This window comes from Triturus cristatus, chromosome 6 (assembly GCF_964204655.1).
Source record: "Triturus cristatus chromosome 6, aTriCri1.1, whole genome shotgun sequence".
NCBI classification, from domain to species: Eukaryota; Metazoa; Chordata; class Amphibia; order Caudata; family Salamandridae; genus Triturus; species Triturus cristatus.
In genome coordinates this window covers 1,846,470,524-1,847,623,956 of record NC_140589.1, presented here as the reverse complement: position 1 = coordinate 1,847,623,956, position 1,153,433 = coordinate 1,846,470,524, and the positions used below count along the sequence as shown (strand labels likewise).

The window sequence follows — 1,153,433 nt, the reverse complement described above, 5'->3', positions numbered from 1 at the left end:
GATTCTTAGATTAGGGTGTTTATGTTGTAGATATAGGAGGAATAAAAAGAAAATAATAAAAGAAAATGTTGAAAAGAGACAAAAGAGGTCAAAAAGAGACCCACAAGAAATAGAATTGGAAGAATTTAGGGAGAGCATGTACTTAGAAACAAAAAGAGATAATGAAAGAGAAACTGGAGTTTAATGAAAGAACAAAAAGACATTTGAATTCTTCCTAAAAAAGGGGAACTAAATTTTTTGGGTTGGATTTTTGTGGTGATGATATATCACCAAAGGGGGGATTGCTGGAGCAGGGTTTTCTACTTAAACCCAAACATCAGTTTATATTTTTGTATGTCATAATTAAAATTACTAATGATTAATTATTAAATACTAAGTTTTGTTGAGTTTTTTATTAACTAACCTTATTAATGAAAGAACTATACGTGGGAATGCAATTGCATGGCTAAATTAATAAGTGAACTAAGTTGGTGAGCAAATTAATTAAATAAGTGTGGCTTATGTGGTATTTGTTATGTGATTGCGCTTTAAAATAATATGCATTAATGCCTTTTTATGTTGCAAATGGCTAGATAAATACATACACATAAGGGTATTAGTGGGAATTAACACTGTATAATCAATACAATGTAGTAACGTTGTTTTGTGTTTCTTTTTAATTAAGTTGTCCATTGTGGCCTGCTAAGAAAATGGCCGACATCTACAGCCTGCATTTGAGTAGATGAAATATGAAGAGAGGCCTCGCTGATTGTGACCTTGGCCTCTGCCTGAACTAAAAAGCTATGAAAAAAGATGACAACTCTGGGATGACCGCCAGTTATCCTTGGTAGAGAACATTTGTCACAAATGAACATTTTTGATAAACTTGTGGTGGCTTCACTGCGAGTGATACAATTCCAGAGAAAGGCATCCGTGGATGTTACGAATTAGTTTTGGACTTCCTATTTCCTTGTTTTGAATTTCGAGATATCTAAGAGCGGAGATTCTTCTAATGTTGCAAGATGACATCCTTTCATGCTTAACGGATGTTTTAGAGCTTTGTTTGTAACTTTTAGTATGTAAATATTAGTATAAATATTACTAGACTAGAGAGGGTCTGGGGCCACTTCTTCCTGAACTTATGATCAGAGGACCGATGCTGACTGAGAGGACGGTGACTCTACATGAGAATAATGATCTTGCAATTGAATGGCTTTTCATATGAATTAATTTAGATAAACAATTCTTGTTTGAATTACAGTGTCGGTGGTTATTTCTTTGTCATGTTATTGAGATCTCAGATGTGTTTAATTGTTTTTATCAGGACTCAAGATAATTCAATTTGGTTGCATTGACCTCAAATTAGGTGCAGATTGATTAAAGAGTTCTCTCTTATATTCAGTGTGGATAGAGTAATAGAATGAATGATGGTGTAATGGGCCCCACCAGCGAATGATGAGTGTATGTGCGCATGACTGTGAAATTACTTTGTCCGTGGAAGTAGGGAGAATTTATAAGCTTTGATCTGCAGCAGCAGCATGGGAGGCCCCGCACTTGCTGCAATTGTGAGTGAACCGGCACGCTTTGCCCCACGAGCAGGACCCTGCGTTAAAGAGCCTGCATATGCCGGAGGACCGTGCCCTAAAGCCCGGCTTGCGGCCCCCCCCACGACCGCCCCGAAAGGGCTTCCTATTCTGCACTTTCCCCTCCTGTTTGTCTTCCTTGCTCTTATCGCTACTCGATGCGCCTGATTTTGCTGCTGCCTCAACTGTGTGCTTGCCCATGTGCTTCACCCATAACCTGACTTCCAACTGATCCCAATCAAGATCTGGACAAATAGCCCTCTGCTTCCGGAAGTCACAATCATAATGGTACCACCCCATGCCCCCGCATTTGACAGCCTCCTCTGTGATTACGCTCGCGTAGTGGAAGAGACCTGGCCCTTCATCCGGGAATTTCTCAACTATTACGGCTGCCATGATGGCGAAAGCCTGACCCCAGGTCACAATGTTTTTCTCAGGCCATGCATGGTAACGCACCTTCCTGTCCTCCTCCTTGGTGCCCATCCTTCTAGTATCTACCCCCTCTGCCCCATGCATGAGAAGGGTGAAAATGTCTATGAATTCCTTACGCCAAATCCCTTCCTTGGCCACTAATGGAACCATCCAAGCTAGGGAGCAGCGGCCGGATACTAGTGGGGCAGTGGTAACCAACGGCTTGGGTACTACCGCCAGAGTCTGGGCTGGCGGGGGCCCCACCGGTTGGTAGGTTGAGGGTGCTCGCCGCGGCACCAGCCACTACATCCGCTGCGGGGGGGGACAGCGGTGGGGGTGCCACCGCAGCAGCAGGCTGGCCCCTCAAGGGAGCCACGTCGGCAGCCTGCAGACTCCCCTCCACCCCTGAGGGACATGGCTGGCTGCCCCTCTCGCCCCAGACTTGTGTGAAGGCCCCCGGCCCCGGAGTCACGCTTGGTGGGGCCAAGGCAGGCGGCCCGACCCCAGCAGGCGACCTGACTAGCAACAGGCCATATCTGACCTCCTCCATAAAGTTTTTTAAAGTATCTGAGAGCTTACCCAGGTCGTTCGATGTCGCAAATGACACCTGGGGTGGGCCCGGGGGTGTAGGGGGTGGCTCCGTGCACAAGCTAGCAATTGTCTGGGAGGCCATAGCGGCCCTTTGTGGGGCAGCGGTTCTGATCCTTGCCGGCGGTTGTTCGGAAGGAAAGTCCTTAATAGTGGGGCGGCGAATCTTTTTCGACCACGAGGGGCCTGCGTCGTCTCCCAAATCCCTGTCGACGGACGGAGCGTCACTGGTTATACCAGAGTCTGAGGGGTTATTGGCTTTCAAAAGTTCCGTTGCCCAAGCTAAGCCCTTGGTCTTTGCCAACTCCAAGAAGGCGGCAATCCGGGCGTCTTCCGATGCGCCTGCCTGGGTTTCCTCAACCTGTGGCCCTGGCGTAAACAGCGGGGGGAAGATCCTTGACTGTCCATCGTATTGCGGCGCCGCTCTCTAAGCCTGCAGGGGGGAAAGAGATAATTAACTTCATGCTCGACCCCTGAGGTGCGTGCCGCCCTGCCCCTTGGACTAAGGATGCTACTCCTGGCCCTCCCTTCCCCCACCTACCCGTACTTACTCCCGTAAACGGTGCTGAGTACGAGGCGCATCCGGCTTGCTTTTGTTCGCTGTCCCGCCAATTGAGCTGCAACTGATCGTGATCGCAAACATGCCAGACCGTAACTGTAAAACAAACCATTGTAAACACGTGCGCACGATCTGAAGGTAAGAAAAGGGGAAGGAAGGTGTGGGGGGATTGGAGGGGGAGGTTAGAGACGGGTGGAAAAGAGCGCAGCCATAAACAAAATGTTACAATTCATTCAGCCGCCCCGTGCGCTTCCTTACCCTTCTATCCTCCCCACCCTTCACCCTGCAATAGCACTTCCTCAAGCATGCCCACGTATATAGCGCCGTCTAAGTGCACCGTGCCAACGGTCCCGAGGCGGAAGGGAGGTGACGTAATGTCATAGGAACCTAATACGCCTAGCGCGACAATGTCTACATTAGAGAGGAGTTTGAAATTTGTCGACGTGTGACATATGACGCTTTGGCAGCATACAAGTTTCGAGCCAAGCATCCACCCGAAACCCCCAACTTGCAGGAAGTGGCGGCAATTCCATGGGCCCATACGATTTATGCAACGCGCATTTGTCAGCCCCGTTGTTTCCTTAACACATCGCGCAAATGACTGGAGGAATTAGAGCGCTTTACATAGCCCGTATTTACATTACACATTCAGGCCCGGTGAGGTTAAGTGATTTGCCCAGAATTACAGGAAGTGGACGCGACCACGAGCCTCGAACCCTGGTTTCCTGCACCAGAGGTGGCAGCGCAGCCGACGGACCACGTCCTCTCCCGACATTGCAGGCGGTGCAACGCGTCCGTAATGGAAAGTGTTTTTTGACCCGATGGGACGCTTCGTCAGCGTCAAAGCCACGATGGCTGTTCGAGTCTCGGCATTTCGATACATATCCATTAACGCCAGAGGAAATGTGCTGCGCACAGAGCGTACTGGTCCAAAGCGCGCGCGCAAAGCCAGGTTGTCAATAGTTCCGCATTCGCCGGAAGAAACCTGTGAGAAAAGTCTCGTCTAGGTTGTCTCCCCTAACCCTGGGTGTTACAATTTTAATTTCGAAGGCATATTGGAAAGCCACAGCATGCGGCGCGTGCCGCATTCTTACGAAGCGTCTTAAAAGGGTTTGTAAAGGCTGAACACGATCTAAAAAGGAGGCGGTTGTAATGTCCGACAATATATACACTTCAATGTGACCTGAGATGAGTTTCTCCTCATGTGCCTTAAGACCTTTGGGCTTAGAAGTGCGAGGCTGAAAATTAAAATCTCAATAAACTAACAGCCCTAGGACATGAATGGCAGTCTGTCTCATTTCGGGTTTGCACACATGTTGGAATCATTAAAGCAAATATAGAATATCTCGTCTGTACACAGAGTGCGGACGCCGACCGATTTCCACGACCCGCAACCGTTCGCAGCCCACATGGCCCACAACGAGGCCCCACACACCCCAGCACACCCAGGGCCACGCACTTTCTACACATGTGCCGCCGCCTGAAACCCGTCTCTCCCAACCCCCTCAGCCACCGGAGGGGGTGGGGGGCGACTGACTAATAGAGCGCCACCAGGCAGCTCGCAACCACGTAGCTCTGGCGGGGGGGGGGTTGCGACGCGCGAGACATGAATCGATACTGCCGTTGCCGGGGTGATGCCCCCACGCTAGGCGAACGTCCCCATCCCCTCATTCTCAAAGGCCCTGCGGCCTAGTAGCGCCAATCGGGCCTTGCCCGCACACCCCCGGGGCTCTTCATTCCCGCCACGAAACTGCCTATTCAATAGTCGCAGCGCCCTTTCGAGGCGCAGGACCCCACTTGCGCCCCCCCACCCGTGGCCATCCGAGCCACAGGGCCCCGTCAACCTGGGACTGCCCAGGGACAGGGGCGGGGGGGGTGTTGCAAGACTCACCATTGCTCGTTGCTCTTGTAAATCGCACGACGACGGAGAGGCCGGGATCACAGCGCGGGGCGAGGACGACAACCGTTGGTGTACGAGGCTGCGACCGGTCAAATGGCGAGGTGGGCGACAAAGAGGTCGCCAGGAGGGTGGGGGAAGGCTAAATAGCCTCCCCCTCACACCAGGGCCAGGAAGTGACACGCATTGCGCGTCACTTCTGGCCGGCCCGAGGAGGGGGGCTCCGGTTGCGTCCCCGCCCCCCCCAGTGGGAGGGGGTGGGGAGGGGTGACCGGTGCCCCGGGGGCACTAAGGCGCTGACCGCCGATTGGCCCCCTGCGGGGGCCGCGGTCAGCGGCATATACATTCAGTCAGGTTAGGGGTTCAGTTCGGAGGGTGCAGAGCTGCAAGAGGCCTCAGGACAAGTGAATTCTCTCCAAGTGACGAAAAGTCAGTTTCTGGGAGCACAGGCTTCTCGCCCAAGGCCATCTTTCTTCCGGTGCCGTTCATCTAGAAACAGGATTGAAATCGGAGTTCTCTTTCCTCCAAATGGTTCCCCTGGGGTACTTCTTAAAGCTGTCACCGGCCCAGGCTGCTCTTCCCCGACTGGTCCCGTCAGAGCTCTCTATTGGGGAGGTGGCGAAAAGATCCCGTTGGCTATCTGCAGTCAGGCTTGCTTCGCCTCTGCACCGACTGTTAGAAATGGGATTTCTGGTTGGCTAGGGCTTGCGCCAAAGCCAGGCAGAAACCACCACTCTAGTCAGGGCTGGGGAGTTACACGCCAAAGATAACCCCTGCTCACCCCCTTGGTAGCTTGGCACGAGCAGTCAGGCTTATCTCTGAGGCGATGTGTAAAGCGTTTGCGCGCGCACCCAGCAACAACACCCAAGGCCCACCACAAAGGAAACTCCACACAAGGTATTATAAAACAATAACCTTTGTATTATACCACAACACATTAGATAAAAACACACACTCTACAATGTGCCAACAGGCACGGGCAGAATTTACAAGGGATTATATGTACAGGGGACAGGGCCACATGGACCACTGTCATGAATTAGCACTTGTGGAAATTAGCACTTAGAACATAGGAATAATACTTTAGCACATCGCACATTCAATCACTGTAGCGCTAAAATAGAACATGTAGCACACAACCAGTAACTACTGGTATCAGGTAAGTACCACCTACGCAACCCTAACCACCTTAGGAAAATATTGCGCAGGGAATCAGGACCCCACTAGCACCACCTGTACTAGGGAGAAAACAACCACCTAAGTATCACAATACCTATAGGGGTAAACACACATTACACATGATGCATCACATTCAGAGGTGTAGGGAAGGAAAAATAGCGCCAAAGTCACATTAGCCACAACCTGTGGCAGTCCCTAGGCCAACTGGCCTGGAAGGGGCAAGGACGCCCTGTGTCCAGCAGAGTCAGGGCGCGCCTGCGCAGGCTGCGCAAACCAGGGCGCACAAAGCACAACCTACACGTGGCAGTTGCCCACTAAGTGCTGGGCAACTTGGGAGATGCTGGGGCACCACTGTGCCTTCCTAAACAAATATGGCGGGGGTTGGAGCCTCTCCTGGACTCTAAATATGTCACACTTGTGGCCCCCTGAGCCTCGCAGGCTCTAAACAACTCTGTGGGGCAAGATGGGAGTGGCCCGCTGCCATCTGGGGCCACTCAATCACAGGAGAAATGCCCCCGTATGCGTGGGAGCGGCCCGCTGTCTTCCGGGGCCGCTCCGAGTGCAAAAGAAATGCCCCCGACGTTGGGAGCGTGCCACGCTCTAAACTATACAATGGGGGCCAACGTTGGAGCCTCGTGGGCTCTGAAGCAAATTGCCTCCGTTCGTTGGAGCCTTCACGGCACTGAACAAAATGCCTCCCCGAGTACGTGGGAGCCTCACTGGGCTCAACAAAACAGTCACCACGTGGGAGCGCCTCGCGCTCAGAAACCAAGGAAACTGCCCCCGTTCGTTGGAGTCCCTCTGGAATCTATACCAGCAATGGCTCCCAACCGTTGGAGCTACACAGAGCTCGAGACCCCACCAATGCGGGCCTTCGTTGGAGCGCCCCAGCGCTCAGCTAGCACGCACACGGAGTCCCCCCCAGCCCTTCCGCACTCACCGGGCTGTTGGACTGGGGACTCCCGCGTCGCCTTCTCTCTCTCTCTCCGGGGCCGGCAATCTTCCAGGGAGGCGGGACCTACGGGCCCCGTACACGATGGCAGCTCGTCCCAGTGCGGGGTGGGCTCCCGCCTGGGTGAGACGTTTCTCCTCTGTGTGAGGGCACCGGGGCGCAGGGTAGGCTCCTGCCTGCTCCGGGGCCCCCAGAACCAGCAGCGAGTCCTCGGTGGGAGGCGGGGTAGGCTCCCGCCCTCCTACTTCCTGTTCCGGTTGTCCCGGCGGCCCGCCTGACTTCCTGGATGTCCCGGCCCGGGCTGCAGCGGTGATTTTCTCGGCAATGAGAGGGGTGCGCTCCCTCGGGAACAAGCACAACGGCGGGGTGGGCACCCGCCGAACTTGGCCTAGACCGGCAGAATCGCGGGGTGGGCACCCGCTGTCAGAAGCAAAGCGCTCCTAGCGCTATAAAGCCAAAAAGCGCTCCCAGGCGCTTAGGGAGTACAACAAGGTCCAGCACCAAAGTGTTAGAAAAGGTAGACGGACCGGGAGGGTCGGCCGGGGTCAGGAGGAGAGGCCTCCGGGGAGAGCCGTCTCCCGCGATCGTACAGACCAGTAACTTCCCCCCCACAGACAGATATCACACACGGATAAGGTTCAGTGTTCTTTATAAGCACTTATTTAAGGTACGGTTAAATGGTACAAGGAGGTCTGGACTCAGGGGTCCCCTCGATTAGAGTCTCGTAAGGTAGGGAAGGGGGTAGCGGGACAGTCTATTTACCAATCAGGTAGTTCGGATGAGATGATGATGATGAGCTCACAATCCTCGAGCTGGGGGGTTAGGTGGTACGGTCCGCGGCAGCGCCAGCAGGTCCCGGTGAGGATGGTCGATACCACGGGCCGCGGCAGCGCCAGCAGGTCTCCGGAAGATGGTCGTTACAACGGGCCGCGGCAGCGCCAGCAGGTCCCCGGAAGATGGTCGTTACAACGGGCCGCGGCAGCGCCAGCAGGTCCCCGGAAGATGGTCGTTACAACGGGCCGCGGCAGCGCCAGCAGGTCCCCGGAAGATGGTCGTTACAACGGGCCGCGGCAGCGCCAGCAGGTCCCCGGAAGATGGTCGTTACAACGGGCCGCGGCAGCGCCAGCAGGTCCCCGGAAGAGGAAGGTTGCAGAGGGCCGCGGCAGCGCCAGCAGGCAGGACGATGGTTCACAAGAGCGGGCTACGGCAGCGCCAGTAGACCGTCAAGGTTGAGTTCACTCGGTGTCTCTCGACTCCAGGATACAACTGCCTTCCTGCTCCGGAGCTGCCTCAGTTATAGGGCTGGTGCCCTTTGATGTCCGGACCCTCGCACTTGGAGATCGGAGGGTCCGGGATGAAGGTGTCCAGACACCCAGCAGGGGGTGGAGCCAGTGCCTGGGGGAGCTGGGGGCGATCGGCCCCTGGCGGGGGAGAGCCCTTGACACCTCGTTCTCCCATTGACCTGCCAAGTGGTCCGGTCACCTCCTGGGTGGATGGTGGTGCCGGGATGTCGGGGCCGGCCAGGCCCGGGGTTAGGGTCGAGGTGAGGCCACGCGGCCGCATGGTGCAGGGCCCAAGATGGCGGCCTAACCCGGCCGGGGAAGCCGGTGGGGCTGGACCCCGTGATGAGGAGGGGTCCGAGGGCAGAAGATCCGTCGGGAGACGGGGTACAGGTGCTTTTCGCGGGGATATACCAGGTGGGCCGGAGCTCGGGCCCTGTCGGGCGGGGAGGGAGCAAGCCGTCTGTGAGGCCTGTCCAACATGCGTCCCCCCCAGCTGAAGGCGGGGAGAGTCACCCATCTCCTTGGGGACTCTCTTCGTCGAGGCGGAAAAAGCGGGACAGGCCATCCGCGTTGGCGTGGTCTTGGCCTGGTCGGTGCTCCACGGTGAAGTCCATTCCCTGCAGGGAAATGGACCAGCGCAAGAGTTTTGGGTTCTCCCCCCGCATCTGCATCAGCCATTGCAGGGGTCGATGGTCGGTTTGTACCCGGAAGTGGGTGCCGAAGAGATAGGGTCGGAGCTTTTTGAGGGCCCACACTACTGCAAAGGCCTCCCTCTCGATGGTGCTCCAACACTGTTCTCGGGCCAGGAGACGTCGACTGATGAAGGCCACCGGCTGGTCATGACCTTCGGGGTTCAACTGAGAGAGAACGGCTCCGATGCCGTGGTCGGAGGCGTCGGTCTGCACCACAAATTCCCGACTGTAATCGGGGGCCTGGAGCACCGGGGCGGTGCACAGGGCGGCCTTCAGCTTCTCGAAGGCCGCTTGACAATCAGGAGTCCAATTGACCCGCTTCGGTTGGTTCTTGGATGTGAGACCCGTGAGGGGCCCCACGATGCTGCCGTAGTCCTTCACGAACCGCCGGTAGTAGCCGGTGAGCCCCAAGAAGGCTCGGACCTCGGTCTGGGTGACGGGGGGCTGCCAGGACTGGATGGCAGCGATCTTAAGTTGCAGCGGGGCCACCAGCCCGCTTCCCACTTGGTGTCCAAGGTAGGTCACAGACCCTTGGCCAATTTGGCACTTGCCGGCCTTAATGGTGAGGCCGGCCCGCTGGAGGGCTTGTAGGACCTCTTGGAGGTGACGGAGGTGGTCGGACCAGTGGCGGCTGTATACAGCGATATCGTCCAGGTAGGCAGCGCTGAACTCTTCGAGCCCCGCCAAGACCTGGTTCACAAGGCGTTGGAACGTGGCGGGGGCATTCTTCATGCCAAAGGGCATGACCTTGAATTGATAGTGGCCATCGGGGGTAGAGAAGGCTGACCGCTCCTGAGCCCTGGGGGTGGGGCCGATCTGCCAGTAGCCCGCCGTTAGGTCGAAGATGCTAAGGTAGCGGGCGGCCCCCAGCCGGTCGATCAGTTCGTCTGCTCGGGGGATGGGATGAGCGTCGGTCCGGGTGACAGCGTTCAAGCCCCGGTAGTCGACGCAGAATCTCAGTTCAGGTGCGGTGCCGGGGGCAGCGGCCTTGGGAACTAATACAACCGGACTGGCCCAGGGACTGTCCGAGGGCTCGATGACCCCGATCGTGAGCATCTTGGCCACTTCCTCCTGTATGCAGGCCCGTACCCGATCTGGCACGCGGTAGGCCCGGTGCCGGACAGGGGGACTGTCCCCGGTGTCTACGTCGTGCAAACACCAAGGGGTGACCCCGGGGGTGAGGGAGAACAGGGCAGCGAACTGCAGCAGGAGGTCCCGGCAGTCCTGGCGTTGCTCCGAAGTGAGGGCGTCAGAGAGCCGGACCCCATCCACGGAGCCGTCCTTCTCCTGAGTCTTCAGGAGATCCGGGAGGGGTTCGGAGTCTTCTTCTGCACCACTGTCGGTAGCCATCAAGAGGCTTAGTTCTGAGCGCACAAAGTGTGGTTTGAGCCGGTTGGTGTGGAGGACCCGAAGGGGATTCCGGGGGGACCCAGGTCGATAAGGTAAGTGACGGGGCTTTTGCGCTCGACCACCTTGAAGGGCCCCGTCCACTTATCTTGCAGGGCACATGGTTCGGTGGGGGACATCACCCATACTTGCTGCCCAGGCTCGAATTCAACGGAGGAGGCATTGTGATCATACCACCTCTTCATGTCCTCCTGGCTGGCCTCGAGGTTCGCCTTGGCCATCTCCCTGAAGCGCCGGGTCTGGTTTCGTAGGGCCAGGATGTATTTGAAGACGTCTGGAGGGGTCGTTAGGGGGGCCATCTCCCAACCTTCCTTGACTAGGCTGAGGGGCCCTCGCACAGGGTGCCCGTACAGGAGTTCGAAGGGGCTAAATCCGAGGGACTTTTGGGGAACTTCCCGGTAGGCGAAGAGGAGGCACGGGAGCAGTACATCCCACTGGCGACGGAGGGGCTCTTCCAATCCCCCAATCATCCCCTTGAGAGTGCGGTTAAACCGCTCCACTAGCCCGTTCCCTTGGGGGTGATAGGGGGTCGTGAATCTGTAGGTGACCCCGCATTGTTGCCAGAGGGACTTCATGTATTTGGATATGAAATTCGTACCTCGGTCGCTGACGACTTCTCGGGGGAAGCCTACCCGGGAGAAGATCCCCATCAGGGCCCGGCCAACCACCGGAGCTGTCACTGTCCGTAGGGGCACCGCCTCGGGGTAGCGGGTGGCATGGTCCACTAGTACCAAGATGAACCTGTGTCCTTGGGCCGTGCGGGGGTCCAGAGGCCCCACAATGTCTATCCCCACCCTCTCGAACGGGGTGGTGACCACAGGGAAGGGTTGCAGAGGGGCCTTCAGCTTCCGACCACTCTTCCCGCTGGCTTGGCATGTGGGGCAAGATCGGCAGTGGTTCTGGACGTCATTCCTCATTTTCGGCCAGAAAAAGTGGGTCACCAGGCGACTGTACGTTTTGTCCTGGCCCAGGTGTCCAGCCAGGGGGACATCGTGTGCCAGGTTGAGCAGAAAGTCTCGGAAGCGGAGCGGTACCACCAGAACTCGACCGGCCCCTAGCTCGGCGATTCTTTGCTCGCTGTAGAGCAGGTCGTTATCCCAGTAGACCCAGTGGGTTCCGGTGGTGTCCCCGGTGTTTTGGGTGCTGGCTTGTTGGCGGAGTCCCTCGAGGGAGGGACAGGTCCTTTGTCCCTGGCGGAACTGTTCTTGGGTGGGCCCCCCTTCTTGACGCCACTGAGCCAGATCCGGAAGGTCCTGGTGTTGTGCGTCCTCTTCGGTAGTCGGGTCCGGGAGGTTGGACTCGCCGTTGTCCTCGACGGGGGCAACCGGGGGCGGAGGTGCTGGCCATCCGGTTTCGTCTGATCGGGGGGCGGCACGGGCGGCCATGGATCGGGTGGTTATGCAGGCCCAGTCCGGGAGGCCCAGCATCCCCAGGTGCTCTCTTCTCTCGACGGTGGCCCACGGGGAACTCTCGAGATCATTCCCCAGGAGGCAGTCCACGGGGGCATCGTCCCGGACCGTCACCTTCAGTAGGCCGGAGACCCCTCCCCATTCAAACGGGACGCAGGCCATCTTGCACATACTCTCAGAGTTATCTGCCGAGCGGACGGGGCAGAGAATGTTTGGCAGGATCTGCTCGGGCTTCACCAGGTGACAGCGGACGGCCGTCACGCTGGCGCCGGTGTCACGCAAGGCCTCGGCTCTCTGTCCATTAATGGTCACCCACTGACCGTATTTTCTGGTGTTGGCGGGTAGGGGAGCCCGCGGGACCATGTCTCTTCCCCCTAAGCATGCCAGGACCATGGCGGCCGGTTCCCACCCTTGCTGGGCCGGCTCATACTCTTCGGGTCCCTCCGATGATTGCTCTTCTCCTAGGGCAGCGGCAGCTACCTGGCGGGGCTTGGGCGTTTGGTTTAGCGGGCAGCTCGGGTCATTGGCGTAGTGGCCTAGTCGCTGGCACCGGTGGCACGTGACGTTGGCTCGGTACCCGGGCCGCAACGGGGGGTTGCCCCGGCCGGCCGGGGGCGGGGTGCTGGCCACGGGTGTTGCTGGTAAGGCATCTCTCCCTCGCCCCTGGCCCCCTCCTCCTCCTCGAGGACGGTGCTGGCCTTGGTTGCTTCTGTTTTGGTCGTGTGGCCCTCTCCGGCCCACTCGGGTGCTTTCCCACCGGTCAGCTTCGGCGGCGAGCTGCCGGGGGTCAGACAGCTTACTGTCGAGTAGGTGCTGCCTGAGCTCGACGAAACAGTTGTTTGACAGGTGCTCCCATACCATAAGGTTGAAGAGTTGTTCGTAGGTGGTGACCTGACTCCCCTTGATCCAACCCTCGAAGGCCCGGCTGAAATAGTTCACGTATTCTACCCAAGTTGTACCTGGGATCCGGGTGCAATCTCTGAACCTCTGGCGGTACATCTCGGGCGTGAGGCCGTAGCGGGTGAGGAGGGCAGCCTTCATGTGGTCGTAGGACGACATTTGGTGATCGGGGAGCTGCAGCAGGGCATCGCGACCCTCGTTGATAAATCTCCCCCAAAGTCCGGCTCCCCAATCACTCCGGTCGATCCGATGGGAGGTCATTGCGATCTCATAGGCTTTAAACCACTGTTGTATGTCGTCTTCTCGGACGTACTCGCGGACAACATCCTTGGGGATATGAACTTTTTTCTCAATTGGCCCCGGGGTGTGTGGTCGCTCAGGCACCCACAGTTCCTTATTCTGTTTGCGCAGTTCTATTTCCGCTAGTTGGCGCTCGTGCTCGAGCGTTATTTTTTTCTCTTCCAGCTCTCTCTGTCTCTGCTTCTCTTCTCGTTCCTCTCGAAGCCGCATGTGCTCGAGGTTGAGTTTCTGTTCAGCTAACTTGAGTTCCCCATCCATCTTGAGTCGTGCCATTTCCAACTCGTGTAATCTGACTCTGTCTCTTTCTCGGATCTCCTCCTGCGAGAGGCCCGTTCCCCGCTCCTCGGGAGCCGTGGCGTTCCCCTCTGGTGTGATGCTATTTTGGTCGGAGGGTCCAGCGACCCCAGTTTCTGTCCATGACTCAAGAGCGCGCTTTAGGTCATCCTTGGTACTCAGGCCGGTGGTAGCAATGCCAAGTTCTATGCAAAATTGTCTCAGTTCGCGGTGGTTGTATTCTTCTAATTTCTCCATTTGGAATTTCTCGGTGGAGCTGTTATCTTTGGTCGACATCGTGCTTATGTCGTGGGGTGAGCTACTCTCTGTACGATTACGCGTTGATTCGGATCGCGCCGCTGGCCACCAATGTTAGAAAAGGTAGACGGACCGGGAGGGTCGGCCGGGGTCAGGAGGAGAGGCCTCCGGGGAGAGCCGTCTCCCGCGATCGTACAGACCAGTAACTTCCCCCCCACAGACAGATATCACACACGGATAAGGTTCAGTGTTCTTTATAAGCACTTATTTAAGGTACGGTTGAATGGTACAAGGAGGTCTGGACTCAGGGGTCCCCTCGATTAGAGTCTCGTAAGGTAGGGAAGGGGGTAGCGGGACAGTCTATTTACCAATCAGGTAGTTCGGATGAGATGATGATGATGAGCTCACAATCCTCGAGCTGGGGGGTTAGGTGGTACGGTCCGCGGCAGCGCCAGCAGGTCCCGGTGAGGATGGTCGATACCACGGGCCGCGGCAGCGCCAGCAGGTCTCCGGAAGATGGTCGTTACAACGGGCCGCGGCAGCGCCAGCAGGTCCCCGGAAGATGGTCGTTACAACGGGCCGCGGCAGCGCCAGCAGGTCCCCGGAAGATGGTCGTTACAACGGGCCGCGGCAGCGCCAGCAGGTCCCCGGAAGATGGTCATTACAACGGGCCGCGGCAGCGCCAGCAGGTCCCCGGAAGATGGTCGTTACAACGGGCCGCGGCAGCGCCAGCAGGTCCCCGGAAGAGGAAGGTTGCAGAGGGCCGCGGCAGCGCCAGCAGGCAGGACGATGGTTCACAAGAGCGGGCTACGGCAGCGCCAGTAGACCGTCAAGGTTGAGTTCACTCGGTGTCTCTCGACTCCAGGATACAACTGCCTTCCTGCTCCGGAGCTGCCTCAGTTATAGGGCTGGTGCCCTTTGATGTCCGGACCCTCGCACTTGGAGATCGGAGGGTCCGGGATGAAGGTGTCCAGACACCCAGCAGGGGGTGGAGCCAGTGCCTGGGGGAGCTGGGGGCGATCGGCCCCTGGCGGGGGAGAGCCCTTGACACCTCGTTCTCCCATTGACCTGCCAAGTGGTCCGGTCACCTCCTGGGTGGATGGTGGTGCCGGGATGTCGGGGCCGGCCAGGCCCGGGGTTAGGGTCGAGGTGAGGCCACGCGGCCGCGTGGTGCAGGGCCCAAGATGGCGGCCTAACCCGGCCGGGGAAGCCGGTGGGGCTGGACCCCGTGATGAGGAGGGGTCCGAGGGCAGAAGATCCGTCGGGAGACGGGGTACAGGTGCTTTTCGCGGGGATATACCAGGTGGGCCGGAGCTCGGGCCCTGTCGGGCGGGGAGGGAGCAAGCCGTCTGTGAGGCCTGTCCAACACAAAGTCTTGAGGAAGGTAGGCAGGGGGCAAGGCTGGGCCAGGGGCCAGCTCACTGGGCACTCCAGGGCAGGGAGGCAATCCCAAGTGGCGGTTCCTCCTGGCCTCCGGCGGCAGCAGCCCCCTCCTGTCAGGATCCAAAAGCAGAACAGTTTCTGTGGGGACACAGCCCCATTTTTATACAGTACAAACCCTTTGTTCTGGGTTCAGGGTGAGGGGGGAAACCAGTCGCAGCTGGTTGGGGAGCACCCTTCATGTGCTCAGCCCCTCACTCTATTCACTGGCAGGGCTAGGGTCGTCAGTCGCACCACAGGGGGCGGAGCCAGCATTGTGTGGGGAAAGTCCTGCCCTATTCAGGTCTAAGGTGCACTCCTCCCCAGCCATCAGCATGCTAATCTCACACTCACCACTGGGGCAGACCCAACCAGACTCCTGGAGCCAGGCTCACCAGCCAGCTCCAACCAATCACACGCCAGACACACTGCACACAGAAGTGCCCACTTCTAGAAGTGGCACTTCCACACTAGGTACATGCACGCCGCACACATCATCGCGCAGCGTTCAATCACACGAGTCCGCACATACCAAACTCGAGCCTGCACACCCCACGCATCAGGAACTACCAGGACACATACATTCCCCCATGCATTCCTATGGGAGGGCAGGCCAACCTCACTACACGCACGCACTTTACCCTGGGACACAGCGGTAAAGTGCGCAGAAACCAAAAATCACTACACCAGGTCACCAATAAAAAGCAAAAAGTTCAGGGGTGAACCTGCCAGAAGGACCAAGTCCAACACCGACCCTTCAGAGAAGGTTAGTAGCGACTCACATCCGCAGTGCTGGCGTGTGTCAGCTGTGTATACTAGAATGACCAGTCGATGCAGTATTAGTGGTACACAAGTATTGTAGACACCAAAACCAGTCACGAGGCCTCACCTGGAGGCTCTCTGGACCTCCCGGGGGTGAAGGAAGCTGGAGGCCTCACCCAGAGGCTCTCTGGACCTCCAGGGGGTGAAGGAAGCTGGAGGCCTCACCCAGAGGCTCTCTGGACCTCCTGGGGGTGAAGGAAGCTGGAGGCCTCACCTGGAGGCTCTCTGGACCTCCTCGGGTGAAGGAATTTGGAGGCCTCACCTGGAGGCTCTCTGGACCTCCAGGGGGTGAAGGAAACTGGAGGCCTCACCTGTTGGCTCTCTGGACCTTCTGGGGGTGAAGGAAGCTGGAGGCCTCACCTGGAGGCTCTCTGGACCTCCAGGGGGTGAAGGAAGCTGAAGGCCTCACCCAGAATCTCTCTGGACCTCCTGGGGTTGAAGGAAGCTGGAGGCCTCACCTGGAGGCTCTCTGGACCTCCAGGGGGTGAAGGAAGCTGGAGGCCTCACCCGGAGGCTCTCTGGACCTTCTGGGGGTCAAGGAAGCTGGAGGCCTCACCTGGAGGCTCTCTGGACCTCCAGGGGGTGAAGGAAGCTGGAGGCCTCACCCGGAGGCTCACTGGACCTTCTGGGGGTGAAGGAAGCTGGAGGCCTCACCCGGAGGCTCTCTGGACCTCCTGGGGGTGAAGGAAGCTGGAGGCCTCACCTGGAGGCTCTCTGGACCTCCTGGGGGTGAAGGAAGCTGGAGGCCTCACCTGGAGGCTCTCTGGACCTCCTGGGGGTGAAGGAAGCTGGAGGACTCACCTGGAGGCTTACTGGACCTTCTGGGGGTGAAGGAAGCTGGAGGCCTCACCCGGAGGCTCACTGGACCTTCTGGGGTGAAGGAAGCTGGAGGCCTCACCCGGAGGCTCTCTGGACCTCCTGGGGGTGAGGGAAGCTGGAGGCCTCACCCGGAGGCTCTCTGGACCTCCTGGGGGTGAAGGAAGCTGGAGGCCTCACCTGGAGGCTCTCTGGAACTTCTTGGGGTGAAGGAAGCTGGAGGCCTCACCTGGAGGCTCTCTGGACCTCCTGGGGGTGAAGGAAGCTGGAGGCCTCACCTGGAGGCTCTCTGGACCTCCTGGGGGTGAAGGAAGCTGGAGGACTCACCTGGAGGCTTACTGGACCTTCTGGGGGTGAAGGAAGCTGGAGGCCTCACCCGGAGGCTCACTGGACCTTCTGGGGTGAAGGAAGCTGGAGGCCTCACCCGGAGGCTCTCTGGACCTCCTGGGGGTGAGGGAAGCTGGAGGCCTCACCCGGAGGCTCTCTGGACCTCCTGGGGGTGAAGGAAGCTGGAGGCCTCACCTGGAGGCTCTCTGGAACTTCTTGGGGTGAAGGAAGCTGGAGGCCTCACCTGGAGGCTCTCTGGACCTCCTGGGGTGAAGGAAGCTGGAGGCCTCACCTGGAGGCTCTCTGGACTTCCAGGGGGTGAAGGAAGCTGGAGGCCTCACCTGGAGGCTCTCTGGACTTCCAGGGGGTGAAGGAAGCTGGCGGCCTCACCTGGAGGCTCTCTGGACCTCCAGGGGGTGAAGGAAGCTGGAGGCCTCACCTGGAGGCTCTCTGGACCTCCTGGGGGTGAAGGAAGCTGTGAAGGCAAGTGCTGATGGACACTTCATGGATACAGATAAACTTGGGTCACCTGATGAAATGAAAATGCACTTAATTGAAGAATTCTAGAGTTGTTGTGTACTGCCAGCCTGCCAGTGCTTCATTTGAGCCAGTGGGACCTTCCGGCACTCATTTTTGGGGACCGGTACCTCCTTTTCTCGTTTGAATTTTACCCAGAGGACAAAATACAAGCACAGGTGAAAGCAGGAGAAAGAGAAAGACGGAAAACTGTCCCAAAGGAGAAAGGTGGAATCTGAAAGAGTGAGAAAACGGGGCAGGGAGTGCCGGTGGTGGATTAAAGAGGCACAAGATGGAATCAAGGCTACAGAGACCTGCGGGCTCTGGTCAGAGGGAGGGGGCAATTCAATCCCCTTATGATTTGGAGAGAGGTATTTGCAGGGATTGCCCCTCGCTCCTCTATTATTTGCTATCGCGATTGAACCCCTCACATGCATGATAAGAACTTCAGAAGTCGCAGATTCCTGCAGATAAAATATTGCTATACCCGGATGGCGTCCTTATATCCACTGACACCCCCAAGACCACTGGAGCAGCAGTGATGGAACTCATACAGACATTAGGTCGTTAACTGGAATAAGTCACAGCTCTACACTTTCTGCCCAATAGACACCCTGGGAGGCTGGGTACAAGGACAAGAGACTCGAGCCTCCACACCTAGTAGCAGATGCCTGGGTATAACCCACGCACCAGGAGGAGACTGCTCGTGCCAATAGTCACACCCATGATGGACCGTGTACAAAGAGATGCACAGATGGAGGACTCTTCCCCTGTCCATACTCGGGCAAATAGCACTACTTAAGATGATTACGCCCCCTAAAATCATCTATAGATGACAAAATTATGGGCTTTCCCTTCCCCTTATGCGCATACACACCCTGGCGACGTTGATGGGGTCCTTCATATGGAACAAGGTTCCCCCAGAGTCGCTTACACTACCTGATGCAACTGTACTTATTGGAGGACTAGCGATGATTGATTGACTGTCCTACTACAGAGCAGCATATCTACTTGTGGCAACCAATTGGATTCACTACCCTTGAGTGGGATGATGGCGGACGCCCATGTGCATCTCTGAAGTCTGGACCACAGGCGATACATCCGGAATCCATTACCTGCATGGAGGGAAGCTCCCATGTGAGTCTACCCGAGCAACAAAAACTGTTTTATTGGCCTGGAAAGATTCTAATATCCAACAACTTGTATGGTCAAACTCCCCTATAGGAAGGGGCCACACTCCCGGAGGTGAACACCCTCAAAGGTGTGGGGATGGGACTGCATAGGAATCTCCACAGTGGGAGACATGACCCTTACAAGGAGACTAAAACCTTTCACAGATCTGATTTGATTTAAACATTTATATAGCGCACAAATGCCAGACGGCGTCTAGGCGCTTGAGCCAGATGGAAAAAGAAGGTTACCACGCAATCCAGACTGAACTTAATTTACAAACAGTCGGGTTTTTAAAGCTTTTCTGAAGGCCAGGATAGTTGGACAATTCTTTACCTCACCAGGAAGCACGTTCCAGGTTTTAACGGTACCCCGAAAAAAAACTTCTTCCGCCCCAACAAACTCTTTTAATCCTGGGCATTTGAAGGAGTTTGCAGTGAGCCGACCGCAAATTTCTGGTTGGTGTATACCATTTCAATTGCTTTTTCAAGAAGTAAGGGCCTAACCCAAGGAGTGCCTTAAAAGCTAGACAATATGCTTTGAATATAATTCTCTTCTCCACAGGAAGCCAATGTCGGCTCTTCAAATTCTGTGAGACCGACTGGAATTTTGGGATATCCAGCAGCAATCTGGCTGCTGCCTTCTGAAGAAGCTGCTTTTGGAGCCCTACAAACAGCGCGTTTCCATAGTCCAGTTTCGACAATGCCAGTGCTGTCACCCGGATCTTTACTGACTCCGATGGAATGAAGGGGCGGATTTTTCCAATCATCTTCAGGATGAAAAAGATTGTAGAAGACAGGGAGGTGATCTGATGTTTGAAGGTCAGTTTGTCATCGAAGACGATGCCTAGTTTACAGGCGTGGGGGTGTCACCTAGGCACGTCGGCCACCATCTGGGTGCCCAGAAAGAGGTATCAGAGCCCAATAAGAGGACCTCGGTCTTTCCACCATTCAGTTTCAGGCAGTTCAGACTCATCCATTGATGTACCCGAGACATACAGAGATTAAAACGATCTGCTGTCTCTTCCATATTGCTGGAAACTGACACCACCAATTGGGTATCATCAGCGTACGAGACCACTGAGAGCCCACACTGCCTGATGATTTTGGCCAGAGGGGAGACATAAAGATTGAACAACGTAGGGCTGAGGGCCGAGCCCTGAGGCACCCCACACAGGAGCAGACACAGAGGAGGAGTCTGGGGTGCTTCATACCCAGTTTTACGGGTATATCTTCAACGTGGGCATCTGATTGGGCAACACCTATATGACTCTGTAGCCACAGAGGAGGTTAGTCCCCTGGGGGCCAACCTGACCATGTCTCCCGCTCCACATATGGGACAATATTAAGCCTTTTCTAGACACTGAATGTCAATTCACAGGATACAAATGCTAGACTATGAGAAAAAGGTGAGGTTGACCCTGGTCATATTAAGGATGAAGAGTAAATGTTCGCACTCCAGGACTGCAGAGAATCAACAATTATAACAGGTTACATTTGATTCAATTTACAAAATATTTTTTTTGCAGTTTTATATAAGCGCAAACTCGACCTGAAGGTATCATAGCGCTTCACATGAGCACCAGTTGCATTACAGACGGACACATTCATTTCTAGGCACGGGGAGATTAAGTGATTTTCCCAGAATCACAGGATGTTTGAGCTGGTTCCCCGGTCCCAAAGTCGGCCACTCTAGCCGTTAAGCCACATTCTGGAAATGTTGTTGGGGTGCTGGACTACAATGCTAGGGATGTCAAGATGCAACTGGTGATTTTTTTTCATGCACTGTGGTTTTCCCCGAAGGTTACGGTCCTTTCTGGAAGGAATTTTTCAAACATTCAGCACCATGGATAAAAGCCCCACTGTCCCAAATCCAAATATAACGCTCTGAAATATATTGTATTATGATGGCTTCACGGGAATGGACGAGGCCCTGGTACGAGTAGGGTTCATTCACACTGGAGACCAGGGATATTCCCCAAAATCAGAGAAAGCAAGAAGGCCTCAGTTTCGTGCCTCTACTTGGTCATGGAACTCCTCGGTGATTTGCAATATCCGCCTAATGCACAGCAGGGGGTTCTTTATCCCATATTTAGCATGCAGCTCTGCCCTCCTCTCCACAGTCACACGCCGCCGTGTGAATGGGGAGAGATGGTTCCCACGGAGGGCAGAGAGCGGCTCCTGGCTCCCTACCAGCCTTGGCCTTCCCTCCAGTCCCCGGTAAATGCCTGCCTGGCTCCTCTTCGGGGCTCCCGCCCTCCCAGGATGCAGCGCGGCCTCGGCTCCCGCGGCTCCTCTGAAAGCGCTTTTCTCCTGGAGCAGAGCTCCCGTGAAGCTCCGCCTTTCAACGCAGCGCGGGTGAGATGCGGGGAGGAGGCCTGCGCCGCTCTCGGATGTGCTGCTTCCGCCCACACACTCTTTCCCTCCCTGCGGGTGAGGCGCGGGCCTTTGTGCCTCTCCAGGTGAGGGCACTTCTGTGCAGTAAGCACTCGGCAATGAAAGGGAGCCTCAGACTGCCGCGGCGCCCGGGGCGCGGGCTTTCATTAGTGTTCAGAGCATTAAACCCACAGAGGCGGTGCTAGCGCAGCCTCACCTGTGATCTGAGTAAACTCCGGCAGGAGCGGCAGTAAGTGAAACACGGAGCCGGGGTGAAAAGAGAACTGTGCAGCGAAGGGCACAGGCGCAGAGGGAAGGCCACCTTTACTCGGGCCTTGAAGTCTGCACTTACGTGTGCTCGTGTTCACTACTTTACCCTATCACTCTCAAGGCCGCTCCCTACCACATACCGCCCTACCACATACCGCCCTACTATGTACTACACAAGCCGGTCCACCCCTCTGCTGCTCCACTCTACCTTACATTATCACTCACAAGGCTACTCCCTACCACACACCACCCTACTATACACTACTATACCACTCCTCTGCTGCACTACCCTACCACCATCCGTCTATTCCACTCTACGCCACCCTACTATATACTACACAACCCGGTCCACCCCTCTGCTGCTCCACTCTACCTTACCCTATCACTCACAAGGCTACTACCTACCACACACCACCCTACTATACACTACAACTATACCACTCCTCTGCTGCACTACCCTACCACCATACAACCATTCCACTCTACAATACACTGTACCACCCTACTATAAACTATATCATCCTGTCCACTCCTCTGGCGCTCCACTCTACCGCCATACACCTGTCTATTCCACTCTATGCAACTCTATGCCACCCTACTATACACTACACCGTCCTATCCGTTCCTCTGCTGTATTGCTCTACCACCATACAGTATGTACACTACACTGTACCACCTTTCTGTATACTACACCATCCTGTCCACTCCTCTGCTGCGCTACTCTACTTTACCCTATCACTCGCAAGGCTACTCCCTACCACACACCACCCTACTATATACTACACTATCCTGTCCACTCCGCTGCTCCTCTGACCTACCAACATACAGCATTCCACTCTACACTACTCTACACCACCCTACTATATGCTGCGCCATCCTGTCCACCCCTCTGCTGCTCCACTCTACCTTACCCTATCACTCACAAGGCTACTACGTACCACACACAACCCTACTATACACTACACCATCCTCTCCTCTGCTGTTCTACCCTGCCACCATACAGTATTCTACTCCACACTACCCTATAGCACCCTACATATACTACACCATCCTATCCACTCCTCTACTTCTCTACCCTGCCACCATACAGTATTCTATTCCACACTACTCTGTACCACCCTACAATGTACTACACCATCCTGTCCACCCCTCTGCTGCTCCTCTCTATCTTACCCTATCACTCACAAGGCTACTCCTAACTAAACACCACCCTACTATATTCTACACCTTCCTGCCCACTCCTCTGCTGCTCCACTCTATCACCATACAGTATTCTACTCTACAATGCTCTTGGCAATCTGATGTTCCACCATAAAATCCCACACTACACTACCCTACACCAGACTACTATATACTACTACTACATCATCCTATCCCCTCTTCTGCTGCTCCACTCTACCACCATACAGTATTCCACTCTACACTACTCTGTACCACCCTACTATATACTATACCAGCCTACACTGTCTGTCGTCAGCTTCTCCACCCTACTGTCACATACTCCCCTACCCTACACCACCCTACTATATACTAGACAATCCTATCCGCTCCTCTGCTGCTCTACCCTACACCGTACAGTATTCCACTCTACACTACTCTATACCAACCTCCTAAATACTGTACCAGCCTATGCTGCGCTACCCTACAGCCACACACTGCACTACCCTATACTGCCCTACAATATACAAACCGTCCTATCGACTCCTCTGCTGCTCTACCCTACCACTACACTATATTCCGCACTGTTACCACAAAGACACCAGAGCACACCAAAGAAACAGTTACTCTGCTCCTTGAAGCATTACACACCATCCACAAAGACATCCAAGGTCATGATGCTAATCCCATATATGCTTGTTCAATACACATAGTCCACAGTAAATGATCCACAGCAGAGGTGATATCCAAAATCACTTTTTATTTCTTGCCACAACGGCAGCCGACGCGTGTTTCGCCCCACCAGGGCTTCCTCAAGGCTTTCTTCACTTGTATAAATGTATTTGGACTTCAGGCTAAAACCGTCACAGCCAAAAACACTGTTGAGCTACTGGAATCTTTTATATGTTTAATCTAAACAATGTCCTGTGTACTTTTAATGACGTCAGTCTCAATCGCAAAATATCAGCCCCAATATTGTGGAAGATTTCACGCGGTAATAGTTCATGTATCACATGACCATGATAAATCCAATCGCATATCTTTCTCCCGAGTCCCGGCACGTCTGTCCGTGGTTTACTTCCTGTTTGTTAAATTTCACACTACACTACTCTTATATCACCCTACTATATCAGCCTATGATGTTATCTGCTGCTGCAACCCACACTCACACACTACACTACCCTATATCACCCTACTATATACTACACCATCCTGTCCACTCCTCTGCTGCTCTACCCTACACCGTACAGTATTCCACTCCGCACTACTCTATACTATATCAGTCTATGCTGTGGCCTGCTTCTCCACCCTACAGTCACACACTACAATACCCTAAACCAACATACTATACACTACATCATCCTATGCCCTCCTCTGCTTCTCTACCTCATCCTATTGTTCACAGTGCTACTCACCCCTACCATACACCACCCTATTATATACTACACACACCATGTAATCCTCTAATCTGTTGCTCCACCCTACCACTATACACTATTCCACTCTACATTACTCTATACCACCCTACTCTACACCATGCCAGCCAACCCCATTCTCTGCTGTACCTCCCTACAACCACACACTGCACTACCCTATCCCTCCCAACGATACACTTCACCATCCTATACTCTCCTCTGCTACTCTGCTCTACCACATCCTATCATTCACAATGCTTCGCTCCCCTACTATACACTACATTAATATGCAACACACCATCCTATCCTCTCCACTGCTACTCAACCCTACAACTGTGCACTGTTTTAGGCTTCACTACTCCATACCACCTTACTACATACAATACCAGCCTATTTATTTATTTTTGAGGTTTTTATATAACGCAGATTGGTCCAAAGGCATTAGCATGCTTTACAAGAGAGCAGGAGATAATTTCTGGTAACAAACATCATAAAACAACCAATTAGCACCAGACCGACGATTAGTAAACAGCTTGTACCAACAAGGATGTTACAGGATAAGAAGTAGTTAGCTAACCTTGATACCAACCAGCAGCAACTAATCAGGAGAGTAGAAAGAACAAACATTTCATAAAAGTAAAGAGAGGTCAATTTAGTAGAAGCAACAATACCCTCTTTAACGATAGTGTATTTCAACTAGGAGGATTTTGAGTTCCCGTTTGAATGCGAATGACAAGAGCGGCTTCAAAGACCTCCCCGTGGACATCCTCCAAGCCGACAACTACCATCAGTCCACAGGAGATGTCGGCACTCTCCTGCCCAAACTCAGCACCATCTTTAAAATCCTACTAGGTCTCAATGCACCACTGAAAGTCCCCTGTTGCTCATCCCACAAGAGGGCAGAATTCAAACTCATCCCACACGCTGAACTCACTGACATACTTAAGTCTCTCAGAGTCACCTCCTGTGAAGACAACATCCTACATCTGTCAGTTTATCAGTCACTCAGAGGATAAGCCACCTCTCATCCTCCACATTGGCCCCTCCTCCCTCAGCCAAGGAACCTTCCCCGATGACCTCAGATGAGGACAGCTCCGCCCCCTTGTGGAAGCAAACCTGTGCCCAGATTATCAGCCATCCCCAGCCTATCCTCCATCAGAAACATCACTGAGGAAGCAGCCATCACCCAACCACATAAGCGCTCCACCAGGATATCCTTCTTCAGGTCTATCATAGAGGCAGACCACGCTGCGGAACAGAGGGGCGCTCTTCAAGTCGCCGACGATGCCCTCCTCATGAGCAACAAAACAACGTCTTGATGCCCTCGACGCGGTCTCACATGAAGCTCTGTTTCACACCCTGGAGCTATGAATTGGTTTCCCTGACGCAGTCCTTCAAAGGTTCATCACCAGGTTGTACGGAGGGAAGACTAAAGATCACAGAAGCCCCGTATCCTGCAGAGTCCGCTCAAGATCCTTTGTCCACCGGACCATCTTCATCTTCTGCATGACACCTCTCAGTGCCGTACTAACCGTCACCAGCATCAGGAACTCCCACCATGCTGAGGACACTCAACTCTTCCTCAAAGTCTCCTCAACGGATGACCTCCAGTCGCTTACATCCTTCCAGGGTGTGACACAGAACAGAGCGTCGAACAGCTCCCTGAAGCTCAACCCAACCAAGGCTGTATTCCTTCTGGTCACCAAAGGCACTAGACAATCACAAATCCAAGCACGGCCGTCCTAAAGAAACCTACATGGATTCAGCGCCCACCTGCCAACCAACGCAGAAGCAACAGGTTTCACCCTCGATGGGGACCTTACCTTCAAAGACAGTGTGGTACCAACTCTCTTTCTTGGAAACAACTCAACCCCTTCTTTCAAAAAAGATCTTCAGAAAAGCAATATAAGCCCTGGTCCCCGTGCACCTCAGCAGTGGTAACCTTCTGCCCAGTGGCCTATCTGATGCTTCCTTATCAGCACTGAAAGGCAGCGGGCAGAGGTGCTATAGGCCGGTCCTCCAGGAGCCCGATGCTCTTATAATATGGATGGGAAAGGATGTGTGGAGTAAAATCTACCTCCCCTGGGTTACATATATGAAGGTTCTTCAGGAGACCTGGGACGAAGAGATTCTATCCTGTTATTGGGTGAATCCTGGCTCCCCCACACACTTTCCAGTCCAGCATTCCATGATGACATCACAGACTGCACATCGCCATTCCACACTCACTCATACAGAAACACAACATGCCCCCTCAGCCAGCGGCACTCATAACAAATCCAGGCAGACATCAGCTCTGAAATATACACAGCGCCAGGAAAGACCCATAATTGTGTGCAGTGGCCATGCTTCACCTCTGCCAAGCAGCTGCCAAAACCCAGCATCATAACTGTAAACCTCACAGGGGTGACTCGTTGACTTCCTCACTTTTCCTACCCAAACACCCCCTCGAGTCTCGCAAGGGCTTGCAATTGACTACACAAACCTCATTCTCTCAGATCGGTGTGCTGGGCCCTTGGAACCCCTCAAACCTCACTTTGAAATAGGTGTGTGCCAGAGATCTAACAATATTTGGGGCGGGTCTGCTGGAAAGATACAGCAGTCTACCCTCTATCCCCCTCTGGAGGGGCTGCATTATGTAAAGAACACGCACCAAGAGGGCTGGGTTCTTAAAAACATTCGGTAAAGCCGCACCACAGGTTTACTGCCTCCTTAAAGGAGAGATTTATATATATTTTATATTCACAAACGTCACCAAGGCTACTCCTAGAAACATGCAGAAGTTGTCCGTTTTCAGGAGCGCTCCCGGAAACGTTTGTGAATTCTCAAATACGTCCATGCATAGACATTTCTGCATGAGTAAACAAAGTGCACAACTGTTTACGTGACAATCATTCGGCTGGAGTGCAACAATACTTTTTTAGGTCTCGACTAGTGACGCAGCGCATGCATTGCTCGCCTTGGCGAGACCTATTGTTGTCGGCTTGGTGGGGGACAGGACATGTGCACGCGTACAGACAGAAGATGTGCACTCCGTACGCGTACATCTCCTGTCCCCGCGTTGGTGGCGTTTCAACACAGCGTGCACATGGAACGCTTTCACTTTCCCTCCCTCTCCCCGTCGGCTCCAGCTCCCGGGGACCCTGCACGGCATCAGCAGTAACGTGCGCCATGGATGTGCACGCGTACGGACAGGAGATGTGCATGCGTACGGGTCATGTGTATGCGTGCACATCTCCTGTTCCGTAGCTTGATACTAACCCTTTTGATTGCGGAAGTGTGATATCATCGCAGTAGTCATGCACTGTGCTTTGCTAGGGCAGCTGTAGGCATTTCAGGGAGTGCGGAGTCGCCATGCCCGGCGTGAACTCACCTTAAGGTAGTCATTCTCAGACCGTAGCTCCTACACTTCCCGCTGCAGCTCCCCGTCCTCCTGGTGCAGCTCCTGCTGTGGTTCCTCCGACTCAGAACCCTCCGTGGTCCCTTCAGCTAGTGCCCCCGTTGCTATGTGCCAGGTCGGGGCAGGGTACTGCGGCTGCTCGCGATCGCTAGACCCAGACTCGCTTCTCCTTGCCCGGGCAGCCACCGGCCGGGTCTTGTCAGACAGGGGCTCCGAGAGGCAGTTGGACAGGTCCGAACTACTGTCCGTGTGGCTCAGGCGGGTCCCGGTGGTCGGTGGGGGCTGCGAGGCGGTTGCAAGGCTCTCCTTGCAGCGGGCATCGTCTCCGTGGCGGCTGCAGCAGCGGGTTCTGCTCCTGGCCTAGCTTCACCTGCTCCCCTCGGGCCGCCGCCCCGGTGGGAGGCTTGCCCGCAGCTGCAGTTCTCTTGGCCACGGGTGGGAGCATTGGCCGGGCTCCCCCCACCGGCCTGGCCGCTCCTGGTGTTCCGGACTTGCAGCCTACAGTCCTGCGGGAGGGTCGGCTCTGGGTGGCCAGCTGGCCCGGGCTCGGCGGAGGCTGTTGCGGGCGACACGCGGGGGGCTTCACGGGCAATGTCAGCGGCTAACCCTTGCAGTGCTGCGGCTCCCCCCGCAGGCAGGGCTGGGCCGAAGAGGGCGCTCGGGGCAGCAGCAGAAGCCGCCGTCGATCAGGGCCCCCACACTGCGGGCTCTGCAACACACACTCGCCCATTTGGCCAGATGGATAGTACATAATGTAAATAATAGCCATAATTAAGGTACTGTTGGCCCCTTTAATTTGTCGCCACTACACCTGCTGCACTACTGCTAGCGTGGCTGTAGTCTTTTAATAAAAATTTTCAGATCTGGTCATGCATGTTTGGAAATCCCCCCCCCCCCCAAAAAAAATACATACACACATAATTTTTTGGGGGTCAACCCTCTTCATCAATTGTTATATCCAAGTGCCATCCATACACCCTTCCACCCCACAGCATGCAGCATGGGGGGATGTGTCAACCCACCTGTCCGTTGTCTATCTTGGACTGAGTGATAGCAGACATCTAAAAAGCAGTGCCCTTCGGTGCAAGACCTGGTGTACCCGGGCTGCTTCTTTATTTTTATATTTTTTCTATGTTGGCCATTTGTTTGCATCTTGCACACAATTGCAAAATAAATAAAACAAGGCCACGCCAGACCTACTGGGTTTACTCATGCACTACCCCATGAGGCTGCAGAGACAACTCTGGAGTCAGCATCAAAGCACATTGCGCATCTCCCCTGAAACTGGAAGGATCCGCGTGAGAGTGGGTGCTGAAGTACACCTAGAGTGCCCACTACAGATTGAATCACAAAGGGTTGTTGATCACTTTTAGGGCATCCATCTAGATAGGGTATAAGGATGCCCCTGCTCCCATTAGTTTAATCTGTTTTACGTTGCCTGATAGCAGGGAGAGGAGTCTTTTGTTTTGTATTTGCAAAATATGTTCTTTTTTTCTTTCACAGAATATTAAAATCATATTTTAGTTGTACGAGCAGAGTTCTCGCACCTCCACACCTCGTAAGTACTCACCTCTTCAACCAATAAATAGACCGATTCAGGGAATTCTTTGTTTGCTTGATTGCCTAGTATGGAGAGAAACATACAATAAAGTGAACGTCACTGTGAGACGTTTTCTATGGATTGGATGGCTGGTGGTGCAGGCTTATTAGTAATAATGAAAGATATACTTTTATGCGGGGGTTAGGTGAACGATTGAATGTAGAAACACGTCTCCCTTCTGCTGCTATACCCATGCATTTTATCACAGAAAGAGCATTATAACAATAAGCAATCATTTGCAAAGCAAACAGGTCTTGCCTTTGGGACCTGTCAGTGCTTTTTGACGATCCTGTAAAGTATCAGTAAACAAACAAAGAATAAAAAACAAGAATTTGCAATGCAATCGGACTCGCATTTACGCAAGTTTAAGCTATTGCCATTGTAAATGCCAATGCCTTTTATTTATGTTTTAAAAAATGAAAACAAAAATAAAAGGCATTGTTATTTGCAATGTCAATAGCTCAAACTTGCGTAAATGCAAGACCTATTGCATTGCAAATGCTTTTTATTCCCCTCAGGGGGAATAGTTTTTCCCAGTGGACTAACCCCCTCCCCTACACTCTCGCCAAAGTTGGTCTTTCTTGTCCATCCTCACCCGACAAACGGATTTCCTACTTCCGTTCACAGGAGTAAATCTCTGAGGGCCCGGATCAGAAACAGGCCTCATTTACACGTGCAAATGTCGGGATTGGCCACAGCTAAGATCTTGCGCGTGACCGGGTGACGTTGAAGTCATACATGACTTTATTCGTGTGCAATATCACCCAGGACCGCACAAGGACGGAGAGGGGGCGAAGGGTTTGCAACACCCACTCTGTCGGATTTCACAGCTCCTCTCTGACCTCTCCCCAGCCCTGAAATGGTTGGATATTTACTCCTCTCAAGCTTAGAAGAGGATCGGCGCACCCCAAGACTTCTCGGGGTGTCAGGTTAGAGGTTTCTCCAATCGGGAAATATTATCCGAATGGAGAGAAAACAAGCATTGGCATAGCCAATAGGTCTCGCTTTTGGGACCTCATAAGTATTTAGTTATGCAGCACAATATCCATCAACTGTTGCGTGGCTAAACACTTATAAGGTCCCAAAGGCGAGACCTATTGGCTCTTTACCCGAACCGGTGCACCTAAGGCAAAGGACAGAGTCAGTTAGGGACAGACATGCTTCCAAAGTACTGGAGCAGTGACTATGGTCAGAGACAGAATGGCGCCTCGAAACCCTAGTTCAGCTGACTAGTAGCAGTAATCTCCAATTATGCGTTGTGAGGCGCGCGTGAATCCCCTCTCCAACACAGGTTTAATCTGTGCATTTCCTACTCAAAACCCTACTTTTACAGAAGGAGAAGCAAAACGTTACGTTCCTCAGTGCCAGAGACGCTACTCACACATAAAATGGGGCCAACAGGATAGTCTGGTAATGTATAGACCGAGGAGCGCATTTCTGCGATGTATCTTTTATAATGAATCCGGTCTGCATCAACGACGTGGACAAAATAGCGCCTCATTAAAAATATCCCAGTCACGCTATAGCGTATCACAAATTAGTTAACAATGTAGTGACACACAAAATCGTGTCGCTCTTAATGTTTCACAGAAAGCTCTCCAAAGCCTCCAAAAAGCCCTGACACTATAGCCCAGACAAAAGTAACTTTTGACGGTATCCACTTACATAGGTGTGGTTACTTTGCCGTCTGGTAGAAGCGAGTGGCCACTACAGTGTCTAACAAATAGTGTTGACAGCATAGAGACTCTTATAGGAAGCTGTGATTCCTATAGCATATCACAGAAGTGCGTGAAAGCTCTAGCGCCTCACAAAAAAGTGCTGACAGTTTAGAGTATCATAAAAAGAAGTGCTCACTACAATGAGCGCGAGGTCAATACAGAGCCTCACTAAAAAGTGTTGATAGCACAGAGTCGCATAATACGTCGTGATCACAATAACATCTAACATAAGTATGTGAGAACTATAGTTTAAAAAACGTGTTGACCCTAGCGTCTGAAAAGCGTGCTCACTGTAATGTGTCACAAAATAACCTTTTACACAATCACATCTCACAAAAACACGTGATTGCCACTGCTTAAGAGCAAACGCAGGTAATAAAAGGATGGATGTTATTGCGTCTTACAAAAAAAACGTTGCCATATTAGTTTATCCAAAAAGCATGGTTGCTATAGTGTCTCACCAAAAAGCGAAGACATTATAGTATGTCACAGCAAAGTGGGCGTTATAGCGCCTAAGAAGATAGAGCTATATTTGAATGTGTAAAGAAATTCGCAAAGAATTTAATTTAGAAGACACAAATACAAGGCAAAAATAGCACAATTGGCGTCGTATCTTGTAATAACGCATAACAAGCGAGGCGTGACGTCACAATGCCTCTGTCCTGGGTGAAGGCACAGGACCATCGCTGGTTTCGCTTAGAAGCTGTGAGGGAAGAGAGCAAGCAGCAGTCGGAATACGGCGCCTGTGCGCCCCAAGCAGAACCTGTCAGAGATAAAAAAAAACAAGCATGGAAAGTGTGCGTCATCGCGATCGCTCTGAAAGCGAAAGTGATCGCGATGACACACGAGTTTTCAAAGTGCTGCTGAAGGCTAGCGGTTCGCGCGTGCACGGTCGCATAAACGCAAGTGCTAGGCCGGCCAGCAGCACTTTGAAAACTCACATACAAAATGACTCTCCGAGCCAGCGCATGCGCTGGGCTCAGCGAGACCTAAAAAGGGGCTGACATTTCACAAAGTGTAATTGTACCAGGAGCACATTGGCACGCTGGGTAGAGTGCATTCTCCAACGAGAAAAAGGGAATTCCAAAACCTTTCCAGGATTATGCCTGGAAACCTGCAATTAGCAGAAGTTTGCAGGAGTAACCTGCAAGAGCTTTGGGTATAAGTGCCAGGCCCTCATAGGAGGCCACTGCAGCCTGTGCCACCCCTGCCAGCGCTGCCAATGACAGCACCAACACAACTATTTACCATCACACTCCAAAGAGTGTGACAACTCAGGCTATTACAGGCCCCCCCAAAGCTATAAGAGAGGCGGGAGCTGGAGGTAATAGTCATTTTTAATGTACATTGAATGAATAATTAACTGTTGTGGTCTTATCTAAATTAGCTAGACAGCGCCACCTTGTGGCAGTCTGCCACAGGCACCGTGGTTCAAATGTAATAAGTGCCGGTGCCGAGCTCGGGGAAACCACCGACTCAAATTAAGCACTAAATCAGGGTCGGATTGGTAATGCGGGCACTCCCGAGGGACCGGTATCCGAATTCCAGCTGTGAGCTGCTTTTTTGAGGGGGGGGGGGGTTCTGCGTTGTTCGATGCCGCCAGCGGCCCTGTGGGTGCCCGAGTGGCCTTTCTGGAGGCAGATGGGCCTCCATTACCGCCCTCTTATCAACGGCAGACGTGTCACTCCCTTTCTCTCGCTTGGCCGGCCCATTAATGTATGCATAAGGAGCGGGGCAGGGGTCCTGAGCAAAAGTGGCCTCACTTGTTTTCAGGTGTGGTTCACCAGTGTGAACTAATCCGTGCATTTTTTTACCTCCCACCCCGCCCCCCCTTTTTCTAAATAAAATTTTACCGAAGCAGAGGTTTCTGGAAAGGCAATATGCAAATGTGGGACACTATTTTTTTAGGGTGCCCAGGCCGATTTTTAATCCCTATCCAGCCCTGAGCACTATACATGGATACATTGTATTTGTTCCGCAATTGTTTCGAGAGCGGGGCTGGGCCTGGAGACCTTTGTGAATAGCCTCAAAACCAATGAATGTGTGATTGTGCTGAAAATTGCCAAGCTTTGATCCCTGCCCCGAGACGGCCACTCCCCATCAATGGAAGACAATTTACTCCGTACGTAATATTTCACTTTGTGGGGGTAATAGTATGCGTGAGTAAATTACTCGCTCGAACTCACGTTTTGTGGATTTCAAATTTGAATTTGCACTCGTGAGCCATGTGTAATCTAAATTTACACTCTCCGGCGGCGGCTCTGTGAATGGGGCGATGATGTACGCCTGGAGTGGGGGTGTCCTCCCCCCTCCCGGGGGTGCCCCTGTCAGACTTGGTCAGCGTTGCTGGGTCTTTAGAGGGACCTCGGCTCACACTGCTGCATCCATCCTGAGGACGAAAGGACACCCCATGCGTTTCCGGAGCCAAGCGTCCCTGTGTTTCCTGAGCCAAGCGTCCCTGCGTTTCCTAAGCCAAGCTCCCTGCGTTTCTGGAGCCGAGCTCCCTGCGTTTCTGGAGCCAAGCTCCCTCCGTTTCTGGAGCCAAGCGTCCCTGCGTTTCTGGAGCCGAGCATCCATGCGTTTCCGAAGCCAAGCGTCCCTGTGTTTCTGGAGCCGAGCATCCATGCGTTTCCGAAGCAGAGCGTCCCTGCGTTTCCGGAGCCGAGCGTCCCTGCGTTTCCGGAGCCAAGCATCCCTGCGTTTCCAGAGCCGAACGTCCCTGCGTTTCCTGAGCCAAGCGTCCCTGCGTTTCTTGAGCCAAGCGTCCCTGCGTTTCCTAAGCCAAGCTCCCTGCGTTTCTGGAGCGGAGCTCCCTGCGTTTCCGGAGCCGAGCGTCCCTGCGTTTCCTGAGCCAAGCGTCCCTGCGTTTCCTGAGCCAAGCGTCCCTGCATTTCCTGAGCCAAGCTCCCTGCGTTTCTGGAGCCGAGGTCCCTGCATTTCCGGAGCCAAGCGTCCCTGCATTTTCGGAGCCAAGCTCCCTGTGTTTCCGGAGCCAAGCGTCCCTGCGTTTCTGGAGCCGAGCGTCCCTGCGTTTCTGGAGCCGAGCGTCCCTGCGTTTCTAGAGCCAAGTGTCCCTGCGTTTCTGGAGCCGAGCATCCCTGCGTTTCCGGAGCCGAGCGTCCCTGCGTTTCCTGAGCCAAGCATCCCTGCGTTTCCTAAGCCAAGCTCCCTGCGTTTCTGGAGCGGAGCTCCCTGCGTTTCCGGAGCCAAGCGTCCCTGCGTTTCTGGAGCCGAGCATCCATGCGTTTCCGGAGCCAAGCGTCCCTGCGTTTCTGGAGCCGAGCATCCATGCGTTTCCGGAACCGAGCGTCCCTGCGTTTCCGGAGCCAAGCGTCCCTGCGTTTCCGGAGCTGAGCGTCCCTACGTTTCCGGAGCCAAGCATCCCTGCGTTTCCGGAGCCTAGCGTCCCTGCGTTTCTGGAGCCAAGCGTCCCTGCGTTTCGGGAGCCAAGCGTCCCTGCGTTTCGGGAGCCAAGCGTCCTTGCGTTTCGGGAGCCAAGCGTCCCTGCGTTTCTGGAGCCAAGCGTCCCTGCGTTTCCAGAGCCAAGCGTCCCTGCGTTTCTGGAGCTGAGCATCCCTGCGTTTCCTAAGCCAAGCTCCCTGCATTTCTGGAGCGGAGCTCCCTCCGTTTCCGGAGCCGAGCGTCCCTGCGTTTCCTGAGCCAAGTGTGCCTGCGTTTCCTAAGCCAAGCTCCCTGCGTTTCTGGAGCCGAGCTCCCTGCGTTTCCGGAGCAAAGTGTCCCTGCGTTTCTGGAGCCGAGCGTCCCTGCGTTTCCTAAGCCAAGCTCCCTGCGTTTCTGGAGCGGAGCTCCCTGCGTTTCCGGAGCGGAGCTCCCTGCGTTTCCGGAGCCGAGCGTCCCTGCGTTTCCTGAGCCAAGCGTCCCTGCGTTTCCTGAGCCAAGCGTCCCTGCGTTTCCTAAGCCAAGCTCCCTGCGTGTCTGGAGCCAAGGTCCCTGCGTTTCCGGAGCCAAGCGTCCCTGCGTTTCCGGAGCCAAGCTCCTTGCGTTTCCGGAGCCAAGCGTCCCTGCGTTTCTGGAGCCGAGCGTCACTGTGTTTCTGGAGCCGAGCGTCCCTGCGTTTCTAGAGCCAAGCGTCCCTGCGTTTCTGGAGCCGAGCGTCCCTGCGTTTCCGGAGCCAAGCGTCCCTGCGTTTCCGGAGCCGAGCATCCCTGCGTTTCCGGAGCCGAGCGTCCCTGCGTTTCCTGAGCCAAGCATCCCTGCGTTTCCTAAGCCAAGCTCCCTGCGTTTCTGGAGCGGAGCTCCCTGCGTTTCCGGAGCTAAGCGTCCCTGCGTTTCTGGAGCCGAGCATCCATGCGTTTCCGGAGCCAAGCGTCCCTGCGTTTCTGGAGCCGAGCATCCATGCGTTTCCGGAACCGAGCGTCCCTGCGTTTCTGGAGCCAAGCGTCCCTGCGTTTCCGGAGCTGAGCGTCCCTGCGTTTCCGGAGCCAAGCATCCCTGCGTTTCCGGAGCCGAGCGTCCCTGCGTTTTTGGAGCCAAGCGTCCCTGCGTTTCGGGAGCCAAGCGTCCCTGCGTTTCGGGAGCCAAGCGTCCCTGCGTTTCTGGAGCCAAGCGTCCCTGCGTTTCTGGAGCCAAGCGTCCCTGCGTTTCCAGAGCCAAGCGTCCCTGCGTTTCCGGAGCCGAGCATCCCTGCGTTTCCTAAGCCAAGCTCCCTGCGTTTCTGGAGCGGAGCTCCCTGCGTTTCCGGAGCCGAGCGTCCCTGCGTTTCCTGAGCCAAGTGTGCCTGCGTTTCCTAAGCCAAGCTCCCTGCGTTTCTGGAGCCGAGCTCCCTGCGTTTCCGGAGCGAAGTGTCCCTGCGTTTCTGGAGCCAAGCGTCCCTGCGTTTCTAGAGCCAAGTGTCCCTGCGTTTCTGGAGCGGAGCTCCCTGCGTTTCCGGAGCCGAGCGTCCCTGCGTTTCCTGAGCCAAGTGTGCCTGCGTTTCCTAAGCCAAGCTCCTTGCGTTTCTGGAGCGGAGCTCCCTGCGTTTCCGGAGCCGAGCGTCCCTGCGTTTCCTGAGCCAAGTGTGCCTGCGTTTCCTAAGCCAAGCTCCCTGCGTTTCTGGAGCCGAGGTCCCTGCGTTTCCGGAGCCAAGCTTCCCTGCGTTTCTGGAGCCAAGCTCCCTGCGTTTCCGGAGCCAAGCGTCCCTGCGTTTCTGGAGCCGAGCGTCACTGCGTTTCTGGAGCCGAGCGTCCCTGCGTTTCTAGAGCCAAGCGTCCCTGCGTTTCTGGAGCCAAGCGTCCCTGCGTTTCCGGAGCCAAGCATCCCTGCGTTTCTGGAGCCGAGTGTGCCTGTGTTTCTGGAGCCGAGCGTCCCTGCGTTTCTAGAGCCAAGCGCCCCTGCGTTTCCGGAGCCAAGCGTCCCTGCGTTTCTGGAGCCGAGCATCCCTGCGTTTCCTAAGCCAAGCTCACTGCGTTTCTGGAGCGGAGCTCCCTGCGTTTCCGGAGCCGAGCGTCCCTGCATTTCCTGAGCCAAGTGTGCCTGCGTTTCCTAAGCCAAGCTCCCTGCGTTTCTGGAGCCGAGCTCCCTGCGTTTCCGGAGCGAAGTGTCCCTGCGTTTCTGGAGCCGAGCGTCCCTGCGTTTCTGGAGCCGAGCGTCCCTGCGTTTCCGGAGCCAAGCATCCCTGCGTTTCTGGAGCCGAGTGTGCCTGTGTTTCTGGAGCCGAGCGTCCCTGCATTTCCTGAGCCAAGCGTCCCTACGTTTCCTAAGCCAAGCTCCCTGCGTTTCTGGAGCGGAGCTCCCTGCGTTTCCGGAGCCGAGCGTCCCTGCGTTTCCTGAGCCAAGCGTCCCTGTGTTTCCTAAGCCAAGCGTCCCTGCGTTTCCTAAGCCAAGCTCCCTGCGTGTCTGGAGCCGAGGTCCCTGCGTTTCCGGAGCCAAGCTCCCTGCGTTTCCGGAGCCAAGCGTCCCTGCGTTTCTGGAGCCGAGCGTCACTGCGTTTCTGGAGCCGAGCGTCCCTGCGTTTCTAGCGCCAAGCGTCCCTGCGTTTCTGGAGCCGAGCGTCCCTGCGTTTCCAGAGCCAAGCGTCCCTGCGTTTCCGGAGCCGAGCATCCCTGCATTTCCGGAGCCGAGCGTCCCTGCGTTTCCTGAGCCAAGCATCCCTGCGTTTCCGAAGCCAAGCTCCCTGCGTTTCTGGAGCGGAGCTCCCTGCGTTTCCGGAGCCAAGCGTCCCTTGCGTTTCTGGAGCCGAGCATCCATGCGTTTCCGGAGCCAAGCGTCCCTGCGTTTCTGGAGCCGAGCATCCATGCGTTTCCGGAACCGAGCGTCCCTGCGTTTCCGGAGCCAAGCGTCCCTGCGTTTCCGGAGCTGAGCGTCCCTGCGTTTCCGGAGCCAAGCATCCCTGCGTTTCCGGAGCCGAGCGTCCCTGCGTTTCTGGAGCCAAGCGTCCCTGCGTTTCGGGAGCCAAGCGTCCCTTCGTTTCGGGAGCCAAGCGTCCCTGCGTTTCGGGAGCCAAGCGTCCCTGCGTTTCTGGAGCCAAGCGTCCCTGCGTTTCCAGAGCCAAGCATCCCTGCGTTTCCGGAGCCGAGCATCCCTGCGTTTCCTAAGCCAAGCTCCCTGCGTTTCTGGAGCGGAGCTCCCTGCGTTTCCGGAGCCGAGTGTGCCTGCGTTTCCTAAGCCAAGCTCCCTGCGTTTCTGGAGCCGAGCTCCCTGCAGTTCCGGAGCGAAGTGTCCCTGCGTTTCTGGAGCCGAGCGTCCCTGCGTTTCCAGAGCCAAGCATCCCTGCGTTTCTGGAGCCGAGTGTGCCTGTGTTTCTGGAGCCGAGCGTCCCTGCGTTTCCTGAGCCAAGCGTCCCTACGTTTCCTAAGCCAAGCTCCCTGCGTTTCTGGAGCGGAGCTCCCTGCGTTTCCGGAGCCGAGCGTCCCTGCGTTTCCTGAGCCAAGCGTCCCTGCGTTTCCTGAGCCAAGCTCCCTGCGTGTCTGGAGCCGAGGTCCCTGCGTTTCCGGAGCCAAGCGTCCTTGCGTTTCCGGAGCCAAGCGTCCTTGCGTTTCCGGAGCCAAGCTCCCTGCGTTTCCGGAGCCAAGCGTCCCTGCGTTTCTGGAGCCGAGCGTCACTGTGTTTCTGGAGCCGAGCGTCCCTGCGTTTCTAGAGCCAAGCGTCCCTGCGTTTCTGGAGCCAAGCGTCCCTGCGTTTCCGGAGCCGAGCATCCCTGCGTTTCCGGAGCCGAGCGTCCCTGCGTATCCTGAGCTAAGCATCCCTGCGTTTCCTAAGCCAAGCTCCCTGCGTTTCTGGAGCGGAGCTACCTGCGTTTCCGGAGCCAAGCGTCCCTGCGTTTCTGGAGCCGAGCATCCATGCGTTTCCGGAGCCAAGCATCCATGCGTTTCCGGAGCCGAGCGTCCCTGCGTTTCCGGAGCCAAGCATCCCTGCGTTTCCGGAGCCGAGCGTCCCTGCGTTTCTGGAGCCAAGCGTCCCTGCGTTTTGGGAGCCAAGCGTCCCTGCGTTTCTGGAGCCAAGCGTCCCTGCGTTTCCGGAGCCAAGCGTCCCTGCGTTTCCGGAGCCAAGCGTCCCTGCGTTTCCGGAGCCGAGCGTCCCTGCGTTTCCTAAGCCAAGCTCCCTGCGTTTCTGGAGCGGAGCTCCCTGCGTTTCCGGAGCCGAGCGTCCCTGCATTTCCTGAGCCAAGCATCCCTGCGTTTCCTAAGCCAATCTCCCTGCGTTTCTGGAGCCGAGCTCCCTGCGTTTCCGGAGCCAAGCGTCCCTGCGTTTCTGGAGCCGAGCGTCCCTGCGTTTCCGGAGCCAAGCGTCCCTGCGTTTCTGGAGCCGAGTGTCCCTGCGTTTCCTGAGCCAAGCGTCCCTACATTTCCTAAGCCAAGCTCTCTGCGTTTCTGGAGCGGAGCTCCCTTCGTTTCCGGAGGCGAGCGTCCCTGCGTTTCCTGAGCCAAGCGTCCCTGCGTTTCCTGAGCCAAGCGTCCCTGCGTTTCCTAAGCCAAGCTCCCTGCGTTTCTGGAGCAGAGCTCCCTGCGTTTCCGGAGCCGAGCGTCCCTGCGTTTCCTGAGCCAAACGTCCCTGCGTTTCCTAAGCCAAGCGTCCCTGCGTTTCTGGAGCGGAGCTCCCTGCGTTTCCGTAGCCGAGCGTCCCTGCGTTTCGGTAGCCGAGCGTCCCTGCGTTTCTTGAGCCAAACGTCCCTGCGTTTCCTAAACCAAGCGTCCCTGCGTTTCTGGAGCGGAGCTCCCTGCGTTTCCGGAGCCAAGCGTCCCTGCGTTTCCGGAGCCGAGCGCAGAATCCTTCCAGAAACAGACGGTTCAGGGTCCAGAAAAAATTTATTTATACATTTCACAGAGCGAGTGGCTGTTAGACTGATTCAACTGCGCAATTGCGCTCGGGGGGTTCCTGTGAATGCCAAGCCCTCCACACACGGAGATTGATGGGGGCCTCGTGACTAGCTAATTAAGCTAAAAGCCATTAGTCATGCCATATTTGACTCATTAAATGTTGGTTTCTGCAATATTAATTTTGTCAATCGGAAGGGAATGTGTTCCTAGGGCGGCCTTTGAGGGATGCAACCGCGGCTGAGCTGCCGGAGGCAGACAGGAAGAGGGATGGCGCCTGTCCGGGAGGGACCGTGGTGGAGGTGGACGGAAGGGGTGCGGGACTGGAGGGGTCTGGTGCGGAGTGGGCCCGCTCCCTGAGGTAGGGTGACCAACTGGCATGGGTGCAAATTCAGGACGGTAAGTGTAAAAATTCAGGACAAAGGGTCAAAATTCAGGACAAAAATTCAGGACATAAGATCAAAATTCAGGACAAAACTTCGGGATAAAAGGTACGTTTTACAGACACATCAGAGGAAGTTGCGCAATAGTATAAACGTAAGTAAATAGACAACCACTTAAGTATAAGTCAAAATAAGTTCATATTAGGTTGAGATAATCGTGCGCTTCATGGTTTTTCGGTATGCGCGCAGCTTTGAGCAACTGTGCAGGTATTTTGTTGTATTTCACATGATAATAATCTATTTATATGGTTACTGCACTGGGTTGTCCAGTCCGATATTTTGCTTACAACTCATGGTCCTGAGCAGGCATGTTTGGTGAGACGAAGATCTGCTCGGATAGTCTTTGTTACTAGCATCTCATATCTGAGTGCCATTGTGAGATGTAAAGCGGCACGCATAGGCGAACTAAAGGGAGGATCGCTGTGATGAACCCACTACAGGGAACGCATCATGGGTGTTAAAGCGAGTGGAACTTAAAATATGGAATTAGACTTTGCTTATGGGGGCTTCGCAGAGAGTTGCAGTAGCTGATGAAGTCACAAAGGTGCTTTTCCCTGCAGCTTTCTTAAAGAAGGCGCTGTCGATACACTATCACATGGTTTATTTTTTACGCCTTGCCTTTTGCTACAAACACAATATACATCTCAAGCACATCTCATGGCACTATGAGGCTCTCCCTAAAACCTTACACCTGAAACAAAACATGCAAACATTTACAATTATTAGTGTAACATTCAAGTAGTAGTCGTGTGTCACTCAAAATGTCATATGCATGATGTATGAATCCCACACATAAGCACACAGCAAATACAGAATAGTAACACATAGGCATGGGAGTAGCCAGAAAATGTAAATACCTCGCACTTTGAACTAAAGCTCTTATGGCACCAAGAAAGCAAAGTAAGTCATGACAACCCTCCCCAGAAGAGCTCTCTTGTCCAAGGATCCAGCCATCCATCCTTCCATCAAACTCCTGATATCCACCATTTCAAATTTTCATTCTGTCATCTATTTATTCTTTCATCCATCATTCGGTCTTTCACCATTCATTCTGTCCTTCCATCTGTGTGCCCATCCATATCGAAACCTTTTCAACCATTTGCAAACCTATCCATCATCTATCCTTCTATCCATCATTTCACTCATCTATCTCTCTATCCATCATCCATCCACCCTTTCACCCAATCCATCCTTTCACATATCCATCCACTTTTCCACCTATCCATCCATTCACTCATATATACAGCCATTTACCCTTTCACCCAAGCCATCCTTTCACTCATCCATCCACTCTTCCATCCATCCACTCACTCATCCATCCATCCAACCATTTACCCTTTCACCCATCCAGCCATCCTTTCACTTACTCATCCATCCACCCAGTCACTCATCCGTCCATCCATTCAACTTTTCACTCATCCATCCATCCTTCCTTCCAGCTCTCCACCCTCCCTTTCACTCATGTATGCATTATTTCAATCATACATCTTTACATTCTTCTTTTCACTCATCCAGGCATCCATTCGCCCATCCATTCTGCCAATCATTTATCCATGCTTTAACTCATCCATCCATCTAACCTCCCTTTCTCTCTCCCTTCCCCTTTCACTTAGCCAGTCATCCTTCCATCCTCCCTTCAGCCATCCACCCTCTCATCCACCTACTCATCCACTCATAAATCAATCCATTGACCCTATCACTCATTCACCCTTTCACTCATCCATCCTTTCTCTCATCCATCCACCCTTTCACTCATCTATCGATCCTTTTGTCCATCTACCCTCCCTTTCACTCACTCATGCATCCAACCATTTACCCTTTCACCCACCCAGCCATCCTTCCACTTACTCATCCATCCACCCAGTCACTCATCCATCCACCCATTCAACTTTTCACTCATCCATCCATCCATCCATCCTTCCAGCTCTCCACCCTCCTTTTCACTCGTGAATGCTCCACATTCCAATGTTCTAATGTTATTTATTTCTTCTGCAAGCATAAGCAATGTGGAAAAAATAGCAAACATATTAAAAATTCAAATAAAGGTGTTGCCCAGCAGCCCAGGCACAAAGCCCAGGCCCTGAAGGGCACCCCTTTTTGGGCTGCTGTGCACATGTGATTTGTCACTTGCTGTGAAGAGAGCCAATGTGGGTTCACTCACTATGTATAAATTCATGTTTATTATAAACTTTTGAGACAGCATGAGTAGGGCCAGACCTAAAAGTAACGCATCATTTAACGCGCAAGAGACAGCCAAGGCCAACAAAGATGTTTACCAACCACAGCGTCCCGCAGAAGCATACATTTCTCCCCAAATCTTCCTATTGGCCTTAATGCCAATACACTTCAAGAAAGTTAGGAAGCCTCCTTCATCAGCGTTTATTAACCACGAGCCAGTGACAGAATCATTCTAAAGCGTCTGTGTATTAAAACAGGTGAGCACAGGGTCTACTGCTCACAGACCGAAAGTGCGGAACCGTTTGGAGGGGCAGGGAAGTATGAATGAATATCTCTTAGAATATAACCGTCAGGTCACAGATCAGGTCAGGCTTAAGGCGGTTTGAGTTGATTATAAAGTTATTAAGGCTAAATACATGAGCGCAGAATCTTCAAAGGAAAGAACTGGCGATTTGAGGTGGAGGAGGCGTGTTGGCGGCAAATCTGGAGGTGGGTGACTGGGTGAATCTGCGGCAGGCACCAAATGTGCGGGAGAAGGGTTTGTCAAATCATTTGATCAGCGCTGCCCCAGCCGCCCTGGCAAGCCAGAGTCTCCTTGTGTGAAACACTGAGCATTAAACGGATTGCTCCAGGGCATGTGCATAGTAAGCGTAATCATGACACTCACAAGAAGGAGGCCAGGGCAGACCAATGGGGGCAAAAGGACAGCTAAACAGAGAGCAGGGTGTAACAGCTCAAACTGGCCCATTGTCATTCTGTATGTGGCAATCAGCCGCAGACAGACTGACAATGGACCGGTGGGGCTGCTCTTGCGCTCGAGGAGGAGTGCGAGGCGGCCCCATCAGGGGGCTGAGGCTTCTCACAGGGAGCAGCGCTACTCCCTGCAATTGCCATAATTACGGACAAAAGGCCATAAAAGGGACCTTCACGGACAACGGACGTGAGGTCCAAATTATGGACTGTCCGTGAAATTTACGGACGGTTGGTCACCCTACCCTGAGGAGCTGAGGCTGGACGGGGAGGAGTGCAGGGCTGAAGGAGTCTGGCAAGGAGTGGGGCCTGTCTGTGAGGGACTCAGGCTGGACAAGGAGGGGAGTGGTGCTGGAGGGGTCTGGCGAGGAGTGGGCCTGTCCGTGAGGGACTCAGGCTGGACAAGGAGGGGAGCGGGGCTGAAGGAGTCTGGCGAGGAGTGGGGCCTGTCTGTGAGGGACTCAGGCTGGACGAGGAGGGGAGTGGTGCTGGAGGGGTCTGGCGAGGAGTAGGCCTGTCCATGAGGGACTCAGGCTGGACAAGGAGGGGAGCAGGGCTGAAGGAGTCTGGCGAGGAATGGGGCCTGTCTGTGAGGGACTCAGGCTGGACGAGGAGGGGAGTGGTGCTGGAGGGGTCTGGCGAGGAGTAGGCCAGTCCGTGTGGGACTCAGGCTGGACAAGGAGGGGAGCTGGGCTGGAGGGTGTGGTATCTTGGGCCCTAGGCCCACGTGCCCAATAATCAAGGGGACAGACTCCATAGAAGGGTACTGGAACTTGAGGAAATTCGATTTTCGATCACGATCGCATTGAGCCGCCATTTTGTGTTCCGCCACCATTTTGTGTTGCCCTCACTCAGGCAGCACGACGAACGAAGTCTTTTCTGCTTTTCCTGCAATATTGTGTCAAAATAGCCTTGTCCCTCTGTTTACAAAGCTGGTGTTAGAGACTGGCCGAGTACACTAATCCCTGTCTGGTTTTCCTAATCCCTGTCTTAACTATCTGTTGGTTCACACTATTCTCTTCTGACTTTATCTCATCTTCTGGCCTTCGCTGTCCTCTGCTCGTATTCTCTCGTTTCACAACTGTCCTCCAAAACACACGAACGTATCTCGCCACCTGCAAGCCAGTTACAGACATGTTAATACCTTAACCTGTGGGAGGAGTGGTAAACACAGTTGGAGGAGAGGCTTCTTCGAGTTACTCAATACTTTTGTTTTCCGACTTTTCCTATTGGCTCTGACTTTCTTTCAGACTATTCCTACTGGTTTTTCATGTATGTTTTAGGTGTGTCATTCGTTAATGTATACGTCACCTATGTACTATAAAAGATTGTGCGCCACAGAGTGAAGTGGCAGTCTCCTGAGAACATACCGTGAGTACTTCTAGGACAACTGTACTAGCTGCAGCTAATAAAATCTGATCTTTTACGCCGACAGAGTGTCCCTGTGTCTCTGTTAGCTGAAGCAGGAGAACCCAGGAGATCAAGGCGTACCCTGCGCCGCCAGGCCCAATTGGTTCTGGTTCTTCAACTGGCGCCCTATGTGGGGCGGCTTCAGAGGTAGTGGTTCTGCCTGAAGGTTGTGAGGAACCCCGCAAGAAAATTCTGGAGGAATCGCGAGCCACATCAAGCGACCCCTGTATGTCAAAAGTGGTCCGAAGGTCTTTTGCAGCGTGGTTACTCCTCCCTGACAGTTACTGACAACTGCTGCCCTGACTGCCGCCCTGCCTTGGCCCTCTTTTGGTGATGTATGGTAAAGCGAGACGATAGACGGGCCTCTGTTGGTGTAAGAAGACATCTTAGTTAAGTATTGGTGGGTCGCTCCCACATTTGGTTCTTTGGTCCTTAGGTTCTTTGGTTCTTAGGTTCTTAGGTTCTTTGGGTCTTTGATTCGGGTATTGCAATAACCGAAGCCGAGGGGTTTGTACATTTGTGCTGTGTTAAGTATTTAACCCCCTTGATGTTTGTGAACAGTCCAGTGAAATAACGATGCCTGGTCTGACTAAGTTTAAGAAACTTTGTTGTTTTGGTTGTAATAGGGATTCCCGGCTGGAGGACTCTTGTCCGATTCCTTCGGTTGGAACTCCCACTTATGAGCTCTATTCTAAACATGGTGTTGGCCCCATTGCCTTTAACGAGGCATGGATCCGATACACGAAGAATGATGGTGTTTTAAAATGGCCAGAAAATGGTAGCTTTGAGCCCGACATACTAGATAATTTGGAAACTATTTTATTTAAAAGAAAAGCCCGGCCGGCAATGTTTGACTCTTTCCGCCTTTGGCGTAAGGAAGCCAAACAGAGAAAAATTAAGCAAGAAAAATGAGATAGGAAAGCACAGGGTATGACAATTATACAGGCTGCTCAGCAATTTAAAGATGATGAAGTTGATAATGCGATGGAAATTTCAGAGAGACAGCATCGTATGGCAATAGATAAATGCTATCCGATGTTGCCAGCTTCCCCTTCTGATAAAAGAAAGGATTTAGAGGAAGATCCCTTGATGTCTCACCTACTGAGATTGCCTCCGCCCTATGTACAAGGTGCTAATGCACCCCCGTTGTTACAGCCTGTTCAGCCGCCAGTTGCGCCTCCGCTTGCTCCGGCTCTTCCACATTTGCCTCAAGTATTGCCGCCTCTGCCAGCTTTGCCTTCGACTCCTTTACCTTCATCTTCTTCACCCTCTGCTCCCCCGGTAATTACTGATTTCTCTTCAGCTAGTTCGCCTAATACCTTGTTCCCTATCCTTATGTCCAATTCTCCGTCTATGCGTAAACGACTCACAGAAACGGTCTCTGGTCTTTTATCCCCTTTCTTTGAAGCGTTAAATGTGTCTCCGGCATTTTCTCGAAGACAGTCTCGTAGTCAGTTCCCAGCTTCCGAAGAACGAGAAAGGTTGGACTCTCTCGCTCGAAAATGGATTGAGAAGGGTCCTCGATATAGTGTACCCGACATTATGCCTACCTTCTCACCGTGGAATACGCCTACGCAGAGATATGTTTTCAATGCTATGTGTGATACTCTTGTTAAAGGATGGGAGGATATGGACTTGGGTTCGGTTCCTCAGGGTCTGTTAGATATTCAGGTTAATTTTGATAAAGGACTCATTGTGGGTTCTAAGGTTGAGGACGCTGTAAAGACACTTGTTTCCTTTAGAACCTTATTTACCTCACAGACTTTTCTTGATTCCGATCCCTCAGTTAGGTTGACACTGAAAAATTACCCAATGAGAGAGGTTCCTCCAGTATGGAGAGAAGCGGTTCCAGCAGCAGGTGCTAATCAAGCTGTTCCTGCTCACTTCCAGCGAATATGGGTACATGTCCCCTGGAAAAGATCTAAAGTTTTGGCCCTTAAACAGTCTCTACCGGATCCTCGTAAAAACCCTGCAGGTTATTATAAAGAATTGTCACAGACTGTTGATGCTTGCATCATGAATTTAGCAGATATCGATATGTTAATGGGGAATGTAGTTCCACAAGCGTTATGGGCTAGGATTCGTAAAGAGAATCACGCCCAAGAATTAGGTGGAGACTGGGATGCTATAATTGGCGCAGATAGAGACCAAGTGGGTGGTGCGAATAGATAGCAATTGTGAAGTGTAGTGCACATAAAAAGATTACTGACGATGTTGGTCGTGGGAATGCATTTGCGGATGAGGTAGCGAAAAAGACAGCTAGAGATGCTACAAGTCGCATGTATGTTGCGGGCCCTGCAAATTGGGTCAGAGAAAGAGGAATATATGAGGATACAGTAGAAAGTGTGAAATCAACTCAAGAAGAGGCTACAGAGAAATAATTAAGTAGGTGGAAAGAAAGTACAGGAATGTTAGATGAGATGGGATGTTGGGTGGAATTGTCCGAGCACCAACGTTGGCTGTTACCAGATGCCTATGTACTACCTGTAGTTACTATGGTGCATGGTCCAGCCCACCTAAGTGTGAAAGGAATATGCAAGCTTCTGGCTCCAGTATGGCAAAACGAAGGAATACCAAAGTGTGCAGACAATGTAGTGAAACATTGTATTATTTGCTTAATGTACAGTCCGGGAAAGGGAACCCCAACTCCAGCAGGTCACTTTGCTCCTCCGACCTATCCATTTGAAGTGTTGCAAATTGATTACATTCACATGGAACGATGTAACAATCTCAAATATGTTCTAGTGGTGGTATGTGCCTTTTCCAGATGGATAGAGGCTTACCCCCTGAAAGACAATACTGATTTATCTACAGCCAATGTACTTCTAAAGGAGTTTTTCCCTAGATTTAGTTTGCCGCACATTGTCTGGAGTGTGTCAAGAATTCCTGTCATACGAGGGGAGGAAAACGGTAACCAGCGAAAACGGACTACATCTCCCAGGATGCTTAGCGGTTGAGAGGTTATGTAAACAGGAGAGCTGTTACATAACTCAAGGGAAACACGCCCTTATGTAAACAGGAGAGCTGTTACATAACTCAAGGGAAACACGCCCTTATGTAAACAGGAGAGCTGTTACATAACTCAAGGGAAACACGCCCTTATATAAACAGGAGAGCTGTTACATAACTCAAGGGAAACACGCCCTTATGTAAACAGGAGAGCTGTTACATAACTCAAGGAAAACACGCCCTATAAAGGGAGGAACCGGGAGGTACAAGGCTGTCGGATATTGTGTTTACACCGACGTACCTGCTTCGTGAAGAGCAGTGTTCCGGAGTGGTGCTCCAGTAAGGCAAGAACGGAGGTAGGTCGAGTCGTTACTCCCTGGGCCGTGTCTTGCCCCATCGTCACCTGTGAAGGACCCGGAAGCTCTACCGGTCAACCATTGAGCTTCGCTTTTTGACTCGGCTGAGTCCAAGCGCAGTGGCGCTTTTGCTGGTTGGAGTCGTAACTCCCAGCCCGACCAGAGACACAGGGACTGCCAGCTGTAACGCACACCAGGATGTGTTTGCCGCGTTACAGACTCGGAAGTCCACAGGATCGATCGAGCGGCTGCTCTCGGTTCAGTCGTCTTGCTTGTGATTGGGGTATCGGTGACGCATCACCAGGAGGTGACTCCGCGTCCCGGTGCAGTCTGAGGAAGAGGTTGAGCGGCTGCTCCCTTCAGGTAGAGACCCCGGCTGGGTGTTTCCCTGACTCCTCGATTCTCCCCAACACTCTTCGTGCCCCTCACAGCCTACTGATTGGCATTGTCGGCCATTTCATTTCTGCCCTCTGTTGGCATACGCCGGGATCGGCGTATATGCAGAGGACGGTTAGGACCATCCGTGCTGTGGGCTGGTAACGTACTTAGCCTGGAGGATTCCAGTGACTATAACTTTTGTTTGTTCTTTGTATGTTATTTGCCTTCATTAAAAGAACTAACCCTTCACAAGTGGTTGCGTCCTCATTGTCGTGTCTGTTAAACGATCCTGAGACGTTCAGGGCGTTACAGAGTGACAATGGGAGCAAATTTGTGGGCCAAGTCATGCAAAAAGTTTGTGCAGGTCTTGGTATAAAACAGAAGTTCCATGCGGCAAACCATCCACAGTCAGCGGGTCTAGTGGAGTGCTATAATGGCACTCTAAAACTCAAGCTTGCGAAAGTACAGGCCAGTACAGGCCTTAGTTGGCCCGATGCACTACCTTTGGCTCTTCTATCCACCAGAACGGCTGTGCATTCTTGTTTGGGACTTAGCCCTTATGAGATAGTTTTCGGATGCCCAGCTAATATATGGGGAGTCCCTCGCCCTAAAAAGTATTCAGATTTGCCATACCCAATGTTGATTGATTATTTGCACGACCTCACAACTAAATTGCGTGTTCTCCATCAACAGGTTCAGAGCGCTTTGCCAGAGGCCTCCACAGACTCAGGTCATTCCATCCAACCAGGTGACTGAGTTTGTGTGAAGAATTTCCAAAGGACAAAGAATTTGGAGCCTCGCTGGAGAGAACCCCGTCAGGTTCTCCTAACTACTCGTACAGCAGTGAAGGTTGAAGGAAAGAAGAACTGGATTCACGGCGTGCACTGCAAGAAGGTTCCTTTGCCTTTGCTCTTTGATCAGTGGGTCCGCAAGGGTATAAGTGACTCTGAAAGCGAGAAGGTTCCACGATTTATACCTTTTAGTGATGCACGCTTGAATGGAACATTGTCGGAAAAAGAAAACGACGACGTTCTCCAAGAAGCTGTACCACCACACTTTCGTCTGAATACCACAAATCCACGAACATTGTTTCAGGATCAGACTGTACCTGATAAGGCTGATTACGATTTAAGACCCAGACTGAAGAAGAAAACTTGAGATTCTCTCTTCTATGTAGTTTCTATCCCGGTTGCAGGGTCACGGTAGGAGTCTTGGTTGTGACCTGAGTAGTGGCAATAGGCCTGCAGGACTTGCAGTGTCATAGGACGGCAGACAATCGTGACCAAGTGATTAAGGAAGATTGCCGTGAGCATCCATTTAGAAGATGGAAACTATATTAGGCGAAAGAGAGAGAAGGAACAAAATGAAAGACAATCATTGTAAAATAATATACAGTCGTTGTGGTATAACTTTATGTATTTTCATATTATTGTGTATTCTATTGGCGTGTATAGGTTGGATTGTTTACGCAATGCAGCAAAAAGTTGTCCCTTCTTCTATCTCTGTGCCTTCTTATTCTACTATCTCTCCGCATCTGTTTCATACACTTCCTCAACATGAATCGAATATTACAATAATTCGTTTATTCAGTTATTACACCAACACCAATTAGTAATTAATACAACCGATTGTTGGGTGTGTGGACTAATGCCTCATACCACAGAAAAAGGAATGCCATATTTAGTCCTTCCGTTCTCTTATGAAGGTTCTGCTTGGGCTTATTTTGTAATTTTCTCTTACGCCTATCAAAGCCGATTTAAACGACTTGTCAGTTCTTATATTGGTGGACCAGATTTCAGTCATAGTTCATTGATAAAGGGAATGGTAGCGATGGCTAAAATCATGGAAAATAGTAAAATTTCTGCTGATGAGAGGAAAGCATATGCTAATTGGAACGTCACTCATTATATCACTAGCCTTAGTGATAAGGTTAAACAAGGAAAGTCTCCACCAATTTGGACTGTACCTCATCAAGGCAATTTCTGTTTGCAAATAAATGGCCACACTACTGACCTCGAACAGAGAAAAAGCTTTTGTTCTCATACTTACATCCACTCCTCTCAGAATTCGCCGCCGTTAGTGCTATCTCAGGGCACGTATTTCATCTGTCACGATAGAGCCCACGGAGTAAAGTGGCAGTCTCCTGAGAACATACCCCGTGTACTTCTAGGGCAACTGTACTAGCTGCAGCTAATAAAATCTGATCTTTTACGCCGACAGAGTGTCCCCGTGTCTCTGTTAGCTGAAGCAGGAGAACCCAGGAGATTAAGGCGTACCCTGCGCCGCCAGGCCCAATTGGTTCTGGTTCTTCAACCTGGCCCAGGGCACGTGCGCCCGGCCCCCTTTATTTTCAGGGTCATCTGAATGGTGACGCCTGTGATGGGTGGGTGTTCTGAGAGGGTACTGCAGGAAGCTGAACACTAGAACGTGTCCAGCAGGACACCACATCCCTCCCAAACGTTAATGTAAAAGAAACAAACGAAAAGTCCAACCTATGAAGAAAAAGAAACAACACACAGCACCAATGAGTCTCTTCAGGCCTTCTGCTGGGCAGTGCAGGAGCTCTGGACCACACAGTCAGGAAGCTTTGGTCCACCACGACGATGAAGTCCAGACTGACCTGGTCTCGTGGTGTTGCAGTCTATTTACATAGTTCCAATGGCGGTGCATCAGGAACGCTGGTGGAGTCCACTTTGGAGATCTTCTTGCAGGCGCTCAGGCTCCGGTGGACAGCCAGCCTGCAAATGCAGAGGATGACCTTGATGTATGAGGGCTTTCCTCTCAGGCAATGATGCTTTACATTTCCTGATAGCTGAGAACCTTCAGACGTGCCTCTCCTGCCTGGACTCCCCTCTCACAGGAGTCTCCTGGAGGGCCTTCCCGTTGAGCTGCGACCGTGTGGACTGTGCGGGCCTGGTGTAGGCCACGCAAAGACGTCGCTGAGGAACTGCCAACAGGACCACAGCCAAATCCCTCATGTAGCCGTAGAAGGTGGTGTCTCGGTATGTGTGCTTGCTGGCTTACTATTAGGGCTTGGCTGTTTGTGGTTTCACTACCTTGGGTTTAGCTGGAATCCTGGCAGCTTCTATGGTTGGTGGCAGCTGTGAAATTGTTGGGTTTCTTTATTATGAGTAAACGAGAACTGACTTCCAATGAAACTGCAATTTTGAATCGTGGCCTTGGTTTTGTACCAACTAATATCCGTGACCCATTCAAAATTCAACAAGAAGTACATCAGTTCTTTAGAAAGGTCAGGCTACATTTTTTCTTTACAGATAAAGAAACACTGACCAGCGACAATGAGAACAAGAATACCAACTTACGCCCAAAGTCAACCTTCAACCCACCCATTGGTGCACTTCCAGCTGAGGTAGCAACCTTTGAAAAAGCAGTCCTTAAAGACCTGACTGTCATGCCCCGCGGTCCTGCCCCAAGACGGTTCTAGTATTTAAGGAACATAGGTGCCCTCGAACGCCGCTTAGCGTTCTTGCACCTAGCCCCATTTCCGTCCTTGTTGCTATTGCCTGACTTCTGCTTCAGAAGTTCCTGTTTCCGCTGACGTCTGTTCCGTGGTTGACGTGTGCAGTTAGCTGTGATATTCCCTGTTTGACACATCGGCGTCTCGGTTAAAACAGTTGGTTAAAGCGGTTACCTTTTTTCCCTGTATACTTTATCCCGTAGTGTACTGTTCCTAGAGCAAGTTGAGATCTGATTTGAGTTTCCCTGCAGTATTCCCTGACCGGGTGCTCCGCCCCGCGGCCAGTCTAGTTCCCGTTGTTTGGCCGGGCGCTGAATTCCCCTGCTGTACTCCCAGACCGGTTACTCAGTTTCGCAGCAAGTCTCGTTCCCGTTGCTCATTCCGGGCAATGCTAATTATTCCTTGCCTTCAGAGGTTCTCTCGTCTTCCCTGTAAAGACCCTGTTCCCTTCTTTCATTTGGGGTACTAGCGTGGACCACTGTGCAGCGTTCATGTGACGGCGCATCTCACCAGAATCACGGTAACAGCGCATAGCGCTGCCATATTTTACATATTGTTGTTTAAATTTAATTCGGAGATAAGTAATCTGATTGACTTCCTTGGCAGATGAGCACCATACCCTCTAGAAGAACAAGCACGCTCCTCTCTTTTTAAAGAAACATAGGGAGGATTACGATCCGGTATAACTCATAGTCCTATTGGAAGACTACGGGGTGAGCCTTGTGTATTCTTAGCGTATGTTGTACTAATGGTTGAGTTACTTACCTAACCTCTGTTCTTATGTTGTAGGGGATTAGAGAGACTGAGATACATATCTGCCACCCTCCTAGACTACTAATCGTGACCAATAGACGTGCTGGGTACTCCGATACATATCCGCCACCCTCCTAGACTACTTGTCGTGACCAATAGAGGGGCGTAGTTCCTACTCTGGGGTTGTAGGGTGAAGACAGAGTATAATACCTTCTTTTGTTTTACAGCTGGGTACTCCTACAACTTTCCCTGTCGTGGTTCATCAACACATCCTGCTTTTCTCCCCGCCTATCCTTGTTTTGTTTTCCCTGTTTTCCCCTGACGAGTCATCTGCTACTCTAGAGTCTGATAGAGTCGGAAGGCCGTAGGGGAAGACTGAGGACTCTTCTTCAGGTTCCTGACGCTCCTGTGGAACGGAACTGGCAATCATTACAGAACGCTAAGCCCAAGCGGTGTGTTCCGCCCGAGCGTCATTGAACTGGGTCCAGTTTCGCTTGCAGACGTTGCCGGTATGATAGGCAACTTGCAGGCCGAGACTCAGGCCTTAGCAGCTAGAGTGGACAATCTCCAGCGCCAACAAAGCATAGCAGCAGCTGGAGGGAGAACTGATGTTGTACCACCAGTGATACAGGTCACTACGCCTTCCATTCCTCTAGCCCCTCCTGAGAGTTTTGCTGGGGATGCGGCTAGGTGTGCAGCATTCCTTAGTCACTGTCAACTGCATTTTTCCTGTAAGGCTACCAGCTTTCCGTCTGATCAGTCCCGGGTGGCCTTTATGATTTCATACCTTAGTGGTTCCGCGGCGATTGGGCCATTCCTTTGGTGGATAGAGACGACCCTCTGTTGTACAATTACTCAGCCTTCAAGAGGGAGTTCCGTAAGCTGTTTGATAGGCATATGTACACTCATTCTGCTGATACCGAGTTGTTGGCTCTGAGACAGGGCAACCAAGACCTTGTTCCATACATTACATCGTTCCGTAGATTAGTGGTAGAGTCCAATTGGCCTGAGGAAAAGCGTAGTACCCTGTTTTAGAGGGGACTGCGTGATGATTTGAAGGACGCCCTATCTCGGATAGTAGACTTGCCCGAGTCATGTACGGATCTCATAGACTTGGTGGTTAAAATAGAACACCGGTTACAAGAGAGGAAGCAAGAGAAGGGGAAAGTTGAACCTCGTTATGTAGCTGTCAGAGACAATAAGGGAGACTCCGCTAAGAGTTCCGAAGAGAGTGAGCCCATGCAGATAGGCATAGTAAGGGGTCCGTTGACACCTGAAGAAAGACAAAGAAGACAAACCAGCCGACTATGCCTATACTGTGGAAAGGCTGGTCACTTCCTACGGTCCTGCCCGATTAAACCGACTCAGACAAAGAGTTCGGGAAACTAGAGAGCCCAGGGTCCTGTGAGACAAGAATCTCGGGTAGTTCTGGACTGACAGTCTCCTCCTTTGAGTACGACAGAAACCCCACTAATCGTCTTTATGTGTCAGCCTATATCTCGCTGGAACAACACGGTCTTCATGTGGCTGTTATGATAGATTCCGGTGCCTCCGGGAACTTCATGGATGCTGATTGGGCAAGAGAAAACCTGATACCGTGCACAAAGAAAGAGGTAGCAAACAAGGTCACCACTATAGACGGCAGTTCTCTAATTTCAGGGCCTGTAACCCACAGAACCGTTCTGCTTCACATGAAAATAGAACCTAACCATCACGAAGACATAGTATTCGATTTGATCTGTTCTCCACAAATTCCAGTGCTTTTAGGCATCCCATGGTTGCAGACCTATAACCCTATTATAGACTGGGAGAGGTCTACTCTAACGTTTCGTCCTGCTACTAGGCAGCAGTCCATGATAGCGATCGCACAGGTGATACCCGATCCAGATAAGAAAGAATCTGTTCCTGAGTTACCTTCCTGCTACCAGGATTTAAAATCAGTTTTTGATCCCAGAGAGGCTGAGGTCCTTTCCCCGCACAGGGTATACGACTGTCGGATCGACCTTGAGACAGGAGCCAGAGTCCCCTGTAGCAGGGTTTATGCACTCACAGAAAAGGAGAATCTATACCTAAGAGAATACTTAGACACCATGTTAGAGAAAGGTTTCATCCGTCCCTCACGATCTCCTGCCTCTTCGTCTTTATTTTTTATTCCTAAGCGAGAAAGTGGTCTTCAATGTTGTATCGATTACAGGAGATTAAACAACGTCACTAACAAGAACCGGTATCCTTTGCCTCTTATCGCCTCCCTCTTTGACAGAGTGCGCAGGGCCCAGTTTTTCATCAAGCTGGACCTGCGTGGTGCCTACCATCTAGTACGTGTCAAGGAGGGCGACGAGTGGAAAACAGCCTTCTGCACTAAATACGGGTTGTTTGAATATCTAGTGATGCCCTTTGGGCTTTGTAATGCCCCTGCTGCGTTTCAGTTTTTTATAAACGAAGTGCTCTGGGACATGCTTGATTTGTACGTTATCGCCTATATCGACGATCTACTGATCTTCTCTCCCTCCATGTCAGATCATGTACTCCATGTGCGAAAGGTGTTGGAGCGCTTACGCGACAACCACCTCTATTGCAAATTGGAGAAGTGTAACTTCCATACACATGAAGTGCCTTTTTTGGGTTATGTTGTTTCTCCTCGTGGTCTTAGTATGGATCCTGTCAAGGTGGAGGCCGTTCTTTCATGGCCAGCGCCCCGTACTGTCAAGGAACTTCAGAGCTTTCTGGGCTTTGCCAATTTCTAAAGGCGGTTTATTCGTAATTTTTCAGAATTGGCACATCCCATCACTGCCCTATTGAGAGAGGGAGTTCCGTTTATATGGTCGAGGGAGGCGGAGAGTTCCTTTCAGCGGTTGAAATTGGCCTTCACACGAGCTCCTGTCTTACGCCATCCGAATCCCGCCTTGGCCTTTGTGGTGGAAGCGGACACCTCTCAAGTGGCAGTGGGAGGTGTCCTAAGTCAAGTGGATCCTGACTTAGGGGAATGTCACCCAGTAGCCTATTTCTCCCACAAATTTACTCCCGCCGAATATAACTATGCAGTGGGGGACAAGGAGCTCTTGGCTATAAAGAAGGCCTTTGAGGAGTGGAGGCAATATCTCTTAGGCGCCCGTTATTCAGCTGTAGTATGCACGGACCATCGCAACCTTCAATACCTTAAATCAGCCAAAGCCCTGTTCCATGAGACAATTACGCTGGTCCCAATTCTTCTGTGAATATGATTTCACCATACAGTATCGGCCAGGGAAAAGAAATGGCAAGGCGGATGCCTTGTCCCGATTGGGTTTCGAACAACCGGAAAACACGTTACATTCACCCAACATTATTCCCAGAGAAACCATCATAGGTGGGGTACTCACTGAAGAAGGATTCAGGAACCAGATCAGACAGAGCCAATCCTCAATGAATATGCAAGAATTAGTGGGTTCTCATGAAACCACTATTAAAGAGGACTACGTTTGCGTCCATGGGGGAGTGGTGTTGCCTACTCAAGAATTACAAGCACAGGTCTTGGAGTGGTATCATTCGCATCCCATGGCCGGCCATTCAGGGATCAAGAAGACTACCAAGGCAGTGCGTGAACGCTTTTGGTGGCCTACTATGCTGAAAGACATAGCAGATTATGTGAAAACTTGTCATGTATGTGCTCAAACCAAGGTTTCCCATCTCAATCCTGTAGGCCTACTCCTCCCATTGGCCTCCCCACCGGGCCCCTGGCATACGGTATCACTTGATTTTATAGTAGAGTTACCTGTTACCAAGAAAATGAACAATACATTGCTTGTGGATCTTTTCACGAAGACTGCACATTTTGTCCCGTTGGGTGGTTTACCCACTGCTGCTGAATTGGCCTCTATATTCCTACATCAGGTGGTCTGCCACCATGGCTTCCCTTCTGTCTTGGTTTCGGACAGGGGGGCCCAATTTGTATCTCGTTTTTGGAAGTGTTTATGCTCCTTGCTCCAGATAGATGTTAGGCTGTCCTCTAGCCATCCTCCTCAGTCGGATGGACAGACCGAGAGGGTCAATCAGTGTTTTGAGCAGTACGTAAGGACTCAAGCCCTGTATTCCCTCACAGAATGGGATGAGTTGGTATGTGTGGCAGAGATTTCGTACAACAACAGCCCACATTCCTCCATCAACCACACTCCTTTATTTTGTTCTTACGGTTTTCACCCCAAGTTGTTACCTTTAGGGGTCACCCCAGACAGCCCGACCCCGGCAGCAAATGACTTGGTTCAGAAGTTCAGAAGCTGCAGGAAATACACAGGGAAACGGTGGAGAACTTGGACTTGGCCAAAGTGAGATACAAGGAGGGGGCGGACTTACACAGGAGATTAGAACCTATCTGTACACCCGGGGATAAGGTGTGGCTTTGCAATAAACACATGTCACTCAGTGGTCCTCGCAAGTTCAACCCCAAGTTCATAGGCCCTTACAAGGTGCTAAAGGTGGTCAATCCGGTGGCAGTGAAGCTAGAATTGCCGGCTTCCTTCAAGATCCACCCGGTATTCCACGTCTCGTTGGTTAAACCAGTTGAGCCAGGTACTAAGTTCCCTAAAAGACCCGCTCCTGTCACTATCCAAGACAGCGAGGAGTATGAAGTCGGGGCCATAGTGGACTCACGTAAAGTTGGGAGATTTCTCCAGTATCTTCTTCATTGGAAAGGGTATGGAGTGGAGGAACGCACTTGGGAATCAGCTTGTAACGTGCATGCTCCTCGGTTGGTTCGACTTTTTCATCAGAGACACCCTGACAAACCCAAGCAGATGGGGGGACGGTGTGGGGGGAGTGTGCTGTCATGCCCCGCGGTCCTGCCCCAAGACGGTTCTAGTATTTAAGGAACATAGGTGCACTCGAACGCCGCTTAGCGTTCTTGCACCTAGCCCCATTTCCGTCCTTGTTGCTATTGCCTGACTTCCGCTTCAGAAGTTCCTGTTTCCGCTGACGTCTGTTCCGTGGTTGACGGGTGCAGTTAGCTGTGATATTCCCTGTTTGACACATCGGCGTCTCGGTTAAAACAGTTGGTTAAAGCGGTTACCTTTTTTCCCTGTATACTTTATCCCGTAGTGTACTGTTCCTAGAGCAAGTTGAGATCTGATTTGAGTTTCCCTGCAGTTTTCCCTGACCGGGTGCTCCGCCCCGCGGCCAGTCTAGTTCCCGTTGTTTGGCCGGGCGCTGAATTCCCCTGCTGTACTCCCAGACCGGTTTCGCGGCAAGTCTCGTTCCCGGTGCTCATTCCGGGCAATGCTAATTATTCCTTGCCTTCAGACGGGAGAGGTTCTCTCGTCTTCCCTGTAAAGACCCTGTTCTCTTCTTTCATTTGGGATACTAGCGTGGACCACTGTGCAGCGTTCATGTGACGGCGCATCTCACCAGAATCACGGTAACAGCGCATAGCGCTGCCTTATTTTACATATTGTTGTTTAAATTTAATTCGGAGATAAGTAATCTGATTGACTTCCATGGCAGATGAGCACCATACCATCTAGAAGAACAAGCACGCTCCTCTCTTTTTTAAAAAACATAGGGAGGATTACGATCCGGTATAACTCATATTCCTATTGGAAGACTACGGGGTGAGCCTTGTGTATTCTTAGCGTATGTTGTACTAATGGTTGAGTTACTTACCTAACCTCTGTTCTTATGTTGTAGGGGATTAGAGAGACTGAGATACATATCTGCCACCCTCCTAGACTACTAATCGTGACCAATAGACGTGCTGGGTACTCCGATACATATCCGCCACCCTCCTAGACTACTAGTCGTGACCAATAGACGTGGTAGGTGCCATAGAGGGGCGTAGTTCCTACACTCGGGTTGTAGGGTGAAGACAGAGTATAATACCTTCTTTTGTTTTACAGCTGGGTACTCCTACAACTTTCCCTGTCGTGGTTCATCAACACATCCTGCTTTTCTCCCCGCCTATCCTTGTTTTGTTTTCCCTGTTTTCCCCTGACGAGTCATCTGCTGCTCTAGAGTCTGATAGAGTCGGAAGGCCATAAGGGAAGACTGAGGACTCTTCTTCAGGTTCCTGACGCTCCTGTGGAACGGAACTGGCAATCATTACACTGACTTCTGGACTGTCATCGTTGACAAGAACCTATAACAACATCCCACGAAGAGAACAGGAAGCTCTTCGGTCCCTGACCATGGACAAAGCCATTACCATCAAAAGCGCCGATAAAGGCGGGGCAATGGTAATACTTGATACAGACACCTATAGGACAGAGTGCATACGACAACTCAACAAACAAGACCGCATACCGCTGCTAGGACAGAGATACGACAGAGCGGATCATGGAAACCATCTTTAGTATGAGCAAGGAAGTACGTGAAAGTGACTGGATCACCGCACAAGAAGCTGATTTTCTCTGTACTAAATCTCCAATGATACCCTACTTCTATGTACTACCTAAAATTCACAAACCACAGAGACCTCCCCCGGGCAGACCGATCATTTCCGGCATCGGCTCTGCTTTGGAACCATTGTCACAATTTATAGACTTTTTTCTCAGACCACTGGTGTGCAACATGGCCACATACCTGAAAGACACCACGGATGTGTTACGCCTCTTGGGCGATATACATTTTGATCCACTCACAGACTATCTCGTTACATTTGATGTGGACTCATTGTACATCTGTATACCTCAGGACCAGACTCTGGACACGGTTGAACAACTACTGACACAACATCCACCAGAGATCATCACACCCATCTCCTTCATCATGAAGTGCGCCAAACTGGCAATAAAACAGAATTTTTTTCAATTTGAGACACAGCTGTACCTCCAAATCTCAGGAACTTCCATGGGCAGCACCTTTGCACCCAGTCTAGCGAACCTCTACATGCATGTGTTCGAAGAAGGTGTTTTCCTTGGGAGGGACAATCCATTTCTAACACAGATAATCCTATGGAAGAGGTACATAGACAATATCCTTGTCATCTGGCGAGGATATGACGCTACCATCAAACTCTTCCATGACTGGCTGAACAACAGGAATGACCACTTACGGTTCACATGCGATTACAGTAAGGAGGGACTGGCCTTCCTGATCTGTGGATCTATCCATAGGGAGGAACCCTTGAAACCAAACTCTACCAGGAACCTATGGTCCACAACGCTTTACTCCAATATGAGAGCTATCACCCGAAAGAGTTGCGGGACAACCTGCCCTACGGGCAGTTTCTGAGACTCCGCCGGAACTGTTCCAGCATTGAGAAGTATAACACACATGCCTCACGGTTACGAAATAACCTACTGGATAGACACTACCCAGCTAACCTGATTAAGAGGACCTCCAAACGTGCCCTGAATAACAATAGGGAAGCCCTACTAGAACAGCCAAGTGACAAAGAGAGCTCATCCAAATTAGTATGTGTCAACACCTACAGCACTCTCTTGAACATAGTCAAGAAATCCATACTACACAATTGGAACATTCTTAATAAAGGACAACTGACTCTTGAGAAACCCTTCTTAGCATACAAAAGGGGCCATAATCGGAAGGATACCTTGATCCACACCAGACCCGCACCCACAAATATACCAAAACTCAATACTTTATGGAACCTACCCTACGTCCAAGGCCACTATCCGTGTGGGTCATGTGCTGTATGCACTCAAACAAAAGTGACTAAAAGCATAGAAATAGGAACATCTAGACCGTGGTTACTGCAACAACACACTAATTGTAACAGCGAATGGGTCATTTACCTGATCACCTGCCCCTGTGGTTTGAGTTCCGTGGGTATGACCACCAGAAAGGTACGCACCAGAATCCTTGAACACAAAAGCATGATTAGGCGTGCAAAACATAACAAAACTAACTAAACATTTCTTTGACTTGCAGCATGGAGCAGACACACTTAGCTGGACTATCCTTGACAAACCAAATTTGCACACAACCACACCTGGTTTGGCAACCAAACTCCTCAGGTTAGAGCAGAGGTGGGTGTACAGGCTGGGCACCGCGAATATGGGACTCAATGATGACATTCCCTGGCTGACACTGGCATAAGCACCTTGATTCCTTTCTGTCTTTCTCACAGTGAGAGGCTAGTCCTCTCCTCCGCCTCACCCTTAGTCTCCCTACAGCGAGAGCGCAGCCGCCTAGTAGCCTAATACTCATCATCCATATGAGCCCTACACACTTGCTACAATAGCGCATAGCGATGTTACTGTGCCATGACACATGCCCCCGGCATTGGCCCGCCCACTACCTACATCAGTCCATCACACCGGCTGCATCAGCGTGCAGCTAGGACATTGTGCCATGCGTCACGTAACATGCCTTTGGCTCTGGCATGCTCACTCCCTACATCAGTCCACCTCAGCGGGCAGCTAGGACTCTGTGCCATGCCCCTTTAACCACAGCGTGAGCCTAGGAGCCTCATCCACTTGATTTCTACAGAATGCAGCGTTGTCAATGTGCCATGACACATGCCTCTGGCACGTTCACTCCCTATGAGTCTTTTACACCTGCTGCAGTAAGACACCTTTGGAACTAGCGTTCCCAATTGACACTAGTAACATCGACCCTTGCCTCACAGGTACCACTGTGTGAGCGCTGCTTTTTGAGTAGCCTTTCCATTCCGTGTTAGCACTTCGAGACCGGCAGTACCCTGCCCGGTTCTCTTTCACACCCACTGCTTTTTGCACCAAGCCTGCATAGGTTGCCTAGACAACCACCCGAGACTACATTTCCCAGTATTCAACTGCTTGCGGCGGATATCTGGCCAGGAACGCAGCTGGCAGGTGGTTTCAATTATCTCGTTGTTGCGGTCGGAAATAAGGGGTCGAAAACTATGTTGTGATAAAGAAGGTTTTATTGTTCCCAAAACACGTCTCCTATGGGAAACCAGTCTATCAGCCTAAAAGGAAGGTGTGTCAGTCTTAAATCCGGCATCCAAAGCTCGTCTCCCTCCAGTGGATCTTCTACTTGTCACAGTGTTAAGGTAACAAGTCGCTCTTTCTCTTTAAGAGCGACTTGTTATTCACGTGCTGATACTTCGGTTTCTCGAGCGTCTTCCCCACGCTCTGTATATGTTTAATATGTCCCGTTCATTCCATGGTTCTCGTTGCGGCTGCCTGTAACTGTTCATTCAGGCAGTTGCTTCGAGAGCTGTTGGATGACCGGTTGTGGGCTGTTTTCTTCTATGCTACGCTACTTCAAATAAACACTTTGGGCCATATGTAGATAATTTCTATTTACCGATTCATAAATACCGAATTTTACCGATTCGGTATTTATGAATCGGTAAATAGAATGTAGGTAAACATTCGGTAATTATTACCGAATCGGTAATATTCGGTATTACTGATTCGGTATTTACCGAATCAGTAATAATGCATCCCTTCCAATTCATTCCTATGGGCCTGGAGGCCCATAGGAATGAATGGGAAGCCATTCACTATTACCGATTCGGTAAATACCGAATCGGTAATAGGGGGAGCATATTCATGGGTGGCAGGTTGTCACATTGACACCCTGTTGCACCCCTGATCGTGCATGTGTGCACATGTGGCGCACATACATGCCCTAAGGGCATGTATGTCTGCCACATGGCACTTTTCAAAAAGCACAAAATTGCTTTTTAAAAGTTATTCGGTATTTACCACCAACTTGTAGTTGGTGGTAAATAACGAATCCAGAAACCAAAAATGCACTCACTTGAGTGCCCCCTACATAGGATTTCAGGATTCGGTAATTTACCGAATCGTTTTTTTACCGATTTCTTAAAATTACGATTCAGTAAATTACTGAATCCTGAAATCCAGCCACCTACATCTCAATTGCCTGAATACCGGTCGGTAACGGGATATTTACCGATTTTCGGCCGTTACCGACCGGTATTTAGGTACCTACATATGGCCCTTAATCACTTAAGTGCATCTATTAAGAGTATTTCTTCGAACTTTACACACAGACCAGGTAGGCTTCCTGGATTCAGGGGAAAAAAAGAAAGAAGAATGGGGAAAGGGTGCTGCACTGACGGTGTTGATGGGAGGGGAGTGAAGGAACACTGCAAAACCATGACGCACGTCTAGGAAAAAACGTGAAGGTGCTCAGGGCAGGGTGCAAGCAGGGATACAACGAGGGACCCGGTTTACTCCACAGGGTTCTCCCTCCTCCCGACCCAACCCGAAAACCGTTCCCGTACCTGGGATATCCACGCTCCTCTGGGAGCGTGGCTGGGCGAAGCGCGGTGCTGTTGGCCTCCTGGCTTTTCCGAGGCTCCTGATGATTCCTCCGCTGGGCTCTCCTCTCTTTCCAGCGACTTTCTTCCTCCTCCGTTCGTGGTGTTTTCCGATCCTCCTCCTTCCTCCTCACGGGTGATTCCACACACCGACATCAGGGATTCCCTCCTCCTTATTGGGCCTGGTGCGAAAAATTCCCTGGTTCAGTATTTTCCCATTTATTTATCACGTTTTTTGTGTGTTTCTGTACACACTATTCACTTATGTATTGCAGTAGCTACAGTACCGACCCTGAAGAAAGCCGTGACACTATTCAAGGTCTGTTAGGCGGAACCATGTTGGTCTCTCTCAATATACTTTTGTTTTCATTGCTCACCAGATTGTTGTCTAAGAGAGTTTAAACTCACGCTTATTCTATTCTACTTTTGTAAATGTTACAATTGTTTCTTACATTTTCTCAGCTGTGCACTCAGTACACTGGTGTCTGTTCACCAGCAGTTTATATGTAATGTTGCGAGGTGGGCTTCCTCGTCTCTGAGTTGCACGCTTCATGTGCTTAATTGTATGAATTGTTTTGGTTCATTTATAATAGTTGGTGTGCGCTAACTTACACATACTAGTTTATTATGCTTGCCAGCCCGGCTTTAGCTAGCTGCACCCCTCACACTTGACCCTAAAATGTCTTTTGAGAGCATTGCCAATCTCACTGACAACAGAGCTGACACCCTCACGTACTCATCATCACAGGTTAACGACATTTATTTACTCATACAAGATGCACCGTCCTTCAACGCTCAAAGTGGCTCCGTGTCACAACAGATTCGTCAACTCGAATTTGTTACCCGTATGGCTTTAAGCCAAAGACTCCACGCATCCACACTCATCCAGTATCACAAAGTTCAGCGCATTCCACGTGGACTGCGGTTGCCTATCAAACCATTGTTATATAAGTTTCAATTCAATAAAGCTTTTATGGAGAAGTGGCAAGCTGTGCTGAATAAATGCTCACTCGACCTCATCTTGTTACTTATTGAAGAACTTGCTCGAACAATCCGAGAACTTGACGAAGAAATAGTCTCCTTAAAATCTGACCTCTCAACTCGTTGTGAGGCTGACTACTGGAAATTGACCCTTGATGACATCAACAACAAACTTGAGATGTATGGTAAAGAATTGCAAGAGCGCAAACTACGCAAGTTTCGTAGAGACACAATAGATTACAAGCTTAACGAGGTTTACACCTGGGCGGAGGTATACGCCCGCAGAAGACCATTCCAGAAACCCAACACCTTATCTCAAGAATCGGTTGTCTCAGACCGTGATATTGATGACACACGCACACCAGTCTCGCTTTCAGATGAAACACCAACTACAAGTTCTATACCCACGGATAAGGATACAAATGTCCAATCAACTTCTTCTTCTTTTTTAGCCAGCGGCCCATCCTCCAGTCGACCACCGGATCCAAAAAAATCAGGAGGAGCAAAAGAAAAGGAATTAGAAGCTCGGAATCTAAGGAGCAAAGGCAAACCCTTACCATAAACATCTCGTCTGTTCCTTTATCTCCAGCTCAAGAAAAAGTTCTCAACAAAGGCTTGTCCTTTGTCCCAGTCTATCACACCAACCCCTTAGAGGTAGAAGTATCCTTTTTCAAATTCATGAGAAATCTCAGATTGAAACATTTCTTTTCCAACATTGTACCCTCTCAAGAGTCTATTGATGGACAAACTGAGGACCTGAGTTTAGAAATGCAACGATTCAAACCCAAATCCACCTTCATGCCACCAGTCTCCCATAAAATCCTCGACTCATTTGAAACGCTTATCCGCAGTGACCTTTCTAAATTAAAATTTCGTCCACCGTTTCCCACTAATTTGAAAAAACATGAAGTTGCCATCATTAACAAATTAGCTAAGGACAATAGACTTACATTGCAACCTGCAGATAAAGGCGGCGCCTTGGTTATTATGGATCGCACATTCTATGAACAGAAAGTCCACCTTCATTTGCAAGATACCACCACCTACATAAAACTTGACCAAGATCCCACCACTTCACTCCAAAACAATGTGGCTCACATTCTTGATCACACGGAAGAAATGGCCTGGATCACCCAAAAAATCCGAAGTTTTTTGACAGTATCTCATCCCAGACGACCAAAACTATACATGTTGCCGAAGATACATAAAAACCTGCAAGATCCGCCATTCAGACCCATCGTTTCTGGGTGTGATTCCATTTTCATGCCAGCGGGCCAATTTGTTGATTACTTTCTCTAAAAGTTTGTACAGACGTGGAGAAGTTTCATTAAGGACACCACTCACTTTTTATCCCTTCTAAGTCAAGTCTACAACAATTTCTCAGAATCATAGTTGCTCTGCTCGATCGATGTTACATCTTTATACACATCGATCCCACTGTCTGAAGGCCTGGAAGCCAGTGAATGGGCTCTACTTCAATTACCAGAAATTGCCACAGATAAAGTTTTTGTCCTTGAGCTCCTCACTTTTTGTCTTCAACATAGTTATCTACAATGGAAAGACGAGTTTTACCTGCAGATAAGCGGTACATCTATGGGTTTTTCTGGTGCACCTGCCTATGCAAACACGTTCATGGCCAAGTTTGAACACGATCACATCTTTTCCAACACCATATGGAGTGATAACCTTGCATTCTATGTAAGATTCATCGATTACATCTTTTTGATTTGGAAGAACTCTGAAGCTTTATTGGTCAAACAAATTGGTGAACTAAACCTCAAAAACCCACGCATCCAGTTCACACATAACATCAGCACTGAACAGTTGTCGTTCCTGGATGTATTGATTACAAAAAAATTCAACACTTTGGCTACGTCAGCCCACTCCAAACCCACCGACAGAAACAACCTTCTGCTGCATTCCAGCTTTCGTCCTCCGTCTCTCATTCGTAATCTTCCGTATTCCCAGCTCATCAGGATTAAGAGAATTGTTTCTGAGAGTCAACATCTGGACCCTGCGCTCCAAAGACAAGTCACCAAATTCAAAGAGTGGGGTTATCCTGAGACTGTTCTTGAGTCTGCCATATCCAGAACTTCCACCAAAACATGTACAGAACTTCTTACTCCCTCAGTGAAAAATGCCCACAACCGTCATGTCTTTGTATCTACATTCTCTACCAGTTCCCGTCGCATTCGTCAGATTATCAAAAACAGATGGGACGTTCTCAAACATGAACCAGATTTCAACGGGTTGTTCTCTTCCGACCCCATTTTTGCATACACTCGTAGTAAAAACATTAAAGACATATTGTCAGTCACATCTACAGTTAATCTTGACGAGTTCAAAGGTATGCAGAAATGCCACAATTGTGTCAATTGTCACAATGCCATCACTGGCAATTTCATTCACCATCCACGTTCAGGTAAAATTATCAATCTCAGATACACTGGCACCTGTGATAGTACCAATGTCATTTACACCATCAAATGCCCTTGCGGTTTATTGTATGTCGGTAAAACTTCACGCAAAGTGAAAGTCAGGATTTCAGAACACAAAAGTTCAATCCGCACTAAAAGCCTCAAATCTCCCTTGACTACACATTGGTTAGAACACCATCACACCATTGCACAATTGAGATTCACCATTCTTGAAATGATGCCTCGCAACACGCAAATTAATAATGAATGAATGAATGAATATATTTATTGCTGGTTACTTAAAACCATAACATAAAACTTTAGCATAGAACACAAAATATCAGCTCTTAAAAGAAGACAATAATTAAAAGTCCATGGGCATCAAGCAGACTTGCAGTTGACTGAGGCTCCAAGTGGTGGAGTCATCAGCAGTGTTCGAGTCTGTTGGATGAATTTGCCAAACGAGGCCATATGTTTTACTGTGTTCAATGTGTACAATTTATGAATCGCCTCCTTGGCTGTGCGGGTGCCCAATTGTAATAAAATTGGCCGTAGATAGAAACTGCGGGCTGCACGCAAGGCAGGGCAGCAAAGTAGAAGGTGGGCCAGAGACTCGTGTTTGTAATCGCAGAGCCGGCAGCCCTTGCTCACCGATGTTCTCAGTTTAGTATTGTATATTTCTTGAAGTGGCAGAGGGTGTAATCTGGATGCTAAGATCCTGAGTAAGGCTGCTCTGCCCACGGCCTGCGTAAGGTGAAGTTTAGAGTTGAACCCTTTTTGTGGCAGGGTTTGGCTTTCGTGCAGGCCTTTTTTGTCCAATAGTTCCAGATCTAGGGCGCGAGAGTGAATACGAACTTGTTTTTTAAGTGTGCAGTTGATGGCGGAGTACTTAATGATCTTGGGGTTCCAGTTCTCCAGGGCTAGTTTAAGCTGGTCTGCTCCGGGTGCGAGTGCAGTTGACCATGGATTCCCAGGTTCGCAGAAAATGTGTTTTAAAACGGCCTTCATAGATTTCTCTTGGGCCGCTGTTGTGAGAAAATAATATTTACACCGAAAGGCCATCTCTTCCAGCATTTGGTGGTTCAAGGAGAATTCTAAGCGCACTAATGTGTTGCGGGTGCACGCAGGTAGATGAAACAGCCTTTTGTGGGCACTGCAATGTATTTTTTCCAGTTCTTTCGATAATTTTCCGGGGAATGCTAATTGGGCGTAAGTAAGGGCGGGCATTAGTTTTGCACTTAAAACTCTTCGAATGGCCGTCGTGGTTGGGCTGTGCAGGGTAGCTTGTAATTTGCAAAGAGCATAAGTAATGCAATTCCCTTTCGTTTGGATTTTGTGCAATTGAGCACCCAAACACCCTGATTCTGTGAGCCAGACGCCCAGGTAGTTATATTTTTGTGCACTTTCCAGTATCAGCTGGCCGAGGCTCCATCTTGCTAATTTCTTTTTTGGGTGATGGCCGAAGATGACAACTTTGGATTTAGGTTGGTTGGCCACCAGCTTGTGGGCCACGTTGTAAATTGCCAGAGCCGACAGAGCTTTTTGTAGACCTATTTTGGTATGGTCTAGAAGTGCCAAGTCGTCAGAGTATTGAATAAGCTGTATCTTTGTGTCCCCGATCCTTGGCGTAGCCAATGCTGCTCCTGTCAAGGCTTGGCCCATGTCAGCGGTATACAGATTGAACAAGAGCGGTGCGAGCACGCACCCTTGCTTTAGACCCCGATCTGTGTTTATTTTCTCTGTTGCTGCGGTGTTGGAGAGTTTGATTCTGACCCAAGATTTATGGTATAATGATTGTATTGCTTTCAACAACCCGGGGTTGATGTTCTAAAGTGCCAGCTTCTTCCATAGGATTGATCGGTCTACACCATCAAACGCAGCTGAATAATCAATAAAGCAGGCGAAGAGAGGGAGACTTTTGCGGTTAACTGCTTGGTGGACCAGATAAGAAAGGGCTATTATATTATCAATCGTCGATGCCCCTGATCTGAACCCGGTTTGAAAGAATGGTAAAAGACCTTCGGAACTTGCCCAGTGGGTTAACTCTACTATGATGAAGCTGGCGTAGGCCTTGCCCTCGATGTCCAGGAGAGCAATCATGCGATAGTTGTTCGGGTTAGATTTTGGGCCTTTCTTATGAATCGGAAGAAGAAGCGACCCTCTCCAGGAGTCTGGCACATCTCCCAGGAGCCGGCATTCTGCATAGAGGAGCCTCAGAGTCTCGGACCAGAATTCTATATTTGCCCTGAACAGGGATCTGGGCAGGCCGTTAGGACCCGGAGCTCCGTTGTGTCTGATTTTTTTTAGAATTCTGGTAACTAAAGCTGTCTCAAGGTCAACTTTAAATTTGGCAGAGGAGTCTAATTCGCCAGTCCCAGTGTGGTCGTGATTTGGGTGGGGACTATGTTGGTCGTCTTGATATAATGTCTCTACGTGGCTGACCCAGGAACCTGCATCAAGTGAGATATCTCTATGGTTATGACCTTGGGCGAGGGTGTTTAAATAGCTCCAGAACTCTTGGGTTTTACAAGGTCTTAACAGTTCAAAAATCCGCAGCCATTGGGCATCTGAGTGATCGCGCTTTGCCACCCACACCGTTTTTGAATGATTTTTGACGGCTGTTTTTAATCGCATTTTATCTTGATCAGAGCCGGTTTTTCTGTATGTTCTGCGTAGGGCATTTAATAATCGGGCGCTTTCTTTAATAGCCGTATTGGTTCCTAGTTTGTGGGGTACATGCGATCGGGCACGACCTGCTGGGTTGTCGCGGAGCACAAGGGCTAGGTCCGGAGCAAATCTGTCCCATTCTTTTATAACGCCCCCAGGGTTGGGACTTAATGGCCAACCTTCCCATGCTTGTTTCCAGACCTCGACGCAAATTAATACTGAGAGGCTTCTAGCGCAGAGAGAAGTTTGGTGGACCAAGTTCTTACAAACCCTGTTACCCCTCGGGCTCAATGACAAATTAGAAATGCAATGTTTTCTGTGATATCCATGCGAGTCATTTTGTCCTAATTCCCCCCCCCTCCCTTTTCCTTAGATTGTACGTCTGTTTCAGTCCGAGCAATTCAACAATGTCTCTCCTTTGACCAGCTTTGATTTTCAGTCTTTTCTACTAGTCACAACATTTAGACCATTACACCATTTTTCCTCCCTATAGTCGTCCTTGGCCGACTCACGGTTCTGTCGTTTGTCAGTTTCTTTTATTTTGTTCACGTTACTTTATTTTTCATTTTAGCTTCTGTCATCCTGGTTTCCTAATTAGCTTCACCTTTTTTCTATCTTGTTTTTGTCAGCATTTTCTAGTATCTTCATCCCTCTCATCCACACACGCTCTTGACATTACTTCTATGTCTCTGTCTCTCTCCGTCACCGGTTGTTCTACTTGCTTTCATATTTTTGTTTATGTTTCTCCCTGTCCTTATTCCATTCACATTTTCGTTATTGTTTTCACTCATGTTGTCCTTTTCATTTTTCATCTTATGAGCACACGGATCACTTTGACTCCACCAGTGTTCTGTTTTCACCACACCTCATTTTTTATGCGCGTACATTGTGTCCTTATCACTATTTGGGCTTTATTGTATTTTTGCCATCTGGTAACACAGTCTTCTTTTTCACGTTCTTTTTCACGTTCATGGTGTCCCCGAGATACTCATTTCACACCTTTTAGTTTTACAGTTGTATATTGCGGTCTTAACTTCTTCCACTTCACCGCATAACCATTGTTTACATTTCTGTTTATTATGCATGTGCTTTTTTCACCACGATGTGGGCGTTCTGTGGTTGTTCACTACACCCTTTGTTCACGCAGTCCTCTTTCTATCCCTATTACGTTTCGTCCGGTATCACGTAATCACGCGTTTGCTTATTCATTTCCTGGTTGCACACGTTCGTGTTGCTGCCTTTCTCGGAGGTCCACAGTAGAACAAACCATTTCGTCTTTTTACTCCACGTCTTGATGGTAAGTCTTTGTCTGTTGTTTTAAGTCACTTCCGTTCGTGATTCTATTCGAACTTGCTGGCCTTAATTTTTGAGTTTTTTCCTCTTTCTTTCTTGCATTAGTGCCTGCCTTACTCTCAGTACGCGGCGAACCCCTGCTCAGATCAGTGTTAATTTTTGCCATGCTCTTCTGAAGCATTTCACCATCTCATTAACCAGCCTTTTGTGGATGTGCTTTCAGTAAGTTTCAGCTTTTACTCCGCTCTCTGTTACGCAATTGTTCTCTTCTGGCTTTGGTTTACAGTGCATTACCTGTGTTTCAGCGTACTTCTGTTGAAGTTCCCTATCCATTGACAGACACTGTGAACTCCGTACTTCGTGTACATCGTTGCTCGTCTCTTCTTATCTAGTAAGAGTCTGTAGTTTTCTTCGTCTTTCACAGTGGGCAGTATCACGGTTTACCACTTTAGCATTCTGTTCACTTGAACATCTTTTTTTTTTTTGAAATATTTTTATTAAATTTGCAAACACAAAAGAAAATAAACACCACTCATCGATCTTCAGGCGTACCATGAGGTTACTCCAAACGGAATTCAACAGTGCAGTATAGTTACAAGTGAGACATAAAGACATTTCATACGTAGCATATCGTCGTTCCCAGCCCGAACCCGTGCATCCGACAAGCACACTACTCTTGGTCACTAAGTTCAGCATCTGACGCGTCTGGTGGGGGCTCACATATATTCCCTCTGTATACATTCCAACCACTCCACACCTGGGACCATTTCCGGGGGCACCCCCTATGTATATATACCGATTTTTCAACCATCATTACTTGGTCCATGTCACGTATCCATTGCGCCAGGGTAGGCGCCTGCCCCGAACCCCATCGCTGGGCTATATTGCGTTTTGCCAGCATAAGCCCTAACGTCACCCATAGCTGCGTCATTCTCTTATGATCAGTTTGTTCCCATATGTTAAGGAGACATCGCCGAGGCTCAGGGGGTGTCACGATTCTGGTCACCTGGGAGAGCGTATGCATCACCACCCTCCAGTAGACCGTGATGGCAGGGCATTCCCATATGGTGTGGAAGAAAGATCCCTCGTGGCCACAGTTCCTGAGACATTGCGGGGACTCCGCACGCTGTAGTTTAAATAGGAGTGTACGGGTGTAGTAGGTGCGGTGCAAAATTTTAAGTTGGACTAGTCTGAACTTGGACGATATGCCCACCTCCCTGGGGGACGACAGCGCGGACTGCCACTCCGTCTCATCCAAGTCCCCAAGTTCTGCCTCCCATTTACTCTTAAGGGTCAGGAAAGGATCAGGGCGATTATTTATTATTTTCCTGTATGTGAGGGACGTCGCTCTTTGAATAAGATGTTCTGTCAGGAGCCGGTCCTCTAGGGGCGATGACTCCGGGAGCCGTGTCCCCGGTGGAATCGCCACCCGGAGAGCGTGGTGGATTTGTAAGTATCGGAATGATTCAGATTCAGCCAAGTCGTACTCCGTCTGCAACTGGGGAAAAGTGACCACCTCTCCCCGTTTCCAGAGGTCCCCGACCCTGGAGATACCGATCAGGTCCCATTGATGGAATCCCTTGGTGGTGCGGAGCACCCCGAGCCGTTTCGTGTCCCAGAGAGGCGTAGCCTGGGTAATCCTTCCGGCCCAGCCCATTGCGCGCTGTGCCGTGAACCATATCCGGAGGGTGTGTGACGCGGGCCCCTCCGGAGGGTGACCTTTTTTGGGGTTGTATAGGGCTCCCAACACCCCCTCCCCCCCCCAGCAGCTGCCTATCCATGCGGTAAGCAGGGTCATCTTGAGGCGCATGGAGCCATTGGTTTATGATCATAAGTTGCGACGCCCAGTAATAGGTCTTGATATCAGGGAGGGCTATACCGCCATCGTACCAGCCACTGGTGAGCTTGTGTAGAGCTATCCGTGGTGCCTTGTCCTCCCATAGGAGGCTGGTAACCTCTGCGTTGATAGCCGTGAAATAGGAGGGTGCCACCGGGAAAGGGGTATTTTGTAGCATGTATAGGAATATAGGGAGGGCCAGCATTTTGAAAAGCGAAGCCCTTCCCAGCAATGTCAGGGGCAAGGAGCGCCAGTGTTTGACGTCGGCACGTAGCCTTTGCAGGGGCTTCATTAGATTTTCAGCCATAAATTTGTCGCGATCCGCCATCACATAAATGCCAAGATATTTGAAGCCATCAGAGGCCACTCGGATATTACAACTCCTCGGAAGGCGAGGCGGGGAGCCCTGGAGCATGTAAAGGATGGATTTCTCCCAGTTGATCTCATAGCCTGACCTCCTCCCATACGATGCACATATGTCGAGGAGACAGGTAATGGAGCGTGCCGGCGAGGCAAGGTACAGGAGGACATCATCGGCGTATAGGGAGATACGGTCCTCCCATCCCATCGTCCATTTGAGGCCCCGTATCACAGGGTCCTGTCGTACCCATGCCGCCAAAGGCTCTAGCGCCAGCGCAAAAAGGAGCGGAGAAAGGGGGCACCCCTGTCTCGTCCCCCGGCCCAAAGGGAAGGCGTCCGAGACGTGGACGTTGACTACTACCTGCGCAAGTGGCTGGGTGTAGAGAAGCTGGATCCACGCGCAAATCTTGGGGCCCAGTCCCATGTGACGAAGAACAGCAAACAGGAAAGGCCATTCTACCCTGTCGAACGCCATCCGCGCATCTAGTGACAGGATGGCTGCGTCCTCCTCTATCGAGGAGCGGCACGCAACAATTCCATGTAGACGTCGTATGTTTAGGGCCGTGTTTCGGTGGGGCATAAATCCCGACTGGTCCGGGTGTATTAGGGTAGAGAGGTAAGGCTGTAGTCGTGTCGCCAGCACCTTGGCTAGGATCTTCGCCTCCGCATTCAGTAATGAGATCGGGCGGTAAGATGAACATTCGTGCGTCGGTTTGTTAGGTTTCGGGATCGCCACTATCGTGGCCATCCTCTGATCGCGGGGGAGGATCCCGGTCGATAGACCGTCCCTATACATGGCTAGCAGGTGCGGGACCACTAGGGAGGATTTTTGTTTATAGTATTCAATCGGGATTCCATTAGGCCCCATCGCCTTCCCGGTGCGGAGGGCCAGAATCGCAAGTGTGAGCTCCTCAGCCGTCAGGTCCGCATCCAGGGCCGCTACGCCCGAAGGGGGCAGTCGAGGCATTGTGATGTCCCGAAGGAAGAGCTCATTGTCTGCGACGGTAATGGAGGCCTCCGGAGTGTATATCGTTTTGTAGTGGGCCGCGAAAGCCCCAGCTATTTGCCTGGGCTCCGAGGTAAATTCCCCGGTTCCGAGCTGAATCCGGGCCACCCACCGCGCCGCACGTTCCCCTCTTTCCAGCCAAGCCAGGAGTTTGCCGGCTTTACTTGAACATCTTTTTGAGATATTTTGTGACACCTTGTGTACATTTTCAATCCCCTTCACCCTTTTAAACACAATGGGTTCGGTTTCGTTCTATACACACGTTCACTGTTTGTTCCATTCTCCTCACACCGCTGCATGTTGAATTGCTTCGGCTTGACTCAGACCAGCAGCCCACCTCCCTGGTTCCAGTCACGATGCATCTTGTAATTGTTTCAGTGTTTCATACTATGTGTTTTCGCAGTGCATAAAATTTCAATGTAATTACCTTTTTTCCTACAGCTTCCCCTGAAGAAGGGATGCTTCTCATCCCGAAATGCATTGGGCATTTTCCCATGAACTGACGATCAAGTCTACTGCCACTGCGCAGTTTTTATATTGATTGTATTCAAGTATTTTTGTTTTTCATGTTGCTTCAACATTGATGCCATGTGCAATTCTTATGTTGCTTTCTGATTGACTTATAAAAAGAGTCTCTCTCAATATACTTTTGTTTTCATTGCTCACCAGATTGTTGTCTAAGAGAGTTTAAACTCACGCTTATTCTATTCTACTTTTGTAAATGTTAAAATTGTTTCTTACATTTTCTCAGCTGTGCACTCAGTACACTGGTGTCTGTTCACCAGCAGTTTATATGTAATGTTGCGAGGTGGGCTTCCTCGTCTCTGAGTTGCACGCATTGTATGAATTGTTTTGGTTCATTTATAATAGTTGGTGTGCGCTAACTTACACATACTAACTCAGTAGAAGACACCTGGACAGAATTTGGAGGGCAAGGAATGCTCTTAGGAGTGAAGCCCCCCATGCTGAGGAGTGAGTCACCTCATAACAGAGGCTGACAGAAGATGGAGGGTAGAGAAGGCTCTGGAGAGGAGTGAAGCCTCCACCATGCTGAGGAGTGAGTCACATCATAACGGTGCCGGACAGAAGATGGAGTGCAGAGAAGAATCTGAGGAGGAGTGAAGCTCATGTTGAGGAGTGAAGCACCTCATGAAAACAGAGCTGGAAGATGGAGTGCAGAGAAGGATCTGAGGAGGAGTGAAGCCTCCCCATGCTGAGGAGTGGGACACCTCGTGGCAGAGTCTGATAGAAGACGGAGGGCAGAGAAGGCTCTGGGGAGGAGCAGGGTTACCTGCATCCTGAGGAATGAGACCCTCGATAGAAGACAGCTGGATGGAGACAGAGGGGGTGGCAGTGCTGGGCAAGAAGGATCGAGTGGAAGCAAATCAACCGATCCATGGGAGCTCTGCACGGAGCAGCTAGCAGCAGTCCGTGCCACTCAGTGCCTGGCTGCAGGCTCTTTTGTTCACCTCGTGCATGAAGTCACTGCTTGGTACAGAATTCATTCATCCCTGGATCCATGTGAGTGGAATTGTTAAGGCTCTCTGCTGCTCTTGCCATTCACCAGTGCTAAGAAGCCCTTGGCATGAACAACAGCTCTATAAACAGGAGATAAGTGAACAAAAGAGACTCAGAAAACATGCAAGAAAATGGACAGCTTTGAGATAGGAATCAGATTGGTCGTCTCTGTTGGAAATGGCCCTTTCTGCAAGGTAACTCCAAACATTTTAATTTCCTTCTCCTCTTTTTCTGACCTTGTTTTTGCTGACAGAACTCTGGACACTTTACCATTGCTAACCAGTGTTAAAGTGCATGTGCACTCTCCTCTAAACATGTTAACATTGGCTCATAGCCAATTGGCATATTTAATTTATATATAAGTCCCTAGGAAACTGCACTATATGTTCCCATGGCCTGTAAATGAAATGCTACTATGGGGCCTCGAGCACTGCTTGCGCCACCCACTATCTATTATCCCTCTAACAATGCCTCAGGTTTTCCATTGCAGAGTCTGTGTGTACATTTAAACTGCCTTGTCAACCTGGCAAGTGAAACCTCTTGCCAGGCCTAAACTTTCCTTTTTAATATATATCAGTCACCTTTAGGGTAGGCCCTGTACAGCCTAGAGGACAGGGTGCAATGGATTTAAAAAGTAGGACATGCACTTTTAAGTTTTACCTGTCCCGGAGGTAAATAAAACTCTCCATTTCTTTTTTCAGTACTGCAAGGCCTGTCTCTCCCTTAGGGTAACATTGGGATTGCCTTATTACATCTTATAAGTGTCATTCCCAATTATGAAGAGCTAGACTTTCTAAGTTTGGTATCATCGAACTCACAATTTTAAATCACAACTTGTGGTGAAGTTGGATTTTAAATTCCAGTTTAGCAAATGTCACTTTTAGAAAGGCGCCATTTACTTACTTTAGCTTTCTGGTGCCTTCTGTCTTTCTCTGGAACACACGGCTGGGGTGGGTGACAGCTGGCTTTCTGCATTCCCTCTGGACAGTCACACAAAAAGGAAGGACAGGTGTGCCTGAGCAGGATGGGAGGGAGGAGCTGACACTTACACCTGAAAGGGCTGTGTCCTGTCCCAACACAAAGGAGTGATTACCCCCCGTAGTGAGTCTGGAGTCAGGGCAGGAAGTGAGAACCTCTGTGCACATTAAAGCTTTTTTTAAAGTCTCCTCCACCTCAAAGGCACCACTGGGTCTAAATACTGGACCTCTGATACTACCAAATCAGTGCAATACTGAACCTGTGACTACTATGCCAGGAAGAAGAACTGCTGTGCTGCTGAGAGGACTGCCTCTGTGCTGTACTGCTGCTTTGCTGGACTCTGCCTTGCTATGCTCATGCCTTGCTGAACTGCCCTGCTTCCTGCTGTTTCCCTGCCTGGGTGTGAAGGACTGGATCTGCATCACTTGAACCCAGAGTGACTGCAAGGGTTGCTGGCGTGCTTCCTGTTACCTAAGTCTCAGGGACACAAACGACTTAGACCCCTCTTACTCCATCCCTTGGGCTCATCTGCTTGTGAGTCTGTCCTGTCAAGTGTGGCGACCCCAGTCCTGGACCCTTGGAAGTGGACCTAGGGGTTTGCTCCAGTGGAACTGAAACATCCTCTGCTGCGAGAGCTGAATCGACGCATAGCAGCTGTTGTGGAAACAGAACTGGCGCATCGCACTTGGAACCGCCACATCGCGCTCCGAAGCACCACTTCAGAACCAACACATCGCCACTGCACCCGTTGCATCGCATTCGAAACTGCTGCACTCCGGAACTGGTACTTCGCTCACAGAAGGCGACGCATTGTTGCAGTTGCATGGATAAACTGGCCGGAACACCTCAACTGCGTAGAAATCACCGACACATCTCACTGTTGCGATCAGGGTCAAGGTACTTTTGCTCAGCAAGCTCTATGTAGGTCCTGTATCACGGCCAGCCTGAACTCTTGAACTTGTCCTGAACCAACGCTAACACTTAACTCTTTAGGCGCTACTTGCTTCTAAGCGTTATTTTTGCATTTAATCTTTAAAAATTCATGTCTTGACTTCTACTTTATGGATTTTTGTAATGTTATTCTCGTTTTAGCTATAAAATCCTAATCTCACATTCAGAATGTCCTTGTGCTGTCTGGCAATCCCGCCGCAGGACTCAAAAGATTGGTGTTGCTGTTGCTTACTGTTAGAAAGGGGGGTCTCTTGATGGCAGTGGCTTGCACCCTGTCCAAGTAGGGACCCTCCCTTTTAGTCAGGGTAAGGGGACTACACACCCAAGATAACCACTGCTCACCCTCTTGGTAGCTTGGCATGGGCAGTCTGGCCTATCTTAGAGGCAATGTGTAAAGTATTTGTACTTAACACACACAGTAACACAGTGAAAACACTGAAATGGATACCACACCAGTGTAAAAATATAAACTATCTTATCTAATACTTATGGCCCATATCATGGACTATCAGAAAAGAAGAGGGGCCCCTTCAGAACCAGAGGAATAGGGCACTATTCAGCGAAAAAACAATCCTCTGGCCAAAGATAGGTCAGTCTGTGTGCTTAACCAACTGCTGCACTTGAGACCTAACCCTTGTCACTTTCTTTTAGTATGTACTGTTTATGTTCTTGTGAGTCTATTGTAATTATGTATTGTTCATGTGATTATTGTCAGATATAATGTTAATTATTATTTTGTTATTATATGTGAGATTTTGTGAATAAATTTAATTTTGTATATTTTGGTCTTTTGATAACTTCAGTGTTTTCTATTCACCTGTTGATTATACATGGTCCAATCGTCTCCAGCTTAAGTGAGTGACAAGGGTTAGGTCTCAAGTGCAGCAGTTGGTTAAGCGCACAGACTGACGTAGCTTTGGCCAGAGGATTGTTTTCTTTTCACTGAATAGAATTTCATGGACCCCCTCTTGAGGTTTTGCATAGCTATCAAGGCCCCTAGTGTGTCTTCACATTTATATATTGTAGACACCCTGCGTGATTTCCATTTCTGTGCTATTAGCTGTTTCGCTGTAAGAAGCATGTTGAAAATGTATCTCTCTTGTCCCTTTGACATGCGTCATAGCCTGTAGGTCGCAAGCCCTGGATTCTAGTTGCTGGATCTTGTAACAACAGATAGCCAACCGCTCGCCTAATATGGCTAAGGACCTCCTTCCAGAAGAGGGTTAACTTGGGACATGACCACCACACATGTATCACATCTCCCTCTTGACCACTCACTCTCCAGTCCCTACATGTGTTATAAATGTCTCAATGTGGTGTGCCACAGCATCATTATCTTGTTTTGTGATTCCCTAAGCTGTACACCTTTACACAAGGATGGTATGTGTACCCCAGGTTTTTTCCATTGTTTCAGCAGAAGAGGGTGGTCCAAGTATTGAGACCAATGCTTCGTGTAGGGCTATTCCGGGTCCTCTGCCTCCTCCATCAGGAGGTCGTAGACATCAGAGCTGAGACTCATGGGGCTGGCACAAGTGGTGAACTATCTTTCCCAATTTTTCAGAAACCAATTGTTTCCCAATTTGTTTGTCGGGGAGAGGACCTAGTGATGCAACTGGAAGTATTGCTTCCATTCAATCTACTCTACCCCAAAGTCTTTGCTGCATTGTAGAAAATCCTTAACCATTCCCACTTGGAATAAGTTGCACCTCATTCTGCAGCCTCAGTAAGATCAACGCATGTAATCATTCTTTTTTCCCTAGGGTGAGGTCTACATTTCCATGCTGAGGTGTGAAGGGAGATGAAACGAGATTATTTTGAGGGCTTTAGTAAGGGAGTCCCTGATCTCAAACAAGGTTTTGAGTATTTCAGAGGCATCGCAGATTGCAGGCTTCACGTTTTTTGGGAACCATGGTATGGCCCATGGTGCCCATCCCAATACTGCTTCATCCAAGGGTGCTCGGTTTCGTAAAAGGACCATTAAAAAATATTTACAGTTGGGCAGTTTGGTAATATTTTCGAACATCAGGGAGTGGTAGCCCTCCTGTATGTTTAGTGGTCCACAGCCCGGCTCTTGATACACGTCCTTGCTTTCCTCCCCAAACAGATTGGTCGATGGACTTCTGCAGGAGTTTTATCTCCTGGATCTTGACGTGCAGGAGATATTTAAGGATTTCCATTGTGACAAGTCAGCTTTAATGGTGTTGAGAAGACGTGGTAGTTTGCTGCATGCAATATATGATGGTGTGGGGTAATGTATACTCCCAAATATTGAAATTTCTTGCCCGCAGCCCAATGGAGCTGGAGCATTGATGTCAGCTTAGTTTGGGTTTCTAGAGACAACCCCAAACTTAAGCTTTCAGATTTCTCTAGATTCATTTTAAACCCGTATCTCCTGCTGTCTGTATCCAGGAGATCTGTCACTTTGGGAATTGGGTTTGTGAGATTCGTCATGAGGCAGAGCTTGTTGTCAGCTAACAAGTGTATAGTGCACTGCTCCCCACTAAAGGGCATCCCCTCTATCTCCTTTCATCACCTAATGGTTGCAGCTAGAGGTTTAACCACAAGTACAAATAGTAGCAGCGACAGTGGGCATTCCTGTCACGTTCCTCTGTGTAGAGTGGTACCTCTCGATCTCTCACCGTTGACAGGACCCGGGCACTTGGAGACGTGTAGCTGTCTGCTATCCAGGTGAGCACATGGGGTCCAAGCCCCATCCAGGACCTTGAAGAGAAACGTCCAATTAACTGTCAAATGCTTTTCCAGTATCCGAAGAGAGCATCGCCGCTGAAATTGATCCTTAGTGGGACTTCTCTACCTGATGCTGCACCCTTCTGATATTGTCCGCTGCTTGTTATTGAGGAACAAACCCTGATTGGACTAAATCTATTGTTCTACCGTTAATAGGAATTGAATAGGACTGTGTATCTGGACAACATATTTTTCCGAATATAGGAACTCAGTTCACACATAACATCAGTAAATGTTGGCCTGTTTCCTAGCTAGCTCACAGTGCCCCATCTGAAAACCTTACCGTACCAGGGTACGAGATGGTGTCAGCAACCTCGAACATGTCCACTCTTTATTCCCCAAGGAAATCGTGGAATCAGATCTACTCTTTTATCGTTTACCTTTGCATGCCCAAGCTGAACACAAGAAAGATACGAATTAGCTTACAAACATCTATTGAAACAATCGTACTCTTGTATAGAAAAAGAGCAGTGCAATTCTTAGGCAGAAGAAAGAAAGCATTGTTCAACCGTTATAACATAACTGCATGATTATACTCCTATCTAACACCGACTATACTAGCGAGAGCACAGTGGAGGTGCCCTCTGCCAGTCCATTGGGATAGCCTAACCCCCCATACCTGAGTATGATGTGTCAGGAAGCCATTTATATAAAAAAAAGCTCTCTTCCAGCTGTACTGTGTCAAAGGTGCAGAGCTGACGCAAAGGATTGTCTGGAGCCTTACAGCTGTCTCCATCCGGATAACTGGATACAAGGGTACAGCGTTCTATGTGCCTAACCTTTGACAGAGTGTATGAATTACATGATAATAATGCTTGCTAAGAATTGAACTGCATGTATAATAGTTTCTCAGTATGTAATTGTGTACGTTTTTAAAAAGTCACCTGAAACATGAAATGAAAATGGAGACTCCGAGGGGCCTCTGTTGCACATCACAACAGAATCAAGTATGGCATGTGGGGTATGGGTCTATTCACTAGGATGTTTGTAAAGAACTTTGCATCTGGGTTTAGTAGGGCAATAGGTCGATATGAGGCGCATTTGTTAGTCGGTTTACCCGGTTTAGGCACCAGGGTTATGTGGGCCTGTGTCATTGACGGTGTCATTGAGTGAGATGTGAGGAAGGAGTTAAAGAGGGCCATTAGATGCGGAAGCAAGGTCACCTTGAAGTGTTTTTAGAACCAATTTGTGAGGACATCTGGGCCAGGGGTCTTGACTGGGTGCAGGGCAAGGATTGCAGCAGAGACCTCCTCATCCGTTATTACTTCTTCAAGTGATGAAGAACGTATCGCTGTTGCTTTTGTTGAGGGGCAAGAGCCAGGCCTCTTCAAGAAAGGTTGGCTCTTCAGTTGGATCAATGCATTCCTCCCGATATAACACTGCATAAAAGTGCCCAGAAACGTTGAGTTTGTCCTGAGTGCTGTTTAATGTTGTGTTCCCCACTCCCCGAAGGGTGGGGATCTGCTTAAAGAGAGTTTGTCCTCTGACTCTACATGCTAACATTGCACCTAGTTTATTACCTTGTTCATAAAATTTCTGTTGAAGGCAGAGCAATGCCTTTCCTGACCTCTCTTAGGTTAGTGTCAAGTTTCCCCTTTGTGGCGATGGTCTCCCTCATGTTTATATACATTTTAAATTAATATTGTTTAACTGTTCTTCTCAGAGACTGATTTGTGCATACTATTGTTGGCATCTGTAATCCTTTGCTGGATTCTTGTCCCTGCCCAACTGATGGGCATAGAATATTATGCACAGGCAACAGTGTGCTCCAGTGCGCCCCTGTTATGCCCCTGGCTCCATCTTATTACCAATGTATTTGAAGACCTCAGCGCCATTTTACTGTCGCAGCTCGTCACTTGGCAGCGGTCCTCAACAAATTGATGGCCTTTCGTGTCTGCGCCTCTTCAACCTGCCCCCCAGAGAGAAGGTCAAACCCCTTTTGCTTCGTCTCCTCCGATCTCATCATCTCCTCCAGTCTCTATACATCAAGGCAATTTTATCTCCCCAAACATAACAAAGGCCAGCCCTAAGATGCTGTGGCGGGCAGCGCTCTTCAGGATTTATTTTACTTCACCCACCTATTCCCCAGCAGAAAACTGGCCCCCGCCCCCAAGAGAGAGAGGCTTGCAACAACGATAGGTTGAGTTTTTGTATCAGGGGATTTCTGGTACTGTTCATTGGCTGAGTCTGTGTCACACTCTCAGAGGGTATACCTCCTCCTTCCAAATGGCTGTTAGTGGGCAGACACTAATAGCCTGTACACCGTTAGCACTTAGGGCCACATGTAGGTGGCATACAATTTACCGATTCTTAAATACCGAATTTTACCGATTCGGTATTTAAGAATTGGTAAATTGTATGTAGGTAATAATTCGGTAAATGTTACCGAATCGGAGAAATTCGGTAATTACCGAATCGGTATTTACCGATTCGGTAATGAGGCATACCTTCCCATTGATTCCTATGGGCCTGGAGGCCCATAGGAATCAATGGGTAGGTATGCCTCATTACCGAATCGGTAAATACCGATTCGGTAATGGGGGAGCACATTCAAGGGTGGCAGGGTGTCACATTGACACCCTGATGCACCCCTGATTCCTGCATGTGTGCACATGTGGCAGACATACATGCCCTAAGGGCATGTATGTCTGCCACATGGCACTCTTATTTCAGCAAAATATTGCTTTTTGCAATGTATTCGGTATTTATCACCAACCTATATTTGGTGGTAAATACCGAATTCTCATTCCTACACAAAACTCATTAGAGTGTTTCCTACATCTCATTTCAGGATTCGGTATTTACCGAATCAGTAATTTTACCGATTCGGTAATTTTACCGATTCGGTAAATTACCGAATCCTGAAATATGCCTCCTACATAGCAAATGCCTAAATACCGGTCGGTAACGGGATATTTACCGAAAATCGGCCGTTACCGACCGGTATTTGGCTTCCTACATATGGCCCTAAGAGCTTTGTGCCAGGGACTCAAATACATAATGCAAGAAAGAATGTCGGGAGGCAGGCACAGCTCTGCTACAATTTTCCTCACTCCCAAAGAAGCAGAGCAGTTTTTTTCAACCGGGTTGGTCTGTTTTGGACCAATCCATTCAGAACAATCTGTGTCTTTTCCACTTGGCCCTCTGGCTCGACTATTAGAAGCCTTTGCCTCACTGCCATCAGTGCCGTAAACCCCCGCCCTGCCAGCAACTGTTGCCCCTCCATTGGGTAGAGACGGCTCAAATGGACAAAAAAGAGAATCTTAGGTAAACACGTTAGACAGACCCTTCAGAGGTGATAGAGGGAATTCAACTTCTTTCTCACTGATAATTCAATTTTCTTCCTCTCTAGAACTAGGGGGCATGATTCATCTCTTCTTTCACATCAGGAAACAGATTTCTCAATATCCTTGGATCCTCTAGATGGTGAGAGGTGTGTAGCCAAAGTTTTTTGCTGCCCCACAACAAACTTCTCTCTCAAATGTAATTCATTTCTCCTTAGAAAACCAGGTGTTCATAGACTAAGATAATGTTTCCCTTCTTGAAAAGAAAGCCATGCATTAAACTACGCCTCGTCCCTAATGCTTTCTAAGCAATATCTTTCTTTTAAACAACGTAGAAGGAGGTTAAAGGTTTGTCTTCAGCCTCAAGGACTTCAATCCAATTTTATAAAGACACTTCAAAATGGGGGAGATCCCCCTCCTATGAGACATTTTGGAAAGGGGCTATCATGCTGTATCTAGACGCATACCTCTCAGCGCCCATTTTTCATCCGCAATGACACTTCTTCCTATGGGAAACCTCGACTTATAAATTATTGGCACTTCTCCCTAGCTTATCATAAGCCCCTGGGTGTTTCACCAAACTCAAGAACCAACATGTGCAATGTTCTCCTCACAGACTGACAGATAGGGTCCATATCAGATAGATCACTTTGCCTTCAGATTGACTTTTCAAATCTCATTGTTATACACCTGGAGACCAGACCATTCAGCCCTAGCAATAGATGCCTTTCTCCCGCATTGGTTGAGGAGAAACTATGCCTTCCTCCCCTTCGCAATGATTCCCAGAGTAACCTGTCAAATCGGGAGACAAGCAGCTGAGGTCTTCTTGATAACCTCATTGTGGAGGACACATTCTTGGTTCCCTTTTCTTTTTGTGTTGGCCTACAGTCCTCCCCTTCATCTTCCTTCCATTCTGTACTTGCTGTTGGACCTTCTATGCCAACCTGACCCCTTGGTGCTACAGAACAAGCTACATCTAATAGCATGTTATGTTATGTTATGTTATGTTATATGGCACTTATAGAGCGCTTATCACCACTGGTCTCTAAGCGCTAAACAGGCGACCCACAAACATCATGCCCCTCCCAACCATCCGCCAATACCCAATTAGGCCGAAGATGTTACCGTGCCAAACAAAAACGTCTTCAATTTTTTCCTGAAGGAGAGAAGGTTGAATTCTTCCTTCAGGCTCGGAGGAAGGTCATTCCATAGTTGAGGAATGAGCACTGAGAAAGCCCTACCTCCTTTAGTTTTTAAATTGAATCTAGGTTGAGCCAAATTTGGGACAGAGCCAGAACGCAGTGACCTACCGGGAACATACTTCCTTAATCGCTGTTTAATATATTCCGGGGCATTACCAAATAGTGCTTTATGAGCCATACAGAGGCCTTTGAAATGGACCCTAAGCTTCACAGGAAGCCAATGCAGTTTGCAAAGGAGAGTGGATGCATGTGCACTTCTAGGAAGAGAAAAGACCAGTCTGGCAGTGTCGTTTTGCACGACTTGCAATTTCCTCATCAGCTTCTGTGACAGGCCCAGATACAGAATGTTGCCATAATCTAGCCTCGAGATGACGGTAGCGGAGACAACAGTCTGCAGCGTGGAGGCAGAGAGAATGGCAGTAAGTTTACGCAGCTGCCGCATCACGGCAGTACAGGAGCCTACCACTGCCGACACTTGGGGGGCCATAGAGAGAGCCGCATCGATCTTTAGGCCAAGACTCTTCACTACCGTCCCCGGGCTTGGAGTTTTGCCGAGTTCTGGGGCCAATACAGATCATCCCAGGGATTGGCCATGTTGGTCACCACCAGAACCTCCGTTTTGTCTGCATTGACTTTAAGGAAGTTGTTAGTCATCCAGTTGACCGTGAATCTCAGAAGATCTCTGACTGCTTCCTGGGCCTCTGATGTGTCACCCAGCTGGACCAGTAACTGTGTGTCGTCTGCGTAGTTAAAGACCTCACAGTTCTTACTCGTGAGTTGCTCAATCAGGGGCTGCAGATAGATATTAAACAGTAGGGGGGAGAGTGCGGATCCTTGAGGCACCCCCCAGGTCACATCACTACTCCCTGATAGCTGGTCCCCCATCTGAACCCTCTGAGTACGACCCGACAGAAAGGACTCCAGCCACTTGTATGCCTGGCCGGCAATCCCCAACTTCGCGATACGGCTCAGCAAGATGGAATGGCTGACCGTATCGAAAGCTGCCGAGAGATCTAACAGAATCAGAGCGCAAGGTTGTTTATTGTCGGCTCTTACTCTTAGCTCGTCGGTGACCGTGGCCATCACCAGTTCCGTGCTATGTTGTGGTCGGAATCCCGCCTGCCTGACATGTAGGAGATGGTGTTCCTCAAGGTAGTGGGTGACTACATTCAAGACATGTTTTTCCAAGATCTTGCTTAGAAACGGCAGCTGAGAGATAGGCCTGTAGTTTTTTAGTACTAAAGGGTCGGTACCTGCTTTCTTCAGAAGTGGGGAAACCCTGGCCTCCTTCAGGGATGCTGGGAGGTAGCCCGCATCCAATGAGGCATTGATTAGCTGCAAAAGCTGGGATTGGATACCTGGCAAGGCTAGTTTGAAAATTTTCGGAGGGCAGGGATCACTGGAAGATCCTGATTTTATACGGCTAACCAGTTCTATCAGGTGCTCTCCATTGATGGCGGGAAACCTGACCAAAGATCCTACGGCCTGCAAGCTGTCCATACCAAGTTGTGTTGGTAAACTGTCCGAGAGCCTCGAGATATCCGAGAGGATATCCTGCACCTTTTGGAGGAAGAAACCTTGGAAGGCGTCGCAGTCAGGCTGGGCCAGACTGCTGTTTTTCTCACTCAACTGGGTGAGTTCCCTTAGAATAATAAAGGTTTCCCTTTGCTTATTCGTTTCCTCCCTGATCCGTCCTTCATAGAAGGCGGCTTTCCTAGCCAGGATGGCCCGTTTATAGCTAACCAGCATAGTTTTGTAGGTAAGTGCCTCTGTAGGCCCGTAATCCCGTCTCCAGCTTCGCTCCACCCTCCTGAGAGCCTGCTTCCTTTCCCTAAGGGATGCATCAAACCAAGGAGCTCCTTTCCCTTTTTTCCGGGTGAGCTCTAGTCGTTCTGGGGCTAGTTTATCTAAGGCAGAGCGAATCCAGGTCGTGAAGGTCGAGGTCTCTGCATCCAGGTTTCCTAGCATCCTGTTCGGCGGGAGGGAGGAGAGAAGAGTCGTGACTAAGGAGTCGGCCTCGACCTTTTTCCATGGACGGACCTTCCTCCTAATTTGTGGAGGGGCCGCAGTTAAAGGCTCCCCTGGGACCCAGCCCTTGATCAGATAATGATCCGACCAGATGCAGGGGCTGACCGCAAGGATCTCCATTCGAGGCATGGTGGACCAGACAAGATCTAGGGTATGTCCCTTTACATGGGTGGGCCCGCTAACCAGCTGGTTTAGAGACAAGGTCGCAAGATTGGATCCAAACTCAGCTGCCGAGGGCCCCCTGGGGATCTCGTCCCAATGATAATTGAAGTCTCCCACTACCACTAGGGACTTATATCTGGATGCCAGATCGGTCAACAGCTCAAAAATGGCGTCATTGAATTCCGGCGCACACTGCGGCGGACGATATACTACAATGAGCAGTATACATGAGGTTTTTAGTGAGATTTTAATCCCTAGAACTTCTGCCCCAGCACAGCTTTCTGCGGTGATTTGTGTTACCTTAAGATTCCTTCTGAACAAGATGGCCACCCCGCCCCCTCTGCTGTCATTAGGGCGGTTATACCACCGAGCATCGAAGTTGGGCGGTAAGGCCGCTATGATGTCAGGTGTTGAGGAGCTCCCTAGCCAAGTTTCTGAGAGCGCTAAGATGTCTATCTCACCCTCCTCCAGCAGTGTTGCCACCTCTAGATGGTGTTTCTGTAAAGATCGTGTATTGAGTGAGGCAATTATCAGGCCCTGTGACTTGATGATGGCTGGTTTGGCCTCTACCTGTAATAGGTCTTCCGACCGAAGACTGGCAAGTGTTCTCTCATCTGGCGTAGTTCTCCCTTGATGAAGAGCTCTAAGGGTTGCAGGGGTGTAAACCCTCGGCCGACCAGGGGGGGAGGCCCTACGGCCCGTCCTGGCCCGGACGGGCACAGACGGGCTTTCCTCTGGCGCTCCTCCGGCGCGACGCTGCGCGCGTACGCTGCGCGCGACCATAATGGCCTTTAAATATCGTGTGGCATGGCATCTTTCAGGGTGTGTTGGCAAGTGTCAGGACTTTCGAGCCAAGCTCCCTTCTTCATGAACAAGGTCTGGTCAGATTCCAGCCAATGACACTATAATTCAGCGTGGTATAGGCACGCTGGTCTTCTGAACAAGATCTTGATCCTGTGGGGAAAAATGTAACTTGCTCGGGTAAATTTGCTGATGATCTTAGCATCTGAGGGCCTCTCTTACAGAACTATCAATTCATATTGATCAGCCATCTCAGCAGGGCATATTCCAGTGGTGAACCAACCAGGTTTTCAGCTCTTTGGTACCTTTCATTCATTCTTAGATTTCTTTAAGATTGCCCCACTGATAACGGTCTGTCTAGGAAACAATTGTCTGCAAGCTTAAGATGCGCTTCTGTGTGGCTTCAATCCGCAGACCTCAAAGCATTTGACCTGAAGGACAGGTATTTTACAGCAGAGGATGTTACATTTACCTTGACTAAAAGAACAAAAACAGGTTCAACGCAAAAGTAATAGCTGATGCTCCCTGAAAATGCTCATCTTTGTGTTGTGAGCTGTTCCTGAGCTTATGAAGATGTCACAATGGATCTCAGAACTTCTCTGTTTCAAAAGCTCCTCATTTTTATGCTCCCACCTTTTAAACCAAGAACCGCATCCTCTCCAGCTAGATGGGTTTATGGGATCCTTTCAGAGGTAGAGATTGATGCTTCTGTTTTTGGGGTACATCTGGTCAGAGGTGCCATGGCCTCTAAATCATTCTTCTTGGGAACAAGTTTGCAGGATATGATGCATATATCAGCTGGTCTTCAGAGTCTGTGTTTAAACTATGTTTCTCTAAGCTAGTACATTAAAATAATCCTCCCACCATGCCATAAAATCAAAATGTTTCTAGAATTCGTTAACAAGAATTTTCAATTCTATAAAGGAGGAGGCGAGGGTTATCCCAAGATGTATGCTTATATGCTTAGTGATGATATCAATGTATAGCTACACATATTTTGTATTGACTTTCTTTCTACCTCCTGCTAATTATAGTGTTTCAAACAGAGCAGCCAAATACTTTAGTTTGTTTAGTCTCTGATCTAAACCAGGAGTAGATGGGTTATGTCTTTGGCGATGAAGTCCATGCAGCAAGAAGAGGAGATCCTATATTTGTCTCACATGTTTTTGTTGTTTTATGGGAGTTGTAATTTCTCTAAGAATTATGGGCATTGTAGTACTTCATATTTCTCATAGTGTTTGTCAGCACTCATGTTGGCGTTTGGTATAATAAAGCAAGAAGGAGAAGGCATAATCTTCACCTCCGTGTCTTCAACAGAGTTGAATATTCTTGTTCAGGAATGCTAGAGAATGTTCGATGATGTTTCTCCGCTGTTGCCAGAGTGGCAGCTTGGAAGCGCCACACCCTACTGTCAGCCATGCTCCATCACCTTTCCTTTCCGCGGGAAGTTCCACTCTGGTATGCCAAGAATTGTGGAAAGCTGCAGCAGCGGCTCCGCCGCAATGGTGGAGGAGCGTCACCCCCCAAAAACGTCAGGAAAGGAAAAATAAAACAGCACTCGTTAACAATGATCACTTCCCTGGCGAGTCTTGGGGGCGGGGCCTGGTAGAGGCATGCACTGATGGGAGAGGGAGGGCACTCCCATCACTGCGCATGATGGGTTGGGCAGAGCAAGCACAGACTCAGTCTGTCCTGGAGCTTGAATTGACGGTGCTCAGGCCAATCCCGATGCTGCTCTCTGCGCAAGAGAAGCTTCAGGATTGGCCGCAGAGCATTCTGGGAGACTGTGCCTTTCTGAAGAGGTGAAGAAGAGCACGATGGGGACGGTTGCAAGTACGTTTTTTATAATTAGTTTTTTATTTTGCCCCCTGCGACCTCTAGTGCCACTGACCCCGCTCCGGCCCGCCTGCCTCTCCATCATACCGGCCGCTCCTGGAAAGCTGAGAGGTGTGCACTTGGACCTCTGCAGCATTGGGATTTTTTTTACCTAAACTGCTTTTTGAATTATGTTTCAACTTCACCAGGTTTTTGGTTTGCAATGCTGGTGTAGATTTAAACAACAGTTTTCATTAGTGATTGTTAGACCAGGCATCTTTTGGCATGTTTCACCTGTCTTTTTGCTTTCAGACCTTTTGGTTTTGACTATGTTTTTGCTAGTTTAGTGTCTTTGCGCACTTTCTCACTGCTGTTCAGTGTTAAAGCGCAAATGCACCTATCGTAAATCGGATTATGGATTGGTGTTTCCATGATTGGCATATTTAATTTACTGGTAAGTCCCTAGGAATGTGCACTGAGAGTGCCAGCACCTGTGAATCAAATGCTGCTAGTTAGCCTGGAGCACTGATTGTGCCACCCACACAAGCAGCCTTTCAAAGGGTTCTCAGACCTGCTACTGCAGTGTCTGCACACAGTTTTTACTACCATGTTGACTTGGCAAGTGCAACCACTTGCCAAGCCTTAACCTTCCCTTTTATTACATATAAGTCACCTCTAAGGTAGGCCCAAGGTACCCATATGGGCACTGTGAGGTGTATTTGCAAGGTAGAACATCTACTGGTGTGTGTGACATGTCCTGATTGTGAAACACAGTGTAATTCTTTTTTTTCACTGTTGAAAGCCTATGTGTCCCATAGGATAGAATGGGGAATACTCTGTAACATGTTATGGGTATATCTTCCCATTGGGACAATATAGAGAAATGGAGGTTAGTTTGCATGCACCCAGAATGTGGAAATGCATCTTTTAGGGAAGATGATTTTTATGTTCTGTGTTCGAAAATACAACTTTTAGAAAGTAGGTATTTTCTTGCTTAGCCATCCTGTGTGCCTCTGCTGGGTTGGGAATTGATTGTCTGGCTTTGGAGTGACAGGGGCTGGTGATGCACATTCTCTTCAGACTGCTACTAGGGGGGTCAAGGTGTTTCCTGCCTTTCCTGGATGAGTCAGGGCTGGGCTGAATTGACCTAGGCCGCATTTAGAGTAGTGGGAGATTTCCTTGCACCTGAATGGGCCTAGTCAGCCTTGGACAATGCAGTCTCCTCTTCCTGCTGGGTAGCTGGGCCAGAGAGCTTGGACTACGCACAGACACTCGCTGCCCAAGAAAAAAACGAGAAATGCAGTATACATATTGGGACCCAGATTCCAGAACTTTAGAACTCGCTTGGGTCAAAGAACCTGCCAAGAAGAAGAGCTGCAAGAGCTGGAAGAAATGCTAGGAGGAGTACTGTCCCGTTGCTGTGTTGTTGTTTTGTTGTGTTGTTGTTTTGTTAGGTTGGCCTGCAGTTGCTGCTTCTACCTTGGGCAGTAAAAAGACTGGACTGAACTTTCTTTACTTGTTGCTGATTATCTCCAAGGGCCTGAAATAGAGCTTGCCCCCTGTTCACGAAGTCTCAGGGACAGCAAAGACTTCTCCTACCTCTGGGTACCACCTCTGGATCCAAAGTTTCAGTTGCCACATAGGGAGAAAGCAGCCAACTCCATCGCCAACACCTCTGAGGACTCCGTGTCCCGAAGGCACTGCAGAGGGTACCGCTGCACTTTGCACCGCAACCCTGGTCTCACCAACGATGACAACCGCTGCCACTGAGCCGCTGCTTGCACCTTGACCTGTGGGCACCGCACTCCGCCCAGCCTCGCTTCACTCTGCCGCCCTTATCTCACCAATGATGATGCTGCCTGCGACACCCGTGACCGCACCATGGTTTGGGGGCACTGCTCATAAGTTAAACGACGGACCTCCGTGTCTCACACCGCAGTCTGGGCAGACTGACCCCAGCTCCCATCAACCGGCACTGTTGTTTGCACCGTGACTTTTCATTACTACCATGAGCACTACCTCACTCCACACCACAGCCCTGGTCTCTCCGATGCCGCTGGACGACCGTCACTGAGCCGTTGCCTGCATCGTGACTTAAGGGCACCGCACACCTCACCACACTGCTTCACACCGAAGCCGCGATGGTTGCCACGACCAGCCCGCATCGGCGCTGTCAGCCAGAACCTAAGGTACTGTTTATGAGTCTGCTGACACTAACGCCAGTCCGCATCGACACGGAGCTACAGACTTCGAGGAACTGCATTTGTAAATAATTCTTGCTAGGTGCATATTTTTCATTACTGTATGTTGGTCTTTTATTGTTTTGGTCTTGTTGCACAGATAAATATTCGTTATTTTTCTATAGCTGGTGTGGTGTCCTTTTGTAGTATATTCACTGTATTACTGTTGGTTATGTGCAAATGCTTTACACACTGCCTCTGAAATAAGCTTGATTGCTAGTGCCAAGCTAACAAGGGGGTGAGCAGGGGTTATTTTAAGAGTGTATCCCCCTTATCCTTACTAGAAGGAAGGGCCCCGATTTGGACAAAGGTGCAAACTATTGCCAACTAGAGACCCCCATGTCTATCAGTGATACATTGGATTAAAAGGTAAAACGAAGCACAATGGCTAGATACAAATGAACTTTTCTCAAATAAAAAGAAGAGAACAGAGTAGTCAAAAGAATATATGAAAAATACTTTTTCTTATATATATTAAGTGCAGAGTATTCCATGTGAAAAAGGAAAATGGAACTAAACATAACACTATACAATATATGCAAATAATAATAAAAATAACATAACGTTTTGTGTTCCTGGAAGCAACAACCAACCATACAGATATCCATAAATTACAGGAATAAATCCAGACCCTTATAACAATCAAGATGTTTGTAATCTTACCACTGTGCTTCGTTTTACCATTTAATCCAGTTTATCACTAATGAGAATTGTGTAATACTTTATGCCCTCGTTCTTGTCTAGTGAGAGCTTCCCTTGTGTTTTGTAAGAAAAGATGCACATTTAAAATAGCTTTAAAAGCATTATGAAGATGTAAAGTTCATGAGTCAGCACCTTCTAGCTTGGGGCCCAGACAGTGCCAGGAGGAGGCAGGACATGGCCAGGCTGGATGCCGTGGCCCCCCTGACCTGCAGTGACGTCCTGGCCCCCCTGACCTGCAGTGACATCCTGCCCCCCCCCTGTCCTGCAGTGATGTCCTGGCCCCCCTGACCTGCAGTGAATTTCTGGCCTTTCTGACCTGCAGTGACGTCCTGGCCACCCTGACCTACAGTGACATCCTGCCCTCCCCGACCTGCAGTGACATCCTGGTCCCCCTGACTAGCAGTGATGTCCTGGCCCCCCTGAGCTGCAGTGATGTCCTGGCCCCCCTGAGCTGCAGTGACGTCCTGGCCCCACTGAGCTGCATTGACGTCCTGATATCCCTGACCTGTAGTGATGTCCTGGCCCCCCTGACCTGCAGTGACTTTGCATGGTCCCCCTGACCTGCAGTGACGTTGCTTGGCAACCCCTGACCTGCAGTGACGTTGTATGGCCCTACACCGAGAGTAAAGAGAGGCTGCAACAGAGCGATGAATTTATGTCAAAGAAATGAAACGCACATTCAGCGAGTCAATCACGTACAGAATGCGTCATTGGGCTAAATATGTGAATATAACGATAACAATCATTTGAGAAGGCAATCTGCACCAGCTGGGAAAATGATAGCTTGGCTTGAATTGCTTGCCCAGCAGGGAGCTGCGAGTGCAGATCCCGCCGAAGAGAAGATGTGCTGTCTGTGCCTACCGTGCCCACGCAGGCAGCATTACTGCAAAGCGCTGCTCAGCACAAGGCGAGGCTGAGAGCTGCTCTGGAAAGTGTTGGCGCTATATGGAGAAACAGCGCAGCACCTATGGCCTTGAGACCGCCCTCAGAATATGCTAAACTGTTGGTTGAGCCAGTGCTTATTTGTTGGGGGAAAGAACGAGAAAGTAGATATGCGTGTTGCTTCTGTGCCTTAACACCATTAAATGTATTGAGAACATGCTAATGCTCATGCATGCCCTAAACATATACTGTTACATCTTAGTACTGAATTGTAAAGTCATTGTTGCACCCGCCGGCAGAGTCCTAAAGCCCTGGAACGCCTGCACCGCAGCCGTTTTATTTGGTGTTGCACAAACACAAATTTTGTGCCCTGTGTGGTTCCCGTAGCCTGCTCAGTTCTGCTCTGTGCCTTCAGTATCAGGTCACTGACTGCTGCCGCTCCTGCTGCCGCTCCTGCCTGCCTTTGCCGCCTCCTGCCTGCAGATTCCTTCGCTCGCTGCCTGCTGCTCCTGGGAATTTCCCGCTGCTCCTGGGAATTTCCCGCTGCCCGCTGCTTCTTGGAATTTCCCGCCGCTGCCTCCCTGCGGCCCCACCCCCCTGTGATTCCATTCGCCGCCCCGCTCCCACCACCCAGCTGCTCCTCCCTCCCGGCTCCTTACTTATGATGCCCCCAGAGCGACCGCGCAGCGGACGCGTGCAGCGGGAACGCCGATTGAGCGCCGAAGGTGCACCAAAGGTAAGCCCGTCTGCGCCCGTCCGCGCCTGGACCGCGCCCAGCGCCAGACCCCCTGGTCCTCGCCCTCACCAGCACACCCTGCACGTCTACGACGCCAAAACCCTCCACGCACTCAACGCCGGCCGAAACACCGCCTGCTACCGAGCCACCCCGAGACGCCCCCACGGACCCTTCACCTGCCTGACCTGCCGCTTCACCGGCCTCCGACCCAACACCGCACCTGCTAAACCGAGCCCCAGCAACAAACACCTGATGTGCATCCTGCTCAACACCCGCTCCGTTCACAGGCATGCCGTCGAACTCTGGAACCTCCTCGACTCGACAGCACCAGACATCGCCTTGAGGTGTTCAGGTCGATATGGTATGATTAGCGCAGTATATCTAATGATAGTATGATTAGTTATAGTGTATTCAAGGGTTCGAAATACCCGTTATGCTTAGTACGACAGAAAGGGCTGAGAACCGAACAGCCTCCATCTTGGATTGTGGCTCTCTCGTCTAGGAATCACGTGGTCTCTTCCGCCCACCATCTGCTCCCCCTTTTTCATACATTTGTTAGGAGACAGGCTGAATTGCTGAGAAGCAAGGTCACATCTGCTAAAAGGGAGTATCAAGCAAATTCCTCTAGGCCTGGGACGAGAAGGGAGTCACCCCGTCGACCTTCTCTGTAAAGATAGTAACCCTTTGTATGTGTAACCGAAACTGGATATAGGCATGAGCTCATTAGGAGCGCCAGGACTAACTGGTACTTTTCCACATATAAGGTTTTGTATGCTGAACTGATAATGTATAAAAGTGTGTTACTGTCTAGGAGCCAGCAATCTTCCTCGGCGCACCTGATGGGTGAGGATCGACGAGGCTCCTCTATATAGAGTTTTGTGGTGGCCAATAAACGCTTGAACCTTCCACGTTGCCAACTGCTCCTTATTTGACTTAATATTGCGGGCCAGTGGTAAGTGTGGCCCTTGGGATAATTATTTGGACACAACAGTTGGCGACCACGAAGGGACCCTGTGACAGGGTCTCCCCCCCCCGTATTCGGGTGGTGGGATTGGGGGCGTCCTGACCGGTTGGCAGGAGAGGAGCTGGAGGATTTCTTCCATTCTGCGCGGCTTTTTGGGACGTCCCCTGCTGCTAGTCACCCTTCACCGTGGTCCTACGGGCTTAACCCAGGAATGGACTGATTTGGTCGGGAGAAGTTGGCAGCGGAGAATGAACATTCGTATCTGGGTGCACCCGGTGAGTATAGATTGATTTGATTTGAAGCACGCGTTGTAAACGGTGCATTATTTTGTTGAAGCACGCGTTGGAGACGGTGCGCTATTTGATTTGAGAGCATTCGTTGAGAACGATGCATTTTTGATTTGAACACTGGCTGCATTTGTTTGAAGCTCGCGCTGGACAGCGGTGCATTGACTTGAAGGCGCGCACCGGGGAGTGGTGCCTTGCTTGATCGGTTTGGCATTATAGTGTTTTTGATTCGAAGTACGTACCTTTTGATTGATTTGATTAAAACGGCGCGCCGGAGGAATATAGACGGATTGCACGTGGGAAGACCTGCGACCTAGACTGGGTAGCCACAAGGCATACTCCTGACGGGGCTAGTCCTCGTTGGGGGCTGGTCTTAGCGGTGAGCCAGAAGGGTGGCGGGAATCCCGCGTGCAGTTTGGTGTCTGAACTGTGAACCAGAGTCGACGGGCTTGGTTCTCCGATACAGATTGTATGTTGTGTATGATTCATGTTGATTGTTGTTTGCGTATACGTGTCTAAAACTAACCAAAATGTCTTGTTTTAGCAAACTGAATTGTTTTGGCTGCTGCTGCCGAACAAGTGACTCCAGATTAGCTGAGAGCCAACCCGCCCCGCCGGAGGGCAGTCCTAGCCATTTTATGTATGTCAAACATGGGATCTCTCCCATTATTGTTCTGCACTCTGTGGCATAAGTACACCAAGGGTAATGAAGAGTTACGATGGCCCAAGACGGGTTCATTCGATGAGAAGAAAATTGCGTTCCTACAGGAACAACTGTTTTCGAGGCGAAGTAGGCAGGCCATGTTCGACGCTCTAATTGCATGGCAGAAGGAGGCCAAACAACGGCGAATGAGGGAAGAAAAGGTAGCTAGAGCCAAGGCGGGACAGAATATAACTCAGAAGGCTATGGCCTATGATCGAGACAGAGTAGAAAAGGGAGTGGACTGCATGAATCGCGAATTTAGATTGAAGGTTAATAAGAGCTATGTGACCCGCCCGAATGCGGAAGATGAAATAGAGGACTTATTAGACACCAGGCCACCGCTCCCTTATGTACCGCAGAAAATATATCCGGAGGTGACAGGGGCCTCGGCCTCGGTCCCGAATATGTCCCTGGGGGCCTCGGCTTCGGCTCCTCCGGCCACTCCTATTCCCCCATCCCTGCCGGACCTCTCCCGATTGTCGACATCTGTGTCTGAAGTTATGGCCATGCTACCTAATTTATTGACGGCAGCTGCAGCTGGGACCCCTCAGCTGTCGCCAGGGTCAATGTCTTCCCCTTCTGTTCTGCCCTCCTCCTCCGCCAGTACGACGCCGGTAACAGCTGTAACTACTCCAATACATCCGGCCAGTCTAACGGAGGGTAGGAGGTTGTTCACTCGTTCTGCCTTGGGGACGGAAGAAAGGGAAACTATTGCCACACAAGCGTCCCAATGGATGTGGCATCCTATTTATACTCTTTCTGATATCTGGAGTACTATGAGAGACTATGAACCTGTGATGCAGCAGCATGCCCTGGAACATATGGCCAACCGTCTTATTTCTTTATGGGAACAGGTACACCAAGGAGGGAGAGCTCCGGCTATATTGTATGATATCCATGATCAGATTCACAAATCTCAATTGAAGCTGGAAGAAGTGTATGGGAAGGTGCAGACTTTGGTTTCTTATAGAACTCGTTTGCAGCCTGCCATTCCCGCCGGATTCTCCCAGTTCCCTATGCGGGAAGTACACCCTATCCACCATCCTGAGGTTACCGAAGTGGTGGATGCCCATGGTGTCGTCACCCGTCCGAGAGTGGACGCCCGGTTTCAGGAACAATGGGTCTATACCCCCTGGAAACGTAGTGAGGTATTGTCCCTAAAAAGCCAGTTGCCAGATCCTAGAAAAAACCCCACTGCGTATTACAAAGAACTGACCGAGGCCGCCTCGTCAGCAGTGATGACGCTGGCAGATATTGAATTATTCTTTGCCTTATTGGTACCGGTGGATATCTGGCGCCAGGTACATGACCAGGACCATGTTACGGAATTTGGTGGGACATGTAACCAACTGAGAGACTGGGATAGAGATCGTAAGCCGGGGAACAAACCTCGATCTGAAATACTGACCTTACCTGAAAAAATAATAACCTATATGCATTCATTGATCCCACCCCGGAAAGTAGATTGGGATAAACTGACGGCTTGTAGGCAAAAGAAGGATGAAAGTGTATCCGATTTTTTCACGAGGTTTGAGGGAGTATTCATTGATTTCAGCGGACAGGACCTGGCCACGGAAGGGGGTGTGCGTTTATTTGTTAATAGATTCGTAACAAATCTGCTACCCGAGGTATCGGCCCGGTTACAGGCCGCTGAGAGCACCTGGACGACCATCACGCCTTCCACGATATTAAGCATGGCCCAGTATTATGAGCATCGGGAAAATGAGAGCAAGGATAAGACAGAAAAGAAGTCGAAGGACTTGAAAACACGAGTGTTACTGCAGCAAGTAGAGAGGGGTAGAGGAAGAGGAAGAGGGTTGCAGAATTTCGTCCCAAGAGGGGCGGGACCCACGCAAACGGTTGGACGAACAGATTTAGGCATCAATCAATGTGCCTTCTGCAAGGAGGAGGGGCATTGGCGAGCCCAGTGCCCGTTGTTGTATGAGCAGAATAATGCTTCAAGGGGGCGTGGACGGGGAAGGACGAGTGGGCACCGAGGTGGATATACGAGACAGGAACAGTCAGCCCGAGGTGAGAATAGTCAGAATTATTTTGATCAAAGCCAAGGTAAACAATACTATAATGAAGGATGTGTGACGGACGAAGGCTCCGGATATTCTCAAGCATAGGACAGCCAAAGACAGAGTAAGGGGCATGTGTCAATCCCAATAGATCAAGCTGGACCTTATGTCCATGCACAATTACTGGATGCATCAGGTAAGTTTTTAGTTGACACAGGGGCTATGAACAGTTCTGTTTCACGCGCCCTGGTCCCGGGGGCCGCTCTGTCTGGCCAGAATAATGTGTCCGTAGGGTTCTCTGGAACTCCGGTGGTAAGCCCCATTTCTAAGCCACTTTCCCTTACTGTGGGACCAGTAACGATAGATTCACCTTTTCTCCTCACCTCCCAGTGTGGGGAAAATCTCCTAGGTATGGATATATTAAAAAGACTGCATGCCCGTATCTATTGCTCCCCCGATGGAGTTTACCTGACCATTAGAAATACCTCTATCCCCTCCATTCAATGTTTTTCAAAAACAGACTCCCTTCCCCTCTGAGCTTGCAAAACTCCAGAGGGATCTTTGGGCCCTGGGGGACACTGACGTAGGGTTCCTGCAAATTCCCCCGGTGTCTATCACTTTGAAACAGAATGCCAAATTGCCGAGGATCCCACAGTACAAAATAGCCCCCGAGGGAGAACGCGCTTTACTGGCCATTATTTCTGATTTGATTAAAACGGGGGTTGTGGAGGAAACGGCTTCCAATATCTGCAACAGCCCTATTCTTCCGATTCTTAAACGAGCTCCCACACCTCAGTCCCCTGATTATGCTGATACCTATCGATTTGTGATTGATTTGCGAGAGATTAACAAAATTGTGGTGCCCCAATATCCTGTAGTACCCGATATGAATTCCATTTTAACCATGATTCCTCCTACAGCAACTTTTTTTTTCGGTGATTGATTTGAAGAATGCTTTCTTTAGTATTCCCATTCATCCAGATAGTAGACATTTTTTTGGTTTCTCATTGGGAGGCCGCAGCTTTAGGTTTTGTCGCGCCCCCCAGGGGTATACCGAAAGTCCTAGTATCTACAGTCAAGCACTAAAACGAGTATTGGATACTTTACAATTGCCGTCAGGTAATGTACTACTGCAGTATGTCGATGACCTCCTTGTGGCCTCTGATACAGAACATGGTTGCCGCGATGCCACGGTTGCCCTGCTACAGCATTTGGCTACCCATGGTAACAAGGTGTCGCTTTCTAAATTTCAATATTGTCGACCGGAGGTGACCTCTCTCGGTCATCCCCTGTCGAAGGAGGGAAGACGGTTGACTTCTGAACGCATTGCAACCATAACTAACATGCCTGTTCCTCGCACGCAACGTGATGTCCGCGCTTTGCTTGGTATAACTTACTACTGTCGCCAATGGATTGCTAACTATTCCCTCTTGACTAAACCTTTCCTATATCTAACTACGAAGGATGTGCATGAACCTTTACCTTGGACTGTTGAATGCCAGACTGCCTTTTCTACTCTGAAAACTGCTCTTTGCTCCGCTCCTGTGCTTGGCACCCCTGACTACCGGAAGCCTTTTGTGCTCTACGTGCATGAGGTGGACGGTTGTTCTCTTTCAGTGTTGACACAAGACTTTGGTGGTAAGCAAAGGCCTTGTGCATATTTCTCGGCAGTTTTGGATAATGTCGCCAGAGCACTTCCCAGTTGTCTGAGGGCTACAGCGGCAGTGGCAATAGCAATCAGACAATCGGAAGGGCTAGTCCTGAATACGGATCTGACAGTGATGGTGCCTCATGCTGTGGACGTATTATTGAACAGGACACAGACGCAGCACTTAACTAGTGCGCGTCTCACAGGGTACGAATTGACCCTGTTTGCACCTCATATAACGATCAAAAGATGTGTTAATTTGAACCCCGCCACGTTGTTACCCCTCCCTTTGGGAGACGGTGGGCAAGACATACATGACTGTCTCTTTCGAACTGAGGAAGAGACAAAGGGCCGGATAGATCTAACTGACACCCCACTATCTGATGCCCAAGGAGAATTGTACGTTGATGGGTCATGTTTCAAATTACCTAATGGTACGACAGCTGCGGCTTATGCGATCACTACCCTGCAAACGGTAGTTGAGGCAGCAAAGATACCATACCGGTCGGCCCAGGCGGCCGAATTGGTTGCAATATTCAGGGCCTGTGAGTTGGGGAAAGGCTTGAGGCTAAATGTCTACACCGACAGCCAGTACGCGTTCGGTGTAGCACATAGCTTCGGGAGGTTATGGGCGGAAAGAGGATTCTTGACATCGCATGGCGAGAAAATAAAGAATGGACCATTGGTCGAACGATTACTAGCCGCATTAACATTGCCTAAGACCTTGGCCATAGTCAAATGCAGTGCACACAAGGTTGTAGTTGATGATGTGGGGAGAGGAAATTTCTTTGCGGATAGAATCGCCAAGGAAACAGCCCAGTCCGACACCACTTCCATGTTTGTAGTAACAAGAATGATAGAAGCAGGGGTTTTTAACAACACCATAGATAGTGTGAAAGAGCTACAAAAGGAAGTGACCCCGGAAGAGCTGACATATTGGCAGGAACAGGTGGGGAGGCTTGATGAGAATGGGTGTTGGACTGACTTATCAGAAAAGTGTAGATGGTTGCTGCCAAACGCATTTGTAAATGCGGTAGTATCCATGGCACACGGACCTTCGCATGTAGGAGTTCAGGGCATCTGTGCAACATTGGATCCTGTCTGGTATAATGTTAATATTCAAAAGACCGCTAGGAGCTTGGTCCAGCATTGCATAATTTGTCTCCAGCATAATCCCGGGGTTAGTATTCCCGTTTTAACGGGTAATTTTGCACCACCCACTCTGCCTTTTGAAGTACTCCAAATGGATTACATACAGCTAGAGCGAGTTATTAATCTGAAATACGTGCTAGTGGTGATTTGTACTTTCAGTAAATGGGTGGAGGCATATCCCACAAAAGAAAATACTGCCCTGGCAACTGCGAAAGCTCTGGTAAAAGAGTTTTTCCCTCGATATGGGTTGCCACGGGTGATTTGGAGTGACAATGGGACACACTTTAATGCTAACTTAGTTAAGTATGTATGCAAAGGCCTGTCCATCCAGCAGAAGTTTCACGCAGCCCGACATCCTCAGTCAGCGGGCCTGGTTGAGAAATATAATGGGATTCTGAAGTTGAAACTGGCTAAACTTCAGGACACGACCGGATTAATCTGGCCTGATCTCCTGCCCCTGGCCCTGTTGTCTGTGAGAACTACTCCCCATTCACGGAGCGGTATCTCCCCTTATGAAGTAATTTTTGGCAGACCTGCCAACGTGTGGGGAGTGCCCCGGCCCAAATCTTTCAGGGACATTGACTATCCTATGTTGACTGACTATTTATATGCTTTGGCTAAAGATCTTCGTTCCATTCATCAACAGATATCTGCCGTACTGCAGCCCCTGCCGGAGGGTCCTTGACACAGCGTAGAACCTGGACAGTGGGTCTTGGTCCGGAACTACCAACGGAAGTCGAGTTTGGATCCGCGCTGGTCCCAGCCATACCAGGTGCTCCTGGCCACGCGAACGGCGGTGAAAGTCGAAGGGAAGCAGCACTGGATCCATATCTCCCATCTTAAGCGAGTTCCCCTCCCATTGCCAAGGGAACAGCTCGACCAGGAGGAAGGCCTGCCGTCTCAAGACGAGCCCAGTACTGAAGGGTCACTTTCCCTGGACACCCGCAAAGAGGTTGACGGGCGAGGGGAGAGTGCTGTGAGTTTGGAATCCCCTCTTTGTAGCCACTCAATTGCCCAAAGCAAAGTATCTGGTCGGGAGCCCAGCTCCTTGTCTGACCCCACTGTACCTACTTTGTTTGTTAATCCTGAAACCCCTGGTCGAGACCGATATCACCTGCGGCCCCGGAAATAGAGAATCCCAGGTCTAGCCTCGGTGAGTGAAGTTGGAGGCTCCAGCAAAGGACCTGAGGATTGTTGGGACACTGGACTGAACCCGTTGAGAGCATGGAACTTTAAGTGAAGCTCTGTTCAGAACGAAGATAGAGACATAGATCAGTTGGTGGGGCCCAGGTGGAGTTCCTTTTCGACACGGGTCGCGTCAAGTGTGACCCCAACGCGAGAAGTTTTTATCTTTTTACCTTTTGTTTTTCTGAACAATAGGAGTCTGCCTGTGAGGCTCTATACGGACACAGGAAAGAAGCACCCTCCGGCAGGTCGGACTGCTTATAGACCCTTTTTCCCGAGATTATTTTGGACTTTTAGTGAGAAATGTACCCTTTTGCTCGTTTTGTCCCTGAAGAAGGGCGTCCCATAGTACCCCGTATCATTCCCCCGCATTTGCCAATGTTCTCCTCATGGAGTTTGCGTGTTAAAATTGTTTTCATTTCTATATTGATTGTATCATTTATATTGTGCTTAGGATTGTTTATATATCTAGAGTTCCGCCATCCTGTACACACCTTGATAGTGTCTACTCCTGCTCCTAAGGAGCATCATTTCCAGACCTTCGCCCCTCATAAGGAAAGGCACCGACAGACGTATGTACATAATGCCTTCATTGAGATGCTGCACCAGACTCATAGTTCCACAAATGTTACTGATTGTTGGGTCTGTGGTCTCCTCCCGTCAGTGATGCATAAGCAAGATTTGTTTATATCAATGCCCTTATCTTATTTAGGTAGTTGCGAAGCCTGGTTCAAAATGTTATCCATGTTGTATGAACACTACGCTATAGATGAACGTCGGTTTTCAGAGAAGGATTATGCCTTAATTCTAGCCTATATAGAGAAACACCAGGGTTTTACTCCTAATGCTGAGGGAACTGATGGTACCCTTGATCCTACTGCCTGCATGAACGTGTACACTGATCATGAAAATGATACCTGGTTGAGGGATGAAGTATTGGATTTCGTGACTTTTAACTTTACTGAGTATTTCAGATATTTTCAGGAGCGAAATGTCTCAGATGACAAAATCATTCCGGTCCCGGTGCTGAATACATCCTCCTCTTTCTGCGTGCAGGGTACTGGACATTTATTTGTAGGTTATAGCAGATGCAATTACACTTATAGACTACAGACGTTCAGCAGCCCCCCAACACTCACCCCTCCCAATGTTTATTTTGTGTGCGGTGAAAATGCATACACTTGGCTACCCAGAGGATGGGCAGGTAGATGTTACTTATCCTTCCTTTACCCACCGGTTTACATAGCCCCTTCTGATTATCATAGGTCGCATTCCTTAAGTCGGCGGAGTCTGGGAGCTCGAGCCACTAGCAATGATGCCACTGACCAGACTGACACTCCGGCTCAGCACTTTGTTGATATTATGAAAGGGATATTGCCCATATGGGGGCCCATCCTCACTAGTAAAGAAATTCGGAGGCTATCCAGAGTAGTGGAAGGGGTGGTTAATACTACTGCAGGGATATTAACTAATATCACGGTGGAGCTCCCGGCGACCCGGCTTGTGACCCTTCAAAATCGTCTTGTTTTAGATGTCATCCTGGCCGATCGTGGAGGAGCTTGTAGAGTCATCGGCAGTTCCTGTTGTGTGTATATACCTGACTCCGCCCCTTCCGTCCATTTAGCCATCCAGAAACTGCATCGGCTAGCTTCTGAAATTCACACTGAGACTGGTACTTGGTCCCTGTCCGCGTGGTTCTGGGATCTGGTGACTACCTGGGGATGGAAATTATTCATGATTCTTTTGGGAGTAGTAGGGTTCATTTTCACCTGCTGCCTTTGTCTCCAGTGTGGGCCCGCTTGCTGTGCATATTGTGCCACTCAGGTTCGCCGATCTATCCCTAGGCACAAGCCCAACCAAACCAGGATAGATACCCAGCGGGCTCAGAAGGAGATGCATGAATTAATGCAGATCGATGAGGGTATTTTTGAAGATTGACTCCGTCATTAGCTATGCTGCGCTAAAAGGGCCGTTCTGAGGTGTTCAGGTCGATTTGGAATGATTAGCGCAGTATATCTAATGATAGTATGATTAGTTATAGTGTATTCAAGGGTTCGAAATACCCGTTATGCTTAGTACGACAGAAAGGGCCGAGAACCGAACAGCCTCCATCTTGGATTGTGGCTCTCTCGTCTAGGAATCACGTGGTCTCTTCCGCCCACCATCTGCTCCCCCTTTTTCATACATTTGTTAGGAGACAGGCTGAATTGCTGAGAAGCAAGGTCACATCTGCTAAAAGGGAGTATCAAGCAAATTCCTCTAGGCCTGGGACGAGAAGGGAGTCACCCCGTCGACCTTCTCTGTAAAGATAGTAACCCTTTGTATGTGTAACCGAAACTGGATATAGGCATGAGCTCATTAGCAGCGCCAGGACTAACTGGTACTTTTCCACATATAAGGTTTTGTATGCTGAACTGATAATGTATAAAAGTGTACTACTGTCTAGGAGCCAGCAGTCTTCCTCGGCGCACCTGATGGGTGAGGATCGACGAGGCTCCTCTATATAGAGTTTTGTGGTGGCCAATAAACGCTTGAACCTTCCACGTTGCCAACTGCTTCTTATTTGACTTAATATTGCGGGCCAGTGGTAAGTGTGGCCCTTGGGATAATTATTTGGACACAACAGCCTTCCTGACGGAAACCTGGATGAACGCCTCCTCAGCGCCTGACGTCGCCATCGCCGTCCCAGAAGGCTACAAAATCACCAGGAAGGACCGCGTCAACCAGACAGGAGGAGGCATCGCCATCATCCACAAGAACACCATCCGCATCACGACCAACTCCGATGACACCTTCACCTCCGCCGAACACCTCCACTTCCAGATACACACCGGCCCCAAGACCACGCTCAGAGGCACCCTCGTCTACAAACCACCAGGACCACGCACACAGTTCAGCGAAGACATCACAGACTTCGTCAGCCCGCACGCCATCAGTTCCACCGACTACATCCTCCTGGGGGACCTCAACTTCCACCTGGAGGACAACAAGGACCGCAACACCACTGCTCTGCTGGACAACCTGGCCAACCTCGGACTCAAGCAACTGGTAACCACCCCCACCCACTACGCCGGCCACACGCTTGACCCAGTCCTCTCATCCAGCAAATACGTCACCTTCAGCCACTCCACCAATCTCCAGTGGACTGACCACAGCTGCGTCCACTTCAGCTTCAGTAAAACGACGACCCACCACCACCCTCAACAAGCCCCCCGCAGGAGCTGGAACAAGATCACCGGTGACCAGCTCAGCACCTTCCTCAGCCAGAACCCCCCCACCAGCTCAACGGACCCCAACGAAGCCGCCAACAACCTCACACAGTGGATCACCAACTGCGTAGACGCCCTCGCACCACTGAAGAAGAACCCCCCCAGCAAAATACCTGGTCTTAAAAATGGTGCAAACACTTGGGGCCTCATTTCAGAAGGGTTTGGTGCAGGACAGCACTGGAAGGAATGTTGCTGCGCTGCCCTGCGACAAAACTACAGGGCAGGAATGCGCACCATCAATAAGATGGTGTGCATTCCTGGGCCTCATTCATGAAAAGTGTAGCATCGCTGCGACAAAACAGCGTTGCAACACTTTTCACTACGCCCTTCTTGTGACACCATGGGTGCGCTGTATTCACTGTACGGTGCTCCATGTCGCAATTAATGACAGATACATCTGGAATCCTGACGTATCTGTCAGCGCTAAAGTCACGCAATGCTGTAGTTGTGTCACAAGCATGACGCAACTCCAGCAATGCATGGGGCCAGCCTAGCTCTATGGCACTGCGTCACCCTTACACCTGCCATGAGGCAGGCATAAGGTACTGACGCAGTGGCGTCCTACAACTGTTGCAGTGAAATCTGATGGATTTCACTGCGCTTCTCCTACGAGGCTTTATTGAGTGGCAGCGCCCACCCTGCATACATCATATCTGATGCAAGTATAATGTGGCACAGGGCTTCACAAGGTCACGCATATGCCTAGATGCGTCACTTTGCAAATACAGTGCAACATGGTGCAAGAATCACGCTGCAAGTACGTCAAGAAAATGACACACTGGCAGGGTGAAACTATCAGAAGGGGCTCATGAATAAGCCCCCCCCCCTGTCTTTTTCCCCTACGATGGCGAGCAATGTCTGCCATGCGCCAACGCAGGCACCCTTGCGCCATAGTACAAGGGTGACTGCCAGGGGCGTAACACAGGCCCCCGCATCCCCCAGGGTGCGGGAGGGCCCGAACTGCAGGGGGTCCTCTCAGCACTGTACTCCCGCCAGAGAGCCAGCCTCTTTTCCCCACCCTTGGTCAATCGCAAACACCAGCCAGTGTACCACATTCTCAGCGAATTGTTGCTCATGCTGAATTGGGGGGCAGGACATTTTTATTAACAAAATAAATGCTCTTCAAATCACAGAGCTGGGCGGTAAGGGATCCGTTAGCACCCTGTGTGCATAAAAGGTAAAGCACGCTAGCGCAGAAGGCAGATTTATACGTTTCCTTTTGCACGGCTTCCAAGGAGATCACGTGACATAATATAAACAAAAGAGCTGTGTAGGTGCAGAGAATGACATTGAAAAAGTGACCTTCAAACCGGTAGAAAAATGTAAACCTTCAGACCTGAGCAAACTATTCGAACATTTTGCGTCTACAATGGCAGGCGTGAGTGTGAGACTTTACATGTCAGAGAAGGGCATGACCTGGCAGCATTGGCTGGCACTCAGCAACATGAGGGCGGCATCTTTTACAGTTCCGCCTAGGCATGGGTGCTCAAACATTCCCCTGAGGGCCACAAAGTACTGTTGTGGCATGCCCGAGGGCCGCACTTATGCCAGTGGGGTGAGACTTGGGATAATGAAAGGTGGGCGTGGGGGGATGTGAAGCAGATGCAGGGTGTGGGTAACAAACGGAGTCACGTGACTTTTGTCTGCCACCAACGCTCCATTCTCATGCACCAAGTGCGCTAAGGCAATATTGGTAAGTCCACAATCAGGATGGTGGTCAGCAAGGGTCAGCAGACCTCCATTCTTGCGTTCACATATCCATATGTAAAAAAAATTTAAAGCACCCCTTTAAAGGGGCAAGTCCTGCTTTATAAAAAGAAAATCTCCCATTTGAGAAGATATTGTAGAGGGGGGACGTCCCCTGAGGCCATCTGACATGATTCTCGCAGGGAAATCTGTCCCTAAGATACAGCATCCTATTTGCGAATCCGAAGCCACCATACCCTCGGTGTCACTTTGCGATCAATGGCTGCGGTCGCAAATCATTGATGCGGGTCATTACGAACCACAACTTGGAGGGTCTCAAGGACTCTCTTAAATGCTATTGAGAGTGGGGTTCATAACCCATTTATGAGTCAGAATGGTATTTCCTATTTGCAGGTTAGTAACTAGAAAAAAAAGAAAAAAAACTTTAGGGTTGAAAACCCTGCGGTTTTGAAAAATGCAGGGTTTGTGATCACAAAGGAACTTTTTACATCAGTTCCTGCGCGCCCTACATTTGTTAAGAATGAAAGAGTAAAACCGGATGGCTTCCTTGTCTGTCTCACTTCCCTGACTCGTAATCTGTGTATTTTCACCCAGGTCTTTCATTTGTCCCTTCCCTGGATCATTTCATCTTTACTGTGTTTCTTGCTGATTGAATGAGTTCTTTCTTTCCACCGCTTCCATTTTCATTTGTGTTTCAGCACTCCATGGAGGTGTCTGTCTTTCTTTGCTCTCAATCTCCCATCCGCTCCTTTTCCTCACATCCTTGCGCCCTCACTCTCTTTAGGGACTTCCCATTCCCCCAACTCCTGTTACCCCACCTCGCCCCTTCCCATGCACTGTCACTGGGAGGCTTGCTTTTTTCTCTTTATGCAGCATTGTATGGATACCTTTTTTTATTTTCCATTTTAAATGGAAGTCAGCTGCCATGGAATAGAAAATTAAAGTTTTTAAAATGGCAAAATACCTGCCAGTGCATCTCAATGCTTGTGCGTGTTGTGCATGCCTCGACATCCATCATGGAAACATTCCAAGCTAGCCAGCCGTGCATCTGCATGCTTCTAAGCAGAGTGTTGGATATGTACTGTGATGCATGTGCTGCTGGGTGCTCTATAATGGGTAGCACAATGCATTGCATGGCAAAGGTGTGGAACATCTGCCCCGAGCTTTCAGATCTAAGAACATTTGCAAACGTAATGACTTCTACCTGCGACGTTTCCCAAAACCAAGTGATCTGCAATTGTTTATGTTTTCTGCCTAACTTCTCCAGTAGTCATTCAACTGAGATGTTTTTATTTAAAACAATGAATACAACTGAAGTGAGGAAGAGATGCTGGAAAAGCATCAGCGAGGTAACACAAGGCAGAGGGTTCATGATTTACTTCTAGTTGACTTATATCAGAGAGGTGATAGATTTGTAGGATTTCACAATACACGCCACCTCACTTCCTCATCAATTCCCTGAACCACTCCCTGCCTCGCTCACTCACTCACTCCACATCCAGGCTTCCTGCCTCTCTTACTCACTTACTCACTCACTCACTCACTCACTCACTCACTCACTCACTCACTCACTCACTCACTCACTCACTCACTCACTCACTCACTCACTCACTCACTCACTCCACATCCAGACTCCCTGCCTCACAGGGGCTTAACAAAGGCCCCCACAGCCCCACAGTGCGGGGGGCTGCCAAACTGCATGGGGCCCCCTCAGCACAGTACTCAGGCCTGAATGCTCCGGATTAAATCTGGAGTGGGGGCCCCTCCGTGTACCTTGCAGGGGGCCCCCTCAACTTTAGTTACACCACTGGTGACTGCGTTGCATAGTTGATTGACATTGTGGCTCTATCTCTTCTTGAGATGTCTGCAGGTGGGGCTGGACTAGTGGAGGGCAGGAGTGAACCCGTTGCCCTTATTGGAGTGTTTGCCTGGTCTTTTCTTGAGGAGTGCCAGGGTGTTGGTGCAGTTAGAGATCCATCAGTGGAGGTTGCGTGCTGCGGTGTTGGCGTCTGTAAGCGTTGGCGCAGTGGTGGTGCTGAGGGAGTTGACAGGAAGTTCTTCGGTGGCCTTGATCCAGCTGCGATGAGGGGGAAATGATGACGATGGTGTACGGTGGGCGTGGTGACGGTGTGATGTAAACAATGATGGTCGGTACAGGAGAGTCCTGTGGTGTGGCTGTTGTTGAAGTTCCCGCTGGTGGGGAAGATGGGCTCGAGCATGTGTCAGGCCAGGTGGGTTGATGCGGTGACTAGCTGCTTGAGTCCGATATTGGCGAGGTTTCCCAGGAAGGGGGTGGTGTTCTGGTCACTGGGGTTGACCAGGTGGAACTATAGGTCTCCGAGAAGGATGTAGTCGGTGGATGGGAGAGCCTGGGGTGTGATGAGGTCTGCAATGGCATCGGTGAATGGGGGTTTGTGGCCTAGGGGCCTGTAAAAGAAGGCGCCAAGGAGGGTGGTGTTGGGGTTGGTCCGGATCGGGAAGTGGAGGTGTTCCATGGTCACTGTCGGGTCTTTTTTTCTTTTTTGCAGAGTTTTATATAGCGCGAACTTGACCCGTATCCAATCAGAGCGTTTTACATAGCACCAGTTACGTTACATTAGGACACACATTCATTCTTTGTTAGGCACGGGGAGGTTAGGTGATTTGCCCAGAATCACAGGATGTTCAGCATCATTACCGAGACTCAAACCCAGTTCCCCAGGTCCAAGGTCGAGCGCCTTAGCCGTTTGGCCAACTCCTCTCGGGTCACTAGAGTGCGTGGTCAGTCAGAGTGTGCCTTTTTTAGACATGGCAATGCCTCCTCCTAGCCACTCGGGGTGGTCTGTGCAGGTGAATTTGTAGGTGTCGTGGATGGTGATGGCGATGCCCCGTCCGGAGCAGAGGTTGGTCCAGATTTCTGTGAAGAAGGCGATGTCTGAAGAGGTGGCGTTGAGGAGGTCCGAGATTTCTGTTGCGTGTTTGTGGAGGGACCACACGTTGAGGAGGAAACAATTGAGCCGGTCGGCTACGTTGTCGGTCAGATGGGCGGCATGAGGCACTGGTGTGCTGATGTGGCAGAAGGTGTGTTTGCAGTTGCGTCAGGAGCAGGGTGCAAGATAATTCTATAGTGTTGCTAGATGGCAGGCAGTGTGGAGTCCAGGGTTGATGGTGTCGTAGCAGTGGAGTGTCCGAGAGGAAGGGTCCTTGGTGCTGGGTGAAAGTCTACGAGCAGACGGACGCAGACGAGCTTGCCTTCGGCCTACCAGTGGTACGCCCGCTCCGCATAGTCGCACAGCACATCTAGTGCTGTGGGGGGGACTGGGCAGCTGGGAGACTGGAAACACGGGAAAGGACACTGGAGGGGGCGTGGGGACGCAGAGGGGAGTGGGGCTTGCAAATATATATTTTTTAATTCTTACCTCGAGGCCGGGTTCTACTGAGTCTGCTTCCAGATACAAGAAGCAGGCAGCCAGGCTCCCTCCCCTAAGCCAATCACAACGCTGCAATGTGGCATTGTGATTGTTTTGAGTGCCGTGATAAGGCATTCAGCCACGGGCTGGAGGGGTGGGTATGTTCTCCATGCAGGCTGTAATGCAGCCTGCATTGGGAAAAGGGATGTGTGCATGACTGTTGTGGGCGGCCTGACAGTCTTTGCGCACTCGAGTAGGCATACCACTCTGCCCCTGCCCTGCTCCGTGAGTAGAGTGTTCCCAGCAAAGGAAGCAGACCATGAATACATCAGAAAGTTATCATCATGTTATGTTTCCTCTTCTTGAACTGCTTGAAAGCAGTGGGGCGACGCTCTTCCGCTATAGCGAATGAGCCGCCACTGGGGGTGCGTCACCCACAGGTGCTAGACCTGGCCCCAACTCGTCACCCGGGCCTCCTCCACTATGCTTCCCACCTTCTCCTCACCTGGACATTGATACAGCGGCACAATCAGCTGCACTCTCTTCAAATCTGTGACTCAACCAGCACAAGCCTCAACCAGGTGGGATTTCACAAGCTTGGGTACAGCAGTTGCCGCCAAGTCCGCTGGAGAACCTCCCGATGCAGGTGATGCAACAGGGCCCCCTTATATGTGAAGTTGCAGCGCTCCCACCACACAAGTTTGGCTCAGCTCAGGGACCTCACCCTCCACAGCATCCGGCCAGAGCAACATTCTCTGGCCTGTGATGCATGAAGCACGGCCCACCATTGGTAATCTTCTCCGTGAACCCCGGCGTAGTGGTGGCACGTGGTATGTGATGCAGACCTCCCTACATTGGTGTGTAGGAGCGCCTCTACCGTTCACAGCTCCAAGGGGCACCAGGTGGTCTTCTCATACAGGTCAGCAATGTGTCTCCATGCGACCTCCCAGACTTCACCACCAGGTAATGGCGATCGCCAACGCCTCAAAATCTACCGCCACAGTCCAGCAACTCCACAGCACCTCTGCCTCCCACTCCGGGTTAAAGACACAGGCCCAGCGAGGCCTCCGGGCCCCAGGGACTGTCTGCGCTTTCAAGGTTTTGGATGTCATGGTGTTGCAAGGAGTGTGCAATGATAAGTGATGCATCACTGGTTTTGCCCAGCGATGCGCCTCTTTCTTGATTGTAGCCCTGAGTTCCTCTTCCCCTGGGACTCTGACTAGTCATCCTGGCTGTTGGGGGTCTTGGGGGGCTTGTTGATCTGTGCTGCTCTTGGCCCTGGCTGCTCTATTCTGCATTCCATTGGTTGGTTTTGTTTCCTATTTTTCATTGGAGGTGGAATTATAGGCTATTTTTTCCTTTAGAAGCAAAAAAAAGTCAAGTTGGGCTGACTAACGTGAGTTTTTTTGCCGCTAATGGGCCTTTTGTCCGTTTTCGCCCGCTAACACCAACATTTGCATTGCCTTCACGCTAGTGTTAGCGGCAGATGATTTGGTGATAGGCAGCGTTAAGAAAACTGCAGCTAACTAACGCTAGTTAGCAGTAGTTCTTGTACATATACCCCTCAGTTACAGTCTTGTTCACGTGCCCCAGCGTCTATTTCCTTGTATTGAGAATAACTGTATACAAATGTTCAATGAATGTATGGATTTTAGAATGATATACTCCAACTGATTAAGGAGGGACGTTCTGGCTCGTTGACAAGGAGCTGCCGGCATTATTTCGCTTGAATATTGCCCTTTTGTGTGAAAAGCATGTTAGACTTTGTGGGGTATCTCGAGTGTGGTGTTTTTCTGTCACAGCCTGGTGGATTTCATCCCAGGGACCATCTACATTCAGTAAGTAGGGTAGCTCTGAGCGAGGCGCGGCACGACCACCCCAGCACCAGAGGTACAGAAGAAGGTGTGCCAGCACAACTGTGGTGTATCATGGGACTGGACGTGGTGATGCAGCCGGGCGGTACATGCTTGGTTTATTTAGGTGAAGGATAACAACGCTGTCCATACTGTGCTTGCTTGGGCTGAATAGGTTTGTGATTGTCGAACACTGGTTAAAAGTACACAAAAAGGTGTTGTCTGGGCAGGAGACAAGGGCATATTAGACTGGTTGGGTAGGTAGGAATGAGAGGCGCCCAGAGACGGAAAGGGTGCATGTGAATCAATAATTTATAGTGTGAAAATTGCAAACACAGGCAGGAGCGCCTGGACCCGAAGCACAGAGAAGGATGAATGTGTGAGAGAAGGAGACACTGATCCAGCTGTCCGGTCCCTTTGTTAGCCCCTTCGGGTGCCTGGTTGAATGCCTGCAGAACGCGAGGGAATCTTGGAGCGTGTGTATGTGACACTCTCTTCTCCTCACGTGATCATCTAGAGAAAATAACTGGGGGACCCCTATCCTGTCTTTCTGTTTCCCCTGCCACCCTCCAAGGGATGAGCTGTGGGTGCAAGGCGGACAGACCCTCCTACTTGTTACCTGTGTGTGTGAGCGACAAAAAGTCACGATGAAGGATGGAAAACGAAACCCAGGGAGCCCTTCCCGAGAGGAATCTTGCCCACCGTTGTACCCCCGGTGTACAGTAAAGCCACATGCAGCTGTTTCAAAGAGTGGGCGGGGCTCACTAACGAAGATGGGACTGTCCAGAACACGGTATCTTTGACACGGAGAGATCAGGGGACTTACAGAAGAACCTGAAGGGCCCTCAAACAAGGTGGCAGGATAGCTCCTCAGTGGAAGATCTGTCCTCCTTTCACAGACGCTGGACAGTGGACATTCCTTGCGCGATGGCATTGTGAGGCCCATAAACGAAACACAAATCCCAAGTCCATGGTATGGAAAATACCCAGGAGCGGAGGGTGGAATACTCAATAAGTCACGGATGGGACACCTGGATCGCGCTCCAGCTGCTCCGCCTTTTCCTATCACTTCCTCAGATCAGTAAACTACAAGAGAAGGAGAGCGAGAGCGAAGACACAGAGAATAGGATTTGGTGGACCTGTTCCTGATGCTATCCGAAGAGGCTGAGGGCAGGCGGAGAAGCACCTGCAGTACTGCAGGCGAAGAGAGCACAGGGAGGAAAACTGCTCAGATGCGAGTGACAGTGAAGTGCCCGATAAAAGGGTGTCGGTGACAAAAGTGCATGCGAGTGCTAAGATGCGACTGACAGTGAAGCGCCCGATGAAAGGGTGTCGGTGACAAAAGTGCATGCGAGTGCTAAGATGACACTGACAGTGAAGTGCCCAATAAAAGGGTATCCGTGACAATAGTGCATGCGAGTGCTAAGATGCGAGTGACAGTGAAGCGCTCGATAAAAGGGTGTCGGTGAGAAAAGTGCATGCGAGTGCTAAGATGCGAGTGACAGTGAAGTGCCCGATGAAAGGGTGTCGGTGACAAAAGTGCATGCGAGTGCTAAGATGCGACTGACAGTGAAGCGCCCGATGAAAGGGTGTCGGTGACAAAAGTGCATGCGAGTGCTAAGATGACACTGACAGTGAAGTGCCCAATAAAAGGGTATCCGTGACAATAGTGCATGCGAGTGCTAAGATGCGACTGACAGTGAAGCGCCCGATGAAAGGGTGTCGGTGACAAAAGTGCATGCGAATGCTAAGATGCGACTGACAGTGAAGTGCCCGATGAAAGGGTGTCGGTGACAAAAGTGCATGCTAGTGCTAAGATGCGAGTGACATTGAAGCACCCGATGAAAGGGTGTTGGTCCCAAAAGTGCATGCGAGTGCTAAGATGCGACTGACAGTGAAGCGCCCGATGAAAGGGTGTCGGTGACAAAAGTGCATGCGAATGCTAAGATGCGACTGACAGTGAAGTGCCCGATGAAAGGGTGTCGGTGCCAAAGTGCATGCGAGTGCTAAGATGCGACTGACAGTGAAGTGCCCGATGAAAGGGTGTCGGTGACAAAAGTGCATGCGAGTGCTAAGATGCGACTGACAGTGAAGTGCCCGATGAAAGGGTGTCGGTGACAAAAGTGCATGCGAGTGCTAAGATGCGACTGACAGTGAAGCACCCGATGAAAGGGTGTCGGTCACAAAAGTGCATGCGAGTGCTAAGATGCGACTGACAGTGAAGCGCCCGATGAAAGGGTGTCGGTGACAAAAGTGCATGCGAGTGCTAAGATGCGACTGACAGTGAAGCGCCCGATGAAAGGGTGTCGGTGACAAAAGTGCATGCGAGTGCTAAGATGCAACTGACAGTGAAGCGCCCGATGAAAGGGTGTCGGTGACAAAAGTGCATGCGAGTGCTAAGATGCGACTGACAGTGAAGCACCCGATGAAAGGGTGGCGGTGACAAAAGTGCTTGCGAGTGCTAAGATGTGACTGACAGTGAAGCGCCCGATGAAAGGGCGTCGGTGACAAAAGTGCATGCGAATGCTAAGATGCGACTGACAGTGAAGTGCCCGATGAAAGGGTGTCGGTGACAAAAGTGCATGCGAGTGCTAACATGCGACTGACAGTGAAGTGCCCGATGAAAGGGTGTCGGTGACAAAAGTGCATGCGAGTGCTAAGATGCGACTGACAGTGAAGCGCCCGATGAAAGGGTGTCGGTCACAAAAGTGCATGCGAGTGCTAAGATGTGACTGACAGTGAAGCGCCCGATGAAAGGGTGGCGGTGACAAAAGTGCAAGCGAGTGCTAACATGCGACTGACAGTGAAGCGCCGGATGAAAGGGTGTCGGTGACAAAAGTGCATGCGAGTGCTAAGATGCGACTGACAGTGAAGCGCCCGATGAAAGGGTGTCGGTGACAAAAGTGCATGCGAGTGCTAAGATGCGACTGACAGTGAAGCGCCCGATGAAAGGGTGTCGGTGACAAAAGTGCATGCGAGTGCTAAGATGCAACTGACAGTGAAGCGCCCGATGAAAGGGTGTCGGTGACAAAAGTGCATGCGAGTGCTAAGATGCGACTGACAGTGAAGCACCCGATGAAAGGGTGGCGGTGACAAAAGTGCTTGCGAGTGCTAAGATGCGACTGACAGTGAAGCGCCCGATGAAAGGGTGTCGGTCACAAAAGTGCATGCGAGTGCTAAGATGTGACTGACAGTGAAGCGCCCGATGAAAGGGTGGCGGTGACAAAAGTGCATGCGAGTGCTAACATGCGACTGACAGTGAAGCGCCGGATGAAAGGGTGTCGGTGACAAAAGTGCATGCGAGTGCTAAGATGCGACTGACAGTGAAGCGCCCGATGAAAGGGTGTCGGTGACAAAAGTGCATGCGAATGCTAAGATGCGACTGACAGTGAAGTGCCCGATGAAAGGGTGTCGGTGACAAAAGTGCATGCGAGTGCTAAGATGCGACTGACAGTGAAGTGCCCGATGAAAGGGTGTCGGTGACAAAAGTGCATGCGAGTGCTAAGATGACACTGACAGTGAAGTGCCCAATAAAAGGGTATCCGTGACAATAGTGCATGCGAGTGCTAAGATGCGAGTGACAGTGAAGCGCTCGATAAAAGGGTGTCGGTGAGAAAAGTGCATGCGAGTGCTAAAATGCGAGTGACAGTGAAGTGCCCGATGAAAGGGTGTCGGTGACAAAAGTGCATGCGAGTGCTAAGATGCGACTGACAGTGAAGCGCCCGATGAAAGGGTGTCGGTCACAAAAGTGCCTGCGAGTGCTAAGATGCGACTGACAGTGAAGCGCCCGATGAAAGGGTGGCGGTGACAAAAGTGCATGCGAGTGCTAAGATGCGACTGACAGTGAAGCGCCGGATGAAAGGGTGGCGGTGACAAAAGTGCATGCGAGTGCTAAGATGCGACTGACAGTGAAGCGCCCGATGAAAGGGTGTCGGTGACAAAAGTGCATGCGAATGCTAAGATGCGACTGACAGTGAAGTGCCCGATGAAAGGGTGTCGGTGACAAAAGTGCATGCGAGTGCTAACATGCGACTGACAGTGAAGCGCCGGATGAAAGGGTGTCGGTGACAAAAGTGCATGCGAGTGCTAAGATGCGACTGACAGTGAAGCGCCCGATGAAAGGGTGTCGGTGACAAAAGTGCATGCGAGTGCTAAGATGCGACTGACAGTGAAGCGCCCGATGAAAGGGTGTCGGTGACAAAAGTGCATGCGAGTGCTAAGATGCAACTGACAGTGAAGCGCCCGATGAAAGGGTGTCGGTGACAAAAGTGCATGCGAGTGCTAAGATGCAACTGACAGTGAAGCGCCCGATGAAAGGGTGTCGGTGACAAAAGTGCATGCGAGTGCTAAGATGCGACTGACAGTGAAGCACCCGATGAAAGGGTGGCGGTGACAAAAGTGCTTGCGAGTGCTAAGATGTGACTGACAGTGAAGCGCCCGATGAAAGGGCGTCGGTGACAAAAGTGCATGCGAATGCTAAGATGCGACTGACAGTGAAGTGCCCGATGAAAGGGTGTCGGTGACAAAAGTGCATGCGAGTGCTAACATGCGACTGACAGTGAAGTGCCCGATGAAAGGGTGTCGGTGACAAAAGTGCATGCGAGTGCTAAGATGCGACTGACAGTGAAGCGCCCGATGAAAGGGTGTCGGTCACAAAAGTGCATGCGAGTGCTAAGATGTGACTGACAGTGAAGCGCCCGATGAAAGGGTGGCGGTGACAAAAGTGCATGCGAGTGCTAACATGCGACTGACAGTGAAGCGCCGGATGAAAGGGTGTCGGTGACAAAAGTGCATGCGAGTGCTAAGATGCGACTGACAGTGAAGCGCCCGATGAAAGGGTGTCGGTGACAAAAGTGCATGCGAGTGCTAAGATGCGACTGACAGTGAAGCACCCGATGAAAGGGTGGCGGTGACAAAAGTGCTTGCGAGTGCTAAGATGTGACTGACAGTGAAGCGCCCGATGAAAGGGCGTCGGTGACAAAAGTGCATGCGAATGCTAAGATGCGACTGACAGTGAAGTGCCCGATGAAAGGGTGTCGGTGACAAAAGTGCATGCGAGTGCTAACATGCGACTGACAGTGAAGTGCCCGATGAAAGGGTGTCGGTGACAAAAGTGCATGCGAGTGCTAAGATGCGACTGACAGTGAAGCGCCCGATGAAAGGGTGTCGGTCACAAAAGTGCATGCGAGTGCTAAGATGTGACTGACAGTGAAGCGCCCGATGAAAGGGTGGCGGTGACAAAAGTGCATGCGAGTGCTAACATGCGACTGACAGTGAAGCGCCGGATGAAAGGGTGTCGGTGACAAAAGTGCATGCGAGTGCTAAGATGCGACTGACAGTGAAGCGCCCGATGAAAGGGTGTCGGTGACAAAAGTGCATGCGAGTGCTAAGATGCGACTGACAGTGAAGCGCCCGATGAAAGGGTGTCGGTGACAAAAGTGCATGCGAGTGCTAAGATGCAACTGACAGTGAAGCGCCCGATGAAAGGGTGTCGGTGACAAAAGTGCATGCGAGTGCTAAGATGCGACTGACAGTGAAGCACCCGATGAAAGGGTGGCGGTGACAAAAGTGCTTGCGAGTGCTAAGATGTGACTGACAGTGAAGCGCCCGATGAAAGGGCGTCGGTGACAAAAGTGCATGCGAATGCTAAGATGCGACTGACAGTGAAGTGCCCGATGAAAGGGTGTCGGTGACAAAAGTGCATGCGAGTGCTAAGATGCGACTGACAGTGAAGCGCCCGATGAAAGGGTGTCGGTCACAAAAGTGCATGCGAGTGCTAAGATGTGACTGACAGTGAAGCGCCCGATGAAAGGGTGGCGGTGACAAAAGTGCATGCGAGTGCTAACATGCGACTGACAGTGAAGCGCCGGATGAAAGGGTGTCGGTGACAAAAGTGCATGCGAGTGCTAAGATGCGACTGACAGTGAAGCGCCCGATGAAAGGGTGTCGGTGACAAAAGTGCATGCGAATGCTAAGATGCGACTGACAGTGAAGTGCCCGATGAAAGGGTGTCGGTGACAAAAGTGCATGCGAGTGCTAAGATGCGACTGACAGTGAAGTGCCCGATGAAAGGGTGTCGGTGACAAAAGTGCATGCGAGTGCTAAGATGACACTGACAGTGAAGTGCCCAATAAAAGGGTATCCGTGACAATAGTGCATGCGAGTGCTAAGATGCGAGTGACAGTGAAGCGCTCGATAAAAGGGTGTCGGTGAGAAAAGTGCATGCGAGTGCTAAAATGCGAGTGACAGTGAAGTGCCCGATGAAAGGGTGTCGGTGACAAAAGTGCATGCGAGTGCTAAGATGCGACTGACAGTGAAGCGCCCGATGAAAGGGTGTCGGTCACAAAAGTGCCTGCGAGTGCTAAGATGCGACTGACAGTGAAGCGCCCGATGAAAGGGTGGCGGTGACAAAAGTGCATGCGAGTGCTAAGATGCGACTGACAGTGAAGCGCCGGATGAAAGGGTGGCGGTGACAAAAGTGCATGCGAGTGCTAAGATGCGACTGACAGTGAAGTGCCCGATGAAAGGGTGTCGGTGACAAAAGTGCATGCGAATGCTAAGATGCGACTGACAGTGAAGTGCCCGATGAAAGGGTGTCGGTGACAAAAGTGCATGCGAGTGCTAAGATGCGACTGACAGTGAAGTGCCCGATGAAAGGGTGTCGGTGACAAAAGTGCATGCGAGTGATTAGATGCAACTGAAGGTGAAACACCCAGTAAAAGACTGCAAGTGACAAATGTGCATATGAGTGCTAAGATATGACTGACTGTGAAACGTGTGGTAAAAGGGTGGAAGTGACAAAAGTGCATGCAAGTGATAAGATACGACTGACAGTGAAACACCCTGCAAAAGGGTGCAAGTGACAAGACTTGATGTCGATTCCACTACTGAGGATTAGTCTATAGTGCGGGGGAGATCAATCCCCTCGGGGAGGAGGGACTACAAATAATGAAGCCCCACAATTACCAGAGAAGGCTTGAGACAGACAGCAGACTGATTGGCGAGCAGATGCGTTCCTTCTCTCCATACTAGTGACGCCGATGGTCAGCAGGGGCACTACAAGCAGGATTTTTCATTTATGATGTCTAATGTACCGCATCATGCCGATCCAACCAAATTGCACCATTTTCTCAAAACTCCTAGCCTGAATTTTAGGATCAAGATGTTCTCGTTGTGGCATGAATGACCTAATAGATATACCACAAACACGAAGCCCGTGGGTCTACAGAACAAAAATCTGTTGTAGTCAAAAACTTAGTGAAAGAATTGGGAATCTCCTTGTACTGTGATGCCTTCTCATGGCACATCTACAATACCCTCACTGAGAGGGAGGGGCTCAGGGATGTTTTTGTGTAAGTATGCTGCATACCACCATTTTCAGCTCAAGGTAGTGGAGGAAGCAAAGCAGGTGAAAATGATGATAAAACTAGCTCCAGGGTAAGAAATAACCCTTTATTGGTGCGCCCCTAGGCCAGGATTAAAAACAGGGCACTGGCGGTAAAACACATATACCCGCAGTTCATGTCAGTATGCGGTCAACGTGGTTCAGTCTAACAACACGGCTCAATAGATGACTGACTCTCCGCGAAGCAGGACGGTGAGTTTCCCTGAGCCACATGCCAGGGTGAGTTGAGGTGTGTTCCCCGACATCAGCGGGTACCACCAGTTAATCCACCACTTCATGACAAATGAACATGATCATTGGATGGCTTTGTATCCTTGATATCCTTACACACTTTTTCTCACAATTGTTTGATTACACACATGTTGAGCAGCTGCACTTACAGTAAGTCGTGAAGAAAGCCGTACACCTCTGAGTGAGGGTGATTAGGCTGAAACATGTTGACCACGTACTGAAACGAAGTCCCTTATTATGTCGAGCCCCACCAATTACGATGCGTCCACTGTTTGGTCGGAGTCCCATTGTTCCTTATTGGAAACCGACATGAATACTCCGAGAGCAAGTCGGAACTGATTCCGAATGACCGTGCAGTTTACTTTCCAACCATGAACATCGTAATTGGTCGGGCGGATTGTAAACCGACCAAGTCAGTCGGAAGGGTTCTGATGCGTTCTAGGAGATTTTGACTGTCAGGCCAAGGCTTTCCACCTGTCATCGTAATGAGGCCCTAAGTGGAGGTATGTGTGTTTTCCCGTCAGCTGTAATAGTGCCTGGAGTATGAAGTCAATGGCACGTGAGGGGTTCGTCTGTAGCACATGAGGGGCTGGCACTGTAGCCCTCAGATGGAAGGAGCCAACTAGGCCAGAAGTCTCCTCAGTTGGTGGTGAAGTAGTTTGAAGGAACTAGTCAGTGAAGTGCTCTGCCACCTCGTAGCTCCACGAGCAAGTGAAGCCCTTCTGTTCCTCTGAACTCTGACCTCTGTCAAGAGTTCGAGGCCCTCCTCCACCCACAGACTTCTGCCTGCGCCTCATCCCTGGTGCCTAGTGGGAGAGCTCTGCCCCCTGCCTCTTTTCTCTTTTTTCCTCTCTTGCCTCCTTTCACTCTTTGTGTGCTTTTCTTTTCATGTTCTGTTCCTTTTGTGTACCTTTTGAGTCTTTTGCTCTCTGCGTTTTACTCTCTCCTCCTTGTTTTTCTCCCCTCATTTTGCTCTCTATCTCTCACTCTTGCTCTCCCCTCACTCTCACTCCCCCGCTGCTGCTGCCCCCGCGGCCCGCCCCCTTTTTTTGTGCCGTTTTTCCGCTCCCACCTCCTAGCTGTCCTCTCCCCCCCTATCTACTTAATGGCGGCTGCTGTGCGGCCGCGCCACTGGCGCGCCGAGGGCATGCCTAAGGCAAGCCCGTCTGCGCCCGTCCGTGACATGACCGCGACCAGTGCCAGGACCCCTGGTCCTGCCACCCGCTGCCTCTACACAGCAGCAAAACTCATCACTCAACCCAGGATGCAACAACAACTGCAAGCAAGCATCTCCAGGCAACACACACGGTCCCTTCAGCTGCCTCCGCTGCCGGCAAATCTGCACCACCACCAAGACCCAGGACCCAGCACAACCTACCCACAACAACTCTCTGGACCCGAAAGCCCTGAAGTGCATCCTCCTCAATGTCCGCTCCCTCAACAAACATGCCACAGAAATCTGGGACCTCCTCGAAGAGCACCACACCAGACATCACATTCCTCACCGAGACCTGGACCAACAACACCTCAGGCCCAGACATCGCCATCGCCATCCCCCAGGGAAACAAGATCGCCCAAAAAGACCGCCCAGCCGCCCTGGGGGGGGGGGGGAATCACCATGGTCCACAGGTCCAACCTCTGCCTGAACACTCACTCCAAAGACTCCAAAGAAGCTTCTGACCTGATGGAACACCTCCACTTCAAGTTACACAGCAGCCCGACATCCACCATCAGGGGAACCATCATCTACCGCCCCCGCCCCGGACCGTGCACACCTTTCGCCGACTCCATCACAGACTGCATCTCTGCACAAGCCATCGCAGCCACCAACTACACTCTGCTGGGAGACATCAACTTCCACCTTAAGAATCTACAAGACCCCAACACTGCATCCCTCCTAGACAACCTCCACAACATAGGACTCCGACAGATCGTGACAGAGCCAACACACGCCGCAGGACACACCCTCGAAGCCATCTTCACTACAGGAACCTCCGCTACCTTCAGCCACACCACGGAACTCCCATGGACAGATCACCGATGCATCTACTTCACCTTCAACACACCCACCATCACCAGACCCCAACTCCAGCCATCGCATAGAAACTGGACAAGAATAACCGACGATCAGCTCACCACCACCCTCGTCATCGCCGCCCCCACCAACGCACGCAACGATGACCCAAACACCGCAGCACGCACCTTCTACAACTGGATCACCAACTGCGCCGACACCATAGCACCCCTCAAAAAGAACAACACCCACACAAAGGAAGCCAGCTGGTTCACCCCAAACTCCGGGAATCAAGATGCACCTGTCGCCTCCTCGAGAGAATCTGGAGTAACACCAAATCCCCAGAAGCCCACTGCAACTTCAGAACCGCCACTGATGCAGATCAGAGCATATAAATTCTCCCTACTTCCATAGATAGAGTAATTTCACAGATACACGCACATACACTCATCATTCACTAGGGCCCATCACACCAACATACACTCTATTACTCTATCCGCACTAAACCTGAGAGGAGACTCCTAAATCACTCTGCATCTACACTTAGGCCAATGCAACCAAATTGATATTACCCTGAGTCATGATTTAAACAATAATAATCACAATAAGGAATTCAATAACTGACAAAGAAATAACCACCCGACACTGTAATTCAAACATAAGGTAATTTTATCTAAAATTAGTTCAAGTGAAAGTCAATCAATAGCAAAATCGTTATTCTCATATTTACCTATTCTAGCTAAATGTCATAAATGGGTCAGGACAGGTCTCTCAGTAAAGTCTCTCGAGTCGCCGTCCTCACAGCATCGATCATCACCAGCATGGGTTCAGAAAGAAGTGGCCTCAAAATCCCGAATGCAAAGGAGAACAGACCCTCTCTAGTCTAGTATATTTATAATAAAACTAACAAAATATTTGTAACAAACGTATTCTGAATGTCCGTTGAGCCACCGAGCAGAGCGAGCAGGAAAGGATGTAGCATCGCTACATTTGAGAAACCTCCGCTCAGAAAAAATCACAAAAATAAAAAGACGGAAGAAGGAAACCCAATCTTGAAAATGTTGCATTAATAGAAGCTCTTCCTCGGAATCTTTAGCAAAGTCATAATAGTTCATTGTGGCTTCATCCTCAACCAAGGACAACTCAGCAGATTGGCAGCATGCCTTGAATCGCTGTCATCATAGAAGTTTTCAAATTTGTGCAGAGGCTGCGATCTGGTGACTTTCAACCATGTTCAGCAAGGCCTTCCGACACATCACATTCACTCGAACGTAGGCTGTAAATGGCAGCCATTTTCTTTTAGGCCAAAACGGACCATCTTAATTGAAAGAAACACAAACAACGTTACTACATCATCGCAATAATTAAACAGTGTTAATTCCCACTAAAACCCTTATGTGTATGTAATTATCTAGCCATCTGCGACATATTTAAGCATTAGTACACGTTATTAAAAAAACATGAATATAAAACAAACAGCACTCTCGTCGTTTATTTAAACGCACATTATTATTGAGCAACATATATGCATTCCCACGTGTGGTTTCTCTTATTAGTATGTCGATTAGTCAAAATCTATCACGAAAAACAATAATTAGTAATTACAGATTAATAATTTTAACTAGGACACATAGACAAAACTGGAGCTTAAAACCCAATAAATTTTCAACAGAAAACCCTGCTCCAGCAATCCCCCCTTTGGTGATATTATCACCAAATAAAACCCCCCCCCAAAAAAATTTTTGTCCCAATTTAGGAGAAATCGAAATGTCTCTTTCTTTCTTCCCAACTTACACACCAGATTCCCTTTCATCATCCCTTTTTGTCTCCATCCATCCTCTGCTACCAGGAAATTGATGCAGATCAGAGCATATAAATTCTCCCTACTTCCATAGATAGAGTAATTTCACAGATACACGCACATACACTCATCATTCACTAGGGCCCATCACACCAACATACACTCTATTACTCTATCCGCACTAAACCTGAGAGGAGACTCCTAAATCACTCTCTATTCCTCTTAACCTATCATGTGTACTTTTAGCCCTTCAGGTGATACTCTTGCACATATATAACAATTCACCATCATGATGATCTCTCAGAATTTCCATAGAAACCGTTCCTGCAATAAGCTCTTCCAATTCTATGCGCAACCTGGCCACATCAATTGCTTGAGATTTTTTCTCTTTCTTTTGAAGAACTTTCAACCAATCATTCAAATCCTCAGCTGTTATTTCAGTAGACTTTTTCACTGTGCTCACTGGTTCTGCCATCCTCTGTGGTTCCAATATCGGCATTCCTTCACAACTGGTATTCAATCCTGAATTAGACTGTACATTTAACTCATCATCACCAATGGTATGCCTCAACTGATTTTCTCTCACCCTCATTCCTGACTCTCCCAAAGAACCAGCCAATCCATTCCCTATATATGGAACCGTTAAACCACTTTCACCCGTCCTCTGCTTATCAAAAACAGGCATAACCGGACCTATGGTTACAGGTACCGTAACAGCTTCTAGATTCTTTGTCAGTTCTCTGATCTTTTCAGTCAGCTCAGGTGTTGTTCTGGCTAATTCTCTTGTTTTCTCATCACTAATTCGATCCTCTTTCTCTCGCTCTTTCTCTCTTTCCCTTTCCGCGAAAGAGCTACCACCTTTCAAATCAGGAGACACAACTTCTGTCTCAATAATGCGCAAAGTATTTCTTATTGGCGTAGCCACTGGCGTGTTCTCTTCTGGTTCTGGTCTATATGGAGGTGGTCTCTTGTAAATCATGTCATCTAGAACCTCATCCTCATAATCATTAGCTCCAAACCTTTTCACTTCTGCATCAGGTAACCTCCCTGCTTCTTTCCTGTCCTCCTTTTCTTCAACTGTCCTCATAGGATATAATCCCTCTGTCATACTCGCATCTCACCATCTCTTCATTCGATCATGATGTGTTTCACGATCATATTTCCTCCCAAACATATACCTATACTGGCTCCCACTTCTCTGTTTCTCTCGTTCATTCACCTCATCTTCCCATTCCACCAATGCCTCGAACTGTGTCGGCCTTGGTCTCGGCTCAAGACATAACATCTTCTCCCGTAAATTTCTCAACACAGCCAAATTAAATGAACCATGTTCCGGGAAAGCTAAAACACCATCTTCTCTTGTATACCTAACCCAGTTGTCCAACCATACACAAGTATGATACCCATATTTCGCAACCATGAAGGATGCAGGTGTTTTCGTCGGAGGTAGCAATTCACCCTCTCTTGTTTTAATGTCCTTATCTTTGTCAAACCATTTCTTTATTTTACCGAACAATGATTTCTTCTTTTTTCCCTCTTGGTAATACATTTCAGCGTTTACCAAAACTCTCTAGTCCCTTCCGTACAGTTACGAATCTTTTGTTCAATAACAGCGCGACTCACACCAACGCACCAATCATGGAGCGTCTACGTCACTCTGTATTTCTTCCAATCCCTGCGCGGCTCACACTAACGCACCAATCCTAGCGCGAGCACTGTTCTGATTCACTATCCAATCAGAGCGCGGTCTTTCTGACGTCAGTAGTCGCTGCAGCCGCTTTGACTCCTGTCTCCTGACACTCGACTACCCCTCCTTTACAAAACCGTTTCCGTTGAGCTTGTCTCACAATTCTACAAAATCTATTAGTTACAACATATAAACATCTCCATTGTCTGCTTCGCTAACCACAGAATAGTAAAGAAATCTTTCTCACAAGAATCCCGCTTTACCCTGAAACAGTGCTTACTTCTGCTCCACCACGGAATTCATACTCTCGTTGACACAGTAGCACATCCCTCTACTCTGCCCTTCTAACACACATCCAGTAACTGCTTCCTCCTGGACTGTTCCTAGGAGCTTTCACAATTAACTAAATGCTCATACATTCACGCACTTTCACACTAGAAAATGTAGCACATGCACACAGAATCCTGCCTTTCCCGAGAACAGCGAACAGTCTGTCCCGCTACAGAATTATAACACACGTTAACCAAGCAGCATTTACTTCTGCCCAGTCCTTCAAGCAAGCTCAGAGTATACCTATTACTTCTCCAGCGGTAAGCTTTAACGGCAAACCTTACGGATCCCTGGGACTTAAGACCAGAGTTTCACAGATAACCTTTGCTACCATACATACTCCTCTTATACACAGAAATATCTCTAGTAGTAACACACAACGATGTCACTAATTCCGAACCCAGACAATGTGACGCGCAACTTCAATTGTCACACGTTTTTCCTGCATACGTACAGGTAATTCCAACAATCCCGTTTTTCCCGAGAGCAGCACACACTTCCCTCTGCCCTACTACGGAACCGTCACCAGCTCCCAAGTTCCAGAAGCACTACATAAAACTCAACATAACGATTTCAACATATAGTATTAGTACATATACCAATATCAATAAATCAATAAATCAAAGCCAATATACAAGCAATCTAATCAGATCAAGATAATAATCAAAACCATCCTCTGCTACCAGGAAATTGATGCAGATCAGAGCATATAAATTCTCCCTACTTCCATAGATAGAGTAATTTCACAGATACACGCACATACACTCATCATTCACTAGGGCCCATCACACCAACATACACTCTATTACTCTATCCGCACTAAACCTGAGAGGAGACTCCTAAATCACTCTGCATCTACACTTAGGCCAATGCAACCAAATTGATATTACCCTGAGTCATGATTTAAACAATAATAATCACAATAAGGAATTCAATAACTGACAAAGAAATAACCACCCGACACTGTAATTCAAACATAAGGTAATTTTATCTAAAATTAGTTCAAGTGAAAGTCAATCAATAGCAAAATCGTTATTCTCATATTTACCTATTCTAGCTAAATGTCATAAATGGGTCAGGACAGGTCTCTCAGTAAAGGCTCTCGAGTCGCCGTCCTCACAGCATCGATCATCACCAGCATGGGTTCAGAAAGAAGTGGCCTCAAAATCCCGAATGCAAAGAAGAACAGACCCTCTCTAGTCTAGTATATTTATAATAAAACTAACAAAATATTTGTAACAAACGTATTCTGAATGTCCGTTGAGCCACCGAGCAGAGCGAGCAGGAAAGGATGTAGCATCGCTACATTTGAGAAACCTCCGCTCAGAAAAAATCACAAAAATAAAAAGACGGAAGAAGGAAACCCAATCTTGAAAATGTTGCATTAATAGAAGCTCTTCCTCGGAATCTTTAGCAAAGTCATAATAGTTCATTGTGGCTTCATCCTCAACCAAGGACAACTCAGCAGATTGGCAGCATGCCTTGAATCGCTGTCATCATAGAAGTTTTCAAATTTGTGCAGAGGCTGCGATCTGGTGACTTTCAACCATGTTCAGCAAGGCCTTCCGACACATCACATTCACTCGAACGTAGGCTGTAAATGGCAGCCATTTTCTTTTAGGCCAAAACGGACCATCTTAATTGAAAGAAACACAAACAACGTTACTACATCATCGCAATGATTAAACAGTGTTAATTCCCACTAATACCCTTATGTGTATGTAATTATCTAGCCATCTGCGACATATTTAAGCATTAGTACACGTTATTAAAAAAACATGAATATAAAACAAACAGCACTCTCGTCGTTTATTTAAACGCACATTATTATTGAGCAACATATATGCATTCCCACGTGTGGTTTCTCTTATTAGTATGTCGATTAGTCAAAATCTATCACGAAAAACAATAATTAGTAATTACAGACTAATAATTTTAACTAGGACACATAGACAAAACTGGAGCTTAAAACCCAATACATTTTCAACAGAAAACCCTGCTCCAGCACCACCACCGCACACCACCATCTCATCAGAAACACCAGAAAGAAGTCTCTCCAAGACAGGATCTCCTCACAAGCCCACAACAGCAAGAAACTCTTCAGCATTATCAAGGAGTTCACCCAACCCAACTGTGAAATTACGGACATCCCACCCTCACAGGACCTATGCGACAGACTCAACACCTACTTCCACCACAAAATCAAGACCATCTACGACAGTTTCAACAAGGACAACCCACATGCAGAACCCCCCCTTCCAAACCCCGACACCAACAAACTTACAACCTCCTCCTGGACACCCCTCTCCACCGAAGCTACCCTGGAAACCGATGAAGTCCATACACTCCGGGGCCCCCGCGTACCTTACCCCCATCACATCTTCAACAGAGCTGCAGACACCATCGCCCCTAAGCTCCGCCTCACCATCAATTGCTCACTAGCTGCAGCCACCTTCCCCGACGCCTGGAAACACGCCCAGATTAGCCCCCTCCTCAAGAAACCCTTGGCAGACCCCACCAACCTCAAAAACTCCAGGCCCATCTCCCTGCTTCCATTTCCTGCGAAAGTCATTGAAAAAGCAGTCAACAGACAACTCACCACGTTTTTAGAAGACCACAACATCCTCGACATCTCCCAGTTCGGTTTCAGGTCTAACCACAGCACTGAAACAGCCCTCCTGGCCGCAACCGATGACTTCTGCTCCCTACTGGACAAGGGAGAGAAGGCGGCACTCATCCTACTTGACCTCTCGGCAGCTTTTGACACAGTCTCCCATCACACCCTGATAAGAAGACTCCATGAAGCCGGCATCAGAGACAAGGCCCTCGACTGGATCCAATCCTTCCTCTCGGGCAGAACGCAACCAGTGAGACCCGCCCCCTTCCTCGCAGATTCCACACCCACCACCAGTAGAGTGCCCCAGGGATGCTCCCTCAGCCCCACGCTGTTCAACGTCTACATGGCCCTGCTAGCCACCATCGTCAGAAGCTACGGAATAAACATCATCTCCTAAGCCGACGACACACAACTCATCCTCTCCCTCTCCAACGAACCCGACAAGGCCAGACACAACCACCACAAAGGCATGAAAGCATTCTCCGACTGGATGAGACAGCTGCTTTCAACTCAACACAGACAAGACAGAAGTACTCATCATGGGCCCTCAACCCAACGCATGGAGCAACTCCTGGTGGCCTCCCACCCTCCAAAACCCGCCCACCCCCGCCAACCAAGGTCGCAACCTCGGAATCATCCTGGACCCCGACCTCAGCATGAACCATCAGATCAACTCAGTCACCTCCACCTGCTTCTGCACCCTCAGCCTCCTACGCAAGACCTTCAAATGGATCCCCCTCGAACATAGAAAGACAGTCATACACCCTCATCACCAGCAGACTGGACTACGGCAATGCACTCTACACCGGAATCAACAAAAAACTCACCCGAAATTGCAAAACATCCAGAACGCCGCCGCCCGACTGATCCTCGACCGACCCCGACACTGCCACATTTTGCAACAACTACTTCCACTGCACTGGCTCCCCATAGAGAAAAGAATCACTTTCAGGATCCTCACCCACGCACACAAAGCCCTGCACAACACCGGACCAGCCTACCTGAACCAGCCACTAAACCTCCACGTACCCCACAGAGCGCTACACTCTGCCCAGCTCTCTCTCTCGCAGAAGTACCCCGCATCAGGAAAACCAGAACAGGAGGACGTACCTTCTCCTACCTCGCAGCCACCGCCTGGAACGTCCTACCCATCCACATCAGACACACCACCTTCTTCTCCAGCTTCACAAAGGAACTGAAGACTTGGCTTTTTTAATCCACCTCACCGGCACACGCTACACTTCCCCTCCCCCCCCCCCCCCCCCCCCCACCCCCAGCGCCTGGAGACCCTAACGGGTGAGTAGCTGCGCTTTATAAACCCTGATTGACAGATGGATTGATTGATTGAAGGAATTTGCATCCATTATGATGGTGAGGATCCCTGACGCAGCAGAGGCTCTGGGGCAGGAAATACCACGCCCAACTTTACCAGTGTGAGGATATCTGTGAAAAAGAGAAATCACAGCAGGAACCCTGTAGCTCCCTAAATTCTTCAAAGGGAAGGTGCACCAGGATATAAAAAGTCTTTCAATTTCACAGGATTGAGTCCATCATCTTTCTTTATTTATCCAAAAATATTGCACAAGAAATTTCTTTTAAAAACCAACCAACGCTCCAGCAACCCATATATTGGGAGTCAACGTGTGACAGGAGAAAGGGAGTGGAGTTACCAGGGGCAGAGTCATAAAACGTATAAACTGACAGACAGCTTATACATTTATTTTTAAACACGTTGCAGGAAAGAAATTGGCAACAAGGACGAATATGACAGTAAAGCTTTTCTGAATTATGCTGGCACAAGAGACTGTATTTTAACATATCTCACAGGGTTAAGGCACCTGTTGCGCATATCTTTGTGTGCCCAGCAGTTTTCATTTTATAACATTAATGGTAACATAACTCTGGTGGAATATCACACACGTGCTGGAGAGTTCTGCGTTTTGTCTCGCACCAGTTTTGACTCGTAAATTAGCACAGAGGGTAAATGTGCCTGCTGCAATCACAGCTAGCCAAAGCAGATCACATATTTGAATATTATGCAGACAGGTCAGTGGGTTACTGCTTTTGCGAGAGATCTCCTGTGTTATTTGCACTGCTCTCTCTGCTCGCCAACAAGCTCGCCTCTTTTCTGGCAGTGAGCAAGTCAGTCTTGGATAGCCAGCATGGTGGTGTTGATAGCCTACCGCGCTGTAACTGGTCGCCACAAGGCCATTTGCAATAGCCATCAGTGCCATCTCTTCACTAGTCAACTGGTCCATCTCTGAAAGTCAGTGCGGTGCCCCTGATAGCTTGGGAGGCTGTTTCGACTTTGATGGCCACAGAGGCAGTCCCGAGGCCCAGCACGGTGACCGCACTTGGTCAACAAGGCTGTTTTTGCTAGCCAACACGTCCATCTTTGATAGGCAACAGGGTATCTTGTAATGGCTAACAAGAGATATATGTCTCGTTGAAGGGACTCTTGCTGCCCAGGTCAGTTGGCTGTAAGATGTGTCTCTTACGCAGTAGTTGGTTGCTGTACATTTCAAAGCGCTTTCCACAAATGTTCGCGTTACCACTGCTTTTTTGTGTGGCCAGGACAGGGGGTGCAACGCTGCAGCATCTCAGGCAAAAAGTGTAGCGAAATCAGAAGCAGGCAAAATTGTTAGCTCATGTTGGCTTTTTATAAATCCTTAATGCCATAAGCTCTGAGGCAGCTGTGCCGAGACGGGAGTCCCTTCTGATTGGATAACACCTGGGAGGCACAGCCCTGGGCGGTGGAGGCCTGGTGGTGACCCCGAGGGAGGGCTATTGATACTCCGTCGCTCTCACTAAGTGATGCACCTCCAGGGACAGTCAGTTACTTCTCATCATCCCCGGCCTTCAGCGCGGCTCTTAATTGAGAGCGAGCAGCCGAGCAGGGGGTTATTAGACCCGACAGAATGGCTCGCGGGCTCCCTGGCCGGCGCGCGCACCGCCGCAGGCGCGTGCGAGGCTAGGGCGCGTGCGCAGGAGCTCCGCAAGGCTGCAGTCCACTCACTCACCGTGAATGCGGCTTGGAAGTGTGTGGGCACCAGGCCAGCATGAGCAGCCAGCGCTCACACGACAACTGTATAACAGATTTCAAATTGTTTTTTTCAATACGTTTCCTGTTTAAAGTATGTACTACTGGTAAGGGGAAGAAAGCACGTTTTGGGGCGGTTTTACTAATGTGTGTACCAGCAGGGACTTTAAATACCAGTCATGCCAGGATAAAACCGAGCAGGTGGCGAATGTAGTCTCATGCCACTGACATGCGACCAATTATTATTATTTTTTTTTGCCTTTATATACAGTGTTTTTTGTTTTGCGTGTTGCATGCGCTGCAACCAAAATGGTGGCTGGGGGCACTGGGGGACTAAATGCAGGGTCAGGTAAGGGGGTATGAGTGACAAGTTGCATCCCCAAAGTCTTGTAATCCTGCCTTCGCCATAAGATAGATCCCCGTGTTGTCATTTATAAAAAGAGCTGGCCACCTTTCCTGAAAAAAATACTAGTCATGCTGATTGTAAGTTGGTAGCAGACCTGTGGTGTCAGTTTTAATGGCCCCTCAGGGGTAGCATAATACATGCTGCAGCCCCTGGGAGGCCCCTGGGGTACCTATGCCCTGGGTACATAGTATACCATATACTAGGGTCTGATAAAGTGTACCCCAGTATCCAATCTGGAGTGTACCTAAAGTACATGCAATCAATTTAGAGGAGAAGAAATAAGGAGGGGCGTGCCTTGGGAGCCGAACATGGCAGACGCGTCTCTGTAGAGCTCCGCTGTTCGCTCCCTTCCAGTACATGCACAACCAATTTAGGGAGAAAGCGGATAAACTGGGGTCTTGATTAGCAGGACCCCAGTCAAACTAAGTCGAAAACCAGCAAAACACCAGGCAAAAAGTGGGGGTAACCATGCAGTCAGATTCCACCTTCCTACACCACTAGGTTCCCACTTTAATTAGTGGACAGCATATACCAGACCAACTTCTCACACTGACGACAAAGCACAAACTTTGCACTACACCAGTGGTTCCCAAACTTTTGACTCCTGAGGACCCCCATTGAGTCACCACTGGAAGCTGGGGACCCCCAAGCAATTTGTAGGATTTAAATTTCAAACATTAAAACAGTAATTCGAAAAAAAGAAACACACGTGTGCACACAAAACAAATACTCAAATTACTAGGGATTTTAGGGGCATATTTACAAGTCCCTATCGCCATGGGAACATCACTTTTTGTGATGTTCCTGTTGCAGTAGGGGCTTCGCCTTATTTACAAGGCAGCGTTAAGCCACTTATTGTGGCTTAACGCGGCCTTGTATATAAGGCCCCCTTTCACACAATGCTTAGTGGGAAAAAGGTGAGCAGTGGGAGTTGCAGTGGGCGTTTCACTCCAACACCCATTGATTTTGACGCTGCCCTCTATTTACAAGGTCAGCTGAAATAGGAGACAGCACCGAAATTAAGACCATGGAAAACTTGGTCTTAACTTGGCGAAATGAGGAGGAATGCCTTATTTCTCCTCGTTTTTGCTTTTTCCAACGGAAAAAGCAAAACGCCTTTGATTGTTTATGTTCAGGAAGGTGACCCTTTCTGCACATGAACAATCTTTAATAAAAATGACGTTTTGTAACCTCCATGTGCGCTGCATTAGGCAAAAAGGCATTACAAAATAGTTCATGTGCAGGAAGTGGGCGACTTTGGTGATATTTCAACCATTAAAAATGCGAGATTTGCTCCATTGTTTAACCGACTCTGATGTAGAAATACTGATGTGACCGGTAACATCCTGGCCGGGTGGTAGAGACACCATTGGCCCCTTCCATATAAGCTTGTGAGCAGACATTTTGATATTTGAGCAGGTTTGCTTTTATTGCCTTGTCTATGTGAGCACAGTGGAGTATATCGGTGTGCCTGTATATAAGCACTGCCCTCTGGAATGCACAGTGGGTATTTCAATGTGTTCATTGTAAGCGCCCTGCTGTTAGCGTAGAGTACATTGGTGATATTTCGTGTGTTAGGCTTTCTGCTCTTTATGGGAGTAAGCAAGAGTTTTATCAGCAGTTTTCCTTATTTAACTTTATAAATTGTGTACTGCGGCTCTCTGTTCAGGGATGTGGTCTTTTTAAACCATCCTGCTTACGTGTTGTAAGGATATAAGCACTGGACATTGAAACGGATCCCTTCCAGCCCTGTACTCGTGCCCTTAACTTTTCACACTCGATGATTTCTGAATAATGATTGTAAAAGCGTTAGTGTAGCCATGTTGTTTGCTTACATTTCACATGCCTTACTCAATCTTCCATACCTGAGTGTTTGCTAGTTCCAGGATGTTGTTACTCTTTTTTTTCCAGCCAGCATATTTGTCTTGTCTCCTCTCCCTCATAATCTATTTCCCATTTTGTGTGGTTCTCCATCGCCTCAATATGCAGATATCATCACTCCACTACATACAAAAAACAAACAAAAAAAAAAATCCTTTTCAACACCAGTAGCTCTAGGTTTCACAAATGCGAGACCTATTGCGTTGCAAATGCTTGTTGTGCAGTGCATCCGGGCCCTCTTCATTCCAGCACAGACGGGAGACACAGATGGCAGCCCCTGACTCCCACGGTGCTCTTGTTAACATTTGCTTTTTACCATCTAGACGCAGCATTTTTCGCCCAAAAGCCCCGAGGGATTTTTCTTTCTAAATTTGTTTCTAACACCACCGGCTCTGGCGCGGATCCTTGCGGGGTTTTGTTCTGTGTTGTGATTATCAGGGGATTTCGCTCGTAATTGGGGCACCCGGCAGGCGCTGGTGGAACGGATGAAGGGGGCCAGGAGGGCACCTGCAGCAATGCCTAGAGGCGGGCAGGCTGCCCAGCCTCTCCGGTGTTAGCCGCGCGCGCCACCTGCTTCATCCTGCAGTACACGCGCACTTTGTGGGCCTCCCAGGAAGAGCTGGCTGCCACCTCGTGTGGACCTAGTGTATGGTGTAGTGCACACACCTCCCAGGAAAGCTTCCCCCCACCTTGTGTGGACCTAGTGTATGGTGTAGTGCACACACCTTCCAGGAAGAGCTACCCTCCACCTTACATGGACCTAGTGTATGGTGTAGTGCACGCACCTCATAGGTGAGCTTCCTTGTGTGGGCCTAGTGTATGGTGTAGTGCACGCACCTCATAGAAAGAGCTTCCCTCCACCTTACATGGACCAAGTGTATGGTGTAGTGCACACACCTCCCAGGAAGAGCTTCCCTTCACCTTGTTTGGACCTAGTGTATGGTGTAGTGCACACACCTCATAGGAAGAGATTCCCTCCATCTCGTGTGGACCTAGTGTATAGTGTAGTGCACACACCTCCCAGGAAGAGCTTCCCTCCACCTTACATGGACCTAGTGTATGGTGTAGTGTACGCACCTCATAGGAAGAGCTTCCTTCCACCTTGTGTGGACCTAGTGTATGGTGTAGTGCATGCACCTCATAGGAAGAGCTTCCCTCCACCTTACATGAACCTAGTGTATGGTGTAGTGCAAACACCTCCCAGGAAGAGCTTCCCTCCACCTTGTGTGGACCTAGTGTATGGTGTAGTGCACGCACCTCATAGGAAGAGCTTCCTTCCACCTTGTGTGGACCTAGTGTATGGTGTAGTGCATGCACCTCATAGGAAGAGCTTCCCTCCACCTTACATGAACCTAGTGTATGGTGTAGTGCAAACACCTCCCAGGAAGAGCTTCCCTCCACCTTGTGTGGACCTAGTGTATGGTGTAGTGCACGCACCTCATAGGAAGAGCTTCCTTCCACCTTGTGTGGGCCTAGTGTATGGTGTAGTGCACGCACCTCATAGGAAGAGCTTCCCTCCACCTTACATGGACCTAGTGTATGGTGTAGTGCACACACCTCCCAGGAAGAGCTTCCCTCCACCTAGTGTGAACCTAATGTATGGTGTAGTGCACACACCTCCCAGAAAGAGCTTCAATCCACCTTGTGTGGACTTAGTGTATGGTGTAGTGCACACACCTCCCAGGAAGAGCACCCCTCCACCTTACATGGACCTAGTGTATGGTGTAGTGCACACACCTCCCAGGAAGAGCTTCCCTCCACCTTGTGTGGACCTAGTGTATGGTGTAGTGCACGCACTTCATTGGAAGAGCTTCCCACCACCTTGTGTGGACCTAGTGTATGGTGTAGTGTACACACCTCCCAGGAAGAGCTTCTCTCCACCTTGTGTGGACCTAATGTATGGTGTAGTGCACGCACTTCATTGGAAGAGGTTCCCTCCAACTTACATGGACCTAGTGTATGGCGTAGTGCACACACCTGCCAGGAAGAGCTTCCCTCCACCTTGTGTGGACCTAGTATAAGGTGTAGTGCACACACCTCCCAGGAACAGCTTCCCTCCACCTTGTGTGGACCTAGTGTATGGTGTAGTGCACGCACTTCATAGGAAGAGCTTCTCTCCACCTTACATGGACCTAGTGTATGGTGTAGTGCACACACCTCATAGAAAGAGCTTCCTTCCACCTTGTGTGGATCTAGTGTATGGTGTAGTGCACGCACCTCATAGGAAGAGCTTCCCTCCACCTTACATGGACCTAGTGTATGGTGTAGTGCACACACCTCCCAGGAAGAGCTTCCCTCCACCTCATGTGGACCTAATGTATGGTGTAGTGCACACACCTCCCTGGAAGAGCTTCCCTCCACCTTACATGGACCTAGTTTATGGTGTAGTGCACACACCTCCCAGGAAGAGCTTCCCTCCACCTTGTGTGGACCTAGTGTATGGTGTAGTGCACGCACTTCATTGGAAGATCTTCCCTCCACCTTGTGTTGACCTAGTGTATGGTGAAGTGCACGCAATTCATTGGAAGAGCTTCCCTCCACCTTGTGTGGACCTAGTGCATTGTGTATTGGACACTACTCCCAGGAATAGCTGTCTGCCACCTCGTGTGGACATAGTGTATGGTGTGGTGCACACACCTCCCAGGAAAAGCTGTCTGCAACCTCGTGTGGACATAGTGTATGGTGTAGTGCACGCACCTCCCAGCAAGAGCTGTCTGCGACCTCATGTGGACACAGTGTATGGTGTAGTGCACGTAGCTCCCAGAAAGAGCTGTCTGGCACCTCGTGTGGACCTAGTTTATGGTGTAGTGCACATGCCTCATAGGAAGAGCTTCCCTCCACCTTACATGGACCTAGTGTATGGTGTAGTGCACACACCTCCCAGGAAGAGCTTCCCTCCACCTTACATGGACCAGTGTATGGTGTAGTGCACGCACCTCATAGGAAGAACTTCCATCCACCTTATGTGGACCTAGTGTATGGTGTAGTGAACACACCTCATAGGAAGAGCTTCCTTCCACCTTGTGTGGACCTAGTGCATGGTATAGTGCACGCACCTCATATGTAAGAGCTTCCCTCCACCTTACATGGACTAGTGTATGGTGTAGTGCACGCACCTCATAGGAAGAGCTTCCCTCCACCTTGTGTGGACCTAGTGTATGGTGTAGTTCAAACACCTCCCAGGAAGAGCGGTCTGCCACCTTGTGTCGACCTAGTGTATGGTGTAGTGCACACACCTCCCAGGAAGAGCTGTCTGCCACCTCGTGTGGTCCTGGTGTATGGTATAGTGCACACATCTCCCAGGAAGAGCTGCTGGCCACCTTGTGTGGTCCTAGTGTATGGTGTAGCGCACACACCTCCCAGGAAGAGCTTCCCTCCATCTTACATGGACCTAGAGTATGGTGTAGTGCATGCACCTCATAGGCAGACCTTAATGCGACCTAATGTGGACCTAGTGCACAGTGCAGTGCACGCGCCTCACAGCAAGAACTTCCAACGACCTTGCGTGGACCTAGTGTATGGTCCAGTGTACGCGCCTCATAGGAAGATCTTCCTGCAATCTTATGTGGACTTAATGTACAGTGCAGTGCTGTTGCCTTACAGGAAGAGCTTCCCAATACATCTCGTGGACCTGGTGTACGGTGGAGTGCCCACGCCTCAACAGAAGAGCTGCCTGCCTCATTGCATGGACCTAGTGTACGGTGTAGTCCACACGCTTCACAGTGACGCATTGCTGGAATTGGTCGTAAGATCGTCGCAACTCCAGCAATGCGTCAGAGCACAGAGGCGAGGCCCGTGTTAAAAGCCCCACGTCAATCCTTACGCCTGGTTTGAGAAGGAGTAGGGATTTTGACGCAGTCAAGTCATAGAGTGACGCAGTGAAAAGTTGTACATTTCAGTGTGTCAGTTCTACGTGGCTTTTAAGGTGCAAACACCTACCCTGCATACATTATACCTGGTGCAGCTATAATGTGACACAGGGCTCTACAAACAGACTCATTTGGCCTAATGCGTCAGTTTATAAATATGGAGCACTGTGGTGCACTGATTGCACAGCCGCTGCGTCAAACAAAATGATGCTGCGGCGGCGGCACTAGCTCCTTGTGATCTGTATACTGAGGGTGACCTTCCACAAGGTCTCAAAGGTGAATTTGGGCATTCAAAAATACCCTGCTTCCAGTAAACAGTCCGGCGCTGCAAAGGGCAGCAATCTGCTGGGCATACATAAATGCACTTCTGAATCCACCTTAAAACTTCAAATGCAAAATCAGGGAAGAACATTTAGTGGAATTCAGCCTTGTTCGTGAAGAGATACAACACCTCAGCGCTATCCGTTCAGCTTAAGGGAGTTATCATTCATCCGAGAAGATACTGGTGTGAGGCCGCTTTTCAGAGCCTCTGCGCTGTGGTTCTCCTGAGGTGACAAGGAGACAATGATCTGAGTATCATCAGCGTATGAAAGGAGAGCAGGACCACAGTTCTCCACACTAACCCCAAGCGGCCTTACGTTCAAGTTAAGCAGGGTTGGACCTAGAATGGATCCCTGAGGGACCACAGAAGGTAAGCAGGGCCGTGTCCTGCACACCCATGACCTTGAAGTAAAGTGCTGTGGTTCACTGTCTTGAAAGCAGTGCTGAGGTCTAAAAGACCTAATTGCTGCGCTGGATATTCTGTCATGGCGAGAATAGTTGACTCTGTGCTATAACCTGCTCTGAAGCCTAATTGGGAACGGTAGAGCGGAGCATTAAGTACCGTATACATGGTGAGCTGTTTATTCACGTGCTTTTCCAAAACTTTGGATAGAGTAGGCAAGAGAGAGACATCGGCCTGTATTCTGACCAGACGTTGACCTAGTGTATGGTGCATTGACCTCGTGTGGACCCAGTGCATGGTGCATTGACCACGTGTGGACCTAGTGTATGGTGCATTGATCGCGTGTGGACCTAGTGTATGGTGGATTGACATCGTGTGGACCTAGTGTATGGTGGATTGACCGCGTGTGGACCTAGTGCATGGTGCATTGACCACGTGTGGACCTAGTGTATGGTGCATTGATCGCGTGTGGACCTAGTGCATGGTGCATTGACTGCATGTGGACCTAGTATATGGTGCATTGACCTCATGTGGACCTAGTGCATGGTGCATTGACCGCGTGTGGACCTAGTGTATGGTGCATTGACCTTGTGTGGACATAGTGTATAGTGCAGAGCACAAGCCTCACAGAAGGTGCTTCCCACTAATGTGAGTGGGTCTTGTTTATGATACAGTGCCTGCGCTCCACAGGAAGAGCTTCCCGCCACCTCGGGTTGACCTAGTATATAGTGCAGTGCACGTGCCTCGCAGGAGGAGCTTCCCTCCACCTAGCATGGACCTTTCGTATGTTACAGTGCGCGCGCTTCATAGAAAGAGCTTCCCGCCACTTTGTGTGTACCTTGTGTATGTTGCAGCACACAAACATCACAGGAAGTGCTTCCCGCCAGGTCTAGCTTATGTTACAGTGCGCTTGCCTCCCAGGAAGGCTTCTGGCCATCTCATGGGCCTAATTGATATCTTTTTGATGCTGATGCAAGCGGGGCGTATCTTGGGCGGTGAGATTTAAGAGGGATGGAAGGGCAGAGATTTTGTGACAATCAATGCGATGTACCCAACATAAAGAGATGGTTCAACGAACGCTGCTAGGGAGTTACTTTGGTGGCATAAATGGTTTTCAGGAGGGTTGATGGTTTGGTAAATCTTAGCGGTGTTTGTGGAAGGGTGACTAAATTGTAAAAAGTTAATAATCTTAAAACGTTCAAAGATACCCTAACATTGAATCTTTGTGGGTTGTGTAAAAAAAAAAGCTTGAGAAAGCTTTAGGTAAATAGTTTTCTGAGAATAGAACATACCACAGAAACTGTGACACGTAATGGTTACTAACTCCTGAAAGGGATAACTCAGATAGTTGGGTGCCTGCTGCTGTGCTCAGTGTATAATCCAGAGGTTCCAACGCTACACCTAGTATGATCTCTGTGTCATATGATATTGTGCGTTTCCACGGTGGCCACTTGCAGCCTCTTGCCCTCGAGCCCATGGGAAGAGGCAAGGAGACAAAAAGGTGAATAAGCCCTGGGGAGGGGGGGAAACTTTGCTTCATATAGGTAAGCAGATCAAGCGTTGCTAGTTTGATAATGTAAAGGACAAGTCAAAGGAGGTCATTCCATTAGGGAAACCAGCAGTGACTGGTTCCAATATGGAGGTCTTTCACTGCGGCTGTGGATAGACACCTAGGTTATTATTACAAATGGGGCACAGAACCCTGGTGTGCCCAGAGACACAGGTTTAACTGGATGCTCCCAGCACAGACCAGGTCACCCTATCACAATCAACGTGCTGTTCCCAATGCAGGTGCAAACTCGCTTCTGCACTAGGAACAGCACATTAGTGAAAGGCGGACTGGCTGTGTGAAGGTGCGGTCCACCTCTCACTGTACTCGAAACAAACCGACCTGCAGTTAAGGGGATGTCTTAGGGTCCCTGGTACTCTTTTTCACCTTCCATAGACTACCCTGATCTCGGACCCCTCAATACTGGTCCAACTGATTCCTGGCATTGAATGCTCCTCCTTGCCAGAGAAAAAAGTTTCAGTGGAGCGGGGCTTGTGGCTTGACTATTGTATCGGCCAAAGCCTTGTGTGATTTTATTGGCCAGAATAACTGACCAACAATTATGGATCCAGTTTTCCTGACAGTACTAACACCTGGGGCTGTATTATGGAAAGTGCCCCGGGGGTGCAACGGGCATGTTCACTTTGGTATTATAGTAAGGGCTGCAGATGCTTGTGTGGCCTTTCCGTAATACAAATGGCACTGGTGTGCATATAGCGGCAGGTCAATCACCAGAGAGTGTTCCCTCTCTTGTATGGAACGTGGCTCCATGCAAATGAGGGAACCCCTTTGCCTCTGTGCCCGTGCAGTATTATAGGTGCAGGCATAGAGGCAAAGAAGCTGCCAGGAGGCGCACTGATGGCAGCCCTCTAGAGAGGAGAAAGGGGGTCCTATGGACTCCTCAGACATCACCTTGCAGGCGGGTGCAGTTGATGGAGCGGGTAGTACAAAAGTTTGTATACCCCCCCATTCAGCATGTTTATATTAATCTGAATAATCAACTAATAGTAATCTTATTAATTTGTTTGCAGTGAAAGACTTACCAATTATATTAACAAAAGAATTACATGTGGGAATTGCACTTTCCATGGCTAAACTAATTGTAAACTAACGTATGTACGCATACTAATAGTAGAAAATTAGAATGTTGCATGATATATGTTGCTTTTGTGATGTAATTGTAAGTTGCGCATCATTGAGTGAGTATAAACGCTTTGGATGTTGCTATTCTGCTAGATAATTACTTACACATAAGGGAATTAGGGCCTCATGTAGGTAAATAAATTTTACCGGTTCTTAAATACCGAGCCGTACCGAATCGGTAAATTAGAATCGGTAAGTTATATGTAGGTAAAAATTCGGTAAAAGTTACCGATTCGGTAACATTCGGTAATCACGAATCGGAATTCACCGAATCGGTAAATACCGAGGTGGTATTTACCGAATCGGAAAATACCGAGGTGGTATTTACCGAATCGGAAAATACCGAGGTGGTATGTACCGAATCGGAAAATACCGAATCGGTATGTACGGATTCGGTAAATAAAATCACATGACTTGACGAAACAGCTAATCCTGTGCAACGACAGCCCACCCAACCAGGAAGTGGCCACACCCAGGCAGGTGTACATAATTAGCCGACCCTGGAGAGGCTTTGAGTGCAGAGGAGAGGCAGGGAGCCGTTGCCTGTGCGAGCGGGAAAACGAACAGCATGTCCAGCCAGAGAACACAGAGAGACGGAGGGGAAAGGAGGAGGAAGCTGAAATTTAGCCCCAAGGAACTCCAGGTGCTGGTGGAGGAGGTGGTGAAGCAGCACCAGAAGCTGTTTGGAAGGCAATCCCTGCAAGTGCCTGAGGCTGAAAAGCGCAACATATGGCTGGCCATCCAGGCGCAGGTCAATGCTGTGGGAGTGACCCACAGGGACATTGAGGTCCTCAAAAAGCGCTGGTATGACCTGAGGATTGTAACCAAGAGGAAGATGGGCGACATCCAGAAGGAGGCCAGCCAGACCGGAGGTGGAACCAACAGGGCACCTGCCCTCACCGAACTGGAGGAGCTGGTGGCGGCCACAATCGAGCAAGAGAGCGTCGTGGGTCTTGGGGACGCCGACAGCTCTGCCAGAGCCGCAACACACCAAGGTAAGACGAAAGCACATCAATGTAGCCCCCCCTACCCCTATCCCACATCCCCCATTGTGAAACGAGAATCACACTGCAGTCCACACGTGTCAGTGCAGACAGGCAATGCATTCCGGGAGATGTAGTCAGGGTAACACTAACCATGACGTAAATGTCACAGGGCAACAAGGCATGTCACGCACTCGAGGCACAAGGAGACAGAGGACATTTTGGAATGTGAAATGATTTATTGTGACGCTTGCAATGCAGCCCTTCGGGGACACTGAGCCAATGTTGTATTTCTGTCCACAGATGTGACATCATGCAGGACAGGGCATGCTGCAGGAGAGACGGCACACCGGCCACAAATATCACCTCTAGCCAGCACAAGTTCAGACCAGGGAGCAGGCCCACTGGCAGCCGCACCACCAACACAGCCAGCCTCGCCGCACCCAGAGCCAGCATCACCTCACCGAGAGCCAGCATCACCTCACCGAGAGCCAGCATCACCTCAACCAGAGCCAGCATCGCCACTCATGTTCGAATCACCGGCCACATCTCCGCTTGCAGGTGTGAGAATGAGGAGGCGTCCAGCAGCCAGGCTACGAGCCTTAGACACCTCGTCAGACGACAGCATGGGCCCAGAAGACCGCACCAGGCCCCAGGAAGGGAGCCATGCCACTGTGCCCCACACCTCACAGGCAGCACAGACGGGAGCAAGAGGGCGCCGCAGGTCGCGTGTCCAGAGTCCACCAGCACCCATTGACGGCCATGGTGTCTTCTTGGGTCTCGAGGGCCAAATGTTGAAACAACAGCGCCTGCAATCAAAGGCAGTCATGTCAGTCCAGAGGCACATGCGGGTGATGAAAACAACATTAGTCAACATGGACAATAACATTAGCGGCATGGCTGCGGGCATTCGGGACATGTCCCAGTCAATCCAGCAGTTGTGCAGCAAATTAGATGCTGACATCGAAGCACGGCGCCGGGAACGCCAGAGAAGGGACACTACCAGCAGGGCACTCAACCGTCTGGCAACTGCGACTTCTCTACTGTGCCGGCGCTCTGTGACGATGCAGGAGGGCCTAACACAGTGCTGCAGCGACCTGTCTCGGGGGATGGTGCAGGTGACAAGTGCACTAGGGGTGCTATTGACTAGTCAGGCGTCGACAACTGCTGCAGGGGATGCTGCGGAGAGCATCGACACCAGCAGCAGGAGCAGCATCACACCCCCCGTCCCAGAAGCACGCAGGAGCAGCAGGCGGCTTGGGGTTGGCTCTAGTGAGGATGCACAGGCCGTGCAATCCACCACTGCAGCGCGTATGCGCAAACATTGATGTAGCCCTGCTTAGCCACTTCCCATTGGGTGACGTAACCCTGGACTTACTCCTTGTAGAGATGGGACATTGCCAGATTGGCTTGTTCATGTGTTCATGGCGTGGTGCCACATTAAAACTACGTCATGACTTCTCACAACTCGCTGTGTCCCCTCACTTACTCAGAAATAGTTGCATGTGATCTCTGCCCGTCTCTCTCTCCCATCGATTGCAGTTGGCACTCTAGCTGCGTTGCCCTCTGGCTGGCCTGACTCATCCTCGTTGTCCTCAAAATATGTTAGTTCCACATCTGTACCTTTTTTCGTGGCAAGGTTGTGCAGCATTGCACAAGTGGCAATAATCTTGCAGCAGGTGATGGGTTTGTACTGGCGTGCGCCTCCGCTCTTGTGCAGGCAGTGGAACCTGCTCTTCAGTAGTCCAAACGTGCGCTCCACCACATTGCGTGTTGTTTTGTGTGCCACGTTGTATCGTCTCTCACTCTGGGTTGCTGGGTGTAGGTAGGGAGTGAGGATGAATGACCGGCATGCATATGCACTGTCGCCTAGATGAGTGAAAGGGAACCATCAGTAACATGCCTCTATACACTATGATTTGCAGGTTTCAAGGGGCGTCACTGTTACTTACCTAGCAGGTATCCCTCTCCGAATTCTCCGGCACTCAGTCGTGTGTAGATCCCACTATTCTGGAAGATGTAAGAGTCGTGGGTGCTCCCAGGAAACTTTGCAACAATATCTGTGATGATGTTCCCTGCATCACAGATCACCTGCACATTGATGGAGTGGGTGGACTTCCTGTTCCTGTAGATGTGCTCTGTGTCAGCTGGTGGACAGATTGGGATGTGTGTACCATCAATACAGCCGATGACATGGGGGAACTGTGCCATGTGATAAAAGTCTGTTTTTGTTTTCTGCAGTGCAGCCTGTGTGTTTGGGAAGCTTATGTAGTGGTGCATTCTCTGCATCATGGCATCCAGGAACTTCCTGAAGAAACGTGACAGGCAACTCTGGGTTACCCCGACCACAGCAGCTATCACCACCTGATAACTGCCGGATGCCAGCAGATGTAGGCTGCAGAGCACCTGCACATGTGGGGGTATGGCGTGCGCCCTTCTTATTGGCTGGTCCAGGAGTGGGTGAAGGTCCCTGATTAAGTCCATGATGGTTTCGGGGTGTAGCCTGTACCTCTCATGTATCTCTGCATCAGTCAGCTGGAATAGTTTGATGCGCTGTCTGTAGATGCGTTCCTCCCGTCGCCAAACCCTCAGTCCTGCTGCCTGTAGACGTAGGCGCCTTGCAATGACGTACATAGCGGCCATGTTGTCCACGCTGTTGCATTTTGGGATTGCTTATCTGCACCGTTGATGGTTACCACCTGCTTTCAATCCGTGTTAATTACCGACTCTTATTTACCGATTTTCTTGGATTTCTTAATTACCGAGTGCTCCTACATGTCATTTTAATTTTTACCACTTCATATTTACCACTTCATATTTACCGATTCGTTAATTATGTATTCGGTAAATCTGATTCGGTATTTTGGAATTCGGTAAATATGAATCGGTATTTACCGCCTCATATTTACCGAAAAGTGGTTTTTGGACTCCTACATCTCACTTGTCTGAATACCGGTCGGTAACGGCATATTTACCGAAAATCGGCCGTTACCGACCGGTATTTGGCTACCTACATGAGGCCCCAAGTGAGGGTTTAACATTTTATTAGCCATTTCCATGTTTTAATTACGTTTTTGTGTTTGTTTTGCTTAAGTTGACCATTTCGGCCTAATCCAAAATGGCTGAACGAGACGTTTAACGTGACTGCCGTTGAGACTCGAGCTTCACCGGCAGCAACAATGGCCTAGTCCTGACCCCAGGAGCTGATGTTCCCTACCAAGGACACTCTGGGAGCTTCGCCAAAGGAAATACAATAGACTGTCTTTAAAATCGGAACCAGCAAGTGCGATAACTAAATTTTGCGGACTATGTGAGAACTTCACTGTTTGACCCCCTGTCCACCAATGGGGATTGTCAAAACCCTAAATCTTGATACTTTTTGACATTATTTTCATTATAAAAGTAGGTAGGGAATTGAACTTAAAAAACTCTCTCTTCTTTGACGAACTTGATTTCCTGACGTTATGCTGATGGAGAGGACGGTGACACTGCTGGACAGCTGTTATCCTGAATCTTTGAGAGACTGAATTGCGGCCTGACTTTGATGAATTTTAAAGGTTTTTCCACGACTTGACTGACTTAGAGGGCGACTATTAGCCAGATTAGGTAAATATGATGTTCTGAAGTTTTAATGATGATTTCTAACAATTTGCAATTTTATTAGATAAACAATATTTGATTAATTGATAAATGTGTTGTGTCGATTATTTGAAGAAGAAAACTAGGATAAAGTGTAGTGTATAGATAAATGAATGGTTTCGCTAAACTACAAAACAACTAAATGATTCATCTCCTAATGAGGGGAATTTCACAAGGTTGGAGATAATAAAGTATTTAATGCATTTAAGGTTTAGGTAAAGATATTCCTTTCATGTCAGCGTTTGGAAACCTATTCCTCTAGGGAAGCAGATCAATGAAGTATGTGTGTTGGTGTTATGGGCCCCACCAATGAATGTAATTGGGTGAATTTGCTATTGTGGTATTTGGTCTGTGACGAAGGGGGAATTTTATGTTCCACGCTGCAACACAGTCACTCACCACACCTGCCTTCAAGGGAAAACCCCTCCCCCCTCTTAAAAGTGCAGATGGGCTGCCGCCTGCACAGGGAAACCATAGAGCGGCTTCTAAGCAGCCGCTCCCTTTTTAACTTGAATGCTCTGCCCATGGGGCAGTAGGAGTTCGCAGCTGGTCCGGGGCAGCACATTCGATGTAACAGGGTGCACTGTTTTAAGGTAAGTGTGCCCTGTATATAATAGAGCCCCTGATTGTAGCATAGCCACATTCAAGCCCTTACAATCTGAGAAGCGGGGAGATAAAGCAAATCGTCGTTTTAATCGGGTCAAGTCCTGAAGATGGCAAAATAGCCCAGTTAAGCCCACACCTCCGTGCCCAGGTGGCCAAGGGCACCCCGACTGCAGATTTTTCAAAGCCCGTCTTAAATCAATGTCATAGGACAGAGCTGTTCAAGGTCCTGCTCAGACTTCTGTTCACTGCTTTATTCCTGCATAAGGCCACTTATGGTAATACTCTCCAGCGAGGCACTCAGTCACTGGGGCGGCCTTGAGCTGCTCCTGTAACGAGGCGTCTGCATGAATGGTGCTCAAGGGAGCAGAGGGACGGGTATGTGATGGGGAGCAGGAGGCTCCAGGGAAGGGCCAGGTCTGGTGAACTGAGGAGTATTGTGCTTAGTATTCAAGAAGGTCAGTGACGTCAGGGCTCATGTTCACTAATCACTGTGCAGCTGGAATTCACCGCTTTAGGGGAGCTGAGGGTGTCTGCATAGGCAGGGTTGGGTTTCGTTTGTCGTTCTTGGAGGCTCCTTATCCAAGCATCCCCTTCCTGTCCTTCCTCACTCTTGTAACCCTGTGTCCCAGCCTTGCTGTGCTGGTGCTGACACAGACACACATAAATATGAGCACATGTAAGGGTGTAAGACAAGGACATAGGGATTGATGTAGAGTTGGGTGGACAGGATACTGTGTTACAAACACGACAGACTACCCGGCTTGTCAAGTCCTCAGTCTGCCCACCTCATTTAGAGACAGGTAGAACTTAAGTGTGCCTCCGACGGGGTCCCCGTCGGCTCCATCAATGGAGTACCTCCTCCAATGGCCCAGATGGAGTACGGCCAATCAGAGAAATGGTATTACACTGTTCATCTTATTTAGGATGGATGGGGTAAGGCCTTTTTTCCTGTCATCACTGCCACGAAACGCTCAGTGGTGAATAATTGAAAAAAGCATCAAGAAGCCTCACAACCTTGGAGAAAACTCCACGGTGTGCAGGTCATTAGTTTTTTGTTTTTCAGAAACAAGCTTTGGGAGTTTGATAACAAGAAGGTTTGAATGACTTCCTTTATGTTTTTTATCGTGAGACTTTTTCAAAGTTCTCGATCTACCACATGGTCCACATTTCGCAGCACTGAATAGCGCTTTACATAAGTATCGTCCAGTTATTTCATCCAGGTCCCTTCGTGGACCATGCCTTTGTGTTGCTTATTATCCCATTCCTAGTCCTACCAATTTCCAAAATTACCTTTCATCTTTTGCTGTAATGACTTCCAGTATTTCTTTCCAGCAGGCATTGAAGAAGGCCACACATGGTCGGAACATACATACTTTACCTTCAATATTCCCATCCTGAACTTTCTTCCAAGACTGTTCCATCTTCCTTAGGTTGGCTCTTCAGTATTTGACATTTCGGGTCAAACCACCTCTTCTGATTAACCCCCTACTTCGCCTCCTGTGATTCTCCTCTTCCTACTCTTATTTTGTTCTACTTTTATACAATTAATGACTTTATTCACTATCTCAGAATTCTAGTTAATTACCTCCCCAGTTTTAGGCTTTTGTAAAACATCTGTAGAAACTAATTGAATTTTTGCCAGCATTTCCAACTCTCTCCCCTCAAATCTGTTTTTTAGCCTTCTTGGGAGTGTAATATCTGTAATCACAACCTTCTCTCCCTTTCTCACAAAATTCAGGGGACATTGGGCTTGCAGTGGAAGATGGTCACTGTCATCTACCCGCAACACCCTGAAATCTGTGATTACATACAAATACCACACTGGAACAGATGCATGATCGATTGGACATTTCTGAGATTGGTCGAGCTGCTGATCCCTCTGCTGTTGGCAAGAGCATGGTGTGCCTTCACAAACACCAGGGTACAAGTGCTTGGAAAAAGGTTGGGGGCGATTCACAGAACTAATCTGAGACAAAATCCTAAACTTACTACTTTTGGTATTAACAGAAGGCATTTAGTAGTAGTAAAGTTAGGATTTTGTCTTAAGTTTGACTTAAGACAGACTTAAGACAGACTTAAGACAGACTTAAGACAAACTTAAGACAAACTTAAGACAAACTTAGGACAGACTTAAGACAGACGTAAGACAGACTTAAGACAGACAAGACAAAATCATAACTTTACTACTACTAAATGCCTTCTGTGAATACCAAAAGTAGTAAGTTTAGGATTTTGTCTCAGATTACTTCTGTGAATCGGACCCCCAGTATGGCTGCTGAGGTCTTACAGGCTGCTGAGCCCTTACAGGAAACTGCAGAGAGACCAATGTCTGTATCAGATGATGGTGTGGAAAGTGCCAAAGCTCACCATCGGTACTCAGTACTCCGTACCTGGACTTGTCACCATCACCACAAATATGCGGCTCATGGTGCTCTCTTCTACATATGTCCAAAGAGCTGGTACAGGCAGAAAAAGATATGCTCTTATTATTTTAGTTTATCAAGACATACTTTTAGTATTTCAACACCATAAAAGAGTCGGTGTAAGGAATGTAGCAAAACACTGAGGGGTCTCACCAAACCCACTATATGAAATATTGGAATTAGCTGTGACTGTGGGACCAATGAAAATATTAGACGAAATAAATTATCTCTCACAGATCCTTATTGTGTTATAGATATTGATTGTTTTTATGCTGTGTTGAAAGAATATGTGAGAACAATATGTAGATTTTACATGACTTTACGTGACCTGAGGATAGAACATGAGATCGAATGATAAACTGATTGGAATTCAGTGCAATTAATTAACTGGAAATACTGAAGTCATCGAATCTATTTAGTGATGAATTGAAATAGTTAGAAAATTCACTGGCAAATTGGGATGTTTACAAAAAAATATGTATCAAACTTCACCCTTTTTTCCTTTGCCGCATAAACCCATACAGGATACTCCGGGCAGTAAAAGAATTAGCGGCGCGTCAGCCACGTGCAAAAACCTGGAGTCCATGAGCCGAAACAATGTGAAGCCAGTCTAGATCAGCAGAGAAAGCAACGGGCCTTCTGCAGGGCAGACTAGAGGTTACAGTGAATCTACTTTCCTCATGTCTGTGAAGATTTGAGCTGTTTTTCTATTTTTTGTTGGATCCCGTTTTGATAACTATATTTTATACTAGTTACAAACTTTTTTTGTTCTCACCATTGACTAATGTTTTTCATTATGTAAATTAATTCCACATGCTGGTTTTGTTTTACAGTTTCTTTCGGGGTTAACCATTAAATTAAATTAATTCAATTCAATGCATTCAGCAAAATGTTCAAAACAATACATTTAAGATAATACATGCAATACAATACAAGTACTAACACCACACATTCGATGCACCGCATTCGTTCAGTATCATCTAGTACATTTAATACATGAACTACTATAGAATACATTGGGACATTGATTACAGTATATTCGGAACATGTAATACACTACATTTAATACAATAAAATAGATTTACTACAGTACATTGAATACATTTAATACATCAGAATACATTTAATACATTCAGTACAACACACATAATACATTACATTAAACACAATCCATACAATACATTCACTACAACACAATGTCCTCAATGCACTAAATCCAATGCGCCAAATACAGTAAAAGTATCACATTCAGCAAAAACATTTCATCCAATCTTCACCATTCAGTACATTCACAAAATGTGTCCATTCTCACTTAAATACTCCCAGTTTCTCAAGGGTTTCCTATTTTCTCATCTATATAGTTCCCACCTTTGCCATTTGCATCAACAATAATCATTATCAGAATGTTTCAAATGTAAACTCATTCCTGTACTATGCAAAACATGCTAATGTCTTTTAACAGCGGTAGAGCTATAAAAATGTAAAATAAAAATAAAAAATGCATCTCCAGTAAAATGTTAGGTTAACCTTTTTTTCAACTGAATCTAACCCCAGTGTGCTCTTATCACCAAACAAGTGACTGTCTCTCGGTGTTTATGACTCCAAGTTATCATGCTAGAAAGCAAGACCCATATCTCTAGACTTTGTGTTGTACATCTAAACTGTGAGATATGATGACACTGAAACAGATCTTATACCAGAAGAACTTCGATTGAGGAAAGACTGTTTGAAGAACTGACAACACATCTACCCGTGGAGTGGGGAAGAGAGTTAGAGAAGAAGTCACAGCACAATGACCTTCAGAGAAGAGAAGAGGGTTTGGACAAGGACATTCAGAGGGGAAGAGGATGAAGAAAATGCACGCCTGTAGTAAGCTGGCTCTGTATATACTATACCAAAGTAAGGTATAGTGTGCATAGAGTCCAGTGGGACCCCAAAGGTAGTCCAAGGTAAAGTTAGATAGCACCTCACTCTCTATTTGTGGTAGTGTGGGCGAGCAATAATGCTTTATCAGAGGACAGTGTTAAGCATTTGTTTTACAGACTCACGGGGTGATTAGGATGGTGGGCGGACTTTAGTCCGGCCACCATCCTCGCGGTGCTGGGACCGGCCGCCAGACGTGCAGCGGTCCCGCACTGCTAATTAGGATGCGACTGCCACCTTGGCGGTCGCATTCCGCATGTTTGACATTACAGCGGGTGCTGCTTACAGCAGCACCCGCCGCAATGCCAAAGTGCCATGGTGTGCATTTCCATGCACAACGTGGCAGGCACCGTGCGGTGCCTGCCACCTTGTGCATGGGAATGGAGGGGGGTACCATGGATACCCCCCAAGTGCACCCCCCAGCTCCCCCCACCTCCCCGGGGGAACGCAACGGGCCCCATTGCAAATCCCTGCCAGCCTTTCCATGGTGGCGAAGCAGCAATGGAAAGGCCTTTTATACCCAACATTCTAATATATCCCCCGCAGGGAATTACAACGCGGTCGTTACAATGACCGCGTTGTAACCACGCTTACCCTTACCCCGCAAGTCGTAACAACGACTTGCGGAGGGGGGGGCGCTGGATGTTGGAATAGTATAATTTACTATTCCAACTCCAGTCTGTGTGGACAGTAGGGAAGGTGAGGTTGTTGTTCCAACTTGCGGAGTAATGGTATGCGTGGTTACAACACGGTCGTTGTAACGACCGTGTTGTAATTTCCTGCGGGGAAAACTTTTCATGGTAAACGTTGTTTACCCTTAGTAAATGCAGTACATAGACTTGAATAGGCTTTTTTAGTAAAATAGCAGGTAAGTAACCTTTGCGATTACTAGGCTTACACAGAGTAGTATACCTAGATACTACTCTGGGACATTTCCTGAAAACAGGTAAGTAAAATAGTGTTTGTTAGATAATGCAATTTTAAAGAATTTCTTTAGTTTCTCAAACTCCACACGTAGAAACTTTTCACTGACAAACAGTCAATGTTATCCTATGGAGGAAAATAGTGTTATCGGTTTTGAGGTAAGTATTTGGTAGTGGGAGTTGAGGTTCTGGGGGTAGACTCAGGGGTCCCCCAGAGTCAAGGATGCACTCTAGTTACACCCTCAGCGTCACTAGGGCAGCCGGGTGCAGAGTGCTGAGGCCCAATGTTATCCAATGGGGAATAGGGGGCCTCTGGTTGGTGGCTGTTGACTAGCAGTCCACTAGGTTGTGGGAGCAAAGCTCCTGGACTTTAGCTCTGGGCAAATGGGGAAACAAAGTAGCACCAAATGTGCACCCTCAGCAGCACTTGGGCGACCAGGTGCAGGGTGCTGTTTCAACGTTGGGCGCCCTGTTTTCAATAGAGAACCTCCAGTTTGCAAAGGCACTGCAGGCTTGGGGACAAAGGTCTTCTGGGTGCGGCCACAACTTCGAGAGGTTATTTGGGAAGTTAGGGGTTGGTTAGGCACCGTCAGTTTGGTCAAACAAGGCTGTGGGGCGTCGGGTTCAGGGGTGCCTTTTGGGGTCGGATCGTCTTACCAGCTCCTGGTCGCCGTTGTGGAGACCTTCTGGATTTAGGCTGCAGGCATCAGGTGGAGGCTTGAGGCAGGTCAAGGGTTGCCGGATCTCGGGTCAGGATCGCCGGGGTGACCTCCCCGTGGTGTTTGCCCACTCAAGCTCGGGCTGTGGACAGCGGATGCTGAGTGGTGCGGATTTGCGGACTCCGGCCAAGGCCAGAGGTTGCAGATGAAGAAATCCGGTGTTTACGGGAGACAAAGCCTTTGTGGTTGAAGGCAGGCAGGTCCTCCAGGGTTTTTGAGGTTACTGGCTGCAGGAGCACAGTCGAGGGGGAGACAGGCCGGTAGGGCTTGGGCCAAGTCAGTGGGCGTCTTCCTCTTGTTAGCTGCTACACGGCTGTTCGGTCCTTCTTCTTCTTCTTCTTGTAGTTTCTTCTTGTATGAGGAAGCAAGGTTCAGGGGTGCCCCTAAATACTAGATTTAGGGGCGTTACAGGTAGGGAACAATTGGTCCCTTCCTTGGGGTGGGTACACCCCCTATTATGCCACACTCCAGTGGGAGAGGGGCATGAGCCTGTCCCTGGTTGGCTGAGTGCCTCCATCTGCAAGATGGCGTGGACTGAGAGTTGTGCTTCACCTCGCCTCCCCCACCCGAGGGGTAGAGTTGGCAGAGGTGGGCACACCTCTCTTCCTCACTTGTTTTTCCAGCCAGTTCTCCCGCCCAAAGTGGGGGTCAGAACCAGTGGGGACCAGTTGCTGAGAGCAGCAAATGGCCTGGGGAAGCTCACAAAGGTGGCAAGCCTTTGAAGCTTCCCCTTCGTGAACTCTGCTCATCCTGGGGGAGGAGGATTGGCACCTCGTCCCAGGATGTGCATTGTTTCAGGCCCCCGTGAGCAGCAGGCTCTCGACCCAGGGGTCTAGAAACATGTCTGGTGGTGGCAGCTGAAAGCAGCCACTCAGCCTGGACACTAGTGGTAGGTTAGTTTTCAGAGAGCATCTCTAAGATACCCTCTGTGTGCAATTTTCATTAAATCCCACATTGGCATCAGTGTGGGTTTATTGTGCTGAGAAGTTTGATACCAAACTTCTCAGTTTTCAGTGTAGCCATTATGGTGCTGTGGAGTTTGTAATGACAAGCTCCCAGCACCATATACTCTTAATGGCAGCACTGCACTTACAATGTCTAAGAATGGACTTAGACACTGTAGGGGTACAGGGCTCATGCACCTGTACCCTCACCACTGGTATAGTGCACCCAGCTAGAGGGGTGACTAATCTATGCCAGGGCAGTGGGTTGTAGGCATGGCACACAGAGATGTGTGCCATGTCGACTCTTCACTTTGTTCTGCACCAAAACGCGCAGCCTGCAAAGGCAGTGTGCGAGTGTAAGGGTACAGGACCTCTAAGGGTGGCACAATAAGTGCTGCAGCCCTTGGAGGCCTTCTCTGGTCACAGTGCCCTGCGTACCTGTGGTACCATTTACCAGGGGTTGACCTGTGGCCAGAGATGCCAATTGGGTTTAGGCTTCAATGCAGTTTTAGGGAAAGAACATAGGCCCTGGGTACCTGATTAGCAGGAGCCCAGGGCACACTCCGTCAAAGCACATCAGAAATTCAGCAAAAAGTGGGGGCAACCATGCAGAAAGAGGGGATTTCTCACAACGCCAGAGGAACCATCAGAAAAGAGAAGAAGGTTACCAAAAGAACTCAAAGGCCAAGAACACTCAGGGAAGAGAAGAGGGTAAGGAGAGATGCACAGCAAATGAATCTCTGCAGAGGGGAAGAGGGTTGAGAGAAGAGTTCATAGAGTAATAGCCTCCACAAAAACTAATAGCACAAGAAAGCCCAGAAAGTATAAAAGGGATATGAGAAGAATTCAAAGAACAAGAATCAACAGAGGGGGGAGACAGCTAGGAGAAGAAGACACAATACACGATCCTTCACAGACGGAAAGAAGAAGAAAAGAACAACTTATAGAAAAAGAACACCCAGAGGGGGTAAGAAGGCTAGGAGAAGAAGTCACAGCACAAGAACACCGAGAGACAGGAACAGGGATAGCAGAATGCACAGCAAGAGAACTATGAGAGAAGAGAAGAGGGAGAGAAAAAGAACTCCCAGACCAAGAAAATCTAGAGAGGGGAAGAGGTTTAGGAGAGATTCACAGTAAAAGTACCTCTGGAAATGGGAAGAGGTGTAGGAAAAGAACTCAAAACACAATAGCCTCCACACAAACTCACAGCACAAAAAGTCCAGAGAGGTGAAGAAGGTTAGAAGCAGACCTTCCAAAACAAAAAACTGCAGAAACAAGAGGAAGTTTAGGAGAACTCGCAGCACAAGAACCTACAGATAGGGGAACAAAACAAGAACCCATGAGAGGGGAAGAGGTTTAGAAGAAGAGCTCCCATCTAAGAACCACTTCCAGAAAACTCACAGCACAAAAACCCCCAGAGAAGGGAAGAAGATGAGGAGAAGAACCCACAGTGTAATCACCTCCCGAAAAGAAAATAAGGCTAGGAGACAAACTCACAGAACAAGAACACCAAGAGATTGGAAGAAGGTTCAGACAACTCCCCAAAAAAACCTTGAGAGATATTAGAGGGTTTGGTGAAGAACTCGCAGAACAATAACTCACAGAGAGGTGTAGAGGATAGGAGAAGACCTCATAGAACAAGAACCCACCAAGAGGGAAAGACAGCTAGGAGAAGAAATTGCAGCACATGAACATGTAAAAATAGGAACAGGGGTGGCAGAATGCAGGCCACAAGAGGGTTAAGAAAAGAACTCACAGAACAAGAACACTTAAAGAGGGGAAGATTGGTTATAAGAGGCTCACAGCAGAAGAACCTCCAGAGAGGAGAAGAGGGTTAGGAGAAGAACTCATAGCACAATAGCTTCCACAAAATCTCACATCAGAAGAAAGCTTAGAGAAGGGAAGAAGGATAGGAAAATAAATCACAGAACAAGACACGATGGAGAGGGGGAGAAAGTTAGGAGAAGAACTCGCAGAACGAGAGCACTCAGATGTAGGATGAGGATTAGAAGAACTCACATGACAAGAGCTTCCAGATCGGGTGAACAGAACAGCAACTCATGCAGAGGGCAAGGTGGCTAGGAAAAGAATTTGCAGAACAAGAACACACAGTGATTGATGAAGGGTTAGGAAATCTCACAGCACAAGAACCTCCAGGTAGGGGAAAAGAACGGGAACCCACAAGTGGGGAAGAGGGTTCGGAGAAGAACTCAGTGTGAGAACCTTCAGAAAACCTCACAGGTCAAGAGCCCCCAGAGAGGGCAAGGTGGCTAGGAAAAGAACTTGCAGGACAAGAACACACACTGATGGATGGAGGGTTAGGAAATCTTACAGCACAAGAACCTCCAGGTAGGGGAAAAGAACAGGAACCTAGAAGAGGGGAAGAGGGTTAGGAGGAGAACTAACAGCACAATAGCTTCCACAAAATCTCACATCAGAAGAAAGCCCTCAGGTATAGGATGAGGATTAGAAGAACTCACTCGACAAGAGCTTCCAGATAGGGTGAACAGAACAGCAATACATGGAGAGGGCAATGTCACTAGGAAAAGAACTTGCAGAACAAGAACACCAAGAGATGGATAGAGGGTTAGGAAATCTCACAGCACAAGAACCTCCAGGTAGGGGAAATGAGCAAGAAACCACAAGAGGGGAAGAAGGATTAGGAGAAGAACTTACAGTGTGAGAACCTCTAGAAACCTTGCAGCACTAAAACCCTCAAAGAGGGGAAGAAGGTTAAGAGAAGAAATCACAGAACAAGAACCCATAGAGAGCACTACATGGTTAGGAGACAAACTCACATGTGAGAACCTTCAGAAAACCTCACAGGTCAAGCCCCCAGAGAGGGGAAGAGAGTTTTGAAAAAACTCACAGGACAACAACCCACATAGAGAGAAAGAGGGAAGAACCGTCAGGGTTGAATGAGGATTTGGAGAACTTACAGCACAAGAACCTCCAGAAAGCGAAAGAGGCTTAGGAATAGAACTTACAGAACAAGAACACCCAGAAATGGGAAGATGGTTAGGAAAGCTCACAGCACAAGAACCTAAAAAGAATAGGAGAGGGTTTGGAGAAGACCTCACAGAACAAGAACTCTCAAAGTTGGAGGAAGGTCGAAGAACTCACAGCACAAGAAGCTCCAGATAGGGAAAGACGGTTAGCTGAAAAGCGCACAGAGCAAGAATTAATGGAGATCGGAAGAGGGTTGAAAAAAAACTTCCATAACAAAAACATCCAGAGAGGTCAAAAGGCTTTGCAGAACTCCCATCACAAACAACCCCAGAGAAAAGAAGATTGCTGCAAGAAATTCACAGCACAAGAACCCTTGGCTGAGGGAAGAGAGCTATGAGAAGTACTCATAGCTAAACACCCAGACTGGGGAAGAAGGTTAGGAAAAGAGGCATCTTCTAAAGCAGTAATGTGGATTTGGAAAAGAACCCATCACAATAATCTAGGGAGGTGAAGAGGGTTAGGGAAACTCACAACAGATGTAACTCCAAAGAAGGGTAGAGTGTTAGGAGTACAACTCACAGAACAAGAACACCCAGAGAGGGTTATCAGAACTCCCAGCACAAGAACCTCGTAAAATGTGAAGAGGGTCAGAAGAAGAACTTACAGCACAAGAACCCACAGAGAGGGGAAAATAGTTAAAAGTAGAATTCAGAGCACAAGAACCTCTGGTGGGGAAAAGAGGGTTAGGAGGGGAAACCACAGAACAAGAACCCCCAGAGAGGGGAAGAGAGCAAGGAGAAAAACTCATTACAAGAACCACAAGAGATGAGAAAGGGTTAGAGATGAACTCATGACACAAAAATACCCAGTGAGGTGAAGAGGATTGGGAGAACTCACAGTGCAAAAAGCCACAAAGAAGGGAAGAGGATTAGAAGAAGAACGCAGAGCACAAGAACACCTCAAGGGGAAAGAGGGTTAAACAAAGAAACCACAGAACAAGAACTCCCTGAGAAGGAAAGAGGATTAAGAACTGAACTCATGGAACACGGGTTAGGAGAATCTTACAGAACAAGAACATCTGTAATGGGGGGCTATGAGAAGAACTCAGAACTAAACCCCCAGTGAGAATAATCCATAGAATTAAAGCCTCCAAAGGGGGAATGTGGCTTTTGAGAAGATCTCACAGCTTTCTGTTCTTCTCTTGGCAACGGTCCTCTTGGATCTGTCCACCTGGGTCTCTTACATCTGACCCTGGTCCTCCTCGTCCCCCTGGTCCTGGTCTGTGCTATTGGACCCTCCAATCTTTCCTTAACTTCCTCTAACTTCCTCAAGGTCCAGGGCCTTCTGTTCCTCCTATCCTTGGTCCTTCTATTCCTTCATGCCCTGGTCCACTATATTCTGATCCCCTGTTCCACATCATCCTCGTCTTCCTGATTCTTTTGTCACTGGTCCCCAAGCCCTTAGTCACATTTCTCCTGGTCCTGTTCCTCATCATCTATTTGATCTTGGTCACCTCAATTTGGCCACTCTGGTGCTTATGGATTATGTCTCCCGGCCACTGTTCCTTTATGTACTGGTCTGCATAGCTCTGGTCATCCTAGTCCTCGTGGTGGTCCACCTCCTGGTCTTTATCTTCTTTCTGGTCTTCATCCCCATCCTGCCTATCCTCTTCCTCCTTCCCCAGATTCCCTCCACAATGACTTCAGTCAGGTACAGCCTCTAAGCCGGTCACTCAGATGTGTACTTGTTTTTTTTTTTTTGCTCCCATATGTTTTTGCTAAGAGAAAGATGTCGAGGACAGAAATGGGGGCCTTGTAAAGACAGAAACCAACCCACTAAACTACCGTCTAGCATGTTGAAAAGGAACCTAAAATTCCTAAGATATAGTGGGTAGAGGACTAAAATGCCATTGTGGCTGAAGGGGCCACTCATGACATGCGACTACAACTATCCATACTTGAAACCCAAGGTGCTTGGTGAATAGTGTGAAAACGTGTTTATTCAGATGAAAGCTGAATGAATAGCCAGTTTCCTTCTGAATTACTCAGAAGCTTTACTTACCCACCCTTGCTTTCACATCCCATGTTCCAGAAAAGCCCCATCACTGTGTCTCCACCCAGTTTACCTCCTGCACTGGGCTCCCTAGCACCGGTTACCGTGTGTACGTGCCCGTCCATCTGTGGTACAGATACCACCAGTGTCTCTGTATTCCCTCTTTGCTACTACTTGCCAACTGCTACAATGCTGCAAGGTCTGAAACAATAAGCAAGAACAATCCCCCTTGAAAAGAAGCCCAAAACAAGCAAAAGGCCTCCCATAAGAAGCCCAAATATAAGAACTTCCTTGAAAATCTTCCAAAGCATGATCATGAATATTAAACAATAACTCATTCTCTCGATTGAAGAAAACATGTAAAACATTAACACATACTATTCTTTGCAGATAAAACATGTTACAGAGTAATATGCAGGCAATCAAATACTCCCAGTATTCAGCACAAAACACCTGTGTGGCGTAACCTGAAGCTCCCGAAGCAGAGGTTGGATTTCTATGTGTGTTATTTTAATTGTATACCATAGTTAGTTTCATGCAATTCATACAATTATTCATGCAATTATTCTTGTACGCAGTATTGTACACGTGCATATGCACTTACTTTCAAATGCTTTGCGCACTTACTTGCACTTGCGTATGCACTTACTTTCAAATGCTTTGCGCACTTACTTGCACTTACTTATTTATGTACTTTCGAATGCTTCACACGCTTTTATACACCTCTATTGCAAGATGGTCACGACACTGCCATTTTTTATTGTCACTTTTTTCTACATGTCTGGCACTTTTACATTATCTATCCTGTTGAAGGAAGTGACCTGATTAGAGTCACCTGGGTCCATCGCGACCACCTCTCAGCCTTCCATACAAATGAACACAGTAGAGAATACAAACCAAAGTTATTTATTAGTCACACAGTAGAGTCCAGTCTGACCAGCCTCCTTAGAATCCTGTAGAGGGACTGACCCCCGTCAACATGGTAATACAAGATATACATTTCCAACACTCCTAAAGACCCACCCAGACTGGAAAATTCCAGTCCGGGAGCTGATGAACAAAGGAGATACAGAAGGACGAGCTACCATCCTGAGACCGGGTACACTCTATCTTAGTTTCAAGGTTACTCGGCCCGTGCCCGTCTCTCAGAGAGTGGGAGTAGGGCTACCTACAGGGAAAGGCATGCAAAGACAGAACAATCTATTCATTAGTGCAGTGAAGCTCAACCTTGAATAATAAAGAGAAACAATCGAGGCAGCTTTCTGCTGAGGCAGACAGTATGTGACAGAAGCTTAATTTCGTTCATAGTACAAAATGGCGGCTGAATACAAAATGGTGCCGCAAATGCTAACGTAACTCGCACAATGCTAGAAGGAGTTGGCTAGACGCATTCTCAGTCCAACACTGTCGCCAATGGTGATGTTTTGATTATTAAAATATTTAGCATTACAACAACATAGACGCTCTACTGTTATAAACTATGTTCATTCATGTTTAGATTTACCAGTAGTTAATGTAGGACTGCACTTTAAAATGGCTAATGTTGGTTGCCATCTTGCTTTATAACACGTGAACATTTTATTTCTAGGTGAAGTTGGAGTCCTAATTATCCAATGCAATGTTCTTTTGATTTCTTTCACATGTGACATTTTTTCTTTTCTTGTGGTACTCATGGAATATTTTAGTGAGTAGCACATTCCCAAAGACTCCTGCAGGGTACAGGGTGGTCCTTATATCTCATCTTGCTACAGATAGTGTACGTTTGAATGGTGCAGAGGGAAGTTGTATTTCGAAGAGTCCTGAGTTGCTAACGAGTGTATAATTGCATCACTCTGCATTAACCTGATTGGACCGTCTCATGTGAGCTGTGTGTAGGTGAAGCAAATGCTGGCATGTGCGAGTTAAGTTAGTGCAGGGTAGATTAGAAGTCAGTTTGTTTCTTGGCGTAGAGCAGAGTAGAAGATGTAGAGCCCTCTCCCAAGGGAGAGAATTGATTTTCTTTGTCCCCTCCTCTTTTTTTTTTTTTTTTTTGAAAGCTTTATTTAAGTTAACACAGCTTTACAAACTGTAACCAACAACATATGCCAGCAATATGATATCCTCATTACATTTGTGATGCATGCCAATGCAGTCGCGTATATACATCAATATCTTAGAGTGTTCATGTCAACTCATACTACCCTCACTGAAGGGACCCAACAGCGTAGGGTCAGACCAGATCTGCCAACTCGTTTATCCAGTAACGTGTGTAAGCGTGCTCGGGCCTCTCGATTTCCACTTGGGTGACGGCTAATCAAAGAAAAAAAACCAAAAAAAAACAACCACGCTCACTCATCCAATGCAGCCCTCTCTTCCTCTATCTCTTGTCGCTCCTGAGCCCACCGTACAAAGGGTTCCCAGATATCCCGCGGTCGTGAGGCTGACGGCATCAAGTCCCAAAAGACACTCAGCTGCACATGGCCATAAGTCACGTCCGCCAGCCATCCCTTCACCGAGGGCACCCGGCTCCTACCCCAGTGTATCGCTACCTGCCGCTTCGCAAACAGAAGGAGCATGGCATGTAGTTTACGTTCTTTAGGAGGTGTGTTTTTAACATAGCCTAATATCCCCAACTCAGGGGATGGGGCATCAGTACGGCCCAGCATCTGATTGACCAAAGTGAATACCTGAGACCAATAATCCGCAAGCTTGGGGCAGGACCATGCCATATGCAAAAAAGAGGCAGGTACACCCCCGCATCTCCAACAACCAACCTCCTCCCTCAAGCCCATTCTATGTAACGCGTTCGGTGTTCTATAGAATCTGTGCAGATACTTAAAATGTATAAGCCTCAGTTTATAATTCGGGGAGAGCTCAGCTAGCTGCCCACAACAGAAGGTCTACTGCTCCTCCGATAGGGGAGAGCCAAGCTCCTCATTCCAGTGTTGAAGGGACTGAGGTCGAACCACCGGCGCCACACTCTGCATGGATTTATACAGCCTAGTGACTAATCTCCGAGGTGATGGGGAACCCACCACCCCTGCCAACGCCTGGAATATTGGGGGGGCCGCCGGGAAGTCCGCACTCAGCGCCCTGCAGGTCTCCCGCAGTTTATGGTATAAAAATAGGTCCGAAAAGGGCACCGCTTGTCCCTCCGCTGCCACCGGTGGTTGCATGAAATTATCATCTGGAAAGAGATCTGCAAACGTGTGCAGGTGCATCTTCCGCAGCATGGGTGGGCTAATTCTGTCTCCGATACAAGGCAGTAGCGGGTAGCGCTCCAGGGATAGGGACGGGGCATACAGGAGCGGCACTCCCGCCCTTCGCCTAAGTTCCACCCAGACCCAACGCAGCATCTCCGCAGTATCCACATCCCCCCTGGGGCGACGCGCCTTCGCACAAACGGCCACTTTAAGCGGTACCGGCGCTACAGTGTCCTGCTCTACAGCCACGTGCGGTTGGAAAGGTGTCGGATGCACCCAATAGTGCAAAAATTGGGCCTGTGCGCACAGGGCATACAAGCGCATGTCCGGCGCCCCCAGCCCACCCTGACTTAACGGCAAAGTCAGCACATCCCAGGACGCACGCGCCTGGCCGCCAGCCCACACCAGCTCAAGGATATGCGATCGCAGAGTTGCGAAAAAATGTGCCGTCAGGGGGAGCGGTATATTCGCAAATAAATATAGAAATTTCGGTAGGACCACCATCTTGACCAGAGCTATCCTGCCCGTTAGTGACAGAGGTAGCCTCATCCATATCTTTACCTTTTCCTCCAGCCACGTGACAGCTCTCCCAAAATTTAGCGTCCAAATGTCCTGAGACACGCGACTCACCCAAATGCCGAGATATTTAACAGCGTCTGCTTCCCACCGGAAGGGGTATTCTGATAACATCCTCGGAGTATTCTCCGTCAATGGGAAGACCACCGATTTGGACCAATTTACCGCTATACCGGCCAGCCCCTCAAAGCGGATGAACTCACGCAAGACTATATCCAAGTTCTCTTCGGGCTTCGTGAGATAGAGTGTTACATCGTCGGCATAGAGCGATATCAGCAGACTTCGTGAGCTAAGGCCTATTCCACGCGCCGTGTGGTGCTGTCGGATTCGAACCACTAGCGGCTCCATCGCGATAGCGAAGAGTAACGGGGACAGCGGGCATCCCTGTCGCGTACCCCGCAAAATCGGGAAGGCGTCCAAGATCATACCGTTCACTCTAACTCTGGCGCAGGGCATGGTATAGAGCAGCCGGATTTTGTTGATTAGGAGCTGGCTAAAACCTATACGATTCAATATTGCAAATAGATATGGCCATTCCAGAGTATCAAACGCTTTGGTGGCATCCAAGAAGACCACCGCAGCTCGCACGTCCGGATGTAAGTAATGCAGGATAGAGAAGATCGTGCGGAGATTATGAGACGTGGACCGCCCCGGGATAAACCCAGACTGGTCCGGTAGGGCTATCAGGGGCAACATTGGTTGTATTCTAGTAGCGAGCAGTTTGGCCAGTATTTTCACATCTACATTTATTAGGGAGAGAGGCCTGTAGGAGTCCAACTCTTCCTTCGGTTTATCCGGTTTAAGCAGGGTAATAATCGATGCTTCACGCATTGATTTGGGAAGTATTCCAACCTGCAGAGCCTCCTCGTACACCTCCAACAGCCGGGGAGCCAGTTCCTCAACGTACGTCTTGTAGAAGGCCGTGGTCAGGCCGTCTGGGCCAGGGGCCTTGTCAAGGGGCAAACTTTTGATCACCTGGGCCACGTCGTCAGCCGTTATCGGGAGGTCCATGTATTCCCGATGCTTGTTGTTGAACCAGACCAGCGCTATGGATTCTAGAAAGGAGTCTAGCCCATCAGGGCATTCCCCCTGGGTGGCCGTGTACAAGTCGGAGTAAAAGCCCGAGAAGGCATCTAGGATGCCCTCCTGCCCCCTGACCATGGCCCCGGTTTTGGAGCGTAGCTCATGGACAAATGTCGCAGATCTGGGCGGCCTCACCAGATTCGCCAGCGTGCGCCCCGGCCTATCTCCCTCACCGTACCTCCTGGCCTCCGCGTGCTTGCCCAGAAACTTAACCTCCCGCTGCGCCTCCGCATCATACTCTAAAAGCTTAGTCTTCAGCAGACCCAGGACGTCAGTAGTGCTAGCGGCATAAAAGCGCTTTTCCAGATCTCTTACGTCCGATTCCAGTGAAGCGAGCGTACCTCTTATAGCTTTCAGCACCACGGCCTGCCGCGCAATACACTTTCCTCGGATGACCACTTTGAACGCCTCCCACAGGGATGATACAGAGTTCACCGATCCAGTATTCAGCTCAAAGTAGTCAATAATGTCCCCCCGGATCTCTTCCTTAAATACCTCATCCATCAGCGCATGTCTCGGCAAGCGCCAGGAGAAGCCACGTGGAGGTAGATCAGGTAACAACAATCGCAACAGGCATGGCGCATGGTCCGAAAGCGAGCGCGGCATGTGTTTAGCTTCCACCGTCCACAGAGCTGCATCTCTAGAGAGCAGCCAGTAGTCCAATCGGGACCAAGCACATCGGTGATCAGTTATACATGTACCCTCCCGCAACCCACCATGCCTATCCCTCCACACATCAACCAGGCCCTCCTCCTCAACAATCGCCCCCAGAGCAGCACCCGCCGCAGGATGTAGGCTACGGGCGGCACCCTGTCTGTCCAGAGCGTCATCTAACACCACATTAAAATCCCCGCCCCAGATAATGGTATCGCATCCAGCCGCCCGCACCCTCGCCCAGACATCCTGAAAGAAACCAGGGGAGTCCACATTCGGTCCATAAATAGCCACAATCGTCAACAGTGTGCCACCTAAAAGTCCCCGGACTAATACGTATCTGCCCTCGGGGTCACAGTGTGTCAGTTCTTCCCGCCAATCCAACCCACGCCTAATTAAAATCGCCACTCCCCGGGCGTAAGTCGAGAACGTGGCAGAGTACACATGTCCCCAGCGGGCGTGACGAAGCCGGGGCGACGAGGGGGCGCTCAGATGCGTCTCCTGGAGGAGGCATATGTCCACATTGTGACGTACTAGATATGCATGCACTAGTCTGGCCTTTCGACAGTCATTCAGACCCCGCACATTCCATGTTACACAGTTTAAGACGTTAGTTAACTTTTGGGTCATGTCTACTTTAAAACGATACACCCATTATCATCCACAAATCTTATGCACGATAGCGACCACATAGCAGATTACCTGTAAGCTGGAACCAGTTATCAAAGCAAAACACCCCACCGTCAACCCCCCACCCACTCCAACCCCCCAATCAGGTTGTGTAGTGCCCATCCTAAATCCAAAAACATTCAACATAGTTGGGAACCTTCCCATGGGGACGTGACTAAGCCAGCAACTAACCCCGGTTAGAACAGGGTGGCCAGAAATTTTGCAGGCAGCTTGGACCGCCAAGGACACATTTACAAGAAAAGGGTATGCGGCAGCGTGGCAAGAGATTATCAGAGAGTAAGCAGGTGTCCACTAATGTTCGGCACAAGTGTTAGCAAGCGGCAGGGGCAGTCAGTATATGTTCCATGAATACGATACCCATATCAGTCATTGTCACTCAGGTTCCCGGCCGCCACCTCCGCTCCCCCAGTCTGGCGTTTGGGCTTCTTTCCGCCTACATGCTTGGCAAATTTCATCGCCGCCTTGGCATCCGTGAAGAAGTGTGTGGTGCCTTCGAATGCCCCCTTGAGTTTCGCCGGGCACAGCAATGAGTATGGGATCTGCACCTGAAGGAGTAGTCTCTTGGCCGGTGCGAACTCCCTCCTCGCCGCCTGCACAGCCGGAGTAAAGTCTGGATAGAACGATATAGCATTTCACTGGTGTGTGATCTGCCCTCTCTCTCTCGAAAGCCTCAATATAGTATCTCTGTCCTGGTAATTGAGGAGCTTAGCAATAATGGGCCGCGGAGGCGCCCCAACTGGTGGCTTCTGGCCCAGAGATCTATGTGCCCTCTCCACCACAAAGACCGAGGAAAGGTTCGGGTCAAACAGCTCATGCAGCAGCTCCGTGATGTATGTCTCCATTTTGGATATAGCGGTCGTCTCCGGAATACCCGTGACCCGGAGGTTGCTCCGCCTCGACCGAGCCTCTAAATCATCGTTCTTTGCTCTAATGATGCCCAGCAGCTTGTCCATGTGTAAGAGCTGTTCTTTAGTCTCAACCTGAAACTCATGAGAGTCCGCCGCTCGTCCGTCCAGCGAGTCCAGACGTGTTTCGTGTGTGGTAACCTGCGCCTTGACCGATTCGAGCTGCGACGTGAGGGCATCTAGCTTATTATCAATGTTACGGAGGCTGGATCGCATCTCAAGCATAAGAGTCCTCAAATCCTCACCTTGGTCCTCCACCCCCTGTTCATGCCTGCTCTTTGTCTGCGCCTCAGCTCCGGTGTCCACCTGTCTCGTCGCCCGCTTACTGTCGAAGGTAATCTTCGATTGCTTGGCGTCGTGTTTCCCCATTGCAGCCACCGCAGGATCCACTCGCAAACCCCCAGACGTATGGCAGCCCTCCCAGCCAAAGCGCGAGGTCTCTCTCTCTCCACTGAGAACTCGTAGGTTCGAGCCGGGCAGTCCTATGTCCAGAGGGGGTGGGATGGACCTCCAGGCGCGCCTCTAGGCCAAAGCAACAGCTCCCTGGCAGCCTCAGGCAACCTCCGGACAGTGCACCGCGTCAGTTTCCCTCTGCCAGTGGGGCAGCTCCAACACCAATCACCCCGTATAATCGCCAGATGCCAGCCACCTCCTCAACGACATCCCCGGTCACGCTGCACTCCTCGGATCAGTGTGCCACTCCTCACCCCCACGGATTGCAACGGGCGCGCCTCCACGGGCCCACGGCCCAGCGACACAGTCCCACGATGTCACCTCACCACAGCAGGATCCTTATCTCCTCTACTGGCAGTCGTTTCCCCCAGGCAGCACTCCTCAATCGCAGCGGCCAGTCATCACGCCACCTGGTCCCATTTAGGATCTCACTACTTTGTACGGGCAGACGGCAGCGTCTCCTCAAGGCTCACCAGAGCACCAGGGCAGCAGCTCACTCGATCAGCTTCCCCTCGGGGCCTCTTCCCATTACAGGGCCTCACGCAGCCGCAGCACACGAGCCACTCACCCCACCTGGCACCGATCAGCCGTCTCCGTTCTGCCTTCCGTCGGCACCACGGTCCGGTCGGGCACCAGCGGCGTCCTCAGCTTCTTGCTCCGTGCTGCAACGTGTTCAGCGGCCAGTCCCCCAGCGAGCTTCCAGCCATGAAGGCCGCCTCCGGCAGCTGGGCCCTCAACCACGTGGGCGCCCCGGCCTCGATTTCACGCAGCGCCGCCTCCAGGTTCCGACAGCGGCAGCTCCTCACGCCGCCGCAGCAGGACTCGGGCCGTAGCTCGTCCGCCAGAGTCTCCCGGGCTTCAGAAATAAACCTGCGCATTCCGCGCCACATGCGCTATCGTTGCAGCAGGTCCCGGTGATCTCAGCACGCCCAATTGTGCAGGATTACTTAGAGGATTGGATTCCAGCCGGCGGAGCTCGCTTAGATGGTTCCATTCCGCGGCTCGGCAAGCCACGCCCCCCTCGTCCCCTCGTCTTGAGACAACACTGGACTGGGTCATCCTCTTTCTTATATGATTTTGGCTTTATTTGGACTTCCTGTTATTGACGCTTTCATAGTTAGAGTTGAAACTTAATTATTCTGTCCAACTTGTGAAGCCTAAAGTGCTTCATATTTATCGAATGTATAGCTTTGCTGACCAGCCTCAGTGGTTAGTTTCAATTAATCAGAAAGCGCTTCACAGGCCACATATGACATGCAAGGTGATCCTCCTCACACTGCCCTCCCAGGACTCCACTCATCCACACATCACCTTCCACTGAGGCACCTGAAGGTGGCGCTTCACTCTCCACAAATCGCCTTCCACTGAGGCACCTGAAGGTGGCACTTCACTCTCCACACATCGCCCTCCACTGAGGCACATGAAGGTGGCGCTTCACTCTCCACACATCGCCCTCCACTGAGGCACATGAAGGTGGTGCTTCACTCTCCACTGAGGCACCTGAAGGTGGTGCTTCACTATCCACACATCGCCCTCCACTGAGTCACCTGAAGGTGGCGCTTCACTCTCCGCACATTGCCCTCCACTGAGGCACCTGAAGGTGGCGCTTCACTGTCCACACATCACCCTCCACTGAGGCACCTGAAGGTGGCACTTCACTCTCCACACATCGCCCTCCACTGAGGCACCTGAATGTGGTGCTTCCCTCTCCACACATCACCTTCCACTGAGGCACCTGAAGGTGGCACTTCACTCTCCACTGAGGCACCTGAAGATGGCGCTTCACTCTCCACACATCGCCTTCCACTGAGGCACCTGAAGGTGGCACTTCACTCTCCTTCCACTGAGGTACCTGAAGGTGGCGCTTCACTCTCCACTGAGGCACCTGAAGGTGGCACTTCACTCTCTACACATCGCCCTCCACTGACGCACCTGAAGGTGGCGCATCCCTCTCCGCACATCGCCTTCCACTGAGGCACCTGAAGGTGGCACTTCACTCTCCACTGAGGCACCTGAAGGTGGCGCTTCTCTCTCCCCACATCGACGCACATCGCCCTCCACTGAGGCACCTGAAAGTGGCACTTCACTCTCCACTGAGGCACCTGAAGGTGGCACTTCACTCTCCACACATCGCCTTCCGCCGAGGCACCTCATGGTGGCACTTAACTCTCCACTGAGGCACCTGAAGGTGGGGCTTCACTCTCCACACATCACCCTCCACTGAGGCACCTAAAGGTGGTGCTCCACTCTCCGCACATCGCCTCCCGCTGGGGCACCTGAAGGTGGTGCTTCACTCTCGCACATCGCCTTCCACTGAGGCACCTGAAGGTGGCGCTTCACTCTCCACGGAGGCCCCTGAAGGTGGCGCTTCAATCTCCACTGAGGCACCTGTAGGTGGAGCTTCATTCTCCGCACATTGCTCTCCACTGAGGCACCTGAAGGTGGCGATTCCCTCTCCACTGAGACACCTGAAGGTGGTGCTTCCCTCTCCACTGAGGCACCTGAATGTGGCGCTTCACTCTCCACTGAGGCACCTGAAGGTGACGCTTCGCTCTCCACACATCGCATTCCACTGAGGCACCTGAAGGTGGCGCTTCACTCTCCACTGAGGCACCTGAAGGTTGCGCTTCACTCTCCACACATCATCTTCCACTGAGGCACCTTGAAGATGGCGCTTCACTCTCCACACATCAGCCTCCACTGAGGCATCCGAAGGTGGCACTTCACTCTCCACCGAGGCACCTGAAGGTGGCGCTTCACTCTCCGCACATCGCCTTCCACTGAGGTGGTCATCGAGAAGATCGTCAACGGACAACTGACCCGCTACCTCGATGAGAACAACATCCTGGACCCGTCCCAGTCCTGGTTCCGCAGCAACCACAGTTCCGAAACTGCCCTCATCGCCGCCACCGACGACATCAGGGCCCTGCTGGACAACGGCGAAATCACGGCCCTCGTCCTCCTGGACCTCTCAGCCACCTTCGATACAGTCAGCCACCGCATGCTACGCACATGCCTGCACAACACAGAGATCCGAGACAAGGCTCCGGAATGGACCACTTCCTTCCTCTCCGGCAGAACCCAGAGTGACCACCTCCTCCCATTCCGATCCGAAGCCTCCGAGATCATCTGCAGCGTACCCCAAAGATCATCCCTCCGTCCGACACTGTTCAACGTCTACATGGCACCGCTCGCCCACATAGCCCGATTGCACGACCTCAACATCATCTCCTACACCAACGACACTCAGCTAATCATCTCCCTCACCAAGGACCCCCTCACTGCCAAAACCAACCTCCACAAAGGAATGAAGGCCATCGCCGAGTGGATGAAGAACAGCCGACTGAAACTGAACTCGGACAAAACGGAGGTCCTCATCCTCGGCTCCACCCCCTCACCCTGGGACGACTCCTGGTGGCCGACCACACTGGGATCAGCACCGACACCCACCAACCACGCACGCAACCTGGGGTTCATCCTCAACTCAACACTCTCCATGACCAAGCAAGTCAACGCCGTCTCATACTCCTGCTTCAACACCCTACACATGCTCCGCAAGATCTACAAATGGATCCCCACCGAAGCAAGAACAGTTACCCAGGCCCTCGTCAGCAGCAGACTGGACTACGGAAACGCCCTCTATGCAGGAGCCTCGGCCAAAACTCCTGAAACGACTACAACGTATACAGTACGCTTCTGCATGCCTGATCCTCGACATCCCTCGCCTCATCCACATCACACCCCATCTGAGAGACCTGCAGTGGCTCCCCGTCAACAAGAGGATCACCTTCAAACTCCTCACCCACGCACACAAGGCACTCCACAACACCGGACCAGCATACCGCAACAGACGACTCACCTCCTACACCCTGAACCTCCAGCTCCGTTCCACCGCCCTCACCACCGTCCCCTGCATCTGAACAGCGTCCACCGGCGGCAGATCGTTCTCCCACCTCGCCGCCAAGACCTGGAACACCCTCCTCATTCACCTGCGGCAGACCCAGGACCTTCTAGCCTTCAGGAGGCTGCTCAAGACCTGGCTGTTCGAGCAGTAGCAGCACCCCTCCCCCCAGCGCCGTGAGACCCTCACGGGTGAGTAGTGCGCTCTACAAATGTCTGATTGATTGATTGATTGATTGATTGATTGAAGGTGGCGCTTCACTCTCCACACATCGCTTTCCACTGAGGCACCTGAAGGTGGCGCTTCACTCTCCGCACATCATATTCCACGGAGGCACTTGAAGGTGGCGCTTCACTCTCCATTGAGGCACCTGAAGGTGGCGCTTCACTCTCCACACATCGCCTTCCACTGAGGCACCTGAAGATGGCGCTTCTCTCTGAAGGACGCATTTTACCAGGTACCGTCCTCTTAAGTGTTATTGATGGTGGACAGGGGCGCCATCTGCAGTGTGCTCCTCTGCAGTGTGTTCCATCTAATGATGTAGTCTGTGCAGTGACAGTGATTGAAGACCAGGTTTTGGCTAACAGGCCCCCAGGCTTTGCTGACTTTGGGATATCGTACAGGATGTTGGCGTGAGCAGGAGTGAGCTGAGAATACGTCGGACCACCTGGGCGACAGGTGGGCTCATAAAAGACAGTAGAGTTCCCTTGGTAAGAGTATTTTATCTGCTCAAAAGGCCGTCTTGCCTCACGTGGTACAATGTCTTTATTATTGAGTGTTTTATAGGGCTGTTCACCTTTCTGTTGCTTCAGAGCTCTATGGGTGAGCAGAAACATGCGCACCTTGTGGTGTCAGGTAAGTGAGGCTCTGGTCGGTGCGGGTAGATGCGCCTTCACGACCACCCGATTACATGTGCGCCAGTTGTAGGCGGCCCAGGACTGCTCGGCATTCAGGACTTTTGTGAAGCATATGTAATTTGACAGTGCTCCAAGGCATGGCTTCAGTGCGCTCCAGCATTAGGAAACAAGCATTTGCAATGCAAAAGGTCTCGCCTTTGGGACCTTACATGTATGTAGCTATGCAGCACATTAGCCTGGGTGCTGAAGCATCCACTGTTCTTTAACATGGAGGGAAAGTAAGCACCAAACTGCATGACACGCCAGGTATGGGAACACATGGAAAGAAATATTGCCTTTCAGCAGAAAATGGTATAGTCCAAAGCTCTGTTTTTAATATAAAATCAGGGCCTTCGGTGGTAATATCACTGAAAATACAAGATTTGAAAAAAATGTTATTGTCTACGGGTGCTTGTGAAAGACAATTTCTATGGACTGGAATCTAGAGAATGATAAAGTGATTCTGGTATTATACTGACCTCTGCTGGTCGTTTTCCATCAAGAAAGTTAAATAGAGGCAATTGAACAAATAAAAGTCCCTAAGTGGAAGCAGACAAGTCCTAATGCTGATCTCCAGAGCCCACAAAGTACATGCACGTATAAGTATATACTAAAGTATATACAAGAGGTCTCGAATACTCGACCTAAAAAACCTTCCTAATTGAATCTACTGAAGCTGCAGGGAGGGGTCATGTGACCAAGAATGGAGGCCATTCCGAACAGTGCTTGGCATACTCTGCCGAGGACACATTGTGGGTGAGAGTGTCTGCCTGGAGACTACTACCCCCTGGGTGATGTACCACCGAGGGAGCAAACAGTAGGGTCCAAGCCAGGAACCGATCTGCCAGGGCACATAGTGCTTCTGCTCAGGTGGCACAGTTCCTGGGCACAGTGCTGTCCGCGTGGACCAACACCCTTGAGGCCTTGCCTCTGTCCAGTTGAAAGAATAAGCTCTTCTAGCGGTGACCCCTGGACCCGGAGGGGTCCTCCCTGCTGGTCCAGCTCCTCGCCCTAGGAAGGGGGGGCAGGGTGATAATACCTAAAGTGACTGGAAGCATGCGCAGGCGTAGTCCGTTGAGAAGGATGTCTATGTGCCAAGCCAGGTCACTGCTGGACCCCCATGACTGGCACTCGGCATTGGTAATCTCTGCGGACTGGAGCGAGAGTTGCATGAGATGGTTGACCCCTCCCTGGTGGTACATTCCTACAAGCTGACATGCCCCCTGTATCTAGGGTAAAGCAAGCTGGGGGCTGATGGCTGATGCAGAACCATTATGAGACACTGTGAGAAAATAACCCGTTTTGTTTGGTCACCCCATTTTTTTAGATCGAGCCTGGGCAGCGCATGCGCTGCTCTGCGAGGCATGCTGTATTCAGGCAGGGACTTGAAGCTCTGCCTACTTGCCGCCCATATTTGTTATTTACTTGTGTCATTGTCCACTGTAAACTGTGGCTGTTCATTGGTCAATAGGCTTAGTAGTCCCTCCTTACTACTGATGGAGCGCAGGTCACCAGTTCGGTTCACACATACACCCAATCATCACCTGGGCCCAAACCATATTCATACAGTAAGCTAGTAAAACCCCGCTGGCATCAGTTTCGTGCAAATTACCTGTAACTTTGTTATTCACCTTTACCAAGTCTTACCAACGCGATAAATATAGTTTCCTTCCTCAATGAATCAGGTTACTGAGTTAGTTTAAGGTAGAATGGCATTTACCTCTTTGCTCTGAATAACCACAGACTCCAAATGTTTTGAAAACCTTTATCTAAATTAATTTGTGAGTCAAAATTCAATTACAGTAACCACCATCATATCACGAGGCAAAATACACCAAATAATTCTTAGCAAAACTAAAATGATCAATGATGACGGTACCTGAAAAAAGGTAGAGGGGGAAGAAAAGAGAATAGGCATAAAGGACAGATTTACTGATTATATTTACCTTTGGTCTAAGATGAACTCAACTCCGTAATGGGGGCCAGATAGAATCTCCAAGACAGGTTACAGGTAGAAGAACGAGCAGAATCAGATCTGGAAGGGTAACTTCTTCTAAAGTACAACGCCAGCGTTGCACCCCTCTCTGGCACTACTCTCCTCGGGTGTCCCTTTTCCGCAATCCCTCTAGATTAATAGATTTATCGATCAGTATCTCGAACTCTCGGACAGAGTTTCTGGCAGCAGCAGGGTCTGAGATAGTGTCTCGGACAAGAACTGGAGCAGCATATGTGTTGGGTTAGTGACGAGTCGGAATGACAGATCTGACAAGTCGGACGAGGTCTCTAGCTATCTTACCTCAATTATACTGTTCTTGATTCGTGTACCACCCCCTCATGTATCAATTCTTATGGTTTCCCTTATTCTGATTGGTCAGGATGAGGAGGTGAGTTCATCACACCACTTAAAATGTAAGTTTTTCTCTATGAGCCATTGTTTATGTGCCCGCCCCTTAATTTTCTTTTCCCATAGCTTTATTCCCACACGCATTTCACATTAATCAGTCAATTAAACATTTTATTCAACATTGTTGCTCTCGCAGGGGTCATCAGTTGAGCTTCTCCGGCTTCTTCATTCAAGGTGGCCTTGGCTGAGTGACACGGGAGCCATCATTGTTTCCGGCCAGTCTCCATGCGCATGCGCGCAGTTCATTTGAGGTAGGGATTCCAGTCACCCTCTGAGGCCCAAATGAGAACTAATAATAAAGTCAGAAAAAGACATGTTAGAACACAGAAAAGATAATTTCACTGTATACCACTTAACTCTACTCTAGCCTTTTAGAAATGGGGTCTCTGGTTGGCTAAGGCTTGCGCCAAAGCCAGGCAGAGACCACCACTCTAGTCAGGGCAAGGGAGTTACACGCCAAAGATAACCCCTGCTCACCCCCTTGGTAGCTTGGCACGAGCAGTCAGGCTTATCCTGGTGGCGATGTGTAAAGCATTTGCGCAACACACAGCAACAACATACTAGGCACACCACAAAAGGAACTCCACACAAGGTTATATATAAAAATAGCCTTTGTATTATCATAATACACATTAGATGGTAATCGCACAATATACACTGTGCCAACTGGCACTGGGCAATATTTACAGGGGATTATTTACACATGGGCCACGCAAACACTATACTCAGCATCATCCTGTAACATAAATCATATCATGTACGGTATCACATCAGGCGAGAAATATATTCTGCGCCAACCACATAAGCCTAAACATGGTAGACCATAATCTCCTAAACATAACTCGTATTAGGAAATAAACTTACTAACATGAACCGCAGTAGGGAATAACTCATACCTAAACCACAGTAGAGAATAAAGCTAAAACATAACATAGTAGGAAAAACCTCATAATCATAAAATCACATCTAGAGGCATAAAAACAGGGTGCGTAAAACATACTATATAAATTAAATTTCCTAGCACCACATAAACCACACTAGGGCCTGACGCCCTACAAACCTAATAGTCCCCCTGGCCAACTGGCCATCTCTAAGGGGCTCAAATGCCCTAGGTCCAAAAGTCAGGGTGGCTGCCTGTGCAGCAAAAGTCATGGGTGCGCATTTTGCGCAGGCCTAAACGTAGCAGCTGGCACTAAGTGCTGCGCAACTGTGAAGAAAAGTGCATTTCACTCCCAACTTAAACATGTCCCCTAAAGCAAAGCAAGACCTAAACGGTGTAGCTGCCCACTACTTGCTGGGCAGCTGGGAATATTAAAATGAGGCATGGGCTCTCAATGGCCCTTAAAACAAATGTGCCCCCTTTGTTGGAGCCACACGGTGCTCTGAAAGTAATGATATCAAACGTTGGAGCCACACGGGGCTCTGAAAGTAATTATATCAAACGTTGGAGCCACACGGGGCTCTGAAAGTAATTATCCGAAACGTTGGAGCCACACAGGGCTCTGTAAACAAATAATGCTCTAAGAACTGTGGCCCTCAGGGGCCCCTAAACTATTGGCCCTCGTTGGAGCACACTGGCTCCTAAAACAAACTAGGACCCACAAGTGTTGGAGCGACCCGCTGCCAGACGGGGCCGCTCAGACTCCTCACACGAAGAGCGGTCACTTAGCCGCTCTCCGGCTCTTCTTCTCTCCCGGCGCCCACCTCCTCTGGGCCTCCTCATGGGCCCCAGGGCCAGCACTCTGCTCTTCGCCCGGTCCCTCTCCTGGGACCGGGGCTTTAGCATGGAGCCTGCGGGGATCCCGACGTCTCCTCAGGCTGCCGGGGCGTGCGTGGGACTTCCTCCGCAAAACTGGAAGTCCCGCCCGCCACCAGGCACATTGTTGCCTGACTTCCCTTTTTGCCGCGACTCGGGCCGCAGCGGTGATCCTTTCTTTACTCCGGGCAAAATGAGGGGTAGGCTCCCTCTTCACAAAAAATATAAAGCGGGGTGGGCACCTGCTATTCTGCTATAAATAAATAAAGCGGCCATGTGGGGTGGGCACCCACGAAGCAGCAGATGAATGTGGGGTAGGCACACGCTCAATGCCGGCAATTTCGGGAGAATCCCTATGCTGGGGATTCCCTCATGGCGATAGGCAGCTCGGCGCTGCGAAGCCCACGCTTTCTATCAGCTGGGCAAATTAAAAGCGCTCCCAGGCGCTAGATGAAGCATAAGTCCAGGAGCAAAGAGAATAGTCCTTGGGCATGAAGGGGCAATGCAGGGCCCAGGAAGGCCAGGCCTCCCCTGGGCCCCGGCAGCAACACGCCCCCAGCAGGACCAGCACATTGAAAAACGGAACCTTTTTCATGGAGTCACAGCCCCTATATTTATACTACATTTCCCATTTTGTCACTGCACAGGGCTTGGGGATACCAGTCAGAAATGGTTCAGGGGAGCTTTGGAGCACTTTGTTTTACTCAGCCCCTCTCTTGTTTGTCAGGTGGGGGCTCAGGGATCAGACGCACCACAGGGGGCGGAGTGGGCATTGTGGAGGGAAGGCACAGGCCTATTCAGGTCCCAGGGCAACTCCTCCCTCCTATCTGCATGCAGATCTCTCTATTCACCACTGAGCAGACTCACCCTGGCTCCTGGAATTCCCCAGCCCTCTCAGCTCCTGTCAATCACAAGCCAGACATGCACTCCACATCAGGCAGGCAGACACATAGCACACAGAAATGCCAACTTCTAAAAGTGGCACTTCTCCACCAGTCACCATAAATCTGCCACACCATTGCGCAGCATTTATTCTCACGAGTCCGCACATACTAAACTCGACCCTGCACTCCTCTCATACCAGGAATTACACATATCCCCCATGTATTCCTATGGGAGGGCAGGCCAATCTCACCACACGCACCTTACACTGGGCCACAGTGCTAAAGTGCCCAGAGGCCTAAAATCACTACCACCATGTCAGAGCTTAAGGCAAAAAGTTCAGGGGTGAACCTGCCAAGTAGGGCCAAGTCCAACATATCCCCATTTACTTATTTCAATCTTTTGCATTAGTGTTTAATAAAACTTACGAGTTTTAGTTTAGCAGTAGCAGATGCATTAGCATGTGAGTTCGAAATGGCCATTTTTAGAGCCATTGTGCAGCTGCAAAATTTTCCCACCAAAAGCGACAGTCATACTACTTAGATGCAGTAGACGCATGCACAATAGAAATCCCGCGTTTTGTTGGCCATTTTAGAACATTCATGTTACGGGTTAGTAATGCACATAGAAAAGCTTCCCCTAGATAAAAATGTTCGTGGTGTATTGCGGTTTTAGTATTCACAAAACAAATTGGTTACATTATTACACGTTATTTGAGAGGATTGTATCCAAGCAAGTTTCTTTCACGAATCCTTGCTCCATCACTACCGCCTTGTCTCATTTGTAATCTCTCATGGCGACACCCCCTGTTACGTGTGTTGTTACTTGGTAAGCTTTAATTACAGCCTCCGAGCACTTTTTTCTCAAATATCTTTGTCCTGCCTACACTCTCTCCTTATGCTTCATTTTTTTAATAGCATGAACGCATTCCCAATGCAATAAGTCTCGCATTTGCGAGAGGTTAAGATATTGGCATTGAAAATGACCATGCCTTTTATTTATCTGTTTTAAAAACAACACATGAATAAAATCCAATGGCAATAGCTCAAACTCTCAGAAATGTGAGACCTATTGCATTGCTAATACTTGTGGATGAGTTGCTGCTGCTCTCTTTAGAAGGCAGACATATCAAACCCCAGCCTGGAATAAACTGCCTTCCATTATAACATTAAAGTATTACTGTGGGGCAGAGAAAGGCTGCTGGGAACTTACTTCAGGTCATGGGGCTAAGATACAGCAATGAAACCCTCAACCAGCTTCAGCAGCTACTGGGAGATGCCCTTCTGTTTACTGCCACCAGAACCAACAGGAATAACACCAGTGACAAGCTTCAATAACCAGTAAAATCTGCTGAAGAAGAGCCCTTACTCCATCGACCAGCGGTCACCTCACTCCCAACATGCACAACGAGGTGGACCATCCCAAAGGGAGCAGCACACAGGTCTTTGTGTGATCTTCGCACAACAAAACATTGTTCTTGTTCGGTCCCATGTCTGGAGGGTGAGGGCACACGTTGGTCACTCTTAGTGGATTGGTGAGCCCAGCTTTGAGTTTGAGCGAGATGGCTGTGACAGACTAGAGGGTCAGGATTCATGCTGCTCATGCTTGGTGCATTGGTGAGCAGACTTTGAGTGCAATGGCTATGAGTATCTGGAGGACGTGGCTGCACGTTGCTCACACTCAGTTAAATTGGAGCGCATTGCTTTGAGTTTGAGTGGGATGGCTATCAGTGGACTGAGGGGGGGTGTGTGTCATATATTTTGCCCCCTCTGAGGCCAAAGGAAGTAACAGGAGTAGCAGGGATCAAGCTAGAGGTTACAGCTGCGACCCCTGACTACCTCCAAATGACGTCCATAGAGACCGGAGTGTGAGGGTGCATGTTACTCATTCTTTGGTGAGCACAGATTTGAGTTTGAGTGGGATGGCAATGAGTGACTGGAAGGTGAGGACGTGTGTGGTTCATGTTCGGTGCATTTGTGAGTACAGCTTTGAGTTTGAGTGGGATGGCTGTGAGGGACCGGAGGGTGAGGACATGTGTTGCTCACTCTTGGTGAATTTGTGGGTATGGCTTTGAGTTTGGGTGGGATGGCTATGAGTGACCGGAGGATGAGGGTTTGAGTTATTCACACTCAGTGTATTGGCGAGATCGGCTTAGAGTTTGAGTGTGATGGCTATGAGTATCTGGAGTATGAAGCTGCACATTGCTCATACTCATGTACATTGGTGAGCATGGCTTTGAGTGGGATAGCTATGTGTGACCAGAGATTGAGGGTGCGTGTTTCTCACACACGGTGTATTGGTGATTGTGGCTTTGAGTTTGAGTGGGATGGCTATGGGTGACCAGAGGGTGAGGGCACATGTTACTCACTTTCAGTGTATTGGCGAGCACTGCTTTTAGTTTAAGTGCGATGGCTTCGAGTATCTGGGAGACGAGGCTGTACCTTGCTCTCGCTCAGGTACATTGGTGAGCGTGGCTTTGAGTTTGACTGGAATGACTATGATACATGGCAAAAGAGGAGAGACAGAGGTCAGGGAACAGAGGACTCAGCCTTCTATATCTACTTATATCAAACAAAAAGAGTAGAACTGTATAGATTGGATTATCTTTCCACCCTTACGAGTGGAAAACAGAAAGTTTTCTTTAAATGATCCTCACCCCCCCAAGATTTCCCTTGGTGGCATGCTTCATCATTGGGTTTTTCTCATCCAGCTGCGGAACAGGGCGTGCTGCAACCAAACGGAGACACAGGAGCACTTTTTTTAATACTATGTAGAGATGGTAAGTATAAGAGTGGGAGGGTCTTATCTGAAGTGAAAAAAATACCTTGCTAAGTAGGAACACAAGATTTTATTCTGACATCTTGCTGGAATTGTTGAAAAGGGGAAAATGGAGAGGCATACGGTAATGTGTATGTATCTCACGGTCTACATGTTTGAAGCGTTTGCCCCGCTGCTTTTCGTCAGGACCACCAAGATGATCCCTCTCACCACTCCTAATAGTGAGCGACTTGGAATCTGGTCACTTTAATAGATATCAAAACCAATAATGTATAATACAATACCCAATCTGCAGTGTTTTTTCTTTTAGATATGTTTTTATGCCATAATCTGGTCTAATGAGCTGGACGGGGGAAGGGACGCTTGTAGTCAAACCATCCATCATCAAAGCTACTCCCTTTCACTGAAAAGTAGCCTGCCAGTGCTGAGTGTGGCTTTGAGTTCGAGTGGCATGGCTATGAGTGACCAGAGGGAGAGGGCACGTGTTACTCACACTCGGTGTACTGGCAAGCACTACTTTGAGTTCGAGCGTGATGGCTATGAGTATCTGGAGGACGAGGCTGCACGTTGCTTATGCTCAGGTACATTGGTGAGAGTGGCTTTGAGTTTGACTGGGATGGCTGTGAGACCGGAGGGTGTGAGTCACCAACTCTCTGTGCGTTGGTGAGCACGGCTTTGAGTTTGAGTGGGATGGCTGTGAGTGACCGGAGAGTGAGGATGCGTGTTACTCACTCTTGAAGGAAGTGACCCGATTCGGGCCACCCGGGTCACCACTGACCACCTCTTAGCCTTCCAAGCTAAATGAAGAGTCAGAGAAACAGTGGAGAATGTACACCATAATCATTTATTTTATACACTCAGAGCGGGACCCCTCTGGCACAGTCTCGATTCAGAAAAGGAATTTAGTAGTAATAAAGTTAGGATTCCTAACTTTACTACTACCAAATGCCTTTTGTGAATACTGAAATGAGTAAAGTTAAGATTTTGTCTCAGTTTAGTAGGTGTAAAGTTAGGAGTCCTAACTTTACTACTGCTTAATGCCTTCTGTGAATACCAAAAGTAGTAAGTTTAGGATTTTATCTCAGATTAGTTTCTGTGAATCGGCCCCAGGGAGATTGAGTTTTATAATATTCACGACAAGTGTTGTTTACAGTTCGGCATGAATTCAACTTGTATTATTATATGTGCTGGGTCATCACTATGTTTCACTTTCATACTGACATTTCGCGAAGAATGATGCTCCCCGCTTGCAACACAATTTTGGTTGCTTAATTCAAGTGAGTTTTCTTATGAGTTCTCCAAGCATAATGAGTTTTCTAAGCAATGGGCAATGCTTAGAATTGTCCTTTTGATTGATTTTTTTGCAGATTACCACCATGTGGAAAGTTTCTCTATATAACATGAAAGTTCTTTTTGGATTTTGTTTTACAACCATTAAGGTAATTTCGAAGAGGGAGCATTTTAGAGTAGTATTCTAATCATACTACACCCTTTGGAGTTACGTGTCACAAATAGTTTATTTGCTTTGTACTGTTTCACAGTTCTGAGCCAAGGGAGAACCCCTTGAAGTGGTGTGGGGTTCAAAACGCGTTGGCTTTGAACCATAACCAAGGGGTGCTTTGGAGAGACGATTTTGATGCACAGGGAAGAAGTCAAAACAATATTTTCATAGCTTGATCCCTGGTCATCGTAATTTGGATGAAAAGAGATCTTTTTGCACTGAATGCTTATTTCCCAGTAGGAAGGAGCTTTTGAATTACAAAAAGACATTACAGCTCTTGTTGGGAGTAATATCCCAGTTCTGAAAGTGTTGTGTGTTGTTTGTATTGATGTTTTTTTTTAAAGTTTGTAATTATAATTTGCGAATTTTTATATTGTTGTATCAATATTTATTTTGGGTTGTTGTTATTTGAAATGTTGTCAGTTTATGTCTGTGATGCAAATTTATGTTTATATGTGGGGTCAGTATTTGTAATTGTTCTTTAACGTTTGCAATATGTTTGTGATTTGATGTTGAATAATACAATGATCGCAACAATTAATATGGGCAACCACAGAGCTAAACATTTGGGTTGTAAAAAAGTCGTCAGTATTGGCATTTTGTGCTCTTCTTGAACTGCATAGTGGCCTAGACTTGCTGGTGTGTATATAGACCCAACCCCTGCTTGATTTTTTGTACTTTCAGAAAGTTGGCATTTTCTTGTTCTAACCATTTGGTGCCTGCATCCTGGGTCAAATGACTTTGTGTAGCTGGCAGTGTTTCTTTGTGTATTGCTCCCACACAGGGAGAAACACAGGGAAGATAGGCAGGATGGGCCATCTCTGACTTGATGGGGGGAGCTGTCACCTAGCACACTTGCACATCACAAAGGCTCTGCATGTGCACGCTCACAAAGGTTTGTTTAGAAATGGGGTTTCTGGTTGGCAAGGGTATGCACCTAAGCCAGGCAGAACTCACAACTCTTCACACACCAAAGATAACCTGTGCTCACCCTCTGGTAGCATGGCGCAGAGCATGCAGGCTTATCATCAGAGGCAATGTGTTAAGTGTTTGTGCAACACACTCACACAGCAACACAATGAACACACCACAGAAGAGACTCCACACAGGATTTATATGGAAATAAATGGTATATTGTATATAAAACAAGACCAAAAATGACACAATCATAAATATCTTGCAAATTATGCATACTTAGTGGAAGGCTCAAAGGTTGTAAAACAACATGAATCATATGCGTACTCTTAGAACTATCCTAATATCACCCATAAGTACTTTTACGGGCATGTAATTATAGCGCATTTCATTAAATGCAGTCAGTAAATATTGCATATTACACAAGACAAAGCGACATCATACTCCTCACAAGTTAGGCACCTGTCAAGGATCATAGCGAATGCTTTCTTTAAATATATCACTTTTAATCCATAGGAGTGTTACAGGAGTATGGGGAGAGCAAGCACGTCTCTGGCTAGGATTGGTCTTTCGACCGAGGTGACTTATGGTGGGAGCCCGGCTGGTACAACCCTTGCCCCATGCAGGTGCCGGCTCCCCTAATCACAGTGATATAATGAGCCCCTTGGTGCAGAGGTGCCACAGAGCCCCCAAACCAGTGTACATCTCCGAGGGATGACGAGGCCCATTTAAGAGGCATGCTATCTTTTCTCTTCCCAGAACTCAATGGTAGAGCCGCCTGCGAAGGAGTGCATACGGTGAGGTTTCCTCGGCAATCCCTACAGTACACCTTTGTGCCCAGCACCGCGGGGAGAGCCCCCGATATGTCCCTCCTGAGGGGATTCCACTCCTCAGTATAGTGTCATACAAGCCCTGCTCTCCGCACACGTCCCTCATGGCAGAGAGGAATCATTAGGGGTGCTCTTAACAGCTGCCAATGTCACTTCCTGGCAGGAAAGGGGTGCCATGGGACGACACTTCTCTACCCCAACATTGTACGTTGTGGTCCCTCGCTGGGGGGGGCTCTACTGGGAAACTACACACCGCTCTCCTTAGGACACAGGGAGCACCTCCCACACGCTCTCTGAATCCAGGTAAAGCGCTCTTCACGCAATGACTGTGACTCAAGCGCCCCTTCCTCAGCTGGTAAAAATGGGCAGGTAAATTAAAATCAGGCACCTCCCTCGTTCCCCAACAGCACTCGCTGGACACCTCGAATGCTCCCACTAAGTGGAGAATTGGCACTTGGAAAAAAGCGCAATGAGCAGGATTCAGGCAGGTCACAAGGTCTTTGATGTCCATGAGACCTCAGGCAGGACAGGGGGGCAAGCCAATATGCCCTGGGAGAAGGCTGGGGCACAAAGTAAGGATCAGGCAGGCAGGCCAGCACAAGAATTTAATTGCAGGGTGGCAGTCTCTCCTGCAGCCCAACAGGCATCAGGCCAGCACAACAAAGCAAAGAGTCCAATTGGCGATACATCCTGGCAACACAGCAGTTCTCTGGCAATGTGCAGTTTGTAGAGCAAACACTGTCTGGTTACAAGTCCACGCAGTGACTAAAAACGTGGGGTCAGTGCCCCAGCACTTGGACCCAAAATTGTCTTTGCTCAAGGGATGACTTCAAAAGAACCCTTTAGAAGTGTGCAACAATCCCTTTCAACCCAGCCCTGGCTCCAGGCGATCAGTAGGGGGTACATCAACCCTTTGTGTGAAGGAAGGACACACCCTATACAAATGTAAAGTGTGAACCGTCTCTTCCAGCCCAGGAAGACTATTAGCTTGCAGATGAATGCCGTGTCACCCTTCTTGTGTTGTGGCTGTCTGGAAAGTATGCACCAAGTATAGCTGTAACCTAGCTCAGCCATGCATTGGAGTCGGGCTGCAAAGCACAAGAGTCATAAGCACAGAGAAAGGCCCCTTTCTAAAAGTGTTGAGAACATATGCACCCCCTATACCATAAATCCTGGTCTAATTTTTAACCAGATACGTCAATTGTTTGTATCTGTGGCTTTCATTTAGGACTTCTTCTACTTTAAAAAAAAAATTCTTAACCAACCTTCTGGAGACTGATAAAAGGCAGCTTTATGTGAGAACTCACTTGAATTCACGGATATGATCTTCATGCAAGAAAACAGGTTCTAGTCAGGACAAGAAAAACCCCTTTGAAAACTAGCAGTCATTGAACGCTTCAGGCATATAAGCGCATGAGGATTGGCACCAGACTCAAATCAGGTGGAGCCCCTCGATGCGAAACGTTTTTTGAATTTAGTACCTCTTGGACCACATTTCTGAGGGTCACAAAATGTCCCCAGCTTATGGAAACATGTAACCTTGATTGGTTTACATTGCTGGGCACTTTTTCACAACAAACACTATCTGTGAATATATGTGCTGTACACTTATAAATGTAATGTTACTATGTAAAAATGTTGGATGTTGTGTATATATTTTGTCTACTGTGATGTTTATGTACCAATCTCTATAAATGTGTATTATTTGTTTATTTCACAACAGTGTCTGCATTACAGGCGGTGTCTGAAGTAAAAACTCTAATGAGTGAAAAACATCTTTTATACATGCCAGGTCTTTGCTGTATCTCACGTAATGTGATAGGTCCATAGATCCACATTAAAAGCAGATGTGTGGGAGCCGAGTAGTTAGAGAAAAAGTTCAGAAAAGAACAAGCAGTCATAATTGAAAATCACCGATGCAAACAATTGTCGTTTCTGGCTATAAATTAGACCAGGATTTATGGTATAGAGGGTACATATATTCTCATCACGTTATTTGAGCTCAGCCACCTACCACCACAACAGGATCACTCCCTGTCGTGACAGACGCTTTCTAAAAGTGACATTTATAAAATAGTATTCTAAAATCCAACTACACCAGTAAGTATGATTTATCACCACTATTCTAAACATACCAAAAATGACAACGCCACTCGTTTCCGAACAGGAATTACCACTTAAAAGTATATAACGAAATTCCCAACCGGCTCCTGTAAGAAGACTCCAGCATCTAAAGGCACCCCTGCACCAAAGCCCATGGGCCTTGGTGAGCCAAATCGATGGTGCCCCTACAACACCCTACATCTCTAATTACCTCTGCTGTTGTTAGTCTCCCTCCTGCACCTTCCAGTGCTACACCTGCAGCCTGTTTGTCTAAACCAAAGCCTCCATTGAAGAGCATTGGGCACCTGATGTCATTTGCACCCTGTGCTGCTGGTGGTGTTTGTTTTGTGCTGCTTTGTGGCCCCCTGTCTTTGTTCTAACCCCCAAAGCTTGGCCTCTGCAACCGATTTACCTACCTGCAAGCAGTGTGGCTTTGAACCCCCCAGTCTCCAATGAAACGCACTGGGCTGAACTCAGTTTTGTCCTCTGCACCCGTCCGCCCCTGTGCTGCTAGTGCTACAGTTTTGGTACTCACCTGACTCTTGCTCCTTGCTGACCTTCGGTCCCAAAGACTGGAACTGTAAGTTGCAAACTTACTTGTTGACTGCATTATTGTTTTCCTCCATAAAATAACATTGAACTGTTCAGAAAGTGCACTAAATGTCGACTTTTGAAAGTGAAAAGTATTTTTTTTAAACATAATTTCCTCATTACAAAGATCTTGGGCTTGAAATAAAGTACAAACAAACCTTATTTTTAAAAAATGAAGTGGATTTCCTTCTTGAGTCGCGTGTCTATAATTAGTCGATGTTGTGCAACAAGTGTCTTACACTCCTCTGTGTTTGGCCTAGGCTGCTCGCCGACACTTCCACGAATAGAACGCATTGGGGTTTGCATTGAGCCCTGAACACCTTTTGGGGAACCCCTGGACTCTGTGCAAGGTCTAACCACCTAGTGGCAATATCATATACAGAGCCAGCTTCCTACAAGCAATGAAACAGACTGAGGTTTTAAGAAGCTCAGAAGTGAGTATGTGTCCTTCCTCAGAGTTTGCCTCCAGCTATGTGCATATTACAGCATATTTCTTCTGTCTATTTTTATTGCTTTGTTTCCCCCACAGAAACATTTGTCACTCCGTTTTACAGCGTTGCCAGTCACTGGTGCAGGGAAGTTTCAGAAACAGATGCTGAGAGGAGAGAATGGTTAATTCCGACAGCGCCTCGGGGTTTTCACACATTGGAAAGATCTTCCGGGTGATGCAGTTACAGCTGGGGGGCCTTTGAGCATGTCCAACACCCAGAAACACATAGCATCTATAATTACGGATATCAGTGAAATCCCCCTTCTTGGAAAGCCGTCACTGCTTCCTGCAAAATCAAAACACAGAGTCTGCATCAGAATGTATCATCATGAAATCCAGGAGTGCCCCATTTAAAGAAAATTCAAATTGAACAAGCTCTGACAAAGCCAGAAGGTCTAACTTTTTGTATGTGTTAGTACTTCATCACTGATTGGTGAACTTGGGCAACGATACCTGTAGGAAATGAGCAGGATAGGAAACACTAGTCACCAGCACTAGTGAGTAGGACCTCTGGGTAGCGATACATGTAGGAAATAAATAAGCAGGATAGTGAACACTAGTCACCAGCACTAGTGAGGAAGACTTCTGGGTAATGATAACTGTATGAAATAAGCAGGATAGGAAACACTAGTCACCAGTACTAGTGAAGCATACCTCTGGGAATGATAAATGAAGATAATGAGCAGGATACGAAACACGAGTCACCAGTACTAGTGAAGAGGACCTATGGGGAGCGATACCTGTAGGAAATTAACAGAGTAGGAAACACTAGTCACCAGTACTAGTGAAGAGGACCTCTGGGTAACGACATCTGTAGGAAATGAGCGGGATAGGAAACACTAGTCACCAGCACTAGTGAAGAGGCCCACTGGGTAATGATACCTGTAGGAAATGAGCAGGATAGGAAACATTAGTCACCAGCACTAGTGAAGAGGACCTCTGGGGACAGAAAACAGTTGGAAATGAACTGGATGGAAGATACCAGTCACCAGTACTAGTGAAGAGGACCTATGGGGAGCGATACATGTAGGAAATGAACTGGATGGAAGACACGAGTCACTAGTACTAGTAAAGAGGACATATGGGGAGCAATACCTGTAGGAAATGAGCAGGATAGGAAACACGAGTCACCAGTACTAGTGAAGTGGACCTATGGGGAGTGATACCTGTAGGAAATGAGCAGGATAGGCCACAGGAGTCACCAGTACTAGTGAATAGGACCTCTGGGGAATGATAACTGTAGGAAATGAACAGATATGTGCCAGTACTAGTGAAAAGGCCCTATGGGGAATGATACCTGTAGGAAATGAACAGGATAGGAGAAACAAGTCACCAGTACTAGTGTAGGCACGAGTCACCAGTACTAGTGTAGAAGCCCTCTAGGGAACGATACCTATAAGAAATGAGCAGAATAGGAAACACGAGTCACCAGTGCTAGTGAAGCGGACCTCTGGAGAATGATACCTGTAGGAAATGAACAGGATAGGAGACATGAGTCATCAGTACTAGGGTAGAAGCTCTCTAGGGAACGATACATGTAGGAAATGAGCAGAATAGGAAACACGAGTCACCAGTACTAGTGAAGAGGAGCTATGGGGAGCAATACCTGTAGGAAATTAGCAGGATAGGAAACACGAGTCACCATTACTAGTGAAGAGGACCTATGGGGAACAATACCTGTAGGAAATGAACAGATATGTGCCAGTACTAGTGAAAAAGCCCTATGGGGAATGATACCTGTAGGAAATGAACAGGATAGGAGACATGAGTCACCAGTACTAGTGTAGACACGAGTCACCAGTACTAGTGTACTAGCCCTCTAGGGAACGATACCTGTAGGAAATGAGCAGAATAGGAAACAAGAGTCATCAGTACTAGTGAAGCGGACCTCTGGGGAATGATAAATGTAGGAAATGAGCAGGACAGGAAACACGAGTCACCAGTACTAGTGAAGAGGAGCTATGGGGAGCAATACCTGTAGGAAATGAGTAGGAAAGGAAACACTAGTCACCAGTACTAGTGAAGAGGACCTCTGGATAACGACACCTGTAGGAAATGAGCAGGATAGGAAACACTAGTCACCAGCACTAGTGAAGAGGACCTCTGGGGAAAGAAAACTGTAGGAAATGAACTGAATGGAAGACACGAGTCACCAGTACTAGTGAAGAGGACCACTGGTTAATGATACCTGTAGGAAATGAGCAGGATAGGAAACATTAGTCACCAGCACTAGAGAAGAGGACCTCTGGGGACAGAAAACTGTTGGAAATGAACTGGATGGAAGACACCAGTCACCAGTTCTAGTGAAGAGGACCTATGGGGAGCGATACATGTAGGAAATGAACTGGATGGAAGACACCAGTCACTAGTACTAGTGAAGAGGACCTATGGGGAGCGATACCTGTAGGAAATAAACAGAATAGGAAACAAGAGTCACCAGTACTAGTGAAGAGGACCTATGGGGAGCAATACCTGTAGGAAATAAGCAGGATAGGAAACACGAGTCACCAGTACTAGTGAAGTGGACCTATAGGGAGTGATACCTGTAGGAAATGAACAGGATGGAAACACGAGTCACCAGTACTAGTGAAGAGGACCTCTGGGAAATGATAACTGTAGGAAATGAACAGATATGTGCCAGTACTAGTGAAAATGCCCTATGGGGAGCAATGCCTGTAGGAAATGAGCAGGATAGGCCACATGAGTCACCAGTACTAGTGAATAGGACCTCTGGGGAATGATAACTGTAGGAAATGAACAGGATGGAAACACGAGTCACCAGTACTAGTGAAGAGGACCTCTGGGGAATGATAACTGTAGGAAACGAACAGATATGTGCCAGTACTAGTGAAAAGGCCCTATGGGGAATAATACCTGTAGGACATGAACAGGATAGGAGAAACAAGTCACCAGTACTAGTGTAGGTATGAGTCACCAGTACTAGTGTAGAAGCCCTCTAGGGAAGGATACCTATAAGAAATTAGCAGAATAGGAAACACGAGTCACCAGTACTAGTGAAGCATACCTCTGGGAATGATAAATATAGGAAATGAGCAGGATACGGAAACACGAGTCACCAGTACTAGTGAAGTGGACCTATGGGGAGTGATACCTGTAGGAAATGAGCAGGATAGGAAACACTAGTCACCAGTACTAGTGAAGAGGACCTCTGGGTAACGACACCTGAACCTAGTTGAACCAGCTGAACATGCAAATTAGACCCCTTTTGGTTTATTTTACACTTGCATATGAGCAAAAAAGTGGCACTTATGTGTTTGTTTATGACATTATTGACATGTACTGTTTTGTTTATACAATTATATTTTCACCTACAGGTACTTCTGCTGTGTGATTACACAACTAGAGACCAAACAGGGTCAAACCTCGAACTACTGAAATAAGGTAGGAAAGGAAGGTAACATAGAGGGGATCTGGTCCTGACAAATGCCAAAAAAGACACGATAACCAGCAGAAACATGTTGACATACAAGCAGAGAGGAGGGGTGAAGGGTTACTAATCAGCCCGATCACCATCATCCTTCATTCTATTTTAATCCTGACCATGGAATAAAGTAGGAAAGTGGATATTCCTGAGTCAGTTTTAGATTCTATAAATCTAAACTTATAATTTCTTTATTGATCCCTACTTTTCATTGTTTGTTTTTTCTTCCCCCTCCCTTTTGCTCCACCCCGGGCGTTGGTCTGCAGAGGGGTGTTGTTTAGCAAGCCCTATGATGAAGCATGCCACAACTTTGTTGGTGAGGGCAGTTTTTCAAACAAACCATTTGTGCCACTGGACTGGATAGCGTAAGTCTGTTTACTCCTACTTCTCTTGTTTGATGTTGGTTACTTATAGTGGAGGTTGAAGTAGAAGTTCTTCCTCTTCCCCCTCAGGCAAGTGTGTTTCAGTGTGTGCACAGCCGTCAAACCGTAAGAAATACATACAATAGTAAACTGTTTGGGACTCAGTTAGAACTTCTAACTGAATCTCCTTAAAGCATGGCAGAGGAACAGGGCCTAGCATATGGGGAGGACGCAGTAACACAGATTCTCTCTGGTTCCACAATTACACAAGTCCTTACCAAGGGAGAGGGGTGGTACACACTATTGGAACTGAAAAAAAACATGTGAAGACCATTTTGTATGGTGCAATTCTAACAGAGTATTTGAGAGCAAATGCGTTCCCTTGCGGTCTATTAATGAACAATGAGCCATTGATCTTTCTAGAAGATGTGACATTTAGGAAGAATTAGGCACTCGTAGCCTGGAAATGTACACAGGACTAGTTAATCAGGATTACTAATACAGCAAAAAGGATAGCTGACACCCTGCTTATACAAATCCAGGCTAATGAAAAGTGACTAAAAGCCAATGTCATCCTAGCGACATACAAGAGAAGATTGGAGGAGACAAATAGTGATCTAGAAGACTATAAGGATTACCTGATGCAGTCCAAGATAAACAAACTGCAAAAGGACCTTAAAAAATTCTTAATGGACAAAGTATATCCATACTAAGGGTGGACGTAGTGCTCCGCTCTGCCCGCGGAGTGTACGTAGTGCTGCCTGCCTCGTGGTCCACGAAGTAGGTGTAGCAGGCAGCGCTACGCACACGCCACGGCGGAGCAGAGCTACCCGCCACCCGCCTCCCGCCCGCCCTCATTTTAAAATAACTTAAAGTATTTAAAAGTGAGAAAATGCCTTACCTGAGGTGCGGCGTCCCGGGGCTCCCTCTTCCTGGTTCAGCGGCAACTTCTTCCTCACAAATGCGCATGCGCAGTAGACATTGCGCTCACACGACGGTAGCCACTTCCAAACTTCATTTTGGATATTGCGGCCTAGTAGGCCCGAATGCCAACTTAAGCGAAACAAGCATAAAGAATAATTAATATACAGAAATGAAGGTTCTACTGTTTAAACCCACACTAATCCCTTTATATATCAGTATTTTCCTAGCTTATAGCAACATTTAAAGCAATATTACTCACCATTTCGTCCCAGCAGGAATGCAAAACATCACAAAAGCAATATAACCATGCAAATTTCTATATAAACACAATCTTTCGTTAATATGCGTACCATAGTTATTTATTAAGGTTACTTGCCATGCAATTTGCATTTAGTCCCGTGTGAAATTTGTGTTTATTAAAGTGTGAAATTGGTTAATTAGACCACGGCAAACAATTAGTACATGTACATAATTAGAAAGGTTACAGAATTAGTATTTTCATGCAAAATAGAGAAGGTATACAAAATTTTGTTTTACCTGCTCCACCAATCCCCCCCTTGGTGATTTTTAATATCACCACAAATCCCCTAAATTTCAATTGAAATTTTTATGGAAATGATGTCTCGGTTCCCTTACAACACGTTACATTACATCACTGTTTCCCCCATCTCATCCTCCTTTGCCTTCTTATACATACTTTCTTTCCATTCTTCCAGTTCTATATCTCCCCTTTCTCTTTCCTTTCATTCTTTCTCTCTTTTTCTGGTTACTTCTATTTTTATTTTATTTTGTAATTTTCTTCTTTTTATACATACACAACCTAATCTCAATATTAATACTAATATTACCACACAAGTCACTGGAATTAGAATCTTGCCTATAAATGTACTGCATAATTTAACTAAGATGTTTTTAATAGTTGAAAACCCTTTACCAATTTTCTCCCAAACACTTTCAACCTCCAATGGAACAATCTCCTCATGCAAGTCTGTTATATTCTTAATATATGTCTTTAAATCTTGACTTTCGTCAGGAATATAAGTACAACAATGTTGCACTTTCAGCATTCCACAAACTCCTCCCTCTTTGGCCAAAATAATATCAAGGGCAAGTTGATTTTGCATTACCATGGCTCTCATGGCAACCATTTTGGTATTTACCAGTAAAAACCCTCCAGCGGTGCTTGTCGATAAACGATCCACTGATCGTTTATCTGATTTTCTGATTTTATGTGCATTCAGAGATATTCCAACGGCTGGTATCAGTGCTCCAAAAATATCCCCTACAATTTCTTACCAACTTTCCAACGTTCTAAGTATTAGTTGTCTACCTATCTCATTTGCACCATCCTTTCCCCTTCCCATATGAAATATCTTTGGGATTACCAGGCCTAGGTAACATGTGCCATACCAATGGTCCAGTAACCGATAATAAGCTTTGTTCCCATAGATAAAATATAACCCAGGGAATACCAGATCGTTTCCTCATTAAATCCCCATCCTCCCATGATTCTATATCTATCATGGCATTCACTCGCACCTATAAAATAGTTATCATACACAGTTTCATTTCTTCTGATGCACAATTTCCCTTTCTGAGGCCAATCTAAAGCCATAGCTGGACTGGTTTCTCCCTTCAAATGTTTTTCTCTTTCTACATCCCAAACCGTCTTCTCTCCTTTTCCCTCAGGTATCTTTCTTTGCATCTTAATTCTCCTCTCTTCCACCATGTCCAAAAAGGTCTTTACTTCCTTCCTCAAACTGCAAGTAAGATTATTCTTAAACACTGCCTCTAAAAGTAAATTCTCTAGTTTCTAAGAAATATTCACCTAAAACTTTACCAGGTTTTATCTTATTCAATTCAGGAACTACAGGTACTTGTGAAAATGTTTTATCTACATCGGAGAAATAGTACTCCAGTTTCCCTGTTTTATAAAACAAACTTGCTAACACGCTACATGTTATTCCATAAGTCACAGGAAGGTGGTGATATGTAACACCTTCTGACACTGATGCAGGTAATTGCATACAGACATAACAGTCTCTAACGTCCATAGTTTTTACATATTCATACAATAACTTAGAGAAAACATTGTTAGTAAAATCAGTTATGGACCTATCCTTATGTAAGTCAGTTCTGTCTATCAACATAGTTGTATGAGTATCATGAATCCTTTCTACATACGTCTTATTCTCAATATGACCCTCTATCGTTTCAAATGTTACTTTGAATGAAACTATTAAAGATAATACACTCCATAGAAGCATTAGTAATCCTGTACAACAACAACAACACACCTTGCACCATCTTCGAAGGAAGACACATGTAGATTTTCTACCTTCTGTGTTTGCCATTTCGGAAATGATTAGTGTCTTTTGACTTGGCCTCGTCCACTCACAACTAGCTTTGTCTAAACCCAAGGCTCTGACCGCCTACTTGGTTCTTTCCGGTGAGTGACTTATCCAATAACTAAATCTCTCTTCAAATTCCCCTTGTCACTTCAGTCTGGCATTTGATCGTCTTTCGCTTTGTTTTCGCAATCTTGGTTCAAAATTTCCTGAACATCCGTCTCTTCTCCGATATCGGACAAAATAACTCTCAGGATTTCCGAATCTTCTTCCTCCTCAACCACTTCCGGTACAGTCAACCCTAGACTTTCCTGGCTGTCTGCTTCCTCTTGTACTTCAGGGAGTGCCACATACGTCCATTCCAGCGACTTATACCTCTGGTTGGGTTTCTTAATTTGTTTTCCCTTCTCCAAGTGTGTCTGATCAGCGTCTTTTGAGTTTTCTTGGCTAGACACCTCATTCACTTGTTCTGCTTTAGATGACTTCACTCGTGTCAATCGATAACTCAGTCTTTTTACTTTATTTGGCCAAATTTCCTCCTTTGCTGGCCTTTTCAACTTATTTCCCTTTTCACCTCTTTCGGTTTTCCAGGCTCTCTTTCTCAGGACTCGTCCTTCTTGTACTTCTCCCTCACTATCCTCAGATTCGGTCTCAACTTGACTTTTACCTTCTGTAGATTCTCCTTCCACAACTTCCTGCTTTCTATCTAATTTTGTCCCTCCTCGTGTTTCTTCCACTCAATATTATTGCTGACTAACTGTCCCTTCTTCTACCTGGATGTGTGGTTTCCCTACACCTCCTCGGGGTTCTTCCACAACAATCTTACCCTCACTCTCTGTATCTATTTCCTCACCTTCTACTTCTACGATTTCAGGTGGAAATTCTCTTGTACTTGCACCCGGAGCTTCCTTCTCAAGAATTTCCTTAACAGTCTCTTCAATATTCTCCTTTACGATTTTTGGTATTTTCTCTTGTTCAGGATCTGACTCTGAACTAGTATCAGAAATCTCCAATCGCTTTCTTAATGGCAAATTCTCTGGTTCTGTAACTTGACTTGGTTCCAACTCTTCCCTTCTAGGGCTTGGTCTTGCTCTGGTTTCTTCTGAGTCCGACTCGGAACTGGTATCGAATTCTCCAAAATATTCTTCTTTGGGTCTTTTCACTGGACTAGGAATTCACAGAGTTTGACTTGCATGAATCCAATTCTTTACTCTGGTACATTTCACAGCTGTTGTCGTGGTCAAAATTACTTGACGCGGTTTTCCCCAACGTGGGACCAGACAATTTCTTCTTCTATATACTTTAATCCTTACCCAGTTTCCTGGACTTAAATCATGAGCTGGCTTCTTTTCAAGGGTGGTGGCATCCGATCCAACTTGATGAAACACAGAATGAACGGAATCAGCCAACCCCTTGCAATAATCCAACACGAAGTCATCAGTTATAGGCAGTAGTTTGTTGACAGGAATTTAAACATGTCTCATCGCCCTACCCATAATAATCTCATGAGGACTCAGTCCAGTATTCCTATCAGGGATTGATCTAATGGTCATGAGCACTGGAGGCAAGACATCAGGCCATTTCAACCCTGTGGCCAAACACATTTTTCCCAATCTGGTATTTTAATTGTGCCATTCACTTGTTCCACCACTCAAGAAGCCTCTGGACGGTAGGCACAATGCGGTTTCTGTTGTACATTCAATGCTTCACAAATCAATTTTATCTGTCTGTTTGAGACTCCGACTACTTAGATTGTGTCATCCGAGAGAGGAAGATTTTTAACATCAGCTGAGCTAACAGTTGAACGAGTAGCACCAGTATCTACCAGGAAAGTAATATTTTCATCATTTATCTTTCCATCTACAAAAGGGCCTGTCTAGTCTACTTCTAGAGTTACGCCAAGTACGCACTCTTCTTCCTTTCCTCGCCACCGTCAATAACTCTCTTATGACTCACTCTCATCGCGTTGCAGCCAATACTGCGAAACAGCACTAGCGCACGGTAGCTTTATTACCTGTTCCTCAGTGTAGAATCCTGTCTCGTTACTGTATCTCTGAGGGTTTACGCTCTGTGGAAAAGGTGGCTTTGGCACCTGACACTGTTGGGCAACAACCTGCTGCTGTCGCTGTGGTTGACAACTCACCTCATTCTGCACCTGGGGATTCAATGATGCATTATCACTTGGGGGCAATTTACACTCGGATTTCCAATGCCCTACCTTTCCGCAATTATGACATGGCCACTTCTTTTTGGATTCTTCTAAACTAATCTGTCCCTTTCCTTTTCCAATATTAGGTTTTAATTTTACATGGCCCATGCCATTTGCTTGTTCAATTAGTTGGGCTTCCTGTCTTTCCGCTACCTTAACCTGAGCCCACATGGCCTTCTCTTTTAACTTGCGTTGCTTGGCTCCAATTTCGTCACTAAAATATTTTGCATGTCTCAGTACTTCATCTATCTTTTTATTTTGCCAATCCACTGTATGTTGCTTAATCATTTCGCTTACCTCATGTCTTAACCCATACACAAATCGATATACAAAATGACTTAAATCCTTCTCACTCAGTTTTTCATCACCACTGTATTGCTTAAATGCCATAAGTAATCTCTCATAATAGGCATGTACAGATTCTTTTACTTCCTGATGAGTTCTATCAATCTTTACCCAATCCGTTTCTCTCGGAGGCACTTTATTCTTCAGAAAGGTGATTACCTGCTCATACTTTCTCATTACTTCTGGGTCAGGGGCACCTGTTTTAGGGTCCCTAGGATACTCTTGAGTGGGCCAACCAATTGTAATTTTACATTCTGCCCATAGATCTGCCGGTACAATTATATCGAACAGACCATTCAAATCTATCCACAGTACCTTTGATAATTTGACAAATCTTTGTACTTGTCGGTACCACTCCACGGGTTTCTCGCGTAGTCGGGGGAAATCATTTGTATATGACAAAATGTCCTGTCTAGTCCAAGGAACATGCACAATCCCTCCTCCTGGAATCTCCCTCATGGGGCATTCTTTTACCACCGTTTCCTTTTCTCTTACCGGAAACGCTGAAAAGGTCTTATTTGTGGTCTCATCTCTTTTCCGAAACCACCTACTTTTCCACCAATCTACATCACCCCATTTCCTTAGTAAGGCAATCAGTTCTTTATTTGAGTTAGTCTTCCTGCAGTATTTACATTTTCAATATCTTTTTCAGAGAAATCTACTCTATATGGTTTCTGTAAGGTTCTTATTTTTTCAAAATCAATACCCATTTCACTTGCTGTCTCTTCTAGTTTCTCATGCAAACTTCTAGCTCTCCAAGTTATACTTTTACCTAGAAACATTAACTCTTCGTCCTGATATGCTTTTAATTGTTCAGTTGGAATCGTCCCTACTATTAATTATTCCAGTGTTATTTTTAGTTTCGCCACATCTAAAGGTTGAGGTTCTGTATCTTTTTGCTGTAAACTTCTTAACCAGTCACTCAATTCATCAGAAGTGGGACCTACAGGAATTGTTTCATTCCTTATTCGCTCTACGCCTCTCCCGGGGGTCTCTGGGGCTGATTCTGTAGTCATTAGCATTTTACTTGCTGGGCTTTGATTCAGTGTCAGATTTTTAGGTGTACTTAATCCTGAGTTTCCTACTAATTTACCCCATGGATTTTCTCCTGAACTTCTTGCTTCTGTCTCAATTGGTTTATAACTATGGTATGGAACGGTCAAACAATGCTCGCTATCTTTCTGTTTATCAAAGACAGGCATCACTGGTCCTATAGTTACAGGCACAGTTACAGCTTCCATATTTTTAATAAATTCCCTAATTTTCTCAGTTAGTTTCAAAGTAGTCCTAGCCAATTCTGCTGAATTTTCATTTACCATCCTAACGGGTTGGGATATTTCAGACTCTCTAAAGGGATTATTTTTCCCTATATCAGGGGGTGTTTGTTCAAAGGTTTTACCTCGTGGAACTTCTTTTACTGGCGCACTCGGCATCAGCAACGTGGAGTTTGGTTGGTACGCGGGAGGATTTTTATAAAACATGTCTTCAAGCACATCATCCTCCGACTCATTCACACCATATTTGTAGCCTTCTGACCCTGTATTGTTTCTCTTTTCTGTACATTTTCTACCACTGGTCTCCTCAGCACGGTCTACCAAACATGTAACTATACCTTCCGCCACTCCGCTGTCGTTCTCTTTTGTACATCTCGTCTTCCCATTCTGTTAAAGCTTCAAACTGAGTAGGTCTAGGTCTCGGTTCTAATTTCATCATCTTTTCTCTTAAGTTCCTTAATACAGCTAAATTAAATGAACCATTTTCTGGAAAGGCTAAAACTCCATCATCTTTTGTATACTTTGCCCAATTATCTAGCCAGATACATGTATGGTACCCATATTTTGCGACCATGAAGGATGCGGATGATATCGGTGGAGGAAGCAACTGTCCCTCACTAGTCACAATTGGCTTATCCTTTTATAATAAATTCTTGATCTTCCCAAACCATGACTTTTTCTCTCTCTCGGGTGGATCATAGTACATCATTTTCTCTTAAATCTGCAGTCTCGACTTACTAGACTTCTTGAATCGGTCTATTACAACTATTCTGTTTGCTGTCCAATCGCAGCGTGACTCACACTAACGCACCAATCAGGAGCGTTCACGTCACACTGGAAATTCTCCACTCCTAGTGCGGCAGACACCAGCGCACCGATCCTGTGCGTCTACGTCACTCCACAGCTGGCCAATCCCAGCGCGGTCTTACTGACGTCAGCTTTTCCTCGCTACTCTGGTTTCTGCTGACCCCTCCTTTACAAAATTTATCGGCAAAATGTTCTCTTACGTTCTCTTCCCTCAAACATCTGTTAGTAACGACATAAAAACACCACCATTGCCTGTTTCGCTAAACCAAAGGGATAGTTTTGTCCAATTACACAAGAATTCCGTATTTCTCGAGAGCAGCGCTTACCTCTGCCCTTCCACGGAATTATTCTGTTTCGACGATAAAGTAGCACTCCCCTCTACCTTACCCTTCTAACAAGCAAAAAGACTAACCGTTTCTCTGGGGATAAAACACATGTGGAGACCACACTGCTCCTGAGAATTAAGGCCAGAGTTTCACGAGAGAACCTGATGCTATTTCACCCATGCACTTACACACAGAAATGATAACACGATGATGTTACCAATTCGAACCCAGACAATGCGTCGTGCGACTCCAATCGCCACACGTTTTCCCCGTATACCTACAGGGCAACACGATAATACACTGTGCGCCTTCACTTGCCACACGTTTTCCCCGTGTACCTACAGGGCATCCAACTTCCTACATCCCGGAAGTCTTCAAAAACAACATAGAACGTGACACGCTTCAACATAGAATGTTAGTACATAAATCAATAATCAATCAAACATCCACGATCAATAATCAATAATCACCAAACCAATACAATAAAACCATAACTCTGCTACCAGGAAAACTGCTCCAGAGGGAAAGGGCAAATATACATATCCTCCCTGCGTCACAGATTCGTCACCACACTAGCTCATTCACGCACGCATTCATTGGTGGGGCCCATAACACCAACACTCATACAACTTCACTTTGAATCTGCACACAGGAGGAAAGAAGCGCTGGACATGTGGGGGGATACCTTATTATCTATAGGAAGAAATATTTACATTATTTACATATTATACATCTGCACTTGTAGAATCCTAACTTTATCATCAAGGTACTCCAACACTTGGTCGATGAACCAATTAGTTGGACTGGTTGATGGTGATTTAGAACCAGCTAAAACACATTTAAAGTCTCAGAATCTTTGAAGAATCACAAACTCGCTCTTTGATAATAATTGTTTAGTTTATCTAATTAAATTCACCTTCGTTGGCATAATCATCATTATTATCAATCAGAATTGTGATCACATTAGTATAACTCAGTATGACATTTATATTTACCTAATCTCGGATTTTAGCGACCCTTATCCCGCAACTTATTAGCCCTGCATAAATCAAAACTCTTCCGACATAACCCTCCAATCGAATGCAGGCTATGACCAAATCAGTCCGGAGAAAAGTTATTTCGCCCCGCACGACACAGTCCCAAAGATCTCCGGGGACCTGACACTCGTGCAAGCAAATCGGTCAACGGGATTCGGATCACACTCCTGGAACGCAACAACCCAACACTCTTCTTCTAAACCCCCTTTTATAATAAATGTTGGGTAACATGCTACATTTGGCTGCATTGGAAATGGCTCTGATTGGTCAAACCATCAAATTTGCAAATTCTGATGGCTTTCACAAAGTTCCTTGTTTCTCATGCTCTACTGAAGATGTAATTCCATGGTTTGGACAGTTCTCATGCGAAAGGGTCCGAAGTATCCATATTACGGCTGCTGGGAATAGGTGTCCTTTGTTTTCTCTGTCAGTCACACTAGTTGAACTTTGGCAGTCCTCCACGTTCCTATCCTTGACGAGGAACACTGTGACTCGGTCTTCAGTGCCATCCGAGTCTGCGCAGTAGACATCGTGCTCACACGACGGTGGCCACTTCCGGACTCCATTTTGGATATTGCGGCCTATTAGGCCCGAATGCCAACTTAAGCGAAACAAACATAAAGAATAATTAATATACGGAAATGAAGATTCTAATGTTTAAACCCACACTAATCCCTTTATATATTAGTATTTTCCTAGCTTATAGCAACATTTAAAGCAATATTACTCACCATTTCGTCCCAGCAGGAACGCAAAACATCACAAAAGCAATATAACCATGCAATTTTCTATTTCAACACAATCTATCGTTAATATGCGTACCATAGTTATTTATTAAGGTTACTTGCCATGCAATTTGCATTTAGTCCCGCGTGAAATTTGTGTTTATTAAAGTGTGAAATAGGTTAATTAGACCACGGCAGACAATTAATACACGTAAATAATTAGAAAAGTTACGAAATTAGTATTTTCATGCAAAATAGAGAAGGTATACAAAATTTCGTTTTACCTGCACCAACAGAGGCATATGTGCAGGACACTAGAGACATACTGAATCTTGTCAAAGAGATTCCTAGTAGGGCTTGACATCGAATCACTCTACACAAACATCCCCCAAAGAGAAACATTAAGAGTGATAGAAGAACTACTGTATGCACAGGATTGGCCATACTGTTCTCCGAGAGCATTCATACTGTATCTGGCCGAAACTGCACTAACAAAGAATTTTTTTGAGTTCTAGAGAACAATCTGTTTGCAAACTCATGGCACTTACATGGGCAACGCCTTTGCCGCGAGCTTGGCAGGGCTATGTGTGGCATCATTTGAACAAGAATACATCTTCAATCAAGAAAGTCCCTGGATGAACAACATTAAATTATGGCGTTGTTTTATTGATGATGTGCTTCTGATCTGGAGAGGAGACGTATCTTCAATATTTAGACCTGGTGATCGTACCAGGAGAAGGCAAACTCGCGACTCAGGTTTTCTACAAATCCACAGACAGGAATGGTCTTTTATTGTTCAATAGCTCTCACCCCAAATTACTGAGGGAAAACCTTGAGTGGGTCAGTTTCTCCGTCTTCGGAGGAACTGTTCAGATACAGGGGATTTAAAAAGGAATCAACGGAACTGGCGAACAAACTTAAGAACAGAAACTACCCGGTTAAGATCATAAAGAAAGCACAGAAAAGAGCATCCAACTGCAACATAGATGCCCTTTTGGAAAGTACAGATAAACCGCAAATAATTAATCCAATTTGCGTAACAACTTTTAGCACTGCTTCAAACAACATGAAACATTTTGTACTCAGGAATTGTCGCATTCCGAACTCTAATGCGCTTAATCTTGAGAAACCTCTTTTCTCCTTCAAGAGGAGTGCCAATACGAGGGATTTACTTGTGCATACTAGGCCACGCCATGAAGGACAAGGTAGATAATGGAGACTCTGTGACCTACCCCCAGTAGCAGGCCACACCAGGTGTGGTGCATGCGATGTCTGTAACCTCACGTAAGATACCAAAAGCATCGACGTAGGTTTGAATTACCCTTGGGAGCAGAAACAGGGGTGTTGTTTAGCAAGCCCTATGATGAAGCATGCCACAACTTTGTGGGTGAGGGCAGTTTTTCAAACAAACGTTTTGCGCCACTGGACTCCATAGCGTAAGCCTATCTACTCCTACTTCTCTTTTTTGTTGTTGGCTGTTCCTACTGCAGCCAGACCAAGGCTGATTTGCATTAACTAGGTCTGTATCTGGAGGGATGTAGTGAGAAAAAAAACCAATGGAATACAATGCAACCAAAACAATCACCAGTGGCTGTGATTAATTCCAGAAGTCCATCAATCACTCAAGGAGCCACATACCTGCCACACTTGGACCGATTTGATACAGTTTGCATCGCAATAACCTACCCAACAGGGGAGTGTCTAGCCACAGACCACATAGCGACAGTTTACCCAACAGGAGTGTGTCTAGCCACAGACCATATAATGAAATGTTACTCAACAGGAGTATCTCTGGGCATAACATAACATAACATGTGTATTTGTAAAGCGCACGTTCACCCCTGACAGGGTATCTTGGCGCTGAATAACAGATGTTCATTGATACCCAGCTCAATGGTTGCATAGAACGCATCGGAACAGTTTTGCCCACTACACCACCTCAATTTGCACCCAGCCATAAGCAAATCAATCTTGACTCTGTTCCAATCGGAACAATCCACTCTGAACTGCCAGGCCAGGTCCTTCCTGAACCAGAACACAGACAAGACCTAATTGGGGTCTTCAGTCAGATGTAGCTTGGTATGCTAGACGTGGGTCCCTTGCTCACTGTGCCACTGGACCCAAGCTGCAACTGACTGACGAGCCCCTATCAGGGTGAAAATGGTCCTGGTTTGCTTCTGTTCTGGCTCAGGGTGGACCGTTGTGCGGGACTGTTCCAACTGGAGCAGAGTCTGGACTGGCTTGCATGTGGCTGGGTACAAACTGAGGTGACATGGTGGGCAAAAGAAGGATGGATTGGAATGCTACCCCAAGTGACTGACAGACTTATTTCAATGATTACTCCTACCACATTTTGGGTGCTTTACTTAGTAAGTGCACCTGTGGGCACATACCTCATAGTGACAGTTTACCCAGCCGTGGCATCTCTAGGCACAGGCCACGTAGTGAGAGTATACCCAACCATGGCATCTCTAGGCACAGGGCGTGTAGTGAGAGTTTACCCAACCATGGCATCTCTAGGCACAGGGCGTGTAGTGAGAGGTTACCCAACCATGGCATCTCTAGGCACTGGGCATGTAGTGAACGTTTACCCAATTGGGGCACCTCTTGGCACAGACCGTATAGTGAGAGTTTACCCAGCCGTGGCATCTCTAGGCACAGGCTGCGAAGTGAGAGTTTACCCAGCCTTGGCATCTCTAGGCACAGCCGCGTAGTGAGACTTTACTCAACCATGGCATCTCTAGGCACAGGGCATGTAGTGAGAATTTAACCAATTGGGGCACCTCTTGGCACAGACCGTGTAGTGAGAGTTTACCCAGCCTTTGCATCTCTAAGTCACAGCCACATAGTGAGAGTTGGCCCACCCGGGACAACTCTGGGCGGCACAGGCTGCACAGTGAGAGTTTACCCAATTAGGGCACCTCTTGCATTTGGCGATGCTGCGCGCGCAACGAAATTATTATTTTTATTTTTTTTCGTAACTTACCTGCAATCTGCCGTATGCCGCATTTTTCAACCCCTCACCCTGCCCCTCCTCTGCCCACGTCACCGCCCCGGTAACACGCCGTATACGGGCCGTCGCTGTCATTTTATCTCTTTGTGCGTCATTTTCCTTAACTATCACAAATGGAGCAGCAGTGATTCACTGCATGGCATGTTCTGTACAAACACAATCCTGACTCAAATTTGATTGATGGAATACAACACAGCAGAGGAGTTGGCCTAACGACTACGGCGCTCGACCTCGGACCTGGGGAACTGGGTTTGAGTCGCGGTAATGACGCTGAACATCCTGTGATTCTGGGAAAATCACTTAATCTCCCCGTGGCTAACAAAAAATGAATGTGTGTCCTCATGTAAAGTAACTGGTGCTGTGTAAAGCGCTGATTGGATTCGGGTCAAGTTCGCGCTATATAAACACTCTGGAAAAAAAAAGTATATAATATTAATATAGAGTCACAGGAGTATATTGACAGAGCCCAGACTTTAATGCTATGTTATTATAATCACTAATTTGAGATTTGATATGTATTATATTTTTATCAACAGCACAAAATAAGAACATGTAATTAATCAATCTTACCTGAAGGTATTCTAGACTGCATTATTTAAAATAGAGTTTGGGGAAAGTGAGGGTGCAGTGGCCAAAATACACCTTCTGTGTGACATCAGAATAACTCAAGACTGTCCTGACACCAGACCTCCATCTCAAACTCAGCCAGCCCAATCATTTCTTGATGGATTTGAAAAAACAATCACACGCTCACATCCTTTCTTTTAATGTCTTTTAAAAATTATTTTACATCACATGCATTCATTTGGCCTCAAAAGGTTTAAAAAATATTTTTGTAATTTTGACAAAAATGCAACATTATTCTACTGGTTATCCCACCTGGGGACATCTTTCAAGGGCTTCATCTAGGAAAATGTCCAAAAGAGCTGCTCTTTCCTTACCGAACTAGTCTTTCTTGATTTGTTTTGTTGATCTAAATACTATAACTGTTTTTTAGGCCGAGCCTAGCAGCACGCATGCGCTGCTCTGCGGGGCTTCTTGTGTCTACTCTGTGTGTGTCTGACTCCTCCCACACATTGGATTGGCTTTTGCGTGTGTCTTTCTATAATGAAAGCACGCAAATGGCTAAAGGCGGGTGCATGTCCCACCTCTTTTGAAAATGTTCACTCCCACGGCGTTTTGCCTCGGGAGCGCGCAGCGGCGCGCAAGGCGGCAGCTGCAGTGCCTTTTGTTGCTATTGATATCATCCTTGTAACTGCGTTACAATCATCAAACAATGTCATAAAAGATGCCCCCTCTTGCCTCTCCCTTCCGTATGTATTTGCTGCCTCCTCCTCAGCCCCAGTCTGCTTAGAAGCATCATTGAAGCACCGTAAGTGCTAAACACAGAACCACCGTGACAACACAATAAAAGCCGGACATAGGCCTGCATCAAGAAAAAGGTTGAGGTAGAACGTTTTACAACTTTGAAGTGAAAACCCCGGCACCTAAAGTAACCCCGATGGTCAGTCCCAACCAGGGCCGGACTTGGATTCAAAACCGGCCCTGGCAAAGTGCTCGGCCGCCCCCCCTGCCCCCGCGGGGGGTTGGGTTGTGCCGCCGAGTTCTTTGCCAGGGCCGGTTTTTGGCCGATTTTGTTACACGGCCAATTTTGCAGCAATGTAACAAAAACGGCCCCCAGGGGCCCAAAACCGGCCCCCACCCTTGCGGCGCACCGGGGGATTGCCCGGTTTCCGCTACGGCCAGTCCGGCCCTGGTCCCAACAAGAAATATTCACAAGTCACTGAAGCAGCAGTCACGCCTTGTGTGTAAACAGACAATCAGCTGACACGAGTTCTCGCTGCCTGCTACACTCCGATTAGGGTGGCCGGAGGGGACACTCGGAGGAGGTGGGCTTGGGGGCTTGTGGAGGGACAGGTAACAACCGGTCAGCACCATCTAAACTGAGCGTAATGCTGCCATATTCTGATTTTTGCTTCTCAAACACGAGATGCGATGCATATTTAGTAATATTTCAACTGTCTGCGCTCGGCTCGGAGTTAGACGTGATGATACAGAATCATAGGATTATTTTGACGGCTCTCCAAGGAACTACCATTCCAAAACTAACGACTTCACACAGTATTTTCATCTACTAATAAACTCTAATCTTTGGTTCCAGGGTAGCGTATTACTCGCCACAAAGCTCTTCAACGCCTGTCAGGTGTCGCAAGCACTATTTAAATACAATTTACAATTACAATTCAATTACAGCTGTGCTCTCCTGTCATTTTACAAGGTGTTATCCGTTTGCTCTCTTCCCATGGCCTCAGTGTCTTCCAGATTGCTGGAGGCGCTTCAAGCGTTTCCAGCTCTGGCTTGACTCCTCAGCTGTCTAGAGTAGGCATTTTTTATTAATTCTTCAAACAAGCACTGGCAATGCCAATAGGTTTGGCGTAAAGCGTAAAAAAAAAAATGTCTGGTAATGTATTTAATTAATTTGCAGCACGGGCCACTTTCACTTTTACGGCCGCGCTTGTTTATTTAGTTATTTTGCAGCACGGTCCGCTCATTTTAGCGGCCGTGCTTGGTTATTTAATTAATTTGCTGTTTTCTTCTGCGTGAGGGGCACAGGCGGGGCGAGAGCCAGGCACGTCACGCGAGGCCTGGTTCTGTTGTGGTGAAAGGCAGGCACTTTTGCCTAAACAAGCATTTGCAATGCATTAGGTCTTGCATTTACGCGAGTTTGAGCTATTGACATTGCAAATGGCAATGCCTTTTATTTTTTAGTCTTTAAAACATAAATAAAAGGCAATGACATATACAATGCCAATAGCTCAAACTCGCGTAAATGCGAGACCGATTGCATTGCAAGTGCTTGTAATCTTAAGCTGGATACAGCTCTCAGGAATCTGAGGTTCATTGCTGGTGAGATATTGAACCAGGTGGTTGTATACATCTAGTATAACGGGGTGACCCAGTGCTCTTCGGAACCTCGGTGTACAAGAATGTGGAAAATGTTGGGTCTGTCGGATACAGAATTGATTCTTGGTTTACTGAATAATAACCACAAAAAAAAACAACAGTACTCAAACCTTTCAGTAACAATCAATGAAAAGGAAGAGAAGAAAAGACAAACACCATGAATCAAAAAAACAAACCAAAATTATGTCAAAGTCTGTATTTAAGGATAAATCCATATATTCTTTTACATTTTATGGTGTCGCAATGACATTAGAAGGCTGTAAAAGTTCACGAACATACAATTTGTTCCAACGGGCAAGTGATATGGTGAAAAAAGTGCTAAATGTGAACAAGATATATACAGTGCTGTACGAATTGTTGAAACTGGTCATTCAAAGGACCTCCATTCCTTGATACATAAAGCTCCGCACCATTCGGAATTTACATTGCCATTTCACGTGGGGCGGAGAGAGTATGGTCAGGATTATCTCAAACACGTCGATGTTTCGACCCAATGAGGTGCATGATTGACTAATAGGCACGGCGGGTCTTCCTCAGGACAAGGCGATACAAGGGACAGCCAGAATTAATGAAAGAAAGGTCTTCAGGGAATGGTCCACCGTTGGTTGAACTCACAAAGCAATGACTGAAGACCTTTCTTTTCCCGAGCAGCACCGGAGAGCTACAGAACTATGCTGCCCCATTGATGCAATTTATCACCATCTACTTCAGTCATTGCTTTGTGAGTCCAACCAATGGTGGACCATTCCCTGAAGCAGTGAAAACTTAAACTGGTGATCACAGACATTAGTGATTTAATTTGCATTCTTTGAGGCATGTCCAGAGTTGAAAACCCTATGAAATTAAGGCCAGAGATCAGATCAACTGGCTTGGATAGATAGCGATCCATCTATTCTGTGTGGTCTGAGGAGTCGGGGAGGGTTTAGCACATCAATGGCTTACCCTAATCCTACACATAGTGCACAGATAATACAAAACTCAGTGGCCAGACTCATCTTCGACCTCCCAAGACATATCCACATCACACCCCACCTCAAGAAGCTACTCAGGCTCCAGATCCAGAAGAGATACCAGTTCAGCATTGTGAGAAGCCGGGTCAGTATATGGTGCTCACTTATGTAACTGTAACACCTTGCACTAACCCGGGCAACCCTAATGGTGATTTTAGGGGTTTATATTACCATAGAAAGCTCTCCAAGAGGTCGCTGTGGAGAGCAGCCATCAGGCTTAATCTAGGAGGACTGCAAAGCAGCTCGGTGTACCACTATCTAATCCTTTAGTACATGCTAAATGAAAAAAACAACACAGCGTACTTATAAAAATAGATATTTATTACAATTACTCACTAACATGTTACAATATCTCCTACCCGGAGATATACCTACAATGCACACAATATTTTTAACATAGAACAGCAAGTACCACCAATACACAGTGGTCCCCATGAGGAGACCAGGCCATATATCAAAATAGTGGAATATGAACCACAATCTAAGTCAAGACTGGACCCAGGACGCGTAGAGGAGTCGGGGACCCAAGAAACCGCCCCAGGTGAGAGTCTAGGAACCCCACAACAGCCGCATGCAATACTACTCAATAGGTACGTTGCGGTTGCAGTCTTATCACCGGAGGATGAAAACAAAGAGTCGGTTGGAGCCCACACATGAGTTTCAGTCGAAGATTACCTGAAGCAGAGGGACAGATACTATGCCCGAGAGGTGACCAGGAGGCACGGAAGACGAAGGCCACTCGAATTCAAGGATGCTGGTAAAAAAAAGATGGGGAGCTTCAAGCACTGTTGCACCTAGTCGTTAGCTCTGCCCGAGCTATGGTGATGTTGAAGACGACAGAGTCTGTCCGTTCCAGCCAACCGCGTTGGCTCGATCAGTTATAGCGAGGACAGACTCATTGGCAGAACCTTTTGATGTGTGCGACTCTGTTGGCACGAATTCGTTTGGGACAACCGATGCGGTTGCTGTGCGATGAAACAATGCAGCGACGCGGTGCACAGGGGTTCGGTTGTAGAGACCCTGATGAGGGATACTGGCCTCAACTTGATGAAGACCACTCATGCCTCGAGGAAGAGCGTGACTACCACCTGTGTTGCAGAGCCTTGTGGAGTCCGTGGGAGCCCAGGATCAGCAAACCGGTCAGCTGTGTTTTGGCGCCTTCTAATGCAGGGGAGTGACTTCTTCACTCCAAGGGAGATTCCTTCTGTTGTCTTTGATGTCCACAGGCCTTGGGTGGACCTGGACAGAGCATGGACACAGATGTTGCAGGGAGCTTACAGGACGAGGAGGCCAGGAGCAGCAAGGATCTTCTCAGGTGCCATCTCGGAGTGAAGTTCAGCAGAGTGCAGAGTACCCAGACGGTCGAAGTAGAAGTGGAGTGGGATCTGAATCGAATCCCACAACGAATCTAGGGACCCACCCACAGGTATGGCCTTAAGTACCCTAGGGTGAGGGTTGGGATGATTCAGGGGTCCCTCCCAGAGGAGGGTCAGACAGTAGGGAGGATACTCCCATGACTTTTGTCCAGTTTCGTGCCAGAGTAGGGAGCCAACGGCTCTCTGATCTGGTTTGAATTGGAGTATGCAAGGAGGGCACCAAATGTGCCCTTCCAGCAGACTATGTGGTGCTGGCAAGTGCCCCCACCCTGGCCTAATACACAAAGTCCTGTCTGGGAGGTGGTCACACCTCCCTGTGACAGGAATCCTATTGTCCTACCTTCCCCTGCAAGGGCTTGGCTGTGGATGGAATCATGCCTCCAACACGGATACGGTGTTGGAGTATGATTCAACATGTTTGATAACAAACATGCCCAGGTTCATTCCAGCCAGTTTAGAGATGGTCATCGCGTAATGACACATGGCCCCTCTATTGTAATGACTGATTCGCTTACAAAGCCTGGAGAATGGACTCAGGGGTTTGTAGGGGTGGTCTGTTCATGCAGGGCCGCCCTCACATTCAGAACTGAGCACCCTGCCTTTAGGACTGAAAGGCCTGCTAGAGGGGTTGCTTATAAGTTTCAAGTGCAGTGATGGTAGATATAAGGACACATATCTTTCGTGAGAGGTGCATACACCAACTCACACAGGCTGCCTTGGCAGGCCTGTCGTCAGAGTTTGGAGGGTCCCTTATGGGTGTCATAGCACATGCTGCAGCCCAGGGGGGACCACTGGTGTACCTAGGCCCTAGGTACCTTAATGCCATATACTTGGGACTTACTAGGGTACAGCAAAACAACGAATAGCGAGATGCACACCTGTTTTATGCCCTTGAAAATTAATCTGAAACTTGACAATTTTATTCATTGTAAGTGTGCATGCCAGGTAAGCGCTCCGTCCAACTGCGCCGCAATATGAACAAAACCTGTGGACCCTATTACAGCTCCAATACCGGCAGCACAGCTGTGCTGCCGGTATTGGAGCTGTAATAGGGTCCACAGGTTTTGTTTGACTTACTAGGGTACACCAGCAGCCAATTAGGAATGTACCTAGATACTCACCATAGCCAATTTAGAGAGGAAGCACAGTGACTGGGGTCTTGATTAGCAGAATCCCAGTCAGACTAGTCAGAAAAACAGTATGACACCCAGGGCCGGACTGGGTACCAAAACCGGCCCTGGCAGAGTGCTCGGCCAGCCCCCTTGGGGGTTGGGGGTGCAGCCGAACTGTTTGCCAGGGCCGGTTTCAGCTGAGTTTGTTACAGGGGCCGAAATTGCAGCTATGCTGCACAAACGGCCCTGTAACTAAAACGGCCCCCCAGGACCCCAAAACCCGTACCGACTATGCGGCCTACTGGTGAAATGCCTGGTGCCCGCTATGGCCAGTCCGGCCCTAATGACACCAGCAAAAAGTGGGGGTCACCATGAAAGCAGATCCTACTTTCCTACAAATATGTTGACCCACGCATATAAAGCCCTACACAGCAAAGAACCAGAATACAGCAACAAACCTATGACCTTCTACCAACCGACCTGACACCTACAATCCGCCACCCTCTCCCTCGCAGACATCACCCCCCCCCCAGGTCCATCAAAGCAACAGCAGAGGACGCTCCTTCTGAGACATCGCAGACAAAACTTGGAATGACCTAGGCTACACCTCTGGACTGCCTCATCGCTCCATTAATTCATGAAAGGACTCAAGACCTGGCAGTTCGAATGTGCCCATCACCACAAAGCAGCTAGCAACTCCAGTGCCTGAAGACCCTCACGGGCAGAGGCAGCTCCTCCGTAGGAGTGGAGGAGCATCGCCCCACTTAAAATCCCACCCAGAAAACTTCATGAAAAATAAAATGTAATTTATTGTCATTTTATTTTCCATCCCCTATACCGAGCCAAGCATCAGGACGGGAGTGGGGGTGCTGCGGAGTGACAGCAGTAGGAGGAGGCTGTATATGCACTTATGTTTAAAGTGCGCATGTCCTTTTAGCCGGCTGTCTTGCGACAGCCAGCCACACATGCTCGTGGTTGATTTGCGGCGCTGTATAAATCCTTGATTGATTGATTGAATCATGGCAGCAGAAAGCGGTTTCCAACATGGTGACAGGTCGAGGAGAATGGGCATGGCCAAACACTCTACGTGAAAAGATGCGCTGAAGGTATCAGACCACATCCTCTCGGCACCTTCGGTACCACGCTAGCATGGAATTTGGACTCCAGATTCATGGCAATTTAATATGTTGTTTGCAACTGTATCCTTTTTCAAGTTGTCTCTCTGCATTTGTTTCTTAGTCTTTACTCATGACTGGAAGTCACTTAAGCCCTCAATATTTGGTGGGATCCCTGGCCGGGGTTGAGGCCTGGGTTTTGAGCAATGAATAATATTGGTTCAGAAGGGATCCAACATTAATGATGAGCAAACGATGCCTCAAAAAAAGATGCAAATTACTGACTAAATGTGTACATCCGGATCTCAACTCTACCTGCAATTACGTCTTTCATGAGATAAATGCCCCACTTATTAAGTCTCTTGGATTTATCTAAAGTGCTATGGTGCATTTTCTTGTTTTAGAAGCTGTATAAGACGTACATATTATATATACACCATACAATATGCACATAGAATGATTTTGGAAGAAGAGCTATCTACACCAATTTTCCCTGAAATCGTTGCTCGAGGCGTTCTTCGGGAACTTTCACATGCTCGGTTTAGCGCTGCGAAGGACGCCACCTGCCAGGTGTCCTCCGCACCCTCATTACTCTGGATCCATGCGGGGGTGTTTGTTCAACTGAGCCGTTTGTGGAATGGACTCAGTGCAGTGGTCTTACATATCCTGTGATTGGACTCTCTCGCATGACTGAATCCAGCCCGCAGCTTTGCGCCGACCGCGAGCCTACCGCGAGCCACCGCTGACTGCGTGCGCGAGGAGTGCGAGGAGCGCGAGGAGGACGCCGAGTTCGGCGCTTCCTGTTACCCGTTGCCGCGTGGAGCACAGGATACCAGCGGACGCTCACTGCTTCTCTTCACGGCAAAGAGGCTACCCGGGAGCAGCCCGGTGCTACAGCGGCGGCAAGAAGCTGCAGGCAGCCACGGGAGCAACCCGGCAGCTGCAGGAGCCGTGACGGACTCCCGCAGATTCCCCGGGCGCACTCACGAAAAGCCTCCCCGCAAGCATCAGGAGCCGCCATTTCCACCTTGCAGCGGTGAGAGGCAGCAGCAGTGGTGAGGGTCGTTTCCTTCTCCGCAGCAGACGCAAGCCTCAGCATGGGGGTGACAGAGATTGGGTGAGGCTGTGAGAGGCTATCTGAGGGCCTCTGCATAGCAGCTTGTAAGGTCCATCCAACAGGAGTCAAAACAGTTACCCCAGTAGCAGCTAGAGCTGCGGGAGCAGCCCGATAGCGGCAGGAGCCGTGATTATCAACCCCCTTGAAAGAGCGACACTGACAGCAATTACTCCTGATGGCCCCTAGACCCAGATCCAGTACGCCAGGTCTGTTTGGGGGTCCCGGGACCTGTTCAAATTTAGAAACGCAGGAGCTGCTCCATTGGGCGTGAACAAGCACCTCTGCATCATCGCATTCATTGCAACCATTTGCAACCCTCCCAGACAGGGGGAGCTCAGGTGAGCTTTGTAAAGACAGACGGCAAGTGACATATTGCAAGCAGCAAAAGTAGTGACTGTGGTGAAAGTGATTCTGCGTATGCTGAGTGCCTTGTGAGCTCCGCTCACCTTTTCTTATTTGCACCCCAGTTTCATGTTACTTGGCTGGAAACAACCCTATTATCGGTGCACACGGTTAACTAACTAAACTCACCTTGAGTAAAGCACGGAGCAAAGCATGGTGAATTTGGCTTGATCTCTGGCCCAGGTTTTTATGGTGACACGGTATAGCAGCAGCAAAGGCGTGGGAGCACCACAGCAGGGGCCCTTCGCGAAACGTAGACTGAGGCATTTTTTGGGAAGGCCGCACTGGTATAATATTCCCTGAGAGCCCTGTCAACCTCCCTCCGTCCGTGCACAAAGGCCCGCTGGGAAAGGTGAGCGCGGCTGCCACTAGAGGCTGCTGCTTAGTGCGTGCCCAGTGAGCCCGTGGAAGCGGCCCAACTAGGTTGGGTGCGGCCAACGGGTCAGCAGTGTGCCCTGCTCACAGCCTACATACGTCTGTCTATGCTTACCTAGCAATTATTTGAACCTTCCAGTCTACTATCCTATTTCGTCCCAGGATTAATCAACATATCACGCTGTACATTTATTTTGTCCTAAGATGTCAAAAAGGATTCCAGTTACCAGGTCAATGTCAGCAGTTGACGGCAATGGAGGTGCAGCCCTAGCAGGGCCACTGACTAACGATTCTAGCATAATATGCATAAATGCACAGAACCCTGGGGCCCCCAAGATACAGAATAGCCAAAAAACCACCAATACTGGTTTGATATCTAAATATTTGCTTTCAAAGCCCTCAAATGGAGTTTCACCTAATGACAGGACAGACCATCTAAGAAACAACTCAAGCGTTAAGGAAGATTTCTTTCACTCTGCAACAAACTCCCAGGGCCCCTGCCCTATGAAAACAAAGCGCCGCTCTCGTTCTTGCTCAAACATGGATACTGTCAATAGTCTCACCGAATTGTCCATGGGGCCAGACTCCGTCCCCAATGCTAACACAAGCCCCGCTTCAATGGACCTTCACTCATTGTCTCCCATTGGCAGTTCTAAATTAGCCTCACGCATGCCAAGAAGACCCATAACAACTGAGGCACAAATACATCAATCTCACTCACCCATTAGGCAAGATCCTCCTTTGATCACTGCCTCAGGCTCCCCCGTTGTCTTAAAAAAACAAGACCTAGGAGAACTTTCAGCATTATTTTTACAGCAACTTGAAACCAAAATCGAGCAAACCCTGGAGTCTACTCCACAGTTGCGTAGACTATCTAGTGGAACAAATCATCACCACTGTACCTCTCAAAACATAGAAAACCCAAGCTTCATGGTTGCTTCCGAATCGCCAAAACTCACTAATCCACAATACATAACGGCCAAAGCCCTACTTTGGCAATCTTCCAAGATGGATTTGCAAATGGATCTCTTGCAGACAATAGCTACGTGTCTGGCAGACTTGAAAGGAAGACTGGACCAAATTACAAACTTGATACCCACCTCACAAACAACCTGCTCATGTTCATGTGCGGCCATTGTGGACTAGTGGGCAAATCTTCCTGCAGTTTTGACCACCTTTGCAGACTCAGTTCGGGTTTCAAGAGCCCCTTTCGGTGCATCCTTACAACTGACTCCAACTAAACTAAATACAGAACCATTCAATATTCCAGCCAACTCACTTAAAGACCCGCTTGCAAGTTCAATTAAAACATCACACTTGCTATCACCCACTGCCTTAGGCTTAACTCCCTCAATGAGGCCTACAACCGTTGCGCCCCGCCTTTCAACTAGCTACCAAACAATTGAAGAACTCGATGGCGCCCCAGAGATCAAACAGAAGGAAGGTTTGCTTTCTAGAAAAGAAAAGGAAAAACTGAGGAAAGCCCAAAAAAGGGAAAAAACTAAAAATCGAGCAGCGTCCCTTCTTACTCGCACACATACAATCAAGCCAGATATTGTCCCTGTTAGGCCCTATCCAATTTTTTCAGTAAAGTTATCAGGAAAGAAATAAAAAGAAGCGCTACCAAATCACCTACAATCCATCAATCAACCACCAAGAGTTTAGTTGACGATTCCGCTCGAGGGGCAATTTTTTCCAACGTCCCCTCCACTTCTTTTCCTGATAATATGAAAGGGAAGGCTCATATAACATCAACTCAGCCTAAGTCCACGGAAGGCCCAGATGCGAAGATTAGCCTCGCCCCCGGACCGACACTTTCACCAACAACTTCAGGGCCACAGGCGGAGGCTTGCACGCAACCACTGTCCAGTGCTGTATACAGCACTAACATGCTGCATCAACAGGTGGTAAAATCCTCTCCAGCACCAATGGTATAAAGCACCCCCCCAATACATCAACCAACACTTGCACTTCACAATCAAGTTATTCCGGGAACCTCAATGAGCAGGAGTCATTTAAAATCAGGAGTGGTGGAGGTCGTACTTACACCAAGATACCATGCCAAAGGCAATTATGATGTTTTGAACAGAGGCAACATCCTGCGCTTATTCACTCATATATCATCATTGGAGCATATAGGCTCGGCAGATGTTGCCTGGGTTAAATTCCGAAGCCTGTCAGGCGACTCCCACGATGAATCCACAGTGATCGGGCTATACCAACAGTCACACCTAACGGCAATGCTGTGTGAAGCCAATCAATTGGCAGACTGGGGTATTGAGATTAGGCATTTACCTCAAGACAGATACCCTCACGTTTTAGCTAATAGATCTTTAAATACTTATTCTATCTTAAAATGTGCTGGCAATATCCATCCCGGTAACAATCCTACCAGCATCTTCTCCCAACATGAACCACTGAGGATTACCTGCTCCACTAATCAGAGAAGAGTCTTTACTAGCAAACAGGACACAAACAACCAATTTGGACATCGTGCCGAATGTGGTCCTCACTCGGCCCGACGGCACCTTTAAGTCCCATAAAGTCAAAACAGATAATACATTGAAAGAGCAAAATAACTACTTAACAATCATTTCTTGGAATGTGGCTGGCCTTCAGAAATTGCTAAAAAATGATTCTGTCCTAGACTACTTTCAAAGCAGTGATATAATTTGTCTCCAGGAGACATGGGCAACATCCACTACAGCTCTTTCCGGGTATTTTGAAATCCATGTCCCGGCTTAAAGACGCAATATTTTTGGGCGGCCAATGGGTGGTCTCTCTGTTTACATCAAGCATTCCCGAAGGCTGGATGTAATTTCACTTGCACCTCCCTCACCTGGAATCCAAGTATTACTTATCAATGGAGTAAAAAATCATTACAGTCCGCTTAGATTGCTACTATTCAACTGTTATGTTAATCCAGCTTTGCATCAGAGAAATCAAGCACTCGATGACAGGCAGCCATCATTGGAGATTTTCTCATCCAATATCCCCATCATAATCCACTTATAGTCGGGGGCTTTAACAACAGATCTCTCGACAAAACAGGAAATGGAAATAAACACCCTAAAGAGGTTGCGACACTTCAAGCCTTATTTGATGCCTGTTCTATATTATTCGCTCACAACCTCAAGAAAGCAAAGAATCAAACATGGGCCCCGCTTCCAACATACAGAAATATCTCTACAATTGATTATCTATTCATTGGTAGCACATTAGCTTCGCACCTGAATGATTTGACCACAGGCCCCTTAGAGCATCTTTCAGTCTTTCCACTGCTGTATCTTGCAAATTTACGTCTGCAGGCGAATCTACGGGTGAAGAACGAGATAAAATCCCACGTAGGATAAAGTGGACCACCAATCTCGGTACAAAACTGTCCGCATGGATAATTAAAAATGAACAATTAAATACTGCTCTCGGCTCGCAAGCTCTCTTAGACTACTGGCCTATTCTCCTGGCAGACCTGCATCGGGCGCTGGGGGGAACATTGGACACTCAACAAAAACAGGCGCCAAATGATCTAAACCAGCACCCAAATAAGGAAATGCCGAAAAGCCGAAAAGCAAATGGAATCCCCCAAATGCAGGACAAAAAGGGGACAAAGCACTGCAGTGTGCCATAAATGGATCACTTCGAGCTGCCCAAAAGAAACGCCCAGGGAAGCCTGGCTTAAAATCTTCTCTCTTCTTAAAGAAAAAAATCCAGCCCCATTTTGGAGATCTATCAATCAAGTCAGTAACAGCGGCCAGTCTAAAGAGAACGGGGTACCTGAGAATGTCTGGGTGAACCATATCAATCAGCTCTACGGCAGTGGGATAGGGGAGCCGTCATTTCTCTCCCCGGCTCAAGCACCAAATAAGGAAAACACCCAGGGCTTAGGCATCTCGGAAGCCGAAGTAACAAAGATCATTAGTCGTATGAGGAATGATGGAGCGCCAGGCCCAAATGGAATACCCGCTACAGTTTTTAAATCAAATCGTTCATTCTGGGCAGACCTCTTTACACCTCTCTTTAAACAAGCTTTTCTCACAGCTACAATTCCATCCACCTGGCAGGGCTCAATATTACATCTACTTCATAAAAAGGGTAACTGCTCAAATCCGGCAAATTATAGGCTAATAGCTTTATTGGATATCGAAGCTAAGGCCTATGCTCGGGTCCTGCTGGTAGAACTTGAGAACTGGGTCACAGAAAACAGAAGTCTTCCTCATACTCAGTCCGGCTTTAGATCAGGCTGCTCCACGACAGATAATATAATAGTGCTGTCCTATTTATCGTGGAGAACCACTCTGGCCAGTCATCTACCATTATTTTTCTGTTTTGTGGACTTCAGTGAAGCTTTCGACAGAGTCAACCGAGGGACGCTATGGAACAAACTAAACTCCTGGGGGATACCATCTGCGCTTCTCTCTGCACTGATGTCTCTGCACCAGAAAACCTGGGTGAGGATTAAAACAAGCGCCACAACAGTATCTGCAAAAATCGCAACTAAAAACGGTCTAAAGCAAGGCTGCGTATTAGCCCCATTACCATTTAATCTTTACACTGCTGATCTGCCTAAAGAACTGGCAATGGCAACTTTGGTCGCCCCAAAATTGGGTGGCACACGACTACAGATTATGCAATACGCTGATGACATTATTATCATGGACCATACAAAAATAGGTCTACAAAGAGCGCTCACTGCCCTTAATACATATAATATAAAAAACAATCTTCTGATGAACGAATCAAAAACCAAAGTCATGATTTTTGGGTAATACAAAAAAAAGAAAAATCTGTCCTGGCGAGCAGGTGGTCTACATATAGCAACCTGTACCAGCTATAATTACCTACGAGTCTGGTTCAACAAAAAGGCGAATCAAGTATCCCATCTTAAACATCTTTGGCCTAAGGGAGCAGGGGTTATATACAGTTTGAGGCGCTTGATCCGGCATTTGCACAGCCCCACAGCCGAGTCAATCTTAAGGGTTCTACGCGCCAAACTGCTCCCGGCAGTGTCTTATGGTCACCTGGCTTTCCCTGGCAAAATGGATACATTTTTAGCGAAATATCAAATAATAGCTTACAAGAAAATATTTTCGGCTCCCCAGCATGCAAGGAGGGGGAAAGGGCGTGGCACTGAAGGGGTTAATCACAAAATGTTATCTTGACATTGTTATTGCCGGTCGGAGCTGTTGACCTACAGGAATTTTCAGCAAGCACATTGTTGAAGCCAAAGCAATATTACATTTTGTGGTTTGTGTGCTCCCATCCCCACTAAGAAACAAGGCTTCTTTTAGGGTCCTTTGTTGCAATCTGGTGCCCTCTTGTGGCCATCGCTGGCTCCAGGGGATTTACTGTGGCGTCGACACTGTCCAGGGATGGCTTACACCGGGGCCAGGGGTGTAGGGGTCACTGCTGGCTGTTGCAAAGCATAATCCCCCTTGTACACAACAATTATAACAAACTATTATCTTCTCGCAACTTTAAGGAAATTCGGCTTCACGTTTCTTCAATTGAGTCTGAAATGTATTAATTGTAAAAAAATATTAGTTTGTGAGTCACAGGGCGAGTGGCGGCTGGTGACCTTAAAAAGGGGAGGGGGCAGGGGGGTAAACCTTGCCTCAAATTCCAGGAGCGAGCCTGACCTCTTCTCGGAAGGATCTGGTGGTTTTTCCCCCACACCTACTTGCACTCAGGATTACTCTCTTGCGCATTACCCTCAGTCTCACTCACTCACATCCACTCACTGTCATTCTTACGTGCCCTTTTACTCTGTCTCACTTACTCAGTCTTACTCATTCTCGCTCAGTCCCACTCATTCTTACTCGTTCAATCTCACTCACTTAGTCTCATTATGTCTCACTCACTCTGACTCACTCACTCTCACTTTAACTCTCTCAGTTTCACACTGATTCACACAGTCTCACTCAGTCCCGCTCATTCTGACTCACTCAATCTCACTCTGGCTCACTCAGTCTCATTATGTCTCACTCACTCTGACTCACTCACTCTGGCTTTAACTCTCTTAGTTTCACACTGATTCACGCAGTCTCACTCAGTCCCACTCATTCTGACTCACTCAATCTCACTCTGGCTCACTCAGTCTCATTATGTCTCACTCACTCTGACTCACTCACTCTGGCTTTAACTCTCTTAGTTTCACACTGATTCACACAGTCTCACTCAATGCCACTCATTCTGACTCACTCATTCTGACTCACTCAATCTCGCTCTGGCTCACTCAGTCTCATTATGTCTCACTCACTCTGACTCACTCACTCTGGCTTTAACTCTCTTAGTTTCACACTGATTCACACAGTCTCACTCAGTCCCGCTCATTCCGACTCACTCAATCTCACTCTGGCTCACTCAGTCTCATTATGTCTCACTCACTCTGACTCACTCACTCTGGCTTTAACTCTCTTAGATTCACACTGATTCACACAGTCTCACTCAGTCCCGCTCATTCTGACTCACTCAATCTCACTCTGGCTCACTCAGTCTCATCATGACTCACTCACTCTGACTCACTCACTCTGGCTTTAACTCTCTTAGTTTCACACTGATTCACACAGTCTCACTCAATGCCACTCATTCTGACTCACTCAATCTCACTCTGGCGCACTCAGTCTCATTATGTCTCACTCACTCTGACTCACTCACTCTCACTTTAACTCTCTTAGTTTCACACTGATTCACGCAGTCTCACTTAGTGCCACTCATTATGACTCACTCAATCTCACTCTGGCTCACTCAGTCTCATTATGTCCCACTCACTCTGACTCACTCACTCTGGCTTTTTAACTCTCTTAGTTTCACACTGATTCACACAGTCTCACTCAATGCCACTCATTCTGACTCACTCATTCTGACTCACTCAATCTCGCTCTGGCTCACTCAGTCTCATTATGTCTCACTCACTCTCACTTTAACTCTCTTAGTTTCACACTGATTCACACAGTCTCACTCTGTCCCACTCATTCTGTCTCACTCTGGCTCACTCAGTCTCATTATGTCTCACTCACTCTGACTCACTCACTCTGGCTTTAACTCTCTTAGTTTCACACTGATTCATGCAGTCTCACTCAGCGCCACTCATTCTGACTCACTCAATCTCACTCTGGCTCACTCAGTCTCATGATGTCTCACTCACTCTGACTCACTCACTCTGGCTTTAACTCTCTTAGTTTCACACTGATTCACGCAGTCTCACTCAGTCCCACTCATTCTGACTCACTCAATCTCACTCTGGCTCACTCAGTCTCATTATGTCTCACTCACTCTGACTCACTCACTCTGGCTTTAACTCTCTTAGTTTCACACTGATTCACACAGTCTCACTCAGTCCCACTCAATCTCACTCCGGCTCACTCAGTCTCATTATGTCTCACTCACTCTGACTCACTCACTCTGGCTTTAACTCTCTTAGTTTCACACTGATTCACACAGTCTCACTCAGTCCCTCTCATTCTGACTCACTCAATCTCACTCTGGCTCACTCAGTCTCATTATGTCTCACTCACTCTGACTCACTCACTCTGGCTTTAACTCTCTTAGTTTCACACTGATTCACACAGTCTCACTCAGTCCCGCTCATTCTGACTCACTCAATCTCACTCTGGCTCACTCAGTCTCATCATGACTCACTCACTCTGACTCACTCACTCTGGCTTTAACTCTCTTAGTTTCACACTGATTCACACAGTCTCACTCAATGCCACTCATTCTGACTCACACATTCTGACTCACTCAATTTCGCTCTGGCTCACTCAGTCTCATTATGTCTCACTCACTCTGACTCACTCAATCTCACTTTAACTCTCTTAGTTTCACACTGATTCACGCAGTCTCACTCAGTCCCACTCATTCTGTCTCACTCTGGCTCACTCAGTCTCATTATGTCTCACTCACTCTGACTCACTCACTCTGGCTTTAACTCTCTTAGTTTCACACTGATTCACACAGTCTCACTCAGTCCCGCTCATTCTGACTCACTCAATCTCACTCTGGCTCACTCATTCTCATCATGACTCACTCACTCTGACTCACTCACTCTGGCTTTAACTCTCTTAGTTTCACACTGATTCACACAGTCTCACTCAATGCCACTCATTCTGACTCACACATTCTGACTCACTCAATCTCACTCTGGCTCACTTAGTCTCATTATGTCTCACTCACTCTGACTCACTCACTCTGGCTTTAACTCTCTTAGTTTCACACTGATTCACACAGTCTCACTCAGTCCCGCTCATTCTGACTCACTCAATCTCACTCTGGCTCACTCAGTCTCATTATGTCTCACTCACTCTGACTCACTCACTCTGGCTTTAACTCTCTTAGTTTCACACTGATTCACACAGTCTCACTCAGTCCCGCTCATTCTGACTCACTCAATCTCACTCTGGCTCACTCAGTCTTATCATAACTCACTCACTCTGACTCACTCACTCTGGCTTTAACTCTCTTAGTTTCACACTGATTCACACAGTCTCACTCAATGCCACTCATTCTGACTCACACATTCTGACTCACTCAATTTCGCTCTGGCTCACTCAGTCTCATTATGTCTCACTCACTCTGACTCACTCACTCTCACTTTAACTCTCTTAGTTTCACACTGATTCACGCAGTCTCACTCAGTCCCGCTCATTCTGTCTCACTCTGTCTCACTCAGTCTCATTATGTCTCACTCACTCTGACTCACTTACTCTGGCTTTAACTCTCTTAGTTTCACACTGATTCACGCAGTCTCACTCAGTGCCACTCATTCTGACTCACTCAATCTCACTCTGGCTCACTCAGTCTCATTATGTCTCACTCACTCTGACTCACTCACTCTGGCTTTAACTCTCTTAGTTTCACACTGATTCACGCAGTCTCATTCATTCATATTCACTTGTTCTTCTTCTTAATCATTCTCTCTCAGCCCCTCTCATTCTGACTCACTCAATGTCACTCAGTCTCCCTGAGTCTCATTCTCACTCAATCTCCTTTTATCTCACTGATCAGACCCCCGGGATATTGTGGCACAGATTAGCAAATTTTGCGGCACAAATATGGAAATTTAGCGGCATTTCTGCGGCACTTTATTTTACTCATAATCATTCATTTTCAGCCTGAAATCAATGGAAACTGTTTTAGCAGAGTGTTCTACTTTGCAATAGGCATGTTTAAAGTATCTGCAGCTCTACGGAAGCACAGCTCCAGTCCTGACCTCGTGGGAGGGAGCTGTATTTCTCCCTGGGATGTTCTAGTGCCCACGTATGCACCGCTGCCGGGGCACCGCTGCCTCCCTGTTGGAGCCGGCCTCGTGGCGTGGTCCTGTTCCCCCTCGCTAAGCCGCACGAGGTCCCATGCACCTCGGGGCTCCTCCAATTTGGACTGTACGTGACTCTACGTAACCACCTACGTGACCCCGCTCCACCCGGCCTCGGTCCCAGCGAGGCCCGACATCAGGGCACCAACCCCTGGCCAGGGGGATACCACGTGAACACCTCCCCACTCCCGGCGGAGGGCAGTATCGATGGGACCCCCAACCGTCCTTCCACACCTAGGTGCGATCGCCCCACAGCTCTCTTGGGCCTGGCGCCTCTCCTGCTGGGCGTCTGGCCGCTCCCGATCTGGCCTCTCCGCCCCCCCGGGTGCAAGGGTCCGGACATCAAAGGGCTCCAGACCTATATCTGGGGTGACCCGGCAACAAGACAGTAGTTGTATCCCGGAGTCCAGAGCCCTGCTGATCGGATCGCGGCTGACCCTACGGAGAAAGACTCATCCTGAAACTACACTCTGAGCCCTGCTGACGACGTCGCGGCTCCATCGTGCTTAAAAGACCTTCACGAACCTTTGGGGCCCTGCTGACGCTGTCGCGGCCCGACCTTGTTGAACTTACCATCAGAGCCCAGCTGACCTCGTCGCGGCTCGACCGAAGCGGACCTACCACCGGAGCCCTGCTGACTGTGTCGCGGCTCGACCCAAGCGGAACTACCACCCGAGCCCTGCAGACGCCGTCGCGGCTCCCCACGTCCGAGCTACTTTGAGACCAGCACGCAAGGTCTGGCGCAGAGCCTCCCCGTACAAGGCTGGTACTAAGACTGTCCCGCTACCCTACCCCCACAAAGACATTGAGACTCTTCTGGATCACTCGATCCCCCTGTAAATATATTGAATGTGCTACCATTGATAAAGTACCAAGATAAGCAACCGATACGGAGTCCTGTGTAGTGGTGTTACTGGGCCTAGTACGATCACAGGAGAAGGACCTCTCCTAGGAGGCTTCTCGGCGGCGCTCGGCTATAACTTTGCGGTAGGAAGGTGCCCCGGAGTAGTCCCCCCGACTCCCCGGTGGTCCTCCCTCCAACATTTGGTGGCCAGCGACGGGATCCGAGCCAGACGCAATCGTACAGGCAAGTAACGCACCCACTACCTAACCAGACGGAAAGAAGGGAACCATGAACGGCCAAGAAGCAACCGTGGCCACAACCTTCCAACCGGAAAGGCTGGAAGAATACACCCACAAAGAACTGAAACAATTCTGCAAGGACAAAGGGATCCCAACCACAGGATTGGGCACCAAGGAAGAAATGCAGAAAGCCCTGAAAGCCTGGGCAGAATACGAGACCACTCCACCCCGAGCCGAAGGGAAATCGGCCCGGGACGGAAACCGGCCACCGACCATGACCCCGACAGATGGGGGGCGAAGCATCCCGGAAGCCGGCCTATCCCACGAAGAAATGCAAGAACGGGAGAGGGTCCGGACACACGAAATGGACCTCGCACGACTCCGGCTGGACGGTGAACTCCTGCTGGCGGAGAAGAAACTAGCCTTGGAGCAGCTACGGCTGCAGGAGGAAATCGAAGAAAAGAAACGGCATCGAGAACTAGAAGAGAAACGGCTATCCCTCGAGCACGAGAGGGGCCTCAAGGAACTCGAACTAAAATCCAAAACGGGGGAGACCAGCACCCCCAGGGCACGGGACGCTCTGCCACTCACCGAACCAAAGGTTCATATCCCCAAGGATGTCGTCAAGGAATACTACAAAAACGACGACATCCAGCAGTGGTTCCGAGCCTACGAGGTAGCCATGACCTCCCATCGGGTACCCCGGAAGGATTGGGGTGCCGGCCTATGGGGGAGGTTCCTCAGCGAGGGCCGGGATACCCTGCTGCAACTCCCCGACGCGGTGATGACATCATACGACCACATGAAAGAAGCCCTACTCACACGCTACGGACTATCAGCCGAGATGTACCGACAGCGCTTCCGGGACTGCAAGAAGCTCCCCGGTACCACATGGGTCGAATACGTGGACTTCTTCAGCCGGGCCTTTGAAGGGTGGATAAAAGGGAGCAAGGTCACCTCGTACAACGAACTGTTCGACCTCATTGTCTGGGAGCACCTCGCCAACAACTGCTTTGTGGAACTAAGGCAACACCTCCTGGACAGTAAGCTGACCGAGCCCCGGAAGCTCGCCGCCGAAGCCGACCGATGGGTCAACACCCGGGTCCCCCGGAACCCCGTGGGGGACTACCAACGGAGTACCACGGGACCTCCTCGCCAGCGGGGCGGAGGAGGGGGGTCCCACCGCAGTCGAGAATTCCAGGCCGGGCCGCCCAGAAGCCCGCCACGAGGCCAAGCCGCCAACCACACGTCCCCGACCCTGGTCCGAAGAGGGACCCCCATCGCCAGGCCTGGACCCCGACCAACAGTGACCTGCTTCGGCTGCCAACAGACAGGCCACTATGCGAGCGACCCGGCCTGCCCCGTGAACCGACGGAACGGGACCGCTGGGCCCCCTCCCCGACAAATAGCCGCCGCAGCCCTGGGGGAAGGAGAGGAAGAGGAGGAAAACCGCGCGGGCGGGTCCCCCGAGTAGGAACCAGCTGCCATGTCCCTCGTATGCCTGGGCCCCCGAGAAATGGTGCCCCGAGCTGCCATCCCAAGCAACACCCAGAAGTACCAGCAGTGGGTCACCATCAATGGGCAACGGGCCGAAGCCCTCCGGGACACTGGGGCCAGTGTGACCGCTGTCCGCTGCCACCTGGTGACCCCCGAACAAATCCTGCCGCATGTCCTATGCCCTGTCTGGACCGCGGACAACACCGAAAGCATGTGCCGGATGGCCAGGATCCCCTTCGAGTGGGGAGGAGTGTCAGGCACTCTAAAAGTAACTGTCCGCGACGACGCCCCGGTGGACTGCCTCCTGGGGAACGACCTGGAGAGCTCCCCCTGGGCCCAGGTGGAGCGCCGAGAGCATCTGGGGATGCTAGGGCTGCCCGAGTGGGCCTGCGCCACCACCCGGTCCATGACCGCCCAACCAGCCGCTGACGCGGCCCCCGACGAGCCTACGGGTCAAGAACTGCCACCCTCATCCGGCACGGAGGAACCTGACGATGAGGCCGGACCCTCCGAACTTTCCCCCGACAAGGCCGCCTCCCTCAGCGAGATCCCCGAGCTGGCCCAGTGGCGCCACGACGGGGGCCCCACCCGCGAACAATTCCAGCAAGAGCAGAAGGCCTGCCCGTCCCTCGAGGGGGCCCGACAGCAAGCGGCCGCCCAGGCCTCGGGGGACCCCACGGGAACCCACTGGATCTATTGGGACAATGACGTATTGTATAGCGAGCAAAAAGTCGCCGAACTAGGAGCCGGCCGGGTGTTGGTGGTCCCCCTCCGATTCCGAGAGTTCCTCCTGAACCTGGCGCATGACGTGCACCTCGCCGGACACCTCGGGCGAGACAAAACTTGCAGCCGCCTAGTGACCCATTTCTACTGGCCCCGAATACGGAGAGACGTGGACCACCACTGCCGGTCCTGCCCGACCTGCCAAGCTAGCGGAAAGACTGGGGGATGAGTCAAGGCCCCCCTCCAACCGTTTCCAGCCGTCCACACCCCGTTCGAACGAGTAGGGATCGACATCGTGGGGCCCCTCGACCCCCGAACCGCCCTGGGACACCGCTTCATCCTGGTACTGGTCGACCACGCCACCCGATACCCTGAGGCCATCCCACTCCGCACTGTGACAGCTCCAGTGGTGGGCCGGGCCCTGATGGGCATCTTCTCCAGGGTGGGGTTCCCCCGAGAAGTGGTGAGCGACAGGGGTACGAACTTTATTTCGAGGTACATGAGATCCCTCTGGCAACAATGTGGGGTCACCTACAAATTCACCACCCCTTACCACCCCCAGGGGAACGGACTGGTCGAGCGGTTCAACAGAACCTTGAAGGGGATGATCAAGGGCCTGGACGAGCCCCTGAGGAGGAGATGGGACGTCCTGCTGCCCTGCCTCCTGTTCGCCTATCGAGAGGTACCACAGAAATCCCTGGGCTTCAGCCCCTTCGAACTATTGTATGGGCACCCCGTCCGAGGGCCCCTCAGCCTGGTCAAAGAGGGCTGGGAGGCGAACGTCCAAGATGCCCCCCCCGACGTCTACCGGTACCTCCTGACCCTGCGGAACCAGACTCGGAAGTTCCGGGCCCTGGCAGAAGCCAACCTCGAAGCCAGCCAAGAAGACATGAAACGCTGGTATGACGAAAATGCCTCGACCATCGAGTTCGAGCCGGGCCAGCAAGTCTGGGTCATGTCGCCCGTGGACCCCTGCGCCCTGCAGGACAAGTGGACCGGGCCCTTCAAGGTGGTCGAGAGGAAGTGCCCCGTCACCTACCTGGTCGACATGGAGTCCCCGAGGAACCCCCTCCGGGTCCTACACGCCAACCGGCTCAAGCCCCACTTTGCCCGAACTGAACTAAGCCTGCTGCTGGCTACCGACGATGGGGGTGAAAGCGACTCCGAGCCCCTACCAGACCTCCTGGGGTCCTCGGGCCAAGACGGCTCCTTGGAGGGCGTCCACCTCTCCGCCACCCTGACACCAGAATAGCGCCATGACTGCCGGAAGCTGCTGCAACCCTTCGCTGCCCTCTTCTCTCTCACGCCCCGGGTGGCCCACTGGTGCGTCCACGACGTGGACACCGGGGACAGCCCCCCTGTGCGACACCGCGCCTACAGAGTACCCGACCGAGTCCGAGCCTGCATACAGACCGAGGTCTCCAAGATACTCGCCCTCGGAGTCATCGAGCCATCCGACAGCCCGTGGGCCAGCCCTGTGGTCTTGGTGCCGAAGGCCGCCGCCCCCGGCACCCCCCCGGAACTCAGATTTTGTGTAGACTACTGGGGCCTGAACGCAGTCACCAAGACCGACGCCCACCCCCTGCCACGGGCAGACGAGCTGATCGATCGCTTAGGGGCCGCACGCTACCTAAGCACCTTTGATCTCACCGCTGGGTACTGGCAGATCAAGCTCACCCCCGGCGCCCAGGAACGATCCGCTTTTTCCACCCCCGATGGGCACTACCACTTTCGGGTGATGCCCTTCGGTATGAAGAACGCCCCAGCGACCTTCCAGAGGCTGGTGAACAAGGTCCTGGCCGGGCTAGAAGCTTTCAGCGCGGCCTACCTCGACGACATTGCCGTCTTCAGCAACCACTGGGCCGCGCACCTAGGACACCTCGGAGAAGTCCTGGCCGCTCTCCAAAGGGCCGGGCTCACGATTAAGGCCAGCAAGTGCCAGATCGGTCAAGGATCTGTGACCTATCTGGGCCACCAGGTGGGGAGTGGCCAGGTGGCGCCCCTCCAGTTAAAGGTCGATGCCATCCAGGCGTGGGAGCCCCCCGCAACCCAAACCGCTGTCCGGGCCTTCTTACGCCTCACCGGCTACTACCGGCGATTTATTAAGGATTATGGCAGTATTGTGGGGCCCCTCACAGAGCTCACTTCCAAGAAACAGCCCAAGGCGGTGCACTGGACGCCCCGCTGTCAGACCGCTTTTGAAGCCCTCAAGGCGGCCATGTGTACTGCCCCTGTGCTACAGGCCCCTGACTACAGTAAGGAATTTGTGGTTCAGACCGATGCCTCGGAGTACGGGGTCGGGGCGGTCCTCTCCCAGATGGACACCGAGGGCCACGACCGACCTGTGGCCTTCATCAGCCGCCGACTGCTGCCACGAGAACAGAGGTGGAGCACCATCGAGCGGGAAGCCTTCGCCGTGGTATGGGCTCTCAAGAAGCTCCGGCCCTACCTTTTCGGCACCCACTTCAGAGTCCAAACTGACCACCGGCCCTTGCAGTGGCTAATGCAAATGCGGGGCGAGAACCCCAAGTTGTTGCGATGGTCCCTCTCGCTGCAAGGGATGGACTTCACCGTGGAGCACCGGCCCGGCAACGACCACGCCAATGCCGACGGCCTGTCCAGATTCTTCCGCCTCGGCGAGGAGAACCCCCAAGGAGATGGGTGACTCTCCCTGCCTTCAGCTGGGGGGGGACGCGTGTTGGAGCCGGCCTCGTGGCGTGGTCCTATTCCCCCTCGCTAAGCCGCACGAGGTCCCATGCACCTCGGGGCTCCTCCATTTTGGACTGTACGTGACTCTACATAACCACCTACGTGACCCCGCTCCACCCGGCCTTGGTCCCAGCGAGGCCCGACATCAGGGCGCCAACCCCTGGCCAGGGGGATACCACGTGAACACCTCCCCACTCCCGGCGGAGGGCAGTATCGATGGGACCCCCAACCGTCCTTCCACACCTAGGTGCGATCGCCCCACAGCTCTCTTGGGCCTGGCGCCTCTCCTGCTGGGCGTCTGGCCGCTCCCGATCCGGCCTCTCCGCCCCCCCCGGGCGCAAGGGTCCGGACATCAAAGGGCTCCAGACCTATATCTGGGGTGACCCGGCAACAAGACAGTAGTTGTATCCCGGAGTCCAGAGCCCTGCTGATCGGATCGCGGCTGACCCTACGGAGAAAGACTCATCCTGAAACTACACTCTGAGCCCTGCTGACGACGTCGCGGCTCCATCGTGCTTAAAAGACCTTCACGAACCTTTGGGGCCCTGCTGACGCTGTCGCGGCCCGACCTTGTTGAACTTACCATCAGAGCCCAGCTGACCTCGTCGCGGCTCGACCGAAGCGGACCTACCACCGGAGCCCTGCTGACTGTGTCGCGGCTCGACCCAAGCGGAACTACCACACGAGCCCTGCAGACGCCGTCGCGGCTCCCCACGTCCGAGCTACTTTGAGACCAGCACGCAAGGTCTGGCGCAGAGCCTCCCCGTACCAGGCTGGTACTAAGACTGTCCCGCTACCCTACCCCCACAAAGACATTGAGACTCTTCTGGATCACTCGATCCCCCTGTAAATATATTGAATGTGCTACCATTGATAAAGTACCAAGATAAGCAACCGATACGGAGTCCTGTGTAGTGGTGTTACTGGGCCTAGTACGATCACAGGAGAAGGACCTCTCCTAGGAGGCTTCTCGGCGGCGCTCGGCTATAACTTTGCGGTAGGAAGGTGCCCCGGAGTAGTCCCCCCGACTCCCTGGTGGTCCTCCCTCCAACACTCCCGGATCCGTGACGCAGGACACCTCTTCTGCAGGCACCCTAGGGCGCAGGATGGTAGTGGCTGATCCAAATAGGTGAGACAGATGCATACGGAGGTCCCCTCCTGCTTACCTGGTCCAGTCCTCAGAGGTCGACTTCAGCATACATGTTTAAAAGGATAGTTTAAACATGAACTGACAAAGACAATAGTTTTGGCATGCAATTAATATATAGAGACACGGCTGTTAATGTACTAAAAGATAGAGAGAACATATATGGAGTAGTGAATATTGACATTGGTATGCTTTTTTTCATATCATGTGTTGATACATATTTTTTCATAGAAACATAGGAAGAGTGGTATGGCTGTGACTTGAAAAAAAGTGAATTCAAATTCAAAAATACTTTTATTTAGACAATGAAGTCTGTGAAAGTGCCAGTGAGGAATACTGTGGATTAATTATGACTTGCTTGTTGAATTATGGAAATTTAGGAAAAATTTGTGATAGTTATTATTTCGATTTTATTTGTAGTTTTAGGCACTTTGACAGACTTCATTGTCTAAATAAAGTATTTTTGAATTTGAATATGAAAAAAAGTGTGTATTAACATATTTGTAAGCTAGTTTTACCCAGCTACTTTAGAGAGATCAATGAGGAAGTTGTATTAGTTAAACTGTAATTATGTATGTTGAGGTAAACATTTAAATGGGGTTTGCAAGAATGCAATAAGGTCAGAGCTTAGTTAACAAAGGAGTAACCGTAGGCGATGCCAAGTTCCCAGACACTCAGATATGTTGCATCTTTTCTGTGAGAACATATGTACTGCTGTCACTCATTTATAAATCATTGCTGGATTGTTGTCTTAGAGATGTCTTCTCTGATTCTTTCCATGGCATACCTGTGTTGCATATACGTCTGGAGCCATTGTATATACTAGTATGTCTAAGTATCGTCTATGTATCCTACGAGTGATCATGATGTGAAGCGCTCCGATACATTCGGGTCTGGCCAGCGCTATATAAAACTCCTAAATAAATAAATAAGTATATTAGTGAACCTTGGTGAACACCTTATGACTATAGGAAAGCAAAACAAATTAACACTACGAAGGGGCGAGCACATGGTGCAAATCGGTGGGGGCACAAGATGCAATGGAGGAATGTGGTGTGCAGGGGCATGTCATCTTTCTTTCCAAGTACAGAACAAGTAAAGTGCAGCCAGTAAAAGTGAATACCTTCCCCACTGAGGAGCATCAGAAGTGACGCTTCCTGCACACAAGCCCTGCTGCCTTGTTTTTTCCACTTCATAGTGTGCAGTCTGCCGGTGCCCTGCTGCGGGTGCCAAGAACCACCAGCGATGGTGAGCTTGTCTGAAGGAGAAGCACGGTGCAGGTTGTGGTGGCTTTATACATTATTTTTGTTGCAACAATCCCAAAGAGTTTCTGCAATGAATCGTGATTCACAAATAAAATGTTTTTTTATTTCTTAATACAGACTTGCATATGCTTTACTGAAACACTTATGATTATTTGATTATTGAACAGTGGTATCTTCAGAACATGCAGCTAATCATCTTGGTCAACTCCTCACCTAGATGACAAAGTGACAGATCCATACTTCCAAGGTACACTTTCATTGCTGTTCTTTGATGAGACAGTACCTGCACTTCTCAGCAGAGCACTTCAATGAGACAGTACCTGTACGTCTCAGCAGAGCACTTTAATGAGACAATACCTGCACTTCTCAGCAGAGCACTTTAATGAGACGGTACCTGCACTTCCTCAGCAGAGCACTTTAATGAGACAGTACCTGTACTTCTCAGCAGAGCACTTTAATGAGACGGTACCTGCACTTCCTCAGCAGAGCACTTTAATGAGACAGTACCTGTACTTCTCAGCAGAGCACTTTAATGAGGCAGTACCTGCACTTCTCAGCAGAGCACTTTAATGAGACAGTACCTGTCCGTCTCAGCAGAGCACTTTAAAGAGACAGTACCTGTACGTCTCAGCAGAGCACTTTAATGAGACAGTACCTGCACTTCTCAGCAGAGCACTTTAATGAGATGGTACGTGTACTTCTCAGCAGAGCACTTTAATGAGACAGTACCTGCACTTCTCAGCAGAGCACTTTAATGAGATGGTACGTGTACTTCTCAGCAGAGCACTTTAATGAGACAGTAACTGTACGTCTCAGCAGAGCACTTTAATGAGACAGCACCTGCACTTCTCAGCAGAGCACCTTAATGAGACAGAACCTGCACTTCTCAGCAGAGCACTTTAATGAGAAAGAACCTGCAATTATCAGCAGAGCACTTTGAGACAGTACCTGCACTTCTCAGCAGAGCACTTTAATGAGACGGTACCTGCACTTCCTCAGCAGAGCACTTTAATGAGACAGTACCTGTACTTCTCAGCAGAGCACTTTAATGAGGCAGTACCTGCACTTCTCAGCAGAGCACTTTAATGAGACAGTACCTGTCCGTCTCAGCAGAGCACTTTAAAGAGACAGTACCTGTACGTCTCAGCAGAGCACTTTAATGAGACAGTACCTGCACTTCTCAGCAGAGCACTTTAATGAGATGGTACGTGTACTTCTCAGCAGAGCACTTTAATGAGACAGTACCTGCACTTCTCAGCAGAGCACTTTAATGAGATGGTACGTGTACTTCTCAGCAGAGCACTTTAATGAGACAGTAACTGTACGTCTCAGCAGAGCACTTTAATGAGACAGCACCTGCACTTCTCAGCAGAGCACCTTAATGAGACAGAACCTGCACTTCTCAGCAGAGCACTTTAATGAGAAAGAACCTGCAATTATCAGCAGAGCACTTTGAGACAGTACCTGCACTTCTCAGCAGAGCACTTTAATGAGACGGTACCTGCACTTCCTCAGCAGAGCACTTTAATGAGACAGTACCTGTACTTCTCAGCAGAGCACTTTAATGAGGCAGTACCTGCACTTCTCAGCAGAGCACTTTAATGAGACAGTACCTGTCCGTCTCAGCAGAGCACTTTAAAGAGACAGTACCTGTACGTCTCAGCAGAGCACTTTAATGAGACAGTACCTGCACTTCTCAGCAGAGCACTTTAATGAGATGGTACGTGTACTTCTCAGCAGAGCACTTTAATGAGACAGTACCTGCACTTCTCAGCAGAGCACTTTAATGAGATGGTACGTGTACTTCTCAGCAGAGCACTTTAATGAGACAGTAACTGTACGTCTCAGCAGAGCACTTTAATGAGACAGCACCGGCACTTCTCAGCAGAGCACCTTAATGAGACAGAACCTGCACTTCTCAGCAGAGCACTTTAATGAGAAAGAACCTGCAATTATCAGCAGAGCACTTTGAGACAGTACCTGCACTTCTCAGCATTACTACCATGTTTTGAAAGGGACAGAACACTACTCTGCGGGGCAGTTGGGCTTTTAATACAATAGTGCAAGTACTTTTCTGCAGGCGTCTGTTCTACTTTTAAAGGGACAGTAACAGCACTGCTGTACAGGACAAGTAATTGCAAATATACCAATTGTATTTCCACACCCCCTGTCTCTGTCCTGGGAAGTATTCCCTGCAGTGCAGGCTCTGAGAGGGTCACTTAGTGTGTCCCGAGCGAAGCTCCGGTGGCAGTGGAGAGAACTGGTGTTCTTATTAAAGCGCTGTGCACTGCGCATTCCTAGTCCGCTTGTAGTGCAATGAAGAGACACTTCTGCTGCTGAGGGAGCTTTATACGTCTCCAGGCGGCGCTACCTGCCTGTATTCATTCCATGTCATCGTGCCCCGCAGCTCTGTGAAAGAGGCAATGCATAACTGACGGGACACTCCCGGGTGCGCTGAACACGACCGTGGAACGCCGTTCCAAGCGGGGGATTGGTGTCGGAACGCTATTGGCTGGTGTGTCCCGTCCCCTGCTGGCAATGGATGCAGCGCACGCTGCTCGCTGGCCATTGGACAGCCACCTAGGGTTCCATTGGCGGCTTCTGTCAGTCCAGTTAGGCCCAGATTCCAGCTCTGTCAAAGGCCTGCCCAATGAGCAGAGCGTGCAGCGCACCAGGCTAGCAAACTGGCAGCAGAAGTTGAGCAAGAGGTCGCTAAGCACCACCGGGAGCACCCACCAGAAACCGAAGCTGCAAACATTGAGGAATGCTCCACAGGCGAGTTATCGGCCCTGGTAAAGACACTAAAAAACGGCAAGGCACCTGGAAAGGACAGAATAGTCAACCAAGCCATCAAGATGCTCCCAGACGCGGCAGTGGATCACCCTGCTGAGATATTCAACGCCTGCATGCAGCACCAGTATTTCCCTAATGCCTGGAAAGAAGCAAGAGTCATCGTATTCCCCAAGGCTGGGAAACCATTACGAGATCCTGCAAATTACCGCCCTATAAGTCTGCTATCTGGCCTATCAAAGCTCTTCGAAAAAGTTATCCTTGCCCGCCTTGTGGACTTTGTGACAAGCGAAAACCTCCTCGCCAAAGAACAGTTTGGGTTCCGGAAAGACCACTCGACAAATCACCAACTCCTCAGAGTTGTGGACATCATCAGCCATGGATTCAACATCAACAAGTCCACTGGAATAGTCTTTCTGGATGTAGCCAAAGCATTCGACCGAGTATGGCATGAGGGACTGCTTTGCAAACTTATCAAGCTCAAGTTTCCAAGCTACCTGATTAAACTGCTGTCTAGCTACCTGTCAAAACGGACCTTCCACGTGGCGGTACGAGACGAATGCTCAACGCCACGCCCAATCCTCGCTGGAGTGCCCCAGGGATCAATCCTAGGACCATTCCTCTTTAACATATTCACAAACGACATCCCCACGGACCTAAAGAAGACAGATCTGGCTCTCTACGCCGATGATGCAGCAGTCATCTCCCAATCCTTCAGCGAACAGGAAGTGGCTAAGAACCTTGAGGCATCGCTCAGCAGACTCTCCGAATGGTACAGCGACTGGCAGATCACCCTGAACACTAGCAAAACCACAGCAACACTATTCACCAGGAAGCTGAACAGAAAACACCCAGCGATCCTCCTCAATGGGGATGAGATCAAATGGGAAAACAGCAGCTCCTACCTGGGGGTGACTCTGGACTCTAAACTCACATGGAGAAACCACATAGAGAAGACCTGCCAGAAAGCAGCAACAAAACTGTCTGCACTATACCCACTCCTGAAGACCAAGTCGATGCCCTTGCAGAGCAAGGTGCGAGTAATCACCGCAATAATCCGGCCAACAATGACGTACGCTGCACCAGTTTGGAGTGGCTGCCGCCCGCAGCTTCGGAAAGACCTGCAGAGACTACAGAGCAGGGCCTTACGGATTGCAGCAGGTGCTCCACTCTTCACAAGAACAGCAGACCTCCACAGAGACCTAGGCGTTGAGATGTTGGACGACCATCTCCGCAAACTCAACATGACATTCTAGAAAGGACTGGATCAAAAAGATAACCCACTGATCAGGAAACTTGCAGACATTTCTACAAACCCATTTGACCGCTACCCGAGGCCCATCGAAGCGCTAAACTTGTGAAACTGAAACGGCAACACAGCATCCAAAAACCCATCACTGCCTGAGGGCAAATCGCCCCGGCAGGTACCCAAAACTCAACACTGTCAGAAGGCAACCGCCGCGGCAGCCATCAAAAGCTCATCACCGCCAGAAGACATTTGGCAGACGAATACAAGACTCTGCGACTAAACTTGCTGACACTTCCGCAAACCATATTGACCGCAACCTGCGGCCTTTCACAGCGCTGACCTTGTGATCCAACCTCAACTGTGACAAAGCGTCACATCAATAAGACAACCGAAACAGCGACTAAAAAACTCAAAAATGAACGTGGAGTAATGAGGCTATCGCCTCGGTATCCAAAAACTCACCGCTGTCAGATGGAATCTGACAGGCGAAAACAAGACACACTGACGCGTGCAGCGCCTTCCTGAAAAGGTCATTTCAATGCATTCCCACTCTTTTCCTTTCAAGGCCAACACCTGTGACATTGACCTGTGTGACACAACGTGCCTCGCGTAACTTTTTTTGACAATACTTTAAATGAGGGCATGTGCAACGGTCAACAAGGTGCTGTGTTTCTAGTTCAGGCTGCTAATTTTACAAATGGGCTGATCTTTATGTATGTGAGGTCAACTGTCTCAAAATAATTAAAGGAAACTACGTTTCCCAGAGTACATTAGCTCATTAAATAAAATCTAAAGACTGTGATAAAATCTAAAGACTGTGATTGCGATTTTGTACCGAGTGATATGGTGACCCTAAAAGTGAAATCTCAAGACACAGGAAAAAAAGTGTTACTGGCTAAAAACAAGAGGACCGATTCACAAAAGTAATCTTAGACAAAATCCTAACTTTACGACTTTCGGTATTGACATTAAGTTCTGGTCTTAAGTTAAACGTAAGTCAAACTTAAGTTTAACTGAGACAAAATCCTAGTAGTAAAGTTAGGACCTTCATTCCCAGGCTGAGCGTCGGACCACGATGCTCAGACCAATCACAACGCTGCATTGCAGCGTTGTGTTTGGTCAGGAGAGGCTGGGTGCTTACCAATCACAATGCTGCATGGCAGTGTTATGATTAGTCAATGGGGCCTGGCTGTGCTTCCTGTGCCTCAAGTTCGATGAGGAGAGCAGGAGCAGAGACGTGGGACCCGGCGGCAAGGTAAGTCATTTTCTTAATGTATTTTTATATTGCGCACACCCCCATGACTCCACCCCCGTGACACCCTCCCCTGCGACCCCCCCCCCCTCGTGCCTCCCCTCCACCCATGAGCCATGCTGGCTGCCACTGCTGTGCTGGAGTCGGACCTCTCTATTGGGTCTCCGTGTCTTGTACTGTTGTAATCTATGCTCTTCCCTATGTCTCCAGAATTGTATTGGTATCGGTTGAAGGCCCGACCCTACCTCATCCAACCTTTGACTAATTTGTTATACTGATTTATTTGTGGAAAACTCTGATGACACTCCTTAGGGGTTCAGCCAAGTCCTCCTTATATATGCATATTCGTGGTGCTGAGTGTCTATTCTTCACAAGATAGTATGAGGTGTTCTTGTAAAATATAAAATCAAGATGACTTTGTCGTGTGTTTTTGAGACTTTTTTACTATAAATTTTCGTTTTATAGCTGTGATGCCTCCCCCGAAGCCGATCGAGAATGTGGTGGGGGCGGAGCAGGACAGATATAAAGCCGGCCCGCACGGGCGGAAGGGCGTTTTGCGATCTAGTTGACACGTGCGGGTCTTTTGCCCTGTCCTTCACGTACCTTTCGCTTCCTGGGTCACCACATGTCGTGGTCGGCGTCTTCGTCGGGCTGCAGTGCCTACGTGAATCCTGGCCCCAATCTCCGCTCTGTTTCTTCTACGCTAATCTAGTTCCTGGAATCCTTGAATCGATAAGGAAAAAAGAATACAAAGGAACATTAAAGAATCAACATCAACCTTTAAGGCGGTAACGCGCTCTGCACACGCAAAACCATATCTTGCTACTTATCTGATTATTTGGACCCATGATGTTTGGAGATCCCATTACCTGATGTGCATTTCTGTTAAAACTGTAAAGATACACAAAGAAGATTAGTTACCTCCTGATGATTAAGGAGATGTGTAATATATATATATATATTCACTGAAAAAACCATAGGTTTCAGGCACGTTATAGTTAGGAATTAGCAATTAAAAAACCTTAGATATTCACTGAAGAAACCATAGGTTTCAGGGGCGTTATAGTTAGCTGGACTTTTCACTCTTACAAAACCATTAAAATTCCCACGTTATAGTTACTTCAGCTAACTATAACTCGCGCGCCCGCAATGCACTGCTGAAGACGTCACATATTACATCACTCATGACATGGTCAGTGACATCACTCATGACATCACTCATGACATCTCAAATGACATCACTGATGACTTCACTGATGACATCATCCTTGTGATAGAGTGGCAGACCTCCTCTCCCCCTAATATAACCTTTGATACACACATTCAAAAATAGAAACTAAAATTTTCAAAACAATGGACATACCTATACCAGTTACAACAACCTATTCAGTAATTCTAAGATCCACATACACATCCACTCATTCACCAACAGTCCTATACAGTCACTCATACATGTACTAACTCTGTCATGATTCGGGCGAAGCGCCTACCCAGCCTACAATCCCCAGATTACCCGGGAATGGCGGGGGCGGTGCCGCGATTAGAAAAGGGACGAGACGCACGCAGGACGCTGTGCGTAATTCCAAGATGGCGGGTTCATCGTTTGTTTGTTCCGCGAGTTCCAGAGACTTGGAGAATTCATAGACCGGAGACCCGCTATTCCTGAGTCCGATTCCGGGGTCTATGATAGCGAGGACTAGCGCCGACCGTGTGTCCTTCTAAGGTGCTGTAACCTAACAGGGGGACTTGTGCAGAGGCTGATGAACAGAATCCACGCTCCGGGTTCGGAGCAAGACTCTCAGGTATTTCTCGGCCCCCAGTCCCGCAAAAGGACCGGAGGGGCCTGCCGATCCCGCAACCAGCCACGAACATTGGTGGTGTCAGGTCACGGGAGTGCGGGTGCTTCACAAGATACCCAAGGGGTATTCCGCTCTCCTTTTCAACCTTCAAGGGGGGGAGCTATCCACCGATCTTACCCACGAGGGGTGAGACTCGAAGAATTAGTTGCTCAGGAGGACCGTAAGGCCTGGCAGATGAGGCAAGGTAGCAGAAAGCACCTTCCAGCTTCTAGACAATCGAGCACAAGAGCGTTCAGGCTCTCTTCTCATGACTACATTAACGAGGGTCCTGAGAGATCTTCCAGGTGGCAAGATCGGAACTGGTAGAGTTCTCCGCCAAGGGCTCCGAGAGGGGTCATAGATTGGCGTGTGGTTGCGATACAAGGGGCATTCAAAGATATCGCATATGTGTCTGAAGCCAGTGGCCACTTGGTACTGTGTAGGGGTATTGGATGAGGTTGAGCGTTTGTATGTGTATGATGTAATAATGCTAACGACACAAAGGCCTTACAAATATCCGCCGAACTTTTTCTCATAGAATGTGGTTGCACTAGTGAGAATTCATGAGAGTAGCCATTGTGTTATAACCTGTTTGTATGTTTATTTCCTTTACAGGTTCTACTCCCCACTGTTCCCATCCTTCCCTTCCCTCGCTTGATTGCTCCAACCTTCCGTGCCTTTAGTGCAGGAGTTGGGGACGTCGAGAGGTGGACCCCCTATAGCTTCGCCTGAATCCTGAGGAGAGTCAAGTCTGAGACGGATCGTCACAAACTCATCATATGTACTCATACACCTATACATACTGTTACACAATGCCACTCATCCATAGAGTTACTCACACACATAGTCACTCATGCTAATAAAGAATCAAAAATCCATTTACTTGCATATACAGTTATACACACACCACCACACTTACTTCTACAGAAACTTACACATACTTAGTCTTTTAAACAATCACTTATAGAAACACATACTTATTCATACAGGAACTCTTCCAATCTCTCACTCTCACATATACTCACTTATATACACCAATAGTCACATATACTAATTTAAAACATATGTAGTTACTCATAAAGACACTATTGAGACAGTCATTCACTCACTAACACACCCATGCACACACTCATCCACCCATATAGTCCTGCACACATGCTGTCTTCAACACATACAAACAGTGAGTCACTCATTCATGCACCTATGCACTACGTAATACCCCCCACCGAACCATACAGACACTCAGACACTCATACTGATACTCAAAAAACCAACTAATAACCTATATAGACACTCATGTAGTTACTTACCAACCCATGCAGCCACTTATACACAAAGTGAGAGACTGATACAGATATTTACATATTTAAACATTACTCACTAAGCCATGTATTCACTAAGATACACTTAATCAGTCAGTAATATAATCAATTTTTCAAAAACAAATCATCCATTTAGACACTTATATACCCATTTATTCTTCCATCGACCTTGAGATATACATATATAAAACATATGTAATTTTCAGAAAAACACACATTCACTGGATGATGTCATCAGTGATGTCATCAGTGATGTCATCAGTGATGTCATCTGAGATGTCATCAGTGATGTCACTGACCATGTCATGAGTGATGTAATATGTGACGTCATCAGCAGTGCGGGCTCGCGAGTTATAGTTAGCTGAACTAACTATAACGGGGGAATTTCAATGGTTTTGTACGAGTGAAAAGTCCAGCTAAATATAACGCCCCTGAAACCTATGATTTCTTCAGTGAATTTCTAAGGTTTTTTAAATGCTAATTCCTAACTATAACGTGCCTGAAACCTATGGTTTTTTCAGTGAATTTCAAAGGTTTTTTAAATGCTAATTTCTAACTATGCCTACAGAGATAGGACATGTGAAGAAAGGAGAAAAAACGCACAGAAAGAAAAAAAGAAATGCAGAAAGAAGCAACAGAAGTCCTCAAAGACGAAGAAAAGTGCAGGAAGAAGGATAACGTGCCGAAAGAACAAACAGAAGAGCAGAAAGAAGCCTTGTTGCAAAATCATCCTGTACCCTCAACTTTTTCAGACGGATACTGGGGGTAACTGAGTCTGACTAACCAGTCCTAGAGCCAGTGCTATGTTAAAAGACGCTCAGAATACAGTGAAAACACCAACACACTAGGGAACACTATGCGTTGGGGCCCCCCTGTGATTAGCATGACCTCCTCTGTAAGCCCCTAGTATATAATAGGGCAGGGGAGTAAAACTACCTCTTAAAACGCGCCACAGGGCGTGTTTGCACACGTCACCTCAGGCCCCGTCCCCTCCCTTCCCCACTGTGTAAACACGCCCTGTGGCCGTTTTAAGTTGGGAGATTAAGTCCCCTTGAATCCTGAGGGTCCCTAGGGGCAAAATAGCCCACTAGGTACGTCCAATAAGCGCCATTGCAGAGAGGTGTAAAAAGGAGCACGGCCTGCACCACCTCTCTGCAACGCAGAGCAGTGGTGCTTACTGGAAGCACCTGGTGGGCTAGTTGGCCCCCCAGGAGCCCTCAGGATTGAAGGGCAATTATTTCCCCAACTTATAACACGCCACAGGGTGTGTTTGCACACGTCACCTCAGGCCCCGTCCCCTCCCTTCACCACTGTGTAAACGCGCCCTGTGGCCGTTCTAAGTTGAGAGATTAAGTCCCCTTGAATCCTAAGGGTCCCTAGGGTCAAACTAGCCCACAAGGTACCTCCAGTAAGCGCCACAGAGCTGCGTTGCATAGAGGTGTAAAAAGGGGCGTGGCCTCAGAATACCTGTCTGCAACGCAGCTCCCTGGCGCATACTGGATATACCTGTTGGGCTAGTTGGCCCTCAGGGTCCCTCAGTATTGAAGAGGAATTAATTCCCCAACTTACAACTGGCCAGGGGGCGCATTTGCAGAGTGCTGCAAGGAGGGGGCGTGGCCTCCGGCGTGATGCCGGTCTTTTATTTATTTTATTTTTTTAAGAAGGAGGGCTGTGTGGCCCCCCTACTTTTTCTAATTTATTGGCCCTGGGAACCCCATCCCCCAGGGCCTGCATCCTCATTTTTTTTGTTGATAAAAATTAATTTGGAAGGGGGCCGTGTTGCCCCCTCCCAAGGCCTTAATCGGCCCCGGGGACCCCAACCCCCGTTTCATGGCCATTTAAAAAAAAATCTTTAGGAGGGGGGCTGCGTTGCCCCCCTCCTCAGGCCACTTATGGCCCCGGAGACCCCATCCACCGGGGCCGGCCTTTGTTTTTTAATATTTTAAAAAAATATATATTTATAGAAACACCTAGGACATGCTGGACAAACCGTGTGTACCTATCACCATGACGATTTGCGTGATATTCATTAAAAGGTGACTATGCATACAATGAATTCACGTGGAATGTATTTACACTGCTAGTGAAGCTCTGACGTGCCTGATGCCCTACCGTGCCTAATCCCTGGCGCCCCCGCTGGCGGGTACTCTCCAAGTAGACACCCTTGTCGTTTATTTATACAAACATGGGTAGCTATTGACGGGAACATTTAATGCACACGCACACCAAGTCATTCAAAGAGGATTCGACAAAAATTCGACCAAACTATGCAAGAAACCCCCCTCACGGTTAATAAAACACACATCCACCGCCGGATGTGTAATACTTTTTATTTTACTCTCTGGAAAGGTGACGAACCTCACTTGGCAGTCACAGCGTGCTCCTGGCTGAGCCCAATGCTGTGTTACACCCACCAGTGCCCGCCGAGTGCCACACACCTCTGTGTTGTATTCCACCAGCTAGTGCGTATGCTATGACACTCTCTAGCCCGTGTGCACTGTAACACCACCCCGTGAATATGTCATGCCACACTTGCCTTCGCACGGGTTATATTGCCCCATCTAACGTGCCTTCCTCGATGCCTATGTTATTACGCACAGCGCTATGCCATACATATTACAATCTGGGATCCATATCTTTGTCACAGTGCATATGCAACGTTACACTCCCCAGCACATATTTTATATTACAACTTTAGAGACTAGTTAGGTTACACAACACTGCCCTGTGCATATTACACTCCAAGGCGCATATCGCATAGCACGCGCTAGTGCCTGTGCTATCTCGCGCTCGCCAATGAATCTGTCATTGCGCACAATGTATTGCATATTATATTTGACGCCCTGGTTCATCTTATATCACACTTTTTGGTGCATAGTTTATACTATATACTATATCTAGTTTTCATTTTCAATCGTGCTCTCAGGACTATGTTCTATATAACACTGCATCCACCTACCCTTTTCACGGGCATTACATTTTGCGATGGGGGGTGGAGGGTCAGGGGGTGTTTCTGCCAAGTGAGCCCGGAGTCACAGTCACAAACGTCCTCTTCTTCCTGAATAAAAGTGAGATTATGCTGCATACTTGTTCATATTTTAAGTAGTTAGCACAGACACACATTTTAAAAACAATAAAGTTCCTAATACCCACCTTCTCTGAACAGTTAGCTTGATGCCCCATCCATCTCCTCCCTATCCTCTGTTCTCTGAATCCATGGACTAGCCTCCTCCCTCCTGCCATGCATGGTCTGATGTGCTGCCACTGCCCTCCATTTAGCATGATGTACCAGTCCACTCCTCCTGCCCTCCATTGCCCAATTCTATGGCCCATCATTGACCTCCTGCTTAGCCTCTGTGCTTAGCTTGCTGCCCCTATTCTCCTTCCCCCCTGCCCTCCGATGTCTTTGTGCATGCCCCTGCTCCATCCTTTTTGCCCACCATGTTCCATGGACTTGCCAATCCTATCTACTCTGAGTGTTCTGTTCAGCTGCCACTCCCCTCCCACCTGCCTAGCATTGTCATATGACTGAACCTGTCCCTGCTACCTCCACCTTGCCTGACCACATGCCATGCCCCTATCCCCTTCCTCCTGTCCTCCATGGTCCATTTTACTACCACACCCTTCTGCCTTCCCTGGTCTTTTGTGCTGCAACTGCTCCTCCTGCCTGCCCAGCGTGGTCTGTTGTGAGGCCCCTTCCACTGAACTCTCTTGTCTGTGCCCAGGTCCTGACCCTCCCTTCTATCCTCCATGGTCCTGTGTGCATGCCCCTGCATCCTCCTTCTTGCCCATCATAGCCATTGTGCTGCCACTAACCCTCCCGCTTGCCATGCATGGTCTTCTGTGCTGCCACGGCCCCTCTCACCTTCCCTGTGTGGTCAGCTAGCTGCCCCTGACCCCCTCCCACCTTACCTCCATGGTCTGTGTGTATGCCATCATAGTCTCACTGTTGCTCTCCATGGTGTGTCTTGCTTCTAGTGCCCATCCTGCCTGACCTCCATGGTCATCTTGCTGCTCCTGCCCTCCCCCTTGCCCCCAGCCCTCTGTTTCCATGTGCAGACCCCTATTCCCTCCCTCCTGGCTTTTCTGTTCCATTGTAATGCCCCTGATCCGTCCCTCCTGCCCTTTATGGTCTGTTATGCTGCAGCTTTCTCTCCTGTCTGTCCATTATAGTCAGCTAGCTACCATTGCCTCTTTCCCCTCTTTTCTCTGTTGTCTATGTGCATGGTCCTGTCCCCTCCCTATTGCTTTCTATGGATTGTTGTGCTGCACTCCCGTCCCGCATGCCCTGTGTGGTGTATTGTGCTGCTGCAAACCCTGATGCCTGCCCTGCAGGGTCAGTTTGGTGCACCTCTCCATGTCCCTCCTGTCCTCTGTTATCCAAGTCCATGTCCCTACCCCATTTCCTCCTGCCTTCCATGATCCAATGTACCATACTTGCGAACATTTTGAACTTGGTAAGAGGGAGATTTTGAAAAAAACTGGGGTATTGATTTTCCCCTTTGAGTTACATTGAAAAAGAGGAGATTGTAGACAGGAGACAGATCAAATAAAGCCCATTTGAGCTTAAAAACATTGGACGTTTCCTGGCTGAATTGGGTCTGTTGGCATGCATGGTTGTACTACCACTGCCTCTTCCTTCTACCCACAATGGTCTATTATATTGCCACAGCCTCTCTTGCCAGTCCTGTATTGTTGGTTTGTTGCCCCTGCCCCACTTTCCACTGCCCTCCATAGTCTGTTGTGCTGCCACAGCCCTTCCTTCCTGCCCATTGTGGTCAAATTGTGACTCTGCACCCTCCTACCTGCCTTAAATTTTCAGAGTCCGTGCCCCTGGCCTCTGCCTCTCAAAAGTATCCTAATGAACAACTAGATTGCTAACATTCTATATTTATTACAAAAGTGTGGAATGCCTGACGTCATCTTGATGTAATCAAAACTGTAATACCTAGAGCATTTCCGTTAGAAATTACATATATGAGAGGGTCTTATTTGCATCAAAATTATGGTTAGTGCTCTAACAAAAAAAAATGAGGACATATTTTCTCAGTTTTCAAATAGCGACAAAGCACTTTTAATGTATTTGTTATCTTTGTTTTTTTATCCAGTTGACCACTTGATTAAATGTTGCACTTAGGGGAGAGGATGTGGTGTTACTTCCAGAGCTGCAGACTTTGCAACTGGGGAACCAGGTTGAAGTTTCTGCTTCAGCTCGACATTCTGTGATTCTGGTCAAATCACTTAATCTCCCCATGTCTACAACCAAAATGAATTTGTTCTTGTGTGATGTAACCAATGCTCATGTAAAGCACTCCAATACCTGACAAGTCTGCACTATATTACACTGCAAAAACACAAAAAATAAGTGTGTTGCACACTTCTGTCATTGGGCTATACTTGGGCTACATCTGGGTGATATTTGGGCTACATTTGGGCTCTTTTGTCTCTGGTGGCCATCTTGGGAGATTTATTTGTTCTGAAGTTTCCTAATTTCCTCATTTACTGCAGTCTCCTCAGTAGGAAATGCTTTCAGTTTTTTACTTTGATTCCATCAAGAAGGTATTCAGATATGTCACACATTTGCCATAAATTCTGAATGTTCGCACTCTAGTTGCTCATTACATCACTGTAGTAAAGCTACTGCTCACCACGGAAGTCTGCTGCTGGTATTAAAAGTGCATGTTTTAGTCTGCATATCAGAATTTCTTAATGAAATAGAAGAGGATTTGAGAAGTCACTCAAAATGTGCCCTAATTTTTCTTTCTTCAGCACTAATCATAATTTCTATGGCAAAACGAACCCCCTCATTGTGTTCCTTTTTAAATTAAATTTTTTAAGTGTTACCAGTTTATTCCAATCAAGATGGCTTCAGATGTGCCATACTTTTTTCATAAGTAAGACAGTAATCGCTCTCGTTGTTCTTAAGAACACTCTGGGACATTCTGTCATTGGGCTATACTTGGGCTACATCTGGGTGATATTTGGGCTACATTTGGGCTCTTTTGTCTCTGGTGGCCATCTTGGGAGATTTATTTGTTATGAAGTTTCCTAATTTCCTCATTTACTACAGTCTCCTCAGTAGCAAATACTTTCAGTTTTTTACTTTGATTCCATCAAGAAGACATTCAGATGTGTCACACATTTGCCATAAATGTAGAATGTTAGCACTCTAGTTGCTCATTAGATCACTGTAGTAAAGCTACTGCTCACCAGGGAAGTCTGCTGCTGGTATTGAAAGTGCATGTTTCAGTCTGCATGTCAGAATTTTTTAATGAAATAGAAGAGGATTTGAGAAGTCTCTCAAAATGTGCCCTAATTTTTCTTTCAGCAGCACTAATCATACTTTCTATGGCAAAATGAACCCCCTCATTTTGTTCCTTTTTAAATTAAATGTTTTAAGAGTTACCACTTTATTCCAATCAAGATGGCTTCAGGTGTGCAATACGTTTGTCATAAGTAGAACTGTTAGCGCTCTAGTTGTTCTTTAGAACACTCTGGGAAGCTGCAGTAGAACACACTTTAATGTGAAAGCGCGATGCAAAAATAAACCAGCGGATGCCTGACGAGCGCTTGTTATTTTCACTGGATGGTCCCTTCAAAGCAAACTCCTTCTTTGAACAGTCCCTTAGGGGTAAAATGAACAGGGCAGCTGGATTGACTTGAGGGAGTATCCCGATTCCCAACCCGTCTTTCTGAAAGGCGCTCAACCTCCCGCGCTATCGGCATTCCCAACCCCCTCAGTTTCCTCCTTTGGAAGTAACGTCCCAATACCATGTGTGACGCAGCGCCAGCCTCACATCCCGGAAGCGCGGGTCGAACTCCCATTCACACCGCTCGTTTTACAGAGCAAGTTTGTTGTCTCACGCAGAGCTGTAATGTGAGTACCACTGTGATCAATATTTGATGTGCTCTCTATGCACGTAGGCGTTGGAAGGGTTAGCCTCTGCTTGAATGAATCTTTCCTTTCAGATCCAGAAACCGGGGCAAGGTTGTTTCTTTTTATATATAAAACGCTTGGCTTGCCCGTTTAAACTTTTATGAGCAGCCTGGGTTTGAGGCGTGCTCTCTCCACGCGAACTAAAAAAAATATCTACGTGTTGGACTTGGGCCTTTTTGCAGGGTCATCCCTGAACTTTTTGCCTTCCTCCTGTATTTTTTCTGACCTGTTGTTGGCTGTTTTATGACTCTGGGCACTTTACCACTGCTGATCAGTGCTAAAGTGCATATGCTCTCTCTATTGTAAATTGATGTATGAATTGGTGATTCCATAATTGACTGATTTGGTTTACTTGTCAGACCCTAGTACAGTGCACTGAGTGTGCCCAGGGTGTGTAAATCCAAATGCTGCTGGTGGGCTTGAAGCACTGATTGTGCCACCCACAGAAGCAGCCTTGTAAAATATGTCTAAGGTCTGCCATTGCAGAGCCTGTGTGCAGTCTGGTGCTGTCATGCTGACTGGCAAGTGCACCCACTTGCCAGTCCCAAAACCTTCCCTTTTCTTCATATCAGACACCCCTATGGTAGGCCCAAGGGCAGGGTGCATTGTAAGTATAAGGTAGGACATGCCCTGATGTGTGTGGCATGTCCTAATAGTGAATTACCGCCATTTTAGTTTTTTACTATTGCAAGGCTACCTGTTCTCCATAGGCCAGAGTGGGCTGTTAGATTATTACATGCTTATAATCGTAACTGACCCAGAGAACATGGTAGAAATTCGAATTTAGTGTGCCTGAACTCAGAATGATAAAATACATCTTTTAGTGAAGTTGGTTTTAACATTCTGTGTTTGAAAATACCACTTTTAGAAAGTAGGTATTTTCTTGTCTAACCATTCAAACCTGCCTCTGCTAGGTTGTGTATTCCTTGTCTGGAGTTTGAGTGACAGGGCTGGGGAATTCCCGGAGACAGGGTGAGTCCACCCAGTGGTGAATAGAGAGATCTGCATCTAGATGGGAGGGAGGAGTTGCAGCTGGGACCTGAATAGAACAGTGCCTGCCCCCCACAGTGCTGGCTCCACCCCCTGTGGTGCGTCTGATGTCTCTGCCCTGCACTGTGAAAGGAGAGAAGGAATCATGTCAACAAAGTGCTCCAGGGCTGTGCTTTCCCTCCACAATGCTGGCTCCACCTCCTGTGGGGTGTCTGATGTTTCTGCCCTGCACTGTGAAAGGAAAGAAGGAGTCATGTAAACAGAGTGCTCCAGAACTGGTTTGGACTGGGCAAAGGCCCTCTGCCCTCAGAGGACAAAGGATTTTGGGGTATAAATATTGGGACCCTGATCCCAAGAGATTAGATCACTATTGGAACAAGCAGAAACCTTTACTGAGGAGCGGAACCTGAAGAAACTGAGGAGAGACTATCCCTAAGCTGAAGTGCTGCTTGGGGGATTGGCCTGCAGTGGTTTGCCTGACTGCCAAAGGAAGGAGAAGAGACTTGGTGTGCTTATTACAACTTGTAAGGATCTCCAAGGGCTTGAAACAGAACTTGCCTCCTGCTGAAGTCTCAGGGACAACAGACTTCAACCCCCAGCTCCCCAGAGTTCTTTGGAAGTGCCTGCTGCTGTTTTGGGCCTTCTGAGGGACTGCGTGTTGCAAGGGGCTGGAAGCGCAACTCAACGAAGCCAAAGCATGTCGCCGTCGCTGCTGCTGCCGTCACACTTCTGAACAAGGATGTCGCCGCTGGAGTTGTCGCACTGCACCGCATCGAGAGAAGCGTCTTGCAACGAAGAGGAGGCGTGTCGCCGTCGCTGCTGCCTGCCGTCGCACTTCTGAACGAGGGTGTCGCCGCTGGAGTTGTCGCACTGCACCGCATCGAGAGAAGAGTCTTGCAATAAGGAAGAAGCGTGTCGCCATCGCTGTTGCTACCGTCGCACTTCTGAACAAGGGTGTCGCCGCTGGAACTGTCGCATTGCACCGCATCGGAGAAAGCGCCTCGCATCCCCGAGAAGCGTGCCGCCGTCGGAGCTGCTGCCGTCGCATTTCTGAACAAGGATGTCGCGGCTGTAGTTGTCACATCGTGCGGAAGCTTCACGCATCGTGAGAGACGAGTGTCGCAGTTGGAGCTGTTGCCGTCGCACTTCGAAACAAAGGTGTCGCTGCTGTAGTCCACGCATCGAACTGAGAACTTCTCGCATCCCCGGAGATACGTGCCGCATCTGGAAGATCTTCACGTCTTTATTTCTTTGCACCAGAACTTTGCCGCATTTCCATCGCTGCGACATTGCTTGTCGTGGAAGCGCAACGCATCGTAAGGTACATTGACGCAAAGTGTCGCATCTTAAGAACTGAACTAAGCTAAAAACTACCATCTTAAAGTAATAGTATTGTGTATTTTTGTCGTTTATGGTCTTGTGGTAAATCTATATAAAGTATACTTATTTTTTATATAAAACCTGTGTGGTGTCCATTTGTAGTGTTGTCACTGGATTACTGTATGTGGTCACAAATGCTTTATACACTGGCTCTGAGATAAGCCTGTCTGCTCATGCCAAGCTACCAAGGGGGTGAGCAGGGGTTATTTTAGGAGTGTACCCCCTTACCCTGACTAGAGGCAAGGGTCCCTATTTGTCACAAGTACCTACCTGTGCCAACTAGAGACCCCCAAATCTAACACTACGGATAACAGGATGGGAGATGGAATCAAGATGAACAATACAGTAAACTTGAGTGACATTTCATGGCAGGAGACGCCAGTTGGCATGGTGAGTGTTAGTGGTGGTTAGAAAGTGGTGGTGGTTAGTGGTGGTTAGAAAGTTTTCCGTGAGGACAGTAGCTTTGGGAACGTTTCCAGCTGCCCTTGGACAAGGATAAAGCCACAATGAACAATAACTAGCCTGCGGTGGCTCTGCTAAGATATCAAGGAAGAACATTTACGAAAGATACATTTGCAAACTCGAGTTTCCTTCTTCCGTCTTTTTATTTTTGTGATTTTTCCTGAGCGGAGGTTTCCTAAATGTAACTGAATGGCATCCTTTCCTGTCCGCTCTGCTCAGCGGCTCAATGGATATCTAACATTTGTTTGTAACTTTTATTTGTAACTTTTCCTATAAATATGTTAGACTAGAGAGGGTCCGTGTTCATTGCTGTTCATCGTGTTCATTGCTGTTCATCGTATTCATTGCGTTCTTTGGTTCCATCGCGTTCAGTGCGTTCATCGCGTTTTGGACTTCTTCCTGAACCTATGCTGAGGACGGCATCTCGAGAGACTTTACTGAGAGACCTGTCCTGACTCTTTTAGCTAGAATAGGTAACTATGAGAATAATGATTTTGCTAATGATTGATTTTCATTTTTGAACTAATTTAGATAAATAAGTATTTGTTTGAATTACAGTGTTGGGTGTTCATTTCTTGTCATTTATTGGGTTTCAAATGTATTTCCTATGTTTTAAAATCATGACTCAAGGCAATATCATTCAGGTCGCATTGACCTCATTGTAGATGCAGATTGGTTCTCCTATATTCAGTGTGGATAGAGTAATAGTGTGAATTTAGTGTGTTGGGCCCTAGCGTATGATGTGTGTTTGTGCGTGTGACTGTAGGTTTACTCTGTCCGTGGAAGCAGGGAGAATTTATATGCGCCGATCTGCAGCAGTTTCCTGGTAGCAGTATGATGGTTAGATTATTGTCTTGATCAGATTAGATTGCTTGTACATTGGCTTTTGATTCATTGATTATTGATTGATGTTGGTATATGTACTAATACTATATGTTGAAGTCATTGTATTGAGTTTTATGTAGTGCTTCTGGAACTTGGGAGCTGGTGACGGTTCCGTAGTAGGGCAGAGGGAAGTGTGTGCTGCTCTCGGGAAAAACAGGATTGTTGGAATTACCTGTATGTATGCAGGAAAAACGTGTGACAATTGAAGTTGCGCGTCACATTGTCTGGGTTCGGAATCAGTGACATCGTCGTGTGTTACTATTAGAGATATATTTCCGGTATAAAAGGAGTGCGTATGGTAGCGAAAGGTTATTTGTGAAACTCTGGTCATAAGTCCCAGGGATCCGTAAGGTTCGCCGTTAAAGCTTATCGCGGGAGGAGTAATAGGTATTCTCTGAGCTTGTCTGAAGGACTGGGCAGAGGTAAGCGCTGCTTGGTTAACGTGTGATATAATTCTGTAGTGGGACAGACTGTTCGCTGTTCTCGGGAAAGGCAGGATTCTGTGTGCATGTGCTACATTTTCTGGTGTGAAAGTGCGTGAATGTATGAGCATTTAATTGATTGTAAGACTCTTTGGAGCAGTCCTAGAGGAAACAGTTGATGGATGCATGTTAGAAGGGCAGAGTAGAGGGATGTGCTACTGTGTCAACGAGAGTAATTATTCCGTAGTGGAGCAGAGGTAAGCGCTGCTCTAGAGAAAAGCGGGATTCTTGTGAAAAAGATTTTCTTTACTATTCTGTGGTTAGCGAAACAGACAATGGAGATGTTTATATGTTGTAACTAATAGATTTTGTGGAATTTGAAACGAAGTCTACCAAGAAGGCTTTGTAAAGGAGGGGTAGACGAGTGACAGGAGACAAGAGCAGAAGCGACTGCAGCGACTGCTGACGTCATACAGACCGCGCACTGATTGGGTAGTGAATCAGAACAGTGCTCGCGCTAGGATTGGTGCGTTAGTGTGAGCCGCGCAGGGATTGGAAGGAGTACAGAGTGACGTAGACGCTCCAGGATTGGTGCGTTGGTGTGAGTCGCGCTGTTATTGGACAAAAGATCGTTCAGTTGCGGAAGGGACTAGAGAATATTGGTAAACATTAAAATGTATTACCAACCGGAGGAAAAGAAGAAGAAATCCTTGTTCGGTAAAATAAAGAAGTGGTTCGACAAGGATAAGAACATAATAACCAGAGAGGGTGAATTGCTACCTCCAACGAGAACTCCTGCATCCTTCATGGTTGCGAAGTATGTGTATTATACCTGTATTTGGTTAGATAACTGGGCTAAGTATACTAAGGACGATGGTGTCTTAGCGTTCCCGGAACATGACATGGTTCATTTAATTTGGCCGTGTTGAGAAATTTACGGGAAAAGATGATGTGTCCAGAGCCTAGACCAAGGCCGACACAGTTCGAGGCATTGGTGGAATGGGAAGATGAGGTGCATGAGCGAGAAAAGCAGAGGAGTGGAAGCAATTATAGGTACTTTTTTGGGAGGAAATATGATCGTGAAACTCATCATGATCGAATGAGGAGATGGCGAGATGCTAGTATGTCAGAGGGATTATATCCTATGAGGACAGTTGAAGAAGCAGAAGGGAGGAAAGGTGCAGCGAAGGTGCCTGATGCAGAGGTGAGAAAGTATGGAGTTAATGATTATGAGGATGAGGTCTTGGATGACATGATTTACAAGAGACCACCTCCGTATAGACCAGAACCAGAAGAGAGCACGCCAGTTGCTACTCCAATAAGAGATACTTTGCGAATTATTAAAACTGAAGTTGTGACACCAGATCTGAAAAGTGAAAGCTCTTTCACGGAAAGGGAAAGAGAGAGAGAGCGAGAGAGAGAGAATCGGGTCAGTGACGAGAAAACAAGAGAATTAGCCAGAATGACATCTGAACTGACTGAGAAAATTAGAGAGTTAACGAAAAATCTTGAAGCTGTTACAGTGCCTGTAACTATTGGTCCGGTTGTGCCTATTTTTGATAAGCAAAGAATGAGTGAAAATGGTTTGACAGTTCCCTATGTTGGAAATGGTTTGGTTGGTACTTGTTCTTTGGAGGAATCAGGAATGAGAACGGGAGGAAATAATTTGAGACAGTTGAAACATGACACTTGTAGTGGAGGATTAGATGTACAGCCTAATTCAGGATTGAATACTGGTTGTTTGGGAGGAACAATTCTGGAACCACAGAGGGTGACAGAACAAGTGGGTGCAGTGAACAAGTCTACTGAAATAACAGCTGAGGATTTGAATGATTGGTTGAAAGTTCTTCAAAAGAAGGATAAAGATTCACAGGCAATTGATGTAGCCAGGTTGCGCATAGAACTGGAGGAGCTTATTGCAGGGACAATTCCTACGGATATACTCAAAAACCATCATGATGGAGAGTTATTATTCATGTGTAAAAGCATCACCTGGAGGGCTAAGAGTACACATGACAGGTTAAGAACAATAGCGAGTGAACAAGGAGTTGACATGGATAAGGTAAAAGCTTTGCAGAAGTCTTACAGGATGGATTTCACTGACAAAGATATTGAAAATCTAAATGGTGCTGGTAGAACAGGACAGATTAAGGAAATGATTGCCTTATTGCGAAAATGGGGTGATGTAGAAAAGTGGAAGGATAGATGGTACAAGAAGAGGGAAGATTCAGTGGATAGGACTTATTCAGCTTTCCCTGTGAGAGAAAAAGAGAAAACAGTGGATGCTTATCCTATGAGAGAGATTCCTGGAGGAGGATATGTACATGTCCCATGGACTAGACAGGATATTCTATCATTTACGAATGATTTCCCTCGACTGAGAGAAAAGCCCGTCGAGTGGTATAGGCAGGTAGACAGGTTTGTGAAATTGTCAAAAGTGCTGTGGATTGACCTGAATAGTCTGTTTGATATAATTGTTCCAGCAGACTTGTGGGCTGAGTGGAAGATAGTAATAGATTGGCCTGCAAAGGAGTATCCAAGAGATCAGAAAACAGGAGCACCAGATCCAGAGGTTATGAAGAAGTATGATCAGGTTATTGTGTTCCTGAAAAATAAAGTACCCCCGAAAGAGACAGATTGGGTTAAGATAGATCGAACACATCAAGAAGCAAAAGCATCAGTTCATGCTTTTTACGAAAGGCTGATACTGGCTTTGAAACAGTTCAGTGGAGATAAACATCTGGGTGACAAGGATTTGAGTAATTTTGTATACAGATTTGTATATGGCCTGAGACCTGAAATCAGTGAAAGGATTCGTGAGCACACAGTTGATTGGCAGAGTAAAAAGATTGATGAGATCTTGAGACATGCAAAATACTTCAGTGATGAGATTGAAGCAAAACAGAGAAAGTTGAAAGAAAAAGCAATGTGGGCACAGGTGAAAGTTGCTGAGAGACAAGAAGCACAGTTGATGGAACAGGCAAATAATCCAGGAAATAGACCCATATATGCGGGAAAAGGAAAGGGGAATTTAGAGGAGGCCAAAAAGAAGTTCCCTTGTCACAACTGTGGACAATTGGGGCATTGGAGATCCGAGTGTACCAATCCACCATTAGTGAGTAATGAAAATAAACCCTTAAATCAACAGGTGCAGAACGAGGGGTGTAATCAACAGCAGCAACAACAGAAGGTTGTCAGACAGCAGAGTCAAGAGCCAAAACCGCCCTTGCCGCAGAATAGAGGGTCCCAAAAGTATAACCAGGACTCAGGATTCTACAATGATGAGCAGGTAAACAAACCGAGACGTTCTAATCTGGTACAACAGTACTGGTTAAAGAATGAGGGGAGTGAGTCTGAAGGGGACTATTGACGGTGCCGAAGAGAGGAGGTGGAGTGCATACTTGGTACACCTCTAGAAATAGACCAGGCAGGACCATTTGTAGATGGGAAAATAAATGGGGAGAGTGTTACTTTTTTGGTAGACACAGGAGCGACGAGATCAACTGTCAGGTCAGCAGATATTAGAAATCTTCCTCTCTCGGACGAAGCAATCCAAGTGGTTGGTGTAGCCAATACACAGATTAAGACTCGTCTTACTGAACCAGTAAGGGTGAGTATAGGGAAATTTTCAGACATGCACAGATTTGTTGTCTGTGACACTAGTCCAGTGAATTTATTAGGTAGGGACCTATTGTGCAAGATGAATTGTACAATTTTCTGTACTCCGGATGGAATAGCTTTTGAGACACCAGATGAGGATGTTTTGTACCGGATGACTCTAGATAATAGAGAGAGTGAGATTGTTGGTACATATGCAGTGTTTAATCCAGATGATTTGCCTCAGGAGTTGAGACACACAGTGAAAACAGCAGTTTGGGATTTTACTGGAGAAGATGTGGGATTGATGAATAATGTAGATCCAGTGAAGATTTCAGTGAAAGAGGGGATTGTTTATCCTAATATTCCTCAGTACAGATTGACACCAGAAATAATTGAGGGAATTACTCCTATAATTGACAAGATGATTCAACAGGGTGTTTTGAGAGAAATACTGAGTAGCCCGTGTAATTCACCGATAATGGGGCTGAAGAAACCTAATGGAAAGTTCAGGATTGTACAGGATTTGAGAAAAGTGAACAAAATTGTGGTGGCATGTTGTCCCATTGTGCCAAATCCTTCAGTGATTTTGTATCAGATTCCTCATGATGCTGAGTGGTACACAGTGATTGATTTGTGTCATGCTTTCTTTTCAATTCCATTGCATCGTGACAGCCAGCCGATTTTTGCATTCCGCTTTGGCCAGCGTATTTTAGCATGGTGTCGTATCCCACAGGGGTATACAGAGAGTCCTTCAATATTCAATCAGTTATTGAAGAAATCATTGGAGAGTTTGATCATGCCTGAAAGCTCAGTACTAGTGCAGTATATCGATGACTTACTTGTGGCATCGAAGACACGTGAGGCTTGTGAAGTAGATACCATAGCTTTACTGAATCATCTGGCAGATGGAGGGTTAAAGGTATCTCCAGCCAAATTGCAGTTTTGCAAGAAAGAGGTGCATTATCTTGGACACAATATTGAAAAGGGTCTGAGAAAGGTGACTGATGACAGGATCAAAATTATCAGAGGAATGAGAGCCCCGATGACCCAGAGAGAAGTTAGGATGTTTCTGGGGATGGTGGGTTATTGTCGTCAGTGGATAAGTAATTTCTCCCTGATAGCAAAGCCACTGATTAAGCTAACAAAAAGTGAAGCGAAAGACCCATTGGAACTGGATGGAGAACAAATGGCAGCATTTGAAGAGTTGAAGAGCAGAATGTGTGAAGCCCCTGCTTTGGGAATGCCAGACTATGAGAAAGAGTTTGAGTTGTACTGCAGTGAGAGAAATGGGTGTGCACTTTCAGTGTTAATTCAGAAGCATGGACAATTGAGAAGGCCGATTGCGTACTTTTCTTCGACACTTGACCCCGTAGCTGTGGGTTTGCCAGGTTGTCTGAAAGCAGTAGCTGCTACATGCAGAAGCTTGGAACAGAGTGAGGGTATAATAATGGGATATCCTGTAAGGGTATTCGTACCTCATGATGTGGCTATTCTTTTGACAAGAAGCAGAACACAGTACATGTCACATAGTCGGTTGACTAAATATGAGAAAATCATTCTGGGAGCATCAAATGTGACTCTTGAGAGATGTGTGAATGTGAATCCAGCGACACTTCTACCAGATGCTGAAAATATGAATGTTGGAGATGATGTTGATCATGATTGTTTGGATGTGCTCGACTACTGCACAAAACCCAGACCAGACATAAGAGATTTACCATTGCCTGAGAGTGATCATGTGTTGTTTGTGGATGGATCATGTCTGAGGACTGATGATGGTGTGCTGAGTGCAGCATATGCAGTGTGCAAGGTTTCAGAAGTTATGGAAGCTTCGCCTTTGAAAGGAGTGAGATCTGCTCAAGTGGCTGAATTGGTGGCATTGACAAAAGCTTGCAAGATTGGGAAGAATCTGAGAGTGACTGTGATGACTGATAGTCAGTACGGATTTGGAGTCGTTCATGATTTTGGCCAGCTTTGGCTACAGAGAGGTTTCTTGACGTCGAGTGGGACTCCAATAAAGAATGCTGAAGTGATTGGAAAATTGCTTGAGGCGATACAGCTGCCTAAAGAATTAGCAGTTGTGAAGTGTGCTGCTCATGGACAAGGAGATGATTTTGTTACTCTTGGTAATAGATTTGCCAATGACATAGCGCAGTATTGTGCGAAAAATAATCATTCGATTAATAGGGCACAAGAAAAGGAAATGTCTTTTTGTTCTGTGATGTTTACTAATGTCCTAGAAACATGGGATGAGGTGAAACAGTTGCAGGATGAGGCAGGAGATGAGGAAATGAGAGATTGGATCAAGGCAGGTTGTGCCCCAAGAGAGACAGATCATGTTTGGATCTATAGAGATGGTAGACCAGTCATGCCAAATAGCATGTTGTCGACAATGGCAAGAATGTATCATGGCCAGGGACATCTGGGAAGGGACGCGATGATTAGGTCATTCAAGCAGACCTGGTAAAATGCAAAGTTCAGGTTGATTGCAGAGAGCATCTGTCAGAGATGTTTAATTTGTCAACAGTTCAATACTGGGAAAAAGACAGTGGTGAGTCTAGGAACAATAGGCAGAGAAGGAGGTCCTTTTACCAGAATGCAAATAGATTTCATTGAAATGCCCCAAGTGAACAAATTGAGGTATATTCTAGTGGTAGTCTGTTTGTTTTCAAGATGGGTGGAGGCCTATCCGACTAGGAGAAATGATGGAATAACAGTTGCAAAATTACTGTTGAGAGAGTTGATTCCTAGGTACGGGTTCCCAGTGACAATTGAGTCTGATAGAGGTGGACACTTCTACAATGAGCTCATGGGTTTAATTTGTGAAGCATTGAGCATACAGCAGAAGCTACATTGTGCATACAGGCCAGAGGCTTCTGGCGTTGTAGAGCAGATGAATGGCACAATAAAAAACCGAATTGGTAAGATGTGTTTAGCCACTGGAATGAAATGGCCTGATGTCTTGCCTCTAGTGCTGATGACCATTAGGTCTACTCCAGATAGAACCACAGGTTTAAGTCCGCACGAAATTTTAATGGGACGTGCGATGAGGCATGCATTTGTGCCTGTCAACAAGTTGATGACAATAACTGATGACATGATTTTGGATTACTGTAAAGGCCTGGCTGACGCAGTTCATTCTGTGTTTCACCAGGTTGGAGGAGACGCTACCACACTTGAGAAGAAGTAAGCCCATGATCTGAGTCCAGGGGACTGAGTGAGGATTAAGGTACACAGAAGAAGAAATTGCTTGGTTCCAAGGTGGGGAAGGCCAAGACAAGTCATTCTGACTACGACAACTGCAGTGAAGTGTGCCGGTGTGAAAAACTGGGTGCATGCGAGTCATACTCTGAGAGTTCCAAATCCAAAGGATGGGACTGGTAAAGAGTATTTTGAAGAGTCAGATTCGAGTGATGATGAAGAAACTGAGCCAGTGAGAAGGAGGAAGAATCCTGAAAGAGCTGAAGGAGAAAGAGAGTCAGGTGATTCTTTCTTCCCAAGAGAGGCTTCAAGAGAAACCTTGAGAGTTTCAGGGGGAAGATCAGATTCTGTAAGAGTGCCTGAAGTTCCAACAAGCAGTGGAGAAAACAGAAGAGAAAGGAGCAATTCCACAGAGACTACTCCTGAATCAGATGAGGAGGTTGAAATTCCACTTGAGATTACACCTGAAGAAGTAGGGTCAGTAGAAGATAGAGAGGGACAGATTGCGGAAGACCCCCGAGGAGGTGTAGGGAACATTCCTGATAAGCTAGGTGAAGGGACAAGTAGACAGCAAGAAGATTGCGTGCCGGAGATCCGAGGAGGGAAAGAAATAGGGAAGTCTCAATCAGTAGTGAAAAACACTGTGGAGCAAAAGAAAACTGCTGAAGAACAAGAGGCAAATGAGACAGAATCAGATGAAAGTGAAAATGAGAAATCAGAGGGTCGAGTTCTGAGAAAGAGAACTTGGATTGGAGAGAGAAATAATAAAGAAGTGAGACCAAAGAGGGTTGTAAGAGGAGATCTTTGGCCTAACAGGATAAAGAGGCTGAGGTATAGACTGACACGAGTAAATTCATCGAAAGGTGAACGAGGTGTCGAGTCAGAATCAAGCAAAAGGTGAAAAACAAAAGATCACAAAGGAACCGGAGGAGATCAAGAGAATCAGAAAACCTAACCAGAAGTATAGGTCACCGGAATGGACGTATGTGGCACTGTCTGAAGGTGAAGAGGCAGAGAGTCAAGGAAATCCAGAGGGGACCGTACGAGAAGTGGTTGAGGAGAAAACTGTTGGAATCCTGAAAGTAATCTTGACTGACATTGGAGAAGAGTCAGATGCACAGGATGTTGTTGATGATCTGATACAGTTTGATGTTGCTGAAGAAGAAGTGAAAAGTGATGAGAATCCAAACTGAGTAAACCAAAGGAGTCACTTGGAGAAGTGAAAAGAGAAATTCTAAAATTAGCTGTTTGAAATAATCAAGTGTTCTAAGTCTCAGTAGTGGAGTAGAAGAGGCTAAGTCAAAAGACACTGCCAAAGTAGTAAAATGGCTAACACAGAGAATAATCAAAGTAGATGTGCCTTCTTGAAAAGATGGTGTAGAATGTGCTGCTGCTGTACTGGATTATTAATGCTATTATGGGGTGTACTAGCTTTATTAGTTACTTTTAGAGTTACAATAGATCATTTTGGAATACATACTGAGAATGTGACTAATGTAGAGAAAAGTTCACAAAAAATAGTTCCAACTAGAATTAGTAACATTTATATACATAAAGATAGGTCAATTAATGATTTTTCTAGCAATGTTTTTTCAAAGTTGTTGTATGAATACGTAAAGACAATGGAAGTTAGGGATTGCTACGTCTGTATGCAGTTACCTGCATCCGTTTCAGAAGGTGTTACTTATCACCATTTACCAGCTACGTATGGAATTTCATGTAGTGTGTTAAGTAGTGTTTTTTATTTGTTAGGGAAAATAGATTATGAGATGTCTAACAAAGATAACATTTTTGGGCAGTTGCCTATGAACCAAAAGCTGAATCCAGCTAAAGAAGCTAACATTTTTGGTGAGATTTTTATTGAGAAAGAAGAATTAACATTAGATTATATTTTTAGAAACAATTTAACTTGCAGTTTGAAAGAAGAGGAGAAGGCTTTCCTAAATATGGTAGAGGAAAGGAGAATGAGCGTGCATGAGAAGGCAGGGAAATATAAAGTGAGTGAGACAATTTGGGATATTGAAATGGGAAAGGAGTTGAAGAATGGAGCTAGTCCAACTTTAGCTTTAGATGCACCACAGAAGGATAAACTATGTATTACTAGAAAGAAGTCTCAATATGATACATATTTTGTTGGGACTAGTGAGTGTCATGATACATACTTCATTGCAACAGGATGGGGTTTTAAAGGTGGAGAAGATCCAGTTTTCCCAGGAGTGTATTATGTTTGTGGGAACAAGGCTTATTACAAGTTGCCTGACCATTGGTATGGCACGTGTTATGTGGGCCTGGTCTTTCCAAAGATTTTTCATATAGATAGGATAGAAGATGTAGAACACATTAATTTACTAACACGTTTTAAGAGAGAAACTTGGTCAGAGATAGTGGGTGATATTTTTGGTGCTTTAATTCCAGCAGTGGGAATTTCTTTGAATGCATATGGAATTCGGAAACTGTCAACAGTGGTGGATCGTTTATCGACAAGTACCGCTGGAGGGTTTCTTCTGGTAAATACGGAGATGATTGCCGTACGTGCCATGTCTATGCAAAATCGACTTGCCCTTGATATTTTATTGGCCAAGGAGGGTGGAGTTTGCGGAATGCTGAAAGTTCAACATTGTTGCACTTACATTCCTGACGAAAGCAAAGACCTAAAGGTCTATATCAAAAATATTACTGATTTGCATGAAGAATTAGTACCCCTGGAAGCTGAAAGTGTCTGGACTAAAATAGCTAATAAGATAGTTGCTGTTAAGAGTTTTATTGCTAAGAAAGGTAGTACCTTTATTGGTAAAATATTATTTCCTTTGACATGTGTAATTGTTGCTTTACTGATTATAAGATTGGGGTGTTTGTGTTGTAAAAACAGGGGAGGGAAAAAGAGAATAATTAGAGGAAATATTGACAAGAAACAAAAGAGATCAAGGAGAGATCAGCAAGAAATAGAATTAGAAGAATTGAGGGAGAGTGATAATAATAATAATCTTTATTTAGATATAACACATATCTTTAAAAGAGTTTACAAGATTCACAGTTAAAAAGAAACCAACTGTTTTAAAATACAATACACTGTTATATGTTACACTGGCTATAAAAATACAACATAAGTATTAAAACAAGGCAGTGTTCTGTGGAATAGGATTAGATGTATTGATCTATCACTTTGCAGAGCATGATAAACGTTTCATTTCTTCTTCTCTAAAATTTTTGTTAACAAATCCTGTTTTGCGTAAAGTTACGATATACTTGTTGAATAAAAGTTATTAAACCCAGGTTTAAGTCTTTGTTTTCAGGGTTCAGAGCCACAATAATGGCTTGCCTGCATGTCCGAACACCCATCCTATTCCACTCTACTTTAAGTTTACACCTGCGTTGCGAGTTAAAAGCTGGGCAGAGACAAACTACATGTAGCAGGGTTTCGGCTGTCTTGCCGCACCCTCTGCAGATAACGTTTTCCGCCATACGTTGCCAGGGGGGCAGATCTTGCAAAAAGCGCCAGTCACCCATCCTGATTGCCATAAAGCTGCGTTTTAAGTACAGTGAATATGTGCAAGACAGATAAGATGCAGGGGCTAGCCGTCTGTAAGAATTTACAAGAGCCCAAGCATGACTACGTTTGGTGAAGAGGGCCTTATCCATTATGAGAGAACTCATTCTCACACATTTTTTGATGGCAGTTTTGAATGCTGCCCGGCTGGGGTTGAGGACCCATAGCTCGCTCGCCGACATTTGACAAATGTAATCCTTGAAAAGACAACCAAACGTACCGCCAGGGTTTTTCTGGGTAATTTCCAACCAGACCAAAGATTCTAGTGTGCCTAAGTCTGCTTGTCGCAGTTTGTGGCAGAGATTCAGATATGTACCAATGTTAGAAGCATCATAATTCAATATCCCCAGCTCAAGTCTTACCTGAGCTGGAGATGCGGAGTTTGGCAAGTGGAGTACCTTTTTATAGATTTTGCTTGTATGTTGGTTTAAGGCAGTATTCAGCTTGCCCCTGAATATCTCTATACCATATGATAGAGAAGGGCCGATTTTTGCTCTCAGAACTTCTAAGAGTGGTAAAAGAGTTGGGCCAGAGATATTTTTCGAGACTTTAGCTAGTGATACAGCAAGGGTTATGGCTTTGACTGTGAGCTCGTTACGATGTTTAGTAAGGTTACCTCTAGAGTCCAAATGGACACCTAGGTACTTGTACGAGTGACCTACAACGAGGCTTGTGTTATTATATGACCAACCTCCAACAATGCGCCGTTTCCGACCAAATGGGACTACTTGTGTTTTCTTTAAATTAACCTCTAGTTGGTTCATGGACGTGTAGGTGTACAGTTTATCAAGAAGCCTTTGCAGCCCGACCCTAGTGAGGCTAAAAAGAACCAGGTCGTCGGCATATAAGAGGTTGCTTAAAGCCATTCCTCCTACCTTTGGGGCGTGACTATTAGTATCGTCCAATGAGGTTGACAAATCCGCTATAAACAGATTGAAAAGCATGGGGACCAGCACGCATCCCTGCTTCACACCTCTTGATGTCGAAATTTTCCAGGAGAGATGCGTGCCGGACCCCAACTTCACCCTAACCCAAGTTCTGGAGTAGAGTTGTACAATTGCCTCCAAAAGTTTGTCAGGGATCCCCCATTTCATCAGCTTTTCCCATAGAGCGGCCCTCGGAACCCTATCAAACGCTGCTTTGAAGTCAACAAAGCAACAAAACACCGATCTGCATGTAGAGAGTGCTTTATTGACGATAGTTGACAATGCTAATAGATTGGTCATTGTCCCGGAATTTGCAATGAAACCTGTTTGGTTAATTGGAATCAATTTGTGTGCCTTTGCCCATGCCCTCAACTCCTCCAGCAGGAGACCCGCATAATGTTTCGCCTCAATGTCCAGGAGTGCAATAAGTCTATAATTTTTGGGGGAGGCACGGGAACCAGATTTATAGATAGGTTGAATTATTGCACCCCGCCATGAGTCTGGGATTGTTGCAGTTCTCAGAGCAAAGTTAAAGAGATTTGACAATGGGCCTGACCAGAGGGCCACGACAGATTTAAACAAGTTCTGTGGGAGGCCATTTGGACCCGGAGCTCCATCTGATCTAGCTTTTGACACAGCCGTGGCGACCCTTTCTTGTGACATCTGGAGATCGTCGTTATCGGTGTATGAGCACTCTATAAGATTGTTCTGCTTGTTGTTATGATCTGATACTTTCTCACTTACGGGATTCTCTCCTGTTGCTCCCAAGCATTCCGAGTGACTAAAATGGTCAGTAAGGAAGGTGACCCAGTCTGTTTCTTGGATGTTAGCAGATCCAAGGCTCAGTGTGCTTGAATTTGACTGATTGATTAGGGCCCAGAATTTTCGTGAGTTTCGGCTCTTACTCTCACACACTAACTTACACCAAAATTGGTTATCATGTGTCCGTTTATCTTTAGTGGTTGCCAACCTGAATGACTTTTGGGCTACTTGGTACCGTTTTAAGCATTCGCTGTTCCCTGGAGTTTTTACCAGCAGTCGTAAGGCATTGTTTCTAGCTTTCTTAAGTTGCTTCGACTGGTGTGAAAGCGTGAAAAAGCGCGGGAGAGATCTACTTGAGGGTTGGTGTTTTTTTGGAAAAAGGTTAATCAGGTGAGCGCAGAGCATCGTCCATGTCACTATCGGGGAAGCTTCCTGGTCAAATCCACCTCTTATCAGCTCCATGCTTACTTGAAGGATCTGCGGACTAATGTCATCGCTCCATCTGAGGCGTTTGAGGTTTTCGGAGTATATTCCCATACTGGTTGAAGGTGCAGGTTTATGCTTCACCGGGTTTGTTTTGAAAGCTATGACCTGAGGCCGATGATCACTTTCTGTTCGTGGGTGAATGCAAAAGCTGACCAAGCATTGGAGCAGAGCTGAATTACAGATGGAATAGTCCAGATAGGAACGTTTGTTTCCATTTGTCCAAGTCCAATTGGGGGGCGTATCACTCTCCGATCTTCCATTTATGACCAAGTAGCCTGCGCTATAAAAACGCATCGCACAGAGGTGTCCCAGAGCACTGTAGGCTTGATTCGCCGGTTTAGTTTGTGCCTCTGCCTCATTCAAGGAGAATAGAAAGGCCCCTCAATTTCTGTTAGTTGCCCCTGAAATAGATTGGTATTGAAATCCCCAGTAACAATACAGTCCGAGTGTGGGTGCTCCACGGCTAAGTCGCTCATAATTTCCGTTAGTCGTACCAGATGTGATTTTTGTGTGCGTGTATTTGGGTTGATATACACGTTTAGAAGAATGAGTGAGCGTTGTTCCCGCCAAGAATTGATTTTAACCCCAAGCAGCCAGTCTTCATCCAATTTTAATTGTGTTATTGGGCCTTTTAGGTTAATTGATATATATATTGACATGCCACCTTTTGAGTGACCATACCTGCTGTCCCTCAGTGCTGGTTTCCATAGATCGATATAACCAGTGACGGGGTGGCCTTGTGAAGCCCAAGTTTCCTAATTGAGGGAGAGTGTTTATTTGGAGTCAAAAAGAGATGATGTGAGGGAGTCTGGTGTTTAATGTTGTGTTATAAAAGACATTTTCGATTTCTCCTAAAAATTGGGACTAAAGTTTTTTTTTTTTTGGGTTGGTTTTTGTGGTGATAAGATATCACCAAAGGGGGGATTGCTGGAGCAGAGTTTTCTGTTGAAAATTTAACGAGTTTTAAGCTCCAGTTTTGTTACTATGTTATGATTAAAAATATTAATTTGAAAATACTAATTAATAGTTTGTTTTGTTAAAGCCTGAATTAACCAACATTACTAATGAGAAGAAACGATTACACGTGGGACGCATATATGTTGCTTAATAATAATGTGCGGTTTAATTGAATGAGTGTTGTAAAAGTGCCATTTGTTTCATGTTTATGCTTTTAAAATAACGTGTACTAATGCTTTATTGCGTTGCAGAAGGCTAGATAATTACATACACATATGGGTATTAGTGGGAATTAACACTGTTTAATTATTATGCTGTGGTAACGTTGTTTTGTGTTTCTTTTAATTAAGATGGTCCGTTTTGGCCTAAAACAAGATGGCTGCCTTTTACAGCCTGCATTCGAGTGATTGAATTTTGATGAGAGGCCTTGCTGAACATGGTCGAGAGTCACCTGACCGCAGCCTTTGCCTGGTTAGAAAGTTTTCCGTGAGGACAGTAGCTCTGGGAACGTTTCCAGCTGCCCTTGGACAAGGATAAAGCCACAATGAACAATAACTAGCCTGCGGTGGCTCTGCTAAGATATCAAGGAAGAACATTTACGAAAGATACATTTGCAAACTCGAGTTTCCTTCTTCCGTCTTTTTATTTTTGTGATTTTTCCTGAGCGGAGGTTTCCTAAATGTAACTGAATGGCATCCTTTCCTGTCCGCTCTGCTCAGCGGCTCAATGGATATCTAACATTTGTTTGTAACTTTTATTTGTAACTTTTCCTATAAATATGTTAGACTAGAGAGGGTCCGTGTTCATTGCTGTTCATCGTGTTCATTGCTGTTCATCGTATTCATTGCGTTCTTTGGTTCCATCGCGTTCAGTGCGTTCATCGCGTTTTGGACTTCTTCCTGAACCTATGCTGAGGACGGCATCTCGAGAGACTTTACTGAGAGACCTGTCCTGACTCTTTTAGCTAGAATAGGTAACTATGAGAATAATGATTTTGCTAATGATTGATTTTCATTTTTGAACTAATTTAGATAAATAAGCATTTGTTTGAATTACAGTGTTGGGTGTTCATTTCTTGTCATTTATTGGGTTTCAAATGTATTTCCTATGTTTTAAAATCATGACTCAAGGCAATATCATTCAGGTCGCATTGACCTCATTGTAGATGCAGATTGGTTCTCCTATATTCAGTGTGGATAGAGTAATAGTGTGAATTTAGTGTGTTGGGCCCTAGCGTATGATGTGTGTTTGTGCGTGTGACTGTAGGTTTACTCTGTCCATGGAAGCAGGGAGAATTTATATGCGCCGATCTGCAGCATAAGCTCTGCTCTAACCTGTGCCACTGCACGCTCTGCTCTCACCTGCACTGCTTTGAGCTATACTCGTCCATGTTCTTCTGTAAGCTCTCTTCTTCATTGTATATCTAGAGTCTATCTGTCAGTCTTGTACAGCTGTGAGCTCTGCTCCCACCTCCACTGCTGTCAGCTCTGCTCTCACCTGCGCTACTTTAAGCTCTGCTCTCACCTGCACTGCAGTAATCTCTGTTCTCACCTGCACTGCTGTAAGCTCCGCTCTCACCTGCACTACGGTAAGCTCTGCTCTCACCTGCACTGCTGTGAGCTCTGCTCTCACCTACACTGCTGTGAGCACTGCTCTCACCTGTACAGCTGTAGGCTCAGCTCTCACCTGTGCTGCTTTGAGCTCTGCTTTCACCTGCACTTCTGTGAGCTCAGCTCTCACCTGCGCTGCTGTAATATCTGATCTCACCTGTACTGCTGTGAGCTCTGCTCTCACCTGCACTGCTTTGAGCTATACTCGTCCATGTTCTTCTGTAAGCTCTCTTCTTCATTGTATATCTAGAGTCTATCTGTCAGTCTTGTACAGCTGTGAGCTCTGCTCCCACCTCCACTGCTGTCAGCTCTGCTCTCACCTGCGCTACTTTAAGCTCTGCTCTCACCTGCACTGCAGTAATCTCTGTTCTCACCTGCACTGCTGTAAGCTCCGCTCTCACCTGCACTACGGTAAGCTCTGCTCTCACCTGCACTGCTGTGAGCTCTGCTCTCACCTACACTGCTGTGAGCACTGCTCTCACCTTTACAGCTGTAGGCTCAGCTCTCACCTGTGCTGCTTTGAGCTCTGCTTTCACCTGCACTTCTGTGAGCTCAGCTCTCACCTGCGCTGCTGTAATATCTGATCTCACCTGTACTGCTGTGAGCTCTGCTCTCACCTGCACTGCTTTGAGCTATACTCGTCCATGTTCTTCTGTAAGCTCTCTTCTTCATTGTATATCTAGAGTCTATCTGTCAGTCTTGTACAGCTGTGAGCTCTGCTCCCACCTCCACTGCTGTCAGCTCTGCTCTCACCTGCGCTACTTTAAGCTCTGCTCTCACCTGCACTGCAGTAATCTCTGTTCTCACCTGCACTGCTGTAAGCTCCGCTCTCACCTGCACTACGGTAAGCTCTGCTCTCACCTGCACTGCTGTGAGCTCTGCTCTCACCTACACTGCTGTGAGCACTGCTCTCACCTGTACAGCTGTAGGCTCAGCTCTCACCTGTGCTGCTTTGAGCTCTGCTTTCACCTGCACTTCTGTGAGCTCAGCTCTCACCTGCGCTGCTGTAATATCTGATCTCACCTGTACTGCTGTGAGCTCTGCTCTCACCTGCACTGCTGTGACCTCTGCTCTCACCTGTACTGCTGTAAGTTCTGCTCTCACCTACTCCACTGTAAGTTGTGCTCTTACCTGTATGGCTGTAAGTTCTGCTCTTACCTGTGCGGCTGTAAGTTCTGCTCTTACCTGTGCGGCTGTAAGTTCTGCTCTTCCCTGTTCTGCGTTAAGCTCTGCTCTCACCTGCACTGCTGGAAACTCTGCTCTCACCTCCACTTCTCTGATCTCAGCTCTCACCAGCACTGCTGTAAGCTCTGCTCTCACCAGCACTGCTGTAAGCTCTGCTCTCATCTGTACTGCTGTAAGCTCTGCTCTCATCTGTACTGCTGTAAGCTCTGCTCTTAATTGTACTGCTGTAAGCTCTACTTTCACCCCCACTGCTCTGATCTCACCAACATTTCTGTGAGCTCTGCTCTCACCTGTACTGCTGTAAGCTCTGCTTTCACCTGTACAGCTGTGAGCTCTGTTCTCATTTGCACTGCTGTAACTTCTGCTCTTATCTCCACTGATGTAAACTCTGCTCTCACCTGTGTCTCTCCCTCTCCGCTCTGTTCTTCTGCCAGTCTTTTACTGCTGTGAGCTAAGCTCTCACCCGCACTGCTGTGTGCTCTGCTCTTACCTGCGTAGCCAGGGTCTGTATCTGTCTGTCCTGTGCTGCTGTAAGCTCTGTCCTCCCCTGTGTGTCTCCCTCCCAACCCTGTCCTGCAGACAGAGTGTAAACTCCCTGGTCTGCCAGTCCTGTACTGCTGTGAGCTCTGTCCTCTTCTGTGTGTCTAGAGTCTTTGTCTGTCTGTCTGTCCTGCTATAAGCTCTGCTCTCTCCTGTATAGCCAGGTTATGTGTCTGTCTGCCCTGCGTTGCTATAAGCTCTGCTCTCTCCTGGGAGCCAGGGTATGTGTCTGTCTGTCTGTCCTGTGCTGCTGTGAGCTCTGTCCTTCCCTGTGTGTCTAGAGTCTGTGTCTGTCTGTCTGTCCTGATGTGAGCTCTATCCTCCCCTGTGTATCTAGAGTCTGTGTTTGTCTGTCTGTCCTGTGCTGCTGTGACCTCTGTCCTCCCCTGTGTCTCTAGAGTCTGTGTCTGTCTGTCTGTCTGTCTTGTGCTGCTGTAAGCTCTGCCCTCCCCAGCGTGTCTAGAGTCTGTGTCTGTCTGTCTGTCTTGTGCTGCAATAAGCTCTGCTCTCTCCTGTGTATCCAGGGTATGTGTCTGTCTGTCCTGTGCTGCTATATGCTCTGTCCTCCCCTGTGTGTCTAGTCTGTGTCTGTCTGTCCTGTGCTGCTGTAAGATCTGTCCTCCCCCGTGTCTCCCTCCCAGTCCTCTTCTGCAGACAGAGTGTAAGCTCCCCTGTGTCTGCCAGTCTTGCTCTGTTGAAAGCTTTGCAGAGCTCGAAGCCCCACCGGCCGTGTCAGCAAGTCTTGTGTTATTAATTTCATGCTCCTGGCTGTGACCTTCCTTGAGTGATTGCCAACAGCGCTGCATCTACTGTCAGTAAAACACACAGGGTGAAACCTGACCTAAGTGCTGTCTCGTCTGCCTGCCAGGGTAGGCTTCCCTCAGCATCTGCCTGGAGGTCTGTGTGGGATTAAAGGACTGGAACCAAAGCAGATCAAACCACAGAACATCAGAAAAGGAAGAAGAACCTCTTACATCCTGGTCACCATGGACCTGAGCCTGAGGCGGGCACATGGAGCGCGCCCTTGCCACCCTTGGGATCACCTGGGCAGCATGGACCTGAGCCTGAGGCGGGCAGTGGGAGTGCGCCCTCGCCACACTTGGGGACACCTGGGCAGCATGGACCTGAGCCTGAGGCGGGCAGTGGGAGTGCGCCCTCACCACCCTTTGGGATCACCTGGGCAGCATGGACCTGAGCCTGAGGTGGGCACATGGAGCGCGCCCTCGCCACCCTTGGGATCACCTGGGCAGAATGGACCTGAGCCTGAGGCAGGCAGTGGGAGTGCGCCCTCGCCACCCTTGGGATCATCTGGGAAGCATGGACCTGAGTCTGAGGCAGGCACATGGAGCGCGCCCTTGCCACCCTTGGGATCACCTGGGCAGCATGGACCTGAGCCTGGGACGGGCACAGGGAGTGCGCCCTCGACACCCGTGGGGTCACCTGGGCAGCATGGACCTGAGCCTGAGGCGGGCAGTGGGAGTGCGCCCTCGCCACCCTTGGGGACACCTGGGCAGCATGGACCTGAGCCTGAGGCGGGCAGTGGGAGTGCGCCCTCACCACCCTTTGGGATCACCTGGGCAGCATGGACCTGAGCCTGAGGTGGGCACATGGAGCGCGCCCTCGCCACCCTTGGGATCACCTGGGCAGCATGGACCTGAGCCTGAGGCAGGCAGTGGGAGTGCGCCCTCGCCACCCTTGGGATCATCTGGGAAGCATGGACCTGAGCCTGAGGCAGGCACATGGAGCGCGCCCTTGCCACCCTTGGGATCACCTGGGCAGCATGGACCTGAGCCTGGGACGGGCACAGGGAGTGCGCCCTCAACACCCGTGGGGTCACCTGGGCAGCATGGACCTGAGCCTGAGGCGGGCAGTGGGAGTGCGCCCTCGCCACCCTTGGGGTCACCTGGGCAGCATGGGCCTGAGGCAGGCAGTGGGAGTGCACCCTTGCCACCCTAGGGATCACCTGGGCAGCATGGACCTGAGCCTGGGACGGGCACTGGGAGTGTGCCCTCGCCACCCTTGGAGTCACCTGGATAGCATGGACCTCAGGAGGCCAGGGGGAGTGCGCCCTTGCCACCCTTGGGATCACCTGGGCAGCATGGACCTGAGCCTGGGGTGGGCACTGGGAGTGCATCCTCGCCACTCTTGGGGTTACCTGGGCAGTATGGACTTGAGGCGGGCAGTGGGAATGTGCCCTTGCCACCATTGAGATCAACTGGGCAGCATGGACCTGAGCCTGGGGTGGGCAGTGGGAGTGCGCCCTTGCCACCCTTCGGATCACCTGGACAGCATGGACCTGAGCCTGAGGAGAGCAGTGGGAGTACGCCCTTGCCACCCTTGGGGGTCATCTGGCCAGCACGGACCTGAGCCTGGGGCGGGCAGTGGGAGTGAGCCCTACCACCCTTGGGATGACCTGGGCAGCCTGGGCCTGAGCCTGGGGCGGGCAGTGGGAGTGTGCCCTACCACCTTTGGGATGACCTGGGCAGCATGGGCCTGAGCCTGGGGCAGGCAGTGGCAGTGCGTACTCACCACCCGTGGGATCACCAGGGCAGCACGGGCCTGAGGCGGGCACTGGGAGTGCGCCCTCGCCACCCTTGGGATCACCTGGGCAGCATGGACCTGAGCCTGAGGCAGGCACTGGGGGTGCGTCCTTGCCCCCCTTGGGGATCACCTGGGCAGCATGGACCTGAGCCTGAGGTGGGCAGTGGGAGTGCGCCCTTGCCACCCTTGGGATCACCAGGGCAGCATGGACCTGAGCCTGGGGCGGGCAGTGGGAGTGGGCCCTCACCACCCTTGGGATCCCCTGGGCAGCAGAGACCCGAGCCTGAGGCGGCCACAGGGAGTGCTCCCTTGCCACCCTTGGGGGTCATCTTTACAGTATGGACCTGAGCCTGAGGCGGGCACTGGGGGTGCACCCTTGCCACATTTGGGATCACCAGGCCAGCACGGACCTGAGCCTGAGGAGGGCAGTGGGAGTGCGCCTCACCACCCTTGGGGGTCACCTGGGTAGCATAGACCTGAGGCGGGCAGTGGGATTGTGCCCTCGCCACCCTTGGGATCACCTGGGCAGCATGGATCTGAGCCTGAGGCAGGCAGTGGGAGTGCTCCCTTGCCACCCTTGGGATCAACTGGGCAGCATGGACCTGAGCCTGGGATGGGCAGTGGGAGTGCACCCTTGGGATCAATTGGGCAGCATGGCCCTGAGCCTGGGACGGGCAGTGGGAGTGTGCCCTTGCCACCCTTGGGGATCACCTGGGCATGCGCCTTCCCCTCCTGTGGAGATCGGTGCTTCAAACATGTAGCGAAGCAACCACTGATCATGAGTGTGTCGTGGGGCAGGCCAAGGAATACACGTTGCATTACATGTGGGCATCAATGGGTCGTGCGTCTGGTGATACCCATCCCCTTGGCACAATGGGCACAGAGAGGGCTATGCATCCTGAATTCAATGGCAGGGGCAAAGGGGTGGAGAATGGTACTCCTAGGAGTGTATCTGGAAAAGGGTGCCCACTCCAATATGCTTTTGTGATGAAGAGGGCGCCACAGCTGTCCTGCAGGATGGGCCAAGAGAAAGGTGGCAAGTGGTAATGAAGGGGAAACACACGCAAGGTGTGTAGGAGAGTAGGATCTGCTTCACATGGGTACCCCCACTTTTTGCTGGTGTTTCAATGTTTTTCGACCTTAGTCTGGCTGTGGCCCTATTAATCAGGACCCCAACCTAGCTGCTTCCTCTCTAAAATGGTTTCCATGTACATTAGGTACCTCTTCCCTATGCTGCTGCCGAACAGGGTCAGATACTTGGTAAGCACTATCTTTACAATGATGTCATGGAAATACAATAGGCCATACGTTTTTGGGCTGGAGCTATCAGCGGTAGCCGTTGTTTGATGACCCTCTTAATTGGGCTCTTAGTTGAATATGGAGGAGGAGCCAGGATCCAACATGGCCACTCGGAGCTTCTGCTCCATTGAAGCCCCGCTTTTAACAACCAAGCGAGGCGCCTAATCCCCACTTTAACAACTTTTTGAACCATCTCCCGACACTGAATGGTCTGGAGTGTCTGCCGCTGTTACCGTCGTTCCAACCGGACAATACAACGCCAGGATATCGGCTAAAATCTTGCCCAGCATTTTAGCCTCAAGATGGCGCCTGGGAAGGAACGGGCCCGCTTTGAGAATGAAGCCTCTTTGGATGATGATCCACTGCATGTGATCATCATCTCTCGGCTGAAGTGGACGCGCCGGATATTTTCCCCGGAGTGGCTCCGACTGCTAAGATTGAGGTTTGGGGTGAGGTTCCCATGTATTTCTGATGCCTATGACAAAGACCTCCACAGCATGGCCATGCAGTGTGCTGACGATCTGTGATACCAAGACTTTATCCGTGAAGGCGTTTACTGCATGATGGGCGGACCCTCGTATGAGACCATCGCTATATGCTGCATGTTAAAGGCACTAGGAGCTGATGCTGTGGTTTTCACAAGTTGCATCAGTGAGCTAGGACTCTCCTGCGGTTCAGAAGGTCTCACTGGAGGTCACCAGAATACTACCTGATCGGGACCTGAGTGAAAAGCCACCGCTGCGAAAAGATGACATACGCCTGCCTCGATCTGACTGGAAAGGCAAGATTTGAGCCCTACGGTCTGGACCAAAGGACGTACCCCCTCAGCTCCAATGAACGACTCTCAGTCTGCAGAACACCGGAATCGCAACCTACCGGAATTAAGGTGAGCGGTGCAACGGCAGGCGGTGGGGAGCAGAGGGATGCGGAGCTGCGGCTGCGAGACGCTAATCCAGAACAGCGGGCTACAGAGACTGGTGCTGGGGGAAAGGCTGTGGCTCGATAGCAGAGGTGAAGCGGCAGAAACGAAGGCCATACACTGGAAGTGCACCATAAGTAGAGACAGGGGGAAATGCAATAAGGCTGGCAAGCGAGGATGCCTGTCCCTAAAATGGCGGCCGCAACACCACCAAAATAGGAGACATTGGACACTGTGTGGGGGCATGACATATCAAGACATAGCACAGGCTACCCTCCAGCGATGCCAGCAACTTAGGACTCTGACCGAAAAACTAAAAGTGGAATACATTAGGTATAGATCGACATACCCTTTTCGTTCTCACGTTTGAGTTCAGTAACAAAACTCGACACGCCACTGACCTGAAGGAAGCGATGGAACTCCTGGGACTACCACTGCCAGACCCAGCACCCAGCTGCGATCAAGTGGTGGGGTCTGGAGTAGACACAAGACAAAAGAATCAATGGCTAACCCAACGGAGGGAGCGAAACCTGAAGAACTAGCAGAGATAAGGAAGACCCCCCTCTTTCATGCTCTGTCTCTCACCCTCCCCCACCGCTTTCCCTATTTCATTCTTTGTCTACTTCCCCTGCTCTTATGCCCTCTCCCCTGAATCTCTCCCCTCGCCTGTCCCCATGTGCCCTTTAACTAAGCACTCCTTCTCCCCTTGTTTGGGAAAGATCCAATTATTCTACTCTGGAGTCTCAGTGATCCCTCTGAGAGAGTCCACAGTGCCAAGGGAGCCACTCACAGTTGAGGTATGGTATGGTGCCCCTTGCCAAAGCACTCCCTCTCCCCTTTTTGGGGAAGGATCCAGTAGGTAGGCATTGGAGTCTCAACGACCCCTCTGAGAGAGTCCACTGCGGAAAGGGAACCTCGCGCAACGGAGCTGGTGGAATGATACCACTTACCCTGGGATCACAGTTTACTGGACTTTGGACGCAACTTTGACTCGTCTACCGGTTTGTGTCCCCATCACCCTCCCCTCTTCTTTCTTGCTGTGTCTCTCCCCCTCCCCCCCTTTCCCTCCTTTATTCGCTGTCTACTTCCCCTGCTCATACCCCCTCTCCCCTTAATCCCTCCCCTTACCTGCTTTTTCCCTTACGCTTATGTCCTTATTGTTTATCTCGACCTAACATGTAACTATTTAGCTATGTTCTAATAACTGTGTAACCTTTGTAACGATGTAACCTGCAACTTTGGTCTGATACTCATGTAAAGCGCTCTGATACCTCCGGGTCTAGCCAGCGCTATATAAAACCTTTCAAATAAATAAATAAATAAATTATGTACATCTCTAATTGGATTCTGGAGTGCCTTATAAGTCCCTAGTATATGGTATACTATGTACCCAGGGGATAGGTACCTCAGAGGCCTACCAGGGGCTGAAGCATGAATTATGCCACCCCAGGGAAGAACTCCAAAATGACACTACAGGTCTGCTACGGCAGCCTGGGTAAGGTCGTGCATGCACCCCTTACTGTGGTATAGGCTACCTATATCACTACCATTGCACACTCATATAAAACCTATAAGTCACTCCTATGGCAGGCCTTAACAATCCTGAAGGCAGAGTGCTTGGTTTTTATGTGAGAGGGTGCCCCTGCATGAGCAGAGCCCCTCTGCAGCTTTCGGAGTACCTCCTCTGATGCTGTTTGTGGTGCAGCCTGACCATATACTCTTAAGTGCATTATAACCTCGCCGTAAATGCTAACTTTGGACTGGCTGCACGGAAACATGTTGTGTTTGGTGTCAAACACTTTGGAATACTAACCCCCCCCCCGCCAGTTCTGACGGCAGGGGTAGCATTCCACCCTTCTAGAGGGAGAGACATGTTCACACTCGTCTACCCGAAAAAGACTTTCTAAAGCCCTGGCATCACAAAATGGATGCCACTGCCACAGACATGGGTCTGGTCTCCTGCTGCTGACCGAAACTCCAGCATGGGAGCCCTGGATAATAGGTTTCCTGTCACAGGGAGGTGTAACCACCTTCCCAGACAGGCAGATGTGTATTGGGGCTGGGCGGGAGCACTCTCTGGTGCTTTGAAGTGCTGCACTGGGGGCACACTTGGTGTCCCTGTGCATAGTCCAGTTCAAACCGGTTGCAGGGGCTACCTGCCCCTGCTCTGGTGCAAAACTGGACAAAGGAAATGGGTGTAACCACCCCTCTTTCCAAACTCTCCCATAGGTGGGTCCCCAGAGTATGTCCAACCCCCTATCTTAGTATAAGTATAGTAACCCAGTCCTTGAGACTTTAGATTACCCTGAACGAAACTCTGCAACATATATCCTCGACCTTCAACTTTCTATTTCAACTAGAAGACTGAAGAAATCTTCCTTGGGGTCAAGGAGTGACTCCCCTGCTTGGCAGGCACCAAAGAAGCAACTGTCCGGTCTGCAACTCTGAGGCTCCCGCCGGATGCCGAAGTCTTTGCATCACCAGAGGCAGATTTCCAGACTTCCCTGAGGCTACCCTGAGTCCACAGCAAAGCTGAGGCCCGTGGCTATCGTGGGTGACGTGGAACCCTAACCCCTGGACACCGTGAACTTTTGCAGGTACATCATCTTCCTGGTATTCCTCGAAGTTGTGCTTTGGGTTCCGAGTAGCCCCAGCCTTGGGCACCTACTGCACTGAAGATCTCTGGCCTCCACTCCACGAGTGACCCGTGGGCCAGTTTCCAGTGCGACTGCTTGAGGCTCCTTCGCGATCGCTAGCTCGTTGGCTAGTGAGTCCCCACAAAGGCAACTCCTTTTCTGCTTGGGCTTTTCTGGTTGCTCCAGACGTGCCCTGACTTACCTTCGCTGGGTAAGTCTCCCAGACCTTGCTGGTCTGCACCGACGTCTTTCTTCTATTTCCACTTAACTGGCCGTTGCCAAGGCTTGTTAGGTCCATTCTGGTCGCCGACACCGCAGCAGTCGACAGACTTCATGGGACAGCTCGAATCCAGCTCCTGGTCATCGTCGACGCCTCCTGGACCTCGTGGCTGAAGAGTCAAGACACCCGTCAACTCACATGAAGCATCCAACATCTGTGGGCATTGGACTATCGTGTCCCTGGTCACTGGTAAGTGACCCAGACTCTGTCCCCTCTGCTTTCAGGTTCCTTCCATCCTCGATCCAGGCTTGGATCTCTTCGGACACTTCTCCTCTTCACGGCAGCAGCAGTTCTTTGCAGGCTTCCATTGAAATCGACAACGCGACCCGACACCAAAAGACACCTGTGCACCCGGCTTCCCTGGGTGAGGTAACTCGAGTACTCCGGTGCTCCCGTGGGTGTTGGCCCTAGACACCTCTAGGTCCAAAAGGGTTTGCTTGTAGTCATCCTCTAAGTTTTCTTAACTTGTAACTTTCCAACCGCGACTTGCCCCATAGAAGTCAACGGTGATTCGCGCCTGTGTTCTAACACTGCACACGTCCCCCGTGGGTCCCCTAAGTTACTACCTTGGGTGGTTCTTTGGGGCCCAAATGCTTCTAAAGGCTCTAGGCCTTGTGCCTAGTTCAGTCGTGGTTCTTATACCACTTTATTGGTATATGGTTTGGTACGCCCCTTGGGCCCAAACGTGTATTTGTGCTTTTACTGTTGAATACTGACTTGTAACTTAAGTACTTCGAACTCCAGCCTCATAAAAAGACTAGAGGGGTGTGTTTTTTCTTAAATACATATATTTTGAATATATACCTGGTGTGGTTGTCCTTTCATTTGGTCATTCAAGAGATTATAGACTGGTAAAACAAGCTGCTTTACATTCCTTCAAGACTTAGCCTGAAGGCTGCTCTCCATAGCTACCACTAGGATAGCTTTCAATAAAGGTTGTCTTTAACCTATCACCATAAGGGGTTGTTTTGACTGATACAGGGTGCCCACTATATCTAGTGGACAGCATATATCAGGCCAACTTCTCACAAGGTGCCTGATGACAACACACACACACCCAGTAACTGAGAGATGTAAGACACTACAATCATGCCAGCACAATGAAACAAGACAATGCACACATAGGAATTGAATAAAACAAGTCAGTCCACACACATAACTGTATGAAACAGCATAAAACACATATGTTGGTTGAATTAAAAAAAGGAAATAACTACAAATTAACTGAAAGAAACATGACAACCCACACAGGGTGTAAGTAATGTGGTTGTTGGTTTAGTGGGGTGTGAGCCCTGGTCAAAAAGCAACCACAGTCCTTGTCAAGGGGAGGCACAAACCAACCCTAAATCATCCTGCGCTCATCCCTCTGGTAGCTTGGCACAAAGCAGTCAGACTTAACTTTGAGGCAATGTGTAAACTATTTGTGCAAAAAACAGTAATAAAGTGAAAAACACCAGATTAAAAGGATGCCACAACAAGTTAAGAAAAATAAAGTTATTTTTAATAAATAAATCAGAACAAAAAGGAGAAGAATCCAATTGGTGGAACTGGATATAAGCAGTTTCAAAGATTTCAGTAAACACATTGCCACAAAGCCCCAACCATGAATATCTGGTGGTGCTGGACCGGGCCAAAGTCACAAGTTCAGGCCGACTGTGATAGTGCGCAGGCCAGCTACAGGGACCCAGTTATGCCACCTGAACGAAATCTTAAATCCTGGTTTGCGGAGCGTTGCTGGGATCTGCATCGAAAATGCGCTGCCCAGCCGAAGTGATGTGTCGGTTCTGAGATACGGCGAGGCTGTGATGCAAGGTCTTGCGTCATCTTTGAGGATCCCATTGACAAGGGTTTGCGATGTGAAGTCCGGCATTGAGGCTGCGCCACACACTCTGGGTGATGCATCAGTTCTGAGGAGCTGCAAAGCTGCGATGCGGAGTCCGATGTCATTGTCGAGGCTGCCCTAGATGAGAGATGCGAGGGTCTGCATCATGGATTCATTCTGCAGCGGCGGTTTCATTGATATGTCGGACTGCCATGTGATGCAGGTCTTTGTGACTGAAGAGATCCACACAGCGGTGGCGGTGCAGTGATTCTGCTTGGGGTTACGTCGCGCAGCAGAAGTGATGGTCAGTTCTGCTGAATCCACCTAGGCTGACAGAGCACGTAAGGCCCACTTCCAAAGGTTCAGGTCTGTGGTGGCACCACTTCGTAGGGGAGACTCTCAGATGGCAGAGTTCAAGTGCTGGGGTTGAGGTATTTGTAGCCTTGTGTCCCTGAAGGACAAGTTAGGAGGCCAGCGAAATAGCCCTTGGAGTCACGCTGGTAGTCCTGGGTTCAACAGATGCAGGTCTAGTCAGCCTCACCCAGAAAGGAGGGCAGCAGGTCAGCACAGCAGGGCAGCAGTCCTTCAGAGCAGCACTTCAACAAAGTATCAGTCCTTTCAGCTGCACAGGAGTCCTCCTTCCTGGCAGAGTATCCACAGGTTCAGAAGTGTACTGAAGAATTGGTGTCTGGGGTCCAATATTTTTACCCAGTTATGCCTTTAAAAGTGGGAGGAGCTTCTAGATGAAGGCTTTGAAGTGCACAGGTGCCCTGTCTTCCTTTTCCTGGCTCCAGACTAAGTACAGGGGTTATGCAGCTCTTTGTGTGGAGGCAGGACACAGGCTTTTCATGTGTAAGTGGGGCTGTGCCCAGCTCTGCCCTCCCATTCTGCCAGTGATGACCTATCCAGGCACACCTAAGCTTCTATTGTGTGTAGCTGTCTTGAAGGAATGCACAAAGCCCATCTGTCAGCTCCACCCAGAACCTTTTCCTACATCGTGGCCAAGACCTGGACCAAGCTCCCGATCGACATCAGATGCGTCCCCACGATGCACATCTTCAGGAAGACCCTCAAGACCTGGCTCTTTGACTGACCGGAGCTACCCATCCCCCCCCCCCCCCCAGCACCTTGAGACCCTCACAGGTGTGTAGAGTGCTTTAAAATTCCCTGATTGATTGATTGATGTGACCCAAACACAATCTGCAGGCACCAAATGGCTAAGGCAGGAAAATGTCACCTTTCTAAAAGTATAAATTAACAACAGGAGAGAGAGGGAGTTTTTTGGAGCCACTCTTAGTCCCCCAGGGCTAGTATAGATCAACAACAGAAGAGTGTGTCCATCAGGTATGAACAAGTGCAAAAGGATGTAAAAACGTGAATCACTATGTTTTTAAAAGAACCCTCACTCACCAACCTAGTTGGTGACATGCTTCATCATTGGGTTCCCACCGGAGAGACCGAATGTCTCCCCGGTGTGCTGCGACGCCTGAATTACAGCGGAGCTGGTTTTTTGTGTGTGGATGCAGTGCAAAGGGTGATAGTGTAAGTTAAAATATGTCACAGTTTCAACCAATAAGGAATTTTAATAGTGGTAAACTGGACACAATTAAAAACAATGTGGTGGACGTTAAATAACTGGTGATAATTGGGCCAGCTACGTCCTAAATCTGGTGCAAAGTGATTAAAGTGGTTGACATGTTTCTGCTTCTGGCGTTAATACATGAAGCATTCTTCAGGACCTAGTGTGAGACCACCAGGGCGGTATACGCGCGCTAAGGCGTACCCTAACCTGTGGGGTCTAGTACCGCTTTAGACTTACGGTCAAAATAACCCTTCAGGAACTTCTGAGAGCTTCAGTTCTGTTGAGGCAAAATAGAAAAACGACACAGAACAAACAAACAGTGATTCACACAATACATATATAATTTCACAGGAAACAGGCTATTGGCTAATAACACAAATATTGTGAATGTATTTCATGCACACACATGGTGGAAATTTCCCATTACTCTGAACCTACGGGAAAAATCACTCGTATCAACCTGTGTTCATAAAGGAAAAATCATGTGGTGCTCGTTAGCGCTATAACTAATCGTGCCGGAAAAGTGCTACCCCCTGGTTGGGGGTGATACGGCAAAGCAGCCTGAGTATATCGCCTTCACACTGATGGTCAGCATTACACTCTGGCTGACTAATGGGAGGCGGAAAAAGATAAAATAATGCTTGGTTTGTGATGGAGATTCGAGGGATTATCGTATGGGTGGTGAACACCAAGTAGGTTTGCAGAGGGCTGGTGACTTTGGAGTAGTAAGTAAAGGTTCTGCCGTACGGATTTCCATACCTTTACTCCAACCATGTAAGTTTTTGATCTCTTTTTATTCTCTTCACTCCCTGTCCAGAGTGTGACTATAAGTCCCGCCTCCCACCCGGACTCATGTAGTGAAACTGATTTGAACATCACGTAAGCACCGTTTACGGTTTTCTTGATGTTCACCACCCATACGATAATCCCTCGAATCTCCATCACAAACCAAGCATTATTTTATCTTTTTCCGCCTCCCATTAGTCAGCCAGAGTGTAGTGCTGACCATCAGTGTGAAGGCGATATACTCAGGCTGCTTTGCCGTATCACCCCCAACCAGGGGGTAGCACTTTTCCGGCACGATTAGTTATAGCGCTAACGAGCACCACATGATTTTTCCTTTATGAACACGGGTTGATACGAGTGATTTTTCCCGTAGGTTCAGAGTAATGGGAAATTTCCACCATGTGTGTGCATGAAATACATTCACAATATTTGTGTTATTAGCCAATAGCCTGTTTCCTGTGAAATTATATATGTATTGTGTGAATCACTGTTTGTTTGTTCTGTGTCGTTTTTCTATTTTGCCTCAACAGAACTGAAGCTCTCAGAAATTCCTGAAGGGTTATTTTGACCGTAAGTCTAAAGCGGTACTAGACCCCACAGGTTAGGGTACGCCTTAGCGCGCGTATACCGCCGTGGTGGTCTCACACTAGGTCCTGAAGAATGCTTCATGTATTAACGCCAGAAGCAGAAACATGTTGACCACTTTAATCACTTTGCACCAGATTTAGGACGTAGCTGGCCCAATTATCACCAGTTTTTTAACGTCCACCACATTGTTTTTAATTGTGTCCAGTTTACCACTATTAAAATTCCTTATTGGTTGAAACTGTGACATATTTTAACTTACACTATCACCCTTTGCACTGCATCCACACACAAAAAACCAGCTCCGCTGTAATTCAGGCGTCGCAGCACACCGGGGAGACATTCGGTCTCTCCGGTGGGAACCCAATGATGAAGCATGTCACCAACTAGGTTGGTGAGTGAGGGTTCTTTTAAAAAAATAGTGATTCACGTTTTTACATCCTTTTGCACTTGTTCATACCTGATGGACACACTCTTCTGTTGTTGATCTATACTAGCCCTGGGGGACTAAGAGTGGCTCCAAAAAACTCCCTCTCTCTCCTGTTGTTAATTTATATTTCGGCAGCGCACAGCTGCGAGAGTTTTTCTTTGAATATTTCTCTCTTGGAGAAAAAAATTTTTTACCCATAGTTTGGTGTTTAAAATTAAACATTTTCTGTCCTTACGCTTGGTTTTCAACATGGAGAATCCTGGTTTATCTTACACTGATGAGGAGGTCGACGCCCTACTGGCTGACCCTTCCCTTTTCTCAGACCCTTCCATTGCCCAGACTATCTCACAAACCACCGAATGGGATAAGTTATCTGAGCAAAAACGTGACCGCATTCGTACCATCTTACACGGCACTATTCTGACTGAATACTTACGTAACAACATAGCTCCTAGAGGTTTATTGGTGACCAATGCCCCGCGCATCTTTCTGGAAGACTCTGTCTTCAGGAAGGAGTGGGCACAAATAGCATGGCACTGTACCCGCGATTGGTTGGTCCTGATCATTAAGACGGCCCTCAGGCTGTCCGAAGCATTAATGGTCGAGATCCAACTTACTGAAACCCATTTCAGAACGACCCTGACAGGGTATAAGAAAAAGCTTGAGGAACTAAATAAAGAAATCAATGAGTATAAGGATAACCTGACACAATCCAAGGCACAAAAATTCCAGAAAGACCTTAAACGCTTTGCATTCACCAAGGTATACCCTTATGCTGAACCGAACTATACACCACCCCAACGGAATCCCAACTACTCAGACAATACATCTGAGGATGACACATCCACCACCAGTGGTTCAAGTAGTGGTAGTATCAAGAGCAGACAGAGGGGTCGGGGTAAGGGTAGGTACCAACATTATCAACAACATTGGCCTGTTTTTCCGAATCAAGGCACCAACCTCCCCAACCAATACCATCAACCCCCACAATTCCCTATGATGGGTTGGAACCCAGCTTTCATGCCGATTCCCCCTTACCCACCCAATATGTACCGCCCCCCTTTTTTAGAGAGAGGCCGAAGAGGCAGGGGAAGGAGAAGAAATCAGGTACACTGGGGACCAGACGAAGAGACAGGGATCAACACGAGGAGCAAGTCGGGGGCTCAACAAGCAGGACCGAGCAACCAGAGACCCTAGTGACCAACCTGTCTTCCCTTGTACTCACAGACACTGAAAAACGAGTCTTAGAGAAGGGGTTAGGTTTTGTTCCAACTGCTCGCTTTGACCGTTTTCGCCTACACTGTGAACTGGCTGACTTCTTTAGAAAGCTTAAACTCAAACATTTTTTCGAAAAACACCAAGCTAGCAGTCCCTCCTCCCCAGAGAGTGACACAGGATTACGGCTAAAATCCACCTTCACACCACCGCCTCATACTGTCCCGGCAGAACTTATTGCTTTTGAGCAGGCAGTATTCAATGACATTGAGGCATATGAAGACACCGGCACCTTCAAGAACATGAATGCCGCCGAGTTCCTGGCATTGAAAACCCTCCAGTCAAATTCTTCCATTGTCATCAAACCAGCTGACAAGGGTGGGGGTCTTGTAATCCAAGACTCAACAGCCTATGACACTGAATGCAGACGCCTTCTTGCGGATAGGGTCAGTTACACCCCACTAACCATTAACCCTTCCCCTGAGCTGAAAACAATGATTATCAACCTAGTGGAAGAGGCTGAGTCCAATGGACATATAAGCAGACATGAGGCTGATTTCTTAACTAAAAGTGAGGGGATTATTCCCTACTTTTATACGTTACCAAAAACTCATAAGAATAAGTCTCCACCACCTGGCCGTCCCATTGTTTCCGGCATTGGTTCTCTCCTGGAGCCTCTTTCCATATACTGCGACTTTTTCTTAAAACCTTTGATCCAGAGCACATCAACCTACTTGAAAGACAGCAAGAGCCTGCTGGCTCTTTTACAAGATGTAACCTTGACAGATGATCCAACCTTCCTGGTATCTCTAGACATAGAAAGTCTATATACCAGCATACCTCAGGAAGATACCATCAGGGTCATCAGTGAGACTTTGGAGGTGAACCCCTGGGACTTCCAGACCTCGAAACAGTTCATTGTTGATTGCGCCACTCTAGCCCTAGAAAAGAATTTCTTTGAATATAAAGGGACCCTCTTTCTCCAATCCACCGGTACTTCCATGGGGAGTACCTTTGCTCCCAGTGTGGCAGGCCTTTACGTGTATGATTTCGAGCGAAAGTACATATTGACCCCCAACAATCCTTTCTCACCCTATATATCTTTTTGGAAAAGATATATAGACGACATCTTGGTGATCTGGAAAGGACCTGAAATCCAACTTGTAAAGTTTTTTGAATGGATTAACACCTGCGACCCCAGCCTGAAATTCACCAACACGTATGACCAGAATGAAATAATCTTTCTGGATCTGACTATTACCAAACGGGAAGGCAAGCTACTTACTAAAACCTACTACAAACCGACCTCAAAAAATAATCTCTTAGCCTTCTCTAGCTTCCATCCACGACCGCTTAGAGAAAACCTCCCTTTTGGTCAATTTCTGCGCATCAGACGCAACTGTAGTCGCATGGAAGACTATCGCATTCAATCCGATAACCTATCCACCAAACTGAAAAGAAGGGGTTACCCAGAGAAAATTCTAAAACGCAGCTACAAGAGGGCTAAAAATCAACACAGAGAAGCTTTACTGGAGGATTCAGTAAAAGCAGTGGAAGATATCCCTCTGACATGTGTGACGACTTACAGCACGGCTTTTAATGCTGTTACTAAATCTATTCGGAAACATTGGGGCATCCTTGTGAGTAACAACTTAAAATGGAACAAACCCCTGTTTTCTTTCAGGAAGGCTAGAAGCATAAAAGATGCCCTTGTACACACGAGACCACGAACATCATCACCTGACAATATCTCGTCTGTTCTACAATCCTGGGGACTTCCCAAAGTGATAGGGCATTTTCCATGTGGGCAGTGCAGTGTGTGCCACCTCACGAAAGCCAGCAAGACTCTGAATCTCGAACAAGACAAAGTGTGGAGTCAACGTACACACACGAACTGTAACTCATCCAACGTCATCTATCTACTGACATGCCCGTGTGGGATCAGATACGTTGGAATGACCACACGTAAAATCAAACAACGTATTGTCGAACATAGAAGCACAATCCGTTGTGGGAGAAGTATCACCAAAATGACAGAACACTATGTAGCCCTTAAACACACCCCTGACGATCTGACCTGGACTATAATTGAACAAATCAGTCCAGGGATTAGGTCAACCAACATTCTGTTCGAAAAAGAACAGCGTTGGATCTATCGCCTGTCTAGTCATACTACGGGTTTCAACGATAATATCCCATGGGGCACAGTGTTAAAAAGATAAATTCTGAAAAGGAAAACATCTAATCAGTCACTCTGTGGTATACTACCTACTTTTTAAGACATCACTACACTGCTGTTTAAGTGAGTTTGCTGCAGATGCCTTTCAATGTTAACAACAGGTCTTTAATTTTTTCCATCTGTCCTGAACACCCATTAGGCAGTGGCATTCACTTTTACCAATGCCTCGTTCAAAAACATTTGTAGCGTTGTAAATACCATCCAATACCCTAAACACATCCTAATAAAACCCATCAGGAAGGGGCTTTTTCCGCTAAAACAATCTCGCGCACCTGCTTATAATTCTATGCGTCCTCTCAAGCACGCATAACCAGCATTATGTGCAAAGCCGTTTTTCCTCCGTGACATGGAGATTCCTTTGGCACCAATCCAAACCTCTCGGAGTCTGACGTTTCTCCCGGAAGCCTTGGAAAGTTTATCCAGGCCTCTAACAGTCAGCAGTCTAGTTGTTCCCTTCCGCGTTAGCGTCTCACGTGACAGACGTGATGACGTTACGCCTCCCAATTGGGAGACGCATACTACTTTTACTTCTCGGCTGGCCCGGACGTTAACATCCGAGTCCGCAGGAGGGCCAAGTAGGTTTGCAGAGGGCTGGTGACTTTGGAGTAGTAAGTAAAGGTTCTGCCGTACGGATTTCCATACCTTTACTCCAACCATGTAAGTTTTTTTTTTTTTTTTTTTTTTTTTTTTTTTTAAACCTTTATTTTCAAAAGTCAGGACACAGCTATTCAGCCGACAACCCGGAGGTTCGGCAGCATCGATATATAGAAACAGAGATCCGTCCCCAGTACCATGAAGGAGAAGTGCAAAGGTTCAATTTTAATTAAACACAAAAACACACAACAAACCCCAGCAAGGCAAGAACACTGAAAGCCCATGATGAGCCCCCCAGGGGAGGCCGGACCCCACTCATCTAACAGTTACAGTACAGAGTAAAGAGGAAGAAGAGGGACAGCAGAGGCCAAAAAGTCCATAAACCATACTGAGCTGGAAAGAAGGTTAGGAGGAAAGCTGTTCCTCGGGAGGATCCAGATCCGGGGCAAGACATATTCCCCCCCTGTATTGATTCCACCGCCCCCAGATGGCGTGCCACTTCCGGGGGCGGCCTCTAGCGCAATAGACCGTCTTCTCCCTTAACATACTCCAGTCCATATTTTCTTTCCACGCGGTCAATGTGGGGGGCCCCGCGGAGCCCCACAATCGCGCGATATCTCTCTTAGCGACCATGTTGCCCAGAGTCACCCATTGGGTCTGCGCCGCATTATGATCAGTGGGCCCCCAGACATTCAGGAGACAACACCGCGCTTCCGGCTGCATAGCAATGCCCGTCACCTCCCCCATCACTGCATGGACTCTCCTCCAAAATTCCGTGATGACACCACATTCCCAAATGATATGCAGGAAAGTACCCACCATACCACATCCCCTCCTGCATAGGCCATCCTCCGAGAATCCCATGTGAACCAGCCTTGGCCCCGTCACATACACTCGATGCAGTATTTTAAGCTGCACCAGCCTCAGACGCGACGGGATCGCAACCTCCTTAGGAGAGGAAACAGCAGACTGCCAATCCTCGTCATCCAACTCGAGGCCATCCCTAGCCCACTGGTCCCTCAACCCCAGAAGCATATCCGCCCGGACGTTGATCAGTTTCTTATAGATGAGCGAAATCGTGCTCTCGGGCATATGGCCATCAAGGACCCGGTCCTCCAAAGGAGAGGACTCAGGCACCTTCTCACCCTCTATGAGGACTGATCGGAGGGCGTGACGCACCTGGATATAGCGGAAAAACTCAGATGGCCCCAGCTCATACTCCTTCTGCAACTCTTCAAAGGACTTCACCCTCCCCTTAATCAGGACATCTCCGACCCTGGAGATGCCGATCAAGTCCCATTTGTCAAAGCCTTTTGTGTGCCAAAGCCTACCCAGTCTCTCAGATTCAAACAGCGGGGTAGCGAGGGTGAGCCTATCCTTCCAGCCCAGCGAGTCAGTTGCCATCTTCCACACTCGCACCGCCACACCAGTGGGCCCCGTGAGGGACGAGTCCAGAGACCGCGAATACAACGCCCTGTAATAGTTACCACCACGCAGCAACCACCTGTCCATGGCATACCCAGGGCTGAGGGCAGGGCCATAAAACCCATGATTAATCGCACTCAGCTGGGTGGCCCAATAGTACCGTCGGATGTCTGGGAGCGCAATGCCCCCGTCGTACCATGGAAGCGTCAACTTTGCAATAGCTATTCGAACCATGTAAGTTTTTGATCTCTTTTTATTCTCTTCACTCCCTGTCCAGAGTGTGACTATAAGTCCCGCCTCCCACCCGGACTCATGTAGTGAAACTGATTTGAACATCACGTAAGCACCGTTTACGGTTTTCTTGATGTTCACCACCCATACGATAATCCCTCGAATCTCCATCACAAACCAAGCATTATTTTATCTTTTTCCGCCTCCCATTAGTCAGCCAGAGTGTAGTGCTGACCATCAGTGTGAAGGCGATATACTCAGGCTGCTTTGCCGTATCACCCCCAACCAGGGGGTAGCACTTTTCCGGCACGATTAGTTATAGCGCTAACGAGCACCACATGATTTTTCCTTTATGAACACGGGTTGATACGAGTGATTTTTCCCGTAGGTTCAGAGTAATGGGAAATTTCCACCATGTGTGTGCATGAAATACATTCACAATATTTGTGTTATTAGCCAATAGCCTGTTTCCTGTGAAATTATATATGTATTGTGTGAATCACTGTTTGTTTGTTCTGTGTCGTTTTTCTATTTTGCCTCAACAGAACTGAAGCTCTCAGAAATTCCTGAAGGGTTATTTTGACCGTAAGTCTAAAGCGGTACTAGACCCCACAGGTTAGGGTACGCCTTAGCGCGCGTATACCGCCGTGGTGGTCTCACACTAGGTCCTGAAGAATGCTTCATGTATTAACGCCAGAAGCAGAAACATGTTGACCACTTTAATCACTTTGCACCAGATTTAGGACGTAGCTGGCCCAATTATCACCAGTTTTTTAACGTCCACCACATTGTTTTTAATTGTGTCCAGTTTACCACTATTAAAATTCCTTATTGGTTGAAACTGTGACATATTTTAACTTACACTATCACCCTTTGCACTGCATCCACACACAAAAAACCAGCTCCGCTGTAATTCAGGCGTCGCAGCACACCGGGGAGACATTCGGTCTCTCCGGTGGGAACCCAATGATGAAGCATGTCACCAACTAGGTTGGTGAGTGAGGGTTCTTTTAAAAACATACACCCTTATGCATCAAGCCAAAATCCAGTCGGTAAAATACCGAATCCTTATTAGCTCCCGGTATTAAGTAAAAAATACCCAATCCCAATGCATCAACCCAAAAGCAGAAATCGGTATTTAAGGAATCCTTAAATAGCGATTCTTTAAATAGGGATTCCTTAAATACCGATTCCTTAAATAGCGATTGCATTTAAGGAATCCCAAAGTGAGATTCCTTAAATGCAATGCATCAAAGTTAAAAAATTAGCGATTTCGCTAATAAGGGGAGCAAATTACCATGAAGATGAACTGCATGGTAATTTGCAAAAACTTTGAAAAATGCACTTTTGTGCATTTTTCAAAGTTTCATGTTGCGCACACACATGCCCTTAGAGCATGTGTGTGTGCAACATATGTGCACATATCATTTTCAGGGGTGCAACAGGGTGTCCTTTTGACACCCTGGCACCCTTGAAAGTGCTCCCGCTATTAGCGATTCGGTAATACCGAATCGCTAATACAGAATGGCTTTACATTCATTCCTATGGGCCTCCAAGCCCATAGGAATGAATGGGTAGGTATTCCTTATTACCGATTCGGTATTACCGATTCGGTAATAAGGAATGTTAAGGAATCGCTATTTGAATAGCGATTCCTACATGCATAGCCTTTTGCTATTCCTTATTAGCGATTCCTTATTTTTCGCTAATAAGGAATCGCAAATGCTAATGTTGATGCATATGCCCCATAGTGATTCACGTTTTTACATCCTTTTGCACTTGTTCATACCTGATGGACACCTTTCTAAAAGTGCCATTTTCAAAATTGTAATTTAAAATCTGACTTCACCATACATTAGTCTTTTTCATTACAATTCCAAAGAAACTAAACATGATCGAGGTACCTTTTCTCATTTGGAAGTTACAGCTTATTAAATATAATAGGGTAACTCCAGTGTTATCCTATGAGAGAGGTAGGCCTTGCAGTAGTGAAAAATGAATTTGAGCTTTTTACTACCAGGACTTGTAAAACTTAAAAGTACATGCCCAAGTCTTCAAATACACTGTACCCTGCCCTCTGGGCTGTCCAGGGCCTACCCGAGAAGTGACATATGTTTTAAAAAAAGGAAGGTTTGTGCCTGGCAAAAGTTTTTTTTTTGCCAGGCCGAAATGTCAGTTTAAAACTGCACACACAGGCCGCAATGGCAGACTTGAGGCATGTTTAAAAGTGCACTTAAGTGGGTAGCACAATCAGTGCTGCAGGCCCACTAGTAGTTTTTAATTTACAGGCCCTGGGCACAGGTAGTGCCACAGTACTAGGGATTTGCGAGTAAACTAAAAATGCCAATTTGGTATGAGCCAATCTTACAATGTTTTAAGGAGTGAGTACAAACACTTTAGCACTGGTTAGCAGTGGTAAAGTGCTGAGAGTCTTAAGGCCAGCAAAATGAAGTAAGCAAAAGATGATGTCTGAAGGCAAAAGGTGAGGGGGAAACTGTCAGGTTCTAATGATGGAGGCCAGTAGTATGTGCGAAAGAGGAGACAACACCAAAGGGGCACATAACTAAACAATCCTCACAGTAAAACAAGTCTAGGGAGATGCTTGGTGGGATTACATTTCCGCTGGTAGAGCTGCTGACGAGTCTCATGTGGGACGAGCCTAGAAGACATGTTGTGGCCTGACAGATGATGAATAAGTGGGTTGGAGGGAAAACGGTTCTATCAGACACCACAGCCTTTGTGGTCCCAACTGAAGCGGTGTGGCCTTATTTACAGCCAGTGGATCAGTTTTTCACACACCTCTAAATGATGTATCTCATTCTTTACCAAATAGCATAGGGGTCACTCTCAGAACCAATGAGACAGTGCACTGGGTCTAAGAGATGTGGTCCTGGCCTTTGAGCTGTCATGACTCATGATGTGCAGGCGCGTGGCAGTACTGTGTCAGTCTGTCCTGCCCAGTGTCGTTCTCCAGCCTAACCTTAGAATAGCGGGCACACGCCTGTCCCGCCAGGCATAGGATTTACTAATCCACATGGTGGTTCCAGCACAATGTCCACTTTCTGCTCACACTCCAGATTCTGTTTGCTCTGCAGCAGCCACCAAGGACCTCCATGAAAGTGATGACGTCAGACTTGAGCCTGGGGCCTAACTACCACCAGTGTCTCATGTCAGGGTGGTTCCTCACCTTTCTAAGTCTTGGATGTCCCAGGTGGACCTCCACACCCTAAGAAGGTATGCCTGCTCAGCCTGGGAGTGTTGTGACTGCTGTTTGCACTACCTGCATTTATCTAAGTCGAGCTCATCCTCCTGGCCAATCTGGATCCCTGCAACACATTTCAACACACAGATAGGCCATCTAACTGTCAACTCAATGCCAAGACCCCTTTTTGCAATTAATCCGTTTTTCCCATGCATAAAAAGTATTTTTAAATATGTTTTTTATTCGTTTTCATAACCCAGTTCACATCAATGCACAGAACAAGACAGACAACATACATGTGTCATCAATAAACAGGCAACAACTGCTGGCACATATCATAATAGCAATGTAGTGTTGCAGTAAGGATGCAAGAAATTAGGATAATACACTCTAGAACTACAATAGTACAGTCTGCAGGATCCACTAGCCTGAGTGCAAACCATTACCATGTGTAATATCCGCCATAATCTTTTTAAATCAATACTCATAGAGCTTATTATTTACTATCATTTGTTGTCCGCACAATCGCCGTGTTTTGCCACAAATATTGCGCATATAGACCCCAGGAAACCTTTTGGACGACTTTTGGGGGGCATCAGCTCATTATAAACATCTGACTGGGTATTACAGTGTAGCATATCCTGCTCCCATTCTGTCACAGTGGGTATGGGACCGCGCATCCACCGCATCGCAATCCTGCGCTTAGCTAATAGCAGACCCATAGAGACTAATTTCCTGACTTTATTATTCAGAGGCTTCGTGTACCCCAAGAGCGCCAGCAGGGGATCAGGAGAGAGGGATTGATCTGCAATAGCATTTAGTGTATGAAAAATTTGCTTCCAAAATTCCGCCACTGGTGGGCACAACCATGCCACATGCAAAAAGTCTGCCTCCGCCTCCCCACAGCGTTCACGGCAGTCTGTGTCCCTAAATCCAAATCGAAATAATCTCTTCGGTGTATAGTGTACCTTATTGAGATACTTGAAATGGGCCAGTCGGTGCCTTCCATTAGGTGAGATCTTTTGCGTAGCTTCACAGCAGTAATGCCAGATGTCATCAGTAAGGGCTACCCCAATATCATTTTGCCACTCCAACTTAGCTTTGGTGCACTGTGTATGCTTAAATGCTTGTGAAGTGGCATAGACTTTCGAGACCAGCTTGATGCGGGAATCTGAACCTAACACCAGCGAAAGAGCAGGTAACTCCGGAGGTTCTTGTAGCTCGTCTCCAAGTAACGCCCTCAGTGCATGGCGAGCTCTAAAAAATTGAAACTGTGTAAGAGGGGTGAGGTTGTGTATGCCCGTCGGTACCTCCTCCCAGGTGCGCATTCTTCCTCCCTCAAACAAACCGCCAATCACTTGTATCCGCAGGGCTCTTAGCGAGCGGCGTGCATCTCTTTCAGTACTAATACTAAGCCAATGGCACCATTCCACAGGCATAAGCAGGGAGTACAATAAGGCACCTGCCTGTTTTCTTAGAAAGACATGCCAGGCGTGTACGGTAGAGTTAACTGCATCCAGCACACTGCAGCGTCTAATAAGTGCTTGAAATAGACTACGAGGGTGGGGGTCAGGGCTTATAGCTACCTTCTCTATTTGGAGATGGGGCAGATTGTGTGGGCGGTGAATCCACTTGTGAGCGTGCGAGATTTGCGCCACCCTGTAATATAGCTCCAGATCCAGTGCCCCCAAACCCCCACCGAATAGGGCAAAGGTAGGACGTCTAGTTTCACACGCAGAGTTTTACCAGCCTAGGCCAATTAACCCATCAGCGTCCGTATCGTTTTAAAAATGTGTTGGGGTACGACCACCGGGATATTAACGAAGAGAAAAAGGAATCTGGGAAGTATTATCATTTTCATCAAGGGCACACGCCCCACTAGTGAGAGAGGAAGGCGAATCCACCTTTCTATGTCTTCCTCCAATTTAGTGATGGCTCTGCCATAATTTGCCCTGAGTACTTGTTCCACATCAGAGTGAACCTGTATGCCCAGATATCTAACCGGATCCGATGTCTATTGAAGGGGATAGTCTAAGGCCGTCTGCATTGTGATCGGGGTTAATGGGGGTCCTTACAAGTGAAGCTGTGACTGCGGACCTAGCGCTGCACTACCTGGCGTTTGGAGGCTCCTGTCAGCTGCTCCTTCATCTCTGTGGCTGCTTGTTTCCCCAGCCGCCGCCTACCAACCTACGGCGAACTACAGGCCCCAGCACCCTCCTCAGCCCCGCCCACCTCCGCCGGACAACGCGCCCGGAGGCGCTACATAAACCGAGGCTCCCTCCGCGTCGCGGGACGCGCGCGGGCGTCGCCGGGCTGAGCCCGGGCGTCGCCGGGCTGAGCCCGGGCAGAGGGCGGGCCGTCTGTGGCCGTCAGGGGCTGCAGGTGGCTGGACTGGGCCACCCTATTAACCAATCGTTTTGGACCTCTACATGTGAGTAACACCACTTGAGACATTGTGGAAATTGAGACTATAGCCTAATTTTCTTTCCCGTGACTTCTCATCGGACTTGATGTGGATATTGGGTTTATTAACTCTTTGTGAGACATAGTGTCTGTGTTGCTGAAGGCGGGTGATTCAAACCATCCACGATAGTTGTATAGATGCTGACCTGCAGCTGGGGGAAATATGGCTGTCAAAACACAGACATGCTCGTTAAGAGCTAAGCGAGGTATTGCCGAGGTTTCCCAGGCACAGAAAGAGGATATCAGCTCGGTTATTCCAGTTATAATGCAGCCCACAGCCATTGACCGCATGTTAAAAAGAGCGCTAGGGGTTGTATCCAGTGAAATTGAGCGCACAGAGAGGCGCCTCTCCTTAACCCCTGACCCTGACCCCGTCGCAAGTACACGGGACCAGGAGCAGGAGATTTTGTTCATCTCACCCCCTAGCTCCCCGGAAACTAGTGAGAGGGACATCCCATGCGCCCAACCCATGTTAATTAGTCACGCGAAGGATCCAGGCCCCACCAAACGTGCCATCACACGCATAAGAAAGAAATGTGCTCCTAAAAAGCGTAGGATTATTAATAGCTCAGCCACCTTTACTAACCTAACTAATAGAAACCCCAGTGGGATTGAGCGAGCTACACAGACAAATTCTCAAACAGAGGCCCCAAGCTGGTTAAATAAGATCATGTTAGATCTTCAGGCCCAGGTAGAATTATTAATCATAAATCAATTAAAGCCGGTGACAAGCAGACTGGATAAAATTCTAAGTGAGTTAAAAAATAGAGCGTCAAAAGACAGCCCATTAGGTGCTTCAAGCACCAGTATTAGTCACTCAGAGACCCATCCAGTAAATCAAAGGGCGAACAATTTTAATGATAGTAGGAACACACACACAATTTTAGCACAAATACATGACCCCCCGATCCCTGATGGACAAGTGGTGAGTAAAAACACCTCTAGTGAGAGTAAACGGTGCCCGGACAATGGACCAGGCAAACAGAAGTTAGATGCACAGTCTCGACCCCCGGCTGGCCCTTTAAATGAGGAAGCTGCCCATGAAGACAGGCCCCTCCTCACACATAAGCAATTCCCCACGATAAACCTTCCCCCTGAGGCGTGCCCGTTGGTTGTTGTGTTTGCAGGGGTTCCAGAACTAAAAGAGGCTCAGAAAGAATCCCATGAGGAGTTAAAAAATAAACTCATCTTCTGGCTTCACCAGAATAGACCAATTTCTAACAACCAGGATGGGGAAATTCTTTTGGTCAGACGTGTGAACTGGATAGGGAGGAGTCCGAAAAATATCGAGGGAAACTGTATCATTGCAAATTTCAGGGACAGCAGGGTGGTCGAGCATATTTTGAGACCGGGACCCCCGGGACGCATGACAAGTATAAGGCCCCTGTCACTTAGTTATTTTTATTCAAGGCAACAGGTACTAAAAGAGGGACAGCAAAGCGTTTGGAGACGTGTGGAGGGGCGACAATCTGGCTCAAATAGAGGCCCAAATCTCTTGCAACAAGCAACTGGGTTATGGGATGGGGGACACTCGTGTTGGGTAAATAGGTTCACCCCATTAAGGTCACTAGAGGAGATTGATTGACTATTTGACTCTCCCTCTTCTCTAGTACAGGCTGATATGGACCTTACAACAATTGATCTGGTAGACCCGTTAGAGGAAGTCTCTCTGGGACATGGTTTTCCCACTGAAGATAGGTATCCAGCACCAGGGGGAGACAGGCCCATGGCCTTAGTTAAAACTCGAGGAGTCCCAGATACTCTTGGTGTGGGTTGCGTACAAACACCCCCCGAGCTAGTTACTATAGCCACTAAACGAAGAAAACAGGTTTGTGACACACAGATACAATCCCTAGGAAAGGAAACAGGGGGACGAATTAACAGCAGTCAAGAATTGGAAGTGGTAGGGCCCGTTACTATGGAGAAAGAGGGCTTGAGAATTATCTCGTGGAATATAGCAGGTATTGCAGGGAAATTTAACAACAAGGAATGGCGACAGTTCATGGACTCTTTTAATATAATCTGCCTGCAAGAGACTTGGGCCACAGATAACACCCACTTCCAAATAGCCGGTATAAATGTTTCTTCACACCTGCACAGAAAACCTCCTCGGGCAGGGCTAAGGGTGGCCTGCTAACATATATTGATTTAAACATAGAAGGCAAGTGGTCTAAGGTGGATTGGTTCACATGGAACATACAGGCCCTGAGGTTTAGAAATAAAGGGTTCGGTCTTGTTTTGTTCAATGTGTACAATGCCATTGCCTCGGAAAATGATTTCACTATTTTGAAGGAACTGGATGTCAGGCTGAAACAAGAACTTGTCCCAGCCCAGGGTGTTTCGGCCCCTTTGTTAGTAGTTATGGGTGACTTGAACTGTCATTTATGCCCGGGGCAGTTCCCAATCAGTGCCAATTGGTCTAAATGTCCCATAGAAAAGGGTCCCCATTTTAGCCACTCTTTTAGAGGCATGGAATGGGGCAAGCTGACTCACTCCTACGACCTGGAGCACACAATTGATATGATTACTCTGGGACCGGACGGCACTCTCCCTCCCACTTTCAAGGGGAGAGGGTGCTCGTCATACATAGATTATATACTTGTCTCAAGAGGTTTAAAAAATCGCATTTCCAAGGCAGATATTGAGTGGAGCCCATTTAGTGACCATAATCCTTTGGTCATGGAGCTCCTGTATCAAGGAAGGCAAAAAATTAAGCCAGTGGATGGCACAATCAGGGAATGTGTGATGGACCAGGGTAGGAGGCTCAAGTGGGCAAAAATAGACGGGCCCAGATTTTATAAAGCCCTGATGGAAAAAGGCAAGTCCCTCATTGATGAGTGCTTAGACCCGTCGGTGGTAGGGGCTCGCCTTATAAAAGTGTTTGACCAAATAACGTGTTTGGTGGACGGACTATTGTTGGCCAAGGCCCCTAAGAAAACTCCATCAAACTCACCAAAATGGTTTGACAGGGGTTGTACTCGAGCACTGAAGAATCTAAAATTGGCCCTGAGTGGCAACCCGAGGGAACAGGCTGTAGTAAAAATATGTAGATCAGCATACAGAAAGGAGTTAAAAAGACGGAAAGTCACGCTGCAGGTAGAAGTATGGGCGTCCCTGAGGGAGGCATCTGAAAACAGGGATATCACTGAATTTTGGAGATTAATAAACTCCCCTTGCTTTCAAGACAATAATGCCCCGGAGATCGCCTCAAATATCCTACCCGAACAGTGGATCACTCACTTTGAGGGTCTATATAATCATGGGAAGGAGATTTTATCAAAGGAGAAGGGGACGAACTCGGCGAGCAACCAAGTGGCATTCTCCCTGGAAGAGATCAGATTGGGTATCGACGGACATACTAAAAACAAAGCCCCAGGCCCAGATGGGATCCCCCCAGACCTATTTCTGAGCCAAGTGGATCTTTGGGCTCCTATTGTAACCAGAGTGCTAAACGCAGCTATAATGGCCGGTTTGCCACGATCATGGTCTACGGCCATTATAGTCCCTATTTTCAAAAAAGGCAATAAAGATGACCCTCAATGTTATCGGCCCATCTCTTTGATAGATGTCACTGCCAAAATCTTGGGTAGGGTAATTTTGAACCGCCTGAGTGAGTGGGCCGAGGACAATAATATCATCTCAGATGTCCAGTATGGCTTCCGGACTGGCAGGTCTACCAGTGACCAATGCCTGAACCTATACATGCTGGTAGCAAAGTACACCAAAACCAGCAACGAAGCTATGTATTTGGGGTTCATGGACTTGGCCGCTGCATTCGATCATGTCAACAGGAACAAGTTATGGGCACTGATGAACCAGCTCGGAATTGACCCCGGGTTAATTCTTATACTGAGGGAATTACATAGCGAAACCTCGGCTAGGGTACGGTATAATAAAGAAGGGGGACTGACAGAGTCTTTTAGTTGCACAAGTGGAGTGAGGCAGGGATGTATCTTAGCCCCTTTTTTGTTCTCGTTGTATATTAATAATTTGGAACAATGCCTCAATAACCTAAAAGCAGATTGCCCAAGGGTTGGGACCCGTAACATTCCAGTGCTGCTGTACGCAGACGATGCGGTCCTGCTGGCACGGACTCCTAATAGTCTGCAGATTCTTATTGATGGGTTCGTTAAATTTATGAAGACAATTGACCTGTCTGTCAACTTAAAAAAATCATATGTAATGACAGCAGGCCATAGGCCATCGACCGGTTTCACCTATAGAATTGGCACCCATACTCTTGAAAGGGTGCAATCATTTTCATATCTAGGGGTGTTATTTAACGAATCTTTAAAATTTACACCCCTTGTGCAAGAAAGAGGTGGAAAACTGGTGGCATCTTTTGGTGCAATTTCCGGCTATGGGAGGAAAGTTGGCCGTTGGTGCCCAGAACAAACTATAAATTTGTATGGCTCGATGTGTTGCCCAAAAACTATGTATGGATCAGAAGTATGGGGATTCATAAATCTGGATGGACTGCAAAGGGAAGAAAACAAAATATTTCGCTCAATATTGAACGTTCCCAATTGCACGGCAGCTATTATTGCCCACAAAGAACTTGGAAGACCCTACATAGAGGATTTGATTAAGTTTAGACCAATTTTGGCCTGGCTTAAATTATGGACGAACCCTGAAGCTGCACTGAGTAGGTTGATCATACAAGATTGTTTGGGAAGAGACAAACATCTGAAAATCCCATAGATCAACTATATTAAGATCACTTTAGAAAATATGGGCCACCTAGAGATGTTTCTCAACCCTCTATCGATCACAGCACAGGATAAGCTAAAACTAAAGAGAAGCTTCCTGGAATCAAGAGTAGCGGCTAGGAGTACACTAGAAGGGAGCAAACCCTCGGTGAGCACTCACAGTAGGCTTGAAACGAATGGTGGGATGGAACCGTACCTCTGTGTTCTTTATAATGCCCAAGAGAGGTTTTTAATGGCACGTTTTAGGCTCAATTTTTTACCTTATTTATTAGCTGATCCAGCTGGTTTTAGTATGTCAATTGAGCAGAAGGGTGCCTGCGGCTGCGACAATAGGTCTCCGCAGGGCACCCTTCATTTTGTATTATTATGTCCCATGTATAGTCTCCCCAGACGCAGATTTTTAAAAGGCATTCTTAAAAAGGAAAGATTTACTAGAGCCAAGGAGGCACTGATTTTTTTACAAAGGTCCAGTGACCCGTTAACTTTATGTGCAGTGATAAGTTTCTTAAAATGCGCATTGAGACTTAGAGTCTCCAGAGGGCAGCACTAATCTTGATGAGGGTAGATTGTTAATTGGTTAGATCCAGGAACCCCACCCATGAGGATTGTACGTGAGCAATGAATTATTTGTTCATATATAGCGTCATTCAATGTTCTGTATATTGATTTAATTCTGTTTTAATTGTGTAAATGTGTACTCTTTTATGATGATTTTTAACCATCGAATAAAGAACTATTGAATTGAATTGATAATGGAAAGATTATAGATTTATCCCAGTTAATTTTAAGACCCAAAATGCCGGCAAATCGCAACACCTTTCGTATTACAGGTGAAAGATTAGTGTCCGGATCCCTTATATACAATAGCATATCGTCCGCATAAGCAGAGACAATGAGGTTGTAGCTGGGGAAACGTATGCCTCTGTTGGCATGATACTCACGGAGAGCGCTGAGTAAGGGCGCTGCAGCCACGGCATATAGTAATGGTGATAAGGGGCACCCTTGTCTGGTGCCTCTAGAAATCTGAATGGGGGAGGAGACAGTATCCCCCAAGCGCACATGAGCTGTGGGAGAGTTATAAATAGGGATCCCGGTTTTATGGTATTTAGTTTTTTTGCCATTTCCGTCTGTATTTAGCCATATTTATTTTTGGGGCATTTTTTCTGTGTTTATCCACATTTATTTTTGCCAGAAGTAAAAGACGATGCTACAGCTAGAATTTTTCAACATTTATTTAAATTGACAATACACACATGCGCTCACTTAAACTAGCGATTTGTTGTGGCTTTAGCAGTGCTTTAAATGGTACGGTACTGAGTAATTTGAAAAGGAGAGTACCTGTGCTTCTCAGTTCTGCTATAAAAACACTTTAGGATAGCGTACAAGCACTTATCAGGAGCAAACATGTGCCAGCGCTTCTGTATTTCCATCTAAAGCCAGCTAGAAATTTGCATTCAAATGTCTATGGTTTTAACACAGAAAGTACGTAAGGTTACCTATATTGGTGGTGGTGTGTTTATATGTAGATAGACAGACAGATAGATAGATCCCAAGCTACACGCCACGTGCCCTGAAAGTTACGATCTCAGTCTAAGGTTCACCGACTGAAAATAGATGTTAAACCACTCTAGGGTGATCCCAGAGAGCAGATTAAATTGTCTCTTATTCCCCCCCATCCATGTTTTCTAACACCCACAGCAAAGTTCAAAGGGCATGAACATGTGAAGCTGTGCCAAAAAATGATCATTCTCAACCACAGACAGAATGCTGTGTGAAATTGGTATTCCACAGCAGATGGCCATTTTTTGACAAATTGAACCAGTCATGTTTTGTAGATGGCAGAAGAACTGCATTTGATCTGCCTCATGAAATGCTTCTTCACATCAAGCTTTCCTTTCAAAATTAAAATATAGACAGAACTCCTTGGGTGAAAAATTACCTGATGCTGGTTAACAGAACAGATGCTGTCCTTACAAAAATGCAATATTTTTCTATTATTCCATGCATTTCACATTTTACCTTTCCCTCATTGCCTCTGTCTTGGGCAGTCTGACATTCCTTCGACCTCCCCTCGTTCACCTCCCTGCCACCAGTAATCTGCCCCTCATTCTCCCTCCTTTCCCTCATAGGCACGTCCGTGAACCGGAAGAACACAGAACAGAGCCAGACAGGGCAAGGAAACCTTCAAGGTCACGGGGAGGTCTTTGTTTCTCTCCTCTTCAGTCACCAATCCTGCTGGGACACAGAAGGTTCACCATCTTTATGTTCCGGCGCCTTGATGTCCTTTCTCGGATTGACATGAGCTGCAGGCCCTTCTAGCAGTATAAAGTGAAACAGCAGAAGGTAGGCTCAGTCTGGTGGTAAAACTGTGTCAGCTTTCCATCGTCCCTTCTAGCACACTGAAAAGTTATGCCCATGTATTCAGCTGTATGGGTGCACTTTCATAAATAGCTGGGCAAAATCTTGTGCAATTCTATTTTGTTTTATGTATATTTCGAATACTTTTTCACCAAATTCACTGTCACGATTTTTCATGAAAATCTCACTGGCTTAAGACTGGCTCGATTGATTGATTGATTGATTGATAAGAAAGTAGATGACCTGCACACCTGAGGTTTACCTGTGCGAGACAATACTCCCGAGCCCCTGACATCTCGCCTTACTTCTGTACGCCCTTGAGTACAATTTTCTTGTAGTTTTAAAAAAGCCGAGTGCCAGGATGCGCTGCTGCAGCACTGTGAATTTAAGTGCTAACGTGCACTGTATGGGCCTGGGACAGGAGGAGTCAGGGGCGTTGGGGGAGGCTACGGCATGGGGTGAAAGAACAATAAAGCCTCATTAACAAGTAAATGGTCTTTCAAAAGACCTGTGAATTACTCTGGTGCGGCTGTGTGTGTGCCCGGGACGGAATTTCCAGCAGCAGGAAGGAGGCCTGGAGAGAACTCTGGATTCGAGCATGGCAGTGCGGCAAAGTTTTCAAGTATTTTGCCGTTTCTAAATATAAATACAGACAAAGGAAATATAGATTTCCGTCTGTATTTATATGTAAAAACCCGTAAAAACAGAAAACCGGGAGCCCTAGTTATAAAGCACCAAGATTAGTTTTAAAAAGATATCTCCGACTCCCAAGCGCCTTAGCACCACCAGCATGTATTGCCACTCGACCAAATAAAAGGCTTTTTCAGCGCCTAAAAACACTGCTGCCGCCTTGACGTCTGGTTTAACGTGTTGTAAAGCCCCCAAAACAGTTCTCAGATTATAGGAGAGCGTTCGGCCGGGCATAAAGCCCACTTGTTCTAGGCCTACCAAAATATGCAAGAGCGGGGTCAGTCTGTTGGCCAATATTTTAGCAAAAATTTTAGTGTCAACATTTATCAGCGATAGTGGTCTATAAGACGAGCACTCTTGGGGAGCCATGCCAGGTTTCAATATCGTTACAATCAGTGCCTCGCACATAGAGGGGGGCATTATGCCAGTCTCTCCCATTTCCTGGAACAGAGTGCTCAAGTATGGAACTAGTAAATCTCTATAGGCCTTGTAAAGGACACAGTGAGCCCATCTTGGCCTGGGGTGCTTCCATCCTGCATGGAGTTAAGTGCCATGCGGATCTCAACAGCGTCAAGGGGCCTCATGAAGTACTCTCTGTGGCTATCCGTCAACCAGGGTAGTTGTATATATTCCAAATAGTTCACTATATTCTCTTCGTCTGGGGTAACTTTGGAGCTATCCAGGTCCTGATAGTATCTGCCAAATCTGTTCACCATGTCCGCCTGCTCTTTTAGGACTGTGCCCTTCTCGTTTAGTACCTCTTGGATGACTCCAGGCTCATGCCGATGATGAGCGATCGCCGCCAATACTGAGCCCGGCCTGTCTCCCTCTCCATAGGATCTGGCCAATGCGTATTTCCCCATGTGCTTGATTTCACTATCGGCTACCTTATGATACTCCTCTAGTGCTGTTTTCAGTTGTTCTAAAATCTGGGGATCGTTCCTATTCAGTGCTTCTCTTTCCAGTTCACTCAATTGATCCTCTAATAAGGCGAGTCTACCTCTAATGGAGCGAAGTACCCCGAATGTTTATTCAAGGCAACACCCCGTATGAATACCTTAAATGTCTCTCATACCGTGGCAAAACAGTCAACTGAACCAACGTTAGTTTCAAAGAATTCAGTAATGGCAGCAGCTAATTCAGCTTTGAATACCGTATCTAGTAGGGAGTATGGAGGGAACCTCCACAGAAAAGGAGGAGGGCCCCGGGGAGGAATTTCGACCACTAACAATATGGGAGAGTGGTCGGAAAAGGAGCGAGCTAACCCTGTGCAGTCCTGTACCCTGGATATCAGTGCCTCTGATATTAACCAGTAGTCTCTTCTTGTGTGTGTGTCATGGTACACCGAGTAGTGCGTGTACCCGCCTCTCCCAGGGGATCTGGTTCTCCACACGTCTACTAGTTGCAATTGTAGCGCTATGTCAGCAATGGCTTTAGCAGCTGCAGATGGGCGCCTAAAAGGTCCCTTCGAACGGTCAAGGGTAGGATCTAATATGCAATTAAAATCCCCACCCCAGATTAGTGGTAGTGAAGGGCAGCCCTTAATGAGCGTCAATAGTGAATTGTAGAGCTGAGGATCATCATAGTTAGGCCCGTAAGTATTGATCATTTGGAAGTCAGCACCCCTGCCATGACATCTTGAGATTACATATCTACCGGCAGGATCAGCCTGCATTCTTCAAGTTGAATACCTGATCTGGGATTAACCCAGGTAAGTACACCCATGGAGTGCGAGGAGAAGCCAGCTGCTTGGAACGGACCTGCTAGATCTACGTCTCGTGAGCATAGCACTATTGGGGCGAGGGGCTTCTCTTGGAGCAGAACAATGACTACTTCCTTTCTTTTCAAGTACGCCAGGACTTTACGCAACTTTCTATGGTCATTCAGGCCCCTCACATTTCAGGTCATGAGCTGCAGGCTTCTTCTATATCCCTGCCCTGTTCCACAGTGCGTCATTCACAACTTTCATATGATCTGACCATCCTAGCTGCTATTTCAAATGTGTTACCGTTATCACTCATGCCCAGCATATCCATGTGAACTGCAACAAAAGTACCAAAAACCCACCCCCTACATACGCCATGCCGACTCCAACTAGGCATAGGCAGCCTACTCCCTCCCACTAGTAATTACTAGCACACATATCAAGAAAACAACACATGTGCAACAATAAGCATTATTTAACTCGTGGTGATTGAACGTGGAACGCATTGGGGCAGATGTTGCCGGCCAGCGCTCCTGTGAGGTCCAGGTGCCGCACCACTGCTACCCATAGGGTAAGAGACTGAGGGCCCGATTCACAGAACTAACTTAAGACAAAATCCTAAACTTACTACCATTTTGGTATTCACAGAAGGCACTTACTCATTTTGGTATTCACAGAAGGCACTTACTCATTTTGGTATTCACAGAAGTTAGGACTCCTAACTTTAGGACTCCTAAATGCCTTCTGTGAATACCGAAAGTCTTAAAATTAGGATTTTTCTCAGTTTAGTAGTAGTATAGTTAGGACTCCTAACTTTAGGACTCCTAAATGCCTTCTGTGAATACAGAAAGTCTTAAAACTAGGATTTTTCTCAATTTAGTAGTAGTAAAGTTAGGACTCCTAACTTTAGGACTCCTAAATGCCCTCTGTGAATACCGAAAGTCTTAAAATTAGGATTTTTCTCAGTTTAGTAGTAGTATAGTTAGGAGTTCTAACTTTAGGACTCCTAAACTGAGAAAAATACTCATTTTAAGACTTTCAGTATTCACAGAAGGCATTTAGGAGTCCTAAAGTTAGGACTCCTAACTTCTGTGAATACCGAAGTGAGTAAGTGCCTTCTGTGAATACGAAAATGGTAGTAAGTTTAGGATTTTGTCTTAAGTTAGTTCTGTGAATCGGGCCCTTTGACTGGAGGAACTTATTCTCCCGAGGAGCCTCATAAACAGCTATTAATGGATAGTGTCTCTCACTCAAGGAGTCACCAATTGTCCTTAACAATGACCCTGGCTTGTGCAAATAAGAGCCAGCAGGTTTGTTCATTTCCTCATAGGTTAGCAGAAGATGCATAAAGTTATAATCCTTATTAATGAGGCGATCCTTGAAGATTTAAGTTCCAAACACCTCAGTCCTGCTCAGATTGTCTTTGCAAGGGGGTGATTTGTCACTAGAGTCTGGTGACCAGTTTTCGCATCAGTCGTTTTCATCGAGTCCTCCACCCGCTCCATCCGCACGATCGTCCGCCATCTGGTCTTTCCTACGCTTGCCGGTTATGTCCCAGTCTTTGAGGGCTTTTCGCACGGAGTGAGTGTCAGAGAATATCTTCGCCTTCCCGCTCAGCATAACTCGCAGCCGCGCCAGACACAGCATTGCGTATTCCACTTTCTGCTCCCTCCGCTTACATTTCAGAGGCGCAAATTGCTCCCTGGCCTCCTGGACTTTGAGAGTGAAGTGCGGGAATAAGGAGAGAGAAGAGCCCTCGTACTGCAGGTCACCCAGTTCTCTTGCCCTCTGCAGCGCCGCATCACTGTCTCTATAGTTCAGCAGCTTCGCTATGACAGGCCTCGGAGGGTCTCCTCTGGGAGGCTGAGGCCCCAACGAATGGTGCGCGTGCTCCACAAAGAACATGGGGGAAAAGTGGCAGCGCCAAACAGAGTAGTAAGCAGTTTTTCTGTAAAGACCTCCATTTATAGCCTGTCGCAGTGGACTCGGGTAGGCCTATAATGTACAGGTTGCTACGCCGTGATCTGGCCTCCAAATCCTCAGCTCTGTCCTGTAAAATGACCAGAGTCCTCCCCATCTGTTTCTGTGCGCTATTAGAGTCGGTTTGAGCCTCCTCAGTTTCGGTGATTCTGCGTTCTGCCATATCGAGACGTTCCCCATGTTTGTCAACTCTCTCGGACATGCGGTCCATCCTATAGGACAAGGTGTCTATTTACGCATCGATCGCCGACAAGCCTTTCTGCATAGACACAAGGATTGTTTTAATGTCTCCAATGGGGTCTTCAAACAACGTGTCCGGTTCCAAGGCGGCTGACTCCGCAGCGTCCTCTCTATGCCTGGATTTGCGCTGCTTGAAGCTCAGCTTAGGCTGTGTCTTGTCAGGTTTTCCCATCCTGGCACCGATCAGTATCTACACAATGAGCAAGGGGTCAGCGTTTTCTGCAGCGTCAGCTACTGCGCCAGTGAGTGTGATCGTCCGCCTATGCTGAATGCAGGCCTCACAAAAGGAGTCAAAGTGGGCCTCACCTTATGCAGTGTAGCAGCTCACTCAGGAGGCAGGCAACATACTTCACTGCCCCCTCTCTGAATATGGTCCCCACGTTTCTGCAATACAATGAGGCAGTACTTGCCTGTGCACAGCCCCCAAGCGTTAAGGGCCCAATGCAGAAGCAGCACAGCGCCGAGAGATGGGGCCGCACACACCAGGTAATTTGGCAAATGGCGTCATGCTCACAGTAGATCCTGAGAATGCGGACTTCGGAGAACCACGCCTCCGAGTAGCCGCAGGTGTTCAACACCCCACCCCCAGTAATGGTGGATCGTTTCTGGCGTGCAGCAGGCTGGCATTTTCATGAGTCTTGAGTCTGCTGAGTAAGTGCGGCTTTCCTGTTAAAATCTGCCTCGGACCAGCTGCAGAGCATTTCTCGCTTCTCAAGTTCTTTTTCCCCTGTTGATCCGTTTGTGACGGCAAGGCCCCCAGGGCGGGTATGGACGGTGCCCTAAGCAGGTGAGGAGAGGGAGGATGCTTCGAGCGGCGGTGGCGCTGGTGGCGGTGGCCGCCGCTCTGATCTGCAAGCACAGAATGCCGAGTGCTGGGCATAAAGTCGTGAGCTCCAGCTGACGGTGAAAATCTCCCTGGAGGTTGTGTGGAGATAGGGGAAGCAGGACTCAAGTAACTGATAAAAAAATCGCTGGTCTGTACGATTTGCAAGCTAAATAGGGTGCCACCTTTCAGCGCTTTTGTAACGAGCATTGGCAATTTCACCAACTAAAATTAACATTTAAAAAGAACGCGGTGCCCCTTAATTCCAAGGCTGCCCTTACGACAGACTTCAAAGAGTCATCAGGTTTTTTTGGATTGTACAGGTAATTTTTTGGATCAATTCGCCTGACAGTGGCCACAGTCAAGTTGTTTAGATGTCCGTTCATTCTTCCAGCTTTGGCATTTCTGCAAACATAAATACCGCCCGTTGACATTTGTTCTGGCCTCATTTCTTAGAAGGGATAGATACATCTCGGGCCCTTCTTCACAAGGTGTCTCCTCTCTGTTTCCTCGGTGTCTGAATATCAACTCCACGCTTTTTTCTTTTTTTTTTGCTGTAAGGAGTTGTAAGGAGGTGCAGAGGCCAAAAATGGGAAAACTGCTTAATGCTCGCCTCAAAGTTAAAACTCGCTGAGCTCAGGCGAAGGAGGCAAAAGAGGCAGCCCGATTGGCTAGTAAGGAGAATGCCCCCAATTTGCTCGGTTTGGATTCTATTCTAGAGAGCTCAGAAGAGGAGGAGTTATCCTTTGTCGCATCTTCAGAGCAGGCGGGCACGGTGGGCTTGGCAGATAAGAATGTAGCTACAGCTACGCTAGTTACATCTCTACAGGATAATTCAGGGACCGAAGGACCCAAAAAGGTGAAGGAGACAAAAGAAGCAAAACAATTTGCATTATTTTTTAAAAAAGCAACGCTGCAATCTCCCTTTCTAGGCTCTAGTTTAGCCATGAAATTTTCTAAGGAACCTTCGGGAGTCATAGTACCATCTGCTCCAGTACCAGCAGTAGACTTGGCCCCTATCAGTCAGGAAAAATTGCAAGGTAACCTGAAAACCAACTTTCTTACAAGCATGGAGACATCCCTGGGGCAAAATCCAAGTCAGGTTAAACTGCCTTCTTTAACTTTGCTGGCTGCTCAAAATGGGAGGCAAGTGGGGCAATCAGAACCATCAGAAGCACCTGGTCAAGCTGTTGTCGTCTCCAGTGCCCCCGGTTCACCGATGACCCACCAACACAGCTTCAGGTTCTTTCACAAGAACTGGTACCTCCTATTGGCTTGATGTCTCCCAAGGCGATAGTGGTAGGGAGATCTTCTTCTTCCGATGTTGACCCCCTCAATGTTATCTCTAGTCCAAATATGGAACCGCTGGCAAAGTCCAGATTAGTGTCCAAGACATGCTGAATTTAATTCTGGAAGAAGTCCGTGAGTTGAACTTGCCTCACTTCATCAACGATTAGGGAAAATCGAGGAGACAATGTCAAGTTTTCCAATTAAACTCCAGGAGGCAGAAGCCAGGATCTCAGTTCTAGAGGACCAGATGGCTATTATTTTGGGAGAAGCCAAAGTTGTAGCTAAAAGCAAGAAACTTCTTGAGAACAAACTGGAGCAGCTAGAAAACCATTCCCGGAGGTGCAATCTCCGGATAGTTGGAATTCCGGAAGGAATTGAAGGCTCCCAAACCCTGCAGTGGATCAACTCATTCATTAAACAAAGGGTTATTCCAGAGTTCGAAGGAGATCTGACCATCACCAGGGCTCATCGTGTTCCTGCCCGTCCGTTTCCCAGCTCTACGATGCCACGGACAATATTGTTAAACTTTGCAGACTATCATGTAAAAGAGAGAATACTGACTAAAGCAATCCAACAGAGACAGTTTGCAGTGAATGAAACTGTGAAATGCTGTATCTTTTCCGATATGATAAGCAGAAGAAAGGAATTCGTGAAGATTCTCCATTTGTTCAAAGCTAATGGGGTGCAAGCATCTATCGTCCAACTGTCCAAACTGAGAGTTTTGGTTAAGGGCAAATTTTTTATGTTTTCCGACCTGGATGAAGCCCAGAATTTATTAAAAGAGATCTTGCAGGGCTCCGGGGCTTGGAAGGAAATGCTCGATTTATTATAATTGCCATTGTTATCAATTAGGGGTCAGTTGGGTATGGCCCCCCTTGCCTCTCTTGCTTCTTGCCTTTGTTATTGGAGCATCAAGTTGTTTGCTAAGCTGCTATTTTTTGACCATAGTGGTGGTTTCATCCTTATTGCGCACGCTTTGTTTGCATGTTTAATTAATAGTTGACAAGTTTAACCATTGCTGGGGGGTCAGGGGTAGGATCACTCGGGTGTAATTACATGACACCCAGGTTAGATGGGGGGGGTGAAATGTGGTTAGTGCGGTCGCTGGGGGGTTTTCCACATTTTGGGGGGAGGGGTCATGAGGGGTGGGATGGGAGCATAATGGAAAAAATGAAGTCCTTTTTGTTGCAAATTTATTTAGGCTTTATACATCCATTTCTTAGTTTGACTTTAGGTAGGGTGTTTAGGGGGTCTTTATTTTGGTCGGTTTTTAAGTATGGCTAGCAAGGATTTGCTGAAAGTGGTCTCTTTTAATGTTAATGGCCCTAATAATAAAAAGAACATGCGGGCAATTGAGTTATGGATTAAAACAGAAAACCCGGCTGTGATTGTTTTTACAAGAGACCCATATACCAGCTGCAAAGCTGTCAGATTTTTCTATGTTTAGGTCCTGGGCAGCTTATAGGGGATTCTCTTCGTCCTCAGCTTCCCACAGAGGGACAGCAATATTTTTAAGTAAAAAATTTCACGCCAAGGTTGTCAATTTCGATAAAGATCACTATGGTCGTTGGTGCTGGGTTACATGCATTCTCAGACAGAGACAGAGACCGATAACTATTGTTAGTATATACGCCCCAGTTGAGGATAATCCCAAGGTTCTTGAGGATCTGTTTCAATCTCTGATTCAGGTACCGGGTGAGCTGATTCTGGGGGGCGATTTTAATGTTCTAATGAATCCTAAAATCAACTCCTCAGCGCGGGCTAAAAAACAGTTGAAACCTAAAGTTCCAAGAACTATGCAACTTTGGACCTACAGGATCCATGGCGTGCGACTCATCCAACTCAAATAGCTTATACTTGTTGTTCAGGCAGATTTCATACCTCGTCACGCATTGACTTTTTTTTGGTCTCTCGGAGATTGCGTTTTAGCCAGCAGAGATTTTTACATAATGGATTCTCGGATCATGCTATGTTGGTGCTTGAGGTATATTTAGGAGATTGCGCTAGGTCCCCTAAAAGATGGACGTTGAATAGACAATATCTTAATGAAGAGGATTGGGTGGGTTTTATTGGGATAGAGATTAAGGAATTTTTATCACAAAATTGTGAGTCTGCTCCACTAAGTGTGATTTGGGACACACTCAAGGCCTTCATTCGGGGTTTAATCATTGGAAAAGATGCAGAAAACATAAAAAGGGCCAGGGAAGTTAAGAGAAACTTGGAGCAGAAAGTCCAAAGGTCTTATTCTGTATTTCTTAACATTCTCTCTGTGTTTAACCAGCGCCAGTTAGATCAGGCTAAGCGGGAACGCAGTGCCAATTATTACACTCAGAGTGAAACCTCCTTTCAACAATTCCGTCAAAAAACATATGAGGAAAGTAATTTTACAGGTAGATTTTTGGCCTGACAGGCTAGGGAGCAAGCTGCTTCTAATCAGATTAATGCATTAAAATGCCCCTTGACCGCCTCTCGTGTAGATGACCCAGTTAAAATCGGTGAAATAATGTTACATCATTATGGGTCCATTTATGGTCAACAACAGACTGTGGAAAGGACCTCCCTAAAAAGATTCTTGCAGAATAATGGATTACCGATACTCTCGGAAATGGAAAAACTATCTATGGCACGCCCCTTTACTATGGAAGAACTGGAGGGGGTCATTAAGAATCTGCCCAATGGGAAGGCCTGCGGCCCGGATGGGTTTCGGCCTGAATTTTTAAAAGTTTTTTTTAGTTCAGTTGCGGAATTTTTCTTTTGTTTAGTTAACTCTATGTTGGAGGGGGGGGGGCAATACCAGAGTCTTTTAGACAAGGTAACATAGTTAGTTTCGTGAAAAAAGGTAAGAACAGCGAGGACCCGAACTCTTATCGCCCGATAACGTTGCTAAATTCAGACTACAAGATCGTCACTAAATTGTTATCAATTTGGTTTAATCAATACGCCGCGCAATTGATCCATTCGGACCAGAATGGTTTTATTGCTGGGAGGCAGCTAGCCACTAATACACATTATTTAACTGAGGCGTTGGATTATTTTGACACTCAGAGGATACCGCATTAGTCCTTCTATTAGATGCCGAGAAGGCTTTTGACCTTGTTGTGTGGGAGACTTTGTTTATGATTTTAGGTCATTTTGGCATCTCCTCAAAGATCACGGCCCTGGTCCATAATCTATATCTTAAAGCTGAAGCCAATGTAATTATTAATACTTCGGTGGCCGGGCAGGTTAAAGTTAACCGAGGCCCAAGGCAGGGGTGCCCTTTATCGCCAGGCTTATTTGCTTTTTTTATCGAACCGTTGGCGATAGCATTTAGGAATTGTGCTGATATTCGTCCCCCAATTCCATCCATGGCGAAATTGAAATTATACGCCGACTACATCATGCTTGTTATCAAACCTGAGATAGAGGTTCAGGCCAAAGTGTTTCAGGTCTTTGAGGATTTTGAGGTTTTAGGTGGGTATCATATTAATAAAAAGAAAACTGAAATCTTACAACTTGGATCTGCACCCCGATATTCTTTCTTGTGTCAACACTAAACCTAAGAGATATTTGGGGGGGGGGTTTCCGGAAAGGTTAGCTATCTATATTATCTGAATTTTGCACCGCTCCTCCGAAAAACCCAGGCCCTGTTTTTACGTTGGAATTCTCTTCCTTTATCCATCTTGGGCCGGGTGGCCTTGATTAAAATGTCTGTCCTTCCTTTGTTTAATTTTTTGTTTTCAACCATTCCTTGTATTTAATCAGGCTCCTTTTTCACCCAAGTAGAGTCGATGTTTACAGCCTTTCTTTGGGCAAAAATATCATCACGTATTGCACTTAGCACTTTATATGAAGAATCGGAACAGGGAGGCTTAGCTCTTCCAAATCTCAGGGATTATTACTATGCCTACTTTGCACAATATTTCTCTAGATTCAAACCGCAACCACAATCAACCTTTTTATTAATGGCTTTATGATGCTAATGTGTAAGGAAAGTCAGATCCACTCCCCTTTGTCAATCTTCAAATCCCCTAAACTGGTTCGTTATAAGTGCCTTCAATGGCTTCTTAAAAAACAACAGGCTCTTTATAAAAGATATTACCCTGTAATTAATTCAGCAACTTTACTATCTGGCACTTTACCATTAACAGGGATCACACATTCCTCAGAACTCTCATTAGAGTGACTCTGACTGAAATGTCGCAATTGATTGTTAATGATTTTATTCTTTTGGGGTCATATAACATCTTCCATAAATTCCTTGATGAACTAGATGTATCCCAAATGGGCGAACAACATCAGCTAGTTAAAGAACTTTTAGAGGATGCACCCAGCAGAAAACCTGGGGCATGGAAAAAGCGTTTAGCCTTAGTTAGGGGTTTGGATCTTGGACAGAAGGCAATTAAAAAATGGATGGATCATGAAGACATAGAAATCTTTCCTAATATGTGGTCAGTTATTAATAAACTTAATTTCAGTGCGCTAAGAGGTGTAAATTGGTGAAGGATGCTGTTTTTTAGTAAATGGTTACTTTACCAAACTCCTCTTTCCCTCTCGAAAATGTATGCTATTCAATCAGCGCACTGTTTCTGCTGTATTAACCATTCTACAGCCAATTGGTCGCATATTATGCTACATTGTCCTAGGATCTGAGGTTCTTTGAGGATATTTTCTGTCATTTGGAAACTGAATGTTGCTTACAATTAGCAGTGAATGATTTGTTAATTATTTTTGGTTTTGATCCTGACCTTTTCCTTCCTGACCAATTGGTCAAATTTTTATACATTGCAATGGCAGTAGCTAGATCACTTTTGTTGCAAAGGTGGCGTACTGTTTTGATTCCTTCTGTTCTAGAATGGGTCCATAGGATGAAATTGGTTAAAAGAAGTGAACGCACTTATGCATTACGTGTGGGGGGTCTTAGGAGGTTCGAAAAAATTTGGGCCACATATTATGATTAAGATTGAGATCAGGAGGGGTCACTGCCTTTTGTATGTTTTCAAAAAACTAATAGTATTTTTATCTCTTTTTTGTATCTGTTCCTGACTTCTTAGTGCTTTATGTACTATTTATTAATTATCTTATGACCAAAGGAAAATTCGTTTTATGGATGTACTGTTTTAATATTTTGTAAAATTGGGACTTCAATAAAAAAAAAATTAAAAAATGCTCACAGTAGATCTGGGCCTTCCTACATGCGCCTAGTGACTTTAACAAAGATTCAGCGCAAAAGGCGCTCCAGCAGCAGGTCCCCGCGTCAAGTTGTGGCCGATCAGGCCACACTCAAGGATCCTCACCTCGCTTTGGCCCCGGCCCCGCTGCGTCTCACCCACCACAGAGCACAGCGGTATCAGAGGGTCTTCAGCTGCTGGCCGAGGCACCATTCGCCCCTCAGAAGGATAGCCGCCGAGCAAAGGGGTCCAGCCTCCAATGACCAGGGGGTCTCCGCAATCCAATGTTCACAAGGGCAGTGTGATCTCGCAAACTTGTCCCAGCAGGAGTCGCTGCCCCTCCCCCCCGGCTGCCACATCGCACAGCATAGGGGGATGCAGCATCTGGTCCGCTAACTGTGGTTTGGCTGGGCCGATCAACTCCGTTTCTCCAGCCCTCAGGGCACCATCGATAGGGCTCAGCGTGCTTGGTACCTCGAGCGGGAAGCAAGGATAACAACAGCCAATACTTGCCGGATTGATGTGGCAGCTAGCGGAGCTCACTTAGTGAGCGGCCATCTTTTGGCCAGGCAAGCTACGCCCCCACCATGCATAAACAGTTGTATGCATCAGTCAACTGCTGGTAAAAATGTATAAGACCATTGGCCCGTCCCAGACTTGTGTTGACGAACTGTGGGGCTTGTCTCCAATGGAGGGCCCTTTTCCTTTTCAGAACTGCCCCTATGGCCTTGCAACCCTGTGGCACAACATGGGACATTGTTTACCATTCAACTGTGTTGTGGGACTTTGTTCTTCAATTGTCTGTCCATGCAATCTATGCCCATGGGTAGGACTACTGAAACTGTCAGTGTGAGCATTACCAAGCACAGATGGAGCATTAGGCAAGTGACACAACTAAAGGTGCAACACTGTTTGTAAAGACCAGTCATTCCTCCGATGATATGATGTGGTTTGGAATTATCAGCTTAAACCAAACAAAGGGTGGCAGTCAGGAAATGAAACTGCTACTCTGTGCACGATGGTACATCCTCAATGTGAAGACAGCCTAGCAGGGGCCTGAGAGGAACTTTCTTATCTACATATGTTAAGTGGTAGACAACGCACATATTGTGTGGTATACAAACAGTAATGTTACAATTGTGCCTGGTGTTGTGCAATGCAGGACAGCTGAGTTTAAACCGGACTAGTATTGGCATTATTACCCGCTCAATGCCACTGCTACATACTGAATGTTTTCAGTGCATTAATGTTCAATATTGGCCCCGTCATGGGCAGTATTTCCTCCTTATCAGTAAAAGTAGCAAATATTTACCAATCTACATGTTTAGTCACCTCCTTAAAAATACAGATGTGCTTTATTTGTAAAGTTTTTTTATTAAACATTTGCACAGTATGGTACATTACGGGCTGTCGCATATGATAACTGTACAAAATAAAGGAACATGTACCATGCTACAGGTAGTAATACACTATATCTAGGCCTTATATTGAACCTGTGCAATATGCCAGTGGTCCCGCTCAGTAGCATCATGGCGGTATGTAAACTTCCACATCAAAGTACGCATAGAGTGCATTACACCTGGGAATTAACCACCCAAAGAAAAACATAGGGGGTCATTACGATAGCGGTGAATCTGCCAACTACAGCCTACCGGTGGCAGATTTACTGCCATTGTGAGTCCATTATCTGCCCACCAGATAAGGATGTTGGCTGGATTGCTGGCGTACGAGAAGTCCGTCCGCCACGGGTCCGACACAGGCAAATGTTAAGATTGCCTGTCGGACCCACCCTGCATCCACAAAATGGTGGCAGTGCCTAGCAGGCACCGTCTGCCAGATTAGGATGCTGCATCCCCGCCAGCCTGTGTATGGGGGGGTCAAATGCCATTCACCGGCTAGCGGGGATATACTTTGGGGCCCATAGCAGGCCCCCCTTCATGCGGGGTTACCAAGTTTTGTACTGCCACCCAACATTTCTCCGCACCATGTGGTGCAGTGGAATGCAAAACTTGCATTTTTACCATTGCGGCGAGTGCTGCAGCCAGCAGCCGGCGCAATGGTAAACATGCACAATGCGACTGCCACAGTGGCGGTCGCATTGTAATTGCACTTACGGGACCACCGCCATGTAGATGGCCGGTCCCAATCCCTGTGACAATGGCGGACCCCCATAGTAACCATCAACTATGACAGCAGCAGAGCAGTGAAGGCTGTGGTCGCCCGCGGCAGTCGGGTAAAAATAAAGAAGGACCAGGAACTGGGTCCCCGGGTCTTCAAGTGAGGCCAGATGCGTCCCCCAGACCTGGGGGCAATAGGAGGAGGATGAACAGAGGGATTGGTGATAGAGCCCCGCCCATCTGTAGATGGCTGCCGCTCATCCAGAGACTAGCCGTCTCAGCAGCCACAGGTAGCCATCCCTCTCAAAGGGGGCCCTCCGTACATGCACGGGGACCGCAGCCGTTCCCACCTGTATTATCTTCGTGGGTGGCCCTTCTCCCCACGTACATCCTACACTTGCAAACTGTGCCATTAAACATTCAGGCATTGGGGGAATCGAAATGGCAAAACCCCTGGCCCTTCATCTGTCATCAGTCTTTCCAACATATCTCCCCAGATCTCTAAGTCACGTTCCGCATTCCCATCAGTGCGACCAGTTTTATATGGCCTGGTACTACCTATACCCCCTCCTCCCTTGTCAAGACCCACACAATATCAAGAACAAGAGTTTAGTTGGAAAAGGGGGTCGTAGATAATCCCCGGCCGTATTTATTAAAAAAAATAATCAAACAATGAATAATAACAATATTTACAAAATTACGCAGACAATCATATAACTAACATTTGATTATTACATTTGATATGTACAGATATCAGATCCTTAACATAACTCTAATACAAGTTATTCCTATCCGAATCTAAGCATAACATCATCCATAATCATAATGGCAATCATTTTCTGCGTATCCATGTTTGAGCCTACGGCAAGGTCAATAACTGATGTCAGATCCTTATCAATAACGCCCCGCCCTCCCGCCGGAGTGCGCATGCGCAGAGGGCCCGTTCACCGTGAGGGTACTTCCCCCCCCAGTTACCCCCGTACGCTCTGTATACTATCTCCATCAGGGGCCCTTGCAGTTCTGCGCCCTTTACTGGCGCCATTGTGCATGTGCGGGGTGGCCAACCAGCCTAGGAAAAGCGTAACTGCCACCTCCCCCGCACTCATACAGCCAAAAAGGCTGTAACTGCCCCTGGAGTTCTAGGAGGGACGACTTGTCCCTCCCCCTTGGGTGACCCCATTCAAGAATGGCGCCGCCTCCTAAGGACCTTAAATTTACTGCTCACCAATCATGACCTTACCGCCTGACCATGGAATCGCACTAAAATATGACAATTTTTACCTTAAAAAGGGGAAAAACAAGTTATTTACACATCACAACCTAAAACGAAAAAAGAAAACAATCATACACTACACAACCTCTGGTTTAGGGGATGGTGGGTGGGCAAATATTAAATTGAAGCCTCCTAGCGAGGTTGCACTACAGGCTGGGGAGCGCGGAAGGCAAAGAGGAAGATTCCTCTGCTCAACAGCCTTTTATGGCTACTACTAGCCCCAGACCGGTTCTGGCCGGCCTGGGGGGCTGGCAACTTGCGTGACCCGGAAGTGATTCCTTTCACTTCCGGGTCACGACCCAGCTTGGCCAATGAGAGAGGAGACGTGCCTGTCACGTCACTGCTGTGCGCGACAGGCCCGCCTCCCCGGTCGTCGGGGGCCGGCAGGACCGCCATACTATCGGCGTGTCCGATGCCGGCCCCGTCTCCTCTAGTCGTCGCTCCTCGGCGACTCCCCATCCACTCAAATCAGCCCTCCATGTATCCAGTCGGGGAGGAGGGTGCCCAATGAATTGCAACGCGAGGATGTGTTTTCTGAACTCCCTCTTCTTTGAGCATTGCGATCTTAAGTGCAAAGTGACCTTTTCTAAACTCATGTATTAAAAACAATGGATTAGTTTGACAGTTAAGTGTTTAAAACCCACTCGGATCCGATTGAATGTTTTTGCTTTCTCATATTTTTTCCGATGCGTTTTGCTTTTTGACCTGTGCCATAGATTAGGCATCCATTTGCTCATAGCTGCTTGACTTTGTGATATGTTCTTTATTTCATGGTCACTGTCTTTGTTTCTGGATCGTGAAGCCTGTGGGAACGCTTTTCCATGTCTAGTGACTGTAGCATACCGGACTTCCCTACCAGCTTCCACGATTACGTGAATCGAAAGCTTGACGGCTCGAAACCTGCTTGGCTACGGCGTATTCTGGCGGTTTAAAATATTTTAAAACTTTTTTTCTTGTTATGCATTCCATGGTTCTGTATTTCAAAGGTGGCAGTGGCGGCTCCTCTGCTATGGCGGAGGTGCGCCGCCTCACTGCTCTACGAGCAGTTGTTAAAACAAAACTAAAATGATAATAACCAGTGTTATCATCATTTTAGTTTTGCGTTTCCTGGTGCGTGGTGGGGCTAGACTGGCAGAACAGGGGACAGTAGGAGGACTTTTGCTCCACTCTAAAGTGTGCATAACTGTTTGGCCGGCCCTCTCGGGCTAACCATAACAGTCATGCGCACTTTGCATGTTCTGCACCCAGACTGCATTACAGCCTAGGTGCAGAACATGCCCAGGCCCCTTTCCCTGACTGAGCGCTGACCCACGGCGCTCAGACCAATCACAACGTTGCATTGCAGCATTGTGATTGGCTAGGGGAGTCAGGAGCCTGGGTGCTTCCTGCTTCAGATTAGCAAGAGGCGGCAGGAGCAGACCCAGACGCTGTGGGCGGCCGGGTGGCCGTCCTGAAGGTAAGGTTTTTTTTATTTACAACCCCCTTTAATTCCCCCACCCCACCTCACCACCTCTGGTAAATAGCGGCCGCCACTGGTTTAGAGTACCACACAATACGTTTTATTTCCGCTATAACCATCTTGCTGTATATAAGTGTTATATGTACGTCATTCCTTACATATCCTGGAATTTCCAGGCTTTCTTGACTAGATTTTTCTATTTGTTCTTCTGCCTCCAGGACAATTTTACCTTTTGCTTGAGGATTTGCGATAATATACACGTTCAAAACTTCTTTTTCTCTCTCAGACATGTCCCCAAGAGCTGGGCAGTTGATGTTAATTAAGTAGTCATTGGTGCAGTGACGTATATAAGATCCACACAGACTTTAATCGGCGAGGAGGGTTGATGCAGGAACGCTGTCAGAAAATTGAGAGTAGCTTTTATTCTTTCCGTTGTCCCGGCTTTTCCTTGTTTCTTCGTTGTTAAAAATTGGGTGATATGTTGTCTCTTTATTCCTTTTCAGCACTGCTGGACTTATGTGGAATATAAATTGTGTGTTGGCGAGTAGTGTCTCTGTGTGCCTATTCTGCTGTAGTTCTGTTATGATCACCTCCTTCTACTGACATTTATCACAGAATCACTTCAATGTAAATGGCATATCGGGGCTTAAAGTGGGCCGGGTCCTGACGGTGCTCAGCGTGGCATGTAAAAAAACAATGGATTAAACACATGATCTGTGACTGAGGGTGAATGTTCGATTTGTTCAGCATTCCGTCCATCAACTGTTCTTTTGATTTTGTCACCCTAAGTGGGAGGGGTATGCCCAGACGTGGGTCCCGGGCTCACTGTGCCACTGGATTCAAGCTCGCATGGCTGATGAGGGGGGATGCCCCGAAACTGGTCCCAGGATGTTTGTTTCCGGTTCAGGGAGGACTTGGCTTGGCAGTTCAGGCTGGACTGTTCCCGTGAGGCACAGGGTCAAGACTGATTTGTATATGGCTGGGTTCAAACTGGGGTGACGTGGAGAGCAAAAAAACAAAGGACTAAACCCAGATCTGTGAGTGGGGTGAACGTTTCATTTGTTCAGCATCCTGTCCATCATCTGTTCTTTTTGGTGCTCAGCCCTGGCAGGTCTAAAAAGCAGGTGCTGAGACGGGTCCCTATCGGACTCTCCATTTTTCCCTTCACCCTCCAAGTGGAAAAAAAAAGTCTTTCAACTTGTCAGATTACGACCCTTCACCGGCCTTTTGATGTAACTTAAAAGAGACTTGTTATAGTTATTTCAAAGTCTTATAATTTCAGAACTCGACATTTTTCAATATTATATACAGCAAACCCATAGTTGTTTAACATATGCAGCTAACATCAAAACTGGCGACGAAGAGTGGTGGGACATCGAAGCGCCACCAAACGCGTGCACCACGGTCCCTCGCAACCACCAAGGAACGGAACAAGGAGCCCACCTTGTTCTGCCGTCTGCAGGAAAGTACCGAAGGCGATCAGCTGCGACGTCCGGAGCCCACCCGGTCGCAGGAAACAACGGAGCCAGGAGCCCACCCTGGTCCGAGCGCGGAAGTCAGAGAAATCGCCCAGCCGCAGAAGAGACGTGGTAAGAGGCCCCCCCCCCACCTGCCTGAGGCAAGCGGTGAACCGAGGGAAAGTGAGGACATCACGGTGCACCCGACCGCGTCCTTGCTGCCGCTGCATTGTGAAGAGCCCCGCTTTGTGCGTAGATTTAAAGACAAATCTCGCGCGAACGCGGTGGCCATCTTGGGGTTAGGCGAGAGCAGCCAATCAGCGCGTAGGAAGTCCCAGCGGCCATTTTGGAAGGTCAGGCACAGGAAATCTCAGTCTCGCAAGATCTGGCGGCCATTTTAAAGACAGGCAAATAAACCAAAAGAGAAAGAGGAAGGCCGGGAGGCCATTTTGAAGTCAGGCAAAAGCAAAATGAGTGAAGACAAGTGAAAAAAAAGAACAATAAACAAAAATAAAGAGAAACGCAAAGGTGTATAAAAGGAAACAGAACACAAAGGTGTATTAAAGAAGAGAAAACAGAACAAAATAAAGAAAGTGAATGTAAGGTGACAATAAAAGTGACAATACAGAGAATAGAAGTACCGCTGTCGCCATAAAACAGAAAGGGATTACAGAAAAGGCCTGCACAGGAGCAGCACATCAATAAAGAAATGGTTGACACAGAAAGCGAAAAGCAGAGTCCACAAGCAATATTTAGAAGACCGCTGCCATTCAGCTTATCGGAACCACAAGCTGGCAGCAGGTGGGAAAGGTGGATTAGGCAGTTCGAGCATTACATGCGCGCCACGGATGTGGTAGAAAGCAAACACCTGGACCTCCTTCTGAATCTCGCAGGGAATTAAGTGGAGGATTTGCTCATAACATTTCCCAGCGAGCAAACAGCGACATACAAAGGGGTAATACAGTGTCTCACAGAGAAATGTGACCCGCAATGGAACATTGACTTTGAGAGATACACTTTCAACACAGCGTGTCAGAGAACAGAGGAGTCCCATGATGACTTCGCAACACGACTGCGGAAACTGGTCACATACTGCGAATTTGACAAGTTCGACAATGAGCAGGTGATACGACTGCGCATCATTGAAGGCTGTGAGTCTGTAGAGTTCCATGCACGTGTCCTGAAAGAACCGACAACGCTGGAAAAGATACTGACCATGGCTCACGCGGAAGCGAGAGCAACAGCACATGCCAAGGAGATGCAGCTGGGGAAGGAGAAAAGAGTGGAACAGGCGAATCGCGTCACGGGAAATGTCAAGAAGAAAGAATACCCGGTGGCCTCGCCCGCAAAGAGAAATGAACAAACATCATGTCATAGGTGCGGACTCGACTTTCCGCATGTTGGTGCGTGCCCGGCGATGGGCCAGAGATGCAGGAAATGCAACAGGGACAATCATTTTGCAAGCGCCTGCAAGAGCAGGCAGTTCAGAAGCGAGCGGGGCAGAGCGGCGAGACCACGGAGGACCGACAGCCAGTATGCCCGGCACATGGAAACGGCAAATCGCAGTTCCTCTGATGAGTCGGAAGAAAAAGCAGCACCTGTGAGTGTGACACGACTATATCTCATGTGCAATGCCCCCAAGGAAGACCAAGAACCAGAGCACATTCATCTCATACGGAAAGATAAAATAAAGAAAACGGCAACCGTGGACATTGAAGTTGGACGGCATAGTACTCAGTTTGTGCTTGACAGCGGGGCCACGTGCAACATCATGTGCATGTCAGAGTATGTGAAAATGAAAGTGAGGCCGCTGCTATCACCGTCCACAGTTGATGTGTTCACGTGGGGCTCCAAGAAGCCGGTAGAGAACATGGGGAAGTTCACAGAGACGCTAACATACAAGGAAAGGTCCTGCCAAGAAGAGGTACATGTGCGGAGAGGTGACGTCCCAGCACCGTGCCTACTAAACAATGTCACGGTGCAGGTGATGGGTCTACTGGCGATGACATACCACATGTCGGAAAAAGGGAACATTCTGCAGGAACATCCGGCCCTCCTGAAGGGCCTAGGAAAATTGAAAGGGAAACAGATAACATTGCACATCAACGAGGCCATCAAACCGGTAGCACAACATCATCGGCAAGTACCGATACACCTACAACCGCAAGTAAAAGATGAAATTCAAAGCTTACTGGCCCAGGACATCATTGAGCCTGCGGAAGGACTGACGCCATGGGTGTCTCCAATAGTGGCAGTCCTGAAAAAAAACACCTCCAAGATTCGCATATGTGTGGACATGAGGGTACCGAATACAGCAATCGAGAGAGAACGTCACCCGGGGCCCCATCTAAACGAAATGATCAGCTGTCTCACGGGAGCCTGTAAATTTTCAAAGTTAGATTTGTGCAAAGGATACCACCAACTAGAGATGGACCAACAGTCAAGATACATTACCACATTCTTGACGCACATGGGCCTATTTCGCTACAAGAGACTGAGCTTTGGCATTTCGTCGGCTGCAGAAATATTTCAAGAAACCATAAGGCAGGTGATAAGGCCGGTGAAGAACAGCTTAAACTATAGTGATGACATTCTAGTATTCGGGCGGTCAGATGAGGAACATGATAGAGCACTGCATCAAGTATGCTTACTGCTGGAACAAGCGGCACTAACATTGAACGCAAACAAGTGTGAACTGGGGAGAGGTGAATTGGTGTTTATTTGTTTATCACCTTGCCTATTTTGACCCATTGCTATGCACAGAGCTGACGGTAGATGCCAGCCCAGTGGGGCTAGGAGCAACACTAGCGCAGCACCTGCCAGGGAGAGATTCACCGAGAAGGACTGTTGCATATGCAAGCAAAAGTTTGTCTGACATTGAAAAGGCATACTCTCAACAAGAAAAAGAAAGCCTCGCAGTGGTATGGGCGTGTGAACACTATCACATGTTCATCTACGGGAAGTCGTTCACCATCATCACAGATCATCAGGCTCTGGTGACAATTTATGGCAATCCAGCAGCAAAGAAGCCGCCACGCATTGAGCGCTGGGGCATAAGGTTGATGGATTATGACTTCAAAACTGTGCACAAGCCGGGAAAAGAACATAACCCGGCTGACTACATGTCGAGACACCCTCTACCACGGTCACCAGAGACTGCATCAATGGCTGAGGAATATCTCAATTTCGTACTGAAGCAAAACACTCTGGCGCCAATAACACTAGCCGAACTAGAGCAAGAAACAGCAAAAGATGCCACCTAGTGGCTGGCCAAAGAAACGACAAGGATGCAGAGATGGAGACACATCACAAACAACTGCACCTGGGGAGAACAAGTAAACGTGGAGGAAATGCTGGCACTAAAGAAAATACATGAAGAACTATCGGAGACAGAAACAGGAATAATGATGCGAGGAACAAGGATAGTGATACCAAGTTCACTAAGAAGACAGACTGTCAACGTGGCATACGAGTCACACCGCGGAATGGTGGCAATGAAAAAGATGCTAAGAGAAAAGGTATGGTTTCCTGGTCTAGACAAAATGGTGGAAGACACCATCGCGACATGTCACATCTGTCAAGTAACAGGACAGCCAGCCAACCCGGAACCGTTACAAATGTCAGAACCTCCGAGGGCAATGTGGACAACGTTGGCGGCTGACTTCTTTGGGCCACTAGACACGGGCAACTACCTGCTCGTGATCATCAATGAGTACTCACGATTCCCCATAGTGCGACATGTGTCATCAACGTCAGCAACAGTGACGCTACCAATCATGGATGACATATTTGCGGCCTGGGGCTCCCCAGAAATACTAAAAACAGACAATGGTCCGCCATTTTCAGGAGAAGAGTTCAGAAAGTTTATGTCCTACCTGGGCATTCAACACCGGAAGGTAACACCGCTGTGGCCACAGGCAAACGGTATGGTGAAGCGGTTCATGGGGAACATCAAGAAAGCTGTCCAACGAGCCAAGCTGGCACAGATCTCCATCGGACAAGCGCTATGTCAGGTTCTACGAGATTACAGAAACACACTACACAGCTCCACGGGAAAATGTCCAGCTGAGTTGGTACTGGGGAGGACCAGCAGAACAAGGCTACCACAGATAGAAGCAGAAGGGTCACCAGAGCATAGCAACATCGCAGCCAAAGACAAGGAAGCAAAAGGAAAGATGAAAGCATATGCAGATGCAAGGCGTCATGCCACCCCGTCACACCTCAAAGAAGGAGACGCAGTCGTAGTGCGTCAGCGACAGTAAAGGAAGTCTGACAGCGTGCTCTGAAAGGAACCTCTCACGATCATAAAGGTGAACGGCCCAATGATCATGGCTGTGTCAGAACATCACCAAATAACACGGAACAGTTCTCATTTCAAAGGACTGAAGACCTTGAATGAAGGTGGACAAGATACTGCGACCGGAGGAGACGAAGCGATGGATCACAACGGGAAAGGAAAGGACAAGGGCGAAGGGCGAGCAGGAGAACTACAGGAAGAGACTTGTCCGAAGAGAGCGTGCAGAAGGCCAAAGAGACTTATTGAAGAAATGCAGTGAGGAATGCATATGTGTCGTTTCCTCACTGTGAGCTATCTCCCCTGTTTTTATTTTCTCACTATCTTTGCAGTTTTCTTTCTCTCTTTTTCTTTTTCTCTCTCCTCATTTCTGTGTGACAAAAGAGTGAGATGTAGTGGACTGGGTGAATGGCACTAGGACCCTGCACTGGACAGAAGGGCAGGAAGGCAACTGGACACCACCTCTGGTCAGGGAGTGGACGGGCAGTCTGGGATGAGCAAGGCATGAAACAAGACGTGCATGTGGGCAGGGAACAAGAATAACAAATAAACACCAATTAAGACTACCTGGTCTCCTGCGTGGTTCCTAAACAACAACACGACACCGTCCATCAACTGTTCTTTTGCTTTTGTCACCCTAAGTGGGAGGGGTGTGCCCAGACGTAGGTCCCGAGCTCACTGCGCCACTGGATTCAAGTTCACCTGGCTGATGAGGGGGGATGCCCCGAAACTGGTCCCAGGATGTTTGTTTCCGGTTCAGGGAGGACCTGGCCTGGCAGTTTAGGCTGGACTGTTCCCGTGAGGCACAGGGTCAAGACTGATTTGTATATGGCTGGGCTCAAACTGGGGTGGCGTAGAGAGCAAAAAAACAACGGATTAGGACCCAGGCCGGGGAAGGCAAAGCCGGACCCAATAGAGGCCTGGGATAGAACGCCAGCCGGCGCCAGGACCCCTCCACGCCACGCCCCCCGCAATTAGGAAACCCGGCTAGGCCGGGGAGGGCACGGATAGGCCCACAAATAAAGGAAGCTCCCCCCCCCAATCAGGGGGCGAGAAAGGTAGGCAAGGGGGAGGCTAAAAGGGGCCAACAGGCCCAGGAAATCCAATTTCAAGTCTCCCCCTCGCGTAAGAAGAAGAGAAGGAATGAAGACGTGGGCAGACCGGGAGGCGACCATCGCATCCCCCTTTTTGGCGCCAAGAAACCAGCGCTTCAAAGACTCGGAGGGCTTCAGCGACGTCCCATCCCACGCTTCAGGAGCGACGGGGGAGATCGTGAGCGGCGGAAGGCCGGGGGAGCGGGCGCAAACGTGGTGGCCTACAAGTGGCGACGGGCGCTGCCTGTTTTCAGAGAAGTACCCGGTTACTCGCACACCCCTAAGGCAGGAAGTACGAAGGGAACAACGGCAGCGGGGGGTTTTCGCGCCTGAACAGAGAAGACGGGAAGGAAGGCCACGCCATCGCACAGAGGGCAGAGAAAGAAAGGACTGTGGGGAAGCTGACCGGAGAAGAGGACGACGCAAGGACGCTATGGGGCCTTTGGGCGGCCGACAAAATGCGGCTTTCACCCCGCCCCATCTGCTGTCGAGGATACGGGCAGGGTCCGCCACAGATTCGGGACTCGCGGGCACCTGGAGCCAATACGGCGGTGCCCGGATCAACAGCCGGTGGTTTGCGAAGAACGGACCCAGGGGCGGTTTGCAGACTTTAGACAAGCCGATGGTGTACAATCACGGCAGTAAACGAACCACGCGGGGGTCGGTGTGGGCGGCGGTGCCCCCGAACGGAGGAAGACTGGTGCGGGCGGCAGTGCCCCCATAGCGAGCCCGGAAGCTAAAGTTAAAAGAAGAAAAGGTAAGGAGCGGGGCTGAGCGAAGCAGGGGGACGGCTTGGGTCCAATCTCGGGACTGCGCTGGGAAGTAGACAGGGCCGGTTTTGGTGCGGGTGGCGCCCCGTGCAACAATGTTGCCCCCCCCCCCCCCCACACCGGATTCTCTCACTAGACCCGGAAACAATAGGTGTGTACATCCGTATATAGAAAATGAGCCAGGAGCCAAAGGTCTGTGAGCGTAGGAGTCACATGGCACCCGTACGGGTAGGCAGTATAATTAAGAGTGTTTGGCGTGGAGAAGCACGAACGCAGAGTCGGCGAAGAAACAACATAGTGGGGAGTTTCCCTTTAACAATGGGGATCGATTCATAGCTCAAGTAACCCTCGTTTGTGACATTAGCGAATGTCCTAATGTATATCTGGCGTGTATATGCAGTTCTGGGATGAAAATCGATAGCCCACTATTCAATAATGGAACTTTAAGTTATAAATCGCAAGTAACAGAAAGATGTCTGGAAGCAGTAAATCCGCTGAGCTGGTTATATCATATGCGGTTGGTACTAAGGCAAAGACCCCAACCTTACAAGACTCCAGAGGGGCAACTAGAGCCAAAGTTCGGGGGGGGGCTAAGAAAAATTTTCGGGGGGGGGCTGAATGGCTTAAGCCATAGTCAGAGTGGAGCTGCAGGGGCTCTTAAAAGGGGTGAAACAACAGCGGGGCCTCATTAGCATGCAAATGGTCTTCTAGAGGACCTGGGAAGCGCTCGGGTGCGGCTGTGGGCGCACCGGGAAGCTGTCTCATCCCGGGCGGCCACACAGGAGGGGGAGGGGGCTGAAGCCCTGTGAGTCCAATGGGCGTTGCGCGCCTGCAAGACACCCACCGATCCCCCTCCGGTAAGATAATTACGGGGTAGCAAGACGAGAGAAAAGATGCTTTGTTTCCTCACTGGGCCGTGTTTTACCCCTTTATTTTGCGCATCAGGCGAGCCTTCGTTAGCTCAGTTGGTAGAGCGGAGGACTGTAGTGGAGTGACGGACATCCACATCCTTAGGTCACTGGTTCAAAACCGGCTCGAAGAACTTGCACACTTTGGGAGATGATAGAGTTGTTTCTTTATTAAATATAACGACACACACACACACGTCTATTTGACAAGTACATCCGTTTTTTGTGTAAAAAAGTTTGTATTCCATGCCCAATGTTCAGGTTATTTTTCGAACTGGTTTGTAGGAGGAGGGAAAGCAGGTGTAGCTGTGCCAACAGTCTCACCCATTTCTACGAGGGTCACAGAGAACATGTCCAACGTGATGTGTTATCAGGAAGTAACCACGACTACCAGAATGCAGAGTTAAAACTTAAATTGGGAATTCCTAACACATGAAATTGGGAAGCGTGAGATTGTGGGTGTGACAGTTTGTTAGGTTAAAATCAAACCTCGAGATATCGCGTAAAAGGGCGCAGTGAGAACTTCGATTGAAATAAGGTGCCCGGCGTGTACAAACAACGCTCGATACTTGTCTTTCCACATTAATTACAGGCGATATCATTTATATGTATGGAAAACTGTGCATTTAGGTTTTGTATACCTCGCCAGTTTTTTACGTGCTGTTCAGCCAGGACAGCACTTTTGTAACCAGAAATAATGAAAAGGAGGCCCAAACGCTGCCAATAGAAGCGGGCGGCTATTTCTGGATCATGCAGCTCTCACATATCCATTTACAAGGGGCAGGCTCCCGAAGCGACACAGAAAGAACATACGCATAACAATAGAGCCCATTATCAACACCCACCCGGCACACATTCATGTGAGGCCGGGCGAACGGGAACGGGAATCGTATAATTTGCGGCCTATATGCAGTCTGGGAGGAAAGTGAATAGCTCACCATTCTATAATAGGACTTAAGTTATAAATTGCAAGTAGCAAAAGATGTCTCTTTTGGATGCAGCAATCTGCTGATCTGTCTTCATCAATTGAAGCGGTGCGATGACAAGGATTTATTCGTCGGGTGGGAGCGGTATCGTGGTAGATTGGCAAACATGCACTAGCAGAGGCGAGCCTAGAGGCACCAGGAATGCGATCGTAAACTAAAACTGGGTCTCGCTTGCGACATGCTGGCTCCCGGAATCAAGAGTCTTTATGTCGGCATTATGCCGCAGGGTGCCCACTCTGCTGTGCCCCACCAGAGGGCAAGGCCTAACCACCCCAGCCACCTCCAGTAGATAAATAACAGGTTTCAAAAGGTGGCCCGCTTAACATGGTCAGCTTCTAGCACCTGCGATGGGAAGGTTGACAACAAATCCCATGCTGGGTTTTTGCACAGCCATGACAAATGTCCCAAATACCCCACAAGTCCCAGTACCTTACAAAATACCGTTCAGAAAAATCAACCCGTACCGCCATATCAGGTTGCCAAACTAGCAGCGTTAAACGCAATTACATGGAGTACGCAGGGAGATTTGGCTCTTCCTTCCTTAGCGGGAACAAACCAGAGGTATAGTGTCCAGCGGTTGTGTAACTAGCCGATCGTTGCCAGAATAGCATCGCACACAAATTGGGTGTGCGAAATATTGTTAATAAATATATATGGCCCTATTGGAGTTAATGGAAATGCTACACCTAATGAGACGATATGGCAGGTAGCAATATTTGGAAGATGTTTTCCCAGACGTTGTTTCGGGGATATGGTATTCTGTTATACGGCTAAGACATTTTGAGTTTTCTTTCTTTATTAAACAAGGACAAGGGAGTTGCAGGTCACTGCAGTTAAAAGACAAGTTGGGAAAAAAAAAAAATATATATATATATATATACATATATATATATACGTTTAGCGGGGGGTAACATTAATAGTGGGGCATACATGAAATAGGCGGGCGATGTGTCCCTGAGGGGTATAGGACAACCCAATTCGTGTTGTCATACCAAATAGTATAATTTTCGAAAAGAGCAAAACCCGGACAGGGCAGTGAAAAAGCTACCCATGGTCAGGGCAATGGTCAAGTCAAGTCCCTGGGGATTCCGCTTTTCGGCTAGGGGAGGGCCCCCGTAAGAAAAAATACAACAACCTGGTCTAAAGGGCTAACAAACAGCAGAAAGGGACCAAGACCGCCTGGCGCTATAACAATCCAGACTGCGGTGGGAACAGATACACAACTGAGGCCAGAGGCCAGCAAACAGGCCTGGCGATGGGGGGGCAGCATCCTGCATGGCCTCGCAGGGGCATCACACCGCTCGCGGCACCCAGAAGCATATTGGCCAACCTCAGGACCGCATAAAGCTTCAAGCACAGAGTAAACGAACGCGAGGGGGGGGCCACGTCCTGCCTAGCGGCTGAAGGGTAGTAAAGACGTGCTGAGACAGATACAAGGCGTCTCCATAAAAAAAAAAAAAAAAAACACATTTTCTTTTCCGGCAGAACGAGGGATTTCTGCAAATTGAGGCGGGGGATCTCTGCCCATGAGAGGCATGACTACCCGCTTACAGTTAAGGTCGGAACGACATATTCCTACGATCCGCGCTGAGGCATACGCCACCAAGCAACCAGCCTGGCTGCAAAAATGGCCAAAACACTGTCCCCAATGTCAATTACGAAAAGCTAGTCCAGTATACCGGCGCCACGCAGCAAGCATAGTTAGAGAGAAATCCTGAAGAGAGCTGAACACCACCAGGGACAAAGCTTACAGTGCCCAGGGGTGGATGTCAAGCAGCACGGGTTCATAAACTGGTAGTAGGCGGGGTAACACCTTGAGGAGGGGGGTATACCAAACGGGGATAGGAATAGACAAGTTCACGCGGTACATCGTGGGCATATTCGAGCTAGGAGGTGGCGAGTAGGTAGCGAGGTCAGGCCGAGCAAAGGGGGGAGCTCCCTCCGATCGAAAAACCGTAGAGAGCGTGGCGGAGCTGACACGAGGAACCTAGTAGAGAACGAAATTACTAGGAGATAGATGAAAGGCTCACACAGTGTCCTTGGATGCCTCACGCCAGGGGCACCAGGGGAGCCATTGGGCGGCGTGCCGCCAGAGAAAGAACAGAGATGACACTCCCGCAGGACCCCGGGGATGCCTTACGGCAGGGGTACAGACGGAGAAGATGACAAGGACCCAGTCACAAGAAAATAGAGTAGATGCTCAAGTAAGGTCCTTGGGATGCCAAACGGCAGAGACCCCTGGGAGAAGGGAGGGCCCCGAAAGGATACAGGACGAGCGGGACGGCACTTGCAGCCCGGGCATGCCCAGAAAGGGACGCCCTCCAAATCGGTAGCAAGTTGAAGCCTAGACCCGTGAATCGAAACACAGGGATTGGGGCCCCTCCATCCTCTCCCAGGCAGATGAGGCGGCTGGGTCCAGAATGCGAATAGAGGAAATAATGAACAATAGATAAAAGTGAAACATGGTCATTGAAGGACTCTAGTAAGACCATGAATGTTTGAAATTAAAATATGAAGATTTCATGTTACCAAATGTTTGTTGTGAAAATAAACAACTGCGACCTTTTCAGGCACCAAGAAGTGGTCAAGTGCTAATTAAGGGAAAAGCGCGCAGCGATGGCAACAACCATGGGGGAGCGGGGAGGGAGTACTCGCCGCCTGGACGGGGTTAGGACCCAGGCCGGGGAAGGCAAAGCCGGACCCAATAGAGGCCTGGGATAGATCGCCGGCCGGCGCCGGGACCCCTCCATGCCACGCCCCCCGCAATTAGGAAACCCGGCTAGGCCGGGGAGGGCACGGATAGGCCCACAAATAAAGGAAGCTCCCCCCCCCAATCAGGGGGCGAGAAAGGTAGGCAAGGGGGAGGCTAAAAGGGGCCAACAGGCCCAGGAAATCCAATTTCAAGTCTCCCCCTCGCGTAAGAAGAAGAGAAGCCCACCCACCCACACCTATGGATACGGGCGTCGCAGCCGTAAGGGGAAAGGGTAGCGGAGCTGACACGAGGAACCTAGTAGAGAACGAAATTACTAGGTGATAGATGAAAGGCTCACACAGTGTCCTTGGATGCCTCACGCCAGGGGCACCAGGGGAGCCATTGGGCGGCGTGCCGCCAGAGAAAGAACAGAGATGACACTCCCGCAGGACCCCGGGGATGCCTTACGGCAGGGGTACAGACGGAGAAGATGACAAGGACCCAGTCGCAAGAAAATAGAGTAGATGCTCAAGTAAGGTCCTTGGGATGCCAAACGGCAGAGACCCCTGGGAGAAGGGAGGGCCCCGAAAGGATACAGGACGAGCGGGACGGCACTTGCAGCCCGGGCATGCCCAGAAAGGGACGCCCTCCAAATCGGTAGCAAGTTGAAGCCTAGACCCGTGAATCGAAACACAGGGATTGGGGCCCCTCCATCCTCTCCCAGGCAGATGAGGCGGCTGGGTCCAGAATGCGAATAGAGGAAATAATGAACAATAGATAAAAGTGAAACATGGTCATTGAAGGACTCTAGTAAGACCATGAATGTTTGAAATTAAAATATGAAGATTTCATGTTACCAAATGTTTGTTGTGAAAATAAACAACTGCGACCTTTTCAGGCACCAAGAAGTGGTCAAGTGCTAATTAAGGGAAAAGCGCGCAGCGATGGCAACAACCATGGGGGAGCGGGGAGGGAGTACTCGCCGCCTGGACGGGGTTAAGCCCAGATCTGTGAGTGGGGGGAACGCTTGATTTGTTCAGCATCCTGTCCATCATCTGTTCGTTTTGGTGCTCAGCCCTGACAGGTCTGAAAAGAAGGTGCTGAGACGGGTCCCTATCGGACTCTCCATTTTTCCCTTCACCCACCAAGTGGAAAAAAGATGTCTTTCAGCTTGTCAGATTACGACCCTTCACCAGCCTTTTGATGTAACTTCAAAGAGACTCGTTATAGTTATTTCAAAGTCTCATCATTTCAGAACTCGACTTTTTTCAATATTATATACAACAAACCCATAGTTGTTTAACATATGCAGCTAACAACCATTGACAAAGCCATTAGTCCTAGCTTGTTTTGGGTATATGTCAATCAACAATACTTTATTTTGCCATTTTCCCAGAAACGTTAGCCTATGTTAGTGGTTGTATTGTGTCTGGATCTCTGGAACAGATAAGGGCAGCAAAGCTGATCGGGCTGCAAACCATGCTGTGCACAGATTTTTAGTTTAGGTGTGTAAATCACGCCCTTAATTACTCAGGCCACGCCCCTTTGGGAGAGCCCCCTGTTTTCTCATCCCACTTTAATCCTGGTGAACGAACATTGTTAACTCTTCCTGCAAATTTACAGATACAATCTGACTGACGCACTTATAAAATCATTCCTGTGTGTGCTTTAAACGGCTGCGCGAGTCTAGCGACGGACTCTGAATATTGCGTGCTCGTGTGCGTCGCACGGCCGTGCACGTACGTGAATATTTACATTTTAATGACCCTGTCTTCTGGCTTCCGTCTGCTTGACGGGTGTATATCATGTACGGCTGTCGCTTTATTGTTCGCCCAGATTGAGTCTTCGGATTGCTTTCAAGGTCCCCAGGGGGTTGTTCGGTGTTTCTGAAGATTGTATATATGCCTTTCTCGATGTTTGCTATGCAGCAGGAATGTATTTTACAAGTTATCCGCGGCGTCGAATCTTGTGCACGAGCCTTCAGCGCGTCTTTTTATTGGAAGGTTAGATATGGATTGTTGCTGTAGGAATATGGCTACTTGTGTTTTTATTTCTGTGCTCTAGACACGTGACTGCCTTTGGTGTTATCACTTTCCAGGGTCTCGAGAGATTATAGTTCCATGAGTGTTTCCTCATTTTTCTTCTTGTGGTGTTTAGCATTCCATTTCGTTTTGATCTTTGCTTGTATTTGTTTTTCGCTTGTCTTTTTTTTCTTTCGTCAATATCTCATGCCCCTCCAGGGTGTTCCTTTCCTACTGTATGTACATGATTATTCATATTTCCAGTGACAGTCTGATTATCTTGTTTACAGAGATCATGACCACTTTACAGCGGGTAATCTTGTATTTTGACTGTGTTCCTTGTTGCATGTCTTCTGTGTGGTTTTGTAATGGTTCTAAGCTAGCGGAGCAAGCAGGCCTGCTGGCAGCCCTTCGGACCCCTGTCCACCACACACTTTCAAGACCATTCTTCTAACAAGCTCTGCTGCCACTCCAGTAAGAAGAATCATCTACGATTCCTTAACTACCGGAATATTTCCAGAAGAACTCAAAAAATCACACATCCGCCCTTTACTGAAGAAAACAAACTTGGACCCGCTGAACCCTGAAAACTACAGACCCATTACAAATGGACCTTTCCTGGGCAAACTGATAGAAAGAGCAGCGTTCGCCCAGATGTCACAATTCATTGGAGAGAATGACATACTCTCAGACTTCCAAACAGGATTCATTCCATCCGGGAAGAGGCACTGAATCTGCCCTCCTTGCCACCTGGGATGACCTGAAGAATACAGTTGACCGCAGCGGGGTTGCTGCGCTACTCCTTTTGGACCTCTCGGCTGCCTTTCACACGGTTGATCATGACACTCTGAAACAAAGACTCTACGAAGCCGGCATAGAGGGAATTGCTCTAGACTAGATTGCGTCCCACCTTCGAAACAGAACTAATGTCATCCATACCCCACCTTTCTCGTCCAAATCATACTCCACAAAAGCAGGGGTCCCTCAAGATTCTATCATCTCGCCCATGCTTTTCAACATCTACGTGAAGTCATTCCCGGTACTGATCAATCAGTTTCACCTCACATGCTATAACTATGCAGATGACACGTAAATACTCCTTCAGCTGGAATGCCCCAAAGACATTGAAAAATGCCCAATTTTCAGTTGTCTCAGAGCCGTGGATTAGTTGATGACCTGGAGCCATCTCAAATTGAATGCTTCAAAAACGGAAATACTCAAGTGTTGCGATTGGAAACATTACGATCCGCTTGCTGCCTGGCCTGATGTACTGGGATCACCACCTAAATTATCGAAGGAAGTAAGAAACCTCGGAATAATTATGGACTCCAAGCTGTCGATGAATGCCCAAGTGGACAAACTAGCAAAATCAAGCTTTGTCACTATAAAAACGCTTCGACGTATTTTCCCTCATTTGGGATTTCCACACAAGGTCCAAGCTACCATCTCCCTTGTTCTGTCCAAACTCGATTACGCCAATAGCCTCTACCACGGATCACCTTTAACGACCATGAAAAGACTACAATGGATTCAGAACTCGGCTGCCAGACTACTATTGCATATCAAACCACGAGACCACATCTCACCTGCCTTGAAAGCCCTGCATTGGTTACCAGTTGCCAGAAGATCCACGTTCAAGCTACTTTGTATCACCCACAAAGTAATACATGGAATGGGATCGCTCTTCATCAGGAATAAAATCACCAAACACATTCAAGGAAGGAACATACGCTCTAAAGGGGCATCTCGCCTCAAAATCCCAAGATACAAGAAAAAAAACATGGATTGCACATCCTTCTCTGTTCAAGCAGCCAAACTATGGAACTCTTTACCCCCCAACATAAGATCCACCGACAACCACCTTATCTTCAGAAAACTACTCAAGAATTGGCTCTTCCCCACATAAGCACCATACGCAAACAGAAATTTACAGCATACTCCTCTGTATGTAAGCATTTATTTTCACTATAGAGATGTACCTATCTTTATGTATTGCTTTGTATAAACATGTAGAATAATTATGTTGTTGTAAATAAATGAATAAATAAATATATAAAAAAAAAATCATCTTTGGTCTACAAGTACTTACTTCCATTGTGCATCTATGTACCTTCCATGTACTTGGATCTGTGTGTCTGTTACCTTTCTCCTGAAAAAGCATATCCAATGCACAACCCTATTTCTCATCCTTTACATCTATCAATATCTTTAATCTATATATACTAACCTCCTTTATGCATCTATATACTTTCAATGTACTTATGGATCTATATAGTTATCACTTTCTTCTAATTTAGCATTTCAAATGCACTACCCTATTTCTAAGCCTATACTTCTCTCAATTTATCCTCTGGCCCAACCTTCTGAATCATCTCAAACTTCTTTCTACTAGTCTTTCCAATGCACTACCCTATATCTCACCCTATACATCTATCAATATATCCTCTACATCCACTCTTTCAAACCTCTTACCACTACTATGATCTCAAAATAACCCTTTCTAGACTCTCTCCTACTCTACACCTCCTTGCATCATCTGACACCTATTTTACTATATCGATCCCCCAAAACAAACCTTTATCAACTCTCCCCTCTGACTCTTCCCCTCAAAAACCCTGTTTACTCATCTAAAAGCCTCCTCCTACTGCAATGACCTAAAAAAAAAAAGATCTCACTCGTCTGTCCCTCCACTATCCTTTTCAATCAAAATAACAGATTAACATGTTCACTTCTCAATTTCCATATTCCACTATACTAATTCACCACTAATCCTTTATGGGTTCCAGAGTAGCATGCTACTCGCCAATGAAGCGTGTCAACACCCCATCAGGGTTACCTGCCCTATATGAACACAAACCTATTTCCCTTTTCAACCCCTCCACAACCCTTCTCAATCTAAATAACTGACTAACATATCCACCACTCAAATTACTTTCATGTTTTGCCATACTAATTCAACAGTAATCCTTATGGGCTCCAGAGTAGCGTGCTACTCACCAATAAAGCGCTTCAAAACCCCATTAAGGGGTAGCAAACGCTATATAAATACAAACCTCTTTCCCTCTTCTATCACGCCACCTACCCTTCTCTATCCAAATAACTGAATAACATATCCACCACTCAAATTACTTCATACTTCACTATACTAATTTTTAACACTAATCCTTTATGGGTTCCGGAGTAGCGTCCTACTCGCAAGAAAAGCGCTTCAACACCCATCAAGGGTAACAGGTGCTACATGAATGCAAACCTTTCTTCCCTTTTATCCCTCCGCTACCCTTCTCACTCGAAATAACTGACTAATATTCACCACTCAAATTACTTTCATATTTCACCATACTAATTCAGCAATAATCCTTTATGGGTTTCGTGAGTAGCGTGCTTCAACACCCCATCAGGAGTAACAAGTGCTATATACAAACAAACCTTTTCTTTCCCCTCTTCTAGCCTTCTGTTATCCTTCCGAATCCAAATAACTGACTAACCTATCCACCACTTAAAATTCGCTTGCATGTTTCACTATACTAATTCAACACTAATCCTCTATGGGTCCCGGAATAGCGTGCTACTCGTTGAAAAAGTGCTTCGACGCCTCGTCAGGGGTAGTAAGCGCTATATAAATGCAATTACAATACAATACAATACGCTATGTTTCATTCTTTGCATTAGGACTTGAGTCTTCTAGATTTATTATTTTCGCGTAGATGTGAAAGTATTAATGTAACGTTTTTTCATACATATATATTTTTTTTACTCCTCTTTTTATCTCCAGCCCTGAAGAAGCAGATTTGTAGTATGCAAAACATGTGTTGGCAACTAAAGTGTTTATTTTGTTAAGTCTACATCGACACAATATTGTAATGATTGTAACCATACTGAACCTATGTTTGAATTTTCCTACTACAAGGATGTTATATTAATAACATTTATGTTGTACTGTGTATTTGTACTGAATTATTGACTCCCCGTTGCTCCTGTTGTTTTGGGGTTCAATGTATATGTTAGTAGGATAACTGACATTAGTGGGTGGGAGCGCAGCACCTCGCCCTTGGTTTTTCCAGTTTATTTTCCTAGTACTTTTTGATGTTATTGAATTGTTCTGGGAGCTTTGCTGTGTGATTTCTTGATTCAAGTATTGTGTTGGTGCTGCTGACCGTGAGCGCACATTCTCTGAAGTTGTATTCCATCTAGCGCCCTGCTACACTGGGGTAGGAAGTGTTTTCTTAGAGAAACCGTATTTGCCTAATTAGGAGCTAGCAGAAGAATTTGCCCCAGGGATCAGCCGGCTTTGTACGTTACCCCACTAGCACTGGACAAAAGGCTGGATTGATCCTCCGTCCCCAACCATCTCTGCACTACTTGGTTGTTTCAGTGCCTACTGGGCGCGTGTCCTGGAATAAAGCTGTAGCCGGGCAGTCTGCTTCTAATAGTAGCTACACTAAAGGTTTGGCTCTCCAGGTACTAGGTTTTATCATGAAAGGTACATTTTACACCAGGCAAGACACGCACCCTACCCAAGAACGCTGAGCCTGCAGACGGCTCATTATAGACACAACCACTCCACGTGCAGACGGCGCCTAATAGAAACATCCACTCCACCTCTGCAGACGGCTCCTTGTAGACACATCCACTCCACATGCAGACGGCTCCTAATAGAAACATCCACTCCACCCTGCAGACGGTTCTTAATAGAAACATCCACTCCACCTCTGCAGACGGCTCCTAATAGAAACATCCACTCCCCCCTGCAGACGGCTCCTAATAGAAACATCCACTCCCCCCTGCAGACGGCTCCTAATAGAAACATCCACTCCAACCCTGCAGACGGCTCTTTATAGACACATCCACTCCACGTGCAGACGACTCCTAATAGAAACATCCACTCAACCCTGTAGACGGCTCCTAATAGAAACATCCACTCCACCCCTGCAGACGGCCCATAATAGAAACATCCAGTCCATGTGAAGACGGCTCCTAATAGAAACATCCACTCCATGTGCAGATGGCTCCAAATAGAAACATCCACTCCACCCCTGCAGACGGCTCATAATAGAAACATCCACTCCATCCCTGCAGACGGCTCCTTATAGAAACATCCACTCAACGTGCAGACAGCTCCTCAGAGAAACATCCACTCCACGTGCAGATGGCTCCTAATAGAAACATCCACTCCACCCCTGCAGATGGCTCCAAATAGTAACATCCCCTCCACCCCTGCAGACGGCTCCTAATAGAAAGATCCACTCCACCCCTGCAGACGGCTCCTCATAGAAACATCCACTCCACATGCAGACGGCTCCTTATAGAAACATCCACTCCACGTGCAGATGGCTCCTAATAGAAACATCCACTCCACCCCTGCAGACGGCTCCTAATAGAAACATCAACTCCACCCCTGCAGACGGCTCCTAATAGAAACATCCACTCAACCCTGCAGACGGCTCCTAATAGAAACATCCGCTCCACCCCTGCAGAGGGCTCCTAATAGAAACATCCCCTCCACCCCTGCAGACGGCTCCTAATACGAACATCCCCTCCACCTCTGCAGAGGGCTCCTAATATAAACATCCATTCCACCCCTGCAGACGGCTCCTAATACGAACATCCCCTCCACCTCTGCAGAGGGCTCCTAATATAAACATCCACTCCACCCCTGCAGACGGCTCCTTATAGAAACATCCTCTCCTGCAGAGGTCTCCTTATAGAAACATCCCCTCCACCCCTGCAGACGGCTCCTAATAGGAACATCCCCTCCACCCCTACAGACTGCTCCTAATAGAAACATCCCCTCCACCCCTGCAGACGGCTCCTAATAGAAACATTCCCTCCACCCCTGCAGACGGCTCCAAATAGTAACATCCCCTTCACCCCTGCAGACTGCTCCTAATAGAAACATCCACTCCACCCTGCAGACGGCTCCTAATAGAAACATTCACTCCACCCTTGCAGACGGCTCCTTATAGAAACATCCACTCCACATGCAGACGGCTCCTAATAGAAACATCCACTCCACCCTGCAGACGGTTCCTAATAGAAACATCCACTCCACCTCTGCAGACGGCTCCTAATAGAAACATCCACTCCAACCCTGCAGACAGCTCTTTATAGACACATCCACTCCACCCTTGCAGACGGCTCCTTATAGAAACATCCACTCCACGTGCAGACGACTCCTAATAGAAACATCCACTCAACCCTGTAAACGGCTCCTAATAGAAACATCCACTCCACCCCTGCAGACAGCTCCTTATAGAAACATCCAGTCCATGTGAAGAAGGCTCCTAATAGAAACATCCACTCCATGTGCAGATGGCTCCAAATAGAAACATCCACTCCACCCCTGCAGATGGCTCCTAATAGAAACATCCACTCCACCCCTGCAGACGGCTCCTTATAGAAACATCCACTCCACGTGCAGACAGCTCCTAATAGAAACATCCACTCCACATGCAGATGGCTCCTAATAGAAACATCCACTCCACCCCTGCAGATGGCTCCAAATAGTAACATCCCCTCCACCCCTGCAGACGGCTCCTAATAGAAAGATCCACTCCACCCCTGCAGACGGCTCCTCATAGAAACATCCACTCCACATGCAGACGGCTCCTTATAGAAACATCCACTCCACGGGCAGATGGCTCCTAATAGAAACATCCCCTCCACCCCTGCAGATGGCTCCTAATAGAAACATCCACTCCACCCCTGCAGACGGCTCCTAATAGAAACATCCACTCCACCCCTGCAGACGGCTCCTAATAGAAACATCCACTCAACCCTGCAGACGGCTCCTAATAGAAACATCCGCTCCACCCCTGCAGAGGGCTCCTAATAGAAACATCCCCTCCACCCCTGCAGACGGCTCCTAATAGGAACATCCCCTCCACCTCTGCAGAGGGCTCCTAATATAAACATCCACTCCACCCCTGCAGACGGCTCCTTATAGAAACATCCTCTCCACCCCTGCAGAGGTCTCCTTATAGAAACATCCGCTCCACCCCTGCAGACGGCTCCTAATAGAAACATCCCCTCCACCCCTGCAGACGGCTCCTAATAGAAACATCCCCTCCACCCCTGCAGACGGCTCCTAATAGAAACATTCCCTCCACCCCTGCAGACGGCTCCTAATAGAAACATTCACTCCACCCCTGCAGACGGCTCCTTATAGAAACATCCTCTCCACCCCTGCAGACGGCTCCTTATAGAAACATCCTCTCCACCGCTGCAGACGGCTCCTAATATAAACATGCACTCCACCCCTGCAGACGGCTCCTTATAGAAACATCCTCTCCACCCCTGCAGAGGTCTCCTTATAGAAACATCCGCTCCACCCCTGCAGAGGGCTCCTAATAGAAACATCCCCTCCACCCCTGCAAACGGCTACTAATCGAAAGATCCACTCCACCCCTGCAGACGGCTCCTAATAGAAATATCCACTCCACCAATGCAGACAGCTCCTTATAGAAACATCCACTCCACGTGCCGACGCTCCTAATAGCATCATCCACTCCACCCCTGCAGAGGGCTCCTAATGAAAACATCAACTCCACCCCTGCAGACGGCTCCTAATAGAAACATCCCCTCCACCCCTGCAGACGGCTCCTAATAGTAACATCCCCTCCACCCCTGCAGACGGCTCCTAATAGAAACATCCACTCCACCCTGCAGACGGCTCCTAATAGAAACATTCACTCCACCCCTGCAAACGGCTCCTAATATAAACATCCACTCCACCCCTGCAGACGGCTCCTTATAGAAACATCCTCTCCACCCCTGCAGAGGTCTCCTTATAGAAACATCCGTTCCACCCCTGCAGAGGGATCCTAATAGAAACATCCCCTCCATCCCTGCAGACGGCTCCTAATAGGAACATCCCCTCCACCTCTGAAGAGGGCTCCTAATAGAAACATCCTCTCCGCCCCTGCAGAAGGCTCCTAATAAAAACATCCCCATCAACCCTGCAGACGGCTCCTAACTGAAACATCCCCTCCACCCCTGCAGACGGCTCCTAATAGAAACATCCCCTCCACCCCTGCAGACTGCTCCTAATAGAAACATCCCCTCCACCCCTGCAGACGGCTCCTAATAGAAACATCCCCTCCACCCCTGCAGACTGCTCCTAATAGAAACATCCCATCCACCCCTGCAGACGGCTCCAAATAGTAACATCCCCTCCACCCCTGCAGACGGCTCCTAATATAAACATCCACTTCACCCCTGCAGACGGCTCCTAATATAAACATCCCCTCCACCCCTGCAGATGGCTCCAAATGTGGAAATGTGCCTTTTAATGAGCACACCGGTGCAGGGGTCACCCTTCTCTGTCCACGGGTCCGTAGACCAACAAAATAGAGATTGGCACTGAAGCTGGAATTCAAATAACAAGGTTATTAATCACTTATGAGTGGGACCACGTCCACACAGCACTCTTAAATGCTGCCTGAGGTAGTACATGGAATACACAGACCATGGTGTTTAAACAGAGTTTGTTGCAGAGTAAGCATGTAGATACAAATAGAAGGTACAGGCCTACACAGGAATAGTTACGGCCAGACACGGGCAGATGGGTAATCACATAGGGGCATATCAGCAACAACCGGCGATAATTATCGCTAAGCACACTTAGCGCTAGGATAATTAGTGCCAGCTAGCGTGGATTTTTATCGCTGAGATAGCGTGCAATTCGCAACGCTTATCTCAAAAGCGATAAAAATCCTAGCGCTAACTGCCAAACGTGAGATTATCGCTGGAAACCAAGCGATAATCCCACGATGTTTGGTGATAGCTTGCTGATAGGGCCTCACATACTTAGCCATGATATCCACCTTACATCGGATATCATGGCTAAGTCAGTTTCAAAGCAGGCATAAGGAAAGTAGCGATAACAGAGGTTATCGCTACTTTTCTTGTCGCTATGCTGCTTTGCGTGAGGCTTGATAATAGGAGAAATGTCGCTTAGCGACATTTCTCCCGTTATCCTGGGGAGGAACGCCCACTTTGCATCTCATTAGAGATGCAAAATGGGCGTTAGGAATTCAGGCGCTAAGGCAAGGATTCACGCGATAGCGTGACCTTGCTAATATAGCGATAAAATTATCAACGCTTTTCGGCCGAAAACGGCCGCAAAAGCGGCGATAATTTTATATCGCCGCCTTGTAGATATGCCCCTTAGTCAGCAAAGCGGGAGAGAGAACAGAACTGTTTCAACATCACAAATGATTGACAGTTACATCTTTAGCTAGGGGCATTCTAGCAGCTACAGGCCTTTGTCAGCACCAATACATTGCTTTGACTCAGTACAGAAGGAGTTAACTAAAGCTGATGACACAAGCAGAATAGAAGAGCAAGCAACAGTGAAGACGGAAGAATTACATGGCTAACAAAATGGATGCCACAACCAGGATGGCTTCAGCTTATGCTAACGGAAATTATTTCAGATTTCCACAGACGACCCTTTTAGCATATGCTGAAGACATCTTCCTATGCTTTTGAAGGAGTATGAAAAATATCATTAAGGTCAATCTGCATCATTCTCCACCTTGCAGATGGCTCGTTATAGAAACATCCCCTCCACCCCTGCAGAATGCTCCTAATAGAAACATCCCCTCCACCCATGCAGACGGCTCCTAATAGAAACATCCCCTCCACCCCTGCAGAATGCTCCTAATAGAAACATCCCCTCCACCCCTGCAGACGCCGCAGATGTACCTCCATGTGATATATCCTAGCAATGCTGAGGGAGACTGCAGGTAAGTATGTCAGCAAGAGACCCTGATCGCCTTCTATGGACAACATAAAACATTACTCCTCTCTGAAAGTCACATTTGGAATGATCTGCTATTAACAAGTGTGGCGGAGTCTCTCTGTTTGCTCCATTCGCCTGGTTTGCTTCTATCCTCTCGCTGCCTTCTGCAGGATCGTTTAATCACAGATTGGGAACCCATCACGCCCTATGATCTTATCACTGTGCCAAGGAGTGATACGGCAGCATGGCTTGATCATGAGGCATATGTTCGTCATTAAAGGTCCCGTACCTGAGTTATGGCCCCAAGCTTTTGACTAAGCCTCACGAAGAGGGAGAGGGCCTTTAACAAGCAATAAAGCCTGGGGCAGAAGGGCTATAATACTGTTAGAACATTCCACCTACTGAGGGTCAAATGTTGTGACGTAACCAGGGCAAATCAGAATAAAAGCCCTGGATGAGGTGCAGAGTGCCCACACCATTGATTTTCCCGTCACTCCATTGGCTTCGTTTAGGCTCCAAATGTAAAATGTTCTGATAATTCCTCCTTGAAATTGTTTGCTGACTGAGAGTGAGACTTGGAGACAGTTGTAGAGCTCAGAACATTATGCTGGACTCAGATGAAGAGCTTGGGCGTGACCTGCAAGTTTTATTAATCCTACAAAATCTACTCCTGGGGCCTTACGAGGACACCATTAAGGTTGTGTGAGCTGCACCTTGCAGCAGTCTGCATGTCGGAGGCGTGTCCTGCAGGAGCAGCTACAGGCACGTGCGCCCCGCTCTCACCTGTGATTGGTGGGAAGGAATCACACCAGGGGATGAACCTGATCCTGAGTGTGGAGACCCTACAACACCAGCTCTTCTACGGCTGACTGACAGGTCACGAGTCAAGACCTCAGACGAGCGCTGCACGCTGTGCGCTGTCAGAAGCCGGATATGTGGGAAAACAGACATCTTTAAGATTTGGGAATCTACCCGTAGAATAACAATGGAAAACTGGGTTAACAGCCTGTCACTCAAGTAAGTATCCCTGAATAAAGAGACATACTGGTGACACTCTCTCCCTATTTTAAGCGTTATATAATATTCGTGCTGATCTGTACTAAACCTATATGTATCTATATAGTGTGCTTTTCACATTCGAGTTTGCATAGTTAATGAAGGTATCATTTTGAATGATTTAAACTAACATGAACTGTCTTTTGGCTGCTGTGTATTTTAATTCCTTTCTCGTGTTTCAGGATCCAAGCTGAACTGTCAACTTTCAATTAAAATGTATTCTTTTGTTTAAAATGTCTGTGCTGGTAATGAATCCCGGCGCCTGCACCAAGGACGGGCCGACCCCGTGCATCACCCGGCCCAGTGAGATCTCCTGTTGGCCCTCCAGGAAAGACTTCTGTTGTGTCATGGCTGGAAAGAGGGTTGACCCCGTGATATTGTAAAACGTTCAATCCTGACTAGGTTTCCCTCCATGGGAATCGCAGGGAGTGTTGATTACCGTTGAAAATGTGTTTTAATTGTGCATTGCTGAGCTGGTTACATTCAAATGCCCCGTTCCACTCTCATGGGGGTTCATTATTGGTCCGCCCGCCACCATATCGTTGTTTGGGACCGCCCGCCAGACATGCGGTGGTCTCACCACTGCTATTAGGATGCACCCGCCATACTGGCGGGCGCATCCTGGGCCTTTATCATTGCGGGCGGCGCTGCTAGCTGCAGCACCGTCAGCAATGTTAAAGGTGCACCACATTTCCCTTCACCACGTGGCAGGCACCACGCGGTGCCTGCCACTTGGTGCATAGAACTGCAGGGGGGTACCATGGGTACCCCCCAGTGCACCCCCCCACAGAGGGGGCCCGCAACCGGCCCCCAAAGCCAGTCTCCGCTTGTCTGTTTGTCTTTTTGCGGCGGGATATCCACCGCAAAAAAACAGGCAGAAATGGATACTGTAATCCCTATGGCGGTGCCTGCACTGCACCGCCGCAATGTTGGCCTGGGACCGGGTTCCGCAAGGCGGACGGAAAATGACCGCCTTGCGGAACCATCTTTTGAAAAATGGGGTTTTCCCTAATACTCCGCCTGCATCTGGGCATGAAAGACCAAGGACAAGCAAAAACAATGCAGAGGAATAGATACAACAATAATTATTTCTATAGATAATGGAAACCTAAATTATTCCATCAAAAAGAAATTATTCTCTAAGAGACCAATTATGGGGCATATCAACAACAACCGGCGATAATTATCGCTAAGCGCACTTAGCGCTAGGATGATTATCGCCGGCTAGCGTGGATTTTTATCGCTGAGATAGCGTGCTATTAGCAACACTTATCTCAATAGCGATAAAAATCTTCACGCTAACAGGCTAACGTGAGATTATCGCTGGAAACCCAGTGATAATCTCACGTTACCTTGTTGATAGGGACAGGCAAACTTAGACATGATATCCTTCTTCCATAGGATATCATGGCTAAGTCAGAAAAATACCAGACGTAAAAAAGCAGCGTTAACCGCGGTTAGCGCTGCTTTTTTTGTCTCTAACAGGGTTAGCGACATTCTTGATAATAGCAGAAATGTCGCTTAGCGACATTTCTCCTATTATTTTACTCTGGAACGCCCCCTTTGCATCTCATTAGAGATGCAAGGGGAAGCGTAGAGTAAAAGGGTGCTAACATGCAAATTTGCGTGTTAGCACCCTGTTGTTGATAGGGCGCTAGTTTTATCTCTGCTTTTTTGGCTTTTAAAGCCAAAAAAGCAGAGATAAATCCCTTGTTGATATGCCCCTTAATTATTTTGAAAAAAATACACTCACGTTCGGTTGTAGGTCCAATGTATGTCATTATACATCCAATTTTTATATATATAAATTTTTATATATAAACATTTTGATAGATTTCTTTATCATACGAACAATACACATCTATTTACACAACGTCAAAAAATTATATATTTACACAACATCAAAGAAATATATATATACATACAAAAAATTACATACAAGCAATACATTTATGTGCATAGAAACAGAAAACAGAATCCCTGGAGCCCTAGCATTAAATGTGCTGTGAAAAGAGATTACAAGCACCAAAGTTATAGTTCCAGGTCACATAAATTAAGATCGCCCTTATATCAACACCTTTTAGGGTATTTGTCATTAAACCCTACTATTTACTGGTGTTGCAATGTATTCTCTATACATAGATTCAATTTAGACAGGGCTTCTTTCTGTAGCAGGTCGACGCGTTTCAGCCAATCTAATTAGGGCCTCATCAGGATTGGGGGCCAAAGGAGACCTAAGACACAAGTAAATACGCATTCACATCTACACAATTGTATATATATTTAAAATATTTACAATTTATGCCATGGCGGATGGACATTCTGTCTGCCACGGAACTATTGTGATTCCCACCGCATCCTAATTTGGCAGTGGGAATTTTCTGTATGATGGCTGAAGGACCGCCGGCGGCCCTTCTACCATCATAATGAGCCCCTAAATACGTCTCTGCTCCAGATTTTGCACTCTAGGGCAAATCAACTGTCACTTACCTGACTGAATCTTCATTCGATTCTGTCCTTTATGTTTTACTTGCTGACACCGAATGCTTGACTTCTCTCACAAATTCTCCAGATTTTCTTTAGCTTAGCATAACAGGGAATCTTACCCCTGAATTTTCTCTCTTCTGCCCTATGACAGCTCTTAGCATTTTGCTTTGTATTTGCAAAATTTTAATTGATTTGAATTATACAACGGAGATATCCATGTAAGTGACCCTTTATCTTTGATAACCTCAAATGATCTGAGTTTGTAAGTTTGCTAAACTTCTCATAAACATTCCTGGTTTGCAAATGTACTATTCTGTCATCCTCGAGGGGCCTCATGTGCTTCACTGTTATTGATGTTTTGTGGATTTGTTGATGTCACGCCTCAGTCCGCACTAAAGGGCCATCCCCTCGAATGCAGCTTGTACTTGAGTTTGCACCAACGATCTGCACAGTGCAAATCTCGTCCCGCTGCAAGGATACCATGTGAGGGACTGGACTCCAGGTTCAAGGCCGTCTCAAGCAAACACCTCAAGCCTTCAGACTCCTCTCTCATTGTTTTTCTCTTTTCTTTTGATTGTCAAAGCACGTGATCTTTGATCTTTCTTATGTGTTATGCTTTGTGTTCAAACCTGGTACCCTTTTGTTGGGGAGGGGTTTCTGACTTGTCAAGGTTTGTGTTTTGTACCCTCTTCTGCTGTTAAAATAAAATCAGATTGCTGCAGCTTTGACTGCTGTGTAGTGCCGCTTGGAAGATTTCATAAGGCACCCCAGGCGTTCACCATATCACCCGTTGATTAGTGCTTCTCATCTGGGCTTCCATACCAGTGATGGACAGCAACAGCACTTCTCGTCGAGGCTGCTATACCAGTGACAGACAGCAACAGCACCTCTTATCAAGGCTTCTACACCAGTGATGGACAACAGCAGCGCTTCTCATCGAGGCTTCTATACCAATGATGGACGGTAGCAGCACTTCTCATCAGGGCTTCTATACCAATGACAGACTGCAGCAGCACTTCTCATCGAGGCTTCTATACCAGTGACAGACAGCAACAGCACCTCTCATCAGGGGTTCTATACCAGTGACGGACAGCAGCAGCACTTCTCATCGTGGCTTCTATATCAGTGATGGATGAATGACGGTTCGTATTTATGTTGCCTCTGGTAAGTCACTCACGTCAACCAGCAATGGAAAACAAGCATTTGAAATGCAATAGGTCTCGCATTTACGCAAGTGTAACCTATTGCCATTGTAAATGACAATGTCTTTTTATTTATGTTTTAAAATCCAAAATTAAAGGCTTAGCCATTTACAATGCCAATAGCTCACACCTGCATAACTGCGAGACCTATTGCATTGCATGCAATGCACAGACACACAACCTCTATACAGTGCAGCACGCATGCAGAGATGTGTAACCCAGTCAACAAACACTCTAAGGCACACACAGTAAGGCATGCAAAATAAGGCACACACAGACTCACAGTATCTTAACAGACAGCATACACGCCCATTCACACAACTCACGCTCTCAGACTCATACTCAATAGCACCGGTAGGAGAGCAGATGGAAGTAAGCCATTCCTTTTACTCACGCCTGCACAACATATATATAGACACATGTAAACAGAGCGAACATAAAGAAATACCGATACACAGTGAGAGAGTGGGTCTGAGTGCGTACTGCGCGTGCGCGTTGGTGTTAGCGCACGTGTGGGCGCGGGTATATGTTTGTGTGTTTACCAGACACCACAGTAACGAGGAGAAATAGGAATATGGCTGAAATCAATAGAGGCCTCGGTTCCCAGCAATTACTCATTCCTCCGCATGGACGGAGTGGAGACCGCAGCATTCCAGGAAATGCAACCGGAGATCAGCACAGAGAGGGATACTAACGGGTTGTGCTGGTAGCACTAGACAGAACACGGGTTATACAGAAAGACATGCTTAATTTCAGCCGGTGGGGCCCACTACCACTAGCAAGCATTTTTAGGGGTCAGTATGTATTTTTCCTTAACAGACTTCGATCTAGAAACAAGTGACAAAAAACTCCAAATTGGGGGGATGGCGGAGGTCGGGAGAGGCTTAAGACGGAGAAATACTGTCAAAAGGAGGAAGCAGGAATAAAAGAGGACCTGCCGAGTGAGATAAAGATATAAAGAAAACAAGCAGCATGCGATGCCCACCCCTCGCGCACACCGGCTCCTTGCGCATGCGCCGCTGCCATGTTTAGGTCAGGCAGAGATGCGCAAGACAAACAAAAAGTCAGAACAGTGCGGACGAAGACTATAGTTGGTGGCCGCTGCTTCAGGACTACACGGAAGTCAGTTGGACTTCAACAGCCACTAAAAAACAAAGGTACCAAAAGCGATAACAACATTTAGCAAATGGCAAGCGGTAGGAAAAACTACCGGCTGCTTGCCAACATATAGAGATTACTTTAGGTCTCGCTGCGAGAGCGCATGCAGCGCATGCGCTGCCAAGGCGAGACCTAAAAACGATATTGTCATTTTTTTGCATTGCTAGTGGATGAGAGATACTGATCCTGGTTATCATAAATAATGAGCATTTGGAGCATCTTGAGACTTTACTACAAAGTGGATTATATTGTATACAACATCATCCTTACACACTAGGCCAAACACAAGAGCTCACTAACAAAATGGATATATTGGAAGATTCTTTTTTTTTAGCACGTCATTGTATCCTATGACCATTGAAGCTAAATATAATATGATAGACGGGACTTGAAAAAGCAGGATTATATCTGTGAAACATGTGTCGGCTGTGGCTTTATATGCAGTAGGACTATTAAATGTTCTGCTCATACACATCAAAATTGTTCTATGACTAATTAAACAATTAATTTGTAACTTTAAATACCAGTGGGTATCTGTGCGCACATGGGCTGGGCAATATAACCTTTTTACTCATATTATATTGCAATGACATAGGGCCTGATTTAGATTTTGGTAGGACTACAGTCGTCCAGCCGAAGCAGTGGTTCCAAGAACTCCATCGAGCTGATGGCGTTCCGTACGCTGTATTTAGATGTGGCATCAACAGCCTGTTTCTCACCGCATCGGTGGTCTTCTCTACTGGTTAACAGAAGTCTGTCGCCGTCAGGCCAGTGGGTTTGTGCCAAGCCAATTTAGATGTCCCAATTGTGCTGGCGGCAGTTGCTGACGGAGTGAGTCCCTGGTGGTGTAAAGACAGGTAAGTCCTACTCATTATTGCCTGACTACACATATATGTTGTGAATGGGTCAAAATGTATCATGTAGGGTATGTTTAATGGCCTTTTTTCTCCCTTCGCAAATAGCATGGTACAACAGCCACACACTATTGCATGTACACCCATGGGCACCACAAGCACAACACCCACAACCACCACCACCATATAAATATTTTTAGGTGTCAATACAGGTGTGTGCATTTAACCACAATAAGTTGTAAGATGAACACTCATGCATGACACATAATTAAATTGCATGTAAGAGCAATTAAAAAAAATATACGAGGCTAAAGCAAATGTCAACACACAATTTCTAGTATGAAAAGTTTCACAGAAACTTACCTTAGATTCCGGCGTAAACAGGGTGTAGGAAGGTAGGATCCTTCTGCATGGTTACCCCCACTTTTTGCCTGGTGCTATGCTGGTTTATGACTAGTCAGACTGGGATCCTGCTAATCTATCTGCTTTCTCCCTAAATTGTTGTATTCAGTACTTAGGTACATCCCAGATTTGGTACTGGGGAACCCTTACCAGTCCCTAGTATATGGTACTAAGGTACCTAGGGATAGGTACCCCAGAGGTCCCCCATGGGCTGAAGCATGTATTATGCCACCCATGAGAGACCATGCAAAATGGAACTACATGCCTGCCATTGCAGCCTGTGTAAGTTGGTGCATGCACCACTTACTGATGATATAGGTTTACTATATCTAAGAGTCACTGCACTTAAAACCTATGTCACCCCTATAGCAGGCCTTTGCAATCCTGAAGGCAGGGTGCTTGGTTCTAAGTGATGAGAGGATGCTCCTGCATGAGCAGGACACCCCTGCAGCCTACGGAGTCCATTCTCCCGGGTTGTCAGTGAAGCAGCCATATACTATATAGAGGGGCACCACGTAATTACGCGATGACCATCTCGAAAATGGCTGTAACGAATCCTATCATGTTTAACCTCAAACGTGTTTAAATCATACCTCCACACTGTAAACGGTGTGGAAGGTATGATTTCAAGCACTGGGAGAGCCCTCCGTTAGGCTCTCAGTGTTCCCGGTACCAGCCTTCTAGACCCGGACAGCACAAAATGGTTGCTGCCGACCAGAAGACACATTTCTGCCCTCCTGCTACTGAGTCAAGCTTGTGCGGAGGAAGTTAGAACAATAGGCATCCTGTCACAGGGAGGTGTGACCATCTCCCAGACAGCATTTAGTGTATTAGGGCCGGGTGGGTGTGCTTGACAGCGCCCGAAAGTCTGCATTAGGGGCACATTTCAGTTTAAACCAGTCCTGGGAGCCGTTGTTCTGGTGTGAAACTGGACAAAGGACATGGGAGTAAACTCGCCCTTGTCCAGACCCTCCCCTGGGAGGGTCCCATGAATCGTCCCAACCCTTTCCCTAGGGTACTGTTATGTTATGTTAAAAAATATTTATCAAGCGCACGTTCACCGGACGGTTTCTTGGCACTGGAGTGGAAGAAAGGCAGCAGCAGCCTAGTTGTCATATGCCTGGGAAAACAACCATGTCTTCAGCTGTTTTCTGAATAGTGCACTGGAGGTGACCGACCTCAGCTCCACAGGGAGCGAATTCCAAAACTGAGGGGCTAAGACTGCAAATCGGGAGCCACCATGTTTCTTGCGTTTAAAAGTGGGAGGGACTAACAGATTCAGATAGGAGGATCGTAGGTTACGAGTGGGGGCATAGCGTAGAATATTGGAAGAAATGAAGGCTGGACTGTTGCCGTGAAGAGCTTTTGAAATAGTGCATCCCAATTTAAATAAACAATGCATAGCCACTGGGAGCCAATGGAGGCTTTTCATCAATGGTCTGCCATGATGCCTTTTAGGTTGGTGAAAGATCAGTCTAGCAGCCTGATTCTGGACTAGCTGGAGGCGTCTGAGTTGGTAAGTGGGGATGCCTACATAGAGTGAGTTGGCATAGTCCAGTCGGGAGATGACCAAGGCCAAAATCACTAAGGTCAGGGCTTCCCAAGACAGAAATCTGCTGATCTTCTTAATTCTACGCAGTTGAAAAAACCCAGCAGAGACCACTGAGCTGATCTGAGCCTTCAAAGACAGGTCGTTGCTTATCACTATACCCAAGCTTTTGGCTGAGCTAACTGGAAGGGGAGGATTGCCCAGGGTAGAAGGCCAAAAGTTGGAGTTCCATGGATTAGCAAGCCCACCAGTGAGGATCAGCTCAGTTTTATCAGGGTTGAGCTTCAATTGATTTTCGTTCATCCATTCACTTATGAAAATCATAGTGTCTTAAAAATGAGACACAGAGGATGGAGAGAGATTGATGTTGAAGACCAGTTGAAGATCATCAGCGTAATTATATGTCTCAACTTTTCTTTCTCGCAAGGAGGAGATTAGAGGAAGGAGGTACAAATTGAAAAGAAGCGGGGAAAGGGAGGATCCCTGGGGAACCCCACAGGTCAATTCCATTTTCTTAGAAGAGAAGTTGGCAAAACGTACTGATTGAGACCGGTTACTTAAGGGCTTACTTGGGTGTCGGTCCCTAGATTCGTTGTGGGATAAGATTCAGATCAGACACAACTTCTACTTCTACTGTATGGGCACTCTGGACTTTGCTGAACTTCGTTTGGGCCTGAATTTGTCTCCCTTCCAGTCTGCTGCATTGTCTGTGCCTGTGCATCATACAGGACCCTTCCAAGGCCTGTGAAGCATCAAAGGCACCTGAAGAAATCTCCCTTGGAGTGAAGGAGTCACTCCCCAGCATTTGCAGGCCCCGCAACTAAGTCGACCAGTCTGCACCTCCTGAGCTCATCCGGACTCCGTGGGGTCTGCAACACAAATGGTGGTTTTCCACAGCTCCCTAGGCCTGCCCTGCCCTCTTGCCAAGTTTGAGGCCAATATCTCTCTTGGGGGTTGCAATAACCGAACCCCTGTGCATCGTATCCAACTTGCAGTTGCAAAGGCTTGTTGGCTTCATTCCAAGAAGATCTTTGGGCTCCACGTAGCCCCAACCTTGAGCAACTCATGTGACCAGAAACTTCAGCCACACCGCACTGTGTGCATCGCGGCCTGCATCTTTATGTGAGCTGCTTGGGGTGCTCTCGCGACTCCAGTGCCTTCGGCCTGTGGGTTCTTTTGTGGGTCATACGTATTACTTTTAGTCTCCCCTGATTGCTCAGGACCTGCCCTGACTTCCCTGCTTGCGGTGTGTCCCCTTGACCTTGCTGGTCACAACTTTGCACCTGCATGGGTTGCATTTGCCAAGGCTTGTTAGTGCTCCCGCCAGACACCGACCCCTCAGCACTCGACATCCTTCATGGGACAGCTCGTACTAGGGTCCAGGTCTTCCTCAGCTTTGCCTGGTCCTCATAGCTGCAGAGTCAAGGTCGTCACCCATCCTGCAACACCTGACATCGGAGGGCATTCGTCTTCCAAGTCTCCTGGTCACTCCTGAGTGACACAGACTCTGTCCCCTCTGCTTTCAGGTATGCCTCTTCAAGAATCCATGTTTTAATTCTCACGGACACTTTCTCCTCTTCCAGCAGCGGCACTGTCCTGAAGTCCTCCATTGGGTTCGACTGCGGTCTGGACACCACTTCACACGTATGCACCCGGCTTCCCTTGTGTAGGTAACGTGGGTACTAGGGTATCCACTGGTGGGGTGGCTCTCCAACCTTCTGTCTTCCAAGGGGTTACTCCAGGGTCCACTGGGAAGGGTCCTTAATCCTTAAAAATCCGTCTGCGACTTGCACATAGACTTGTACGGAGCACGTAGTTGTGTTCACACACTGCACACGCTCTCCGTGGGGTCCCTAACTACTTACCTTGGGTGGTTCGGTGGGCCCTCGGCAATTCTACGTCCTCTCGACATCGTCTTATACCACTTTCTTAATATATGGTTTGGTTCCCCCCACCCCGGGGCCCTCTGTGTATTATGTGCTACTTACTGTATTTCTTGCTAAAGTATTGCTTGCATTGTGTTAATCTCCGTGTGGGAGATACTTGAATGTATGAGAGAGTATTATATGATAAATACATATTTTCATAAATACTTGGTGTGGTTCTTTTCACTTAATCTATACAATAAGATTGCATACTAGTAAAACAAGCTGCTTTACACTCCTTCTGGACTAAGCCTGAAGGCTCATATCAGCTACAACTTAGAGAGCTTTCTAAGGTTGTCTAAGACCTCTTAAATCACCATAAGGATTGTATGGACTGGTGTTGGGTGCCCACTTACATAAGTGGACATCATATGCCAGGCCAGCTTCTCAAACAAGGTCACTTAGCATTGCGGTTACGGAGCAGCAGCACAGGAATAACCCAAAGAATAGGGTACAAAGTGGAAATGGCAGTGGGAAACTGAAAAAAGGTAAGTTTGCACCTCTTTTTCTTTCATTCTGAAAACTCGAGTTTGGAGGTTTCCCCACCATAGTTGCCTCAACAGAAAGGCACATTCTAGTCAACATAGCAGTAATGTTGACAGGACTCCCTCCAACGGCCGCTTTTGCCTATGACGCCATCGATGCAGGAGGAAGATTCTGGCAGAGACGGTGGGACCCCAATGGTCTCCCCTCTATAAACCAGCCATGCTGATTGCTAAGCGGGCGGGCAGGAAGACCATCGGAAACCCAACAGCTGGACCAGTCCCGCCAATATCTAAATCTGGGCTATACAATAATGTGTGGATGTGCAGGATTCACACATGACAAAACCTGCTGCATATGTGGACCATCAATTATTTGTCTGTCACTAACAAACTCCTGTTTTGGGGGTTTGTACTGAATAAACAGAAATGCCAAGAGTTACCAAAGAACATGGATCCCACATAGAAGAGCTGGGACTCCAACAGCAGTGTGGCAGCTGCACTGAAGGCACAGAGATCCACTTCACCAGTGCAGCGGCTCCACTGAAGGCACAGAGATCCACTTCACCAATGCGGCGGCTCCACTGAAGGCACAGAGATCCACTTCACCAATGCGGCGGCTCCACTGAAGGCACAGATGCACGTCACCAGTGCGGTGGCTCCACTGAAGGCACAGAGATCCACGTCACCAGTGCGGCGGCCCACTAAAGGCACAGATCCACGTCACCAGTGCGGCGGCTCCACTGAAGGTACAGATGCACGTCACCAGTGCGGTGGCTCCACTGAAGGCACAGAGATCCACTTCACCATTGTGGTGGCTCCACTGAAGGCACAGAGATCCACGTCACCAGTGTGGTGGCTCCACTGAAGGCACAGAGATCCCGGTCACCAGTGTGGTGTCTCCACTGAAGGCACAGAGATCCACGTCACCAGTGTGGCGGCTCCACTGAAGGCACAGATGCATGTCACCAGTGCGGCGGCTCCACTGAAGGCACAGAGATCCACTTCACCAGTGTGGTGGCTCCACTGAAGGCACAGAGATCCACGTCACCAGTGTGGTGGCTCCACTGAAGGCACAGAGATCCATGTTAGGCAGAGATATCTCATAGGGTGAGTGTTCCCTTGCAAGAGAAGCAGAGGCCAATGCTCCTACTGACCTGACAGCTTCGAGGGCCACCTGCCCTATTTTCCTAATACAAGTATACAATCTGTAGAGCCTTACAATGGAGTAACATGTAAACTCAGCTCTCTGAGTCGCATCGCCCCTCAGTCACCTCTTCTCTGCAGCATATTGGTATTCAGCAGTTGGAACTCGCTCCACCTACTCACATATTCTTGGCTTTCCTCAAAGGCATCCACCACCTCCTCTGCCATCTGTGCTTGGTTCACTTCAGTAACACACGGACCATCTGCGGAAGAGGCTGAGCCGGCAGCGATTAGGATTCTGAGCCCTTCTTCAGGAGTCTTTGCCTGCTGAAGCTGTGACCTCATGAGGAGCGTCCTGTGGCCTCAGGGTGAGTCTTATGACCACGCTGCTGGCTCAAAGGCTGGATAGTCACCAGGAGCCTTGTAGTCCAGGTTAAGGTCAGTTCCTGGTTTCCATATCCCCACAGCAGGTATGAATCCACAGACGAGGATGTGTGATCTCTGGAAGGGTGACCATCAGTTCCATGAGATTCCGCTTGAGATCAGCTCCTCATACGTTTTTACATCCTGCAGCTATAAATCCACTGTAAAGGACGTGTGACCTCTGAAAGGACGACCAGAAGTTCCATCCCTTTCAGGTTAAGGTCAGTTCCTTGTATCCTTATCTATTCTTCAGCTGTGTCTCTATGGTCAAGAGTGTGCGACCTCTGGAAGGGTGACCAGAAGCTCCATCAGATTCAGTCTAAGGTCAGTTCCTTGCATTCTTGTCCTCGATGTAGCTTGGTCTCCACGGTAGAGGACGTGGGGCCTGTAGAAGGGTGACCTTCAAGCTCCACCTCTTTGGGTCTAAGGTCAGTTACTGGTGCTTTCCTGCTTGGCTCCAGCAGTGACCCCAAGGGCCAGGCTCGTGGCCTCTGATAGGCTGACTGTGTGGCTCGTGCCACCCTAGCACCGTGGTGCAGCCACAGACTCTCACTGGGCTCTGGGTTGCAGTGGATGCCCGGTGATGGAACCGGGCCCAGAGATGGCAGAGAGCAGAGGAGGAGGCTGGCACCAGTAGAGCAGATTGTGAAAAACATCCCATTGGTCAGCATCGGCAGCAGCTGCTTAATTTACATTTCCAGTGCTCACAAAAGAGAACTAACTTGTTTTTCTACATTTCCTAAGAGACTGTTTAACCCCCTCTTTGCCTGGCTCCAGATGCGCGCCCCCTCAGCGGATGGGCATGTTTAGATGGCAGTTAGAGGCAGGATTCTAGTTTGGTGACAGTTGCTTTACAAATACTATGAATAAATAAATAAAAATGCGTTAGTGGCCTCAGCTCTTCTCAAGGCATGTCCACGGGGCGTCCGTATTAGTCATATGTGTCACTCCCCCCACCCCTCCCTCCCTGCGGCTCTTTTACCATCCACCCCTTTCCTATAGGAACCCTTCAGGTGGACATGCTGCCACCCGTGCCCAACCTGTCCTCTTGTGATCACGGAGGGCTTTACTCTGACTCGTCCACATGTAATCACAGAGTTTCTATACAGACTCGTTGAGTCATGATCTTACACCTCACTATTCTAACTTGTCCACTGGTGATCAATCACAGAAGGCACTAAGTTGACTCATCCACTCGTGATTGCATAGATCCCTACTCTGACACATCCACTCATGATTATAGAACTCACTATACAGGCTCGTCCATGCATGATTGATGAAATCACTATACTGACTCCTCCACTTGTGATCACAGAACTCACTACACTAACTCGTCCACTCATGATAACAGAGATCACTTTACTGACTCTCTCATGCATGATTTCAGACCTCACTATACCGACTCATCCACTCGAGGTCACTATACTGACTTGTCGACTCATCATCACTGAGGGCGCTACACTGACTTATCCACTCGAGGTCACTATACTGACTTGTCTACTCATCATCACTAAGGGCGCTACACTGACTCATCCACTCATGATAGTAGAGATCACTTTACTGACTCTTTCACGCATGATTTCAGACCTCACTATACCGACTCATCCACTCAAGGTCACTATACTGACTTGTCGACTCATCATCACTAAGGGCGCTACACTGACTCATCCACACGAGGTCACTATACTGACTTGTCTACTCATCATCACTAAGGGCGCTACACTGACTCATCCACTCATGATAGTAGAGATCACTTTACTGACTCTTTCACGCATGATTTCAGACCTCACTATACCGACTCATCCACTCAAGGTCACTATACTGACTTGTCGACTCATCATCACTAAGGGCGCTACACTGACTCATCCACACGAGGTCACTATACTGACTTGTCTACTCATCATCACTAAGGGCGCTACACTGACTCATCCACTCGAGGTCACTACACTGACTTGTCTACTCATCATCACTAAGGGCGCTACACTGACTCATCCACTCGAGGTCACTATACTGACTTGTCTACTCATCATCACTAAGGGCGCTACACTGACTCATCCACTCGAGATCACTATACTGACTTGTCTACTCATCATCACTAAGGGCGCTACACTGACTCATCCACTCGAGGTCACTATACTGACTTGTCTACTCATCATCACTAAGGGCGCTACACTGACTCATCCACACGAGGTCACTATACTGACTTTTCTATTCATCATCACTAAGGGCACTACACTGACTCATCCACTCGAGGTCACTATACTGACTTGTCTACTCATCATCACTAAGGGTGCTACACTGACTCATCCACTCGAGGTCACTATACTGACTTGTCTACTCATCATCACTAAGGGTGCTACACTGACTCATCCACTCGAGTCACTATACTGACTTGTCTACTCATCATCACTAAGGGCACTACACTGACTCATCCACTCGAGGTCACTATACTGACTTGTCTACTCATCATCACTAAGGGCACTACACTGACTCATCCACTCGAGGTCACTATACTGACTTTTCTATTCATCATCACTAAGGGCACTACATACCTCATCCACTCGAGATCACTATACTGACTTGTCTACTCATCATCACTAAGGGTGCTACACTGACTCATCCACTCGAGGTCACTATACTGACTTGTCTACTCATCATCACTAAGGGTGCTACACTGACTCACTCACATGTGATCTCAGAAATCACTATACTGACTCATCCACTCGTGATCACAGGTTTCGCTATCCTGACTCCTCGACTCTTGATTGCAGAGCTCCTTACACTGACTTATCCATTCTTGATCAAAGAGTTCACTATAGTGACTTGTCCCAACTTAATCACATAATTCATTATAGTGACTTGCCCGCTATTTATAACAGAGTTCACTGTACTGACTTGTCCTCTCTTGATCACATAGTTCACTATAGTGATTTGTCCACTCTTGATCACATAGTTCACTATAGTGATTTGTCCACTCTTGATCACATAGTTCACTATAGTGAGTTGTCCACTCTTGATCACAGAGTTCACTATAGTGACTTGTCCACTCTTGATCACAGAGTTCACTGTACTGACTTGTCCTCTCTTGATCACAGAGTTCACTATCGTGATTTGTCCACTCTTGATCACAGAGTTCCCTGTACTGACTTGTCCTCTCTTGATCACATTGTTCACTATACTGACATCCACTCTTGATCACATAGTTCACTATACTGACATCCACTCTTGATCACATAGTTCACTATGCTGACTTGTCCATTCCTGATCACATAGTTCACTATACTGACTTGTCCACTCTCAATCACATAGTTCACTATACTGACTTGCCCACTCTCGATCACAGAGTTAACTATGCTGACTTGACCACTCTTGATCACATTGTTCACTATACTGACATGTCATAGTGACTTGTCCACTCTTGATCACATAGTTCACTATAGTGACTTGTTCACTCTTGATCATAGAGGGCCCTCAGCCTGCTCCTTCTCTTTCCGATCTCTGCTTTCTTTAATCACGAGCAAAGCGTAGAATAGTGAAAATTAAGATAAGCTCACATAAAAACCATCTCCTGCGGCAGAGGCATGGCCCGAGCAGTGCTCCCTTGCTCCCATGGTGAGGTGTGGAAGTAACACGAGAGACCATGTGTTCTGCGATGGACTGATGGTGACTCCTTGACTATCTTTGGAAACCTGGGGCCTGGGTTCTCTTTTGATAGCTTTATTTATGAGCCCAGGTGATGTGAAGAGGGCAGCGGTGCACCATGTGCCCTAGAACAAGCGGAGTTAATGGACCCCGGTGGTGCAATGTGCACCAAACCTGTAATAGTGTGTTCAAAATTCCTAGAAGAACCAACCTTGTAAAAGGCAACTGACCTTGGGAAGACAAACACTAGTGTCATACTTGAGCAATCAGTATGAGGCGGACCTCAGAGGGCATCAAGGAGCTATGAGTGTGTCCATCAGAAGAGAAACCAATGCCCTGTGGACATCAGACACCAAAGTCTCGAACACAGAATTGACACTGCCTCACGGAGCTATGAGTGAGTCCATCAAAAGAGAAACCGATGCCTTGTGGACATCAGACACCAAGGTCTGCAACACAAACATGGCACTGCCTCAAAGAGCTATGAGTGTGCCCATGAAAAGTGAAATCAATGCCCGGTGGACACCAGACACCAAGGTCTGGAACACAGACTTGAGACTACCTCAAGGAGCTATGAGTGTGTCCATCAAAAGTGAAATCAATGCCCTGTGGACATCAGACACCAAGGTCTCGAACACAGAATTGACACTGCCTCAAGGAGCTATGAGTGAGTCCATCAAAAGTGAAACCGATGCCTTGTGGACATCAGACACCAAGGTCTGCAACACAAACATGACACTGCCTCAAAGAGCTATGAGTGTGTCCATCAAAAGTGAAATCAATGCCCGGTGGACACCAGACACCAAGGTCTGGAACACAGACTTGAGACTACCTCAAGGAGCTATGAGTGTGTCCATCAAAAGTGAAATCAATGCCCTGTGGACATCAGACACCAAGGTCTCGAACACAGAATTGACACTGCCTCAAGGAGCTATGAGTGAGTCCATCAAAAGTGAAACCGATGCCTTGTGGACATCAGACACCAAGGTCTGCAACACAAACATGACACTGCCTCAAAGAGCTATGAGTGTGTCCATCAAAAGTGAAATCAATGCCCGGTGGACACCAAACACCAAGGTCTGGAACACAGACTTGAGACTGCCTCAAGGAGCTATGAGTGTGTCCATCAAAAGTGAAATCAATGCCCTGTAGACATTAGACACCAAGGTCTCGAACACAGAATTGACACTGCCTCAAGGAGCTATGAGTGTGTCCATCAAAAGTGAAATCAATGCCTTTTTGGACACCAGAGGCCAAGGTCTGGAGCACAAACCTCAGACTGCCTCAAGGAGCTATGACTGTGTCCATCAAAAGTGAAACCAATGCCCTGTGGACATCAGACACCAAGGTCTGGAGCACAGACTTGACACTGCCTCAAGGAGCTACAAGTGTGTCCATCAAAAGTGAAACCAATGCCCGGTGGACACCAGACACCAAGGTCTTGGACACAGACTTGAGACTGCCTCATGGAGCTATGAGTGTGTCCATCAAAAGTGAAACCAATGCCTTTTGGACACCAGAGGCCAAGGTCTGGAGCACAAACCTCAGACTGCCTCAAGGAGCTATGACTGTGTCCATCAAAAGTGAAACCAACGCCCTGTGGACATCAGACACCAAGGTCTGGAGCACAGACTTGACACTGCCTCAAGGAGCTACGAGTGTGTCCATCAAAAGTGAAACCAATGCTCTGTGGACATCAGACACCAAGGTCTGGAACACTGATACGGAATTCTGATTCTGCGACTTGACTGACCCCCTTGGTGGGGTATGATTTGCAAGGGCACCGGGCTGGCGGGAGCGGGGACTGACCTGCTGGTGGTCCAAGACTCCCCTGGCCTACCCGGCAATGCCTGGACTTGAACTTTGTGGATTTACGGCTGTGTTTAGGTACCCCAGTGGACCGGTGTGCTATGTGGTGCCCTTGATTTGAGTTGTGGCACTCCTCTGGGATGGAGGGGTTGTGGCAAAGTTGTAACAATGATTTTCCTTTTGGTAATTGTGCATGGATGCCCTGGGTGGAAACAGGGAGCTGTTGCAAGTTGGAGCCTTCTGTCACAAGATGCACAGCGGATCGCATGACCATGTTCTTGATGGTCTTGGAACGTGAAATTTGATATTTGACTTGGGTATCTCATCTTCATGCTTGATTTTGTGTAAATACTAAATAAATGTTTCCAAAAGGCCACCTGACCCATGACCGCCTTTGCTTATGAGCAATCTTAAGTATTGATGTGAATAAAAAGGCTACGCTGTGGGTAAAACCTCACTTTGTTCTGATATCTTTTCTTGAGCATTGCAATGAGAGAATGTGGAAATGGAGTTGGGGCGAATTGCAGGTTGTGCGCGTACTATATTTGGTGCTACTTGTCGAAGTACGCGCAGGCCAAAGCACAAGATGACAGGCACAACATTGTTACTGGGCAGGAGCATTCGCTCCTGGAGTGTCACACTCTAAAGAGTGACAGGAGTGAGACTGTGGGCAGATGCTCCGACAGAGTGAAGATTCCCGCCGCCCGCTGCCTCCGGGTGTCTCATACGGCTCCTGCTGGTTGCCCCGCCGACCTGCGCTCCCTGAGTGTCGCACTCTAAAGAGTGACAGGAGTGGGGCTGTGGGCAGATGCTCCGACAGAGTGAAGATTCCCGCTGCCCGCTGCCTCCGGATCTCCCATACGGCTCCTGCTGGTTGCCCCGCCGACATGCGCTCCCTGAGTGACGCACTCTAAAGAGTGACAGGAGTGAGGCTGTGGGCAGATGCTCCGACAGAGTGAAGATTCCCGCCGCCCGCTGCCTCCGGGTGTCTCATACGGCTCCTGCTGGTTTCCCCGCCGACCTGCGATCCCTCCTGTAGTCAGGGCCAGACTGGCCATAGCGGGCATCGGGCGTTTCCCCGGTAGGCCGCTAGGTTGGGGGCCGGTTTTAGGCCCCTGGGGGGCCGTTTTTGTTACCGGGGGTCGGCAGTCGCGGCCCCCGGTAACAAAATCGCCCGAAACCGGCCCTCGCAAACTGCTCGGCTGCACTCCCCAGTTTGCCAGGGCCGGCTTCTGTTACCAGTCCGGCCCTGCCTGTAGTCAGAGCACAGTGTCGGCACAGCTACAGAGCTGGAGCGGACCCGCTCCACCCTTGTGGGGAGGGCCAAAAGGCTTTTGTGGTAGACGTATCAAGTAAGGCAATAATTATAATGCATTATATAAATGCAAACACGATAATTACAGTCTTATCACATGAATGTCAATGAGTAAGAGAAGAAGGTCGCTCATTCGTTTGCTGCCGTAAGCAGCAAAGAAAGAGGACGGGACATTGAATCAATGCTGTTATAAACTGTTATGGATGCTGTCATTGGTTGTTGGTGTCATGTGTTACTGTGACATGCTTATTGGAATTATGGGATGCGTAGTTTTGTTTCTTGGCTGTTAGTAAAGAAAGTTAAAGTATAATCTGAGCATCCAGTTCTGACATAGAATTTATAAAACATGAATTGATACCAGCATATGGTGTAGCTTACACACAAGACAGGAATTGAACATTTTTGGATTACAGTTTGGGGGAAAGGAGTCTGCAGTGTAAAATGCTGAACCTGGGCCCTGAGAGACTGAGGAAGACTGGAATAAAACTTGGCAGCAAAATAGCAAAGAGCAAGCCCACGTAGAGACTATTACTAGGGGGGTGGAGGTAAACACAAGGAACAGGAACAGACATGCCATTGGAGACACACCAGTCCCATTCCCAGGACAGTTCAACAAGCTTTTAAAGATGGGACGTTTAGCCATAGGGCTCCAGTGGAGAGAGAAGTGAAAGTGGGAGATGTGGCCTAAGGGCCAGCGATGCCGACCTTGGAGCCAGAGAACAAGGCTTGAGTCCCGGCATCAGCTTAACCTCCTGTGATTCTCGGCAAATCTCTTAATCTCCCTGTGCCTAAAAAAAAAAACGGCCCCATACATGCCAACCCTCCCGATTCAGGCTAGTCTCCCCCTCCCGATTCCTTCATGCAAAAACCCGATTCCTCGGCAGGCTTCAGCCGACAGGGACTGGTCTTGTGTGACTCGGAGTATGCACTGCCGGTAACCAGCTCCTGTAGGCCAAAGCACAACATGTTTGTCAAGCTCTCTCTGCCTGTCATAGCATTTTTTCCGTGCTACTGACAGAATAAATATATATTTGTATTTCTGCTATCCGATCCCACTGAGGCACACGTGCAAGTCTCATACATGCCAATAGACCCGATTCAGGTCTCAAAAGAAGTCAACGGGAGAAGAAGAAATACATTCTCCCGATTTGTTTGCGGAAATCTCCCACTTTCCTCTTCTAAAATGTTGGCATGAATGCCGACTTTATATAGTGTCATCAGGTGGTCGTGTAAATGCTGTGGTATCCTTGTGCCATACGCCTGCTATATAAAAACCGCATAGGAAGGGAGGGTTGCTGCGTGACGGCTTGTAGGGTGAGCTTGTCCTTATGCCAGCCTAACACCGGGGTGTTCACGTGACTGGGAGGTATGCGGTCACCTGACCGCCCTCACAGTCAGCAGAGGCAGGTAGCTGGGCTCACAAGAGCACCCTGTGACAGACACCGTATTAGCTACCAGCAGCAGCTGCTCCACTGCATTGTCAGTCTTTGGCACCAAGATACATGGTGTTTTTATACATCTTCTACCAGGAGCTCCTTTAGCCCGTTCCTTGCCATGCATAAGGCACCGGCACCTTCAGCGGTCTTGCTCCTTGGGGCAGTGATGGCTGGTGACATGTAGGGACATAACAGGGCACAAGTCGGGGGTACACGACGGTAGACGGCATCCACCCACTATTTTCACAGGGCAGACTCTTTCCATCCTGTCAATAAGTTGGTTCCCACTGAAATATACTGTACTTGTCTCAGTGTAATTTTCAGACATCGGGACACACTCAGCAGTACCGTTGTCTCTTCATGTATCTTAGTTGGGCCTTGGGAGAGACCCTGCCATTTTCAACATGTACACGTTTCCTAAGTTGCCTTCCTTTTCACACGATGACTTTTAACACACATTTGCGCTTGTGACAATGTAGGATTAGTTCTCTAACACTACATTAGTTACAAATTCCACTTATTTAGAACATTATCACAATATAGTGAACGTCCTGTACCAGGTCTGAACAAACATTGTGCAAATGCGGCCGTTTGTTGTTTGTTCATGCAGCGACACAGCTATCTCTAGAACATAAAACATTGTGGCTTGACTGGAGGTCTCGGCTCAGGGCACAGATGCCTTTTGTTATAAATGAACAAGCATTTCCAGTTTTTAGGCAGAGGAGTACCTGCTGTCATTTGCCAGGTCACTACACGCTGAAAGCTCAGCCCCGCTGCTTGCCGATCCCTCTGCGAGGAGGGATGTCCAGCTGTGACCAAGACGAGGACCTACATACTTTCCCTTCAGGTAACGGGGGTGGATCATCCAATAAGGGGTTCTTAGTAGACCCTAGACACTTAAGTTAGGGAACGCATAGTAGGAATACTATATATAGTACATACATATATGTATATATAGTTTTATGTGCTTGCATATATACATTGTTTAGAAAGATGGTGGAGCTGTTCATCCCGTTCACTGTCTTTATATTGCTAATTACTCTTATCTGTTTCTATATATTGATCATTGCAGCACATATATTCTATTCAAGAATTATGAAGGTTCAATAAATATTGAAAATGCCCTCCTGTGTATTCCTGGCATATTTCTCTGAGAGAGAGCGCGAGCGACTGAGAGAAAGGGTTCTAGATCTGTTACCACGATTCCTGGGAGGGATCAGGGTTGTCATGTTCTGTGGTTGCCAAAACCGCCGATAGTGGTACTGTGAGCTAGCTGCCCTTAAGGACAACATATCTTGAGGGGTTGGTCGGAATCAGTCTGGCTCCATCCCAAAGTTTACGTTGCCCAACAAACGTACAGTTCCTAGTGGAAAGTGGAAACTATAAGACAGCCGCTCTCCATTCCCAGAAGCAACCGGCAGGCAGGGAGGGGGCGTTTTCATTTTCACCTCCAGCTGCGCCAAAGCTAAAGGCAGAAGTTAAGGGGCATCAGGCTTCTCTTTGTTGAGATATGACCCTGCTTGGCGCAGTCTGGAGCCTCACTCTTAGATGCATGTGCAACTGAGGTGAAACTAAGGCACAGAGCTTGTTATTATCCACAAGCACGTAAGAGAGTAATGCTTTTGACTATGTTCAGTCCCCGTATATATGAGATATGCATGCACTACAAGAACGTCCGATCTGTTGGTCTGTCCCAGTTTTACAAAATACCACTTTAAATACCACTATTTTATTTCTTTTTCTTTTACAGCACTACTCATCCCAATGCAGGGTGTCAGCACTTTACGTACCATATACATTGACAATAAATCATGTCAGTGTGTCAATCAATGTACAGGATGTGTTACGTAAGGCAGTGAGGGTTGCAGGGTGTAGGAGTCACATGTCCTTCATAGCTCACTGTGCTATATTAGAGGGTTTACAATTTATGGACTGCAAGTAGCAAAAGGAGCACTTTGTTAAAAGCAGTAATGCACTTACCGATCTACATAAAATACAAATCTGTAATCTGCATGTTACATGATGTGCTTTGCAGGAGACACATTAACTTTCTGTACTACTTTGATTCAAATCTGAGACGAGAAAAAACACAGATCTCTCCAGCAAGGCGTTAACCTCCAGAGTTATCTTACCGTTACTGTTATCCCCTGAGATTTGCTGTGCACAAAGATCTCTGCAGCAGATGCCTTAACCGCACAAGATATTTTAAAATGAAGACAACAACCAATTAACCAGAACAGTTTTACTGCCATGTTTTTCCTTGTAGCCAATTTCTTTGTGGCAGAGCTCAATAAAAGATAAATATTATTTGATGCCCAGATTTTGTGCGGGTTGCACCACTTTTTTGGCACAACCCAAATGTAAAATTGAATTTGTTAAATCTCATAATGTTCTTAATAAATGTAGTCATGATAGACCTGGTAAACTTAAGTGTGAGGTCTTAATATCTGTTGTCACTTCTTGTGATGTCACTTTCCTGAGGCCACCCGTGATGTCATGCGCTGTGACACGCGTCATGATGTCACTTGCATACTGCCTAACTTGTTAGTGCCCCCACTTTAGGAATTGTGCCCTGTGGTGTACAATTTGGGGATGAGTGTTACTTTGTGAACAGGCAATGTGAGACAACCCAAGCAACATAAGGAAGGTTGGAGGGGATGAGGGGGTTTCCCCACTGAGAACAGTTTGAAAAAAAGAATGGCTAATGGTGTATTTTAAAGCAAATGTGAGAAAGCAAGAAGGTGTGCAAAGGAATTGTGAACATGTAGTCTTGAAATCTTTAAACACATTAAAACCTGCACCATTGCAGCGGTGAGAGTTTTTGCATCGGTAACAAGGCTTTAGACCCAGTAGTAATTAAAAATGGATATTCATGTCCTGAACTTTACTGGCAAAAAATCTGAGTGAATTCTGAATAATGAATGTGAAAAACATTAAGATAATCCATATCAGCGATTTAATTCCTGTTAAGGTTTCACATATTTTACTTAATCTTAACCCAGCATTCCCTAAGAGTCTTTGCTATTCCAAGGATGATGTGTTTCTGTATTTTTCCATGTAGCCTATTACTCTTGTGCCGTGCACACACAGAACCGATTTGCCTTCAGGTGATGACAGCGAGACACGACTGAGAGTTCTGGAGTTCAGGCTGAAGACAGTGCAAGTTCTCTCAGTGTCTGTCAGTGGGTCAGAAAGGTATTCAGAAGAGATGGTCATCCAATAGTGGCCTCTCTGCAGGACACACAGAGCAATGATCACGTATTTTAGTTGCATTTGTGATTCTGTGCAAATGTGTGTGAAGGGAGTACACAGTTGTCAAAATATTGAAAGTGTGAAAGTAAAAGAAAATTCAGTGGGTATGTTGTGTATTTGGGGTGGTGAAGTGAGGAGATGCGAGTACATGCATTCAGGAGAGAGTGAAAAAAGGGTGCTGAAGAGTAAAGCGATGAAGTGTAACATGTGGATGGGTGAGATGTGGAGAGAAAAAGGGTTCCCATATCTATCAAATGAGTGAACATAATGGAAGTGATTGAGATTCTCTGTAGACCTCATCCACAGGCCTCGGTAATGTTTATTTCACAGACTCCAAATGAAAACATGTTCAATATGAATTATTTACAACAAAATCATGCCCGTGTTAGGTGTACATCAGTTGTTGTGTTATATATCTGGGTGCAATAACAGAAAGCTCAGAGACTCGCATCTCATGACCATGGTTATGTCCATCCCTGGATTCGGGTCAACAGGCATTCTTCGTCTTCTACCCAGTGGGATGCCACCCCCATTCTGCATCATCTGACCACCACCCTGAGAGCCGACTCCCTGCATTCAACACCAACACCAGGACCATAATGTGAATTTTCCATATGCGGGCCATTATGAAATCCTTTATCAGCTAACTTCATTTGACCCAATCTGAATTCTCTTTGATCTTCCTCTGTCTCCCTTCTAAATCATCACTGCAATACTTTGGGTACCTCGGATCTCATCCGGGGCTTTGACTGCCAACAATCACATTCTGCTGAATATGCGAGCTAATCTCTGGGTGCAACCCGAGAACAAACTGAGACACAAAATGCACTGAGGTTTCTCCTCTCTGGGTTTTTGACTCCACCATACTGCTGAAGCACTTTCATCAGTCGTTCATCATAAGCATGAACAGACTCCTGAGAGTAGTTCTTGATATTTTCAACCAATTAATCTCCTTCTGATGAACTTTAGTTTTCAAAAAGGCAATCACCTGGTTATACATTTCCATGACAACAGCAGATGAGGCATTCCTTTGGGCTCCCCTCTGCATTTCATCGGCCGGCCACTGCACTGATACCTTGCACTCTGCCCATAAATAACTAGGAACAACTGTTAGACCTGGCACCATTGGCGTTAGTCTCCCTTCCATTTTTCGCTGTGTCTCCTCTGTTTTTGCTGGTTATAGATGCTCTGGGCGCTGTGCCACTGCCATTCAGTGCCACAGTGCGAATGCTCCCTTTGTAAAGATGACATGTGAATTCGTACATCCATGATTGGCTTATTTGGTTTACCTGTTAGTCCCTAGGCCTGTGTGTGCCCAGGGCTGGTAAACCGAATGCTGCTGGTGGGCCTGCAGCACTGGTCAGAAGCAGCTTGTAAAGTGTGTTTTAGACCTGCCACTGCAGTGTCTGTGTGCAGTCCAGAACTGCCATCTTGGCTGTGAAGTGCACCCACTTCCCAGCCCCTGAACCTTCCCTTGGCATCCTGTAAGCCCCCCTTATGATAGGGCGCATTGTATGTGTAAGGTAGAACATGCTCTAATGTGTGTAGCATGTCCTAGTAGTGAATTACACCCAATTTCGTTTTTCACTACTGTAAGGCTACCTGTTCTCCATAGGCCAGAATGGGAGGTTTTGGCTATTACATTCTATAGTCCTAACTGACCCACAGAACATGGTAGAAAAACGAATTTAGTATGTCTGAGCTCAGAATATTAAAATACATCTTTTTGTGAAGGTTATTTTTATATTTTGTTTTTGAAACTACCACTTTTAGAGTATAGGTACTTTCTTGCCTAAGCCTTCCAGTGTGCTCTGCTATTATGTGTATTGGCTGTCTGGTTTTGGAGGGACAGGGCAGGCTGAGTCAGACCTGCGTTAAATAGAGAGATCTGCCTTGGAGTGAGGGGAGGGGTAGCTCCTGCACTTGAATAGGTCTGTGCCTGGCAAGGTGAATGCTGGCTCCACCTCCCCTGTGCATCTGAAGGAAGGCCCCCTCTTTCTGAAGGGATGGATGCAGCCTGGTAAACAAAGTGCTCCAGGGCTGGGCAGAACTGGTTCTGGCTGGGTTCAGAGACTTGTGACTCCTAAGAACAAAGACTTTGGGGGTATAAATATTTGTGCCCAAACCCCTACAATTTGTATTGCTCCTGGACAACAAGAAGAACCTCTGTCCGTGTAACTACAGGAATCTGCAGGAGAAGGACTGTCCTTGTGCTTGTGTGCTGTTTCTTGGATTGGCCTGCAGTAGTTACTACTGGACTTGGAAGAAGAGGAAAAGGACTTTGAAGGAACTTTTATTTTTGGCTACAGCAATCACCCAAGGGCTAGAAGGGAGCTAGCCTCCTGCAGGAGTCTCAGGCATATCAGACTCCACCACCAGCCTCCTGTTCCCTCCCAGCGAGGATTTCTGTCTGCAGGTGAGGCTCCTGTGAGTTCCAGGGCCTCTAGTTCTACTGTTGAGAAAAGAGTGCTGAAAATCGTTGCTAACCCCCGTTAGCGAGCCGCTGCAGCTGGAAAGCGTGAGGAAAATCGTCGCTCTGCTGCCGCTGAGCGCTCGCTACCGGAGATCGTCGCATCACCTGTTGGCGGGCCTGAAAACGCTCGCTAATCCCGAAGATTACCGCATTGCCTGTCAGCGGGCCTCAAAACGCCCGCTAACCCAAGTTATTGTATCACCTGACTGCGTGCCTGAAAACGCTCGCTAACCCGAAGATTGTCGCATTGTTTGTTAGCGTGCCCCAAAACGCTCGCTAACCAAAAGTCATCACACCAAGTTCATCGCAGCGCGGACGCTGTGCGTTCGCCATTTTCCCCGCATCGCATCAGGATCGTCGCTCCCTCGCGGAGCGCCATTTTCTTTTATCGCAGCAAGATCGCACACGCAACAGGCTCGGCGCATCATCCTCCATTAGCGGCAAGGATTTTATCGCATCGCCGGATTAGCGTGCAGGAATTTGTCGCATTGTCCTGCCCGCAACCCAGCGCATCATCCTCCCTTGCGGTAAGGATTCAACGCATCGCTGGTTAGAGTGAGGAAATGTATCCCTACAACTCCTTAGCGACATTTTTGTTGCTTTACTACAGAATCCAAATACCTTGTGAGTAAAAGGGTCGCAGAGACCTCTGCATTGAACTGAACATCATTTTGTGCACCTTGAACTATTTTTGCAGCATTTTTAAAGTAACCCTATTTTCTTAGTTTTGTGGATTTTTACTGTTATTGGTCTTGTGTTAAGTCTATATAAATATACTGGGCCCGATTCACAGAACAAACTTAAGACAAAATCCTAAACTTAGTACCATTTTGGTATTCACAGAATGCACTTACTACTTCTGGTATTCACAGAATGAACTTACTACTTTTGCGATTCACAGAATAAACTTACTACTTTTGCTATTCACAGAATGGATTTAAGACTACTAACTTTACGTCCGCACTGGGGCCGGAAATTCCGGCCCAGAGGCGGAGCTTCCGGCCCGGAGGTGTGGCTTCTGGGCCGGAGGCGGGGCTTCCGGGCTGGAGGCGGAGCTTCCGGTCCAGAGGTGGAGATTTTAAATCTCCGCCAGTGGCCGGAATCCCCACCTCTGGGCCGGAAGCTCCGCCTCCGGCCCGGAAGCCCCACCTCCGGCCCGGAAGCTCCGCCTCCGGCCGGAATTTCCGGCTCGAGTGCGGACGTAAAGTTAGTAGTCTTAAATCCATTCTGTGAATAGCAAAAGTAGTAAGTTTATTCTGTGAATCGCAAAAGTAGTAAGTTCATTCTGTGAATACCAGAAGTAGTAAATGCATTCTGGGAATACCAAAATGGTACTAAGTTTAGGATTTTCTCTTAAGTTTGTTCTGTGAATCGGGCCCACTTATTTTTTATAACTACTTGAGTGGTGTCCATTTGTAGTGTTCCTCATTGTGTTACTGTGTATGGTCATAAATGCTTCACACACTGCCTCTGAGATAAGCCTAGCTGCTCGTGCTACGTTACCACAGGGTTGAGCAGGGGTTATCAAAGGGTGTAGGCTGCTTACTCTGAGTTAGGAAGGAGGGTCCCTACTTGGACAGAGGCCAGCCATTGCCAACTAGAGACCCCCATTTCTAACAACAACAATATCAAAAAGATATTTAAATACTCTCAAAGCACCTTTGAAATGTTCACAAGCTGCTCAGCCTGAGTGTGCCAAGGGTCAGTGGTGGCCAGAGGCAAATTGAACTGGTGGGGCGAATATTTGATCCACTGACAGACTGATAAAAAACATACTATTGTACCCTTAGGCTCAATGCAAAAGCTCTCAATCATGGGCCATTTTAAACAGTGTTTCTAATGGGCCACATTTGAGAGCTCTGGAGTTGAGGCTGAAGGCACTGACAGTTTCTCAGAGTGTCTGTCAGTGAGTTAAATCAACTTAAAATAAAAAAAAATAAAAGATTTACTTACACACTGCCTCATGCTCGGTGCTCCTCTTCATCTTGGCAGTTGGTGGCTCGAGAACAGGCTCCGAGAGCCTCATCCAACTACCCTCTACCAATCTAGGCACTGCTCTCATGCTGTTCAGGCAGCATGAGAGAAGCACCAGGGTTGGTTGGAGCACGCTGGTTCGATGCTCCTTCAAGAACGGGAGGCCTGTGCTTGCTCCCCACCCTGCTGTCTAAGACAGCTCAGTTTGGAGTGTTTAAAGTGCGCATGTCAGGTTGGCTATCACAATATCACAAGAAAGCTGGGCAAAGTACATGCACACTTTAAACTGAAGTGCACACTGTTCCTCCCTGCTGCTGACCCCTCCCTCAGACTTGACTGCTTCCACCATGGAAAATAAAATGGAAGTAAAGGAGTTTTATTACCATTTTTAGGTCTTGCGCCTAGCGATGCAGTGCGCAGCCCTACTCACGCAGCAAGAGTCCTTTTGTCCAGGGTTCCGAAATGGACCCTGGAATTGTACATTGTGCGTGTGTTTTTACTTTTGTGGCCTGCTATTGGCCTTTGCTTGCGTGTTTTTTTAAACATAGCACACAATAGGCCAAAGGCGGGCGCATTGCTCCGCCCTTGGCCTGTTGGTGTCTATTACGCGCATTCCTGCCATATGGTTTCAATTATCGTGCCCAGACACGGGCGCGATAATTGAAACAATATGGCTCGCTGTGGCGCGTGCATGTGCACCACTCGCGGGCTTCTTTGTTTTTGAAGTGATCGTGAAAGTGAAAGCGATCGCTTTCCCTGCCGCTTGCTTCTGCCTTCTCGTTTTTTTTCTCTTGTTATTTATTGAGTTTTCCCTACGTTACGCACCACAACGTGCTTTGCTTACATTCAGTGGGCCATGCCCACTTTCACTTTCAAAGCCACAGCACCATGAGAAATGTCCGTACTATACGAAAGTGTAAAAATAAATGAATACATCTTGAAAGAGTTACTAGCGTGTAACCGAAGAAGAGGCACCAAAAGGTACTTTGCTACGCACAGAAGACTTAATCCTACACACGCCGTATATGCTAGCAAAACAAAGTACGGACGTTGTATACAATTTAACAATGTATGCTAATTCAGCCAGGCTAATAAAGATTGCCGCTCAATAATTGTTCTGTCGCAACAGAAACTTGGAAAACCTTTTTCAAAGATGGACGCCAATTTAGCAAAGAGCTTGTTCTATGCTCCTAGGCTTGTCTGTCCTTGATGTCTATGCTGCCATACACGCCACGGTTCTCCGTGCTAACACCGGCGGCCCGGTGCATGGCTGCCGATCCACTGTACTGTTCTGACAGCAGCCACGCCTCTGCCGGGACCATGCCCTGCCAGAACCAACAGCCAGCCTTGGGTCCCGCAGAACCCGCTGCCTACAAGCAGCTGCAGTTTGCGGAGCCAGTAGAGAATGACATCCAGGGTGCAGGCAGCAGCAGCGGGTCGTGCCCCGCCAGCGGGAGCGAGGACAAATGGGAGCAGCGCCGCCCAGGAGGAGCTGCTCCTGGCACAACAGATCGGACCCCAGCTCAAGGTGCTGCCCATCAACGACCAGATCTGGGAGCTGCAGACCATCATTCGGGACAAGTGAGCGGCGGAAGGGGGGTTGTCATACTTGAGGAGGGAGCTGGCTGCCACAAAAGAAGTGGCTCCTTCAACGTCAGCAGCATTGTAGCACCTATTTTATAGCAGTGCAGCGCTTTATAACTTATGACCATCTCCATCTTTGTTGTGTCGCTGAGACCCATTTATGCTGTACCTATGCCACTTAAAAAAAAAAACCGGGTTTCCCTTTTGGCATCATCTTTACCATTTGAGGGGTCTGGGATCTGTGTTGCTTTCAAAGTTCTATCTGTGCTGTACTTGAGCTGGGTTTCACTTCCGGCATCCTTCTGAACCAAGGCATAGTTGTAGGCGCTAGTTGACCTCTAACTGGGTTCATCTTGAAGCAAGGCATCTTCCACCACAGTGAGCAGCAACATTTGTTGCACAGGGATCCTCTTCTGCCACTACAGCTGCTGTGCAGGCTGTGAGCACAGGTGCTGAAATTCCCTGTTGCTGGTGTACACCACACATTTGCTGGCTCTTGGCCCAGAAGTGCTTTTCCGTGTGAATTCATTATTTGCACATTTTGCAAAACTAAATCACGCTTTTTCTTTAGTGATGATACACTAATGTATGGTGAAAACGAACACGGATGGGATTGTTTCTGCATGTTTGCCTTCTTTCAGCCATGAAAACAAAGCCAGCAAGTAGCCCAGAGCTATTGACTCTGCCAGAGCTTGCATTGATTGGTGCAAGTTTGATAGGCTGATAGAATAAAGTGAGTGAGATCGGTGTTAGCAGAAAGTTAATTTTCAAAGATGGACACAAAATAAGTGGGAAAACGATCTGGTATTAGAGCAGTGAGGGGCGGTCAGCATTGTTGATATAGGGGCGGTCAGCATTGTTGATATAGGGGCGGTCAGCATTGTTGATATAGGGGCGGTCAGCATTGTTGATATAGGGGCGGTCAGCATTGTTGTTATAGGGGCGGTCAGCATTGCTGATATTTTCGAATTTTTAAATTCAGACCAAACAGTCCAGTCCACTTTTGTTTACTCAACGGGAACGAGCAGTAAGAGCAGGGGCTCTCTTTCCCTTGTTTTCCAAATGCAGTTTATACTATGAAAATGCCAGGAGACAGATATTCATTTTTTGATAAACAGAGATTTATGCACGGGACAATAAGCATTTAGTGGATATAAGGTTGTTTCTGGAAGAGGAAGATCCTGTATCCAGTGATATACACTTAAGACAGTTTTGCCTTAAACTTGCAGTTCCATTTATAATAGAATGTTGCTCGCTTTATTTATGTGTTAATTTATCCAAATAAATAAAAGGCAATGCCAGTAGCTTAAACTCTCACAAATGCGAGACCTATTGCATTGCAAATGCTTGTATTTTTCATGTTTCCTTCACTTGTGGTGGGGAGGTGAGGCTCTTCTGCCGGCGGAGGGGTGAGGCTCTTCTGTCGGCGGGGGGTGAGGCTCTTCTGTCTGTAGAGGGGTGAGGTTCTTCTGTCGGCGGAGGGGTGAGGCTCTTCTGTTGGCAGAGGGGTGAGGCTCTTCTGTCGGCAGAGGGGTGAGGCTCTTCTGTCGGTGGAGGGGTGATGCTCTTCTGTCGGCGGGGGGGTGAGGCTCTTCTGTCGGTGGGGGGTGAGGCTCTTCTGTCGGCGGAGGGGTGAGGCTCTTCTGCCGGCGGAGGGGTGAGGCTCTTCTGTCGGTGGAGGGGTGAGGCTCTTCTGTCGGCGGAGGGGTGAGGCTCTTCTGTCGGCGGAAGGGTGAGGCTCTTCTGCCGGCGGAGGGGTGAGGCTCTTCTGTCGGTGGAGGGGTGAGGCTCTTCTGTCGGCGGAAGGGTGAGGCTCTTCTGTCGGTGAAGGGGTGAGGCTCTTCTGTCGGTGGACGGGTGAGGTTCTTCTGTTGGTGGAGGGGTGAGGTTCTTCTGTCGGTGGACGGGTGAGGTTCTTCTGTCGGTGGAGGGGTGAGGCTCTTCTGTCGGTGGAGGGGTGAGGCTCTTCTGTCGGCGGAGGGGTGAGGCTCTTCTGTCGGCGGAGGGGTGAGGCTCTTCTGTCGGTGGAGGGGTGAGGGGTGAGGCTCTTCTGTCGGCGGAGGGGTGAGGCTCTTCTGTCGGCAGAGGGGTGAGGCTCTTCTGTCGGTGGAGGGGTGAGGCTCTTCTGTCGGCGGAGGGGTGAGGCTCTTTTGTCGGCAGAGGGGTGATGCTCTTCTGTCGGCGGGGGGGTGAGGCTCTTCTGTCGGTGGGGGTGGGGGTGAAGCTCTTCTGTTGTCAGGGGGGTGAGGCTCTTCTGCCGGCGGAGGGGTGAGCCTCTTCTGGTGGTGTGGGTGAGGCTCTTCTGTCGGTGGGGAGTGAGGCTCTTCTGTCGGTGGGGGGGTGAGGCTCTTCTGCCGGCGGAGGGGTGAGGCTCTTCTGTCGGCGGAGGGGTGAGGCTCTTCTGTCGGCAGAGGGGTGAGGCTCTTCTGTCGGCGGGGGGGTGAGGCTCTTCTGTCGGCAGAGGGGTGAGGCTCTTCTGTCGGTGGAGGGGTGATGCTCTTCTGTCGGAGGAGGGGTGATGCTCTTCTGTCGGCGGGGGGGTGAGGCTCTTCTGTCGGTGTGGGTGAGGCTCTTCTGTCGGTGGGGGGTGAGGCTCTTCTGTCGGTGGGGGGGTGAGGCTCTTCTGCCGGCGGAGGGGTGAGGCTCTTCTGTCGGCGGAGGGGTGAGGCTCTTCTGTCGGCAGAGGGGTGAGGCTCTTCTGTCGGCGGGGGGGTGAGGCTCTTCTGTCGGTGGAGGGGTGAGGCTCTTCTGTCGGTGGGGGGTGAAGCTCTTCTGTCGTCAGGGGGGTGAGGCTCTTCTGCCGGCGGAGGGGTGAGGCTCTTCTGTCGGTGGGGGGTGAGGCTCTTCTGTCGGTGGGGGGGTGAGGCTCTTCTGTCGGCAGAGGGGTGATGCTCTTCTGTCGGCGGGGGGGTGAGGCTCTTCTGTCGGTGGGGGGTGAAGCTCTTCTGTCGTCAGGGGGGTTAGGCTCTTCTGTCGGCGGAGGGGTGAGGCTCTTCTGTCGGTGGGGGGGTGAGGCTCTTCTGTCGGCGGGGGGGTGAGGCTCTTCTGTCGGTGGGGGGGTGAGGCTCTTCTGTCGGCGGAGGGGTGAGGCTCTTCTGTCGGTGGAGGGCTGATGCTCTTCTGTCGGTGGGGGGGTGAGGCTCTTCTGTCGGTGGAGGGGTGATGCTCTTCTGTCGGCGGGGGGGTGAGGCTCTTCTGTCAGCGGAGGTGTGAGGTTCTTCTGTCGGCGGAGGGGTGAGGCTCTTCTGTCGGCGGAGGGGTGAGGCTCTTCCGTCCTCATAGATGCTCCGCCTCTGCCAAGGGTCAGCTTTTTCTCTCAGTTTTGAAATTGATTTGTAAATGTTAAAGGTCACCATGGCTCCAAACTACATGCACATATTCACCCCCATGGACATCTCTCATTGGTAAGCTTTGACTTCTGCATCGCTATGGTTACCCTCCCCCCCAGTTCCCCAGAACCATCTAGATTTTCCTTTCTCTTCGCCTTCTGTGCCCACTGATATTTAATCTTTTGAACATCACTTAATTTTTAAATGTTTCCAACTAACTCCCCTAGGTGTCATTTTAGTTCTGGGTTTGGCATGTTCTTGAGATTTCCCTCAGTCATGAACATCCTGAAATTCTTCTTTAGATTCTGACTTTTAGACAAATGAACCCCAAATTCAGTGTCTGCGCCCTCTAGAGTGTCATGAGTTGGACAAGCACACCCACCAGTTTATTTGCACAGAAGAAAATGTTCTTTCTTGTCGTACCATTTATGAATCCTAGCTCAAGATTTCCCTTAATACTTTCCTCAACTCTGCACTTAGTGTCAAACCTGGAGCGCTCAGTGCAATCACACTCTCTGGGGCTTGTGATTTGGGACTAACCCCCGGCTCTACAATGGCCCACTCACACTGGGAGCTCCTCCCACTCGGGGTCATGCTACAATGGCCCACTCACACTGGGAGCTCCTCCCATTCGGGGTCATGCTACAATGGCCCACTCATACTGGGAGCTCCTCCCATTCGGGGTCATGCTACAATGGCCCACTCACACTGGGAGCTCCTCCCATTCGGGGTCATGCTACAATGGCCTACTCACACTGGGAGCTCCTCCCATTCGGGGTCATGCTCCTGCATCTAAGGTAGTCCCAGCCCTTGACACACCGGGGACTGTTGGAACTGAGAATGTACCCGGAGCTGTGATACCAGCAGCAATACCTGGAGCTCCCAGGGGCAGACCCGGTGCATCACGGGATATCCCTCCCTCTGGGGGACCCTGGTCAACAGGCGCACCTGCACCAACATCCACGAGTGGGGGGGCCCCTTCAGGCTGTTGCTCCCCTCCAGCCTCATGAACGATGTACCATGGAGGTGGCCATGAAGACCAGTCATGCAAAGCGTCATCACTGAGTCACTGTCACTAGTTTCATCTTTCTTTGCTTCATTCTCACCATGCTCTTGTAGTTTCTTTCTGTTCTTCTTTTTATTTCAGGAAACAGCCTAATGCCCCCAATGCATTCTCCCTCCTTTCTTGCTGTTCTGCATCTCACCTCTCTTCCATCCGAGCCTGATATCTTGCCTTCTCTTTCACATGTGGGGCACTCTCCCATGTGTTCAACGCCTCACATTGAGCAGGCCTGGCTATGGGTTTGATCTCAGACAACACTCGCCTCGAATTCTCAGTTATTCTCAGATTAAAGACACCATGTGGGGGAAAACGCAGGGGACATTCGTTCGCAGTCATCTTATTCCATTGTTTAGTCCAGATACACATGTGTAAACAGACATATCATATGTGTGGGCATGCCCTCTGGAGGAGCCTGCTCACCCTCACGGGCAGGTATCCTGACCTCACGGACAGGTATCCTGACCTCATGGACAGGTATCCTGACCTCACGGACAGGTATCCTGACCTCAAGGACAGGTAGCCTGACCTCACTGACAGGTATCCTGACCTCACGGACAGGTATCCTGACCTTAAGGACAGGTATCCTGAAGACCTCACTGACAGGTATCCTGACCTCACTGACAGGTATCCTGACCTCACAAACAGGTATCCTGACCTCATGGACAGGTATCCTGACCACTAGGACAGGTATCCTGACCTTATGGACAGGTATCCTGACCTCACGGACAGGTATCCTGACCTCAAGGACAGGTAGCCTGACCTCACTGACAGGTATCCTGACCTCACGGACAGGTATCCTGACCTCAAGGACAGGTATCCTGACCTTATGGACAGGTATCCTGACCTCACGGACAGGTATCCTGACCTCAAGGACAGGTAGCCTGACCTCACTGACAGGTATCCTGACCTCACGGACAGGTATCCTGACCTCAAGGACAGGTATCCTGAAGACCTCACTGACAGGTATCCTGACCTCACGGACAGGTATCCTGACCACAAGGACAGGTATCCTGACCTCATGGACAGGTATCCTGACCTCACGGACAGGTATCCTGACCTCAAGGACAGGTAGCCTGACCTCACTGACAGGTATCCTGACCTCACGGACAGGTATCCTGACCTCAAGGACAGGTAGCCTGACCTCACTGACAGGTATCCTGACTTCACAAACAGGTATCCTGACCTCACGGACAGGTATCCTGATCTCAAGGACAGGTATCCTGAAGACCTCACTGACAGGTATCCTGACCTCACGGACAGGTATCCTGATCTCAAGGACAGGTATCCTGAAGACCTCACTGACAGGTATCCTGACCTCACGGACAGGTATCCTGACCACAAGGACAGGTATCCTGACCTCACGGACAGGTATCCTGACCTCACGGACAGGTATCCTGACCTCAAGGACAGGTAGCCTGACCTCACTGACAGGTATCCTGACCTCACGGACAGGTATCCTGACCTCAAGGCGGGGTAGCCTGACCTCACTGACAGGTATCCTGACCTCACAAACAGGTATCCTGACCTCACGGACAGGTATCCTGATCTCAAGGACAGGTATCCTGAAGACCTCACTGACAGGTATCCTGACCTCACGGACAGGTATCCTGATCTCAAGGACAGGTATCCTGAAGACCTCACTGACAGGTATCCTGACCTCACGGACAGGTATCCTGGCCTCATGGACAGGTATCCTGAAGACCTCACTGACAGGTATCCTGACCTCACAGACAGGTATCCTGGCCTCATGGACAGGTATCCTGAAGACATCACTGACAGGTATCCTGACCTCACGGACAGGTATCCTGGCCTCATGGACAAGTATCCTGAAGACCTCACTGACAGGTATCCTGACCTCACGGACAGGTATCCTGACCTCACTGACAGGTATCCTGACCTCACGGACAGGTATCCTGACCTCACGGACAGGTATCCTGACATCACGGACAGGTATCCTGACCTCAAGGGCAGGTATCCTGACCTCACGGACAGGTATCCTGACCTCACGGACAGGTATCCTGACATCATCACTAAACAAACCTCTTAATTTCTGAAATACACAGCAGACAAAAGACAGATCATGTTAGCGTGAATCATTCAAAGTGAGCTCTACATTCACTCTGGCCAACTTTAATGCGAAAACACACTATATAGATAAACGTAGCTCTAGTACACATTAGCACAGATATTCTATAAAGCTTAAAATAGTGACAGAGTGTCACCAGTATGTCTCTTTATTCAGAATGCGTGAGTGACAGGCTGTTAACCCAGTTTTCCATTGGTATTTAAGGGGTAGATTTCCAAATCTTAAAGATGTCTGTTTTCACAATTATCCGGCTTCTGACAGCGCACAGCGTGCAGCGCTAGTCTGAGGTCTTGACTCGTGACCTGTCAGTCAGCCGTAGTAGAGCTGGTGTAGGGTCTCCACACTCAGGATCAGGTTCATACCCTGGTGCGATTCCTTCCCACCAGTCACAGGTGAGAGCGGGGCTCACGTGCCTGTAGCTGCTCCTGCAGGACACGCCTCCGACCTGCAGACTCTGCTGCAAGGTGCAGCTCACACAACCTTAATGGTGTCCTTATAAGGCCCCAGGAGTAGATTTTGTAGGATTAATAAAACGTGCTGGTCACTTCCTAGCTCTTCATCTGAGTCCAGCATAATGTTGTGAGCTCTACACTGTCTCCAAGTCTCACTCTCAGTCAGCAAACAATTTCAAGGAGGAATAATTAAAAAACGATTACATTTCGAGCCTTAACTGAGATGATGGAGTGACGGAAACTCAATGAGGGCTGGTGTGGGCACTCTGCCCCCGCATTCAGGGCTTTTATTTCTGTTACTCCCTGGTTAATTTAGAATATTTGACTCTCAGTAGGTGGAATGTTCTAATAGCATTGGAGCCCTTATGCCCCAGGCTTTATTGGTTGTTAAAGGCCCTCTCCCTCTTCATGAGGCTTAACCAATGGCTTGGGTCCATAACTCAGGTACGGGACCTTTAATGATGAACATATCTCCCATCATCAAGCCATGCTGCTGTATAACTTCTTGGCACAGGGCGGTGATAAAATCATAGGGCGTGATGTGTTTCCAATTATTTTGAGCAGTTCAGCTCGCTGTTACAATGCATATTCACCTCACGCACAGGCCGCAAAGCCGTGATTCACTACCAGCATGATTTTCTGGTCTTGGTGCCACTGGATTCTGGGGTGTGCTCATGGGCTCTGACTGCATTGACTTACCTCTTCGAGGAGCTGGGTCTGCCCATAGAGCCAGTAAAGACTGTAGGTCCCTTCACGTGTCTTACCTTAGTGGGAATTGACCAGATTACCTCATTTATTGCCAAAAAGTTAACAGGAACTCTACGAGACAAGGCTAATCAAAAAACTATCGGGTGGTTCAACTCGGATTGTTCCAAAGCACACTCTAACTTAAAGCAGATCTTAAAGAAAAAACCTAGGAACAGGCTGGAAGTTGGAGCTGCCAGGGCAGCTTATAAAATATCGTTAAAAAAACGGAAGCAAGAGCTCAAGGAGAATGCGTGGAATGCATTGGTAAAGGCAAGCTCCTTGAGAGATAACACTGCATTCTGGAAAGCAGTAAACGCCCCCTTCTTCGCAGAAAGAAATTCTGATAAGCTGGAACCTGCGATAGAAGAATCAATCTGGGTGGATCACTTTACCGAGCTTTACAAAAAAGATACTTCGCTCGTTACAGCCTCTAAACCCCTAATTCAGCAGGCTGATATTGAACCTACTGTTCCTGTTTCATTTCCCTTGGGGATTGTCTTTTCTGTCTCAGAAGTAGAATTGGCCCTACAGGAAAGTGCCAGAAACAAAGCCCCTGGGCCTGACGGGGTCCCTACAGACATATACAAAGATACTCTCCCTTTATGGGCCCCTTTGTTGACTAATGTGTTAAACAGTTTTAATATTAAGGGGTTCCCATTGACCTGGCAGGAAGCCATTGTGGTGCCCATTTTTAAAAAGGGAGATCGAACCGATCCCAAATGTTATAGGCCAATCTCCCTACTCGATTCATTGATGAAAGTGGCAGGCAGAATTATTTTAAACAGATTGCACATCTGGGCAGAGGAACACGATGTTATTTCTAAGTTCCAGTACGGCTTTTAGGCTGGCCTAGGTACTATTGAACAAGGGCTCAACCTGGCCTTAATAACCGGCAAATACACGTTGGTAAAAAAGGGTAACCTTTTCATGACCTTTGTTGACCTTAGCTCAGCATTTGATTGCCTGGACCACGATGTACTTTGAGATACTTTAATAGGTTTGGGCATAGATCTAAATATTATTAATTTTATCAAAGCACTGTATAGAGAGGCAGGGGCCAAGGTGCGTTTTGGCAACAAAGGGGAGTGTTCTGCCAAGTTTCCAATTATGAAAGGTGTCAGACAGGGTTGTATTTTGGCACCTTTTCTTTTTAATCTGTATATAAATGAAGTGGCAGAATTTTTAATTAAACAAGAGTTAGATTATCCTCAAATTGACGGCACCCCAGTTCCCATTTTATTATATGCTGACGATGCAGTTATCATGGCTAGAACTCAGCTGGGTCTTCAAAAGGCTTTAACCAGCTTTTCTTTTTTTATGAGTTCCAGGGGTTTAAAAATAAACATAGGGAAAACCTTTACCATGTGCTGCTCGTCAAAAAATAAACTCTCTTGTAAGACTTTTATTGACAAGTCTAAGATAGAACTTACTAGCTTTTTTTCATATCTGGGGATTGTTTTTAATCAAAAAGGTACTTGGAAAGCAGCAATTAGGGCTAGGAATCTCGCTTTTGCCCGTTCGTTAGGAGCAATCAGACAGTTTGCCAATAAATTAGGAGGCAGACCTGTACGTATTCTATTAGACATCTATAAGGCTAAATGCACATCAACTGCTTTATACGGATCTGGCATATGGGGTATCGCAGACTCACAGGAAATCCAAGTAAAAGAAAACACTTTCCTACGCTATCTGTTAGCGGTCCCTAAATCGACCTCCACATATATATGTCACAGGGAATTGGATTTGGTCTATATTTCGGATCTCATTAAAATCAATCCATTACTCCTATGGCACAAGATATGGACCTCAGAAGCAACCGTTTTTAATAGAACTATTCTGAGTGACTGCCTTAAATTAGAGAGATGGAAAGATATTCATTGGATCTCCTATGTAAAGGAGTTCATGACTAACATGGGGCATGAACCTTTTTTTTGATAATCCCTCCTCGCTATCTCTGATCTCTAGAAAGGCTTTTAAGATAAGTTGCCTTGCTTTCCTCGAGAACAAAAGATGCCTTGAGGAGAGGACTAAGACATCAGTATCCCAATACAATGCACTTGTTCAGAGCCCCGGTTTGCAGCTTTACCTGTCCCCTGATTACCCTGCTTATGACAGAATGCTGCTATCGCGATTGAGAACTGGTACTTATCATAGGTTGATAACATTTCCAGCCAGAAATGATTGGTCTTCAAAATTAATTAATTGTCCCTGCGATGATATTGCTCTGCAATCTTCGATACATTGTGTTCTCTTTTGCAAGTATTATGCCTGGGGAAGAAAGAAATACCTGATTCCCCTTCTTAAGTTCTGGGGCCTAAGACGCTGCAGACCTGCGTATTTAAATTTACTCCTATTAGATGACGAACTAACAATTAGTGCTGTATCCAAGTTTCTAAAATTCATAATTCGATGCAGATCAACCCTGGATTAACTTTTAATGTTAGTTTTTATCTCTGCCATTTCTTTTTTTCATGATGAATATAACCTGTATGTAATTTGACTTTGTTTTTAATCATGTTTTATTGATTGTGCTTTTATGATTTTAATTTTAAAATCGAATAAAGCTATCTTTGACTTGACTAGTGGGAATTGAATCTCGAATCCTAAACTCACCCCTAATCACCAGAGGGGTCCTCCGATACAGACTCCCCAGAACAGCACCAAGGGTGGGGTCCAGCAGTCCTGAGCCAACCAGAGGATGTACACCAGGTTGGGCGCTAGGGCGCACAGATCACCGGGGTGGGCACGGGGATGCAGCTCCTAGCGGCCTCATCGCAGCCCCTCAGGCAGCTGGGTGTTTGGGGGGCGGAGGCCTGGTATGAGGACAAGGATACAGTGCGCTGGACCGCCCCTCACAGATGCAGGCATTGACACCTGTGTGGTCCAATTGCGTCTCGGATTGCGGAAGGGCTCTGGTGTTGTTGGTGTTCATGAGTTCATATACTGCGCTGCTTATTGTGCGATGTGTTCTTTATCACGAGTGCCTAATGCTTCATGATGTGTTGCTAGTATATGACCGAAGTATGTTTCCTATATGAATCTGTGTTCCACACTAGCATGTTTTGACATGACTGTAATAAAACTGTTCCACGAAGTTCACGATCTCTGTAAATTCTGTCGGTGCCTCGTTTGGGTTGTGTTATGGGCCAAGCTGGGGGCGTCCGGGTCCTATAAACATTGCTATGAATGCAGCCTGCAGGATGACACTGGTCTTTTTAGTTGTGGTGATAGAAATCTATTTTCTGCCGCTGGTAACATGGGCACAGGGGTGAACATTGGCTTGTGTGGTATTAGATTAAAAACTGGGCTGTGAGCAGAGCCCCCATGAGTAGCACACTACACGGCGTAGGTGTGTGCTTACACGTGTGTTCTCTTTGCTTTGAGCCTATGTGGGAAGTATTTCCATGTCGTGCGTCATGCCCACCGAGGTACGGTTATCGTGTTATAGGATGCAGTGCTTGGCAGAGTGATGGATGGAGAAGTGTGAGATGGAGGCATCTTTTGATAGCTTGTGGTTAGCTGGCAGCTCTGATTAGCTCTGCGGGTCCCTTTATTGTGTTGGTACGTGGTCTTTTATGCTCTCAATCCGATTGCCTCGGCTGGCTCTGGCAGGAGGTTAAGAGCTTATGCATCCCTAGGTGGTAACGTGCAGAGAAAGAGTGGGAGGGGGGCTACTGAGGCTGATGGGAACTGCAATTTCCGTCCAGACCCAGTACCCACCATTATAGTGCCCAGTGGAGCCTTGGTTCTGACTCCATACTTGACTCACCGCAAGTCTGACCCTCGGCTTCACCGACGCACACAAGCATCCTGACTCCAAGCATGAAATCCGGTCCATATTTTCCATTACATTCTGGCACTTGGCTTCCTGTTTAACCCACCATGGATTCAGGACTACAGGTCCCAGAATGCAAAGTTCAAACCTGGACTGGGTGAGCTACTCACTCATGGAAATGATGCACGTGCCTGTTCAGCCTTCAGGGGCTCCGTGGGCTGCACTCTGTCCACGTGATTCACTAGTGGCGTGGCCACCTCACTCAGTGTCATCACGGACACCGTGCTTCCGGTCCTCAGCATTCGTTGAAAAGCAGGAATTGTGGGTGCTGTGGTCTTGGTTTGCCATCAGACCTGATGCCAATGACTTGTAAGTGGAAAGAGCAGTTCTGAAAACAAGGTGTTCCGTTGAGACACGGCGCCAAGGGACAAAGGCAGCATCAGACATCAGGAAGGCAAAGACACAGGTGAGCAATCATGTGTGAGAAGCCAGACAGAGCTGGAGACTCACCAGAGTTTGCACCGCTGCAGCTGACACTAGCAGGCTCTGGGTGGACCGTTATAAGTCTCAGGGTGCCCCAGGATCATGCATGGGAGCCGGCGCTCCATGTGTAAACGCCCATCTCTAATTTCCTTCATACAGGAGACTTGTGACATCTCTAGCCACCTGTAATAAGAAAATGAAGTAGCTGCTCAGTTGTAATAAGTTATTACAGTTGAATTGTGATGTCATAATATCTACTGTCAAAGCCAGCGGCCAAGGAGAAAGCCAGGTCATGCGGTATAATTGCAGCTGCAGTTTAAACAGGGAGAATGAGAATAGGCTTTCACCATTCTAATCTGTTTTTTTTTTGCATACAAAAAAGATCAGTGAACCCTGTAGATCATGACGGGAAAGATGGAATCTCTGCATGTTTCTATATATTCTCAGTCGCAGCATTTTGTAATCTGGTTTACATTACACTGAATCCAATATCTTTTTTGCCACAAATTACTAAGGGCCCCATGTACGAATGTTTTTAGCGGTCGCAAATGGCGATTTGGGCCATTTGCGTCAGCTAAAAAGGGTTGGTGCATGTAACAACCCTGCTTTGCGAGCTGGTAACCTATCAGGCTGATTGTTTTGCAACTGGAATGCGGTCGCAAAACAATCACAATTTACCGCCTTTTTCAAGTTGGTGGTAAGCCACTCGCTGATAGGAAGGGGTCGGTAAGGGACCCTGCCACCTTTGTGATTGACAGCGCAAACATGTGTTTTTAGAGCAGGCAGTGGTCCCAGGGGCCACTGCCTACTTTTAAAAAATGAAACGTTTCATTTTTTTTATATGCACCCTGTTTTCCTTTAAGGATTTGAGGCTGCATTTTTTTTTGTTAAAGTTACTTTATTTAAAAAGCAAACACAGACATGGGAGTCTGCCGTCCCCAGCAGACCACCATTCCCAATGTTTCACAAATGTCGACATGCCTCATAAATATTGATGAGGCATGTCATTTGCGACCCATTGGGAATCGCAAAAAGTGTCTGAGACATATTAGCAGATTTCTTTTTGCGACTTGCAGGTTGCGAGTAGCTAAATTCGCAAATTGCGAGTCGCTAAAGGAAATGGTTTCACATAAGGCCGCAGATCCTTTTTTATGTGTATTTAATTTTGCACTAGAGATATCCCTTTTGTTCATGCTTGCAAGCATATTATTGTTTTCATATGAAAGAGCAAGAAATAAAGGATTAAAACGACTTGTGGGAAGAGGGATGATGTGATGGTGTATTATAAGAAATAAAATACCCTCTCTTGTACATTAAAGCATTCTGCAAGTCATCTTGGAGCTCCATGACCGAATAAGGGAAAGAGGCCGAACTTGGACTTTAGCCTCACTCCTCTATATGGTCCTGGAACTCCATGGTGCCCTGTAATGTACTTGTAATTCATGGCAGGAGTACTTTATCCCATATATTGTATTGGCGAATTTATACAGCGCTCAACACCCTGGTGAGACCGCGCGACGCTGTGAAAAGCTCTGCTCGGCTGGCACGCGGGTGGAATGTTGCATTCCCCACCCTCCCCACCCCAGGGTGGAGATGACGGATGAGCTACCATCTCGGTTCGGCTACCATCTCTGCCAGAAGCGGCTGGAGATGCACCTCGTGATGCCCGGGTGTTAGCAGATCAATCTTGCGTAGCAGAGATGACGTGTCCGCGAGGGCATCGTGATGGGGTATCCTTCCGCCGCGCTCACTCCGCCTTTGGCTTTCGAGGGAGTTCAGTGTTCATCATCGGGCGTCACCTCACAACGTCAAGCAATCTATTAAATTGCGAGCAGAGCGCCCAGGCCCGGCTTTTCCCTTTGCATTCTGGGGCTTGTAGTGCCGTCGTTAAAAAAGAGACAACAGCTCTCCCAGTACCAGAATGCAAACAATACAGAGCGCCTGAAGCGTTGCATCGCACGCAACATTTACAAACAGCGCTTTATAACGTAGAGAGCGGTTTCTAAGCAAGGTACTCACAGCTTTCGCCTGCTGCTGTTTTGAATTGACCCCAGACGGGTGGCAGTCTGAGCTCAGTCGCTGGGATTCGACACTTGCAAGGGTCAAGGTGCACTGACCTGCCCTGCTGCCCCGCAGAGCACTGGCCTTTCCTTTCCCCCTGGCCGCCGTCACGCATCTGCACTCACGTGGGTCTGTGAGTCCTCGGGCGACCAATGAATTTACAACATATTCGTAATAACAGAAATGGACGTTTAATCAGGAAGCGCCGGAGTCGTTCTATAGACTCCTACATAGGTGATAATGTTACTTTAATCGAAGCAGCGTATCGTGTCACGTGTCGCCCAGGAAGGCTGGAGGGCTGGGCGGCCCTGACCGCCTTCAAACACACGAGGACCGGCAGGTCGCACACAGATCTCTGCAGCAGGTGCACTCGCCTCTCGAGCTTCTTGGCATCCCCATTGCCTACGTAGGACCCTCATGAGCCATGTTGGTGTCAGAGATGGTGCCGGGAGCTTCGAGCGTTAGTGCTGCGGTTTCGCAATCCCTTAATAATGAATGTTTTAATAACCACATTTCACATAACTGCATATTGGCTTGTACAAGTATGTGCGTATATTGAAATTAAAGAAGTATTTTGACGCAAATTACAAACCGTGTCAAATCCCGTTTTATACAGTTAACAAAAGTGATACAACGATGAAAGACATACCAGATCTACAATTCTTGTTATCACTTGATGAGAGTTCGGGACCAGCCCGCGGCATGGGTAATATCCTTCAAGACTTAGCTATAGAGGCCAATCTAAACCTCGATAGTGGACTCAGGACGAAATCTAAATGTGTTCCAATATTGCCAGCAGATAACATGATAGATCGCGTCTGTAAAGCAGTGACACAGGAGCTCTATAAACCCGAGGACACATGTCATAAGAAACAGAAAGGTTCTAAAGGTAACCTTAACAAAGAAGAACGGGCGCTCTATTCAAACTGACCACGAATTCAGATGTAGACACCAAGGAGGCAGATAAAGGGGGCAATAGTGTCCTGATGGACTTAGACTACTATACTCGAGAGATTGATAAACAACTAACCAATACAGGAACCTATATTACTCCACCAAGTAAACCTATGAAAGAGGTAACTACTCTTATTGACAAGACATTAAAATGTTATTGCCATATAGGTCTCCTATCAGATATGGAGTACGCATACATGTTCAATTCACCACCACAGGCGGCGTGCATTTACATATTGCCCAAGATCCATAAGAGTAGACCGATCATATCGGGAATAGGGTCACCAACAGAAAGAATTTCGGAATATATAGACATACATTTAAAACCAATTGTACGTAATCTACCATCATTAATTGACGATACCAACGATCTTTTGAACAAATTAGAGGACCTGACATGGTCTGATAATATTACCTTAGTCACACTAGACGTTTGTGCATTATACACATGTATCCCTCAGGAGAAAGGTATGGAAGCTCTCACATACTCTCTGGCCAAACGAGACGCTACATTATATGAACATACACAAATGGTGTTAGATCTCACCCGCCTGACATTGAATAACAACTATTTTCTACATAATGGCTTGTGGTTCAGACAATGTTCTGGGGTGGCCATGGGTTCGAAATTCTCCCCATCTTTCGCAAATATATACATGGGTTTCTTTGAAGAACAACATATCTGGAAAGGGGGCCCACATGACTTGACGGGATCCATCATCTATTGGGGACGCTTCATAGATGACATCCTGATGATATGGGGGGGTGATAATGAGACCCTCTTAGAGTTTATCAAGCACCTAAACAACAACAATTACAATCTGGTGTTTACACACAATAATGACAGATATCAAATCGATTTTCTTGACATTACTTTATTTACTGTAGGTGATAAACTAGAGTGCAAAATATTTCGGAAACCAACGGCATGTAATGCCATGCTACATGCGGATAGTGCACATCCAGTCACACAACTGAGAGCCATCCCCTACGGGGAAATGACAAGATTGAGACGTAATTGCAGTAATGATGAGATGTTTCAACAGGAACTTTCTTGCATGAAAAAACGCTTCATCATTAGAGGGTATGACAGAACAATTTTGTACAAAGCTCAGAAGAAAATTCACAGAACTAAGCGCTCAGAGCTTTTCAAAAGAAAGAACAGTAAACAAAAGCTGAGAGAAAAGATTTAACCCGTTAACCCGCCACGGTGCAGGCGTTTCCGTGCGCGGCGGGGCCGCGTCGGCCAACGAACGTGCGCAGCATTACGGAGGTAGTGCTCACGACGGCCGTTGGCTGACGCACGCAGCGAAAGGGTTAATTGATAACACCATATAATGCGTATAGCCATGATATTTACAAGCTATTATCGAAGCATTGGTACCTTCTTAAATTGGATCATAGTCTTAATCCCCATACAACTGACAAACTACAAGTGACTTACAGTAGGGGTAGAACGTTGAGGAATATACCCAGCCCCTCAATTGTGAAAAGTAACAAGAAGGGACAAACACAAAGTTGGCTGCCCAAGAAACCGCTGGTTTCTTCAAATGTATGATGTGTAATATTTGCCAGTTTGCCATGAACAAAACAACCAGCTTCAGCTATAACACTGGACAGACACATCAGATGTGCCACTTTATAAACTGTAACACGAAATTCACAGTATACTGCATTATCTGCCAATGTGGCTTGATCCACGTTGGCAGTACAATTTGGCCTCTGAAAGAACGTGTTCAAGAACACATTAGGGCAATCCGTAACAACAACAATAATTACCCACAAGCGGCTCACTATAATAGTGTGCACAATACCTCAGAAATATTGAAGGTTCGATTTCACGGCATTGCGGGAGCAGAAGAGAATCCCAGGGGAGCGGATCGGACTTTAGCCTTGAGAAAACTAGAAACCAGGTGGCTGATTAAACTGAGGGCTGTAGATTTGGGACTAAACATAGACACAGAACTTCATGTCTTTCTACAGGATTGATTATTGAACTGTACATTGTGATAGACCAACTTTCATTAAAATAAAACACACATAACAAACCCATGGGCTCATGTTACTGTCGTGAGATATCTGCAATGTTAGATTTGGGGATTTATATTATTGTACAGATTGAGTAATGTTACAGGAGATGACAGAATATCACATGCTTTCTTGTCTGATCAATCACGAGTATTAATTGCTTAACTGTCAGTATGATAACACCATTTTTGCCTTCGAGGTAGAGTATGGTAATTGTGACACCTTGTCAATTTTAATCTAACGTTATAAGTGAAGAAGAATGATTACACTTTATTGACTTGTTTCTTTCTTGATTATATAAACCAAACAATGTTTTGTGTAACATAGCTTCTGTGATAGATCTGTGAGGTTGACAACCTCGTACCTGCTCCCTTTCTTTCCACAAGTGCACGCCATTTTCTTTCTCACTCAGCTCCTATTGTCTGTATATGGTGAAGGGAATTAGAATTGTAACGTTTATGAGACAATTGGAGAATCTTTTTAGATTTTGCCAGTTGCATGATTATATAATATCGGGCTGCGCTATACTGTTCTTAATTGGTGCCACTATCACGTAGTTGGAAACGCATTCTATTGCGGTACCTGGTCTGTATATTGACCTCACATTTTTCTTTCACCGACTAAGGACCAATTGTTTTTAACAATGTTCCATTATGGCACTGATTTTACATATTTAGAAACGCATTATTGTGCGATACATTGCCTGTATACTTACAATAAAAATTGCATTTACCGAGTAAGTCCTGTATCAACACTAAGTTTCCCATTATGCGGAAACATGAACTTTAGTATTTTTAGTGTTCAGTGTTCAGTTTTCGTCAGGATTTTCCCTGGAGTTGTTTTAATATCATACTCTTTTTATATATACAATATGGCGGCCACGTTGCAGCCAACAGCGGTTAACTACGTTGCCAGGAAACCAGATCACGTGTCAGTCATCTGGTGACTGACTTTTTTCTCGCGTACACAGTTTGGCCATTATTTAAATAGGAATGGCCGCGGCGGTCTCCTAAACGCCAAAACAAGGAAAACGAGTACCGGCAGGAAGTACTGCGCTTCAACTGTGGTGAGTCCCCGCTTTTGTAGATAGCAAGAATTGAGTTGTTTTTAAATGTATAGGGTATTACAGCACTCGCAATAGGGGTGTTACTCTGGACGTGATTTTTTATGTTCTAGGTGAGGAGCTTATCAGGGTTCCTTATCAGCATTTTTTATGGATGCTTTATATGGAAAAAAGATGGACTAATGCTTCCAGTTTTCCGAGGTAAGACTTACAGCGGGTTCTATAGAGCGACTGATTTTTAGAATAACCTCATTCATCGTCGACTACAATAGGGAGGGTACTAGTCTTGAAACGTCTTCTATCTTCCCCCCGACATAGGATACCGACACTCGGTCTAAATAATTGACGGGCTGACTTTCAGTTCGTGGAGATTACTAAGGATTCTTGTGACAAGGAATATTTACGGTTTTAAGGTACTTTTTACACATGATTTATGCACCAAGTAGTACTTTCTTAACAAGGAATTGTCTTTAAGAACTTAGACAATATCTCTTAATCAAACTCAGCGAGGGACCATGTTTTTCTGATTAAAAGCTCACTTCAAGATATATTATTCATGTACCTGAATGGATATGGTGTTCCTTGTATATTACAGAGGAACCAATGTGACGCACCATTTTCTCGAGCGGGCTTGTTGTTAGTGGATTGTGACCAACAGGGTGACATTTGTTGTTAGTAGATATGAAGATAATTTAGGTCCTGATGCTCCTCAATTATTGTGAGGTATGGTATTTTGTGCATACCGTTGCATGAGTACAGGCCTTCTTTGATTATATTTTATTGACATTGTGAAAGAGAGTCTAGCCATGTTTTTGGACGAGATGTGACCTCCCCAAACGATTCTTCTTGTTTTTTCATTCGTACAGTTTTTTGATACATTTCCATTCGGGTGGATTCACCTTGTAATACGGATGGACAATGATCATTTTGCCAATCGGTGGGTTGTTTATATATTTTGGAGGTTCAGGCACAATCCTTGTGGACTCACGGAATTGTATCATGTTTTCGTCTGGGTGTGTTTTTCACAGACACGGGGTGTATTTCTTTCTTTATATTATTCTACATAGATCTTTCTATAAAACATCTCTGGTTCTTCTGGCTTGCTATTATCTTTTCCTTTTTTATTTTTATGTGTTGGATTAGAGTTAATAACTTTTTGAAATTTCCTTTTGATCGAAGTGGTTGAAGATTACATTTGAATTACCAACATGTCGTAAACAAAAGGGACACGGGTTATATTTGTTTGTTGGTCTCATTGCCCTCTTTTAGGGCATGACAATGGACTAATTTTAATCATGTATATACAAATTATGTTTGTACAATTCAGCCACGACGGATGTTGTTTCTTTTTCTGACTCTGATTGTATAATTTGGGTTTGAGTGTTGAATACCACTTCTGTGATATGAAGAGTATGACGAATCATGTCTTGAAATCTTTTTGTTCCAGCCTTCATAAAGTCTAAGGGGAGACGAAACACGTGTTGGCATAGTGGCAGTGTAAGAGAAAATAAACAAGACCAAATTGAAGCATCTGAACCAGTGTGGACTCGGTGTATTTTAGTATGATCCAGAATCTGGAATAGAATATATATTTTTTTGGGCGACTCACTAATCTAGTGATCTATGTGCGGTATTTGGTATTTAGAGCTTTTTACATATCCACAACTCGGGAGATTATAATTTGTTAAAGGGTGTGCTATCGATGCTCTATTTTCTATAGTTTGTACACACATTGGGCCTCTTTTGTATGAATTGCATATTTTGGTAGTAGGTGCTCCAGAGTGATTAAAGCCCCCCTGAAAGGAATTGTTAGATGCTATTATTATTTATTCACACTACTGCATTTATTATTTTGAAATTGACTTTGCTATTGATGTGTGGTTCCTTTTCCTCTTGAGGAAAACACTGCTACCAATGTGTTTCTAGTTTATGAATTGTTTAATGATGTTCCAGAGACAGGTATTCGGGGATGTGAACAGCTGATATACACAGGATAAACTACACATACCCGTACATTCGGTGATAACCCCGGGCCCGCCCCCGGTGCTGTTGTCACCGTTTTACAACAGGGCTCCTATATCCTGCCATTGGACATTTGCAGGGGCCCTCCCTTCCGACATACCACTCATATTTAATATAGCGCTCATATATAACAACCTATGTAAAAATCACACAGATGCAGCACTCTCACGAAATCAGCTTCAGCGGGGGCGTCAGTGGGTCAGACTGAACTGGTGACTGGCAGGTCACAAGATAGATGTAGAAGAAGGGCTTTAAGTGGGCCGGGTCTCACCAGTGCTGAGCACAGGCAGTTTTTTAAAGGAGGCCTCGAAACGGGTCTCTATCGGGCTCTGTTTTGTGCCCTGGTGGTCCGTTTTTTTCCGGACTGCAGTGACAGCTACATCGATGTGCGCTGCTCACACTGCTCACTCCTCACTAGTTACGGCATGACGTCATGCCAGGTGAGCGTTGTAGGGGAAAGGAAATCCTTTAAAGAGAGTCATTTTCTCTCTGGATTGCCCTTCTCTTTTTGAAACTCGGGAGCAGCAGACATTGTCGTGGTGTCACCAGGGCTTTAAGTGGAAGCTTTCTCAATATTATATACAAGCCGTAGTTGCTGCTTATTTGTCTTATGCAGCTAACAACCATTGACAAAGCCAATAGTCCTGACTTGTAGGTATGATGTTACTTGTTGTATCATATATCTGGATACAATGACAGAAACAGCAAAATTCAAGTCCGGCGACACACTATGCTAAGCATAGATTTTTAGCTTACGTGGTTTTAAGCCATGCCCTTAATTACAACATTGGCCATGCCCCTTTGGGAGACCACCCCCCAGTTTTTTCATCCCACTTAAAGCCCTGCGTTGAAGCTATAATTACAGTTGTAGGGTGGGGGTGCCGGGGTGCCAAAGGGTCCAAACACCTGACAGAAAGAAAGAGAAATGATAAAAATACCTGAGAATAAACAATGAGGGAGGCAAATGAAGTGAGGGTGGATGAAAGAAGAAGAGAAATATCGAAAGGAAGACAAACAGATGGAAGGAACAAACAATGAATAAAAAGAAGGAAATTAAAACTGGAAAGAGTAGGGGAAGAAACAGAAGGTAAGCAAGAATGGGAAATGAAGAAATAAAGAAGGAAGGATGGAAGTAAGAGGAATAAGAAAAAGGTACAAAGAAATCAAAAAATGGAAAAGAAAAGAAATAAAAAAACAGAATGAAATGTAAAGTGGAAAATAAATATGGAAATGAGAGATGAAGGAGGATGAACGGAAGGAACAAGGAAGAGAAGGACTGTAATAATTAAAGTATAGAAAAAAGGATGATTAGAAGGAAAGGAAAGACAGATGATTGTAATAAGAAAAAATTATTGAAGAGGAATGGGAAGAAGGAAGGAAAGAATGAAACAATTAAATAAAACATCAAAGAAGGGTAGAAAACATAAAATGAAGAAATGGAATGAACGAAGAATAGCAAGAAGGAAAGAAAGATGCAAAGAAGCAATGAAGGGAGAATGGAAAGTAGAAAAGAAAGGATTATGTAAATTAGAAAAAAAGCAAGATGAGGAGAGAACGATGGAGGCTAGTAAAGAAAGAAAAAAGGATACAAAGAAAGAAGAAAGTACAGGATTATTTAAAAAAAAGATAGAAGGAAAAGCAAGTGAAGACTAGTAAATAAATCTTTTTAGGATTGTTCTTTTAAAATCACTTTTACAATCAACTTCTGACATGTCAAGCCACATGAACAGCTTAAAGCCTTTCATTAATGGAAACCAGTCTGTAGTGTATTTTTAGGGGGGCATGGCCCTCAGCTACGGCCAAACATTTAAGCTGTGCTCTGTAGGTGCTTTTTCCCAAATACTGATTATACTACTAAATATCCCCCCCCCCCGAATATCGTGGTACAAGAATATTGAGGACAGAATATTGAAAGATAAGTGCAAACAGGGAAGTGCAGATCTACTATTCCTAACTCCACCTCTACAAACCTTGAAGCGGTACATCACATAGGCACATGTATGTGGACTAAGGTATAGAAAAACTGTACTTACTTATCTATTAATTATTTGGATTTAGTATTGAGTTCTTGATATTCTGTGCCATTGATGTCTTGGTTTTGAAATTCAGGGTGCACTGAGTGAGATTCTATGTGAAGGAATATGTAAGTTTATTTAAGGTCCGTATCAAAGCCCACTCAATCAAATTTCCACAACTCAACTTTAAATCCTATCAAGTAGATAGGATTTAAAGAAGAGGGGCATAAAAATATAAAGTATCCTTACTCACAACATTGTGTATTTTCTAAACTATTCAAGCTTTGTGAAACACAAAGCTTATTAAGTTCTTTTGTAAAAAAACATAAACTGGCCTCAGCTTGGAGATCTCCCTCAGAGACATCCTACCTCTGCTGGGGGATGTCTTTCCTCCACAATCAAATTTTCTTTTGCTGGTTGAGGTCTTACCTGAGGTATTCTGCATTCAGAATTTATCACACCTGGAAGGCCTGCAAGGATAAACATTACCTCACGTAAAGTTAGGAAACTGCGTCTGCTTTGTGAAGTGTGGAGTGTCCCAATTCTGCGCAACTTCATAAGGGATGTTTTAGTTTAACTTGCCAATAATTTCAAATAACTTTGCAGAGAGTTTTAAGCATGTCCATCAAAAATGTATTGAAAAATTAGTGGCAAAGAATGTGTTTTACACATTTTAGGATTGCAACAATGTCGAAAACTGAATAGAATTTAGATGTCATATTACAGGGGAAGTTCAGAAGGTACCACAATTAATTTCACTATAGGGTTGTGGCAAAAGATGAGTAGTTTAATTACTTTTGATCAAAAAGCACCAGTCAAAAATGCATGGACTTGACACAGGCTCTGACACTCAAATACGCCCCTCACAGTTACGAAAGGTGCTGTGGAAAACAAGACCTTTGTTGGACATCGACCAGCAAGACAGGTAGGCATGGTAAAGGATAGATGATTGAGTGAGCCTGGGATGGGTCCATTTGAGGCCTGCGGCCTGGCTAAGAACACTTGTTCGTTCTCCAGTTAGAGGAGCCGTAGATGGGCAGGCAGCAGCACTGCCTCTAAGGCTCAGAGTGGGGGTTTCAAGTTTAGCATCTAGGATCCTGCTCTATGATAACATCCCTCTTTGATGCTGCTTGCATGGTATTTCCAATTTGGATGCTACAGAGTCCCCTACTTTCGAATTTTGGACATTCGCCTCTCATTCACATGCAGTAGACTCCTTGCATCAAATTCTCAAGGTGGCGCCCTCTATGTGGCTGACATTGCTTGGAGGGGCACGCCCTTTTCTGAGTGACGAATAAAGAAAGCATGGAAGCCTGCCACGTGTACTAAAAATTGAAAATATTTACTTGCAGAGAGCTTGTTCAGCTTTACTACAGGTACAGATAAAAGTCAAGCTGCATGTTAAGAAACAGTTAATTGACTGCCATATTTAAATGACCAAATCCCCTCCTAAGTATAATGTGGGCCTCTCAGCCAGTAGGTTGCACTTTCCAGCGACTATTATTATTATTTGTGTGTTTTGTAAAGCGCACAGCTGCCCCAACGGGGCGTCCCGGCGCTAGTAAAACTTGGAGACAGTGAGGGTAGGAAAAAGAGGATAACCTTATGAGGAAAAAAGGTGGGTCTTTAGTGACCTTCGGAATGCCACTTCAGTTTGACATGCGCGTAGAGTAATCGGAAGCTTGTTCCAGCACTGAGTGGCACAGACCTCGAAGGTTTTCCCTCCAGTACGAGAACGTTTGAATCTTGGGGTTTCCAGGAGAAGAAGGGAGTTAGAACGTAATGTCCTGGCCTTGACGTACGGCTTCAGAGTGCTTTTCAAGTGGGCTGAGCCATTACCCTTGGAAGCACGAAAGGCCAGCATCATGGCCTTGAATACACATCTCTTGGCTATCGGTAGCCAATGTAGTTTTCGGAGGAGGGGAGAGATGTGTTGTCTGGCTGGGATTCTCTCGACCAGCCGGGCGGCAGCATTTTGGACAGTCTGTAATTTGTGGCAAAGGCCTGCTGTGATACCAAGATATAGTGCGTTGGCGTAATCAAGGTGAGATGTTATAAGTGCATGTACCACAGTCTTACGGCAGCCTGCCGGCAGATAGTTGATAAGCCGGTTAATCGTCTTGATCTTTGCGAAACAGGATGCTGCTACTGTTTGGACCTGAGCGTTAAAACTAAGCTGATGGTCCCAGCGCACTCCCAAGTTTCTCACCGAGTCTTTGGGCGTGGGGGCTTGGCTCAGGTCAGCTGGCCACCACAGATTGGAATCCAAAGGGGATGGTGAGTTAAAAAACAGGATCTCTGTCTTTCCAGCATTGAGTCGGAGGGAATTAGAGTCCATCCAACTAGAGATGTCTCTGAGACAGGATTTCAGCGGATCAAAGGCAAAAGCGGAGGGAGTCTCAAAGGTAAAAAGTAACTGAATATCATCAGCATAGGAGGTGGATTTAATCCCAGTTTGCGCAATCAATTTAGCTAGGGGGGTAAAATAGACATTAAACAAAAGCGGGCTCAGGGATGAGCCCTGGGGGACTCCCCATTTGAGTGGTCTGGCTGAGGAGGTGTAAGGAGAGGTATATACCTGCTGTGTGCGGTCACATAGGTAAGAAGCGAGCCACTTAAGAACCGTTCCGCCAATGCCTAGGTCTCCCAGTCTTCTCAGCAGGATCTTATGAGAGACGGTGTCAAATGCCGCTGAAAGATCTAGCAGCACTAACACCGCCCTCGACCCCCGGTCCAGCGACCATCTCACCGAGTCAGCCATTTCAACAAGGGCTGACTCCGTGCTGTGGCCCGACCGAAAGCCGTGCTGAGAGTCATGTAGGAGCCCATTGGTTTCGATGTAATTCGCCAGCTGGGAATGTACCAGTTTTTCTAGGATCTTAGCTGGGGCAGGCAGAAGAGAGATCGGCCTGTAGTTACTGGGGTTGTCAGGGTCCAAATTTGGTTTTTTCAAAATGGGAATCAGGGAGGCATGTTTCCATTTGGCGGGAAAGCAGCCCATTCTTAGGGATTCGTTCCAGATATGGTTCAAGTAGGGATTGAGCAAGGGGGCCAATTTCTTGTATTGTTTGGCTGGCCAAGGGTCATTGGGCGAGCCAGACTTACATTTGAGTAGTTCTGCCATAGAGTCGGCTTCGGAGATGACTGAAAAGTCAATCAGCGAGGGGGACTGGGGCATGTGAGAAGTGGATTCCTCTTTCGGGTCTTCACTGGTGGAAATTGGGAAAGTGGAATAGATGGTCTCTATTTTTTCCTCAAAGAATTGTGAAAGTTTATCGCACAAAGACTGGGAGGCAGGCTGAATCCGAGTCAGCGCGTTGGGGTCCGTAAAGGACCTAACTATGCTGAAGATCTCCCTGGCACCGTTATTAGCGTGTTTAATTCTGGAAGCCAGGTAGTCCCTTTTGTGCTCCACGATCATTCTGCGGTATTCTTTGAGGGCTGTCTTATAGATGGTTTTACTATCCAGGGAATAGTTCTGCCTCCATAAGCGTTCGAAAGATTTGCACGCGGCCTTTTTCTGGCGAAGCTCGTTGGAGTACCATGGTGCAGAAGGTGTAGCCCTGTAGGTTTTAATAGATTTAAGTGGAGCCAGAGCCTCTAGGGCTTGACTAATCCAGGCATCTAGATGGTCAATACCAGAGTCTGGATCAGACGACGGGATAGGTTGGGAATTTTTTAAGTATTCCTGGAGCGTTTCAGAGGTGATACGACTCCAGTTTCTACCTGATGCTTTAGGGGGGATAGTGGGTCTAGTGGAACAAAAAAATATCTATCTCAAAAGGGATGAGGAAATGATCCGACCAAACGACCGGGATGGGGGAGGCTGCCCGAATACTTGGAAGGTTGGAACAGATCATGTCTAGTGTATGTCCCGCTTTGTGCGTGGGTAAGGCTATTATTTGCACTAGATTACAGGCCGCCAGCGTAGAGATAAAATTTTGGCTGTGCGAGCAGGAATCCTCATTTGCGTGGAGATTGAAGTCCCCTAGAGCAGTGAAATTGGCATAGCGAGTGCTAAGCTGGATGATATAGTCTGCCAAGGCCGGCAGATGGGAGGTATTAGAATGGGGAGGGCGGTAGACAAGTATTCCCGAGCTGGAAGTGGACGGAGAAATTTGGACACTGAAAGGAAGGCCTTCTATACAATCGAGAGGGTCATATAGAGGGAAGGTAGCCGTCCATTTGGATTTATGGATTAATGCGACGCCACCTCCCTGTTTACCATTAGGTCTATTGGCACAGACAATGCAGTAACCCTCCGGAAGGGCGAGGGTAATGGTGGGATTCGTAGTGTCATTCAGCCAAGTTTCTGTTAAAAAAAGCAGATCCCAATTGTTGTCTCGAAGGGATTGCCAGATGTCGATGGCATGTTTACTCAATGATCTGCAGTTAATCAGCGCAGCTCTGAGAGTGAAAGAAGGGCAGGCTCCGCGAGTAGGGGTGGAAATCAGAGCGCGAGCTGTACTGTATGTCTCATCGAGGGGAGGAAGGGAAAAGTGGCAGACTTTACAAACAAAGGCAGGGCTCCGAGCGTCAGGGATGGACCAGCGGCAGGTCAGACAAGGGGGAGGTCTCAGGGACATCAACTCAGTCCGAGTGTATGTTATGGTGATAGCACTGGTGGATCGGGCAGGGGGACCGGCCCCGGCCGCGTCGTGATCGCGGACGAGCGCAGACGAGCTTGCCTTAAGCGCGCCTTTGGCGCGCAATCGGCGCGCCCGCTGCGCTGGTCCGCTGCGCTTCCGGCACATACACATGTTTAAAGGGCAAGGGGGCGTGGCCTAAAAGGGGGCGTGTCCCTCTGCTCATCGCGGGGAATGGCGGCCGACGAGACTCCAAGGGTTCACCCTCTCCAGCGCTGAACTCCGCTGAGAGGGGATGCCTGCATGCGATGAACAGCGTCAGAGAGCAGGGTAGGTGCTTTTTAAAAAGTAATACACAACAGGTTAAAATCAGAGCAAAGAGACAGTTATCCTACTCCCGGCTGAGCCTCAGGAGGGTCCAAGTTTAACTGGGGCGCTTGTCAGATCAGCGCACTTTGTACGAGTAAAAAGGGGCGTGGCCTAAAAGGGGGCGTGTCCCTCTGCTCGTCGCGGGGAATGGCGGCCGACGAGACTCCAAGGGTTCACCCTCTCCAGCGCTGAACTCCGCTGAGAGGGGATGCCTGCATGCGATGAACAGCGTCAGAGAGCAGGGTAGGTGCTTTTTAAAAAGTAATACACAACAGGTTAAAATCAGAGCAAAGAGACAGTTATCCTACTCCCGGCTGAGCCTCAGGAGGGTCCAAGTTTAACTAGGGCGCTTGTCAGATCAGCGCGCTTTGTACGAGTAAAAAGGGGCGTGGCCTAAAAGGGGGCGTGTCCCTCTGCTCGTCGCGGGGAATGGCGGCCGACGAGACTCCAAGGGTTCACCCTCTCCAGCGCTGAACTTCGCTGAGAGGGGATGCCTGCATGCGATGAACAGCGTCAGAGAGCAGGGTAGGTGCTATTTAAAAAGTAATACACAACAGGTTAAAATCAGAGCAAAGAGACAGTTATCCTACTCCCGGCTGAGCCTCAGGAGGGTCCAAGCAAATGTTGCCATGACTGATATGCTTTGAAACGGAAGGCGTCAGCACTTCTCACCAAGAGCATGCAGTAACAAATGACAAGGGGGTGCCATTGTTAAGCAATTTGCAAAACACAATCTGCTCAAATAAAACTGTACACTAAAATTCCTCTTAGAAAAAAAGGCAAAATCGTGCATAGAAATCACATTGGGCCAAGCGTATTGCCCAACACATCGCAACCTATAAATTCCACTTAAAATCTCCAATCACCTTTTCTCCATGTGGATCTAACTCTCATTTTTCTTCTGTAGGTACTCTCTTGCCACCTTTGTTGACCACTGTGCTTTTCGTTGTCCCCCCAATCCCAGTACCTACCATCCTGGGGCCCTCCTGGAACTGGAGGAGTCCCCTACGATCATGGAACAAAGAAGTTAGTGCAATGTGCCCATCATATTTCTGCAGCTTGTTGTCTATTCTTGTTGGGCAGGACATAACACTGCATGAATTTGTTGGATTTTAACTGCTTTTGGCCAGGTGATGACCCGTTGACGTCCTCCACACTACCTTCACAGTTCGGTGTACCTCAAGGGATCGTCTACATTACTGGAAAAGAAAATATTTCTGGCCAAAACACCAGAAACATTTTCTTTTCCAAAATCAAAGTCACGACGCAAAGGAAAGGCTTTCCTCGCGTCCTGAGTTAGATTTTCTGTTTTGCTGTATTGTGCAGCATGCTGTGTGTGCTGATGTTACACAGAAAATCAAAAGTGAAAGCAGACAGCTCTAATGAAATCCACAGGGATCTAAGTGCCTGCAGAAAACAATGTGCGCTGCAAAGTACTCGGCGTAAAAGCGGAGCTCGTGCACTGACTGGCAATGGATGGCAGGCAGTAGTATCACAGATGCCCAGTTGTGTCTGAACCTGCTGCCCAGACTCCCCGTTTACAGTATAAGCTCCCCCACCCCATGCCACTACCTCTGCCAACTTCCATATTTGTGCATCTCACTGTGGCTGCCTGGCGATCCCAGCACCTGCTTCCTAGACAGCAGGAGTTTATTTAGACAGATCGCGAGCTATGCATGACAGATCCTACTGGACCAGGGGATCGGATAGAGGAGATAGGCGGGGTCCCCAGAAACCGGTTCCAGGATGCTTGTTTCCGGTTCAGGGACCTGGCTTGGCAGTTCAGCCGGACTGTTCCCATGAGGCACAGGGTCAAGACTGATATGCATATAGCTGGGTCTGAACTGAGGTGGCAAAGTGAGCTAAAGAATGATGATGGATTCAACCCAGATCTGTGACTGGGGGTGAGTGTCTGAAAAGTTCCAGCGCTCCATCCATCATCTCCTTGTGTATGCTTTGTTCACCCTAAGTTGGCAGGGTATGCCCAGACGTGGGTCCCTTGCTCACTTTGCCACTGGATTTCAGTTAGCCTGGCTGATGAAGGGTGTCTCCCAGAAACCGGTCCCAGAATGCTTATTTCCGGTTCGGGGAAGACCTGGCTTGGCAGTTCGGGCTGGACTGTTCCCATGAGGCACAGGGTCAAGACTGATATGCATATAGCTGGGTCTAAACTGAGGTGGCAAAGTGAGCTAAAGAATGATGATGGATTCAACCCAGATCTGTGACTGGGGGTGAGTGTCTGAAAAGTTTCAGTGCTCCATCCATCATCTTCTTGTGTTTGCTTTGTTCACCCTGAGTTGGCAGGGTATGCCCAGACGTGGGTCCCTTGCTCACTTTGCCACTGGATTTAAGATAGCCTGGCTGATGAAGGGTGTTTCCCAGAAACCGGTCCCAGAATGCTTATTTCTGGTTCGGGGAAGACCTGGCTTGGCAGTTCGGGCTGGACTGTTCCCATGAGGCACAGGGTCAAGACTGATATGCATATAGCTGGGTCTGAACTGAGGTGGCAAAGTGAGCTAAAGAATGATGATGGATTCAACCCAGATCTGTGACTGGGGGTGAGTGTCTGAAAAGATTCAGCGCTCCGTCGATCATCTCCTTGCGTTTGCAGGGTCCCGGGGACATCCTGGTGCAGGTCGGGGGGATGCACTCCCATGTGGGCACATGAAGGGCTCGCCTCAGCGACTGCCCCATCCCAGAAATGGGATCCGGTTACAGATGGGGTTGTGGCGTCCAGGCTCACTTCTATTTCCAGGATGAAGTCTTTGAAAGGGTCACAAAGCTCTCCCGTGCTGCTGGTCCGTGCGTCCTGTGTTGGAACTTAAGTTTGCATCTGAGCAGGGATGATGCAGTCTTTCATTTTTCAATCAGAATGGGAAATTTGAGTTTGGTAATAGTGAATCATGTTGTTTCATATATTGCTGAAAAGTAAGCACAAAAGCAGTGATAGCTTCAGTTCCAAGATGTAGCTATGGCTGGGCAGAACTCTGCTGAATCGTGCTCTGTGCAATTCTGCATAGTGCAACTCCCAAGTTTCACCCACCCCTAAAAGATAGTCTGTAATAAAAGCCCTTTTTGACATGGCGGGGTATATTGGATCATTTCAGATTCACACTACTGCTAGTTGGGATATTTACAGCCCTCTGTAGCAGGCACATTAACCTAACAAACTATCTGTCTCCTGCAAACAAAATAAAGATCTCCAGAGCAGACACATTATCTCGCCAGGCTATATTTCACGATTGAGTTATGTATCAATGGGGTATCCTGATAGACCACTGGACTCGGGTAAATAGTGGTACAAAAAAGAGATAGTCACAGTGGAAATTATTCACAATGTATCAACAACCAATACATGGTCGATGGAAATTGAAATATGACAACACCAAAAAGCTCATACAATAAATGACTGTGATTTAATCAATTGCACAGGGATTGTCAATAGATCAAGGGTTCACGAGATAAACTGTATATCACATTCGGCACTATGATTTTTTCATTGAATTTGAATTTTTTCTGTTCTTAATAAAAATGTGTTTCAAATCGTAGAGTCCAGTGTCATCAAGTGGAGTGTCTCTATGTGGAGTGTCGTACAGTAGAGTGGAGGAGAGTGTCACATAGTGTAGTGTTGTAAAGTGTAGGGTCATAGAGTGCGGTAGATGGTTGTACTGTGTAGTGTAGGGGCATAGAGTGCAGTACAGTGTGGTATAGTGGTGCAGAGTGTAGTAGAGGGATGTAGAATGGAGCTGCATAGTGTGGAATAGAGTGTGGTAGAGCAGAGTGTTGTACAGTGCCATAGAGTAGGGTAAAGTCTTGTGCCATAGACTAGAGTGGAGTGGAGTGGAGTCCATAGGAGTGGCGTAGCATGCAGTGGAGTAGTACATTATAGTGTACAGTGACGTGGAGTGGAGTAGAGTGGACTGACATGGTGTACAGTGGAATAAAGAGTTACAGAGTGGAGTGGTGTATTGTTCAGTGAAATGGACTAGCAAGCTAAAAAATGTCAGAAAGTGTTTGTATAATGGAGTATGGTGGAGTGCGACAGAAAGTGTTGTAAAATGTAGTAGAGTGGAGTGCGACAGATTGGATTACAGTTTTGTACATTGGAGTGGCATGGAATGAGTAGAGTGCGGTACACTATGGTAAATTGGAGTGACATAGACTATCACTGGGTTGAGATGCGTAGAGTAGCGCACACTGGAGTGGCATAGAGTGCAGTAGTGGAGTATAGTGGAGTAGTACTTCAGGATAGAGTATAGTAAAGTGGGGTGGAGTCGAGTAGAGGGAGTTGTGTAGAGTGTTATAGACTTGAGTATAGTGTCGCACAATGGCATGGAGTAAAATAGAGTGCTGTATACTGATTGACAGGAGTACATTGTTGAGTGGCATAGAGTGGAGAACCGCGCAGTGGATGGGCATACAGTGTAATGGCGAAGGGTGGAGTGTCGTAGAATGAAGTGGCGTAGAGTGTAATAGCAAACACTGGAGTGATGTATGGTGGAGTGGCGTACAGTTGGGTGGCATAGAATGAAATAGCGTACAGTGGATTAGTGTATAGTGTAGTGGTGTATAGTAGAGTGACACAGAGTGGGGTGGCATAGAGTGGAATAGCATACAACGGAGTGGTGTACAGTGGATTGGCATAGAATGGAGTGGTGTGGAATACAGATGTAGCGTAAAAGTGGGTGAATTGATGTAGATGTGATTTGGCAGGAATATAGATTATGAAGTTTAAATGGTAATTTCGGTAGCAGGTGTAAATAGTTTAAGTAGTGGTAAATTAATAAGTCTGAAGATACTTAGTTATACATTGTGCTGCTGTATACCACGGTAGCTACTCCTAACTTGAACTTTGTGGGTGCCCTGGGGCCCAAGAATGGTTTGGGAGGAGATTCATACACCCCCTTCCTCTTAATTATGAACTTTGGCCCCTAGGGATGTAGTCCTAGGGGCCTAATAAGGCTTGGGGAGTGAGAGTGTGTGGTTCCCCTATCTGTTTTTATGAAATTCGGCCTCAGGGGGGATATGTTCCATGAGCTTAATAAGGATCAGGAAGGGAGGGTAGCATGGCCCTCTCCCCTTTTTTTATTGCAATTGGCCCTGAGGAATGGGGTCCCAGGGCCCAATAAGGCTCACGGTGAGGTGCTGCTTTGCACAAACATTAGAAATTCTAAAGTTTTAGTTATATATTACATTTCTAATTTACATACCACATATACATTACTAGCTCTTTATTGTATATTTCTATACAAACAAAAACTTAAAGAACACACAAATATAAAGTTCATTTATACCTTAAAATGTATTATTTATGCACCACCTTCATATTATTATAACTAATGCATCTCTATTGACACTATTTTCGGTTCTCTAATCACGCAACAATACCTATACCAACCCCCTTTCCATGCACTGCTTATACCCTGTGATATTACATTATTTATACCATATCAAATCATAGCATTTCTAACAACACTTATGACATCCCAAATCCCATTATCTTTGAGAACACAGTGCATGGTAGAGTGGCGAGTTATAGTTCTTGTTGTGTGGTTAGCGAGCTAAAATCAATGTGCATGTAGGATCCCTAGAGTAGTGTAGAGTTGAGTAGTGTTGAGTGGAGTGGTGTACACTGAAGTGGTGTAGAGTGGAGTGTAGTAGAGTTCAGTTGGGTAGAGTATAGTGATGTAGAGTGGAGTGACTTAAAGTGGAGTACCGTACAGTAGTATTTTCTTTTCCAAGCAACCAAAGGCTCTGTAAGATCCACCCTATATTATCTATAATATAATTTAATATTGTGAATTTCTTTTATTCAATTTTGCTGCTGCCACAGTACTTCCTAGCTAAAGCTGCGGTAGTCCTGCCATACTCTGTAAACATTTTAAAAGATATAAACTTGTAAAACAAATTTATCCTAGCACTACACAGTGTGTTAAAGTGCCTTATTTGTTGTTGTACTCTACTGCATAATCAGTCTGGGGTATTTCATATGTTATTACAGAACATATTCAAAGCACGATGTAATGAAGATGGCTGTCATTTCAGTTTGGAAAGGTTTGGATTAACCAGTCATATTCTGTTTTGTCATTGCCATTTACTGCAGTACTACCACAGTAGAACCACAGCACTAGTGCGTCTACAGATATCAGATTCTTTTGCCTTATAATTTAACTACTACTGAACCAATTCAATTCAAATACCAAAAAGGATCATCTGCACATCCTAAAATATGATCATGCCAAATTCTATTACAATATGTTCAGCCATTTTTGCGTTATACGTGAGTACAAAGTCAATGAAAAATGGATAGGTTCCCAAATCTATTTCGGGACCCCCCTTTTTTCTTTGTACCCCCTTCACCAATCACTGCGAACCTTTGCATCATCAGCCATTCTAGAAAGAGGAATAGATCTGCAAAGTTTTGTGGAGTTTCGTCAATAGGGAGCAAAGATATTAATGGTAAAAAATCTAAACAGTTCCTAGCTCTGGTAACCCTAACTATAACCACAGAGAGGCTACATATATATACATATCTATCTTTTTTTAATGAAAAAACAAAGGTTATAGGGACGTTATAGTTAGGCTCATATTTCACTCATAGAAAACCAGTGAAAATCAGCAGTTATAGTTACCTGACCTAACTATAACTTACACCCCCTCAATGCACTGCTTATGACCTCACATATTACATCACTCATGACAAGGTCAGTGATATCACTGATGACCTCTCAAATTACATCACTGATGACATCATCCAGTGATTGTGAGGGTTTGCTAAAAGTTTTTGTGTGTTAAGCATATATAGTAAGGTACCACAAAAATTAAATTAGTATACTTTTTGTACTACTAATGAGTAAATCCTTTTTAAGTTGAGCCTGAGCCAGCACGCAAGCGCTGCTCTGGCGATCTGTTGTAGGTAGAGTACGGAAAAGCCCATCCCATATTTTTTATTGACTTGTGTCTTTTTTTATCCTTCGTAAATACTGGCTTCTGATTCCTTAATAGGCTTGTTAGTCCCTCCTCAGTACCGCCGTTTTGTCATTTGTAACCTCCCATGGCTATTGGCCCCTTTATGGTTCCTACACGGTACGTGTTATTTTTAGTGTTGTAAGCACTATTTTTTTATTGAGTTTGTCCTACTTTGGGCAGCACGAAGTGCTTTGTTTACATTCAGCGCGCTGTGCACGCTTTCACTTTCGAAGCTGCCGGGACAATCGTGACCACTTGTTTTTTTATTTAGCTTCCAGTTTTCTTGTATTTTCTGTAGAACTATATCTGTTTTGCACTGAGATTCAAGTTGAATGATTGTAAGTTTGGCCTTCATCATATTCTCTCTGTGAGTTATATAGTTGTGGATAGTTCATCTAGACGTGCGTCACAGTGTTGCTGCAGCTTCCTGCATGCTGTAGCAGGTTCTCGCAGTCCCGCTTTCTCCAGAGCAATGAGCCATGTGCCAGGGCTGGATGTGACTGGAGCTCGTTGAAGAGGGGACGGTCATGATTAGATTGACAATTGGGCTTATTTCGGACCCTTCCTGCCCCTGAGCCTCTGGGCCTTCCCTGCATTCAGTCCTTCCTCCACTCTCAACGGAGCGGACGTGGCTCTCCACAGCCCGTGCTCCGCAACCTTGCAGCCAGGAGCTCCATGCCCAAGTACCCGGCTCCTGCTTAAGATACAGCCTGCACAGGTCACTAACTTTACGGTATGCCTTGCAGGTCACATTTCCTGGACACTGCCACCCATCGGTTAGGAATTGGGTGCCCCCCCTGTAGTTACGGTTTTAAAAAAGACCGAAGCAGCAGTGGGCTCATAACTTCGCAGTCCTCATTTGGAGGTAAGAGTCCAGCCTGTAATGCACCACAAGGTGCAGATTAGTCCTTACACTGAGTACGAGGGTGGGGGTGGGGGTCTAGGACTGAACGCTCTCAAGAAACCCAACAGGTCCTGTATCTTGGACTACCTTCTACTTGCCAACAAGCCCCAATCTTACTTCCTTTGGAGGATGACATCTTCTTAACTCAACAGGAGGAGTGGCTAATAGTTGGGCTCACTTACTGAGCATTTTTGGAGGACCATAAGGTGCCAGTGAATTGTCATTTCAGGCCTCACAAGATAGTGCTGGCATCCTCCTAGCCACCAAGGAAACCATCCACCAGCTTACAGAATACGAGTAGGTCGCCTATTGCCTGTCTCTTAGCTCCTAAGAAATAGATGAATCCACTTTCTTGCACAATGGACGACATTGTCATCTGCTTCTGCTTAGCCTACTCAAGATGGAGCCACACTGAGCACATCTGTGGATGAGGATGCTGATAGGGCTACTGAGAGTGAGGCTTCTTGTTGCACGTGGGTGATACATCATATTCCTATGGGCTCCTCCTCTTATGGCCATCCAAGAGTTGGGATCAAGATTAATTTCCACGATTGTCCATGCAAGGCCCATGCAAGAATTCTCCCAACCCCCAGCTTGTTTGTTCAGGTGGAGGCAAGCTCTAGGACCGGCAGCGCATGAGTCTGCACAGAATAACTTGCTTATTTGAATTGGTTGAGTCTTGGCAGCTCATCCAACAAAAACATTTTTCAAAACTGACGATAAAACAAAGCTAGTATTGACATAGCTAAAATACTTACAGCCAAAGACAGACTTATTGGCTTTGACAATGCTTGTTTATATTTTGACAAAGGCTGAACAAAACAAGCATTGACAAAAGCATGGCAGCTAATTTCAGACCTATTGACTTTGCCAATACTGTTTTTCCAAAGGGTGTATATTATGATGGTGCTGGTTCAGTCACTGCCTGCCAGCAAAAATCTGCTTATCAATTCCATAAGCACGACTATGAATATTGCTGAGCTATTGTCCAGTTGATTTGATTTTGTACATACATGGTCACTTAGAAGTCAGAGGGTCTCTTTGAAAGCCCTAGTGTTCTTGGAAATATCCTGGACCTCTATCCAGGGCTGTGATGCCCAAGACATCACTTTTTTCCTGTGTTTTGTCTAGCCAGCTGAAATTCCAAGGATTCCTTCCCAGCAATGCCGTTTCCATGTGTACCCAGTATTTGAGTATCTCCGTAAACATTAGAAGATTATTCTAAGTTGAGTAGGATGTTAATTTTAGAGATGACTGTATGCCCTATCATCGATATGAACAGTGGCACCAAGCACTACAGGTCTCCTAATTTTTTTAACTTGCCCAGGATAGTTCAGGCCATATTGGTTTTGCAGTGTAGGCAGACCAGATAATTATCATCGCTACTTAAAAAAATTATTTAAAACAATTTTACTACAATTGTGCACATCATTATCAAAAGTACTGTTTTTATTTTACTGGTGCTGCTTAGCTTTGGCAAACGCCAATAGGTCAACTAGGTGATTGACTTTGCCAATTCTCATTAGAAAATGACACAAGATGAACATTGGTTGTTCCCCCCTCCTGAAAGCGTTGTGCATTGGTACTATAAAAACGACATGACATTTTAAATCTTAGGGGACTGATAATAGTTATGGTGTGTGCTATTCCCACAAGCGCTCACCTTAGTCATTTACCATTGCGTTTTCTGGCACCATGGGGTTACTCATGTCAACGACCCCTAATTGGTTTTGCACGTGTTTAAACTAGAAAGTGTGCCCCCCCAAATGTTCAGAGTCAGATACTGTTGTAAGAAGGGTATTTCTTTTCTCTGGAAATCACATCTGTTATCCAGATAGATTTCCAGGGTTCAACTAATGTGCTCTAGAAGGCTCTATTGTCATCGCCCTTACCTACCTGTAATTGACAATGCCTTAAATTAATGTTTTAAAAACCATAACATAAATAAAAAGCATTGTCATTTACAATGCCAAGAGCCCAGACTCGGGTAAATGCAATACCTATTGCATTGTAAATGCTTGTTTAACATTGTTTATGTGAGTCGCTCTGTGACTGTGTGTATCCGTGTGTGAGTGAGTGTCTGAGTTACTGTACAAGTATATGAGTGGATGTATGAGTGGCTATATAGGTGTATAAGTGGGTGTCCGAGTAGCTGTGTGGGTGACTTAGTGGCTATGTGAGTGGCTGTATTGGTGAGTGAGTGAGTGGGTGTGTCAGTGGATGTATGGGTGGGTGAGTGAGTAGTAGTGTGAGTGGCTGTATGTGTTAGTGAGTGAGTGTCTGAATGGCTGTATGAGTGAGTGATTGGGTGTGTAAAAGGCTGTCTAGGTGAGTGAGTGGCTGTGAGGGAGTGTTTGGTTAAGCAAGTTGGTGTGTGAGTGGCTGTCTGGAAGAGTGAGAATCTGTGGGATTGGCTGTAAGGGTGAGTGGGTGGCTGTGTGAGTGGTTTTATGGATGTGTGAATGGGTATGTAAGTGGTTGTGTAGGTGTATGATATAGTGTGTGAGTGGTTGTGTAGGTGAATAAACGGGTGTGTCAGTAGCTGTATGAGTGAGTGTGTGGTGGTGTGAGTGGCCATATGGTTGAGTGACTTGTATGATCAGGCTCTATGAGTAAGTGAGTGGGTGTGTGAGGGTACTCTATGGATAAGTGAGTGGTTGTGTAAGTACTTGTATGGGTCTGTGAATGGGTATGTGAGTGGTTGTGTGAGTGGGCATATAAGAGGTTGTATGGGGGTATGAGTGGGTGTGAGAGTGGTTCTGTGGATGATATCATCAGGGATGTCATTTGAGTTACATCAGTGATGTCATCAGTGATGTCATCAGTGATGCCACTGACCATGTCATGAGTGGTGTAATATGTGAGGTCATAAGCAGTGCATTGTGGGGGCATAAATTATAGTTAGCTCAGGTACATATTACTGCTGAATTTCACTGGTTTTGTATGAGTGAAATCTGAGCCTAACTACATCTCTGTAACATTTATTTTTTTCAGTGAATTTTGAAAAGTTTATTTATTCTGTTTCCTAACTATAACATCCCTGTAACCACTGTTTTTTTCAGTGAATTTCTACAATTTTTTAAAATTCTATTTCCTAACTACAACGTCCCTGTAACCTTTGGTTTTTTTCAGTGATTTTTTTTATTTTATTTCCTAACTGTAACCTCTAACCTTTGAAAGGGAGTGTGTGAGTGAGTGCATGAGTGACTCAGTGGGTGTATGAGTATCTGAGTAGGTTTGTAAGTGGGTGTGAGAGAGTATGGGTGGGGCGTAAAAGTGGGTATATGAGTGTCTGAGTAGATATGTGAGTGGGTGTGTGAGTCTCTGATAATGGTGGGAATTAAACTCGGCTTTGCCAGTGAGTTTTCAGCGTTTTGGCACTCCACACTCTGCTTGGAATGCAGAGTATAGAAAAAACTCCGCCAACTGAAGATGAAGGCGAGTTTACCGGCACGCTCACCCCTAGACTGCATCTCCCAGGAAAAGTGTGGCAGGAGGCACATTTGTAGAGTAGTTGAGAAAAGGGGCGGGACATCTGATGAGGTCTGAGAAATCCTGTTGTGGGGGACTTACTTGTGGTAACAATAGGGGTTCTTGGCCCTAAACGACCCTCAGGAGCCAAGGGAAATTCATCGACAACAAGTAGTTCACCGTAAAGCGTGTTTGCTGAGTGGTTGAGAAAGGTGAGAAAGGGGGCAGGGCCTCCAACAAGGTCTGAACAATCCAGCTATGAGGGACTTACTTGTGGCATCAATAGGGGTTCTTGGCCCCCAATGACCGTCACCAGCAAAGGGGACGTCCTCTCCAAACCAGTAGTATGCCATGAGGCGTGCTTGCAAAGTGGTTGAGAAAGGGGGCAGGGTCTTTAACGAGGTCTGAGCAATCCCGCTGTGGGGGACTTACTTGTGTCAACAATAGGGGTTATTGGCCCCCAACGACCCTCAGCAGCCAAGGGGACTTCATCCCCCAACCAGCAGTGCACCAGGAAGCGCATTTACAGAGTGGTTGAGAAAGGGGGTAGGGTCTGCGACGAAGTCTGAGCAATCCAGCTGTGGGGGACTAACTTTTGGATGTTATTTAGCCCCTGGGAGGTGGTGGTACCCGGGCTAAGGGGGGTGCCCGTGGCTTCCACATTAATATTTAACCCCGGAGAAGTGGTGGTCACGGGGGCTTATAGAGCCCATGGACAGAGGCCCTGTGTACCCCTTACTATTTATCAGTAAAGCCCTGGGACGGTGGTGGTCCCCAGTGCTATATAAGCCTTAGGAGGGGGACCCGTTCTCCACTTCCTTTTAAAAAAAAATGGCCCCGGGTCCTAGCCCACCCAGGGGCTGTATTCAAAACAAACAAGGGAGACCATGCTTGTTTTAAAAAAAAACATTGCAGAGGATTTGCGGCACCAACATGTTTTCATTGAAATTAATTTTTAAAAAGTGCTTTTTGAACCCATCGGGGTCACATGGGGACCAAAAGACCACACCTAGGGGGTCAGGGTATTCCTGCCCTGCTCCCTTTTCTTTTATTAAAATGTTTTTTTGTGGAATGGCTGCCAACAGTTCCTATATTGAAATGTGGCAGCTAATCAGTTTTCAGCATGGGGACTGTCGGATCCTCAAGGATCCTTGTCACTATATATATATACATTTGTTTTTGTAAATATCTCAAAAACTGCTCAACAAATTTACACCAATTCACAAAAAGGTCACTTTCTGAACCAACAGCTACCGTTCTGCAAATTTTGGTGAAATTTCGCTCAGCGGTTCGGGCAGTAGTCGTGTCTAGATCCCTCTGTGAATTAACATGAGAAACACACATTTTTTGCCCCCCTCCTTTCTTCAGTCTCCGTATGATAGATCACCTCAAAAATTCCATGCACAACAAGAATCACCGGGGCACTTTTTGGGGAAAATTCTGTGAAGATTTGTCAGCCAGTGCCAAAGATATAGGCAAGTAAAAAATCTATTTTCCTATGGAAACTAGGTCCTAACTATAACTACCTACTGGCAACCACCAGTGAATATATAAAAAGGATACAGGGACGTTAAAGTTAGGAAATGGAATTTAAAAGAAGCTTTCAAATTCACTGGAAAAAAAATAGGTTACAGGGGCGTTATAGTTAGGCTGACCTTTCACTCGTATACAACCTGAGAAATTCAGCAGTTATAGTTAGCTGAGGTAACTATAACTTGAGTCCCCATGATGCACTGCTTATGACCTCACATATTACATCACTCATGACATGGTCAGTGACACCACTCATGATATCAGTCATGACATCATCTGCAGAATCTCTGACACACCCACTCACACCCCCTCCCATATACCCACTCCAACTTCCACACTAATATTCTCAAAACCATTGACACACCCATATCAGTACTTATACAGTCACTCACTGATTTATAGGTCTACAAACACATCCACTCAGTCACTCATACAACCTCTCATAATCCAACTCCCTCACTAATACAGCCTCTGATATATTCACTCATACACCCATACAGGTACTCACAATCTGTCAGTGACCCATAGAGCTACTCACACACCTACTCATTCACCCATACAGCCAATCACACAGACACTTACTCACCCATGCAGTTACACACATACACACACACACTTACTGACTTATGCTGTCATGTAGTTCCTATAAACCTAGATAGGATCTGTGCGTTTAGACAACATGGACTGTGGGATTGGTGTCCAGACTAATTCCAGACACCCCCACCGGGTATGTTCGCCTGTATACCCGCTAGCTCACAATGCCACTATAAACTCTCTTACCAAGGAGATAATAGTTCTTGACAACTATCAAACATGACAACTCTGTCCAATCAGGGATAATGGAAACAGTACAGTACTTTTCGCTCATGTCACTCATGCTCACTGTGTCTCACAGAGATACACAGAATAAATGGTGGTCACGTTTTCAATAAGCATTTATTGAACCAGCATCATTCTAGTGTAAAATAGGTGTGCTGAAACAACCATTAGAAAGAAACAGATATAAATTATTATGGTGAACAACCTTTACAACGCAACTATTACAACGCACTACACTTACAACGAAATTTTTACAATGCAACATCCACTACAACGCATTCCATTCTATCGCATGACACTACAACGCATGTTTAAAAACTACCTTTACAACGCATTCCATTACATCGCATACTACCTTTACAACGCATACCATTACAACGCAATCCAACACTTACCCTACTGTTGCACCCCCTGGAGTTAGAATAGTAATTTTTACCCCTATACTATCCAATACTTACCTTAAATGCAATTTAATATTATGCGTTGTAATGGTATGCGTTGTAAAGGTAGTATGCCATGTAATGGAATGCGTTGTAAAGGTAGTTTTTAAAAATGCGTTGTAGTGTCATGCTATGTAATGGAATGCGTTGTAGTGGATGTTGCGTTGTAAAAAATGCGTTGTAAGTGTATGCGTTGTAAAAGTGTGCGTTGTAACGACATCCATCCATTATTATAAGCACCAACAGAGTAAAAGGATGATAGATTCCTACCATCGTGCTAAAACAGTAAATACAGGCAGGTATATAAAAACATGACAGTAATAATGCGTACTACTACGAAGCATCCCTAACTAGATGTATCTAAGTGTACCTAGCATGTATGTAGGTGTAGAGCCAAGAATTCACCTCGGCTGAAGCCCACCCCATTACCTGAAGTGAGAGACTGTGGGACCCTGTCTTGGTCTCGAGATGGACACCTCGCCAGGGGTGTCAGACCATTGCGAGCTGGAGTGTCTGCTTCGAGAAACCTCAGCATCTCACATCAGTGTGTCAGCATGGAAGTCTTTCTCCTCTGCCTGCCTGGGCAAAGATGTGGTGTATATATACCTAAAAGGTACCCTCAGGGGATTCTAGCTTGCAGTGTCATATCAGTCGAGGGTGACGGAAGGGATGACCCTTATACGTAGTTTTTATGCAGAATATGGTAATCCTGCTGTGATTCTGAGAATCTTCATGCATAATTAATAAGGCTAATTTTTTGGGGAAACCACATGACATTTTACGCAGCGCTTAACTAGGTAAAAGGTCAATACCAAAAACTCGTTATGTAGTGTAACGGTACAGTAAATGTTGGTGAAAAGTTAGGAGGATACTCTGGCCTATATTGGGGTACCATATGAAACTTAACAATACATTTACTAACACATACTCACTCACCTGACATTGACACAACCAGTCACTCACCCATAAATTCACTGAGACACCTAATCACTAACTTATACAGTCAGTCACACACCCACTAAATCATCTGTACAGGCACACATACACCCACTGATTCACCAATACACCTTGGTATATATATTTAACAGTAATAAACTTTTTTTAAATGCTCACAATCACTGGATGATGTCATCAGTGATGTCATTTGAGATATCATCAGTGATGTCACTGACTATGTCATGAGTGATGTAATATGTGAGGTCATAAGCCATGCATTTCGGGGGCTTGAGTTATAGTTAGCTCAGCTAACTATAACTGCTGAATTTCTCTGGTTTTGTATGAGTGAAATGTCAGCCTAACTATAATATCTCTGTAACCATTGCTTTTTTTGGTGAATTTGAAAGATTTTTAAATTCCATTTCCTAACTATAACGTTGCGGTAACCTTTGGTTTTTCAGTGAATTTCTGTGTTCTTTCAAAATCTGGTTCCTAACCATAACGTCTCTGTAACCTTTGTTTTTTTCAGAGAATTTCTATGTTTTTGTCAATTCTATTCCAAAACTCTAACGTCCTTGTATTTTTTCTAAAATTGGATACTGAACATTACATCTGCATGGTGCACCTCTTGTTGTATTTGTCATCTATTTATTTAAAAAAGACATTCATCATATTATTATAAGATATTTTAGATTTTTGTGATTATGTAGCGTTCGTCGAGGACACACAGCAAATAGCAAATGTTTTGGCAAAGTGTAAAACACATATATAGACATAGTTTACATCAAGTTAAAGTCTATTTGAATAGTAAGATATTAATTTAACTTTTTTCTTTGAATTCATTTGTGGGAAAATCTACATAAAAAATGCATTGATCGCAGTGACACCAGAAGTTGTTTGTACGCATATTTTTCTAGTACATTTTTTGAATAACTGCATTTGAACCCTACTTTCCGTCTTCGCGATGATGTTGATGGTCATGATGACTTTGGTAACCGCGATGATTGTGCCTTCTTTAAAAGGTGTAAAACAAATATTTGCACACATTTTCCAGTATTTCAGACTTAGGAATTTTGTACTGCCCTGTTTAAAATCATAATTTTCTAGGAGGTTTGTATAGAAACCATATTTAAAATCAATTTTCCTTTTCCACGATGATGCTAGGCGCCGCGATGATATTGGTAGCAGCGATCACTGTGAAGTTATTGTCAAATGACAAAGAAAAGTCATACATTCAATAGCCACCACCAAATACAAAACTTATAACTGCAAAAAAGATCGTAACCAAAACACTACATATATTACTATCTAAATGAATCTATAATAGCATGTATAACTCCCTTAATATCTCTATAACACAGTATATAACTCTATCAGAGGAATCTGTGACTGCATGCATCGCTGTATCAGTAAGTCTCTCCTTCACTGTGTAGGTATTTCAGTGGACCAGTGAGATGGTGTATCATTCTATCAATAGTTCTGTAAGGAACTGTGGGGCATATCATCAAGCCGGATACCGCCACTTTAGCGGCCCTTTTCGGCCGAAAAGCGGCGATTATCTTAACGCTCAATCATCAAGGGCACGCTAACGCGTGTTACCTTGAGTAAGCAGCCCTTCAAACGCCACTTTGCATGTCAGCGATGAATATCCCTTACATTTCTCCGAGGAAATCAGCGTGGACACAGCAGCGCAATATTACCAAGCCACGAGGAAACCCACGTTAAAATAAAATAAATGGCGCTAACCACGGTTATCGCGGATTTGCTACGCCTGCTTTGTAACTGACTTAGCCATACTTATTATGGCAGGTGGATTGTGGGACTAAAGTCTTAGGGGCATATCATCTAGGAAACTTGATAAATATTGCATTTCCCACTTTCCGCGATTCTGTTTCACGCCGCTATCGCAGGATTGAATTGCCGTGGAGATATGCCTTGGTAATAGCGTGATATCTCGGCGATTAAATCCAGCGATATGCGGTGTTAAACAGAATCGCGGAAAGCGGGAAATGCGATATTTATCGCGTTTCCTAGATGATATGCCCCATAATGACTGTCTTAGTGCATGTATGAGTTGATGTATCAGTGTCTCAATGGGTCTGCAATTCATTGCATGAGTCGCTCAGTCAATCAATCAATCATATCATTTGTAAAGCGCACTACTTACCCGTGAGGGTCTCAAGGCGCTGGGGGTGGGGAATGCTGCTACTGCTCGAAAAGCCAGGTCTTGAGGAGTCTTCTGAAGGTCAGCAGGTCTTGGGCCTGCCGTAGGTGGGTGGGGAGGGTGTTCCAGGTCTTGGCGGCGAGGTGGGAGAAAGATCTGCCGCCGGAGGTCGATCTTCGGATGCAGGGGACTGTGGCGAGGGTGAGGCCGGCGGAGCGGAGCTGGTGGGTGGGGGTGTAGAAGCTGAGTTGTCTGTTGAGGTACGCTGGTCCGGTGTTGTGGAGTGCCTTGTGTGCGTGGGTGAGGAGCTTGAAGGTTATCCTCTGGTTGACGGGGAGCCAGTGCAGGTCTCTCAGGTGGGGTGTGATGTGGCTGCCGCAAGGGATGTCGAGGATCAGGCATGCTGAGGCGTTCTGGATGCGTTGCAGCCGTCTCAGGAGTTTGGCCGAGGCTCCTGCATAGAGGGCGTTTCCGTAGTCCAACCTGCTGCTGACGAGGGCCTGGGTGACCGTTCTTCTCGTTTCGGTGGGGATCCACTTGTAGATCCTGCAGAGCATGTGGAGGGTGTTGAAGCAGGAGGAAGAGACGGCGTTGACCTGCTTAGTCATGGAGAGGTTGGAGTCGAGGATGACCCCTAGGTTTCGTGAGTGGTCGGTGGGTGCTGGAGCTGTTCCCAGTGCGGTCGGCCACCAGGAGTCGTCCCAGGCCAAAGGGGTGGATCCGAGGATGAGGACCTCCGTCTTGTCTGAGTTCAGCTTCAGTCGGCTGTTCCTCATCCATTCGGCGACGGCCTTCATTCCTTCGTGGAGGTTGGTTTTGGTGGTGTGGGGGTCTTTGGTGAGGGAGAGGATCAGCTGGGTGTCATTGGCATAGGAGATGATATTGAGGTCGTCCAGTCGGGCGATGTGGGCAAGAGGAGCCATGTAGATGTTAAACAGCGTTGTGTTGAGGGATGAGCCCTGGGGTACGCCACAGATGATCTCGGTGGCTTCAGAGCGGAAGGGGGGGAGGCAGACGCTCTGTGTTCTGCCAGAAAAGAAGGAGGTGGTCCAGTCCAGGGTCTTCTCTTGGATCCCGGCGTCGTAGAGGCGTGATCGGTCCAGGAGGATGAGGGCCGCTGTTTCTCCGTTGTCTAGCAGGGTCCTGATGTCATCGGTGGTGGCGATGAGGGAAGTTTCGGTGCTGTGGTTGCTGCGGAACCCAGACTGGGAAAGGTCCAGGATGCTGTTCTCCTCGAGGTAGCGGGTCAGTTGTTTGTTGACGGTCTTCTCAATGACCTTCGCCGGGAACGGGAGCAGGGAGATGGGCCAGAAGTTCTTGAGGTCCTTGGGGGTCCGCCTTGGGTTTCTTGAGTAAGGCGTTGATCTTGGCATGCTTCCAGCTCTCCGGGAAGGTTGCTGTCTCGAAGGAGATGTTGATTACTTTCTGGAGATGGGGTGCGATGGCTGTGCTGGGTTTGTTGAAGATGTGGTGTGGGCATGGGTCTGACGGCGATCCGGAGTGGATGGTGTTCATGATCTTGATGTTGTCATCGTTGATGATGTTGGTCCAGGAGAGCAGGCGGTTGGTGCGGATGCTGGTCGTGGGGCGGAGGTCTCAGTGGTTGTCGGGGCAGTCATGGCGTTGAAGCTGTCGTGGGTGTCTGCGATCTTGCGATCTTGCGGTGGAAGAAGGTGGCCAGCGAGTCGCACAGGTCTTGCGAAGGTGGGATGTCGTTGGTGTTGGAGCTGGGGTTGGAGAGTTCCTTACGATGTTGAAGAGCTCTTTGCTGTTGTGTGCGTTGTTGTCTAGGCCGTCTTTGAAGGAGGCCCTTTTGGTGGATCTGATGAGGTGATGGTGTGTGCGGGTGGCGTTCTTGTGGGCAGCGTAGCTGTCCGGTGTTCGTTCACGGAGCCAGTTCTTCTCCAGTTTTTGGCAGGTTTGCTTGGAGGCCTGGAGGTCTTCAGTGAACCAGCTGGCTTTCTTTCAATCTGTGAGTAGGTGCATGAGTGCCTTTGTGCATTTGCAAGTAAGTATGTAACTGTCTGACTGGATCTATGACTGGATACATGAGGGTCTAAGTGCATGTCTCAGTGGGTGAGTGAGTGGGTGCATGAGTGTCTTGAAGAACCGGGCTTTTAGAACCCAGTGGCGCCAGGGGCACGCCCAAAGTCTTCGGGTTCACCTGTCTTAGAATACAGAGACACAAGATACTTCTGGATGGCGTCGGAGATCGTTTTTATTGGCTGTAGCCAGTAACAGAAGTCCTAGAAGTCATCTCGGTATGAGTTCTCAGGAGACTGCTCAAATTTACAAAGCAAGTCATCCCTTTTTATGCCAGAAACATCACATTACAGACAACCACCCATTATTTTACAAATTGTCCAATCGCATGTAACCACACTAAAAGTATCGCATGACGGTAAAAGCCACTTTTCAGTTGTCCGGCCCATGATCGATCATCGAACAATCCCAACATTCTTCTTTAGACAAGCTGGACAGACCCATAATAAAGAGACCACAACCCATATCGTAAATGGACAATAAAAGAAGAATCAGAAACAGATAGAAGTAAGATGGGGCATGTTTGTGTGCAATAAAACTTTACGAGATCCCGTGCTCTGACCCTTAATCAAGATCAGCTAGCGGGCGGGAACGGGTTTGGCAGGGTCGGCCTCGGGCAACGAGGTCAGTTCACTCAAGTCAAGTAGGAGTCAGCACAAACTCGAGCTAAGGTGCGCCTGACCAAAAAAGGCTTGTTTGGCCATAGTCATCGGCCTATGTGAGGGCAACCACAAAATGGCTACCATGCGCAAAATGGAACCCAGGGTTCGGAACGAAAACCCTAAATACGCAGTGAATCCATTGGTGTAATGTGACGGAAACACGCATACTAGCCGAACTCACTAGTTACGGTTCGCTGTAGCCAAAATCGTAACGGAACCATGATATTTATAGCGCAAATTCAGATTTCACGGAACCTCAGACCCTCCTTTTGCCCTTACATAGGCAATCTCAGTCTGCATCTGAATTGATGTCTATATTCATCAGATCATCAAGGTGCTGTTGAAGCATCATCTTATCTCTCTGTACCTTTCTCAAGACAGGCGGTCTCCTAACACATGTAGTAGCACAAAGGCCACATATGACCGGACCACACTGTACACAGAGACAACACAAGAAAAGAATCGCTAAAGCCACACCAATGATCGTCAGAATCCTCCATCCCCAAGCGGATAACAGTCCCCAAAACCATCCAGTTAACGACCAATCTCCTCCGTCCGTATGTATTGACTCGGAGATCTTATGTAGCCTGGAGATGGCCTCGTAGACTGTCGGAGCATTATCTGGAATGAAAATGCAGCAACTCGATTGGATCACTTTACATACTCCACCTCGATCTGCAAGTATGACATCTAAAACCATACGATTCTGCAATGTCATAAGCCGATCCGCTTGAAGCTCAGCTGTCAAATTACTAAGGGCACCGGCAGTTTCGTGTATGGTGGATTCAACCACTCTCGTCAATTGCCGCAGGCTCCTACTGTTAACCATAGGTCCCCAAAATGGTAGGCAACCCTTAAAGAAGTCTCCCACTTCTTGTCCAGCTGTATCTTCCTAATCGAAGACACCCCTGACAACTCTCGTCTTGGGGTAATCTGCGGCGGCAGTATACGTAGGAGGCAACAAATATCCAACATAACACGATCCCGAAAAATCAGGGGGCAACCATGTATATGCTCTGTTGTAGCAAACAAAATACGTACCCTTGGCTGCCAAAAACGGCGGGGAAGACTGAGACGTAAAAACATACGTCTGAGTACAAACACTCTTCCCTAACTGAGCTTTCGGATTCCTGCCACCACCTTGCAGACAAAAATGACCTCGGTGGGGTACGATCCAAATCGGAGGTGACCTGTATCTGTATCCAGTCGCGTTCCAGCCAACATAAGCTAGTAACTCGTCCTTGGGAATAGTCCTATACGTGTCGATATCCCTACTCATATTCGCAATTCCTTTCACCAAGGCTTTATTACTCGAGTTATCTCTTATGGAACGTAGGGGATAGACTTCGATAGCATAAATGAACATCGTCTGGATAGCCCATAAAGACCCATTGTGGCTAAACGGCAGAACCAGATAGGGAATACCTCTATCCGTAGTATGTGGCATAAGACCACACACCCAACAATTAGTGATGTTCACTACCAACTGATGTTGATGCAGAAGCTGTACAAATGAGTTATTTACAAATTCTGACCTTCTAATCTGCTCGTGTTCCGGTAAGATGTGAAAAGAATGCAAAGAAGTAGTAATAGGAAAAGACGTAGGTTGGGAAGTGGGTGTAGAAGTCAATTGGGTAGAAAAAACAATCCAACCCACCAAAGCTAACGTCATGCTAAGAAACATCATAATACATGTAATCGGAAAACATTTGAGATGCATTATCCTGCATAGTTTCGTCTTAAAGTTTGTTTTCTCAACAGCTCTCTTGACCTCAAAAAATTCCATCCTCTCACCGTGCTGTTCGCGGCGGTTGGTTTTCTTCTGCCTAGAGTGCGTCTGTCAGTCCAGGGAACGCCCAAGGACCAACCAGAACCATCGACCTTGTGTCTACACGGCTGCAATCCCAAGTCTTTACACCGCGACCTTACAGCTGAACCCGGATGGTGGTTCGAAAAAAAGGAAAAAAAGGATCAAAAACGGTTCCTTGGCTGAGAGAGTGCTGTTCTCGAAATGAAAGGAATTATTTGTTCTTTATTAGTCCATTGTCTCTAGACCGCAGGTTATAATGACTTTTACCAGGCTCTGTCTGACTTTGAAACAACAGTTCAGGTTCAGCGGTGTCCAATCTTAAAGGTGAAGGCACAGCTGCTTGCAAGACATCGTCATATGCTTTCTCAGACCTTGTCCATACCAATTCAGCGTCGCTAAACGGTGTGAGTTTCGGTAATCTCTCAGTTTCAGTGTCTGCGATGCCTTTGCGGATCCACTGGTCGTACGGCAGTGGTAAAGGTACCCTCTTACAGTGTACGCCGTGGATCCAATTTCTTTTTCCGAAGACTTTTACAGATGTCCTTGTAGACAACAACACCTGGTGAGGGCCCGTCCAACGGGGCTGATCATTCTTAGTCCTCTGAAAATTCTTTACCAGGATCCAATCACCAGGATTGATTGTATGACCTGGGTCCACAGATGCTGGTGGCAAGCTATCATGAACCTGTTGATGCAAGACACGCAATTTAGCCGTCAGGTCATACAAATAGTCCACCAACATAAGATAATCAATGTCACTAAATTTTGTTGGTCTCGGCACTCCCCACACATTTGCCGGTCGACCAAACACAATTTCATACGGACTAAGTCCAATTCGGGAATGCACTGTAGTTCTAGTTGACAAAAGTGCCAATGGCAAGGCATTGGGCCATTGGAGACCAGAACTCGCCTGAATCTTGGCTAACTTCAGCTTCAGAGTGCCATTATAGCACTCCACTAACCCAGCTGATTTGGGATGATTCCCAGCGTGGAAATTCTGCTTTATGCCCAAACCCTCACATACTCTCTTCATGATCCTGCCCACAAACTCACTTCCGTTATCACTCCACACCATCCTTGGCAACCCGAACCTAGGGAAATATTCTTTGAGCAAGACTTTAGCTGTGGACAAGGCAGTATTATCTTTTAGGGGGTATGCCTCTACCCATCTAGAAAAGGCACAAACAACTACAAGGACGTATTTCAAATTGTTGCATCTTTCCATGTGGATAAAATCCAATTGCAAAACCTCGAACGGATACGTCGGAGGCGCGAAGTGACCAGCTGGAGTTGGAGTTCCCTTACCAGGATTATACATCAGACACACCATACAATTTTTGACCACATTCTCCGCACACTTGGGAATTCCTCCATTCTCCCACACTGGAGCCAACAGCTTACAAATCCCTTTCGCACTGATGTGAGACATCCCATGTGCCATCGTAACCACCGCAAGCACATACGCATCGGGTAACATCCATCTTTGGTGTTCCGACAACTCAACCCAACAGCCAGTCGAATCCAATCTACCCGTAGTTTCTCTCCACACGTTTTTCTCACTCTCCGTAGCTTCGGCCTGAATCAATTTCACACTCGATCGTATCCTCACACATTCCAGCCGTACCAATCCATCTCGCAGGCTCCGCAACATACATTCGACTCATCACATTTTTCGCTGTTTCTTTCGCAACTTTGTCCGCAAATGCGTTACCACGGCCAACATCATCCGTAACCTTTCGGTGAGCACTACACTTCACAATCGCAACTTGCTTCGGCAGAGTAAGTGACTCAAGAGCTCATTCACCAACTGTCCATGTTGGATTTTAGTCCCATGCGACGTAAGGAATCCTCTCTCTCGCCACAAGCGCCCAAAACTGTGTGCTACACCAAACGCATACTGACTATCGGTATATACATTCACCCTCTTTACTTCAGACAAGACACACGCTCTTGTTAATGCGATCAATTCTGCTGCTTGTGCTGAATTAAAGCTCACTCGTGCAGTTTCAACAATCGTACACAATGTCGTCACGGCATATGCCGCAGTCGTATCACCATTCGGGAGCTTGTAGCATGACCCGTCAACCCATAGCGTACCATCTGGATTTGAAAGAGGAGTATCTTTTAGATCAACTCTACCCTTCGTTTCCTATTCTGTCCTAAGAAAGCAATCATGCTGTTCTTGACCATTCCTATCCACAGAAATCGGCAACAATGTCGCTGGATTTAATACGTTACACCGTTTAATGTGCACGTGACTGGCCAAAAGCGTCAACTCATAACCCGACAACCTTGCACTAGTAAGATGCTGAGTCTTTGTTCTGTTCAATAAAGTATCCACTGCATGTGGAACCGTCACCACCAACGTATTATCCATCACCAACCCAGCAGACTGTCGGATGGAAACAGCCGCTGCTGCTGTAGCTCTCAAGCAACTCGGCAACGCTCTGGCTACCGGATCCAAAGTCGACGAGAAATACGCACATGGACGCTGCTTCTCACCAAACTGCTGCGTCAAAACTGACAATGCACAACCCTCTCTCTCATGAACGTAGAGTGTAAAAGGCTTACTGTAGTCAGGAGTACCCAACACCGGAGCAGAACACAACGCGTCATGCAAATCAGAAAAACTTTTATGACAATCGTCAGACCAGGGAAGAGGACTCGGTGTATCCTTACAAGTCAAAGCCAACAAAGGTTTTGCCAACAAGGAAAAATTCAGAATCCACTATCTACAGTACGACGTGATACCCAAGAAAGCGCGTACCTCTCTGCATACTAGGCACAGTCATTTGAGCAAACGCTTGGATTCGTTCTGGGGTCAACCTTCTTCCCTCCTTCGACAAGAGATGACCTAAGTAGGTCACTTCTTGGCGACAGTACTGTAACTTTGAAGGTGACACTTTATGATTCAAATCAGACAAATGTTGTAACAACGAAAGAGTAGTTTCTTTACAAGTTTCCTTATCATCAGCAGCTACTAACAGATCGTCAACATACTGAATAAGAGCGGCACCCGCAGGTAACACGAAAGCATCAAGCTGAGTTTTCAAAGCCTGACTATAGATGGACGGACTTTCGCAGTAGCCTTGAGGAGTGCGCTTAAACCGGAAGCTTCGTCCTCCCAAAGAGAAGCCAAAAATATCTCTACTTTCTTCGGCGATTGGAATACTAAAGAAAGCGTTCTTCAAGTCTATGACGGAGAACCAGGCAGCTGAAGCTGGAATCAAAGTCAACAAAGCAGTAATGTCCGAAACAACAGGAAACTGGGGGACAACAATCTTATTAACCTCTCGAAGGTCAATCACAAACCGATACTCAGGCTGCTGAGAAGAATCGGTACGCTTCAAGACAGGCAGAACAGGACTGTTACACACGTTACCTCTCGTCTCTTCGATCACACCTTTCTCAATTAAATCATAGATGATCGCTAGAAGCGCTCTTTCATCATCACTCGAAATCCGATATTGGGGAATATGTGGCAATCTAACATTCGATTTGAGCGTCACAACATATGGTGGAATCCCCAAAAGACCCACATCATTAGGACCAGTAGCCCAAAGAGTATCAGGGAGACAACGCATTTCCAGTGGAAGCTGATCTCTAGACAGATACATTGGAGAGGTCACTCTCTTACCCAATGTAAGGTGTACTCCCGAAGGAGAACAATACAATGTCGCGTGCAGTCTCTTTAACAAATCCAGACCCAACAAATTCTCACCACAACCTGTCATTAAAATAAGGGGTGCTTCCAATTCACAAGGCCCAATAGAAAGATACAAGGGACTAGAAACTGGATTACGAACCGGGGCACCAGAAAATCCCACTGAAATATTTGTTAAGCCAGACAAAGGTGCGCCAGGGAGTTTAGAGTGCATGATAGAACTCTTCGCTGCACCAGTATCCAAAAGAAAAGGCTCTACCACACCCGATATAACCACTGCAACATAAGGTCCATCCTGGTCTACTGAAACTGACACTACTCCCTCTCTTTGTCCTTGGCTGTCCTAGCAATCATTATAGCCAGTACTCTCACTCTCAACATAGCGATCGTCAACATAATATTGCAGAGATCTGCCAGTCTGTATGTTCTGCTGGTCAAAATAATTCATAGACGCCTGTGGGGGAAAGAACGTTCGCTCTGAGGGAACGCGCCGCGTCCTCTACCCCTAGAAACCTGCTGGAAACTACCATGACCTCTTGGAGCCAACATACCGCTCGCACGTTATCGTAAAACAGGGCACTCATTCTTGTAATGACCTTCCTCTCTACAATACGCGCACTGATTTAGACCCAAAGGTGGTCTTGGAGGAAAATACTTTGGTTTCTGTGACAGTCTCTGAAACGATGGAGGTTGCTGAAACTGTAGATGTTGCTGTGATTCTTGCTGATTCGAGCGAGGCGGATACGCCTGCTGCAGAAGAACCTTCGTTTTTAAGTCTTTTGTCTTTTTCTCTAATCTATCTTTCTCATCCTTATCCCTATTCTCATAGTACTGTGCAGTCGCCAATATCTGGGCCGACGAAGAGACAGCCCAAGAACTCTCGGAATCTTTCAACTTATTACACAGTTCGGGAAGTAAATTAAAGACAAACTTATCTACAAACAGTCTCTGGCCACCTTCCGTACTCATATCTTGACCGCTATGATCTATAAAAGCCTCTTCAAACCTGGTGAAGAAATCAGACACACTTTCGTCCTTCTTCTGCTTACATGCTGTCAACTTGTCCCAATTCACTCGTAACGCTGGCATCATCGTTTGCATCATATTAATAGTTCTACCGGGTAAATCTGCAATTAGAGGCTCAGGTTTAGCTCCTCCTATCTGTCTGGCATCTGTGGCCGCAATATTCACCCATGTATCACCTAATTCTACCGCGTGATCCTCGTGGCGAATCTTCGCCCACAACGGTTGAGGTACTACATTACCCAATAACATATCCACATCAGCTAGGTTCATAATGCATGCGTCGACTGTCTGGGACAACTCCTTATAATACCCCGCGGGATTCTTACGGGGGTCGGGTAAGGTTTGCTTAAGAGCCAAAACCTCAGCTCTCTTCCAAGGGATATGTATCCAAACTCGTTGGAAATGAGCCAAAATAGGTGGATTAGCGTTTGCGTCTCCCTCTCTCCAAACTGGAGGAACCTCTTTCATTGGATATTGTCGTACCTTCTTTCTAACTGAGGCATCAGGCTCAAACAATGGCTGGGGAGGAAGTGCAGATCTATATGTAAGCAGTGTCACTACCGCATCCTCGACACCAGCTCCCACTATCGTCCCTTTGGCGACCTCACTCTGAATATCAAGCAATCCAACAGGAGCCAACTCCAATTCATCATCTTCCCATTGTTCCCGAAGCAAAGTACACATCGTATCAAAAACATACCGCTGCGTCGGCTCTTTCCACTGTAGGAACGTATTCAAAACCACTCCCGGATCATACCTAGAAACATTCGTAACCCACCTACGAGCCAACGAATCCAACACTCCACGCTCCACAGAACCAGGGAGCTGACTACGTCTCTGTCTGTCATCAGAAACGGGGGTCGTGACTAGCGACCCAAATAGAGGAGTTAAGAAATTAGCAACAGTGTCAGCTACTCGCCGACGAACAGAAGGGGAAGCAGTCATAAGAACAGGAGAAAAGGTACCTTGCGATGGCAAAGGAAAAGACGCAGGAGTGGAGGAAGTTGAAGGGACAGGAGCAAGAGGCACAGCAGTCTGAGTCAAGGCAGGCAAAGGTAAAGTAGGCAACCCAGGAAGAGGGGGTGCCGGAGGAACCTGAACCAACTGTGTAACAGGAAAAGGGGTTTGCGGAGGGACTAAAGGCTGACCAGCAGCCTGTTGTACAACAAGCGGTAATATCGGTGCAGTAGCACCTTGTACGTAAGGGGGAGGTGACTTTAACAAATAAGACATTAATGGATCCTTTTCGGGATCCTTAACAGGACTCACAAGAGGGGGTGACAAAACCGGATAACATTTGTCAATAGCGATATGATGTTGCCTATTTGACACCTCAATCGCCTTATCTTCTTCATCTTCTTTAAACTGCCTAGCAGCTTGCATTATCGATACACCCTTTTCTCTCTTATCTCTTTTAGCTTGTTTTATCTCTCGTTGTCTGGCTTCTTTGCGCCAAAGGCGGAAGGAGTCGAACATTGCCGGCCGGGCTTTCTTCCTAAATAATTTCGCTTCCAAATTGTCTAAAATCTCTGTTTGAAAACTACCATGTTGGGGCCATCGTAAGACACCATCTTTCCTAGTGTAGTGGACCCATACTTCATTGAACGTAATGGGGCCCACGCTGTGTTTAGAGTAGAGCTCATAAGTCGGAGTTCCAACTGGAGGTATCGGACACGAGTCCTCCAATCGGAACCTCCTGTTATAACCACAACAAAACCAAGTACCAATTTTGCTACGATTAGGCATCTTCGCTCACTAATCGAGCTTCAAACTTCAAGGAACTATCTCTACCGATACACTCGTAAATATACGAGACCCTCGGCTTTGGAAATTGCACTTTTCAAATCAAAACTAAGGACCAAACAAACTAAGAACCAAACTAAGAAACCAAGCAAAACCAAGATCCGCTCAAACTAAGGACCAAGTAAAACTAAGAACCAAACAAGTTAGTGGGAGCGACCCACTTATACTTAACCAAGTTGTCTGCTACGCCACCCAGAAGCTCCGTCGATCGTCTCGCCTTACGAAGTCTCACAAAAAGGAGGGGGGGTTGTCCAAGACAGGGCGACAGCCAGGGCAGCGGTCCTTACGTAGCCGTCAGAAGGGGGAAATCTCGTGGAAAAGACCTTCGGTCCACGTTTTCGACATGCAGGGGTCGCTGAAGTGGGGGCCCTCCTCCAGAGTTTCCTCATGAAGTTCCTCTCGATCCTCGGGCTTGGACCGGTACCGCTTGATGTCGCCCCACGTTGGGCGCCAACTGAAGAACCGGGCTTTTAGAACCCAGCGGCGCCAGGGGCACGCCCAAAGTCTTCGGGTTCACCAGTCTTAGAATACAGAGACACAAGATACTTCTGGATGGCGTCGGAGATCGTTTTTATTGGCTGCAGCCAGTAACAGAAGTCCTAGAAGTCATCACGGTATGAGTTCTCAGGAGACTGCTCAAATTTACAAAGCAAGTCATCCCTTTTTATGCCAGAAACATCACATTCCAGACAACCACCCATTATTTTACAAATTGTCCAATCGCATGTAACCACACTAAAAGTATCGCATGATGGTAAAACCCATTTTTCAGTTGTCCGGCCCATGATCGATCATCGAACAATCCCAACATTCTTCTTTAGACAAGCCGGACAGACCCATAATAAAGAGACCACAACCCATATCGTAAATGGACCATAAAAGAAGAAACAGAATCAGATAGAAGTAAGATGGGGCATGTTTGTGTGCAATAAAACTTTACGAGATCCCGTGCTCTGACCCTTAATCAAGATCAGCTAGCGGGCGGGAACGGGTTTGGCAGGGTCGGCCTCTGGCAACGAGGTCAGTTCACTCAAGTCAAGTAGGAGTCAGCACGAACTCGAGCTAAGGTGCGCCTGACCAAAAAAGGCTCGTTTGGCCATAGTCATCGGCCTATGTGAGGGCAACCACAAAATGGCTACCATGCGCAAAATGGAACCCAGGGTTCGGAACGAAAACCCTAAATACGCAGTGAATCCATTGGTGTAATGTGACGGAAACACGCGTACTAGCCGAACTTACTAGTTACGGTTCGCTGTTACCAAAATCGTAACGGAACCATGATATTTATAGCGCAGATTCAGATTTCACGGAACTTCAGTCTGAGTGGGTCCGTGATGGAGTGCATGAGTTTCTCAGTAGGTCAATGAATGGAAGCTTGAGTGCCTGAGTTGTTCTGTGAGTGGGTGCGTGGGTCTCTGAGTACAACTGTGAGTGGGTGCATGAGTCTCTGAGTGCATGAGTGACTGGGTGCATAAGCCTCTGAGTGGGTGTGTGAGTGACTGTATGGGTGTGCGAGTGTCTGAGTGGGTCAGTGAGTGGGTGTATGATTGCCTCAGTGGATCTGTGAATAGGTTTACAAGTGTCTCAATGGGTCTGTGAGAAAGAGCATAAGTCTCTGAGTAGGTGAGTGAATGGGTGCATGAATGAGTGTCTGAGTGGGTCTATGACTGGGAGGGCAAGTGTCTGGGTGGGTCTGTGAGTGGATGTGTGAGTCTTTAAGTAAGTAAGTGGGTGTTTGTACATCTGAGTGAGTCTCTTAGTGGGTGTGTGAGTCTCTGAGTATATGAGTGAGTGACTTAGTTTCTAGCTCTCTGACATGATCTGTGACTGAGTGTATGAGTGACTGCATGGGTGTGTGAGTGGGTGTATGAGTGAGTGGATCTGTGAGTGGGTGTTGCACTTGGTCCACAGTCTTTTTGGGTCTGTGAGTACATACATCAGTGTGTGAGTAGGTCTGTAGTGGGTGTGTAAATCTCTGACCGGGTCCGTACATGGATGCGTGACTCTCAGAGTGAGTCTGTAAGTGGGTGTATGAGAATCTGAGTGATTCTGTGAGTGGGTGCATAGGTGCCAGGTGAGCTGTGAGTGGGTGTAAGAGTGAGCATGTGACTAAATGTATGTGTGTGAGTGGGTAGGTGAATGGGTGTATAAGTGTCTGAGTGAGTTTGTGAGTGTGTACATGAGTCTGTCACCAGCGTGGGTGTGTATATATATATAGGTACTTTTTATTTTATATTTCCACCAATATTCGTGATGTCGCAGCGATAGTCATGACATCTCTGTGATGGTACTCGGGCCATGTTGACAGTCATGGTGTTGTTGCGAATATTGCATGCGAATAAAAAAATCTATTTTGGACACACAACTTGTGTCACTAATACACCCATTCTCAAACATTGAATCAGAGTATCTCTATCCTGACCCCTTATCTTAGCTCTGACACAAATTTTCAGCCCCAGAAACCGCTCCTGGATGATAAATGAAGGCCTCAGCTTTCTGTTCAGGTTGCGTCCAGCCAATCAGAGCATTCCTGCTGGCGCACTTTCTCGATTTACCTGGATCACGTTGCAATGTACCTGTGATCACCGTGAAACCGCGGCAACTTTCTGTTCAGGTTAAGTCCAGCCAGTCAGAGCATTCCAGTTGGTGCGCTTTTGCGATTTATTTTGAACAAGTCATGATTTATCCGCGATCACTGTGAAACCGCCATGACATTGCTGCGACCAGAGATATCACTACATTGTTCAGATTTAATTTCCCAAAAACTACTGAACGGCTTTGCACCAAATAACAAAAAGCACAGGGCCTCATTTACAAGAAAGTGCTGCAGTGTGGTACTGCAATCCCTTTGGCTGCGCCACGCTGCGCACTTTCAAAGCACAGGGGTGCAACATATTTACAATGATATGTCGCATCTCTGTGCTGTCCTCTGCACTGGCGCACAATTGGCTGCCATGCGCCGATGCAGGCACCCTTGTACCATGGTGCAAGGATACCTGCATCAAATGGATGATTGTTTATGTGCAGGAAGATGTTCCTTCCTGCACATAAACAATCACTAGAGGTGATTTCCTCGTTCTATGTGTGCTGCAGAATGCAGCACACATAGAAAGAGGAAAAATGAGGAGTAGTGAGTACATTTTTCCTCATTGCACCTCCATATGCCTCCCCTGGTGAGGCATGGCATTCAGAAGCATTTCCAGGTTTACGAATTCTCATAAATCTGGAAATGTGTCAGGTTCCATGGGTGTTGCGTGGGAACACTGCAACACCCATGGAACACCCCTTTCAGGCAAAGTGCTGTGTGTAAAGGGGCTGTATTTACAAGGACAGGAAAAGCCTCTGGCTTTTGCTGTCCTTGTAAATATGGGGCAGCAAAATGCGCTGCTGGTGCGTCACAAAAAGTAACGCACCAGTGGCGAAAGGGGCTTGTAAATAAGCCCCACAATATGCATAACAACATCTAGCTTTCTGCCAAACTTGGTGTAATTCTGTCCAGCGGTTTGGGCTGTAGGTTCGACAACACGTTCCTAAGGGAATTAACATTACAAACGCACCCTTATTTCGCCCCCCTATTTCTCGGTCCATACTGCACAGATCACCCCCAAATTTTCCATAACACACAGAACCCACTCTGAAACTTCTTTTGAAAAATTTCATTAAGATTGGTCAATGACGCCAAAGTTATAAGCAAGTCAAAAAATGCTTTTCCTATGGAAACTAGATCCCAACTTCACTACCGATTGGCTATGGCGAATAGGTTTTATATATATATATATATATATATATATCGCGATTTCCACAGCGTCTCAGCCTCTTCGCAGCCACACAGGGACACGGACCACAAAATTGTGCCAATAATCGTCTTTATTTAGATGCCGCCATAATAATATTCACTAAAAAACAAAAGGTTACAGGGACTTTATAGTTAGGCTCAGGTTTCACTCGTACAAAATCAGTAAAGTTCAGCAGTCCCCCTCAATGCACCGTTTATGGGTGACCTCACATATTATATCACTCATGACATGGTCAGTGACATCACTGGTGACATCTCGAATGACACCACTGATGACATCACCCAGTAACTGTGATGGTTTTTAAAAAGTTTATCAGTGTTAAATATATATACCAAGGTGTATTGGTGAACCAGTGGGTGTATGAGTGTCTGTATGGATGATTCAGTGGCTGTGTGATTGTATAAGTGAGTGATTACATGGCTCAGTGAATGTATGGGTGAGTGACTGGTGGTGTGAATGTCTCTATCAGTCAGTCAGTTGGTGTCTAAGTGGCACTATGGGTACGCGGTTGGGTACACAAGTGGCTGTATTAGTGAGTGATTAGTTGTCTGAGTTGTATGATTATCTGAGTGTCTGTATGGTGAGTGAGGGTGTGTGTGACTGCCTGTTAGGATGAGTGGGTGGGTGAGTCAGTGGTGGTATGGGTTAGTGAGTACATGTGTGAGTGACTGTATGGGTCAGTGAGTGTGTATGGCTGTTTTGGTGAAAAAGTGGATCTGTCAGTGGTATATGGGGGAGTAACTGGGTTTGTGAAAGGCTGTATATGTGAGTGATGTGGTATATGAGTGACTGTATGGGTGAGTGAGTAAATGTGAGAGTGTTTTCATGGGTGAATGTGTGCTTGTGTCAGTGTATAGGTCAGAGAATACGTGTTATTATCTGTATGCGTAAGTGAGTGGGTGTGTGTGTGTCTTTATTGGTGAGTAAGTGGTTGTGTGATTAACTGTATGGGTGAATTACTAGGTATGTGAGTAACTCTATGGGTGCCTGACAGTGTGTGAATGGCTGTATGGGTGAATGAGTAGATATGTCAGTGACTGTATTAGTGACTGAGTGGTTGTATGAGTGGCTGTATGGCTGAGTGAGTGGATGTGAGTGTAGATCTATGAATCAGTGAGTGGGTGTGGAAGTATTGATATGGGTCTGTGAATGGTTGTGTGTGTGTTTGAGTGGGTGTCTGAAAGGTTCTATTGGGGTGTGAATGGGTGCATCAGTGATTCTATGGATGATGTCACCAGTAATATCATTTGAGATGTCATCAATTATGTCACTAACCATGTCATGGATGATGTAATATGCGAGGTCGTAAGCAGTGCATTGTGGGAGGCGCAAGTTATAATTCACTCAGCAAACTACAGGTGTGCGTTTTAGGGTATGTGGAAGGACTGGGTCTCCTCCCAGAGCTCTCTCTCAGATGATGGGTATGTGTAGTAGGGGATGTGGGGGGACTGCTCTTCCCTTTTAAACTTCTCTCACAGATGAAGGGTGTACATAGTTGGGTATGTGGAGGGACTGACATCTCTGCCGAGACCTCTCTCTGTAATGATGGGTGTAAGTAGTAGGGTGTGGGGAGGGACTTCCCTCTTCTTTTAGACCCCTTTCTCAGATGACTTGTGTGTGTAGTATGGTGTATGAAGGGAGTGTCCTCTCCTTTTAGACCTCTCTCAGATGACGGGTGTGCGTATTAGCATGTATGGAGGAAGTTACCTCTCTGCGGAGACCTTTCTCTGTAATGATTGGTGTGCGTAGTAGAGAGTGGGAGGGACTGCCCTCTTCTTTTATACCTCTCTCTCAGATGACGGTGTGCATAATATGGTGTGTGGAGGGACTGGCCTCTCCTTTCAGAGCTCTCTTTCAGATGACAGGTGTGTGTAGTAGGTTGTGTGGAAAGAGTGCCCTCTCCTTTTAGGCCTCTCTCTCAGATGACAGGTGTGCATAGTAGGGTGTGTAGAGGGACTGACTTCTCTGCTGAGAGCTCTCTCTGCAGCAATAGGAGTGCATAGTAGGGTGTTGGAAAGGACTGGCCTCCATTTTCGGACCTTCCGCTCAGTCAACGGGTGTGTAGAAAGGTGTGGGGAGGGATTACCCTTTCCTTTCAGACCTCTCTCTCGGATGGTGGGTGTGTGTAGTAGGGTGTTGGAAGGGACTTCCCTCTCCTTTTAGACTCTCTCTTAGATCACAGGTGTGCATAGTAGGGTGTGTGGAAGGAGAGCCCTCTCCTTTTAGACCTGTCTCTCAGATGTTGGGTGTGTATAGTAGGGTGTGTTGAGGGACTGGCCTCTCTGCTGAGACCGCTCTCTGTAATGATAGGGATGCATAGTAGGGTGTGGGGAGGCACTGGGAACTCCTTTCAGACCTGTCTCTCATATGACAGGTATGCACAGTAGGGTGTGTGGAGGGACTGACCTCTCTGCTAAGACCTCACTCTGCAATGATAGACATGCCCTGTCCTAAAAAAGGAGGCCTGTGGGGTCCATGGTTTCCTGGGAATAGGGGCATGGGGCCAGGTGTATACGCTTGTTGGTATCCGAAGTAGGGGTTTTGCATTAGGCCAAAGTTAGTTGGAGGCCCGAAGTAATATCTAGGTGGTCCTCCCTGCCAGTTGTTTTGCCAGCGTTGTCCGCGGCGGCCTCTGCCACCCCGTTTGTGTGAGCTATTGCTAGAGTCACTAGATGCGGAACTGTCATCTGCTGAGGAGTCTGAGGCACTGGAATTATTGGCTGGTGGGGTGAAGTCTTCTTCAGAGTATGGAAAGACATCCACAGTGCCCCCATAATAAACCTGCCGACAAGGGAGGAGGCATTGTGCTCTTAGACAAGCAGGACTATGACACCGAATGCCGCCGACTACTGAGCGACCAAAGAAACTACAAGAAACTAGAACATGACCCAACCAACTCACTACAAGGCACTATTCAGGCCCTAGTGAATACCGCCCACCAGGCGGAACATATCTCCAAACAATAAGCAGAGTACCTCTGCCCTCAAAAGATAAAAGTACCATACTTTTACACTGTACCAAAAATACACAAAGGCATTCTTCCCCCCCGGGCAGACCTATAGTGTCTGGCATCAACTCCCTTTTGGAACCTCTCTCTCGCTACTGCGATTTCTTTCTTAACCCACTGGTCCAGCAAACACCTAGTTACATCCAGGACACGAAACACTTACTACAAGTCATCAACAACATCGAATTCAACCCTGAAACCCAACTCCTGGTGGGCCTGGACATCGAAAGTCTTTACACCAGTATCCCCCAGGACGCCACCATCCAAGTCCTGAGACAGGTACTGATGGAGTCCCCATGGCCGCACCGCACACCTAGAGACTTCATCCTCCAATGTGCCACAATAGAACTAAAGGAAAACTATTTCGAGTATGAGGGAAGCCTGTACCTCCAAACCAACGGAACATCTATGGGCAGCGTTTTCGCTCCTAGCGTGGCAGGACTCTATGTCCACCTCTTTGAGCAGACCCACATCACTCCCAATACCAATCCCTATACCAGGAATATTCTCACCTGGCGTCGATATATGGACGACATCCTTATGATCTGGCAGGGATCAGAAACAACTCTACAACTTTTCCTCACTTGGCTCAATGAAAGAGACCCATACCTGAAATTCACAAGCACCTCGAGTGCAAGCCACCTGGCATTCCTTGATCTGAACATATGGGCCAAAGATGGCCAACTGATCACTACGACCTATTACAAGCCTACCTCAAGGAAGTCACTCCTTCATTACACAAGTTTCCATCCCCGCCCTCTAAGGGAAAACCTACCATTTGGGCAATTCCTGCGTATACGCAGAAATTGCACTCAAGTAACTGACTACAAAAATCAGTCGGCAGATTTGTCTAAGAAACTGGAGGAAAGAGGCTACCCCCGTGCCATCATCAACAAAACCAAGAAAAGAGCCAGGAACCAAAATAGGGAGGCTCTCCTGGAAACGGTACCCAAGGACAAAAGTGGCCAACCCATCACGTGTGTCACCACATTCAACACAGCTTCCAATGAGGTGGCGAAACTCATACGCAAAAACTGGAAAATTCTAAACTCTGGACAACGACAATGGGAAACCCCCAGGTTTGCCTACAAAAGGTGCAACAACCTGAAAGACCAACTTGTGAGCACCCGCCCCAGACCCCTGACCAACAGAGAACCCAACACTATCCTGAATGTGTGGGGCCTACCTAAGATCTCTGGACACTACCCATGCAATGATTGTAGCGTGTGCCATCTCACCAGCCATACGAAAACACTGATATTAGAACCAGACAAAGTGTGGACTCAACGCAGCCACACAAACTGTAATTCACGTAACGTGATCTACCTACTTACATGCAGCTGCGGCCTCCGATACATTGGGATGACCGCCCGCAAAATAAGAACTAGAATAACAGAACACAGGAGCACAATCAGGTGCAAGAAGAACATTAGCAAACTGACCAGTCATTTCATCACCCAGGGACACACTCCCAATGACCTGACCTGGACCATCATTGAACAACTACCGGAACTGGCAGTGGATAATGAGAAGAAATTACTCAGCAAGGAACAACGTTGGATATATCGTCTTTCCACCCAAACCAATGGCCTCAACGATGCCATACCGTGGAACTCAGTCACACCCTAGACCCACACATCACCTGGCCTGTGCGCAGTTGCCCCCCGTGCCATAGTCCCCCTGGACACAATTATTGATCATGCTCCCTCTTGTGTGTACCACCAAACTGCCAACATCGTGGGCACAAGCTTCAACCCCACCCATTCTGCCATGTCAACCTTAGCGCGCTGCGCGCACTTAACAGTAATTCATGGGCCGAACCACTCTGGGAGGCGGCGCGTCCCGCAGGCATGTTTTCCCAGCATTAACGCACACATAACCAACACTGAACCCTTAGCGCCTGCGCATATAAGACCACGCCACACCTAACACTGGTGTTGCCCCCTACCCCGTATCATTGGCGGCATATTGTAGTTTTTTCATAATCTAGTTTTTACATATACCTTCACGCAATCGCACTATCAAACTGAGCGTATGCCAAAGGCAGGAGTACAAATCTCCTACATTGTAAATCATGCACTCACACTGAGCATGTGCGAGAAACTAGTGTGCAATTCATGAGCATGAGCAACAACCCGCTGATACACTGAGCATGCATGAGAGACTAGTGTGCAAATCTCCTACATTGTAAATCAAGCACTCACACTGAGCATGTGCGAGGAACTAGTGTGCAATTCATGAGCATGAGCAATAACCCGCTGATACACTGAACATGCACGAGAGACTAGTGTGCAAACTACGAGCATGAGCAGCAACTACATCTAGGGGCGGTGCTACCTCGTTAACCTCAGTATAAAAAGCCCACACGCCGAGAGGCTCTTTCTACCGGAGGACGACGGCGGGACAACAGGTACAAGGCAGGCACTGACCAGAAAGACTGTGAGTATGACAATCCTGACAAGCCTCCAAACAACAAACTGGGTAAGCGCTTTTTCCCTCACAGGTCCCTAACTCCCACAGCCTATCTCTTTTTCTCTCATAGGGTCATCCCATTACCGCTTCCCTCCAGGAAGCCTTGGCTAATAACCCAAAGCGTAAGAACATTTTCCTTGCGCCCTGCTACACTAAGTCACCTGCCTTCAGTGTGATTTCCGTGTTTTAGCCACACCACGCTCTTAATTAGTTGCGTACTTTCACTCTGATGGCACCACCAGTACCACCACACCTAGCCGATGTTAGACGGACCGGGGTGGTCGGCCGAGGACAAGGGGAGAGGTCTCCGGGGAGAGCCGTCTCCAGCGATCGTACAGATGAGTAACTTCCCCCCCACAGATACACACCACACAAGGATAAGATTTAACGTTCTTTATAGGTGATTTCTTAAGGTACGATGAAATGGTACAAGGAGGTCTGGACTCAAGGGTCCCCTCGACTCTAGTCTCTTGGTCTGGGAAAAGGGGGTAGCGGGACAGTCTGGTTACCAATCTGGTAGCTGAGATGGTATGGTGGATAGCTCACAATCCTCGAGCTCGGTGGTCTAGCTTGGACGGGCCGCGGCAGCGCCAGCAGGTCCCGGTGAAGGTGGTCGTTACACGGTCCGCGGCAGCGCCAGCAGGTCCCGATGAAGGTGGTCGTTATACGGTCCGCGGCAGCGCCACCAGGTCCCGGTGAAGGTGGTCGTTACACGGTCCGCGGCAGCGCCAGCAGGTCCCGATGAAGGTGGTCGTTACAACGGTCCGCGGCAGCGCCAGCAGGTCCCGATGAGGATGGATGATGCAGAAGGCCGTGGCAGCGCCAGCAGGCAGGACGATAATTCACAAGGCAGAGCTACGGCAGCGCCAGTAGTCCGTCAAGGCTGAGTTCTTCTCGGTGTCTCTCGACTCCAGGATACAACTGCCTTCCTGCTCTGGAGCTGCCCTAGTTATAGGTCTGGCGCCCTTTGATGTCCGGACCCTCGCACTTGGAGGTCGGGGGGTCCGGGATGAGGAAGTCCAGACACCCAGCAGGGGGTGGAGCCAGCGCCTGGGGGAGCTGGAGGGCGATCGGCACCTGGCGGGGGAGAGCCATCGACACTTCTTTCTCCCATTGACCTGCCAAGTGGTCCGTTCACCTCCTGGGTGGAGGGTAGTGCCGGGATGTCGGGGCCGGGCCAGGCCCAGGGTTAGGGTCGAGCTGAGGCCACGCGGCCTCGTGGCGCAGTGTCCACGATGGCGGCTGATCCGGCCGGGGGAGCCGGTAGTGGTTCGGCCCCATGATACATGGATGTCCGGGGGCAGGAGTTCCGTTGGGGGACGGGGTGCGGGTTGCCCTTGTGGGTAACACCTGGGAGTCCGGGGCTTGGGCCTTGTCATGCGGGGAGGGAGCAAGCCCTTCATGTGGCCTGTCCAACATGCGTCCCCCCCAGCTGAAGGCGGGGAGAGTCACCCATCCTCTTGGGGACTCTCCTCATCGAGGCGGAAAAAGCGTGACAGGCCATCTGCGTTGGCGTGGTCTTGGCCCGGTCGATGTTCCACAGTGAAGTCCATCCCCTGCAGGGAGATGGACCAGCGCAATAGTTTTGGGTTTTCCCCCCGCATCTGCATTAGCCACTGCAGGGGTCGATGATCGGTTTGCACCCGGAAGTGGGTACCGAAGAGATAGGGCCGGAGCTTTTTGAGGGCCCACACTACTGCGAAGGCCTCCCTCTCGATTGTGCTCCAGCGCTGTTCTCGGGCCAGGAGGCGTCTGCTGATGAAGGCCACCGGCTGGTCAAGACCCTCGGGGTTCAGCTGGGAGAGAACCGCCCCGATGCCGTGGTCGGAGGCGTCCGTTTGCACAATGAATTCCCGACTGTAATCGGGGGCCTGGAGCACAGGGGCGGTGCACAGGGCGGCTTTCAGCTTCTCGAAGGCCGCTTGACAGTCGGGGGTCCAGTTAATCTTCTTCGGGTGGTTTTTGGACGTGAGACCCGTGAGGGGCCCCACAATGCTGCCATAGTCCCTCACGAACCGCCGGTAGTAGCCGGTGAGTCCCAAGAAGGCTCGGACCTCGGTCTGCGTGACTGGGGGTTGCCAGGACTGGATGGCAGCGATTTTGAGTTGCAGAGGGGCCACCAGACCGCTTCCCACCTGGTGTCCGAGGTAGGTCACGGACCCCTGACCAATTTGGCACTTGCCGGCCTTGATTGTGAGGCCGGCCCGCTGGAGGGCTTGCAGGACCTCTCGGAGGTGGTGGAGGTGGTCGGACCAGTGGCGGCTGTATACAGCGATGTCGTCCAGGTAGGCGGCGCTGAACTCTTCGAGCCCCGCCAAGACCTGGTTCACTAGTCGCTGAAAAGTAGCTGGGGCATTCTTCCTGCCGAAGGGCATGACCTTGAAGTGGTAGTGGCCATCGGGGGTAGAAAAGGCGGACCGTTCTTGGGCCCGGGGTGTGAGACCGATCTGCCAGTAGCCCGCTGTCAGGTCGAAGATGCTGAGGTAGCGGGAAGCCCCCATGCGGTCGATCAATTCATCCGCTCGGGGGATGGGATGAGCGTCGGTGCTGGTGACAGCGTTCAAGCCCCGATAGTCGACGCAGAATCGGAGTTCAGGAGTGGTGCCGGGGGCAGCGGCTTTGGGGACCAGCACGACCGGGCTGGCCCAGGGGCTGTCCGAGGGCTCGATGACCCCGAGCGTGAGCATCTTGGACACTTCCTCTTGGATGCAGGCCCGCACCCGATCTGGTACGCGGTAGGCCCGGTGTCGGATAGGGGGACTGTCCCCAGTGTCCACGTCGTGCAAGCACCAGGGGGTGACCCCTGGGGTGAGGGAAAACAGAGTAGCAAACTGCAGCAGGAGGTCCCGGCAGCCTTGGCGTTGCTCTGGAGTGAGGGCATCGGAGAGCCGGACCCCGTCCACGGAACCGTCTTTCTCCTGAGTCTTCAGGAGATCAGGGAGAGGCTCGGAGTCTTCTTCTGCCCCACTGTCTGTAGCCATCAGGAGGCTGAGTTCCGAGCGCACAAAGTGGGGTTTGAGTCTGTTGGTGTGGAGGACCCGGAGGGGGTTCCGGGGAGACTCCATATCGATGAGATAGGTGACGGGGCTCTTGCGTTCGACCACTTTGAAGGGCCCCGTCCACTTGTCTTGCAAGGCACATGGTTCGGTGGGGGACATCACCCACACTTGTTGACCAGGTTCGAATTCGACGGAGGAGGCATTCTGATCGTACCATTTTTTCATGTCCTCCTGACTGGCCTCAAGATTCGCTTTTGCCATTTCCCTGAATCGCCGGGTCTGATTGCGTAGTGCCAGGAGGTACTTGAAGACGTCTGGAGGGGTCTTTAGGGGGGCCATCTCCCAACCTTCTCTGACTAGGCTGAGGGGCCCTCGCACAGGGTGCCCGTACAGGAGTTCGAAAGGGCTAAAACCGAGGGACTTCTGGGGAACTTCTCGATAGGCGAAGAGGAGGCACGGAAGTAGTACATCCCACTGGCGACGGAGGGGCTCTTCCAATCCCCCAATCATTCCCTTGAGTGTGCGGTTGAATCGCTCAACTAGTCCGTTCCCTTGAGGATGATAGGGGGTCGTGAATCGGTAGGTGACCCCGCACTGTTGCCAGAGGGACTTCATATATTTCGAGTTAAAGTTTGTGCCTCGGTCGCTGACGACTTCTCGGGGGAAGCCCACCCGGGAGAAGATCCCCATTAAGGCCCGGCCGACCACCGGAGCTGTTACAGTTCGCAGGGGCACAGCATCGGGGTAGCGGGTGGCGTGGTCCACCAGTACCAGGATGAACCGATGTCCTTGTGCTGTGCGGGGGTCCAGGGGCCCCACAATGTCTATTCCTACCCTCTCGAACGGGGTGGTGACCACTGGGAAGGGTTGCAGAGGTGCTTTGAGCTTGCGGCCGCTCTTCCCGCTGGCCTGGCACGTGGGGCAGGACCGGCAGTGGTTGAGGACGTCGTTTCGCATCCTCGGCCAGAAAAAGTGGGTCACCAGGCGACTGTAGGTTTTGTCCTGGCCCAGGTGTCCATCCAGGGGGACATCGTGGGCCAAATTTAGCAGGAAGTCTCTGAAACGGAGGGGCACCACCAGCACTCGACTGGCCCCTAACTCCGCGATTCTCTGTTCACTGTATAACAGGTCGTTATCCCAATAGACCCAATGGGCTCCGGTGGAGTCCCCTGCGCTCTGGGCGATGGCTTGCTGGCGGAGTCCCTCGAGGGAGGGAAAGGTCTTCTGCTCCTGGCGGAACTGTTCCTGGGTGGGCCCCCCTTCTTGACGCCACTGAGCCAGGCCGGGAAGGTCCTGGGGCTGGGCGACCCCTTCGGGGGTTGGCTCTGGGGGGTCGGTATAGTCGGTGTCCTCTACTGGAGCGATCGGGGGAGGAGGTGCAGGCCATTCTGGTTCTTCTGGTCGGGGGATGGCACGGGCGGCCATGGACCGGGTGGTTACGCACGCCCAGTCCGGAAGGCCCAGCATCCCCAGGTGCTCTCTTCTTTCGACGGCGGCCCACGGGGAACTCTCAAGATCATTCCCCAGGAGACAGTCCACGGGGGCATCATCCCGGACCGTCACCTTCAACATGCCGGAGACCCCTCCCCATTCGAAGGGGACGCAGGCCATCCGACATAGACTCTCGGAATTGTCGGCTGAGCGGACGGGGCAGAGAATGTTCGGCAGGATCTGCTCTGGTTTTACCAGGTGACAGCGGACGGCCGTCACACTGGCCCCTGTGTCACGTAGGGCTTCGGCCAGGCGCCCATTAATGTTCACCCACTGGCTATATTTTCTGGTGTTGGCGGGTAGGGGAGCCCGCGGGACCATGTCTTTTCCCCCTAGGCACGCTAGAACCATGGCGGCCGGTTCCCACTCTTGTTGGGCCTGCTCATATTCTTCTTGTTCCTCGGAGATTTGTTCTCCCCCCAGGGCGGCGGCAGCTACCTGGCGGGGTTTTGGCGTTTGGTTCTGCGGGCAGTTCGGGTCATTGGCGTAGTGGCCGACTCGCTGGCATCGGTGACACGTGACGTTGGCTCGGAACCCCGGGCGCATCGGGGGGTTGCCCCGGCCGGCCGGGGGCGGGGTGCTGGCCGCGGGAGTGGCCGGGACGGTGTCTCTCCCTCGCCCCTGGCCTCCTCCTCCTCCTCGGGGACGGTGCTGACCTTGGTTGTTCCGGTTTTGCTCGTGTGGCCCTCTCCGGCCCACTCGGGTGCTTTCCCACCGGTCAGCTTCGGCGGCGAGTTGCCGTGGGTCAGTCAATTTACTGTCGAGGAGGTGCTGCCTGAGCTCGACGAAGCAGTTGTTAGACAGGTGCTCCCACACCATGAGATTAAAAAGTTGCTCGTAGGTCGTTACGTGGCTTCCCTTGATCCAACCCTCGAAGGCTCGGCTGAAATAGTTGACATATTCCACCCACGTTGTACCCGGGATCCGGGTGCAGTCCCGAAACCTCTGGCGGTACATTTCGGGTGTGAGCCCATATCGGGTGAGGAGGGCAGCCTTCATGTGGTCATAGGATGACATCTGATGGTCTGGGAGCTGCAGTAGGGCATCGCGGCCTTCGTTGACGAACCTCCCCCATAGGCCGGCTCCCCAGTCACTCCGATCGATCCGGTGGGAGGTCATGGCGATCTCGTAGGCTTTGAACCACTGTTGTATGTCATCCTCTCGGACATACTCTCGGACAACATCCTTTGGGATGTGGACTTTCTTTTCGGTTGCTCCCGGGGTGCGCGGTCGCTCGGGCACCTCCGGTTCTTTGTTCTGCTTCCGTAGTTCTATTTCTGCCAGTTTGCGCTCGTGTTCGAATGTTAGTCTTTTTTCTTCGAGCTCTCTCTGCCTCTGTTTTTCTTCCCGTTCTTCTCGGAGCCGCAGATGTTCTAGGTTCAGTTTTTGCTCGGCTAATTTTAGTTCACCGTCCATTTTGAGTCGTGCCATTTCCAACTCATGTAATCTGTTTTTTTCTCTTTCTTGGATCTCTTCCTGCGAGAGGCCCGTTCCTCGCTCCTCGGGAGCCGTGGCGTTCCTCTCCGATGCTGCACCGTTTTGGTCTGGGGATCCGGCGACCCCGGTTTCTGCCCACGACTCAATGGCGTGCTTAAAATCGTCTTTGGTACTCAGGCCGGTGGTAGCAATGCCTAGTTCCATGCAGAATTGTTTCAGTTCACGATGGCTATACTCTTCCAATTTATCCATCTGGAATTTCTCGGTGGATCCGCTCTCTTTGGTTGACATCGTGGTTTTGTCGTGGGGTGAGCTACTCTCTGTACGATTACGCGTTGATTCGGATCGCGCCGCTGGCCACCAATGTTAGACGGACCGGGGGGGTCGGCCGAGGACAAGGGGAGAGGTCTCCGGGGAGAGCCGTCTCCAGCGATCGTACAGATGAGTAACTTCCCCCCCACAGATACACACCACACAAGGATAAGATTTAACGTTCTTTATAGGTGATTTCTTAAGGTACGATGAAATGGTACAAGGAGGTCTGGACTCAGGGGTCCCCTCGACTCTAGTCTCTTGGTTTGGGAAAAGGGGGTAGCGGGACAGTCTGGTTACCAATCTGGTAGCTGAGATGGTATGGTGGATAGCTCACAATCCTCGAGCTCGGTGGTCTAGCTTGGACGGGCCGCGGCAGCGCCAGCAGGTCCCGGTGAAGGTGGTCGTTACACGGTCCGCGGCAGCGCCAGCAGGTCCCGATGAAGGTGGTCGTTATACGGTCCGCGGCAGCGCCAGCAGGTCCCGATGAAGGTGGTCGTTATACGGTCCGCGGCAGCGCCAGCAGGTCCCGGTGAAGGTGGTCGTTACACGGTCCGCGGCAGCGCCAGCAGGTCCCGATGAAGGTGGTCGTTACAACGGTCCGCGGCAGCGCCAGCAGGTCCCGATGAGGATGGATGATGCAGAAGGCCGTGGCAGCGCCAGCAGGCAGGACGATAATTCACAAGGCAGAGCTACGGCAGCGCCAGTAGTCCGTCAAGGCTGAGTTCTTCTCGGTGTCTCTCGACTCCAGGATACAACTGCCTTCCTGCTCTGGAGCTTCCCTAGTTATAGGTCTGGCGCCCTTTGATGTCCGGACCCTCGCACTTGGAGGTCGGGGGGTCCGGGATGAGGGAGTCCAGACACCCAGCAGGGGGTGGAGCCAGCGCCTGGGGGAGCTGGAGGGCGATCGGCACCTGGCGGGGGAGAGCCATCGACACTTCTTTCTCCCATTGACCTGCCAAGTGGTCCGTTCACCTCCTGGCTGGAGGGTGGTGCCGGGATGTCGGGGCCGGGCCAGGCCCAGGGTTAGGGTCGAGCTGAGGCCACGCGGCCTCGTGGCGCAGTGTCCATGATGGCGGCTGATCCGGCCGGGGGAGCCGGTAGTGGTTCGGCCCCATGATACATGGATGTCCGGGGGCAGGAGTTCCGTTGGGGGACGGGGTGCGGGTTGCCCTTGTGGGTAACACCTGGGAGTCCGGGGCTTGGGCCTTGTCATGCGGGGAGGGAGCAAGCCCTTCATGTGGCCTGTCCAACACCGACTATAGTCCTCTCACCATGCACTATAGTGCCGGCCACCTAAGCATTGTTGACCGGATGTCTAAATTGACTACTGACTCTCTCTACAAATGTTTTGTCCTTGTTTTTAATGTTTGTTTGTACAGGTATGCATGAGAAGGGAATCCCCCTCTCACACATAGAAAAACGCCTTAGTGAGTGTATCACATAGTCTGTACCACAACACTAAGTCTGTTTTATTTTCACCACACCCTTTTAAAAACGGTCCTGAGGAAAGCCAGAATACTCTAAGGCACTGGCTGAAACATGTCGACCATCTGAAGGACGCAGGGGGCAGTAACTTTCCACCCTTACACGTCCTGTAGCCTTACTTTTAACCGCTGGTGTCGGCCCAGTTATTAAAATTTAATTTACCCTTGGGTACTGGGACCACCACCAAGCCGTTTTAAATCACAATTCACCCAACCTCACTGCACTCTCAGCAATATACCAGCTCCGCTGTAATCAGGCGTCGTAGCACACCCGGGACATACTAGGTGTCACTGGGTGGGCCCGATGATGAAGCATGCCACCAACTAGGTTGGTGGGTGAGGGCTTCATGAATACACCTACAAGGTGTCTGTGACAGAACTACTTTGAGTACTGCATCACTTTGGTCAACTTAAGCTAGTCATCTCATCCACAGATACCAGGGAGAGCTGAGCCATGACATCTCATCCACCGATACCAGTGAGAACTGAGCCATGACATCTCATCCACAGATACCAGAGAGAGCTGAGCCATGACATCTCGTCCACAGATACCAGGGAGAGCTGAGCCATGACATCTCAACCACAGATACACAGATACCAGAGAGAGCTGAGCCATAACATCCCATCCACAGACACACGGATACCAGATAGATTTGAGCCATGACCTCTCATCCACAGATACCAGCGAGAGCTGAGCCATGACATCTCATCCACAGATACCAGGGAGAGCTGAGCCGTGACATCTCATCCACAGATACCAGGGAGAGCTGAGCCGTGACATCTCATCCACAGATACCAGGGAGAGCTGAGCCGTGACATCTCATCCACAGATACCAGGGAGAACTGAGCCATGACATCTCATCCACAGATACCAGCGAGAGCTGAGCCATGACATCTCATCCACAGATACCAGGGAGAGCTGAGCCATGACATCTCATCCACCGATACCAGGGAGAGCTGAGCCATGACATCTCATCCACCGATACCAGGGAGAGCTGAGTCATGACATCTCATCCACAGATACCAGAGAGACCTGAGCCATGACATCTAATCCACAGATACCAGGGAGAGCTGAGCCATGACATCTCATCCACTGATACCAGGGAGAGCTGAGCCATTACATCTCATCCACAGATACCAAGGAGAGCTGAGCCATGAAATCTCATCCACAGATACCAGGGAGAGCTGAGCCATGACATCTCATCCACAGATACACGGACACCAGGGAGACCTGAGCCATGGCATATCATCCACAGATACCAGGGAGAGCTGAGCCGTGACATCTCATCTACAGATACCAGGGTGAGCTGAGCCATGACATCTCATCCACAGATACCAGGGAGAGCTGAGCCATGACATCTCATCCACAGATACCAGGGACAGCTGAACCCTGACATCTCATCCACAGAGACCAGCAAGAGCTGAGCCATGACATCTCATCCACAGATACCAAGGAGAGCTGAGCCGTGACATCTCATCCACATACCAGGGAGATCTGAGCCATGACATCTCACCACAGGGAGAGCTGAGCCATGACATCTCATCCACAGATACCAGGGAGAGCTGAGCCATGACATCTCATCCACAGATACCAAAGAGACCTGAGCCATGACATCTCATTCACAGATACCAGGGAGAGCTGAGCCATGATATCTCATCCACAGAACAGATACCAGGGAGAGCTGAGCCATGACATCTCATCTACAGATACCAGGGAGAGCTGAGCCATGACATCTCATCCACCGATACCAGGGAGAGCTGAGCCATGACATCTCATCCACCGATACCAGGGAGAGCTGAGCCATTACATCTCATCCACAGATACCAGAGAGACCTGAGCCATGACATCTCATCCACAGATACCAGGGAGAGCTGAGCCATGACATCTCATACACGGACACCAGGGAGAGCTGAGCCATGGCATATCATCCACAGATACCAGGGAGAGCTGAGCCATGACATCTCATCTACAGATAACAGGGAGAGCTGAGCCGTGACATCTCATCCACAGGTACCAGAGAGAGCTGAGCCATGACATATCATCCACAGATACCAGGGAGAGCTGAGCAATGACATCTCATCCACAGATACCAGGGAGAGCTGAGCCATGACATCTCATCCACAGATACCAGGGAGAGCTGAGCCATGACATCTCATCCACAGATACCAGGGAGAGCTAAGCCATGACATCTCATCCACCGATACCAGGGAGAGCTGAGCCATGACATCTCATCCACCGATACCAGGGAGAGCTGAGCTATGACATTTCATCCACAGATACCAGAGAGACCTGAGCCATGACATCTCATCCACAGATACCAGGGAGAGCTGAGCCATGACATCTCATCCACCACCGATACCAGTGAGAGCTGAGCCATGACATCTCATCCACAGATACCAAGGAGAGCTGAGCCATGACATCTCATCCACAGATACACGGACACCAGGGAGAGCTGAGCCATGGCATATCATCCACAGATACCAGGGATAGCTGAGCCGTGACATCTCATCTACAGATAACAGGGAGAGCTGATCCATGACATATCATCCACAGATACCAGGGAGAGCTGAGCCATGACATATCGTCCACAGATACCAGGGAGAGCTGAGCCATGACATCTCATCCTCAGATACCAGGGAGAGCTGGGCCATGACATATCATCCACCGGTACCAAGGAGAGCTGAGCCATGAAATCTCATCCACAGATACCAGGGAGAGCTGAGCTATGACATCTCATCCACAGATACACAGACACCAGGGAGAGCTGAGCCATGGCATATCATCCACAGATACCAGGGAGAGCTGAACCATGACATCTCATCCACAGATACACGGATACAAGGGAGAGCTGAGCCATGACATATCATCCACAGATACCAGGGAGAGCTGAGCCATGACATCTCATCCACAGATACCAGGGAGAGCTGAGCCATGACATCTCATCCACAGATACCAGAGAGACCTGAGCCATGACATCTCATCCACCGATACCAGGGAGAGCTGAGCCATGACATCTCATCCACCGATACCAGGGAGAGCTGAGCCATGACATCTCATCCACAGATACCAGGGAGAGCTGAGCCATGACATCTCATCCACCGATACCAGGGAGAGCTGAGCCATGACATCTCATCCACAGATACCAAGGAGACCTGAGCCATGACATCTCATCCACCGATACCAGGGAGAGCTGAGCCATGACATCTCATCCACCGATACCAGGGAGAGCTGAGCCATGCCATCTCATCCACAGATACAAAGGAGAGCTGAGCCATGACATCTCATCCACAGATACCAGGGAGAGCTGAGCCATGACATCTCATCCACAGATACCAGGGAGAGCTGAGCCATGACATCTCATCCACCGATACTAGGGAGAGCTGAGCCATGACATCTCATCCACCGATACCAGGGAGAGCTGAGCCATGACATCTCATCCACAGATACCAAGGAGAGCTGAGCCATGACATCTCATCCACAGATACACGGACACCAGGGAGAGCTGAGCCATGGCATATCATCCACAGATACCAGGGAGAGCTGAGCCATGACATCTCATCTACAGATAACAGGGAGAGCTGAGCCATGACATCTCATCCACAGATACCAGGGAGAGCTGAGCCATGACATATCATCCACAGATACCAGGGAGAGCTGAGACATGACATCTCATCCACAGATACCAGGGAGAGCTGAGCCATGACATCTCATCCACCGATACCTGGGAGAGCTGAGCCATGACATCTCATCCACAGATACCAGGGAGAGCTGAGCCATGACATATCTTCCACAGGTACACGGACACCAGGGAGAGCTGAGCCATGACATCTAATCCACAGATACCAGGGAGAGCTGAGCCATGACATCTCATCCACAGATACATGGATACCAGGGAGAGCTGAGCCATGACATATCATCCACAGGTACCAAGAGAGCTGAGCCGTGACATCTCATCCAAGCCTGCTGGGTCTTCAGGGACACGTCAGTGTGACCAAGGTTCTGTCACTGATCAAGTAGGTGGAGCACTGTTTGATGAGGACCCCCCGACAATGGTGGGAAAGTGCACCAATGCACAGCTTTAATGGGACTCTTGGTCCTAAATCATGCTTTTTCTGCATGTCTGTATGTATCTATTTTGGTGTGCTCGTATATGGTTATGTCTGTGTGGTTGAGTGTTTGTGTATGTGTTTGTGTGCATGCACATATGTGCATGTATTTGATCGTCTGATTATGTCTGAAAATGTTTTTGTCTGTGTTTCTGAGTGTTTGTGAGGATATGTGTATGTTTGTTTGTGGACATGTTTGTTTTGATACTGATTCTATCTGAGAATGTTTGTGGATGTGTGTCTTTGACTGCTGTTGTGTGATTATGTCTGGGAATGTTTGTGTTTGTGTGTGTTTGCCTGTGTGCCCATGTGTGTGTGTATTTGATCGTGTGATTCTGTCAGAGAATTATTTTGTCTATGTTTCTGTGTGTTTGTGTGTTTTGTAAAGTGTGATTCTGTCTGAAAATGTGTGTGTGTTTCACTGTGGTTGTGTGATTCTATCTGGGAATGTTTGTGTACATGTGTGTGTTTGTGCACATGTGTGTATTTGTTTATGTGATTCTGTCAGAGAATATATGTGTGTGTATGTGTGTGTGCATGTGTGTGTGTGTGTGGACTGTGGTCGTGTGATTCTGACTGAGAATGTTTGTGCATGTGTGTGTATTTATATGTGTATCTGTTTGTGTGTGTGTGTATGTGTGTGACTGAGGCAGTGTGATTCTGCCTGAGAATCTTTAGGTTGGTTTGTGTTTCTGTATGTATATTTATGTGTGTGTATATGTGTGTGACTGTAGTCATGTGATTCTGCCTGAGAATGGTTGTGTTTCTATGTGTGTGTGCATACATGCCCTTGTGTGTGTGAGGCTGTGGTTATCTGATTCTGTCTGAGAATGGCTGTGTTTCTGTGTGTGGGGGGTGGGTGTATGTTCATGTGTGACGATGGTTGAGAGAGTCTGCCTGAGAATGGTTGTGTGTGTGTGTGTGTGTGTGTGTGTGTGTGTGCATGCGTACATGTGTGTGTGTGTGTGTGTGTGTGTGTGTGTGTGTGTGTGTGTGTGAGAGAGACTGTGGTCATCTGATTCTGCCTGAGAATGATTTTGTTTCTGTGTGTGTGTGTGTGCGCGTATGTGCATGTATTTGATTGTGTGATTCTGTCTGAAAATGTCTTTGTGTGTTTTTTTGTGTGTTTATGAGACTATGTGTATGTTTGTGTGTGCGCTTATACGTGTTTTTGGTCCTGTGATTCTATCTGAGAATGTTTCTGTGTGTCTATTTGTGAGACCGACCTCACGGCGTTACCTCTCCATCATCCAGCCAACCTGCAACCACCCTCAAGACACGACATCTCCGACTCCGGCCGCCCCAGCCACCCCCGATCCGCGGGCCGGCCAGAGGCCTGACAGACTCAACACCCTACCACGCATGCCCAACCGAGGGAGCGGGAACCCTCGAGCCAGACCCAGAGGCGCCAGCCCAGTCACACCTCGGGTCGCCTTCCCCGGGAGGACTCAATCGGCCACCAGGCCCCTGGGGAGCAGGCGCCTCCCCTATCGAGCGTCTGGGGTCCCTCCCAGACCCACCTGAAAAGACCAAAGAAGTGAGCGGCAGGAAATCCCGCCGGACCCCCTCCGTCACCCCAGTCCCCCCTCTGCGAGCACTCCGGACTTCAAAGAACCAGCGGAGTATAACAAGGGGTGCCGGAGAAACGAGGACAGAGAAGACCTGGAACCATCTGAGCCTGCTGGCGCTGTCGCGGCTCCTGAACGCTGAAGTCACCTGGGCCTGCTGAGTGACTCGCGGCCTCTCGCTATTGAACCATCTGAGCCCTGCGGACGAAGTCGCGGCTCCCGAACACTGAACCACCTAGGCCTGCTGAGTGACTCGCGGCCCCCAGCTATTGAACCATCGGAGCCCTGCTGACGGAATCGCGGCTCCCGAACTCTGACCACCTGTGCCTGCTGAGAGACTCGCGGCGCTCCCCTTGAGGACGACTCGGTAAGAGATCGCCCAGAGACACGACACCCTCCAGCTCGAGGATTGTGAGCTTCCGCAGGGTATTTCGCAGAGACACTATCTTGAAAGACTGTCCCGCTACCCCCATTCCCCACGACCGATTTGTGGTACCGTGTGCCACTGCTGTACTGCTTGCCTTTTGGATCATAAAGATCCCTTGAAATCATCGATAAAAGAACCTATCGTCCTACAAAGAATACGTGTGGTGTCACTCTGTTCGTAGTGCATCTCAGGGTGTGCGCGCCGGGTTCGGCTTACTTGGGAGAGGTGGGTCAAAGGGGTGGGCAAGACGTGTATCGAACCCCCCTCCGGCGAACGCCTTTCTAACATTTGGTGGCAGCGACGGGATCCGAGCCGACACCGAAAGAGAGCGTGCAGTGAACGACTGACGCACTACGAAACAGAGATGGAAGGAGAAACCTCCCTGGGTGCCGCAGGTACCGAAGTAAGCTCACCGTTCCGAGAGGATCAATTGGACTATTACACGCATAGAGAATTAAAACAGTTTTGCAAAGACCTTGGCATCGCTACCACCGGACTAAGCACAAAGGAAGACTTCCAGAAAGTACTGAAAGCCTGGGTCGAGACGGGGGCGCCCCCGACCCAAACGGAAGGGGATTCTACCCATGAACCACCAAGCATCCCGGCGAGAAACAACGGGCCAGAGGGGAACCTGTCCCCCGAGGAACTAGCGGACCGAGAGAGAAGCCGCAACCACGAACTTGAACTGGCAAAACTAAAAATCGAGGGAGCGATAAAACTGGCAGAGAAGAAGTTAGCCGTCGAGCAGTTACGGCTACAAGGGGAACTCGAAGAGAAGAGACTCCAAAGGGAGCACGACGAAAAGAAACTCCAGCTAGAACATGAACGCGGCCTGAAGGAGATTGAGTGGCGGGCTAGAAACGAAAAGTCACAGCCACCCGGGAATCCACCGTCCGCTCCCACTGGGGAAACCAAAGTTCACATCCCCAAGGATGTGGTAAAGGAGTATTATAAGAACGATGATATCCAGCAGTGGTTTAAGGCCTACGAAGTCGCCATGACCTCTCACCGAGTCCCGCAAAAGGATTGGGGGGCTGGCCTATGGGGCCGTTTCTTAAGCGTAGGAAGAGACATTCTGCTAGATCTGCCCTCCACGGTCATGAACTCCTACAGCCACATGAAGGAAGCCCTCGTGGGCCGGTACGGACTCACCCCCGAAATGTACCGACAACGGTTCCGAGATTGCAAGAAGATACCGGGCACCACGTGGGTAGAATACGTGAACTTTTACAGCCGAGCCTTGGACGGGTGGATCAAGGGCAGCAAGGTCTCCACCTTCGAAGAACTGTTCGATCTGATTGCCTGGGAACATTTAGCGGCCAATTGCTTTATAGAACTGCGCCAGCATCTCCTGGACAGTAAACTCACCGACCCTCGGAAGCTGGCCGCTGAGGCTGATCGTTGGGTGAACACCCGGCCACCCGGGGCCCCGTGAGGGACTACGGCCGCCACAGTCAGGGTCCCCCCCGCCAGAGGGGCGGAGGGAACCACGGCCGACCAAGAGACTTCCCCGGGGGGTCCTCAACCAGCCCCCCCAGCAGCCCACCAGCGGCGGGTTCAGCACAGCCCCCAGCAAGCACCGGAGCCCCAGGACGACCAGGTCCACGAGCTAGGATCACCTGCTTCCGCTGCCAGCAGCCCGGACACTACGCCAATGACCCCCAGTGTCCCCAGTATCAGCGAACCACAACGACCAACCCCACGGCCCGGCAGATGGCCTCCGTGGCTCTGGGGGAAGAGATGGAAGACTCCGAGGAATGGGAACCGGCGGCCATGGCCCTGGGCTCCCCTGGTGATCGAGAAATGGTCCCCGGGACACCCTTGCCCACCAACACAGAAAAATACCGACAGCGGGTGACCATCAACGGCCACCGAGTCGAGGGCCTTCGCGACACCGGGGCGAGTGTCACCGCGGTCCACTGCAGCCTAATTTCAGAAGACCAGATCCGAACCGGGGCCCTCTGTCCGGTCTTATCCTCCGACAATTCTGAGAGCCTCTGCCAGAGGGCGCTGGTGCCCTTCGAGTGGGGAGGGGTCTCCGGAGAACTGAAGGTAGCGGTCCGGACCTCGCAGCCCGTAGACTGCCTCCTGGGCAACGACCTGGAGAGTTCCCCGTGGAGGCAAGTAGAACGAAGAGCCCACCTGGAGATGATGGGCCTACCAGAATGGGTCTGCGCCACCACGCGCTCCATGACCGCACGAGTGCCTCCCTCCAAGGGCGGTGAAGCCCTCTTACCGAACACTATCCCCGAGAGCCGGGACCCCCTACCAGAAGCAGACAACCCTCCTTCCGAGGGAGAAGGAGCCACTAACCCAGGGGAAGGACCGGAACCTTCCGCCCCAGAGGCCCCGACGGAACTCGAAGAACTGCCCGAGTTGGCCCAGTGGCGCTGCGAAGGGGGGCCCTCCCGCGAAGAGTTCTGCCAGGAACAGACCACCTGCCCCTCTCTCGAGGGACTTAGACAACAAGCCGAGGCCCAGGCCGCCGGTGACCGAACCGGAACCCATTGGATCTATTGGGACAATGGCCTCCTATACAGCGAGCAAAAGTCCGCCGAGCTAGGCGCAGCACGAGTACTGGTGGTACCCCTGCGGGTCCGGAGCCTCCTCCTGGGCCTGGCCCACGATGTACCCTTGGCAGGACACTTAGGCCAAGACAAGACATACCAGCGATTGGTGACCCACTTCTATTGGCCCAAGATGCGAGCGAATGTAGAAGCACACTGCAAGTCCTGCCTCACGTGCCAGGGCAGTGGGAAGAGTGGCGGAAAACGCAAAGCTCCCTTACAACCGTTCCCCGTTGTGAGTACCCCATTCAAGCGGGTCGGCATCGACATCGTGGGACCCCTGGATCCGAAGACCGCCCAGGGCCACAGATTCATCCTTGTCCTGGTGGACCATGCCACCCGCTACCCCGAGGCCATCCCCCTCCGCACCGTGACGGCTCCCGTGGTGGGCCGGGCTCTCATGGGGATCTTCTCCCGTGTCGGATTTCCCCGCGAGGTTGTGAGTGATCGCGGCATTAACTTTATATCCCGCTACATGAAGTCCCTGTGGCAGCAGTGCGGAGTCACGTATAAGTTCACGGCCCCCTACCACCCCCAGGGCAACGGCCTAGTGGAACGCTTCAACCGAACCCTGAAGGGAATGATCCTGGGCCTCGAAGAGCCCCTGCGCCGGAAATGGGATGTCCTCCTCCCTTGCCTCCTGTTCGCATACCGAGAAGTCCCCCAAAAGTCTCTGGGGTTCAGCCCCTTCGAACTACTGTACGGACATCCCGTCCGAGGGCCCCTGAGCCTGGTCAAAGAGGGCTGGGAGACAAGCCCCCGGGGGACACCCCCTGATGTGTTCCGCTACATCCTGGCGCTCCGCAACCAGACGAGGAAGTTTAGAGAACTTGCAGAGGCTAACCTCGAGGCCAGCCAAGAAGAAATGAAGCGCTGGTATGACCAGAACGCAACCCTGGTCGAGTTCCAGCCGGGCCAGCAGGTTTGGGTCATGGCTCCGGTGAAACCCTGCGCCCTACAAGATAAATGGACTGGTCCCTTCAAGGTGGTCGAGCGGAAGAGCCAGGTCACGTATCTGGTCGACGTACAGTCCCCACGGAACCCCCTCCGGGTCCTCCACGTGAACCGTCTCAAGCCCCATTTTGTAAGGACGGAATTAAGTTTGCTACTGGCCACCGATGATGGGGCGGAAGAGGACACCGAACCCCTGCCCGATCTCCTGTGCACGAAAGAACTGGACGGTTCCGTGGAGGGAGTGAAACTGTCGACCACCCTCACTCCCCAGCAGGCCGACGACTGCCGCCAGCTGCTCAGACAATTCGCAGACCTCTTCTCTCTCATTCCAAGGGTTACCAACTGGTGTGTCCACGACGTGGACACCGGCGACATCCCGCCTGTGAGACACCGAGCCTACCGGGTGCCTGACCGGGTCCGCACCTGCATCAAGACCGAGGTACAGAAGATGCTCACCCTGGGAGTAATCGAACCCTCCGACAGCCCCTGGGCCAGCCCGGTGGTTCTGGTCCCGAAGGCGGCTTCCCCAGGGGTCGCCCCCGAACTAAGATTCTGTGTGGACTATCGGGGGCTCAATGCGGTCACCCGCGCAGACGCTCACCCCATTCCCCGAGCCGACGAGCTCATCGACCGCCTGGGGGCCGCCCGGTTCCTCAGCACTTTCGACCTGACCTGCGGATACTGGCAGATTGCTCTCACGGAAGGAGCGAAAGAGCGCTCTGCCTTCTCCACGCCAGATGGCCACTACCGCTTCAGGGTCATGCCGTTCGGAATGAAAAACGCCCCAGCCACGTTCCAGCGGTTGGTGAACAAGGTCCTGGCCGGACTCGAGGAGTTCAGCGCAGCGTACCTTGACGACATCGCCGTATTCAGCTCTCAATGGCACGAGCATCTCCAGCACCTCCAACAAGTACTAATGGCCCTGCGCCAAGCAGGCCTAACAGTGAAAGACAGCAAATGCCAGCTCGGGCAAGGCTCCGTGGTCTACCTGGGGCATCAGGTGGGCAGCGGCCAGGTCACCCCTCTCCAGTCGAAGATCGACGCCATCAAGTCCTGGGAGCCCCCCACCACGCAGACAGAGGTTCGGGCCTTCCTGGGCCTTACGGGGTACTACCGGAGGTTCATTAAAAATTATGGTAGTATCGCAGGGCCCCTCACAGAGTTGACCTCCACAAAGCTCCTGCAGAAGGTGCAGTGGACCACCCCATGCCAGCAGGCGTTCGACGCCTTGAAAACCGCCATGTGCACCGCTCCCGTACTCAAGGCCCCCGACTACTCCCAAGAGTTTTTGGTCCAGACCGACGCATCCGAACACGGCATCGGGGCCGTGCTCTCGCAGTTCGACGACAAGGGCATTGATCAGCCCATAGCCTTCATCAGCCGAAGGCTGCTGCCGAGAGAGCAGCGTTGGAGTACTATAGAGCGAGAGACCTTTGCCGTAGTCTGGGCCCTCAAGAAACTGCGGCCCTACTTGTTCGGAACCCATTTTCGAGTACAGACGGACCACCGGCCCTTGCAGTGGCTAATGTGGATGAGGGGGGAGAACCCCAAGCTACTACGATGGTCCATCTCTCTCCAAGGGATGGATTTCACTGTCGAACATCGCCCCGGGACGGATCATGCCAACGCCGACGGCCTGTCCCGGTTCTTCCGCTTCGGCGAGGAGAACCCCCCAGTGGATGGGTAGTTCTCCACGCCTTTCAGCTGGGGGGGACGCATGTGAGACCGGCCTCACGGCGTTACCTCTCCATCATCCAGCCAACCTGCAACCACCCTCAAGACACGACATCTCCGACTCCGGCCGCCCCAGCCACCCCCGATCCGCGGGCCGGCCAGAGGCCTGACAGACTCAACACCCTACCACACATGCCCAACCGAGGGAGCGGGAACCCTCGAGCCAGACCCAGAGGCGCCAGCCCAGTCACACCTCGGGTCGCCTTCCCCGGGAGTACTCAATCGGCCACCAGGCCCCTGGGGAGCAGGCGCCTCCCCTATCGAGCGTCTGGGGTCCCTCCCAGACCCACCTGAAAAGACCAAAGAAGTGAGCGGCAGGAAATCCCGCCAGACCCCCTCCGTCACCCCAGTCCCCCCTCTGCGAGCACTCCGGACTTCAAAGAACCAGCGGAGTATAACAAGGGGTGCCGGAGAAACGAGGACAGAGAAGACCTGGAACCATCTGAGCCTGCTGACGCTGTCGCGGCTCCTGAACGCTGAAGTCACCTGGGCCTGCTGAGTGACTCGCGGCCTCTCGCTATTGAACCATCTGAGCCCTGCGGACGAAGTCGCGGCTCCCGAACACTGAACCACCTAGGCCTGCTGAGTGACTCGCGGCCCCCAGCTATTGAACCATCGGAGCCCTGCTGACGGAATCGCGGCTCCCGAACTCCGACCACCTGTGCCTGCTGAGAGACTCGTGGCGCTCCCGTTGAGGACGACTCGGTAAGAGATCGCCCAGAGACACGACACCCTCCAGCTCGAGGATTGTGAGCTTCCGCAGGGTATTTCGCAGAGACACTATCTTGAAAGACTGTCCCGCTACCCCCATTCCCCACGACCGATTTGTGGTACCGTGTGCCACTGCTGTACTGCTTGCCTTTTGGATCATAAAGATCCCTTGAAATCATCGATAAAAGAACCTATCGTCCTACAAAGAATACGTGTGGTGTCACTCTGTTCGTAGTGCATCTCAGGGTGTGCGCGCCGGGTTCGGCTTACTTGGGAGAGGTGGGTCAAAGGGGTGGGCAAGACGTGTATCAAACCCCCCTCCGGCGAACGCCTTTCTAACACTATTTGACTGTTGTGTGATTTTATCTGAGAATGTTTGTGTGCATGTGTGCATTTATGTGTTTGTATGTGTTTTTCTGTGTGTTTGTGTGTGACTGAGGCAGTCTGATTCTGACTGAGAATCTGCTGGTTTGTCTGTCTTTTTGTGTGTGTATTTATTTGTGTATGTGGGGGGTGGGTGTGTGTTTGTATGTTTGTGACTTATTGAGTGGCTCTGCCTGAGAATGGATGTGTGTGTGTGCATGTATGTGCGTGTGTGTGTGTTTGTGAGAGACTGTGGTTTTGTGATTCTGCCTGAGAATGGCTGTGTATGTGAGTGTGTGGGTGTGTGTGTGTGTGCGTTTGTGTGTGTGTTTGTTTCTGCTTGTGAATAATTGTGTATGTCTATGTTTCTGTGTGTGTGACTGCGGTTGTGTATGTGTGTGTGTGTGTGTGTGTGCTTGTGGTCATCTGATTCTGTCTCTGAATGGTTGTGTTTCTGTGTGTGGGTGTGCGCGTGCGTGCGTGTGAGACTTTGGTCGTCTGATTCTGCCTGAGAATGTATGTGTGTGTGTGTTTGTTTCTGCTTGAGAATATTTGTGTATGTCTGTGTTTCTGTGTGTGTGACTGCGGTTGTGTGATTCTGCCTGAGAATGGTTGTGTTTCTGTGTGTGGTGGGGGGGCACTGTAGTCGCGTGATTCTGCATAAGAATGTTTGTGTGTGTGTGTGTTTCTGTGTGTGTGCCAGGAGCACGTGCAGAAGGCACAGATCAGCGCCCCTCTCTCTCGTGCGCAGCGCTCAGACTGCGGGGATGTGTTGCGGGCGCCTCCGAGGGCTGCACCCCTTTAAGAGGCCTCAGCTCGGCCCCTTCAGAGTGACATCAGCCCGCCTCCTGCTCCACCAGCCGGGCTCTCAGCTGTCCGCCTGACTCCTGCTCCCACTGCCTGCTCGCTGATCCACCAGCGAGGCGCTTGACAGTGCCAGCCTCTCTGCCCTCACAGACCACCGCAGGGACAGACCGCCTGCTCCCTCGCCCCCTCTATGCCGTTCCAGAACTGCAGCAGCATCAGCCTGTCAGCTCCACCGCCGCACTCCACAGACCCGCAGCAGGTGGCCCGTGCTCCCTCGGCCCCTCTGCCCTCACAGACCCGCTGCAGCAGCCTGTCAGATCCACCACCCGGCGCTAGAGACCCGCGGCAGGTGGTCCGTGCCCCCTCGGCCCCTCCGTCCTCACAGACCCGCTGCAGCAGCCTGTCGGCTCCACCTCCTTCCTCTACAGACCCGCAGCAGGTGGCCCCTACCCCCCTCTGCCCTCACAGACCCGCTGCAGCAGCCTGTCCGCGTCGCCCCCCTCACAGACCCGCAGGTGCCCCCGGCAGGAGCTGGTCCGTCGGGCACGTTCCTGGAACCCTGACGATGCCCACGCCTGACATGCTCAAGGCGACAGATCTGTACTGCGCCGCGCAGCGGTAGGGTGCCAGGCTGGTGCCCAGGTTGCACGCCTGGCACAGACTGCGTCCTCGGCCGGGGGTAGGATGCCGCTTGGAGATCTGGGACTGCCCGGGTGGCACCGGGGGACTGAGAGCAGGACTGCCAAGCGGGTCTGCAGAAAGACAAGCTGTGTCAGGTGTCTGAGCCCATCACAGGGCACGGGGTACTGAGCGTGCGTACAGTGCCAGGAGGTGGATAAGGAGGCGGGCATTGGGGCCTGCGGAGACAAGCTGCTTCAGGGGGGCTGTGCCCTTCACAAGGCACTGAGGAGCGAGCAGTGCCAGGAGTCGGAAAAGAGAGAGTCACTGGAGACACAGCGCCAATGGGTATGTGGCGTTCTCAAGGCACTATGGACTAAGAAGACTGACAGTGCCGGGGGTGGGCAAGGAGAGGACTGCTAGACCCTGCTGAGACAAGCCGCGCCAAAGGGCTTTGGCATTCTCAGGGCACTGGGACTGAGGATACGAACACTGCCAGGGGGTCGGTGAGGAGATCGGCATTTGAAAACTGCGAAAACATAGCGCCTCGGGTCTTTGGCGTTCACACGGCACTTGGGACTGAGGAGACGAACAGTGCCAGGGAGTCTGGGCCCTTTGGCTGTAAGGCACAAGAACCCCAAGGGGGCTCCCAGGGGTCCACAGCGAGGAGCAGGCCCTGGGGTCAGAGGGGATCCCCTCGACTGGGCTACTAGCGGAGACAGCGCCTCTTCGGGGGTCTTAGCTGAGCGCCGACGGGAGTCTGTGACAACGACACTACTACGGGACTGAAGACAGACAGCACCCCCCCCCCTCCCCCCTACTTAGCCTGAGGGGGGTCAGGCCGAAGCAGCAGGGGAGGAGGAACCCGCCCACCCCGGAGCGTGCAGCGAAGGTGAGGGGCTGGGGAAGCGGCGAGGGGTGTGAGGGTGGTGGTGTGGGGGGGAAGTAGAGCAGAAGGAATGTAGTGGCACAGATGAGAGCTGCGCGGAGGGGGCAGGGAGAGGGACGTTCATCTGGAAACACTGGCGCTTCACCGTGCCCAGCCCTGCGGGCGAGGGTGGCAGCCCTGGCCTCTCACAGAGCAGCCTGGTATACCCAGGGGTGAGGGCACACGGGCAGCCTTGGGTAGAGCCGAACCAGGGACTGGCACACACACCCAGGCAAGAGCACACGGGCAGCCTTGGGTAGAACCAGGAGCCTGGCATTGACAGGTGAGGGTACACAGGCAGTCTTGGGTAAAACCAGGTGCCTGGCATACACAGAGGTCAGGGCACACAGGTGGCCTTGGGTAGAACCAGGGCTTGGCATACACAGATGTAACGGCACACGGGCAGCCCTGGGTAGAACCAGGGCTTGGCATACACAGAGGCGAGGACACACATGCAGTCTTGGGTAGAACCATGGGCCTGGCATACACAGAGGTGAGGGCACATAGGCAGCCTTGGGTAGAACCAGAAGACACACAATTGATGGACGGAATGCAGAACAAATCAAAACATTCACCCTCATTCAAGAGATCTGGGTTCTTTTGCCCATCACGCCACCCCAGTTTAGACCTATCCATATGCAAATCAGTCTTGACCCTGTGCCTCATGGGAACAGTCCAGCTCGAACTGCCAAGCCAGGTCCTCCCTAGACCGGAAACAAGCATCCTAGGACCGGTTTCAGGGTTTCACCCCCAGTTATGAGTTCTGGTTCAGGGAAGACCTGACTTGGCAGTTCAGGCCGGACTGTTCCCATGAGGCACAAGAACCAGGGCCTGGCATACACAGAGGTGTGGGCACACAGGCAGCCTTGGGTAGAACCAGGGCCTGGCATACACAGAGGTGAGGACACATTGGCACTCTTGGGTAGAACCAGGAACCTGGCATAGACAGAGGAGAGGGCATACAGTCAGCCCTTGGTAGAACCAGGTCCTGGCACACACAGAGGTGAGGGCATACAGGCAGCCTTGGGTAGGATCAGGAGCTTGGCATACACAGAGGTGAGGGCACACAGGCAGCTTGGGTATAACCACGGCCTAGCATAGACGGAGGCGAGGGCACACAGCCAGCCTTGGGTAGAACCAGGAATCTGACATAGACAGAGGTGAGGGCACTCATGCAGCCTTGGGTAGAACCAGGGCCTGGCATACACAGAGACGAGGGCACACAGGCAGCCTTGGGTAGAACCAGGGCATGGCATACACAAAGGGATGTGCACACGGGCAGCCTTGGGTAGAACCAGGGCTTGGCATACACAGAGACGAGGGCACACAGGCAGCCTTGGGTAGAACCAGTGCATGGCATACACAAAGGGATGGGCACACGGGCAGCCTTGGGTAGAACCAGGGCATGGCATACACAGAGGCGAGGGCACACAGGCAGCCATGGGTGGAACCAGGAACCTGGCATACACAGAGGCGAGGGCACACAGCAGCCGTGGGTAGAGCTGAACTAGTGACTGGCACACACACCTAGGCAAGGGCACACAAGCAGCCTTGAGTAGTACCAGGGCCTGACACACACAGAGGTGATGGCACACAGGCAGCCGTGGGTAGAACCAGGGTCTGGCGTACACAGAGGCGAGGGCACATGGGCAGTCTTGGGTAGAATCAGGGCCTGGCACACACAGAGGCAAGGGCACACAGGCAGCCTTGGGTAAAACCAGGGCCTGGCACACACAGAGGCAAGGGCACACAGGCAGCCTTGGGTAAAGCTGGACCAAGGACTGGCATGCACAGAGGTGAGGGCACACAGGCAGCCTTGGATAAAACCAGGGCCTGGCACACACAGAGGCAAGGGCACACAGGCAGCCTTGGGTAAAGCTGGACCAAGGACTGACATGCACAGAGGTGAGGGCACACAGGCAGCTTTGGGTAAAACCAGGGCCTGGCACACACAGAGGCAAGGGCACACAGGCAGCCTTGGGTAGAGCTGGACCAAGGACTGGCATGCACAGAGGTGAGGGCACACAGGCAGCTTTGGGTAAAACCAGGCCCTGGCATACACAGAGGCAAGGGCACACAGGGAGCCTTGGGTAGAGCTGGACCACGGACTGGCATGCACAGAGGTGAGGGCACACAGGCAGCTTTGGGTAAAACCAGGGCCTGGCACACACAGAGGCAAGGGCACACAGGCAGCCTTGGGTAGAGCTGGACCACGGACTGGCATGCACAGAGGTGAGGGCACACAGGCAGCTTTGGGAAAACCAGGGCCTGGCACACACAGAGGCAAGGGCACACAGGCAGCCTTGGGTAGAGCTGGACCACGGACTGGCATGCACAGAGGTGAGGGCACACAGGCAGCTTTGGGTAAAACCAGGGCCTGGCACACACAGAGGCAAGGGCACACAGGCAGCCTTGGGTAGAGCTGGACCAAGGACTGGCATGCACAGAGGTGAGGGCACACAGGCAGCTTTGGGTAAAACCAGGGCCTGGCACACACAGAGGCAAGGGCACACAGGCAGCCTTGGGTAGAGCTGGACCACGGACTGGCATGCACAGGGGTGAGGGCACACAGGCAGCTTTGGGTAAAACCAGGGCCTGGCACACACAGAGGCAATGGCACACAGGCAGCCTTGGGTAGAGCTGGACCAAGGACTGGCATGCACAGAGGTGAGGGCACACAGGCAGCTTTGGGTAAAACCAGGGCCTGGCACACACAGAGGCAAGGGCACACAGGCAGCCTTGGGTAGAGCTGGACCACGGACTGGCATGCACAGAGGTGAGGGCACACAGGCAGCTTTGGGTAAAACCAGGGCCTGGCACACACAGAGGCAAGGGCACACAGGCAGCCTTGGGTAGAGCTGGACCACGGACTGGCATGCACAGAGGTGAGGGCACACAGGCAGCTTTGGGTAAAACCAGGGCCTGGCACACACAAAGGCAAGGGCACACAGGCAGCCTTGGGTAGAGCTGGACCACGGACTGGCATGCACAGAGGTGAGGGCACACAGGCAGCTTTGGGTAAAACCAGGGCCTGGCACACACACAGGCAAGGGCACACAGGCAGCCTTGGGTAGAGCTGGACCACGGACTGGCATGCACAGAGGTGAGGGCACACAGGCAGCTTTGGGTAAAACCAGGGCCTGGCACACACAGAGGCAAGGGCACACAGGCAGCCTTGTGTAGAGCTGGACCACGGACTGGCATGCACAGAGGTGAGGGCACACAGGCAGCTTTGGGTAAAACCAGGCCCTGGCACACACAGAGGCAAGGGCACACAGGCAGCCTTGGGTAGAGCTGGACCACGGACTGGCATGCACAGAGGTGAGGGCACACAGGCAGCTTTGGGTAAAACCAGGGCCTGGCACACACAGAGGCAAGGGCACACAGGCAGCCTTGGGTAGAGCTGGACCACGGACTGGCATGCACAGAGGTGAGGGCACACAGGCAGCTTTGGGTAAAACCAGGGCCTGGCACACACAGAGGCAAGGGCACACAGGCAGCCTTGGGTAGAGCTGGACCACGGACTGGCATGCACAGAGGTGAGGGCACACAGGCAGCTTTGGGTAAAACCAGGGCCTGGCACACACAGAGGCAAGGGCACACAGGCAGCCTTGGGTAGAGCTGGACCACGGACTGGCATGCACAGAGGTGAGGGCACACAGGCAGCTTTGGGTAAAACCAGGGCCTGGCACACACAGAGGCAAGGGCACACAGGCAGCCTTGGGTAGAGCTGGACCAAGGACTGGCATGCACAGAGGTGAGGGCACACAGGCAGCTTTGGGTAAAACCAGGGCCTGGCACACACAGAGGCAAGGGCACACAGGCAGCCTTGGGTAGAGCTGGACCACGGACTGGCATTCACAGGGGTGAGGGCACACAGGCAGCTTTGGGTAAAACCAGGGCCTGGCACACACAGAGGCAAGGGCACACAGGCAGCCTTGGGTAGAGCTGGACCAAGGACTGGCATGCACAGAGGTGAGGGCACACAGGCAGCTTTGGGTAAAACCAGGGCCTGGCACACACAGAGGCAAGGGCACACAGGCAGCCTTGGGTAGAGCTGGACCACGGACTGGCATGCACAGAGGTGAGGGCACACAGGCAGCTTTGGGTAAAACCAGGGCCTGGCACACACAGAGGCAAGGGCACACAGGCAGCCTTGGGTAGAGCTGGACCACGGACTGGCATGCACAGAGGTGAGGGCACACAGGCAGCTTTGGGTAAAACCAGGGCCTGGCACACACAGAGGCAAGGGCACACAGGCAGCCTTGGGTAGAGCAGGACCACGGACTGGCATGCACAGAGGTGAGGGCACACAGGCAGCTTTGGGTAAAACCAGGGCCTGGCACACACAGAGGCAAGGGCACACAGGCAGCCTTGGGTAGAGCTGGACCACGGACTGGCATGCACAGAGGTGAGGGCACACAGGCAGCTTTGGGTAAAACCAGGGCCTGGCACACACAGAGGCAAGGGCACACAGGCAGCCTTGGGTAGAGCTGGACCACGGACTGGCATGCACAGAGGTGAGGGCACACAGGCAGCTTTGGGTAAAACCAGGGCCTGGCTTGCCTATAAGCGCCAAAGCACGAGCCGAACCTTCAAAAGATGTGAATAATGCAAAAATGTCATGAAAAATATGATAAAAGCTTTCTCAATGCCCCAGTGCATTGACGGCATCACTGGAGTGAGCGATGTTTAGTGAAAGTAATATTTTTTAAACATGAAACATTCACGAATGCCCCCATGACGTGACAAGGTTGCTACGACCTACCCAAAATGTGCCAGTTCGTCCTGTACTCGATTTACTTAGCCTATATTGTTATTGAATGTGAATCAAGATTGGTTTTTACTAACCACATACAAGTGAGGTTTTAGTAGAGCGCGGAACTACTGCGAGGTGCCCTCAAACCGGATGGTTACAGAACCGATCACCGTGAAGTAAAGCGATGTGCCATGGATCACACGATTTGGTTAAACGGGGCAGCTGGGATTTGAGTCCAGGGCTGCACGTTGTCTAGTTCAGTTCTGTACAGTTACATCATTTTCTCCTCCATTTAACACTAAAGACCAGTGTTCTATTTTCAGTTATTTGAATAGTGTTAGCTCAAGCTGTTCAATAAGTACACTCATCACGCCATAAATCAAAGTGACACTGCACAGGCAGGTATGCACAGCCACAGGATTGAAAGGTATGCTTTTCTGTTTGGAAGCTTTCCACAGACACCGAAGGTCAGCCTCAGTCACAGAACATGCCTGCAAGCTTCCCTGGCTCGACAAACAGAACTATTTCGGGAGCTGCTGCACACCTCAGTGATCACAATTAACCCCCCCCCTCTCCCCCCAGAGAGTCTGCTCCGGAAGTTACAGTGCAGGGGTGTGCACCATCACGTCAGCATGGTCTGTCTGCCACAGTTTCATCTTCAGTTTACACCTCAAAATCTGGAGGGGAGGGGGATATGGACCTCTGCTTCACCCCTCCTCACTCCAAAATCTAGTGGGATGTATCCCCTGTCACAAATTAAGCAAAGGTTGGTTGCACACTGCTCGTCACACCAGCAAGTTGCCCCAAGGGACTGTGGTAGATGTAGTGGCGACGGCGGGTACGCCTATGCCACGATGTATAAAGAACAGTATGTGTTGCGTTAGCCATCCCTGGACACGTGTTTCGAGGTAGTTGCCTCTCGTCAGCAGGGAGCAGGTCAGTGTAAAGGGGTGCCGCGTGGACTGCCAAAATGTAGTTAAAACAGGTCAAGTACCTCTCATGGCGCGCAGGTGCAGATCCAAGGCTCGTCAGCCCGTTGGCTCAAGGGAGCCGTAATAAATTAAGCAAAGGTTGGTCGCACACTGCTCGTCACACCAGCAAGTTGCCCCAAGGGACTGTGGTAGATGTAGTGGCGACGGCGGGTACGCCTATGCCACGATGTATAAAGAACAGTATGTGTTGCGTTAGCCATCCCTGGACACGTGTTTCGAGGTAGTTGCCTCTCGTCAGCAGGGAGCAGGTCAGTGTAAAGGGGTGCCGCGTGGACTGCCAAAATGTAGTTAAAACAGGTCAAGTACCTCTCATGGCGCGCAGGTGCAGATCCAAGGCTCGTCACCCCGTTGGCTCAAGGGAGCCGTAATAAATTAAGCAAAGGTTGGTCGCACACTGCTCGTCACACCAGCAAGTTGCCCCAAGGGACTGTGGTAGATGTAGTGGCGACGGCGGGTACGCCTATGCCACGATGTATAAAGAACAGTATGTGTTGCGTTAGCCATCCCTGGACACGTGTTTCGAGGTAGTTGCCTCTCGTCAGCAGGGAGCAGGTCAGTGTAAAGGGGTGCCGCGTGGACTGCCAAAATGTAGTTAAAACAGGTCAAGTACCTCTCATGGCGCGCAGGTGCAGATCCAAGGCTCGTCAGCCCGTTGGCTCAAGGGAGCCGTAATAAATTAAGCAAAGGTTGGTCGCACACTGCTCGTCACACCAGCAAGTTGCCCCAAGGGACTGTGGTAGATGTAGTGGCGACGGCGGGTACGCCTATGCCACGATGTATAAAGAACAGTATGTGTTGCGTTAGCCATCCCTGGACACGTGTTTCGAGGTAGTTGCCTCTCGTCAGCAGGGAGCAGGTCAGTGTAAAGGGGTGCCGCGTGGACTGCCAAAATGTAGTTAAAACAGGTCAAGTACCTCTCATGGCGCGCAGGTGCAGATCCAAGGCTCGTCAGCCCGTTGGCTCAAGGGAGCCGTAATAAATTAAGCAAAGGTTGGTCGCACACTGCTCGTCACACCAGCAAGTTGCCCCAAGGGACTGTGGTAGATGTAGTGGCGACGGCGGGTACGCCTATGTCACGATGTATAAAGAACAGTATGTGTTGCGTTAGCCATCCCTGGACACGTGTTTCGAGGTAGTTGCCTCTCGTCAGCAGGGAGCAGGTCAGTGTAAAGGGGTGCCGCGTGGACTGCCAAAATGTAGTTAAAACAGGTCAAGTACCTCTCATGGCGCGCAGGTGCAGATCCAAGGCTCGTCAGCCCGTTGGCTCAAGGGAGCCGTAATAAATTAAGCAAAGGTTGGTCGCACACTGCTCGTCACACCAGCAAGTTGCCCCAAGGGACTGTGGTAGATGTAGTGGCGACGGCGGGTACGCCTATGCCACGATGTATAAAGATTAGTATGTGTTGCGTTAGCCATCCCTGGACACGTGTTTCGAGGTAGTTGCCTCTCGTCAGCAGGGAGCAGGTCAGTGTAAAGGGGTGCCGCGTGGACTGCCAAAATGTAGTTAAAACAGGTCAAGTACCTCTCATGGCGCGCAGGTGCAGATCCAAGGCTCGTCAGCCCGTTGGCTCAAGGGAGCCGTAATAAATTAAGCAAAGGTTGTCACACACTGGTTCTACCCCCATACACTCAGGTGGGGACATGGGGCCGGGGGAGTGTTCCCACTGTGTACGGCATGGACATTCTAGCGTCTGCGGTGTTACAGTTAGGGCTGGGCATAATTTCAAGTAGCATAATTCCAGGCATTTAAAAAACAATTATGCGAACTGCATCTCGCAGTCAAAAAATTACCCATTCAGTTCCGATAAAAGCGGAATTCTAAAATGTAATTTCGAGTTGATTTCCGGTTGCTCGTATTCAAAGCACTGCCGTTCACATTTGGATTTGCAGTTTCGTGTTTTAAAATTACTCGCAAATTCCGCTCGGGTAAAAAAAATCTACCTGAATTGTTTGTTGACCACCCACAATAAAGGGACTGCTCCTCACAGTCAAAACACTGCCGTTCGTGTTCATATTTGTAATTTGTTAACATTTCTCCCTGACTTTAGGCGATGTGGAGTAATGGTGTGATCTGGGTAATTTTGCGTAGATTTTTTAAGTGCAAAATCACCAAAATTAAGCTGATTATACAGGCGTATTGAACATTTTGGCCAGACCTATTTACAGTTACTTCAGGTGACTTCATGAGCAGATAATCTGTGGTGTTAGTTACATAGCCTGGGAATGGACAGATAATCTGTGGTGTCACCACAGACTATGGCATAGACAGATAATCTGTGGTGTTTGTTACATAGCCTAGGAAATGGACGGATAATCTATGGTGTTACTACAGACTAGGACATGGACAGATAATCAGTGATGTTACCACAGACTAGGGCATGGACAGATAATCTGTGGTGTTACCTCAGACTAGGGCATGGACAGATAATCTATGGTGTTACCTCAGACTAGGGCATGGACAGATAATCTGTGGTGTTAGTTACATAGCCTAGGACATGGACAGATAATCTATGACGTTACCACAGACTAGGGTATGGACAGATAATCTGTGGTGTTAGTTACAAAGCCTAGGACATGGACAGATAATCTATGGCATTACAACAGACTAGGACATGGACAGATAATCTGTGGTGTTAGTTACATAGTTTAGGACATGGATAGATAATCTATGGTGTTACCACAGACTAGGGCATGGACAGATAATCTGTGGTGTTAGTTACATAGCCTAGGACATGGACAGATAATCTATGGTGTTACCTCAGACTAGGGCATGGACAGATAATCTGTGGTGTTAGTTGCATAGCCTAGGACATGGCCAGATAATCTATGGCGTTACCACAGACTACGGCATGGACAGATAATCTGTGGCGTTAGTTACATAGCCAAGGACATGGACAGATAATCTATGGCGTTACCACAGACTAGGGCATGGACAGATAACATGTGGTGTTAGTTACATAGCCTAGGAAATGGATGGATAATCTATGGTGTTACTACAGACTAGGACATGGACAGATAATCAGTGATGTTACCACAGATTAGGGCATGGATAGATAATCCATGGTGTTACCTCAGACTAGGGCATGGACAGATAATCTGTGGTGTTAGTTACATAGCCTAGCACATGGACAGATAATCTATGGCGTTACCACAGACTACGGCATGGACAGATAATCTGTGGCATTAGTTACATAGCCAAGGACATGGACAGATAATCTATGGCTTTACCACAGACTAGGGCATGGACAGATAATCTGTGGTGTTAGTTACATAGCCTGGGAAATGGACGGATAATCTATGGCGTTACCACAGACTAGGGCATGGACAGATAATCTGTGGTGTTAGTTACATAGCCTAGGAAATGGACGGATAATCTATGGTGTTACTACAGACTAGGACATGGACAGATAATCAGTGATGTTACCACAGACGAGGGCCTGGACAGATAATCTGTGGTGTTACCTCAGACTAGGGCATGGACAGATAATCTATGGTGTTACCTCAGACTAGGGCATGGACAGATAATCTGTGGTGTTAGTTACATAGCCTAGGACATGGGCAGATAATCTATGGCGTTACCACAGACTAGGGCATGGACAGATAATCTGTGGTGTTAGTTACAAAGCCTAGGACATGGACAGATAATCTATGGCGTTACAACAGACTAGGACATGGACAGATAATCTGTGGTGTTAGTTACATAGTTTAGGACATGGATAGATAATCTATGGTGTTACCACAGACTAGGGTTTGGACAGATAATCTGTGGTGTTAGTTACATAGCCTAGGACATGGACAGATAATCTATGGTGTTACCTCAGACTAGGGCATGGACAGATAATCTGTGGTGTTAGTTGCATAGCCTAGGACATGGACAGATAATCTATGGCGTTACCACAGACTACGGCATGGACAGATAATCTGTGGCGTTAGTTACATAGCCAAGGACATGGACAGATAATCTATGGTGTTACCACAGACTAGGGCATGGACAGATAATCTGTGGTGTTAGTTACATAGCCTAGAAAATGGACGGATAATCTATGGCGTTACTACAGACTAGGGCATAGACTGATAATCTGTGGTGTTAGTTACATAGCCTAGGAAATGGACGGATAATCTATGGCGTTACCACAGACTAGGGCATGGACAGATAATCTGTGGTGTTAGTTACATGGCCTAGGAAATGGACGGATAATCTATGGTGTTACTACAGACTAGGACATGGACAGATAATCAGTGATGTTACCACAGGCTAGGGCACGGACAGATAATCTATGGTGTTACCTCAGACTAGAGCATAGACCGATAATCTATGGTGTTACCACAGAGTAGGGCATGGACAGATAATCTGTGGTGTTACCTCAGACTAGGGCATGGACAGATAATCTGTGGTGTTACCACAGACTAGGGCATGGACAGATAATCTGTGGTGTTAGTTACCACAAGTAGGAAATTGGTTACAAAAACAGTGGTATTGCCACAGGCCAAGACATTATAAAATAACATGTGGTGTTACTACAGGCTAGGACTTGAGCAGATAATCTGTGGTGTTACTATCAAGCTATTACATGTTGCTACATGACACACAATGGGCAAACAAATCATGGTGTTACCATTAAATAAAAACCACAAAAAGATACAGTAGCTATACAAGAATGGCTAGTACCAACAGCAAGGAGTGGGCTCTCCTAGGTGGCAAGACACAATGTACCTTTTGAAGTTTGTGTGACTATAAAGGACAGTGTCCCCTCCTTGACCAACAAGCTGGTCTCCCCAATAATCTAGGGTTAGTTGACCTACACCTCAACAACTCAGGTAGGACTCTTCTGGATTTCTCTTTTATCTGTTGTGTTACATTATATTAGGTTAGAATGGGCTACTGCCATGGCATGGTGTGATATGGGATAGAATGGTACACTAGGTTATAGTATCTTATGGTATTGTATCTCACAATTTTTTAAGTTCTCTTATGTTTTGGTGTGGTATTTTACAAAGTTATGGTATGGTATTTTGTGCTATGTGTTTTATGCTACGTTATGCTATTTAGTAATTGTACACTATGGTTAAGGCTTACGGTTTTATGTTTTTACTGATTTTTACAGATAAATACAGGTAGAAAACAATCTGTTTCCTGTCTGTAATTATTTTTAAAAGTGGAAAATACTGAAAATGTGGCTTCTTCTGAGAGATTCTCCATGCAGTCTTTCATGAATTCCAGGCAACAGCTGAGCAGACAGACAGCATGGGGAGTTAAAAAACAGTATGAGATTTCCTTAAATAGAGAATGTTAACATATATTTGTAGTACAACGCTAATATGTACTTGTGAGTGGAGTCTTTTGTTATACGTGGCTGCTTAATTTGTTAAAATGTGTCAGACCTCCATGTTTGAGTGCACGTCCAAAAGTTAAATAAGCGCGGAATATGCTATTTTACAGCTCCATTTATTCTTAAAATACAAAATAAATATGGATAAATACCAATAAGATGGTAAAAAAAATTGGCTAAATCAGAGGTCGAAGTGGGCGGGATCCGCAGGGCACGTCGTGCCGCTACTTCTTAAATTCTATAGCTTCCGTTCCCCTACTTTTTTATTTTGAACGTGCGTCCCTGGACGTAAGAAATATCCAAGGCCTGCAGAGAAGGTTCAGCATTAGTGGCTGTTCGGGGACGGGCGGAGAGCAGAGAAGGAAAAGGTCTCTGTCTCTTGCTTGCTGCCCAGACGAGACAAGGAAGGTGTCCACTTCTGCTCTGCCGCTGGCAGCTGCCCCCTCCCCCTTCTTACTCTTATTCCCCCTCTTTCTGTCTAGCTCCTCTTGACTCAAGAAATAGTTCTCATCCTCTCTTTCTTCCAGTCGTTCATTTGTTCCCCTGTGAAATGGATGCAAAAAAGAAAAACACTTTTGCTGGAAATGCCTTTTTGACATTTCTCTATTCCAAAGTGCAGCCATGGAAATAGAAAGTTCAAAATATGCAAAATACATAACTAAATAAAGCAAGATGGAGTGTTCTTAAACTGCCCAGATTGGTTTTATTCAAACCCAAACACATTAGCATCACTTTACAGAGTTTGCCAGTGAAGCACTACTTTTGGTTTCTTGTCTTTCTTTGAACAGCATTGTTGTGGGGAAGTTCACCAGACCTGGAGGTACTGCAATACCTGGTTGATGGGTGGATTCTAAAACAAAACGTGTATGGCGACTTCGTGTTTACGAATGTGGTCTTTTTAAACCATACTGCTCACGTTTTGTAAGCATATAAGCAGTGGACATTGAAATGGGTCCTTTCTGGGCCCTGTAGTTATGTCCTTAACTTTTCAGGCAAAAATACTCGTTGATTTCTGAATAATTACTGTAAAAGCGTTAAGTTCATCATGTTGTTCCTGCTTACATTTCACATGCTTTATTTAAACTTTCATTTCCTATGAGTGTTTGCTTTTTCCAGGATGTTGTTACTTTTTCTTTTAGACAGCATATTGCGCTTGCCTAGTGATAATTTGAATTGAGTCGCATCCAGTTGTTTATATCAGGTCAAATTGGATTGTGGTTGAAGGCAGTGTGAATTTCTCTCAGTGGGGCGGTATGGTGTTCAGTGAGGGAGCGGAGCTGTGGGCAGAGCTGCTGAATTTAGAACTGGAAAACCAGGGTCTGCCTTCATGAACAGTCCCCCAGACCACTCTGCCGAGGGAGCACATTTCCATGCTAGAACTTAGACGGCCCCGCAAAACTGGAAAAGCCCTGGGGGCATATCACCAAGGGCCGGCGATACAATTAGCGCCGCTTTAGCGTCAGTTCTTCGGGCACAAAGCCGCGATAATTATATCGCATTATTTATAAGGACACGCTAGCGTGTGTTTCCTTGACGTAGTTCCCGTTTTTCACATGCCTCGCCTCGCATCGATAATGAGATGCAAAGTAGGCGTGGCTGTGAAACCAACATGGGAAAATATCGCGAAGGCAGCTTCGCGATATTAAGAACGAGGCGTAGCGATAATTTAAATTGCGCTAACTCTGCCTTAAATCAGGAATTTAACGTCTGTTAAATTCCTGACTAAGGCATACCTAATATGGGAGGTGGATTGTGGGGCTAAGGCCACAGGATCTATCCTCAAGGATATCGCCATTTTCCATGGAACAACGCTGGAAAACCAGCGATGTTCCATGGAAAAGCCCGCTATCGCTGGAATATTTATCGCCATAGCGCTAAACGTTGATAATGCAGCGCTAGCTTGGCGATATATTCCAGCGATAGCCGGCGATAATTAAAAGCGCGCTAAGCACGCTCAGCGATAATTATTGCTGGGGCTTGATAATATGCCCCCTGGTGTCTTAGCACTAGCCGGTGGACCCTAGCAGCGTTGGTTCTCCTTGAAGGCTTGTCCACCACAATCCATACTGAAGTTCACCTCCAGTCTTACGGGCAAGCCTACGAAGTAGCAGACCCTAGAGCAACAGTGACTCTGTCACTGAGGTCACAGGACCTCTGAGAAGAGCTGGCTCTAGGGCTGTGTGACCGGTGTGACCACAATAGGTGCTGACTTTGAGTGGGGGCGTCGTATATTATGGTTTTAGAAGCACTTGATGCCTCCTTCTTGCAGGGGCGGCTGGTGACATTTGAAAGTGGTGGGGCGTAAAATGATTGGTATACTTCACCGTTGCGAGCGAGCCCGAACTCCTATAAGGAGGGTTCGGGGGGGTTCTCCCCCCGAGAAAATTTTGAAAAAAGAGAAGAGAAATGGTGCATTTTCAAGCAAATTTGAGAAAGCAAGAATGTTAATAAAGCAATTGTGAAAGTGCAGTTATTACATTAATAAAGAGATGTCATATAACATAGGTAGATGCTTATTCAGTATAACCACAGAGCTTCATAAGAGACTTCGAGATACAATGTATTGCTGAGTAATATCAAAGGAAGCATTTTTTTATGAGCCACAGTGCTATACCAAGACTCCAAGATGCAATATAGAAAGAAGAAAAACATGAAAAAGGATCAAGGTGCTGAAAAATAGCCTTGAACATAAGCTTCCCAGCTCAGGACATGAGCTCAGCAGCACCCACATGTTTAACGGGCATACCTGCCTGGCCCAGGGAACTGGAAACCAAACACTGTGGAGCATTAAATGTTTAACACGCCAGAAACCAGCTCCCCACCTTCAGTCTTCATGCTGAACAAATCAAACATTCACCCCCAGTCACAGATCTCGGTTAAATTAATTTTTTTTGCATGCCTGAACGTTTATGATCTGGAACAGGCCACTTGAATAAAACAGGTCAATTTCACAAAACATAATACATCCCTTGCACCTGCCTTACAGGTTAAACATATGGCTCACTATACATCATTGCATATCTAAAAATCGAAAAACCAGCCTGAAAAACACAATTACAAGGCAAAATTACAAATTATACGGAGAAAAAAGCTCAATCTTGCTTATAATAGGTGCACACGACAACAGTAATCGCCATATCGGTTGCTGATGCCTGCTCTAGAAAGTAGACTAGGTTCACTAAGTGTGACTGAGTGCCAAAGAGATCAAAGAAATTAGCAAAATCCACAAAAAGGATTTCCATACAGGTAAAACAGATGAATAAAAGAACAAAGAAAACATGGAAGCAATAGGAAGGTCACCAGACACCCCAAATCATCTGCAAAAAAGACCAATACAACAGGTGCCCAATAAAGCCCTTCAAATGTATTGAAGTGAAGGAAGCGTCCGATTTGTAGTGGAGTATTATTTTAATACCAGGGGCAACATCAGAAAAAGCATGGCTGAGACATGAGGATGTTGTATTTTGGAAGGGCCAGTCTTGCTTCTGGTCACTATGGCCACCTGCCAGATTTAAAACCTATTCAACAGGCTAATGTATAATATATGCTTCTTCTACACTCTTTTCAGGTGGGAGATTGCTGTGGCAGACAGGATAGAATTGACTAGAATTGCCTACTTATTCAAGACGTGTGCTCAGTCAGGCTTACGTTTTCAAAGCTCCTTTGCTTTCACTGGAGTTCAGGTGACACTGGGCAACTGGTTTAGTAGGCTAATAAAACGGTTATCTACATCCGTTTTCGGGACCACCGTTTTGATCTTTGTGCTCTTACAGCCAGATTGTTTTTCTGTTTATTTATTGACACTTCACATTGACGGGTCGCTTTATAGTTGGTCGTACACAGTAACCTTTTGTGCAGAGAAGACTACTTATAGCGACTGACTGTGCTGTTGACTAGCAATTGGGACACAGGCACCCGGTAACTAAACTAAGCAAGTACCTATAAAACGGGCAACACAGTGTAACACTTTCTTGCAGTAAACCCTCCAAGTCTATATATCACAGTTTCTCGTGTTACGTACACTTCCTTTCAACAGCAGATGACATGTCATTCTAGTATGTCCCTAGTTTGTACCCAACATGTTGGATCCCTGGGTAGGGTTGTGTCTCCGAGGAGACTCGGTATCTCCTGGACGCCTGCCCATAGCTGTCAAATATTTGTCATAGGGGTTGGGGGAAATGCCTTTGCACGAGGTGTTTGTGCCTACTTCCGAAGTATCATGAAGTTACCCCAACTTGAGTATACACACACGCTGTGGAAATTTAGCGTGCAAACTGAACATTATCTGCGCCATCTTGCCTCTCCCCAGCGCCACGCATAGCAAATGCACGGCCGCCGTTTTAGGCACCCCACTCTCTCTCCCCGCTCACTCTCGATCGCCAGCGCTTTCCCCCGGCGCTGCGAGCATCCCCCGCGCGCCGGCCACCCCCGCTCTCTCATACAGGCCATAAACCCTCTCCTTCTGCGCGACCCTGCTACGGAACCACTTCCGACCGACAACCCATACATGGTCATGCCTCTCCTTTGATAACCCCCTTCCTCTGCGCCCCATTGTCTGAACTGGTCCCAGGCCATCACCTAGCCCTGCGGATGCAGTTTATTGCCCCTACTGTAAGGGAAACACCCCACATCAAAGGGATTACAGTAGAATCAAAGCCCCTACCCCCTGAGACCCGGCCGGTTGCACACACCCCCGGGAATTAGCGGAATTCCCTGCTGCGCGATAGCCATCTCCCACTGCGGGTAGGGTGGGAACCTCTACTGTAACCATGTGTGGGATCGGATCTGAGCCGGGGCTTCAGGGGATATTTCCCCGCACATCAAGGGAATCTCAAGAATGTACTATGTATAATAAAGCAATAAACCAGTGTATAAGAGACCAGGTCTCAGAGATGCAGTTAGAGCACCTCGTGACGATACCTTGCTGTCTGATCTGATGTGTTCTGCTCCGACGGAATAAAACTTTGTTTCCTGCCTTCCAGTCTCCGGCGCCTGCCTCTTTTATTGGTAAATTATCGAGTGGTATGAGAGGCGATTACCGCCGGGCAAATACTTGAAAGGTTATCGACTGAAACTGCCGCTACCATTTAACAATTGGCGTCCCAAACGTGGGGCCCATCAGCGACACGTGGATCCAGTGGGAGAGGTCCCGACGACAGAGTGAACGACTGCAACGATCGGGAGAGCTCCTGCCCAATAGACCCTCGTCTGGCAGCCGATCATCCGAACTTCACTGGTTCCGAGCAGACCTCTCTCGAGTGATCTACGGTCCTGACTGGGAACCATCAGGAGTGCCGCGGCAAATACGGAGAGTAGAGGACGATCGGGCGCTGGAGGCGGAAGACGAGAAACTGTCCACGCGGTCCGGGTAAGGTCGTGAAATACGACAAAAGTGCGAAATAATTGATTGATTGTTTGAATACTAGTATTGCTCATTGATTGTTCTCTTTGAGATATTCGCTGTCTACAAACGGGGAGGAGTAGAAATACTCTCTCTCTCCCTTTGCAGATAGTGAAGGGTAGGTAACGCAGACTTTTGTCCCCGTTGAAACCCGTCGTGCCTATCTTTATCTCCCCATTGATTGATTGTCCGAACATTGATTGTTTTGAAGAATAGTGCTTTTTGAGATATTCTCTGTTTGCAAATAACGTAGAATAGGAATATTCTGTCTAGTCTTTGCAAATAGTGAAGGGTAGGTAACGCAGACTTTTGTCCCCGTTGAAACCCGTCGTGCCTATCTTTATCTCCCCATTGATTGATTGATTGATTGTCCGAACACTAGTTGTTCGATATTGGTTCTTTGGAGGTATTCTCTGCTTACAAATAACGAAGAATAGAGATATTCTGTCTAGTCTTTGCAAGCAGTGAAAAGATAGGTAGTGCTGACTTTTGTCCCCGTTGAAACCCGTCATGCCTATCTTCTCCCCACTGATTGGTAGTTGGTTCTGCCCGGACCGCTTATTAGAGGTGAACCACCCGGCTCCACTGGAAGGCACCCCTAATAAGGACATGTTCACTAAATATGGACTAGTCGCCGTAGCTTATAGCAAGCTGTGGCATAAATATACCAAGAAGGACCCCGAAAGTCAGTGGCCACTGATGGGATCCTTCGACGACCACAAGATAGAAGCGCTAGAAGTAGCTCTGCGTAGCAATAAGACGACGCCTACTATGCTTGACAGTATTGGCATGTGGCGCAAAGAAGCGACGCAACGGAAAAAGAGGGAAGAAGTAAAAGCAGAAAAGGAATTACGAAAGGCAGCTCACCTTGCCGCTAGAAAGTTAGAAGAAGACATAAAGGAGAGAAGGGAAACTAAACTAAGACAGGAGCCCGAAACCTCAGGCCAGTACGCTGTTAGGACCCCTTCTTTGCGCTACCCTGAGTTGTCCTCCAAGCAGCGAACGAATGACGAATTACTGTTAGGTCCCCCGATCATTTACATGCCCCCTCCGTATGCACCCTCCCAATCAGTAGTGCAACACCCACAACCCCCGAACACGAGCGAAAGCAGTACAGGGGCCTCGGCCCTCACGGCCTCCGCGCCGGCTGAGCCTCTTGTACTGAACCCAATGTCGACTACAACGCTAGATGACCATGAGATGGGAAAGAAAGAGTCCACCAGAATGAATCGATTAACTAAGGATGAACGAGCAGGAATCGATAGGATAGTAGGGACGCTGGTGGAGCGAAAAGAAAGTGAGGAGTATATAACAGACGTGTATAGCTCGTATGCCGACAGCCGCAGACGACACTTCGTCGTACGGCTCTGTTATCACGCCCTGAATGCATATGAGGACAGATACCACGATAAAGGTCCCGAAGGCTTAGCGGCCCTATATAGGAAGGTAGACATTGGGGAAGAAGGAGAGGGCGATGTAACGAACCTCTTCACTCGTACACTCGAGGTCTACCGACACCTTAAAGAACATGGACAGACCACCAAAACAGAAACCCCCATAGCAACTAAGCCCCAGGGAGGAAGGGCCGATGCCATGATGCCCATTAAAGAGGCTGCCCCCTACTGGGTCCCCCCACGGGGTCAGGGAACACACGACGACATCAACCACCAAGATGCGAAGGGAAGGGTTGTATATAACTGGGTCTACCAGCCGTGGGACCGGCAAGATATTTTGACTTTTAGAAAGACTCTACCCGACTTAAGAAAGAACCCGACTGCCTTCTACACGGAATTGGGTACAGCCTTAGGCTCAACGATAATGACGTTAGCAGATATCGACTTGTTCTTTGGGCTATGTCTGCCGGCTGATGTGTGGAAACAAATCCGGAAAGTTGACCACGCTGAGCCGTTCGGATATACCTGGGTACAACTCGATACCATAGATAAACAGCGAGAGCCAGGACAGAAACCCCCGAAAGCCATCTTAGAGCTCCCAGACAAGATTGTACAGAAGCTGAAGACTCTAATCCCAGAAGGAAAGGTAGACTGGTCGATAGTGACGGCTTGCCGCCAGAAACCCCAGGAGGATGTGTCTGAATACTTCTCCCGATTCGAGACTGTGTTTTCCGATTACAGTGGCCAAGACATGACCACCGCAACCGGACACCACCTCTTTGTCCAGAATTATGTAAAGGGTCTGTCTCAAGAAGTTTCCCAGAAGCTACAGACCAGCGAGAGCAGTTGGGCAGCCTCCAAACCCGCAGCAATTCTCCAGATGGCCCAATACTACGAAAACCAGAAGAACGAGAACGATAGGGCGTCAGAGAAGAAGAAAAAGGAATTAAAGGAGAGGGTGATGATAGCACAGTTGCAAGGGGTGACCATAGGAAGGGAACCCCCAAAAGAGAATTACCAACCAACCGCCCCTAGAAAGCTACCCCCTAGAGACCATACACCTACACCCTACAACGGACGGAAAGACTTAGATGGGAATCAATGTGCGTTCTGTAGAGGGTTCGGACACTGGAAATCCCAGTGCCCGGTCCTTCTGGAAATGAACAAGAATAGGGACCCCAGAGACACAGCATATGACCCCAGAAATAGAGGACAGGGACGAGGGCACACGAACAACACCATCAACGACAGGCCAGGCAGACCAAACACCTTTGATCGCCCCCGCCAAAACCAGTGTCAGCAGTCCGACTATGAGAGCACTCATGACTTCGCATAGGACCGCCAGGGGCAAGGGAGGGATCCAGTCGAACTCCGTGTTGACCAGCAAGGTCCTTACGTCACCGCTAAGGTCTTGGGCACAAAATCTCCATTCCTGGTAGATACTGGGGCGACACGTAGTGCGTTATCTAAACGACTGATTCCTAGGGCACCCTTGTCTGGCTCACACGTAACCTCAATAGGCTTTGACGGAACGCCCTCCACTAACCCCTTATCAGCACCAATCTAGTTTGACTTAGAAGATAACACCACTGACACGACCTTTCTGCTCTCCTCCAACACCCCCGATGCTATTATGGGACTTGATTTGCTAAAGCATTTTCGAGCCACCATCAGATGCTCCCCAGACGGAGTTCGAGTCATCCTACACGATAACCCAGATCTGTCCAGACCCTGTCACACATGGCGTATGCTCTCTATAACCGATGCTGATATGTCCCTACTCGACACATTACCTTCACATCTATGGGCTAAAACCCACTCAGATGTAGGGCGCATGGTTATCGACCCGGTACACATAACCGTCCGACCGGACGCAGTGCTCCCAAAGCTTCCACAGTATCGGATATCACCCGAAGGCGAGAAGGCATTGGTGGAAATCATCGAGTCCCTGGTCGAGGCAGGAGTGGTGGAAGAAGTAGTCAGTAATGTTTGCAACAGCCCTATCCTACCCATTGTAAAGAAGCAAGGCGAGGGGGATGAGAAAGCCTACCGTTTCATTGTTGACTTGCGAGAGGTTAACAAAGTAGTCATACCCCAGTACCCCGTAGTCTCAGACATCACCACCATCCTCACCCTGATTCCATCCACTGCCACCATCTTTACTGTTATTGACCTCAAGAACGCATTCTTTTCCATCCCCATCCACCCAGACAGCCGCTACCTGTTCGGCTTCACTTTAAAAGCCCGTTCGTACAGATTCTGCAGGGCACCCCAAGGCTACACTGAGAGTCCCAGTATTTACAGCCAAGCCCTCAAGAGGCAACTGGATGCAGTCCAACTACCCGATGGAGTGGTGTTGATACAGTACGTCGATGACATTCTTTTGGCGGCCGACACCACTCCTCTTGCCGTCACAGCCACCATTCACCTCCTCCGCTTCCTTGCGGAGAACGGTCACAAGGTCTCCAGAAAGAAATTGCAATTCTGCCAGCCCCAGGTAACTTATCTAGGCCACCTACTATCCAAAGACGGGAGGAAACTTACCCCTGACCGAATTCAAACCATCCTAGAAACCCCTGTTCCCAAAACTCAGAAGCAAGTACGATCCCTAGTGGGCCTCACCTTCTTTTGTCGACAGTGGTTGCCAAACTTCAGTCTCACCATAAAGCCTCTGCTTTCCCTGCTGGCTAAGGATGTCCCCTTCCCCCTCCCCTGGACACCCGAATGCCAATCCTCCTTCAAAGAATTACGAGACGCCCTCTGCTCGGCCCCAGTCCTAGGAACCCCAGACTACACTAAACCTTTCTCCCTCTACACCCACGAAAGGGAGGGATGTGCGTTGTCTGTCCTAACCCAGTCCATAGGCCCTAAGCAACGCCCTTGTGCCTACTTCTCTGCCACTCTTGACCCCGTAGCCAGAGCTTTGCCCGCCTGCCTTCGAGCAGTAGCCGCCGCTGCCGTCTCTATCCGGCTCCCTGATGGCACCACCTCAGCTGCCTATGCAGTCACCACGGCTCGAACAGTTGTTGAGACAGCCCGCATCACACAGCGATCCGCACAGGCGGCTGAACTAATTGCCCTCACACGAGCCTGCATCCTGGCAGCAGGGACAACCGCAAACATTTACACAGACAGTCAGTATGCCTTTGGGGTAGTTCACCACTTCGGGCTCTTATGGAAAGAGAGGGGATTCTTGACTTCTCATGGCACACCCATCCTGCATGGAGATCTAGTCTCTGCCCTGACCGAAGCAGTCCTCCTCCCCACACGGATAGCTGTGATCAAATGCCAGGCACACAAGAAGGTGACAGACATTATAGGTCAGGGAAATGCACTAGCTGACATTACTGCCCGAACCACAGCCGAGAATAGGTCCACGACCCGCATGTACGTGACCAGGTCACAAACTGAGAAATGGAAGGATGCTAGGGAAACGATTAGGGATATCCAACTAGCCAGCACACCACACGAATTAACTGAATGGGCCCGGGTAGGATTGAAGGACGATGACGGTTGTTGGCGAACTAAAGACTCGAACAAATGGTTGCTACCCGACTCATACTTGATCCCCATGCTGACCATGGCACACTCCCCCGCACACATAGGGTCTGCCCCCATGATCGAACTCATCTCCAAAGTCTGGCACAACGACAGAATACCAGACTCAGCCAAACGTCTGGTCCAACAATGCCTAGTATGCCTCCAACACAACCCTGGGAAAGGAACTGCTGTACCCCGGGGAGGGTTTGGGGTCCCCAATCACCCCTTTGAAGTCCTACAAATGGACTATGTCCAGCTAGAAAGGTGCCAAGGTTTAAAGTATGTGCTTGTCGTTGTGTGTGCCTTCAGCAAGTGGGTGGAAGCCTACCCGACCCATGACAACACCGCTATGACTACTGCAAAAGTACTGCTGAAGGAATTCTTCCCCCGATACGGCCTTTGTCGAATTTTGTGGAGCGACAATGGCCCCCACTTCGTAGCCGAAGTTATCCAACTCATCTTAAAAGGGTTGGGTGTAAAACAGAAGTTCCATGCGGTCTTCCATCCCCAATCTGCAGGCCTGGTTGAGCGACACAATGCCACATTGAAGCTTAAGATAGCAAAAATAGTCGCCACCACAGGACTAAGATGGCCAGACGCTCTCCCACTAGCATTGCTATCAATGCGTTCCACCCCCACCAAACACCACTTAACCCCCTACGAGGTCGTCTTTGGGCGGCCCATGAACCTTTGGACTGCACCAAAACCATCATCCATCCACGACGTCCCGGACGTCCTCATGTCTGACTATTTGTATAACCTAACTAAGACGTTGTCTGTTATCCATCAGCAGGTGCTGCACGCCATTCCCGATGTTTCCAGGGGCCCGGGACACGACATCCAACCCGGTGACTTCGTCTTAGTGCGTAACTTCCAGCGCACCAAGAGTCTGGAGCCCCGGTGGACGGGCCCCCTGCAAGTCCTGATCACCACCCGAACAGCTCTTCGAGTGGAGGGGAAACGCAATTGGCTGCATGCACACCACTGCAAGAAGGTATCACCGACCCTGACAACCACGGACAACATCACCGCCCAAGAGGAACTTCTGGACAAAGACCGACCATCCCTGAGCCGCTGCCCGGATACAGAGACACTTGAGTTGATTGAATATCCCGATCCCACTGTGCCATCCAAAGAAGGGTATAACTTGCGACGAAAGGAGAGAACTTCGGCTAAGCAGACCACAGGCTAAGTGGAAATCTCAGAACGGTAGCCTAGTCACCTCAAAGGCCACCAGGAGAGAAACTAAAACAAAGTCTGTGGTTCTGCCCGCTACCGAGTCTCTTGAAGGTGATGGAAGCGCCCGACATGAAGATGATGGAAGCAACCGGACGTCCGAAGATCCACTTCAAAAACCCAAAGACTGACCGAATGCACAGCTTTAAGACAATAGCACTTTTCATTTCCCTTCTCTTTTGCCTTCTCCTCGTGGTTACCTTCTGGATCATGGAGGAGAGCACACCCGCTCATAAGACATTGCTGACTACCGTTCAACCTACCACCACGAAAGAACACCATCTGATCTCACTTTCACCCCAACTCCGAGAAAGGCGTAAGGAGTTCTGGAATAACTCTTTTGTGCAGTTACTCCACCAACACAATCTTGCCACCAACGCCACTAACTGCTGGATCTGTGGATTGCTGCCCCATGCCACTGGGCACTCAATCCCTTTCATCCCTTCACCTTTTTCTGTCCATGGTTCCTGCCTCGCCTGGCTGATCCTCCTGCAGGAGAGCTACAAGGACAATGCCACTTCCGGCAGAACCATGTCACACTTCTACCATGGGTTCTGGCTGAACAAAACTGGTAGAACCTCCGCCCTCTTCTGCCCTCTGAGATCGAACACTTCCTTTCACATGGACATCCCCGCCAAAGAACGAATTGAAATGCAAGTGTTCAACAATCCAGCCAGACCCACCTTCTCTTACCTCCGAAAACGGACAGCCGCCACCCTAACAGTGGCCCTGTCCGTCATCAACATCACTGGATCTGTATGCCTCGAAGGCCTGGGGGCACAGCTGGTGGGCCACAGCTCCTGCCTCATCACCCGAACATTGGACTCAGTTGACCCACCTTCCTTTGTTGCCTCCCCGAATATGTACTTCGTGTGTGGTACTAAGGCCTACACCTGGCTCCCGAAAGGTTGGGGAGGCACCTGCTACATCGCCTTTGTCCTTCCTCCGACGTATGTGGCTCCAGCAAACCATCACCGACAGAAACGTGCCAAAGACATTGTACAAACCGACTCCACCAGAGCACAGTTCATGGACGCAGTAAAGGGTCTTGTTCCGCTCTGGGGTCCGATGGCAAACAGCCGTGCCATCCGCCACTTAACCCAGGCAGTCGAAACAGCAATGAACATTACAGCTGGCGCCCTCGCCAACAACACCGCTGAGCTTCAGGCCGTCCGCCTGGTGGCTCTCCAGAACCGCCTTGTTCTAGATGTGGTTCTGGCTGACCGCGGAGGAGCATGCCGCATCATTGGGTCCAGCTGTTGTACCTACGTACCGGATAACTCACCCTCAGTCTACAAAGCAATTGAACACCTCCACAGACTGTCCACAGAGGTCCATCAAGAACAAGAGGAATGGTCACTGGGGAGTTGGTTTTGGGACGCTATTAAAGGTTGGGGATGGAGGCTGTTTTCATTTATCCTCATACCAATCATGATACTATGTGGATGTTGCTTGGGGATTCAGTGTCTGCCACCTTTATGTTCGCTTTTTATGAACTGCATCTGCCCTAAGACTTTGGACTTTGAAACTGAGCGGATGAAAGCTCTGAATGAGGTGGAGGTACGGGGTATTATGGGGATAGATCCAAACTAGGTAAGCTGGCGAGACATGTTAAAAGGGAGGACTGTGGAAATTTAGCGTGCAAACTGAACATTATCTGCGCCATCTTGCCTCTCCCCAGCGCCACGCATAGCAAATGCACGGCCGCCGTTTTAGGCACCCCACTCTCTCTCCCCGCTCACTCTCGATCGCCAGCGCTTTCCCCCGGCGCTGTGAGCATCCCCCGCGCGCCGGCCACCCCCGCTCTCTCATACAGGCCATAAACCCTCTCCTTCTGCGCGACCCTGCTACGGAACCACTTCCGACCGACAACCCATACATGGTCATGCCTCTCCTTTGATAACCCCCTTCCTCTGCGCCCCATTGTCTGAACTGGTCCCAGGCCATCACCTAGCCCTGCGGATGCAGTTTATTGCCCCTACTGTAAGGGAAACACCCCACATCAAAGGGATTACAGTAGAATCAAAGCCCCTACCCCCTGAGACCCGGCCGGTTGCACACACCCCCGGGAATTAGCGGAATTCCCTGCTGCGCGATAGCCATCTCCCACTGCGGGTAGGGTGGGAACCTCTACTGTAACCATGTGTGGGATCGGATCTGAGCCGGGGCTTCAGGGGATATTTCCCCGCACATCAAGGGAATCTCAAGAATGTACTATGTATAATAAAGCAATAAACCAGTGTATAAGAGACCAGGTCTCAGAGATGCAGTTAGAGCACCTCGTGACGATACCTTGCTGTCTGATCTGATGTGTTCTGCTCCGACGGAATAAAACTTTGTTTCCTGCCTTCCAGTCTCCGGCGCCTGCCTCTTTTATTGGTAAATTATCGAGTGGTATGAGAGGCGATTACCGCCGGGCAAATACTTGAAAGGTTATCGACTGAAACTGCCGCTACCATTTAACAACGCTGTAATACAATACTAAGAAAAAAAAATACACAACCCCTTGTTTAGGACCGATTTTTGTGTATCGTTTCAGTTGCGGCTCGCGGGGGGGGGGGGTGTATGTGTCGCGCGGGGGGGGGTATTGCAGGGGGGGGGTATCGCGTGGGGGTGTTAAAATAAATTTTAAAAAACTAGTTATCCTACCTGAGCTGAGGACTCCTGAGCACGTCCGCACCGCCTCGGGTCATCCGTTGGAATGGCGCCTACTGTACAGCCCCTCTCAGGCTCTCATTGGCTGTCTGGCTGAGTCAGCCAATCCTGGCGCTGCTAGCAGCACCAGGATTGGCGAGGGCACGGGTTACTGCTCGCCCGCCTGCCCATTAGGGGATCGAGGTTTGAGCCTTTGCTCAACCCTCGGTCTCCTAATGGGCATGCGCCAGCCAGAGCAGACACAAGTGCGCATGGCTGGGCACGGAGCGAAAATTCGCTCACCTTCCCCAATCATGCGCACTTGTGCTGCTGCCTGTTGCCCCTGCCTGGTCTGTCTGACAATCATGTCAGTCAACATGACGATGGACCGCCCACCCCCGGGTGGGCGGTCCGTCGTCATTCTGACTGACATGATTGTCAGATCTCCTCTTTGATGAACTTAAGTAAACTGATTACTTAAATTCAAAGACGCCGTCGCCGACGCTGCGGGCGGGGGGGCTACGCCCTAAAATGCCCTAATGGACGCACCGCGCCTGCCTTCTTGGCCTCCAGCAATTTTCGGCAATAATAAAAATGTCATAACTCCGGTGAATAGACTTCTTCCTAGAGCGAGATCGGAGTTTTGTCTAGTGGAAATTTTGACTCATGGAAAGATAGCGCAGAGGGTTAATGTGCCTGCTGTAAAGAAAATGTACCATGCCCATAACAAGATGCACATATTGTAAATAGGTCAGTGGGTTACTGCATTTGTCAGTGAGATCCTTTTGCTACTTGCAGTTTATAAGTTAAAATCCTAACAAAGAACAGGGAGCTATTAAATTTCATCTAAGAGCTGCATACAAACTGCAAGGCATAAACTAGCGCGTTATGGTTTTTTCCCTAAGCCTTTGATTATCCTAATGTTGCAAAAAGTGTTCATTTGGATAGAAATCAATAATGATTATTAAAGAGAACCCCCAATCATGGTATTAAGTTTTAAAATCTGGGTTTGTGTTTCTCCAGATCAATAACTATTAAACTATACTGCCTACTAGTATGGTTATCATGTGACTCCTACACCTTGTAGTCCTTTGTCTTATGTAACATTTCCCATACAGTGATTTACACACATAAAATGTATTGTCTCTGTGTATATTGCTGACGACGGAAACTCCATGGCTCGGAGACAAATTGCTTGTGCTTCCACTTTTAAGCATATTTGGGACATTCTGTGATTAGAAACATATCCCTCTTTGTGAATTTATTTTAATGTCAATAACTCATATTAATCGTTAAATAATCATGTGTATCCATTGGTTGAATTACATAACATAACAAGCTGTAACTGGTCAGCGAAATGCAAAACAGATACTAAAGATTGGGATGTTTTGCGCATCTTGGCCACACCTCTAACTCCGCCCACTGATCCAACCCTCAGGTTATTCCCGCCCTCTGATTCTCCACCCACAGTTCCCCTACTTTGTTTTCCCCACTTCGACCACTGGGCTAAATACAGACAGATTTGTTAAAAAAAAAAATACCATAAAACCGGGAGCCCTGGTTATGGTATGTCTTGCTTGGTACTCAGACATATGAGGCACCTGGTGCAGTGGCGTAGCTTGGGGGGGGGGCGGTGGGGGTGGTCCGCCCCAGGCTGCACTATTTTGGGGGCGGACAAATGCATTCAGATAAGGCTCGGCTTGCTTTCGTGGAAGGGCAGAGAAAGGATAGGACTCGGGCAATGTCCTCTTCTTTTTTGTGCTGGCAGCTGCCCCCTCCCCCCTCTCTTCCTATTATTCCCTCTCTTTCTGTCTTGCTCCTCACTTACTGAAAACCGTAACTTGAAGAAACGGTTCACAACCTCTTTCCTTCTTTCATTTAGTTGCTTCCCTGTGAAATGGATCCATAAAAGAAAACACTCTTGCGGGAAATGCCCTTTTTCTGACATTTTTCTATTCTAAAGTGCAGCGGGATGGAGAGAAACAGAAGGTTTTAAATATGAAAAATAAATACATACCTAAATAAAGCAAGGCAGTTGCAAAGTGGCCAGATTGGTTTTATTCAAATCCAAACACATCAGCCTCACTTTACAGAGTTTGTCATTGAAGCGCTACTTTTGTTTTCTCCTCTTTCTTTGAACAGCATTGTTGTCCCCAGGTGGGAAAGTGTACTATTCCTGGAGGGACTGTAATACCTGGTTGATGGGTGGATTGGAAAACAAAATGTGTACCATGGCTCTGTGTTTATGGATGTGGTCTTTTTAAACCATACTGCTCATGTTTTGTAAGGATATAAGCAATGGACTTTGAAACGGTTCCCTTCAGGGCCCTCTAGTCATGTCCTTAACTTTTCATGTAGAACCACTCGCTGATTTCTGAATAGTGAGTGAGAGATCGTTAAGGTAACCATGTTGTTTCTGCTTACATTTCACATGCTTTACTTAATCTTGCATTTCCTATGAGTGTTTGCTTTTACTTTACAAGTGCATAATTTGAATTGAGCCACATCCAAGTATTTATAGCGGGCACAATTAGGTTATAGCTGAAGGCAGTGCGAGTTTCTCTCAGTGGGGCAGTATGGTGTTCAGTGGGGGAGAGGATGTGGCACTATGGCCAGAGCTGTCGAATTTGGAACTGGGGAACCGGGTTCAGCCTTCATGACCAGTCCACCAGACCACTCTACTGAAGGAGCATATTCCCATGCTAGACCTTACAAGGCCCCACTAGACCTTAGAATGGTTGATGTCTTAGCACAAGCAGGTGTGCCCTAGTGGTGTCAATTGTGGGTTAACCTTGAAGGCCTGTCCACCACAATCCATACTGAAGTTCATCTCCAGTCTTGCAGGCAGGCCTACGAAGCAGCACACCCTAGAGCAACAGTGATCCAGTCGCTGTGACTCTGTCACTGAGGTCACATGAACCTTGAGCAGGCTAGGACGGTGCGAACGATGTGACCGCACTGGGTACCTATTTAGGGTGGGTGCGTAGTGTTTGCAAGTATATTATGGTTTAAAAAAAACTTGCTGCCTCCTTCCTGGCCTCCAGCAATTTTCAGAAACAATACAAATGTCATGATAACTTCAGTGATTAATGTTCTTCCTAGAGAGAGATCCCAGTTTTGTCTAGTGGAAGGGTTGACTCCTGGAAAGGTAGCACAGAGGGTTAATGTGCCTGCTGCAAAGAACATGTACCATGCAGATCACAAAGTGCACTGCTTTAATATGTGGACCATGATGAATGGTCATTTAATGTCAGCTGTAGATGATGGATCCCTGAACAGTGTCATGTATGTGCATGTTTGCATTGTGCTGAGGGGATTACCAGGTAATTGTTCACGCAGTTCTCTGATGGATTTCACATGCGGTTTTTCTGAGTCCCCAGATAGATCATGCAGTCTGTGTGTTCTCTGGCAGTGACTGGCAGTACAAAAGTCACCGGTGTATTCAACTGTGTAGCCTTGGACCGTGTCATGTATGTGCATGTCACTTGCATGATCGAGGTAGTTATTAGCGGCGATACTACGTGTCTCTCGGTCCTCTTTCAAGTGCTTGCCGTCCTTTTTCCCCAGCAACCCCCCCTCCCAGGGGCGGTAATCTGAGGGATAGCCCCGGGCGCCACAAGCTCTAGCTACGCCTCTGACCTGGTGCCTTGGGTAGTGCCATTAAAGGGCATGGTATTCTCGCAGGCGGACCTGGGCAGCCCGGTGTACCTGCTGCTGCTGACGTCACGTCGTCCTGGCCGGGCCCTCAGTGCCAGTGAGCGCAGCAGCGTGGTCTCACACCGGCTTTCGACAGCAGCCATGTTACAGCGACCAGTGCCCCGTAGTGTGCGTGCACTCCACGCCTGGGGGTCACTGTGTCTAGGTGGGGGTCTCTCCGTGCAGCACAAACTATTAAACGGGGCGAGGGCCGAGCGTGTCCCTGTCTTGATAGAGGAGTGCGGGGACACCGGGCTGGGCGCATGGGGGTCACGCGCTCTGTGAGCAGTGCGACCCCGGGGTTGCCACAGGCTCTGCTTACACGCTGGTTGTGCAGCAGTTTGCAGGAGTGTGAGCTGTGCGGTGCGTTCCCATCGTATGAACACACCGATAGAGTTGTGCCCTGCACCGGTGCAGTCCAAGGATCGTCACCGTAGTGCAGTTATGGCCATACAGCCGCTGCAGTCATAGGGCAGTTAATGCGGGGCTTTAACTAGAGTGTAGAGGCCTGCCCTGTACTCGGTGCAGTAACAGGGCACCTGGTGCTGTGAGGTGGCAGTCACAGCACTGCAGGGCCCGCCCGCACCAGGGACATCTCAAGGATTTGGGGGGCCCCTGTTCCCAACAGCTTTGGATGTATGGTCCAATTTCAGCTCTTTCTTGCCCCCTTGTGGGCAGGTCACTGACACTGCACAGGCACGCGCCTCCCCACCACAGTGGCGCGTGTTTTCAACATTGTAACACAGCCTCAGCTCACTAATATTCCTGCAAATAATCTCTGTGACTGCCTCCGAGTTCTCACATGTGAGGTCCTCTTTTGATATAAAAGAAACTTTTTTTAATGGATGTTGCATTAAACACAAACACTACAGTTCTCTGCCACATTAAAAAAAGAGACTGGAAAATGGTATTTAAAACAATCTGTGTAGGAATCATTCAAGGTCACCAGGACAAGACTACCTGCAGGAGAGGTCTGGCTCTATCGGGCCCCTGAAAGGCTGGGGCCCCGGGCCGGAGCCCACGGTGCCCATGCTCTAATACGTCTCTGCCATCACCTGAGACATTCAGGGGCAGTCCCTGCCGATCCCTGCCCGCATCTCCTAATATACAGCGGGGTCCTAAGTGCAGTGTGAGGCTTGCCACGCGGCTGGTGTAGTCACAGGGCTATGACGTCTGTTTAGAAGCGAGCCTCGGGCCTGCTGTTGTCACCGGTTATTAGTGCAGTGCAGGGGCCGGCCCTGCACTTGGGGCTGAGAACATGGACATCCGGGCAGTGTATCTGCCTGCACTTCACCTGGTGCACTCACAGCGCGATGAGTGCAGTGTAGAGTCGTGCCTCGGACCTGTCGCTGACTCCTGTGTGCAGTGTGATGCCTGCGCTGCGCCACTGCAGACGGGTCCTCGCGCCGGCTATCATTGGGCCACTGTTGCAGTGTAGAGGCATGTCACACGGCCATTGCCTTCACAGCGCTATTACTACTCTGCAGAGGCGTGCATGGCACTTGGCGAAGTGAAGGGCTTCTACTGCAGCCAGAGGACTGCACTGCACTGCCGCTGGCGTAGAGCCCTGCACTGCAGCTGGCTCAGGTACAACTGCTCGGCGTTTTTGAATGTTTGTGAAACCTTTCAGCAGGACAGAGTACACTGCACTCTTGTGTCTATTTCCGTATTTATGATATATGTATTTGTCATGTGCTTTTATTGAACACACACCGGCCTGTTAGGCTTCGTGGCGCTGTACCCGCACCTCAGCATGTTACATTCATGAGTACATGCAGCGCTCTCACGGTGGGAATACCGCCTGGCGACCTGCACCCAAGAGAGTTCAAGGGACTACTGCAAGACACCGTGCAGTGAGTGCCTAGCAGTGTGGAGAGTCCAGACCCTACTGCTAGACACCGTGCAGTGAGTGCCTAGCAGTGTGGAGAGTCCAGGCCCTACTGCTAGACACCGTGCAGTGAGTGCCTAGCAGTGTGGAGAGTCCAGGCGCTACTGCTAGACACCGTGCAGTGAGTGCCTAGCAGTGTGGACAGTCCAGGCGCTACTGCTAGACACCGTGCAGTGAGTGCCTAGCAGTGTGGAGAGTCCAGGCCCTACTGCTAGACACCGTGCAGTGAGTGCCTAGCAGTGTGGAGAGTCCAGGCCCTACTGCTAGACACCGTGCAGTGAGTGCCTTGCAGTGTGGAGAGTCCAGACCCTACTGCTAGACACCGTGCAGTGAGTGCCTAGCAGTGTGGAGAGTCCAGGCCTTACTGCTAGACACCGTGCAGTGAGTGCCTAGCAGTGTGGACAGTCCAGGCGCTACTGCTCAACACCGTTCAGTGAGTGCCTAGCAGTGTGGAGAGTCCAGGCCCTATTGCTAGACCCCGTGCAGTGAGTGCCTAGCAGTGTGGAGAGTCCAGACCCTACTGCTAGACACCGTGCAGTGAGTGCCTAGCAGTGTGGAGAGTCCAGGCCTTACTGCTAGACATCGTGCAGTGAGTGCCTAGCAGTGTGGACAGTCCAGGTGCTACTGCTCGACACCGTGCAGTGAGTGCCTAGCAGTGTGGAGAGTCCAGGCGCTACTGCTAGACACTGTGCAGTATGTTCAGACCAGGAACTGCTACTAGACACTGTGCAGTGTATTAAGATCAGGTGCTGCTGCGAGACGCTGTACAATGCGAGTGTGGAGTGCAGGTACTGCTGTTAGACACTGTACAGTGCGTTGAGATCAGGCACTGAAGTTAGACTCTTTGCAGTGTAATAAGATCAGGCGCTTCTGCTGGACAGTGTCCATTGCGTTGATATCAGGTGCTGCTGCTAGACACTGTACAGTCTGTTGAGATCAGGCACAGCTGCCAGACACTGTACAGCGCGTTGAGATCAGGCACTGCTGTTAGACAATGTACACTGTGTTGAGAACAGGTGCTGCTGTTAGACACTTGTTGAGATCAGGCACTGCCACCAGACACTGTACAGTGTGTTGAGATCAGGCACTGCCACCAGGCAATGTACAGTGTGTTGAGATCAGGTGCTGCTGCTAAACACTGTACAGTGCATTGAGATGAGGTGCTGCTGCTAAACACTGTACAGTGCGTTGAAATCAGGCGCTGCTGTTAGACTCTGTGCAGGGAATTGAGATCAGGAACTGCTGTTAGACACTGTACATTGTGTTGAGATCAGGCGCTGCTGTTAGACACTGTACACTGTGTTAAGACCAGGAGCTCCTGCTAGGCATTGTACAGTGTGTAGAGATCAGGCACAGCTGCCAGACACTGTACAGTGTATTGAAATCAGGCACTGCTGTTGCACACTGTACATTGTGTTGAGATCAGGTGCTGCTGTTAGACACTGCACAGTATGTTGAGATCAGGCACTGCTGTTAGACACTGTACACTGTGTTAAGACCAGAACCTGCTGCTAGGCACTGTACAGTGTGTTGACATCAGGCACAGCTGCCAGACACTGTACAGTGTGTTGAGATCAGGCACTGCTGTTAGACACTGTACACTGTGTTAAGACCAGGAGCTGCTGCTAGACACTGTTCACAATGTTGAGATCAGGCACAGCTGCTAGACACTGTACTGTGTGGTGAGACCAGGCACTGCTGCTAGACACTGTACAGTGTTTTGACAGCAGGCGCTGCTGCTAGACACGGTATAGTGTGTTGAGGACAGGCACTGCTGCCAGACAATGTACAGTGTGTTGAGCTCAGGCACTGCTGCCACACACTGTACAGCGCGTTGAGATCAGTCACTGCTGTTAGACACTGCACAGTGTGTTGAGATCAGGTGCTGCTGCCAGGCACTGTACAGTGTGTTGAGATCAGGCACAGCTGCCAGGCAATGTACAGTGTGTTGAGATCAGGCCCTGCTCTTAGACACTGTACACTGTGTTGAGAGCAGGCGCTGCTGCTTGGCACTATACAGTGTGTTGAGATCAGGCACAGCTGTTAGACACTGTACGGTGTGTTTAGATCAGGTGCAGCTGCTAGACACTGTACAGTGTGTTGAGAACAGGTGCTGCTGTTAGACACTGTACAGTGTGTTTAGATCAGGCGCTGCTGCTAGACACTGTACAGTGTGTTTGGATCAGGCACTGCTACCAGACAGTATACAGTGTGTCGAGATCAGGCGCTCCTGTTAGATACTGGACAGTGTATTGAGATGAGGCACTGCTGCTAGACACTGTACAGTGCGTTGAGATCAGGCACTGCTGCCAGACAACGTACAGTGTGTTGAGAACAGGTGCTGCTGTTAGACATTCTACAGTGTGTTGAGATCAGGCACTGCCACCAGATAATGTACAGTGCATTGAGATCAGGTGCTGCTGCTAAACACTGTACAGTGTGTTGAAATCGGGCACTGCTGTTAGACTCTGTGCAGTGAATTGAGATCAGGAACTGCTGTTAGACACTGTACATAATGCTGAGATCAGGCGTCTCTGCTAGAAACTCTATCGTGTGTTGAGATCAGGGGCTGCTGTTAGACACTGCACAGTGTCTTGAGTTCAGGCACTGCTGTAAGACAATCTACAGTGTGTTGAGGTCAGGTACTGCTGTTAGAGACTAGACAGTGTGTTGAGATCAGGCACTGCTGCCAGACACTGTACAGTGTGTTGAGATCAGGCACTGCTGTTAGACACTGCACAGTGAGTTGAGATCAGGTGCTGCTGCTAGGCACTGTACAGTGTGTTGAGATCAGACATAGCTGCCAGACATTGTACAGTGTGTTGAGATCAGGCACTGCTGTTAGACACTGTGTTGAGAGCAGGCACTACTACTTGGCACTATACAGTGTGTTGAGGTCAGGCACAGCTGTTAGACAATGTACAGTGTGTTAAGATCAGGCGCTGCTGCTAGACACTGTCCAGTGCATTGATATCAGGTGGTGCTGCTAGACACTGTAAAGTGTGTTGAGATCAGGCACTGCTGCTAGACACTGTACAGTGTGTTGAGATCAGGCACTGCTGCCAGACAATGTACAGTGTGATGAGAACAGATGCTGCTGTTCGACACTATACAGTGTGTTGAGATCAGGCACTGCTGCCAGACAGTATACAGTGTGTTGTGATCAGGCGCTGCTATTAGATACTGGACAGTGTATTGAGATCAGACACTGTACAGTGCATTGGGATCAGGTGCTACTGCTAGACACTGTACAGTGTGATAAGATCAGGCGCTGCTGATAGACACTGTCCAGTGCATTGATAACAGGTCGTGCTGCTAGACACTGTACAGTGTGTTGAGATCAGGCACTGCTTCCAGACACTGTACAGTGTGTTAAGCTCAGGCGCTGCTGATAGACAATGTACAGTGTGTTGAGCTCAAGCACTGCTGGCAGACAATATACAGTGTGTTGAGATCAGGCACTGCTGTTAGACACTGTACACTGTGTTAAGACCAGGAGCTTCTGCTAAGCACTGTACACAGTGTTGAGATCAGGCACAGCTGCCAGACACTGTACAGTGTGGTTTGATCAGGCACTGCTGCTAGACACTCTTACAGTGTGTTGACAGCAGGCGCTGCTGCTAGACAGCATATAGTGTGTTGAGATCAGGCACTGCTGCCAGACAATGTACAGTGTGTTGAGATCAGGCACTACTGTCAGACACTGCACAGTGTGTTGAGATCAGGCACAGCAGCCAGACAATGTACAGTGTGTTGAGATCAGGCACTGCTGTTAGACACTGTACACTGTATTGAGAGCAGGTACTGCTGCTTGGCACTATACAGTGTGTTGAGATCAGGCACTGCTGTTAGCCACTGTACAGTGTGTTAAGATCAGGTGCTGCTGCTAGACAGTGTCAAGTGCATTGATATCAGGTGGTGCTGCTAGACACTGTACAGTGTGTTGCGATCAGGCACTGCTGCTAGACACTGTACAGTGTGTTTAGATCAGGTGCTTCTGCTAGACACTGTACAGTGTGTTGAGAACAGGTGCTGCTGTTAAACACTGTACAGTGTGGTGAGAGCAGACACTGCTGCCTGACAATATACAGTGTGTTGAGATCAGGCGCTGCTGTTCGATACTGGACAGTGTATTGAGATCAGGCACTGTTGCTAGACACTGTACAGTGCATTGAGATCAGGCGCTGTTGCTAGACACTGTACAGTGTGTTGAGATCAGGCACTGCTGCCAGACAATATACAGGGTGTTGAGATCCAGCGCTGCTGTTAGGTACTGGACAGTGTATTAAGATCAGGCACTGCTGCTAGACACTGTACAGTGCATTGAGATCAGGCACTGTTGCTAGACACTGTACAGTGTGTAAAGATGAGGCGCAGCTGCTAAACAGTGTCAAGTGCATTGACATCAGGTGGTGCTGCTAGACACTGTACAGTGTGATGAGATAAGGCACTGCTGCTAGACCCTCTACAGTGTGTTGAGATCAGGTGGTGCTGCTAGACACTGTACAGTGTGATGAGATAAGGCACTGCTGCTAGACCCTCTACAGTGTGTTGAGATCAGGCACTGCTGCCAGATAATGTACACTGTGTTGAGAGCAGGCACTGCTGCTTGACACTATACAGTGTGTTGAGATCAGGCACAGCTGTTAGACACTGTACAGTGTCTTAAGATCAGGTGCTGCTGCTAGACACTGTCCAGTGCATTGATATCAGATGGTGCTGCTAGACACTGTACAGCGTGTTGAGATCAGGCACTGCTGCTAGACACTGTACAGTGTGTTTAGATCAAGGACTGCTGCTAGACACTCTACAGTGTGTTGAGAACAGGTGCTGCTATTAAACACTGTACAGTGTGTTGAGATCTGGCACTGCTGCCAGACAATATACTGTGTTTTGATATCCAGCGCTGCTGTTAGGTACTGGACAGTGTATTAAGATCAGGCACTGCTGCTAGACACTGTACAGTGCATTGAGATCAGGCACTGTTGCTAGACACTGCACAGTGTGTAAAGATCAGGTGCAGCTGCTAAACAGTGTCAAGTGCATTGACATCAGGTGGTGCTGCTATACACTGTACAGTGTGTTGAGATAAGGCACTGCTGCTAGACACTCTACAGTGTGTTGAGATCAGGCACTGCTGCCAGACAATGTACAGTGTGTTGAGAACAGGTGCTGCTGTTAGACACTGTACAGTGTGTTGAGATCAGGCACTGCCACCAGACAATGTACAGTGCGTTGTGATCAGGTGCTGCTGCTAAACAATGTACAGTGCGTTGAAACCAGGCACTGCTGTTAGACTCTGTGCAGTGATTTGAGATGCTGTTAGACACCGTACATTGTGTTGAGATCAGGCGCTGCTGTTAGACAATGCACAGTGTGTTGAGATCAGGTGCTGCTGCTAGGCACTGTACAGTGTGTTGAAATCAGGCACAGTTGCCATACACTGTACAATGTGCAGAGATCAGGCACTGCTGTTAGACCCTGTACACTGTGTTATGACCAGGAGCTGCTGCTAGGCACTGTACAGTGTGTTGAGATCAGGCCCAGGTGCCAGACACTGTACAGTGTGTTGAGATCAGGCACTGCTGCTAGACACTGTACAGTGTGTTGAGACCAAGCACTGCTGTTATGCACTGCACAGTGTGTTGCGATCATGTGCTGCTGCTAGGCACTGTCCAGTGTGTTGAGATCAGGCACAGCTGCCAGACAATGTACAGTGTGTTGAGATCAGGCACTGCTGTTAGACACTGTAAACTGTGTTGAGAGCAGGGACTGCTGCTTGACACTATACAGTGTGTTGAGATCAGGCACAGCTGTTAGACACTGTACAGTGTGTTAAGATCAGGTGCTGTTGCTAGACACTGTCCAGTGCATTGATATTAGGTGGTGCTGCTAGACAATGTACAGTGTGATGAGATCAGGCACTGCTGCTAGACACTGTACAGTGTGTTTAGATCAAGGGCTGCTGCTAGACACTCTACAGTGTGTTGAGAACAGGTGCTGCTATTAAACACTGTACAGTGTGTTGAGATCAGGCACTGCTGCCAGTCAATATACAGGGTTTTGAGATCCAGCGCTGCTGTTAGGTACTGGACAGTGTATTAAGATCAGGCACTACTACTAGACACTGTACAGTGCGTTGTGATCAGGTGCTGCTGCTAAACAATGTACAGTGCGTTGAAACCAGGCACTGCTGTTAGACTCTGTGCAGTGATTTGAGATCAGGAACTGCTGTTAGACACTGTACACTGTGTTATGACCAGGAACTGCTGCTAGGCACTGTACAGTGTGTAAAGATCAGGCGCAGCTGCTAAATAGTGTCAAGTGCATTGACATCAGGTGGTGCTGCTAGACGCTGTACATTGTGTTGAGATAAGGCACTGCTGCTAGACACTCTACAGTGTGTTGAGATCAGGCACTGCTGCCAGACAATGTACAGTGTGTTGAGAACAGGTGCTGCTGTTAGGCACTGTACAGTGTGTTGAGATCAGGCTCTGCCACCAGACAATGTACAGTGCGCTGTGATCAGGTGCTGCTGCTAAACAATGTACAGTGCGTTGAAACCAGGCACTGCTGTTAGACTCCTTGCAGTGATTTGAGATCAGAAACTGCTGTTAGACACCGTACATTGTGTTGAGATCAGGCGCTGCTGTTAGACAATGCACAGTGTGTTGAGATCAGGTGCTGCTGCTAGGCACTGTACAGTGTGTTGGAATCAGGCATAGCTGCCATACACTGTACAATGTGCTGAGATCAGGCACTGCTGTTAGACACTGTACACTGTGTTATGACCAGGAGCTGCTGCTAGGCACTGTACAGTGTGTTGAGAATCAGGCCCAGGTGCCAGACACTATACAGTGTGTTGAGATCAGGCACTGCTGCTAGACACTGTACAGTGTGTTGAGACCAGACACTGCTGTTAGGCACTGCACAGTGTGTTGATATCAGGCACAGCAGCCAGACAATGTACAGTGTGTTGAGATCAGGCACTGCTGTTAGACACCGTACACTGCGTTGAGAGCAGGCACTGCTGCTTGACACTATACAGTGTGTTGAGATCAGGCACAGCTGTTAGACACTGTACAGTGTGTTAAGATCAGGTGCTGCTGCTAGACACTGTCCAGTGCATTGATATTAGGTGGTGCTGCTAGACACTGTACAGCGTGTTGAGATCAGGCACTGCTGCTAGACACTGTACAGTGTGTTTAGATCAAGGACTGCTGCTAGACACTCTACAGTGTGTTGAGAACAGGTGCTGCTATTAAACACTGTACAGTGTGTTGAGATCAGGCACTGCTGCCAGACAATATACTGGGTTTTGATATCCAGCGCTGCTGTTAGGTACTGGACAGTGTATTAAGATCAGGCACTGCTGCTAGACACTGTACAGTGCATTGAGATCAGGCACTGTTGCTGGACACTGTACAGTGTGTAACGATCAGGCGCAGCTGCTAAACAGTGGCAAGTGCATTGACATCAGGTGGTGCTGCTAGGCACTCTACAGTGTGTTGAGATCAGGCACTGCTGCCAGACAATGTACAGTGTGTTGAGAACAGGTGCTGCTGTTAGACACTGTACAGTGTGTTAAGATCAGGCACTGCCACCAGACAATGTACAGTGCGTTGTGATCAGGTGCTGCTGCTAAACACTGTACAGTGCGTTGAAACCAGGCACTGCTGTTAGACTCTGTGCAGTGATTTGAGATCAGGAAGTGCTGTTAGACACCGTACATTGTGTTGAGATCAGGCGCTGCTGTTAGACACTGTACACTGTGTTATGACCAGGAGCTGCTGCTAGGCACTGTACAGTGTGTTGAGATCAGGCCCAGGTGCCAGACACTGTACTGTTGAGATCAGGCACTGCTGTAAGACACTATACAGTGTGTTGACAGCAGGCGCTGCTGCTAGACACTGTATAGTGTGTTGAGATCAGGGGCTGCTGTTAGACACTGCACAGTGTGTTGAGATCAGGCACTGCTGTCAGACAATGTACAGTGTGTTGAGATCAGGTACTGCTGTTAGAAACTGGACAGTATGTTGAGATCAAGCACTGTTGCCAGACACTGTACAGTGCGTTGAGATCAGGCACTGCTGTTAGATACTACACAGTGTGTTGAGATCAGATGCTGCTGCAAGGCATTGTACAGTGTGTGGAGATCAGACACAGCTGCCAGACATTGTACAGTGTGTTGAGATCAGGCACTGCTGTTAGACACTGGACAGTGTATTGAGATCAGGCACTGCGATAGACACTGTACAGTGCGCTGGGATCAGGTGCTGCTGCTAGACACTGTACAGTGTGTTGCGATCATGTGCTGCTGCTAGGCACTGTCCAGTGTGTTGAGATCAGGCACAGCAGCCAGACAATGTACAGTGTGTTGAGATCAGGCACTGCTGTTAGACACTGTACACTGCGTTGAGAGCAGGCACTGCTGCTTGACACTATACAGTGTGTTGAGATCAGGCACAGCTGTTAGACACTGTACAGTGTGTTAAGATCAGGTGCTGCTGCTAGACACTGTCCAGTGCATTGATATCAGGTGGTGCTGCTAGACACTGTACAGCGTGTTGAGATCAGGCACTGCTGCTAGACACTGTACAGTGTGTTTAGATCAAGGACTGCTGCTAGACACTCTACAGTGTGTTGAGAACAGGTGCTGCTATTAAACACTCTACAGTGTGTTGAGATCAGGCACTGCTGCCAGACAATATACCGGGTTTTGATATCCAGCGCTGCTGTTAGGTACTGGACAGTGTATTAAGATCAGGCACTGCTGCTAGACACTGTACAGTGCATTGAGATCAGGCACTGTTGCTGGACACTGTACAGTGTGTAACGATCAGGCGCAGCTGCTAAACAGTGGCAAGTGCATTGACATCAGGTGGTGTTGCTAGGCACTCTACAGTGTGTTGAGATCAGGCACTGCTGCCAGACAATGTACAGTGTGTTGAGAACAGGTGCTGCTGTTAGACACTGTACAGTGTGTTAAGATCAGGCACTGCCACCAGACAATGTACAGTGCGTTGTGATCAGGTGCTGCTGCTAAACACTGTACAGTGCGTTGAAACCAGGCACTGCTGTTAGACTCTGTGCAGTGATTTGAGATCAGGAAGTGCTGTTAGACACCGTACATTGTGTTGAGATCAGGCGCTGCTGTTAGACACTGTACACTGTGTTATGACCAGGAGCTGCTGCTAGGCACTGTACAGTGTGTTGAGATCAGGCCCAGGTGCCAGACACTGTACTGTTGAGATCAGGCACTGCTGTAAGACACTATACAGTGTGTTGACAGCAGGCGCTGCTGCTAGACACTGTATAGTGTGTTGAGATCAGGGGCTGCTGTTAGACACTGCACAGTGTGTTGAGATCAGGCACTGCTGTCAGACAATGTACAGTGTGTTGAGATCAGGTACTGCTGTTAGAAACTGGACAGTATGTTGAGATCAAGCACTGCTGCCAGACACTGTACAGTGCGTTGAGATCAGGCACTGCTGTTAGACACTGCACAGTGTGTTGAGATCAGATGCTGCTGCAAGGCATTGTACAGTGTGTGGAGATCAGACACAGCTGCCAGACATTGTACAGTGTGTTGAGATCAGGCACTGCTGTTAGACACTGGACAGTGTATTGAGATCAGGCACTGCGATAGACACTGTACAGTGCGCTGGGATCAGGTGCTGCTGCTAGACACTGTACAGTGTGTTAACATCAAGTGGTGCTGCTAGACACTGTCCAGTGCATTAATATCAGGTGGTGCTGCTAGACACTATACAGTGTGTTGAGATCAGGAACTGCTTCTAGACACTGTACAGTGTGTTGAGATCAGGCGCTGCTGCTAGACACTGTACAGTGAGTTGAGATCAGGCACCGCTGCCAGACAATATACAGTGTGTTGAGATCAGGCACTGCTGCTAGATACTGGACAGTGTATTGAGATCAGGCACTGCTGCTAGACACGGTACAGTGTGTTGAGATCAGGCCCTGCTGTTAGACATTGTACAGTGTGTTGAGATCAGGTGCTGCTGCTAGACGCTGTACAGAGTGGGTGTAGAGTTCATGCACTGCTGTTAGAAACTGTACAGTGCATTGAGATCAGGGGCTGCTGCCAGACAATGTACCATGTGGGTAGTTTAGGTGCTGCTGCCAGACACTGTACAGTGTTTCGAGATGAGGCACTGCAGTTGGACTCTGTACAGTGTGTTGAGATCAGGTGCTGCTGCTTGGCACTGTACAGGGTGTTGAGATCAGGCACAGCTGCCAGACACTGTACAGTGCGTTGAGATCAGGCGCTGCTACCAGACAATGTCCAGTGCGTTGAGATCAGGCTTTGGTGTTAGACACTGTACAGTGTGCATGAAGAGCCTAGGCACTGCTGTTAGAAACTGTACAGTGCGTTGAGATCTGGTGCTGCTGCTAGACACTGTACAGTGTGTTGATATCCGGCGCTGTTGCTAGACACTGTACCGTGTGTTAAGATCAGGCGCAGCTGCTAGACAGTGTCAAGTGCATTGATATCAGGTGGTGATGCTAGACACTGTACAGTGTGTTGAGATAAGGCACTGCTGCTAGACACTGTACAGTGTGTTGATTTCAGGCACTGCTGCCAGACAATCTACAGTATGTTGAGAACAGGTGCTGCTGTTAGACACTGTACAGTGCGTTGAGATCAGGCACTGCCACCAGACAATGTACAGTACGTTGTGATCAGGTGCTGCTGCTAAACACTGTACAGTGCGTTGAAATCGGGCACTGCTGTTAGACTCTGTGCAGTGAATTGAGATCAGGAACAGCTGTTAGACACCATACATTGTGTTGAGATCAGGCGCTGCTGTTAGACACTGCACAGTGTGTTGAGATTAGGTGCTGCTGCTAGGCACTGTACAGTGTGTTGAGATCAGGCACACCTGCCAGACACTGTACAATGTGTTGAGATCAGGCACTGCTGTTAGACACTGTACACTGTGTTATGACCAGGAGCTGCTGCTGGGCACTGTACAGTGTGTTGAAATCAGGCCCAGCTGCCAGACACTGTACAGTGTGTTGCGATCAGGCCCTGCTGCTAGACACTGTACAGTGTGTTGACAGCAGGTGCTGCTGCTAGACACTGTATAGTGTGTTGAGATCAGGGGCTGCTTTTAGACATTGCACAGTGTGTTGAGATCAGGCACTGCTGTCAGACATTGTACAGTGTGTTGAGATCAGGTACTGCTGTTAGAGACTGGACCGTGTTGAGATCAGGCACTTCTGACAGAAACTGTACAGTTGATTGAGATCAGGCACTGCTATTAGACACTGCACAGTGTGTTGAGATCAGGAGCTGCTGCTAGGCACTGTACAGTGTGTTGAGATCAGACACAGCTGCCAGACATTTTACAGTGTGTTGAGATCAGGTGCTGCTGCTAGGCACTGTACAGTGTGTTGAGATCAGTCACAGCTGCCAGACATTTTACAGTGTGTTGAGATCAGGTACAGCTATTAGACACTGTACAGTGTGTTAAGATCAGGCACTGCTGCTAGACACTGTCCAGTGCATTGATATCAGGTGGTGCTGCTAGACACTGTACAGTGTGTTGAGATCAGGCACTGCTTCCAGACAATGTACAGTGTGTTGAGAACAGGTGCTGCTGTTAGACACTATATAGCCTGTTGAGATAAGGCACTGCTGCCAAACAATGTACAGTGTGTTGAGATCAGGTGTTACTATTAGATAAGGGACAGTGTATTGAGATTAGGCACTGCTGATAGACACGGTACAGTGCGTTGGGATCAGGCGCTGCTGCTAGACACTGTACAGTGTGATAAGATCAGGTGGTGCTGCTAGACACTGTCCAGTGCATTGATATCAGGTGCTGCTGATAGACACTGTACAGTGTGTTGATATCAGGAACTGCTTCTAGACACTGTACAGTGTGTTAAGATCAGGCGTTGCAGCTAGACACTGTACAGTGTGTCAAGATCAGGCACTGCTGCCAGACAATGTACAGTGTGTTTAGAACAGGTGCTGCTGTTAGACACTGTACAGTGTGTTGAGATCAGGCACTGCTGCCAGACAATATCCAGTGTTTTGAGATCAGGCACTGCTGTTAGATACTGAACAGTGTATTGAGATCAGGCACTGCTGCTAGAAACGGTATAGTGTGTTGAGATCAGGCCCTGCTGTTAGACATTGTACAGTGTGTTGAGATCAGGTGCTGCTGCTAGACGCTGTACAATGCGGGTGTAAAGTTCATGCACTGCTGTTAGAAACTGTACTGTGCTTTGAGATCAGGGGCTGTTGCCAGACAATGTACAATGCGGGGAGATTAGGTGCTGCTGTTAGATACTTGACATTGTATTGAGATCAGGCACTGCTGCTAGACACGGTACAGTGTGTTGAGATCAGGCCCTGCTGTTAGACACTGTACAGTGCATTGAGATCAGGCACTGCTGCTAAACACTGTACAGTGTGTTGAAATCAGGCACTGCTGTTAGACACTCTAAAGTGTGTTGAGAGGAGGCACTGCAGTTAGACTCTGTACAGTGTGTTGAGATCAGGTGCTGCTGCTTGGTACTGTACAGGGTGTTGAGATCTGGCACAGCTGCCAGACAATGTCCAGTGTGTTGAGATCAGGCTTTGGTGTTAGACACTGTACTGCGTGGGTGGAGAGCCCAGGCACTGCTGTTAGAAACTGTACAGTGCGTTGAGATCAGGTGCTGCTGCTAAACACTGTACAGTGCATTGAGGTCTGGCTCTGCTGTTAGAAACTGCACAGTGCATTGAGATCAGGCACTGCTGCCAGACATTTCACAGTGCATTGAGAACAGGCTCTGCTGTTAGACACTGTCTAGTGCATTGAGATCAGGCACTTCTGCTAGACATTGTACAGTGTGGGTAGAGAGGTCTGGCCCTGCTGTTAGACACTGGACAGTGCATTGAGATCAGGCGCTGCTGTTAGACACTGTACAGTGTGTTGAGATCCGGCGCTGCTGCTAAACACTGTACTGTGTGGATGGAGAGTCCAGGCATTGCTGCTAGACACTGTACAGTGTGTGGGTTCAGGTGCTGCTGCTAGACTCTGTTCAGTGTGTTGAGATCAGGCACTGGTACTAAGCAATGTGCAGTTTGGGCAGAGCTGCCACAGTGTTGCCATTTGCTGCTAATCAATTTGAGTGCCACTGTTAAACACGATACAGTTCCAAGCAGTGTAATGAGTTTAGTCACCACTGTTAAACTCTCTACAGTGTGTCAGGATTAGGCACTAATGCTAGATACTAAGCAGTGTGGCAAGTTTGGACACTGCTGCTGGTGAGGTCAGACATTGCTAGCAGGCACAATTCAATGCATTGATTTGAAACCGGGCACTGCTGTTAGACACCGTACAGTGTGTTGAGATCAGGCACTGCTGCCAGACACTGTACAGTGCGTTGAGATCAGGTGCTGCTGCTTGGCACTGCACAGTGTGTTGAGATCAGGTGCTGCTGCTTTGCACTGTATAGTGTGTTGAGATCAGGCACAGCTTCCAGACATTGTACAGTGCATTGAGATCAGGTGCTACTGCAAGACAATGTACAGTGTGTTGAGATCAGGTGCTGCTGTTAGACACTGTACAGTGTGGGTGGAGAGTCCAGGCAATGCTGTTAGAAACTGTACAGTGCGTTGAGATCAGGTGCTGCTGCTAAACACAGTACAGTGTGTTGAGATCGGGCACTGCTGTTAGACTCTGTGCAGTGTGTTGAGATCATGCACTGCTGTTGGACACTGTACAGTGTGTTGAGATCAGGCACTGCTGCAATACACTGTACTGTGCGTTGAGATCAGGCACAGCTTTTAGAAACTGTACAGTGTGTTGAGATCAGGCGCCGCTGCTAAACACTGTACAGTGTGTTTAGATCAGGCACTGCTGCTAGACAATGTACAGTGCGTTGAGATCAGGCGCTGCTGCCAGACATTGTACAGTGCATTGAGAACAGACACTGCTATTAGACACTGTATAGTGCATTGAGATCAGGCACTGCTGCTAGACACTGTACAGTGTGGGTGGTGAGTTCAGGCGCTGCTGTTAGACACTGTACAGTGCATTGAGATAAAGCACTGCTGCTAAACACTATACAGTGCATTGAGATCAGACACTGATGTTAGAAACTGTACAGTGCATTGAGATCAGGTGCTGCTTTTAGATACTGTACAATGTGTTGATATTAGGTGCTGCTGGTAGACACTGTACAGTACGTTGAGATCAGGTGCTGCTGTTAGACACTGTACTGTGTGTTGAGATCAGGCGCTGCTGCTAAACACTGTACAGTGTGTTGAGATCAAGCACAGCTGGTAAACACTGTACAGTGCATTGAGATCAGGGACTGCTGGTAAACACTGTACAGTGCATTGAGATCAGGCACTGCTGTTAGACTCTGTTGAGTGCGTTGAGATCACGCGTTGCGGCTAGACACTGTACAGTGTGGGTGGAGAGTCCAGGCGCTGCTGCAAGATACTGTACAGTGTGCTGAGTTCAGGCACTGGTACTAAGCACTGTGCAGTCTCATGAGTTTGGGCAGAGCTGCCACAGCGTTGCCAATTGCTAACAATGCGTTTGAGTGCCACTGTGAAACATGATACAGGTCTAATGAGTTTAGGCACCACAGTTAAACTGTCTACTGGGTGTCAGGATTATGCTCTGATGCTACATACTAAGCAGTGTGGGAAGTTTGGACACTGCTGATGGTGAGCTCAGACACTGCTAGCAGGCACAATACAATGCAGTGATATTGGGCACCAACAGCGCAGTGAGAGTAGACACAACTGCTAGACACTGTACAGTCTGATTAATTCGGGCACTGAATAGCGATCTGAGGTCAGGCACTGCTGCAGCACTTTGCACTGTGGTTAGTTCGGATGGACACTGTTTTGGAAATTGGGTTACTGGTTGAGGAGGGTGAAACCCTACTGAAGCTGAAATAATAATCTCTGTCAGAGTGAAACACAAACAAACTCCAAATTAACCTGTGCTCATCCCCCTTAAAAGCAATGTGTGAAGTGTTTATGCAGCACTTCAAGCAGTAGTAAAGTAAAAACACAACACAAGAAAAATCTCACACCAATATAGAGAAATAGAATACAGTGTAATACATTATTGAAACCAAAACACCAAAAATCCAATCAGTATAACCGGAGATATGCAATTTAAAAAATGGTGCTAAAAGGCACAAAGCACCAACTGTGGTCATCTGGTTGAGCCAGACAAAGTCACAAGTTCAGGCCGACTTCAGTGGAGTGCGGGCTGGATACAGGAAAGTGGTTAACGAAATTTGAGGCCCCCTCTCCACGGCCCACCACCTATCACTTTTGCTGAGGGGTCCACTAAAGGAAGGTCACCCCTGCATCATGGGGGCTGGAGGGACTTATGTTATGCAGTTGATACAGGGGTCAAGTTAGGCCAGCTGAACAAAGTACCTTAAATCCTTTTTGTAGAGCATTGAAAGATCCAGTTTCGAGGATGTTCAGAGAATTGGCAAGGCTGCGATGCAGAGTCCAGATTTGTCATCAAGGAGGCCCTCAATGAGGGGCTTGCAATGGGAAGGGCTGCATCAAGGATGCATCTCACAGCAGTGGTTCCGAGGAGACTGCGGGCAGATGTGTCATGCTGCAACTGTTCCGACCATAGCTGGACTGGCAGAGCACCTTCAGGCCTTCTACCAAGGGTCCAGGACTGGGGTGGCACCACTTGAGCGGGCAACACTCACAGAAGTTTAAGTCCAGGTGCTGCGTTCCAGATGGTTGGAGCCTTTTCTGTCTCTGAAACTCTGATCAGGAGGCCAGCCAACTAGCCCTGGGAGTCACTCTAGTGGTCCTGGAATCAATATGCAGGTCCAGTCCTTTCACTCATGTAGCTGGTCAGCAGGTCAGCAGGGCAGCAGAGGAGCAGTCGTTCTTGTAGAGCAGAAGTCCTTCTGAGTCTTTCACAGGGCCAAAGGTGTACTGAAGAGTTGGGTCTGAGGGTCCATTATTTATACCTGGTGTCCACTTTGAAGTAGGAAAAGGTTCTGGAGGTTTCCACCACCAGAGGTATTATGAATTTTCTGCCTCTCAATCCTGGCCCCAACTTTTTGGGGGTCAGAAAAGACTATGTCAAACCCTTTGTGAATTTGCTCAGGCGGAGCCTTTGTGATCAGCAAGTGTGGTAGGTGACAGCTCCTCCCCCCATCAAGTCAGAGATGGTTCATCCTACCAACACCTATCTTTCCTTTTGTCTCACTGTCTGGGAGCAATACACAATGACCAACTGCCAGCTGCACCTAGTCAAGTGACCCAGGATGCAGGCTGCAAGCACCAAATGGGTGTGACAAAAAATGCTAACTTTCTATAAGTAATACACAAGAGGGACCCAGCTACTCATTTGTTATGCTGTTCTCAACTTACGACAGACACAAAGATCAATGTTATAGTTTCATTGGATCTGGTTATTTATTTAACCTTTTCTTTATATATGTCAAGAACTTTTTTTTCCATTTCATGTCAGCCTGGGACGAAGAATACACTCGTTCATTTCAGACAAACAGACATAACAAATACTACAGTCTACAAACAGCGTGTGCAAAAATATAACATAAATATACACAACGTGAATACAGATAGTAATACATCAATCTCCTTCAGAGAAGGTAGCAAACACTTCATCAATCATTCATTTTAACCCCTTCGCTGCCAGGCCTTTTCCCCCTCCTGTGCCACGCCCTTTTTTGGCTATTTGGGGTAGTGCGCGCTGAGGCCCCTGTAACTTTTTGACCACATAAGGTATCCACGCCAAATTTGCGTCCTTTTCTTCCAACATCATGGGGATTCTGAAGGTACTCAGGGTTTGTGGACTCCCCTGGAGGGGTCATAGAAATTAGCCAAAATACAGCAAAATTTATTTTTTTGGGGGGGAAATGGGAAAAACGGGCTGCAAATGAAAGCATCTGGGTTTTTCCCTGCAAATGTTATCAAAAAAGGGTTTGTGGGGCTGAAATCACCATTTTCCCAGCTTTTAGGGGATACCAGACTTTTGTCAGAAACCCAACATTTTTTACACAGTTTAGGCATTTTTCTGGGACATAGCCTATTTTTTCTATTTTTTGTGCTTTCAACCTCCTTCCAGTTAATGGTAGAAACGGGTACAAAAGCAATAATGGATCCTGGAAAGCTATACATTCTAGAGAAGTAGACAAGATTCTGAATTCAGCAAGGGGTCATTTGTGTAGATCCATCAAGGTTTCTTTATAGAAACTAACAGTTAAATATAGGATACATTGAAAATTTGTTGAAAAAAAGCGCCTTTTGTGTCAACGTTTTCACCTGTGACTTCTTCTAATTTTGACAGCTCTTTGAAAGCAATATACCGTTACATCCGCTGGACATTACTGGTTGTGGGGATATATAGGACTTGTAGGTTCACCAAGAACCCGACGAACCCAGAGCCAAAAACTGAGCAGCAACTTGCAATGGTTTTTTATTATGTTCTGGGTATATAGTAATTATTCTGTAAAAATGTGTACATGGAAAAATCGGTATGAAAGACACCTATGTATTTCTGAAGTAGGAGCAAAATATAGAGTTTAGAAACAGTAGATATTTGCACATTTCCGAAATTGGGAATACTCATACTAGCATGAGAATTATCAGCCATTTTTTAGAATGACTTCTTTTTTACACAATGTCTTTAATTTGGAAGGAAGAAATGCATCAAAAGACAATAGGTAATAACAGTTCCTTTACAAATCTGAATTACCCTAAGTCTCCCGATAAAAATGGTACCTCACTTGTAGGGGTAGGCATAGTGCCCACGACAGGAAATGGCTCAAAACCCAACGTGAACACACCACATTTTCACGATGCGAAATTACCCTTTTTTAGCAAAGTGCCTAGCTGTAGTTTTTTAACCCTAGCTCTGCCGGCACCTGGGGAAACCTAGCAAACCTATACATTTTTGAAATCTAGACACCCAGGGGAATCCAGGATGGGGTGACTTGACTGCCTCCCACCAGGTTCTGTTACCCAGAATCCCTTGCAAACCTAAACAATTGCCAAAAAAAACACTTTTTCCCCATATTTCTCTGGTGGAAAGTTCTGGAATCTGCGTGGATCCAAAAATTTCCACCCACCCCGCATTCCCCAAAGTCTTCTGAGAAAAATGGTACCTCACTTGTGTGGGTCAGCCTAGTGCCCGCGACAGGAAACGGCGCAAAACGTAAGGTGGACACACCTCAATTTCGTAGCGAAAAATGACCCTTTTTTGGCAAAGTGCCTAGCTGTAGTTTTTTAACCATAGCTCTGCTGGCACCTAGTGAAACCTAGCGAACCTATACATTTTTTAAAACTAGACACCCAGGGGAATCCAGTTGGGGTGACTTGACTGCCTCGCACCAGGGTCTGTTACCCAGAATCCCTTGCAAACCTAAAAAATTGTTTTAAAAAAACACATTTTCCCCATATTTCTGTGGTGGAAAGTTCTGGAATCTACTTGGATCCACAAATTTCCACCCACCCAGTGTTCCCCAAAGTCTTCCGAGAAAAATGGTACCTCACTTGTGTGGGTCGGCCTAGTGCCCGCGACAGGAAACGGCGCAAAACACAACGTGGACACACCTCAATTTTGTAGCGAAAAATGACGCTTTTTTGGCAAAGTGCCTAGCTGTAGTTTTTTAACCATTGCTCTGCCGGCAGCAAGGGAAACCTAGCAAACCTATACATTTTTGAAAACTAGACACCCAGGGGAATCCAGGATGGGGTGACTTTACTGCTTCCCACCAGGTTCTGTTACCCAGAATCCCTTGCAAACCTAAAAAATTGCCAAAAAAAACACATTTTCCCCACATTTCTCTGGTGGAAAGTTCTGGAATCTGTGTGGATCCACAAATTTCCACCCACCCCGCGTTCCCCAAAGTCTTCCGAGAAAAATGGTACCTCACTTGTGTGGGTCGGCCTAGTGCCCGTGACAGGAAACGGCGCAAAACATAACGTGGACACACCTCAATTTCACAGCGAAAAATGACCCTTTTTTGGCAAAGTGCCTAGCTGTAGTTTTTGAACCATAGCTCTGCCGTCACCTAGGGAAATGTTAGAAATGGGATTTCTGGTTGGCTAGGGCTTGCGCCAAAGCCAGGCAGAAACCACCACTCTAGTCAGGGCTGGGGAGTTACACGCCAAAGATAACCCCTGCAAACCCCCTTGGTAGCTTGGCACGAGCAGTCAGGCTTATCTCGGAGGCAATGTGTAAAGCGTTTGCACGCGCACCCAGCAACAACACCCAAGGCCCACCACAAAAGAAACTCCACACAAGGTATTATATAAAAATAGCCTTTGTATTATACCAAAACACATTAGATAATATTCATACAATTTACACTGTGCCAACTGGCACTGAGCGGAATTTACAGGGGACTATTTACACAAGACAGGGCCACATGGACCACTGTCAGAATTATCACAAATCACCAAATTGTAAATGTAGAAAGGTAGAACAAATAATAAATGTAGCGCACAACCAGTAACCACTGGTAACAGGTAAGTACCACCTACGCAACCCTAACTACCTTAGGAAAATATTACGCAGGGAACCATGAACTCGCTAGCAAAATCTCTACTAGCAAAACAATCTCTTAGGCATAAACACAGTTTTAAGAGTGAAAACCGCATACAGGCAGTGCACATTACGCACAAGTATACATGTTAAAATAACCATGTACCCTAGGGGAGGGCACAACACACGGAAACTGTCCCCAGGCCAACTTGGCCTCTCAGGGGCTCAAACGCCCTTTGTCCAAATGTCAGGGCTGGACTGCCCAAGCCAAAGCGCACAGGGGCCCCACCTAAACGTTGCAGCTAACCACGAAGTGCTGGGCAGCTGTGAATGAACCTGGGCACCACTGTGCCTTTAAATCAAATATGCAGCACTGGAGCCACCTAGGCTCTGGAAGTAACTATGCCCAAACGTTGGAGCCTCACAGGCTCTGGAAACACATGGGCATCGCGTCAGAGCCTCACGGGCTCTGTGAACAATTAGGCCCCCGTCGTTGGATCCTCTCTGGGCTCTGGGAAAATAGTGCCCCTCAACGGTGGAGCCACACTGGGCTCTAAAAGAATAATGCCCCCAACAGGTTGGAGTCCCACTCGGGGACTCTGACTGAAGAAATGCCCCCTTCGTTGGAGCCTTTCAGGGCACTGTACAACAATTGTGGCCTTCAAGTTGCAGCGGCCAGCTCTCCTGCGGGGCCGCCGAAGGACACAGGCACAGTCACCACTGTGCTTTGTGGGCACTCCACATGTACCCGGTCTGCCCCCACACTCACCGGGACACTCCACGTGCTACTCCGATGTCTCCGGTGGCGGCGGCACTTCGGCAGGGCAGCAGCGTCGCGCTGACTCGCTCTCTTCTTTCCTCTTTGCCGGCTCCGGTTCAAGACCCGAGCCGGTTACCTTCCAGAGGCGGCTGGGACTGTAGGTCTCCGGGTCTCCGGGAGGCAGCTTCCTTCCCCGGTCACGCTCCCCAGCCCTCGGGCGCTCTGTCGTCTTTGGCTGCAGAGTGTGGGGGGGAAGACGCCGGGGGCTGCGTGGAGATGCAGCGCGGCTCTGTTTGGGCGAGTCTCCTGTTGCCTGGCAACCTGCAACGCTGGGGCCAATCCCAGCGCGGCAGGTCTCTGACATAGGCGGTCACAAGGAGACAGTTCCTGCAAGGTTCCCGGGCCGGCGGCGGTGATGGGTCCTTCCGCTTTCACCGAAGCGCGGGGTGGGCTCCCGTCTTCGTTTTAAAGACAAATATGAGGAAATAAGCGGGGTGGGCACCCGCCAACGAGCACCATAATGCGGGGTGGGCACCCGCTATACAACACGGCAGAAAGCGGGGGAATCCCTACGTCGGGGTTCCCCCATAAATTATCGCAGCTCAGCGCTGCTGGCCACAAATGAAGGCGCTCCTTAGTCCAAAAATGCAGCGCTTCTGCCCTTGGAAACACAGCGCTCCTCCAGCAAGGCAAGGCTCTGGACAAAGTCTTTCAGGAGGCAGGGGGGCAAGGGCTGGGCCCAGGGGCCAGCTCACAGGGCCCTCCAGGCAGGAAGGCAGTCCCCAGTGGTGGTCTCTCCTGGCGCCCAGCAGAAGCAGCAGCTCCCCCAGTTAGGATCAGCAGAGAACATTTTGTAAGGGGTCACAGCCCCTTCTTATACACAGGTTTCCTTTGTCTCAAGGTGCAGGGAAGGGGCGAACCAGTTACAACTGGTTCCTGAGCACTTTGTTTTGCTCAGCCCCTCTCCCTATTCACAGAACAGGCCAGGGTCATCAGTCGCACCACAGGGGGCAGAGCCAGCATTGTGTGGGGAAAGCCCAGCCCTATTCAGGTCCTAGGTGTACTCCTCCCACCCATCTGGCTGCTGATCTCCCCATTCACCACTGGGTGACTCCTCCTGACTCTGGGGATTCCCTAGCCCATCACATGACCTCAGCCAGCCAATCGCCAGACAAGGCACTCATCTCACACTGCACACAGAAATGCCAACTTCTAAAAGTGGCACTTCCACACTAGGTACATTGACGCCGCACACATCATCGCGCAGCATTTCATCACACGAGTCTGCACATACCAAACTCGCACCTGCACTCCCCACGCATCAGGAACTACAAGGGACACATACATACCCCCATGCATTCCGATGGGAGGGCAGGCCAACCTCACCACACGCACGCACTTTACCCTGGGACACAGTGGTAAAGTGCGCAGAAGCCAAAAATCACTAACACCAGGTCAAAATAAAAAGCAAAAAGTTTAGGGGTGAACCTGCCAGAAGAGCCAAGTCCAACAGGAAACCTAGCAAACCTATACATTTTTGAAAAATAGACACCCAGGGAAATCCAGGAGGGGGTGACTTGACTGCCTCCCACCAGGTTCTGCTACCCAGAATCCCTTGCAAACCTAAAAATTGCCCCAAAAAACACATTTTCCCCACATTTCTGTGGTGGAAAGTTCTGGAATCTGCGTGGATCCACAAATTTCCACCCACCCCGTGTTCCCCAAAGTCTTCCAAAAAAAATGGTAGCTCACCTGTGTGGGTCGGCCTAGTGCCCACGACAGGAAACGGCGCAAAACGCATCATGGGCACACCTCAATTTCGCAGTGATAAATGAACCTTTTTGGCAAAGTGCCTAGCTGTAGTTTTTGAACCCTAGCTCTGCCGGCACCTAGGGAAACCTACCAAACCCACACATTTCTGAAAACTAGACACCCGGGGGATTCCAGGGAGGTATGGCTTGTGTGGATCCCCCAAAGTTTCCTTACCCAGAATGCCCTGCAAACCTCAAATTTAGCTGAAAAAATCACCTTTTTCACACATTTTTGTGTGGAAAAGTTGTGGCATCACCGGGCTGACACAAATTTCCTACCACTCAGCGTTCCCCCGGGTCTCCCGATAAAACGGTGCCTTACTCGTGTGGGAGACCCTAGTACCCGCGACAGGCAAGGGCCCAAAACGTATTGAGGCAACATGAAAATTGCCTACCTCAAAACGGCCTGGTTTTGCAAGGGGGGTCACCTGGGTTTTTTGCCCGGTGCTCGGCGGCCACCTAGGGGAACCTACCAAACCCACACATTTCTGAAAACTAGACACCCTGGGGATTCCAGGGAGGTATGGCTTGCGTGGATCCCCTAACGTTTACTTACCCAGAATGCCCTGCAAACCTCTAATTTAGCTGAAAAAATCACCTTTTTCACACATTTTTGTGTGGGAAAGTTGTGGCATCACCGGGCTGACACAAATTTCCTACCACCCAGCGTTCCCCCGGGTCTCCCGATAAAAACGGTGCCTCACTCGTGTGGGAGGCCCAAGTACCCGCAACAGGCAAGGGCCCAAAACGTATTGAGGCGACATGAAAATTGCCTACCTAAAAACGACCAGGTTTTGCAAGGGGGGTCACCTGGGTTTTTGGCCCGGTGCTCGGCGGCCACCTAGGGGAACCTACCAAACCCACACATTTCTGAAAACTAGACAGCCTGGGGATTCCAGGGAGGTATAGCTTGCGTGGATCCCCCAACGTTTCCTTACCCAGAATGCCCTGCAAACCTCAAATTTAGCTGAAAAAATCACCTTTTTCACACATTTTTGTGTGGGAAAGTTGTGGCATCACCGGGCTGACACAAATTTCCTACCACCCAGCGTTCCCACGGGTCTCCTGATAAAAACGGTGCCTCACTCGTGTGGGAGGCCTAAGGACCCGCCACGGGCAAAGACTGTGATAATTGGGGGTTGGGGTGGGGTCATGGGCCTGCCCGTTTTGGGCAGCCCCCACCCCTATTTTTATTTTTACAAAAATTCCCTGGTGGCTAGTGGGCTTTTTGCCCCCCTGGGGGGGCAGATTGGGGGCTACTGCCCCCATATACCCCCCAGGGGGGCCAAAAAGACTAAATGATGCCAAAATTATTTGGGGGGAGCAAAGGCCCTTGCCCAAGGGGCCGCTCCCCCCTCCCTGGTGTCTAGTAGGTGGATCCCTGCTTGGGGATTGCCCTCCTGTGGCGATCCCCAAGCAGGGATCCACTGGGGAGGGGTACCATTGGAAAGGGGAGATTCTCCCCTTTCCAACGATACCTCTCCCGTCTTTCTACGTGCTTAGGGGGCTGAGATAGCCCCCTGAGCACGTAGAAAGTGAAACTGAAATGAGCCTCTTGGCTCATTTCAGTTTCACTTTCAGGTGCCGACGCGTTTCGAGACCCAGTGAGCCTCATGGGGCTCTCTTCAGGGCTTCAGACTTGGTGTGAAGGTGTAATCTGATGAGTGCGTCTTTTAAACATCAGATGAATCAGCAATTTTTCTCATGTATACTGTGAGTTCAGATAGACTATGATATGGTGAGTTCGAGCTCTGAACAGTGTAGAGAATTTTGACACTGCTGTCAGACACTGTGCAGTGTGGTGTATTTGGCCATGCTGCCAAACACTGTGCAGCGTGGTGTATTTGGCCATGCTGTCAGACACTGTTCAGAGTGATGGGTTTGGGCCCGGCTGCCAGACACTGTGCAGTGTGATGGACTTGGTCACTGCTGCAATTCATTGTACATTATGAGCTGCACCGAGCAGCACAGTGAGATCACTGCTCAGAGTGGGAAGTTCTGGCACTGCTAGTAGACATTGCACAGTGTGCTGAGTTCTGGCAGTGCTGTTGGACACTGCAAAGCGTTGTGAGTTCGGGTACTGCTGACAATGCATTTGGCCAGAGCTGCCGGACTCTGTACAGCGTGGTAAGATCGCTCTGCAATGTGGAAAGGTCTGGCACTGCGCGCAGACACTGTGCAGTGTGATGAGTCCTGGCACTGCTTTTAGACACTGTACAGCATTGTGAGTTCAGTGGGCAGCACTGCCAGGCACTGTGCAGTGTGGGTAGAGTCAGGGAGGGGCAGATGGCTTGAGCGAAGGTGGACAGTGAAGAAGCAGGCAGTGAGCGCATTGCAGACCGAGGCCTGTAGTTCCTGAAAATCAGGGGTTGGGAGGGGTTATATTTTGGGGGTACACTCAGCAAAGGCATGCTCGGGTTGCTGTTACGTCTTTCTTCTGAGCACTATGTGCCTTCTCTGCGCTGCATGGCTCTGACACCTCATGGGAGGCGTCTTGAAGGTGTGTTGGGTATTTAGAGAGGAGCTCTTGTAGGGAAGTGACACTGTTCTGAAGCTAAGGGTGTGACATGTAGCTGCAGCGAAGCTGCTCTGTATTTGTAATGTTTATCTGCAGTTATTATTAATAATAATAATAATAATAATAGCATTTGTAGAGCGCAGCAGCTACCTCAAGCAGAGGTGTCCCGGTGCTTCGCGGGGAGAGCAGGTGAGGGAGGTCCAACCGAGGTACTGGCTGAAGAGCCAAGTCTTCAAGGTCTTTCTGAACTCGCGTTCGGACTTGATCAGGCGCATACGGAAAGGCAGGGAGATCCACAGTCTGGCCGTCCCCACAGTGAAGGACCTGCCTCCCATACGGGACTTAGCAAAACGAGGTACACATAGCAGATGCTGGGAGTTAGATCTCAGCATGCGTTCTTGGTGGTATAGGCAGAGCCTATGCTTAAGATAGTCTGGGCCCACATCTTGCAAAGCCCGAAAGGCCAGGGTCAGGGACTCAAACTCTATCCTTTTAGCTACAGGTAGCCAGTGAAGTTGTCTGATGTGCGGTAAGATGTGTTGACGGAAAGGGACACGACGAATTAATTTTGCTGCCGCATTCTGTACCTTCTGTAATCTTTTAATCAGATAGGCAGGCAGCCCAAGGTAAAGACAGTTTGCGTAGTCCAGCCAAGATGTCACAGTAGCGTGGACTATGATCCTGCAACAACCCTCTAGCAATAGATGCAAGAATTTCCTCAAACTTCTCAACTTTCCAAAGCATGAGGCTGATATATGACGGACTTGGGCAGAGAAAGAGAGGTCTGTCTCCCATTTGACGCCTAGGTTTTTTGCTGTTTTTGCCGGTAAAATGTCAATTCTATTTCTACTGGCCACCAAAGTCCAGCGGGGGGAAGGAGATGGCTGGCTGAAGAACAAGACCTCCGTCTTGTCTGCGTTAATTATTAAACTGTTATTATACATCCAGCGTGAAATGTCCTTCAAACGCCCCCTATATCTAGTAAAAGAATCAGCAGAGTGAGCCTTAAAAGAGGACACCAGCTGGGTGTCATCCGCAGAGGAGACTGCCTTCCCGTCCAAAGAAGCAATGAGAGAGAATAGTGGCACCAGAGAGGTGTTGGAGAGAAGTGGGCCCAGGGCCGAGACCTGAGGCACTCCGCACCACAGTGGCTTAGGTTCCGATTGATGGGGTTGGAGAAAGACCCTTTGAGAGCGGTCTTTAAGGTAAGACTGGATCCAGGAGAGTACTAACCCCGTTAGCCCAGCTGTTTGAGTCTGTCCAGTAGGATTGGGTGCGCAACCGCGTTGAATGCAGCGGATAGATCTAAAAGGACCAGCATCGCTGAAGCCTCTGCATCTACCGTCATGCTTACAGAATCCGCCACCTCCACCAGTGCAGTCTTGGTGCTGAATTCTGACTGGAAACAGTTGAACTGCTCCTGCCGTGTGTTTTACATGTAGCTGCAGCGAAGCTGCTCTGTATTTGTGATGTTTATCTGCAGTTGAACTGCTCCTGCCGTGTGTTTTACATGTAGCTGCAGTGAAGCTGCTCTGTATTTTGGATGTGTGGCTGCAGCTGAACTGCTCCTGCCGTGTGTTTTACATGTAGCTGCAGTGAAGCTGTTCTGTATTTGTGATGTTTATCTGCAGCTGAACTGCTCCTGCCGTGTGTTTTACATGTAGCTGCAGCGAAGCTGCTCTGTATTTGTGATGTTTATCTGCAGCTGAACTGCTCCTGCCGTGTGTTTTACATGTAGCTGCAGCGAAGCTGCTCTGTATTTGTGATGTTTATCTGCAGTTGAACTGCTCCTGCCGTGTGTTTTACATGTAGCTGCAGTGAAGCTGTTCTGTATTTGTGATGTTTATCTGCAGCTGAACTGCTCCTGCCGTGTGTTTTACATGTAGCTGCAGTGAAGCTGTTCTGTATTTGTGATGTTTATCTGCAGCTGAACTGCTCCTGCCGTGTGTTTTACATGTAGCTGCAGTGAAGCTGTTCTGTATTTGTGATGTTTATCTGCAGCTGAACTGCTCCTGCCGTGTGTTTTACATGTAGCTGCAGCGAAGCTGTTCTGTATTTTGGATGTGTGGCTGCAGCTGAACTGCTCCTGCCGTGTGTTTTACATGTAGCTGCAGTGAAGCTGCTCTGTATTTTGGATGTGTGGCTGCAGCTGAACTGCTCCTGCCATGTGTTTTACATGTAGCTGCAGCGAAGCTGCTCTGTATTTTGGATGTGTGGCTGCAGCTGAACTGCTCCTGCCGTGTGTTTTACATGTAGCTGCAGCGAAGCTGTTCTGTATTTTGGATGTGTGGCTGCAGCTGAACTGCTCCTGCCGTGTGTTTTACATGTAGCTGCAGCGAAGCTGCTCTGTATTTGGGATGTGTGGCTGCATCTGAACTGCTCCTGCCGTGTGTTTTACATGTAGCTGCAGCGAAGCTGCTCTGTATTTGTGATGTTTATCTGCAGTTGAACTGCTCCTGCCGTGTGTTTTACATGTAGCTTCAGTGAAGCTGTTCTGTATTTTGGATGTGTGGCTGCAGCTGAACTGCTCCTGCCGTGTGTTTTACATGTAGCTGCAGTGAAGCTGCTCTGTATTTTGGATGTGTGGCTGCAGCTGAACTGCTCCTGCCGTGTGTTTTACATGTAGCTGCAGCGAAGCTGCTCTGTATTTTGGATGTGTGGCTGCAGCTGAACTGCTCCTGCCGTGTGTTTTACATGTAGCTGCAGTGAAGCTGTTCTGTATTTGTGATGTTTATCTGCAGCTGAACTGCTCCTGCCGTGTGTTTTACATGTAGCTGCAGTGAAGCTGTTCTGTATTTGTGATGTTTATCTGCAGCTGAACTGCTCCTGCCGTGTGTTTTACATGTAGCTGCAGCGAAGCTGTTCTGTATTTTGGATGTGTGGCTGCAGCTGAACTGCTCCTGCCGTGTGTTTTACATGTAGCTGCAGTGAAGCTGCTCTGTATTTTGGGTGTGTGGCTGCAGCTGAACTGCTCCTGCCGTGTGTTTTACATGTAGCTGCAGCGAAGCTGCTCTGTATTTTGGATGTGTGGCTGCAGCTGAACTGCTCCTGCCGTGTGTTTTACATGTAGCTGCAGCGAAGCTGTTCTGTATTTTGGATGTGTGGCTGCAGCTGAACTGCTCCTGCCGTGTGTTTTACATGTAGCTGCAGCGAAGCTGCTCTGTATTTGTGATGTTTATCTGCAGTTGAACTGCTCCTGCCGTGTGTTTTACATGTAGCTGCAGTGAAGCTGCTCTGTATTTGTGATGTTTATCTGCAGCTGAACTGCTCCTGCCATGTGTTTTACATGTAGCTGCAGTGAAGCTGCTCTGTATTTTGGGTGTGTGGCTGCAGCTGAACTGCTCCTGCCGTGTGTTTTACATGTAGCTGCAGCGAAGCTGTTCTGTATTTTGGATGTGTGGCTGCAGCTGAACTGCTCCTGCCGTGTGTTTTACATGTAGCTGCAGTGAAGCTGCTCTGTATTTGTGATGTTTATCTGCAGCTGAACTGCTCCTGCCGTGTGTTTTACATGTAGCTGCAGTGAAGCTGCTCTGTATTTTGGGTGTGTGGCTGCAGCTGAACTGCTCCTGCCGTGTGTTTTACATGTAGCTGCAGCGAAGCTGTTCTGTATTTTGGATGTGTGGCTGCAGCTGAACTGCTCCTGCCGTGTGTTTTACATGTAGCTGCAGCGAAGCTGCTCTGTATTTGTGATGTTTATCTGCAGTTGAACTGCTCCTGCCGTGTGTTTTACATGTAGCTGCAGTGAAGCTGCTCTGTATTTGTGATGTTTATCTGCAGCTGAACTGCTCCTGCCGTGTGTTTTACATGTAGCTGCAGTGAAGCTGCTCTGTATTTGTGATGTTTATCTGCAGCTGAACTGCTCCTGCCGTGTGTTTTACATGTAGCTGCAGCGAAGCTGCTCTGTATTTTGGGTGTGTGGCTGCAGCTGAACTGCTCCTGCCGTGTGTTTTACATGTAGCTGCAGTGAAGCTGCTCTGTATTTGTGATGTTTATCTGCAGCTGAACTGCTCCTGCCGTGTGTTTTACATGTAGCTGCAGTGAAGCTGTTCTGTATTTTGGATGTGTGGCTGCAGCTGAACTGCTCTTGCCGTGTGTTTTACATGTAGCTGCAGCGAAGCTGTTCTGTATTTTGGATGTGTGGCTGCATCTGAACTGCTCCTGCCGTGTGTTTTACATGTAGCTGCAGCGAAGCTGCTCTGTATTTGTGATGTTTATCTGCAGTTGAACTGCTCCTGCCGTGTGTTTTACATGTAGCTGCAGTGAAGCTGCTCTGTATTTTGGATGTGTGGCTGCAGCTGAACTGCTCCTGCCGTGTGTTTTACATGTAGCTGCAGTGAAGCTGCTCTGTATTTTCGATGATCAGATGTTGTCACAGTTGGTGTCCAGCATCGTGACTGGTGATTTCTCCTTCACTAGCAGCGCAGCTTCAGTCTTTTTGTTGTTAGAGCAGACTCTCAGACTCTCAGCCCTGGGCATGGTTTCTGCAGAGACAGTTCTGTTATTTCCTCAAACACCCCTTCCTGTGTTGCGCCTCTGGCGGGTGTTGGGCTGATGTTCCAACGCTGCTCTGTTGTCGAAGATGGCCTGCCTATTCTAAGCAGACACACACATTCAGACAATGAGAGGTAGGAATGAGGCCATAGCTGCTGATGCCTGTTCTATGTGGGGTGGGGGATGGGTAGAGGAATGGATGGCCTCAGTGGTGTGTTCCTTGGGGCATTGGTTGTGTCTTGGTGGTGAGGTACTGGGTCGAAGGAATATACATGTGGCTGGGCACGAGTAATAGTGTTTGCTTATTGTCTTACATGTGCTGAAGCCGTGTCTGCTGTGGCCATGTTTGCTGTGGTCAGAGGGGATGCACCGGTGATCTACGGGATCAGACAGGATGTGCCAGTGATCTAGAGGGCTCATAAGGGATGCTCTGGTGATCCAGAGGGCTCTAAGGGGGTGAACTGGTGATCTACATGGATCAGTGGGGATGTGCTGGTAATCTAGAGGGCTCAGAGGGGATGCTCTGGTGATCTAGAGGGATCAGAGGGTATGCTCTGGTGACCTAGAGGGTCAGAGGGGATGCGCCAGTAATCTAGAGCGATCAGAGGGGATTCTCTGGTGATCCCGAGGGATCAGAGGGGACATGCTGGAGATCTAGAGGGCTTAGAGGGGATGTCCTTGTGATCCAGAGGGGATACTCTTGTGATCTAAATGGATCAGAGGGGATGCACTGGTGGTTTAGAGGAATCAGAGGGTATGCTCTGGTGATCTAGAGGATCAGAGGGGATGTGCAAGTAATCTAGAGGGATCAGAGGGGATGCACTGGTGATCTAGAGGGATCAAAGGAGATGTGCCAGTAATATAGAGGGATCAGAGGGTTTGCGCTGGTGATCTATAGGGATCAGAGGGAATGCGCTGGCGATCTAGAGGGATCAGAGGGGATGCACTTGTGATCTAGAGGATCAGAGGGGATGCACTGGTGTTCTAGAGGATCAGAGGGGATGTGCCAATAATCCAGAGGGATTATAGGGGATGCGCTGGTGATCTGGAGGGATCAGAGGGGATGCACTGGTGATCTAGAGGGATCAGAGGGGATGCACTGGTGATCTAGAGGGCTTAGAAGGAATGTCCTTGTGATCCAGAGGGCCCAGAGGGGATACTCTTGCGATGTACATGGATCAGAGGGTATGCTCTGGTGATCTAGAGGATCAGAGGGGATGTGCCAGTAATCTAGAGGGATCAGAGGGGATGCGCTGGTGATCTAGAGGGATCAGAGGGGATGTGCAGGTAATCTAGAGGGATCAGACGGGATGTGCTGGTGATCTAGAGGGATCAGAGGGGATGCGCTGGTGAACTAGAGGGATCAGAGGGGATGCACTGGTGATCTAGAGGGATCAGAGGGGATGCACTGGTGATCTAGAGGATCAGAGGGGTTGTGCCAGTAATCTAGAGGGATCAGAGGAGATGCGCTGGTGATCTAGAGGGATCAGAGCGGAAGCACTGGTGATCTAGAGGATCAGAGGGGATGTGCCAGTAATCTAGAGGGATCAGAGGGGATGCACTGGTGATCTAGAGGATCAGAGGGGATGTGCCAGTAATCTAGAGGGATCATAGGCGATGTGCTGGTGATCTAAAGGGATCAGAGCGGAAGCACTGGTGATCTAGAGGATCAGAGGGGATGTGCCAGTAATCTAGAGGGATCAGAGGGGATGCACTGGTGATCTAGAGGATCAGAGGGGATGTTCCAGTAATCTAGAGGGATCATAGGCGATGTGCTGGTGATCTAGAGGGATCAGAGGGGATGCACTTGTGATCTAGAGGATCAGAGGGGAAGCACTGGTGATCTAGAGGATCAGAGGGGATGTGCTAGTAATCTAGATTGATCAGAGGGGATGCGCTGGTTATCTAGAGGGATCAGAGGGGATGTGCTAGTAATCTAGATTGATCAGAGGGGATGCGCTGGTTATCTAGAGGGATCAGAGGGGATGCACTGGTGATCTAGAGAGACAGAGGGGATGTGCCAGTAATCTAGATTGATCAGAGGGGATGCGCTGGTTATCTAGAGGGATCAGAGGGGATGCACTGGTGATCTAGAGGGATCAGAGGGGATGTGCCAGTAATCTAGAGGGATCAGAGGGGATTTGCTGGTGATCTAGAGGGTTCAGAAGGGATTTCCTTGTGATCTAGAGGGCTCAGAGGGGACGTGCTAGTGATCTAGAAGGTATATCAAAGAACAACGGTCCCTGTGGGAAAATAATAAAGCAGTAACAATATTATTTCTGATAATAATGGTTAACACGCACAATTGCAATACTTCTAAGAGGAGAGATACAAACAACACAGAAAAATCAAAAAAGCTCAATGAGTAGAAAACAATTTTGTTTATATCTACAATTTCATATACAAAATTAACTTTTGTCCAGACCGGTGAGCCTGGTGAGTCCCTGATAGGTGCCATATAGCTGTGATATCGTAATTTTAGGACATTTCTGACCCTGTACCAGGTCTCTGCCAGGCCTCTCAAGATCTTTAGCCTAACTGTCTTAAAATATTTAGGGTCCACATATTTGAACATAAAGCCCAGACTACCTCCTGGCTCCTGTCTCGACATTACTCCCAGCAGTCTCCCAATTTCCGATGATGTGGGTGTGTTTAGCAACATTTTGGCGTTTTTTTAATAGAAATGCCCATGAATAGAATACCAAATCCGGCAATGCTAGGCCCCCTTTCTCCACCCTCCTTCTTAGTTTCTTCCAGGCTATTCTGGGACCTTTGCTTGACCAAATAAAGCTACTGATTTGACCCTGCAGCTTTTTAAGCGCTTCACTTTCAAAGGGAAGGGGAATAGTATCAAACAAAAAGGTTAATTTTGGAAGAATCATCATTTTTATGAAGTTAACTCGCCCTAATAGGGTAAGCTGAAGAGGTGCCCAGATCTTTAGGCGCCCGCTGATCTCTTTTTTTGCCCTCTCAAAGTTGATTTTAGTTCGTTTAGAGATGTCTTGAGGAATCCTGACTCCCAAATATCTCATTGCTTTCCTTTTGGCTGCTTCCCCTACTCCTAGATTCCAAGACATGACTTCGGTCTTACTCCTATTTACATCATATCCCGATATTTTCCCAAAGTCTGTTGTTAATGTTGAAATACGGCTTAAGGTGCTTTGTAGGTTAGTTGTATAGATGAGAATATCGTCTGCGTAAAGACCCAATTTCTTACTCGAACCCTCATATTGGAAAGGTGTAATTTCTGGATCTTCCATGATTTTTCTGGCTAGGGGCTCTATGTATAGATTGAACAGGAGTGGTGATAAGGGGCACCCCTGCCTCGTGCCTCTGCTAATAAAAATGGGATCCGCCAGGAAGCCATTAATCAGTAATATAGCTTTTGGCGACCTATATATGGCTTCCAAAGCTCTATAGAAATTTTGGCTGAAATTTACAGATTTTGCCACTGTCTGTCTTAAAGTCCCAGTTACCCCGGTCAAAAGCTTTAGTGGCATCTAAAGCTATTACCGCAAATGGAAGCTCGTAGGTGGACGCTAAATCTATCGAGCGTATCAGTGAGTGAGTTAACTCCTTCAGAGACCTACCACGAATAAACCCTTTCTCATCTATACGGATCTGTTCCGCCATGGGTCCGTTTAACCTATTGGCCAATATCTTTGCAAAGATCTTGTAGTCGCAATTTAATAGGGATATTGGCAGATACGAATCGCAGTTTGTTGAACATTTGCTTGGCTTCAGAATTAGGGAGATATTTGCGTCATTCCATGAGGCCGGCATTTGGGCCCCATTTATAAAAAAGTCATTTTAAAAATTCTACGAAAATGGGTTTTAGTGCACTTGCTAATGCTTTATAAACATCAAGGGGCAAACCATTGGGGCCTGGGGCTTTACCTTTCTTGCCTTGTCTTAGTGCAAGCTCTACTTCCCCTTCCCCAATCTCCTGGTTCAACTGCCTGCTCTTATCAGCTGTAAGAGTGTTACTTGAGCCCTCTCTTAACCATGCTTCGACCTCATCTTGGTTGGGTTTTAGATCTTCTTGATATACCCTACTGTAGTAATTATGGAACACATGCCCAATCTCCTCACTATCGCTGATAAGGACATCTGTATGTTCACCTTTGACTCAATCCTGTTTCTCACCTGTTCTTTTTTGACCTTCCAAGCCAACAGCTTACTACAGCCTTCACTATATTCAAAATGGGCCAGTCTGCTGGCCTCCCATTTTTTTATCACCCTTTCGTGTAGAATATCTGCCAGTTTGAATTTTGCTGACTTCACTTCTTGAGCTAAACTTTCCCGGGCTTCTTCATCTATCATGGGGTCAATCAGATCTTTCTCTAAGGTCCGAACCTGTTCCTCGACTGTTAACACCTCTTTATGGTATCTCCGCCTTTTTTCAGCATCCAGTGTCCCTAGTCTTCCTCTCAGAAAAGCCTTATAGGCATCCCAAATTGTTCCATATGCAGCTGACCCCTGATTAAAATGAAAGAACTCCTCTGTTTCTCTAGTCAGTGCTGCCACCACTTCTTCTTCCTGCAGATCAAATGTTTTGAAAAAGTAATAATAATAGGCCCTCAAAAGGCTTGCTGCATTACGGGCCGCATAGCCATATCCAAGATGCTCCTCCTCCCTAGGCTCCTAGACTTTTTTACCGTCCTCCCCTATAGGCTGCCTCAGAAATTATTCAAGGACCTACGGTCATTGCTCGTATCTTTGATATGGGGCAACTCCAGGGCAAGGGTAGTGCTCCCGAAGCTTCATCTCCTCATCTCGGAGAGCGGACTAGGAGCGCCCAATTACGAGCTATACTACGCAGCCGCCCAGCAGCTTGCAAAAAAGAACTTAGCTGACTGGACACCTGGGCCATGGCGTTATCGTAGCCAGACCTGCTCGAGTGTTTATCAGGCTCTAAAACTCCACTTCAGAGGAAAGAGGACTGAACTCTGCTGTGGGCAGCCCAAGCGCCTGGTCGAAATACGTCATAGCCAGACGCCGCCCTCCACTGTACACCCCAGATCTTACCATCGAGACGTTACCAGGGACATATGCCCGCCTAAAGACCCCGAACTGGCGGAATGGCAGACAGCTGGCCTGACAACGTGGGGTGACCTGTTTACTGACTCCACCCTATGAGATTTCGACACTTTGATGGATGACTATGGTGTGTCACCTGGGACGTTCCTTCTATATGCAACATTAACGCAACAGGCAACTCAAATGTGGGGTGACATAAATACTGTACCTCCAACTTCCAAAGCCCTAAGACACTACTGATACACGGGACAGTCAGGAAAGCCATCACATCCATATATAACTCCTATAGAGCAGACACAGCCCCCTCATTAACTCTGCTACGCGAATACTGGACAATGGCACTATCCACTGAAATAACAGACAAGCAGTGGAAGCAATGCGTGGGGAACCACATGACCATCTCAATGAATGCCAGCCTTAAATTCACTCAATTCAACTATTTACACGATACATACTTAACCCCGCACAGGCTGGCGCATAGGTACCCGACTTCCACTGATATATGCCCCAGGTACCATAACTCGGATGCGGACTTTGTGCATATGGTCTGGATGTCCTCTCACATCACGACATACTGGGGGAAAGATTTCTGATGTACTGTCGGCAGCAATGGGAACCACAATCCCAACTCAGGGCGCGCACTACTTGCTGGGCATTACAAAACGCAATACACGTCGCAAGAACCTTATTAAATTCCTGGACTTGGCGCTGGGTCTGGCCAAACGCACCCTGGCTATGGCTTGGAAGTCCTCGACGGGCCCTTCCACCAAACACTGGCTTATCACCCTCCGGCAAGCCCTGGTGGCTGAACACGATACTGGCATCCTAGATCCCACGTCCCACGTCTAGGGCACAACCCGTAGAATGGCAACATTACGGTACCACTATAGAATCCAGCCTTCATGATAAACACGCTAATGTTTAACATGTCGGTGGCACCTACGCCACAGCCAGTAGACAAGACTAGGATACCCTGCATGCCCACACTGGGGCACACTCACAAGGGGAGAGCTATTTCACCGACACGCGTGCCTGATACACGGGCACAGCTGGTTCACACCCTAGGCCAGACCTAACCGCACCGACACACAGAGCGACATCTACACTGCACAACTCCTCCTCTACCTCTTCTTCGCTGAAGTAAACATCATAACAGGATCCCTGCAGATGGCATTATAAATAAGCACCGCATTTAGCGGAACCATATTTATTGTAACTATAGGACAGGCCCACTAGTGAGGTGGTATTATGTTTTTTTATATTATGTTTTGATATAGCTTTGCACAGCAATATTTGTTAACAAACTCCGTAGTGAATCAATGTCGTTGCTAACTATCTGTAGCATTGAGTATAATGGTTCGCCCCTCTCCCCCCCCACCTAGTGGGCATGGAAATGCAAATTGAGATATACTACAATACGTACTTTATTAAATTGTATTTACAGCTTTATTTTGCTTTGAACAAAAATTGAATAAAGATTATTTAAAAAAAAAAAATGCTTACTGCATTACCTGGGTTTAAAAAGATATTCTGTCAGATCAAAGAGGCGCACACCCGTAGAATTGTGACTCAATTCGAGTTTAAGCAAGGAGCCCAGCTGGGCACTGTCAGGGAGGAGACAAAGAAATTACATTAAGAATTGGCTGGTTACTTATGGTAGAAAAAACTTAGAATTGGGGATTATGTGAAACAACTGGCCCCTGTAAGTGGGAGGGGCCCTGACAGCCTTGTCAGCTTGTGTCCATTTACATGTCTTGGAGTCAAAAAAATTAGGATATTGGCAGCCAAGGATCTTTGTGGGTGTGGTGATTCTAGGAGATAAGGGGAGAAGGATTAAGCATGAAAGTGTGGTGTGTATTGGTATTTAGGAGCCGTAGGGTTATCACCCTGAAATATCTTTCCCCCGGATAGAATGCCATCAGTCTTCGGTATATTCTTATTAGGGAAATGGGGGCTGCAGGGAGTCAGCCGAACGATTTTTAGATAGTTGTGCTACTTCGACGAGGACTGCTTACGTCTGCCTCCATTGGAATACATGCTTTGGTTCAAGCAATCGGCAAGGGATATGATGAAGCCAGTCCCATTGTGAAGCCACAAATGTGTCGCACACTTGCCGAGGCACACTCAATGGTAATCCAAGCCAGTGAAGCTGGCTTTCATCATTTGTCACGAAACAGTCGGAAATCACAGGTTGATTCAAGGTTTTCTTTACTCTGTTCTTTATTGTTCTTTTAGAAAAATATAATATATGTGCAGGCAGCCGACACGTGTTTGGTCCCAAGGACTTTCTCAAGGCTAGTATGTATCGATATGTGGAATAATCACTCCGTAATCAATGATAGGAAGACCAGCTGAGAAGTAAGCGTCCCACGCAAAGTCTCTAGTCCTGAAATACACTCTGCGTGCAATTTCCGTTCTAGCAATCAGTTTGAAAAAGTCATGATAAACCTGTGCATTTGCACTCCGTCTCACATGTTGCGACTTTAGACCAAACTACGATGGGGGAGTCCAATCAAGCATAAACTCGATACTCTGTTAATCCAAAAGTGCGAAATAAAGTGTGGGTGGTCTCAGTGGTGTGTTCTTGGGGCATGGGTTGGGTCATGGTGGTGATCTACAGGCCTCATAGCAGATTCGCTGGTGATCTACAGGGCTCAAATGGAAAGCGATGTGATCTAGAGGGCTCGGAGGGGATGCGCTGGTGATCTAGCAGGGATCAGAGGGGATGTGCCGATTATCTGGTGGGCTCAGAGGGGATGTGTGGTGGCAATGGTGGATTCAGAAGCCTACTTGGGACATAGATGGAGTCGACGGTATTGAGATGGTCTTTGACCCGGGCAGTTGGCACTGGGTGGGATTAACAGATGGTTGCCGCCTCAGATGTGCTCGCTTCTCGCTGCTACCGAGGCACAGGTGGCCTGGCGACTGGTTGCAGGATGTTTTTGAACTTTGATCTGAGGATGATAAGCAGTGCTTTAAATGGGCCGGTACTTACTGGTACTGAGTGCCGGCACTTCTTAGATTTATCATTCTGAGTACCAGCACTTCTCTACTTCTGAGGAGATTACAGGTACTCATGAAAAGGTAGGCTTATTGGCTGTAAGAGCTGGTAAGCAGGAGTGGAACGTGTCTCTGGCAGCCCCGATCTGAGTCCCAGCTGAGCTATTCTGCAGGGCTCATTTGAATAATGTCCGGGTGCTCACCATCACGCTGTGCTTGACCGAGCAGGGTCCGTTCAGGGCCTATGCTGTCAATCACATTCACACTATCCTGTGCATTTATGCAAACACAGGAATCATGGCAGTGCCCTGGCAGTGGCCATCAGGCTACGGTCAGTCCGGCCCTGGTGGCAATTATAACAGCCATGGTACGTGAAGAGTATAGCAAAGCTTTAATCATACCCTAGTATTTTGTGTGTCTGCTTATGTTTATGTGTTAGTCTGCATTTGCATGCCTGTTTTTTGTAAGAAAAAAGTGAGAGAATGAGAGAGACAATCAAGACACTCTCAGGAAGTATTTTATGGAAAATGGGTGGCACTTTTTGTGTCCATGTCTGCTCAGCGACAAAGATTCATAAATAACGTAAAAGAGAGGGTTGGTGGGTGGGTGAGTGAGTGGATGAATGAGTGAGCAAGGGTGATGTATAGATGGATGAACGGATGAATATATGGATGGATGAGTGAAAGCATGGGTGGATGATTGGATTACAGGGCGAATGATGGGTGGATAAGTGAAAGATTGGTTGGATGAATGAAAGGGAGAAGGGATGGATGAAAGGGTGGTTGATGGATGAGTGAAAGGAGGGATTGAGTGAAAGGGTGGATGGAATGAAAGGGCGGATGGAATAAAGGAGTGATAGGGTTGATGGATAAATGAGCGAATGGGTAGATAAATAGATGGATGAGTGAAAGGATGAATGGATAGGTTTGGAGATGGATGGATAGGTTTGGATATGAAGGGTGGACAAACGGAATGGTGAAAAACTGAATGATGGATAAAGACTGAATAAACGACAGAATGCAAATGGTAAATGGTGGACATTAGCAGGTAAATGGTAGGATGAAAGGACGAATTGATAGATTGATGAAAGAGACAAGAGACATCTTCTTGGGAGGGTCATGATGATTTGCTTCATTTGCTTGGTGCCGTAAGAGCTTTGGTTCGAAGTGGGGGTATTTTCAGTTTCTCCCAACTCACGTGCACAAAAATATATAGTATTGTGCCAAACAACAGCAATTAAAAGTATGGCATTAAGAAGCTGCAACTATTGCATAAAAAAGGAAATATTAACATATTATCGAATTTCTCTTTCATTTTGTCTAATGAGTTAACCTGCTTTGTTTATATAAACACATCTCTCGTGTTTTGGTGTGTGCTGCAACTTATACAGAAGTCGCTAAGTATCATCATGTCTTGCCTTAGCCCCGCCCCCCCAAACTACACCTTTAGCACATTTTAATGAGTGCCTGCACTTATCTTTTACCATTTAAAGCACTGGTGATAGGATAGTTCGACGTTTTCCTTGCCTCGAGTTCCAGGAAACGGGATAGATATTTCTCGTAATTTCTCCAGGGATCGTGACCTCTTCACACGTGAGAGAGTCGATTTCATTTTTAAAGTTCTTGAGCTATTTTGAGCAAGGGGTAGCTTTTCTACGTCCTGTTAGAGATTGCACTGTTTTATATAGTTTTCCTGTCTGGGTGACCGGGCGTCCCGGATGAGCCCTGCCAGTCCCTGTTTTCAAAGACTGTCCCGGCACATTGAGATCAAGGGTTGGAGGTTCTCGTGCAAAAATCCCTAGTATTGTGAGTGTGTGTGTGATGGGTGAGGGGTTATAATCGCACGATCCTAGGATGTCCGCGAGCTCTCTTTGATGAAATGCCAAGTACTGAGGGGAGATGCGCTGCACCTGATGTTAAGATGCTTGGAGCTCCCAGTGATGACATGAGGCGAAACCGAGGACAGATGTCCTGCACGTAATGTTAAGATGCTGGTCGCTGTCCGAGTGCTAAATGACACATACCGAGGAAAGATATTATGTGCTGGATGCAAAGATTCCAGGGAGCTATCCTAGTGCTGAAATGCGGAGCTACGGAGTTGCTGAGCACTACACCAGGGGGCAGATTTATATTAGACTTGCGCCACTTTTACGCTGCCATTGCGTCACTTTTGTGACGCAGCGGCGGCGTAAACCCTGCGCCACGTTGCGCCCCATTTCCATCGTGATGCATCTATGGAGATGCGTCACGGTGTAAAGCCCTGCGCCATATTAAACCTGCGTCAGGTTTAATGTATGCAGGGTGGGCGTTCCATCGGAAAAAGCCTCGGAAAAGTGATGCAGTGAAATCTACAAGATTTCACTCAGTCACTATTCCGACGGTGCTGCGTCAAAACCTTGCGCCTGCTTGAAGCATGACGCAGCATGTTAGGTATGGGCAGGTATGGACAGCCCCTAAACATCGACTCCAGCAATGCGCCGCCCTTACGCCATCAGATGCATCACGCATCTGTTTATCCTTGCACCATGATGCGCTGCATTGTAAATGCGGCACATCTGTGGTGGCGCAAGGGTAAACTTGCGTGACGCATCTTTCTTGGCGCATCCCTGCTGATTTGCAGGGATGCGCCAGGAAACATAAATCTGCCCCAGGTGTTAAGACGCCGTGGAGCTGTCCTAGTGCTGAAATGTGGAGCTACGGAGGAGCTGTGCCCTGCATCCGGTGTTAAGACGCCGTGGAGCTGTCCTAGCGCTGAAATGAGGAGATACGGCGGGGCTGTAACTGCACCGGGAGAAAAGACGCCGTGGTGCTGTCCCAGTGCTGAAATGAGGAGCTGTGCCCTGCAGCCGGTGTTACTACGCCGTGGAGCTGTCCTCGTGCTGAAATGAGGATCTACGGAGGAGCTGTGCGCCGCAGCCGGTGTTAAGACGGCGTGGAGCTGTCCTAGCGCTGAAATAAGGATCTACGGAGGAGCTGTGCCCCGCAGCCGGTGTTAAGACGCCGCGGAGCTGTCATAGTGCTGAAATGAGGAAACACTGGGGAGAGATAAGGTCCATCCGATGTTTAGACGCTGGGAGCTGTCCTATTGCTGACTGGGGGTGATGCAGAAAAGCCGTGCCCTGCATCCGGTGTTAAAATGCGAGGGAGCTGCTCTGGTGCTGAAATGAGGGGACCCTGCGGAGCGATGTCCTGCACCCGCTGCAATGATGCCTGGGACCTGCTAAGGATGAAATGACCGGTAACGAGGAGAGATATCCTGCACCCTATGTTAAGATGCTGTCCAGCTGTGCTAGGGATGAAATGAGGAGATGCTGTGGAGCGAGACGTCCTGCACTCGGTGCTACGGTGCCTGGGAGCTGCCGGAGGTGAAATGGCCAGTCCTGTGTAGAGACCTTCCCCCACTCCTGATGTTAAGATGCTGAGCGTTTTCCCAGTGCTGAAATGAAGGGCACAGAAGATAGCTGTCGTGTGCTGGATGTTAAGATGTGGTGCAGCTCCCCGTGCTGACATGACCAGCGTTTTGGAGAGATGTGCAGCTCCCGGTGTTAAGATGCTGAGGTCTGTCCTGGTGCTGCAGAGAAGGGATTCTCAGGAGGGAGGCTCTGCCCCTGATGTTAAAATGCTGAGAGCTGTCCTAGTGCTGAAATGAGGGAGTTCTCCGGAGAAATGTCCAGCCCTTGGTGTTAAGGTGCAGGGAGCTGTCCTGGTGCTGATGTGAGCAGTGATGCTGTGCACCTGTCAGTAATATACTGATGACGTGTCCTAGTGATAAAACCTTTGCAGGGCAGTCTTCACCCAAACATGTTTTACTGTAACATTTTGCCAGATACGTAATAGAATTTAAAGAAAATGTAAACTCATAGATAAAGATAGTCCGTTGTTTACCAAACAGATTATATTTTAAATCAATCAATCAGGTAGCATTCATAAAGCGCTGCTTGTCATCCCGCGGTGTATCCGGGTGCTGTGCTCTGGGCTTCAGTTCAAGGGTCAGGCCTTGCGTTCTTTCCTGGCTGAGGTGCGGTGCGTAGGGTACTCACCATGCTTGATGGTGAGTTGAGAGGACGAGCATCCTCCGGGGCGGCTGTGGCAAATGTGTTTAGTCTGAGCCCAGGTAAGGTGTGAGGAGCGCAGGTTTCTGGTGGGTTGGTGGAAGGTCAGGCGGTGGTTCATGTAGTGTGGTCCGATGTTGTGGAGGGCCTTGTATGCTTGGGTCAGGAGCTTGAATTGGCATCTCTTCACAGGTGAGAGAGTCGATTTCATTTTGAAAGTTCTTGAGCTATTTTGAGCAAGGGGCAGCTTTTCCACGTCCTGTTAGAGGTTCTACTGTTTTATATTGTTTTCCTGTCTGTCTGTCTGTCTGTCTGGGTGACCGGGCGTCCCGGATGAACCCCGCCATTCCCTGTTTTCAAAGACTGTCCCGGCACATTGAGATCCAGGGTTGGATGTTCTCCTGCAGAGATCACTAGTATTGTGTGTGTGATGGGGCGGGGGGAGGGGGGGGGGGGGGTTATCATGCGCCCGATCCTAAGATGTCAGCGAGCTCTCTTTGATGAAATGCCGGGCACTGAGGGCAGATGCACTGCACCTGATGTTAAGATGCTGGGAGCTCCCAGTGATGACATGAGGCGAAACTGAGGACAGATGTCCTGCACGTAATGTTAAGATGCTGGTGGCTGTCCTAGTGCTAAATGGCAGATACCGAGGAAAGATATGTGTTGGATGCAAAGATTCCAGCGAGCTATCCCGATGCTGAAATGCGGAGCTTCGGAGGAGCTAAGCCCTGCACTAGGTGTTAAGACGATGTGGCGCTGTCCTAGTGCTGAAATGTGGAGCTATGGAGGCGCTGTAACTGCACCGGTGATAAGACGCGATGAAGCTGTCCCAGTGCTGAAAAGAGGAGCTGTGCCCTGCACCCGGTATTACGACGCAGTGGAGCTGTCCCAGTGCTGAAAATCAGAGCTACAGAGGAGTTTTGCCCTGTCCCGTTGTTAAGACGCAGAGGAGCTGTCCTAGCGCTGAAATGAGAATATACGGAGGAGCTGTGCCTCGCAGCCGGTGTTAAGACGCCGTGGAGCTGTCCTAGTGCTAAAATGAAGAAACACTGGGGAGAGACAAGGTTCATCCGATGTTTAGATGCTGAGGTCTGTCCTGGTGCTGAAGTGAAGGGATTCTCAGGAGGGAGGCTCTGCCCCTGATGTTAAAATGCTGAGAGCTGTCCTGGTGCTGAAATGAGGGAGTTCTCCGGAGAAATGTCCAGCCCTTGGTGTTAAGGTGCAGGGAGCTGTCCTGGTGCTGATGTGAGCAGTGATGCTGTGCGCCTGTCAGTAATATACTGATGACGTGTACTAGTGATAAAACCTTTGAAGGATAGTCTTCACCCAAACATGTTTTACTGTAACATTTTGCCAGATACGTAATAGAATTTAAAGAAAATGTAAACTCATAGACAAAGATAGCCCATTGTTTACCAAACAGATTATATTTTCAATCACTCAAGTAGCATTCATAAAGCGCTGCTTGTCATCCCGCGGTGTATCCGGGTGCTGTGCTCTGGGCTTCAGTTCAAGGGTCAGGCCTTGCGTTCTTTCCTGGCTGAGCTGAGCTGCGGTGCGTAGGGTACTCACCATGCTTGAGGGTGAGTTGAGAGGACGAGCATCCTCCGGGGCGGCTGTGGCAAATGTGTTTAGTCTGAGCCCGGGCAAGGTGTGCGGAGCGCAGGTTCCTGGTGGGTTGGTGGAAGGTCAGGCGGTGGTTCATGTAGTGTGGTTCGATGTTGTGGAGGGCCTTGTATGCTTGGGTCAGGAGCTTGAATTGGCATCTCTTCACAGGTGAGAGAGTCGATTTCATTTTTAAAGTTCTTGAGCTATTTTGAGCAAAGGGCAGCTTTTCCACGTCCAGTTAGAGGTTCTACTGTTTTATATCGTTTTCCCGTCTGTCTGTCTGTCTGTCTGTCTGGGTGACCGGGCGTCCCGGATGAGCCCCGCCAGTCCCTGTTTTCAAAGACTGTCCCGGCACATTGAGATCCAGTGTTGGAGGTTCTCGTGCAGAAATCACTGGTATTGTGTGTCTGTCCCAGTGCTGAAAAGAGGAGCTGTGCCCGGCACCCGGTGTTACGACGCTGTGGAGCTGTCCCAGTGCTGAAATGAGGAGCTATGGAGGCGCTGGAACTGCACCGGTGATATGACGCCTGGAGCTGTCCCAGTGCTGAAATGCAGAGCTACAGAGGAGCTGTGCCCTGCCCCTGTGTTAAGACGCAGAGGAGTAACCTAGTGTTGAAAGGAGGATCTGTGCCCTGCAGCCGGTGTTACGACGCCGTAGAGCTATCCCAGTGCTGAAATGCAGATTTACAGAGGAGTTGTGCCCTGCGCCGGTGTTAAGACGCAGAGGAGCTGTCCTAGCGCCGAAATGAGGATCTACGGAGGAGCTGTGCCCTGCAGCTGGTGTTAAGACGCCGTGAAGCTGTCCTAGTGCTGAAATGAGGAGATATGGAGGCGCTGGAACTGCACCGGTGATAAGACGCCTGGAGCTGTCCCAGTGCTGAAATACAGAGCTACAGAGGAGCTGTGCCCTGCCCCTGTGTTAAGACGCAGAGGAGTAACCTAGTGTTGAAATGAGGATCCATGGAGGAGCTGTGCCCTGCAGCCGGTGTTAAGAATCCGTGGAGCTGTTATAGTACTGAAATGAGGAGACACTGGGGAGAGATAACGTTCATCTGATGTTAGACGCTGGGAGCTGTCCTATGGCTGAAAGGAGGAGATGCGGAAAAGCTGTGCCCTGCAGCCGGTGTTACGATGCCAGGGAGCTGTTCTGGGGCTGAAATGAAGGGACTCTGAGGAGCGATGTCCTGCACGCGCTGCAATGATACCTGGGACCTCCTAGGGATGAAATGACCGGGAACTAGGAGAGATACCCTGCACCCTATGTTAGGATACTGTCCAGCTGTGCTATGGATGGAATGAGGAGATACTGTGAAGAGGGACGCCCTGCACTGGCGCAGGGGTCGTGGGGGCCCCTCAGTGGATGGATTTCATCAGGGTGGTGGTTGCTGGTGTGATGAGTAGTTCCCAAGGTGTGATCGGGTGGTTGGTGGTTGTTGTCGATGGTTTCGAACGGATGTTGGAGGGTTGGGGTTTGAAGTTTACGTAGATGGTCACTATCTTGTTGTGGAAGTGGTTGGAGAGGGAGTCGCAGAGTTCTTGGGAGGGCGTGATTGTGTTTTCTGTTGCGGTGGGGAAGGAGAATTCCCTGACAATTGTGAAGAGTTCCTTGGTTTGGTTGGTGCTGATTTCGATGCGCTGTGCGAGGGTCTCCTTTTTGTGGCTTTGAGCTAACGGCCGTAGTTGTTAAGGGTGGTTCTGTATGTGGCTTGGTTGATGTCGTTATTGCTGATTCTCCATCTTCCTTTTTTGTTGTTTGCATTCGTGTTTCGTGGTGCTGAGTTCTGGAGTGTACCAGCTGGCTCGAATGGTGCGTCTGTGCATCTCGGGAGGTTTGGATGAGGTGACTTGATCGGCAGAGTTGGTGATCCAGGCACTGAAGTTTTCTACACTTTGGTCCAGGTTTGCTGTAATCTTGGGCTGGGTGGTGCTGAGGGCGTCAGTTCATTGCTACTTGGTTACTGTGGTCCAGGTGCCGTGGTGGGTGCTGTCTCGGACGTGGGTTGTGTGCGGGGGCCGAGAAGAGTGAAGTGTACGATAATGTGGTAGGTCCAGGTGAGTTCTTATGTGTGGGTGTATTTGATTCCATTGCTGGAGGTGAAGATGGGATCCATCAAGTATCCTGCTCTGTGTGTGGGGATAGTGACGATCTGCTTGAGGCGATGTAGTCAAGTCTTTCCAGGACCGGCGAAAAACTTGCTGCTGTTTCTCATCACCGATCGTGACTATTGGATTACGATATTCCTGGTTGGGGTTATGACCTTAAGGACATCATCTTTTGTATATCCTTCACTACTTATGGAGGCTCATTGACTCTCGCACTTAACGTCCTGAAGACGAAACGCGTCGGCTGTGTTGTGTTTCTAATAAGAAAATGGAATAAAGAGATGATATCAAGGAACTCTCTCCCTCTTATTGATTGGATTTGGACTATATAGTTGTTCCAACTGACCAGATTGATTTAGTGTGGTGTACCTGTGCTTCTGTTTGAATTGTTTGAGTTCCTGTAGGAACAAGCATTGTAAGGGATTTAAATTTGGGAGGGTTAGGTGCTGGCAGTGAGAAGGTTCCACTGTTATTTTCTTTTGTTTGTTCTTTCCAGGAGGTTGGTGATGTATGTGTCGGTGGGGTCTCTAGGTGGAAGTTGGGGGCCCCCAGGAGAATCTGTTTCGATTTGACAGCGAGGAGGGTGATGAGCTCTGCAATGGTATGGCTGATGCCGGTTCGTGGTCCAGGTGGTCTGTAGGCGAGGGTGCCTCTTATGGTGGTTGTGGCCTCAGCTTGGAGCTGGAAGTTCATGTGTTCTTTGATGGGTGTGTGGACCTCATTTGTGATGAAGCATGCGATGGATTCCTTGTGTACGATGGTGATGCCTCTGCCTTGTGTGTTGGTGTGGTCTTTGTGTTTCATTTTGTAGCTGTCGGGGGTTGTGACGGCGATGCCGGGGCCGGACGTTGGAGTGAGCCATGTTTCGGTGATGAAGGGGACATTTAGCAGCGAGGGTGGAGATGGTGTACCAGACCTTGGGGGCATGTGCGCAGAGTGATCTGGTGTTGATCAGGGGGCAGATAAGTTTAACCAAGGGGGATCATCGTCTGCGGTGGGCATGTTGTTGCTCAGCAGGTCATTGATTGTGCAGAAGCAGCCGTGGCCACAGGTCAACGGTCGCTCTGTGGTGCTTGGTGAGGCACTGCAGCAGTTGTTGTCGCATGATGGGTCCAGGGCATGGAGCTCAGAGGTCGAGTATTTGTGTGATGACAGGGGTCCATGGTTGGTGGCGCGGTTACAATAGTTCTTGCACGATTATGACTATACGTATATGGCATCTAATCCTGTAACAATACTAAATATTTTGTTTTAATTACAGACCCCCCCCCCCAGAAATCTAACAGCCATATAAATGGTTTACATTGCTTTCAAACTGTAGCTTATCTCATGTATGCATGCTTCCAGGATTACATGAATTTGGTTTTATGTGTATTTTATTTCGTGTCACATAAACCTGTCGGGATACTTCTCTGAAACATGATTGTTCCATTTGCAGCATTTCGAGCAGATGTGTTTTACAGAGACCAGTGTAGTGGCTGTGCTCCAGATGAGAGCGGTTTACAGGGTGTTGTAACTGGCACTTTCTGGTTGGCTGAGGCCAGGCTCCGGCCAGACAGAACCTACCACTTCCGTTAGGGGCGGGTGATCACACTCACTGTATAACCTGCACTCACCCTTGGGTAGCTTGACACTGGGCAGTCAAGCTTACCACAGGGGCAATGTGTAATGCATTGGCACAGCACTCTCACACAATAAATACACCAAGCATCACAACAAAGTCTTCACATGTGATTAGTGGAAATAATGTTAGTATTCAACACACACAATAATTAACACAGCATAAAAATTATGTATTTTGAGGCATAAATCACACTTGGATATATTTCTAGCAGTACTAGGGCCAACCGTGTTGAAATGACATCAATAATATGCACACTTGGGAGAGATTACCCCCTGCACCCTTATGCGGTGCAACACGCTGTCAATCCCAGGCCCACCCGTGCAATTCTTATAATTAAATACCACACAGTTATAGGATGAACCCAGAATCACAACGATTTCAGAAATATGTACATAGAAAGAATTATAACACTTATAAACAGCCCGGCGGGCCAAGGCCGCACAGGTAAAACCAATGTCAAATGCATTGTTCTTCTGGCAAGAAATCAACGTGTAAAGCACACCACCAGCCACTGTCATGAATCACAGGCAGTCCACAGACTGTCACTCCCACAAACACACACTCACTCAGCACCGATACACGGTGCAATGAATATCAGGCAGGACCGTATGAAATGCGCTCACACACAGCACTGTAATGTGGTGCAACTGATACCCAGCAGGTCAATTGATAGCACACTGCAGACCCCGTGGCCAAAGCCTCCCTTCACCCTCCAGGTCACGCCGGCTATCCTACACCCACAGATTAAAGATAACCAGCCCTCACCCAGATACTAGGCCGCATGCATCTGAAGTCACACTTAGCCTGGGTCCCATGGAAGCAGGTGAGGTAGATAGCAGGACTAATTAGGAGGCAGTCATCAAATGGGGGTTTGGCACTCCGGAAGTTCACCCACAGGATGCTGAGCAGAAGCGGGCTTAGGGCGAAAGTTGGTCACTCGAAAGGGTTCCACTAGGACTTTCCGGCACCAGCCCAGTTCTGTGAAGCACAGGGGGTCACGCAGTCGCTTGATCCACTTCCAATCGCTCTCTGAAGTGTTCCTTCAGCCCAGTCAATCACTCTCACTACCCAAGTCCGAACCAGGCAATACTATCTGGCAACACAATGTCGTTGGGGGCCGGGTGAGAAGAGGCCAGTTGGTCCACCGCACTGAGGGCCAAAAAGGGAACAATTGATGTATGAGGAATGAAGCAGAGGAGCCTCGCAGAAGCAGGGCGCACCCCATAAGATACACGTCAATCAGAGACACACCCGGCCAACCCGGGAACAACCTACTGGTGCCTGTTGGTACGGGTCACACCATACCATTCCAGTCACATATTACAAAGAGTTGCAAATTCCATACCTCCCTGGAAATGAGGCCCAACGTCTGGTGCACATTGATATGGGACGCACCACATAATTCCGGTCACACACAACGAAACGTCAAAAAGTCCATACCTCACTGGAAATGAGGCACAATGCCTGGGGCATGTTGATTGGGCGCATCAGGTAATTCCGGTCAAACACACAGGCGCTAGTTTAGTAATACCTCACGAGGTAGAATGAGGCACTACAATGGAGGAGTCCTAACTTTACTACTACTAAATTGTGAGAAATCCTAATTTTAAGACTTTCGGTATTCACAGAAGGCATTTAGGGGTCCTAAAGTTAGGACACCTAACTTCTGTGAATACCGAAAGGAGTAAGTGCCTTCTGTGAATACCAAAATGAGTAAGTGCCTTCTGTGTATACCAAAATGGTAGTATGTTTAGGATTTTGTCTTAAGTTAGTTCTGTGAATCGGGCCCAGAGAGTTTGCCAGGTATCTGCTCTGTTTCTGGACAGTGAATCTGAAGTTCCAGGCACAGGGTGGAAGTGTGACAAGATTTACCACATTGCAAATGAGTAGACCTGGCTCTGCGACAGAGACACAGCGGCCAGATACCCCTAGGGGTGACAGAGTGCGATTTGCAGATGCTGATTTATTGATTGAGAAGTGCGTGGGCAGAGAAGTGGATTTGGTCGAAGTGCACTTTCAGGGGTACATAGTAGTGTGTGATGACCAGCTGATTTGCATATTTTCACCAATAGTGCCAGGCTTGCCCGATTGGTACCTACCAAATATCTTGTTCACAAGTGGATATGTTGTTCAAACCCATCCTCTGGACTGCTTACACGGGTCCTATTTGACACGAATGGCAGGTGGTGAAAAATGAAAGCATGAAAGAAGCATTCACTTGCAGAACAAGAAGAGCACAGGCAGCAGCACTGCAAGCTTCTTACACTTACAAAACATGCACAGCAGAGGCAGCAGTGCAAACTTCTTACAGTTAAAGAACATGTACAGCAGAGGTGGCAGTGCAAGCTTCTTACATTTACAGAACATGTACAGCAGAGATCACTGTGCAAGCTTCTTACACTCACTTACAGAACATACACACCACCGGTGGCAGCAGTGCAAGTTTCTTACACATCATGCACAGCAGAGGCAGCAATCTTCTTAGAGTTACAGAACATGCACTGCAGTGGCAGCAGTGCAAGCTTATTACAGTTACAGAACATGTAGAGCACAGGCAGCAGTATTGAAAGCTTCTTACACTTACACATTATGTACAGCATGGGCAGCACTGCAAGCTTCTTACAGTTACAGAACATGTACAGCAGAGGCAGCCGTACAAGCTTCTTGCAGTTACAGAACATGTAGAGCACAGGCAGCAGAAGTGCAAGCTGCTTACACTTACACAACATACACAGCAGAGGCAGCAGTGCAAGCTTCTTACAGTTACAGAACATGTACAGCAAAGGGAGCAGTACAAGCTTCTTACAGTTACAGAACATGTAGAGCACCGGCAGCAGAAGTGCAAGCTTCTTACACTTACACAACATGCACAGCAGATGCGGCAGTGCAAGCTTCTTACATTTACACAACATGCAGGGGCAGCAATGCAAGCTTCTTACATTCACACAACATGCAGGGGCAGCAGTGCAAGCTTCTTATAATAATGTTACTATGGAAATCAATGCATTCATCAATTAAAATGAAATCTCATCCTTATCAACAGAATCGCCCATTGTGAACTCCTCATCAACCTCGACGAGCAACTGTGTAGTCAAGCAGGCCCTGAGACCAAGGCCAGGATTGCTGATTGATAGGTCACAGGTAGGAGGGTGCATAGCCGGCAGGCAAATGCTTGGGCTGGAAACTCTTGAGCAATCCCATAAATAGGTGCAGCAACATTACAATGGTCAAGGGAGATTGCTCCAATAAAGCACAAATGGCCGGAGGGGGTACGTGCGCTCCTAAAACACCATAAAAAGTCAAATGCCACATGAGTTAGGAACACATAGCCAATCAGGACCTACTACACGCAGTGATCATGCGTCCTTACGCCTGACATCTGGACATGTTATCCAATGGCCACATTGTGTCCATGCGAGGTCGAGTCCCACCTGTGGTAACTATTAGACAATTAATTTATGACTCCAAAGGCAACAACCAACATTCCTCACCATATATAGTAACCGGAACCTTTTATAACCCATCATGTTTTGTATAAAAGATGGACACATACTGATTGTAAATTGTGACAGTCCTCATTCTTTCTGCCCGTAACTTCTCCCAGCCACAACACTGTTCCTGTTTTGCCAAAAGTCTCTTGTATTCTGTTTTTTAAGGGATTAAAAACTCAAATAAAAATTACAGAACAAACAGCGGCAGCCGAAACAGTAATGCAAGCTTCCTTTTTCACACTTACACAGAACATGTACAGCAGAAGCAGCAGTGCAAGCTTCTCCCACTTATAGAACATGTACAAAAGAGGAAGCAGCAAAGCATGCTGTTTACAGTTACAGAACATGTACAACAGAGGCAGCAGCAGTGCAAGCTTCCCTTTACACTTCCACAACACATACACAGTGGTGGCAGCAGTGCAAACTTTCTTTTACACTTCCAGAACACGTATGGAACAGACGGCAGCAGTGCAAGCTTCTTACACTCACAAAACATACACAGCAAAAGCATCACCAGTGCAAGCTTCTACTACTTATATAAAATGCACAACAGAGGCAGCAGCGATGCAAGCTTCTTACACTTACAGAACATGTACAGCAGTGGCAGCAGTGCAAGCTTCTTACACTTACAGAACATGCACAGCAGAGGCCGCAACAGTGCAAACTTCATTTTACACTTCCAGAACATGTATTGTGGGGGCAGCAGCAGTGCAAGCTCTCGTTTACACCTGTAAAACATGCAGAAGTGCAAGCTTCCTTTTTCATTCACCGAACATGTACAGCAGAGGAAGCTGGTCAAGCTTTCTTTGACACTTACAGAACAGGTACAGAAGAGACAGCAGTGCATGCTTTCTTTTACACTTACAGAGCAGGTACAGCAGAGGCAGCAGCAGTGCAAGCTTCTTTTCATACTTACAAAACAAGTACAGCAGAGGCGTCAGGGGTGCAAGCTTCTTTTTACATTTAAAAAACATGTACAGCGAGGCAGAAATGCAGCTTCTAACACTTACAGAAAATGTACAACAGAGGTGGCAGCAGTGCAAGCTTCTTACACTTACAGAATATGTACAGCAGAGGCAGAAATGCAAGCTTCTTACACTTAAAATCATGCACAGCAGAGTCAGCAGTGAAAGTTTTCACTTTTTACTTACAGAATATGTAGGAGAACCAGGAGCAGTGCAAGCCTTCTTTACACTTACAGAGCATGTGCTGCAGAGGAAGCAACAGTGCAAGTTTCTTGTTACAATTACAGAACAGGTACAGCGGAGGCAGCAGCAATTCAAGATTTGTTTTGCACGTCCACTTACAGAACATATAGAGGAGAGGCAGCAGCAGTGCAAACTTCCATGTACAGCAGAGGCAGCAGCTGTGCATGATTCTTCACTATAAGAACAAGTTCAACATGGACAGCAGCACTGTAAGCTTCCCTCACCATAAGAACAGTTTCAGCATGGACAGCAGCAGGATGAGCTTCCTTCAGCATAGGATAGATTCAACATGGACAGCAGCAGTGCAAGATTCCTTCACCATAAAAACAGGTTCAGCATGGACAGCAGCAGTGCAAACATCCTTTGCCTTAATAAAGATTCAACATACACAGCAGCAGTGCAAGCTTCCTTCACAACAATATCTATTCAATGTGGACAGGTGCAGTGCAAACTTCCTTCACCAAAAGAACAGGTTCAGCGTGGATAGCAGCAGTGCAAGCTTCCTTTGCCCTAAGATAGATTCAACATACACAGCAGCAGTGCAAACTTCCTTCACAACAATATCTATTAAATGTGGACAGATGCAGTGCAAGCTTCCTACACCAAAAGAACAGGTTCAACATGGAAAGCAGCAGTGCAAGCTTCCTTCACAATAGGATATATTCAACATGAACAGCAGCAATGCAGCCTTCCTTCACCATAGGATAGATTCAACGTGGACAGAAGCAGTGCAAGCACCCTTTGCCATAAGAACAGGTTCAACATGGACAGCAGCAGCGAAAGCTTCCTTCACCATAAGAACAGGTTGAGCATGGACAGCAGCAGTGCAAGCGTCCTTCTCCATAAGAACAGGTTGAGCATGGACAGCAGCACTGCAAGCTTCCTTCACTATAGAATAGCTTCAACATGGACAGCAGCAGGGCAAGCTTCCTTCACCATAAGAACAGGTTCAGCATGGAAAGCAGAAGTGCAAGCTTCCTTTGTGAAAAAATAGATTCAACATGGACTGCAGCAGTGCAGGCTTCCTTCACCATAAGATAGATTCAACATGGACACCCAACAGTGCAAGCTTCCATTGTCATAAGATAGATTCAGCATGGACACCAGCAGTACAAGCTCCCTTACACAAAAAGGCTCAACAGTGATTGCACAAGCATCATTCACACTAAGAACAAGTGTAGCACAAGTAGACACAGTTGAAGCATTCCTTGCATACACATGGTTCGACATCGTTGGCAGTATTCCAAGCCCTCTCACCACTCACAATAGGCACAACAGGGACAGATATAGCATTAATGCAAGCTTCCTTCAAACACAGAACAGATATAACAGCAGTGCAAGCTTCCTTCACCAGGTGAATACACATAGCAAAGACGGTACCAGTAGAAACGTCCTCACTCTCAGAACAAGTGCAGTCAGCAGTGCAAGCTGTCCACCCACTTCAGAACAAGTACCCCAAATCCAGCAGCAGTGAAAACATCCCTTGCCTTTAGAACACACATAGCCCAGAGAGCAGCAGAGCAAGCTTACCATACTCACAGAACCGGCAGCAGTGCAAGCTTACCTTACTCACAGAACCTGCAGCACAGCAAGCTTACCTAAATCACAGAACCAGTAGCAGAGAAAGCTTACCTTACTCACAGAGCCGGTAGTAAAAGTAAGCTTTCCTTACTCACGGAACTGGAGCAGAGCAAGCTTACCATGCTCACAGAACCGGCAGCAGTGCAAGCTTACCTTACTCACAGAACCTGCAGCACATCAAGCTTACCTAAATCACAGAACCAGTAGCAGAGAAAGCTTACCTTACTCACAGAGCCGGTAGTAAAAGTAAGCTTTCCTTACTCACGGAACCGGAGCAGAGCAAGCTTTCCTTACTCACGGAACTGGAGCAGAGCAAGCTTTCCTTACTCACGGAACTGGAGCAGAGCAAGCTTTCCTTACTTACAGAATTGGAGCAGAGCAAGCTTTCCCTACTCACAGAATTGGAGCAGAGCAAGCTTTCCTTACTTACAGAATTGGAGCAGAGCAAGCTTTCCTTACTTACAGAATTGGAGCAGAGCAAGCTTTCCTTACTTACAGAATTGGAGCAGAGCAAGCTTTCCCTACTCACAGAATTGGAGCAGAGCAAGCTTTCCTTACTTACAGAATTGGAGCAGAGCAAGCTTTCCCTACTCACAGAATTGGAGCAGAGCAAGCTTTCCTTACTTACAGAATTGGAGCAGAGCAAGCTTTCCCTACTCACAGAATTGGAGCAGAGCAAGCTTTCCTTACTTACAGAATTGGAGCAGAGCAAGCTTTCTTTACTTACAGAATTGGAGCAGAGCAAGCTTTCCTTACTCACCGGTACAACAGACTGCAACTGTGCAAGCTTCCCTCACCCTCAGGCGAGCACAACTGGCAGTAGTACAACCTTTGCTTTGCTTGCCATGAGAACAGGCATACCCCAGAGACTCAAAACATTTATTTTAGTATGTTAGAACTGCATGTCTTATTTATAAAAATAGATAACCTGGAAGGCCTGCATAGGCTTGTATGAATTTACTTCCAGCAGAAGCACGTATAAAAATACTGCCTGCTGAGGCCTGTATAAAAATACTGCCTTCAGAGGCCTGTATGAGCATACTGCCTGCAGAGGCCTGTATGAAAATACTGCCTTCGGAGCCGGTGTGAAAATACTGCCTGCAGAGGCCTTTATGAACATACTGCCTTCAGAGGCCTGTGTGAAAATACTACCTGCAGGGGCCTGTATGAACATTTTACCTGCGGAGGCCTGTATGAACATACGGCCTGCAAAGGCCTGTATGAAAATACTGCCTCCAGAGGCCTGTATGAACATATTGCCTGCAGAGGCCTGTATGAAAATACTGCCTGCAGAGGCCTGTATGAAAATACCGCCTACAGAGGCCTGTATGAACATATTGCCTGCAGAGGCCTGTATGAAAATACTGCCTGCAGAGGCCTGTATGAAAATACTGCCTACAGAGGCCTGTATGAAAATACTGCCTGCAGAGGACTGTATGAAAATACTGCCTGTTGGGGCCTGTATGAAGATACTGCCTGCAGAGGCCTGTATGAACATATTGCCTGCAGAGGCCTGTATGAACATACTGCCTGCAGAGGCCTGTATGAAAATACTACAACAAAAAGGGAAGGGGGGACAAGGAGCTAAATAAAGGTCCACTGAGTCATGCTCCTGAAAACTAGACTTACATTCCACGAGAGTCACTGTTCCTATGGAAGAGAAGTAGAGAATGAAAAGTGCAGTTGTTCTAATACTGTAATAGCTGGGGGCAGTGTGTCCTGATCTTGGTGCCCTCACACACCCCAAAGGATGTCATGCTTCATCATTGGGCAATGTTCCTCGTTGGGCCGGTGCTGAATGCCCTATGGGTTTATTGAAAAAGGGGCCCCTCTACCATTGATAAAAATCCAGAAGGTTGTGCTGCTTGAGGGAGATAATGGCCCTCAGTAGTTAAACATACAACATACCCCTAATGGGCATGTTTAGAGGTCAACACCTTTCACGCAATGTTCGGTCTCAGGGGGAGATCCCACGCGCTTCTTCAGGACCAGAGAGAGTGCAGTGAGTGATAGGAAAGTTTAGTGGCCTGTAACAATTAATCTAGTGCCACTAGAATGAAGGAATAGTATTCTGGAACAACAAATCAGAGAGAGGCAGAGTCAATACATCGGAACCCTACTGATAGGGTACTTTAACAGGGGCCTGTGTCGCCCATTGGTGAACCAAGTGCTCATGGTATCTTGTCATCTACTGTTATGTTACAGTAAGTGGTTCTATTGTGGGCTATGGAGACATAGGAACAAAAGGACAAACAAACAATTAGGCATACGTGAAAATATGTTTAGGCCATGGCGCGTTATCCAATTTGTGGCAATTACAGACAAACATATATTATCATTAGTCAAGTATCGCTGTAGAGCCGCCATTGTAGGGAGGTAGTAGAAAATACGGTGCAAAACACACAAAACTATACTAGGTTACACCATTGAGGGCAAACCTCAGGTCACTGTGTAGGTATGGCACATATTTTGCAATTAGTACGTGTACCCAAATTTCACGGGGAAAAGTCCCCATGAGATGCGGCTGTGGGTTTCCTCGAGATCTGTTTGAGGAGTCATAATGTTAGGCAAAGGTAGCGTTTGTTAAGGAAAACCAAAAGGTGCGGCCGTACTTGATGGACACCAGGAAATCAATGCAAGGAAACGCCTTATTACTTACCGTTCTCATTGGTTAAGGAGGCCTGCTAACCTCCACGACCTCACGTTAACTCCATGAAGGCTACTGTGTGGCCACCGCTGTTTCTTGTAGTGGTGAGGTGACCGGCGTGGGGGCGTGTTGGTTGCTTGCAGTGTCCGGGTCACGTGTGGGCGTTTTTGTGACTCTGCAAGCGTGCATGGGATCTGGCTACTCATGCGTGGGCCCCATCTTAGAGTGGTAAAGATCACACTATAGGGAGTAGTGTGTGATAAGCTGTGTTTAAAAGGAGCAGAGTTACAAATTATAATTATAGATGTTCGATTATCGGCATGGTTGTCCTCAATAAATGTCACAATGTCGTGTTGGTAGCATTTTCAGGTGGTTGTATGGCCATCCGATCATATGGGTTTTGACAGTTGTTTGTTTTTCATGAAGTATAACTATAGAAAATGATAGTGTGGTAAAACCTGTTTTTGATCAATTATGAAAACAGCATTGGTCCTGTACTAAGAGTATATATGTACTATGTCCACCATTTTTTAACGGTACAATGAATGTGCAGGTGTCATGTGAAAGGAATTAAGCGCCGAAAGGTGGTGGATAATTGGCAGGGTACCCCCCAAAAATGTCACAATGTTGTGATGATGGCACTTATGAGGCCATCTGGTCATATGAGTGTGACAATTGTCTTACATGAGGCATAAATATAGAAAAGGATAGTGTGGTAAAACCTTTTTGTGAGTATGGCACTAAAACTCAAAAATCATATCTGAAGTTCTATCCAGGGGATCTTGTCATTGAGACCCCGTGTACTGGAACATAATTTGAATATCCATCTCTGTTCTTTACGGAACAGTGTAGAGGTGTTCCACAGGGGGTTGGTTTCCAGGATGGTCCATTGGAGTTGTTCTGTAGTGTGTTTTTGTTCTTTGAAATGAGTGCTCATTTTTGTGGTGCTGCGGCCTCAGCGTATGTTACTTCTATGTTCATTGATCCTGATTCTAACCTATCTAGTGGTCATGCCTACATAGAGGAGGTTACAAGGGCACCTGATGAGGTACACGCAATTCTTAGTGTTACACTTCATATGTTTGCGTTGTGTCCATTTTACGTCAGCTAGCTGGAGTTCCTTGTTGTGGGTGGTCAGGGTGCACACATTGCAATTGCCACATGGATAATGTCCTTTTACCGACGGGAGGCCCCATAGAGTTGTCTGTTCAATGGACTGTTTGATTTGGGGTCTAGTATGTACTAGTAGGTCTTTCAGGTTGTGTGTGCGCTTGAAGGCGAATCTGTGGCATTCCAGGTTTAGGTCCCCCGTGTTGATGATGTGCCAGTGTTTCAGCACTATGTTCTTTACTTTGTTGGAAGTCGGGGTGATGGTGGTTACGCAGGTGATGATGTCTTCCTGTGGTTTTGCGTGGGTTTCCAGAAGGGCATAGCGATGTTTGTTACGTGCTCCTTTCCTTACGTTCCTGATAGTATGTCTGGGGTCCTTTTTCTTTTGCAGATTCTCACTGAGTTTCTCGGCTTGGAGCTCATAATCACGGATCGTGCTACAATTTCTTCTCAAGATATTGTCCATAGGAAAGATTTTCCTTGAGGTTCATGGGATGGTGGCTGTTGAATGGCAAAAGGCTATCACGGTCTGTGTTTTTTTTGTACGTCTTAGTGGTAAGGTTGCCGTTGTCTAGTATGATAAGTAGATCCAAGAAAAGTATCTCTTTCGGTAAAGTTGATAAAGTGAACTACAGAAAAGAGTCACGATGGTTGATCCACTCATGGAACTCAGTGCATCATTCTTCCGATCCTGTCCATAACATCAAGATATCATCTATGTATCGTTTCCATTCCTTTATCTCCTTGAAAAGGGGATTAGTCTCCGTTAATATACGAGATGCCTCAAAATGCGCCATGTACAGGCATGCCAGGCTTGGTGCAAAGGTGCTGCCCATGCATGTTCCATGGAGCTGGTGATAGATTTGGTTCTGAAATTTGAAACAATTGTTCTTCAAGGCCAGTTCTGTGCACTCCATAATAAAGTCAACGGGTAAGGGTGTCGTGGTTGTAATTGACCTCAGGATTTCTTCAATGACCCTGATGGTGGCTTCCTGCGGGATGTTTGTATATAGGGCCTCTACATCCAAAGTGACAAGAAGAGTTATCTCTTGTGGCTCCGGGAGGTTGTCAATGAGACGGAGAGTTTATTTTGTGTCTTTCAAGAATGACGGAGTGTTCTGGACCAAAGGTTGTAGAAAGTGATCACAGTATTGGCTGAGGGGTTCCAAAAGCGAGTTAGTACCAGACACAATACGCCTGCCGGGTGGTGGTAAGACATTCTTATGGATCTTGGGTAAGATGTAGAAGTAGGGAGTGGTTGGTGCGGTCTTCACTAAGAAATCTGCCTCATTTTGGGTGATCCGTCCATTTGTTAGTGCCTCATTTACCATGATGCTTATACGCGTGGTAAGCGTCTCAGTGGGGTCCATGTCCACTTTGATAGTATTTGCTATTGGTGAGGTTTTTTTGGCGTTCATTATTGTAGTCGTCGGTGTTGAGGATGACGATGGCGTCGCCCTTGTCACCTGGTTTTATGGTAATGTTAGGGTCAATATTGAGCTCCTTGATGGCTCTCCTCTCTCTGGCTGGTAGGTTGTTGAAGGTGGTCCTAGGTTGGATCTGGTTCATCACTTGCAGGATGGCTTTCTCAAAGGGCAAGATTTCACTGGGTGTGACAGCTGCCGTATGTGTGAATTTAGATGGATTTCTGAGACCTTAGTCTGTTGTGGTGGTATTATCACGATCGTTATCATTGTTGCGAAAAAATGAGCTCAATCTAAGCTTTCTGATGAAGGTGTGCAATTCTCCTGTGAGTTTGAAATGGTCTTCCTTTGGGGTGGGGACGAAAACGAGTCCTTTCTGCAAGACTGCTCCCTCAATGTCTGTAAGTACTCTCGGTGATAGTTTTACCACTAACTTTTCTTCGTTTGGCTCCTGGTCAGGCGTTGGTTCCCGGGATCCGACCATTGGACCTGCTTCTGATAATTTCTTCTCCTTCCTCTTCCTCTGCCTCTGTTCCAAAAAGGAGGGGGTTGTTGGGGTTGTTAGAAGAGGAATGGAGGCGGTGGTCCGTGATAGCCAGGATACCAAGGTGGTGGAGCTGTTGGGTATCCGGGTGGTTGATAGTTGTACAATGGTGGCATAGGGAGGAGTCCTGATCCTCCTTGGTTGCTTCTCCAGCTTCCGTTATTCGAGGTGCTGTTCGATCTTCTTGATCTTGTTGTCGTGGATGAGTAATCGTCTGAAGATGTTTCGTTGTTGGAAATGGAGAAGTCTTCTCTTGTGTAAGGGTAAACTTTCTCCCTCTCAAAGTTCTTAATGTCTTTCTGCAGTTTGCTCATCTTTTTCTGCAGAAGGTAGTCCTCTTGCACATTCATTTCAGTGTTGATCTCAGCGAGTCGTGACTTCCAAGCGGCGATGCTGATGATGGTTTTCAGAGCGTTCTCAGCTATGGTAATCTTAATGATGAGCGCATCTGAAAGGCGTTTGGCTGTGCTGATAATGAGGATGAGCCAATCCCTTGTGTACTTCCACGCTATTTTTCTCCATTCCTTTCTGAATATCAGATCTTCTAAGAAGATGCGGGGGCCACGGTCATGAGAAAGCCATTAGGTGCTTTATTTGCCCGTAGTTATTCGGTCATTATTGCCCCATGCATGGCTCTCTTGACCTGTTGCTTTTTAAGGGAAGATATCGAGTACCAGTTGCCTTGAGGTGTACTGGTGGATGGTGCTCCGTCTTCCCCTCTGAGACTAGGTGTTTGTAAGATTTCTGAAACGGTATCATCGCCATAGCTTAACCCTAGGTGTTCGCCCATGATTGAAAAAGAAAATAGAAGAAAAAGGGAGGTGAGATGTAATAGAAAGATAGTAGGAATAGATATGTCCCTGGGCTGAGCCGCCGTACTGATGTCACAACAAAAAGGGAAGGGGGGACAAGGAGCTAAATAAAGGTCCAGTGAGTCGTGCTCCTGAAAACTAAACTTACATCCACGAGAGTCACTGTTCCTATGGAAGAGAGGTAGAGAATGAAGACTGCGGTCGTTCTAATACTGTAATTGCTGGGGGCAGTGTGTCCTGATCTTGGTGCCCTCGCACACCCCGAAGGATGTCATGCTTCATCATTGAGCAATGCTCCTTGTCGGGCCGGTGCTGCAATGCTCTACGGGTCCCCGAAAGGTCACTTTACCTACTGCCTGTAGAAGCATGTATAAAAATACTGCCTGCAGAGGCGTGTATAAAATACTGCCTGCAGAGGTCTGTATGAAAATACTGCCTGCAGAGGCGTGTATAAAATACTGCCTGCAGAGGTCTGTATGAAAATATTGCCGGCAGAGGCCTGTATGAAAATATTGCCTACAGAGGCCTGTATAAATATACTGCCTGGAAAGGCCTTTATGAAAATACTGCCTGCAGAGGTCTGTATGAAAATATTGCCTGTATGAAAATACTGCCTGCAGAAGCATGTATAAAACTACTACATGCTGAAGCCGACCGAAAGGATTGACCGCACCCGGGCAGTGCGCCCTTTATTTCTTGTCACCAGATACTAAGGAAATCCCACCAGACAACACGGGACATATTCGTGTCCCTTCATTTTCCTATATGCCCTGAGGAAGCCCCAGGCTGGATGGCCATGTTAAGGGGCAAAACACGTGTTGGCTGTATTTTGATGTTGCTCATCCGAGAGAAAGTCGCAGTTTCCCTGTAACTGCATAAAATACGTTTGCACAAGAGAAAACTGCAGTCTAGAATTTTTTCCGCAAAAATCACAAATAATCAAGATTTGTCCTGACACTCCTTTGGAACTGTATACAAATCGTGCCTGAAGAGGCCTGTATGAAAAAACTGTCTGCAGTAGCATGTATAAAACTACTACCGGCAGAGGCATGTATACAAATCGTGCCTGCAGAGGCCTATATGAAAATACTGCCTGCAGAAGCATGTATAAAACGACTACCTGCAGAGGCATGTATTCAATTTGTGCCTGCAGAGGCCTGTATGAAAACACTGCATGCAGAGGGCTGTTCAGTTCGACCTGCAGATTGCTTTGCTGGTAATGCAGTGTCCCCATTTGCATATGAAAGCTCAGAACGCATTCTTTCTTCCTCTTGATTGCATGTGAGTGTCTGGAGCACTCTGTTGCTTGTTAACACGTTTGCTCTGTCAGTAAAATGTTTGTGTGATTTGAAGCTGGTGTGAGACAAGAGAGCAAACGTTACTTATGAGCTGCGGTGATTCACTCCTCGCTTTCACAGCTCACTGAGCCCACACAGCCGTCCTCACTCCGACCTGCTGCAGTTTACAGTCTCATGTAGTAGACTGCAGACGCCGGGCAAATGGAGTACAGGGGCGTAGCTTCGGGGGGTCTGTTTTGGGTGCTACACCCTCATAATATATTTATTTTCGGGTTAATGGTTGGGAACAGGTGCTTTCAGTCGGATATGGTGAGGTGTCTGTTTAATTTCACCTGGGATTTTTGCATAAACACACGACGCACACTCTCATCTCTGTTTTGAAATCCCTAAAAAATATTTATTTTATTAAATATTGTGTTTCTCTCATATAGGGGCATATCAGCAACAACCGGCGATAATTATCGCTAAGCGCACTTAGCGCTAGGATAATTATCGCCGGTTAACGTGGATTTTTATCGCTGAGATAGCGTGCTATTAGCAACGCTTCTCTCAAAAGCGATAAAAATCCTAGCACTAACTGCCTAACGTGAGATTATCGCTGGAAACCCAGCAATAATCTCAAGAAATGTGGCGTTAGCTTGTTGTTAGGGCATCACAAACTTAGCCATGATATCCACCTTCCATAGGATATCATGGCTAAGTCAGTCCTGAAGCAGGCGTAAGGAAAGTAGCGATAACAGAGGTTATCGCTACTTTTTTTGCTGCTATGCTTCATAGCGTGGGGGCTTGATGATAGGAGAAATGTCGCTTAGCGACATTTCTCCTGTCATATCAGGTCAGGAATGCCCACTTTGCATCTCATTAGAGATGCAAAGCTGGGCGTTAAGAATTAGTGCGCTAATGCAAGGTTTCACGTGTTAGCGTGACCTTGCTAATTAGGCGATAAAATTATCGCCGCTTTTCGGCAGAAAACGGCCGCAAAAAAAACGGCCCCAAAAGCGGCGATAATTTTCTATCGCCGCCTTGTAAATATGCCCCTTAGTACTTCTATTAATCCGTATTCCTCTCCCTTTCCACTGCCTCTAGAGCCCTGCTTATCATACTTTACATTATAACGTACTTTAACATTATATGCCAGCGTGATGGTCGAGAAGTCTGATGCTCACCCCCACCCCCCCAATCTTACTGACCAAGCTATGCTCCTTATGGGGTAGCAGGAAGGGGAACTCAGGTGAATGAAGGACGGGTTTCATGGAGAACTTCCCACCCACATTGGCCTCCAACCCCCCCACCATATACCACCACAGATAATCTGCGCATCACACACCACAACCAGAAGCGCCTTTGAGGACTGAAATAGTAGACGCTACTACACAACTAACATACTCCTTTGCTATTACACAACTCGCATGCACCTTCGCAATTACACAACTAGCATGCTCCTTCGCTAGTAAACAATTGACATACTCCTTCACTATTACACAACTCGCATGCTCCTTCGCTATTACACAACTGACATACTCCTTTACTATTACACAACTTGCATGCTCCTTCGCTATTACACAACTCGCATGCTCCTTTGCTAGTACACAACTGACATACTCCTTCACTCTTACACAACTCGCATGCTCCTTCATTATTACATAACTCGCATACTCCTTCTCTATTACACAACTCGCATGCTCCTTCGCTAGTACACAATTGACATACTCCTTCACTATTACACAAATCGCATGCTCCTTCGCTAGTACACAACTGACATACTCCTTCACTATTACACAACTCGCATGCTCCTTCCCTATTACACAACTCGCATGCTCCTTCGCTAGTACACAATTGACATACTCCTTCGCTATTACACAACTCGCCTGCAACTTCGCTAGTACACAACAGACATACTCTTTCACTATTACACAACTTGCATGCTCCTTCACTATTACACAACTCACACAAAGGGCAAAACAAAGTTAGCGGTATCCCTCTAGGACAGCACCGGATTCCGAATTAACCCATCATATCTAATGGTGATAATATTTTCATTCACCAGGAGTGTGCAAACTTGATTAACACCCGCCAACACAGTGTTATTCCAAGTAATGGAATGAAAGTAGAAAACAACAGCACAAGATGCACCACTCAAAATGTCCAAGTATAGTGTAAATCAATCCATATCCATAAGGTTTCTTTTCAGAGCAATCTTCTTTATTTCAATTGTTATGTACACATTAAAACAGCCAAAGCAGCCGACGCATTTCGTCCAACTCGGGACTTCTTCAGGGCAAGAGAATTGCTGTATTAGTGTTTGGAATGGTTGCTAATATTCCTTTTTCTGTATCTCAATGGTCATGATCTCGAAAACATCTATCTATGTCATTCAAAAAGGTGTGTACCTCGATTCCAATGTCAAAGGAAAAGAGTAGTAGTTAGGTAACTGAACCGGATCCTATCCTCCCATCATTAATCCTGTTTGAATTCTGTCCAAGAGTGCGAAAGATAATCTCACTCCCTCGAATAATGTCACTTGTTCAGATGCCCGATTCCACATCTGCCTACGGAAGAGTCATCATTCCCGTAATGTGTACATAACAATTGAAATAAAGAAGATTGCTCTGAAAAGAAACCTTATGGATATGGATTGATTTACACTATACTTGGATATTTTGAGTGGTGCAACTTGTGCTGTTGTTTTCTACTATTACACAACTCACATGCTCCTTCGCTAGTACACAATTGACATACTCCTTCACTATTACACAACTCGCATGCTCCTTCGCTAGTACACAACTCGCAAGCTCCTTCGCTAGTACACAATTGACATACTCCTTCGCTAGTACACAACTCGACTGCTCCTTCGCTAGTACACAATTGACATACTCCTTCACTATTACACAATTCGCATGCTCCTTCGCTAGTACACAACTCGCATGCTCCTTCGCTACTACACAATTGACATACTCCTTCGCTATTACACAACTCGCATGCTCCTTCGCTACTACACAAATGACATATTCCTTCACTATTACCCAACTTGCATGCTCCTTCGCTAGTACACAACTCGACTGCTACTTCGCTAGTACACAATTGACACACTCCTTCACTATTACACAACTCGCATGCTCCTTCGCTAGTACACAACTGACAAACTCCTTCACTATTACACAACTTGCATGCTCCTTCACTATTACACAACTTGCATGCTCCTTCACTATTACATAACTCGCATGCTCCTTCGCTAGTACACAACTGACATACTCCTTTACTATTACACAACTCGCATGCTCCTTCGCTAGTACACAACTGACATACTCCTTTACTATTACATAACTTGCATGCTCCTTCACTATTACACAACTCACATGCTCCTTTGCTATTAAACAACTGACATATTTCTTCACTATTACATAACTCATATACTTCTCAGCTATTACACAACCCACATACTCCTTACTACTCTGCTATTATGCAACTCATATACTTCTTCGCTATTACACAACTCGCTTTACAAATCTCTCGTACAATACAAGGGCACTCGTTTCCGGCCTCGAGATAAGCGAATGTGCAGGCATTCATTGAGGATTTCTGGGTGGAGTGTTGGTGCGTTCAGCCATGGAATGATGTGCACAGTCAGGTGGGGGCTGGAGGGGGCGCTCTGAAGCGCCTCGCATCAGAGAAGCCCCTGAAAGGAGGCTGTGCCGAGATCCGTGCTAGCGGAGCGTTGCAGGACGTGAATGTCAATGCCCTGGCTGCCGCAGTGCAAGCAGGTTCCGCCCTGGCATCCAATGAGAGGGGCAGTCCCACCCCGGAAGTGTGAGTAACGAGAGGGGATCCCGCCAGGGTGACCAGATGTCACGGTTTTCCCCGGATGGTCCCGGTTTACGGAGCAGTGTCCCGACACTTTGCTCCAAATTACAGAAATGTCCCTGTTTGTGTGCAGTGCCCAGGTCAAACAGAGAACTGTCCCTGTTTTTGTGCAGTGCCCAGGTCAAACAGAGAACTGTCCCTGTTTTTGTGCAGTGCCCAGGTCAAACAGAGAACTGTCCCTGTTTTTGAATAGTGTCTCACACCGAGACACTATTTAAAATGCAATAGGTCTCACCTTTGATTAAGTTAAAGGCATTTGCTTTGCTAATGGTATTGTATAGCAAAGCAAATGGCTTTAACTTAATCAAAGGCGAGACCTATTGCATGTGAACTAACTTAAGACAAAATCCTAAACTTACTACCATTTTGGTATTCACAAAAGGCACTTACTCATTTTGGTATTCACAGAAGGCACTTACTCATTTCGGTATTCACAGAAGTTAGGAGTCCTAACTTTAGGACTCCTAAATGCCTTCTGTGAATACCGAAAGTCTTAAAATTAGGATTTTTCTCAATTTAGTAGTCCTAAGTCTAAATTTAGGACTACTAAATTGAGAAAAATCCTAATTTTAAGACTTTCGGTATTCACAGAAGGCATTTAGGAGTCCTAAAGTTAGGAGTCCTAACTATACTACTACTAAACTGAGAAAAATCCTAATTTTAAGGCTTTTGGTATTCACAGAAGGCATTTAGGAGTCCTAAAGTTAGGACTCCTAACTTCTGTGAATACCGAAATGAGTAAGTGCCTTCTGTGAATACCAAAATGAGTAAGTGCCTTCTGTGAATACCAAAATGGTAGTAAGTTTAGGATTTTGTCTTAAGTTAGTTCTGTGAATCGGGCCCATGGTCTTTAGTGAATGTGAAGTTTCAGTGATACACATGGTCATCAGGGAATGTGAACTTTCAGTGGTACGCGTGGTCCTTAGTGAATGTGAAGTTTCAGTGGCACACGTGGTCCTCAGGGTGTGTGAAGTTTCAGTGGTAAATGTGGCGATTAGGGAATGTTGTGTTTCAGTGGTACTCATGGTCCTAAGGGAATGTGAAATTTCAGTGGTACTCGTGGTCATCAAGGATTGTGAAGATTCTGTGGCACTTGTGAACCTCAGAGAAGGTGACATTTGAGTGTTACATGTGGTCATCTGGGGTTTGAAGTTTCAGTGGCACTTGTTAGCCTCAGAGAATGTGAAGTTTCACTGATACACATGGTCATCAGGGATGTGAAATTCTTTGGCACCCTTGTCCTCAGGAGTCCCAAGTAGTGCGCGTGGTCGTGCTGGGATGTGAAACCAGAAGTAGTATGTACAATTCTTGTTCATGGCACATGTGGTCTTCAGGGACCATGCATGTGGCATGCATGTAAAAGATACAGTTTTGTTTTTGTTTTTTGCCGAGTTTTATATAGCGCGAACTTGACCTGAATTCAATCAGGTATCAGAGTGCTTTACATAGCACCAGTTACATTACATGAGGACACACATTCATTTTTTTGTTAGGCACGGGGAGATTAAGTGATTTGCCCAGAATCACAGGATGTTCAGCGTCATTGCTGAGACTCAAGCCCGGATCCCCAGATTCGAGGTCGAACGCCCTAGCCGTAGTGAACTCTGCCTCCAGGGTTCGTCCTTCCTCCCAGCAGCCACCAGGAGGCAATACCGACACCCTGTGTAAAGTGCTGGCCACCGGAGGGCACTGGGGATCCCATTGGCACTGCTGCTTGCGGCACGACTGGGCACCAAAGTAGCCTGGCAGAAATATTCCTATCACCCCACACAGTGATGAGTGAACCCGGCGCACCTTAAGCTAGATCCCTCATGGTCTGCAGGTGGAAACTGGAGAATAGTTTCTCTGTAGCAGCAAATCAGGTAATATCCAAATGAAACTGGTTCTGGATGCAAAATGCTTGTCCCCAGCAGGCATTCCTGCTGAAGCATAGCAGGAAGAAGCAGGCACTTCACAGGAGAAGATACATTGTTATCGGATACAGTCAATGTAACAAACGCCCAGCTGGAATCACATTCCAGGTGAAATTACACCAATTATAAATTTGGCTCCCAGTTTTATGGTATTATTTTCCTTAACATTTTTGTCTGGATTTATCCATATTTAGTTTTTAACCATCTTGTTGGTATTTTGAGAATAAATGGAGCCGTAAAATGGTACGTTTCCACGTTTATTTAACTCTTGATGTGCACTCATACGTGGAGGTCTGTCACATTTTAGCAGATTAAGCCGCAACGTATAACAAAACACTACACTCACAGGTACATATTAGCATTATTCTACAAATATATACTAACATTTGCCTGTAAGGAAATCTAACCCTGTTCTTTAACCCCCCCCCCCCCCCCCCTGCTGTCTCTATGCTCGTCTGTTGTCCTGTGATTCATGAAAGACAGCATGGAGAGTCTTTCACAAGAAGCACCATTTTCAGCATTTTTCCGCTTTTAAAAATAAATACAGACAGGAAACACAATATTTTGCGTTTGTATTAATCTGTAAAAATCAGCAAAGATGGACAACCAGAGGCCTTCATTATAAATCGTGGCAGGATGCAAGGCCCTGCATGGTTTCTGCGCCAATTAACAGCGCATCAGGTTTTATTCCCATGAAAATAGAAAATCAGCAGAAGTAAAGCTTCGAGAGGACAAAGGGCTGGCACCCTCCACAGGAGTTCAGCCAGTATGTATACTAGTGTTCGAATATCCCTGATCAATACTTATCATATCTCAGCGCTGCCGACATACTTCAGGGGTCACCGGGCAAGCATACGCTGCTCGCAATGCCAGCCCGCCCGGGGTACTGCCCAAGTAAGCCAAGGTACCAGTGGTGCAGCCAGTGTCCCGTGGCCCTTGTGGAAAGAAGGAAAGGCCCCTGGCTGCTGTTTGAATTGTGAAATACAGCAGTAACCAGGGTCCGGTGGACCCTTCAAGCTTCTGGGCCCTGGTGCACTGCACCTGCTGCACCAATGGAAGCTATGCCCCTGCAAGGTACTGCTCGGAATTCCTGCCAGCCAGGTGAGGACTTGCCCTCCACTTGGCCAAGGGTGCTGAGTGTGCCAAGGGGGAGCAGAGGGGGGCTCAGCACTGAGTCGAGGGAGTCCTCGTTTTTCAGGTACCAAGGCTGTTGCAGAAGGGCAGTGGGGGTGACACTGTAGAGATGCCCAATATATGGCAAGCACTGCCATGAGGCACTCGTGCACATTGCTGCGTATGAAAAGCAGACCTTCTCGGAACAGTTTCTTTATTGACCTCAGTTTTTACAGCACAATTGTCACATTTCCAATGCCCGCCCACCCACCCCAAGTATGTAAAACTCCTATGGCCATCCTTTTGAGGCTGCAGCTACCAGACAGCACAGCTGGTTTGATATAGACATCTGAGGGACATTCAGAAAGTTGACCTAGAAATGCATTCTGCCCCTTGCTTGCCATTGGCTTTGATGTTCATGATCCGCGTGTTCTTGTTTTCCATTGGCTGGCTTTATTTGTTTCCGGCTGCCCAGCTTGAGTCTGTCATCTTCCTGAGTGCTCCCTTTTCTGTGAGCAGGCCTGTAAATCTTGCCACATTTGCTGTGTGTTCAAAGGCCGAGGTCAAAGGCCAGGCACTGTCTTCCAAGGGCCTTGTTTATTTTTCTTTCTCTGACTTCAAAGTGAGAGGATCTATGTCACAATCTTGCTGGACACTGGGGGTAGGAAAGAGTTCTTTTTTAGTACACGACAACATTTAAGTGAACTGCGTACTCATTTCAGATAATATCTGAATTTGGAGCACAAGCGTAGCACATTTTTTGTTATTTCTGAAGTATGTTGAAAGCAAATACTCTAATATGATCAAAACGAATCAATACACTAGGGAATGCCCTTTCCACACATCATGGTTTGTGCCCTGTATAGGTTTATTAGTAAAACCGTATGTCTGTGCAAATGTAATGGTCATTTCACTTGAAAATGTTCTGTCAGTAATGGCACTGCACTACCATTCCATGCATACTCCACTCTACGCCACTCTATTCTACACCACTGCACTCTACTCTGCACCATTCCACTGTGCGTCATTCCACTCTACGCCACTGTACACTACCTCACTGCACTCTACGCCTCTCTACTCTACCCTGTACCACTCTACTCTATGCCAATGCACTCTTCACCACTCTACTCTACACCACTGCAATATTTGCCACTGTACTCTACACCACTCCAGTATAGGCCTCACCAATCTACTCTGCACCACTCCACACCACTGCACCCTACTCTGTACCACTGCATTTTGCGCCATTCAACTCTACGCCCCTGAACACCACGTCACTGCACTCTACGCCTCTCTACTCTACCCTGTACCACTCTACTCTATGCCAATGCACTCTTCACCACTCTACTCTACACCACTGCAATATTTGCCACTGTACTCTACACCACTCCAGTCTAGGCCACACCAATATACTCTGCACCACTACACACCACTGCACTCTACTCTGCACCATTCCACTCTGCGTCATTCCACTCTACGCCACTGAACACCACGTCACTGCACTCTACACCTCTCTACTCTACCCTGTGCCACTCTACTCTATGCCACTGCACTTTTTGCCACTCTACTCTACACCACTGCAATCTTTGCCACTGTACTCTACACCACTCCAGTCTAGGCCTCACCAATCTACTCTGCACCACTCCACACCACTGCACTCTACTCTGTACCACTGCGTTTTGCGCCATTCCACTCTACGCCACTGCACACCATGTCACTGCACTCTACACCTCTCTACTCTACCCTGTACCACTCTACTCTATGCCAATGCACTCTTCACCACTCTACTCTACACCACTGCAATATTTGCCACTGTACTCTACACCACTCCAGTATAGGCCTCACCAATCTACTCTGCACCACTCCACACCACTACACTCTACTCTGTACCACTGCATTTTGCGCCATTCCACTCTACGCCACTGCACACCATGTCACTGCACTCTACGCCTCTCTACTCTACCCTGTACCACTCTACTCTATACCAATGCACTTTTCGCCACTCTACTCTACACCACTGCAATCTTTGACATTGCACTCTACACCACTCCAGTCTAGGCAACAACAATATACTTTGCACCACTACACACCACTGCACTCTACTCTGCACCATTCCACTCTGCGTCATTCCACTCTACGCCACTGAACACCATGTCACTGCAATCTACACCTCTCTACTCTACCCTGTAACACTCTACTCTATGCCAATGCACTTTTCGCCACTCTACTCTACACCACTGCAATCTTTGCCACTGTACTCTACACCACTCCAGTCTAGGCCTCACCAATCTACTCTGCGCCACTCCACACCACTGCACTCTTCTCTGTACCACTGCATTTTGCTCCATTCCACTCTATGCCACTGCACACCATGTCACTGCACTCTACACCTCTCTACTCTACCCTGTACCACTCTACTCTATGCCAATGCACTTTTCGCCACTCTACTCTACACCACTGCAATCTTTGACATTGCACTCTACACCACTGCAGTCTAGGCCACACCAATATACTCTGCACCGCTAAACACCACTGCACTCTACTCTGCACAACTCCACTTCTCACTACTCCACTCTACGCCACTGCACTCTTCGTCACCACTCTCTACACCGCTCTACTCTACCCTGTACCACTCTACTCCATGCCAATGCACTCTTCACCACTTTACTCTACACCACTCCAGTCTAGGCCACACCAGTCTACTCTGCACAACTCCACTCTATGCCACTGTACTCTACACCACTCTGCAATACTGCACTCTGCGCCACTGAAGTCTATGCCAATACACTTCACTTTGTAACTCTCAACTCTATGCTTCTGCCCTCTACACCAATCCACTGTACGTCTCTCAAATCTACTCTGCCCTACTATACTCTACACCACTTTACTCAATGCCATTACACTCTATGTCACTCTATACAACTGCACTTTACCCTTCACCACTCTATGCCATTTCACTATGCTCCAGAGTTCTTAAAACGTTTTGATGTTGAGACCGCTTTGTTAAACTTTTTTAGGTGTAAGGACCCCCTCCCAACAAAAATTTCTAGAACCTGGTACTCCACATCATTGAGAACTATCGACAACCACAAACACCCCCAATTCCCACAGCAAATGCTTTTTACGGTGGGGAAATAATATTAAAAAGTATTTAGCCAATCAAAGGTCAGCGAGCGTGAGGGCGTGGTTAAAAGAGTAGCTAAAAACAAAGGGCCTCGTTTATAAGGAATTGGGGCAGGGCAGCGCCACAAGTCTTCTTGCTGCGCTGCCCTACGTGAATGTGAAAGGGCAGGCGCGCACCGTATTTATGAAATAGGGTGCATTCCAGTCCTTACCCCTTGTGTTGCACCCAAAATGCTGCCTAGTACCAACGTATGCAGGATTGGTTTTGTGCAGGAAGGGGCACCTTCCTTCACATAAACAATCCTAAAAGGCGTTTCCTCTTTATATGTGAGCTGCAGAAAACAGCACACTTGGAAAGAGGAAAAAATGAGGATAAATTAAACCACTTCTCCTCGTAATACCTCCACTGGGGAGGAGTAAGATTTTGGCACCGCCCCATGTTTACATGATTTTGTAAATCTGGGACAGCGTCGAAATCCATGGGTGTTGCGAGGAAACACCCATGCAATGTTCATGGAACGCCTCCTTGACGCAGATTAAGGCAATGCAGCGACTCTCACTGCTTTGTTTTACTCCGTGTCTATGAGGCCACGCAACGCCACGCAGAGCGGCTTTGGGCCGCCTCATAGGTATGGTTGAGACGCTTGTGCCGCCGGGGCATCAAAAACAAGTGATGCTCTCGTGGCGCACGCCTCTCATAAATAAGACCCAAAATATTCAATACTTTTTTGAGTCTTTCACCGTCAGGTAACTACATATAAAAAATGGCAGCGTAACTGAAAAATACATTTTAAAAGTTGTTACTCAATTGGCAATGCACTGGAGCACATTATGCAACCTCTGTTAGTTAATGCCCTGCAGAGGTCTGTGTGTAACCAGACAGCTACAGAATTAAATCTTGGATGGTGCAGTGGAGATTAGTGAGTTGTGTATTTTTAGTGCTACGAGGCCACAGCCTGTGACAGACACAGCACTGTGAATATGTGAATATGTAAGGCATTGCTTTATACTTGCATTACACACAGTATAAGATAGACTGATACAAACTGCACAAATTGTTTTAGGATAAAACGGTGCTTTCAAAATGTAGATTTTAGTAATACCAGAGCATATGTAATGCAATTATTTTTTTACATAACTGTCCCTTCAACACCTCCTTAGGGGCACTAAGGGCTGAGTAAATACAATGACAATTAAAAGCTCACACTTCACAGCCCAGTTGTTAACTCTTTGCACTATCACTCAAAAACACAAATCTTTGTCATCACACAGCTTGAAGTGAATCCATCAATTAAAGCTAGAACCGGCTCTCAAGCACCCTTTACATTTGCAGATTAACTGATAGAGCACATTTGCATTTCATTCAGGCAAGCAGGCACCCTGGCACAAAGGCTTTTCACAGCACAGGAGACTCAATTAATGAAATTTCAGCTGAAGCATTTTAATGATCAGAATTAACGGGTCCCAGGACAGTTGTCTTTTACCAAAACCAAGAGCAAAGTTTTTTACTCCAGGCAAAAGTGAGGCTGGGAAATGTGTGCCCTCTTCCCAGGACTCCACGGCCCCCCTGGGGGTCATGCCCACAGATTGAAGACCTCTGCTCTACTCCGAAACAATCTACTCTACGCCACTGCACTCTTGGCCACTCTACTCCACTCTGCGCCACTCCACTCTATGCCACTGCACCATATATTACTCTACCCTAAGCACTGAACTCTGTGTCACTGCACTCCACACAACTGCACTCTACTCTGTATCAGTGGACTCTGTGTCACTGCTCTCTACGCCACTCTACTCCACTTTACAGCACTGCACTCTGACACTACTCTGCAGCACTGTACTCTCTGCCACTAAACTCTACACCACTCTACTCTACTCCGCGCCACTCCACTCTAAAGTGCATCAATGTACTCTGTGTCACTGCTCTCTACGCCACTCTACTCCACTTTACACCCCTGCACTCTGACACTACTCTGCAGCACTGCACTCTCTGCCACTGAACTCTACACCACTCTAGTCTACTCTGCACCACTCCACTCTGCGCCACTGTACTCTGCAACACTGTACGTCAATGCACAAGTCCACTCGACTCTATCCCACTCCAGTGTATGCCACTCTATGCAACTCCACACTATAACACTGCACCATATGCCTCTCTTCCCTAACCCCTGCACTCTGTCACTGCACTCTACACAACTGCGCTCTATATAACTGCACTCCACGCCACTGCACTCTACAGTGCATCAATGTACCCTGTGTCACTGCTCTCTACGCCACTCTACTCCACTTTACACCACTGCACTCTGACACTACTCTGCAGCACTGTACTCTCTGCCACTGAACTCTACACCACTCTACTCTACTCCGTGCCACTCCACTCTGCCCCACTGTACTCTGCAACACTGTACACCAATGCACAAGTCCACTCGACTCTATCCCACTCCAGTGTATGCCACTCTATGCAACTCCACACTGTTACACTGCACCATATGCCTCTCTACCCTAACCCCTGCACTCTATATCACTGCACTCTACACAACTGCGCTCTATATAACTTCACTCCACGCCACTGCACTCTACAGTGCATCAATGTACTCTGTGTCACTGCTCTCTACACCGCTCTACTCACTTTACACCACTGCACTCTGACACTACTCTGCAGCACTGTACTCTCTGCCACTGAACTCTACACCACTCTACTCTACTCCATGCCACTCCACTCTGCGCCACTGCACTCTACAGTGCATCAATGTACCCTGTGTCACTGCTCTCTACGCCACTCTACTCCACTTTACACCACTGCACTCTGACACTACTCTGCAGCACTGTAATCTCTGCCACTGAACTCTACACCACTCTACTCTACTCCGTGCCACTCCACTCTCAGCCACTGTACTCTGCAACACTGTACGCCAATGCACAAGTCCACTCTACTCTATCCCACTCCAGTGTATCCCACTCTATGCAACCCCACACTGTAACACTGCACCATATGCCTCTCTACCCTAACCCCTGCACTCTATGTCACTGCACTCTACACAACTGCGCTCTATATAACTGCACTCCACGCTACTGCACTCTACAGTGCATCAATGTACTCTGTGTCACTGCTCTCTACACCACTCTACTCCACTTTACACCACTGCACTCTGACACTACTCTGCAGCACTGTACTCTCTGCCACTGAACTCTACACCACTCTACTCTACTCCATGCCACTCCACTCTGCGCCACTGCACTCTACAGTGCATCAATGTACCCTCTGTCACTGCTCTCTACGCCACTCTACTCCACTCTTCACCACTGCACTCTGACACTCTAATCTGCAGCACTGCACTCTCTGCCACTGAACTCTACACCACTCTACTCTACTCTGCGCCACTCCACTCTCCAACACTGCACTCTGCAACACTGTACGCCAATGCACTTGCACAAGTCCACTCTACTCTATCCCACTCCAGTATATGCCACTCTATGCAACTCCACACTGTAACACTGCACCATATGCCTCTCTACCCTAACCCCTGCACTCTATGACACTGCACTCTGCACAACTGCACTCTATATCACTGCACTTCACTGCACTCTACAGTGCATCAATGTACTCTGTGTCACTGCTCTCAATGCCACTCTACGCCACTCTTCACCACTGCACTCTGACACTCTAATCTGCAGCACTGCACTCTCTGCCACTGAACTCTACACCACTCCACTCTGCGCCACTGCACTCTACAGTGCATCAATGTACTCTGTGTCACTGCTCTCTATGCCACTCTACTCCACTCTTAACCACTGCACTCTGACACTACTCTGCAGCACTGCACTCTCTGCCACTGAACTCTACACCACTCTACTCTACTCTGCGCCACTCCACTCTCCACCACTGCACTCTGCAACACTGTACGCCAATGCACTTGCACAAGTCCACTCTACTCTATCCCACTCCAGTGTATGCCACTCTATGCAACTCCACACTGTAACACTGCACCATATGCCTCTCTACCCTAACCCCTGCACTCTATGACACTGCACTCTACACAACTGCACTCTATATCACTGCACTCCACGCCACTGCACTCTACAGTGCATCAATGTACTCTGTGTCACTGCCCTCAATGCCACTCTACTCCACTCTTCATCACTGCACTCTGACACTCTAATCTGCAGCACTGCACTCTCTGTCACTGAACTCTACTCCACTCCACGCCACTGCACTCTACAGTGCATCAATGTACTCTGTGTCACTGCTCTCTACACCACTCTACTCCACTCTTCACCACTGCACTCTGACACTCTAATCTGCAGCACTGCACTCTCTGCCACTGAACTCAACACCACTCCACTCTGCGCCACTGCACTCTACAGTGCATCAATGTACTTTGTGTCACTGCTCTCTAAGCCACTCTACTCCAATTTACACCCCTGCACTCTGACACTACTCTGCAGCACTGCACTCTCTGCCACCGAACTCTACACCACTCTACTCTACTCTGCACCACTCCACTCTGCGCCACTGTACTTTGCAACACTGAACGCCAATGCACTTGCACAAGTCCACTCTACTCTCTCCCACTCCAGTGTATGCCACTCTATGCAACTCCACACTGTAACACTGCACCATATGCCTCTCTACCCTAACCCCTGCACTCTATGACACTACACCCTACACAACTGCACTCTATATCACTGCACTCCACGCCACTGCACTCTTCAGTGCATCAATGTACTCTGTGTCACTGCCCTCAACGCCACTCTACTCCACTCTTCACCACTGCACTCTGACACTCTAATCTGCAGCACTGCACTCTCTGCCACTGAACTCTACACCACTCCACTCTGCGCCACTGCACTCTACAGTGCATCAATGTACTCTGTGTCACTGCACTCTATGCCACTCTACTCCACTCTTCACCACTGCACTCTGACACTACTTTGCAGCACTGCACTCTCTGCCACTAAACTCTACACCACTCTACTCTACTCTGCGCCACTCCACTCTCCATCACTGTACTCTGCAACACTGTACGCCAATGCACTTGCACAAGTCCACTCTACTCTATGCCACTCCAGTGTATGCCACTCTACGCAACTCCACACTGTAACACTGCACCATATGCATCTCTACCCTAACCCCTGCACTCTATGACACTGCACTCTACACAACTGCACTCTATATCACTGCACTCCACGCCACTGCACTCTACAGTACATCAATGTACTCTGTGTCACTGCTCTCAACGCCACTCTACTCCACTCTTCACCACTGCACTCTGACACTCTAATCTGCAGCACTGCACTCTCTGTCACTGAACTCTACTCCACTCCACTCTGCGAAACTGCACTCTACAGTGCATCAATGTACTATGTGTCACTGCTCTCTACACCACTCTACTCCACTCTTCACCACTGCACTCTGACACTCTAATCTGCAGCAGTGCACTCTCTGCCACTGAACTCAACACCACTCCACTCTGCGCCACTGCACTCTACAATGCATCAATGTACTCTGTGTCACTGCTCTCTAAGCCACTCTACTCCAATTTACACCCCTGCACTCTGACACTACTCTGCAGCACTGCACTCTCTGCCACCGAACTCTACACCACTCTACTCTACTCTGCACCACTCCACTCTGCGCCACTGTACTCTGCAACACTGAACGCCAATGCACTTGCACAAGTCCACTCTACTCTATCCCACTCCAGTGTATGCCACTCTGTGCAACTCGACACTGTAACACTGCACCATATGCCTCTCTACCCTAACCCCTACACTCTATGACACTACACTCTACACAACTGCACTCTATATCACTGCACTCAATGCCACTGCACTCTACAGTGCATCAATGTACTCTGTGTCACTGCCCTCAACGCTACTCTACTCCACTCTTCACCACTGCACTCTGACACTCTAATCTGCAGCACTGCACTCTCTGCCACTGAACTCAACACCACTCCACTCTGCGCCACTGCACTCTACAGTGCATCAATGTACTCTGTGTCACTGCTCTCTAAGCCACTCTACTCCAATTTACACCCCTGCACTCTGACACTACTCTGCAGCACTGCACTCTCTGCCACCGAACTCTACACCACTCTACTCTACTCTGCACCACTCCACTCTGCGCCACTGTACTCTGCAACACTGAACGCCAATGCACTTGCACAAGTCCACTCTACTCTATCCCACTCCAGTGTATGCCACTCTGTGCAACTCGACACTGTAACACTGCACCATATGCCTCTCTACCCTAACCCCTGCACTCTATGACTACACTCTACACAACTGCACTCTATATCACTGCACTCAATGCCACTGCACTCTACAGTGCATCAATGTACTCTGTGTCACTGCCCTCAACGCTACTCTACTCCACTCTTCACCACTGCACTCTGACACTCTAATCTGCAGCACTGCACTCTCTGCCACTGAACTCAACACCACTCCACTCTGCGCCACTGCACTCTACAGTGCATCTGTGTACTTTGTGTCACTGCTCTCTAAGCCACTCTTCTCCAATTTACACCCCTGCACTCTGACACTACTCTGCAGCACTGCACTCTCTGCCACCGAACTCTACACCACTCTACTCTACTCTGCACCACTCCACTCTGCGCCACTGTACTTTGCAACAATGAACGCCAATGCACTTGCACAAGTCCACTCTACTCTATCCCACTCCAGTGTATGCCACTCTGTGCAACTCGACACTGTAACACTGCACCATATGCCTCTCTACCCTAACCCCTACACTCTATGACACTACACTCTACACAACTGCACTCTATATCACTGCACTCAATGCCACTGCACTCTACAGTGCATCAATGTACTCTGTGTCACTGCCCTCAACGCTACTCTACTCCACTCTTCACCACTGCACTCTGACACTCTAATCTGCAGCACTGCACTCTCTGCCACTGAACTCAACACCACTCCACTCTGCGCCACTGCACTCTACAGTGCATCAATGTACTCTGTGTCACTGCTCTCTAAGCCACTCTACTCCAATTTACACCCCTGCACTCTGACACTACTCTGCAGCACTGCACTCTCTGCCACCGAACTCTACACCACTCTACTCTACTCTGCACCACTCCACTCTGCGCCACTGTACTCTGCAACACTGAACGCCAATGCACTTGCACAAGTCCACTCTACTCTATCCCACTCCAGTGTATGCCACTCTGTGCAACTCGACACTGTAACACTGCACCATATGCCTCTCTACCCTAACCCCTGCACTCTATGACTACACTCTACACAACTGCACTCTATATCACTGCACTCAATGCCACTGCACTCTACAGTGCATCAATGTACTCTGTGTCACTGCCCTCAACGCTACTCTACTCCACTCTTCACCACTGCACTCTGACACTCTAATCTGCAGCACTGCACTCTCTGCCACTGAACTCAACACCACTCCACTCTGCGCCACTGCACTCTACAGTGCATCTGTGTACTTTGTGTCACTGCTCTCTAAGCCACTCTTCTCCAATTTACACCCCTGCACTCTGACACTACTCTGCAGCACTGCACTCTCTGCCACCGAACTCTACACCACTCTACTCTACTCTGCACCACTCCACTCTGCGCCACTGTACTTTGCAACAATGAACGCCAATGCACTTGCACAAGTCCACTCTACTCTATCCCACTCCAGTGTATGCCACTCTATGCAACTCCACACTGTAACACTGCACCATATGCCTCTCTACCCTAACCCCTGCACTCTATGACACTACACTCTACACAACTGCACTCTATATCACTGCAGTCAATGCCACTGCACTCTACAGTGCATCAATGTACTCTGTGTCACTGCCCTCAACGCTACTGTACTCCACTCTTCACCACTGCACTCTGACACTCTAATCTGCAGCACTGCACTCTCTGCCACTGAACTCTACACCATTCCACTCTGTGCCACTGCACTCTACAGTGCATCAATGTACTCTGTGTCACTGCACTCTATGCCACTCTACTCCACTCTTCACCACTGCACTCTGACACTACTCTGCAGCACTGCACTCTCTGCCACTGAACTCTACACCACTCTACTCTACTCTGCGCCACTCCACTCTCCGTCACTGCACTCTGCAACACTGTACGCCAATGCACTTGCACAAGTCCACTCTACTCTATCCCACTCCAGTGTATGCCACTCTACGCAAATCCACACTGTAACACTGCACCATATGCATCTCTACCCTAACCCCTGCACTCTATGACACTGCACTCTACACAACTGCACTCTATATCACTGCACTCCACGCCACTGCACTCTACAGTACATCAATGTACTCTGTGTCACTGCTCTCAACGCCACTCTACTCCACTCTTCACCACTGCACTCTGACACTCTAATCTGCAGCACTGCACTCTCTGTCACTGAACTCTACTCCACTCCACTCTGCGAAACTGCACTCTACAGTGCATCAATGTACTCTGTGTCACTGCTCTCTACACCACTCTACTCCACTCTTCACCACTGCACTCTGACACTCTAATCTGCAGCACTGCACTCTCTGCCACTGAACTCTACACCACTCCACTCTGCGCCACTGCACTCTACAGTGCATCAATGTACTCTGTGTCACTGCACTCTATGCCACTCTACTCCACTCTTCACCACTGCACTCTGACACTACTTTGCAGCACTGCACTCTCTGCCACTAAACTCTACACCACTCTACTCTACTCTGCGCCACTCCACTCTCCGTCACTGTACTCTGCAACACTGTACGCCAATACACTTGCACAAGTCCACTCTACTCTATGCCACTCCAGTGTATGCCACTCTACGCAACTCCACACTGTAACACTGCACCATATGCATCTCTACCCTAACCCCTGCACTCTATGACACTGCACTCTACACAACTGCACTCTATATCACTGCACTCCACGCCACTGCACTCTACAGTACATCAATGTACTCTGTGTCACTGCTCTCAACGCCACTCTACTCCACTCTTCACCACTGCACTCTGACACTCTAATCTGCAGCACTGCACTCTCTGTCACTGAACTCTACTCCACTCCACTCTGCGAAACTGCACTCTACAGTGCATCAATGTACTATGTGTCACTGCTCTCTACACCACTCTACTCCACTCTTCACCACTGCACTCTGACACTCTAATCTGCAGCACTGCACTTTCTGCCACTGAACTCAACACCACTCCACTCTGCGCCACTGCACTCTACAATGCATCAATGTACTCTGTGTCACTGCTCTCTAAGCCACTCTACTCCAATTTACACCCCTGCACTCTGACACTACTCTGCAGCACTGCACTCTCTGCCACCGAACTCTACACCACTCTACTCTACTCTGCACCACTCCACTCTGCGCCACTGTACTCTGCAACACTGAACGCCAATGCACTTGCACAAGTCCACTCTACTCTATCCCACTCCAGTGTATGCCACTCTGTGCAACTCGACACTGTAACACTGCACCATATGCCTCTCTACCCTAACCCCTGCACTCTATGACACTACACTCTACACAACTGCACTCTATAACACTGCACTCAATGCCACTGCACTCTACAGTGCATCAATGTACTCTGTGTCACTGCCCTCAACGCTACTCTACTCCACTCTTCACCACTGCACTCTGACACTCTAATCTGCAGCACTGCACTCTCTGCCACTGAACTCAACACCACTCCACTCTGCGCCACTGCACTCTACAGTGCATCAATGTACTCTGTGTCACTGCTCTCTAAGCCACTCTACTCCAATTTACACCCCTGCATTCTGACACTACTCTGCAGCACTGCACTCTCTGCCACCGAACTCTACACCACTCTACTCTACTCTGCACCACTCCACTCTGCGCCACTGTACTCTGAAACACTGAACGCCAATGCACTTGCACAAGTCCACTCTACTCTATCCCACTCCAGTGTATGCCACTCTGTGCAACTCGACACTGTAACACTGCACCATATGCCTCTCTACCCTAACCCCTGCACTCTATGACTACACTCAACACAACTGCACTCTATATCACTGCACTCAATGCCACTGCACTCTACAGTGCATCAATGTACTCTGTGTCACTGCCCTCAACGCTACTCTACTCCACTCTTCACCACTGCACTCTGACACTCTAATCTGCAGCACTGCACTCTCTGCCACTGAACTCAACACCACTCCACTCTGCGCCACTGCACTTTACAGTGCATCTGTGTACTTTGTGTCACTGCTCTCTAAGCCACTCTTCTCCAATTTACACCCCTGCACTCTGACACTACTCTGCAGCACTGCACTCTCTGCCACCGAACTCTACACCACTCTACTCTACTCTGCACCACTCCACTCTGAGCCACTGTACTTTGCAACAATGAACGCCAATGCACTTGCACAAGTCCACTCTACTCTATCCCACTCCAGTGTATGCCACTCTATGCAACTCCACACTGTAACACTGCACCATATGCCTCTCTACCCTAACCCCTGCACTCTATGACACTACACTCTACACAACTGCACTCTATATCACTGCACTCAATGCCACTGCACTCTACGGTGCATCAATGTACTCTGTGTCACTGCCCTCAACGCTACTCTACTCCACTCTTCACCACTGCACTCCGACACTCTAATCTGCAGCACTGCACTCTCTGCCACTGAACTCTACACCATTCCACTCTGCGCCACTGCACTCTACAGTGCATCAATGTACTCTGTGTCACTGCACTCTATGCCACTCTACTCCACTCTTCACCGCTGCACTCTGACACTACTCTGCAGCACTGCACTCTCTGCCACTGAACTCTACACCACTCTACTCTACTCTGCGCCACTCCACTCTCCGTCACTGCACTCTGCAACACTGTACGCCAATGCACTTGCACAAGTCCACTCTACTCTATCCCACTCCAGTGTATGCCACTCTACGCAAATCCACACTGTAACACTGCACCATATGCATCTCTACCCTAACCCCTGCACTCTATGACACTGCACTCTACACAACTGCACTCTATATCACTGCACTCCACGCCACTGCACTCTACAGTACATCAATGTACTCTGTGTCACTGCTCTCAACGCCACTCTACTCCACTCTTCACCACTGCACTCTGACACTCTAATCTGCAGCACTGCACACTCTGTCACTGAACTCTACTCCACTCCACTCTGCGAAACTGCACTCTACAGTGCATCAATGTACTCTGTGTCACTGCTCTCTACACCACTCTACTCCACTCTTCACCACTGCACTCTGACACTCTAATCTGCAGCACTGCACTCTCTGCCACTGAACTCAACACCACTCCACTCTGCGCCACTGCACTCTACAGTGCATCAATGTACTCTGTGTCACTGCTCTCTAAGCCACTCTACTCCAATTTACACCCCTGCACTCTGACACTACTCTGCAGCACTGCACTCTCTGCCACCGAACTCTACACCACTCTACTCTACTCTGCACCACTCCACTCTGCGCCACAGTACTCTGCAACACTGAACGCCAATGCACTTGCACAAGTCCACTCTACTCTATCCCGCTCCAGTGTATGCCACTCTATGCAACTCGACACTGTAACACTGCACCATATGCCTCTCTATCCTAACCCCTGCACTCTATGACACTACACTCTACACAACTGCACTCTATATCACTGCACTCAATGCCACTGCACTCTACAGTGCATCAATGTACTCTGTGTCACTGCCCTCAACGCCACTCTACTCCACTCTTCACCACTGCACTCTGACACTCTAATCTGCAGCACTGCACTCTCTGCCACTGAACTCTACACCACTCCACTCTGCGCCACTGCACTCTACAGTGCATCAATGTACTCTGTGTCACTGCTCTCTATGCCACTCTACTCCACTCTTCACCACTGCACTCTGACACTCTAATCTGCAGCACTGCACTCTCTGCCACTGAACTCAACACCACTCCACTCTGCGCCACTGCACTCTACAGCGCATCAATGTACTCTGTGTCACTGCTCTCTAAGCCACTCTACTCCAATTTACACCCCTGCACTCTGACACTACTCTGCAGCACTGCACTCTCTGCCACCAAACTCTACACCACTCTACTCTGCACCACTCCACTCTGCGCCACTGTACTCTGCAACACTGTACGCCAATGCACTTGCACAAGTCCACTCTACTCTATCCCACTCCAGTGTATGCCACTCTATGCAACTCGACACTGTAACACTGCACCATATGCCTCTCTACCCTAACCCCTGCACTCTATGACACTACACTCTACACAACTGCACTCTATATCACTGCACTCAATGCCACTGCCCTCTACAGTGCATCAATGTACTCTGTGTCACTGCCCTCAACACCACTCTACTCCACTCTTCACCACTGCACTCTGACACTCTAATCTGCAGCACTGCACTCTCTGCCACTGAACTCTACACCACTCCACTCTGCGCCACTGCACTCTACAGTGCATCAATGTACTCTGTGTCACTGCTCTCTATGCCACTCTACTCCACTCTTCACCACTGCACTCTGACACTACTCTGCAGCACTGCACTCTCTGCCACTGAACTCTACACCACTCTACTCTACTCTGCACCACTCCACTCTCCGCCACTGCACTCTGCAACACTGTACGCCAATGCACTTGCACAAGTCCACTCTACTCTATCCCACTCCAGTGTATGCCACTCTACGCAACTCCACACTGTAACACTGCACCATATGCATCTCTACCCTAACCCCTGCACTCTATGACACTGCACTCTACACAACTGCACTCTATATCACTGCACTCCACGCCACTGCACTCTACAGTGCATCAATGTACTCTGTGTCACTGCCCTCAATGCCACTCTACTCCACTCTTCATCACTGCACTCTGACACTCTAATCTGCAGCACTGCACTCTCTGTCACTGAACTCTACTCCACTCCACTCTGCGCCACTGCACTCTACAGTGCATCAATGTACTCTGTGTCACTGCTCTCTACACCACTCTACTCCACTCTTCACCACTGCACTCTGACACTCTAATCTGCAGCACTGCACTCTCTGCCACTGAACTCAACACCACTCCACTCTGCGCCACTGCACTCTACAGTGCATCAATGTACTCTGTGTCACTGCTCTCTAAGCCACTCTACTCCAATTTACACCCCTGCACTCTGACACTACTCTGCAGCACTGCACTCTCTGCCACCAAACTCTACACCACTCTACTCTACTCTGCACCACTCCACTCTGCGCCACTGTACTTTGCAACACTGAACGCCAATGCACTTGCACAAGTCCACTCTACTCTATCCCACTCCAGTGTATGCCACTCCATGCAACTCGACACTGTAACACTGCACCATATGCCTCTCTACCCTAACCCCTGCACTCTATGACACTACACCCTACACAACTGCACTCTATATCACTGCACTCCATGCCACTGCACTCTACAGTGCATCAATGTACTCTGTGTCACTGCCCTCAACGCCACTCTACTCCACTCTTCACCACTGCACTCCGACACTCTAATCTGCAGCACTGCACTCTCTGCCACTGAACTCTACACCACTCCACTCTGCGCCACTGCACTCTACAGTGCATCAATGTACTCTGTGTCACTGCTCTCTATGCCACTCTACTCCACTCTTCACCACTGCACTCTGACACTACTCTGCAGCACTGCACTCTCTGCCACTGAACTCTACACCACTCTACTCTACTCTGCGCCACTCCACTCCCCGTCACTGCACTCTGCAACACTGTACGCCAATGCACTTGCACAAGTCCACTCTACTCTATCCCACTCCAGTGTATGCCACTCTACACAACTCCACACTGTAACACTGCACCATATGCATCTCTACCCTAACCCCTGCACTCTATGACACTGCACTCTACACAATTGCACTCTATATCACTGCACTCCATGCCACTGCACTCTACAGTACATCAATGTACTCTGTGTCACTGCTCTCAACGCCACTCTACTCCACTCTTCACCACTGCACTCTGACACTCTTATCTGCAGCACTGCACTCTCTGTCACTGATCTCTACTCCACTCCACTCTGCGAAACTGCACTCTACAGTGCATCAATGTACTCTGTGTCACTGCTCTCTACACCACTCTACTCCACTATTCACCACTGCACTCTGACACTCTAATCTGCAGCACTGCACTCTCTGCCACTGAACTCAACACCACTCCACTCTGCGCCACTGCACTCTACAGCGCATCAATGTACTCTGTGTCACTGCTCTCTAAGCCACTCTACTCCAATTTACACCCCTGCACTCTGACACTACTCTGCAGCACTGCACTCTCTGCCACCAAACTCTACACCACTCTACTCTGCACCACTCCACTCTGCGCCACTGTACTCTGCAACACTGTACGCCAATGCACTTGCACAAGTCCACTCTACTCTATCCCACTCCAGTGTATGCCACTCTATGCAACTCGACACTGTAACACTGCACCATATGCCTCTCTACCCTAACCCCTGCACTCTATGACACTACACTCTACACAACTGCACTCTATATCACTGCACTCAATGCCACTGCCCTCTACAGTGCATCAATGTACTCTGTGTCACTGCCCTCAACGCCACTCTACTCCACTCTTCACCACTGCACTCTGACACTCTAATCTGCAGCACTGCACTCTCTGCCACTGAACTCTACACCACTCCACTCTGCGCCACTGCACTCTACAGTGCATCAATGTACTCTGTGTCACTGCTCTCTATGCCACTCTACTCCACTCTTCACCACTGCACTCTGACACTACTCTGCAGCACTGCACTCTCTGCCACTGAACTCTACACCACTCTACTCTACTCTGCACCACTCCACTCTCCGCCACTGCACTCTGCAACACTGTACGCCAATGCACTTGCACAAGTCCACTCTACTCTATCCCACTCCAGTGTATGCCACTCTACGCAACTCCACACTGTAACACTGCACCATATGCATCTCTACCCTAACCCCTGCACTCTATGACACTGCACTCTACACAACTGCACTCTACAGTACATCAATGTACTCTGTGTCACTGCTCTCAACGCCACTCTCCTCCACTCTTCACCACTGCACTCTGACACTCTAATCTGCAGCACTGCACTCTCTGCCACTGAACTCCACACCACTCCACTTTGCGCCACTGCTCTCTGCAACACTGTGTGCCAATGCACTTTACACCAATCAACTCTACGCCACTCCAGTGTATGCCACTCTACGCAACTCCACACTATGCCACTCCAATACATGACGCTGTCTGCCACACCACAACACTGTACTCCACTATTTTTCATTCCACTCTACGACACTCCACGTCACTGTCTCCCACGCCACTAACTTTTAGCCATGCTGAACAGCCGCTAAAACGCATTGGCAAAGTCAATAGCTCTTGAATAGGCGAGACCTATTGGCTTTGCCAATGCTTGTTTATAAGGTGCCACAGTATGTAAAGTACTCTTGCCACGTCAGATTCCTTCCCCTACATGTGATTCACAAGTAACATGCTGATTTTCTTGAACTAGCTCCCCTAGCATGTAAAGCACCGTTGTGTCCTTCATTTCTATGTCTACCTCGATATGTAAATCAGAGGCCGAGGTGGGCGGGAACTGTGGGGCACCATGTGCTAATACTGTTTTTAATCTAACAGAAACAGTTCCTCTCCCAGGTCTGGTAATTTCAACTGGTGAGATGCCTCATCTGAAGTGGAAGGGACAGAGTCTGCTGTGAAGTAGCGGGAGAGACAGACAGCAAAACAAGAAACAAGCCTTCTTGCCAGGGTGCCTGCTTCATGAAAGAAATGTAACAAGCATTGGCATAGCCAATAGGTCTCGCCTTTGGTATTTAGCCATGCAACAGTTGCATTACTAAATACTTATAAGGTCCCAAAAGCGAGACCTATTCCAAGAAGCATTAACTCCACAAAAACTTTAGTGTGTTATATTTCAATCCTGTAAAAGTGGGGTGAAGGAGGCGGTTCAGTGTAGCAAGCGTGGGTGCTTCCCTGTCCCCTCCCCCAGCATCTTCTTCGCTTTACCCTCCCTGTTACATTTGTTGGCACACACAGCCTCTATGGATGGCTGGCTTTTCCCCAGCCCTTACAGCCAGTGTCGGCACTCTGACTCTCTGCAGCCCTCTGGTGGACACCTTGATTCTAGATAGTTAACACAATGTTTTTGTGAGAAAAGTTATTTTTTTTGCCATTTGAGCTGTTTGGTAAAAAAAGTTAAGGGTTTTCTGTTTTATCCACACCAGGTTATTTTTGACTGTCACGTTATATCTGATCCAGGAATCTGCTGTTTTTTTTATCAGGATCTCTACTGCTTTTTGATTCAGATCTCTTCTGTTTTTGATCCCCATCTATGCTGTTTTTGATCCCCATCTCTGCTGTTTTTGATTCCCATCCCTGCTGTTTTTTTATACAGATCTCTGTTGGTTTTTTATCCATATTTCTACCGGTCTTTGATCCAGATCTCTACTGGTTTTTTTATCCAGATCTCTGCTGCTTTTTTATCCAGATCTCTGTTTTTTTTTTTTTTTTTCAAAATTTTTATGGAAACAATAAATCAGATACAAGCATGGGCCTACAACCACCAGGGCCGGCCGCTAGATTCAGAGATGATCGTACGTTAGTTAAAGCAGTAGGTGACACCTGGGGCCCAGCCCCGTAAATGGCTTAGGATAGCTCGAGAGAAGCAGGAGACATACATTTAACATAAATAACAACAAAAAACAAAAGGCGAGGCATACAGGCAGAAAACGTGGGTCAGGCTACATCCGGGGGACTTTTACTCCAAGGCTTCAATTAGATATCAACAGGAGGGAGTATTGAAAGATCGGGGGGGGGTAACGGGAAAGGAACATCCATATATGCGATTTTACAATCAGTTACGAGGAACCATCAAGGGTCAGGGGGACAAAGCAATATCGGTGTCCACTAGGGGGGGCGTACAGATACCCCCACGATATACGTTCCATTGCCCCCAAATTCTACCCCATGCCCCGGGCTTACCACGGGCCACATATACAGTCTTCTCCCTGAACATACACCAGTCCATGTTTTCCTTCCATACCGACACGGTGGGCGGCCGCTGGGAGCCCCAAAGCTGCGCTATATCCCTCTTGGCAATCATGTAGCCCAGGGCCGCCCACCGAGTCTGCGCCGCGTTATAGTCATTGGGCTCCCACACATTCAAGACACAGCGACGCACCTCCGGCAGCAGCACCACCCCGGTGACTTGTCCCATGACCTCATGAACCCGACGCCAGTATTCAGCCACCTCCCGGCACTCCCAAAGGATATGGAGAAAGGTGGCACTGAGCCCACTCCCCCGCCTGCAGAGCCCATCCTCCGAGAATCCCATCGAGACCAGACGGGGGCCCGTAACATACACCCGGTGGAGAATCTTTAGCTGAACCAGGCGGAGGCGGGCTGGAATGGCAACTTCCTTGGGGGATGATAGTGCGGACTGCCAGTCCTCGTCGTCTAATTCCACCCCGTCCCCCGTCCACGTCTCCCGAAGGCGCACCAATAGGTCGGCCCGATTGTTAATGAGTTTTTTATAAATTAAGGAGATAGTACTGTCGGGAACATGACCATCAAGTATGCGGTCCTCGAGGGGCGAAGAGGCCGGGATCTTGGTCCCCTCCCCAAAGACAGAGAGCAGGGCGTGCCGAACCTGGGCGTATCGGAAGAACTCCTTTTCCGTGAGTTCGTATTCGCTCTGGAGCGCCGCGAAGGTCTTCACCGCGCCCTTCATCCATAAGTCTCCCACTCTACTGATGCCAATCGTGTCCCAACGGTCAAACCCCTTCGTTGTCCAGAGGCTTCCCAGTCGGTCGGAGGCAAATAAAGGAGTAGCGCATGTTAGTCTCTCACTCCAGCCCATGGCTACATTGGCCGCCTTCCAAATCCGTACCGCGATCTTAGTGGGGCCCGTCAGGGTCCGGCCAGCCGAGCGGGAGTAAAGCGCCCTGTTATAGTTACCGCCGGGAAGCAGGAATTTATCCATCTCATACGCCGGATTCAAGCCAGGCGCATACGTGGCGTGGTTGATGGCTGATAGCTGCGAGGCCCAATAATACCTGCGAATGTCGGGAAGCGCGATGCCCCCGTCATACCAGGGAAGAGTAAGTTTGGCCAGGGCAATACGCGCCCGCCCGTCCCACACCAGTCTCCTCTGCAGGCTCTCTACTTCCCGAAAGTAGGCTACTGGAATGATGTCGAAGGAGTTCTGAAGTGCATAGAGGAACCTGGGAAGGGACATCATTTTAAACAATGCGGCCCGACCCAGTGGGGACAGGGGCAGCCTACACCACCGAGCCGTGTCTTCCCTCAAACGTCGAAGTGGAAGCAGGAGATTGTGCTCATAGCGAGCTACCGGGTCCAACGAGATGTGTATCCCCAGGTACTTAAAGCCGGACAGAGATATTTGGATCGGAAGCCGAGGCGGCAGGAGAGGGGGGCCACCGGAGATAGGATAGACACAGGATTTAGACCAGTTAATCGTGAGACCCGAATTTCTCCCGTAGGAAGTCAGAACATCGAAGAGAACGTTAAGCGACTGCCGCGGCGAGGTAAGATACAGGAGGATATCGTCAGCATATAACGAGACCCGATCCTCAAAGCCCGGGGCCCACCTGATCCCCCTGATCGAGGGCTCCCAGCGGAGCCAAGCGGCGAGTGGCTCCAGGGCGAGAGCAAAGAGCAGAGGGGACAACGGGCACCCCTGCCTCGTACCCCTACCAAGAGCGAAGGGCCGAGAGACCCGCCCATTAACCACCACCTGAGCCATGGGTCCCGTGTAGAGAAGCTTCACCCAGCCAAGAAATCCCTCCCCAAAGCCGAATTTGGTCAAGACAGCCCAGAGGAATGGCCACTCGATGGTGTCAAAGGCCATCGTGGCATCTAAAGAAACCAGCACGGCCGGTTCAGAGAGGTACTCCGCCCTGGCGAGGGCGCCATGGAGACGCCTCAAGTTGAGGGCGGTGTTGCGATGTGGGATGAATCCGCATTGATCAGGATGAATCAGATCGCAGATGACGCTCAACAAACGATTGGCAAGGACTTTAGCCAGGATTTTAGGCTCTGCATTTAGCAGTGAGATAGGCCTGTATGAGGCACAGCGGTCCAGTGGCTTACCGATCACGACTATCGTGGCCAGTCGCTGGTCGACCGGAAGGGAACCGGCCTCAAGGGACTCCTGAAACATACGACGGAGGAAGGGCGCTAGTTTATCCGGGCGCAACTTATATAATTCGATAGGTAGACCGTTGGGACCCATGGCCTTGCCCGAGCGAAGGGACCGAATCGCAGTCGCGATTTCATCTACCGTCAAGGGAGCGTCCAGCTGCTCACGGTCCTCGGCAGAAAGGCCAGGCAAAGCAATGTCCCTCAGGAGAAGGCGAGAATCTTCCTCATCTCTATCAGTCACCGGGGAGTACACAGTCCGGAGGTGGTCGGCAAAACATTCCACAATCTCACCAGGCTCCGTCACACACACTCCATCCGAGACACGCAACTCCGGGACCACACGATTCACTCTCTCCTTCTTATCCAGCCACGCAATCAGCTTTCCCGCCTTGTCCCCGGCATCATACAACCGACCCTGCTGCTCCCTATACACAGTTTTGGCAGCGTCGGTGACAAGAGATCTGTATTCAAACTGTTTCAGGTTAAGGGCATGGAGCCCGTCCGGAGTGACACCCGCCTCCAAGGCCGACTCCAGCCCCGAGATGTCAGTCTCCAGCTTCACCACCGCCTCACTCCTGAGCTTCTTAGCCACCACTATCTGGGAGAGGGCGTGTCCGCGGATCACAGTTTTAAAGGCTTCCCACAGGGACATTGCAGACAACACAGACCCCTCATTTTCAAGAAAGTATTGGTCCATAGCCTTAACCAGACTCTCGCGGGTCGTGGGGTCTCGCAGGTACCACGGGTTAATGGGAGCGATCCGCCCTGCAGACCGCGACTCGGTGTCAAAGAGAAGCCACAGCGGGGAATGATCGGAGATACCCCTCGCTAGGTGCCTGACCTCTCGAATTCGACCCGCCTGCGTCGCGGGCATAAGGAAATAGTCTAACCTAGAAAGACTCCCATGTGCCCCAGAGTGAAAGGTGTATTGACATTGGGTCGGATGCATTAATCGCCAACTATCCACCAGGCCGAAGGTCTCCAACAGACCACCTAGCCAAGCCTGGGCAGCAGGAAGGGCCCTGGGTGGGTGACGATCCAGGTCCCCCGAGACCACCGAATTAAAATCCCCGCCCATAAGCAAAAGGCCATCCGGAAGTTCAAGCAGCATTCGACCCAAGTCCGCAAAGGTGGAGTTCTGGAGGCCCGGTGGGACGTAAATTGAGACCAGGGCAAGGGGATGCCCCTCCCACCTCCCAGTCAGACAAACATAACGCCCTCTGTCATCTGAGACCACCCTCGTGATCTCCAACGGAAGTGAGGATCGGAGGAGAATGCCCACCCCCCTGGAGCCAGTTGTGAAACCAGAGTGAGCCACGAGGCGGTATCCCCCCCTGTTCATTGCATGGCAGACATTACCAACCAAATGCGTCTCCTGGAGAAACACCACATCAGGAGTCAGACGACGCAAATACTGCAGAACCACACCCCGTTTGATACGGTCCCCCAACCCATTGACGTTCCAAGACATCAGCTTCAACCCGTCCCCCCCCATCCCCTCCAATAGGTCCGAGGTCCCCCCGCAAGTAGCACAAGTCCCAAAAGTGGAAGAAAATCAATACCTCGCCCTGCAAACAAAAACCACACTACTAAACAACCCCTCCTTCCCCCCCACCCCCCCCAACACCCAACTCCCCCCACCCTGCACCCCTGCGGGCCAAAAAACCCCCCAAAATTGCAGTGTGCCTGTCGCCCAACTAACCCCAGTCTACAAAAAGACCCCGGAGGAGGAAAGGGACCCATCCCCGCCCGCCCCCCATACACATACTAGCAAAACACACTGAATCAAAGAAGTACAACCCAGCTGAGCAGTGCAAATTGGCAAAATCAAGGACCAAAAGTCACTCCAAAGGGGACCCGTCACCGTTGGCCCTCGCAGAGGGCCCGGGACGGCCACCTCTGTCAGGCAGCGAGTCCAACCAGTCACTCACGGCCACAGGAGAGTCAAAGAAGGCAGTCCGACCATCATGTTCCACTCGGAGTTTGGCAGGGTAGAGCATAGAGTACTTTAAGCCCAGCTCACGAAGACGACGTTTCACCCCCTGGAATCCCATCCGCTGCTTCTGGACAAGTTGAGTAAAGTCCGGATAAAAGTTAATGGATGAGTTCTCATGTCGAACCGGGCCATGGACCCGCGAGGCCTGCAGAATCGCATCCCGGTCTCTGTAGTAAAACAATTTGGCCACGATAGGCCTCGGGGGGGCCCCCGGCCGTGGCCGCCCGCCCGGAACTCGATGAGCCCGTTCAACGGCAAAAAATTTACTCAAGCCCGCAGGGGTCAGCTGTTGGAGGATGAGTTCCTCGACCAGGAGGTCAACCGGGCGGTCGTCGGTGGACTCCGGTACGCCGATGACACGGATGTTGTTGCGTCGGGCCCGTCCCTCGAAGTCCTCCAGCCGCCGGGCCATCTGCTCGTTGACCACCTTGATGTCGCCAAGCGCGGCCTGCAGGCCCGACACATCCGCACCCAGGGTGGAGGTCCGTGCATCAAGAGTTTGAACCCTCTCGTTTGTTTTGGAGAGGTCCGCCCGTATTAAGGTGACATCAATCGCCACCGTGTCGATCTTGCGGGCCAGGGCCTCATATTGCGTGGCGATGGTCTCCCTGATGCCATCAATGGCGCCCATGATGTCCTGTAGGGAAAGTTCCGAAGAGACGGATGTGCCACCACCGGCGACGTCTGAGGGGGGACCGGCCGTTCCAGGAGAGCCTCTGCCCTGAGTGTAGCGGTCCATGTTGTTGGTCTGGACCGATCCTCCACGGAGGGAGGTTTTAGTCTTACGCCCCTCGGGCCCCCCTTGCCTCCCATGCGGCCACGGACCCCGAGGGGGACCGCCGATCAAAAGTAGTTGGGATACCGGCCCTGGAAACCAACGCCTCACCCGAGGCCACAATATGGCGGTGCGGGGGGACCCAGGGCGATAGGCACTCTAGTGGCAGGTGGAGACAAAGCTTTGTGCAGAGTTTAGGGAAACACCCCGCCACCTCAATCGCTCCACCGGCCAGCCCCCTGAGGTCTGAAAGTGAAACCGAAAGTGGCCAGGCGGCCCCTGGCACCGCGCCACAGCCGTTGTTGTTCAACTGCGACACGGCCCCACGGCTCACCTTGCCCCGGGCACCTCCGTCGGGTGGGTCCCAAAAGTTCAAACAACGATATTTCAGGATTCCCGGGTCCGATTAAATTCCTGAAAAGAGATACGTGCTCAGCTGGTCGTCCTCTCCCAGATTCCATAAACCAAATCAGGATATTGTCAGGATAAATTCCGAGGAGCAGCGAGGGTCCGGGGAGCCCTGTGCTCACGCGACCATCTTGGATGCGCGCTAGGCTCCTCCTCCCAGATCTCTGTTTTTGATCCGATCTCTGCCGTTTTTTAGCCAGATTTCTGCCAGTTTTTGATCCTGATCCCTGCTGATTTTTAATCAAGATCTCTGCTTTATGATCCAGATCTCTGCTGTTTATTGGTCAAGCTTCTAATAGTAGCCAGTTAACACAAATTTGTTATTTTCTATCAGCTTTGGTTTTGGTCTTAACTGTGCCATTTCTTGACTGAGGGGCACAGGGATTGCTGATTCGTTCATTCACCAGTAGCCACGGCTAGAATGAGCCTGGCGCTCAGCCTGTGCTATCAGAAGTTGAACCAATGAGCTTCAAGATGGAAGCCTCCCTGAATGCCAGTAATGAGACGGGTTCATGACTGGGAGCTCAGTCTCTTTAGCGCGAGCTGGTTTCCCACGTCTGTTCTTACATTGAACTTTTAGCACGTGCCCTGGCCCATGAACGGTGTTGATTCCCGTCACCTCGTGTGCAAAAAAAACTGACATGGGGACACCAGCATTAAGTTTCCAAAATTCTTGAGTAATCAGCACACACAGAGGTGCAATCTGTTGAGAGGATGACTGGGTGCTACCCAAAACAATCATTGGCTCAGCCAATAGATCTCGCCTATGGGAGCTATTGCCTTTCTCAATGGTTGTAACCATGATGTAGAGCAGCTCAGATACTTTCCAGTGTGGCGAAAACGAATTTCAAAAAGTGCTCTGATGCAGCCAATGTTAATGTGCATTTTTGTAAAAGTGCATTAGCACGCAAGCTTCATTGTCCCTTTTTGAATTTGTATATTTAGCCAGGCTGCGCAGTAGCCACACTGCTGTCCAGCATGGCTACAAATCACTGCCAAAGTCAGGAATGTCCATGTTGTACAGCAGAAACAGAAGGCAATGGCAGTGCCAAAAGTCTCAAAGGCGAGACCTATTGGCTTTGCCGGTGCTTATTATGTCTTAGCTGGGCCTGGACAGTAAATTCCGCTCCGCTCGCGGAATTTGTGGAATTTGTGGAACTTTGGCAATTCTACGTTCCGCGGAGAATGCAAAATTCCCGAAAATTCTGCGATCCGCGGCGTAGCGGAATTGTTTCCTTGTTCGCGCTTTCAAAATGCGTGTTCGCACACGCGGTAGCGACTTAGCTGGATCCCTGCATTCGCCGATGAGTTTTCCTATCCATTCGCGTGTGCCACGAGATTTTGGTAGCCGGCCGCGCGATCCTGCAACAGTGTGCAATCGCAAACACATCATTCGGACACGCCATCGGACATCCGCGGTCGGGAACAGGAAACACGCATCGCGAGCAGGCGGTACAAGTGAAACAAGATGGCAGTGCCAATTGGCGACCGCATGGGCAACTTCGTGAGATATTTCTCCCAAGCATGCAAACAGCGTCCCTGAACAGGAAAAACGCACCACGAAGGGGTGGAACAAGCAATTCCACGTGCTTGCGGAATTCTGTATAGCTCGTGGAGATTTTTTACCAATTCGCTGAACTTTGCGTAACGGGACTATGCAAATTCCGCTCACCCCTAGTCTTAGCACAACATCCCTGTGATTCTCAGAAAAATCAGATAACCTCCTCAAGCCTGAAAAAAATATATTTAAATTAGCAAAAAATGCTATTACATAAAGAAAGCAATTGCTCCCATGTCCATGTCTTAGTGAAGATATATTTGGAATCTGATAACATCTGTTGTCACAATAACATCCATTTCAAAAGAGAAAAGGGCTTCTTTGAAGTGTGTGCAGCACAGTGAAACAGAGCTACAAATGACCTGAGGTTCAACAAGAACTAAAGGGAAGAAGAAAAAATAAAAGTAGTACCTCAATCACAGCGCGATTGGCAGAAGGATAGCAATCAAGCTATGTCAGTACTTTTCCATGCTCTAGCTAAAAGAAGAGGAAGTGAAGCTATCCAATTAGAAGGCAGCAACTAAGAATGATAATGAAGCCAACTAATGCTAAGCAATGGGCGGGCTGCAAGCCCCTTGCTAATACAATATCTCTCGCAAGCAAGAGAGCACAGCGCGCGTGCTGTTGCAGGCGAGACCTGAAAAGCAGAGAAGGGGGCACATCTGCATCTGTCACCCTGTGGGTGAACTGGAGGTTCCAATTTCCAGTGGGACAAAGTTGTGATCTTACTTTGCATGACGGGCACTGTGAAACTGAGGGGTCTAGGTTATGGGCTCTTCGCGATATGGGCCTGGGGGGAGGGGCCCTTATTTACCCATTTCGCACGGGAGGGGCATTTGCTGCATGCTGTTCTCAGCCAAGTTCTCAGCCAAGTGCAAAGCTTTCCAGTGAGTCATGTATGCAAGTCCCTGCACAGCCTCACACGAGGATTAAAAGCGGCCGGCAGCGCAGCATCCGAGCGCCCGCGTCATTACATCCACAAGGTCGCAGTGACCCTGGCTCTAATGGAAGAGCTGTAGTCAGTGCCAAACCTGGCTGCACGTCATTCATCAGACTTGTTCAGTTTCTTCTCTCAATACACCCTCAGGAGAGTAAAGGAACCCAGTGTGGGGTGAATGTGGAAATTGTCTGCCTGTTACTCAGAGTTTGATAAAAGGTTAACACCATGGAGTAAGATACCACATATTAGCACCAGGTATGCATTGCTGAGATTGGAGCAGCCAATCGGAATGCTTACTACTGTTGCTTCTATGTTAGTGAATCACTTTGTCCGGAACAGGAAATAGATGAGGGCAAGAAGAGGATGATAATAACTACATTATCCACATGCTGTTGGGCATTAACAACTGTTAATTGCCTTTCACCTTATTATGCATCCTCGCCTTTGGCTCGGGCCCAATATTTTGTGTCGAGCAAATAACTGCAGTGAATGGCCTCAACACAAGCTATTAACCATTAACGCCCTCACAATAAGGCAATAATGCATGCCTTTTATTGCTGTTTGAGATACATCTGTTGTTAGGATGTGCTGTATAACTATTATATTTCATAGTTATATAAATAGTAATTATTATCATTGTTATTATGAGTACTAGGAGTAGCAGAATTGATAGCAATACTGTGATTATTTCCTTGTTATTATTGCGCACTGGAGCCTCTCTACCTATAGCTAACAGCAGGCCCCATGTATTTGGTCTATATACTGTTTCAAGGATCGCCCCAGTAGCCGGTCTTAGTCCCTACAGCGGGACAGACCTTGTTTCCTGTCTCTGGAGCCATCCAGACTCCTCTTCCGCCTTCTCGCCTCTGTGAAGGACTAAGGCCTGATGTCGATCTCAGTGGACAGGTTACTCTGTCACGTCTACCGAAATATAAATCCCATTGGATATAATGAGATTTTACTTCTGCAGAAGGGATATCTGTCACTGCAAAGGAGTAACCTGTCTGCGAAGACCTAAATCAGGCCCTAATTGTGTTCTTTTTTTAATAAAGTCAACTCCATAGGTCAAGGGTTGGCCACAACTGCTGAACAGCCCTTTCCAGGGCCAATATCGCCCCCTTCCTTGACCACAGAGCCTCTTCTGAACTACCGACCTCCACAGGAAACAGCAAGCCTACTCTCAGGGCATTAATCCCCCTCCCCCGGCTCTCCCACTGACCAAACACAGTATAGCTCTTAGACAGCCACCCACCTTGTCTACCAATGGGATACTCCCTCACTCCGAGGCGCTCAAACCAGACTCCTTGAAACGAGGAGCGATTATCCCAGGCCAGCTTTGAGCCTAACCACCATCAGCTCAACTGCACTGGCAAAGATCCTGGGGAAAGTCCTTGTCAATCAACGTCAGGAATACACCCTCACTCCCTCTAACTAGGAGCTTGCCCTAAACAAGTCACTGAAAGTGCCTTCTTTGGCTCCTGGAATGGCCCCTCTACTTGGCAGATGAGGGGGTGGGCTGATTCCTGGTAAAATTGGACCTCGCCACAGTGTTCACCAGAGTGGACCACACCATTTTACTGGATAGGCTGCCCATGTTTTTTTCTTCCTCATAGAACGCAGGTTTCCTTTGGCCCGCCCAGTGGCGTACCACAAAATGATGGGGCCCCAATGCCGAATGTGAAGCGGGCCCTGAGTCTCCAATATCTCACAGAGATTCATTGGCCTTCGACAGAGCAGCAACACCAACAACCTAGTGCCAGAGTTATAAACATGCATGGCTATTCACAATGGTAATTTACACTTGTGACTAATTTACACGTGTAATTTCCTCTTACACTTTTGAGTAACTTTACTAGTTTTGGAGAGTCACAAAATCCAAGTGTAAAATTGCTCATAGGTGTAGATTTACTGGTCTCCATCCCCTAAAAAAGGGGGTGGAACCGAATTTCAAGTGTACGTTTCTACTGCCAACAGTGAAACAGTAGTAAGTCCAGCACCACACATGGCCAACTATTAATTCTGCAACATCTTCCCATAGAAAACAAAGTAGCTACTGACTTAAAATAAATAAAATAAAGCCCCATAGGTAATAATGGTGGATCAAACTACATTATTTAAAATAGTTACAGATATGAATGAATATAATTTAATGTTGAAAAAATCTAAAAAAAGTACACATTTTTTATTTAAATGTAAAATATTTAAATATGTTTTTTAATTTTATATTTTTGAAGCTAGAATATAATGTAAACTTTTTTATAATAAAATATAATTACATTACATTGTACTGATATTGTTTATTGTAATGATATTTTATTATTTCTTATACAATACAATTTCAAATGCATGAATGAGAGAATGAATTAATTATGTTATTGATTTGATTAGTTAAAATCATTAAAATAAATACATACAATACAATATGTCAGTTTCTAAAACTTTAAATATCAGGTTTAAATTATAATGTTTAATTGGTCAAAACACAATGATGCTTATAAGTGGTCATCCTTTAAGTGATTAAAGAGTTAAATGTTACCATTCTGTAATTTAAAAACTGTGTGAGGCAATTCTGTTTTCATTTTTTTGTTTACAATATTAATACATTTTCCAAACGGTGCAAGTTCCATGGTATGCTCTGTTGCAATGTATACACATTTTCACTGAAAAAATCAAAGGTTACAGGGACATTATATTTAGTAAATAGTATTTTTTTTAAAAACCTTAGAAATGTACTTAAAAAACAAAGGCTACAGGGGCGTTATAGTTAGGTTTGGATTTTACACACATAAAACCATAGAAATTCAGCAGTTACAGTTTTCTCAAGTCACTATAACTCGTGCCATAAGGTAACTATAACTATTTACTAACTTTAAATCCCTGTAACCTTTGGTTTTTTTCAGTGAATTTCTATGGTTTTGTAATGCTATTTCCTAACTATAATTTCCCTGCAGCCTTTGTTTTTTCCATTGAATTTCTATGTTTTTAATGCTATTTCCTAACTACAAGGTCCCTGTAACCTGGGTGTGTGAGTGGGAGTGGTTGTGTGGGTGTGTAAGTGGGTGTGGGAATGTGCAGTGGGTGTGTCAGTGCGTGTGTAAGTGCCTGGCTGAGTCTGTAAGTGGATGTGTGAGTGGCTGTGTGTGTCTGTGTTTGGGTGTGTGAGTAATTGTATTGGTGTGTGAGTACCACTGTGGGTCTGTGAGTGGGTGTGTGAGTGGCTGTACAAGTGTGCAAACCTGAAGGGATGACATTTATGCTTTTAAGACCTATTAGATATTTGGGCCAATACGTTACAGCCGACATCTCTCAACTATTTCATTTAAACAATGTAAAACACTTAATCAAATAAAAAAACCTTTTAGAAAGATGGTTGCTTCTACCTTTGACTATAATAGGCCAAGTCTCCCTAGTAAAGATGTTGATACTTCGTTTGCTGATATTTATGTTTTTAAATCTCCCTTTAAAAATACCAATCTCATATTTTAATTAAGAAGATAAAGTTATTCGTGAGTTTGTATGGGCAAAAAAAACCTCGGATTAAGCTATCCATTTTACAATTGGACGTAGAGCTGGAGGTTGCACTACCTTATTTATCTACTTATTATTAAGCTACGCTACTTAGTTTAATAACTCAGCTAGCGGCCCCTTCCTCGAATTTTGATCATTTCTTATTTAGTCTCATGATACCAGAAAGTGCAATTAAGCTACCAGCATTCCTGCACACTTCAAAACTACCTAAAAAGACAAGATATAAGTTTGTGAATATATTTTTCAATCGCATTCAGCGCTTCGATAAAATTTACAATGTTCCAACATGCAATGCATATACCTTTCTCCAATACTGTGAGCTATGGGGTCTTCAACTCTCACAAATGGGTATTCCTTCATAAAATATGCTAGGCTTTCGTTTGCTAGGTGACTTCTACAAAGGCACTAATTTGATAACGTGGGAAGCTTTTGTAGTGCAATTCGAACCCCAGAGCGTGATCTCTAGTTAAGTTTTAGGCAGATAACATGCTTTTTCTCGAATAATTATAAAATAATTAACGAGAGGGGAAGAATTGTTTTTAAAGCAGCCTTCAAGTTGAATCTAACTGGTATTGGCATTTGGTATTGGTTGTTGCGACAGGATATGAATTAAAGTCTTGTCTAAGCAATGCTCCCTAAAATTGCTCAGGAAACTAATTGATGGTTTAATATCCAGGAATGGCAACCAGTGTGTATCGGGTATAGGGCTCTGAGGACGGCCAACTTTAAAAGGATGTCCTTTCTTTCAAGGTGGATGGTGTCCTACACTCCCCTCAGACTACATAAATTGTTTCCATTAACCCTGAATGAATGTTTTAGATGTATTCTGGTGGAGGCAGGCAACTGGACACATATATTTTTTACATGTCCTAGACTACAACACTTCTGGGAGGAGGTGTTTAGGTTATCAGTGACTGTATGTCAATGGTAATCCTACCCTCAACATCGTTGGCCTTATTTGGCTTTTCTTATGCAGTCAGTCAGCTACGAAAATATAGGCAATATTTTGTTTTCACGTCCATAGCGGTAGCCAGATCATTGGTGTTGCAAAATTGGAGATCCCAGAAGGTGCCTACAATGGGACAGTGGCTTCTTAAGTTGGACAGGGCCTACCAATTTGAAGAGGCTTACGTGAAAAGGGTAAGGGCGCTTTATAGATTTAGGCTCACTTGAGAGGGCTATGTTTTCACCACACATGCAAACGAAAACATGTAAAACAGGCTATTTCTTGCATAATGAAAAGTGAGGGGTTTTAATTCATAATGTGTGTTTCTTAACTGTTAAGTTGAGGCCAGTCTGCAGTAATATTTTTTGTTCCTTTTATCTTTATTTGCACTTTTGGGTGATATTTGGATGTGCTATATAGAATGCTGGTTTTTATATCATGTAAAATAAAATATGAATTTACGCTATTTATTGTTTATTTAAATATGAGATTGAATATTATGTAAGTTTGTCTTTTTTATGTACCTTGATTATCATGTCTGCTATTCACGCTCAATAAAAACAATTAAAATAAAAAGTGTGCATGTGTGTGTGCGTGAGTGGTTTTCTGGGTCTATGAGTGGGTGTGTGAGTGGTTGTATGGGTGTGTGAGTGGCTTTCTGGGTCTCTGAGTGGATATGTGAAGGGCTGTATAGGTGTGTGAGTGGTTGTGTGGGTGTGAGCGGGTGAGTGGGTGGTTGTGTAAGTGCATGTGTGACTGACTTTGTGGATCTGTGAGTGAGTGTGTGAGTGGTGTGTGGGTCTGTGAGTGGGTGTGTGCGTGGCTGTATAGGTGTGTATGTAGGTGTGTATGTAGGTGTGTGAGTCGGTGTGTGAGTGCAACTGTGGATCTGTGAGTGGGTGTGTGAGTAGTTCTCTGGGTCTTTGAGTGGATGTGTGAGTAGCTGTAGGAGTGTGTAAGTGTGTGTGTGTGTGTGAGTGGTTTGGTTGTCTGGGTCTCTGAGTAGGTGTGTGAATGGCTGTATGAGTGTGTGGTTTACTGGGTCTCTGATTGGTTGTGTGAGTGGCTGTAGGTGTTTGTGAGTGGTTGTGTGATGTGAATGTGTGAGTGGGCGTGTAAGTGCATGTGTGACTGGCTTTGTGGGTCTATGAGTGAGTGTGTGAGTAGTTTTGTGGGCCTTTGATTGTGTGAGTGGCTGTACCTGTGTGTGAGTGGGTGTTTGAGTGGGTGTGTGAGTGGGTGTGTGTGAGTCCCTGTGTGGGTCTGTGAGTGAGAGTTCAAGTGGTTCTCCATGTCTCCAAATGGGTGTGTGAATGGCTGTGTGGATCTGTGAGTGGGTGTGTGTGTGAGTGAGTGGGTATATCTTTTTAATAGGGATCTGGATCTGTAAATCGATCATTGATTCACATGGGGCCTGCACCGGGTGATTCTTGTGTGCCCCAAACAAAGGGTTTTGTACAATTTCTTGCCCATGAGGGGTCCTTTACAGACTCCTCCATCTGTCCCATGGGGTTAGGATACCTCTATGCTGACCCCATATATCCTAGTTACACTTTATTTCCCACATCAGGAACCATGTCCAGATTGACAAAATGTCAGTTGCAACTTTTCTCTCAGGTTGTGGCCAGCAAATCACGGCATTGCTGTTGGCGTGTGGATCCGCAGATCCACCGTGGTGCATCCACGTCTCTAGAAATACATGAATCTTTTTTCTTTAATAACTCCAAAACTATTGAACATACTTACACCAAATGTAAAAAAAACACTCAGATCTAGCTTTCTGACAAATTTGGTATAAGTCCATTCAGCGAGCCGGGCTGTAGTCGTGTCTAAAATCCCTTTGGGAAATTGCATAAGGAAAACATATTTTGTGACCTCACATTTTTCTCTTTCCCCCCGCTGACGAATCACCCTGAAACTTTCCACACAGTAGCTGAAGTGACTGCCAAACTAGTTTTGAAAATTTTGGCAAGATTCATCAAATAGCACTAAAGTTATTAGCAAAACAAAATATGCTTTTATAATGGAGATTAGGTCCTAACTATAACTACCCACTGACAACCACCAGTAAGATATATAAACCAACTTTTTTTATTTCGGGTGACAATTTATTTTTTATTTAAACTACAGCAAAAGAATTGTAATTTAATGCAATATATTTAAATTAATGTGCTATTTCATTAAAAAATAAGTTACTTGTGCTGGGGCATTTGTTTAGTTTTCTACATTTAAATAAATATATGAAATTAATTTACATTAATGCTTTAATCATAAACCTTTTTACTTTTTCCTTTACTTGACCATACATGCAGTCACCCTGTGGTAAAGTATAGGGAAAATACAGTAATTTACTTATATTAAAATAAAAATTAATGTTACAATATTTTTTAAATAAAAAATATTAGTTTTTGATTGTTAATGAATACGTGCTATTTTCAAATTAAATTATATTTATTTGTATTTTAACTGTTTTAGATAATATAAATTAATTAAACATCTTTAGGTCTCTACCTCAAGTTGGCCATATTGTATTGTATTGTATTGTAATTGCATTTATATAGCGCTTACTACCCCTGATGAGACGTCAAAGCGCTTTTTCAGCGAGTAGCACGCTACTCTGGAACCCATAAAGGATTAGTGTTGAATTAGTATAGTGAAATATGAGAGTGATTTAAGTGGTGGATAGGTTAGTCAATTATTTCGATTCAAAAGCATAGCGGAAGGATAGAAGAGTAAAAAAAGGTTTGTATTTATATAGCGCTCGTTACCCCTGATGGGGTGTTGAAGTGCTTTTTTTTCCGGCGAGTAACACGCTACTCCGGAAACCAATAAAGGGTTAGTGGTGAAGTAGTATAGTGAAAAATGAAAGAAATTTGAGTGGTGGATATTATAGTTATTGGAGTGAGAATGATAGCGGAGGGATAGAAGAGGGTAAAAAAGGTTTGCATGTATGTAGCGCTTAATACCCCTGATGCGGTGTTGAAGCGCTTTTTTGGCGAGTAGCATGCTACTCCGGAACCCATAAAGGATTAGTGTTGAATTAGTATAGTGAAATATGAAAGTAATTTGAGTGGTGGATATGTTAGTCAGTTATTTGGAGTGAGAAGGATAGCGGAGGGATAGAAGAGCGAAAAAAAGGTTTGCATGTATGTAGCGCTTAATACCCCTGATACGGTGTTGAAGCGCTTTTTTGGCGAGTAGCATGCTACTCCGGAACCCATAAAGGATTAGTGTTGAATTAGTATAGTGAAATATGAAAGTAATTTGAATGGTGGATATGTTAGTCAGTTAATTGGCTAGAGAAGGGTAGCGGAGGGATAGACGAGGGAAAAAGGTTTGCATTTATATAGTGCTTGCTACCTCAGATGAGGTGTTGAAGCACTTTTTTTGTGAGCAGCACGCTACCCTGGAACCCATAAAGGATTATTGGTGAATTAGTATGTTGAAAAATGAAATTTGAGAAGTGAACATGTTAGTCTGTGATTTTGATTGAAAAGGATAGTTGAGGGATAGAAGAGTGAAGGATTTCGAATTTTTTTAGGAAGCGGCACTAAGGTTTTCTCCAGAACGTGTGGGAATTTTCCTAGTACTAGATCCCTTCTGTCTCAGTGCTTCCTCAACTTAGTCCTTGGATCTTACTGCAGGCCTTGCTAGGTATCCCTATACTCATACCTGGCCAGCCGTCCTCTCTTGAATATTGCCTGGTGATTCTTTCAATAATTCACAGCTCAGGTGTCTGTTCTCTCCACCTCAATCCAGCCTGGCCCCTTGAGGTCTGCCTCCGTGCCATGTGTGAGTCTCATAACATTCCCTTCATTGATTCGGGTATCACCCTATGGAAATATCCACTCTCAGAGCTGTACTGTCCAGGCTTCTCCATTCTGACTCCTTCCTCCATGGCCATTCATTGTGCTCCTCGCCACTCCCTTCTATTGTCCTTACTGCACAATTCTGAAACAGATACATTTGCTTTGCCATCACTGCGTTGCCATCAATACACTGGTCACACAAGTGTCTACATGGAAATTCCTCAACCTGTGCTGCTCTTTACATTTCTTTACTACTAGGGTTACTGTGGGGGCAGTTGGCAGGGCTGCTGGAAGGCAGGAAGCAAAGTGGGCTGGTTAAGGTAAAGGGGTTGCTCTGAGCTCTTAGATGAGTACAGATCGCCCAGGGTTTAATGAGAAATGTGGAGCCCCCGGCACGGCTGTACATACTCAGCGTGCGCACCGCTCACGGGCCATGCGTAGTCTGCGCGTTACTGCCACTTCCTCCATGCTTGATGCATTTTTAATGATATTTAGAGCTAGCTTGGGGCAGTCTCAACAGATAACTTTATTAATTCATCCAGTAGAGGCCTTTGAACAGCACTGCATGGTGCCTTTCTGTTGCTTGAGAGGGCTAGAAACCCCTCTAAGGGTGCTCAAAACGGTGATGCAGGTGGGGTGAGGGATTCCCAGACCAGCCAGATCACACAGTGCCACCGTGTGTCACACGATTTCAGCTCCCTTCACACGGCCACCTGGTGAGGTGCCGAAATCACACAGTGGCAGGTAAGACATCTGGAAAGCACTGCACAGAGCAGTTTTCAGCCCTTTTTTGGAGGTTGTAAGCCGCCGATTCAAATTAAGGGGTGCAAAAACACCCTAGGACATGCAACAGGCACTGCGACCCCTTGCTGTTTTGGGTGGGGAGGGGGTGCGGGGGTATTTGTGGAAGTCAAAAGGCCTGCACACTCCTCACATGGTGAAATTAATTTGTAGGTTGGCAGCCTCTATGCGTACAGTCCAGTTAGTAAAACATGTCCCCCATCTTCACTTACTGCCCAGTTTGTGTGGCATTTGGCTGTGGCTGCAGTGGGTTCTGCTCTGGGGCTTGGAGTCAGTGCATTACCTCCTCGGCCTTTCCCCGTTTCGGTCCATACTAAAAAAGGTGAGCCCACCTCCCCTGAGGCACCATGTGGCCCAGCTAAACTCTTTTCTGTGTCTGTGCCCTCAGGACCTGGCCACTCACCTGGAGCCACAAGGGGCAAGCAATCCTGTATCTCGTCCTCTTTTTCGGCAGCTCTTTGGGGACAGGACTCTTTGCCAGGACCTGTTTGATTTTGGGGTTCTCAGGGCCCTGCGTCTGCCTCCTTTCGAGCCTTTGGATGAAGTTGACCTCAAGTTCTTGACCCCCCCAAGGATTTCTTCTTAGTGGCCATTTTGCCCCCGCAGCAGATAAGAAGGAAGCTGGAGACATTCCTCTACAATGAGCTCTACCCCTCACCCAACAGTCTGCCCCTGACCTTCCCCCAAAGATTAAGGGCCTGATTACGAGTGCAGCGCTCGTAGGACCACCGCACTTGCGCTGGCGGTGGTCCATCTGCCATATTACGACTTTAACAGTCGTAGCGGTGAAGGACCATTGGCCGTGCCAAGAAACAGTCGTTCTCTGGCGGTGGCGGAGCTGCACCACAAGATGCTCAGCGGGACTGGCATAGTCCCGCTGAGCATAATACTAGTTCATGCACCGCCAGCCATTTCATGGTGGGAGTCCCGCCATGAAAAGGATGGCGGTGCAGGAACAAAGTGGGGCCCTGTAGGGCCCCCATGCCCCTTGCCATGGGGATACATTCGGAGAGGCACAACATGTGCTCCCCTGTCTGTATTCCCCCAAAGTTCCAGCATTGCATAGACGTCACCATCCATGCCGTGCTGGAACTTATTTTGCTGTTCCCATGGCGGCGCCTGTTTTCCAGGCACCGCCATTGAAAAGGTAAAGGACCATCCACCTTACAGAAGTTCAACTCGTAATAAGGCGGGCGGTCCTTGCGCGGCTTTGGCAGTGCTGTGTCGATGGAGAGCCGGCTCTGCACCGCCAAACTCGTAATCGGCCCCTAAGTCTTTCCGAATCCATGCACACTGTTCAGCACTCTGTTGCTCTCGAGCTAGGTTCATGCTCTACAAACACCAGCGTACGCAGAGCCATGAACTGGGGTCTTTCTCTATCCAGGCCAATTATTTTCGGTTCTTCCCTGGTGGGTTCTTTTTCCGTCTGAGGCTGGGAGTTCACCCTAAAGCGGTGATAATCTTCCTTCATTTTTTTCCTATTTCTTCTTTGGCCCGGGGACATGGCTTGTTATCTCCTTGATGTGATCGGGTTTGCACCTGTCCTGCTCTAGTTTCTACGGTCTCCAGGAGAGTCTTTTTGTTATGCACATAATCAACAGACGCAACAGAAAAGACATGGTCAAGGTAAGTTATCCATGAATTGGTAATAAATGAACCTTTGTGGCTCCTGATGGACTCCGTAGAACTGGGTCGTCAGCAGTAGAGCGGAGTGAAGTGACTGCATGTTTAGAATGTTGAGTTTGGGGTTAAACGCAAAGAATAAAGCCATGTTATACTAGGCTCCGTGTGAGGCGTAGTCATTAGCAAGTACCCGGGCTGGCGAGTGCGCTACAATATAGACCTCGGAAAGTTACATTTTATTACAAATTTCCCCCATTGAGTAAATTGCGTGAGCTTGGTAAAATAACATTATTCTTCATGTCCAAAAACCTATCTGCTAAACTTGAGTGCACTTAGAAATGATCTTCAAGTCCGTGTTTTTCTGGGTACCTGAATATTTATAGAGGCGGTTTTGTGTATAGGACGATGGGGTATCTGGGCTGCTGGACTCTGCATCTTGGCAGGTGAGTCCGCCAAGCCCATCTGCTGGCCCCAGATTTGAACCTGTGCAGCTAAAGACCAAAGGGTATAATGTTGAGCCTAGCGGGTGCCCGCCTTGCTGCCAGTGCTGGGGAGGACGCTGCCATATTTGAAGATTGTTCCCTTGGGGGTGATGGTTCTGATGAAAGTGCTGCTGTCAACACTGCGGCAGCTCATTCACCAAAATCTGAATACCGACCAGAGGATGTGGACTGGAGGCTCCTCGGCATAGCTTCTATTCTGAAGAAGCAATCCCTCGATGCAGGGCTTCATGCCCTGTCCACAGACAGGAAACAATCCCTCAATCCCCGGCTTCATGTCCTGTCCACTGACAGGAAACAATCCCTCGATGCAGGGCTTCATGCCCTGTCCACAGACAGGAAACAATCCCTCGATGCAGGGCTTCATGCCCTGTCCACAGACAGGAAACAATCCCTCAATACCCGGCTTCATGTCCTGTCCACCAACAGGAAATAATCCCTCAATCCCCGGGTTCATGTCCTGACCAATGACAGGAAACAATCCCTCAATCCCAGGGTTCATAGAACGGCGGGGCCGGCATCGGCCACGCCAGAAGTATGGCGGTCGAGCCGGCCCCCTCCGCTACGACTGGGGGTGGGTCTGACGCACGCTTGGTCACGCGGGAGGCCCGCCCCCTAAACCCCCATTGGCTTGGTGGCGACCCGGAAGTGATTGGAATCACTTCCGGGTCGCGACGATGGCCAAACGTCCGGCCAGGTCTGGCCGGACCAGGAGGGTATAAAGGGCTGGGGAGCCCGGGAACCGGTCTCTTGGTTCCTGACTCCCCAGCTTACCCCCCCCTACGCCTCGCAAGAGGCGGTAACCTCGATTTTCCCACCCACCATCCCCTTAGAAGCAAATGGTTGTGTAGGTGTTTGTTGTAGTCAAAGTAGGTTTAAGGGAGGTTAGTTCCGGGAACACTAGGTAATTTGCAATGTTGTGTATAAGTGTCAAAATTTTTGTTATTACAGGTCGTCTATCGTCGTATTTTGAATTCTGTTGGTCAGGCGGTAAGGTCATGATTGGTGATCAGTAAATTTAAGGTCCTTAGAGGGCGGCGCCATTCACGAATGGTGTCGCCCAAGTAGGAGGGACTACTGGTCCCTCCTAGAACTCCAGGGGCAGTTGGGTGCGGGGGAGGAGGGAGTCACACTTTCTCTAGGCTGAGTGGCCATCCCGCACGTGCACAACGGCTGCAAGGGCCCCTTGATGGAGATCAGGTACTGAGCGTACGGGGTAACCGGGGGAGGGGGTAGTACCCCCACGGTGAACGGGCCCTCTGCGCATGCGCACTCCAGCTGGAGGTTGTGGTTTAAAATTTGATAAGGATCTGACGCCAGTGAGTGACCTTGCCGTAGGCCCGATTAGGGAGGCAGAAAATAAAGTTTGTACAGATTAATAAAGATATGTTTTTAGATATGGATAGGAAACCTTTGTATTAGAGTTATGTTCAGGTTAGCCATCGGATATCTGTACATGTCAATTGTAATCCGTGTAAAGTGTATTTTCTGCTGCCTTTTGTAAATAATGGAAATATGATTAATGTGTATTAATTGTATATAATAAAATAAGGCCGGGGGTGTCACGCCCCCCGCATCCAAAAACTTCTCTCCTGTCACGGGTCTTGAATGGGAGGAGGGGGTGTAGGTAGTACCTGGCCATATGTCCTGTCCGTTGACAGGAAACAATCCCTCAATGCATAAGTTCATGTCCTGTCCACCGACAGGAAACAATCCCTCAATGCATGAGTTCATGTCCTGTCCACTGACAGGAAACAATCCCTCAATGCATGAGTTCATGTCCTGTCCACTGACAGCAAACAATCCCTCGATGACCGGGTTCATGTCCTGCCCACTGACAGGAAACAATCCCTCAGTCCCGGGGTTCATGTCCTGCCCACTGACAGGAAACAATCCCTCAGTCCCGGGGTTCATGTCCTGCCCACTGACAGGAAACAATCCCTCAGTCCCGGGGTTCATGCCTGAGGCAGATGGGGTGGGGGCTCAGACCCATGGCTTGTGGCAGATGGGGAGGAGGCTCAGACCCAGTGACCTAAGGCAGATAGGGCTGGGGCTAAGACCTGGTGTCCCCTGACCCGGAGGCCTGAAGCAGATGGGGCGGGGGCTCAGACCCGGCATCTGAAGCAGATGGGGCGGGGGCTCAGACCCGGCATCTGAGGTAGATGGGGCGGGGGCTCAGACCCGGCATCTGAAGCAGATGGGGAGGAGGCTCAGACCCGGCATCTAAGGCAGATGGGGCGGGGTCTCTGAGGTTCCCTACAGCGGAATCAGCTGAGAACCATGGGTTTGGTGAAGCAGGAGCCCAGCCAATATACAGAGGGCTTCCACTCTGCAAGATACCAAATGCTCCCAAAGGCTGCATAGAATCTTTTCTAAGCACATATAATAAGCTTTTTTCAATAAATTATTTTTAAATGTGCACTTCTGAGGTATAATTAATTATCCCACATTTAAACCGAAAGTTCCAGATTTTCAGCATAATCTCTGACTGTGTCTATGTTTTTCAGTTAGATTGATTGTATGCAAATGTATTTCATTCGGGTATATTAAAAATGTGGAGCTCGCATTATTACTCAGGTCGGATTTAAACACTTGCCGGCGAGGGAGGCTCAGATGAGCACATGGTCCCTCCAAGCCACCCTCCGCCGGGTAGGCCACTGAGCACCCCCTGTCTAGCACTGTCTGGTGATTTCGGATGCACTGCCCTTTTCTCATCTTAGGCACGCAGTGCTTAATTTGAGCCGGTGCTCTGCACCGCCACTTAATTGTCAACACCGGCACATGTGACAGTTTGCCACAAAGTGGCACTGTCTGGCTAATTTAGAGATGACAACAACAGTCCATTATTAATTCAACATGCATTAAAAATGACTATTACCAGCCGCCCACGCCATTCTTAGAGCTCTGGGGGCCTGAAATAGTCTGAATTGCCACCCTTGAAGGAGTGTGATGGTTAGTCGTTGTGTTGTTACTATCTTTGGCAGCATGGTAGGGGCAACGTGTGGTGCAAGCTGCAGTGGCCTCCATTACACATTTTTTTTCCCCCCAAATTAAGCAGCACAGGCACGTAGTGCCTACGCCATCCACAGGAGCTGAATCTGTCTTCCTGCAGTGGCAGCGAGCTGCTGGCTGCGGAGGGTTGGCAGGCAGTCGCTGGCATGAGCCCAGAACGCGTCAGAGGGGGTCTGTAGAGCTGCACGGGCGCTCTCCGGTGTGGAAATGACCTCTGCGTGCCCTCAGCGCAGCAGCACGCGCCAGAGCCTCCGACAGACGCAACCGCCAGCTTCTTGACACAATACATTATTCTTCAGTGCCACGTGAACGCTCCTCCAGTCTCTAGGCGCTGTACATTGTCTCCTCACGAGTATCGAAAGATCTCCCCATCACCCTATATGAGGCCATGCCCACAACAAACACAATTTGTCTACGTCAGCGGCGCCCGTCGCAGGTCCAGGAGGGCTAGAAATACGTCATGTTTTCAGGATTGCCACAAAAGGCCGGTTTAGCGCTGGTGGCGCCCAGTGCGACAATGTTAGTTGGCGCCCCCCAATGACCACTCCACCATGGATTCTCTCACTAGCACTCTTTAACAGTGACCACGCTCTCTCAGATGCATTACATTAGTTATATAGCCCCACTGATACCAGTAAAGGATGTCAGAGCACTTTGCATCACATACACATTAGACAGAGACAATCAAATATAGGTGCGTAAATCAGCCTATACGAAATGTTACATAAGCCAAAGGACTAAAAGTGTAGGAGTGACATGTCATCCATACTGGTAGGCAGTATAGTTTAAGAGTGCTTGGTGTGGAGAAGCACAAACGCAGAGTCGAAAAAGAAACAGCATAGTTGGAAGTTTTCTTTAATAATAAGAATCGATTTCTACCCAAATTATCCCTTTTTTTAACATTAATCTATGCTCTAATGTATACTTTGCAGTGTGTATGCAGCTCTATGATGAAAGTTAATACCTCACTGTTCTATATTAGGACTTTAAGTTATAAATTGCAAGTAACAAAATGGTTGTCTCTTTTAAAATCAGTAACCTGCTAATCTATTTTCATTATATGCACTCTGTGATCTATCTACATGGTACACGCTCTGGAACGTCTGGGGTAGTAACTCTGAGTCCTCTAGGCCAGGCTGCACTACGACTGGCTCTGGGGCAGTGTGGCGCTCTGGAACGTCTGGGGTAGTAACTCTGAGTCCTCTAGGCCAGGCTGCACTACGACCGGCTCTGGGGCAGTGTGGCGCTCTGCAACGTCTGGGGTAGTAACTCTGAGTCCTCTAGGCCAGGCTGCACTACGGCCGGCTCTGGGGCAGTGTGGCGCTCTGCAACGTCTGGGGTAGTAACTCTGAGTCCTCTAGGCCAGGCTGCACTACTTCCGGCTCTGGGGCAGTGTGGCGCTCTGGAACGTCTGGGGTAGTAACTCTGAGTCCTCTAGGCCAGACTGCACTGTGACCGGCTCTGGGGCAGTGTGGCGCTCTGGAACGTCTGGGGTAGTAACTCTGAGTCCTCTAGGCCAGGCTGCACTACGACTGGCTCTGGGGCAGTGTGGGGCTCTGCAACGTCTGGGGTAGTAACTGTGAGTCCTCTAGGCCAGGCTGCACTACGACCAGCTCTAGGGCAGTGTGGCGCTTTGGAAGGTCTGGGGTAGTAACTCTGAGTCCTCTAGGCCAGACTGCACTGTGACCGGCTCTGGGGCAGTGTGGCGCTCTAGAACATCTGGGGTAGTAACTCTGAGTCCTCTAGGCCAGGCTGCACTACGACTGGCTCTAGGGCAGTGTGGCGCTCTGGAACGTCTGGGGTAGTAACTCTGAGTCCTCTAGGCAGGGCTGCACTACGACCTGCTCTGGGGCAGTGTGGCGCTCTGGAACGTCTGGGGTAGTAACTCTGAGTCCTCTAGGCCAGGCTACACTACTTCCGGCTCTGGGGCAGAGTGGCGCTTTGCAACGTCTGGGGTAGTAACTCTGAGTCCTCTAGGCCAGGCTGCACTACGACCGGCTCTGGGGCAGTGTGGCGCTCTGGAACGTCTGGGGTAGTAACTCTGAGTCCTCTAGGCCAGGCTGCCCTACGACTGGTTCTGGGACAGTGTGGCACTCTGGAACGTCTGGGGTAGTAACTCTGAGTCCTCTAGGCAGGGCTGCACTACGACTGGCTCTGGGGCAGTGTGGCGCTCTGCAACGTCTGGGGTAGTAACTCTGAGTCCTCTAGGCCAGGCTGCACTACTTCCGGCTCTGGGGCAGTTTGGCGCTCTGCAACGTCTGGGGTAGTAACTCTGAGTCCTCTAGGCCAGGCTGCACTACGACCGGCTCTGGGGAAGTGTGGCGCTCTGTCACGTCTGGGGTAGTAACTCTGAGTCCTCTAGGCAGGGCTGCACTACTTCCGGCTCTGGGGCAGTGTGGCGCTCTGGAATGTCTGGGGTAGTAACTCTGAGTCCTCTAGGCCAGGCTGCACTACGACTGGTTCTGGGGTAGTAACTCTGAGTCCTCTAGGCAGGGCTGCACTACGACTGGCTCTGGAGCAGTGTGGCGCTCTGCAACGTCTGGGGTAGTAACTCTGAGTCCTCTAGGCCAGGCTGCACTACTTCCGGCTCTAGGGCAGTGTGGCACTCTGCAACGTCTGGGGTAGTAACTCTGAGTCCTCTAGGCCAGGCTGCACTACTTCCGGCTCTGGGGCAGTGTGGCGCTCTAGAACGTCTGGGGTAGTAATTCTGAGTCTTCTAGGCCAGGCTGCACTACGACTTGTTCTGGGGCAGTGTGGCGCTCTGGAACGTCTGGGGTAGTAACTCTGAGTCCTCTAGGCCAGGCTGCACTACAACCGGCTCTGGGGCAGTGTGGCGCTCTGGAACGTCTGGGGTAGTAACTCTGAGTCCTCTAGGCCAGGCTGCACTACGACCGGCTCTGGGGCAGTGTGGCGCTCTGGAACGTCTGGGGTAGTAACTCTGAGTCCTCTAGGCCAGGCTGCACCATGACCGGCTCTGGGGCAGTGTGGTGCTCTGCAACGTCTGGGGTAGTCGGCCAGGCTGCACTACGACCGGCTCTGGGGCAGTGTGGCGCTCTGGAACGTCTGGGGTAGTAACTCTGAATCCTCTAGGCCAGGCTGCACTACGACTGGCTCTGGGGCAGTGTGGCGCTCTGGAACATCTGGGGTAGTAAATCTGAGTCCTCTAGGCCAGGCTGCACTACGACTGGTTCTGGGGCAGTGTGGTGCTCTGGAACGTCTGGGGTAGTAACTCTGAGTCCTCTAGGCCAGGCTGCACTACGACCAGCTCTGAGGCAGTGTGGCACTCTGGAACGTCTGGGCTTGTAACTCTGAGTCCTCTATGCAAGGCTGCACTACGACTGGTTCTGGGGCCGTGTGGCGCTCTGCAACGTCAGGGGTAGTAACTCTAAGTCCTCTAGGCCAGGCTGCACTACGACCGGCTCTGGGGCAGTGTGGCGCTCTGGAACGTCAGGGGTAGTAACTCTGAGTCCTCTAGGCCAGGCTGCACTACGACCGGTTCTGGGGCAGTGTGGCGCTCTGGAACGTCAGGGGTAGTAACTCTGAGTCTTCTATGCCAGGCTGCAATTCTACCGGTTCTGGGGCAGTGTGGTGCTCTGGAACGTCAGGGGTAGTAACTCTGAGTCCTCTAGGGCAGGCTGCACTACGACCTGCTCTGGGGCAGTGTGGTGCTCTGGAACGTCTGGGGTAGTAACTCTGAGTCCTCTAGGCCAGGCTGCACTACGACCGGCTCTGGGGCAGTGTGGCGCTCTGGAACGTCTGGGGTAGTAACTCTAAGTCCTCTAGGCCAGGCTGCACTACGGCCTGCTCTGGGGCAGTGTGGCGCTCTGGAACGTCTGGGGTAGTAACTCTGAGTCCTCTAGGCCAGGCTGCACTACGACTGGTTCTGGGGCAGTGTGGCGCTCTGGAACGTCTGGGGTAGTAACTCTGAGTCCTCTAGGCAGGGCTGCACTATGACTGGCTCTGGGGCAGTGTGGCGCTCTGCAACGTCTGGGGTAGTAACTCTGAGTCCTCTAGGCCAGGCTGCACTACTTCCGGCTCTGGGGCAGTTTGGCGCTCTGCAACGTCTGGGGTAGTAACTCTGAGTCCTCTAGGCCAGGCTGCACTACGACCGGCTCTGGGGAAGTGTGACACTCTGCAACGTCTGGGGTGGTAACTCTGAGTCCTCTAGGCCAGGCTGCACTACTTCCGGCTCTGGGGCAGTGTGGCGCTCTAGAACGTCTGGGGTAGTAATTCTGAGTCTTCTAGGCCAGGCTGCACTACAACTTGTTCTGGGGCAGTGTGGCGCTCTGGAACGTCTGGGGTAGTAATTCTGAGTCCTCTAGGCCAGGCTGCACTACAACCGGCTCTGGGGCAGTGTGGCGCTCTGGAACGTCTGGGGTAGTAACTCTGAGTCCTCTAGGCCAGGCTGCACTACGACCGGCTCTGGGGCAGTGTGGCGCTCTGGAACGTCTGGGGTAGTAACTCTGAGTCCTCTAGGCCAGGCTGCACTACGACCGGCTCTGGGGCAGTGTGGCGCTCTGGAACGTCTGGGGTACTAACTCTGAGTCCTCTAGGCCAGCTTGCACTACGACCGGTTCTGGGGCAGTGTGGCGCTCTGGAACGTCAGGGGTAGTAACTCTGAGTCCTCTAGGCCAGGCTGCACTACGACCGGTTCTGGGGCAGTGTGGTGCTCTGGAACGTCAGGGGTAGTAACTCTGAGTCTTCTATGCCAGGCTGCACTTCTACCGGTTCTGGGGCAGTGTGGTGCTCTGGAACGTCAGGGGTAGTAACTCTGAGTCCTCTAGGGCAGGCTGCACTACGACCTGCTCTGGGGCAGTGTGGTGCTCTGGAACGTCTGGGGTAGTAACTCTGAGTCCTCTAGGCCAGGCTGCACTACGACCGGCTCTGGGGCAGTGTGGCGCTCTGGAACGTCTGGGGTAGTAACTCTAAATCCTCTAGGCCAGGCTGCACTACGGCCTGCTCTGGGGCAGTGTGGCGCTCTGGAACGTCTGGGGTAGTAACTCTGAGTCCTCTAGGCCAGGCTGCACTACTTCCGGCTCTGGGGCAGAGTGGCGCTCTGCAACGTCTGGGGTAGTAACTCTGAGTCCTCTAGTCCAGGCTGCACTACGACCGGCTCTGGGGCAGTGTGGCGCTCTGGAACGTCTGGGGTAGTAACTCTGAGTCCTCTAGGCCAGGCTGCACTACGACTGGTTCTGGGGCAGTGTGGCGCTCTGGAACGTCTGGGGTAGTAACTCTGAGTCCTCTAGGCAGGGCTGCACTACGACTGGCTCTGGGGCAGTGTGGCGCTCTGCAACGTCTGGGGTAGTAACTCTGAGTCCTCTAGGCCAGGCTGCACTACTTCCGGCTCTGGGGCAGTTTGGCGCTCTGCAGCGTCTGGGGTAGTAACTCTGAGTCCTCTAGGCCAGGCTGCACTACGACCGGCTCTGGGGAAGTGTGGCACTCTGCAACGTCTGGGGTGGTAACTCTGAGTCCTCTAGGCCAGGCTGCACTACTTCCGGCTCTGGGGCAGTGTGGCGCTCTAGAACGTCTGGGGTAGTAATTCTGAGTCTTCTAGGCCAGGCTGCACTACAACTTGTTCTGGGGCAGTGTGGCGCTCTGGAACGTCTGGGGTAGTAACTCTGAGTCCTCTAGGCCAGGCTGCACTACAACCGGCTCTGGGGCAGTGTGGCGCTCTGGAACGTCTGGGGTAGTAACTCTGAGTCCTCTAGGCCAGGCTGCACTACGACCGGCTCTGGGGCAGTGTGGCGCTCTGGAACGTCTGGGGTAGTAACTCTGAGTCCTCTAGGCCAGGCTGCACTACGACCGGCTCTGGGGCAGTGTGGTGCTCTGGAACGTCTGGGGTAGTAACTCTGAGTCCCTTAGGCCAGGCTGCACTACGACCGGCTCTGGGGCAGTGTGGCGCTCTGCAACGTCAGGGGTAGTAACTCTGAGTCCTCTAGGCCAGGCTGCACTACGACCGGCTCTGGGGCAGTGTGGCGCTCTGCAACGTCTGGGGTAGTAACTCTAAGTCCTCTAGGTCAGGCTGCACTACGACTGGTTCTGGGGCAGTGTGGCACTCTGCAACATCTGGGGTAGTAACTCTGAGTCCTCTAGGCCAGGCTGCACCATGACCGGCTCTGGGGCAGTGTGGCGCTCTGGAACGTCTGGGGTAGTAACTCTAAGTCCTCTAGGCCAGGCTGCACTACGGCCTGCTCTGGGGCAGTGTGGCGCTCTGGAACGTCTGGGGTAGTAACTCTGAGTCCTCTAGGCCAGGCTGCACTACGACTGGCTCTAGGGCAGTGTGGCGCTCTGGAACGTCTGGGGTAGTAACTCTGAGTCCTCTAGGCAGGGCTGCACTACGACCTGCTCTGGGGCAGTGTGGCGCTCTGGAACGTCTGGGGTAGTAACTCTGAGTCCTCTAGGCCAGGCTGCACTACTTCCGGCTCTGGGGCAGAGTGGCGCTCTGCAACGTCTGGGGTAGTAACTCTGAGTCCTCTAGGCCAGGCTGCACTACGACCGGCTCTGGGGCAGTGTGGCGCTCTGGAACGTCTGGGGTAGTAACTCTGAGTCCTCTAGGCAGGGCTGCACTACGACTGGCTCTGGGGCAGTGTGGCGCTCTGCAACGTCTGGGGTAGTAACTCTGAGTCCTCTAGGCCAGGCTGCACTACTTCCGGCTCTGGGGCAGTTTGGCGCTCTGCAACGTCTGGGGTAGTAACTCTGAGTCCTCTAGGCCAGGCTGCACTACGACCGGCTCTGGGGAAGTGTGGCACTCTGCAACGTCTGGGGTGGTAACTCTGAGTCCTCTAGGCCAGGCTGCACTACTTCCGGCTCTGGGGCAGTGTGGCGCTCTAGAACGTCTGGGGTAGTAATTCTGAGTCTTCTAGGCCAGGCTGCACTACAACTTGTTCTGGGGCAGTGTGGCGCTCTGGAACGTCTGGGGTAGTAATTCTGAGTCCTCTAGGCCAGGCTGCACTACAACCGGCTCTGGGGCAGTGTGGCGCTCTGGAACGTCTGGGGTAGTAACTCTGAGTCCTCTAGGCCAGGCTGCACTACGACCGGCTCTGGGGCAGTGTGGCGCTCTGGAACGTCTGGGGTAGTAACTCTGAGTCCTCTAGGCCAGGCTGCACTACGACCGGCTCTGGGGCAGTGTGGCGCTCTGGAACGTCTGGGGTAGTAACTCTGAGTCCCTTAGGCCAGGCTGCACTACGACCGGCTCTGGGGCAGTGTGGCGCTCTGCAACGTCAGGGGTAGTAACTCTGAGTCCTCTAGGCCAGGCTGCACTACGACCGGCTCTGGGGCAGTGTGGCGCTCTGCAACGTCTGGGGTAGTAACTCTAAGTCCTCTAGGTCAGGCTGCACTACGACTGGTTCTGGGGCAGTGTGGCACTCTGCAACATCTGGGGTAGTAACTCTGAGTCCTCTAGGCCAGGCTGCACCATGACCGGCTCTGGGGCAGTGTGGCGCTCTGCAACGTCTGGGGTAGTCGGCCAGGCTGCACTACGACCGGCTCTGGGGCAGTGTGGCGCTCTGGAACGTCAGGGGTAGTAACTCTGAATCCTCTAGGCCAGGCTGCACTACGACTGGCTCTGGGGCAGTGTGGCGCTCTGGAACGTCAGGGGTAGTAACTCTGAGTCCTCTAGGCCAGGCTGCACTACGACCGGTTCTGGGGCAGTGTGGCGCTCTGGAACGTCAGGGGTAGTAACTCTGAGTCTTCTATGCCAGGCTGCAATTCTACCGGTTCTGGGGCAGTGTGGTGCTCTGGAACGTCAGGGGTAGTAACTCTGAGTCCTCTAGGGCAGGCTGCACTACGACCTGCTCTGGGGCAGTGTGGTGCTCTGGAACGTCTGGGGTAGTAACTCTGAGTCCTCTAGGCCAGGCTGCACTACGACCCGCTCTGGGGCAGTGTGGCGCTCTGGAACGTCTGGGGTAGTAACTCTAAGTCCTCTAGGCCAGGCTGCACTACGGCCTGCTCTGGGGCAGTGTGGCGCTCTGGAACGTCTGGGGTAGTAACTCTGAGTCCTCTAGGCCAGGCTGCACTACGACTGGTTCTGGGGCAGTGTGGCGCTCTGGAACGTCTGGGGTAGTAACTCTGAGTCCTCTAGGCAGGGCTGCACTATGACTGGCTCTGGGGCAGTGTGGCGCTCTGCAACGTCTGGGGTAGTAACTCTGAGTCCTCTAGGCCAGGCTGCACTACTTCCGGCTCTGGGGCAGTTTGGCGCTCTGCAACGTCTGGGGTAGTAACTCTGAGTCCTCTAGGCCAGGCTGCACTACGACCGGCTCTGGGGAAGTGTGACACTCTGCAACGTCTGGGGTGGTAACTCTGAGTCCTCTAGGCCAGGCTGCACTACTTCCGGCTCTGGGGCAGTGTGGCGCTCTAGAACGTCTGGGGTAGTAATTCTGAGTCTTCTAGGCCAGGCTGCACTACAACTTGTTCTGGGGCAGTGTGGCGCTCTGGAACGTCTGGGGTAGTAATTCTGAGTCCTCTAGGCCAGGCTGCACTACAACCGGCTCTGGGGCAGTGTGGCGCTCTGGAACGTCTGGGGTAGTAACTCTGAGTCCTCTAGGCCAGGCTGCACTACGACCGGCTCTGGGGCAGTGTGGCGCTCTGGAACGTCTGGGGTAGTAACTCTGAGTCCTCTAGGCCAGGCTGCACTACGACCGGCTCTGGGGCAGTGTGGCGCTCTGGAACGTCTGGGGTACTAACTCTGAGTCCTCTAGGCCAGCTTGCACTACGACCGGTTCTGGGGCAGTGTGGCGCTCTGGAACGTCAGGGGTAGTAACTCTGAGTCCTCTAGGCCAGGCTGCACTACGACCGGTTCTGGGGCAGTGTGGTGCTCTGGAACGTCAGGGGTAGTAACTCTGAGTCTTCTATGCCAGGCTGCACTTCTACCGGTTCTGGGGCAGTGTGGTGCTCTGGAACGTCAGGGGTAGTAACTCTGAGTCCTCTAGGGCAGGCTGCACTACGACCTGCTCTGGGGCAGTGTGGTGCTCTGGAACGTCTGGGGTAGTAACTCTGAATCCTCTAGGCCAGGCTGCACTACGACTGGCTCTGGGGCAGTGTGGCGCTCTGGAACGTCAGGGGTAGTAACTCTGAGTCCTCTAGGCCAGGCTGCACTACGACCGGTTCTGGGGCAGTGTGGCGCTCTGGAACGTCAGGGGTAGTAACTCTGAGTCTTCTATGCCAGGCTGCAATTCTACCGGTTCTGGGGCAGTGTGGTGCTCTGGAACGTCAGGGGTAGTAACTCTGAGTCCTCTAGGGCAGGCTGCACTACGACCTGCTCTGGGGCAGTGTGGTGCTCTGGAACGTCTGGGGTAGTAACTCTGAGTCCTCTAGGCCAGGCTGCACTACGACCGGCTCTGGGGCAGTGTGGCGCTCTGGAACGTCTGGGGTAGTAACTCTAAGTCCTCTAGGCCAGGCTGCACTACGGCCTGCTCTGGGGCAGTGTGGCGCTCTGGAACGTCTGGGGTAGTAACTCTGAGTCCTCTAGGCCAGGCTGCACTACGACTGGTTCTGGGGCAGTGTGGCGCTCTGGAACGTCTGGGGTAGTAACTCTGAGTCTTCTAGGCCAGGCTGCACTACAACTTGTTCTGGGGCAGTGTGGCGCTCTGGAACGTCTGGGGTAGTAATTCTGAGTCCTCTAGGCCAGGCTGCACTACAACCGGCTCTGGGGCAGTGTGGCGCTCTGGAACGTCTGGGGTAGTAACTCTGAGTCCTCTAGGCCAGGCTGCACTACGACCGGCTCTGGGGCAGTGTGGCGCTCTGGAACGTCTGGGGTAGTAACTCTGAGTCCTCTAGGCCAGGCTGCACTACGACCGGCTCTGGGGCAGTGTGGCGCTCTGGAACGTCTGGGGTAGTAACTCTGAGTCCCTTAGGCCAGGCTGCACTACGACCGGCTCTGGGGCAGTGTGGCGCTCTGGAACGTCTGGGGTAGTAACTCTAAATCCTCTAGGCCAGGCTGCACTACGGCCTGCTCTGGGGCAGTGTGGCGCTCTGGAACGTCTGGGGTAGTAACTCTGAGTCCTCTAGGCCAGGCTGCACTACGACTGGCTCTAGGGCAGTGTGGCGCTCTGGAACGTCTGGGGTAGTAACTCTGAGTCCTCTAGGCAGGGCTGCACTACGACCTGCTCTGGGGCAGTGTGGCGCTCTGGAACGTCTGGGGTAGTAACTCTGAGTCCTCTAGGCCAGGCTGCACTACTTCCGGCTCTGGGGCAGAGTGGCGCTCTGCAACGTCTGGGGTAGTAACTCTGAGTCCTCTAGGCCAGGCTGCACTACGACCGGCTCTGGGGCAGTGTGGCGCTCTGGAACGTCTGGGGTAGTAACTCTGAGTCCTCTAGGCCAGGCTGCACTACGACTGGTTCTGGGGCAGTGTGGCGCTCTGGAACGTCTGGGGTAGTAACTCTGAGTCCTCTAGGCAGGGCTGCACTACGACTGGCTCTGGGGCAGTGTGGCGCTCTGCAACGTCTGGGGTAGTAACTCTGAGTCCTCTAGGCCAGGCTGCACTACTTCCGGCTCTGGGGCAGTTTGGCGCTCTGCAGCGTCTGGGGTAGTAACTCTGAGTCCTCTAGGCCAGGCTGCACTACGACCGGCTCTGGGGAAGTGTGGCACTCTGCAACGTCTGGGGTGGTAACTCTGAGTCCTCTAGGCCAGGCTGCACTACTTCCGGCTCTGGGGCAGTGTGGCGCTCTAGAACGTCTGGGGTAGTAATTCTGAGTCTTCTAGGCCAGGCTGCACTACAACTTGTTCTGGGGCAGTGTGGCGCTCTGGAACGTCTGGGGTAGTAATTCTGAGTCCTCTAGGCCAGGCTGCACTACAACCGGCTCTGGGGCAGTGTGGCGCTCTGGAACGTCTGGGGTAGTAACTCTGAGTCCTCTAGGCCAGGCTGCACTACGACCGGCTCTGGGGCAGTGTGGCGCTCTGGAACGTCTGGGGTAGTAACTCTGAGTCCTCTAGGCCAGGCTGCACTACGACCGGCTCTGGGGCAGTGTGGCGCTCTGGAACGTCTGGGGTAGTAACTCTGAGTCCCTTAGGCCAGGCTGCACTACGACCGGCTCTGGGGCAGTGTGGCGCTCTGCAACGTCAGGGGTAGTAACTCTGAGTCCTCTAGGCCAGGCTGCACTACGACCGGCTCTGGGGCAGTGTGGCGCTCTGCAACGTCTGGGGTAGTAACTCTAAGTCCTCTAGGTCAGGCTGCACTACGACTGGTTCTGGGGCAGTGTGGCACTCTGCAACATCTGGGGTAGTAACTCTGAGTCCTCTAGGCCAGGCTGCACCATGACCGGCTCTGGGGCAGTGTGGCGCTCTGGAACGTCTGGGGTAGTAACTCTAAGTCCTCTAGGCCAGGCTGCACTACGGCCTGCTCTGGGGCAGTGTGGCGCTCTGGAACGTCTGGGGTAGTAACTCTGAGTCCTCTAGGCCAGGCTGCACTACGACTGGCTCTAGGGCAGTGTGGCGCTCTGGAACGTCTGGGGTAGTAACTCTGAGTCCTCTAGGCAGGGCTGCACTACGACCTGCTCTGGGGCAGTGTGGCGCTCTGGAACGTCTGGGGTAGTAACTCTGAGTCCTCTAGGCCAGGCTGCACTACTTCCGGCTCTGGGGCAGAGTGGCGCTCTGCAACGTCTGGGGTAGTAACTCTGAGTCCTCTAGGCCAGGCTGCACTACGACCGGCTCTGGGGCAGTGTGGCGCTCTGGAACGTCTGGGGTAGTAACTCTGAGTCCTCTAGGCAGGGCTGCACTACGACTGGCTCTGGGGCAGTGTGGCGCTCTGCAACGTCTGGGGTAGTAACTCTGAGTCCTCTAGGCCAGGCTGCACTACTTCCGGCTCTGGGGCAGTTTGGCGCTCTGCAACGTCTGGGGTAGTAACTCTGAGTCCTCTAGGCCAGGCTGCACTACGACCGGCTCTGGGGAAGTGTGGCACTCTGCAACGTCTGGGGTGGTAACTCTGAGTCCTCTAGGCCAGGCTGCACTACTTCCGGCTCTGGGGCAGTGTGGCGCTCTAGAACGTCTGGGGTAGTAATTCTGAGTCTTCTAGGCCAGGCTGCACTACAACTTGTTCTGGGGCAGTGTGGCGCTCTGGAACGTCTGGGGTAGTAATTCTGAGTCCTCTAGGCCAGGCTGCACTACAACCGGCTCTGGGGCAGTGTGGCGCTCTGGAACGTCTGGGGTAGTAACTCTGAGTCCTCTAGGCCAGGCTGCACTACGACCGGCTCTGGGGCAGTGTGGCGCTCTGGAACGTCTGGGGTAGTAACTCTGAGTCCTCTAGGCCAGGCTGCACTACGACCGGCTCTGGGGCAGTGTGGCGCTCTGGAACGTCTGGGGTAGTAACTCTGAGTCCCTTAGGCCAGGCTGCACTACGACCGGCTCTGGGGCAGTGTGGCGCTCTGCAACGTCAGGGGTAGTAACTCTGAGTCCTCTAGGCCAGGCTGCACTACGACCGGCTCTGGGGCAGTGTGGCGCTCTGCAACGTCTGGGGTAGTAACTCTAAGTCCTCTAGGTCAGGCTGCACTACGACTGGTTCTGGGGCAGTGTGGCACTCTGCAACATCTGGGGTAGTAACTCTGAGTCCTCTAGGCCAGGCTGCACCATGACCGGCTCTGGGGCAGTGTGGCGCTCTGCAACGTCTGGGGTAGTCGGCCAGGCTGCACTACGACCGGCTCTGGGGCAGTGTGGCGCTCTGGAACGTCAGGGGTAGTAACTCTGAATCCTCTAGGCCAGGCTGCACTACGACTGGCTCTGGGGCAGTGTGGCGCTCTGGAACGTCTGGGGTAGTAACTCTGAGTCCTCTAGGCCAGGCTGCACTACGACTGGTTCTGGGGCAGTGTGGTGCTCTGCAACGTCAGGGGTAGTAACTCTAAGTCCTCTAGGCCAGGCTGCACTACGACCGGCTCTGGGGCAGTGTGGCGCTCTGGAACGTCAGGGGTAGTAACTCTGAGTCCTCTAGGCCAGGCTGCACTACGACCGGTTCTGGGGCAGTGTGGCGCTCTGGAACGTCAGGGGTAGTAACTCTGAGTCTTCTATGCCAGGCTGCACTTCTACCGGTTCTGGGGCAGTGTGGTGCTCTGGAACGTCAGGGGTAGTAACTCTGAGTCCTCTAGGGCAGGCTGCACTACGACCTGCTCTGGGGCAGTGTGGTGCTCTGGAACGTCTGGGGTAGTAACTCTGAGTCTTCTAGGCCAGGCTGCACTACGACCGGCTCTGGGGCAGTGTGGCGCTCTGGAACGTCTGGGGTAGTAACTCTAAGTCCTCTAGGCCAGGCTGCACTACGGCCTGCTCTGGGGCAGTGTGGCGCTCTGGAACGTCTGGGGTAGTAACTCTGAGTCCTCTAGGCCAGGCTGCACTACGACTGGCTCTAGGGCAGTGTGGCGCTCTGGAACGTCTGGGGTAGTAACTCTGAGTCCTCTAGGCAGGGCTGCACTACGACCTGCTCTGGGGCAGTGTGGCGCTCTGGAACGTCTGGGGTAGTAACTCTGAGTCCTCTAGGCCAGGCTGCACTACTTCCGGCTCTGGGGCAGAGTGGCGCTCTGCAACGTCTGGGGTAGTAACTCTGAGTCCTCTAGGCCAGGCTGCACTACGACCGGCTCTGGGGCAGTGTGGCGCTCTGGAACGTCTGGGGTAGTAACTCTGAGTCCTCTAGGCCAGGCTGCACTACGACTGGTTCTGGGGCAGTGTGGCGCTCTGGAACGTCTGGGGTAGTAACTCTGAGTCGTCTAGGCAGGGCTGCACTACGACCGGCTCTGGGGCAGTGTGGCGCTCTGGAACGTCAGGGGTACTAACTCTGAGTCCTCTTGGCCAGGCTGCACTACGACCGGCTCTAGGGCAGTGTGGCGCTCTGGAACGTCTGGGGTAGTAACTCTGAGTCCTCTATGCCAAGCTGCACTACGACCGGCTCTGGGGCAGTGTGGCGCTCTGGAACGTCAGGGGTACTAACTCTGAGTCCTCTAGGCCAGCTTGCACTACGACCGGTTCTGGGGCAGTGTGGCGCTCTGGAACGTCAGGGGTAGTAACTCTGAGTCCTCTAGGCCAGGCTGCACTAGGACCGGCTCTGGGGCAGTGTGGCGCTCTGCACGTCTGGGGTAGTAACTCTGAGTCCTCTAGGCAAGGCTGCACTACGATCGGCTCTGGGGCAATGTGGCGCTCTGGAACGTCTGGGGTAGAGTCCTAAAGGCCAGGCTGCACTACGACCGGCTCTGGGGCAGTGTGGCACTCTGGAACGTCTGGGGTAGTAACTCTGAGTCCTCTAGGCCAGGCTGCACTACGACCACTTTCTAGGTGACACCCAGGCAGTGCTTAATTTGAACCGGTGGTTTCCTGAGCTCAGCACCGTCACTTGAATGTCAGCACCGGCTCTAGTGACAGTCCACCAGATGGTGGCATTGACTGTCTAATTTTGAGATGAGAGAAAGAACTGTGTTTATTAACTTAATACACATTAAAAATGAATATGCTGCTTTTGCTATTATTATTGCCTCGGGTGCCCTGGAATAATCCTAATTGTCACACAAATAGATTGCGATGTTTAGTAGTTGTGTTGGTACTGTTATTGGCAGTGCTGGCAGGGGCAATGGGCGGGGCAGGCTGCAGTGGCTTTTCGAGAAGGGCCCTGGCACCTACTTTTTTACTAATGAAGGACTTCACCCAGGCAATGCCCCTCTCAGTAGCTTAGTTGTCCATGCACCTGCATCAGTGATAGGGTGCAGGGGCAAAGGCCCGCCTCTGCCTGGGTCACAGCCCGATGCAAATACCAGAATCTCTCCCTGACCTCGTGCATCATGTGGTGGACATTACAGAGGAGGACGTGCAAGCATCTGTGGCCCTTTCTGTAATATGTGTGTGCTCAAAAAGCAGGAACACACAGCTCTCGCTTCCACCAGCCCCCACCCAGGCACTTTCTGGGTGCCCCTTGTTGGTGGTCTGCCTTGTGTGCAGTTAGTGCCTAACTGAGAGCTGGGTGAGTGTCTAGGAGCATTCTCGTGCCAATCCTTGGGTTGCTCAGTGAGACAGCCTCCCTAGGCTATTAAATTAATACCCCCCCCCTCCATAGTTCACAGAAGCACAGCTCTTTAAGGGGTGTCCATGACACCCTTCTTGTGCTCTGCTAAGGTGCTGCTAGTACATACACAGTAGCACTTTTGTCGTTGACCTCAGAAGAATGAATTAACGCTGCTGACATGAAGGACAGCAGCATTAGGTGACACGTCCACCGCTGTGCACTTCCGCCGGATGTCCTAGCAGCCCCGCAGCTGGACCCTGAGCCATGCTTCACAGAGCAGGACTTCGACAACAGCTGTCTCTCGGTGGGCCGCGTGCACTGCTCCAAAGAGGCACGCAGGAGGACATCAGACCACCTGAAAAAAGTAGTCAATTTTTTATTCATCTTCGCAAGTTCGGACACCCTGTTTTACAGCTATTTTTGGTTTTATTCCACCAAAAAAGAAAAGTTACATAACACTTAAAAATAGTTTTAAAAAGCAACCAACAATTCTTTTTAGAACGAGTAATATTGCTACAAAAATAGATATTTTTCTCTTGTTTGTCATGTCCGTCCCTAAATGTCAAAAGTGCAGTATAGGTACTTTTTGCAAACCAATTATATTTATGGCTGTGCGCAGTGGGGGTTGGCAGCAGACCTGTACCCAACAATGTGGGGGGGAGGGCCAACACCCACCCACCCATAGAGCGAGCAATCCCCGTTGCGCACGGTTGCTCAACCTTCCACAGGTTGGCCAACTTCCCTGCCCCTAGAAATGTATGCAGTGAGGGTTTCCAACCCCCACTGTACACAGCCTCCTGCTGTACGCAGCGGGCCTAGCCGCAGGGCCTGAACCCAACCCCCGCATGGAGCAGCCAACAATGTATACAGCCTTCAGCTGTACGCAGCGGGGCTAGCCGCAGGGCCTGAACCCAACCCCCATATGGAACGGCCAACACTGTACAAGGCCTTTAGCTGTACGCAGTGGGCCCTAGCCGCAGGGCCTGAACCCAACCCCCATATGGAAGGGCCAACACTGTACACGGCCTTCAGCTGTACGCAGCGGGCCCTAGCCGCAGGGCCTGAACCCAACCCCCATATGGAATGGCCAACACTGTACACGGCCTTCAGCTGTACGCAGCGGGCCCTAGCCGCAGGGCCTGAACCCAACCCCCATATGGAATGGCCAACACTGTACACGGCCTTCAGCTGTACGCAGCGGGCCCTAGCCGCAGGGCCTGAACCCAACCCCCATATGGAACAGCCAACATTGTATGAAATGAAAAAATTCCACCATCATTCTAAAACAGTGTATATATGCTGGCATGTAAGTACTGGGTGCAGTGTACTCCTACTATGCGTTCCCAACCCCCATATGGAACGGCCAACACTGTACACGGCCTTCAGCTGTACGCAGCGCGCCCTAGCCACCGGGCCTGAACCCAACCCCCATATGGAACGGCCAACACTGTACACGGCCATCAGCTGTACGCAGCAGGCCCTAGCCACCGGGCCTGAACCCAACCCCTATATGGAATGGCCAACACTGTACACGGTCTTCAGCTGTACGCAGCAGGCCCTAGCCACCGGGCTTGAACCCAACCCCTATATGGAAGGGCCACAACTGTACACGACCTTCAGCTGTACGCAGCAGGCCCTAGCCACCGGGCCTGAACCCAACCCCCATATGGAACAGCCAACACTGTACACGGCCTTCAGCTGTATGCAGCGAGCCCTAGCCGCAGGGCCTGAACCCAACCCCCATATGGAACGGCCAACACTGTACACGGCCTTCAGCTGTACGCAGCGGGCCCTAGCCGCAGGGCCTGAACCCAACCCCAATATGGAACGGCCAACATTGTATGAAATGAAAAAATTCCACCATCATTCTAAAACAGTGTATATATGCTGGCATGTAAGTACTGGGTGCAGTGTACTCCTACTATGCGTTCCCAACCCCCATATGGAACGGCCAACACTGTACACGGCCTTCAGCTGTACGCAGCGCGCCCTAGCCACCGGGCCTGAACCCAACCCCCATATGGAACGGCCAACACTGTACACGGCCTTCAGTTGTACGCAGCAGGCCCTAGCCACCGGGCCTTAACCCAACCCCTATATGGAATGGCCAACACTGTACACGGCCTTCAGCTGTACGCAGCGGGCCCTAGCCGCAGGGCCTGAACCCAACCACCATATGGAAGGGCCACAACTGTACACGACCTTCAGCTGTACGCAGCAGGCCCTAGCCACCGGGCCTGAACCCAACCCCCATATGGAACAGCCAACACTGTACACGGCCTTCAGCTGTACGCAGCGGGGCTAGCCGCAGGGCCTGAACCCAACCCCCATATGGAACGGCCAACACTGTACACGGCCTTCAGCTCTACGCAGCGGGCCCTAGCCGCAGGGCCTGAACCCAACCCCAATATGGAACGGCCAACATTGTATGAAATGAAAAAATTCCACCATCATTCTAAAACAGTGTATATATGCTGGCATGTAAGTACTGGGTGCAGTGTACTCCTACTATGCGTTCCCTAACCTAGTTGCCTAGGGTGGGTCTTCTTCCAAGAATCCCCTGTTTCATGATCTAACCCCCCCATTACCTGAAGGCAAGGTATGTAGGTGCCCGTCTTGGTCACAAGCTGGAATTCCCTTCTCGCAGAGGGCAAACAGGAATCAGCTGAGCTGATACTCCGAATCAGCGACGATCTCGCAATGACAGCAGAGTGCCCCTTATCGCTTGGCTGAGGTGTGCGACTAAAGACTCTTCTTTGATACAGGCCGGCCTCCCAGACAGCTGTGTTAGATGCAGCAGTAGACACAAACATCCTCTTGAGGCCTCCCTGGGATGCAGGTGTTTCATGGTTGGAGCTGATTGCCGGAGATTGGTGCTCAGAGCTGGGGCTAATGAAGGGTGGAAATCACCCTGTAGTATCTCCTACTCTGAGCACTGATCATCAGTCGGGGTGGGTCGATGAAGGCCAAAGGTATAACTCCATGTGGGTGCCAACGGGCAGTGGCGGGTAGTAGCCCTTGGTTGGAGGCGAGGTGAATAGCCAAGGGGGGGGCAGAGGACCACTGTTTTCTGATGGTGCGGGTGGGAACATACTCCAGACATTGACAGTAGTGTGAGGTGATCTGAGTGATTGCAGAGCTGCCAACACACACGGTGCCCCTGTGTGATACACAATATCAGCTTCCTTCGCACAGTCACCCTGTGAGGAGCCCATATTACATGGTGGCAGGGAAAACGAGTGGAAAACCACTGTAAACAGCTCGTTTTCATTGGCTTTGAACTGCTGACGCCCATTAAGGGGTGTGAAAACATCCCAGGACTCGGGCACTAGGCTCAGCAAGCTTTTGTTCTTTTTCTTTGGGAGAGGGGGTTTGGGGCGGAGCTGGGGCTACTGTTCTGTGTTAGTGAGGGAAGCTTGCACTGCTGCTGCCTGTGTGTGCCTGTTCTGCAAACGTGAAGCAAGCTTGCAGTGCTTCTATCTGTGCTGTTACTGTTCTGTGTTAGTGAGGGAAGCTTGCACTGCTGCTGCCTGTGTGTAACTGTTCTGCAAACGTGAAGCAAGCTTGCAGTGCTTCTATCTGTGCTGTTACTGTTCTGTGTTAGTGAAGGAAGCTTGCACTTCTGCTGCCTATGTGTAACTGTTCTGCAAACGTGAAGCAAGCTTGCAGTGCTTATATATGTCCTGTTACTGTTCTGTGTTAGTGAAGGAAGCTTGCACTGCTGCTGCGTGTGTGTAACTGTTCTGCAAACGTGAAGCAAGCTTGCAGTGCTTATATATGTCCTGTTACTGTTCTGTGTTAGTGACAAAGCTTGCACTGCTGCTGCCTGTGTGTAACTGTTCTGCAAACGTGAAGCAAGCTTGCAGTGCTTATATATGTCCTGTTACTGTACTGTGTTAGTGAGGGAAGCTTGCACTGCTGCTGCCTGTGTGTAACTGTTCTGCATTTGTGAGGTAAGCTTGCAGTGCTTATATCTGTGCTATTATGGTTCTGTGTGAGTGAGGGAAGCTTGCACTGCTGCTACCTGTGTTGTAACTGTTCTGTGTATGTGAGGGAAACTTGCAGTGCTTATATCTGTGCTGTTACAGTTCTGTGTGAGTGAGGGAAGCTTGCACTGCTGCTGCCTGTGTTGTAACTGTTCAATGGGTATGTGAGGGAAGCTTGCTGTGCTTATATCTATGTTGTTATGGTTCTGTGTGAGTGAGGGAAGCTTGCCCTGCTGCTGCCTGTGTTGTAACTGTTCTGTGTATGTGAGGGAAGCTTGCTGTGCTTATATTTGTGCTGTTACGGTTCTGTGTGAGTGAGGGAATCCTGCATTGCTGCTGCCTGTGTTGTACATACACTGCTTCTTTGAAGTTAGATTGCACAGCCTGCATTCCCATAAGGTTGCTGCCATGCACGTCACTGACATGTCCATCACTAAGGTCAAAGTAGCCTTCAAGCACCAGCACATGGGCCCCAGGTGTAGGGACGGCTTCCTCTCCCTACCCTGCCCTACATTTTATTGTTTGCATTGTTGTTGATCCCAATTGTCTCCTTTCTCCTTTCCTCTGTTCCAGAACCATTGCCATGTGATGTTGGAAAAGTTGGTTTGTGCCACTTTTTATTCCCTTGCATAGTTCTCATGCTGCATGTTTTATCGGCTGACTGGCCTTGTTCCACATATTTTGTGCTCTATGTTCTTTACACAGTTGTCTTGTTTTGTAGGTACCTTGTTGCATTTTATGTTGGGTTTTCTTGATGGACTTTTTAGGTCTGCTCACATTCATCACCCAGTCACTGACTGTAATTATGATTCTTGATGCATGGGGTTCAGTGACAGACAGAGAGTAGATAGACATTATCCACTCACTTATTCATAAATAATTTCATTCATGCACTCGCCCAGCGATTTACACATCTATAGATTCACTCATCCATTTAACCATCTGTGCACATGCTCGTCTTCATTCATCCATCTGTACATCATCCATTCATCATTCCAAGCACTCAGGGCCATATGTAGGAAGCCAAATACCAGTCGGTAACGGCCGATTTTCGGTAAATATCCCGTTACTGACCGGTATTTAGGCTTTTGGTATGTAGGGGGCATATTTCAGGATTCGGTAATTTACCGAATCGGTAAAATTACCGAATCGGTAATTTTACCGATTCGGTAAATACTGAATCCTGAAATGATATGTAGGGGGAGTGTCTCGTTGGTGTGGGGATTTGTTATTTACCACCCACTAAAAGTTGGTGGTAAATGACGATTAGCTGTAAAAAAGCATTTTTGTGCAATTTGAAGTGTGCAATGTGGCAGACATACATGCCCTTAGTGCATGTATGTGCGCCACATGTGCACACATGGACGAATCAGGGGTGCAACAGGGTGTCAATGTGACACCCTGCCACCCATGATGATGCCTCCCCCATTACCGATTCGGTATTTACCGATTCGGTATTTACCGATTCGGTAATGGCAACTGGCTTCCCATTCATTCCTATGGGCCTCCAGGCCCATAGGAATGAATGGGAAGCCAGTTGCCATTACCGATTCGGTAAATACCGATTCTAAAATACCGACATTTACCGAATCGGTAATAATTTACCTACATTACATTTACCGATTCATAAATACCGAATCGGTAAAATTCGGTATTTAAGAATCGGTAAATGTAATTTACCTACATATGGCCCTCAGTCTCTCAAATAGTCATCAGTCCTTTCACTCACTCATCCACCCACTCCGTGACTTATTCTCACATTCTTCCACTCACCCATCCACACACGCACAAACATTCACCAATCAATGAAGAATCACTTCCATTTATAAAATAAGGTCAGACCTCTTGGCTTTGCCAGTGCTTTTTATACAAATCACATTAAAACGTCACCACTGTGAAACACGGGCTTTGATTCCACTGGTGGATGTGGGAGGCCATTGATACCTGTGTTATTGGTAGATCTGTTTTAAGTCGTGGACGGACATTGAGAATAGTTTGCTGTTGTTTGGGCTCCAGCCTGAAGTCCAGGCCCCTCTGCCAGGGGCAGGGGTATCATGATGGTGTCAGGAATGACCATCAATAACCATTGCTCCTCTAGCCTGAGATCACTCTAATGATTACACATGAGTCACCTGACTCATGTTCACCAACCCACCACTAGAAACTGGAGGAAATGCTTCAGAGTTACCTAAGAGCATAAGACTACCCTAGTAACTAAACGATTTACTCCAATAATTCATAACCACTGATTAACCACTAACTTTGGGTTACGGAGTAGCATGCTACCCGCCATAACACGCTGCAATGCCTGACAGGGGTGTAAGCGCTCTCTAGATACAATTACAACACCATGGGGCATATTCACAAGGAGTCATCTCCGATTTATCTCCACCTGAATGCATCAAAAGTGGAGATAGATCTAACACCCCATTCACAAGCTGGTGCAAACAGCAGACATCACCAGTATTCCTGCGATAACTGCCCCAAAATTTATCACCACGGCGGACACCACCAACTAACCAGAATGAGATGCAGAGTAGGAGTTCCCGTGTAAAAACACACGAAAAAACCACAACACCACTTTCACAACGAACTGACAGATCTGCGAAGCGAACCAAAAAAAGGCGATAAGCCACGGTAGCTGCAGGTATTTAACAACTGCCTCAAGCAGGTGTAAAGACGGACGACTACCTGCAGTAGGCAATGGAGCCCCACACACAGCCACACCCGAAGAACAAACAAAGCCATGGAGCTACTCATCATGCAGCTCGGAGCCCCGACAGGGCCACAACACCCACCGCCACCACCGCCAGGACCGCCATCCCCCCAGGACATGGACCCGACCCCCCCCCCCAGACCACCAGTGAGGCAGCGCAGAGTAAGACAGCGGACCTACCAAAAACGCACCAGTCTCACAGACCTAATGCCCGAGGAAGTCATTGCCCACTACAGGCTCAAAAGGGCAACCATCATCCGCATTATGACCCACATCGCCCACAGGCTGACGGTCCCAACACAGCGGAGAAGCAACATCCCTCCGCAGACAAAGCTGCTGGCTGTGCTGCACCTGTTGGCCTCTGGTACCTTCCAACCAACAATTGCCAGAGTCGGAGGGGTCTCACAGCCAGCCCTATCAAAGTTCATCACACCTGTCCTGGATGCCATCCTCAGCTTCATACCCTAGTACCTTCACTTTCCCAACACTGCGCAGGAACAGCTGGAGACAAAGCAAGGCTTCTACGCCATAGCCGTATTTCCGGCCGTGTTGGGGGCAATCGACTGCACACATGTCCCACTTGTGCCCCCTACGGATTCTGCACACCACTAACGCAACAGAAAGCATCAGCATTCCATCAATGTGCAGGCAACAGTGGACCACCAGGGACTCTTCACCAATGTCCTCGCCAACTACCCAGGCAGTGTGCATGATTCCTTCATCTTCCGACAGTCCATCATCAACCAGCTCTTCCAGGATGGCACATATGGAACGGGACTGCTCATTGGTAAGTGCCAAATCAACACATCACACACCCCAAAGCCACCAACACACAACGCACAACTGTGGGAATGCACATGTGACCAAACCACATACAACATGTCAAACTACACGACCACCTACCAGACATGACTACACCACTCCATGGTCATCCTGGGCTACCCCTGCACCCAATATAGACATTTCATGGCACCACAGCCACACAACAGCTGAATGTGTGGAGATGCAGAATGCAGCCATGTGCGAGGATGCAAGTTACCCGTGAGTGTGAATGTACACAACGAGAAGTGAGGTGTGGATGTGCAGGACAGACATGGGAATGCAAACAACTGATCTGTCCATGCAGACCACAACTGCTGGTGACTGGAGAGTCGTGAGCAGTGGATGCAACCATATCACCCCAGGCCGTGGGACAGATAGCAGAAGTGTCGCACGCTGCATCCCCCCCTGTGTGCGTGAGCGTAGTGTGTTGGCCCTGAGTACAACAAGGCTGCGCAGGGGTACGGTGACAAACCCCGTTGCACAGGGCGTGGTCCACTCCCGGGAAGGCAATTGTCACTGACAGTGTGGTGCTGTGCGGCCTGCCACGAGGCCGATGCCGTGAGCAGCGGGGCCTGCGACCCTGTGCGCCTGCTGCACCCCAGGACGCCGATGCACAGACCAGGCCTGCTCACCCCAGTGCCGCACTGCTCACCTGCCGACACATCGTGTGTCAAAGAGGGCCCAACACGTGCCGGTGCAAGCACCAAGCCCCAGTCGCATGACCTCTGCAGCCTCCATAGACCATCGCTGGCCCCCCGACGCTGGTCCACATCACTCCTTACTAATTTACATGCTCCACCCGCGTCCTCTTTGGCCCAGTAGGTCCCACATGTGGAACAGTGTCCTGAGTCCTGGGTGGCAGTGACCCCAAGTCCGTGGCAGCGGCCACAGCACACGACTCCCTTCGATCAGTGAGGCATAATCCCATATCACAGGCCTGCGACACTTGGTGCCACTAACCCTGTGCACCATGAGTGACTGTCATCCTCCGGCGGTACATCGTTGGTGTCTGAGCCTGTGGCCTGGGGGTTGTCATCAGCAACGGACAGGTATGGACTTGGTGTCTGGCCTGGGTCTGTGTCATTCATATCCGCCATGTTGCCCGACACAGCTGGCATGTGCCCTCTGCATCATGCCCTGGGGTAGGCCTCCCATTCTCCCCCGAGACACTCCGCAGAAGGCACCCATGACACATGTGAGGCCCTGCTCTGCCCTCATGACCCTACCCCAGTCTGCCGCAGGTCAGCGTCCCGTGGTGGTAGGCCCGTGTCGGCCGCTGTGCATCCGGGGCCACTAGCCCTGTGTGACTCGAGTCATTCCCCCTTGTTGTACTGACATTGCATTTCTGAGGGCCTGATGACTGTTGGAGCTGTTGCCAGCACCAGCTACTCCTGAGGGCTGGCTTACACTCACCCCACACACAGCCAGCACAGGTGTCACTGGATTAGTGGGCCTGCCATCACATCCTGCCGACCAAGTATTGACTCTTTTCTCCCTGAACTGTCACAGGTGATTAAGGATATGCACTCTGCCCTTGGATGATGACACCCCTCCGAGACCCGAACACACCCGCCCAGAGGCAGTACAATGCAGCCCACATACGCACCAGGGGCATCGTTGAACACACATTTGGAGTGTTGAAGTCACGTTTCAGGTGCCTGGACGGCACAGGTGGAAAGCTCCTGTACAGCCAGGACATCGTGTGCAAGATGATCGTTGCATGTTGTGTGTTGCACAACATCTGTGTTCGCACCAATGCCCCATGGATCCCAGTTCCAGAGGTACCGGACGATGATGGTGATGATAGGGCAGGTGGCCCACATCGCACTGCAGATGCGGCAGGAATGGCCCGTAGGAACTCCATCATTGACACTTACTTCTCATGAGCACGTCACATTGTGGCCATCCATGGCAATCATGGAACAGTAGAAGATGTCTAATTGCACTGCATGTGTGATTAAAACATATTTGCAGGTTACAGGTTGTAGTTGTACATTGTCATGTTACATTTTCCTGTGGTTTCAGATGTGATTTGCCAGCTTGTGCACATTTGCGGATCCAGTTGTGTCCTGTGTTCAGTTGTGGAGAGGTTGCTGTTTGTACCGGGATGTTGTCAATGTCGAGGTGCACTTCTGCTTATGTGCGTATGCTGCACGGTGGGTAAGTCGCTCCTGCTGCTCCGATATGTCTGCCACTGGTCTCTTTCATGCGGTGTGCCTGTCGGTTCTGTTCTTCCACAGTGCTTGGATGTTGTGGTGTACATGTTGTCCCCTGCGGTCGGTCAGGGTGCATCCGTGGTACTCCGCTGTTGATGTGTTTTGTTCTGTGGCATTTTCCGTATGCTGTTCTTGTGCTTTTTCCCACATTGCGCGTGAGTATTGCTGCCCTCGTGCTGGTTGTCACTGTTTTCTTATCACGCTTTGGCCCATCACAGGTTTTTTCGCGTTGGGGTTTTTATCTCAGTCGAGGTGTTTGTATCGCGGGCATTGGCAGTGGTTTCGGCAAACTATCGCATGGGGCTGCCTTGTTGTGAATTCCACGTTGACACAGGGTTATTTTCCCGCGATAGGCTGCGATGTTGAGCGTTGCATTGAGCTACTGTTGCGGTTGTTATCACACGTTCTTGTGAATATACCCCCAAGTGTCATACTCTGTGCAGCTCTACCCTGCAAGGTTCACCCAGGCTTGCTGAATAACAGGCTGGGTGACTCTCTCACTGGTACCCTGGATAACACGCCTTTTACCCCCCTTGGAATTATAAAAATCCGAGTTATCATTAGGGATTTCCGCACCTCATCACTGCCGCAAAGGCATTAACCTACCATGCTCCCTTGCGGGCTCGCGGTGTCATGTTTTTACATGGCTGCGGTCCTCCCTTCTCTTATCAATAACTCCCTTGGTCCCCACCCGGGCTGGGGCAGTCGTTACCTAATCATTGAAAGTGAATCTTTCCTATCACAGCTGAACACACCGGAGCCCTCTCTGCTGAAGGGAGAGTGTTATTTTTATCACTCGGTCCCCATCCCCTTGGAATTCACTAATTAAAACACAGCTCTGACGCCATTTAATCAGGTTATAGCTGTTTCTGAACGAGCAGCGCTTCAGGGCGCACACTATCTCAGTCTTCAGGCACTAAGTGGGGCTCGGGTGGGGAGGAGCAGAGCTCCATGCCTTGGCGCCATGGGGGGACCTTGAGTGGGAAGCAGGGCTGGACAGGCCCTTCATTCCACCGGGCATTTCCCTGGTTGTCTGGAGCCCTGTGGGGCTGCTTTGAACACCAGGGCTGCTCCTGATGCCTCTGTCACTTTCTGGAGCTCCCGGGGTTAATTGCAGCAGGGGGTGGAGGGGGGGAGAGCTTCCAACGAGAGAGAAAGAAAGAGAGGCAGAGTGTAGAGAGCAAGCGACCAGAGAGAGGGGATAAGAACAGAGAGATTGGATTGGTGGAAAGAGAGAGATTGTGTGAGGAGAGCAAGGCAGAGCCTGTCTGGTCTCTGGGGCAACGAGGCAGTGCCTGAGGGACCCGTCTGATAGGTCAGTGTGTGAGCCCGTTTTGTGTCTGTTTGTAAGTCTGTTTTATGGTCTGATGGGCTGTTTTTAGGTTTCTCCTATAGAGTGCATGCGCGGTCAGCGAAAGCTATTGTCCTTGGAAAAAAAAGCCAATTACTTACTTTTACTTACCATTGGTTGGCTCCCACAGCTCTGTTGTTTTCCTGCTTCCCATTGGTCAGCTGCTCCTCCTGCTGTCCACCTGTCTCTTGGGCTTTGGAGTTTTCTGGGTCTTTGCTCCCTGCCTCGGAGCATAGACCAAGTACTGCTTCCTGTGGAAAGTGTCCTTTCACTTACCAGAAGGTACTCTTTTTTTTTTTTACTTACCGGCATGCACTGTGAGAGTCATGTTTTTTAGTCCTTCCCCTTCAACCCTGCCTCCTCCTGCACTCTGTGAAGTTATCCTTCCCGTACTCTGCGGTGCCAGCCTCCCCCTCCTCCATAGTGTCACCCTCCCCCATGTCACCTCCCGCTGCCTGTTTTCACCCAAATCCCCCGACACTCGTCCCGTTCGATAAGCAACTCCTCACCATCTTCGCCCTCCATCAATTTTTTTCCCACCTCGCCCTTCTCCTGCTGTCCACTTAGTTGATTCCCAACCCCTAAAACCCCCATGCTGTTTATTTTTTTAACATGTTGCACAGCCGCGGTCAGTGCTGGCTGCATCATGGTACTTTTTTTTTAGTTTAAGCCATGCTGCACAGCAGCTCAACGGCTGTGCAACATGTAAAAAAACAAAATTGACAAAGCCAGCAGATTTCGCATAGGTGAAACCTATTGGCTTTGTCAGTGCTTGTTAACTGTTGATATCCCAGACATTACCACAAACATTGGCTGCATCAAGTTCAAATCCATGCAGTTTCCCATACATGGCAAAACAGTTTTACAGCGAGTCTTTAAAAATAGCCCCAGTAGGGGAGAGGAAGTGGCGTTACGACCAGAACGGCCAAGTTTGGAACTGGGAAACCAGGTTCGAGTCTCAGTGTCACTCAAGATCCGGTGATTCTGGGCAAGTCGCTTAATCTCCTTGACCCTAAAAATGGGTGTGACCTTGTGTGATATAACTGGTGCTTATGCAAAGCGCTCCAATACCGTCAGGTTGAGTTTGTGCTGCATAAAACTGCAACAAAAAAAGAATTGCAAACATGGGCCACATTATTTGAGCCCCGACCCTGGATGAAGGTAGTGGGGCTAATCTAAGCACCCCTCGCCCCCCAGTCTGTCCCTGTGGGGGGTGTTCTCTGATGCCTGAAGTGGAGGGGGGTCGCCTAAGAGAAAGGGCATCATGTCCTGTGAGGGTTTGCAGAGAGGCAGAGATGATGGAGTTCCTGCAGCACGAGGAATGGTCTGTCCTTCCGTGGGCCTGTCCCAGTCGTGAGCATGTCCCAACCGTGGGCCTGTTCAAGTCATGAGCTTGTCCCAACCGTGGGCCTGTCCCAGTCGTGAGCATGTCCCAACCGTGGGCCTGTCCCAGTCGTGAGCATGTCCCAACCGTAGGTCTGTTCCAGTCGTGAGCCTGTCCCAACTGTGGGCCTGTCCCATTCGTGAGCATGTCCCAACCGTGGGCATGTCCCATTCGTGAGTATGTCCCAACCGTGGGCCTGTTCCAGTCGTGAGCATGTCCCAACCGTGGGCCTGTTCCAGTCGTGAGCATGCCCCAACCATGGGTCTGCTACAGTCAAGTCTCTTTCCCACCCATGCGTCTGGATCAGCCCAACCCTTGGACATGGCACAGCCATGGGCCCGTGCCAGCCTGAGCCTGTCCCAGTCATGATTCTCACAACCTTGTGTTGTGCCTGACCCAGTAATGGTGCAGTCTTTACCCTGGGACTGTCCCAGCCATGTCTCTGGGTCACTCTCACCCATAGGCATGGCCCAGTAGGCATGGCCCAGTCCAATGACTTTTGGGCCCCGGGCCGAGACATATTTTTGCACCACTTGTTAATGCTATTTTACTTATTTTTGGGGTCATGAGCAAAGCATAGTTTGGATCCCTGGTTCAGGGAAAACTCACACTTTGATACCCATTTTCTGCTTATTCAAGTACGTGTGATGCCAACAACCCTGATGATATATTAAACTTTCAGAAATGCAAACACAGCTGAATGGTCTGACTGCCCGTCTGCTGCTAGCCACATAGCACCCCAAGAAAGCTTGAGCGAGTATTGATGAAGTACTGATGAGTAAGTATTGATGAAGTACTGATGAGTGAGTATTGATGAAGTACTGATGAGCGAGTATTGATGAAGTACTGATGAGTGAGCATTGATGAAGCCATTTCTTACTGTTCTTGAAATCTGGTTTTCTTTGTCCTGCAATATTTAATTTGGAATTTAGTGTCCAACCCATGGCTGTTCCTCCACTTGTAGGAAAGACACAGTAAGGATGACTTGAATGCTTAGTGGTTTCATCCATCTTAGTAAAATAGGCCAGATCCATGTAGTGCTTCAAACCGTGATTTAATCCCCCCTCTCACAAATGGCAGTCTTTTCCAACAGTGAACCTCCAAGCACCAATCTGATAATGGACACCATTCCATCCTCGAAATCTGGTTTGATGGAACTTTTATCCTTTATTCTCTTTCTATTCCTTGTCTTTTCATGTTCTTTGTTTTTGTAGACCTTTCTGGCTAGAAAGCCACCTCTGAATCTGTGAGTAAGAGAAGCAGGACGGGGTGGAGACAGGAGAGGCACTGAGAGGTAAGGAGTTCAGTACAGTGAGAGGACTGAAGCCGAGGGCGGAGGGAGGGGCAGTGAGAGGTGAAGGAGAGAGGTAGGTGAGCATGGGTGTCAATTCACCGAAATGCCAGGGGTAGCGGAAGCGACATCACACCCTCTTTGACCTTCACTTTCACTCACACACACATACTGTTATCTCCTAAGTATTACATTTATATGTAATCAGCCTAGGTCTTCCTAGCTGCTCAGCCAGAGTGAGAGATGGTGATGGACTGTTGGTGTGACTGTGATGCATGGAATGCCTGGGTGCCTGTGTGGATGAGTGATGAACGTTGGAGAAGGGCTGAGCAGCTAGGCAGGCTGCTCCTGGTGGGGCTGGTACATGGCTAGTACCTGACTAGAGCTGGCTGAACTATGATTGATACTACCGTGACATGGAACCAATACAGAAGACATGAAATATACAACATGGCTACCAGAGTCTCTATATGTAGGGTACAACATTATTATTTTGGCGACGAGCGGACCTGGACTCAAGCGTCTTTAAGGATGGTACTGAAACCAAGAGAAACTAAAAGAGATTACAGAAACCAAGAGATTACAAGAGATTTGAGAACCAAGACAGAAGAAATCAAGAAACAAAGTAAAGAGCGTCTTGTTTGGAGTAACAGGCAAGCCAGCCCCACCAGTGTCCATGCCATCGGATGGCCCTACCACAGACACACAAATTCACGCATATACACACTCACACATAAACACACTCTCACCCGCAAGCACTCACACAGCATACATTTAAAAGCATTTTTTACTTACCTCAGCTGCCATGGAAGGGCATATTCCAGCTTATTCTATTCCATTTTTATTACACTATTAGTGAATAATATATTTTATTTATTCACTATTAGTGTAATAAAAAATTGACAGAAGGTAAAGAGTGGAGCCCCAGCTGCCCTTGTGTACCTGGCACTGAATTTGCCACCTCTGAGGCCAGGGGTCGCAAAGGCAGTGATAGGGGTACCAAAGGGCAAGCGAGGGGTCGCAGCGGCAACCCCTGGTGACCCCTTAATGATGTCCGTGTAGGTGAGGTAGGGAAGGATGTCAGTTAAAGAGAGATTGGTGAGGTACCCAGAAAGAAAGATACAAAAAAGTACATAAAGGAAGTCCGGAAAGAAAGCGGTACAGAGCCAGGTGAGGTTTTAGAGTGAGGTAGTGGGAGATGAAGAGAAGGAAATTTAGAAAGAAGAGAGCAGCAGGGTACACTGAGGGGGTAAGGTGTAAAGAGGGATAAGGTGACAAGAGAGGTGAGCTTGAGAGAGTAGAGGCATGCAAGAGGAGAGATAGCGAGGAAAGACTAGAGAGAAGCGAGGTAGAGGCAGGATTAAGGTAGAAATAGGACCAGACTGGGAAGAGGCATACAAAGGCAGCCATGTAAAGATGGTAGTGGCAGAGAGAAAGGGGGAGAGAGAGAAGTGTGAATGAAAGAAAGGAAGGTGAGGTGCAGAGACACAAGGGGCCCGATTCACAGAACTAACTTAAGACAAAATCCTAAACTTACTACCATTTTGGTATTCACAGAATGCACTTACTGCTTTTGGTATTCAAAGAATGCACTTACTGCTTTTGGTATTCACAGAATGCACTTACTACTTTTGGTATTCACAGAATGGATTTACGACTACTAACTTTACGTCCGCACTCGGGCCGGAAATTCCGGCCCGGAGGCAGAGCTCCCGGCCCGGAGGCGGGGCTTCCGGGCCGGAGGCGGAGCTTCCGGCCCAGAGGTGGAGATTTTGGCCATGGCTAAATCTCCACCACTGGCCGGAATCCCCACCTCCGGGCCAGAAGCTCCGCCTCCGGCCTGGAAGCCCCGTCTCCGGGCCTGAAGCTCCGCCTCCGGGCCGGAATTTCCGGCCCGAGTGCGGACGTAAAGTTAGTAGTCGTAAATCCATTCTGTGAATACCAAAAGTAGTAAGTGCATTCTGTGAATACCAAAAGTAGTAAGTGCATTCTGTGAATACCAAAAGTAGTAAGTTTAGGATTTTGTCTTAAGTTAATTCTGTGAATCGGGCCCAAGAAGTCTAGTAGAGACAGTGCAATGTGTGAACTGATAGGAAACATAAAATCATTGTCCAACTCCGCGTCTGCCTCAGGAGGGGTGTTTTTAATATAAAGCCAAGGGGCATATTATCAAGCGGCAGCGATAATTATCGCTGGCCGCTCTTAGCGAGAACTTATTTATCGCCGGCTATTGCTGGCAATTATCGCCATGCTATCGCTGTATCAACAACGCATAGGGCAATGGCGATAAGTTTCCAGAAATAGCGGTGTTTTCCATGGAACATCGCTGGTTTTCCAGCGGTGTTCCATGGAAAACGGCGATATCCTTGATGATAGGGCCTGTGGTCTTACCCACACAAACCACCCCCCATGTTAGGTGTGCCTTAGTCTGGAATTTAAGAGACGTTAAATTCCAGCGTTAAGGCCCAGTTAGCGCAAAAAAAATCAGCGCTAAACAGGACGGGGCTCCAAAGTAAATACAGCGAAGCACCGTTAGCGATATTTTATAATGTCGTTGAAAGTGGCCCGCCTACCTTGCATCTCATTAGCAGTGCGAGGCGAGGCAATAGGAAACCGGGCGATAAGGCAAGGACACACGCGCTAGCGTGTCCTTGTTAATAAAGTGATAAAATGATTGCCTCTTTTCGCCTGAAAACGGATGCTAAAGCGGCGATAATGTTATCGTCTGCCCTTGATAATATGCCCCCAAGTGTGTCTATCTCAGTAGAATGAGCTTTGAGCCAAAAACATGGGTGTTTTTACAGTGCCACGCCCACGTTCCACTCGTGTAATCTCTCCCTGTTGATGCAAAGTAGTGCAAAGGAGCTCCGAGCACAGTTTGTGCCTAGAAAAGGAAATCTGTCAACACAAGATACCCTTTGCACTGGAAAGTAAATCTCTTCCCCAGACTTTGTGACTCCACTGATGAGAGAGAGAGAGGAAATCTCACTTTAAAAGTAAAACGTGATCTCACCCAGGCATACATTACAGTGACTCGTTCAGCATTAGGGTTACCCTCTATGTTTTTTTGCAGACGATCATGCAGAAACAGTTTCATTTATCAATTGGAAATGATGGGGAGGGTTTGATGTTTGCTTCACGAGGCAGAGAGGCCTTTATCTTTGACCCCCATTCTGAACATGTTCTGAAGTGCAGGAAGTGATCATATGAGCTCATCTTTCTTTAGAAAGCTATCTCTTGACCTGGGAGTTCTGCAGGCTGGCTGGCTGGGTGGGTGCAGGGGGGGGCAAGCATTGTGATGGGGGTCCCGGGCCCCTCAAGGCCCCCACAGCCCAGGGACGGGCCCTGCTTGCCTTTACTTACCAAGCATGCTCGTGGCCAGATTCAGAGGGGAAGCTCTGTCCAGCTGGATATGTGATTCACAGGCTGTCCATTGCCCTTTCAGTCAGTGAACCCTTTCAGACTCTGATTGGCGTTTCAGCAGATGTTCTTCAACACTGGAGGACGTGGCCTTGGCACAGATCCATCCAACGAAGGGGCAGAACAGACGGTGGATGCCGGCCTCGTGGATTAGCCGCTGTGCTACTTGAAATGTGACAGGGCACAGCATCACCTGTTGCCTGTGCCAGATGAGGCCTAATATCCAGAGGGCAGCCCTGCTGCCATACTAAGTAGAAGGCCATCGTAATCCATCCCCTCATGTACCACATGGAACCGACTGACCACCAGCCACTTGTGGCATCAATGCACGGTGGCCACAGCACTCGCCACAATTATGGGACTCATGTACCACATGGATCAGACTGACCACAAGCCACTTGTGGCATCATTGCACTGTGGCCGCAGCACTCACCACAAGGATAGAACTGATGTACCACACAGAACCAACTGACCACAAGCCACTTGTGGACATAAATGCACGGTGGCCGCAGCACTCGCCCCAATTATGGGACTCATGTACCACACGGAACAGACTGACCACTAGCCACTTGTGGCATCAATGCTCGGTGGCCGCAGCACTCGCCACAATTATGGGACTCATGTACCACATGGAACAGACTGACCACTAGTCACTTGTGGTATCAATGCACAGTGGCTGCAGCACTCACCACGAGGACAGAACTCATGTACCACACAGAACCGACTGACCACAAGGCACTTGTGGTATCAACGCACGGTGACTGCTGCACTCACCACGAGGATAGAACTCATGTACCACATGGAACCGACTGACCACAAGGCACTTGTGGCATCAATGCACGGTGGCCGCAGCACTTGCCACAATTATGGGACTCATGTACCACATGGAACAGACTGACCACTAGTCACTTGTGGTATCAATGCACGGTGGCTGCAGCACTCACCACGAGGATAGAACTCATGTACCACACAGAACTGACTGACCACAAGGCACTTGTGGCATCAATGCATGGTTGCCACAGCACTCGCCACAATTATGGGACTCATGTACCACTTGGAACCGACTAACCACAAGCCACTTGTGGCATCAATGTACGGTGGCCATAGCACTTGCCACGAGGATAGAACTCATGTACCACACGGAAACAACTGACCACAAGCCTTTCAGACTCTGATTGGCGTTTCAGCAGATGTTCTTCAACACTGGAGGACGTGGCCTTGGCACAGATCTATCCAACGAAGGGGCAGAACAGACACCAGCCTCGTGGATTAGCCGCTGTGCTACTTGAAATGTGACAGGGCACAGCATCACCTGTTGCCTGTGCCAGATGACGCCTAACGTCCAGAGGGCAGCCAGGCACACAGACTGAGCAGAAGGCCATCGTTCTCCACCCCATCATGTGCCACACAGAACTGACTGACTACAAGCCACTTGTGGCATCAATGCAAGGTGAAACAATTGTGTGGGGAGCGCGTAGCCCGCGCTCCACTCCCAGACGCACTGCGTATTGAGGATACCAGATCCAACCAATTTTACTCCATTAACCCCTTCGCCGCGGCGGGAATTCCGCCGCGGCGCGGGGGGGTGCGGGGGGGCAGCGCGGCGGGCCTGTGCTCATGACGGAGCCGCTCCGTCATGAGCCACAGTTGAGCTGTGCTCATGACGGAACGGTTCCGTCATGACTCCGCCCATTTGCGTTGTCGCCCCGCACAGGCGGGGAAACAGCGCCGCGCAGGCGGAGCGGCCGCCGACAGGATTGCCATGACGGAACCGTTCCGTCATGAGCACACGGCAACCGTGGCTCATGACGGAACGGTTCCGTCATGAGCAGGGAAGGGGTTAAATCTTGCTCAACATTCATCCAGTTTTGTCCATAAAGTTTATCATGCGTTTTTCTTCTCCCAGCCAGTGACTATGTGATTGTTATACGAGGAGAACTAATCAGCCGGTGGTGAACACCGAGTAGGGAGAACGAAATGGTGTAAGCAGGTATGCACTGAATTTGATTTCAGGATTTAGATTTAAGCAGAACGTGCAACGCGCAACATTTTTGTTCACTTAATATACGAGGGTTTATCTAAATGGCATGCACCCGCTGGGAGAAAGGAAGGAAAGTGGCAGGAAAAATTGATAATGACACGAGGTTTAGTCTCCATACTCTATTGTGTTTATATAAGAGAGGGACTTGAGGTGGTAGAACATGGGGTTCAAACATTAGATAAATTCAAGTAATTCAATTAATCTGACTTAATGGGAAGTGTTGGTTTGAGCACAAAATGCTACACGCGCAAGATTAAATTACGATTTATGTGATTTTTAAAAGGCACAAAATATTAATGATAATCTTTGCAATTGTTGACTTTTAGTTACCCCTGACGAAGGGCTGGAAATTGGCCCGAAATGCATTGGGTTCTGAATAAAGAAATGCTGCACTGAACTACTTTTGTATTTGGATCATATTTCCGAAGAGGCCTGGATGGGCACACGTCAATATGAGAAGCATTCCAAATGCATGATGAGATATATGTGGATAAATGGGAGAAGAAAAACGCATGATAAACTTTATGGACAAAACTGGATGAATGTTGAGCAAGATTTAATGGAGTAAAATTGGTTGGATCTGGTATCCTCAATACGCAGTGCGTCTGGGAGTGGAGCGCGGGCTACGCGCTCCCCACACAATTGTTTCAAATTTGGATGCATTCAGGGCAATGCAAATCCCAGTTCTGCACGCAACAGCAAAAGTATGTTTAAAACATTACTGATTAAAAAATGAGCGAAAAACACGGAGTGCATACCACCCCCCACGTTGATCAATGCAAGGTGGCCACATCACTCGCCACGAGGATAGAACTCATGGTCGACACGAACAGACTGATCACAAGCCACTTGTGGCATCAATGCATGGTGGCTGCAGCAGTTGTCACGCGGATAGAACTCATGGACCACACGAACCGACTGATCACAAGCCACCTTTGGCATCAATGAACAGTGGCCGCAGCACTCGCCACAAGGATGTACCCCACAGAACTGACTCACCACAAGCCACTTGTGGCATCAATGCATGGTGGCCTCAGCACTTGCCACGTGGATAGAACTCATAGTCCACACAAACCGACTGATCACAAGCCACTTGTGGCATCAATGAAACCGGTTTCGGGCTAACAGCCCTCTTCAGCTAGGCTAGCTTGAATCCAGTGGCAAAGTGAACAAGGGACCCACGTCGGGGCATACCCTGCCAACTTAGGGCAAACAAAGCAAACACAAGGAGATGATGGACGGAGTGCTGAAACTTTCCAAACACTCACCCCCAGTCACAGATCTGGGTTGAATCCATCATCATTCTTTAGTTCACTTTGTCACCCCAGTTCAGACACAGCTATATGCAAATCAGTCTTGACCCTGTGCCTCATGGGAACAGTCCAGCCCGAACTACTGCCAAGCCATGTCTTCCCTGGACCGGAAACAAGCTTCCTAGGACCGGTTTCGGGGCTAACAGCCCTCTTCAGCCAGGCTAGCTTGAATCCAGTGGCAGAGTGAGCAAGGGACCCACGTCTGGCCATACCCTGCCAACTGATCACAAGCCGCTTGTGGCATCAACGCAGCACTCGCCATGAAGATAGAGCTCATGGTCAACACAAACCTACTGATCACAAGCCACTTGTGGCATCAATGCACAGTGGCAGCAGCACTCGCCACAAGGATGTACCCCGCAGAACTGACTCACCACAAGCCACTTGTGGCATCAATGCACAGTGGCCGCAGCAATCTCCACAAGGAAAGAACTCATGGTCCACATGGAACTGACTGACCACAAGCCACTTGTGGTATCAATGCACGGTGGCCGCAGCACTCGGCAGGAGGACAGAACCAAAGAGAACCAACTGACCACAAACCACTTGTGGCATCAATGCAGGGTGGCCGCAGCACTCGCCATGAGGAAAGAACTTATGTACCACAGGGAACCGACTAATCACAAGCCACTTGTGGCATCAATGCACGGTGGCCGCAGCACTCGCCACGAGGATAGAACTCATACACCACACAGCACCAACTGACCACAATCCACTTGTGGCATCAATGCAAGGTGGCCGAAGCCCTCGCCATGAGGATAGGACTCATGTACCACACAGAACTGACTTTCTACAAGCCACTTGTGACATCAATGCACGGTAGCGGCAGCACTCACCACGAGGATAGAACTCATGGTCCACATGGAACTGACTAACCACAAGCCACTTGTGGCATCTATGCACGGTGGCCATAGCACTCACCACGAGGATAGAACTCATGGTCCACATGGAACTGACTGACCACAAGCCACTTGTGGCATCTAAGCACGGTGGCCACAGCTCTTGCCACGAGGATACAACTCATGTACCACATGGAACCGACTGACTACAAGCCACTTGTGGCATCTATGCATGGTGGCCGCAGCACTCACCACAAGTATGGGACTCATGTACCACTTGGAACCAACTGACCACAAGCGACTTGTGGCATCAATGCACGGTGGCCGCAGCACTCACCATGAGGACAGAGCACTGCGTCCTTCCCCTATGGGTGTCCCAGCTGAGAACCCACCAGGAAAAGGCCCCCCTACGTTCTCTCTACCCCCAGACCTGACACACCAGTGGAATACGAAGAAGCGGACCCCAGAGAAGGCCAGATGTAGAAGTCGTTGCACCTTAATTTGAAGACGAATGCTTACAGGTCATCAAATAAGCACCTCGAACAGGCCGATGGAAGAATCTGCTTGAAAATAAACTTCTCAAATTTTGAAGGGGAGTAACGCAAGATAAGAACTTGGGTATCAGAGTAGCATGCTACTCACCTTGTAGTGCTTTGTGTGTCAGGAGGAGTAGTAAGCGCTGTATAAATGGAGTCGCAATAAAATAAAATACAGTGTTATGTACCCTGTGGCCAACCAAACATGGACAATCTCAATAGCACCTCTAGGTATTTATTCACTTATTTTTCTGTATAACACCAAGCTACACAAAGCTGCAAACTTGCTACTTCCACCTATTATAGCACTTAATAAGGTTGCTGTTTCTTTATAACTAGGTTTGCACTTTACAAGCACCCACCACAAATACATACATAATTCATGACTTGGTCGGCCTCGCTACAATCAATTAATCTCTCTTATAAATAATTGCGCGCCAACATGTAAACCAATTACGATCCCAGAGGGATCCATGTGAATTCATTGTTTACAAGTTCACCTTTACACAACAGTCCGTGTGTTATTAATGGCGACGGAAGATGCAGTGATTGCTCTTCCTCTGGAGACCACCATACCTCAGCGGTTGGGCCTGATACATAATGCCCCTAATCCTTATTACTCTCCCTGGGTGCTTGGCCGCATTGAATAGATGCTCTGTTAATCCAAAACAGGCCTTTAGTATGTCTGAAGATCAATTTTAAAGTATGTGGAGAATGGGCACCTGTGAGTAAATTTCTATACTGCGCATCTAGCCACATGGGCGGCGCAGACGTCCGTGATTCCATTGGAGTTTGAAAGCCGCACTAGTCAGCCCATAACGTCGAACGATAAAAAAATGTGGAGGGATTCTGGGAACATGCTGCACCGTCTTAATCTGCCAGATGACGCAGTTCACAGAGCCGGGTATAGGGTTTCAGATATTGTGGATTCAACTTCACGGCACCCCAAAGCAGAATGTCATTCTTATGGTGACTCCTGGCTGTCTCATGAACCTCAGGGCCATCGCATGGCCGGCTGGTTGTTTCAGAGCTATTGTTATCATTTTGCAGTCGTCGCGATCATCTTTTGTCAATGAGGCGTCTCATGGTCATGATTACATTTTATAGTTACTATGATCATTTCACTGTCATTGTGGTCATTGCGTGGCCATAGTGGCTGTTTCACGATCATCCTGGTTAACTCGAAGTCAACGTGTTTATCTCATGACCATCATGAATGTTTCATGATCATCGTGGTTAGCTCTAGGTCAACAGGTTCTTCACATGGCCATAGTGGCTGTTTCATGATCATCGTGGTTAGCTCTAGGTCAACGTGTTTATCTCATGACCATCATGACTGTTTCATGATCATTGTGGCTAGCGCTAGGTCAACAGGTTAATCACTTGGCCATAGTGGCTGTTTCATGATCATCATGGTTAACTCTAGGTCAACATGTTTATCTCATGACCATCATGACTGTTTCATGATCATCGTGGTTAGCTCTAGGTCAACGTGTTTATCTCATGACCATCATAACTGTTTCATGATCATCGTGGTTAGCTCTAGGTCAACGTGTTTATCCCATGACCATCATGACTGTTTCATGATCATCGTGGTTAGCTCTAGGTCAACGTGTTTATCTCATGACCATCATGACTGTTTCATGATCATCGTGGTTAGCTCTAGGTCAACGTGTTTATCCCATGACCATCATGCCTGTTTCATGATCATCGTGGTTAACTCTAGGTCAACAGGTTCATCTCATGGACATCATGGTAATCCCATGACCATTATGAGCACTTCATAGGTCATTGAATGGACATTCATCAAGGTCATCCCATGGTCATGACCATGTCATACTCACTTGGTCATCTTCATTACATCATGGCTGTTTCATGATCACCACGGTCATCCTGGTTTTCTCATGGTCAGCATGACAATCTCATGGTCATTGCCGCAATCTTATGAACATCATCGCCATCTCATGAATATTGTGGTCATATTTGGGAATGCTGGCTGTCTCATCATCCTAATGTTCATCCCATGGTATCGTGATCTAGCAGCGTATCCATTTGTGCTCTCCGGGAAGCGGTCTTGTTACACTGCCCCGCCTACATCAGACATCACCTCCTGCACACATCTGTCATTTTACCGGCTAGTTCAGATGGCAGGTTTTGCCCTTAATAGGGAAATTGATCTCATTAGTAATTTGCAATGAGGAGTAGATTTATTAATTGCTTTTCATTTTGGGTAAAAATAATCTCACCAAGAAAAGGTCGCACGTAAAGTGATGCAAGGCGGTCCACGAAGACTTATCGGTCTATGACCGATGCGGAATAGGATTTCGATTAGGCCATGAATTTGGTGAGGTCACCAGTGGGGAATGAGTGCAGGCGATGACAGGTATGGCAGGCGGTGGGCTGAGCGAAGGGGGAAAGAATGAGGGGTACAGTGCATGTATTACTAACACACAGACACACACTCATTCCCCCGTAACTCTCCTCCTCCGTACATACTTCAAGGGAACCTAGGACGTTCTAGCGCACATTCTAAACCACATCCGCCTGCAAAATTGAGCTGTGAGCTAGAGGTACAGATAAGTGTGGGAAATGCATTGCAAAATGTTTGTGAATAGCAACAGAGCAGTGGTTCGGTGGGCGGCCACCTCCTTCGTATTGTGCACACCTTAAAAATGCGTTCTGCATCCACCCACATTCTTTGACTAAAGCAAAACAAATTATAAGGATATATCTTGAACATGAATTCATAGGATAAAGAGTTATATAGGAAAAAATAGACTAAAAACATAGATTGCAAATACATCAGTTGCCAAGTATCTACTAGGCATAGATAGCTTCCTACTACATCCTCAAGCTGCTTTCAATGCCGAAATGTAACTACTCTCTGCCCCTCCTGCGTGACATTACTATCAAACTGTGGTAATAGGTGCTTGTTGAATCTGCTATAGTGAATTATTTATGTAAGTAGATATGCTGGTAATAAGTGTTTTTGAATATGGTTTTTGCATAGTATGTTGTTAGGTCTGGCTTGTCAATGCCGCGGTCTGCATGACGTATTGTTAACTACTCTTTAAAATACACATAGAGTGGACTTCGGCTCCACCCAGAGCAGTATTTCTTTCTCACCTCATGCTATTGGCTGTTCAGTGCATCATTCCACCTTCCAGGAAGGGCTTCCATTGGAAGGCGTGACGGACTATTTCACATCTTAAAAGTGCTCTCAGTCATGACATTGGCGTCATATTCAATTATTCACCTCCCAAATGCATTCTATACAGAAACCAATCCTTTTTTGCTGCTTTTTTTTGCAGCACCAGCAAAGCCACTATGACAGGATTTATTGGAATAACATGCATGTGTGAATGAAACACACGAAAACAGCATCTGTGAATACTTGTGTTTACACATGTTGGTACATAAAATCCAGACCTGTTGGCTTTGCCAATGCTTGTTTCATAATCTGTTTTCACATTCTACTACTAGAGTAAGGAGATGCATTTTATTGCCTTGAGGATCAGTACTGTTCTTTTGTTCTTCGCTAGGGGAGGCATGTTCCTACCTCTAATTCACTTTAGTACAATCTACCGGACATCGAGAGTATGTATCTATTTTAAACAAGCACGTCGAGAGCCCATCTCTTGGGAGAGTGTTTTATAATGCAGGAAATGGAATCCTACGCTCCGCGAGACCTCTCTAAAGAACATCAATGTAAATCCGATCGTGTGTGCTCTGCGGCGCCATTATTGGTTTATCCAAATAATTATATAGCTGCGGCATGGTACATTAGCTCTGCGAAATGCGGAGATATCCATCGCAGAGGTGCCTTAATGAAGTCAGTTCCAACCTCATCGCAACCAATTTACCCAATTGATACAGCAATTTATTTTTTAGATATAAATTGTTCTAATCTTCTAAAACGTCTAATATGTAAGACCAAATAGAAGCCGTCCATATAACACAGTCATTACCATTTCAACCACCATTTGCAAAAGATCCAGTTGACCCATTACAAATGGTGTCCCCTTGTAATATCAAGGTTTTTAAGACATTGCATTTTGTTGGTGAAGTTGACCAAACACAAGCAGAATACATCTGTTTCCAGGGTGGGTATATCTAAAATTGATGGTAGTGAAGGAAATGTTGTTACGTTTTTACAAATTTTATGTAAACGCAACCCTGTAGATCCTTCATGGCTCTTTGGCAGGCGTCCCCCTGGACCAGCTTACCAATACTGGGCTGACGGAACAGACAAGTTAGAACCGATGCATTTTCAACAACCTACCCAGAAATAATGCGTACCGGGCACGTAACAATGCAAAGACTGGTGTATTTTATTTATTGTTGGTGAGTTATGGCATCCTTTCACCACAAGTGTGTGTGCACAAGAAACCCACACTGTTATTAGAATACTCACAACTTACAGGATTCAGATGTGCTCCTCTCTGACAAGCCCGCGTGTAACCTCTGCATAGTACCAGACTATCATAGACGAAATATAGTCCTACAGAAATATTGTGACCTACATAATCGACTACCAAAATCCCGAGAAGGTCTTATATATGAACATGTTTGTATGTATGCATGTTATGATTAGCAAGTGTTTGTTCCTATTGTTATCTCCGAATCGTCAAGTACATCAATGTGGAGTTGAAAACAGCAGATCTACACATACCTCAATATATTTACCATCACAATGTTTCAGTTGTTGGGATTTTGATGGTAATCCTTTTGTAGGACAATATGTATCTCCTCAATATTCTGACATGGAACCAATCCTCTGTGTCAACAGTGGAAAATACACCATGTTACCAGACTTCACTTCATTGTAAAGCCCCTCGTGGTCTTAAATCCGTAATTCCTGATGCTCTGCCTTAGGATGTGGAATTTAAATTGCAGAATGCTTCTGTTGTGTGCAAGCAAAAGGGTGTGCAGCTCCACTTCGGGTGTCGTGAATGGGGAAAAAAGACCAGCGTAATCGCAAACCTGTATTTTGCAATTGTATGCGACAGAGGTGCAATATTTGTCTTGTACAATCAAATCCCTCCGGCCTGGGCGATGACATTTGATGTGGGATCATTGACACGGGAAGGGTATTTCCCATAGCAGCAATTTTTATTCTGCCGACTGAGCAGACTCTGTTCCACGATTGTGTACAAAAGGTAAAGCACCTTCAGAAATGTATCCTGCTGTGGACACCGAAATAAAGACGCGTCAACTGAGCCGGAAAATTCAATATCGCCTGTGGTTTGAATGGATAAAACGTGCCATCAAGCACAGCGGAGGTACAAATCTCCATGGCGGATCAGGCGCACAAGGAAGCCGGAAACACATGAATGGTATCGCGAGAGAAGGGGGCAGACGGTTCAAGAACACTTGTTTCAGCATGCTGATATTCCTGAAATCAAGAGATGCCTCTTGACACAGAGGGAATCTCCACTACTGATGCTGTACTATGATATGGAAACAAGGACCAAACATTGTCCTACTCTCCTCCTTTAAATAAGGGTTGGATGCCAAGGGAGTCTTCAATATAGTACTTCTTTAGTTTCTATGACATAGAAACAATGGAAATACTTTAATGAAGGCTCCCTTGCTGCCTGACCTTCTTTTGACATATAAACAAAAAGGGATGGTAATGATGGCAAATGAGACTTCTGTATAGCAGGTTTTCATTTCTATAAAACTGAAAAGAAAAATACCGGGGCCAGGCAGCAATTAAGAGAAGCCGCTGGGTGGGAATGGCAGGTGGGAGAAACACGGAGCCCACAAGGGACGAATGGGTGGCAGAGCGATACAAGAGGGTGGTGGGTGAGCGAATGTGGAATTCAAAGGATAAGGAAGGAGGAGTGAGAGGAGCAATGAGCATGCAGGAAAGGAGTGACAGGCGGTGGATAATCGATTGGGTGGCTGGTGGGGAAGCGAACATGTAGTGGTGAGTACTGGGTTGATATTTGTGGCACCCAAAATTACTTGTGGGACCTTGGTGTGTCTTTGCATTCTCCATTCTTGGTTGGAATGTTTTAAATATACCATTGTCAGTTGCTGTTTTTACTACAGAGCAGCTGGCATTCTGTGATCAGGGGCCATTGCTGTTACACTGGTCCTGCTCTACAACTCTTGCTGGCATGTCCACAGCCCTGTAGTACTTGTGCGTAGAAGAGTAGGTCAGCGGTTTCATGCTGGCAGCTCTTGGCACTGATGAATTGTTGAGAGGAGCTTTTTGCAAGTGTATTTGATGGTGTGCTAGAGAGACACTGTCCACTTTTACCTGAAACTGGTTCTAGCTGGTTTAATGCAGAATCCTAGAGAGAGCGAGTCGAGGGCTCAGGTGGTGAAGATTGAACCCCACCTTCACACTGTACTTCTGCATACTCAAGGATTCAACATATGTATCCCCTCTAGAGGGACATTTACAAGCATTAGTCAAAGAAGTCTGATGAACTTACAATGACATCAGAGCTCTTCTATCAGTTATTTACTCCCTCTCTTTGATCCGTCCCGATGAACTGGGACACACCGTCTTTAAGTAAACATCTCTCATGGTAAATAGCAATGGCGGCCGTTAGCTGGGAAAATCGGTGGCGCGGGGAAATAAAAAAGATTACACTTACCCGAAAACCCCACTTCCGCCGCCTCGCCGCCTCTTCAGCTCCAATGCAACGATTCTCACACACGCTCCCAGAGTGCCCTGCGCCAATCCAGATGCTACTCTCATGCTGGTATTACCCAGCATGAGAGGAGCGTAGGGATTGGGCGTACTGGGCTGGTTGCATGCTCCAACAGGGACTGGGAGCCTGTACTCGTGAGCCCTGTGGATATCTCCAAGCAGCAGCTTGAAGATATCCAAGTATGCAAGTTGGTTTTGCTGGCCGTGGACGGCCGGCCAAACCTACATGTGCACTGGCAGTGCCTGAGGTCACCACTCCTCCTGCTGCCGGAAGCCCCGCCCTCAAGACTCAGCGGCAGCTTATAAAATGATAATAAAGTAGTTTTATGAACTGCTTTATTATGATTTTATTTGACGTGCGTCTGCTGGTTCCAGCAGTGGGCCGACGCTCCTCCTCCATAACTGAGGAGCCGCCACCGGTATAAAGTTCACTGCAGAGTTTGCAGGCAGAGTTGGCTGGTGTTCTGTGGTTGCTTGTGTTTCTCCCTTCTCTTATAGTATTTCCTGGAGGCTGCTGTCCCACTGGATTGTAATGCTGTCAGGGGACATTCCAAGTGTTCTGTACAGCATTTGGTTACTTGCTCTTCCAGCACCTGACAGTGATGTGCATGTGGGTCACTTTCCTTCATTTGACCTCAGACTTTACAGGTGTGTTATGGATACAGAGCAGCGTGGGCCACCTCCCCAGCTCCGATCCGCCCCAATAAATTGGGCAGTGCTTTTGCCTGCAGAGTGCTTGTTTGCAGATGCAGTTATTATTAATATCTGAGAGCCCACCCATGCCCCATCCTTCATGTCTATGAACCAGCATTAGACAGAGGACGCTCTTGGACAGTTCTAGCCTTACTTTCCAGGTACTCTGATGTACACTGGAGGCCTCATTTACAATTGTTTCCTGTAGGGCAGCACTGCAGTCCTTCCTTCTGACCTGCCCTACGCCAAAAGAAAAGGGCAGAAATGCACTGCTATCTATCAGATACGGTACATTCCTGTCTATTCCCCTGCATTGGCACACAATTGGCTGCCTTGTGCCAATGCAGAAACCCTTGCGCCATGGTTGAAGGGTGTCTGCATGTTAGGGATGATTGTTTTTGTGGCGAAAGGGACACCTTCCTGCACAAAAACAATTGAAGGAGGCGTTTTCCTCTTTCTATGTGTGCTGAAGAATGCAGCACACATAAAAAGAGGAAAAGACGAGGAGAAAATGGGTCCCCTGGGGAGGCGTAGGCTTTTGAAAGATTCCCAGGTTTACAGCTTGTTGTAAATCTGGGAAGGGGTCAAATGCCATGAGTGTTACGAGGGAACACCCACAGTAATGCCCATGGCACGCCTCCCCATCGCAGGGTGAGGCAATACAGAGACTTGCCCTGCATTGCCTCACTCCATATCTACAAGGCCATGAAAAGCAACACAGCGTGGCTTTACGTGGCCTTGTAGATAGGGCAGGGCCCTGTGCACCACTGGAACGTCATTAAATTGACTTTTCAGCAGTGCACGGGGGGCATATTTACAATATTTTGGCCTAGGTCTGCACCGCAGGCCTTTTAGCTGAGCTGCCCTATGTCAAAAGAAAAGGTCAGGAATTCACCATGTCCTTTCTGCCAATGCCGGTGCAGAAACTGCTGCCTAGTGCCAATGTGTTGTTGGCATGATTGTTTGTGTGCTGGAAGAGACACCTTCCTGCACAAAAATAATCAAAAGAGGCATTTTCCTTATAAATGTAAGCATTTCTCCTTGTTACGCCTGCTTTGGGAAGGTGTTAGTTTCACGGCCTCCCCAGATTTACACTACGTTGTAAATCTGCGGCAGTGTCGAAAATCATGGGTGTTGAATGGGAACACCTTCAGCAACACCCATGGAACGCCCCTTCCACGCAATGTAGGGCATTGCCTTACTCCGTATTTACAAGTCCTTGAAAAGCCATGCAGGGGGCTTTGAGTGGCCTTGTAAATAGGGGCCGGCACACTGCGCCTCCGGACCGCCACAAAAGTGTGACACTCCGGCAGCGTAAAAGTTCTGCAGGGACATTTTAAAATGCCCCAAAGTTATTCCTCCCCTGGGGTGGTGTAGGGTTTTGACGCATTCTTAGGTTTAGAGCTTGGTGTAAATCTGGGAATGTGTCAAATGCCATGAGTGTTACGTGGAAACACCCACCATAATGCGCACGGCACGCCTCCCCATCGTAGTGTGAGGCAACACAGTGACTTTCTCTGTGCTAGCTCACTCCATATCTACAAGGCCTTGAAAAACCATGCAGGGGGCTTTGAGTGGCCTTGTAAATATGGGCCGGCACACTGCACCTCCGGACCGCCACAATAGTGACACTCCGGCAGCATAAAAGTGCTGCTGGGGCATTGTGAAATGCCCCAAAGTTATTCCTCCCCTGGGGTGGTGTAGGGTTTTGACGCATTCCCAGGTTTAGAGCTTGGTGTAAATCTGGGAATGTGTCAAATGCCATGAGTGTTACGTGGAAACACCCACCATAATGCTCACGGCACGCCTCCCCATCGTAGTGTGAGGCAACACAGTGACTTTCTCCGTGCTAGCTCACTCCATATCTACAAGGCCTTGAAAAACCACACAGGGTGCTTTACGTGGCTTTGTAGAAATGGCTAAGCCCTGTGGTAAAAAGTGACTTTTCTGGGGTGCACAGGGCTTGTAAATGAGTCCCTGGATGTGCTTGTTCTGACCCCCCAGGTGTCCAAAGTCTGAAATGCTCAACCTCTGCATTTTAAGAAGGAATCTGAACCTTTTTCTGATGATTTGGTTCAAGAAAATCACAATTTTGGTGTTTCTCTAGTTTACCTGCAGGTCCATGTTGTCCAGTGCACCCACAGAAGATTGCTCATGCTGGGGTCCTTCCTTGGGGGGCACTAGGCTGTCTTGGTCATCTGTATACAAAAGACATTGAGCCTCAGACCTCCCTGCAGCACCAGCTGCCCTGGACATGTGCAGAAACCCAGGGCATGGGGAGGGCTAGGAAGAAAAGTGGGATGATGAGCAGGGGACTGGAAGAGAAAGTGGAGAGGCGGAGCATGTTTACCGCTCACTGAGATGAGGGGGGAGCTGGAAGTGAGAGAGGAGAGGCGGAGAATGTTTACCACTCAGTGGGATGAGGGGGGCTGGAAGTGAGAGAGGAGAGGCGGAGCATGTTTACCGCTCAGTGGGATGAGGGGGGCTGTAAGTGGGAGAGGAGAGGCAGAGCATGTTTACCGCTCAGTGGGATGAGGGGGGAGCTGGAAGTGAGAGGAGAGGCGGAGCATGTTTACCGCTCAGTGGGATGAGGGGGGAGCTGGAAGTGAGAGAGGAGAGGCGGAGCATGTTTACCACTCAGTGTGTTGAGGGGTGCTGGAAGTGAGAGAGGAGAGGCAGAGCATGTTTACCACTCAGTGGGATGAGGGGGGCTGGAAGTGAGAGAGGAGAGGCGGAGCATGTTTACCGCTCAGTGGGATGAGGGGGGAGCTGGAAGTGAGAGAGGAGAGGCGGAGCATGTTTGCCGCTCAGTGGGATGAGGGGGGAGCTGGAAGTGAGAGAGGAGAGGTGGAGCATGTTTACCGCTCAGTGGGATGAGGGGGGCTGGAAGTGAGAGAGGAGAGGCGGAGCATGTTTACCGCTCAGTGGGATGAGGGGGGCTGTAAGTGGGAGAGGAGAGGCAGAGCATGTTTACCGCTCAGTGGGATGAGGGGGGAGCTGGAAGTGAGAGGAGAGGCGGAGCATGTTTACCGCTCAGTGGGATGAGGGGGGAGCTGGAAGTGAGAGAGGAGAGGCGGAGCATGTTTACCGCTCAGTGGGATGAGGGGGGCTGGAAGTGAGAGAGGAGAGGCAGAGCATGTTTACCGCTCAGTGGGATGAGGGGGGAGCTGGAAGAGAGAGAGGAGAGGCGGAGCATGTTTACCGCTCAGTGGGATGAGGGGGGCTGGAAGAGAGAGAGGAGAGGCGGAGCATGTTTACCGCTCAGTGGGATGAGGGGGGAGCTGGAAGTGAGAGAGGAGAGGCGGAGCATGTTTACCGCTCAGTGGGATGAGGGGGGAGCTGGAAGTGAGAGAGGAGAGGCGGAGCATGTTTACCACTCAGTGTGTTGAGGGGTGCTGGAAGTGAGAGAGGAGAGGCAGAGCATGTTTACCACTCAGTGGGATGAGGGGGGCTGGAAGTGAGAGAGGAGAGGCGGAGCATGTTTACCGCTCAGTGGGATGAGGGGGGAGCTGGAAGTGAGAGAGGAGAGGCGGAGCATGTTTGCCGCTCAGTGGGATGAGGGGGGAGCTGGAAGTGAGAGAGGAGAGGTGGAGCATGTTTACCGCTCAGTGGGATGAGGGGGGCTGGAAGTGAGAGAGGAGAGGCGGAGCATGTTTACCGCTCAGTGGGATGAGGGGGGCTGTAAGTGGGAGAGGAGAGGCAGAGCATGTTTACCGCTCAGTGGGATGAGGGGGGAGCTGGAAGTGAGAGGAGAGGCGGAGCATGTTTACCGCTCAGTGGGATGAGGGGGGAGCTGGAAGTGAGAGAGGAGAGGCGGAGCATGTTTACCGCTCAGTGGGATGAGGGGGGCTGGAAGTGAGAGAGGAGAGGCAGAGCATGTTTACCGCTCAGTGGGATGAGGGGGGAGCTGGAAGAGAGAGAGGAGAGGCGGAGCATGTTTACCGCTCAGTGGGATGAGGGGGGCTGGAAGAGAGAGAGGAGAGGCGGAGCATGTTTACCGCTCAGTGGGATGAGGGGGGAGCTGGAAGTGAGAGAGGAGAGGCGGAGCATGTTTACCGCTCAGTGGGATGAGGGGGGAGCTGGAAGTGAGAGAGGAGAGGCGGAGCATGTTTACCGCTCAGTGGGATGAGGGGGGAGCTGGAAGTGAGAGAGGAGAGGCGGAGCATGTTTACCACTCAGTGTGTTGAGGGGTGCTGGAAGTGAGAGAGGAGAGGCAGAGCATGTTTACCACTCAGTGGAATGAGGGGGGCTGGAAGTGAGAGAGGAGAGGCGGAGCATGTTTACCGCTCAGTGGGATGAGGGGGGAGCTGGAAGTGAGAGAGGAGAGGCGGAGCATGTTTACCGCTCAGTGGGATGAGGGGGGAGCTGGAAGTGAGAGAGGAGAGGTGGAGCATGTTTACCGCTCAGTGGGATGAGGGGGGCTGGAAGTGAGAGAGGAGAGGCGGAGCATGTTTACCGCTCAGTCAGATGAGGGGGGAGCTGGAAGTGAGAGAGGAGAGGCGGAGCATGTTTACCGCTCAGTGGGATGAGGGGGGAGCTGGAAGTGAGAGAGGAGAGGCGGAGCATGTTTACCGCTCAGTGGGATGAGGGGGGCTGGAAGTGAGAGAGGAGAGGCAGAGCATGTTTACCGCTCAGTGGGATGAGGGGGGAGCTGGAAGAGAGAGAGGAGAGGCGGAGCATGTTTACCGCTCAGTGGGATGAGGGGGGAGCTGGAAGTGAGAGAGGCGGAGCATGTTTACCGCTCAGTGGGATGAGGGGGGAGCTGGAAGTGAGAGAGGAGAGGCAGAGCATGTTTACCGCTCAGTGGGATGAGGGGGGCTGTAAGTGGGAGAGGAGAGGCGGAGCATGTTTACCGCTCAGTGGCATGAGGGGGGAGCTGGAAGTGAGAGAGGAGAGGCGGAGCATGTTTACCGCTCAGTGGGATGAGGGGGCTGGAAGTGAGAGAGGAGAGGCAGAGCGTGTTTACCGCTCAGTGGGATGAGGGGGGAGCTGGAAGTGAGAGAGGAGAGGCGGAGCATGTTTACCGCTCAGTGGGATGAGGGGGGAGCTGGAAGTGAGAGAGGAGAGGCGGAGCATGTTTACCACTCAGTGGGATGAGGGGGGCTGGAAGTGAGAGAGGAGAGGCAGAGCATGTTTACCGCTCAGTGGGATGAGGGGGGAGCTGGAAGTGAGAGAGGAGAGGCAGAGCATGTTTACCGCTCAGTGGGATGAGGGGGGCTGTAAGTGGGAGAGGAGAGACAGAGCATGTTTACCGCTCAGTGGCATGAGGGGGGAGCTGGAAGTGAGAGCGGAGAGGCGGAGCATGTTTACTGCTCAGTGGGATGAGGGGGGCTGGAAGTGAGAGAGGAGAGGCGGAGCATGTTTACCGCTCAGTGGGATGAGGGGGGAGCTGGAAGAGAGAGAGGAGAGGCGGAGCATGTTTACAGCTCAGTGGGATGAGGGGGGAGCTGGAAGTGAGAGAGGAGAGGCGGAGCATGTTTACCGCTCAGTGGGATGAGGGGGGAGCTGGAAGTTAGAGAGGAGAGGCGGAGCATGTTTACCACTCAGTGGGATGAGGGGGGCTGGAAGTGAGAGAGGAGAGGTGGAGCATGTTTACCGCTCAGTGGGATGAGGGGGGCTGGACGTGAAAGAGGAGAGGCGGAGCATGTTTACCGCTCAGTGGGATGAGGGGGGCTGGAAGTGAGAGAGGAGAGGCGGAGCATGTTTACCGCTCAGTGGGATGAGGGGGGCTGGAAGTGAGAGAGGAGAGGCGGAGCATGTTTACCGCTCAGTGGGATGAGGGGGGAGCTGGAAGAGAAAGAGGAGAGGCGGACCATGTTTACCGCTCAGTGGGATGAGGGGGGAGCTGGAAGTGAGAGAGGAGAGGCGGAGCATGTTTACCGCTCAGTGGGATGAGGGGGGAGCTGGAAGTGAGAGAGGAGAGGCGGAGCATGTTTACCACTCAGTGGGATGAGGGGGGCTGGAAGTGAGAGAGGAGAGGCAGAGCATGTTTACCGCTCAGTGGGATGAGGGGGGAGCTGGAAGTGAGAGAGGAGAGGCGGAGCATGTTTACCGCTCAGTGGGATGAGGGGGCTGGAAGTGAGAGAGGAGAGGCGGAGCATGTTTACCGCTCAGTGGGATGAGGGGGGGCTGGAAGTGAGAGAGGAGAGATGGAGCATGTTTACCGCTCAGTGGGATGAGGGGGGAGCTGGAAGTGAGAGAGGAGAGGCGGAGCATGTTTACCGCTCAGTGGGATGAGGGTGGAGCTGGAAGTGAGAGAGGAGAGGCGGAGCATGTTTACCGCTCAGTGGGATGAGGGGGGAGCTGGAAGTGAGAGAGGAGAGGTGGAGCATGTTTACCGCTCAGTGGGATGAGGGGGGCTGGACGTGAGAGAGGAGAGGCGGAGCATGTTTACCACTCAGTGTGTTGAGGGGTGCTGGAAGTGAGAGAGGAGAGGCAGAGCATGTTTACCACTCAGTGGGATGAGGGGGGCTGGAAGTGAGAGAGAAGAGGCGGAGCATGTTTACCGCTCAGTGGGATGAGGGGGGAGCTGGAAGAGAGAGAGGAGAGGCGGACCATGTTTACCGCTCAGTGGGATGAGGGGGGAGCTGGAAGTGAGAGAGGAGAGGCGGAGCATGTTTACCGCTCAGTGGGATGAGGGGGGAGCTGGAAGTGAGAGAGGAGAGGCGGAGCATGTTTACCACTCAGTGGGATGAGGGGGGCTGGAAGTGAGAGAGGAGAGGCGGAGCATGTTTACCGCTCAGTGGGATGAGGGGGGAGCTGGAAGTGAGAGAGGAGAGGCAGAGCGTGTTTACCACTCAGTGGGATGAGGGGGCTGGAAGTGAGAGAGGAGAGGCGGAGCATGTTTACCTCTCAGTGGGATGAGGGGGGGCTGGAAGTGAGAGAGGAGAGATGGAGCATGTTTACCGCTCAGTGGGATGAGGGGGGAGCTGGAAGTGAGAGAGGAGAGGCGGAGCATGTTTACCGCTCAGTGGGATGAGGGTGGAGCTGGAAGTGAGAGAGGAGAGGCGGAGCATGTTTACCGCTCAGTGGGATGAGGGGGGAGCTGGAAGTGAGAGAGGAGAGGTGGAGCATGTTTACCGCTCAGTGGGATGAGGGGGGCTGGACGTGAGAGAGGAGAGGCAGAGCATGTTTACCACTCAGTGTGTTGAGGGGTGCTGGAAGTGAGAGAGGAGAGGCAGAGCATGTTTACCACTCAGTGGGATGAGGGGGGCTGGAAGTGAGAGAGGAGAGGCGGAGCATGTTTACCGCTCAGTGGGATGAGGGGGGAGCTGGAAGTGAGAGAGGAGAGGCGGAGCATGTTTACCGCTCAGTGGGATGAGGGGGGAGCTGGAAGTGAGAGAGGAGAGGTGGAGCATGTTTACCGCTCAGTGGGATGAGGGGGGCTGGAAGTGAGAGAGGAGAGGCGGAGCATGTTTACCGCTCAGTCAGATGAGGGGGGAGCTGGAAGTGAGAGAGGAGAGGCGGAGCATGTTTACCGCTAAGTGGGATGAGGGGGGAGCTGGAAGTGAGAGAGGAGAGGCGGAGCATGTTTACCGCTCAGTGGGATGAGGGGGGAGCTGGAAGTGAGAGAGGAGAGGCGGAGCATGTTTACCGCTCAGTGGGATGAGGGGGGCTGGAAGTGAGAGAGGAGAGGCGGAGCATGTTTACCGCTCAGTGGGATGAGGGGGGAGCTGGAAGTGAGAGAGGAGAGGCGGAGCATGTTTACTGCTCAGTGGGATGAGGGGGGCTGGAAGTGAGAGAGGAGAGGCGGAGCATGTTTACCGCTCAGTGGGAGTAACGGGGGGGCTCAAATTAAGCAGATGCTTGATCACTGAGAGAAACAGGAGGCTCAAGACAGGCACAGAAAGAAGGACCTGTATATAGACGGGTCACAACGGGCAGCGGGCAAAAGGAAATGGGCATTATGGCATAGGTTCCACAAAGAGAAATGGCACAGTGACAGGAAGTAAAGAGAAAGACAGGTGCACAGATAGACCTGGGCACAAAGAGATAGGGAAGAGGGATGCAGAGGAAGAGAGGCACGTGTACAGATAATATATCATAAAAGACGAAGCCTGAAGACAGGACCACAGAGACAGTTGCACACAGAGACAAGAAACAAGCAGACAACACAGAAAAAATAGAAAACAAACAGATAAGAGTCACAGAGCAGCAGCGTCTGGTAGGGGCGGTGGCAGTGGGGCGGGGGAAGATGGGGGCAGTAGGATATAAATAAAAAATAAAACTTACCTGCTGGTCGCCGTTGCCTGCAGCAACCTTGCCTCAGCAGGAACAGGAAGCACTCAGGCTTCCAGACTTCCCTAGCCAATCACAATGCTGCTGATTGCAGCATCGTGATTGGCCTGAGCACCGTGGTTAGGCGGTCAGAGAGGGAGTGGAAGCCTGAGCATGTTCTCCACCCAGGCTGTAATGCAGGCTGGGTGGAGAACATTCAAAGTGCGCATGACTATTGGACCAGCTCAGACGGCCGGCACAACAGTCATGCGCACTTTAGGTGCAGCATCAGTCACTCCTCCTCCCTGTGACGCGGGGAGCCCAGCCCTGCCCCTTCCTAACCTAGTGGCAAATCCAATATAAAAATAAAATGATAATACCGCTCCATTCTTATCACTTTATTTTTTCCTTTGCACTGGTGAGGCGACGCTCCTCCGCCTTAGTGGAGGAGCCGCCGCTGGCACAGAGACAGGTGCACAAAGAGACAGGAAACAAACAGGTGATCCAGTGGAAGCGTTTTTTACACTTACTCCAAATGTGGTTTTGTTTGCTCATTATTCTGCACTCGTTTTATCCTCCAATCATGCGGGGCCCTCTACGCATAGATGCTCAATTCAAATTAATTTACCAGAGAGGCAATGATCCTCTGATAAATCTTTCTCCACAGATAGGAGGGGTGGAAATTAGGTTGTCTAAACTCACTCTTAGCTGTCCAATGAAGACCATAAATTGACAGCCAACTCACAAGTTAGAAATCAATTTTAAATACAGCACTCTCGGGACCATACTGTAAACACAAAGAATAGCAACTGGAAGTCCCAACCTCCTGAAGAAGTTAAGACGAGTAAGAATCATACAAACCAATAACTGCAGCCGGTGCACAGAATAAGAGAAGCAACGCCTGGTGTGCCGGCCTTTGGGATTTCTGCTCCATAAGTTCTTTGGTAAGTCCTAGAGGTGTCGCATCTCACACCATCGAAAGTCCATCAAATGGCTCATAGTCACATAATGTCACCTAAAATGATTGGAACATCAAGCTGGTTTCCCATGTTTGTCAGGAGAAACAAACCTTTGTGAATCCACACAGGCCTAATGTTGCTAAAATAAATACAACGCTGCAGTTTACAGTCACAGCTAAAATTCTATTCCCACAGGAATATTTTGCTGTGACTGTTTGAAAAAGAAATGAACTATGTCAAGGGACAGAAGTGTACAGAACAAACAAGTTACATTCCATCTTTGCAAAGAGCGATCCTTTGTTTTCAATTAGAGGAAAGGCCAATACCAGTGAAACAGAAGGCCTCTAAGTCAGCATCGCATAGTTAAATGGAATAAGCTTTAACTCTACCTTATTTGCAATGAATTTAAATCAATTCACATATAATGTACAAACATTCACAAATATTATTACATGAAATGTCTAACGTTACAAATATCCTACTACCACAAATGTTTCGCATTAATCTCATAAATGCACGTTTTTCAAAGTTCAAAATGTGAATCTCATTTGAATGTGTTCATTTTCTATACCATCTCTAATATCATTCTGTAAAATATCAAGTTGATATTTCATTGTTCACATTTGATGCATATTAATAGCAGGCGCCATATTACTAAACCACTCCAGTTTAGCACAAACCTCCATTTATAAGCGTAAGTTTCATTGGTGCAACTTCATTTGTATGTATTAATGTTATTCTACATGTTTTCTTCATCTCGTTTTTAAAATACATACTTTTACAATGCTTCTACGGCATGTATCCCTATCTATGCGTGTAATGTAAACTGTCAACTTCTTCCTGTGTTCTACCTATAAATGTGTTGTGTATTATGTTTCTCAAAATCCGACTGCAACACAAAAGAAAGAACAAGCAAAGAGACATGGGGCACAGAGACAAGTGCTCAAAGAGACAGGAAACAAAAAAATAAGCAACACAGAGAAAGACAGGAGTACAAGCATGCATGGAACATGGAGGCTGGAGCACAAAGAGACAGTAAAAAAACAGGCAACAGAAAAAAGAGAAAACAAACAGACACATGCGACAGAGATAGGCGCACAAAAAGACAGGCAATAAACAGGCAACTCAGAGAAAGAGAAAACAAACAGGCACGAGGGACAGGTGCAAAAAAGACACCACAGAGGAAGAGAGGAGAGCAAACGGATATCGGACACGGAGACAGGTGCACAAAGAGACACGAAACAAACAAAACACACAGGGAAAAGAGAAAAAAACCCAGCCATGGGGCAGAGAGACAGGTGCACAAAAAGACACGAAACAAAAAAACAACACAAAGAAAGACAGGAGAACAGATATTGGACACAAAGAGAGGTGCAGAAAGAGACAACACAGAGGAAGGGGGAGAACAAAAAGATATGGGACACAGAGACAGGTACACAAAGAGACAGGGAACAAATAGACAACACCGAGAAAACAAACAGACATGGGGCACAGACACAGGTGTACAGAGAGACAAAAACACACAGGAATCATAGAAAAAGATCAAACAGACCGACACAGAGCACAAACACAGGTGCACAGAGACAGGAAACAAAGAGACAACACAAAGAAAGAGAGGAGAATAAATAGACCTGGGACAAAGAGACAGGAAACAAAGAGGCAACAGAGAAAAAAGAGAAAACAAACTGACAAGGAGCACAGAGACAGTGGCACAAAGAGACAGGTAACAAACAGACAACACAGAAAAAAAGAGAAAGCAAACAAACATGGGGCACAGAGACAGGTGCTCAAAGAGACACGAAACAAAAAAACACCGAAAGACAAGAGAACATACGGACATGGGACACAGAGACAGGCCACAAAGAGACAGGAAACAAAGATACAACACAGAGGAAGAGAGGAGAACAAACAGACATGTGGCACAGAGACAGGTGCACAAAGAAACTGGGAACAAAGAGACGACACATATGATGACAGGAGAACTAACAGAGTTGGGACACAAAGAGATGAGACATAGAGTAGATGTGTATAATGAGCCTGGGAGTGAAAAGACAGGGGACATAGTGGCAGGACACACTGCAGCATGCACAGAGAGAGCTGGGAGGCAGAAGCAGACACAGGATACTTTATGTTTCAGGCTGCTTGTTTAGCGCAGGTTGTATACCTCAGTTGCTTCTAGGCACTTCAGGGTGCTTTCACAAAGGTTCAGCATTACATAGATTGCCCCTAGAATGTATATAGCAAGACCAGGTAAGCTGTTTAAAGATAATCTGGCCGGTGTGTTAGAGTTGCAACAGACCAGAAGCAACAGGTATTTAAGGAAAGTGCACTTCATGGAGGTATGCACGGCCAGGGGGACCTGGCACAGGCGCATTCATGAGGGAAGAGGTTAGGGGCAGCGATTTAAATGGACCGGTACTGTCCGGCACTGAGTACCAGCACTTTTGTATTTGGAGAGGTAGAGAGTGCCTGCGCTTCTCAAGAGAGATGTAATACTTGTAATTGGAGAGGACTGGCACTTCTCACTCCGGTACAGGGTACCTGCACTTCTATTTTTCCATTTCAAGCACTGGTTAGGGGGGTGTGGGGCAGAGCTGGGATGGGTGTGTGTGACCCTGCCCCTCACATGGTGTAGGAGGGGGCACAGGGTGGCTAGTGTGGGAGCAGCACTGGTGTCACAGTATGTAGATTTGAGCCTGGGTGTCTCAGGGCAGGTTGTAGGGGAGGGGCCACTACTCCAAACCCCCCCCCCCCCATCCGTCGCCTCTGCTCCTGCTTCTGGGTGGGACCAGCTAATTGTTTCCTGTGAATCATGGGGTGCAGGGGGTTGGGGGGCCGGTGCCCCTACAGCCTTTGCATGCTGTTCAAGGCTAAAGTAAGGTAGGTTCAAGGAGTATAACTTGGAATAAAGTGGTTTTACGGCTCCTTCTGTCTGAGAACTGAGGCTGAGGTCAGGTCCCAATCCACGTCAAGCTCCTTCCTTTGAATTTGATGGTAGTTCACCTGAAGGGGGGGGGGGGCAAATAGAGGTTAATTGTTGAGGGTCCAGAATGAGAGTTTCAGTTTCAGCCCGTTGAGCCCCATCCAGGTCTCCAAGGCCATGAGTCCCCGGTCCATAAGTGTGAATCGGCCCCTCTTGCCGGATACCCTTCGGGGTGCAAGTGTAGTGATGGGCGTGTAGGAGGCACGTAGGAGGTACATGAAGGGCGTGAGGTGGATGTCTCAGGTGATCCGCAGGTGACTGGGCTGATGGAGGATGGAAGGTCTCCAAGCCATACTCTCTTCTTGCGGCTGGACGTGAAAGAGCTGCCCCGCTCCAGCCTGTCCTCCGAGACCTTGCCCACAGGCTGAGTCGATGTTCACATTTGTACTTGGTCTTAAGGAAACACACGGTCACTCCTTCAGGCTCCACCCATTTAGCCTTTATGGATCTCACCTCGGTCTTTGACTGGGTTAATAGCGCCAAGCTGTGGCAGTGAATGTTATCAATAGGGGTGATCAAGACATTGTATATTTTATTAGAGATCTCCAAGCTGGCACTGTGGCCTGAGTGCATCATTCTAATAACCTGGAACGCACCTGTTGTTTTCATATTGGTAGAGGAGTGAGACAGGGATGCATCCTGGTCCCTTTGCAAGCCGGAGCAGGCCCCGAGAGATACCCACGCTGACTGTGCACGAGTTGGGTCTCGACCCGTGCCCGTAGCACTCTATGCAGATGATGCAGTTTTATGGTCATAACGGGCAGGGGTTTGCAGGCCCTCTTGGAATCTTTTGCAGCTTTCATGGATAACTTGGATTTGTCGGTAAACATCAGCAAATCGTATGCGATCGTTGTGCACCCTCGTACAACTTAACAAAACCCTCTCACCTTGGGACACACATTTCCCATGACTAGGCCATTCCTATACCTGAGAATATGATTTGACTCATTCTCAAGCTGAAGCCCCGTAGTAAATGGGAAAAAAAGCAGATTTTATAGGGGCAAACGCAGCAGTCTTTATCTTTGCATCCAGGCTGGGCAGAAGACCCATTAGGGCATTGTAGCAGATTTATCGGGCCAAATGCATCTCAAGGATCGTTTATGGGAGTGAGATCGGGGGTTCACCAAATTCAACCTGTCGCAGATAGGAAATACTTTCTTAAGTCTTCTACTGTGTGTCCCCCAAAGTGTTTCAACTTCTGCAGCACATGAGGAATTGGGAGTTGGTTCTGTAACAGATGTAATGCTGCTCCGTCCTCTTCTTCTCTGGATAGATATTTGGTCTTGGGAGGAAACCAAGCTGAATAAGGAGATATTGGAAGATTGCCTTCCCGTGATCACTCCCCACACAACCCTTGGCTCAGGTATGTTAAGGAGGCCTTGCAAAGCCCAGGTAGGGTCCATCTATTTCACACCCCTGAGATCACAGTGAATCTGACCGTAATTGGACCAGAGATACGTCTATGAGGCTTTGGATTGCGGTCACTCCGGGTGCGTAGATATATTTTGCTGAAATCTGTTTATACAATGGAACTCTTCCTTTCAGTTGTAAAGAGTAATTCTGATCGTTTTTTACTCACCAGATTCAGGCTGGGTCTTTTGCACTCTTTGTTGTCTTTGCCACGGGATGGCTGCGACACACACACCCTTGTTGCGAGCGGCTGCGACAAGGGGTCTCCGCAGGACACCTTGCACTCTAGTCTGTTTGGTGATGTTTCTGCTGTTCCAAGGAAGGCTTATTTCATTCCTTTGCTGAACCGGGCTCCGTTCACCCGGGTGCGTCCAGCCCTCCTGCTTTTACAATTGTTGTCTGTTGATCTCTTTTTAAATGTAGCTGTTTTTTAAAATCGTAGTGAGTATGAACCCCATGTGTGAATCTTAGCGGATACTTTTAATGTATGTTTATTTCATGCAGCTATGTATTTTTATAGTGTTTTTTATGTATTATTGATATTGTACTGCTTTTATGGTTTGTACAAAAAACAAATAAAGCTTGATCGATTGATTGATTGATTGCCGACAGGTTGAGTCGATGTATGATACGTTTGTGAGCTGCGGGGTCATGTATGGCTGGAAGGTCACCAAGCCTGCTCAGCACGTCCCAGCCCTCCATCCATAGAGTGCTGCCTAGGCTGTCAGGGGGGACTCAGCACTTTGTCTCTGCTCCAGGGGAGGCTGCTATTTTATTGTCACAACTTTTCCTAGAGCTTTAGACGTCCAAGGGAGTCTACCTAGGGGCAGTAGTGTTTACGGTTAGTTGGGCCCCCAGGGTAGTGTGTCAGATGGAGGGGCTTCTCCTCTTTTGAGGGGCCCATTAATGAAGGTGGGAGCTGGGGTCTCCAGTGTTTGAGCGTGACTGTCAGTGACTAATGATACGAGTGGGTCACCAGAGCCCTTTCTGTGTCACCTACAGGACTCCTTAGACTTGGACAGGGCGAGCGGGAAGCTGCGCGTGGGTCACCTGGGCCCTTCCTCTGCCATCTACAGGACTCCTGAGGCTTGGACAGGGCGAGCTGGAAGCTGCGCTTGGGTCACCTGGGCCCTTCCTGTGTCACCAACAGGACTTCTGAGACTTGGACGCGGTGAGCGGGAAGCTGGGTGGGTCACCTGCGCCCTTGCTGTGTCACCTACAGGACTCCTGAGGCTTGGACGTGGTGAGCGGGAAGCTGCTCATGGGTCACCCAAGCCCTTCTGTGTCACCTACAGGGCTCCTGAGGCTTGGACAGGGCGAGCGGGACGCTGCGAGTGGGTCACCCGAGCCCTTCCTGTGTCACTTACAGAACTCCTGAAGCTTGTACAGGGCGAGCTGGAAGCTGCATGTGGGTCACCTGGACCCTTCCTGTGTCTCCTACAGGACTCTTGAGGCTTGGATGCAGTGAGCGGGAAGCTGCGCGTGGGTCACCTGGGCCATTCTTGTGTCACTTACAGGAGTCCTGAGGCTTGGATAGGGCGACCGGGAAGCTGTACGTGGGTCACCTGGGCCATTCTTGTTTCACTTATAGGAGTCCTGAGGCTTGGATAGGGCGACCGGGAAGCTGTACGTGGGTCACCAGAGCCCTTCCTATGTCACCTACAGGACTCCTGAGGCGTGGACAGGGCGAGCGGGAAGCTGCGCGTGGGTTTCCCGACCCCTTCCTGTGTCACCTACAGGACTTCTGAGGCTTGGACAGGGTGAGCGGGAAGCTGCACGTGGGTCACCAGAGCCCTTCCTGTGTCACCTACAGGACTCCCGAGGCTTGGAAAGGGTGAGCGGGAGGCTGCGCGATGGTCACCTGGCCCTTTCTGTGTCACCTACAGGACTCCTGCAGCTTGAACTGGGTGAGCAGGAAGCCGCGCATGGGTCACCTGGGCCCTTACTGCATCACCTACAGGACTCCCGATGCTTTGACAGGGCGAGCGGGACGCTGCGCATGGGTCACCAAAGCCCTTCCTGTGTCACTCAGAGGAGTCCTCAGGCTTGGACACAGTGAGCAGGAAGCTGCACGTGGGTCACTTGACCCTTCCTGTGTCACCTTCAGGACTCCTGAGGCTTCGACAGGGTGAATGGGAAACTCCGCGTGGGTCACCCAAGCCCTTCCTGAGTCACTTACAGGACTCCTGAGGCTTGGACAGGGTGAGCTGGTAGCTTCGCGTGGGTCACGTGGGCCCTACCTGTGTCACCTACAGGACTCCTGAGGCTTGGACTGGGTGAGCAGGAAGCCGCGCGTGAGCCACCTGGTCCCTTACTGTGTCACCTACAAGAGTCCTGAGGATTGGACAGGGCGAGCGGGAAGCTGTGCATGGGTCACCCGAGCCCTTCCTGTGTCACCTACAGCCAGGATTCCTGAGGCTTGGACACGCGACACGGTGAGCGGGAACCTACGTGTGGGTCACCTGGGCCCTTCTTGTGTCACTCACATGAGTCCTGTGGGTTGAATGCGGTGAGCGGGAAGCTGAACGTGAGTCCCCCGAGCCCTTCCTGTGTCACCTACAGTACTCCTGAGGCTTGGACAGGGCGAGCGGGAAGCTTCGAGTGGGTCACCTGGGCCCTTCCTTTGTCTCCTACAGCACTCCTGAGGCTTGGGCAGGGCGAGCAGGAAGCTGCACGTAGGTCATCCGAGCCCTCCCTGTGTCACTTACTGGACTCCTGAGGCTTGGACAGGGTGAGCGGGACGCTGCGAGTGGGTCACCGGGGCCCTTCCTGTGTCACCCACAGGAGTCCTCAGGGTTGGACAGGGCGAGCGGGAAGCTGCACGTGGATCATCTGAGCCCTGCCTGTGTCACTCACAGGACTCCTGAGGCTTGGACAGGGCGAGAGGGAAGCTGCGCGTGGGTCATTGGGCCCTTCCCGTTTCACCTCCTGAGGCTTGGACAGGGCAAGCAGGAAGCTGTGCGTGGGTCACCTGAGCCCTTCCTGTGTCACCTACAGGACTCCTGAGGCTTGGACTGGGTGAGCAGGAAGCCGCGCGTGAGTCACCTGGGTCCTTACTGAGTCACCTAGGCCCTTACTGAGTCACCTACAGGACTTCTGAGGGTTGAACAGGGTGAGCGAGAAGTTGTACGTGGGTCACCCGAGCCCTTCCTGTATCATTTACAGGAGTCCTGAGGCTTGGACAGGGCGAGCGGGAAGCTGTGCATGGGTCACCCGAGCCCTTCCTGTGTCACCTACAGCCAGGACTCGTGAGGCTTGGGCAGGGCGAGCAGAAAGCTGCATGTAGGTCATCCGAGCCCTTCCTGTGTCACTTACAGGACTCCTGACAGGGTGAGCAGGAAGCTGCGAGTGGGTCACCGGGGCCCTTCCTGTGTCACCCACAGGAGTCCTCAGGGTTGGACAGGGTGAGCGGGAAGCTGCACGTGGGTCACCTGAGCCCTTCCTGTGTCACTCACGTGACTCCTGAGGCTTGGACAGGGCGAGAGGGAAGCTGCGCGTGGGTCATTGGGCCCTTCCTGTTTCACCTCCTGAGGCTTAGACAGGGCAAGCGAGAAGCTGTGCGTGGGTCTCCTGAGCCCTTCCTGTGTCACTTACAGGACTCCCGAGGCTTGGACAGGGCGAGCGGGAAGCTTCGTGTGGGTCACCTAGGCCTTTTCTTTGTCACGTACAGGACTCGTGAGGCTTGGGCAGGGTGAGCAGGAAGCTGCGCGTCGGTCACCTGAGACCTTCCTGTGTCACTCATAGGACTCCTGAGGCTTGGGTGGGGTGATCGGGCGGCTGTTCAGGGTCATCTATGGTGGTGGTGGCTCTGCTGTGTATGAGGTCAATGGCTGTTCTTATTTTTTCCACGTTGTATGACAAGTTTTTTACACCCCTGGAGGTACCTCGGGACTGCTGGAGTCTTGTGTCTGTCCTCAACCAAGAATGTTGTGGTGGCACAGAGAGCGCTGTGGTACGTGATGCGTGCGTGTTTGTGGCTGGTTGTAAAGGTGCGGTTGGGGTCCCTCAATCTGTGAACCAGTGATTGCTGTGTTCACGGCGAGCGCCTTGAAGAGAGGTGTGGGTGGGCGGTCATTTGTTGCACTCTTTTCGGAGTCTGCTTGTTGGGTGTGCTGTTGTGAAGGGAAGCCTGCCTTAATACCTAAACAAAAAGCACAAAATGGAAAGGCCACAAACCCACAAGAAACAGAGAGGGTGGGACATTTACACGGAGGCAGCCGGGTGGGACATATAAATACACATGATCGGAATACCCATGCTCCCCAGGGCACTGATGTAATGAAGTCAGAGGATTATTAATAGTTTTGCATTAGAGTAACATTCGCCCATAAATCAATGACGCCGCCGGGCATGCGGTGGGTGCTGTGACCGAGGCGGCCATTATTTCCTTGGGAGTCATGGGTTTGTGTGTGGGTGGGTGCGTGTGTGCGTATGGGATGTGCGTGCACTGCACGTGCTTGTATGTGTGTGCATGTAGGCTGGTGCGTGTCCTGTATGTGCGTTTGCATATGTGCACTTGATTACATATTTAAAAGCCTGCACAGTTAAGATAATGTATTTATATTTAAAACTCATATCGCATGTACCTCGCGCATTGCTACTCCTTCGGTAGATACATATAGGCTCATTTACAAGCCATGTGCGCCGCCAGAATGTCACTTTTAATGACACTCGAGCGGCAAAGAGGGCAGACCCACATCTACAAGGCCACGTAAAGCCACCCTACTTGGCTTTTCATGGCCATGTAGATATGGAGTGAGGCAAAGCAGCGCCAGTCGCTGGGTTGCCTCACACTACAATGGGGAGGCATGCCTTGTGTGTTATGATGGGTGTTCCCTCACAATACCCATGGAATTTGACAAATTCCCAGATTTACAAGCTGCATGCATCAAAATTTTACACCCCCGCCAAGGAAGGCCTAGGGGAGGCACAACGAGGAGAAATAACTTTATTTCTCCTCACTTTTTCCTCTTTCTATGTGTGCTGCACTCTCCTCCATTGATTGTTTTTGTGCAGGAAGGTGTCCCTTCCTGCTCAAAGCAATCATCCATACAACGCAGATACCCTTGCACAAGGGTGCCCGCATTGGCGCATGGCAGGCGTTGGTGTGCCAGCGCTGTGGAAGAGGACAGGAAGCAGCAATATCTCATAGATACGGCGCGTTCCTACCCTTCTCTTTTGACGTAGATCAATGCAGCAGGAAGGCTTGGGCTTGGGTTTGAAAATGAGGCCCACAGTGCCAAGAAACCTCCTCCATCCACTTCAACCGATGCGATGATAAACATGTTACTCTTCCTGGTGTCTACTTGGGTTGTGTACTCCCTGTGTAGCCACACAATTCCGAGCCACATTTTATGGGCATGATAATATGCTGAAAGCGCCGTTTGCACCCAGTTTTCATGTGTGGAGGAGCTGTGTTCTGACAAATAATGAAATGCCTGATTCTGGAACCATGAGAGACCCCACCAGAGAGACGTTGTAATCTCTGATCGTCTCCCCACCGACCCCTCCCACCTTAACACACCCTCCAATCCAGGTACTGTCCTGCACTGTTTCTTTTGTGCCTTAGTCTTGACTGTCCCTTCAATATGCCTTCTTTCTTATCTGTCGCTCCGCCTCTCCCTGTCTTGTTCTTCACTCGCTCTCTCTCCCGCCCTCTTTCACCCCTCTTTCCCTTGCTCACCCTCCCTCGGTTTCTCTAACTCTTTCCCCCTTGTTTCTCAAGCCTTCTCTCTGGCTGTCTCTCCCAGGACTGCCTTGCCTCTCACTACGTTTTGTTCTCACACTGACTGTCCAGCGTTGTCTTTTTATTACTAAAACGAAACAAACCAAGCACGTTACTCAAATAGTAGGTACGGCCTACCTGAGCCACCCTCTCTCCCCTAGCCCCGCTCTAGGCCTGACCTCAGGAGCTGCCTGCCTGGCCGTAGGACCTGTCTGTCTGACCTCAGAAGGTGTCTGCCTGACCTCTAGAGCTGCCTACCTGGCTTCAAGAGCTGCCTGCCTGACCTCAGGAGCTGCCTGCCAGGCCTCAGGAGCTGCCTGCCTGGCCTCAGGAGCTGCCTGCCTGGCCTCAGGAGCTGTCTGCCTGACCTCAGGAGCTGCCTGCCTGACTTCAGGCGCTTCCTGCCTGGCCACAGGACCTGCCTGTCTGACCTCAAGAGGTGTCTGCCTGACCTCTAGAGCTGCCTACCTGGCCAAAGGAGCTGCCTGCCTGGTTGCAGGAGCTGCCTATCTGACCTCAGGAGCTGCCTGCCTGGCCTCAGGAGTTGCCGGCCTGGCCGCAGGACCTGCCTGTCTGACCTCAGGAGGTGTTTGCCTGGCCGCAGAAGCTGCCTACCTGACCTCTAGAGCTGCCTACCTGACCTCTAGAGCTGCCTGCCTGGTCCTCAGAGCTGCCTGCCTGCCTGCCTGCCCGCAGGACCTGCTTGTCGGACCTCAGGAGAGGTCTGCCTGGACTCAGGAGGCGTCTGCCTGGCCTCAGGAGCTCCTACCTGACCCCAGGAGCTGCCTGCCGGGCCCCAGGAGCTGCCTGCCTGGCCTCATGAGCTGTCTGCCTGCCTGACCTCAGGAGCTGCCTACCTTGCCTCCGGAGCTGTCTGCCTGCCTGGCCTCAGGAGCTGTCTGCCTGCCTGACCACAGGAGCTGCCTGCCTGGCCTCAGGAACTGCCTACCTGGCCTCAGGAGCTGTCTGCCTGCCTGACCTCAGGAGCTGCCTGCCTGGCATCAGGAGCTGCCTGCCTGTCATCAGGAGCTGCCTGCCTGGCCTCAGGAGCTGTCTGCCTGCCTGACCTCAGGAGCTGCCTGCCTGACCTCAGGAGCAGCCTACCTGGCCTCAGGAGCTGCCTGTCTGGCCTCAGGAGCTGCCTGCCTGGCCTCCTCTGTCATTTATTCATGTTTACTGAGCTCTGAAGCTCGAAGCAGGAATTGGAGAGCATAGGAACGTCTGCTTCACAAAATGCAGTTGTGAATCCACTCCTACAGGCTCCCTTCCTTCCCCAGTTTGCAATATATTTTCAATTCCAGGAGTACTCACGAGAAGCTGTCATTTACACAGCTTTCCGGCGAATGCCCCAGAAATCCCTTTGTGAATTCCATTATACCGGGGTACATTTGCCTAAGTGAAAATTTTATAGCTCATGCACCTAGTAACTTTCTTTTTTCTCTCCACATGGTAAATATTTTGACTGTGGAGAGAACCCAACTGTTTCATCCCCAAAACGTGACCACTTCCTTATCATTTGCCGCCATGAAACGGATTTACTCCCATGGACTTCATTTAGGGGTTTCTGGGTCTCAGCTACAATCCCTTGCTTGCCCTCTGCGACCTCTGGTACTGCCTATGCGACCCTTGGCCAGAGAGGTGGCAGAATCAGTGTCAGGAACACAGGGGAGGCTTATGGACGTCAGTTGGGGCTCCAAATTCTTTGTATTCTGTAAAAGAATATATTACATTAATACTGCAATATATATATACATATATATATACATATATATATGTATATATATATATGTGTGTGTATATATACATTTATATATTTATATACATACATATATAATATATACATACATACATATATATATATATATACATACATACATATATAGATATACATTTCACATTTTTCACTGCTAGTGTAATACAAATGGAGTTCAATTAGCTGGAATATGACCGTCTCTGGCCTATGATTTAAGTAAAAAAAATGCTTATACATGTATGTTGTGTGCATGCTTGCGGGTAAGAGTGTGTTTAGGTGAGAGAGAGTTTGTGCAAATGTGAATGTGTGTGCATGTATGAGCATGTGTGTGTGAGTGAAAGTGGAGGTCAAAGTGCATGTGATGTCACTTTCGCTACCCCAGGCATTTTGGGCAATTGATGCCCATGGGCACTTCTGCCCTTGGCAGCTGTAGGTTTCAGACCATTACCAGGGTGGAATGGGTTGTGAAAATGTTTATGAAATGCACAAACATGCCTGTGGGCATGCACATCCTACGGCATTCCCACGCCGCAACACCACCGCCCGCCTCTGAAAATAGATTTACTCAAATAAAAATCTTGTGTAGGTAAAACTTTTTATGAGTGTAAAACCATCTATTGCAACTATATAAATTGTTATGGCACTTGTGAAAAGGCTAACAGCACCTTCCAGATAAAGTTAGACCTACAAGCAGCTTTGTGAATGAGGTCTGAAGAGTGGAAACACATTAAGTTCCTTTCAATTTGTAAGTGACATAAAAGCTTTTTTACAGAGACCACAAGAAAATTGGGAGCCTTTGGTGTATTTGATTTCATATTCAATACTGTTTTTATGGGGTTTTTGTTAAAGGGATTTTTAATGACGTTTTTTCCACGATTATCCGTTTTCCGTGCATTCGCTATCCTGCCTGTTACCAAATATTGTTGTATTAACTCAACTGCCACTGTTTCCAAGGGCAATAAATATTACTTTTCACCCCTCCCCCCTCCTGCTCCAAGATAGATATGATGCTTTGGAGAGTCTTTCTACTATGTTTGTACACCTCAGAAATATCAGAGTCTCTGGCAAGGCCACTGACAATATGTCACAATAGAGAACCAAAATATGATGGGGGGCGTACATTATGTGGCTAGGAAGGGGAAACGATGTATGGGACTATGCGATTATAACCAAATTCTGCAGCCGATTCTGTGTCATTATTATATAGCAGTTGTGAAACTTTAACACACTTGGTGCCTGATTTTGAGTTTGGTGGTGCGGCGTCGGGTCTGTCCAATTTGCCGCACCGTCAAAACCGCGGTCAGGCCGCCCACCAGATTCCGAGTAATTCTTGTGTGCTTTTATTTTACATTCCTACGGTGGTGCCCTGAAAATGTGCACCGCAATGGGAATACCAAAAACAGTTCCTGCATGGCATGGACTGTTAGGTCCATGCCGAGCAGGAACTGGGGTGCACGCCCACAGGGGCGCACATGTTGTGCCCCCATGGATGCACCCCAGAGCGCAGAGGCACAAGAGGGTCCTGCAGGGCCCCCTTTGTTTCCTCTCCGCCACAGTTTTCATGGGGTGGAACTGCCATGAAAACTGTGGCTAAGAAGAAACTCGTAATATGCTTGGCGGGACTGCGGCAGCCCCACCAAGCATATTGCGGCCTCCTGACCACCACAACACCACCAGGGAACGGCAGTTCACTTCCCTGGCGGCTGCTGCGGGGCAATGGTGGCCGACTGCCCTTTTACTAATAGGGCGGTCAGGAGTCCCACCCAACCCCCATGAGTCTGGCGACCCGTAGACCATCAGACTCGTAATTAAGCCCTTAGTTATTGGTACAAAGGCATCACAACTTCAGAAAATAGAGATTTCATAAGAAGAAAATCAGAAAATTGCACAGATCCTATTGAAAATGTTATTTTCCTACAAATATTGATTTTGTCTTACACTAAAGCATATTTTCAGTGAAATTGTAAAGCTTTAGGCATTCAATGTTCTAAATTCTCCCAACGTATTGCCTACAGCTCTGACACATCCTCTCTCTTTTGACTTCTCTACAGGAGTGAGACCTCACCAAACCCAGAGGCCTCCAGACCAGCTGGTACTCCCATGACAGAGGACAAGGTCTTGTGTCTGCAAGTGCTATGACCTGGGGGTCACCCCGGGCCCTGCCGGACCCTCCTGCGGCTACCTGTCCTAGACATAGAGGTCTCCTGCTCCAGATGCCAGGGGTTTTCTGCCCCTCTGCTGCCAGGTGGCCAAAGCCTCCTTACCTGCACCCTCTGAGGGATCCCGGAGTCCAGCTGACTGATGACCCCTGGGGCAGGAAGGGATTTATCGGCGCAGACTCTGCCCTCTGATTGCGAAGCCAATGATTCCTTGCTTCTCCCAGCAATTTAAGGGGAACCTTGGGACCTGGACTTCAGAAGCCGAGGAGATGGCTCATATCCTCATATTCCTGAATCCAGCCATGTTGGTCATCTTCAGCTGTGACTTCTGCCTGGTGAAAGCAAGTAAGTGATGCAGACATCATCGCTCTGCGGGTTTGTGACAATCATGTGTCAATTCATCCTATGGCATACAAGGTTAAAACTGCTCTGGGTTGTTTGGGTTCCCATTCAGAGGGCTTGTGGTCTACCAGTTTCAGCCCCAGTCTATTTCAGGAGATGCCCTTCTTCAGGGCCTACAATTGATGTCATGGTAATGAGCACCGTTTGGTGTTTTGTGCTTGCCTGTTTATACAAGTGGATTGTATTGGGGCTAGGCCAATAATGAGATTGATATGATTGGTTTCATGTCTGTTGTGGCACAATACAGTAAGAATGATAGAATAGAATGTGCCCCAGAGTAATTACGGGAGCTAGAATTAGTGAAAACATCCCACTCACTATATCTGCTTTTGGTATAGGTGCTTCCTTACGTGCCAGAAGGCAGCGATGTTGGATCGTTTGTAGAGGTGCACCCAGATGTTGTTATGTACAAATAACACTCCTCCAGTAGTTAACATGATGTCAGGTTGCATAGTGACCGACTGGTGGTGTTCAGTTTTGCAGTGGTGGCTGGAGTACGACACACACCCTCTGCATCAAAACCTCTGGCCACTGCACGTGACAAGCCATCTACTGCCAGGGAAGATGTGGGCAGGAGGTGGGCAGAGCACCCTAGAGAGATTGGGAAACAAAACTGGAATATAAGGGAGGGACACTGCAAGAATGGCATGGGAATGGGGGGACTTAAGTGGGCATCACGTGCGGTTCTCATTATAACAGCGAAGAGAAAAGGGGTCACGGATGTGTCTCCTGTGTCTTCCTTTCTACAGATACATTGGCAAAGTCAATATGTCTGGCTTTTTGTTAGGGGGAAGTGTGTGATAGTGTATGTGTAGGCAAGCACCTATCTGTGTTTGTATGTTTGTGTGCGTATGAGTGAGTGTGTGTGAGTAAATGAATGAGCAAGTGTGTCTGTGTGTGCATGTATAACTCACACTGTGAGGACTGGATCGGTCCTCACAACGTTGGGTAACCTTCACACAACCAGACAAGCACTATCTTTGTGAGGACTGGTGTGTTATAAGGACTGGTCCTGGTAGTGTGTTCAGGTACTTTCAAGCAAGTGTATCAAACGACTAAAAGTGCAGTTACATGTGCTTCGGTCCGCTTTATAACCTACACACACATGGAGTTAGAATAGTAAATACACACTTCATTACACTAAATGGCCGGCCCTCATAAGAATAGAAATGTTATGGTGTGCGTTCATGCATATGTGTTTGTGTGTGTGTAGACGAGCGTCTCTGTGTGTATATTTGTGTACATACGAGTGAGTGTGTGTGGGTAAATGAATGAGCAAGTGTGAGTGTATGCATGTGTGTGTTTGTGTGTGTGTAGGTGAGCATCTGTGTGTGTGTGTTTGTGTGCGTACAAGTGTGTGTGGGTAAATGAATGAGCAAGTGTGAGTATATGTGTGCATATGTGTGTGGGCAAGCATCAGTGTGTGTATGTGTGTGTGCATACAAGTGAGTGTGTGTGAGTAAATGATTGAGCATGTGTGAGTGTGTGCATGTGTGAGTGTGTGTGTTTGTGTGTGTGTGTAGGTGATTGTTTCTGTGTGTATATTTGTGTGTGTATGAGTGAGTGTGTGTGGGTAAATTAATGAGCAAGTGTGAGTGTATGTGTGTGTGAGTGGATGTGTGTGTGTCTGTGTGTATGCAAGCATCTGTGTGTGTATGTTTGTGTGCGTATGAGTGAGTGTGTGTGGGTAAATGAATGAGCGAGTGCAAGTGTATGCATGTGTGTGTGCATGTGTGTTTGGGTGTGAGTATGCTAGCATCTGTGTGTGTATGTGTGTATGAGTGAGTGTGCATGGACAAATGAATGAACGAGTGTGAGTGTATACATGTGTGTGCTTGTGTGTGTTTGTGTGTGTATGAGAGCATCTGTGTGTGTATGTTTGTGTGTGTGGCTAAATGAATGAGCGTGTGCAAGTGTATGCATGTGTGTGTGCATGTGTGTTTGGGTGTGAGTATGCTAGCATCTGTGTGTGTATGTGTGTATGAGTGAGTGTGCATGGATAAATGAATGAGTTAGTGTGAGTGTATACATGTGTGTGCTTGTGTGTGTTTGTGTGTGTATGAGAGCATCTGTGTGTGTATGTTTGTGTGTGTGGCTAAATGAATGAGTGAGTGCGAGTTTATGCGTGTGTGCGTGTGTGTGTGTGTATCCCCTGTCCTCAGCTGTCCTACAAAGAACAAATCCATAGTGAGTGCCTGCACCGGGCTGCCTCAGTATGTGAGCCGGGAGGAGGGCTCGTCTCTGATCAGACTGCATAAGCAGAGACAAGCGGACAAGGAGCCAAAAGATGGACTTTGCATAACAGGTCAGGTGAACTGAAAAAGCTGACACAGCACAGGAGATACTTTTGTTTGATGCAAGGCGACGCCAGATAAGATCATTTGTGCCAGCAATGGAGTGCATGTTATCTTGTAGATGAAAAACTGTTTGCAGAAAGGTGAAAATGCGTTACTCAGAGCAGTGAAGGAAGCACCGTGGTGGTGAAACACTGTGACGAGGATGCTGGAGATTGCACAAGACACGGGTCCCACCCGCGTCTGCATCTGGCACCAACACTGGTGCGCGCATGTTGGCGCTATGCACAAGGCGCTGTGTACCAAGTGTTTTCTATTCAGGGAGCTTTAATTAGAAAGTGAACTTGCAGAACACAGCCTGGTGACTACACAGTGCATGGTGGTGCTGGTCACAGGTGGCGAGTGGGGAAGGAAGTCCACATGTGTTGGTGGGAGCAGCCAGAAGAGGCACAGCGGAAGGGCAAGCACCCCTGACGTTGTCCCAGTACAGGGAAATGACCTGTGGTAAGATAGCAGACGGGCCTCAAAGATGGTGGCGCCCAAGAGTGCATTTAGGGAAGTTTGCAAGTTTACATAAATGTGCCAAGTCATACTGGGAGGCTGCACACAGGTGCTGTTAACTTGTAGGTAACAACTACAGTGGCGCAAGCATGAAACTACTATTTGAAATCTAATGAAAACTGAAAACACAAATCCTGTAGGTTTGACGAGCAGTTTTTTTTTTAGTAAGTGTTAACATATTTGAGATAGAGTTGTGGGCACGTTTTATTTTATTTTACTTTGTGATTGTTAAATCAAGTGCATAATTTGGTGCCCATTTCTTTCATGAGTAGAAACAATTGAAACAAGCATTGGCATAGCCAATAGGTCTCGCCTTTGGGACCTTTTAAGTGTTTAGCCATGCAACAGTTGATGTTGTTGCACCAAGGATATTGTGCTGCATAACTAAATACTTATAAGGTCCCAAAAGCGAGAACTATTGGCTATGCCAATGCTTGTTTATATCTTGTATCTTTGTTTCGCGATCTCAAATTGACCACAGTGGTAGTTGATCTATTTACATTGCATAGCTATAGCAGTCGGTCAATTCCACTGAGCTGCAGAATGACTGGCTGGTGTATGTGAAGCAATGTGTCTGTCCAACAGCGAACGGATCTCCCTTACCACCCACCACTCTCCTAGTGGCCGAAGCCGCTGGCTACTGTATCGTATCAATTGTTATATATATATTTTGCAGCAACTGGTGTGCACAAATATATACCATGATTGCTGTCCTTGTTTCTGTCTATTTACTGCTTACCATAATGTCTCTAGTGCGAGAAACGTACTAACTAATCAAGCTCGATGTGTATATGGCGGTGCCTGTCGCCAGGCAGTCTGGCCTCCAGCAAGTGTGTCCAGAATGGGAGCTCCAAGAAACTGTGCTTTAGACTATGCATGCGCCTACATTTGAGCAAGAACTAGTGTTTTCTCAGCCTTATCGCCAGTCACAGAAGTACGCGTTTTACAAATCAAGAGAGCTAGAAGTGGGGGAGGTCTTTTGCCTACCTCATGCCCAGGCTTTGGAACTCTATGCCATTCACGAGACACCACCGAAACGCGTCGACGCACAAGCATTTGGTTTAATTTCTTTTGGGAGAAGAACTATAGAAATTAGGGTGAATTATTCCCAGTTCCCCTCTTGTCCACATTGTCCACAAATTAACATTGTCAAGACACAATTGTTGTGTCAGTTGTTATTTTTTCTTCCATATGACGTTCCATTGTCATTTATGTATGAGATTTTGAATTTTGTTTTATTGTTTCAAAGATGTATTTGTCTGGTGCACATTGACAAGTCATTTTTAGTATTATTTATGATTTTATCTCTTTGTATGACTTATTGTCTGTATGAGATTTTTAATGTGTTAATAAACTCAATGTGAGAATTTCAACAAATGAAAATATTTTCCCGAGGATAGTTTTTCCACATCCCATTTGGAGTGATCTGTAGTATATTTTAATTTGGTGTCGGTGAAAGTGACTGATTGGTGCAAGCAGGTGATCTATACTAAATCTACTCAACTAGTCCAAAGGGAAAAAACTTTTTAACTACTCTATGCCATTCAGCCTCAGAATGAAGGACAATTTTGTGAGGTTCAGAAAAAAACTTAAGAGAACTTTTCCTTTAATTCTGTCCTATTCTTTTGAACTCACTCACTCCTCTCAGGCCGACAGCGCTGGGAAGCCCGATTTCAGGCAGCCATGCGCTTTACAAGTTCTGGAGCAGAGAAGAATAGTGATTATCAACAGCTTTCATAAGATATCATGGTTTAGCAATGTCAAGAAGCTGCTAACCTCTCTGGGACTGCAAGCTGCTTGGAACACCACTCTCCCGGAACTCATCCCCTTGAAGGCGCAACTGAAGAAATGTTCCTGGGCATGGGTAGTGCAGACTGAGGCAGAATCCCCCTCAAGAGGGTCCTCGACAAATATGTTCTTAGATTTTAAGTCTATGAGTGCACTTGCGCCATTCTTGGATTTCATCAAGCGCCTTTGGACAGAAAATGGTAGATTCAGTTTAGACATGTCTCTCTTCTCCTAAAACCATTCTTGGCAAAAAAGGCAACGAATAGTGCTGCATCCACTCTTTGCCCCGGGTGCAATTCTGCACATGAAACGGTGGCACATGTCTTATTTCCTTGTCACGCAAACTCTAGTCCTCGTTCGAGGTGGGTGAAACCACGGGCTCTCAGGCCCATCTACACGCCTGTATTCGCTGCTTTCTCTATCGGTTGGTCCACATCCACCAGCTATTCCCTGCAACGTCCCGCCCCCTGTGTACTGCTCCCCCTACAGTACTTCCAGTGCACCCTAATCCAGGCACGCATCATTCTTGGCCACGTCAACTTCAGAACAAACTCGGCTCCACGATTGGCTCCTCGGCAGCTGAGCAATCCTAGAAGTGCGAGAGATCGGGCACAGGGTGCAGGGAGCGTGTACTTCTCGCTGGCTCTGGTTCACACCACCCTTCCCTGCCATAAACTCTGCAAACGCACCTCAGTCCTGGGATTCAGCACCACCTACTTTTTAATGATCTGTCACGACACATGAACAGGGCCGTTTCTACCATTAGGCAAGACTAGGCGGCTGCCTAGGGTGGCAAAAGGGGGAGGGCGGCAAAAAACAGGAGCTTGGGATTCGGAATGAGTCATTTTAATGAGTACTTTCCATTTAAAGCGCTGCTCTCATGCATCTCAAGACATGCGGCAGCGGGTCCTCCCTTCACCCTCTTTTGTGAGCGCTATATCCTGCTTTTTACTGACCCCAAAACCTGCCTCGCACTGTGGGAAAAGCTACTCTCGTCTTTTCAGCTGGTGGACAGAATTCGGACCATTTATCCAAATGCAGTCTTCACGAAGACTTTGGCGCCCAAATACAAAACGTATACAACAGACTGTACGGGATAAAAGCAGCGCCCTTCCAACCACACAGACTACACGCCATAGCCTGCAGCTCACGTAAGCGCGGGGTTCAGTGCCCTCCTGGCAGTAGAAAACCAACATAGATATTACAATATAATAAAATAAAACCCAAGCAAGCACCGATGGTCCGGGCTCTACTGAGCAGTCGCTTCCGGGGTACCAACGGGTGTTTTCTTCGTTGGTCTGTGGGCCGTCTTTTCCGGGGTGTGCCTTTTTTTGCTAAACAATCGCACAATTTTATGGGGCAGTGCAACCTCCCATTACCTCCCAGTACCGCCCCTGCCTCTGTCAATCAGTATAAACTAGCTTTCCAATTTCCTCTACCTGTCTTCACTTATTTAAAGTTGGTTAAAGTTCTTTGTATATCGAAGTGGGTCAGAGTCGTAGGCAAGGCGCACCTGGTGTCGGATTTTTAAGGTGCTCTTTATCGGACAGCTTTTGGGGACATCGCACCGCACCTGCCGCGGCAGGGTTGTTACGGGCGAAACATGGAATTATTCTGACAACACCGGTGACAGGGATTTCTAATGTGCAGAGTAAAGTGAAAAATGCCAGTATATAGTCGAGGGTTTAATTTGTCACCTGTTCATCTCTGAATGACGCGCAGCAGGTGCCTAGAGAAAACCCCAATTATTTTCATATCATCACTCAACTTATCGTGTGAGTGGGCGTGGAGCTTTAACTGCCATTGCAAGGCATTTGAATATCTCATTGTTTTTACTGAAAAGAGAGTGTATATACATGGCACTTTAAGTGGCGGCGAGCGCCGTGCGTTTTTTTTTTTTTTTAAATCGAAATGTGTGGAGCATTAGGGGCAGATTTATGTTTCCTGGCGCATCCCTGCAAATCAGCAGGGATGCGCCAGGAAAGATGCGTCACGCAAATTTACCCTTGCGCCACCACAGATGCGCCGCATTTACAATGCAGCGCATCATGGCGCAAGGATAAACAGATGCGTGACGCATGTGATGGCATAAGGGTGGCGCATTGCTGGAGTCGTGTCGCAAGCACGACGCAACTCCAGCAATGCTCAGGGGCTGCCCATACCGAACATGCTGCGTCATGCCTTACGCTTGCTTCAAGCAGGCGCAGGGTTTTGACGCAGCAGCGTCGGAAAAGTGACGCAGTGAAATCTTGTAGATTTCACTGCGTCACTTTTCCGAGGCTTTTTCCGACGGAACGCCCACCCTGCATACATTAAACCTGACGCAGGTTTAATGTAGCGCAGGGCTTTACAACGTGACGCATCTCCCTAGATGCGTCACGTTGTAAATAAGGCGCAACATGGTGCCTGGTTTACGCCCTCGCTGCGTCACAGAAGTGACGCAACGGCAGCGCAAATGTTTCGCAAGGGGCTTGTAAATCTGCCCCTAAGTTTTCATTTCAAATTCTTTGGGTAAGATTAATGGTATAAACGGAGCAAAGCAAATATCTCAAACGTGCATACAATGTTATAAATGGAGCAAAGAAAATATGTCAAACAAACATAAAAGTACAAAGTTCGCCACATCTGTCCATGAATATCTTCTTTTGAAGTACCACTGTGGATTTTACTCTGTCTTAAAACTGGAGGTCAATTCCCAACCAAACTTGGCAACATTTTTTGGTTACCAAATTCCACATCACTATTAAATAGTGTTTTCGGTCCATCAGATCTATCTTATGCTATTAAGTGAGTGATATGTTTAGAAATATAATTAACAGATTCTGCGAATTAAGACTTACTTAAGCACTTCTATACTCCTTATTTTCTTATTGTACCCGATCGGACGAGTTGTTTACCTTTTCCCTATTATCCATAATGTTATATGCTGTTGCTTTTATTTTTGTCACATCTTGTTGATATATGTAAAACGTTCTGACCCTTGCTGGTCTCCTACGTGTTATAAAAAAACTGCTAAATAGTAATGGGACTCAAAGTTGAAATAATGCGGAGTATCGCCAGCTATACACTGGGGAGGTGTTCTTTGGGTTTAGCGTTCCATTTTGATATGTGATTGAGGCATGCAAGCCTGGTACCATGGAGAGGCCATGGAAGTAAATGGGGTGGTGGGGGGCAGCATTTTTCAATTCTCGCCTAGGGCGGCAAAACACCTAGAAACGACCCTGCACATGAAGCCTCCCCTCCAGAGCCACTACAAACCGAGACCACGTCACACTGCTCCCCGCCACTGAGCCTCGACCGTGGCTTGCGGCAACAAACGAACTTCCACCACTTGCGCCCACAATGTAGCGCCGATATTTTAAAAATACCCGAGTTACCTAATGGTGCTTTATTAGTTCTCTGAAGTCCGGAAAGTACCTTTAACAGTGGCCTACACCTCAATCACCCAAGGACACTTCCTTTGATGGTCATAGAACATGAACAGAACTCTGAAAGCTGGGTTCAATCCTGTCATAGCAACAGCCAATCCCGTCGCGCAGACGTGAAGCCAACTCGCCCTGTAAGCGTCATCTGCACCACCATAGTGCCTAGCTCCACCTCCACGCTGATGAAGCATGAATATCTGGCATGTATCCATTCGAGGTGAACATACACACAGCAGCGTCACCCCATCACCACGCACTCAGCAGTGACATCTCACATCATGTAATAAACAGGCAAGTACACACACACGGCCCAATCATGCAAGTGAACACAGATATGGCTTCTCGCCACACACACACACCTCTACAAACAATATTGACATCCCACCACACACATGCAGGTACATACACAAACAGGCACACACACAGCAGTGACCGCACTGCAGTGGCCTTCCACGACACAAAGAAATCACATCTCGCCAGTCCACACACACACTACACTAAAGATATTCCGCACACACAAGCAGGCAAATATACACACAAACTGACGCAGCACACAAACACGCCCCCGAAGTGTCATCGTTGCACCTACACATACAGCAGTGATATTCCACCGTACACTACGTAGAATGTGCATACACATGGCCCACTAATAGCAGAAGAATCCTTAGTTCTTTAAATGGGCCGGTACTGTCCGGTACCGAGTACCGGCACTCTTATTTTGAGAGTACACAACAAGGAGGCTCGTCGGAGACGCTTCTCAACAACTTAAGGATGTTATCACATGCTGGCCGCTTCTTGCATATCACACAGGCGCCGCACGCACGTACACCATTTCTATGTGGAATAGATCACATGACACATGCTAGAATATACCGTTTGATCCCCGGCACAGCAGTGGGAGCGGGGGGTGGGTTCTCAGGAAAAGGAGTTCCACGCCAGGTAATCTCTTAGCTATAGCACACTATGACTGCCTTCTGCACCACAACAACTGCAAGCACTTCAGTCAGTTTGGGGGGGATCAATGCATCTGGGGTCCCCGCGGCCCTGGAGGGGCAGCCCCCAGCTGTGCAAGGGAGGAGGCGGGGCCCGTGCAAACACCAACGCCTGCCCAGAAGCAATCTATTTCCATCCCTGAAACAAAAGTAAGAACATTACCGAGCTGCGCTGCTCAAAGAAGCCATCTGATGTGGCTATTTTTAGCCTTATCAAACAGACACAACTACTGTTAAGTCTGCAGAGAGCCTGACACCAACTGAACAAACATCCACAGGGTCGGCTCCTTCCTTACAACAAGCAGCAAAGAAAGAAATGAGACACTGAGGGCATGTACAGCGTTTACCTTGCGGGAGCGAGCGCGATAATTGCTAACAGATGGCGCCACTGCTCGCTCCCGAAAGGTAAACGCCACACATGTACGAGGGCTCATTGGGAACAGTGCAAAACATGCACGAGTTCCCAATAAAGCCTAAATCGATTCCAAGAGGTCACTCCAACAGGAGTGCTTTCAAGCTGCGTAGGCGAGACCTAAAAAGAAAAGGCTGGTTTCTGAAAGGTGATTGAAAGTGCTATGCTCAAAAGATATCTGTGCATGCAGACATTAGTCAAGTGACATATGTGACAATTCGAATGGCATATATATTTGTTATGTATGAAGTAATAGTGCACGGATGTTAGTTGAAATAGGATGGGAATAGCTCAATATAATAGTTTGTGTACAAAAGATTTGAGGTTGAGTGTGGTTTTATTATATATAAAAAGGGTTAGGACTGTTAGTGGAAAGTGCATGGCGTGTGTGTGTGCAAAGCAAATTGTTAAAGGGATGGTATTGTTAGTGTTTACCAGTTTTTGTTAACAAGAGTCTTGTTTGGGTGTTTAGTAACACACAGTAATAGCAGCGGAACATAGACAAAAGGCGAGTCTCTTTATTGTATTTTTGTGAAAGCCTGTATGTGTGCACATCGTTACTAACCCTGGCCGGACAACAACGCTACGCTCGCAAAGTTTGTTTAGTTTGTGCTACTTCGCGCAATGCGAATTGCACGTAGCACAGTGCAAAATCGCGCAGCGTAGTTGGCATTTTCTGCTTGCTCGCGGTCCTCAATGTCAAGTTGGCGACTGCGAGCGAGCAAAATGACATCCCAGCAAGACTTTTTCCTCGTTCGCGATCAGCAACATCAAGTTGCTGATCGCGAGCGTGGAAAATAAACCTCCCAGCGAGATTCTCAACGCGGGGAGGTCAGGTTTCTCATTGCGAGTGGTCGCGTATGCTTGTGACCGCTCGTGATGAGAACTACCAGTTGAGAAAGCTGCAGCTCGAGTAAAAATCTAATTGAGCGGCAGAAAACAACAGCTCGCACTGTGCAAGATGCCGTTTTCAATGATTGCACAGTGCGGACAAGCATCCGCACTGTGCAATCATCGCGAACAGCACCCTACGCAGTTCGCTTAGTGCTACGCATATTTCGCGTAGTGCAAAGTGCACTTCGCGTAGCTGCGCGTAGCGCTACTACGAGAACTACACCCAGGGTTCGTGTTCTTTTGTGTCTTTATGACATGCTAAGGTATCCAAACAGCACCCACTTCCTAAGGAAAATGGTCATAAATTATCCACTAAAATAGTTTTGTGTAAGCAAAGTAAATACTTAATTGTCCACACTTTGGCTTTCAACTACAAGTTACACATCATGTCTCATTGCCAGTCTAAGAAAACAACTACTCTGTCCTCACCATGAAAACCTAATGGGAACACAAAAGGGACAGACAGTGCAACCATTCACCCAATGCTATGGCATTAATGGGAAGTCCATCCCGACAATTACAAGCCATGAAAATACATGAAAACAAATTCCTGAAATGCGCTGACTCAAAGCCACTCTTTTTGTGCATTTCTGCTTATTGTGCGTATTTTGATGCTTTTATGAGATAATGTGCGCAGGCAGCGGCAGCTCTCTAGCTAGACCTAAAAATGACTGCTTAAGAATGTTGTTACAGTGAACATGCAGCATGGTGGATTGTTGGCGCACCAGGACTTCACTGCCAAAATTGGTAATATGGGTGCCAATGCATCAGAACGAAGGGCCTTATTATTATGGCGTTAAGACAAGCGTCCGACCACCATTGCAGCAGGAATGAGACCGCCCAATAAAACTGCCTTTTTCTACTGTGGCTTGTGTTGTGGGCAAGAAAAGATCCACGTCACAATATCAAACATCCATGCACCATGTGCCTTGCACACGGTGCATTGATGTTTGGGGGGCACCACATGTGTCCCCCTGGCCACTTAGCAGAGGTCTATGTGGGCTCTGCTTGGGGCCCCCAAAGTCCTTTTCCGGCTGCATTTCCATGGCAGTGGGACCGCAATGAAAAGGTAGTTGGAAAGGGACTTCCTAATCCCTACAGCGGTGCCTGCGAAGACACCGCCTTCATGGTAGGGATCCGACTGCTGCCCCAACGGGCTCCTTGAACCTGTCAGAGGAGGCAGTCTTTCCCCCGACATCATTGCGCCGACTGCTGGTATTGTGGGGGGACCAATACCCTGGGTGTCAGGCGGACCACCACCGAGAGCCTGCCGGTGGCGGTCCACCTGGCATTAAAAGGAGGGCCTAAGTGTGTGCACTGTAGCCTTCTTCTAGGCGCACCCATGCCTCCAGGATTTCTCAGAGAAAAAAACAACTTGAGAAGCACAGGTTACCGGAGTGAAAATTGTTTTCCGAATGCTTGGAGGAACCTGCAGGTGTTTGGATATGGTGAGGCGTCCAATCACACCCACTGTGAGTGAAGCACTCTCAGCTGCAGGAATTCCCTCCCCTGCATTGGCGTAGTTTCGTCACGTGATATAATGTGATGCGATTGAAAGTGATGTGATGTCACATCACGTCACATCATGAGATTTTATATTCTGCCGTGTTATGTAATTTGTATTACAGAGTTATGTCTCCTGAAGGGTGTATCAAGGCATTGAAAATGGTTCTCCTGTGAAGGGTTGTACACCACACTCTGATGGAGTGATGAATACAGCGGAGGAAGCAAGAGAGATATACGTTGTTCTCTGACATAGGTATTAAGTGTAAGACAGCATGAGTGGGGGTGAGAGAGCTCCAGTGCAGAAGACAACGGGAAAATATAGACTACAACAGTAGAGCATTAAAAATATGGAACGTGAAGACAGACCGTGGAATACTATCTGACTATTAAAGCGTCACATGCAAAAAAGAGCTGCGATGCTTCAGGCCCACTTACCACCAATTCTAGGGCTTGGTTACATTATTAAAGTACGTTTGCAGCCTTTATTTTAGTAATATTTCTGCTTTTCCTTTACATTGTTCACATGTCACACCAGAGACGGTGTAATGTGTTCACACGGAAGCGTCTCGTGGCCTGCCGACCTTTCGATTAGGTTAATTTAAGAGTCTTCTTTCAATGCAATGGATTCCATTTTTTATTTCCCCTCACATGTATGCCTGCGGGCACTCCTACTATGGAGTGTTTCATATTTTTGTCTTTGGAGTTATAGTAAGTAAGTAAGTAAGTTAGAGTTTTATATATCGCTCGATTGCCGAGGCGTCTTGGCGCTGGGGAGAACACAGGAGTGAGGTGGAGCCCAAAAAGGTCATATCATTGCTAAGTGGGAAAGAGTCCGGTTTTCAATAGGCCCCGGAATTTTGACCGAACATGTTGGGATCTAATGTACAGCGGCAGCTTGTTCCAAAGTCTGGGAGATGGATAGGAGACGCATCTACCTCCCCATTTAGCCTTCTTGAATATTGGGACCTTAACCAGTGCCTGATTAGCTGCTCCTGGTAAGCATCCAGGGGTGTCCCATTGGAATAGTTTGCGATATTCCGTTGGACCACCTCCACCTCCATACAAGGTTTTATGAACCAGCCACAGTGCCTTGAATTCTATCCGCTCCTTAACTGGGAGCCAGTGGAGGTTCTTGATGGCCCCCGATATGTGATTGAATTTAGGGATGTTCAGTAGGGTACGGGCTGCGGCGTTCTGCAGAGATTGTAGTTTGGTTAACCGTCATTCATCAACCCCTAGGTAAGGGGCGTTGCAGTAGTCAATCCGGGATAACACAAATTCTACCACAACAGTTTTCCTCAGTTTCATTGGAAGAAACGGTAAAATCTTCCGCAGTATCTTTATCGTGACGTAGCAGGCCGAGGTAACCAGGTTGATCTGTCCAGAGACGCTGAGCTGTGTGTCCCAGACAACGCCCAGGTTCCTCATTTTAGCCACTGGTGTCGGACAGACTCCTGCCACTGCCGGCCACCAAGCAGAGTTCCAAATGGGAGAACCATTGCCGATCTCCATGACTTCCATCTTCTGAATATTTCCTTTCAAATAGTTAATGTGCTTCCGTTGAATGATGTGGTCGAGACAGCTGTGAAACCTAGCCGACGGCGCGGCTTCCATAGAAGATATGGAGATTATGATTTGCATGTTGTCGGCGTATGACACAAGCATGTTCTTAAAAAAAGATGGGCTGTGAGTCTCTCCACGGTGCCAGCCGCTGTGGGCGAGCAGGAGACACAAGGAGCCAAGATAGCCAGTGAAAGTCCACACTAAATAGCTGCAGAGTCGCCTCAAATGTGCACCCCCTTTATTGTCCCAGAACTTCTCTCACGGTTGTAGGAGGCAGTTCCACAGCTGCATCAGGGTCAGATGATATTTGAAGCATGAGCCAAGTTGTGCGACTACTGCCTTGGGAAACTGTACTGTACCTGCCACTGCTCCAAGAAGAGACAGGTCCGCATGTACAAGCCCAAAGCGCCGCCGGTGCGTAACTTTTTTTGTCGCATCGGCGGTGCACTGGGCTTGCCTGTATTTACAAGGCCACGTAAAGTCACCCTGCATGACTTTTCATGGCCTTGTAAATATGGCCCCTTTACACGAATTACTCTGTGTGAAAGGGGTGTTCACACGCAACATCCATGGAACCTGACACATTCCCAGATTTACAACGTTTTGTAAAGCTGGGAATGCATCGGATTCCTAGGCGTAGGCGCAGTGCAATGAGGAGTAATACTTTCATTTCTCCTTCTAGAGAGAGGAACATGCCATCAATTATTTTTTTGTGTGCAGGAAGGTGTCCTTTCTTGCACAAAAACAATCATCCCGGAAATGCAGGCACCCTTGCAACATGACGCAAGTATGTCTGCGTTGACGCACGGCTGCCGTTTGTGCGCCACGCAAGTAAGAAGGACAGGAATGCACCATATCCTGCAGATACGGTGCATTCCAGCCCTGCAGAATGCAGCACACATACAAAGAGGAAAAAACAAGTGTACTAAAGGTATTTCTCCTCGTTGCGCCACTTTTATGCCTCCCCTTGGGAGGCGTCAGAATCTGACACATTCCATGGTTTACGAAACCTTGCAAATCTGGGAATGCGTCAGATTCCATGGCTGCAGCTGGGAACACCCACAGAAACACCCATGGAACACCACTTTCACGTAATGTGGGAAAGAGGGCCATATTTACAAGGCCATGAAAATCCACGCAGGGTGGCTTTGCGTGGCCTTGTAAATATGGACCAGCACAATGCGCCACTGCAGCGTAAAAAAAAGTGACGCTTCGGTGGCGCAAGGTGCTTTTAAATATGCACCCATGTTTGGTGACGTGTGAGCGCACCATAGCCAGAGTGTGGCGCTGCAAACATTGTGACATGTTCTACTACTCTTCACAAAGAACCCTCCTGCACTGGGACACTTCCCTCTATTTCTGTCTTCTGTCCCACATTTTATTATTCCTGACCACCCCCCTGGGCATTTGGCATGTCCACCCCTCTTCCTGTACCTTAGCATAGTCAGTGGAAAGCTGGCATCTCTGTGATTTGGGGGGTTCTGGGTCTTTTCTTCACTTTAATGAGCTACAAGACATCACCTCTCACCAGTAATGGCCACCTTGGGGAGTCACAGACTATCAGCCGCCTTCAAATTAAACCCCTAGAGACCTCATGTCTTCATCAAAAGTTGTGCTCTCACTTCCCATGAACCAGTGTCTTTCTTCCCGCTCACTCACTCAGGGCGAGCAGATGCTATTTCACTCCTCAACAATATCCTCACAATCTAACCATTCCAAAGCTCCCACATGTCCCCTAGTTTTCCCTTTATTTGGAGTATTCACACAGAATCAGAGCTAAAGCTGAGCCCGTGGTTATGCAAATGTTTATCAAGGCAGAGTCATGGGCCATCAGAAGCAGAGCGCGTGGTTATGCAAATGTGCAGTGCGGATGAGGCAATGGCCATCCGAAGCGTAGCCCGCGGTTATGCAAATGTTCACAAAGAGGCGTCATTTGGCCTCCAGGGATCTTCGTCTGCGCTCCGAAGAGTTTGCAGCCTCTTCTGTCGCTGTTTCTTTTTTATTCGTACCTAATAAAAGTTTAATGGCCTTTAAGCAGCATGTTATGGTATTTTGGACCAAATTGATTTTCTTTTATGGTATTCCCCTCAGGTCGGGGTTATCTGTGTGCTCTTGTGTGCGCCTTCCTGCTGTTGCACTTTGTATGCATGAAGATGTTTCAATCACTTTGGGGCATATTATCAAGGTCCTTGAAAATTCCAATAGAAGCCCATGCTCACACCAGAACATGGGCTTCTCTGGAAATTCTCTGTGGCATATTATCAAGCCCATTATAGCCGCTTTAGCGGCAGTTTTCTGCCGATAAAGCGGCGATAATTTTAACGCCTGTCTTGATAATATGCCCCTGAGTCTTCATGCACACAAGTCTGTCCGTCCGAGCTGCTCTCGTCACATATGCTAAGACCCGGGCTTCTGTGCAGCATGCCAATAGCAGCTTTGCAATGATCAGATACGAATTACATGCAAATTAAAAAAAACTATAAACTCTAAGCCACAACATTTCATCACAGAACATTTCATTGGCGGAAGCTGTAACTTTGAGTTCTTTTTTTAGTTTGAAAAGAAAAACTTTATTAATGCAACAAAATGTGTATATTCAGTTGAAAACATGCTATTAATATAAGAACTAGTTATGCAATAAAGGTCAATATAATCGTAACTGTGCATATATAAAAGAGGATACCACAAAAAGGGGGAGGGTTAATATGTCAATAATACGTGCATAACAACAAAAGAGGAGAAGAGCATAAATACAATAAAGATATCAATAATTTAAATGGATAATAAACTGTAGTATCTGGTAAAGGAGAAGAGGAGTAACAAGAAATTCATGGTGGTTTGGGGACTTCTTCCAACAATGGATGGTGGTGATTAAAATTTCGAGCAGAAGTATCCAAGAAAATAGTTATAGGGGACCAAATATGTTCTCTTTTTAGAAGAAATGATAAAGGGGAAATGAATGCACAGTCAAGTCGGTGATTGAAGCAAACACTGTACCACCAAGCTTGAAAAGAAAGTGGAGTGGATTGTTCCCAATTTTTAGTTGTTTGTTGGTAAGCAACTGCAATCAGTAGGTCTATAATAGCAACGTTACATGTAAGAGATTGCCAAAAATTAGAAAGTGTCCCTAGAGAAATGTTTATTGGAGAGAATGGTAAATGAGTGTGAAATATTTTCTTAATTTGAGACCACACTTTCTACCAAAATTGATAAGTGTATGGACATGAAAAAAACATATGAAACAAATCAGCATGTAAAGCATTACATGTCCAACAATTTGGTGCAATAGTAGGATTACATTTAAATAGAGTAACTCGAGTAATCATGAGTCTGTTATATAAAAATAAAAGTGTTTGAGTTGTACTGGCTGATCTTGAGGTCTTACGGAGCTTTAACCACAGTTTATCCCAAAACGAACTGGACCACGAGGTGTGAAAGTCTTGTTTCCATTGCAGTTCAATGTTTGTCCTATTCCTGTGATCCGGGAATTTAATAAGGAGTATATAAATAGAAGAGGCACTTGCTTGAGCACTTAAAATTGGGAGTATATTGTGTTGAGGTAATAAGGTTGGAGAAATTGAGGCTAGTGAGGACAAGGAGGTGCATATGCTTCGGATTAAAATACAGAATTTGTTAGAATAGGATTTTGGTAAATTATATTGTGATTGTGCATCTGGAAATGTAATAAAATCCTCATTTGAGTAAAGTTGATAAAAGTACACCTTTATCCCACCACGAATTCCAAAAGATAGGTTTAATGTTAATTTTTACAAGGTGATTATGCCAGATTGAGGATTGGAGAAGTCGGTCAGTGTCCGAAAGGTGTGAATGGAGGATAGATTGAAAAAGTTTGTAAGTAGTTTTGAGTATAGGAGAGGACAGTGTGCTTTATGAGTAAAAGAAACAACAAAAAAGGAGAGATTAAGAAAGCTCAATATCTTTCCACAATGGAAAAAGATCCGAAGTTGAATGCTCTAGACATTAAGAGAAGGAAAGCATTATGATATGTTTGAAAATCGGGAAAGTTTACCCCACCATGTGATTTGTCGCGTTTAAGCATGAGCAGGTAAAAACATGATTTTTTATGATTCCATAAAAAATATGAGGGGATAGTAAAAGGAATCGCAGCAATGGTGTAAAAGACTACAGGGGCAAGCATCATTTTAACGGTATCCAATCTACCCCACCTAGATAAATATAGAGGGTGCCATTTAGAAATAGAATTAGATAACATAGAAAGCACTTGATTCATATTTAAAGTTAGAGTATGTTTTACAGAAGGAGCAAACCAAAGCCCCAAGTATTTAATTTTTTGGGAATTCCATGGAAAATTAATAGAGGAAAAATCTTGTTTAAAACAAAGAATATTCAGAGGGAGCATTTCACATTTATCATAGTTCAATTTATAGCCACAAAGAGAATAAAAAGTATCAACTTCCGCAGTAAAGGCTTGGAGAGAAGACTCTGGTTTAGACAAATATAATAGAATATCATCAGCATAGGCACTCATCTTAATGTGAGTATTACCATGTTGAAAGACATATATGTTTGAATTCTGTTAAGTTTAGATAGAAAAGGTTGTAATGCAAGAATAAAAAGAAGAGGGGAAAGAGGACATCCTTGACAAGCCCCCCATTTTGAGGGAAAAGAGATGGAAATGGAACTGTTAGCAAAAATAGAAGCTTTTGGAGCAGTAACTAATAAACATATATAAGAGATACATTTAGAACCAAAACCAGACCAAGAAAGTGTATGAAAAATAAAAGACCAATCCATACTGGCAAAAGCTTTTTCTGCACCAAGAGAAATGGCCACTAGGGAGTGAGGGTATTTACTAGATTTATTAAACTGTTGAAGAAAACTCCAGTATTAACAGAAAAATTTCTGCCTTTAATAAAACCTGACTGTTCTCTAGAGATAATAGAAGGCAACAGTGGATCTAGTCAAAGCGCAAGGATTTTAGCAAATATTTTATAGTCGGTATTAACTAAAGAAATTGGTCTATAATTTTTACAAAAATTAGGGTTTTTTCCTTCCCTGGGGATCAGACAAATAAGAGCTTCCTGAAAAGTTCCCTGGAGGCTTGAGAAGTAATGAAATGTAGAAATATGGAATGAAGATGTGGAAGAAGAAATTTAGGGAAATGGAAGTAGAATTCTACAGGAAATCCATCCGAACCAGTCTTAATGAGCTTTAAAGCATTAGAAATGTCTTATACGGAAATATCTCTTTCCATTGACAAAAAATCTAGATCATTTGGAGATTGTTTTTGTAGGAAGGAAAGATAGCATTGTATATCGGCAAAGTCTGGAATAGTTTCTGGGGTATAGAGAGTAGTATAATATGTTTTGAATTCCTCTAAAATATCCATATCTTTAACAATTGTAGATGAGTTGGGATGTAAGATATAATCAATGTTTGTACGTTCTTTTCTGATTTTAAGATATGTGGCAATAATTTTTCCTGCTTTGTTTTGACCGCCACAATAACAGGTGCTACCTCTGAGAAGGTAAGAGTTAGCGTTTTCCGTAGATAATTTATTATATTAAAATTTTTCAATAACAAGATTTTTAAGATCGGTTTTAGAATTAGAGGTAGTATAGTATTTCTTTTGAGCAACATAGGATATAATAAAATCTCAATCTGAAGCTTTAAATGAATCCCATAAAACCGGGAGAGATACGTCCAAGGTAATATTGTGATTAAAAAAGTCAGGAATGAAGGATTCAAAAGTAGAGATGAAAATCTGGTCAATTAATAATGAACTATTAAAGCACCATCTTCTATTGGTATTAGCAATGGGGAGCAATTCTAAATCTAAAATTACTAGCGCATGGTCTGAAATTAGTATGGAGCCAATGTCTGCATATAATATGTGCTGTGTTAGCGATTTAGAGACAAATAAATAATCTATACAGGATTGAGCTAAATGAGTAGGGGAGAAGATATTCTTGTGATTGTGGGTTACACAGTCTCCAGAAATCAACAAGAGATCTGTGAGTAATTAGTGTAGTAAAGCATTGGTGCATTAAAGAAGGGACAAAAGGTACCTTAAAGGTACGTTCTATGTATGGATCAACAACTAAATTACTATCACATATTGTGTAGAAATAGACATCAGTTGAGTAGATATGGCAGGCCAGAAATTATTATCAGTTTTAGTAGGTGCATAAACAATAAATAAAGAAATAGGTACATTATTAACTTTAAGATGAACAATCAACCAAGGACCCTAATCATCTTACTGAGAAAGAAGGGAAACGCTAAGTTTTTTATGACCAAGAATCGTCACCCCATTTCTTTTGACCGTACCAGGTGAAGTAAAAACATTTCCCACCCATTGGCGTTTTGGCTTTAAAACCTCTGAAGCAACTATCTGAGTTTCTTGTAAAAATACAATATCTGATTTAAGATTAGATAGATGTGCAAGAACTCTTTCACTCTTAATGGGCTAGCCCATACCTTTAACATTTCAAAAATTCCAAGCAATGTTATTAAACAAGATATAAAAGAGAACTAGAAACGACTAATATATACCTGTAGTAAAACTTGAGACATTGAAAATAATAGAAAACCAAGCCCTCAGGCAGAAGTGGAGATAGAGAGGAAGTAAAAGAGTTTATGATAGAGGAAGAAAAGAAGAAGAATTATAGTTGATTTCTGACTCCCACTGGCAGCTGAGGGTAAAAGAAGGTCAAGTCACAGCGCTTAATTAAAGCAGTTGTTTATAAAATGAAAACAAAATGTTGCTTTTCTTTCTTCTGCTCTGCTTTTCTAGCTGTACAGTGACAAGCAGAAATGAGATATTTATGGAAACAAGCTTATTTTTTGCACTCATTAGGTAATTAGAAAAAAGTCCGAATCTTTCTGCATGTTTCTACACATTCTGAGCTACTGTGACTTTTTTTAAACTGTCTTGTTTTAAATTAATTTTAATATCTTCTTGCAACAAATATTTCACAGCTTTCTTGATGTGTTTAATTTTCCACCAAAGATTCTATTTTTATTATTCCAGTTTGCAGACCTTCTCTCTCTTTTAAATGAAAGAGATACGTACCGAGGATTTAAGAGGTTTGTGGGAAAGGTGATGGTGTGACCATGTCATATAAATATAAGGAAATTGCAAGTCACATACATAACCTTATAAATGAACATAGCCTTCAGCCTCATTCCTCTATATGATGATGGAACTCCTTGGTGACTTGCAATATCCCTATAATGTATGGCCGGGGATACTTTATCCATCTAGAATGAAATGCAGTGTTGGTGTAATTATCTGACTTTACATTTTTTTTTTATTTTGGAATACTTTAGGGTTAGTTTCAATTAAATTAAATGTTATGCCATTTAATTTAATTTATTTTAATTTAGTGTAATTTAATTTGTTTCAATTTAGCACTACGTTTATGGCAAGTGTTACTTAAAAATCATATACATAATAAATCATATATTTAAATTAAATTTCATTTAATTTATGGCTAGGATTAGTGATGCCTTAAATCATTGTCATTAATTTACTAGAGGGTTTGCTTTAGGACTAGGGAAAGTGCAAGTTTAATTTAAAGTCATTACATACATTGCCTATTTTTAAAATGTCTTTCATTTAACATTGGGTTAGAGTTAGGCAAGTGTTTCATTTTATTACTACTCATATGTAATTCCATTGAATTTCATTCAGAGTTAGCTTTGGAGGTAAGCGTGAGGTAGGGATATCTGGTCGAATTGAAGAGGTCGAAGTTATGGTCATGTAAAGATCATTATAATGCTAGTGATTGAATTAATGGTGAGCAGAAGGAATGTTGGTTGAAGTAAAGACGTAAAACTCTGGGCCGATGTGCCCTATATCACTGTAAAAACGTAGGGTCTGATTACGATCTTGGCCGATGGGATACTCTGTTATAAATGCGACGGATATTCCGTCCGCCATTTTACAAGTTCCGTATGACATAATAGAATTGGAATTTGACGGGCGGGATATCCGTCAGTTTGTGGCAGAGTAACCCTGTCCGCCAAGATCGTAATCAGGCCACAAGTCATTCCGTCAGATGGCATGCTGATATTGACAGTAGAAAAAGAGGCCCACACCATCTAGGCTGTTTGCTGTCCTGACAGTCACATCACCCGACATTCTGCAATGCCCGGCTCTGTTTGTCTCCTACACGGTAGTCACCTGTGTGCCCACTGTGCGTATAGCAACTCAATAAGTGCTGTACATTTTTAAAATATTAGACCTTTTTTTTACACATAGAACTTTAAAAACAGTTCAAAAAGGACCAACAAAATACACCAGAAGGTTCTGGGAATGAGACAGAACCCTAAAGAGTAATGTACCAGTCAGCCCGTACGGTGCTAAAATTGGACAAAGTCAGTGAACATTGTTATCCTACGGGGCGGGTTTGTGAGTTTGTGTCCGGCGTCAGAGGCCCACCGGTCTCATTCTTGTCACTGTGGGGCTTCACAGTCCATGATCGATGGGGCAGACGGCGCTCGGTGGAATGTTACTATGTATCAAGTAAGCTACACTACAGCTGACCTTTTACCTTGTTTCTAGGGGGGAACAACTCAAAGGATTAAACCACTGGTGGCTCAGAATCTGCCCAAAATGCCACAAAGCACAAAGATGTTTAAAGCACTCAAAAACCTATCTGGTGAAAGGGATTCCCACCCATAGCCGTGATGGCTTTAGGGTGGCAAAGAAACAGTCCAATGTCATAGTTCCAGGGTAGAGTTAATTGGGCATACTGGATGACCGGTAATCGGTCACTGGGTATTGTTAAAGAAAGGCATTGTAGTCCACCAACTTGCCATCAAAGTCAGCATAACAGACGTCGGAGGCGGGCCTATGGACACCCACAGGATCTGGGTCAACCACCAGGTCACACCTCTTGCCCGGTACTTATACAGGCACACCACTCACTGTGCACTCACAAATGGCACACCCTCCACTCAGACGTGTCTCAACTCCCATATACCCTGCACTCAGATACGTCTCAACCACCATATCCCCTGCACTTACCCTCTAGTCACACAACACCGACCCTGCAAACTTACACCCCACACCCTGCACTCACCCCCGGCTCATCCTACACTCGGAAAGAGCTCACCCACCTCTAGCCATGCACTCACATACCACTAAACACACCATGACTGCTCAACTTTCACTCACCCACTTCATCAAGCACACTCATACAGCTCTCATCTATACTTACTCACTGCTCTCCCTATGCACACAATTGCTCATGCTACACAAACATCTCACACCTTCTACGCATATACTGCTCACCCTGCACTCTCACACACCTCAAACCATCTAATCGCATACTTCTTACCCTGCACTCACACACCTTTCACCCTGCAATCTAAACTCTCACTCTGCAGTCACACTACTCGCATACTACTCAACCTGCACTCACATCACTAACACACCACTCATGCTGACTGCTCACCCAGCACTCATATACCACACCCCCTACACACTCAAATACCGCTCACCCTGTGTTCATCATGCACACTCATGTATTGCTCACTCGGCACAAGCGTCCTGCGCTGACACTGCTCACCCTGTACTCACATCACTAACACACCACTCGTGCTCACTGCTCACCCAAAACCCATATATCACACCCCTACACACTCAAACACTGCTCACCCCCTGTTCATCATGCACACTCATGTGTTGCTCACTCGGCACAAGCGTCCTGCGCTGACACTGCTCACCCTGTACTCACATCACTAACACACCACTCGTGCTTACCCAAAACCCATATATCACACCCCCTACACACTCAAACACCACTCACCCCGTGCTCACATGCACAATCACTCACTACTCACTCAGCACATGCATCCTGCACTAGCACCGCTCACCCTAAACTCACACACCACTCATTCAGACTGCTCACCCAGCACTCATATACCACACCCCTGCACACTCAAAGGTGCTATTTTGAGAGAAGTGGATTTGCAGGAAGTGAGAGAAACGAAGCTTCACAAAATGATGGGGGTTTAATACAAATTAGACACCCCTACCCTAAAGATAGAAAATATGGAAAGGTTTGTGCTTGGAGAAACAACAGCATGTAGTGCTCCATTCAGGGTGCCCTGGTAGGGGAATCATTTCACACTTCACTCCATGCACATCAGATGTGAACCCAGACACACACTCCATGCACATCAGAGGTAAACCCAGACACACAGTCCATGCACATCAGAGGTGAACCCAGACACACACTCCATGCACATCAGATGTGAACCCAGACACACACTCCATGCACATCACATGTGAACCCAGATACACACTCCATGCACATCAGAGGTAAACCCAGACACACAGTCCATGCACATCAGAGGTGAACCCAGACACACACTCCATGCACATGTGAACCCAGACACACACTCCATGCACATCAGATGTAAACCCAGACACACACTACATGTGAACCCAGACACACACTCCATGCACATCAAATGTGAACCCAGATACACACTCGATGCACATCAGATGTGAACCCAGACACACAGTCCATGCATATCAGGGTGCACATCAGATGTGAACCCAGACACACAATCCATGCACATCAGAGGTGAACCCAGACACACACTCAATGCACATCACATGTGAACCCAGACACACACTCCATGCACAACACATGTGAACCCAGATACACACTCCATGCACATCAGAGGTAAACCCAGACACACAATCCATGCACATCAGAGGTGAACCCAGACACACACTCCATGCACATCACATGTGAACCCAGATACACACTCCATGCTCATCACATGTGAACCCAGACACACACTCCATGCACATCACATGTGAAGACACACAGTCCATGCACATCAGATGTGAACCCAGATAAACACTCCATGCACATCAGAGGTGAACCCAGACACTAAGTCCATGTACTTCATATGTGAACCCATACACACACTTCATGCACATCACATGTGAACCCAGCCACACAACACAGACTCTTGGGAACAAGGAGGCTGCTTCTGAGAGAGTGAAGAGAGTGTAACCCAGAAATGGCCGGTGCAGTCCTGTCCCAGGGGCTGAGGTGAAAAGACCCCTGTCCCTCAGTAGAATCAGATGTCTTCTGGCCTGTTGAGGGGTATCCACCCTCTGCACTGAGGGGGGGGGCTGTAGGGGTAAATTCCATGCACCAGTGGTCCTTAACCTTTTGACTTCTGTGGACCCTCCCTTACTCGATACTGGAAGCGAGGGACCCCCTCCAAATCATGATACCGGTAGCCGAGAACCTGGCCTAAGCATTACCAATGGTTTAAACTGCAATACAATACACACAAAATACAGAAACAAACATTAAAAAATCTAAATAATATTGGGAATGTATGAGCTTTTCTAAAGTCACACAAGGCCACTCATCCTCCATACTACATTCTGTTTGATGCACTCGCACGGCTCTCGCGAATCAGCCTGTGGACACTCATTACTGCCTGTGGTAATCATCATTCCAGTGCAATGCAGGGATGGATGGATGTATGTCTGTATGTTTGCAGGGATGTATGTATGTCTCTAGGTATGTATGTATGTCTATGTATGCTGGTATGTATGTATGTATGCAGGTATAGATGTATTCAGGTATATATGTATGTCTGTATGCAGGTATGAATGTTTGTATGTATGTATGTATGTATGCATGTATGCAGGGATGTATGCACGTATGTAGGTATGTATGTCTGTATTTATGTATGTAGGTATGTATGTTTGTATTTATGTATCTAAGCATGTATGTCTGTATGTCTGTATGCAGGTATACATGCATGTATGTATGTATGTATGTATGCAAGTATGTATGTCTGTATGTATGTATGCATGTATCTATATATGTATGCCGGTATGTATGTATTTTATGTATACATATCGTATTTCTATAGCGCAAACCTAGCCATGACGCAGCTTAGTGCAGTACATGAGCAAAGGCCTTAGAAAAGGACCTTCTCATATCTATACTAACAAAGCCCTTGAGATCCTATAACCTTAGTGAATCTACTTGAAATCACTGTGAGGGCAAGGTAGGGGGAAGAGATCTGTAGCTGAGGTCTACAAAAAGTGCTTGAAACCCAGATGGAAAACACACAAGAATAGATGGAACGTCAATTGTAAAGCAGTGACGGGCAGATAGCTCTGGGTGGCACCTGGGGTGGACGAGAGCCAGGCTGAGGTTCACGGTAGTCACGTCCGCGCCCTTTAACCGAGGCCCATTCCTTGTCTTTAAAGTTGGCAGTGGGTGGAACACAGTCTTCTATCCAGCTGGGCACATAGGAGGTCAGGTGGGCACTGGGATCTGGCCAACAACTCACTGCCACTCTTAGAAAGTTTCCATTGTTCTTCCACAGGCAGAACTCAGGGTTCTGTTCTTAAGTCATCTAAGGTGGTCAAATGCACAGAGCGCCAGGACCTGGGGTGGGGCGGGTGATAGAACCATGCCTAGTATGAATCGGGAGAAAGGGTGGCACCCTGTGGCATGGAAGAAGGGATCACCTGTATAGTTGGGTGCAGTGCCCCTGACGCGCAGGGACAACCAGGCATTGTGGTCCAGGAGGCAAGACTTCATCCTCGGCATGGTGCAGTGAGGCAGCAAGTCATGACATTTCGTGAAGTGGTGGCTGTAGCATCTTCCCCAGCCATGGAGCATGCAAAGAGATTATGCCACACACGAGAGCTGCGGTTGAACCTGTCTTCATACTCCAACCTTAACTCATACTCTAGTCATTACATCATACTTCCCAAACCACACCTTAACAACCCCCACATAATATCACGTAGTTCTTGGTTGAGTCCGCCCAGAACCGTCAGGGTCCTAGTGTGCATGGCATCAACATGCCGCAGTGACACTTGCACATTAGCAGCACCATGTCATTGTTGACTCACTCCGCGGACCTGGCTTCTATGTTCTGACACTTCTGCCCATCTTGTGCCCTTAACGTGCTCAGTTCACACTTATTCCAAGCAACGGTCCCAAGATGCTGCAGGAGCTCCAAACCTTTGCCAGTTGCCTTGGAACTAAAAAACTGGAAAACCATCAGAAAACAGCCTCCCCACACACTGACTAAACCAAGGCAAGTCAATGTCCCCTGCCAGCATCTGGGCACTGTGATGGTGAGTGCTCTGAAACACCCTCCTCCTACTCCTCTGGGCTACAGTTTTAGGTGTCACTGGTTTTAATTAGAAGAGCATTTGGTGTGGGGGTGATTTCCAAGACGACTTCTGCCTGATTGCTCCCTCTGAAGTTGGATGGAAAGAACTGAGCCCAACTGAACCTGTGCCCCTGGGCAGAGCACCTTTGAGTAGTGACACCTCTGTGTGAGTATCACAGTCACTCAGTGCTTAGTTTGTAAAAACAAAAGTAAGTGCCAGGGCTCTTCACATTGCCCTGCTAGCCCTGCCAAAGACAGTAACAACACAACTACTCACCATCACACTCCTGCAAGTCTGACAATTCAACCTATTCTCAGCCATCTAAAGCTAGAGTGGCAGGTAATGTTCTTTTTTTAATGTATATTGACTTATTGAACCCTGTTGTGCTCATCTCAAAATTAAACATACAGTGCCCCATGTGGTGAAATGTCACTAGAGCCGGTGTTGACAATTAAGTGCTGGTGCCGAGCATCGGATACCACCGGCTCAAATTAAGCACTGCATTCACTACAATCACTCTTTTGGGAAGTTGTATCCACCGTGTATTTCACCTTGTTCACCAGCTCAAGGCTTTACTCGACTGCACTTTTGTGGCTGTTTGATGGCTCGGAGTGATTGTGCAACCTGCAGAACAGTTTCCATTCTTACGTCTGCCAAAGCTCATGTCGTGACAAAAAAAGAATTGGAATGTTGGGTGGATAGAGAGGCATTGGCTCCGAACTTTTGTGGAACAACGTTTAACACACACAGAGCTTCTTATTACGATTTCTAATCCCGGAGGCGCGAGAGCGCTCTGGTCAGTACGGACATTTCTAATTTGATGTTGTGTTTAGCTAAGTGTGATTGGAAGTCCTAGGGGTCTTATTGAAAGTAGGTCAGTGTCCTGTCAGCCCCCCAGTCTGTGTGGCCCTGGCCCCCCCTCCCCTGGTGGAGGACACCCCGTCTGCCGGGGGCAGATCTCTGTCCCTTCAGCGCACCCGTCGCACCGCAGAGGCACCGAAGACAGAGCAGTTTGCTGAACAGCCCCCATGTGTTTTCTGGTCCCACTCAGTACACTTTATCATTTACTTAAACAAGCTCCCTACGTGGGAATATGTTACAGTAAAACAAAGAAAGATAGTCTTGGCTTTGAGAGATCGTTCACCCCCAGGGGAGTAGTCAGAAAATTGAAATACCTCCCACTTAAAACTTAAGCTCTGATGGAACCAAGCAGGTGATGCTTGTGAGCCCAGACCGCCCCAGAAGAGCTCTCTTGTCTCTTCCGTCCATGAATCAATCCGTACATTCTTTCACCCTTCCATCAATCAATCAATCAATCAGGGAATTGTAAGCGCGCTACTCACCCGGGAGGGTCTCAAGGCACTGAGGTGGGGGTCAGCAGATCTGTTTAGCCGAAGAGCCAGGTCTTTAGGGTCTTCCTGAAGGTGTTCAGGGAGGGGGCGCGTCTGATGTTTGCCGGTAGCTCGTTACAGGTCTTGGCTGCAATGTGAGAGAAGGATCTTCTGCCTGCTCTGGCTCTGTGGATGCGCAGGGTTTCGGCCAGTGCGAGGTTGGAAGATCGGGGGTTTCTTTTGGGTACGTGGAAGTTGATTCTGTCGTTGAGGTATATGGGTCCGTTGTTGTGTAGGCATTTGTAGTCGTGAGTGAGGATTTTGAAAGTGACTCTTTTCTCCACGGGGAGCCAATGGAGACTTCGTAGGTGTTGGCTGATGTGTTCATGTCGGGGGATGCCGAGGACGAGTCTGGCAGTGGTGTTCTGTATTGTCTGGAGTTTGCGGAGTAGGGACTTGCTGATGCCGGCGTAGGGTGCGTTTCCATAGTCCAGTCTGCTGGTGATGAGTGCGTGGGTGACTGTCTTCCTTGACTCAGGGGGGATCCACTTGAAGGTCTTGCGGAAGATGCGGAGGGTGTTGCAGCAGCTTGAGGTGACAGTGTTGACCTGTCGGTTCATGGTAAGTGATGAGTCGAGAACGATGCTAAGGTTCTTGGCGTGGTCTGAGGGGGTAGGTGGGCTTCCGAGGGCAGTCGGCCAACAGGTGCTGTCCCAAGCAGAAGGGGTTGTACCATCCACCCACTGATATCAACCATTTCACCTTTACATTTTCTCATCAATGCATTCTTTCATCCTTCATTCAATCTTTCACCATGCCATCCACCCATTGGCCTTTCCATCCATACAGACATCCATCAACTATGCTTGCATCCATCCATCAGCTACTCATCCATCATTACTATAGTATAGACTATAGTAATGGATATTCATCCATTACTATAGTCTTTCATACATCAATTGATCCTTTTTGCCCGTTCATTTATTCATCCAGACATCATCCATCCTCTCCAATTTCCATTTGTTTTGCTGTTCAGCCTCTCAGATTTCTGTTTACTATGCCATCCCGCCTCAAATTTCCAATTACTCTGCCATCCTTTCATTCACCCATCCTCTCAAATTTTGCATCTACTCTGCCATCCTTTCTTCCATCCATCCTTCTTAGACTTTTATCCACTCAGCCATTCTTTTTTCCACCCCTCCTCTAAGATTTCCATTTATTCTGACATCCATCCATGCATTTATCTGTCCATCCTCTCAGATCCCCATTTACGCTATCATTCTTTCAATCCACCCACTCATCCATCCATCCATCTCAGATTTCCATTTACTCTGCCATCTTTTCATCCATCCATCCATCCTCCCAGGTTTGAATTTACTCTGCCATCCTTTCAGCTACCTATCTACCGATTATCTCACGCACCCATCCACCCATCCTTTCACCCAGTCATCCATCCTTTCACTCTTCCATCCATCCTTCCACCTACCCATCCATCCTTTCACTCACCCATTCATCCTTTTACCCACTCACCCTTTCATTCTTTCATCCACCCATCCTTTCACCCAGTCATCCACCCATCCTTTCACCCACTCATCCATCCACCCTTTCACCCACATATTCATCCTTTCACTTACTTATGCATCCACTCATCCACCCCTCTTTCTCTTCTCTATCAGCCTATCTTTCTTTCTTCCTTTTATCGATAACTATGAGCTTTTATCTGCCAAGTAGCGGATAAAAGAGGCCCATAATGAAGGGGGTGAGGTGTCATGACACCCCTGTTCACCCTGCATGTCAGGGCCTTTGTTTGTGTTTCCTGCCCATCTGCCAACTTGACAACGAGGCTCTCTGAGTCACTGTGTGCTTTGCAGAGTACTGAGTTTCTGACCTGCACCACTTCCTGAGTACACCTTGGGGTGCTTTGAATATCTACAGACTAGAACTTTTAACTACCAGAAGCATTCTCACACCCCTCACAGTCTAGAATGTCCACAGAAACACACCCCTCACAGACTATCATCTCACAATCCTGAAAGCACTCACACACCTATGGGAGTAACAGTCACACATTACAGGACTCACTCTCACAATCCTCACAGACTAGCAGATACACAGAAGTGCATGCCTCGGAGAGGGACACACTACAGGGAACAGTCTCCTACCCCTCACAGACTAGCAGTCTCACAATCCCGACAGCACTCACACACCTATGGGAGTAACTGTCACACACTACAGTAAGAAACTTTCACCCCTCACAGACCAACAGACACACATTATAGCACTCACCACTCTCACAGAATAGCACTTTGATGCAACTTACAGCACTCTCATAATTCTCACATGCTCGCACTTTAATTGTAGTCTAGTTCTACTGACAGAATTTCTCCCCACAGACTAGCATTCACACTATTCACACACTACAACCGCACTCTCACACATCTCACAAACTATCTTCAAAGAAATAGGTCTGGCTGATGAAAAAATTAATTGATTGGTGAGTTTATGTGGGTGTGCAGCACTATGGAAGGGTGAGCGAGTCCACTGATAGACAGATGCATGACTGCAAGAATGAAAAACTAAGTGTATGTATGATGACGGATTGAGTGCACTGGAGGATGTGTGAGTGACTGCATTGATAACGCATCCAGGCCCTTCCAGCTGGAAGCCAGACCTGCTCTCTTTGCAATACATCTGTCTTGACAATTTTCTGTTGATGAAGTAAATCTTCTGTTTTGTAGAGGGGTTGTGTATTATTGTGAAAGTCACTTTTCCATTGGCTGCTCTCTCGCTCTAATGACCAGCCAGGGCCAATAAGACAGGGGTCTCCTAAGAGCACAGCTGCTGCCGGGTCCAGGTACTGTGAGGATACACCAGGCTCCCTGTCAAACCCAAGCTGGGCTGCTCAGAAGCATTCATTAGCAGGCAATCAAAGTAGCACCCGTGACACAAAACGTCTCATTAGCACCTCGAAAGCAATGACCCTGGGACCTCTGAGACTCATTACCCACTTCTTTCTGCTGCTGGACACCGGCGTTTAGTTCCTTTAGCTGTGCCTGAAGGCAGCTGCCAGACTGTAGTGCCAGCGCTACCGTATGTCCTGTTTCTTTAGTTCGGAAAATCTAGTCACTCTAGCCTGGTAATAAGTCCCATCACCCCTCCCTGGTTCTGGCTATGCTACCACCATTTTACACCCATGGGATCAACTCGGCTGTGAGACCTGGGCAGCCGCCCAGCTCTGAGCTACGGTATTATTATTTTAACATTGAATTTTGTTGTTGTTAGCTCTACATATTGCTTCTTACCCATATACGAGGCTCCAAAGCACATAAGATGCGGGGTAGCACACTAGACCGTGTTGTGTGTATTTGTAAAGCGCACAATCACCCGCGAGGGCTTCCTGGCGCTGAGCAGGTGTTTGTGCCTAGTCCTGCCCAGCGCACGTGGGTGAATACTTGGTCGGAAGAGGGTTGAACTGTTGGTGTCATGCGTGAGTGGCCTAATCAATCAATCAATCAATCAATCAATCAATCAATCAATCAAGTATTTATAAAGCATGGCAAATCACCCATGAGGGTCTCAAGGTGCTGGAGTTGCTAACTGCTTCATGATAATCTGTTTATTCGAACAGCCAGGTCTTAACTCCTTTCTCGCAGTAATCCAAAGAGGTGTGTATTCTTGTTTTAGTTGTTTCTACAGAACAAGGGGGCCCAAGAGCTGTCTTAGGCCACAGCACCTGTGCGTGTAAGTGCAGGAAGAGGAGCGAGACACGGAAGGCAGATACTATACATGACTTTGTCACAGGCGATTGAGCGAGTGTCTGTAGAGTCCACCCAAGAGTGACACAGGAGCAGTGCAAGGCATGCACGAAATATAGACATTCATGACAAAGCTCTGAATAATCCGGAGAGTGACAGTCACATGACCTTAAGGCACGTCAGCACGTGACCTTAAGGCATGTCAGCACGCGACCTTAAGGCACGTCAGCACGCGACCTTAAGGCATGACAGCATGCGACCTTAAGACATGTCAGCATGTGACCTTAAGGCACGTCAGCACGTGACCTTAAGGCATGTCAGCAAGCGACCTTAAGACATGTCAGCACACGACCTTAAGACATGTCAGCATGCGACCTTAAGGCACGTCAGCACGCGACCTTAAGGCATGACAGCACGCGACCTTAAGACATGTCAGCACGCGACCTTAAGGCACGTCAGCATAAAGCAGCCATGGTCAGTGGTCTAGAGAGACCATCCAGAAGCGAGGAGGAGCCGGGTGCACAGACGAGACACAGCTGTAATAAATGTAGGACCGAGGAGCAGTGCAGGTTACAGACAGCGGAATACACCTTCAGAGAATTCACACAGGCGTGAGAGGAGAGTGGCCATGTGCGGGTACTGGACAGGCAGAGTGAGAACAATGACCTATATAGTCCTTCAGGGATAGAAGTGAGGAGCAGCCCACAGCAAGCAGTGGAGACAGGCAGCCAGTCTACGAGCACAACATGTCAACGTCGGAGAGGCAGGTGGGAACGCACAGCAAGCACTGGATACAGACAGCTATTCAACAACCACGAGGGATCAATCCAGTAGTGACAGAGGGGAGTCCAAGGCATGTATGTGTACATGCATCCATCCTAGAACCACAGAGGTTCAAACAGCAGGGACATAGGGCAGTCCAAGGCATGTATGTGTACATGCATCCATGCTATAACCACAGAGGTTCATCCGGCAGGGACATCGGGCAGTCCATGGCATGTATGTGTACACGCATCCATCCTATAACCACAGACGTTCCTCCAGCAGGGACAGAGGGCAGTCCAAGGCATGTATGTGTACACGCATCCATGCTATAACCACAGAGGTTCATCTGGCAGGGACAGAGGGCAGTCCATGGCATGTATGTGTACACGCATCCATCCTATAACCACAGAGGTTCATCCGGCAGGGACAGAGGGCAGTCCATGGCATGTATGTGTACACGCATCCATCCTATAACCACAGGGGTTCATCCAGCAGGGACAGAGGCAGTCCATGGCATGTATGTGTACACGCATCCATCCTATAACCACAGAGGTTCATCCAGCAGGGACAGAGGGCAGTCCATGGCATGTATGTGTACACGCATCCATCCTATAACCACAGAGGTTCATCCAGCAGGGACAGAGGGCAGTCCATGGCATGTATGTGTACGCGCATCCATCCTATAACCACAGAAGTTCATCCAGCAGGGACAGAGGGCAGTCCATGGCATGTATGTGTACGCTCATCCATCCTATAACCACAGAGGTTCATCCAGAAGTGACAGAGGGCAGTCCATGGCATGTATGTGTACACGCATCCATCCTTTAACCACAGAGGTTCATCCGGCAGGGACAGAGGGCAGTCCATGGCATGTATGTGTACACACATCCATGCTATAACCACAGAGGTTCATCCAGCAGGGACAGAGGGCTGTCCATGGCATGTATGTGTACATGCATCCATGCTATAACCACAGAGGTTCATCCAGCAGGGACAGAGGGCAGTCCATGGCATGTATGTGTACACGCATCCATCCTATAACCACAGAGGTTCATCCGGCAGGGACAGAGGGCAGTCCATGGCATGTATGTGTACACGCATCCATGCTATAACCACAGAGGTTCATCCAGCAGGGACAGAGGGCAGTCCATGGCATGTATGTGTACACGCATCCATCCTATAACTACAGAGGTTCATCCAGCAGGGACAGATGGCAGTCCATGGCATGTATGTGTACACACATCCATGCTATAACCACAGAGGTTCATCCAGCAGGGACAGAGGGCTGTCCATGGCATGTATGTGTACACGCATCCATGCTATAACCACAGAGGTTCATCCGGCAGGGACAGAGGGCAGTCCATGGCATGTATGTGTACACGCATCCATGCTATAACCACAGAGGTTCATCCAGCAGGGACAGAGGGCAGTCCATGGCATGTATGTGTACACACATCCATGCTATAACCACAGAGGTTCATCCAGCAGGGACAGAGGGCAGTCCATGGCATGTATGTATACACGCATCCATCCTATAACTACAGAGGTTCATCCGGCAGGGACAGAGGGCAGTCCATAGCAAGTACTAGATACAGGCAGCCATCACAAATGAACTGAGGAGGGGCTCCTATATGCCCAACAAGGTTCACAAAGGAGTGAGAGCAGAGCGGCCGACTGCATGCACTGGATGCTGGTTGTCAGCGTAGGCGCTCTCCATCCTCAGTCCAGGAGGTGCAAAGAGTAACCTTTTACAGGAGACGCGCAGCCCTTAGTGTCTACCTATGGCCAGCGAAGGGGGAGTCCGTAAGCGCTCTCCATCCTCAGTCCAGGAGGTGCAAAGAGCAACCTGCAGGCTTGTACAGGAGACGCGCAGCCCTTAGTGCCTACCTATGGCCAGCGAAGGGGGAGTCCGTAGGCGCTCTCCATCCTCAGTCCAGGAGGTGCAAAGAGTAACCTGCAGGCTTGTACAGGAGACGTGCAGCCCTTAGTGTCTACCTATGGCCAGCGAAGGGGGAGTCCGTAGGCGCTCTCCATCCTCAGTCCAGGAGGGGGAGTCCGTAGGCGCTCGCCATCCTTAGTCCAGGAGGTGCAAAGAGTAACCTGCAGGCTTGTACAGGAGACGCGCAGCCCTTAGTGTCTACCTATGGCCAGCGAAGGGGGAGTCCGTAGGCGCTTACCGGTTATAGGTAGTGAGGCAGCGTGGAATGGGGTTTGCACCGTGCAAATCCTTGGTGCAATCTCAAGTACAAGCTGCACTCTAGTAGATGGACCTTTGTGTCGAGCTGAAGCTTTACATCAACAGATCAGGAATTCATCATTAACGGTGAGGCACATTCGGCCCAACAAGGATGACAAAAAATAGTAGATTTGCAAACCATGAAGGTTTATTAGCAGATTAGCAAAGATACAACTTCAGTCGTTCAAACTGGTCATAAATCAATAATCACCTTATAAAAGTGTTGTTTATTATAACCGAAAGTGAGTCAAATATAGCAAATATAAAACCATGTTATTTAAAGATTGGCATATGCAAGTCAAGTCAGATTCACTTTCCCCTGAAGTGAAATCCTCCAATGCTAAGCGGAGGATTCAAAAGAGTTTGGGGAAGTTAAGCAACAGGTGTCAGCAACTGAAGCGTCTAAAGGTGGAATCCAATAAAGATTCGCTCAGGTCAATGAGAAAGGATTTGCCAAAACGTTTCGCTCTGTAAGCAGGACAAGGCGTGTTACCTGAAAAGAGTGGGAAGCACGTCGAAAAGCAGCCCTGAAGCTAATTCAGCCATGCACAATCAATTAAAACATTCTACAGTGAAGGACGACTCCCTACAGTTCCCATAAGGAGAACCAATCAGAAACTAACATTTTATGATCACGCACTCATATCCTTCTTCCCAGGCGTCGCACAGTGGAAGATGTTGTTGTTTCATGAGGATCGCGGAGCTCGCGACCTCACGGGGGTATTTAGATTGTGTTTTACAGTGACCGGTCACACTTAATGATCACAGGAGCCTCGAAGAAAGGGTTGGTGGTCGCGCTCGTCGTGCGCCTAACTGGCGTACGTACGGGCATCTCCCATTTATTAAACCTGGGTCACATGACCCTATGTGGCGTGCCTGTTACGTCACAGGCACGACACCACAGATGTCAGCTGCGCGGCCTCGAGCGAGCTGTCTCGTGCTAATTTGGGACCTCACGGTCAGCTTGTCCCAGGCACAGGTGTACGGAGTTCATTACTCAGCTTTCAGTGAAACTCACTAGATAAACAGTTCTCACACTGATAGTAACATTTGCAATAATCTTGTGGTTAGCCGGCTCCTGAAATGAGAGAAAGAGTGAAAGATTCACAGCAGCCGAATGCGTTTTCATTGTTAAGGTGAATTGTTAAACGGACGCCTACTTTAACTATGGCTAGCTTAACATGAGCACACCCTACCTAGAGGCAATTGTAATGTGATCATCAGTCACCCCCATGCCATGTGGGGTCAGGTGGAGTTACAGGGCCCGATTCACAGAACTAATTTAAGACAAAATCCTGAAATTACTACCATTTCGGTATTCACAGAAGGCACTTACTCATTTTGGTATTCACAGAAGTTAGGAGTCCTAACTTTAGGACTCCTAAATGCCTTCTGTGAATACCGAAAGTCTTAGAATTAGGATTTTTCTCAGTTTAATAGTAGTAAAGTTAGGACTCCTAACTTTAGGACTCCTAAATGCCTTCTGTGAATACTGAAAGCCTTAAAATTAGGATTTTTCTCAATTTAGTAGTAGTATAGTTAGGACTCCTAACTTTAGGACTCCTAAATGCCTTCTGTGAATACCGAAAGTCTTAAAATTAGGATTTTTCTCAATTTAGTAGTAGTAAAGTTAGGACTCCTAACTTTAGGACTCCTAAATGCCTTCTGTGAATACCGAAAGCCTTAAAATTAGGATTTTTCTCAGTTTACTAGTAGTAAAGATAGGAGTCCTAACTTTAGGACTCCTAAACTGAGAAAACTCATAATTTTAAATCTTTCGGTATTCACAGAAGGCATTTAGGAGTCCTAAAGTTAGGACTCCTAACTTCTGTGAATACCGAAGTGAGTAAGTGTCTTCTGTGAATACCAAAATGAGTAAGTGCCTTCTGTGAATACGAAAATGGTAGTAAGTTTAGGATTTTGTCTTAAGTTAGTTCTGTGAATCGGGCCCCCTGACTTTGCAGACGTCACCGGGAGTGATGCAAAGGCAGCCCCGGGGCATGCACTGTCCAGGGGTGAAGGAGGTTGTGTGCCCGTGCTTGCTGCAGCACATTACAACAGTGTGCTTTCCTAACAGCCCTAGTTAGCAATGCCATCAAGTCGCCAGGCTCTAAACTGCAACTGAGATCAGCAGTATGCTGCCCCTGCATTCACTGGCCTCTCACGGTGCACCACCTTCACGCAGAAACCACCCCTCTGCATGACTGAGGCTGGTGAAGGACCAGATCCTCGCAATGTTAGAAAGGCTTAATGAGCACATGCACATATTCACACATGCACACAGGGGCACGCACAGACAGACATATACACACACATGGCCAGACATGTACACATACATACACACACGCACACTCATATAAACAAATATACACATGCACACAAAAAAGGTACCCACAAACACATGTGTGCAAACGCACACACACACACTTACATGGTCACACCCACCTCACACCTTGACTGCACTTCTGCAAGCTAACAATCACACCACTTCTAAATAACAATGTCAGTTGCGTGTTGCCTACCACTGGCTGTCCACCTGCCATGAAAGAGGTCTGTGTATCACAGTAATGGCTGTCTACCTGCCGTGCAAGAGGTCTGTGTATCACAGCGCTGGCTGTCCACCTGCCGTGCGAGAGGTCTGTGCATCACACCGCTGACTGCCTACCTGCCGTGCGAGAGGTCTATCAATCACACCGCTGACTGCCTACCTGCCGTGCGAGAGGTCTATCTATCACACCGCTGAGTGCCTACCTGCTGTGCGAGAGGTCTATGTATCACACCTCTGGCTGTCCACCTGCCGTGCGAGAGGTGTGTGTATCACAGATCTGGCTGTCTACCTGCCATGCTGCCATGCAAGAGGTCTGTGTATCACAGATCTGGCTGACTATCTGCCATGCAAGAGGTCTGTGTATCACACCGCATGCTGTCTATCTGCCGTGCGAGAGGTCTGTGCATCACACCGCTGGCTGTCCACCTGCCGAGCGAGAGGTCTCTACATCACACCGCTGGCTGTCCACCTGCCGTGCGAGAGACCTGTGTATCACACCACTGGCTGTCCACCTGCCGTGCGAGAGGCCTGTGTATCACACTGCTGGCTGTCCACCTGCCGTGCGAGAGGTGTGTGTATCACAGATCTGGCTGTCTACCTGCCATGCTGCCATGCAAGAGGTCTGTGTATCACAGATCTGGCTGACTATCTGCCATGCAAGAGGTCTGTGTATCACACCGCATGCTGTCCACCTGCCGAGCGAGAGGTCTCTACATCACACCGCTGGCTGTCCACCTGCCGTGCGAGAGACCTGTGTATCACACCACTGGCTGTCCACCTGCCGCGCGAGAGGCCTGTGTATCACACTGCTGGCTGTCTACTTGCCATGGGAGAGGTTTGTGTATCACACAACTGGCTGTCTACCTGCCGTGCGAGAGGTCTGTGTATCACACCACTGGCTGTCTACCTGCCATGCGAGAGGTCTGTGTATCACACCACTGGCTGTCCACCTGCCATGCGAGAGGTCTGAGTATCACACCACTGGCTGCCTAACTGCCGTGCGAGAGGTATGTGTATCACACTGCTGGCTGCCTACCTGCCCTGAGAGAGGTCTGTGTATCACACCACTTGCTGCCTACGTGCTGGGCGAGAGGTCTGTGTATCACACCACTGGCTTCCTACCTACTGTGTAAGAAGTCTGTATATCACAGCAGTCCACCTGCCTTGCGAGAGGTCTGTATAACACACCACTGGCTATCTACATGCAGTGCAAGAGGTCTGTTATTCACATTGCTGGCTGTCCATCTGCCACGTGAGAGGACTGTGTATCACAGCGCTGGCTGCCCACCTGCCATGTGAGAGTTCTGTGTATCACAGCACTAGCTGTCCACCTGCTGTGCGAGAGGTCTGTATATCACACTGCTGGCTGCCTACCTGCCCTGCGAGAGGTCTGTGTATCACACCACTGGCTGCCTACGTGCCGGGCGAGAGGTCTGTGTATCACAGCACTCACTGCGTACCTGCCCTGCAAGAGGTCTATGCATCAAAGCGCTGGCTGCTTACCTGCCGTGCAAGAGGTCTGTGTATCACACCACTGGCTGCCTACCTGCCGTGCAAGAGGCCTGTGTATCACACCACTAGCTGCCTACCTGCTGTGCGAGAGTTCTGTGCATCACACAGCTGGCTGTCCACCTGCCGTGCGAGGAGACTGTGTATCACAGTGCTGGCTGCCCAATTGCCGTGCTGGGAGAGGTCTGTGTATCACAGCACTGGCTGCCTACATGCTGGGTAAGAGGTCTGTGTATCACAGCGCTGTCTGTCTACGTGCAGTGCAAGAGGTCTGTGTATCACAGTGCTGGCTACCTACCTGCTGTGCGAGAGGTCTGTGTATTACAGCACTGGCTGTCCACCTGCCGTGTGAGAGGTGTGTGTATCACAGATCTGGCTGTCCACCTGCCGTGCGAGAGGTCTGTGTATCACAGCACTGGCTGTCCACCTGTCGTGCAAGAGGTCGGTGTATCACAGCACTGGCTGTCCACCTGCCATGCGAGAGGTCTGTATATTACAGAGCTACTACGCTCCCAGGCACCTACCATTACCCACTGTAATGTGATCTGCGCTGATCGTCAAACCCAACCTCAGACCTGCCAGCTGTGAGCCCATTACCTCCCCACCCAAGAAAGTGCTTCTGAGGGGCGTGACCATAGATAGGGGAGGGGCTCTGTGCAGGTATATGCCTGTGAGCCACTCTAACCCCCTTAAAACACTCAAACCGATGCTTCAAAGGCTCCTCTGTAGTGGGAGATCCACCTCCATGGAGGGCAGAGTTAGCAGCGCGAGAGGATTCCACGGTAAGGGTGACAGACGTTCGCTAAAAGAGGTACATTGTGTGTAACATGCATTGTGTGTGTATCGTGGATTGTGTGTGTAACATGCACTGTGTGTGCAACGTACGGTGTCATCACTAGACCAGTCGTGGCCAGCATGACTCGTGGGTGGGGGGGCCGATGTGCCACGGGGAGGGGGTCGCGCAGGAGGGGGTGGTTAATCTTAATTATTAAAAAAAAAAAAAACGTACCTTAGCCGGCCCGATCCTCTCCCACTTCATCTCTGTTCTCCTCAGCCACAGGAAGCAGGCAGCCTCCCTCCCCTCCCCTAAGCCAATCGCAACGCTGCAATGCAGCCTACATGGAGAAAATGGGAGAGTGTGCATGACTGGTTAGTCAGGGCCCGCAACATTGGGCTAGCCACTCCTCTCCTGCCCTGTTGCAGGACCGCCCAACCGCCCGCCTGCCCCCAACCAAACCCTTCTGCTTTCTCGTCGTGCGAGAATCAGTAACATAAAATGGTACTCATCCCACATGGAGGAGCTGCCCCTGCACTACCCAGCATGCTATGGGCATCTCTGTGTGTGTTTACCTGTGCAGGCATGTGTAGTCCACCTGCAATTTTGCTGTGTGTGCCTAGAAGTTCCACATGTGTTCGCCGTGGGGTGACGTGGGGGTGATTTATCAACCCATGTTGTCACACTACCTGTGAGAACTTGGTGTGTGTTGATCTGCAATTTCATGCATCAGAGCACATTCCTTCATATCTACTCTCCCTCTCCCTCCGCCCCCCATTCCCGCTGCTTCCCCTTCACCCCCCTTTATAGATTGGAACCTGAGCAGGACCCATCCATCTTCCCCAAGCGTAATATTGACTGAAACACTATTTTCACCATTACTCGAACAGTTCATGAAAGATAATTCTCCTGTTTCCTAAATTAATGGCAGGGACTTGGGCCCTCATTTATGGGGATTTGGCGTAGGGCGTAGGGCAGCGCATCAAGTTACCTTGCCAAAGTGAACGGGCAAGATGCACCCTATTTATGCAGTATGGTGCATTCCTGTCCTTTCCCCCTGAGCTGGTGCTGTTTTGGCAGCCTAGCGGGAGCGTAGGTACCCTTGCTCCATGGTGCAGGGTGCCTGTGTTGTAGGTACGATTGTTCTTGTGCAGAAAGGCGCTCCTTGCTGCACAGAAGCAATCCTAAGAGACGTGTTCCTCTTTCTATGTGTGCTGCAGTATGCAGCACGCCGAGAAAGAGGAAAACATGAGAAGCAAAGATATTTCTCCCTGTTACGCCTCAACTCGGGAGGCAGAAGTGTTTACGGCTTCCCCAGGTTTACATACTCTGGGGAAGTGTCAACATCCAAGCAAATCCCACCGCAACGCCCATGAAAGGCCTCCCGAGGGCAGAGTAAGGCAACGCAGTGATTTTCGCTCCCTTGCCTTGCTCCGTATCTATGAGGCCGCTTAAAGGCATGCCTAGTGGCTTTTCATGGCCTCATAAATATGATTTTCGTCATTTGCGACATCGGAGCATCACAAAAAGTGGCAGCACAAGGGGCTCATAAACATGCCCCTAGAGGAATACATTCCTTTATAGTCCAAAATACTGAGCCTTTATGCAGCACTGTGGAGCACCGGCTATCTTGGCGGCAATCACTTCTAGACTCAGCAGTTGTATTAAAATCTGGCACAGATCTGGTCAGAGCACCCCTGATGTAGACCTCGGCCACTCTGCATGTTCTGTGCACATTCATTTGTCTGATATTTCATGCAGCATCCATAATAAAAGTTTATTTTAGATCAAAACAGGACCTCACATATGGGAAATGGGAGGGGGTCACAGAGATTATCGCAGTAATATTAGTGAGCTGCTGCCGTGTTGCAATATTACAAACACGTCACTATCCATGAACATTAGATGTAAACATATTTACAATTTAGACCAGTGTGCCTGTGCGCTGTCGGTGACCTGGCCAAAGAGGGCATGAAAGAGCTGAAATTGGATCATTAATTCAAAGATGTTCCAAAACACAGGCCAATTAATCAGGCAAAAAGGGCCTGAGGAGGTTTAAAGACCTGCAGGGGACAACTCCCCTCTATCACAACTCAAAAACACCTGATAGACCCCTGGGTCTGATATGAGAGCGCTGGAGTGTCCCTTTTACAGGGCAGTTTCCCTCACCCACCCGAAGGTGGCATGATTCATCATAAGGCAACCTCCTCGTATTACGAACCTGGTCATAACGCCGGCTGCAACCCCCTCTCTGAGAGGGAGGAGCTCAGGGATGTTTTTCTCTGTGAGAAAAGAGGTATCCTAAAATGTGTAGAAGAGCAGGGTGTGGTGGAGGGAGCGAAAAGAGTGTGTGTGACCGAAAACTAACGCTGAGAAGCACCAAGACAAACTTTAATGGGGCGTCCAGAGGTTAGGATTAAAACAAAGAGCTATGACAGGGGGTTATTCAACTAGTCATAGGGCGGTCGACATGTTTCAGCCTTATACCCCCGTAGAGGTGGAGCGGCTTTCTTCAGGACCGACACTTTGTTCGATGCTTTGATGTTCAACCAGGGAGCCCGAGGATACCGAGATCTAACAGAAACAGCGCCTTAGCGTCTGTTTTCAGAAAGTGTCCTACTTAAGGCAAAAGAGGTTGTCAGCAATTTCACTTCTGCGACATTGTGCAAGTGTACCGAGAGGAGGTGTGCGGTCACAGACCGTGCATGCATAGAGCCTTCAGTGGTCTCACAATACATAGTAGGTGGTCCTTTTCGCTACCTGGACCACCACGATTTGACCAAACGGAAGGGGCTGGGTAGATGCAAGGGTGATGCAAAAACAAAATCATCACTTGGTGATTTACAGCAATGACATGAGACATGAGTCAACTACTCATGACGTAAATTGCTCACGTGGTTCGTGTGATTCATCGAAAAGACGGGCGTGTTGTACACAGGCTCTGCTAAAAGTGCAATGAGAAAGAATAGTTTTTTTCTTACATTTAAAAAAGGTATTTTTTTCTCCAAAGAAAAGATACACTTTTAAGAAAAACACGTAAAAAATACACATCCTATGCTGATTTTAGAAGAACTTGGATGGCTCCTGTGTGCCGGATGCTTTCTTTTAGGGGTCCTTCGGAAGCCACGCGCAGTTTTAAATCAGACACGTCAAGTCGGCTTGTGTTCGCTATTTGGAGATTCTTGCTATTTGCTGGTGGAGGAGGTCAAGATGTGTTGACCAGTCTCGGAACATTGTTGTGTCTATTTCGCTCTACCTGTTTTTATGATTTTCACTATGTTTTTATGGGGCTTATAACTTTGTATTTTAATGGATATCGCAATGAACGCTTTTTTAATGCAATATTAATTGTTTTTATTCTGATGCACTGTTTTTTATGATGTGAATGATCATACTTTTGATCGAATAAAGTGATAACAATAATAATACACGGTTCCTTTCTTATATTTATCCAGGGATGACTGGTGCTCATGGGCAAAAGGAGCGTTGCCCTTCCCCCCTCTGGGGAGAGGCAAGAATAGGGAAATAAACAGAGAGCAGCTGAAAAGAAATGACTGCTCTGAGACAGTGTGCTGTAACTCTTGGGTGAACTCTAGTGACCTTTGCAGATGTCCCACTGCTGCAAGTGCCTGCCAGGCAAGGTTTTCTCTGACCTGCAGGCACAAGCTACAGCAGTCGGAATTAGAGAGCAATTGATGGGTTGCTTTTGGGGCGCATAAATAGTGGCCCTGGGATGAGTTACAAAACTCCATCCACTTCAATGGCTGGGGGTGGGGCAGACCCTGAGGACAAGCAGGGAGTGTGTGGCAACAATCTTTTGGTCATCACAGAGTGGTAGGCTGTGGGGGGGGGGGGGGCAGGGGGCTGCTCTCCTGGCAGTGATACCTGTTTAGTATCTGCATATGGGTTCACTTTGGGGGAAAAAAAAATTATGTAGCTGAGCACAACTGAGTGCTCCTTATCTCAACTGTAGAGGCCCAAGAGAGTGAAGTAGCTAACTGCAGACAAGTTGTGCACATCTGGACTAAGAGGTAAGTGTGTGGTTAAGCTTCTGCCTACATTAGGGGTGTAGTCATCCCCCCCCTTTCTGTCTGCTGCCCGGCAGACAAAGACGCATAATTAACTTGAGAGGGTGAGTGAGTGAATGGATGGATGGATGGATGGGTGGATGGATGAAATGGTGGATGGATAAATGCATGGATGAATGAGTAAAAGGATGAACGTAAAATTGGAAGAGTGAAAGGCAAGGAGAGCTTACAAGTGAAAGGAAGGGTGGCTGGAGGGAAGGATAAATGGGTGGATGGATGAGTGGATTGATGGATATAGGACTGAAAGTATGAATGGATGAGCAAAAAGATGAATGAGTGAAAGGATCTACATAAAGATGGACAGGTAAAACAATGGATGAATGAGTGAAAGGCAGGGTAGATGGATGTCTGGATTAAAGGATGGATGGATAAAAGGGAAAATTGATGGATGGATGAATAAATGGATGGATGAGTGAGTGTAAGGATGGATGGCTGAGTGAAAGGGTAAGTGAAGGGATGTATGAATGGATGGATGGATGGGACAAAGATTGAATGGGTGTAAGGATGAATAGCTGAGTGAAAGGATAGATAGATAGATGGAGCAAATGGGTGGATGGAAGAGCGAAAGAATGGATAGATCATTGAATGGACGGATGAGTAGGTGAAAAGGGGGATGGATAAGTGAATGGATGGATGATTGAGTGGATGGATTGGTTTGATGAATAGGTGTCTCTAGACCAGTGGCGGCTCTCCTTTATGGGCTCCACAGCTGCACTACACCCTCCTTCTTTTGTGGTCCATTTTTATTGTTTCACGAGTGAACAATTATTCACTAGTGATTTAATAAAAATAACATGCTTCGGGTCCAGCAACAAACGGAGGCAGCTAGTGACATTGCATGATTGCTGACACAGGGGCATGAAGGTGCCTCTGCCGTTCCAGCGCTGTGAGCATGTCTGTGTGACTGTGTGTGAGAGAGAGTCAGTGAAGGAGTGAGTCAGTGTGAGTGAGAATGAGTGACAGCAAGCACAAGTATGTGTGAGAGTGAATTGAGTGAGCAAGTGAGGAAGAATGACAGTGAGTGTCAGTGAGTGTTACTGTGTGTGAGACCGAGTCACGATGAGACTGAATAATTCAGAATGAGTGGGCCAGAGTAGAATGAGAGAGACTGTGTGAATTTGTGAGACCAAGTAAGACTGAGTGGATCAGAGTAAGACAGTAAACTTTGTCCAAGAAAGTGTGAGAACCTTTCAAGACAAAGCTCTTTGGAGTTTGAGCCGAAGATTATGCCTCACCTCTTGCAAATGTTACCAGCCGCCACTGCATTTATCCAGCTATATTGGCCAGTATGAGGTGAAACTGCGGTGGAGAATGCTAAACGTTTGGTGTTAAGATCAGGCTTCTGCAAAGAGTAGCTGGTGAGCACTTGGCAGCTCTCTATCTGCCTGTAAGTAGCTCTCCTCAGCCTCTCCTGTGTGCGTTGCAGCTTCCTAGATTAGAAGCTTGTGCCTAGTTAAATGAAAACATGTATACCAACATTGATTTTGAGACGTACGTTTATGTATTTTCAGAACCCATAAGCTGATGTTGGAGAAAAATGGCGGAATTTCTAAAATGTATTTAAAGCTGATATTTGTGTGATAAACCAGGCAGCCACGATAAGACCTAACACTAATATTAAGGTAGTACTGTGGGCTTTGCGGCTGTGGCTGTGATGTGTTACCCACGTAGAGGCATTCCGCATGGACAAAGCCTTCTGAAATGACTGCTGGAAACCGTACCCAATGAGCTGAGCTGATCACTGCTAATAATCTTACAAATGGCGGTCACTCATGTAATCTTGTCTCACGTGAGCTCTATTGCAGCAGTCTTAATGTTAGCAGCTCAGGGTGATTTCCATTGAACAGAAGTAGCTCCTATGACACAAAAGGTTGGAGGCCCCTGGTTAGCTGCTTGTTGATAGAGTGCGGCACCAGTGCATTTAGAACATTTGCCAATTTCCAATTCAATTACCATACTGCGCAGCTAGCATGCGACGTGACGAGAGCTGTGATGTAAACACGATTAGCATAGATCCCTGACCGCTTATTGCAGTAGACCTGTTCTTTTAAAGCCCTGGCTCTAATAACCGGTTTGTAATTCATTCGGTGCGAGTCGCACCTCATCGAACTGCAGCTGCGTCCGTGCAGCCAGCGTGGTCCAACAGTTTTGTGAATCAAACTTGCTTTAGAATTGGCTGCAGTGGAGCTCAGTGTATTGTTTCCGCCTGGCTTCTCTGCGGATACTGAGCTGGACACGCACAATTCTTCAACTGTAAATGTGCGTAAATTACGCATTTGTAGTACGCCCTGCACAAACATGGCTTACGCTTGAGTAAACTGCAGAGATCTGTCGGGCACATTTTATTCACGCATAAGCTACACACCTAAGGTAGGGTGTAAGTACATGTCCCATCACTTCTACTGACATCCGAACTCACTCCTAATGTATTTGCTCCTTTCAGCGCTGCTCATCGCCACTTCTTGCCGCTGTTTCGCGCACCACCCACTGAGAAACCCTCCTGTCCCAGACCAGTTTATAAACCCATGCCTTGCCCCCCACTTCTCACACACCAGAGGGGAAGAGCACCTCTTTTACTTCCACTGTGTGCGTGGACGTCAGGGCGCTAGTACTGACGCACAAGAGGCGTCACTCGCATCTGGAACGCAGTGACGCTGTAAGCACCCGTGCACTGTCCTCTCTCTGCTGAGGCAGCCCCTGCTTGGAGGAGCGGCAGGGGCTGCAATCCCGTGCAGAGATGCAGCCTTCGGACAGCAGGCAGCAGCCCCGGCGGCTTCGATGCAACCCACACCCAGGCATGCGCCTCACAGCGCCCTGAACCAATGCATGCATTGCAGAGATCTGTGTGTAACCCGAAGCTCACAGGATTGAAACCTGGCGGGCCTACATAGCCTTTCATCCATCTGAGGACGATAACATGAGTACCGTTAGCTAATAATCACGTTATCATCGCTTAGAAACCAGAAAAGTGTGGGGTTCCTCAAGGCTCGGCCCAGTCCCCTCTCCATATACACCCAGCCTCTTTGAGGCCTAATGCATCCCTATTGCTTTAGGCTCCAAGTTCGATATTCAGCGTCTGCTTAGATTTGGCCAGTCTTCATCCAACGTCATTGGAGGGCTGTGAGATTCTGGCCTCCCCCAATGCTGGATGTCACACAATCTTCTCAACTTAACGATGACCAAACCAAGATATTAAGACTTTTGGTCCGAGTGGCTTGCCTTTCTCCCATCCCAGTTGATACAGTCTAGAATCTAGCAGAGTTTTTCCACCAGAAACTACGGGCCATGTTTATGAGCCAAGTTGTGTCGCCCTTGCTTCACGCAACGTGATGCCAGAGCAACGCAAACCTTAAGTCAGATTTTTGAAGCCACACAAAGCCACTATGCGTGGCTCAAAAAATCTGGAGTAACGCAACACAGTGCAAATTGCTACGTTGCATTACTCTGCCCTGGGATGGCGTTCCATGGGCGCTGCGTGGGTGTTCCCACGCAACTCCCATGGATTTTGACGCATTCCTAGATTTACAAGCCCTTGTAAATCTGGGAATGCGCCAAAAAGATGCACCTCCCCAGGAAAGGGGTAACAAGGAGAAATATCTTTATTTCTCCTTGATGCTTCCTCTTTCTATGTGTGCGGCATTCTGCAGCACCCATACAAAGAGGAAAATGTCTCTCAGGATTGTTTTTGTGCAGGAAGGTGTCTCTTCCATCTAAAAAACAATCCTGCATGCAACGCAGGCCTCCTTGCACCATGGTGGAAGGGGGCCTGCGTTGGGTGCTGGGCAGCCCATTGTACCCCAGCGCAGGGGGAAAAGTCAAGAATGCGCTGTATGCCTTAAATACGGTTCCTTCCTGCCCTTGCCCAGTAATGCAGCGCAGCAAGGTGACTTGCTGCGCTGCACTGCACCACAGTTTCATGAATTGTTTTTTTTACCTCACAGCACAAAGAGTTTGGGTAACGGAGGTTGTTCAGTTCAGAACTCTTGGAAGGGTATGCCCTTTCATCCCTGGTGATCAGTTTGGGTTGCTTGCAGGATGGCAGCCCATCCCACATTGACTGCTGCAACGTGCTGTGTCATGGCCGCCCTCACAGCCATTTCTAAGCCACAAAGCCAACTAAATATGACCAAGAGACTTGTGAAGGGCGTTGGGAAATACGGCCATGTTTCTCTGACTAGGGACACCCTGAGGTGGCTTCTCATAAAAAAGAGGATACATCTTAAAGTATTTTGTCTCACCCACAGAGCCTTGCATAAGTCCGTCCGGCTCTTTTAACCTCACTTAGTGTCCCCCGATCAGCCTCCCCAGTTGTTACATTCCGGATCCGTTATGATGCCCGTGGTCCAGCGGCAGAGCCTTCCATATACTGGGACTTCAAATTTGGAGCAATCTCCCCCAGGAGATATAGCAGCAAATGGAAAGGTGCACCAGGAAAAAATTGTAATCCATAGGAGTCCAATATGTATTTTCCAATAAATGTATTCCTTTACTTTATATCCATATAAAAAACATCCAGCAAAGGTGTTTCGTTCAAATTACTTATTGAACTTCATCAGGGCTCATATATGTCTTGTTCATAGACCTCTCTCATTATAGTAGACTCCTTGTCAGTCCATTCAATAAACGTTCAAAATGTCTGAGTTAAATCCCTTTATTGCACAAAATTGTGGCAGCTCCACATAGGTTTTGTGGTAGAATCCACAATAGAAAGACTGGGAGTGATAACTCCCTGTTGCATACCTTGATATGTACCCCTCGTCCATAGTGCATTTCAACCAGTAGACCAGGCGGTATGCATGATCTCAATTCTTTCAGCAAAACCTTTCTCTTTTCTGTACTCTAGCCCTGGCTTGTTATCAATACTAGGGATTTTTTTTATCTTTTTAGGTCGAGCCTACAGGCAGCATAGGCTTACTGCAAAAGACCAATTGTCATGGCACCAAAAGCTTGCAGTGGGCTTAAAGCCTTTCTTTCTGCTCGCTTCTGACCTGCATTTTGCCTCTTTCTGCTTGTTTCTGATCTTTATTTTTCCTCTCTCTGCTCGTGTCTGTCCTCTTCCCGCCATTTCTCTCCTCCCGACACTTCCTCGTTCTGCTCATTTCTGACCGGCCTCTTTCTGCTCACTTCTGACCTTTATTCTGCCATGTTCTGCTCGTTTCTGACCTTTATCGGCCTCTTTCTGCTCGTTTCTGACCTTTATTCTGCCATGTTCTGCTCGTTTCTGACCTTTATTCTGCCATGTTCTGCTCGTTTCTCACCTTTATTCGGCCTCTTTCTGCTCGCTTCTGACCTGGCTCTTCGACGGAGACGTCGCATCCACAGCATGCAGATACCCCTAGGAGTGACTGTGCTGCGCTCTACAAATGATAATATATTGATTGATTGATTAAAAGCCCTTTGGTTGTCTCTATAGTCACCCTTTGCAGTTGGTGATTTTAAGAAGTGGTGGGACATAAAAATAGGGCCTGGTGCAAGTGACAGAAGTGAACCACCAGTGGTGATGGAACAACGCTCAGAGCGGCGATGCCGCCATCGATGTTACATCACTGAACTCAAAGAGATTCTGAAAAATCCAAGCATCACACAGAGAGCAGGTGTTTCGAAAAAGCCACGCCCATTTAGAAGGAGAGAGTTAAGGGTGTGGTATGTAACTGCTGCTGCACTTAGGAGCACACTGTCACAAATATATAACTAAAGCATGGTGTGGCAGCACACTGGCATTTTCAGACAGCACATTTTCCAGTGAAATGACCACTACATTTGCCCAGACATATGGATTAACTGATAAAACTGGGTTTCAGCGAATATTTGTCATTTGCTCATCACCAAGTAAAGCGTCTTGATTTATTTTGATCTGTTAAAATCTTTGTTTCCATCACACCAGAATTAGAAAAAAAAAGTGCTGCATGTGTGCTTTCCTAACAGTTTATATATTTTGAAATATTTGCACAGTTCATTTTACATGTATTTAAATGTTGTTGCACATGTTGGAAGAAAACAACATCCTACAGCCTTTCCTTTCACACCAGTAAGACTGTCAGCTCGTTCACTTTACAAAATCTTCACACTTTGCAGTAAGAGAAAGGAAAGTAAACACCAGTCTCCGTGTTAAAAGAAGAAGCAGCAGTTTATCAGAAGACTAGACTGCCACTTGGCCTCCTCCTTTGAACGCACAGGAAATGTAATAAGATAAAATCAAAATTAAAGTAAGTGCTCCTTCACTGTCCTGAGCTTCAGCATGGTTATTGTGTGGGTGACACCGCACCCCTACTTCCAGTGCCTATGTGAGTGACCCCTACAGACCAAGGGGGGTTCAGGGGTTTTTAGCCCCTAAAAATGTGAAAACTGGAGGCAAAACTGCACATTTCAAAGCACATGCGATAAAGAATTTGTATTTAGAAAATCTACAGGTAAAAAATGAATTCTGGAAAGGAGAAAATAAAGGCTTGTGCACTGACAAAGAAAAGGAAGAACATGCCTGTGATCGTGCAGAGGGATGGTGTCCTTTTTCTGCAGACATTTGGGAAATATGCATTTAGGGCCTTTTCACCAGAGGCACTTTCCCCTTGTACAAATGGAGCCGGACACACTGTTTCCCTCACACACACCCTCACACAGTCACAAGCATCAGTGCCCCTCGCCCCTTCTTCACTGTACTGAAGGCACTCTCTCTTTCCCCAGAGTTCAGGGACGTGCACTGCAATAAGGAGGTGCAGAGGGGCTCTTTTAACACAATGCAGGTCTCTTTTGTAGGGTGCACATTCACTCGAAGGGGTTTCCTGCCGCCTTTATTGTTACTGAGCTTACTCATTCTATCACCTGAAGAAGGATGAAAGGCTAAGCAAGCCTGGTGGTATCAGCTCAAGAAGGATGAAAGGCTAAGCAAGCCTGCTGGTATCACCTGAAGAAGGATGAAAGGCTAAGCAAGCCTGCTGGTATCAGCTCAAGAAGGATGAATGACTAAGCAAGCCTGCTGGCATCACCTGAAGAAGGATGAAAGGCTAACCAAGCCTGCTGGTATCAGCTCAAGAAGGATGAAAGGCTAAGCAAGCCTGCTGGTATCACCTGAAGAAGGACGAAAGGCTAAGCAAGCCTGCTGGTATCAGCTCAAGAAGGATGAATGACTAAGCAAGCCTGCTGGTATCACCTGAAGAAGGATGAAAGGCTAAGCAAGCATGCTGGTATCAGCTCAAGAAGGATGAAATGCTAAGCAAGCCTGCTGGTATACACAGAAGAAGGATGAAAGACTAAGCAAGTCTCTTGATATCACCTGAAGAAGGATGAAAGACTAAGCAAGCCTTTCGGTATCACCTGAAAAAAGGACGAAATGCTAAGCAAGCCTGCTGGTATCACCTGAAGAAGGATGAAAGGCTAAGCAAGCCTGCTAGAATCAACAGAAGACGGATGAATGACTAAACAAGCCTGCTGGTATCAACAGAAGAAGGATGAAAGGCTAAGCAAGCCTGTTAGTATCACCTGAAAAAGGATGAAATGCTAAGCAAGCCTGCTAGAATCAACAGAAGACGGATGAATGACTAAACAAGCCTGCTGGTATCAACAGAAGAAGGATGAAAGGCTAAGCAAGCCTGCTGGTATCAGCTCAAGAAGGATGAAAGGCTAAGCAAGCCTGCTGGTAGCACCTGAAGAAGGATGAAAGGCTAAGCAAGCCTGCTGGTATCAGCTCAAGAAGGATGAAATGCTAAGCAAGCCTGCTGGTATCCACAGAAGAAGGATGAAAGGCTAAGCAAGCCTGCTGGTATCAGCTCAAGAAGGATGAATGACTAAGCAAGCCTGCTGGTATCACCTGAAAAAGGATGAAATGCTAAGCAAGCCTGCCGAATTTCAAACCTGCGCCCATTGGGCTGAAGCACAGATCTCTGCACTGGACTCATTCCTCGACGCATGGAAGCTGAGTGCCATCTGTTTCATCTGTTTTTACGCAGGAGCTAGGCGGCTTGCCCTGCACACTACTGACACGTGTCCCTCCTTGCCGCTGAGGTTTGTTTAAACTCTGTGGATGCTGAGCCCGCCGGGTGCTAATGCCCTGGGTTTCTCTAACTGCAATTCCACATTTCAGGTGACACTCGCCTGCCATGACACCCCTAGGGTGAAGGAAGGGCATCACCTCACCTTCCCATGCAGGAAAGCCTTGCGGCGGGGGAGGGGCGAGAGACGCTCATCAGCCTATCAGGGAATCCCAGGCAGAGGGAACGACCTGTTGGGGAGATGGAGCAAATGAGCGCGTGCAGCTGTGATGTGCTGTAGTGACCGTGACAAGGCATGTGGCACAAAGGCGCAAGAACCTGAGGACACAACATTCACACTCCACTCCTGGAACTGCACAAGGAGAGAGTTTGAAAACAAAAGCCACACCTGACGTAACTGGTCTGGCTTGTGCCTGGAAGGCTGGGAAAGCCTCACCCAGCACATGCTCAGTTGCACTCCCACCAAAAAAGAACACTACACAGTTTGAGCCAGTTTTAAAAAGGAACTTGCCCTTTGATTATCTGCTTCTGTGTTCTCTCCTCCCATACATGATGGGGCGTCACCCCTCACGCCCGTACATCGGAGTGGCCACTGATTGTTACTTTAATGTGCTTGCTTCTGACTTGGGGGCATATGTATCAAGCGAATTTTTAGTCGCAAACGCTGCGATTCGCAAAATACAGCGTTTGCGATTAAAAATTCGCAAAACGGGATGTATTAGGCAAATTTAGCGATTTCTTAAGTTTGCGTAAGCATTTAAGAAATCGCATCTTAAATGATATGTAACACTCACCAAAGGATTGCGATTAATCCTTAAGAAATCGCAAATTACCACCAACTACTAGTTGGTGTTAATTTGCGATTTCTTTTAAAAATGCACGTTTTGTAATTTTACAAAGTGCCACGTGACGCACATACATGCCCTTAGGGCATGTATGTGCGCCATATTTAATTTAATTTAATTGTGGGTTTATATAGCGCTAGAATCGACTCCCGGAGAGTATCTCCGCGCTTCAACCGCTGGGGAACCCGTCCTGGCTCACCCTGAGAGATGGTCCCTAATGGGTATCTCTAAGGTGCGACCAAGCATCCCCGGCGGTCTGACCACACATGCTAATTTCAGGGGTGTATCAGGGTGTCATCTTGACACCCTTGAAATTATTCTCAAATTGCGATTAGCAAATTGCGATTCGCAATTTGAGAATTACTTCCCATACATTCCTATGGGTCTCCTGGCCCATAGGAATGAATGGGCAGGTATTCCTTAATTGCGATTTCGCAATTTGCTAATCGCAAATAAGGAATTTTAAGAAATCGCAAAAAGTTTGCAATTTTTTAAATGCATCCCGTTTTGCAATTCTCAAATAGCGATTCCTTAAAAATCGCTATTTGAGAATCGCAAATGGTGATGTTGATACATATGCCCCTTGATGACTTGCCTTGGCCATCTTGTGTATGTCTCTCCCCGAGACCACGGCCCCTTTTCTTGTATCCTTCCACTGTTCACTTTTTTTTGTTAAATATTTTTTTTGAATATTCATAAAGCAATAACAAAAGAAGTAACAATTGCAATATAACAATTACAATTCAGTAGTGTTACCATGTTGAAGGGATTGAAAAGAGAGAAACTTATGAAATATGAAAAACATTTATCATTTTATAACAAGAAAGAAAAAGATAGAAAAGAAGAGGAATAAGGGGTGAAGTAGGATGAAGAGGGAAAAGACAGGAAGGAGTGCCGAGACAGAGAGCCAAAAGATAAATACATAGTAAAAGGTAACCAGTATAAATCCGATTTAATCTACTGATGTAACGATAATCAGGAGACAGTAGAGATTAAGTGCTCATCACAAATAAAATTCCACTGTGTCAACGCAGATAATTTAGAAGTATCTTTCCAACAGAAGAGTATAACTTTGAAAGCAAGTGCAACAAAAAGATCAAATAACAAAGGTTTGGGGGAAAAGTGATCAAAGTCAGGTGACAAGCATCTTAAGAAAACATTTCGGAATGTTAATGGTATATTACAGTGGAAGATCTTTAAACATTTAGAGCAAATAGTTTTTCAAAAATTAGACACATGAGAGCAATAATAAAGTAAATGGATTAAAGTACCATTGGAAATGGAACATGACCAGCATAGTGGAAAATCATATGAATCAAATTTAGAGATACATTCAGGGGTAATATTAGTTCTATTATAAAAAAAACCAATATAGATTGTATAATACATGCAGCTTTGGAGGTGTTGCATATTTTGAGCCATATTGCATCCCAGTAATTAACAGAAATGATAAGGAAAGATCAGTATGTCATAATATTTCAATAGAATTTTTGGTTCGCACAGAAGTTGGTGACAGTAACATTTTGTATATACAAGCAGCATTAGGAATAGAATTGTGATGAAAATTATCCAAAGGTGTCAAATGTAGGAGTGGAATTGGGGGAGGGGGGGCAATGTGAGCGATTAAAAAGGATAACAGAGGATATTAATTCATATTCCTTTTAAAAAGAGCTTGGTTGTATTGTGTTTGTAGTTGGGGAAAATGTATAACAGAGTTATCCCTTACCAGTTGGTGGACAAACATGATACGCTCCTCTTTCCAGTGTTTAAATTAGAAGGATCTGTGGTGAAATTTGAGAAACTTATTGTACCAAATTGAGGAGGAAAACAAGCATTATTGATACTCAAGAGCATTTGAAAATATTGTATGTAATAAATGCTGGGAGTATGTTAAGATGGGATTTTTGGAAATAAAGGTACTTTCAGATCACACCTTTGAATGAAAAGTCCTTCAGTAAGGATCGCTCAAATTGAATCCATGGTGGTATGGGAGAGACTTGAAAATCATTGATTAAGGCATAAAATTGTCAAATTAAAAAAGCGGAATGATTTCGCTTAAATTCCGGGCATTGGACATTACCCTCATTCTTTGCACATTTAAGTTTAGTTAGGGCAATGTGTGGATTTGTGTTGTTCCAAAGGTTTTTTTTTACAAATGAAGATAATTTGTAAAAAGTAATAATTAGGGCTATTGAAGGGTAACATAGAAAGTGTAAAAAGTATACATGGTACAATCATTATTTTCAGTGCATCTCAAATCTGCCCCACCATGATAAATGTAGAGGAGACCAAGATGAGAGTAACATTTGTAGTTTGAGTTTTAAAATATTAAAATGATGGCTAATTATGTTGGAAATAGTAGGAGAAAACCAAACACCAAGGTAATTAATTCTGGAAGGGCGCCATGTAAAGTTAGTGTTTTCAAACATATACTGATAACAAAAGAAATTAATGGTAACATTTCCTTTTGGAAAAGTTGAGTTTATATCTAGAAATGCTAGAATATAAATTGATCTCTTGTAAAAAAAAAAGGATCTAAAGAGGACAGGGAATTGGACATGTAAATAAGGTCATCATCAGCCGATACCTTAGTCTCTAGGGAATTGTGTTTAAACCTGGGGATAAGTGTATTATAGCGAATACGTTCAAGGAAAGGTTCTAGACAAAAAATAAAAAGCAAAGGGGGCAACGTTGCCTGGCACCTCTATGCAAAGTAAAATAAGGGGAGAACCATTAACAAAAACACCAGCACGAGTGTCAGAGTATAATAATTTTATGAATTAAATACATTTGGGACCAAAGCCAAACCAGTGGAGAGTGGGAAACATAAATTGACATTTAATTCTGTCAAATGCTTTTTCAGCATCAAGAGATAGGGCTGCAAGAGAGGCATTATATCTCTTAGCCAATTCAAGAATATTAGAGAACATTCTGGCATTAATGCGAGCTCTTAATGAAACCAGATTGATCGGGGTTGACAAGGAGGGGTGCAACAGTTTCCAGGCAAGATGCTAGGGTCTTAGCAAATATTTTGCATTCATAATTAATCAATGAGATAGGTTGTTACTTCTTGCAATTAGTGGGGTCTTTATCTGGCACAGGGATAGTAACAAGCAAAGACTTCCAGAAATGAACTGCTAGCCTTTAAGGTCAAAATAAAAAATAGAAAAAGCTCTAATGATTTGAGGGGGAAAAAAGTTGTAAAGGAGGAAATTATTCAATAGAAAATCCATCCTCTGCTCACTTTTAAGGAACTGCTTTTTTCTAGAACACTCCATGAGATTACATGTGTTTCCCAGCTGTCTCCCTCATGTGCTTCTGCCATCTCTATCCTCCTTGTTGCTCTCTCCTCTGTGTGCTTCTTTCCCTCTGTGCTCCATTCTGCTCTCTCGCCCATGTGCTTCTTCCCCTACCCTGCTTGTTGCTCTTGCATGTATGCTCATTCCTTCGCCCAGCTTGTTCTCTCCCTTGTGTTGTATGCATCACCCCCATGGCCTCCTTGTGGCTCCCTTCCTCATGTACTTCTTTTCCCTTCCTCTGCCCCACACAATACCCCGACACACTGCTCTCTTGCCCCTCCACGCACGGTCCTATTTTTTTTTATTTCAGTTTTTCTTCTGGTTGGCCAGGCAGCAAATTTCTGCTGACACTTCTGCTTTATAAATAAAAGCACTTTCGCTACTTCATTTTCATATTCTTCATTTGTTTACTGATCCATCGCAGATCGATAAATAAAAAAAGGCACCTGAGTCACATACATGCACATGAGGTATGTGTGTGCATTAGTCATGACGCATGTGCACGACTACAAAATGTTGAGACCATGTCTACAAAATGAAACGGCCAAGCCAGTACGCCGTTATTCCCTATTTTCATGCTGTACAGCATAAACAAAAAGCATTGGTAGAGCCAATAGTTCTCAAAGACGCGACCTATTGACTATGCCAGTGATTGTTTATTTTTTCTCTTATTTCGTGCCCCTGTTTTGACCTTTGTTTGTTTTTCCTTTTTCATTGATGTCTTTTGAAGTTGTCTGGTTTGTCTTTTTCGTTCCCAGTGACAAGATGTCTTGCTGTACAAGCCCTTAACAATCCAAAATAATAATATTCTTAAATGTCTGAGTTCTCTGGCTTAAGACCACTCATCTCCTGGCCCCATCGTTTTATTTATTTTATTTATTATTTATTTATTTATTTATTTGTGTATTTTGTAAAGCGCACAGCTGCCCCAGCGGGGCGTCCCGGCGCTAGAAACTCAGAAAACAGGGAGCAAAGGGATTAGCAGACCTACTTAAGAAGAGAAGAGATGTGTCTTCAGGGATTTACGGAAAGCAGATTCAGTTTGGCAGGTGCGTAGGGCTAGCGGGAGCTTGTTCCAACGCTGAGTGACACAAACCTCAAAGGTTTTCCCACCTGCACGTGCTCGCTTGAATCGTGGGGTGACTAGGAAAAATAAGGAGTTGGAGCATAAAGTCCTGGAGTTGACATACGGTCGCAAGGTGTTTTTCAAATGGGCCGACCCATGGCCTTTGGACGCTCGAAAGGCCAGCGTCATAGCTTTGAAAACACATCTTTTGGCAATGGGTAACCAATGCAGTTTACGAAGGTGTGGGGACATATGATGTCTAGTGGGGACATTCTCCACCAGCCGTGCAGCGGCGTTTTGGACCGTCTGAAGTTTATGGCAAAGACCAGCTGTGATACCAAGATAGAGGGGATTAGCATAGTCAAGATGGGATGTTATCAATGCCTGGATCACAGTCTTACGGCAATCCGCTGGCAAATACTTGATAAGCTGTTTAATAGTTCTGATCTTTGCGAAGCAAGAGGCTGCTACCGTTTGTACCTGAGTACTGAAACTGAGGTGGCTATCCCAGCGTACTCCTAGATTTCTAACCGAGTCTTTGGGGATGGGAGCTTGGCTCAGATCGACTGGCCACCATAAACTGGAATCCAGAGGAGATGGGGAGTTGAAGAACAGAATCTCCGTTTTACCTGCATTAAGTCGGAGGGAGTTGGCATCCATCCAACTAGAAATGTCTCGTAGGCAGGATTTCAGCGGATCGAAAGCAGAAACAGAGGGGGAATCAAAAGTAAAAAGTAGCTGAATATCGTCAGCATAGGAAATGGATTTAATCCCAGTCTGGGCGATCAGCTTAGCTAAGGGGGTAAAATAAACATTAAATAGAAGCGGACTCAGGGAAGAGCCCTGTGGGACTCCCCATTTGAGGGGTCTGGCAAGGGAAATGTAAGGAGGGGTGAAAACCTGCTGTGAGCGGTCCGAAAGGTAAGATGAGAGCCATTTCAGCACAGCGCCACCCAGACCTAAGTCCTCCAGCCTTCTCAGCAAGATCCTGTGGGAGACGGTGTCGAATGACGCTGAAAGATCCAGCAGCACTAACACCGCCCTCGCCCCCCGGTCAAGCGTCCACCTCACCGAGTCAGCCATTTCAATAAGGGCCGACTCCGTGCTGTGGCCCGACCTGAAGCCGTGCTGGGATTCATGGAGCAGCCCATTGGATTCGATGTAATTCGCCAACTGGGAATGCACCAGCTCCTCCAGGATCTTAGCTGGGGCAGGCAGGAGAGAGATAGGCCTATAGTTACTGGGGAGGTCCGGATCCAGATTGGGCTTCTTAAGAATGGGAACCAGGGAGGCATGTTTCCATTTAGCAGGAACGCTGCCTCTTCTGAGGGAGTCATTCCAAATATGGTTCAGGTAGGGATTAAGTAGGGGTGCAAGTTTTTTGTATTGCTTGGCTGGCCAAGGATCAATGGGAGAGCCTGATTTGCATTTAAGTAGTTCGGCCAGAGACTCAGCCTCTGAGACTGCTGCGAAATCGAGGAAGGAGTGTGGTAAATAATTTTCCTTTACCTGGACTTAATTTGATACAGAAACATAATAAAATAGCTCAGTAAAATGAGAGGCAGAATCCGTGGTATTAGAGGTTCGGAATGGGCTTTATTCCAATGAACGATTATAATCGGTTGCTCCAAATTCCGTCACCACGAAGGTTCAGGAAGTGAAGTACATACATTATTGACATGAAATGGCTTTTATAGTACATACATTACAATGAAGCGAATACAGTAGGCGTAACAATTGATAAGGAAAATGACGATTTGTCTGCGTAACCGAAAATGGGTGTAATAAGGAGTAAAAAGGAACGTAATTGGTTATGATGTCACATATAGGTGGATCTATAAGATAATACTTGGCATAGATGCGCGCGCAGCAGCATGACGTGTGATTGACGTGTAACTAGGGGGTGAAGGGGACTTGACATTTAGCTTTACATGTGGAGACGAAAAGTCTGGGGGTCAAGTCAACCTAATCCCAAATCATATCTAACATCCTATGTTTAAAGAACTATGTTATCCACAAAGGAAGGACTCTCGGACAAAATCTATTCTATACTGACTGTGTGTGCGTGTACAAGCGTCTAAGTGTCTACACTAAATGCGAGGGGGTAGGAATATTCCATGGTAACAGGGCTATGAATTACTTGTATTAAGACAGAGAAGCCGGGCCTTTTGCTCGGTAGCTGGAAGAATGTTTACTTAAACTACTAGGCAGGAATGCATTGGCTGAGGGGGGAAGCAGATAATTCGAAGGTGAAATACAGTTCTTGGCAGAGAGTAAGCTGATGTCAGGCTTCGTGAGCAGCGCAGAGAATGAGACAAAGTTCATGGTCACAGATGCAGGCTCAGACTCGAGTTTTCAGAGGCAGAAGGCAAGAAGAGTTTTGATGACAGAATCAGGGCCTACTTGCCTGGACTGTAAAATGGCATAAGTGAACCATATAAAGGCGGTGGCCTTTCGTACTTAGGAATGGAATATCCGGCCCATTCATGGCGGATCAACAGAGGACATGTTGACGGTGGACGCACATGTATTTGCGTCTTCATAACTGGAACTGGAGGGAACATACATGTACTTGTGACGTGCACATAGAACCGTTGGGGTCCAAGATAGGGGACATAACTGACCAGAAAAATCCATATTTCCACATTCCCTCCTTGTCCCCTACTTGCCCGTTAAGAGATATCAATCTTCATTAATCCATTGATCTGTTCATATAGCATCATTTGTTCTTCTTTCTTCTTCCGGGATCTTGAATGAAATCTTGGTGGTGGAATACACGATGTGGCACACAGACCACAAATCGCTGGTCCACATTGTAGACATAGACAGCAACTGAATAGTATGAGAAGGCCAATACCTAGGAAGGATAGAACTCTCCATCCCCAGGCTGATATCACACTCCAAAACCAACTGGACCAAGTCCAGGTGCCTGGATTCTGGTGTATCAGGCTTACAATCTTGTGAAGGCGAGTTATAGCTTTATATACAGATGGCGAATTTTCTGGTATGAATACGCAGCAGCTTGATCCGATGACCCTACAAGCTCCGCCTCTATCAGCCAGGATGACGTCAAGGACAAGACGATTTTGAAGCACAACAATCCGCATAGCAGACTGCTCTTCTGTTAAATTGCCTAAGGCGGAAATAGTTTCATTCACTACTGCCTCAAGGGTTCTAGTTAATCTACGTATCAGCTTGCTATTAGTAACAGTACCTATATAGGGAAAGATGCCTTTATTGAAATCTACATACTTGTCCCATGCCGTCTCAGTATAATCGACAATTGGGAGATCTCTCCGCTCTCTATTGTGTACTAAATGAATATTTCTATAATAATCAGGAGGAGCTAGGAAAACAGGTGGCAAAAGGAATGCAATGTAGCAGGTACCATCCCAATCTAGAGGTAGACGCATATATGCGGTCTGACCACATATAAAGTAGGAGTGGCGATAAGCTCTAAATGAAGATTTGCCTTGATCACTGAATTCTACTGTAGTAGTGCATCTACTATGGCCCATATGTATGGAACCAACCTTTCTTACACACAATTCACCTTTTGCTGGGAATACTGACATGGTGGGTAAGACTAGTTCAACTTCGGATACGACATTTAGAATCATGAGATTAGGTGTAAAATTACCTAATCCATATACTTCATTTTCTAGATCAGTTCCGGTTCTTTTGGGGCGACCCTCCTTGTCAGGGTAGCAGACCTTGAGTAAAACTAGGTTTAGGTTTCCCCATACCCACTGATCTTGGTAAACTGCTGTGTCTGAGTCTATGGAATTGATTAAACTAAACCATGCTCCACAGGAGCCATTATGTGTAAATGGATGTGGAAAGAAAGGCAAGACTCCTTCATAATTCTGATAGGGAGGGAGTCGGCCACACACCCAACAATTAGTTGCATTACTAGTCTGATGGGAATGATGTAACATACTAATGAAAGTGTTATTGCGCAGCGCAAGTCTATAAGACAATTCATGCGGGGGTAAGTCACTAAAAGAATGTTCTGCAATAACATTGTGAACATTTCTGGCAATAGGATAATATATGTGCAACAATATACTAGTAGTAATTATTAAAAGACTTAAGGAAAACAAAATTAATAATGTCACTATGCAATGGCTACGCAGTGATTTACAATACGCCTGTCGTTTCAACATTTTCCGCGACTGTCCATGATTCAGGTCTAGAGGATACATGTCAGAGACAAATTCAACCGCTTCACCTTGGAGAGGACTATAACAATCAAATTGTCTGACGCTCTAGGCCTCAATTTTACTTTATAGAGTTCGGTTTCAGTCTTTTCAACCAAAGGAAGTTTTGAATCAGTCTGTGAGGGAGTGCAGGGCACAATGTCTATATCCGAGGATAGTCCATGAAATTTCTTGATATGACTTGAATGAATCCAGCCCTTGCGGCCCTCGATCTTCACGGCTGTCCTTGTGGTGAACAGAACCAACTTGGGTGTCCTCCACCTGGGCTCCAGCTGAGTCTTTCGGTCGAAATTTCTCACAAATACGATATCACCCGGAACTACGTCATGGGGTTTCACCTCAGTGTTGTCGGGAAAGGCTGCAGCTACCTGTGAACGACAAGATTGTAGTGCAGACATCAAGGAAGCCAAGTAATCTGTCAGCATATTACAGTCAATATCAGTTATTTTGCGTGGTACAGGCGTCCCCCACATATTTGGTGGTCTGCCGAAGATCACCTCATACGGGGATAGCCCTGTTCGAGAGTGTGCTACCATTCTCATGTAAAAGAGTGCAACTGGTAACGCTACTATCCAGTCGACACCTTTTTCTCGGCATATTTTGGACAATCTAATTTTCAGGATCTGGTTATGTCTTTCTACGAGACCTGCTGCCTCGGGGTGTCGGACACAGTGGAATTTCCACTGATATCCTAACAGAAGTGAAACATGTTTCATTAATTCGGATGAGAACGGTTGGCCGTTATCTGAGTAGACAACACGTGGTAAACCGTAGCGTGGGAAGAATTCTCGAACTAACTGTTTGGCAGTAGTCGGGGCAGTGTAATCTGAAACCGGGTATGCCTCCGTCCAACGGGACAGAGCGCAGACAACTACGAGAACATATTTGAATCCTCGACATCGTTCCATCTGGATATAATCCATCTGGAGGACTTCAAAAGGGTGATCAGGAGGATGAAATCCACCCTGTTCTACGGGAACGCTTTTTCCTGGGTTGAACTGGCAACAGATCATACAGGTACGGACTTTTTGTTTGGCTGCTGCTCGTAAATGTTTATTGAACCAAATGCGTTGAATGCTGTCTAGCATAGCTTTTTCTCCTAGATGTGCTGGACTATGTATAGTGTTAACTATAACTTGGACCATTGAATCAGGAAGGAACCATACAGACTTTTCCTTCATCATCCATCCTTGGTCCGTTTGGATCCCTCCTAATTCAGTCCATTTCTTTATTTCGTCTGGTGTAGCATGTGTCTGTATGTCAATTATGTCAAGGGTAGGATCTTTAACTGTCATACAATGTGTCGGCATCGGGACTATTGTCTTTGTCATGTCGGATGTTTGGGTTTGAGCAGTCTGTTTAGCTGTTCTGTCGGCTAGATCATTGCCTTGAGAAATGATATCAATAACTTTCGTATGAGCTTTACATTTCATAATTGATACTGCAGTAGGTAGATGTATTGCATCTAATAAGGCATGAATGAGGGGTCCGTGCTGAATGTGGGCACCGTGGGAAGTTAAATAACCTCTCTCTCGCCACAGCACGCCGAAGTCATGTACAACTCCGAATGCATAACGTGAATCAGTGTATATGTTGACTTTTTTACTTGTGGCTTGAATACAGGCTTGTGTCAGAGCGATGAGCTCTGCGGCTTGAGCTGACAAAGTATTTATACGATTAGTTTCAATGACTTCAGTATCTGTTGTGACTGCGTAAGCAGCCACCAACTCTCCTGTACTTGTTCTCATACATGAACCATCTACATACAACGTTAGGTCTGGATCTGACAATGGAACATCTGTCAAGTCTTGTCTAGGTTTCGTCGTTATAGTAATAACTTCAATACAGTCATGGGCTAGTGGGTCTGTTCCGATTACTGGCAAAAGTGTGGCAGGATTCAATGTGTTACAGCGTCTGATTTCTATGTGTGGCTGAAACAATGTAAGTTCGTACCCTGTGAGTCGTGCTATAGTCAAGTGTTGTGGTTGCGTTCTATTTACAAGAACCTCTACTGCATGTGGTACTTGAACTGTCAATGGATGTCCTAACACTATGGCATCGCTTTGTCTAATTGCTAAAGCTGTCGCTGCTACTGATTTTAGGCATGCAGGCAAAGCCTGAGCTACGGGATCTAGTGTACTAGAAAAATAAGCACATGGTTTGTGTGCTCCTGCTTGTTCCTGTGTGAGTACTGACAAAGCAGTACCTTCGCGTTCTGTAACAAAGAGTGTAAACTGTTTTCTGTAACATGGTGTTGCTAAAACGGGTGCTTGACATAAAGCTTTCTTTAGGCTTTCAAAAGCTTGTGTATGTTCCTGGGTCCAAGGGAGAACAGTCGATGTGGCTGCCTCCTGTGTTGTCAACTGAATGAGTGGTTTTGCTAGAAATGCATACTGAGGGATCCACTGCCTGCAATATGAAGTGAGACCTATGAAAGCCCGCACCTCCTTTTGTGTCTTGGGTATTTGCATATTAGCTATTAACTGAATGCGGTCTGGTGTAAGCTGCCTTCCCTCCTTGGACAGCGAGTGTCCAAGATAAATAACTCGCTGGACACAGAATTGCAGCTTAGAAGGGGACACCTTGTGCCCCTTTTCGGCTAGAAATTGTAAAACTGTCAGTGATGCTTTTTCACATTCGGGTTCGCTTCGGGCGGTGATCAGCAGATCATCGACGTATTGAAGCAGAGCAGTGTTAACTGGCATGTGGATACTGTCAAGTTCTCGTTTCAGTGCTTGGCTATAGATGCTGGGGCTTTCTGTAAATCCTTGAGGTGCGCGTGTGAATTTAAAGCTACGCCCATTTAAACTAAATCCGAACAAATATTGGCTTTCCGGATCTATTGGGACGCTGAAAAAGGCATTCTTGAGATCGATTACAGTAAAGAATGTTGCTTCGGAATCAATGGCTGTCAGTAATGACGAGATATCGGGGACCACAGGAAATTGTGGCACAATGCATTTGTTTAATTCGCGCAGATCAATAACCAATCGATATACTGGCGGGGCCTTTGGATCTGTTCGTTTAAGAATCGGAATTATTGGTGAATTACATATATTGGAGTCGGTTTCTACAACCACTCCTTGGGCAATGAATTCGTCAATGATTTGCAGTAAAGCCATTACAGCATCTGGGGGTAACTTGTATTGTCGCATTCGTGGTAGCACCACTCCTGCCTTTAATGTGACTCGATATGGTGTAATATTCATGCAACCAACATCAGTAGGGCCTTGTGCCCATAGATGTGTGGGTAAAGTCTGTAATCGGGGATCCATGTCTCTAGACACATAATGACCTTTAAAATCACGTAAAAACAATCTTACTCCTTCCGGAGAACAACATATTATGGCTCCTAGAGCTTTTAACGTTTTTATTCCTAATAGATTTTCTGGACATGATTTAGTAAGCAACAAATCGGTAGTTCGGGTCAAAGGTCCTATCGTAAGTGGAAGAGGCTGTGACACTTCATTAACAATAGGCTTTCCTGAAAAACCAAGGGAAATATTCTGTGAGCCTGAGAGGGGTGCCCCTGGAACTTCACTACGTTTTATGGTTGTTCGACTTGCCCCTGTATCGAGTAAAAATTTTCTATCTTGGCCTAATAATTCACTGTGTACGTAAGGTCCTTCTTGATCTACAGGGATCTCGATAAGGGGTAAGTCAACTTCCCTCTCTAGGCTTTTTCATGCGTAACGCTGGTACTCAGGATATTCATACTGTGCGGTCTGATACATTTGTCGTGTTGTTGTCGGTGTGGCAGCAACAGGCAACGGTGGTGCAGCTGGCACAAACTGTATTGGCTGTTGTGCGGCTGGCATGGACTGGGCATGCTGCAGAGCTCCTTGTTCATTCTGATCTTGTCTGAGTGGCCGTGATCTTTCTTGTGTTTTACCTATGGCGATATTATGTTTTAAAACTGGACAATCGTGTACATAATGACCTGGCTTTTTGCAATAATTGCATGTCCCTTTTACAGGTCCGGCTGAATCACCGGAATGTGTCATACCCTTCTTATGTCCTTCAGCTGGAACTGTCTGGGAAACTAGCATTTTCATTTTCGTGTCTTTCATGCGTCTGTGTTCATGTTCTTGTTCCTCTCTAATTCTATTGTGATGGTATTGTAACATTTGTAACATTTGTGATGGAGTGTTACCTTGCCAGGTACTCTCGAATTTTAATACTCTATTCTTTACTTGGGGTAGAGCATTCTCGACTAATTTTGTTACAAACAGATGTGGGTATGATTCGCTACTTGCTTTTATGCCACTATTTATACCAAAACATTTTTCAAATCGGGCATAGTAATCACTAGTGTCCTCATCTTGCTTCTGTTTACAGGCTGAAATTGTACCCCAGTCTTCCTTTTTTGTAGTTAATAAACGTGGCAGTACCTGTACTAGTAAACCTGGTAATGCCTTAGTTTTGTCCCCAAGCCCTGCTCCTGCAGTTCGGGCCTTTTCTTCTGCTTCTAATACTGACCATTCTATCTTTTGGTCTCCTACCTCCCACTCTTTTTCCTTGAGTTTCTCATAAATGCCAGCAGGCATCAATACTTTTAATATTGTCATAATGTCGGGATAGGTATACTCTCCCATGAGTAACATGTCTTTAATTTCTCGGTGAAAACCCGCTGGATCTTTGTCATGACTGGGTACCACTTTCTTCATTTGTAACAATTCTATTTTCGATATGGGCGTATATACAAATACGCGTTTAAACTGATTGTCCTCGCCCTTTATTGGGTGCACTTCTCGTAAGGGATTCTGTCTATCCATGTGATACGTGGTTCTTTCCTTGACGGGCAATGAAACATGTTCTGAACATACAAAAAGAATATATTGCTTTCTTGATTCTAGAATTTCTTTAATTAATTTAGTACCTGAACCTCTCCATCTATTCGTGAGTAATTCAGTCAATATGTCGGGCAAGGGACCAGGATCTGAATGTTGACTCCGATATAGTATAATGAGTTGTTGAATCATATAAATCCCAGCTAACCTCTGTTCATCTGGGGTGAGATTCAAAAATGTGCGTACTACTGTATCATCACTATATTTTCCGGGACTGTCCACCCAATGGACAGCTGCCCTGGCTAAATCTTGTTCATCCATAGAGTCGAGGAAATGATAACCCCTTCGTTCTCGGAGTAACTTGTCAGCTGTTTGGAACGAATGCTCGTTAGACCTTATATGGACTATGGGTGTTGGGAAACCCCTGTTATTATCTGGACATATCGGGCGTATCGGGTCAATAAGACATCTCGTACTATTACAAGATCTTCTTTTACCTACATAGGCTATAGTTTCTGACTGTCCGGTGGGCAGTCCTGACCCTTCTTCCTCGCTTTGTTCGAACTGGTCTACCTCTAATCTCTCTTCGTTTAGGCGTTCTATTTCTTTACGGATCTTTCGGCACATGGCTATTATACAATTTTGCTTATCATGTCTCCCTTCTGATATATTCTGGCTCCATCGGGTAAGAATTTGCATTGCTTCCGGGTCTACCCCCGGTCGGTCTTCATTTCTGATCACACAATTTATGAGGAAACGTAACAGTTCCCCCTGTATCTCCACTTTCTGGTATTCCATAGCTCTGTTAATACATTCTGGATCTCGCCCTGTTTGGACAAAATGGTACATTTTATCTAGATGCGCAGTCATTCCTGGTAACTTCCCTAAATACACTGCGGCTCGTCTGATACGTAATGATGCTAGGATCATTTCGTCCTCTTTTCCGGGCACAGGGTCATATCTACAATCTATAAGAAGTTCCTTAAGCGTACGGGCATTAATGAGTTTGGGTGTACGTGAATGTCCTGACTCTTGAAAAGTAAGTTTATTTATTCTGGGTGGCGTAGAAAAAATATTGGTAGCACCTCCCGTAGCCCCATCTGGGGTGTCGGGTGTGAAAGGATTCGTTGAACGTGATACAGCAACTATAGGTGTGGACACAGCTATAGAAGCAGCTGTGGGAACAGGTGTAGGAACAGATGTGCTTGCCGGAACTTGTGACTGTAGAGATACGGGTACCGGATCTTGGCGTTGAACCTCCCTGACAGGCGGTCTGTGTGGGGCGGAATTAGCATACTCGGGAGCTGCGTCATCTAAATATGAGGAAAGAAAAACATCTTCTGCGGTTCTAGGACGCCCCTTAGGATGTACCTTTATTGGGAACAATGGGGATGGCAAGTCTTTCGGTATTTCTGGAGTAGCCTTAGGTAATCCTTCGGCCAGAAGGGGATACATACCATTCATAAGGGCATTTCTTTGTCTGTCTACTTGTTCTGATTTCACTCGGATACCTTCCTCAATTAATAGATTTTCTTGAACTTTATTGGAATTCTCTTTACTCTTCTCTTCCAGTCTACGTGCTTTTTCTGTTCGTCTATGTGATTCCTTACGCCATAATTCAATGGCATCTTTCTGTGACTGTCTGACTTTCCTTTTCCATAACTCTTCTTCTACTTTCATGATGCACTCTGAATCCCAGGTTCCCGCTGTGGGCCACCTCTGACTTTCTGGTAATTCCTTGGTGTAGTCTACCCATAAATCAAGAAATAATATGGCATCTAAGCCATGTTTATGATACATGAAGTACCCTGGAGTGTCCCTAGGAGGAATGGGAACGGCTTCTTCGAGTACCCCTTTTCTTGTAGTGATCTGTCTTAGTTTCGAAAAGAACGGCATATTGAGAACTGACCTTATACTTAATTTTGACCAACTGACCTGATACTTGATTTTGAACAGACTTAATACAATAAACACGATAATGAACAGTCATTCATACCACAATATACAGAACGTATTAAAACATATTAAACATTAAACATTAAACCTTTAACTGAAACAACAATGATGATCGTCTGCATAACTAATCACCAAGCTTAATTCTTGACAATAACTAGATACTTCGGAATACTTGATATACTGCTAAACAGTACAGATACACTGCTAAAACAGTGCAGACCGGATTTGTGTACCCAAACCCGTCTTGACCGGCACAACCTATGTGCACGTCAGAAATGCCTCCCCAGTAATGGTACTCACCGGGTAGCTTCGGAAACGGAAGGCCTCGGTAACTTGAACTTGAACCGGACTGGACTCGACTCGACTCGTCGGACACTGGACTCGACTTGGGACTTCAGAAACTGGTGGGCCTCTGTATACCTCGGATCTTGCTCTCTCAGCTAGGCTCTGGTCGGGATACTTCGCACTTCTCACCGCCTCGTCTGGGTGTTGATCGCAGTCTCAGTCGCCCCCGCTTGACCGGAGGGAGCTACAGGAAATCCTGCTGGTACGCGTTATTGTCCGTCCAGCTGTGGCAGGAGACCGGGCCTGCAACTCACCGCCGGCGCGTGAGATGAGAAAGTGTCCCTGTTCGGGCGCCATTCATGTGGTAAATAATTTTCCTTTACCTGGACTTAATTTGATACAGAAACATAATAAAATAGCTCAGTAAAATGAGAGGCAGAATCCGTGGTATTAGAGGTTCGGAATGGGCTTTATTCCAATGAACGATTATAATCGGTTGCTCCAAATTCCGTCACCACGAAGGTTCAGGAAGTGAAGTACATACATTATTGACATGAAATGGCTTTTATAGTACATACATTACAATGAAGCGAATACAGTAGGCGTAACAATTGATAAGGAAAATGACGATTTGTCTGCGTAACCGAAAATGGGTGTAATAAGGAGTAAAAAGGAACGTAATTGGTTATGATGTCACATATAGGTGGATCTATAAGATAATACTTGGCATAGATGCGCGCGCAGCAGCATGACGTGTGATTGACGTGTAACTAGGGGGTGAAGGGGACTTGACATTTAGCTTTACATGTGGAGACGAAAAGTCTGGGGGTCAAGTCAACCTAATCCCAAATCATATCTAACATCCTATGTTTAAAGAACTATGTTATCCACAAAGGAAGGACTCTCGGACAAAATCTATTCTATACTGACTGTGTGTGCGTGTACAAGCGTCTAAGTGTCTACACTAAATGCGAGGGGGTAGGAATATTCCATGGTAACAGGGCTATGAATTACTTGTATTAAGACAGAGAAGCCGGGCCTTTTGCTCGGTAGCTGGAAGAATGTTTACTTAAACTACTAGGCAGGAATGCATTGGCTGAGGGGGGAAGCAGATAATTCGAAGGTGAAATACAGTTCTTGGCAGAGAATAGGCTGATGTCAGGCTTCGTGAGCCGCGCAGAGAATGAGACAAAGTTCATGGTCACAGATGCAGGCTCAGACTCGAGTTTTCAGAGGCAGAAGGCAAGAAGAGTTTTGATGACAGAATCAGGGCCTACTTGCCTGGACTGTAAAATGGCATAAGTGAACCATATAAAGGCGGTGGCCTTTCGTACTTAGGAATGGAATATCCGGCCCATTCATGGCGGATCAACAGAGGACATGTTGACGGTGGACGCACATGTATTTGCGTCTTCATAACTGGAACTGGAGGGAACATACATGTACTTGTGACGTGCACATAGAACCGTTGGGGTCCAAGATAGGGGACATAACTGACCAGAAAAATCCATATTTCCACAGGAGGACGGCGGTGGCGAGAAAGTTGTAGATTCCTCTACCCGTTTTTCTATAATGGGGATGGGGAAGGAGGAGTAAATGGTCTCGATTTTGTCCTCGAAAAATTGTGAAAGTTGATCGCAAAGCGACTGTGAGGCAGGCTGAGTACGAGTCAACGCGTTGGGGTCAGTGAAAGATCTAACTACATTGAAAATCTCCCTAGCGCCATTGTTGGCGTGTTTGATTCTGGAGGCCAGATAATCCCGTTTGTGCTCCTCAATCATTCGTCGATATTCTTTGAGGGCTATTTTATAGATGATTTTACTTTCCGTGGTATAGTTCTGTCTCCAGTGGCGTTCAAGGGATTTACAAGAAGTCTTTTTCTGTCGGAGCTCGTCAGAGTACCAAGGTGCTGAGGGTACATCCCTATGAGTTTTGATAGATTTTAGAGGTGCCAAAGCGTCTAAGGCCTGACCGATCCATGCATCCAAGTGGTCAATCTGTAGGTTGAGATCAAATGACAAGCCAGGTTGGGTGTTTTTTAGGTATTTCTGGAGTGTTTCAGGGGTGATGCGACTCCAGTTTCTGCCTGATGATTTGGGGGTAATAGCGGGTCGAATGTGGCAGGGAATGCCAATCTCAAAAGAAATGAGGAAATGGTCCGACCAAACAACCGGGGTAGGGGTGGGTCGCCTGAATAGATGGTAGGTTAGAGCAAATCAGATCCAGTGTATGACCTGCTTTATGCGTGGGTAAGGTTATTATTTGGGCTAGGTTGCAGGCCGCTAACAAGGAAATGAAATAATTGCTGTGCTTACAAGAATCGTTATCAACATGGAGATTGAAATCACCTAAGGCGGTGAAGTTAGCGTAACGTGTGCTTAGCTGAATAATATAGTCCGCCAGAGCCGATAAGTGAGCAGTGTTGGAATGGGGGGGAGATAGATAAGAATTCCGGAACAAGAGGAAGACGAAGAAGTTAGGACACTGAAAGGCATGCCTTCTATACAATCAATTTGGTCATATGTGGGGAGGGTGACCGTCCATATGGATTTGTGAATTAAAGCAATACCACCTCCTGGTAAACCATTGGGCCTGTTGGCACAGATGATACTGTAACCCTCCGGTAGGGCAAGGGTGATAGCAGGGTTAGTGGTGTCATTCAGCCAGGTTTCAGTTAGAAAGAGCAGATCCCAATTGTTATCCCAAAGGGACTGCCAAATGTCGATGGCATGTTTGCTCAGTGATCTACAATTGATCAGTGCAGCTCTGAGGGTCAGGGAGGACTGAGCTCCATGTATGGAGACAGGGTTCAGAGCATGCACTGAGCGAATAGAGTAATCTGAAGCAGGGAGGGAGAAATGGCAGACTGTGCAGGCACGTACCTGGCTCCGGGCGTCAAAGGGGGAACAGGGGCAGGTCATGCAAAGGGGGGGTCTCAGAGACAACAGCTCAGTCCGCGTGTATGTGGCGGTGATGTGGCTGATGGGTCGCGGAGGGGGACCGGCCCCGGTCGCGTCCTGATCGCGGACGAGCGCAGACGAGCTTGCCTTAAGCGCGCCTTCGGCGCGCAATCGGCGCGCCCGCTGCGCTGGTCCACTGCGCTTCCGGTTCACGCACATTGTTAAGGAAATGGGGCGGAGAGAAGGGGTGTGGCCTCGGAGTGGGCGTGTCCCAGTCAGAGCGTGGGGAATGGCGGTGAAGAAAGATCGGCGATTTCGCCCTCACACGCGCTGGTTATGCTGCGAGAAAGGGTGGCTGCACACTGCAGTCGTGAGGCAGGAGGGGTAAGTGAATAAGCTTAAAAATGCTAAGTTGTGCAAAGTTTAAAAACAGTAAAATACTCGGTCAAACTAACTATTCCCGGCTGCGCCTCAGGAGGATTCAGAAGTTTATCTGTAGGCTTACGAGTCAGCACGCCTTAAGTAACGTATTGCAGGGGGCGTGGCCTCGGAGTGGGCGTGTCCCAGTCAGAGCGTGGGGAATGGCGGTGAAGAAAGATCGGCGATTTCGCCCTCACACGCGCTGGTTATGCTGCGAGAAAGGGTGGCTGCACACTGCAGTCGTGAGGCAGGAGGGGTAAGTGAATAAGCTTAAAAATGCTAAGTTGTGCAAAGTTTAAAAACAGTAAAATACTCGGTCAAACTAACTACTCCCGGCTGCGCCTCAGGAGGATTCAGAAGTCCAAACCCTGGACCCCCTGCCGCGCCTCTGCCTGGTAAAGAGCAGAAAGCCACAGATGCTGCTCTGCTCGTAACATTAACTCACATCTGCAATTACTGACATTGTTAACATCTTTCTTGTTTTCCGAGTAGCAGTAAGTCCCCCCAGAGTGGGTCTGAATCCATATCGCATGCACTATGTTTCGCCTTCATGTACACAAATAAACATTTAACTGCAAGGCAAACACTTAATTAAACTCCAGTAAGGGTCTGTAACCAGGAGTTGTCAGCAATTATGACACACGCAGGGATTATATTTTTAATGTTACTTGTTCTTTACAGATGAATACACTCCAAATATGTTTTTGTTTCACTGACGACTTTGAAATCACTATAATGATTGGATTAACATCTTTGAAGCTAATATTTTTTTAACTCTCTCCTTGTTTTTAAACCTTGTTTCTTCATATGAGATTTTTGTAATTTTTGTGAATGAAAAAACAATCTCTACAATTATCTTTAACTTCCCTTCCACAGCCTCTAGACTCTATTTATTTACGTATTTATTGGTGATTTCTTAGACGCTACATGCCGCTTCACAGCACCAAGGCACTATGAGAGCAGTCTCTCTAGCTTCCCATTTATTTAGGTATTTATTGGTGATGTCTTAGGTGCTACAAGTAGCTTCACAGCACCAAAGCACCAAGGACCACATGTACGAAAGGTTTAGCAGTCGCAAATGGAGAATCGGGCGTTAAAGAGCCTTTTGTCATGTACTGACCCTATTTTGCGAGTCAATAACCTATTATCGACTTGAATTTTTTTGTTTACGAGTGGGTATTAGGAAGGGGCTTGTCAAAGGCGTCTCTTCCTAACAACGAGATGCAGGGGGATATAAGAATGTTTTGCGGCTGGAATGCAGTCGCAAAACATTCGTACTTTACCCGCTACTTCAAGTAAGTGGTAAGCCAGTCGCAAACAGGGAGGGGACCCTAGGGTACCCCTTTCCCTTTGTGAATGGCAGCGAACACATATTTAAGAGCAGGCAGTGGTCCCAGGGAACACTGCCTGTCCTAAAACATGAAACTGAAATGTTTCATTTTTCTTTTTGAAACTCATCCCGTTTTCCTTTAAGGAGAAAGGGCTGCATTAAAAAAATTAAAAGTTGCTATATGTAAAGCAAACTCAGACATGGGGGTCTGCGGTCCCCAGCAGGCCTCCATCTCTATGTTTTTCATGCTTCTCAATGGGTCGCAAATTGCGACCCGCTATATGGTGAGGTAGGTCTGAGACACATTGGTGCATCGCATTTTGCGAGTTTCTAATTGTGTGTACAAAAAATCACCATTAGGAACTCGCAAAATGTTTCAGTTTAACTTGGGGCCCTATGAGAGTAGTATCTCTAGCTTCCTATTTATTTATCTATGCCTTTATTGGGGATTCCTTAGGCGGTACATACCAATTCACTGCACCAAGGCACTCTGAGAGCAGGTAGTCTAGCTTCTGAGGTTCGGGGCATTGTCACTCATCACCTGCAGTCCTAATTGTTATCAACAATCCCCTGAAATCCCCAGTATTGTCTCTCAGCTCCCTTGAAATCCCCAGTATTATCTCTCCGCTCCCCTGAAATCCCCAGTTTTGTCTCTTCTCTCCCACAGTATTATCTCCCCTCGCCCCTGGAATCCACAGTGTTGTCTCTCCTCTCCCACAAAATGTCTCTCCTCTCCACTGAAATCCCCAGTATTGTCTCTCCTCTCCCACCATATTATCTCTCCTCTCCCCTGGAATCCACAGTGTTGTGTCTCCTCTCCCACAGAATGACTCTCCTCTCCCCTGAAATCCCCAGTATTGTCTCTCCTCTCCCACCATATTATCTCTCCTCTCCCCTGGAATCCACAGTGTTGTCTCTCCTCTCCCACAGACTCTCTCCTCTCCCCTAAAATCCCCAATATTGTCTCTCCTCTGTCACAGTATTATCTCTCCTCTCCCCTGGAATCCAAGTGTTGTCTCTCCTCTCCAACAGAATATCTCTCCTCGCCCCTGAAATCCCCAGTATGTCTCTCCTCTCCCACAGTTTTGTCTCTCCACTTCCCTGTAATCCCCAGTATTGTAAATCCTCCCCCTGAGGTCCCCAGTATTAATGATCATCTGCTGAAGTCTCCAGCTTTTTCCCTGAGGCCCCAGTATTGTCATTTCTCCTCTGAGATCCTCATTGTTGTCGCCCTCCTCTTAGATCCTGGGTATTGTTGCTCATCCCATGAGGTTTCCAGTATGGTAACTCCTCGCTGGAGGTCTCAAGTATTGTCACTCCTCCCAGAGGTCTCCACTAATTTCACTCCTCCTTTGAGGCCTTGAGGACTGTTACTCTGTCGCTGAGATTCCTAGTAAATACACGACTCCCCTTGGGATCATAATATTAATGCTCATCTGATGAGGTCCCCAGAATTGTCATCCCCCCCTTAGGCCCTTAGTATTGTCACCACCCTTAGGTCTCCAGTATTGTCACCCTCCTTAGGTCTCCAGTATTGTCACCCCCCCTTAGGTCCTCAGTATTGTCACCCCCCCTTAGGCCCTCAGTATTGTCACCCCTCCCGCTTAGGCCCTCAGTTTTGTCACCCCCCCCCTTAGGCCCTTAGTATTGTCACCGCCCTTAGGTCTCCAGTATTGTCACACCCCCTTAGGTCTCCAGTATTGTCACCCCCGCCCTCTTAGGTCCTCAATATTCTCACCCCACTTAGGTCTCCAGTATTGTCACCCCCCTTAGGTCCTCAATATTGTCACCCCTCCTAGGTCTCCAGTATTGTCATTCCCCTCTGGAGGTCTCCAGTATTGTCACTCCTCCCAGAAGTCTCCACTAATTTCACTCCTCCTTTGAGGCCCTGAGTACTGTTACTCTGTCACTGAGATTCTCAGTAAATACACTCCTCCCCTTGGGTTCTTAGTATTAATGCTCACCAGAATGGTCACCCCTCTTAGGCCCTCAGTATTGTCACCCACTTAAGTCTCCAGTATTGACCCCCCCTTAGGCCCTCAGTATTGTTACCCCTCCTTAAGTCTCCAGTTTTATCACCCCCTCCCCTTAGATCTCCAGTACTGTCACCACCTTAGGTCTCCAGTATTGTCACCCAAATTACGTCTCCAGTATTGTCACCCCCCTTAGGTCTCCAGTATTGTCACCCCCCCTTAGGTCCTCAGTATTGTCACCCCCCTTAGGTCTCCAGTATTGTCAGCACCCCCCAGGTCCTCGGTATTGTCACCCCCATAAGTCTCCAGTATTGTCACCCCCTTAGGTCTCCAGTATTGTCACCCCCCCTTAGGTCTCAAGTTGTGTCACCCCCCCTTAAGTCTCCAGTATTGTCACCCCCCCCCCCCCGAGATCTCTGGCACTGTCGCCCTCTTAGGTCTCCAGTATTGTCACACCCCCCTTAGGTCTCCTGTATTGTCACTCCTCCTTTGAGGCTCTGAGTACTATTACTCTGGCGCTAAGATTCCCAGTAAATACACTCCTCCCCTTGGGATCTTGTTAATGCTCATCTGATGAGGTCCCCAGAATTGTCACCCCCCCCTTAGGCCCTCGGTATTGTCACCCACTTAGGTCTCCAGTATAGTCACCCCGTTAGGTCTCCAGTATTGTCACCCCCCCTTAGTTCATCAGTATTGTCACCCCCCTCAGGTCTCCAGAATCATCACTCCCCTCTGGAGGTCTCCAGTAATGTCACTCCTCCTTTGAGGCCCTGAGTACTGTTACTCTGGTGCAGGGATTCCCAGTAAATGCACTCCTCCCCTTGGGATCTTATTAATGCCCATCTGATGAGGTCCCCAGCATTCTCACCCCCCTTTAGGCCCTCAGTATTTTCACCCACTTAGGTCTCCAGTATTGTCACCCCGTTAGGTCTCCAGTATGGTCACCCCCCTTTAGGTCATCAGTATGGTCACCCTCTTATGTCTCCAGTATTGTCACCCCGTTAGGTCTCCAGTATTGTCACCCCCCCCTTAGGTAATCAGTATTGTCACCCCCTTAGGTCTCCAGTATTGTCACCCCCCCTTATTTCCTCAGTATTGTCACCCCCTTAGGTCCTCAGTATTGTCGCCCCCCTTATGTCTCCAGTATTGTCACCCCCCTTAGGTCCTCAGTATTGTCACCCCGCCCCCTCAGGTCCTCAATATTGTCACCCCCCTTAGGTTTCCAGTATTGTCACCCCCCTTAGGTCCTCAGTATTGTCACCCCTCCTAGGTCTCCTGTATTGGAGGTCTCCAGTAATGTCACTCCTCCTTCGAGGCCCTGAGTACTGTTACTCTGTCACTGATATTCCCAGTAAATACACCACTCCCTTTGGGATCTTAGTATTAATGCTCATCTGATGAGGTCCCCAGAATTGTGACCCCCCCTTAGGTCCTCAGTAGTGTCACCCCCTTAGGTCTCCAGTATTTTCACCCCCCCTTAGGTCCTCAGTAATGTCACCCCCTTTAGGTCTTCCGTATTGTCACCCCTTATGTCCTCAGTATTGTCACCCCCTTAGGTCTCCAGTATTGTCACCCTCTTAAGACCTCAGTATTGTCACCCCCCTCAGGTCTCCAGTATTGTCACTCCTCCTTTGAGGCTCTGAGTACTATTACTCTGGCGCTAAGATTCCCAGTGAATACACTCCTCCCCTTGGGATCTTGTTAATGCTCATCTGATGAGGTCCCAAGAATTGTCACCCCCCCCCCCCTTAGGCCCTCAGTATTGTCACCCACTTAGGTCTCCAGTATTGTCACCCCGTTAGCTCTCCAGTATTGTCACCCCCCTTAGTTCATTAGTATTGTCATCCCCCTCAGTTCTCCAGTATTATCACTCCCCTCTGGAGGTCTCCAGTAATGTCACTCCTCCTTTGAGGCCCTGAGTACTGTTACTCTGGCGCAGAGATTCCCAGTAACTGCACTCCTCCCCTTGGGATCCTATTAATGCTCATCTGATGAGGTCCCCCCCTTTAGGCCCTCAGTATTGTCACCCCCTTAGGTCTCCAGTATTGTCACCCCGTTAGGTCTCCAGTATTGTCATCCCCCTTAGGTCATCAGTATTGCCACCCCCTTAGGTCTTCAGTACTGTCACCCCCTTAGGTCCTCAGTATTGTTACCCCCCTTAGGTCCTCGGTATTGTTACCCCCCCCCTTAGGTCTCCAGTATTGTCACCCCCCCTTAGGTCCTCAGGATTGTCTCCCCCCATAGGTCTCCAGTATTGTCACTCCCGCCCCCTTAGGTCCTCAATATTGTCACCTCCCTTAGGTCTCCAGTATTGTCACCCCCCCTTAGGTTGCCAGTATTGTCACCCTCTTAGGTCCTCAGTATTGTCACCTCTCCTAGGTCTCCTGTATTATCACTCCCCTCTGCAGGTCCCCAGTAATGTCACTCCTCCTTTTAGGCCCTGAGTACTGTTACTCTGTCACTGAGATTCCCAGTAAATACACCCCTCCCCTTGGGATCTTAGCATTAATGCTCATCTGATGAGGTCTCCAGAATTGTCACCCCCCCTTAGGCCCTCAGTAGTGTCACCCCCTTAGGTCTCCAGTATTGTCATCCCCCCTTAGGTCCTCAGTAATGTCACCCCCTTTAGGTCTCCAGTATTGTCACCCCTTATGTCCTCAGTATTGTCACCCCCTTAGGTCTCCAGTATTGTCACCCTCTTAAGACCTCAGTATTGTCACCCCCCCCCCTTAGGTCTCCAGTATTGTCAGCCCCCTTAGGTCCTCAGTATTGTCACCCTCCTTAGGTCCTCAGTATTGTCACCCCCCTTAGGTCTCCAGTATTGTCTCCCCCCTTAGGTCTCCAGTATTATCACCCCCCTTAGGTCCTCAGTATTGTCACCACCTTAGGTCTCAAGTTGTGTCACCCCCCTTAAGTCTCCAGTATCGTCAACCCCCCCCCCCCCCCAAAGTCTCTAGTACTGTCGCCCCTTAGGTCTCCAGTATTGTCACCCCCCCTTAGGTCTCCAGTATTGTCACCCCCTTAGGTCCTCATTATTGTCACCCCCTCAGGTCTCCCTTATTATCACTTCCCTCTGGAGGTCTCCAGTAATGTCACTCCTCCTTTGAGGCCCTAAGTACTGTTACTCTGGCACTGAGATTAAGAGTAAACACACTCCTCTTCTTTGGATCTTAGTATTAATGCTCATCTGATGAGGTCCCCAGAATTGTCACACCCCCCCCCCCCCCTTAGGCCCTCAGTATTGTCACCCACTTAGGTCTCCAGTATTGTCACTCTGTTAGGTCTCCAGTATTGTCAACCCCCTTAGGTCATCAGTATTGTCACCCCCCTTAGGTCTCCAGTATTGTCACCCCACCCCCTTAGGTCCTCAGTATTGTCACCCCCCCTTAGGTCTCAAGTATTGTCAACCCCCCTTAGGAATCCAGTATTGTCACCCCCCTTAGGTCCTCAGTATTGTCACCCCTCCTAGGTCTCCTGTATTGTCACTCCCCTCTGGAGGTCTCCAATAATGTCACTCCTCCTTTGAGGCTCTGAGGACTGTTACTCTGTCGCTGAGATGCCCAGTAAATAAACTCCACCCCTTGGGATCTTAGTATTAATGCTCATCTGATGAGGTCCCCAGAATTGTCAACCCCCTTAAGTCTCCAGTATTGTCACCCCCTTAGGTCTCCAGTATTGTCACCCCCTTAGGTCTCCAGTATTGTCACCCCCCATAGGTCTCCAGTATTGTCACCCCCCTTAGGTCTCCAGTATTGTCACCCCCCATTGGTCTCCAGTATTGTCACCCCCCTTAGGTCTCCAGTATTGTCGCCCCTTAGGTCTCCAGTATTGTCACCCCCCTTAGGTCTCCAGTATTGTCACCCCCCATTGGTCTCCAGTATTGTCACCCCCCATAGGTCTCCAGTATTGTCACCCCCTTAGGTCTCCAGTATTGTCGCCCCCTTAGGTCTCCAGTATTGTCACCCCCCCATAGGTCTCCAGTATGGTCGCTCCTTCTTCGAGGCTCCTGGTATTGTCCTTCCTCACAGGCCTGTTTGAATTGCGGAAGTGACACCTATGGGTGCCCAGGCGGGGGAGCAGCACAGGAGGCGCCTGCACAGCCGCTTCAGGAGCACACTCAGCTCTAGAGATGCTAATTCTGCCACCACTGAATGTGTGAATGAAAACCATGCCAGGGACCTGTCCTGGGAGTGTCGCCTTGGTGTTTATTTATTCAGTTGAGCCTGTTTGAAAGTGATGAGGTATTGTTAGCTCAGTGGAGAGCGACACAGAGAGAGAATGATGTACTCAGGATCAAACAGTTTTCTCAAGTATGTGTTGGAAAGTGGGTTATTAGTTGTGGCAAATATGCATCTGCCAATGGCAATAAGGCCACTAACACAGTCCAGGGCTCAGAATAGGTCTCAGAAATGTATTCCCATGCGCAACCCTTGGTAGCTTGGCTGCGAGCAGGCAGGCTTAACTTCAGGTATGTAAAGCATCTAAAAACACCAATTTAGTAAATAATTAAGACACAACACACAATAAAAATCCAACACCAATTTATGAAAATAGAAAATATTTTTATCTTTAAAATGACACCAAAACAGGAAGAAAAAAATCCACTCTAGGGAACTAGCGGTATGACTTTTTAGAGAGTAAACACTTTCTTGTGCCTAGAAACCAATAGTGCCACTTCTGGACATTTGGTTGCCTCTGACCGGGACAAAGTCAAAGTTTGAGGCCGACATCAATGGAGCCCTGGTCAGATACACTAAGCAGGAGGCCCAGTCAAGATTTTGCCTTCACACTTAGAAATTTTTGGGAGAATTTCTCACCAGACGTCATGCAGCTTCCTCCAGCAGGCCGGATTCATTGAGGGTTTGCCGGACTGCCTTTCTGTGAGAGTCAGGTCACCCTCTGCAGCTTTTTCAGAAAAGCTCACCAAACATTTCAAGCTTCTGGAACTTCTTCTTAAAGTTTCTCGTGAGGGTCCAAAGTGTCCAAAACACAATCCAAGGGTCTGGAATCTCCACGATGGTCTTTGAAACGTTAGGATCAAAATTCCCACACGGCACCTTGACAACACCCTTAAAAGTCCACTGGATACACTCCATGCAGGGGATTCTTGGTGGAGTTCATGCAGGTGAGCCCTGTAAACCTGTAGCTTGCAGGGAGCCCACTATGTATTCCTCTTGAAACAAGGTACATCTAAATGGCTGTAGTTCCAGATAATGCACCAAGTGCAGTCAGTCAGAATGCAGGGCCTGGTGGTGCAAATCAGGGGCCTCATTTATGAGAAGTGACGCATTGCTGCGTGAAAGCAGCGATGCGTCACTTCTCAGTGCGCCCTCCTTTCGACATGATGGATGCGTCATATTTACTGTATGAAGCATCATGTCGCAAGGTGTTACAGATATGTCAGTATTTCTGACGTATCTGTAGGCACAAAAGTGACACATTGCTGGAGTGTGTCAAAAAAGTGACACAACTCCAGCAATGTGTCCTTTCACATAGGGCAAGCCCCGTGTCAAAGGGCCTGCGTCAGTCTTACACCTGCTGTGAGGCAGGCGTAAGATTTTGACGCATTTGCACCCTAGTAGGGGTGCAGTGTAATCTCGTAGATTTCACTGCGTCATTTCTACGAGGCTTACTTACGTGGGAACGCCTATCCTGCATACAGTATACCTGACGCAGGTATAATGTAGTGCAGGGATTTACAAAGTGACGCATCTGCTTAGATGCGTCACTTTGTAAATAGGGCGCAACAGAAGGCATATTTTATGCTGACGATGTGTCACAAAAAGTGACGCAACGGAAGCGCACAACTGTCGCAAGGCCTCATAAATAAGGCCCCAAGTTTCCAGCTTGGCAATACTTCTCCCAGTTTCAAGCAGCAGAGCTTAGAGGCACTGCCACTCTCAGATACTTATTCAGTGTTCTCTGGGGTCACACAGGAGGGCACTCATGTCCAATGAGGTACAAGACAACACCCCAGAGCATGACCATTTCCTCCAAACTGTGGCACAATGGTCTGCCAGAAAGCACTATTTCTCCAAACTTCAATATGGCTGAAGTCTCAGCAGAGAGGAAAGAGCTGAGTAAACTGCCCTCCGGGATGGCTCATCTCCATAATCTCCCTCGCCATAACATGTGCACATTCCTTCCTTAAGCCTGCCATCTGGCTGGGTTCAGAGGGGGCGGGCATAGATGGACCTGGTGTTCTCTGCCTGTTCCCCTGGGCCTTTGAAGCTCATGGTTGACAACCCCTACCCCTTGCTGTGGCATTCCTAAGAAGCAGAACCTTCTCCTCCCAGAATGGCTCTTCACTCCAGGTGCCACTTATCACGTCATCAAAGCAGCCTGGCTAATCCACTTCACTCTGACCAATCAGTGCAGACACCTAGAAGGCCGAATTTCGGCTTACAGACAATAAACTCTTCTAACTTCTTGTCTGTACATTTTAGTATAAATTAAAAAACAGCATATTGTTGGATTTATCAATACGATTCTCCTGAGTCCTTGAATTATATTTTCTGCATACCTTAGCATTAGGTATTAATTAATAACTTCCTGCCATGTTAAACTATGTGGCTGGGGATCTGCAATGGGGTAATTGAACCCGGGCAATTTCTCCAACACAAGGACTTATAAAACATATTTTATAAAGACCCTGCCTATATCTACAGGACACCCCCAACCCCTGAAACATTTAGGGGAGACCATAGGGGTCTGAATATGTAAAAATATTGCAGATCCACACTCCGCAGTGCTCCTAGCACAAAAGTCGATTTTGGGAAGCACTTTACGACAATGAGGGAAGTGAACTGTCCCATCTCACTATCCCCAGGGCATATAAAAATTATTTTATAAGGGTCCTCCTTATAAGTACCTGTCCCCCACCCCGAGTCACTTAGGCGAGACCCTGGTGGTATCTAATATGCCAAAATATTGTAGGTTATTGTATCGTATTTTTTAAGTGTCTTAAACACCAAAGTCAAGTTTGGACACAATTTGCATTTTAAAAGCAGTCCTGTAACACAGGCTGCTTTTAAACTGACTTCAGGCCTCAGCAGTGCACACATGCAAGTGCTGCTGGCCTCTAAAGTGCCATGCCCTATTATGTACTAGGGCCTTATAGGGGAATCACAAGGGTACCCTAACCCATAGTGTACCCTAGCATATGTAGGTATTTTCACAGTATTCTAAGTGTGTTTTCACCAAAGCACTGGTCCTGGGCCTGCCTAGCAGAGCCCAGGACACTCTCAGAGTCAAAAAGCCAGCATCTAGGGGTCTCAAAGGGGGGAAAAGTGGGGGGACACTGCAAACAGGTCCTGATTTCCATCAGTACTATTTACTCAGGATTACACAATTTGTTAAAGGGGTCGACACCAGAGAGCAGCACGCGGCGCCTTGCTGCAAAGGCTATACATTTAGCACCACATTGCATGATGGTGAATCTACCATGAGACTGGGCACTTCCCCCCCTGCCCCGTGAATTCTTCCGTCCACTTTTAACCACACACTTACAAGCAGCATTTACTTTCATTCTAATTACTTGTAATCTTTCAAAAAATGTGGCAGAAGAAGAAGTGAAACGAGAATCACAATAAGGCACGGTTTGGTCAAATAGGAGGCGGGATTAAAAACCATGTCTCCTGGTTCTAGATATACAATAGACCACGGCTGGGACAGCTAGGACTTGGTGTCAAGGCCCAGGGGCTGCTCTTCCTGGGCAAATATCATTATGTGGTGGGCCTTCGACAGCTTTACAATACAGCCTTTACTGCAGCGTATGTAGGTGTAGTCGTTTAGCTACGTTTAGATGTCAAGTAGCCCAGTTCAATGGCTCAAACGTGCCCACTGCCAGCAGGTGGCTAATGGACTGTGTGCATGATACTGGTATTCTCCATTGGCATGTCAAACCTTAGGACTGTTTCATTCCACTGGGTACCAGAGCTGTTCACCTTCTAAACTCAAAACTTGCAATAGCGAGGGTCAAGGCTTACTCCAGGAGGTGGTGAAGGGACTAGAACAGAAGTTCAGTGTGACTAGCACTCACACTTGTAAAATGAGCTGATGTGAAGGAGGAGGAGGGTTTAGAATGAGACCCCAAAATTGTGCTTTGTGACTTGCAGTCCACCCACTCCCCAATAAACGTACTCTGATGTCACACGCGATGTGTCTCTGCGAGCTTTAGTGTCCTGTGAACTGATAATGGAAAGCTAGCTACCGTGCCCCATGCACCCTCTCCGCCCGCAGGTCCCCACACTGTCGCTCCTCTCAGTAGGTCTCAGTGCCATGGCTCCTCTTCCTAGCCTTACATTTTCAGGGACTTGCAATGAGTCTGTAACGGGGCTCATGCCCCTAACCCCGTACCTTGTGCTCCCCAATACATGAGGTTCCCTGCACCCTTGTGAGTGCACTCGATCTTCCTTGATTGTGGGACTGCTCAACCTGTCCACCTTGCATCCCTCGACACATGTGCCCCTCACTGTGCCATGCCCTCTCCTCACCTACCCACGCTGTACACTCTCTTAGCCTAACCGTGGCATGCCCTCTCCTTGCCTACCTATGCCGTGACCTCTCCTGACCTACTCGTCCTGTGCCTTCTACTGGTCTACCCATGCCGTGCCCTCTCCTGGCCTACCCGTGTCTTCTCCTGGCCTACTCATGCCATGCCCTCTTCTGACCTACCTATGCCTTCTACTCGCCTACTGGTGCCGTGCTTTCTCCTGGCCTACCCATGGCATGCTATCTCCTGGTCTACCTGTGTCATGCCCTCTCCATGCTGTGTCTTCTACTGGCCTACCGGCGCCCTCTCCTGGCTTACCCGTGCCTTCCCCTGGCCTACCGATTTCCATGCCCTCTCCTGACCTACCGATGTCATGCCTTCTAGTGACCTAACGGAGCCATGCCCTCTTCTGGCCTACCCGTTCCATGCCCTCTACTGATCTACCCATGCCGTGCCTTCTACTGGTCTACCCAAGCCCTCTTCTGGCCTACCTGTGCTGTGCCTTCTACTGGTCTACCCGAACCCTGCCCTCTCCTGGTCTATTCGTGCCGTGCCCTCTCCTGGTCTACTCGTGCCATGCCCTGTCATGGCCTACCTGTGCAGTGCCCTCTCCTTTCCTACCTGTGCCATGCCCTCCCCTGTCCTACCCATGCCCACTCCTGGCCTACCAGTGCTGTGCCCTTTCCTGGCCTACCCATGCCCTGCTGTCTCCTAGTCTACCTGTGCCATGCCCTCTCCTGGCCTACCCATGCCCTCTCTTGGCATACCCGTGCTGTGCCCTCTCCTGGCCTACCCTGGGCACCCTATAATGCACTGTTCCACCTGCCCTCCTTCTAAACCCCTCGGTCCCCCACCTCCCACCTCTTCGCCAGAGGCTCTGAATCTGCAGGTATTGATTTATATCTCAAGGTGAGAAGCACGCACTGAGCCCTGCTGCTGGCTGGAAGTCAATCAGCCTGACGTCAGAGGTGGGCGGCGCTGGTGTCCAGGGAGATTAAATGGAATGACCTTTGTGGAGCGCAGGCGCAGTGTGGGCGCCTCGCGAGCAAACGAGAGCCCTGGCCAGGTTACTCGTGACTAATCAGGTCTTGACGACTTTGCAGCATGAAGCTCGAGCTGGGAGATGATTCTGTGCATATTAAGTAGTTAATATTCTTGCTGCAGTATACCTTTATTGTGAAGATAATTAAAACCAGCACAAGTCATAATTACAATTCTAACAAGGTTAAATCTTCACAGTCATTCAGCAAACTTATTATGCAAATTACTAGTGTAAATGTAGGTGGTAAAATGAGGAAACTGCAGTGTGGTTATCCACAAATCAATATCCGAAATGAATCCCAAAAATGTTCAGAATTAAACAGATCTCATCACACAAGTAACAAGTAAAACAGTGTTTATCGCGTTGTGTGTGAATTGTACTCTGGGGAGCACCAGCTGACGCTTATATGCCTAACTATTATTGCAAAAAAACATCCTGTGTAGACTTTACTGAAGTACACAAAATTGTGATGAGTAGAATTCTTGAATTAATCTCAGCCATTGGTAACTATTCAGGGCCACACCCATTCCATCGTTCTTATGCCCACCAGGTCACCTCAGTTTGGAGCCAGCCATATGCAAATCAGTCAAGACCGGCCTCCAATGGGAACAGTCCAACCCGAACTAGCAGGCCAGGTCCTCCCTGAACCAGGACACAAGCAGCCCAGAACCGGTTTCGCCTTAGTTATGGGCTCATCAGCCAGGTAGGACGTGGTTCCTGAGGCACTGCGTGTATTGGATCCACGTCGGGGCATAGCCGTCCCACTTAGGGTGTCACACTGAAGCATACAAACACAGTGATGGATGGAATGCTTGAATTCATCTCAGCCACTGGCAGTTTGGGCTGAATTGTTCCCATTGGAGCAGAGTCAAGACTGATTTGCATATGGCTGTGTACAAACTGAGGTGACAGGGTGAGCAAAATAACGATGGCCTGGGTGTGGCCCCGGGGAATTACCTGTGGCTCAGATTAATTCAAGCATTTCATTATTCACTGTTCTGTATACTTTATTGAGACTTTACGCCACCCTGGTTTGCCATTCTTAGCCGGGCCACATTTAGGCCGTACAAGTTTCATGTACTTAGCAAAGGCTGACAAAGCTGTTTGTCAGTTCAATTGAAGCTGTGATGAAGATGAGGGCGAGCACTGGCCTTTTTGCGTCAAATAGCAATCGCCTGATGAGCAAAACCTTTTAATGTTCAGAAACCCTGTGATTCACTAAATTAGAGGGTTTGAGACCGCCATAAAGAAGACTCGTATTTACTAAACACTATTATTGATTCTGAACAGTGCTTCTGAATCAGTAAATGGGTTTAGAAATAGATCACAAATCACTATGTTGAAGGGGCATATTATGGGCATCCCTTTGAAACTGCAATTTGTACCCTGACGTGTCAATGGTTTGCAACTGTAATTCCAGTTGCAAACTATGACTAACTTACCGTACGACTGACTTACTGACTTCCGGATTGGGGGGGTAACTGATTTTCCTTTGTAAATGTTGAAAAAGGTTTCATGGCGATAACCACTGCCAATTCTAGGTCAAACCTTTAAAAAACATTAATACAGTACTGTTTTCTTTAAGGAAAATGGGCTGCATTAAAAAAACATGTTCTTTATTTACACACAATCAAAGACATGGTGCTCTGCTGACCCTCCCGTGATTCCAGCCAGTCGTGTGGGGATCACAATTTGCAACCGGCCACATGAATATTAATGAGGCCAGTCACTCTGCGACCTTGTGACCCAGTAATATGTGAACTGACCTGTTTGTTACGTAGGTCGAGTCGCATAATCCTATTCCATTCTCTAAATTTAGGTGTACTTACTTTTGAGGATAGAATAATAGCACATATGGCCTTCGGGTTCATGCCTGAAGACGTAGGAGCAGGGGCATTGGGGAAAAAAAAGCCCAAAAGCGCTGCAAGGCCACACTAATGGCAATACAGCACTACACAACTGTGTAAGATAAGGCCCTCAACGATGGAATGTGTCAGCTGGGCAAAAGCGGCCTTTATTTAGCCTATTGGTCACTGTAATTGATACATTTGACTGCACAATGACGCGTATATTCTGTGGCTTAAAAGTGGGCACATTGTCCTGCACAATTATAGGAGTGTTATCTGGCATAATTGTAAAGACTTTCTGACACAACCTGGCACAAGCTTTAGCTCAACGAATACAGTCCCTGAGAAAATTCTGTATGTTAAGTGGCACAAGAGTGAACATCTACTGTGGCATAGTAGCTGCTAAACTCGGTGGCACAGCTCTTCTGTGAGGCAGTTCTGGGTGTGCTCTATGGCAACACAAAGAGCATGTCCTGTGGCACACTGATGGGCATGTCCTATGGCACATTGATTGGTGTATCCAGTGGCACACTGATGAGCATATCATGTGGCACATTGATTGATATATCGTGTGGCACACCGATGAGCATGTCCTGTGGTGCATTGATTGGTCTACCCTGTGGCCCACTAATAGGCATGTCCTGTGGTGCATTGATTGGTATATCCTGTGGCACACTGATGGGCATGTCCCATGGTATATTGATTGGTATATCCTGGGCCATACTGATAGGTATGTCCTGTGGTGCATTGATTGGTATATCCTGTGGCACACTAATAGGCATATCCTGTGGTGCATTGATTGGTATATCCTGTGGCCCACTGATTGGCATATCCTGTGGTGCATTAATTGGTATATCCTGTGGCACACTCAAGGGCATGTCCTGCTGTACATTGATTGGTATATCCTGTGGCACACTGATGGGCATATCCTGTTGTGCATTAATTGATGTATCCTGTGGCAAACTGATGGAACTTTCCTGTGGTGCATTGATTGGAATATCCTGTGGCACACTGATGTGCATGTCATGTGGTGCATTGATTGGTGTATTCTGTGGCACACTGATGGGCAGGTCCTGTGGTGCATTAACTGGTATATCCTGTGGCACACTGATGGGCATTTCCTGTGGTACATTGATTGGTGTATCCCGTGGTGTTAAATGGTAGCGGCAGTTTCAGTCGATAACCTTTCAAGTATTGCCCGGCGGTAATCGCCTCTTATACCATTCGATGATTTACCAATAAAGAGGCAGGCGCTGAAGACTGGAAGGCAGGAAACAAAGGTTTATTCTCTCCGGAGGAGAACACATCAGATCAGACCCACAGGGAATCTTCTCGAGATGCTCTGCCCACATCTCTGAGGCCTGGCCTCTTATACACAAGTTTATTGCTTTATTACACGGTTTATTGTACATGGCACATTCTTGAGATTGCTTTGATACATGAAAGAACATCCTCGGAATCCCCACTATAAGCTCGTTCCCACACATATCTACAGTAGAAGTCCCCACCCCACCCACAGCAGGAGATGGCTATCACACAGCTGGGTATTCCGCCAATTCCCGGGGGGTGAGCGCGACTGATCGGGTCACAGGGGTTGGGGGCCTTGATCTACTGCAATCCCTTAGATGTGAGGTGCTCCCTTTACAGTAGGGGCAATAAAACTGCGTCCGTAGGGCTAGGTGATGGCCTGGGATCAGTTCGGACAATCAGGCGTGGAGGAAGGGGTTACCGAAAGGATGTATGACCATGTAAGGGATAAAAGGAGGTGTTGGCCAGGTGCGGGATGTGGTTTCATGGCAGGGTCGCGCAGAAGGAGAGAGTTTATGGCCCACGTATGAGAGAGCGGGGGTGGTCAGCGCGCGGGGGGATGTTCGCAGCGCCAGAGGGACGCGCTGGCGATCGGCAATGAGGTCATGCTGCCTAAAATGGCCGTCGCGCGTTTTCTGCGTGTGGCGCTTGGGGAGAGACAAGATGGCGCAGATAATGTTCAGTTACGAACTAAATTTCCACAGTCCTCCCTTTTAACATATCTCGCCAGCTTGTTTAGTTCGGATCTATCCCCATAATACCATGAACTTCTACCTCGTATAAAGCTTTCATATGTTTTGCTTCAAAGTTCAGAGTTTTAGGGCGGATAGGAATAATCTGACACAATTGTACATAATTACATGTAGTTGATGGGATAGGCGAGGGGGTAGCGCATACAAATTACATCAGCTGCGTCATCTGTCAGACCCGGAGATAGGAGGAGGGAAGCTCGCTTGAACACAAACATGATACCGTAAAAAATGTTCTGGCAAAACAAGGAATATTACGTACATTACTTAAGGCCTAGACTTCGTGTGGATCAAACTAGACAGCATAGTCATGTGCACGGCTGGTGTTATACAAGTGTCATTATACAAAGTTAATGTTTCTTAACTATCAGTGTACAGTTGGAAGTGACCGATGTAATATCATGAAAACTCGATTGGAAGATAGTCAATACGAAAGCGGTTGGGAGAGGAATTCAACTCAACATGAGTTACAGTCAGGGAAGGGAGTTCTTCTTTCCAGTGTCCTATTATAACGAACCATCACTGGTAAGCTCTCATTGTTCTTCTTCTTTCGTTGGCACTGTTGAGTACCGGCGGTGGAGCTAAGGTCTAGCTCAAATCCAAGTATTCACGTAGCAGGGTGTGACCATTCGTTGTTCGCAGATCACAGTCCTGTTCCCTAACTCCTCTTATCATAGGTTCCTTGAGACGGGGGTACCCGCATTTCGTTCTTCTGTTGTCAAGTCAAATTCAAAATCCCATATAAAAGAGAGGGGGGGGATAGGGGCGTGCTTTGGGAGGCCGAGGGAAGAGGGGGTGGAGTGGGATCGGATCAAAAAGCGGACCAAGGAGAGCAGAATCTTTCAGCACTGGGCCTATCAATCGGGCCCGACGGGTTGGGACTTCAGGCACGAGCTGATCAGCGAGCAGGGGGCTTCGGGATAGCCCTTCGTTTTATCGCTTTCCATGCTGAGAATGGTGCCTCGTCCCGCATCCTTTTGCTTCGTGGCTCCCCCTTGGTCGATGCCATAGGTGTTCCATGATCCGCAGCCAGGCTGTGCGTCACGTCCGACCCCTCTCTTCCGATGACTGCATGTTATCTTTGAATGAGTACAAGAAACAAAATCTTAGGGAGCTGGCAGGGAAAACATTTACGCACTTCATTCTCTCTCCCAACCACCCAGTAGTCGGGGAAATGTTTTATCGGTCGCTCTATGATGGATGTCTATTAACTCTTATGTCGGTGTATGTTACTAACTTATTAATCATTGCTGTGGTGCATGTTTTGTGCGTGTTCCTGCAAATTTCCCTCGTCTGGCCTGCTAGGTGTCTATTCCTGTACCTTATAATCGTTGCAGGAGGCCTGACATCTGTCAACTTTCTGGTCTATCAAAATTCGAACCGGCTTCTCCGGTAGAAACTCGTTCTTCTAACACAAGCTCTGTTAATTCACATTTTTCTCCGAGGACTGCTAAGTTTATGAAAAAGTGCGAGGTGCTACTGTCATGGGTTCACAAATATCTATTTCGGGGAGGGACACAAGCTAAACATTTTTTTTCTTGCTGGAGACAATAGGTAACCCTCATTAGTTTAGGCGATGTATCTTCAGAAAATAAAGTCATCAGCTGTATTATTCAAAATACCCTGGGACGGCTAGTACAGAACTGGGGCTATTCTGGGAGGACGGGGTGCTTAGACGTTCCAGTTCTGAGCAATTGGGCGGGGCGATTCTGAGCGGTGGAGGTGGTGTCGTTAGAGCTCTAAAACGAAAACCACTGACATATAGTCCCCGTGATGAGGGCCAGATTGGGAGACATCAGTCGTCGTACCTGTCCTTTCTTTCTCAGCCAGTTAAGTTCAACATTTTACAGAAAGGAGAGGTAGTAATGTGGTAAAATACGGTCGTTTTGCTTCTGTCAATTTGTTCGAACACTGTCGTGTTTTAGGCCAATTATACACATACTGAGGAGGTATAGTGTCGTTAATTTATTCAAAAAGAAAGAGGGCAAGAGAGCCTTCAGCGAGGGAGAGAGAGAGAGAGAGAGAGAGAGAGAGAGAGAGAGAGAGTGAGAGAGAGAGAGAGAGAGAGACGGGCGCATCAAGTAGGCTATTTGGTACACGTACGACATAAAACGAGAGAGAGACATGTGTATGATAATAGGCTACTTGGTGTACACACAACATGGAGTAGCACGGGTCAGTTCTACGTAAGAAAACACAAGCGGGGGAAAAACATAAATTCGGCGATCACGTACACACAAATACCGGGTAGGGCGTAACAGTACATACATCAAGCGAAGGAATTAAGACGAAGACACAGAGCTACGTTGAGTACGGGGACCTCTCCTTTCCTGTCCTCTTTCCTATGCATGCTGCGTATTTTCAGTATTTTCCGTAATTCATTTTGGGGGGGTGTCGGACTCTTTTTTACTCCCCTCCCTTTGATCGGTAGACAAGCACTCCAGTCATACGATGACGTTCTCTTCCAGCGACCCAAGCACACATGAAATGCATACACATTCATACCGTACAATCAGGGCACATACGCACAGTCATAACATACAGTTTTTCACGTTCCCAGTGGTGGTCTGCACTTCACGCACCATCCCACAACGTTTGTCTATGCTTTTCCCTACATTGAGCATGGTGCGGTCCATGTCCACTCCATTCTTCAGTCGGAACTCCGATGTGACCTATAGAGAAGAAAAGAAGGGGGGGGGATAGCATTCAGAGCACATCAGCGCGCATAGACACGAAAAAGTTCTACTTACCACGTACCAGGCTAGCGGCAGGAGCGGGTAATACCACAGACCTACTATATCCTTCCTTTCGACTATATAAGATGCTCCATTTTATTCGTCTCCTAAATTCGGGTTCCCTTGTCGTGCATTTGTTTCTCAATCGGTCGCATATTATGGGGCAAGGTACCGTACCTTGCATTCGGCAGATACCTTAAGCTATAGTCAACCATTTTCTAACAATTCTGAAAAAGACAGGCGTGATGGGTACAAATTTCATCAATCCAAAATTCAGGCAAAAAAAGAAAAGGGTCTGCATTATCTGCCTTCTATCGCTTGGGAGTAACAGTCATCAAAAACCCTTTACCAACCTAGATGATTTGTTATGACGCTTATTCCGTAATTCCTTCAAAAAGCCCTTTATTGAAAACAATGTCAGTATACAAATACGGGCCTACAACCGTTACAGGCCGGCCACGGTGTGAGAGGCGTCGAGTATCATGAGCAACACTACCTTAACATGAAAAAAAATAAAAATGATAATAAAAATGGGAAGGCCAGCATTAATAAGGTTGTTCGTATGCCCGATCAGTACCCTCCCCGTCCCCCCGCCCATCATGTGTGAAAACATCACATACATATCCTTCTAACATAAATGTCAAGTAACCGAAACGCCATAAGGAGTTGTAGGCCCCTCCTACATCGGCGCCATTTTGGGGCGAGGTCGGGTGGGTCCAGTGTACAGTCTAAATGTTTCCACTAGCTAGTGGTGGGACCAGAATCCCTTTCGGCAGTCCAAAAAGTTTCCGTTAATGCCAACAGAAAGAACAGACAGCATGAATCGTGACTCGAAGGTGGGGAAAGCAAAGTTGTTTCCTACCGGATCGTGCTGAGGTTCCACCAGAACTGCTTCGGGTTGGTAGACTACAGTGTCTCCTGCTAATTCAAACAGAAACTTGGCGTCAGCATGAGCTCACCACCATCTTGCAGCGACGCCGTGGTCCTTTCGGAGAGCGAGACAGCAGGCGTGCCTCTCCGCCGATACCCTGAATCAGCCTCTCTCACGGCACCAAACGGGGACAAGGTTGCTGCCGCCCGGGGCAAAGGCATGTTAATGTGGAATGATCGAGCGATAGTGGCGGTTGCCCCTACCGGAAGTCCGCGGGAGTCGAGGGCCAATGACTCCCGCAAAACCTGCAAAGCTGAGAGGACGTTTTCAAGGGTGGGGCCCACGCCCGAGCAGGCAAGCATCCGAGTTCCGAGGTAGCACAGAGCCATCTTAGCGGACCAGGCCCGAATCCGAAGAGCCGGCCGCCATTTTTGAGACTCCAGTGGCAGCAGCAGCTCTTCATTACAGCCACCGGGGTGGGTCCCCCCGACCACTTGGCTGCGGGGGCCCACTTCTTGCGTCGAACGCTAATGGCAATCTTGGTGCAGAAAGGAACCCGCGCCTGGGTGGTCGCCCGGCAGGCGAGACGTAAATGGCTGTCCTGCTGCAGCTGGCCGGTGAGGGAAACGGCAAAGGGGTGCCTCCTCAGCTAATCGGCGAGTGGAGGGGTGCCTTCTCGGCTGGTCGGCGAGTGAAACGGCAGGGGTGCCTTCTCAGCTGGTGAGCCTCCACCTGGGGAGGCGGGGGAGGCCCGTTCGCGTCGCCCTCCCCCCAGGGCACCCTTCGTTGTCGATCTGTGCAGCATTGTAGGTTGGCAAGACCAGCACAACAACTTGTTGGACACCACCTCTTATGCTGTCCTGGTCTTGGCGCGTCGTGTTGCCTCCGGCCTATTCGCACAACATTTCTGCCACTGATGCCGCCTCACAGGCCGATGGATTTTGCGGGCCTTTTATAGCCCAAAGCCGACTAAAAAGACCGCCCAAAACAGGCCAATGTTGCCACTTCGAGGAAGGAGGGGCGAGGACTGTGTCACGCGGACGTGAATGCTTTGGGATGGGTGTTGCGGCAGGCTGTCATGTAAATAGTTGTTAAAAACGTGTTTTAACGTGCTTACCCTGTCGGAGTGTTGCATATATCTATAAGTTATTAAAACGTCTTAATTATACTACTTTGTTAGAGTGTTGTATATATTTGTAATCTGGCAACGAGCACAAGGATGTCACTGCGTAACCGGAAAATGACATAGCCCAATTGTGCGCGATCTAGCCCAGTTCGGTAACGTCGATGGTGGGTATCGGCAGACTTCCATTTGTGCAGGATTTTGTTGGGTTTACTGGGCGGGGTGGGTGGTAGGGCAGACATGTTTAGACAACGAGAGCGACGGAGCCGAGCTACCTCGTGGCCATCTCGACCGTGAGCTTGGCTCCTTCCCCTAGTTTCATATTTTTCGCAAAGGGCTATTTCCTAGTGTTTCTTATTTTTGTAGGGTCAAAAGGATCCCATCAGTGGTCTACTGGTCTCTCTCGATTATTTTTGTTTCTCTATAGCGATTTTTATGCCCTAGTTTGTTGTAGGCTACAGCGACTGATCCATATTTAGTAAATATGTCCTTATTAGGGGTGCCTTCCAGTGGAGCCGGATGGTTCATCTCTAACAAGCGGTCCGGGCGGAACCAACTACCAATCAGTGGGGAGAAGATAGGCATGACGGGTTACAACGGGGACAAAAGTCTGCACTACCTATCTTTTCACTGCTTGCAAAGACTAGACAGAATATCTCTATTCCACGTTATTTGTAAGCAGAGAATACCTCCAAAGAACCAATATCGAACAACCAGTGTTCGGACAATCAATCAATCAATGGTGAGAAAGAGATAGGCACGACGGGTTACAACGGGGGACAAAAGTCCGCGTTACCTACCCTTCACTATCTGCAAAGACTAGACAGAATACGTTATTTGCAAACAGAGAATATCTCAAAAAGCACTATTCGTCAAAAACAATCAATGTTCGGACAATCAATCAGTGGGGAGAATAATAGGCACGACAGATTACAAAGGGGGACAAAAGTCCGCATTACCTACCCTTCACTATCTGCAAAGGGAGAGAGAATATCCCCGTTTGTAGACAGCGAATATCTCAAAAAGAACAATCAAATAAGCAATACTAGTATTTTCAATCAATCAATCAATCGTTTCGCAGTTTGTCGTGTTATACGACCTTACCCGGACCGCATGGACAGTTTCTCGTCTTCCGCCTCCAGCGCCCGATCGTCCTCTACTCTCCGTATTTGCCACGGCACTCCTGATGGTTCCCAGTCAGGACCGTAGATCACTCGAGAGAGGTCTGCTCGGAACCAGTGAAGTTCAGATGATCGGCTGCCAGACGAGGGTCTATCAGGCAGGAGCTCTCCCGATCACTGCAGTCGTTCACTCTGTCGTCGGGACCTCTCCCACTGGATCCACGTGTCGCTGATAGGCCCCACGCTTGGGACGCCAATTGTTAAATGGTAGCGGCAGTTTCAGTCGATAACCTTTCAAGTATTGCCCGGCGGTAATCGCCTCTTATACCATTCGATGATTTACCAATAAAGAGGCAGGCGCTGAAGACTGGAAGGCAGGAAACAAAGGTTTATTCTCTCCGGAGGAGAACACATCAGATCAGACCCACAGGGAATCTTCTCGAGATGCTCTGCCCACATCTCTGAGGCCTGGCCTCTTATACACAAGTTTATTGCTTTATTACACGGTTTATTGTACATGGCACATTCTTGAGATTGCTTTGATACATGAAAGAACATCCTCGGAATCCCCACTTTAAGCTCGTTCCCACACATATCTACAGTAGAAGTCCCCACCCCAGCCACAGCAGGAGATGGCTATCACACAGCTGGGTATTCCGCCAATTCCCGGGGGGTGAGCGCGACTGATCGGGTCACAGGGGTTGGGGGCCTTGATCTACTGCAATCCCTTAGATGTGAGGTGCTCCCTTTACAGTAGGGGCAATAAAACTGCGTCCGTAGGGCTAGGTGATTGCCTGGGATCAGTTCGGACAATCAGGCGTGGAGGAAGGGGTTACCGAAAGGATGTATGACCATGTAAGGGATAAAAGGAGGTGTTGGCCAGGTGCGGGATGTGGTTTCATGGCAGGGTCGCGCAGAAGGAGAGAGATTATGGCCCACGTATGAGAGAGCGGGGGTGGTCAGCGCGCGGGGGGATGTTCGCAGCACCAGAGGGACGCACTGGCGATCGGCAATGAGGTCATGGTGCCTAAAATGGCCGTCGCGCGTTTTCTGCGTGTAGCGCTTGGGGAGAGACAAGATGGCGCAGATAATGTTCAGTTACGAACTAAATTTCCACAGTGGCACACTGATGGGCAGGTCCTGTGGTGCATTGAATGGTGTATCCTGTGGCACACTGATGGGCATGTCCTGTGGTGCATTGATTAATGTATCCTGTGGCACACTGATGGACATGTCCTGAGGTGCAATGATTGGTGTATCCTGTGCCCCACGGATGGGCATATCCTGTGGTGCATTGATTGGTATATCCTGTGGCACACTGATGGGCATATCATGTGGTGCATTGATTGGTATATCCTGTTGCCCACTGATGAGCGTATCCTGTGGTGCATTAATTGGTATATCCTGTGGCACAGTCGAGGTCATGTTCTGTGGTACATTGATTGGTATATCCTGTGGCACAATGTTGGGCATTTCCTGTGGTGCATTAATTGATGTATCCTGTGGCACACTGATGGGCATGTCCTGTGGTGCATTGATTGGTATATCCTGTCGCACACTGATGGGCATTTCGTGTGGTGCATTGATTGGTGTATCCTGTGGGACACTGAAGGGCTTGTCCTGTGGTACATTGATTGGTGTATCCTTCGGCACACTGATAGGCATGTAATGTGGTGCACTGATTAGTATAATCGGCGGCACACTGATGGCCCGACACTGTTGTACATTGATTGGTATATCCTGTGGCACACGGATGGGCACGTCCTGTGGTGCATTAATGAGTATATCTTGTGGCACACTCAATGGCATGTCCTGTGGTACAATACTTAGTATATCCTATGTCAAACTGATCGGCATGTCCCAGGGTACATTGACTGATATATCCTGTGGCACACTGATAGGCATGTCCTGTGGTGCATTGATTGGTATATCCTGTGGCACACTGATAGGCATGTCCTGTGGTGCATTGATTGGTGTATCCTGTAGCACATGGATGGGCATGTCCTGTGGTGTATTGATTGGTGTTTCTTGTGACACACTGATGGGCATGTTCTGTTGCACATTGATTGGTGTGTCTTGTGGCCCACTGATGTGCATGTCCTGTGGTGCATTGATTGGTGTATCCTGTGGCATACTGATGGGCATGTCCTGTGGTGCATTGATTGGTATATCCTGTGGCACACTGATGGGCATGTCCCATGGTGCAGTGATTAGTCTGTCCTGTGGCACACTGATGGTCATGTCCCATGATATATTTATTGGTATAACCTGTGTCACACTGATGGGCATGTCCCACGGAACATTGATTGGTATAGCCTGTGTCACACTGATTGGCATGTCCTGTGGTAAATTGATTGGTGTATCCTTTGGTACACCGATGGGCATGTCCTGTGGTGTAATTATTGGTGTATCCTGTCACACACTGATGGGCATATCCTGTGGTACATTAACTGGTGTATCCTGTGGCACACTGATGAGCATGTCCTGTGGTGTAATTATTGGTGCATACTGTGGCACACTGATGGGCATGTCCTGTGGTGCATTAATTGGTATATCCTGTGGCACACTCAAGGGCATGTCCTGTGGTACATAGAATGGTATATCCTGTGGCACACTGATGGGTATGACCTGTGGTACATTGATTGGTGTATCCTGTGGCATACTGATAGGCATGTCCTGTGGTAAATTGATTGGCGTATCCTGTAGCACACTGATAGGCATGACCTGTGGTGCATTGATTAGTGTATCCTGTGGCACACTGATGGGCATGTCCTGTGGTAAATTGATTGGTGTATCCTGTAGCACATGGATGGGCATGTCCTGTGGTGCATTGATTGGTATATCCTGTGGCACACTAATGGGCATGTCCCATGGTGCTGTGATTGGTCTGTCGTGTGGCACACTGATGGGCATGTCCGATGGTACATTGATTGGTATAACCTGTGTCACACTGATGGGCATGTTCCATGGAAAATTTATTGGTATAGCCTGTGTCACACTGATGGGCATGTCTTGTGGTACATTGATTGGTATATCATGTGGTACACCGATGGGCATGTCCTGTGGTGTATTGATAGGTATATCCTGTTGCACACTGATGGGCATGTCCTGTGGTGAATTGATTGGTGTATCCTTTGGTACACCGATGGACATGTCCTGTGGTGTAACGATTGTTAAATCCTGTGACACACTGATGGGCATGTCCTGTGGTACATTGATTGGTGTATTGTGTGGCACACTCATGGGCCTGTTCTGTGCTGCATTAATTGGTGTATCCTGTGGCCAACTGATGGGCATATCCTGTGGTACATTGATCGGTAATTCTGTGTCACACTGATGGGCATGTCCTGTGGTACATTGATTGATGTATCCTGTGGTACACTGATGGGAATGTCATGTGGTACATTGATTGGTATATCATGTGGCACACTGATGGGCATGTCCTGTGGTACATTTGTTGGTGTATCCTGTGGCACACTCAAGGGCATGTCCTGTAGTACATTTGTTGGTATATCCTGTGGCACACTGATGGGAAGACTCTGCGGTACATCACTGGGCTTGATGTGTTCCATATTATGGGGTTTATTATGTGGCACACAGATGAACATGTTCACTTTCACATAGTGTGGGTCCACTGCAGCTGCTGTCATGAGTCACATGTGTGTTCACCCTATGATATCATGAATTTTAGACAGAATTTTAAAACAATAGCAATCAATAGCTTTGGTAATGTTGACTGTCTTGAATAAGCGAATAAAGATTTTCTGTTTTCATCTTCATACCACGCTAATTGGTCATTTTTAGCTGCCTATAATCAGGGAAGAGCTCTTGTCATTTCAGGTGGTTACATTTCCTGAGGTGTGTCTTTGGTCTGTAATCAGTAGAAAGCCTTAGCTCTTTGAAGGGGTTTCATTGCCTCATGTGTATCTTTGGTCTATAATCAGTGGAGAGCCCTCGTCCTATCAAGTGGTTGCATTGCCTCATGTGTATATTTGGTCTACATTCAGTGGAGAGCCCTCTTCCTATCAAGGGGTTGCATTATCCCATGTGTATCTTTGGTCTATAATCGGTTACAGAGCCCTCGTCCTATCAAGAGGGTGCATTATCCCATGTGTATCTTTGGTCTATAATCAGTGGAGAGCCCTCGTCCTATCAAGGGGTTGCATTATCCCATGTGTATCTTTGGTCTATAATCAGTGGAGAGCCCTCGTCCTATCAAGGGGTTGCATTGCCTCATGTGTATCTTTGGTCTGTAGTCAGTGGAGAGCCCTCGTCCTAGCTAGAGGGTGCATTATCCTAGAGCAGCGTAATTTTGATCCCATCCTAAGATATTGTAGGAGTGCATTATAATCATGTGTAGCCGGCACTCAAATATATTCTGTGTGATTAATGTTACTAAGAAACGTTGGGGTATTGTATATTTAAAGTACTCCACATAAAACTAATGGGACTTATAAATGTGGTGCATAAAAATATGACTTATTAAGATCTTTGCAATATTTCCATTTTAATATTCCAGAAAAAATTAACGTTTAGACGGGCCTTATTGTAAAGCTTCTGAAATAAAGTCTATATGTAGACTAGTGATTAAACATTTATATATATAAAAAGAAATTATATTCATATTGGTGTATTTGAAATAACATGATTTTCATAATCTTTTGCAATTTATTCATACGTTAGGAAACTGAATTTTCTATATGTGTAAAAATGTGCACAAATTTGTAACCCTGTGCACTATTTAGTTGACATGATTTTTGGGCCTTGAGAACTGTTTCAGTACAAGCTCACGTTTAAAGTCTTGCATGTAATTCGTATTTTACCTTCAATGTAGAATGTGTTTGCATTTTTTTGTTTCCACTGCAGGTGACGGCAAAGCCTTATTAGTTAGAAAAGTAAGGGTTTTGTTTAAGTTAGATAGCAAAGTATGAAAAGATGGATCTTGCAAGGAGAGACGCAATAACGAGCAAGGAGGCGAGTTCCCACGTAGGCGCAGAAGAATGGTCAAGGACGAATGAAGTAGCAACTAATCAATGTGGGAAAGGCAGTGCCAGGAACCAATTTGTGCTGGAATCGTGGAAAGTTACAGGAGATGAGCACGTGACTTACCTTGAGTGCAGCTAATATCTTATGCTGCAACGTAGTGAGGGTTAGAGACGCATCTTAGGACTTCTCGGGGTACAGACCTCTGCTTCTGCTTTGTGTGGCTTCATGCTACTTGACCCCTCGTTGGAGTTTCTTCTACTGAAGACTCTGACATCTGACACCTTTTTATTATTCGTACTTATTCAATGCTCTCAGTTTAGGGTTGTCCCTTTTAAGGCTGTGTGGGGAAAGATAGCATGCTAATGCCTACCTCTGGGAATCATTTGATGCAATTTAATGTTCAATTCTTTTTCCTGATTACTTGTCTCATTATACCTGAATTTGTTGTATGCTTCTTGTTGTATAGGATAAATCTCTTCAGGAGATTTGGAGTCAATCTGTTTGTTCTGTATTTCTAACGTGTGATGGTGAGATTGATTTATATCAATCTATTTTTGAATTTATAATAAACCTTACTAATCTCAGATTTATTTATCAGGTGGATTATCCTGTTGCTAAATTGGTTACACTATATGGAATGTAAATTGTGATTGTTTGGGTTGCATTATCCTATGTGTATCTTTGGTCTATAATCAGTTACAGAGCCCTCGTCCTATCAAGGGGTTGCATTATCCCATGTGTATTTTTGGTCTATAATCAGTTAGACAGCCCTCGTCCTATCAAGGGGTTGCATTATCCCATGTGTTTCTTTGGTCTATAATCAGTTAGAGAGCCCTCGTCCTATCAAGGGGTTGAATTATCCCATGTTTATCTTTGGTCTATTATCAGTTAGAGAGCACTCGTCCTATCAAGGGGTTACATTATCCCATGTGCATCTTTTGTCTATTATCAGTGGAGAGCCCTCGTCCTATCAAGGGGTTGCATTATCCCATGTGTTTCTTTGATCTATAATCAGTTAGAGAGCCCTCGTCCTATCAAGGGGTTGAATTATCCCATGTGCATCTTTGGTCTATTATCAGTGGAGAGCCCTCGTCCTATCAAGGGATTGCATTATCCCATGTGCATATTTGGTCTATTATCAGTGGAGAGCCCTCGCCCTATCAAGGGGTTGCATTATCCCATGTGCATCTTTGGTCTATTTTCAGTGGAGAGCCCTCGTCCTATCAAGGGGTTGCATTATCCCATGTGCATCTTTGGTCTAATATCAATGGAGAGCCCTCGTCCTATCTAGGGGTTGCGTTATCCCATGTGCATCTTTGGTCTATTATCAGTGGAGAGCCCTCGTCCTATCAAGAGGTTTCATTACTTCATGGGTTTCCAGGGCGTAGCTTGGTCTGTAAGACTAGGGGGATGGGAGCTTCAAATTTTCCAAACAATCACGCTGGCATATAATGTTACCAATTATATGAGAAGCAGCACATGAGGGGGCTTAAGGGCCAATGGAAAGGGAATGGAGTGAAAATTGGGAGTGGTACTTAAAACACAGCACTTTGTAAAATGCCCATATTTAAGACCTTTGAAACATCAGTGTGTGTGTTTTTGTCTAAGGGAGTATTAAAAAAATCCCAGGAAAAATCCAACAGACACCTTACCATGCCAACTGAAAGCTCCTGTAGCCAACTATTTACTAGAAAATACATTTATTAGGGAGGTGCAGTGCCCCAAACACCCCCATGAAGCTACGCCCCTGTGTGTATCTTTGGTCTGTAATCAGTGCAGAGCCCTCATCCTTTCAGGTAGTTGCTGTAGGAAAGTGCCCTTTTTGGACATGGCCACCCCCACTTTTTGCCTGGTAATCGATGCAATTTTGTCTGGAAGTGCACTGGGTTCCTGCTAACCAGATCCCCAATGCCAGATCTCTTTCCCTAAAAACTGTGCAATTGGCAATACCTTCAGCACCCCCTGTAAGTCCCTAGTAGATGGGACCCCTGGTACCTAGGGCATGGGGTACTAAAGAGGGGCCCTAAGTGATGCAGCATGAATTCTGCTACCCTAAGGGACCCCTCACCAAACACAGGCAGACTTCCATTGCTGGCTGCGTATCTTGGTGCAGACAAATGTGAAAACACACAGGGTTGTGTGCCTTGCCCTTAGACACTGCATGCAGCCTGGGTATGTCACCCCTACAGCAGGCCTTACAGCCCTAAAGCAGGGTGCACCATACTACATATGTGGACGTATATGCATGAGAAGATATGCCCCTGTGCTGGTCAGTTCAATTACTGCCAGTACAAGTGACCAGGGAAGCCATTTCAGGTGCAGGTGCTGGGTACTGGTCAAAAGCGAGTTCCACATCTACATGATCGCTTCACTGAAACCAAAATGTTTGGTATCCATCATCTTGTATTAATAAGCCCACACTGATTCCAGTGATGGATTTATTAATACATGCACCCAGAGGGCACCTTAGAAGTGCTCCCTGAAAACCTACCATCTACTAGTGTGCTGACTGATTGGTTCCAGCCATCCTGCCACGACAGATGAGTTTCTGACCACCCAAGAGTAAGGGCTTTGCTCTCAGGACGTCAGAAACAAAGCCTGTTCGGCCAAAGGGTGTTTACACCCCTTCCGACAGGATGACATGCTAATTAGCATTCCAAGGCAGGGGGCTTCAAAGAGCCCGCCGCCTTTGGTATGCAAATCTGGCTTCCCTCAGAGGGATGCCACCCCCCCCCACCCATGGCCAGGGCCAATTTGGTACCTGGAGAGGCGGGAAAATTAGTAGTCAAAAAGGTGTGCTCGCTTTCAGGCTAGTTCCACCCCTAAGGAGGGCTACCTGAAGCGAATGCAACATATCAGAGTCTGCCATCTTTGTGGCGGCAGAATTAAGAACTGGGAACTGGGACAGAGCTATGCCCACTTCACACAGGAAGTGCTCATATAGGGGGTGTAGTGACCCCAGGAGTACCATATACTTCCCTAGCGCCCCTAAAACTAGTATTTAAGGGAGCCCCTGGCACCAGGAAATCAGATCCTGTGACCCAAAACAAGAAGAACTGAAGAGCTCCAAAAATTAAGAATTGTGGAAGGAGTAACTGACTTAGCGCCAACCCTGTCGGCCTGTTCGCTGTTCCCGATGCTTGTGCCAAAGATGTCCATAGTGTCACGTGTCGCGTTACTGCACACGGTAGCACTACAAGAGTGATGCAGCGTTGGTCATAATTCTGACTTGGGTGAAAACTCTTCTTTCAAAGCCAATCAGAAGTAAGAGGCAATTGGTCATGAGGGCCATTCTGCTGTATGATGGCTGCACTCGAAGAACATGCAATGCCCTGAGGGTGGGAAAAATGGCACAGTTGGGTGGCTTTCATTTTCAGAATATTATATCTGAAACATCGCAGGTTTTAGTGGGCAAGTCTGTCACCAGCTTACGGAGGGGCACGTGGGTATGGGGGTGAGGGATGGGAGGAATAAAGCTGCTGGAGGTATCTAAACCACCGTAAGAGCATCTTTATAACCCTAAGACAAGCTCTTGATCACATCCCTCATATCACCTTGTTGAGCTTGCAGTATGAGCGATGCCAGCCTGTGAGGGCACAGCCTGCATGTAGGCCTGGACACGCAGGGGCTGCCTTTACCAGGGCAGTGAATTTCAAGAGCACCCCTGCCTTAGGTGGCAATTGTGAGGCCTGCTGGTTCCAGGGAGTCCCTTGTAAGGGGTGTGGTGTTCATTGAATGTTCCAGTGGTTTGTGAAGGTCTGATGCCAATACAGAGCAAATAATGGTGGCTGTCACCAGGTCTGCCAGGACCTCCCGGTGTTCTGGGGCAATAGATGCAGGGTGTTTGAGGGATGGAGGCGGGTGTGCACAAAAACAATTCCTCTTTCTATGACTGCTGCAAAATGCAGCACACATACAAAGAGGAAAAAACAAGGCGAAACAAAGATATTCTCCTTATATGCCTCACCTGAGAAGCATAAGATTTTGATGCATTCCCAGGTTTACAAGTCCTGGTAAATCAGAGAATGCGTCAAAAACCATGCGAGTTGTGTGGGAACACTCACTGCAATGCCCATTGAACGCCTCCCTTGTGCAGAGTAAGACAACACAGGGATTTGCACTGTGTTGCATTACTAGATATTTGTGAAGCCTTTCAAAGCCACGTGGGTTTGCGTGGCTTCATAAATATGACTTGGAGGTTTGCATTGTGCATGTAACACATTGTGTGGTGCAAGCAGGACGCAAAGCCCTCATGAATATGGCCCAAAGTGTTTAAAGTGGGACTTTATAATGCGTGACACATCAACATCACAATACATTCTGGACTTGGAGTCTGACTTTTTCAATAGACGTTTCAGTGCAAAGTGGGTGAGTCAAAGTAAGTCAAACATGACACAGCCACTTGGCTGCGGTCATAAAATCCCTCATGTGGTAAAATGAGAGAGATAGCTCCTAACGCTACCCTGGTTTTGAGGAGCTTCTGTATTGTGCAGCCTCCTGTGGCATCCCTGCCAATGTGCCATCCTAGCTCCTTGACAATGTGCTTCCTGTTTGGGAGCTGCAGCCAGCTCAAGTGCTTGAATGGTCGTTTCTTGGCTGGCACGAACAGAGGAGTGGGCAGTGGGGTGGCATGCTCAGCTAAGAGATGCAAGCAGCAGCCCTGCACCAATGCAGATTTCTGCCGCAGATACAAGAGACAGGTGCCAAAATCTGAAAGGAACAGAGCCAGACTTTGCTGAGAGCGCTGAGAGACGGTTGAATCAGTGCACACCTGAGCACAGCAGTCGGGTCACTCTCAGGGGCATATTTACAATGAAGTGGCGGAGCGAGACGTTAGCCTTGTTGGCTTAACGCCGCACTCCGCCACTTCATAAAGACAGGCATGCACCGTATTTACAGCAAAATGGTGCAGCCCTGCATTTCACCCTGCGCTGGCGCTAATTTAAGCTGCCTAGTGCCAATGTGACTGTGTTGAAGGGTAAGATTGTTTTTGTGCAGGAAGGTGCAGCACACATAGAAGCTACAACTTGTTATTTTTACAAGAGGTGTGGCACCGCGGCCAGGGAGTCTGACTCCGGAATCTGGGGATCACGGTTCGATCCCCTGCGCCGGCAGCAGATTAGCCCAGCACCATGTGACTCTGGGCAATAGCTTGCTTAATCTTTCCGACGGCCCCCAGCGCCTAGAGACCCTTACGGGTGATTGTTCGCGCTTTACAAATGTGGATTATTATTATTATTACAATGATTGTTTATGTGCAGGAAGGGACACCTTCCTGCACATAAACAATCAATGGCATTTTACTGTTTCTATGTGTGCTGCACAACGCAGCACACATAGAAACAGTAAAAACAAGAAGAACTAAAGTATTTCTCCTCGTTGCACCTGTTTGAGACCAGGTTTGGCCTGGTCTTAATTTTGGGGCTGCCCCATAATGCCCCCCTTGAAAATATGGGGCAGTGTCAAAATCAATCAGGGAATTGTAAGCACGCTACTCACCCGTGAGGGTCTCAAGGTGCTGAGGGGGTGGGGGGTCCGCAGATCTGTAGAGCCAGGTCTTTAGGGTCTTCCTGAAGGTGTTCAGGGAGGGAGCGCATCTGATGTCTGCCGGAAGCTCGTTCCAGGTCTTGGCTACAATGTGAGAGAAGGATCTCCCACCTGCTCTGGCTCTGTGGATGTGCAGGGTTTCAGCCAGTGCGAGGTTGGAAGATCAGAGGTTTCTTATGGGTACGTGGAAGTTGATTCTGTTGTTGAGATATTTGGGTTCGTTGTTGTGTAGGCATTTGTAGGCGTGAGTGAGGATTTTGAATGTGACTCTTTTCTCCATGGGGAGCCAGTGGAGACTTCGTAGGTGTTGGCTGATGTGTTTGTGTTGGGGGATGCCGAGGACGAGTCTAGCGGCGGTGTTCTGTATTGTCTGGAGTTTGCGGAGTAGGGACTTGTTGATGCCGCGTAGAGTGCGTTTCCATAGTCCAGTCTGCTGGTGATGAATGTGTGGGTAACTGTCTTCCTTGACTCAGGGGGGATCCACTTGAAGGTCTTGCGGAGGGTTTTGAAGCAGCTGGAGGTGACGGTGTTGACCTGTCAGTTCATGGTGTGTGATGAGTCGAGTGCGATGACGAGGTTCTTGGTGTGTTCTGAGGGGGTAGGTGGGCTTCCGAGGGCGGTCGGCTACCAGGTGCTGTCCCATGCAGAAGGGGTGGTACCATGGACGAGGACTTCTGTCTTCTCGGCGTTGAGCTTCAGGCAGCTGTTTGTCATCCAGACTGCAACGTCTTGAATTCCTTTCTGGAAGCTATGTTTGGCAGTGGTGGGGTCTTTGGTGAAGGAGAGGACGAGCTGGGTGTCGTCGGCGTAGGATACGATGTTGAGGCCGTGTTGTCGGACGATGGCTGCGAGGGGGGCCATGTAGATGTTGAAGAGGGTGGGGCTCAGGGATGAACCCTGTGGGACTCCCCAGGTGATTTTCGTGTGGTTAGAAAGGAAGGGTGGTAGTCTGATCCTTTGGCTCTTCCGGTGAGGAATGATCGGATCCAGTCCAGGGCTGTTCCTTGTATGCCTGCGTCGTGTAGTCTGGCGACTAGTGTGAAGTGGGAGACTGTGTTGAAGGCCACTGATATGGTCAAGTAGGATGAGGGCTGCAGAGTGGCATTGGTCCAGGAGGGTGCGGATGTCATCTGTGGCGGCGAGTAGGACGGTCTCTGTGCAGTGGTTGCTTAGGAATCCGGATTGGGGCGGGTTGAGGACGGCATTCTCTTCAATGAATCGTGTCAGTTTCCTGTTGACTGTTTTCTCTGCAACTTTGCCTGAGAAGGGGAGGAGCGAGATGAGTTCTTCAGGTTGGTGGGGTCAGCTGTGGGCTTCTTGAGCAGGGGTCTGACTTCTGCGTGCTTCCAGTCGTCTGGGAATGTGTCTGTTTTGAAGGTGGTGATGATGGTGCGTTGTAGTTCGGGTGCGATGGCGGCCGCGGCTCTGTGGTAGATGTGAGGGGGGTAAGGGTCGGTGGGGGCCCCCGAGTTCATGGTCGAGGCAGCGTCTTCGTCCGTGATTGGTGTCCAGTTGGAGATGGTGGGCTGGCTGGTGTTTCTGGGGGGCCGTCGGTGCCGCCTGGTAGATGAAGTTGTCGTAGAGGTTTTTGATCTTGAGGTGGAAATAGGTTCCAAGCTTGTCGCAGAGGTCTTGGGAAGGGGTGATGTTTGTGGCTTTGCTGCGTGGGTTGGTGAATTCTTGAATGACACTGAAAAGTTCCTTGGAGTTGTTGGAGTTGACCAGGATTTTGTTGTGGATGAAGTTCCTCTTGGTGGCTCTGATCTGGTTGTGGTAGTCTGTCATGGTGTCCTTGTAGGTGGTGTGGTATTCGGTTGTCTTGGTGTTTCTCCAGTTCTTCTCCAGGCGCCTGCAGGTGCATCTGGCTTCTTGGAGAGCGGTGGTGAATCAGGCGGCTTTCCTGGGACGTTGTCTGTCGGGGTTGCGTAGCGGGGCAAGCTCATCTGTGCAGTTGGAGATCCAGGTGTGGAGTTCTCTGGCTGCATCATTTGTGTCACGTGCACATGTGTGATTGTCTCAGGTGAGGGCGGAGTTGAGTTGGCCATCAGTGATCTTGCTCCAGTTCCTTCGTGGTGGGCGTGGGGCTAGTTTGGGTTCCTTGGGTTTGTTGATGGCGAAGTGTACGCAGTGGTGGTCGGTCCATGGCGGCTGGAGAATTGGCCATGGGTCCTGTTCGGCGAGGGCTGTTGGCATTCTCAAAGTCTTCCAGGGTTGAGTGTGAGGAGGGTGGTGGTGTCATAGCAATGGGTAGTTGGAGGTCCAGGGTTCCTGGCGCTGGCCGCGGTTGGGTCGGGTCACGGACAGGCGCATATGGGCTTGCCTTTGGTGCACCCGCTGCGCGTGTCCGCTGCCTGACCGCGCAGCAGCCGCCATTAAGTAGGGGGGTGGGAAGGCGGATAGGGTGGGAGGTGGGAGCGGGTGAATTCCAAGGGGGAATTCCTGGGGGAATTGTGGGGGGAGGGGCCGCAGGGGCAGCAGCGGCGAAAGGAACAGGCAGGCACGAGAAAATAAAAACAGTGGTGTAATTAGAGCAAGACACAGATGGGCACAATAACAGTGGCACAACGGGGAAAAATTAAGTTAAAAAAAACGGCTGAGAAAGATTACGGTGGTTGCGGGCAGTCTGGTCCCAGTTGGAGTGGGCAGTAGGTGCAGGAGTGGGCAGCAGCCTCAAACCTCCCAAGGAGGAGGTCGGGGTCTGGAGGCAAGAGACGGCACAGCAGAGCTGCGGGGAGAGGGTGGACCTGTACCGAAGGTCAAAATAAATGGGTGTTACCGTGGTACACCAACCACAACACCCACTGCCTACCCTTTCAAGCTAAGTATAGCGTGAAAGGGTGCCTTATTTACAAGGCTGAGTTAAGCCACGTTAAGTGGCTTAATGCTGCTTGGTAAATAAGGCAAAGCCCCTATCACCACAGTAAAGTCACTGAAAGTGATGTTCCTGTGGCGCTAGGGGCTTGTAAATATGTGTGTAGAAAGTGGTGGCTGCAGCTATGGAAGGGGGGCAAACGGGGGCAAAAATATAAACCTAAATTCATACCTACATCATCATTTTAAAGTTACAATGTTTAACTTTAAAACAGTAATGTACTGCATTTCGGCGATTTAGGGCATAATTAACAATCCATATATAAAAAATTAAATAAAACACGCTTACCTTCCTGCGCGTCCTCGCCACGTCCCGGTGCTCTTCTCTCCTCCAAGCAACTCTCCAAACCAATTCTGGCGCTGCTCTCATGGCGTTAACTAGCATGAGAGCAGTGCCAGGATTGGATAGAGCGGGCTCTCTCAGCGCTCCAAAGAGCACTGGAGGCCTTTGCTAGGTCTCAACCCAGCTGTCCAAGACAAGTGGGATGAGAGGTGTAAAGTGCGCATGTCTGCCTGGCCGTTGCCAGGTGTCTGGCCAAAGACACATGCACACTTTAAAGGGCCCAGCCCATCTATCCTCTCTGCTGCTGCCCATCAGCAGCAGCCCCATCCTGTCCCGAGACTCAGCTCTGGAGTTTGCAGAGTCAATAATAATTACAATGGTAAAATATATCTATTTCCATTTTATTTTTCACCCAGGGCATTTTAAGTAGTGGGGCGACGCTCCTCCACCTTAACGGAGGAGCTGCCCTTCTGTGCAGACGTCATGAAAAAGAAGGGCTGCCAGATGTCTTTGCCGCAATCAATGCAGGCAGCCGTGGCCGCTACAGGTAAGAGCGGTGAGGCGGGAGGCGGGTGAGGGGAGTCGACAGACGACGACAAGGGAAAATATAATGTAAAAAAAAGAAAAGCGCTTTCCTTGCACTCGCCACATCACCAAGTTGGCGATGTGGCGAGCACAAAGTAAGCACAAAGCACAAAGTAAGTGGGTTTCTTTTTTACTTTTTATTTTCCCTCATTGCCTGGTGACTAAACCCACCCGCCCTGCCCCACCTCACTCCTCTGAATGCAGGCTCCCTACAGCTGTGGCAATTCTTGGAACGAAAAAGAGGGAAAGGTGACGGCCGACACACTGATCAACACGACTGCACCTAGAGGTGGGCGAGCTAGAAGCTCCAGTCATATGCCTGGCTCTGGTTCAGCCTGAGGTCCTCCTGGAACCTTGAGCCCAAAACGAGCTTTCATGTGGTTTCAGCCTTCCATATTCACTCTACCCTGTTGCAAAAAAGAATTAAAAGCAAATTATTATTATTTGAGGCAAAAACTGAGAAATAAACACCTATTTAGTGGCTGATTTGTACGAAGTGAAACCAGAAAACATGAGATTTATCCCGGCTTCCCCACTTAACAAAATTGTGTGATCTTAGGCAAATATTGTATTTCCTGATCCCTTTTTTCTTCATTACCACATATAAAAGCACCTTAAAATACATTCATTGTTTACTAGACAGTAATGTTGCACAATCCATAAGAATCTGGGCAACACATAATTGGCTTGCCTTTTTGGTTCTCTAGTGGCATTGTAGCCAGGGTCGGTGCAGGAACGGTTCTAAGGTTATCCTTTAAAAATATCACTTTTAAAGGGTACCTTCTCAATGATGGTATTAAATTAATATATGTAATATATTGATGTCAAAGCGCCACATGTTGAAGAAATACACTTTTTAGAATTCTGAAGAGACTTTATCATATTTAATGTGAGGTTTATAGCATGATTTATATGTATCCGTTTAATCAAAAGAGAAAGGAAGAAACAGAGATTCATTCAGCTTTCACTAGGTACACTTGGAATCAGAGGAGAATTAACCACATGTCCTGTTTTTGCCAGGGTCTTGGCATCTTGTGTTTCGGAGTCCCACATTCACATATAATTCAGGTTGCCGTTTATGTTGGTTCTCCGCTCTGTCGGTTGGGTGAAGAGCATCATCATTGGGTATTTTATCACTTGAGTGTTCAGTTCTCCAAGTGATCTGCATTCCTCCACCTGGAGGGAGACGTCTCGTTTTTAGACAGTTGTGATTAGAGAGTGAATAGTGTCAAAAAGAGGTGAGCAAGATAAAAATTACCTCCATTCCTTTGTTCAGTCTTTTATTTAACCAGGAAGGGGCAGTTTTAAAAAGGGGTGGATGGTGCTGTGGTGGATGTGTTAATGATCTACTGCACCTGGTGTTAGGTCGTGGTAGGTCGACATGTTTCAGCCCTCGGTTGCTCTGATGAGTCTGTGGGCCTTCTTCAGGACCAAAGTGAAGCTGGCTACCTTTTAGGCCGCTTGCAGTGAGTAAGTGATTCACTTAGCCCTCTTCAAAAGTGAGCTCAATTTCTCAACTTCTTAAGTGTGTTATAGGTGCAAAGGATGGAGTCAGCACAAGCGCAGATGAGACATCTCAAAGGGAGAGTCCCCCTTCCATCCCTGAAGGAGCAAAATGTGTCTCCTTGTAAAGTTATAGGCAAAAGATGTACCTATAACACACATAAGACGTTGAGTGATTGAGCTGCTACCAGGTGAGCTCAGAGACCGCCGTCTGTTTTTTATTTCCACAACGACTGATGTTGTGGAAATGAAAGGTGAGATTTGGTCTGTCTGGCTTGGCTTCACAGCCCTAAAGCCTGCACTCTCCTGATGACATCACACCAGTTTGCACCCCCAAGGCTGGAGAGTGACTGGCTTGCTGATTTTGCAGCCTCCCGAGGAAACACCTGGTGCCTTAAAGCCTGTCCAGCCATGATTACCAGGTTTATGCCCACTTGCTATTTTCACAATTCTGTGCACTTTTTTTCACATACATATACCCACCCCCTGGTTTGAGCAGGTGGAAAATTTGCAGAGTAAAGTATTTGGCTCTACAACCTGGAATGGAGGCATATGTGTCACAATGTGGGAACTGCGGCTGCTGTCCGCATTAGCTGTGTGTCTGTGAGCTCCTGGGGTTCAACTGTTGCATGGTTGTGTGGTGGTCCCAGACCCCCATGACCCACTGTCGCACACCCCTTTAAGTATCTCTTGTGGTGCACCACAAAATCATGGGGCTTCTTGCAGAATGGGGGTGAGGGGCATCTCAGTTTTCCATATCTGACAGATATTCATTGACCTTTGGCTGAAGGGGTGCACCTAGGGGGTTGTGTGGGTTAGTGCAGCTGTGCCGCAGGGTTAGGAGGGGCTCCTGGTCCCCCTTTTTCCTTGAGACAGGGCGGCTGACATAGGCGCAGGAAGTGCAGGGGCAGGGGGGGGTCGCAGCACCCCATAAATAACCATGCTGGAGTTCAGAAAGTGAATGAGCAAAAATAATGCCTTTAAATGTTGTTTTCATCTTCCCACATTCACTGTAAGTGCAAACACAGAAGACAAGGCTCTGTCTTTTTACAAATTGCTGATTATTTTTTTAACATGTTAATTGATGTTTACTTTTCTTTCTTTGACTGCAAAGTGAGAGGAATTGGTAAAGTGAGCGATGCCAAAATCGTACTGGGGTACAGGGAGTGAGAAAGAAAAGGCTGAAGAGTGTCAATTTTTTCTAATGTACAACAAAATTTAAATAGCTGAAAAGTACCTATACTAACATTTCCAAATATTTGAGCATTTAGGAAAGCACAAATGAAGCACTCCATTGTAAATCTGAAGTGTGATGGAAACAAAGATTTTAAAAGAATTAAAACAAATCAAGACAATGCTGGGTGATGCACAAATAATAAATATTTGCTGAAACGCAAATCACCCTTTGTGTGCTAGATAGAGTTATCAATAAAACTACATTTGCATGCTAATTTAGCGGTCATTTCAATGGAAAATGTGCTGTCTGTAGTGACAATATACTACCACACCATGCTTTAGTGATATAATTGAGACAGTACTCCAACATACTCTGCTGGTTACGTACCACACCCTCCCGGCTCTCCTGCCGAATGGGCGCGGCTCATTTGCTACACGTAGTGTGACACATGGATTTTTCACAGACCTTATGAGTTCAGTGATGTAACATTGACGGCAGCATCCAAACTCTGAAAGTTGTTCCAGCATCACGGGCGGCTGTTTCCCTATTCTGCAGCCGCGGGAGCAGCAAAATAAATTGCTTTGTATTGACACAGAGACTGCGGGGGAGGGCGGTCTGAGTGAAGCTCCAAAGCGTGCGCATGTCCTTGGACCTCGTGTTATTCCAAGAATCTCCTTCCAGTGATTCAGCTGAGGCCTGCCGGCGCACAGCGTGTTTGTGTGCACAGACGGAGGCTGCAGACGGCGGGGCTGCGGACATGGAGTCGCTGCAGCACACAGGTCATGTGATATCCTGGCACGTGACCGAGAACCTAGTCCATGGTTGCTTTTCTTGACGTACCACACTCAGGGGCATGGCTGTCAATGGTGCAGCAGGTGCAATGGAACCTTGGCCCAGAGGGCGGGCTGTGGACATGGAGTTGCTGCAGCACGCACGTCATGTGATATCCTGGCACGTGACAGAGAACCTAGTCCATGGTTTCTATTCTTGGCGTACCACATTCAGGGGCATGGCTGTCAATGGTGCAGCAGGTGCAGTGGAACCTAGGCCTAGAGGGCGGGGCTGCAGACAGTGGAGCTGCAGACGGCAGGGCTGCAGACGGCGGGGCTGCGGACATGGAGTCACTGCAGCACACAGGTCATGTGATATCCTGGCACGTGACAGAGAACCTAGTCCATGGTTTCTATTCTTGGCGTACCACACTCAGGGCCATGGCTGTCAATGGTGCAGCAGGTGCAATGGAACCTTGGCCCAGAGGGCGGGCTGCAGATATGGAGTCGCTGCAGCACGCAGGTCATGTGACTTCCTGGCACGTGGCAGAAACCCTAGTCCATGGTCTTGATTGTTGACGTAGCACCCTCAGGGGCGTAGCTGTCAATAGTGCAGTAGGTGCAGTGGAACCTTGGCCCAGAGGGCATGCCTGCAGAGGGCGGGGCTGCAGAGGGCGGGACTGCAGATGACGGGGCTGCAGACTGCGGGCCTGCAGACGGCGGGGCTGCAGACTTGATGTCGCTGCAGCACGCAGGTCATGTGACATATGCAATATGATTTCATGGTATTCATATTGATGGACCCAGCAGTCATCGGCTCCTCCCACAGTGTCCCAATTCCCAACTTTCCCAAAGTGTCTCTAATATACCTAATCCCCAGGATTTTGCCAGACTTTGATAACCCTAATATCGCCTTTAACCCCTGAAGATATGTTATGAACTCAGGTGTAGCCCAAAGCCTCCGCCAATAAAGGATTGGTCTCAACCCTAACCCTTCTGAAATTGGTCGGATGCCAAAATCCAACCTAAGGGAGAGTAAAGGGGTACTAGCAGGAAGACCTGTCAGCTGGTGCAGAGATCTAATTTCTACTAGATTGAGGGCCACTGCATCATTATAGCCCCAAAGCTCCACCCCATAGAGGGCCGCCCCCATGGCCTGTTTATAAATTTGCAGGGCTGATGAAATTCGACGAAATTTAGAGCTGCTCTGCACCTTTATCAGTCCTCCAGTTCGTAGTTTGAGTTTTAGTCTGCACCTGTCGATATGACATCGCCAGTCCAATTGCTCATTGAGAATTAGTCCTAGATACTCAAAAGTATGCACACGCTCCAATATAGAGCCCTTGAGCCTTTGATTAGATCTAGTCATAGAACAGGGTTTGAATACCATTTATTTTGTCTTCAGGACATTGATTTCCAATCCTCTTTTGGTACAAATCTATTTAAAGCCCTTTGTATCCCTACGGGCGATTTTTATATTAATAAAGTGTCGTCCCCAAACATCAGAGCAGAAACCCTGATATACGCTAGACCTGAGGAGTCACCCTCAAACCCATTTAGATGGGTAATCACCTCATTACCATAGATTGCAAAGAGGGTGGGGGCTAAAACGCAGCCCTGTCGTACCCCTCTTGTGACAGAAAAGCAGTCTGGTGCTCGCTTTGTTGGCCACACCTTACCTGGGCATAATTATACTAATGGAGTCCAAAGATGGAGGTTAGCAAATATTTGGGGACACCCATATCGGCTAGTACTTGCCAGGGTTTGTGCCTTGGGACCAAGTCAAAGGTCGAGCGGAGGACTACAAATACTACATACAACCTCCAATGACCACCGTCTTCCAAAAAAGCATTTGGAGACGAAATAACTGGTCCAGTGTGCTTGTACTGTCCTTAAAACCAGCCTGTAGAGGAGTGAGCACTTCCACAGCAATTAACCAATCTCAAAGCCTTCCGAGAAGGATTCTACTAAAGAGCTTCCGTTAACAATCGATAAGGCTTATCGGCCTATAATTAGATGAAAGTGATGAACAGCCTTTTTTGTGCAAGGGAACAATTTCTGCCACCAACCAAGTGGGGGGAATGGGAGCGCCATTCAATATGTCACTAAAAACAACTGCAAGATAAGGACCCCAAACATCCAGCGTCGGATTGGTAACGCGGGCACTCGGGCAATGCCCGAGGGGCCGGCGCCGAGTTCAAACTGTGGGCTGCTTTTTGGAGCAGACTGGAGGGCAGAATTGGGCGGTGTCACTGTTGTTCGGATACAGCCAGCGGCCCAGTGGGTGCCTGAGTGGCCTTTCTGGAGGCAGATGGGCGCTCATTACCTCACGTTTAGCAACAGGCAGAGGTGTCACTTTCTTTCTCTCGCAGGGCCGGCCCATTAATGTATGCATACTGAGTGGGGGCAGGGGGCCGGAGCAGAAGTGGAATCATTTGTTTTCAGTCACCAGTGTAAACAAATCCGTGCATTTTTTGTATCCCCCCCCCCCCTTTTTTTTTTTAAATAAAATTTCGACGAAGCAGTGTTTTAAGGAAAGGCAATATGCATATGTGGGCCACTTTTTTTTTAGCGTGCCCAGGCCGATTTTGAACCTCAATTCAACCCTGCAAACATCCAACTCACTGTGATAAAGATCACCCCGGATCTTATGGGGGCCTGGTGCCTTATTAGGGTGATCTTAAAAATCGCAGACCTGACTTCTTGCAGCGTAATGCTATGCGGCTTCTCTCTACCATGCGCTGATCTCAGGCCCACTAAAGTTTCACAGCTACAAGCTGCCATGGAGGAACTAACCTCTCCAATTTCAGAATATCAACTAGAGAAGCGTGTGACCCAATCGGCAGCAGGGACATTCAGCTCCACAATATGGAAACCCACTACTGATCCTGATGCTACCAAGTTCCAGAAAGACCGCTGATCCCGCCTCTAAAAGCCCTTCCCACTTCACTGCCTCCCACCCCCTATTGGCTTGACATATGGTCTTTTTATAGGCAGCCTTTTGGTTTTCATCTCTGGCCTAACTGCTTGAGGGATTCAACCATGTTGGAGGGGACTGCTTCCCTGCAGCCTTTTTGGAATCCACGAAGAAGAGTCTGTAGAGATCTCCACACAATTTAATGTAGCCTACACTAATCTTCTTCAGTTTATTGCTGGAGTCTTCCAGCCCAGGCTGGGATAACAGACCTTCCAGATGTTCTGCTACTATTGTGTGAACTGCCCTCACCCGTTCCTCAGATTGGACCATGTGGCACTATTTCACTCAGGAAGGCTGGATAACATGCCATTGAGAGGAAGGGCTATGACACCAGAGAGTGCATTATGGTCACTTACCTATCTTGGAAGGATCATCGCATCGATTAAATAAGGCCACCCAAATATAATCAAGAAGACTGGTACTGCAAGGGCGGTTAAAGGTACGTTTACCATCTCTGTTGGATACAGTTCTGCCATTACAGGCTGGTAGACCCTGATTTAATAGTATAGCTAGGCGTGGGCTGGAAACTCTGCTCCGCCGGCGGAGTTTGCAGAGTTTTGCCAATCCCGGCTCCGCTTGGAGTGCAGAGTTCAGCAAAACCTCCTCAATCCACTGCGTAGCAGAGTTTGCCAGAGCCAACCCCATTTAGAGCAGGTTTTTTATGCTGTCTTTTGTGTTCTGTGGTTGTCAGATATGGTGGCAAGGTTAGTTTTGGGTCTCTTTCGACATCGTGTGGACCTGTGATGGCCAGGTGTGTCGGCTCGGCTCACAGACCCGGTGGTGCTGCTACTCTTGCTTCGTGTGTGCACCGGGAAATTCATTCTGTGCCTGGAGCGATGCGAAGCTTATGGTGTAAGTTGAGGATGTCAGCAGCAGCCCGTCAACACGTCACCTGGGGGAACCGAACTACATTTCACCTCCCACAAGTACCTACACTGAGGAACAGAAGCGACACATAAAGGTGAATTTATTGCTGCACGGCACCCATTTTCGAGCGGTACAACTATTTCTGCATTGAACTCGGTGTGCCGGCATGTTATGAACAAGAGTTGCGCTTTTTTTAAAAGTATAATTGTTGGTATTTGGTAAGCTGTACTCCGCACATGATGTGCGACTTTATTTTTTTAATTTTTTTTTATTTTACAGAGTTTTATATAGCTCAAACTTGACCCGAATCGGGTATCAGAGCACTTTACATAGCACCAGTTGCATTACATGAGAACACAATCATTTTTTTGTTGGGCCACAATCAGTTTTTTGTTAGGCACAGGGAGATTAAGTGATTTGCCCAGAATGACAGGATGTTCAGCGTCATTGCCAAGACTCGAACCCAGTTCCCCAGATTCAAAGTCAACCGCCCTACCCATTGGCCAACTCCTCTCCTCTCGAAAGTAGAAGTGGTGCTGTAAGCTGTACTCAAGCACATGATGTGCGACGCTCCCTCTGACGCTTTTTAAAAGTAAAAGGTGTTTTAATTTCATGGGGTCACCACACCCCATGGATGGAATGGGGGTTTGACATGCAAGAAGTGTACCAGACTGCCGTCAATGAATCGGAAAAGGCCAGGCGCTGTGAGTAACAGGGGTCCTCTCAGCACAGAGCAGAACACCATGTGGAACATGTTGCTCAGCGCCTGGTAGGGGCCCTGTGTGTTCCCTGTGTTCTCTTTCAAATGTTACTTGTATGCATGCAGTGCTGAGGGAACTGTTGGCAAGGCTGTGCACTCAATCCAGTTTACACTGGGTGTATTTTACCAGACACGTCTCATATAGAACACTTCAGTGGGTCACTCGCCCCGCTCACGGAAATCCACGGAATCTCATGAGTTTTTGGTAACTCCGTGGATTTCCGCAGAGTGAAACTCCGCAAGCTCCACCCAGCCCTAGTTATAGCAGAGATTTGGAGAGTTAGGGGTGACCATTTTTTAATTGGAAGAATTACTAACTACCCTGACACCAGAACCTCAGGTCTGAGTGACTTGTAACCACCAAGGACATAGAAGAGACCCGAGTCTGCAACTTCAGGACCTGCACAAAGCAAGGCTCGATATCCTGCACCTGTGCACCCACCCTGCAACTGCATGACAGCGACTCGTCCCGGAGCAGGGACTGGTTTCAAAGAAAGAGGCACCCTTCAGAGAGCCATAGGCAACTCCAGTACTCCCTTGGATTAGAGGTAGAAGTCCTCTGCAGCCCGCAGGTAAGGCACCCTCCCAAAATCAAAGATTCACTGGCCATCAGGCCCACGGAGGGATCGCCCAAAAGTAAATGATCTAGTGCATTGTGGGAAATGTAGTTCTGACCTCCAGTAAGTTTCAGGCAGTTACCATTTTTCCTCAGACTCCAGGACATCGAAGTATCCAGAGGCTGAGCTTGCCATTGCCATGGCGTGTTGGTGGCCAGTCTGGCTACCACTACCTTTGTTTGATGCTGTGCCTCGAGGGATCCCCGCAGCACCTTCAACCCAATGCTTCAGTGTCCTTGTTTTTGAGATTTGTCACCTGTTTCCTCACCAGCACCTTCTAAGTTCTAAGCAGTAAGACCAGCAAACTTGAGGCTCCCGCTTCAGCACCACGGACAGCACGGACTACTCTGCACCCGGGCCCTACGAGCCAGGTAAAATTGAACAGCCTGTCAGAGCCTGGTCCTGGGACCCTCATGACCCTACCACCCAGTGGTTTCCACTGAACTGTACCTGCAAGTGGCTGAGTGTCACTAGTGTTTTACCCCATTGACCACAACGTTAAAGTTTTGCAATAGTGAAATGCACTGATTTATTTTTGCTTTAAAAATATCTCTGGTTTTAGTCATCCGATTATCTTTGTTTTGGTGTCTAAATTGTAATAGAAATCTGCTGTATTATACCAATTGGTGTCTTTCGAGTTGTGTCAATTACTCATCATCACTGGTACTGCTCAGAAATTCTTTCTTAACACATGTTCCTCTAGTAAAGCCTGACTGCTTGTGCAGCTCTACCAGGACTGAGCTGGGGATTCAATGGTGTTAATCCAAGGACTTGTTTGGGGTAACGTGACGGTTTTGCGTAGTGAAGCCTAACCAGCCTCATTACATCATACTCCACTTTCCCGTGGGCCTTAAATGAGACTGTGCAGCACAGGCTGGGAAATTAAGAATATGAGTCGACCATCTTGGGACTGTCTTGTCGTAGCAGGACCCGGTGATAGTGTCCTGCTGTCGGATAACGGCGAGGCTGGCACGTCTGCGTGGTGTGTACTACACTCCTCAGCCCCCCGCTCCCCGGCAGAGAAAGAGGCTGCCCCCCCACCCCCCCACCCACCCTTCACTCAGAGCCCCTCTTTCAGGTAGTGTCGCGCCAGGCTCTGCATCCGAAGAGAGGCGCTTTCCGAGCACGTCTTCCATACGGAGCGCGCGGCTCTCCGTTAATGACCACATTTCACAGGCAGTGACTTCACCGTCTGAAATTAATGGTATCATCCTTTATTCAGCGACGTGCTGCAGGGAGGAGGGTCACTCACATACCTGCACGCTGGCTGTCACTCTGCACAAAAGCAGGCCCCCATCCCTGACAGAGTCTCCCCCTCTGTGCGCGCTCCAGAAGGCACCATCTCCTCGCGCCATCCCTCTCTTTCCATCTATCCGTCCCTCTCTCTCCTTCTCTCTCTGGTCTGCTTTCTCTCTCCCCTCCCCCTCTCCTCTCTTGAAGCCTCCCTGCACCAGCTGCAATGAACCCCGTAAGTTGTGGAACGCGACAGCAGCACTAGGCGCGGCCCTGGACTGGGGCTCCGACGCACCGGGGAAATGCCCAGAGGAAGGAAGGGTCCGTCCGGCCCTCGCTCCCTACCTCTTGCTGGGAAGCCTGTCCCACGTGGACTCCGGCCTCGCTCGAATCAGAATATCACTATGTCCAGGGGACAGACACATTCAGAAATACAGGTATATTCGATTGCTGGGCTTGACGAGGCGCTAGAATAGCTGCTGCTCTTGTCTGTCCGCGGACATTCGGACAGTTGTGCAGGGTGGTGGCCACCGGGTCGGCCGGAAGTACCTTGAGGCTGTATACGCATATATGATAAGGGGCTGACGTATTGTCCTAGGAAGTGCTACACAGGTCTCTACGGACATACCTTTCTCACGGACCTTGCCAGGAGGGCGACGCTGGTGGGGCCTAAGCGCGCCCTTCAGCCTTGCAGGGCTGGGCAAATGCCACTCCGCCATTCTGCAGGAATCTAGATTCTAGCCACTGTGGGTGTGGAGTAGGATGTGTGGGCTGAGAAGTGCCCTCTCAACCCCCACCCCCCACCCCCGGCCGTCACGCCGCGTTTACCCCACCCTCCCCAAAGAGGGAGAGGGCAGGGGAACAAGGGGAGCAAGAAAGACAGGGGGGCACTTGTGAGAGCCACTCTCACTCTCCGAAAAGACCGTCTGCCTTTTGTGTTTATATAGACTGAAATAATGTCTTTACAAGCTTAAGGAAATGGAAGGTGTTAAGTATGCTTAGTAAGGCTTGTTTGAACAGTACAATTAGGGTGCAGCTATATTTATGACACTGAATGATAAAATGTGCAAACTCTGGTTTTTGTTTTTTTTAAAAACTGGAATTAATTGTGATGGTAAAAGGTGTTTTAATTTCATGGGGTCACCACACCCCGTGGATGGAATGGGGGTTTGACATGCAAGAAGTGTACCAGACTGCCGTCAATGAATTTACTATTCCAACTCCAGTCCACTTAACAGTAGGGAAGGTGTTGGGATAGTAAACTACACTATTTGTAATGTTAGCACGCCATCTAGTGCAAGTCGATGTAAAGACTTGCGTTGTAATGGCATTGCGTTGTAACATCGCATGCGTTGTAACGCATGGGATGTAAAAGCTGCGCATGGTAAAAACCGCGTTGTAATGGCTGTTCCCCCCTGGCTTCTGGTCAGGCCCTGCGCCCAACGTCCACCTTAGGTGACCAATCGCAGCAGGCAATCAACCCCCTTTGCTGACCAGCCCCCCTCATGGCCACACAACCCCCCCATACCCCCACAGACACCCACGCCACATTTCCAATTTTTCTTTTTACTTTTTGTCCTTAGAGATAAAGAGGGAAACTCCCCCTGGAGTAAACTACCTACCTGCAAGATCCATTACTCCAACATCTGACACTCTCTTACAAGTGGCTCGACAAAGGAGTATAGCCAATCGGGCTGCGATTTGTTTTCCCGATGAAGCTGTATTATCAGGCCAAGACGAAAGAAGTTTCAAGACCAGAGAAACAGTTCAGAAAATTGAGTATTTCGGTTGAGGAGATGAAAATTTAACGCCTCAAAATAGCCTGAAGAATAAAGGATGTTTCCCAATGGACGTCTTGAAATCTGCAACTGGAATACTGTAGACAGAGGTATCCACCGACGAGAATTCACTGCCCTTTAAAATAGGCCCTCGTCCACCTAGGACGCGAGGTAACTTACCACAAAGTTTATATCTGCTGCTATGGGATCCAGATCTCATTCCACGCACCAGTGAGCCCTTCTGCCCCAGGCTGACTGATAGTTCTTGTGTGCCCAATTGGACGAGGTCTTGTCGATGAGGTTAAAATCTTATTTTAAAAGTCATGCACTTGCCAGAGTCTCCATAAACTCTACAGGACACTAGTTTCAGCGGATGTTGCATGATCAGCAGATGGTATTGACTCACCAAGTCCAGAAACAGTGTCACAAAACTTGGAAGAATGCCAGACTGTTTGCAGCATAATTCCAAGTGAAGTGGGAACCAACGCTGAGTTCTCTATCCTCAGGGACAAAATTAGAATCAATTCCGCTCTCTGGGGCATATTTACAAAGAAAGTGGCGGAGCATGTCATTAGGCCTAGAAAGCTAACGACAAGCTCTGTCACTTTAGAAACATAGGGCGGCGCCATACTCACACAAATATGGTGCCGCTCTGTGTTTCCCCCTGAGCTGGCGATAACTGTATCTGCCCAGTACCAACGCAGGCACCCTTGCACCATAGTGCAAAGGTGCCCGTGTTGAGGGGAAGATTGTTTATGGGCAGGAAGGTCCCCCTAAATACAGCATGAAAAGGGGCCTTAGTTACTAGGCAGCGTTGAGCCCCATTAAGTGTCTTAACGCTGCCTTGTAAATAAGGTGAAGTCCCTATCGCCATCACAATGTCACTGAAGGTGACGTTGTAATGGCGATAGGGGCTTGTAAATATGCCCCTCTCTTTCCTGACTTGGAGGGCTACTCTCTAAGGCTTGGAAAAACAGGGAAAGACATCATTCAAATCCTCCTAATCCTGTAAACATGCATCCGTCACCACAGCCTGAGGATCCGGTCTCCAGCTGTAAAACAAAGGTCGCTTGAAGGTCAGGAAGATGCAAACAGTTCCATTTCACCAGAAGCCCATTTCTCTCTTATCTTGGAAAGTAAGGATGAGTCCCATTCCCGTTCACTGGGGTCCCTGAGGTGATGGAAATTGCGGTCCTCCACGCTGTTCTCTTTGCCCACGAGATGCATTGTTAAGACTGAAATGTGTGCCCGGCAGTAATACCAAAAGTCATTTGTAATCTCTACTGGTAGGCAGGGATTCATTCCTCCTAGTCGGTTGACAAATTGGCCTGTCAAGACATTGTCCATTTTTAAAAGAATAGAACAATGGGTAAATTGGGAGGAAGAGGTGTGGATAGCAAAGGATCCTTGCAAACACAAGGAGATGATGGACGGAGCGCTGAAACTTTTCAGACACTCACCACCAGTCACAGATCTGGGTTGAATCCATCATCATTCTTTAGCTCACTTCACCACCCCAGTTCAGACCCAGCCATATGCAAATCAGTCTTGACCCTGTGCGTCATGGGAACAGTCAAGCCCGAACTGCCAAGCCATGTCTTCCTCTGGACCGCAAACAAGCATCCTGGGACCGGTTTCGGGCTAACATCCCTCATCAGCCAGACTAGCTTGAATCCAGTGGCAAAGTGAGCAAGGAACCCACGTCTGGGCATACCCTGCCAACTAAGGACGATCAAAGCAAACAATGGATTTAGGCCCAGATCTCTGTACTGGAGTGAATGTATGACATTGTTCTGCATTTTGTTCATCAATTGTTGTTTTTGCATTTGTCACCCCGATTGGGATGGGTATGCCCAGACGTGGATCCCGTGCTCTCCATGCCACTTGAGTCAAGCTATCCTGGCTGATGAGGGGTGAAACCCAGAAACCGATCCTAGGATGCTTGTTTCCAGTCCAGGGATGACCTGGCTTGGCAGTTCGGGCTGGTCTGTTCCCATGGGGCACAGGGTCAAGACTGATTTGCATAAGTCTGGGTTCAAACTGGAATGGCATGGTGAGCAAAAAAACGATGGATTTAGGCCCAGATCTCTGTACTGGGGAGAATGTATGACATTGTTCTGCATTCTGTCCATCACTTGTTGTTTTTGCATTTAGCAAAGGATCCTGACAGAAGCTTAAGGCAAGTTATATGAAGGTATAATTCCTCTTTGGACCATCTGCCTCCCGTTGCTATTCCTCCTCATCTTGCACCCCATCTGAAGCGGCTGGTGTCCGATTCGATTACCATGTCTGGAACAAGACTGAAAATGGCCCTCGCGTTCCACGCATCCCACTGATCAAGACACCACTGGAGTTCTTGGGATACTTCCGTTGACAATTGAATCTGTTATAAGTGTAAGAGGCTCTTCCATAAGTGAAGGATTTTTAGCATCGAAAAGCACAATAGTGAAGAGGCTCCGGAAAAAATTGCCTGAATGGAGGAGAATAGAAGACCTATCAGTGCGGCTATCCAGCATAGTGTGAGTTTTCCTTTTGACAAGACCTTGAAAATATCCCTCTGTATAGCATGAATCATTCGAAGTGGACAGTCTCGGGTAGGCAAGACAGTCTATTGCAAATTCCAGAAAGGTCATCTGTTTAGATGAATTGAGCTCTGAGTTGTCGAGATTGATAACAACCAGACCATGACGTCGCCTTCTCTTAGAAGTCCTCTCAAAAGATGTATCCCCTCCATTTTGAATTGTCTGTAAAGAATCCAAGCACTCAATTCATTGAAATTATTTACAAGGCGAGAACCTCCGCCTTTCTTGTCCACTAGGAAAGCCTTACTGAGGATTCCACTGGGTGGGGAACGCAGGGTCTGACGTCTTGTTTCCCAATCCACAAAGCAATTCTTGATCTATGAAGAGTTGATTCTACGCTGAAAAAGAGATATGTTTAAGAGCCCTGGTCTGGGAGGGGGTCAAATAAAATTCAAGGTGGAATACTAACACTGTTTGAAGAATCCACACATGCTGTGTGGTCTGTTCCCAATTGTGAATATAATGACACATTCTCCCTCCGGGTCTAGACAGGCAGAAGGATGGTGACTCGCCCTGAAAGGAAGCATTGGATGATCCACTATGGAAGCCTCAACATGAACAAATGTTTTCTATAGCCTTGGCCTCTTGAAAGGAGTATGAGCGTTGTTTTGGGTTGTTGTTCAGGCCATCCTATGTCAAGAGTTTCCTCTGAAAGAAGGCGCTTGGTAGGATAAGCGGCTGGCAGAGCGGGCCCGGCCTCGGTCAACCCTGTTAAGAGGGTGAGGTTGGGAAACCATTTTTAGAGCAGCCTGAGACTTATCAAGGGGCCTAAAAGTGTTTACAAATTTGGTTCCTCCTTTACATAAGGATCCAAAAATAAAAGGCCTCCTGCCAAGGGGCCTGCCTCATTTGTTGGTAGTTTGCATAGCTTAGGATCTACCATCAGAAGGATGGAGTGATGCATTCCGAGGACCAAGCACAATTACTATTCTCCAGTCAACAAATAGCATTCTGGGCCCATCCTGCCAGAATGTTTGGGCCAACTGCAGTTCCTTGATCTTTGGCTGTGAAGGCCAAATCCATGATCTTGGCGAGAGGCCCAGACAGCTCCAAGAGTTTGCCTTGGCATCTCTTCCAAGATCCTTGATGGATTTTCCCCACAAGTTGGTCAATTTTTTAGTCAATGTCTTGGGTCATGGCCACATGCCACTGCAATGAGGTTCTAGGGCATTCGGCACAGAGCCTATTGCGGACTTCCTTGGGAAAAGGCTTCTGCAGTCTACTTTGTACATTTGTCGCTGTCTCAGTGGACGGACTCCACTCAGATGAGCGAGGATAAACAATGTCTCTGGATCTAAGGTATATCAAAGGAGAGAGAGTGTGCCTTGGTGTTCAGACGTTCCCACACCTGCCTTGGAATTGGCATGTCACCTCTTTTTTGGCACGGGGAGCCAAGACCTCATAATATCCTCATCTGAGGCGTCAGAATCAACCTCAGCATCTTTGATGTCCTGGATAGAAATCCAGCTATCTGCCCTGTCATCCTCATCTTCCTCTGCAGGGGCATTTAGTAGTGTGTGTAAATAAACTCTCCTAGGTTTTTTAGGGCATCCAATTTTGCTTTTAAATTTTACTCTTGGGGGAGATATTTTCAGAATTTCCAGTAGGTAATTGGGACGAGAGATCAGGCACATAGGATAGAAACGTTTTAAGTTGCTAGGTCATCACGTCCAAGGATGCAGAAATAGTTCTTTGAACTTAATTTTGTACGGTTAGACCTAACACCAAGCGTTCAATCTAGTACAAATTCAGCACTGTTGTTGGCAGTTACATCTGCTGTCATGTTTGAGGGGTAGTAATTACATGGTCTGGCAGAATCAATTTAAATCCTCAGTTGTAGAATGACATGCGCTTGATGGAATATAGAGGGTAAACACTCGTCACTGTCACCCATTAGCGAGGCATCGTAATAATCAACTGAAGTAGGTCCAGGGGGCAAAGGCTCCTACAGTTAAACTGTAATCAGTAAATTACAGCAGTCCTGTAAAAAGGAACAGTTAGATGAATAAAAAGACTATAGCAAATGTAAGGAGAATACTTGACATGGCCACCGAGCAGCACAGAAGAGGTGGTTTATATATTACTGCTTTTGTTTATATATGCATCTGGACTGTTAGGTTTCATCAGTCATGGTTTATGGGTATTGTAGTCCTTTGGATCTACATACATTGTTTATGCTTACAGTAACTTGGATGCTTATGAGTGAAAGTAAAGAAGAGAATGCATGATATGAAGCCATCGGTTCTCTCATAACATTTCTGTGACAAAAAGAAGGCCCTCATTTTGTTCCTTTACTGCATCATCCCCTGTAGGAGATTCCTTTCAGTTTTACAGCTTTGATTCCATCACGATGGTGTCCAGGTGCACCACGCTTGTGTAATAAATGCAGAGTGTTAGCGCTCTAGTTGTTCATTAGCAGTCTGTGGTGAAGCTTCACTTTATCACTTGGGAGTTCACTGACAGACTGGTGTTGGAAGTACAGCTTTCTCTCTGCATTTCCGAATGTTTTACTAACATGGCTAAGGAACATATTTGAGAACTCTGAGAAAATGTGTCCTCATTTAAGCTTTTTAGACCACAAATCATAATTTCCATGACAAACAGAGCCCCCTATTTTTGTTCTTTTTCTGCAGTCTCATGCATAGGAAATGCATTCAGGTCGACAGCTCTGATTCCATCAAGATGGCGTTCAGATGCACCACACTTTTGTCATAAATACAGAATGTTAGCGCTCTAGTTGCTCATTAGAAAACCCTGGTAAAGCTACAGTAGAACCCTGGTAAATCGACTGGCAGGCTGCTGCTATTGGAAGGAAATGATTTACTCAGCATTTGTTCCCATGTGGCTGTGGGAGATAGTGTGAACTTATAGAAAATTTGCTTTGTTTTTCCATCTGGGTCACCTTCCATAACCACCATGAGAAAATCATGGCAGAGAACAGTTTTCTCTATGAAGAAGCCTGGGGGTGAGGGCATTTTTAGAGCACCTTGCGTTTTCCAATGTGATATTTCTGTCCTGACAGAATATTCCCATTTCTTCTGTTTCCTCTTTCGTGTGTACAAGATTTCATATACGGGGAGGATGGAAACGTAGATGTGCCTCTCTCCCCTTCTCTGTGTGTTGGGAAGTACAAAAGTAGTCAGAAGGTCACATCTAAGAAAGGTCAAGGAGATTCTGAGTGTTCCAGACCTACTGCCCTTCCAGAGAAACTGATTTCCCAGTAGATCAGTCTGACTAGAGGCAGTGCAAGGAAACACAGTGTGATGATCTGTAGACTGAATAAGTACTGAATATAACAGGCATACAAGGACTGGCCTGTCAGGAAGTGCACTGGTTTGTAGGCCAGCCTGTCTCCGAGTAAACAGAAGGAGCCCTGCTGATGACGTCTAACCCTCTTCGATAGCAAGAAAATCAACACAAACCCCTACTGCAGCTCTCGTGTTGGTTTTAGGAGCAGACACCATGTACCGTGCTATTCTTTGTAGGCACCTTTGCAATCAAACAATAATATTATGCTCTCAAACAATATGTTCTTAATTTGCAACACAATATATCATTTATAGAATCATAAATATGAATATTAAACCTGAAATGTAGTTTATACTGTATTTGTTGTGGTCCATCTGGCAGCATATACTAGGTTAATGTTGGAGTGAAATTATAACTGTATGCAGATTTCAGGGGCTTATTATTAAGAACGGCGTTAAAATTATCGCCGCTTTAGCGGCCAAATACTGCCGCTAAAGCGGTGATAATGGGCTTGATAATATGCCGCAGAGAATTCCAATAGAAGCCCATGTTCTGGTGTGAACATGGGCTTCTATGGGAATTCAAAAGGGCATATTATCAAGCCCATTATCGCCGCTTTAGCGGCAGTTTCCTGCCGCTAAAGCGGCAATAAAATTAAAGCCGTTTCTTGATAATTTGCCCCTCAGTTCTTAACAAAAACACTGAGGATTTGTCTTACACGTTTCACTGCAAACGTGTGTCAGATGCTGTTAAAGAATCAACAAGCATTGATCATGCCAATAGGCCTGGCTTTAAAGGAATGTTATATGGTCATGTGAAACATTACAAGTAGACAGCATGGGAAGGGATATCTATTTGTTCAGAAGCAAAAAGCTGTAGAACAGTATTGGAATAGGTTAAAAGGTCAGTTGAAAGTAAGCCAGACTTAAAAATCCATGTAGGTTAATGTCTTCCCTCCTCCCATCTGTTCCACTGCCAGAGAAAAATAACACAAATTATATACTTATCTAAGACACTTTACTAGCATTACAATGTTATGTGTGTGCCTTTGAAAGTTCAAGCTCAGGCATCTGGATAAATAAACAACATGATCACAGCTGTGTGGACGACTAGCACTTTTTCTGTGGAAGCACACAACTTCGGCCCGCTCGAAACATGTACTCCTGGCTCCCAACAAGTGGGCGGAGCCAAAGCCCCTCTCTAGTTATAACGGTGGATAAAGATCTCGCTTTGTTCCAAATTTGGTGTAATGCCCTTGAGCTGTTTTTGTGGTATTACTGTTCAATTTTCCGACTGAAAATGCATGGACAAACTTTCCAGGAAGAAACGTGGATGAGATTTGTTGGGGGAAAGTTTTGTGAAGATGCATCAAACATCACCAAACGTATTAGCAAACTTAAAAAATAATTCCTATGCGAACATAGATCAAAAAAATTAATTTTTATGGAAACACAGATCTAACTAGAACTACTCTAACTAGAACTAGGGGGTGAGGCGGGGTGGTGGTGGTGGTGGTGGGGTGTGTGTGTGTGTGTGTGTGTATTTTCATATATTCATATTTTTTCACTGAAAAAAACAAAGTTAAAAGGCATGTCATTGTTATATGAAAATATCAGATCAAACAAACTGTCTCAAGTAACTATAACTCGGCCCCTAAAGTAATTATATGTCGTGCCCCCGCCAAGCACAGTCTTGTCATCTATTATATCATCTCAGATGTTGCAAATGTTATGAATGAGATCATAGAACATGTCTTGGGCGATGTAATATGTGAGGTCATAAGCAGTGCCTGGTGATGGCACACTTACGCTGGGCAAGAGCAAGCTTCTGTTACCTGCACGGGAGAGTCCGAGCAGGGTATGCCCACACGCTCTGCGGCAGGGAACCACAATGTCTGGGGGGTGGGCTTCCTAGCACACTGCAGAGTATTGGGACCTAGGGGATGGGGTCCCCAGCCAGGGTTGATCTCAGCTTAGGGAGGAGGCTAGGCACCCTCCCCCCCTAAATTTGAAAATAAACTCCAGGGGAATAGGGTCCCTGGGACCTGAAAAAACTCATAGAGGGGGCCCCTCTGGGACCTCTCCCCCCACCAGGTCTAGGGGGCAGGGTATCCCTACCCTTCCCCCGTATACCTTTTTTAAACCTTCTATTCAGGACTTGGGACTGATGGCTGCTGCCATATCACTGTTGATGTGGTGGCAGCCAATCAGATTTCATCTTGATGTCTGTCAGCTCCATGAGCGTCAGTGGCATGAAATATACAAAGATTTTGAGAAAAATTATTGAATGAGTTTATACCAAATGATAAAAAAAGCGCACTTTTTGCACCAAAATCTAGATGTCTACCCAATTTGGTATAAATCCGTTCAACCATTTTAGCTGTGTAAGTGTCTAAATTTCCTATGAAAAAATGAACAGTAAAACACGTTTTGAGACCCCCCTTTTTTCTCGGCCCCTTCTTGATGGATCACCCTAAAACTTTCCGGGAAGAAGCTGAGGTGGATGAGACTTTTGTTTGGAAAGATTTGTGAAGGTTTCTCAAACTGCTGCAAAGTTATAAGCAAACTAAAAAAGCCTATTTCTACCCAGTGCGACCACCACTGGTTAAGATATACATTTAGATATACACCCACAGACACACTCACACACACTGTCACATACTCTTATTAAGATGGCCAGGTTAAAGTAAAAATAAATGTGGGTGAGGGAAGAGGGTAAAACCAGCACATGAGGAAGGGAACAACACGCTGGGCGAGGGGAGAAGCACACGAGGGAGAAGCAAACACAGGTCGAGGGGAGAAGCACACGAGGGAGAAGCAAACATGAGTCGAGGGGAGAAGCACACGAGGGAGAAGCAAACACGGGTCGAGGGGAGAAGCACACGAGGGAGAAGCAAACACGGGTCGAGGGGAGAAGCACACGAGGGAGAAGCAAACACCGGTCGAGGGGAGAAGCGACGAGAGACAGCGGAACACCGAGTGCAGGGGTCAGAGCGAAGCACACATGTGAGAAAGAGAAACACAGAGCATGGGGGAAGCACACGAGGAACAGAGCCAGAAAACACATGCACACTCATGAAGTGCTGAATCAATTAGAAAAAGTAATTCCCTATTAGTGAGCAGTGGACGGATGGAAGCCAGCTAGTAAAGAGGAAATGCTCCAGAGATGGACAAAGACAAGATGGAAAAGTTGGGACAAGTACAACCATCGAATAAGAAGCAAGAAAATGAGAGTGACAATAAAACAAACCAATGGTAAGCAATGGGCGGGCCCCTGTAAGTTCTTGGTAAGCTTGCAATAGGCCTTTTGCAACCAGACAGCGTGTGCTTCCTGGCAGACGCTACCTAAAAACAACTTAACACAGCTTGTTCAAGAGGAACATCTGCACATCTCTGGTAGTGTGCTGCAACACTGGTGAAGCAACTGTGATGCAGCCATGCTCAGCTCCAAGTACCTAACATCTAACTTTACAGGTGGCCTGGAAGAAATCACCTGATGTGATTGCAGCTTCACCGCAGTTGTGCTTGTGTAGGGGGTGTTGGGTTAGGGTCAGGCAGCGGGGCAGGACACAACAATGTGCGATCTTGGTCAAATAACTCGATCTTCCTATGACCCAGTCACAATATTTGCAAAGTGGATAGAAATGAGATACATTCCATTTGAAAACTTTATTTCGGCATACTGCCATAAAAGCACAATAAAAATATAAAAACATATGTAAAAACAATCATCACATTTTACAAAAAGCGGAATCTTCATCACAACACTCACAGATAAGATCATTAAAAAAAACAAAGGACTCAGTTTGGCCATCATCTCAACATGCAAAAGTGCAAAGAATAGCCGTAAGTGCATCATAGGTGCATCGTCTCAAAATGCAAAGTACAAAAAAGTAACGATAAATGCATTCCCAGCCTTTCTAAAAGTACAGGTAAATCGTGTTAAAATTGATTGGACAGGAGTAACAGGAGTTTGATCAATAGGCTATAGTTCATTACAAAACAGCTCAGACTATTAAAAGAGCCTTTTTAAGGATCGCATTGCGAGTGCACCATAGAGAGAACAAAAAGCGGGCTACAGAGAAAACAATGGGTAATTGAGTATCATATTTAAGAATTCTATAAACCTCATTGCACCTCCCAGAGCCCAGATTTTTTATAAGTTGCTTTAACCAACGGTATTCTTGGCAAAAAAATAAAACATGGGGAAATGAGATACATGTACTTCTGAGGTACAAATCGAATGGACAAAGCACAGTGCCTACAGCTTTACACATAAAAGGGGGTGGGGCGGGGGGGGGGGGTGCAAAACTCCCAGCTAGATTCCAAGTGGCCCCATATCATGTGTGACACCTTCCGACAGTGCTGCCTTTTTAGGCAAAAGCACTTTGAATGCTGGCTTTGTAGAGTGCATACTTACAATGTTAAAGGTGAAACTACAAGTCCCAGAATGCAAAGTGCAATTGACTAAACCCCAGGGCTGTCAGAAGGTGTCACTTGTGAGAGAGTTCTTGGAAGTGGTGTGGTGACACTGGGGCTGTTACAGAAAGCTGCTGAGATGCTTGGTGTCATCCAGCCCCACACCTCCCCTTCTAATGTCACTGCGGCCATGTTAGCTCTCTTTATTTTGCAACGTGTTGGCCCTGGGAGACAGAGCTGGTCACAAGGCCACCCTTGTTCATCACACACAAAATATCCATTATTATCTAAAAACAAAACAAAGAAACACGCTGCATCTGATGCCTGAGTTTAAGGAAGGCCTCGCACACTCATGCTAAGCGAACAAAGATACAATACACCATTCAATGCCCAAGCACGCGCCGTGGTGGTATGCATTAAGGCCAGTAATGCATATGCACATGGTGGAACACACACAGACAGCAATCGGCGGGGAACGCGTGTGCCTTTAATCTGTCGTGTGCCCCCCAGGGGCCTCCATCCCTTCTTTAGATGCAACACTCCGCGCAGCCCCCACTTCACAGCCCCCTGATTGGCAGGGTGCTCTGCGGCTGGGAGTCCCCCCTCCCCCAGCCCCATGTGGGCTTCAATGCGGGATTAATCCGGGGAAAGGGCAGGACACTACAGAGGAGACGATGGCGAGCACGTGCTCTGAGCACGTGCAGACATTGCCAGCCTCTGAGCTGCTGGGCCAGTCCAGTGGGCTGATGGGCAGGAGCGGGATCTCTCTCCCAAGTCCTCCCTTTTGTATCCTCTCCCTCCCCTTCACACCCTGCACTTCCTCTCTCAATCAATCCATCGAGGATTTGTAGAGCGCTGCTGATCACCCATGAGGGTCTCCAGGAGCCGCTGCTGTCGGGAGTCTCCCCAGCCCCCTCTCTCACTACCCTTCCTGACCCTATCTCTCACCTTTTAGGACTTTTTCTCAGAGTTTAGGATTTCCCTTGACCATCCAGTAAATGACGTCACAATAGATCTCAAAACCCAAGCTGACATCATCAAACAAAGCATCGTTCTAGAAGGCCCACTGTTGGTGATTGTGAGTGACGCAGGAGTGGGCGGAGAGAAGCGCTCTTTCTCTAAACTGGGCGGTCCCTGCATCGCACGAGCCCGGCGCTGCATGGACCTCAAATGAACAAGCGACCCCAGATCCGTGCGCTTTCACTCTCAGACCATTCTCGCGAGGCAGTAATGAAGCGCTAGGTAACTACAGAAAAGCAGTAGGCCGACAGGAATCGTACACGTTTCTCCAGGCATCCGGCCTTCCTCAGGCCTAATTTTATAATATATCTTTGATGATTGTGTTTCGGAGTAAATCTTCAGGAAAGAGCAGGATTGTTTTGAAATCTTGATACATCATTCAGCGCTGTGGACATAATTTATTCTGACAAAGTATGGAAAGCTGTATATAAATGTATGGAACGCATTATGATTTTTGTTTTTTATTTATTCTTGCATTAGTGGTTGTTACTAACTATATGGCCTGTGTATGACCCTAGTATTAGAGGGCATGACAATGAAGCCACTCCATGGGTGATGGGTACTTCCTGAAGAAGGAGTTTGACTCCCAAATATAATGACCATTCTATATATAACATCGCATATAACATGCCAGACCCAGCATGTCAAAAAATATATCTCACCAATGTAATCCAGCATTGAATTGTATTGGCAAAGAATGAAAAATGTGCAATAAAAAATTATTGAAGTTAATTGAATGTGCTAAAATCATTTGGTAAAATGAAAGTACATTTTGTGACGTGGTGCATCCATGGTGGTGTAAACCTGCCCCCACTTGCTGGATATAATTAGCCCCTTGTATCTGCGGCACACCGCAAATGTAACTAAATTGACTGAATTATTGAATCGCCATATGGAGTGCCGCGAAAGTCGATTGATTTAAATTGTTAATTTGGGACCCGGGTCATTCGGACGCATGTACCAGATTATATCAGCTGATGATCCGGACACTGATTACGCTGCGCAAGGGATTTGAGTCCCTCCCAATTCACCTAAGTGTGCAACTAATCAATGCATTGCAATTAACCGTACATTGGGAATAAGGGCGGTCGCCATGCCAGCTCATGCACTTGATCAACGCCACCTTACTTCCAAACGATGGCGTGGGAGCTGCTAATGCTTGGAACTTCCCGATGTGCGGAAGTCAAGCCGTCAGCCTTGTTTTTCATTTCAACGCATCATGAGGCCAACCAGTGGACAGCTGGACCCATCCAGCGGCTGCCGCTAATCTCACCATGTCTTAACGTCGCCACTAGCCTGCTTGTCGCCAGTATTCAAGATCGTCTTTAGTTGAGATGTTAAAATAATAGCCCACATTGCGGATGGCAGACCATGCCTGCGGTGGCAGGTCAAAAGTTTGAAACTAAAGCGCCAAAGAATAGAAGCCTTAAACTAAACTAAAATAAAAAATGTGGAAAAATAATACTTTGAGAAAAAAATACTTAAAAAAAATAGAGAGCGTCTTCAAAAGAAGGGATACAATAAAAAGTATGCGATACCTTATTAAAGGGGTGTTTGTTAGAGAATAAAATGCTGAAGGTAACAGAAATGTTAAGGTAAGGGATAGTGTTTAGTCTAGGGCTAGGGTTATTGTTAGAGTACTGAGTACCCTGAAGCTAGAAATCCGGTTACGGATAAAGCCGTAGATATTCCTTAGGCTACGGCTCGTGTTATGGATCGAGTAAGAGAAAGTGCTCAGGTTTGGGATAGGGATAGAGTAAGCATACTTCTTAGGGTGAGGTTGAGGTTAGGGCAGGCATTAGGGATAAAGTAAGAGATACTCCTTGGGCCAGGACTATGAATAGACTAAGGGATACTCCTGCATTAGGTTAGAGACCGAGTAAGATATATTCCCTAGGCTAGGGCGAGCCATAGAGTAAGAGATATCCCTCAAACTAGGGCTAAGGATAGAGTAAGGGATACCGCTTAAGCTAGCAAGGGTTATGGTTTCTGATAAAGTATGAGATACCCTTTAAGCGAGGGCTAAGGATAGAGTAAGGGATACTCCTGCATTAGGGTAGTGACAGAGTAAGATATATACCCTAGGTTACGGCTAGCCACAGAGTAGGGGATACCGCTTAAGCTAGGAAGGGTTATGGTTATGGATAGAGTACGAGATACCCCTTAAGCTAGGGCTAAGGATAAAGTAAGGGATACTCTTTAGACTAGGGTTAGGGCTAGGAATAGAATAAGAGATACTTCTTGGGCTAGGGATATAGTAAGGCATACTCCTTAGGCTCAGTTTATGGATACATTAAGAGATACTCCTCAGCAGGGGTAAGGGTAGAGGAAGGAATACTCCTTAGTTTTAGATCAAGGCTAAGGATAGAGTAAGAGATAATCCTTAGGCTCGAGCAAGGGATAGAGTAAATAATACTTACTCTATCCCTTCGGTTAGGTTATGGTTAGGGTTAAGGTTAGTGATAGAGTAAGAGACACGCCATTGGTAAGAGCTCGGTATAGAGTAAGGAATACCAGCTACAGTTAAGGTAACATAAAGAGTAAGAGATAATCCTTAGGCCTGGAGAAAGAATACTCCTTAGTCTTGGGTTAAGGTTAGGGTTAAGGTTAGGAATATAGTAAGAGATAATCCTTAGGCTCAGGCAAGGGATAGAGTAAGGAATACTCCTTAGTATAAGGTTAAGATTATGGTTCAGTTTAATGATAGAGTAAGAGACACTCCATGGGTTAGGGCTTGGGATAGAGTAAGGAATACTGGCTCCGGTTAAGGTTACACATAGAGTAAGAGATAATCCTTAGGCTTGGAGAAGGAATGCTCCTTAATCTTGGGTTAAGGTTTCTGGTTAAGGTTAGGGATAGAGTAAGAAATAATCCTTAGGCTCGGGCAAGGGATAGAGTAAGGAATACTGGCTACGGTTAAGGTTACGCATAGAGTAAGAAATAATCCTTAGGCTGGGATTAGGGACATAGTAAGGAATACTCCTAGGTATAAGGTTAAGGTTAGGGTTACATTTAGTGATAGAGTAAGTGACACTCCATAGGTTAGGGCTCTGGATAGAGTAAGGAATACTGGCTATGGTTAAGGTTACGTATAGAGTAAGAGATAATCCTTATTCTGGGATTAGGGACCTAGTAAGGAATGCTCCTTAGGCTTGGTTTAAGGTTAGGGTTAAGGTTAGGGATAGAGTAAAAGACACTCCATAGGTTAGGGTTCGGGATAGAGTACGGAATATTGGTTATGGTTAAGGTTACGCATAGAGTAAGAGATAATCTTCAGGCTCAGATTAGGGATAGTGTAAATAATACTCCTTAGGCAAGGTTTAGGGTTAGGTATAGATCAGGGGAGAGACTTGTTAGGCTACAGCTGGGGCTAGAGTAGGGGATACTCCTTATGTTAGGGTTAGGGTTTGGCTTTGACTAAGGATTAGGGTAGGTTAATGCTTAGGATTTAGTTTAGGGTCAGTTTAGAGCCGAGACCTCCTAGGATGCTCCCCACCCCGCCCCCAAGAAATCCCACAATCAATACTGAATACCATAAAACAGTGGGTATAAACGGCTATGTTTGTTTTCTAACATGATCACACATAAACATGACAATTGGACATTACTTATTTACATGTTGCATAAATCAATATTCCCAGTTTTAATATTGGCAATCATAAACAATCAGCCTAACCACCTGACTTCATTGTTTACCTGACATTCTATCGCTCGAGCACTAAGGGGCCCTCCGGCTCGCATCTCCCAATTGAGAAGCACGCAAGGCGCAACCCACCTGCGTCCTTGAGAGGTGAGCCCCAGCCCTCTGGTCCTTGTCTGCCATTTTAGGGCCCACCCCTCTACCACCAGGCTGACAAGGAGGCTCGTAGGGAATAACCAGGGGCCGCTACCCCATGCCCTAGCTCGTGACCTTGCACCCTTGCCTCCCCAGCCGGTGTCCCTATTCTCCCTGGGGAGAGCTTACCGTCTCTGTCCCTCAGTGCTGGCCTTGGGAGAATGTAAGGAGGACTCCCGTTAACCCTGCGAGTCAATCATCTGTGGCCTCTTTACCGCCACCGCCTACTCCATTACCCCCAAAAGCCTAAACTCAGGGACGGGTGGGTGGGAGTTTCGCTGGCTGATGACTTCCTGGGACCGGCAAGGGAAAAAGAGAACGGAGTCCGTGGCCCCCCCAGCCTAAATAGGCCACTCGCTCCTCCCCCTCCCAGCGCCGGTCCCAGCCGGAACTATGTTATTCAGAGACCCGGAAGGACTTCCTTCTCTGCCAGTCGCCAATCGGGCTACCCCGGCCTACCTAGTGGGCGGGGCGGGAATCCAGGTGGCCGGGCCCTAATGGCGCGCTCACTAATTCTCGGGCTTTCCATTAGAAGTACATTGGTGGATACGGTGAGAATGAAGGCAAAGGCTTGAGTGAGGCTGAGTGTAAAGTCTAGGATGGGCAAGAGATTGAGAAGAGACTGGTGGTGAGTCAGTATTAGGAGAAATTAATTAGGTTCCCACTAGGGTTAAAGGGTGGGATTTGAAGTTAGGCTTAGAGGGATGTGAGATAGGGTTAGAATTAGACATAGAGCTCATGCTGAGAGTCAGAGTTAGGGTTAAGATTAAAGGTAGGGTAAGAGGGTTGCTGTTATAATTAAGGGTAGAGTTAAGGTTACCGTAAGGACAAGGGAGTGTTCATTGTGATTAGTGATAGAGACAGGGTAAGGCGGTCACTGTTCTGCTTAGGGGTAGAGTTGGAGAAAGGGCTGGATGTTATGGTTAGGGAGAGAGTATGTAAGGGGACGCTGTTATTGTCAGGATTAGAGTTAGGGTAAGGGATGACTGCTATGGTTAAGAATACAATTAGAGTTGAAGAAGGGGTGAGTGTTATGATTAGCAGTAGAGTTAGGGGTACATTTAGGTAAGGAGTGGCTTTTTGGTCAGGGGTAGAGTAAGAGTAAGGGTAAGAGATGGGTTCTATGCCCTGGGTTAGAGCTGGGGTTAGGGTAAAGATTTGTGTTATGGTTAGGAGTAAATTAGATTGAGGGTAAATAATTGGCTGTTGTGGTTAGGAGTAGATTAGGAGAATAATTGCGTGGTCAGTGTTATGGGTAGGGAGAGATTAAGCGTAAGGTTAAGGGGCTGGCTGATATGGTTAGGAGTAGAACAGGAGGAAGGGTAAGTGGTGGGTGTTATGGTTAGGGCTGGGTAAGGGCTGGGGTTATGATTGGGGTAGATTAAAGTGACTGGCTGGTATGGTTAGGAGTAGAATAGGAGGAAGGGTAAGTGGTGGGTGTTATGGTTAGGGCTGGGTAAGGGCTGGTGTTATGATTGGGGTAGATTAAAGTGACTGGCTGGTATGGTTAGGAGTAGAATAGGAGGAAGGGTAAGTGGTGGGTGTCATGGTTAGGGCTGGGTAAGGGCTGGTGTTATGATTGGGGTAGATTAAAGTGACTGGCTGGTATGGTTAGGAGTAGAATAGGAGGAAGGGTAAGTGGTGGGTGTCATGGTTAGGGCTGGGTAAGGGCTGGTGTTATGATTGGGGTAGATTAAAGTGACTGGCTGGTATGGTTAGGAGTAGAATAGGAGGAAGGGTAAGTGGTGGGTGTTATGGTTAGGGCTGGGTAAGGGCTGGTGTTATGATTGGGGTAGATTAAAGTGGCTGGCTGTGATGGTTAGGAGTAGAATAAGAGGAAGGGTAAGTGGTGGGTGTCATGGTTAGGGCTGGGTAGGGGCTGGGGTTATGATTGGGGTAGATTAAAGTGGCTGGCTGGTATGGTTAGGAGTAGAATAAGAGGAAGGGTAAGTGGTGGGTGTTATGGTTAGGGCTGGGTAAGGGCTGGTGTTATGATTGGGGTAGATTAAAGTGGCTGGCTGTTATGGTTAGGAGTAGAATAAGAGGAAGGGTAAGTGGTGGGTGTCATGGTTAGGGCTGGGTAAGGGCTGGTGTTATGATTGGGGTAGATTAAAGTGGCTGGCTGTTATGGTTAGGAGTAGAATAAGAGGAAGGGTAAGTGGTGGGTGTCATGGTTAGGGCTGGGTAGGGGCTGGGGTTATGATTGGGGTAGATTAAAGTGACTGGCTGTTATGGTTAGGAGTAGAATAAGAGGAAGGGTAAGTGGTGGGTGTCATGGTTAGGGCTGGGTAGGGGCTGGGGTTATGATTGGGGTAGATTAAAGTGACTGGCTGTTATGGTTAGGAGTAGAATAAGAGGAAGGGTAAGTGGTGGGTGTCATGGTTAGGGCTTGGGTAAGGGCTGGTGTTATGATTGGGGTAGATTAAAGTGGCTGGCTGTTATGGTTAGGAGTAGAATAAGAGGAAGGGTAAGTGGTGGGTGTCATGGTTAGGGCTGGGTAAGGGCTGGTGTTATGATTGGGGTAGATTAAAGTGACTGGCTGGTATGGTTAGGAGTAGAATAGGAGGAAGGGTAAGTGGTGGGTGTTATGGTTAGGGCTGGGTAAGGGCTGGTGTTATGATTGGGGTAGATTAAAGTGGCTGGCTGTTATGGTTAGGAGTAGAATAAGAGGAAGGGTAAGTGGTGGGTGTCATGGTTAGGGCTGGGTAGGGGCTGGGGTTATGATTGGGGTAGATTAAAGTGGCTGGCTGGTATGGTTAGGAGTAGAATAGGAGGAAGGGTAAGTGGTGGGTGTTATGGTTAGGGCTGGGTAAGGGCTGGTGTTATGATTGGGGTAGATTAAAGTGGCTGGCAGTTATGGTTAGGAGTAGAATAAGAGGAAGGGTAAGTGGTGGGTGTCATGGTTAGGGCTGGGTAGGGGCTGGGGTTATGATTGGGGTAGATTAAAGTGACTGGCTGTTATGGTTAGGAGTAGAATAAGAGGAAGGGTAAGTGGTGGGTGTCATGGTTAGGGCTGGGTAGGGGCTGGGGTTATGATTGGGGTAGATTAAAGTGACTGGCTGTTATGGTTAGGAGTAGAATAAGAGGAAGGGTAAGTGGTGGGTGTCATGGTTAGGGCTTGGGTAAGGGCTGGTGTTATGATTGGGGTAGATTAAAGTGGCTGGCTGTTATGGTTAGGAGTAGAATAGGAGGAAGGGTAAGTGGTGGGTGTCATGGTTAGGGCTGGGTAAGGGCTGGTGTTATGATTGGGGTAGATTAAAGTGACTGGCTGGTATGGTTAGGAGTAGAATAGGAGGAAGGGTAAGTGGTGGGTGTTATGGTTAGGGCTGGGTAAGGGCTGGTGTTATGATTGGGGTAGATTAAAGTGGCTGGCTGTTATGGTTAGGAGTAGAATAAGAGGAAGGGTAAGTGGTGGGTGTCATGGTTAGGGCTGGGTAGGGGCTGGGGTTATGATTGGGGTAGATTAAAGTGGCTGGCTGGTATGGTTAGGAGTAGAATAGGAGGAAGGGTAAGTGGTCGGTGTTATGGTTAGGGCTGGGTAAGGGCTGGTGTTATGATTGGGGTAGATTAAAGTGGCTGGCTGTTATGGTTAGGAGTAGAATAAGAGGAAGGGTAAGTGGTGGGTGTCATGGTTAGGGCTGGGTAGGGGCTGGGGTTATGATTGGGGTAGATTAAAGTGACTGGCTGTTATGGTTAGGAGTAGAATAAGAGGAAGGGTAAGTGGTGGGTGTCATGGTTAGGGCTGGGTAGGGGCTGGGGTTATGATTGGGGTAGATTAAAGTGACTGGCTGTTATGGTTAGGAGTAGAATAAGAGGAAGGGTAAGTGGTGGGTGTCATGGTTAGGGCTTGGGTAAGGGCTGGTGTTATGATTGGGGTAGATTAAAGTGGCTGGCTGTTATGGTTAGGAGTAGAATAAGAGGAAGGGTAAGTGGTGGGTGTCATGGTTAGGGCTGGGTAGGGGCTGGGGTTATGATTGGGGTAGATTAAAGTGGCTGGCTGTTATGGTTAGGAGTAGAATAGGAGGAAGGGTAAGTGGTGGGTGTCATGGTTAGGGCTGGGTAAGGGCTGGTGTTATGATTGGGGTAGATTAAAGTGGCTGGCTGGTATGGTTAGGAGTAGAATAGGAGGAAGGGTAAGTGGTGGGTGTCATGGTTAGGGCTGGGTAGGGGCTGGGGTTATGATTGGGGTAGATTAAAGTGGCTGGCTGTTATGGTTAGTGCTGGCATTAGGATAGAGTTTAAGGGTCGGTGTTAGTGTTTGTGGACTGAAAAAAACATTGGTTGGCTGAAACAAAAAATGAGAACGAACAAAGCTGCAGGTTTTCCATCGTACGGTTAATGGGTGGTTTGTATAACATTTCTAAGTAAAAGTGCTGCGTTGGAACTTTCAGCTTTGCAAACTTTAAAATTTCAAATTTTAATTTAGATTTCTTCTTAATTGCTTCTTGCACATCTCGTAGCTCAGGTGCTGCTGTTCATCTTGTATCAACATAAAAAGGATGGGCAGCCCTTAATCCCCTGATGCCAGGGTATCTGTAATCTATAAGGCAGATTGTAGCAAGGGGATTATTTATGACATTATTTGAACATAAAGTTGCTCAGTGGCAAAGGGAATTAATCCTAAAACAGACAAGTATTATTAATCAAATAAATTCAAACCAAAAAGGAAAAAAAGAGAGAGAAACAGGAGTACACAAGGAGTTACGAACAAATAATGTGTATTGTTTTCATTTAAATAAACCAAAATTGTAGGGTACAATGAATAAAACGAAACCCTGCATGCATTAATCGTGTTGCTTAAATCAAAGATTCTATCCGAATCTCATAGATTAATGTATGTCAAGTCCACTCTCTTGGTAACTGAATACAGCCTTCAATGCATATCTATCAATCCAGGGATCCAGTCATTAACGTATGGGAACTGGGACAGCGTCAACGTTTCGGTCTCCTTAGTCATGAGTACGTGAGGCCATCCTCAGGACGATCAATGTTAATGGGGTTTCACAATGACCCAAAATAATGCAAGAATGTAGCTGCTGTATGTTCGCTTTAGCCAATGGTTTATAATAGGCAAAGTGAGTAAATCAACTTAGGGCTTATTAAATGTAAGCTTGCGTTGGAACTTAGTAAGGAGTAAACGCAGTTTGCCAGTTTGCGTGTCGACTGCTCATAACTCTCGCTGGATTGTTCGGCGGAGCTGCACTTACTCGTAACTCGTAGCAATTTACCTTCAGCTGTTCACCTTGTGGTGTGGATTTCCCCAGAGGGCCGCCCATACTGGTGGACTTGTATTCCCAGCTGCGTCCTCTGCTGGCTTCCCAGAACTTCTGGGCTGGTGCATGCCCGGGATAATAGTGTTTCATGCCCTTAGAATGCGGACAGTGCACCCGAATGCCCTGGACAGTATGCTTTGCATCACCGATGACGTTAGTTCTGTCTTGCCAATGGTGATCTGTCAGAGGCTCCGAAAAGAGCCGGAGCCAAGCAGACAGGGCATCGGGCAAAGACCAATCTACGTCATGCATAACTTATGACAACTACGTGTGTATAAGTATGTGAATCTCCAGAAACTCTCCAAGTCCCTATTACAGATGTGCATACTCAAATAGTAAGCGCAATTTGGTCTCCTCTCCTTTGTGAACCAGAGTTGGTTCTGGCACCTCAATGTTTCCGCAGAGGTAGGCTTGGATACGGCACCTTAGCAGGCAAAGCGGATCCGCGTTGTTGTTTTAGTCCTACTCTGCACCATGTTGTGTGGATCAATTTCCATTGATTTCAATCTTCATTGTGTATTGATGAAGCTCGTGGTTTAATTAATGCTCCTGCAGCTCACTCAATGTTTGACCACCAGAGAACCCTCCCTCCTGGGAAACTAGATGGCTGGATTCTGCACCGAGAAGGATTCTACAGGCTCCTCCCAACCGCAGGAATCCGCTCCGCCTCCTCGCCCGATGTCAGCAGGCAGATGTTGTTGGACCCTGAATCACACCTGCTGCACCTTCCTACTCCAGGTCACTGAGAAGAGCTGTATCGCGGCCCTCAGAGTGGTTGCATTTTTCCACCAGCAAGTAACAGCCTGCCCACTTCTGTACCCACTCTTTATAGCAGGGGTGCCCACAAACATCTGTCCAATGCAAACTGAGTACGCAGAAACTGAATGCCAAAACAGTGTAGTGTTCAGATTCCAGAACAAAGGGGCTCGTAGGATTAACAGTATGTTAAACTAGCCACCCCCAAAGGAGAATCTAAGCAGGATCAGCGATAGGGCCCCAAATAAGAGAATCACCCTGCCCACCCCAAAATCTACTTTTGCCCAGTTGTTAATTTGTTAAAAAATAAGTGCCGGGCTCTCGTCAGAAGGCAGCTTGCACCAGCCCATTTCTCCTATTAGTGCCGCCTAAAACAGAACCAACTACTGACCACAAAGGTTGAGAGTGGATGCGGCGTAATGGCCAGAGCTGCTGATTTCGGAGTTGGGGAACCAGGTTCAAGTCTCAGCCTCGGCTCAACATCCTGTGATTCTGAGCACATCACTTGATCTCCCTGTAAATTAATGTGTCCTTAACTGGTGCTCAGGGCCGGACTGGAAACCGAAACCAGCCCTGGCAAACTGCTTAACTGGCCCCCCCTGGGAGCTGGGGGGGTGCAGCCGAGCTGTTTGCTTGGGCCAGTTTTGGCCGATTTTGTTACAGGGGGCCGATATTGCCAACCCCCGATAACAAAAATGGCCCCCCAGGGGCCCAAAACCAGCCCCCACCCTGGCGGCCTACCGGGGAAATGCCCGGTGCCTGCCACGGCCTGTCCGGCCCTGCTGGTGCTCAGGAAAAGGGCTGCTGTTGATGATTAAGTGCTGGTGCTGAGCACCGGAAACCACCGGCTCAAATAAAGCACTGCTTTTGATTAATGAATGCTCCCCTTCTCTTCCAGTGCTTTGTGCTGAGAGAGCTTATTTCAATCTTTTTGTCTGCTTAAAAAATAAAATATCCCTTTTTAGATCGAGCTTAGAAAATAGCGGAAGCTGTCTGGTTGTGAAAGACATATTGTGGGATTACCAAAAACATGCAGGGGGTTGCAGCCCCCCCATTGGTTGTTACTATCACTGTTATTTGCTTGCTTTGTATTTGATGTTTTTTTTGCTTGAGTCTACCCGTCTTGTGTATGTCTCTCCCATGGAGCATGGCCTCTTTGACATCTCTTTGATTGGTGGGCTTCTACGATTATACAGATCGCTTTCACAGAAATACTTTTTTTCTATTTGTTTAAAGGCTCCATGTGAGTGCATGTGTTTTCTAGCTGTCTTCCCTGTGTAATTTTCCCCCTTCCAAGTTCCTCTCCCTGTCGCCCATTTGCTTCTCTTTGCCCACCTTCAGCTATGTCTCTCATCCTTGCACTTCCCTCCCGTGCGCGCCAGTGCTCTTTCACCCATGTTTTTCTCCCCTTGTCCTGTGTTCTCATTCTTGTTTTGATTCTTCCCCTGTCCACTGTGTTCTTCTCCCACTGCCCACGGTGCTGCTTCACCCCTCCCCATGTTGCTTCACCTGCACCCCTTCTCAACATACTCTCACAACCCGCTCATCCGTTTTACACCTTTTTAAAGTGCTTTCACTCTACATTAAAAAAAGCGCTGATGTGTGACTTTCTAGAAAATTTAACAATCCATCTTGGATTGGTAAATAAAATAAAAAAGTCTGTGTCTTTTTGTAGGAGTGTGCTTGGTGTTGAACACATGCGCGTACCTTCAGAATTATGTGGCAGACATGTAGTTGTGACTTTTGTATTCAGCCATGCTGCACAGCAGCCATGATACTGTACAACATGCCTTAAAAACATTGGCAAAGCCGATAGGTCTAATACCCGAGTGCTATTGTCTTTGTCAAAGCTAGTTAGATCTTGCATACGAAAGACTTGTTGTGAACTTACAGTGGACTTAGAGCCCACCCACTGATTACACCTGTTTGGCTTTATTGTCACTTTTATTACATTGCTTTTTTATTGTTGCCTTGTGTGGGCTTGCCTTCCTCTTGTGTGTTTGGCCCTCCACTGGACCATAGTCTTTTAACTTCTATCCTTCCGCTTAGTCTTCAGGAACTACATTTTTCTTTTTGGTTAAGCACTTCCATGAGAATGCATGTGTTTTCCAGCTGGTCCCCTCCGGTGCTTCTCTTCTCTCCTAGGTGGAGGGGCGTAACACAGGCCCCCGCAGATCCTGCAGTGCGGGGGGGCCCTTGAGCTGCAGGGGGCCCCCTCAGCACGATAATCAGGCCCAAGAACTCCGGATAAAACCCAGAGTGGGGGCCCCTCAGTGTACGTGGCAGGGGGGCCCCCTCAGCGGCATCACTGTGGGAGTGCGGGGGGTGCGGACCGCACCGGGTGACACCCTCGAACGGGGTGACACCAAAGGGCCGGTGTGTGCCGTGCAGAGCAACGCAGCGCAACCTAACTTTTCAGGAGGAGGAGGTGCCTGTGCGTAGTGCGCACTGTCTCCTCCTCCGCCGCGTCTGCACGCCTCTCTAGGCAGTGGCGTTGTCACTACTCACCAGAGACTCTAGGCCCGGGTGCAGGCGGCTGATGTCATTCCGAAGGCCAAAGCAAACATGTTCGAATGCTGTCGCTTCCAGGTGAGTAATAAAGGTGCAACAGCCTCAAAGTAATGCAGAGGTCGTGCATTTTGTCCCTCTGCATTTTTCATAAATGAAGTCTGCTGTATGTACAGTGGCGTAGCTAGGGTGGGAGCGGTCCGCCCCAGGCGGCACTATTTTGGGGGAGGACAAAGGCATTCAGATAAGGCTCGGCTTGCTTTCGTGTACGTTCGGGGACGGGCAGAGAAGGAATAGGACTCGGGCAATGTCCTCCTCTTTTTTGTGCTGGCAGCTGTCCCCCCTCTCTTCCTATTGTTCCCTCTCTTTCTGTCTTGCTCCTCACTTACTGAAAACCGTGACTTGAAGAAACGATTCACAACCTCTTTCCTTCTTTCATTTAGTTGCTTCCCTGTGAAATGGATCCAAAAAAGAAAAACACTCTTGCGGGAAATGCCCTTTTTCTGACATTTTTCTATTCCAAAGTGCAGCGGGATGGAGAGAAATAGAAGGTTTTAAATATGAAAAATAAATACATAACTAAATAAAGCAAGACAGAGTGGTTGTAAAATGGCCAGATTGGTTTTATTTACATCCAAATACATCAGCATTACTTTACAGAGTTTGCCAGTGAAGCGCTACTTTCGTTTTCTCGTCTTCCTTTGAACAGCATTGTTGTTCCCAGGTGGGAGAGTGTACCATTCCTGGAGGTACTGCAATACCTGGTTGATGGGTGGATTGGAAAACAAAATGTGTACCATGGCTCTGTGTTTATGGATGTGGTCTTTTTAAACCATACTGCTCACGTTTTGTAAGGATATAAGCAATGGACTTTGAAACGGTTCCCTTCAGGGCCCTCTAGTCATGTCCTTAACTTTTCATGTAGAACCACTGGCTGATTTCTGAATAGTGAGTGAGAGATCGTTAAGGTAACCATGTTGTTTCTGCTTACATTTCACATGCTTTACTTAATCTTGCATTTCCTATGAGTGTTTGCTTTTACTTTACAAGTGCATAATTTGAATTGAGCCACATCCAAGTGTTTATAGCGGGCACAATTAGGTTATAGCTGAAGGCAGTGCGAGTTTCTCTCAGTGGGGCAGTATGGTGTTCAGTGGGGGAGAGGATGTGGCACTATGGCCAGAGCTGTCGAATTTGGAACTGGGGAACCAGGTTCAGCCTTCATGACCAGTCCACCAGACCACTCTACTGAGGGAGCATATTCCCATGCTAGACCTAAGAAGGCTCCACTAGACCTTAGAAGGCTTGATGTCTTAGCACAAGCAGGTGTACCCTAGTGGTGTCAATTGTGGGTTAACCTTGAAGGCCTGTCCACCACAATCCATACTGAAGTTCATCTCCAGTCTTGCGGGCAGGCCTACGAAGCAGCACACCCTAGAGCAACAGTGATCCAGTCACTGTGACTCTGTCACTGAGGTCACATGAACCTTGAGCAGGTTGGGGCGGTGCGAACGGTGTGACCGCACTGGGTACCTATTTTGGGTGGGTGCGTAGTGTTTGCAAGTATATTATGGTTTTAAAAAAACTTGCTGCCTCCTTCCTGGCCTCCAGCAATTTTCAGAAACAATAAAAATGTAATGATAACCTTGGTGATTAATGTTCTTCCTAGAGAGAGATCTGAGTTTTGTCTAGTGGAAGGGTTGACTCCTGGAAAGGTAGCACAGAGGGTTAATGTGCCTGCTGCAAAGAACATGTACCATGCAGATCACAAAGTGCACTGCTTTAATAGGGGGACCATGATGAATGGTCATTTAATGTCAGCTGTAGATGATGGATTCCTGAACAGTGTCATGTATGTGCTGGTTTGCATTGTGCTGAGGGGATTACCAGGTAATTATTCACGCAGCTCTCTGATGGATGTCACATGCGGTTTTTCAGAGTCCCCAGATAGATCATGCAGTCTGTGTGTTCTCTTTTGTACTGCCAGTCACTGCCAGCCACCGGTGTATTCAACTGTTTAGCCTTGGACCGTGTCATGTATGTGCATGTAACTTGCATGATCGAGGTAACTATTAGAGGCGATACTACGTGTCTCTCGGACCTCTTTCAAGTGCTCGCCGTCCTTTTTCCCCAGCAACCCCCCCTCCCCAGGGGCGGCAATCTGAGGGATAGCCCCGGGTGCCACAAGCTCTAGCTACGCCTCTGTGTATGTATGTATGTGTTTTTTTTTATTTTTACACATTACAAATCCTGTTATGGATCATTTTGCACTGGAGTGTCAGTCTAAAAGATACCAAGGGGATATTTACAACCTTTAAATAAACAATGAAATTACCTACATTTACAACTGCATTTCACACATTATTTGTTTTTTTAATAAAGGTATGTTACGTGAATGTCTGCAATCACAGAATTTCGATTAAGTACTCGAGTATGGATCGGTAGCGTGTCATGTAGCCTAGCACAAGGAAGGTACTGGCCTACCTGGATGCTGTTTAAATTACAAATTTGAGCAATAATCATGGTTTGGTGGGCCCCCCGGCCCCTGGTCGCCAGTGCCACTGCACCAATGGGAAACTAATCCCCTGGCCTGGATTCAAGCCCAGGTTCCAAAGTCACCAGCTTTGCCACTAGACGCATGATAGCAGACACCTCTTTATAGTATGAAAGAGTCTTGCCCAGTGTGTAATTTAAATGGAGCCGCATCCAGGTGTTTATAGCTGGTAACAATTGGGTTGTAGTTGAAGGCAGTCTGAGTTTTTCTCAGTGGGACAGTATGGTGTTCAGTGGGGGAGAGGATGTGGCACTATGGCCAGAGCTGCTGAATTTGGAACTGGGGAACCAGGTTCAGCCTTAATAACCAGTCCGCCAGACCACTCTCCTGAGAGAGCACTATCTCATGCTAGACCTTAGAAGGCTTCGCAAGACATTAGAAGCCCCCGGTGTCGTAGCACCAGCAGGTGGACCCTAGCATGACAAGTGTAGGTTAACTTTCAAGGCTTGTCCACCAATATTCATACTGAAGTTCACCTCCAGTCTTGAGGGCAGGCCTATGCAGCAGCACACTCTAGAAAAACAGTGACCCTGTCACTGAGATCACAGGGCCCTTGAGAAGGGCCAGCTCTAGGGCGGTGCAACCGGTGTGACCACACCAGGTGCTGACTTTAGGTGGAGGCATAATTTTTGCAAGTATATTATGGTTTTAAAAGCGCTTGCTGCCTCCTTCCTGGCCTTCAGCAATTTTCGGTAACAATAAAAATGTCATGATGACTAGTGATTAATGTTCTTCGTAGAGAGAGATCGGAATTTTGTCTAATGGAAGATTTGACTCATGGAAAGGTAGCTCAGAGGGTTAATGTACCTACTGCAAAGAACATGTACCATGCAGATCACAAAGTGCGCATAATGTAAATAGGCCAGTAAGCTACTGCTTTTGTCAGAGAGATCCTTTTGTTACTTGCAGTTTATAAGTTAAAATCCTAACATAGAACAGTGAGCTATTAGCTGTCATCTACTCCGCAGCAATACAAGTCACATTTTTTATTAAATGTTGATACGTTTGAGCTACAAACAATTTATTAGTTTAAATGGTCAGATCATGCTGCAGATCTTGCATTATGAGGCAAATGCGGCAGAACCATTATTATTTAGAAAACATTTGCAAACTAGGATTTTTAGCCATTCATGTTTGAACTGCTGTTGTGGAAAAGGGAGAAGTGCTGATGACAAACTCCATGGCTCGGAGACAAATGGCTTGTCCTTTTTAACGTACTTGGGGACATTCCGTGATTAGTATATCCCACTTTGTGAACACATTTTACTGTCAATAACTCATTATAACCTTAAATAATCATGTGTATCCATTGGTTGATAAAACTGAGCAGTGAAACCAAACAAATACAAAAAATAGGGATGTTTGCGCATCCTGGCCACACCTCTGGCTCCGCCCAACGATCCAATCCTTGAGTTATTCCCGCCCTCTGATTCTCCGCCCACAGTTCCCCTACTTTTTTTCCCCCACTTCGACCACTGATATATCGTGTTGCCGGATAGTGGGAACACCACACCAGTACAAAGTACCATACCTATGATATTATAAATTCCAATAAACTGTTGACTAGCAGGTAGCCCACTGTACAACCTGATTAATGAGTCATTATCACACTGTTGTTAACAGGCAGAGGGGTCTCTGTCTGCAGAGGCACGGCTGGGCTCTCACTGTCTATACAGATTTGGGTGGTAGAAGAATAAATTGGTTATATTTAAATTCATGTTTCATGCTCGACATTTCCTTTTTTAGTGTTCTCTGTAGGAATGTCTGTGATTTATGACTGGATATCCTGGTGCCCTATAAGGTAATCATTTACTATGCTTTAAAAGTTAATACAATCTAATATGTAATGATCAATGTGTTGAAAAATGCTTTGTTTTGGCCTTTCTGTCTCCCAAATTTTCTTGGGGGGGGAGAAGTTCAACCCCCCAAAATCCCCCTAGTAGTGGTTGCTCGCTGCGCTTGCTCGCTACACACCATGTGGGGGCTGGTCTCCCTTTTGCTTTGTTCTCTCTGATTCACTACTTGTGTCTATTTTTGGTGCTCTCTGAAAGAATGTCTATGGGTACATATGACTGGGTGGGTTCTTTAAGGTCATCATCTACTATTTACTGTGCTTTGAAAGTTGATACAATTTGAATATGTAATGAAAAATGTGCTGTAAAATTCACTATCATGTGACCTGGCAGCCATCTGTAATTTGAAATGTGAAGACGACACAAGGGGTGAATCTGAGGCGCTATCATTTTTCAGACCATTTACTTCTGTCACTCCCACCAGAGTACAGGAAGGGGGGCGGGGGCTATACTTGGCTGCCCTTTATTGGGCATTTATGCGCTATTGAACTGAGACCTTTATTTGGAATAGCTTGTAGGAGCACCTCCCCCCGATGTCCAAGCCTGGTTAAATTATTAAAAAATTGTGCTAGCATCATTTTGTGGGCATGTATGCGTAAGAGAGCATGTGTAAAACTACAAAATTACACAGCAGCGTCATCTCCATTTTTTATTTATATATTTATTTTTTATCTTAACGCTATGCTTCCCAGCATCTTGCTGATGCTGTACAGCATGGCTAAAAGGCATTGGCAAAACCAGTAGGTCCTGGATGTGAGACATATTGGCTTTGCCAATGCTTATTATATAGAGCCTATAACAAAAAACAGCCCACTTCTAAGCACTGCAGTAAAACACAGAATTATTACCCAACGTAGGGCTACCAGATGACGCCAGGTCACTGAATACCTGGTTTACAGCTGCATTGGACCCTTGTGGGCACCGAGGTGGCAGGGGGCAGTGGAAAGTTTCAGGTTCTGGAACGGCATCGAAAGACAAATTCCAAACAAACGCCGATCAACGGATGCTCAAGGTGGGCCCTACATTTTATTTCCTTTAGCACTGTTTCGACAGCCACTCTCATTTGACACAGCATTTGACAATTCGCCAGTAGTGCCTTCGTGCAAGGAAAGAAATGGCCCTCTGGCTTCTGTTTTAATTTAAATTAAAGCATTAATCGAGGTTCAGTGTGCCCGGTGCCATCGCACCCGCTGTACCAATGGAAGATAAATCTGCAAGGCAGCCCCTTAATGTCCAGTCCTTTAATAGCATTTAGTGTCAAGAAGCAGAATGCTGCGGAGCATCACTGCGCATGCAGAAACGACCTTCCCAGATGCTTGGAAACATGCAATTGCCCTCAGAGTGCTGAAGAAACCCTCCACGTACCCTTCAATGCTCGCCAACTACAGACCGATCTAGCTGCTGCCATTGCACGCTAACGAGCCAAGAGAAATCATAAACAGATACCTCAATGGTGACCAACTCTGCAACAATACTTGGTTTAGTTTCAATCCCAACCACAGCACAGAATCATCACCACCATGGATAACATCCGCATGACTCTCGAGAGAGAGAGGAGACACAGCGGGCATCATCATCCCAGACCTCTCCGCAGCATCTGATATGGTATCCCACCCTATCCTCATCCAGCGTCCACACGACATCGGAATCCAAGGGCACGCACTTCGATGGATCTGCGACTTCCTGAGTGGATGGATCCAGTCAGTCAGCCTGGAGCCGTACACCTCCGATGCCTGTCGCCTCACCTGCTAAGTTTGGTGGGACTCCATCTGGTGGCCAACAGACCACCATCAACTTCCATCAACCACGCCAAGAATCTCGGGATAGTCAGCAAACTCCACATTACCTCCCAAGTCATAGCTGTCAATGCCTCACGCTTCCGTACCTTGAAGATCCTGATGAAGATTTTTAAATGGATCTCAATCAGCACCCATAAAACCATCACACACACCCTGGTCACAAGCCAGCTGAACTACGGGAACACCCTCTGTTGTGGGATCAAAAAAAAACTCATCAGAACTCCGTGGCTAGAGTAACTCTTCACCTCTCAAGCCGCGCTCGCATCACAGAACAACTGAAGGCGCTCCACTGGCTCCCCGTACACAAACAAGCACCATTTAAACTCATCACCCGCACCTTGAAGGCACTGTATCACACTGGTCCAGCATACCTCAACAATCACAGCTTTCACAAACCTTCCAGACACCTCCTGTCTTCTGGGTTTCTATTTGCACACATCCCACTCATACAGAAAATCAGATCCGACGATCGAGCCTTCTCCTACATTGCTCCTAAAGTGTGGAACCGCCCGCCACTACAGTGCTGAATTGATAAAAACCATAAGTGCCAGGGCTCTCGTCAGGAGACCACTGCGCCATGCTCCACACATTGCCCCTGCCATGCTGCCAATGATAGTAACAAGCCAACTACTAACCATCACACTCCTACAAGTGTGACCGTTCGGACTATTTCAGACCCTCAAAGCTATAAGAATGGCTTGGACAGCACGTAATAGTCATTTTTAATGTATATTGAATTAATTAACTGCTGTTGTGGTCTTCTCTAAATTAGTCAGACAGCACCACCTTGTGGCAGAAAGTCACAAACGCCAATTTTGACAATTAAGTGCTGGTGCCGAAGACCGGAAACCACTGGTTTAAGTTAAGCATTGCACAACATATAAGAGCCTCCTTCGCACTTCTTGAATTCTGCAAGAAGCTGAGGACCTGGTTTTCGAGTAATCTCACTAGGCCCCAGGTGTGGCAAGACTCACACCTGCTCAGCGGCAGGATGCCCACCCTGGTGATGGTACGCTCTACAAATCTGCATCACATAACATAGCATGCGGATACCTCTGCTCCCAAATAGCTTTTTCTTTAGTCGTTTCTCAGTTTGTGATGCAGGATTACTGCGGCACACGCGGGTAATGGAGCCATCGGCTGGCTGAACTCGGTGCGCGCCAGGTAATGGGATCCCACGCTTTGGAACATCTCCCGAATGCGACTGGTGCAGTTGATTGCACACATGCCCTGGCAGACCCTTTTGCAGGGTCTGAACATATTGTCAGCCCGTCGAGCAGCCTCGCTCCATATGTGGAGTCTATTTGTGATGCACAGAATGCCTGTGAATGAAGAGGTTTGAATGTGCATCATTCATGGCATGTGCAGCCAATCACGAGCCGGCAGGCTGAATCTGGTGAGGATTACCCACTGGGGAGCATATTATCATGGCACAATCTCAGTCCTGACATCTGCCATGCACTGGGACATTATATCAGAAATTGGATGCAAATCATAGGACTGCCCCCTCGGTCAGTTGAACCCCGTGAAATAACTATAATGGGTTTGTATTGAATGCAAACCCCAGGAAAGTCTCAAAGGATTAATACTGGATATTATTTTTGCCAGAATGAACAGTGTTCCATGCACCCTCCTCAGCAGTATGAAAGACGAATCTGCCCCTCCAGAAGACAAACCTGTGATGGGGGGGTTGGTAAAAAAATTAAAATTGGGTGTAAAATGTGTAGAGTTTCACATGGAACCCAATGACACCCTGATTAGAACGCTGACTCCTGGGGGCCTATCTACGAGCTGGTCTGCGTCGCTCTTGCACCAACATAGTGCAAGAGAGATGCAAACCTTAGTACAGATTTATGAAGCCCGCAAGGCCACTTTGCGTGGCCCCGAGTGGCTCCATAAATCTGGAGTGGGGCAACGCTGCGCAAACCTTAGAGTTACCTTACTCTGCAATGGGCGCTGAGGGGATGTTCCCACGCAGCTCCCATGGTTTTTAACACATTCCCAGATTTACCAGAAGTGGTAGACCTGGGAATGCGCCAAACAGATACGTCTTCCCAGGAGAGGCGTAACGAGGATAAATATCTTTATTTCTACTCGTTACTTTCTCTTTCTATGTGTGATGCATTCTGCAGCACACATAGAAAGAGGAAAACACCGCTCAGGATTGTTTTTGTGCAGGAAGGTTCCCTTTCTGCACAAAAACAATCCTGCATGCAACGCAGGCACCCGTGCACCGTGGTGCCAGGGTGAATGCGTTGGAGAGAGGCTGCCAAAAGGGCGCCAGCGCAGAGGAAAAGGCAATAATGTGCCGTGTTTCCCTAAATATGGTGCATTCCTGCCCTTTCCCTGTCACGCAGTGCAGCGCAGCGCGGTGACTTGCTGCGCTGCGTGACTTTTTCATAAATAGGCCCCCTAGTGTTTTTAGGGGTGGACTTGACAGACAGCGTAGCTGCCTGCTAGACATGTTACCACTTCTTTCAAATATACACAGAGTGGACTTCACGCCGCACAGGGGAGCGTTTGTCTTTCATCTCACGCTATTGATTGGCTCTTTGGTGTATACTTCCTCCTCCGCTACAGAGCGTGCCTTGCTAAGTATGACGTACTATTTTACATATCTATCATAAACGGAATCAGCACATTTTGGGACAGATGTACTAAACAAAATACTGGTTGCAATTTGCAACCAGTATTTTTGTGGCCAGTGTAGTATTTTGTGAACCAGCTTATGTACTAAAAGGCCCATTCGCAAAATACCGAATTGTACTGGGTCGCAAATTGACCTACCTCATGAATATTAATGAAGTAGTTCTCAAATTGCGACCAATTATGATTTGCTGCCATCGCTGGGATGAAGGCCAGCTCGGGTCAGGAGACCACAATAGCTGTGATTGTTTTTAAATAAAGTAAGACTTTTTTAATAAAGTCAGTTTTCCTTAAAGGAAAACGGGATGCGTTAAAAAAATTTAATTTTTTACCAAAGTGTTTTTTAAACTAGGCCCTACTCTAAAAAATGTTTTTGGCAACATTCACAAAGGGGAATGGGGCTCTCTGTGTGCGAAGGAGTTACCACAATCTTTCAGTAGTGGGTAAAATATTAATGTTTTACGACTGGATTTCGTTTACAAAACATTAACACACCCCATTGCGAATCGTTATTTGGGACTGATGCCCTAATGACGCCCTTTCAAAATAGCGAATTGGTATGTAGCCGCAAACTCAAATGCAATTCGGTGACGTTTCGGTAATGTTGTTTGTTCTTTTCACCCCAGCGGCGGAGAGAATGTAGCCTTGTGGCTAGAGCTACTGACTTTGGAGATCAGGAACCGGGTTCGAGTCTCGGCATCAGCTCAGCATCCTGTGATTCTGGGCAAATCACTAAATCTCCCTGTGCACACCAAAAATGAATGTGATTGTATAACGTGACTGGTGCTCATGTAAAGCGCTTCAATACCTTCGGGTCAAGTTTGTGCTATGTATATCTGCAAAAAAACCTGTTTTAGCCAGGAGTTTACACTGAAGCTTGGCTTTGCCAGTGCTTGTTTCCCCCAATTGATTCTTCCCTTCACATTGGTGCCTGAACATGGGCTATATCGCTGTTCATGCGAGGTGAACAGTGCAGACTCTGTGTGTTTCCGTCTAGCGCACAGAAGCGTACCCGTGGTAGGGCCCCCAACCCCTGCATCTTGCCAATATTCATAGCACAGTATCCCCTCTCTCCTCTGCCTCTCGAAGCCCACATACACTCATTCCACCCACTAGCTCTGCACACCAACCGCTCTCCAACCGTCTGACGTCCTTCTTCCATTTCAACGCTTTAGAAACGCTTTTCGTGCACTTCTTGACCAGAGAACTGGGGGATATGACGTCAATGCAAGTAGAATTGTCGACAGAACAACAATACAGATGCAGGCACCCAGGGAGACCCCAGGGGTGACTGCGCCACCCAGGGAGACCCCAGGGGTGCCTGCGCCACCCAGGGAGACCACAGGGTGTGACTGCGCCACCCAGGGAGACCCATGGGGTGACTGTGCCACCCAGGGAGACCCCGCCACCCAGGGAGACCACAGGGGTGACTGCGCCACCCTATGAGACCACAGGGTGTGACTGCGCCACCCAGGGAGACCCCAGGGGTGCCTGCACCTCCCAGGGAGACCCCAGGGGTGCCTGCGCCACCCAGGGAGACCCCAGGGGTGACTGCGCCACCCAGGGAGACCCCAGGGGTGACTGCGCCACCCAGGGAGACCACAGGGGTGACTGCGCCACCCAGGGAGACCACAGGGTGTGACTGCGCCACCCAGGGAGACCCCAGGGTTGACTGCGCCACCCAGGGAGACCCATGGGGTGACTGTGCCACCCAGGGAGACCCCGCCACCCAGGGAGACCACAGGGGTGACTGCGCCACCCTATGAGACCACAGGGTGTGACTGCGCCACCCAGGGAGACCCCAGGGGTGCCTGCACCTCCCAGGGAGACCCCAGGGGTGCCTGCGCCACCCAGGGAGACCACAGGGTGTGACTGCGCCACCCAGGGAGACCCCAGGGGTGACTGCGCCACCCAGGGAGACCCCAGGGGTGACTGCGCCACCCAGGGAGACCACAGGGGTGACTGCGCCACCCAGGGAGACCACAGGGTGTGACTGCGCCACCCAGGGAGACCCCAGGGTTGACTGCGCCACCCAGGGAGACCCATGGGGTGACTGTGCCACCCAGGGAGACCACAGGGCTGACTGCACCTCCCAGGGAGACCACAGGGATGACTGCGCCACCCAGGGAGACCCCAGGGGTGACTGCGCCACCGAGGGAGACCCCAGGGGTGACTGCGCCACCCAGGGAGACCACAGGGGTGACTGCGCCACCCAGGGAGACCACAGGGGTGACTGCGCCACCCAGGGAGATCCCAGGGGTGACTGCGCCACCCAGGGAAACCCCAGGGGTGACTGCGCCACCCAGGGAGACCCCGCCACCCAGGGAGACCACAGGGGTGACTGCGCCACCCTATGAGACCACAGGGTGTGACTGCGCCACCCAGGGAGACCCCAGGGGTGCCTGCACCTCCCAGGGAGACCACAGGGGTGACTGCACCTCCTAGGGAGACCACAGAGTGTGACTGCACCGCCCAGGGAGACCACAGAGGCTGCGTGCACCACCCGTGCAGGGACTTGTGGATAATGTCACTCACACTGATCCACCCACTGGGACCAAGGGCCGGTTACAGAACGGCTGAGGGGCGCACATGGCGTCATTAACCCCACATGACCAGCTTTAGTGGGAGTGTGGGTCACTGTGCGATTCTGTGTGATGTAAGCATGTGCTGTTGTCTGGCACCTTTAACTATGATCAGAGTCTGTGAGTAGCCCATAGAAACGACCTCCAGCAGCTGAAGGACAGAAAGAATGGAGGTGTGGAGTGGAGAGAGGAGAGAACAAGCATTGGCATAGCCAATAGGTCTCGCCTTTGGGAACTTATAAGTGTTTAGCCATGCAACAGGTGATGTTGTTGCACCTAGGATATTGTGCTGCATAACTAAATACTTATAAGGTCCCAAAAGCGAGACCTATGCATTGAAAATGCAATAGGTCTCGCCTTTGATTAAGTTAAAGCCATTTGCTTTGCTAATGGTATTGTATAGCAAAGCAAATGGCTTTAACTTAATGAAAGGCGAGACCTATTGCTTTTTTAATGCTTGTTACACTCAAGTTCGGAGGTCACAACGCCTCATGCTAGAGTCTGCAACTAGGATGAAAAGCAAGGAATTGGCTATTCAGTCTCTTCATTTATTTTCCTGAGAAGCAAAAGGTTTCACTAGAAAGGAGAAATGTGTGGCAACATGTTTCACTTTTTTATACAATGCTAGAGGTCCATACAGGAAGGATGACATCTCTGCATGGTTGTACACAATCTGAGCGGCAGCATTTTTAATCTGTTTTACATTAATTGATTTATCTATTTGCAAAAATGACTAGCTGCTTTTTAGTGTGTTCAGTATTACAGTATAAATTCTGATTATATTCATGTCTGCTACGAACACAAAAGAGTAAGAGACCGAAGGATTAAAGTGGTTTGTGAAAAGGGTAGAGTTGCAACCATATATATTAAGAATGTGTTCCGCTGCCCAGGATCAGAGGGCGATACCCTGATGCACCCAGCTAATTTCAATACTGAGAATATACTTTTAAAAATGTATATATAATCAACAAGTGCTTTTGTCAATTCGTTCAGTAACCATATATATTAAGGAATAAAATACCTTCTGCCATACATTAAACAGATATTGTAAGCTGCTCTGAGTTCTATGGCTTTATAAAGGAACGCTGCCTTCGACCTCGTTCATCTGGTCACGGGACTCCTTGGTGACTTGTAACACGCTTGTAATGTAGAGCAGGGGCTACTTTATCCCATATATATTCTCTTGTTTGACAGCACTGCTGCCATCCATTGAGACTGATTAGGTTTGTTCCTCATAAAGTCTTTCATGAGTCTCTGCGGCTGCTCTTTCCCTTCCCTTTATTGATTCAACCCTCTTTCATGACTTCTTATTCTCTAGTTATATGTATATGACCTACAAATGCTGAACTACTGGCCTATTTAACTTGATAATGCACTATAGGAACATTAGCGGGGGTACATTTACTGGACCGTAGAAAGAGATTTCAATACTTTTTTAGGTCTCGCCTGACCCAGCGCATGCGCTGGTCTGGCGAGACTTATTGAGAGGGCTCCAAAAAGTGCTACCAAGCCAGCCTAGACCTACAGTGCACGTGCGCGGGCGCGCGCGCTTTACCGCGATTACTTTCACTTTCGCGGCCAATAGGTCTCGCTTTTGGGACCTTATAAGTATTTAGTTATGCAACTGTTGCATAGCTAAACACTTATAAGGTGCCAAAGGCGAGGCCTATTGGCTATGCCAATGCTTGTTTAGTTTTGTCCCCATTGCATCAGACTAAAGCACAAGCTATTGACTTTAGAGGTGGACTTTATTTCCCTTCACAATAATTGCCTGTTCTCCCTAAATGCAGTAACATGCCAAAATAATGTTAGTATTTGTGTTGAAACATGAGATTTGAGGATTGCATTGTCTGTGGTTCTCCCGAATGTCAAACCACTTCCAAAATCACTGATCTCAGAGATACAACGTTTAGACATAGATGAGATGGGGGGGATGACAGTACTGGAAATATTTCACTGACATTTGAGCTGGAAGTTGTGGACATACAAGTGATACCCAAGGTTACAGGGTTCAATAATGCAAGTCAATGGGGCCTCATAGCTGTTAAACAGGATTGGCGAGAAAAGCGATGTCTGGAAGCGGCGTGGGAAAATGCAAAAGGTTACACTTGCTTTTGTATTGCCTTCTTTTTTTTTTAAATTCAAATCGCTTTTTTACGAAAAAAAAAAAGAAAGAAAAAGAAGGAGAAAGACAGAAATACATGAAATGAATGACATATGTTGTCAGACTAAAACATAATAAACATATTCATACATAAATCAATCAAACATACAAATCGATCGTACAAATCATAATAAATAATAATAACTAATAACACATAAAGGCAGGATAGTGCACTATGCCATGAGTTACATGAACACATACCATAAGGTCCAACTGTGCAATACTAGTTGAACACCATTATTGCAAATAGAATATTGCATATGCATTGCCTTGTCCAGAGCCCTGGATTTAAATCCCTTTTTTTTTATACATTTCCGTACACTTCATTGGAAGTAGATCCCATTAGGGGAGATGGTTCCACCCATTTCCTTCACCATACAATGTCTAGTATACGACAATAAACTTCACTTCATCATTGATTTACATATGTCTATAACACATCATGGAGGATCAAATGAAAATGATGAGGCATCAAGAGATTTCCAAAGCTTCCTGTGGGAAGCACGCCATGGGGGGGAATGTAGAGCAGGGTTGTCAGCTTCTTGAGACAAAGTTTCTGGAATGCAGAAGTTCCTCAAAGAGAAGCAACTTCTGAGAAGTGCACCTGGCAAACCTGAACGCCGCTAACACCATAGGCTTAATGTAACTACCTACCTTGATGCTTTGCTATTAGCGCTTTGAGGTGAAGACAAAGGAACAACGCTTCAAATACTTCTTCTAGAAAGTAAGTTATAAAGAAATTCTGTTTACTACTACATTAATTCTGTCATGTAAATCTTTTTTTACTAAACTAAAAGAAAAAACTGCCCAACATTAATGTAACAGAGATTGTGCTGCATCATAACCCACACGCGTGTGCAAGGCGTGGACGTAGTTATTATGAAAAAAGTCATATTAAGCGTCATTTGAGTGTTGAGATGTGTGCACAATAGAGTGGCTATTTTTTTACACGATCTGCTAATTAGATGAATCAACATGTTTTCGTGAATACTCTGTAACCATGACCAGGCAACAAAGCTAGCCACAGACCATCGCCATCCGTGAAATCCCGCCAAACCTTCCTTGTCACAGCCGGTGCCAGTCATCATGCAATGCACCGAGCAGAAAGCCTTGGGGATAGTGAGGTGTCCAGCACTGTCCTGGTCCAGAGCTCGCCCCGCATTACACAATGGAAGGAGCCCTGCAGCAAACCCTTCCATGGAGAAGCCTCCATCAAGCAGACTTCACAAGGGTGGATTTTACTCCTGCATATGTGAAATTGGACTTATAGCATAAGATGTTCTATCAATGCATTTACTGATTTGACATGAGCAGCCTAACGTTAGATGAGAAATGCCTTACATAAGGGTAAAAGCGGTGCCCAGCATGGCACGCATTTGAGGCATGAACACAAACCAAAGTAGATGAATGGAGAATTTTACAAAGATGCTGATCCGTGAAAGCTGATCAGCAAAACAAATGCGAGACACAGACAGGTTACTCAGTGCTCAATGAGCCAAACTTGTTGCCAATAGGGGCAGCTTTTGAGCACCAATTTAGAAGTGAAGAATACTGAATAACCTTAAACCCCACAAAGTAACATAGTGGTCTGCACAGCATTAACTCATACACAGGGGTTTCTGCTTGGGGGACAAACACAAAGTAAAAACGTCAATTTGGAAGCACTCGGTTTATATAAGGAAAGTCTTCGCAGAGGTTGTTTTTTTCCCCCGCAGGTGTTCGAAAAACACATTCCTGTACCATACCAGCGTGAAGCAGGCACCCAAATCTACACATTGTATATAAAATCCAGCATCTCTGTGACTACATCATACACAAGATTTAAACGTGCATTATTCTATTCCAAACTGCATTTTTCTGGTAACGTGAAATGTAATGTGCTCGGCTTGTACCCAAGGATTCTTTAGGCAGAATTTAAGCACAAAGCACCATGGAAAATCGAGATGCATGAGGCACCGCAGGGCGGAAAGAAAGAGAAGGCGGTCGGCTTACCAAAGACACTGTAAGTAATTCATGGACCAAAAATACTCAACACGCCTCATATGCACTGGAGTCAACTCCTCCAAGACAACAGGCGACTATTTACCAGTCAGCTGAAAACTATCTGTCAACACCCACGACGCAGCAGATAAGAGAAATATTCTGAACAACAATCTCTTCTGCAGAAAGGGCACATCCCCTTCACACAGTGGGCCTTGTAGCTCTTGCACTAAATAGCAGCTCTTACCACTATATACTGTGGCTTGCAGATTCTTCGCTAACGCTTTAGAAATTACACAAACAGTTACTATTTTACAGAGAAAGCCACAAACAAAATGAGTTAATATGCCTACAATTTAAAATTCTCCTTGTTCTAGTAATATCCTGATGTGTTGCTAATAACGATTCTGCCTCCAGCTGGAGAGTGTCACGCTCACTATTAAGGATTCACCACAGAACCATCATTTTAAAATCTACTGCTATTCACTCATTTCATCGTTGAACTCTTTGGAAGGGGGGGTTTAAGTGTTTTTCAGTTTTTTTGGATACGAGTCTATATGATGCTAACAATATTTGTTGAGTGCTTTATTTGTACTGCTCAATTTTGAGAGGGGATGATGCATATGATGCTTGTCACGTGCTTTAGCTGTACTGATCAATTCTGTACATGGCACGGTTACCCTCGTGCTGTGGTATGTCCAATTCACACTGTTGCGGTAAAGCAGGCAGCACTGCAAAAGAACTCTTCGGAGAGTGAACTGGTCCTGGTGCCCCTCGATAACACTCGGGAGTAGACAGGAGGCCCCCAGAGCAAATGGAAAAATGTGTAACAATATTTCACATATTTATGCAGTGGATAGCAGTTAGTTTGTTGTGACACATCCTGCCTGGGCTCACGCCACATCAGACAGCAGGAGGTCAGCAAACTCATCATTGGAACTGAACGGTCAACTGACCTGCAATCCCGCAATGTTTACCATTAGTCTGACACCTCTCATGAAGGGCTTCCAAGTCCAATTGCACGGGAAACAAGCCTCGAGTTGTGTACGCGCGCCCAGGCATTGAAGCGAGGCGCGAGCGCTTGGCCGAGCGAGAGGAAAGCCATATGGCACCTCTGCTCATGCCTGTGAAAGTGCTCGCCCTCCAGATGGCACCTCGGGTGGTGAAAGCTGGCGGCTGCACGCGCGCTAGGCCAGCAGAAGTCTGGGGTAGCACTTTTAAAAGCACACTACAAAATGTCTCGCAGAGCAGCGCATGCGCTGACTCAGCGAGACCTAACCGAGCGAGAGGAAAGCCATATGGCACCTCTGCTCGTGCCTGTGAAAGTGCTCGCCCTCCAGATGGCGCCTCGGGTGCTGAAAGCTGGCGGCTGCACGCGCGCTCGCGCGCGTGCCCGCAAGCTCTAGGCCAGCAGAAGTCTGGGGTAGCACTTTTAAAAGCACACTACAAAATGTCTCGCAGAGCAGCGCATGCGCCGCTGACTCAGTGAGGCCTAAAAAGGGTAAAGAGAGGATGGATGGATGCAGAAATGGATGAATAAAGAGGAGGAAGGAGGGATGGCTGATGAGAGAGAGAGAGAGAGGATGAATGGCTAAATGCGAAAATGGGTGCAGCGCAGGATAGAGGGATAGATGGAGGCAATGACGGATGAATAGAGAGAAGAGGGAAATGAGAGAAGGATGAATGAAAAGAGAGTGATGGATGGAAAGAAAGAAGGAAGGCAAGATGGATGGATGGACGAACAGATAGGTAGATGGGTAGAAAGAAAGTAGGATGGATGATGGATGAAAAAGAAAGGAAAAAAAAATACAAAGAAGTGCAGAGAGAAAGAAGGATGGATAAAATGGAAGATGGAGGGAAGAAAGGATGATGAATGGAAAAGACAAAAGGAGGATGGATGAGTGTTTGGACGGATGGACAAAAGTCCACATAAGATAGAAAAGGGAAGGAAAGCAAGATGGAAAAATAGAGATAATGACGGACAAAGGACTGACGGAAGGATGGAGAGAAGGAAGGAAATGTAAGTGTTTCAGAAGCTCTCTCAGGAGAAGCACCTCCAGAATGACTGTCAGATTCACCACAGAGTTATTTGGAACAATGGTTTGGGGGGCATTTTATTTTTTGGGCTACTCCCTTGGTGGCGCGAGATAAGTTTGCACCCGGTTTGTGCGGCCCTGAGGCACGCCCCTAGTGCAGAAGTGGGGCACACCCCTGGGGCACGCCTCTAGTGCAGAAGTGGCCACAGACACTTGTGCGGCCCTGGGGCACGCCCCTAGTGCAGAAGTGAACACTTGTGCAGCCCTGGGGCACGCCTTGGTGCAGAAGTGACCACAGACACTTATGCGCCCCTCCCTGGTGCAGAAGTGGCCACAGACACTTGTGCACCCCTGGGGCACGCCCCTAGTGCAGAAGAGGACACTTGTGCAGCCCTGGGGCACGCCTTGGTGCAGAAGTGGCCACAGACACTTATGCGCCCCTCCCTGGTGCAGAAGTGGCCACAGACACTTGTGCACCCCTGGGGCATGCCTCTAGTGCCAAAGTGGCAACAGACACTTGTTCACCCCTGGGGCACGTCCCTGGTGCGGAAGTGGCTACAGACATTTGTGCGGCCCTGGGGTACGCTCCTGGTGAAGAAGTGGCCACAGACACTTGTGCGGCCCTGGGGCACGCCCCTGGTGCAGAAGTGGCCTCAGACACTTGTTCACCCCTAGGACACGTCCCTGGTGCAGAAGTGGCCACAGACACTTGTGAGGCCCTAGGGCACGCCCCTGGTGCAGAAGTGGCCACAGACACTTGTGTGTCCCTGGGGCACGTCCCTGGTGCAGAAGTGGCCACAGACACTTGTGCAGCCCTGGGGCACGTCCCTGGTGCAGAAGTGGCCACAGACACTTGTACGTCCTTGGGGCATGCCCCTAGTGCAGAAGTGGCCAGAGACACTTGTGCGTCCCTTGGGCATGTCCCTAGTGCAGAAGTGGCCACAGACACTTGTGCAGCCCTGGGACACGCCATGGTGCAGAAGTGGCCACAGTCACTTATGCACCCCTCCCTGGTGCAGAAGTGGACACAGACACTTGTGCACCCCTAGGGCATGCCCCTAGTGCAGAAGTGGCCACAGACACTTGTGCGCCCCCGGGGCATGTCCCTGGTGCAGAAGTGGTCAAAGACACTTGTGCGTCCCTGGGGCACGTCCCTGGTGCAGAAGTGGCCTCAGATACTTGTGCGTTGCTGGAGCACGTCCCTGGTGCAGAAGTGGCCACAGACACTGGTGTGGCCCTTTTTAAATTCCTTCTGCATGGGAGCAGTCTCTGGGAATCCTTCTCTTGTGTGCATGGGGCGTGGCCAGGGTGGGAGTGTAGAAGTGGGTGGAGTTCGTACAAGTGTGTGACTGTGAGTGCATGCGTGTGCAGTTGTGTTGATGAATGGTTGCCTGAGTGGCTTTACCAGTGAACGACTAGTTGCATGAGGGAGCAGGAGGGACTGAGCGTCCTGTGATGTTCAGATGCCACCTTGGTAGGGTCCTCCGATGCACTGTTATCCTGGGCACCACTGCAGTGCCCTTCTACAAGTGACTGACTGTTGGACTTGGCCCTTCTGGCAGGTTCACCCCTGAAACTTTTTGCTTTTAATTATGACCTGGTGTTAGTAATTTTTGGCTTCTGCGCACTTTACCACTGTGTCCCAGGGTAAAGTGCGTGCGTGTATTGAGGTTGGCCTGCCCTCTCATAGGCATGCATGGGGGAATGTATGTGTCCCTGGTAGTTCCTGATGCGTGGGGAGTGCAGGTGCGAGTTTGGTATGTGCGGACTCGTGTGATGAAATGCTGCGCGATGATGTGTGCGGCGTTACTGTAGCTAGTGTGGAAGTGCCACTTCTAGACGCTGGCATAAATGTGCAGTGACTGCCTGTCGCGTGATTGGCTGGCTGAGGACATGTGATGGGCTAGGTAATCCCCAGTCTCAGGAGGAGTCACCCAGTGGTGAATGGGGAGATCAGCAGCCAGATGGGTGGGAGGAGTACACCTAGGACCTGAATAGGGCTGGGCTTTCCCCACACAATGCTGGCTCCGCCCCCTGTGGTGTGACTGATGGCCCTGGCCTGTTCTCTGAATAGGGAGAGGGGCTGAGCAAAACAAAGTGCTCAGGAACCAGTTGTAACTGGTTCGCCCCTCCCCTGCACCTTGAAACAAAGGTAAACCTGTGTATAAGAAGGGGCTGTGACCCCATGTAAAATGTTCTCTTCCAGGATACTATCTGAGGGGGGCTGCTGCTGCTGCTGGAGGCCAGGAGGAACCGCCACTTGGGACTGCCTTCCTGCCTGGAGGGCCCAGTGAGCTGGCCCCTGGCCCAGCCTTGCCCCCCTGCCTACCTACCTGAACTTTACCAGGACTTTGTTCCTGGACCTTGCCTGCCAGCGCCTGGGAAGCGCTGCACTTTTATTTGAGAAGCGCTTGCATCTGTGGCCAGCAGCGCGGCACTACGATAATCTAGGAGGGAACCCCGACATAGGGATTCCCCCGCTTTGCCCTGGATCCATAGCGTGTGCCCACCCCGCATTGTGGTGCTCGTTGGCGGGTGCCCACCCCGCTTATTCATTTGTATCTCATGGCGGGTGCCCACCCCGCCGTATATTTCTTATAACGAGGGAGCCTTCCCCTCTTATTGCCGTGATCTAGAATCACCGCCGCGGCCGGGCTCTCCGGAAGTCAGGCAGCTGCGGACGGGACAGAGGCGTGGCCCAAACAGGAAGCAGCCATGAGCCCACCCCGCGCTCCTGTGCGGAAAGAGGAAGCCGCGCTGTGATTGAGGGAAGCAGACGGGAGCCTACCCCGCGCTTCCCCGAAGGGAGGAGATCGAGCGAGTCTGCGAGCAGCAGCACCGCTGCTGCCCCGCCGAAGGGCTACCGGCCACTGCAGAGAAGCGAAGACGACGCGGGAGTCCCCCGAGAACAGCCCGGTAAGTGAGAAGGGCTGGGGGACTCCGTGCGTGTGCTGTGGGTGCCGGTCCCAGACCGGCCTACTCCTCGTGCGGCCCCCGCCTGATAGGCGGGGTCACTCCAACGCAGACAGTATTGATTTGAAGCCCCGAGAGGCTCCTGCTGCAGGGGCATTTCAGTTGGGCCGAAGCCCGGCAGCAGGCCATTCGCAGTATCGGGCGGCCCCGGAAGGCAGCGGGTCGTCCCAACGTTACGGGGCCAGCATTATTTGTATTAGAGCGCGAGGTCGCTCCAACGTTGGGGGCGACATTGCTAAAGAGCCGGAAAGGCTCCACCTGGGCATATGTGTTTTAGAGCCCTGTGAGGCTCCAGCATCTGCCCCCCCTCATTTCTGTAAGAGCCCAGAGAGGCTTCACGCAGGTGATATGTTTTAGAAAGGCACAGTGGTGCCCACGCTCATTTTCCCAGCTGCCCAGCACTTAGTGGGCAGCTGCAACGTGTAGGCGGTGCCCTTTACGCTTTGGTTTGTGCCGCCTGCGCAGTCTTGCCCTGACTCTGCTGGACAGGGCGTCCTAGCCCCAACAAGGCCATTTGGCCTATGGACAGTCACAGGTGGTGACTTATGTGAGTTGGGCGCCATTGTGTTTTCCTGCACCTCTGAATGTGTTTTTATGCGTCATGTGCCTTGTTTTACACCGCTGAATGTATGTTATGCATCATGTGTTTTCCTTCCCTACACCTCTGAATGTGTTGTGATGCATCATGTGTGATGTGCTTAGACCCCTACAGGTATTGTGATACTTAGGTGGTTGTTTTTCTCCTAGTACAGGTGGTGCTAGTGAGGTCCTGGTTCCCTGCGCAATATTCTCCTAAAGTGGTTAGGGTTGCGTAGGTGGTACTTACCTGTTACCAGTGGTTACTGGTTGTGCGCTACATTTTCTAATTAGTGCTACAGTGATTGTATGTGCTATGTTCTAAAGTATTATTCCTACAAGGTGTTAGTCCTACAAAGTGCTAGTTCTAAAAGTGCTGATTCCTGACAGTGGTCCAGGTGGCCCTGTCTTGTACATATCCCCTGTAAATTCTGCCCGTGCCTGTTGGCACATTGTAAAGTGTGTATTTATTATCTAATGTGTTTGGTATAATACAAAGGCTATTTTTATATAATACCTTGTGTGGAGTTTCTTTTGTGGTGGGCCTTGGGTGTTGTTGCTGGGTGCGCGCGCAAACGCTTTACACATTGCCTCCGGGATAAGCCTGACTGCTCGTGCCAAGCTACCAAGGGGGTGAGCAGGGGTTATCTTTGGCGTGTAACTCCCCAGCCCTGACTAGAGTGGTGGTTTCTGCTTGGCTTTGGCGCAAGCCCTAGCCAACCAGAAATCGCCATTTCTAACATTGGTGATCAGCGGTGGGATTAGGACTTGCGTTTGCGCAGTACCACAGCGACAACTGGCTGCACTACAAAACTCTGCATTTAGATAATCACATTTTGGGGATTATTGTTTTTAAAGTCCATTATTTCTTCTCCTGAAGATATCATTGTGTAATTGTGTCCAGTACATTTGTCCCCCGCCCTGCGTCCAGAGTTTGGTACCTGTGTCACGTGTGGTCAGGTTGAGGAATCAGGGGTGGTAGAAACTGCCTTACCAGTCCGAGGGGGGGTTTGTGTGTGGATGAATGGTGTGTGGCACTAGACAAGTGAGTGTGAGTTCTCTGGGATAGAGAGCTTGCTGAATCCCTTGTGAATTGTGTACTCCTGTGTTAAGCTCAGACCCCTAGGTTCCCTGTGTAATCTTTTCTCAAGAACGTCCGCCAGAATGGAGCCTGCTTTTGATCTCAGTGATCTAGCTTGGTACAGTATGTTGGAGTTGGTAAGGTTCTGTGAAGAGAGAGACATAGGGGTGGATGAGTCAGACACTCAGTCCGAACTTAGAAGCAGCCTGATCCTATGGCAAAAGGGTCAATGGGGTCTTGAGCGCAGTAGGATACGGGCCCGGGCCTCACACCAGGAGGGTGGTGGGTCTGTGGGGAGCCCTGAAGATTCAGAAGAGGAGGAAGAAAGTGACCTGACAGGGACAACCAGTAGATAGTGAAGACCCCATAGATAGGGAGTCCCTTGCTGGGTCCAGTGTCAGGAGCAGCACCCCATCCCTCTCCCTGTCCCCAGAGGAGTGGGTAGATAGGAGGGAAGAAAGGGAGCATCAGCTGGCCATGGAGAAGCTCAGGTTAGAGCATGCCAAGGCGATAGCGCAGCTGAATGTGGAGGAGAAAAAGTTTGAGACCGAGAGGGTCTTAGCGCAGGAGAGGATTGAGGAGGCTGAGAGGGCCTTCACCAGGGAGAAATCAGCTCTGGAGGGTAGACTATCCCCTACGCGCAGTCTTAGTTTTCTGGGCTCCCCAGGGAGGGTTGAGTCCAGTGGTGGCAGCTATATAGATTTCAGTGTAGGAAATCCCAGTCCCAGTTCCCCCAGTCTGGTACCTGTTTCCCAGGAGGAGGAGTTAAGGTTGAAATTCAGGGGCAGTAGGAAACTGTCTCACCAGTCTTGGGAGGAGTTTGTGGATAAATGTGAGGATGCACTGTTTGAGTGGATAAGAGATCCCGCAGAATCTGATTTTGATAAACTGTTTGATCTGGTTCTCAAAGAACACCTGCTCAGTTGTTGTGTGCCGGGGTTGCGCCAACACCTGTTGGGGTGTGGATTGTCGGAGCCAGGTGAGCTTGCGGATGAAGCAGAGCACTGGGAAAGGGCTAGGGGTTCTCTAGAGTCATTAGGGAGTGACTCCAAAAGTAGTGGTTCAGGTATCTTCCAGCCCAGCGTGGTGGAAGAGGCTCAGTGTAGCCCAGCTAGGTCCCAGGATAGCGAGGAGGGTGTAGGGGCTCACTGCCTGGCTCAGTGGAGCAGGAGTGAGAGGGTGACCAAGGGTCCCCAGACGCACGAAGCCCTGCCTCAGGACTTGGATGGTTTCTTGAGGGAACACCAGGTTGGGGACCTAGGCTGTCCTGTTAGTCCATTTGAGGAAGATCTCCTAGTGAGTAGAGGACCGGGAGCACCTGTAAACAGAGCTCCCGTGGTTCTAGAGTCTGGCAGTACCGCTCCGGTAGGGAGGGTACAGGAGTCCAGCGTGAGGAGTGATTGGGGGATGAGTTTACCAGTGGATGCACCAGTGGACCAGGGACTAGCCAGTTGGGCTAGATCTTCTTGGGGGGACCCGGGTGGCGCCACTTCTGTTCTGGGGGATCTTCACGCACTGTCAGGTGGACAGGGGACGGGAGATCTGCGCCAGACAGACAGTCACACGACACATGGGTCATGTGTCAACCTCAGGGGGATGGTGTGTAAGTCCCCAGAAGTCCTGGAGTGCCAGGCAAGTATTCCACCGAAGGTTCTAGACCAGAGGTTGGAAGGCCAGGTTCAGGAGCAGCCTGACCTGAAGGGTCTGACTACTGTAACCAGTGTCCTGACCGGTTTGTCTTCCAGAGGTGCCTCCCCAGTTGGTAGGGAGCAGGACTCTGGAAGGGGGTGCAGAGGGGGGGGGGGGAGTCCTCGCCTCTGACCCCGGTGCAACCTGAGGGGTTAAACCCTAGGTTGGGAGACCAGTTCTCAGGAAGAGGTCCTGAGCAGGTGGGTGAATTGCGTTATGAGGGTGCCTCTCAGAGGAAGAGAGGACGGAACCCTAGAAGAAGAGGTAGGGGGAGGAGAGCCTCACCCGTGACTTTTGGTCAGCTTGAGGGTACAGACCCTAGGCTGGAGGATCAGTGGCAGTTTAGAACTGCCCTGATGAGGGGTAGAGTGGAGAATGGTTGCTATGTGCCAGGGGTTACCACCCCCACCCTGTGGTTAGGCAAGGACCAGTGGTATCTGGGTGGCCTAGGGCCTGGTCCTGGCCGCGGACAGCTGAGAAGTACCAGTGGGGTAGCCCAGTTAGTCCGCCGAGTTTTTTCAGAGGGAACCACGTGGGTTCAGAGTGGCGTAAAACCAGAGAGTGTCCCTGCCGTTGCGGGCCTGTGTCCGTGTTTTATCGCCCCAAGCAGGGAAGACCATCATGGTGGTGATTGGTCTACCCTGCGTTTTGGCTGGAAGGGGGTTGTGTTGGACTTGGCCCTTCTGGCATGTTCACCCCTGAAACCTTTTGCTTTTAATTATGACCTCGTGTTAGTAATTTTTGGCTTCTGCACACTTTACCACTGTGTCCCAGGGTAAAGTGCGTGCGTGTATTGAGGTTGGCCTGCCCTCCCATAGGAATGCATGGGGGAATGTATGTGTCCCTGGTAGTTCCTGATGCGTGGGGAGCCATTTCTAACACTGACCGTAGGAGATACAGTCTTCAATACACTCACGTTAGGCCACTAGACCGTAAAACAGTGCTTTAAATGGCAAGGCAGGGCATGAGTCGGGGGTACACACGGGTGGACGGCTGAACTCATCCTGGTGTAATTTCCAAACATCGGGACACTTTCAGCAGCGCCTGCACGTTGTCTGCTTTCCATCTGCAACAAGCAACAACGTTCAGGCGGGGAATAGGCTTTCTTGTTTAAGACTCCTGCTGGGCCCATAACAAAGGCTGAATCTGAGGAGTCATCAGGCCTTCTTTTGTGAGTCTCTAGGCTGGGAGCAGTCAGGAGCCTCACACCTGATGCAAATGCAGCAGAGGGGAAACAAAGGCTCACACCTTCTTAGCACTTTACAAGTTCTTAAGAGAGGCAGCTTTTCACTTTGTTCAGGCTCTGTTTACTAGATATGCATGCACTGTAAGAATGTCAGATGTGTTGGTGTCTCCCAGTATTTACACACGGCAAATTGCATTTATATAGTGCTTACTACACTTGAGGAGGCGTTGAAATAATTTAAGTACCACCATTTTTTCTTGTATTGCGCTACTCATCCCAAAGCAGAGTGTCAGAGCGCTTTACATCACACGTACATATTAAAGTTGTGGCTTGTGATGCCCCTTTCTATGATGTAAATTCCTGTGATGCCACATGTAATGTCATGCGCTGAGATGTCATGTGCCGTGATGTCACGCGCTGTGATATCACTTGCATACTGCCTAACTAGGTTAGTCCCCCCACTTCTTTTTTTGTACTTGTGCCCTGTGGCAAGGTACTGTGCAGTACTGAGTACCTTCACTTCTTAATTTGAGAGGGAGAGTACTGGCACTTCTCAGCAGCAAACAGGTATTCTAAAGAGTGAGTACCTGCACTTCTCAGGAGCAAACTGATGCTCCATCTAGAGAGTACCTGCACGTCTACATTTCCATTTAAAGCACTACCTTAAAACCCTGAGTTCACTCTCTCTTTAGTTCCTCATCCTGTGTCTCCACCCTCTGATGATGTTTGCTTCAGGACACCCTTTGGGGTAGCTACGTGCTTTATAAATACTGCGGTATCATGTTGTATTGAATGCATGCGTGCAGGAGTGCGATCTGGCACTCTGCCTGCTGACAAACACCTGTTGACTCCTTAAGGTGCAATGCACAGCACGCGCTAAAAGTACGCTCTACGTGCATACGTCACAGCACGCATCCTGTACGTATACTCTGTTCTAAGAGCCCCTCCTCGTTCCTGCCCGCGGTGCCATCTGCTGCGCCGCTGCCAATAACTCCATTATGAACCGCAGGGATGCCAATGTCAGCGGAATCCCCTTATCCCACAAATATCCAAATTTCGCCATGATGAAGGCCTTGTCTAAACCGGAAACATATATGATCGCTTACAATGCACAGGCGCACGCGGACGCCCATGTGCAGGCATCGCGTGTGCACAGAAGTGAAAACCACCGCATAGAACTAGGCATGAACATTCAGAACTAGATGGTAAAATGGCCTGACGAGACCACCGTTTTCATCTCTGCATAAGGAGAATGTGCCCATCGTTGTGCCACACCATGGTGATACAGGGGAGTTCGCAGTTGTGCATTTTGTATTTACCAAGATCTTGGTGCCTCAGCCGTGCGACGCGTTGGTAAATGGTGTAGGCCGCGGCGTGTAACGTGCACTTTTTACATGGTTATCATTTCGCATTTGAGTTCCTCCTCTGCAATAAAACGGCTTTTTATAAAGCGCTTCGTACTGCACTTCTGCCGTTTCTAGGAGCTGTGAATTAACAGGTGAAACTATTATGCATTTAATGGCACTCAATTTACCGACCGCCAAGAGTGGTCAGCTGATCCGGCCTAAGCCTTGAATTCGTGACCACCGGATCAGTGAGGATGCCAGCAGCGAGTGTTTAAATCACTAACCCATTGTACCGGCCGAAGGAGTGCACATGGTAATAGAGTATTAATGTGGCAGAAGGGGTGCACAGTACAGTAAAATGGCTCATTAGCATACCTCTCTGCTTTGTTTTTGATATTCCAAGCATGCATGGAATGTATACGCGAAACTGGATATAGGTTCACCTGCACAACTGCCGTGCACTGACTGCCCGTTCCCATAGGCTGCTTAAAGTCCAAAGTTCTAAAAAGGGAAAACTCATTTTTTATTGTTTTAAGAACCACATTTATCTTTAGCATAATTAGCTGTTGATATGTGTCTTTCCCTCCTAAGCCACCAAGTACATCCTGCTTGGACGGATGCATTTTAGTGCATTTAATGCACAATTTACGCCAGGGTCATAAAGGTGCTACTCGTGCGAGTGTCCAAAATGTGTGTGAATTCATTTGCACCTGCATGGGGGCATATTTACTAACTGTTCACATAACCCAGGGCGGCAAGCAAAGCTGTTGCACGATGTGTACAAAGATATGCAGCATTTCTGCTCTCTCCTTGCACTAACATACTGTGTGCACCCTAGCGCCAACACAAACACCCTTGCGCCACAGTGCAAGGGTGCCTGGGATACCGGCAGGATTGTTTTACTGTAGGAAGGGACACCTTCCTCTACAGAAACAATCCTTTGAGGCATTTTCCTCTTTCTGAGGAAGTAACAGGAAGAAATATACTTCTCCTTGTTGAACCTCAGGGGGGAAGAAGTAGCATTTTGAGACATTTCCAGGTTTCCTGGCTTTAGTAAATCTGGGAATGCGCCAAAATCCATGGATAGATTCGTGGGAACACCCATGGAATGCCTCCCAGCTTGAAATGTAACAAAACGCAGGTCAAGACACTGCACGCATGACATTTTTTTACCAAGCCATACACCGTGGCGCAAATCACCCTTTGCAAAGCTTTGCAAATATTACTGAAGTCTGCATTTTCATAATCTGAGCCAAGAGTTGGCACGGTCGCTGCTTTTCCGGACTCATGGCGATGCTTCATCAGCTTTGCCGCCGGCTGTGCCGTCCTGCCCGTCGCTGCTTATAAGGCAGCAAAATCCCTGGCATGAGTTTGTTCCCGAGCGCGACGGCCGTCCCCTACCTGCTTCTGGAGAGAGGAAGCTTCTACAAATCTCAGCGACACAATCGCCACTCCGACCGCCTGCCGCTGAGAGGAGGGCTCCACCGCTGCCTCCTAAAAGGTATTTAAAAAGCAGGTGTTTTTAAAGACGGGGTAATACATTATAACGAAAAAATATTTCCATTACAAGGCTAATGGCTCTAATTAAAAAATTTAGGAGCACCAAACTTATATAGAAAACCATTGGGAAGGTTAAGGCTCGTAGCCAATGCTAGAACCAACTGCCGCACACCCGAATATTCCAGTTGGCCAAGTAGCATCGTAAACGTTTTTAACTGTGCTGCCCAGGAGGGTAGGTGTAGATCTGGGAGCTGAAGCCCTCCTTCTTCAGTTTAGGCCTCAGTTTTTTCCAAGCTATTCTCATTCCTTTCCCAGCCCTTATAAAGCCACTGATACCCTCTACTAGGATCATCCGGAGAGAGGCGGGATCGAACCATAGCAGGACGCAATCAATACAAACAGCAGCCCGGGAAGAAGGCGCGTCTTAGCTTTATTTACTCTACCGAGGATGATCAAAGGAAGATGAGACCATGTCTTAATAACTTCCTAGTCTCCGGCACAACTTTGTCCAGGCTCTTCTGAGCAGCTACCTGATATAATCAACACCCAGATACTTCATGGGGTGCAACTGGCCTTTCGAGATTCAGTCTATTCCAGGTCATGACCTCGGCCTTGTCTTGGTGCGTAGCATAACCGTCTTAGGCCCCAAATTGACTACCTGGGTCCTGAAAATGCGGATCACTATCTCAGGTTGAGTAATAAGGGTGATTAAATCATTCACTTATAATTCAATCCTTTTCTGATAGCCACAGCATTCAAAGGGGGCTATGTTCTTCAAAGCGCTAACAGCCAGCACTAAAGGTTCAATAAACAGATCACAAAGAATAGGGGAGAGGGTGCGACCCCGTAGTGCGCGCCTCCAAATCATAACCTTTTCCGTAAGTGTGTTGTTAATGAGTATTCTAGCAGAGGGGTTATGGTACAAGGCCGTAATCGCCCCAATGATGTTAGGGGGAAAGCCATGTTTGCTTGCGCAAGCCCAAAGATGCTCCCAGCTCACCCGGTCGAAGGCTTTGGCAGAGGCCCAGGTTATAAGGGCCAGTGGTGCATGGTGAGCACTGGCCGAATCTATTGCATGAATAGCCTGATGCACAAAGTCATCCGACACCAATTTCCCCTCCACACTGCTAAACTCTTAGCCAATATCGCGGTGGAGGTTTTATAATATAGCCTTAAAGCCCGCCGTAGCGGGCTATACCGGCTATTAAAGGCCCGCTGCAGCGTTAAAGGCCCGAGCCGAAGGCGAGGGACTTTAACAAAAGCAGCGGGACTTTAATAGCGGTATAGCCCTGCTACGAATGGCTATAAGGCTATTAGAACATTCTGCCACTAGAGGGCAGAATGTTCTAACAAATAAAACAAAGGCCTCCCGAATTCCAAGGGGATTTAAATCCCCTCGAGCTTCGAGAGGCTTTTGTAAAACATTGGAATGTTGCTCTGCGGGCCTTTACCGGCCCGTAGACGCACGGAGCACTCCATTGTCTACAATGGAGCGCTCCACATTCCAATGTTCCAACCTACATTTAACAGTGATAGTGGATAATAAAACTCACAACTGTTTGGGGGTTTGTTGGTTTCGATACCACCACGAGTGTTGCTTCAGCCCGTGGCGGCGGTGGGTCCTGCTGCTTATTCGGGATACTATTAAACAACTCACACCACACAACGAATAGTTCTTCTGCCACAACCTAGTGCAACTTCTGCGATAAACCGTCTGGCCAAAGGCTTTGCCTCTCTTAATAGTTGCTCTTGCTGCTTTCAACTCTTCTTCCGAAATATCTTGTGCCCGTACCCCCTGCCCGAGGGAGTCTGACACAGCAAGTTACAAACCAATAATCCAAGCATCCCTCGCCTGCTTTTCTGCGCTAGGTTGTTGCTTATATAAAGCCTGATAACAGGGCCGGACTGGCCATAGCGGGCACCGGGCAAGTCCCCGGTGTGCCACATGGGCGGGGGCCGGTTTTGGGTCCCCTGGCCGTTTTTGTTACAGGGACGTTTTTGCAGCTATCGACTCTGTAACAAAATAGGCCGAAAAACAGCCCGGGCAAAGAGCTTGGCGGCACCCCCAAGCCGGGGGGCGGGGGGTGGGGGGGGGTGGACGCGGCCGAGCACTTTGCCAGGGTTGGTTTTGGTTCCCAGTCCGGCCCTGCCTGATAACAACTATGGAAAGCCTTACCAATCCCTCAGCTTCCAATAGTACCTGATTGCTAACTATGTGATTCCCTGCATGTTTTTTAGCTGATTTTCCAGGCCAAAAACATCCCACACTTTCTTTTTACCCCCGGAGTTTCATATAGCAGAAACTTGACCCAAAGGTATCAGGTATCAGAGTGCTTTACACGAGCCCCAGTTTCGTTACACAAGGACACATTCATTTTTGTTAGGCGCGGGGAGATTAAGTGAGTTGCCCAGAATCACAGGATGTTGAGCGTCCTTGCCCAGACTCCAACCCGGTTCGCCAGATTTGAGGTCGACCTCCCTAGCGGTTAGGCCACATCCTCTCCCCTCACCTCTCAAAGTACTCAAAATTCTGCAGGTTTCTGGCTTCCCATCCCTCCTGCACTCTCCTCTCAATTGTCAGTTTGTTACAGTATTTACATTTGTCTAATTCTGATCTAAGACTCTCCTGGTCAGTGGCTGACCCTGCCTCAAAAGCATCAACCCCCGCTGCTCGGCCTTTTTAATCCTAAGGTAATTTGTTAACCGTTTAGTGATAACCCCACGAATATATGCTTTGCATGTATCCCACACAAAACTTGTTGGCCAGCTGCCCAGGTCCATATTCATTGAAAAACTCGTACTTTCCTTCAATTCCTGTGCTAAGGAAGGATTTCCTAAAAATCTCTTATCTACTGTCCACCTCAATTCGCTGACCTTTTCCCCAATTGCTCATTCCCGTTTCAAAAGAGCACGCTCTGACAAAAATGAGGGAGTATATATAGCGGTTCTGACTTGGGTTGGTAGAATCCTCTCCACTAGCCAAAGGTCTAGACGCGAGCTGTGCCCATATTTTTACTATGGAATGAGAAAACCTTCCTCCGTCCCTCTTGATCTCCAAATATCCAGCAGACCCAGGTCTTCCATAATTCCCTTGACCACGTCCCCCATCTCAGGAGTACTGTAAGGTGGGCGCCTAGTTGTGTGGTCCAAAGTCCTACTCCGAAGAGTATTAGCATCGCCGCCCCACGGGACTGGAGCATTATTCTCCAGAAACCTGAGGGGGGCTGTGTCATCAATGTTAGACCCATAGTGTCCTATAGATGTTATAAGGGTCCCCCCTCCAGCTGTAGCGAAGCAACAACCCATCTCTTACCCTAATCGACTTCAGTGGCAAGAACCTGAATACACAAATTTACTCTACTTACAGTTACAACCCCTTTATTACGTGGTAATGCGATGTGCATTCTACTTGCTGAACCAATGCCCGAGCCTTGAATATTTTTTGACATCCTGGCTCGTCCAAGTGAGTTTCTTGAAGGATAATGATCTAAGCCCCACAGCCTCTTAAGTGTTCCAGAACACATCTTTACCTCTTCTTCACCCTCCGCCCATTAACATTCCATGTAACCAGTGTAACACACAAAGGGCCAGATGTACGACTGTTTTTAGCGGTTACAAATGGAAAATCAGGCCATTTGCGACCACTAAAAAAGGGTTGTAACATGTATAGACCTTATTGTGCGAGTCGGAAAGCTGTTACCGACTCGAAAAATAGGGTCTGCGAGTTGCTATAAGGAAGGAGCGTGTCAAGGGCATCCCTTCCTAATTGTGAGTCTCACTAGTATTTACAATTGTTTTGTGACCCCAAATGCGTCGCAAAACTATCGCAGTTACCACCTACTTCAAGAAGGTGGTAAGCCAGTTGCAAACAGGAAGGGATCACTAGGGGACCCCTTCCGCTCTGTGAATGTAGGCGAAAATATTTTTTAAGAGCAGGCAGGTGCCTGCCCTTCAAAAAAATGAAAATACATTTTTTCATTTTTTTTCTTTTAAACACATTCCATTTTCCTTTAAGGAAAACAGGCTGCATTTGATGAAGAAAAGTTGCTTTATTTAAAAAGCAAACACAGACATGGTGACCTACTCTCCCCAGCAGGCCTCCATCCCTGTGTTCTTGCCCATTCCCAAAGGGTAGAAATTGTGACCTGCCTCATGAATATTGATGATGCAGGTCATTTACAACCCCATTGGGAATCGAGAATTGCTAAATGTGTCAGAGACACATTAGTACATTCTGTTTTGCGTGTCAAAATTTGCGAGTTGCAAAAAATTGCAATCTGCGACTCGCAAAACTGAATGGTCGTACATCTGGCCCATAGTTCCCATCCCCGAAATTGGCAACTGAACTGACCCCTTTTTTTGCAACCGACCCAATTCCTGCATTTCATTGTCATAAAAAACATAAATCTGAATAAGGTATACAACATAATAAGAACCAATTTTTTTTTTCCCAATGCTTCCCACACGTGCAACACCCCGCCTTGCGGAACTCGCCATTGACCTACTTGGCTGCAACTAGCCTGTAGAATGCCACCGGACTTCCCCCAGGCCCTCACCTCACGACTTACAACCTACGGCCAGGCTACTCCCTATACTATGAGTTCAAATGACTGTGCTCCTCTGTTATCAAATTGATCATTGCCTTCTTATTGTTCAACATCACTTTTAGAATCGATCGTCTTTCCTCTGTGGCACAACACGGATCTGACCTATTCTCAGATGTGCTGACTTTATGGCTGATTGACTTACTTTTTCAAGTCAGTCCAGAGAACTGTTTCCTTTACCAGAAAGGAACGCAAAATTAGAATGATCTTCCTGGGTTTACTTCTGTTAGGGTTAAATCTAAAGGGATCCCTGTGGACCCTCTGTATTTCCTGTGTCAGATCGTCTTGCAACATGCCCGTACTCCCCTTCATTGACCCTGCTTGAATTAACAAGATCACAAATGTCTTTATCTCTGATCCCTCGGCACCCTCAGGCACGTTCATAATCCTTATGTTGTTCCTTCTTGCCTGGTTCTCCAATCTCTACATTGTTGCTGTATCTCTTTCTCTTTAAGAAGTGCAAGTTTCCTGGTATTTCTTTCCCCTGTTATCTTAGTGCTTGCTACAGTTTCTTTCCAAGTTAGAGGTTCTCTCTGCTAGTTCTGCTCAACCTCTGACAGGACTCACAAATTTCATTCCGATTTGATTCCAAAATACGAACCTGCTTTTAATCTCCTTCTAAATACTTCTTAACATACTTTGAATCCCCCCGAGAGCTGACCCTTTGCCCACTTCTTGCAGTGGATGGCCCGGGGACTCACACTGGGTAGGGCCTGTGACCTCCTCTGTGACGGTCATGTCTCCAAGCTCGCCTTTAGTTGCCACTAGTGATAAGGCCTCAAACCTCTTAAATAAGGGGACAGCCCCACTCATTGCTGCAGCTTGTCCTAACATGTATCGCTCCTTTAGATCTTATGGTGTCAATATAACTCTTCAACATTGAGAAAAGTCCAAACTCCTCCAAATTCCGCTCCCTGGGTCTTCCAAATCACATTTGTTCCTCCAAATAGAGATGCACCACAGGAAATTTTGTATCGCTGGATTTACCGTGGAGCATATGGTGCAAAACTGCAAATGGTGCAGCTAAACCTATAAATAAAGTGGAAGTGTACAAAAAGAAACATTATTTTCCATCTTACTGTAAGTTTTGTTTCCTTTAGTAAAATATCATTTTATTTTACAGTTTTCTTATTGTTCCTATTTTAAAATATATACAATCTATGGGGGCATAGGGCCTTTAAAGGTCTTAATCTGGCCCTGAGCATTACAGAGGGGATTCTTACCACCAACATCTCAGATACCATCTTGTCTGAGGGATCCTGGCACCATCCAACCACCATGGTATTTGCCTGCCGTGTTGACTTCGTTGGCATGGTACTCTTCAGTCACAAACCCGGCAGACCTCAGTTGGTATCTACTTTGTCTTTCCTGATTAAGGCTGACTTTAGACTTCAACCTAGCAAAAACTACCCCCAACAGAGCCTCTGACTTCTGAGAGGTATTAGAGCTTAAGAGACGTTTGCCAGAGTATGCCAATGTCTCCTTCAGTCCCTCCTACCTGCTAGGGTGACCAACCGTCCGTAAATTTCACGGACAGTCCGTAATTTCGTCCGTCTGTCCGTTGTCCGTGAAGGAGTCTTTAACGGACGCCATTTGTCCGTAATATTAACCGGGCACCGGTCGCACCACCCTAAAGCCGGCACAGCTTCCACCCACCTCCCTGCTTGACTCCGATGCTGTTGAGGTCGGGTGTAACAGACTGTGATGCAGAACCAAAGCTCAGATACCCAGCAGCATTGGAGAGGCACAGCGGGATGGCAACCCTCACACCTTCCGCCCTTGATGAGCTGTTAAGAGGTGCTTGAAGGTGACTGAGAGGGAGGGGCTGCAGCTTCAGGAGGGGGGGGGGGCGCATCTATTCAGATGCAAACAGCCCTGAATGCGTCATGTCTCTGCAATTTAGAGGGGCCTCACACATTCCCTTCCTGCCCAGGGCCCCAAAAATCGTAGAACCGGACCTGATTACACCGAGGCAGCACGTGGTTCTCTTCACAGAGCTTAATTACTGTCACTAAATTGTAAGCAAACCTTGGTTCTTCAAACATGCAGTCTATAATGTAATAAAATAAAGAAATGGCACAAACGCACCCACACTGATTAACAAAGTAAGGAGGACAATCAGTTAAATCAGTTCTCTTGGAGTATCTTCTTTAAGTACTGTACATCACAGTGGGGGATGGCAAAACTAACATTTTGGAAAGAGAGGCTGTCTTCTCGTTGTCTTGCCCAGGAGAGGGTGAGGAGCCCTACCCCACCCTGGAAGAGACCATGATGATACTAGAATACTGCATGCCCACCCTGGTGGATCCTGTTCCCCCCCCTGTGATGGCTCCTGCCCCCCCCGCCAGTGATAGCTCCTGCCCCCCCATGTGGTGGCTCCTGTCCCCCCGCCTGTGATGGCTCCTGCCCCCCGCCCCAGTGATGGCTCCTGACCCCCCCCATCCCCGCCCCCCCCCCCCCCCCCCACCTGTGGTGGATCCTGTCCCAGTCCTGGAATGGCTCCTGCAGCGAAGGTGAAGTTCTTGATGGGCCTCTTCTCAAAAAGGCTCAGCTCAAAATTAATATGAAAAGGTGGGCGAGTGAGTAAGTGAAGGGATGGGTGGATGGCTGGATGAATTAGTGAACGGGTGAATGGATGAATGAAAGATTGAATAGATGGATAATGAGAGAGGATGGATGGATTGATGAGTGAGTGGAAGGATGGATGAGAGAAAAGGTAAATAGCTGGATGCATATGTGGAAAGGTAGATAGCTTGGTAAAAGGGTGGATGGATGAGTGAAAGGATGGATAAGTGAAAAGGTGGATGATGAGTGAGTGGGTGGATGGCTGAGTGAAATGCTGGATGGATTGATGAATTGATAAGTGCAAGGGTGAATAGATGGAGGGATGAGTGAAAGGGTGGATGTAAGGATGGATGAGTGAGTGAAAGGGAGGGTAGATGGACAAAAGGATGAATAGATGAGTGAAGGAGTGAAAGGATAGATGGATGAGAGAAAGGATGGATGAGTGATAGGGTCAATGGATGGATTCATGAGTGGATGAGTAGATGGATAGGTGGGTGGATGGATGGAAGGAAGGATGGCTAAGTGAAAGGGTCGATGGAGAGAGAAAGGGAGGATGGATGACTGAAAGGGTGGATGGGTGGAAGGATGAGTGACTGGGTGGATGGATGAGTAAGTGAAAGGATGGCTGGATGGGTGAAAGGGTAAATGGCTGGATGGATGAGTGAACGGATGAGTAGAAGAGTGAATGGATGAGGGTACAGATGGATAGGGTGAAATGGTGGATGGATGATGGATGAGTGAAAGGATGGATGAAGGGATTGATGAGTGAAATGATAGATGGAAGGATACATGATGGATTGGTTTGCAAATGGTTGAATATGTTTGGATATGGCTGGGCTTACTTATATACTATTGCGTGACCTCCTCTGATGTGTCTGTAAAACGTACCTATTGTCCTTAAGTTTGTCCTGAATTTTGACCTCCTGTCCTGAATTTGTGTCATGAATTTTGACCCTTTGTCCTGAATTTTTACACTCACCGTCCTGAATTTACACCAATGCCAGTTGGTCACCCTACTTCCTGCGGTCTCGCTTCTGGCACAGTGTCTCTCCGGATCAGCAGACGAAGTGCATTAAAAAAGAAAGGGAACTGTGAAGCTGTGCACAATGGGGACGGGGCAAGTACGCTTGGGGTCGGGGTCAAGACGTGGCTAAAAAAGCATTCTGGAACTATTTTCGATGTTTCACCTTTAGGTATGTACATATAAACTAACACCCAGTTTAAATGTAAAACAAGTGCAGATTAAGTTAATCAGTGAGACATGCACTATCGTACTTTAAGACACCTCTATTAGAGGTCTGTGTCTGTAACCAGACAGCCACAGAAGTGAATCCTGGTTGGAGCAGTGCAGAATAGTTAGGGGCATCACACAGGCTCCTACAGCACCTGCGGCGCAGGGGCCTGCGTCACACTCCTTTAAAAAGCACACACTTCACAGCTCAGCTGGTAGCTCCTTTCCAAAGCCACAAAATTAAAACTATGTATTACAAGAAGTGCCAAGTGATTCCATCAAGTAAAGCCAATACTGGCACCCTGGCCGGAAGGGTTGTTTAGCTGTCTGCCCGCCTTCGGTTTCACAGCACAGGAGACTCCGGGCCTTACAATTCAACTGAAGCATTTCATCTCTCGGAAGAATGCGTCCCAGGATGGTTATCGTTTCACAGAAAGTTGGAGAACTGTTTCCCTTAAATAACAAGCATTTGCAATGCAATAGGTCTCGCATTAGGAAAGTTTGAACTTTTTGTATTGTAAATTGACTAATTTTTTATTTATGTGTTGGTATTGAAAATATTGAAATTACTAGCTTTCTCATGTACAATGTCAATAGTTTTAACTGTTGCAAATGTGACACCCATAGCATTTGTAATGCAATATGTGTTGTATTTACGTGACTTAGATGTATTGATATTACAAATAACAATAGCTTTTAATTTTTGCAAATAATTAATACTTAAATAAAAGTTAATGTAAATTATAATGGCAATCGTTTAAACTTTTGTTAATAACTCTTGTGAAGATTATGTTTAGTGTTTTTAATTGCGCCTAAAATCCAAAAACATAAGTTAAATATTATAATTTTGTGCCACTTGTAATAAAGCCTAAATATTGAGTGATGTTGTGGTGGTGTCGAGTGATGCTGTGACGTTAATTGATGCTGTGGTAGCGCATAGTGATGTAGTGGTGCCCTTGAGTGATGTAGTGGTGCCCTTGGGTGATGCTGTGGTGATGCGATAGATAGATAGAGTGCAATAGATAGATAGATAGATAGATAGATAGATAGATAGATAGATAGATAGATAGATAGATAGAGTGTAATTATGTAGAATATAATTATGTGGCACTGAGTGGTTTTGTGTGGAGTGTATGTTGATTTTAGTGGCGTGTAATTATGTGGCATTGAGTGTTATTTTGAGTGTATCTTGCATTGTTTGCATTGTAATTAATTGGCACTGAGTGTTATTTGAAGTGCATGTGGCATTGAGTGTAGTGTAATTATGTGGTGTGTAATTATGTGGCGCTGAGTGGTATTTGAAGTGTATGTGGCATTGAGCGCTGTGTAATTATGTGGTGTGTAACTATGTGGCACTGATTGGTTTTTGGAGTGTCTGTTGTATTGAGTGCATTGTAGTTATGTGGCATGTAATTATGTGGCTCTGAGTGGCAATCGGAGTGTATGTTGCCTTGCCTTGTATTTCTATGGTTCCTTAAACCCTTAGAGGCAATTCTTTTATTTTAACTAAAAGGATGGTAGTTAAATGGTGTTTACGGCAGGATGGTCGTTAAATGGTGGCTACGGAGAAGCTGTGTGCTGAAAGGCAAAGAGAACACGGGCATGAAAGTGAAAGCGAGGATGAAAATGGAATGAGTGTGGCAGGATGTTAGTTAAATGGTGGTTACGGGGAAGCTGAGTGCTGAAAGGCAAAGAGAGCACGGGCCAAAGCTGGAAGAAAACACGAGATGCGAGAGGCATGTGTATGTGGCAAACACTGGTGGGGCTCAGAGCATTCTTTTGCTGCCTTGATGCCTGTGTGTGTGAGCAGTGGGTCTGTGTGTGTGAAGTGCCTAAAGTTGCAAGAAAACATATGGTTATTTAAATCCTTAGACGCAGAATGAATGGAGCTAATGTTATCGACCTTAGAAGGATGAAAAGGGAATGAGCGCGGCATATGTTAACTTTGTAAGCGCAGAAAGCGTGCAGGGCAAACTTATTATTTTGGTTGTTTGAGACTCAGATCTGGGCAAAGCTGCAAGAAAACACGGAGGGGGGAGGGCGGGCTGTGTGCTGAAAGGCAAAGAGAACACGGGCATGAAAGTGAAATCGATGGATGGCAATGCGTCCGTGAGACTAGCCCTGTGGTGCGGGAGGGACAGTTGTGAGAGGCGCCATGAGGAAACAATCTCTCGGCATGCTGTGGCGGGGGCGGGGGAGCGCATTCCAGGCGGGGAAGCGGACCCTTTGAAGTATGATGCCGAGGCTGTGGCTACACGAGCACGCGCCAGTGGGCTGAAGCGCTTCCCCAAACGGATTGCATGGCAGCACGATGCACGTGATTGTGCGCGTGCTCGCCATGCAATCCACTTTTGGGAGCACTTTGAAATGCCCCTCTTACTAGAGTCTCGCATAGCGATTGCGTAAACGCAATAGCTAGGCGAGACCTAAAAAGGTATGGGTCGGACAACCACTGCTCTGGATAGTATGTTCCAAATGGCCGCTCATTCAGAGCCCCCGGGACAAAAGTGCCGTTACAGAACACAAATGATGCCAAGCTTTGCCAAAATATGGAGGATACCTTCTCAAACAGGCTTCGTCTAATGCTGTTCTCACCCTACTCCTCCTCGCTGAGTGTATGCGATGCTCCGTGCCTTGTTTCTGATTTTCTTTCCTTGTATAGCCAGTGCTGTCGCTCCCACTCCTACTCAGGACAGGAAATCCGCATGCAGCCTTCCGCTCCCTGGTGCACGGCTTTCGCCGCACAGGCCCAGTTCGCGACTTTAAGTGAAGGATGATCTGCACAACAGACTGTGCACTGCCTTGTCACACGCTATTAGATTCAGTGTTCACTGTCCTGGAACTGTATATGTCTGGGGTAGTGAGCAGTGGCGTTACACTAGCCCTGCGGTGTGGGATGGCCCCGAGCTCCATGGGAGCCCCCTCTGGCACTGTGCTCGGCAGCGGGGCGCTGGCTCGAGAGCTCCTGACTGGGTCTGGAACATGGGGGGGCTGCCTTTTTCGATGATAAACTTAACATGTCGGCACAGGTCAACAGTCTGACGTCTGCTAGTTTTTTCTTGTTAAACACCCTTCATAAAATCTTCCCTTTCATTCCCCTCAAACTTCAGAAGACTGTAGTGGTGGCCCTTTTTTTGTCCAAATTGGTCTATTGCAATGCGATGTTTTGGGGTTTTAATCAACCTCAGATTAGCAAATTGCAATTGCTGCAGAATGCGGTGGCACGACTAATTCTAAAGCTTCCTAAGGGTCACCCTACATCACTTGGAATAAGAGCACTACATTGGCTCCCCGTGCGGCGAAGAATCGAATTTGAAGAACTCTGCCTGGTGCACAAGGCACAATTCGGGGGGGGGCTCAGATGACTGTCAGCAAATATTTAGGCCCTATATTACCGCGCGAAATCTACGTTCAGCCAGTCTTGGCCTGATCTGTACTCCTAAGTTCCGAAGGGCCAGATGGGGGGGGTCGATCTCTGTCCAGTTGTGTGGCAAAATTGTGGAATAAGCTGCCAGTGGAACTCAGACTACAACCTAACCTCCTACTTTTTAGGAAAGCCTTGAAAACCCGGCCGTTCACTTTCGAGTAGATCGAGCTCAGTCCCGGCTTCTGCCTACACTCATCAGCGCCAAGACTCCTCGGCATTCGAGCGCTCAATAAGCTCCATATCATCATCATCATGTACTTTGCAGGGGGGTGCAAGTTTCGTTACACCACTGGTGGTGGGGAGGAAGGTGAGAGTTCAGAACACCAGGATATTTCACCGTGGCTAGAGTGCATATTTCACAGTGGCTAGAGTGCATATTTCACAGTGGCTAGAGTGCATATTTCACAGTGGCTAGAGTGCATATTTCACAGTGGCTAGAGCTTGTGTATTTCACCGTGGCTAGAGTGCATATTTCACAGTGCCTAGAGCCTGTGTATTTCACGGTGGCTAGAGCCTGCGTATTTCACAGCCCCTAGAGTCTGCATATTTCACAGTGGTTAGAGTGCATATTTCACAGTGCCTAGAGTCTCAATATTTCACAGTGGCTAGAGTGCTTATTTCACAGTGCCTTGAGCTTGTGTATTTCACCGTAGCTAGAGCCTGTGTATTTCACGGTGGCTAGAACTTGTGTATTTCACTGTGGCTAGAGTCTGCATATTTCATAGTAGCTAGAGTGCATATTTCACAGTGGATAGAGTCTGCATATTTCACAATGGCTAGAGTCTGCATATTTCACAGTAGCTAGAGGCTGTGTAAATCACAGTAGCTAGAGTGTATTCTTCACAGTGGCTAGAGCTTGCATATTTCACAGTAGCTAGAGTCTGCATATTTCATAGTGGCTACAGTGCATATTTCACAGTGCCTAGAGCCTGTGTATTTCACGGTGGCTAGAGCCTGCGTATTTCACGGTGGCTAGAGCCTGCGTATTTCACAGTAGCTAGAGTCTGCATATTTCACAGTGGTTAGAGTGCATATTTCACAGTGCCTAGAGTCTCAATATTTCACAGTGGCTAGAGTGCTTATTTCACAGTGCCTAGAGCCTGTGTATTTCACGGTGGCTAGAGCCTGTGTATTTCACGGTGGCTAGAGCTTGTGTATTTCACTGTGGCTAGAGTCTGCATATTTCACAGTTGCTAGAGTGCATATTTCACAGTGGATAGAGTCTGCATATTTCACAGTGGCTAGAGTCTGCATATTTCACAGTAGCTAGAGGCTGTGTAAATCACAGTAGCTAGAGTGTATTTTTCACAGTGGCTAGAGCTTGCATATTTCACAGTAGCTAGAGTCTGCATATTTCATAGTGGCTAGAGTCTGCATATTTCACAGTGGCTAGAGCGCATATTTCACAATGGCTGGAGTCTAAATATTTCACAGTGGCTAGAGTGCATATTTCACAGTGGCTAGAGTCTACATATTTCACAGTGGATAGAGTGCATATTTCACAGTGGCTACAGTGCATATTTCACAGAGGCTGGAGTCTAAATAGTTCACAGTGGCTAGAGTGCATATTTCACAGTGGCTAGAGTCTACATATTTCACAGTGGATAGAGTCTGCATATTTCGACAGACGGCGAGGAAAAGATAATTATTTATTTAATTTTACCTTATGGTCGTTGTCAAATACCCCTCCACCCCCCAACCCAGGCCTGTGACCGCTCTTACCTGTTCAGGCCGCTCCTGGTCTGGTGGATCAAAAGCTGAGTTTGCGGCAACCAGGCAGGAGATACACAAGATTTTTTTTGACATCCTGTTTCCCTCCGTTAAGATGCGCCCCAAGAGTCTTATAAAAAGCCCTAGCAGACCTGTCAAGCAGGTTTTGTCACTCTAACAGGACTTGACACAGTATGTCAACAAGTGGTCCACTGTGATTGGGGCCAGTCTGGCTGTGGGGACAAAAGAAAGGTACTGGTCTGGGTTTTAGTACATATGCTGGTGACATGGTAGGCTTCTTTGAAGTTAATCAAGTATCTGTTCCCAGCCCACCTCCCTTCATATCAGGGGCACAACAACACTGCCCCACATCCATGGCCTTTTGTTCCTACCCTGGGAGTAAGTTGACACCTCCTTCACACCTAATAACATACTGGCAGAAGTGGGAGGGCAAAATGCAGTCTTGTGCTTCGTGCAATAACACCAGATGCTAGAGTCCACAGGCCCTACAAATATGCTTCAGTCCTACCTGCTCACATTTCACATGTGCATCCTGGAATACACCAGGTTGCATCTGATGAAATTGCAGAAAGCACACGGCTAGTACCCAGCACGGATACATGTTTCAAACTATGGTCCAATTTATGGAAACTGTCTAAGATCAAGTCAGTAAGGTGAATATTGATGCAACGAAGGAACCTGGGCTAAGGATTCACTTCCAAGGAATACAGGCTGAGCGGGAGTCTACTTGATATATTTTTGATATATAATCACCCCTTTCACCAACCTAAATTATATTGGGTTGTTACCCTGGATGGTTTTGTTGTACACTGCAGTGCGGTGCCTGCTTCCACCCAGGAGCTATTGAAGTGTGCTCCTCATACTGTATCACACTGCAGTGCGGTGCCTGCTTCCACTGCGAAGACATATAAAGTGCACTTCTCACACGTGGCACACTGCAGTGCAGTGCCTGCTTCCACCTCGGAGACATATGAAGGGTGCGCCTCACACCGTAGCACACTGCAGTGCGGTGCCTGCTTCCACTGCGAAGGCATATAAAGTGCACTACCCATACCGTGGCACACTGCAGTGCGGTGCCTGCTTCCACCGCAGAAATATATAAAGTGTACTCCTCATACTGTGTCACACTGCAGTGCGGTGCCTACTTCCACCGCAGAGACATATAAAGTGCACTACTCATACTGTGTCACACTGCAGTGCAGTGCCTGCTTCCACCTCGGAGACATATGAAGGGTGCTCCTCACACTGTAGCACACTGCAGTGCAGTGCCTGCTTCCACTGCAAAGGTATATAAAGTGCACTACTCATACCGTGGCACACTGCAGTGCGGTGCCTGCTTCCGCCACAGAGAAATATAAAGTGTGCTCCTCATACTGTGTCACACTGCAGTGCAGTGCCTGCTTCCACTGCGAAGACATATAAAGTGTGCTCCTCATACTGTGTCACAATTCAGTGCCTGCTTTCACTGCAAAGACATATAAAGTGCACTTCTCACACTGTGGCACACTGCAGTGCTTGCTTCCACTGCAAAGGCATATAAAATGCACTTCTCACACTGTGGCACACTGCAGTGCAGTGCCTGCCTCCAACGCAGAAACATATAAAGAGCACTTCTCACACCGTGGCGCAGTGCAGTGCCTGCTTCCACAGCGGAAAAATGTAAAGTGCACTTCTCACACCGTGGCATACTGCAGCGCAGTGCCTGCTTCCACTGCGGAGACATATAAAGTGCACTTCACACACCATGGCATACTGCAGTGCCTGCTTCCACAGTGCCTGCTTCCACCGCAGAGACATATAAAATGTACTTCTCACACCATGGCACACAGCAGTGCGGTGCCTAGTTCCATGGCGAAGACATGAAAGTGCACTTCTCACATCGTGGCACACTGCAGTGCGGTGCCTGTTTCCACCATGGAAACATATAAAGTGCACTTCTCACACCGTGGCATGCTGCAGTGCGGTGCCTCCTTCCACTGCAAAGACATATAAAGTGCACTTCACACACCGTGGCACACTGCAGTGCAGTGCCTGCTTCCACCTTGGAGACATATAAAGTGTGATCCTCATTCTGAGTCACACTGCAGTGCTGAGCCTGCTTCCACCGTGGAGACAGTTAAAGTGCGCTTCTCACACCGTGGCACAATGCAGTGCCTGCTTCCACCGTGGAGACAGTTAAAGTGCACTTCTCACACCGTGTCACACTGCAGTGCCTGCTTCCACCGTGGAGACAGTTAAAGTGGGCTTCGTTTACCTGGTCATACTGCAGTGCGGTGCCTGCTTCCACCGCGGAGACATTTGAAGTACATTAACAGTCAGGACATGCAGGCAGGGGAAGGGAGGGCAGGCAGTGAGCACGGGCTCTGCACGTGCATCTTCAGCATTGCAGCAGCAGGTGCACGGTTACTGCTCGGTTATGCTGTGTGTAGCTCCGTGAGCCACGAGAGCGTGGTGACGTCGGCTGCTGATGCCAGTGGGCTCTCATCCCGTCTGCACGTCATCCCTGGGAGCAGGTTTGGCATGGAGTGGCCTTTACTGGGTCCAATCCATGGGCAGCACAGCGAGATATATGACAAAAGCAGGTTCCCTCCCACCTCTGTGTTTAGCACCTGCAACATGCCCTGGCACACCCCTTAACATGAAATGTATGCATGTGCAAATGCCCTTCATCCGTCTTGTGTGGTCATGCTTTTCTACATGATTCATAATAGTTACATGTGTAACCCACTTTGATGCATGCGAACATGGCGCTTGTTTGTGCGCTAAATAGATCTAAGTGCTTTCTTTATTTATTCACTAGCAATGTTCCTGTCACAGAGTTCAGGTCTCATAATGTGGATTTATTAGTTCCAATTATTTTTCAGCATAACAAGCTCCTAGGCGGTGAATGGGGATGATTTTTTTGCTGTTCATGTGGCAATAGTTGGCGAAGGATATTTCAGTTCTCTTGAATATTTCACAGTGGCTAGAGCCTGCGTATTTCACAGTGGCTAGAGTGAATATTTCACAGTGGCTAGAGTCTGCTTATTTCACGGTGGCTAGAGCCTGTGTATTTCACGGTGGCTAGAGCAAGCGTATTTCACCGTAGATAGAGTATGTGTATTTCACAGTGTCTAAAGTCTGCATATTTCACAGTGTCTAGAGTGCATATTTCACAGTGGCTAGAGTTTGCATATTTCACAGTGCCTAGAGTGCATATTTCACTGTGGCTAGAGTTTGCATATTTCACAGTGCCTAGAGTGCATATTTCACAGTGTCTAGAGTCTGCATATTTCACAGTGCCTAGAGTGCATATTTCACAGTGGCTAGAGTTTGCATATTTCACAGTAGCTAGAGTCTGCATATTTCACAGTGGCTAGAGTCTGCATATTTCACAGTGCCTAGAGTGCATATTTCACAGTGGCTAGAGTCTGCTTATTTCACAGTGGGTAGAGCCTGTGTATTTCACGGTGGCTAGAGTCTGCGTATTTCACAGTGGCTAGAGTGCATATTTCACAGTGGATAAAGTCTGCATATTTCACAGTGCCTAGAGTGCATATTTCACAGTGGCTGGAGTCTTAATATTTCACAGTGCCTAGAGTGCATATTTCACAGTGGCTAGAATCCAAATATTTCACAGTGGCTAGAGTGCATATTGCACAGTGGCTAGAGTCTGCATATTTCACAGTGGCAAGAGGCTGCATATTTCACAGTGGCTAGAGTGCATATTTCACAGTGGCTTGAGTCTCAATATTTCACAGTGGCTTGAGTGCATATTTCATAGTGCCTAGACCCTGCATATTTCACAGTGGCTTAGTCTGTGTATTTCACAGTGGCTAGAGTATGCTTATTTCATGGTGAGTGTGTGTATTTCAAAGTGGCTACAGCCTCTGTATTTCACGGTGGATATAGCCTGCGTATTTCATGGTGGCTAGAGTCTGCATATTTCACGGTGTCTACAGTCTGCATATTTCACAGTGGCTAGAGTGCATACTTCACAGAGGCTAGAGTCTCAATATTTCACACTGGCCAGAGTCTGCATATTTGACAGTGGCTAGAGTCTGCATATTTCACAGTGGATAGAGTCTGCTTATTTCAAAGTGGCTAGAGCATGTGTATTTCACAGTAGCTAGAGCCTGCGTATTTCACGGTGGCTAGAGTCTGCATATTTCACAGTGTCTAGAGTATGCATATTTCGCAGTGGCTAGAGTCTGCATATTTCACAGTGTCTAGAGTATGCATATTTCGCAGTGGCTAGAGTCTGCACATTTCACAGTGGGCTAAAGTCTGCATAATTCACAGTAGACAGAGTCTGTGTATATCACAGTAGCTAGAGTGCATATTTCACTGTGGCTAGAGCCTGCATTATTTCACAGTAGCTAGAGTCTGCATATTTCACAGTGGCTAGAGTCTGCATATTTCACAGTGCCTAGACTGCATATTTCACAGTGGCTAGATTCTCAATATTTCACAGTGGCTAGAGTGCATATTTCACAGTGGCTAGAGTCTGCATATTTCACAGTGGATAGAGTCTGCTTATTTCACAGTGGCTAGAGCCTGTGTATTTCACAGTAGCTAGAGACTGTGTATTTCACGGTGGCTAGAGCCTGCGTATTTCACGGTGGCTAGAGTCTGCATATTTTAGTGTCTAGAGTATGCATATTTTGCAGTGGCTAGAGTCTGCACATTTCACAGTGGGCTAAAGTCTGCATATTTCACAGTAGATAGAGTCTATGTATATCACAGTAGCTAGAGTGCATATTTCACTGTGGCTAGAGCCTGCACTATTTCACAGTAGCTAGAGGCTGCATATTTCACAGTGGCTAGAGTCTGCATATTTTACAGTGCCTAGACTGCATATTTCACAGTGGCTAGATTCTCAATATTTCACAGTGGCTAGAGTGCATATTTCACAGTGGCTAGAGTCTGCATATTTCACAGTGGCTAGAGTCTGCATATTTCACAGTGGCTTGAGTCTCAATATTTCACAGTGGCTAGAATGCATATTTCATAGTGTCTAGAGCCTCCATATTTCACAGTGGCTTAAGTGCATATTTCACAGTGGCTAGAGTCTGCTTATTTCACGGTGACTAGAACGTGTGTATTTCACCAAGGCTAGAGTCTATGTATTTCACGGTGGCAAGAGCCTGTGTATTTCACAGTGGCTAGAGCCTCTGTATTTCACGGGGGCTAGAGTCTGCGTATTTCATGGTGGCTAGAGTCTGCATATTTTACGGCGTCTAGAGTCTGCATATTTCACAGTAGCTAGAGTCTGCATATTTCACAGTGGATAAAGTCTGCATATTTCTCGGTGGCTAGAGTGCTTATTTCACAGTAGCTAGAGTTTGCATATTTCAGTAGCTAGAGTGCATATTTCACAGTGGCTAGAGTCAGCATATTTCACAGTGGCTAGAGTCTGCATATTTTACAGTGGCTAGAGTGCATATTTCACAGTAGCTGGAGACTTAATATTTCACAGTGGCTAGAGTGCATATTTCATAGTGGCTAGAGTGCATTTTTCACAGTAGCTAGAGTCTGCATATTTCACAGTGGCTAGAGTGCATACTTCACAGAGGCTAGAGTCTCAATATTTCACACTGGCCAGAGTCTGCATATTTGACAGTGGCTAGAGTCTGCATATTTCACAGTGGATAGAGTCTGCTTATTTCAAAGTGGCTAGAGCATGTGTATTTCACAGTAGCTAGAGCCTGCGTATTTCACGGTGGCTAGAGTCTGCATATTTCACAGTGTCTAGAGTATGCATATTTCGCAGTGGCTAGAGTCTGCATATTTCACAGTGTCTAGAGTATGCATATTTCGCAGTGGCTAGAGTCTGCACATTTCACAGTGGGCTAAAGTCTGCATAATTCACAGTAGACAGAGTCTGTGTATATCACAGTAGCTAGAGTGCATATTTCACTGTGGCTAGAGCCTGCATTATTTCACAGTAGCTAGAGTCTGCATATTTCACAGTGGCTAGAGTCTGCATATTTCACAGTGCCTAGACTGCATATTTCACAGTGGCTAGATTCTCAATATTTCACAGTGGCTAGAGTGCATATTTCACAGTGGCTAGAGTCTGCATATTTCACAGTGGATAGAGTCTGCTTATTTCACAGTGGCTAGAGCCTGTGTATTTCACAGTAGCTAGAGACTGTGTATTTCACGGTGGCTAGAGCCTGCGTATTTCACGGTGGCTAGAGTCTGCATATTTTAGTGTCTAGAGTATGCATATTTTGCAGTGGCTAGAGTCTGCACATTTCACAGTGGGCTAAAGTCTGCATATTTCACAGTAGATAGAGTCTATGTATATCACAGTAGCTAGAGTGCATATTTCACTGTGGCTAGAGCCTGCACTATTTCACAGTAGCTAGAGGCTGCATATTTCACAGTGGCTAGAGTCTGCATATTTTACAGTGCCTAGACTGCATATTTCACAGTGGCTAGATTCTCAATATTTCACAGTGGCTAGAGTGCATATTTCACAGTGGCTAGAGTCTGCATATTTCACAGTGGCTAGAGTCTGCATATTTCACAGTGGCTTGAGTCTCAATATTTCACAGTGGCTAGAATGCATATTTCATAGTGTCTAGAGCCTCCATATTTCACAGTGGCTTAAGTGCATATTTCACAGTGGCTAGAGTCTGCTTATTTCACGGTGACTAGAACGTGTGTATTTCACCAAGGCTAGAGTCTATGTATTTCACGGTGGCAAGAGCCTGTGTATTTCACAGTGGCTAGAGCCTCTGTATTTCACGGGGGCTAGAGTCTGCGTATTTCATGGTGGCTAGAGTCTGCATATTTTACGGCGTCTAGAGTCTGCATATTTCACAGTAGCTAGAGTCTGCATATTTCACAGTGGATAAAGTCTGCATATTTCTCGGTGGCTAGAGTGCTTATTTCACAGTAGCTAGAGTTTGCATATTTCAGTAGCTAGAGTGCATATTTCACAGTGGCTAGAGTCAGCATATTTCACAGTGGCTAGAGTCTGCATATTTTACAGTGGCTAGAGTGCATATTTCACAGTAGCTGGAGACTTAATATTTCACAGTGGCTAGAGTGCATATTTCATAGTGGCTAGAGTGCATTTTTCACAGTAGCTAGAGTCTGCATATTTCACAGTGGCTAGAGTGCATACTTCACAGAGGCTAGAGTCTAAATATTTCACAGTGGCTAGAATGCATATTTCACAGTGTCTAAAGTCTGCATATTTCACAGTAGCTCGAGTCTGCATATTTCACAATGGGTAGAGCCTGTGTATTTCATAGTGCCTAGAGCCTGTGTGTTTCATGGTGGCTAGAGCTTGCGTATTTTATGGTGGCTAGAGTCTTTCATATTTCACAGTGTCTAGAGTATGCATATTTCACGGTGTCTAGAGTCTGCATATTTCACAGTGGCTAGAGTGCATATTTCACAGTCGCTAGAGTCTGCATATTTCACAGTAGATAGAGTCTGCATATATCACAGTAGTTAGAGTGCATATTTCACTGTGGCTAGAGCCTGCATATTTCACAGTAGCTAGAGTCTGCATTTTTCACAGTGGCTAGAGTCTCCATATTTCACAGTGGCTAGAGTCTCCATATTTCACAGGGGTTAGAGTCTGCATATTTCACAGTAGCCAGAGAATGCAATTTTCACAGTGGCCAGAGTGCATATTTCACAGGGGCTAGAGGCTGCATATTTCACAGTGGCTAGAGTACATATTTCACAGTGGCTTGAGTCTCAATATTTCACAGTGGCTAGAGTGCATATTTCACGGTGGCTGGAGTCTGCATATTTTACAGTGGCTAGAGTGCATATTTCACAGTAGCTGGAGTCTTAATATTTCACAGTGGCTACAGTGCATATTTTGCAGTGGCTAGAGTCTGCATATCTCACAGGGGCTAGAGTCTGCATATTTCACAGTGGCTTCAATCTCAATATGTCACAGTGGCTAGAGTGCATATTTCACAGTGGCTAGAGTCTGCATATTTTACAGTGACTAGAGTGCATATTTCACAGTAGCTGGAGTCTTAATATTTCACAGTGGCTAGAGTGCATATTTTGCAGTGGCTAGAGTCTGCATATCTCACAGGGGCTAGAGTCTGCATATTTCACAGTGGCTTCAATCTCAATATGTCACAGTGGCTAGAGTGCATATTTCACAGTGGCTAGAGTCTGCATATTTCACAGTGGCTAGAGTCTGCATATTTCACAGTAGCTAGAGTCTGCATATTTCACAGTAGCTAGAGTGCATATTTCACAGTAGCTAGAGTCTGCATATTTGACAGTGGCTAGAGTCTGCATATTTCACAGTGGCTAGAGCCTGTGTATTTCACAGTAGCTAGAGCCTGTGTATTTCACGGTGGCTAGAGAATGCGTATTTCACGGTGGCTAGACTGCATATTTTACAGTGGCTAGATTCTCAATATTTCACAGTGGCTAGAGTGCATATTTCAGAGTGGCCAGAGTGCATATTTCACAGGGGCTAGAGGCTGCATATTTCACAGTGGCTAGAGTACATATTTCACAGTGGCTTGAGTCTCAATATTTCACAGTGGTTAGAGTGCATATTTCACGGTGGCTAGAGTCTGCATATTTTACAGTGGCTAGAGTGCATATTTTGCAGTGGCTAGAGTCTGCATATCTCACAGGGGCTAGAGTCTGCATATTTCACTGTGGCTAGAGTGCATATTTCACAGTGGCTTCAGTCTCAATATGTCACAGTGGCTAGAGTGCATATTTCACAGTGGCTAGAGTCTGCATATTGTACAGTGGCTAGAGTGCTTATTTCACAGTAGCTAGAGTTTGCATATTTCAGTAGCTAGAGTGCATATTTCACAGTGGCTAGAGTCAGCATATTTCACAGTGGCTAGAGTCTGCATATTTTACAGTGGCTAGAGTGCATATTTCACAGTAGCTGGAGACTTAATATTTCACAGTGGCTAGAGTGCATATTTCATAGTGGCTAGAGTGCATTTTTCACAGTAGCTAGAGTCTGCATATTTCACAGTGGCTAGAGTGCATACTTCACAGAGGCTAGAGTCTAAATATTTCACAGTGGCTAGAATGCATATTTCACAGTGTCTAAAGTCTGCATATTTCACAGTAGCTCGAGTCTGCATATTTCACAATGGGTAGAGCCTGTGTATTTCATAGTGCCTAGAGCCTGTGTGTTTCATGGTGGCTAGAGCCTGCGTATTTTATGGTGGCTAGAGTCTTTCATATTTCACAGTGGCTAGAGCCTGTGTATGTCACAGTAGCTAGAGCCTGTGTATTTCACGGTGGCTAGAGAATGCGTATTTCACGGTGGCTAGACTGCATATTTTACAGTGGCTAGATTCTCAATATTTCACAGTGGCTAGAGTGCATATTTCAGAGTGGCCAGAGTGCATATTTCACAGGGGCTAGAGGCTGCATATTTCACAGTGGCTAGAGTACATATTTCACAGTGGCTTGAGTCTCAATATTTCACAGTGGTTAGAGTGCATATTTCACGGTGGCTAGAGTCTGCATATTTTACAGTGGCTAGAGTGCATATTTTGCAGTGGCTAGAGTCTGCATATCTCACAGGGGCTAGAGTCTGCATATTTCACTGTGGCTAGAGTGCATATTTCACAGTGGCTTCAGTCTCAATATGTCACAGTGGCTAGAGTGCATATTTCACAGTGGCTAGAGTCTGCATATTGTACAGTGGCTAGAGTGCATATTTCACAGTAGCTGGAGTCTTAATATTTCACAGTGGCTAGAGTCATCATATTTCACAGTAGTTAGAGTCTGCATATTTCACAGTGGCTAGAGTCTGCATATTTTACAGTGGCCAGAGTGCATATTTCACAGCAGCTAGAGTCTGCATATTTCACAGTGGCTAGAGTCTGCATATTTCACAGTGGCTAGAGCCTGTGTATTTCACAGTAGCTAGAGCCTGTGTATTTCACGGTGGCTAGAGCCTGCGTATTTCACGGTGGCTAGACTGCATATTTTACAGTGGCTAGATTCTCAATATTTCACAGTGGCTAGAGTGCATATTTCACAGTGGCTAGAACCTGCATTATTTCACAGTAGCTAGAGTCTGCATATTTCACAGTGGCTAGAGTCTGCATATTTCACAGTGCCTAGACTGCATATTTTACAGTGGCTAGATTCTCAATATTTCACAGTGGCTAGAGTGCATATTTAACAGTGGCTAGAGTGCAAATTTCACAGTGGCTAGAGTCTGCATATTTCACAGTGGATAGAGTCTGCGTATTTCACAGTGGCTACAGCCTGTGTATTTCACAGTAGCTAGAGCCTGTGTATTTCACGGTGGCTAGAGCCTGCGTATTTCACGGTGGCTAGAGTCTGCATATTTCAGTGTCTAGAGTATGCATATTTTGCAGTGGCTAGAGTCTGCACATTTCACAGTGGGCTAAAGTCTGCATATTTCACAGTAGATAGAGTCTGTGTATATCACAGTAGCTAGAGTGCATATTTCACTGTGGCTAGAGCCTGCACTATTTCACAGAAGCTAGAGTCTGCATTTTTCACAGTGGCTAGAGTCTCCATATTTCACAGTGGCTAGAGTCTCCATATTTCACAGGGGTTAGAGTCTGCATATTTCACAGTAGCCAGAGAATGCAATTTTCACAGTGGCCAGAGTGCATATTTCACAGGGGCTAGAGGCTGCATATTTCACAGTGTCTAGAGTGCATATTTCACAGTGGCTAGAGTTTGCATATTTCACAGTGCCTAGAGTGCATATTTCACTGTGGCTAGAGTTTGCATATTTCACAGTGCCTAGAGTGCATATTTCACAGTGTCTAGAGTCTGCATATTTCACAGTGCCTAGAGTGCATATTTCACAGTGGCTAGAGTTTGCATATTACACAGTAGCTAGAGTCTGCATATTTCACAGTGGATAGAGTCTGCTTATTTCACAGTGGCTAGAGCCTGTGTATTTCACAGTAGCTAGAGACTGTGTATTTCACGGTGGCTAGAGCCTGCGTATTTCACGGTGGCTAGAGTCTGCATATTTTAGTGTCTAGAGTATGCATATTTTGCAGTGGCTAGAGTCTGCACATTTCACAGTGGGCTAAAGTCTGCATATTTCACAGTAGATAGAGTCTATGTATATCACAGTAGCTAGAGTGCATATTTCACTGTGGCTAGAGCCTGCACTATTTCACAGTAGCTAGAGGCTGCATATTTCACAGTGGCTAGAGTCTGCATATTTTACAGTGCCTAGACTGCATATTTCACAGTGGCTAGATTCTCAATATTTCACAGTGGCTAGAGTGCATATTTCACAGTGGCTAGAGTCTGCATATTTCACAGTGGCTAGAGTCTGCATATTTCACAGTGGCTTGAGTCTCAATATTTCACAGTGGCTAGAATGCATATTTCATAGTGTCTAGAGCCTCCATATTTCACAGTGGCTTAAGTGCATATTTCACAGTGGCTAGAGTCTGCTTATTTCACGGTGACTAGAACGTGTGTATTTCACCAAGGCTAGAGTCTATGTATTTCACGGTGGCAAGAGCCTGTGTATTTCACAGTGGCTAGAGCCTCTGTATTTCACGGGGGCTAGAGTCTGCGTATTTCATGGTGGCTAGAGTCTGCATATTTTACGGCGTCTAGAGTCTGCATATTTCACAGTAGCTAGAGTCTGCATATTTCACAGTGGATAAAGTCTGCATATTTCTCGGTGGCTAGAGTGCTTATTTCACAGTAGCTAGAGTTTGCATATTTCAGTAGCTAGAGTGCATATTTCACAGTGGCTAGAGTCAGCATATTTCACAGTGGCTAGAGTCTGCATATTTTACAGTGGCTAGAGTGCATATTTCACAGTAGCTGGAGACTTAATATTTCACAGTGGCTAGAGTGCATATTTCATAGTGGCTAGAGTGCATTTTTCACAGTAGCTAGAGTCTGCATATTTCACAGTGGCTAGAGTGCATACTTCACAGAGGCTAGAGTCTAAATATTTCACAGTGGCTAGAATGCATATTTCACAGTGTCTAAAGTCTGCATATTTCACAGTAGCTCGAGTCTGCATATTTCACAATGGGTAGAGCCTGTGTATTTCATAGTGCCTAGAGCCTGTGTGTTTCATGGTGGCTAGAGCCTGCGTATTTTATGGTGGCTAGAGTCTTTCATATTTCACAGTGTCTAGAGTATGCATATTTCGCGGTGTCTAGAGTCTGCATATTTCACAGTGGCTAGAGTGCATATTTCACAGTCGCTAGAGTCTGCATATTTCACAGTAGATAGAGTCTGCGTATATCACAGTAGTTAGAGTGCATATTTCACTGTGGCTAGAGCCTGCATATTTCACAGTAGCTAGAGTCTGCATTTTTCACAGTGGCTAGAGTCTCCATATTTCACAGTGGCTAGAGTCTCCATATTTCACAGGGGTTAGAGTCTGCATATTTCACAGTAGCCAGAGAATGCAATTTTCACAGTGGCCAGAGTGCATATTTCACAGGGGCTAGAGGCTGCATATTTCACAGTGGCTAGAGTACATATTTCACAGTGGCTTGAGTCTCAATATTTCACAGTGGCTAGAGTGCATATTTCACGGTGGCTGGAGTCTGCATATTTTACAGTGGCTAGAGTGCATATTTCACAGTAGCTGGAGTCTTAATATTTCACAGTGGCTAGAGTGCATATTTTGCAGTGGCTAGAGTCTGCATATCTCACAGGGGCTAGAGTCTGCATATTTCACAGTGGCTTCAATCTCAATATGTCACAGTGGCTAGAGTGCATATTTCACAGTGGCTAGAGTCTGCATATTTTACAGTGACTAGAGTGCATATTTCACAGTAGCTGGAGTCTTAATATTTCACAGTGGCTAGAGTGCATATTTTGCAGTGGCTAGAGTCTGCATATCTCACAGGGGCTAGAGTCTGCATATTTCACAGTGGCTTCAATCTCAATATGTCACAGTGGCTAGAGTGCATATTTCACAGTGGCTAGAGTCTGCATATTTCACAGTGGCTAGAGTCTGCATATTTCACAGTAGCTAGAGTCTGCATATTTCACAGTAGCTAGAGTGCATATTTCACAGTAGCTAGAGTCTGCATATTTGACAGTGGCTAGAGTCTGCATATTTCACAGTGGCTAGAGCCTGTGTATTTCACAGTAGCTAGAGCCTGTGTATTTCACGGTGGCTAGAGAATGCGTATTTCACGGTGGCTAGACTGCATATTTTACAGTGGCTAGATTCTCAATATTTCACAGTGGCTAGAGTGCATATTTCAGAGTGGCCAGAGTGCATATTTCACAGGGGCTAGAGGCTGCATATTTCACAGTGGCTAGAGTACATATTTCACAGTGGCTTGAGTCTCAATATTTCACAGTGGTTAGAGTGCATATTTCACGGTGGCTAGAGTCTGCATATTTTACAGTGGCTAGAGTGCATATTTTGCAGTGGCTAGAGTCTGCATATCTCACAGGGGCTAGAGTCTGCATATTTCACTGTGGCTAGAGTGCATATTTCACAGTGGCTTCAGTCTCAATATGTCACAGTGGCTAGAGTGCATATTTCACAGTGGCTAGAGTCTGCATATTGTACAGTGGCTAGAGTGCATATTTCACAGTAGCTGGAGTCTTAATATTTCACAGTGGCTAGAGTCATCATATTTCACAGTAGTTAGAGTCTGCATATTTCACAGTGGCTAGAGTCTGCATATTTTACAGTGGCCAGAGTGCATATTTCACAGCAGCTAGAGTCTGCATATTTCACAGTGGCTAGAGTCTGCATATTTCACAGTGGCTAGAGCCTGTGTATTTCACAGTAGCTAGAGCCTGTGTATTTCACGGTGGCTAGAGCCTGCGTATTTCACGGTGGCTAGACTGCATATTTTACAGTGGCTAGATTCTCAATATTTCACAGTGGCTAGAGTGCATATTTCACAGTGGCTAGAACCTGCATTATTTCACAGTAGCTAGAGTCTGCATATTTCACAGTGGCTAGAGTCTGCATATTTCACAGTGCCTAGACTGCATATTTTACAGTGGCTAGATTCTCAATATTTCACAGTGGCTAGAGTGCATATTTAACAGTGGCTAGAGTGCATATTTCACAGTGGCTAGAGTCTGCATATTTCACAGTGGATAGAGTCTGCGTATTTCACAGTGGCTACAGCCTGTGTATTTCACAGTAGCTAGAGCCTGTGTATTTCACGGTGGCTAGAGCCTGCGTATTTCACGGTGGCTAGAGTCTGCATATTTCAGTGTCTAGAGTATGCATATTTTGCAGTGGCTAGAGTCTGCACATTTCACAGTGGGCTAAAGTCTGCATATTTCACAGTAGATAGAGTCTGTGTATATCACAGTAGCTAGAGTGCATATTTCACTGTGGCTAGAGCCTGCACTATTTCACAGAAGCTAGAGTCTGCATTTTTCACAGTGGCTAGAGTCTCCATATTTCACAGTGGCTAGAGTCTCCATATTTCACAGGGGTTAGAGTCTGCATATTTCACAGTAGCCAGAGAATGCAATTTTCACAGTGGCCAGAGTGCATATTTCACAGGGGCTAGAGGCTGCATATTTCACAGTGTCTAGAGTGCATATTTCACAGTGGCTAGAGTTTGCATATTTCACAGTGCCTAGAGTGCATATTTCACTGTGGCTAGAGTTTGCATATTTCACAGTGCCTAGAGTGCATATTTCACAGTGTCTAGAGTCTGCATATTTCACAGTGCCTAGAGTGCATATTTCACAGTGGCTAGAGTTTGCATATTACACAGTAGCTAGAGTCTGCATATTTCACAGTGGCTAGAGTCTGCATATTTCACAGTGCCTAGAGTGCATATTTCACAGTGGCTAGAGTCTGCTTATTTCACAGTGGGTAGAGCCTGTGTATTTCACGGTGGCTAGAGTCTGCGTATTTCACAGTGCCTAGAGTGCATATTTCACAGTGGCTAGAATCCAAATATTTCACAGTGGCTAGAGTGCATATTGCACAGTGGCTAGAGTCTGCATATTTCACAGTGGCCAGAGGCTGCATATTTCACAGTGGCTAGAGTGCATATTTCACAGTGGCTTGAGTCTCAATATTTCACAGTGGCTTGAGTGCATATTTCATAGTGCCTAGACCCTGCATATTTCACAGTGGCTTAGTCTGTGTATTTCACAGTGGCTAGAGTATGCTTATTTCATGGTGAGTGTGTGTATTTCACAGTGGCTACAGCCTCTGTATTTCACGGTGGATATAGCCTGCGTATTTCACGGTGGCTAGAGTCTGCATATTTCACGGTGTCTACAGTCTGCATATTTCACAGTGGCTAGAGTGCATACTTCACAGAGGCTAGAGTCTCAATATTTCACACTGGCCAGAGTCTGCATATTTGACAGTGGCTAGAGTCTGCATATTTCACAGTGGATAGAGTCTGCTTATTTCAAAGTGGCTAGAGCATGTGTATTTCACAGTAGCTAGAGCCTGCATATTTCACGGTGGCTAGAGTCTGCATATTTCACAGTGTCTAGAGTATGCATATTTCGCAGTGGCTAGAGTCTGCATATTTCACAGTGTCTAGAGTATGCATATTTCGCAGTGGCTAGAGTCTGCACATTTCACAGTGGGCTAAAGTCTGCATAATTCACAGTAGACAGAGTCTGTGTATATCACAGTAGCTAGAGTGCATATTTCACTGTGGCTAGAGCCTGCATTATTTCACAGTAGCTAGAGTCTGCATATTTCACAGTGGCTAGAGTCTGCATATTTCACAGTGCCTAGACTGCATATTTCACAGTGGCTAGATTCTCAATATTTCACAGTGGCTAGAGTGCATATTTCACAGTGGCTAGAGTCTGCATATTTCACAGTGGATAGAGTCTGCTTATTTCACGGTGGCTAGAGCCTGTGTATTTCACAGTAGCTAGAGACTGTGTATTTCACGGTGGCTAGAGCCTGCGTATTTCACGGTGGCTAGAGTCTGCATATTTTAGTGTCTAGAGTATGCATATTTTGCAGTGGCTAGAGTCTGCACATTTCACAGTGGGCTAAAGTCTGCATATTTCACAGTAGATAGAGTCTATGTATATCACAGTAGCTAGAGTGCATATTTCACTGTGGCTAGAGCCTGCACTATTTCACAGTAGCTAGAGGCTGCATATTTCACAGTGGCTAGAGTCTGCATATTTTACAGTGCCTAGACTGCATATTTCACAGTGGCTAGATTCTCAATATTTCACAGTGGCTAGAGTGCATATTTCACAGTGGCTAGAGTCTGCATATTTCACAGTGGCTAGAGTCTGCATATTTCACAGTGGCTTGAGTCTCAATATTTCACAGTGGCTAGAATGCATATTTCATAGTGTCTAGAGCCTCCATATTTCACAGTGGCTTAAGTGCATATTTCACAGTGGCTAGAGTCTGCTTATTTCACGGTGACTAGAACGTGTGTATTTCACCAAGGCTAGAGTCTATGTATTTCACGGTGGCAAGAGCCTGTGTATTTCACAGTGGCTAGAGCCTCTGTATTTCACGGGGGCTAGAGTCTGCGTATTTAATGGTGGCTAGAGTCTGCATATTTTACGGCGTCTAGAGTCTGCATATTTCACAGTAGCTAGAGTCTGCATATTTCACAGTGGATAAAGTCTGCATATTTCTCGGTGGCTAGAGTGCTTATTTCACAGTAGCTAGAGTTTGCATATTTCAGTAGCTAGAGTGCATATTTCACAGTGGCTAGAGTCAGCATATTTCACAGTGGCTAGAGTCTGCATATTTTACAGTGGCTAGAGTGCATATTTCACAGTAGCTGGAGACTTAATATTTCACAGTGGCTAGAGTGCATATTTCATAGTGGCTAGAGTGCATTTTTCACAGTAGCTAGAGTCTGCATATTTCACAGTGGCTAGAGTGCATACTTCACAGAGGCTAGAGTCTAAATATTTCACAGTGGCTAGAATGCATATTTCACAGTGTCTAAAGTCTGCATATTTCACAGTAGCTCGAGTCTGCATATTTCACAATGGGTAGAGCCTGTGTATTTCATAGTGCCTAGAGCCTGTGTGTTTCATGGTGGCTAGAGCCTGCGTATTTTATGGTGGCTAGAGTCTTTCATATTTCACAGTGTCTAGAGTATGCATATTTCGCGGTTTCTAGAGTCTGCATATTTCACAGTGGCTAGAGTGCATATTTCACAGTCGCTAGAGTCTGCATATTTCACAGTAGATAGAGTCTGCGTATATCACAGTAGTTAGAGTGCATATTTCACTGTGGCTAGAGCCTGCATATTTCACAGTAGCTAGAGTCTGCATTTTTCACAGTGGCTAGAGTCTCCATATTTCACAGTGGCTAGAGTCTCCATATTTCACAGGGGTTAGAGTCTGCATATTTCACAGTAGCCAGAGAATGCAATTTTCACAGTGGCCAGAGTGCATATTTCACAGGGGCTAGAGGCTGCATATTTCACAGTGGCTAGAGTACATATTTCACAGTGGCTTGAGTCTCAATATTTCACAGTGGCTAGAGTGCATATTTCACGGTGGCTGGAGTCTGCATATTTTACAGTGGCTAGAGTGCATATTTCACAGTAGCTGGAGTCTTAATATTTCACAGTGGCTAGAGTGCATATTTTGCAGTGGCTAGAGTCTGCATATCTCACAGGGGCTAGAGTCTGCATATTTCACAGTGGCTTCAATCTCAATATGTCACAGTGGCTAGAGTGCATATTTCACAGTGGCTAGAGTCTGCATATTTTACAGTGACTAGAGTGCATATTTCACAGTAGCTGGAGTCTTAATATTTCACAGTGGGTAGAGTGCATATTTTGCAGTGGCTAGAGTCTGCATATCTCACAGGGGCTAGAGTCTGCATATTTCACAGTGGCTTCAATCTCAATATGTCACAGTGGCTAGAGTGCATATTTCACAGTGGCTAGAGTCTGCATATTTCACAGTGGCTAGAGTCTGCATATTTCACAGTAGCTAGAGTCTGCATATTTCACAGTAGCTAGAGTGCATATTTCACAGTAGCTAGAGTCTGCATATTTGACAGTGGCTAGAGTCTGCATATTTCACAGTGGCTAGAGCCTGTGTATTTCACAGTAGCTAGAGCCTGTGTATTTCACGGTGGCTAGAGAATGCGTATTTCACGGTGGCTAGACTGCATATTTTACAGTGGCTAGATTCTCAATATTTCACAGTGGCTAGAGTGCATATTTCAGAGTGGCCAGAGTGCATATTTCACAGGGGCTAGAGGCTGCATATTTCACAGTGGCTAGAGTACTTATTTCACAGTGGCTTGAGTCTCAATATTTCACAGTGGTTAGAGTGCATATTTCACGGTGGCTAGAGTCTGCATATTTTACAGTGGCTAGAGTGCATATTTTGCAGTGGCTAGAGTCTGCATATCTCACAGGGGCTAGAGTCTGCATATTTTACTGTGGCTAGAGTGCATATTTCACAGTGGCTTCAGTCTCAATATGTCACAGTGGCTAGAGTGCATATTTCACAGTGGCTAGAGTCTGCATATTGTACAGTGGCTAGAGTGCATATTTCTCAGTAGCTGGAGTCTTAATATTTCACAGTGGCTAGAGTCATCATATTTCACAGTAGTTAGAGTCTGCATATTTCACAGTGGCTAGAGTCTGTTTTTTTACAGTGGCCAGAGTGCATATTTCACAGTAGCTAGAGTCTGCATATTTCACAGTGGCTAGAATCTGCATATTTCACAGTGGCTAGAGCCTGTGTATTTCACAGTAGCTAGAGCCTGTGTATTTCACGGTGGCTAGAGCCTGCGTATTTCACGGTGGATAGACTGCATATTTTACAGTGGCTAGATTCTCAATATTTCACAGTGGCTAGAGTGCATATTTCACAGTGGCTAGAACCTGCATTATTTCACAGTGGCTAGAGTCTGCATATTTCACAGTGCCTAGACTGCATATTTTACAGTGGCTAGATTCTCAATATTTCACAGTGGCTAGAGTGCATATTTAACAGTGGCTAGAGTGCATATTTCACAGTGGCTAGAGTCTGCATATTTCACAGTGGATAGAGTCTGCGTATTTCACAGTGGCTACAGCCTGTGTATTTCACAGTAGCTAGAGCCTGTGTATTTCACGGTGGCTAGAGCCTGCGTATTTCACGGTGGCTAGAGTCTGCATATTTCAGTGTCTAGAGTATGCATATTTTGCAGTGGCTAGAGTCTGCACATTTCACAGTGGGCTAAAGTCTGCATATTTCACAGTAGATAGAGTCTGTGTATATCACAGTAGCTAGAGTGCATATTTCACTGTGGCTAGAGCCTGCACTATTTCACAGAAGCTAGAGTCTGCATATTTCACAGTGGCTAGAGTCTGCATATTTTACAGTGCCTAGACTGCATATTTCACAGTGGCTAGATTCTCAATATTTGACAGTGGCTAGAGTGCATATTTCACAGTGGCTAGAGTCTGCATATTTCACAGTGGCTTGAGTCTCAATATTTCACAGTGGCTAGAGTGCATATTTCATAGTGTCTAGAGCCTCCATATTTCACAGTGGCTTAAGTGCATATTTCACACTGGCTAGAGTCGGCTTATTTCACGGTGACTAGAACGTGTGTATTTCACCAAGGCTAGAGTCTATGTATTTCACGGTGGCAAGAGCCTGTGTATTTCACAGTGGCTAGAGCCTCTGTATTTCACGGTGGCTATAGCCTGCGTATTTCATGGTGGCTAGAGTCTGCATATTTTACGGTGTCTAGAGTCTGCATATTTCACAGTAGCTAGAGTCTGCATATTTCACAGTGGATAAAGTCTGCATATTTCCCGGTGGCTAGAGTGCTTATTTCACAGTAGCTAGAGTCTGCATATTTCAGTAGCTAGAGTGCATATTGCACAGTGGCTAGCGTCAGCATATTTCACAGTGGCTAGAGTCTGCATATTTTACAGTGGCTAGAGTGCATATTTCACAGTAGCTGGAGACTTAATATTTCACAGTGGCTAGAGTGCATATTTCATAGTGGCTAGAGTGCATTTTAACAGTAGCTAGAGTCTGCATATTTCACAGTGGCTAGAGTGCATACTTCACAGAGGCTAAAGTCTAAATATTTCACAGTGGCTAGAATGCATATTTCACAGTGTCTAAAGTCTGCATATTTCACAGTAGCTAGAGTCTGCATATTTCACAATGGGTAGAGCCTGTGTATTTCATAGTGCCTAGAGCCTGTGTGTTTCATGGTGGCTAGAGCCTGCGTATTTCATTGTGGCTAGAGTGCATATTTCACAGTGGCTAGAGTGCATATTTCACAGTGGCTAGTTTCTCAATATTTCACAGTGGCTAGAGTGCATATTTCACAGTGGCTAGAGTCTGCATATTTTACAGTGGCTAGAGTGCATATTTCACTGTAGCTGGAGACTTAATATTTCACAGTGGCTAGAGTGCATATTTCATAGTGGCTAGAGTGCATATTTCACTGTGGCTAGAGCCTGCATATTTCACAGTAGCTAGAGTCTGCAACTTTCACAGTGGCTAGAGTCTCCATATTTCACAGTGGCTAGAGTCTGCATATTTCACAGGGGCTAGAGTCTGCATGTTTCACAATAGCCAGAGAATGCAATTTTCACAGTGGCCAGAGTGCATATTTCACAGGGGCTAGAGGCTGCATATTTCACAGTGGTTAGAGTACATATTTCACAGTGGCTTGAGTCTCATTATTTCATAGTGGCTAGAGTGCATATTTCACGGTGGCTAGAGTCTGCATATTTTACAGTGGCTAGAGTGCATATTTCACAGTAGCTGGAGTCTTAATATTTCACAGTGGCTAGAGTGCATATTTTGCAGTGGCTAGAGTCTGCATATCTCACAGGGGCTAGAGTCTGCATATTTCACAGTGGCTAGAGTGCATATTTCACAGTGGCTTCAGTCTCAATATGTCACAGTGGCTAGAGTGCATATTTCACAGTAGCTGGAGTCTTAATATTTCACAGTGGCTAGAGTCATCATATTTCACAGTGGCTAGAGTGCATATTTCACATTAGCTAGAGTCTTAATATTTCACAGTGGCTAGAGTCATCATATTTCACAGTGGCTAGAGTGCATATTTCACATTAGCTAGAGTCTGCATATTTCACACTGGCTAGAGTCTGCTTATTTCACAGTGGCTAGAGCCTGTGTATTTCACAGTAGCTAGAGCCTGTGTATTTCATGGTGGCTAGAGCCTGCGTATTTCACGGTGGCTAGACTGCATATTTTACAGTGGCTAGATTCTCAAAATTTCACAGTGGCTAGAGTGCATATTTCACAGTGGCTAAAGCCTGCATTATTTCACAGTAGCTAGAGTCTGCATATTTCACAGTGGCTAGAGTCTGCATATTTCACAGTGCCTAGACTGCATATTTTACAGTGGCTAGAGTGCATATTTCACAGTGGCTAGAGTGCATATTTCACAGTGGCTAGAGTGCATATTTCACAGTAGCTAGAGTGCATATTTCACTGTGGCTAGAGCCTGCACTATTTCACAGAAGCTAGAGTGTGCATATTTTACAGTGCCTAGACTGCATATTTCATAGTGGCTAGATTCTCAATATTTCACAGTGGGTAGAGTGCATATTTCACAGTGGCTGGAGTCTGCATATTTCACAGTGGCTAGAGTCTGCATATTTCACAGTGGCTAGAGTCTCAATATTTCACAGTGGCTAGAGTGCATATTTCATAGTGTCTAGAGCCTGCATATTTCACAGTGGCCGAGTCTGTGTATTTCACAGTGTATGGAGTCTGCATATTTCACAGTGGTTTAAGTGCATATTTCACAGTGGCTAGAGTCTGCTTATTTCACTGTGACTAGAACGTGTGTATTTCACCAAGGCTAGAGTCTATGTATTTCATGGTGGCAAGAGCCTGTGTATTTCACAGTGGCTAGAGCCTCTGTATTTCACGGTGGCTATAGCCTGCGTATTTCATGGTGGCTAGAGTCTGCATATTTCACGGTGTCTAGAGTCTGCATATTTCACAGTAGCTAGAGTCTGCATATTTTACAGTGGATAAAGACTGCATATTTCTCGGTGGCTAGAGTGCTTATTTCACAGTAGCTAGAGTCTGCATATTTTACAGTAGCTAGAGTGCATATTTCACAGTAGCTGGAGACTTAATATTTCACAGTGGCTAGAGTGCATATTTCACAGTGGCTAGAGTGCATATTTCACAGTAGCTAGAGTCTGCATATTTCACAATGGGTAGAGCCTGTGTATTTCATAGTGCCTAGAGCCTGTGTGTTTCATGGTGGCTAGAGCCTGCGTATTTCATGGTGGCTAAAGTCTGCATATTTCACAGTGTCTAGAGTATGCATATTTCGCAGTGGCTAGAGTCTGCATATTTCACTGTGGCTAGAGCCTGCATATTTCACAGTAGCTACAGTCTGCATATTTCACAGTGGCTAGAGTCTCCATATTTCACAGTGGCTAGAGTCTGCATATTTCACAGGGGCTAGAGTCTGCATATTTCACAGTAGCCAGAGAATGCAATTTTCACAGTGGCCAGAGTGCATATTTCACAGTCGCTAGAGTTGCATATTTCACAGTAGATAGAGTCTGCATATTTCACAGTGGCTAGAGTGCATATTTCACAGTGGCTTCAGTCTCAATATGTCACAGTGGCTAGAGTGCATATTTCACGGTGGCTAGAGTCTGCATATTTCACAGTGGCTAGAGTCTGCTTATTTTACAGTGGCTAGAGTGCATATTTCACAGTAGCTGGAGTCTTAATATTTCACAGTGGCTAGAGTCATCATATTTCACAGTGGCTAGAGTCTGCATATTTTACAGTGGCTAGAGTGCATATTTCACAGTAGCTAGAGTCTGCATATTTCACAGTGGCTAGAGTGCATACTTGACAGAGGCTAGAGTCTAAATATTTCACAGTGGATAAAGTCTGCATATTTCACAGTGTCTAAAGTCTGCATATTTTACAGTAGCTAGAGTCTGCATATTTCACAGCGGGTAGAGCCTGTGTATTTCACAGTGCCTAGAGCCTGTGTGTTTCATGGTGGCTAGAGCCTGCGTATTTCACGGTGGCTAGAGTCTGCATATTTCACAGTGGCTAGAGTGCATACTTGACAGAGGCTAGAGTCTAAATATTTCACAGTGGCTAGAATGCATATTTCACAGTGTCTATAGTCGGCATATTTTACAGTAGCTGGAGTGCATATTTCACAGTAGCTGGAGTCTTAATATTTCACAGTGGCTAGAGTCAGCATATTTCACAGTAGCCAGAGTCTGCATATTTCACAGTGGCTAGAGTCTGCATATTTTACAGTAGCTAGAGTCTGCATATTTCACAGTAGCTAGAGTCTGCATATTTCACAGTGGCTAGAGTGCATACTTGACAGAGGCTAGAGTGTAAATATTTCACAGTGTCTAAAGTCTGCATATTTTACAGTGGGTAGAGCCTGTGTATTTCACAGTGGTTAGAGCCTGTGTATTTCACAGTGCCTAGAGCCTGTGTGTTTCATGGTGGCTAGAGCCTGCGTACTTCACAGTGGCTAGAGTCTGCATATTTCACAGTGTCTAGAGTATGCATATTTCGCAGTGTCTAGAGTCTGCATATTTCACAGTGGCTAGAGTGCATATTTCACAGTCGCTAGAGTCTGCATATTTCACAGTAGATAGAGTCTGCGTATATCACAGTAGCTAGAGTGCATATTTCACTGTGGCTAGAGCCTGCATATTTCACAGTAACTAGAGTCTGCATATTTCACAGTGGCTAGAGTCTCCATATTTTACAGTGGCTAGAGTGCATATATTTTGCAGTGGGTAGAGTCTGCATGTTTCACAGTGGCTAGAGTGCATATTTCGCAGTGGCTAGAGTCTGCGTAATTCACAGTGGTTAGTGTCTGCTTATTTCATGGTGGGTAGAGCCTGCTTATTATACGGTGGCTAGAGCCTGTGTATTTCACTGTAACTTGAGCCTGTGTATTTCACGGTGGCTAGAGTCTGCATATTTCACAGTGGATAGAGTCTGCTTATTTCAAGGTGGCTAAATTCTGCATATTTCATGGTGGGTAGAGCCTGTGTATTTAACGGTGGCTAGAGTCTGCATATTCACAGCAGCTAGAGCCTGCATATTTCACAGTGGATAGCATCTGCATATTTCACAGCGGCAAGAGTCTGCATATTTCACAGCGGCTAGAGTCTGCATATTTCACAGCGGCTAGAGTATGCTTATTTCACGGTGACTAGAGCATGTGTATTTCACTGTGGCTAGAGCCTATGTATTTCACGGTGGCAAGAGCCTGAGTATTTCACAGTGGCTAGAGCCTCTGTATTTCACGGTGGCTAGAGTCTGCATATGTCAGTGTATAGAGTCTGCATATTCACAGCAGCTAGAGCCTGCATATTTCACGGTGGATAGCGTCTGCATATTTCACAGCGGCTAGAGTCTGCATATTTCACAGTGTCTAGAGTCAGCTTACTAAACAGTGACTAGGGTTTGTGTAGTTCACAGTGGGTGGAGTCTGTTTGCTTACCAGTGGTTGGAGCCTGCTTATTTCATGGCGCCTACAGTCTGCTTGCTGGGTGACCCTCTGCAAGTTCCATACAGGCGGAATTCAAAACATACAACCGCCGTGGATCGCCTGTGGTTCCTAGTGAATGAATAGATGCATTGTTTCCTAAACTCTAGTGCACATGCAGCCTCTGGGAGCTATGGACCCCACTTGCTCCATAGATTTCTTAGGCAAAATGGTATAAAGTTCTTAACAACTAGCATGTGCTAGCTGATTGGTTGCTGTGGAGAGATGCTGTTAAACGGGCACCCATTTGTGGCACGCTGGCGTACAGGTACACAAGGGGTGCGGGGGGGCTCTACAGGACTGGATAGATATATGAGATAATATATGAAGCCACAAGCCTGTCTAGCATTACATTATTAGAATGTTTTGTGTCATGATCTATAATTGGACTATATGTCGTTTTCAGTTTCATCTTATCTTTAGTCGCAGAAGTGTTCATTAGTCTGCTGTCAATAGTTATATAATTATATAAAGAACATTCTAAATCATCATGGAATGCCAAGACTTGTGTTCTATTGATTTGGGGTTCAGGTTAGGGCCCCACTATATATCACTTACAGGGTCTGCATATTTCAACGTGGCTAGAGTGCATATTTCACAGTGGCTAGAGTCTGCATATTTCACAGTGGCTAGAGTCAGCATATTTCACAGTAGCTAGAGTCTGCACATTTCACAGTGGCTAGAGTCTGCGTATTTCAAGGTGGCTAGAGTCTGTATATTTCACAGTGGCCAGAGTGCATATTTCACAGTGGCAAGAGTCTCCAAATTTCACAGTGGCAAGAGTGCATATTTCATAGTGGCTAGAGTCTTCATATTTCCAGTGGCTAGAGTTTGCTTATTTCACTGTGGGTAGAGTGCATATTTCACAGTAGCAAGAGTGCATATTTCACAGTAGCTAGAGTCAGCATATTTCACAGTAGATAGAGTCTGCGTATTTCACAGTGTCTAGAGTCTGCATATTTCACAGTGGCTAGAGCCTTTGTATTTCACAGAGGCTAGAGCCTTTGTATTTCACTGTGGCTAGAGCCTGCGTATTTCACTGTGGCTAGAGTCTGCATATTTCACAGTGGCTAGAGTCTGCATATTTCACGGTGGCTAGAGTCTGCATATTTCACAGTGGCTAGAGTCTGCTTATTTCACTGTGGCTATAGCCTTTGTATTTCACGGTGGCTAGAGCCTGCGTATTTCACAGTGGCTAGAGTCTGCATATTCACAGTGGCTAGAGTCTGCATTTTTCACAGTGGCTAGAGTCTGCATATTTCACAGTGAATAAAGTCGGCATATTTCACAGTAGCTAGAGTCTGCTTATTTCATGGTGGCTAGAGTGCATATTTCACAGTAGCTAGAGTCTACATATTTCACAGTGGCTAGAGTGCATAATTCATAGTGGCTAGAGTCAGCATATTTCACAGTAACTAGAGTCTGCATATTTCACAGTGGCTAGAGTGCATATTTCACAATGGCTAGAGTCTGCATATTTCACATTGGCTAGAGTCTGCATATTTCACATTGGCTAGAGTCTGCATATTTCACAGTGGCTAGAGTCTGCTTATTTCACAGTGAGTAGAGCCTGTGTATTTCACAGTGGCTGGAGCCTGTGTATATCACAGTGGCTAGAGTCAGCATATTTCACAGTAGCTAGAGTCTGCATATTTCACAGTGGCTAGAGTCTATATTTCACAATGCCTAGAGTCTACATATTTCACAGTGGAGAGAGTCTGCATATTTCACACTGGCTAGCATCTGCTTATTTCACGGTGGCTAGAGCCTTCCTATTTCACGTTGGCTGGAGCCTGTGTATTTCACGGTGGCTAGAGTCAGCAAATTTTACAGTAGCTAGAGTCTGCATATTCACAGTGGCTAGATTCTGCATATTTCACAGAAGCTAGAGTCTGCATATTTCACAGTGGCTAGAGTCTGCATATTTCACAGTGAATAAAGTCTGCATATTTCACAGTAGCTAGAGTCTGCTTATTTTATGGTGGCTAGAGTGCATATTTCACAGTAACTAGAGTCTGCATATTTCACAGTGGCTAGAGTGCATATTTCACAATGGCTAGAGTCTGCATATTTCACATTGGCTAGAGTCTGCATATTTCACAGTAGCTAGAGTCTGCTTATTTCACAGTGAGTAGAGCCTGTGTATTTCACGGTGGCTGGAGCCTGTGTATATCACAGTGGCTAGAGTCAGCATATTTCACAGTAGCTAGAGTCTGCATATTTCACAGTGGCTAGAGTGTATATTTCACAATGGCTAGAGTCTACATATTTCACAGTGGAGAGATTCTGCATATTTCACAGTGGCTAGCATCTGCTTAATTCACGGTGGCTAGAGCCTTCCTATTTCACGTTGGCTGGAGCCTGTGTATTTCACGGTGGCTAGAGTCAGCAAATTTTACAGTAGCTAAAGTCTGCATATTCACAGTGGCTAGAGTCTGCATATTTCACGGTGGCAAGAGTGCATATTTCACAGTAGCTAGAGTCAGCATATTTCACAGTAGATAGAGTCTGCGTATTTCATAGTGGCTAGAGTCTGCTTATTTCATGGTGGGTAGAGCCTTTGTATTTCACGGTGGCTGGAGCCTGTGTATTTCATGGTGGCTAGAGTCTGCGTATTTCACAGTGGCCAGAGTCTGCATATTTCACAGTGGCTAGAGTCTGCATATTTTACAGTGGCTAGAGCCTCTGTATTTCACTGTGGCTAGAGCCTGCGTATTTCACAGTGGCTAGAGTCTGCATATTTCACAGTGGCTAGAGTCTGCATATTTCACGGTGGCTAGAGTCTGCATATTTCACAGTGGCTAGAGTCTGCTTATTTCACTGTGGCTATAGCCTTTGTATTTCATGGTGGCTAGAGCCTGCGTATTTCACAGTGGCTAGAGTCTGCATATTCACAGTGGCTAGAGTCTGCATTTTTCACAGTGGCTAGAGTCTGCATATTTCACAGTGAATAAAGTCTGCATATTTCACCGTAGCTAGAGTCTGCTTATTTCATGGTGGCTAGAGTGCATATTTCACAGTAGCTAGAGTCTACATATTTCACAGTGGCTAGAGTGCATAATTCATAGTGGCTAGAGTCAGCATATTTCACAGTAACTAGAGTCTGCATATTTCACAGTGGCTAGAGTCTTCATATTTCACAGTGCCTAGAGTGCATATTTCACAATGGCTAGAGTCTGCATATTTCACATTGGCTAGAGTCAGCATATTTCACAGTAACTAGAGTCTGCATATTTCACAGTGGCTAGAGTCTTCATATTTCACAGTGCCTAGAGTGCATATTTCACAATGGCTAGAGTCTGCATATTTCACATTGGCTAGAGTCTGCATATTTCACAGTGGCTAGAGTCTGCTTATTTCACAGTGAGTAGAGCCTGTGTATTTCACGGTGGCTGGAGCCTGTGTATTTCACGGTGGCTAGAGTCAGCATATTTCACAGTAGCTAGAGTCTGCATATTTCACTGTGGCTAGAGTGTATATTTCACAATGGCTAGAGTCTACATATTTCACAGTGGAGAGAGTCTGCATATTTCACAGTGGCTAGCATCTACTTATTTCACGGTGGCTAGAGCCTTCCTATTTCACGTTGGCTGGAGCCTGTGTATTTCACGGTGGCTAGAGTCAGCACATTTTACAGTAGCTAGAGTCTGCATATTCACAGTGGCTAGAGTCTGCATATTTCACAGCAGCTAGAGTCTGCATATTTCACAGTGGCTAGAGTCTGCTTATTTAACGGTGGCTAGAGCCTTTGTATTTTACGGTGGCTAGAGCCTGCATATTTCACAGTGGCTAGAGTCTGCTTATTTCACTGTGGCTAGAGTCTGCTTATTTCACTGTGGCTAGAGCCTTTGTATTTCACGGTGACTAGAGCCTCTGTATTTCACAGTGGCTAGAAGGCATATTTTAAAGTAGCTAGAGTCTGCATATTCACAGTGGCTAGATTCTGCATATTTCACAGCGTCTAGAGTCTGCATATTTCACAGTGGATAAAGTCTGCATATTTCACAGTGGCTAGAGTCAGCATATTTCACAGTAGCTAGAGTCTGCATATTTCACAGTGGCTAGAGTCTATATTTCACAATGCCTAGAGTCTACATATTTCACAGTGGAGAGAGTCTGCATATTTCACACTGGCTAGCATCTGCTTATTTCACGGTGGCTAGAGCCTTCCTATTTCACGTTGGCTGGAGCCTGTGTATTTCACGGTGGCTAGAGTCAGCAAATTTTACAGTAGCTAGAGTCTGCATATTCACAGTGGCTAGATTCTGCATATTTCACAGCAGCTAGAGTCTGCATATTTCACAGTGGCTAGAGTCTGCATATTTCACAGTGAATAAAGTCTGCATATTTCACAGTAGCTAGAGTCTGCTTATTTTATGGTGGCTAGAGTGCATATTTCACAGTAACTAGAGTCTGCATATTTCACAGTGGCTAGAGTGCATATTTCACAATGGCTAGAGTCTGCATATTTCACATTGGCTAGAGTCTGCATATTTCACAGTGGCTAGAATCTGCTTATTTCACAGTGAGTAGAGCCTGTGTATTTCACGGTGGCTGGAGCCTGTGTATATCACAGTGGCTAGAGTCAGCATATTTCACAGTAGCTAGAGTCTGCATATTTCACAGTGGCTAGAGTGTATATTTCACAATGGCTAGAGTCTACATATTTCACAGTGGAGAGAGTCTGCATATTTCACAGTGGCTAGCATCTGCTTAATTCACGGTGGCTAGAGCCTTCCTATTTCACGTTGGCTGGAGCCTGTGTATTTCACGGTGGCTAGAGTCAGCAAATTTTACAGTAGCTAAAGTCTGCATATTCACAGTGGCTAGAGTCTGCTTATTTCATGGTGGGTAGAGCCTTTGTATTTCACGGTGGCTGGAGCCTGTGTATTTCACGGTGGCTAGAGTCTACATATTTCACAGTGGCTAGAGTGCATAATTCATAGTGGCTAGAGTCAGCATATTTCACAGTAACTAGAGTCTGCATATTTCACAGTGGCTAGAGTCTTCATATTTCACAGTGCCTAGAGTGCATATTTCACAATGGCTAGAGTCTGCATATTTCACATTGGCTAGAGTCTGCATATTTCACAGTGGCTAGAGTCTGCTTATTTCACAGTGAGTAGAGCCTGTGTATTTCACGGTGGCTGGAGCCTGTGTATTTCACGGTGGCTAGAGTCAGCATATTTCACAGTAGCTAGAGTCTGCATATTTCACTGTGGCTAGAGTGTATATTTCACAATGGCTAGAGTCTACATATTTCACAGTGGAGAGAGTCTGCATATTTCACAGTGGCTAGCATCTACTTATTTCACGGTGGCTAGAGCCTTCCTATTTCACGTTGGCTGGAGCCTGTGTATTTCACGGTGGCTAGAGTCAGCACATTTTACAGTAGCTAGAGTCTGCATATTCACAGTGGCTAGAGTCTGCATATTTCACAGCAGCTAGAGTCTGCATATTTCACAGTGGCTAGAGTCTGCTTATTTAACGGTGGCTAGAGCCTTTGTATTTTACGGTGGCTAGAGCCTGCATATTTCACAGTGGCTAGAGTCTGCTTATTTCACTGTGGCTAGAGTCTGCTTATTTCACTGTGGCTAGAGCCTTTGTATTTCACGGTGACTAGAGCCTCTGTATTTCACAGTGGCTAGAAGGCATATTTTAAAGTAGCTAGAGTCTGCATATTCACAGTGGCTAGATTCTGCATATTTCACAGCGTCTAGAGTCTGCATATTTCACAGTGCATAAAGTCTGCATATTTCACAGTGGCTAAAGTCAGCATATTTCACAGTAGCTAGAGTCTGCATATTTCACAGTGGCTAGAGTCTATATTTCACAATGCCTAGAGTCTACATATTTCACAGTGGAGAGAGTCTGCATATTTCACACTGGCTAGCATCTGCTTATTTCACGGTGGCTAGAGCCTTCCTATTTCACGTTGGCTGGAGCCTGTGTATTTCACGGTGGCTAGAGTCAGCAAATTTTACAGTAGCTAGAGTCTGCATATTCACAGTGGCTAGATTCTTCATATTTCACAGCAGCTAGAGTCTGCATATTTCACAGTGGCTAGAGTCTGCATATTTCACAGTGAATAAAGTCTGCATATTTCACAGTAGCTAGAGTCTGCTTATTTTATGGTGGCTAGAGTGCATATTTCACAGTAACTAGAGTCTGCATATTTCACAGTGGCTAGAGTGCATATTTCACAATGGCTAGAGTCTGCATATTTCACATTGGCTAGAGTCTGCATATTTCACAGTGGCTAGAGTCTGCTTATTTCACAGTGAGTAGAGCCTGTGTATTTCACGGTGGCTGGAGCCTGTGTATATCACAGTGGCTAGAGTCAGCATATTTCACAGTAGCTAGAGTCTGCATATTTCACAGTGGCTAGAGTGTATATTTCACAATGGCTAGAGTCTACATATTTCACAGTGGAGAGAGTCTGCATATTTCACAGTGGCTAGCATCTGCTTAATTCACGGTGGCTAGAGCCTTCCTATTTCACGTTGGCTGGAGCCTGTGTATTTCACGGTGGCTAGAGTCAGCAAATTTTACAGTAGCTAAAGTCTGCATATTCACAGTGGCTAGAGTCTGCTTATTTCATGGTGGGTAGAGCCTTTGTATTTCACGGTGGCTGGAGCCTGTGTATTTCACGGTGGCTAGAGTCTGCGTATTTCACAGTGGCCAGAGTCTGCATATTTCACAGTGGCTAGAGTCTGCATATTTCACAGTGGCTAGAGCCTCTGTATTTCACTGTGGCTGGAGCCTGTTTATTTCACGGTGGCTAGAGTCTGCGTATTTCACAGTGGCCAGAGTCTGCATATTTCACAGTGGCTAGAGTCTGCATATTTCACAGTGGCTAGAGCCTCTGTATTTCACTGTGGCTAGAGCCTGCGTATTTCACAGTGGCTAGAGTCTGCATATTTCACAGTGGCTAGAGTCTGCATATTTCACGGTGGCTAGAGTCTGCATATTTCACAGTGGCTAGAGTCTGCTTATTTCACTGTGGCTATAGCCTTTGTATTTCATGGTGGATAGAGCCTGCGTATTTCACAGTGGCTAGAGTCTGCATATTCACAGTGGCTAGAGTCTGCATTTTTCACAGTGGCTAGAGTCTGCATATTTCACAGTGAATAAAGTCTGCATATTTCACCGTAGCTAGAGTCTGCTTATTTCATGGTGGCTAGAGTGCATATTTCACAGTAGCTAGAGTCTACATATTTCACAGTGGCTAGAGCCTCTGTATTTCACTGTGGCTAGAGCCTGCGTATTTCACAGTGGCTAGAGTCTGCATATTTCACAGTGGCTAGAGTCTGCATATTTCACGGTGGCCAGAGTCTGCATATTTCACAGTGGCTAGAGTCTGCATATTTCACAGTGGCTAGAGCCTCTGTATTTCACTGTGGCTGGAGCCTGTTTATTTCACGGTGGCTAGAGTCTGCGTATTTCACAGTGGCCAGAGTCTGCATATTTCACAGTGGCTAGAGTCTGCATATTTCACAGTGGCTAGAGCCTCTGTATTTCACTGTGGCTAGAGCCTGCGTATTTCACAGTGGCTAGAGTCTGCATATTCACAGTGGCTAGAGTCTGCATTTTTCACAGTGGCTAGAGTCTGCATATTTCACAGTGAATAAAGTCTGCATATTTCACCGTAGCTAGAGTCTGCTTATTTCATGGTGGCTAGAGTGCATATTTCACAGTAGCTAGAGTCTACATATTTCACAGTGGCTAGAGTGCATAATTCATAGTGGCTAGAGTCAGCATATTTCACAGTAACTAGAGTCTGCATATTTCACAGTGGCTAGAGTCTTCATATTTCACAGTGCCTAGAGTGCATATTTCACAATGGCTAGAGTCTGCATATTTCACATTGGCTAGAGTCAGCATATTTCACAGTAACTAGAGTCTGCATATTTCACAGTGGCTAGAGTCTTCATATTTCACAGTGCCTAGAGTGCATATTTCACAATGGCTAGAGTCTGCATATTTCACATTGGCTAGAGTCTGCATATTTCACAGTGGCTAGAGTCTGCTTATTTCACAGTGAGTAGAGCCTGTGTATTTCACGGTGGCTGGAGCCTGTGTATTTCACGGTGGCTAGAGTCAGCATATTTCACAGTAGCTAGAGTCTGCATATTTCACTGTGGCTAGAGTGTATATTTCACAATGGCTAGAGTCTACATATTTCACAGTGGAGAGAGTCTGCATATTTCACAGTGGCTAGCATCTACTTATTTCACGGTGGCTAGAGCCTTCCTATTTCACGTTGGCTGGAGCCTGTGTATTTCACGGTGGCTAGAGTCAGCACATTTTACAGTAGCTAGAGTCTGCATATTCACAGTGGCTAGAGTGTGCATATTTCACAGCAGCTAGAGTCTGCATATTTCACAGTGGCTAGAGTCTGCTTATTTAACGGTGGCTAGAGCCTTTGTATTTTACGGTGGCTAGAGCCTGCATATTTCACAGTGGCTAGAGTCTGCTTATTTCACTGTGGCTAGAGTCTGCTTATTTCACTGTGGCTAGAGCCTTTGTATTTCACGGTGACTAGAGCCTCTGTATTTCACAGTGGCTAGAAGGCATATTTTAAAGTAGCTAGAGTCTGCATATTCACAGTGGCTAGATTCTGCATATTTCACAGCGTCTAGAGTCTGCATATTTCACAGTGGATAAAGTCTGCATATTTCACAGTGGCTAGAGTCAGCATATTTCACAGTAGCTAGAGTCTGCATATTTCACAGTGGCTAGAGTCTATATTTCACAATGCCTAGAGTCTACATATTTCACAGTGGAGAGAGTCTGCATATTTCACACTGGCTAGCATCTGCTTATTTCACGGTGGCTAGAGCCTTCCTATTTCACGTTGGCTGGAGCCTGTGTATTTCACGGTGGCTAGAGTCAGCAAATTTTACAGTAGCTAGAGTCTGCATATTCACAGTGGCTAGATTCTGCATATTTCACAGCAGCTAGAGTCTGCATATTTCACAGTGGCTAGAGTCTGCATATTTCACAGTGAATAAAGTCTGCATATTTCACCGTAGCTAGAGTCTGCTTATTTTATGGTGGCTAGAGTGCATATTTCACAGTAACTAGAGTCTGCATATTTCACAGTGGCTAGAGTGCATATTTCACAATGGCTAGAGTCTGCATATTTCACATTGGCTAGAGTCTGCATATTTCACAGTGGCTAGAGTCTGCTTATTTCACAGTGAGTAGAGCCTGTGTATTTCACGGTGGCTGGAGCCTGTGTATATCACAGTGGCTAGAGTCAGCATATTTCACAGTAGCTAGAGTCTGCATATTTCACAGTGGCTAGAGTGTATATTTCACAATGGCTAGAGTCTACATATTTCACAGTGGAGAGAGTCTGCATATTTCACAGTGGCTAGCATCTGCTTAATTCACGGTGGCTAGAGCCTTCCTATTTCACGTTGGCTGGAGCCTGTGTATTTCACGGTGGCTAGAGTCAGCAAATTTTACAGTAGCTAAAGTCTGCATATTCACAGTGGCTAGAGTCTGCTTATTTCATGGTGGGTAGAGCCTTTGTATTTCACGGTGGCTGGAGCCTGTGTATTTCACGGTGGCTAGAGTCTACATATTTCACAGTGGCTAGAGTGCATAATTCATAGTGGCTAGAGTCAGCATATTTCACAGTAACTAGAGTCTGCATATTTCACAGTGGCTAGAGTCTTCATATTTCACAGTGCCTAGAGTGCATATTTCACAATGGCTAGAGTCTGCATATTTCACATTGGCTAGAGTCTGCATATTTCACAGTGGCTAGAGTCTGCTTATTTCACAGTGAGTAGAGCCTGTGTATTTCACGGTGGCTGGAGCCTGTGTATTTCACGGTGGCTAGAGTCAGCATATTTCACAGTAGCTAGAGTCTGCATATTTCACTGTGGCTAGAGTGTATATTTCACAATGGCTAGAGTCTACATATTTCACAGTGGAGAGAGTCTGCATATTTCACAGTGGCTAGCATCTACTTATTTCACGGTGGCTAGAGCCTTCCTATTTCACGTTGGCTGGAGCCTGTGTATTTCACGGTGGCTAGAGTCAGCACATTTTACAGTAGCTAGAGTCTGCATATTCACAGTGGCTAGAGTCTGCATATTTCACAGCAGCTAGAGTCTGCATATTTCCCAGTGGCTAGAGTCTGCTTATTTAACGGTGGCTAGAGCCTTTGTATTTTACGGTGGCTAGAGCCTGCATATTTCACAGTGGCTAGAGTCTGCTTATTTCACTGTGGCTAGAGTCTGCTTATTTCACTGTGGCTAGAGCCTTTGTATTTCACGGTGACTAGAGCCTCTGTATTTCACAGTGGCTAGAAGGCATATTTTAAAGTAGCTAGAGTCTGCATATTCACAGTGGCTAGATTCTGCATATTTCACAGCGTCTAGAGTCTGCATATTTCACAGTGGATAAAGTCTGCATATTTCACAGTGGCTAAAGTCAGCATATTTCACAGTAGCTAGAGTCTGCATATTTCACAGTGGCTAGAGTCTATATTTCACAATGCCTAGAGTCTACATATTTCACAGTGGAGAGAGTCTGCATATTTCACACTGGCTAGCATCTGCTTATTTCACGGTGGCTAGAGCCTTCCGATTTCACGTTGGCTGGAGCCTATGTATTTCACGGTGGCTAGAGTCAGCAAATTTTACAGTAGCTAGAGTCTGCATATTCGCAGTGGCTAGATTCTGCATATTTCACAGCAGCTAGAGTCTGCATATTTCACAGTGGCTAGAGTCTGCATATTTCACAGTGAATAAAGTCTGCATATTTCACAGTAGCTAGAGTCTGCTTATTTTATGGTGGCTAGAGTGCATATTTCACAGTAACTAGAGTCTGCATATTTCACAGTGGCTAGAGTGCATATTTCACAATGGCTAGAGTCTGCATATTTCACATTGGCTAGAGTCTGCATATTTCACAGTGGCTAGAGTCTGCCTATTTCACAGTGAGTAGAGCCTGTGTATTTCACGGTGGCTGGAGCCTGTGTATATCACAGTGGCTAGAGTCAGCATATTTCACAGTAGCTAGAGTCTGCATATTTCACAGTGGCTAGAGTGTATATTTCACAATGGCTAGAGTCTACATATTTCACAGTGGAGAGAGTCTGCATATTTCACAGTGGCTAGCATCTGCTTAATTCACGGTGGCTAGAGCCTTCCTATTTCACGTTGGCTGGAGCCTGTGTATTTCACGGTGGCTAGAGTCAGCAAATTTTACAGTAGCTAAAGTCTGCATATTCACAGTGGCTAGAGTCTGCTTATTTCATGGTGGGTAGAGCCTTTGTATTTCACGGTGGCTGGAGCCTGTGTATTTCACGGTGGCTAGAGTCTGCGTATTTCACAGTGGCCAGAGTCTGCATATTTCACAGTGGCTAGAGTCTGCATATTTCACAGTAGCTAGAGTCTGCTTATTTTATGGTGGCTAGAGTGCATATTTCACAGTAACTAGAGTCTGCATATTTCACAGTGGCTAGAGTGCATATTTCACAATGGCTAGAGTCTGCATATTTCACATTGGCTAGAGTCTGCATATTTCACAGTGGCTAGAGTCTGCTTATTTCACAGTGAGTAGAGCCTGTGTATTTCACGGTGGCTGGAGCCTGTGTATATCACAGTGGCTAGAGTCAGCATATTTCACAGTAGCTAGAGTCTGCATATTTCACAGTGGCTAGAGTGTATATTTCACAATGGCTAGAGTCTACATATTTCACAGTGGAGAGAGTCTGCATATTTCACAGTGGCTAGCATCTGCTTAATTCACGGTGGCTAGAGCCTTCCTATTTCACGTTGGCTGGAGCCTGTGTATTTCACGGTGGCTAGAGTCAGCAAATTTTACAGTAGCTAAAGTCTGCATATTCACAGTGGCTAGAGTCTGCTTATTTCATGGTGGGTAGAGCCTTTGTATTTCACGGTGGCTGGAGCCTGTGTATTTCACGGTGGCTAGAGTCTGCGTATTTCACAGTGGCCAGAGTCTGCATATTTCACAGTGGCTAGAGTCTGCATATTTCACAGTGGCTAGAGCCTCTGTATTTCACTGTGGCTGGAGCCTGTTTATTTCACGGTGGCTAGAGTCTGCGTATTTCACAGTGGCCAGAGTCTGCATATTTCACAGTGGCTAGAGTCTGCATATTTCACAGTGGCTAGAGCCTCTGTATTTCACTGTGGCTAGAGCCTGCGTATTTCACAGTGGCTAGAGTCTGCATATTTCACAGTGGCTAGAGTCTGCATATTTCACGGTGGCTAGAGTCTGCATATTTCACAGTGGCTAGAGTCTGCTTATTTCACTGTGGCTATAGCCTTTGTATTTCATGGTGGATAGAGCCTGCGTATTTCACAGTGGCTAGAGTCTGCATATTCACAGTGGCTAGAGTCTGCATTTTTCACAGTGGCTAGAGTCTGCATATTTCACAGTGAATAAAGTCTGCATATTTCACCGTAGCTAGAGTCTGCTTATTTCATGGTGGCTAGAGTGCATATTTCACAGTAGCTAGAGTCTACATATTTCACAGTGGCGAGAGCCTCTGTATTTCACTGTGGCTAGAGCCTGCGTATTTCACAGTGGCTAGAGTCTGCATATTTCACAGTGGCTAGAGTCTGCATATTTCACGGTGGCCAGAGTCTGCATATTTCACAGTGGCTAAAGTCTGCATATTTCACAGTGGCTAGAGCCTCTGTATTTCACTGTGGCTGGAGCCTGTTTATTTCACGGTGGCTAGAGTCTGCGTATTTCACAGTGGCCAGAGTCTGCATATTTCACAGTGGCTAGAGTCTGCATATTTCACAGTGGCTAGAGCCTCTGTATTTCACTGTGGCTAGAGCCTGCGTATTTCACAGTGGCTAGAGTCTGCATATTTCACAGTGGCTAGAGTCTGCATATTTCACGGTGGCCAGAGTCTGCATATTTCACAGTGGCTAGAGTCTGCATATTTCACAGTGGCTAGAGCCTCTGTATTTCACTGTGGCTGGAGCCTGTTTATTTCACGGTGGCTAGAGTCTGCGTATTTCACAGTGGCCAGAGTCTGCATATTTCACAGTGGCTAGAGTCTGCATATTTCACAGTGGCTAGAGCCTCTGTATTTCACTGTGGCTAGAGCCTGCGTATTTCACAGTGGCTAGAGTCTGCATATTTCACAGTGGCTAGAGTCTGCATATTTCACGGTGGCTAGAGTCTGCATATTTCACAGTGGCTAGAGTCTGCTTATTTCACTGTGGCTATAGCCTTTGTATTTCATGGTGGCTAGAGCCTGCGTATTTCACAGTGGCTAGAGTCTGCATATTCACAGTGGCTAGAGTCTGCATTTTTCACAGTGGCTAGAGTCTGCATATTTCACAGTGAATAAAGTCTGCATATTTCACCGTAGCTAGAGTCTGCTTATTTCATGGTGGCTAGAGTGCATATTTCACAGTAGCTAGAGTCTACATATTTTACAGTGGCTAGAGTGCATAATTCATAGTGGCTAGAGTCAGCATATTTCACAGTAACTAGAGTCTGCATATTTCACAGTGGCTAGAGTCTTCATATTTCACAGTGCCTAGAGTGCATATTTCACAATGGCTAGAGTCTGCATATTTCACATTGGCTAGAGTCTGCATATTTCACAGTGGCTAGAGTCTGCTTATTTCACAGTGAGTAGAGCCTGTGTATTTCACGGTGGCTGGAGCCTGTGTATTTCACTGTGGCTAGAGTAAGCATATTTCACAGTAGCTAGAGTCTGCATATTTCACTGTGGCTAGAGTGTATATTTCACAATGGCTAGAGTCTACATATTTCACAGTGGAGAGAGTCTGCATATTTCACAGTGGCTAGCATCTACTTATTTCACGGTGGCTAGAGCCTTCCTATTTCACGTTGGCTGGAGCCTGTGTATTTCATGGTGGCTAGAGTCAGCACATTTTACAGTAGCTAGAGTCTGCATATTCACAGTGGCTAGAGTGTGCATATTTCACAGCAGCTAGAGTCTGCATATTTCACAGTGGCTAGAGTCTGCTTATTTAACGGTGGCTAGAGCCTTTGTATTTTACGGTGGCTAGAGCCTGCATATTTCACAGTGGCTAGAGTCTGCTTATTTCACTGTGGCTAGAGTCTGCTTATTTCACTGTGGCTAGAGCCTTTGTATTTCACGGTGACTAGAGCCTCTGTATTTCACAGTGGCTAGAAGGCATATTTTAAAGTAGCTAGAGTCTGCATATTCACAGTGGCTAGATTCTGCATATTTCACAGCGTCTAGAGTCTGCATATTTCACAGTGGATAAAGTCTGCATATTTCACAGTGGCTAGAGTCTTCTTATTTCACGGTGGCTAGAGTGCATCTTTCACAGTAGCTAGAGTCTGCATCTTTCACAGTGGCTAGAGTGCATATTTCACAGTGGCTAGAATCAGCATATTTCACAGTAACTAGAGTCTGCATATTTCACAGTGGCTAGAGCCTCTGTATTTCACTGTGGCTGGAGCCTGTTTATTTCACGGTGGCTAGAGTCTGCGTATTTCACAGTGGCCAGAGTCTGCATATTTCACAGTGGCTAGAGTCTGCATATTTCACAGTGGCTAGAGCCTCTGTATTTCACTGTGGCTAGAGCCTGCGTATTTCACAGTGGCTAGAGTCTGCATATTTCACAGTGGCTAGAGTCTGCATATTTCACGGTGGCTAGAGTCTGCATATTTCACAGTGGCTAGAGTCTGCTTATTTCACTGTGGCTATAGCCTTTGTATTTCATGGTGGCTAGAGCCTGCGTATTTCACAGTGGCTAGAGTCTGCATATTCACAGTGGCTAGAGTCTGCATTTTTCACAGTGGCTAGAGTCTGCATATTTCACAGTGAATAAAGTCTGCATATTTCACCGTAGCTAGAGTCTGCTTATTTCATGGTGGCTAGAGTGCATATTTCACAGTAGCTAGAGTCTACATATTTCACAGTGGCTAGAGTGCATAATTCATAGTGGCTAGAGTCAGCATATTTCACAGTAACTAGAGTCTGCATATTTCACAGTGGCTAGAGTCTTCATATTTCACAGTGCCTAGAGTGCATATTTCACAATGGCTAGAGTCTGCATATTTCACATTGGCTAGAGTCTGCATATTTCACAGTGGCTAGAGTCTGCTTATTTCACAGTGAGTAGAGCCTGTGTATTTCACGGTGGCTGGAGCCTGTGTATTTCACGGTGGCTAGAGTCAGCATATTTCACAGTAGCTAGAGTCTGCATATTTCACTGTGGCTAGAGTGTATATTTCACAATGGCTAGAGTCTACATATTTCACAGTGGAGAGAGTCTGCATATTTCACAGTGGCTAGCATCTACTTATTTCACGGTGGCTAGAGCCTTCCTATTTCACGTTGGCTGGAGCCTGTGTATTTCACGGTGGCTAGAGTCAGCACATTTTACAGTAGCTAGAGTCTGCATATTCACAGTGGCTAGAGTGTGCATATTTCACAGCAGCTAGAGTCTGCATATTTCACAGTGGCTAGAGTCTGCTTATTTAACGGTGGCTAGAGCCTTTGTATTTTACGGTGGCTAGAGCCTGCATATTTCACAGTGGCTAGAGTCTGCTTATTTCACTGTGGCTAGAGTCTGCTTATTTCACTGTGGCTAGAGCCTTTGTATTTCACGGTGACTAGAGCCTCTGTATTTCACAGTGGCTAGAAGGCATATTTTAAAGTAGCTAGAGTCTGCATATTCACAGTGGCTAGATTCTGCATATTTCACAGCGTCTAGAGTCTGCATATTTCACAGTGGATAAAGTCTGCATATTTCACAGTGGCTAGAGTCTTCTTATTTCACGGTGGCTAGAGTGCATCTTTCACAGTAGCTAGAGTCTGCATCTTTCACAGTGGCTAGAGTGCATATTTCACAGTGGCTAGAATCAGCATATTTCACAGTAACTAGAGTCTGCATATTTCACAATGGCTAGAGTCTGCATATTTCACAGTGCCTAGAGTGCATATTTCACAATGGCTGGAGTCTGCTTATTTCACACTGGCTAGAGTCTGCTTATTTCACAGTGCCTAGAGTGCATATTTCACAGTGGCTAGATTCTGCTTATTTCACAGTGAGTAGAGCCTGTGTATTTCACGGTGGCTGGAGCCTGTGTTTTTAATGGTGGCTAGAGTCAGCATATTTCACAGTAGCTAGAGTCTGCATATTTCACAGTGGCTAGAGTCTGCTTATTTCACAGTGAGTAGAGCCTGTGTATTTCACGGTGGCTGGAGCCTGTGTATTTCACGGTGGCTAGAGTCAGCATATTTCACAGTAGCTAGAGTCTGCATATTTCACTGTGGCTAGAGTGTATATTTCACAATGGCTAGAGTCTACATATTTCACAGTGGAGAGAGTCTGCATATTTCACAGTGGCTAGCATCTACTTATTTCACGGTGGCTAGAGCCTTCCTATTTCACTTTGGCTGGAGCCTGTGTATTTCACGGTGGCTAGAGTCAGCACATTTTACAGTAGCTAGAGTCTGCATATTCACAGTGGCTCGAGTGTGCATATTTCACAGCAGCTAGAGTCTGCATATTTCACAGTGGCTAGAGTCTGCTTATTTAACGGTGGCTAGAGCCTTTGTATTTTACGGTGGCTAGAGCCTGCATATTTCACAGTGGCTAGAGTCTGCTTATTTCACTGTGGCTAGAGTCTGCTTATTTCACTGTGGCTAGAGCCTTTGTATTTCACGGTGACTAGAGCCTCTGTATTTCACAGTGGCTAGAAGGCATATTTTAAAGTAGCTAGAGTCTGCATATTCACAGTGGCTAGATTCTGCATATTTCACAGCGTCTAGAGTCTGCATATTTCACAGTGGATAAAGTCTGCATATTTCACAGTGGCTAGAGTCTTCTTATTTCACGGTGGCTAGAGTGCATCTTTCACAGTAGCTAGAGTCTGCATCTTTCACAGTGGCTAGAGTGCATATTTCACAGTGGCTAGAATCAGCATATTTCACAGTAGCTAGAGTCTGCATATTTCACAGTGGCTAGAGTGCATACTTGACAGAGGCTAGAGTGTAAATATTTCACAGTGTCTAAAGTCTGCATATTTTACAGTGGGTAGAGCCTGTGTATTTCACAGTGGGTAGAGCCTGTGTATTTCACAGTGCCTAGAGCCTGTGTGTTTCATGGTGGCTAGAGCCTGTGTACTTCACAGTGGCTAGAGTCTGCATATTTCACAGTGTCTAGAGTATGCATATTTCGCAGTGTCTAGAGTCTGCATATTTCACAGTGGCTAGAGTGCATATTTCACAGTCGCTAGAGTCTGCATATTTCACAGTAGATAGAGTCTGCGTATATCACAGTAGCTAGAGTGCATATTTCACTGTGGCTAGAGCCTGCGTATTTCACAGTAACTAGAGTCTGCATATTTCACAGTGGCTAGAGTCTCCATATTTTACAGTGGCTAGAGTGCATATATTTTGCAGTGGGTAGAGTCTGCATGTTTCACAGTGGCTAGAGTGCATATTTCGCAGTGGCTAGAGTCTGCGTAATTCACAGTGGTTAGTGTCTGCTTATTTCATGGTGGGTAGAGCCTGCTTATTATACGGTGGCTAGAGCCTGTGTATTTCACTGTAACTTGAGCCTGTGTATTTCACGGTGGCTAGAGTCTGCATATTTCACAGTGGATAGAGTCTGCTTATTTCAAGGTGGCTAAATTCTGCATATTTCATGGTGGGTAGAGCCTGTGTATTTAACGGTGGCTAGAGTCTGCATATTCACAGCAGCTAGAGCCTGCATATTTCACAGTGGATAGCATCTGCATATTTCACAGCGGCAAGAGTCTGCATATTTCACAGCGGCTAGAGTCTGCATATTTCACAGCGGCTAGAGTATGCTTATTTCACGGTGACTAGAGCATGTGTATTTCACTGTGGCTAGAGCCTATGTATTTCACGGTGGCAAGAGCCTGAGTATTTCACAGTGGCTAGAGCCTCTGTATTTCACGGTGGCTAGAGTCTGCATATGTCAGTGTATAGAGTCTGCATATTCACAGCAGCTAGAGCCTGCATATTTCACGGTGGATAGCGTCTGCATATTTCACAGCGGCTAGAGTCTGCATATTTCACAGTGTCTAGAGTCAGCTTACTAAACAGTGACTAGGGTTTGTGTAGTTCACAGTGGGTGGAGTCTGTTTACTTACCAGTGGTTGGAGCCTGCTTATTTCATGACGCCTACAGTCTGCTTGCTGGGTGACCCTCTGCAAGTTCCATACAGGCGGAATTCAAAACATACAACCGCCGTGGATCGCCTGTGGTTCCTAGTGAATGAATAGATGCATTGTTTCCTAAACTCTAGTGCACATGCAGCCTCTGGGAGCTATGGACCCCACTTGCTCCATAGATTTCTTAGGCAAAATGGTATAAAGTTCTTAACAACTAGCATGTGCTAGCTGATTGGTTGCTGTGGAGAGATGCTGTTAAACGGGCACCCATTTGTGGCACGCTGGCGTACAGGTACACAAGGGGTGCGGGGGGGCTCTACAGGACTGGATAGATATATGAGATAATATATGAAGCCACAAGCCTGTCTAGCATTACATTATTAGAATGTTTTGTGTCATGATCTATAATTGGACTATATGTCGTTTTCAGTTTCATCTTATCTTTAGTCGCAGAAGTGTTCATTAGTCTGCTGTCAATAGTTATATAATTATATAAAGAACATTCTAAATCATCATGGAATGCCAAGACTTGTGTTCTATTGATTTGGGGTTCAGGTTAGGGCCCCACTATATATCACTTACAGGGTCTGCATATTTCAACGTGGCTAGAGTGCATATTTCACAGTGGCTAGAGTCTGCATATTTCACAGTAGCTAGAGTCTGCACATTTCACAGTGGCTAGAGTCTGCGTATTTCAAGGTGGCTAGAGTCTGTATATTTCACAGTGGCCAGAGTGCATATTTCACAGTGGCAAGAGTCTCCAAATTTCACAGTGGCAAGAGTGCATATTTCATAGTGGCTAGAGTCTTCATATTTCACAGTGGATAGAGTCTGTATATTTCCAGTGGCTAGAGTTTGCTTATTTCACTGTGGGTAGAGTGCATATTTCACAGTAGCAAGAGTGCATATTTCACAGTAGCTAGAGTCAGCATATTTCACAGTAGATAGAGTCTGCGTATTTCACAGTGTCTAGACTCTGCATATTTCACAGTGGCAAGAGTGCATATTTCACAGTAGCTAGACTCAGCATATTTCACAGTAGATAGAGTCTGCGTATTTCACAGTGGCTAGAGTCTTATTTCACAGTGGCTAGAGCCTTTGTATTTCACTGTGGCTAGAGCCTGCGTATTTCACAGTGGCTAGAGTCTGCATATTTCACAGTGGCTAGAGTCTGCATATTTCACGGTGGCTAGAGTCTGCATATTTCACAGTGGCTAGAGTCTGCTTATTTCACTGTGGCTATAGCCTTTGTATTTCACGGTGGCTAGAGCCTGCGTATTTCACAGTGGCTAGAGTCTGCATATTCACAGTGGCTAGAGTCTGCATTTTTCACAGTGAATAAAGTCTGCATATTTCACAGTGGCTAGAGTCTGCATATTTCACAGTGGCTAGAGTCTGCATATTTCACAGTGGCTAGAGCCTTTGTATTTCACAGAGGCTAGAGCCTTTGTATTTCACTGTGGCTAGAGCCTGCGTATTTCACTGTGGCTAGAGTCTGCATATTTCACAGTGGCTAGAGTCTGCATATTTCACGGTGGCTAGAGTCTGCATATTTCACAGTGGCTAGAGTCTGCTTATTTCACTGTGGCTATAGCCTTTGTATTTCACGGTGGCTAGAGCCTGCGTATTTCACAGTGGCTAGAGTCTGCATATTCACAGTGGCTAGAGTCTGCATTTTTCACAGTGGCTAGAGTCTGCATATTTCCCAGTGAATAAAGTCGGCATATTTCACAGTAGCTAGAGTCTGCTTATTTCATGGTCGCTAGAGTGCATATTTCACTGTAGCTAGAGTCTACATATTTCACAGTGGCTAGAGTGCATAATTCATAGTGGCTAGAGTCAGCATATTTCACAGTAACTAGAGTCTGCATATTTCACAGTGGCTAGAGTGCATATTTCACAATGGCTAGAGTCTGCATATTTCACATTGGCTAGAGTCTGCATATTTCACATTGGCTAGAGTCTGCATATTTCACAGTTGCTAGAGTCTGCTTATTTCACAGTGAGTAGAGCCTGTGTATTTCACAGTGGCTGGAGCCTGTGTATATCACAGTGGCTAGAGTCAGCATATTTCACAGTAGCTAGAGTCTGCATATTTCACAGTGGCTAGAGTCTATATTTCACAATGCCTAGAGTCTACATATTTCACAGTGGAGAGAGTCTGCATATTTCACACTGGCTAGCATCTGCTTATTTCACGGTGGCTAGAGCCTTCCTATTTCACGTTGGCTGGAGCCTGTGTATTTCACGGTGGCTAGAGTCAGCAAATTTTACAGTAGCTAGAGTCTGCATATTCACAGTGGCTAGATTCTGCATATTTCACAGAAGCTAGAGTCTGCATATTTCACAGTGGCTAGAGTCTGCATATTTCACAGTGAATAAAGTCTGCATATTTCACAGTAGCTACAGTCTGCTTATTTTATGGTGGCTAGAGTGCATATTTCACAGTAACTAGAGTCTGCATATTTCACAGTGGCTAGAGTGCATATTTCACAATGGCTAGAGTCTGCATATTTCACATTGGCTAGAGTCTGCATATTTCACAGTAGCTAGAGTCTGCTTATTTCACAGTGAGTAGAGCCTGTGTATTTCACGGTGGCTGGAGCCTGTGTATATCACAGTGGCTAGAGTCAGCATATTTCACAGTAGCTAGAGTCTGCATATTTCACAGTGGCTAGAGTGTATATTTCACAATGGCTAGAGTCTACATATTTCACAGTGGAGAGATTCTGCATATTTCACAGTGGCTAGCATCTGCTTAATTCACGGTGGCTAGAGCCTTCCTATTTCACGTTGGCTGGAGCCTGTGTATTTCACGGTGGCTAGAGTCAGCAAATTTTACAGTAGCTAAAGTCTGCATATTCACAGTGGCTAGAGTCTGCATATTTCACGGTGGCAAGAGTGCATATTTCACAGTAGCTAGAGTCAGCATATTTCACAGTAGATAGAGTCTGCGTATTTCATAGTGGCTAGAGTCTGCTTATTTCATGGTGGGTAGAGCCTTTGTATTTCACGGTGGCTGGAGCCTGTGTATTTCATGGTGGCTAGAGTCTGCGTATTTCACAGTGGCCAGAGTCTGCATATTTCACAGTGGCTAGAGTCTGCATATTTTACAGTGGCTAGAGCCTCTGTATTTCACTGTGGCTAGAGCCTGCGTATTTCACAGTGGCTAGAGTCTGCATATTTCACAGTGGCTAGAGTCTGCATATTTCACGGTGGCTAGAGTCTGCATATTTCACAGTGGCTAGAGTCTGCTTATTTCACTGTGGCTATAGCCTTTGTATTTCATGGTGGCTAGAGCCTGCGTATTTCACAGTGGCTAGAGTCTGCATATTCACAGTGGCTAGAGTCTGCATTTTTCACAGTGGCTAGAGTCTGCATATTTCACAGTGAATAAAGTCTGCATATTTCACCGTAGCTAGAGTCTGCTTATTTCATGGTGGCTAGAGTGCATATTTCACAGTAGCTAGAGTCTACATATTTCACAGTGGCTAGAGTGCATAATTCATAGTGGCTAGAGTCAGCATATTTCACAGTAACTAGAGTCTGCATATTTCACAGTGGCTAGAGTCTTCATATTTCACAGTGCCTAGAGTGCATATTTCACAATGGCTAGAGTCTGCATATTTCACATTGGCTAGAGTCAGAATATTTCACAGTAACTAGAGTCTGCATATTTCACAGTGGCTAGAGTCTTCATATTTCACAGTGCCTAGAGTGCATATTTCGCAATGGCTAGAGTCTGCATATTTCACATTGGCTAGAGTCTGCATATTTCACAGTGGCTAGAGTCTGCTTACTTCACAGTGAGTAGAGCCTGTGTATTTCACGGTGGCTGGAGCCTGTGTATTTCACGGTGGCTAGAGTCAGCATATTTCACAGTAGCTAGAGTCTGCATATTTCACTGTGGCTAGAGTGTATATTTCACAATGGCTAGAGTCTACATATTTCACAGTGGAGAGAGTCTGCATATTTCACAGTGGCTAGCATCTACTTATTTCACGGTGGCTAGAGCCTTCCTATTTCACGTTGGCTGGAGCCTGTGTATTTCACGGTGGCTAGAGTCAGCACATTTTACAGTAGCTAGAGTCTGCATATTCACAGTGGCTAGAGTCTGCATATTTCACAGCAGCTAGAGTCTGCATATTTCACAGTGGCTAGAGTCTGCTTATTTAATGGTGGCTAGAGCCTTTGTATTTTACGGTGGCTAGAGCCTGCATATTTCACAGTGGCTAGAGTCTGCTTATTTCACTGTGGCTAGAGTCTGCTTATTTCACTGTGGCTAGAGCCTTTGTATTTCACGGTGACTAGAGCCTCTGTATTTCACAGTGGCTAGAAGGCATATTTTAAAGTAGCTAGAGTCTGCATATTCACAGTGGCTAGATTCTGCATATTTCACAGCGTCTAGAGTCTGCATATTTCACAGTGGATAAAGTCTGCATATTTCACAGTGGCTAGAGTCAGCATATTTCACAGTAGCTAGAGTCTGCATATTTCACAGTGGCTAGAGTCTATATTTCACAATGCCTAGAGTCTACATATTTCACAGTGGAGAGAGTCTGCATATTTCACACTGGCTAGCATCTGCTTATTTCACGGTGGCTAGAGCCTTCCTATTTCACATTGGCTGGAGCCTGTGTATTTCACGGTGGCTAGAGTCAGCAAATTTTACAGTAGCTAGAGTCTGCATATTCACAGTGGCTAGATTCTGCATATTTCACAGCAGCTAGAGTCTGCATATTTCACAGTGGCTAGAGTCTGCATATTTCACAGTGAATAAAGTCTGCATATTTCACAGTAGCTAGAGTCTGCTTATTTTATGGTGGCTAGAGTGCATATTTCACAGTAACTAGAGTCTGCATATTTCACAGTGGCTAGAGTGCATATTTCACAATGGCTAGAGTCTGCATATTTCACATTGGCTAGAGTCTGCATATTTCACAGTGGCTAGAGTCTGCTTATTTCACAGTGAGTAGAGCCTGTGTATTTCACGGTGGCTGGAGCCTGTGTATATCACAGTGGCTAGAGTCAGCATATTTCACAGTAGCTAGAGTCTGCATATTTCACAGTGGCTAGAGTGTATATTTCATAATGGTTAGAGACTACATATTTCACAGTGGAGAGAGTCTGCATATTTCACAGTGGCTAGCATCTGCTTAATTCACGGTGGCTAGAGCCTTCCTATTTCACGTTGGCTGGAGCCTGTGTATTTCACGGTGGCTAGAGTCAGCAAATTTTACAGTAGCTAAAGTCTGCATATTCACAGTGGCTAGAGTCTGCTTATTTCATGGTGGGTAGAGCCTTTGTATTTCACGGTGGCTGGAGCCTGTGTATTTCACGGTGGCTAGAGTCTACATATTTCACAGTGGCTAGAGTGCATAATTCATAGTGGCTAGAGTCAGCATATTTCACAGTAACTAGAGTCTGCATATTTCACAGTGGCTAGAGTCTTCATATTTCACAGTGCCTAGAGTGCATATTTCACAATGGCTAGAGTCTGCATATTTCACATTGGCTAGAGTCTGCATATTTCACAGTGGCTAGAGTCTGCTTATTTCACAGTGAGTAGAGCCTGTGTATTTCACGGTGGCTGGAGCCTGTGTATTTCACGGTGGCTAGAGTCAGCATATTTCACAGTAGCTAGAGTCTGCATATTTCACTGTGGCTAGAGTGTATATTTCACAATGGCTAGAGTCTACATATTTCACAGTGGAGAGAGTCTGCATATTTCACAGTGGCTAGCATCTACTTATTTCACGGTGGCTAGAGCCTTCCTATTTCACGTTGGCTGGAGCCTTTGTATTTCACGGTGGCTAGAGTCAGCACATTTTACAGTAGCTAGAGTCTGCATATTCACAGTGGCTAGAGTCTGCATATTTCACAGCAGCTAGAGTCTGCATATTTCACAGTGGCTAGAGTCTGCTTATTTAACGGTGGCTAGAGCCTTTGTATTTTACGGTGGCTAGAGCCTGCATATTTCACAGTGGCTAGAGTCTGCTTATTTCACTGTGGCTAGAGTCTGCTTATTTCACTGTGGCTAGAGCCTTTGTATTTCACGGTGACTAGAGCCTCTGTATTTCACAGTGGCTAGAAGGCATATTTTAAAGTAGCTAGAGTCTGCATATTCACAGTGGCTAGATTCTGCATATTTCACAGCGTCTAGAGTCTGCATATTTCACAGTGGATAAAGTCTGCATATTTCACAGTGGCTAAAGTCAGCATATTTCACAGTAGCTAGAGTCTGCATATTTCACAGTGGCTAGAGTCTATATTTCACAATGCCTAGAGTCTACATATTTCACAGTGGAGAGAGTCTGCATATTTCACACTGGCTAGCATCTGCTTATTTCACGGTGGCTAGAGCCTTCCTATTTCACGTTGGCTGGAGCCTGTGTATTTCACGGTGGCTAGAGTCAGCAAATTTTACAGTAGCTAGAGTCTGCATATTCACAGTGGCTAGATTCTGCATATTTCACAGCAGCTAGAGTCTGCATATTTCACAGTGGCTAGAGTCTGCATATTTCACAGTGAATAAAGTCTGCATATTTCACAGTAGCTAGAGTCTGCTTATTTTATGGTGGCTAGAGTGCATATTTCACAGTAACTAGAGTTTGCATATTTCACAGTGGCTAGAGTGCATATTTCACAATGGCTAGAGTCTGCATATTTCACATTGGCTAGAGTCTGCATATTTCACAGTGGCTAGAGTCTGCTTATTTCACAGTGAGTAGAGCCTGTGTATTTCACGGTGGCTGGAGCCTGTGTATATCACAGTGGCTAGAGTCAGCATATTTCACAGTAGCTAGAGTCTGCATATTTCACAGTGGCTAGAGTGTATATTTCACAATGGCTAGAGTCTACATATTTCACAGTGGAGAGAGTCTGCATATTTCACAGTGGCTAGCATCTGCTTAATTCACGGTGGCTAGAGCCTTCCTATTTCACGTTGGCTGGAGCCTGTGTATTTCACGGTGGCTAGAGTCAGCAAATTTTACAGTAGCTAAAGTCTGCATATTCACAGTGGCTAGAGTCTGCTTATTTCATGGTGGGTAGAGCCTTTGTATTTCACGGTGGCTGGAGCCTGTGTATTTCACGGTGTCTAGAGTCTGCATATTTCACAGTGGATAAAGTCTGCATATTTCACAGTGGCTAAAGTCAGCATATTTCACAGTAGCTAGAGTCTGCATATTTCACAGTGGCTAGAGTCTATATTTCACAATGCCTAGAGTCTACATATTTCACAGTGGAGAGAGTCTGCATATTTCACACTGGCTAGCATCTGCTTATTTCACGGTGGCTAGAGCCTTCCTATTTCACGTTGGCTGGAGCCTGTGTATTTCACGGTGGCTAGAGTCAGCAAATTTTACAGTAGCTAGAGTCTGCATATTTCACAGTGAGTAGAGCCTGTGTATTTCACGGTGGCTGGAGCCTGTGTATATCACAGTGGCTAGAGTCATCATATTTCACAGTAGCTAGAGTCTGCATATTTCACAGTGGCTAGAGTGTATATTTCACAATGGCTAGAGTCTACATATTTCACAGTGGAGAGAGTCTGCATATTTCACAGTGGCTAGCACCTGCTTAATTCACGGTGGCTAGAGCCTTCCTATTTCACGTTGGCTGGAGCCTGTGTATTTCACGGTGGGTAGAGTCAGCAAATTTTACAGTAGCTAAAGTCTGCATATTCACAGTGGCTAGAGTCTGCTTATTTCATGGTGGGTAGAGCCTTTGTATTTCACGGTGGCTGGAGCCTGTGTATTTCACGGTGGCTAGAGTCTGCGTATTTCACAGTGGCCAGAGTCTGCATATTCACAGTGGCTAGATTCTGCATATTTCACAGCGTCTAGAGTCTGCATATTTCACAGTGGATAAAGTCTGCATATTTCACAGTGGCTAAAGTCAGCATATTTCACAGTAGCTAGAGTCTGCATATTTCACAGTGGCTAGAGTCTATATTTCACAATGCCTAGAGTCTACATATTTCACAGTGGAGAGAGTCTGCATATTTCACACTGGCTAGCATCTGCTTATTTCACGGTGGCTAGAGCCTTCCTATTTCACGTTGGCTGGAGCCTGTGTATTTCACGGTGGCTAGAGTCAGCAAATTTTACAGTAGCTAGAGTCTGCATATTCACAGTGGCTAGATTCTGCATATTTCACAGCAGCTAGAGTCTGCATATTTCACAGTGGCTAGAGTCTGCATATTTCACAGTGAATAAAGTCTGCATATTTCACAGTAGCTAGAGTCTGCTTATTTTATGGTGGCTAGAGTGCATATTTCACAGTAACTAGAGTCTGCATATTTCACAGTGGCTAGAGTGCATATTTCACAATGGCTAGAGTCTGCATATTTCACATTGGCTAGAGTCTGCATATTTCACAGTGGCTAGAGTCTGCTTATTTCACAGTGAGTAGAGCCTGTGTATTTCACGGTGGCTGGAGCCTATGTATATCACAGTGGCTAGAGTCAGCATATTTCACAGTAGCTAGAGTCTGCATATTTCACAGTGGCTAGAGTGTATATTTCACAATGGCTAGAGTCTACATATTTCACAGTGGAGAGAGTCTGCATATTTCACAGTGGCTAGCATCTGCTTAATTCACGGTGGCTAGAGCCTTCCTATTTCACGTTGGCTGGAGCCTGTATATTTCACGGTGGCTAGAGTCAGCAAATTTTACAGTAGCTAAAGTCTGCATATTCACAGTGGCTAGAGTCTGCTTATTTCATGGTGGGTAGAGCCTTTGTATTTCACGGTGGCTGGAGCCTGTGTATTTCACGGTGGCTAGAGTCTGCGTATTTCACAGTGGCCAGAGTCTGCATATTTCACAGTGGCTAGAGTCTGCATATTTCACAGTGGCTAGAGCCTCTGTATTTCACTGTGGCTGGAGCCTGTTTATTTCACGGTGGCTAGAGTCTGCGTATTTCACAGTGGCCAGAGTCTGCATATTTCACAGTGGCTAGAGTCTGCATATTTCACAGTGGCTAGAGCCTCTGTATTTCACTGTGGCTAGAGCCTGCGTATTTCACAGTGGCTAGAGTCTGCATATTTCACAGTGGCTAGAGTCTGCATATTTCACGGTGGCTAGAGTCTGCATATTTCACAGTGGCTAGAGTCTGCTTATTTCACTGTGGCTATAGCCTTTGTATTTCATGGTGGCTAGAGCCTGCGTATTTCACAGTGGCTAGAGTCTGCATATTCACAGTGGCTAGAGTCTGCATTTTTCACAGTGGCTAGAGTCTGCATATTTCACAGTGAATAAAGTCTGCATATTTCACCGTAGCTAGAGTCTGCTTATTTCATGGTGGCTAGAGTGCATATTTCACAGTAGCTAGAGTCTACATATTTCACAGTGGCTAGAGCCTCTGTATTTCACTGTGGCTAGAGCCTGCGTATTTCACAGTGGCTAGAGTCTGCATATTTCACAGTGGCTAGAGTCTGCATATTTCACGGTGGCCAGAGTCTGCATATTTCACAGTGGCTAGAGTCTGCCTATTTCACAGTGGCTAGAGCCTCTGTATTTCACTGTGGCTGGAGCCTGTTTATTTCACGGTGGCTAGAGTCTGCGTATTTCACAGTGGCCAGAGTCTGCATATTTCACAGTGGCTAGAGTCTGCATATTTCACAGTGGCTAGAGCCTCTGTATTTCACTGTGGCTAGAGCCTGCGTGTTTCACAGTGGCTAGAGTCTGCATATTTCACAGTGGCTAGAGTCTGCATATTTCACGGTGGCCAGAGTCTGCATATTTCACAGTGGCTAGAGTCTGCATATTTCACAGTGGCTAGAGCCTCTGTATTTCACTGTGGCTGGAGCCTGTTTATTTCACGGTGGCTAGAGTCTGCGTATTTCACAGTGGCCAGAGTCTGCATATTTCACAGTGGCTAGAGTCTGCATATTTCACAGTGGCTAGAGCCTCTGTATTTCACTGTGGCTAGAGCCTGCGTATTTCACAGTGGCTAGAGTCTGCATATTTCACAGTGGCTAGAGTCTGCATATTTCACGGTGGCTAGAGTCTGCATATTTCACAGTGGCTAGAGTCTGCTTATTTCACTGTGGCTATAGCCTTTGTATTTCATGGTGGCTAGAGCCTGCGTATTTCACAGTGGCTAGAGTCTGCATATTCACAGTGGCTAGAGTCTGCATTTTTCACAGTGGCTAGAGTCTGCATATTTCACAGTGAATAAAGTCTGCATATTTCACCGTAGCTAGAGTCTGCTTATTTCATGGTGGCTAGAGTGCATATTTCACAGTAGCTAGAGTCTACATATTACACAGTGGCTAGAGTGCATAATTCATAGTGGCTAGAGTCAGCATATTTCACAGTAACTAGAGTCTGCATATTTCACAGTGGCTAGAGTCTTCATATTTCACAGTGCCTAGAGTGCATATTTCACAATGGCTAGAGTCTGCATATTTCACATTGGCTAGAGTCTGCATATTTCACAGTGGCTAGAGTCTGCTTATTTCACAGTGAGTAGAGCCTGTGTATTTCACGGTGGCTGGAGCCTGTGTATTTCACGGTGGCTAGAGTAAGCATATTTCACAGTAGCTAGAGTCTGCATATTTCACTGTGGCTAGAGTGTATATTTCACAATGGCTAGAGTCTACATATTTCACAGTGGAGAGAGTCTGCATATTTCACAGTGGCTAGCATCTACTTATTTCACGGTGGCTAGAGCCTTCCTATTTCACGTTGGCTGGAGCCTGTGTATTTCACGGTGGCTAGAGTCAGCACATTTTACAGTAGCTAGAGTCTGCATATTCACAGTGGCTAGAGTGTGCATATTTCACAGCAGCTAGAGTCTGCATATTTCACAGTGGCTAGAGTCTGCTTATTTAACGGTGGCTAGAGCCTTTGTATTTTACGGTGGCTAGAGCCTGCATATTTCACAGTGGCTAGAGTCTGCTTATTTCACTGTGGCTAGAGTCTGCTTATTTCACTGTGGCTAGAGCCTTTGTATTTCACGGTGACTAGAGCCTCTGTATTTCACAGTGGCTAGAAGGCATATTTTAAAGTAGCTAGAGTCTGCATATTCACAGTGGCTAGATTCTGCATATTTCACAGCGTCTAGAGTCTGCATATTTCACAGTGGATAAAGTCTGCATATTTCACAGTGGCTAGAGTCTTCTTATTTCACGGTGGCTAGAGTGCATCTTTCACAGTAGCTAGAGTCTGCATCTTTCACAGTGGCTAGAGTGCATATTTCACAGTGGCTAGAATCAGCATATTTCACAGTAACTAGAGTCTGCATATTTCACAGTGGCTAGAGCCTCTGTATTTCACTGTGGCTGGAGCCTGTTTATTTCACGGTGGCTAGAGTCTGCGTATTTCACAGTGGCCAGAGTCTGCATATTTCACAGTGGCTAGAGTCTGCATATTTCACAGTGGCTAGAGCCTCTGTATTTCACTGTGGCTAGAGCCTGCGTATTTCACAGTGGCTAGAGTCTGCATATTTCACAGTGGCTAGAGTCTGCATATTTCACGGTGGCTAGAGTCTGCATATTTCACAGTGGCTAGAGTCTGCTTATTTCACTGTGGCTATAGCCTTTGAATTTCATGGTGGCTAGAGCCTGCGTATTTCACAGTGGCTAGAGTCTGCATATTCACAGTGGCTAGAGTCTGCATTTTTCACAGTGGCTAGAGTCTGCATATTTCACAGTGAATAAAGTCTGCATATTTCACCGTAGCTAGAGTCTGCTTATTTCATGGTGGCTAGAGTGCATATTTCACAGTAGCTAGAGTCTACATATTTCACAGTGGCTAGAGTGCATAATTCATAGTGGCTAGAGTCAGCATATTTCACAGTAACTAGAGTCTGCATATTTCACAGTGGCTAGAGTCTTCATATTTCACAGTGCCTAGAGTGCATATTTCACAATGGCTAGAGTCTGCATATTTCACATTGGCTAGAGTCTGCATATTTCACAGTGGCTAGAGTCTGCTTATTTCACAGTGAGTAGAGCCTGTGTATTTCACGGTGGCTGGAGCCTGTGTATTTCACGGTGGCTAGAGTCAGCATATTTCACAGTAGCTAGAGTCTGCATATTTCACTGTGGCTAGAGTGTATATTTCACAATGGCTAGAGTCTACATATTTCACAGTGGAGAGAGTCTGCATATTTCACAGTGGCTAGCATCTACTTATTTCACGGTGGCTAGAGCCTTCCTATTTCACGTTGGCTGGAGCCTGTGTATTTCACGGTGGCTAGAGTCAGCACATTTTACAGTAGCTAGAGTCTGCATATTCACAGTGGCTAGAGTGTGCATATTTCACAGCAGCTAGAGTCTGCATATTTCACAGTGGCTAGAGTCTGCTTATTTAACGGTGGCTAGAGCCTTTGTATTTTACGGTGGCTAGAGCCTGCATATTTCACAGTGGCTAGAGTCTGCTTATTTCACTGTGGCTAGAGTCTGCTTATTTCACTGTGGCTAGAGCCTTTGTATTTCACGGTGACTAGAGCCTCTGTATTTCACAGTGGCTAGAAGGCATATTTTAAAGTAGCTAGAGTCTGCATATTCACAGTGGCTAGATTCTGCATATTTCACAGCGTCTAGAGTCTGCATATTTCACAGTGGATAAAGTCTGCATATTTCACAGTGGCTAGAGTCTTCTTATTTCACGGTGGCTAGAGTGCATCTTTCACAGTAGCTAGAGTCTGCATCTTTCACAGTGGCTAGAGTGCATATTTCACAGTGGCTAGAATCAGCATATTTCACAGTAACTAGAGTCTGCATATTTCACAATGGCTAGAGTCTGCATATTTCACAGTGCCTAGAGTGCATATTTCACAATGGCTGGAGTCTGCTTATTTCACACTGGCTAGAGTCTGCTTATTTCACAGTGCCTAGAGTGCATATTTCACAGTGGCTAGATTCTGCTTATTTCACAGTGAGTAGAGCCTGTGTATTTCACGGTGGCTGGAGCCTGTGTTTTTAATGGTGGCTAGAGTCAGCATATTTCACAGTAGCTAGAGTCTGCATATTTCACAGTGGCTAGAGTGCATATTTCACAGTGGCTAGAGTCTGCATATTTCACAGTGGATAGAATCTGCGTATTTCACAGTGGCTACCATCTGCTTATTTCACGGTGGGTAGAGCCTACTTATTTCATGGTGGTGAGGAAATATGAGTTTTGTGATCAGTTATGTCCCCTATCGTAGACCCCAACGGCTCCATGTGCATGCTATAAGTACATGTATGTTCCCTCCAGTTCCAGTTATGAAGACGCAAATACATGTGCGTCCACCGTCAACATGTCCTCTTTCAGATTCGCCATGAATGGGTCAGATATTCCATTCCTAAGTATGAAAGGCCACCGACTTTATGTGGTTCACTTTCCACATTTTACAGATTCAGGCGAGTAGGCCCTGAATTCTGCCATCAAGCCTTTTCCTGCCTTCTGCCTCTGACAGCTCCAGTCCGAGCCCGCATCTGTATCCATGAACTTTGTCCTACTCCCTGCGCGGCTAACGGTGCCTGATCCAGCCTGTTGCCTGCCAAACAACTGTATTTCACCTTCAAGATTATCTGCTCCGCTCCTCATCCGATGCATTCCTGTCTAGTAGTTTAGGTAAACATTCTTCCAGCTACAGTGCAAAGGGCCAGGCCTCACTGTCCTCATGCAAGTAATTCATAGCCCCTGTTACCATGGAAGATTCCTGCCCCCTCGCATCTCATGTAGACACTTAGACGCTTGTACACGCACTAACAGTCAGTATAGAATAGATTCCATCATAGAGACCTTTCCTTTTGGATAATACAGTTCTTTAAACATAAGATATTAGATATGATTTGGGATTAGGTTGACATGACCCCCCAGACTTCTGTCTCCATAAGTAGAGCTAAATGTCAAGTCCCCTTCACCCTCTAGTTGCACGTCAATCACACGTCATGCGGCTGCGCGCGCATCTCTGCCAAACATTTCTGCTGACATTGCAGGATTCTCTTATGGATCCACCCACTTGTGACATCATGTTTAATGACGTATTTAGTTACGCCTATGTTTACGCCTTTTTTCATTACGTATGTGTATCATTATCTGTATTATCAGCTGTTACGCCTCTTGCATCTGTCTTAATGTAATACTTTTCATATAAATATCATTACTTGTCAATAATGTATTGCCTTCCCTTCCTGAACCTTCGTGGTGATGGAATTTGAAGCCTACAGTTCGAACTGTAATTCCTTTGTAGAGGAATAAAAGCCTTTTAGAACCTCTAATACCACGGATTCTGCCTCTTATATTTACTGAGTTATTCTTACTAGACTTTACCGCATAAAAAATAGTACCGGTAATGAAATATTTACCACATAAATTGGCGCCCGAACAGGGACACTTTCTCATCTCACACGCCAGAGGTGCGTTGCAGGCCCGGTCTCCTGCCACAGCGGAACGGACAAAAACGCGTACCTGCAGGATTTCCTGTATCTCCCTCCGGCCAAGCGGGGGCGACTGAGGCTGCGATCAACACCCAGACGAGGCGGTGAGAAGTGCGAAGTATCCCGACCAGAGCCTAGCTGAGAGAGCAAGATCCGAGGTATACAGAGGCCCACCAGGTTCCGAAGTTCCGAGTCCAGTCGAGTCGAGTCCAGTCCGGTCCAGTTTCAGTTCAGTTCCGAGGCCTTCCGTTCCGCGCTACCCGGTGAGTACCATTGCCGGGGAGGCATTTAAACGTGCACATAGGTTGTGCCGGTCAAGACGGGTTTGGGTACACAAATCCGGTCTGCACTGTTTCAGCAGTGTATCTATACTGTTTAGCAGTATATCTAGTATGTCTTGCATATAATTCAGTATTATCTAGTGTCAGTATTATGTCAAGTAACTAGTTTTCTATTAATTATCATCGTTCATTAACTGTTAATTGTTAAATGTTTTAATACGTTCTACATATTGTGGTGTGAATGATTGTTCATTATTGTGTTTATTGTATTAAGTGTGTTCAAGATTAAGTAATAAGGTCTAAAAATGCCGCTCTTTTCAAAATTAAGACAGATCAAAACCAGAAAAGGGGTACTCGAAGAAGCTGTTCCCATCCCACCTAGGGACACTCCAGGATACTTTATGTATCATAAGCATGGCCTAGATGCCGTGTTATTTCTTGATTTATGGGTGGACTACACCAAAGAGTTGCCAGAAAGTCAGAGGTGGCCCGCAGCGGGGACCTGGGATGCAGATTGCATCATGAGAGTAGAAGAAGAATTATGGAAAAAGAAAGCCAGACAGTCACAGAAGGATGCCATTGAATTATGGCGTAAAGAATCATATAGACGTACAGAAAAAGCACTCAGACAGGAAGAGAAAAGTAAGGAGAATTCAAATAAAGCCCGAGAAAATCTATTAATTGAGGAAGGTACCCGAGTAAAATCAGAACAAGTAGATAGACAAAGAAATACCCTTATGAATGGTATGTATCCTCTTCTGGCCGAAGGGTTACCTAAGGCTACCCCGGAAATACCAAAAGACTTGCCACCTCCATTGCTCCCGACAAAAGCACATCCCAAAACGCATCCTAAAACAGCAAAAGATGTTTTCCTTTCCTCCTATTTAGATGACGTAGCTCCCGAGTATGCTAATGCCACACCACACACACCGCATGACGATGGTGTTCAACGTCAAGATCATCCATCTGTATCCCCGCAACAACAAACTCCTACGCCCATTCCCACAGGTCCGTCCGTTTCTACTGTTTTTCCCGCATCTACAATTTCTATCTTACGTCCAACGAATCCTTTCTTGCCCAGCACCTCAGATGGTGCTACAGGAGGTACGACAGACATGTTTGCCACACCGCCGCGAAATAAACAGACCCTTAGAGATTTAGCACTCCAACGTACACCCCAACTAGCGACATCCGACATGTTTAAAGAACATCTTGTGGATTGTAGATACGATCCAGTGCCAGGTAAACAGGACAGATTGCTACTATCATCACTACGTATACGACGAGCTACATTGTATTTAATGACGATACCAGGAATGGTTGAACACCTAGACAATATATATCACTTTGTCCAAACAGGGCGAGGCCCAGAAAGTATTAACGAAGCCATGGAATACCAGAAAGTGGATGTACAAAGACAACTACTACGTTTTTTCATAAACTGCGTGATCAGGAACCAAGACAGGCCTGAGGCAGATCATGATATCATGCAAAAACTTGCCAAATGGGGTCAGAACATATCAGACGAGAAACATGATAGACAGGCGTGTATAATCGCCATGTATCGAAAGATCCGCAAGGAAGTAGAACGAATACATAAAGAAAGACGAGAAGCAGACAGAATTGAATCAGAGGGAGAGGAGGAGCAAGAATCAGAACAATTAGATACGATAGCTTACGTAGGTAGAGGAAGACCCCATAATAATACTAGAGGCTTTAATGATCCGATACGTCCGATACGTCCAGAATGTAACAGACATTTTCAAACCCCTATGTTAAATACAAGGTCCCCTGAACACCTATTCCAAGCCGCTGATAAATTACTCCGAGATCGAAGGGGGTACCATATGCTCGATTCCATGGATGAACAAGAATTAGCCAGGTCAGCAGTACAATGGGCTGACAGTCCCAGCAAATACAGTGATGATGCACTAGCACACACGTTTCTGAATCTTGCCCCAGACGAACAGCGTTTAGCTGGTATATACATGATTCAACACCTCCTTATATTATATAAAAGCCAACACTCCGATCCTGGACCCTTACCTGACATATTGACAGAATTACTCACGAATAAATGGAGAGGGTCAGGTACTGATTTAATTAAAGAAATTCTAGAATTTCGAAACCAGTATATAGTTTTCGCATACCCAGAACACGTTCCAATTCCCACTATGGGAAGAAAAATGTATCACATAGATAGACAGAATCCGTTACGCGAAGTACACCCTATCAGAGGTGAAGATAATAACTTTACACGCGTGTTTGTGTACACGCCTATAACTAAAATTGAATTATTAGAAATGAAGAAAGTAGTACCCAGCCATGACAAGGATCCAGCAGGTTTCCACCGTGAGATAAAAGACATGTTACTCATGGGAGAGTATACCTACCCCGACATCATGAAAATATTGAAAGTGTTAATGCCTGCCGGTGTTTACGAGAAACTCAAAGAAAAGGAATGGGAGGTGGGAGACCAAAAGATAGATTGGACAGCATTAGAAAACGAAGAAAAGGCCCGAGCTGCAGGATCAGGGCTTGGGGAAAAGACTACAGCACTACCAGGATTACTAGTACAGGTACTGCCACGTTTATTAACTACGAAAAAGGAGGACTGGGGTGCAATCTCAGCCTGTAAACAAAAGCAAGATGAAGACACTAGTGATTTCTATTCCCGATTTGAAAAATGTTTTGGTATCAATAGTGGCATAAAAGCAAGTAGCGAGTCATATCCACATCTGTTTGTGACAAAATTAGTTGAAAATTCCCTGCCGCAAGTTAAGAATAGAGCATTGAAATTTGAGAGTACCTGGCAAGGTAACACCCCGTCACAGATGTTACAGATGTTACAATATCACCACAATAGAATTAGAGAAGAACAAGAACATGAACAAAGACGTATGAAAGATACTAAAATGAAAATGCTTGTTGCCCAGTCAGTTCCAGCTGATGGTCATAAAAAGGGTGATTCCACAGGTCCGGCGAAAGGGACATGCAACTATTGTAAACAACAAGGTCATTATATACACGATTGTCCAGTTCTGAAACATAATATCGCCACGGGTAGAACCCAGGAAAGACCACGTCCACCTAGACAGGATCAGAATCAACAACAAATCCCTCAGCATGCACAATCTAGGCCAGCTCCGCAACAACTAGCTCTGCAACAGACAGCTCCACAACAGACCGTAGCACCACCACAAGCGCAGCCTATTGCTGCCACACAAGCAACAACGCAACAGATGTACCAGTATGCACAAAATGACTATCCCGATTATCAGCGATACACATGAAATAGCCTAGAGAGGGAAATTGGCTTACCCCTTATCGAGGTTCCTGTAGATCAAGAGGGACCTTATGTACATAGTGAACTATTAGGGGAAGACAGAAAGTTTTTACTTGATACAGGGGCAAGCAGAACAACTATACGACGCAGTGAAGTTCCAGGGGCACCCCTCTCAGGCTCACAGAATATTTCCCTTGGATTCTCAGGAAAGCCTATCATTAATGAAGTAACGCAACCCCTTCCACTTACGGTTGGTCCATTGACACGTACTACAGATTTATTGCTTACTAAATCATGTCCAGAAAACTTGTTAGGTATAAAAACACTGAAAGCTCTAGGAGCTATAATATGTTGTTCTCCGGAAGGAGTACGATTATTTTTACGAGATTTCAAAGGTCACTACGTGTCCAGAGACATGGATCACCGGCTGCAGAATTTACCTACACATCTATGGGCACAAGGCCCAACTGATGTTGGTTGCATGAACATTACACCATATCGAGTCACACTAAAAACAGGAGTAGTACTACCACGAATGCGACAATACAAGTTACCACCAGATGCTGTTGTGGCTTTGCTGCAAATCATTGACGAGCTCATTGCACAAGGAGTGGTTGTAGAAACCGACTCCAATGTATGTAATTCCCCGATAATTCCGATTCTTAAGAGAACGGATCCAAAAGCATCACCAGTAATGCGATTGGTTATTGATCTGCGCGAATTAAATAAATGTATTGTACCACAATACCCTGTGGTCCCAGATATCTCTTCATTACTAACAGCTATTGACTCAGAAGCAACGTTCTTCACTGTAATTGATCTCAAGAATGCCTTCTTTAGCGTCCCAATAGATCCGGAAAGTCAATATTTGTTCGGATTCAGTTTGAATGGACGAAGTTTTAAATTCACACGCGCACCTCAAGGATTTACAGAAAGCCCCAGCATCTATAGCCAAGCACTGAAACGAGAACTTGACAGTATCCACATGCCAGTTAACACTGCCTTGCTTCAATATGTCGATGATCTGCTGATCACCGCCCGAAGCGAACCTGAATGTGAAAAAGCGTCACTGACGGTTTTAAGATTTCTGGCCGACAAGGGGCACAAGGTGTCCCCTTCTAAGCTGCAATTCTGTGTCCAGCAAGTTGTTTACCTTGGGCACTCGCTGTCCAAGGAGGGAAGACAGCTTACACCCGACCGCATCCAGTTAATTGCTAACATGTCACCACCAAAGACACAAAAGGAGGTGCGGGCTTTTATAGGTCTCACTTCATACTGTAGGCAGTGGATCCCCCAATATGCATTTCTAGCAAAACCACTCATCCAGTTGACAACACAGGAGGCAGCCACATCGACTGTCCTCCCTTGGACTCAAGAACATACACATGCCTTTGAAAGCTTAAAGAAAGCTTTATGTCAAGCACCTGTTTTAGCAACACCATGTTACAGTAAACAGTTTACACTCTTTGTTACAGAACGTGAAGGTACTGCCTTGTCAGTACTCACTCAGGAACAAGCAGGATCACACAAACCATGTGCTTATTTCTCTAGTACATTAGATCCAGTAGCTCAGGCTCTTCCTGCGTGCCTGAAATCAGTGGCAGCAGCAGCTTTAGCAATCAGACAAAGCGATGCCATAGTGTTAGGACATCAATTGACAGTACAAGTACCACATGCAGTAGAGGTTCTCTTGAACCGCACACAAACACAACACTTGACTATAGCAAGACTCACCGGTTATGAATTAACATTGTTTCAGCCACACATAGAAATCAGACGTTGTAATACATTAAATCCTGCCACACTTTTGCCAGTAAACGGAACAGATCCATTAGCACATGATTGTATTGAAGTCATTACTATCACGACGAAACCCAGACAAGACTTAAGAGACATCCCTTTATCAGATCCAGACCTGACATTGTATGTAGATGGTTCATGTATGAGAACAAGTACAGGAGAGTTAGTGGCCGCTTACGCAGTCACAACAGACACTGAAGTCATTGAAACAAATTGTATTAACACTTTGTCAGCTCAAGCAGCAGAGCTCATCGCTCTGACACAAGCCTGTATTCAAGCCAAAAATAAGAAAGTCAACATATACACAGATTCACGTTATGCATTCGGAGTCGTCCATGACTTCGGCGTACTGTGGCGAGAGAGAGGTTATTTAACTTCTCACGGTGCCCACATCCAACACGGACCCCTCATTCAAGCCCTATTAGACGCGATTCATCTACCTACTGCAATATCGATTATGAAATGCAAAGCCCATACAAAAGTTACCGATATCATTTCTCAGGGTAACGACCTAGCTGACAGAACAGCTAAACAGACTGCTCAGAACCGGACTGAATTAGGAGGGATCCAAACGGATCAAGGATGGATGACGAAGGAAAAATCTATATGGTTTCTTCCCGACTCCATGGTTCAAGTCATCATTAACACAATACATAGTCCAGCGCACCTAGGAGAAAAAGCTATGCTAGACAGTATTCAACACATTTGGTTCAACAAACACTTGCGAGCAGCAGCCAAACAGAAAGTACGTACCTGTATGATATGTTGTCAGTTTAATCCAGGTAAAAGCATCCCCGTAGAGCAGGGTGGATTTCAACCTCCCGATCATGCTTTTGAAGTCCTCCAGATGGATTATATCCAGATGGAACGATGTCGAGGATTCAAATATGTTCTCGTAGTTGTCTGTGCTCTTTCCCGTTGGACAGAAGCCTACCCGGTTTCAGATTACACTGCCCCGACTACTGCCAAACAGCTAGTTCGAGAATTCTTCCCACGATTCGGTTTACCACGTGTTGTATACTCAGATAACGGCCAGCCATTCTCATCCGAACTAATGAAACACGTTTCACTTCTGTTAGGTTACCAATGGAAATTCCACTGTGTTCGACATCCCGAGGCAGCAGGTCTTGTGGAACGTCATAATCAAACTCTGAAAATTAGATTGTCCAAAATATGTAGAGAAAAAGGTGTCGATTGGATAGTAGCCTTACCAGTTGCGCTCTTTTATATGAGAATGGTAGCACATTCTCGAACAGGGCTATCCCCGTACGAGGTGATCTTCGGTAGACCACCAAATATGTGGGGGACGCCTATACCTCGCAAAATCACTGATGTTGACTGTAATATGCTGACAGATTATCTGGCTTCCTTGATGTCTGCACTACAATCTTGTCGTTCACAGGTAGCTGCAGCTTTTCCCGATAACACTGAGGTGAAGCCCCATGACGTGGTTCCAGGTGATCTGGTTCTTGTGAGGAACTTCGACCGGAAGACCCAGTTGGAGCCCAGGTGGAAGTCGCCCAAACTCGTCTTGCTGACAACAAGGACAGCCGTGAAGGTTGAGGGACGTAAAGGGTGGTTACACTCGAGTCATATCAAGAAATTTTATGGACTACCATCTGATGTGAACACTCAGTCCTGCATTCCCTCACAGACAGACTCAAAGCTCCCCTTGGTTGAACAGACAAAACACGAACTCTATAAACTGAAACTAAGGTCTAGCAAGTCAGAAAATTTGATTGTTTAAGTCCTCTCCAAGGTGAATCGGTTGAATTTGTCTCTGACATGTATCCTCTAGACCGAAATAGAGAGAGAAATAGACAGATAAAGCTTAAAAAACATGCGTACTGTAAATCGCTTCGTAGTCACTGCACAGTTACATTATTAATTTTGTTTTTTCTAAGTCTTTTGATCATCATTTCTAGTGTATTGTTACATATGTACTACCCTATTTCTAAGCATGCTTACAATGTTACTGCTGAACATTCTTTTAGCGAATACCCTCCGCATGAGTTGCCTTGTAGATTTGCGCTGCGCAACAACACTTTCATTAGTATGTTACATCATTCCCATCAGACCAGCAATGCTACAAATTGTTGGATATGTGGCCGACTCCCTCCCTATCAGAACTATAAGGGAGTTTTGCCCCTCTTTCCTTATCCGTTCACACACAATGGCTCCTGTGGAGCATGGTTTAGTTTGATTAATTCCCTAGATTCAAATTCAGTAGTTTATCAAGACAACTGGGTATGGGGAAACCTGAACCTAGTTTTGCTTAAAGTCTGCTACCCTAACAAGGAGGGACTTCCCAAAAGAACAGGAACTGATCTAGAAAATGAAGTATATGGATTAGGTAATTTTACACTTAACCTCATGATTCTGAATGTTGAATCCGAAGCTACGCCAATCTTATCCGCTATGTCAGTATTCCCAGTTAAAGGGGAATTATGTGTAAGAAAGAATGGTTCCATACACATGGGCCATAGTAAATGCACCACTGTAATAAAATTCAGTGATCAAGGCAAGTCCACGTTTAGAGCTTCCCGTCATTCCTACTTCATATGTGGCCAGACTGCATATATACGTCTACCTCTAGATTGGGATGGTACCTGTTACATAGCATTCCTTCTGCCACCTGTTTTCCTAGCCCCTCCTGACTATCACAGAAATACCCATTTAGTACACAATAGACAGCAGAGAGATCTCCCGATTGTCGATTACACTGAAACGGCATGGGAGCAATACACAGATTTCAATAAAGGTTTCTTTCCCTATATAGGCACAGTCACTAATAGCAAACTGATACGTAGATTAACTAGAACCCTTGAAGCAGTAGTGAACGAGACTACTTCCGCCTTAGGCAATTTAACAGAAGAGCAGTCTGCGATGCGGATTGTTGTGCTTCAAAATCGTCTTGTCCTTGACGTCATCCTGGCCGATAGGGGCGGAGCTTGTAGGGTCATCGGATCAAGTTGCTGTGTTTTCATACCAGAAAACTCGCCGTCAGTATATAAAGCCATAACTCGCCTTCATAAGATTATAAGCCAGATACACCAGAGTCCAGGCACCTGGACTTGGTCCGGTTGGTTCTGGAGCGTGTTATCAGCCTGGGGATGGAGGATCCTATCCTTCCTAGGTATTGGCTTTCTCATACTATTCAGTTGCTGCTTATGTCTACAATGTGGGCCAGCGATTTGTGGTCTGTGTGCCACATCGTGTATCCCGCATCCAAGTTTTCGTTCAAGATCCCGGAAGAAGAAAGAAGAACAAATGATGCTATATGAACAGATCGATGGATTGATGAAGATCGATATCTCCTGAGGGTCCGTAGGGGACAAGGAGGGAATGAGGAAATATGAGTTTTGTGATCAGTTATGTCCCCTATCGTAGACCCCAACGGCTCCATGTGCATGCTATAAGTACATGTATGTTCCCTCCAGTTCCAGTTATGAAGACGCAAATACATGTGCGTCCACCGTCAACATGTCCTCTTTCAGATTCGCCATGAATGGGTCAGATATTCCATTCCTAAGTATGAAAGGCCACCGACTTTATGTGGTTCACTTTCCACATTTTACAGATTCAGGCGAGTAGGCCCTGAATTCTGCCATCAAGCCTTTTCCTGCCTTCTGCCTCTGACAGCTCCAGTCCGAGCCCGCATCTGTATCCATGAACTTTGTCCTACTCCCTGCGCGGCTAACGGTGCCTGATCCAGCCTGTTGCCTGCCAAAAAACTGTATTTCACCTTCAAGATTATCTGCTCCGCTCCTCATCCGATGCATTCCTGTCTAGTAGTTTAGGTAAACATTCTTCCAGCTACAGTGCAAAGGGCCAGGCCTCACTGTCCTCATGCAAGTAATTCATAGCCCCTGTTACCATGGAAGATTCCTGCCCCCTCGCATCTCATGTAGACACTTAGACGCTTGTACACGCACTAACAGTCAGTATAGAATAGATTCCATCATAGAGACCTTTCCTTTTGGATAATACAGTTCTTTAAACATAAGATATTAGATATGATTTGGGATTAGGTTGACATGACCCCCCAGACTTCTGTCTCCACAAGTAGAGCTAAATGTCAAGTCCCCTTCACCCTCTAGTTGCACGTCAATCACACGTCATGCGGCTGCGTGCGCATCTCTGCCAAACATTTCTGCTGACATTGCAGGATTCTCTTATGGATCCACCCACTTGTGACATCATGTTTAATGACGTATTTAGTTACGCCTATGTTTACGCCTTTTTTCATTACGTATGTGTATCATTATCTGTATTATCAGCTGTTACGCCTCTTGCATCTGTCTTAATGTAATACTTTTCATATAAATATCATTACTTGTCAATAATGTATTGCCTTCCCTTCCTGAACGTTCGTGGTGATGGAATTTGAAGCCTACAGTTCGAACTGTAATTCCTTTGTAGAGGAATAAAAGCCTTTTAGAACCTCTAATACCACGGATTCTGCCTCTTATATTTACTGAGTTATTCTTACTAGACTTTACCGCATAAAAAATAGTACCGGTAATGAAATATTTACCACAGCTAGAGCCTGTGTATTTCACTGTAGCTTCCGCCTGCGTATTTCACTGTGGCTAGAGTCTGCATATTGCACAGTGACTAGAGTCTGCATATTTCACAGTAGCTAGAGTCTGCATATTTCACAGTGTCTAGAGTCTGCATATTTCACTGTGGCTAGAGCCTTTGTATTTCACGGTGGCTAGAGCCTGCGTATTTCACAGTGGCTGGAGTCTGCATATTTCACAGTGGTTAGATTATGCTTATTTCTCTGTGGCTAGAGCCTGCGTATTTCACAGTGGTTAGAGGGCATATTTTACAGTAGCTAGTGTCTGCATATTCACAGTGGCTAGAGTCTGCATATTTCACAGCAGCTAGAGTCTGCATATTTCACGGTGGATAAAGTCTGCATATTTCACAGTGGCTAGAGTCTCCCTATTTCATGGTGGCTAGAGTGCATATTTCACAGTAGTTAAGAGTCTGCATATTTCCCAGTGACTAGAGTCTGCATTTTTCACAGTGGCTAGGGTCTGCTTATTTCACGGTGGGTAGAGTCTGCTTATTTCACAGGTGGTTAGAGCCTGTGTATTTCACTGTGGCTTGAGCCTGTGTATTTCACGGTGGCTAGAGTCTGCATATTGCACAGTGGCTAGACTCTGCATATTTCACAGAGGCTATGGTGCGTATTTCACAGTGTCTAGAGTCTGTGTATTTCACAGTGTCTAGAGTCCGTTTATTTCAAGGCGGTTAGAGTCTGCATATTTTAAAGTGAGTAGAGTATGCATATTTCACAGTTACTAGAGCATGAGTATTTCAAGGTGGCTAGAGACTGCGTATTTCACAGTGGGTAGAGCCTGCATATTTCATAGTGGATAGCATCTGCATATTTCAAAGTGGCTAGAGTCAGCTTATTTCACGGTGGCTAGAGTGCATATTTCACAGTAGCTAGAGTCAGCTTATTTCACGGTGGCTAGAGTGCATATTTCACAGTGTCTTGAGTCAGCTTATTTCACGGTGGCTAGAGTGCATATTTCACAGCGGCTAGAGTCTGCAAATTTCACAGTGGATAGCGTCTGCATATTTCACAGCAACTGGAGTCTGCATATTTCATTTTTTTGGTATGTTTATTGAGAAGTACATGTCAGTTTATAAACAATACATAAAAAAGGAGTATAAACAAATCAAATTATGGCCACACAATAAATTACTATGAAATGTTACCTGCTCAGATTTTTTAATATAAAAGGATAATACAGATATCAAAAGATACAATAGTTGAGGTACTCATAAAACCTGGAAAGGAAGAAATAGGGAAGGTGGACTAGGGAGGAGATGATAAAGATAGTATGCAGTATGTAGTAAACTATGTACCATAGATAGTTGGAAGACAGTAGCGATAATATCATACAAATATAATATTTCAAGTGAAGATATTCCCACTAACTCAACAATTTCAAATAGGTGAACAGTAAGTCATAATTCAAATAACAGTGTTACTGGCTACAGCATCAGCATTCGAGTCTGCATATTTCACAGTGGCTAGAGTCTGCATATTTCACAGTGGCTAGAGTCTGCATATTTCACAGCAGCTAGAGTCTGCATATTTCACAGCAGCTAGAGTCTGCATATTTCACAGCAGCTAGAGTCTGCATATTTCACAGCAGCTAGAGTCTGCATATTTCACAGCAGCTAGAGTCTGCATATTTCACAGTGGATAGAGTCTGCATATTTCACAGTAGATAAAGTCTGCATATTTCACAGTGGCTGGAGTCTACATATTTCACAGTGCCTAGAGTGCATATTTCACAGTGGCTAGAGTGCATATTTCACAGTGGCTAGAGTCTGCAAATTTCACGGTAGCTAGAGTGGATATTGCACAGTGGCTTTAGTCAGCATATTTCACAGTAGCTAGAGTCTACATATTTCACAGTGACAAGAGTGCATATTTCGCAGTGGCTAGAGTCTGCGTATTCCACAGTGGATAGAGTCTGCGTATTTCACAGTGGCTAGAGAGCATATTTCACAGTGGCTAGAGTGCATATTTCTCAGTGGCTAGGGTCTGTATATTTCATGATGGCTAGAGTCTGATTATTGCACAGTGGCTAGACTCTAGAGTCTGCTTATTTCACAGTGCCTAGAGTTTGCATACTTCACTAAGTATAGGGTTTGTGTATTTCACAGAGCCTGGAGTCTGTTTACTTAATAGTGGTTAGAGTCTGCGTATTTTCATAGTGTCTAGAGCTAGAGTCTGCTTATTTTACAATGGCTAGAATCTGCGTATTTCACAATGGCTAGAGCCTGCGTATTTCATGGTGGCTAGAGCCTGAGTATTTCACAGTGCCTAGAGTCTGCATATTTCACAGTGCCTAGAGTCTGCGTATTTCACGGTGGCTAGAGCCTGGGTATTTCATGGTGGCTAGAGTCTGCATATTTCACAGTGCCTAGAGTCTGCGTTTTTCACGGTGGCTAGAGCCGGAGTATTTCACAGTGGCAAGAGTCTGTGTGTTTCACAGTGCCTAGAGTCTGCATATTTCACAGTGTCTAGAGTCAGCTTACTAAACTGTGACTAGGGTTTGTGTAATTCACAGTGGGTGGGGTCTGTTTTCTTAGCAGTGGTTGGAGCCTGCTTATTTCATGGCGCCTACAGTCTGCTTGCTGGGTGACCCTCTGCAAGTTCCATACAGGCGGAATTCAAAACATACAACCGCCGTGGATCGCCTGTGGTTCCTAGTGAATGAATAGATGCATTGTTTCCTAAACTCTAGTGCGCATGCAGCCTCTGGGAGCTATGGACCCCACTTGCTCCATAGATTTCTAAGGCAAAATGGTATAAAGTTCTTAACAACTAGGATGTGCTAGCTGATTGGTTGCTGTGGAGAGACGCTATTAAACGGGGACCCATTTGTGGCACGCTGGCATACAGGTACACAAGGGGTGCGGGGGTGCTCTACAGGACTGGATAGATATATGAGATAATATATGAAGCCACAAGCCTGTCTAGCATTAAATTATTAGAACGTTTTGTGTCATGATCTATAATTGGACTATATGTCGTTTTCAGTTTCATCTTATTTTTAGTCGCAGAAGTGTTCATTATTCTGCTGTCAATATGTATATAATTATATAAATAATATTCTAAATCATCATGGAATGCCAAGACTTGTGTACTATTGACTTTGGGTTCAGGTTAGGGCCCCACTATGTATCACTTACAGATGCCAGGGATTCTCTAACAGATATGTCTGACCTCACACCTCCTAAACACACAGGGGTATCACACAGGGGGAAGGATGAGAGATCGCTGCCCCTTGTCCTGTGCTCGAAAAACACCACAGGTTCATTTTAGGGCTCAGGACATTTTCCTTGTGTGACCCCTAAATTATCGGGTATCAGGAGACCCGCACTGGTCTCACTCCTCTCGAGTCCCTCCCTCGGTTTAATCCACGTGAGAAAGAAACAACTGTCCTCTTTCCGCCAATACTAAAAACAGTGCTGAGCATAACTTTCTATGTCTGGCGAATTGCAACCATTTTTTAATGCACTCAGTCAAGGCTTCAGTACATCGCGTGTACGTAGTAGACTGGCTCCGGTACAAACATAAGGCCCCATGGGCCACACTTCGAAATAGTGAGTTTCGAATTTGATTTTCTGCGAATCGCACTTAGGAAATCGCTGTTTCAAATGTATGAAACTAATCGAAGTTTCATATGCAAGTTCCCAGTGGATCGCAAATAGACACCTCATGAATATTAATGAGGTAGGTCTAAGTTTGCGACCCATTGGGGATCGCTAAAATCACATGGATGGTGGCCTTGTGGGGTCAGTAGACCATCATGTCTGTGTTTGCTTTTAAATAAAGCAATTTTTTGGGATGCAGCCGAGTTTACTTAAAGGAAAACAGGATGCATTTCAAAAATAAATATGAAACGTTTGAGTTTTATTTGATAGTGGTCTTAAAAAAAGCTTTTACAAACATTCACAAAGGGAAAGGGGCTCCCTGTTCGCAAATTTGATGAAAAAATGCAACTGTTTTGAGCATTCATTTTGCTCAAAAAACATTCATACATGCCATTGTGATTCGGTATTTGGAAGGTCACGCCCTTAGCTCGCCCTTCCTAAAACCGAATCGCAAACCCAAATTGTGATTCGGTGATAGGTTACTGGATCGCAAATAAGGCTTTGTACTTTAAAAAATGCTTTTTTGCAGTCGCAAGCGGCCCAATCCTGTGAATCGGGCACTTTGCAACCTCAGAAAAGGTTTGTACATCTGGCCCTAAAGTGACTTCCTGCAAGGAACCTTCAGATCCCATTCTTCAGCGTATTTCCTTCACTCTGTGGGAATACTGATGCTATGATATCAGCTGGAATTATTTCATTCTAGTCGACATCTATATGATAATCCTGTGGTAAGAAACAAAATTCCAGCGGCGGATCCTTCCTTCTTGAAAATCCCCCGTCTTTGCATCTCTCGATAGTCCATTGATTCCGCGCAGCGCTCGCTCCGCCGCCTCATTAATATGCAAACCCAATCATTGGAATCCAGGAATATCCACAAATCATCGCTTTCAAATTACAGTCATTATCTTCAGCCCGGTTAAAATTCCATTATTACATTAATTTAAATTAAGAGAGGGCTGTGACACTTTTTGTGTGTGAATTCGCCACCCACTTGAGGGCTGGTCTGGACGACAAGGGTTCCTTCAGGTGAAGTACACAGCAATGTCTTTTTGATATTCATCAAAAGGCAGGTAAATAAATGAAAACTCGTAAGAGAGTCAGAAGTAATTTGCGGTGTACTTTCATGTGCATAATGAATGCAGAACATAAGGGACACAAATACTGTTTATGTAATAAAATTGCATCACATCAAATGGGATATAATTGTGTATAAACAAAACAGGCTTATGGTCAAAACCAATATGAACATACATGAAGGTGCTACATGTGTGATGCTGCATGTGAATCAAAGTGTGTGGAAAGATATGAAACACAGGTGAAGACTGTAGAGCCACCAATGGACATCATGGAAACATAGACAGCGATCTGTGTTAAATATTTTTGGGGGTAGAATAATTACATAATGTTCAGGGACTGTCCAAAGTTACACATGTTGATGTTTCAACTGCAGGGAGTAGTTTACAGGCAGATGTCATCATCAGGACATGGTCAGTGACACGAGTCAACAACATCCTTTTAATCTTAATGAAGGTGCGTAAATGGTAAACGAGAATTGGGAAGACGAAGGCGCTATTGCCTTAAAGAAGATGGGAGGTAAGCTGGGGCGCAGCACGTGATCAACGGTGTCAGTAAAGCCATGCATATGCTAGTAAACAGGGAGGCACCGTTAGGGCCTGCACTGCCTCACTGCAGGGGTACCAGAGCTAGGGTGGGCTACAGCTGAACTGCGTGGCAGCATCTCCCGGCCTCCAACTGTACACCCAGGTGTTCGTCTGTTGAAGTTTCCCATCTGCCAATACCCCCACAGCCCATCCTGTGCATGCAGCTACATTGTTTGCACGCACACGTACACACACAAAAACACACATGCACACCCACACGCAAACACTTGCACACACACTCACACATGAAATGAAAAATGAAATGAAAAAAGGAATTTGCGAAAGCGCACTGCTGCCAAGCGGCTTCCTGGCGCTGACACCTCGTCCAGACTCACAAGAACAATCCCAGAGAACTAGTTAGGAAAGGCTTGGGAAAACAGAAAAGTTTTGAGGGCCTTACGAAAGTGGGTGTAGATAGGAATAGAGCGAAGGAAAAGAGGAAGACTGTTCCAAAACCGGGGGGCCAGGACTGAGAAACGAGTGCCACCAATGCGGGATTTACGGAATCGAGGGACATGGAGAAGAGAAAGTGATGAGGAGCGGAGAGTGCAACTAGGAACGTGGGGAGCGATGAGAGAGTTAATGAAATAAGGAGCGGAACGGGCATGAGCCCGAAAAGCAAAACAAGCAAGTTTGAAATAGGATCTGAAATGCACGGGGAGCCAGTGGAGGCATTTAAGAACGGGCGTGATGTGGGAGGTTTTGGGAAGACGAAGGATAAGGCGAGCCGCCTGGTTTTGGATGGCCTGAAGGCGGCGGGTTTCGTAGGCAGGAATGCCAACGTACAGGCCATTCCCATAATCCAGGCGGGAAGTGATGAGGGCAGTGATAATGGTTTTGAGGGCATCAACAGAAAAAAACCTTGAAATTTTACGAATTAAACGAAGGGAAAGAAAGCAAGAAGACACCACGGAACTTATGTGGGCGTGCATGGATAGATCCTGGCTAACCTTAATACCCAAGGTCCGAACAGAGGAAACCGGTGATGGAGAAGGACCAAAGGAAAGGGGCCAGTGGGAAGGGGACCAAGGGTTGGAGGGACCACCCGTGAGGACAAGCTCAGTTTTATCAGGGTTGAGCTTCAAATGATTGAAGCTCATCCATTGGGAGATAAAAATAAGAGTAGAAGAGAATTTGGGAAGAGAATCAAGAGGGGAAGAGAGATCGAAGACGAGCTGGAGGTCGTCTGCGTAATTATACACAGAGACCCCCAGCTCCAAAAGTGAGGAGATGAGGGGACGGATATAAAGATTAAAGAGTAGAGGGGAAAGGGAAGAACCTTGGGGAACCCCGCAGGTGACCGGACGCGGGGGAGCGGAAAAGCCGGAAAGTTGTACCGCTTGTGACCTGCCTTGAAGGAAGGACGCCACCCAAGATAGAGCGAGGCCCTGGATGCCCGCCGCGCTGACACGATCGAGGAGGATGGCATGGTCGACCGTGTCAAATGCAGCGGACAGATCAAGAAGAACCAGGGCTTGGGGGAGGTTTTTGTCCGCCATCCCCTTGAGTTCATCACGGACTGCGAGAACCACTCCCTCAGTGGAGTGGCCTGGGCGAAAGCCCGCCTGATGAGAGGCCAAAAGGGAATTCTCCTCAATATAGGCGGACAAGCAGGATGTTACGTAGCTTTCCAAAATCTTCCCAAGGTAGGGAAGCAAAGAAATAGGCCTGAAATTAGATAAAAGAGAGGGATCCAGACCAGGTTTTTTTTAAAATAGGCAAAAAAATAGCAGATTTAATTGAAGAGGGAACGGAGCCAAGAGCCAGTGACGTGTTAAGGAGGGCAAGAGGGGGAGCCGGACAGTTGGTGTAAAGAGTTTTAAGGATCCGTGCAGGAGCACAATCCGTCGGGGAACCCGACTTAACCTTGGCCAAAAGGTCAAGGAAAAGCTGGGGAGAAATGGGTTGAAAGCAATCCAGAGTGGAGGTAGAAAAAGGAGAAAAACCGGATTGTTCAGGTGAAGGAACAGAGGGAATATTGGCTTTAATGTTGGAGATTTTATCAATAAAATAGTCATTCAGGGAAGAGCAGAGAGCTTGAGATGGAACAAGGGGTGAAGAGGTGCGATCAGAGAAAGCAAGACTGTGAACAAGAGAAAAGATTTCGCGGGATTTATTGGCAGAGAGGGCCACTTTCTCCGTGAAGTATTTGGTCTTAGCCGCAAGGATGGCTCTTTTATAGTCGCAAAGAAGGGCTTTATATTTGACACGAAGAGTCGGACAGTAGTTCCGTCTCCAATGGCGTTCAGCGCGCCTGAGACTAAGTTTGAGGGCTTTAAGGTCATAAGAAAACCATTTGTGAGCGTCATGGGGACGGACAGATTTGACCTTCTTAAGCGGGGCCACCCGATCACAGGAAGAAGAAAGCCAAGCACTGATGGTATTAGCTTGACTTTCCAGAGGCAAGCCCGTTAGATCAGGGGCGGATGAGACCAAGGAAGAAGAGAGAACATTAAGGTCCGTCTGATTCCAACTCCGAGCCAAGATATTTTTAGGAAGAGGAGCTTTGATGACCGATCCGAGGAGAATGGAGAATGAGATCATGGCATGATCCGACCAGACGCAGGGAAGGATAGAAACAGATGACATATTACAACTTGAGGACCAAACTTGGTCCAGAGTGTGACCCTGGACATGAGTAGGGGCCGAGACATGGGGAAGAAAATTTAGGCACTGAAGTGTGGCAGAGAAATCTTTGGACAAAGAGTCCTCCCTGGGGTCCCCAGGCCAAAAGTTGAAGTCGCCCAGCAGCAACAGTGAAGAATTGTTTACCACCAAGGTGGCCAAGAGGTCCTGCAGGGTGGAAACAAACCGCGGCATAGGGTACGGGGGGGCGATACATGAGGACAACGGTAAGGGGTGCAGGAAGATTAAGGGAACGGGCCACAAGATAGTCTACATTAGGTATGGGGGGATGAGCAAGGAGTTGAAATTTCAGGGATGAACGTATTATCATGGCCACCCCCCCCAGCCTTACCGTCAGGGCGGTCGGCTCGGAGGGCATAGTAGGTATCAGGCAGAATAGCCAGGAGGTCAGGAAGAGAGTCAGTAGAGAACCAGGTTTCTGTAAGAAAGAGAAAATCGGGAGAATCAGTGTTGAGTAGATTGAAAAGAGCAGTTTGATTTTTGACTGCAGAGCGGGTATTAAGCAAGATAGCAGAGGCAGGTGGGAATCTAACAGGAGGGCGGGGGGAGGGAGGGATACCTGGAGTGAGAGAAGCCAGGGCAGGGACAACTAAAGAGGAATCGGGGGAATGCGGAAGAAGGATACCAAGATTATCCAAATAGGATTTGAGAGAAGGGGAAAGAGGGGTAGGAGCAGAATGTGCAGCCAGTTGGGACGAAGTGTAGACCAAAGGAAGAGCGGGGTCAGAGGCCCCAGGTCCCGGCCCGTCGCGGACGGGCGCAGACGGGCTTAACTTAGGCGCGACTTCGGCGCGCCTTCGTCGCGCCCGCTGCGCCCGTCCGCTGCGCTGCCGGGGCTGACCAACCAATATATAGGGACACATGGGGGAGAAGGGTCAAAGGGGCGTGGCAAGGGGGAGGTGCCAAAGAGCAGCAGCGCGTCGCCCAGACCCGCCCAAGATGGTGGAGCAGCCCGTCCCCCTCCGAGAGCCAGGCGAGGGGGGGGGCGATCAGCGGAGGCGGTCTGGGTTACTTGCGCAAGAGGGGGCAGCCAGGAAGGATCCGAGCGCTGTGTTCGAAGCGCTGAAAGTGCAAGCAGGCAGACAGGCAAGTCTTTAAAATCCAGCAGGCAAAAGTCACTAAGGAAGTTTAAAAACGCAACGTTGCTCCCGGAGAAGCCTCGGGAGGTCTAGAGGTGAGGTGCAGGTTCAGGCGAGCAGTCAGTCGTCCACCTGAAATACTTAGCCACGGGGGAGGTGCCAAAGAGCAGCAGCGTGTCGCCCAGACCCGCCCAAGATGGTGGAGCCGCCCGTCCCCCTCCGAGAGCCAGGCGAGGGGGGGGCGATCAGTGGAGGTGGTCTGGGTTACTTGCGCGAGAGGGGGCAGCCAGGAAGGATCCGAGCGCTGTGTTCAAAGCGCTGAAAGTGCAAGCAGGCAGACAGGCAAGTCTTTAAAATCCAGCAGGCAAAAGTCACTAAGGAAGTTTAAAAACACAACGTTGCTCCCGGAGAAGCCTCGGGAGGTCTAGAGGTGAGGTGCAGGTTCGCAAACACTTGCACACACACTCACACATGCACACACAAGCACACACTCACACACACACACACATGCATGCACACACACACATTCACACACATACACACACCACAATGCAGCTACCCACACACATGCACACACACACAAACACATGCACACACACAAACAAGCACACGCACTCACATACGCGCGCACACACACACACATGTACACACACACACACATACTCACACACACAGTATTTGCATATTTTAACTTTTAACGCCTGTTAAGAAAATGCTCTTTCCCTATACTACAGATAAGACAGTAAACACCCAGCCACCCAGCACACCTGAAGCCCCAGCTCTATTGCTGGGATGTGCTAGAGGAGGGAAGGCAGCCAAGCCTGCTGCTTATGTGGCTCTCAAGCACACACATGTTGTCACTGGGCTCAAGCACACACATATTGTCACAGAGCTCATGCACACTGATATTGTCACTGGGATCAACAACATACATATTGTCACTGGGTTCAAGCACACATATTGTCGCTGGGCTCTCAAGCACACAGATATGGTCACTGGGTTCAAGCACACATATTGTCACTGAGCTCTCAAGCACACACATATTGCCACATGGCTCTCAAGCACACAGATACTGTTCACTGGGTTCGAGCACACAGATAATGTCACTGGACTCTAGCACACAAATATTGTCACTGGGGTCTCAAGCACACAGATATTGTCATGTGTCTCAAGCATACAGATATTGTCACTGGGCTCTCAAGCACACAGATATTGTCACCGGGCTCGAGCACACAGATATTGTGACTGGGCTCGAGCACACAGATATTGTCACTGGGGTGTCAAGCACACAGATATTGTCATGTGTCTCAAGCACACAGACATTTTCACTGGGCTCTCAAGCACACAGATATTGTCACCGGGCTTTCAAGCACACAGATATTGTCACCGGGCTCTCAAACGCACACATAGTGTCACCGGGCTCTCAAGCGCACAGATATTGTCACTGGGTCAAGCACACAGATATTGTCACCAGGCTCTCAAGCACACATATGTTGTCACTGGGTCAAGCACACACATATTGTCACTGAGCTCAAGCATGCAGATATTGTCACTGGGCTCAAGCACGCAGATATTGTCACTGGGTTTAAGCACACACATAGTGTCACTGGACTAAAACACACACATATTGTCATTGGGCTCAAGCACACACATATTGTCACTGGGCTCAAGCACGCAGATATTGTCACAAGGCTCTCATACAAGCAGATATTGTCACTGGGCTCAAGCACGCAGATATTGTCACAAGGCTCTCATACAAGCAGATATTGTCACTGGGCTCTCAAGCGTACACATATTGCCACCAGGCTCAAACACACACATATTGTCACTGGTCTCAAGCATGCAGATAGTGTCACTGGGTTCAAGCACGCACATATTGTCACTGGGCTCAAGCACACTGATATTGTCACGTGGCTCTGAAACAAACAGATATTGTGACATGGCTCTCAAGCACACAGAAATTGTCACTGGGCTCAAGCACACACATATTGTCACTGGGCTCTCAAGCATACACATATTGTCACCGGGCTCTCAAGCACACAAATATTGTCACTGGGCTCTCAAGCACACACATATTGTCACTGGGCTCGACCACACACATATTGTCACTGGGCTCAACCACACAGATATTGTCACTGGATTCAACCACACAGATATTGTCACTGGATTCAAGCACACAGATATTGTCACTGGGTTCAAGCACACATATATTGTCAATGGTCTTAAGCACATGTTGGAGCACGAAAACCCCTGGCAATGGGGAAAAAGCAAACCCTACTTACCGGTATCCTTCCCTGCGTCACAGACCCGACGTCACACTAACTCATTCACACATGCATTCAATGGTGGGGCCCATAACACCATCACTCACACTAACCATTCACCGGTCTGCACGCAGTTATAGCCTATTAATTTACAATGTATACATCAATACTCCTTCTACCAACAGATCTCAATCCTGAACATCAAGGCATTCCCTCCACGTGGTCAATGGACCAAATGGTTGGATTGGTTGATGGTGATCTAGAACCAGCTAAAACACATTTCAAGATTTAGATCTTAACCTTCATAATAAACCACAACTCAATTCTTGTTAATCAATATCTGTTTATCTAAAATTTCTGGAAATGATATATTTGCATTTGGAAAATGTATATCAAAGTTCAATAATAGCACAGAACCTCATATTTACCTAATCTGGCTATTCGGAGTCCTCTAAGTCATCAGTCAAAAGTTCGTAGTTTTCTGCTCAGCACGCTACAGTCTCAAAGGATCGGTAAAGACCAGAGACGTGCAAGCATCTGTCAGTGCCCATAGAATTTAGGAAAGTTCGTTGTCATTCAGGTGATTGTGCAGTGTCCGGACCATCTAGGATTCAGAGAACGCAGCAGTCACCCTAAGTAGTAGAGTTTGCGTAGCGTCACCGTCATCGGCAAGAGCGATCGCCAGTCAATAGTTAGCCGTCGGTCTGTAGGAAGGGGAATAGATCCCTCTCTATTCTATCATGTACTTTTATAATGAAATCACAGTAAAAAGTTACATTTTTATAATTTCATATGGTCGTGATTGGTCGGTTGAGATCGTCCGATGGGGTTTTAGCACAGTTTGAGGGGTGAGGTCACAAGTTCAGTTCGTACTGGTTTTTGTAGATGTTCATTGTTCTGTCACTTGGCTGTCGTCCCACCGTGGCCTTGCCTTGGTGCAGTGGGATATGGGTCACGATGAGGCCGTAGGCGTCTTTGTCGCTCTTGCGCCGGTCACTATGCGCCTCGTGGGACAGTGGCCACTTCATCATGTCGCGTCGGCGGCCATTTTGGGATTTAGGCCCAAACGCCAACTTAAGCGAAACAAACACAAAAGTGTAATTAATACATAGAAATATTAAATCTAATGTTAACCCCTTACTAATCCCTCTATGTGCTTGCATTTATCTAGCGTATAGCAACATTTAAAGCATTTATATTCACCCTTTTGGTTCTCCTTTCGAGCAACATTACAAAGACATCACAAAAGCAACATATATCATGCAATATTCTATTTATTACATATACTACTATTAGTATTCGTACAAATTTTAGTCTTTAAATTATTTAGCCATGCAATATGCAATCCCACGTGTAATTTGGATATTAGTAATGTTGATTTAATTATTCATGCAAACTCATTTAATAATATTATGATTAATAGATTATTCGATTAGTATCTTCATACAGAATGGGGGAGGTATACAAAATGTTGTACTACCCGCTCCATCACACACACAAATTGTCACTGGGTTAAGCACGCAGATATTGTCACTGGGGTATCAAGCACGCAGATATGGTCACTGGGTCAAGTACACAAATATGGTCACGTGGCTCCCAAGCACACACATATTGTCACTGGGCTGTCAAGCACACACATATTGACACTGGGCTCCCAAGCACACACATATTGTCACTGGGCTGTCAAGCACACACATATTGACACTGGGCTCTCAAGCACACACATAATGTCACTGGGTTCAAGCACACACATATTGTCACTGAGTCAAGCACACAGATATTGTCACTGGGCTCTCAAGCACACAGATATGGTCACTGGGCTCAAGCACACAGATATTGTCACTGGGCTCAAGCACACAGATATTGTCACTGGGCTCGAGCACACAGATATTGTCACTGGGTTCAAGCGCACAGATATTGTCACTGGGTTCAAGCACACACATATTGTCACTGAGTCAAGCACACAGATATTGTCACTGGGCTCTCAAGCACACAGATATTGTCACTGGGCTCTCAAGCACACAGATATTGTCACGTGGCTCCCAAGCACACAGATATTGTCACGTGGCTCCCAAGCACACAGATATTGTCACGTGGCTCCCAAGCACACAAATTGTCACTGGGCTCAAGCACACAGATATTGCCACTGGGCTCTCAAGCACACAGATATTGTCACGTGGCTCCCAAGCACACACATATGGTCACTGGGCTCGAGAACACAGATATTGTCACTGGGCCCTCAATCGCACAGATATTGTCACTGGGCTCTCAATCGCACAGATATGGTCACTGGGCTCAAGCACACAGATATTGTCACTGGGCTCTCAAGCACACAGATATGGTCACTGGGCTCAAGCACACAGATATTGTCATTGGGCTCTCAAGCACACAGATATTGTCACTGGGCTCTCAAGCACACAGATATGGTCACTGGGCTCAAGCACACAGATATGGTCACTGGGCTCGAGCACACAGATATTGTCACTGGGTTCAAGCGCACAGATATTGTCACTGGGTTCAAGCACACACATATTGTCACTGAGTCAAGCACACAGATATTGTCACTAGGCTCTCAAGCACACAGATATTGTCACTGGGCTCTCAAGCACACAGATATTGTCACGTGGCTCCCAAGCACACAGATATTGTCACGTGGCTCCCAAGCACACACATATTGTCACTGGGCTCAAGCACACAGATATTGTCACTGGGCTCTCAAGCACACAGATATTGGCACGTGGCTCCCAAGCACACACATATGGTCACTGGGCTCGAGAACACAGATATTGTCACTGGGCTCTCAATCGCACAGATATTGTCACTGGGCTCTCAAGCACGCAGATATGGTCACTGGGCTCGAGCACACAGATATTGTCACTGGGTTCAAGCGCACAGATATTGTCACTGGGCTCTCAAGCACACAGATATTGTCACTGGGCTCGAGCACACAGATATTGTCACTGGGTTCAAGTGCACAGATATTGTCACTGGGCTCTCAAGCACGCAGATATGGTCACTGGGCTCAAGCACACAGATATTGTCACGTGGCTCCCAAGCACACACATATTGTCACTGGGCTCTCAATCGCACAGATATTGTCACCGGGCTCGAGCACACAGATATTGTCATTGGTCTCAAGAACACAATTATTGTCACTGGGTTCCTTCACACATATGTTGTCACTGGGCTCAGGGACACATAGTGTCACTGGGTTCAAGGACACACATGTTGTCACTGGGCTCAAACACACATGTTGCCACTGGGTCAAGCACACACATATTGTCATTGGTCTCTCAAGCACAAACATATTGTCACTGAGTCAAGCACACAGATATTGTCACTGGGCTCGAGCACACAGATATTGTCACTGGGTTCAAGCGCACAGATATTGTCACTGGGTTCAAGCACACACATATTGTCACTGAGTCAAGCACACAGATATTGTCACTGGGCTCTCAAGCACACAGATTTTGTCACTGGGCTCTCAAGCACACAGATATTGTCACGTGGCTCCCAAGCACACAGATATTGTCACGTGGCTCCCAAGCACACAGATATTGTCACGTGGCTCCCAAGCACACACATTGTCACTGGGCTCAAGCACACAGATATTGTCACTGGGCTCTCAAGCACACAGATATTGTCACGTGGCTCCCAAGCACACACATATGGTCACTGAGCTCGAGAACACAGATATTGTCACTGGGCTCTCAATCGCACAGATATTGTCACTGGGCTCTCAATCGCACAGATATGGTCACTGGGCTCAAGCACACAGATATTGTCACTGGGCTCTCAAGCACACAGATATTGTTGTAAATTGAAACAACGATGTGATTAAGCATTTACTAAAGACATTAATTCCCCTTTTATAGATCGTGTTTTCTCTGTTATGTTGACCGAAGCTTGGACTCCATTTTGTATTGTCATGCTTTCACGTGTTCCCCACGAGAAGAGTCCAACCTCTGTGTTAGTTGCTCTTGCAATCTGCCTAGTAACAGTCTATAAATAGCTCCTTTGTCTATCTGGCACATGCCCACACTTGACCACATCTGTTATCAGTTAGCCTTGCTTGACCATGTTTTCGCGGGCTCAAGGAGTGCGTTAGCTCCGCCCACATATTGATTCAGTATCGAAAATGACCATAAATGGTAATGTTCTTCGGCCTCATGTTGTATCCACCCACTTATGAGCCCCTCTATTGTGTATAAAAGGGGACCATGTACGTAAGTTCTGTGTGCTACTCTATGCAATACTGAAGAGTGTTGTGTGGATTGTAGGACCACCCTTAAGGGTTAATAAATGCTGTCTTTGTACTTTGCAGTTTCCGTGCCAACTTCCTTATAGATTCCATTACAGGAGAGCGAACCCTTGTGTCCTGCGGGCCTAGCTGGGGCCTGTATCCATCAATTGGCGCCCGTCACGTGGGGCTCATCGGCGACTCGGATGCTCGAAGGACTGGTCGCGACGAAAGTGAGGAATTGGGCCGGGGACGTGATCACTGCCAGCGGCGCCTTAGCCCTGGCAGCCCGAGGTTTTTCTTCCTTCCCTTCCGAGCTGACCGTCTGGGTGGCGCCGGTCCTCGACTGAGACCTCTTCTGTCGGTCTTGCCGTGAAAGCCGTTTGGGCGATTGTGGAGCTTGGCAGTTGGAATCTGGACTCTTGATTGGTAAGAACCGGTGTACGGTACTTGCTCCGAGTTTTTGAAGCCTGATCTGGCTATTTGAGTTTGATTTGTGATGACTAGTCATATTTTGTATTTGTCTTTGTGAATATATATGCGTTGCAACACATATAGGCAGGTAATGTGGAGAGATTTCTCCGGAGCTGTGTAACTTTGAACGGCGCAACGATTAAGTGCCATTTTTCTATAATATTGCATATTTTGCATTATTTCTGAGCATGCCTGCTTTCAGCGCACTCCGTAAGTGGTGTTGCTGTTTTGGGAACCGGTTGAACCTCGAGGAATCTGCTCCAGCTCCCCCAGAGGGGACTCCTAATAGGGATATGTATGTGAAGCATGGTCTTTCTTCCATAATGTACAGCACAGTATGGAGGAAATATACAAAAAAAGATCCTGAGTTGCGATGGCCTTTGTATGGATCGTTTGATATACGTAAGATTGAGTATGTGGAACAGTGTATGTGTAAGCGGCGTGCTCGTCAGGATATGTTTGAGTGTGTGCGGTTGTGGGTGAAGGAGGTGCGTGAGCGAGAGAAGCGTGAGAAAGCGCTGTTTGATAAAGAACAACGGAAGAATGATCATGTGCGAGCACAGGAAGCGAAGCGTCGGGAGGACAAAGAGCAGACGGACAGGCAAGAGAAGGAGCGTAGGCTACAAGTTTCGGGTCAATATGCTGTTCGGCAGCCACTTTATCCTGTCCTTAATAATCTTGATGATGATTTTTATTTACTAGATCGTTCTCCGCCCCCTTATGTCGGCGCATCTGCTCCGAGGCCGCAAGATTCTGTCCCGGGTACGGGTAAGGTAGATACGCGGTCCATGTTATCAGCCGAGCAAATGGCTGAGCTTCGGCAAATTTCCTTCCGTGCACTTAACGGCAAGATATCCATAGAGGAATTATTCCATACTTGGGGGCCGTGGCAGGAGAGAGATAAATTGTATTTTCTGGGTCATTTTGCGGAGGAAGTGATTGATGCTTTCCGGAAACGTTCTGGTGTTTTTGAGCCCGACGAAGTGTCATCGGATGCTAAAGCATTGCGTAATGATGTTTTCTCTTTTTCTAAGGCTTCAGATACGGCTCGGCGGCTGTTCGCCTTGCGGGACGAGGTGCTGGTCTTTAAAGAGAAAGCGCGCCAGCGAGCAGGGGAGGAGAAGCAGTCGGATTCGTGCACAACAGAGGGCCACTCATCCACCTCCCAGTCAGATAAGGATGACATAGTGCATGTTAAACCAATGCGAGAGGCGGCGCCTTTGTATGTTCCTCCTAAAGGAGCGGGGACTAGCTCGGACATTACCTCCGCCGATGCTAAGGGATATTTTGTGTATAATTGGGTTTACACTCCATGGCATAGGGCTGATGTTATGGCATTGAAGAATGCGCTGCCCGACCCCCGCAAGAATCCAGCGGCCTTCTATGAAGAAGTCGAGGGGGCCTTGAATTCTTGCGTTATGACTTTAGCAGATATAGATTTGTTCTTTGGGCTTATTCTACCACCAGATATGTGGCGATCTGTGCGAAAGGTAGATGATGTTGCCACTTTTAAGGCTCGATGGTCTGAACTGGAAGATGAGGATAGGGAGAGGAAACCTGCGCAGAAACCGCCCCAGAATATTTTAGATCTCCCTGCTGCTATTGTGGCTAAGTTGAAGACAATTATCCCCCCTAAAAAGATTGACTGGAATATGTTAGCTGCATGTAAACAGAAAGTTGACGAGTCAGTTGCGGACTTCTTTACGCGCTTTGAGGAGACGTTTCACGATTTTAGTGGACAGTCGCTTACCGACGATACGGGACGCCACCTTTTCGCGGATAAATATGTGGCTAATCTGCTGCCGGCAGTTGCGGCCCGTCTAAAAGCGAGTGAAAGTTCTTGGTCTTCCGCTACACCGACGGCCCTCCTGACTATCGCTCAGTATTATGAGCGTCAGGAGCAAGAAGCAAAGGGTCAGGAGGAAAAGAAATCGAAAGATTTGAAAACAAAGGTGATGTTGGCACAAGTCTATGGCCCGCCTCGACGGGGTAGTAATAGAGGTAGGGGAGGATCTTATGGTCCTCCCTAGGGCCGGTCTGATTTGAATAGGAATCAATGTGCGTATTGTAAGCAATCGGGTCATTGGGCTAGGGACTGCCCGGTGTTGCATGCATCGCGTCAGGGGCATACCCACGGTGGCCCGCGAGGTAGAGGGGGTTTCTCCAACTTCCGAGGGAATTCTAATGAACAGGCTCGTTTTGACTCTGCTGGGCAGCACCGAGATAGATCAAATGTTTTCGATCGCCAGCATCAGTATCAAGCGTCAGGGATTGACCGGTCGGGGTACCATGACTCTCAGCATGCATAGGAATGCGTTGGATGGGGGTTAGAATCAGTTGAGGTGCCAGTCGATCAGAAGGGCCCTTATGTATCGGCTGAGGTTTTGGGCTCTACTGATCAGTTCCTAGTGGATACTGGAGCGACACGTAGTGCGCTATCTAAGCAATTGGTTCCGGGGGCTCCCCCATCCGGCTTAATGGTCACATCGGTAGGGTTTGACGGTACACTCTCCCGAAGCCCTCTTTCACAGACCCTCATGTTTAAGGTTGATTCTTTTTCTGCACCCTGTCCGTTTCTGCTTGCCCCGTACACACCGGACAATATTATGGGTCTTGATATGTTAAAGCATTTTAGGGCTACTATCCGCTGCTCCCCTGCTGGTGTGCGGGTAATATTGAATGACAATTACCCCCGATCTGAACGGATGTGTACGATGTCAGAGGATGCGCTGTTATCTACCCTCCCTCGTGCTTTGTGGGCAACTTCGGATACTGATGTGGGACAAATGGTGATTCCACCGGTCCACATTAGCGTCCAGGAGGGGGCGGTGTTACCACGCCTCCCACAGTACCGTATTTCCCAGGAGGGGGAGGAGGCTCTTATACAGATAGTGCAGGATTTGATAACGGTAGGGGTAGTGGAGGAAGTCCCCTATAACATTTGTAACAGTCCGATTCTTCCCATTCTGAAAAAGGATACGGATGCCAGAGTTTACCGGTTTATAATTGATTTGAGAGAAGTGAACAAGATCGTGATACCCCAATACCCAGTGGTTTCTGATATCACGACATTGCTTACCTTGGTCCCGCCTACGGCGACCATGTTCTCAGTGATTGATTTGAAAAATGCCTTCTTTTCCATTCCCATTCACCCTGATAGCCGATATCTTTTTGGGTTTACATTAAATAATAGATCTTATCGTTTCTGTAGGATTCCTCAGGGCTATACAGAAAGCCCTAGCATTTATAGTCAGGCTTTGAAACGACAATTGGATTCCTTTGTTCTGCTCGAGGGGGTCGCCCTCATTCAATATGTTGATGACATCTTGCTGGCGGCTGACACCCTGGAGTTGTGTGAAAAAAGTACGTTATCCTTACTTTCCTTTTTAGCGTCCCACAATCATAAGGTTTCTAGGAAGAAATTGCAATTCTGTAGACCAAAGGTGACTTATTTGGGTCACCTTTTGTCTAAGGAGGGACGTGCACTCACACCGGATCGTATCCAAGTAATTTTGGATACACCGAGACCGTCCACACAGAAGGATGTGCGTGCATTTTTGGGCCTTGTTTCTTTTTGTAGACAGTGGATACTGGGGTTTTCGCACATAGCTAAGCCATTGTTAGCCCTCTTGACAAAGGACACGCCTATCCCAATCCCTTGGTCAGATGAGTGAGATACTGCTTTTCAGCAACTACGACAGGCCCTTTGTTCAGCACCAGTGTTAGGGACCCCTGATTATGCAAAACCCTTTTCGTTGTATGTGCATGAGAAAGATGGATGTGCATTGTCAGTTTTAGTGCAGATGCATGGCGATAAGCAGCGCCCATGTGCATATTTTTCGGCTGTACTGGATCCTGTCGCCCGAGCATTACCAGGGTGTTTTCGCTCGGTTGCGGCGACAGCTGTGTCAATACGCCAAAGCGAGGGAATTGTGTTATCTCATAAGCTGTTGGTATTAGTCCCCCATGCTGTCGATGCCCTGCTTAATCAAACAAAGACGCAGCATTTGACCAGTGCCCGTTTAACGGGATATGAGTTGACGCTTTTGGCTCCTCATATTACGTTGAAAAGGTGCGTAACGTTAAACCCGGCAACATTGTTTCCATACCCCGAAACCCAGCCTGAGGCGCGGAAAGCGCATGATTGTATTCTCGTGACTGAGGAACAAACAAAGGGTCGTATTGATCTCCAGGATACGCCCTTTCCAGATGTAGATGGAGAACTGTGGGTGGATGGATCCTGTCTGAAGCTACCAGATGGTACGACTTCAGCAGCATATGCAATTACCACATTACAAACGATAGTGGAGACAGCACGCATACCACAGAAATCAGCTCAAGCAGCGGAACTGATAGCATTAACACGAGCATGTGAGCTCAGTACAGGACTATGTGTGAATGTTTATACAGATAGCCGCTATGCCTTCGGAGTAGCGCATGACTTCGGCCTACTCTGGAAGGAGAGAGGGTTTTTAACGTCACATGGAGTACAGATAATGCATGGAGAGTTAGTTCATAATCTTTTAACTGCATTGACATACCCAAAGAAAATTGCCATCGTTAAGTGTAGCGCCCATAGGAAAGTGGTTGATAAAGTTGGAGAAGGAAATGCGTTAGCGGATCGAGTAGCACGGGAGACTGCGATGCAGCCCGGTACTACTGCCATGTATGTAGTGAAATCACAGGTGGAGAGATGGCATGACGCGAAAGAGGAAGTGCGAGAAATGCAAAGGACCGCTTCTGACAAAGAGCGGGAACAATGGGCTAGCGAGGGAGAACTGGATGACGAGGGTTGCTGGAGAAATAAGCAGATGGATAGATGGAAATTACCCACGGCCTTTGTACAACCTATGGTTCAGATGGCACATGGGCTAGCACATGTTGGAGCTTCCGCAATTGTAAAATTGCTTACCCAAGTCTGGGAGCATCCAGAGATTGCTAGCACAGCGAAGAGGGTGGTGCAGACCTGTATGATCTGCCTGAGGTATAACCCAGGAAAAGGTACTCGAACTCCAGCAGGAGGATTTGTGACACCCACTGCACCCTTTGAGGTTCTGCAGATGGATTATATCCAATTGGAGCGCTGTAATAATCTGAAGTATGTTCTAGTAGTGGTCTGCGCTTTCAGCAAATGGGTTGAAGCATACCCTACGAAAGACAATACTGCGATGACTACTGCGAAGATGCTGCTGAAAGAGTTCTTCCCTCGATATGGCGTCTGTAGACTTCTGTGGAGTGATAACGGCCCTCACTTTGTAGCGGATGTTATAAAGTACGTCTTGAAGGGCCTAGGCATCACTCAGAAGTTCCACGCCGTGTTTCACCCTCAGTCTGCAGGCCTAGTTGAGAAGTATAATGGTACACTGAAGCTTAAGATCGCCAAAATTCAAGCTTCGACGTCTTTGACTTGGCCAGACGCTCTGCCACTGGCGTTATTGTCAATTAGATCAGTACCGCACTCTCGAACTGGCCTTACGCCGTACGAGATTGTCTTTGGACGCCCAATGAATATTTGGGGTCCACCAAGACCTAAGGCTGTGTATGATGTACCTTGTGTAATGATGAGCGATTATCTGGCACAGTTAACGGATAACTTGGTTTCTATCCATCAACAGGTCCGAGAGGCGCTCCCTGATCGGTCTACTGGCGAAGGACATGGTCTCCGGCCTGGTGACCATGTCATGGTGAAAGTCTTCGACAGAACGAACAGTTTGGAGCCGAGATGGGTGGGCCCTGAGCAGGTCCTCCTCGCAACGAGGACGGCTGTGCGAGTCTCCAACCGAAAGAATTGGATCCACTCTCTGCACTGTAGGAAGGTGCCGCCCGGATTGGTGGAACCTGCCGTGCTGACCGATCAACGAGAAATTTTGGCTGCAGAGACAGGCCGTGCTGTGGAGCCAAACGCCACTGAGGAGCTCTTTCCGGACCACGCGACTCCTGGAGGAAGGCGATATCATCTTCGACCAAGGAAGTGAGTTTTCCAGTACCGGGACATACTGTCAGAACGGCCCTTGGGTTAGTGAAACGGAGAGCCGATGAGGCAAGGGGGGGGGATCAGCCCTGCATTAGTGTAGCGACACCCGTCTTGGCCCGCTGGTGAAGAAATCAACCGCTGCCCAAGGGGAAGAGTTCTGACAGACTTTTAGTTTCAGGAAGATATTGGGTTTTTATTTTTGTTTTGATATGGAGAAAAAGAAAATCCTTTGTGCATTAGGGTTCATGTTGACAGTAGCCATTGTTGGGATAACCACATGGTTCGTGGAGGATGTAACTCCCGCTCGGAAGATTCTTGTGTTGACAACTCCGGTGCCTGAGGAGCACTACTTTTATACATTACCGTATCAAGAGTTGAAGCATCGACAATCTTACTTGAATAACACTTTCATCCAGATGCTGCATCATACCCACGTTGCTACGAATGCTACGAACTGTTGGATATGTGGGATGATGCCAGCTCATCAGAAGAAAGGAGGAACGCCATTTATACCACTTCCTTTCTCTCATAATGGCTCTTGTAGAGCATGGTATGCTTTGCTTTTTGCCACTCGGAAACCGACAGTGGGACGATTGCTTTTTAGACTTAATAAAGAATGCCATCAAGACAAAAATGGGTATCCACAAGCGAATGGGACAATTTGGGAGTGGGAAGAGTACCGACCAGACAATGAATCCATTCCCTACATCTTCACGAACACAAGAGACACTGTGGGAAAAGACAAATTTGTGATCCAAGTAGCACAAGCTCAAGCGGACCTGTGTGTCCAGAGTGTGGGTTTCATCCCTGTTGGTGTTAGTGATTGCATTACTGTTTTGAATATTGATGGGTTGAACAATAGTACCTTCTTAGCCTCCCATAATACGTACTTTGTGTGTGGAAATAAAGGTTATTACCGTCTGCCGGCTGGGTGGTCTGGGGTATGCTATGTATCATTTCTATTACCTCCTGTATTCCTAGCACCCGCATCATATCATAAGGATCTGAAATTATTGAATAATGTGACTGTAAATAGGTATAAACGTACTTTATCAATTGACGATGTAGATCAGACTGACACCAGTCTGCAGCAGTATATTGATTTTAACTTAGGACTGTTTTTCTTTGTTGGAGCTGCCCTGAACAGTAGGAAGATCCGAAGATTAACAAGAGTGGTAGAAGCTGTGACAAATCAGACTGCTGCTGCTCTTGGGAATCTTACGGAGGAATTGCAGATTACTAGAATTGTTGCATTGCAGAATCGTATGGTATTAGACGTTATGCTAGCTGACAGAGGAGGAGCATGTAAAATTATTGGAAGTAGCTGTTGTGTGTTTATTCCTGATCATACGCCATCAGTTTATAATGCCATCAATAAACTGCATAAAATTGCAGCTGAGATCCATACAGAAAACGGCACTTGGTCCTTTTCTGGATGGTTTTGGGCGTTAATTACCGCCTGGGGATGGAAGGTTCTAACTGGTCTCTGCATTATTGTAGCGGTTCTGTTTTCATGCTGTATCTGTATTCAATGTGGTCCCTTGCTTTGCTCATTATGTGTATCATTCTGTATCCCTGATAAGAAAGCTATTGCCGATGTTGCCCACCAAAAACGTTTAGCTAAAGAAGTTGAAGAAATGATGACAATTGACATATATGATGATTATCCTAACAAACCGGATGTCTTCAGTAAATGCTGAAAGGGTCGTCTGTTGTAAATTGAAACAACGATGTGATTAAGCATTTACTAAAGACATTAATTCCCCTTTTATAGATCGTGTTTTCTCTGTTATGTTGACCGAAGCTTGGACTCCATTTTGTATTGTCATGCTTTCACGTGTTCCCCACGAGAAGAGTCCAACCTCTGTGTTAGTTGCTCTTGCAATCTGCCTAGTAACAGTCTATAAATAGCTCCTTTGTCTATCTGGCACATGCCCACACTTGACCACATCTGTTATCAGTTAGCCTTGCTTGACCATGTTTTCGCGGGCTCAAGGAGTGCGTTAGCTCCGCCCACATATTGATTCAGTATCGAAAATGACCATAAATGGTAATGTTCTTCGGCCTCATGTTGTATCCACCCACTTATGAGCCCCTCTATTGTGTATAAAAGGGGACCATGTACGTAAGTTCTGTGTGCTACTCTGCAATACTGAAGAGTGTTGTGTGGATTGTAGGACCACCCTTAAGGGTTAATAAATGCTGTCTTTGTACTTTGCAGTTTCCGTGCCAACTTCCTTATAGATTCCATTACAGGAGAGCGAACCCTTGTGTCCTGCGGGCCTAGCTGGGGCCTGTATCCATCAATATGGTCACTGGGCTCTCAAGCACACAGATATGGTCACTGGGCTCTCAAGCACACAGATATTGTCACTGGGCTCTCAAGCACACAGATATGGTCACTGGGCTCAAGCACACAGATATGGTCACTGGGCTCGAGCACACAGATATTGTCACTGGGTTCAAGCGCACAGATATTGTCACTGGGTTCAAGCACACACATATTGTCACTGAGTCAAGCACACAGATATTGTCACTGGGCTCTCAAGCACACAGATATTGTCACTGGGCTCTCAAGCACACAGATATTGTCACTGGGCTCTCAAGCACACAGATATTGTCACGTGGCTCCCAAGCACACAGATATTGTCACGTGGCTCACAAGCACACACATATTGTCACTGGGCTCAAGCACACACATATTGTCACTGGGCTCTCAAGCACACAGATATTGTCACGTGGCTCCCAAGCACACACATATGGTCACTGGGCTCGAGAACACAGATATTGTCACTGGGCTCTCAATCGCACAGATATTGTCACTGGGCTCTCAAGCACGCAGATATGGTCACTGGGCTCGAGCACACAGATATTGTCACTGGGTTCAAGCGCACAGATATTGTCACTGGGCTCTCAAGCACACAGATATTGTCACTGGGCTCGAGCACACAGATATTGTCACTGGGTTCAAGTGCACAGATATTGTCACTGGGCTCTCATGCACACAGATATTGTCACGTGGCTCCCAAGCACACACATATTGTCACTGGGCTCGAGCACACAGATATTGTCACTGGGTTCAAGCGCACAGATATTGTCACTGGGCTCTCAAGCACACAGATATTGTCACTGGGCTCGAGCACACAGATATTGTCACTGGGTTCAAGTGCACAGATATTGTCACTGGGCTCTCAAGCACACAGATATTGTCACTGGGCTCAAGCACACACCTATTGTCACCGGGCTCAAGCACACAGATATTGTCACTGGGTTCAAGTGCACAGATGTTGTCACTGGGCTCTCAAGCACACAGATATTGTCACGTGGCTCCTAAGCACACACATATTGTCACTGGGCTCGAGAACACAGATATTGTCACTGGGCTCTCAATCGCACAGATATTGTCACCGGGCTCGAGCACACAGATATTGTCATTGGTCTCAAGAACACAATTATGGTCACTGGGTTCCTTCACACATATGTTGTCACTGGGCTCAGGGACACATAGTGTCACTGGGTTCAAGGACACACATGTTGTCACTGGGCTCAAACACACATGTTGCCACTGGGTCAAGCACACACATATTGTCACTGGTCTCTCAAGCACACACATATTGTCACTGAGTCAAGCACACAGATATTGTCACTGGGCTGGTGGGTGAATCTGAATATTTTTGCAAGCTCATAAGGGAGAGGTCTTCTCAACTAGGACAACTGACAACGGATGGCAAAGCTTCATTGAACCTTGAAAAGAGGCATACTGTTCGTGGCAAGAGCCAGTAAGGAAAGACTTTTGGAAAGTTAGTGACTGTTTGTGTGAGCCCCTGGGACAGTTCCGAGGCTCAAGCGCCTGCGGCAGAGACGTATCCTCACTTAACTCGCCGAATACATTTAGAAACGAACCATCGCCACACGATTCCCGTCAGTTCCTTGCGGGGAAACATCTGACATCACTTGACGTCACCTTTAAGGCTGCATGCCCCCCTTCACCCCACCCCCCGCTGTGTGAGATAAGGGTGGGAGAAGCCTACTCTTTTCACCTGAAGGAAAAGCTCGGTGCTCTACCGAGGTATATTCAGCCACTCATCCTTCCGGGGTTAGTAAAATGGGTGCCAATTTCATTGCTTAGTAACCATTGTGCCAACCTGACGTGCTTAGATGTCTAAACAAGGGCACGGAGCACTATATGATTAAAAGAAAAGACCCTACGCGGCTTTAATATTTCAGGCCTGGATCGTTTAAAAACTCACCGTTCAGCATTACATTTTCCTAAAATTCCTTGGGGGAGAACCCCTGCAAGCAACAGTTTGACTTTAAATGTAAGTTCATCTATGCTTAATCATTATTTTACGTATGAAATTACATTTCATGCTATTAGAACCTTTGTTTAACTTACGTGTCATTAAAACCCAAAGCAATTACTGTTAATTACTGTTTACTTACGAGTATCATTCGCAACATGACGATAATTGCAATTGACATGCATATTGATTTTTGTTTTTTACCAACACCTGTTCGCTTGAGACCCATAACTTGCTTATTGCCTCAAAACAGTGGGGGCCCTGGCGTGTGGAAGGTCAGGGGTCACAGATGTACACACAAGATGGATTCCGAGTGGTTACTAAGGGACTGTAAACACCATCAGTTCCTTTCCCAGTCTGACCTCAGCACTCAGTGCCCGATTGTCCTTTTAGTAACTTGTTCATCCACCAGTGGGGTCTTTAAGACGCTCAATTGTTTTCGTCAGTCTTAAATATCTTTTTTAACGTTCCAAAATTATTTATTGAAAGAATGGCAAACAAATTGACAGCGATAACATTATATCAGAAACATTGTCTAAAAATTAGGCATAAAAGAAGGAGGCGATTGAAAACCAAACACTTATTAATATTTGATACAGCGTTGAACCACTGTAAAAAAAAGTATAAGAAACATGCACCATACGTCTGTAGTAAACTAGCATTTTGTGGTGTTTTGTCCAGTATTTGAGTGGGGGAAAAGAAATAGAAGGGACAGGAAAGAATAGAAACATAGAAAGAAAAAGAGAAAGCTAAAGGGTGAAAAGAAAGAAATATTGGATAGTAAGGGAGAAGTGAAGCCTTACGGGCAGGAAAGTAAAGACGAGTGAAGAATAAACATATCTCATCAATCACAGACCAAGATTCTACTTGATGGGGGTTGGAAAGGAATATTTGCTTCAGATATTTGACCATGTGGCTTAGAAAAATATGTAGATAATGGAAGCCCAAATAAGGGGCATAACAGCAACACCTGGCGATAATTATCGCTCAGCGCTCTTAGCGTAAGGATAATTATCGCCGGGTAACGTGGATTTTTATTGCTGCTATTAGCAACGCTTATCTCCTCAGCGATAAAATCCTCACGCTAACTGCCTAACGTGAGATTATCGCTGGAAACCCAGCGATAATCTCACGCAATGTGGCGTTAGCTTGCTGATAGGGACTCACAAACTTAGCCATGATATCCACCTTCCATAGGATATCATGGCTAAGTCAGTCCTGAAGCAGGCGTAAGGAAAGTAGCGATAACAGGGGTTATTGTTACTTTTCCTGACGCTATGCTTCATAGCGTGGGGCTTGCTGATAGGAGAAATGTCACTTAGCGACATTTCTCCTGTCATGTTAGGTCAGGAACGCCCACTTTGCATCTCATTAGAGATGCAAAGCTGGGCGTTAGGAATCCCCACGCGAAAGCAAGGTTTCACGCGTTAGCGTGGCCTTGCTAATTAGGCGATAAAATTATCGCTGCTTTAATTTATTATCGCCAGCTTGTAAATATGCCCCTAAGTCTTTCTTGATTAGTTGCTGGGTAGAAATTGCATTTGCTCAATCAAGTCTATGATGGTGACATAGCATTCCACCACCAGGTGAAAGTGACCGTGGTGGCATCTTTCCAAGTGGATATGGTAGTTTCTACAGCAATAGCAATAAGTAAGTCAACACATTTTCCAACAATCCGGTTCCCAAACCAAATCTGCGAAGAGAGAAAATATGCAATACATCAAAAGAGAGCGTAAAAGAACAAGTGACTGAGCTCTTTGTCCAAACTTGCATCCAGAAGGGGTTAACCGATGGACAGTGAAAAACACTTGTGCATAAGATTTCCATTCTCTGCTCCACTGGTCCAACACTTCTCGGCAATGGGGAGGTTATATTTGTGAAGGGAGGCAGGAGTTAGAAATCATCTTTTGTCAAAATATCACTGTGTGGTACCAGCTGAAGAAGAGGTGGACTGAATTATAGACCAGATATTATCCCAGGTTTGAAGGGAGAAAGTAGAATGCAAATCAGATTCCCATTGGAGCTGCACTTTAGACTTGGATCGGTTGGTAGGGAGATTTTCAAGCCGTTTATAAATATATGAAGCTTTAACATCAAGGGGAAAATTGAAAATATCTGGAGGAGTGTTAGGAAGAGGAGTGTCTGTGGTATTGAGAATTAACATGTTGCGAAATAGTCTATTTCAACAGTTCAAATCAAATTTTCAAATCAAGAAGCTTTATTCGATTGTAAGATTGTGCAATCGTAAAAGCAATACATAAATCGTTCTAATCAAAGTGACAATATAAAACAATATAGCTCCATAAGTATCGATCATATATAAAAATAAAAATACATAGATATAATCGGGAATACAGAGATTGACATCCACAGTTAATTAACACTAAGCTCTTCCTGTAGGCGACCGTCCTTTTCAAAAACATCGCAACTTTCCATATCCTATCAGCTTTGTCCAGGGTTTGCAATGCAATATACGCAGGTCGACAAGTCCTAAATCCTATCATTTTTAACATGGGTCGAATCCACACTTTCCTAATTTCAGAGTAAAAACCACAAAAAAAGATAACAAGGATGGTGGATTGACATGAGCTATCGTCACAAGGACAAACTATCAAAGTGCGACTCCAATTGTTCATATTTGGAAAGCTGGTGAGTCTATGAAATATACCAAGTCGGAATCTTGTTAATAAAAACCTATCAAACCCTGCTGGAACTATGGCTAAGTAAGGCTGTATTTTAAAAACACTTAAAATCATTTGATTATCTAATACCGAGGGTTTAGAAATTTCCGTCATCAGCCTTGTCGTTTCCAGCAATGCAATGCCTTCTTTTTTTAATTCCTTCCTACTTACTGAATGCAAGGATTCAGGGTCAGTAAAATATTCAGGATGGCCCAGATTATGCATAAGATTAGAAACATAATAAATCCAAGGAATCCTTAAAACTTTTTCCAATTTTAAAATATCCTTTAAAACATCCCTATTAAATGTGGATTCCTCTTTAGTCCATACGCGGTGCCACAATAAGACTGGCTCAAGTTTAATCATGTCAGTCAGATATGTTAATCCCAATTCTGCAATAGTCTTTTTCAACAGTTCATATTTCAGCGTAGAAAAGGAGGCAAGACTATATTTACGTTAAAGTTCAGTGGAGGAGAGAAAAACAGTGCCCAATAGTAGCTGTTTAACTAGAAGAATACCTTTTGCCCCCCAATTTTTCCCAAAACATTATCAGGCCGGAGTGGCGAAGAATGTAGTGAAAGCATGGGCATGTCAACGCCTCCTGATATTCATAACTGGGAGAGAGATATAGACTGGTGCCAACAGGCTGAAAAGTGATATACCAGGGCAGGAGCAGTGTCCAATAAATGGGAGAAGGTTTTGTGTAGTTGGTGCTCTTACCACATGGATGGTGTGGGCCTGGGGTAGCGTTGTGGTGAGCGGCGAGGGGGAGAGATTGGTAACATCAGAACCTAGGACAAAGCTTACTCATCTATGTGCATACTTGAGGATGTCCCGATGTCTCAATGTTATGATACTGTTTACTGTTTCCTGATGTTGCACCATACATCTTACGTGTAAACCTATACCTGCACGACTGTTATTCAAATAAAAAGATTTACAACAAAAAAAAGTCCCAAAAATTGATTGATTCGATAATTTAATGTTTTTGTTGTACCACATAGGAGATTCTAGAAACTCCTGTATGGGTGACAGCGGCCAAGCGAGAATAGATTGCGCTAAGTGAATCAAGTTCCTAATAATAAGAGAGAAGAGAAATTTTGGAATCTGTGAGACATAAACCACATTCTTAAAAGTAAAAGGAGAAAGCAGTAAATCCTCCAATTTGCGCCAAACAGTAAAGTGAACACCATCATCGCTTGTCCGTAGAGGCCAGATTTGTTTTAATACAAAGGTTGTATGATATTTTTTAAAATCTGTAAAATTTACCCCACCCAAATGTTTAGATTTATGCAGTGAGATTCTTACTTTTTTTAATTCCCTAAAAATGTACTGATCAGACTGTTGAGGGTTTACAAAATGCCTGATGAAGTTCCACGGGGAGCATTGCTTGACAGAAATTAGCAAATGGTAGTATTATAATTTTAATGGTGTCTATTCTTCTTCACCATGATAAATACAGAGGTGCCCATTTCTCCAACATGGATAAGATTTTATGGGGATCATCAGTCAAACTTAAACAAATTGTTTCTTTGATAGGATTTGAATAATGAATGCCTAAACATTTGATATGTTTCGAATTCTAAGTGATTCTGAATCTGTACTCATTTCCTTTAAGCAGTACGTATTTAAGGGCACGACTTGTGACTTGTTAGTGTTTAGTTTATAACCATTGATATTTGAGAATTTATTTTAACAGTTTTGAAAAAAACAGAACTAGAGGTCTGGGTGTCTGAGACGTATGGAAAAACATCATCAGGATAAGCAGTGAATTCAACTTATGTTTAAAACCATGAAAGGAAGGTGACTGATGAAGGGTTTCTTAAAAGGGCTCCAAGGATAAAATAAATAATAGAGCTGACAGTGGACATCCCTGTCCCATGCCTCTATGTAAGCCGAAATAAGGTGATTGAAGACCATCTACATAAACAGAGGTTTTGGGAGAGATATATAACAAGTTAATATATTTTAACATTCCGGGGCCAAAGCCAGGCCATTTTAAAGCTTTCATCATAAAATGCCAATTAACATGGTCGAAGGCCTTTTCTGCATCTAATGTTATGGCTGCAGTAGGGACACGACTTTTTCAATGCAAGGTGTATAATATCTAAAAAGAGCCCTAGGATTACATGTCATATATCGTCCCTTTACAAAGCCTGATAGCTCTGTGCCAATTAAGTCTGGGATAAACTCATTGATATCCAGGGCCAAAAGCTTTGTCAAAATCTTGCCATCTGAGTTAATGACGGATATTGGCCTGAGGTTGCCACAATTAGTTAAATCTTTATATTTCTTGGGAATTAGGCAGAGCATAGCTTCTAAAACGGAACCAGAAGACCCATCTATAGAAAGAAAATACTGAAATAAAGATAATAATTGTGGCATCAAAATGTGTGAAAAATGGGAAAAAAACTCCACTGAAAACCATCAGGGCCAGGGGATTTGTCTTTAGGTGATATGACCAGGGCTGCTTTCCTTCTAGGGATCGAGATATCATTATCTCTGGAGGAAAGATCCACTAACTGAGTTTGGCTTTTAGGCAGAGAATCAATAAACTGTCTACAGCCCCTACTGATGGAGAATGTTCCGGAATATATAACGTCTGATAATAATCCATAAAGCATTTCAGTATGTCGGAATCTTTCAAATTGACATAGCCCTCTTTGTCAGTAATGGTGTCGGTTTTAGATTTTTATTTCTTTGCTTTCAAATAGTTGGCTAACATTTTATCTGCTTTGTTCGACCACTGTAATACTTTGTGTTAATTTCTAATAACATTTCGGATGCACCTTGAACTGACCTTTTGTTGAAATCCAATTTGGTCTGAATCAGGCCTTTAAGAGTGGTTTGTTTGTTAGAGGTGTAATATATGTGTTGAAGTCGTTTAATGGAAACTCGTATGTGGAAGGATTCTTTAACTGCCTTCTTCTTCTTAGTTGCAACATAGTTGATAATATACCTGCTGGCTACTGATTTAAAGGCATTCCATACAAAATTGAAGCTAGTATCCGGACCAATATTAGGGTCAAAAAAATATTTAACACATTTTTGGATTGTTGCACAAAAATGTTATCTTATAACAACATGTTGTTAAAACGTCATCTAATAAACGAGAGACGTCTGGCAATAGATCCAGATCAACTTCGACAGGTGTATGATCTGAGATTAAAATAGAGTCTATTTCAGCATTGACTAAAGAGGTGAGTAAATTATGAGACAGAAAGATATAGTCAATCCTACATTTAAAATGATGGACAGGGGAATAGAAGGTATATTCCATGTCATCTGGATTATATGTCCTCCAAGAATCAAATAAACCTTTAGATAGAATGGACTTCCTAAACGTTTTTTGCATTTAATTAGGCACGTATCATACCACAGAACTTATGTCAAGACAAGGGTCCATATGTTGGTTACAGTCTCCCCCCAACAATAAGATTTACATTTGAACATAACATGAATGTAGTTGAAATCTGTTCCCAAAATGGAACATCTACACCTGTGGGACCATATATGTTAAATATGAATATAGGAATGTTATTTATAGTGAGGTGTATAACAAGCCATCTACCCTCCCATCCTTCACTTCCTTCTCAATAACCAGGGGTAAAGGTTTGTGAAACAAAACAAGAAACCCTTCCTTCTCTTCTTTTTGCAGGGGAGCAAATAACATGTATTACCCAGGACCTTTTTAATATGTTAATTTCCAGGTCCGTCAGATGAGGTTTCATGTAAAAGGGCAACTTGACATTTTAATCTGGATAGATGTGTGATAACTCTTTGCTTCTTACTAGAGTTACACAAACCTTTCACATTCCAGGAACAAATGTGTAGGTTACTTTTCATATACATAATAATTGAAAGGATACATAATAAAAATAGTATATTTTTCAAATGAGAAGACATGTCATAACCCAAATACAGTCATTGGGGTGGTAAATTTAAGAGGAAAGAAAGGATTGACAATAACGATGGGTAAGAAAAAAAACAAATAGAAAAAGGAAAGAAGAGTAAGTGTAATATGATAAGAAAAGACAACATGGTGAAAAGCTAATTAGGTGTTAACAATGATGAGTGAAAAGAAAGTTGAAAATAACAATGTAATGATGAGATGGTGAAATGCAAAGAAGAGGGACAAACTGCAAAGGAGACCCAGGAGAAATATATGGGAGGTGAAGAGAGAACAAAAGAGCAATACAAAGAACAATACTTAAAACAAGTTACCAATGAGAATAGCAGCACTTATTAACTTAAAAGAAACATATTCTAGATTAGGTCAGAGGAGGGAGGATACATTGAACACAGGAGACACTTTGGACGGAGCTCCAATTGGTACAGAAAAACTGTTGGTAACAGAAACAAGAAAACAAAGTATCAGGAGAATATTTAAGGTTACCTGAATTAGTAATAAATGCAACTAAAAGAATAAAAGCACAAAAAGCATGTTTTCCCAACTTCCATTTCTTCTCTCTTATGCAGATGGCTAAATCGCTTAAGTTCAGCCAGAGAGTCAAAAGACATTAGATCTCGGCAGACGGGTTACCCCGTCACAATAGTGACGGATAACCCATCCACCAAAATATAAATCCAATTATATCTTGTAGCTTTTATTTTTCGGCGGTTGGGTTATCCGTCACCGTAGTGACAGATTAACCCGTCTGCCGATATCTAAATCAGGCCCATAGTTTTATCCTTATGTGTGACCTTAAAGAAGCAGGGATGTACAAGGCCATAACAAGCATTCATGAATCTTATTTAAAGAAACTCTTTCCATCGAATAGCTGTCGCTCTAGCTATGTACTGTGTAAAGAAAACCTTGTGGACTGACTACATCATCGCAGCCTTCAAAAGGCCTGAATATTGTAGAAACAGGAATGATTCCATGGGGTCGAGCTGAGGAGGATAACGTTGAGGATTTAGGGCCCAAGTGATACGCTCTTTGTAAGTTAAGACCAGCATCAATTTAATTCCAACAATTTTAGGAATGTGCACTTCGAGAAAGAGAGCATATCTGAACCCTCTGTGCCGTCAGGGATGCCATAGATCCTTAAATTTTTGCATCAATGTGATTTTCCAGGTCTTCCGTATGTTGCTTGAGAAAATATTTCTTTGGACACTGGGATATAGCTTCAATCTTATTCGACATATCCTGTACATTACGTACTTGCTGTTCTAGTCCAGAAACCTAAAATGGAAGTTTGACCACTTCTCCTCAGTTTGATTTTCAATTTCATCCATTAAATCCTCAAGTGTTAAAGGTAAGGGAGATTTTATTAGAGACACTGGATCTTTTCTTTGCCTTTTGTTAAGGTTTTCAGTAATTCTTTATGTGAAGTATGCATTGTCGCAAGCGCAGTAGGAGGTTTCCAAGTAGAGAGGACAGCCAAGTCAATTCTACAAGATGCAGAGGAGGCTTTGTAATAATGCCAGAAGCAAGGGGTGTTAAAGCACCCAAATACATTGCCACCAGCCTCATTAAATATTTTTTTTTGAGGAGTGGGATGGGCCAAAAGTGCCCGTTAGGTACTTCTCAGCACAAGGCCCGCCTCCTCCTCACAAAGTGAATTTTTTGTTTTAGTTGGCAAGTCTGTAGAAATAACAGCAACAACAATAAAAAACATAGGAAGCCTTAGGGACAGTGCTTAATTTGCGCCGGGGGTTTCCGGGTGCTCGAAACCAACACTTAATTTTCAACACCGTCACTTGTGACAGTCTGCCCCAAGGTGGTGGTTGCTCTTTGGCTAATTTAGAGATGACCACAATAATAGTAAATTATTAATTCAATATACATTAAAAATGACTATTACCTGCTGTCCAAGACAATCTTATAGCTTAGGAGGCCTGGAATAGTCCGAACTGTCACACTTGTAGGAGTGTGATGGTTGGTAGTTATGTTGTTACTGTCATTGCCAGCATGGCAGGGGCAATCTGTGGTGTAAGCTGCAGTGGCCTCCTGAGAAGAGTTCTGGCACTTATGTTTTTTACAGATTAGGTACTGCGTAGGGAGAGTCCCTCCAGCCAGAGTGGTGAATAAAATACAGCAGCTGGGGGCAGGATGACTATGAGAATGTCATTGGCAGGGAAGATGAGTCAGGACCAGTTTACCAGAATAGTATTGGCGTATATCTTGAAATTGTTCCATTTGTTACAATTACAGGTCATTTCCAACTGCCTCGTGTAAGGAAGAGCAACACAGAAGGGGTTAAGAAAATGGATCCCTGGTATAGCCCATCTTGATGATGAAAATAATACTGATGGCAAATGAGCTCACACAAGGTGAACCTGTGGGCCACCATCATTGAAATTATTGACTCTAGAAGTGGCAACAAAGAAGATATGTAGAGAGGAGCTTTCAATAAAGCCACTCCAGGGCCTTTGCGAGTGGAGAGACTAGGATCGGTCATGGCCACAATCGGCTAAAGGCCAAAGACTTATACCATACAGCAACAGCAGGCCTTTTGGGGAAAAATACAGCCAAAATAGAGAAGTTCAATACCAGGGAAAACATGGTAGACCCCCAAGAGACATATGGAAGGGGTTATTAAGAGTTTGGCAGAGCGGGGGCACAGACTTAAACTGGAAGTATCCCCATCAAGCCAAACTCACATTACTCTTGTTTCATTTAGAGCTGTGAGAAACACTGGATTTTCGACAGCAGAACCTCAGTTAGACTGACCCGGTTTTCCATCCATCACTGGACCTCCAGGTTACAGTGATGAGAGCTATGCTCAATTTATGATGACACTGTTTTGGAGGTTGATATTGCAAAGCAAAAGAGAATGCTGAGTGGGCCGAAAAAAACATGGCAATCTACTCGGCGTGCAACAGGAATGAAGATACAGCCATCTTACAGCAGATGCACTTTCATTACAGAGATCCCCATCACAAGGGTAGAGATCTATAAATATGGCTAGTGGTTGTCTGATAGGAGGGTGTTAGAAATGGGGGTCTCTAGTTGGCAGATGTAGGTACCTTTGACCAAATAGGGACCCTTGCTCCTAGTCAGGGTAAGGGCGATACACACTTTAGATAACCCCTGCTCACCCCCTTGGTAGCTTGGCACGAGCAGACAGGCTTATCCCAAAGGCAATGTGTAAAGTATTTGTACCAACACTCACAGTAACTGAGTGAAAACACCACAAATGAACACAACACCAGTTTAGAAAAAAAGAAAGTATCTTTATCTAAACTACACAAGACCAAAACAACAAAAATCCAACATACACAGTTTAAAAATATGACTTCAAGAAGGTTTCAAGGACTTGTACCATAGAAATCTATGAATGCGTGCACCAAAGTACCTGTAGATGCGGCAAAAGTTCCCAAGCCAAACAGCTGCAGCGACAGAAAACAAAGACACTCCTGAGACCCTGAGGAGGAGATGCGACAGCCCCGCTGCATGCAGCGAACAGGTTGCGTCGAGTCCAGTCTGTAGGGGAAGCGTTGTGTTGAGTCTTTGTGCCGGTTCCGGTTCGCAAGTGGTGCGTCGGGAAAGCGTCTCGCACAGATAAGATGCATAGATTTTCGGGATAAGACGGCGATCGCTGCAGCGGCGTTGTGCGGTGCCGATTCTCTTCATCTGCAATCCCTCGATGCATCGGTTCTTGCAGCGGCAATAGGCGCTGCGACGATGTTTGCAGTGGCACGGCGATGCAATGGAAATCTTCTTGCACTGTCGAGATGTGCTGGTGAAACGTGCCGCAAGAAGAGCAATGCGACGGGTTTTGCAGTTATTTTCACGCTTCTTCTTCTTCCAGCTCCCAAAGCAGCAGAAAACAACCTCCAGAGGCCCCACAACTGGATCGAGCACTCTAGGCAGGTCAGAACTCACACAGCAGAGTTCAGGGGGAGCTGGGGGTGAAGTCCCTTTGTTCCTGGGACTTCAAAACAGGAGGCCAGCTCTCCTCAGACCCTTGGAGATCTTCTTCAAACAGGGGACACAGCACACAGCAAAGTCCTTCTCCTTTCCTTGGCAGAATAGCAACTGCAGGTTAGCCCCAGAACTCACAGCAATGGCAGCCCTTCTCTTCAGTTTCTCTTGCTCTTCTCCTCGGCAAAGGTTCCTCTTGAATTCCAGGATGATCTACAATTCAGGGGTTTCAGCTCTCATATTTATACCCCAAAAGTCTTTGTTCTCTAGGTGTAAGGGGTCCTGGACCCAGTCCAAACCAGTTCTGGGTGCACTCTGCCAGTGCACAACTTCTTCCTTTGTTAGTGTGGGCCAGGGACATCAGACACACCGCAGGAGGTAGAGCCAGCACTGTGGAAGGTAGGCACAGCCCTATTCAGGCCCAGGTGCTACTCCTCCCACCACTCCAAATGCAGATCGGCCTATCCATCCCAGACTCCTACAGCCACCCCAGCCCCTGTCACACTCAAGTCAGACAGTCAATCCACAAACAGGCAGAGACACACAGAAAGGTTAGACAAGAAAATAGCCACTTTCTAAAAGTGCTATTTTCAAACACAGAATTTAAAAACCATCCTCTCTAAAAGATGTGTTATTAAATTCTGAGTTCAGGGATACCAGATTCCAAGTTTCTATCTCACTCCTATGGGAAGATATGCAGGTAAACATGTTACACAGCATTCCCCATTCTGTCCTATGGGCAAGATAGCCTTTCAATAGTGAAAAACGAAATTGGCAGTATTTCACTATCAGGACATGTTACACACACTAGTACATGTCCTACCTTCCACATACACAACACCTTGACCAGGGGAGTAACTTGGGCCTACCATAGGGGTGTCCTATGTGTAAGAAAAGAGAAGGGTAAGGCCTGGCAAATGGGTATACTGGCCAGGTCGACATGGCAGTTAACAAACTGCGCACAGGCACTGCGGTGGCAGGCCTGAGACATCTTTTTAGCGCTACTCATGTGGGTGGCACAATCAGTGCTGCAAGCCCACTAGTAGCAATTGAGTTACCAGCCCTGGCACACTTAGTGCACTTTACTAGGGACCTACTGGTAAGACAAATAAGCCAATCATGGATAACCAATCACAAAAACAATTTTTACAGAGAGCACTTGCACTTGGGCACTGATCAGCAGTGGCAAAGTGCCCAAAGCATCTAAACCAGCAAAAACGAAATCCAGCACAGTGTCAAAAATAAAGGAGGTAGAGGCAAAAAGTCAGGGGAAACCGCACCAAGGATGCCAGGTCTAACAGAGGGTGTAAGTGTGGGCACTCTGAGGGCCTGGCAAACCACATACATAGATTTACATGATCTCAAAAGCCTTTATTCCAACACTCAATTGTTCAGTGCACTTATGATATGAACAGAGATGGGTATAATCAAAGGGGGGACGTCAGAGCTTGTTGTTTATCGAGGTCCTGTTCCTGTGCTCCAAGGCATGTCTGTTAATATCAAAAAGGGGGGAACAGTTCCTCTCTATGGGCCTACGTAGAGAGTTGCAATGACTTACTACACTAATGTGGATGGTATCTGGAGAGGGATCTGCAAATTCAGATCGTAATGCCCTCACACACCTGTTAGGGTGTCATGCTTCATCATTGGGAGCTCCTCGTCGGACCGGCGCTGCAATGTCCGACGGGCCTGGTGGCATCTTTATCGGAGATCTTTTGATCTGAGAACGCCGTTTAATGAGTGAGGTGTGTGGGGCTATAGGAGAAACACTGTCTTCTAAAAGGTGTAAAGTGTGATTTAAAAAGGGCCCCTGACCTTGTTGGTTCACTTTATTAATGCTCAAGGTTGGGACTTATTAAAAACAGTGAGGCTACGTATAATAAGTAAGGGTATTTGGGTAGCCTTTTGTTGATTAGGTCGACATGTTTCGTGTCTTGTGCTCTAGAGCTAAGCGACACTTCTTCAGGACCGAAATGACATGACCGCTGATTGTCAGCCAAGGGAGGAGAGCTCCCTTTCTTTAATTCAAGATCCTTAGTCTAGGGTTCTTGATATGGCTTTCCACCTCCTAAGGTTGGATGGAGAGCCTCAGCCCCAGGTGAGACGAAGACGAGTAGGTTCCTGTACGAGCCCGCTACCTATTCAGGTATACCCGTTCAAGTGGTCGGGTCGCCTTCCCTCATCTATGAGGCTCTCCATCCAACCTTAGGAGGTGGAAAGCCATATCAAGAACCCTAGACTAAGGATCTTGAATTAAAGAAAGGGAGCTCTCCTCCCTTGGCTGACAATCAGCGGTCATGTCATTTCGGTCTTGAAGAAGTGTCGCTTTACTCTAGAGCACAAGACACGAAACATGTCGACCTAATCAACAAAAGGCTACCCAAATACCCTTTCTTATTATACGTAGCCTCACTGTTTTTAATAAGTCCCAACCTTGAGCATTAATAAAGTGAACCAACAAGGTCAGGGGCCCTTTTTAAATCACACTTTACACCTTTTAGAAGACAGTGTTTCTCCTATAGCCCCACACACCTCACTCATTAAACGGCGTTCTCAGATCAAATGATCTCCGATAAAGATGCCACCAGGCCCGTCGGACATTGCAGCGCCGGTCCGACGAGGAGCGCCCAATGATGAAGCATGACACCCTAACAGGTGTGTGAGGGCATTACGATCTGAATTTGCAGATCCCTCTCCAGATACCATCCACATTAGTGTAGTAAGTCATTGCAACTCTCTACGTAGGCCCAAAGAAAGGAACTGTTCCCCCCTTTTTGATATTAATGAACAGAGATGGGCCACGGCTCATGAGCAACACATATTAACTGGAATGCTTCATCCAGAGTAGCCTGTCCCCCTCGTCGCTCCCAAATAAGGACCTCCCTCACACCCAATTACAGTGTATGTGAGGCTGCAACAGTCGCATGAGTCCTGAAGTCATCAATCCTAGAAATGCATCTGTTAAGTAGAGGCTCACACTGGTTCTTAATTAATCCATTTAGATCAATACATTTAGAAAGTCTAGAATGTGGGATAGATAGATTGTAGTGTTCATGCGGTGCATTCTAAGATGTGGCAGGTAACTGGGGGCGGTGCTCCTGGGAGGCTGCGGGTGAGCGCCACTCATTTTCACTTCCCTGTTCCTCCAATAACAGAGGAAGATGGATTAATCAAGAATCAACGTGAGCCTCTACTAAACAATGATGATAAGGATGGGATCCACCAAAAACACTGTAGACAGCCAATAAAAGCAAGGAAGAGAAGGTTGAGGTGCACTCCTCCAACAATCAGCTACTGCTCATCACCATCGCTGAGTAGAAGCTCACCTGTTTCTTGACTAATCCACCTTCGACTTTTTTTGGAGGAACAGGTTCATAATACTCATCTGGTGCCCTCTGGACACTTCATGATTCTCGTATGGTGCCCTCTGGACACTTCAGGTTACTCATCTGGTGCCCTTTCGACGCTTCATGAAATTCATCTGCTGCCCTCTGGACACTTCATGATACTCGTATGGTGCCCTCTGGACACTTCAGAATACTCATCTGGTGCCCTCTGGACACTTCATGATACTCATCTGGTGCCCTTAGACGCTTCATAACACTCATCTACTGACCTCTGGACACTTCATGATACTCGTCTACTGCACTCTGGACACTTCATGATACTCGTCTACTGCCCTCTGGACACTTCATGATACTCATCTACTGCCCTCTGGACACTTCATGATACTCGTCTACTGCCCTCTGGACACTTCATGATACTCATCTACTGCCCTCTGGACACTTCATGATACTCGTCTACTGCCCTCTAGACACTTCATGATACTCGTCTACTGCCCTCTGGACACTTCATGATACTCATCTACTGCCCTCTGGACACTTCATGATACTCGTCTACTGCCCTCTGGACACTTCATGATACTCATCTACTGCCCTCTGGACACTTCATGATACTCATCTACTGCCCTCTGGACACTTCATGATACTCATCTACTGCCCTCTGGACACTTCATGATACTCATCTACTGCCCTCTGGACACTTCATGATACTCATCTACTGCCCTCTGGACACTTCATGATACTCTTCTACTGCCCTCTGGACACTTCATGATACTCGTCTGCTGAGCTCTGGACACTTCATGATACTCGTCTACTGCCCTCTGGACACTTCATGATACTCATCTAATGCCCTCTGGACACTTCATGATACTCATCTACTGCCCTCTGCACACTTCATGATACTCGTCTGCTGAGCTCTGGACACTTTGTGATACTAGTGTAGCGCCCTCCGGACGATTCATGATACTCATCTGCTGCCCTCTGGACTCTTCATGATACAAGTCTTGTGCCCTCTGGATGCTTAATGATACTCATCTGCAGACCTCTAGATGCTTCATGATACTCGTCTGGTGCCCTCTGGACACTTCATGATACTCATCTGCTGCCCTCTGGATGCTTCATGGTACTCATCTAATGCCCTCTGGACACTTCATGATACTCATTTGCTGCCCTCTGGACACTTCATGATACTCATCTGGTGCCCTCTGGACACTTCATGATACTAGTCTGGTGCCCTCTGGACACTTCATGATACTCATCTGGTGCCCTCTGGACACTTCATGATACTAGTCTGGTGCCCTCTAGATGCTTCATGATACTCATCTGCAGATCTCTGGATGCTCCATGATACCCATCTGGTGCCTTGTAGACACTTCATGATACTAGTCTAGTGCCCTTTGCACGATACTTATCTGTAGACCTCTGGACACTTCATGCTACTCATCTGCTGACCTCTGGATGCTTCATGGTACTCATCTAATGCCCTCTGGACACTTCATGCTACTCATCTGGTGCCCTCTGGACACTTCATGATACTCATCTGGTGCCCTCTGGACACTTCATGATACTAGTCTGGTGCCCTCTGGACACTTCATGATACTCATCTGGTGCCCTCAGGACACTTCATGATACTAGTCTGGTGCCCTTTAGATGCTTCATGATACTCATCTGCAGATCTCTGGATGCTCCATGATACCCATCTGGTGCCTTGTAGACACTTCATGATACTAGTCTAGTGCCCTCTGCACGATACTTATCTGTAGACCTCTGGACACTTCATGATACTCATCTGCTGACCTCTGGATAATTTATGATACTCGTCTGGTGCCCTCCAGCCATAGGCGCCTGAGTACTATGGGTTCAAGAAGCCTTCGGCGGGAGGTGTGTCGGCATCCCTTATCATCAGACTGCCCGTCCGAGGCGTAGCTTCAGAGTCACATGTTCGGCGAGTCCTTCTAGTTAGTCAGTTCTCTAGGTTACAATGCCATCAGCAATTTTATTTTTTCTAAGCACTTATGCTTTAACTATGCTGATTTTCCATAAAATTAAAAAAGGTAAAGATAAAGGAACATTTCAAATAAAACAATTCAGCCAAAAAATTGCATTTATTAGGCTTCTCTTTCTTGTAAGAGGAACATTTTAATCCCCCACCCCTTTATAAATGATCCAATATTTATTAGATAGCCATCAAGATAGATCTTCCCTACGACTCTTCCTTTCAATCCGGTGCTTGAAGCATGGTTATCTTTGCACCTCTATCAGAGTACGTTAAGCAGGTTTCTTTTGGTTTTTCGCGCTTGTTTTACCTTTCACAGTATAAATTATAAATATATTCTTTCTGTATTTTTAATTTTTGATGACTTCTTTTTCCTTATTTCGACTGTATACCAAGTTGGTCTACGTTTAAATAGTAAACTAAATCAGATGTATTCAAAATGCCTTATGTCGCGGGTGGTGATGCATAACATAGTCCGGAGGGCAGGGTATGCCGGACCCGTATTATGTGTCAGGCGCACTTTTCATTTTGCACCACGGTGCACCTTTAAACAGTTGCGCCAGGTGCAGAGAGGGAAGCACCCTATTGTGATGAATGCGCAGCCCTCGGGGCAGCTGCGTACTCGGGCTGCCCTGGGGGAGAGCATTCGAGAGAAATACCGAGCAGCTGTTTAAAAGCTGCTCCGTGTTTCACTGTGAACGCAGTACTTTGGAATAGAACAAATTACTATTCCAACTCCAGTCTAGGCAACAGTAGAGAAGGTGTTGGACTTGAAATCTAACCCCAGTCCAACAACTTGCCCCCAAAAGCAAGTCGTTGTAACGACTTGCGGGCTACAGAAACAGGTGGAAACGTCGCAGTCGATCTAGTGACTGCGTTGCAAAGGCAGGTCGTTGTTCTGACTGCGGGGTAAAGGATATTTTCCCTGAGAACACCCCCAGGTGACCACCCTGCTTGCACCCTGTGACCCTGGAGTGGGGCGAGGCCCCTCCCACACCCACTGCGGGAGCTGGGTGCTGTGTGGTTGGTGGTGGTAATGTGTCTTATGCGCTGTTCTTTAGAGCAGATGTTTCTTTCTCGGTGCATTTTGCTCTCCGGAGCACCGAGGATGTTGGGTGGGTGCCCAAGTCCTACAGATTGAGTCTGGCTTTGAAATAGGTTTACAAATCTGGAACTGCAGTCAATGCTTCACCTGATTACACCCGGAAATGGGTCACTGCCAAGACCCCGGTCCACAATAAAATCAGCAGAAGGCATCCTTATTGACATTTTATTGTATTGACAAGTTGTTCTGGGAGTTCTTAAGTCACAAGCTCCTTCAGTTCAGTTCATCGTAAACCCCTTCTGAATCCCGGCTCTGCCCACCCGTGGACAGACCACCCGGACACTGGAGGGCACATGGGCCTTATGGCATGTCTCAGTGGTGCCAGGGCATGGCACCCAACGTGACAGGACCGACAGAGGGGGTACAGCGCCCCGGCTGCTGCAAAAATACAAGCTGCACGTTTAGCGGGTTGTAAATAAAGGAATGATAAAATAAAGACATGAGAAGGTCGATGGAAGAGAAGGATAGCCGTCAGAGGCCAGGCTGTTGCATTGCACCCAAGATTGGCACTTATCCTGTTTCTAGGCGCTCCATACTTCAGCAGGAAGGCAACTGGAGTCCATTGTGCGCTGCACAAGAGCACACAAGTGGTCACTTCGTTAGAAATCGTACAGTATAATTCCCCATCTAAGAACTTTGCATTATACCACATCTCTGGTAGCTTTTGAGTATAATTTTGCACCTTTTATGAACATATTTAACCCCTTCAGTGCCACGCCCTTTCCCCCTCCTGTGCCGGGCGTTGCACTAGTGTGTGGGGTTCATGACGAGATAGTCTCGTCATGGGCACAGCGCAACCGTGCTCCATGACGAGACTATCTCGTCATGGGCACTGAAGAGGTTAATGATATTGTTTCGACAATCTGAATTTTCAGAGCTGGGGTATTTTATCTTTCCATTGACTTTGCCATTCATTCAAACATTTCAAATATAGTAGAAGTCAGCTCACCGATGACAGCATGAACGTCAAAGATCACTTGCTGATGACAAACATGATCATCGCCTGATTGTTGTATTGGTTATCCATAATTATAGATATTGATTGATTGGACTTTGATTAGAACTTCTATAGGCTCGGGTCTCTTGGCGCTGATGATAAACCACTAACAAAACAATAAACATTTCAGGAGGTTTAAGGTCGCCAGGAGCACTGCAGAACCTCCCTGGGATGCACTTCCGGACGGAAGCAAGCTCTGACAAGACAACAGCGTGGCCCCTTTGTGCAGTGCAAGGTTTCCTGGAGCTTCACCAACCCCTTGAACAGGTGTCTACCTGCCAGATAAGTGCTTACTCAGGAGCGTGGACAGTGACTCAGCGCTACCACTGCCAGGGCCGGCTTTAGGGCAGTGCGACCGGTGCGGTCGCACTGGGCGCTGACCTGTGGAGCGGGTGGTGACCTCATGGGGGGCCTGTGTTTATCAACAACTTGTAATTGGAGAGATGAGGGGCACTTTTGCCACGTGTAGTGAGGGAGTCCAAGGAGGCGGTCACGGGGTGTGGGGGGCGCCAAAAATAGATATCGCGCCAGGCACCAACAGTGCTAAAGCCGGCTCTGACCACTTCCAGGGCGTGGAGTCCCCTTTGAGAGAGTAGGTGTTGACATTGTGGGTCCACTGGATCTTCCGCTGTCTCAGCCATTTATCGATTCCAGCTGTTGTGGGGCAAGTTACATCAACTGTGGGGCTGTGAGACTAAGAAGGACCAGGTCCTTCGTGGCAGGTAGGGTTTTTCCCCCACGGGGACAGATCTCGGATTGAATTTCCTGCCCTCCTATATGAATACTGTGTGGGAAGAGTGAATTAGGATTTGTACACCGGTTATTCCATTCTGTTGGAATTAGACATCAACGGGCAACCAAACTGTGTTCCAGAGATAATGAAAGTTTGTGCCAAGAAAATGGCAACAATTAATGATATTGTATAGAAGCAGGGGAACCCAATGTATTAACACTATTGTTTTTACCTCCTAGAGTCAAATAGATAGTATTGTTTTCACTGTGTTCTTGCTTTAGAGAGAGTTGGAAGCGCCTCTTTCCATCAAACAACAGCCCACAGTACAGTCTTGTGCCTCTCATGCTCACCATGGACAAGGCTCGCTGCATGCACTTCAGGGTTCCAGAGCCCACAGTACAGTCTTGTGCCTCTCGTGCTCACCATGGACAAGGCTCGCTGCATGCACTTCAGGGTTCCAGAGCCCACAGTACAGTCTTGTGCCTCTCGTGCTCACCATGGACAAGGCCCGCTGCATGCACTTCAGGGTTCCAGAGCCCACAGTACAGCCTTGTGCCTCTCATGCTCACCATGGACAAGGCTCGCTGCATGCACTTCAGGGTTCCAGAGCCCACAGTACAGTCTTGTGCCTCTCGTGCTCACCATGGACAAGGCTCGCTGCATGCTCTTCAGGGTTCCAGAGCCCACAGTACAGTCTTGTGCCTCTCATGCTCACCATGGACAAGGCTCGCTGCATGCACTTCAGGGTTCCAGAGCCCACAGTACAGTCTTGTGCCTCTCGTGCTCACCATGGACAAGGCTCACTGCATGCACTTCAGGGTTCCAGAGCCTACAGTACAGTCTTGTGCCTCTCGTGCTCACCATGGACAAGGCTCGCTGCATGCACTTCAGGGTTCCAGAGCCCACAGTACAGTCTTGTGCCTCTCGTGCTCACCATGGACAAGGCTCGCTGCATGCACTTCAGGGTTCCAGAGCCCACAGTACAGTCTTGTGCCTCTCGTGCTCACCATGGACAAGGCTCGCTGCATGCACTTCAGGGTTCCAGAGCCCACAGTACAGTCTTGTGCCTCTCGTGCTCACCATGGACAAGGCTCGCTGCATGCACTTCAGGGTTCCAGAGCCCACAGTACAGTCTTGTGCCTCTCATGCTCACCATGGACAAGGCTCGCTGCATGCACTTCAGCGTTCCAGAGCCCACAGTACAGTCTTGTGCCTCTCATGCTCACCATGGACAAGGCTCGCTGCATGCACTTCAGGGTTCCAGAGCCCACAGTACAGTCTTGTGCCTCTCGTGCTCACCATGGTGAAGGCTCGCTGCATGCACTTCAGGGTTCCAGAGCCCACAGTACAGTCTTGTGCCTCTCGTGCTCACCATGGACAAGGCTCGCTGCATGCACTTCAGGGTTCCAGAGCCCACAGTACAGTCTTGTGCCTCTCATGCTCACCATGGACAAGGCTCGCTGCATGCACTTCAGGGTTCCAGAGCCCACAGTACAGTCTTGTGCCTCTCGTGCTCACCATGGACAAGGCTCGCTGCATGCACTTCAGGGTTCCAGAGCACACAGTACAGTCTTGTGCCTCTCGTGCTCACCATGGTGAAGGCTCGCTGCATGCACTTCAGGGTTCCAGAGCCCACAGTACAGTCTTGTGCCTCTCATGCTCACCATGGACAAGGCTCGCTGCATGCACTTCAGGGTTCCAGAGCCCACAGTACAGTCTTGTGCCTCTCATGCTCACCATGGACAAGGCTCGCTGCATGCACTTCAGGGTTCCAGAGCCCACAGTACAGTCTTGTGCCTCTCGTGCTCACCATGGACAAGGCTCGCTGCATGCACTTCAGGGTTCCAGAGCCCACAGTACAGTCTTGTGCCTCTCATGCTCACCATGGACAAGGCTCGCTGCATGCACTTCAGGGTTCCAGAGCCCACAGTACAGTCTTGTGCCTCTCGTGCTCACCATGGACAAGGCTCGCTGCATGCACTTCAGGGTTCCAGAGCCCACAGTACAGTCTTTTGCCTCTCATGCTCACCATGGACAAGGCTCGCTGCATGCACTTCAGGGTTCCAGAGCCCACAGTACAGTCTTGTGCCTCTCGTGCTCACCATAGACAAGGCTCGCTGCATGCACTTCAGGGTTCCAGAGCCTACAGTACAGTCTTGTGCCTCTCGTGCTCACCATGGAGAAGGCTCGCTGCATGCACTTCAGGGTTCCAGAGCCTACAGTACAGTCTTGTGCCTCTCATGCTCACCATGGACAAGGCTCGCTGCATGCACTTCAGGGTTCCAGAGCCCACAGTACAGTCTTGTGCCTCTCATGCTCACCATGGACAAGGCTCGCTGCATGCACTTCAGGGTTCCAGAGCCCACAGTACAGTCTTGTGCCTCTCATGCTCACCATGGACAAGGCTCGCTGCATGCACTTCAGGGTTCCAGAGCCCACAGTACAGTCTTGTGCCTCTCATGCTCACCATGGACAAGGCTCGCTGCATGCACTTCAGGGTTCCAGAGCCCACAGTACAGTCTTGTGCCTCTCGTGCTCACCATGGACAAGGCTCGCTGCATGCACTTCAGGGTTCCAGAGCCCACAGTACAGTCTTGTGCCGCTCGTGCTCACCATGGACAAGGCTCGCTGCATGCACTTCAGGGTTCCAGAGCCCACAGTACAGTCTTGTGCCTCTCGTGCTCACCATGGTGAAGGCTCGCTGCATGCACTTCAGGGTTCCAGAGCCCACAGTACAGTCTTGTGCCTCTCATGCTCACCATGGACAAGGCTCGCTGCATGCACTTCAGGGTTCCAGAGCCCACAGTACAGTCTTGTGCCTCTCATGCTCACCATGGACAAGGCTCGCTGCATGCACTTCAGGGTTCCAGAGCCCACAGTACAGTCTTGTGCCTCTCGTGCTCACCATGGACAAGGCTCGCTGCATGCACTTCAGGGTTCCAGAGCCCACAGTACAGTCTTGTGCCTCTCGTGCTCACCATGGACAAGGCTCGCTGCATGCACTTCAGGGTTCCAGAGCCCACAGTACAGTCTTGTGCCTCTCGTGCTCACCATGGAGAAGGCTCGCTGCATGCACTTCAGGGTTCCAGCGCCCACAGTACAGTCTTGTGCCTCTCATGCTCACCATGGACAAGGCTCGCTGCATGCACTTCAGGGTTCCAGAGCCCACAGTACAGTCTTGTGCCTCTCATGCTCACCATGGACAAGGCTCGCCGCATGCACTTCAGGGTTCCAGAGCCCACAGTACAGTCTTGTGCCTCTCATGCTCACCATGGACAAGGCTCGCTGCATGCACTTCAGGGTTCCAGAGCCCACAGTACAGTCTTGTGCCTCTCATGCTCACCATGGACAAGGCTCGCTGCATGCACTTCAGGGTTCCAGAGCCCACAGTACAGTCTTGTGCCTCTCATGCTCACCATGGACAAGGCTCGCTGCATGCACTTCAGGGTTCCAGAGCCCACAGTACAGTCTTGTGCCTCTCGTGCTCACCATGGACAAGGCTCGCTGCATGCACTTCAGGGTTCCAGAGCCCACAGTACAGTCTTGTGCCTCTCGTGCTCACCATGGACAAGGCTCGCTGCATGCACTTCAGGGTTCCAGAGCCCACAGTACAGTCTTGTGCCTCTCATGCTCACCATGGACAAGGCTCGCTGCATGCACTTCAGGGTTCCAGAGCCCACAGTACAGTCTTGTGCCTCTCATGCTCACCATGGACAAGGCTCGCTGCATGCACTTCAGGGTTCCAGAGCCCACAGTACAGTCTTGTGCCTCTCGCGCTCACCATGGACAAGGCTCGCTGCATGCACTTCAGGGTTCCAGAGCCTACAGTACAGTCTTGTGCCTCTCGTGCTCACCATGGAGAAGGCTCGCTGCATGCACTTCAGGGTTCCAGAGCCTACAGTACAGTCTTGTGCCTCTCATGCTCACCATGGACAAGGCTCGCTCCATGCACTTCAGGGTTCCAGAGCCCACAGTACAGTCTTGTGCCTCTCGTGCTCACCATGGACAAGGCTCGCTGCATGCACTTCAGGGTTCCAGAGCCCACAGTACAGTCTTGTGCCTCTCATGCTCACCATGGACAAGGCTCGCTGCATGCACTTCAGGGTTCCAGAGCCCACAGTACAGTCTTGTGCCTCTCATGCTCACCATGGACAAGGCTCGCTGCATGCACTTCAGGGTTCCAGAGCCCACAGTACAGTCTTGTGCCTCTCATGCTCACCATGGACAAGGCTCGCTGCATGCACTTCAGGGTTCCAGAGCCCACAGTACAGTCTTTTTTCCTCTCGTGCTCACCATAGACAAGGCTCGCTGCATGCACTTCAGGGTTCCAGAGCCCACAGTACAGTCTTGTGCCTCTCGTGCTCACCATGGACAAGGCTCGCTGCATGCACTTCAGGGTTCCAGAGCCCACAGTACAGTCTTGTGCCTCTCGTGCTCACCATGGACAAGGCTCGCTGCATGCACTTCAGGGTTCCAGAGCCCACAGTACAGTCTTGTGCCTCTCGTGCTCACCATGGACAAGGCTCGCTGCATGCACTTCAGGGTTCCAGAGCCCACAGTACAGTCTTGTGCCTCTCGTGCTCACCATGGACAAGGCTCGCTGCATGCACTTCAGGGTTCCAGAGCCCACAGTACAGTCTTGTGCCTCTCATGCTCACCATGGACAAGGCTCGCTGCATGCACTTCAGGGTTCCAGAGCCCACAGTACAGTCTTGTGCCTCTCATGCTCACCATGGACAAGGCTCGCTGCATGCACTTCAGGGTTCCAGAGCCCACAGTACAGTCTTGTGCCTCTCGTGCTCACCATGGACAAGGCTCGCTGCATGCACTTCAGGGTTCCAGAGCCTACAGTACAGTCTTGTGCCTCTCATGCTCACCATGGACAAGGCTCGCTGCATGCACTTCAGGGTTCCAGAGCCTACAGTACAGTCTTGTGCCTCTCATGCTCACCATGGACAAGGCTCGCTGCATGCACTTCAGGGTTCCAGAGCCCACAGTACAGTCTTGTGCCTCTCATGCTCACCATGGACAAGGCTCGCTGCATGCACTTCAGGGTTCCAGAGCCCACAGTACAGTCTTGTGCCTCTCGTGCTCACCATGGACAAGGCTCGCTGCATGCACTTCAGGGTTCCAGAGCCCACAGTACAGTCTTGTGCCCCTCATGCTCACCATGGACAAGGCTCGCTGCATGCACTTCAGGGTTCCAGAGCCCACTGTACAGTCTTGTGCCTCTCGTGCTCACCATGGACAAGGCTCGCTGCGTGCACTTCAGGGTTCCAGAGCCCACAGTACAGTCTTGTGCCTCTCGTGCTCACCATGGACAAGGCTCGCTGCATGCACTTCAGGGTTCCAGAGCCCACAGTACAGTCTTGTGCCTCTCATGCTCACCATGGACAAGGCTCGCTGCATGCACTTCAGGGTTCCAGAGCCCACAGTACAGTCTTGTGCCTCTCATGCTCACCATGGACAAGGCTCGCTGCATGCACTTTAGGGTTCCAGAGCCTACAGTACAGTCTTGTGCCTCTCATGCTCACCATGGACAAGGCTCGCTGCATGCACTTCAGGGTTCCAGAGCCCACAGTACAGTCTTGTGCCTCTCGTGCTCACCATGGACAAGGCTCGCTGCATGCACTTCAGGGTTCCAGACATCAAACCTCAGTGGGAGATGCAACATGTCTGACATGATCCTGGACATGGGTTCCCTCGTGTAATAACTGCCTGGAAACAGTTTGCGCGATGGAAACATGAATTTGGATTAATGTGAAATAGAACATTTTCAAGACAAATTTTTATTTATTCCTTCTACTCTGGTTAAATTCCATTTAAATGATTAGATGTGTGATGCCTGCTGCGGATTAAAGCCTTTCATGCTGTCCATGAATTGGGCATGTTGATGTTATCTGGGCAAAAATGCCCCTTTTCCAAATGCATGAATACATGAACAGCAGCTGAAAGGTGACCTGTTAACATCTGCAAAATGTCATGGCTGGAAGTGAACATCCCCCCCACCCCATACAGTGTGTTAGTAATTTTAAATCAATTAAAAACCGTTTGTTGAAATCTGCAAATTATGCTTCAGATGCTGAGCTATGCGACAAGTATGCAAATTAGTATCAAGCAGGGAAAGAGGCAGCTGCGAAATCCTATCATTTCATTGGCCCTTTCTGTATCACAGCCAAACCAACGGGCGGGGTGAACGTTTGAATGAAACAACAGAGGATGCTGTGTGTGCCTTAGAGGAGCCCTCGGGCAGTAACCGAGGCATCCTCTTGCCATGCTTACTCCTCGCCTATCAGGAGGTACCGTAGAAGGGAGAGGGCTGCAACGCATTAAGGGGCATATTTTCAAGGACGGCATTACAATTATCGCCGCTTTAGCAGCAGAAAATTGCCGCTAAAGCGGCGATAATGGGCTTGTTAATATGCCCTGGAGAATTCCAATGGAAGCCCATGTTGACACCAGAACATGGGCTTATATTGGAATTCTCACGGGCATATTATCAAGCCCATTATCGCCGCTTTAGCGACAGTTTTCTGCCGCTAAAGCAGCGATAATTTTAACACCGTTTCTTGATAATATGCCCCTCAGTTTCTGTGCCGCTTGCCCATTGGCTGTCCTGACACAAAGAAAAGTGGATACCTGACAAGACCCCACACGGACATCGGGTGTGACCACGCTGCAACCACCCAACACTCTACAAAACATATACATTTTAGCAGAGGTTTGTAAAAACCCATAAATATAATAAGAAATGGACCCTGGCATTTAGTAGTTAAAGGTCAGAGAACGTGCAGGATCTCCCAATGCGCTCTTGTGGCGCATGCCACTGCCCAGGAGTCCTCTGATGAGGGGAATGGGTTTGCATATGTGGTGAATGATAGGTCAGCGGGTTGAGAACCTGCTGCAGTCATTTGTGGGTATCTCGGAGGTTAAGTGCTTGATTACCAAATAACTTTTATCATGCATTCCGTTTGGACCAAAAGAGTGCCATTAACCTGTTAATTAACCGGATCTTCTATAAATAGCCATAAAGGCCAGTCCTCAGCAACTGATTGGCTGGCGGCGGCCTTGAACATGGCTCCTGGGTAATAAAATGAGATGCAGTAGCAGGGGTTCTGGGGACGAGCCCGGTGCCTTTTTCGAACAGCATATTGTCCAAGCTCTATTGCACATCCCCTTGATCTCTGAGAAAACCTTTTCATGTAACTAGGAATCCAGTGCCGGATTACAAGAGCTTTATTGATGTACTTAATTTTGCGATAGACATTCTATTTTTATTCTTCATGTTTGCAAGCATGCTCTCTCTTTCATATGAAAGAGCTATGCACCAAGGATTCAAGTGGTTTATGGGAATGGTGATGTTGTGACCATGTATTATATGGAATAAAGTACCCCCTGCCATACATGAGAAAGCTATTGCAAGTCACCTCGGAGTTCCATAACCTTATAAAGGAACTCGGCCTGTGGCCTCATTCCTCTGCATGGTCATGGAACTCTTTGATGACTTGCCATATCCTTCTAATTTATGGCAGGGGGTAATTTATCCCATATATAATAGGAGACTGGGTGTGTCACAAGTCTATTACTAAATTAGAGACAGGTTTTTCATTCAGGGATTAAATATTCTGAGGTATTATAAGATTATTACAGTGTGGAGCAGCGCGCTGTATGCACCCATCCGTTGAACATCAAGGGGTGACGCTGTGGTCCCCAGAACCTCGACCTCATATAGTGCATATATACGACAGAACCACCTGTGTTTATGTGCAATATGCAGTCACCTGGCCCTCACTGCACCACACTCTACTGACTGTGGCATGGACTGGGAATAGCAATGAGAAGCCGTAAGCTAGGAGCTGTATGTGCGGGGGGACAGGGGATCTGTCACTACCCTCCCTGACTACCACTGCCTCCCATGGAAGGGAACCGTGTGACACCCAGAGTCTCCCACGTGTGACACCCAGAGACTCGTGACACAGAGTCTCCCACGTGTGACACACAGAGTCTCCCACGTGTGACACCCAGAGTCTCCCACGTGTGACACCCAGAGTCTCCCACGTGTGACACCCAGAAGCTCGTGTGACACCCAGAGACTCCCACGTGTGACACCCAGAGACTCCCACGTGTGACACCCAGAGACTCCCACGTGTGACACCCAGAGACTCCCACGTGTGACACCCAGAGACTCTCACGTGTGACACCCAGAGACTCCCACATGTGACACCCAGAGACTTCCACGTGTGACACCCAGAGACTCCGACGTGCGAAACAGAGACTCCGACGTGTGACCAAGAGACTCCCACGTGTGACACACAGACTCCAATGTGTGACACCCAGAAACTCCCACGTGTGACACCCAGAGACTCCCACGTGTGACACCCAGAGACTCCCACGTGTGACACCCAGAGACTACTACGTGCGACACCCAGAGACTCTCACATGTGACACCCAGAGTCTCCCACGTGTGACACACAGAGTCTCCCACGTGTGACACAGAGTCTCCCATGTGTGACACAGAGTCTCCCACGTGTGACACACAAAGACTCCCACGTGTGACACACAAAGACTCATGTGTGACACACAGAGACTCATGTGTGACTGACACACAGAGACTCACGTGTGACACACAGACTCACGTGTGACACCCAGAGACCCACGTGTGACACCCGGAGACCCACGTGTGACACCCGGAGACCCACGTGTGACACCCGGAGACTCGCACGTGTGACACCCGGAGACTCCCACATGTGACACCCGGAGACTCCCACGTGTGACACATGAGGCTACTGAACGCAGGCAGGTCCTGCTTGGTGGATGTTATGTTCTTTGTAAAGGGCACACCTGACATTCGTACGGCCTCGAGGCACTAGGTCCTGTCAGCAATGTTCGCTTCCACACAGCTCTGGGTTCAATGAACTTGGGAGTGTAAATTGAGTAGATGTTACACCATGAGAGTAGGTTTTGTGTCAGTAGGGGGCTGGGGGTGGTCCGAAGTATCTCGCTGTTTGACTGTTTTGCCAAGTATGCGTCAATAGTCCTAACATGGTTCTGGACTCTGGAGTTGATGATGTTATATTTTATGCTGTCTTGAGAGTTGTGTTATATTCTGTGTTAAACCACGATTTGTTTTATTGTATTTTATGCTTTATTTCGTGTTATATATGGTGTGTTGTGCTGTGCTGCATATGCAAAATAAACAATTGATGGACGGAATGCTAGACAATGCAAACATTCACCCCCAGTCACAAGGATCTGGGTTAAATCTATCATTCTTTTTCTCACCACGCCACCCCAGTTTGGACCCAGCCATATGAAAATCAGTCTTGACCCTGTGCCTCATGGGAACAGTCCAGCCTGAACTGCCAAGCCAGGTCCTCCCTGGACAGGAAACAAGCATCCTGGGACCGGTTTCAGGGCATCACCCTTCATCAGCCAGGCTAGCTTGAATCCAGTGGCGCAGTGAGCACAGGACCCAAGTCTGGGCATACCCTGCCCACTTAAAGCGACATATGCAAAAGAAACAATTGATGGACGGAATGCTGGACAATGCAAACATTCACCCACAGTCACAAGGATTTGGGTTAAATCCATCATTCTAGCTAAAAAACGATGGATTTAGGCCCAGATCTCTGTACTGGGGTGAATGTATGACATTGTTCTGCATTCTGTCCTTCAATTGTTTTTTTTGCACATGTGTTGTGCTGCATGTCACATCCTTAGGATTCCGACACCCTTGTGTTGTGTCCTCGGGACTGCTCTACTCTGGTGAGAGTCCTTGGACACATTCACATCAAGCAAAGCACCCTTCTTAAGGGGACATTCCAGTTGACCAGCTACAAATGGTTTCTACAAGATCCAATTGCTATAATTATGGATTTTGACAGTGGCGTAACAAAACCCCATGGGCCCCCTTGGAAAGTAAGCACAGGGGTCCCCCATAACCCATTCCCTAACTGCCTTGCTGCTCTTGTTTGCAGCTGGCCAGCCTAAGTGGGCCCCTTTGAGGTGATCAGTGTGCGGGCTCGCTCACCGCGAGTGCTGCAGGAGCTCCGTTACCCCCAGGGTTTCACAACAATAGGCTATATGCATTCAGTGGATTTAAAAAACAAGGAAAATTCTACCGGTTAAATAAAATAAAAAATAAATAAAAAAATAAATAAAAAAAAAAAAAAATAAAAAAAAGGAAAAAATGGCTACATTGGGGAGGAGATTTAGAGATGTCACAGGGGGCCTGGCCCAGAGATCAGAGTAAAGGTCCAGATTACCAAATAGGCAAAGTAGGCCCCGGCCTATGGACCCTACTCCTTTCACGGGCCCTGCGACAACGGATCAAAATAATATTGATTTGATGTTGAAAAAAATATTCCAATCAAGCTTTCTTAATTTGTTTCCGAAAGATTTAAAAAAAAAAAATGTATCAACACAAAGAAACAAAAACTTTACATTAAAAACTCTAGAGAGAAAATACTCTATTAATGTAATGTAGCCATTAACAACTGAGAGTACATAAACCAGACACATCAACATAACAGTTTGTCTCTTAAAAGCTCATCTTCTGGCCACTGTCAGTTTGTAACAAAAGTTGGCACAAACTATTTGCGAGACACCCCCTGAAATTTGGACTGCCAAGGGGCCTCCACTGGGTTTAATCGGGAAGGGGTCCAGGCAGGCTGTCTTCCTTCTTAGCAGTATTCCGCTTGCTTCTAGGAGCTCCCAGGAGCTGATGAGGAGTCCCCCGGAGCTGCAAGGGAGCCTCCTCAGCACAGTACTCAGGCCTTAGAGCTCAGCAGAGGGGAGTGGGGATTGGTGGCTACAAAACATTTCAGGGGGGGGGGGGGGGGAGTGGGCTAATTCTTCCAGCAATATGGAGACGGAGGGGCTCCAAGAAGATGTGAAAACACATCAAAGCCTTGTTAGCAAGTAAATGATCTTTTAAAGACCTGTGAAGTACTCCAGTGCGGCTGTGTGTGTGCCCGGGAAGCTGTCTCAGCCCTGGGCTGCCACACACGACAGGGGAGGAGGGGTGAAGCCCTTTGAGCCCAATGGGCGTGGCGTGCTTGTTCTGTGTACCTTGCAGTGGGGCCCCCTTAGCTTTCCTTATGCCACTGAGGGGTGTCCCTCATTGAACCCAGCAGTGTCCTACCAGGGTCTGCCCCGCACCCAGTCTCTCCCACGCTCCAGCTGGTAGGAGCTCTGGGGTTCGGCAGTTCTCCCTCAGAGAGTGAGTTTTCTCTGAACATGACTGCCTCCTGGTGGCAAGGAGCAGGGCCAACACCTCCTGTCATCAGAATGATGGACGGCCTGGGACGAAATCTGTTCTGCTGGAAGATTACATTTGGAGCTGTCTGCACTGCGGGGGCGTGAGCTGGCTTCCGTGTGTCTTCACGACTTGTTCTCCTGAGAATACAGCCAAGGTGGGAGAATGTGTGCTCTAGGCAGACAAGGGGGTACCCAGCAGATGAAAATCCCCCCCCCACTTTGATCCAAACCTCGAATGCCATTGGGTGAGAGAAGCGAGTAAGCCCTTATTGCTCTAGATGAGGCCCCTTGTTAACCCCTTCCGTTCATCTTTAAGCCTTTCATTTATACATCCGTCTATTCGCCTTTTCATACTTTCATTTATTCTTTCACCATTCCATCCATACACCCTCTCATTACAAGTTTTCCATTCATCCTTCCACTCACACTTTCAAACATTCATACATCATTTTTATCCATCCATCCATTAATTCATTCTTCTTCATCCATCTACCAATTCACCTCCCTTTTATCAATCCTGCAATCCATCCTTCCACACCTCCATCCAGGCAACAATTCATCCATACTTTTATTATTCCAGACACTTTCTTTCTCTCACTCATGCAAATATTGTTTTATCCTTACATCCATCAGTCCATTCGCCCTTGCATCCATCCTTTCATCCTTCCTTCTCCTCACAGTTTCTTCCTTATTTTCATATTCCCTTCATTTCACTCTTCCTTCCAGCCCTCTCGCTCCTTCTTCTCCTCTTTTGCTCCCCATTTCTTCGTTGTAATTAACTTTCCTTTCTTGACCTCTGTTATTGGTGTCCCATATGTTTGTATTTTTAAGAGCTTTGTCTGCAGAGCTGCAGACCGAAAAAGGCTCTTAAATAACTATGTGCGTCAACACTACCCCCCTTAAGCTGTAAAAGTGGGGGTTAACAACGCCACAGGCCTTTAAATGGGCTGGGTCCTGCCAGTGCTCAGCACCTGCAGTTTTAAAAAGCAGGTGCCGAGAAAGGTCCCTTTTGGGCTCTCCATTTTTGCCCTCACCCTCAGAGAGAAAAAACCTCTTAACTCTGCAGCTGCCCCGCCCTTCGTTGGCCTTTGACTTTAACTTTAACAAGGAGGCTCGTTATAGGTATTTCACGGTCTCGTCATTTCATAATTGAAGCATTTTCAATAATATCTACAACAAAGTCATTGTTGTTACTTGTTTATCTTATACGACAACCATTGACAAAGCCAATAGTCCTGGCCTGTTTTAGGTGTAAAGTCAGTTGTGTCTTTACACAAAGCAAACCTGGACTATTGGCTTTATCAATGGCAAGAGTAGTTGTCTTGTATCTGGATTCAATAACACAAAAACGCAGCAAAGTACCAGTCGCGAAGCAAACTATGCTAAACACAGATTTATAGCTTACCTCTTTAAACCACACCCTTTGAGAGACCCCCCTTCCCCAGATTTTTAATTCCACTTTAAGCCCCTGTTCTAGGAGCTGCAACATTAAACTGCAAAATAATGTTGAGTTTATCACAGAGGGTACTTCCTGGTGTGGGGTCCCTGGCCGGCTTCATGGGATGAAAGGTACCAGGCTGCAGCAAAGCCCTGAGCGGTACTTGTGACGTCACAGTGTGTGTACGTTACACAGTGGCGGCTTCTCAGCTATGGCGGAGGAGCATGGCCACCCTCTGCTAGCCTCAAGACTTGAAAGATAAAACAATAATAAAATGAGTTTATTATCGTTTTATTTTTCAGGTTCTAAAAGCAGGGCAAGTCTTGGGGGTGTGGCCATCGCGAGGGCAGTGAGGAGAGGAAGTGCTGGGCACTGATATCAGTGCAAATAACCAACAAGCATTGAAAATGCAATAGGTCTCGCCTTTGATTAAGTTAAAGCCATTTGCTTTGCTAACGGTGTTGTATAGCAAAGCAAATGGCTTTAACTTAATGAAAGGCGAGACCTATTGCATTTTTAATGCTTGTTAAATATGGGAGTGAGTCTTCACCTCCTCAAAACCAGTCTGGCAGCGGCATTCTGTAATAGCTAAAGTTGGTAAATAAGATGTGTCCGTGCCCTTACCCGAAAGGCATTACAGTAGACCAGCTGTGAGATGATGAGAGCTTGGACCATGTCTCCTCTTGCTGATTTAGAGATGAAAGGGAGAATTTTTTGATTACATTAAGCGAGCGAGAAAGAAAGAGTGAGGAAACGAGTGAGGATATTAGGGAGAGGTGAGAGAAATCCAAAAAGGATTACAAGGGTGAGAGGGAGAGAAGAGAAGAAGGAAAAGAAGTAAGGAAAAGACCTAGTGAAACAGAAAGATGAAGGTGGAACGAAGGAAGAAGTGAAAGATGCAAGGAGGGTGCTGAAACGAGGGAGAAGATGGAGGATAAAGAAAGGATAGAAAGTTAAAAAGGTTGAGGAGAAATGCGATTGAGACAGTAGGAGGGGAGATGAAAGCAGGGCACTGAAGGGGTGGATGGAAGCAAAAGCAGAGAGCAGGGAAGAGACAATGAGGTAGAGAAGTATGAAAGCAAACCAAGGGATGGAGAGAGGAGGCGTGAGAAAGAGTACTACGAGTGTACTGGTCTGTAAAAAGGAAAGAGAGGATAGTGCCTCAAACACACTTATTTGGCTTCCTTGTGCTCTATCAGAGTGAAGATTTGAGATAGAGGTAGGAGTCGACGGAGAATCCCCCAATTCTTTTTAAGAAGGGACTAAATTTGACGGAGAAATGATGAGGTTGGGATTCCTAAACCATAATTTTAATACCACCTGTGTGCTTTCAGTATCAGGCTGTCAGTTAAGTCACTGGTGGCCCAGGAGCCAACATGTTGGGTCCTGCTGCTCCATGCAGCCTCTGGACTCTTGCCCTATGCTTGAAGCTCCACAGACTAGGATGCAACAGAACAGGCTCACAGTCTCAGCTAGCCATGATGCTTGTGCTTAGTGGTTTCAGGCTGATGTGGCTTTTAAGGTCCCTTTTAAACTATTGAATATGAGAAAATGTGTAATTCTTCTTTACCACTGTCTCTTGACAGGACCACAACGGTCTGTTTTTTACTCTCAGTAAAGTATCACTCAAAGTCTCTCACAAAAGGCCTGGAAACGTCACACATAAACACAATCTACACATGGAAATGTTGCAAATAAGCAAACTGAAAGCTTGGCAGATATGCTCGGCTGCTCTTTCCTAGAAGAGCGGAAAGGCAGCGCGCACGTGGCGTGGCCTCTTACCACGCACAGGACATCCACGTGTGAACGGGTTCAGGATCACCCCGGCGAATCCACCTGCACTGGCGTGGGGGAGCATCTCCCGAGAGTGCGTGTCACGTACAATATGGGAGAAAGCAGATCCCATCTTAATGATGAAAGTATTGACGAAATAGAGCCACGGATGGCACGGAAACTTTTTCTGCAGTTTCGTTATAAATCACTTCCCACCAAACTGTTCTGCTCAAAATGGTCCAGCAATAACGATTTGGATGATTTGTGCCCCACTTGCCAAAGCTAGCTCTGAATCCATAGCTCACTTACTCTTTTCTTGCCCGACTTACCCGTCGATGAGAAAAAAATGGATTATTCCGTTATGCTTCTTGGTGGGTCGAGGGCATTATCTAGAGGTTTTAAGACTCTTGTGTACGGATACCAGACAACCTATTGTGTTTGGTCTTTCTAGATTCTGGCATGCTCTTTGGATTAGGCGAAAAAAATTATGTAGCTGAGTCAATGTGTTTTGGAATGCTTTGTCAGACCAGAATGTTATCCATGTGGTACTTGTGGGAACTTCGAGCACCTTATCCTGTGCCATACATATTGCTGCTTTGCACATATGCACCTTAAAACTGTTTTTAGGGGCCCTGTCACTTTGGATGTGTATAAATGTTTATTAATTTTTATTCTATACATATTTTATCTATATATTTTGGTGTATACCTTACTGGGACCTTTTTTGTTGTATACTTTTTAGGATCTGTGTGATCGCAATAAAGTTGTAGGTAAGTAAGATGAAAGTATTCACCGGGTGGTACATATCTGAAAGTGTGGAAACGCACTGCGTGGTAACCAGTGCGTGACTTGTGCGGTCGGCAAGTGGTAGCAGCACACCTGGAGGTGTGGAATGTAATGAGGGGCACCGTTCTCTTGAATGCGTGGTATATTGTACGGGCTGATGTACACACAGAGGTAGGGACTTGGACGCGTGGCGTCAGTGCACACTTGTTAAAGGAGGGGTGTGTTTTGGGGAATATGGGCTTTGGTTGTCTGGAGGCAGCAGACTCCATGTGGTTGCAGTTCATGTGTATGTGTGTGTGTGGGGGGGGTGGTCACGAAGTTCCATGTATATGGAGACGAGGATTGAGATGTTATTGGTGACCATGGGCATGGTAGTAGCCAGGGAGAGGTATGCCTTAGGGTGACAGTACTTGTAGGTGTGACTTGGGGTAGCAGTGTATGAGTGCATGGAATGTCAGTGTCCTGAGTGGCTACATACATGGGTGTGAGGTATATGTGTTGAGTGCGTGCATATGGGGGTGGGGAAGGTTAGGACTGCCGGGCACAAGGCGGTAGGTAGACATATGGTATATGCTGCCATTGTATATGAGTTTACCCCGGGGAGGGCGTGCACACGCGGTAGGCAGCGTACTCGATCAAGGTGGTAGTGCACACATGGGGTGTTCGGGGCGACGTGGCCCGCTGGCAGCGCGCGGGCCACAGAAGAGATGCCACTTACTTGCTGAGCTGATGTCCTGAGCTCCAGCAGGGCCGATGCCAGCACGGCGCAGCAGAGTGACAGCAGAAGCAGTTGGATGTTGTCGCAGCTTCTCGTCACCGCGTCCCAGATCTCATTGTGCGGCGGAAGCGGAGGGCGACAACAGCCTGTTCACTTTCATGAAATTCATGCAGTTAGTAACGTCCTGTCGTCCCGCACGCTGTACACTTCGGGAAAAGCACGACGGATCCTCTGGACGGTCTCCTTGGTGATACTGCGAGTTCTTAGAAAAAAAACAATGCCAGCAAAAAAAACAAGAAGAGAACGGAGAAATCAAAAGCGCGTCAGCCATTGTTGAAGGCAAACGCGTAATACGAAAAAAAGTGCTTAGCGGCTAATTGAGAGACACTGTCTCCTGCCGCAAGTAAAAGATCAAATCCCGGTGGGCAAGGCTGAAAGAGGACAGGGTGGCAACCCTCAGTGTAATGATTGCCTCTGGTGCAATCATTACACTGTGTTTTGCCTAATCTATGACGCAAAACGACACGCACAAATCAAAAATGGAGGGGGGAGCCGCGACACGACTTCTGGAATCGTATTGATTCCAAGAAGCCCTCGTATGACAAAAGCAGCGCATGCGCTGCTTTTGCCAAGCCGAGACCTAAAAAGGGTCCCTTCCGTATTGGAAAAGGAAAAAAGCACCCCTAGCAGGAACTTAAGAGGAAGAAAATGTTTTATTTCAGATAACCCACACCCACCCGGGTTTCCCCTTGGTGGCATGCTTCATCATAGAGTCCATCCCTCCCCTCGACAGACAGGGGCGTGCTGCTACCAACGAATACGCGGGAGCACTTGATTGAAAAATAAGGGTGTCCCTATACACCCATGTGGTCTTAAAATGAAGTTGGAGTGGGGGTTTTTTAACTGTGAAAAGAAGTTAAAAATACCAAATTAGTGGGACAAAAAATGCTATTTCTTACCCCTAGAATGATATACTAAATTCTGGGGATAAGCAGGAAAAAGGCCTAGGCGTAATTACCTACTGTTTCCCTGGTACCACATTAGCATCCATGACGTGGGCAGATATACAGTAAGGTAATACCTTATTGTTTAGTTATTTAAACCATAACATTTAACACAAAAGAAACAAGGTAAACACAAGCTTCATTGTTAAAATAAGACTTAATAAACACTTCATCCAACAATAATTCACATACAGAAATGGTCCAATAATTTTTCGTAATTTAAAAGCATAAAGTGCATAATGCTAGCAAGGGCTAGAAAATGCAGGCTCCATTATACATAATAAACACAATCTAAAAGATTCAGCGCGCAAAATGGGCAAGATAAATGCAAACTTCATTCTTGAATTAAGACATAATAAACACTACATCTAAAAATTGATTCCACGTGCAGAAGGGGCAGAAATGAATACAGTTGGGTGTTCAAGGAGCCATCCTTGAGTCACGTTTCGGCATAATGCATTACATACATTTGGCCTTCAGTCGGACTGGATGTCGGTAGTATCACACAGTGGATTCAAAGAAAAAATGACTGAAGTAACTACAATTGGTTATTTTGATGCTGCTTTGAAGAAAGGTTCTTGGGGTACTGCGAATTCGTATAATTTTGGCTTCTTTCATTCGTATTTCGCTCATCGTCTGTCTGTGGACATGGCTGGGTGCGCTGAGCTCGACTCCGTTACCCGCACCGGCAGCACTCGATCAGAAGGCACACCGTCTGTCTGTGGACATGTAACCTGCAGCTCTCTCCTGTGAGATCTCTGCAGCATTCCTGCATGCGCCTGTAAGGCTGGTGTAACCTGCAGCGGTCTCATCTGAGCTCTCTGCAGCATTCCTGTATGAGCCTGTGAGGCTGATGTAACATGCAGCTCTCTCCTCTGAGATCTCTGCAGCATTCCTGTATTAACCTGTAAGATTGGTGTAACCTGCAGCTGTCTCCACTGAGCTCTCTGCAGCATTCCTGTATGAGCCTGTAAGACAGGTGTAACCTGAAACTCTCTCCACTGAGCTATCTGCAGCATTACTGTATGAGCCCGTTAGGCTGGTGTAACCTGTTAACCGTTTCCTCTGAGCTCTCTGCAGCATTCCTGTATGATCCTGTAAGGTTGGTGTAACCCGTTAACCGTCTCCTCTGAGCTCTCTGTAGCATTCCTGTATGAGCCTGTAAGACAAGTTTAACCTGCAGCTCTCTCCACTGAGCTTTCTGCAGCATTCCTGTATGAGCCTGTAAGGCTGGTGTAACCTGCAGTTGTCTCCTCTGAGCCCTCTGCAGCATTCCCGTATGAGCCTGTAAGACAGGTGTAACCTGCAGCACTCTCCACTGAGATACCTGCAACATTCCTGTATGAGCCTGTAAGGCTGGTGTAACCTGTGGTTGTCTCCTCAGAGCTCTTTGCAGCATTCCTGTATGAGCATGTAAAGCTGTAGTAACCTGCCAGCTGTCTCCTCTAAGCTCTCTGCAGCATTTCTGTGTGAGCCTGTAAGGCTGATGTTACCTGCAGCTCTTCTGCAGCATTCCTGTATGAGCCTGTAAGGCTGGTGTAACCTGCAGCTGTCTGCTCTGAGCCCTCTGCAGCATTCCCGTATTAGCCTGTAAGACAGGTGTAACCTGCAACACTCTCCACTGAGATACCTGCAGCATTACTGTATTAGCCTGTAAGATTGGTGTAACCTGCAGTTGTCTCCTCAGAGCTCTCTGCAGCATTCGTGTATGAGCATATAAGGCTGAAGTAACCTGCCAGTTGTCTCCTCAGAGCTCTCTGCAGCATTCCTGCATGAGCCTGGAAGCCTGAAGTAACCAGCCAGCTGTCTCCTCTAAGCTGGTGCATCATTCCTGCATGCGCCTGCAAGGCTGGTGTAACCTGTCAGCTGTCTCCTCTAAGCTCTCTGCAGCATTCCTGCATGAGCCTGTAAGCCTGATGTAACCTGCGGCTGTCTCCTGTGACATCTCTGCAGCATTACTGTATTAGCCTGTATGATTGGTGTAAACTGCAGTGGTCTCCTCTAGGATCTCTGCAGCATTCATGTTTGAGCCTGTAAGGCTGGTGTAACCTGCAGCTCTCTCCACTGAGCTATGTGCAGCATTCCTGTATATGCCTGTAAGGTTGGTGTAACCTGCAGTTGTATCCTCTGATCTCTCCAGCATTCCTTATGAGCCTGTGAGGCTGATGTAACCTGCAGCTGTCTCATCTGAGCTCTCTGCAGCATTCCTGTATGTGCCTGTAAGGTTGGTGTAACCTGCAGTTGTATCCTCTGATTTCTCCAGCATTCCTTATGAGCCTGTGAGGCTGATGTAACCTGCAGCTGTCTCATCTGAGCTCTCTGCAGCATTCCTGTATATGCCTGTAAGGTTGGTGTAACCTGCAGTTGTATCCTCTGTGATCTCTCCAGCATACCTTATGAGCCTGTAAGGCGGATGTAACCTGCAGCTGTCTCATCTGAGCTCTCTGCAGCATTCCTGTATGAGCCTGTAAGGTTGGTGTAACCTGCAGTTGTATCCTCTGTGATCTCTCCAGCATACCTTATGAGCCTGTAAGGCGGATGCAACCTGCAGCGGTCTCATCTGAGCTCTCTGCAGCATTCCTGTATGAGCCTGTAAGGTTGGTGTAACCTGCAGTTGTATCCTCTGTGATCTCTCCAGCATACCTTATGAGCCTGTAAGGCGGATGTAACCTGCAGCTGTCTCATCTGAGCTCCCTGCAGCATTCCTGTATGAGCCTGTAAGGTTGGTGTAACCTGCAGTTGTATCCTCTGTGATCTCTGCAGCATTCATTATGAGCATGTGAGGCTGTCTCATCTGAGCTCTCAAAGCAAACACAAGGAGATGATGGACAGAGTGCTGAAACTCTGACCTTCCTGCAGGCCCCTGGAAGGGTAACTGAAGATACTATAGAAACTTTCTTCTGTTATTGGGAGGCATGTATATATCACTTTTTCTGTGCATAATGAGGCCTATTTGTAAAGATCATTATTTACGACTGCAGCTCAGAGAGAGGCCAGCTGTGCCCAAAACGTGTGATATATGGCAGAAGTGTTACTGCAGACAGGTATGGTGACGTCATGGCAGCATAGTTTTACACATCACCTCATAACACAGCTTTTTAAAAAAAATAGTTCTTACTACTACCTACATCAGTACTACTCACCCACCTCGGAAGGACGGAAGGCTGGCTCGGCCGTGCTAGGATTCTAACACGTGAACTTTAGTCTAGACTCTAGAGGAAATGTTAAAGTGCTCCTGTCAGCCACCGTGAATGTCTCTCCAATGGCTGCATTAAAAACGAGTTTTTGTAAATCTGACATCTTCTGATGGTTTAAGTTGAGTGCCGCCTCCCTATGCATGCATGAGCTCCCTGAATGAGGGCCTCGGGCCAGGGCGGAAAGCCTTTCAGAGGCCTTGAATAATGCAGCGGGCGTGCCCCGGGGGCGCCCTCCAGAGTCTACTACGGTGTGCGCACAGGGAGTGCCGCTGGTGTCACGTGCACTGCACACGTGCTAGGAGCCCGCTCCGTCCGAGTGCACGTGCGCTGGAAGCAGTGTCAAAACATGCTGGTTCGGGGCTATTTTTATCCGCTATTATTGTTAATGCAGATTTTTATAGCGCGAACTAGACCCGAAGGTATTGGAGCGCTTTACACGAGTTACGTTACACTAGAACACATTCAGGCACGGGGAGATTAAGTGATTTGCCCAGAATCACAGGATGTAGACGCGACCCCGAGGCTCAAACCCGGCGGACCACATGCTCTCTGTTTAAATAGGGGAGTGAGCGATTGTGATACCACCAGCTCGCTCCGCCAGGTTTAGAGCCTCCGTCGCTGCATCCTCGCCCGGCTGCCTTCAGTGTTGGGGTGATGGACAGTAGGGGGGCACCATCCAGTAACCAGGGTCACGGTGACCGTGGACACGGACCCTGACTGCGGGCACTCGGAGGTGGATGAAGCACAGTCATCGGAGGGGGTTGAACAGCCTACACTCTTTGGAAACAGCTGCGTGCGACCCTGACAGTAGTGAGACTCCATGCGGCGACACAGGGCCCCAGAGGGTAGTGAGGGGTACCACCGGAACTCCCCCTGCTAGGGCAACCACACCCATGTCCCTGCGGGAGAGATGCCCTCGCTGGGGAAATGCCCTCGCTGGGGGGGGGGGGGGGGGGCAGTCTCTGCTGGGGAGGTGTCTCTGCTGGGGAGGTGTCTTGTCTTTGCTGGAAGTTGTGTCTGCTGTGTGATGCGTCACACTAGGGGGGCTTGAGGAGATTTAAGGACCGGCGAGAACCGGCTCCCTGCTCATTAATGAAATCACAAAAAAGGGGTTCTCCGGTCCAATTTGGCTAGGGGGGGGGGGGGTTTATTCAGCGGATTGCTAAGTGTGCTATTATGCGCAACAGGGGATTCCCTTTTTAGGATGGTTCCCTTCACACACCAGAGGTGTCATGCTTCATCATGGGGGTGCCTCCTCACGTGAGAGATCTAGTCACTACGTGGGCTACAACCCCCTCACTGTGAGGGTGGAGCTCAGGGATTTTTTTTAGCGAGGTCGGCAGGTGTGCTTCCACCCTATGTGAGCCTGATGTGTTATGAAAAATGCGCAGTGCTATGATGTGAGTGATTTATAACTAACTATGGGGTTAGCTATGCTGCAACTTCAATTCCACAACCCGGTGTCAGGATTAAAAACAGAATATTGCTAATAACACAGGTGCAGACATTAGAGGCTTCTGTGTTATATCAGGACCAACATGTTTCGGCCTACGGACCTATAAAAAGTGTTATGGCCTTCTTCAGGTTCAATGTTATAGCTATCTGCAAGAATACGTGAAAACAAAATTTGAAAAACACGTTCAACAAATAATGGTGAAATACTGAGCCAGTGAATTTTGGCCTGTTCAGTATGTTCAACGCACAACCTATGGTGGAGACATAAAATACATCATATCAAGAATTGTGTATCATTATTTGAAAACAAGTAGGCACTTTGAGCAAGCGCTAGCACACATTTGACATGAATAACCCCATTCAGATGCTACATTTGCGACACATTTGCTTATTTAGACTAATGTGAAATGTGATGAAATGAATAACTCACCAAATTTGGTTGTGCAGTTTACCGCCTCTGTCCCGGCTTGCTAGCTAAACCGGTATGTGCGCCAAAACCCCAATGAGAGAGGGTTGTGGTATTAGGAGTCAGAGTCCCAAAGGGAGGGAAAACGCGCCATGGTTCGAAATATCAAACGTTAGGCGACATAGGGAGTAGAGGGAGAAACAACAGAAGGCCAACTGTTTAGCAGTACAAGAGCTGAGTGTACAACATGGAAACCCCAATAATGGTGCGCAAGGAGGAGAGCCCACTAATGTGGATGGGCCTGGTGTGCTCTGATGTATTAGAGCCAGGCAGGCATGAGCACGCACTGCCAGGGAGCGTGTGGGGCGCCTGGATGCTGCATGATCTTGCCAAGCGATAGGTAGAAAGCCTGGGTGTGCGCTGTAAGTCACCGAGCCGACTGTAGGCTAGAGTTACTGGGTGCACCTATACACAATGCCAGGGTATCAAGCGGGTTAAAGGGTAAGCATATATCTTGAAGTATGCTGTATAATGATTGCTCAGAGTGGTCTGGGTGCGCACTGTGAATAGGAGAGCTGCAGGCTGGTGTTACTGGATACAAACCAACTCACTGTCAGGGTGTCATGGTATCATGAAGGGTGTAGGGCAAGTATGTATGATGGTTTCTCAGAGTAGTCAGAGTCCCAAGTCGGCTGACGGAAAGTTAAAAAAAATGAATGTAAAATAAGAAGATGTAAAAACAGGCGTGCTCTAGCAGGCGGTATATGGAAGCCTGTTCTAAGCGAGAGTGGGACAGCCCGGCCACATGGTGGCATCGATAAGGTCAATAACCCATGCTGGACAGCCCAAAAAAAGGGGTGGGGGGGGCAAGTGAGGGACAAGGAAATGCCCAGGGAACGTTGCGGGACCTCATGCGCGATGTCAGAAACAACCGCAGTACCACCGTGACAATGTACGGCAGGGAAGGCGTATTGGAGGGCCGGTACTACGAAAGTAACGGGGTCGGGGAAACCACTTACCGCATGCGGCGGGGTCCATGGCTTAGCGACGCTCGTCCTGGGGCAGTATAGGGAAGAGCCTCAAGGACTGGCTTTAAATACAGTGCCTCCTTAATGAAATGCAGTGCACCTGTGGCTGCCCCGGCCAGAGCCGGAACCGGTGGCCTGCTGGGAGATGTAGTTCTGGCACGGCCCCATAGAACTATAGAGCCCATAAGAAACGGAGAATCGCGGCGCGGACTCAATTAAGAACCGCCGTTTCTGTGGTTGAGTAACGGGGCAAAGATCCGCTCTGGCTTAGTGTAGAATCAACACAATATGAAGCCAAGTTTGGAGTGTTATTGCGGTAGAACTACACCCGATGGGTGTGTTGATCTGCCGCTGAGAAGGTAGAAAATGTGCGTTAGACTGAAGGTGACATCCACATGAGTCACTGTGGTACCCCGTGGTTACTTACAGCGGGTGGCCCACAGGATGACTAGGACAAACGCCATGCACCATGTGTGGCATCTGGCAGCAATGGAGGGCAACATGCACCGCGGATATCAGTGCAAATGCGCTGAAGGTGCTGGTTGAAGGTCGCAAAACGTGGGGGATCTCAGGAGAGTCAACCACGGGATGTCGTCATTGAGCCCCATGTTAGCAGTGTCCAGCCTGTACACCCATCTCTGCTCGAGCCGAAGTAATTTCAGGGTCAGTCCTAGAGTGGTTGCAGTGAGGTTGGGTTTGTCAAGGACAGTCCAACTTAGGGAGTCAGCGCTGTGTTTAATGTCAAAAAAATGTTTTGTTAATTTCGTGATCTGTTTTGCGCACCTGATGGTGCTTTTGTGTTCGAGAATCCTAGTGCGTATCTTTCTTGTCGTCATCCCACATATCTAAGGCCGCAGGGACAAGTGATCATGTAGATCCCATAGAAAAAGAGAGGGAAGGTGCACTTCATCAATAGTTGTAGTAAACAGACACTTGTAGTTCAGAAGTCTTTTTTTTCGTTTTCTTTATTATTCGAAGTTGATTGACACAGAAACGGCACACAGCCAACGCGTTTCGTTCCCTTGTGCCTTGGGAACTTCGTCAGGGCTGTAATAATCATAAAACCACCCATGAATACGCAATAATAACATGAGAAAATATATAACACAAAATACATATTACATGGGAAGACATAATGTGTGCAAAGAGAAAAACCAAACATATACATAACGATGAATGTGTCACAAACAATCAAAAGAATAAACATTTAGACAAAAAATAATAACCACAAATACAATATGTTGATGACCCAAAATCAAAACAAACGACATCAGATGAGCTAAAAACACAAACATATAAGACAAAATTTGATTACCGTACAAATATAAATATGTATATAAAAAATGCAACAATAGATACACCCACAGTCATATTCCTTTTGACGATCAAAATCTGGCATTACAGCCATCACTTATGATATCTTAAAAAAAGGGGGGCAAAGACATTTCCTTTTTGAGAGATTAAAAAGCATGATAAAAGAAAAATGAGGGAAAAGCAACATAGAAAAACAGAAGATGGAGGAAGGAAAAAGGATCTTGTTTGTATAGAAAGTGAAAATAACAGTCAATACAAGTAGCCAAAAACCGAAAAAAAAAAGGGGGGGGAGGCAGGGGGGGGGGGGGGGGGGAGGGCGAAAGGGAAAAAGGGGAGGTGCTCACCAATATGATTTCAAATGATATTTGCGGGAAGAACCCCTCAATCCATGTGATGTGGATCCTTATATTTCCAAAGGATTCTTACGTACAACCAAAACCCGCAAATGAGACCTGTGGACATGAAGAATAAGAAAGCTGCTGTCCAGTGGTGTAGCATATGACAGCTTAAAACAGCATCACAATAGGACAATAAATATCACTATTGCACATTCTCTAATGATTAGAAAAATAGTGTCAGCCAAGCGTCTCACCATAGAGGACGTACGTTTCTTTATGACTGCTTTCAGTATAATTAATCTGCTCACTATGCTGCCCCTTTCTTTCTTATCAACAGATAATTCTTGGGATAATTCCCGCACACTCAGAACTGCCCAATAACCGAGGTGTCCTTATATTGGATGTTTCTGTTACACCTACTAAGGTGAGACGCTTGGCTGACACTATTTTTCTAATCATTAGAGAATGTGCAATAGTGATATTTATTGTCCTATTGTGATGCTGTTTTAAGCTGTCATATGCTACACCACTGGACAGCAGCTTTCTTATGCTTCATGTCCACAGGTCTCATTTGCGGGTTTTGGTTGTACGTAAGAATCCTTTGGAAATATAAGGATCCACATCACATGGATTGAGGGGTTCTTCCCGCAAATATCATTTGAAATCATATTGGTGAGCACCTCCCCTTTTTCCCTTTCGCCCTCCCCCCCCGCCCCCCCCCCCCCCCCTGCCTCCCCCCCCTTTTTTTTTTTTTCGGTTTTTGGCTACTTGTATTGACTGTTATTTTCACTTTCTATACAAACAAGATCCTTTTTCCTTCCTCCATCTTCTGTTTTTCTATGTTGCTTTTCCCTCATTTTTCTTTTATCATGCTTTTTAATCTCTCAAAAAGGAAATGTCTTTGCCCCCCTTTTTTTAAGATATCATAAGTGATGGCTGTAATGCCAGATTTTGATCGTCAAAAGGAATATGACTGTGGGTGTATCTATTGTTGCATTTTTTATATACATATTTATATTTGTACGGTAATCAAATTTTGTCTTATATGTTTGTGTTTTTAGCTCATCTGATGTCGTTTGTTTTGATTTTGGGTCATCAACATATTGTATTTGTGGTTATTATTTTTTGTCTAAATGTTTATTCTTTTGATTGTTTGTGACACATTCATCGTTATGTATATGTTTGGTTTTTCTCTTTGCACACATTATGTCTTCCCATGTAATATGTATTTTGTGTTATATATTTTCTCATGTTATTATTGCGTATTCATGGGTGGTTTTATGATTATTACAGCCCTGACGAAGTTCCCAAGGCACAAGGGAACGAAACGCGTTGGCTGTGTGCCGTTTCTGTGTCAATCAACTTCGAATAATAAAGAAAACGAAAAAAAAGACTTCTGAACTACAAGTGTCTGTTTACTACAACTATTGATGAAGTGCACCTTCCCTCTCTTTTTCTATGAACTCTCATGTTTAAATAGCATCTTTCAACAGCAGATGCTGGAAGACGTTGCACTCACTCTAAATTTGCACAAATAATTGAACTTAAGTGCTTGACCTTGGTCTGCTGTTGGTTGCTTTGTTGTTAGATCATGTAGATCCCCCTCTCGCTACTGCAATGAGTCAGTTCTGTTAGGATCCAAGGCCTAGATGTGCCTATATCTATGCTGGGAGATGTCCTTGTGCAGATGTCCTTGCTGGGGAGATGTCCTTGCTGGGAGATGTCCTTGTGCAGATGTCCTTGCGGGGAGATGTCCTTGTGCAGATGTCCTTGCTGGGGAGATGTCCTTGTGCAAATGTCCTTGCTGGGGAGATGTCCTTGCTGGGAGATGTCCTTGTGCAGATGTCCTTGCTGGGAGATGTCCTTGTGCAGATGTCCTTGCTGGGAGATGTCCTTGTGCAGATGTCCTTGCTGGGAGATGTCCTTGTGCAGATGTCCTTGCGGGGAGATGTCCTTGTGCAGATGTCCTTGCTGGGGAGATGTCCTTGCTGGGAGATGTCCTTGTGCAGATGTCCTTGCTGGGATATGTCCTTGTGCAGATGTCCTTGCTGGGAGATGTCCTTGTGCAGATGTCCTTGCTGGGGAGATGTCCTTGCTGGGAGATGTCCTTGTGCAGATGTCCTTGCGGGGAGATGTCCTTGTGCAGATGTCCTTGCTGGGGAGATGTCCTTGTGCAAATGTCCTTGCTGGGGAGATGTCCTTGCTGGGAGATGTCCTTGTGCAGATGTCCTTGCTGGGAGATGTCCTTGTGCAGATGTCCTTGCTGGGAGATGTCCTTGTGCAGATGTCCTTGCTGGGAGATGTCCTTGTGCAGATGTCCTTGCGGGGAGATGTCCTTGTGCAGATGTCCTTGCTGGGGAGATGTCCTTGCTGGGAGATGTCCTTGTGCAGATGTCCTTGCTGGGGAGATGTCCTTGCTGGGAGATGTCCTTGTGCAGATGTCCTTGCTGGGAGATGTCCTTGTGCAGATGTCCTTGCTGGGGAGATGTCCTTGCTGGGAGATGTCCTTGTGCAGATGTCCTTGCTGGGGAGATGTCCTTGTGCAAATGTCCTTGCTGGGGAGATGTCCTTGCTGGGAGATGTCCTTGTGCAGATGTCCTTGCTGGGGAGATGTCCTTGCTGGGAGATGTCCTTGTGCAGATGTCCTTGCTGGGAGATGTCCTTGTGCAGATGTCCTCGCTGGGAGATGTCCTTGTGCAGATGTCCTTGCTGGGGAGATGTCCTTGCTGGGAGATGTCCTTGTGCAGATGTCCTTGCTGGGGAGATGTCCTTGCTGGGAGATGTCCTTGTGCAGATGTCCTTGCTGGGAGATGTCCTTGTGCAGATGTCCTTGCTGGGGAGATGTCCTTGCTGGGAGATGTCCTTGTGCAGATGTCCTTGCTGGGGAGATGTCCTTGCTGGGAGATGTCCTTGTGCAGATGTCCTTGCTGGGAGATGTCCTTGTGCAAATGTCCTTGCTGGGGAGATGTCCTTGCTGGGAGATGTCCTTGTGCAGATGTCCTTGCTGGGAGATGTCCTTGTGCAGATGTCCTTGCTGGGGAGATGTCCTTGCTGGGAGATGTCCTTGTGCAGATGTCCTCGCTGGGAGATGTCCTTGTGCAAATGTCCTTGCTGGGGAGATGTCCTTGCTGGGAGATGTCCTTGTGCAGATGTCCTTGCTGGGGAGATGTCCTTGCTGGGAGATGTCCTTGTGCAGATGTCCTTGCTGGGGAGATGTCCTTGCTGGGAGATGTCCTTGCTGGGGAGATGTCCTTGCTGGGAGATGTCCTTGTGCAGATGTCCTTGCTGGGGAGATATCCTTGCTGGGAGATGTCCTTGTGCAGATGTCCTTGCTGGGAGATGTCCTTGTGCAGATGTCCTTGCTGGGAGATGTCCTTGCTGGGAGATGTCCTTGTGCAGATGTCTTGCTGGGAGATGTCCTTGTGCAGATATCCTTGCTGGGAGATGTCCTTGTGCAGATGTCCTTGCTGGGAGATGTCCTTGTGCAGATGTCCTTGCTGGGAGATGTCCTTATGCAGATGTCCTTGCTGGGGAGATGTCCTTGCTGGCAGATGTCCTGCCAGATTTCCCTCTGTTGGTTGTGTCTCCCTTCGTAGCTCGGGCACCAGTGACAGGATCTCCTAACCGCTGGAGGCCGGGTGTTTGGCTGGGTGTCAGGCCGGGTGGGTTAAACTTTACGTCGGGAGGTGTCCTTACGCTTGGCCTTCCTTGTGGTCGGTGGTTGACGTCTGAGCAGAGCCACTGGCACCCAAGAGGCTGCTTTGCTGATCTCTGTGTGGGGGCCTGCCTGCAGCACACTGGGGCTTTGGACAAACACTGGGGCTCAGTGGCAGAGTAGAGGATTAGGAGTTGGGGGGTGCCCTGTACCCCTCATTCCCCCCCCAAAAGGAGTCCCCCAGTGCTTAATTTGAGCCTGTGGTTTCCGGTGCTTAGCACAGGCACTTAATTATTAACACCGGTGATTGTGATAGTCTGCCACAAGGTGGCGCTATCTGGCTAATTTAGAGATGACCACAACAGTTAATTATTATTTAAATATAGATTAAAATGACTATTTCTTGCACATTTGGGGGCCTGAAATAGTCCTAATTGTCACACGTGTAGGAGTGTGATGGTTAGTAGTTGTGTGTTTACTATTATTGGCAGCATGGCAGAGGCTGTGTGTGGTGCAAACTGCAGTGGCTTACTTTTGAGAGCCCTGGTACTTATATTTTTTTACAAATTAAGCACTAGAGCCCCCCATGTCTTCACGACTTCAGAATGTTTTTATTTTGTATTTTTTTATTTAAAGATGCCAGAGAAGCTCCTTTCCCTAGGGTGTTCTGCAAGATGTTTTCTTGTCAGCCGATCCTCGGCTACGCAGGGAGGAGAGGTGTGACTTGGGGTGCAGGTCGCGTATAAAGTGACACTGAGGTAGTAACATACCAAGGGATGTGGAAGGGACAGGGAAGGGCGGGAAGGGTTCAGGCTATGGGATTTGGAAGGGACAGGGAAGGAGCGGGAAGGGTTCAGGCTATGGGATGTGGAAGGGACAGGGTAGGGCGGGAAGGGGTCAGGCTATGGGATGTGGAAGGGACAGGGAAGGGCGGGAAGGGGTCAGGCTATGGGATGTGGAAGGGACAGGGTAGGGCGGGAAGGGGTCAGGCTAGTTCTCCAGAGCCTGTGGGACTCAGGGGGCCATTGGTCAATGCTTGTGACAAGTATTGCTGCTGTTCTTTGCAAACACAGAAACAAGGCACTACTGCGAGCACTCCGAGGTGCACGGCCTTCTCTTTGGCTTTGACTTTCAGGCTTTGCGAGGTTGAACACACACTCCATGGTTACCTTTAGAGGGTGGTGGAGGGAACAATGAGCAGTTTAAGTAACAATAAATGTAACGTCCAAGCACTGGTATGGTTTTGAATGAAAGAAACAGGACTTGGCTGACATTTAAGAAAATCTACTAATTAACTTCAGGAAGTCATTACTATAGATTAGTATTGTGGATTCTCTGCCAATAAGTGTCCTCTTCGCACTAAGGACAGGGACACTCTTAAATGAAGTGTTCCAGTCCAAGCACAGTGTGTGCTTCTGCCAGTGACAGACACACGGTTGGATAGCCTCTTCAGCTCTTCCTGTGTCAGTCTCAGTTCAGTGCACACAGTATATCAGGAGGGAGGTCGTAGGAGAGTAGGATCTGCTTCTTATAGTTACCCCCACTTTTTGCTGATGTTTCACTGTTTTTCGACTTTACTCTAGCTGGGGCCCTGCTAAACAGGACCCCAGCCTAGCTGCTTTCTCTCTAAATTGATAATCAGTACTTTAGGTACACTCCAGATTGGATTCTGGAGAACCCTTATAAGTCCCTAGTATATGCTATACTATGTACCCAGGGCATAGGTACCACAGAGGCCTACCAGGGGCTGCAGCATGTATTATGCCACCCCTGGCAAGCCTTCCAAAATGACACCACAGGACTGCTACTGCAGCCTGGGTAAGGTGGTGCATGCACCCCTTACTGAAATATAGGTTCACTATATCTCTCCATATAACTGCACATATAAACCTATCAGTCACCCCAATGGCAGGCCTTACCAATCCTGAAGGCAGGGTGCTGGGTTTTATGTGAGAGGGTGCCCATGCATGAGCAGAGCCCCTCTGCAGCCTTCGGAACCTTTATTCCGGGGTTGTTTGTGATGCAGCCAAACCATATACTCTTAAGTGCATTATAACCAAACGGTAAATGCTATCTTTGGAATGGCTGCATTGAAACATGTCGTGTTAGGTGTCAAACACCTTGTAATCATACCTCCACACCAGTAACTGGTGTGGGAATATGATTCCCACCCTTCTAGAGGGAGAGACATGACAGCACTAGTATACCCGGTACTAGCCAACAGAGCCCTGGCATCACTAAATGGATGCTGCCAGCCACAGACACGAGTCTGCCCTCCTGCTGCTGGACAAAACCCTGGCAGGGGAGGCCTGGACAATAGGTTTCCTGTCACAGGGAGGTGTCACCACCTCCCAACAGGCTTTAGTGTATTGGGGCTGGGTGGGTGCACTCCAAGAGTGCTTTGAAGTCTGCACTGGGGGCACATTTGGTGTCCCTGTACATAGTCCAGCTCAAACCGGTTGCAGGGGCTACCAGCCCCTGCTCTGGCGCGAAACTGGACAAAGGAAATGGGTGTAGCCACCCCTCTTTCCTGACCCTCCCATAGGTGGGTCCCTAGAGTTTGTCCCACCCCTTCCTTGGGTATAAGCTAGGAACCCCTGGCTACAGGACTTTAGATTACACCTGGACGAAACTCTGATACACAATCCTGGAAATTCGATGATCTACATTGAACTAGATGACTGAAGAATCTCCCATGGAGTAAAGGAGTTACTCCCTGCAATGCAGGCACCAAAGACGCATCTGACCGGTTTGCATCTCTGAAACTCCCACCGGACTCCGAAGAATTTTGCAACACAGGAGGTGGGTTTCAGTGGTCTTAGAGGTCAATCAGTGCCCACAGCAAGTCTGAGGACCGTATCCCTCGTGGCAACCATGCAACCCGAACCCCTAGACACCACGTCACTTTGCAGAAGCATCAGCTTTCCAGCGACTCCTGCAGCTGAGCTTTGGGTTACTTTTAGCCCTGACCCCGAGCAGCATTTCCACCGAAGATTGCCTGCCAACACTCCACGAGTGTTCCGTGAGCTGGCCCTTTGTGTTTTCTCTCGAGGTCCCTTCGCGATCCCTAGTCTGTCGACTGGTGGGTCCCTGTGAAGGCAACTCTAACTCTAATTGGGCTTACCTGGTTGCTCCAGACGTGCTCTGACTCTCCATCGCTTGGGGAGTCCACAGGACCTTGCTGGTCCGCACCGAAGCATCTTTTCTCTTCCGGCGTGGGTTGCTGTTGCCAAGACTTGTTGTGTTTAATCCAAGCACTGACATCGCAGCACTCGACATCCTTCCTGGGACACCTCGAATCCAGCTCCTGGTCATCGTCGATGCCTCCTGGTCCTCATTGCTGCAGAGTCAAGCTTCACCTCTTCGCACCTGAACACCAGACATCGGTGGGCATTCGTCTATCGTGCCCCTAGTCACTGGCAAGTGAACCAGACTCTGTCCCCTATGCTTTCAGGTTCTTCTGATCTTCGATCCAGGCTTGGATCACACCGGACCCTTTTCTTCTTCCCGGCAGCAGCACTTTGCAGCAGATCACCAATGAAATCAATGACAATTTCCGACACCATTTGACACCTATGCAACCGGCTTCCCTGGGTGAGGTAACTCGAGTACTCCAGTGCTCCCGTGGGTGCTGGCCCTAGAACCCCCTAAGTCTAAAGGGGTTTGCTCAAAGTCCTCTCCTAAGTGTCCTTAACTTCTAAAATTCCAACCGCGACTTTCCCATAGAATAGTACGGGGCTCGTGCCTGTGTTCTCACACTGCACGCGTCCCCCGTGGGTCTCCTGTGTCACTACCTTGGGTGGTTCCTTGGGGTCCCAGTGATTCTATGTGCTCTAGGCACTGTGTCTAGTCAAGTCGTGGTTCTTATACCACTTTCTTAATATATGGTTTGGTCCCATTGTATATTGTATATTATGCTATTTACTGTGGTTTTAGAACTGTGTTATTGTGTATCTTGGACTCTAATCTCATAAAGAGATTAGTAGTGAGTTTTTAGAAATAAATACATATATTTTATATATACCTTGTGTGGTTCTTCTTTCATTTAGTGATTCAAGAGGTTATAATCTGGTAAACCAAGCTGCTTTAAGCTCCTTCAAGACTTATAGTGAAGGCTTCTCTCCATAGCTACCACTAGGATAGCTTTCAATAAAGGTTGTCTTTAAATCTGCCATCAATAAGGGTTGTTTGGACTGGTACAAGGTGCCCACTATAACTAGTGGATAGCATATATCAGGCCAAATTTTCACAGAGGTACACTGAGCGAGCTCCGTGGACGTCTCAACGCTGGGACAGGGGCACAGATTTCATATCAGGACAGAGGTGCACTGAGAGAGCTCCGTGGAAGCCTCAACGCTTGGACAGAGGTACATGTTCCCCATCAGGACAGAGGTGCACAGTGAGAGCTCCACTGAAGTCTCAACTCTGGGAAATCAGGACAGAGGTGCACTGAGAGAGCTCCAAGGAAGTCCCAATGCTGGAACAGGGGTACATATTCCACATCAGGCCAGAGGTGCACTGTGAGAGCTCCACGGAAGTCTCAACACTGGGACAGGGGTACATCTTCTCCATCAGGACAGAGGTGCACTGAGAGAGCTCCACGGAAGTCTCAACACTGGGACAGGGGCACATATTCCACATCAGGACAGAGGTGCATTGTGAGAGCTCCGTGGAAGTCTCAGTGGACATGAATTGTAAATACATTTCTGAGGAAAGCTCCTTGCGAGCAGCGCTTTCTCTTGCGTTCATGTTACCATCGCTCACTCCGCGCGGCCTACAGCCTTTGTCACGGCGAAGTCTTCCCACAAGGCCTCCATGTGCGTTCCTGCAGCTTCCAGCACCTCCTGCGCCCAATCAAGGGCGCCACCGGCCTGAGGCGAGCTGGGCTTCTAGGACCTTACACTCAGCTCCACTCCCTCGGACCCTTGACCCCTGCAGGCGGGCACCAGGCTACTGTTTACTCACCCAGCACCATGTGGGTTCACACTGGGTATAAAAGCAGCCGTTCACTCTGAGGACCAGCCTGGCATTGATAGTTGGGTCTGAGTGTCACCTTTACAATATACAATATTTTTATGAATTGTTTTAGACCTCTACTGAGGTCATCAATTAAAATACCCAAAACTACACTGATATATTTCCATAATAGCAATAAATACAAGTATATCTAAAACAATGGTACATTTTCACAAAACAAATTGTATAGATTATAACAGACATTCATTTGGAGGAAAATTGATGAGCGATCAGATGGTTCACAGTAGATACCTCATATATAGCATATGGGGTTTAAAAATGGAAGCCGGGCTTCTACAGCCATTTTATATGGAGAAATATATAGCATGTGGGCTTGGTCCTGTTCCCCTCCACTCCACAGCTTACACAATCCTGTATTATCAATTGTTTCATCCCAATGCTTAGCATAAGGGTTCAGAGGCGAGATCCCCGAAGGAAGCATGACTTTACAGCCTTGTACTCTGAGTACAAGTGTAAATCTCAGCTACTGCTGGTAGATCTTATATTCGAGAGAAGCTGAATAAGACCGAAAATGGGATAACTGTGAGCAGTAAACTGAATCTAGGTCAAAACTAAGGTGCGGTGTCATATTTTTTAGAATAGCTTTAAATGGCCCCCGTCCAGGACCATAAAAGTGGAATTGTGCATTTGACGTGTGATAGGGCGACATCAAGATTTTTATTAATTGTAAGATTGCTCGACCCAACCTCAAAGGATTAGAGCTTTAATAACGCTCTCACAGTACCTTTACCTGCGTGTAGCATATTATATGTAAGGCTCCCTGTTTTCCGTTTTTACAGATTTTTACAGATAAATACAGACAGAAAACCATTTATTTTCCTGTCTGTATTTATTTTTAAATGTGGATAAAAACGGAAATTGGGTTCTAATTGAATGATTCTGAATGATGTCAGTCATGACTGCCAGGCCAAAAGCTGTGCGGCTTGACAGGCAAGGGATTAAACAAATAAAGGAACTTTAGTAAAGAGCCTTAAACAGCAGTAGATTTGCACAATCTTGATACAAAAATGTGCAAGTTTTTTTTTAAAGTGCGTAGTTTATCATCTGAGTGTGTATATTTCATTGAAACCTGTCAGGCGTTCAGCCACGAGTGTACATTAACTGGTTAAATAAATGCAGAAATATACACATTTTAGCCTAATTTTTTCATAAAACCTAAAAGAAATATGGATAAATACAGATAAAATTAGCAAAAAATAAATATGGATAAATACAGACAGAAATGAAAAAAATATAAATACCTTAAAACAGGGAGCCCTAATTATATGCCATCCAATTATATTGGCCAGGGCAATTGTATAAGTTGCTGTGGTAGGAGCTAAACCCTGAATGAACTGCCTTCCACGCCCCTGCCACAGCACACCGCTCGGGATTCCTCAAACACCTCAAAACTTGTGTTTATTCGCCAGAGTTAGGACTGAGGCATCTTCTGTTTTATGCTTTTTGCTGTCGTCCCTCTGCATTCTTATCTTTTGTTAGGTGAAGTTCCAGCACCTAGAAGTTCTTTTTGAGCATGTTGCGCTTTGCAAATCACATTACAGTACAAGGACTGCAGAAGCAGCAGAAAGGCCAGCTCAGCAATGTACTGTGCAGCACACAGCTCTGTTTTTCCACCCACACTTGCAGCACTGTGCCCCTGGCACCTGCCTGTTGGTGTACAGTCAGAATATAGCCCCTTACATTGCATGCGTTTCAAATGCATGCGATTACAACGTGGTTGTTACAACGACCACGTTGTTACATCACAGTACATTACATTGATTTGCTGTAGGGGGCGCGCTGGACTTAGGAATAGTATAATTTACTATTCCAGCTCCAGTGTGCGCAACAGTAGGGCAGGTGTTGGAATAGAAAATGATACTATTCCTTAGGTTAGCGCACCCCCTATAGCAAGTCGATGTAACAACTTGTGTTGTAATGTACTGCGATTTAATAACGCGGTCGTTGTAACGAGTGCGTTGTAACGAATACGATGTAATGGCTATTTCCCATCCAGTCGGCAGCACATAGTAGCGAGCCTGAGGATCTGCGCCACGGAGAGTGCCTGGGCAGCACACAGAAAGGAGCTCGAGGCTCTACGCCCTGGTGTGGCCTGAGCCCAAGGCTCTGTGCGCCCTGGTGTGGCCCAAGGCTCTGCGCCCTGGAGGAAACCCGGGCAGCACACTGGAGGGAGTCCGAGGCTCTGCGCCCCGGAAGGTGCCCGGGCAGCACACAGAAAAGGCCTCAAGGCTCTGCGCCCGGAGGGGGTCTGAGGCTCTAAGCCCTGTAGTGGCCCAGGCCCTTGGCTCTGCGCCCGGAGGGTGCCCGGGCTGCACACAGGAGGGGGCCCAAGGCTTTGCACCCTGGTGTGGCCCAGGCCTTAGGCTCTGCGCCCGGAGGGTGCCCAGGCAGCACACAGGACGGGGCCCAAGGCTCTGCGCCCTGATGTGGCCCAGGCCTTAGGCTATGCGTCCGGGAGGGTGCCCGGGCAACACACAGGAGGGGGCACGAGGCCCTGCGCCCTGGTGTGGCTCAGGCCTAAGGCTCTGCACTCCGAGGGGTGCCCGGGCAGCACACAGAGAGGGGGCCCGAGACTCTGCACCCTGGTGTGGCCCAGGACTGAAGCTTTGCGCCCTGGAGGGTGCCCGGGCAGCACACTGGAGAGGGCCTGAGGCTCTGCGCCCTGGTGTTGCCCAGGCCTTAGGGTCTGCGTCCCGGAGGGTGCCCGGGCAGCACACAGGAGGGGGCCCAAGGCTCTGCGCCCTGGTGTAGCTCAGGCCTTGGGCTCTGCGCCCGGAGGGTGCCCGGGCAGCACACAGGAGGGGGCCCAAGGCTCTGCGCCCGGGTGTGGCCCAGGCCTTAGGCTCTGCGCCCAGAGGGTGCCCGGGCAGCACACAGGAGGGGACGCCCTGGTGTGGCCCAGGGCTGAGGCTCTGCGTCCGGAGGGTGCCCCTGCAGCACACAGGAGGTGGCCCAAGGCTATGCACCCTGGTGTGGCCCAGGCCTTAGGCTCTGCCCTCCGGAGGGTGCCCGGGCAGCACACAGGAGGGGGCTCAAAGCTCTGCACCCTAGTGTGGCCCAGGTCTGAGGCTCTGTGCCCCGAGGGTGCCCGGGCAACACAGACGAGGGGGCTCGAGGCTACAATGACCACGTTGTTACATCACAGTACATTACATCGAGCTGCTGTAGGGGGCGCGATGGACTTAGGAATAGTATAATTTACTATTCCAACTCCAGTGTGCGCAACAGTAGGGCAGGTGTTGGAATAGTAAATTATACTATTCCTTAGGTTAGCGTGCCCCCTACAGCAAGTCGATGTAACGACTTGCATTGTAATGTACTGCGATGTAACAACGCCGTCGTTGTAACGACCGTATTGTAACGCATACGATGTAATGGCTATTTCCCGTCCAGTCAGCAGCACATAGTAGCGAACCTGAGGCTCTGTGCCACGGAGAGTGCCTGGGCAGCACACAGAAAGGAGCTCGAGGTTTTACGCCCTGGTGTGGCCCGAGTCCAAGGCTCTGTGCGCCCTGGTGTGGCCCGAGGCTCTGCGCCCTGGAGGAAACCCAGGCAGCACACTGGAGGGAGCACGAGGATCTGCGCCCCGGAAGGTGCCCGTACAGCACACAGGAAGGGCCCCAAGGCTCTGCGCCCTGGTGTTACCCAGACCTGAGGCTCTGCGCCCAGGGGGTGCCCGGGCAGCACACAGGAGAGGGCCCAAGGCTCTGTGCCCTGATGTGGCCCAGGCCTTAGGCTCTGCGCCCGGAGGGTGTCCGGACAGCACACAGGAAGGGGCGCCCTGGTGTGGCCCAGGACTGAGGCTCTACATCTGGAGGGTGCCCCGGCAGCACACAGGAGGGGGCCCAAGGCTCTGCACCCTGGTGTGGCCCAGACCTGTGGCTCTGCGCCCGAAGGGTGCCCGGGCAGCACATAGGAGGGGGCCCAAGGTTCTGCGCCCTAGTGTGGCCCAGGGCTGAGGCTCTGCGCCCGGAGGGTGCCCGGGTAGCACACAGGAGGGGGCCCGAGTCTCTGCGTCATGGTGTGGCCCGTGGCTCAGCCCCCCCGCCGGTACTCAGGCAAGATCACTGTGTTCTAGTGCGGTCCGCCCAGGCTGGGCACACGTCCCAGCGCCGGCAGGGAGAGGAAGGGGCGGCGGGCAGAGCGCCTCTGCTAATTACTCTCATTAAGGGAACGGCAATGACTGCGAGCGGCGCGCGGGGACAGGATTTAATTGGCGCAGCTGTTCCTTCGCCCTTTCCTTTCTTGAGCGCGCGGCGCGTGCACGCGCAGCGTAGGGGGGTGCTGGGAGGAGCAGATGACCTTGACACGCCCCTCTGCGCCTTGAGGTCAAGCTGGACCCCAGCCTTGCCTCAGGCCTGGCAGCGCCGGATGCCTGGCCCCCAGGCAAGGCAGCAACAGCGTCTCAGAGCTCGGCTGCAGCATAGGAGGGAGTAGAGTGGGCGAGCCAACGAAATCACAGGGCAAGCCAGAGCCGAGCCAAGGGCCTGTCGGGGCTCTAAGAGCCCGTGCACGAGCCGAACCCTAATGTTTATGTCACGTAAACTGCGCAACAGACAGCATATGAAGACTCTTTACGATTCAAAAACGCGTATTTCTTTAATATGCAGAAGTATTTAAATTTAGTATGTCAGATTATATAACTGCATCGAGAGGCATTTATGAGAGGTGACAGTATCTCAACATGATATTCAAGCCCCCCCCCCCCCCTTTACTCCCTCTCATGGTGACAATGTAGTGAATTAAGCAGCAAGTTTGTTGTCATGTGCAGCCTTTGTGTGGCCTGGATTCTTAGGCGTATAACATTATAGTCCATTTAAGTCAGACATGAGAGGGCTGTTGGCATAGTGCCCTCTGGACTCGGGCATTTCAAGGTGCTCTCAAATGCAATAACGACAGAGGCGGCATGGAGACATACAATATGTGCTTAGGATCACACAATTCGATCTTGCAAGGTTTTGTGATTTCACATTGTGCCATCAGCCACCGGAAGGATATTTCTTCCCCTCTCGTGATTCACATCCAAGGATGACGCTTTTACATTATTCTTGACATATCAAGTTAGATGGGGGGGGGGGGCAAGCGGAAGCCGCGTGAGAGCTCGGCTCATTTTGGGCTCGAGGGTGGAAGAGGAGCTGGAGCTGAGCCAGAGCCAAGCATCTGCCTCAAGCCTGGCTCAAGCTTTCAGTGGCTCGCCCACCTCCAGTAAAGACACTGCTTAATTTGTGCCAGTGGTTGCTGATGGGGGCCACGAGCAGCTCTTTTTCCTGGTTTGGACATTTTCCTAGATCAAGAAAGAGAAAAACACACAAACTTGAAAGGAGAGAGCAGAACAGTCACAAAGGGAACAAGCATTTGCAATGCAATAGGTCTCGCATTTACGAGAGTTAGAGCTATTGGCATTGTAAATGACAACTGGAATTGTAAAATGTGGGACATGGTCTAGTTTAAAGTGAATGTCCAGCATAAACCACGCTGTAAATGACTCCATTGGCTCCAAACATTAGCATCTTATTATACCAATGATTTCCCGCATAAGAGACCCCAATGACCCATGCATGGGCTCCATAATGCCAAAAATGTCCACAGTATGCCAAGGATGGTCATATATTATGCCATGGATGAGCACCATAATATCAAGGATGCCCACAAAATGCCAATTATGAAGCGTTTTTTTGCCAGGGGTATGCCAACGATTCTTAGTGTGAGAAAGGTGGACATCATTACACCAAAGCCAGGCACCATTGTGCCAAGAATGACTAGAATATAAAATGAATTGCCAGCACTATGCCACGGGTAGCATTGGAATTCCAAGGAGGCAACAATATATAATAATTTACCTCAATAATGTCAGGGAATGCACTGTGTCATAGGTTAGAATCATCATATAATGGGTATCTACTGCATGTCAATCATACCACCCTCAGTACAGTATTTTGGGCCCAGTAATGCCTCCGGTGTGCATCAACATGCAATGCAATAGATCTTATTTGTGTCCAGAGATGTCACTGCTCAGGTCACGCTGGCAGCCACAGGGGGACTGTCCATGCTGTGCTAGAACACAGACACTAGCATTACCACTCTCACTCACACACAACATACTGACCGACACACCCACTCGTGCAGGCAAATGCAGATACGCCAACATCCACACAGTCCCCCAGGAGCAGCAATTCAGTGCTGTGGACCACAAGCATGCCATCAAACTATGTCTTTCAACTTTGATGATGGAGTACACAAAAATATGTCCTTAAACATGAATCAGAAATTTACATCTAGCATCGACCCAACTGTATGAATTGCCCAACTCAGCACAATGCCTGGGAGTAGCATTAATCAAATAAAGCCAGTCAATAAACAAGTTTCGATCTAAAGTAAGCATTATGATGACAATGGGGTAGTGAGCCACTCTGCACCCACAACACAACGGATGACCTAGCACACACCCCAAGGGCTGGGCGCAACCAATGGGTTAAGTAAAGTGCAACTGCTCGCACAAGAGCAGTGTTTGTGCCAGACCAAGTGCCGTGCTCATTAAAACAACACATTTCTGAATTGTCGATGTATCCAGTATAACAATGCCAAACATTGTTTCTGTACACTATTATGAATAATTACCTTACAAGCATGGAAAGTTAAACAAACTGGTGAGGGAGCCAGAGCTGAGGCTCAGCACCACCATGTGTGCTGTGCAGACAATAATACTGGTCATGTGGCAACACAGGGACCAATCAGGGTGCAAGGTTTTATTCACCACTAATGTGAAACAAGGCCTATAGAAAGTCCACTCTTCTACTGTAAATGCCGAAATAATGGACTTCATTAAAAAAGTGACAACACAAAGTGTGGAAACCCTCTGGCTTTCTGAGATGTGGATTCTGTTAAAGTTCTGCAGCCATATGTGCCCATTCCAATTCCAAAGCCAGAGTAAGTCCATTAATACAGTGAACTAGAAGAAAGGTTTACACAGGACAGACAACGTGATGGGTTTACGTAAATGAGCATTCATGAAATCCCATCTTCCGCAAAGAAATTACCACGTGGTAGAAAAATAAGTCCGTAATCACTGGTTTGCACAGAGGAGTAAACCCAAAGAGATGCCAGCAACTAAAAAACAGACTTTCATGTACTCAATAAATGTAACTGTTTGAAAGAAAGCTGTATGCTGTTTCAATCAATCAATGACTTTTAAAGCGCGGCAAATCACCAGTTGGGGTCACTAGATGCTGGAGTAACAGCTACCTCCTAGGTGGTGGTGAGCTACTCTGTTGAACTGCCAAGTCTTGAGTTATTTCCTTAATTGCTGAAACAATTAGGTGGTTCTGAGGTGTAGGTCGCTCCAAGCTGTGGAGGGGGGGGGGGGGAGGGGGGGGGTTAGTAATACATTCACAGTTAACTGAAAACACCACACATTATTCTCAGCAGACAATGCGCGGTTTGTTTACGGTGTTTTCGTGATGTAACATTGTGTTCGATTGTGTCGGAAATACGTGAGAGGCATCTGTTGTGTTGTATGAAGGCAAATGATTAAGGGGTTCTTCGGCACTCCGCTAATTTTAGGATGAAATGTACAGATTCTATTTGTAAATAAACACTTAAAATTACAGTTCTCACGTAGCGCTACATGCAAGATAATAAATAAACGACAATGGAAGCATAGATGACAGAAATACGAACGCCAGCAGATTAATTGGTAGCAAAACCATTAATGAACACCTTTAAAAAGAGTTTTACCTTTGAAGAGTTGGAATCTAACAAACAGCCTCGATTGGCAAGGCGGGCAATTGGCCAGATGCCAAAGGGCCTTTGGCTGAGCATAGTTGGTGGGCATTTTTGTCGAACAGCTACCCCCTCTGCGCCCCCCACCCCGGGCCTCTCTTCAAGCAAACAGTATGCATATACTGAACGGGAGGGGAAACACAGCCGGCTGTCAGAGCGGAATGACAACGGCTGCTCCTGGTCTTCACAGTATGAGGTGTCCCGGCCTCCAGGCTACCTCCAGGTGTGACAGAGGCCTCAAGAAGCTGCTAATGGGAAGTCATTAGCACTTGCTTTGAAGAGGACTGAGGCAGGCGAGAAGACTGGAGAGTCGGAGTGATGGAGAATTGGTCTCTTCTGTTCTTCTCCTTTGCCTGTCCCATATCAGTTACTGCAGTTACCTGCGAGAGGTTGTACCCTTAGTAACTTTGAAACTGATAAACCAGGTTCAAATCTCAGCATCCGCTCAACATCAAGTGATTTTTGGCAAATCACGTCATCTACCGGAGCCTAAAAACCATAAATCCGACCTTTTGTAAATTATCTGGTACTCATGTGAATTATACGTTAGCATCGCTATCTTTGTAAGAACATAAACGTGATTACCAGCAAGTAAAACAATAACAAAACAAGCTTTCGCCACGCGGCCGCGAAAAGTGAAAGTGATCGCGATTGCGATCGCGTGCTGCGGAGGAAAGACACATGGCGCTGTGCGCGTGCACGTTCACGTGCACTGAAGCTTTAGGCCACGGCAGCACTTTGAAAATCCCAACTATAAAATGTCTCTCCGAGCCAGCGCAAGCGCTGGGGCTCAGCGAGACCTAAAAAGTAGGGGCCTGTACACGTGAGGTAAAGGAGTAGGGGGGGTCTGGCAGTGAATTAAAGAGGCATCAGGTGGATTCCAGACTTCACAGCCTTGGTATTTCGCACCCTGGCATTTAATAGCGCCGTCCATGGGCTTCTGAGCGCAGCTTTGGGCACCAGCAATCATTCTTTTACAAATTAAACACTGAAAGGAGCTGTATCGAACCTTGTGATACTGTACCGTTCTGTATCGAGCTGTACCACAACATGATGTGTACAATACCAAAGCTTATTGTGTGTTACATGCCGCACACCATACCAGAACATCCTACACCATCCCATAGTGTTCCATGCCATACAGAACCATACCATAGTGTACCATACCATGCTATACTATACCACAGTGCACCATCCAGCACCCTGCCATAGTGTGCCATACCACACTGCACCACACTAGGCTGCACCATACCATCCCACATTAGACCACACTAGGCTGCACCATACCACGCCACACTGCACCACACTAGGCTGCACCATACCACGCCACACTGTACCATACCAGGCTGCACCGTACCACGCCACACTGTACCACACTAGGCTGCACCATACCACGCCACACTGTACCACACTAGGCTGCACCATACCATGCCACATTAGACCACACTAGGCTGCACCATACCATGCCACACTGTACCACACTAGGCTGCACCATACCATGCCACACTGTACCACACTAGGCTGCACCATACCATGCCACACTGTCCCACACTAGGCTGCACTATACCACGCCACACTGCACCACACTAGGCTGCAGCATACCACGCCACACTGCACCACACTACGTTGCACCATACCATGCCACACTGCACCACACTACGCTGCACCATACCACGCAACACTGCACCACACTAGGCTGCACCATACCACGCCACACTGCACCACACTACGCTGCACCATACCACGCCACACTGCACCACACTACGCTGCACCATACCACGCCACACTGCACCACACTAGGCTGCACCATACTACGCCACACTGTACCACACTAGGCTGCATCATACTACGCCACACTGCACCACACTAGGCTGCACCATATCACGCTACACTGCACCACACTAGGCTGCACCATACCACGCCACACTGTACCACACTAGGCTGCACCATACCATGCCACACTGTACGACACTAGGTGGCACCATACCATGCCACACTGTACGACACTAGGCTGCACCGTACCACGCCATACTGACCCACACTAGGCTGCACCATACCACGCCACACTGTACGACACTAGGCTGCACCATACCACGCCACACTGTACCACACTAAGCTGCACCGTACCACGCCACACTGTATGACACTAGGTGGCACCATACCATGCCACACTGCACGACACTAGGCTGCACCATACCTCACCACACTGTACCATACCAGGCTGCACCGTACCACGCCACACTGTACGACACTAAGCTGCACCGTACCACACCACACTGTACGACACTAGGCTGCACCATACCATGCCACACTGTACTACACTAGGCTGCACCGCCACACTGTACAACACTAGGCAGCACCATACCATGCCACACTGTACGACACTAGGCGGCACCATACCATACCACACTGTACGACACTAGGCGGCACCATACCATACCACACTGTACAACACTAGGCTGCACCATACCTCGCCACACTGTACCATACCAGGCTGCACCATACCACACCACACTGTACGACACTAAGCTGCACCGTACCACGCCACACTGTACGACACTAAGCTGCACAGTACCACGCCACACTGTACGACACTAGGCGGCACCATACCATACCACACTCTATGACACTAGGCTGCACCATACCATACCACACTGTACGACACTAGGCTGCACCATACCTCGCCACACTGTACCATACCAGGCTGCACCATACCACGCCACACGGTACGACACTAAGCTGCACCATACCACGCCACACTGTACGACACTAAGCTGCACCATACCACACCACACAGTACGACACTAGGCTGCACCATACCTCGCATGTGTTGGGCAAGTATTTTTCCTGCTGCAGCGGAGGAAATGCTCTCCGGCCTCGTCGCCAAAGCATGTTTATTCAAGAGATTAAGTCCCAGATCCTCTTGTTGGGTTTGACTTTAATGCTGTGTTGGTGCCACAAATTGCAACTCTACCGCTGTATTAGCTCGCTAGTGCAAGCTATGACTCACTCAGCACTGGGAAACCTTCGGCTAGCCATGCGCTATGCAAATGGACAATGTATTGCATAGCATAATAAATGCAAGGGCCGCACATGTTGGGAACAAAATGCAGTATTATTCGGTCTGCTCATTGGTTTACGTCACTGCCGATTTCTGAGTGTCGGGAGTTGGTGTGCCGCCCTGTGTGCAACCACCTAATAGAAGTAGTCCCTGCCCACTCTGCCCTCACACCTGGCACGTGTCTTGCAGTGCTGCAATGCCTTACACCAGGGACACTGTGCCCCCACACGTGACGTGTGTCCTGCTGCACCTCACACCACGGCCATTGCACCCAGTGTGCCCTCACTTGTGATGCGTGCCCTGCAGGGCAGCGTCATGAAACCAATCCGAATCTATTGCACCCATCCATGCAATGCTGCTTTACAACAGAGGGCAATTAGTGTTCACTCCAGCCAGGCCATCCGTATTTTATACTCTTTACATAGCAGGGTTCTGGCTTTGTAAGAATAAGTGTTGTGTAATGGCAGGGATGGGCAGTATCTCTCTCACACACACAGAGATAAGCACACATGCACATATCCATGTATTCACACGAATGTATACCCTGCGCACGCAATTCGTTACTGTTTTTGCTGTTCTTTGTATAGCATGAAGCTTGCCCAGGGGTATCAAAGCTCTTTACATGAGAGCCAATTTACATTTTCCATTTTAGGCATGAAGACATAAAGGGGTTTGCCCTGAATCTCTGGATGTTGGACAAAGCCAGGATTTGAACCCAAGTCCCCAGGTTCCAAAGGTGGCATTTTTTTAACAAAAAAGACCCAATCTATTGAGTACAGAAATATTTTAAGTACTGTGTAACAACAAGAATTGAGAGGTATAAAATTAACCTCTTCACATCCACCCCCAATTATCTAAATTCGTGGGGTGGATTCCTGATTTACCAGGGTCTGTACTAATTTGTAAAACAGACAATTGCAAGAACCCTAAACCAATGGAGCAGTCACTATGTTCAAAAAAATGTATGTAAATATGTGAAAAAAACAGTTTAATCACAGGGATATAACACCCCACACCGTGACAATCAGTGAAGAAAAATATGTGCAGAACAAGGTAGCACCTCACGTGCGCAACACCTTAGCGGGCTGAAACTGGTTAGATCATCACCAGTACTGCCACGTTTCTCATCATAGGTTGCCACCTTGTTCAAAGAAAACTGGATAACTAGACCAGAAAAAATCATGAAAAACAAAAAACAAAAGGTGAAAATGTGTGAATATCACACACCATAGTCCTAAATTAAAATTGATAGAGAACCATGACTACCACAATTTTATTCTTTGCTCATGGGTCAATTCAAAAGTAAAAAGTGCTGTATTTTAACAGACAAGAAGCCAATGAGCCGACATGTTTCATTGCCTTACTTTTACGGCAATTTCTTCAGGGCGACAGGACTTCATTCACCTTATCAGCACATTTGCACTGAACTATTTGTGACCGTTGTCAGCCAAGGTTTCTCATACCAGCTCGACAGCGTATCAAACAGGTACTGTAAATGTTGCAGTGATCCTGTATTTCGCAAGCCCTCTTATACTTTGGGCATTCACAATAAAATGGCATCCCGAGCTTCGTCTCAGCCGCCAAATGGACCAAAGGTGGCATCCCAGGGTCCATTGTAGGGTTTGTGGGGCCCCTGTAGAACAGGCGCATGCAAGATCCATCTAAGAAGTAACATCACAGGAAGTGACATCAGTTGACCATAAATTTTCTGGCACGGTCAAAGCAGCTTTGCAAGATGCTACTTACCTAGCGCGGATATCACTAAAATAGCTAAAATACATCAATATTAACCCTAATAAAATAGGTACATACATTGTAAAGCTGTTTTAAGTGAAAATATATTACATTAATCAATTTGGGTGAAAAACCTGGGCCTCGGTGTATCTAAACCTCATATGATTACTCCGACGTTCATTTGTTTTTTCCACATTACGGTATGATTAAAATTCCATTGCAGATTGTCCCGAAGTTACATCGTGGAACTTCAAGCGACTCGCCGACCCTCTTGAGGGGGAGGTGTAGCAGTTTTGGTGCATTCCCAAGTCTATCATTTATGGTGAATCTGGGAATGCATCAAAATCCATGGGTTTTGCTTAGAAACACCCACGCACTACCCATGGAACGCCTCCCTGGGGCGCAGTAAGGCAAGGCAGCGGTTTGCACTGCATAGCGTTCCTCTGGATTTATCAAGCTACTCAGGACCACGCAAGGTGGGATTGCGTGGCGGGATACATCGCATCTCTAGAGTTGCATCTCCTTTGCACCCCGTTGTGTGGTGCAGAAGCAAAGCAACACTGGATAACTATGGCCCTTATGTCTCCTTGTTTTTTCCTCTTTCTACACATAGATAGAGGAAAATGCCTCAGGGGGTTGTTTTTGTGTAAGAAGGTGCTCCTTCCTGCACAAAAACAATCCTGCTAACAACGCAAGAGCTGCAGCAAACAACGCACTAATGGCAACAGATAAGAAGCTGAGACAGCACAAATGTCATGCATAGGTGGGCTGGGTGATATATTGGCAGGCAAAAGCACCAAAGCTGGAGCACACCTGCAGCCTGAGCGCCTAAAGACAACAATTACTCTCAAACTCCATTTTTAAGAGGTGCAAAGAGTTCAACTAACTTAAAGATGTACAGAAGAGATGACAGGGACAAAAGTATGTGGCCTGGGTAAAAGACTGCCAAAGCAACACTGGGAGCCAGTCACTAAAGAGACAAGTAATATATTAAAGCAACAAAAAAGAGGGACGTACAACAGTAGATTTTTTGCAGCTTACACCTACACAGAAAGGAAATGTAGCAGCGTGGAAAAGGTAGGTTGCGGGAGGTGTTGCTTGATCTGCAAAATAAAGCTAAAGTAATCCCAGAGATTACACAGTTAAAAGAAAGCTTGAGTCGCATGTCCTAATATCTGGGAAGACATTTGCCAAATTGCGAAGGGACGAGAACCATGTCGCTCGACTCATATATAGCCTAAGAAGTAATAGCTTCATTGTGCCGCCCTCAGGTAAATCCATTGTTTCTTAGTTAAAGAGATAATTTAATGAAGACCCTTGCAAGACCATTTCCATCATCCACAGGTCACTCTGGTCACGCTTCAGGCAATCTAAACAAACACTCTTGGTCTTCCAACCTCCTATGGAAGCTCCGCCTCCCTGAACCTACTGGCTACCTACTCCTATAGGCTTGATGATTGACAGATCACTCAATGTGTATCAATGTACTCATTTGAGTGTCACCCTCACTCCTTAGCCCAACTCTCCCCCTCACTGCAGTCCCCTTCTCCTGTTCGCTCCCCCTTCTTTTCCTCGTCTCCCGCAGGAGGCCAATTCGGTCTGTGCCTCCGAAAAGCAGCCATTTCGCCAGCCCTCATGGTCACTCCCTGAGGTTTGGGATTATTTGTTGTTGGAGGAGGCGCACATCATACTGTGCCTGCCCAGGCCGGCCTATTGTCATTCTACACTTGACAATGAGCCAGCTGGCTTTGTGAGTAGAGTCGGACTGACTGTGCACACCAACTTAAGCCTGAGGCAGCCATTTGGTTTGTGCCCCAATGGCACAGTCAGCCCAAGCCAGGGGCCAAGTCTATCCACAGAAATAAAAAATGATCCTGGTCAGCTGGCTCGAGCCATAGGCCTGTCGGACACTGTGGATTCTCCACTGTTCTTATCTGAGCCGAGCCCTTTCCTGGCCCTTGCAGGACTTAAGGTTTGCAAGGTGGAATTCTGTCTGTTATTACTTAGCAGGACACTTTGACCACACAGAGATATGAAAAAATATTTGTTTAATATTTTGGGTGATATTAGTCACAGAACACATTTTATAGCGTTTAATTCCATAACAACCGTCTCTAAATCCGTCCTTTTTAAAAAGACGTCGCTAGGCTGACTGGATGGGGGGCTTATCGGCTAGGATTAATATCAATCAATCAAGGATTCGTGAAGCACGGCAAATCACATGTGAGGATCTCAAGACACTGGAGTTGCTGCTTGCTTCATGGTGATCTGCTCATTTGAACAGCCAGGCCCTGGGTTCTTTCCTGAATTGCTGGAGCGAAAGGGTGGTCCTGAGGTGCATAGAAAGGCCATCAGGTGTGAGAGGAAACATCCTCCGCTGTTGCTTCGGTGGATCCGGGTGGTGTTTGCGAGGAAGAGAGAGGCAGATCGAAGGTGTCTGGTTGGTTGATGTAAGCTGGTACTTCGCTATGCAGGACTTTGGATGCGTGGGTCTAAATCTTGAACTGGATCAGGAGCCAGTCTAGCTCCTTGAGGTGGGGTGTGATGTGGATACATCTGGGGAGGTCGAGAATTAGTCTTGCCGCTGAGTTCTGTTTTGTCTGTAGTCTCTTCCGGAGGCGTGCAGTGATTCCTATGTAAAGTGTGTTCCCATAGTCTATCCTGCTGGCGACGAGGGCCTGCGTGGCGGTGCTGCTGGTGTTGACTGGGAGCCACCTGAAGCTCTTATGGAGAGTGACATACTGTATTTGAGTTCCAGTACTGTCATCACCTCATGGAGTGAGCGTAGACTGCTCTACATTGCCACCTTTGGAAGGACAGATTTGTACAAAGGAATAACTCTTATCCAAATTAAATTAAATGGTGAGTTCTAAAAAAGCAATCATAAAGAATGGTGTCCGCCAAGGGGGCTGCCAATTAATCACCTATTGCCCACGGCTCAAAGTAAAGTTCTCAGAATATAATTCTGCCTTTTTCCTATTCCCTAAAAATACTGTAGGATTTCCCCCCAAAAGGCAGCAAAGTGATGTCAGAAGATGCTGAGAGGTTTTGAGGCTGCGGAAGGTCTTTAGAGCAGAGAAACAACTGCGCCTTTTTTTAGTTTTATACATTGGTAGGAGATGATGACGAAGGAAGCAAGATATTGCAAGGAAGGTCACGGCAGGAGCTATGCTATCTAGCTCTCCAGTCAAGAGCTGGACAGGAAAGGGTTCCACTGGGAGTGAAATTTAATAGAAAAGTCAAAAGGAGCCATGGAAAACACAGAGAACAGGTTGAAATTCAGAAATCACTTCGCAGATGGTCCAGGAATACGATATTTGGTGAAGGATCACACATGCATCTCAAAACCGAGACAAATCTTTTTCATTTTTTACCTGATTTCAAAACGTTTATACATCTTTTCCCGCCTCTTTTTTGCTGTTTCTGGCCACTTACATCTATCTCTCACCTCCACGCTCTTCTTTTTGCCTCATTTCTTGCCCAGCTTATCACCTACTCATAGGAATGAATGGGAAGCCAGTTGCCATTACCGAATCGGTAAATACCGAATCGGTAATGGGGGAGGCATCATCATGGGTGACAGGGTGTCACATTGACACCCTGTTGCACCCCTGATTCGGCCATGTGTGCACATGTGGCGCACATACATGCCCTAAGGGCATGTATGTCTGCCACATTGCACACTTAAACGTGCACAAAAATGCTTTTTTACACATATTCGTCATTTACCACCAACCTTTAGTTGGTGGTAAATAACGAATCCCCACACCCACCACACACTCCCCCTACATCTCATTCATGATTACCGATTCGGTAATTTTACCAATTCGGTAAATACCGAATCATGAAATTCTCCCCCTACATCTCAAAAGACAAAATACCGGTCGGTAACGGTATAATTACCGAAAATCGTCCGTTACCGAGCGGTATTTGGCTTCCTACATGAGGCCCTTAGTCTCTTAACTTGTTTCTTCTTCTCTTACATCTTCCTCTCCCCTTTTACACCCCTGCCAGTCTCTTACCTTGTCTCTTAACTTTTTTCCCTTTTCTCTTACATCCACCTCTCCCCTTTTACACCCCCAGTCTCTTATCTAGTCTCGTAACTTGTTTCTTCTTCTCTTACATCCACCTCTCCTTTTTTACACCCCCGCCAGTCTCTTTCCTTTTCTCTTAACTTGTTTCTTCTTCTTTTACATCTACCTCTCCTTTCCATGCTCAACACTACACCTCATCTCTCCCTCTGTCTCTTACCTTTCCTAATGATTCTTCCTTTATGACATCCATCTCTCACCTCTCTGCTGTACATGTCATCTCTCCTCTCTCCCCAACCTCTAACCTTCTTTCACGAGTTCTACCACTCTAGCATCTACCTCTCCCCTGCCTCTCTCGCTCAGCCTCTTACCTGCTCTTGGAGGCCCTGCCCTCTAACATCTACGTCTCACCATTCCCTCTCCCCATAACTTAAGTTCTCCTGATTGTTCTGCCTCTTATATCTCATGCACATGAACCCTGGCGTTCCTCTTAGTTCAGATCACTGACGCAATATCGAAACCATAAATATTGTGATACCAAAATATTGTGTCAAAAATAACGATCACAAAAATATTGTTTTTCTATACATCTGATGGTAAGTACAAAAATATCAAATAAAATATATCTTTTCACACTAATATCGGAAAATATATACAAAAATATTGATTTTAAATTTATATGTAGTTTGAATAAATAAAACTTCAATATTTTAACATATAACATTAATATAATGTAAATGAAATATGCTTAAATACAATTTATAAATATATATAAATATATACTAAATTAAGCAAACACACACATATATGAAAGTGTGTATGTTTCTATACACATATGTCATATAAAACTATTAAAAATATTAATTTAAACTCATATTTTTGATATTATATATATTTTTATAATGGTTATTAAAGTTACCAATAAAACAAGTATATATATATATATATATATATCCTTTGACTTGGTTCAGCTTTTCCGGGACATGCAGCGCTCCTTGTGGGTTCGTTTCCCTGCGACAGAACCTTGCCGCTCCGTATGCATACAAATTCTCGCCAGCCGGAGAGAAAAAACATCGTGCTTTGCTCAAACAGCCCGCCACGGTGTAGTTAATTAAAAAGTGCAAAAAGCAAAAGAGTACGAGAGTTCGTCCCGTTTTTTCTCTCCGGCTGGGGAGAATTTGTATGCATATATATATATATTCACTGAAAAAACCATAGGTTTCACACATGTTATAGTTAGCTGGACATTTTACTGATAAAAAACCAATGAAATTCCCCCGTTATAGTTACTGTAGGCAACTATAACTCACGCGACTGTAATCCTCTGCTGATGACATATGTGTCTTTATGAAAAAAAAATATTTGTAATATATGTAAAGCTAAAATTTAATGGAAGAAGACATGGGCAAATAAGTGTCTAAATACAGTATTAGCATCAGCAGAGGATTACGGTCGCGTGAGTTATAGTTGCCTACAGTAACTATAACGGGGGAATTTCATTGGTTTTTTATCAGTAAAATGTCCAGCTAACTATAACATGTGTGAAACCTATGGTTTTTTCAGTGAATTTGCAAGGTTTTTTAAATGCTAATTCCTAACTATAACGTGTGTGAAACCTATGGTTTTTTCAGTGAATATATATATATATATATATATCTATATATATATATATTCACTGAAAAAACCATAGGTTTCACACATGTTATAGTTAGCTGGACATTTTACTGATAAAAAACCAATGAAATTCCCCCGTTATAGTTACTGTAGGCAACTATAACTCACGCGAGCGCAATCCTCTGCTGATGCTAATACTGTATTTAGACACTTATTTGCCCATGTCTTCTTCCATTAAATTTTAGCTATACATATATTACAAATATTTTTTTTTCATAAAGACACATATGTCATCAGCAGAGGATTACGGTCGCGTGAGTTATAGTTGCCTACAGTAACTATAACGGGGGAATTTCATTGGTTTTTTATCAGTAAAATGTCCAGCTAACTATAACATGTGTGAAACCTATGGTTTTTTCAGTGAATTTGCAAGGTTTTTTAAATGCTAATTCCTAACTATAACGTGTGTGAAACCTATGGTTTTTTCAGTGAATATATATATATATATATATATATATCTATATATATATATATTCACTGAAAAAACCATAGGTTTCACACATGTTATAGTTAGCTGGACATTTTACTGATAAAAAACCAATGAAATTCCCCCGTTATAGTTACTGTAGGCAACTATAACTCACGCGACCGCAATCCTCTGCTGATGCTAATACTGTATTTAGACACTTATTTGCCCATGTCTTCTTCCATTAAATTTTAGCTATACATATATTACAAATATTTTTTTTTCATAAAGACACATATGTCATCAGCAGAGGATTACGGTCGCGTGAGTTATAGTTGCCTACAGTAACTATAACGGGGGAATTTCATTGGTTTTTTATCAGTAAAATGTCCAGCTAACTATAACATGTGTGAAACCTATGGTTTTTTCAGTGAATTTGCAAGGTTTTTTAAATGCTAATTCCTAACTATAACGTGTGTGAAACCTATGGTTTTTTCAGTGAATTTGTACGTTTTTTTAAATGCTAAGTTACTTTACGCCATTTGTGGCGTGCGCGCCCACTTAACGCCGTTCGTTCCGTGCGCGCACGGTGCGCTTCGCGCACCGTGCGTGCACAGCGAGCACGCGGTGCGCTTTGCGCACCGCGTGCCCACGTTACACTACATGGGCCATGAACGCACGATGCGCTTCGCGCACCGTGCGCACATGGTGGAAATATGATGAGCATCGCTGTGATATTTAAAATATGTGTTATTTTTACCTCTAATAAGCAATGCACAAAAGGTGCCCTTCGGGCACCTTTTGCACACGGGGTGGGGAGAGTGTGGATATTTTTTTTTTTTTTTAAATTATTTACCGTACGCGTACGGTAAGCGTAATCGGCGAAATTTTTGAAAAAATTAAAATTGCCTTTTTTCCCTTGGGGGGTCGTTGGGGACTCCATGGACATGGCTAGGTGCTTGGGAGCTGTCTAAACAGCCCCTTTACATGTTTTGGGGCTTTGTTTTTCCACCCCCTGTCAGAGTGCGAGAGAGAAAATGGCGGCCGCCGCTTCCTGGTTTCGACCGATTCGAATGTTTACTAAGATCTAAGGGCCAATCAGAATCGCGCTCGCGCACGTCGCCGTACGCGTACGGTAAGCGCACCGTAAGCACACCGTAAGCTGGCTCAGATATATATATTGATTTAAAGGCTATTTTCTCAGAATCTACTGAACAGATTTACACCAAACCTACAAAAGGCACTTCCTTGACTTGAGGACTACCTCTCTGCCAAATTTCAAGTAATTCTGTTCAGCCGTTCGGGCTGTAGCTGTGTCTAAAGGTCCTATGGAAAAATGCATGGGAAAAACGCGTTTTGGGACCCCCCTTTTATCTCAGCCCCCGCTTGACGAATCCCCCCGAGACTTTCAGGGTAGGAGCGGAGCATAGCGCCCCACCTATTTTGAAAAATTCGCGAGGATTCGTCAACCGGCGCCAAAGTTATTCAAAATAGAATGTTGCGGATTTCCTATGGAAACGTGGTCCTAACTATAACTACCTACTGGCGACCGCCAGTAGGTAATATATATATATATATATGTGTGTTTGTGCGTGTGTGTGTGTGTATATATATTTACATACACATGAAAAAGAAAAAGTATAGCAACTAAACTGCAAAAGATTTTAAAATATTTCCAATTTAATTGCACGTAAAAAGTAAACAATATATGAAAATATCTTAAAAAGTACATACATTTATATCTATAAAAAATATAAAATTAAATACACAAACACATAATATTAATATATATTTAACCAATATTAAGGAACAAAAATGTTAACTCCATAAATAATAAATAAACAATTCCCACTCCAATGTATACAACAGTCGAGAAAGTGTTAAACTCAAGAGGGGTAAAATTTACCATGCCCATTCCAGTCTGTGAAACAGTAAGGGAAAATGTTGGTGTCAGGCGGCGTTAAATTTACTATTCCAACTCCAGTCTGTGCAGCACTAGGTAAAGAGTTGGACTCAGGAGGGGTAAAATTTACTATTACGTCTCCTTTACCCCTTTTGTGGCATTCTTTGCATATTTCATATTTTGTGATTAATGTCTGCAAGCCACGACAGCAGCAAAGCTTGGCTTCTGAGAAGGAGTTTGATGAGGATTATTGGCTTCTGCCGTGAATCGGATATTCCCGTTGAGCGATCTGTTGATTGGTCCGCCAGCGGGGACCCTTCTGTAATTCGGTTTTGTAGACAGGAGTAATTAATCCTGCAGGCCAGATCTCTGCTTCCTGGCCAGACTCAGCGGCATCATGTCACACAGCTTCTTGGGTCTGTGTGATAATGCGTTTAGCATCTCTTTAATATTCCTTCTGCTTTAAGGGAGGCTTTTTAGACTTTTGTGTGGGAAGATGGGTTTTTTTCATAGCGGGCTTGGCTCCGACAGCCTTCCTCTCTCGCGCTGTCTCTGGGACCCAGGGCCTAATAGATGGTCTAATTCTCACTCCTTGAAACTCGTGACGTTCACATATATTCAGTAATTCCTGCCGAAGACCTTGTCTGTGCAGTTATCATGGTGTGCAACTGTACAAGGGGAAACGTCTTCCCATTTCTGCATTGTGTTTTTTCTCTCAAATGGCAAAATCATTTTTTACCAATGAGAAATCCTTTCCTCCACACCACATACATTTTTGTGGTTGTCCAGTTCCAATTCCCATTCATGGGAAAGGATTTACCCCTACCCTTGACAGGAGTAAAGCCATGATCATTTCCAGGAGAAATTGGTAGAAAAATAATTTGTGAGTACCCAAACTCCGCACTAAGAAAAAGAAAACAAACGCACCACTGAGGTGGGTCGTCGGAACTACAAAGATCCGATTGATGGCCCGTGCGCACTCTATCCAGGGTACCAGGTCCTTCTACGGGCCACTCTTCCCCAAAGAGAAAGAGCGACTGAAAAAAACAAGAATTGGCAAAGCGAATAGGTTGCATCTTTGAGACCTATTAACATTGTTAATGTTTTTTAGCCATGTTGTGAAGCATCCCAGATTCTGTGCAGCAAGGTTAAATAAGAAAAAAAGCCTGTGCCGTGGGCAGCTGCCTTGTTTGTAGGCGTTCACACCACGCATGTGCGTGCCTACAAAATGACACGGGTCGCTTTCTTTTTATTTCCCAGTTTTTTTAAGCATAGGTGTAGGGAACATGGAGGACATGCGAGAGGGGAGCAACACGGAGTGCTCAGGTGAATGGAAGCAACCCAGGCAGTCCTGCCAAGTGCCACGCATCTCGTGTTAGGGTAATGCAACTTAATAAATTTCCCCCATCCCCGCAGAGACTGGAGAGTGTTACGCAATGTGTGGCCCTCGGCAGTGCTGCAAAGGACCATCATGTTAACTTGAGGATACCACGAGAGAGGCGCCTGTACTCTTTCCTCATTAACAGCGCAGGGCAGAGGTGACTTACACTGTCTGCCTGCTGTGATAAGTGATGCCACGCAGCCCTCAATGTGTGCACGTGCTCTTTTCAGATGCTGAGATGGCCTTGATAGTTAATATTAACCCTTATTAAGTATCAGTGCCCCACGTGCAGTCACAGCCGGCACGCACTGCTTCACCAAACACAAGACACCGAGAAGGCCAAGAAGGGTGTGCGGCGCAGACCTGGACCGAAATGGTTAATAACAGGGCTTTTAGTGGGCCGGGCAGGCCCGGTTCTAGAGGGTGGGCCAGGCCGACCCAAACATGAGCCTGGCCCACCCAAACATGAGCCTTGGCCCTCGCAGTGACTGCATGAATGCCAATAGAAAATGTCCACTTTAATTTAAAACGTTCCACTGAACGTTGTTTTTTCCCTGTTTTAGGAGTTGCGTGATTGGGCCTGGGCTCTTTCTCACAGGCACCCCCAATCACGCATCTCCTTTTAGGAAGGTGGGCTGTGTCCCCGCCCACTCGTGCAGGTACAATAGGGGCATGGCGAAGGGGACAAATACTTTCTTTGGCACCAGGTAACCTTTGCATCTGTCCTGCTGCATGGATATTTCCTTTTCTGTTACACAGCGCTGGAGAAAATAAGTTTTTTTTATCCTGATTCACCTTTCCTGGCCCCTGCAGCTGCTTATCAGATCGGGCTGTGAGGAGAAACCGAGCAGGTAAGAGAACTGTGGCTATTTGTTTCATGGCGGACTCTGCCACGGATGCAAGATAACAATAAAAAATGTCCCGATAACTCTGGTGATTTATGATCTTGCTGGAAAGCAATCCTTTATCTGTTGGTAGTTTTGAAATGCAGATAAACTGTATTTTATGTGGATAGCTCGGTGGGTTACTGCCTCTGCCACAGAGATCCTTGTGTTACTTGCAGTTCAGAAGTTACAATCCTAAGATAGGACAGTGACCTCTGAACTGTCATCAAAGAGCTGCAGACAAACATGAATGGTATAGTTAGAATTTCCCTAGTCTTTCATTGTTCTATTGTTGATAAAAAAGAGTTTGTTTGGGCAGATATACATTTTTATTAGAAAAACTAACACCCAACCAATGAAGTACTGTTTAAATCCTGAGTTTGTGTTTCCCCAGACAAAATCCTCTTAAAATATACTGCCCATCAGTATGGCTGACATGTGATTCCTACACCTTGTAATCCTCATTGCCTTATGTGACATTTCCGGTAGAATGATTTTCTTATTCATTGTCTCTGTATAATGTGTGTGTGATGTAAAGTACTGTGACACCCTACACTGATGTGAGTAGGGCTATACAACAAATGAAATGCATGTGAGAGGGCGCTGCGGAGAGATGAGTGGCCCTGGTGGAGGGTGGCAGAGGGTGGCAATGAGGGAATCCGAGGAGGAGGTCATGTGGGGAGGGACTTTGGAGAGATGAGTGGCGCTTGTGGAGGGTGGCAGTGAGGGAATCTGAGGAGGAGGTCATGGGGTGAGGGGCTTTGGAGAGATGAGGGGCACTGGTGGAGAGTGGCAGAGGATGGCAGTGAGGGAATCCAAGGAGGAGGTCATGTGGAGAGGGACTTTGGAGAGATGAGTGGCGCTGGTGGAGGGCGCAGTGATGGAATCTGAGGAGGAGGTTATGGGGTAAGGGGCTTTGGAGAGATGAAGGGCACTGTTGGAGGGTGGCAGTAAGGGATCTGAGGAGGAGGTCATGGGGAGGGGCTTTGAAGAAATTAGGGGCACTGGAGGAGGGTGGAAGAAAGGGATCTGAGGAGGAGGTCATGGGGGAGGGGCTTTGGAGAGATGAGGGGCACTGTTGGAGAGGGGTAGTGAGGGATCCGAGGAGGAGGTCTTGGGGGAGGGGCTTTGGAGAGATGAGGGGCACTTTTGGAGGGTGGCAGTGAGGGAATCCAAGGAGGAGGTCATGGGGTTCCTACGGAGAGATAAGGGGCACTTGTGGAGGGTGGTAGTGAAGGAGTCTGAGGAGGAGGTCATGAGGGGGAGAGGCTACAGAGAGATGACGGGCACTGTTGGAGGGTGGTAGTGAGGGAGTCTGAGGAAAAGGTCATGAGGGGGAGAGGCGATTGAGAGATGAGGGGCACTGTTGGAGGGTGGTAGTAAAGGTATCTATGGAGAAAGAAGTCATTAGTGGGGCACTAAAAAAGACTTTCACACCAGTGCTAAAGCCAGCCCTGTCACTAGGGCAACTGTGGAACATATTTTCAAGTGCCTGCTAAATAGATTTACTGCTGTATTCAATGTTTTAAGTTTGAAGGTGATTTTACTAATGTTTTTTACCAGAATAATGAAAGTGGAACTGATTTGTGACTGAAATGTGGCTGGGGCCCAAAGTCAGCTGTGAGATAAGGTGCAGTGGAGAGGGGTGGTAGAAAAGTGGATAATCCGGCCTGTAAGGGAGTGCCCTGTAAGGGAGTGTGCTGCAGGGTCAGAGGTCAGGTGAAGGAAGTAATGAGGGATTCTCCCTGAAGGCTCGCACAGAGGGAGCCCGAGTAGAGTCACTTGCCTGATACTCCCACCTCAGAAACCTCCTCTTCCCACAATTACATGGAAAAAAACACTTTAATAAGAGTGATAACGTTTAGAAAGACATTTGGAAAAGAGTGTGTTTTACTGGGCCTTGTAGCACTAAGGAGAGATAAAGGACGGCCCTGAAGCAGGCCTGGCTAGATATACAAGCGACAAATCGGGCCTGCAGTGGCCCACCCGAATGCACCCTTGGACATCCCAATTTTCTTTTTTTGTTAATTGTTTTTATTGATTTTACTTAACAGTGAGCCAGATATCGTGGAGCGACATATGGACATATAAGTACATGGCATAATTTCACATGCTTATTACCAGTTTAGAATAATACACATTAACAGTGTCGGACATCCATGAGAGTCCCTGTATGACATCACATAGGGGCATATCAACAACAACCGGCGATAATTATCTCTAAGCGCACTTAGCGCTAGGATCATTATCGCCGGCTAGCGTGAATTTTTATCGCTGAGATAGCGTGCTATTAGCAACGCTTATCTCAATAGCGATAAAAATCCTCACGCTAACAGGCTAACGTGAGATTATCTCTGGAAACCTAGCGATAATCTCACGTTACCATTTTGATAGGGACAGGCAAATTTAGCCATGATATCCTCCTTCCATAGGATATCATGGCTAAGTCAGAAAAATACCAGACGTAAAAAAGCAGCGTTAACCGCGGTTAGCGCTGCTTTTTTTGTCTCTAACAGGGTTAGCGACATTCTTGATAATAGGAGAAATGTCGCTTAGCGACATTTCTCCTATTATTTTACTCTGGAACGCCCCCTTTGCATCTCATTAGAGATGCAAGGGGAAGCGTAGAGTAAAAGGGTGCTAACATGCAAATTTGCGTGTTAGAACCCTGTTGTTGATAGGGCGCTAGTTTTATCTCTCCTTTTTTGGCTTTTAAAGCCAAAAAAGCAGTGATAAAGCCCTTGTTGATATGCCTCATAGTGATCTAGAATCGGTGATATGAGTCTCTAACGGCAAGCCAATACGGATAATTCGCAGCGTTCTCGCCTACACCAGGAGTCTAGCCAAACATATCATGATTAGTCAAATCTATCAGGATTCAATACTGTTCAAACATTCTAACAAAAACTGTTACCCAACCTCCCCACCCCTCCCCAAGTGCTCGGCCAGATGTCGAACAGTAGTATTTGTATATTGTCTATATCCGTAGTTGTGTGGGACTCGAATCCGAGGTCTGTCATTGGTGAACTGCACATTCCTGCTAACTTACCCGATATAGCCCACAGATAATGTGAGGAGCTCATGTGTCCTGTAGCCGTGGATCGAGCCCTCCTGTGACAGACACAATACGCCTTAGTAGGACAAAATATCTATCGCAGCGTATTCCTCCAGCATTGCATACCAGCTCAGCGAGATCGGTGCTTTCCTTAGGCCTCTATATTCCTCTCTTGGACATCCCAAATAACAGTTCCTAGAGCCGGGCCTGGGGGCGGGTCTCACCGGTGCTGAGCACATGCAGGTTTTTAAAGGGGGCCTCGAAACGGGTCTCTATCGGGAGCTGTTTTATGCCCTGGCACAGGCGGTCTGTTTTTTCTGGACTGCAGTGACAGCAGGCACGTCGTTGTGCGCGAGCTCACACGACTCCCTTCTCACTAGTGGAGAAGTCACGGCATGACGTCATGCCAGGTGAGTGTTGTAGGGGAAGGGAAATCTTTTAAAGAGTGTGGAAATATGGATTTTTCTGGTCAGTTATGTCCCCTATCTTGGACCCCAACGGTTCCATGGGCATGTCACAAGTACATGTATGTTCCCTCCAGTTCCAGTTATGAAGACGCAAATACATGTGCGTCCACCGTCAACATGTCCTTTGACAGATCCGCCATGAATAGGCCGGATATTCCATTCCTAAATATGAAAGGCCACCGGCTTTATATGGTTCACTTATGCCACTTTACAGTCCAGGCAAGTAGGCCCTGATTCTGTCATCAAAACTCCTCTTGCCTTCTGCCTCTGAAAGCTCCAGTCCGAGCCTGCATCTGTGACCATGAACTTTGTCTCATTCTCTGCGCGGCTCACGAAGCCTGACATCAGCCTACTCTCTGCCAAGAACTGTATTTCACCTTCGAATTATCTGCCTCCCCCTCAGCCGATGCATTCCTGCCTAGTAGTTTAAGTAAACATTCTTCCAGTTACCAAGCAAAAAGGCCCGGCTTCTCTGTCCTCATGCAAGTAATTCATAGCCCTGTTACCATGGAATATTCCTACCCCCTCGCATTCAGTGTAGACACTTAGACGCTTGTACACGCACGCACAGTCAGTATAGAATAGATTCTGTCCGAGAGTCCTTCTTTTGTGGATAACATAGTTCTTTAAACATAGGATGTTAGATATGATTTGGGATTAGGTTGACTTGACCCCCCAGACTTCTCGTCTCCACATATAGAGCTAAATGTCAAGTCCCCGTCACCCCCTAGTTACACGTCAATTACACGTCATACTGCTGCGCGCGCATTTAGGCCAAGTATTATCTTATAGATCCACCTATGTATGACATCATAACCAATCATGTTCCTTTTTACTCATTATTACACCCATTTTCGGTTACGCAGACCAAACGTCAATGTCCTTATCAATTGTTACGCCTACTGTATTCACTTCATTATAATGTATGTACTATAAAAGTTACTTCTTGTCAATAAAGTATGTACTTCACTTCCTGAACCCCCGTGGTGATGGAACTTGGAGCATCCGATTATAATCGATCATTGGAATAAAGCCCATTCCGAAACTCTAATATCACGGATTCTGCCTCTCATTTTACTGAGCTATTTTATAATGTTTCTGTATCAAATTCAGTCCCGGTAAAGGAATTTTTATTTACCACATGATGGCGCCCGAACAGGGACACTTTCTCATCTCACGCGCCGGCGGTGAGTAGCAGGCCCGGTCTCCTGCCGCAGCTGGACGGACAATAACGCGTACCAGCAGGATTTCCTGTATCTCCCTCCGGTCAAGCGGGGGCGACTGAGACTGCGATCAACACCCAGACGAGGCGGTGAGAAGTGCGAAGTATCCCGACCAGAGCCTAGCTGAGAGAGCAAGATCCGAGGTATACAGAGACCCACCAGTTCGAAGTCAAGCCCAGTTTCCGACGAGGCGAGTCGAGTCCAGTCCGGTTCAAGTTCAAGTTACTGAGGCCTTCCGTTTCCGAAGCTACCCGGTGAGTACCATTACTGGGGAGGCATTTCTGACGTGCACATAGGTTGTGCCGGTCAAGACGGGTTTGGGTACACAAATCCGGTCTGCACTGTTTTAGCAGTGTATCTGTACTGTTTAGCAGTATATCAAGTATTCCGAAGTGTCTAGTAAGTGTCAAGAATTAAGCATGGTGATTTAGTTATGCAGACGATCATCATTGTTGTTTCAGTTAAAGGTTTAATGTTTTAATGTTTAAGGTGTTAAACGTCCTGCATATTGTGGTATGAATGGTTGTTCATTATTGTGCTTTTGTATTTAGTGTGTTCAAGATTAAGTATCAGATCAGATTGTCAATATGCCGCTCTTTTCGAAATTAAGACAGATCACTACTAGAAAAGGGGTACTCGAAGAAGCCGTCCCTATTCCTCCTAGGGATACTCCAGGGCACTTCATGTATCACAAACATGGCTTAGATGCTATATTATTTCTTGATTTATGGGTAGACTACACCAAGGGATTACCAGAAAGTCAGAGATGGCCCGCAGCGGGAACCTGGGATGCAGAGTGCATCATGAAAGTCGAGGAAGAGTTATGGAAAAGGAAAGTCAGACAGTCACAGAAAGACGCCGTTGAGTTATGGCGTAAAGAATCTCATAGACGTACGGAAAAAGCACGTAGACAGGAAGAGAAGAGTAAAGAAAGTTCAAGCAAAGTTCAAGACAATCTATTAATTGAGGAAGGTATCCGAGTGAAATCAGAACAAGTAGACAGACAAAGAAATGCCCTTATGAATGGTATGTATCCCCTTCTGGCCGAAGGATTACCTAAGGCTACTCCAGAGATACCGAAAGACTTGCCACCCCCATTATTCCCAATCAAGGTACATCCTAAGGGGCATCCTAGAACCGCAGAAGATGTTTTTCTTTCCTCATATTTAGATGACGCAGCTCCCGAGTATGCTAATTCCGCCCCACGTAGACCGCATACCAGGGAGGTCCAACGCCAAGATCCAGCACCCGTATCCCTACAGCAACAAATCGAGTCACAAGTTCCGGCAAGCACATCTGTTTCTGCATCTGTTCCTACAGGTACTTCTATAGCTGAGTCCACACCTATAGTTGCTGTGTCACGTTCGACGAATCCTTTCACACCCGACGCCCCAGACGGGGCCACGGGAGGTGCTACCAATATTTTTTCTACGCCACCTAGAATAAATAAACTTATTTTTCAAGAGTCAGCGCATTCACGTACACCCAAATTCGTAAGTGATCGTACGCTTAAGGAACTTCTTATAGATTGTAGATATGACCCGGTGCTCGGTAAAGAGGACGAAATGATCCTGGCATCATTACGTATCAGACGAGCCGCAGGGTATTTAGCGAAGCTACCAGGAATGACTGCGCATCTAGATAAAATATATCATTTTGTTCAAACAGGGCGAGATCCAGAATGTATTAACAGAGCTATGGAATACCAGAAAGTAGAGATACAGGGGGAACTGTTACGTTTCCTCATAAACTGTGTGATCAGAAATCAAGACCGACCGGGGGTAGATCCGGAAGCAATGAAAATTCTTACAAGATGGAGCCAGAATATATCAGAAGGGAGACACGATAAGCAAAATTGTATAATAGCCATGTGCCGAAAGATCCGTAAAGAAATAGAACGCCTACACAAGGAGAGATTAGAGACAGACGAGTTCGAACAAAGCGAGGAAGAAGGGTCAGGACTGCCCGCAGGACAGTCGGACACCATAGCCTATGTAGGTAGAGGAAGATCTTGTAATAGGAATCAGACTAGATGTCATACTGACTCAATACGTCCAATATGTCCAGATAATGACAGGAATTTCCAAATACCTATAATTAACATAAGGTCTAACGAGCATTCGTTCCAAACCGCCGACAAGCTACTCCGAGAACGAAGGGGTTATCATTTTCTCGATTCTATGGATGAACAAGATTTAGCAAGGGCAGCTGTCCATTGGATGGACAGTCCCGGTAAATATAGTGATGAGACAGTAGTACGCACATTTTTGAATCTCACCCCAGATGAGCAGAGGTTAGCTGGGATTTATATGATTCAACAACTCATTATACTATATCAGAGTCAGCATTCGGACCCTGGTCCCTTACCTGACATATTGACTGAATTGCTTATGAATAAATGGAGAGGTCCAGGTACTAAATTAATTAAAGAAATTCTAGTATCAAGAAAGCAGTATATTCTTTTTGTATGCTCAGAGCATGTCTCATTGCCTGTCAAGGAAAGAACCACGTATCACCTGGATAGACAGAATCCCTTACGAGAAGTACACCCAATAAAAGGCGAGGACAATCAGTTTAAACGTGTATTTGTATATACGCCCATATCGAAAATAGAATTGTTAGAAATGAAGAAAGTAGTACCCAGTCATGACAAAGACCCAGCGGGTTTTCACCGAGAAATTAAAGACATGTTACTCATGGGAGAGTATACCTACCCCGACATTATGACAATATTAAAGGTGTTGATGCCTGCTGGCATTTATGAGAAACTCAAGGAAAAAGAGTGGGAGGTAGGTGACCAAAAGATAGAATGGTCAGCATTAGAAGCAGAAGAAAGGGCCCGAGGTCCAGGTTCGGGGCTTGGGGACAAAACTAAAGCACTACCAGGTCTACTAGTACAGGTACTGCCACGTTTATTAACTACGAAAAAGGAAGATTGGGGTACAATTTCAGCCTGTAAACAGAAGCAAGATGAAGACACTAGCGATTACTATGCCCGATTCGAGAAATGTTTTGGTATAAATAGTGGCATAAAAGCAAGTAGCGAATCATACCCGCATCTGTTTGTAACAAAATTAGTGGAAAATGCCCTGCCCCCAGTAAAGAATAGAGTATTAAAATTCGAGAGTACCTGGCAAGGTAACACTCCAACACAAATGTTACAAATGTTACAGTACCACCACAATAGAATTAGAGAGGAACAAGAACATGAACACAGACGCATGAAAGACACGAAAATGAAAATGCTAGTTTCCCAGACAGTGCCAGCTGAAGGACATAAAAAGGGTGTAACACATTCCGACTCAGCAGGACCTGTAAAAGGGACATGCAATTATTGTAAAAAGCCAGGTCATTACGTACACGATTGTCCAGTTTTAAAACATAATATCGCCATAGGTAAAACACAAGAAAGATCACGGCCACTAAGACAAGATCAGAATGAACAAGGAGCTCCGCAGCATCCACAGGCCATGCCAGCCGCACAACAGCCAATACAGTTTGTGCCAGCTGCACCACCGTTGCCTGCTGCTGCCACACAGACAACAACACGACAAATGTATCAGACTGCACAGTATGAATATCCTGAGTATCAACGTTACGCATGAACTAGCCTAGAGAGGGAAGTTGACTTACCCCTTATCGAGATTCCTGTAGATCAAGAAGGACCTTATGTACATAGTGAATTATTAGGTCAAGATAGAAAATTTTTACTCGATACAGGGGCAAGTCGAACAACTATAAAACGTAGTGAAGTTCCAGGGGCACCCCTCTCAGGCTCTCAGAATATTTCCCTTGGTTTTTCAGGAAAACCTATTGTTAATGAAGTATCACAGCCTCTTCCACTTACGATAGGACCTCTGACCCGAACTACAGATTTATTGCTTACTAAATCATGCCCAGAAAATCTGTTAGGAATTAAAACCCTGAAAGCCCTAGGAGCCATAATATGTTGTTCTCCGGAAGGAGTAAGGTTGTTTTTACGTGATTTTAAAGGTCACTATGTATCTAGAGACATGGATCCCCGACTGCAGACTTTACCTACACATCTATGGGCACAAGGCCCTACTGATGTTGGTTGCATGAATATTACACCATATCGAGTCACACTAAAGGCAGGAGTGGTGCTACCACGAATGCGACAATACAAGTTACCACCAGATGCTGTAGCAGCTTTACTACAAATCATTGACGAGCTTATTGCCCAAGGAGTAGTTGTAGAAACAGACTCCAATGTATGTAATTCACCGATAATTCCGATTCTTAAACGAACAGATCCTACAGCTCCGCCAGTATATCGATTGGTTATTGATCTGCGCGAGTTAAACAAATGTATTGTGCCACAATTTCCTGTGGTCCCAGATATCTCGTCATTATTGACAGCTATTGATTCCGAAGCAACATTCTTTACTGTAATTGATCTCAAAAATGCCTTTTTCAGCGTCCCAATAGATCCGGAAAGCCAATATTTGTTCGGATTTAGTTTAAATGGGCGTAGCTTTAAATTCTCCCGCGCACCTCAGGGATTTACAGAAAGCCCCAGCATCTATAGCCAAGCACTGAAACGAGAACTTGACAGTATCCACATGCCAGTTAACACCGCCTTGCTTCAATACGTCGATGATCTGCTGATCACCGCGAGAAGCGAACCGGAATGTGAGAAAGCATCACTAACAGTTTTACAATTTCTAGCCGAAAAGGGGCACAAGGTGTCCCCTTCTAAGCTGCAATTCTGTGTCCAGCGAGTTGTTTATCTTGGACACTCGCTGTCCAAGGAGGGAAGGCAGCTTACACCCGACCGCATTCAGTTAATAGCTAACATGTCAATACCCAAGACACAAAAGGAGGTGCGGGCTTTTATAGGCCTCACTTCATATTGTAGGCAGTGGATCCCTCAGTATGCATTTCTAGCAAAACCACTCATTCAATTGACAACACAGGAGGCAGCCACACCGACTGTTCTCCCTTGGACTCAGGAACACACACAAGCTTTTGAAAGCCTAAAGAAAGCTTTATGTCAAGCACCCGTTTTAGCAACGCCATGTTACAAAAAACAGTTTACACTCTTTGTTACAGAACGCGAAGGTACTGCCTTGTCAGTACTCACACAGGAACAAGCAGGAGCACACAAACCATGTGCTTATTTTTCTAGTACATTAGATCCCGTAGCTCAGGCTTTGCCTGCGTGCCTGAAATCAGTAGCAGCGACAGCTTTAGCAATCAGACAAAGCGATGCCATAGTGTTAGGACATCCATTGACAGTTCAAGTACCACACGCAGTAGAGGTTCTTGTAAATAGAACGCAAACACAACACTTGACTATAGCGCGACTTACAGGATACGAGCTTACATTGTTTCAGCCACATATAGAAATCAGACGCTGTAACACATTGAATCCTGCCACACTTTTACCAGTAGTCGGAACAGACCCACTAGCTCATGACTGTATTGAAGTTATTACAATAACAACAAAACCCAGACAAGACTTAACCGATGTCCCATTGTCAGATCCAGACCTGACCTTGTATGTAGATGGTTCATGCATGAGAACAAGTACAGGAGAGTTAGTAGCCGCCTACGCAGTCACAACAGATACTGAAGTCATTGAAACTAATCGTATAAATACTTTGTCAGCTCAAGCCGCAGAACTCATCGCTCTGACACAAGCCTGTATTCAAGCCATGAATAAAAAAGTCAACATATACACTGACTCACGTTATGCATTCGGAGTTGTACATGACTTCGGCGTGCTGTGGCGAGAGAGAGGTTATTTAACTTCCCACGGTGCCCACATTCAGCACGGACCCCTCATTCATGCATTATTAGATGCAATACATCTACCCACTGAAATATCAATTATGAAATGTAAGGCCCATACGAAGGTTACTGATATCATTTCCCAAGGCAATGATCTAGCCGACAGAACAGCTAAACTGACTGCTCAAACTCAAACCCCCGACATGACAAAGACAATAGTCCCGACACCGACACATTGTATGACAGTTAAAGATCCTACTCTTGACGTAATTGACATACAGACACATGCTACACCAGACGAAATAAAGAAATGGACTGAATTAGGAGGGATCCAAACGGACCAAGGATGGATGATGAAGGAAAAGTCTGTATGGTTCCTTCCTGATTCAATGGTCCAAGTTATAATTAACACTATACATAGTCCAGCACATCTAGGAGAAAAAGCTATGCTAGACAGCATTCAACACATTTGGTTCAATAAACATTTACGAGCAGCAGCAAAACAAAAGGTCCGTACCTGTATGATCTGTTGTCAGTTCAACCCAGGAAAAAGCGTTCCCGTAGAACAGGGTGGATTTCATACTCCTAATCATCCTTTTGAAGTACTCCAGATGGACTATATCCAGATGGAACGATGTCGAGGATTCAAATATGTTCTCGTAGTTGTTTGCGCTCTGTCCCGTTGGACGGAGGCATACCCGGTTTCAGATTACACTGCCCCGACTACTGCCAAACAGTTGGTTCGAGAATTCTTCCCACGATACGGTTTACCACGTGCTGTTCACTCAGATAACGGCCAGCCGTTCTCATCCGAATTAATGAAACACGTTTCACTTCTGTTAGGATATCAGTGGAAATTCCACTGTGTCCGACACCCCGAGGCAGCAGGTCTCGTAGAAAGACATAACCAGATACTGAAGATCAGAATGTCCAAAATATGCAGAGAGAAAGGTGTCGACTGGGTAGTAGCGTTACCAGTTGCACTCTTTTACATGAGAATGGTAGCACACTCTCGAACAGGGCTATCCCCGTATGAGGTGATCTTCGGTAGACCACCAAATATGTGGGGGACGCCTATACCACGCAAAATAACTGATATTGACTGTAATATGCTGACAGATTACTTGGCTTCCTTGATGTCTGCACTACAATCTTCTCGTTCACAGGTAGCTGCAGCCTTTCCCGACAACACTGAGGTGAAACCCCATGACGTTGTTCCGGGTAATCTTGTCTTTGTGAGGAATTTCGACCGAAAGACTCAGCTGGAGCCCAGGTGGAAAGCACCCAAGTTGGTCCTGTTGACCACAAGAACAGCCGTGAAGATCGAGGGCCGCAAGGGCTGGATTCATTCAAGCCATATCAAGAAATTTCATGGACTATCCTCGGATATAGACACTGTGCCCTGCACTCCCTCACAGACTGATACAAAACTCCCTTTTGTTGAACCGAACAAATCTGAAAATTACAAACTAAAGCTTAGGCCCAGCAAGTCGAGCAATTTGATTGTTTAAGTCCTCTCCAAGGTGAAGCGGTTGAATTGTCTCTGACATGTATCCCTTGGACCTGAGTAGAGAAAATACCCGAAAAATGTTGAAACGACAGGCGTATTGTAAATCACTGCGTAGCCACTGTATAGTGACATTATTAATTTTGTTTTTATTGAGTCTTTTAATAATTATTACAAGTATGTTGTTGCACATATATTACCCTATTTCTAGACATGTTTATAATGTTGCTGCTGAACATTCTTTTAGTGACTTACCTCCGCATGAATTGTCTTATAGACTTGCGCTGCGCAATAACACTTTCATTAGTATGTTACATCATTCCCATCAGACTAGTAATGCCACCAATTGTTGGGTGTGTGGCCGACTCCCTCCCTATCAGAATTATGAAGGAGTCCTGCCTTTCTTTCCACATCCATTTACACATAATGGCTCCTGTGGAGCATGGTTTAGTTTAATCAATTCCATGGACTCAGACACCGCAGTTTACCAAGATCATTGGGTATGGGGAAACCTGAACCTAGTTTTACTCAAGGTCTGCTATCCTGACAAGGAGGGTCGCCCCAAAAGAACAGGAACTGATCTAGAAAATGAAGTATATGGATTAGGAAATTTTACACCTAATCTCATGATTCTAAATGTCGTATCCGAAGTTGAACTAGTCTTACCCACCATGTCAGTATTCCCAGCGAAGGGTGAATTGTGTGTAAGAAAGGTTGGTTCCATACATATGGGCCATAGTAAATGCACTTCTATAGTAGAATTCAGTGATCAAGGCAAATCTTCATTTAGAGCTTCTCGCCACTCCTACTTTATATGTGGTCAGACGGCATATATGCGTCTACCCCTAGATTGGGATGGTACCTGCTACATTGCATTCCTTTTGCCACCTGTTTTCCTAGCTCCTCCTGATTATTACAGAAATATTCATTTAGTACACAACAGAGAACGGAGAGATCTCCCCATTGTCGATTACACTGAGACGGCATGGGACAAGTATGTAGATTTTAATAAAGGCATCTTTCCCTATATAGGTACTGTTACTAATAGTAAGCTGATACGTAGATTAACTAGAACCCTTGAAGCAGTAGTGAATGAGACTATTTCCGCCTTAGGCAATTTAACGGAAGAGCAGTCTGCTATGCGGATTGTTGTGCTTCAAAATCGTCTTGTCCTTGACGTCATCCTGGCTGATAGGGGCGGAGCTTGTAGGGTCATCGGATCAAGCTGCTGCGTATTCATACCAGAAAATTCGCCATCTGTATATAAAGCCATCACTCGCCTTCATAAGATTGTAAACCAGATACACCAGAACCCAGGCACTTGGACTTGGTCCAGTTGGTTTTGGAATGCGGTATCAGCCTGGGGATGGAGAGTTTTATCCTTCCTAGGTATTGGCCTTCTCATACTATTCAGTTGCTGTCTATGTCTACAATGTGGACCAGCGATTTGTGGTCTGTGTGCCACATCGTGCATTCCACATCAAGATTTTCATTCAAGATCCCGGAAGAAGAAAGAAGAACAAATGATGCTATATGAACAGATCAATGGATTGATGAAGATTGATATCTCTTGAAGGGCAAGTAGGGGACAAGGAGGGAATGTGGAAATATGGATTTTTCTGGTCAGTTATGTCCCCTATCTTGGACCCCAACGGTTCCATGGGCATGTCACAAGTACATGTATGTTCCCTCCAGTTCCAGTTATGAAGACGCAAATACATGTGCGTCCACCGTCAACATGTCCTTTGACAGGTCCGCCATGAATAGGCCGGATATTCCATTCCTAAATATGAAAGGCCACCGGCTTTATATGGTTCACTTATGCCACTTTACAGTCCAGGCAAGTAGGCCCTGATTCTGTCATCAAAACTCCTCTTGCCTTCTGCCTCTGAAAGCTCCAGTCCGAGCCTGCATCTGTGACCATGAACTTTGTCTCATTCTCTGCGCGGCTCACGAAGCCTGACATCAGCCTACTCTCTGCCAAGAACTGTATTTCACCTTCGAATTATCTGCCTCCCCCTCAGCCGATGCATTCCTGCCTAGTAGTTTAAGTAAACATTCTTCCAGTTACCAAGCAAAAAGGCCCGGCTTCTCTGTCCTCATGCAAGTAATTCATAGCCCTGTTACCATGGAATATTCCTACCCCCTCGCATTCAGTGTAGACACTTAGACGCTTGTACACGCACGCACAGTCAGTATAGAATAGATTCTGTCCGAGAGTCCTTCTTTTGTGGATAACATAGTTCTTTAAACATAGGATGTTAGATATGATTTGGGATTAGGTTGACTTGACCCCCCAGACTTCTCGTCTCCACATATAGAGCTAAATGTCAAGTTCCCGTCACCCCCTAGTTACATGTCAATTACACGTCATACTGCTGCGCGCGCATTTAGGCCAAGTATTATCTTATAGATCCACCTATGTATGACATCATAACCAATCATGTTCCTTTTTACTCATTATTACACCCATTTTCGGTTACGCAGACCAAACGTCAATGTCCTTATCAATTGTTACGCCTACTGTATTCACTTCATTATAATGTATGTACTATAAAAGTTACTTCTTGTCAATAAAGTATGTACTTCACTTCCTGAACCCCCGTGGTGATGGAACTTGGAGCATCCGATTATAATCGATCATTGGAATAAAGCCCATTCCGAAACTCTAATATCACGGATTCTGCCTCTCATTTTACTGAGCTATTTTATAATGTTTCTGTATCAAATTCAGTCCCGGTAAAGGAATTTTTATTTACCACAAGAGAGTCATTTTCTCTCTGGATTTCCCTTCTCTTTTTGAACTCAGGAGCAGCAGCATTGTTGTGGTGTCACCAGGGCTGTAATTGGAAGCTTTTTCAATATTATAAACAAGCCATAGTTGCTGCTTATTTATCTTATGCAACTAGCAACCATTGACAAAGCCAATAGTATTGACTTGTTGTAGGTATGATGTTACTTGTTATATCCTATATCTGGATGCAATGACAGAAACAGCAAAATACAAGTCGGGTGGCACACTATGCTAAGCACAGATTTTTAGTTTAGGTGTTTTTAAGCCACGCCCGCAATTACATTGGTCACGCCCCTTTGAGAGACCCCCCAGTTTCGTAATCCCACTTAAAGCCCTGGTTAATAGTAAAATCGTGGCCTCGTTAATTGAAATAGAAACTTGATTTCCGGACTCCAGCGGCCCTTGACGTGAAGCTCAGCGGGAGAAAAACGCAGGGGTGAGCCCGCAAGAATCTTATTCACAAAATTATGGGGTTTACAAGCCCCTGGCGCCCAGCTCTGTCACTTTTAACAGTGGCGGCGCCTCGAGGAACGGCTGTGGGGCGGTGAGGCGGGGGAGGGGCAGGGTAGGGGGTAGTAAACTCCGGCATACGGAGGAACAGAGTTGAGTAAATAAATGAATAAAACGAATTACATTGCGCGCGCTGCATCGCCAATCAGCGATGCAGCGCGCGCAATGTAATTCGTTTTTTAAATGTATTCATTTACTCAACTCGGTTCGGGAGAATGCCACTTTTCCAGCACTTTGCATTCTGGGGGTTGTAGTCTTTGTTTCTATTGAACCACGTGGACTCAGCTATCTGAAAACAAAGAGTTAAAGGCCAAGTACTTTATAAGTGGTGTCTCCACGTTTTTATTTGAGGAGGGTGGTGTTCCTGCGAGGAGTGTGTAGAAAGAACACGGGTCTGCCGTCGTCTCCGTGAGGACTCTTTGATGAAGCACGGCTGTGCACTTGACATGCAGATGGGATCCGTTTGGCGAAGCCGAGCCGTGCATCTGCACAATGAAGGACATTGCACAGCGCTTTCTTTCCATTCCTTCAAATAAGCAAATGCTGCCCATTCACAGGTGCTTTTACACTGAGTGCAGGTCCGCACAAGGGACTACTTCCTAGCTTGTTTGAGGCCTAGAAGTCCATTTGTGACAGTCCCCGTTATAAGAGAAAGAATGGGTTTAAAAACTCCAGCATGCAATGCATTGCACTCTGCCAGGCAGGCATGGCTGCTCGATATTCCCAGCACCCTTCTGTTTTGTTCTACTCATGATAAAGAGTCACTCAAGTGTCACACTTCGGCATAGAAATGTCACACATATACACTCTAAAGGTGGGAAATGTGGGATGGGGAGATGCAACATGGAGGGGCAGAAGCGGCATGGACTGGGTGGCGAGGAGAAGCAACATGTGACAGAGAAGGAGGGCACGAGTGGGGGAAACAACACGGAGGGTGGGGGTGGGAAAGAGAAGGAATGAGTGAGAGAGCAGAGTGGGGCGCGTGGGGGAGACTCACATCGGCAAGGAAGCAACAGGGAGAACACAAGAGCGAGCGGAGAGAAGCACATAAGCGACAGAGCGCAACAAGGAGTGTAGTGGGGAGAGAAGTATATGAGGAAGACCGCTGGAAAACACATGCACTCTTGTGGAGTATTTAACCAAATAGAAAAAAGTAATGTTTGGCAAGCAAGCAGTGGAAGCATAGCAGCCAACCAATCAAAGGATATGGTAAAGAGACTACACTCTATGAGAGGGACAAACACAAGATTAACAAGATGGGACCCTAGTAAGAAGCAGGCAAATGAGAGTGACAGGTAAGCCAACCAATGGTAGGCAATGGGTGGGCTCCAATCTCCTGTATGTCATTTGGAAAGAAATCCAATCCAAAAACAAGGGAGTTACCCCAGTGTGAAACTCACAAAGGGACGGGGTATCGACTTACAACAGAAACAAAAATGTCCCTATTAGAAAAGGCCTACGGATTTATCCTATCAATCAAGTGTCTGATGTTTACCGGTTCAGTTGGTTATCTCACAAACATAGAGTCTACATACAGTAGCTTGTATATGCACTAAAGAAATCTAAAATACTAATCAGTAAAATTACAATTATTTATTTTGTAAATAAGCAACATAAAAATATCAACATAACAACATAAAAATATCCTTCCCTCCCAGAATGGGTTACAATCTTTTAATTAAATTCAATTAATTATAATAAAAAACGATTTACGTGAATACATGTCACAAAAATCATCATCAATCATCATTCACGTAAATCGTTTTTTATTATAATTAATTGAATTTAATTAAAAGATTGTAACCCATTCTGGGAGGGAAGGATATTTTTATGTTGTTATGTTGATATTTTTATGTTGCTTATTTACAAAATAAATAATTGTAATTTTACTGATTAGTATTTTAGATTTCTTTAGTGCATATACAAGCTACTGTATGTAGACTCTATGTTTGTGAGATAACCAACTGAACCGGTAAACATCAGACACTTGATTGATAGGATAAATCCGTAGGCCTGTCATTTGGAAAGCCCAGAATATGCCCCACAACAGACAGTGCAGACAGTGCAGACAGTGCATGCCCTTCCTAGTAGCCTTGACCTAAAGAGGTTCACAAAGGCAGGGGAGCAGAGGAGGCCACCGGCAGGGATTGACAGTGGCACAAACACCTGCACAAAGCATGCATCAGTTATTGTGCCCTTGTGGAAAGTCATAGAATCGAAAAGGAATTGTAAAACAAGACAAAGTGGGCATACATGTAGCCAACAGGCAGGAATAGCTGCGGTTTCAGCCCCCAGATCTTGCCTCCTCTCTCTTGCCGGCAGTGGGTTTCTCGGATCTCACATTGCCTTTCGGTTGCTCCCTCCATCTTTTTCTTCTTCCTACTGCCCTCCTGCTCGCTCTCGTTTCCTTCATCCCTCTTTCTCACTCTCTGGCACCTGGAGAACTCCTTGTTCCCTCCAGAGACGACCCTTAAACACAGCAACGCGTGCAGTTCCCTTGTGCAGAAAGTATATGTGAAAAAGAGATGGCCGTCCAAGCATGTACCTGTCCCTTCTGCAAATGTGTTGTAATCTCCTCCACTCATAACTGGGTACCTGTGTGTGTGTAAACTGTGTGTGTGTCTCCACTTACTGTAACAAGAACACACAGACCGTTGTATTCGTTTGTTTACGTGCGGACAATGTTGGGACATACAGGCTTCAAGGGCAAAGCAAGGGGAGAGGATGTGGCGTTATGGCCAGAGCTATTGCCTTTGGATTTGGGGATCCAGGTTCAAATCCTGCCATTGTTTCACTATCCTGGCGACCATCATTGCTGAGGGCTTGTCAACCATCACTGTTGAGGGCACGGTGACCATCACTTTTGAGGTCACAGCGACTAACACTGGAGCTCCTGGCAGACCTGGTCATGGTAAATAAATTGTCTCTGACTCATTGGGAGAAAACTCCCTGCGCATCAGGTCTATTGGTTTTTTTGCTACTGAAACCACTGCTGGAAGATTTTGTTTCTGTAAAACGGAAAAGTTTTCCAAGCAGGTCAAATCATCATGGTGTCCAGTCAGCAAATTCAAAAAGAACAGATGATGGACGGAATGCTGAATTAATCAAACATTCACCCCCAGTCTCAGATGTCGGTTAAATCTATAGTTTTTTGCACACCACACCATTCCAGTTTTGACCCAAACATATGCAAATCAGTCTTAACCCCGTTCCTTGTGGGAACAGTCCAGCCCAAACGGCCAAGCCATGTCTTCCCTGGACCAGAAACAAGCATCCTGGAATTGGTTTCGGGATAACACCCCTCACCAACCAGGCTAGCTTGAAACTGGTGGCGTAGCGAGCACAGGACGCACGTCTGGGCATATTTTTTCCCACTTAGGGTGACAAATGCAAAACAAACAGATGATCGACGGCTTGTTGAATTAATCAAACATCCCCACCCCCCACCCCCGTTACTGATCTGGGTGAAATCCATAATTTTTTGCACGGGGTGACATGGTGAGCAAAAGAACAATGGATTAAACCCAGATCTTTGTCACTAGGGGTGAATGTTTGCATTGTTCAGCATTCCGTCCATCATTTGTTCCTTTTGCAACAGTCAGCATATTGCGTCCACCGCATCAGGGAGGTCCCCATGAGGTAGACGGGGATCTCGAGATATAGCAGGCAGTCCTCTACCAGGGGAGCGGTGGCCGGTGACTCTGCTTAAAGGGTGGGCTTCTATAAAGGAGATGCATTGCCGTGGGTCACTGAGGGTGCACCCGCTTTCACTGGGATTCTATGCTGGCTGTTTGATGATTATAGGAAGAAAGGGGATCTTTTTAAATAAAAGTTTCCCCCCCCATTACAGGTGATTAAGGGCTTCATTTAGAGTTCAGCGGTGAGGAAACCCACTCTTCCTATCGGTAAATCAGTAGGTCTCCCATCAGGCCAAATCCGTGGCTTCCCACTGAGCGGCCACTGAGCGACATCAGAAGATCCCTCCGTACTGGATTTCTGATGTCAGTACCCTCTCACCTCGTCCTCCTCGTCCAAGTCCTGACTCTATAAGGCATCCTCTCCCTCATATAGTCAGGGCTCGGATCTGGAGTAGTTCCAATCTGGGTAATGAAGATTACAGGGAAGTAACCGAGTCATTTTCCTGCCTTGGACTGCGATGCGAGGCATGGCGTTCCCGCCAGGAACAAACACAGGAATATCGGGACACTCAAGTAGGAAACTACCCACATCAGGAACATTTCTTTTTTCTATTTCAGGAGCAAACTGTTTCTTTGGGAGGTCCTTTCTGAAACAGGTATAAACACATCACATGTGCTGCTGTGACATAGAGGCTAGCGCCATTCATTCACTCATTCATTGCGTGCACACCTACAATTTAACATGGTCGGCTGTGTCATACGCCTTTATAAAAAATATTCAGCCATGCTGCTCTGCAGGGAGGATGATAAGCAGCTTGGCTGAAAACCTTTGAAAAAGTCAATAGGCCACAAAGACGAGATCTGCTGGTTTGCCAATGCTTCTTTTAAAGTTGTATCTGGTGGTGGTGGAAGCAGGTGAACTTCTTACTACAGACTACACACACACACACACACAAGAGAGAGCACCCATTGCTACCCAGTTCAGAGGGAGAAGGAGTAGCATCACACTCTACCCAACCAAGAGAGAATAGGAGCATCCCCCTCTAACCAATCAAGGGAGAGGAGGAGCATCCCACTCTACCCAACCAAGAGACGGAAGGAGTAGCATCCCACTCTAACCAATCAAGAGAGAGTAAGAGCATCCCACTCAACCCAACCAAGAGAGAGTAGGAGCATCCCACTCTAACCAATCAAGAGAGAGGAGGAGCATCCCACTAGACCCAACCAAGAGAGAGAAGGAGGAGCATCCCACTCTACCCAACCATGAAAGGGAAGGAGGAACATCTCTCTCTAGCCAATCAAGAGAGAAGAGGAGCATCCCACTCTACCCAACCAAGAGAGAGAAGGAGGGGCATCCCACTGTACCCAACCAAGAGAGGGAAGGAGGAGCATCCAACTCTAACCAATCAGTAGAGAGGAGGAGCATCTCACTCTAGCTAATCAAGAGAGAGAAGGAGGAGCATCCCACTCTACCCAACCATGAAAGGGAAGGAGGAGCGTCCCACTCTAACCAATCAGTAGAGAGGAGGAGCATCCCACTCTACCCAACCAAGAGAGGGAAGGAGGAGCATCCCACTCTAACCAATCAGTAGAGAGGAGGAGCATCTCACTCTAACCAATCAAGAGAGAGAAGGAGCATCCCACTCCAACCAAGAGAGAGGAGGAGCATCCCACTCTACCCAATCAAGAGTGGGAAGGAGGAGCATCCCACTCTACCCAACCAAGAGAGAGAAGGAGGAGCATCCCACTCTAACCAATCAAGAGAGAGGAGGAACATCCAACTCTACCCAACCAAGAGAGAGAAGGAGGAGCATCCCACTCTAATCAATCAAGAGAGAGGAGGAACATCACACTCTACCCAATCAAGAGAGAGAAGGAGGAGCATATCACTCTACCCAACCCAGAGAGGGATGGAGGAGCATCTCACTCTACCCAATCAAGAGAGAGGAGGAGTCTCCCACTCTAACCAATCAAGAGAGAGGAGGAGCATCCCACTCTACCCATCCAAGAGAGAGAAAGAGAAGCAACCCACTCTAACCAATCAAGAGAGAGGAGGAACATCCCACTCTACCCAACCAAGAGAGTGAAGGAGGAGCATCCCACTCTAACCAATCAAGAGAGAGGAGGAGCATCCCACTCTACCCAACCAAGAGAGAGAAAGAGGAGCATCCCACTCTAACCAATCAAGAAAGAGGAGGAGCATCTCACTCTAGCCAACCAAGAGAAAGAAGGAGGAGCATCCCACTCTACCCAACCAAGAGAGGGAAGGAGGCTACCCAACCAGGGGAGGGAAGGAGGAGTATCCCACTCCACCCAACCAGGAGAGGGAAGGAGGAGTATCCCACTCTACCCAACCAAGAGAGGGGAGGAGGGGCATCCCACTCTACCTAACCAAGAGACTGAAGTGAAATAGTGGAGTGGAAGCCACCTACCAAAGAAAGTGCAGTTGAAGCATCCCACCCTATCCAGCCAAGAGGGAGTAGCAGAAGCCACTCGATGCCACCCAACCAGGAAAGTGTATTGGAAGCCACCAAACACCACTCCACCAAGAGAGTGTAGTTGTGGCATCACACTCTATCTAACCAAGAGATTGTAGTGGAAGCCACCCAACCTGATCCAACAAAGAGGGGGTAGTGTAAGCAGTCTCACCCTACCTAACTAAAAGAGGGAAGTGGAAGCCACCCAAAAACACAGAGAGTATAGTAGGGGTGTTACCCAAGGAAGAGAGTCCAGCAGAAGCTACCCAAAGTAAGAGAGAGTGCAGTAGAGGCAATCCCTTCAACCTAACTAAGAGAGTATACTGGAAGCACCCCCCTCCAACCAAATGAGGGTGTAATGGAGGCTTTCCCACTCAACCGAACCAGGAGACATTTATCGAAATGGATTTCAGATATTCAGGGCAGTCTTGGTCGCAGTGTGTTTTTGAGGTTAAAGCTGTCCTATACATGTATATACAGATTGCATTGCATTGCTTTTACAGTTATATAGTGCTTGAAACTGCTTCCAAGGCACCAATAGGGATTAGCAGATGGGTAGCATACTACACCGCTGGAAGTGCGTTGTTGGAACAGTCTTGAGTTGCAGTGTGGGCGCTGTGGGAAGCCTGTTGGTGTCCTATGTGATGACCAGAGTGGTTCATTTATCCTGATATGGGTCACTGTGCTTATGCTGATATTGACACATAGAGGAGTGAGGTAAAGAAAGCATGGAGTTTATTATGTTTGGTTAGAAGGGTGTAAGTTAAGCGTGTGGCGACATGTGCAGTGTTTTAGTGTCATGCGTGATGAGTAGTGGAATGCACTTCTTACTCTGCTGTAATCCTGTGGCTGCACTTATGTCTGGCATGGAGCAAAGCAAAGTGAGTGATACTTGTGCCTGTGGTTGTGTCTCCCACCAGGGGCGACTCTTCTGTTCTGGGGGAGGATCATCGCCCCACTGAAAAATAAAATGATTATATCATTTTATTTTTCTTACTGCAAGCCAAGGTTAGGGCGGGGGCTGGGCCATCCTGACGAGCGAGCCATCCTGACGAGCATCACATCACAGTAGGGAGCAGTGTTGGGCACATGTAAGTGCGCATTACAATTTGACCGGCCGTCTTAGGCCGGCCAAACATACATGCACACTTATGTTTCTCCAACTCAGCTGTGCTGTACAGCCGGGTTGGAAAAAATCCACAGGCTCCCTGTGCCTGAGCGAGTGTCAAGTCAGCCCGCTCAGGCCAATCACGGCGCTGCTCTCATAGTGTTACCAGCATGAGAGTAGCGCTGTGGTTGCCCACTGGGAGCCTGTGCAGCATGGCCAGCGTCAGGAGAGGAGCACCGAGGTGGCGGCCGCAGTGGCAGGTAAATGTTTTTATTTATTATTTTCCCTTCACCCCCACCCCAGCGTTCACGATGCCCCACCACCCCAAAATTAGAGCAGCCGTCACCGCCTTCCAACCATAAGCGGGGTAGGTTCCTGTGATTGAGTCAGGATGGACCCAGATTACCTGACAGCCATACTTCCCTAGTGGGCGATGGATTTTTTTATCAGTCAACCAGATTCTTTATCATTTGTTTAGGTTCAGCCAGGTCTTTACTTGATAGCATATCTCCAAGTAATCTTGGATATAGGAAGACAGACTCCATCTACCCGCTGGAACTATGAATTTATATAGTACAATTCTGCCACTAAGCAATGGAGAACTTCACAAGAGAAGGGAACTCCAAGAGAGAAGGCGAATTAGTGAGGAGGACCTGGGGGAGAAAAAGACCAAGGGAGAGGGAATTAAGAAGAGGGTCAAGAAAGCCAACGTGCAGCCTCATACCACCTTACAGAGAGCATTCCAGGATTTTCCGTTCCGGGCTAGCCGCCAACTGCATTTGGTCTCAAAGTTAATCTCATGAAAATGATGATCTGTCCTTCACTATTAAATTATATTTATATTTCAGCAGCATTCCTATAATCCTCTGTCTCTCTACTTTATCAGAGCTATTAAACTGGCAGAATGAATTGCCAAGATTAGTATCCAAGGAACGTAAGATATTAGGACAGTTGTAGGTTAGAGTGCGGACACGATGATGCATTCACCAAGCCGCACAACATAAGACCCTGGTGGGTGTTACTCTCTGAGGCTCTACAGCCACAGTAATATACTGGGATACTGCTTCCAGGAGGAGCCAGAGGCAAGGGAGGGTGAAGCTCTCAATGGCCCAGTGCACCCCAATTATGGATGTCTTTTAGTTCACAACTGGAATCAAGGGGGGGCAGGGCTATCAGCAGCCCGCTGCACCCTCATTGTGGCTATTCATTGGTACCCAACCGGATTCAAGTATGGGGGAGCTATCAACAACCCATTGCACACCAATGACAGCTCTCTTTTAATACCAAACTAGATTGAACGAGGGCAGAGTTATCAATGGCCCACTCCACACTGAGTATGGCTGTCTTATAATACCCAACTGGATTGAAGGAGGGTGGAGCTATCAACGGCCCACTGCACCCCGATGATGGTTCTCTTTTAGTACCCAACCGGATTGAAGGAGGGGGGAGCTATCAACGGCCCACTGCAACCCGATGATGGCTCTCTTTAGTACCACAACTGGAATCCAGGGGGGCAGAGCTATCAGTAGCCCGCTGCACCCTCATTGTGGCTGTATATTGGTACCCAACCGGATTCAAGGAGGCGGGAGCTATCAATGGCCTACTGCACCCCGATTTTGGCTGTCTTATAATACCCAACTGGATTTAACTAGGGTTAAGCTATCAACAGCCCACTGCGCCCCGACAATGGCTCTCTTTCAATACCCAACTGAATTGAAGGAGGGCGGAGTTAATAATGGCCCACTCCACCCTGATTATGGCTGTCTTATAATACCCAATTGGATTGAAGGGGGGCAGAGCCATCAACGATGATGCCTCTCTTTTAGTACCCAACAGGATTCAAGTAGGGGGGAGATATCAGTGGCCCACTGCAACCCAATTATGGCTGTCCTATAATACCCAACTGGATTCAAGTAGGGTTGAGCTATCAACAACCCATTGCACCCCAATGAGGGCTCTCTTTTAATACCCAACTAGATTGAAGGAGGGCGGAGATATCAATGGCCCACTCCACCCTGACTATGGCTGTCTTATAATACCCAATTAGATTGAAGGAGGGCGGAGCTATCAACGGCCCACTGCACCCCGATGATGGCTCTCTTTAGTACCACAACTGGAATCCAGGGGGGCAGAGCTATCAGTAGCCCGCTGCACCCTCATTGTGACTGTTTATTGGTACCCAACCGGATTCAAGGAGGGGGGAGCTATCAATGTCCCACTACTCTCCGATAATGGCTCTCTTTCAATACCCAACCGGATTGAAGGAGGGGGGCTATCAACAGCCCACTGCTCCCTGATTATGGCTGTCTTATAATACCTAACTGGATTGAAGGGGGGCAGAGCTATCAACGGTCCACTGCACCCCGATGATGCCTCTCTTTTAGTACCCAACTGGATTGAAGGAGGGGGGCTATCAACAGCCCACTGCTCCCTCATTATGGCTGTCTTATAATACCCAACTGGATTGAAGGAGGGCGGAGCTATCAACAGCCCACTGCACCCCGATGATGGCTCTCTTTTAGTACCTAACTGGATTCAGAGACAGCACATTTTCCTTGCAGTAGCTCTTGTGGCACTTCTCTTATGTGAATGGCACAAGCAGCAGGGTAGTCTAGGGTAGTGGTTCTTAACCTGTGGTCGGAGGACCGTGGGTGGTTTGCGCGGCTTACTCAGGGATTCTGCAACTGTTTTAAAAAACTAAATAATATGAAAATATTCAATTAAAATGAATATGGTACATACCTATAGAGAAGCAAAATTGAAAATGTGAAAACTTTTTCTGTATTTTATTTTGAATTACTCAAATATTTCAATATTTGAGCATTCGTTTAGTGTATACTCATTTTTTTCATTTTTGTGTACTGTTTTGATATTCAAATCATGGGAATTGCTTAGGTCAGGGGTCCCCGTCTTCCAGTAACTACTCACTGGGGGTCCCTGCATTCCAGTAATGATACAGTGGGGGTCCACAGAAGTTAAAAGGTTAAGAACCGCTGGTCTAGGGTATAAGTCACACAGGGAGTGACAGGACAGCCATGACACTTAACACACAGCGCAAGTGGTTTGCAAAGCGGGAGGAAGCAGGCAAAGTGGAATAGGATCATTAGAGAGGAGAAACCATAAGTGCATGTATGCTCAACCATGCAGGGTGCACGGAAAAGAGGATCTGACACAAGAGAAGGGGAAACAGGCTAGTGAGGGTGAAGGTAACATGGCAGGACGTTCCAAGATACACACATGGGGGGAGGTGCGACATGCGAGAGGGACTATTGCACGTGTATGGGGTGTAGGACAGGTAGTAGAATTTTTCAACACATGGGATGAGGATACTCTGGGAATCGGGGAATGAGACACAGGATAGGCAGCGGCGGCTGCCATAAACACAGAGTGATAGGGCGGGTGTGGTCGCACGGGAGGCGTCACACAGGGAGAGGGGGTGGGAATACAATATTAATTTTTTTTTAAACGTACCTTTTGCCGCCGGCCGCCTCCAGCATCGCTTCGCGTTCACCGCCTCTCCTCTTCCTGGGTCCCAGCAGCTCCCGGGACTCAGACTCCCATCCAATCCCCATGCTGCAGAGCAGCACAGGGATTGGTCTGATCAGGCAGGAAAGACACCCTGCTCAGACCAGGGAGTCTGTGGGGTTTCTCCAGCCCAGCTGCATTGAGCTGTATTGAACCTAAGTGCGCATGTGTGTTTTGGTCGGTCTGAGATGGCCAGCCAAAACACATATGCGCACTTAGGGAGTGAAGTGCTTGTAGCACTCCTCCTCCCCCCTCCCATGCCTTGACTCCGCCCCTCCCAGTACCGCTGGCTAAGAACCGGCAAATGTAAAATAAAATGATGCAAGAGCATCCAGTAGGGCGACGCTGCTCCGCCATTGCGGAGGAGCCGCCACTGAGGATAGGTAGGAATCGGATTTATGGAAAGAAGTAATGGGCACATGACATCAAACACAAGGTGATGTCAGTCGGACACACATAGGAGGAACGTAGGACACGTACAGCTGATTTGTACATAAGGCTGAGTGTAGGACATGAGAATAAGTGTAGGCCATGAGTGTGGGCGATGAGCAGGGCCGGACTGGCCGTAGCATACACCGGGCATTTCCCCGGTGGGCTGCCAGGTTGGGGGCTGGTTTTGGGCCCCTGGGGGCCTGTTCTGTTACTGGGGGCCTGCAATATCGGCCCTCTGTAACAAAATCGGCTGAAACCGACCCTAGCAAACCGCTCGGCCCTCACCCCCCCAGGGAGGCCGGCCGAGCCGTTTGCCAGGGTCTGTTTCAGTTCCCAGTCCAGCCCTGGCGACGAGATTGAGTGTAGGGCACAAGATGGAGTGTAGAACATGAGATTGAGTGCAGAACATGAGATTGAGTGTAGGACATAAGATTGAGTGCAGAACATGAGATTGAGTGTAGGACATGAGATTGAGTGTAGGACATGAGATTGCGTGTAGGACATAAGATTGAGTGCAGAACATGAGATTGAGTGTAGGACATAAGATTGAGTGCAGAACATGAGATTGAGTGTAGGACATAAGATTGAGTGCAGAACATGAGATTGAGTGTAGGACATGAGATTGAGTGTAGGATAGGTAGTACTGATTGGTCATCCTAGAGAAGGAAACCGAAACACTGTGGGGAACCTGATAAGCGGGAAAGGGGGCATGACCTTAGGGACTCATTAATGGGCTCACACATGTTGAGAGAGAAGTTAGTGCTGTAATATGGGGCAGGATATTTGACACAAAGAGAACATAAATGGCGGATGGACAGCAAGGGCGGTGCCATCTGCACACACACATAGATGTATACTTGTTACCAATAATACACAGACACAACTGTGCAGCTGTAGTCAACTGGGGTGCACCCCGATGATTTGAATGGGTACCCCAGAACTGTACATCCATAGGTCTCTCCCTCCTTCCTGCCTGTTCACCCCATCATTCAAACTCTGTCATGTGGATAAAAGTGGGTCACATGCGGACGTTGACTGATCTTGGGGTCTCAGCAGAGACAGCGATAGCCAGGCAACAGATATGGGTGCGGTGTTGCATTCTAGTTCTTCCCCCGCGTCATGCATCCGCAATGCATTGTGGATGCACTGACGCGGGCAAGTCGAACGTTGAGCTTTGCGAGCTAGCGTGAGCAGCCCTTTCACAGTGCTCCGCTCTCCCTCTCAGAATAAAGACTTAACTTCAAGTTATTGCCTCCGAGTGCTTACTACAGAGTCTCCGTACTTTACAAAGTGGCGACGAGGTCTCAGAACCCTCAACGTGAGGTATTCAGGAACTACGGAACGAAAGAGGACATTTTATAAGCACTCTTGAGGAGCAGCAGAACGCACTGATGACCTACGCTACTCAACACTTGGAGCTGGAACGCAGATTAATATAATAAAATTGCTGCAAGAATTGTCTTTTGTACAGTGAGACCCATTAGCGCATTGCGCAGTGAGCAGAGCATAAAGATTTGTTTACCGGGAGAGGGAGAGCAGCGGTATATATATGCGCATCAAACTTTGGGGTATTTGCGCTCAATGTACTTTAAACTTAAAAAGTCTGCATTATACGCAACATTGAAGCTGACGCACTTTGAAATTGTATAGCGTGCCATTTTTCAGTCAGCACACGCTGTGGAGAAACCAACGCGCTTCATGTTGGCCGCCATTTTGTGACGTGGGGCGTATTGGCGGCCATTTTAGTTCATCAGGAGCAGATACTTTCTAGAGCGCCCGTGTGGATTAGTCAAGGCTCAAAAGGAGTTATCTATGTGCTGAATTTTGGTACATCTTCACGGTGATGTGCACACCTTTGTAATTTATTTGCTGATTTTGCGTACCTCTTCACGGTGATGCGCACACCTTTGTGAGCTTTTTTATTTTTAACTTTCCAAGGCTCTTTCCACCTAAGCGCACACCCGGTGATGCGCACCCCAAAATGAGCATCGTGAAGCACGCATGCACTATTGAGGAGGCACTACAAGTTGAAAAAAACGCTACAGATGACAGTACGCCTTACAGTACACGCACGCCTGTGCTGAGAGTTGTGTGGAGTAAAGGGATTAACAGTGAGGAGTCTATACTTTGCGTGGTTACCGCAGGATTCAACATGTGTGCACAAACATTTTCTTTAACAAATCCAGTTCCTTTTCTAGCGAAACCAGGAGAACCAGCAATGAAATGGGCTGACTGGAAGTGCTACTTTCTAAATTACTTATCTGCTCTTGAAGAAGAAGGTACTGAAGAATTCACTATTAAAAGGAAAACGAAAATTCGATTGCACAATTTAGGCCCAGAAGGGTTAAGAGTATATGATGAAATGGTGAGGAAACCAAGAGGTACTAATGAAGATGTCTTCCAGCATGCTATAGAGGATAGAGGATTTAGACAGACAGCCCTGCATTGTGCACCACTCACACTTTCATTTGAAAGTACATGTACTTAAGTGGCCGCTTCCCTTTCAAATATTGTACAGATCTGTATAGTCTGCTAGGGCAGGGTGGGTGCGGCGTACATTATGCCGAAGTAACTTGGCAACAGCAGGAAACTGTGGTGACAGCAGGTGATGTTCCCCAACTTTGTTCAGTTTATTAAGATATACTGAAAACTCCCATATTGTATCCTCTCAGGTGATTTCCTTCCGGGTGTCATGTGGGCGGCACATCCTGTGGGCAGAGCATCCTGGTGCATGAGATCATCGCGGCCATCAGACCTACCGAGTCACTGTATGTATAAGAAGTAACGGAGAGGGACGCAAGGGATGACACAAGAGAATGTCCAAGGTGATGGGCCTGAGGAGCTCACACACCTCCAGGCTGGGCCAGCCACAAAACCTTGTGGGAATGAGGAGGAGCTTACACACCTCCAGGCTGGGCCAGCGGTCCAGCCGCAAAACCTTGTGGGAATGAGGAGGAGCTTACACACCTCCAGGCTGGGCCAGCGGTCTGGCCGCAAAACCTTGTGGGAATGAGGAGGAGCTTACACACCTCCAGGCTGGGCCAGCGGTCCAGCCGCAAAGCCTTGTGGGAATGAGGAAGAGCTCACACACCTCCAGGTTGGGCCAGCGGTCCGGCCGCAAAGCCTTGTGGGAATGAGGAGGAGATTACACACCTCCAGGCTGGGCCAGCGGTCCGGCCGCAAAGCCTTGTGGGAATGAGGAGGAGATTACACACCTCCAGGCTGGGCCAGCGGTCCGGCCGCAAAGCCTTGTGGGAATGAGGAGGAGATTACACACCTCAAGGCTGGGCCAGCGTTCTGGCCGCAAAGCCTTGTGGGAATGAGGAGGAGATTACACACCTCAAGGCTGGGCCAGCGATCTGGCTGCAAAGCCTTGTGGGAATGAGGAGGAGCTCACACACCTCCAGGCTGGGCCAGCGGTCAGGCCGCAAAGCCTTGTGGGAATGAGGAGGAGATTACACATCTCAAGGCTGGGCCAGCGGTCTGGCCGCAAAGCCTTGTGGGAATGAGGAGGAGCTTACACACCTCCAGGCTGGGCCAGCGGTCCGGCCGCAAAGCCTTGTGGGAATGAGGAGGAGCTCACACACCTCCAGGCTGGGCCAGCGGTCAGGCCGCAAAGCCTTGTGGGAATGAGGAGGAGCTCACACACCTCCAGGCTGGGCCAGCGGTCAGGCCGCAAAGCCTTGTGGGAATGAGGAGGAGCTCACACACCTCCAGGCTGAGCCAGCGGTCTGGCCGCAAAGCCTTGTGGGAATGAGGAGGAGCTTACACACCTCCAGGCTGGGCCAGCGGTCCGGCCGCAAAGCCTTGTGGGAATGAGGAGGAGATTACACACCTCAAGGCTGGGCCAGCGTTCTGGCCGCAAAGCCTTGTGGGAATGAGGAGGAGATTACACACCTCCAGGCTGGGCCAGCGGTCCGGCCGCAAAGCCTTGTGGGAATGAGGAGGAGATTACACACCTCCAGGCTGGGCCAGCGGTCCGGCCGCAAAGCCTTGTGGGAATGAGGAGGAGATTACACACCTCAAGGCTGGGCCAGCGTTCTGGCCGCAAAGCCTTGTGGGAATGAGGAGGAGATTACACACCTCAAGGCTGGGCCAGCGATCTGGCCGCAAAGCCTTGTGGGAATGAGGAGGAGCTCACACACCTCCAGGCTGGGCCAGCGGTCAGGCCGCAAAGCCTTGTGGGAATGAGGAGGAGATTACACATCTCAAGGCTGGGCCAGCGGTCTGGCCGCAAAGCCTTGTGGGAATGAGGAGGAGCTTACACACCTCCAGGCTGGGCCAGCGGTCCGGCCGCAAAGCCTTGTGGGAATGAGGAGGAGCTCACACACCTCCAGGCTGGGCCAGCGGTCAGGCCGCAAAGCCTTGTGGGAATGAGGAGGAGCTCACACACCTCCAGGCTGGGCCAGCGGTCAGGCCGCAAAGCCTTGTGGGAATGAGGAGGAGCTCACACACCTCCAGGCTGAGCCAGCGGTCTGGCCGCAAAGCCTTGTGGGAATGAGGAGGAGCTTACACACCTCCAGGCTGGGCCAGCGGTCCGGCCGCAAAGCCTTGTGGGAATGAGGAGGAGATTACACACCTCAAGGCTGGGCCAGCGTTCTGGCCGCAAAGCCTTGTGGGAATGAGGAGGAGATTACACACCTCAAGGCTGGGCCAGCGGTCAGGCCGCAAAGCCTTGTGGGAATGAGGAGGAGCATACACACCTCCAGGCTGGGCCAGCTGTCAGACTGCAAAGCCTTGTGGGAATGAGGAGGAGCTCACACACCTCTAGGCTGGGCCAGCGGTCAGGCCGCAAAGCCTTGTGGGAATGAGGAGGAGCTTACACACCTCCAGGCTGGGCCAGCGGTAAGGCCGCAAAGCCTTGTGGGAATGAGGAGGAGCTCACACACCTCTAGGCTGGGCCAGCGGTCAGGCCGCAAAGCCTTGTGGGAATGAGGAGGAGCTTACACACCTCCAGGCTGGGCCAGCGGTCCGGCCGCAAAGCCTTGTGGGAATGAGGAGGAGCATACACACCTCCAGGCTGGGCTAGCGGTCAGGACGCAAAGCCTTGTGGGAATGAGGAGGAGCATACACACCTCCAGGCTGGGCCAGCTGTCAGACTGCAAAGCCTTGTGGGAATGAGGAGGAGCTCACACACCTCCAGGCTGGGCCAGCTGTCAGACTGCAAAGCCTTGTGGGAATGAGGAGGAGCTCACACACCTCTAGGCTGGGCCAGCGGTCAGGCCGCAAAGCCTTGTGGGAATGAGGAGGAGCTTACACACCTCCAGGCTGGGCCAGCGGTCCGGCCGCAAAGCCTTGTGGGAATGAGGAGGAGCTTACACACCTCCAGGCTGGGCTAGCGGTCAGGACGCAAAGCCTTGTGGGAATGAGGAGGAGCATACACACCTCCAGGCTGGGCCAGCTGTCAGACTGCAAAGCCTTGTGGGAATGAGGAGGAGCTCACACACCTCCAGGCTGGGCCAGCTGTCAGACTGCAAAGCCTTGTGGGAATGAGGAGGAGCTCACACACCTCCAGGCTGGGCCAGCTGTCAGACTGCAAAGCCTTGTGTCAATGAGGAGGAGCATACACACCTCCAGGCTGGGCCAGCGGTCCGGCCGCAAAGCCTTGTGGGAATGAGGAGGAGCATACACACCTCCAGGCTGGGCTAGCGGTCAGGACGCAAAGCCTTGTGGGAATGAGGAGGAGCATACACACCTCCAGGCTGGGCCAGCTGTCAGACTGCAAAGCCTTGTGGGAATGAGGAGGAGCTCACACACCTCCAGGCTGGGCCAGCGGGCAGGACGCAAAGCCTTGTGGGAATGAGGAGGAGCTCGCACACCTCAAGGCTGGGCCAGCGGTCAGGACGCAAAGCCTTGTGGGAATGAGGAGGAGCTCGCACACCTCCAGGCTGGGCCAGCGGTCTGGCCGCAAAGCCTTGTGGGAATGAGGAGGAGCTTACACACCTCCAGGCTGGGCCAGCGGTCAGGACGCAAAGCCTTGTGGGGACGAGAGAGGCGGTGTCTGGGGACTTTGTTGGGGCAGGGCAGAGGTTTCAGAGTAGGAAATGGGGACCAGCTGCTATAAAGGGCCGCTGAACATGCTCTTTAAAAAAAAAACTCAAACCTTCCTTTCATTCCTCCTTCTCTTCCCCTTCCTTCTCTTTTCTTTACCCTTGTCTTCTTCTTCCCCAGAGACTAATAATTTGATTACCAACTTCTACTAATTCTAACCAAGAGTAAATGCTTTATTAAATACAGTAAAAATGTTTCAAATGCATAGCTGCTATGAATTGTTTGACTAAATCCGCTATGATATCAGGGTACAGCGGGTGCGTACTACGGTTCCCCTCAAGTGCTGGATCCCCATCACAATGTCAGGAAATCTCTGAATATGTAAATGAGCTCCATTGAGATGCATTGCTTGTCTCCTGGGGCAGCCTGAAGATGCAGCATCAATTCAGCCCTCGAAGGCCAATGTTGGACACCCCTGACCAAGAGACAAATGATTATATAGGGCTGATTCCTAATCCAAGTTTAGAATTGGTAAATCTACAAATCCGGCTTGTACCAATGATTTGCATAGATATCCGACTGTGAATATTTATAAAAACACAAAAAGGCATCCTAGAAAATCTATTAAATTCATGGATTCTACGCATACCCTTCCTCTTCTACGCTTACTCCTGCGGAGTATCCGCAAGGTAATGTGTTGCTATACTTTACTTTACAAGTACATTAAACAATGTAACTTTTATTTATCCACCAGGTATAACATATTTTCTGGTAGAAAAAAGCACATCACCCATAAACCTACAAAGTTTGTTTTCTTTCCAAACCTAATTTCGAAACTTACTCCATTAGCTGGACTAATGTGACTTGAAAATGCCTGTGAAATCATTGTGAACAGTCACACAATCATTGTGAATGCTCAGTGTGTGGGTATTCGCCCTCTGACACTATCCTGCAAGCATCACTGTTCACACTTCACTCCTAAAATGGCTCCAGCAGAAACCCCACCGCAGAGGTACACAGAGGATGTAAATTCCATCTGTCGGTACAAATGTCCACGAATCCGGATTCTAAGGAAAAGAGAGAGTTAATTCAGCCCATAGATTGTGTTTTTTCTGTAAACCTACTTTTAACTTTACTAAGTACAAAATGTAACGAATCTGCGACTGTGAACAGTATTTAAATGAAGATGTGTTCTGTGCACATCACCAACTAAAAATGAGCGTGACCTTGTTTAACCTTGGACGCGTGGGCTGCTGCCCCCGGGTTTCTTTCTGCACAAGAGCTTGTCTTATTTTAGTAAGAGGCACAGACAGAGAACATCCCGACGTACTGTAAATAGCCCTGCGTTTTCTACTAAAAGAGAATTTAACATGGGGGACTGTACTAGAACTGTGTGTTCAAAAACGAATTGTGATCGGTGAGTCCCCGATGAAATAGATGCAAACCGGGAAACTCAGGTCCGGCTCCCTCGCCCTGGCTGCCACCCGTTGCACCCGCCGGGCAAGCAGCGGAGGCCGCTCCTTCTCCCCCCGGCGGCCAAGACCTGGAAGGAGCTCCCCCTGCCCCTCAGAGCCTCGCCATCGCTCCAGCAATCCAGGAGGGACCTCAAGACGCGCATGAACAGACAGATGTATCAGACAGCGCCTCGAGACCCTCACGGGTGAAGAAACCGCGCTCTATCAGACAGCGCCTCGAGACCCTCACGGGTGAAGAAACCGCGCTCTATCAGACAGCGCCTCGAGACCCTCACAGGTGAAGAAACGGCGCTCTATCAGACAGCGCCTCGAGACCCTGACGGGTGAAGAAACGGCGCTCTATCAGACAGCGCCTCGAGACCCTCACGGGTGAAGAAACCGCGCTCCATCAGACAGCGCCTCGAGACCCTCACGGGTGAAGAAACCGCGCTCCATCAGACAGCGCCTCGAGACCCTCACGGGTGAAGAAACCGCGCTCCATCAGACAGCGCCTGGAGACCCTGACGGGTGAAGAAACCGCGCTCTATCAGACAGCGCCTCGAGACCCTGACGGGTGAAGAAACCGCGCTCCATCAGACAGCGCCTCGAGACCCTCACGGGTGAAGAAACCGCGCTCCATCAGACAGCGCCTCGAGACCCTCACGGGTGAAGAAACCGCGCTCCATCAGACAGCGCCTGGAGACCCTGACGGGTGAAGAAACCGCGCTCTATCAGACAGCGCCTCGAGACCCTGACGGGTGAAGAAACCGCGCTCCATCAGACAGCGCCTCGAGACCCTCACGGGTGAAGAAACCGTGCTCTATCAGACAGCGCCTCGAGATCCTCACGGGTGAAGAAACCGCACTCTATCAGACAGCGCCTACCCTCACGGGTGAAGAAACCGCGCTCTATCAGACAGCGCCTCGAGACCCTCACGGGTGAAGAAACCGCGCTCTACAAATCCTGATGATTGAAACCATGTGCTCAGGATGTCGTTGTCCAGATGCAGACTTCTACCTTGTTGCCTGGCAGTGCCCGGCTTTGTGGCCCTTTTGGGTGTGGGCGGGTCATGAAATCTCAACAGTGCTTGGCCACCCAATCGATCTGAGTCCAGGGGTGGCCTTACTGGGCCTTCTAGAGGAGCTGGTAGGGCCACCAGCTGAAAGGAGTTTTATAGGAATATCTGGTCGAGTGGCCAAAAGAGACATTGCCCGTCACTGGAAACAAACTGCACCCCCTTTGTTGCCGACCTGGCAGAGAGGAGTTGACTGGTGTGCATACCAAGAGAAACCGATCTATGAAGCGCAGGGCTGCCCCCAAACTACGATGCAATATGAGGAAAGAGGTGGACTCATCATGGCTAACCTAAGTGATGTAAAGTTATTTGCTATGCCTATTCAATTTCAGGATTATATATTCCACAGCTATCATTACTATGTAATAATACCTGTACCGCAGTGGCTGTTGCTTGCCTTGCAAAATAAAAAATTTCGTTATTAAAAAAATAAAAAGGTCGATGAAAAGGAACTCAAAATCCTCCTACTCGAAAGATGCTCTGGCGAAGGGCGGTTGCTGTTCTATTGTGAATACTCCTTGGTTTTTGGTCAGCAGCCGCTTCACCCATTCCCACCCATAAGCACCGCGGTCTAATTTATCATTGTCTCCCCTCAGTGTTTGTTCTAGTCGAGTCTTCACATTCTGTTCTCTTGTGAGGTGCATGAATACCTGTGGCCCATGTTCGTGCTGTATAAAAGTTTAACAAAAGTAAATTAAAAGGAATAACTGTGTGTGGGAGATGGGCAGTGCTGGGGGTTTTAGTCGTGCAGTGCACTTTGGCTGCCAGGGTGTATATAATGTAGTGGCAGATGCTTGTAATGAGCTAACATGGGGTTAGAAATGGTCCAGCTGTTTCAGTATGAAGACACTGGGCTAATACATGTTTTGCTTATAAAATTAGGTTTTGACCTCCTCTTCAAGTGGGGAAGGGCTGGGCTTTTGAGGTGGCGCTTGAGAAGATGTTGATGACGCCGGTAGACCTCTCTTGGCCAATTGGGCTTTCGGTTGCCATCTAGCACAGTCAGGGGCACGAGGGCCACCCACGCCACCCCCACAGGCTACATTGCCGGCAGGATGCCTCTATGTGCCCGTGGAGTTACTACACATGCACAATCTTGAATATACAGAGCTCTCTTATGCACTATGATCTTTGCAATCAATTTCAGGGGGATCAAATACAGCAACTCCACTTCTAAAGGGGCCAGCAACCTGCAGCCAGGGCCCTACAGTGGGGGAGGTTGGCGTAATGAGGGGTCGCAAATGCAAAAGGACCAATTGATGGATGGAATACTGAGCAATGAAAACATTCACCCCCAGTCACAAAGATCTGGGTTTAGTCCATCGTTCTTTTGTTCACCACGCCACCCCAGTTTGGACCCACCATATGCAAATCAGTCTTGACCCTGTGCCTCATGGGAACAGTCCAGCCCGAACTGCCACGCCGGATCCTCCCTAGACCGGAAACCAGCATCCTGGAACCGGTTTCGGGGCATCACCCCTCATCAGCCAGGTTAACTTGAATCCAGTGGCGCAGTGAGCAGGGGACGGAAGGGTCTCAGCACACTACACATAGCACAGTATTAGCATTATAACACTTACCATTACTGAGGACAAGACGCCAAAACACTCGTGCTTGCATCCTGTCCTACTGCGTGACAAATGGGAATGGAGGGATCTATGCTTGTGAGTGGCAGACGTCTGGCCTCACGCAGGGATGCGGACTCCAACATGTCATCACTGCCTACAGTGGATACAACCATAGGCTACAATGGCAAGGAAAGGCTTTAGAAAGGTAAACCCTGTGTTGTGCGTCACATTGCAGAAAGTTGAATTACTTCCTGGCTTCCGTCTCCTGCTTCAGAGTGAGGCAGAGCAGGCAGCCTGGGACAGACAGCCCAGACTCAAATACATTGATATGTTTAGTGATACAATCGTACCTCCTAATAAATTGATTTTTTTTAAAATGTTTTGTAAGTAAACGTGTAGGAATTTCAGAGGGGCACAGCCCCAGAGCCCTAATGGAGAAACCGCCACTAGTCCTCAGACAGCCGCCTTCACAACATCCCTCTATATATGTTGATAACAGGTATGGAGCCTAGAGCAATAACTCTATCTGAAGGGGAAAGGCAAGCCCTGATCTAGAAATACCCCACCCTTGGATAATACATGTCAGAGCCTTGAAATCCGGGGTGCAATTCTCAGTATTTTTGGAAGATGTGCGTTTTGTGATGCTAGTGGGAGGTTACATGAAGGATGCATTGTTTTGGTGATAAAGCTTCACCATTTCTTCTCCTGGAGCTACCTGAACTCAGCCGCGGCCCGTGCAGGTAAGATAGGTGGGGCAGTGGGGCCGGGTTGGGGGCGATTCAACAGACAATCACGAGGGAAAATTGAATAAATAATTCATTTTCCCTCGTGGTCGTCTGTCAAAATTCCCCCCACCTGGCCCCACCGTCTCGCCACTCTTACCTGCGTGGGCCGCCACTGCCTAAACGTTTTGTCAAATACTTGGAAGTGATAACTATTTTTGAAGGTCAGAACAATAAAATAGATGCTAATGTTTACAGTATCTTATGTCATTTATTTGGGAAGTTCTGATTTTAAGAATTGGGTTGAATTATAAGGTCTGTTTATCATGTCAAATATGTTGATTCCTTACAGGAATTTAATACACACTCTTCAATACAAAGCAGTTTCCCATCATTATTTTTAAGGTAAATTATAGTGATTTATAAAGCTGAGGTGTGGGTGAGAAGTACATTTTCTGTAGAATCATGAATATCTTTATCGTCCATCTTAAAAAAAAAACAGTCTGACAGGCCAAAATGTTTAGCAGAACATACAATATCCACAGAATGAGTTGTGCCTTCATTACACAGTCTTCCCCTGTGCCTTTACCACAGAGTTCCAGTGAGCAACTAGAGTGCTGACATTCTGTATTGTGAACAAAGAGGAGGCACACCTGGAAGCCATGTATGTGGAACAGGAGCACTAGAACTCACAGCAGTTCCCGTCTAGCAAGTTGTGGGGATGTGAGCAAAACATGGGGCTTAAAAAGCATAACACATCATTTTACACCTCCCTTCTTGAAAATGTTTTAGCTTCAAAATCTTAATAACAGCCCAGTAACTTATAAATAACTGTATGCAAAGTTGAATCTAATTCGGTTATTGCTCAAGGTTTACTGGTTTAAACAGAATAGTGTTAGGTATGTAAAGCTAAATACATACACACAATACATAATTAAACATGTTCTTGCTTTGGTTGTTAAACACTATTGATGTTATTAGAAAACACTGTAAGCACCTGCTTTTCTGTTTAGCAATCCATTTCTTAAAACCGCAGCTGCGATATTGATTTGCACTGATTTGCAACTACATCATTGTGTGTTTGTCTGATGAACAATTCAATGTTTTAAAACCCAATGAATGTCGCCCAGTATCTGCACGTTCCGTGAGTTAGGTTAGCGCTCTAGTTCTTTATTAGCACTCTGTGCTCTTCACCGGCAGGAGGCACACAAATAAAGTCTGCTTGTAATGAGGCTAGTCGCAGCGTTTGGCTATGAATCTCCATGACAAATATCGAACAGCTCGGAGCCAATCACAATGCAGCATTTTGTAATTGCCCAGCTGTCTGGTTTACAATGTTCTGTGTGTTTTGATAGCTCTGTAAATAAGGCAGCGCCCCCGCACGCTGCATGGAGCGTTAGTGTTACTGCGGCACCAGGAGAGCGGGGCGGCGTCTCCGTTGCAAAGCAGCAAATATCTCTGTGCAATGCAGAGACTGCAATGATGCAGCTTTGCAACTAATAGGAAAATGGTGACTGGTTACTTCTAAGGTGATGATAAATTGGTTCTTACATATATACCTATAGACCCAATTCATACGGGAGACACATTTATACCTATAGACCCAATTCATACGGGAGACTCCCGATTTCTGAAGCCAAAATGACTTTCTCCCTCCTCAAATTGCCTCTGCTCCCATAGAAGTCAATTGGAGAATTGCATTCTCCCGATTCTTTTTTTTTAAATCCCCCATTTTCCTCTTCTAAATGTTATCTTGTATGTTCTTGTACCAGTACGGCACACGCGCAAACACAGTAAACAATTATTGAGGAGTGGCAAAGGGGCCAAGAAGAACAACCCTTTACAAATGGCCTAGGACCTGACATGAAAGTGCCATCCTCCTAGCAGCACATCAACAAAGCTGCTGATGGTACTAAAGAACCCTCATGACCCGCAAACCTACTCGTCTTCCTTTTGGTGGACACACCATCAACCTGGCTAAGTCTGCAACAATGACTTTGTTTCTACACTACAAATACTCCTGTGCAAAGCATTTTGAGTTCTCTTAGTAATTGGGTTAGAGTGACCATCCCACTCCAGGTCTGTACAGACACTGTCTCCATTCCTGATCTTTTCACCTTCTTCTTTCCTTACTTCTCTCAATTCTTTTTTTGCTTTTTTCATATACCTACCATTCATCATTCCATTTCTTTTCTCCACCCTCTTGTTAATATTGATGTCGATGTACGCAATGATAGGTGTATCTACAAAAACAAAATCGAATCACTGTTGTCGAAATCCCCCTATATGACCTCTCCATCAACCCCGAGTCAGAAATATGTGGTCAGGCAGGCCTTGCACCCTAAGCTTAAGGCTACTGATTGACAGATCACAGGTGTGGTGGCACGTAACCAGCAGGACAAAAGCACGAACAGGAAAAACCTAGATTAGTCCCCCAGATAGGGAGCAACACCACAATGATCCTGGGAGACTGGCCCTAATAAAATGCCCATGGCCAAAGGGGCGCACGTTCCCAAAAACACCACAAAGTTTGATGCCACATTAAGTTAGGAACACTCACCCAACTAGGACACAGCGCACACTACACACGCAGTGATCATGCGCTCTCCATGTCGGACATCTGGACACGTTGCCCACTGGCCCTCATTGTGTCCACCCACGGCCGAGACCCACTTGCATTACTCATCAGGTGTGAGTAATTTATAACTCCATGACTAGGCCCACATTCCACTCCCAAAACAGGATCTATGAATTGTTTTATGATGCTTCCAGAAATGTATAAAAAAACATTAAAAACAATAGTACTTTGAGTCAGACGCGTTTCTGTATGGGGCACTCATGGCAATAGTTTGATTAAACCAACTGTTCCTGTTTTGCTAAACTCCTCTTGTCTTTGTTTTTGTTCAAGGTAAATTCATATTCAAGCAACATTTCTCTCTGTCATTTTCCATGCATCTCTGAATCCATCCTTATTTTGTCTTTTTCTTTCATTACGTCTCTCCAGCTATCATCAATCCTTAATTACCTTAATCCATTCCACCTGCTTTCCATCCTTCGGTATATCCATCCCCCTTAATTCATCCATCATTCTCTCAATCCTTTTCTTCGTGTATCCATCCCTCTATCCTTCTCTGCTTCCACCAGTCATGCTGCTCTTCTTCCTCCCACCCATCCATCCACCCTTTTCTCCGTCATCCATCCATCTCCCATACACCCACTCTTTGCGCCATCCAGCAATCCAGTCTCCGATCCATCCACCCGTCTATCATTCCTTCCTTCTCCCCATCCACTCCCTCTCGCTCCATCCCTTCGTTTGGGCGCTCTTGCTTCATTTATTCCCTCTTCCCACCCCACATCTCCATGATACTAGTCTCTTGCAGTGGCATTTATGAGCTTATATTTGGAGAACTGAGTCTCAATTAAACATTCATTCAATTGTTTAACAGGCCTGGGTGGGCTGATTTGAGGCTCGCTCGGGCACGGGGAGCCTGTGCCATTCCTCCACCTGACTGTGCAACACAACTGGGATGGAGAAATGTGAGTGCGCATTTCGGTTTGCCCGTCCTAAGACTGCCGGTCAAATTAACATGCGCACTTCCAGTGCCCCACCACTCCTCCTCTCTCCTGCTGATGCAGTGACGCTCCCAGAATGGCCCCACCCCGCCCGAAGACTCAGCTGGCTGGCTTCCTGAGAAAAATACAATGGTTTTATTATCATTTGACTTTTCACGTTTGCCTCTGCTGTCTCTCAGCAGTGGGGCGACGCTCCTCCGCCATAACGTAGTAGCCGCCCCTGTGAATCTGACAAACAACTGTACCATGGCTGTATGGCCTAAGCACATAAACAAGCAATATACCGCATGAAGAAAACTCTTGGGCTGCAACAATATACAATATAGAAGGCGGCGTAGGGCCACTTTGTTTAACAGAATGCCTTAGCAAAGTTAAGTTGTACCCTCAAAGAAGAGTTACAAAAAGGAGTCCAAAGATGAAGCGGACATTGTAAGCGGCGAACCTAAACGCTAAAACATTGCATAGTAGATACTTGTGAGAGTGCACCGGTCCCTTCCCTGCTGCTTTAGGAGAGGTTATGTGCAGGCACATCTTTGTGAACCCAAAAAAGCCTCGAATCCAACAACTTGTTTTCAAAACAGCAAATGAAACAAATTAACTTGCAAGGGGACATTAAACAAGCAATGTTTGACCCTCAAGGACATTAGGAGTTTCCCCTTTCAATAGGGGTCGCACTGCCACTTCCTGCGGCGCAGAGGTGCATCCTTCAGGGGCCCCAGTTTCAGCCCAAGGCCTTTGAATATCTGTGAGATATGGGAGCCTCAGGGGCCCCTCCCTGCCCTCACAGGGGTGGGGCTACCATTGGCCCTGCTTTCAGCCCAAGGCCTCTGGATATCTGTGAGATACGGGAGCCTCAGGGGCCCCTCCCTGCCGTCACAGGGGTGGGGCCACCATTGGCCCTGCTTTCAGCCCAAGTCCTCTGAAAATCCGTGAGATACGGGAGCCTCAGGGGCCCCTCCCTGCCCTCACAGGGGTGGGGCCACCACTGGCCCTGCTTTCAGCCCAAGGCCTCTGAATATCTGTGAGATACATGAGCCTCAGGGGCCCCTCCCTGCCCTCACAGGGGTGGTCCACCATTGGCCCTGCTTTCAGCCCAAGGCCTCTGGATATCTGTGAGATACGGGAGCCTCAGGGGCCCCTCCCTGCCCTCACAGGGGTGGGGCCACCATTGGCCCTGCTTTCAGCCCAAGTCCTCTGAAAATCCGTGAGATACGGGAGCCTCAGGGGCCCCTCCCTGCCCTCACAGGGGTGGGGCCACCACTGGCCCTGCTTTCAGCCCAAGGCCTCTGAATATCCGTGAAATATGGGAGCCTGAGGGGCCCCTCCCTGCCCTCACAGGGATGGGGACCATCATTTACTATGAAGCCAGTGCATTCAAGAGATGGAAGCAGCGGGCCGCTGTGCTCAGGCGCTGCTGAGTGAGCCCAGGTGAAAGCCCCTGACACCCCCACCTCACACACACCCTCCCCCCTGATATAGTCCTAAACTCCCAGCCCCACGCTGCCGCTTCGCCATCACAGCCGCGTGGCCCCTGCTAGGTGGCAAACGGTGTGGGACCGCCTGGGATCCATTGGTGCATCCATGGAGCCCTGGCTGTGTTACATTACCAAAGGATTCTGGGAAAGCGGGGGGGTCAGGAGCACAGAGAGACTGAGGAACGGTGGAGACACCTCAAAGACTGAGAAGGTCTGTCTCATTACAATGCACATCACGTACCACTCACCCGTACATCCCAATAACAGCATCACTGCCTTAAACAAGAGTGTGGTATCTTCATAAGGCAGGGCTGGGGCACCCCCTGGGTCTGGCCATCACGTACCATTAAGGCTCACAGTAAACCCTCTGCTATCAAGCCTGCTGACAATGGACCATCTCATTCGTGGAGCATTACAGGGGTCAACCATTGCTACACGTGCTATTTTATCCCTTGAGCCACTAATTTAACTCCGGTTTATAACTTGGGGTACTGCAAAAACAGAATGAGGGCAATGTGTGATTAATGTGCAATAGGTGAAAGTGTAATAGCATTGGCACAGTCAAAAGGTCTGGCCTTGGCATGCTGGTGCAATGGTTATTTTTCTATTTTTTAAATTGCAAGCACGTGCCACAAAATTAAAAAGAACAAAAAGAAAAGATGCTGCTTCTTACATGTGGCTGTTGTCTGCAGTCGTGGTTGCTGCCAATATGCAGTGGCAGGGCGGCACAGCAGCTGCAGCGGTGGGGGGGAGGGGGTAATTTAAAAAAAGACTTACCTGATGCTGCTGGCGGCCTCGCTCCTCTGCTCTTCGGCTGCTCCCAGGAGTTCCTGGGATAGACTCCCCATCCAATCCACATGCTTCTCTCATCCTATGGGAGCAGTGCTGGGATTGGCCTGAGCGGTCTGCTTTGATGCTCGCGCAGGCACTGGGAGTTTGTCCCGTTTCTCCACCCAGCTCTAGAATACAGCTGGGTTGGAGAAACCTAAGTGCGCATGTGTGTTTTGCCTGCCTAAGACAACAGGCCAAACTGACATGCGCACTTATAGATGCACAGTACCCCTGCCCATCTGCCACTGCCCGGCCCGACTCTCCTTACACATCCATGGCTCAGCCAGAGCCTGAAAAACAAAATGATAATAAAATATAATTTTATCTTTCAGCTGCCGGCTTAGAGCCAGTGGGGCGACGCTTCTCCGCCATTGTGGAGGAGCCGCCGCTGGTTGTATGCTTACAATAAAAAACAATTAACTAAAAAAAACACAGATGTGGCTGTTTTACTAGCGATGTTTTGTTAAAGAGAAAGCCTTTCAGTTGTGCCACTTTTTGTTATTGTTTGGGAAGGAGACAAATATAATTCACCACCTAATCAAGGTTTCAAATCCCAGGCACCGACAACCTTACCATGTCACTTAAAAACTTTATAATAATAACTTCACCATCAACCCAAATTGCTGGCAAACTAAATAAGGTCATATTTAAAGTTAATATAATAGAATTAAACAGGCACACTTTGAACCACCTTTATCACTGAAGAGAAAGGAAAGTTTGTAATTGAATGTGAACAATGTGCGAAGGCTTTGTGTAGTCACTCAAAGTGAAGGGGGCTGTGGGTAATGTGGGCTGCCCAGCTTCCCCGCCCTCCCCTCCCCGCTATATGCTGGTATGTTATGTTATGTTAAGATATCTGTAAAGCGCATGGCTGCCCACATTTTGCCACCTCCCATGTGGTGGGAGGTGGCAAAATGTGAATGACACAATAACTGAGCAATTGATGAAACCTCTTGACTGAAAGCCTTTCTGTGGGTGTTTGTTATGAATATTTGTTAATTTTTTTTAATAATAGCTAGGCAAGACAGATAAAGTTGTTTCAAAGCCAGACCTAATGAAAATGGGCACAAAGATTGGTTGCGCTGATTTTCCCACTGAATGGCACTAAATTAGATCTTAGGTATCACTGAGAGGGTGAGTACCGTGTGTGAGGTTTAAGGGGAAAGGTGGGTGGTTCTTGGAGTATTTTAAAAGAAATTTAAAGTCTGTTTTGGTGAGCAAAAGAATATGTTTTACTGAGTTTCAAAATGTGAAATTCCCAAGCTTTCCTGTACCTAGCTCCATATTCCTGATAGCACCTAGAGGTCTTAGTCACATGCACCCGGAAGGACTCAAGAGGGTGGTTTAGGTGGCAGAGTCAGAGATATTTATCTGAAGAAAATAAAGAGGAGGTGTTTGATTTTAGAAACCCTTGCAAAGCTAAAGATTGTGTGGTCCATTCGCTAAGGCATTTGGAGTATGTATAGCAGTACTCCTGTAGTGCTCTTTGAAGTACTTTTATGTGAATTTGTGAATTTTCCCCTAAACAACTAACATGGGAATAAAATAGTAATGTTCAGGGAATATCCACATGCAATTATTTCAGATAGAAATATGTGTGTGGGTGTGTTAGTGTGTGTGTGTGTGTGTTTGTATGTACATGTGTGGGGGTGTGTGAGTGCATGTGTGCATCTGTGAGTGTATGTGTGTGGGTGTGTGTGTTTTGTGTTTGTGTATAAGTGTGTGTGGGTGTTGTTTGTAGGGGTGTGTGTGTGGTGTGTATGGGTGTGTGTGTGTGTGTACGTGTGTGTGGGTATGTGCATGCATGTGTGTATGTGTGGGTGTATGTGTGTGCATGTGTGTATGTGTGGGTGTGTGTATGTGTGTGTGTGTGTGTGCATGCGTGTGGGTGTACATGTGTGTGGGTATGTGTGAGTGTGGGTGTTGTGTGTGGGTGTTGTTTGTAGGAGTGCGTGTGTGTGTTCGTGTGTGTGTTACGTCTAGGACTACTATAACAGCTGAAGCAGATGTGCTGTGGAGTGCTTGGGCAGTATGTCCAGAGTGCGGTGGAGTGGAACACCTTCACAAATATGTGATCAGGCATGCACGTGCACACATAAACACTTGGCCCTTATTTATGAGGCCCTACGACAGTTTTATGCTACTGTTGCGTCACTTTTTGTGACGCATCGGCGGCGTTAAACATGCCCCTTGTTGTGCCCTATTTACATCTAAGCAGATGAGTCACTTTGTAAACCCCTGCGCTACATTATACCTGCGTAACCACCTTTTCTGTAATCTCTAACTCCATACGCAAATCTATCCTTAAACACTGGCCCACATTGAACGTTGGTACACTTGACCTTGAACGCCCACTGTTTGCTTTCCGGAAAAACCGCAATTTGAAAGACCATCTTGTTAGAGCAGCCATTCCTAAACCAGCACCCCCACGCACACTCAGTGCACATTGGGGTTTTTCACCCTTTGTTGGTCACAATAAATGTGGTAACTGCAATATGTGGGAATGCACAATGGAAGGTAAAACTTTTTCATTTGACAACGTTGTGATTAATTCTAATGGATTTTCTAATTGTAATACTTGCAACGTAATCTATTTGATTCAATGCCCCTGTAACATGAACTACACTGGCCAGACCACTCAGAAAGTCAAAATGAGAATTGGACAGCACCGAAGCAGGATTCGCTGTAATGTCTTGAATGCGCCCTTGGTCGAACATTTTAACCTTGTTGGCCACCGGGACGATGAAATCAAATGGACAGTGCTTAGAACTATTAAGTTACCAACAAGAGGCGCAGACTTGGCACAAATCCTAAACAAAAGAGGAATTGAAGCTCATTATTCGTCTGGACACCATTCGCAAAGGTCTTAACAGAAATGAAGATTGGATGTCCTTAATCTGAGTAAACTGTCAGGATTGTCTTTGATCTTAGTATTTTTGTTACTCTTCAATTAGTTCTCATTGTATACTGTTTCACTACTGGTTTGAAAAAAAGCTTTTGTAATTGTTGTCTCAAATTAACAAGTCGCTGTACTGCATATCATGAATACGGCTTGTTCTTAACCGTAATAATTGCTCAAAGAATAGCGTATTGGTTCTGCCCCTTTTATGCTCCTAATTAGTTCTTAAGTGTTTACTATATGGTAGCACTGTTGTCCCAACCTTGCTCTTGGTCCACCCAATATGGCCGCCATTTAACCACACTTCATACTAACCTTCCTCGCACCATGCGTCCCTATTACGTCACATCTAATTCCCGTCACGTGCCCCTACGCGTATCCCCTTACCGGGCTCCCCTGGGCCTTACTGGACCAGCGATTGTGCTTGTTACTGCCACAGAAGTGAGTCCCCGTGCTGTTCTACACCGTCCCTTCCCATACAGGCTCACATCCCTTATTTCAGTCACCCTTCTCTTCAATTCCCCCAGGCATATCTTGGATCGTCAAATTGCACGTACGGACGCCTGCATCCCTTCCGGCGCCCTCCCTTGCCCTTGCTTTCCATTGAAGCTCGACTAATTCTACTATTATCGGTGAGTTTACCTTCTCACGCTTAAAAGACTCCGTCCATCACATCACGCAAAATCCCCTTAGCGGATCACTTAATTAACAAATTTTTTCCCCTTAGAAATCCGCAACACGCCTGTACTTCATTGGCGTCAGCTCTTCAACTGTGTCCTCACGGGGAGTTGGGTTATTCCCTTAATTTGTGTAGCCGCCTTGGGGATCTGGTTTCTTACCTGGGATTCTGTGGCCATTTCCTCGCCCAGCGAGGTCAGTACAATGTGTCCTATCGTTACGTGATTATCACTTTTAACTCTTCACCCGTAATTCTAGTCTGTTTAGCACTTCCATCACATAGCACATCAGTCCATCGGCCCCTTGCCTTCATGAATACGTTATGTTCTTAGCTCACCTTCCTTCACATCACGCGTTGTTCCCAACTCCGGTTGTTTACTACATCGGTTTCACCTTGATTCTCTGGTTGCTTTTAGATTCGAGTTAGCTGTACCTCAATGCTGAGTTGACATCCTAATCAGCACCGGTCATTGTAATTTGTGTGGCACAGTTTTCTTACTTTTAACTATAATTGTTGAGGAATCAATGCCTTTTACCTTGCTGCATTCCTTTTATTCTCTCCCTACCTTTTCACTCGCTGTTCCTTAACTGTAGAGGACCCTTACAGTGTTCATAACACGGTTAATCCCTGTTCAATTGTCATGTTCTGGTTAATGTAACTTCACTACAGATGCGACATCCAAATCGGCACAATTTAGCTTATTTTGTGGGACAGCCTTCTTGTCTTTTAACTATAATTACTGAGAAATTAATGGTTTTCTCTTTTCTGTGTTCTCTCTTCTATTTTTTCCACCAATTTTTTCACAGGTATAGCGTTCTCAGGCTTGTTATTTGTTTTAGTCCTGATGATGATCTATGTATTGTTGAAATAGATCGAAACATCGTCGACATGTTGTACAGCATGCATGTTAAACACATGAGTTAAGAATTGTGCATGACTGTGAACTTTCTTCAAAGCTTGCCCTTCCATTCTTTATCGGCGATAAGCTTGTCTGGTTAGCCTGAAAAAATGCTTTTCTTCTGAACAACTGTAATTGTCCTTAATTGTTTTGTATGTTGAAGGCTCACAGGACTGTGACCCATTCTAATTTGTTGGTTGCATATTTATTGATCATGTGTATCATTAAATCTACATGTCCGGCTGGACATTTGTATTAATATAGAGCCGATTCTGGTCTATATTTATTGTTCACGTTATATATATTTTTTTGAAGGACCAATTGTTTCTCTAAAACATTATACCTGCGTCAGGTATATTGTATGCGGGGGGTGTTCCTACGCAAGTAAGCCTCGTAGAAGTGGCGCAGTGAAATCTACGAGATTTCACTGCGCCATTTCTAGGAGTCAAATGCATCAAAACTTTATGCAGTGAGATATTCTTAGGCCTTCCCCTGCATTGCTGGAGTTGTGTAACGCTTCTGACACAACTCCAGAAATGTGTCATTTTTGCTCTGACAGATACGTCAGTAAAACTAACATATCTGTCATTCCTTGCGACAGGATGCGTCATACAGTAAATACGGCGCATCTATCATGGCGCAATGAAAAGTGACGCATCGCTGTTTTCACGCAGCGATGCTCCACTTTTCATAAATGAGGCCCTCGGTAGTGAGGTTAGACAGGGAGGCGTGCCTGTGGTTTGCACGTGCCTGGTAGCAGTCAAGGAGTACCTTTAGCCCGGGCCGCACTGTGGAGACGCGCAGTTACCTTGGGGACTTCTTTTGAGACACCAACATATGGAAGTGTAGAGCTTCTGTTAGAGTATGCTGGCACCGGAAGTGGCCTGTCTGGGGGTGAGTGGCATCGCAAGTCTACCTGGGTGTATCAGGAGTCCAGCATCCTAGGTTGTGGGAAGTGGACTCCAGGGAGGTCATTGTGAGGTCTCGAGCACCCAGAACACTGGGTACATAAGAAAGAGGAAACAGGGTTTACATGTAAACGGAAAAGAACTAAAACAAGCATTTGCAATGCAATCGGTCTCGCCTTTGGGACCTTATATGTATTTAGCTATGCAGCACATTAGCCTGGGTGCTGCCACATCTACTGTTCTTTAACATGAAGGGAAAGTAAGCACCAAACTGGTGACACACCATGTATGGGAACACATGGAGAGAAATGTTGCCTTTCAGCGGGAAATGGTATAGTCCAAGCGGTCGCAAGTGTCACGGCTGCATTGAAAGTGAAAGCCATGTCATGAGTCGCACCGTCAGACAGTGTTGGCGCTGTAGCCAACCTCACTGTATAAGTTTGGATGTTTGAGACCATGGTGACAGTAAGTATTAAGGGCAAAACTACAGCTCCCAGAAAGCATCGAAGGTTATAGTAAAAATCAAGGACTGGGTGTTGTTGGCACATGTTGGGGAGACCATCTGGGAGGCTTGCAAGAGGAAACAAACGGCGAATTTAGTTGTTTTCTGCAGGTTTCCTTGGTGGCTACAATATAGATGGTTAAGCACTCATGAAGGAGCGAAAGCAAAGTCATTTCAAACACTGACGCGAGATCTAACACACTAGAGCTCGTCAATAAGGCTTTTTGTCCAGTTGAAAGTACATCGGGTTTGTGAATTTGTGACACGGTCTTTATGTAGCTTGCCCAGGAGAAACAGGTTTTTCCAAAGTGGACAAAAACCCCCGCTCCTTTTCCAGCCCAGGGCAGCCTGGAGCCTGGCAGAGCCGGGGCTGCTGTGAAGGGAGCAGCGTCACTAGGCGCTGACGAGGGTAGACCGTAGACGCAGCGTTAGAAATGTTATTTCAATGTATTCATTTCTTCATCTTCAAGCAAATGTTTATACTATAAATTCAACGAGTTGCTAACTAGCATCTAACAGCATGAGGCGGGTTACAATTCTCCATGAATCAACGCAAATATCTCTACCCCATGCATTTCGTGCCGTTTTGCCCTTCGCCAAGTATAACTATTGGTAAAAGTAACACTCATCAAATTAAATCTTTATCAAACGGTAACTTAAATAAAGTCCATTAAACGAATCCCGTATAAAACCAACGTATTTTTCTACATTATAAAACCTTAATCCCAACACACCGTTCACGAGTGAATAATAATGCAAAATTAATAGAATTGCGCAAAAAAAGCATTTAAAAAAGTGCTGCATGCCGAAGTAAAATACACCCAAAAGTGTACACCTTACTCCGTTGCAAAAAAACATTTTTGACAAATCCCGCCCATGTCAACGCTGTTTCTACTCTTCCAAAGCATAAAAGCTTACAAGCTCAGGCCATAGTAGGATAAAGATCTCGGAGGCTCAGTCCTCCGACAGCAGAGCTAATTCGCAGGTTACACATATCTGATAATTTAAATATTGCGAGTAGAGATATAATTCCTATTAGGCTGCTCCTACTGTATGTTGAACTGAATATAATATTTATCAAGTGAAAGTGCGCTCAGCGCGCCAAATATATACAAAGCACGTTGCACGTAAAAAAGCAAGTCACATATAAAACAAGTATTTTCACCATTTACGCGATGCCGTACGCATGCGCGTCAAAAGTCTACACAAACAGGAAGTGTTGTGTTTCTATTGAGCGCACTGTGCACATTTTCGCTTTCAATGCTGCCGGGCTGCTGCTGTAAAATGTATATTTAAACGAAGGTGTGGGCTCCAGGGAGGCTCGAGTGAGGCGGAAGTGACGCGCGCTGCCGCCCACAAACAGGCAACTTCTGCTGACATTTGGAGGGACTACTTTAAAAACAAGCATATGCAATGCAATAGAACTCGCAATTACGCGAGTCCTATTGCATTTAAAACGGGAGTGCCGGCGGGCAAAAAGGCATGAACGGGAGTGCGGGGGTGGGTGGGATTGGCCCCAAAAGTCATGGACTGCAAAAGGGAAAGGGGTGAGCAACAGCAACAAAATAGTTTTTAAAGTAAAGGGGCTGATAGCCCTGGAAGGATACAAATCAGAACATGGCCATCAGGAGGAGGGACTAACAAACTAAAAACCAATCAGAAGGCAGTATTTACAATCTAAGCCAATCCAAAAGATGGGTGGAGAGTGGCCGGAGCTTAAACGGAGATTCCCCCACTATAGTGTATACTGCATGCCTCGCAAAGCGATGGCAGCACATTTGTGCTGCAACGCTAGGCGAGACCTAAAAGGGTGATGTGCCGCCCACCTCCAACCCTACCAAGTGCAACGCATCACGCATTAGCCTGATGTGTTTTAAGACAAGTTCCCTCATCAACATATTAAAAATAATGATCACACATTTATAGTGTCTCTTCACTTGTCAAGGAGCTTCAAAGCAACAAGTGCACAGCCAGCATCTGTTCGTTTACCCTTTCAATGTGACGCAGACGCTGTGAGCCGGGCCCAGAGACGAGGTGACCCTGGCTTTCAAATATTTGTCAGGCGCTCCGCTTGGTTACACTTCATCTGTTCCCCTCATCCTCTGTGCTGCTGTACTTGGGTCGTGCTCACTTTCTTTGCAAGATGTAATTAATTATACAATCACAGTGCAGGATTCGGCATTTTAAGATCACAGTGCAAACACATTTTGAAACACAGTAAAAAAAAATATCAGCTCAACAAATGATGCCTCCTGCTCTACAAATCCTCATTACATAACATAGGTGGCGGGGGCGTTCGCGCGAGAGCCCGTGAACTCGATGCTTTACATTGAGACATCCCCGAGGAGGCAGCCTTGGTTTCCCCAGAGGACGTTTGCCGGGGCACATAATTGCCAAAGCCTCCCAGTGCGCTTGGGGTCCAGATAAGTGTAAAATTAGGATAAAAGAGGTACACAGGGTAAAACTTAGCAATGAAGTTTATTCAATAACACCTCAGCTATCAGTCCAGGATCCAACTGACCACTGAGAATTCCCTTGCACAAACAGTGTTCTACGTTCTAAAGAATGTACAGGATGTCAGAGAAAGGAGGAAGACATCACACACCTCCCTTCTATTAACAAGAAATAACATTTTCAATTACATACTAAGAATCCAAAAAACCATCTTTAACACAAAATAATTAAAGAATGACTTAACTGACAAAGTCTTTTAAATGTGAAGGAAAGATAGACTTCCGTCCACTCCTCCTTGGTTCAGCACACGGATTAGAATGATTGACATCAGATTTAATATCACTATCATAAGATATACCTGGAAATGACTTGAGAATTACAACACGATTTAGATTCCAAATTCTCCCATCTTGTAATTTCACAGCATTTTTAAAACATTTAACAACTCGGAAAGGCTTAGTAAATTTAGACCAAGACATTGTTCCCACCGGTGCCTTAACTCTAACAATGTCTCCCACCTTAGCATGGAACATCTTAACATTCTTCCTTTTGTCATAGTTTATTTTGTTTTTTACTTGTAATTTTTCCTCTTTCTCTCGCCAAGTACCAACACTATTGTCTTTGATACCTTTACCCCAAATCATCCAACCTGGGCTTAATTTCGTATTTGGAGTCCTCCCTTTAAACAGTTCAAAAGGTGATTTACCAGTAGAAGTGTGAGGAGAGAAACGATGAGCTAAAATACATTTCTGCAATTCATCTTTCCAACACAAAGAGTTAACTCTTGATAACTGAATATTTTCCTTTATCACTCTGTTGAACCTTTCAGCTGTGCCATTCGTTTCTGGATGATAAATTGAGCACCTCTTATGTTTAACCCCACATGACTCCAAAAACATTTCCATCTGTTTTGAACAAAATTGGGGACCATTGTCCGTCAAAAAACTTTTTGGAAAGCCTTCCCTTCTGAAAATTTCTTTTAAGAATGAAATTACACTGCTAGAAGTCACCTCAGACACACTTAACACTTCTACCCACCTAGAATACAAGTCAATCAGGACTAACAAAAAGGGTGTGGTGTGCTCTCCAGTGAGTGGACCCACAATGTCCATTGCAACCTCCTCCCAAGGAGCATTAGGTAAAGTTTGACAGACCATGGGCAAAGTTCTTGGAGAAAGAACTTTATCGCTAACTTTACATAGTAGACATTCTCTCACCTCAAGTTCAACCTCCAAATCCATGCCAGGCCACCAAAAACTATATCTTAACCTCTCCTTGGTTTTTACTATCCCAAGATGACCTTGATAAGCTTCTTCTACTAATTTCTTCCTCAAAGACTTTGGAGAAATTAACTTATCACCTCTCAAAAGAACACCATTGTCCACCGACAATTCGTTTGCAACCATACGCCAGACGTTTGTTAACAACTTATCACCAGTGTTACCTGATTGACACATGTCAATAACTTTCATCAACTCTGAGTCATTCTTAAATCCTCTTTCCACTCTTCTTCACTAGTTGTTCCACTGGTTACTTCACATACTCTTATTCCATTATCAAATTCCTCTTCACAATTTTGATCCTCATCAACATTACTAACTAATCGAGACAAACAATCCGCTTTTATGTGCTCCACCCCTGGAAGATGTTCAACCACAAAGTCAAAATCTTGCACACCAATTACCCAACGTCTTATCCTAGAAGAGATAAAATCAAGACCTTTCTTTTTAAACACCTCTTTCAGAGGTTTATGATCTGTACATACCTTGAAACTAGTCCCCCAAATAAAATTCCTAAATTTATTCAGAGCCCAGTAGATAGCTAATGCCTCTTTCTCTATTACTGAATAGTTAATCTCCGCACCTCTCAAACTCCTAGATGCACATGCAATTAACTGTTCTTTTCCATCTCTATACTGTTTAAGAATTGCTCCCAAACCTTTCGAACTAGCATCTGTTACTACCGTTTTCTCTTCACCAGGAAGAAATGCCTGTAACTTTGGTGCATCCTTCAAATTCAATTTTAATTCTTCAAATTCTTTTTGACATTCATCTGACCAAATAAATTCTCTATTCTTTACAAGCAATTCCCTCATTGAAAATGACTTACTTGACAAGTTATTAATGTATTTTCCATAAAACTCCACCATCCCTAAAAAATAAACCAGTTCTTCTTTGTTTATCGGAGCACCCAAATTTACAATGGTATCAACCAACTCTTTTTTAGGAACCACACCCATAGAAGTTATACAATGACCCAGATAGTTTACTTCTTTTACAGAAAATTTACACTTCTCATATTTTAACGTAAGACCTGCATTCTCCAGTTTCTTCAAAACAAGTTCCAGTCTGATATCATGTTCTTTTTGATTTGCACCAAAAATTAACAAATCGTCTTGGTAACATTTTACCCCTTTGATGCCTTTTAAGATTGATGACATTATTCTCTGGAAAACTGAGGCTGCACTTACCAAACCAAATGGCATTCTTTTATATTTGAACGCACCCATGGGAGTGATAAAAGATGTTAGAACCTGTGACTTTTCGGTAAGCTCAATTTGGTGATAGGCTTGTGTGAGATCCAACGTCGTGAACAATTGAGCACCATCCAAAGTAGACATAATTTCATCTATATTGGGTAAAGGAAATTTATCTACAACCACCTCTTTGTTCAGCGAGCGAAGATCAATGCAAAGTCTAATCTCGCCATTAGGTTTGTTGGCAACGACAACCGGAGCCAACCACTCAGACGCTTCTACTTGAGTGATTATACCTTGGTTTAATAACTTATCTAACTCTTGTTCCACTTTTCCTTGTAATGCCACAGGTATTCTTCTTACTTTAGCTATGGAAGGTTGTGCTCCACTCTTAAGTTTAACGTCATGCTTATAGCCTATCAAACACCCTAACTTGTTCTTAAATAAATTTGGAAATCTTTCCACAAAATCAATCTTTCCCTTTGCATCTATTTCTTGAATCTGAACCTGTGGTTCAGCATTTGGATTAAGCGTGACACCTAACAACCGTTGATGTGGCCAGCCTAATAAATCATCTCCTTTGTTCGCTACATAAACCTTACCTAAAATCAATTTGTTTTCCATCTCAATAGTAGCATTGAAATATCCTAGCATTTTTATGGGTTGACCCCCATATCCACCTGGACTTACATCCATTTTGTGTAGACGATTTTTCCCTTGAAACCACTTATAGAAAATGTCTTTATCAATAATGGTCAAATGTGAACATGAATCGAATTTCATTTCTAAATCAACTCCATCGATTTTTACTTTACCCACAGGATGCTGATTTGAAACATCTTTGTTAATTTGACATATTACTTCTTTTACTAATTTATTTTGAAACCTTTTCTGTTTAGTTTTGCAGAATTTTATAAAAATGACCTTTTTTCCCACAACCATGACAACTAACATTTATCGCTGGACATTTTTTGTAATTTGCCTTATGACCAGTCATACCACATCGAATACAAACAAAAGAAGTATCCGCACTATCTTCTTTTTTACCTCACTTTAAGAGGAGGAAGTTTTACCTTCTTTCACTACACAAACATCTTTTTGCACTTCTTCTGTAGAATTTTCTACTTTAGTTTTCTCATTTTTTTCAATTCTGTTACACATTTTAACATATGCTCTACTCTTTTAGCAATAGAAATTACCTCTTCTAACGCTGGCTCATGCTTAAGCCACAACTCTTCCCTTATTTTCTCTTCTCTGCATTTCAGAACAAATTGATCTCTTATTTGCTCCTCATTTAGCCCCCCAAACTTACAGCTTGAAGCAAGCTTTCTTAAGGCCGTTACAAAATCTTCTACTGATTCATCTTTACCTTGAGCCCTTAAACCAAAATGATATCTCTCCATGATGGTGCTAGTTCGGGGCAAATAGTGTTTGTCTAATTGTAAAATGCAAATTTCATATTCATTTAAACCCCTCTGTTCTTCATTCGTTAAATCCGGTAAGTTCTCTGACACCTCCTGTCCTTCTCCACCTAAACAATGTAAAAGTAAGGAGTGTTTCCTTTCCGCACTTAAATTGGTTCCACAAACTTTTGCATAGTGTGCGAATATTTTCTTCCATTTACTCCACTTCACTAATGGTTCACCTGGACTAGGTAGAAAAAACGCCGGGGGAGTTACATTTTGCATTTTAAATGTATAGTTTAACACACTACTAAACCTCGAATATACTCAGAATACTAAATAAGCAATACAGAGACCTCCAATGTTACACTTGTCTCACATGTACTGATTCATCTTATGCAAATTCTGATTATAACACTTCCATCTATGAATGTTTTACATATATATATATATATATATATATATTATCATAATATTATTATTAATATCCAATCAAAAAAATATATATATATATATAGAAAAATTCTCTGTTCACTCAAGGTTACACTTCACTTGTTTTTTTTTTTTTTGAAAAAACAAACAAAAAAAAATTATAATTACAAATAAATATACTCCTGTGAAAATTTCACTTCCTTTCAAAGTAAATCCTTGAACTGCGTGGGCTGACTCTCACATAAAGATTGGATCGTATTTCTCAGTAATGTGACTAACGCGCGTTAACCACTGTAGACTGTTTCCCATACAAAGACTCGTTCGCCTTTGACTGCGCTGACACATGTACAACAATAAGACTGATGATACTGCAACAAATCTTCAAAATCAACTTTTCTTATGAGGACACATCTTGAAGTGAAACAAAAAGTGTCAAAGGCCTTTGTTTACCTTGAATTAATCAATGGATTTATTTATTTTTTGACTTTTTAACCTTCCATTCGTAAAAAATGATTTAAAGAGTCACCTGTCAATTAATGACATATTTTTAGAAATTTCTCCACACCATTCATTGATTCACATCATACATACTGGTCAAACATACTATTCATTCCTATAGATTGATCATCCTCATACATTCATAGCACATTCAAAAACACACATATCTCCTGAATTTGAAATCATTTTTTACGAATGGAAGGTTAAAAAGTCAAAAAATAAATAAATCCATTGATTAATTCAAGGTAAACAAAGGCCTTTGACACTTTTTGTTTCACTTCAAGATGTGTCCTCATAAGAAAAGTTGATTTTGAAGATTTGTTGCAGTATCAGCAGTCTTATTGTTGTATATGAATAGCGGCCCAGCTTTACTGCATTCGGCCCACCTCCAGTGTTGGTTTTGCGCTGACACGTGATCAATGACACGCGTAGTTCACCGAATCCTACTGCAGGATTCTACTGCGTCACCATTTGCTTCCTGCCTCCCAACAGTACAGAGCTCCAATCTCACAAACGGCACCAGAGCGAGATCTCCCTCGATGCAGCCTTGCCTCACGAAACTTGCAGCAGAGCCTTGTAGCCCCACACGCAACAACCAACACGATGACACCTGCCCCTCGTCTTGTTACTCGCACTTCAAAGGTATGCTAATTTCTGCTGCCGGGGAAACGCGAAACATGCTTCCCTTTTCAAAATTCAGCCGCTGGAGGGGAGCATTACACCATACTTAAATATTCCTTTATATATAATTTGCGCATGCAATGCTCTTATTTTCTCCCGATTCCTCCGGAAAGCAACTTTTCTTCCTTTTCAGTTTTACTAAATAACATACACTCGGCTTTCCTCAATAGGTTTAAGTTATTGCGCGCAGAATAATCTTTACTCGACACAGTACCTTGTCAATCCGTCATGCCCGATCCGTTCCGCATAAACTAAAAACTTGATGTACAGTTTCCTTCCGCACTTTTAACCTGTCGCTGGAACGCGAAGTCACGACAGTTGATGTTGAGGTGTTTCTTTTACTCCTCCTTTTCCATCCCAAAAATCGTCGCCAATGTAAAATTAGGATAAAAGAGGTACACAGGGTAAAACTTAGCAATGAGGTTTATTCAATAACACCTCAGCCATCAGTCCAGGATCCAACTGACCACTGAGAATTCCCTTGCACAAACAGTGTTCTACGTTCTAAAGAATGTACAGGATGTCAGAGAAAGGAGGAAGACATCACAATAAGTACCTGCGCCCGCAATTGCTGCCTGGTTAGCCGTAAGCAGGGAGCGGCGCACACCGCCAAATTCCGATAACTGCGCACGCCAGCATTGCACTTGTGGTCGCTCTTTAGCGAGGGCGCTGCGACTAGAAAAGCTCACACAGGGCTATCCTCTAAGAGGCATCAAACCTGGCGTTTTATGTAAAAGTCATTTGTAGTCTGGACAAAAGTCTTAAAAAAAGAAGTGGGCGGACTGACCTAGTCAATCAGTATGCAAGTGACATCACGGCGCGTGACATCACAGTGCGTTGCATAACAGTGCATTGCATCACAGCGCGTGACATCACAGTGCGTTGCATCACAGCGTGTGACATCACAGTGCGTTGCATCACAGTGCGTGACATCACAGGAAGTGTCATCATAAGAAGTGACATCAGATCTGACGTTTAACATGTCTATCATGAGTGCATTTCGAGCATACAGGGAAACCCTCCTGATTTAGGCAGAAGATTCACACTTTTCTAAGCTTCACGTAAAACAGTGTTGCCTTTTGTCAGCGTAAACTTCCTCTACCCATAGTGCTTTACAAGAAAAAATAGAGGTACTTAAATTATTTCAACGCCTCCTCAGTGGTAGTAAGCACTATATAAATTACATTTATTTTGTGTAACTACTGGGAAAGACCAACACATCTGCTATTCTTACAGTGCATGCATATCTCCTAAACAGGGACTGAACAACGTGAAAAGCTGCCTCTCTTAAGTATGTGAGAAGTGCTAACAAGGTGCAAGCCTTTGTTTCCCCTCTGCTGCATTTGCATCAGGTGTGAGGCTCCTGACCGCTGCCAGCTAGGAGACACGAACAAAAGGAGGCCTGTGACCCCTCAAATTGGGCCTTTGTTATGGGCCCAGCAGGAGTCTGAACTAAGGAAGCCCCCTCCCTGCCTGCACGTTGTTGGGGATTGAAAGCAGACAACAACGTGCAGGCACTGCTGAATGTGTCCCGGTGTTTGCAAATTACACCGGGACGAATGCAGCATATTTTTCAGTGGGGCCCAATTTCTTGGCAGGGTGGACAGCGTCCACCCTGTGAAAATAGTGGGTGGGCGCTGTCCACCAGCATGTACCCCGGCTCGTGACATGTTTGTTGTGTTCAACAGGTGCCGTCCTGTGACCTCAGCAACATAACTGAAGGGTCTTTCGTCACCCCGGCAACCACGTGTACCGTATACACAGCTGGCCCTCTCCGCAGCACAGTGCACTTAGCGGGGTTTTTAATATGAAGGTAACTGCTGCACCCAAGGCCAGCGCCCAAAACTCTGCTGTGCACTTACTGCAGAGTCGGCTGAACTGTCAGAGCAGGGCACACAGTGGCAGCCTGGCCGGCACACCCAGACTGCAGCAGGAAATACCCAGCTCACCCCCATTTGTGCACCCGGGCCCTGCTGAAAATTGGCGGGAGAAAAGACAGCGACATTTAATTCAAGGAAGAAACCCATGGCCTGAGTTAAGCTGTTCTCCCTCTACAGTTGGAAGTCACGTATGACGGGAGGCATGGCGGGAGAAGAAGCAAAGACAGCCAGGCTACCGAGACTCCGAAGTCAGACACGCACAGAAGTAAGAGCATGAAACACGAGAGACTGATAGTTTATTTAAGTTTAAGATCCGAGTCTGAATGAAATGAAATGAAAGAGACATTTGTATAGCGCATGGCTACCGGGAAGCATCCCAGCTCTGGGCAATACTAGAGAGAAAAAAAAGAACCCTAAGGGAAGAGTGATGTCTTTAGTTGTTTGCGAAAGGCAAGATGGTTAGATTCCCTGCAAAGGTACAGAGGTAGAGAGTTCCAAAGTTTGGCAGCGTTATACGAGAACAGCCGGCCTCCACTTCTGGCCTTCTTGATCCTAAGGACCCCAACTAAATAGAGCTCATCCAATCGCAGTTTCCTCTTGGCCTTGTGGGGGCAAATCATGGCTGAATTTATCGGTGGCCCATTCCCTTGCCTCACAACAGCTTGATTGTGTTCGCGAGGAAGTGTCACTCATAGTCTTTGAATGTCACTTACAAGTTCACTGAAACTATGAAAGTGTCACACATAAGCAATCTGAAACCTTGGCAGCTATGCACCTCCCCATCCCTCCCGCCCAACTGGCAGAGGGTGGAGCAGGGGAGCCCCTGTGCAGTCTGTAAAGGCCATTATGGGAGAAGTATGGCCATTTCTCTCTACACTGGGAGAGCAGCACCAAAACCAACCTAAAAACAAGCATTGGCATAGCCAATAGGTCTCGCTTTTGGGACCTTCTAAGCATTTAGTTATGCAGCACAATATCCTTGGTGCAACCACATCAACTGTTGCGTGGCTAAACACTTATAAGGTCCCAAAGGTGAGACCTATTGGCTATGCCAATCCTTGGTGTGGTTGTGTGTGTGGTTGTGTGTGTGGTTGTGTATGGTTGTGTGTGTGTGTGTGTGTGGTTGTGTGTGTGTGGTTGTGTGTGGTTGTGTGTGTGTGTGTTTGTGTGTGTGGTTGTGTGTGTGTGTGTGTGTGTGTGTGTGGTTGTGTGTGTGTAGTTGTGTGTGTGGGTGCAGTTGTGTGGATGTGTGGTTGTGTGTGCTTATGTGTGTGTGGTTGTGTGTGCATGGTTGTGGTTGTGTGCGTGTGTGTGGTTATGTGTGTGTGTGGTTGTGTGTGTGGCTGTGTGTGTGTGGTTGTGTGTGTGGTTGTGTGGGTGGTTGTGTGGGTGGTTGTCTGTGTGGTTGTGTGTGTGGTTGTGTGTGTGGGTGTGGTTGTGGGTGTGGTTGTGGGGGGGGGGTGTGGCTGTGTGTGGTTGTGTGTGTGGTTGCGGTTGTGTGTGTGTGTGTGTGGTTATGTGTGTGTGTGTGGTTATGTGTGTGTGGTTGTGTGTGTGTGTGGTTGTGTGTGTGTGGTTGTGTGTGTGTGGGTGTGTGTGTGTGGTTGTGTGTGTGTGGTTGTGTGTGTAGTTGTGTGTGTGGTTGTGTGTGTGGTTGTATGTGTGGTTGTGTGTTTGGTTGTGTGTGTGGTTGTGGTTGTGTGTGTGGTTGTGTGTGTGGTTGTGTGTGTGTGTGGTTGTGTTTGTGGTTGTGTGTGTGGTTGTGTGTGTGGTTGTGGTTGTGTGTGTGGTTGTGTGTGTTTGTGGTTGTGTGTGTGGTTGTGGGTGTGGTTGTGGTTGTGTGTGTGGTTGTGGCTGTGTGTGTGGGGGTGTGTGTGGTTGTGGTTGTGTGTGTGTGCATGTGTGTGTGTGGTTGTGTGGTTGTGTGTGGTTGTGTGTGTGTGTGTGGTTGTATTTGTGGTTGTGTGTGTGTGGTTGTGTGTGTGTGTGTGGTTGTGTGTGTGGTTGTGTGTGTGGTTGTGGTTGTGGTTGTGTGTGTGGTTGTGGCTGTATGTGTGGGTGTGTGTGTGGTTGCGGTTGTGTGTGTGACAGTAATACTAAAAGCATATCAAAATAAAGGAGCATGCGCTGGGTCAGGCGAGACCTACACAACCATGTAAAAGATGATGAGCCTGTGGGAGTGAAGACTGCCCTCGAACAATCCACACCAGATACACACACTTCTACCCAAGGGATTAGGGTGTATGGAGACCCATCCTGCAAATAGCACTACAATAGGTGAGTGGTAAGACTTAAGTAAACCATAGAAAAAACAGACAACACATTCCTTGTGTTCTCTGTTACACACAACCTTGAGCTGTGTGCCTTAAAATGAACCATTTGTCACCAATTTACCACAACATTAATTGATCTGATAATCACGATAACATCTGTGAAGACATCTTAGAATTCTCTTCAGCTTACATAATGTTGCTGGAACAATGTACTTTAAAATGAACCACTTAGCACAGACGTTTCCAAAAGTGCAATGTTTACACCCAGTGCATGGTGAAGTCTCAAATAATATATTTTTAATATGCACAACTTTTTTCTGGTGGCCAGACCTATTTTTTGTTCCACACCATCACACACGGTTACAAAGACTCAATCATCCAGAAATATGTGAAAATACTCTAAAATGGAATGCTTCTTACCGTAGACATTGAGAAAGTGTAGTTTATTGACCACCTTTCACATCCGTTCCTCACACCAAACACTGTAACGTCCCTTTAGAGTCTGTGATATACCCTCTATTATTCAGTATCTACATAATCAAATCTAACCTATCCCCTAACCAAGCATGAGAAAATCATTCAACCTCAAGTGTTACAATTATGAAGATTCAATTAGAAGAAAACATGTGCACTCCTCAATGTACTCCAATGTATAAATAGTTATCAAAATTCCACTGGTTAGCGTGCTGGTGGGTATCACCCTCCACTCATGGGTGATGCAAAGTCCAACACCATATGCTCATTTAGAAACCTACCAGCGTCCACATAACCACGCCAGCTACTGTGAGGTGTCTCCACTCTCAATCAATATTAATCAATATTATGGTAGTTTTATACCACCCGTCTTAATAACCAAAACTTTTCAGAAACGAATAATACAATTTGTGAGGGACTCATCCTTTTTGCCCTGCTAACCACCACTGTTTGACTGATACTGGTGGTAACTGACTGTGTCCTTGACTCTGCTAACCAGGCCCAGGGCCAGTACTCTGATGAACAAGGTATATAGTAATTAGGTCTAATTACAGTTGCCAATGACGGACCCCTGTAAGTCCTTAGCTTGTAATTAGGCAAGGAGGATTCAAACTACATATAAGTCCTTAGTATATAATAGGGCAGTGCGATTTAGAGACCCGGTGGATTTCCTGCACTGGAGGGTGAACTGCTGTGTGGCCTGCTGTCATTTTTAAAGGCAGCCCTGCTTTGCAGACCCTCTTTAAAAGAAAATTATATGTAAATTCGACTTTAGAATTAAAAGTGTTTCCAAGATGGTAATCTACCTTATTTTTACATATACGTCACCCCTAAGGTCTGCCCTAGAGGTCCCAGGGGTAGGGTGCCATGTAGCTATAAGCAGGGACATTATAAAAGATGTTTTATATGCCTGGGTGAAGGAAAATTGCCAATTTTGTTTCCCCCATTGTTGACTATTAGCACCATAGGCTAACATTGGAATATTTTATTCAAGCAGAAATACAGCTAAGAAGGAGCTAAAAAAGTAATTCAAAGACTTGAAAGATTGGTAATGATAAATCCAGCAACTTGCCACTGTGGAATTTATTATAACTAGTAAGGAAAAGCAGTTATAGAACTTTCTTTTCTGCGAGCCAAAATCCAGCCTTTTAGCAGCCTCTCCTGCAAAGAAAGCGAGCTCGACTCAGGTACGGCTGCACAGAGGATGCGGGGGCCGAACGAAATGTAACCCAGCGGAGCGCCTGACAGATATTTGAAAGCCAGGGTCGCCTCGTCTCTGGGCCCGGCTCATGCTGACCGCGTCACATTAAAAGGGTAAACAAACGAGTGCGGCTGCACACTTGTTGCTTTGACAGCTCCTTCACACGTGAAGAGGCACTATAAATGCATGATAATTAATTTTGAATATGGTGATGAGGGGACTTGCCTTAAAGTACTTAGGCTAATGTGTGGCACTTTTTAGGGCTGCCTATGACTGCTCCTTTACATCTCACAATGCCAACCACACATGGGATGAGAGTAGCAAAGCCCACCCCATCAGATCTCCTGACCGTTTCTCTCTTCAACCCACACCTGCTCCGGACGAAAAAACTGTAAGCAAAATATCATGCTGGACAACCCAGTGCAAAGACCGGCTGCGTAGACTTTGAGCATCAGAAATACCATAGAGGGACCTGCAGAACTGCTCGAAGCGACCAGCTTACTGAAAACCGTGAACTGTCCGTCCGTCTCTCATACTGCATCGGCCACCACACTGCCACGTGCTGAGTCCCATAACACAACGACTACACCTCGGTGGTCATCACGCACAACATGGAAACATCGGCCACCACACTGCGACGTGCTGAGTCCCATAACACAACGACTACACCTCGGTGGTCATCACGCACAACATGGAAACATCGGCCACCACACTGCTACGTGCTGAGTCCCATAACACAACGACTACACCTCGGTGGTCATCACGCACAACATGGAAACAGTTCCCACACAGGATCAAAAACAAAGACAACACCCGTCCAAGCACACACTCTGCACACCGTGTGCTGCTGCCCATGTAGGCAAGTGCTTCAGTGCCTCATATAGGGTTGTGAGCGCTACATAAATGCTGCAATACAGTCAGTGCTTAATTTGAGCAGGTGCTTTCCAGTGCTCAGCACCGGCACCTGATTCTCAGCGCCGGTGCTTATAGCACCAGTTAAGGACACACTCATTTGGAAGGCACTTTATTGTACACTGAATCACAGGATGTTGCGCCACGCCGAGACTCAAACCCCGTTTCCCAGCTCCAAAATCGGCAGCTCTAGCCATTATGCCAAGTCCTCTATGGAATGATAAGTGCCAGGGCTCTAGTTAGGAGGCATTTTATACCAGCACACTTCTCCTGTTAGCGCTGCCTCCCGAGCAGAGCCCTGGCACTTTTTATTTTACAAATTAACCACTGAATACAGTACAATCCAGTGCAACCCTGAGTGCCTTCTATAGGACTGTGAGATAAAGTAGCTGAGCTGAACATCAGCAACTTGAGCTTTGAGTCTGAATCTTGGCTTTCTCATGTGACCTGAGTTTTGTGATCCTCTGCAAACTGCCTTGGCTCTCTTGTTTGAAGTCCTTAAAGGCGGCTCATGCAGCGCGTGCTACATAAGATCATTCATTAAGAGTGCATTAGCCACAAGAAAGCAGCCAGTGGGATACGTCTTTCTTTCCTAATTGTTTTTCTGCCTTAAATGGTATTATTGTGATAGATCTGGAGTGTTATTGTAGTGAATTCTTTTCAATTTATGTGTGAAGAACAACCAAACAAATGTGTATATTCATTCTCCTAAGTTGGATGGCACAATATCATTGGAGATGTCATTTTATTGCCAGTACATATGAATGATTGTACATGTAGTTCTGCATGAACACTGTGTGCCAGGGATCTTTCTTCTTTTGGGAGTGTGACAGGGCACTGCTGCCACTGCAATGCTGTTTGCCTAGAGATGAGAGGAGGGTGTGGCGCTCTCATGATTGGGCACAGTGGCACGTGGCATTCATTTTTATCAAATCACAGGCGTTGTTCTATGAGACACCAAAGAGATGGTGCTGGTGGTTTTACACACTCGTTGGTCTGCCTCTTATTTCAGCTAATAGGCTGCACAGCGCCCCCTGCAGGGGTCTGCAGGATCAGCTGGTGGATACTGGAGAGTCCTACAGCCTGACCCCTGATAAAGGAATTGGGAACCCTACAAGGCCACCAGTCATTAAGGGACAAAGCACTTACATTTGGAACTGTTCCCAAAATCAGGGGCTGAGTAATACCTTCATTTTAAATTAGAGTTTTGCAAACATGTAATTACACTTCTGTAGTTAAGGACAAAATGCCTATACCACCTTCCTCTGCATTATTCCCTACTTGGAGTCCCCTGATCAGGAGTCCTACAAATTGAACGCATGAACGACGGTTTCAAGCTGCCCCATCAGCAGGAGGACGCTGCCTGTGGGTGCCGGGACAGCGGCCACAAGAGTCTGGGTGCACCCCCACACCATGTCGGGGGATGAGGCTGCCACTGGGCCAGCTGGAGGGGGGCTGCTAATCTGTGGCTGGTATTTTATATATAATGCCGGCGTGGAGGATGAAAGTGGGGTACGGATGGATGGTTAGTCAGTGGCAACAGTCCACATATTATCCTAAATTCTTTAACTCCATTGTAGTTGCACACTTGAGTCACTTCTCTAGTTTCACCAAAAATAGCATAGGGGTGTGAGCCATGAGGCTTCCCAACTTAGCACACCTGTAATTGAATGCAGGGTGCAATACCCCTGTCAGCCACTAGGTGTCATTTTAAAACATATTTGGAGAACAAAGGTTATACTCACAAGTAAAATATCCGGTTCTATATATGAACTATAGTTATAGGGGCACAGAACCACTTGCAACATTCTGATGTGATCATAAAAAGAATTACATAAAAAATAAATATCTACTGACATCAAACTGATGTGAAAAAGAATAATGTGGGGCTTTATTTGTTTCATTGATGACGCGATGCAGCCTCAGTTATATCATGATGATGGGACGTGACGTCATTAGTGATGTCATTGATACTGATTCTATCATCTGTGCATACTGAGCACAAAGGTCATGTCAGTGCATCTCCGCAAAGATATTGTGAAGTCATCAATGAAGTGAACGGTGATGTGATAGGCAGTGCCAACTGTGACGTCATCGATGATGTCATTTGGGATGTCTGTGTACATAGAAAGTTATGACTCTTACAATTACACTCCATTGGCATACATGTCGTCTTGGGCATTAATTGTGCAGTAAAGGCTTCTGCATCACTATCAAGAAACAGATGTTCTCACCGAGGATGCGTGGAAAGAAGCTCTCAGCTCTGCTGTCAGCTGTCAGCAATCAACAATCAGATGTGGCTTTTGTGATGGTACTGATGATGTCATTGGTGAGTTTATATGTGAAGTCATCAGTGATGTCATTTGTGACATCATGTGTGAGGTTCTGAGTAATAAGACAGTTGCGTTGTCACCACAATTAGTGAATGTCAGTGTTTCTTTGTGGTTTGTATCACAAACAAAATGTATCTTCAATTGATGAGCTCTGGTGGAACAACTGTGCACTTTTTATATTGGAACCGTGAATAACAAAGGGAGTTTCTTTGGTTCTGTTGTGATTTCCATTGGGCCCTGCTGATAGTGTCACCTGGGCATTTATTCATTTATTTATTTGAGAGTTTTATATGGTGCTGGTTTGACCCGAGGGTATCAGAGCGCTTTACAAGACATGGCATTGATAGAAGGATTCACGGTTGACATAGTATAACAAGAGGGGATAAAAACAGTGGAATATAAAACACGCATCTGAAAGAGTAACAGATGATCCAACTCGGTCCGTCCGAGGTACAGGCGATGAATGGGGTCCAGCGAGCGTATTGGATGGTCCCGTTGGTGTAGCAAACTCATACCGCATGCAATTGTGCCCATGGGGCACTAGGTGTTCCCTTTGGTCTCACCCACCTGCCAACCACCCTGCCCAGAGCGCACTAGGTGCTGTCATGGGCGATGCCAGCGGGTTCTCGGTGCAGCTCCTGCAGAGTGGGTGTCTGCCATCCTGAGAGCACCTGGGCAGGGCCTGCCAGTGTGCCTTGCAGCCTCTGAGTGCAACAATCACACCTTATGCTCAAGCCCCTGCACCACATCTCATTGCCATCACTCTGCAAGCCCATGGGGCAGAGTGGACACTAGGCATAGAGTCCTTGCCCTACAATACCCACCTTGGCAGTGCCTGTGTCTATCGGGCCCTGGGTGCAATATATGGACTTTAGTCACACCGTGTACCCGCAGAGCCCAGGTCCTAGCTAGCCACCGCTGTGTGTAGGCCGTCAGTCAGCCCCCAGCCCCCTTGCCTACGGAGTAAGCACAACCTTCATTCATTTTAAGTGGGGTCTCAGGGTACGACCTCTGGCCTCCCTTGTATATAGTCCCTCTGCCCAGTAGGCCTTTCTGGTGGGGTGTGTCATTTGCCCACCATGCCCCGAGACTTAAAAATAGACCTAAATTGAACATCCGTGATATTTTATTTGCCTATGGTATCTGGTTAGAGAATGACCCCCCACGGGGCGTGTGACAGACGGCAGCATAAGTACAGTGTTTGGATTAGCCATGGCATTTGATAAACATTTACATGGCTTGTTGTAAGATGCAGTAACGGCTGGTGTTCGGGAAGAGTGGTAGGGCAGGGGGTGGGGGTGACGGGGTCGGGGGAGACAAAATAAAAAGATACACAGTAAAAACACTTACCTGCAGCCGGCCGCGTCGCGCCCTTCTGCTCCTATTCTTGCAGGCACAGGCTCCCAGACTCCACTGCGGCCAATCCCGACGCTGCTCTCATGTCATGAGAGCAGAGTCAGGATTGGCCAGAGCGCCCTGAATTTGCGCTCCCGGTGAGACTGGGAGCCAGCCGAGTCACGCTCATCTGCTCCTCTCCACTGCGTGCACAGGCTCCCAGACTCCACTGCGGCCAATCCCGACGCTGCTCTCATGTCATTGGAGCAGAGTCAGGATTGGCCAGAGCGCCCTGAATTTGCGCTCCCGGTGAGACTGGGAGCCAGCCGAGTCACACTCATCTGCTCCTCTCCACTGCGTGCACAGGCTCCCAGACTCCACTGCGGCCAATCCCGACGCTGCTCTCATGTCATTGGAGCAGAGTCAGGATTGGCCAGAGAGCCATGAATTTGCGCTCCCGGTGAGACTGGGAGCCAGTGCCTGCTCTCTCAACCTTTATTATAAAGAAACAATGGTCCTGGACCAATTATTCAAGGAAGAGTTCGATTAACAGAATTAACAACTTATTTGAGCTTACATTAATCAGATCCCAAATGTCTGTAAATCATGAAAATAAATGTGCAGAAAAAAACACTAAGTATTATTACAATTTATTTAGTCATTTAAAGGAACAGTCATTAGAGGGTCAGGAAGGTAGGAAAATGTTCTAGGGAACGTGTAAGAAGGAGTGAAGTGTATATATAGGAGTCAATAGAGCTCAAAGTGTGTAGAAAACTAAAGGGCATATGTAGGAGAGTAGGGTCTGCAATCCTATGATCACCCAGATTTTTTGCTTTTGCTTCATTGGTTTACGACTTTCTCCGGCTGTGGGCCTGCCAATCAGACCCACAGCCTAGCTGTTCTCTCTCGAAATTAACACACATGTACGTTAGGTGCATCCACTAATTGGAACTGGGCCGCCTTGTCAGTCCCTGTCTCAGCATACCACAGGTATCCAGGGCATCGGTGTACCCAGGGCCTACCAGGGGCTGAAGCATGTATTATGCCACCCCTGGAATGGCCGCCCAAATCTGACACAACTGGCTGCACGACAGCTGGGGCCACGTGGTGTAATCACCCGTTGCTGTAGGTGTAGTATTCCTACACCTAAACCCTAAAATGGACACATGGATTCCTATCAGTCACTCCTATAGCAGGCCTTATCAATCCTGAAGGCAGAGTGCAGGGAATCATGTGGGACGGTGCTCTGGCGCGAGCTGAGCCCGTCGACGGCTTGCGGAACCAAGTCCTAATAGCCGTTCCATGGTGACGCGGGCCAACTACTTTTAATGCATTATAATCCTTGCGGTTATTTGCTAACTTTGGCATCACATCACCTACACATGTCGAGTAAGGTGTCATACGAATGGGAATACGAACCCCTCGCCAGTCCTGGCGACGGGGTTAGCATTCCCCCCTTTTAGAGGGACACGATATGGAAGTAACCTTGAACCCCGGTTAAAGTTGACTCAAGCCTCAGCATCACAAAATGGATGCTGCCACCAGACACAAGTCTGACCTCCTGCTGCTGGGGGACCTTCCAGCAAGGGGAGCTTGGACAAAGGGTTTCCTGTCGAGGGCGGTGTTAGCACCATCCCAGACAGGGTTTGTGTATCCCAGGTAGGCAGGGCTGAAAGGAAGGTGATTGCAAGTGGCACCCCGGTGCTCACTGTGCATAGCCCGGCTCAAACCAGTTTCGGGGGCACACCAGCCCCTGAGCTGGCGCGAAGCCGGACAAAGGATAGGGGTGTAACCACCCCCCTCCTGGCTCCACCCATAGGTAGAACCTAGTCACGGGCCAACCCCTTTTTCTTAGAATAAAGGTAGGAGCGAGTCCCCTTCCCAAATTGGATAATCGGATAATCAGATAATCGGATAACTCCGAATCACGAACCACTTTCCACGAAAGGAACTCTTGACTATTTCTGAAGACTCTCCCTTGTGGCTAAGGAGTAGCCACCCTGCACCAGCAGGCACCATCTAAGCGCTTGCGGGTTGCTGTAAGTCTCTCCTACGGATCAAGACTGCCCAGCTCGACGAGACCCGAGTCCCTGCCATCTCTGACCTTTTACCTGCCTCATCAGCCCAGCTGAGAGTCGTAGGTGTGACGAGACCTGCGGGACCGGCTATCTTCAGAACCTGCACGACGCTTATCTAGCACGCCCACCGAGGGACCCTCGAGTGAGTGCACCTAGGGTTTGAGAAGCCCTAACCCTGAGCAGCTCCAGCATCGAAGTCTGCCTCCCCAGCATCCCCGAGATCTGCGTGGGGGCCCTTCCGCTCCTTGTTGTTCACCGCGTTGTTCGACCACTTGCCGACCGGCTTGTGGCCCTCTTCACGACGCACCACGATTGTTTCATCACGAGTCTGGTTGCTCCAGACTGGCTCTTGCTCCCCTTCAACAGAGGAGTACCACGGACCCTCCTGGTCCACTCCCGACGCCATCTTGACTCCCCCGCCTGGGTGGCCACTGCCAAGATCCGCTGCCCCTTCCTGGGCCCAGCATCATCGACAGCAGACACCTTCGTGGGACAGCTCGCCCTCCATCCTGGTCGCCGCCGCGCCTCCTGGTCCGAGGAACAGCCGAGTCCGACGTCACCCACTCACCTGGTCGAGGTGACTTCAGCCGGTACCCTCCTGGTACCCACACGATCGCTGGCTAGCGGTTAAGAACTGAGTCCCCTCTGCTTTCAGGTTTCCTTCATCACCGATCCAGGCTTGGATCTCGCTGAATATCGACACTGGTCGCCTGCCAGCAACTTCTTCTTTCAGGCTCCTGAGACTACACGAGGACTCCCGACATCTTGACGAACTTCACGCAGCCGCAGCCTCCGGGCTAGGTAACTCGAGCATCTCGGTGCTCCATCGCAGGTTCGCTCTACAAGTGTCCAGTTCCTTTTTCGTTTAGTCCCACTGATCGGAACACTCCGGAATCAGTACCTCCAGACTCTATCCATTCGCATTTCCCTGTAAGTGTAGATGGTTTCCCGTGCCCCTCGGGCATTTGTGTAAATTGTGCAACTGAAGTATTTTCCTAAGAGTTTTGTAGTGTGCTTAGCTCCCTGACTCATAAAGAGCCAGGGTAGTCTTGTTATAAATAAATATCCTTTATTTTCATAACAACTTGTGTGGTGTCCTTTCACTTGATGTTCAAGGGGTATATGTGATGGTAAACAGCTGGCTTAACACGCCCTCTAGAGTTTAGCCTAAGACTGCTCGTATCCACGCTACTAGGATAGCTGGTCTAAAAGGTTGACTTACAACCAATCATCAATAAGGGTCGTTTGGAATGATACACAGTGATCACTAGAATAGTGAGCACTACATATCAGGCCAACTTCTCACATTGGTGAGCAGCGGTTGGGATTTGAGCTTGCTGTTGTTTTACCACACACGTATCCTAAGAATATCGCAGTGAAAGATCACATAAGTACCCAGGTACATATAACTTAACTTAGAATACTCCGAGTTCTACTGAACCGGCTGTTGTAGTGTAACAGGGCTTAGCACACCCTGACTACAACTCTTAGCAAGGGACCAGTAGGTAAACACATAGTGTAGGTAGGTGCATCACTTACACCTCACTAGACAAGCATGTCGGTCCACGGAGAGTCCTCGCAGACTCCCTTAGTGGTCAGTGACCCTCCACAGGTCGTGTCACGATATGCAACTCTTAGCTTCAAGGAGATGAGACAACTGTGTGCCTCCAGGAAGCTAAACCAGGGTTCTAACCCTACCATCGCAATTCTGATAGGTCTCTTAGAGGCGTACGATGCTAGGAGGTCCTCTAACACAGGTCCCCCCAGTGCAGATGGGAACATGCCTCCCTTAGAGGGAACCCTCGGTGACCCAGACCTCGACCTCCACACAGAGGAGGAGGACGAGGACGAGTTATCGGGAGACGAGGCAGACAAAGGTCCAGTGGTAGTCGGCAGGCTTACAAGGACCAACTTAAGCAGGCATGAGAATGGAACTGGGGGAACCCCGGGCCCACGCTCGAGCAGGCTTAACCTTGGGAACGGACGAGCTAGGTCTCTCTCCAGAGGCTCTGGCAGATCGGTTCATACACATGTCTCTCAGGCACCTTCTCAGAGAGGAATGACTTCCCCTCAGAGGAGGGAACATGAAGCGAAGATGCGGGAGGTCAATCTGAGGATCGAGCGGGAAGAACTTGCCCTCGCCAAAGAAAGACTTGCCTTAGCCCGAGAGCAGAAATTAAGTGGGTTAGATCCCACTGGTGGCAGCGTTCTCCATAGAGAGAAAGACAGGGGTATAGACACTAGACACCTGAGTAAAATAGTGCCCCCCTTTAAACAAGGGGACGACATCCACAAGTGGATAACTGCCTTGGAGAGGGCCTGCACTGTCCAGTGCGTCCCCCCAAGTCAGTGGGCAGCTATACTGTGGCTTTCCTTTGAAGGTAAAGGAAGGGACAAGCTCCTCACTACAAGAGCTGAGGATGCTAACAACTACCAAGTCCTGAAGAACACACTGATTGATGGGTTCGGCTTAACCACGGAACAGTACCGGGTGCTGTTCCGAGACACCCAGAAAATTCAGTCTCAGGATTGGGCTGACTTTGTCGATTGTGCCACTAAGGCTTTGGAAGGCTGGTTGCTGGGTAGCAAGGTTACTGATTACACAGGATTGTACAATCTTATCATGCGAGAACAGATTTTAAACAACTGTCAGAACCAATTGTTGCATCAGCACCTTGTCGACTCGGATCTGACCTCTCCCCAAGAATTGGGAAAGAAGGCAGACAGGTGGGTCAGAACAAGGGTCAAGCAGAACCAGAATCAGAACCAGGGTGGTCAGAAGAAAGCAGACCAAAAGGGTAACAAGAACGAACAAAATGACCAGAAGTCTTCGACAGGTCCCCAACAAACCAAAGAGGGTGGGGGTCAGGCTTCACAGAAGAAGAAGACTCAAGAAGGCCAGTCAAAAAGGTGGTGCCAATACTGTAAAAGTAAGACTCACTGGTTTAGTGAGTGCACCAAGAAAGGAGGGCAAACTCCTACCACTGCAGCCCCTAAGGCACCTGCACCCCCTAGTACAGTCAGCAGTGGTAGTGCGCCTCCCAAGGCATTAGTTGGGTTAACCTTGGGAACCGAGGGGAGTGACGACTTAGTCGGCACGCTCACTCAGGCCGTCCTTGTCTGTACAGGGGATATGGATATGACCCCTGATGCCAGTCCCAATACTTTGGGCAAATACAGACAGACACCTTTGATCAATGGAAAAGTGGCTCAGGCCTACAGGGACACTTGTGCCAGTGTCACCATGGTGACGCCTAACTTCGTGGACCCTGGACAGATCATGCTAGGTACCAGTTACCTAGTGACCAATGCCAGCAACGTCACTACCAATCACAGTATGGCAGTTGTTGATTTCTCCTGGGGAGGGGTAAGTGGCCCGAAAAAGGTTGTGGTTAGTTCAGACCTCCCCGTAGAATGTCTGTTGGGCAATGATTTGGAAACGTCACAATGGTCAGAAGTGGAGCAGAGGACTCACATGGAAATGTTAGGTTTGCCAGCACATGTCCTTGCTGTGACCAGGTCACAGGCCAAAAGATGCCCCACTGAACAGGTGCTGGATCCTGGAAGAACGGACCAGACACCTTCCAAGAAAAGGAGCAGTAAGGGTAAGGCTTCGCCTTCCCCCTTGCCCCAGGTCATGGATCAAGTCTCCGAGGAGGCTGACCTTAAGGAACTGAGGGAAACTGAGCCGCAAGAGCTTGAACCTGGTCAGGTTGAGTTTCTGGGCTCAGGGGGACCCTCCAGGGAAGACCTGGGGAAGGCACAGTTAGACTGCCCCTCACTTGAACCCCTCAGACAGCAGGCTGCTGCTGAGGCTGCAGGGAACGCCACAGGTACCCACAAAGTGTACTGGGACGATGGACTCCTGTACTCTGAGGCAAGAGACCCCAAACCTGGTGCGACCAGGAGGTTGGTCATCCCCTTGTCTCTGAGAGGTTTCCTTCTCACCTTGGCCCACGAGATTCCCCTTGCAGGTCACTTAGGCCAGAATAAGACTTGGGACAGAATTGTTCCACACTTTCACTGGCCCCACATGTCCGAAGATACGAAGGAGTTTTGCCGCTCCTGTGTCACTTGCCAAGCCAGTGGTAAGTCAGGTGGCACGACAAAGGCCCCCCTCATACCACTACCAGTGGTGGGGGTACCCTTTGAACGAGTGGGGATCGACATTGTCGGACCAATGGAACCCCAGACAGCATCAGGGCACAAGTTTATACTGGTGGTGGTGGACCACGCCACCAGGTATCCTGAAGCTATTCCCCTTAGGACCACTACAGCACCTGTGGTGGCACGGGCCCTACTTGGAGTGTTCTCCAGAGTGGGCTTCCCTAAGGAGGTCGTCTCAGACAGAGGTGCAAACTTCATGTCGGGATATCTGACTGCTATGTGGAAGGAATGTGGTGTCAACTACAAGTTCACCACACCCTATCACCCACAATGCAACGGGCTGGTTGAGAGATTCAACCGGACCCTAAAAGGGATGATTCACGGACTACCTGAAAAGCTTCGGCGGAGATGGGATGTCCTGATACCCTGCCTCTTGTTCGCCTACAGAGAGGTCCCGCAGAAGGGGGTTGGCTACAGCCCTTTTGAGCTTCTGTTCGGACATCCTGTAAGGGGACCCCTTTGTTTGGTAAAGGAAGGATGGGAGAGACCTCTCAGAAAGCCGGCATCGAACATTGTGGACTATGTACTCGGTCTCCGCTCGCGGATGGCGGAGTACATGGAAAAGGCGTCTAAAAACCTTGAGGCGAGCCAAGAATTACAGAAAGCTTGGCACGACCAAAAGGCTGTCCTGACTGTGTATCAGCCTGGACAGAAGGTGTGGGTGCTGGAGCCAGTGGCCCCAGCAGCACTCAAAGACAAATGGTCTGGGCCCCACACGATCATTGAGCAAAAGGGAGAGGTCACCTACTTGGTAGACCTGGGAACTCCCCGGAGCCCCCACAGGGTGCTCCATGTAAACAGGCTCAAGGCATATGTCGACAGGGAGGGCATGGGCTTGCTCATGGCCACAGATGAGGGACAGGAGGAGGAGAGTGACCCTCTCCCCGACCTGCTCTCTCAGAACCCTGACGATGGATCAGTAGATGGTGTTGTCTTTTGTGGCAGCCTCTCTGGACATCAACAGGAGGATTGTAAACAGGTTCTTCAATCCTTTCGACATATGTTCTCTCTGACACCCAGTCAGACCAAGTGGTGTACCCACGAGGTCGACACTGGGGACAGTCTGCCCGTAAAGAGTAAAATCTATCGGCAACCTGATCATGTCAGAGACTGCATCAAGACAGAGGTGCAGAAAATGTTGGAGCTGGGAGTCATTGAACCCTCGGACAGCCCCTGGGCTAGTCCCGTAGTGCTCGTGCCGAAACCTCACACCCAGGGCGGTAAGAAAGAGATGAGGTTTTGCGTGGACTACAGAGGCCTCAATGCAGTCACTAAGACTGACGCCCACCCGATACCGAGAGCAGACGAACTTATCGACCGGTTGGCCTCGGCCAACTACTTAAGTACGTTTGACCTGACAGCTGGGTATTGGCAAATCAGGTTAGCTGAGGAGGCCAAGCCCAAAACAGCATTTTCTACCCCGGGTGGGCATTATCAGTTCGTGGTAATGCCCTTTGGTTTGAAAAATGCACCTGCCACCTTCCAAAGGCTGGTGAATCGAGTTCTCACTGGGTTGGACGACTTCTGTGCGGCGTATCTGGACGATATCGCTGTCTTTAGCTCCACCTGGGAGGATCACCTGGTCCACCTGAGGAAAGTGTTAGAGGCCCTGCAGAAGGCAGGCCTCACTATCAAGGCCACCAAGTGCCAGATAGGGCAGACACAGGTTGTATACCTGGGCCACCTTGTAGGTGGAGGCCAGGTTCAACCATTGGAGAGCAAAATACAGGCCATCCAGGACTGGGCTCCTCCAACCACCCAGACTCAGGTTCGAGCTTTCTTGGGCCTGACTGGTTATTACCGGAAATTTGTCAGAAATTATGGATCCATTGTGACCCCGCTAAACGACCTGACAAGTAAAAAGATGCCAAAAAAAGTTCAGTGGACAGCAAGCTGTCAGAAAGCATTCGATGACCTAAAGCAGGCCATGTGCACAGCACCTATCCTAAAGAGTCCAGACTACTCCAAACCATTCATTGTCCAAACAGACGCTTCGGAGCTGGGTGTGGGAGCTGTTCTATCGCAACTGAATTTTGATGGTCATGACCAGCCCATAGCTTTTATTAGCAGAAGGCTGACCCCCAGAGAGAAGAATTGGTCAGCTATTGAGAGGGAGGCCTTTGCTGTGGTTTGGGCCCTGAAGAAGTTGAGGCCATACTTGTTTGGCACTCACTTCAAGATTCAGACCGACCATAAGCCCCTCTTGTGGCTAAATCAAATGAAGGGTGAAAACCCCAAACTACTTAGGTGGTCCATTTCCCTACAGGGGATGGACTTCACAGTGGAGCATAGACCTGGCACTGATCATGGCAATGCAGATGGGCTCTCCAGGTATTTCCACTTAGAGCAAGAAGACTCACCTGGTCAAGGTTAGCTTATTGTCCCAAAGTTTGGGGGGGGGTCATGTAGGAGAGTAGGGTCTGCAATCCTATGATCACCCAGATTTTTTGCTTTTGCTTCATTGGTTTACGACTTTCTCCGGCTGTGGGCCTGCCAATCAGACCCACAGCCTAGCTGTTCTCTCTCGAAATTAACACACATGTACGTTAGGTGCATCCACTAATTGGAACTGGGCCGCCTTGTCAGTCCCTGTCTCAGCATACCACAGGTATCCAGGGCATCGGTGTACCCAGGGCCTACCAGGGGCTGAAGCATGTATTATGCCACCCCTGGAATGGCCGCCCAAATCTGACACAACTGGCTGCACGACAGCTGGGGCCACGTGGTGTAATCACCCGTTGCTGTAGGTGTAGTATTCCTACACCTAAACCCTAAAATGGACACATGGATTCCTATCAGTCACTCCTATAGCAGGCCTTATCAATCCTGAAGGCAGAGTGCAGGGAATCATGTGGGACGGTGCTCTGGCGCGAGCTGAGCCCGTCGACGGCTTGCGGAACCAAGTCCTAATAGCCGTTCCATGGTGACGCGGGCCAACTACTTTTAATGCATTATAATCCTTGCGGTTATTTGCTAACTTTGGCATCACATCACCTACACATGTCGAGTAAGGTGTCATACGAATGGGAATACGAACCCCTCGCCAGTCCTGGCGACGGGGTTAGCATTCCCCCCTTTTAGAGGGACACGACATGGAAGTAACCTTGAACCCCGGTTAAAGTTGACTCAAGCCTCAGCATCACAAAATGGATGCTGCCACCAGACACAAGTCTGACCTCCTGCTGCTGGGGGACCTTCCAGCAAGGGGAGCTTGGACAAAGGGTTTCCTGTCGAGGGCGGTGTTAGCACCATCCCAGACAGGGTTTGTGTATCCCAGGTAGGCAGGGCTGAAAGGAAGGTGATTGCAAGTGGCACCCCGGTGCTCACTGTGCATAGCCCGGCTCAAACCAGTTTCGGGGGCACACCAGCCCCTGAGCTGGCGCGAAGCCGGACAAAGGATAGGGGTGTAACCACCCCCCTCCTGGCTCCACCCATAGGTAGAACCTAGTCACGGGCCAACCCCTTTTTCTTAGAATAAAGGTAGGAGCGAGTCCCCTTCCCAAATTGGATAATCGGATAATCAGATAATCGGATAACTCCGAATCACGAACCACTTTCCACGAAAGGAACTCTTGACTATTTCTGAAGACTCTCCCTTGTGGCTAAGGAGTAGCCACCCTGCACCAGCAGGCACCATCTAAGCGCTTGCGGGTTGCTGTAAGTCTCTCCTACGGATCAAGACTGCCCAGCTCGACGAGACCCGAGTCCCTGCCATCTCTGACCTTTTACCTGCCTCATCAGCCCAGCTGAGAGTCGTAGGTGTGACGAGACCTGCGGGACCGGCTATCTTCAGAACCTGCACGACGCTTATCTAGCACGCCCACCGAGGGACCCTCGAGTGAGTGCACCTAGGGTTTGAGAAGCCCTAACCCTGAGCAGCTCCAGCATCGAAGTCTGCCTCCCCAGCATCCCCGAGATCTGCGTGGGGGCCCTTCCGCTCCTTGTTGTTCACCGCGTTGTTCGACCACTTGCCGACCGGCTTGTGGCCCTCTTCACGACGCACCACGATTGTTTCATCACGAGTCTGGTTGCTCCAGACTGGCTCTTGCTCCCCTTCAACAGAGGAGTACCACGGACCCTCCTGGTCCACTCCCGACGCCATCTTGACTCCCCCGCCTGGGTGGCCACTGCCAAGATCCGCTGCCCCTTCCTGGGCCCAGCATCATCGACAGCAGACACCTTCGTGGGACAGCTCGCCCTCCATCCTGGTCGCCGCCGCGCCTCCTGGTCCGAGGAACAGCCGAGTCCGACGTCACCCACTCACCTGGTCGAGGTGACTTCAGCCGGTACCCTCCTGGTACCCACACGATCGCTGGCTAGCGGTTAAGAACTGAGTCCCCTCTGCTTTCAGGTTTCCTTCATCACCGATCCAGGCTTGGATCTCGCTGAATATCGACACTGGTCGCCTGCCAGCAACTTCTTCTTTCAGGCTCCTGAGACTACACGAGGACTCCCGACATCTTGACGAACTTCACGCAGCCGCAGCCTCCGGGCTAGGTAACTCGAGCATCTCGGTGCTCCATCGCAGGTTCGCTCTACAAGTGTCCAGTTCCTTTTTCGTTTAGTCCCACTGATCGGAACACTCCGGAATCAGTACCTCCAGACTCTATCCATTCGCATTTCCCTGTAAGTGTAGATGGTTTCCCGTGCCCCTCGGGCATTTGTGTAAATTGTGCAACTGAAGTATTTTCCTAAGAGTTTTGTAGTGTGCTTAGCTCCCTGACTCATAAAGAGCCAGGGTAGTCGTGTTATAAATAAATATCCTTTATTTTCATAACAACTTGTGTGGTGTCCTTTCACTTGATGTTCAAGGGGTATATGTGATGGTAAACAGCTGGCTTAACACGCCCTCTAGAGTTTAGCCTAAGACTGCTCGTATCCACGCTACTAGGATAGCTGGTCTAAAAGGTTGACTTACAACCAATCATCAATAAGGGTCGTTTGGAATGATACACAGTGATCACTAGAATAGTGAGCACTACATATCAGGCCAACTTCTCACAGCATATATTTACAAGACTGTACAAAACTGATAATCAATAAACAGTTAGATGCAACCTGGCCACATGCAAATTATTCATTTGAATTTGTAAGGAAAGTTTCCTTAAGGCTGTAAACAGGGGTAATGGGGAAGGGGAAATTGGTCCAGGTGCGGTAGGGGGTAGCGACAACGTTTCGATCCGGCTTATCGGCAAAAGAGGGACTACCTCAGCTATGCGGATCTTCCTCAGGACAAGGTGACGGGTGAAGTGACCCTCATCACTCTTGCAATGCTCAATTGGAGTCCAAAACCTGGTTATACCAATGCCCGTAACGTGGCAAGGGCCATCTAAGGACAATTCCTGTTATTCAGTAGATATAGACTCTGGCTCTGCGAGGCATGCTGTAATCCAGACTGTAGCTTAAAACACTTTCTATCTTTTCCATTCGTTCCTGTTCATGCCCTTCATGTTAGGGTCGGCGTTCACATTGCGGGTTTAATTATTGTTTTACTTTGGAGGCCGTGGACCTTTTAACAACTCCGGAATATGGATAATTGGAGGTAAGTAAACAATTAAATAAATAAAACGAATTTCGTAGCGCACGCTGCACCGCATTTTGTGATGCAGGGCGCGCTATGACATTCGTTTTATTTATTTAATTGTTTACTTACCTCCAATTATCCATATTCCGGAGTTTAGTACCCCCCACCCTGCGCCTCCCCCGCCTTTCCGCCCCACGGAACTCCCTCCAGGGACCGCTGCTGGTGGCAATGTCTATGTATTTTATCACATGTCCTTGTCCTCGGCCTATTACACACCTAGGGGAGATGCTTGTCACGTGACAGCGGAGGCGGCAGAGCTGCGAGGACACGCGTTGTGATTGGCCGAGCATGAGTTTTCTTCAAATAACTGAGTTTCTATCCTAATGCCATAGTAATGTGCTATTATTACTGCTTTCTGACTAATAGAATGGACAAACTGGCTAATAACTCTTATTGTTTCTTCTTTCCCTTTCTCCGCTTTTCTCCTTTTTTCCTCATCTGTCACTTACCCACATTCCTTGTATTTTCTTGGTTTCATTTGCTCTGCTGTTGCTGTATTATTCTCCCCTCACATGCTTTGATCTCATGCACACCTCCGTCCCTCTTTCCTTCGTTTTCCTGCCTCTTCCTCCTTCCTTGTTTCTGACTATTCGCTCCCTTCCTTGCTCTTTCTTCCCGTCTCTCCCTCTCTTCTCCTCTGTTACCACCGGCATCACGCCCCCCTTCCTTCCTTGCTTTGCGCTTCCGTGCACCACAGACAGACCCCCATCTCCAGTCAACGTGACCGTCACCCAGCTCAAGGCCAACTCGGCCACCGTATCGTGGGACGTGCCGGAGGGAGACATCATCATTGGCTACGCCATCTCTCAGCAGGTACGCGCTCTCAAGCGCATGCGCGGCTCTGGCTGGGTTGCTGTCTTTCTTCCATTTTGGGGCAGGGCTGTAGCCATTGGGGGGGGGGGTGGCTGAAGGGGCCGAGCAACCCCATAAATTGCCTGGCCCCCCTAAATGAACTGCCAGCATGTCAGAGATTGCTTTGAAAGCTTGCCCTGCAATGCCTATGGGACTGGTGAGGTCCTCCCAGGGGCAGCCGCCCTAATAAAGGAAGTTTTAAACTGATGCCTTTGGCTTTTGGTGAGGATTGAGGAGAGAGAAGCTGCCTGCATGTCAAGGCGCTGCCAGAGCCAGAGTCACAGATTTTGGGACAGGGAAAGCAGCAACATTGTAATGATTTTGTACAGGACGGCAGGAGGCAGCAGGCCTCTCCCGGGCCCTATCCGCCACGCTAGGGTGACCAGATCTTGAGAACCATAAACAGGGACATTTTGTAAAAATAGAAGGACGATCATTTTACATCAACCATGCTGCACAGAATGACAGCTCTGATCAGCACAGGAACACAGACGAGGCACGAAGAAAATAAATACAATGTCATTTCGAACATCAGCACAATACCTGTTAATTAAACTGCTTACTAATAACAGCTGCTAACAAGCACAACTTTAGAACATCCAATAAGTGCCTCTCACTGGTTTCAGCCGCCCCCCTCTTAAAACCGGCACATGAGACACAATTGCTGAAATCTGCCGGGACAACTGGTGAAAAACCGGGACTGTCCGGGTGAATCCGGGACAACTGGTCACCCTACGCCACGCCCCTAAGCCAAAACAGGAATACGATTTCTCTTCAATCTGCAGCACTTCTTGACAATCCAGCAGACACACTGGCCATGAATCAACTTGAAGTTCAGGTTCCAATTCTGTTTTTAGTTTGACACAGCAAATGAAATCACACACATTCTGTGTGTTCAAAGTAAGCCTGGGCAAAGCACTACGCTACGCTCACATAGTTTGCGAAGTTTGCGCTACTTCGCACTACACGAATTGCACGTAGCACAGTGCCAACATGCGTAGCGTAGTACAGCGGTCATTTTTTGCTTGCTCGCGGTCCTCAACGTCAAGTTGGCGACCTCGAGCAAGCAAAATGACATCCCGGCGAGACTTTTTCCTCGTTCGCGATCAGCAACATCAAGTTATCGATCGCGAGCGTGGAAAATAAACCTCCCGGCGAGCTTCTCAACGCGGAGAGGTCAGGTTTCTCATTGCGAGTGGTCACGTATGCTCGCGACTGCTCGCCATGAGAAACTACCAGTCCGCATTGAGAAAGCTGCCGCTCGAGTAGAAATCTACTCGAGCGGCAGAAAACGACCGCTTGCACTGTGCAAGATGGAGTTTGCACTGATTGCACAGTGCGGACAAGCATCCGGTACTGTGCAATCAGTGCGACCAGCATCTTGCACAGTGCACTACGCAGTTTGCAAAGCTACATGTAGCTCGCGAAGTGCACTTTGCGTAGCTACACGTAGCGCTACTTCGCAAATTACGCCCAGGGTTAGTTCAAAGGTGCGTTAGTAAGGTGAATTAACAGTCACACTCAGCCAGAAAGCCTGTTGCTGGTTGAGAGGGGCTGAGCAGGGGAGGTCTGGAATGTGGGGAATCTACCAATAGCAGAAGAACTGTTCTGAGAGGTGAGTGGGTTGGTTATTTCAGCTGTTTGTAGCCTGTTTTATGGTCTGGAGGGCTGCTTTTTACTGTTGATTTTTTGAATTACCACAAATGCATGCAGTCTCCCATGCAGCGTGTCTCTGGAAGCTCAAAACTGCTCTGATTTGCATATGTGAAGTTTTCTAGCTATCTGATTCGCTAACGGGGCCAGGTTTATTTTGGGGCTTGACTCTAGTTTCTGTCACAGTCAAACCCCGGGGCTGAGAAGAGAGACAGAGGTTCTGACTTCTGTCATCCCATGACCTGACCTCAAAACTGTTAATAGAGGAAAGCAGGTCTTGGGAAACATGTGGATGAGCAAGGAAGCAGAAATATTTTGCATTCTTATGAGAAAATCGGTGGGTGAGATAGGTTTCTTGCAGTGCCGCAGTGAATATGTTTGAACCCACTAGCCATTCAAGTCCCTCTTTGTTTGTTCCTGAAGAAATGAAACTACCTAACGTGACTTTTTCTCTTTGAAGAGGGAATCCCCCACCCTCAGACTTAGAAAACAATGTTTTTCAAAACATCTTGTTGCAACAGCTTATCATAGCAGAGAAATACACGCTTGTATATGTCTTCGGTAGTGCAGAACTGCAGGGTTTATGGGACTGGGGTAGGACATTAGTGAACTCAGTACAACTTTGAATATTCCTCTGAGGGCACCATTAAGAGTTTATAGAGAGGCATGCAAGGCCAGTGCTTGCATCGAACGGGGAAAAAAGGGCGGGAGACAGCAATATCAGCTCCTGGAAATTCAGATTATGGCCCGTTCCCAGCACTATATACAGCTAACAGCAGGGTCAAAGTCTGTGTTATATGTAGTGATGCAGCGCTTCAGACCCAAGACTGGGTGCTAAACCACATGCATGTTTGTGCCTGCCTATCTGTGCACTGACATGCATGCTGGTGGGTGGGTGCTTTTCTCGTTGTGTTGGGTGCCAGGGAGGGTAGGTTGTCTTTCCATTCCCAACCCAAGACGGGCATGCACTACCAGTTTGGCTGAGTCTAACATTTTTAAGGCAAAATGCTTTATTTTTGCTTTCCCCACTTTGAAAGAATCCTCCAGTTCTATGTGAATTAATCGAGAAAATACATTTCCGTGACTCCTTTGGTACATCTCCTTCTTACCCACTCCAGCACGTTGCTGTGTTTGGCCATTTGTCCACTTTCAAAGCTATCAAGGCCCAGTTCACTGGTATGCCCGTGTATTCGATGGAGTAATTCTATCACAAGATACGTCTGTCTGTTGGTGATGCCCAGAATCTCCCAGCGCCCAGCCTGCCACCGAAGCCTAGCAAGGTTAAGGGGATGCTTTAATATGGCGCTGCTCGCAGGGACATCCCCTCTCCTGGATTCAATAAGAGGTCTGCCTCGCATCGTGATTCTGATGCAGGAGAACACAAGACGATCTGATGGCAAAGCATATGAGACACATGTGAGCAGCTCTGAAGATGAGCCGTCTGCCTGGAATTCATTCTATATCTAAGAGAAGAAGGTATCAAGGAAACAATACATCAATCATTTATGAAGCGAGCACATTTAATTACCCCTTCAAGAGTATCAAATATTCATTTAGAATATATCTGACATCATTTTCAGAATATCACAAAAACAGGCGCTTATTCAAAGAAAGGCACAAAGACATATATCGTACAACATCAATTATATACATGACACACAACATCTACTACACATACCGATTAACCCAAATATACATTATTCACAACAGTGTCCCCTTTTGAATAGCGGGAGGACCACTGGGAGGTAGTCAACCAAGGAGGGGAAAACACAAGCAAGGGGGGGCAAAAATGGCCCAAGATTTTACAGGTGTCCCAGCCACAGTCTGTGAATCACTCAAGCTCTGGTGACTCCTCCATCCAATGTCTGGATTCAAGAGGAGATCTGCCTCGCATCGTGATTCTGATGCAGGAGAACAAAGGACGGTCTGATGGCAAAGCATATGAGACACATGTGAGCAGCTCTGAAGATGAGCCGTCTGCCTGGAATTCATTCTAGAGCTCCAGGACGAAGCCGGGGGGCTTGAATCATGATTTCAGTAACTGCGCTGTGGCAAAGTAGTTGTATATTTCTAGCAAAACGAACCACCACAACATCACAGCTAATTGTGAGTGACATGTACACATTTTATTTCATGAATGGAGAAGTACCACCCAGGCACCCCGCGCCCCCCTTTAGGCATGGCACTTCTTGAAGCAGGGAGGGTGGTCCAGGACAATCCGTCACATGGTGGCAGCTTCCTGACCGTGATCTGGTATTTGCGAGGTTGTATTTACATTTAGATTTAAAACCTATGTTTAAAACAATTTGAAACTCTTGAATCAACCTTTGAAATACAAGTAACCTCAATTATTTTTATTGGATCCTGTATCTAGTAGATTGACATTTATTATGTATTCAGGACTACATATACCATAATGCAATGCAAGCAGGAATAGAAGAGCTACTGCACCAAACAAAGAACAACTCTAGGTTAATCCAACATTGCATGAATGTGGAATTCTGCAGATTCTGAAACAAGTGCAGACGGCAATCTCTTGGTATTTACGCTCAAACCTGCTTGGCCATCGGTAAGGTGCTTTACATTGCACAACTGTGCATTGTATATTGCACAACACTGAGAGTGACTTGCTAAGAGAGTATTTGGGAGCTGCCGTTCATTGTAAAACAGCAAGCACCGCAAGCTTCACACCCAGCTCCTCCACCTCAAGAGCGACAGAACTCATAAGAAGCACACCATGGTGCCCGCTGGGTGACCAGCTACTCTCGAAGGGTTTGCAACTAATCCCTTCAACCAGCTTTAGCATACTCAATCATACACGCAGCACACACGGTCTTCAACATAGACACAGCTCCTCACATATGTAGCACAAAGTCAGGCCACCGATACAAACAAGTCATCACCACATAGAAGCCATACACACTAAGCATATAGCATTCAGGTCGCAACACAACAAACAACACACACACACATCAAGCTCCGCTATATTTCCAGCTGCACTTTGTCTCTCGCCCTAACTGATGCAGGTGCAGAAAGTGCTTCTATGTATAATCAGCGATTAATATTTCATCGAAAAGCCTCAATTTTCAGTGAGCCTCTTCTGTCAGAAAGGAATCTCCTAACCACTAGGTGTGTACCAATCTTGACCCCCAGGCCCAACAGGTCATCGAGAATATCGCTTTCACGCATGTCTTACGCCACCTACAGTGGCTACGCCTTTTTATAACTCAAGTCTAGCCAGCTCTCATTCATAATACATGCAGTGGTTGAGTCAGCTGTGCTGTAACTAATAGTGCTGTCCCCGCCCCACAAGAACTGACCATCAAAGCCCTGCATTCATCTATGAGGGCCATTGCAGATGAATTGACTTGCCGGCACATTTAATCGAACACTGGTCCAGGGGCGTCAAATGCACGATTTGACTCTCTTTCTACAATCTTTTTTTGAGCGTTGTCCACGCAGTAGTGGAAATGGGCGACAACCTTGGTAGAAGTGGGCTGCGCTTGAGAAGGGAGGGGGTGGCTGCCCACGAAACATTTGGGCAAATATACGTATTTGTTTATTTCTGTTTTACGAATGGAGCCCTGCTCCCCTGCATCGAGAAACGAGCCTCAGACGGTGTCTTTCATTTCAAATGGTCAGTGAAACTGCTCCCAGGTGGCAGTCTAGAGAAATGCGCCCCACTGGGGGTCATCCTAGTGCTGCACGCGTCACTTGAAGGTATGTATTAAAGAAAGGCTTGTTTTACTTTCCAGTGCCCTGTCTTTGAAAATGGTCTCCTTCCTAAAATGCTATTTCACATCTTGTTTTTTTTCCAATTTATACTTCCCAGTATACTTTATCATCCCTGATCCACTTTTTTTTAATATCACCAAATCGCTCGTACGTCCGTACCCCAGGCCTTGTGACTCCTCTGTCCTCCTAGTACTAGTGGACCTAGGATGGGAAAAGTAGTGTAAAAGCAAACACGGCCATCACGTGAGACACTGAGGCTAGTACAGTGACACAGTGGGGCCTACACTGAAACTAGGAAGGGGACACAGGGGCCCAAGAATAACTCAGGGGCACTTACAAAGGGCCTCTAACACTGTCACGAGCACTCACTGCAGGTGAATCAACAATGACCTGGGAGCAGTGATGTGACCACAGTGACAAATAGGCACTTACACTCGGACGCTAACAGGGGGCACACTGGCACAGGGGCACTGGCAAATGGGCACTGACAGTAAGATAATGAGACACGCAAACCAACACTGACACTAGGGCACTGGCACAGTGGGTACGGAAACAGGACCGTCAATACCAACATGGGAACTGTGAGATTGGGGCACAGACATGGGACACAAACTCTAATGCTGGGAAACTGGCACAGGACAGTTATGCTGGAAAACTGGCACAGGACAATTATGCTGGAAAACTGGCACAGGACAGGTATGCTGGGACACCGGCACAGGACAGTTATGCTGGGAAACTGGCACAGGACAGTTATGCTGGAAAACTGGCACAGGACAGTTATGCTGGGACACCCGCACAGGACAGTTATGCTGGGACACCGGCACAGGACAGTTATGCTGGGACACCAGCACAGGACAGTTATGCTGGGAAACTGGCACAGGACAGTTATGCTGGGACACCGGCACAGGACAGTTATGCAGGGACACCGGCACAGGACAGTTATGCTGGGACACCGGCACAGGACAGTTATGCTGGGACACCGGCACAGGACAGTTATGCTGGGATACCGACACAAGACAGTTATGCTGGGACACCGGCACAGGACAGTTATGCTGGGACACCGACACAGGACAGATATGCTGGGACACCGGCACAGGACAGTTATGCTGGGATACTGACACAGGACAGTTATGCTGTGACACCGGCACAGGACAGTTATGCTGGGACACCGGCACAGGACAGTTATGCTGGGACACCGGCACAGGACAGTTATGCTGGGACACCGACACATGACAGTTATGCTGGGACACCGACACAGGACAGTTATGCTGGGATACTGACACAGGACAGTTATGCTGTGACACCGGCACAGGACAGTTATGCTGGGACACCGGCACAGGACAGTTATCCTGGGACACCGGCACAGGACAGTTATGCTGGGACACCGGCACAGGACAGTTATGCTGGGACACCGGCACAGGACAGTTGGACAGTTATGCTGGGACACCGGCACAGGACAGTTATGCTGGGACACCGGCACAAGACAGTTATGCTGGGACACCGGCACAGGACAGTTATGCTGGGACACCGGCACAGGACAGTTATGCTGGGACACCGGCACAGGACAGTTATGCTGGGACACCGGCACAGGACAGTTATGCTGGGACACCGACACAGGACAGTTATGCTGGGACACCGGCACAGGACAGTTATGCTGGGATACCGACACAAGACAGTTATGCTGGGACACCGGCACAGGACAGTTATGCTGGGACACCGACACAGGACAGTTATGCTGGGATACTGACACAGGACAGTTATGGTGTGACACCGGCACAGGACAGTTATGCTGGGACACCGGCACAGGACAGTTATGCTGGGACACCGGCACAGGACAGTTATGTTGGGACACCGACACAGGACAGTTATGCTGGGACACCGACACAGGACAGTTATGCTGGGATACTGACACAGGACAGTTATGCTGTGACACCGGCACAGGACAGTTATGCTGGGACACCGGCACAGAACAGTTATGCTGGGACACCGGCACAGGACAGTTATGCTGGGACACCGGCACAGGACAGTTATGCTGGGACACCGGCACAGGACAGTTGGACAGTTATGCTGGGACACCGGCACAGGACAGTTATGCTGGGACACCGGCACAGGACAGTTATGCTGGGACACCGGCACAGGACAGTTATGCTGGGACACCGGCACAGGACAGTTATGCTGGGACACCGGCACAAGACAGTTATGCTGGGACACCGGCACAGGACAGTTATGCTGGGACACCGACACAGGACAGTTATGCTGGGACACCGACACAGGACAGTTATGCTGGGATACTGACAGAGGACAGTTATGCTGTGACACCGGCACAGGAGAGTTATGCTGGGACACCGGCACAGGACAGTTATGCTGGGACACCGGCACAGGACAGTTGGACAGTTATGCTGGGACACCGGCACAGGACAGTTATGCTGGGACACCGGCACAGGACAGTTATGCTGGGACACCGACACAGGACAGTTATGCTGGGACACCGGCACAGGACAGTTATGCTGGGACACTGGCACAGGACAGTTATGCTGGAACACCGACACAGGACAGTTATGCTGGGACACCGGCACAGGACAGTTATGCTGGGACACTGGCACAGGACAGTTATGCTGGGACACCGGCACAGGGATGCCAGGGCACAAGGATATTGACACTAAACAGTGGGACATAATATTAGACTGTGACATGATATACTGACATGGGCACTGACTGGGGTACACGTCACTAGTGTACCCGTGGATGCTGACAGATGTTCCTGATGCAAGCACACTGACACGAGGACACTGAGCCAGTGACACCAACAATGGCATGGGGAGGTTGACAATGTGGCAGTGGAAGTCGTTCGTTGCATGAGTCAAAGCACTGACACTGGGACACATGAGGACATTTACACACAGTGATGCTGACACAAGGGCATTTCCACTGGGACACAGATAATTGAACACCAACATGGGGATATTGACTCACGACACTGGCACAAACATAGGTGCTGGCCCAATGCCACGGGGCAGAGACATGGGAGATTGTCAAAGGGGTCTTTAGGATATGAGCACTTAGATACTTATGCTTGGACGCCAGGTGATACAAGGACAGTAACACGTGTGCACTTACTGAGGGGATGCAACATTCCGGTACTGATGAGTGGATGCTGAGTTGGGTCACTGACACAGGGATATGGACATAGACATAGGGTCACAGAAACTGAAATGTGCCCTGTGACACTGCCATGGACATCAAGCACTGCAACACTGCCAGGGGGGTTACTGCCCAGAAACACTTTTTGGGTACAGAGACAGACACTAGGACAAGTGGACACTGACACGGAGACACTGAATCTAACATGATACATTGAAATCGGGATACGGACATGGGCACATAGCCAATGGCACAGAAAAACTGACAAGGGGCATTGAGACTGGGACACTGGTGCCAGGGCACTGCTACTGGTAGATGGGGAAATAGGGACACTGACGTTGATATGGGAACACTAATGATGGGAAAGAAATAAAGGCAAATATACGCAGTGACCATGACATGAGGTCACTAACCCAGTAACACTGATACGTCCACAAACACGAATGCTAAGACACCGACACAAGGACGCTAGTATTGGGATACTGAGTCATAGATGCTGCGTGCAAAAAAGGGTATGAGCAACAAGTATGGAGGTACTGACACTTGGTCATTGGCACTAGAGCAGTGATACAGGGAAACTGCTGCATGGACGGAGACGGTGGGGCACCCCCACAAGCGCACTGCTAGGGATATATTGACCACTGGCGTAACAAACCTTGAGGGGGCCTCCCTTCAAGACACCTGGGGGGGCCCCCTCCGTGCTCAATCAGGAGCCCTGCAGCCAGAGTGCTGTGCTGAGGGGGGCCCCTGGAGCTTGCCCCCCCCCCCCGCGGGGGCTGTGGGGCCCTGCGCCCCCTGATATTGACGCAGGGACAAAGGAAAATCAATACTGACAATGGAACACGAGCACAGCGATGGGGCCGTCCATCACTGCCACCGAGACACTGCCACGGATATTGTGTGGCACTGACACTGGAAATGTGACACCTGAAAAATAATGCAGACATTGATGGGGATATGACCACGGGGAAACTGACGCAGGGATACCAAGATGGTCAAAGGGGCACATGTGGACACCAAAACTGGTATGTGGATAGTCACTTTTGGGCACTGATAGGAAGATACTGAAAGACAGACTCACACCAAGACCAGAATGTTGACACTGTGGCTCTTACAGTTGGGAACTCGGGCTACACGGACACAGAGGCACTGACACAGGCATTACACTTACACAAGATCACTGACACAAAGGATACAAACGTAGGGAGACACACAAGAGACCACAAACACTCTGACTACAAACACTCAGAATATAGACATAAGAATAAGCAAGTCTATGGTTCTATCTAAACAACATTCTTTAACACCAAGAAGGCACAATGTTAGCAACTGCTAATTGTCAGCAATATTTCCTAACCTTTTTTGAGATAATATGGCAGCCTGTCAGCACTGACCCCTCGGTCCTGCCTAAAATAGCCCAATCTCTGCTTGTTACAGTTTGTGTTGACAGAATACAGCTTTGCTTTCTAGTATTAGTGAAGGCACGTGCTTTCTACTGTCACAGCCCAGTGGGGCTTGAATGAGGCCAGACCGGCCTAATGTAGAGGATGCTGAATACCAAGGCTGTCCAGTCTTGATTCCACCACACGCCTCCTTCCTCCAGCAACCTGTACTTTATGACTCTTTTTCTTACTCTTCCAAGATCTTTTGCGTCCCTACATTCTATCTTTGTCGTCATTTTCTGATATTTCTATTCATCTGTCTTTCTTTCTTTTCCGCCCATCTTGCTTCTGGTCTGGGTCAAAATCTCCTGACGAAAAATAAATCTTGGTATCCAAAGATAAGCGCCAGGGCCCTCTAACTGAAACTGACTACACTAATTAAGTACTGGGTACAAGGCTCTGACGCAATGGCTGGGCAGCTGCCTTCCATATTCCTGCTGCTTTCAGTAAAATAAGGGGGGCTATCACCCCACTCACTCCCTCAGCTCAGCTGTGCCCAGGCTTCTCCAACAACCTCGTCCGTCTCTTCTGCTGACCGCTCCATCGAGGTCTCTCTTGCCGAAGGAGATTGAGACCTGCCTGAATACCCATACAATTATTGCCAGCGTTTGTTTAGAAAATGTACCTAGAAACGCTGGATCTGCCTCACTTTTCCTCCAAAGTGTCTTGGGAGAGGACACACAGGCCACTTATGCTGCATTTAGTTTTCTGCAATTTTACAGGATATAAGTGCTTGGAAAATACCTTTTAACAGATATTTCATGAATATTTCCCCCAGTGTTTCTTGCTCACTTTGCTTTAAAAGGTGCCATTTCCTATTTATTATCACTACTAGTGGTATTAACGTAGGATCATGTTAACACTTGAGAAACATTGCAAAATATATTGCTTTCTTCAAAAGCTCACCGTATTAAAAAAATACTGCAGGGGAATCAAACCAATGTCAAACACGAGAACCGAAATCCTCCTGTAGTTATTCCTTGGGGCCATTCCCCCCTTACCATCTCCCCCTGGCTGCGAGCCTGCTCCTCCCATCTCCCCTCGCATGTTCCTTCTCAGTGTGTTTCAGCTACCTAGGATGACGCAGGTGCCAGTGGCGGCTGCCGCAAAACTCAAATGGGGGGGCAGGAAAGTGGAGGCGGGACGGAGGATTAGGAAAATAATTATAATTTTTCTTTTTTTTTTTTAAACATACCTGCTCCCACGCTGCTGGCCGCCTCAGTTCTCCTCTTCTCTCCTGATGGTGCCCCAGCAGTCCCTGGGACACCAGCACAGGCTCCCCACCCAATCCCAGCGCTGCTCTCAATAGCATGAGAGCAGCACCAGGATTGGTCCGAGCGGCGTGGTTTGCCGCTCAGACAGTCCCTTGGGGTCTGTGCTGTTTCTCCAGCTGGGTTAGAGAAACCTAAGTGCGCATGATGGTTTGGCCAGCCTAAGAGAACCGGACAAACAGTCATGCGCACTTACAGTGTGCACCACTCCTCCCCTGCTGGCTGTGACGACAGCCAAGCCCCGCCCAGACTTGGCCAGCTCTAGAGGGAAATGTGAAAAATAAAATAATAATAAAACCAATTTATTATTTTATTTTTCCTCAGCTGGCTCTCAGCGGGGGGGCAACGCTTCTCCGCCATAGCAGAGGAGCCACTTCTGACAGGTACATGCAAACAATCTCCACGACACAGCATGACGTTTGCTGGAGTACGGCCTGGACTGCCCGGATGGTGATGACTGTAGCGCATGTCGGTGTGTTCATTCAGCACTCCTCGGCCCTGGATTCGTTGGAACGCTCAGGGATGTGAGCGCTTGGCCCTCTTCTTGATTGGTGGTTGTGGGCCCTTTGTGTCTAGTGCCTGAAAGACCCCTGTATTTTCCAGCTGCCTCCTGTCTGTCACCAGGGGTTGTCCTGCTGCAAGCTGTGATTCTCAGTTTGCAGAAAGTGACGAGCTTGTAGTGTTAGGGCCCTGTCTCTGATTAACCGCTATCCCAGCCACCTAGTCACCGACACGCTAGCCATACCAGTGCCTACTTACTGATTATTCTGCTATGACAGTGCCTAGAAATGCACGGCCCACCTATGCCCGTGAGTAATAATCTATGAGACCTCCATGCCAGCGCCTACTAATACATGGAGCTCCATGCCAGTACTTAGTAATCGATGGCCCTTCCATTCCAGTGTCTAGAAAGGCATGCCACACCCAATACAATGCCTTCTAATCGATGGGTTCATCTGTGCCAGCACCCAGTATTCAATGTGCAATCCTTGCCAGTAAGTAGTAATCAATGGGCCCTCAATGCCAATTCATAGTATTCGATACGTACTCCATGCCAGCACCTAGTATTCAATGTGCCCTCCATGCCAGCGCCTAGTATTCGATGGGCCCTCCGTGCCTCTGACTAGTATTTGATGGGCCCTCCATGCCAGCGCCTAGTATCCGATGGGCCCTCCATGCCAGCGCCTAGCATTCGATAGGCCCTCCATGCCCGCGCCTAGTATTCGATGGGCCCTCCATGCCAGCGCCTAGTATTCAATGGGCCCTCCATGCCAGCACCTAGTATTCTATGGGCCCACCTATGCCAGTGAGTAATAATCTATGGGCGCGCCATGCCAGTTCCTCTTAGTCAAAGGGCCCTCCATGTCAGCACCTAGTAATTCATGGACTTTCATGCCAGCGCCTAGTATTTGAATGGCCCTCCGTGCCAGTGCCTAGGAATGGATGTGCCATCCATGCCAATGCCTAGAATTTGATGTGCCTAGAAATTCATGGCTCCCCCATTCAAATGCCTAATATTTGATGGGCCCTTGGAGCCAGTGCCTCGTAATCAGTGGGCCCTCCATGCCAGTGCCTAGCAATCAACGCGTGCTCCATGCCAGTGACGTGGATCTCATTGGTCCAGTCTCAAAGGATCTGAACTTCTGTCATAAGTGACTAGAATTTTAAGGACTGTCAGGGGCCATGTGTGTGAAACTGGAGGTCCATGACCTGTCTCCTGATGTCAGGGTCCATCTAAATCATGCTTTGGAGTCACTGGTTCCTGAATAATTCTTGCTGCCAATACCAATAAACACGCTGTTCACGTTGACTTGAAATAAAAATGGCAAATCCTTTTTATCAAATAGATTTTTGTTATTTTTTGGAAGAGTTGTAGGTGGAGGTGAAGCAGCTTTTCACCTTTTTTATGATAAAGCAGGCTACAGCCTAACCCCTCTCACGTATCCACCCAGCACCCATGTAGATTTTCTCTTTTTGCTCTTATTGTCTGCAATCCCACCCGATGTCTTCTTTTTGTACATTTACAGTGCCACTTAATACCTGCCCTTCTGCCTCAGTGGAGAATCAGAAATTCTAATAGGCATTTTTTAAATTGGGTATATTACCTCCACTGCCCCTAACTGTCTATTTGCGTGATCCTGTTCCTTGTACACTTTAACTGATTGTCAATTCATCCTGGTGTGTTTTGGGTTTCCGCAGAGGCAGGATGGACAGATGCAAAGGTTCATCCGAGAGGTGAACACGACGAACCGGGCATGTGTGCTGTGGGACCTCGAAGAGGACACGGACTACATCATCCAGGTTCAGTCCATCGGGCTCTACAGCGAGAGCCAGGCCAGCAAGCGGACCCACTTCCGGACCTTGAAGGAGACAGATCGACTGCCGTCCAACAGCTCGAATCAAGGTAAATGCAATGCTCTTCGCCTCTGGGTTGATTCCGGTGGGTCCTTGTTCCTGGCACTCGACCGAACCAGGGCTGTGTCTAACATTATCTAATCAGTGTCCACCAGACCGAAGGCTGTGACCATAAAAGAAGAGAACCACATCACGATGACCCGAGATGGTGGTGACCAGACCACCTCTCAAGAAGGGGGTGAGAGAATTTATAGCAGGTAGGGGGTACAGTCTCCAGAAATAGAACTTTAAGACAATAGGGTTTGCCACCCCTAGAGGTATAAACAGACATGGGTATTTGAAGAAGCAAACCTGCTTCAAAAACATCAAAAGGTTTTGTTTGTTAGACCCTCACCCACCCTATTAGTGGCATGCTTCATGGTTGGGTCAAGTTTGATTATACATTTGGGCATAAAAGAAGATAGTCGTTGCTTTTTGTACTTTAGCTGCAAGCTGCTCCTACAGTTGCCAGGATCAGTTCTATCCTCAAAATCTCTCATTTGTCTCATAGCGCCTCACATTAGCTACACCTAACACGAACCAGGTCTGTGCTCAACGTGACCATCTGTTTCCACCAACCCTAAAGTGTGACCAGGGGAACCATTCCCTGCTTGTTTCCTATCATCCCGCTTGTGTTGTGGTCCTGCACATATTTTTCATGCATCTCAGCCAGGTCGTGCTCCGCATCACCGAATCCATGTCTACTGATCCTAACTCCGTGTAAAGCATTGGCTTCTTGTTTCCAGGGTACTCCATTGTTGTTGTAAGCACTTACACCGACCACGTACACAAGAACTGGTTCTGTGTCCAGCATCACTCATGTGGGTACATTGAGCCACAGACTGTCCACAAGGGAAGTGTTATATCCTTGTTTACTCATCGCCCAGTGCTGTGTGGGGCCCAACATCACCCTTGACATACACCAGAAGTGGCTTCATCTTCAGCAATAATCATTATGTAGCTGTCATTCCAAAGTCCACAGTCTGTCACCAAACCAAGAGTTGGGTCCACCTTTCCTCTCTTCCACTCTTGTTTTTAAAACTCGACCTGTTTTTACCTCCATATTAAGCAGTTCAACAATGTGTGTCAATCAGTCTGAGGCCCAGGGCAGAGGGAGCAGCTCACCTTCCCTTGTCCTGTGTTTTAGCCCCCAACACTCAGCTTGCTGGAGGTTTCTCAGTGTTCAGCATCATCCAATCTGCCTCTGTAGATTAAAAGACTATGACACAAGGTTAGGTTGACTTCCCGGTTCCCAGCCGCCCAAACCACTGAATAGCCTTCACATCTACCCCGCATCACAGCAATGACCTTATAACAAACATCACACATTTGATGTTCATGGAATCAAAGACTGAACCTAGGGGTTAGCTTGATGTTACAATGCTTGTGTTTAGGGTGTCTTGTTTTCAGTGTTTTAATTGGGGAACTCTGAGGGTGCTTTTTCAGTGTTTTACCAAGAAGAGAAGTCCCTTACTTATCAGTGTTTGCAGATTTCAGCCCCAAATACAATGTTTATCAAAAGTTATTCCCACATCACAGCTCTGTACGTGCTGTTGCATCATTCCACCTCTCCCTGAAACAGTGCCACACTCATGGCCCAGAGGTGGCTTCCCAGGAGCTCTGTACGTGCTGTTGCATCATTCCACCTCTCCCTGAAACAGTGCCACACTCATGGCCCAGAGGTGGCTTCCCAGGAGCTCTGTACGTGCTGTTGCATCATTCCACCTCTCCCTGAAACAGTGCCACACTCATGGCCCAGAGGTGGCTTCCCAGGAGCTCTGTACGTGCTGTTGCATCATTCCACCTCTCCCTGAAACAGTGCCACACTCATGGCCCAGAGGTGGCTTCCCAGGAGCTCTGTACGTGCTGTTGCATCATTCCACCTCTCCCTGAAACAGTGCCACACTCATGGCCCAGAGGTGGCTTCCCATGCCTGTCATCCTCCTCGCAGCTACTCGTTAGTTGGTGAGCGGAGAGCGTAGGCCTCTTGAGTGTAACCTTGTCCCCCATCCTTCAATGGTTTGGCCGGCCACAGTGGAATGGTTGTAGTGGAAAAGCGACCGCCCAATGCAACCGCCCCAGACACTGTCAACAATCCCGCTCCTAGCCTTTCCCGCCAGTGCAGCCCTGCAACATGATCAGCGAAGGGAAAGCATGGGGAGAGAGGAGGAACGCAGGAGAGGCAGGACCTCGGCCGCTAGCATCACCTTAGGCCAGAGCAAGGCAAGGGAAGCGCCCAGGAGCAGGGCTGTTCAGGAAACTAGCTGGATATGTATGGTCAGTGCTTATTCCAAAGGCCAATTTTGTGCAAACCTCAACAAACTTAACCAGTCTTAGCATCTTCAAAATACACAGTTTGAAAGCAGGAAATTGGAAAATGTGCCATGTATGATATGGAATGAAGACATGTTTATTGTAGAAAACACCTGCTGAAATCATTGGCCCCCATGAGGATCTGTGCATAAATAGTCCTGTGCCCACTGAAGTGTGGTCTGCCTAGTTACCGGATTATTCGGAGAAGCAGTTTATTTTTATTTTTTTATTTATAAAGTTTTATATAGCGCGAACATGACCCTAGAGGGTATCAGAGCGCTTTACATAACACCGTTCAGAGACAATAGAAGGTAGAGGGTAATATACATGCATTCAATTTACAGGTAGACAGTGGTAGGTAAGATGGCATATGTTGAAAAACAGTAACGTAAGAAGAATTAAAGTCTTAGGATGTGAATTTGTTCATTAGAAGCATTTTCACTTCTTTTTTGAAGGAGGAGGAGGAAGGGATCCTGCGTACATCTGGTGGTAATGAGTTCCAAATCCTCGGTGCAATACCTGAGAAGGCTCTGCAGCCTGTTCTCTTTTTGTGGAAGTATTGTGGTTTCAGAGTAGTGAGATAGCTCTTCGCAAATGTCTATAACCTCCGGACAGCTCTAGCTTTTGTGCTAAGTAACTACGGGTTTTAGTGTGAAGGGCTTTGTGGGTCATGCAGGCGATCTTTAGTTGTATTCGTGCCTCATATGGTAGCCAGTTCAATGCTTTTGAGGTCGGAGAAATGTGGTTGTTTCTTTTTGTTCCGGAGACCAGTCTGGCCGCAGCGTTAAGTGATGCCCTCAGCGGGGCCAGCTTGTATTTGGGAAGACAGCATAGAGTGGTGCTTCCATAGTCCAATTTTGGTAACACTAGGGCTTGTACCGCCATTTTTAAGTCGACCTGTGGGAGGAAGGGCTTAAGTTTCCTTAGTATACTCATCTGGTGATTAGCTCCTTTGGTGGCATTACTGATATGCGCCTGCATATTCAAGTGTTTGTCTAGGGTGATTCCCAATGATTTATCGGAGTCAATGATGTGGGGAGAGCAGTTAAAGATTGTTAGATGCTTCAGCCAGAGGTCTATCTTTGGTGTGTGGTTTGGGGGGAAGATGAGGAGGAATTCTGTTTTGTTGGTGTTGAGCATGAGGTGGTTGCCGGTGAGCCAATTTGGAGTGTTATGCAGAATGGCGTTGAGGGAGATGAAGCCCTCTGGGGAGGAGATTTTCAAACACAATTGTGTGTTGTCTGCATACATGTGATATAGAATGTTTGCAGAGTTCAGCACGTGTGCCAGGGGTTCCATGAGTAGATTGAAAATAATGGGTGATAGTGCTGGGCCCTGTGGAACCCCTAGGGTGATGATGGAGGGTTGAGAGAGGGATTGCTTCATCTTGATTCTTTGGGTTCTGTTGTTTAGGAAAGAGGTAAATCATTGAAGTACGAGACCAGATAGACCCATCCTTTGTTCCAGTAGGGACAATAGGTTGTCAAGTTTAACCGTGTCGAAAGCGGGGGATAAGTCAAAAAGTATCAAAAGACAAGATTCATTATGGTCTAGAATTTTTAATATGTCGTCCATAAAGTGGGTGAGTGCTGATTCAGTGCTGTGTCCTTGGCGGAAGCCAGGTTGGTGTTGATCTAGAAGATTGAAGTTCTCAATGTGGTTGCATACTTGAGTTTGCACACATTTTTCTAGTAGTTTCGCCAGAGTGGGGATGATGGATATAGGGGGTAGTTGTTGAGATCTGAGGAGAGGAAATTGGCATTTTTTTTAGTATGGGTGTAACCTGCCCTACTTTGAGGCAGTCAGGCATAGTGCCTTGCTTAAGAGAGGCGTTTACGATCTTTGACCATAAGGGAAGAATAGAAGTTTTTATAATTTTGAATGTGGCAGGAGGAAGTGGTTCAATAAAGTGATTGAAGGGATTAATCGCTAGAAGGATGTTGTAGATGTAAATTTCAGTGTAGGTCATGAAGGTGTGCCAGGAGGCATTGTGTTTTGGGACTCCCACCGGTGTAGTACATTGGTTCTTGACCTGGGAGTAGAATGCAGACTCATGATCGGTAGCTGGTAGAAGAGCATTCTTAGATTGTAGGTCGAGTTCAATGGTTTTTGTTTTTTCCAAGAAGAAACTGGCCAGGTCTTCGCAGTTGGGGGTAGCAGTCTCTTGTTGTTCAATAGAGTTTTATGAGTTGAACTATTGTTGCTTAACTATTTCAAATAGTTTTTTTGGGGCGATTAATGGCTTGGTTGCACTGGTGATGCATGTTATCTAATAATTAATTATCAATTGATTCAAAACCATACTGAATCTAAATTAGCTCCATCCTTACAGCAACCATCAGGGCCTGAAGGCCGCTCACTGACCATGTGTGATCACCTTAACAGCACTTAACGTTTTATGAGTCTTCTTTTGCTCAGAAATAAAACTACTTGTAGACGTTTAAGCAATAGTCGGTGACGAAGGGTAACTTTATTACCTTAGTTATATCTTGGCAAATGTGTGGTACAGCTGAGCCCAGAATGATCCTCTGTACTGTATGTAAGATCCCAAGGGTCCTCTTCGGTACAGTGGGTCCCCTTGTTCTTTGATTCTACTTGAGGTTTCGGCCATGCAGGGGCTTCATCAGGCCTTGCCCTGTCTTGTCACGTGACAAAATCCTGGAGCTTCTTATTGAGTAATGCATAATCTAATCCTCACAGGTGAAATCACTGTGGAAGGAGTGGACAAGGAGCGACATCTAGAGACTGGCGAGATCATCATCATCGTGGTGGTTCTTCTCATGTGGGCAGGTGAGTGAGATACCAACACTATCAGGTCGATTATGAGTGGGCGAGCAGATGCTGGGATGGCACTCTTGCTTCACCAGACCACAACTGGCCTGTTGCTCCCACACCCAGGGTTCTGGGTGTGGCAACACTGGGCTCGATTCTACTAGCCCCAAATGTCAGCTGGTAAAATTGAATGCAGATCGGGCCGAGGGTGTGGCGACAAGCGACGCCTGGCCCTGTCCGACCTCCTCCAGCGTGGAAGAGCATCATATGTCCATCCCCCGGCCAGCCTATAGCCTAACCTGCCCCCTGAAAACCCGCCCCCCCCCCCGCCAGCACCCGTTCAGAGCAGGTGGTCTATAGGAGCAGAATTGTCTCAGAAATTGAGTCCAAACATGTGAAAGTACCCAGTAACCGAGGTTCCGCATGTTATGCGGTATTCTGGGGACAAATTCTGTTAATTGTGCAATGGAGAAGTACAAGCACCTACCAGAACTGGTGATTCTGGAAGTTCTAATTTTGACACACCTTGCACCGTCCTTTACACAATTGGGGTATATGCGTCTATCGGCGGTTCTATCAGGGAGCACCTTAACCTCCTAATACCAAATCCAAGCACATATTCAATCTCTCTGATGCAGCCATTCACATGGTCACGGCACCCAGTCACCAGGTCATTCACAAATGATCTGTAGGTAAACCCCACCCACCAGTTCACAAATCCGCCTGCTCTACATCCCTTCATTCAGTACTGAGGGGTCAACGTATGCCAGCCATTTGCATTCACAATCCACCATTCTTTGACATCCAGAGTCCATTACCTTTCCTCTGACCATATGAATTTGACAGCCTCCCTGTGACCTGGTCCTGAGGTCCTAATAGAAATTAAGGGGCCCATTAGGATGGCGGGCAGATCGCCCCCGCTGGCCCGGCAGTAGCCACCGCTGGCCCGGCAGGGGCGATGCGCCCGCCATCCATGCCTGAATGACCCCCTGCTATATTAGTATGGTTGAGGGGTCTGCGGCGGATGGAAAGACCGTCTGCCGCTTTTCCGCCAGTCAACTCGTCGACTGGGCAGAAAAGGGGCATAATATGGTGGCGGCGAAAGGCATGCGGTCCTTGCTGTTTGGGGCCCGTTGCGGGCCCCCAGGGTGTCGGGGTGCACATGGGGGGTACCTATGGTACCCCCCCTCATTGCAATGCACTACGTGGCAGGCACCACGTGGTGCCTGCCATGTAGTGCATGGCAATGCTGTGCACAGTCCTTTTACATTGCGAGCGGGTCTGCAGCCAGCAGATCCACCCACAAGGTTAAACGACCAGGGTGCGCCCGCCAGTGTTGCGGGCGCATGCTAATTAAGCCTGGGCGAAGCACTACGCTACGCTCGCGTAGTTTGCGAAGTTCGCGCTACTTCGCACTACGCGAACTGCACGTAGCACAGTGCGAACACGCGTAGCGTAGTGTTGCGTAGTGCTGCGGTCATTTTTTGCTTGCTCGCGGTCCTCAACGTCAAGTTGGCGACCGCGAGCAAGCAAAATGACATCCCGGCAAGACTTTTTCCTTGTTCGCGATCAGCAACTTCAAGTTGGCGATCGCGAGCATGGAAAATAAACCTCCTGGCGAGATTCCCAACGCGAGGAGGTCAGGTTTTCTCGTTGCGAGTGGTCGCGTATGCTCGCGACCGCTCGCGATGAGAAACTACCAGTTCGCGTTGAGAAAGCTGAAGCTCGAGTAAAAATCTACTCGAGCAGCAGAAAACTACAGCTCGCACTGTGCAAGATGCCATTTTCAATGATTGCACAGTGCCGGTTGCTTGTCCGCACTGTGCAATCATTGAAAACGACATCTGGCACAGTGCGAACAAGGTACTACGCAGTTCGCGAAGTGCTACGCGTAGCTCGCGTAGTGCGAACTTCACTTTGCGTAGCTTCGCGAAGTGCTACTTCGCGAACTACGCCCAGGCCATTGCTAATACACATGGCGGGACCGGCCGCAACTTCGGCAGTCGGTCCCTGGCTCCATTGCGATGGCGGGCGAAATGGACCCCTTAGTCTTGAATGAACTGGAGGCAGGAGCTCGCCATGTCAAGAATGAGTTGAGTGTAAGGTAAGCCTCCTCATAGGCTTTTTAACTCTTAATGAGAATCTGATTATGTTCTCCTTACGGTGAACCAAATACCATATTTAGTTTAGGAAGCTGAGCATGCATCATATGATTTGCTCCTGGAGAACCTCTACAGAGAATGCTCCCCAAGACTGAGTGTCTTATCTCTCTATGGATGCATTTATCTGATACAACAGCGGATATAGTAAGAGGGCCTCTCCACTTGGAGTTAGTGATAAACCTGGATATCGTCTAGTTAGTTAACTGTTTTAGCAGTGATTAGGTGATGTATCAGATCTTTCTTTCTCCTCTAGATCTTGCTTTGGATTACAGAGTGTGGCTTACTCATGTCCACACAGATGCACATTTCCTCCTCTGACTGCTTCTTAGCCACAAGCAGAAGAGGTGAAACACAAGCAGTCGGCTGCATGACTGTCTCTCTTCTGAATGTTGATAGTGTTCTCCCATAGTGCTGACATCTACAAGTAAAGACATTTGCCAGTGGCAGACCTCTCACAGGTCACCTCAAGCTTTGGGAAAGGTTTTCAATGTGGCAGCCAACCAAATGTGAAGTCCTGGACAGTATGGGATACATTTTGTGCTAAATATTACTAGCTACTCTGAAGATCTGAAACTGAGCAGCTGTTCTGGAGAGGTGTGGTGCAGCGGCCAGGGCAGCTAACTTCAGAGCACAGGGTTCACGGTTCGATCCCCGGCTCTGGCTGCAGCTCAGCACCATGTGACTCTGGGCAATAGCTCACTTAATTTCCACGACGGCCCTCAGCGCCTTGAGACCCGTAAGGGTGAGTAGTTTACGCTTTACAAATACGGACTTACATATATTTTATTTACACTTCTGTGTCCACCAGAGCAACACTAATGCATGACCATTCCTATTTATATCTATCAATTGTTCATGCAACGCAGTGCAGCAAGACACCTTGCTGTGCTGTACTATGCTACGCTGCGTGAAAGGGATATGGCACGTTCCTGCTCTCTCCTTGCGCTGGCGCTCTTTTGGCTGCTTAGTGCCAATGCAGACACCCTTGTGTCATGGTACAAGGGTGTCTGCATTGCAGGTCCTGCACAAAAACAATCCTTTGAGACTTTTTTCTCATTCTATGTGTGCTGCAGAATGCAGCACCCCTACAAAGCGGAAGAAACGAGGAGAAATAAAGATATTTCTCCTGGTTACGCCTCACCTGGGAAGTAGCAGCCTTTTGACGCATTCCCAGGTCTCCCAGTCATGGTAAATCTGAGAATGTGCCAAACTCCATGGGTGATTGTGTCGCAACAGTCATGCTCCCCCCATGAAACGCCGTCCCAGCATAGAGTAACGCAAAGCTGTGGCTTGCACTGCTGTGCGTTACTCCAGATTTACCGAGCACCGCAGGGCCACACCCGGTGGCCTTGCATCGAGCTGTAAATCTCATCTAGGGTTTGCATCGCCCATGCATTACCTTGTATGGCGTAACGGCGACTCAAACCTTGACAAATATGCCCCGTAGTGTGAGGATTTCTTCTGTAGTTGCGTTGATACGTAGCTGCCTTTGATGAAGAAGACTCACGCACTCAAGACTCTACTGTGCTCAGTTGAGTCTGCCAGACTTCCGCCTAGACTCCAGTTATCTCACCTGTTTCCCAGATTAGCCGGATGTTGTCTCTCTAGGGGAGAAGCCTGATGTCTGACATCTTTCGTTGACTTAAGGATGCTGCAGGAAACGCTCATCGCATCCCCCAGAGACCAGCGTGATGCAGAAGCGCACAGTCTAATTAGAGGCGCAAGCATGATTTGCTGATGCGGAAAAGTAAAACTCCTCATCCCTGGGCCAGACCCAGTTGAAATATTTTATGAGGTTTTTTTTGGGACTGCCTGCAAAACCTATGGCTGTTTATACAATATGTTTATGAAACAGCACTAAGCATTGTCTGCCCCCCTTGTTATCAAGTGAGAACTTCCCCCCCAAACCAATATTAGGATCAGCTCGGTGCTTGGGCTCGCTCACTCTGTGCCACGCGAGGCGACTATTAACAAATCCTACAGTCTATCCCGGCTTCGATACCGGTCCATCACTCACTTCGCAGCATACTTTTGCTGTTCTGTTCTCATCTAAGACCTGTTAAGCTTGTGACTACATGTTTTAAAATAAATCTTTTTGGATTTTACATAGTTGATACATAATATATTGTATTGCAGGAGTGTCTCGCTAGTTTGGGGATTTTTTTCTTTCTGGGAAATTTTAAGGTTAATAAAATAGGAAATCAAGGTAAAGTTGTGGGGCGAGGTAATAAACATATTGGTCTCTAAACTTGGCAATGAGTGATCTCGTTTCTGCAAGTGGACCCTCACGTGCTGTCTCAGAGCAGCTGTCTCTTTTCAATTTAATGCTTCATGCATGTCCAGTATTCAAATTTCCATCCAATTTCTACAGCTGATTTCTGAGTGCTACATCGGTTGATGGTACAACTTTTCTAGCAATAATTACATAACAGGAGACATTGGGCACCCCTATCTACCCTCATAGGCCATATTACCCATGAGAGGTTGCTGGCTCTGGTTATGTTCAGCCCCATCTGCAGTGGCGTATTGCCTGACTTCTTGCTAGTTCCAACAAGGGTGTGTCCCAGGCCTTGTGGGGAGTGCCTCCACCGTACCTCTGGTTCTACACAACTATGAAGGTTGTTCAGCCTCGGCGCATGTGGAAAATTCAGTCACCCAACCTATATTTTCCAGTGTCTTGTCCAACAGAAAGACCAAGTTGGGAAATGTGCTGTCTGCTTTCTTCCCCTTTGGCCTTGTCGTTGGTCTGAGTAAACGTGTTTCAGGCCTCTGAATGCTGGGTTTGTTCTACGAGCCTGGGCTTCACGTATTACACTTCAATCACAGGGCAGCTCCACACTATATGATAACATCTGCCACTATGACCACCACATCTGTGCCTTGATTATATATATATATATTCCCAAACGAAGACTTCCTTCCAAGCCATAAAATGAGGTGCACACTGGTGGATATTTTCAGAATTTAATCACCACTCGACAAAAACAACCGCCAGACGCATTTCGGCTACACGCCTTCGTTAATATCCTATATATATATATATTTACTGAAAAAAGCAAAGGTTAAAGTAACGTTATAGTACTGAATATGTCAGTGACAGCATCAACATTTTGTACTAAAAAAACACAGAAATTCAGCAGTTATAGTTAGTTATCTCAAGTAACTATAACTTGGGCCCTAAGGTAGCTGTAACTTGCGCCCCTGCCACACACAGGTTTGTCATCAATAATTTCATTGCAAATGTTCCAGTGATATTATCAATGATATCTTAAAAGATGTAATGAGTGATGAGTGGCAAAAAAAAGGGTCAGTCATGGTCTCAATAAATTATTCCCTTGCTCAACCCCTTAATTGCTGGCAACGAGCAGGCAGGCATAACTTAGGAAACAGGTGTGAAAAGCATTTAAAAACACCAGTACAATAAATAAGTAAGACACTACACACAATAAAAATCTAACTCAAATTGATTATATTTTTATGAACAAATGGAAAACAAAATGATAAACATCTAATGTAGGGGACCAGAGATATGAATTTTTGAAGAATAAACACTTTCTAGTGCTTAAAAAAATATAGCACCACTATGTGACATATAGTCGCGCTTGACCAGGACACAGACTAGGTTCGAGGCTGAAGTGATGGAGCCCTGGTCAGCTACACTAAGCAGGAAGCCTCGGTCAAAATTTTACCTTCATACTTGGTTGTTTTTTCTGGAGCTTTTTCCCTCGACATCAAGCAAGGCACTTTGTCAGGCAGGATTTGGTGCAGGTTCGCAGGCTTGACTTTCTGCGAGGCCCTAGTCAAATCCTGGAAGTCTGGAGCTTTCAGTGGGACAAACCTGAAATCCAGGCCGGGTCGTGGTGAAAGGTAGCCGGCTTGACTCTCGACGTCGGGTTAGTCACCTTATGGAGCTTTTTCTAAAAGTTGCTCTAAACGTCTCCAAACATCTGGAACCTTTTCCTGAAGTTCCTCTTGAAGGTTCAAAGTGTCCAAAACAGAAATCCAAGGTTCTGAAATCTCCTAAATGGTCCTTTGGAGGTATGGTCTACAATTCCAATAATACACCTGGCCAAATCCTTAAAGGTCCACTGAACGCACTCCAGAATGAGGACCTCTTGGGGGAGATGATGCAGGTGGGCTCTGTTAACCTGTAGCTAGCAGAGAGTCCACTCCTTAAACTTTCAGAGTCAGGCAAAGTCCTTCTGGTGCAGTCCTGGGGAGTGTAGTCCTCTTGGTGGAGGCCAGGGAGTTAGCAAGGCAGTCCTTCATCTTCTTGTCTCTTCAGGCAGTAGATCTGGGAGCAGACTGGCCAATCCAGACAGAGCTGCTGGAAAGCTGGACTTTGGCCCACAGAAAAGAAAGTGTGATAACTTATTTCATGTAATAGTTATTACAAACCCAACAGTGGCTTGTTGTTGTTTTTATCTCAACTATTAAATTGATATCTTGAAGTATATTTGTCATGGCTCCTAACAATATTTATACCCAATAAAATATTACAATGTTAGCCTATAGAGCCATTCACTACAATGGGGCAGAAACAAAATTGTCAGTTTTACCCTCATCAGGGCCTATAAAACATCATTCATAATTAAGGCTCCCTGTTTTCCGTTTTTACAGATTTTTACAGTTAAATACAGACAGAAATCATTTATTTTCTTGTCTGTACTTATTTTTAATATGGATAAAAACGGAAATTGGTTTGCTTTTTGAGTAATTTTAAATACTGTCTGCCATGACTGCCAGGCCAAAAGCTGTGTTGATAGGTAAGAGAGTTAAAAAGAGAGGAATTTTAGAAAAGAGGCTTTAACAGAAGTAGATATGCACAAGATTGATACTGAAATTTGCATATTTCTACGTAAGTGCATTAATTTATCCTCTGTGGGTGTTCACAGCATTGAAACCTGGCAGGCATTTAAGCACGAGCGCATATTTATTGGTTAAATGACTGTGGAAATATACTAATTTCAGCCTCATTTTTTCATATAACCTAAAATTAATATGGATAAATACAGATAAAATTATCAAAAAATAAATATGGATAAATACAAATGAAAATGTCCCAAAAAAAAATACCATAAAACCGGGAGCCCTATTTATAATGTTCCTACTTATAGCTACAAGGCACCCTACCCCCTGGGACACCTAGGGAAGACCTTAGGGTTGACATATATGTAAAAATAAGGTTGTTTGAGACTTTGGAAGTACCTTCAAATCCAAAGCCGAATTCGCATATAATTTAATTGTAAAGGTAGTCTGCAAAGCAAGGCTTCCTTTAAAATGACAGCAGTGCCCACACTAGTGCAGGGCCTCTAAACATCCTTGCCCTATTATATAGTAGGGACTTATAAGTAGTTTGTATCCCCTTGCCTTCTTATATACTAGGGGGCAGATTTATGTTGCACTTGCGCCACTTTTGCGCCGCCGTTGCGTCACTTTTGTGACGCAGCAGCAGCGCAAATCCTGCGCCATGGTGCGGGGTATTTACAACGTGACGCATCTGGGAGATGCGTCACGTTGTAAAGCCCTGCGCCACATGTAGGCGTTCCAGGGCAGGTGGGGGCGTTCCGGCGCAGGAACGCCTCCTAAAAGTGGCTGAGTGAAATCTACAAGATTTCACTCAGTTACTTTTGAGCCCATGCTGCGTCAAAACCCTGCGCCTGCTTGAAGCAGGCGTAAGGATTGACGCAGCATTGTGCAGATAGGGCCCCCCAGAGCCTTGCTGGAGCTGCGTCGCGCTTGCGACGCAACTCCAGCAATGCGCCACTTTTACGGCACAGATGCGTGACGCATCTGTGCCGTTTTTGCTCCATGGTGCGCCGCATTATAAATGCGGCGCATTCATGATGGCGGAGCTGGGGCGCAAAATAACCGGCGCATCCCTGCTGATATGCAGGGATGCGCCAGTTATTATAAATCTGCCCCTAGGGATTTACAGGGGTCTATCATTTCCAATTGTAATTAGACCATATGCCTTTACAGCAGAGCCCTGGCCGTGGGTCAGGTAAGCAGAGCCCAGTGCACAGTCAGAGCCAGTTACCACCAGTACCAAGCAAAACATGGAGGTGTTTAGGGCCAAAAGCATGACTTTCTCACAGGCAGAAAACTACCTTCAATCTTCTATCTTTTTCCACCATTTTTGTGGCTTAACAGAACCATTAAAAGAGCATCAATTAGACCAGTAGGTTTCGGGGACAAGACCTATTGGCTAGGCCAGTGCCTGTAGTATTTGCAGGCACCATGACCCCTGTTGGCATAGGCGCAGTTCACACGGTCCACATTGGATTGTAAGTTAGATGGTGCGCGTTGTCAGAGTGGGCAGGAGCTTAGCTGGTTGTACGACGGCCTCTTCATTCCTCCTAAGTCGCAGCTAGGTGCAGCGATGCTGATTGGGCTTATGCCACAATTGATGGAGACCATCAAAGCTCCATATACCCATGCCTCATATAGGAAGGGACACCGTGGGCACAGAGGCAGTGCCTTGTGCCCGTCACACAGTGCTAATGTACATTATTGTGGTGGAAGTAGGATGCATTGATCACACAGTGACCTTCCTATCTCTCCCTGCAGCTGTGATCGCCCTGTTCTGTCGGCAGTATGACATCATCAAAGACAACGACTCCAACAACAACAAAGAAAAGGCCAAGCCCTCGTCAGAGCAGAGCACGCCGGAGCGGCCGACGGGAGGCCTACTACGCAAGCAGGTAACTCAGCTTTATGGTGACCTGTGGAGGTATGTGGTGCAGCGGGGTGCTACACCACCTCACTACATAGAGTAACAACGCGTTTTTATACTACAGTGGCGCAGCAGGAAGTAGCAGCGCGGATTTACACAGCAGGGGGTGCAATGCTACCTCACTGCATGAAGTTACAGTGCTTTATTACACTGCAGGGGGCGCAGCGCCACCTAGCTGCATAAAGTAACAGTACTTTCTTACACTGCAGGGGGCGCAGCGCCACCTTGCTGCATAAAGTAACAGTACTTTCTTACACTGCAGGGGGTGCAGCATGAAGTAACTGGGTACATACACAGTAGGGGCACAGTAAATCATTTCAGAAATCTTAGGATACCCACTGAATCATTACTGGAAGCCGAGGACCCCGCCAAAGCATTTTTGATGTTTTGAACCACAGACAAAATACACAACATTTCTAGAAACAAATATTCATCAAACGAATACACGAATGATTAGATAGTTTATTTAATTCATGCGCAAATATAAAACAATCAACATTTTAATTTTAATAGGAAGGTTGGAGCTTTTCTAAATACAAATGCGGCCGCTCATCGTCCAAACTATATTCTCTTTGATGCACCCGCGCTGCTCCCACAAATCAATCTGAGGATACTAACTCAATTTTTAGCTTCTACTATCAGATTGCTTCACATTTACAGAACATATTAAAATGTTCAATTGTACATTTTGCTTCTTCATTTATGTACACTTTATTTATCTGTTTATATTATTTAATTCTCTAAGCAGCCAGGGACTCCCTGAGTAGGCTTTGCGGACCCCCAGGGTTCCCTGGACCACAGCTTAAGAACCACTAGTGAAAGGGATTATCTTACTGTTCCCACGCATTCCTGTTGGACAGAGCAGCAGACGCGTCTACCCACTGAGCTAGCTTCCTGCATTTGTGGGGTGGCGCTAACAAGATGCTGCAGTCCATCCGTCCCACAGGGGCTGGATGTCCTGGAAGCGCACATAGAGCCTTCATGTGTTGAGGTTGGGGGCGCCCTCTCAGTGAGGATGCACTTAGCACTATCCAGATGAGCTCAAACATAAGAGACCCCCCCATATGAGAAATCAAAACTGAGGAGAAACACATGGAGGTAGAGGGTGCTAGCCGGAATGAGTAGACAACTCACCCCCTTGGCGCTCATACACACCGCCTCATGGGACCGCACCAGGGGACAGACAGGAGTCCAGCAGAACCCTGGGAAACCAAGATTAATGCGAGGGCACCCCCCAATAACCTGGGAGTTGGTCGTCTCATGTGTGCAGCCTCTGTTCTCTCTTCTCAGCTGCAGACGATAATTCACAAGACCCATTGGAACCAGAGGGGTCACTTCCGGCAGTGACTCAGACTCACTAAGGGTTCCTTTCCATAAGCATCCAGCTATTGAGGGCCCAGCTGTCGGGGTACCAGCATGGCCCTCTCACTGAAGGCTGACCGCTAAAGCTGCTCCTGACAACACACTCTCCACAAAATCTGCTCTGTCAGAATCTCCTCACAACCCCTCCCGCCCCCACACAATCTCCACCACAGCCTAAGGGCACTCCCTCTCTTACCTGATTGACACACACATGCTCCAGTCACACGCAAGTTAAATCAAGCAGCTCAACCAATCAGCAGTCAGGTACACAGTCTGTACTTATTTATAAAATAGAAAAATGGAATGCAGTATTTTAATTGGCTCCTCAGTCTATCAGTGCTGGGCCAATTACTGTGCAGACTGACAGCACAGAGAGCAAGAGGATGCCCTGGCAGGTCGTCTGGTCCTGGATTTATCCCAACACTCTCTCTCTTTCCTTCCAATGCAAGGAGGTTTCCCGATGATGAAGCATGCCACCTGCGGGTGGGTGAGGGGAACCATCCTATAAAAGGTATACTCCAGCACTCTTCAACTCTATTACTCCGCTCTGAGGAGATGGCCAGGGGTTCTCTCGGCCATCCACGAATCACCCCATCCCTGACAGCATGTATAGATGTACAGATGGGGCGGAATCACGTGCAGCCCCTGCCTTTGCAGATATGCTGCCACTACCCCAGAGTGCTTTGTAAGTGGTACAAAATGACTTGATTCTATTCTTTGCAGCACCAGGTGAGAAGGGAGTTCCTTCAGGCCTGGGTTTTTATGTGCATGACGTTGGTGATCTTGACATGTCGTAGCTGCTCGTGATATTAGTCTAAGCTGAGGAGAACCAGTGTCCTTGCTAGGTCCACCCAGAGGTCCATGATCAGAAGTCAGTCCCCTTCTAACCCGGCTCAGTTTTTGGTTCACGCCTTTAGCCGCTGTGGTGCATAGATGTGAAGCATGGATAGCTCCTTGTTGAAAACAGCGTCAGGACTCCTACCCTTTCCATCCCTGATCAGTAGACGGGAAAGGAGATGTTTACACACAGCTCTCCCTCATCCAGTGCCCTCCAGCCATTCTCTGATATTGTAGTTTCCCGATCCTTTCTCCTGGCCACATGTTTGTGGAATTGACGCGACTCAATGAGCTCTTCCAAAGGCCATACACACATGGTGCGTGGCAGCAATAACAGCGATGACCCCTTCCCCACCCCACACGGTAGCCCTGATGTGTTTATAGAGGGTTCATGCAGGATTCTATCCAGGTGAGTGCTGTTCCAGTTGCCCCCTGCGCATGCTTGTAGGTGTTTCAATAGTGTGTAGTGATCCGCTGTGTTCACAGTGGGCAGGTCACATGGGATGAAGGATGCTTGCTGGCCTTCGGACATGGCTGTGAGGAGGTCTTCTTGGTGGTTCTCAGTACAGTTCCAGCCCAGGAGCCTCTCTGTAGCTCAACTGGTGGCCATGTTGACAAGTTCTTGGTAAATCTGGCCTTGGTCTATGGTAGTGATGACTTGGGAGCCACCATAACTGTTCCATCTAGGAAAGCTTCCAAATGCGCCACAGTAATACACATCACAGTCAATGCTAATTTGTTTCTCTCTCCCGTAGAAAAAAGCCCCATCAGTCAACATCATCGAAGTCTGACACTGGTTCTTGCTGCTCTCCACGCGGTAGGCATGAGTCCCCGCCACAGAAGAACAAGACGGCAGTTGGCAGAGAAAGACTGTGAGGGCAGCTCTCCGGGTCAAAATCCAGCCAACCAGATGTCACGTTTGTTCAACAAGACTCCACAGAGCTTCTCCTGGGCTTTCGTCCCCAAAGGATATATGCATGATGGGGGTGGTGCTCAGAACCGCGCATGCAGTAATCCATACGAGAGCCATTTTTCAGGACATACCATGGGGAGGATGCTGGGGAGTTGCAACGGAGAAAAGCGGACGGGTGGAAGAAGCAATATTACATGATCTCGGATTCATGGGACCAGTGGATTTTCCAAAAGATATGATTTCTGGGTTGGCTTTTCCAAACGAATGGGGATGTAGAACAGATCACAAAGACATCTGCAAAGCTGCTGTAAGGCTTTACACTGAATAAAGTCTTTGAGCGAGTGACGGCCTCAATTAATACAGGGCCAGGTGGAGACCGCTGGTAGAATGAACAGCATTGATCTTTCATTGATCTGATTGCCTCATCTATGGAATGGAAGCCAGCTGGAAGAACGCCAAGTCCCTGCCATACATCCAAGCTACTACAGAACTCTCCCTTTTGTTGGCATCCAAGGCGCCCCATGGCAGCCGCGGACAGGACTGGCGGGGTCCTGCGTGCTAAACTCAAAGACATGATGGACTGCTTGGATTTCTAACTGCCAACCAATTTTAATTAGCTTTATTGAACTGCATGCTGGTGTTTGTGATCTATAACAGTCACTGTCAGCCAGGGCTCTTTTTTTAATACATTGAGTGACAAGTTACTAGAGTCACAAACTCTAACAGCGCTGCTGGGGAGGAGGCGGGAGAAGACCAGGTTGGGGCCTCGTCCCGTGGCCTGTTTAATCTTCCACTCCTAAAATTGATTGTATTTGACGGGTCTTAGTCCACAATCCCTTATCAACTATTGCAATAGAAAATTAATTCAAACTATGAATGAATTTCTTGACCTTGTTTTACTCTTGATCCACAACATCGGAGCAGAGGGTTGCGATCACAGAGGGACGTAAAGCGACTTGAGGATTGCCCAAACCCCCCCAAATATTCCTCCTCTTGGGTAGGGATGAGTTATTACTTGGAATTGTTGCCAGAGGCCAGTATCATCAATCAGGAGGTTATAGATAAAGGGAATTGATCAGCTGTAATTCTATCACATTAAGAAATGCTTCTGGCACTGACTCGTTAAAATGGCTGCGAGGCCGGGGAAGCACTGTTAGCTAGCCAGTAGGCCGCAAAGAGGCTTCTTTTTAATGGAGTGTGAGAGATCGCCTATCCCCCAGTGTCCAGAGTGTGCCAGTGCTGAGAAAGGTCGCACCTCTGGTTCTAACAATGCATCAATGCAGAAGGCTAACTGTGGGATGAATCCAGTTTTACACTCCCCTTCTATACACGTGGCCTCCAGAACTTCTCAAAATGCTCCAGATGAGGCCTTAATCATTTCATTATATTTAAGTTTTTGTTAATTGTTTTACCTATAAAGCCCATAATAAAATATTATTTTCAAATAACAATTACCAAGGTTAATTCAGATTTATGTACAGTTAATGTCTTACATTATCTTATATTATCCTATGGATGGCTACAAGATATTTTATTAGCCCTAAGTGCTTAAATGCACCATATTAAAAAATCCTCAGTATAATTGATACAGGTGCATAAAAATGGATAGAGGTAACAAGAATTTGAGCCAAAGATTCTATGGGCCCTCTACAAAATTAACAGTGTTGAAGATCACAGGGGATGCTGATACATGCGTCTTTATAGAGACAAAGAGGGTAGAACAACTGAGGTCTAAAACCAATGCGTTCGGTCCTTTGAGTCATGAATGTCCCTTTGTTGCTCACCAACCACCGAGATAGTATAAGTTTGTGATTTGGGTTTAGTCGGCCTCGCCAAACATGTTTTCAACTAATAAACTAAGTGAAAAATAATCTTGCTTGATAGTTGAATATTTTACCCAAACCAATACTCTTACAAATATGTCTTGGAATAACACATTGTCTGAAGAAGAAAGAATTGAATAAGTGTACACTTTTTTTAATTGAAAGCAAAGAAACCCATTATCCAGCAGAATGATAAAAACACCCCAATGACTCATTTAAAGCTAACCATTTGTGTGCCATAAATACCATATTGTTAGAATATCTTAGTAGCAGTAAAGGCTGATTTACATTAATTACCGGGGTACTATTATGCACCCCTACTTGAATCCACTGTTCATATGGATGCAATGTCTTTAGTGGCCAGAATTTCCAAGTCTGACCATGACACATGTCAGTAAACGACAGTCGGATCATCAGAATCAAATCATAATCAATTCCCCCCTCAGTGACTAGCCCCCTATGTAGAGCGGTCTCCGCTTCCAAAGGCATTTTTAAGTAGTGATTACATCAACTACAAATGAGATTACTTTTGAAACTTCTAGGGTGCATGGTTAATCAAGACTATATAAAAACAATTAGTAGTGTAAGGTAGACCTACTCTGAAATCCAAATGAGTTATTGGCATAGAGCTGATTTTATTTGCCTATAATTTCATTTGGCAACAAAGACATTTCCAAAGGTCTTTGCTAATACATCTAAAAGGGTGATTAACTGGTAACGTGGCAGTGTATCGAGATTACCGTTTATTTTTATACTGGGCCATACTAAACATACTTTCTATTTATCAAAACTTTTAATAGCCAAGTAACCAGATCTTCCACTGGCACTTATTTAAAGTACATACCAGTGGTATTTTCTTGAGAACAGTATTGGAGAGCCCTGTGTTTGATATTTTGAGTATTTAGATTTCAGTATTATTTGATTGAAAACCTTGTTCATCAAACTGTGCATTCTGTGACTCAAAAGTTTCAGTAACATTGAGACTTAATAAATAGTTGGAGAACAGAACATGGTTTGAGGGTGCGGACACTGAACATCCTATACCCAGCACGATCAATTTGCCAAGCTGCTTTCCACGCCCTAAAATGACATCACTCACTTGTTTCCTATTAGAGAGTTTGGTATGATTTATACAATACTTAAGATAGTGTCATATTTGTGTCTTTGCCTTCTTAGACTTTCAAATTTTTGGATTGATTTAGACTTCATAAAGAACTGAAATAACCTTTTTCTATTATTTTGTCTTTTTTATGTTTTACTGCAGCAGTACTTACTTTTGCTTTATTGGTTAATGTATGCCAACAGCTCCATGTTCACTATTTTTAATATTTTCTGAACAAGTTCATTAAACATTTGGAAAAAGCAGATGATTTGCTCAGTTGATTATTCTTGTAGCACACAATGTCTTCATAACCCTGCATACAAATATTGTTTTGGATCATATGAAAAGCATTATTGTTACATATAACCCTCCTCATATTTTGATATGAAAGTCAATACAGCAATAGTTTGTGAGGAAATACCAACACCAAAGGAAATGATTACTTTGTGGTAGGATTGCAAACGAGGCACAAGTTATGCGCCCCAATCATGTATAATGTAGTTTAGAAGTAGTCCCCTTAGCACAGCTATTAAAGAGTGTAGGTTTGCCTTCCATGGACCTACCTTAAAGATTTATCAGATGGCAATATTAAAAAGAACAATAATGTCCTAACCTTACTAGTCAGTTTAATGTCTGCAAATTTCCTTTTGTGCTTATGAGAAGGTTTGTCTTTCTCCTACCCGAGCTCTCTATTGAGAAGTAGCCCATTTTTTAAAGCATATAACTAAACAATTAATCTGTGAAAGTAAACACTGTACACAGTCTGAAATATAAGGAGTTTGGTTGGACAAGCAGAAGAAGAACAAGTGCATTACATATAAATATACATATATAACTATATTAACAAGGATCATATATCCTTATATTAAATGAAAATAAAAGGAAAGTCAGGGGGTTGAGGGACTTCTTGGTGGGCAGGTGTACAAGCAAAGGAGTGTTGTGCGCTATCATCTAAGAGCTGTGTAACAGGAGACCACAAGCTCTGGCGTTTCAGGAATAAAGACAGAGGAGAGACTTAACTTGTGTCCAATCTATGATTATAGCAAACCGCAAACCACCATGCCAGAAAAGATAATTTAGAGAAGTCTATCCAAGTCTATCCAATTCTTGGTGATCCGTGAAAAGCAGCTGCCAACAATAAATCAAAAATACGGGTGTCAAGTGAGAGTGAGTGCCAAGCTTCAGATAAACTACCTAGAAAGACATTAGAGAGAGAAAAGGGAACTGTACTGTGAAAAACTAAGTTAGCCTGAGCCCAAACCAGTTCCCAGAAGCACAACACAATAGGGCAAGTAAAAAGTAGATGTTTTAAATCTGCCTGTGCCAAAGAGTCTGTCCAGCATGTGTCAGAAGTAGCCGGACTTATTCTGTGTAAAAGTGCAGGGGTTAATAAGAGTCTATTATATATAAAGAAAAGGGATTGCGTGGGGTTTGCCACTCTAGAGGATTTCCTGATTTTGGTCCAAATTCGAATGCCCAAGATAATTCAACATTTTTTTGTTTCTATCAGAATCAGAAGAGAGTAAGTAGGAGTAAATGGTAGGCACTCTGGGAAAAGTATGTAACAGAGCGGGCCAATGGTTAGTAGGGAAGATGTCTAAGAAAGGGAAAGCTGACATTGTTTATAAGCACTACAAAGGGCATTATGTAATATCTTATATTTGTTCTCAAATGAAGATGGAAGATTAAATTGATGACAAACGAGAAAAGGAGAAAAAAAAAATATTGTGTTAAAAAAGTTGGCGTACTCAAATTAAGCCTTTATTTCTCCAGGATTTCCAGTAAATGAGTTTATTGTTAGGAAATATAGCCTTATTATGCCAAATGGTAGAACTAAGAAAGATAACAATGTCTGTGGAAGTATTATGAAGAATGGAGTCTAGTAATTTACAGGAATGCTTAATAATAAGTGTAGAGAGAGATTGTGGCTTGCGAGTGAAGTATAAATATTCTCGAGAAGGGGAGGAGGAAAGTCTTTTCCACTTCAAGCCATAATGAGGAACCGGAGAACCACCTACAAGATTGACGCAATAAAAATGCCTTATACTCTTTAGGAAAATCCGGGAATGTAACCCCGCCCTCCGATTTTGGATGAATTAATTTAAGTAAGAACATGCAAGATCTTTTGTGATTCCAGCGGAACGAAGTGAGGATAGAGTTAATCTTCCTAATGTATTTCAGGGGTATGGACAGCGGGAGATTAGATATGGTAAACAGTATAATAGGGGTCAACATCATTTTAATAGTATCCAATGACCCCACCAAGAACGATGCAGAGGGTGCCATCTACTAGTCAGAGTGGTTAACTTATCTATGCATTTTTCTAAGTTTTGAGAAACTGACGCAGAGACAGAAGGAATAAACCACAAACCTAGATTTTTGATATGCTGAGGATTCCACATAAAACTGGATATAGCAAAATCCTCTTTAAAAGTAAATTTAGTCAGGGGTAGTATTTCACATTTCTCATTATTCAATTTATAGCCAGACACCCTACTAAATGAGGCCACTTCTTGCAAAAAAGCCGGCAATGATGAAAGGGGTTGGGATAAGAACATTAAAACATCATCAGCAAAAGCTGTAAATCTAATCTGAAAATCAGTAAAGGGAAATCCACGAATATCTTGATTCTGTCGCAGCCGGGAAAGAAAAGGCTCTAGTGCTAAATTAAAAAGAAAAGGGGAAAGCAGGCAGCCTTGACGAATACACCTTACTAAAATGAAATAAGAAGAGGTAAGCACATTAGCATAGATAGCCGCTCTTGGGGCAGTGTACAAGAGAGAGATGAGGGAGATAATATTTAGACTAAAGCCAAACCAATGAAGAGTATGAAAGAGAAAGTGCCAATTAACCTGATCAAATGCTTTCTCTGCATCTAAAGCAATTACAGCTAAAGACTTAGATTTAAGAGACGATTTAGACAGAATATCAAAAGATAAATGAGTGTTGTGGGAAATATAGCATCCTTTGACGAATCCAGATTGCTCATTACCAAGTAAGTCAGGAAGATAGGAGTCAAGTTGCAGGGCTAAAGCTTTGGAGAATATTTTATAGTCTACGTTGACTAGCAAAATAGGCCTGTAATTTTTGCAAAGATGAGGATCTTTACCTTCCTTGGGGGTATGGTAAATTAAAGCATCCACGAAGTTACCAGAGGAAGAACAGGAGAGTGAAAAAGAGGTCATGAGATAATTTGGCAAAATGTGAATAAAACTCAACAGTAAATCCATCAGGGCCAGGGGCTTTGTCTTATTTGAGTGTGTTCAATGCAGTGCATAATTTCATTTGTGATACATCAGTTTCCAATAATGAAAGGTCAATGCACTTATCTACATGTCTTTGAATATTTGAAAAATATTGAGAGATGTTTGAATCAGAAGTCATGTTATCAGGCGTATATAAAGATTCATAGTCCTGAACAAATTCATCCTAAACTTCAACATCTTTGTATTTAGGTGTTTGAGTTGCATCAACAATTGATTCAATGTTAAACATATTGTTCTTGACCTAAAGATAATTTGCTAATAATTTGCCAGACTGTTTCCGACCTCCATAGATCTTTGCACTAGATTTTAATAAAAATAATAAGGCATTATCTGTAGATTCCTTGTTAAATTGGAGTTTAGTGCGAATAAGTTCTGATAGACATTCTTTTGATTTAGATGTATAAAAGGAATGTGCCAGTCTCTCTATCAGTGCCAAAAGATCAGTTGTATGAATATGTGATGTTTTCCATTTTTTAGAGACATATGTGATAATGAAATCACGTGCTGTTATTTGAACGAATCCCAAATAACATGAAAAGGCATGTTAAGTGTTTATTTAAGGTGGGAATATTCTTGGAAGAGTAACTCAAAGGGGGAGGTGAAGTTGGGATCTAAAAGGAGTGAGTTGTTAAAACGCCATATGCAATGAGAGCAAGAGTAAAAAGGTAGATCCACTTGAAGGAAGATACGGGCAAGGTCAGATATTAGGACTGACCCAATATCTGCAGAGCATAGAGATTGTTAAGTGTTGTGTGACACAAAAAAGTAATCGATACGAGATTGGGTAAGTGTGTTCTCTTGAGGTAGGGTTGCAGAGTCTCCAGACATCTGTAAATTTCTGTTGCTTAATAGTATGGACAAAAAGTTTTTGAACATTATTTGGTATAAAAGTAACCGTAGAGTTACGGTTGATAAAGGGATCTACTATCTGGTTACAATCACCTGCCAGAATAAAGTTCTCTTCAGGGTACTTTAAAAGAATTCGATTCAGTTCAGACCAACAATGAGCGTCTTTGACAGTAGGAACATAGATATTTAACATAGAGACTGGAACCTTCCCAATCAATAATTTTGTGAAAGAAAAAGAAGAAGCAATAAGAGAAAGAAATAGAGAAAGTGAAGAAATAATCCAGAAAGAGAGAGGGAGGACAATGAGGACAGAAAAAGACAAGCACAACATGCATATAAGGAGTAGTATTCCAAGGAGAAGTGGGGGGGATGAGACCACATGGAACAGATGGTACTTTGAGAGTCCATGAGGAGAGCACGAGAATAAAATACATATGACGGGGAAAACCACAAACACTAATGAGATACCTTCAGGAAAAGCAAACAAATATTAATGATCAATACTAACAATAGCAACAATAAAGGAAAAAAAGAATCCTGAATGCTCAACATGGAGCAGAATAAATTGGATCAAAATATAGCAAACATATTATATAACCATCTTAGCTATAAGTCAAAAATTCTTAACAAACAGGGTTACATAAGTGAACACCACTTAGGAAACAGATGGTTCTGAAGTGCCATATTTTCAATCTTGAAGGCATTTATGAAGCTCTTCAGTTCAACAGGATCTTCATATGTAGTAGCCTTGTTTTTTATGTAACTTTAAACTGGCACGGGTGAAATAAGTCAAAGCGAGATCCAAGTGAATGAAGATCAGGTCTCAGATTAAGGAAGTCTTTACGTCTGTCAGCAGTACTCTTAGCATAATCTTGGGAGAAAACCAAGGGATTTCCTGACCAAGAAGTACATTCAAGAAAGTATATAATTACTCCTCTTGGTCTACTTGCCCTGGAAACAGCTGTTGACTGATTACCTAACCTAACCGGACCCGACATAGCTACTGCTCTTCCAGCTAATTATACAATAATGAGAAAGGATAGGAAAGAGAAATTAGGCGGTGGCATAGCCATTATTTATAAAAACATTTATACCTGTAAATTTGAAGACCTAATCCTTCTAGGCTGTGAAGCTGCTCTATTTAGATTGAATCTTAATCCCCAATTTAGCTTTTCGGGTTTTTTAATCTATCGTCCTCCGGGGCCAGCTGGTTTGTGGACCGCCGCTCTTCCTGATTTAATGGCCCCTTATCTTTTAAATTCTGCTAATATTTCTATTTTGGGTGACCTAAATCTGCATTTTGATGACTCTACTTGCGGGGTCAGCTCTACTTTGATTTCAGATTAAATGGCATTGCATGTATTACTTCATAACTCAGGTGCCACTCACTTAGCGGGGCACTTACTTGACCCTATTTTTTCAAATCTTTTAAACCTTGAGTGTTCCCCAGCCCTTCCGCTAACATGGTCAGATCACTGTTTAATAGGCTTCAGTTTTAAGCAAACTTTGTTTTACCCTTCGACCTTTGGTTTAAGCAGCAAAACTAAAGGTAGAAATTGGGTGAAGCTGAATCAGGTAGATCTCAATAAGGTTTTGACAAAAAATATGCCTGACATTAGTCAGATATCTTTGGCTGATTCACAAAATATTCGTCACTGGTTTGAGAAATCTATCGATACATGTCTTCCCCTTTCTATAAAAAAATTAAACAAGCATTGTCCTCCCGCCCCCTGGTTCTCGGAGAAATTAAAACAAGAAAAAAGTAAATGCAAAGTCCTTGAAAGGCATTGGAGGAAGGACTATTCTGATTACTCCAAGATTGCCTATAAAACAGCAATTCGAGCCTATCACTCTTTGTGTAATACCGCCAGAGCGGAATTTGTGAACAATACTATAATAAATGCACAAAATAATTCCAAAACTCTATTTAGAGTTGTCAGAAATGTGTCTGGTACTGATAACCTTCCTAGTCCTCCTATTCTTACTGCAACTCAATGCGAGAATCTGGCTGTTTTTTTCCTTACTAAAATAGAAAAAATTTATGAGGCTTTTAAGACGAAACAAGACATTTTTCCAGTGTCTGATAATTATGCTGTTTTGACATCTGATTCTACGAAACAGTTGATGGAGAATCAAGGACACTCTGGATCAACTGGATGCACCTATTCTGAATGGGATCGTGGAGTTACTGAATGCTTCCATTCGTTAGTCTACTATACCTGCAGAGTGGAAGCATGCCATGGTCCTTCCTCTTTTAAAAAAAGCCAATGCTGATCCAGAGCAGCTATCCAATTTCCGCCCTATCTCTCTGCTTCCAGTGTACTCCAAAATTTGGAAAAACACATTAATATTCAGCTAACTAAATTTGTTGCCACCCAAAAATTTCTTACACCCCTCACAGTCAGGTTTTTGGGAAGGTTTTTCGACCGAAATAGCGCTTCTGGGGGTCACAGAGAAATTACGGGGACATCTGGACGCTGGGGAGACTGCTGCGCTTATTCTACTTGACTTAAGCGCCGCCTTTGATACAGTGTCTCACCCAGTGTTATTGACGGCGTTACGTTCATCGGGGATAGCTGGCCCAGCACTTAGCTGGTTTAGTAACTTTTTGACCAATCAAACTTTTCAAGTTTTTTCATCTGTTGGCAGCGTCGAAAACTCATTTATCCCCCCATGGCGTTCCTCAGGGCTCTATCTTGAGTCCTTTATTATTTAATATCTATGTTAGCCACTAGCAGTGATCACAGAAGAAGTTGGGATGTCTATTTTCTCGTATGCCGACGATACTCAAATAATTTTTTCTTTGTCGGCAAACAGGTTTTCGGAATCATCTTCTCTTCAGACAGGGCTTAGGAAAATTGCGGAGTGGATGGCGGTTAACTCACTGAAGCTCAATGGGGAGAAGACCGAGGTTCTCATTCTGGGTAAGAATGTAGATCTCAGGGGCCCACAGCATTGGCCACCTGAAATGGGGACTCTCCCTACAAGAGCCACCCAAGTTCGCAATCTGGGTGTGCCTATTGATAACCAACTCTCAATGAAGCAGCAAGTGGTAAAAGTAGCTTCGGTTTGCTTCACAATCCTGAAATGGCTCAGGAAGATCCTTTGGATGTTGCCTAGTCCCACGCAGAAAACGGTAATTCAAGCACTCATAACATCTAGATTGGACTATGGCAACATCCTATATTTGGGAGTCAATAAGGAGGCGAAGCGCAGGCTACAACTTGTACAGAATGCAGCAGCTAGGCTGCTATGTCAGATTCCACGAATGACTCCTGTCTCCAGCTTTCTTCGTGAACTTCATTGGCTCAGGGTCGAGAGCCGTATAAAGTTCAAGACCCTGAACTATAAGTTTAAGGTGAAGTCTGGTAGTGCCCCTCAATATCTAAAGGCCATTGTTCATTCGTATCTTCCTTCGCGGTCCCTCCGTTCTGCTACTCAGGCAAAGTTTGTAGTACCTAGGATCACACGTTCTCGGCTAGGTGGTCGGTCCTTTGCTTATCTAGGTCCTCTTCTTTGGAATTCCCTTCCTTTATTCCTTAGGAAAGAAACTGTTCTCAGTAACTTTCGTAAACACCTAAAGGCTTGGTTGTTCAATCAATAGGTTCATGACATTTTGACCACTTGTACTTTTTCCTGTATGGCGGCGCTGGGAAACCTTTTTGGTAGCTATGCGCCTTATAAGATTAATAATAATAATAATAATAATAATATGGGCACGTTGAATATTAAGATGAGTATCCTCTGGCATGTTCAAAAGATCGGGAATGAAAGTCTTTAGAAAAATGATAGGGTCAGAGCCTTCTGATCCCTCTGGCAAACCATAAAGGCGTAGGTTATTCCGTCTGCTCCTGTTTTCCAGGTTCTCGACCTGTTGTTGAAGAGAAGAGACTTGGGATTAAAGAGAATGTATTTTGTTGGTAGCGGAACAGATGGATGCAATGCTCTGCTCTGCTGTATTAAACCTTTCCCCCATTTGGGACCATTTATCTCTAAAATGTTGCAGTTTAGAGTTGGTTTCCCCCATAAATGCCCTTAAGACGCAGATTTCTTCCAATAAGAACTCCATGGAAACAGCTGGGGAAGATAATGTAGGAAAGGGAAGATCTTTTTTCAGTCGTTTTGAAGTAGCTTTCCCGGTAGTGGATAAAGAAGGGGTTCCACTGGAACTAGATGAAGAGCTAGCTTTGTGCAAAGAAACCAAAGACTCCTCCATATTTGCAAATTGAGACGAAATGGTGGCGTGCTTAATAAACTTATGAGCTGAAGGCGGTAGTGAGGAGTTTGCTTTTTTCAAACGTCCCATATAAATACTGCGATATAATTAATGAAGTCCCAAGTGACACCACAAGCCTGCACCTCAGCACATAAACATACACTCTGGCATTAAATTTGAAGAGAATATAAAAGAACTGCCCATACAGAAGGAAATTATGAGGAAAGAGCCACGATTGTGACGAAAATGCGGAGAAGACCATTGAAGAAGCAAGTGAGAGGCGGTATAAAAAAAGTAATAGCTGGCGCAGAGCAAAACAAAGTACCTTCATTTTCAGCAGGTGATGAGAAGAGTAAATAGTTGTTGGCTCCTAAGGAACGCCTCATCATTCCAGAAAGAAAGCATTCCCTCATGTATCAGCCACGCAGGCAAAATGGCAGCCAACACCGTGAGATGAGCTGAGCTGTCAACCAGAACAAATGCTATGCTGCAGATTACAAAGCTGCGTAGCAGGGAGAAACGGTGTCAGGCATCACCGCAGACTCCTCACCCGAGTTGGACTGATAGAGTTTGCAGGAAGAGCTATAACAGTGCTCACATCCCGTTCAGACTCCCAGAGAACTACATGGGCGCTGCCATCTTCTGTGGGCTCCAAGCCACGCCCCCCACCCTAGCTCTCTGCTGTAGGTGTCTGGACAAAAACATATGGGGCATATGTACACGTCCCTATCACCACCAGAACGTCACTTTTTTTGACGCTCCTGTGGCCTAGTGCCATTTCCCATATTTACAAGGTGGTGCTAAGTCACTTAATGTGGCTTAACGCTATCTTGCAAATATGCCCCTTCCCGCCGCAGTCCTCTGCAGCAAAGGGGCGTGCAAGGAGTGTTGTAGTGGGCGTTCCACTGCAACACCCATTGCTTTTTGACGCTGCCTCAGATTTACAAGGCTGAGGCAGCACCAAAAACTAATGCAAGGGAATACTTGGTCTTAGCATGACGATACAAGGAGAAACTATTCATTTCTCCTTGTTTTTTGCTCCTTCCATGTATGCTGCATTCACACGTAGAAGACAGTGCAGGCCTCGAGGGAGTTGCATTACCACCAACTGTGTTGCTGAACCTTTTGGAGTCCGTAGGAGCTCAGGAACAGTAGACCGATCAGCTTCGTTGCGGTGCCTGCAGATGCAGGGAAGTGACTCCTTCACTTCAAGGGAGATTCCTTCGGGTGTCTTGGATGTCCACAGGCCTGTAGAAGAACCTGTATGGAGCACCGTAGACTGGCAGGACGACGAGACCAGGAGCAGCAGGAGTCTTCCCAGTTGCAGTCTCGGTTCCCAAAGCGAAGTCCAGGGAGGACCAACGTGCCCAGACGGTTGAAGATGCAGTGGTTTTGGGTCTGAATCTTGTCCCACGACGAATCTAAGGAACCACCCCCTGGTAAGCCCTTAAGTATCCTACGGAAAGGGTTGGGACTATTCAGGGTCCCTCCTGCAGGAGGGGCTGGACAGTGGAGAGGATACTCCCATGTCCTTTGCCCAGTTTTGTACCAGAGCGGGAGCCAACGGCTCTCTGAACTGGTTCCAACTGGAGTATTCAAGGAGTGAACTAAATGTGCCCTTCAAAGCAGTCTGGTGGCGCTGACAAGGGCCCCCACCCTGTCCCAATACACTAAGTCCTGTCTGAGAGGTGGTCACACGTCTCTGTGACAGGAAACCTATTGTCCTGCCTTCCTCTGCTTGAGCTTGGCTCAGCAGCAGGAGGGCAGAATCGTGTCTCTGGTCGGCAGCAGCCATAGTTTTCTGTCTGGGTCTAGAAGACTTGTACCAGGAGCACTGAGGGCCTCCTGAAGGAGCTTTATAGTGCATGGAATCCTACCTCCAACACCATTTACGGTGTTGGTGGTATGATTCCAACATTTTTGATACCAAACACGACAGGGTTCGTTACAGCCAGTTTAGAGTTAGCCATTGCGTAATGACGCATGGCCACTCTATGAATTGTAATGACTGATGCACTAACAACCCGGGAGAATGGACTCCGTGGATTGTAGAGGTGTCCTGCTCATGCAGGGGCACCCTCACACTTATAACGAGCACCCTGCCTTTAGGATTGAAAGGCCTGTCTTAGGGGTAACTTATAGGCTTGAAGTGCAGTGACCTCAGATATAAGGAAACTTATATCTGTCGTGAGGGTACTAGCACCAGCATACACAGGCTGCAATGGCAGGCCTGTAGTCACAATTTGAGTGGTCTCCCATGGGTGGCATAATACATGCTTCAGCCCATGGGGGACCCCTGGTGTACCTATGCCCTGGGTACCTGAATACCATATACGAAGGACCTACAAGGGTACCCCAGTAGCCAATCTGGGGGGAACCTAAGTACTCACCATGTCCAATTTAGGGAATAAGCACAGACTGGTGTCCTGATTAGTAGGATCCTAGTCAGACAAGTCAGAAACAGACAAACACCAGGTAAAAAGTGGGGGTAACCATGCTAAAAAGATCCTGCCTTCCTACACCCTTGCACTAGAGGGCAACATTGGCGTTAGGCAGCAATTTGTGCACCAGCATAAAATGAGAGCAGGAATGCGCCATATAATGTAAAATAGAGGTGCATTCCTGCCCTCTCCCTTTCCTGAAGGGCAGCGAGGTGGCTTGCTGCGTTGCATGAAATGTTGATAAAGATGGGCCTGAGTTTTCAATGTTAAAGTGTTTTAAGCCATGAAGCGGCGGTCCATAGGCTCACAAGTGTACAGTGTTGTAGTGCTTTGGCTAGCAGGATACTATCAGCTGTGCTTAATTTGAGCTGGTGACTGCAGGTGGGGCCCAAGGCACTTATTTTTGGGAACTGGCACTTATTTCTCCTCAACAGACTTTGACCCAAAGCAAGACAGAGAAAAACACAAAAGGGGAAAGAAAGAGGAAGAGAAACAAGGAAAAACTAAGAAAGAAACCAGGGATGAAAATAACCTGCACAATTCAGATGAATAGGCAGGGAGAGTCTGATGTGGATGAAAGAGGCATGAGGTGCAAACAAGACAATGCTGCCTTCGTATACAGTATCACTGACATTTGATAGCGCTGGCACTCGGGCTTCTTGATGAAACACTGGGCACCGGCACTTAGGCCCACACGTATCAAGCTTTTTTACGATCACAAATGGGCCGGTTCACAGAATTGGCCCGTTTGCGACTGCAAAAAAGCATTTTGGTATGTACACAAACTGGGATTTGATAGCATGTTACCGACTCTCTATTTTGGTTTGCGACCAAATACTGGTTCAATATTCAGAAGTGGCACCCCTTCCAAATACCGAATCGGAATGGTATCTATTAATGTTTTGCGACTGAATTCTGGTCGCAAAACATTAATAATTTACCGACTACCAAAGTGTAGTGGTAATGTATTTGGAAATGGAAACTGGCTCCCTTAGGACCCCTTTCCATTTGTGAATGAAAAAAAAAGATTGTTTAAGAGAAGGCAGTTGTCTACGGGACCACGACATCTTCTTAAACAATTCTTTTTTTTCTTTTCTTAAATAAAGTTTTCTTTTTGAACACATACCGTTTCTCTATTGGGAAAGCGGGCTGCATTTAAAAAAACAAATTGTTTTATTTAAAAGCAATCACAGACTTGGTGGTCTGCTGATCTCAGCAGGCCACCATCCCTCTAGTGGAGTTGATGCCTAATGGGTCGCACATGGAGACCTACTTCAATAATATATTAATGCGGTAGGTGGATTTGCTACCCAATAGGAATTGCTAAATGAAACTCTATGAGTTTCATACGTTAGGAATAGTGATTTCCTTATTGTGATTCGCATTCAGGTAATCGCTATCCTTAATATTGATACATCTAGCCCTCGTTCTTTTACAAATTAAGCAGTGACTATCAGTGACAGTGCACGAGGGATTCGTGTTCTGGAAACGCGTTTAGCAATTCATTATGCCCGCTGTGCTTGGGCCCGCATTGCTACGCTGTTGCAGTGCTTAGGCCGCATGGTATTACCTTGTAGCACAACGCGCAAAGGATGCGTTTGACACGTCCAGGTGTTATTTCTTTCAACAAAACCAATTCTTAGGTCCACTTGTGGGGCAGGGCCCACATCCTGTTTAATATTAAGCAGGCAGAAGTCAGACTCCCATTAAGGAGCTTGTTTCACAAAGAAAAAAACAAAAGCATGACTTACTTAAGGATGTTCGAAGCTTACCTGGAGATATTGCTATCACCACAGTCAACAGATTATTGACAGGAAAACCTTTGTAAGGATGAGACAGCAGGTCAGATAGTTTCCTTCAGATTTCCTAAGTTAATCTTTTGCTCCCAGGAAAACAATTGGTGTTAAATTTGGGCTGTCCTACTTGTTTTTATACAAGTTTATATTTCCAATAATTTTCAAGCCACAAAAGCAGGTTTAGAGGCCTGGTTGGAGGCATCAGGGCTCACTGCATAAGGAAAAGGTTTCTCTGCCCCACCATCTGTCAAAAGATTGCTCTTAGGAAGGATATTCAAACGCAGCATCATTGGTCTCCTTCCCTCCTCCAGACGATAGGAGGTGTCAGGGGAGAAAGAGAAGAGAATCCTCAGAAAAAGGGAGACATAACTGCAGTATTTTGGAGAAACAGCTACAGTTGCTGATCAAACCCATTTCTGAACCTGTCGCTGAGCAGCAGGAGGATCAGTGTAAATTGCAGTCTCTGCCAGCAGGTCTGATTCTTCCCAGACATCCTTTCCCTAACCTCTTCAGTTTCTTCATCCTTGTTATCTCCAAATTATGATGAAGATGAGGATGGTGGTAAGTGTACAACACTGCTAGGGAAAATATATTCTGGAAGAGGAGTTGTAGGGATTAAACTCCTACTTGTCTTCAAATCTTCTGCTGCTGTCTAATGAATGGGGGTGGCTGGTACAGTTTCCGAACATGTGGTGTCAAAAGGTTATACAATGGATCTCCAAGCGATATCTAGAGATTCAAGATTTGTGACACCCCTATGTCGCTGAATCTGATCAAGAAGAGAGCGTGGCAGGAGGATATTTTGACACTGGTCCAGAAGAAAAGAGAATCTAGAACTCAGGGATGATACTCGCTAGTATTCTTGGTGAAGAAATCATCGGGCGAGTACAGGCTGGTGATAGACCGGGAGGAATTCAGTCTCTAGGATGAGGACTGTATATTTCCAGACTAGCACAATACAGCAAATCATTCCATTGTTTTCAATGGGGATGTTTCTGACCTCAAATGACCTGCCAGGTACAACTCTATATATCGCCACAATAATGTCACATTAGAAATATCTGAGGTTTGTAGTAGGAAAGATGCATCAGCAATGTCAGGTTCCGCCATTTGGCCTCAAAGTGTTTCCCATGGTGTTCGCAAAACTGCTAGCTCTTCTGATGGCAAATCTATGCTAGGACATGGTACATGGTCATCCATAGTTAGGCAGTTTTCTGTGAGAGGCTTAGTCCAAATATTAAGCAGTGTTATGCACACATAGAACTGATAATACTTTGGAGATGTTTGGCTCATGATACATTTTCAAAAATGTCATCTTCAACTATCACAGAGGTTGGAGTGTATTAGGTATATTGGCCCATGGTTCCAGACAGATAAAGAAATAGTGTCATCATGCAGGAAGATGCTGATTGTATAGAGTTTACAACATTTGTTGAAAAGGAACTAGCCCCAGCAAGAGAATGGCTTCAAGTCGATGGCAATTTGGTATCTATCTGGGTAATCAGTTTCACAGACCTCGACGGGTCTCAATCCAGTAACACGTACAATCTTCGACCAAAGGAGCTGGTGGTTGGAGCCTGTAAATCTGTATTTGGGACTACCCTGAAAATAGCCTCAACAAAGGCAAACAAGATTTGGTTGGGGAGTATTTTTGCAGCGCATGATGGCTGCCGCCATTCGCTAGTGCTCCTGCTAATGCACTGATCATCCTACCCCATCCAGGTGCTGCCGCCGCGTAGCAGACCTCCCTGTTGCTGGGAAGTAATCTCATGGCCCCAGGGGGAAGCACAGAGATCACAGAGCCAAGTGAAGCAGATCACCAGGGGGCGCTCAACAGAGGGCTGTAAAGTCAAGTTGGCGGCAATATAGCTCCAGCGGCCGGGAAGCCGTTAGCAAGGGAGCAGAATTGGCTGGGAGTTGCCCCCAACACAATGCGGAGTCCATCTGGTGCTTGGGAGGCCTGTGGGGGCGGTGAACTGGTGGTCTTTGAGGCATCGCAGGGAAGCAGCGCTTGTAGAGCAGCGGGCACAGGGTTTCCACAGGAGCCTTTTCCCCCAACCCCCACCTGAGCTAGCTGAGGCTACAGAAACAGCATCAGCTTCACCGCTAGGCTTCTCTTGAGGTTTGAGAAGCTGTGTGCACTCTTGTTACCTATTACTTTAGCCACAAGAGTGACTGTCTCTTGGGACTGTGTCAGTCTATTGAGTTAAGTGCTTCTTGGGACCAAACTGAGAGCTCGCAACCTCCAATGAGACCTTATGGAGTCATTCAACACCTGTCAATTCTCTTTAGAGCCTGATGGTAAAGACTTGTCTAGCGCTGAGGCTGGGCACTGGACAGTGAAGACCTCAGGCAGAGGAGACACCGCCACCTCCCTGAGATCAGGAGATGCCAGGGGGACAGAAAGGTTGCAGCTGCTCATGCCGCCCACCTCAAAGTAATGGGACTTGGGACTGGCAGGCCTAATGGCTGTGAAGGAACCTGGAGCTGCCCGCCGCAAAAGACAAGGCCTAGCAGAGGCAGGAGAAGCTGGATAAATTTACCAACCCCCTGGCACAGTCGCTGCGGGTGGAAGAGGCCAGAGGACCACATCGCCACCCACGGACAGGGCAGATGGAGATCCGTATCCGGGGGCAGACGATATTCTGCGAGCTATCGAATCTGCCCATCAAGCCCTAGAGACACAATCGAGGGAGTTGGTGCGGAGGTTGCATTACTCCACCAGAACTTAAAGAAAATCACTGGTCAGGTGGTGGAGGTCGAAACACAAATCGCAACGCTGGAGAGTGCAGTGTGGGAACTGAGTCAATCGGTCCAGAAAACTGAGGGGCATGTTGGGCGAGCTGGCGGCCTGAGTTGAAGATGCAGAGTGGTACTCTCCATATACCAACCTGCAGTTCCTGGGCTTCCCGGAGGGATAGGAGGGCTCCCAGACGGAGCAGTTCCTCGAAGATTGGTTGTACGCCTTCCTCGTACAAGACTAGCTCAAAAAATGTTTCTTGATAGAGAGCACACAGGGCCATTGGACAAAAACCTCCACCGTGAGCAGCCCAGAGACCTCTGATCAGCCGATTCTTGAATTATCATGATAGAAACTTGGTACTCCGCACAGTCCGAGGGCTGGGGGAGGGTTAAAACATGAACCCAGAAAGATCCTTATATTCCCTGACTTCACAAAATTGGTGCAATGGCAGAGGAAAACATTTGAACTGGTGAAACAGAAAATGCAGTCCCTGGAAATAAAATACATGATGCTTTACAGGCCAAATGTAAGATGATCTTTCAGATTAAAGTCAACGTGTTTGACAATTCCGACCCAGCGTGGCAGTGGATAGAAGAATGACCACTGCGGCGACGGGGGCCATGGGCCGCTGCCACTGGGGAGACCCTTGTCATGGATGGCGGCTGGTGGGCACCGCTGTGGTGGCATAGGTCCTGAAGGGGCCACTGAGGAGGGTCACGATCACGCAAAGGAGATGACCAGCTTTCCCCCTGCAGAGAGGCTCAATCCTCAGACACAGACATCGGTAATTCACTAGCTGCTGATTAGCGAAGGGAAGCCAGTGAAAAGGCCTCCGACACTGAAGCCTAGGCAGCACTTTACAGAGATATGCTTCATACGATGAACTGCAACTGAGTGAGATTCATAGTAAGGGAGGCCGGAAGGGCCAAATTTCCACTGAGAGATGGAGAAGCTTGAGTGAGGTGCTCAAAGGGTGGGGTGGGCGACCTTTTCCAAGTCGGGGAAGTGGGTTGTTGAAAACCCATGTCAGGGAAAAATGGGGAGGAGGGATGGGTTTGGGTTAATAAGGTTAGTTGTTCAGTGGAAGACACAGTGTGACACGCGGTCACACAAACACAACACTGGGCAAGATAGTGGATATGCCCATCACACAATTCACACCTATAGGAATGACAGCAGAACAGAGAGCCGGGCAGCTCGCTGATGCACTGACGGTTGTTTTGTGGAACGTGAATGGGCTGGGTTGTAAAATCAAGAGATGTTCATAACACAATATATCCGTAGGCACTCCCCTGACCTGGTTCTTCTGCAGGAAACACCTGCTGGGAAAGGCCTGTGGATACATAGTGCTGGCACCCACAGGATACACAATCTTTGCTAAGAAGAGCCCCCTGTTCCATGAGGAAAAGAAGTGGGTTGACCCGAGGGTTGTTACGTGACAATTAAGGGCAGGCCGCGTCGGAGGGATGCATTGATCATTAATGTGAATGCCCCACTGTGGCTCCTAGAACAGACACTAGAGATCCTGGGCCCCACCCTCATTGACACTTCCAACGAACTCCATATTATAGGTGGGGATTTCAAAGGAGTTATGTACTGAGGGTTAGACGGATGCACACACGGCCGACGGCCAGTGCATCAACAGAGCTGGCACGCTTTACCCATGCGATGGGCCTTCGCGACGTCTGGCGATTTCTTCACCTATTAGAGGTGACAAGTCTCATTCCTCTCCGGGGCACATGGGTCCCTGTTGAGATTGTATTATATATTTGTCCCCGAGACAGAGATACCCTGAGTGGGAAGTGCTCAGTACCTGGCCCGAGGGATATCAGACCATTCGCCTTTGTTGGTCAAGTTGGGGGGCTGACATTTCAGGGGAGCACACAACTGGCAGCTCGACGCCTGGACCCTTCAAGATGCAGACATAGTGGAGTCCCTGAGGGTGGACACTCAAGTATATTTTAAAGAGAATGAGGGGTCGGTGTCATCTCCGGTTACCCTGTGGGAGGCGTATAAAGCAGTATTTAGAATCAAGGACTAGACTATAATAGTGATAAAAAAGAAACATAGGGAGTAGAGGACGCACCTGTTGCAGCATCGTCTCCTCCATCTGGAGCGAGCCTGGGTGGACACAGGGGAAGAGACATACCACCTACTCATGGAGGGGACACGAGCCCAATACCAGAAACATGTGGCACAGGCGGCTCACAAACATTAATTAAGGCTGTAAAAGAAGCTATATAATATGGGAAACAAGGTGGGTCCCCTTCTAGTGTGGCTGGGAAGGAGGGAGGAGCCTGCGATGTGGGTGGCTGGAGTAGTGACAAACACAGAAGACTTTGCCTGTTCGGACGTAGACATAGTTGGCAAGTTTGTGAAGTACTTGGACTCATTGCGGCCCAGGAGTGCCGTAAGGATCAAGAAATCATGGAATTCCTGGTAGAGGTGCCTATCCCCGTCCTGAACATAGTACACAGAGAAACATTTGAGGCCAACCTGACCTTAGAGAAGGTAGGAGAAGCAGTGAGGTCTCTTCATACGGGCAAGACGCCGGGCAGCAATGGCTTCCCGCCGGAGCTATACAAACTACTGGCTACACTTCTCCACCGGTGCTTGCTGGGCCTGTTCAGGGCCATGAAGGAGGAGAAGTTTTCGCCCCCGGATCTCAATCACATTAAGAGACGCCACCATAGCATCACCACCCATCATGAGATGCCAGAACGGGTTTTGCAAATAGAGGCGATGGGGGCTGACAAATGTACTGCCATATCCTATGCAGGGGCTGGAAGGGAAGGGAAGGGAAGGAAGGGGCTGAAAAATGTATGTGCTTGGCCATTTACTTTGTGTGTATTCATTCACCATTGTTTGTGTAAAATCAATTAAAACATTTTTTTTAAAGATGGTTTGGGGGTGGAATTCTGGATTCAAGGACAGCTCTAGGGTGTTAGGTGTGTGCAGAACCGGAGCCCCCCTCCAATTAGAGTGAGATGATGGCAGGATGGAAGGCTTCACAAGTATTCAAGGAGGTCACTAGTGGTGGGGATAGGAAAAGAGTACAAATCTCTTGTTTGACAGACAGTTCAGCACCAGGTCGAGGTCATTGGCCAAATGAGTACACACGGTCAGTCTTCAAGGCAGTTCATCTTTGGGGAGAGGACAACATAGAGGCAGACACTTGAAGCAGGGCATTTCCATCTTCTCAAAATCTCAGATGATAGGATACTGTCAGGGTTCCTGAATAAATCTTCCCTACCAAGGTTCAAAAACCAGTCCCTGATATATTTGAACCAGGGAATGATCCAGCTCTAGGCAATCTTTAATAATCTCTTTACTCAGTTCGATCCCAGGCCTGGCCCAGATATTATCCAAAATGAGAGTGCCCGAAAGGCAGTGATGTCAGTTAGAAAAGCCACTCCCAATTCTTCATGCACTGAGAAAGTTGGGGTACTTTGCGGGACACACAGAAAACGTCTCAAAAAAGCGTTTTTGACGATTTGTAAATCCTTCTGGTCAGTGTATCCCCAGATTTCACTCCCGTAAACTGCTTTTGAGATGGACTTAGCCCTAAAAACCTGTAGGAGAGCACCAGTGGGTCGACTGCCTAATTGTGTAACAAAATTAAATACAGCGGCGTTCGCCCTGACAAGGTCCTCTTTTTTCCTGTTAACCAAGGGGACGCCAATTCAGGGAGGAGTCAAACAACTAACCCAGATAAGAAAACTCCCTGGTCTTTGGCACCGGAGAATACCCAAATTTAAAAGTAATCGATTTGGTGGATTGGGGGCCTACGACCATTACAAAATATTTTTCGTTCACCGATAAATCCAGCTCCCCCATAAAAATAAAAAAAATTCCAGTAAGGTCTGCTGGTCCCTGGCAGTTCTGGCCATAAGCATTGCATCGTTTGCGTATAATAAGACCGGCAGATGCTGGTGCCCCACCTGGGGTCAGTCTATTCTCAAGTCAGATAGGACCTGCTCCAAATTATTAACATATATATATATGATTTAAAAAGGAATGGGACCAAAATGCAGCCCAACCGCACCCCTCTTTGAATTTTAAAATGGCGCGTGACCTTTAAGTCTTTCGAGTGGCGTACGGCTGCCACGTCGCCCTGTGGAGGTCCCTCAAAAATAAAACAGTGTCCCGCTCTACCCTTGGGGAGCTCTGTTTGGGCCATGATAAGAGCTATTGGGGAAGATTCTCTCCCTAAAAGTTCTATTTTTAGCTGCCATAAGAGCAGCAAGATGTTTAGGTGAATTAAATGCTTTAATGTGTGCTCCCCCTTATTTAATTGTTTTAAAGACATGATGGTGCTGAATTTGAACCCAGATTTTATTCCTAAAAACAATTAGGCATGTCACAGGAAGCAAGGGATAGTGTTAGCAGTGCTGGGATATAACTTAGATGAACATAAGAAAACCCAGCTAGAGATGCTGGATGTGGTTAGAGCTGTTAAAAGAACTTCAGAATTCAGGAAAGGTCGTTTTGCTGGTGTATTCTGGAGTTACAAAATCTGCCCCTGCTGCTGTTCAAGCCGCTTCCACAACACAGATGGCAGCCTCGGTGGGAGAGGGGGTGGAAGTTTTATGAGCAAATCTGTCGACATTTGTTGACCATTATAGGTTCAATTTGGCACAAGGTAATGAAGTGGTGATTGGAAAGATCCTGGAAAATAAGTAAGTGCATTTAAATAATAGTTTTTTTTTTCCAGGAGCTATTCTTGGAACATAATAAAGGTTTCTGCTGTGCATGAACTCCTGATGTAGAGAAGTAATGTTTTGACAGGAAGAGGTTAGCTTGCTTAAGTAGAATTGGCAAAGTAAGGAATGGGATAAGGAGGTAATGTCTACATTACTTACCGGCAGGAGTGGCTGGAAGCCTTAGAAAGTGGTGGTGCAAGCGAAATGCCCTAACACCTCCACAAAAACTAAATTAAACAACCCCTTTCTCCAAAAGCCAAAAACAAACACCCCTCCCTCAAAAAGCCCAGATAGAATCAACCTCTGCAACCAAAAGCCCCCAAAAAACATAACCACTAACGTAATGACTACACTAGCATGTATTACACACTTCTAAAGAATAAAATAAAATAAAATTGTACTTATCCACGGGTTGCACATCCTCCTCAGTGGTTCTCTGCAATCTGATGCACGACGAGATCCCCTAACCAATCCAGACGCTGCTTTCATGTTGCTAACCAGTATGAGAGAAGCGCTAGGATTGGATGGAGTGTATTGGCTGAACGTGTAACGCCCTGAACGTCTCAGGATCGTTTAACAGACACGACAATGAGGACGCAACCACTAGTGAAGGGTTAGTTGTTTTAATGAAGGCAAATATAATACAAAGAATAAACAAAAGTTATAGTCACTGGAATCCTCCAGGCTAAGTACGTTACCAGCCCACAGCACGGATGGTCCTAACCGTCCTCTGCATATACGCCGGTCCCGGCGTATGCCAACAGAGGGCAGAAATGAAATGGCCGACAATGCCAATCGGTAGGCTGTGAGGGGCACGAAGAGTGTTGGGGAGAATCGAGGAGTCAGGGAAACACCCAGCCGGGGTCTCTACCTGAAGGGAGCAGCCGCTCAACCTCTTCCTCAGACTGCACCGGGACGCGGAGTCACCTCCTGGTGATGCGTCACCGATACCCCAATCACAAGCAAGAAGACTGAACCGAGAGCAGCCGCTCGATCGATCCTGTGGACTTCCGAGTCTGTAACGCGGCAAACACCTCCTGGTGTGCGTTACAGCTGGCAGTCCCTGTGTCTCTGGTCGGGCTGGGAGTTACGACTCCAACCAGCAAAAGCGCCACTGCGCTTGGACTCAGCCGAGTCAAAAAGCGAAGCTCAATGGTTGACCGGTAGAGCTTCCGGGTCCTTCACAGGTGACGATGGGGCAAGACACGGCCCAGGGAGTAACGACTCGACCTACCTCCGTTCTTGCCTTACTGGAGCACCACTCCGGAACACTGCTCTTCACGAAGCAGGTACGTCGGTGTGAACACAATATCCAACAGCGTTGTACCTCCCGGTTCCTCCCTTTATAGGGAGTGTTTTCCTTGAGTTATGTAACAGCTCTCCTGTTTACATAAGGGCGTGTTTCCTTGAGTTATGTAACAGCTCTCCTGTTTACATAAGGGCGTGTTTCCCTTGAGTTATGTAACAGCTCTCCTGTTTACATAAGGGCGTGTTTTCCTTGAGTTATGTAACAGCTCTCCTGTTTACATAAGGGCGTGTTTCCCTTGAGTTATGTAACAGCTCTCCTGTTTACATAACCTCTCAACCGCTAAGCATCCTGGGAGATGTAGTCCGTTTTCGCCGGTTACCGTTTTCCTCCCCTCGTATGACAGGAATTCTTGACAGTACATCCTCCCTCTCAGCGGCTCCCCACGGGTCCAGCGCTGGCAGGAAAACGCCGATGGAACAAGGAGACCAAGCGCGGAGCATGAACCCCTTCAGCCGGTTCCCATGAATGCTCCTCCGGGCCATAGCCTTTCCACGCAACCAGGTACCACAGCTTCCCCCTGCGCCATTTGGACGCCCGTATGCCCGACACTTCATACTCCACCTCCGACTCCACGCATACCGGCCGAGGTGTCCCAGACGGCTTGGAGGGTGCTGGTTTGAGCAATGATACATGAAAGACAGGGTGTATCCGCAATGACTGGGGCAAACACACCTTCACGTTCACGGGACCCATACACTTGGTAATTCGATAGGGGCCCATATACTTGGGATGGAACACACTGTTCTTTCGAAACCTCATGTTTCTTGTGGATATCCAGACGTAGTCTCCAGTGCGGTACAGTGGCCCGGGCCTTCTCTTCCTATCTGCCGCAGCCTTGTATCTTCTCTTGGCCTCTATTAGGACAGCCCTTGAGCGCATCAATGTGTCTTTTATGTGTGCCACCCTGTCCGCTGTGGCGGGAATCCTGTCCTCTCTGAACGGATGTAGAAATGGCAAGAACCTGGGATGTTGGCCATAGTTGCTATAGAACGGAGATGACTGTGTGGAGCTGTGAGTGGCGTTGTTATAGGCTATCTCTGCAACCCATAGCAAGTCGACCCATTCTTCCCTGCCCTGGTCCACAAAACATCGCAGATACTGTTTGAGCGTTTGGTTCAGGCGCTCGGTTTGGCCGTCCGTTTGAGGGTGGTAGCTGGTGGACAGGGCGGTCTTAACATGCAGCGCAGTGCACCAAGTCTTCCAGAATTGCGCAGTAAACTGCGACCCCCGGTCCGACACGATCACCCCAGGTAATCCATGCAGTCGTACCACATTCTTTAGGAGTAGTGACGCCAATTCCCCGGCCGTAGGGACTCTCTTGCAGGGGATGAAGTGCCCCATTTTCGTCAAGTAATCCACCACCACCAGTATTGCCGTCATCCCCTGGTCTACCGGTAGGCCCACCACGAAGTCCAGTGATATGCTATCCCATGGTCTATCCGGGGTTGGAAGTGGATGTAAGAGCCCTTGGGTTCGGCCATGGTCGGCCTTCATGGTAGCACACGTAGGACACTCCTGTCCCCACCTCCTGACATCCACTCTCATGGTTGGCCACCAGAAATGCCGTCCCATGCTAGCCACCGTTTTTTCAAAGCCCAAATGACCTGCGCATGGAGAGTCATGGCACCAGATGAATGCTTGTTTCCTTAGCCTAGGCGTGGGTATCAATAGGCACCTGCCCTTCAGGGGTATCCCGTCCTTCAGCTGCCATTCTCTGTGACTGAGGAGCCACCTCCGCCATGCGAATGACCTGATCCCTCTCTTTATTCCCCTCAGGAAAGTATCCGGTTGGATAACCCCCAATACCATCCTCGGGGAAATGATGGAACGCTCGGTCGCAGGCAATGGTTCCTTAACTGCAGATTGACGGGACAGGGCGTCCGCCTTTCGGTTTTCCATCCCCGGCCGATATGTGATGCGGAAGTTGAACCCCGCAAAGAAGATCATCCACCGCAGCTGCCTGGGAGAAAGGTGTCTAGTGGCCGTCATGAACTGTAGGTTCCGATGGTCCGTGTACACCGATACCACATGTCTTGCCCCCATCAACCAATGCCTCCATTCGGAGAAGGCGTCCTTGATTGCGAGAAGCTCCTTCTCCGCAATATGGTAGTTGCGTTCGGCGTCGTTGAGTTTGCGGGACATGTACGCAACGGGATGAAGCACCCCTGTGTCGTGGTTGCGTTGGGACAAGATAGCCCCCAGCGCCACATCCGACGCGTCCGCTTCCACCACGTAGGGGAGATCCGGATCGGGGTGAGCCAACACCGGCGCCTTACCAAAGGCGCTTTTCAGGGCCTCAAAGGCTTTGTTCGCTTCAGGGGACCAGACAAACTCCTTGGACTTCCTCAGTAGCTGTGTGATTGGGGCCACCACTCCTGAAAATCCATCTATGAACCGCCTGTAAAAGTTGGCGAAGCCAATGAAACTTTGGACGTCCTTCACGCTTTGGGGCACCGGCCATTCTTTCACCGCCTTGATCTTTCGTTCTGCCATCTCCTGTCCCTCTGGACTCAGCATCACTCCGAGGAATTCCACGGATGTGACGTGGAAGTCACACTTGCTGAGTTTACAAAACAGCATGTTTTCCCTCAGCTTTTGGAGCACAGCTTTGACGTGGTGTACGTGCTCCTCCACACTGGACGAATAGATGAGGATGTCGTCGATATATACGACCACGTAGATATCCAACTCCTCTCTGAATACCTCATTCAAAAAGTACTGAAAGGCTGCCGGGGCGTTGCACAGACCGAACGGCATGACGAGGTACTCAAAAAGGCCGAACCTGGTCTTAAAGGCGGTCTTCCACTCGTCTCCGTCCCTCATGCGCACCAGATGGTATGCCCCTTTCAAATCCAACTTGGTGTAGATACGAGCTTTCTTGACCTGTTCCAGAAGTACACTGATGAGAGGCAAGGGGTACCGATTTTTTATGGTTATCGCATTCATTGCCCTAAAGTCTACACAGGCTCTCAGCTCCCCATTAGCCTTCGGGATGAAGAAGAGTGGCGAGGCGGCCGGAGACTTGGACGGGCGGATGAATCCTAGCTTGAGGAGTTTATCCAGGTACCCCCGGAGATGCACGTTTTCAGGCTCCGTCAGGGCATACAGCCTGCCGCTGGGAACGCTGGCCCCTGGCACCAGGTCGATCTGGCAGTCAAACTGTCTATGTGGTGGTAGCACTTCCGCCTTCACCTCATCAAATACATCCTCAAAACTGTGATAAGCCTGGGGGAGAGCCACATCTTTTTCTGCCGCTGTAGCCACCGTCTGACTCCCGCTCTCATCTGCGTCAAGGGATTCCGTTCTTATTCCACAATGCAGGATGCAATACGGTGACGTCATTTCGATGCGATGTGTTGGCCAATCCACAAAGGGGTTGTGTTTCTGTAGCCACGGCAATCCCAATATGACGCCATATTGGGGCGCTCGGATGATGTTAAAATCGATTTGTTCCAAATGGTTCCACCCATATCGCATCGGAAGGACCCCCGTGTGCTGCCCGATGGGCCCCGTCACCAATCGCCTTCCGTCTACAGCATAGACGTCTTCGGGTACAGCTTTGGGAAGAAGCACTAGCCCTAGCCTGCATGCCTCGTTGTGGTCCATAAACATGCCAGTGGCCCCTGAATCCACCATGGCCACAACGGGTATCCACTGGTCATGCACTCCCACGTGCACCGTGATAAACAGGTGTCGTTGTCCCTTAGTGACCGAGTTGGAAAGTGAAGGGATGGATGAGTGACTCCGAGATGCCCCTTCTCTGGTCTTGGAGTCCTCTAGTTTTCCGCCGGTATGTCCACCACGGCTGTTACCGACCGGTTGGCCCGATAACGTGACGTCTTCGGTTTGGCAGGGCATTCACGTACGTAGTGGCCTTTTTTGCCACAATATAGGCACAAACCTTGTTTACGGCGTGACTCTTTCTCCGTGGCTGTGAGGCTCGCTCGTATTGCGCCGATGTCCATGGGTTCTCCCTTGGATGCGGTG

At 47.8% G+C, this 1,153,433-nt stretch overlaps 1 protein-coding gene across 4 annotated transcripts; it reads left to right on the top strand.

The window, feature by feature from the left end:
* Positions 1-451,164: 451,164 nt before the first annotated feature.
* Positions 451,165-1,128,378, top strand: FNDC4 (fibronectin type III domain containing 4). 4 transcript variants are annotated; one of them, XM_085613312.1, is made up of 8 exons: positions 451,165-452,622; positions 621,939-622,018; positions 660,623-661,075; positions 1,094,313-1,094,428; positions 1,107,909-1,108,113; positions 1,113,117-1,113,206; positions 1,121,921-1,122,054; positions 1,125,041-1,128,378. In XM_085613312.1, the coding sequence occupies exons 3-8, from the start codon at positions 660,934-660,936 to the stop codon at positions 1,125,074-1,125,076; spliced, it is 723 nt and encodes a 240-aa protein (XP_085469438.1). In that variant the 5' UTR covers positions 451,165-452,622; positions 621,939-622,018; positions 660,623-660,933; the 3' UTR covers positions 1,125,077-1,128,378. The 4 variants fall into 4 exon arrangements, with proteins under 4 accessions (XP_085469438.1, XP_085469437.1, XP_085469441.1 ...); XM_085613311.1 differs by lacking the exon at positions 621,939-622,018; XM_085613314.1 differs by lacking the exons at positions 451,165-452,622; positions 621,939-622,018 and adding an exon at positions 533,119-533,210.
* The last annotated feature ends 25,055 nt before the right edge of the window (positions 1,128,379-1,153,433 follow it).

Coding starts and splice junctions, on each gene's coding strand:
- FNDC4 (XM_085613311.1), top strand. CDS start 660,934: ATGATTCCTTGCTTCTCCCAGCAATTTAAGGGGAACCTTGGGACCTGG. Junction 1,113,207..1,121,920: donor GGTTCTTCTCATGTGGGCAG/GTGAGTGAGATA, acceptor CTCTCCCTGCAG/CTGTGATCGCCCTGTTCTGT. Junction 1,122,055..1,125,040: donor GAGGCCTACTACGCAAGCAG/GTAACTCAGCTT, acceptor TCTCTCCCGTAG/AAAAAAGCCCCATCAGTCAA.